This window comes from Falco punctatus (assembly GCF_963210335.1).
Source record: "Falco punctatus genome assembly, chromosome: 1".
Classification (NCBI taxonomy): Eukaryota; Metazoa; Chordata; class Aves; order Falconiformes; family Falconidae; genus Falco; species Falco punctatus.
The window spans coordinates 38,667,706-39,807,472 of record NC_137580.1 but is presented as its reverse complement, the minus strand read 5'-3'; the positions used below and the strand labels follow the sequence as shown (position 1 = coordinate 39,807,472).

Here is a 1,139,767-nt window from a genome sequence, read left to right as displayed (position 1 = left end):
TACCCTCCATTAATCCCTTGCAACATGATCAACTTCCAAATTTCCTCCAGAAAACACCTCTGTAAATTCAGGATATGTGCTTCCATAACCCTCCACCCTGGTCCCCACACCTCCTTCCCCGTGAGCACATCCAGACCCTGCAAAAGGTCCCTTACCACCAAACCCCTGGTGCTTCTCCCACCCCTCAGCACCCCCTGCCTTTAATCCACATGTCCCAGCAGGTGACCCTCTTTTAGGAAGCCAAGCAGCAAAGCCTTGCTCCATAATCTTTATGATGATGAGTGAGCATCGTTTTCCGCCACCTCCATTTCATGCATGGAGTAGCTGAGACACAAAATGTGAAGTGATGTCTTCAGGTTCACCCAGTAATTAACTGACCGACAGAGTAAGAAGCCTTGTTCCCAGGTCAGTATCCCGTAAATGTGGCCACCCTCTTCCTCCTCCTAATGCAGGCTTGCCCTTTTCAAGGTCTCTTTTCCTGTTCGGGTGTTTGGGGTTTTTTCCTTTATTCCCTTTCCTTCTTCCTTTCATTTCCTCCCCTTCCTTTCCCTTCTTTCTCCTTTCTTTTCCTTCTCTTCCCTACTTTTCCCTTCTTTTCCATTTCTATCCCTTCTTTTTCTTCTCCTTTTCCTCCATTTTCCCTCTCTCCTCTCCTTTCTTTGTCCTCCCTTCCCTCCTTTTCTGTCTCTCTCCTTAACACAGGGACTCCTCTGATGATTCAAAGAGGCACTGGGGCACTTCTTCCCCCACTGAAAGCTCAGGTAGTGCTTTTGAACATTTGCAGCGAGAGCTTTTCTTGACTGCTGGGTCAGGTATTTTAGCTAAACAGATATTTAAACACTCTGGGAAGGTTTTTTCGCTGGAGCTGTTCAGGGTTCTTAACTTGCATTTCCTTGTGGCATCACCTCATTAATCCTCCAGCAAGTTCCCCTAGAAAAACAGAGGAGTTGCACATTTTTATTTTTCATGAGCAAAACACTGAAGGGAAATAATTCATACAGCCATTTGTAAGTGTTACGTATAAAAGCATAAAGAAGTGGAGAAAATACTTCTTTTTCTTTCTTTCTTTTTTTTTTTCCCCCCCTCTTGGCAAATCAAGAGGAAAGTGTGATTCCTGGCCTTCCTCTGCTTTTCAAAGTTGCTACCGTGTTCCAGTCTGCAGCTGTTCACTTAGTGAGTTTTCTAGTCCTCCATCAGAATCAAAAAGTAAATAAATGAATCTCTTTAATAACTGTATTTCACATCCAAAATGAGCATTTGCTGAGCTATTCAGTGGGGAAAAAGAAAGTGTTAATAAAACCTGATTTTGAGTAAAAAAAGCATTCCTCTTGAGGTGGTGGAGGTTTTTTTGGGGTGGTTATTTTTTTTTACTTCTTAAAGAAGAGTATGATTATGTTTAAGGAAATTTCAAAATGAAATTGCAATGAGATGCAATTGAAACATCTATTTGGGAAACTGGGGAAATGATTGGATTTTTCTGCTTATTATTATTTTTAATTATTTTTCAGATTCTTTTCTAGTACTCTATTTTTGAAGTAGCTATTTGCCCAGGAAAAATTATATCACTGGAACATATGTGTGTTTTTGTGGGCTTTTTAACAAATTAAAAGAAATATTTTCCTTGGAAAATGCCTGCCCTCTCCTCAGGAAGGAGATATTCTGATGTCTTTGCACCAAAGGGGGTGATCTGAGCCCCATCACACCATGCATTAAGGAAGGGATGGGCTTGGCTCAGTGTCCTACCTCACACGGGGTTGCTGAGAGCAGGGACATGGGGACTTGCTTTCCCTGGCACTGTGTCTCCTCCCCTTGTTGAGGCCTAAGCTTCAGGAAAACCTTCCTTTTGGTCAAATCTGGGGTGCTGCATCAACCTCCTTCGCCTGCATAGCTAAAGCCAGAGGAGGCAATGTGAAGACAGCCTTGCTGTCCCCTCCTGGGAGAAGGACAAGCTACAACCTCCCCCTCTAGACAAGGGGAAGCTGTCAAGGAATCAGTGCTATGAAAGCAACATTTCTTCCTAAGTCTGAAGAAAAAAAAAATAGACTAGCAGAGGGTTTTGGGGATGGGAAAAGTCCAGGCAGAGACAACCCCCACTGCCCACCCCAATGGGGAGGCATTTCCTGCCTTTTCTGTAATTACTTGTATGCGGGGAGGGGGACCCATGCACTGGGAAAAGCGACCAAGAAGAGACATGCTGCACATACTGTGGAGAGAGAGGGATCATTGTTCCTTCCTGCTTTATTTACCAGATCTGGGCTTTCTCCTAGTCATTGGGTGGATGCTGAGTTGAATAGAGTTAAGGAAAAAAAACAGTCCATCCATGCACATACACATACCCCTCCAAAAATTAGCTGCTACCTTTCCTTACAAATGAATCAAGGTATTGATCAGTCAGGTGGAAAAATATCCCATTGTTGCTCATGTTAGGCCTATCCCAAAAAGCTGCTCCCTAGACAACAGATTTAGCAAAGGCAATGAAAGAAAGGATTGTTTGGGTAAGTCTGTGGAGAAATCACTGGGCAGAGAAGGCACATAAAATATGCTGATTAAAATAAACACACTTGTGAGAGTGAAACCGGTTACAATGGAAACTGGAACACAACTTTGGTCCAACTTCTTTGAGTAAGATTGAAGGACCCTACCATGCACACTCCCATGACAATAGATGATCCCTTAATCCAAAAATAGCCATAGAAACAAGTCAAGAGAATTGTAGCTGTCTCTTTTGATGATGATAACTGAGACATTAAGGGATTCAGACAGCTCATGAAAGCTGGAAAACAGCCAGGACCATTCCAGAATATCCATCCTTCTGTCCCAGGACTGTGCCTGTGTACAAATATCTCTTGCTTCAAGATGCCTCTCCAGGAAACAGTGGCAGACTCTTGGCCCATGGCACACTGGGGACAAGACGAACCATTGCTGGCCAGGAGAAATGGGGATTTTAGACCAAGCAGCTGTCTAGAAAACTGGGGTGGGAAATGCAAGAATCTGTGGAACCTGTTTAGAAAAAAGCCACGCAGACATGGAAAGATGCACCGGGCAGTGTGAGGTGGCAAAAAGTCCCATGCACTGACTCTTTTGATCTCCAAAACTGGGAAAGACCAGAGTACTTCCCACCCCAAATGTTTCTAGACCTCACTGTTTGGAATCATTTGGAAAACCTCAAAATCTGGACTAAGCTAGGGGGGAAGGCAACACGCTTTCAGGTCAGCTCTGCAAGTTTCCTTCATGTGGCTTTAAAAAAGCCTGCTGCTGCCGATTGATAGGATTGCTCAAAACTTCTGGAAAGCCACCCAGCCTCACATCAGTTATGTATAAACCAAATGACTGTAAAAACACAGAAACCCAAACCTCCTTCACTTCAGCAATAATCTGAGTTTCCAAATTGGATACCATTTTGCCCCTCAGGGTCAAAACACACAAGCCCTAAGCAAAAGTTTGTGCACGAAGAGAAATATTTACCAAAGCAACCTGCAGAACAAAACAGGAATACACTACCTGCTGTACCCAGGATGCTCAGGAACAGGAGGAATAAGGATGAACTGTTGTTCCTTCATTAGAAACATCTGGCAGTCTAGCCCAGGAAGAAAATGTAGCAGAGGTAAATCCAGCTGGGCAGCCCTAGGGACAGAGGAAGGAGTGATGGGCATCAGAGAGGTAAAGGTAAGCCAAACCTTGTTTTGTAGGAGGAAAAATGAGGAGGTGACCCAAAGGAGGTGGATCAGAGGCAGGAGGGCTTTGCTGGAGGTGTTAAAGCTCAGGGAGTGAGAAGGATAAACCCAGAGCCCAAGGGATAGCTAGCACCAGGGTACCGTTTCTGAGTCAGCCAGCACAGGATACTCTGTAGCAGTAGGGTTACTGGATAAGTTCTCAGATGACACCCCTCCCAATGTACATGCACTTGTAGGACCCTCATCTGATGCCCTTCAGGGGGACAACATAGAGCAGGAGTAGCAGCTTTCAATGGAAGTCCATAGCATATTTGCCACTAGGATTTTGATGTTGCTAGACCTTTTCCCAACAACTTCCTTCAAAAAACATTTCCACCTGCCAAGTCAGCTAAGAGGTTGTTCTCACTCGCTTCATCTATACCATATGATGCAAGATGTCCATCAGCTTCTGTAGATTGGGTGACTTTAACCTGACTACGTTGTTTCTTCAGCCTGGAGAAGATAGAATATACAGGCAGAGAGGACAGATATCTATTTATTTGGGCAGAGTGAATGGAGATCACCTGTGTTCTGCCTCATCCCATAACAAAGTAAGGGCCAGGAAACGAAATTAGAAGGAATAAGATCCAAAACTGATTTGAAAAAAGTGGATCATCAGTGTGTTGTTGCCTTGATGTAGGATTTTGTAACTGTTAAAAGCTAACGTGGTTCCAAAAAAACCCCCCAAAATAAACCCTGGACAATTTCACTTCAGCAAGAGTAAGTTAAACACAGAGACCTCACCTGTGGCTCAGGAACTCCCAGAGCTGCAAGAATGGAAGTTAGGGGAGTTTTTTGAAAAGGTTTTGCCCTCTACTATCCTCATTCTTTTCCTTGGGCATCCATTACTAACCATAGTCAGAAACAGATTAAGCTTTCCCTGATATGGAAAAGCTGCTGTGATGTTCATCCTCATCAGCTGTGCTTGGGCACCAGCTTGCATTATCTGCATCACCTGTTCAATAAGGTGCTGGTTTTAAGAAGGAAAGGGCAGGAAGAGGGTCTTGGTTCTGTCTTATCAGCTGTTTGTGAGAGCATAAGAGCTGTGAATTGGACATTTGTCTGGGTTTTGTCTGTTCAGGAAGGGTTCTCCTTGCTCCTCTGTATTGCTTGCAGGTGTGTTGTTGTAGAACTCTGGTTGCTGAACTTCTGGGATAATGTCACACAGACCTATTAAACTGGGCTAGCAGCAGAGTGAGTTACTACCATTTAGGAGAAAATAAACCTCAGATGAAACAGTAACTGTGGATGCTGTGAAACTTTTCTAGGAAAATCTTCATTCTTCCAAGGACTCTAGAGTGTCTCAGCACCTGTAGGGTGTTTACATTCATTGCTAAGCAGGTTTGACTTTCCAGGAAAATGCAAGGCCCTTGGGAACCCTCGTATGTTTTGCAAACTCTGCTCCTTTGGTGAGACCCTGGAAGGATGGAGCTCCCAGCAGGTCTGTTGGGGGAACTATGCTACCTTGCAGTGTTACACCATCAGTAAACAGAGCAAATCCCACTCCTCGCTTTGCTGGAGTGCAGCCAGCCCTTGGGTGGGATACAGCAGGATTGTTCTGCCACAGTCTGCAGGTTTTTTTGAGATAAACAAATGGAAAAGGAAACTTCAGGGATGTAATGACCCCAGTCCCCCTGTACTCTTCATATGTCTGTTCATGGGATACATTGAAAACACAGAAGGTGGGCAAACATTGTAAAGTGAAATGAAGGAAGAGATTATGCTGATATTTAGTTATATGTTTTGTTATAATGGAGGTAAGATCCTTTGGAAAAACTAAATATTTTACCTTTGCTTTCAGTTAAGGTGAGCTATTGAAGGGAGTGGCAAAAGCAAAGTGCCCTGAGAAAGAAAATGCCCTGAGAAGTGAGTACTACAGGGAACCTCTATCCCAAAAGGCACCACATCAGAAGGACCAGCTACTCTCCATCACCAGATCTCTGAGGACCAACATGCACAACTTTGGACCTGGAGGCAGGGACATGAAAGGAAACTACTGAGTCAAGGTGCAGCCTCTGGACTGGGGACTAGCAAAACCAGGGCTTACATCTGAAAGAGAGAGGTAATCCAAGAGATGCCAGAGATGTGTATCTCTGCTCTAAAGCTTGCTGGGCTTTGTAATAGTACCGAGGGAAGGGGGCACTAACAACACAGGGAGTGGCTAATAGATCATAGTGTGCAAACCTGGTATTGTCTTGGATGAAATAAATTTTTTAGTAAGGGGAATAAAGAGGGGGCATCTGAAAAATCTCCTTTCCTTAGATTTTACATGAAAGATTGATGCAGTGCCATGGGGTAACCTTGTTACTCCAGTGGGAGAAGACAGAGTTTGATGAGGGAACCATGTCAAAACAAGGAAGTGACTAACGGGGAAATTATATTGAACAGTTCTGGACTGGGGAGCCCATCTATTAGCAGAGTTTCTCCTGGGTCTGTCTTGCAATTGATTTGTTTAAGGTTTGCAATAACAATTTTGGCCCCCAAGGTGGAAATGAGGTGTTAATGAAGTCTGTTGATGGAACAAAGCCAAGAAACCTCCGTGAAATGTAGGCAGAGCTGAATATCACAGAGAAGACCTCGAGAATGAGCAGAAACAGGATGAAATAGCACAAAATGTACAGCTGTGAACCTGAAAGTAATGGCTTCCTTAAACACGGTATTTAATAAGCCATTTCTCTGTTGGAAATCATTCCCAGCTTTAGCCATGGCAATGCCAGCTGGTAAGGGACGTACACACCTAGACCGAGGGGCAACATTTCTGGGTACCTGACTAAAACCAGGCACTTAGGCCACCTGAAAATGCTGGAAGTACCATACCAAGGTGCAGAAGGTGACTTTAACTAGCCCATAAGCATCTCAAAGATCAAACAGCCTGTTGCTGGAGGCTTCATACTCATCATCCCATCACCTCCCTTGCAAAGTGTGAGGAAGGAAGAACTGTTTTGGGAAAAATCCCTGGGCTAGAGAGACCCAACCAAGTGCTGTCCCTGCCAGGAGGTGACACAGTGTCTGGTCCAGCTTCTGACTCCTGAGATGGAGCCACTTCTCCTAAATCCACTTACGATGTGCAAACAGCCTTGTCAATAGCAGCTTGCCAAGCTGTGTGCTGAACTGTGGCTTTCTCTGGGCTGCAGTAGCCTTGGTAACTCTCAGAGAAAAAAATAACCTAATTTTCTCTTTCATCCATAAGCCGAACCCTTTAATTTGCTTTCAAGTGAATTAAACATAAGCCTCCATTTTTCTAATTCCTTTGTCCTAATTTAAAAGTACTGACATTTATCAAAGGATTTTTCTAGATTTCCTGTTTTCAGCTCATTGTTTTAGTGTTTTTAAAATAAACCAGAAACTGACATTTTTATTGCTGAAATGCTTTCCTTCCCTCCTCCTTTTCTTAATAACATGGTGTTAGTCTGTTAATTTCTGAACTTTTCCTAATAACAAGGAGAGTAGTCTGTCCTGCTGTATAACCAAGGTGACCATGTTTTATAAATGAGCTACACAATCATTGACTTGTGTAATACAAGAGGATATTTGAAGGCAAACAACCTCATTCAGATGTCCTGAATGCTGTCTTAGTCCCTTTAGTGTTCAACACCCTGAAGGACCCATGGTTCATCCCACGAAGCTACTGGAGGTACCAGATACTTGAGAACAACCACAATGCAATGAAAACATCTATGTACCAGAGCCAATTTGCTTGCATTTCCAGAAACAGCAGCTGCCTAAATAACATTGAGCCTGCAAAGTGGGTTTGGTGCCCTTGACCCAGCAGCTTACCTTTTCTGAGAAAGGATTTTCTCTTGTTCAGTGTTTGCACAATATCGCACACATTGAGGACATATTCTCAGGGCCGGAATGAGCATAAACAGTGCAAAATATAACCTGGGGCAAAGGATCATCTTCCCCGTGGTTGGAGGCCCTCTTGGGAAGTCTGTGCGTTTGCTTTCCAAACTTGTTTTTCTTTTAGTAAATCATGGGGCCAATGAAACAGCCTCAAAGCTGATGGGCAGCCCTTGGGCACAGAAGTCCTCTGTTTATCCACTGGCACAGAGGGTTGAAGCTGGAAACATTTCCCACACAGCTTTGCTAGCATGCCTCAGAGCTTTCTCAGAAGGACAAGAGAACGAAGTTCACCCATCTTTAGATGACAGCTCTTCTCCAAGCAGTGTTATTCTTCATTCCAGCACCAGGCTGTTTTTCAGTGGTTCATGACAAATCTCCATTTTCCCTCAGAATTTTGCATTGTATTTTCATCTCCTTTCTGACACTCATAGCCATTCCATCACGCATGAAGTTATCTAAGAGCATCTGATCATCCATCAGTGTCAATCTTGGGTCTTGGCATTTGGGGAGAAATGATGGGAAGTTCTTAGCACTAGACCTAATTCAACATCTCTCATGAATTGGTCCAGTCAAGATCAAATCCTGAAGCTCACACTCCAGTGACATTACATCTGTTTAGAGAGCTCCCGTCTGTGCTGAGGACTAGAGAGATCACCATTATAATAAAAACTATATAATAATGGATTTATACTTTCAACATGTGAAGCAGGTAGGGATGTACTAAGCTCAGAAAGAGGACCAGATATCGCAGAATATGTATTGTATGAGGGGAAGAAAGAATTTGAAATCAAGTTTAAACCAAGATTTTCTTATCCTTTTGCTGGGATTTGGGAGCATCTGCCATGAAATATTCTTGGGACACAATGTTCTGGCTGGTCCAGTGTGGAGCATAAGCTTACCCTCTTGTAGTCATGGCAATTTCCCCATGGTGTCCAGTCTTGCACACAGTGCCTCCTGCTTTGGATGGAATGATAGACGGAGTTAGACCAGTATGTGTAGGGTTGAATTACCGTCAGAGGGTGTGTTAGGTCTTGGACTAAACTGCCTGGAGCCAGGACCTCATACCATAAAGCAAAGTGGAGAAATAGGCTTGAGAGCAAACATAGACTCATAGAATTGCTCAGGTTGGAAAAGACCTTTAAGTTAATCATCCAGTCCAACCATTAACCCAGCACTGCCAAGGCCACCACTGAACCATGTCCCCAAGCACCACAGCCACACGGTTTTTGAACACCCCCAGGGATGATGACACCCCCCGTCCCCGGGCAGCCTGTGCCAGCGCCTGGCAGCCCTTTCGGTGCAGAATGTTCCCTCGCACCCAATCTCACCCTCCCCTGGCGCAACGTGAGGCCGTTTGCTCTCGTCCTGTCGCTGGTTCCTGGGGAGCAGAGACCAACCCCCCCGGCTACAGCCTCCTGCCAGGCCATTGCAGAGCCACCGGGTCCCCCCCAGCCCCCTTCTCTCCAGGCTGACCCCCCCGCCCCCCCCAGGCTGGTGCCCCAGCCAGACACTGAGGGGCTGGAGCGTGTCCAGAGACGGGCAGCCGCTGTCTCCAGGAGATGCCGTGGGAGACGGTGCCGGAGGCTTCACTAAGGCCCAAGCAGACACTGGCCACAGCCTTTCCCTGTCCACTGAGCGGGTCACCCTGTCATAGGACATCAGCATTGAGGATCCCATAATTTCCTCATTTCCACTGGCAGTAGCTTGGGTTCAACCCTTCAGTGCAGAGGAATGGAAGAAGAGCTTAGCATGGGAGCTTTGATTATGTAACTCTGTTGCTATCAAATCCATCTAAAGTGCTTCTTGCCAGGAGCTGAACTCTAAAAGGAAAAAACATGTATGTTGTTTTTGAGTGGAGTTCCATCCCTCATTCCCTGATGGACTTTTTCTGTGGAAATGCTTTGCAAATCAAAAAAAAAATAATTGTTATGGAGTTGGAAAATTCCCTTTTAAAAAAGTAAAGTAAGGTCTTAATCTCTTCTGGTAGCAATTAGGAATACAGGGTACCGGTGCCTTTGAAATTCGAGCCTCTTATTTAACTGTCTAAATAGAGATTTAATTTTCCTGCTTTTGGCACCTAAGCTTGGAAATTTTCTTCTTACAGATGAAAACAGAACATTATAGAAATTGAGGCTGTGCCATTTTTTTCCTTCTTTGTGAGAGAGAACAAAAAATGAAGAGGATCATTTATCACTGTTTACACCACTTCTATTCAAACCACTTTGAACCAAAATCCCTAATAGATATCAGCTCTGGGCCATTCTGGATATACCAAAAAGGCTTTTTTCCCCTCAGAGTTAGCCAACCCATGGCAAGTGGGCAAATGTTAGTTGAGTCGTGTCCTTCTGGGGTCTCAGCTGGGCTGTGCAGACAACGTAGCTTTCAGGTGAGAGAGAGGAGGAGAAAAGTAACTGTATATTTATGGGGAAGACATAAAATCTTAGCAGAATCCTGTTAAACACAGGCTACTGTACAAAATAGTCCTTGGGAGGTCTGTGCTTCTGAAAGACCTGCTTTCCAGCCTGCTTCAGGTCTGGGAAGGTCACCTACTCAGCACAGCTCCATCACCCTTCACGGTGGCTGTGCTAGCAGCTGCTGCGCTCTTCATAGCACTGACACATCGACTCTGGCAGCTCCAGCTGCAGCAGTCCACACGTTACAACACAGCAACCAATTTAAGCCCAAGTCCTACAGTCCATCCAGCGACATCCCATCAGAGGTGTGCAGCAAATATCAAGCAATGAATACAGTTTCTCCATACCGTAACTTGTAAAGCTCTTTCTGTCATCTCCCATTTTTGCCATTAAAATTCACTCATGCTTCAGAAGAAACAATAGGAGATGATTCAGAAGAAAGGATGGGAGGTGTAGTCTTGGCTGTACCCCAGCTTTTGAACCTAGGGCAAGAAAATTTGGTTTCTGAAGCCTCGCTTCCCCTATCCTTTTCCCAGCTCTGATCAGCAGTTCTTTGGGGTAGCTCTACCTATTTTTTCAGTGATGTCCCTAACAAGACTTTGATCTCAGTGGTGGTCTCCAGACACTCCTGGAATTTGATTAAGAAAGTAAGTGCAAAGTGGAAGCATGGGGTGATTCACACCTGCATCCCCTCAGCCTCTTGCCTTTCCTCCATCTCTTGTGTGGGGTGCCTTCCCCAGGGTGCTGCATGGAGGACCAGCTTTGAGGAGCAGAGGAGTAGTCCCTCAGGGACTATCACTGCAACTGTGGCTCCAGGGTCTCCATGTGGTGGCTTTTCTTTCCAGCCAAGCTGTTTGCTTGAGGGCAGATGGAAGCAGAGGAAGCTGTGAGGGACAGGGGTCTGCATCAGCTTAGGCGATAATGGGGAAAACAAAGCGACCGGGGATGCCTCTGGTAAACGTGTTCGTGAGGAGTGATGGGCTACTGTGTCAGTATGTTGCATTTGGTTTTGCTCCCAAAGGCTGATTTAATGAAGAAAAATTCAGCAGGGAAAAGGGAAATTCATACACAGAGGGAAATGCCTTTGCTGCTGGAGGGGCTATAAGCACAGCAGGGAGAGAGGACGAGGTGGTCCTCGGAAGTGTTTCTACATTTCTGGTTAGTTGGATGGGTCCAGGCAGGTGGACTTGCCAAAATCATTGATGAGCTGAGTTGTGGGAACCTTTGAGGTTTCTCCCACACCACCACCTCTCCAGCCACGTAGCCTTTGGACCTCAGATCCCTTTTCACTACTTTCTGTAGAAAGATTTGGGCTCAGGCTGACCCTTGGCACCCTGCAGAAATGCTGGTCTTGCTTGCCACAGTCACCTAGGGAAGTGAGAAAACCAGCTCACACACATCAGAGACACTCGGCCAGGGACAGTGAGATGCAACACCATGTTGGCATTTTCTGATCTTTCTTTTTCCCTGCTGTTCTCTCCTGGGGGAGGGGAGTAGGGAGTGGAGCAAAGACAAAGTCAGAGGCAGAGCAAAAACGCAGGAGGAAAGATATTTCCAAACCTACCTTTCTCCATTTTTTTCTATAGATTTATGATACCTACCCTCTCTTGCCCCCAGCCCCACTGGCTGGTACATCTTCCTTGCCATGACTTCTTGCCTTAAGAGCACCTTCCATGCAGCAGCTCTGTGCTGCCTGACAAAATCTGCCCGTTTATCCCCGGAGCCAAACCTCCGGCTTCCCATACCCGGTGAATTCACTGTAATTGCTATAATCTGCTGCCTATTAAATCTGAAAGCTCTGTTATCACTGTTAATAACAACTAATTAGTGAGGCTGTCACAGGGAGTGGTTCTGTAAGAGAAGGTATTTGTCCTTAACTTCATATAAAGGCTTTACATTAAACCAGAGGAAGGCACACGGCTCCAAGGGCAGCAGCATTCAGTAACTTTTAGTCCCTAGCAGTGAAGCAGAAATGCTTCACTGACTTCTCCCTAAGGAGCTGGCTTTGCCCATTTGCCAAAACAAAAAAAATCACTGGAAAGGAGCTACTGAAACTCCTAAGCTGTAGAGGAAAATAAAAGATAAAATGGAGGGGGGGAAGCAAACCAAAAATGCCAGCAGGGTAGGAAAACAGGACCTGGAATGCTGGGATGGAGAAAGCAGCAGGGTGCAGACAGCTCTAGGAGGTACAGGGCAAGGGGGGAAGCATGTGATTAGAAGGTGGAATAAAAGGGGAAAGGGCTATCTTTTCTTAACTTTGCTGGAAGTACCAAAACTACCTCAAAAGAATTATTGAAAGCCAACAAAGGTTGCCACTGAAGAGTGAATGATGTTTTCAGTTTTGATGATGAAATGTGAACACTTTTCCCCCAGTCATTTTTTCCTGGTGAAAACCTGCTCAGTACAAAGGAAAAAATAACCCACATTTCTCATTCCTAAATACGTGATTTCCTCCGTGACCCAAAACCTCCATAAACCAGAACCTAAACAGCTGCTTTGTCAGGAAAGGGGAGGCATTGGGTAGGAGATGACTGCTCACCCCAAGCCCTGATGCATGTGACATTCGCAATGGATTTCCTGACCTCATTCATGTTTCTGCTTTTGAGAAACACACTCCTAGAGCTGCTGCAGAAGGAACAGGGATTGAGAAGATGGAGATGTTCAGAGGAAAAGGTAGCAAATAAATATACCCCGAACCCTTTCTTTCACATGAGAGGACATATTTATGGTCTGTTTCACATCACAGCTAGATAAGAAGTGAGTATCTCCTCCCATAAGCCACTGTTGAACTAGAAGAAAGGCTACCAAAATAAAACCCCTTCCATGCTCCTGTCCATGCAGAATCCGGCCCCTTTGCTCCTGAGCAGAAACAACCCTCCATCATCCATCGTAGGTGCTTATTGAGTGAAACTCCCACTTACAAATAGCAACAAAGACCTTAATCACTTTGGCAGTGAGTGCCTTTGCTTTCCAATATTTCATAAAAATTTCCAAATCTTTATGGTGTCTCTTTAACTAGAGCAGCAGGTCTAATTTGTGAGATGATGGATGGTCCTGTGATGACTTTGCTAAGGTGGTCTCACGCTGCTGCCAGGTTCAGGAGGTGAATCTGCTCGTTTGGTTTGTTTTACTGCTGCCGCCACTTCTGGGGTTTTGGCATCTGGTTTCATTTGTAAGACAAAAAAGGGCTGGTCCTAAAAGCTTCCTTAATGGATGTTTGGGACCTTGTAAAGGGAAATGGTTGTGTAAAAGATGCCACAAGGGACCAGCTTTTGGTTCTGTCCTTTAATCTTCCTCCTTTTGCTTTTCCCCTTAAAACTGCTGCTGGCAGGTCACCTGCAGCCAATATTCTCCCTCCCAAGCTGGAGGGCGAGCAGCCTGACATCCAGGAAGATATAATTTCTAATGCTCAAAGCACTGGTCTAAGCATTCAGATACACAGGTACTCTTTCCTTCAGCATGTCAGTGATTAACATCCTTGGAACTGTTACTTCTTCTACCACAGCCTGCCTCAGTTTCCCCAGTTATAAAAAAAACAGTAGTGCTTAGGAGAGGTGCCAAGGAGTTAAGATTTATTTGAGGGTAAGAAGCCATTACATGAAATATGCTTTTGCAGGAAGACAAATACATATTCCATACAACTGCCCTGTTGTTTTTGAACCCTTTTGCTTCCCAGGATTCATTGAAGATCTTCCTTTCAGATGCCGTTGCTGTCAGCACATAAAGATATTTGTGCAAGAGGCAGACGTTGTCAGTCTCTGCAGACGGTGAGCCAACTGGCAGCAAAGTGCCTCATTGCCAGGACTTTTCCTTCTTCACATACCTTGCTCTTGCCCTTACTTGTCTCGGGGGTATGCCCAGTGGTGTGTCTTCCCTGGTAATCACAGAAGACAAGGCTGTAACTCGAAATACATGGTAAGCTGATTGCTGGATATTTCCCTTAGAGTCAGAGGGGAGAAACAGGTGGTTTCAGGGTGCAAGCCTTCTTGTCCCAAGATGCATGTCTACATCTGCTCACATGAACCATGTCTTCCTAGCTCCACTGACTCTGAAGAGCAATGCCTGTGAATAGGAACCTGCACTGCAAACGTCTGAAGGTTGATAGGATGAACCTCATCCTCTGGGTCTGTAATGGTGGCTAATCTCTGTAATGAATGAACACCACTTCTACAGGACAGTGAGTCCACATGACAAGAGAGCAGCAGGATGTATGTTTGATATTTAGGGCTGTTTGTCCCTGCCCTGCCAACCAAGTCCCACTGCAAAAGTTGTTCCTGAGGTCTGACGCTTGCTCTGGTCTCAGCAGCCTCAAAACGCCAGATCACTGCAAACGCGAACAAGGCTGTTGTGTGACCTACCCATGCAGGATTAGGAAAAAAATAGTGGCTTCAGCAGGAACAGGAATTTGCACAGCCATGGCCCCCTGGGTACTGATTTACAGCATATTTACATATATACAGACACCCCCCATCCAAAAAAACAGCAGACCAAATTGCTGTCTCGGTTGCCACAATGTAAATCAAGATCGGCTTGGACTGTGATGGAGTTTGCTGCCCTGAGCACACGGGCAGATGTTCTGCCTGCAGAGTTAGCAGCTGCAGCCAGAAAGCTGTGCCCCACGTGGCAGCTGGGAAGGAGAGATTTCCCTGGGAAAAGAAACTTCTCCATCTTAATGTGGCTAGATCTATGCTTTCAATTGCAGACTACAAAGTGAGTGATTTTAGGTGCTGGGTTTTGATATCATAATGTGCCCTATTTTCTGTCGTTCAGGCATGAATTATGGAGTGTTGTGTCTGTGAATGCACCAGTCTTTCAGGATGCTGGCAAAGGAAGTGCAAATCTCCAGAGTTCTCCCATGACCTCTCTCCTTTCATCTAATCCTGGGGCCAGGCAATTGCTAGAAATGCACTCAGTGGCCAGCAAAGAGCTGCCTATACTGCTGGCAGAGGAGCTGGGCACGGAGTGGTGTGCAAGCATCAGGAGCCGGCCAACTTCACCCCACAGACAGTGTTCGCCTTGTGGGAGTGTAGCTGGGTTCACGTTGTGCAGAAACACTGTGTATAAATCCACAAGCAGGCTTGGCTGATGGTGCACACAGCTACAGGAGAGGAGTATTTGCTTCCTGGAAAGCAAGGTGGGTTGCATAGGGATGAGGCCAAGGTGCTGCATTGGGATGTGTCTGGAGGTGTTCTGGAGCCTGGTATAAGTTAGATCCTGTTATGATCCCATCCCTTCCCTGTGCTCAGGAGCATCCTCACTGGGCAAGCAAACCTCCAGGCAAGTAGTTTTCTTGTGCAAGGGGACAATCCATTGGGCTTATCTGCCTCAGGCGCACAGGCACTGGCCATTGTTTGGTGACATCCTTCATCTCTTGTGCCTGACCACAGAGAAACATCACAGGATCTAAGGTGACCATTATCCTTGGGTTAGAAAAGAACCGGGATATGTGGGCTGGGGTGACTATTTCCTTAGGTATTCTTATTCAAATCTGAGAAGGTGGTTATATGCTTTTCTGGAGGGTCACTAGTCTACCAGAAAAGTCCTCACTTAAGAGTCATAGAATTGTTTAGGTTGTAAAAGACCCTTAAGAGTTCAACCATAAACCTAACATTGTCAAGTCCACCACTGAAGCATGTCCCTAAGTGCCACATCTATACATCTTTTAAATACCTCCAGGGACTCCAAGAATACAATATTTCTCCTGGGTTTCTTCACTAATGCCCATGCCCAAGGACCTCTTGGTTTTTTCCTTGGTAATAATCACTTTAGATGTATTGTACAAGAACAAATTCATCCTTCCATCTCTACTCCTTGAGATGGGTATCTGGATGAGTAGGTTCTCAAGATGGAACCCAAGTTTCCTAAAACCCTGGCAGACATCAGCCCCAAATGGGTCCTTTATGAGGGACAATTGTAACCTGTGAGGGCTGAAATACCTCATACTGATATGTGAATCTGTCACAGAGAGCTCTATAGTTTGCAGCTTGGTTGTCCTGTTTCAACTATTGCCCATGGCCACATTTCTCCAGCATCAGGGAGAGGAGCTTGGCAACCACGTCTCAGCTCTGTGCTTGGGAGACATTAATCTACCCTTTGACAAAGTCTTGGGGCAGTACAAAACAGCAGGGAACCCACCTCCATCCTCACTTGGATTTGGGAGGGATCATCTTCTGCTCCTGAGGGCTTGCTAGGGTCAGGTCCCTGCGTGACCTCGAGGCAGCCTTCAGTCATTGCACTCTGGCTATCGTAGTGGCTGTGGCAGGGAGATGCTAAAGCAAAGCAAGAACATCACAGAACACACAGCCTTCTTGTGTATGCTATTCTTGCCATGCATCTTGTCCTCCCTTTTGCTAACCAGCAACGAAAAGTAAGTGTGTTTTGTTGTGTTTTTTTTTAAAAGAAGTATTCTACTGCACAAGTTGGATTCATCCTTGTTGCATGTTCTGGTTTTTAAGGCATTGCTGCATAGGAGGGAGAATTTCCAGCAGAATTCAGATTCAGGCTTCAAATCCAGTTACATTTCAAAATGTCCAGATCTTGTCTTGGACTAGACAGAATTTGGATCTACCTTTGGCAACTGTCTCCACAATTCGGAGAATTCAGAGCCAGAAATTGGCACTGATTTCAAAGATTTTTTTTCATGACTCTTCGGGCCCTTGTTAGAATCATCGATTGGTTCATTATCTCAAATTATTAAGTACAGCCCAGAGGCGGGTTTGAACTGAAACTTTTGAGACCCCTTCCAAGTTTTCTAAGATACTCCAGGATTTTGACCTTAAGAGCATTTAAGGTGAATGTCGCTGGCAAATGTTTTGTTCTTTCCTGAAAACAGAGATAAAATCAAAACAGAAAAGCTTTTGTTCTTTCAAGGATAAAAAAATCAACCTTTCACTGAACCCAGTGTTTTGTGAGGTTTTGGCAGAAAGCTTCCCCTAGTTCAGTCTTCGATGAGAAAAGTAAGCATTTTCAAAAGAAGCAGATACTTTCCACACACAATAAATAAATAAAATAAAATCCTTTCATTCCCCTCAAATCACTCTTAAAAATGATGTAATTGTAAACATTTTAGCAGCTACCCCCTGGATGCAAAGTCACTTTTTAACTTACTGAATCACCTTCTAGGAGAAATCCTGCCAAACTCTGCTTTCCTTAAATCTGTATTCTCCAGAATTCATCCTGAATCAAGTGATTGATGGATGTCATAGCTGCTTCCATTCACAGCTAGGTAGCTCACAACATCACACACTGTGATCGTTCCCTGTGGCACTCCATGCTTTCTACAAAGCCAATGCCCAGATAACTGTTCCTTTGCTGGCTTCCCATTTGGCTCCTGGGCCAAATCCTTCTGCCGTGTAACCCCTCCTGGCAGATGACTCATCATGTTACCACTTCAGAGAGTGTTTTCCAGTTCATTAGAAGGAAATCTTCCATTTCATCAATCGGGAAGTTTTTTGTGTTTGTTTGTGGTTGTTTTTTTTTAAAGCATCGTAACATCCCAGATCTTATGCTGCGCTCTCCAATTAGTGCTTCCAATAACCACTCCAATAGTGAGGGAAAGCATTATTTTCAAGACCTGTATTCTCCCACATCTTCTCTCACAGCTTTGAAAATTACATGCTATTATGACTTTCCTCCAGGGAAGCATCTGAGGATATTCTTTGCTTCCAATCACAATTATAATATATTCCCTTGTAGTTCTTTTTCCCCCTGGGCTGGAGGATCGGAACGCAGAAGCACGGCTTCCTACCCCAGAATTTCATCAGCCATGATAATTTCCTACCTACTCCAGGACGCCAAACAGAAGCAGAGAAGAATGTCATCAGGAGATCTGCAGAGTTATTTTTCCTCCCTTGTATTCCTAAAGATCCTTCTGCAGTTCTAAGGGAAAGTGCTCTGTTCTCCCCCTGGTCCTCATGTGGCACCACTTACCCGAGCCTCATTCTCTGGCACCATGCTTTGGATGAATTGTGGTTTTCTTCAAAATCTCTGGTTCCCAAGACAAGGGTCTTCCTTCTGCTTAATTCTGCCACTGATTTTCCAGCCTTGTCAAGACACATGCTCAGATGGAAAAGCCAAGAGATACACCTATGTTCACTTAGCCCAGTGTCCTATAAAACCCAGCCGTTCAATCCAGCATTTCCCAGATACAACCCATAATGCCTGGCCAAACTGAATGCTGTGGCCTATAGGCTTTACTGTTCCTTCTGAAATGGGAAATCCCTTTATCAATGGTAAGGATGACTCCCTTCTCTGCCGTGGTTTATGATTCCCAGATGTTCCAGGGCAGCATTTCCTAAAGGCCTTGCTTGGAGCTGTGAGCCAACGTGCATTTTCCAGGCTCTACTCCATGAATGAAGTGTCTGGTTCCCCATTGGGTCATGCCTCATGGTCAACTGATGTTGCTGTCGGAGAAGACAGTTGCACTAAAATTTTTATTGCTTCCCTTTTTCACCATACTGGGTAACACTGGAATATCTCTTAGTCTTGTACTCTGTTTTATCTAGAAAATGGTAAACTCGCCTAAATTTTCCTAGGAAGCCAGAGCTTGCAACTTTCAGAGCACTATTGGCACACACAACTTTGCCAGTCCTTCTCTTCTCCAGGCTGAACCCCCCCAGCTCTCCCAGCCTGTCCCCACAGCAGAGCTGCTCCAGCCTCTGACCATCCCCATGGTCCCCTCTGGCCCCGCTCCAACAGCTCCACGTCTCTCCTGTGCTGAGGACCCCCGAGCTGGAGGCAGCGCTGCAGGGGGGTCTCACCAGAGCGGGGCAGAGCCCCCTCCCTCGCCCAGCCGGCCACGCTGCAGGGGATGCAGCCCAGGGCACGGGTGGCTCTCTGGGCTGCGAGCGCACAGTGCCGGGTCATGCCCAGCTTCTCATGCACCAGCACCCCCGGGTCCTTCTCAACAGGGCTGCTCTCCATCCCTTCATCCCCAGCCTGCACAGATACCAGGGGTTGCCCCTAGCCACGGGCAGGACCTTGCTGAACCTTATGAGGCTCACACAGGCCCAATTCTTCAGCTTGTCCAGGTCCCTCTGGATGGCATCCCATCCCTCAGGTGTGTCAACCACACCACTCGGCTTGGCATCATCTGTAAATCTGCTGAGGGTGCATTTGATCCTGCAATGTTATTGATAAAGATATTAAACAGTACTGGTCCCAGTAATAATAGGACCATTGAGCATAAACCCCATCTCCAAGCATCTCCCAGCCAGGCCCTCTTTCAAATGCATCTGCCACTCATATCTGTGTGAGGTTTTGTGTGATTTTTCCCCACCATCACCCCCATCCTATTTCCAGAGCTTGGAGGGGCTTCTCACAGTCCCATCAGCCATACTGATCTCCTTGCCTTGTTCCATGGGGTATGGGGTGGAGGCAGTCTCCATCCCCTCTGAAAACCTGGCCTTACCCCTACCACAGCTCCGTGATCCTCAAAAGGATCACTACTCCATGACGATTTTGAAGGAAGAGGATTTGCTACAGTAAATAAGTTGCTTGCCCTGAAACAGCAACACCACTTGACCTCAGATGTCTCCCTCATCCTATTTATCTGGATTTTATGTGGTCTGACCCTCCATCTCCCTTCCTTGATTCCTGGGGAACAATAAGTCAGGATTCAGTGTTGTTTATATAATGAGAACCCCAGGCCTTGTTTCTCAGCTGGCGTAAATGAATGTATATCCACCAGCTCCACCAGAGTAGATATGCACTTGGGGTGAACACCAACCCCCTTCCCTCAGTCCATTTTGGTCCTCTCTGTAATGTTGTAAAATAAAATGCACATATAAAAAGATGTCTTTCTTTTCTTTTTCCCTGACAGACATTAAAAAAGAGCAATTTCCCCGAAGTGTTCTATAGAAGCAGCATAAACTATGGCTTGATTAGTTTACAAGCTTTTTTTTTTGTGGTGCAGATGCCCAGAAATCAGGCTGAGAGCAAGGGTGGGAAACTTTGCAGCTCACAGCCTCAGTGTGGAGAATTTCTGCCTGTTTAGCTGGTCTTTTGCCTCCAAAGATTCTCTTTTGCTGTGCTTTCCCTCTGGGGCTGCAGGAGCAACTGTTTTCTTAATAGTATTTCTTAGGTTGTTGGTCTGGGTGTGTGTGTATATATATATATATATATATAGTGTATGTGGAGAGGAAGAGGTGGTGAGCATAGATTCAATGCTGAGTTGACAGGACACAGAGCAGCGTCCTCTCTCAGGAGAATACAAATGTGCTGGGAAAGGAAATCCCAGATTGTTTGAATTTCGAAGCTAAAAGCCCCAACGTATGTCTGAGTCTTCAGGAGAGATTTAGAGAGGAGATTTGCATTGGGGTGCCTAGAAACCTTCACCTTCCACCTTCCCACTACCATTGTTGGGAGCCACCAGCTCCCCATTCATGTGATGGGGGAAGTGTTTGTACCATCATCTCTCAATGGCAGCAAAAACTATCTAGAAAATTATCACCAAAAAATCACATCTGGTGTCAGCAGGACATCTTGGACATCCTCAAGCCCCTTGGGTCCTGACAATAGGATAAGTGAGGTCTTCAGGAGCTCAGCATTGGAGTCTGTCCTGTGCTGTGATATACTGAGCAAGGATGAAGCAAAGTCCAGGGTCAGAAAAGCCAATACAGCCTTTGGGGAGGGACCTAGAATATGTCCTAGGTGCCTGAAAACTAGTCTGGGTTGTGCTGTTGAACTGTATGAGCAGGAAAGTACAGAAGCAACCTGTACTTTCCTCAGTCAAACACATCCCTCTGCAAATAAATCCCAGTGTTTGAGAGAAAACCCCACTTTCTCTCTTTGTTTACAACCAAAAAGGCCAGGATCTTTGTCCATGGGCATTGCCAAGTCTCTTTCTCAAGGCTGATTGATTTTTCTTTTCTACCTTTGGAATATATTTAAGGTCTCTTGCCTGCTGTGGATTCTCTGGTGTCTGATACAGGAGCCTGAGTTTCACCCATCCCTTCTGAGCTTATGGGTCTCTCTCCCCAACCTTGCTGCTTGTCCAAGACTTTGTTAGCTCTGAGAATTCTCCCTCTGCTTTGAAGATGGTTGAAAATGATTCAGGAGCTGTTGAGAGGAAGAGGGAAGGGAAAACCTAGAAACAAGCAGAAATAACCCTATTTCTTTAAGAAAAAGACTGTGGGTATATCTGGCTGTGTCAATCTGGGGTGAACAACATGAAGGCACTGCAAATCAGAGGAAATCTGCAAGGAAGATGACTCACATTCACATTTGACATGGGACCAGAATTCAGGCATTTGGGTCGCTTTTTTGGAGCAATTTTTGGATATGGACTGCCCACCAGATTCTGGGCCAGACCCTATTAAGATAGGTCATCTTGCAGGTCTCAGTAGGAAGTATAGTCAAATCAGCATGCTCTTGTGGGCTTATTTAAATAGAGACTGAGAGCCCTGGGAGGCACCAGGCACTGTGTTAGCACAAGACACCCTGAGGGAGCCAATTCTGTTCCTTTTCTGTGCTCGCTGCCCCATTCCCAGGAGAGAAAAACAGAAGAATGGGACAGAGATGCTTTCCTCAGGGAGGTAATGTGGCCTGAGCTCTTTCCTCCCCTGATGCTTCTTCTGCTGCTGGAAGAGAACAAGCTGGCAGTGGCACAGTGTCATGCTCCTTACAGTGACCCAAGGATCCCTGCTCCTTGCCTTACCCTTTCCATGTCCAGCACCTTCGCCCAGTGCTGTCTCCAGCCCTGTCCATCTTCTAAGAACTGATGTGCTTCCAGCTAAAACCCCAGCAGATTCAAGGTCTACCAGCATGCAAGAAGCTAGCAAGAAGTTCAGAAAGCTCTTCTTCTTCTTTGTTGTTCTTTTTCCCCCCTCAAATTTTTATATTTTCAGTTACTGTCTATAAGCACAGACTATTTATAATCAGGAGAAGGTACTCCACCCACGCTATCAAGAGATACAGCTTGGTTCAGAGCAAAGTTCAGAGCTTGGGAATCATTCTTTTTCAGGTCCCTGCTTTTATTAGAAAATCAATAAAAAACAAGTGATATAAGTCAAGCCTAACTATTTCCCCTCTCATTTTCAGAGAAATTTAAAAAAGCTGGAAAAATTATCATTTGGGGTGAACCCAAAATATTTCCTTTGACCACCTAATTAATTTTTTTGCTTCATTTCTAAGTTATTAAAAATAGACAGGTCCACTCTGAGAGAAATTCCACTATGAAATGACAAATAGAAGCTGAAAGGTTTTGCTTCGAAATTGCTCTGGTGTTTCTGATGTGAAACATAAGACAGGTTGAAAAGAAACATTTTGACATTTCCCTTCCATCATTCCCATACTCGTATTTTCAGCTGAAGCCATCAGCTACATTCAACCCATATGCACAAATAACACACTGCCCCCATCCCTCCACTTTAAATTTAATTAATTGTTTTCTGAAAAAATGACTCACTGGACTCTACGCAACATTTGGTCCAAGCCAGTCAATAACTTTTAATTTCTGTTTTTCTCCATTGGAGTTTGCTGATCATCCAGCAGTGGTGAGGACACCCATGATTTGGTGATTACAGCCCAAAAATGAGAAAAGACAAGATCACTCCCTTTCTGTGTGGAGAAGTAGGGGGGAAGAGTGGGGAAATGACATAAAAATATTTTCTGAACGACAGACCAGGCAGTGACCCCAGAAGGACTGCAGAGCTCAACCCAGCATCAGAGGTATGTTTGCTCCATCAGGATCAGGCGCACTGCAGTGCCTGGGTGTGGGAGCGAGCAGACCAGCAGCCATATGCAGGTGGAAAACCACCGCTGGCCACCCCGGCTCTTAAACCAACTATAAGGAAGAAGAGGAGGGTGAATTCTCCCAAAGGCTATCTCAGGGGTGGGTTGTAAATGAGAGCCTCTTTGTTTCTTTGTGAAAATCCCCTTTTTCACATCAGTGTTCAGCCAGCACTTTCAAAGAGTGCAGTTTAAATTGGATAATAACCTCGGTTAAAGTAAAACTTCCTCTTGCTGGAAACCAGACATTATTCTGCTGGTTTCCCTGCTCCTTACACACGTCTCTATAATTGCATCAAAGAGAAGGGGCAGCACGTTCATTAGATGCAGCCACAAAGACAAGAGGACGTTGGTTTGTGACACATGGCATCTACCCCAGAGCACCCACATGTGTGCTGTGCCCCAGAACAGCCCTTTCTGAGGGATTTCAGGTTGAGGTGTATTGCTAGGAGGAAGAATTTTGCAGGAGCAGAGTATCTTGCTAATAACACTGGGATTTCCAAGGGCATGTGGAAGTGTATCTTTGTTCATCTTGACCCCACAACAGCTCCAGCTTTGCTCAGCTCTCACTTTAAATGAACTGTGATCAATTAAAAGCTCTGCTCACTGCTTATTCAAAGAGCATATAAATCTTCACAGTCTGATTTTGCCTTTTGGACTCCCTTTGGAAGACTGAAACTAAAGCCAGTGCCAATTCTAAATATTTCATGTCTCCATGTTCCCAAACTCAAATTAGTCTGATGGCTCTGGTAAGATGTAAAGAAACAACAAGAACAGTCCAGAAGTCTTGCAGTTAAAAAAAAAAAAAAAAATAATGCCTCTTATCACCTCTAAAGGGAAAATATTCCTCTTTATTTTTTTCCTTTTTTAGACAAATGCAGGTTTTCAGGGGGACAAACTGGAGGGCTTCGATGCTGTTTGTTGTGAGGTTGCTGTTGAAATCCAGCTGTAAAGACCCAAAGGAGCTTCTCACTCATCTGAAAGATTACAAGTCTGGAGTGGAGGTATCCCAGCAAGCTGCTGTGAAGCAGCTGCAAATTGTCTTTAAGAGGTGGGGAACAGTATTTTTTCACCTGAAGGTGCATCTTCCTAACTGGTAGCTCCTCAATAAAGGCAGTGGGCAGAGAAGATCAAGCCTGTAAGGCTGTTTTCTTTCTTGTCCTTCTTTTCAGGGTAAATGCAGGACCATGCTTTCCCAGGCTGTCAACGTGGCACTTTGGAACGTGTCTCACATTCATTTAAAATAAATAAATCCATGTTGGATCGACTTCCTCATGCTAATCAAGTCACTGGAGACAGTGAAGACAAATGGTGTGGGACACTGCCTGTGCTTATCAGGGCAGGAATGACACTCCTGCCCCTTGCTAAGGCCAAATTCATAAGTAGGGTGCCTGCAGCCTTCCCTAAATTAGCACAGTTGAGTGCTCCAGGACTGTTTGAAACAACCACAGGTCACTTCCCAGACCATCCTATCCTCAACAGGAACCGGGGCTGGCCAGGGACCAAAACTTGACCTCACAGTTGGATGTTGGAATTGCAACCATAATTTCTTCCCTCCTCTGATCTGTGTTTTCAGAGATACTGGTGGGCTATCAGATCAGGTGGAGGGTGATTCCTTTCCCTTTTTGGATATGAGCTATCTCCCATAGCTGAGAACAAAAGGCTGCTTCCCTTCCTAGACCCTCACCTTGTTGGCATCCCTACCTATAAAAGCTGCTGGACTCAGTCTGTAATAAGAACAGCAGTTCTAGTGTCCTGTCTTCAGTGTAACTTTGCTGTCCAGGACCCTACCTGATAGCTCACCTAAGCCAGTCAAGCGAAGTGGCTTGATTTACATCAGTTGATAAACCAGTCTGGTGTCCAAAAGCAGATGCAAGAGGAAAGGTTCCATAAAACCAGAGGTCAGTGCCTGGAAAACTCATTAAAAACCCTCAAAAATACAAGGGATAATGAATCCTCAGTGGGCCATAACGTCTGTGTAACCCAGTGGGCAGCTGACACCACATTTATCTTCCAAATGTTACCTCTGGTCCCTTAAAACACATTAACAGACCAGATCTGTGTTGCTGGAGGACTGGAAACATAAACACTCCAATTAAAATCTTTATCAGTGAGACAATGCCTGAAAATTAAAGTCTTGCACTGAGCCTGTCCGTCTCCCACTGATGCCCCCTAAGATACACTGCTGCTAAAGCTTTGCAAAGTAGACTGGGGAAAACATCGTCCTTTTGCTGCTTGCCAGCTAATTGTGGGCTGCTGCAGCTTGTTGTTGTTGTTGTTGTGTTTTGTTTTTTCTTTATCCCCCAGCATTGAAAATTCATTAGTCACAGGGGTGTGAGGTTAAACGGCACTGTGTGCAAATCACATTTTATTTTAGGTTGCATAAGCTTCACAGAATTTCTGCCTAATGCTTTTGCATTCTCTTGTGCCCTCTCCTCCTCCTTTCCATTATTCTTGTCAGTCTAACAACTAACAAGACTGATCATGCTCACTGTTTTCTGATCCCTGCTCCCCACTCCCCAGCTCTCAGTTTACAGTAGTTTTTATTTAATACAGCTGAATAGGAAAGAATCAAAGGCACAAAGGGCCATGAGGGATTTGCTTCCCATCAGCCTCTGTTGAAGCACAGGTGTCTTGTCTTTGTGCCCTTGAAATCTCACCAACACTGAGAAACTGTGGGACCTTACGCTGATCTTCAAACTAATCCTCCACTGCTCTTGTTCTACCTCCTCCCAGCTTCTTTTTGATACTCAGGTTTGTTGGCCAAGGAGTACGGAAGTTTTAAGAGGTAGCAGGTTCCCACCAGCTGGGAGGCTGACCTATGATGCCTGTTTAATAGCGGAGCATGTGGTCTTGGCTTTGTATTTTTGTTCTTGCTCCTTATTTCACAAGCATCATAACGATGCTGGATAGTTTTTCCTTCCTATTTACGCTGTAATTACGGTCATTTGGATTCAAATCATCTGAAGTCTTTAAACTTTAAATCTCTGAGACTTTAAATCAGCATACGCATCTCCATCCGAATTAGCTGCCCACCCTCCATTCCTAATCAAGGGAGAAAAATGGGTACTTCTAGGAATGACTCATCACCTCCAGAGTAAATTTCTAAACTAGACCAGATGGCATGTATCCTGTTTCGCCCCATTGGCTACAAAGGGAGCCCAGGGCACTAGCTCCAGTGGAGACTTCCACACTGCCGACCTGTCTACTTGGCCGGGGGAACCCCACTGTAGGCAACTGGCTCAAGAGTAGGCATGTAGGCTGAGGGTGTTTAGTATTAGGGAAGAGTCAAGCAGAACCAGACTTTCTGTGATGGACACTAGGCTCAGATAAGGCCTGGTGGTCTGGATTATGGGTGCTTTAAGAGCAGTGATATAAGACCCTTTCAGCTATACTCTTGCCTAAAGTCATTGGGAATTCATTGCATTCCAAAGAAAAAGGCACAATGACAGCTCTGGGTAGGAAACAATGATGTTTAATGAGGATGTAGGGTGGATTGTACATGGAAGGAAATGTCAGGGCAAGAAGGACAGTTCCTATGTCATACCTGCTAATGGTTTGTTGGTTTTGGCTGTTCACCTCCAGTTGCCAAAGGGTCTTAGGATCTTGGGAAGTTACTGAGAGAACTCGCACCCGAATGTATTCTTGAACTGTGGGCCATATTTACTGCCGGTGCGAGGCTCAGGAGTTGGTGGCATTTTAATACATGCTCAAAAAAAAAAAAAAAAAAAAAAAAAAAAAGGAAGGTTGTCCATGTTTACCCCAACAGTAATGCAGTGTTGATGTTGGTGGGAGATGCTGGCTCATAGAAGGTAGATAAGAGCTTAGCCTCAACAAAGCACATGGATGTTGACCATGCAATGCAGCTGTTATCCAAGAAAGATGTTCTCTGGGCCAAAGTGTCAAGTCCACTCAGGGAACACTTTGACCGGGATGCAATTTTATTAACCCTTATTTTGACCTTGGAAAAACATGATCAACAGAGCTCCTATGTTCTGCTGGAATCCAACAAGCTCAATAAAAGCTTGCTCAACACAAAGTGCAGAAAAATATTGTGATGATGGACACCAACCAACGTTCCCACTTCAGGGCATAAAAAGGACTCAGAGATCATTGAGGTTTTGTTTTTCAGCAGGAATAACTCTTTGGCATAAATTGACTTAGGCATCCACAAGCCATGGAAATTCCCCTTTGGAAAATGTTCTTGAGGAAGCAAACTAGGGAGGGAGATGGATGGGAGAACAGTTAGAGGCCAGCTATGCACTCTATCAACCCTAAACGAATGAGCTGTCACATGGATGTATAGGGAGAGGGACACAGCTTACTAAATTAAAGCCCTGACAGCTCTTGACTCCAATCCAAAGTGCTAATTGGAAAGACTTCAACTGTTGCTGTCCCCAGAGACCTGTATCTCAATCACAGGCCCGCCCTTACCAAGTCAGCTCTAAGAGCTCTTATCATCTACTGCTTGGCCTTTTCCTGGAAGGGGCTCAGGAGCATGAGAAGAGGAGAAAAGATGTTTTCTTGGCTCTTACATGGCTTTTCTGAGCTCTGCTTGAGCAGAAGCACACAGAGGAAGGCCTGATCCTCAGCTGGTGGCAAGTCGGTGTCTCACCACTGCAGAGTTGTTAACACCATCCAAGAAGCTATGCCACTTTCTGCAGATTTGAGACCTTCTGGTGGTGGCTGATGACAGTTACTCCACTTTCAGCTGAGAGAGGATGAGTCCTCATTACACCGATGTAATAAACACTGAAATTTCACACTCTTAATTATGGCTGTAACTGATTCCACTATTACCGGTTAAGTACCAATTATGCAGATTTACAATAGCCTGTGGCATTGTCTGTATCCAGCCTTTGATGACCCAGAATGACTTGTATTAACCATTGAGGCGATATCTGAGAAACTGCTCTTTCTCGCTTGACTGTCAGGAAATAACTTGTTTACATGCAGAGAAATCCTGACTCAATGGTGTCAACTTTGACTTTTCTACTTGGATCCATCTCATCTTGGTTCATCAAATCACCTTGTTTCCCTTACAGGATGCTGAAATCTTTGACACCCGTTGGATGTTTTTCTGGGCAGGTGCTTTCCCAACTGGTTTCCATGTAGCTATCCATCAGAGATGGACCTGGAGACTTTATTATAAACCACATACTCTTGCATTCTCTTTAATAGGGAAAAACTACATCTTGGTCTCTTCTGTGGATGCTATATGAAAACTTTGCAAAGTGCATTTTTTTATATCGTATCATAACATAAATGCACAGATGCTGACTTTGGGACAGGTGCTCCTAGGTTATTGGACAGGCTGTCCTCCTCTGGAAGCAAAATGTGATCACCTCATTCAAAACTGGCCAAGACAGGCAGACAAACCCTCTACATCTTCCAAGAGAGCTCCAAGAGCTGCAATTACCTCAAAAAATTAGGAATACAGTTCTTTCCCATGGCCCAGTAATGGCAATTGAAGAAAATATTCCTCTGAACATCTGCTTCAGTTGAGACTGATCTCATCGGTAGCCCTGAGCAATGTGAAGTTTTCTTACCAAGTTATTGTCATTCCATCTTATGAAATACTTTTCCTGTGGCCTCTCAGAAAATGAACATTTTTGGTAAATCCTTGTTCATCTAAATAAGAGAGAGGAGAGCCATTTTTCTTGCCATACAATGAGCTAGAGAGGCACATGGACAATGCCATGACAGTGGGGTGGAGAAGAGACAGGTTTCCTGCAGCAGTATTTTTCAAAACATCCCTTGAAATGTATTGTTGCCAAATAGACAAGCTACTCAGAAGGGCATTTGATTAAGTGTTGACTGGACAGCTTGGATCTGCTATTTAGGGAGAGTGGAGTAAACACTGCTCCAGATAAAATCAGTGGGAGAGCATCTCTGGAAGGGTTCAAAGAGAAGATGCTTCTGCTGTGTAACATCAGGATGGAAGATAGCTAAAAAGGCAGTTAAATGCCACTGCGCCATGTTCTGATCTCACACCAGTTTCACAGGGATGGATTCAAACATTTTGAAAAGGTCTGGCAGTAAACTGAAGGGAGGTGAAGGAAAGAAAGGGGGAGCTGAGCCCAGTATTCAGGGCACCTCAAGCACCAAACTCCAGAATGTCTGGGACCCTGGAAATGGCCTCCAGGTGACAACCCTGATAAAATACATGCTAATGACATGAATAAAATAGAAATAAACAGGGAAGTCTCACCCCTTGGGTGCTTCCAAAAAGCCTACATGATACCTCCATGACATCTGTGAAGCTAGTCCCAGTTTGCATCCTGGAGTAGAAGGATCAGACCCAGGTTCTACAAAGCTGTGCTGTGTAGCTGTGCCTACCATACACGTCCCAACAGGAGAAAGGCACATCCTCTGCAGACTGACCTCATCCTGGATCATCCACCTTTCTTGTCACAGTTCCCAACACAGCTTCCCAAGGACAGAAACATCTCGGGAAGGAAGCTTTGGCTGCCTCCTGATCCTTGAATTCCTGCTATGGTGCCATGCAGCCTCTGGGTTCAAGATGTGGACAAGCTGTTGCTACCACATGGCTCCAGGTGAAGAGCCTGGCTCTGGTCTCGAAAGCTGGGCAGCCCTCCCAGCTCAGCGCTGCTCCAGAGGCAATTAGCTTTGCAGTGCTGAGAGCTCAGGCATGAGGCACGTTCCCTCTCCTGAAACAGCCATTCTGCTACTGTGCCTGGGACTTCACCCAAGCTGACCCTTGACTGAGTATTCACACTTGGCTTTTAATTACTGTTACAATTAGCATTGGTTTCTTGGCTTCCTTTGCATGCAGGTTTGCATGGAACAGCAGCACTGAAACCACTGCTCTAAGCTAACTGTAGAGGAAGGGATGTGCCCTTAATCCCAAGATGATGGAAAAGCAAGGAGAAGAAATAAGCTGAGCTGAGAAGCAATGAAAGTGCTGAGGATCCTGTTAGGCACCCAGAGAGGGGGACTAAAAGTGATTTGAAAGAGCAGTATAGTCTTTTGAATGCAGCTACTCACACTGCATCTGGACACAGGGACCTGAATAAAATGCACCAGAGCCGTGGTGGAAAGCACTGTCCATTGCTTTCATGTACCTCTTCAATTCTATGTCAATACACTCTTGGGATTTGTTCCCTCCCCTGGGAAGAGCAGCTCATACCTCATTACTTGTGGAGGTCTGACGTCCATGAAGGACTCAGGTCTCAGACGAGTTATGCTGCTGCTGCCACCACACTCTGTGAACATAAGCAAGATACAGAAGGAAAACTAGCAAGCATACCAGCTCTCACTTTGCTAACATCTCTGCTCCAGTGATACCAGCTCCAGTTGTTTCACTGATCAGCAGGTAAAACATGAAAATTTTTTCACCATCCTGATTTTGATTTGAAGTTTATTGCTTTTGTTTCAGAATTACAAAAGGCCTTGGGAACCCAAAAGCTCCCTTGTTCTTCCCACAAGCTTATATTTCATGCATGAGTAAGGGATGCTGCCCTTTTCATACTATCCTACTTCATAACTCAGCTTTGGAAATCAACCCGAGTTTGCACTGGGCAGTCGGGCAGTGATAATGCAGTCGTGTGTGCTTCCCAAGGCCTCCATGGGTGCAGACATTCTGCAGAATGACCCAACCCACAGCAGACTGCAAAGGAAGATGGTCCTTGGCTATTTTTCTCTGTTCCCATGCTTATTGTCCTCCCAGGCTTTCTAGGCTCTGTCCAGCTCTTCTCTGTCATTGACTAGGATTGCTCTTGGGCTCTTTCCCAGACACAGTCCCACAGCTGGGGCAGCAGCAGCTTCTGCAGGAAAACACTTCCTTCTGCAAGGGCTGTCTCCCAAACACAGCCCTGCAGAAGCTGTGTCCACAGCTGAGAAACTCCAAAGCTTTCGTATGCATTGTTGTTGCCAGCTCAGCCATTTCAAGAATATGATTTATGCCACAATGCTCATGCAAAGAGCCTCTGTAGGATCTTTCCACTGTCAGAGTGATCTTATCCGATCCCACCAGCACCTTGTTTGCTAGAGTTTAAACTGTTACTCCAGCCAACACAACCCACACTCTTGGTCCTGGGAGCCCAGCCTGTCCTCCCAACTCGTCACGGTGATGGGTCTAGCTTTGAGACCTCATTGCCATTTGCTGGACATGGCCTGCAGTGCACAAAGGGTTACTGTGCAGCCAAGGAGTTCGTGGTGTGGCAAGAACATAGAAGGAAAGCATTAATCATAAGGAAAAATGTAAGGAATGTCACCCTCTGTAAAATCAAACCCTTGTTATCAGTTTGAAAGACTACCATTCTGGTGCAGGCTGGAGTTTGTTCCCCTCCTAGACCTCCATCAGGTCAACAGCACTGACATGAGACATGATTTACCTTTCAGTCTGCAGACTTGGGGCTTACACAGTCACTAGACACCCTCTAACTGCAGCAACCGAGACCTCATTGCCTTGTCAGGTCCCCTGGGACCTTGCAGGGCTGCAGGAATCTGGACTTTCAAAAAACAAGGTCACAGCACGCCGGGAAAAGCATACTCTGCTGTGCTTGGGGGGACTTTCTTTTGCAAGGACTGGGTGCAGGTAGGGAGTATGAAGGACAGAGGAGAGAGACCATTAGCTCCATGCTTGGGACAGGAGGAGGAGCAGGGCTGGCACAGCAATGACAATGAGCTCAGTCAGGTTGTGGGGCAGTTGTTGTGGGAAGGACCAGAGTCTCCAAGGTCTAGAAGGAAAGTTACAGTAGTGGGTTGCAACAGTAATGCTGTTACTGAGTCAGTTCCAAAACCTTCCTTTCCCTGAAATGCTAGCTGTTTCCCCTGGCTATGCATCACTTTAGTTTAAGGGCTGGTTAGGTGGGAACATTTCTACAACACAAGTAGCTTCTCATAGTCCTCTCAGTGAAAGAATACCCCTGAGAAACATCCAGGCATGTAGAGGAACTTCAAAGAGTCCCTCTCACATGTCCGGACACAGCCTCACATCTTTTTCATCTGAGTGTTTCACCTTGCACCCCATGACATACTCTCCATTTGGCTTCTGTTCCAATGACTACCACAAGTGTCACTGGAGGAGCTTAAGGGTGGACATCTGAAACCGAAACTCTCCCTGTGCCCATGTTTCTCAGTCCTTGCCAATAGTTGAAGAACAAAAAGCAATCCCCTGTCTGGAAGGTCTGGTCCTTGGTAATCCTGGCTAAGCACTGAGCAGACGTAGTGCTGCGACTCCTTCCCTCCGTTCGCCATCAGATGGCAGAAGGAGCTTCTTACTCTCTGAGCTTTAAACCACAGCTCTGATGTCCCTTACACCTAGAGAGGACTTGGAGAAGTGTTTCATTTGCTAGCAGAAATGTTTTTCCTGGTGGTAAGTTTCAACCAGTTAGATAGTTTCTAGAACACATGGGTTATACCCCAGGAAGGTGAAGGTGTTATAGAAGCCAAATTGTGTTCCCTGGCTTCTTTGAAGCAATGCTAGTCCCAATTTATAAACGAAGAAGCTGAGGCACAAATGGGTAAATCCAAGCCCTCACTCTCATCCCTGGGATAATACTCAAGTTTATAAGAATAGCAGCCTTGGAGGGACTCACTAGCACCCTAATATACTTTCTTCTGGCTCTGGAGTGTGGAACGCAGCTGGTAGCTGGCCAACAAGACAGGTCATTAGCGATACAGCCTCCAGTGTCCACACTTACTTTGGAGCAGGGCAGAGCAGCACCTCTCTGCCTCCAAGCACTATTCACAGCATGAGCCAGGTTCCAGCCTTGGGTGTCCAGCCAGCACAGCACTGCTTCTCCCGGCTCAGGGGTGTCAGGACATCAAAGGAAAGCAGCAGAAGGCATGATCAAAAGGAAGGAAAGGAGGTTCTCCTTCACACACATCGTTAGCGGTGGTGGTCCTCACTGCAGTATCTGTTGTGTGCTGAAAACTTACAGCCGTTGGGAAGCCAACTGGATGAATTCACGGTGGGAAATCCAGTGAGGTCTATTAATTACACGGAGCCACGAATTGCTGTGGGTTGAGGGAGTATTATGTGGTAGTGCCATGCATGTTCTCCTGTTCATGTTCTTCTTGCCGCTTCTGCTGTGGCTGCTCTTAGAAGCAGGAGCATGGGCTAAGCTGTAGGATGGTTCTTCCACGCCTGTGATCCAAGGCTTTGGGGTCTTTTTTTTTTTCCCTGAGGACTTAGGTGGAACCAGCATTTTTTTGTAACCGCAGACTTTTACAGCCAGACACATGAGGGCAGAAATGTAGCATTATGTTATTCTATGGACCTATAATCACAGCCCCAGACTGATCATTTGAGGATTTCTGCATTTTTTCACAGGTGGCAGATAACAGCTGACTATTGCCTAGGACAGATTTCTTGAAATAACACCTTCACACCCAATATACATGTGAAGCTAACAGCAAGGAAATAATCCAGGACTGGAAAGGGCTGAGTTGCCAACATAGTCTCCGTCCTTGGAGGTTTTCAAGACCAGAGTGGACAAAGCCCTGGCTAACCTGGTCTGATCTTGTAGCTGACCTTGCTTTGGGCTGGGGGTTGGGCAGGAGAAGTCCTGAGGTCCCTTCCAGTCTAAAATGAACCTGTGACCCTTTGGGCTATAAATACAAAAGCCTAGCATGAACATAAACGTCTCTGATGCATCTTGCAGCCTCCTGGACGTGGCTGATCCAACAGCCAACCTTCTCAGGGGTGTAGATCTCTGAAAGGTAAGGCAACCATCTGCAGCAGTGTTACCAGGACCGAAGGGAAGTCAAACCAATCTGCAGGGGCTTAGTGCTGTCCCATGTGGCTCCTTTTCCTTCTCTGACCCAAGCCACAACTATAACTAGAAGCTGGAGGAGCCTTTGCCTGCTTTGCTTGTTCTTTTGGAGGTATGTTGAGCTGAAATATAAAATCTTTGCAGGTCTATTGGCTTCTGGGCTGAGGGAGCTGAGGATGATTTTTTCAGAACAGTACTTTGGTGGGACAAGCTGATTGGGATTGCTTTCTTTTTTAACTAGCAAAATCAGTATAGCTGGAAGCGTGCAAAGAAGTGGGAATGAGGACCCCAAAGCTGTAGATTTATTTTGTGATTGAATATAATCACAAGTTTTTTTGGAGAGAGGATTTTGCACCTCTGCTCTTTTGTGAAGGAGATTTTAATGAAAAGAACAAGTGCGAAGTCAAAGGAGCAAAGGTTTCTATCCTCTGATTTATCCAAGTGGAAATGGGCTTGCAGCATTGCAAACCTGGTTGGTTTTCCTGTGTTTCTTGTGTGGCATTGCAAACATTTTGATATTTATTCTGTGTGGGTCGTTCCTGATATTGGACCACTTTAGTGAAATTACAACGCGAAAAAAATTGGCTGTGTGCATTTTCAAATTGCAATGTTTTAAAACTGTACAGATCTTACATGTGCGGTGACCCCAAATGGCCAAAAGTAGCTTTTACATCTCATTGGGAATCACAGTGATTCAGAACTAAGGAAAATTGATGAGAAAATTGTTTTAACAGAATTTCAGTGGAGAATAATCCAAACAAGTCTTCTCATTTTGCATTGGCACTCATCTCTGGGTCTGCCAGTTCCTCATGGAAGTATCAGCTCTCAGTGCTCTTAGCCCCACGTTTGCTTTATGTGCTTCTTTTTTTGCCTGGACAGTAGCTCAAAGGGTTTCTGGCATCCCTTTACAGTGCCTGGCCTAAATCTTACCACCTTGGAGACAATTTTTTTCTCTTGTTGGTTCCAAATGTTTTTCAACGTATTGCTTTCCTTGGCTCTGTGCAAGAGAACAAATGTCAAAACCAGGGAAATTTTTCAAAAGGTGAAACTTCCCATTTTTAAATCCTCATTAATTAGATTTCCTTTCTGGCTTCCTCCCCAAGGCTGATCTAGTCACCCCCCTGCTTTGCTAGGAAGAGCTGATGGGGTCGCAGCCCAATCTGAACATAAATTCCCACCTTACACCCCTTGTATGTGAAGGAAATGAAAATGACATACTGCAAATCCAGTTTCATTCTTTAATCCCAGGATTGCATGAATCCAGCATCAGGATGCAGCTTGTTCCTTGAAACCAGACTAAAACAATTATTACTGAAATGTTTCAGGAGTGATTCTTGTTGCTAAGCTCCAGAATCATGCTAATTTCTTTGCTTAAGTTTGCAGGATTGTTTTCTTGTTAATTTTTCTTTTTTTTTTTTTTAACCTAAGCTGACATTCTTTCCCGTCTCAAGAGAAATTTCTGTATCGCAGTTAGAGCAGCAGCTGCAAGCTGAAAGCTGTACACGCAAAGGGACACTTCAGCAAATCAATCCTCTTTGCTTTTTAAAACAGGGCAATCACTTAACAAGGAAGACAGCAGGATGCGTGCTGAATGCCAGCCTCTTCCGGGAGGCATCAGGGTTCAGGGCTGGCTTCTGCGGCTCAGACTCTGTGTGACCCCATGCACGTCACTTTGGACCTCGACCCCAGCTCTTTGATCACTGTTAGAAAGGTCTCCAACTAGCAACCCCTCACCACAGGGGTTCCATCATGCTCCCAAGGAGCTCCACTTGAGTCCCAGCAGCTCTTGACTACCCCTCACTTCTGTGCCACGAAATCCCAGGGGTACATCCCCATCCCAGGACAGTGAATATGATGGCCGCTGACCTTGGTCATACCCCAAGCAAATCATAAAATCATTTAGGTTGGAAAAGACCTCTAAGTTCAAGTCCAACCGTTAACCCAGAACTTCCAAGTTCACCACTAAACCACGTCCCTAAGCACCACAGCTACTAATTTTTTAAACACTTACAGGGATGATGATTCAGACCCAATCTGCTAGCAGATGCTCTTTATAACTTGCTCCCAACTACAGAAATCCTGAAGCACAGCAATCATAGTCAGGTGAGCAAGGACTTCACCTCATGCTCCCTATATGAAGAGGGGATAGGTACCAGCTCAGAGACATAAAGGCATTTTGTCCTTGCAAACCTCAGGCAACCCTCAGGCCATGTCTCCCTCAGCCCAGCTTCCATTCATATGGCTAAGATAGCCTCTTCCCTCAGACTAGACCAGCCTTGTTTTCCCTGTCTGGTGGAAACCATCCCTGGTCTGCATGAAGCCCTGAACCATGCCTGGAGTGGGAGGCTAGCAATGGGGATCCTTAGGTAGGACTGTGGGACAAGAATGGGATGCACCATGCAACAAGACTGGTGTCTTCAGAATATCCCTGTGTTCAGAAATGCCTTCCTCTGAGGAGGTGGATGTCTCCATCCTTTTGTAGAGCCCTTATTAGATGGCCTCAGACCAACAGGGCTTAAAGACGGCTCTACCATTGCCTTGCTATGAACAATTTAACTGGAAGAGGAGTTGACCTAAACATGAGGATGACCTTTCACTGTCTGTGCTAGGGCATGGGCATATCTGGTAGAACAGCACAATGTGCCTCACTCACCAAACCTAAAACCACGTTCCTACTTGGGATTGGAATCTCCTGGGCTTCTCTCCTGCCTGCAGTTACACCTCTTAACCAAACTGCTAGTAGGCATCCTTCCTCCAATGCTTTGGAAGCCTCTTAGATGTCCAGGCCAGGCTGACAGATAGGTAAGCCAGAAGGGTTCATACATGAGTGGCCAACCTAGTCTCCTACACATCCCAAGCCAGAAAACCGTCGGTGACTCCTGCATGGACAGTGTCTTTGAGAGGTGTCTCCCTCAGTTGGAGCAACCCACAAGCAGTCTGGCCAGGGCTGATTTGCTCTGTCTTTTGCCTTGGAGGAGAAGGCTGGAACAACCCTACATAAAGGCAAGAATGTAACCCTTGCCTAGGCTATGATGGATCCCATGAAGCCCCCGTCCTACTTGCAAGTCCTACCAGGCTGGGATGAGGATAGGGCATTTCTAAACCTCCAAAAAAGACCTGTTTGCACCTCTTTGTTTTAATCTGCCAATCTTCTTGGCCTCAGCCACCACGTCAGTAAGGAGCTTGGAGCAGAAGGCCCAGATCGAATAGTCTTGTTTGTGCGTTACAGTGCTGATCACATCACCAGCCCGAAGGCCAGGATTGTTCCAAGAGCACTGTGGGAATTAAGTGCCCTGGAGAAATTCATATAAGCCTGGCTGCATTTCAGTAAGGTCTGGGCTCCTGTGTTCCTTTGGCTCCCTTTGAAGATTTTAGCCTTCAACAAATTAGTAACAATGGGTGGACAAACATAGCATTTTAAAGCACTCTATGTCCAATCCTTAGCAGAGGTCACAGGATGCCTGTCACTTTGCAGCAGCTGAGGATCTGACCCAGAGACAATTTGCTTTATTTGGGGAAAAGTTCCTTCCCAAGCATTTCAAACAGGCGAGCATCGGGCTTTAAATCCCCCCAATTACCTTCAGCACAAATGTCCTTCAGCTACACAGGAACATTAGAAAAAAATGCAGGAAAAGTTCCCTAAGTCGAAAATGAATTTAAATAAGCCAAGAGTTAAGCAGCCGACTCATTAGTCTCACTGCTGTGTGTTGCCTCTTGTTCCTGCCATGGCTTTGCACTCTCCAACAGCTGCTTCTGTCGGGGGAGACACCTCCCTTCCCGGCTGGGCTGGAGGATGGAAATTTGGACACCCAGCCCTGCCTGTTCTGACCAGCCTGCTGTGCCATAATTGCAATCTGCCATCTCAGGGAAACAGACAGATTTGTTTAAATAAAGACAGCCCTGAAAGCACCTGTCCCCAGATGAAAATGATTCTGTCTCCAAAGCCAGTATGAAAGGTGCAATTTGTGCCCATGACTGAGTTTTATTAAAAGCTCCCCCAGACTCCCTCATATCATTATCAGAGTAGGCAGTGTCTCACTTTTCCTCCAGACACAACAGTACTGCTTCTGGGCTGAAAAAAGAAGCAGTTTTGGAGCGTGTAGACCAGTCTTTGCTTTGCTGACTAGTTTTTATTCCAGATTCAGGGATTAAATCCTCAGCAGCCATCTCTGTTTGTTGATTCATCCCAGGAGGACTTGTCTCTGCATCCTTGCTGTGCACCTACACTGGCGATAACTTTGAGTGGTACCCACTGACTCTGATACTGACTCTGACCACACAAGTGCAGGAGCTAATTGCAAAGCCCAGGAGTGTACCCTCCTATGTGATAGCTCCTCAAGGGACCAAGGGACATCGGGAACATCCTCCTCCAGCTTATGGCCTTTCTGTCATACTCTGTGGTGTGATATGAACACTCTAGTAGAGGAGTCATCTTCTCCACCTTGCTGTTGAGTGCCTTTCTACCAACCTTTACTTGTAGAGGAATTATAGAGGAATGAAGGCAAGTTAATTAACATTGATAATATACAGCTGTGGGCTTGCTTCAGGGGTGGTGGGTTGGCTGATGTGGATAATGTGCAGCTGTTTGAGGAGAGGCTGTTTGGAAGAGGAGTCCAGAGAAGGGAGACTCCAGACGCAGCAGAGGCAAGAAGCAGGGTGGACTGGCCTGAAGAGGATGAAGAAACAGCATGGACAGTAGATGAACTTTTGAAACCTTGTAGGGGATTGGTGGCTGTGCTGGGGCAAGGTGTGGGAACTACTTATTGAAGTTAACCTGGTATGGGATGGTAAAAGCCTTGTTGCAGCCGGCTGGTTTTGATAGTGCTGCGATATTTACTGTGCCCATCCTTGACAGCTTTAGGTTGAACAAAAGTTTTCTCAGCTGGGATGACACTGCAAATGCTCACCTGAAGCATGGATCATCCAAATCAATGTGAGTCACAGCGCACAGCAGCACAACTTGGCCCCTCATGACCCCCTAGGCACAGCATGCAGAGGCTCCTGCCTGGGAGCACAGTACAGAGCTGGAAAACCAAGAAAAAATACCAAATCTCCATTATTCCCCTTGAGGAAGTATCCATTGTTTCCTACCTGACCACCTCACCCCTCCAGGGTGATCCCTACGGTCTACAAATGCTATGTGATTCTGCATTTGTGTCTTCTCATCCTCTCCCCCTACCCCTGTCTTCCTTGTTTTTTTCTTTCTCACCCTGATGGTGTTTTCTCTCTTCTCCCCTTCAAGTTTCCCCCCTCATTTTCCTGTTTCACATCTCATTTTGCCTCATAATGCTTTTATCAAAACCTGATGGCTACTCGGATAACTACGAAATAAAGCTCTTGAAAAACCTAAACTCTGCCTTAGGAAGAGCAAAAAAACTTCTGAAGATTTTAATTTGCCCTTCAGCCAAAAAAAAAAAAAAAGAAGCCAGCAGATACAGCAGCCTGCATTTTGTTCATCAGGAGAGAAGGATTCTGGAGGGATTGGAGGTCTGATGCTGCATTGGTTAGGAAGTGTCCTCATGTTATACAGGCTCAGATGCACAGCTTTCCCCACTCTGCCTTTACCAATGTAATCTTATTGATCCAGTTGTAAAAAGCCATGGAGACGAAAGAGGACGTTGAGGCCATCAGACGCTAATGCAGAATTACAGTTCGTGCAAGGTCTTTCTGCTGCACAATGCCGGTGTGACGCTGCGCAGCTCAGGAAGCGCTGGTGAGTTCTGGCAGCTGGACAACATGCCCACATAGGTAATTTGCTACGTCTGTATGTTTCTGATGAGGTCCTTGGCCCCTTGTTTTCTTTTCCCATCTTCTCGCATACAGCACTGAGCAATATATGCACTGGCCCAGAGGAGAAGTTTTCCCCAGGAGGATCCATATGGAGCAGTGGGAGGTGAGGATTTGATGCAGGGCACACAAATGCTGGGCATGTGACAGCTCCGGTCCCTGACATTTGGTACGTGGCAGACTTTAATAATGCCATTGCCCACCTCCAGCAAATGAGTCCTGGAGGAGCTGCAATTCTGATTGTCAGAGAGGGAAAGAAAGGGTAACTAAAAGGCCCAGTGACAGGTAATAAGAAGGATGGAGCCGCATCTCTGCTGAAAGAGCTGGTGGTCTCCTTGTAGCTCTCTCTGGCACGCTCCCCTGTGCCTGTGCAAGCGCATCCCTCCACACCTACCTCTCAGCCTGGGACCAGGAGTGACCTTCTCCAGAAACAGACGGAGTTGGACATCCTCCGCTCCCACTGCTGAAAGCATCAATTAGTGTTAATTGGATGGTATTAGGGTGAGTGCACATAGTGGGGGAGGAAGGACAGGGACTGTAGGGCTTAGGAGGTTTCTTTCTTTCGCTTGACAATGCAGAAATCTATGTGATGAATGCATTTCCATGAGAGTTCCAGCAGAATGTTTTCTCTGGATGGAACTTTTATTCAAATGGTAAATAACTCATTCCCCTGATGAGACGCTGAACGAAGTACCGTACCGACGGTCAGAGAAGACAGAGGCCTGGATTGATACCTTACACTTGCATTCCACATGGAACAACAAGAAAATCTTTGGAGTGTCAAAAATAAGTGAGAATCTCTTAGATTAGATAACACGTTTTTATTGCTCCCACAGTCTTATATGACCAGATTTCTCACCTCCAGCATTTATGTTAGCCCTGGTTTGTCTTCTGCAGTCTTACATGTGAGTGTCATTTCACTTCTAATGGTGAAGGATATTAGAAATTTGAGTGAAAAGGACTTGCTTTGTGCACTGTCATTATTTTTATTGCTATCAGACAAGTGTTCTGACCTCTAGTGCTTCTACATTTTTATGACCACCTACACTGAAATCTCCCCAGATTTATGTACTGTAAATGGTAAGTGCTTTGTTCGTAAGATCGTGTGCCCAGGATCCAGATGGCCATGTTGTGATGGTCTGTAAAGTTTAAGGGCATTTGGGGAGCTAATAAGAACTTCAGTGCTGTTGCATTCAAAACTCTCCCAGTAGGTAACCTTCATGCACCCCTGATTGCCAGGTTTCACATGGGTGATGCCTTCACACATTGGACTTCCAACTTTCTAATATGTTAAGAAAATGGTTCAAGATTTACTGAGCATGTCTGCGTGAGGATGCTAAAGGGGCAGCTCCTGAGCTAGGCTGTTCATCCTTTATGTGGCATAAACAAGACATTTCCAAAATGCATTTCATTCTCTGATGGTTGAATCTCAGTAGGAGGGGGAACGATGGCAGAGGTGATAGGGATACCGAGCCAGAAATAGCCAAGAGATAAAACTCCTTGTTTTAAATCCATCTGTAACAGCAAAGACAAATTGTGAAGCTGCCTGGAAAAGCAGGATGGCTATTGATAAAGAGGCAATAAGGGGATTCTCAGAAACTGTGAAGAGACACAGCACAAATCAACCACCCAATTTTGTGCTGCAGAGGATGCTAAGAAAATCCACTAACAAATTTTTAAGCTGGAAATTGCAGAATTTATGAAGTAATATGGAGTAAACAATGTGTCGCTTCCTAAACAGAAAGGGACAGTGCTAGGAAAAATCTAATACTGAGGAAAGGGATTCACTTCTCACTGCTTTTGCTTTGGCCAGCTCAGGTGATTTAGAAAGATGCTTCAAGCTTTTTCGGCAGCTGTGGGAAAAGATATGGTATCATGGATCCAGAGGTGTAGGGAAACAGCCCAGCTAAGCTTAGGAATTTAATATGATCACATAAGTGGCACCCCCTTACAGACTGATGAAAATTAAGGGAAAAAAAGAAATTCTAAAGCAAGAATAAAAATACAAAAGGAAATGTAAAAAAAAGAAGAAAAAAAAGAAAGAAAAAAGAAAAAAGCAGTCACTGAAGAAGAAAAGCGACACTGGCCATTGCAACTGTAACTAACAAAACAAGTAATGAGCAAAATCAGTACCTACAGAGTGGATAAAGAAAGGCAAAAAAGCTCAAAAAAGCATATGCCCAAGTACATAAAGAGTAAATCTCAACAGAGAAATTTGTTGCCTATTTTTAGCTGAAACTATTAGTGGATAAAGAATTTCTGTTAGGATTTTATTAAAAGCCTTGCAACCCTGCTCTCCGAATGAATTCAAATACACATTGCTTAGCCGGGCTGCAATGGGGGGAAACTGGGGTGTGAAATGTATTAACCATCTGTGGAGACCTGCAGAGGCAGAACACTACTCTGGGATACTAAAGAGGGTGTAAATAAGAGAACATGGGTGGAAATATTGCAGATAACTCAGCTGGAGTTCAGAGAAAGAGTAGGTCCTCATAGGAAGATCTTGCAGGCTGTTGGAAAAAGAAAGAAATGGGAATCCAGTTCTTTTGGATGACCCCTGCTAAAGTACCTGAGACACTGCTCTTTCTTCTCCAGCCTTCAAGTCAAATCTTGCTTTCCTTCAGCACAGCTCTCACTTCCTAATCATGTTTTCAGCTTTACCTTTCTCAGTGCACAGTCATAGCTTTGTGACTTAACTTGAGCAAATCCCATGAGCCAAGCTCTGCGTTGCTTTGGAGAAGGAATCCTCCAGCTCTGCTCTCTGCACTACTTCCCAGTCAGACCACAAGGCTACAGAGTGGGATGTTATGAACTTCTAGGTGTCTCCTCCTGAACATGCTCAAGTGCCTTTAGATGAGCTTTGTCTGCTTATACCTGGTTGTCTTCAGGGAAAACATTCCTGTCCGAGCACATCAGCCTGGGGAGAGCTTGCTGGTGTAGCTGGTGGAGTCTAGGACATGGCTCATCCCATGCTAAAGAAGATGCCTTCATTCAGCCAGATGGATCACACCATAACCTTCACTGACTTCACCAAAAACATTTCCATGGAGGGTTTGCACACCTAGACAACATGGATACACCTCTGCCTTTTGCTTTTTATTTTTTGAGGGTTTACCCTATGAACTAGGTTGGGTCCTCCAGGTAATGCCATCTGGCCATCGAAAGGGCCTGGGTCTTGCAAGAGTGTCGTGTCCTTTCAGGCAGAACTGCCCAGGTATCTCAGATACCCTCGGCCTCCTCAAGTAGCACCAGACACCTTTACATGGGCAACTGAACCCAAAGTTAGCTGATTTCTCTTTAGATGCCATGGTCTCCTTTAGGTTATAGCCTACCTCATGTAGGCACCTGAATTTCAGTTGAATTCAGCTGAATCGATCTGCCAGCTGAATCCCGCAGCTAATGCTGGGGGAGATGGATCCTCCCCTTACAGGAATTCTGATCTGGAGGTACCAGACCATACTCAGGTGCTATGACTCTCCAGATGTGAGCGCTCTGGATGGTCTTCTCCATACCCAGCATCCAAGTCCCTGGAAAAAACTTGCAAGTGTTTCTCCCACCTTTGGACCTGGTCTCCACCTCAAGCCAGTGCTGGGTTTCTTTAGGTGCTTTTCCCTGCCCCAGAGCAGCTGAGGGAATGCAGCACTCCACAGCAGTTCTCCCTGTCACTCCAGCAAGAAACTGTGATGGAGTGCTACAGGGCACACAGAGAGATTAAAAGCAGAGGCTCCAAGTCAGAGACATTTTAAAAATGTGTGTGCTCAAGTAAAGGACTTTTTAATGTTTTAATAACAAATATTACAAGATATTTTTCTCCATGCCCAGTGCCTGCTGAGCCATCATGCTGAGACTATATTTATGGCACTGTAAAGCACAATGAAGGCAACAGCGCTAGGAATACTAATAGCCTCAAGTTTATTACACTAAGGCTGAGTGCTTCATTTTAATTGCATGGAAACATTTAATTTGTTAGATGAGGTGTCATGTAGTTTTCCTCAGGCACCAGTAACTCATATCCACACTGGGACAATCTAACAATCTAGGGAAGGCTTTAAAATTAAATGGATTTTACTATTTCTTACCTCTTCAGTGTGTGTGGGTGGCCACATTCTTGGACCTTGTAGAGTTAAAATATTTCTGCCTCTTTGTTGTAGGACTTGATTGAAGAAATTCTTGTCTTTGCAGCTGTCCAAGGCAAAAAGGGGTCTGCAAGGCATCACCATAGGGTGCAAGCAGTCTGTAGGAATGGCCATGCATTCTCATCTCTCTCCATCTTGCTATATGGACCACGGATGCTTGCTGCCTGTCCTTGGCAGCTGAACCTGCTAATGCAACCAGCCAGTGACCCTTTTCTGCAGCAATGGAAACAACATTTTTTGGGAGGAAGAGTGGGAGTTCTGAGCACACCTGACCAATGGATCAAAGGCACTGTCATGCTTCTCCTCAGCAGCCCTCTCCATCATTTGTCTGATCATTTATAATGGCAAAATTTAAGAAGTAAAGGGGAGAGGAAACACAACTGAACAGTAATGGGTTTATGCTCTGAAGCAATGTCAAACCAGAACATGTCAGAAAAACAGGCATTTTTGGCGGAAAAAATTAAGAAAAAAAGTAAGTTTGAGAGTATGTCCCATGTGGTACAAGGGATAGGGTAGAGGAAAATCGAGGTATTTGGAGACAAGCTGGGTCTATCAAAATAATGATAATAGCTCCAGTTTCCTGCGTAGTTCACATGTGCTCAGACAGCGATGATGAACGTGGAATAAATGCCTGAGCTGGCAAGATCTCATCTAACTCTGGTGTTAGGGGACCTGTAGCTCACATTAGATTTTTTTCCCCCACATGCTGATCTAGCATGTTTGGACACAAGTTAAAAAAACTTCACATAGGAAATGAAAGGTGATTATTTCATATTTTTTTCACTGCACAGAAAAGTAATGATTGCAAAACCAGTGGTAAGTACCTTATCACTCCAGGTTTTAAAGTGAGATAGGACTTCTTTCTAAAAGATATGTGCAGTTCAGCTCCGACTTTATGGACTCAATGCTGTCATGTCTGTGCTATGGAAGAATAATTCTCCCAGCAGGAATTACCAGGGAAAAGGAAGATTATGCAGAAGAGGAGACTCTCTGATGTTCTTAATATCCACATTATCTCTTTTGAGCCAGCAAAGTAGGTACCATGGCAATAAGCAAACAGTGATACACACATGATGTGAAGCCATGTGTTAATGATGAGTGCCAAGACCCCCATCTTCCACTTACCTTAAGCCCCTGGGAAGCCAGGACTCGTGTATCGCAGCAGGCACAGTCCCAGCGCATGGCTGGCTACACCCGGCATGGCCAGCTGTCAGGCAATCCAAGGAGCAATGCGGGCAAGTGAGTGTGGATGTCAACATTCACATCTACCATAGGCTTTTACCTCGCTTAAATGTCACTTCTGAAGTTGTCACGCTTTCTGAGCTCTCCCATCCATCCAGCAGCAGCGGGGGCTTTTTATAGAAACTTTGTAGGAGGTGTCCGCTGGAAAACACAGAGCAGGAGGCCAGCGGTGTAAAAGCAGGGGTCTGCAAGAAAGATTTTCATCCTGTTGTCAGATTACCATGAAAGAAGGAAGTCATGGGGAGAGGGGGTTGATCTCCTGAGGGCTGATTTTTGCACCGCTTCTAACAGGTGCTGCAGTAAGAGCTGAGAAGGGCTTTTCCATCAGTGTTTGCTGGAAAATTTAAACAACCCTCTTCAAATGTGTCAGTGACTCTTTTTCAAGTGTTCTTTTTCTGCAAATAGACCTGGCACTGAGATTGTTGAGGCAACAGCTACAGAAATTGGCTGCCCACAGCCGACATCCAAGAATGGTCACGGGGATGGACTTTTGAATTGATTTATGAGGCTAAAAGAGGCCCTGTATGTAAATGGCTATTGGATTTCAGTCACTTGCTCCCACACTGAGAGCAATAGTTCATATTTAGTTGGCACACCACTTCTAGGAACTGGCATTCGAATTTTGAAATGGTCCCAGAAACCAAATTTTAACTTTCTTAACCAAGCAGAAGCACAACCTTTATTATGTCACCTCACTGAATTAATGGTTCAGGATACTTCCACCTTGGGCCTACACTGATAGTAGCACTGAAGCACCCTGCAGACAAGAATAATTTCACCATTATTGTCAAAGCAGTCCTTGCCACGGAAAGGAAGGTTCAGCTCAGATGTGGAGCTGGTAGCTCAGAGGCATTAAGTGATGTGACTAAGGTCAGCCGGAGGTGCACGGCACCACGTAACTCTCCTGGAGACCAGACCAATTGCTGAACCTCAGACCTGTCCCTGCTTTCAGACATTACCCTGCTCACAGACTCCTTACAACTAACAGAAAGGCCAAAAATATTCACAAGGTCATCAGTGAATAATTTTGAATAATCAGCAACCCTGGGAAAATCATAGGTCACTCGCGGAGAATTCATGAGCAGGAAGAGGGAAAAAAAAAAAGAAAAAAGATAAAAAGTCAGAATTAATTCTTTCTCAGGCAGCTATTACTGCTTTAGTTTCATTAAAATGAACACAAAGAAATTATATTTTCAGACAATGAATTCATGTTCATAGACACCACAGAAAAATCTCAGTAGCCAACAATTTTGAATACCAGGCACCTTTAGAAAGCTGGGACTCTGAGCAATCATACTGACTAAATGGTTCACTGCTGCCAAAAAAAGGGCTGGTTTATTTCTTCTCCCCGCACTCCATGGCCACATGGTCCTTGTGCTCTGACTGTGCTGCTGAGGTACTCTTCTGTGATCTGATTTGGCTCCTCAACGTAGCACAAAATTAGTCCTTTTTTGATCTCAGGCAGGATTAGAGAACTTAATTGGCTTTCAGATGTTCCATTTCCATTGTTAAATAAAAGGATGCTATGGAGCAAACACTGTGTCCCAACACTGTTACTGTCCCTGGTTTAGTTTTGGCCAGCTCAGGATATCAACCTGTGGTGAAATGCCTGGGTAGGGTTCAGTGTAGGGTTCACTCCAGCAGGCATCTCAGATAGGATGGCTCCTTCCAACCTACACAGTCCTCCAGCACCACCCCTGAAGGCTCTGCATCCCCGAGTAACACCACAGGTGCTATCAGGGCATGCAATAAAGCCAGATACGTGGCAGCATGGTCCTTGTGTTATTCCAGGCATGTGGAGCTGGAGAAGGCACACAAAGAGCAATGATACTTTTGGGGCAGTGGGGTCCAGCACGGCCAATGAGCATGAGCATGGCGGCTCCATTCAGAAGAGCTCTTAGCAGCTCCCAGAAACCTCAGGAACTTGGCTGAGCTCAGAATCACTCCTCTTTGGAGCCAATTTGCAATGTGAGTTGCAGTGAGGCACAAGCTCTGAATGAACACAGGGACTGGCATATACCGCGGGGTCAGGACATGAGTTGCACCATATGCCAAAGTGAATTTTCCTTCATTTGGGAACTTAACGGCCCACCTGACTGTGTATTTAGGGATCTAACTATGGACATCTAATTCTGTAACTCTTGACCAATGGACCGAACTAATTCGCAGTTGTCCTTTTATCTATCAATGAACTTACAATAGGAGAACAATTTGTCTCTCTATGCCAAAATAAGTATATTCAGATGGGAGGTGGGGGGGTGTTCTCTATTTTTTCCTTTTTAAGGGAAAGACAAAGGTACTTTGTGCCTGATTTGAATTTCAGACAAACATTTAACAGATCACTTTGCTTTCCCAAATGTACAGTGCAGCCTCTAAGAGCAAGCTAAATTGCTATAAATTAAAGTTAAATGTCAAAAAGGCAAAGATATGCAAGAATGCAGGAGACAATCTCTGTGCAATTGGGGTTGTTACTGAGCTGCTTTTATCCACTTTGCTTGCATATTGTTAAGTGCTTTTCCTGGAAAGGGGAACTTTTTTTTCTTTCCATTTTTAAATAAGGCCCAGCCCCCTGTTCCACTGAAATAGGATGTTATAATTTCTCATTTCCAAATATCATCAGAGAAAGAATTATGACAGTCCACTCAGTGTGCTTATCATTTCATTTGAGTTTTGCAGCCTGCTTTTAGAGAAATGTCATCCTTTGGATGTAACAGGTATCAACCTGCTCAGTAAAAGGGAAATTAAGATGCCATTTCTACCTATGCTGAGCAGTTGGCCTCTGTGGGAGGGAAGTAATGAAATCCCTGCTTCTTCTGTTACTTTAAAATAGAAAATATAAGGGGAAATGCAGTGTGAGCAGTATATGACAGACAAGAAAACAAATATCAGTGTTCCAGCAGATGAGTCTCACCCATAAAAAAGTGACTTCTGCGAGGCCAGCCTGCTCTTGCCCCCCCAGGTTGCAGCAGGACCTCCATCCCCAGCCCCACCATGTCCCTGCAGCATGAGCTAGAGGATGGCAGGATGCCTGAGCTGGCTTTGCACAGACCAAGCAAGGCTGAGGGCTTCACTGCTAACCTCAACTCCCAAGTTTATGTGATCTAAATGTTCCCCCTTGCCCTGCAGACCTCTGGATCTATAAAACCACCGGTACCTATGTCTCCACGGGATGGTTTTAAACTGGTATTTTCTTAATGATGATGTGATCCTCACAGGGAAGTTGCTTGCTGTATAATGCACTACACGAGTAGCACAGAAGAGTGTATAATACAGTAAGTAAGCAAAATCTACTTTATTTGTTTTGGGGGCCCTGCTTATTTTCCTAACTTTGGGTGCAGTTTTGCCAGCAATGGGACGTCATTAGCCCACAACAGAGAAGAGCACCCCAATGGAACAGTGCCACTGTGCAAGGCAGGCACAGGTTTTCTAAGACTCCTGTTCAACCAGCCCTACACCACCACATACCGTGGTTTTGGGGAATACAGTTTTGATGCTCTTTGACACCTGTGCAACGCTTTTACCTGATGGGAGCTGGCACAGCCTCCATGAATACTTGATATGTTGCTACAACAACCTTTTGATGTGACTTCTTTCATGCTGTGTCAAGCACCCTCTGAAGAAGAATTTAAGGCATACGTACACAGGTTGTGAATGCAACTGTCTTAGGCCATTACTTAGCAGTGCGGAGCGGTTCCATGAAAGCTCAGTGTCCAGTGCTAATTAATATTATCCTTGCTGCAAGGCAATATGCAGGTGAGGTGGGAAGCCTGCACACCCAAAGTCTCTCTGGAGCTCAGTTCAGCTCTAAGCTGGAGGGGGTTACCCCTGAGATTACCCAGGGTTATCCCTGGCTCACACATGATTTGAGACACCAGATCCCAAATCTCGCTTCACAGAAAGGATTTCAAGAACGAGGGACCTTTCCCTAATTCTGTACATGGGAAGAACCTAGGGTGCATTTTCATCTAATGCTTGTGCCATAGGAAAACGTTTAGGGCTGGAGGCAACAGCACTGTAGACAGTGGGAAAATATTTCCATGTTGCATGGCAAAGAGAGGTATGGCTGATTTGTTCTACAATAGGGGATAGCCCTGCTTCAAGTGGAAGGTTCGACTAGAGACCTTCAGACCCCACCTCAAGCACTTCAGTGATTCTGTGAATGCATGGAGCTACTGTCTTAGTCCTCCCTTTGGTCAATCTCGTCTTTGTGCTGTTTTCCTGGCTGTGTCTTCCCCATGACCCATCCTTACAGAACCCCAAAGTGCTCATAACACTTTGAGCTGCCAACCTTCCCATGCTGGCCGTTCCTTTCAATGAAGTGACTACAGCCTGAAGGACTACCTCCAGTTTAGCTGTCTAATGTTTCTGTAGTCAATAGATAACTGGTCAATGCAAACAGGAGAGTGGAGGCCATGAATATTCTGATTTAACACAGATGCCAACTGGAGGACCTACCTTGCCTGCTGACTGTACCAACAAGATCGGACTGATCATCATACGAGCCATGCTGTCCATCTCATGTCTGGATACCTTGTACAGGGTTTAAAATGTGACACAGGCAGACTAGAGCTCAATTCAGGTGCCTGAACTTGCTGTCTAGTGATGTTGTAGACATACGCTGTTTGTGATATTCTAAGATGGCAATGTTGACCACCAGAGTCTGGCAGATGGGTCATAACATCTACAAGAGACCCACCAACTCCATGGGTTCAGCTAGTCTGGAGGAGGTAGATCATCTTTAATGCCAATGGATCTCTATATTAGGCCCCCTCAGCAAATCCTGGATGATTTAAAAGGCCCTTCTGACCTCAAAATGAAGCAAGCAGCACCCATGAGCCCTGTTTTTGGCTAGTATGTTGTCTTTTTTCATTTTCAATGTAACAGAGCCACCACCAAAGGCTGCAGTGCTGTGCATTCCTCTCTATCCACATACCAGCAAGGAGCAAGATATCTTGTTAGGCAATAAAGAACATGAGGTATATAAAGACACTGTTTCTGGCTGACATCACAGTTAGGCTGTGCTAAAAGAATGGATCCCTGAGTAGCAGCATGTCCTGTGAATTGTCTCTGTCCCACCACTTTCCAACCAGCCAAGAACCAGGCAGAATGGTCTGTACAAGATTTCTGGGAGGAGTCAGAAGCTTGCCTAGGTGCAGGGCCTCTTATTTCCTGGAAAACGTGGACCAGCTGTATTTGAGGTCTTGTGTGGATCCCATCAAGACAGAGGAAATGGAAGTCCAGTGTCAAAGACACTTGCCACTGCTCTTGAGGCTGCCCAGAGCCCTGAGCCTTGTGCTACCAGATTTACAGCTCTAAGCTAGAAAATCACTGATAGGGCTTGTTATATTTGGCAAGTATGTTTGAAAACCCCAGGAAGAACAAGAGCTGTAGACTGAAGCCCTGTGAGGTGTGAGGTCTCGTCTTGGCTCTGGGACAACACACATGTTGGATGGAATAAAAGCTTCCTGCCAGCATCTCAGAGTGAGACAACACAGGTGGGAGGATTCCTCTCAGCGAGAATCCTGGATGTGTGCATAGTTCAGACTCATATCTGATGGATCTGTCTACATAAATTTTCTGTGAAGGATGTGGTTATTTTTTCAGGCTGGCTTCCTAAGGAAACGAGACCTTTATGTAATTGAAATATCTGCTTGTCTGTCTTTGTCCTCCTTCACAACTTTTGAACCCACTAACAAATTTCGCATAATTTTTTCTGGCTCAAAGACCTTGAGCTTCTACAAACCTTATGAAGAAACACATCTGGTTTAAATGCACTCTGGTCCTATCAGTGGGCACCACTGGAAAGAGCCTGGCTCCGTCCTCTTTGTACCCTCCCTTCAGGTGTCTATATACATTAATAGAACCCCTTGAGTCTTCTCAAGGCTGAACAGTCCCAGTCCTCTCAGCCTTTCCTCATAGGAGAGATACTCCAGTCCTTGGATGATCTTTGTGGCTCTTTGCTGGACTCTCTCTAGTCTGTCCTTGTCTCTCTTGTACTGGGGAGCCCATAATTGGCCCCAGCGCTCCAGGGGTGGCCTCACCAGTGCCAAGGAGAGGGGGAAGATCACCTCCCTCAACCTGCTGGCAATGCTTTGACCAACACAACCCAGGTTATCATTAGCCGCCTTTGCAGCAAGGGCACGTTGCTGGCTCAAGGACAACCTGGTGTCCACCAGCCCCCCACCAGGTCCTTCTCTGCCAAGATGCTGCTCAGCTGGGTGGCCCCCAACACGTGCCGGTGCCTCGAGTTGTTCCTCCCCAGGGGCAGGACTTTGAACTTCTTGTTGAACTTCATGAGGTCCCTGTCGGCCCATTTCTTCAGCCTGGCAAGGTCCTTCTGGGCAACTCTCTGATGTATCAGCCACTCCTCTGCTTCATGTCATCAGCAAACTCGCTGAGGGTGCACAATGCCCCATCTTCCAGATCATTAATGAAGATGTTAGACAGGACTGGACCCAGTATTGGCCCCTGGAGAACTCCGCTAGTTACTGGCCCCCAACTAGACTTTGTGCTGCTAATCAGTTTCTGCAGCACAGCCGTGGTGGCTTCTTTTCTTGGGAACTAGAACTTAGGGTCCTGATTTGTGTCTCTCCCTGCAATAACGTGACCACAGAGGGATCAGAGCTGGGTGTCAAAAAGCTCCATGTAATCCCTGGAATCCTACACTTTGAGAGCAGGGTTTATAGCACTGTTACACACCGTGACCGGCTTGGAGGTCAGATTGGTGGCATGGTGGGACTCCTGGCCTCCTTCTCCCTTTTGTTTTCATCCTGCTCTCCTTAAGGCTCAGTGAGCATTTTGCTAGTGATTTCAGATGGGAACGGGATAATACTCTAAATTCATTGCACCCAGTGACTTTAGTTTAGTTATGAGTGTTTAGTTACAGGTGAAATATGGGGGAAAAGGATCCATTTGGAGAAAACTTGAGAAGATCCCAGGCAAAGATACAATCTCCTATCTCAGGAGGGCAAGTCTTCTCTATAGAAAAGGGAAAAGAAATGAGAACACACTGATTAAGTCTACAATGATATACAAACTTGAACATGAACATCACCCCCCACAAGCAGTCGCACTGAGATGCCCTTTTCTATTTATGTCATACCCTAAAGCCTCCCCACAAGCAGGCTGTACTTCTTCCTTGAGTGCTTTTGTACTCTTTGCCTTATAGCATAACCCTTAACCCATCTTCAGAAAGAACTTCCACCTCCTTCACTGCCAAGAAACTATAACAAGTCCACGGATGCTCTGCTGTATGTCCGTCTTACTGCACGCTCATTGCAGCCCATGCTCTTCCAGCAGATAACATCCAGTCTTGCCTTCTTTGGGGCTTCTGATGAACTTACTTCCTCACCAAAAAATGTAAGATACAAGCCTCAGAGCTCAATGACCTCTCCTTTGGAAGCAGCTTCTGCCTCGGTTTCTCCCTTTAGCTATGCTTGCATATCCTTTTCCTTTGATGCAATAGCTTAAATCAACCCTCTTGATGAGCCAAGAAGCCTCACAACCTTCCCAAAGTAGCCAGCAGCAATTTGCTCTCCCTCTGCTCCCAGCCTTCATGTTCTCCTTGCCGTCTCCAAATTGGCAATGGAGATGTCTCTGCTGTCTCCAAAACGAGAAGTGCGTGTGCTGGGTTCCTTGTGCAATCTCATATTGAAAGGCCCAACACAACTCTCCAGAGAGAAGAAGATGCTTCTTTTACACTTCCCACAAGCCTGTTTGAAGTGCTCAAGGTCCCTGCCCCCACCCAAAATGAAACCTCTACGAAGATCACCATCAAAATAAATAATTTTCCTTGCTCTTTTCTCTCTCCTCCTTCAGTGCCTCAGTTCCCTTCAAGCATCTTTAATCACTACTCAGGATCTGCTCCAGGTCTAATGTGGAGATACTTTTAGTAATACTATCTCCAGGGTCCCTATTTTTCCCTTCAGGAAAAGATGGAGGTGGAAGTGTAGGGTTGTTGTTTTTTTCTGCTGAGGTACATGGGCTGTGTACACGTATCCACCCTGGGGTATTTAGGCTCCCTACACCAGCAGCAGCCAAGCTCTCTGGATCCTCAGAGACCTCAGAGCTCCCCATGCAGTAGCTAAACTGAAAAAAAAAAAAAATGCAGAGAAATTTGCTCCTGTGCACCAGCAGCAGAAGGCTGATTTGTGACCCACTCATCCATGACACAAAGACTCACAAAGTTTAGAAATCCTTGGCCCAGGAGTTTTAGAGCCATAGGACGTGGTGACTGCATCCAACTCACAAAGAAACAAAACAAAGACAATGACCCTGCTAACTCTTTGAACAACTGAGCTTAAAGACGCTCCTGCCAGCGTTATTCATGACAGCTATTCTCTTCTCCTGACCTGATAGAGTCTTGTGCTGCTTTCAGCACTTTGAGGCTTCATGTTTTTCATTACAGTATTTTCATTTTTGCTTTTAACTTGCTCTTCCAGAAACAAAAATAAATACAGTACCCCCTATATATACATATATATATACACACACATATATATGCACTCACACACACGTATATAAGTTACAGTTCATAAAATTCGTAGAGAAGCCACCAGCAGGATTGATTGAAACAGGCAATTTTGTAGTGAGCTGCAAAGTTCTTCCCTGAATCAGTGAGTCATGATGCCCTATAAAACACACACTAAAATGTCATAATGACCTACCACTATTATTTCTTCCTTAAATCTTCACTGTGAGAGGAAAGGAGTTTGCAGAGCGAGAGCAGGAGGAATTGAGTGCAGCACAACCCAAGGCTTGCTGCTGTGAGCACACCTGGGGAGGTAAGGCTCTCCATCGCGTTGTGGTTAGGTGGTCAAGGAGAAGACAGGATATGTGTTTGTGGAGTCAGAAATCCCCAGATCACTTGTTTGCATTTCTAGGAATAGAATGGGTTGGATGTCAGCAGCGTTAAACATCCAACTCATAATTTTATTGGGACAGAGGGAAGCTATGAATGAAATAAATGTCCCTTTCCATACACAGACACAGACACACACAACGCCCTAATGGGTTTTCTCACACCCATCTTCACAACTATGTGCAAAGATGAACATTTTTTCTTTCTTTTCATTTTTCTGAGACCTTTCGCTACTTCCCAGCCTCCCACACTGCTGTTTCTTATTTTAAAATCTATAATCATGTCATAAAATGGAAAAAAATCATGTAAGCTTGAAGAAAAAAGGGATTTCTGGTTGGATGGTTTGTTTATTTGTTTCTGAAAAAGAAATTACCAGAAATATTTTCCCAGAAAACAACATGTTTTGCTTGATAAGACCTTTCCTCTTTGTGAAACATTTTATCATCAATGTTTCTGCCAGTTCTAGGATTTTGCTGCCAAATGAATCCTGAAGTGCAAGTGAACTTTGAACAAGCAATCTTAACTTTTTTTCTAGTTAGAACTCCATGGAAATGGGATAACCACCAAATTATCATTGGTTTTCTCTGAAATTAAGAAAACTCAACTTTCACTGGAAAGCCATGAGGACCATCACACAGAATGATCTGGACTTTCTGATGGTATGTGAACCCATCTGAGATCCCAGCTGCAGTGCCAGCCCATGATATCAATGGCAAAGACATCCTGAGGAAAGACTGTGGCCATTTTCTAGTGGCAGTGGTACTGAAGAGTTCATCTCAAGGAGGATCAGGAAGCAGCTCTCACTTCCCGCTATGCGAGTTCCTTCTTCTCATACCCCTCTTATGAAAGACAACCAACTGACAATGAGAGATTTCAGCTACTTTTGGACCACATCCTGCTCTAAAAGTGTTCAGCCTGTTTAAGACAAGTGTCTTAAACTGTCAAGCCAAGTCCATGCAATAGAAAATGCTCACCGAGACAATTGCAAATAATAATAAAAAAAAAATCATGCAAATAAACTTTCCATTGGACTGCTTCTTTGTTGCCTTGTATCTTGATGCAACCACTTCCATCTAGAGGTGGGAAGCCAGTGCTTTGCTAGGCCCTGTGGAACACATGACAGCTCTTAAAAGAAGACACTTACTCCTTTTCTGTGTCTGTCACTGCTGAGATCGAGGAGACCCCGTGCTTAGTTGAACTTTTTGCCCTACAGTATTATTAATAATACAGTCATGCACTTGTAAAGCAAATGGACAAGAAGGCAGTGGCTCCCTGTGCCCTACCCAACCCTCCAACACTATCCCAACTTGCTTTGCACCTTCACCCCTGCCCTCATGCCACATCAAGGATCTTGAGGTTATAATAGTCAGTGCTATAAAACTACTTTTCAGTGGGTTGCAGGGTGGCCTGCACATGATCTGGGATACAGTTTGTGAGTACACCAAGAGCCTAATGGGGCCAGAGGAGACCCAGGGGCACCACCAGCCCTTTAGATGCTCTGGTGCTTTTGAAGCACACCCTGCTCTAGAGGCATGGTGGAGATAAGTCACTGCATCATTTGGATTTTGGATCAAAGGTTGCTCCTTTGCCCTGTTTTATTAATTGTATAGACATGTCCCAGGGGACAATTTCTACTGCACACTTTTACCCATCTACAGGTACAAAGGCTTTCCTGTCCATGAGTTAGTTGAAGGATGTTATGCTCAATGGATCAGCATCACATTTTGAGCCAACAGGGGCTGGTGTCTATTTTAGGCTGCAATTAATTCCTCCCTCACAGTGCTGATCTCCTTGCAGAGACTAGAGAAAGAGCCTGTTTGACTACTTCAGTTTCCACTCCAAATTTCCAAGGCCTGATGAGAGATCAGACGAATGACAATGGAAGAAAGACCCTGCTTGGTCAAACCATGTGCCCAGTAGCATCTGTAAGTGTGTCTAAAAGCAGATGCCAAGTGAAAAGTTTGAGTACAAGCAGCTGCATCTTCCACCTTTTGATCATTCAAGGCTAAAGGACTTTCAGGACTAGGTTTAGTTTCTATGAGCCTTCAGTGGATGGCTCATTCCTGTCCACTTTCCCCTCGAACAAGTGCAAATATTTATTACCCACAACATATGGCAGCAAGGAGTTCCTCTTCTCCTCTTCCCGTTATGCAAAGAAAAAACTCATTTTGTGTTCATCCTTTTTTCTGAACCCATCTGTCATTAGCTTCCTTCCATGATCCCTAATTGTTATACTTGAAAAGGCAGGAAGGAATTAATCCTCTCCATAGTTTCTGTGGCACCCATAGGTTGACTTCCAGACTTTTATTATTATCCCTTCTCAGTTGCCTCTTTCCCAGGCTGAATTCCATCCCCAGCTTCTTATTTCACTACTGACTTACACCAGACTCATGCAAGTATCATGTAGTTGACTTGAGTGGTCATCTGAACCCAGATATCGCAATCAGGCAGAAATAGGTAAAAAGCATGTTTCCGGATTATCTTGTGATGCTTTGCTGATACACACATTTTTATTGACTTTTACTGGATCAATTTTTGATGTCTCTGTAGTTTTTTTTAAGCAGACAGCAGCAAATTTAGTTGGGATTGACAACCTAGATGTGTGGAGAGATACAGTAGCATAAATGTCATTGAAATGAGACACAAGGACACCAAGGAAGGAGAAAACCTTGTGATATGGAAGATGAATAGCATCCAGACAAATTTTTTTTGTTTTTATTTGATTTTTTGTGTCCAGATCCAGATACTGCCATCTCAGCATGAGGAAGCAGACAGAAGTCCATGAAGGTATTTATGATGCTGCAAGATAAACACATTTGTAAGTCTTTGCAGGACTGAAGACTCAACTAGCAAAAAGAATTCAGGAATACAAATACATTTTAAAAAATAACTTTCAATTCTTTTTTTTCCCCAAGTAAAAGGCCTTAATGTTTTGTTTACCTTATTTTTGACCAAGCTCTGTTTTTGTTGTCATCATCACTGAACAACTTGAATTTCCTTTGATACAACTGAAAAGCTGATTCCAAAAGAAAGAAACTTCCCAATGCCTTTTTCTTTTTTTCCATCTGACTTTATTACATTGTAAACAAAGCAGATTTATTTCCATGCACACCTATATTATTTCTCAAGAGCTGTTGAGCACCTGTGAAATGATCAGATTGTCTCCCTTTTTTTTTTTTAAATAAAAAAGCCCCAAAACAAAACTCGCAGAGCTCAAGGCTTCTCTGTCATCATCCACATCACAGCAAAGTGAATGTAGCATCGCTGCTATTCAAATCCAATAGCTCTTCAAACCTCTTCTCCAGTGGTAGAAATAGCAACAGGAAGTGTGAGCCAGGGATGAGTCTGTGTCTCAGGGCTTTTAATTATGTTAATACGTAATTCTGGGAACAGAGGAACTCATGGAGCTTGAGTAGATTCTCTGGTGTCTAATAGGGCTTTTTTAGATGATCCTATGAGCTTCGATAATAAAAAGCCTTTCTGCCACCAAGCTGTCTGTTTTCATTAAGTCCAAAGGAATTAAATGTATTCACAGTTGGATATATTGATAACACTCCCTTTGGTTGACGTTATCCACGTGATTCAAAAGCTACTATCAAAGAAACAGGGTAGATGTGCAGACAGACAGAGGAAGGAAGACAGCAGAGCTGCCTAAGCAAAGTGCCTTTAGGAAACCAGGCCCAAACCAGAGGGATGCTGCTCCTCTGTAGGCAGTGCACATAGACCTGAACCCCATAGTTAGTTCCCAAACTGCAGAGCAGGGAGCATGACTTGACTGTCACACTGCAACAGCAGTGTGACAGCTACAGCAACATTCATATCTTACGGCACAATCCTTCCCAGCTTTCCCTCTATGGCTCCCAACAAATATAAGCAGCCATGTATTTGTCCAGGTGGTGATGAAGTGCACCATACCTAGGATCCACAGCATTGGAGCTCTTTAGGGTAATGAATTTGTCCATTACTGCTTTGGGTCAAACTCATTTTAACCTCTGCACCAGCAAAATACTCTCTACAGCTTTACCTCCCTCTGTCACCCTCATTCTTCTGATTATGTTAAGAAAATTATTTTACGTGGACCTTTGCCAGGTCAGTCTATGCAGCTTGTCCCTCTGCAGAGGCAAATTTGTGGTTGCTGCAACAATGAGCCAGTGATCCAGCAAAGAGTTAAAGAACATGAAAGCCCTTCCAGAAGCAGCTTAGCACACATAGGCAAAGCAACTGGGAAGTGGGCACATTACTGCCACTGAATAAGTGACCATAATGTCATGATGACATATCGCTATTGTTCTTTTGTAGATATTTCCTTCGGGAGCAAAATGAGTGAGAAATGAGTTCCCAAATGATTGCTCTCAGGGGAGAAGAAAAAAAAAAAAAAAAAAAAAGAAAGAAAAAAAAAAAGGAGGAGGGGATAAAAGGGATAAAAAAAACCAGAAAGGCTTCTTAGGCTAAGAGCAAATTACTCCGCAATTCAGAGAGTGATTTCATGGACACGCTGCAGGGATAATGTATTCTGAGTGGCTAGAATTTCATTTAATTCCACTTCATTGTTGAGCATCTTTTCCAGTGGTTTTACAACTGAACACTGTGTGCCCATTTTCCTTGTTCTTAATCTGGCTCTTCAACTGTCACACTGGTTATACAATGTTCATGTTTATTTGCATGATGTCTCTTTATGGTGTATGTCCTGAGACAGAAGGGCTAAAAGGAAAATGTTCACAGGCAAACCCTAATTCCACTACAATTGCTGTTTAGGCTAGTGCCTCAAGATTTTTGCCTCTGCTGTGCACCTAGGGTAACACAGGCCGTCAATCACTCACAGATCAATTAACTGATCAATCATTAATTTTTCTATCTTGGGAAATCCCTGGAATTGCTGGCAATAACAGAGGAGGGCAGAAAGCTCTGTAAACCTCAGCTCAGTTGCATGTGCCTTGGTCCAGAAGCAATGCTGGGACAGCCCTGTGATGAAATCAGGATTATCTCTACATTTTCTGTAGCTTCCTCATGAAGCCGCATGAAACCTTAAGCATTTTGAGCACATTAATAGTAAGATCTGAGGGTTCATTTGAACCCTGAAATTGTGAATTAAGCTCTGGCAACACCAACTGAACACAGGCTATGAGCAGAGACACTGCTGAGCTCTGTGCACAGAGAGCTCCTCCTCAACAGAGCTTTTCAAAGAAGCAAGTAGAAAACACAAATACCTTATTTTTTTTCCACCCACACAAAGTTCAGAATTCCCATTTCAGAGGAAAAGGTGCAAAAAATTATGAGGATTTTGACTGAAACTTCCTTCCTCATATGACTGTTCTATTTACTTTTTTCTGAGCTCAAGGAGCTCAAGTGTGCGCGGAAGGGGAACGCTACAGCAATAAAAAGTATTTTTTAGGATGTTCCAGGTGCCAGCAGTCACCTCAGCTTGGATCCAGAAATGTGTGAAAAGCTACTGGAGGCCCCCAAACTGGTTTGTGCACAGGCTTTCCTAAAGGCATAAATAGAGGCTCTGAACTAGCAGCTACATAGCAAAACCTGTGCAAATTACAGTTCCAGATGTATATCTCATATGGATTTGGTTCCTTTATAGCACTATTGCCTCTCGCCTTTTCTTGAAGACAAGATAATCAGCTGGACAGACCTGTGGTCCCAGGCAGTTCCACCATTCTTCCTACTTGCCATTCAAAGACCACGATGCACTTTTAGCCATAAGCTTTTAGTCAAATGCAGCTTTCAATATAACTACCTGGACCAGTTCTGGACCATTTATACTGGCCATAGTGCCAGTAACATCCATTTTGTACCCTTTCTGGGTTTTTTCTCTTCTTTTTCTGTGGTGGCTGGATCAACCTGTCTTGCTTAGCAATAGCAATGTGACAGTGAAATTGTCCCAAGGTATTATTTTCTTGGATTTGTCCCATCCTTGGAAGGTCTTTTTATTACAGCAGAGGACATGGGAACTTCTTGGAACATGTTAATTCCTATTCAGCCCCCCCAAAAATCATCTTGGGGAATTAAACTAACCCTCTTCCTTTGACTGTGAGCTCTTTGTAAGTGAAGTGTGATGGGTGGAGAGAAATGGTGGCATCACAGGTATCGGAGCTTGCTGTCCCCCCATGAGTAAATGATCACAGAGGTATGAAGATGGTTGAATTTGGTTGGATGAGAGATTTTTCAGCTAGATGCAGTTGGGAATATATGCCTGAGTGTTTTCTTGTGTGGCCCCATCTGTCTGTATCCACTGTTCTCTCTTTCTTTATAATTAGCACTTGCACTGTTGCAAGGACTGATTTGTCATTCTGTCCTTATACAATTTCCAGCACAACGGAGCATTGATACAAGTCACACTTCCATGTAAAACCACTATTTGCAGATCAAGAAAAAGGACAGAGTGGCCTAAAATCCTGTTTTGGCCCAGTGGTGAAAGGAAGGCAACAATTAGAAACAAAAAGACAATAGAGGAAAGACAGAACTAGGAAGACAGTAATTAGCAAAAAAATGAGAAGCTATAAAATTCAGACGGTTAGGAAAACTGAAGACATTTAGGAAAGTCCCATGCTTAAAGAACTGTAGGGCATGTTAAAAACATGAAAGATCTCAGTAATGATATCAGTAGCTCATTGCTAGTTGAGGAGAAGAAAGTAATACCACGTTCTTTATCCTTCAAGATGTTCTCAACTTCCTCTCCCATTTTTTTAAATAATATGAGAGAATTATTTGTATTTCATGAATATGATCAGCAATAATTATCAAAGTAGATATTCAGAAACTACTAGGAATCCTTTTGTTTAACAGTTGTTGGGTCATTATAATGCATTAAAAATGTTGGCTGAGGGGCCATCTGCACAGGCATGTAGTAAGCCCTGCACTGCTTAACATGAGCTTTTACTGAAAGTAAATATGTTATCAGTGATGACAGGGATAGGAAGGATTTTAAACAGACATTTGCAAAGTTACCCATAGAGATTTAAGGAATGCAAACCATGTCAGGGAATAAAGTTAAGGGGTCTCAGAAAGGAAGCAGCTCACCAGAAATTCCCACCACGGTGCTGTAGCAAAGACATCAACAGAGACCCTGGAGAAAAGCAGAAGGGAGTGGTAATTAGGGAAGGAGAAATGTTTTCTACTTCTATGTGAGACACCAGCAAGACTGAGACGTGCAGACCAGGTGGTTTTCTGCTGTCAATTTTAAAAAGGGGTTTGGGGAAAGGTCTGAAGAGAGTTCAAAAAAAAAAAAAAAAAGTGTAAGCAAATTACTTGAGAGCTGGGGAAAGTGCCTTGCACCGAGACTCTCACAACCCAATCTGCTCAGTTTATCAAAAAAAGAAGATGGAGAGGTGACTGATTTGATTAAGGCGTGTAAGTACTTTCACAGGGAGAAAATTGTGGTTAGCAAAGCAATCTTTAATCTTGTGGAGAAAGGTATATTTATGACTGGAAGTGGAATCCTGACATATTCAAATAGAAATAATTTTTAACAGAGTGATGGACCATTTGAACAGAGTGCCATGGAAAGCACCGCATCCCTCTGCTGCTGAAGGCTTTCAAATTAATACTGAATTTCTTCCTCAAAGAGGCAGTCACATTCAACTTAAAGCTCTCAATATGTTGCTAACCAGCTAAATTAAATAACAAATAAAAGGTCAAATGAAATGGTCAGTGATGTCTTCTGGCCTTGAAGCTGCTACATCATCAGCACAATGCTCAAGGGTTTTGCTGTTTCACAGGCTTTTTAGATTATCAGGATGAGGTACATCAGTCAGCACCTCTCCTAAACAACCCCCACCCCCGACCTCTTTGTATCACATCAAATAGCTGGGGCAGAGCAGTGGGCATCTGAAACCCTGCTTGTGGACTCAGTGTCAGCTCACTGAGAGGTGACCTACAGCATCTCAAATCACTCTCGTGCTCCGGGCTTTATTTTAACATCAATTTTTTTTTTCCCTTTCCATTTACTTGTTCAGTTGCTCAGAAAGGGACCACCATAAAAAACAACGTCACATGGAACAGAACAAAAGCTGGCACACCTCATCCAACATGGCCTTCATCAATCCTATGATTTAGGGTGGAGCCCCTGAGTATTTTTACTAGATTAAATGGCTTTGCTGGAAGTGCACTGAAATGGCACATTTGCCAGCACGTATATTCTGAGTCAGTGTGAGCAGAACATCTACCACAGCCTAGCTATAGCTGCAGAAGCCTGCCCCAGTGCAAACCAGAATGAATATACGAAGGTCGTAAAGGGGAAACTGAAGTGCAAAACTCTTCCTTCCTAGATGACAGTTTGGAGGATATGTCTAAGCAAGTGGCAATTAAAAGAAAACTTGTCATATGCCTTCCTGCAATCCACGGAGAGGTCTGCAGAGCATCCTGCCTTGTATGACAAGGCAGCCCAGGCAAGTGCTTTCCTCATTGCTTCATGATCTGCTCTTGGCAGTCTGCTGGGCACCAGGCTCTGGCAGCGTCTCTGAGTGCTGATCTTCTGTCCCTTTAGAAAATGTTAAGGAGGCCTCTGGGGAGCATCACCCCAACTGAACGCTAAGGAGGCTTAATTACAATACCAATGGTTAGCTGAGATGCCAGCTGGGACTCAGTGCGTGTAGCATCCACAATATGAAAGTCATCTCACTGAAGCAGAAAATAGGAATGTGTTGAGCCATCACGTGGCCTTCTGTAAATATAGCGGTGCTGCCAGGGGTTTTTAGGCTATTTATGTGCATCCCCTCATTTCCTAATTATTATTTTTTCCCCAGTCCTTTCAGTGATAAATAAATAAATAAATACATACATAAGCATTTGCATCCCTGTGATAGTAGCTGGAGCACCTATTTAGCCCACAGCCCTTCACTTGTAGTCGCAAGGCTCAGGCTGGCACTGGTGACTGTGATTTGAATTAAAAGGATGTAGAAGGGAATTTAAAATCAATGGGCCAGATCATTAGCTGGTGCAAGTCAGTGAAGAGCAGTTGAAGCCAACAGAACTAAAATTATTTAGATTAAGCAGGGAGATCTGGCTATGCATAGGAAACACTGCCTAACCTGTCCTTACTCGTACCTCCAAGCTCTTGCTATTTTCTATCCTCGACAGTAAGAGAGGTTAATTATCATCATCTGGAAGCACTGGAGTGAAATTAAGTAGAGGAGGATTTAGAAGGTATGTCAGGAAATGTTTCCTTGCTGTGAGCTCTGTTAGCAGGGTATATTCTCACACGGAAGGTGAGTTCTCAAAGTGGGGTTCTGAGGGTCCTCAAAGTGCTGGGAAAGATGCTGTAAGAAGCAGCCCCCCTCCATCCTGGGAAAAAGATCTGAGACCTCTCTGAGCATCTCTGGTTTTTTGATCCCCTGTTTCTGAGTGATCACATTTCCCAATGAAAGTGTTAAGCAGGGCACAGGCTATCTGAATTATTATCCAAGCAAACACTCTCATTCTCAAAATCTGGGAAGTTTTCCAGCTTAATTAACATTAACATTTGTTTTCACTAAGCCGTCTGTCAATGTGCCACCAGAAGCACTAAATATGAGCTCTGAGTACACACACGGGTAGGTAGCAATTCAGGTGGAGCATGCAGTTTTATTTCCAAGCTTTGTTCCTTACAAGGTTCGTTATTTCTCAGGTCTGTAAATCATCCCCTCTTCGAACTGCAGAACCCTTTCCCTTGACACACGGTCTCATTGAAAGCTAATGACCAAACATCATGTAACATCCTCGGCTCATCTGTACCCAGACATGAACCCTGATTGCCTTTTGCTGGTACTGATGCTGGTGGCAAGAGGAAGGCAAAAACACAGTTTGAGTGCATTGTATCCCTGTTCCCCTCCATAGCTCCATTTGGATACAGCTTTCTTAAATACCAGTCCTATGAACGCACAGGTGTTGATTCTTCATCTTCTTGGGCTTTTTTTCCCCTTGGGTCAGCTTGTGGCTTTGATGATGATCAGTTCTCGGAGACGAGGGTTAGAGAGCTGTCTGATCCACTGCAGAAGGTGGCTGAGGTTGGCCAGATACCTAGCAGGATGAGAAAAAGGGATACTGAGTGAGGCAGGTTGCAGTAGTGGAGGATGGCAGCCGGGATTTCCCACCTGTGCCGCCCAGTGCTGACACAAGCACACCCGCCACCCACACGCTCCCATTGCTGACACTAGCTGAACCATTTAGGCAACTTTGTGCATCACCACTGCAAGCAGGTTTAATCTTGCATGACTGATACATATCAACACTGGTCTTACCAGCTTACACAACCTTGCAACATGTTTCTCCTCTGGATGGGCTGCTCTCAGGGAAGCTGTATGAGACAAATAGGTTCTTCCTCATCTCTGAGCTTGCTACATCTTCTGCTTTGCTCCGAAAAGGCAGATTCATTGCTTCTGTTACCAGCAGAAAATAGGGTCTTCCTCACACCTGGGTAAAAGGACTGATACTCTGGACCTGCTGCCACTGATCCCTTCCCCTTGATTCATTGGATCCAAGCATGGCTCCTCTCAAGCATATATTAGTCTCTCACAAGCAGAGGTTTGGTATGTGATTTCAAGGACAGAGTTCCTCTAGCTCCTCAAAGCCAACATTTCTATTCTGCCAACCTTTTGATTCTGCTTGAACCTCCCATGTGGAAAAAGCCACAACACTTTTTTCCCATCCATGCCTGGGCCAGGACATGCAAGAGTAAAGAGCTCAGCTACAGAAACCAGGTGCATCTGACTTGGGTCAACTTCAAGCAGACTCACCTGGGACAGGGTGATAGGGTTTGGTCAGAGACACTGTGTGGATTGGGTGCTCTGAATTTGCTGCTGTATTTCTGTGCAGTGGAGATGGCTCCCCTCAAGATCTTGCACCTGGTGCTGAATTGGAAGTGGAGCTACCACTCCATCCTCTGCTTGGCAACAGAAGGTTGGCATGGCAACCTTATTCTGATACGTAAAAGGTTGTTATAAAGAGGACTAAGATCAACTGTTGTCTTGTCCACTCGGAGAAGGACAAGAGGGAAGGCAACTTAATCTGAATTAGAAAATAAATAAATAAATAAGGATGGTAGGGAAAACCTTCTAACCACCCAACAGTGAAACGTTGCACCTGGCTCATGGGGGAGGCCACAGCATTCCCCTCGCAGTAAGTCTTGACAAATAGATAAAGCTGTCAGGGCCGGTCTATATGCACTCAGTCCTCTTCTGTGTGGAGCCTTGAATGGGGACATTTTTTGAAGCAGTTTCAGTTGTGGTCTTCAAGGATTCCTCAGATGCTTGACCTCTTCTTGGCTCTTCTCTGCTTTACATTAACAGGAAAGAAGCTCTTAGTTTTCCAGTTTCTCCCTGCCTCTGCCATGCTACCATCAAATGCCATCAAATCTCTGCATCCACACGTTGCACCCTGCTGTAATACCACACCTGGTCTTATTACCCCATTTCTAACTTTTTTTGTCAAATTCCCAATGAACAACTACTTTCCCCAGTTTTCCTAGCTGAATTCACTTCACACCAACTTCTAAACTGATTCAGGACCTGCCTTTCTTGCACCCCATCCTTCCTTCTTTCTCCTTCTCCTCTTACAGAACACCCTGAGGTTACTGACCCTAACTACACTGTCTGTCTGCCTCTGAAAGTTAAAATATTTCCACTTCCCAGTGCCCAATTTCTGAATTAGAAATTCAGCTTTGTGCCAGCTGGATCTTCTGAGGATTCAGATAGGGCAACATAAGAGATAACAGCTAAAGGATCCAACTCTAAATGAATACACACTAAGGGAATGGGAATCTTAGGAGAAATTAACCCTTTTATCAATCTGTTTGGGATGTCAGTGGGTCCTGAACCAACCTAGACTCCTACTTATAGCTAAAATATCTGGACTGGACAACAATTATGCAGAAAAACAATTACCTATGACTTCAGAGCATCCTTGGTGCTGAATGCATTCCAGATCCCTGCAAAGGAATGTGGAGACACAATGCAGGAACGCTTTAGTAATCAAATCCAACCCAGCACAGGCACTCCTTCTGCCCTGTTCTGCAAGTCAGGCTCTGCATGAGACTGAACCACCCTGTTAATGTGGACCACATCCCCTTAAACTGGGGTTTTCAAGGCAATAAGGTCCATTATATCTGTTCTTAGCACATTTCATATATTTTCTTAGCCCATTATTATACTTGTTCTTAGTCCATTTCAGGGCTTCCTGGACGAGGTAGTTTCTTAGGTGCTAGGTTCTACCAGAAGTTCAGAGAGCATCATAGCCAGTCCTTGGCCTTGGTGATACTCATGGTTATCCAGTGTAAGCGGTCTGAAAGAATGGAGAACAGTGCACATTAGGAACTGAATTTTTAGGACACTATGGTGGGGTAAGGAGAAAACTAAGCCTAGCAATATCACACCAGAAGGAGCAATAAGAAACATGACTACAAAGAACTCATACTAGGCCTTTAAATCTTTAACACAAAACACTAAGTTGGTAGCAGTCATTTTCGGTAGGATCAAGTAAGGATCAAGATGGTGCTTGCTATGAGTAAGGAGGACAGAACTGGCCCTTTATTACAATTTATGCTTTAACTTTGCCTAGTTAAAAAAGTAAAACAAAGCCTGCAAAACCACAAGAGAGAATCTCAATCTCTCCACAAAATAAATAATAAAACCAAGCAAAACTCAAGCCTCTCCTACCCCAGCACAGAATCTCAGCCTGCTATAAACACTGCTGGATTTAAATATCAAGTATATTCAATGCATCAGCAACAACAAAATATAATCCATGTTATTCCGTATGACAATGCACACAGTTCAAAAATAGAAAGGCCCGCTCCATTAAGCTTGCATCTCAAACTGCACTGAAATTATAATCAACAGCTTCTTCAGGGCAGAGAAAGGCAAAACAAAAGAAAGCAGAAGACAAAAAAATAAATAGTACACAGAGACTTTTTCCATGGCACTCAGAAGAACCCAGTTCCAGCTTTTTTCCGGCTCCCTGACAAGGGCTCCAGTGTGGTCACCAGAGCCAGGCTTCGCTGAACTCTGCAGTCTTTACCAAACCACTCTCCTTTTCCAACACTGCACATGGAGCTGCAAGCCAGAAGCAAGGCAGAATCCATCAGCAGGGTCCACACAGCTCCCTCTGCTGCACTGCCCTCCTTCCCTGTCCTGTCTCAGCCTCCTTGATTTTGAGACAAGTCACAAGGAACGACAAGACTGAGCCCTACATGGGTCCATCAGTGGATCAGGAAGGTTTAGTGTGGGAGGTGTTAGGGCATGTTTAGGGTGGAGGAGCCTGACCTTTATTCCAGGTCCCTGATCCTCTTACTGTCCATTCCAGTCCCTCCTCTCTTATGTGAGGCCATAGTAAGATGACATTAGTCCCTTTTGATTGCTTTCCAGCAAGATTTTTCAATAGACATTGGAGAGTCATGCAGAATATTTCCATCCTCTTTTATTACTTTTGAAATTTTTTTTACTAGCCAGAACTGGTTGAGGTGACCATTTAAAAAGTCAAAATATTGTGGAAAATCAAACCGATGAACCAACAAGCACAGAGTTTAAAAAGTCAATTTTATTAGTTTTCCCTGGGATATAGAAACAGGAACTTGCTTCTCTGACCAAGGAAAACAAGAAAAGTTTAGAAAAATTATTCTCTCCAGTGCTGCTCTCTTTGGAGCACGTCTATAATCCCTAAACTCCTTCTTCAGATTCCCCAGGTTCCCTGCAGCTACAGAATCTGATTTCTGTTATTACATTTTTTTTATCATTGATTTATGTAAATTAAATAGTAAGAAATACCAGCACCCCAGCCAAAAGGAGAAATGCTGGTTTTACAGGCTTAATATTTCACACAGATTATTCATTCTTCCTTGTGAGCAACTTCTTTTTTTCCTCTCACATTATATTTTTACTGATAGCATTAAATGCTGAATGTAGGCAATATCTTTGATATATGGACAATTTACAACACACACAGAGAACCTTGACAGGATTCTTTTTCGTTTCTTTATCATCTTGTTCATAAATTATCGCTGCTCCAAAAAGGGGTCTCAGCAATGAGAAATCAGGGCCGTGTTTGAGGGGTGAGAGCATGGTCTGTCTGTAACATATGACTAGTCAAGCTGCATTTGATGCATATATCTCCCGAATACACTAAGGCAGGTTGCTTATGGCCTGAGCATTGTATATAGCCCCGTAGGGCAGTTAATATTTTTTGCAGTGCCCTCCTGTGTGCTTTTCTTTTTCAGGACAGCTTGGAAAAGGACAAGAAGTGGGGGGAAGCTGACAGGATGAATTCATGCAAGAGCAGCCACACTGGCGCAGACCTAAGGCTCGTGTAGCCCAGCTGCAGCTACAGAGTCACATAGCCTGGTGATGGCCAGCAGTTGCCCTCAAAGAGACCTCAGGAAGGTTCTGACAGGCTGGTCTACTTTACTAGCCACCAATGATATGTATTACAAGTTGCTTGTCTTTTTGCCATTCCTCTGGGATGGTTGCAGTCCAGCGACAGCATGCACCTTACACATTCTGTCCACTGTTTCCCCATTATGTCACCGCAGGGAAGGTGCCAGGCTTGCTTTTCTGCGTAACTGCTGCAGCAATAAGCACAGCTGACAACTTTCCTCTGCCATCAGAACAGCAGGTGTCGTGGGGCTCCCTTGACTTGCCTGCAAGGAGATGGGGTTGGGTCCCTTGGTGGCTGTCATGACGCTCATGCAAGGAAGGAGATGCCTATGCCTCCATCGTTGCTGACAGTACTGACAGAAGTCAGGCACAGTTTTGAGACTGACTCTGGGAATTTTAATCCTTGAGACTTGTATCTATGGAGTCCACTTGCCCTCTCTCCTGCAGCTCCCTTCAAATTCAAGGCAGATGCCATTGGCAGAGACCACTGATGGAGAGTGTAACCTTCCTTGCTAAGATGACCAAGGCCTCCACTCTGTGGAGTGGAAAGGCATCTGGAAAGAGCAGAATTGGGTGAAAGCTAAGAGGGAGAGGGACAGATGAACTATGAGTTTCCATCTTCTGGAATAAAAACATGCTGTGCCTTCCTCTGGGTCATAGTAGCAGCAGAATTGAACACTTAGTCAACTGCTAGAAGTGGGGGTGTTGGTGGGGGGGTGGTGGTGAGAATGAAATGCCAGGTACAGAGTCATAACGGTGTGAATTGAAAGCACATCACATTTTTCCAGAAGCTTTTAACCCACCAGAATAAGCTGCTGCTCTGTAAAAGCAGAGTTCTCACTTTGAAGTTAGTCCCATGAAGACACATTCAAAACATGCAAGGAAACGGCCTGGGCTGGGTGGCCCCATACTGAGAAATTTGTTCATCACTGTTGTGTCTCAGCAGTGGCATCCAGAGCTTCCCAAGTCCTGGGTGCTCCGTATGCTTGGAGGAAGGCACCATCCAATCACACGGGAGCCCCAGAAAAGGAAAACACAACTTCCATAACCTGCTACCCCTGGGCTGCAGTTTTAGGTGACAGACTGTTTCTAGAGGATCATTTCAGAAGACAGTACTATGTGTGTCAGTGGTAATTTGTTTAGGAGCTTCATTAGTCTTACTCTTCGTGCACCTGTACTCCTGTATTTTCTGCTGGCTGTAAGCAACATTTCTGTGCATACTTGTATGCTACCTGGGGTCTGTTACAAACAGAACTTGTGTTTAAAGTAGAGTTGTTAATCTGATCCGCTTTTTGGTTTTTCAAAGTCTAGGTGAATGCACACTGTTATAAAACATCCGTATGTAAAATTACAGCAGTTAATGTCATGCTATCTAATGTCATGGTTCCTGCCTGGCTACTGGTTCCAGGATGATGATTGTGAAGCTATTACAAGTTAGAATAAAAACAGTGCCAACACTGACAGCTTTGGCACAGGCGTTCCTACAAAACGATTGCCTGGTTGCTCTGCCTTTAAACTTCCTTCCACATGGTTACCCCTATGAATGGGCAATCTGCCTCCATTGGGGCCCAGAGATCTCCTTTGCAGATCAAAACTTCAGTAAGACAGCATCTGCCCAGATTTGCTGGTTAATGAAGATGCACTAGTTTCAGCCAGTTAAGAATGGTGATACTTAAACTAAATCCTAGAGCTGCTAGTAAAGTAAGTAAGTACTTTGCTTCTAAAGTAAAGAAGAACGTTTCTCCTTTTGTTCTCAGCCCACAGGGTCTGTTGCAATTCCTCTTGCCTTCTTCTGCAGGGTGGCCCAGAGTCTATCACCTTATTTCCAATCTGAGCCTGGAGAAGGGCCATCTTTCCCGAGAACTGTGCTCTTTCCCACCAGATAGATTGTCCTAACAAAATATAATGCTTCTGTCTACAAACTTTGTCTTGCTGAAAAAATCATGGCTCTCTCTCTCATAATCATGACGATGCTCTGGCTCTCCTGTTACCTCTTCCTGGAGAATATTTGAGTTTCTTTGGACATTTCTTTTCTACTTATCTTACCATGAGCCATGTGAAAACATTTTGCAGTTTGTGGAATTAATGATCTGTCAATTCTCCTGGACTGGCCACATATTGATGAGCTGCCCACAGTTCTGCAGGTGGACACAGCATGGCGTAGGTAGTCCCTCCTGAGCCATGATTTTTTTACGGTACTATAATCAAGTTATTCCAGTTATCTTATTCCTGTAGGGAGTCACAGATTGTGATCAAATTGAGTAAGATATAGTCTGTCTACATGAAGGAGATGCTTGTATATAGTCTCTGCTTATGAACCTTCCACAGACTGGTCTTGCTTTCTTACAAATCACAGAATCATAAAATCTTTCAGGATGGAAAAGACCTCTTGAGATCACCTTGTCCACCCCTCCTGCTCAAGCAGAGCCACTTAGAGCAGCTTGCCCAGTGCTGTGTCCAGTTTTGTTTTGAGTATCTCCACAGACAGAGACTCCACAACCTCTCTGGGCAACCTGTTACAGTGTTTCACCAGCCTTGCAGTAAAAAAAAAAAAAAAAAAAAAAAAATAGAAAAAAAAGAAAAATCTTTTCCTGTGCTCAGATTGCATTTCATGTTTTTTAATTGGCACTCATTGCCTCTTGGCTTGTCACTGGCCATCACCAAGAAGAGTCTGGCTACCTCGTCTTCCTAGCTACCATCAGGTATTTATGCACATTGCCTCCATCATTCCATTTATACTCCATTTATGCACAAATGCCTCTATCATTCATAATTCACAGCATATGAACAGCACACTTCAGAAGAGATATGAAGACAGTACCCCAGACAATGAAGAGTTGACAGCAGTTGGCTGTCATTTTTTCAAATGTCAATTCTCAGATCTGCTCAAAGAGGGACAAACATATAACCCCATAAGCAACATCAGAAACATGGCTATGATTGTACCCATTTAATTTAGCTACACGCCACATTTGAGAGGAGGTTCATTTGAACTGAGGTGGCAGCGTCCAACACTTGACAAGGGTGATTCGTGGCAGGAGACTGCCTGAAATCCAGGTACTGGACAGAAGATACTGGTGGTCTGGACAGGGTCAAGTCAGGGTAGTCACAGTCTCAGCATTACAAACTAAATCCTTTCTATTGTTGCACTGTTGTTCCCAGCATGATCATCCTCAGGTTTGTTTTCCCAGCTGTATACCAAATCCTTAAGTGATTCTGCTAGACCCTGGGCTTATTCCTCTGGGATCAGTGGTCCAAGATGCTTTGTCACCTGCCATCCACAAATGGGGTTTCCTGAGCTTGACATCCTTAAATCTACTGTGTCAAAATAGACAGGCTTAACATGGACCTTGTATTTGTCACTTATACATCTGATGCTTTCCATGATGAAGACCTATTTTAATGTTTCTCTTATAGATATCATAACCTTTAGCACAGATCTTCCCTGAGCTGTAGACTGTAGTTAATGTTCAGTTTCTCCTGAACAAATCTAACTCCAAAAGAACAACTAAATGCTTGTTACCAAGAAGAAGGTTGCCTCTGATTCTTTTATCAATCTCACACTCCCACCAGATGCTTCTGTTACCCCTTTCTCCTGCAGAGCTCATGCTCTGGCATGAACCAGAGCCACAATTCATTCAGAAGCAAAAGATCTTAATTTCAGTAGTGCTAAATCCCTGGTAGAAGCAAACCCAGTAGACAAAATTGGAGCTGAGAACTGAGAAGCTGGAGACCAGCCTTTGTGGTGACTCACGGGACTCATGACAACACATCAGTGCACAATAAAATGTCACACCATGAAAAATCCTCATTGTCTAGTAATAAATCCTTTTCCCAGCTTGGCTGTCTCCCTGTCTTTTGCCCTGCTAAAGGCCACAGAACTGTTCAGACTCACTTGCAGAGGTCCCTGAACAATGTGGATTTCAGGAAGGGAGCCAATACCCTCCCAGGCTGGGGCTTGGGAGGTCATCCTTTGCCTCTGACAGGATCTAGATTGACATTCCTTTGGAGCTAGAGCTGAAAAGCAGAGTATTAATCAGCTGGAGAGGCAGACCAGATGCCTGACTACATGATACAACAGCAAGGAGGAGGAAAGTGTGATCTGTAGTCCCTGCCCCAGTAACGTTCATCACCCTTTCTCATCTCCCATGATGAAGTGGAGTAGCTCCATCATCAGCAACAGGGAGCTCCCAGTGTTGGAGTATCCTGTTACCACATTGTTGGAGCATTCACGGAGGACAAGCAGACTCCCATCATTGCAAAGGAGTTAGGCATCACTTATTAATCTCTTGCTGTCTGGGTAGATGCTGTAGCCACCAATCACTTGCAGTAGGAAAGAAGGTCCCTTTCCCCTGCTCCAGCCACGGTGTCTGAAAGGCTTGTTTTGGAAGGTGGGATCCCATGCTGAAACAGGCAAAGCTCTGCCTATATGGGGGATTTCATTAAGAGTGGCTGGTGCTTAGGACTCAGGCCACTCTGGGCATGTCTAGAAGCAAACATATGGAAAGCATATCATGGGAATTATCTCTAAGTTTGGGCCCTCTGTCTAATCTTCAGAGAGAAAAATGCCTCCTGAGGCTTAGCCATCCTACCTGATCTATATGCAGTGGTCAAAAAGAGAATGTAGGCACCTGCTTTGGAATGGACACACGGCTTTTACACAGCTAAAGGTAAGGGAGGTGAATTGTCCCACATGAAGTAGCTCCATAAAGTAAGCAGTCTACAGGATCAGCTATAAGTCAAGCGGGCCATTGTGTTTCTGGGTCACAGATGCGGGAAGTTACAGATTAAAGTAGAATGTAAGCATTTATTCTTATTTTAGAACTATCTGTATCACATATGTCTCTCAGGGCCAGTCAGTACTGGAAAACTTCCATAAGCATGCTGCCTTCACAGGCTGTTAGCAGAAGTGTGCAGTGTCTGCATCTGAGATGCCTTGTGCTGAGACAGATGATGTGGAAGTGGGTAAACCCAGAGTCCAACAGACCTTTCATATGGCCTAGGATAAGCAGTCCATAAGGGTCAACACATTTGCTGCTTCTGACTTCAACACAAGAAGGAACATGTCCTTTTGTAGCCCATCTTAAGTTAAAATGTGAAAGACAATTTGGGAGTTGATTTTCCACGCCAGAAAGAGGGCATTAGTCAGCAATATGGTAATAACGTGGCCATCCTCCTCTTCAGAGCAAAGAGCAAGGCAAGTGGTGAAAGACATACTGTCACCTGGCAAGAGCTGAAATCTAACTCCAACACAAGAAGCAACCTCAGCTCTGCTCCCTACCTGGCAGAGCAATAATTTAGAGCATTTGTGGGTCTCTTTGGAATAATGCAATCAGTTCAGATGTTGTCTCTACAGGCACATAAAACACCTTCCTCCCTGCAAAGATGTGAGTTGAGACTGGACAGGTGTCCCCAAGCTGTGCATTCATACTGGACAGATGGACAACTGCCTCCAGCCACACAGGGAAGCTGCTCTTGACTTTGGTGGGCACCACTCCAAAGGCTGTGATAAACCACCAGCCAAGCTGCCAGCAGACCCATTCTCTTTTTTATCCTGGGCACTGTCATTGCATCTGCCAAGTGGAAAGGAAACTGTGCATGAGGTATAACTTTGGTAAGGATTGCTACCACCAGTCACGTGCAGTAACAACTTTGCTTCTTCTGTTGAAATTGCAAGAAGACTTTTCATTGACTTTGTAGAAAACAGTAACAGGCCATGAAAGACAAGTTTTTTCCCTTGGATGGTTTGAGCCTAACAAAAAGCTGTTTTGTTCTATCCCACAGGGATGGAACAGCCCTCCGTTACACAACTGAGGCCCTGGAGAAGATTGTGTTTCCATTTTATGAAGAAGCAGTCCTAAAATAGTCCAGGGAACAACTGAAGAATGGGGAATTCCCATCTCACCCTAGCTGTTTCCCATGATCAGCTCTTGCTTTGGCTGGCTGGTTGCATTCAGCTGCCCAGGAGCAGTGTTTGGATGTAGGTTGCATTGTCCATCTGAATGCTGGGTAGCCAAAGATTTTGGACATGCAGCACTGAATGGTACAATGAGACAACCTTCCCATGGTGCCAGCTCCTGTTTCTAGTAAAGGCAAATGTGGTCTATCCAACTGCCTTAAGGCAGGGCTTCTAGAAATACCCACAGGCAGACCCAGAGTTTGGAACTAAATAAGGTTGCTTCTTTTTTATTCCGTTTAGCAAGTAAAATGGATTTCTTTTTAACAGCTTCCCACAGTGGAAAAGTCACCACGGTCTATGTTGAATGGATCATTCCTGAAACTGGCCATGGACCCATGGATCTTTCAATCAAACAGGTTTCCCAGGAGGGCTTTTTCACATCATTTAAATTTAATGGGGGAAAACTTTTGATTTATATGACACAATAATTAAATGTCTCATTTTGTGTCTGACCTTAATTATATTTTCGATATGAAGTAATGACTTCATTGTGATTTTGGTACCAAGTGACATTTTTCTTTCCCGTGGACATTACATTAGCAAAATCAGGTCTCCAGACCAGACAATCACACCTGCATTCTGAGCTAGTTATGCTGAAGAATTTTTTCTCTAATAATGCAAAAGGCATCTCTTCGCTGCCTAAGGTGCGTGATGCACTGTGAGAATCAATAGCTGATCATGAAATGGGAGGCATAGCTCAGCCAAGGAACAAGGCCAATAACACATACATCGTAGTGGGCAAAATGATATTACAAGAAATGTGTCGAAATGAGAAAACACTGATTAACAAAGGATGTGACTTCCAGTGGAATACTGGGGAGTATTCTTGAGTAAAGAACTCAAGATTAGACATACTGATTTGGGACTTTAAGTGCTCTTTGGGCTAAAACTCCTGAGGCCATACAATCTGGCATGTCTGGATCTCTTGGAATTAATAGGATGCAGAAAATTTTGGAGTCTGAATGTTTTTGTCCCAGTTTGCAAGAAAAAGCCAGTATTGGTATTTTGATGGGGAAGGAGACAAATTCTCCATTCTGTTCTGCTCAAATTATCCTTGCCATTTGAGAACAGGTGCAGGATCCCTCAGTTAAGGGAAGAGGGAATTTATAACCACTGGAGATGGAGGATTGGAGCATCTGTTGCCCACGGTTGCCCTTCCTCCACTCACTCCTTTTCTTATGCCTCGGTCTCAGAAAATATACCACCTCACTCCAGCTCACAGCCAGTTAATCTTGTTATCCTTTTGTGATACAAACTGAAGAGCGCTCTCATTTCAAATTGCTGTTCCCAAGCAGGTACTTACAGACAATGATAAATTACCCCTTAACCTTTTCTCCATAACACCAGGCAGCATATGCCTCCTGTCCTTAGACATGTGTCCTCCCCCTACTCCTGCCACCCCCATCCCCAAACATTCAGTTGCTCCTGTGGCTCTTCCCTGAGCTATCTCCAGTTAAGCAGCATCCTTCTGGAGCAGAGGCGAAGTGAAGCAAACACAGGAGCATGGAGGTACCCAGCCAAATGCAAAGCCCTCTCTGTCCACCTGGGTGTTGCTGGCCTGATGCTCACACTGCTCCTTTCGGCAGCACACATTTACTGAGTGCTGTTGCTCACTGCAATTGCAATGCAGCTTGGTGTAAGACCCTCCACAAGTCCTCTCCAAATCCCACCAATCTTTCATTTCCCCAAAAGGACACCCCAGCACCTAAAATATCCCCTGTCCTCATGCTGCCTGTTTCCAAGGGAAACATTAACCAGAATAACCCAAGGACCCAAGGCTGTTGCAGTGATTAAATAGCAGTGAGCTGGGAAGAGCTGATTCTACCTCATGGCAGGACAGGAGGTCTAGAAGATCCCCTTTGGTCCTAATTTCTGAGATGTTATGAGATTTCAACCCTTAGACAATATATAAATGGAAGGAAAGTCTGTAAAAGATAGAGGTCTCCTCCTGTGACTATGGAGGCTGCAGAAACCTCAGCAGGTTTCTGCCCTATCCAATATAGCATGGAGTTATTTATAACATCCTGCTCTGGTAGCATGTCCTTTTTCTTCACTAGTCCAGGCAAATACGGAAACAAGCCCAAGACAATCCTTCCAGCTGTTCTGACACAGCTGCTACTCACCTACCATTACCAGGAATGGACAAGTAACATCCACTGGTACCTCATCAATCATCTCCAAATGACACACCGTAACGTGTAGAAAGCTTAAATCAGTGGTTGCCAGAGAGAAGCGCGCAGTTGGGGTAGATGAGGCTGTTTTATTTTTCTATTACATCTGACAGCTGGACTGGTGCCAGGACAGCGTGGTTTCATGATGTGTCTCTAAATTACAGTTGGACTGTGACATACTCCATCAGTGTTAATACTGTCCACAAGACATTCAGAGTGAGGAGAAAGGTCTCTTTCAGTCTGCGAGTGTATTGCTCTGAGTGCACGGGACCCTTGGTGGGAATGAAAAAAAAAAAAAAATGCTGGCATTTATGAAAGGGAAAGAGACCGCATTGTATTTGGTGGCTGGGAGAAGAAGAAAAGGCTGCTTGTCAAATTCAATGAGCGGTTTCATATGTAGGAAACTGTTTATGGCCCTTTCTAATTGCTGTAATATTCCTCCTGCAGCCACAACTCTTTTTCTAGCTGCTTCACTTGCTCTGACAAATCGGCTGCCAGGAGAAGAGAAAACAGTAAAGTAAATAATTTAAGCAATGAAAGGAAAGGTGACCAGTCCTGATCATTTCTCAGTCTCTCCCTTCTGCTTGCAGGAAGGTATCCAAATGACATGCAAGGACTAGCCATGCCCTGTCAAGTATTGGCCTATTGACCTCTGGCTGCAGTCACTCTGCTGCACACATCTTGAGGGAAATGCTGCCTCCTTTCCCTAAAATGTGTCTCCTAAGTTGTGCTTTCTCATCCATAGGAGCTGGCAGAAAACATCCTCTTGAGTCCAGCTCATTATTGAAACATGAGGGGCAGGTTACCCTTGGTTAAACTTCAGAGCAAGAAACATACTTCAGGGCATAAAGTTCAGCATCACCTTGAAAACTGTGTGCAACCTCAGGGGCAAGGTCCTGGTCCAATGCCTTTCTTTCAAAATAGGTTTCACTGGCAATCATGTTTGGTTATTGGGTAGCAAAGGACCCTTGAACCTCACCAGCAGTAGGACAGAGAGCTCTTCCAGCTGCATGCTTTCCCTGCTTTGTTCTTGCTAGGACACACAATGTGGTCCCAGGGGGAAAAAACTCCTATTTATTGCCACAGTTTCCTTCATAATCTATAAATGCCCACAAAACAGCTTCTGAAAAGTCTATGGGCTCCTCCTACGTGCCTGAGGCTAGTTTTTGTCAATTTGCAAATCAAACTCTGACAAAGAGTAGTTAGTTAGTGGGACTCATTGTCATGGACTGGATGCATCTGAGGCATGAATGGACATCTACAGCAAATATATATGGATAGAGGTGACCGATGTGCATAAACCTTCCTTGAGACAGCAGACAGCCCTGGCTGCTCGGCCTCTGGTGAACCAGCAGATCACTGCTGCAAGCAGTGGGGCAGCTGTCCTGCAGCAGCAGCTAAGCAGTTAACAACAGGTTATGCCACCACAAAGTGCAATTTTCACTCCCTGGTTGGATAATTGAAAGAAGAAAAAAAAAAAAACAAAACTCTTTCCTTAAATATATTTTACTTTCCCCCAACATGTGGAGATTGTTAGATGTTCAAGTATATCACCGCTTTATCCTAAGGAAAAAAGCCTTTCAGCATGCGAACCTTTGAAGAACATCTGCAAGCCCATTTCTTGTGATACAAAAATGCACAAAAGGTTTGTTATATAGGTGGCTTGATGAAGAAGAGCTCTCAGGAAGCACACACAGTGCACTCATAATACTAAGAAGACTGACTGGAGTGCCTAGGTAGGAGTACAAATGCCTTTGAACTTGCCTGGTTGCTAATGACACACGCTCAGCCTATTACGCTTAACTAAGGTATTGTCTGGAAATTGCTGCTAGCAGCAGGAAAAATAACCTGTCTTCCCTACAGCAAAACATACAAGTGTTGACACAATCTGGTATCTCTGTATGAATCGCGAGGGTTTGTCTGGACACATCCTTGCAACACAGAATGGAAAAAGAAAGGATAATTTTAATGTACTCCAAGTATCCACTGAATTCTTAGAACAGTCATTGCCTTCTTTCCCCTCCTCCCCTTTTTGATGCCAAAAGAAGCAGGCTTAAGAAGCAGATAAGCCCTTTGAGAAATCCCACCTGCAGAGCTGAGGAAGCAGTTGCCTCGTTCTTTAAAGTTTCTGAGGTGTTCATCTCCTTATGGGTTTTTTGGAGGATGTGAGTTTTACATAGCCTCTGCATTGCCCAGTGAGTGAAATCTCTGCTGCTTGGTCCCTTGATGGTCCACATGGTACATACATTTGTCCATTCTCAGCTCTTTTCAGGAGCGATAAAACTCTGGAACTAAACCCGAGCAGTGTTTGGGGGATATTTAACCCAGGAAGAATGTCCTATAAGCAATAGGGCTTGCTCCAGACCTCCAGCCATCATCATCCCATCAAGATTTGGACCCCCTGATCTCCCTTTACCCCCATGCTTTCACACTGCAAGGTAGGCAGCACATACCTTCAGAGTCATGCAATAACACTGGCTACAACACAGGTATTGCTTTATTTTAGGTAATTTGATCCAAAACCCACACATTTAAAAATAGTAATTACATGCCAGCCAGAGCAGCCTAGAAGAGAGGAGCCACTCCAGGGGGTTAGCCTCAGCAGTGCAGGCATGAGCTGCTGTGCACCAGGTGGTTGGAAGGACAGAGATTATTCTCTAGTCAGGATTTCAACACTGCTTGTCTATGTATAGTCTCTCTAGAGCAGCTTTCCAGAGGCACCTAGGAACTGGAAGAGAGATACCTATAGAAATTCCCTAAAACAGGCATTTTTGCAAATCCCACTAGGCATCTCTGCATCTTTAGGCACCTGAGTGCCTTCAGAAGTTTTTGTTTCAGATTAACCCATGGAAAAGGAGGCCCAGCACCCCCAGAGTGCACAGAGCTGCAGGGATGATACATACAAGTTGCTCATATGTATGAGTCGCTCAGGTATTGTGAGTTTCTTGCAACTTGGTCAGGGTTGGAGACAAAAACTGTGCTCCTAGAGCAGTTCAGTTACTTTAATCTTTGTCCTTTCCCTGGAGCTGTCAGCTGAGAAGTCACCTGGGATCTTCCAGCCAGCTACCATGGGACACTAGAAACTGCTGGATGAAGTCTTTTCATCCATGCCTGGGTGGAAGGAGGGGTAGAGGCCATGGCTTCCCAGTTACAAGACCCCAGCACCAGCAGTCCCTTCTGCCCATGTATATGGGGGTCTAACTTGTGTTACAGGCCACCAGAAAACTGGATTGGTCTGGTGCCCTTTCAAGGAAAAGGTCCAAATGAAGGAGGAGAGCAGCCCTTCTCCCCAGTCTTCATGCAGTGGCTTGTGAAATTGATTAGCAAACACACACTGAGAGGAAAATAGGAAGATTAAGAAATGGAATCACCATTTCATAATCGAATGGTTGGCTTGATGAGGGGGAAAAGAAAAATTAAAAATTATAAAGTCCCTCAGCAGCATGCTGCCTCCATTGGAATATCGAGAGGGCTAAATAACTAGGAGAAATACTGATAATTAATATTGTCTCCAATGCGCAGAGACAAGGACAAGTATGTTGCAATATTCTCTGCAAATCCCAGCTCTTAGGTGAGCTCCTACAGGACAACACAGGAGACCAGTCTCCACACCCCAAAACTGGGGGATAGATGTCCTCCTCTCCAGATCAGACAAGTTGTTATGATTGAGCTCCTGCCTGTACCAGAAGTTTATGATATTTTCAGGAATCTGAACTCCTCTTCAGCCTTGTAGGGACTACATCTTATCTGTCACAACCTGAGACATGCAGACTGCAAGTGCCACCACCCAAGTTGATCTTTTTTGGCTCACCTGGCAGTCAGCAGCAGCAAACCCACACTCCCAGCGGGTGATCTGTTTTGGCTAATTTTGGTGGGATGAATCATGCCATAGAAGTGCCATCGACTATAAAGAGAGCTGAGGATGAATATCGCTGATGGAGATGTTGCTGTGAGTACCGTGCTGTCTAAGGTCAAGAGAGAGGCAATCAGCATAAAGCACCTATTCTGCAAACGTTGGCTCCTTATCCCCCTACGGATGGAAATAACCTCTGGCGTCTAAGGGAGGTGATCTTACATGCTATAGCCACCTCTGTCCTTTGCAGAGAGGCCAGGTCTGGCAGCACTGGGGAGCAGGTGACATGAATTGCTCCTTACAGTCATGACTGTGTTAGGCACAGGAGCAGCACATGGGTTGGGATCACTCCAGAGCATCTTCTCTGTGTAGGGGTTTCCTTACAGCTCCTTCACTGCTGTCCTGATGCAGCAGTTGTAGGAGTGACACAGATAAACCACTGCTGTGTGCCTGCTACTCCCACTCATGGTGGCATTCATCTTGGGAGGTGTCCAGCACCCCAGGACCATAAAAGCCAACCCCCAGGTGTCTGTGGTCTCTGCTGGAGGGACAGTGGAGCAGAGGGTGATGACCTAAGGAGGTCTCTCATCTCTCTCTTTGATGCAGATATCGGTCTGGACTTGGATCCCACCCTCTCTCCTTGCAACTACACAAGCAGAGTAGAGTGTGTGTCAAAAGAAAAAAAAAAAAAAAGATTAAAAAAAAATAATCATCAGATGCTGCCTGTCTTCCCAAAAATACCACTCTGCTGGAGAATGAAGGGAAGGATTGTTTGGGTTCTCTCACTCCAAGGCACTGAATGGAGTGTGGCACAAACAATCCTTTTAATACTAGACATGACCCGGCCTGCTCACCCCTCTCTCCCAGTGCAGGGCTTGACATTTCAGGCCAGCCATGTGACATGCTGTGTGAAATCACTCTGCACTTCACCCAGCATGCTTGGTTAGAGAAATACCCACCCATCTATTCCCAGCAACGCTGCAGTGCTCGCTTTGTAAGGCATCAATTGCAACAAATTAGCTGCCAGTCACAGAGGGAAATGCTGCTGCTAATGAAAACTCATTGAGCAGTGCAAAATTCATCATTGATATTATCACTAACATTAGTTTTTATTATTTTTAATTTACCCCTGTGAGGCATTGAGGTCAGGATCAGGGTTCAGTTGTTATTTGACTTACCAAAACACAGTGCTGAGTAACGCCCGCTGCCTAGCCAGGCTTACAGCCTTGATCTGCTTTGCTGGAAGTTTCAAAGGGATTACAATCAGATTGAAAAGAAGAGCATCAGCCTCCTTTTCCCCTTCTCCTCACTCTGCGGCAATCTTTTCTTCAGCCATGTGCTTGCATCCACAGTGAGAGGTGGGAACTGCTCTGGCTGTAGATCAGCTAGCTCTGCAGTGGCCACCACCAGCCACAAGCTGGCCATAGACAGTTGCCCAGAGTAGAAATAAAACTCCTGAGAACCGTTACTTGGTTTGTTGTTGGCAGTAATTACACCCATGGCCAACCAGGGCCATCAGGGCTGAGGCACTGAAGGGCTGCTGCTGCTTCAACAGGTGGGACCTCTTGTGCTAACACCCAACACCTGATGTGACACTCAGCCTTTGCCCACTGGCTTCCTCCCACTTTCAGCCTTCCTCGGAGGTGAACAATTCACAACACACATGGCTGGTCAGGGCGGGTAAAAGAGTCTGTTGGACAATAACTAGCTTGTCCTGAGGGATGGGTACTACAACGTTGTTTTTTATTACATATCTGTGTTTTCCCAGTTCAGTTTCAACCTTCTACTTGATTCTGGAAAGAGAGAAGCATTGTAATTTTAGGGGGGGGGAAGAATACAGTAAATTTAAAAAAGGAAACCGTACTTACATGTCAGGGTTTCACTGGTGGTCAGACACAAACCATAATTTCAATACACAAAGGACAAAACTAAAAAACCAGCAAGAACCTTCCCAAGCGACTTTGTTGTACGCTGCCTTACTTCTGCATATTAACACTAACAGGGAAGATGTAAACAATATTTACACCCTCACACCATTGCCAGCCAATGATGATGGCCTACAGCAGCCACAAATCAAACCGAACCTGCCAGTGCTGAGGTCTGCAGTGGCTGAAGAGCATCGATGTGTTTATTGGGGTGGAAGGAGGAATGAGAGCTGGTGGCTAATGCAGTTTATCAGTGGGTTGGCTCAGTTGACTGAAGATGAGGAAGATGTTCTGATGACATGTTTCTCACCTTAAGGATGGTGTAGTTATTAAGGGCCCACTTGGAAAAACTCCGTAGAGGGTTCACCTGTCCTGAAGTGGAACATCTTGTGGAAAAGGATAGGATACACAAAGCAATGGGGGGAAAAAAATGAATTTTGTCCTGGGAGAAGTTCTGATGTTTCCTGTTTGCTCCTGTTTTGAGTCAGAATGCAAACTCGAAGTGTTAAAAAAAAAAAAAAAAGTAAAACTCTTAATTATTCTTTCTTTTTTTTTCCCCTAGAAATAACAAAATGTTTCACCTCAGTCTCTCCAATGAAGTGAAAAAAGCTAACATGGCAGAATTTAAGCTCTCTGTGTGTTTGTTGCAGTTATCCCAAATGTCACTTTTTTCATATACCTGTCATGGTTTCAGGACTGGGTTTCTCAGCCAGAGCCCATTTTTTAGGTTTACCTGTCATTAAGTACATGTTGCCTATAATGCAACCAGTCAGTGGCCCGGATTGGCATACGTGTGTGCTTGTCTACATGCAGGAATGCACAGAACATGGGCTTTGTCCTGATCCCAGGTGTGGTTTTCACACATGTACATTTTGCCACAGGTTTTCAGATTCAGGTCAGATCAAAGCCAGGCCCTCTGATTGCATCCCAGGCAAACTCCTGTTGAAACAAAGGGGAATTTTGCAAGCTGAAATTACTTTACAAAAAATGATTGGGTTTGACTTCATTTCCTTTCCAGCTGTCCTGTCTGGCACCAGAGTGCTGCCAGCTCTGGTTGACGGCACAACATCAGCCTGAAACATCTGAAACATCAAGAGTTATTAAGAGTTTGAGTCATTTGGTGTCTTTTTCTAAAGGGGATGTTGCTACAGTCAGAGAAAGAAAGCAGAAGACAGGGTGACTGAAATGCCCTTTGGAGAGTAAATGAGTTATGTTGGCTTGTCCCCGTCTCTGACCACTTGTTGGACTATTAATGATCTTTCTTCCTCCAGGGAATTTATGCACTAAAATGAATTACTGGCAGTTCTCTCATTCGCCACACTTATTTGGTAATTTAGACTGAACTATAAATGTTTACCTCTTTTTTTATTCCATCTGAGGAACTTCCAGCCCTCTGATTATAGATATGGGTGTTTATTCACAACAGCACAGTACAACCAAGGATCTCTCAGCTCACCAAGTCCAGTCCCTGGCTGGCCCAGGTGACCTCAGAAACTGCTCAGTTATCTCCTTCTCCTCATTCTGGCCACCCATGCTCCTGGCTGTATATCACATCCTCCCTGTTGCACCAGCCTTCTCCAGAATGCTGTTGCAGCCTTGCTCCAACTTGATCTCTGCTGCCCTATTAAAAATCTATCTCCAGCCTTTCACTTGGCCTTAGCTACTACAGAGAACATTGGCACTACTACTAGTCAATCCTCAGTGCATCTGTGGAAGTTCTGCAAGTCCTTTTAGTCACCAACAGGTGTTTCTGAGATGCCCAGAAACTGTTTTTAGTGAAAGAGGCAGAGAGAAGAGTGTGTCTGAACTATGGTGAGTGAGACTAACACATACAGTTGGCAGAGCAGCTCTCCAGTTTCTTCATTCCCGGGCATGACAGCCCTCACATTGGGAGGAACCTTCTGCCCAGTCTCATGGTGGAAGAGGTGATGTGGTTTTGCGTGGCCATTTGGCATCTCTTGGGGATGCTGGGCCTTGCAAGCAATCACTTCTCTGAATAAAGTGCAAAACCACAGCTTGTCCTTTTCTTGTGTCAGCACACACCAGACACAGCTTGTCAGGACATCAGATCAGGCTGTCCAGCCATATCTGCCTGTGAACCTAGAAGGGGTGAGAAAAGACCATGTCATTTCATGGCAGATACGGGGTGCTGGCTGTGATGAGCAGAACCTTGTTGCAGTAACCCACCTTGGTGCAGAAGAGCCAGGATCTCTGTCAGTGCATTGCTGTCCTTCCAGATCCATTTTCCCCTTCCCTGGCTGCTGAGGAGCCCAAGGGTGATACGTTGCTGGTACAGATTCCCTTCCCTCCAAAGAGGCCAGGACCCCACTCAGTGCATGACGCATAGGAGAGACAATCTTCAGAGCTTGAACAGGGCTTCATGGCTTCTATCTCGGTTGAGTGATCGGTAGATATGTGTATGGGGGCAAGGGGCTGCAGTCTTAGATCCCTAAAGCAAGGCCTGGAGATGTTTGCAAACCACCACGGGCCAAGGATGCACCTGGCACCAGACTATAGCTCACTGTTGATGACTAGTGACTCTGGAGCCTGGTGCTGCAAGGACAAGAGCTCAGCACACATTGATGCTTAGCACCACCAGGATCTGTTCCTCGGCTTGCCACAGAATCACCTAAGTTCTGGAGCTCACTTACTCCAGGGCTCGTGGACATGTCATCTTGGGTAGGATGGAGGGGAAGCCAATAGCTGGAGGACCACACAGGTATGGTCTGGCAAATGCCTCTGCCTTAGCAGGATGGTGACGGCTGCTGCCAATGAGCTGGCATGAAACAGCCTGTCTGCCTGAAGAGGCTGTGGGAGTTTGCAAGAAGGGAAGAAGGTAATGAAAGCAGCGTTTGGTGAGGCAGCACATGTGCAAATTTCAAATGTCTCCTTGTGCCCACAGGGCTGGTACGCTGCTTGTTGAACCAGGCTGCTAATTTCCAAATTGATACTTACTCTAATCCCATCCCTGAAGGCGCCATTATGGTGCATTCAGTAATGGGCTATTATTTGGGCTTGTTGCAGGGGAGCAGGAGAAGGAAAGGAGGAGGGAGGGCTTTTTAGAAAAGCACGCTGATGTTGGAACAAATCAGCATCACGAAGCTCCTTCCCCAAGTTGCAAAGCGAATAGACTGCTTTAGAGTTATTCGCTCTTCTTTGGTTTGTCTACAGCCTTGTTTTGGGGAGGAATTTTATGGAATTTTACTGCCTCGTATAACACTTATCACTGGCAATCAATATTGATTTTAACATAACATTTTGGTTTAAGACTCCTTTTGTTGTTTTGCATTCACTCCGCATGTTAATAAGGTTTATAAAATCCATGATATTTTCTCATTTCATGAAATCTTATTGGGATAATTACCTTGCTCTGTTGACAGATAGTTGTGCCTGAATTATATAAAGAACACTGCTGTTATCAGCTTTTCTCCCTTCTCTTGAAGAATGCTTTCCTACTTTGATGTGCATTGGGTGTATGAATACAGAGTGAATATTGAGAAATATTTACCGTATTCAGTAACCTTAGTTACTTTTTTGCCTCATGGAAAAGAAATTCCCAAATGCCACCCAACGCTTTCAGGTAGAGTGACCTTTACTGTAAATGGGAAATCAAATGAATGAGAAAGAATAACGGCTGAGCCTTCAGGACAGAGCATGCACTCGCTATGTGTCTGTCTTTTTTACCTGTCTGCACCCCACAGAATGCAGAAATGACTGACCAGCTATGGAGATGTCAAGGGAAGAATGTCTCTGGGAAAACCCTTCCCCATGAAAGCACTTTCATGATATTATGTCTAAGAGTTTTGATCCTTCTGCTTTCAGGACATGCCTGCTAGACAGAGCATTTTGATCCTGTCTTGTCATGCTCGTGCACCAGTTTGGCGGCAACTACAGTGATGTCTGTTGTCAATTTTGGTTCCACATCAGTCAAAGACATGTGAGGTGCCCCACCTCGGCATGGTGCCACCTTTTTTCCTGTGTGTGATATCAAGATGTTTCCCGGGTTCCTTTTTGGTGCCTTCCAGAAGCTGGACGTGAAGCCCCATTCCACCCTCCAGGCCAGGTTGTTGAAGCAAGGAACTGGGGTCCTGAGATGCTTCTGTTTGAGACCTGCCTACAAAGATACTTTTCAAACCCACAGTAGAAAAAGGAAAGTGTGGGAGATGTGCATGGAGAGTAGAGATGAGGCCATCACAGGAGCTGGACATTTGCAAGGTGAGATGGAAAACCAAGAGGAAGACTGTCTCTGAGACCCTTAAGGCTGAACTTAATTAACATTGTAGAAAGAGAGCTGTCTGAGGCTGGGAGCCCAAGGAGCACCAAGCTTACTGCACACTGTGACACGATGCATTAGTCAAACTCATAATTATTTTTTGTTTCTCTCCTTTCTCAGGGTTGATGCCTCCAGACAGTGATCTCCTTATGAATCAGACTACCAAAGTCATTGTTCATGGGAATCTCCCCATGAGATGTAGCACGCAGTAGAGTTTAGTGCTTCCGTTTCATCTTCTTGAGGCCTTGCATCCCCTAAAAATTATCCCTGTTGTCTGTCACAGAGTACATTGAACCTACAGACAGCCATGATTTCTGAACTTCCAGACACACAGTGAGGTAGCAATGTAATAGATAAAACTGTCCTGGTTTTGGATAATCCACAGCAAACAGCATTTTTCTTAATCCCTCACAGGACGCTTTATTGTCTATCTCTGCTTTAGTTGGCTGTTCCCAGGCATTTGCTCCTTGGTTATAAAAAACAGATCACCTTTAAGTGGATAGCCCCTGCACAAAAACAGCCGAAATGAGACCAGGACCGAGTAACACATAGCCCAAGGGTTTCCATATGTCACAAGGAAGAGCTGAGCGTTTCTGTGGGACTGGTCTTCGGAGGCCTGGGCTGCTCTGGCCAAGGCTCTGGTTTAACCCTGCAGTGCTGGGTGCTACCAGCTGCAAACAGAATCAAGCAAACTGGATGCAAGTTAAATCCAGGTGGCAGCTGGTCACAAGCAGTGTCCCCAGGGCTCAGCGCCGGGGCCGGGGCTGTTCAACGTCTTCACCGACGGCCCGGCCGAGGGGACGGAGCGGCCTCAGTCAGTCGCAGGGGGCACCGAGCCGGGGGGAGCGTGGCTGTGCAGGGGGCGGGGGGCTCTGCGGGGGGCTCCGGGCAGGCCGGGCCGAGGGGCCGGGGCCGGTGGGGTGGGGGTCCCCAGGGCTGAGTGCCGGACCCTGCCCCTGGGTCACACCAGCCCCCGGCAGCTGCGGGCTGGGGGCAGGGGGCTGGGAACTGCCCGGCGGGACAGGGCCCGGGGGGGCTGGGCGGCAGCGGCTGGGCATGAGCCCCCAGCGTGCCCAGGTGGCCCAGGAGGCCAGCGGCGTCCCGGCTGGTGTCCGAAACGGTGTGGCCGGCAGGGCCGGGGCAGCGCCCGTCCCCCTGCCCTGGGCACCGGTGGGGCCGCCCCGCGGGGCCTGGGCTCAGCGTTGGGCCCCTCACGGCCAGACAGACACTGAGGGGCTGGAGCGTGTCCAGAGCCGGGCAGGGGCTGGGGCAGGGGCTGGGGCACCAGCCTGGGGGGGCGGGGGGGTCAGCCTGGAGAGAAGGGGGCTGGGGGGGACCCGGTGGCTCTGCAACGGCCTGGCAGGAGGCTGTAGCCAGGGGGGTCGGTCTCTGCTCCCCAGGAACCAGCGACAGGACGAGAGCAAACGGCCTCACGTTGCGCCAGGGGCGGGTGAGATTGGGTGTGAGGGAACATTCTGCACCGAAAGGACTGGCAGGCGCTGGCACAGGCTGCGCGGGGACGGGGGTGTCATCATCCCTGGGGGTGTTCAAAAACCATGTGGCTGTGGTGCTTGGGGACATGGTTCAGTGGTGGCCTTGGCAGTGCTGGGTTAATGGTTGGACTCGCTGATCTTAAAGGTCTTTTCAAACTTAAGCAATCCTATGTTTCTATGTGTTACATGAAGACACTTGCTCTGGAAAAGCCTCAAGAAAGAGGCAGGAAGAGGAAAAGCTGTGTGGATTTGTCTCCTTTTAAAGAAAATATGTCCTGACAGACTCTGGTGTCTGAACTGCAGGGTACTTAACAGATGCGCAAAGGTGCAGCCATGGTGAATCAAACAAGACATCAATGCAATTCCTTCCATGGGACAGCCACCAGACCATGAGTTCAAAGTTTCTCATCTCTGTCACAAGTGTCTCTGTGTTTTCTATCAGGGAAACAGCAATGTCCAAAAGGGAATAAATACTGAATTGTTCCAGGTGGGCACACAAAAATGGAGAACAAGTATCACTTCCCCAGATAATAGAAAGAGAGATGGGTCCTGATGCCTTGTCTCAGGTCTCAGACCAACAGCAGCTACAAGGAATTGAGGTTGCATAGACATAAGGCACCAAACACCCAACAGATAGTCTAGAGAGAGGGAAATAACAACTCAAGGTGTCTCAAAGCATTCTGAGAAGCGTTAACTGGTTGAGAGTCCAACATCCAGTCTAACTTGGTGTCAGGCTCCCTTTTGACTCAATGAGGACTGACTGGTATCTCCAGCAGGTAGTTGACCTCACCTCTCTGAACTTTCATCAATATTAACCCATAAGAGACAGAACCCATTCTCTGGCCCTAGAGGGAAGTGGCATGACATGGCTCAAGACCAGGTGGCCAGACTCTGCTTCCTTCTCTCCCTCCCTCAGAAAACCATTTGCCTTCTAGGAAGGGCCCCTGGCCTGTGGTGGCCCTTTACCTGTCCCCAGCCTTGTTGCGGCTGTGCACTAGCTTGGGAGATGGCTGAATGGAGATGGCCCTGTTTGGTTTACTGGGTAGGACTGGCTCAGCTCCTGCAGACACTGGTTAGCTTGGATTAGACTCCAGCATTCCATGAGTGAGCAGTAGATGTACCGAATCCTATCTTTCTCTCAGTAAAGGGGCTAGTTTGGATATTTAACATAACAATGTTAGTGCTGGAAGGTAAAATACCCTATTTAGATATTGACTTTCAGCTTTCCTACTCATAGCAGGATCCCAGCACAGTAGAGATTCCCTCTGTCTCACTACATATCATGTGAAACTCCTTAAAAAAAAAAGATTCCATATGCTTTTAATTTGTTTTGCAGGTTTTGGGGGATTGGCTGGACATTTGTGATCCCTGATTCATTGCCCTGGCACTGTGGGAGACAGACTTCATAGGTGACCTTTTCTATCCGTGTGTTCCAGCACTCAGGTGAAGCATTGCAGAGCTCTCCTTGGTATGCCCAACCAGGTGGAGAGAGACATAGGACACAGCAAAGCTCTTCGCAAGTACTTTAAGCACCGAGTGATTTCTGAACACCTGGTCTTTTATTCATGGTGGACTGCAACCAGGACCAGATATAAGTCAAAGCTGCACAGCTGAGTGGAGGGCTGTGTCCATCAGAGCCCATCACCAGTCTCCTCTACAAAGCTAGGTCTGGGAAGTTTAGCACATCTTGTGCAAATGGCTTGACATGTCTGAGTGACTAGGAGCCACAGACCCAGCCAACGTGCAACGCCACATTATTGTTGGATTTGTTACCTTCTGCACAGCTGGGAACTCTGGAGAGGAGTTTCTTTTAGCTGCATTTAAACAGGCGCAGATGGCAAAGCCAGCTGCTTGTTCTTTTGTTCTAGTTGGCACCACAGCAGTGGCTCTCGGTCAATTAACAGTTATTGCTGTATGGCTGCTGGTTTTCTCAGGTTGGCAGCCCCCACCCGCCATGTAACAGCCATGCCTGAGTAAGAGTGAAGTACCAGAGGCCAGACAAGAGCTGGTTCCTAGATGGCAAATCCTGCAAAACACTCAGGGCTTTGGTGACAGCAGGTGGCTGCTGTTGATGTTTTCCAAACCACAGTGATGCTGTAACTGAATGGTTCCAGTGATAATGGCTCACCAAGCTCTTCCTTAATGGGGAAGTAAAACAAGCCCGAGGGTCATGCTGTCCTGGTCCCACAGTCCCAGGTCCAGAGGGACCTTGACAGGCTGGAGAAATGGGCCAGCAGGAACCTCATGAAGTTCAATGAGGAAAAGTACAAAACCCTGCACCTGGGGAGATAAGCCACATGCACCAATATATGCTGGAGGCTGCCCAGCTGGGAAACAGCTTGCGGAAAAGGCTTGGGAGTCCTGGTGGACACCATGTTGACCAGCAATGTGCCCTTGCTGCAAAGAAGGCTAATGGTATCCTGGGTTGCATTGCCAGCAGATCAAGGGAGGTGACCCTTCCCCTCTACTCAGCACTGGTGAGGCCACACCTGGAGCACTCTGTCCGCTTCTGGGCTCCCCAGTGTAAGAGAGACATGGACAGACTGGAGAGAGTCCAGTGAAGGGACTGGAGCATCTCTTCTATGAGGAAAGGTTGAAAGGGCTGGGACTGCTCAGCCTGGACAATGCTCAGGGGGTCTTATTAATGTATATAAATACCTAATGGGAAGGTGCAAAAAGGATGGAGCCATGCTCTTTCCAGTGGTGCCCAGAGGTGACAGGCACAAACTGAAACACAGAAGGGTCTGTCTGACCATCAGGAAACACTTTTTTACAGTGAGGGTGACCGAGCACTGGCACAGGTTACCCAGGAAGGTTGTAGAGTCTCCATCTTTGGAGATCTTCAAAAGCCGTCTAGACATGGTCTTGAGTAACCACCTCTAGGTGGCCTGCTTGAGCAAAAGGTTGGAGCAGATGACCTCCAGAAGTCGCTTCCAACCTGAAGCATTCTGTGATTCTGTGAAGCTATAACAGACAGCTTGTATATCCAAGACTAAGTTCTGTGTCCTACAAAGGACCAAAGCAACATAATCAAGCACAGACTCGCTGGTAGTCCCAGGAAGTTCTGGCTCATCTCTTGCAGCCACAGGTTGTTCTTTGAGAAATTACCTTTTCTTTTTTTTTTTCTTTTTTTTTTTTTTTTGGTGACTGTAGAAGTGGGCTTTAAAGAGGGTCAGGAGAGACAGGGACATGGGGGACATTCACACTGCATTATATGTCAGCACTTAGGTCTTTCAATCTCAAATACAAAGTGAATGTTTCAGAGTGTTTCGGGGACTCAAGGGCTCAGGCCCACGGCAACAACCACCATAATATTTGCAAAATGCTACCTTACTGATGTCAATCATCACAGCGGAGAGAAGACATACTAAGCTGCTGACTTACCAAGTTGTGATACGGTCTGGTACTACAGTGGTCCTTAGAGAAGGTGAGAGGGATTAGACCTTCCTCAGAGAAGACAGTCTGTGTGTCTCATGGCCCATACATTTCATTAACCCCTCTTTGCATTCTGATTTTCTTTGCTTTGTCATACCCAAGAACCAATGTAAACTTTTTCTGGAAAGTGCAAACTATTTTGCTTGGGAGTTTTGTACAGAATTTGTTTGTGTCTTGTGGCTTTTGCTAGTGGGGGTAAAGAACTCGACTTGATGAACAAGGCTTAGGTGGTAGATACTCAAAGCAAACTTTGCTGATATTCAGCAGCAATCCCTAGCATGCTGGAAGCTCCTCAGCTCAGTGAAGTGTCGCTGTGGCATGGAGGTACCTCCTGAACTCTGCAGAGAAGTCACTGAGCAAAGGTTAAAGATGACTCCAAACCATCCTCCACTAAATGTCACTGCATTCTTGTATGATGGCATTTTAATGAGCACCAACTGTTTACTTTGTGTCAAGATTTCCAAATAAGTTAGGATAATATGACACTGGTAGGAAAAGAAACATATTTGGGCCGTTTCATAATGTCTATAAATCTTCCTTCCTCCAAAAATTAATAGCTGCAGTTAGGAGCAAAAGGAGACAGTTAAGTTCCAACAGCTGTCAGAAAAGTGTGCTGTAAACTTCTAGCCAGTTTAAGGAGGTCTATAAGTCACCACAAACAGGCACTGTGCTAAGGAAAGGGTTAAAGGAGAGCCACAGACACTGATTTTAACGTCCCATTGATATGCTTTTCCCTGTGCTCTGGAGGATTTTCCATAATCGCACACTGGACTGTAAACCTTCTTGCTGAAGCCTGCTTGTCAGTGGATAGACAAAGGGAGCCCTCTGGAAGAGCCAACAGTGAGTTGAGGGCTGAGCCAGTAGTCTCCTTGGTTTAAATGAGCAGCCCATCTGGCTGCCCTTTGGGGATGTTATCTTGTCCATAACCTGAAGGTCACTACCCACTCTCAACCTGCGCAGAACTGCAAAACGACCTGCAATTATAAAGCCAGAAACTTCTCATTCTTGGCTTTTGACACCATGATGATAGAGTTTCTCATCCCATCTGCTTCCCATAGCATTGCTGAGGGCAGTTTTTCAGTGTAGATGCATGGTACAATGGCTTTGTGCCCTTAGTATGCTTGGTCATGTCCCTCTAAGGCAGTATCAGGGACAAAGTATTATTTACCCCTTGGAAATTCTGGCCCAATGCTGGTCACAGCATCTGTTGGGAAGACATCATTCATGAAGATCCTCATGATCGTATTTGTGGCATCAGTAAAGAGTCAGAGCCTGTGCGGACCTGCTGATGCATATGGTACCCAGGGATGGAGCAGGTCTCCATGCTCTTTTTGCAGTGCTCCTTGTCACCTATCTTCTGCATCTCTGTCAGGTCATCAAGCTCAGTCATCAAGAGGACCTCTTGACGTCAAATATAGCTGCTTCTTTACTTGAAAAGGAAAGAATTATCATTTGAACAAGGTTTGACTGTTCACGGTTGGAACAGAGAGCGCAGGACGTTCCTGAAAATCTGGGCTGGCTGTCCCTGCCACCAGGGAAAAGAGTGAGGACAGCAGCTGATGCTACTGGAAGAAGTGACTTTCTATTCCACAGTGTAGCTACCATCTCACATACACCCACAGCCCATCCCCAGTGGCATTCAGCTTCACAGACTGTGGGGCAACGGTCAATAAGATTTGGTATCTTGCTGTTCCTGTGCACCCCTGCTGTGTTGTACACACACAAAGACAGAGAAAAATCATAGGCACTGGAGTTGTCCTTGCTGTAAAATCCCTCCTCCTTCAACTGAGAAAGCTTCTCTGAAATCATATAGGATTTGAAAAGACTTGCACACATCAAAATATTTCTAACTTCATACATTTTAGGGCAATCAAGCACACACAGAGACACACTACGCACCCATACACCCATACCCATTCATGACATCTGTCAAAGAGGCAAAGTCCTTTGCTCCATGATGGAACAGCTCCTTCCACGCACTACAAGGCATCTGAATTTGATTTTTCCTATCATTTTATGGGTTAGAAAGAGAAAAATCACAAAGCAGTTGAATGGCTTGCTGAAGGTCATGGTGTTCAAATGCTTAATGGGATCTCACCTGGGGTTTAATTCCCAGTCCTGTACATTGGCCCCCTCAAAGAACAGACAGGATTTTCAGAATACCCCAGGAAAGAGGAGAGCTGATATCCAGAGAATACATCTCTAGAATTCAAATTTAACCCTAGGATAATGCAAGCAATTATTTAGCTACATTGAAAGTGATGTGTGTTGTGAGGGAGCACGCTGTATGTGGTCATTTGGGGGACTTCCATATGGAGCTGGAGGGAAGCAGGGTTGTAGAAAACTCAGGAAACACAGCAGTCCAAGATCAGATACCAGCCCAATGCCTGCTTCCAACCCAAATGTAACCCAAATGTAAGCCTACATCTCAATGAAATGCTGTTCTATAGCCAGAGACTGAAACCCATCTCCTCTCCCCTTAGAAACAAAATAAAACAAGAAGCCCTCCTTCTTCTACTTGCAGTTGAAAATCTGCCAGTTGGTAAGTGCTAACTATTATTTCAATTTCTCTCTTCAGTGGCTAGAAAGTGCTAATATTTTTGGCTCTGTCCCAGCTGACCTGACCTCTCTGACATCCTATATCACATGAAAACCTTCCTGTAGATCTACACTGGTGATAGTGTCATAAAAAGCATAGAAGGGGAGGGAGGCAAGGGGCTAGGGAGGGAAGAGAAAGGAATGATTAAACAAAGCAATAGCCAGGCACCCACATAAAAATCTATCTAGGTGATGAAGCTGCAATAAATGTGGCACATCAGAGCTTTTGTATAAATGGTCAGGGTAAAATATATTTATATATATATATGAAAGACTAGTTTTAAAATTACTCTGGGCCCACATTCCCCCCCACTAAAAGAAAAAAAAAATTGTCTGAAGTGTAGCATGTTATTGATTCTTTATAAGTCAGGGCCAAAGTTATTGGAGAGAAAAGTTCATTATTTAGTAATCCCACAGCTCAATCTGTTCTGCTGGCCATTAACCCTCAACAGTTCCCATGATAAACTCCCCATGAACTCTCTCCATGTGTTGCCTCAATGAACTGCAGATGAATTTTGCTGAGTGCTCATTCAGCCTCGCCTGGATATTCATCGTGCTTTTTTGCTGACACAGATCTCAACTCACCTGGGTACCATAGCAGTGTCCGTACCCACCTTGGCTCCCACACAGTGCCGCTTCCAAGGAATCACCCTCCAAGCCCTCATTGCTCATTTACAAACCCTCTTTGGGTCCCATCCATGCTGACTAAAAGCAGAAGAAAACAAAGACTGAGCAACCGCATGCATATGCATTAAATGCACCAACTCCCTTAATTGTCCCACAATTCTTAATTGAATTGGTATCAATGATTCACAAAGTCTAAATATGTAGGAAAAGGAGATTTTTACCACAAGCATCATAACACCATTGGTGCTTGACGGTCATGTGTGAGTGTGTGTACATAGGTAAAACACAACTACGTGCAACTCCGCATTGGCACAATTGCTCTGACCATACACAGCAACGTGAAGCTCTGTGGTGGGGTGCTGTTGCAGCCTGACGCAAGGGCCCCAACATTTTTCTGACACAGTTACATATATCAAGTGTCATGGGAAATGCTGGGGCACAAGACTCAAAACAAAATAGTGGTAAATGCTATTTTTCTTGTCCAATGGCACCCACCTTGCACAGGTGGAAAGCTCTGCTCTGGGTAAAGGTTTGCTTGGAATAAGGTAAGGGAAGCAGAATTATAAAAAACAGTGTTGTGAAATTGGGGGGGGGGGGGGCAAGATATATTTATATTTGCTTTGTATGTGAAATCTATCTTGGTAAGTCATTTGATAGAGTAGATGAATTGCTCATCTGAGGCAGGTTGAAATACAGAGTGTGAAGGAAAGAAATAATTGAAACCAGCCATCGTAAACATTCAGGGTAAGGGAAATCATGCGTACAGGAAAGGTCCTAATCATCTGGTGACCATGAGGCAGGTTACAAAACACAGGGCAATGTCATGGAAAACGAACTATTGCTTCACTTACCACTTCACTCCAACTGTCGTAAATCAGTGCTCTTTCAGCGTTCCCACTTCTCAGAGACACCAGGCACTAATCCCTCTTGTGCTAATGTAATGCATTGGTTTGATGGAGAACCCCTTGAGTTTCTTTGGCCCAGAGATGGGGAACAGCATCAATGAGATCAGTGAGAACAAACACAGGTGGACACCCAAACTATCATTAATCATTTGAGTTATAGCTGATCAGCTGAGATGCAGGTTACCTTAGGACAAGAGCATACACCAGCCAGTTATGTCTCTGCTGACCGGTGGTAATTTATTAATTTGTGTTGATGGATTTTGGTGGGATGCTTTTCAGCAGGGTATCTAAGCAAAAGGAGCAATGTTCAACCATCACTAACGTGCAGGACAGTTATCAGGCTTCATCTCCCTGCAGGCATCAGCTAACTAAAAGTGCCCCAACCACCTTCTGAAGGAGGAACTGGAAAGACCAAGTCATGCTCCTGTCTCCTATCTGCCCTGCCACTTCCTTCTTCTTCTATGCTCACACAGTGGTTTGAATGGCCAGTGTTGGTGACAAGTGATGAAGGCCTGTCATGGACTTCAGATCATTCACCTGCTGCTTCTCCTGGTTGCACCTGCAGGAAGGTGGGGCACCCTTGCAGGCTGTGGATGCCTATTGCCCCTGTAGCTGGGGACCCTGTTCATCTGCTAATGGAAGGAGGGCAGGAGGAGCCCTTCAAGCTCCCACAAAGAAGGTGCTGACCTGCCTAGCAGAAACTCAAGGGCTCTTTTTTTCTCCAATGCCTTGTAACTGCCCTTCAAACAGCTACAGCTAGTGTCTCCAACTGTCCAGGGTAACTGGTATTTCTGAGCCGGCTCAGAAATAAGATGGCTCAATACCAGCACTCATTTCCATGCAGAGCAAGTTAAGCACCTTTGCTAGGGTCCCAACCACAGTCGCCTTCATGAAAGCTGCCTCTTTGCTCTTCACAGGACAGTACTGTGCTATGACCCCTTCTGGGATCAGTCAGTGATATGTGCTTGTTGATAGGTGTAAAGCCACCTGAATCCAAGTGAGAGAAGGAAAGTTCATTACGTTGTGCAACTGAGCTTGTGCTTTGCTAGGCACCACCAGCTCACCCAAAGGTTCATTGGATGGTGTTATTCCCCAGTCTACCTACCTCCATGCTCCTATAGAATAAGCCACAAGGAAGAAGAAATAATTTGAGTTGATCATACTATTCCCAGAAAAAAAAAAAATCTGCAGTGAGAAGCAACGCCATATACTTCAGATGGCTATCCATAATCAAGAAGTGTTCAATTTATTTTATAATCTGTGTCTTGAAAATGCATTATCTCCACTATCTCTGGAGTCCTAGATGGTTTTAAAGCCTTATTTTTGAGGTTGTTCAGGTGTTTCCTCCCTGCACTAGGGAAGGGAGGGTGGGGGGGTAGGCAAGACAATCCCGTTAATGGGGAACCTTCCCGTCTGGGGACACACATGTGACAACACAGAGAAGACCTAGATCTGGCCAGTTGATTAGATCAAGAGTGTTTAAAAGCCTCTTTTCTCATCCTCATCCATCCTGTCCCATGGCTGGTGTGGAGGGGAAGGGAACCAAACAGAGCCAGAAAGAAATGTTGCCACCAAATAGCCTCTGTCCTTTAATAAGCATCATGCCATGTGTGAAAACATATCACTCTTCCCCAGGGCAATGAACTCACTTCCTAAGCACCTGCCAGGAGGTTTCTCAGGTTTCAGAAATAGCAGGGCTTGGTGTTTGGAGGTTATTTATTTATGTGTTGGTTAATTCTGAGTCCTGTACTTGTATAACAAAAGCCTCCAGGAAAAACTGGGTTTGAACAGGTATTTTAGCAGCTCTCTGTGACAAGCCGGTGCTTTATGCAGCAAACACACACGTGGAGCAAAGCTCCTTGGCAGAAACTGTGCATGGTCCCTTCAAGTGGCTGCAAAACGAGGGGCAGGAGTGTCCCAGGGAGAAGGACACATGGGACTGGGACCCTTCCTGCCTTGGTGGATCCAAGCAGCTGTTTCCAGCCTCCCCCTGGGCTGAGGCAGAGGGATAACCATAGGACCTGATGCCTGCTTGGGACTCTTCATGGCTGTGAAAAATAAAGAGCTCTGAGCTGTAGCTGCTTTTTCAGATAGCTTTTTCAGATAAATGCAAGAAAGAAGCAGGTAAAACAAGAGAAGCAAAGTTCAGTCTGGTTACGAAAATTAGTAGCACCAGGGCTGGGTTTTCCTAAAAGCAGCATTTTTTGTTGGCAAAGCTGTTACTTATGCCTCAGCCTTGCCAAAGACATCTGGTCTTTTCCTCTGTGCTCATGGCACTAATACAACCCTCTTCTCCAAAGGCTTGGATGCAGCCTTGGATACAGGAGGTAGCACAGCATCTTGGATGTGGTGGGTACCGAGGAAAGCCTTTGACATCAGTGAGGCTGACACTCAAGCTGGACCAGGGCCCCACTTCATGTGCCCTGGCTTGACAAGTTAACAGAGCTTTGCCAATCTGCAGAGACACATCAGATTTCCAGGACTGCACATTGCTTTATCCAGGTCACTTGCTTTTTAGGCCTGATAGGGGCCAACACAGCTTTTCCTCTGCCCGCAAGCACTGGCTGCGTTTGCAGCCATCTCCCAGAAGTAAAGCAAAAAAGTTTTAAATCTGCTTTTTGCTTCCAGGGTTAAGAAGGTGAAAAAAAGTTCTGAAAAGTTCCCAGGAATTAGGTAAGTGTACATGAACCTGTTTTATGAAGGGACTCTGTCTGATAAGCTTTTTAAAGGACAAATCTGTTTGCTTTATGGATTTTCAGACAGAGGGACCACAGCATCCAATGGCTGGGAGCTGGTCCTGAACAAGATTTAGTGAGGACTAAGGCACACATTTTTACCTAGATGAGAAACTTGGTCATTGACCAAAATAATTTAGTACTATCTCAACATTTGTAGAACAAGATGTGTCTTAATTTGGTAAGTTAAGCTAAAGGTAGATCTGATCACCAAGGGAGCTTTCTTTGGTTTGCAGGTGTTCAACCCAAAATCATGTGTGTTATTCAGTATGTTTGGTGAAAACTACTTTTCCCCTTTCCAGGACAGAATGTTGTGCTTGTAGAAGCCTTTACTAACCCTTCAACTTGTGTCAGTTTTTAAAGAATGAGCAAATCAGCACACCTATGTCTCATAGGAGCAAGCTGGCAGCCTTTAAATCTCCTTCAACAGCAGCTGGGGAACTGAGATTAAATGGCATGAAAAGCCAAGATTTGTGGCCCTTGCAACATCTGTGATTTATGGTCCACAGACACAGAAAAAGATTTTTTTCCATCCCACCCCTTATTAAGCACTTCCATTGACTGCTAGTTAAATTTTGTTTGGGAATTGCTCAAAATAAACATTTAAACCTCCAACAGCATATTGAATAACATCTTTCCAAGAAGCATAAATAAAACAGATCCAGGTCTTCAGCCATCTGCATGCAATCACATAACTGTTTATGTTTCAAGCCCTGGTCCAGTGAACTTGAAGATGTAATGTTTTAGAGAGACACATCAAACATAAAAGTTCCTCCAACACCCACCAGTGGTGGTACAAAGTGGAGATGACAATGCTGTCTTGTGGTTGATGCAAAAGCCATCACACCTTCAGGGGAGGAAAAGCTGTGGCTGGAAGGCAAGCAGTTTATAGTTACTTGGCTGTGTTTATTCATGAAGAAACAAAGGGTCAAAAAACATTGGTCCACAGCACTGATGGATTTTGGAGTGGTGGAGTTAGGCATTTCACTGCAGCTCCCAGTCAAGAAAAGGGTCTCCCATTACTGCATTTCAGCCTACATATAAAGAGAACCTGTTCTCATGGCACCTTAAGGTTCCCCTCCCAACAGGGCACAGAGCCCTCCACACAGCTTCCAGCAGGACACATGGCCAGAGCACAGTCATGGCCTCCAAGGACATGGTCCAAGCATGAAGAGCCCCAGGGTTCCCTCAGTTGCATTGGGCAGGCATATCCTTAAAGCACACGTACCCTGCAAACAACAGTGTTTCTCTGTCTCAAGTGACAGCTGCTTCTGGTTTAAATCCTTGTGTTGTTTGTGTTTTAGCTACAACTCATGCTATGTCTTAGTTTGTTGTCTGTGACCTTCAGACTCTCTGAGGGCACCAGAAGTTACTTCAAAAGGGAATTAGAAAGCCCATTTACTGTCAGTTTTTTACCCCTTAATCTGTATTCACATGTCTTGGTGAGTTTTCGTCCTCAGCAGCAAGGGGTGAATCAAAGAAGAAATTAGGGAATGAAAATATCACATTTTATGATGGAACACCTTTTTGTGATGCATTCCCTAAATGGTGTTTGGTGTCCAAAGCATCACTGTGAGGTTTTTTTTATGATTGTGGGCATGAGATAAAGAACATCTTGGTGGTTTACCCCCTGTTACACAGGTCAAAATATATCTTAGAGTAGATCCTGATTTCCAGCCCAAGGAACAGCCAGCAAAACACAGAGTCTTCCCAGCCCATCCTGGGGGATCAGGCCAGTTTACAGCCAAACACCCACCAGCTGACTGACGCTGGTTCAAATGAGCCAAACATCTTTCTTCACCTCTTTCTTAGACAGGCAACTGAGAGCTAAAATGACTGCATGTGAAGACCTTTGCTGAAGGAGCAACCCACAGCCCTCTCACCTAGATGGTGAAGAGGGCAACAGAGGTTCAAGACCCTTCATGGTGCTTTTACTAGGACTTTCAGCTCCTTGGCAAGAAGGAAATTCTTCTTTGCTATGTGAGACTGACATGTTCAAAAATGGGGCAGCTGTTCTCCAAACTAGCATGGTACTGCTGCAAAACAAATAGTTTAAAAGTATAAAGTAATGAGTTGAGAGAAAAAATATAATATACTAAATACACTTGCACTGAAAATGTTTAGATAGATGTACACTGCATGGCATAGTATTTGCATCCACAGCCTTTGACCATCTGATTTTGGCTCATAAAGGATCTCAAAATCCCGTAAAGTGTCTTAAAATCCTGTGTCATGGCTGTCAGGCAAATGAAGAGACTTTCCCTCTTCCACCCAGCAAAGCTGTGCTGGGCAGTAACCAACACAGTAAATTTGGGCTGCTCCAATGTGGGAGCACATCACAGCATTTCTCATGCTGGCATGTTTGCTAATTACTGTAGGGACTAAAATGACACAAGCATTGGTTGAGTTGACTACTTGGAGATGGCCTGAAAATAATTTACAGATATATTTGTATGTTTTCCAGGAACAAATGGACAATCTAGAAAGTTCTGTGACAAAATTTCCATATTTTTTTTATCATAGGTTTTCTGTTGTCAACAGCCTGACTATGTGTGGGTGGGTGCTACAGAAAGAGAAATAACAAAAATTGCTGTGCTTTCACTGCAGTTTTTCCAAGTTTGTGATTTTCCTTGGTTTATTTTTCTTTCATTTTGACAAATCAATCCTAGGTTATGGAAAATGTAGAGAAAAATAAATATTTCCACCTTTCCATCTGACTTTTTTGGCTGAGAGTAGAATTGCAGTGCTGGAGTTGGTATGGACTGTGATTGACTGATTTTCATGGCGGGTGGAGAGATCGAAGTATTATCTTTTCAGTCACCCACTGCAGCAAGTGCCCTAGACCTTATAGCAAGGGGAACTTCACACACCTACCAGGACCTACCACCATTCACACAAGCCTCTTATTATCTTGTTATTTGAAGATGAGTTCCAATGAATTTCTTGCATACAAGCCATTTGATAAATCTTCTGCACTAGCGACCTTGTGAGCATACTGACTTTGCAGGAACTGATAGGACCACACTGGTGCATCTCTAAGGAAGTCCTTCAGAAAATTGTTCCAGGTCTCTGGGGGCTTCCACATGAGGTTTCCATGTCACTGTCTCTAAGGTCTAGGAAGGCTGTTTAGGAAGGGAGCAATCTGCATCTGCAGTCCATGGTTTATTATAGATGGAGTGGGCTGACACAGAAGAAGATGCTGAGTGAAGGTGATGGCAGTTGGACTGGAAAGACATGAAGATGATAAGGCATTTCACAGACTCATGGAAAACGAATTAGGACAATCCATACCTATCCCATGTTGGAAAAATATTTGTCTGCTCTGATCTCCAGCTCCCAGAGCTGGATTTCCCACCCTTTCTCTAAGAATTTTGCTTCAGCCCTCTACTTTGTCTACTCTAAAGCCCCAGATTAGCGTTTTTCTAAATACTTTGCCAAGAGTGTTTCATGGTCCTGTAATAATTTGGCTCCAATTCAGTCAAAAATATTATGTGAATAGCTCTTCGGATGATGTTATGTTGTAGGCTCTACTCCTCTTGTTGGACTGAATGAGGAAGCAAAGAGGAAATACAAACTGGGGAAGAAAATTAAAGCAATGGAATATCTCCAAAGCTCAAAACATATCAAAAAGATGTTTGGGTTTGAGTTCTGGGCATACATTCAGGATGGCTCTGATTTTATTTAGACAGGGTGGCCCATTTCTGTGTTTATTAGGATCACTACACTAATGAAGGCTTAAAGAGAAATGCCACAAGAACAAATGCTGGGAAAGTCTTTTATGCATCTAATGACACTTAATTTCCATAGTAAATGCCTAATGTTTAATGAGTATTTTATTCTTTCCCAATTTACATATTTATAGTTAACTTTTGTAGCTGCTCATAAGTAATTAGCCGTCTGTTTAAAAAACGCCTGTGAACTATACAACCACATGCTCATTCCAGCGATGGTAACAAAAAACCCCCAACAAAACAACCCACTAACACAAAACAAAAAAACTTGGGCACTTCTGTCAGAGAAATAGTTGATTACAGGTAGTTGAAAGCAAATCAGCAACAAAAGAGCAAGGAATTACATAATGAGGAAAACACAGGGGAGAAAAAAAATGGGACAAACTTACATTGAGTATGAATCTGAAGGGGTTTTCCTCAGTTGTAAGAATATTTGCTAGTCACTCCAAGGGGAAAGGTCCCAAACCGGGCAAACCACTGCAAGACACCACATTGTGTGACGTGTTGGCTCATTCAGTCATGTTCATGCAGCTTTGTCTAGAAACAAAATGAGGAGAAGCTCTGGAATTCAAAGTGCATCTTAGCTCATCAAAAGGCATCTCACAGATGTGAAATGGTTGACGGCAAGGCAATGGTGTAAAGAAATCACCTAGATTCTGAGATTAATGGAGTTCTTGTGACTGACCATAAAGCCTTGCAGAAAAATCATAAAATCTAGCTTTTTTATATGCACTCAGTGAGCATTGTAACTAAATAAGAAGGAAAATTAAGAGTTAAAACCAAGTGTAAAGAAGGTTCTGTGGAAAACTGTTTGCTGAAACCCACCCTGAACATTACTGCTGATCAACAACGCTCAGAGAAAGGCCACGTCTGTGGCTCGGAATGGAATTGAGTTTCCAGGCAGATATTAACAAAGTCATTTATTGTGCTGGCCCATAACCTTGCTACCAAACACAGTAATTGGGTGTTTAACCTTTACCTTGATAGCATAAACTAGTCATGCTCTTCTTTTTCTCAAGCATTGCCCATGGCTGAAGTCTGCAGAAAATGGCAAATACTACTTATACAGAAGTGTACAAAGTTCGTATGTGCATCTAGGCCAGGTGTCTGTCATCCAGCATAGGACCAATGAATCAGATTCCTCTTAAATCCTACTAATCATCACTGATACCAACAGAGTCAGATGACAGTAACCATGTTTAGCACATGAGCTCACGTTCCCCAGTAGTCTGATCAGGTGTTGGTTTGTGTGTCAAGTCTCCCATCTGTACTGGTGTCCTTGCAGCTCTTAGGGAATAAATGGCTTTAAGAGGTTGGACACAACTGTCCTTGGAAGTATCTTGTTCACAAGAGAAAGAACAAGAAAGGCCACACTGAGGGCCAACAGATCCCTTAAGATATACTTCGTTTTCTCTCAAATTCCCCCTTGACCAACCTTTTCAACCAGTGCCACTTTTGGAGGGTGTGTTACCCTGCACAGGCATAGAGACTGCTTGCCAAAGCATCTCAGTTGCTCCAGTGGTTGGAAAACTTTTGTGCTTCCCAACACTGCTGGCTACCTTCAGCATGAGAGTTTATGCGCATTAGATCTGCTGCAGAACTGAATGATATCCGCAGGAGCTTTTGTATTCATTCCAATAGGCTTTGATAGCTCTCCATATTGATTCTAGCAGCGCTGTGCTTCCCTGCTCCATGGTTACATCCCACATTTTCCATGGATAGAAAGCACAGAAAAGTTCAGTCCTGACACTTCTGGAGCTTAGGGACATCATGTTGAGGATATGGAGGGCAGCATTTACAAGTGATTACGATGGATGCAAGGGAGGCAAACCTGGCAACAGGTCTTCACTCTTCCACCAGCCCTCCTTCTGAATAGTAACTTCACCTCAAATCCTCAATAAATTCTCAAGAAATTTAAATGCATTGTGCTACATTTGCTAACCCTCAGATGCACCACACCAGGGCAGTTTAGGAGATCGTGAAGCCACTGACCTTGCAGATCTATGACCTCTCAGTGCCTGTAATTTCAGATTGTTGGTATTTACAGCAAAAATGTTCCAAATTCATCTAGTATTTGACCTAAATTCATCTAGCAGGGAGATTCAGCAGGCCTTTTTCCAATGCCCTGCAGCATATAATTTTTTTTTTTCCATTTCTATCAGGCTCCTGCTCTCACACAGTGTCTGGATCTTCAACTGAGACACATGACAGAGTCTGGTATTTGGCTGGCTGAAGCAGGAGGGCACAGAGGCAGCAGCACCAGGGTAGGTGTAGCACAGCCCAAGAAAGCAAAAATGATAAGTGGAAGCAAACAGAAAACTAACAGCATCCAGAGCAATCAGGACATCATCAAGTGACTTCTTGTCACCACTGATCCTCCCTCTGTGTGGGCATGGACCATGTGGAGTCATCACCAGAGGCCATGCTGCTTGGATGAAGGCCATTCAAGACAAATCTTTCATCATGTCTAGCAGGGTCACGGCTGTGCAAATAGGGTCACCAGGGAGACCAAACCACTTTTCTCATGGACCTCCAGGTTATAGCACAGCTCAGAGAAAGAAAAGGAGCATTTGCATCAGTAAAGTGTGAGAGCTTTTGGAAGTGACAGCATGCCACTCAAACACTTCTCACACTCCTTAGTTTGCTGTATTCTGAGGTCTTTACTGGAGGCATTAAGTTTGTGACTTTATAAACATCTAAAAATGAGAAGTTGAGGAAAGTACAAATGAGTTTCACCTTGGGTTTAATGACTATAATTTTCTCTCGCAATGGTAATTTCAGTAATTAATGGCTGCATTATTCTATTGTTGCAGTATTCAGAGATGACACAAAATGAGCAAGTGTTTTTGTTTCAGTCACAAAAGGAGAAGATTAGCTGGTTGAATGGTGATAGGAAATGTTTGGTGGGAGGAATAAGCAAGGAAGGACTGATAACAAGTTTAGTGGTATTGTTTCTTTGCTGTATTATCTCTATTTCACTGGAAGGGAACTGCAGCAAGAGCCATGATCTGATGGGATGCTGAAAGATCCTTTCTCCTCCAAGAAGCTCAGTGGTTTCAGCACCTGGGTGGACACCCTGCAACAACTACACCCATCACACAATACAAAAAAGCTGCTTTCCTAATTGGCAGTGTGCCATAGGGTTAATTTAAAAGGTCTTGGTTCATGTCTCAGCTCTTCCCAGATGTCACAACTGATCACATGAATATTCTCCCTGGACACCATTCCATTAGTGAAGAGTGCTATCTCTTCTTTCCTGCTTCGATGGAAGGTCCCCAGAAGGGCTTGTGGTCCCCCTGTGGTTTGAACCAAAAACTTGGCCAATGGGAATCCCAGCACAGGATTTTCTTTTTTTTTTTTTTTTTATTTCAAATGAAATCTCCAATGTAGTTTGATAGTAGTAATAAGGATAACAAATTATTATTATTATTATTGTTGTTGTTGTTGTTGTTGTTGTTGTTGTTATGCGTGTCAACTTCTTGGGTTCCTGCCCAGTGATGAAGGAGTTATGTGCCCCATGGCAGCTAGCACTTCCCAAAGAACACTACCAGGTTTCTGGTACCAAGCCATGACTGAGCAGGGAGGTATCCCCTATGCAGATGGCCTGGCTAGCACTGCTCACATGAGGACCGACTTCCTCTCTTCCCCGCAGAGGTCTGTACTCACAAAGTCTTAATGAGCAACCCGACTTCACTGTCACACCCTCTTCAGAGGGTTATTTAGATGAACAGCCAACTTGACAAGAGTTACCTTCTGTATTCAGCTGGCTGGAGACTTGCTAGGTGTTTCCAATCTAAATTAACTTGTCTCCAAAGACTATCTCATGACTTTGTTTCTGAGACTGGAGGGCAGGGAGATAATGAAATCCAGATTTCACCTGCAACCTTCCCAGAAAAAAAAAATTATATTATACATATCTGGTCCCAGAATAGGGCCATCAACTTACAGAGGTCCCTCTGGAAGCACAATGAGATTTTCTGCATTTAATAAATTCACCACCACATTTCACTGGGGGAGGTTGTGTTTCACCTCGTGATGGTGATTATTTTTTTTTACTCTTTTCCATGCCAACTGATTTCTGTTTGTTCATTGCCCTCCACTCATGCTTTGCCAATGAGGGAGGATGCTCATGACTGTGTGTCATTTCTGTTCCCATTCTGGGATGAGGGACTTGACTCAATGATTTTTGTACCTTCCGTTGATGCTACTGAAACTAACTCCAGTATCTTACAGGTTCTGACTGCACCTGTCAGAAAGGTTGCAGAAGGCTGTCCAAATATATGTGCCACATTTTTGGCTCACTCTCCCATCTTTTACTGCCATATGTTTGTTAGCTGCAGAACTGGGAAAGAGAAGCATTTGAGCACTGTTTTAACAACAGAGCTTTTTTTCCCAGGGCTTGGAGACTAGACTCAGCCAGTGGCTAAGAAATTAAACATGAGGAGCTCATTACCTTAAAAATAGGTCCATTTGTTTTTTTCTGAAAGTTTGAATCCCTAAAAAAAAAAAAAAAAAAAAAAGCTTTTTGGCTGATCTATACTTTACCTTCTGCAAAGTGCTCCTTTCCTGTCTATGGTAGTCCACGCACTGCAGCTTCTGGGATGAAATGTATGAACGCTTCTAGCCATGCCCGTGCAAAATCAACCTTTTTAATGCAAGCTGGCACTGGAGGTGGTTTGAGCCAATACGGCTGATCTTCCACCAAGGCAGGCAGGACCATGACACGTGCTGCTGGTGCCTAGCTCCCTCCCTCTGACTCATCATGTCCAGCCATTAAGTAGAGAGATTTACCGACTGGCTCAGTCTCTCTCTTACTGTAGAGAAAAGGATGCTTTCATGCCAGCCTTCCACTTCTCTGTTTGTTGGCCAACACAGCCAGGGAACATTTTTTTCAGCCATAATATTCTTGCAGCATGGGAGGGCCACAGGAACTATGTGGCATCCTAGTCATAGCAAATGGCATGAAGCTGGGTTTGTGTTCACCAATGAGAGGTCTTTCTGATACTGGACACGCTCCATTTCTGACTGAGCAACTCATCCTGGCTCCCAGCAGTAAGCTGCCAGGACTGCCTCTTCCCATACTCACAGCTGGCTACTTTCACAGTGGGAAAATGCCCTCCAGTCCCATTTCACTCAGTTCCACCTTGTTTCCTCTAGTCACAGGCCCTGCTCTTCCTCTTCCAAGGCAGCGACTGAGCTGTACTCTTCCAAAAACACAAAGCAGCTGCACAGCTGAAACCTCCCTGGGGTTGCCAGTCCCCTACTTGCTGGAAGGGCTCTGCTCCTGCCTGCAGTGGGTTGTTGCTTGCTTCACCTTCCCACAACCCTTGGTCCCGACTCATTGTTTTGGGAATGACCAGATGGAAATCAGTCATTAGTTATGTTATCTCCTGCTGCAGATGGAGTTAGTTACCTGAATCCAGGAACAGGATACTGGTTTGCACCAAAGGGGGTGTTTGAAGGGAGAGGAGGGGACTGCAAATGTTAAATACAGAGCTGATCTGTCTCAAGTCCATTCTGCACTGATGAAATCCTTTCTGCTCTCCAGAGGTTGTTCTTCCCCTTGGACTGGTGAGGTTGGAAGTCCAAGCCAGAGGGTGGAGATGATATTGAAGTCACTTCGATATTGCTTCCATCTGGCTTTCTGCTTCTGTTATGTTTGCTGCATTCTTCTCAGGGGATGAGTCTGGGGCCCTCGCCTTGGTGATATCTCACCCCACAGAGACAAGGTCAGAGGCATTTCACAAAGGGATTTATAAGATGTCACCACATCCAGTGTTTTTAATACATCCAGACCTGGGGCAGAGCATGTGTTTGGCAGCACCAGAGCATCAGGAAAGGAAAGCAGTGAAGAAGGTGCCACATACCTATTTGTTAATAGCAGTGCTGGCTTACTTCTTTGATTTCCTGACCTAGTTACTCCATCCTGCTCTGCAACACCCTACAGAAATATTTTGGAAGGGGCCTCATGTTGAACTGCCAAGTAAAGATCTGGCTCAGAGCATCTGCCTTGGAGAGTGCTAAGTGGGCAGAAGCAGGAGTGGGGCAGCACATGCAGGACTGAAAAGAAGGAGCAGGGAGCTTTGCAGAGGAGAGAAGGAAGGCAGGAATCCCCTAATCCAGCATCCCTTCATGGCCCACATACCAACAACCATCTGAGGAAGGTGCAAACATGGTATTAGTACATGACCTGGGCAAAGGGGCACTGCCATTAACCCTCTGGGCAGGACCAGCTGCTATGGCAAGGCAACAGAATATGTGGCTAAACTGATGTAAGAGAAGTTCTGCTTTAAATAACCTATTTTTTCCCTTTCCTTTTTTGAGACTACTTTATATATACATGTAAATCTGGTTTAGAGCACAGGGCCCTAAAAGTTCAGCCCGTGCAACTGAGGTGTAGCCACAGAGCAGGGAAGGATGGGGCAGTGGTGGCCGGGTGGAGAAGGGGTGAAGACAAATCTCAAGATATTTCTACACCCACAATAAGACTACAAATGTAGTTCTCATGGAAGACATGGGAGAAGTGTGGTTTAGCTCAAGTTTTACAAACAATTGTCCCACAAACAAAATATGCAAAAATCCAAAGAAAGGCATTTAATTGCGGGTTGAACCAAACCTGGAATGAACCCTTTGTGTCCTTGTTTCAGCTTTTTCTGAAAATAAAGGCTAACAGAGATCAAGTTTGAAACATCAGACCTCCAAGAAGGAAGTATTTTGTCCTCAAATTGGCAATCAAAAACCATTTCACATCCTCAAAAAAAAAAAAAAATCCCAAACTCTCTGTTATGTGCTTTTAACCAAAATATTTTGCTGAGTCCAGCCAGAATGAACAATCATTTCTGGTCAGGCTGAATAGGTGTGGGTTTTTTTCCCAGGGAGATAAAATATTCTACCAAATGTATGCATTTATTTATTATGCGTTTTGGCTGTAAATACAAATGCTGCTTTATGCCTACAGAATGCACAGGCTATCATTTAAAAAAATGTTTATATTAACACTGGAAGTTGGGCGTACTGCCTAGCAGAGAAAATAATGTCAATTACCCACACAAATAGCTTTCCAAATCTCTCAGTGCCTGCTTTCTGCATGAGCAGTTAGATTCATAGAAATTAGAGATGGGAAAAGATCTTATTAGTGTATCTCACCTACCTCACTGCTAGCAAAGTTTTGTCCCCCACTGTGTGTTTTCTAGTTAGGTTTGCCTAGCCTAGGTTTAAAATGATGGGGGTCTCTAGGGTAGCCTGGCTTTTTATAGATGTGTGTATATATATATATATATATATATCTTCATTAGTTAGCACAAATACTGAAATTCTGCTGTGGAAAATAGTGACTTGGAGCCTGGCATCTGTATAAAAGTGTCTCACCTGTAGTCAACATGCAAGAACTGGGAGCAAGCACTCTCCTGGGCTTAGCTTTGCAGAGGTAATGGGCCCTGGAGATGATGTTTCCATCACTCCTTGACAGCCTGGTAGCACTGTGATGGACAGGGATGGAAGCTTGGTTAGACAGGGTGCTCCTTTTCCTCCAGTTCTTTCTCCCTCTGCGCTGCTCCGGTACTGACAAAATACCTTCCCGGCTGGAGCCTGCAGAGCCGTTTCCATCCATGGGCTCTCCAACCGTGTCCCTGCCCAGCTGCTCTCTTGCGGCCTGGCTGGTTTTGTAGGCAGATGGGTGCTCTCTGTGAGATGCTGCTTCAGCATTGTCTGGACTCCATGACCTGCTGGGTTCCCCAGCTGAGCTGTTCCCACAGTGCGTTGGCTTTCATGGGCACCGCATGCAGTCGGAAAGCAAAAATGTCCAGAACAGGGCACCCAACCTCCACCAGCAAATGGGCAATCTTCAGCATGAGAGCCACATGCCGTTTCCTGGGGTCCTCAGGGAACATCTGAGATCTGCACTAGCCACAGCTCCCTGAGCTCCTCTGCACTGAAAGGCACTCGCTAACATAGGCGAGAACAGCTCAAGGAGACTGCAAAACCCTGGGATGTCCCAGGTAAATCTCTTGAGCTACTTGTGTAGCTCAGCAAAAGGGACCGATGTATCTCACTTGTAACCCTCCCATGGCAATGCTTAGCTGCTCCATGGGTTGGTTTCTGGCACAACTCCCTTGCTGACACTTAGCCTAGATCAGGGGAGCTTCCTACATATGGAACTATGGTCATTGCCCAGACTGGGCTTGCAGTAAGGCCCCAGTTCTGGGATGTGGCCACAGCAGCTGCTGATGGCAGGTCCACACTGCATGTGGCACTAATCCTGCACAGCCAGATGGGCACAGACTGTCTTTTCCACCTTAGAGTAGCCCTGCCATCCCTGCAAACAAGACACTGTAGGCTGCAGCACCTGAGAGAACAAAAAAACCCACAAGATGGTGATGCAGTCTCCAGTCCCGGGACTTTCTTGTCCAAGCTCAGCTCGATGGGTGCCAAGTGGAGAAGAGGAGAAATGTGCTAAAGCTTTGTTTACCTGCCAGCTCTCTCCAGGATCTCAGCAATCAGCTTTTGAATTTGATAGCAACTGCATGCCTGTGGCTCACATCCAGCCAAAACAACTTTGACAGTGAAACCCTGTCACATTCTTTTTAAAGGTCACCATAAGCGAGCTGAGCTCTTTCTATAACTTATCAATTCTTTACTTAAACCAGCTTAAAGAATAACTTCCCATGGTGAATTACAGTTTAACAGCATGTTATACTGTGATAAGCACAATCCATGGGGCCCGAGACTCTCTGCTCCAGAAACTGCTGATAACAGCACGCCTCTTTGATAAGGCACAAAGTTATCTGCCATAATCATAATGCACCTTCTCCTACATCTAGAAACCGGGCACATAAGCAGTTGCTGGGGTAAATAAGAATTCCTGGGCATGGTTTCTAGATTTGGCCAAAAAATTAGCTAATTCATTGCTGCTTTTAGGTACCTGTGTGTGTTTTTATTTTTAGAGGTACCTGTGTATTCTTCAGAGTCTATCTTGTGATCTCAGTCCTGATGATGCTCTGATTTGTCCGTGTGGACCCCACTCAATGTCCTGCAAGTTTAGCATCAACACACATCATGTATGGGTCACCTCTGCTTGTCCCAGAGATCAGGCATAGGTCAGTTCAGCTGTTAATAGCTTTAAACCCCTGGCAGAGTTAAATTTACCTGGAAGTTGTTCTTCCAAGCTCCTGTTTTCAGTGGCTGCTGACATTGCCAAACTGGAACAGTTCAACTTGAAATTTTTGGCATACTGGCTATCCAGCCCAGGCTCTGTGGCCTTGGAAAGCTTTAACCAATATATGGCAGATAGCTCTGATTAGAGAACATTCATGCCGTTAAAAATAAAATTATAGCAATGGTGTGGTGATCCTTCCCACATGGTGTGGGTAGGGATTCCCCGCTTTTTCTGGGAAGTAGGATACTGGGTTGCACCAGTACCAAGGGTGAAAATGCTTTGAAAATATGTAGACTATGCTTTGCTGCCAGCTCTCAGAGTGATGGAAAAGGCTGACTTCAGATGGAGCTGGATCTGCTACTCAAAGTGAACTATCTTTCACTCTTCCCTCCTGCTCCTGTCCCCAGAGCATCTCAGTGCCAGCCAGAAATGACAGAGCAGAAATGACAAGCCACAGAAAAGCCCCAAAAGCACATCACTATTGTAAGCAAGATGGTGACTTGCACCTGGCTCAGAACAGAAGGCTGACCCATTGCTCCACAAGGGCAGAGCAGCCTTCTCTGCCTCTCTCCACTGCTAAATCCAAATGCACACCACCAGCACCCTCATAGGAGGGTGGATGTTGGCAAAACCACTTCTGATATCATTTGTGCTAGATGGACCATGTGTATGTGGTGGTTGAGTGGGTGATGGGATGATGCCCCTTTTTCCTTATTGCATCGCTGGAAACCCTATAAGACACAACTGTGCCCACACCCCAAGGTTCAGGCACCCGGTTATGTCCTCTTCCCAGACATCAAGCTTTTCACAAAAAAGGGAGTTTGTGCCTTCAGGTGTATAAAGGCATCCTGAAGCCCTTGTCCATGTCAGGAAGTGTTTCATCCCAGAAAGGTAAGAACTGACCAGCTGTGCCCAGCTGATGTTCATAACTGCTGCAAGCTGGCTTGGGTGTCTGTCTGAGACCCTTCAAATACAAGGTCTGTGCAGCTGAAAATTATACCTAGTCACAGGGATGCCTTTTGCTCCAAGCTGACCCTCAAAAGCAGGGTATCAGAGCAGCAGCATGCCTGATGGAGAGTGAGTGAGATCTTTTGCCAGTCTGGTAAGCCTGAACCTAACGTTTACAAGAAAGGGACAACATAGTTTCAGGGAGGCAGTAGTTTGTCAGGTCCCTCACAGCTTCCACTGAAGCTTGCTGCTTCCCATGTCTTTTGCAAGTGTATGTCCAAAAGCCACTCTCAGATTTCGCACAATCAATATCAGTTTGGACTAATGCTGTTAATCTTAACAGTATCACTCTGGATCGGAATTCTGTGCAAGCACGTCTTGCATGTCCTGCCTCCCTCTCTTGGAATGGGCTGTCTGGGAGCACAGGAAACCCATCCTGGCAGGGGTACTCCTCTCAGCCTCTCTGAAACCATCTCACCAATGCTCACAAGATTCAAAGTTGTCTATGCAAAGCCTCTGATGTGATGTCACTGGCTAATACTCTGTTAAAGAGGTGCAGATTTCAATCATGCTGGTTTAAGTGTAGGACAACAGTACTAGTCCAGTCTCTCCAGATTTTTGTGGATGCAGTCAGGGGCAGAATTCATCCTTTCACTGGCTTGGCTGGACCTCACCTGATCTACACTCAGTCCATAACATGCACAGGCTATTGGAGGTATCATTTGGCTTCTTCCATATTATGCATCTCATTACCCTTCACACTTCCATGGGCTGCTGCTCATGGTCCTACACTACCCAGCCATGCACAATGCTGCACTAGAAGTTTATAACTGACCTTCACCACAGGGAATGTTACAGCCCTTGTCAAATTAGTCATCTGTTCTTAAACCTTTTGTTACCAAAATATGGTGCAAGAGTGATTGACAGAAAGCTGGACCCCTTCCCTGGACCCTTCACGTGGTTGCAGTGTGCTTCATCTCCTGCTGCCAGGGAGCATCTCTGAGGCCAAAGGACTGTTCACTCCCTAGGAACATTTAGTTCTTAACCTTCCTGTAGGCACAGATCCATGAGGCTTTAGTTGTTACACCACCAGGAGGGTGTTGAATCACTAGGGAGAAGAACCTGTGTAGATCTTACAAATGTGATATTAAAAATAAAAATAAATTTTAAAAAAAGAGAAAAAAACGAACCTATAACCTGGCTCGGTTCCCTAAAACCCCAGCTCCCCTGCCCTGACCCTAAGTCCTTGTAGCACCATCAGTGCCCACTCAGCAAGGACAGTATGTGTCCCTTCCGTCACATCACAGGCTTGGTTTAACCGTGATCCAGCTTTTAATAGAAAAATTAAAAGCCTGAACAGCTCCAGTGCTTCAGAATCAGAAATAAATACAGCATATCTGATCCTAAGACCTATTCCAAGCTCCTTTTGTCACTTCTTTGCTGGGAAACTTTGGATAAATCAGTCTTTTCCTCTTCTCTCCTCAACACCTACTCTGACACAGAGGAACTTTGGTTGAGGTTTTGGGGCTCTTCTGTAGATAAATGCTGAGTCCCAGGCTCCTCAGAAACTCTGATGAATTTTGTATGACCCTGAGGAATAAACCATACAGAGATTCAGAGATTTATTCAGTGCTGGGACAGGTGCTCCTGCCCTCAGCTCAAAACTGGCCTCAACAAGGTCGCTTTTGTCCTCCTGAATGTCCCTGAATATCCCATGTCCCTTTGACACCTCGGCAAGGCTGGAGAAACAAATGTGTTCCTTCCCATCTCTTGATCATCCTTCCTAATATCTCACTTATTTACCATTGTTTATATTCCTCTCCAATTAATTCTTATCTCTCACCTGACTTCATTTTTTAATTCTCTTCTTCCTTTGTAATAACTTGCAGTCTTGCTAATTGACCAAGGAACTCAGGGATAGGAGCATTTTTTTTTTAATAATTCATTTTATTGCTGCTCTTTATTTCCTATTCTCTTGCTGCTCTGGGTCTCTGATGTAACTCAGGAGTGAATTTTCTCATTTCCAATTCTCTGCTAGCAGACAAATTTCATAAGTCTGAGAAGGACAATTAAAATAGTAGTAATAATAAGAATAATAATAATAGTAATAATGATAGTAATAACAACAGTGGATAAAGATGAAACTGTAGCAGCCTGAAGAGAGATAAGTGGTCATTTACACTAGACAGCACTGAGAGCTGATGTTGTGCCATGAACTGATCCAGAGGTTCATAAATATGAATATGTTCCATGGGACTCTGGAGAAGTCTTTATTAAAGCCTCTAAATTGTAGACACTTGGGCTCTTCTGCATGGTTGAGTCCCCTAAGATCTGATGGGAGAGATATGTGCCACCATCCAAGCATCCACTTCAAGAGACATGGAAACCAGGGGCTTGGCCCAGGGGCTTGCCATAGAGCTTCAGGCAGTGCAGGGGGTCTAGTGACACCCAACCACCCAGTCCTTCCCCAGTGCATCATCTTCCTTCAAAACATCTTCTAATGTCTGAACTGACCTTCAAGTCAGGGGACAAACCTCTAGCACAGATGTGTTTGCCATCAATCCACAAATGGAGTGAGACCCAGACCCAGGAGACTTCTTGCATCTGACCGCAATGCGGAATAAACCTGTCCAGAGCTCCTTCCTGATGCAGTGCCTTTAAGCCCCCTTCTGCAGCTGTCTGAGCACTGCTGGACATCCTTTTCCCCTCTTCTTCCTGCAAGAACTGCTAACAGGGTTAATACCTGGGTGGAAAAAAGCCTGGAAACATTTCTGAGAATAGTGCAGGTATCTCTGTTTTTTATAGCTTCTATTATTATGCCCATTATTCTGCTCAAATGTGGTTATTGGCTCATTAGTATTTAAATCAGCTGATAATACGTGGAGAGATATTCCTTCTGACACAGGCTTTACAGCTGGTCTCTGTAGTGTGGAGGTTATAATGGTGCCAGTTGATGCCATTTATGTCAAACAAGCTTTGATTTTTAGCCTGCAGTAGTGATAGAGCAGGGCCATGCAATTTGGTAAGATTAGCATTTTGCCGTCCACAAAGGAAGGATTACGAAGCTTATTGTGGACTGTGAAAATGAGTTGTGAAGGACCAAAGCCCAGTGGTTTGCTTTCTTTATGGACAATATAGCCCTGTGGCAGTGTCGAGGGAGGAGCAGAGGGAATATATTTTAAGCAGCTTTGAGGGCTGCAGAGTCCTGGCCACTGCCACTTTGTAGGCTGGATAATGAGCCAAATCTCACAACTCATGTAAAAAAAAAAGGGGGGGGGGGAAGAGGGAGGATGGGGAGGGGAGAGGAGAAAGTGGGGAGATCAGATTGTTTAGCAAGGGAAGGATGAAAGCTGGGACAGACAGAGAAGGTGGTTGCTCACTCTCTCCCCAGACATACATTCCTTCTATTTAGATACTTGCTCTGGCCCCTTGCAAGAAGAAAAGAAAATAACAGAATTACAACTTCCATTGTCCTTGGAGATGCTGCTTGTGATTTTCCCACCTGTTGTGTGGACTTGGCAACTTTCAGGCCTTTGCTTTGGAAATAAAAGTATTAGCCCAGTTTTCTCTACCGGTCAGGTAGTTACGGCCCCAGGTGGTTTCTTATTTAAGCAATGAATGCACACACACACATATTGGAGGTACATAGATGTAGGGATTAGATGTCTGGTTCTGCACAGGTCTGTTAGATACATGGTTTAGTGTGATGATCCTTCGGGAGAAGATGGGGACTCTGTAGACTTCATGTGGGGGACACGTCTTGTTGGGTGCCACAACTCCAAATCCCATATTCATGGTGTGCTATGGGGGTTCAGTATTGCTCCCTGTCTACCCTTCCCCAAGCAGACAAAGGATTTCGGAGTTGACCTGGTATCCAGCTGGACATTTGCCCCAAATGTCCTGAGATTAGATGCCAAAAAAAATGCTGGAAGTCACCCCAGAACTGGAGATCCCCATGGGTCCTCACTGAGAGAAAGACCCCAAAGAGTACAAGCGCTCCTGTGCCCTCTGACATGCAGCAGGTTTCTCCCACACATCACAATAGCTACTGGGACTAATTGAACTTGGGACCCCTTGAGTCAGTAATCAAGAATTGCCTTCAGAAGCACTGATGTCCCTCATGAAGGTCACTCAGATGATGAACCACTTGTGGACAGGAGCTTGGGCATGTTTCTCATATTTTTTCCATTGCAAGTGGGAGACAATCAGTGAGTGACAGTGCTAAACAGAGCCCTAATTTCACCCAACCTCTACGCAAAATTTCTAGCATGCGTTTCCTCTCCTGCACCGGAGCGGTAAAGCATCTTCTCGTACACCATGCACAGGGTTGAGGGTGAAAACCCAGTACCACCCCTGTGCTGGAGGAAGTTTTCCACTCTCTCCAGTGTCATTCCCTATAGGTTGTATATTTGTGGGGGTGCTTGTGCCTGGGAAGGGGCCAGGATCTCAGATTGGACTACCTACCTGCCTCTCCAGCTAATGAATCTGCCTCGTTATTTATGTCACATGCAGCCATTATCTGTAAATGCTCTAACAGGCTTCTAAAAGGGGCACGCACATTCTCAGATTCCTCCTCTCTCCCACTTGGGGAAAAGAGATGCATTTATGTGTAAGGTTAATAGAGGAAAACGGTTCTGTATTTCCTACAGTGGTGTGGCTCCATGAAGGAGAAAAGAAAAACAGCACCAACAAAACATTTCACAAAAAATAAACCTCCAAAAAAATAACCTCAAACCCTTTGTGCAATTCTTATTTCAAAACACAAGCTCATTGACTTCTTGTGCAGCTCTCAGTGTGATAACACAACTCCATTTCACCTGTCCCAGGACAGTGAGGAGCAGCAGTCTGAATGGGCTATCTATCCCCTCAAAAAAAAAAAAAAAAAAAAAAAAAAAAAACAACTAATAAAATTAGTATTAAGGAAAGAAGGCTGTTTTCTCACTGCCATCAGAGCCTGGAGGCATCATGCTTTTCCAGGCCTTGACAGCAGAGCGCTGTGCTACTGTGGTCACAGAGCCACTCACACGTCCTCAGTTTATTCTTGCAGGGAAAGCAGTTGTCACAACTAATTACAACCATGATGGAGGAGGTGGTCTCCAGCCATTGAAAGCACTTCTGGAAAGAGCTTCCACATTGGGAAGGTAATCAGGTGTCTGAGCATCTGCCTAAGGATTCAGAAAAGCCACCCTACAGGTTCCTTGGGTGACCTTGGCCAAGCCAGGTGCAGGCTGACAACAGTGCTGAGCAATGCAGTTCCTCTTGACAATCTTCTCTGTGGCCCCTCAGCATCTTACTTCTCTGTTTGTGAAATGGAGAGGGTGGTCCTCTGGCCTCCCAGGACAGGAGATTACCCACTTTCTGCCAAGCAAATTTCTCACCCGGCCTCTACCTCTTTACCAGTTTGGTGGCCCTGCTCTAGGGGATTATAAAGGTCAGTGGGGACTGCATTGGAAAAAGCAAGAGCGAGGGGATGATCCACCTCCTCTCTTGCAGCTGAAGCCTGCCAAAAGCAGGGGTGGCAGAGGGAGGAGTCCTCGCCTCTCAGAGATGTGTGTGAGGGAAAGAAGCACAGCCTTTTCCAAGCACCCTCCCTGCTTTGAACAGAGGAGTGAATGCATCCCAGCCCCAGAGCAGCAGAAGGATAGTACCACCTCGTGCATTCAGCAGCTGTTTTTCCTGAGGCTGGAAGGCAGCTATCAGTCAAAATTAACACTGCATGAATGCCTGCAGTAAGGGTTTTTCACTGCCAAACAATAACAGGATAGGAAAGACAAAAACTTATCTGAAGAGAACAGCCTCATGTAGGAGGTGAGGGCAAAGGGGGATTTTCACCTCTCCTTTGAGTCAGGTTTTGGGAACATCTGTATTTAAACCCCTGCTCTACCGCAGGTTTACTGTATTAGCATGGACCAGAGTCTTACAGAGACTGAGGTCTTGTAATTTCTACTCCAGAGCATGAGACCCCCATGCTATGCCAGGCATTGTGGGGAGTTTGTCCATCCGTGTCACAGAGATGCCTGAGAGCACATCCTGTGGAGAGGTCACCTGAGTGTGGATGCATCCACGCCACTTCTCTTCTGCTTCCTTGCTCCAGGTTGATATAACTGTCAGGTACTCCATTCCAGTCAGGGTGCGCTTTGTCCTGCATGGGAGCCCTGCAGTCTGAGGTGGGGCTGCCATCTCTCCTCTCCTACCAGCATGAGTACACATCGCGTCCTATCTACCCTATCATGCAACTGGCAGGAGCACACAGGACTTTTTGTTCCAGCATCCTTTGCACCTCTCGCTCCTCCTTGGGACCAGCACCTCCCAAAGCCCCTTACTGATCCGCCTGTGAGCAGCCACCCCACACCGACCTGAGGCTGGGGACAAGCTGCTCTGCCAGTCAAGGGGACAAAGGGACATTTTATTTCCCTCATGAGGGAGTTGAACCTGAGTCACGATTTGTGGTCTTGCATTACAGTTAAAAACAAAAAGGACAGTGATTCCACCAAAAATACACCCTGGTCTCCTTTTCCACAGTGGGTCTGGTGCCATGCTTTCTTTTCTGGGGCATTGCAAGGGTCACACCATTCCAGGTCTAGCTGACTCTGGATCGACCATGAGTGGCCCTAGTGAAAGAAATGGGGTCTCACAGGGTGACCAATAGGAGGAGAGTTGGCTGGTTTCACTGCCATTCCCTGCAGAGATGTTCCTCACCTTCTTGCCATCACCAGACTGATGCTGTAATGAGCGCACATCGTCCTCAAGGTGCCAGGAAACCTGTGCAAACCCAAGCAGAGGCTGCAGGGCTGTTCTCATGGGAGCTGTGCTGGTTTGCTATGGCAGGGAGGGGACAAAGACATCTCTGATGTTTTGGGTGCACAGAATATCGGAGTAAGAGAGTTTCCCTGTGTTCTGTTCTTCAGACTAATGCATGAGTCTGAATCACCTCTTTTTTTCCATTTTAATCTGGTGATATTTTTTTTTTCCCTTCTGAATTCAGCAGAACATGTTCCCCCCTTGGCTTCGCTGCAGGATTTCAGGCCAGCATTTCAAAGCTCTTTCCTCTCTGGACAGAGCCTTAGCAAACAATATTGATGATCTAAGTTTCTCTCCAAAACGAAAGAGGAATATGCTCCCTGGTGCTCTTGTGTACGGTGTGAAAGGGATCCCCGCAGAGAAGAGCTTGCAAATGATAAGTGACAGACACCTCCCACGATGGCATCGCTTCCCTAATCGCCTTCAGCAATGCAGGCAGCAGCCCTCCTTCTGCTACCCCTACTTATTCTGCTGGGACAGATGTGGTTCCACAGTCTTCCCAATGCCAGTGGTATTTGGGGATCTGAGCAAGAGTTTTGTGATTACCAGGTTTTCCCCAGTAAAACCCAAACCCAGTGATGCTCAGCTTACTGACCCCTGCACAGCAAGTGAGACACCCCCCTATATGGAAAGGGGGTCATTTCTGGGTGATATCCTTCATCATCCTTATGCCTCCCACCTTCTCCCATAGGTCTCTCTAGTCAACCTATGTCACGTATGATGTGATAAGCATGTTATCAGATATGATAACAGGGACTTGGATGAGAAAAATGAATGGGTTGGAGGGTGATTTCATACCTCACCATGAGACTGGGTGTGCCTCCATCACCAGACAGTAGAGACATTCCTTCTGCCATGGATAGAGGCAGTTCTGGGCACATAAAGGGTAGACGTCACAGCCACAGACCATGCAGCGTCCCCCTAAGGATAGATGAATTGCACTCTCCCTGCAGAGCAAAACATCACCTCATCAGTCAAAATGAAGAAAAAGAAAAAAAAACACTACCCAGAACCCCCCAAAAAAACATGCCCAAAGCAAATCAGCTTTCAGGCTGGAAACCTATGCATTTTCATAAGAAAGGCTCCTGCTCCTCCTAATTCTTCAGGATTCTATTTGCAGCCTTTTCTGTGCTGTGGGAAATAAGCTGTTCCATTTTAATTGGGAGAATTGCAGCAATAACTTGTTTAAATGCATTTTGGGCCCACCCACAGTAAAACCCAAAGAACAGGACAAAATTAAAAATGCAGCACTACCCCTGCCCCTCCCTTCAAATCAGAGAAAAAAAATGTTTCCGGATGCATATTGATAGGATATTATTTTTTTCCTATCTCATAGGAAAGTTTTCAGTTTGTTGCTCCCCCCACCTCATTTTACTTGTAAAGTAGTCACTGCATTTTGCTAAATTTTGAAATGGGGCTGCACTGGAAAATGAAAAATCAAAACATTCCATGTGACAAAATTATTAAAATTGAACTGCGGTTCTGCAGCAGAATAATCTCTAAAAGCAACCCCCAAAAAAATCCTGTAAGTGGCTTTTGACCAAATGACTGGAAAACTAGTTCACTGAGAGTTTCACTCAAGCCAAATCTGCATTTTCCAGCATAATAAACTATTTGACCAAACATCATTTCATGTGCTAGAGTGGCGTCTCAGCTACATATCAATATGATGGCTTTAAGAAAGAGCACGCCCAGCTGGATGCACTTTTAATGGGTCAATTTGCTGCTCGTTTTCCATTATCATATGGTATGGGAGACAGGCTTCTCCGTGTTAACTGGGAACCCTGCAGGGACAATGGATTTCAATGGGTTTTACTCCCCCCACCATCCCCAAACTTGCCTTTGCCTCCTGTCGTTCCAGGAAATCTTTCTGAGCTCACATTGCGTGCACTTATGTTCCCACAGGAGTGTGTGGTAGGGAGCGCTGATGTACCAGGTCTAAAGGTCTGCAACCTCACTTAACCTCGCAGCCAGCCCCAGCCGCAACCCACCACGCCACAGCATCTAAGACCTTCCATGCAACTGACTCCTTCCTGCAAGGAGAGGATGAAACACCTGTGGCTAGAGATTTTTTTCCCATAAAAAGTCCAGCGAGCACACTGAAGGCTTGATGGAGCTGGGGACAGGAGGTGAGATGCAGGCCAGAGCGATGGACGGTGGGGCAGAGCTGCAGAGCTGGGTAAGGGGCTTCCCTTCGAGGAGGCACAAGCAGCTCTCACCTCCAGCCTCTCACCCAGAGCAGACAGGGTGGGTGAGATGCAGTAAACGAGCTCATTTGCCAACAAGCAGGAGCCTTTGATTGCCCACGTTCATATAGAAAGATAAAATGGATAAAGTAATGGGTATTTACTCTTCTCCGCCTGTGTACACAACAGAATTGTGTTTCTTTTAATGGGAGTTCTATTCTAATTGCTATCATTACCAAAGTGAGACTTTAAGCTCAACATCATCTTTCTATTACTTCTGTGTGTGATGTGCTGCGTTTCTTGTCTGCTCTCTTAAATATCCCCCTCCTTTGACATGATCTGAGCCACAGTCCGGATAACCCTCCCAAAATGTTTTTTTGGCATCCCCTCTGAAGTCTCCCCAGAGCCAGACATGTTCACAGCTCTGCAGGATCCAAAAGATCCTGGTGACGTTTCATTAATGGAGCTCGTCTACCCGCGGATCCAATTTTATCTGCTCATCAATGCAGTCGGCATGTCGTGTGAACAGCATATGCCACAGCAGATGGCATGGACTCAATTCCAGCAAACAGCTCTGGAGTGAAATCACTCATCTGCTCTCCCCTGCTCTGGATAGACAGGGGTGTTTCTGGGAGAGAGGTCTGAGCTGAAAGGGGAGAAGGAGCAATGATGGAAAATTAGCTGAACACTGGGTCAGCATCTTCATCTCCTGGACCCTGTGAAGGCCCCACAGCCAAGCAGCCCCTGATTTTGCTCTGCAACAGGTCATCAGCTACTACAGTGCTTCCAGCAGCCAGAAACAATGCCTTTCCTTCTCGCCAGCCCCACAGAGGAAGCTCTTGAGGGCTCACGTAGGAGGTGGGGAGGTATTTAAACCCCAGCACTGGACACAACCACTATACATCCCAAGGTGCTTTTGTGTTACATCTTGCAACCTACTGTGTTACCTTCCTTCCTTGCTGATCTCTGCTCCTGCCTGTGCCATGTTGTCTGGATGCTCCTTGGTGCTTGGGCTTTACTTTCTCCTTACTCTGTCTACGTTACCTTTCCTGCAACGTTAAAAGCTCCCTGACCATGAATCCTGCCTGAAAGAAGATATTTCAAGAGAAATCCCAGTTTCTCTCCCTCTTCTTGCTGACTGGATACCTGCGGGATAGCTTGGGCTTATTGTTGCTCCAGACTAGAGCTTTAAACACCAGCACAGCCCTGTCCAGAGTGCCCTTGCAGTCATGTGCCCTTCGCTTTGTTGGTCAGCAGGAGGGAAGTTCAGGAGATGGACCTTGAAAACAAATTAATCAGTAAAATGGCCCAGGCCACTGAACTGTGTAGGTGTCCTCCTTGGGCGACTGCGTGTGGCTTGGTCCCACCACCTCCTAAGAACCAAAGTCATCACCTGAATAAAAATGGTGTCTGGCATGGGGAATAGGTATGTGACACTCCTTTGGTGTAACCACTGATAACTTGCCTCTGAGCACCTCAGAGCTTCCTCAGCCTTCATTTCTTGCAGTGCTTTGCCTCCAGTGCTGAAGGGTTAAGCTGGTATCGCCTACAGGCTCTTTGCTTTCCCAAGTGGATGGTCTTCATTTGGAAAGTAGTTTCCCAAACAAAGTTCTCCCATGAATTTTCTCCAGTCATCCACTGATTAAAAAGTCACAGCTCCTACCCAGCCCTCCAAGGGTTTCCTGCACAAGAGTCTGTGTGTGTTCCGTCCCCAACAGACATGCCCTGTGCCACATGAAGCACAAACTCATCCCTGCATCCATTTTCCACCATGGCTGGTGTGTCTTCATGTCACCTGATAGTAGGAGAGATTAGCTCAATTCCTGAAAGCATTATAGCTGTAGTAGCATGGCATTTGGGCATACTCCATCCTGCCTATCAGTTGGGTCAATTAATGTGGGACCACTTCTGTGTTCCTGGTTTGAGTCCCCATGCCAGTGACCTCCATACCTCTGCACTCTGCAAAGAGCAAAGACAAGCCTGGTTTTGCATGAGGTTTTCCCCTTATTCAACTTGGCCTTTCCTCACTCACATACATACTTCAGGAGGCTGCATCATCTCTTACACGCCCAGCTGGTACTTCCATGTGTCAGCTGAGAGAAGAGTAAGGATCTTGCTCCTAGAGCAAAACCTATTGCAAAGCAAAACATCGCTCTTGAAGTGAGGTCTGTAGATAAAGTTTTCTCTGGTTCCTGGGGTTTGTAGATCAGATCATTAACATTCTCTACCACCCCGGTCAAAGATTTGGATGGTGATCAGACAATAGTTCAATGCATTCAATTTACAATGCAATTACATTTTAATAAGTTGTGACCCCTAAGGCAGGACCTGCCACCTGTCAGCTAAGATCCAGCAGCTGACCTAGTCTCAGCCATGGATGGATGTGTTGCAGCTGAGTAGATGGCAGTGTAGTAAAATGTAATCTATGGTAATTGTCCAGCCAGACCCCTGCTGTTTGACCTCCTCAAGTAGTGGGAACCAGATGCCTCAATTTCCCTTTTGATATAATAGAGGTCTTATTTCTGGCCTTGTGAAGATGCTGCAGAGCCTTGAGAAGTCCTTTGGCTCCAGCCTGGCAGAATAGTAAGATTCTTTGGGGGAAGGGGAAAGTGAGCAAAAGCAAAATGTTATGTACCCTCATTTCCCTCCCGGCGCTGAGCTGGGCTGAGAGCAGCTGCAAATGAGCCTCACCCAGCTCTGACTGCAACTGCCACTGGCTGCGACCATTAAAAAAAAAAATAAAAAAATCATCCATAATCTCCAATGACAAATTCCAGAGAGGGTCAAATTCCTTTATAAGGATGAGACGAGAGGGTTTATGATCACACAGCCTTATTATACCCGGCTCCCTGTAGTGTCGTATGCATCCTAAGAACCAATTTACTGTCTATCTCTCTCTCTCTCCAGCAGCATCAGGAACAAAACAACTTCTAAATATCCTTCGACAGCCATAGCTGTTGTTTTTTCAGTAAACATTTGCTTAGTGGCATTCAGGGACCCAATCCTTGCAGAAGGATGCATCCAAGCATCGCTGAGGACATAAGTGGGCTTTTGTGGTCCTTTCCTGGGAATAAAGGCTGAATGGCTCATTTTCCTTGCAATAGAAAAGTGTACAGTATCCTGGGCATGCTGGCTACAGCAAGGATTACATGAGGCTTTTGCTTTACTTTTCTCAAGTGACTTGCATCAGCAGAAGTGAAAAGTCTCTGGCTTAAAGGGAAAGAGCCAATTGCTCCTGCAAGGGGATGATCACCTGGAGAGAAACCTCCCATGCCTTTTCCCCAGAATTATTATTTTTTTATTTTGGGGGTGGCAAGGTTTCTTGAACACGCATGGTACATTATCTTTTCCTTGAGACAGAGGAGTTAATGTCACCTGGAAGAACAACCGTGGGACTTGATCTAGGCACTATACTTCGTCAAACGCTGGAACAGACTTCCTAGAGAGGTGGTCGATGCCCCAAGGCTGTCAGTGTGTAAAAGGCATTTGGACAATGTCCTTAGTAACATGCTTTAACTTCTGGTCAGCCCTGAATTGGTCAGGCAGTTGGACCAGATGACCACCGTAGGTCCCTTCCAACTGAAAATCGTCTGGTCTAGTCAGGTCTGGTCTACTCTGCTCTGCTCTGTTATGTTCTGCTCTACTCCATTCTACTTTTGGTCGACCTGCGCTTGGGGGATGTTGGGCTGCAATGATGGTGGCAGCCTCTGCACCCCACTGTTAGATGCTTCCATGTCTTTATAGGTGGCAGCAGCATCCAGGCATCTCTGTGATAGCTGGATCCAACTTGTTTAAACACTGCACACAAGGTAATAACCCCACTGAGGACATGGCTAATCAGCATGAATACAGCATCCTGCAACTGAGGGTGCCTTGCCTTGTCACAGAGCTCATGGCTCCAATACACATCTTCATGTTGCTGCTTTCTAAAGGAGCTGAGGGCTGTAAATCCGTGGAAAGTCTGCCCCTGAAGGTACCAATACTTTGTGCTTAGGGGAGAGCTTTAGGAAGAGGGGGGATATGTGGAACGATACTTTTTTGCATAAAAACTTTCCATTTAGGGACTTTCTGAGCCAGATGGTATTAGTTGTGCTGCTTTTCATTGCTCTTGCACATTATTCTTCCCTGGATGCCTTCAGCCCACAGGAAGTAGCAGTGCTGAGCTGTTTAGATGCTGGAAACTGCTATGTCAGAACATCTTTGATGTAATCCCTGACTATGGATGTGTAGAGGGTTGTTACAACAGGCTCCAGGGGACTAAGTGGTGGAAGATAATAAGGAGGTTTTTCCTTTCTAGGTTCTTAAGGAAAGGGTAGACCACCTGGAGTCAAACATGACTGTCCCAAAGCACTTCAATGCAGCAAATTCAGTTCATCTGTGAACAAGTCACAAAGTCAATGCTGAGAAACTATGAGAGCACCAGCAAAAGCAAAAGCCAGCTGGAAGAGCACTGGAACGTCTTTCATCCTAGTGACCTTTGTTTCCATCATGCAGCCCCATACTTGGAGCTTGCCAGCTCGTTTTCCTTGAAAGGGGGACAAACGTTGTATGGGGAAAGGGGATACTTCCTGCGATCTCCTTTGCCAGGAGGGAGCTTCAAGCAGTAAACTCTGACCTCTTAAACCAGCCTGGAAGGATACATTTCACTTGCTTTATGTATTCCCTCCCTTTGGCTTTATTTATTTGTTTTATCTCCCCTCTTCCTTTCTTGTGGTGCTCTCAGTCCTCTCTTCCTTTTCTTCCTTCTTTTCGAATTCATGCTTTCAAAGACATCCTTGGCAGAGAGGAGGGGGAGAGGGGAGACAACCCCATGGAAACTTCCCTCTTCTTTAGTTTCAAGCTTGTTCAGAAAAGAAGCAGGACTGGGAAAGAGAGAAAAAGCACACGGCGTTAAAAACCCTGGAAATATGCTCCTGCTGCTTTCCTGAATGCCAGGGGAGCGTTATCTGGCCTTGCATGCAAGGAAGGAGAACTTGCGCCTTGTGAAGTGTAATAAGGAACACAGAGCCTAATGGAAAAATCATTTGCTTGTGGCATTTAATTAAATATGTAAATTTATGAATGGCCCTGAATTCATCAAATTAAAAGGCAGAGCTGTCGTGAATTTTGATTTGATTTTCTCCATGGGCTTTCCCTCCATCCTCCCCCACTCCTTTTCCCTTTAATCAAAGAGGTGGCCTTTGGAGATGGCTGAGCTGCTGCCAGGCCTGTCCTCAGAGTTTCCCCAGGGGTGATGCACAGACAGGGTGTTTTTATTCCCTGCACATCAGCCACTGATCCAAGAAGATGGAAGGTGGGTGGGTGCTTTTTTGCTTCAGGGGATCCAGTGCAAAGAGCATGGAGACACAAGTGGTCCTCACCTGTCCTCTGGTCCTGGAGCTTGGTGAGTGGCACCATGTGCCTGGAGATCTGATACAACTCACCCCTTCCAATTTCAGTGTCCACAAACCCATCCTGCATCTGGAGGACTGGCATTGCCTTGTGTCCTCTGCTATTCCTTGTAGACAGCACAGTCACATCACCTCTTACCTGATGCACAACTCCCAGCACAACCATGGAGAAGAAAACCCTTCAGTGAGGGGGCTTCAGTCCCTTGCAGTGCTCCAAAACCTACCTTGAACTTGCATCCTAGCACCACAATTCACATCATTTACTGCTACCATGGCATCAGAACTTCTGATGCAATGAACATGTAGCTTCAACCTTTTCCCACAGGCTCAGAGATCTGGGACTTGGGGCATAGCATGCATTTCTCTAGGGGCCCATTGCTGCTCAGCATGAATCACTGGCCTGCCTCCAAAAAGCCACCATCCATCTTTAGAGCCAGGATGCCCAGGGAGGTGATTTTGTCAGATCTGAGCTAAACTGGCCCTTTTGACTTGCTGCTGACCAGGTAGAATCTGGAGTTGCCTCCACCTTCCCATGCCCAGCTCAACTTCTGGGTCTGAGCTTGGGCTATAAGGTTTAAAGTGAACAGTTCCTGCTGGTCCTTTTACCCGTGTGCAGTCCCAGCTGGTGTAGTGCATCAAAGACTCTTTCTCAGCGCAAACTTAATGACAGCCTGCGTTTACTTCTGACATGTTAATCTGCCAAGTAGCTAGAATCGGTGTTCAGGTGACAGAGCAGAATTGCTTTTCCTCAGCTCACCGTCATCATCTGCCTGCCTCGTAGGGTCCATCTGGGCAGGAGTGCAGAACTGAATGGGCTTGTGCGGGAAACACCAGCCAAAAGCGGAGAGGGCAGAGAGCATCAGGGATAGTTAGAGACATTACAGGGACAGCAGAGCCTCTTGGCAGCCAAAAATTTGTATTGAGCTCCAGAGGAAAGAATAGCATAGAAAAGTTAAAAAGCAGGGTAAGAGAATGTGGAGTTTCGTATGACAAGTGTGTACGTTGATGTTTGTGCAAGCCAGCCGTAAGACTGAAGTAATGTCCATGATGACATGGCCATGGCATTCTCCATTACAGCAAACATTGCAGAGGGCACATATGTCTGACCCTTTCTACTTTACTGAACTCCAGCTCTCAGCTGGAGCAGCAGATGTGCCTGTAAGGTGTCCTCATTCCCCCAGACACCCCTGTCACCACAGCAGTGCCACCTCTGCCTGTGGACTTTTGAGATAGCAGTGAGGAAAATCCTGAGATTTGAGCAAGTTTCTTTTAAAAGACCCCAGTGTTTCATTAAAATACCTTGCCTTTTCACCAAGTGACTGCAAGATATCTCTGCAACAACTTCATCAGCATTCCCACCGGCTCCAGGCTTTCCCATCTCAGGTTGGATGACAAACTCAAATCAGGGGGGCACTTCACAGGGGCCACCCCAAGTTTCCAGGGAGCAAAACTGAGCCCCTTGTTTGTCTATATGTTTAGGAAAAGTTGGATGTGTTTTCCTGCCTTCCCAGGCTGCTTTAGATCTGGGGTGAACAGATCTTGAGGTGTAAAATCCACCTCGATTTGGCACTGGCAGCCAAGATGTTGTGCAAGCACAACCCCCAGAGCACACAATGTGCCTCGCTTCCCACTTACAGCTCCTTGCGGGAGGTGCTGCAAGTGGATTGCTGACTCCTCAAGTATGCCACCGATTATCTGTTCAGTTTATTTATACCTCTGTCTGAAGCAGGGAGAAGAAATCTGTTGTGTGTCATGCACATTTATCCTGCTGCGAAGCTGCACTGATACACATGGTAAACAGCAAGCGGCGAAGGGGTGTGTGTCCTTTCTTCCAGCCCACGCCTGTTGCTGATTCTCCAAAGAGACCAGGGACAGCTCCAGCTGTGCAAATGAAATTCAAGAGACTTAATAACATTTTAATGCATGCTCTTAGCATTGAGGGTTGGGGATTTTTCCCTCCTTCTTGCTTTCCCTTTGATGGTTATAAATGGAGGGGATGTCATTTGCTTGTACAGCTGCAAGGCCATGTCTTTGGAGAAGGTAGGGAGGATGAGGGAGATTATTTTATCAGGAACTTGAAAGAAGGCATAAAACGGTAATATGCAGGTGTGCTGATTTCCCAGAGAGCTCTAATCAACTAATATTCTAATCTGTCAGCCTGTCTCAGCAGTGATAAAAGTCTTCATGGCTCCTGGGGTGAAACTGTGGTGCCCATTATCCCAGCCCCAACACTGAGCTGTTGGGTTTATTCTGGAGAAGACAAACCTGGTCATGAGCATCCGCCCAGGAGCTGCCAGTGGGGAACTGTCCACCCAAGGCCCTTACCTTCACATGGTCTTGATCTCCAGGAGAGGTGAAGGACTGTTGAGGCTATAGGCGATGGCTGTGAAGCAAAGCCTTCATTGTAGAATGTAGAAACATTCCTGTTTCTACAGGATAGCCAACATCCACTGCCCAAATACTCCCAGGAGTTGCAATGCCCCTGAATTTTTGGTCAAGACAGAAAACCCCAGACAGTGAGGTTCAAAGTTTCTCCAGGCAATGCCTTCCTGTGGTAGCTGATACTTGGTGGTACAATGGTCCTTACTTATGTCCTGTTCCACAGAAGTACTTTTGGGAACTCCAAAGATGAGCACTATGCTCTTGACAGAACGTTGCCATTGAGGATGCACAGTTTTTGCAGTCTTTCTGTTGGTGAGCACATTATCACAGAAGGGTTTAATTCACTGGTGACTTATCCACATTGCTACATTAGCTTCATTATCACCTTTCGGATATCGGGGTGACAGTGCCTCATGCTGGTTGTCTCTGTTAGGACTAAGCATGTGTTCTTAGTCTGCGAGCCAAGGCACAACATCACCTGGTCATCTTGTTTACCATGTTTCTTCCCCTATGAGATGTTCTTGGCATGCAGAAGAGGAAGAGTGGACTGAGCTGGCAGCTGGCAATAGACAGATGACATAAGAAAATTCCTGGGTGCATCTATAGCTGCCGACATCCATGTCTGCTCTCCCCTGCATCACCCTAGCCAGACAAACCCACAGCTCACAGGGTGGTGCTGAGCTTCTGTCCTTGCCACCCAGGGTACCTGAGGCCATGTTACCTGCACAGCCTCTCTCATCCAGCCACAGAGCCATGAGAGAGAGGAGCCGGAGGTTTGCTGTGCTCTCTTTCCCTTCCTGGGCCAGAAACATGACCAGTCCCCCATCAACAGAGACTGTCCATCTCTTCATCTGGCTGGGACAGAATGTGGGAAGTCTTCCCAGTATCAAGTATCTGGACTAAACACAGCAAAAACAACACAAGCAAAGAAGCCATTTCTTTCTACATGTCAAGGAATGAAGGAGACACAGGTGACTGTGACCCACACCCTGGTACTCACTATGCCCATGCTGAGCTTGGCCCATCCAGAAAAAAACAGACAAGAGTTTGGAGTGATGTTAAGGCAGTAAATGCTGGGTTTGTGTAATCCGTAGTTAGGTTCCTGCCATAGCTCACCTGGGGGAATGCTGCATCATCCCAGTGGAATGATCTCTCCGGAGGTGTCAGCCCTGTCATAATGCAGCCATGCTGGAGATGTTGCATGACTGGCAGGAGTGGGATCTGACTGACTGCAGGAGGAATAACTGCAGCAGGAATTGTCATGAGGTAGCCTGTTAGCTTCATGAGCACATCTTTCTGTTTAATAAATCAGTAGAACTACTGTTTGGAAATCTGTCATTACTAAAAAAAAAAAAAAAAATCTACTACCAAGAAAATGTTTTCTTTTGCAGCTCGGGGCTTGAGCCAAAGGTATCATGTTAGAAGAAGCATACAGTGAGTCAAAGAGCCATGGCACAGCAGACAAGGGCCAAGTGGCTGGGGGCTCCTTAGTTTGAAGAGTGCGGTCAAGCAAAACCTGTGGTACACTCACGCACACAGACATGGAATATGGCCCAAGTGCCACCAAACTTTCCCTAAGCCATCTTCACCCATCTTCTCATCAGAGCAATAGAACCAAATACATTGCATATATTTTTAATCCCCCAAACCAACCAATCTATTTAGGGTAGGGCACAGGTTCTCTGCCCCAAACGTCACCCCCCAGCCCCCAGCAAAAAGTCAGGGCTACCTCTGGGCCATTCTGCCAAGCAAAGATTTTCAAAAGCTCCCGGGGATGACAGGAAGAGTGTTTTCCTGATGCAGGAGGACCACAGGAGTGGTCCACACCCTGGGCATGAGCCTCACTGCCCTTGGCATCCTTCAGCCTATCTTTGAACTGGCTGAGGACAGCAGCACGTAGCCAGGAAAGTTGTCAGCTCTCTAGGGATCTCTGATCATGGAAGATCGCAAAGTTTTATGGACAAATTGAATTCTTCTCCATAATACAGCCCAGGCCCATCCAACTGAACTAAAATGAAGTATTTCTGCAGGTCTGTATTTATATCATCAGGCTAGAAACACTTTCTCTATCCTTTACATGCCACTGAACCCCATGCAAACACACATCTTCCCCTTCATGAGACTCTTGGTGAGTACACATTATGCACTATTGTATCTCCTTCTCCAAATAAAATGTCTTCATTCAGTCAGGCCCTCCTACTCTCCCCTGCACTGTTCATTTTCTTTCCAGAGCTCTTGCTGGTTCTGTTTGTTTGGAGAATTGCTGCATAGTGCCATCAGGGAAAAATGACACCACTCACATCCCATGAACTCAGTGCAGAAGCACTTTGAAAATGCGAACAGTCAGGACAGCCTGCCAGGAAGGGCCTTTGTTTGGCTTTGCAGCCAGATCTCTGAATGTCTGAAAGTTCCACCCAGGAGCTGACTCAGAAAATTCCTGTCTGATACTAGTTTGCTGCTGTTGCATGGCTCTTCTCACATTTTGGAAGCAGCTGCACCACATGCATGGGTCTGGCCCCAAAACAATTCTGTGGGAGGTGTTGAAGCTGACAAAATGCTCAGAATTTCCCTAAAGCAAAGTGTGAACATGTAGGGCATCTTCATCACTCTGTTTGGACCAGTGTCTCCCATCAAAAAGTGCAGGAATTTCGCGAAATACAAGCACATTGCAACCAGGGGTTCTCCCAGGATCTACCCCAGCCAGTAAAACCCAGCCTGGAGGAAAGCCAGCTAAGCAGCGATGCCCCGTCTGCCTGGCCTGCCTAGGTCATTGCCTCTGCTCCAGATGTTTCCCATTTGAAGCCTGCTTTGCTTGTTCTTATCTTTTCTTCCATAAAGGCCCCTCTCCTGCTTTCCTTCAGCTGCTCTCAGAGGTGTGGAGCATGGGAACAAGCACAGTTTAAGGAGTTTCTGTCCATGACCCTGGGAGATGTTGGAAATCAATGGCATAGTCTGGCTGGAAGCCTGCAGCTTGCAGTATTCCCCAGGTTGGTACTGGGTCCAGTCCTGACCTACTCACTCACCAGTGACCTGGGTGAAGGGCAGGGAGCACCCCCAGCGAGTTGGCTGGTGACACAGAGCCGGGAGGAGCAGCTGATGCCCCAGGGTCTGCGCTGCCGCTCAGCGAGGCCTGGGCAGGCTGGAGAGTTGGCGGAGAGGAACCTCATGGAGTTCAGCCAAGGCCAGTGCCAGGCCCTGCCCTGGGGAGGGACAGCCCCACGCACCAGCACGGGCTGGGGCTGCCCTGAGGGGATCCTGCCCCTGCCCTGCCCCGGTGAGGCCGCCCCGGCAGTGCTGTGGCCAGGGCTGGGCTCCCCAGTTCCAGAGACAGGGAACTGCTGTGGAGGTTCCAGCGGAGGCTACGAAGGTGATGAGGGGACTGGAGCATCTCCCTTACGAGGAAAGGCTGAGACCCGGCCCGTTTAGCCTGGAGAAGACAGGACTGAGAGGGGATCTTATCCATGTCTGCAAATGCCTCAAGGGCCAGCGTCAGGACGGGGCCAGGCTCTTCCCAGTGGTGCCCAGTGACAGGACAAGGGGCAACAGGGCACAAACTGCGACACAGGCAGTTCCATCTGAATGTGAGGGAGAACTTTACTGTGAGGGTGGCAGAGCCCTGGCACAGGCTGCCCAGAGAGGCTGTGGGGTCTCCTTCCCTGGAGACATTCAAACCCGCCTGGACACGACTTTGTGCAGCCGGCTGGAGGGGAACCTGCTGTGGCAGGAGCTGGGCTAGGTGATCTCCAGCACTCCCTTCCAACTGCGACCATGCTGTGATTCTGTGACTGAAATGGCAATGCACAGAGCAGAGCAGGGGTTGACAGCCCCAGAAGAGGCTTTGGTAGATGCTTTGGTATCTACAGCAGAGATGCTAAAGCCAGGAATGATGGCAACAGGAGGTGCTAGGTAGGCAGTGATGAAGAGCAGGGTCTGGGAGGCACCAAGACACCTCAAGAGGCGGGACAGAAGGTATCTGGGGAAGCAGCTGCTGGCAGCATAGTCACAGCTGCAGAGGTGCACATAGGGTGTGGGCTGAGGAGGAGGATGGGTGGTAGGACTGAAGAAACCACTGCTGCAGCGTGATCCTCCTCCCAACACTTCCTCTGCCAGGCCCCTAACCCAGGTCCCTTCAACCTTCTGAAGAATTTTATGTGAAAGCAACTAAGATGTACCGAATTTTACCCTTTTCCTGCTTTCTTCTAATGCCATCTGGGCTGGGAGCTCCAGACTCTTCCCAAAATGAGAATAAGTGTGATGCTGCACACTGAGCTGCTGAAAAGCAGTCCTTCCTCCTGGACTGGCTTTCTCCTAGCTAAGCTACACTAAGTTTAATGGCTCCCAAATGTTATAGATGCTCCTCTAAGAGTTTTGGGAAACTAAGCTCCACCCATCCTCTGGGAATTAGGGCAATAAATGTTGAAAATCTGAACAGTTTCCTAATTGCTGAGAGTGTTTGCTGCCATACTTATCCACTCTGCTTCTAAACCTGCTTCTGAAGCTACTCAGCTGTGCAAGGGTGGGTCTCCTAATTTTGGAACTTGAGCTACACTGGGATGCAAAAAAAACAAAACAAACAAACAAAACAAAAAAAAGAAAAACCCACTTTTTTTTTAATATCCCTCTCTTCACAAAAAGCTTTCACTGCTTCCAGCAAAGAGAAGGTGGCAGAGGGTTTCTAATTCTGAAGCTGTCAGCTCATTTGTTTCTGTGGCAGCTGGAGCAAGCTGAAGTGACGAGGATCTGGAAATTGGTGTGTCTGAAAGCTGTGCCTGAGCCAGCAGTTTTTATCTGGCTAATAATATTTATAATCAGTTGACTTTTATTGGAGGGGGGATGGGGGTGTGGAGGGAAATTAGAAGGCTGAAAATGTCTGGAGATTTTAACCCTGCCAAGTACCAGGCAATCTTCCTTCATACTTTTTTTCTCTCTGTGGCCAGCATCACAAATTTTCTGTGTCTTTCTTGAGTGGGGTTGTCTAGTGAAATTAGTGATTGTCTTTCACTAGGGCACACAGGCACCAGCATGCTCTTTCAATGGCTATTGTTATTTTCATTTCAGACAGGACCAGGTCAAAGTGGTTGGCTGGAAAGGAAGAACCCACCTTTCATCATTCCCCAGAGCTAGGAGTGTTCATCAGACCTGGTGTCACGCCACTTCAGTCATGGACCTGACACATGGTGAGTGGGGCAGCACAGACCCAGTGACTGGGGAGACCAAGGCTGTATCTCAGTGAAAACTTTGTAGAGAATGGGCTGTAGGCAGCAGTCCTGAGACCCTCTCAAGGGTCCAGATCCTCTCATTTGGACCTTGGTCTTCCATCCTTGAAATAGAGGTGAACTCATAGCGTGCTGGGAGAGCCTGAGCTTTAGTCCTCCTACCTGGGCCTCCCTTTAAAACCTGCCCATGGCGGTCAGCTCGCCTTTTTCTTTGACTGGTGATATATGGATTCCCAGCACATGAAGAGGTCACAAAGGCATGGAGGTCTCAGGGGACGTGATGCCCAGACCACATCCAGTATTCCCAGAGCCTGAAGCATATCGCAGTCGAGGCCAGGCTGGTGGTTGGCTCTCTAGGCAGGACATTCAGCAGCTTGGGGGATTAGTCAGCAAGACCCAAAGGACGGACAAATCAGGGACAGATTGCCACAGCCATCTGGTAGCAGCTCCACATCCTCCGCACAGCTCAAGACCACTGAGGTCAGCAAACCAAAGCCCAAAAAACCCCACAGATATTGGCCTTTCAGAGTAACTCAAGTTTCTGAGACAGCTCATCGGAACAGGGGTTTTCTCTCTTTTTGTTAAATTTGCTCCTTGTAGTTTTCTTGCAAAAGTGTGGAAGCTTGCAAGGGACCTCCAGCCCAGGGAGGAGAGGAGCTGGTGGGTGAGACTGGCAGGGTTCACCCTTCAAACTTCTCATCCTGCTTTTCAGCAACCTGCACTTGGAAGGCCAGGTCAGTTCAAAACCTATAGCATTCACTCTGCACCGAGCATGATCAGCTGCGGGAGTCCCTGGTCACTGTCCCCAGAACTGCAGCGCATTGTCACATGGGGTAACAGCCAACGCTGCCCAAGGTGGGTCAGGGAGGAACAGGAATCAAAGGGAGCTGTGCTGGTAGGGAGCCTGGCAGGCACAAAAGCTTGACTTTGAAGAGTATATTTAGGACTCCAAGGATACCCAGTGTGCTGGTCTCCTTAGCAACAAAACATCCTTTGCCCCCAAAGAGGACAAAGATGAGGACTCACCCCACATGCCTTCCCACGTGCTACACACAACATGGGAGGGTGACCTTGTCCCCACCTGACTTGTGACAGCCATGCAGGTGTCTTCTCTCCCAAGACACCAAATTGCAAATGATACTGAAAAACCTGGCCACAGCGAGGTACTGGTGATGGCTAGAAATTTTGTTGAGCCAAACACTGGAAAGGAATGTGGAAAATCCACACACAAAGCAAGAGATCTTCAGCCCATATTCCAGTTGGTGAACATCAGCTTTGCAACCCTTTTCCTCCATTCTGTTTCCCTGGTGAGTGGCTCTGCTCAGGAGACACAGCCCAGTGCAAAGCTCACCTCTAGCTGGTTATCTCTGGTCTGCTGCAGGCAGGGAGATCACTGGGCTTGCTGGGCCACTGGACAGGCTTTACCTGGGCAAACCCAAAATCTCTAGAGCTGACCTGGCCTTAGCTGGCAACCAGCAGGCTCAGAGCACAGTGGCTGACTCTTTGCAGCAGCCTGGACCCCTTTTCATCTGAGATTTTGGGGCTGCTAATTTGCTCTCTCCCCATACACATGATTCTACTTTTGAGGGAGATGAAAAGGGTTGAGAGACAAAGAGTCTTTTCAGAAATGAAATCAAGCTGACAATTTCAGGATGCAGTCTGACCCAGATGATGGAGCAAAAAGGTTTGCCTCCCACACAGGCTGGCCCGAAACCCACGCCTATGTCTGTCCATCGCAAGCAGACGCTGTCAGCCTATGTGTAATCCTGCCAGGATAGCCAGACTGCTGAGAACAGAGTGGAGGAGACAGTTTCTCTGCTGATCCCAATTGCTGCAGGCTCTCAGGTCTTTGGCTGGCCACCAGTGTCCCTCCTATCTACGAGTTTTCTCAGATTGAGGGATACCATGGCTGGTACCTCCCACTGACTAGGAAATCAGCCCTCAGAGGAAAATCAGTCATCAAAAAGGGGCATGCTGCCACCATGTAGGTCCAGACATCATGGCTGTCCACAAGGATCAGAATAATTATGAATCCAGAAGCATCTCCCTCTTGAAACAGAGAAGAAACCCCCTGGTAGATGCAAAACCAGCCAAAGGAGGCCACTCTTCACTCATTACCCAGCTGAGATGCAAAGCTCCTTGACACAGGAGGCTGCGGATGCTCTTACAGGGTTTTGGAAAGGGGCCAGAAGGAATTGTGTCAAGGGTTATCAAATGCAGAAAGGCCATCTCTGCCTCTAAAGGGGAGGTTGTAGGTGGCTACTAAGCATGACAGTGCTGGGTAATGCTTTCATAGCCAGGAGCTAGGGTGTCTCTGAACATACTGTGTGTCTTGTGCAGCAACCCTAAAGGTCATTCCCTGTTTGTTTTAATCTTCCTCCTTATTCATCCGTGTGTCAGAGACACTGCTCTGGCTTAAAGGCACCTTTATTTCACTCCAGAAAGCTATTTCACTTTCTCAGGGCCCAAAAAGTCAATGAAGTAAGGGGATGAAGGCAGGACAAGGTCTCAGATGGATCCAGGCTGAACTCAAAACCACCTGGCACACTGGTCGCTGGTGCCTGGGAAAGGCTGGTTACCCTCCACTGGGTGGGACCCCTTGCTGCTCTTTACAAAGCCTGTACTTGCTCTGAGCACTGCCTGCTCTTCTCCAGCCTGGACAAACCAAAGTGGGCGTTGTGGGGGGAAGCAAAGATCAGCAAAGCCCTTCTGTCATCCTGCTTTGCACCGTTCCCACTCCAGCCTCTGCTAGGAACTTGCAAAGGCTCACAGGAGCTAATTAAACACCAGTTTATTCTTTATCATTGCTTGTCTCAGTCAATGACGGCAGCAGCCTGTGATGGCATGGACCGGGTCACACTTAATTAGCCATGAGATGAAGTGATAACCTTGAAGGCCGAGGCAGACCTAAGCAAGGCTAATACTCGCTGTCAAACTGGTGGCATTTCAAAGGCTGCCAGCTGAGATGTGCATAAACCAGGGAAAACAAACCCATTCGCATGGGTTCCTGCAACACCTCAGAAGCAGGGAGAGGGGAGGGGAGGAAGAAGAATGTGTGGCATGACGTCTGCTTCCCTAAAGCAGGGCAAGTTTTGCCTTTGAGCCATGGCTGTGAACAGATGTGGAAACAGCTGGTGCCAGGCTGACGGGCAGCCAGGGGAAGGGGAGTAAGGTGGGACCCCCACCACCCAGTGGCAAATGAAGTCTGATGCTCCAAAGCTTTCCCGCACTGGCTCAGAAGAAACTGTGGGTGGCGGAGATGGGTGGACACACAGAGAATAATCACCAACACTTATTTCCAATGCAAAACAAGCTGTGAAGTCTCCCTGAGTCAAGCTGGCTCTGCTTGAGTTCCCACTGGCACAGGAACAGGGTGTCCTCAGCATCCCAACATCCTTCCATTCCCAGCTCAGCCTCTCACTCGGGACAATGCAGCCTGGGATGCCTCTGCTTTGCTGCCTCAAGGGACTGTCAGGTGGCCCTTTTGGTCTGAAAGCTTTGTGCAGCAGGAGATGCCTCCACAAGGGCACTGCTTTAATGCTGAGGAAAAGCTTCTGTGAATTTTCATGGAGATTAGCAAGCCTTTTTTGCAGTGGCCTGTGCAGACCTCTTGCTGTCCAGGCTCATGAGACCAGCCATGGAAATTGCAGCCATTTCCAGAGACAGCTGTTGAAATTTGCCTCTGGACATCCTTCTGCTGCTTTCCTCCATCCTCACAGCCAAATTGCTTCATGGGTACCTCCTTCTGCTTCTCCCACACTTGCTGGGGACCTGGATCCCAGATCTGAGCTGGGCCCCAGCCTGTCACAGCATCCTCACCTCAAAGCCCAGGGTGGAAAAGGGACCATGTCTGCGTCTTCTTGGCTCCAGAGCACACGTTCGCTTGTTTTCTTCCAGTTCCTTCTCCAAGATCCTGGTTTCATATTCACCCATGACTCTCTAGAGCAGGGACTTGCAGCATCTGAAGGAGGAATCTCCACCCTGCTTGGTGCAGAGCCAAAGCAGCATCCCCTTGCTTCAGCTCCAAGCTCTTCCCATGAGCTCTGGCAGCTCGGCAGCACTAAGCCAACTTGCTGTTGTGTGGGGGCTGACCCCAAAGATCATAAAAAAAACCCCAACAAACAAATCAGAATCTGGATGAGTCACGTCTTCATTTGCAAGTCTTATTATATTGGGAGACCTAGTCAGTATAAACCTAGACCTTGGCAAACATCTAATGCAAGCAGAGCATTTTCCACCTGACAAGCCTATTGTGCACAACTATCATGGCTGTTCTAGACTTTTGAGAGTGCCATCTCTATACACATATACGGAGACACACAGGGAAGCCCATGGCACCCTCTCTCTCATACCCTGCTCAGCTTTTCCCAGGCAGCTCCAGCTGCTGTTGCTCACTGGAAAGCAGCACAATGCAAGTGGTCCTGCCAACGTAGGAGACATCAGTCCAAGGTGGGAGGGGAGCAAGCAGGAGTACAGGGATGCGATGTGCTTCAGACTGCTGAGGTGAGGGACACATTTCCTTCCCTGCACAATGCTGGAGAAGGGATCTGGGGCTGGTGCCCATGGCTGATCCAATCTGGCAGGCTGGGCCAGCTCCTCCTGCTTCCTATGCAAACCCTCAAGGACATAAGGGAGGGCTTAGCCTCTTCTCTGAGTAGCATGTTTTGGCAGCTGCTTGGCCTTGAAGCACTTAGGGTCCCTTTCTCCACCCTGGATTGCAACAGACTCTGACTTTTTGATTGACAGGCAAGAATCATCATTTCTCCTTCAGCCAGAACAGCCTGAAATATCTTGCAATAACTTTGAATCTCCCCAGGCTCCCTTGGGAATAACAGCAATGTTATTTGCACTGCCATCAGTGTATCTGCCACCCCTCAGAGCTAACACCCTGCAAGCAGTGTCCTCTAGAAGCCCAGGGAGGAGAGGAGGAGGCAGGGCACCTTGGTCCTGCTGTTGCTTTATTTGGTAACTTTGCTGGAGTCCCCCAAAGGCTGCACTGATGTGTGCACCAGCTCTCAAGCTCCTCATTGTAACGCTGATGAACGAAGTGCCCCAAATGCCATTTTGCATGCTGACCTCAAGGACCTTAATGAAGTGGCAGGTGCCAAATTCTATTCAGCTTTCATCCCTCAGTGCTGCCCTGTCTCTTGCAGCTAAGCTGATACAAGTCGTTTATGGACTTTTACCCATGGTCATTTATCCAGGGTGAGGCCATGGGAACATCTTCCAGACTTCAGCTCCTGGTAGGATTTTGGGTTGTACTAGCTAGCAGCCTCCCAGTCAATGCCCTGGCATGACTGAAACTGCCACAGGTGTTCGTCTCCGTGGAGGAATAGAAATCTCATTTCTAAAGCCCTTTGAGATCACCTGAAGGAGGAATGCCTTATGAGAGCCAAACCTTATTATACTTCTGCATTTACAGAGATGCAAAACAGAAATATAGTAATATTAAAGGACTTTTCCAAAGCTGCAAGCTGGATGGTCCTAGGAGAACTAGAAATGAGCCCCAGGCACATGAATTACAGCCCAAATAGAAACTAGTCCTGGTCAATTGGTGCTTTCACTGCTTAAAGCTGTACCCTAGGGAGTCAGACAGGAGTTCATCTAGCTCAGCGTATTGCCTCCCATGGCACCATTAACAGACACAGTTTAGTGAGATGATATGAACCAGGATCTTTTTTGTCAGTTATTTTCCCCTTACTCCTCCAGCATCCCCATTTGTTCCTTCGGGGATATTAAGGGGACATCCCTGCCCCTCTTATATCTCTGTTTATGGACCTGCTGTCCATGAAATTATTTAATCCCTGGTGGGCTTGGATGTGCCATATTCCTGACTACCTGGGAAGGAAGCTGGAATGTAAATTGGGGTTGCAGTGCCAGCCTGGACCAGCCTTTACCCACCATGATCAATAAAGCCAGCAGTGCTCCAGGCACTGTGCTCTTTCCACAGCCCATGAGGCAAACCCCAGAGGCAGCTTTCCCTACACAAGCACCCTCAGACTCCATCGAAATCGATGGGGTTTTTTCCCCAACTAGAAGAAAATGCTGCCTATTTAAGACATACTATTTTCCATTTCAAATCACAGACCTTATAAATTCCTTGGGAGGAGAGGGACAAGTGAGAGGCAAAGAAGAACAAATCTCTGCAACTTACTGGCCCCTCATTTGTTCTTCTCTGATCATCCCAAAAGTGAGAGGGGAGGGGAACATGATGCCACCCCTCTGTTTGTTGTGCGGCCATTCCAAAAGCATTTCCACTGCTTCCTCACCACTGCTAATGACAGGTCAGTGATGGCTGTGATTGACAAGTGTCACTATCTCTATTCTCACTTTCAAAGCACCAGGACAAATACTATATGTCCATCTTGCAGCTCTACACATGTTACCATTCCTCCTGGAGCCGTTGAGAAGCCTGGTTGAACTCAGTCACCCTAGGCTGTAAGATGGAGCATTGTGCAGCCCTGTCAGTAAGCGGGTTAAATGTTTCTATTCACAAAGCCCTTCTAGCAAATTAACTTACTGATGCTGGAATTAATTTAACGAAGTCAACGGACTGAAACAGTTAAGCGAGGGGGAAGGGATGTTAGTCCATTTGGGGTTCTGTCAAATAAGACATGGCCCCAACATTTGGCATCTTCCAGACTTGCCTGGTCAGTGGGGAAAGGCAGCAGCACCCCACCTCAGGGGGCTGAAGAGGAGTCTGGGAGCCCTTGCAGCTCCTGGATCCCAGCACACAACAGTTCTTCACCTCCTGTGTGTCCAAGCACCTCCTGCCACTTTCAGGGTTAGTGGGTGTTTTCTGATGGAAAACAAGCATAGGAGATGCTTTCACATGCCTGACTTGCAAGTGTGAGCCCCTTGGCCCTGCAGAGCCACAAACACAGGCCTCTCACCTGATTTCGATCCCTATGGGTGGGATATGGGTGATTCAGCCTCTCCATAGTAGAGGAACAAGGTCCTATTCCTATTGACCAGGAGGTGTCACTTCTAGGCTTCACACTGCTGAGTCCACTTCACCTGCACGGCAAGACCCAGTGGCATTTAGCAGTGACAGAGGTTGGCATGAGGTCGATGTGTGCCCGGGAAGGGCAAGGATGAGACCTGCTGCCTTTCCCAGGAAAGGCACCAGCCAGACCCTCTCCTGCAGGATCAGCACATCTCTGCCAGCTCCATCGGGCAAACACTTCCCTGCAAACATCTGCACAGTCACCACATGCCTATCTCCAGCCAGAAACCAAAGAGGGATGGTGATCCCCACGGGCACATCCCACCCTCCGATAAAATTGTTGGCTTCACATCGGATAGCTCTCCCAGCTGTCTCCAGGATGCTTGCCTCTCCCAGCTGGCTCTGCGGAGGGGTGTAGCTCTTCTGTTTTTCAGCTTCTTCAACCCAAGTCCTTTTTCTCAGCAATACAAACACACAACAGGCTTCAGTATCCAATTCCCATAAACAAACAGCCTGTGTGATGAGCCAGTGTTGAGCCTGAGCTGTGGGTTTTGTGCAAAAGGAGTGCTGGGGCATCTCGATATGCCCCACCAACTCCCAGTGCTCTAAAAGCAGCAGGAGACAGTGGAAAGCAGCTCACACTTCAACAAACCCACAAATTTCCATCTTCCCCATCCTTGTATTATTATCATTATTATTGCTATTATTGTAAAAAGCAGTAAAACCCCACTCCAAGCCTTTACAGAGGGGAACAGCAATTTCTTACAGAGACAGCAGGGAGGTGGAGAGTTTCCATAGGAGCTGCTGCATGGAATAAGAGCCAGGATCCTCCCAGGCTATCATCCAGCTCTGAGGACATCCAGTTGGAGATGGTTCAGAAAGTGGAAGGAGACCTTTCTCCCTCATGGGTAGTTTGCAGCCAGAACGTGCCCTTGGAGGATCCTCCCATCAATCCTGTCTCTACCTCCCAACAAAAGGCAAGTCTGTGGTGGAGGTAAAAATGGGTCCAAGGTGTTGCACTGCCAAGTGTCTGCCTCAGCCACAGATTTTGTGGAGGAAGACAGTCCCAGGGGGGCAAAGAGCTGTGTTTGATGGGTGACTGCAACCCATCAATGGGGTCTGCTTTCAACAGGCAGAGGGGGAGGTCAGTTCCCAAAGCCACTGGCCCAAGGCAAAGCAATTGAAGGATTCAAGCTTTTAAGAGATTTTCTGGAAAGGTTTTCACTTCGATTGACCTTTAAAAGGCCAATTCTGATGCTTTTGTAGTTAAAGCTGATCAGTGGGGGACATTGTTAGCACTTATTTATTTATTATTTTTTACCCCGTGTTCTTCCAAAATGACACTTAACTCTCTAATCCCAGCATCATCTAAACCACCTGGAAAAAACAGGTTTGTGACTCAGGACTTACTTTTTTTCATGTGTGTTCTCTTGATCCAGCTTCCCTCCATCCCCTTGGCCCTGCTGAGCCACAAACATGGACTCCTCATCCAGGTCCCCTTTGCACCCAGCAACCATGCACCAGGCTCGTGTCCAGTGCCTGCTGGATCCTAAACCACCACTCCTGAAGCCCAGGCCCTCCATGATTCTCTCTCCTCCTCACCAGCCCCCAAAACCACTGTCTAGCAAGACCAGTTCCATATAGTGCCATGAGCTGTGTCTTGGTGATGGTGGCATTGCTCCTTAGGGCAAGAGCAACTGATGCCTCTTGATCAAGTATTTAATGTATTTCTTATTTACAGCATATTAAAACATGATGGGCCGATATATTGGACCCAGAGACTTCATCACTGTCTGTGCCAGGGCTTCCCCAAATGAACTTGCTGGTTGCCCCCAACATTTAGGTATGGTGGTAGCATTGGCTGATGTGTTTCAAGATGCAGAAGAAGAACCACGTCTTCATCCTCTGCTCTTTGTACTCTTACAAGCACCTGTTGGCCTTGAAACTTTACCTCTACATCCTTCACCTTCCCTGCTTCTTGGCCACATCATGGTAGTATGAACCATCTCTTGGCTGACGGAGATATCTGCAAAATCCTCCTCAGATTACCACCCAGCGTGGCTTTGTGGCATTCAAAACGAAACTGGTAGTAGGGCTCTGGCCCTTTTATCAAAGCCTGTCATTCATTGAAGATGATTGTATTGTAGTTGAGGCCAGCTCCACCCCGAGGATGGTGCAAGGCACCTGGCAGCATTGTGGTGGACTTGAGCCATGGGAGATGCCAGCTCAAAGATGTTTCTGAATTTCAAGAGTGTCCAGGCTGTGAATTTCAGGGGTGTCATGGCACACAACCCTTGCCCAGGTCACTGCTTCTTCCAGCCACCTGGAAACAGTTGGTGGGGCCACAACTTGAGGATTTGTGTCCCTTTAACAAGAATTGTATTGGTTTGGTGACAGCACTAGGTCCCATACAGTGGGAAAGGATAAGATGCAGTCTCAATGAGGACGAGGGAGGATATACAACAGGAGCAAAACTGAGCCAGACCACAGACTCACCTGGCCCAGGGGACAACAGCAGCTGCCAAAGGAAGACTGTGAAAAACAGCCAGCACATAGTGAGAGTTTCCAGTTTACTCTTCCTGCTCTTCACATCGCAGGTTTTCCACAGAAGTGGTGCCTTCAGTTAATTTACCACATCTGGTATCTTTTCTGCCTTGATTTTTTTTCCCAGTTACTCCCATGTAACCTCTTGACATCCACAACATACTGCAGAAAAGTCATCAACTTAACTGCCTGTTGCATGGGGCCACATGCTCTGTTTGGAGACCATCACCTGTTACATCCTATTTTTCATCCTGGAGAAGACTCTGAACAGTCAATCCTACCCATCTTCTCCATGAGAATCTTGATTTTGTAGGCCACCCTTATAACAGTCAGTGTGTATTTGTATGTATATTCGTACATAAAAAGGGGAGGAAAGATTCTTTCCTCATAGCCTAAAATGTTCCAAAAATAGCTACTCCAATCCTACTGGTTTGTTCGCATTGTACCTCTGCTAATGAATTAAGGCTTTTATAGACTAAAAGGGCAAAAGTATTGCCACCAAGTAAATTACCTTATCTTCCCCAGCTGAGAGGCAGTGTAAAAAGAGCACAGAGAACAGGTGAGCTGTGGAAAATCATACAAAAGATGTATTGATTTTTTTTTTTTATTCCCCTTCCCTCTTTCCCACCTTCCAGCTGGTGCCAAAGAGGAGATAAGAGCTGCCAGGACTTCTAAGGGGATGAGTCATCTTCTTTCAAGCCCCTGTGACTTGACTTTAAAAAGTCAATGAAAGAAAAGCCTCAGCAAAGTGAAAACTAGAGTCAATAAAAGAAAAGCTTCCACAAAGTGAAAACTGGAAGATCCACCAACCCAGAGCAAAGGAGGAATTATCCAAGGAAGGTCTGTTAATGGGAGCAGGAAGGGGAGGTGAGGAGCTCGATGTGCAGAAGTAGTTAAAAACCTGGCTCTGCCCCAGCCTCCTGCTCCAACCCTGGGCCATCCTGGCGGGGTGAAGGATCCCCTTAACACCTGGCTATCTTGTATTTCTGTAGCCTGAAAGGATGGGGCATGAACTGAAGCCCCACATAGCTCAGCCCCTTCTTAGCAGGACACGGGTGTTTTCTGCACTAGCTGCAAATGAGAAAGGCACACAGCAGGTTTACAATGGCGAGGCAGCCACACCAGCTCAGGCATGCCCTAAGTGGGTGCTGCATGCCTTCATGGCAGAAGTACAACAGAAAGGAGGTGACTGAGAAATTTTCAGGTCATTTCAGATAGCAAGAGGAGCTTACAATGATTTCCAGGGCAGGGAGCTTGTGAAAGAGGCTGCCAGCAGAGCAGACACAGAAAGGACATTTTTTCCCTTTGCCTTCCTCCCTCCATTACTTCAAAGCCTCCTAAACATTGGTTTAGTGGCAGGCCTGACTCACAGGAGGCTTCAAGGAGGCATTTTCCATGCAAGACCTCTCTGAGGGCTCTGGTGACTCATGGGGCCCTTAGGGAACACTGGCTGGCTGGCCTGCTTTGCCCCTTGGAAAGGGGAAGGGAAGGATGCTGCCTTCAGCCTGCACCCCTCATGCCACCCCGGTCCATGCATTGCACAGTGACCGTGATTGCTGGTCCTTTCCCAACAGACTCAGGACTCCTGACTGTTTTGGACCATCCTGTTACCAATTTCTCATGAATCTCATCTCATGTTCCCCAAGAGCTGCACAAAGCAACATGCTAGACATGATCAATCCTTGCTCAAAATCACCCGACCCTCTGCTGTACCTAGTGGTTGGGCCATGGCTCTTTGTCAGCTGTCCTCGGCTTTCCCAGCCCCAGGGCTCAGCCCTGCAGCCTTCTGGTTTCACAGGGTTCAGCATGTCTTTGCTGCTGAATTTTTGCTCCTGTGTGTCTAAGTGTGTATGTCATGATACAGCCAGCTCCAGGTATAGGATGGTGTGACATTTCCACCTCTTCACAAGAGCTGTGCATCACTCAGAGTAATCCAGCTTCCCAGGTGCTCGAAGTGAACTCAAAGGCTTCATCTCTCCTTGTGCAGGGTGTAGCACCAATATTTCTCTACCACACACTGTCCAAACCCTGCTGGAAACTGAGTCCCAGACCCAGCAGGACACCTATAGGATATCCACTGTAAATTAAGAATCTGCCTCATACACAGGCATGCCAGTGCTTTAGGTTGTGGTTTCAGAGGAGGCTCTAATCCATTTCCGAAGCATGGTACTGAAATCCCTGTAGAGGCAACAGAAAGGGGTAGAAAGGTCCGATGGCCTCAGGGGCTGATCCTGTCCCCCAGGTTAGCTGTCTAAATAAAATACACTGAACCAGAGACTCAATCACAGATTTCCTAGCAGTGCTCATTATCACAGCATCAGAGTATGTCACAACCCATTAATTAACTAATCTTTGTGTCCTCTGAGTACATTATCCCTACTTACAAATGGAGAATTGAGGTGCAGAGAGCTTAAAACCAAAAGTTTCCAGGAATGCTTATAACTCCGTATCATGCATGATCTGGAGTGCTTGCCAGCACCGGCAGTGCTAAGCAATGCACAGCAGAGGCAGTGCCTTCTTCCCCACTTTGTGGTACCAGTTTCTCTGGTAATCGGTATAATTCTACCATATTTCCTGTTTCTCCCCTTTTTCCATTTTTCTTTCTGGCCCTTTTCTCCATTCACCTCTTTCTTTGCCTGCGTTAGGTCTCTTAGAAAAACATCCCCTGCATCCTGCATCCTTGTGGCATTTGTGGCTTTTAGGCTTGTGTTGCAATATAGAATCCTAGAATGGTTTGGGTTGGAAGGGACCTTAAAGCCCACCCAGTCCCACCCCTGCCATGGGCAGGGACACCTCCCACCAGCCCAGGCTGCTCCAAGCCCCGTCCAGCCTGGCCTGGGACACTGCCAGGGATGGGGCATCCACAGCTGCTCTGGGCAGCCTGTGCCAGCGCCTTGCCACCCTCACAGGGAAGAGTTCTTCCTTGTATCTATCCTAAATCTCCCCTCTTTCAGTGTAAAGCCATGCCTCCTTGTCCTGTCACTGCAGGCCCTTGTGAAAAGCCCCTCCAGCTTTCTTGCAGCCCCTTTAGGCACTGGGAGGTGCTCTGAGGTCTCCCCGCAGCCTTCCCTTCTCCAGGCTGAACAACCCCAACTCTCCCAGCCTGTCCCCACAGCAAAGCTGCTCCAGCCTCTGACCACTTTCATGGCCTCCTCTGGACTCACTCCAGCAGGTACATGGCTGCCTTATGTTGGGGGCTCCAGACCAGAATGCAGTACATGGGACATGGCAGGTCCCAGCTGATCCAGATCCACCAGTGGTCATAGCTGTGACCTGTGGGTGACAGACTCAGGTCTCACTCCTGCTAAGGTGCTTCACTCTATTCACATTAAGACTTGCCTTAGTCCTGGGTCAGACACCTCCATCAGTTATTTAAAATCACTGACATTTAAAACCATTTCCTGATGTGACAGCGAGAAGGGAAGAGGAGAAGTTTGCAGCCTGCCTCCATGCACAGCAATCGGAAGGGTAGATGCATGCCAGCCTGGGGCAGCCCATGGCCACCCACCCTTCATAGTGCTGCAGGGGTGGGATGGCTCTGGCCATCAGTCTGAGACAATCGCCTCCACCATCTCCAGATCTTCCCACCGTTCCTCATAGATGGCCCTGACATGTCTCCTCTGTGGGCTGGTTGCTGGAAGCCAAAATTTACCTGCTTGCAGACTTCATGGAGAGCTATCACAACCTTAGGAAAAGCAGTCTGAGAGACGGCAATGCCATCTCCCGATAAATGCTAAGAATACAAGAGTGAACTTCTTTATGTCTGCCTGTTTGTACGTACCAACTGCCACTCTCACAGGTAAGAGAAATCCTACAGAGGACTAACACCTTTGCCTGTGAAATTAGACCCCCAAATGCTGTGTATCAGCAGAGCTGCTCCAAACTGCCCCCATTTACCAAAGCATCCCTTCCCCTTACATCCCATGAAGGTGGTATTATCCAATAGCAATCATCAGCTATACAACTTCAATTGACTATGAAATGGAGAAATTCCCAAATGAAGAGTGCAATCTGTGAAGCACTTTTTGATGGACGTTTAAGGTGAATATTGACTATCTGGGCTTTTCTACCTAATAAGTGGAGTGGATTTATGTGAAGGCTCATTGTTCAGCTTTCAGTGTCATAAGGCAGCTCTGTTTTGATTATGGTGATTTATTCTGCTCTGCTGCACTATCTGTAACAGCTTATAACTGATTCAATTCCCTATTACCTCGCCCCCCAGAAAAATTCAGCTGCATTTGGGACTTCATAGATTTTTCAGAAAAGCATGAAAAAATCTATTGCAATAATTTTCTCTGACCTGCTGGTCAGCCTAGCCCATGGGTTTTGCACACTAATTCCCACCTCAGATCCAATAACTGTGATCAAATGAGAATCCCTCCTTTTGAAACACAGCCTGCTTCAGTACAAATATTGTTAGTGATGAGGAATGCAACACAGCCTGCTGCTCTTATGATCAATTACCCTCATCATTAAAAAAACTGGATCTTTTTCTCATCTGATTTGTCTAGCTCAAACTTCCAGACACTCACCCTGGTTACACTTTTGTCTGCAGGACCAGAAAGCCTTTGTCATCCATTTCAGTTCTCCGTGCAGACACTCATGGGCTGACATAAAGTCATTCCTTAATCCTCTCTTTGTTAAGCTAAACACAGTGAGATCCTGGAGCTTCTCACAATAAGCAGCTTCCCAATCGTTTAAGCCTTTTCTTGGCTCTTCTCTGAACCTTCTCCAGTCAACTGTTGATCCCAGTCTGGACATAGTCTTCCTGTAGCTTTTGCAGTGCTGCCAAAAGCAGAGGTGATACAGCCTCTGAACACCCATTGTGTATAAGGGCACGGATGGCACCAGCCTATTTAGCCCCGGGCAGAGAGCTCTCGCTCAGCCAACTAGTAAGTCTTTTGCAGCCTCTGCTTCTTGGAAGGTCTTGCATCCAGTAAGTATGGACAGATCCCAGGATCTGGAGCTCAGGTCCTGCCCAGACTCTCAGTAGGCAGGTGACACACACCCAGTGTGTCAGTTCATGTTGAGGGGCTCTACCGAGTCCGGTCCCTTTATACATGTTGTGTGGGTGATGTCTGCTGAGCCATTTAGCTGGCTCTCCGAACCCAGAAGTGTTTTAGGATGTCCTGTACCCATGTGCAAGTGTCTCTAAACTGGAGTCCCACATTTGGATTCTACTCCTCCTTGAAGAGTAGATCAGCAGTGAAGACCATGGTCCCAACGTGCCACTCTGTTGTGCAGACTTGCACACCAGCCCACACTGGGTCCTGCGCAGAAGCACCTTCTCGTAAAAGTCCATATAAAAGTCAAGTAAGGAGTAGCCACTGTTTAATTCCTCTCAGACAGCAAGCTAAACTGGCTGCAAATGATCCTTCTCCCCATTTCAACCTCGCCCCTGCCACCCCAGCCTTGGAACCACTGTAAGCAGTGAGTTAAACCACTTGCAAAACTGCCCTTCCTTGCCAAGCCTGGATCCACCAGGCAGTGAGTGACAGTGCTCCCATTCAGCTGTCACACACCAGATGAGACCATCTTCTGCAACATGGCCAGAGATCTTCTTTTGCTGAGGGCTCAAGTGTTTAAAATCCTTAATACACATTTGGTACCATCATATTTTAAAAGGCCATCAGGAATGTGGGTCAGAGATTCACCATGGGTGTAGAGGAGAACAGTGAATTTTTGATAGCTGGAATATCACTTGTCATCTGGACTAGCTCAAGTCTGGGTGTCAAGCTATGGTTCAGAAAATGAGGACTCAAACCCACTTGATAGCAGAAAAAGCACTCAGCCTACGTTTGCACATAGTCACATACAAAGGGAGTTCCCAGGTTTCCAGTTGGTGATCCTTCTTTCTTTATTTCTCAGTCCAGGATCAACGGCAAGCCAGAATCATACCATTACATTATTGGTACTCATGCTTTCTTCTTGTCTTCAACAAGCTTCAAGACTTAAAGGAAAGTCAGCTCAAAGGTGAGGGCTCATTTGATGAATTTTTTTGCCACCTGGAAGTCAGGGATATAATTTAAACTAGTGTAAACTCCCTCTCCAGTCACTGGAGGGAGATCAGCGCCTTCAGGAGAGGTGGATAAGTCTGGGTGAGATGAGGTCCGGTCTGCGAAGCATCCTGCTCTGTTCTTTTAAAACTCTTCCAGGCAAAAATCCCTCACCTGTTGGTGGGTATAAGGTGCCTTCACCAGCTGGTGAGATCTCTTACATATTCCACTTCCCAAGCCACTGCTTGGACAGGACCCATTCCTCCATCTATTGCAGATGAGGCAGTCAGGCCCCTGGAAAGCAATCTTCCCAGTGAGAGATCTTTCCCTTTCCTTCAGTCGCTAGGCTTGGGAAAGAGTTTTGAAACTTGGCTCTGCCTCAGGCTGCCCATGTGATATTTTAACAAGTTAGATCAGGCCAGAGATTTCAAAGAGTTCAGCTCTTGTTAGAAACACCACCACCCCAAAAAAAGGAGCCAGATTTGTTCCTGACCATGAGGCATTTGGCAGCTCCCACTGTGACATGAAGAGCCAGACCTTCAAAAGGGCTGGTTAAAATCCAGCCCTTATTCCCCCCTGGGGCTTCTCTTTCTTCATCCAAATGGAGAATGCTGCCACAGATCACCAATGTGTTTTGAGGCCAGACACGCTAATATCCATGGGCAGCATTTCAGTAGAGGAAGGAAAGGCAGATAAGATACTTGGCTGGACAGACGGAGTGATTTTCCACTTGTCTGCTAACAATCCTTGTAGAGATGGCAAAAGGATTTTGCTCTGAGCAGGAAACACTTCTCACAGCATCTTTCCTTTCAACGTCTGCGGGAGCTTGGCAATACCATGACAAAACCTCTCCTGAGTAAAATCCCAGCATCCAGCCCTTTTTGACTTCTCAAACTAGGCATTTTCCATGCATTAACAACCCTCAGTGCATCTCCGTCTCCAACTGGAATATCTCCAGTTCCCCTTTACCTTTAACTTTTATCATATACCATGCTGAAAGTAAAGTGAAGGAGGTCTGCTATGTTAGGACCTGCAACGTGAAGATGTTCTGCTCTTGCTTGTTGCGAGCCTCTCATGGGCTTGCCAACTCCAGAGCATAATAAACCACCCCTTGGCCAGCAAAGGGCATCCCACAGTATGTGAAGGCTATTCCTGTCACTGAAGATGGCACTGGAATGGAAAGAGAAAAGGACCCATCTCAGGAAACAAAAAATTGCCTTGTAAGGCTCCACTTAAGCTAGGCTTATGGTTGATGCAATCAAAAATTATTCTATTTCAAAGATCTAATTATGGATTGTGATTTCACTAGTGAAGATCTGCTTTAATAATTTTTAAGCCATTACTGAGGAGCCCAAGAAGTCGATCGGTGCCCTGTAAACCTGTTTTTTATACACAAAGCAAGTACTAATACCTACAGTTCAGGCTGCCTAACACTTTCCACTACAAGAACTTATCTGCAGTAACTTACAACTTTGCAAAGCTGAAACAAGATAGACTAAAATTTTCTATGCAGGATGCTTTACCTCAGATTGACCTCATCTACAGAAATCGCTCAGCTATTTCCAAGAATAAGGTTAGGGGAATATCTATCAGTTTGCCTGTATTCATCAATTTGTGGTAAGGCTTTTGTTTTGGAAATTCGCTTGCTGTGGTACCCTGCAATAGGGAGCAAATGAAAAAAGCAGTGTGTGAGCAGCAGTTAGAGTTTACATCGTATGTACGGGGAGGGGGGGATCTAGATTACACAGCCAGCCTTGCAGGCAGCATTTCACAGCTTTATGCTTTACGACCTTAACACTTTTAAGCCCTCCTGCTCTTGTCAGTGTCACAGTCTACAGGGACTGTTCTACTTCTAACCTCTGAAGCAGTTTGCCTTTTAACACAAACTCTTAGGCCTTTGTTTCAGCAAATCTAAAATTGCTTGCTGACTTTAGCAGCTTTGCAGCATGCTGGGGCTCAGAAAGTTACCTGGCACAGGGAGGCAGGTATCAACCACGTGCTCAGCAGCAGCACAGGACATGTTTTCGTGGCAACCCAGGATGTACATCAGCAGCCTGAGCCAAGGACGATGTGGATGTCCATGTTGGCCGTTTTGCTTGCCCCTCTCTGCCCAAAAAGCCTGCCAGCAGCTGGTGCCTGGGAGCCCATTTTTATCCCAGCGACCAGCCACCCCCGGTCCTTGTGTCAAACTGCCATCGTGCTGTTTTGATGGTGTTTTGCCTTCCCTGTCCACCAGGTCCTAAATGCCAGCCTGGTTTTGGGTCTCTGCATACAAAACCATGGCTCTGAAAGCCTGCTGCTGGTTTTCTGTCCCTGGTCACTGCTTTTTGACTCATTCTGGCTTTCTGCAGCACTTCAGCTTTCAGGTTTGCACATCAGAGGCAGCTGTCCGATCTGCTAAACAGGCATACAAGTTTTACCGTGATCTGCTGAACATTTCTCCTAAGCCCTCAGTATCCTGCCACTCATACCACTAATATTTATGCTGCAAAGCAGAAAGTCAGGCAAGATTTTAATGGAAACATCCTCTAATCCATCTGCATGAGGATTTCCACCTCTGTATTATTCGGCAGCCCAGCTCTCCCTGCCACGGACAGCCCAGTATTCAGCACCTCCCACGCAGAGGCTGAAAGCCAGAATAACTCTCCCAGATGGCCAAATGCCAAGAAATCGGGCATTTGTAATGAAAACAGAGAGGAAAAACTGTTCCTGTCAGAAACAATCCCACTGCCTTTCCCATCTTCAGCATTGCAAGGGCTTCAACAGCAAAATGAAGGTGGGTGCCCAGAACAAAGTCACCAGTGATGTCTTGCCATGTGTAATTCCCTGTATTACCTGGCAGTGGTAAAGCTCTCAGCAAAGGACAGCAAAAGACAGCCCAGTGCAAGGAGCTGTGGGTTAATCCATGGTGGCTCTGGAGCTACTGTCCTCCCGGGGGCAGAGGCAGGACAAGGCACCTTGCCACTGCTTCATAAATGTACCAGAGAAGGGAGATACTAGTGATGCAAGAGATGGATTTTCAGCTGTGAATGCCCTGGAATCAGAGGAAGATGTCTGGTCCAGCAGAATCCACAGGCTACCCACCTTGTGTCCTTAATGACATGGGTCCCAAACTCCAAATCCTTTATGCATTTAGCCTCCCAAGAGGAGTATGTCACAACCTCTCTCTCCTCAGAGGTGCCCAGCTATCAGCTTGGAGTTGGCACACCTTTGCAGTGGATGAGGGGAGATGGAGATGGGTCTGAGCCAGTCGTTTATCCGAAGGCTGTCATGCCTACCTGCAGCTGAAAGAGTCCCATTAGTTTCTGTGGATCAGCCCTACTCTTTGTCCTCAGTGTGAGCACCAAATATCCCCACAAGCTACCAAAACAGCCTTAAGAAGGATGTTGCAGACATCTCAGCATCTGCCCCTACAAGCTCCCAGAGAGCAACCCAGGTAATGACAGCAGAAAACATCAGAGCCATCACCAGCAAGCATTGTCCAGTTTTGTTTCTCACAGTAACCTGGACTATTTCCCCTTTGAACATCACCCAGCTCAGCTGATTCCCCAACCTCCAAATTTCTAAAGGCTGGGACAGCCTTTGAGGTCATACACGTCATGCTGGCCTGGTCCTGCAAACCTTTTCAGAGCATCACTCTTAGCCATCCAGGAGATAGACAAGCTATTTTTTCTGACCAAAGGCCCTTGTTCTCATCAGAGAGGCCAGCACTGAGCTCCTCTTGTGCCAAAAACACCCAACCAACCCACCTACAGAGGATTGGTTTAACAGGGCAACTTTACAGGCTTAGACAGATAGCTGAGGATTTGGGATGCTGTTCAGAAGAATAGCTTTTTTCCTGGGAGCTGTGACAGATGCACTCAGCCCCTTAACCAAACCAGCAATAGTTTGGTACAGACTTCAAAGGAGGTAAATGCCTGAGCTAGGCAGGCCAACAACTCCTCCAGGAAACCCTCAAAGCAGCAGTGACCCACTGAGCACTGGTGCCTGTGAGCTTGGAGCACTGATCATGCGACCAACACATGAATAGCGGGTGGCTGTTCCAAGACTCATTTATCAAGGAACAAAGAAAGTTGTGGGTACAAGGAGTCTCGTGCATACCTTTCCCATTGTATGTGATTTGATTATGAGCCAACCACTTTATTCCGTACATATGACAGCCTAAGCGAGCCACCTTTGAGCTCTCCCTGCTTGGCAGTCTGGCTGCATGGCGGTGATCTCTCCTTGAGCTGGGACGCCTCCTTTCAGGCTTGCTCGTAGAGGCAGAGGGACCTTCTACCATCAACAGATCTTTGGATGAGCCCAGGTGGAGGTCTCCCTGCATTGCAGCTGTACTGCATGCCAGGCAACTCTCCCCTTGAGCTCAGATGACCCTCAAGGTTTGAGATGCCTTACCTGAGACCAAAAGATCCTCCCTTACCCCAGGCAGAAAGATCCCTTACCCACAACAGGACCTCAGTAAGTGACTGATAGCATGCTGGATTAATACTAATGACATTGATACTCAGTAGTAATTATTATAAACTTTGTATAGATAATTCTATTAGATATAAACTGTTGTCCAAGCCTGAGACTAAGACTTGGACCTAGCCACACTTAAGCTCAACCAGGAGTTTAGAAAGCAAGGGGGTCCACTCTGAACCTCATGACTCAACGGGAGGGTCTCCCTTACCCTTTTGCACCCCCAGTCTCCATGCAGATCGTTCTAGCTTGATTCTAAGTCAATTTTCCTTTGCATGTTTCATCCATGTAGTTAAGTAATAGAGTGAGCCTTACCATCAAACTTCATGAAGTCACACTTTTACAACATCATATTAAAACCACTTTTGCTAATACCTCTGACGGTGATTCTTTAAGCGATCTAAATCACTCATCTGTGACAAATCAGCATGGTTGGCAGGATCCTTAATCAGGATTTGTGACAAATTGGCGTAGTCATCAGGATCCTAAATCAGGATTTGTGACAGTATCACCCATTACAGATAATTCAGACATGTTTTTTCTTACGAAGCACTTAACAAAAACAGCAGTGACAAAAGATATCCCAGCCCAGCCATTTCAAAATCCTGCACTCTCACTGCTATTAAATACATGTCTGAAAGGTCTGAATTGTATAAAATGAAGAGAATATGAAGACCAGATCCTCAGGTGGTGTAAGAGGGCAATCCTCCAAGGGAATCAAACAACTCTTACTGATTTTTAGCCCAACCAAATGCCTTTAAAACTCAGCAGACAAGATTGCATTGCTATTGATCAGATACCAGCTATCACCAGCGCAGGGGGAGATTTGTGCTTCTTGGGATGCAATAGAACAGGCTCCCAGAGCCTGCTGAGAGAAACAGCAATTTAATAAGTGTTGAAACATGCTGTCCACTGAAAGGAAATGGAATAATCATGCAGACTGTTGAGAAGCAGGACACGATTCCTACAGAGGAGAGGTTTCTTTGTGAGGATTAGTAACCAGAGTCTGAATCCCGGCAGCTCAGATTTGGACCAGCAGCCCCTGTCTTTCACAAATCTCTCTGTAATGGAGAAGGAGTCACTTAAAATAACATTAGGGCAGCAGCATCCACACCAATTTGTCTGATAAAGTCTTTATCCTAATCTTAATAGGAGCTGACAATTGTTGTCATCATGAGTTAGCAGCTCTGAGCTGCAACACAAGACCTGCCGAAAGGACTAAGCTGCAGCTCCTGGAGGGTTGTTTTTCACTGTGTTGGAAATGTGTAGAAAAAACAGACTGAGGGCCCAATTCATCTCTCTGTTTCTGCAGTGAAAGCCTTTGCAGAGTCCCAAGCAGGATGAAAAGAGGCTGCAGGTGAGATCTCACCAAACCCACCTCACCATGGTGCAACTGCTGGCGCCAGCAGCAGCAAGGCTCCAGGTCTGGTGCAAAGCTTGCTCATGGGGACCAGGCTGTGCAAAGCCAGGAAAACTCACCAGGAGTCTTGTGGGCCCAGTTTGGCACCAAAACAGTATTAACAGGAACAGGGAAGGCCTGAGAGAAAGCCAGATCCACACGGTAGGGTGGTGGATGCAGGTGCATCCGTGGGGCCATGGGGACAAAAAGAAAACACAGGGAAACAGGACAGCTCCTGCTCTGCAAATGAGCCTCCCCAGGTATAATTATGTGAAACACTGATATGTTCATGTTCTCCTATCACCTCTATTTCTGTCTTGTAGCTCTGATAACTTCAGATATTTACATTACTCATATCCATTTGTCTCAGCATTCTTTCGAGGCTGCAATTCATCTTATTGCAGGTAGACATCTGAAAGTAGGTCATATTAGTCTAAATGTGGACAAATGAATCCTACCCTAAGTGACAACTTCTGTCATATGCAATTTACCCTTCTCCCCTTTTTGTCTCAAACACAGTAAGTGCATGCATCCAGCAGACACTGTTATTCTGTAGAAACTGCTTAATTTTTTGGTTTGGGGTTTTTTTTGGCTGTCACTATAGATGTAACAGACAGGGAGCTGCACTGGAAAAATATCCTGTCTGATGTCCACAGGCCATAGTAGGTAGACCGCAAAAACATCCTACTGCTACAGTATTTTCAGCCAAACTGAAAGCTTAATGACAAGCCTAAGAGTGGTTTTCAAGAGACTTAAAGGGTCTGCTAAGCTCCACAGTCCATCTGGAGACCACTGCTCTACGCAGTCCTGGCTGTACTTATCTTCTGGCTGGTAAGAGATCAAATGTGCCAATGACTTAGCTGAGAAGACCTAGACCAGTTTGGCCTTACTAATTCTGGCCTGGAAGTCCTGTAGGTATTTATCAAGCCTCACATCAGGCTTTATTTGTACTGTTTTTTTCCCCTAAATCCCTGCTGGATGTGGCTGGAGGGCAGGAATTTGGGAGGTTAGAGCTGGTCCCATCGAATGGAGAGCCCATGCAACCTGCCCCATCTGTACCCAGGTGAGATGAAGGTGAGCTACCCTTTAAGTCTCTGTAGGGCACTTGGGGCAACTCCTGGGGGTGCAAGGCAGCCTCTGCCACGGGGTGCCCCAAAGGTGTCCCAGCCCAGAGCCCAGGGCACGGGGTCCCCTCTCCTTCTGCGTGGCAGTAGGTAGACAGGCAGGAGAGGCATCAGGGCCAGCCATGATTCACCTGGGACACTAAACACAGGAGGGGAATGTTTTTCCCCAATCCCATTCAAGAGAAGTGCTGATTTTAGCACCATGTACCTTTCCCAAGATGACAGGTAACCAGATGGCAAAGCTCCTCTCATACCTCACTGCTTCTTGCTTCCGTGCAGAACCAGCAAAATGGGCAGGAAACTTGCTGCATTATTCCCATCACCCTCTTGAAAAAATCTTTGGTGGCAAATATCTCCACCTCATTTTGTCCTCTGTTGAAAGATTAATGGCTTAATTTCACAGCTGTCCCACCCTCTGCTTCCCAGCCCTCCTCCTCTTCAGGAGAAAAAAATATTGATGTTTTTTTTTGCTGTGACATTTCCAGGCATTTTCCTGCCTATGAAAACTGAAAAGTGACCAGCATAGATTACTTGTGTTGGTGGGAAGGTCTTACATAAAGGCCTAAACTGTCTTCACACTGTGCTTCAAAAGGCTTTGTGGGAGGGCACAGTGGGCTTTACAAAGGGTACTTAAGAGCTTAGTGCTCACTACCCTATTACTGTAGCAAGGGACAAAATCTGGCTTTGCATCATAGAGTGGTCAGGAAACTTTTCCAGGTTCATTTTCTTTTTGCTCTGAATTTCTCCCTAAAATCATTGGTAGTAGATGCTGTACAGGACACAGGTGTTGCCTTTTCAGGATTTTATGGCAACGGCTTTCTGCCTCTACCCTGTGCACTGTTTCTGTTATCATTACAGTGTTTCTCTAATCACAGAGATGAGCTATTATCACGTATGTCCTCTTCAAACTGCATAAACAAGATGCCATACTGCTTCAACCTCCTTGTTTCTAAATCAATATATAAAGTGAAGCAGAGGTGCAGGCCCTAAAAAGGACTTTTCAATAAAAAAAAAGCAAAACACAACAAACAACCAGATTGTGTGTTGGGGAAGACTGTGCCACCAGCAGTAAAAAAAGCACAAGTATGACCCACCTTCCTCTCCCAAATCACCAGCTTTAGATTAAATTATTTTTACAGAGATCCAGAATGTGTGATGCTTATCACCCTGCTCATGTTCAAAGTGTCTGAGGTCTGACTTTGCAGCTTTCCTCCATAATTACAAGAGTTTTTATAAATTAGTTTTAGAAAGGGAAGAAATAAAATGGCATAATCATCTGTCTCCTGAATTGGGACTTTAAAAGTGCATCAATTGCTGAAATATTTGTGATAAACTGTATTGCCAGCTGAGGGACTGTTATGAAACTTTGGACATAAAGGACTTATGTCCAAACATAGACTTATGTCCAACACAACTTTCGGATCACCCAGTTTTCTGTGGGAGATCTCTGTCTCATGACCATATGCAAATACGTTTGACACAAGGCCCTGAACTTGAAAAACCGATTGTTCCAGCTAAAACACACAACCTTAGTACATTATCCCAGCACCTTCCACCTTTTCATGTGCCTTGCAGCATCCATACCTGTCCTTCGGTTAGTGCCTAGCCAAGTGGGACACACACACTCAGTGCTTTATCCCAGAGGCCGTGTTTGACTCATGCATTTGTATTTTTATATCATTCCTAATTATAGTTCTAAATCAGTTTAAGAGTACTGTGATGGCCAGATGGCCTGCTGGGCTGCTCCTCCCACCTGCCATGGATGGGTGGATATGGGGCTGCAGAAAAGCAGAGGGACCCTGGCACTCCCTTGGAGGCTGATGCTCTTTGCACCGTTCCCAGCTTCCCAGCACTGGGAACTTCACCATAATCCTCCTGGCAGAAACCAGGAACTGTAGGCACGCCATGGCAGCAGACTGCAGTTCATAGCATCAGATCAGATAAGACATATCTCCACAGCTTCCCTTCACATCTCCACCCTGACACATGCAGACATACTGCCGTGCTGCGGAGGACGCTAGGTGCTGCAGAGGCTGTGTTGGCCAACCTTTGGAGGGCAAGTGGGAACAACCCAAGGCAGGGAAAGCTGTGCATACTCACAGCATGACATGTCAAACACTTTACGCAGAGCTCATAGCCAAGCTGACATGCAAGGGAGAAGGAGGAGGATATAGGGTGGGTTTGTAGAGGCATCCCTACTCATGAGAAATGTTTTGCTCCAGGTTATGCCGTGTTTTGGTAATTGCATGCAAAAGTCTGGGTGTTAACCAACTTAAAACCAGTTGATGGAGACGTATCCTTTTTGGACAGCTCTTTGTGTAAGACAAAGGGAAGACCTGATTAGCGCTGTGATTATTAAAAGCAATGCTGCTTATTTAATGTACTCCTGCAAGATAACAGATTTTCTACCCCACAGCCCTTTGATGGACAGGTAGGATGATCTAAAATGAACATGGCACACATTAAAGGGATTCAAAGCCCTTGACTGACCTCAGCTTAGGAAGCATTTGCAAAGAAAGTGTGGTGCCCAAGGGATCAGTGGACTTCCATCGTACCCATCAGTGACCCACAAGGAAACCCCAAGGTCTCAGCAATGAAGTCTACAGAAGAAACTAGACCCTGGCAGAATATACTGCTGATACAAGGCAGCCTGGATGATACAGTGAGATAGACATGAGCCATCAGTGAGCATGGTAACATTGTCCAAAGTACAATCAGTACAAAATCTCACAGTGGGATTATGAGGATGGTATGGGTTTTGGGTGCATTAGCCAGGGATTTTGCAAGGAGCAGTCCTTGTCCAAGTATCACCTCTGTATGTAGCAGTAGGGTCACTGGAACTGGGACACTGCACCTTGTTCTGGTATTTACACTGAAAGCAAGAGCAGAGAGAGATGAATGATTGGAAAGTCTGAGTTAACTGGAGAGGACCTGGGAGTTCAAGTTGTTTTGTTATGAAAGAGGAATGCCAAGGGGTGGCTGGAGCACAGTCTGCGAGACCCGTCATTAAGCGCAGAAATCTGGCATCACTTGTCAGTCTGTCAGACAAGGAGATAACAGGATCCTGAGACTAGATTGTAAAGCAGGACAAAATCAAACAAGAAATCACATCTGGTAGCTTTTTTACTAGGAAGGGTAAATAAAAGTGTGTTAACTTATCGATGGCTGTGCTGGATTGTCCATTGCTGGAAAAGACTTTTAAAACTGTCCTAGGTGAGTTTTGTTCTCCCCAAAATCTACTCTCATCCCATTAAATAAGAAGGGGGCAATGTCTTCCTGACCTAACAAGAAATCTCTGAAGTCTGCATGTGAGCTGCAGGGTGGTTTCCACATCCACTGAAAAACCCAGGGACAGCGGGAGCTGGAGAAGGACCATCTAGACAAGAAGCTGCCATGGCTCCCTGGGGTTCCTTTGTTTCTTTTGCAGGACGGAGATGCTCAGAGCACACCCACCCTGTTTCTGGGCTGCTGGTTAGCTGTGCGCATGTTCATCCTTTCCCCTTTCTGGGAAAGAGCTTGTAATGCTTCCCCAGTCTCCATGGGGCACTGGCAAATTCAGCAGCGAGCAGTGCCACCTTGGGAACTCAGAGAGAATAAGGCGAGTAGTTCTTCTCACCTTGTAATCCCTATGAGAAACATCAGGTGGTGGAAACAGTGTCCTTTCAGGGCCTTTGCCGAATCCCCTTGTGCTTTCCTGAGGATGCAGGAGTTCACCAACTCCCTCTCCTCTCTCTAACAGCAAGGGGGAAAAGCCAGGAGATTTCACAGGGCTCAGAGTAACAAAAGGAAGCCAGTGACTGCAGGGAGCAGATGTCTGGGTGTAGTAGAATGAAGCTGGGTTAATTAGCATTGATAATATACAACTCTTGGTTGGCTTCAGAGGCGGCGGGTTGGCCGATGTAGATAAGGTGCAGCTGTGGCTGGTTAAGTTAAGATGTTGGGCAGCCAATGAAGAGAGAGCAGCTGAGGAAGAAGCAAGAGAAGAGAGAGAGGGCCCTGGATGAGGCGAGATGAGGAGAAGGCAGTAGAGGGACTGTATGAAGAGTATGCTGGTATGAGGTGGTGAAAGACCTTGTTGTAGCTTGATAGTCTGAAGAGTGCTGTGACATCTGGGAATCACCCAGTCACAGTCCTGTGTTGTCAGGTGCTTTCCCATGAAAAAGCATGTCCTCCTGTGTCTGTGAATAGATATGATAGGAACAATAGTGATGAAAATGTACAGTTAAAAAAAAAAAAGAAAATACAGCAGCCCCTAAAATCAATGAACCATTAAATAGGTGATGATCATTACCAGATAAGTTTCACATATTTGATTAGACCAAACTGGGGGGGGGGGGGGAGAAGTAGAAATAAGGCACCTGCCTGGCCTCCAGACAACCCCCCAGTGCCATTGCTCCCCATTACTGAGGACAAATAGTACCTTTATCTCTAAGAGGATGGGGATATAAAAGATGAGTCCAAAAGGAATGAACTGACCCCGTGCCAGGTCCCTGTATCAGCTTCCCTTTGTAGGCAATGTGGTGAAGAAGAGAACCCGCAGTGGGTTTCCAGCAAATGATGACATGAATTCTTTGGGCCAGGACTGGGTTGGTCAGACCAGGACTGCTCTTTGCTCCCTGCCAGGACATTGGGTAATACTACCACAGGGGACGCCCTACCTTTCTTCACATAAGTGATCCACTGAAGCATTAAAGACTTTTTGCCATCCTCCTCCGGCTGTATGGCCTTTTTAATCTCTCCCAGCTTACCCAGAATGGTACCCAGCTTATGAGATCAGCAAAGGAGAGTGTTCGGCTTTGCTCCTCTGGCTTTTTGCATTGCACCTTGACCCAAGTTCAGCTCCAGTCCCACTAGACTAGCAAAACCATGGTGCTCACCATTCTTCCACTTCCTTGGGCTAGTGGATGGAGGAGTCCTGCCTGGTCTCATCCCATCCTATGAGGATATTCCTTTCTTGCTGGTGAAGGCCAGCACTACCAGGAAAAAGGTACTGACACAATTTCTAAAGTAATTAAGCACCAGAGGCCCCCAGTAAATCATCTGTGGTGGGCTGATGGTTAGACTTGATGATCTCAACAGTCTTTTCCAACCTACATGTGCTATGATTCTCTAATCCATACAGATGAAGATGTTTGCACCAGAGGGTAGAGGAACTGGTTGCAGAGGGTAGAGTTCCCATTCACAATGGTTTTCATTGAGCTGGTCTAAGGACTTGTCTAAGGACAGATAAATCACCTACCAGAGGTGCCAGCGACTCTCTATTGTCCAACTCCGGAGCCTGGGGGGCCATCCTACATCAGATCTGTTGTCAACTGTTACAGTTAGGCAACACAAATTGAACCCCAAGGCCTGGAAATGGTTTTTACATCGTGCCACAGACAGTGTGAGCCACTGCTCAACTCACAGCCTGTCCCCAGGCACACGTGCAAGAAGGGCTGGTGGTTCTCACCAGTAGCTAGCACTGATTTGGACATGGTCATGATGAATTTTGCCAGAGCTGTGATTAGTTATGTCCTGCCTCCTTGCCATAACCCCAGGAGCATTCCCAAAAAGACCAGTACTCCTCCAACCCTGCTTGGCTTTTAGGCCAATAAAAAGCAAAATCCAGGCACACATTTTTGGAAGACCAACCCCAGCCCCCACCAGACCACAGTGGGCTGCCTTCTTATTAACAGTTTGGACACCTCCAGAGAGCTTTTTTAATGCAATTTATTTTCCCTTCAAATGAACACAGGCTTGAATATTGGAACAAGAGTAGGAGGTTGGGAGGGAGCAAGGGGTGTATTCTGCAAGCAAATCCCCATTGGCTCTGGCTGTTATGTTGAATTGGGTTGCATCTGTCACATCTGATTAGATTGTGCTGTCCTTTTTTATCTCCTTGATCTAAGCTATGATTCTTCCATTTTTATGTGACATTTCCTTGGCAATATAACTACTTGGATTATATATTCAGAACATTTCCCAAACCGTAAAACATCCAGATTGCAAAGGGTATTTATTTGCACGGTTATGTTTTGCTTTGTTTTGTTGGTTTTTTTAATGCTGCCCCTTTTTTTCTTTTTTTTTTTCTTTTTTCTTTGGTTTTTTTATGCTGATGCTGCTTGAAAAGAAGATCCATGAGGCTTTTTGCATTAAAAAGTATCAATGAGTTAAATTTAGAACAAGGCTATCTGTATCATCCTTGGGCAAGGATGGAACTTTTCAGATTCAAGAACTGTGCCTCTCTTCTGTTGACCTAGTGTCAGGGCAGAGTAAATCCATTAAGTCTTTTAGGTCAACAAAAGTTTAGGGGAGGCAAGAATCCCACCCAGCATGATGATATCTACACTTGACTTTGCTGGAAAGTCCCCTGACTGTATTGTCACTTGTACAAGCCACGATTGCCAGAAATAGTGATGAAAATATGGATCATAGGCTGACATTTTACAAGCTGTGATGTCTCCAAGACCCATTAATTGCACATTGGCCTGAACCAGTCGCAGAGGATCCAGTATCCCAGCTAAGTCCCTTTCCAGTTGTGGATATGCCTGCAAGTCTGCGTGCAGATAGGGACAGACCTAATCCTTGCATGCCCAACAGGCCTGATGAGCCCAGGCCCCCCACCCAGAAGATCTTAGCCACCACTCGGGTCCATCTAGCCTCATCTGGTGCCTTGGCAGTGACCCAGACACAGTGCCTAGGGAGAAAGCATAAGAAAGAAGGCAAGGATGGGGACATCTTTCTCCTCTCTCCCTCCAGCACAGAGCGCCCATCACTACTCACATATGGCTGAATGTGCTTTGGGTTGTAACGGGATCTTAAAATCACTCTGGCCTGCAAGAACAAGCTGCCCCAGAGGGCTGAAAGATTGTGCCTGTTACCAAAGGCACATATATATATTCCACACATATCTTCTTCCCTGATGGCACTGTCCCATCCCCACCTTCCAACTCCTCAGCATGGCAGTCAGCCCTGAAAGGACTCAACTCTACTCAACTCTGACCGTTTCCCAGCCACCCTGGCCCCAACAAGCCCACATGCAAGGTTGTCCCAGCCTTGCATGTTTCATGCAGCTCCTGCAGCCCAGTCCTGACTGCTGGGTTGCTGGAGTATTTCATGGTTTTATAAGTTAATTTTACACTGATGTTTCCCACCAGAACATGCATCACATTCTCCAGGTGGTCCACCATGTTCTCCAGGTGGTCCACCTCTTTCATCGTCAGCCATCTCCAAAGGACCTTGCATGTCAGAGGCAATTAAAAGCAAATAATAATGACACAGATACTGAAAAGTAGAGATCATGGGTCAGCTCCTCTGCTCTGTCAATAGATGTTACTCTTGGAACACAGAGTTACGCTTACTATATCAGCTGAGACTTTCAACATATATTTTCATCTGATACTCTTCATCTATATCTTTCATTTCATTAGTTGGTTTCTTCCAGGCCACTCTCTTCTTGCACACATTCTGTAACCTTAGACACCCCTACCCAACAAGGCCAGTTCTGGACTGCTTCGTTAACTGACCAGCACAGCTGTGATTTGATGACTGAATCTCTGTGGGAGATGATTGGGAAAAGCCTTTTAGTCCCATTAAATAGCTCAGCTGAAGCAAACTTGACCTGGAAGATCCCCAAGGAGGACTGACATTGGGGCAGAGAGGATGCTCAGCTGCAGGAACTCACCAGACAAGGGGTCTCTTGGTGACATCCATGCTTCATCCAGGTGGCCCATGATAAATCAACACAGAGGCTGGTGGAGGATCAGACAGGGAGAATGATGGACCCAAGTGAACTAAGTCCCCACACTGCACCACTTTCTCAGACCTGCAGACTCCAAGTATTTCCCTGCAAAAAACATCTGGCACATCCCTCCATTATCCTGACCTCATTCCACTAAACCTGGTCACATCTTTGTGCCAACATAATCTTTCCTCATTTTCATCTGTTATCAGCAGGGGCTGAAAAAGTCCTATTAAAAAGCAACTTTGTGCGCATGTGTGTGTGCTCAGAAGATAAATATAATCACTGGGACTGATTGACTAATAAACTCCTTTCTAGAGTCTGCTGATTATTCCTATGGAGGCGAAACCATGCTGATGAATTAGCAATGGATTATTAGAGTAGTCCTGTGTCCTGTCTGCAGGGCTAAATTTCCTGCTGAGGTAACGTGTGTTTACCAAGCCAAATATTCAACTCTCTTATCTTTGTCTCCTTGTTTGCAAGAAAGTAATTCAAAGCTTCCTCACCAAACTGTGGTCATGGATAGGGGAATGATTGAAAGGCTGAGCTGGTTTGACAGACTGGGAAAATAGATTGTGTAAAGAATTGCATCTCAGCTCAAACACAAGATACCTATTAAATAAACCAACAACAAAGATAGACAAACGAGCTCCTGCAAAGCTCGAGTGTCACCTTTGGCTCTTCTGTTTACCAAGGAGATCTTGAAAATGTAGGTCAGAGATGTCACCTGAGCATTTGATATCCTGGCAAGGAAGCATCACACCAGAAGAGTGGTTAACTCAGGTGCCAAGGCTGTTGGTAGCCCCGTAACACAGCTAAGGCAAACCAAGGACTCACAGAGCAAGCATCATATGTAGGTGAGCCTTTGGGACCAAAGCAAGTACAGTTTTCTTCTGAGAACAGGCTTGTATAACTACATTTCTCCACTCTAGCTCTTCAAGGACAATGAAACTGGTGGACCGCAGACAAGCAGACACGAGCAGACAGGACCGGAATGACCAGGAGGACAAGGCAGGGTGGGGAAGGAGCTGGAGATTCATTTGGCAGTACAAAGTCCTTGCAGACTCATGGAAAACAACAGTGCAAAGCCCACAGCTGCCAAGTTCCTCCTCCCACACAGGCTTGAAAGACTTGATATGGAGTTTGTGAGCACCCCCCTGCTCCACCTCCAGGCATGAGCAAGTCAAGGGAAATTCAAACACTTTCCATTGGAAAGACCCTTTTTCTGCCTGGCTCTGAACTCACCATACTGGAGCTGTTTAATGGATCTTGGGGGTGAGTTACTAAAATGATATTTTGCAGAAGGTTTTTTCCTCACTCAACAAATTCTCTGTCTAGGTGAGGTCCTAAATCAATACTGAAGCCATCCAGTCTCTTTTCTTGTCTTTCCAAAGTATGTTGACAGCTTTTCAGGCTGTATTGCTCTCAATCTCAATTCTGTCATTGCTGTTGCAATAGTTGAACAGGCTGTGCCATGTGTGACCACCTGGATCTGTCCTCAACCACATGGTTACATGGCATGATGGTGAAGCCAGACTCAATGGCTCAAATCACTATGGCCTGGCATGTGTCTAAGCGCCAAATTCCCCCTTGGCATTTTTCCCCAGCCCAGTCTCTTGGGAAGGTCCCCTAGAGCAGGAGGTCAAATGAGAAGACAAATAATAGAGACTATGATGTGGGTAATTGCTGTGTAACAGCTGTGTGAATAGCCCGTGGTCTGCTTTCACATTCTGGACCTACCTGGGCTGGCTGTGTGGAAGGACCAGCGATCCAGGATGCCTCAAGCAGTGAGCCAGGGGATGCACCCCCCCCTCGCTAGCCCATGAACATGACAGTATTTGCATTTAGATGGGAACAGTTATGAACTCAAATGGCCTTTTGTCACCACACAGCTGCTGCACACAGCTGCTCCTTGATGCAAAAAGGTCCCTTATGGTTATTACACACTGGGGCCCTGCAGTCCTTTGGTGTCTTCCCCCATTCATCTGAATAAAAACGCTGGGTGGAAATGCCAGAGAGCAGCAAGATTTCCCTGCGGAGGTCTCTCATCACTCTGTGATCTCAGCACTGCCATGCCTCCTAACACGCTGCAGCATGCTGGAGGGGGAGACTGCACACAGGCACCTAAACGTAAGCATTCTGTGTGATCCGGGTACTTGATTCAGTTGCCTAAATGTAACATATGAGATGAAAGACACTGTGGGTTATCCATAGGGTCACCATGCTACAAAAGTGCAAGTCTTCCATGGTCTACAATCATGCAAAATTCCCTGGACCCACTCTGTGCAGACCCTCTGCATCTCCGGTACCCCTGGACATCCCAAGTCAAGCCCCTACTAAATACATACTTCAGGGTGGAGAGCAATTCATCTGAGCCTGTGTCTGCTCCAGAGGGAGCAAACTGCTCTCCAAACTCCTTGGACGATACTTATTACTTTCATCAAATTACAACATGAGGTCCCATGCCTTGCTCCTAGGAGATGCCTGCAAGGACAGAGCTGTGAAGCCAGGGTGTGAATCTGGAGCTGAGTCTCTCCTGGAGTGCTTTTGGCATTAAAAAAAAAATATTATTAGTTTAAAAGCATAGCTCTTTACAATATAACAGCAGAAACAGCCTTTTCCATAATGCCCTTGGAAACTGAGGTGAAGTTGTGCAGAGAGAAAGCCCCCAGAAAGCACAGATCTGGTCTCCCTAACCATCACGTCACTCCCTTGATGTCAGCAGCCATGATTTCATGATTTCACATTTCCCATTGTGATGTCCCAGAGGTTTCCAACGAGCTCCATGACTCAACAGGACTGTAGGATTATTGCCCTCATCAAAAAAAAAAATGATTCACTGCAACTGAAACGTTTTGCTGAAACACAGTGGTTTGGGGGAGGTCAGTGACTCATGGGCATGGGGGAGCTCACACTGTCTGCTCCTGGAGCTGGGGATGGAATACAAGCTAAGCGTCTAACACGGGACTTTATTAAGGTCCATGGAACATGTGATTCCACAGTGGCTGCAAAACAAATCCTTCACCTGGTGAATTCAGGAGGTTTGCTTTTCCAGAAGGGGTAGGGAGGTAGGCTAGGCTTAGCAGAGCTGATATTCAAGACAGCTGGACTTCGGATGCTGAAAATCAGGGTTTATTTACAAAATTGCAATAAAGATTGAATTAAATAAAGGTTGAATTAAAGAATGAACGTTGAGATGCTCATGTATGTAAGTTCAGCTGAAATCCTTCGGAATCTGGATGCCTTTCCTTTCTGGAACCTGAAACTTTGTAAGGGAAGATTTCCCCTCCCTCAGAAGTGCCCCCTGCCCTTCGCAGACACACTGTCTGTTTACCAACCTTATTTTAGAACTAATACTAACCAGCATTACTCTCTTGACAGGAATGGTTTTTTCCCCTTCAATGGTGAAATTGCATGTGAATTCTGAATTTTCCAGTTAATTGAGCAAGCTAAGCACTGGCAATGCAACAGGCCCCTGTAACGTACATAGGTTTTACCGTTTTTCCTCAAGGGGTCCATATTATAATAGTCATAAGGAAAAGAAAGGGAAAAAAAAAAAAGAAAAAAAAAAAAGGAAGGCTCTAACTTGCAGTGTCATTTCTGGGGGGAGGTCTCTGAAATCCTTTCCAACTTATTTTTCTCTACATCTTGGGGGTTATCTCAGGATCGACCAGAAGCAGTGAAACCTCTACGGGTGATGGGTTAAAGGGGAAAAGGGTTCAAACAGAACTGGGAGGAACAGAGGTGACTGGAAACAGGATCCTTGTTATTGGAAACAGGACCCTTGTTCAGCAGCAAACACAAGAAATGATCATTCTGGGATGGAAATTTCAGCCCACATGAACAGGGTCTTTGCAGGAGCTCTCCTTCCTTATGGCTGAAAGCCAGGGATGGAAATTTCACGTGCTCCACCTTCACAGGTGGGGATGGCCTTACAACAGAGAGGGATTGATGTCCAGCCCCTTATTTTTAATGTGAATTTAAAGGCCCAACAAAAAGTTCTTACTTAAATGCTCCACTTAGGTTTCCCAAAGCATTTCTTTCTGTCTTTACAGCCACTAGAAACCAAGATTTTAGCCATTTCCATGTCTCCCCAGTTTCTTTCCTGCCTCACATCGGAGATCTGGGAAACCACTTTTAGCTCAGACATCCCCTAAAATTTGTTTTTCCTCTTCCCTTGCAAGGGTTAAGAATAAATCTGGGTAGCCCAGCCACTTACTCCCAGCAGCCCATTCAAGTGGGACCTGCTGTCAGTGCCGGAACACATTTGTATCCCACTGTTCCCAGCCATGTGGCAGGTGATTCTTAGTCACAACGAATTTGCTTTCCTCCTGCAGGACTGTCATCTAGTGTTTACTCCGGGACCGCAAAAAGTATCACTGGTCTAAGGCAGGGCTTGAACATGGGAACTACTCATTTACCATCTTGCACAGGGTGCCGTAATTTTATTAAAAACCAGACAAGCCTGACACCTTGGTGACAGAATATAATTTCCCTAACCAAATGCCTTGACACCAAAAATTAGGCTAAATTGCATTATTTTAAAGGAGCAGATGGGAATGTTAAACATTTACCCAGGGAAACGCTTAGATTGCCACAGTTCATCACTGCCGCAGCATGGCAGGGTACCTGATGGCCTCCGTTAGCGAGTACAGAGCAGAACCCACAGGTAACAGTCTTTCCTGGGGTGGTTATGTTCCTTCACAAGGAATAGCCTTGCTCCTCCCCAAACAGCAGGCCTGGAGATGCTGAGGTAGCGGATCAGGTTTATAGTGAGGCTGTGAAGATAAGGAGATAAGGGGTTACAGCATGACCTGTGGGGTGCCTCCCCTTCCCACCCGCACCTGCAGCAGAAAGTGATCATCAGAGGTGACTGCTTGGCCAGCTACATCTTGAGAAACCTCCTACTTGCCACTGACTGAACCCATCACAAGTGAATCCTCCCTGTGCAGTTCAAGTAGAGGTCTACAGCAATGGGTCTCCTGACCCACACAGTGTTTGCAGTTTTTGTTCAAGCCAGGGTGACAGCACAGACCTCAGGGATGAGTGTTACTGTCTTTCCAAGGTGTATGTGGCCAAGCAAACCAGGAGACATGTCTGTGCCCTTGTCCCAGATGTTAGTAGCAGGTTCTCACTCCAGACATTATCTTCTCCCATCTCCAAACATCAGGATCAACACACAGATTTGGAAGCTGTATAGGGGCAAGCAAACTTTTGCCTAGAGAATGTTTAGGTATTGGGGTGCTCAGGCTGGCAGGTGAGAAATCAGGATTCTTGGCTTCTCTGTCATATCATCTCAGACGTTAAATAAAAGCTGGACGAGATATCTGACTTCCTAAGAATGAAGGTAGCAATGCCTACTGCATCTAGATGGAAGGGAGATATCTTCTGGAGGCTGGCTGAGCATTTGGGATCTTCAGCTCAGAACAGCTTGTGTTAAACCATGACATTGACTTTTGCACAGGCAGCCTTCAGTTGCCCTTCGCTGACCTAGAGCACATCTACAGGGAAGAGCTCTGCCCATGCAAGCTAACAAATTGTCACAGGAAGGTGGCATTAGATTGGGAACATGGAGATGCCAGTCCTGGCTTAGCCACAGGTGTTTGTAGTGTGCCCACAAGTTCTGGCCCCCACCTGTAGGGTCATGAACATGTCATGGCAAAAGTCATACACCCAGAAAGCAAATCAAGCTTTACACATAGGGCATTTATATCCCACATTTTAGCCCCCATCTGGTCAGCAAACCAACTGAAATGCCGCATGTATGAAAGAGCAACAAACTTCTCGATCTCTCACATCCTTGGATTCTCATGGGTGGAGGAGGGACGATACAGGTCAGTCCAGGCTGAGTTGTCTGCTAACGTCAGGGCTGTACACCATCACTCCTGCTTCCTCCAGCATTTCTGGAGAGCTTGCAGCTCCCCTTGTCCCTGATGACAGATTTGGGGACATATTTATGGAAGAAAACTCCATCAGGTAAAGGTCAGGGCCACATTTTTGCTCAGAAAGTTCCTGAGCTACAACCTGCTGGTGACTGGAGACTTGCTGGAGAATTTTTGGGAATGCATCACTGTGTCTTTGCACTGTCCATTACCTTCAACATCTGCTACCAGCCACTCTCAGAGGCAGGATATATGGTGACCTGGTGTCGAGAGCATTCTCTCGTGCTAAACATGCCAAGACACAAAGAAAGGAGGACTGAGTTGTCCTGAGTTGAGGAACACAAAATGTTGCCTTCAGCTGGCAACAGAGCCAGCACTGATTAAAGACAGGTCCAAGCTTCCTCAAAGCCTCTTTGCTCCCACAAGACAAGTAGTTGTGCTGTGCTGTTGTACACAATGGCTGTTGTGCAAAGATCTCACCAGTTGTTGTCTTGCTGCTGTTGGACTGAAAATACTCCCAAGTGCTGGATGGGGGACATCAAAGCAGCCCACAGTCACCCCAGTGCATTGCAAACCAGCAACCACAGGCACTTCAATGGGACTAGACAGGGGTGGGTGGAAGGGCTGTTGCTCCTGTGATTTGAAGGACATCTGCTCACATTTCTCAAGCAAGCAGTAGCAGAGAGGCAACATCCCTGGGGAAGATGGGGGGAGGCAAGGAAGAAAGTGTGAGAAATCTCCTTCACCCACCAGTAAGTCCTGTCAAGGAAACACCCAGCCTCAGGACTTGGGTGGGATCTAAGGTCCCAGCAGAGCCACAGTCTGGGGAAAGCAACTAGGTCTGGTGGTGGAAGTCCTCTGCCCAGGACTCTCTGCCACCACTGGCAGACCTGCCAGTTTTTTTTCTCAAGGCATAGCTGAACTTACTGCGCCCAGATTCAGCACAGCTGCCCAAGCAACGTCTGACCCAAATCATCACTTAGTTTGAGCACTGCTAAGCTTTAATAAGCTGAGAAAACCACGATGCTTGCCAAATCTACTTCATTTCTGCCTCAGAGCGGTCTTGCAGTTGGCTCCAACAATGAGCAGAGTTAAATCCACGCTGACATGTAACCCATGTCTTTCCCTGGACAGCAAGTTTGCCACAACTTTGATCTTTCTAGCGGTACTTTTCTGAATGCTTTCCAAATGGTCAATGTGCTTTTTGAATCAAGGACTCCATACTCAGCTAGCCATGTCAACAGTTTTGGAGGAGGATGGTGCATTTGACCCTCTGAATACTCTCTTGTTACATGTCCAAGGTCCCTCTGGACTTGCCAGCCCTATATGCCTGATCTGAAACACCATCAGCTAGAAGTCTCTGTAAAAATAAAACAACATAGAAAACCCACAGCAATTTCTAGAAACGCAAACCCAAGTCCAAATTGGAGTAGATTGGGCAATTTCTGCACACTCTGGAAGCAGAAATGCAAGGACTGTTTAAGAAACAGCTGGGGAGAAAGCAATCAAGAGGACAACAACAACAAAAAAGAGAAGTAGATGCGAAAAAAAACTTTGTGTGCTGGAAACAGCAGTGGTTTAGCTCGAAAGAGACCCCCCAAGAGAGCAAACAGATGATGCTGGGGTGGGGGGAGAGGGGAGGAAGCAGCATCAGATTAAAAATACAGCAAGGAGACTGAGCTAGGGGAAGAGAGCGAGAGCCACAAAACAAGCAGAGAGAACACAAAGCAATCATTAATTAGAGGAGGAAAAAGAAATAATGTGCAACAAATTGCAGAGAGCATTGGCAATTAGCAGCAAGGAATCGGCTCCCTTCTGCACACAATAGACACTAGATAAGAACATCCATTTCAGGATGTTTTGCTCAAGTATTGCTGGAGGGCAAGTAGCCATACCAGTGCGGGCATTTGTGCTGGCACTGCCTGTGCAAAGGGAGGAAGGATTTGTCATGAGAGGGAACAGCTGGCTGGGGGGGGGGGGGGGGGGGGGACCTAAGGAGATTGGAAAAGTGTGAGTGGCAAAGGATTTAAGAAAAAACATTCCTGTTCGATAACACACCGAATAAGCTGTATTTAATATGTAAGTATGTATTTAATACCTAGTAACATCAGGCACCTGCTTCCTCAATGGGGACCACACTTGGAGGGTTTGCTAGGTATCCCTAAACCTGTCTTGACATCTACAGCAGTGACCCTCATTGCCTGGAATGATGTGGGAAAACGGAGGGTTAGCTACCCAGATTCCCTCTGGACTCAAGTGACTCTTTAAATAACTTAAGTGCTTTGTGCTGGAAAGCCCTCTAGATATTGAAGGAACCAGTACTCCACCCCAATGGCTCTTGAACCAATCCAGGGTACTTTTCATAGATGTAGAGATCTATCCAGGCTCGTGACTCAACATGAGCAAACAACCAGCGCTCCCCACAGCTGAAACCAGCACATCCTAAATTAATACATGCAAGTTCAACTACCGCTGGGTGGGACCTCTTTAAAGCACAATACCTCAATTGTTTTTGAGCATGTTGCAAAAGTTTGCTTCTGTCCAAGTTTTCTGGAAGACTCCCAGCTCCATTAGTCATCGTGGCCTGCAATGAAAAAAAAAAAAAAAATCCCCTCGTGGGATCAAGTTGACTGGAGAGCCTGTCAACACAGTCAAGGGATCCTGGAGACCCATTCCATTGACCAGAGAGGTCTAATTTGGGGAGACTTGAGTAGATTTAGATCTCTAGTAGTTACATAGGAGCTGAAATACTTGTTGCACAGTTGGACACCTACCTAGGGCAGCTGGAGTCCAGGCAGGAGGCACTAGGGTATTTGGTGGCAGTAGAAAAGTTTAGGCAACTGAACTGAGCATTGAGTTCACTCCCCATCCAGGGCATCCAGTGCCAGTGGAGATAGTCTTAGGTGTCCTATCTGCCCTCCAGCGTCTCCTCTAAAGTGAGTCACTCCTTGTACCACATCACATCTGCCCACATCTTGGGAAATGTGGGTGACAAGGATGGGGTGGTGGGAGGTACGGAGGAGGAAGAGGAGATGCAATAAAAGAACAGGCAAGGTTGGCAGTACGTGGGTTGCACCTGAGGACAGTGAAGGAAGTAGCAGGCATTGATGGCTGAAGGAATGCCATGGGGGTCAGGGGGTGACAGGGAGGTAAAAGATGGGGGAGAAGATAGACAGGTCCTTGACCCTTGGAGAGTTTGGTAGCCCTGGAGCCAGTAGGAAAGGTGAAACCCTTTCTGTGCTCCTCCCTGAGCTGCCATCCTCTCCAGGGTGGACATCAGCCTTAGAGTGAAATAAATAACCCACCTCCTTCGTTTTTCATTTCACACCTCTCAGTTGCATTTGGCAAGTTAAACACCACTGAAAGGCATGTGGGCCCTGGAAAAGCCAGATAAAACCCTGCCCTAACTAAAGACAGCAGTGCCAGCCCAGGGATGAGAGGTTGCACTTAGGTGATTTGTCAAGCATCTTTGAAGACATCACTGCTGCGGTATTGGAAGAAAATTACTCTCTCAGACTGTGATTTTTTCCAAAAAGCATCTCAGGTTTCAGCTGTGAGGTAAATGGCTGAAGTGAAGGACTGGGGAGTGAGAGGAAGGAAGGAAAAACAGAGTCTGGAGCACGAACTGGTCAGAGAACAGGCAAGAAAGCAACGCCAGAGGTAGAAACCATCTGAGCCTGGAAACACAGCATGGGACAGGCTGCACCAACAGGGCTGTCGGAGCTGCTGTGATTTATAACAGGTAGGCAGCAAAAGACTGTGGGGTTTTAGCAAGACTGGGCAAAGAACATCCAAGGCACAGAAATTACCTAAGCAGCTTAAATCTCTCTTCAAAGTAGATGTAGGCACCTACACTGGGTTTTTCCTTCAGATTTTAAAGACCTTTTTCACCAGCTTTCACACCACAGCACAACCTTTAGGTCCTGCAGTGCTGAAGGAAAACAAATCAGCGAAACCAAACACTCCCTTTGAAACTCATTGGTTTGGTATATAACTGAGTAAAATATTTCTCATACAATTCCTCCCCCAAAAGGGGAAGAGAGAAACAAGAACTGAAGCAAGGGAGAAAGGATCAATCTGTCTGTCTGGTAAAGCCAAACAAGATTTCAGATCCAAATACATTGGTGTTTGAAAATTAACATCTTGCTGTAGTTTTGTTTTCTAAGGAGAACTCTCCCATTTATTCTTTTCTTATTCTCTAGCTGAGAATTCATGAAATATCCAGGAAAACTCTTGAATTTCAAACATGAGTCTTATGGCTTTCACTTCCCCCCCAAAAAAAACTGTTTTCAAAAATTAAAAATTAGAAGAATTCAACTCAAGCCAAGCCAAAGAGCACATCTTGTCTTGTTCTAAATATCTTGGCAAAAAATCAAGTCTTTCCCTTTAAATTTTAATTCTACTTCTGTGTTTTTCTTTTTATATTATATTTTTATAATATAAATAAAATATTTTAATAATATAAATAAAATATATTGATATTATAAAATATTGTATTATTCTGGGGAAAGAGTGTTTGGAAACCCCAGTTTTGTCAGCCAGTCCATGCTACTGGGAAATTGTTCCTTCTGCGCAGCTAGAGCAGCAGCTGACACTGACAAAACCTCCTACATCAGTATTAGAATACGAACCTCACGCATGTACCAGATATCTGGTTACTATGCATCATTTTACCTCTTTTCTTGAATTTTTTTCAACTCCTCTATCAGAGATGCCATTCACTTTTCAGCTAAATATTTCATTCAGCACCAATGGATTCTTTTTTTGGATAAATATCTGTCACTGTCTCCTTTCAGCAGTAATTAAGTCATATGATGCAGCTCTCAGCATCACAGGTGATGAGCGGTTTGTGGCTGTTGGTGATGGGTAACAAATTCTTTTGGGGAAGGAGCTGACAGTCATCGTGCTGTCAAAAACCATCACCAGCTCCTGGATCCTCGAGGACAGAGGGGCCATGGGACCCACCATTACACTGTTCCTGGGATGAAGTGACTCATTTGCTTCAGCAGGAGACTGAATGTCGAGCTGGCAATGCAACCTGGCTTACCAAGGGCACCCTTACCCTCAGGGTGGTGTTTCCCTGGCTCCAACCTCCTTCACTCAGCACTGCATCTAGAAAAGTTCTGGTTTTCTCTTGTTCAAAGGTCATCTGACCTTCCAGCTCCATCTCACCAACCTCCCACCCTGGCCAACTCCTGCATCCCCATCCAACACAACCCATTCTCCCTCTGCCCAGGGTGCTTATCCCATTGCTCTGGTTCCACATTAGACAGATAGAAAAATACATCTGTCCCTATCTATATAACTATTGGACAGATATAAATAAGCTTAATTACTTATGTATTCATACAGAAGAAAGCTATGACAGCCAGCCATAGCACCACAGCTCAGCCCACTGTTTTCCTACAAGTCCCCAGAACAGTCCCCAGAACTGTCCCAGGAACTGCCAAAAGGAAAATTAGGTCCCAAAAATTCCCACCTCACCAACAAAAGGAAAACCTGGATGCAGTTCTGAAATGCTGATAACTTGCTTCATCACTGTTGCTGACACAGAGATCCCATCCTCTCTCCCTCCTGCTGCAACTAAGCTCCTCCAGCACTCAGAAATGGATGGGCCTTATCCTTACCCATAATTTGCTCCTGTGTGCAGCATAGGTATGTTCGCAGGTCGTGGTAAGGAGGTGGAAAGGCTCCATCTACATTTAATCTCAAAGCATATGAGATCCCCCATCCCCATAAAATCAAGGGGAAGGGGATGAAGTGACAGTCCCTGGTCACCCTACAAACAGTACATGTTAAACTCTGTCACAGTGCAGCCAAGGAGACTGGAAAGAGACTGGAAATTCATTAATTGCATTCCCTTCAGTCGGCACCATACATCCATACACCACCACATACACCAGACGCCCTTCCACTCCCAGACACACACGTACCCTCCTGCTCTCTGTCCCCAGCATCACTAAAGACCCCAGCTAAACTAAAGATCCAGAGCTAAAACATAAGTCAGGGCATGGAGGACACACAGCAGAGATGGTGGTTCTCATTTTCATTCCAGTTCAGTTCAGCATCCTCAAGAAGCAAAGCCACGTACAGGAACTGATAGTGGATTTCATACAAAGCAATCAGAAAGCAATAATATTCTCCCCAGTAACCGTCCTGGCAAAAGCCTGGGAGATGTTGACATTATTTGCATCTTTATTGTTCCTGAGCAGTAGAGCAATGATGTTGCCGTGTTTTGACTAAATAGACAAAGAGAGATGTTTTGTTGCTTCCTTGAGTGTGGAAAGATTAAGCCCAATTACACATTCGCTCCATCTCCCCCTGTTCACACATACAGATTCCGCCTTTGCTGAAATCGCAGAACCGCCCTGCAAGTTATTTAAGGTGGACGTTAATGGAAAGTGAGGATTGTCTGCACGAAGCGGAGAGGAATGCCACCCACCAAGGAGGATTATAATGAATTTGTCTAGATGGGTTGAGGATGATGGTGTAAGGGAGGCTCACGCCGTCCCAGGAGGTCCCCACAGTCCTGGTCCCAGCCCCACACAAGTTCAATGAGAAGCATTAGCACACCCAGCCTGCAGGCAGGCTGGTAAAGGGAGCTTGCACACCTCACTGCATCCCCTTTTGCACTGGTGGAGATGAGAACACAGCCTCTCATCCCCAGGCTGTGGGAGCACCCAAGCAGGGCCCTCAGGACCCCATGAACCACCTCCCCATGGAGATCACACATGGGACTGGAGCACCAGCTACATCTGCAGTATCCCCAGGGACAACACTGATCACCCAGTTGAAGATGTGCATCCATCACCAAATCTGCTGTCTTCCAGTCCAGTGGGAACCACAATCCAGCACACTCCTTGGGCAGACTAAACCCTTCCTCCAAAATCACTGTGAGTTTTACAAAGCAGGTCCCACACTGCCTTCCCTCATTTTTTGCTTTGCATGTCCTCAGAAAACCAAGGCCTCTGTAGTTCCCTTGCCAAGGAGAAAATTAGGATGTCACTTTGGCTGTCAAGCTTCTGGCTTGGCATTGGCAAATGTCCAGAGAAGGAGGAGAAGAAGGAAGGGCAGGGGGACCAGGGAGGGGAGGGTGAAGGGAGAGGAGAGTGAGCAAAGGTTTGTGCAGTAAAATGGACAACAGCTGCTGCTGCAAAATACAAATGGCAAAGGGCCAGCATGAAGGATGGATTTTGCTCTCTGGCCTTCCCACCTGGAGGGAAGAAGGAACCATTGGTTGAGGGTCTGGAAAAGAAAATTAAAGTCCAGGTGGTGAGGCTGACTGAAGGCCGCCTGCATTAACCGAGCAGAGGTGGCAGCTGGTCTTCCCCAGCTTCCTAAGAAAAATAACCACCCTTTGCCACCCTTAGATCTGGTTTTGGGGGTGCTGGACAGTGCAGTTGGGATCTACATGCAGCCTAAAGCTGGGGTTGCAATGGAGTGGGATGGATGGACTTAGAACCGCTGTAGACTCAGGAAGCTAGTTCCCACTCTGCATGGTACCTCTTTGTTTTCCCTACTCCTCCAGGCTGGGCATTTGTGCACAAGCAGGTCACAATCCCAGCTAGCACTGTTCAAGAGGACAATCCTCACACAGACAGAAAACACCGAGGGATGGTGCAAGCTGGGGTGATGATTCCTCATCCTGCCTTTGCAGGGGCTGAGACCTGCCAGTGCAGAGGGCCTGCCTCACAAGCCTGCTCCTCCATCTCTCCGCTGATGCCCTCCCCAAAGGACCTTTCCTACAGTCCCTGTGAGCTTCCTTCCGCCAGCTGCAGCTCCTCAGCCTCGGTGGATGGAGATTACTGGACCTGCTGTGCAAATAGCATTTGCCCACCCGCGCATCATGAACCTCTTTTGCTCTGAGCAACGCAAAGCACAGTCCCACGTCTTTCCGGCCTTCCAGGTGATTTATTTAAGCTCCTGTCACCCCACTAGGAGAGGGCTTTGCTAAGGCTTAATGCATAGCAACAGCCACTCCTTTTTTTACACCTTATCTTCTCCTTCCACAATTTGCCCTGCAAGTTTCTCTCCATCCCTTTGTCTGTGTCCTCCTGAGGCTTCCACCCTACAGATTCCCCAGGGAGCTGTAACTTTCTAGGGATCTGATTGAGATGCCCAAGAAAAGTAGGTTCACCTGGGAGGGCCTTATGGGTTTGCCTTTGTATTGGAGCATATTGGGGATTTGCAAAGAAAAGGGTTGAAAACTGCAGATGTAGATGATTCCTCCTTGCTTTCTTTTACATACCTCTAAAAAGGCCAAAGTTTTCAGTGAAGCTTCCTATATCCATCATAGGGTCCAGCTGCCTCCACTTGTCCACAGATGGGTCCATCTTGTCCTTATCCCTCAGGTATCAACTTATCCTCCCTCCCTTCTGCCACCATGGTACCTCAGGGAGGTAAGAATTAAAAGGAAATTCATGTATATTGCTCATGATACTCCCTCCAGAGCTTGGCCCTATCTGAGTTACATCCCACCATTTTTCAAACATCCCGCAAAACAGCAAAAGACTGCACCTTTCCAGGGTGAGAGCCAGCTTTATCTGCTATGTCCACTCTTTGCTCCACCCTGACATGAGAAGCCAAAGGCAATTAAGGGTAATTAATGGCTCTCCAGGTGGTGTGGCCACATGCTGCCAGAGTTGCTTCATTTTTCACTCTTCACCCTGAGAGTCACCAATTAATGCTGCTTCTCTCACGCCTCCCCCCAGCTTCAGTGAGAGCAGGAACAGATACTGCTGGGTTTGTTCCTCCTGTTCAATGGAAGAGTGAGCCTGCTGAACCAGCCCAACCACAGCCATGTCCACAGCTCAGCAGATCCGTCTGATTTCCACAAAGACAACAGAAAGCTGGCTGAAAGTGCCACCAGAAGCTGACCATCACTTAGCAAGGAGGCACAGAAGCAAGTAGCCCATCTTATCAGCTTCTTCATGATAAAAAATAACAGTAGGGTGATGTTTATGGGATGCATTGGCTTTGAGACCTTCCAAGGGTCTCCATTCATTGAGTAACATGTTCCCACATAGGGGAGGAATCCAGCACCAGACATGAAGCTGGTAAGGAACTGGGAAGTGCAGTGGTAACCACTTGGTATGGCCCAGCTGGGATGAGGGCAAATAAATCCTCCCACGGCAGAGGGGCAAATCTGGGAGAGGGGTGCACTGCCCTGTAATATCTCACCCTGGAGGATGGAAGGATTTGAAGAACAGATGGGTGGTGAGAAATCCAATTTTGTTGAGCAGGGAGCAAATGGGAATCGCTGCAGAGATGGCCTGGGGTGCTGGTTGTGGTTGTGGGGTGCTGCATCTCCAGGGTTAATGGTACGTGGAAAAAAATTTTCCCCCCAGTTCAGTCCCTGAAGAATGACTGCTGTCTTCTGGAGACTGGACACGAGCCCTAAGCAACAAGCACTGCATTTTCTGCTGCCACCACCACCACCTCCTCCCACGGTTTGGAAAGGCTTTCAAACAGCCCTTTTCTGTCATTAGCCACCAGGAAAGAAAGGTTAGTTGCTGCTCTCCCTGGGTTGTCACTGCTTGAAGGCTGCATGGAGGCAGCTGGCACAAAGTCACTGTAACAGCAGCCGCTTGCAAGTGCCACGGAAGCTCAGTGGAAAATGGGGAATGAGCCTCACTAATTAGAGAGTTTACTTAAATCCCCACCACAATCCTGATTTGCCAAGATGCTTTTGTTGCTTTTCTCAGGTAAAGCTTATCCCGGGTGTAAGAACCTGCATCAGACCTGTGCATAATTTCAACCTGAATTTGGAGATATAACAAGTGCACCAGCCAAACACCGGTGTGGATTTCCCTCTCTTACCTCCCTTTTCCTAAATTACCAACCTCTTTCCATCTCAGTAGACCCACTCACCTCTACTTAACCATTGCACGCCATCCAACAGTGAATTTTTAAGGGACAACCTTATACTGCCACTCACAAATGTTTTTAAGCATGCAAAACCCAGGTGTAAAGTTCCTCTTCTCTGGAGTAGGAGTTTTGTGCTTGTAAATCTTAACCTTACTAATACTTGTTTTTCAGCCTTTGCCGGGTTTTCAGCTATGTTTATGATTTCCCTGCTCTAAGCCTCCTGGAGAGGAGCCCGGTGCATTCCCCATGCAGTAACTGGTGTGGGGAGACCTCTTAGCCCAGCCACTCATCTGGCTGGTCCTCTGCACAACCCCATTGTGGTGCCCACATGTCTCTCCAGCTCAGTTTTCCTCAGGAAGCAATGCCAGCAGCAAACCCAGAGGTAGGATTGGGCCAGACATGCTTATCTACCTCTAAGAAGAGGGTTTACAATGGTTTCCCAGCTCCAAATACCTGCTTTGAGATGCATTTGCAGTCGCACCTTGTGAGTTTGGATCCTCTCCTTTTTGAAGCATTTCTTACCAGTAGCAACAACAGCAAGGAGCCTGGGGACATCTGTCTTGTGGTCCCTGTGATCCAGCATGGCCAGACCCCAGCCAACTCCAAACCAGCAACCTTGGCTGGTGTGACAGCTCCTACAGGGCACAGCATGGATGTCTACCCACCTGCCAGGGGGGTTACAGCCCTGCAGTGTGCTATGTTTTAGGCTACTGGTTTCACACAGTCACTGCTGCACCTACTTGGCAGCCAGGCCAACCTGGATCTGGTGTATCAATACCTCTCCTGAGCTGTCCAGGCTCCTGGGGTCATTACTGGAGAGCACTCAGCATGGTTTAGCTCATGCTTTGGTGTGTTATAAATGAAGGAAAGTAACCACAGACATGCCCTGCTTCTGCCCACTGAAGAGAAATGGGTTCACGACCTGCTGGAGATAGCAAAAGCAACATCCTACCCATGGTCTGGGTGAAGACACCCTGGAAGAAAGCCCTCTCCCTTGCATTACAGCTCATCTCCTCCTGGTCTCCAGAAAGATATAGCAATAGGAGAACTCACATGGTTTTAACCCCACCAGCCTGTGGCACAACCACATCTGTGCCCATCAGACACATCTGTATCTCAGTGGGAACCAATGGGATTTAGATGCATTAGAAAAATCACATCCCTTTTCTTTCTGACCAAAGCTGGGGGTTTTACAAAAGAATTTCTTCTAATTAGCTTTCAATACAATTTCCTCTAAAATCCATGGGGCACCCTGGGAAAAGGATCCTGAAAGGCTGAGCTCTTGCTGAATTTCAGTATCAAGCACTTTCCCCAGGGGACTGACCCTGCTCAGGTCTCTAAAAAACTGGCTTAGTTAACACCAAAAGGATTAGAAAATCCTTCCCTGCTGAAACAGGGCTTAAACGGCTGCATTTCTGCACTCCTCCGTGACATCAGGGATGGTGATCGTGTGGCATGGGGGATGGGGGTAGAGAGGAAAGCTGTATGATTAAGTGATTGAACAGAAGAAAAACATTTTTTTGGATTTATCTGAAAGGTATACTTTCCAATTTTTCTTTGGCAAATCATTTGAACAAAATAAGCCCATCTTGTTTACCTGGGAACTTCTTTCCATTTAAAGTAAATACTTCTGTGTTTTAAGCTGAAGTGAAACAAGTGAAATATTGTTTCAAACAGAGACATCAAACTGTTTAGGAGGAAAAAAGTAAATTGAAGCTTTTCTTTTTCAAAATTGTCTGTTTTGGTTATTTCAACCCAAACAATGAACCAAGACTGATATAAAACCACAGCATGTTGCAGGTGACCTGACAGTGTATCTTTCAGCAAAAAAAGTTCCCAGTGAAAATGTTTTCCTGGCTTCAGCAACAATTGATTCATGAGCAGAATTAGGATTTAAAGCTTGGGCCGCACAGTTTAATCCACTCCCCCCAAACCCAGTCAAATCCTCTTCAAACACAGCCAGGGTAGGAGAAGAAGGCGGGGAGACAGAGAAATCTGCAGGGGAAATGAAAGAGCAGCCATAGAAGCCTCTGGTATCCACTTAACTTAAAAATGAGAAAGAAAGCAGTGTAAGACCAGGACAATTAGATCCTGAGCATCACAGACCTTTCCAAAAATGAAAGACAGCAGGGGGAATTAATGGGCATAAATGCAACCCAGTAATTAATTGATAAATGGCATTAGAGAGTTTTCTAAAGAGGAAGACTCCAACGTGACTTATCTTCCCAAAGGCAGAAGACAATTTCTCCCTCCTTTCACCTTGCAGATAAGGACAGAGAACAGGGATCTCTCTGTTTTGAAGCTTAAGAGGAATCTGGAGGTTGAAGGCAGAAAAGAAAAATGCCCACATGGTGGGAAGGAACAGCACAGGGGCTGTTGTTACTGACTGAGCTACCGAAGCCAGGGAAGAGCAGCCTGCGACCATTCACCACGGAGTAATTCCTCTTGCAAGGGTGGGAGCAAAGCGAGGAGTAAGACAGGAGCAGGAGCAAAGCACATCCTGCTCAAAGGCAACAGGATTATATCTTGCAGGGAAGAGAGGGACCCCGGGGCTGGTGCGGTACGCAGCTTTCTGCCTAAGCCCCTTCACCTGCCCCACTGGGTCTGCAGTGTGGGGCCACTTCTGTTTGCTGCAGCTGCCGTTTCTCAGCCAGCCCCTCAAGCATGTGTGTTGCCCCCCTTGGACAAGACAAAACCCAGATGTGGGCTCTCCATCTCCTCCCCTTGCTGCCTGTCTGCCAGCTGTGAGGTCTCATCTCTGCTTCACCCCAGCCAAGATGCTCAAGACAATGCCCCCCACAGCCAACCTGCAGGGTCCACTATCTCCTGAGACATCCTGCAAGCAGCTCCATCACTGCAGGTGCCCAACAGTGCAGCAATGATTTTTTCAAGGCTGAATAAGCCTAATAATTGAGACACTTCCCTCCTGCCCTGCTAGACACTTATTATTAACAACCACATTGAATCCTTAGGCGGGATTAACTGATAAATGGGAACACATAAATTTCAATATCTAAGTGTAGGTGTCTGTGCTCCCTGTCACAGCCAGTGGAGACCAAAGGCTCCATTCAGTTACCTGAAGGTAGGCATCTTGTGCCTCCAAGATGCCCAAAGGTATGCAAGACACCTGCACCCTTCATCGAGGACACGTAGGTTGCACCAGGGCATCAGTGTAAGACCTAGATGACTGGTCTCAGGAGACACCAGCTTCTCAATAAATGATGGCTGTCCCCATCAGTCTTTTTAATGTGTGCTAAACAGTGATTTCTCTCCATGCCAACAAGATGAGTGCACTGTGAGTTACCCAGCTTCCTCCGAAAGAGACAAGCTCAGCTTGGTTTAAGATGGAGAGGCAAAATTTGAGCAGAACAGCAGGAGAAAAGGAGCCATTCTTGCTCATGGTCAACCCACATGGAGCAAAAAGGCACAGCTGTTTGCTGGATTCCTCTCAGCCTTGAGGGCAGGAAGGTAAAAGTATGGTGAGGCCAGGCCAGATGGGTCAGCAGGGGTGGGAAAGAGCCAAATTCCCCTGACCAGCTGTCGGTACCATGGTCCAGCTCTGTGATTTGCACGTAAGCCCTTCATCCTCAAATGGAGGTGGCTCTGCACCAGTTCATAAACCTACCCATTCAGACTGGTCCTGGAGCAAAACTGTTTGCTGCCACAGTGTCACCCCAGCAAAGAACCTGGTCCAGCGATATCAGCGAAGCAGCCAGGTATGACCCAAAGACTGGCAATTTCACAGTGGCCTCCAGAACCACCTCCAGGGTATCACAGACCCTGTCTCCATTTCCCATCCCCTTAAAAGATTCCTTTGCAGGAGATGACCTGGAGGCAAGCACAAGAACAAGGGGTGCTGTGTGTCTGGAGGATACATTCTGCTGGACCTACACAGTCGAGGAGTCTGGCTGCCTCTGCTTCTAACAGGGGTCCTCCTCTGCCATTCCTGCAGGCTGTACTACACAGGGTTCCCCCTGAGCCATGCAAGAGGCTTTTCTGTGCTTGGAAAACAAAGTGGAGCTGTGAGGTGGCACAATGCGTGCCCTGGTCTCGTTCCTACATGGACAATAGAGTTTCGCTAGGACATATTTCTGGTTCTGGGAAATGGAAAGACCTTGGCTTCCTCAACCCAGGCACCATCTCTGGTCTCATGAACTGGTGATGGTGAAGTAAAGTCTATGACTGTAAATGCATCGAGTGTTTACCTGACACCCTGACTCTTCCCAGAGCAGTTCCTCCATTCCCAGTCTCGCTGGGTAGCGGGAAGACAGAACAGCTCAGCAGCTATTCATTCTTGTCATGAAAATAGGTGTAATCTCTGGCCAATGCACCAAGCCAATTCAGCGAAAACCTGCACAATTGCCCTGAGCTGAATCAATAGCCCCCCAGCTTCATCACTGGAACAGGTCAACTGCTTATCAAGGGAGAGCTGAAATCATTCTTAGGATGCTTGTGGTTTCACTGTTCTTGCAATGGCTTTCCTGAACTCTGTCCAAAGCAGAGACATGTCATTTAGATTCTATTAAAACAAAAGTGCACGTCCACACACGCGAGAAGGGAAAGAGGGAAGAGAAAAGAAGGAGGGAGCTGGGTGTCCTTGAGGTCATATAATCTAACAAATCACAGAGAAGCCATTAGCACCCAGAAATGACAGGAGGCAAAACAAGGCAGAACGTTAAGCGCCCGGCGCTACCAAATCCATCAGCTGCCCCTGTTATTCTGATGGTGTGTCGGTGCAGCGTATAATCATCAAAATTGGTATTCTGCTGCAAACCATCCGTCTCCTGCTTTCACTCCAGGCTGAGTTTCACTGGTCATTAGGGATCAAGGAGAAAGTACAGAGTCCACCTCGCATCAGTTCTTGCACAAAGCCTGCTCAGCCCTCCTTCATCAGTGGAGCAAGCAAGCAGGATCCCTCATGCAATAACTCTCGCTATGTGCTTCTAAGGAGGGGAATTCACTGGGGCAGAGGCTTAATTAGCCCTGGAGTCATGAAGGCTTCAAGTGTCATGTTATTTTGGAGGTGGATGGTAGCAAAGCTAGCAATGTGCTAGATCTTCAAGGCCTTGGGGCTGGGTCAGCGTTGGCCAGAGCCCTTGTTTTGTTTGCAGCCCTGTGATGGTAAAAAACTGATTCACCATCATTAAAGCCTTAATTCGCCAGCATTAAACCCAACTGTAGCAGATGGTGTAACCCACATACACACATAGCTGTCACTCAGGGGACAAGGGCCACAAGGAGTCTTACAAGGAGGGACTGGCTCTTACCCAGTATAGGACTTGTCTCTCCAGCCTAGACCAGGTTTTTAGGACTCCCTTGCTGAAGCTGGTAGGGAGGTCAGAAGTGACCAGACACCTAGTGCCATCATGACCAGCCCTTTCCTGGAAAGAAAGAGGAAAGGCTCTGAGCAGACCCTCCAGACATCCAACAGAAGTCCTTTCCAACCAGCACCTCTGCGATTCTTGGGAATGGATGAAATTCACACTCTGCAAACCAAGAGAGTGCTTTGTCTCATCCAGAGGGTCACAGAGCTTTGCAGCACCAGAGGATCCCCACCAGAGGAAGGTCTTGCCCCTGAGATGGTTGCCTGCAACCCTGCAGTCATTCCCTGGCTCTCAAGGAAAGACCAGCATTGCAAGCTCTACTTGAGAGACCTCCAAAGACCTATGCGCTCTGCAGGTTAGCAAGGTCCAGTTAGAAGATCTCAGACTAGATGTGAAGCAACCAAGACAATTTCACAGAAAAAAAAGGGCCAGCAGATCTCAAAGCTCTTTTTACACCAAGCTTTTGTCTGAATAGTGTTGCAGATCCACCACACGGGCACCCAAAAGGGCAGTCATGCCATTTCTACCTGTGCTCTTCCATCTTCAAACCCTGCCACAAGACATTCCCAGGGTGCTGCAGGGCATCTGAAAGGGACAGCAGCATCTGAATGTTTGGGATGACCCAGTCTCAGCTCTGCAAGTCCTGGAGAAGACCCTCACATCCTTCTGAAAACACAGCAGAGCTCAGTTTAGCTGTACTCCAGGGTCTGTTCTCTAAGACAGAGCAGAAAAGCAGAGCAGCCATTTCCCATCCCAGAAAACGATGTGCTTTTTCAGGTTCAATGGAGAAAGGTCTCCAGCCAGTTGTCTGGTGGGTTTTTTTAAAGTATTGTGCATGTCACTCAGTGCCAAGTATTTCAAAGTGTGTCATTGTTGATTTTCTTTTGTCATTAACTGCCAGGTTCGGGGGATGGTTCAGAGCTGAGCTGGAGGAAGATCGGAGGCAAAGCTGTCTTGATTAAGACAGTGTTTTGAAACCTTTCTGCATCTTGTTTAAATTGATTTTCTTCTGCTTCTGCTCTAAAAGGGGAAGGGGGAAAAAAAAGAAAAAAAAAAAAAAAGAGCTCCATCCAAGAGAACATCAAAGGGAACTGAGCTATTTAGCTATTTTCACTGCTGGTATAGAAACAAAAAACATGCAAAGACCAAACTGCACCACTGATGATAATAAAATGCCCGGAAACAGAACCCTGTAGAGACAAAGTACAGGCATGGGCAATAATACCTTGACTTAGCCCTGAGATGCTTGCAATACAAAAGCTTCACACGTGCAAAACCCTCCTGGGAAAGACATTGTTGAGGAGACTGTGTAGTGAAAATGTCATGCTAGGAACGATTTCAAACTCAAAGAATGACTAAACTTTGCCTTGTAGTCATGGCTTTTCATTCTGGAAAGGGCAAGGAGGAGGAGAAAACCCAACAAAATGAAGCTGAAGAAAACATAATTGAAAAAAAACCCTTCATTTTTATGCCCAGGAGAAAATTAGGCTTTTCATCCAAATGCTGGCTCATTCTGGATTCATTAAGCCAAGTCAGCAGAATGGTTTGGCAGGTTGGACTCAGCCTTTGGTCACCTCAAATACAATGGAGACCAAGTACCTCTGTCCTGTGTGTTTGACCTGATGTATATAGTGAACCCAGGCCCTGCCCCAACACATGTATCTATGGCTGGAGACCTTTGCAGAGCTTGATGAGGCCACCATGTGAGAGCAGGTCTCAGTCTCTGGAAACCCTCTATTTCAGTCCTACCATGGCAGGTCCTGTCCTGCAGCTTTGTTTTGCCCTTCCCTTTGCGCTTTCTGCCCTTCTTCATGTTAGCAGAATCTTGCTGTGAATCCAAAAGGGTAAATTTACACCTTGCTGGAAAACTGGTCCAAAAGCTGTATCAAGTTGATCCAGCTGGGAATAGTAAGGTGACTTTAATGAAAGGGGTCTTACAAGGGTGCTAACATTTTCTTGTTCTTCATATCCACCACTGACCACAGGAATAACTGGCTTCTCACGACAAAAGTGGATGCTGGCACCAGGGACTCCTCTAGAGCTCCTCCTTGAAAGGTACCTCTTAGATCAGTCCTTTTGCACTAATGCTACCTAAGATGGCTTAAGGACTCTCTGCTTTTGTCTTCACACATTGCTCCACCAACCGTAGCCAGAAGCAGGAGGGTCAGAAACGGATCATCCTTGGCTGAGGAGAGCCACAGAGGTGAAATATGTCCTTTCTCAGCCTAGTCCCAAAAGCCGTGTCTGTACTCATGAGCTGAGCAACAGACTGAGCTCAAGCTGCTAAATTTTCAGTCCTTCCTGACACACGTTTGGCCTTAGCACAAAGCACTATATGATTCTTGCATGGGTCAGCCACTTATGTGGCCCATGAATCATCCCAGCAGACAGTTTGCTGATGGCCACTTCATTTTGAAGGTAGGAGAATTTAATAAAACAGATGAAGGCTGCTCTGTGCCATTGGCCTCTGGACACCCAAAACATTCCCAAGGACACTTTGATCTACGAGCACAGACATGACCAAAGCTCCTTGCTCTGCAAGCCTAGAGATCACAAAGTACATGAAGTCACTCCATCAAAGGAGGCCACTTGGGGCTGAAACGGTTTCTTTATTTATTTTTATGAAAACCCAATAGAGATAAAATTATCTTTTTATGACAAAAATCTAATCTTATACTTACTTCTTTAAAGCACTTTTGGGTACCAAAGAAGTGGCAGTAATAGCAATAAGCAGCCCTCTGTCCCTAGGCAAGTGCCCCACCAGCTCTCCCTGTCCAAGCAGGAAGATGAGCAACATCCCTTCCTCCAGTGCTGTGCTGCAGGCAAGCACAGTGGAGGTGTGGGCTGGGGGGGTGACAGCAACCTCAGCCATTCTCATGGGTGCTGTCAGCCCCATTCAGTCCCTGGCTAGCCATGATTGCCCTCTGCGAACATCTCATAGCATATCAGCAGCAGCCACTGTGTAAAGGGGGGCAGGGAAGAGCATTGAGATATATTTCTCAAGTCATTAATTGGGTTTGTCTTTGCTAATTAGGCCAGAACAGCTCCTCCCTCATTTATGTATCTTATCTGTTGACAAGAGCTGGACACCTGGGTCTCATACAGTGCATTTGAAGCCACACTGTGGTGTATCCACCCCCGTTTCTGCCTTCTTCAACTTCCTAATTTTACTTCTTTGGGATGGTTTGGTTTGATTATCTCAGCTGAGCATCTGGGACCAAAACAGGCACGTTGCACGGGCTCCCTGATATCGAGATACAGCCCTGTCTCCACTCACCGGTGTTCTTCAAACCACAGTGGACAGCAGAAGCAGTGTCTGCATCAGGATGCCACATCACCATGAAGCCACAGGGTAGGGCTGCTTCTTGGCTCCAAAGGTTGTCCAAACTCACACTGATTTCTTAATTTGTTTCTCTAAGCAAGGATTTAAAACAGAAAGGAAAGCTGGAGAGGGAAAGCTGCATCCTGCTTTGACATTCCTGACACAAAAGTGCCCATCTCCAGGCTGGCTTTGGACTTTGTAGCACTGGGACTTTAAAGACACTCGCTTCTTTAAGAAGTGCTTGGAAATTAGAGAGAGAAGACATCAGCTTTAGGCAACACTTGAGTGACAGCACTCAACAGGACCTCCGTCTTCAGCATGTGTGTGTATAATATTATAAATCTATTTCTCTCTTTCTCTCCGTCTGTACAGAAATGTTGATGCAGTGAATTAAAATCAAGCTGTGCTTTATACTTTCGTTTTTAATGGGACCATTCCTGGCTCCAAGGAGAGCTCTATCAACCCCTGAATGGCAGGAATGGGTGGAGAGAGCAATCGTCTTCTACCAAAGACAAATAAAGTAAAAGGAAAGAAAAGGCGCTGGAAGATGAACGAACAGTTCAACTTCCTTGGCTGCAGGAGCCTCTTCATTAACCGCTTCACTGCCCCTTTTTTTTTTTTCCTTTTTTCTTTTTTTTTTTTTGTTGTTTTTTGTCCTTTGGCTCTGTGCATGCCTCTGCCTGCCTGCAGCTCTGTATGCCTGTGAGTGTGTTGCCTGGCTGTGGCTGCACGGTCCCAGTTCAGGTGTCCAGCCTCCTCAGCTCTCCCACTCCAGGATGCAGCATTAAATAAGAAAAATAAAAAGAAGATGATTTTACATTTTACACTGGCCACGTCACCTTGTGCTTCATCCCAGGAGACAGAGCCTGCCTGGTGCCAGGACACCCACAGCAAACTCGGTGCTAACTTGGTGCACCTCACAATTCAGGCTTCATGGAGCCAAGAAGGACACTTCTTGCCCCAAGGTGACTTCCCCAACGTGCTTCAGAAAAGCCCCCCAACTTCTGAAGCTCACTGGAAACCACTCAATCACTGGGGACTCTCCTCATCCCCTCCATTGCTTGACCCTTCTTCCACATTCCCCTTCATCCCTTGGAAACCCCTGCAGAGCCCAGAAGCCCATGGAGATGCTGTTGGTCAGGATCTGGCCTCTTGCTTTGGCTCTTGCACCCCAGGGTGGCTGGAAAGGACAGGGACATGTGGGACAGATGAAGGTGGCTCCATCTCACAAACCAAGGGGAACTGAGGCAACAACTTGCCCAAGGGCAAGGAGATCTTCCCAGCTTTACCACAAGTGTGGTGGGTGACAGTGACCCCCTGAAATGTCCAAGGAGGTACAGTCCTGGGTCCTTCTGCAAGCTGAGCATGCTTCTGCTCCATAGGGAAAGAAGCCAGTCCCAGTGAGCCCAGTAATGTGCTGAGGCAGCTGTTCTGCAACCAGACATCCACAGAGCCACGGTGTCCTCCTCCCAGCAAGCTACACCAGTCCTGCCTCAAATGCAGGACTTTTCCCAGGCCCAGTGTCCTGGCCAGGTCTGCCTGTGACCAATAGCTGTCTCAGGGTAGATTTGCCAGCATGGAGATGAAGACAGATGTAGCCTCCCCTCCACTGCCACTGGAGCTGTTTCTCTGTGGTGTCATATCTCCTTGGCCACCTCCAGGACCAGAATGGTCCCAAATGAGCCCTATCATCTCAGCAGAACCTCTCTCCTGGGTTGAGGCTGTGCCTGTCGTATCACCTGGGTGTTTAGTTCAAAGGAGGCCATGATGTTAAAAGGAAGCTTATGAAAAGTTAAAACAGCCCCACGTGCACTCCTACACCCCCTAATCAGCCCTGGTAAGAGTGAAAGCATCCAAAAAGCCGAGAGAGCCCAGAGGCCCCTACTAATGTCATAATAGGCTGGATCACGAGCTCTCAGTTTTTCTGTTTGCAAAGCACCTGGTGTGCAGGGACCTCAGAAGTCCTAACAAGAATGCTGATGGTGATGAGACACAGCAAGAGAACAGCTGCACAGAGGAGACGCAGCTGGAAATCACTCACCCAAGTTACCCCAGCTTAACTTCTCCCCCACTTCATTTGCACAGGACCTGGAGCATCTCAGTGCAGGAGGAAGATGGAGATGGGTAAATCAGACCAAAGCTGGAGAAAACATTTGTGCCGTGGGGAGGAAGGCACAGGAAGATGCTCCCTGGAGCAGCATGGGCTTTCCATCACTGCAGGGTTGAAGAACATAAAGGCAGTTATACCAGGACAGGGAAAAAAGCTGGCACCAGGCTCCATCAGAAATCAGGTTAAAATCTGAAAGGAGCTGGACTTTGCTTCACCTGTTTTCCGAAATGCCTGGATCTTGTTTCTGTTGGAAATCGGATATCAGACTAGATGGACCAAGGGGATGGACCCATCCTGTCTTCCACGATGCTACTGAGAATTAAAAAATGGTTGTTCCCTCCAGCATGTACAATCTAATTGAAAGTCATATAGATGCTTTCTCTGAGCTAGCTAGGAGGTTTTTGTCTTCCTCATTTCAATCTCACAAATGCTGCCACATGGTAAATGCAAGTACCACTGGATAAATGAGAAATCTGCATGCAAAGGGACTGCTCAAACCACCAGCAAAGCATTAGCCTGTGCCCCTCAGCCTCAGCCCTTGGTCAAGACCTCACTGGAGGTGGAGAGTTTCAGCACACATCTCCGTAATCACAGTCCCAGGTCCTCCCTTACCTGACCAGAGGGGAAACGGTGAAGCCCAATGTCCCAGCAGACGCAGCATTTTGTGGACATTTATTGCAAGACCGATGCCAAGAAATGCAGATGAGCTAATGCAGGTTACAGCACTCAGTGCACTCACTCTGGTGCTGGTTTCAACCTCAGAGTCATACAGGGACAGACGTGATATACGGCAGCAAAGCTGGGACAAGCACCCAGAAACTCCAAAGTGATGAAAGTAATAGTGGTCTGATCCTCTATCCCACACCCACCCCTCCAAGCCTTCAAGAGACTGAAAGACTTTTAAGTAGCAGATGGGACCATGATGCACATCTCGGTGCCCCCAGGTTTCAGTGAAATGGGTGATCCAGGACCACCTCCACAGGAGCTTTCCCCTTCCTCCTTCCCCAAGCACATGCTGTCTGAGCAAGGCTCCATTAGCCAAAAAGGTGCTTTGGATGCTGAAGACACGGTAGGGTGAAGGGCTGTGATTTTTCAGCTCTCCTGCTGTCGTTTTCCAAAGGCAGCAGAGCCCTTTGGAAAGAGGAAGGCTCTACTCAGACGGACTGCAAGCTCGACAAGCCATCACAAGCACTCGGCAGCTTTCATGCCCAGCCCACACTTCTAATGGATTCGCAGGTAGTGGGGCAGGGGAGAAGTAGCAAGGAGAAAAGCTGCACTTGAGCACCTGGTCCCTGGGAATCCCAGCAACAATTCAGAAGGCTGAGCAGAGGATTTCATGGTCATCTGCTGCCATCTAGTGTCACCTCAGCACCCAAGAGCCCTCGCTGGATTCATAAATTAACCAGGCATCAAGTCCTGCCTGTCCCATGGCCACATCTTACATTTGTGGATGCATCAGGATGAACATCAACCATCTGCACTCCCTGGGACTATCTCAGGTTAGACAAAGCCAGCAAACAGACCATCGTGAATCACCCCGAAATTATGATCCTCTCAGGGAGCCAGCTTGCAGCTCAAGGGCAGAGTAGTTGGGTTGGGTTGGACATGTGGACTGGAAGGGCTGTTCTCAGCACTGCTGCTCTGCCTTTGGAAAAGGGATGTGGTGGGTCTTTCTGCAACATGGCACAGCCACTCTGCCTCAAGAAAAATCCACTGGTGCATGCAAGGACATCTCCCAGGCAGAGAAAAGGTCTCTGAGAAGAGTAAAAGTATCTTTGACTACTTATTGTGCTGCTGAGCAGGGCCCTACACCCTATACATCTTTGCAGAATCCCTGAGATCAGGAATGGGGGTTTCTACAAATTCCCTTCCAGCCTGAATAGCTCAAGTTTAGCCCCCGAACGTGCACGCCCTAGCTGTGCGCTGCTGGTGAAGTTTGGGTAGCTGCAGAGGGTCAGCTCCCCATCTCTCCCCATTGGCCAACGGGAGGAGACAAAAGGGAGCATGATGGCCAGGTAGGTGACATTAATAGGCAAGAATCCAAGCCCAGGGAGATTGCAACAGCTTGATGTGATCATTCAGTTGCTGGTCTCACAGTAAGGTGTTTGACTGCAGCACTACCATCCCTCACTTTGTCATTAAGCTAAACGGTCCAACTCATTGGGAAAAGTTTTTTCCAATGACTTCATCATTGCAGCAACTTCTCCAAACCCTCTCCAACTGTTTAACCCTATGCTAACACCTGTACTGGGCAGTAGAAGAGAGGGAGCAAGCCGAGAGCAGGGTTTCCCCTCTCCAGAAACTCTGTAGGCTCTTCCTCAAGTCTGACCATCCTTGGGAGACCACTAAAAAGAATGGGACCTTGGGAAGTTTCAGGGCCCAGCTCACTTATCCTGTCCTCTGGAGGCCATCTGGGGATGATCTCAAGAGGTCTCGGCCTCTTTCAACTTAAACGACTGTGATTTTGTGACTTGTTATCAAAGTAAGAGGAGATCCTGGATCCTGGGATCCCACCTGGATATCCACCAACCAAGAAAGAGATGCTTCAGGGAAGACGCACATCCATGATCAGAAACTTTGAAACAAAGCCTGGTCATGAGAGAGTAAGGACAGCGTAGGTTAGGGTGGCCTTAACCACAGCCTGCAATTAGCAGCTCATTTTGTAACACTGGGGATAATGAAACACCAGAACAGCTTCCTGAGGGTTGTCCTGGAGCCTACATCATGAACAGCTTTTACATTGGTTAAACACATCGGGGACCTACCCCAGGGTAGTTGACATGTCGCACACAGTTAGGACAAATGATCCGAGGTTTAAGGGCTAACAGAAGGGGATCCAGGGATCTATTTGCACCAGGTGGCCTGGAGACCTTGGTGTCTAAAGGCTCAGGGAACGTAGCAAAAAAAGAGCCAGAGGAGCCAGGGGACTGTACAAAGCCTTTGTTCTTGTTTCAGACCCTGACAGAGCCGCGTATCAAGTCATAGGAAAGTGGCACCGTATAATACTGTGCAGGTCAACAGCACCTTTCGTCTGAGGATTGTAAAGCCCTTTCAAGACATCAGTTTGTTAAACCTCACAACACCCCTGTGAGGTAGGTATTACCCCCCTCCCCCCATTTTAAAGATGGGGGGAACTGAGGCACAGAGAAACGCAATGGCTTGGCCAAGGCCTTTGGGCAAGCCAATGACACAGGCAGGAGGTCTTCCTGCTCTTGTTCCCGGGTCGTGGCTCCTTTCCCCTTTGGACAACAGAGTGTTAGCAGCTCACAGAGCCACTGCTGGGCTTGCCCCATGAGCAGGGAACACGCAGTGTTTAGGGGGGGCTTTTGAGCCCCTTGAAAGCACCCTGGTAACCAGCTGCCATCAGCACTTCAGACATTAAACCATTTCCCAGACAGCGTCTCCTTCCAGGTACGCCTCCAGGACTGCCACTGGCTTTTTCTTGTGCAATCAGGCAGGAGGCCAGGAGGAGCCTGAGAACTTGGATCCTTGATGGAAATGTCCCAGTACTGTATGGCACAGTCCAAACTGGAAACCATATTTCTCTCATGGCAAATGTCTCCCCCGAGACAATGCCCAGCACTGAACTCTGGTGGCAATGGGTGGTGGTGGGGTCTCACCAGGCCTGGAGGAGAAGGAGGAGGTAGCTAGAAGGATATTACACGGCTTTTGCTGCCACTGTCATCAGCATTGTTCATCAGTGTTGGATGCTCATTTGACCCCAAGTGATCCCACCCCAGCCCATGTGCAATGTCAAGAAGAAACTAAAGCTGGAGGGTAAATTGGCCAGGAAGCGATGCCATGAGCTGTGGTGGGGTCTGCATAGTGGTAACCCCACCGCCAACCCACCCTAGCCCTTTGTGACATCATAGTACCAATTTCCCCTCTCCTCCCACCACCACTGCAGTTTTTGTGCTGAATACATATTCTGTCTTATAAAAATAGTCCTCTGGTATCAAAAGACAAATAAAACAAGAAAGGAATAAAAGACCCCTGTCGCCAGCAGCAGTGCAAATCAGGAGAGCCAGCTCAGGAAGGATGGGCTTAAGGTGTCCTTGCTTTGTCACTTCTTCAAGAGGGAGGTTGACTGGACTTTGATGGCTGGGATTGGCCTAGAGGGAGAAGAAAGGAGACCACTTGTTTGAGTGCAGAGACCAAGCATCCACCACCTCCACCACAACCATCCTGCCACCAGCTGCTGCGCCTGGGACCCAAGGGGACCTGGGACTGTAATGGTCACCCATGTCTTCTCTCAAAGATACAACCCCAAACTGTATCACTTGGAGGTGCTTTCCTTTGGCATACCCTCAAAACCCTGATAGGACCCAGGGTCCACCAAAGCATATGGTGACACTGAGCAGCTACCAGCAGTGAGAACTGGGAGCCCACCAGCTAGCTGTGGGAGTGAGGTACCCCCCAAGGGGTTACTGCTCTTGGCTTCCCAAAAACAGCCATGGTGATTCATCATAAGACATCACCAAAGCAACTAACCTGATATGGACCTTATAGTGCAACCTGGGAATTCATGAAATGTCCCACCTCACCCATCCAGGAAGGACAGTGGTTCCCATGCATTCTTCTAGCATGCTGGTGGTGCCAGGTAACAAATACGGGCCAAGACAGGAGCACGTCGTGCTCCTTGGCACAAGTCTGGCCCTGCCAGCATACACTTTCTGACATGGGCACCATTTCAAGAGAGGATGGCCAGGGACTCCTCTCAGTGGGCAGCAAGGACAAAACTACAGTGACTGGGGAAGGAAGGTGAGTTCAGCTGCCAGGATGCACCAAATCTTTCTCTTTTGGGACCACAGAACAGGCCTTTCTCTCTACTAGAAGAGATGAGCTATAGGGACTGCGTTTTACTGAGAAATTTTGGGACCTGTTCAGCCCCTTTGTGGTGGCAACTACAAAGGCATAAGAAACTAAAACAGTGTAAGAGGGTGTCTTGGTTTTGGCTGGGATAGAGTTAATTTTCGTCTTGGTGGCTAGTGAAGTGCTGTGTTTTGGATTTGGTGTGGGATTTGCACTAGCCACCAAGACGAAAATTAACTCTATCCCAGCCAAAACCCGGACAGAGGGTCAAAGCAGGAATTAGCAAAGCAGACTGCCTGGGGGTGAGGGCCACCTTCAGTCCAGCACGGTGCCTTCCCTCCACGGCTGGATACAGTCCACAAGACTAGACAGCAGCAGCAGACGCACGCGCGATCCCTTGAGGATCCACTGAACTGTATCCAGAGGATTTAGCAGTATAGCAACAGCTGAAAGTGCCAGTGATACTGTAAAGGACTTGGACTTAATCTCCTAGCTCTGAACTGGAAAACCCACACCCTCCATTCCCCTGGACACAGGTGCCCCAGCCCTGCTGTTGCTGGGGTACCCGGAGGAGCTATGTCCTGCTCACCTAGGAGCCCCTGGGAAGGAAGATGTTTAATCCCCAGTCTCCTGGTTCCCAGCTCAGTGCTTAACCAAAGGCCATCCCCCCACAAGCAGTCCCCATGGTCCTGCATGGTGTCATCTGTGACTCACCTTTGAGGTGGCATCGGCCTGCAGGGAGAAAAGATGAAAGAGAGCATCAGTCTCCATCCCTTCACTCCACTGTTCCCCAGCAGAACACCAACAGCTCCCTCCACAGAATCATAGAATCATTTGGGTTGGAAAAGACCTTTAAGATCAGCCAGTCCAACCGTTAACCCAGCACTGCCAAGGCCACGACTAAACCATGTGCCCAAGCACCACAGCTACACTGCCTCTCTGGGCAGCCTGTTCCAGTGCTTGACAGCCCTCCATGCTCTGGGATGGGAGGCCACATGCACCCCCAAAGGATAGCATCTCCCTTAACCCACCAAGACCTTGCAAGACCCAAAGCCCTAACACTCATCACTGTTGGCCAACCTTGGCCAAACCCCACAGGGTCTTGCCAAGTAGAGGCATGGCTGCTGACCCTGGGCACCTGCAAGCATCTTGCTTGGGTGGACAGCCTTTTCTCCTGCCCCATGCAGGAAGGAGCACAGGCACAGGAATGTTTATGCACGTAGCAGCCCCATCTGGAAAAACACTTTGTTTGTAGTTGCTCCCCAGGTAGCAGAATTTGGGATGTCTTCTGATTTTCTTCCTACCTTTTGCTGCTGCTCCCAAATGCCCCATATCAAAGATCCACCATGCCCTACAGGCCAGTTACCCTGAAGCTGGTAGGCTTTGAAGTCTGTAGCTCCAACAGCGTGCACAGACCAGCACACCCCAGAGCACAGAACACCCCAGAGCATCCTGCTCCTCAGCAGCCTGGCCTGTACACACCAGCTGTATAAGAGTAGCAGGAGAAACCCCTGACACAGTGAAGACACCACAAGAGGCAGACCACTACACGCCACAACGACATTTGGGTTGTCCCACCCCAACGTAACCCTTAAGAGCCCCCACTGTGTCCATGTGTAGGACCCCAGCAGGGGTGGGAGATAGCTCAACTCCTCTCTCAACTTACTTTAATGGCCTTGCGGAGTGGCTGACAGCACTTGTACCCGACACCTTGAAGTTGGTAGGAGGGACCATGACCAGCAGGGTCTGTCCATGTGCAGGAGGCAGCTCTTTGGTCAGAAGAGGACTTCCAGGCAGAGGCCGACGAGGGGGCTGGTGCTTTGGGACAATCTAGGATCACAAAGTGTATGGGGAAAGACAACATCCTCAGAGGAGCATCTAACGACCTCCAGCAAACCTCCCTCCACTGCTGCAGAGCTGACATGCTTCAAAGCATGTAACACCACCACCCAAACAACTTAAAATATTCTCATTTTCTAATGAGCTTTGTTCATCATTACAAGACATCCATCTCTTCGGGTGGCATGACAGCTTCTTAATAGTCCGCAACCCAAAAGAGCCACAGGCAGCCAAAAAAAGAGGGAATTTCTATGAGTCTGGAAGGAAGGTACAGCCAGCCAGCAAAGCTCACCAGTGGGGTCCTCACGGGGCTGCAGGGAAGAGGTTTCTTAGGAGGCGGCAGCTTAACCTGGGAGACAACTGTTTTGGTGGGGACCATAGGCGATTTGCTGACCGGCGGAGGTGGCCTGGCAGGCTTGGGGTCTCTCGGGCGAGGAGGGACGGAGTGGGGAGCCGGGCGAAGAGGGTGGACAACGTTGACAGGCTGAGAGCCGGGCTGGTGTGTGCTGGGTTTGGGGGGGAATGCAGCCCGTGTTGCCTGCAGGGATGAGAAAAGCAGAAGTATGGAGAAAATCCTTAGGTGTGTTTTCCTGGGTGCTGAAAACAGATGTCCCCTCAAGGTCTGGGTGCTAGGGAGCTGCAGGAGGAGCACTGGGTATTTATTCCACTCCACTTTTACCATCCCACCCAAAAGCTGAACAAGTTTGCTCCTCACTAACATATGAGAGTACACAGGGATGAGAAAGGTGCTGGCCTCAGGAGATCCGGAGCAGGGTCAGCTCTGGTAAATCCATCCCAGATTTCCACCAGACAGGAGGCATCATCTGTTTTGCCCTGCTCTCAGGCACTGTGGCCATTGTTCAAAAAACCTAAATTCTTCCTGAATTGAGCCCTGGGCTTACCCATCCCAAGGTCACCAGAGCTGACACAACCAGCAGCAGAAGCATCTGCCTCCTCAGAGACCCAGGACAAAGTCATCGGCGGGCTGCACAGCCCCTGCTAAGCTTTGCCATGGTGCTGGGCAGTTTCCCAGTGGAGGCTCCTGGCAATCCCTGGGCTGTTTTTGAGCAGGCAGAGCTCATCAGACTCACTTTTAGGAGGGATGTCTACTACTAAGCACGGGCTCACAGTGTAGACACAATGCAAAACTGGCACGAAACACCAGTTGCTTGCCCGGTTGCTAGAGGTAGGTGTGATCGCCCACACATACCACGTCCTAGGGAGGGAAGCAAACCTGGAAGGTGAGTTATTACTTACTTTATTACTATGGCTGGAGGTGGAAATGTTCCGCAAGGTGAAAGCAGCTTTGGGATGGCCACTGGTTGACTTCCGACTGATGGGTTTGCTCCTGCCCAGGATCACAAACATCAATCACAGATGGTAAAATAAAGCAACCATTTCTGCAACAGCTGCCTCCCAAAATGCTGCACATCGGGGAGATCCTATCTCTGTTAACAGATTGTTAACAGACAGTCTTGCAGTGCTGCATGAGCAGGGATGAGAAGACTGTCTTGAGATAATGAAGGTAATGAAGGAGGTTGGTTGGGGGGCGGGGCGGGGGGAAGGTTCTCAAATTATTGCAGAGGCTCTGAGGTGCGTGTGTGTCTGTACCTGTATTGGGAGGGGAAACTATAAGAATATCTACATTCAGTGCTCCTTCAGACCCCTTCTAGTTCTTGCAGCCTGCTAGGAGCAGATGGTGAGAAAGCTTCTTGGTACCAGATCACCTTTGTCATCATTCTCTGGGATTGTCTCATCCAGAGGCCCATTCCTGTCCTCTGCTCTGGGAAGAGCTGAGTGCCTCCAATTTTCCCAGATTGTTCTTCATATCTCAGACCAGGTGTCATACCAGTTTGAAACAGACCCTGTGTATTACCAGCTCCCCCACAACCATTCCTACCAGGCTGGATGCTGCCAGTGGCAAGAAAAGAAGGTTTCAGAGTCTCACTGGGTCCTCAAAAGAGAAAGGATTTAGGAGCCATCACGCACCTATATGTCTCCTGGCCCCTCCTCCTCATCTCCTTTATCCATTTATTCAGGAGTGAGTTCTCCCGACGGTACCAAAAGTAGATGATCATCATCAGGGCGGGGAGCAAGAGCAGGAAGATGAGCAGAAGTGTTATTAAGATGGCCTCATGATCTGGCAGGGAAAGCACAAAGATGAGCGTGGGGCTGGGAGAGCCAGCAGCCTCCAGCTTCACTCGATGGAGTCCCATCTACCCATTCCCAGCCACCCAGACCAGAGACATCATCGCTGATCACACCTCCAAAAAGGAAGCAGGACCATCCGGTGGCCTCTGATAAAAACAGGTGGCTACCAAGCAACCAGAGCTGGGCACAGGCTGTGAGCCTTCCTGAAGGGACCCAGCACAGCACATCTGGGAGCAGAGCTGTCAGCACCTTTACCACCCCATGTCCCCCTCCCGTGGCATCGCTCCAGCCCCACCAGCCTCATAAGGCACCAGACAAGAAGTCGTGACTCACTATCGCGCTGCACAGGGCCACTGTCCACGCTGCCACCCAAGCCCGGCTTCTCGCAGTAGGGGGGAGCCCAGCCAGCATCGCAGTGGCAGTTCTTGTTGCTGTTGCACACCTGTAGAGAGAGAAGGAGGGTTGGAGACCACAGGGAGGTATGGAAATGATGGTCTGTACGTGGGGGTAAGAGCAGACGGCCAATGGCAGGAGTTCAGGGTGAAGGAGCTTAACCCCTGCCAATATTCACCCCTTGAACATCACTTGGATCGTGCCTGTGTTGCCCTCAAATCTGTGATTGCAGTGTACAGAGACACTTTCTTGCTGATACTTTTATTTCCCTGCTCTTTGCAGAAAACCTGAACACAGGTATCTCACACCCTCAGTTTTCACACCACTGGACTAGACAAGCCTGGTGCCCTTAATACTTTGTGCTAAGCCAGAAGTTTGGTAAACATTTTGCCCTCAGGGTCTTTCCCATTAAACCATAGCATTTCTGAAGCAGAGAACCCAAACCAAAAGCCTTGATGATGCTGAGCGGAATGGAAGGGTAAATTTGGGTGTTTCGCCTATCACATTTCTCTACATAACCCAGCAATGATTTTCTACAGCAGTTTGTTGTTGCCTTATCTGACAAAGCCCTGCGGTCTGCAGAGGTCACATCTTTGTAGCCTTTAAGCTTTGGACAATAGCAGCTCTTTCTATTTGCTGAACTATTTCCCTGCCTTTTTGCAGTCCCAGTTGTCTTTCTCACTCTTGTTTTGTTCTCAGAGGGAACAGGCACCTGCTCTGAGCACTAAACATTCTCCAGTTTAAATTAGACCCTGATCCAAATTTTGCAGATGGTCCTTGCATCATGAATGATCTTCTTCCTCTAAGCTGGACATGGGTGAGCAAAGATCTGAGCTCAGTCTCACCCATAGCTGATGCATGAGATAGTTATGAAAAGCAGATGCCCACTGTGTTGCAAGACTCATCCCTGTGGGAGACACTTGGATTTGCTTGAGAATCTGCGCTCATAGAATCATAGAATCACAGAATGTTTGGGTTGGAAGGGATCTTAAAGATCTTCCAGTTCCACCCCGCTGCCATAAGCAGGGACACCTCCCCTCCCACCAGCCCAGGCTGCTTCAAGCCCCGTCCAGCCTGGCCTGGGACACTGCCAGGGATGGGGCATCCACAGCTGCTCTGGGCAGCCTGTGTTGGTTCATCTCAGAAGCCTGCTGTAGGTCTCAGGCAGTAACTCACCCCATGGCCGTTGCACCGGGAAACACACTTTTCCAGCTCAAAAAGGGAGGCATTCTGGCACCGGCGATCTTTGCAAACCTGAGAGGGAGCCAAGAAAGCTGAGGTTAGAGAAAGACCCAAGAGAGGGGGGGACAGTGATCTTCTGGCTTCACAGATGGGAGTCCTCTGGAAGGATGTTGTCCGTTGGAAAATGCCGGTTGGTTAAATTGTATTGTTCCAGGAAAATGCATTTCACTCCAATTTTCAGTACATCCCAGGAAACCTCTGCCATTCCCCCATCCGGGACGGCTCAGCAGAGACCAGCCACCCCCACCACCCCCTCCCCTGACAACCCACCTTGCAGCTCCCAGAGAAGGCATTTCCCATCTGGCCCTAAAACACAGGCACCAAGCCAAAAAAAACGACACTGGATTTTAAGACCAGCCATCCTTTCTCATGAAAATGTCAACATTTTGGCCTTCCATCCCAAACTGGGATGACAATTTCACGATTAAAATGCCGAATAGTAACGGCCACATCTCCACAGCCAGCGCTGGCGTGCATCCCGGCTACCGTGTTGTCTATCAGTCTTCTGCCCTTTCTCAGCTGAACTAACCCTCTGTAAAGTGCTTGGAGATGCAGGGACTAATGCTCAGCTAGCAGCATCTGTTTGGATCTGTCATCTTGACTCCTAACACAGCTTTCCCCTGGGAAACAATTTATTCATAGGAGGAAGCCTCATCCATCAAGTCCTGGGGCATGCAATTCTTGTGGGGGTTGCTCCACTATGCATTAAATCAGTAAAGAAGCATGGAGACCAGAGAGAAGAATGTGGTGGCCTACACACAAACATCTGATGATGTCTAGAAATGCCCCAGTTGAGATGTCACCAGGGCAATGCCTGCAAGTGTGGAGGAAACCACATCCCATGGCCCAGCTGCAATGCAGAGAAGAACCAATGTCCACATTGGAGGTGGGATAAGAGCCAAGGAGATGATCTCCTGCAGGAAACCCCAGTCCTAGGAAGAGGTACTCACCATCCCATCTCCACATTTTGTCCCAGTCATCACCAGCCCAGGGTCAGAGAGATCTTCCTCATCATCCTTCGCGGTGTACATGTAGGTGCCTCGGCACTTCACCTCTCGCCCGTTGAAGCGGATGGTGGTGTCGATGGAGACAGTGTTGGTCCCCTGGGGCTTCTTAGCTGAACTTTGGCACTGGATCTTGCCACACATAGCATCCCTAGGAGCGGGGCACAGCCGAGCTGAGAGCAGGAGATGTGGGTACCGCCGGCCACCTCACCCTCCCTGCCCCATCAGCCCCTGCCCCGCCGCCTGCTGGCTCATCTCCCTCTGAATTTATGGCCATGTTAGGTTGTGATGGGAGAGGCTCAGCAGGTTCAGAAAAGACTTCGCTAAATCACTGACAGCACAAAGAAATGCTGGAGGAAAGAAGCTGGGTGGGTCCCTCTAACATTCCTGGTCTAACTGGGAATAGTGGAGAGCACACACTCCCTAAACAGCACCTCCTGCTGGTTTTTTTCCCTTCAGGAAAAAAAAAAAAAAAAAGCCTTTCCTTTCAGGCTGCATCCATGGTGGGACTGCCTCCCAGCAATGATGGGGACTCAGCTCAGGAAGGACCTGGTGACTTCTGCAGGTCCAAAATGAAGCTGGCCCAAGGGGTGATGCCAGGAGGTTGAGGTAGGACCTCTTGGCAGGGGTGGGCAGTGGGGGGGCTGCACATGTGGAAGGAGGAAGTGGGGCACCCATGGGTGCCAGAGCTGCACCCACCTCTTGTCACATTTCACATAGCGCCCTTGGCTGTCTTTGCCACAGTTGCCGTAGGTGTTGCCAGCCATGTTCACATCCTGGAAACAGGCATCTGGGGCTGGCCAGGCACCTGCGGAGGAAAAGGAAAGGTCCCGCATGGGGTGGAGACAGCAGCCAGCAGGGAGAAATACCAAAACCAGGAGCAGCAGCTGGATGCTCATGGAGAAAACACCATGGGAAATTCTCCCAGAGAGCTGCTGCTGCGCGTGGGGGGGCCAAGAACAGCACAAGAAGGATGAAATTCCCTTTTCTCTGGGGCCACGCAGAGGATTTTGATCGTGGGGGAGGATTCCCCCCTGTGCCTGCTGCAGCTCTCCGAGGGGCACCCACAGGTGCTGGCCCTGGGGGCGGCAGCACTGCTGTGCAAGTGGGGCCCTATGTGCCCTGTACGGGGTGGAAGCAGCCAGCAGGGTGTTGGGAGTGTGGGTGTGGGGACCGTAGTGCACACAGGGGCAGGGTGAAGCGTGTGGCTGCACGTGGCCTTATGTAGTGGGGAGGTCCCATGCAGCATGGGGTTGTACGCAGCTGGGGGCCATACACAGCAGATGGACGTATAGAGCGTATGAGCTATGGGCCATATGCAGCATGGGGGCTCTAGGCAGTCTGCAGCCACGTAAAGTGTATATATATGTATATATGAAGTGTGTAGCAACCATACGAAACATCTGGCCACGTACGCCTTATGATCCATATCACCTATGTACTGTATACCACATAAGGCCCATAGGCAATGCGGGGGCCATATAGAGGATACGGGCTAACTGAAGTGAGGAAGCCATATACAGTCCGTGCAGCACACGCGCTGTATGCAGTGCTGAAGCCATTATGTGCTGCAGGACAGCATGGAGGTCACCTGCAGCATATGAAGTCATACGCAGCATGGGGGCTGTACGTAGTGTATGGGCTGTCGGCAGCACGGGGACCATAGGCAGAGGGTAAACGGGCATAGCGAAGGACCAGACACCTGTGAGTGTCCATGCACAGCACCCCCAGCCCCGTGGATGCAGATCCCAACCCTGGACGGGGACAGCACAACCCCTCCATCCGCTACCCTGCAGCCCCATGGGCAGGGGGCATGGGGACCCCACATGCAGGCACAGTGCTGAGACCCACCATGGCTCCTGCTCTGCAGAGAGGTGGCAAGGATGCGGGGCTGGGACTGGTGGGACTCACCTGGTCCCCAGAGCTGGACGCACTGCTGGTGGTGGGTCATGCACATGCCGTTGTTGCAGTAAGCCTCGCCGTAGGCGCAGGACGAGCCATCCAGGAGGTACACGTTGGCTGGGCAGTAGGGTGAGGCGCCTGTGCAGTACTCAGGGAGGTCACAGGATCCCGCTGCTTCCCTGCAGATCGTCCCAGCCACCTTTAGCTGTGACAGGAGGAGAGAGAAATATCAGCACTAAGTAACAGCAAAGGGGCCGAGCTGGGATTGCTGCTGCCTCCTGGCACAGCTTGGGCCATAAACCATCTAGTGTGACCCGTGTGAGTCTATATGGGGGCTGTCAGGGTATAAAACCACATTCCTGGACCCCAGCCATAAAGCAGCCAGCAGAGACTGCTGCGGACACAAGTTTACACATAACACTCCTCATTTGGCGCAGGGAGGGCGGTTGACCTTATGGACATGCAGCACATGAGTCTCACGGGAATGGTGGGGGCCATATCTCCCTGCTCAGCCCATGGATGGGCAGGTGGGCATGGTGGGGGGCACAGAGCGTGGCTTACCTTGCAGTTCTGGCAGCAGTCACCGTGGGCACACTGGGCTCCCTCCTTCAGTGTGCAGTTGTGCGCATTGCAGCACGGGTTGGTGCATTCCTGCGTGGGGAGAAGCAGCAGACACCACGAAGGTCAGTAACTCCGTCCCTTCCCTACTGTTGCCTTCTCCACCCAGCACAGCATCACTCTTCTCTTTTTGCCAACGGGGAAACTGAGGCACACGGGGTATGAGGAAGACCTGAGCACTCTAGGGCAAAGTCAAGAAGAAAGCCAGGACCCAGGTTTAATGAATTTAGGAAGGTGGGACCAGGAAGAGCCCTTGGGATGGAGTCCCTGTGGTGACCAGCAAACCTCTTTCCCTTGGAAATACCCCTCTCCACATCCTGCCACCCAGCACCTGAGCTGAGCTGCAAAAGCCCCTGCAGGAAAGCAATGCGGGACCCAGCACCATACCTCCACCTCCCCACAGTCACAGTCTTCTCCTTCCTCCAGAAAGCCATTGCCACATTTCCGTCCCACCACCAGGTCCTTGGTGTCAGGCAGGTTGAAGAGACACATGCCACCTCCCTTCTGGAAGTAGTTCTCCAGCTGCCTCTTGCTGCAGGAGCTGAACACACGAGGAAAGGGGTGCCTGCACAAGGGTTAGATGGGGAGGGACAGGAACCAGGGTGATTGGGACCAGGAGAAGGTGGAAAAACAGTCAGAACTGGGAAATAAGGACAGGGCAAACTGGCACAAACACATCCAAGAGCAGAAGCCACCATCGGCCAGATGCATCAAGACCATGAATATCTCCCACTCCAACTCGCATGGCTGAGCACCAGACTGACAACAAAGGGACACCACACTGAACCCAAATATTCTCCAGAATGCGATGGGGTGGACAAGCAGAGCTGCTATACGCCACCCTCAGAGCATCAACCCTCCAGCAAGAAACCTTTTGGAGATTGGAGACCCCCATAATCTGAACCTCAAAGCCCAGGGAGCACCTGTGCCTGCAGGCTCTGTCAGCTTGATGCTGGTGTAGGTGTCCCCTCTGTGCCTCGGTCCCTTCCACCTGGGACACAGCAGACACCCTCGTCCTAACCGCAAGGCAGCTCTCCACATGTGCAGTGACTATCTGCTGAGGTTGGCTGCTAAATATGTGCCTGTTATCACTCAACCGCTGATGGAAAATACCCGCTCGGGGCTATTTAAATGCCTCTGAGGCTGAGATGGAGAAAAATCATTTAAAAAATTAAATAAATATGGAAAAGAATTACCAAAAAATCCCATATTAAATCATTTACAACACCTGAGCAGCAAAAGAAAAAAAAATATAAAAAAAAAAGAGCCTACAACATGTAAGGTCATTACTCTAACAGCCCAACTGGCCTTTTTCATAAGGAGCTGAAGAGAAACAGTGATTTTCTAGAGCAGCTCTGAGCATGGTTCTTTGGTAATTTTGCACAAATTTGCGGGGGTTTTTGTGTGATGTGCTAAGAAGGAGGAAGCAGAGAGTAAGAGCTGTGCACCGCGCTCCATTTCAGTGCTGGTTTCACTTCCTCTTATCGCTGAAAAAAAGTTTCATTTCATATTAGGCCAACTCATTTCCAAAATGATACAGAGGGCTTCTTCTAAAAGTATTTTTGAAGTCTGGGTGTAATCTCTTGAGCTGTAGGGAAAGCTGTAAGTCCATGCAAGTTATGGGATGGTGGGCAAGTAAATACACCCAATAAGCTGGTACATGAACATGCAAATAAGGACAGGATGAAGGCAGTCAAAAATGTGTTTTCTGCCCATGTGGGGAAAAAAATATTTCAGCAAAAATAAGAAGGAGGAAATGTCACAAGGGATGTCAGCTCAGAGAGTTTTGCTGGCAGGGGTGAGCAGGGGCACAACTGAGTTAGAGCACCTGCTACTGCTTTGCACCAGTGCATCCAGCTCCAGTGGGTGGGTGCAGGACAGTGATCAGCTGGATAACTAAACAAGTGTACAACTGCCTCGTTCTGGAAAGCTGGTGCTTTTCCCTGCCACAATCCACCTAGGCAGAGCCTAAACCCCCTGGCATCAGCACCACAGTCTGCCAGCCCCAAGAGCCACAAGAAAGTAGCCTGGAGACACCCCGAAACCACATTGTGGGTTTTGACTGTTTTTATTAATTGGAAGAGTGGGTGGGTTCAAACAAAGAGGAATAAGCAGCTGCTTTCCTGCAGTACAGGGTAATCTGGGGTGACTGTATTGTTGGGAGCTGGAAAACCTAACAGGAGGATTTTCAAAAGGACAGTGGCACCAACCAGCTGAGTTTCAAGCAGTTTTGGGCTGAATGAAAGGGTAAAAGCAAAGGAAAACAAACCCCAGATGGACTCTGGAGAGCATGAAAGCTAATGACTGTCACTCTGGAGCATCCCGCATCCAGATTTAGCGGGATTGGGATGAGGGATGTGAGCACACTACCTGCAGCCCTGCAATGCCTGGAGTCCCTGCCAACATGACTGGGGACTGGGCACCCCTGGACCCTCCGGCCTTACAACAAAGAAAAATTCATGGTGCTGAAGTGTGGGCTAGCACAGGACAATGCCTTGGGTTCTTGTCATGTGTCAAGCAGACAACATCAGATTGCTTCCATCCCTAGCTCTTTTGGGATGGGGGCTGCTACCCCTCAGAGACCACCATCCCTGCCTGCTCCTGGGCACTGGGATGTGCTTGCTCCAGGGAATTGGGGTGTGCAGGGCAAAAGGAGAGGAGGGCAACCAGCTGGGTCCTCCTTTGCAAGAGGGCACTGCACCCCCAGTGGTGCCTTGCAGGACAGGACTCCCTTGCCACTCCACCCAGCTGCAACAGCATCTGCAACTTGCCAGGGGGCTTAGGGGCCTTTTAAGGTTTTTTTCAACTTAAATGATTCTATGATTCTATAATTCTATCCCATCCCCACCACCACTTACCCGGTGGCCGCTGCCATGACACAGCCACCTTGCTCCGGGGTGGCCTCCACGCAGCAGCCCGTGCTGTCGTGGCTCATGCCAAAATTGTGGCCGATTTCGTGGGCCATAGTGGCAGCTGCTCCAATGGGCTGCTCTGAGTGGTCCTGCAGAGGGACAGGGGATGTGTCAGCACAGCAGCCAGAAGCGATGGAGAGGGGTGATCCTGCAGCAGGGAATGGGGTTGGCATGATGGAGGGACCGCAACATCCCTGGGGATTGCAACTGGATCCCGTGGGAGGGACAGAGAGAGGGATGGAGAAGGATTCATGGCAGAAGTGAGGTTTGGTCTCCTAGAAGTCCTGCATGGGACCATTGGGAAGGGTTTTGCTGGAGCCATCTGCTGAAAACCTGGGGCCTTGGAAGGCGCATCCTAAAAACCAGAAAACTTGGTGCCCCACACCACCACCCTGCCTAGGGATCACAGGTCACCAGAGCCACCATCACCCCATCAGGAGGAGGAGGAGAGTTATCCAGGGAAGAGATGACCCTACAAAACAAGAGAGCATAAGCAAGGAACAAACCAGGGTTATTTAGTATGAGGGGCAGAAGCAACACAGGAGATCCCAACGCTATTGCTAGCTGCAAGCTGGGGGTGTACATGGGGTGGGACCTTTAAACCTTTCTCAGCCTCCTTAGTACTTGGCCAACACCTGAGGGGGTTAAGGAGCTATTAGCATCATCATTTGCTTTCAGGCTGCATCCCAGGACCAACCCTGGACAGCTGGTCCTCCAAGCCCATGAAGAACCCCAGCAAGACAAGGTGGTGATGGGGTCCCTCAGACTGGGAGAAGCAGTGGAGACCCCCACGCCCCTCTTACCACACTGACGCCTCCGGAGTTATCCACGCTGCACATCCCCTCCAATGGGGCCATGCCGATGGTTGTGCCCCTGAATGTCTTCCCTCTGACCACAAAGGAGAATGGAGGGGCAATTAGCACCCCAGGGGTGGTTTGGAGACCCCAGTCCAAGCTGGGACCCCCCTGCCCTGAGGTCTGTAAGGATGCTTACGTCAGCAGCTGGGCATTGTCATGCTTCTTGCGTGACCTCAGCGCCTTCTTCCACTGCAGGAAGGACCAGAGCGTGGCATTGGCGTCACTGGTCACGGCACACTGATCCCGTTCCGTCCACACTTCCAGGCCAATCAGGGCCACCTTGATGTTCAGAGACCTGTAAAACTGCAGGGAGGGGACAGGGATGGAGGGGACAGGGAGTGGCATTTGCTGTGCATCCTCCATCCCTGCCACAGTATTTCAGCTGGTGGGTCTCCATGCTTTCCCTCCAGCTGGGTGACCCAACGTCACCTGCAGGCATGAACTCTACAGACACAGGTTGTGGACACAGGAGCCAGTCAGGGTGGCACAATGCCATCCATTAGCTGGAAACACCTAAACTTGTCCCTTCTTGTGTCAAGGATTGATGCCCATCGCCACAGCAGGGCAAGAGCCGGCATATGTTTGGCTGCTGTAGCTCAGCTGATGGGTGGCAAAACATTTTCCATAACATGCTCACATCTGTCATCTGAACTCATAGCCCTAGTGACATGGGGACAGTCCCTAAGAGCCACCACCAGGCTGGCCCCAAGCTCAGGTGTTCTCACATGCACTGGGAATGATGGAGGTGGTCACAAGGACCAGTAGGTCCCTCTCACCAGCTGTTACCTTGTCCACGTAGTTTGCAATCTCCACAATGCGCTGCTTGGTGTGGCCCAGGTTGAGGTTCTGGTTCCTGTACTGCAGAGAGACAGGGATGGGGAAGGGTCACGGGAGGAAAAGCAGGGAGGGAGACAGAGAGATGTCACAGCTTTGCAGCAGGGGACCAAGTTTCTGTCCCCCCACGGCACTCACCAGTGTGTGATCAGCAACAATGAAGAGCTCCATGTACTTCATGGTCCTCCAGGCATCTCTCTTCGCCTGCAAGACAGACAGCAAGGCTCAGAGAAGTGAAGAAGCAGGCAGCCCATGGCTCTGGGCATCTCAGGCTTCCCAGACACCAGAGAGCTTGCTCAGGAAGGACAGCAGAGAGGGGAAACTGAGGCACAAGGCGACAAGGAAAATTTGAGTGGCTACAGTGCAATTCCCAGTATCTCCTCACATCATGTCCCACACCATATGATGCAGCACCAGCACCCAACCCACACACCCTTCCTTTGAGGTCCTCCTGTCCAAACTCAAACTATGTAAACTGCCCATGCAGACCCTTCACGTCCCATCTGCCTGCGCAACCCTGCCCAGATGCCAGGGTGACAGGCACTCCGCCACAAGCTGCAGGCATTTAGCTGGGGTGCAGACAGCCCCACTCCCAGCCCTCTGCAAGCAAAGGACCCCAGGATGGATTTACCCGGTGGTACACCGGCTGGAAGAGCTGAGCAATGTCAGCGATGGTGCTCCCAAAATCATTGTCATGGCCGCAGGTCCCTCCTCTGATGGGCAAGTGCTCTGCTCGGTGGATGAGGTGGTGGCCCGGCTCGGGGGTCCCCAGGGGTTTCAGGTAGTAGCTGGTGTTGCTGCTCAGCACTATCAGGCCCCTGGCAATGGAGAGCAGCCCCCGATGGCTCCTGTGGTACTTTAACTCTGGCTCCCCCAGCCCCTACGAGACCCCACAAACTCACTGCACCTCAGCTTGGTCCATACCCGGGGTGGGGGCAACATCAAGAGGTGGATGTCTCTGCCAGTGCAGCCCTATGAGCTATTACATCCTTAGCATTAAAAGCTCCATGCCAGTCAGACCACATGAACGTGGGGTGGCAGCTGGAGGTTGCGGCAAGGAGAAGCTCAGCTCTGGGGTACCTGCTGCATGGTGAGGGCTCTTGTCACCACCAGAGACAAATTTTCTTGAAGGCAGTTCATGTTGCCAGAAGAACGGCTGGACCACTGCCCTCCCCACCCCCCGCCCCCGCCCCCCCCCCCCCCTACCCCCGGGGTTGGGTGAAGGATGGGAGGGGAGTGATGGAAAAATCAGCCCTGTGAAGCACCTAGAGCTGGTCTTGCAGGACTATCAGTGCTCCTCTGGGGGGTCCCCAGAGGGGGTCCCTGCAGGGAGGAAGGGGGCAGCCACATCCATCCCCCTCTTCATCAGCCCCACAACCCCGTCCCCTGCCCTGCACGTCTCCATACCGTATTCCCAAGCAGGTGCTGAGGACAACCCAGGAGCCTCCATAGCCCCGGACGTGCCCGTGGTAGTAGCAGTGGTCCTGGAGAAAGGTGATGGAAACCTCCATTAGAAACCACCACGCAGGGCTGGGCGGCAACAAACCCCACATGCTCACCCCAAAAAACCACTCATTTTGCATTTCCCAGCCAGGCAAGCTGTGTCCCTCTGCACCGGGGAATGGGAGGGATGAAGCCAGGAGGCTTCTGGCTCCGGCAGTTCAGCCCAGGACACAGACAACCCCACGCCTGGCTCAGTGTGCTGGAAGGGTGACAAATGGCCGGTGGGTGGACGTTGGGGAGCGCCAGGGCTGCTCAAGCCCAGCGCTGCGTGTGTTTATTTCCTGAGGTGCTGTATCACAGCCAAGAGATACAGGAGCCGCGTGCTGCTGCATTCCTCCTGCGACAGGCGCCGGGGATGCTGCCAGTGAAAACACCCTGACCCAGCCTGGTGGGGCTTTGGCTTCATCCCAAGTGCCGAGGCACCCTGAAAAACAGAGATGAGCTACGCCCATGCCCCGGCACCCACCGTGTGGTTGGGGGACACTGTCACAGGCTGCCCATCCGTGGTGTAGTGCGTCTCGGTGTAGCCTGGTGCAAGCAACCTGCGGAGAGAGGAGAGGGGTGAGGACCCCCAAGCTGCTCTGGGCATCCCATCACAGGGACACAACAAGTCTCTGTGCCCAGACCCGTGCACCCAAGCGGAGTTGAGCTATCCATGTGGTCCCCCTTCAGCCCCCCTTGCAGACCTTCAGGTAGCGGAGCTGGCAACAGGGTCATCACCGCTGCATCAGGTCTGGCCCTCAACCAGGTGCCTGTGGCCAGTGGGGACAGTCCAATGTGCCCCCTTGCATCTCAGCAAGGAAGGAGCTGCCCATACTGCTTTGGGGTCCTGCTGGTCTGGGATGGGGGACCTGCATGGGGGGAGTCCAGCTGCCCAACCATCCCCTGCCAGAGGACTCAGGCATGGTGAGACTACCTTGCCACCACCAAGGATGAGCAGCCAGGCAGGGTAACAGCTTCTCCATAGGGACCAAACCCCTCTTGGGACTCCCAAAGTCCCCAGGGGGAAGCATCCTGCTGGGAGAAGAAAGGGTCAACCCCATACTCAGGATCCAGGTGAAGACATTGGGATGTTTGGTGTCTCCGACACAGTCACCCCCTTTAGCCCTGGGCATGTCACTTCACCTCACTCACAGCACATCTAGGGTGACGCTCCCAACCCAACACCCCAGCAGCAAAGCAGGGGGTCCCCCCAAAAAACTGAACTGATCGTGAGAAACCTCAGGCTGCTTTTAGCAAAGCCTGCACCCCCCCTGCCTTCACCCCATGTGCCTCTGCTTCCACCCAGCTGCCGCCGGTCTCCCACCGTGGCCGGTCCCAGGGCTGTCTGTGACACAGTCCCATCCCACGCTGACGAATTGCGTCCTGCCGTGGGGAAGAGCTAGAGCTGAGCTCACAGCCAGTGAGTGAATGGGGCTGGGGTTGCTGGGGAGCAGACGTGGGGGACTTAAACTGAAATGACCCCACGGATGGTGGAAGAGAAGAGAAGAGGATGGGGGTTTCCCACGCTGCTCAAATCTGCTCAACCTTGCCCAGATGCCACGGTGATGGGCATCCCACTGTGAGCTTGCAGCCACTGTGGAGATGGCAGGTCCCCCATGGGCAGGGCAGCATGCACGTAGGTGTCTCAGCCATCCAGAGAAAGACAAAGCAGGGCTGGGTTTGCCCCCACTGACAGTTTGGCCCTCAATTCATGGGGTTTGGCTCTGTCCCAGAAGTTTTATTCTGCAGTAAGAAAATAAACCAAGCAGCCAGCCCCAGAATAGCCCTCCCGCCTCTTGGTTTCTATTTTGCAACTAGTTTGGTGCAAAAATGTCACTGTGGGCACGTTCCTGGCTTCCCAGTCTGCCTGTGAGTGGGTGCCTGGCACCAGTAACTCCAGTTACAGCAGAGGAAGGAGACAGGAGCTCAGCCCTGTTCCTGGAAAGGGACCAGCGGGCAGCCTGGCAAGCACAAGGTCCTATGCAGGATGAAGACAGGGATGGGGACAGGTCGGCTGAGGACAGTAGAGAATCAAAAGCCTCCATGTCATGCCTGGGGAACTGGAGAACTGGGGAGGTTGAGCTCATCTCCCAACCGGGGACACAGCAAGTCCCATCCAGGGTCACAGCTAGTCCCAGAATGGCTCAGACCACTGGAATGTCCTCTCCAGGGCAGGCCAAGGACCAGGAGCCCTGGGGAAGGAAGAGCAAGGTGTCTTCTCCAGCACAAGAGGCCTTGTTGGAGAACACCACAAAGGATGGTTTTGGAGGCCAACCATGCCTCCCAGTACCAGAAGAAAAAATATTTGAGGTCTAGCATGGCCTTACTGACCCATGAGCTAGCAGGGCTACGGTAGCCCTGTCAGCTGGCACAAGACAGCAGTTTAGATGGCCTGGGCTGCACTGGTCTCCCCAGCAGACACCTCACTAGGCACAGCCAGTCTTGGATGTCTTGGGTGCTGTGGAGCTTGGGAGCCATATGGACTGCCTTGGGTGCCATGGATGGTCCCCATTGTTATAGATGCTCTTGGGTGCTATGGACTGCCTTGGGTACCATGGACGGTCCTGGGTGCCACAGATGCTCTTGGATACCAGACATTATCTTGAGTGTCATATGGATGATCCTGAGTGCCATGGACTATCATGAGTGCCAAGAACTGTCTTGGGTGTCATGGATGGTCCTATGTGCTATGGATGCTCTTTGATGTCATGGAAAGTCCTGGGTGCCACCAAACAGCCCTGAGTGTCAGGGACAGTCCTGGGTGCCATGAATGATCCTGGGTATCATGGATGGTCCTGGATGCCATGGGATGGTCCTGGGTGCTCAGCTCCCTTTTGCTGCCACCAAGCCCCTCACCTGTTTCACTGTGCCCTCATCCAGAGCTCAGCATCCTGCAGCACCCCACGCTCCTCCAGTCCTGCTAGAGGCAGCACAGCCACCAGGGATGCTCTTTACTCCTCCTGGCCACACGCATCCCTTCAGCATTGCAAAGTGATACCAAGCCAGAATTAGAGTCATGAGAAGATGTACAGACATCTCCAGGGCTGGTGCAGCAGCTAGGAACAAGGCTAAGCTCTGCACATGAGCTTTCAAGTCCCACTACCAACCCCTGCAGTGCCCACAGTCCTAAAACACAATGTGCATGGGAACCCCCCCAGTTCTCCTTGCACACACCAAGCAGCTCCCTGCTGCCTGGCAGGGCAGTTTGGGGGACACCGTTGTGGCTGCTTTCATACCCAAACAGCAGCAGGAAGAGGGTTCTGCCAGGCACAAGCCTCCCACAGCTGCCGGCGAGAAGCAGAAGTAGAAGCAGAAGCCCGTCCTGCAGAGATCAGCTTTCTGACCTGCTCCACCATGGGGCTGCCTGGCACCAGGAGGGACCCAAACCCGCAAAGGGACAAGTGCCACAGCTCTTGGGAAGAAGGGCAAGGAGAGCAGGGCAGGAAGATGGAGATGATTGCTCTCCTTGCTCCAGCCCTGGCACAAGGAGATGGCAGGCTGGGTGAGCGTCACAGGGGACAGATGCTGCTGGCACCTGCATCCGAGCTGAACCAAAGAAGAAACCCAGAAAGAGTTGAGCAAGGCTGCATGGCGAGGTCACCAGGAACAGTGCCAGGCTGCCACAACCCCAAAACCAGTCCAGCAGAAGAGCAGCAGAGGTTTCCAAATCACTGCCAGCAGTTGGCATTGCCCACCACAAGATACCCCCAAAGACCTCACAGGATCAGCGCTGCCAGCAGTGTGGCAGCCCAAGAGCCCCCAGTCCCGCTGACCCTCTGCCTGGCACATCTCCATCCCCTGAGCACCTCACACCACCCTCGCCCGTGCTGGGTCCTGCACCACAGCATCGAGCCAAGGCTGTTTCTTGCACAACATGGGTGTGGGCAGTGGGAAAAAGAGCATTTCAGCCCAAACTGCTGCATCAGCTGCAGCCGACAGGAAGCCACACCGGGCCATCCCTTCCCCTGCGGGCAGGAGAGTCAAGACAGGGCAGCCAGGATGCTGTTGCTCCAGGTGGGACCATGGATATCCAATGCCCCTTCCCCAGCCCCAGCCCCGACACTTACTGGTTCCTCTCCAGCACCAGGATGAGCTCTCTGCCCTCAGCCATGACGGCCACCTTTGCCCGGGCAGGTGCCAGCACCTATGGAGGAAGCAAAGAAGGGGCTAGGTTAGAAAAGACAGAGCCCAGGATGCTGCCAGCCAGGTGCCGGCCCATCCTGCTGCCTGCCTGTGTTACTGTAGGACTTACTGCTTCATTAGAAACACAGAGGACAGTGGGTGCAATAGATTTTGAGCGCTGTCCCTGTTTGGAAAGTAGGAGCCGCTTTGTCAGTTGCAAAATGCAACGGGAGCAGGGAGAGCATGCATGCCCCTGGGCAGGAGCGGGCATGAGTGGGGACACAAGGATCAGGATGTCCCCAAGCATCCCCAGCCACTCTGCAGGGGACAACCCACACAGACACACACCAGCTCTCACCTCCCAGAAGCTCGGTCCCCTCGATTCAAGATGGTGACAGACCACAGGGCACACTGTGCTGTTCCCACCAGGCACCATCTCCTCTGCCCATCCCGGTCGCCAGCACCTTCCTCTGCTCCCCAGCTCAGGGTGCATCCCAGCCTCTCCTCCATGCTCCACCTACTCCATCCCCTGCCACAAGCCCGCAGAAGGGAAGAAATAAACCCTCCTGCTTGATTGCCTGGGAATTCCCAGTCTAGCAGGGGGTAACAGACAATTTGAGCTGAGATTCAGCCCACAAGAATGGGGGTGAGACAGCAAATCCCAACTCTGCTGGCAGCTTCCCCAAAGAAAGGCAGCAAGGGAGAACAGACAGGGGATATGGGATGGGGATTATCACCACAAGCATCCTGAGTGGGGTCTCTGCACGCTCCATCCCACCACAGCTCCATCCCACCAGAGTTTCTGAGCCAGGGAAAAGGGCTTCATCCCCTGCAGAGGCTACCTATGTGCACCCCTACAAGGTAAAGAAATAAATAGCAACCACCCAGGCACCGGATAACTGCACTGTTAAAAATACCATGGGGCAGCGAAAGGAAATGATTGACTCAGCTTCCCCAGGATGCCGGTGGTTTTACTCACTCCTTCACTTTGGAGGGTGTTAAATGGGATCCCTGTGCAGAGATTCACACCAGCATGGCTTGTCTGCATGTGACAGGATGGACTAGAGCCCAAAAGCACTGCCCTCCTCCCATGTCCCCACATCCCTTCCCTGGCTCCAGCGCTGGGGACATTAAAAGCATCACCCTGTCTCTTGTTTATGGCCTGGCTGGCTCGTCTCCCTCGCTTGGTCCCTCCCCATCCATGACAGACGCAGGGACCCTGGCGGGCTACCAGCCCTCGCCCCTACGCTTGGGATCCACTGCGGGGTCCCAGTACACTGGCTGTGAGCTGGCAAGGTTTTCCCAGCTGTGGAGGGAAAGGGGAGAGGAAGGAGCCATCCCCACAAGGCTCTGGCTTTGGCTGCTCTTAGCATCACGGGGTTTTGCAGCCAATCACTAGGAATGCAGCGGGGCGGGGGTAAAGTTGGGTGATTCTCAGCTTGGGCTAAAACAGAGGTCAAATCCTGCTGTCCCCTCTATCCCTATGGAGATGGCCAGCAAGGCTTTGCTCCTTATGCAACCCAGTCCCCACCCCATGCCCTGGGTACTGGGGAGATCAGGGGACCCCCAGCCTGGCAGCCCCAGGGCCACCCTCTCAGGGACCATCATGCTTGTAAAGGGCAGCATCATGGGACAAAGTGTTTTGGGGTGCAGGGCAGCTGGGTACCACCACTGCTGCACCCCAGGGCAGGGGGGGTGTGCTCCCAGGGTGGGTGTTCCTGCAGGTCCACCCCAAACAGAGCTCTAGCAATGGAGGCACCCCATTAAGCTGCCCAAATTGGCCAGGGGTGTGCTTCTGGCCCCCAGGAGACCCACGGGCCTGAGTCCTCATGGCCCCATTTCCCGAGGACAAGGAGATGACAGTCACCCCAGCCTGCAGCAGCCTGGGGACATGGTGACGGAGTCGGGTCGGCTGAGCTCCCTCTATGCCTCCAGCACTGTATTCCCAGCTCCAAAAAAGGAGACCAGACACAGTACTTAAAAAAAAAAAAATAATAATAACAGCAAAGCAAACTGAGCCCAAGGCCGTGCTGCTTCCCGGCGAGCCCCCTCAGTACGGCCACAGCCATGGCATGGCCATGGCCCCCCAGCTCCCAGCGAGGGGCCCTGTGCGATGTGGGGAGGAGAGAGCCAGGGCAGAGGGCTCCCCTCCTTCAGTGATGGTGGGAAATGGCTGTATTTTTAGAACATGATCTTATACAAACATCACTCCCTGGCCAAACATGGTCTGTACATTTTTCTTGCTGTTTCCCTTCTTTCCCCCTTCTCACCCTCCCTTTTTTCAAGCCCATTTCTCCCCATCTCTGATCTCCCTAACACCCACTCCCCGCAGCCCATCTCCTCCTCCTCCCCAAGTCCCTGCCGGCTCCTTCCCGGTTTTGAATTCCCCAGCAATTACTCCCTGCCTCGACTTAAGGGCCTTTACTGGCAAAATGCTCTTTCCCAGCTGCCGTCTTAAAGGGACACGTGTGTGTACAGGGTTATTCCAGCATTCACAGCTCCCCGTGCAAGCACTGTCCTGTCTCCCAGGCTGCCAAAGGCTGGGAAACAAACCGCTGCTAATGGGATCTGCGTCTGACCCCTGCGAGGTGATGCATCGCAAGCTCTCCCCTTCCCTGTGCCTCAGAGTTTCCCCTGAGAGCAAGTGAAGAGGCAGTGGGGAGCAGGGGACTGATCCTGGTTTCAGCTGGGATGGGCTGAAACCAGCTCAGCCCCTAGGAAAATAAATAGCAGTAAAAAGAAGGAGGAGGGAGCACCAGTCGTGCCAGGCAGGCAGGAGCCAAGTAACTCAACCCTAAGATCAGGAAAGGTTATTACATTAATTAAACACTGATAATTTTGCCTTGAGCCTAATTGGCAGGCAGCTAGGTCCCCAGGAATTGCCTGTCAAGATGCTGTGCACCAGGAATGAGCAGGAATCAGCATCATCCTGGGCCCCAGCACCTTCCTAGGGTCCAGCACCTTCCTCCCCACCCAACCACCACCATATCCTTCCTCCAGCTGCCATGAAAAGGTTGCACTGGTCCCTATCCCAGGCTGCAGGAACTGCCTTCTCTCAGCCCTGGCTGGATGTGGAGGTGGTGGCCCCTCTCCAGGACATCCCAGCAAAGCCAGTCCCACCAGGGGCTGGGCTGAGAGAGGCAAAGAGCAGCTGGGATGAATCTGCCCTGGCCGGGACCCAGCCTGCAAGCGGCCCAGAAGACCCACTGGGCTGAGCTCGAGTCTATTTTTCTTTTCCAATCTGCTGATCAGAAAAACCACAGCGATGTTTGCAGAGGAGCTGAGGCCAAGGGGTTTGCTTTGCTCTTTGAGCAGGAAAACGGTCTTTGTTTCCCCACAGCTCCTGGCTATTCTCCTCACCCAGACTCTCCTCTGCCCTTGCTGGAAATCTCCCCCTGCCCTGCAGGAGAGCGGCTCTCCCAGGAGTGGGTTCACAGAGTGCTGTGCTCCTTGGGAAATCACTAGTTAAGCCAAAATCCAAAACCCACATTCAAATCACAGCCTGGCCATCTGCTTGGGCAGGTCCCATAAGCCCTGATTTCCTAACAAAGCACATCCAAGCCTGGATGTAACAAGGAAGATGGGGATCGGAGTTACCAGGAGATGCTCCATAGAGGATTTGGTGATGGGTTTCACAGCTGGAGTATCATGGCTGAGCCAGGTCCTCCCCAGGCAGCTGGATTAAAGCAGCAGATTTGGGGTTTGAAGAGCATGGCTTGAGGACATTACCTTGTCCTAAACACACCGGGATTGGGATCTGAGATCTCAGGGACAAGCTCCTCTCTCCAGCTGCTCACTGGAAAAGCATCCCGAGGACAGCCAGCTTGGGGGGAGGGGTTGTCGGGGGAAGTAGGGCATCAGGCCCTGGAGGCAGAGGCAGGATTTTGGTTGTTTTAAAGCAAACTTGGCTCAGGGACCACATCAGGGTTTGCTCAGTCCTGCCACACCTTGCAAAGGGAAAAAGGTTTTCCCTGCAGGAAACAGATTGTAGGAGTGCGTGTCCTTGGCACCTGCAGCCAGCCCCAAACCACAGGAGAGCCCCTCCTCCCTTCCTCCTCCAGAGCAGAGCTGTGACCCCCCATGTATGCAGTACTCCCCGGGGGGGACTCATGGGGGTATCACACCCCAACCGTGACCAGAGGGGATGCTCCAAGCGTTGGTCAGTGAAGATGAAGCGGATGGCCATGTCCCAGCCCCAGGACAGGGAGACAGTGGCTGCTCCAGGGACCCAGTGGATGAGCCTGCGGTGTGAGAGGAATCGGTGGGTGGAAGGATGCTCCATCAGTGCCAAGGGTGTTCCCATGCTGGAATGAGGTGCCAGGAGAGACCCAGAGGGAGCTTGAGGGGCTCTTCTGCCTGGGTACCCCTCAGCCCTTGTGATTTATAGAATCACAGCATGGTTTGCATTGGAAGGGACCTTAAAGGTCATCAAGTCCCACTCCCTGCCATGGGCAGGGACACCTCCCACCAGCCCAGGTTGCTCCAAGCCCCGTCCAGCCTGGCCTGGGACACTGCCAGGGATGGGGCATCCACAGCTGCTCTGGGCAGCCTGTGCCAGTGCCTCGCCACCCTCACAGGGAAGAATTTCTTCCTTATGACCAATCTAAACCTACTCTCTTTCAGTTTAAGACCACTGCAGTGAGAAACTATGCTTGAGAAAAAGCAATTACAAAGGGAAAGAAATAAGGCAGGGAACACCACAGGCAGTAAGACAGGCTGGGGGTGTCCCCAGTGTGGGGACAGGGGACTCCTGTGCCTCAGGGCTGGGTGCCAGTGAGGTGCCAGGGCCAGGATTCTGGGTACAACCTCCATTTCCACCTCTGAAAAATGGCAAAAGCCCATGGTCAGCTCTGGCAGCCTTTGTGCCACATCCCGAGCTGGGGGGAAGGAGTGGGAGGAGGAGGATGCCGGCAGCAGCAGGGCAGGATCCCACCCCAAGCCAGCAGCAACAAGGGAGTTGTTTGCAATCAGGGTCCCCACGACCTCCTTCCCGGCCTCTCTGAAATTGCTTCCATGTGTGTCAGGAGCCGTCGAGCCCGCAGGGAGTTCAGCCCCAAACAATAGGAGAGTGGAGGGTGTAGAGTGGGGAGGCAGCGTCTGGCCCACCCAGTGCCATGCCAGCCCGCACACGACGGGACTGCAGGGCCACCACCACCATCCTCCTCCTCTTCCCACTGGTGTGACCTTGCTCCTCCGGGAGGAGGGAAAGGAGACACAGTGATGACCCTTGGGACTGTGGCACAGGCCACCCCGCAGCATCCCACCTGCTGTGCAAAGAAGCAGTCCCGAAGGAAGGGAGAAAGGAGCCTCGGGACCATCACCACACTTGAACCCACCACTTCACACACTCGGATGCTTTCCCCTCGCAGGCTCCTGCCCCAAAAGCCAGGCATGCCCGGACAAACAGAGCAGGCTGGCAGCAATCACGAAGCCATATTTATTTCCAGGATCTTTGCTGGAGGGCAGGAAGAGATGGGGTGTGGATGGGGCGGACTGAATTGATCCTAAAAATACACGTGTCAGGAGTACCAGGACGAAAAGGGCTGGTTTGGGGTTCTTTCCACAAGTGGGGAGCCCGCTCACCCCTACCCCATCCTTTGTCTGGTTCCCACCATCCTTCCCCCACGAAGCCTCCCTGCTCCCGGCTGCGACCACCCTCCCTCTCCCCTCCTTTCCCCAGCTCCAAGGAACAGCAGCCTCCTTGTTTCAGGCTGGCTGGAGCCAGCGGAGGCAGAGCAGATGCCAGGAAACACTCTGAGACCTGCCCAGCCACCCTGGCCCCAGACTCTCCCGACAGCTCCCAAAACCCCCCACATGCCTGCGACTTGCACCCACCCAGCACAATTTCAGGCAGCGGGGTGTTAGCTAGAGTATAAATAAACCTCCCGCTTCCATGTGTTCCCTGTCCTGAGCGGCCTCCAACCTAAATATAGACCAACCCAGGGCTGCTAGAAAGGGAAGGGACATGTCTGCAGGGTGACCACAGCATCCCCAACACAATGGGCTATTTCAGCTACCGGAGAAGCACGATTCCCAGCAGGCAGCATGATGGGAGCAGCGCTCCCGATTCTCCCCAGGAAAAGGAATCGTCTAGCCCCTCAGGGCAGCCCAAAGCCCCTCTCTGCTTCACCGATGGGAAGCACAGCTGATTCTGCCTTTGGTATCTCCTGCCTGGAGCAAGGAGGTCTCACTCGGAGGCATCTCAGGTGGTTTCAAAGCTGTGTCCTCAGCCCCTGCTCCAGGGAGATGCCACCAGAGAAGGTCACTTTCCAGCACTCAGTCTTCTCAGCAGCAAATCTCCTCAGCTCCAAAACACAAGTTTCCCAAAACATCCACATCAGTGCTCATTCTGCTGGGAAGCAATTTGATCTGCCTCGAAGGAGACCACAGCCCCCAGGACCCTCCCAGCTGCTGGGTACAAGGACCAGCTGCTGCAACCGATGGGCAGCTGCAGAGCCAGTTGACCCCAGAGTCAGGCAAAGCACCAAACCCAGGCGAGGGTCACCACAAATATCTCATAAAGTGGATTTGGAGACAGTGGGGGTGGTAGGGAGGGTGCAACAGGCCGCAGAGCAGCCCTAGAAAGAGATGTCTTCTCTTCCCTGCAGGCTGTACCTAGCTTCTCCACAGTCTTCCCAGGGACATCGCTCTTAAATCCTGCAGCACTTTGCCTCTTGTTAATACTGCTGGTCTGTCTACCCTAGCCAAACCATCAGTCTGATGAATTACCTCCACCTCCCTTCTCCAAACGGCCCAGCCCCTTTCCACTCTCCCTATAGCTCTTGGCCACCCCTCCTACTGCCCAGTAGTTAAGACCGCCTGTAATTAACTCAGCGTTGCACCCTCTGCTTTCCCTGAACAGAGGACAGAGAAATGAGTCCTGAAAACCTGACATCCTGCTCACAGGTTCTGCAAACTCAACATCTCCATCCGAGTCCCACCACGAAGACCTCCAGGTAGAGGACCCAGCCGCGCAGCACAGGGGAGATGAATGATCTCTGCCCTTACCTTTTCAGCCAGGCTGACAGCTCGTCTGGTACGGCCCCCAAGGAGCCAGTGTGGGGTGACCCACTCTCCATGGGATGGTGGTCCTGGGAAAAAGACGATCTGATGAGCGTGTGAACAGCCCTTGCAAACCCCTGAGAGCGGGAGCTACTCCACCACCACATCAAGAGAAAAATGTGGGAGACAGACCAGAGGACTCTGGTCAACATCCAGGGCCACCTCTTAGGTGTTTCTGGGGGACGGACATCACCAGGAAGCCAAAGCATCGCCCTCTCCCCAGGCCAGCACCCTCACTGCTGGCCCAGCCCTGCAGCTGGAAGCCTCCCAGGAGCATTGCTGCCCACCCAGGTCCCAAAATAGCAGTAGGAATCCCCTGGAACCCACCCTGGAGAAGCAACCAGCATGTGTGGTACCACCCAGACCCTGCCCACATCCCGGCCATCACCAACCAGCCTGGGCAAACCCCACCGAGCACCCCAGCCCTGGGCAAGGGCAAGGCCTATCCAGGCAACAGCGCATCTTCCTGCCTGCTCCGTCACTCGTGAATCACACAAACAGCTTTCCTTTTTTTTTTTTTTTTTTTTTGCCTTTATGCTTTTACACTATTGATCATCGTCATTTATGGAATGGGGAAGTGTAGTTCGATCACCTAGAAATCAAACCACCATGTTTGCAGCCAGAGCTGGGCTCGAGCAGGGAGCAGAGGAGCTAAAATAGCTGCAGCACATTACGGGTTTCTTTGAGCCATCCCAGCTCCCCCGGGCAGAGCAGTACAAGCAATTCCTTGGCTTGATTAGAGACAGACAGACTTTCTAAGATTATTTTTTTTTCCCTAAACTATGTGGCTGTATTTGATTGCAGCAGAGCGAGCAGCTACTGATGACTTAAGCCTGGACAACAACAGGAAAAAGAAGTAAAATCTGAAGATGCTGCAGCATGAGGATGAGGTCTAGCAAAAATGTCAGAGGTTGGACCACCTTGCCAAGCCAAATGTTGTCAGCGAAAGCTTGGATAAGCTTGGATCTAATAACCTTCCCCAGCAAAGGGCAAAGTTATTTACTAAGGGAGTGGAATAACGGGGCTTATGGCTTTATAATTTTATATGCTTGTTTTGGTTCCCTTTGCAACGATCTGGGGGGATTTGGCTTGAGGAAAGATGAAGTTATTGAAAAGAAAAAAAAAAAAAAAAGAAAAAAAAAAGGAGTTATTGTTTGGGAATTGCAGATTGAGTGTTTAACATGATCGAGCTACCCAGCCCAGCCATGTCTGTCCAACGAGGCCCCAGGACACGCCTGGCACTATCGCACAGTGGCATTTAATCAGCTATCATTATATATAGCATGTAATTAGATTCCAGGAATAACTGCAGATAAGGTGATGGCACGATCCCAGTTTCCATCTCCTCACTTCCCCTGAAAGCATTAGCAAGGCCCTCCAACCCCCCAGCCATATATAAAGCTCATTTTCTGGTGGGGAAACTGAGGCACAGCTACCATGCAACTTGCATTCAGCCTCACAGGTCGAGCAGTTCCAGCGGGGTTTGCTGCCTTCCCATTACAGAGCAAGGGGAAACAAACAAATTAAAAAAAAAAACAAAACCTATTTTTAATTTGCTGGCTGCCACAGAGGGAGAAGGGCAGTGAGACGCTGCCGTTCCCAGCTCACTGCAAAGCCCGTCTTTCTCCCACGCTGTCTGGGGAGAGAATGGGACACGAGGGGCAGCTGTCCTGCAGGGATTACGGGCTGGGCTTTGGGCCACACTGTAAAAACTTCTTGGTTATTAAGTTTCTCACTGTTTTGACTATAGAATCACAGAATCGTTTAGGTTGGAAAAGACCTTTAAGATCATCAAGTCCAACGATTAACCCAGCCCTGCCAAGGCCACCACTAAACCATGGCCCTAAGTGCCACAGCTACATATTTTTTTGAACACCTCCAGGGACGGTGACTCCACCGCCTCCCTGGGCAGCCTGTTCCAGTGCTTGACAACCCTTACAGCAAAAAAATTTTTCCTCATACACACTCTAAACCTCCCCTGGTGCAACTTGAGGCCGTTTCCTCTCATCCTAGCTATAGCTTTTGCTGGGAATCAGAGAGACTCAGAGCATGAGATCGGACCTTAAAAATCTAAGTCAAATAAACCCCAAATGTAGTGCAGAGGGGGTTTCCCACCCACCCCCTTCTCTTTTATTTCCTGGAAGGCACGCTCATTCCCAGCCCTCTCTGGGAATGCTGAGTTACAAACAGCCTTGCTTTGGCATTTGGGCTGTTTGCACCACTGCAGCCGGACAGCCTGGTGTTTGGGGGATGCCCGAGCCCCACGATGAGCCCTGTAGCACCCAGACTCCAGCCGAACTGGCAGCTTTCCTGTCTGCTCTTCCTCTCCTCTTTATCCAAACAGAGGTTTCTGGCTCCCACCACCCTCCACATCCCTCTCCCAGCTGCACGGCTTGCATGAGACTTTCTTGGACTTTGTGAAAAACTTATTTTCAGGAGCAGCAGAGAACTCAGCAATGCTCAAAAATCAAAAAATAATACTAAGATTTGTGCTTTGCATGGAGAAGCATCAGCCCCAGCTTCTTGGTGGGGTCATGGAAGGAATTAGGGATGGAGAAGAGAGGCTACAGGAGGCTGAATCCAGCCTGGCAACCCCCCTCGTCCTCCAGTTTGAGAAGCGATAGGAACCTCTAGGGAAAATAAGGTATTTCCTCAACGACAGAAAAAGCCAAGTTTCACCCCAAAACATGCATCAGCAGCACCAGCTGCTGCCAGTTCCCTTTCAGGGCGCCACTGCCCAGAGCGGAGATGGTGGTGGGGACCCCAGGGAGGTGCAGGATGGGGAGACAAGGGGGGTCCCTGCTGTTCGGGGGTGCTGAGGAGTGAGGAGCTGCATCCAGCCCCTCTCTCAGGGGGCGGGGGGGCTGGCTGGTCCCAGCCCTCCCATCCCAACCAGACCATATAGAGTCATAGCGCAGAGCCCAGCCACCCTGTCCCGGGCAGCGCTGGGATGGGGCTCGGGGGACCAGCCGAGAGGGGGGATTTGGGGGGCACACCCCCAGCAGGGCAATAGGGCCGAAGGGAGGAAGTGCTGCCCACTGCTTCCCCCCCCCCCCTCCCCCAAGACCTACATCTTCCCCGGCAAACCCCGCTGTATCCCCCACCCCTCACCGCGGGTGCCCCTTGCCCCCACCCCCTTACCTCCGGGTCCAGAAGCATCCCCCCGCGCCGGGAGCAGCAGCAACAACCCCAGCAACAAAACACGGCTCCCCCCAAAACCAGCCAAGCCCCGGCGGGTGCAGCGCTTGCGGGGGGCCCGCCCGGCCATGCCGGCACTCCCCGGGGCTGTCACCACCTCTGCTCGCCGCCACCAGCCCTGCCTTCCTCTCTTATGCGCTCGGGTCCCCTCCCCTCCGGCCGGCTGCCCCCCGCCAGCCCCATGCACCCGGCACGGCGGCCCCGCTCGCCGGCGGCCGGAGCCCCGGTTCCCCGGGTCCCGGGCTGGGCGGTGGGAGGGAGGGGGGAGGTATTGTTCGCCTCTATTTATTGCTGTGTTTCTTGGCCCAGCCGGGCTGCTTTAATGAAAACCAGACCGGCGGTGAAGGCTGCTCCCAGGCTCCCCCCGCCGGGGCATCCCGCCGCAGCCGGGCCGGCAGCCGCCCTCCCCCGGGCTCCCCGCCGCAGCTTCACCCCCCGGCTCCGGGGGGAGATGTGAGGGGGTACAAGCAGGCTGCCTGCACACCAAAAAGGGGGGAGAAAAAGAAATTAAAGAAGCCCATGCAGCCCACCGGGGCAAGACAGAGCGGAGACACTTCTATGACCACCCCCCTACTCTCCACACTTACTATTATTAATATGAAATACATTTTTCTTACAGATGGGTGTCAGCACCCAGCCCCATCAAACCAGCTCACCACCCCGCACAGTGAGCGCTGGGGAGGGGGTGCTGCTCCCCTTCCTTCCTGCACACACACAGACACACACACCCCCCATCTTCTCTGCTCCAGTCTTTTGGGGTTAGGGCAAGGACGCATCCATAGTTATTAAAGTCCTAATAACAACATCGATTAATGCTAGTAATTAAAGCTTTGCAAATGATTTTACACTAAAAAGAGCGATAAGCTGCATGCAACACAGCCTCACCCAAAGTGCTCGAGGGAGCTCTGGGCACGCCTGCCCAAGGTGACATTTTGGGAACGGAAGGGACAGGGGACTTTTCTGGGGTTTCACAGCACAAAGGGCAAACCTAAATAGCAGAGCTCCAGCAGCAGCACAGTCAGAGCCCTCCTGGCACTCTGACACATGTGGAGGTCCTGTTAACAGGGCCCTCGGATGCAACCAGCAGATGCAAACATCTCGACAGTGTTGGTGAGTCTTCCCCAGCTCAGCAGCACCTTCAAGCCCCCGTTAGCCTCAGGTGCAGCATTTCTCAGGTGGGCTTAATGCCATTTAGCAACACCTCGCTCCCACCACAAGCTCTGCCAAGCATCTTCTGCCCTTTCTGGGCCAAGCTCTGCAGAGCACCAGGAAGGATTCCCCTAAGCTTGAAGACAGCCTCCTGCTAAACCTCACCATGGAGGGGCTGTGCGGATCCCACCACTTCCACAAGAGGACAAATGCTGCAAAAAATAAAGTCACTGCAAAAAATAATGCCACTCCAAAGAATAAACCTGCGGAAACGTGGTGAGAAACAGAGGGCATAGCCATCCCTTCTCAGATCCTGGCAGCTTGGTGCAAGTTCAGCAGAGCAGCTGTAAATCAGCAGCCTGGCACACAACTAGGAGAGATTCAAAGGCATGACAGGGCTTTCAGCCACCAGGGAACCATCATCAGCAAGGTCCAGAGGGACGAGGCTGTGCAGAGCTGCAGAGTGCTGCAAACGTCCTTCCAAGAAAGGGCAGCTGGTGGCCAGGACTGCTGCAGAGGGGTGAGCCAGGGGCTGGGATGGAGTAAGAACCATAAGCCAGAGGAAACCCTGTGCAGACAACAAGCTCCAGTCTTCCCCCAGCAGCCTGTCACCACGACATAGCTTCACTGTTAGGTTACATGATATTTTTTCTCATTCCTCCACTTTCTCAACTACAGAAAGCAGCACAGCCTCAGGGCTAGGTGAAGGCAGAAGTCTTTCTGCTTCCCACTGGCACAGGGAACCTGAGCATGCCCATCAGCTGTGGAGAAGTATGCGGCCCTACACAGGGCTGAGGGTGGCAACGGCTGGTGGTTATCCAGAGCAGCTTATAAAAGGCCTTTTTGTGCAAAGGAACAGGCGTTCTTCCCCCTGCTTACAGCCTTAATCACTTGATACCTCTGCTGACAAAAGCCTACAGAAGCTGTGGCACCCGACCATGGTCCACAGCTGGGTCACAAAGCCTGGCAGCTGAGCCCGAGGTCGGGGATTTCTGCGTCCCAGAGTAAGCCAAGAGTAGCACATGTGAAGCAGGGGCAGGGGGACCACTCGCAACTGTGGAATTAAAGACAAGGAGAGCCTCTTGTTATCCATTTTCAGGGTGCTCCTGTCCTCCCAGGCACTCACTGAAGGAGGCAACTAGCACAGAGTACACAAGCATAGGGGGTGTGCTCAGGAAGATCCTGGGCACTCGCACTTTTGGTCTTCCACCACTGCTTCATCAGCAGAAACAGCATCCCTCGTAGCCAGTTACATGTCCTTCTGCAAAGGACAAGGACAGCTGTAACAGAGTAAAACAGTTCTACGCCATTCATAAAAACTTGTGCCTGACAGACCTAAAAATAGTGTCTCCTTAGACCAAATTTCATATAATCTCCTATTAAAATAACTATTCAATCTGCACACAGTGCCACAGGAACTCAACTCCTCGTGCACTGGCATTCAGGAGGCCGCAGTGTGCACCTGGCATGCTAGCTCCTCCAGATCCAACTGGAGAGTCTCAGAGCCACAGAATCACAGCATGGCCTGGGTGGGAAGGCACCTCTGGAGATCATTCAGTCCAACCCCCTGCTACAGCAGGTTCTCCTAGAGCACGTTGCATAGAATAATGTCCAGGCAGGTTTTGAATGTCTCCAGAGAACATCCAGAGGTATTTTTGAGTATCTCCAGTCCAAGAGACTTACCCTTCTCTGGAGGAATGTCAGGGCTGGCTACTCACCAGATGAGTCAAGGAGATTGGGCAGAGACCAGCAGCACGTCCCCTACGGCAGAGTGATTCATGGGATGTACCGAACAGAAATTCAGCAGAGGAGCCAACACAACTTTAGACAAAATGAGCTGGAGTCTCTCCTCTCTTTTGCATCATGAAAACAAGTTTGAAGTAGCTTCCGATAAAGCTAGAAAGCGACAGGGCTGCAGCACATGGGTACATGAATATAATTAGATTGTATTTAAAAAAGAAAACACCTCCCCTCTCAAGACCTCCTACAACTGTCCTCACCACCGTGGAATTTGAGCGCCTTCCAGAAGTGTATTAATCAACATGGCTTTCATTTGTCATGCAGAGGTCATTCACCCTCCCGATGGGTCTAGTTTGGCCCAGAGCATTCAGTTTATCTGCTGATGTAGGGAGAAAAATATTAATAAAAGTTTGACTTTCAAACCTTGCTTGTGTGAAAGAATCGTGTCTTTTCCATTTTCAGCAGTTCAGCTGAGTTCCCTCCCCAAGCCTGCGACAAGCGTGTCCAATGACTTCATGTTACACTTTCAAGCTTTACAGAAGTACAGCTGCCCAGCTGGCTAACTAATAAATGCAAAATAAAGGAAGAAATATATTAAGATCTTCCTCACTGGATTAAAGCTTGATCTGGACTAATGAACAGCCAGCCAGGAAGCAATTCCTTCATTAGGAAAAGTGAATTATAAACCAGGATGCTCTCACGGATAAGCGGAAGCCATTAGCTTACCTGCTTTCACATGAGGCAAAATCTCTTTCTTCAAAGTCATTAAGTTGTGCTCTCCTACAAGCACGACCACTAACAAATTCACCACCGGCAGAGGCAGATGGCAGAAGTCCTTCTGGGAAGCAGTACTGCAGGAGTCAACCGCTCTGAACCAGGCCATGTCTAGACAGATTTACAGTAACACAACCATGTTCTGTGGGGAACTTCCTTTTGCCAAGGAAGTTGCGCACTTCAACTATATTTTCACATCATCCTTGCAATTGGTTTCCATGGAGATCTTTCCAGGTACCAGCAATGAGAGAACGTGTTCTAAACAACATCCACTCAAGCCCCATCACTGCCTGATGTGGCAGGCCTCTGACTTGAGGATGGTTCTCCATAGAAAGGACTCTGAAAACATTCACCAAGAACCAGAGGACTTCCCATGTTATCATAAGTAGTCCATCAGGATGGAATTTACAGCGCAAAAAGTTGAACTAGTGGAAATAGTTGTGAAAGAGGAAACAGAAGGTACTTCTGAAGAGCAAACAAGCCTCTTATTTTAAAATAAGGAACCTTTCAAAGCGTAAAGTGGTTTTTTACACCCCTGTTCTCTGCAGTTTCCTTACCTCATCACCTCACTCACGTATCCATCATGCTTCCCACCTCTGGTTCAGTTTGTAGACATCACGTTTACAGGCAATCAAAAGCCAAAGACCAGTCATTTTATTTACTTGATGAACAAGGTACAAATGACCAACAATCAAAGCTGCTTTAAGTTTCCAGAGACAACTCAACAGTCAAAGTGCTGCCCTTTCCCCATTTTTGAGAGGGCAGCTACAACAGGTGGCCTTTTGGTGAGACTCAAACATCCATTTTGTATCTACAGAATAATCATTGTGAGGGGTGGGCACAGCAAATGCTGATCAAAGAACATTTCTGATTTACTAAAAACAGAAGCCTGCAGTGTTCAAAAAAACCATTTCTGCCCTCTTTAAGTTTCCCAAGATTTGCAGAACTTACCCTGAAAGTCTTCGTGTAGCAGTAAATTAAGAAGAGATGACTCCACTCTGGAATCAACACAAGACAAGCATAATTTCCTGAGTTTTTGGAAAGAAATGTTGTGTGTTTGAACCAATGACTCCAAATGTCAACAGACTCCTTCTATAGAACTATAAACACTGGACGCTTTTTCACCCAGCACAAGCTTTATCTGACCTGACGACAACAAGGAATGGTAGTGGAATGGGTGTGAGTCAGCTTCACTAGCATCCCTCATGAAGAAATACAGAGAAGGATGGATGATAACACGATTAAAGAGTACAGAGCTGAGGAGGAGACCTGCCTCCTTTAAATCTGGCTATGTGTGACCTAATTTTCAGAAGTTCTAAGAAACTGCAGCTCCTGATTCCATCTGGAATTGCAGATGCTCACTCCTCTGGGGAGAAATGTCAAACAATCTCATACTGTTCCTCTACAAAACTTTCTTTTTCCTCTGCTGTGTGCAAAGCAAAGAGAATATTTGCTTTAGAGTATTTCAGAAAGCAGAGTGTAAACTCTTTGGGCAGCCCAAGATGCATAAATCATCCAAGCACAATCTTCAGATCACACATTGTGATATACTAAAGCATGCCTGAACAGAAACATTTTAACAGAAGCAAACACACTTCCCCCCTAGCAAAGGAAAACCACTAAGTTATTATTACTAAATGAGGAATTACAGCCACTTGTCACTAAAGCTCTCAAGCTGCAACTCTAACTCAGAGAATGACAACAATTGTTCGGTAATTTTGATAGTTAGTGAACGTTTTTAAGCAAGGTAACACGTTAAAAAATTTGCAACAGCTCTTTGTTTTGAAAGGTTTTATAACTTATAGTTCTCTACTTAGCTGAGGATGGGTACTCCGACCAGTTGAAATGGACTGCCTCCACCTCTCCTCGGTTTGCAATGCGCTTGTTTATTGGCCTCTATGCTTTTGCTAGGGAGCAACACACTGGCACACTACGGAGACAAATAAAAAAAAGCCATCAGCTGTGTTATCTGACTGTAAGAAGACTTAGAAGCATCCCCTGAGGCACCAGCAGGGCCCTTAACCTCTCTTCTTTTTTCATTAGTTGAAAGCTTAAAAGCATATTTAAGAAGCTAACTGGCTTTAAATGAGCACTCAGTGAGGCAAGATCTTATCATGACTCCAACACAACTGAATTTCTTGTCGCAAGGAACAAACCTATTCATAAGTATATCAGAGAGTCGCATGAGAAATCTCAGCACCACCAAGTTTTAGCACCTTCTTTCAGCAGCCTACAAAGCTGCTTTCTAGCCCCAGAACAGCGCTCCAAAAGGCAAAGCAACTTGCATCCAAACTGATCCCACGGACAAGACACTGAAAGGAGCAAATAGGCAAAAACAAGTTTTGAAAAGTGAAAAGGTCTAAAGAGATAAGCCATTTTCTGAGCTGATTTATCACAGCCATGTGGCACTGTACTAAGCTGTACTTCTAATTTCAGATTTCTGAGACCAGACCAGACATGGCCTTTCAACATATTAGATCACGGGTTTGTGGTGGTTGGGTTTTTTGCATGCTCCAAATAAAATAAAAAAAAAATCTTTACACCCAGATATATTCTCACACTTGACTCTGGGGTAGGATATAACAGCTGCTTTAAAAGCACATGGTACCACCAGCACAGGACACAGCTTGAAAAATACTATGCCAAATCTCTGCTGAGGGTAATTTAGTGCAGTTCTGCTGACCTTCAAAGGAATCACATCGTTTCCCATCATTTGAAGATTTGATTCATTACATCCCAATGTGAACTCCAGGGGTAACCGGCAGAGCTGGACTGTAGCCACAGCTGGATGGCTGAGCCAAGGGGTAAAACGAGAAGCGCTTCGAAATTCTTAGTGAACATGAGAGGTCAAAATCTCTGAGTTGTGCCTCACCCTCCACAGCATTGTGCGCACTGTTACAGCTGTTCATTGAACTAAATTGCTATGAACATTTCAAGTACAGAAGATAAGGAAACCACTGTTCACACCCACTTAAGTCTTCCCTCAGATGTCTTTTCCTGTTTGTACACCAAATGAACTCTACTTTGATAAACATATGAAGCTGAAACTTCAGGCTTCTATCACCAAGAACCACAACCTTTGCACATCACCTTTTCTCACTGTGCTGTTAGTTAGGTGTACAACCACATAACCTGTCAGAATGCAACTATCTAAATGAAGTGAAGGGATCTCTTCCAGGCAAGACTTAAAAATTTCCAAACAGCACAAAAATTTCTCTGATTAGACTCTCCTGGCTCATACAGAAAACCAGCAAACTAAGCAAAAGATCGGGGAATCACAACTCCTCTACTCTTTCAGTTTAAAGGGCCGCTACAGTTACCTTGTAACTTAAGGTCTGTGTTGGGTGAAGAAAGAGGTGATTACAGCCCCCTGTTTTTAGATGTTGCCCATACCCACAGCGACGATACATTCATGATTGCTGCCATAGTTACCACAAACTGATCCAATGTTATTTATTCAAGGATTTTTTTGCAGTACAAAACATTACAAGTCAGTTATCTACATTGAGATAGGAAATAAAAAAATAAATCATTGTTAAAACAGATTTAAAAATAAATATATAAAATTGCTATTCCAATCAGGTAGTTATATTATGAGCCAAGTACTCCCAAACTATGTTTATTTTGGAAGTGCATAAAACCACTACAAAAAACACGCATTTATTTAAAAACCTGTCATTCGTATCATCATTGACTCTTAAATGCAGCAAGATTATACTAGCACAACAACAGAACTGAATACCACAAAACAGACACTGCCCAAGTATTCACTGCATTATCTTCTCCACGTTACAATCTCCTTTATGCTTGAAGTTTACTAAGCATAATACACATTCATTTGAACAGGAGATCTTTATCAGTTCCAAGGCACCTTCCTCCCTAAGACACGGTTGGTGATTTTCTGAAAGATAAAAACAAAGCGAGAGAAATGAGTGTTATTCCTCTAAAAATTAAAACCTCTAAGCATAAAGATAGTGCTAGTAAGTTCTCAGAACAGAGTATCAAGGGGGTGATACTAGGAAGTGCTTATTTTACACCTTTTAGGACAGCTAAAGCAGTCTAACTGTTTCCCACTCATTGGTATGAAGAACACCAGGACATTCCTGTGCTGGCTGCAGTGGGAATGGTCAGAAAGAGGTCTAAAGAGTCAGAATACATCCTGACATTAGCTGATAGACTATTTCCCTAAGTAACCGTGATGCACGTCCCTCCCTTCATCCTCTGAACATGAGCTTCTGGGAGTCATGTATTCCCTAGTTTGTGATACATTTATGAAACGACACAGGAAAACTGGAAGAGTTACAGAGAACAGTAACAAGCACAGTGGAAGATACAGGAAGTGTCTTCTACAATAAACTGAATAAATTAGGACTCTTCACTACAGTGGGAGGGATGCGCCATGACTGAAGAGGAAGAGATGAAAAGTCTATACAATCCTAAGCAGCCTGAAGAGGTTACAAGGTAAAGTTATTTGCAGACTCTTCCAAAAATAATCTGTGAAGGCATTGTATAAAACAACTGGCAACAGATTTTAAAGAAGTGAAACAAAAAAAAACACCAAATACTTTGTGTGAACAGTCACAGTCTTGTACAGTTAAACTGTGAAACTGCCCTGCTGTGTGGCAAACATCAGACATCTACATTTCACAAAGCAAGTAGGCAAATTCATGAGAGGAAAAAACCAAACCTAAAACCCAAACCACCGATCCAAAGATGGACACAAAACCCCATGGACACAAATCACAGCAGACTGTTAGAGAGCATCTTTGAGAAGGACTGTTAACGCTGGCTCTATTACGATATTCTTCCCCAGGCACCTGCTAATGTGACCCGTTCTCATGGCAATGGGCAATCCAGAAAATGAAACACCACATCATTCTGCTAGCTCAGCCAGCAGATCACTGATGTTTTGAAGCACAGAATACATATTACGTGGCTTCAGAGAAGTGCAGAATAAAGTAAGAGCTTTGGGTAACTCGTATATTACTAACAGCAGTGGGAATGATACAGCCTTCACCTGAAGAGACCTTTTGCATCACAGATGAATGCAGCACACAGCTCAGCTCTTTATACACACGCAGAGTATGCAGTATATGTGTATAAAGTATATACACATACTATATATAGTGTATATACCAATACAGAATATACCCTGCTTACACACATACATATAAAAAGCAGCAAAGCTGTTGACATGAATCTCAGTGTGAAATCTGTCCACAGTACTTCATGAAGCCTCAGACGGCCTCAAAACACCTCACCACAAAACCGCTGATGAGTCCTCACAGCTCACAAGCGCTTTTGCAATCCAACAAGCAAACCCAACCAGCAATTAGATGCTATTTTGCCTCTTTGCTCCATTCCAGGAAGCGAATACAGAACAAAAAACCCTAACACGTTGCTGACTGGAGAGAAAATGTAACCAAGGGGATGAAAAACAAACATTAAAAAAAATTTACTGTAAAGCAGCAAGCAAAGTGCAATTCAGTTTCACACATCTAGAAGCATGTGCTTTGTCCTTTGGGGTAGTGACATCTTGTGGCCCCTATCCTGCATAGGCCCTAAAGTACATGTCCCATCCATAAATAAAATAGTGTTTAGTCTTCCTGAATGGTAATATCTTTTTCTTTTTTTAAGGGATAGAAGAAAATGTATAAATTAATAACTCTGCTATGCCCTTTATGGAGGTTTCTCCCATGCTCCCTATTTACAAAAATTACAAACTCACTACATCTAATGGAAAAGCCTCAGTAACAGAACAATTTTGCATCCGACAACTCATAAAATTCATTTTCACTTAATTTGGGCTGAAAGAGTTCTGACTTATGCTGCCAGTGGATCAGAAATCTGTCTTGACTCTACAGTTTTCAAAATTAAAGGGCATGCAGCATGCCTTATCAGACTAGTACAATTTTATGCTCTATTTGAAATTAAAAGTAGAAAAGCAAAGGGATAATGGGACAGAACATCAGCCCAGACCCATGTGCATCCTATGATAAAAATAACTTTGCTATCTTATTAAAGATAGGCATTTGACAATTCGAAAAATTAAGAATGCCTGCGCAACCCCTCAGCTGCTTTCTAGCACAGGAATTTTGATACATTTCCAGTTCTATATGAGCCCATATTGTTTCCTCCTGAGGGCCTCATCCTCACTCAGTGCTAACAAAACCGTTATTTCATTCTCTCTTCACCTCCCACTGCGCTGCCCCACACTGCCACTGTAGCACATATATACCTTAAAACAAGCACTGACAGCCCTTACTTCTCAGGTGTCTCGCATGAATATTTTCACTTGTACTTCACAAAAGGTAAGCAAATTTTGTTCATATGTATTTACTAATTTGGGGGCTTATTTTGAGCCAAATAAACTTAGTTGCATCTCATCCCTCAACCTGGACACTAAGGTCATTACTCTTGATTCCCTACAGCTAATGACAGACACACTGCCTCCAGAGCACAGTAGTAGTAGCTGTTGTTGCTCACACTGCAAACACTGGAAACTTGTTTTCTTCTCACAATACATTTCTAAAAAGCTGTGCTTTTTTCTTCTAAAGCATCAACCCATAAATTACATCAATATGAAGTTATATCTGACATACCTTTAAATCTTGGTGCGAGGGTACTGCAGCAAACAACACTTGACTATGTTCATGTATGTACAGGTATGAGTGTGTGTACATGCTTAACTCATTGCTTCCTTTCCCAAATTTTAATCACCCCTAACCTGTAAGCCCTCAATGCCCTGTAGAAATGGCACACACACTGTACTGCTAGAAAATCCCATCCTCAGAGCCAGCTGTACTGCTATTCGTGAGGTATACACCTAGCTTTACATGGCTACTCCTTTGGTATCAGTGAAAGAAACAGAAGCAACCACTGTCCCAGCACCGTATCACATCGTGGCAGAGATGTAATAAACTTAGGATATAAGCACACTTCACTATTACAACAAAGTGTTTGGCCACAGGTGCTGGAAAAGGAGAGTAAGTGCTCAGACTCTCCTTCACCAATCCAGCTGGTCTGGCAGTTTAAGACATCCCCACCTGCCCAGCTGTTTCATTAGTGCTCCTCTGCCAGCTATTAACACTTGCACAGCAGAAAGTCAGCCAAGAAAATATGAGTGTAAGCCTCAGGCACTCCAGAACAGGAGTTCAGGAACATGCCCAAGCACACACTTTCACCAGCAGTTTAACCTACTAAGCTGCACTCTGGAGTGGCTGGGGCATGAGTACACCCTTTCTCCATCAAGATGACCAGTGCTAGCTAGACAAAATCCAAAGACTGAAGGACAAAGAAGTTTCATCAGGGACAGGTCATGCCACTAAGCACTGAGCTGGGAATCAGAGAATACGAGTACTATGCCCCACTCCATCACTGACCCACACACAAACTTGAGCAAAGCACTTGACTCTCTGACTCCCGGACCTTCCCCCAAAATCTGTCTGGATATATGCCAAATGATCTTGGAAGGAAATGTCCCCCTACTACACCTGTATAAGGCACAACAGGCCTCCTCTAGGTGACTGTAATTAAAACAAAGAGTCAGATCTATTCCAGAGTACTGATCTGCTGTTCTACATCAGCAGTTCACAAACTTGCCACTATGAGAGATACTCAGACCACAGTTTGGGTACAGTGCTACATTTAAATGATACAACCCTAGATTACACACATTTTTACTCTAGCTTTTGTACCAGCTGTTTTCTTCTCCTAATACTCTGTGTCATCTTTGGAGTCATTCCAAAAAATCTGTGGTTCTTTTTTTCATGCATAATCAGATCCGCTTAGATACTGATGCTCTCAGCCACACATTAAGCAAATTCTAAACAAACCATTCACTGTATTTACAGCTACTCACTACAGCTATCCTGCATCAAGGAAGACAAAAAGATTACAATGTTTACTGCAATGAATCATCATCCCTCTCCCAACCAAAAGCATACTTATATACAAAACATCTGATTTGATTCCCCCTCTGCTTCCAGCTGACTAGGCTACTTCAAGTCACTGCCAGCATTCATTGGCTCTTAAGACCAGCACCTGAGGCTCTGTACAGGCATCTGAGATTCTCAGACTACTGAAAAAAACTATGATCTGAATATACCCTGCAAAAGTGTAGTATCAAATTCAAGTAATTCTAGTGGTAAATACCCACAATCAGATTAGGAAGGTATTCTGGATAATATACCGCATTACAAGGCCTGACTTTTAAAATCCAATTACTGCTGTTCCTGACAAATAACTAACCCTATTATTCCAGCTCTGGTAGGACAACTCAGCCAGGAAAGAGATGCAATACTCAATCTGAAGTGCAAGCTTAAGATCCAGAGAGAAAAAAAAATAATCAGTTTTTATTTTCAATGCATGTCCTTAAATCACTGAGGCTTATAATGCAGTTTATTGCCTGCTGCCAGAGCTCGCCAGAAGGCTACATTTTATGGTATACGGGTTAGTTAAAAAGCATGAAGGTAAGTCAGTTAGAACCCCAATGTTTGTATTGCAAACTGTTGTTTCTCATCTTTTAATTCTACTAAGTCCTAAGAGAAAGCTTAAGCATACAGATGCCTACCACAGCTCAAAAAGGGATACGCTAGTCAGTTTTGGAGACGCACTTCTCAGAGGGGACAAATGGGCCTTCTCTGTTTGATCAGGACATTTATCGCATCATGACATATAAACCGATACTGCCTGTTACACAGAAATACTAGATAACTAGATGTGTGCACATGGGAGGGCGTAGGGACAGAAGACACTCTTCCATGTTATTTATCATACTTAACCCAGGTGAGTCGCTACCACGGAGTTTCTCAATCTTTCTGTCATTAATTAAACCTGTGTTTAACAGACTGACATAAAGCACGTTACACAACTTGGAGAGCCAGGGAGGAAGAGCATTAGCAGCAGTTGTTTGCTGGGACAGAAGCAGCTCCCTTCAGGGATCTCACTGCTTCATGGCAGAATGAGGCAGGATTCAGCACAGTCCTACAGTAAGCCAGCAAAATGGGCCCCAATGTTTCCTTCTCCTGCTCACCAAAATCCTGGAGTTCTCAGCCCACCTCTGCTCTGCTGCTGGTTGTGTAGTGAGGCTCCAGCACAGAAACTGTTCTTGAACTGCTGAGTAAGTGTTTGTGGTTCATAGTCACACCCATGCTTCAGGATACGGTTTATTTCTACCGCTTGCCAGACAGAGGAGATCCTTAGCTGATCAGTGCCAGTGTGGCAAGGCCACACTATCAGCTGAACAAACACTTAATGGTGAAATCCACAGCCCCCAAACTTAACAAATTATCACCAGGACTGCCAACTCTACACTGAAGCAAAAGAAAGAATGATGACTCCAGGCTTTGTTAACCATGGTTGCGAAGTTAACTGTGAATTGTGTATGCTAAATTCATTTACAGCAAGGGTCACAAGAGCAAAACCAGCAACCTTCAGTTCAGGGAAGCATGCTCCTTTAAGCATGCTTGATAATCCCTCTGTTCTGCCCTCAGGACTCTGCACAAGACCTTCTTTGTATACTATAATCAGGACCATGCTTCCCTGTCTTTTTTCCATACACCATGTGTAGGTCCTGGAAGGATTTTAGGTTAGGCAGGGGGATTTTCTTGTTCCAAGTTTTACTAAGCTTGACTGCTTTGACCCTGATTAAATGCTAATACATCCTAACCACCTAGAAATTGCAAAGTAATACCACAAAATTAACATTTAGTAAATACTACTATGACGCTTGTGACTTCAGGAAAAAAAAAAATCTAAAAAGTTCCAGCATAAATACTTGACTAGAACACCTACTGTTTTATAAAGCTGTGCTTTCAGGCGGTATGACCTGTATTCCATTTTCCTCTTCTCTTCCTCTCGCTTCTTCTGCACCTCTGGCAACTGCTCATAGATCCTTAAGTGTAAATACAAAAAGTTAAAAAAACTGACTTGAAAGGATGGAACTTACTGATATTAAAAAAAAATAAACCTCTGTTTCATATTCACATTCTGTTAAAGGCTACTGGCTAACCACAGCATAGAAAAAATTATTTAGGGGTTAACTAGTGTCACACAGGGGAAATGTGGAATACATAGCAGTTGTGATACCGGAAATTCCCACATCCCATAATGCCTTTTCTCATGCAAGCAGCACCTCCTAAAGCAATAATAAATAAACCCAGTATTTTCAACATTCAAGTCACCATACAGCTGATATGATTACCCAGCTACAAAAGGTAGAGCTCCAGTATCTTCAGTACAGAACAGCCCTACTGCTCTTCTGTACTGGTTATGCTGATTCCGAGTAACATGTTTATCCATCAATAGCGATATCTTTACCCCAAGAATAACCTGAATTAAGCTATTTAGGCATCTTTTCAAAATTTTAGTGTTTTCAACACTCAATAATGTTGCCCTGTTTAGATCAATTCTTTGTCTTCTCCAGTGCTGAACATCTCCCATACCAGAGGCAAACAGCAAGGGATGCTTTGAATGGAATAGAAGATGACTGGTGCTCAGTACAGAGTCAGTGCGCTATTCTAGTCAGTTTTACATGCTGTCATCTAAAAGAGGAACCCGAGAGCTGGGATGGTAGTGTATTGCTCACACTGCCTTCCCCAAATCTTCCTTTGAGATCATAAAGCTTTACTAATTTCATGAGAGTGGTTGCCAAGAAACATGCAGCCTCAAAAATGTTGCAGTTTATGGGAGGTGGAAATAAACCATGTCCAAAAATTTCGGTCCTGTAATATTTAAAGACAGATCCTGCTATAAGTCCTTTCTTAACATGCTGATTTGATAATCAGCAAATAGAAAAAAATACCAAAACTACTTGTTACAAACACAATGCTGCATTATACTCTTTTAGAAACTGTTTCATTCTTCCATCTGTATAATATCTTTGCACAATTACAGCTGGCATTTCAAATATTTTTAAACACATCTATGCCTTCAGCTCCTATTATCTGAAAATATTTCAGCACGCTCCATTTTGAACATTGCAAATAAATACAGCCCACCAGCTGGGAGGAGCATTTTTGACAGCTGTCTTGGTACTAATTCCAGCAACAAAATAAGTAATACTTCAGACTGGCAAGAGAAGAGCGGGAGGTAAATGTCTATCAGTTTGCACCCATTTGCTCTTTAGTCAGTACAAGTTAGGTGTCACTTGCATGTTTCAAAGCAGAGAAGGATGAGGAGTTAGCTGGAAAACAAATAGGAAGCTGTATGATAATGCATAACTAAGTAGGCAGAATCAAGAAAGCAAAGATAAAATCCAAATCTCAATTAGTACTGAATTTTATGTCCTGTTTTAATTCCCCAGCATCAGCTAGGCAAAGCCATACACATTTGTAGCTTCTACAGTCCTCTACACAAACGCATTTAACAGTCTATCAGACTTCACAGTAGAATTGATGAGCAAGCAAATACACATCCAACACCCAAAAAGAGAAGAAAAACAAGAACAATTGCACTCCTTCCAGTGGCCTACCTTCCTGTGTATACCTATTTTCCTACTGTCTGCAGCTGCTCTTAGGAGGTCATCTTTTCTAAAAATGTCACTACCCACATTACAGCTACAGAAAAGAGGAAATAAATCACACTTAGGTGCTTACTTTACCCCTCTTATGCTTTGCTGGAAGGCATTGGAGGGTGCTAGGTATATACACGTGTTACTGGACCGGGGTAGGAATACCCCCAAGATTTGAGGGTTTGCTTTACTGCTGTCTCACCATTCTCTAAAGGATTTCACCATTCTAGGGCTCCCCTCAAAGAAAGATCAAGATTTACCCCTCACAAATCATCCCACCATAAAGATGTTTAGAGCAAGAAGTGGGTAATGCAAAATTGTAGGGAAATTAATTGAAAATTGTTTTCATTACCTAGCTAATTTGCCATGAGAAATTCCATTTATACCCTCAAAGAGAAAAAGAAAAAGCCTTCGTACTCATTATAGGTGTGCATTTCAAAAGAATGGTACAGAACAAATTTCTTCCCAGCTCCAACTGAGAGATGGATTATGACAGCAGCAAGAACAAAAAAAAAAGTCATCAATTGTGACTGCCTGAATCAGTCTCCATAGAAAACCTGGTGAGTTCAGTTATTATGAAATCAGAGTTTCTGAAATTATGAGTTCAGATACATTGATCTCACAGTCCAAGTGACCCAAACCCAAATCCTTCTACTTCAGCTAAAACATCTGGAGATGCATTCCTTGGGGAACTGACATCTTTACTGCATTTACCACTTCTGCCACCTCTCTATTAATGCCCTAAAAATACTTTTAAATGCCAAAATCTATTGAAATAAAACATCCTTTTTGGACTCTCCAATCATCTCTATCAAGGGGTTTATTTTATATATTGCATATTCCAGCAGATATTTTGTAGAATCACAGCGTAACTGAGGCAGGAAGAGACCTCTGGAGGTCACCGAGGCCAACCTCCTGCTCAAACCACAGTTAACTTCAAGGCTAGGTCAGGCTCATCCTGTCAGTTTGTGACTCGTTCCAAGGATGTTGGATCAACCATGTCTGTGGGGGTCCCGGTCCAGCACTTTACCACCCCTCCTCATGAAAAACCGATTTCCTTGTCTCCAGTTAATTTCTCCTTCCTGCAACACACCACCACTGCTGCTTGTCCTGTCACTGTGCACCTCCAAGAAGAGCCTGCCTCTTCCTTCTCCTCTGGCAAAGCACCACTGCCAGATCCTCAACTTCAGCCTCCTCCTCCTCCCCAGGCCAGACAAACCAGCCTCTGCTGCTTCTCCTCATCACCATGTGCTCCAGCCCCATGACTGTCTTGGTGGCCTCCACCAGATTCAGGCCACTTGCACAGAATCACAGAATGGTTTGGGTTGGAAGGGACCTTAAAGATCATCTAGTTCCAACACCCCTCAAAACCACATCCAACTTTGCTGACCCCTCTCTTGTACTGGCAGCCTGGAACAGGAGAAAGGATCCAGCTGTGGTCCCATGAGTGCCAAGCAGAGGGAATATCCACCGAAATGCAGGCCTTCATCATATATATATATGGAATATATATGAATGAAATACATATGAAATAGCTGGCCTTTATCATGCCAACTCACGTTCAATTTGCTTTCCACAAGCTGTCAGGGCCCCACGGCCCTTTCCAGAAGGGCCACTCTACAGGTAGCCTGTCCTTGGGATGGGTTTCTGTCCCCAGAAGAGACTTGGTATTTGCCATTATTGAACTTCACGAGACTCCCCTCAGTGCTGTCCCGCAGCCTGCAGGGATGTCTCAAAACTGCAGACCTACTCTCCAGCATACTGACTAGTCCTCCCAGTTCAGTGTCACCTGCAAACCTGTTCAGGTGTGCTCCATCCCATTGCTACTACTGATGAAGATGCTGTGAAACAGTCCTGGCCCACAGCATTGTCAATTCAGGAATTCAATGCAACAAAGCACTTGCTTATATGCTGAAATCCCAACTACTTACAACAATCTTTTGCCTCAAGATACACTCTTGACCTTTGCTTTGTTTTGACTCTAAACAACTTATTGATTCATTGTATTTTTATGTAACTTTACAAATTATCAGAGACGACTTCATGAGACTCTAATTTAAGTATTTATGCTGTTTCTGAACTGGTACTCTTCTAAACCACCTCCTCTTGACCCTGCTACCGCTTCAGGTTCTAGCTGCAATAAACTCTATTTTTTATTATACCTTCAGGTGCTCTCTGTAGCATAGGTATGCCAAATGTTTAATACATTGTCAGCATGCTGTGCATTTTATGTATGAACTGAATCAAAAATAAGGCAAAAATCTATCATAAGGTGGTTTTCTTCAAGGGTAAAAGCCTCTGTATTCCTTCGGGGGTAATTATTTCTTACATAAAGCTACTTTCATCTGGTGAAATGATGCCTCACTTCCTGCACCAATGACCTAGTTTGTTAATGTTTAAAACCATACAGATGCTTCAGCGACCCACACCCTACATTTCCTCTCCTTCTGGGATCCAGTACTTGCACAGTTTGCTGTAGTGCTTGGATGGCAGACAGTGCAGCAGGATACTCGGGTTTAGTTAGATAAATAATTTTTTTCCAAAATTATTCTGTTTCTCAGACCTTCTAAACAGGTGCTTTCAGCCTTTGATAAAGTCTCTACATCTTGCACCAAAAAAGAGGAGTTACCCCCAACACCCAATTCTCTGACTGCAGATATGATTAATCCACCTTTCCTATCCAGGTCACTTATCTATCTGAAAGACATTTTTGTTAATCTTACCGTTTAGATCTTAGAACCATTTCACTCTTTGGAATTGTTCTTCTGTTTTCTCTAAACAGAAAACCTAAATGGAAAATTTTGAGATAACAAAATGGTGAACAAATCTATTTCTCACAAAGAATGCTATTGCAACAATATGACTCCTTTATAAATTATGGATTCTTATAGACAATAATGTTAAGTAATTGTAATACTTTTATTACAAGTACACACACCCTTAAGTATAATGTGGAAATTCATTAATTCCTATAGAAAGTACAAAACCGAACCATGAAGGTACCTCGATCAGACAGCATGTGACTTGCATTCCTGTAGCCCTTTCTTTTCTCAGGAGGATTAAGTAGCTCTTCTCGTTTGGACTGCAGTACACTCTGTATCCTCCTTTCCTCCATTACAAGCTTCAGATGCTTCACACGCTCTCCAGAGCGGGAGATGAAATCAGGACGATGCACTGCAAGAGCCTCCTAAAATGGGATGACACAAAACAAAGTTTAAAGTGGCCAGACTGCCTCCCTACAGCTGGAAGAGAATAATCAAAATATATAAACACCATTATGAAAGCACGGAAAAAAATCCCATCAAAGTAGTATTTGGTATAACATACAGATATTCAGCACGACCACACTTGATCTGAAGTGTATGCCCTGTATGCATGTGTGTGTATGTACACACACATACACCATTTGCACTGTATGAATTAAAGCCCACTTTAATTGCATACTACGCACATCACACAGTATTATTTCTGTATGGAAGCAAGTATGACTTGATATTATGTCAGCTACATTCCCTCCAGTTCTTGAAGCCAAATGATTTAAGCTCTAATCTATTAGATCAATTCAAATAGCTTAGTGTATTGTGGAAAGCCAGACTACATAAGCAAACAGGACTGATGGATTTTTTGCTTTTCCAATGATCATAAATGGTTATAAAGGTGATTATAAAGGTGAAATGCTTTTAAAAAAGGATCAAAAAGTGTTTCCACAAGATTCAGCATAACTCCTGAAATCCTGCCAAGATCTCAGCAGCCTTACAGTGCAACATGCCTTTACCTGTAGTGTAAGCTTTCCGAGCGGTCGCGAGGACCTGTTCCCAGCATCACCTTCTGGAACGGCTGGCTGAATCATGTTGTCGTGCTGTTGCTCTTTCCAGTTCTTCTTTTGGAGAGGCTCTCTCCAAGGCTTTGTGCTGGTCAATGGTTCAAACCAAGATGGACCAGGACGAGAAAAGGAATTGGAATGGTTTTCTTTCCTAGATTCAGATTTCAAGTCTTCTGCTTGGACAAACCATGAAATCCCTGTTAAAAGACCACAGAAAAGAATAAAAATTTGTAGACAATACATGTGCCTATTTTCCATTCCCATCTATGGCCCTTTATGCCTGTGCTGATTTTGGCTAAGCTAATTTTCTTCATAGTAGCTAATATGGGGCTGTGTTTTGAATTTGTGCTAAAACCAGTGTTGCTAATTCAGGGATGTTTTAGTTACAGCTGAGCAGTGCTTACACTGAGTCAAGGCCTTTTCTGCTCCTCACACCGCCCCACCAGCAAGTAGGTTGGGGGTACACAAGAGGGGAGGGGACACAGTCAGGACCAAAGGGATATCCCATACCACATGACATCATGCTCAGCAAGAAAAAGCTGGGGGAAGGAACAGGGCACATTCAGAGAGACGGCATTAGTTTTCCCAAGTCCCCATTACGTGTGATGGAGCCCGGCTTTCCTGGAGATGGCTGAATACCTGCCTGCCCATGGGAAGTGGTGAATGCATTCCTTGTTCTGCATTGCTTGTGTGTGCAGCTTTTGTTTTACCTATTAAACTGTCTTTATCTCAACCCACAAGTTTTCTCATCTTTACCCTTCCAATTCTCTCCCCCACCCCACAGGGGAGAGTGAGCAAGCAGCTGTGCGGGGCTAGGTTGCTGCCTGGGGCTAAACCATGACAATGCCCCAAGGTCTTGGCTAAATCCAGTCAGTGGCCTAACACTGCAATAAATACTCACTTCAGTTTAATAACAGCGGGACTCTGTAAGAGACATCTTTGGCAGTTTCAAAACAATTCCTTTGCCAAGTGTCAGAAAACCAGCAAGTCTTTATTAAATGACACTTTTGAAAAAGCACAAAATGGTTGAGTTTGCAGGTTTCTCTCTATAGAAAGAATACTCACCAGCAATCACACAATTTCAAGGAGTCTCTCTCCTGTCCTAAGTCCTATGGCTTTCTATAGATATTTTTGAAGATCAAATGCTTTACATCTTCCAAATGTTAAATATGTATATAACAATTAGATTACTAACAATTTACATACATAATGGGATTGGAATGCATCAGCTAGTAGTCTGAGTAGATATTCCAAATTTCCTAGATTAAAATGGTGTGTGAGAGAATGATTTGTCCCTGTAATAACAACAAAGATGACTAAGGAAAATATTTTTAAACATCTAATCATTGTGAAGACTGACAGGAAATTTAAAAGGGACAAAAAAAATCAGGAGGCTACACCATCAGCCCAAAACCAAGCTCTAGCTAAAAACAGGGAGACTAGTCTAGTTCTTCTGGTACCACGGATCTTGTGCTCCTCAAGTACTCCTGAAAAAATACTTGTTCTTGAAGCCTCAGTACATGAACAGTAAGTACAACTTACAGTGACCAGTTACTCAGAGCTTAACGGAACCCTTTACACCTTAAAATCAAAATTAAGTACCTACATGATTCCCATCTCCTTCGTCTTTCCTTACCTTATTCATTGCCTCCTATTTATTGCCTTTACTGGCTAGGTTGCATCTAACAGCTTGACTGAAAATACAATCATAATAAAGCACTAGAGTTCATTTGACATAGTGTTTTTGATTAAAATTCATTGCTTAAAACAGAGTAAGAACTGACTGTACTAGTGACAGACTGCTCTGCGTCCTAGCTAATCCTCCCCACATAATTTGCCAGCTGCCGTTGAGAAATACAGCTTTTCCGGTCTGCAGAGAAAGTGTATTTTGGACTGACCTTGTGGTAAATGCAGCCTGCTCCTTTTCATCCTTTTCTCCACGAAAAAATTGCCTGGCTCTCCTTTCTGCTTGTCCTTGCTTCTTGTTGCCTGATGATCTGTGACCACACCATCTGACTCTCCAAAATTACCATCAACACAATGCCAGGGTTCCTGTGGCTGTTGATTTAGCTGGCTAGATCCTGGGGTAGGAAAAGTCACACCAACATCTCGAGTGTTTTTCTTAGTTGCACTGTTCACAATCTCCAAGTCTCCTGTAGTTGAAAATGAAGCAGTAACATCTTATTCCAGAGCAGCTGGAAGTACTTCAACATCAGTATGTGTGACACGCATAGTTCAGGGGATGACCCTCAATTTTTACTTTGAAGCTGAAGGACCACTTTCTTTACCCCACCTTCAAAAAGAAAAATCTTTTATATTCCCACTTCCAACTCTCCCACTTTGAAGAAAGTTTACAGTGACTCAGGATTGTTACTGTATAATAATCTTAGTAAAATTGAAGTGGTGTAAATCAATTACCGCAAGCAAACCAAACACAGATACGGATAGAGATACCAGGGGGGAAGGGAATTAAACTTGAACCAACTATGGCCCTGGCTGGGGATCCCAGTTGACTCTCGCAAGAGTCAACTTCAAATCTGCTGGTGAAAGACACAGTGGCAGGTCAACATACAGCTTTACATTTTGGACAATGGTACTGCAGGGTTTTCTGAACCTGTTTGTTTACCCAGTGTGTCCCTTCCAAAATGATGTTTTGGCTATAGAAGATTGGTTTGCCCACAGCACTACAAATATTTAACAGAAATATGTAACATGGAAGGCATCAACAACATTCAAAAAACCATAATGAGATCTTGAAAACAAGCCATGAAAATACTTTTCTGGTTCAATTCACTTGCACATGAAAAAAAAAGTCATAATAAATCATTCATATGTCTGACAAACAAAACAAGGCCCTTACTCAATCTGACAACAGGAAGTTGGTGTGTAAATGAAAGCAATGAAGAAACTGATAATTGCCACCGGAAAAACCCAAATGCAGAACTGTACCAGTCCAGGATCAGCTTATGTTTTAAATAGAATATAACATCCAAAATATTACCAAGAAGAATATGAAACACTGCAGTTGCCTTCAGAAATAGCATATGCTTACAAAATACATTCTGTGAGTAACAGATGTCTTGAGGAGAAAATAATGTAAAAAAAACCCTACAGCTAGTCCACCTTTGCTATTGAAATGGATCAGACCCTTAGGTTAATAAACTTGTGAGTGAGGAAACTGGCTACTAAAGCAGACCAAGAAAGAAAATTAAATGGCTCATTTTAATTAGAACATTACATCTTTCTCCAAAAGCATTTGAAGTGAATCTGAAGAATGCTGCTTGTATATACCCATCACCAGAAACACACAACAGACTTTGGAGAATGGTTTCCAAAGAGATGCAAGGCAGAAGCAAATACAGAAAAGACAAGTCTGTAATTCAACAGCTCACCTGCTTGGATACCTTTGTTGAGCGTCCGCGTCCGTCGCTTGTTACTAAGAGCAGAGCTTGGCCCCCAAGAAGCACTGCTTGAAGTGGAATCTGATGAAAGGGAGATTGTATTCTAGAAAAAAAGGATGCAAGAGAACAGAAATTCCTGAAATTCTAACCAAAACGAACAGGAAGTGGGTTTTGAACAGCAAAAAAGTATAGCCATCACCCTTTACTTGTTGTATCTTAATTCTATGGCTACTTAGATGTTTATCACAAGCTGACCAGTGTCTCTTAGTGCTACACCACACAACAGTCAGCCTTGACTTTATCCTCATGCACCACTGCATTTTCAGAATCCCATTATAGTAAGACAAGGACATTATTTCTGTAGGCAAGAGACTCTGTACAGTGCTGAGCATCCTCCAACTCATTTGTCCAGAGTTCATGGGACAATGTGGCCTGTCAAGACAGACTTAGAAAAAAACCTCTGCTGCAGCAAGATCATTTGTTGGCTGGGCTTTCATGAGAGACTGCAAAGTGTGAAATACTGCTTTGGGAAGAGCGAGAATAAACAGCTAAACTGAACCGTGTATTCCTACCCTCTCAAACCAAAAGCCTTTAAAGGTTGCTGGGTTTGCTGGAGGGACAAACTGTCTTGAAAGATCAACATACTGCTTTGTAAATTCACAATGAAATCCAGTTCTGTACCACTGACATGAAAGAGCAGAGTCCTTTCAAAACACAGGAAGTTCTCTCACCCTGTCATCCTCATTATACAAAGTTCTCCAGGCAGAGAAAATTAAACTCGATAAAAACAAGAAATAAAAGTCACATGGTAAAAGCATGGCTTAGGCAAAACACTAGTTTCACATTTTCATCTTTCACACAAACAGAAGTGCCAGCTGCAGGGATGTAAGCAGCACAACTTTGTTTTAATAAATTAATTTAAATTTTATGACATTACAAGTTTACAGCCATTTAAGAAGGAATATACTCTGTGAGTGTAATGTATCTAGTCCGCAAGCTTTTTGGTTATATAAAAAACAGAGAAGGTTAGTACTTTATTAATAGCAATTAACTGACGGTGCATCCCCAGGCTTCAAATCCAACAGTGCAGCACAGACCAATCTCTGCAACCATGCTGAATTTAATTTTTAATTATGAAACAGATTTTTTTTTTCCTTGATCATAGCAATTAGTATCCTATTAGTAACTCATAATGCTTGCCATGATGGAAATGAACAGAGGCTTTTTTATTACCTTTTTATTGAACCTCTGCTATCACCACTTCAATGCTAAACATAAATTTCATTTCAACATTAAAAGGAGGCAATTTTTAGTCTCATGCATACTGGCAAGAACTGATTTTTTAGTTTCATAAAACTATTACAGCTCTAGTAAAGTGCACTAGACAGATGTAGTAGATATGCATCTCCTTTCAGAAAACAGAAGCAAATTTAAATACATGCTCGGCAAAAGGGAAGAGTAAAGTAAGGAAAAAAAAAATCAAGATAACCCATTTACATGCACATGCATATCAGCCTGCTGAAATAAATATAAGCAGCCATTCAATACTGAATATTGACATGCATATTCCTATTTGGACTAGAATATTCAGCGCAGTGCTTTCAAAGCCCTTGAGCAGTTGAATAGCGCAACCTTTAGCTTTGTACCTGCTACCAGATGGCAGCTTGAAGAGTGCTTTAGAAATAACAGAAACTGGAATAGATAAAAACCTTCTGGGATGGGTTCAGCATCTATAAATAAAAAAAGCTGTAACCAAGTTTTCTGGAAGCAGTGCTGACAATAGGCTGTCATAAAAAACTGAGCTACAAAATGCAGTGCTTGCCTGGAAGATTCATACAGTAGTCCCTCTAGAAGCAGGGTTCCTGCTACAAATAAATATCTGTCTCTGAACCACAGATATTTGCAACTAAAACAAAACAATAAGTGATGATTTCTGTTCAACCAACCACCACAGAAATTACCAAAATTTGGATTTTAAATTAAGTTTACCATTTAGCCTTTAATTTCCTCTTACTCCGTATTTGAGGTTGGTCATGTGTCTCTTTGTATGTATTTTTAAAAAAGAACACAACATCAGCAGATGAAAGATACTATTTTCTAAAGACATACGGGTTCAATGCAACAGCAAGCACCGGGAACAGTGAGCCTTTATTCTCATAAAAGTATTACTGCAATCAGTTATCTCACGGGTGATTTTAACAGGCAAAAGACTAGATGTTGGTTTTAAGGTCAAAATAGACATGGAAAGATTAGTCTTATGAATGTAATATGGAATAAAATCATCCCCTAAACAGTGCAACCATGCAAGAAATGCTGGATCTGAATTTCATTGTTAGATCGTCAGTATTCTGAGTAATGGTCCCAATGTTGCAAGTTTATGAGAATTTTATTTTACCTTTAAATAAATATTATAAATAAAAATATTAACAAAAATATTTTTAAACCATTCTTAGTCTTGAAAAGGACTGTTTCTCCCCTAGACATGCATTCATTACCTTACTTGACACACAGACTGGGCTTGAGTGGTTTCTACTAAAAAACAAAAACAAAACAAAACAAAAAAACCCCACAAACAATACCTCATTTTAATGAGAGCAATTAGTAATGATGACAATACCACTGTCTTCCAGTAATACAAAAAAAAAAAAAAAAAAGAAATATTTCTTAGGTGTTCCTGTACTTTTCAGCATTAATGTACATTACAGAACACCAAGACTTCGTAATTTCTTACTATAACCACCAAATCCATGCCAAGACCCTCTTTAAGGAAATTTTCATTTCTCCTCCAAAGGACAATGGCCAAATTCAACTGAAGTAATTAAAAACATTTTCTCCACTTTAAGACAGCTTTAATCCAGACTGTTCACCTAGAATTTTTATGGCTGAGACTTGGTCTTTTAATATGCCTCATGTGCCAAATACAGAAATTGAAGAAGCTTACAACCAACACTCAAGCAAGACAAAATAATTCCAACACTTAAGGATAGATAAACAGTAAGAAATTTCAAGTAATAATTCCTACTGTTATGAAATGGCATTTATCATTGCACAGAGATAATTCAGGTAGCAATATGCAGTCAGAATCTACGACCTTAATTCACCACCACCATCTTCACAATTGCTAGAGTACAGAACCTGCAGGCAACTAGAAATCAGATACAGGAGGATCTTGCTTCCCAAGACAAATAAAGGAAGAAACAAAAGGCAAGAACAAAGGGATAGAAAGTACAGTTGATGTTTTAAGACAGTTTCCTTATTCCTGGAAAGGCAGAGACACTTGTTTGAGCTACTTTGATCTAAGACAGAAGCCTACCACATAAACAACACTCTCTGGGAAATTTTAAATGATTCTCTGAATAACAAACTCTACTACTATACAGCAGTTTAAAAGTTCCTGTAAAGATTAGTCAAAACTGTCTTTTGGTCTAACCAACCACATACCTGGATCTCTTTCCTTTTCTTGGCTCTTTCAGAAGGAACCTTTGGATATTCTACACCCACTGCTTTGCCGCTTCTCTTGTCCCACTTTTCACAGCGACATTTCTGGTGGTTGATGGTATAATAAAGCTGGGAAAGTCTTGGTGACACCTGCACTCTTTCATGCCCAAAAGCCCTGATTAGCCTGGCAGTATCAATGGTGGAAATGGAACTGCTCGCCTCAGTCTGAGTAGCAGTTTCCATCTCTGTTTGGGTCACTGCATCTGATTCTGAGGCGGTAGAACTGATCATGGTGCCAAGATCTCTACTAAGCCTTGACTCTGAGGAAGTGTCACTAGGAGTTTCCAAGCATTGCTGGTGCTCCAAAATTTTATTCATGTGGCGGATAATTTTCTCTCCTGACCTATTTTTCCTGAGCTTAACAAAGCTATTTTTATCATGGGTGATATGTGGTCTTTCTTCAACACGTGTTGCATTAGGCTCCAAGGTACTTTCAGACATGCTCTGTTCTGGCAGTCTTATTTCCTTTGGTTCTCTTCCCTTTATTTTCTTTTCAGAAATGTTCTTTTCAGATGTTGTTGGTATTATTATATGCTTAATGGGATTCTGAAGGACCCTGGCCAATCGATGGAGGCGTTCAACAAGAGACAGTTCACTACTACTCCTAAAATCACGGTGCTGGTGTCTCTTCTGGCACTCCAAAAACTTAATCCAGAGTTCATCTAAGCTACCACTGGAGTGGGTTCTCTGTCTCTGTGGTAGGTCTTTCTCCACATTCTCACTAAGGCAAGTTGTTTGACTACATGGCAAAGGATAATTTCTAGCTGCTTTTCGTTCTGCTGCTCTTCTGCCATGCTGAAGTAGCTCCTTCCTTGATGTTTCATTCCCCAAAGATGCACTAGCATTTAGATCCTCATTCTTGCTGTAATCTGCTTCCACAGTGAGTGGAAAGAATTCATTTTCACCATCTTTTTTATGATGAACAGAGACACCACGCTGATGCCAATGTGGTTTTTTCCAATTCTGCAAGACAGCACTTGAGGGAGGTCTAGCATATCCAATACCAGAACTGTCTTCTGACAGCTCACTGTTGGACAGGAAGTAGCTCTCACACACGGGCATTGGATGATGAAGGTAGAACCGTGAAGATTTGAAGACTGAAGGAGTGGGTTTTACAGACTTCAAACAATCTGTATGTCCTAGAAGAGAAGAAAACACTTAAAATGTTTTGTTTCTGTACAAGGAAGCAAGTAGCAAACAGCAAATCTTAAGAAGGATGAATTTCATCCTAATACTTTGCAATCACTTCAAAGTATTAAAAGCAGGAATCACTGTACTCATTCCTGAAATTCAACAAACTTAGAAATGAAGTTTCAGCATTATTACAAGTACATAAATAATGTTTTCTATCATTTGCAACACAGAATCCAAGACAATATTATATCCAACTGAATCTGAAGGAATAATCTAGTCACACCACAGGTAATTACTCCGACCAAAAGTTGGACTGAGTCTTTTTTTTGTATTTATGGAAACTCATGACAGGCAGCTGCAACTCATTTTGCCTCTTTTAAGACAAATGCCCAGGGAGTACAAAGGCCCTCTAAGGCTATGCCTAAATGTTATCTCTTAACTAACTCAGAACAGCACTATACATAAGACAACCAATACCAGCAGAGCTCTTAGTGTGCCATCAGAGATGGTTCTAAAACCTGGCTTTGCTTTCAAGCTCAGACGACACATTCTAGTTCAAAGCAGCAGTTAAATCCCTCCAGAATATGCTACTATCTGAAATTACAAAGGACTATATGCAGAAATCCAATTATAAACTCCTTTGTAATAGACATACATTAAATATGCATGCAGCATGTGCTAGCAGGAATATACTCCAAAATAAGTTTAAAGTCATTTGTAATACACTCTAAAAAAAATAAGTCAAATCTTTAAAAGTAAAAAGTGTTTAATGTTATGTTCTTTGTATAATGGATTACATTATATCATGAACCATGAAGGCAGAAATTAAGAATTATGGCTACTGCCAGAAGGATTTCCCAAGTACCTATGCTTACTGCAAGATATTCCGTGCCATTTTAGCCAAGTACATCATTTAAAGATGCCTTATAAACTAGTAATAGCTTTAATAGCAATAAAAAGTTAATATAAAAAAAGAACTGTCTAATGGTAACAACACTGACTAGGTAATGGGGAGCTGTCAGCAAATACATATCAGGCTCCATTAGTGGCAGGAATCACACCCATACTAGTTTCTCTCTATCTCTCCAACATTCCTACCAAGTTTGGGTTTTTGTTTGTATTTTTGTTGGTGGTCTGTTTTTTTCTTTAACAGTCTTGTTTCTATGACTGTGACCTACTGATGAAAACAGAACTGGAAACCAGGTCTTCCTTCCATCATTTGAGCAAGTTTTGCCACTGATTCAGCAAAAGGGTGGCAAGTCCCACAACCAAGCCTCTCCCTACCCCAGGAGGAACATACCTACCTACCTCATCAAGAATCACAAGCTATGTTTTTATAAAACCTCAATTCTACAGGGAAAAAAGCGATGCAAGATAAGCTTATGAAAGGTTACAATTGTGTGAATTCATACTGTTAACACTGCCTCATAAACCTTACTTTTAGTCACTAGTTTTCCTTGTATTTTATATAATTTTTTCCTTCCCAACACAAAGACACTGCAGTGTAATGTCAGAATCATGAACAGTGTAACCAGACCAGTCTCACTAACTCCGAAATTGGAGGAATTTGTCTTCCCATACAAGGTCAATATTCATATACTAATGTAAGAGGATTCCTCCACATCCTCGTGACAAATGAAATCAGGCTTGGGAACACTATGCAGAATTTTTGCTATTTCTGTATTTTTTAAAAGTTACCAACAAAATGGAAGGAATGCAAACAGGCAAAAAATAAAGATAAGTTTATATAGAGAAACTTTTAAAAAAAATACATAACTTGCATAATTTTAAGCTCTAGACAAGCTCTGTGGGTAGAAGTAATCTTTTATTAGACCATCTAAAAATACAGTGCAAGAAGTCAGGGAAATTTTAGACACACAAGTCTTTCTTCAGAAAGCTTGCTTAAATTTCCGACTGTACTGGCTGGTTTAACAAAAGATGATTTCTGCTTACAGTTGTGTTCTTGCCTGTGTCTTTAGACCACCACAGGTACAGAAAAATACTATTAGATAATTTTATATTAACACTTGTGTTCCCCTTTCATTTTTAATCAGGCTATTCAGAGAAAGGTATCTGTTGATCTCTGCTCCAACACGATGTGTTGTTTGTTACTGCAGATTCTTGTTCGGAGAGCTCACTTCTATACACACACTCTTTCCTCAGCACTACCACCATGATCCATCATTCTTCTTCTGAGTTACCCACAGTGAACGAAGAAAGCATTTTTCTATACGAGTCCACTTCTTTTTGTATTCTTGCATTTTATAAATGCTCTCAGAGAATTATTTCTTCCATTAGAAAAACTAGGTTCAGACAACATTGTCTTTACTGTTGCAATAATTCAACTACTGATCCTTTGTACACTTACAAAAAAATTAAAATTAGCATGAAATAATTACTTTCAGTGTGTCTTATGCAATTATTTTAAATTATCTTCTGGAAATACCAAAATCTCTCCATTCTGAAGAGAGAAGCTCCAAACAAAACCCTTTCTAAAATGAAAAATTAAAATAATCAGGAGAAATCCCTATTAATATATCAGCACAGCTCTGTGTGGTGACCTTACCCCAGGCATATTGAGCTGCCTGCTTAAAAAGGACAACAATAATCACACTGAGGTACTCCATTAAAATCTGTTCCATTAAATGTCTTCATATAACAGATTTACGTGATGCTAAGAAAAATAAAGGGGCTCTGAAAAACCCTGTATATGTGACTGCCTAGAAGAGAGCGGGAACTCTAATTCAGAATCCATTAGGCCGTTCATATGTTTCAGGTCCCATCCCTCATCAACAGCCACAATTACATTACCTCCATGCAATTTGCTCACTCTTTGTTTAATATAGAACATGCTGGAAAATACTATACCATGCAATAAAGAGCTTCCCTGAGGAATTCATAGTTGCATTTAGGAGAGATGGCAACTACTCAGCAATTTTCTTTTTACAGTTACTTCTGTCCAGGAACAAGATGCAATTCTCAAACACAACAAAATCCTCATCCCTACTCAGACTCAAGGGAGTTCATCAGCCACCCAAAATTAAAGAATGAGTGCACAAAAAGACTGTCCATCAGGAGTAATTTTAGTTACTGTCATGAGATACAGTGTCAAAATCATCAGTTAGCTCAGCGTAATTTAATTTTGCCAGTATTCTCAACAAATAAAGCCTTAAAGTAGGCTACTATAGGAGTAAACCCTTACCTTCACCTCTCAGGAGTACCATCCAACAAGGTTAATGGAATGGAGGAAGAAAGTGATATCAGTCAAATCAAATTAAAATTCAGCTAAATACCAAAATAACAGAGATACTTTACATGACATCACAAGACATCAGCATATTTGTGGGCAGCCACACAACCCCAACCCAATATACACAGCCATCCTCTGCTTTTATTTACCAGGGAATTTCTCTCATTTTCTACATGGGCATCCTTTCTACACTTAATGCTCATGTTCACATAAAGAAGACTTCACATTCCACAAACTTAACAGTGCCTTTAAAAAACCAAACAAAAAACCCAAACCCCATCATATTTAAAAAAAAAATCAAAACAAAAAAAACAAAAACCCAAAAACTTACAAAGGCTCTGACAAGCCCTGGGGCAACTGAAATGCTAGAAAATATCCAAGTATTTGGACAGTTGGGGAGACACAGAAAGTTGGGGAAGAGCAAAATGAGTCAAATTCAGCACCTTCAGGCAGACCATGAACAGTATCATGAGACCAGAAATCACAGATCCTGAAAAGTAATTCTTTTGCTCTGCTTTCTTTCATGTGTATGAAAACACATGTAAAAATAAACACAGGTTTTAACTACCTGCAGTAGCTTCCAGTGGTATCATTTGCTCCTCAGCCCAGGCTAGCTTGGGCTTGGCCCTCTTACTGTAGATTACTTCTTTATGCTTGATAGCCGTACTGTCTGGAGGATTATCACCCCTTAAATCAAGCACGTTTGCCAGAAACCTTGAAGGAAGAGCATCATTTGACCCTGCAGAGAAAGACAGCAATAATTACGAGTAAAAAGAGAAAGCGGGGAAAACAGATACAGAGGTTTCACAACAAAGACAAGGTCTGAAAGAAAGCCTGTTATCCAAGCAGTAGTACCAATATATTCACCAGCCAACAGTCATGATCCCTAGCGAGCAGTTCTAGTGACTAATACAGCAACAGTAGGTATTGCACCACATTGTTTTCCATGATCTTTGGTGGCAAGGTTCTTCCGTGAAAGGTAGGTACATTTTACCTATTGTACTAATGAGCAGAGACAAATACAAGGAAACAAACAAGTCAGCCAGGAAGCCAGACACAGGACTTGGGTCCAGACTCCCTCATGCTCTCATAAAAATTCCAGACATTTTCACTGACTGATGTAAATATCTATTTTCCAAGCTCAGAATAGCAATAGTGAAAAACTGAAAGACTAGAGTAGGTCTGTATAACCTCTAAACAAGAATTCAAGACAACAGCAGCAGAGCTCTCTTACTAGCATATCATTGATTCCTAATGTTAGAAGCTTAAAACGTCCCCTAACTGATTTACCATCCTTGTCATCACCACCTGACATTCAGTGGACTTACTCCATTTCTTTCAGCTACTACTCGTGAGCTAAGTATCTTAGCTGCAGCAGGGAGTTTATAAAACAAAATTTATCTTTTAATTCTGCTGTACATTTTCTAGAATGCAGCACTGCCTCATATGCATACTACATTTTCATATCTAGCATCATAGTTTCTGCAAAACAACAGACCCGCATCACATTTGTTTCTCTTGTTTTGACCATATTACAACAGACAGACTGGAAAAAGGTAATGAGGAGAGACGCACAAACAACTACAAGCACAATCTGTGGCTATAATGACTAACCTGTGCACTTACTGTCACTGCTGTTATCAACCTACTCCCCTGGGGCACATCTGCCAGGAACTGGACATGTCTGTAATATTAAGTTTTGTCTACGAATAACTTTGGCTGTCAAAAAGCTCTGACTGAAAACAACCTGCAAATAAGACTTATAATACTTAACTGATGCATTCTTTGCATACAGGAGAGAACTGAAAAATAACAGCAGGCAAAGCAGAAGTTGATGAATCACAGAGCATCCTTTCCTCCAGTAAACAAGAAGTGTTTTTTACTGGGAGATGGGAGGATGTGGGGAAGAAGTGAATATATATTTTAAACGACAGTTACAAATACACTGTTTATAGAAGGCTTTCTACACTGGAATCCCCTAACATGGAGGAAAGAAATTCAGTACTGAAAAAGCTATTATTCAAAATGCAGGTTGTATTACGCAGATATTTCAGAATGCACACATACCAAATTAATAAAAAAATTGGGAGAATGTACATAAATAAGGGAATTGAAAAGGAGAACTGGCAGAGATATGAAAGAGTCTAAACTGAATAGTAATTCCCAGAAGAAAGTAAATTATCAAGCTGTAAAACATTGAGCCTTGTTTCTTTTCACTGCCAGAATGGAGCACTAACATCCCTTTCATCAAAGAAATTGAAACCATAGCCTTCAAGTCAGGACTCATACATCTTTGTGTTATAAAGTGGTGTGAACATGAATAAAGACATTTTTCTACTTGAGAAAAAAACAGTGCACTTAATCTAAACTGCTAGAACAGAAGAGTTCTGAGCTCAACTGAGACAATTCTGCATATGAAATAGAAATATTCTGATCCATGAACTACAACCATCATTTTGCATTTGGAAGACCTAAGATAAGTACCTGAGTGAGAGCTTTCAACACTGGTTTCTGACCCAGCTGGAGAAATTTTAGATCCTGCCTTTAGATAAGGAACATAATACATCCCAGTACTTCCAGAAGGTTTATACGGCAGCAACAAGGGCTGATCTGTGGGGATGGAAGGCAAAGCAATTAACAGAAGTCAGGCTTTAATCCTTTAATGCAACTGAAGAAAAAAGCAAGAAATCAGAACCCAAGGAACTACTGACAATGTTCACTGCGGTAAATCTGGAGAAATACCCTAATCTTTAGGAAAATAAACTGCTATTGTTAATTACTTAATTAACTATTTAATACCCACCCAATGGGTAGAAGGTTGACTATTGCTTAGCTAGAAAAAATAGCTTGCTTACCTATTCAATACTAGATTTTTGACTAAGGCAACGAACACTGACTTAAAAAAATAAATAACTCTCATACCCACTTGGCTCCCAGTTGATCCATATTTAATGAAACAATTTTAAATCAACATGGATATCTGTTTCTTACATCAAGAAAAAGTGTGCTGTCATAACAGAATTCCAGCAAATGTCTGGACCAGAACATTAGCTGACTTCTGACAGCAAACAGAAGAGGTGATCAGATAGCTGAAATATTTTTTGCACTCTAATATAATGCTCTCTCAACTCATAATATTTTAAACACCCTGAGAACAGACACACAAAGCCTGGAGCCCAGGAATAAAATCATGAGAGCTACACAAGTCTACACACATCAGTAGTACAAAACATCACCGTGACTGCGCAACATCCACACTCCTCTGTCAACAGATATTAAAAGCCCTGCACATTCTGTTTTATTCCATTGAAAATAATAACGTGCATATTTTCCTCTTAGTTTTTGTACTACCTTGCCTAGCAAATCAATAATCAGATCTCTCTCTCAATAAACTCTGAACAGTGAGCCAAATCAAATTATCTAGAAACAAATGTCAGAAAATTTTCCTGAACCAGACCTGTACATAACAAATTCAGTTCTAGATAAACCTGAACTGAATCACAACTGTATTGATACAACTCCCTACCCAGAAGGCTGCAGAGCCTGAGTTTAAGGGCTGGGGGCTTTCCCATATGAGTAACTTTAAGCCTCAAAATTATCTCAAGAAAGTTACTTCCACAAAAAAGCTGGGTTTGATTTTGGTTTTTAATACCTATAAATATAATGAGCTTGAATAGACTGAAGTCTATGCATACATATAAGACACTAATTTGCTCACCACCCTGCCTTGGGAAAGAGGAAATCTTGTCAAGAGATGAAGTTGCATTGTTGGGAACTTCATGTGTTTTCTGGAGAGACGACTGGTGGACAGCATTTTCCCTGCCTTGTGAATTAACATAGATTTCTGCTGAAAAGGTTGTTTTTTCAGGACTTTCTGTTGTTATCTGAGTGCTAGCATCAGAAGTACTTTTCCCACTTTTTGCAGGAGCTACAGAGTTGAAGGTATTCTTCAGACAACATCCTCTTGAACCTGGAACAGTGACTTGCGGGCTCTCACTGCTTTGCAGAGGCAGCTCTTGCCCTGCTGTGCTTGTAACAGAGGAAAGCACTGGGCAGGCATCTGCTGAAGACACTGGTATTGGGAAGGATGAAGATCTTTGATCTTCTGGAATAAGGTCAGCAGGTGATAACTGAGGTACAGCTTCTAGTAAAGTTTCTGGAGTTTTTAAAGACACTAGTTGAGTATTAACTTCAGGTTTATCCCCTGATTTCATCTCATGTTCAGTGTTCCGGCCACTATGCAGCTCTGAGTTATTACATTTTGAGGAAAGAGTTATGTGGACACAAGAAAGTGCTTTCTTAGTTGGTGATGAAGGGGATACAGATGTGGTGGATAAAATCTCATCTGTAGATGAATGGTGAGACATATCAATTTGCTTTCTTGCAGCCTCCTTCTGAGTGAGAGGTACTTTATCAGACGGACTTTTCTTCTCCTTTGCCAACAACTTAAAATGGGTCTTCAGCAAATCAGTTTGTACAGCTGGACCTGAACCTTCTGATCTCTCATACAATTGCATGTGGCCAGGTGGGCTGCTTTTCTCCTGCTGGTATGAGCTTACAGAATGAGCTTCATTAAATCTATTCATTTCTTGACTGACTCTTGTATCACAGTCAATTCCCACAAGTCTGGCAGTATGCCTGCCCAATTCAGCCGCATCTTGAGGCAGAACATCAGAATTTTTTGCGCTAAGGGTCTGTCTTTTATCAGCATGGATGCTTACACAACCCTGATCTGACAAACAGTCTGTTTCTTGATAAGCTCCAACTCTGTTCCTGTCAGCAGAGACATGAAACCTGTCTTTCTCAGCAGAATAAGCAATCTCATTAGACACTGAGCCAGCAAGCATTGGACTTGGAGGACAGGTCTTAGATCTTTCCCAGTGTTTGTCACACCTCTGCTCCTCAGTGCTAGCAGGGTCCACATCCAAAGGCATTATCCCATCAAGACCGTCGCCACTAAGACCACTGTCAAGTGCCATGAAAGTCAATGGTGACTGCAAACGTTTTCGGGATGAAAAGGTGATAGAAGTGATTTGCTTAGCCAGATCTTCAGAAGACTTCTCCGTAGACAGCTTCTTCTGAGCTGGTAAATGGACTTCTGTTTGGATATCAGGAGAAGCTGCAGATCTCATTGCACGTGTGTCCCAATTCTTCTCCAACGGTGGATGAAGTTCAGCAATGGCATCAGAATGACTAGCTGCAGTTTTACATTGGTTGCAGATAGGCGTTTGAACGGTACTTAAAGATTTAAACTGCATATCCTTCAGCAGGCAGCCATCAGAAGGATCAGCTCTATATAATGGCACAGCTTGTCGTAAGCTTGACTCTGAAAGCTCCTTAGTCCTGACGGCTTGAGAGTGTTTGTCAGTTTGAAATCTTTTGTTACTTGGAGTTTTGAAATGCTCTATGTCCTGTTCCTGGTTACGGCTATACTCAGAAGCAGCTTCCAAACCACACACACATGGATCCTGAAAAATACAGAATTCACAGAGGATAGGTGGATAACTTCCAAAATCTGGATTGCAGAATTCAAAAAAAGACTAATGCTGTCAATAATCAATAGTCTGTCATCATGAACGGGCACATGCTTTTTCTGGAACTCATCTATTAATGGAACTAATTTTAAAAAGTGTCTTATTTTAAGTGCTAGCAAATTAGCTATATATATATATATAACATGGTTTTGTTGCTATAACAAACAGCAGCAGTGACATCTATAACAGAACCCTTTATTTTTGTGAACTATAAAGCTGTAACTCAGTTAAATAGGCTAAGTTGTAAACACCTCTTCAACATCACTCCACTCCCTGGAAAGCAAAAATAAAAATTTCTTCCTATCAGTTGGCTTCATACACAGTCCAGTTTATAACACACTAGGAATAATGACTATCTTTTGAAGGAATATTCACTATGTAAATTCACAGGGATTTAGAGAGATACATACATATCGCTAAATCTTTGTGACTTCAGTGAAAATTTTACTAATTGAAGTAATAGCCAATTAGCCACACGCAATATCACAGAAACAACTTCAGTTAGAAGAGATCTCTGGAAGTCTCTAGTCTGACCTCTTGCTCAAAGTAGGGCTAACTACAACACTGAAACTCAGGGCCTTGTCCCATCAAGTTTCAAAAGTCTCCAAGGATGGAGATCTTGTATGCAATTTAACCACTTGTGATCTGTAAATTACTGATGAAAGGCAGCCCTTCATAGCTCCACGGAAATACAACTTTTGCTGCCAGTTATAAGTACTCAAACCTTAACCAAGTATGTAATGTTAAGTTCTGGTGACCTCCATATCAGGTGGCAGAGACACACTAAAACTCTTCTGGTTTGGACCAGAGTCCAAACAAACATCGCGCTATCAAAGCACTAGATTACATGACATTATAGGGTTACAGGGATACCTCTGCATTAGACATTTTGTTATGCCATAACTATCACTATATGAAACAGGACTTGATATAAAAGACTTTCCCTTCCACTTGAGTTGTTTGACTCTAGCATTTATGAAGCAGAACTAAAATGAAAGGAACTCAGTCACATTGGAACAGTTGGGAAAAAAAGAAAGCTGTTCTTTACAAAGCATGAGAAAATATCTAATTAGAAAAGCTTTAATTTTCTGTAAATGATATTTCTTTTTTCCCCTAAAACAAGTATGCCAATTTCCCTCTCAGACAGGAGCCATAATAAGTCTTTTTATTTTTATGGTCACAGCCCACTGCTGACAGTAATTAGAAAATGACTGAAAATAATCAGAGCTTTGATTTGCTCTTTAAGGTAAATGACAACTTATAAAAACTTTCCAATTCTCAGGTGCAGATCATTTTCATTCTCCCATCACTGCAGATATGTTTGCCACAAACACTATTTTTTTTTTTTGTTTGGAAAGCTGATGACAATGCTGCAAAAAAAAGAGAACGTATTCCTAGCAACGGGTAAGACACTAATCCCACCAAAAATAAGGAAGTTCACTGTCAGTTGTCTCTGCTCATAAAGCCTTTTTAAAAAAATGTTACCTTTACATCTTCGTCTGATCATGTAAGTTGTCCCACATCTGTATCACACCCAACTATCAGAGACACTATATTTAGGACTCTGCTATCTGACTACATGTATTGTATTCAGGTATCTGGCACATATTTCACACAACAGTATAAAATGTTGTGTCTTAAATTACCTGCCTGTGGTCATTTAGGAAACTGACACTAATAATTTACTTTAGTACTAACTTCCGTCCTGGTTTCTTTGCCTGATTTTACTAACCCATTTTCAGCATGCTCTCCAGTCCTCATTGCTTCCACTTTCTCCTGTACCTCAAGCCCCATTCCACCATCAAAAAAAAAAAAAATAAAAAATCCCAGCAGCAACAATCAACAACAATTTATCATAGCAGGTAAATAAAATTAAAGCAACATATGCTATAGCCCTCAGCGGAATCAGAAAAAAAAAAATCCACACCCTGCTCTCTGAGCATACTCATCAGATGGTGTTGCCTTTCAGCTGCTTATTAATAAGACAGATTACTGATGCTGCAGTTAAATGGAAAATTCCCAGGGCTACAGCACCTGCTCACTAAAGAACCTATACCTTCTTCTGGCATCTCAAAATGTAACCTAGTTTCTCAACATATATTCAATACTTTGTATGCAGAAGGTATCACACAGAGATAAAAGGTATGAAGGGATCAGCAAATGGCTCTCTAGTTACTTGCCAGGCAAAGTAGAAATAAATGTGTCTAAAACCTCAATGAAGTTTGGATATTCCAAACTCTTCTTTCGACTCATAACAAACAGCACATACTAAGAGGGCACATTCATTGTCTGCAAAGATTTACCGAGATTAACAAGACAGACAATACGTGATCCTCTCACACTGACTGGCTCACCACCCTCATTTCCCCACTTTCTGCAATTCCCCACACGTGTGGGGAGATCAGGAGGAAGGGATGTATAGGGCTTGTGCTTCCAAGACTTTGCTCATTACAGCAGAAGTTCCCAAACACTGACAGTTGATCTTTGCAGCAACTTACCTGACTGGTGTAAGCAGAAGGTAGTGTGGAAGAAAAGAAATGCAAGTATCTCTATATTAAAGATTGCACTACAAACAAATGAATAAAATACCACACTCGCAGATGCATGCAGAAAACCTGTTACTCTAAGAGCACGAAGAGAAAGCCTTGCAAGAATAACTGGGAAAACCTTAAAGTTACCATTCACAGTAATTTATTACTATCAGGGTTGATCAAAAAACTGCAACAGATTTTGCCCTGAAGCAAACAGAGACAACTACTCACCTGATCCATTAACACTGCACCTCCAATGAGGGGCAATAACACTGGAATACTAACCTTTGGAAGCAGCTGTATAGACTCTGGAGAAACGAACATTTACCTACACACCGAGATCCCCCTCACTTGTATATGCACTAACCAAAACAGGTATCATACCATTAATCCATTCCTGACACAAAATACCACACCATACTTCACACGACATGCTAGAAAGCAGCTCCCTCTTACATTATTTCACCCAGATTCTCTTTGACAGGTCAGTTTAGCATCAGAGGCAGTATCGTGGTTAGTGAACACTGGAAATGGACAAAAGACAAATAATTTCATCAGCAATCAAACCTTACATCCAAATCATTAGAGCTCGTTAGTGTATGTGAAACTATAGGCCACCAGCCTTCTTTAGAGAGAATTTAAGTGTGCCCATCATTTTATTAATTTGTCAGGATCTGCACTTCCTTAATTTAAGTGTCATTCAAGATTACAATACTTCCATTGCGGTGCAGAGACCAAATCTGAGGGAAATGTACTTCTGTGGAGACGGGCCAGATAAGCTTATTTCTAGGAAAAAAACAGAATCAAAATCTTGGCTATTTTATTTTTCCTACTGATTGGAACAACTGTGGAAACAGCAGAGTATATTTCATTAATGAAGTGCAACACAGGTCCCCAGATGATTACATCCTCAGCAGCTGGCTGGAATTTGGAAACACAAATCAGTCAAAAACATTTTTGCTGTAAGTCACGAAGTATAAACAAGTACTGCACAACAGACTTTCCAACCTTTCTACATCCCAGATGTCATTAGCAGTAAACTATTTCAGCAAGGTCTGGATTATTTTTCTGAAGCAGTACTTTTCTGTGGCCTTCTGTATTCTAAGCAAGTAAACTAGTTTATTTGGCTTCCTGTATTTCCTAGAGCCAAGGACAACAAGGGACTGCAGTAGAATGCAAGGACACAGAGCAGTCCTGTGCCAGGGTAGGGGTGCTCCCAAGACGAGCTCTTCCCTAAAACACCTGTCAGTTCAATGGCCTGAAGTAATACACAGCAACTCCTACTACTGAAAGCAAGCACAGAAGTTGCTATCAACTCATCTTCCTAAGCCTTTCACATGTTTTATTGTGCTTGTTATGTGTCATCTTTCCAAAAAAGATCTGTATGGCATATGATCCACAAGAGATTGCAGTGCAAATTTATAGCTACAACTCAGTGAACTTCCTGAAAAAGTGAGAAAGCACAAGGAGTGGAAAAATACAGCATATAGTGGAAGAATACAGTATACAATGGGGGAATGCTCTTAGGTAAGTCAAGAGACAGCCATTTGGCACCCTTAAAAATACAGGTGGGGTAGTAAGGTCCTCAATTTAGATGGAAAATTCTTAGGTTTAATATGGTAAAACTGTACTTACATCTTACAGCAACTTAAAAATCCCTCTATATCAACTGGGGGACTAAAATGAACGTACAAATGGCACAAGAAGAAGGCTAAACCTGAAAGACAATGCTCCTGGAACAGAAGACAGCCTACTTATCTTTGGCTTTTCCCTGTTGTTCTTTACATTCATTTTATCTAGGAAGACTCTAATTACTTCAGTGGAAGGACAGTAACAGGGCTGATTTCTGGAGCCTAGGACTGATTTTTCATATGTTTTTCCTAAAAACACCAACAAACATAATTTTGTGACCAAAGAGCGTCACCCATTCTAGGATTAAACTTCTCAAGACTATCAAAATAGTAAGTACTCTACTGCAAACTTAGCTGCTCAGGCGAAAAACAGATCTCTACCGCCACACTAGCATGGCCACAGATGCAGGAATTATTCATCAAACAGTAACCTATCTATAGGCTATAGACAGTAACCATCTACAGGAATGTCTTGGCAACCCTCTGCCTCTATCACAAACAACTTCATAGACAGTGCCATCCGCTTCTCAAGCTTCACAAGACCCATCTCTGGACAATCTGAAATGTCACATATCTTAGGCCTCTTTACAAAGCATTTGCAGTTAATAAATCTCCAGCCTCTGCCTCCTTTTCCTCCTGAAGAAGCCCAATGCACTGCACTTTCTCTTTCCATGAACAGCCAGTTAAGACCCTTAGGAAGAGTCTGTATGAAATTGAGTCAATGCAAAATGTAGGAAAAACCCTCTGTGTCAAGAGTTCCACACTTGCCATCTATTCTTAAGTATTTCTGCCAAGCTTTAGTGTTTATTAGAGAAGCATAACAGCACGAGTGGAGGATTTCTCTCCTTGTGTAATGGAACAGCTATAAAATCAACAGGAAGACTCCACAAATGAAGTGTACCGTAAACAGACTCACTGTGCAAGGTTTGTCGGTCTTACAGAAGAAAAAGAAAATAAAATACAATTCTGAGTTGCGCTCATGACCACTGCCTGCTATTAGAGATATAGTTTCAAAATTCAATTTTCATATCGAATGTTCCCTTTTTTGGGACACTATTCAGCTGAGCACTTGAGTACATGTTTGGAGCCCATTTATGTGCATATATCCCAGTCACCTCCTTAAACACTCTGCTCAGCTAGATCTTGAGAAATCATTATGATGCTTCTTTTCTAGAGCGTCTGTTAACACATCACCAGTGACAAACAGCTATCAAACAGATACTTGACTATCTCAAAAGATAGAACAATCCCTAGAATCAAAAGATCACTGAGAAGAATTCTCCCAAGCTGTCCTGCTTCTTCATTGCATGTTTTGGTGGGTTGTGTTGGGGTTTTTTTTATATATACAAGCTTCACATGCTTCCTGCGGTAAACAATAAAATATCACAGTGGTACATGATTTTTCTCAAGTTGTCACCTATAAAAACGAGAAGCAGAGTCTAAACTTTCCAAAAAGAACATTCATCATAAGCCTGCATCAGAAGCACTAAATAAAGATGACGGTCTGACGAAAGAATTGTTTGGTTGACTGCTAGGAACAGTTTGTCTTTCTCAGTCTTAAAGTTAAGTAGAAGGAAAATATCTTTCCACAATCTTTGTTCTGTTCTTTTTAAGTCAGCACATGGCCAGCTTTGCTTTATAAATTCAAGGTATTTTACAGAAGATTTTCCATTAAGTTTACAGTAGATTATTTTGTCAGCAACAAAACTGGCTGCATTTTTTTCAGTAAAATAGTTTTCAACTATCTTTCAGTGACATATTGTTTTGCTTGGAGGGAAAAATACATTTATCTTAAATATAACCAAAAAATCCAGCCACCTTTATTCTGCAAATTCAAACCCATTTTTTATCTCAAATTAAAGCCATTGTAGAGCAAAAATATTTTCAATATCAAAGCAGAAAGTGTTGTGGTAAAACTAAAACAATTTCTTGGAATCTTTCTTTGCAAAACTATGATTAATTTCTTCTTACTTTAAATTGGGATAAAACAATTCATAGCTGACACTGGATTACATAAAGGTAAAATACTTGGTTCCAGTCTGTAACAAGTCAATGTTAGTGACAGAGCTGTGACCTAACAAAATCCAAAAGTTAGGGGGAGGGAAAGCTTCAGGGCCTCTAGTTTTTATGAGTAGACTGAAGCAAAAATGTATTTGTGTTTTGGTTTTCTTTTTTAAGAACTGTCTGAATTTCTAAAGTCAATAATGTTGTTAAAATAAGAAAATTGTTAAAATATATTTCTTTTTCCAGCTCTCCAAAGATTACATCAATACATGATTAACTGAGAAGTTTGGTCTGATGTTTTTGGGGAAGCTGATGTCTGAATTACCAACACTGTTCATGCCCAAGAAACTATAAACACAAACACAGACTACTCTTAAAACACAGCTTTTCATTCTTGCTAATGCGAGGCTTTTAAGTAAAACAAACAAAACCCTACTGTTTTTCCTGGGAGGCAGGCAGTGTACAGGACAAAAAAAAAACCAAACCAAAACAAACAACAAAACTCAAAACAAAACAAACAGACAAGATAAAAAAAAAGGAAGATACTGCCAAAACTAAGGGGATTTGTCTGAAACACCAGATTAAGGACAGATTACAACTGCATTTTCAAATGCAAGTTTCCTACATTCTCCTCAGAATCTGCCCCAACCTTTAGGTCTGCCTAATTATCCAGTCTCTCCTCCACCAACTCAAGGGTTCTCTGTCCTGCACACATGAATACATCATACATCCACTACTCCTATTACACAAGCACCTCCGAATTTTTCCAGTCTGTTCTTTTATTCAAAATACTCTCTATGAATAGCACCTTATCTTGGGACACATGGACAGCCCCAGAAACCATGACATACTTAGACTGGACACTAGATAAATGCTGAAAATGGATATTTAAAGTGAACTGAATACTCCTGCTTAGACAATTCTCAATCCAGACACACTATGTATCAATACATGAACTAGAAATGCTCCAAAGACGACAGGCAAAACATGACAACAGTTCAATATTAAGTTTTACACAAAAAACAGAGCTGTTAAGAGCTTGTTCAGTCTGTATCCCTGCCCCAAATCAGCATTAACTACACTTAGATTATTCTCTAGAGATACTTGCCCAAGCTCTTCTTAAAAGCATCCTATGATTAACACTCCATAATCTTCTCATCGTCCTTACCGTTAAGGAATTTCTTTTCTAATATGACTCTTCCTTGCACTTGAAGCCCACTACCTTTGACACAGTCAACAGAAAGGAGGGACAGTTTACTCCCTTCTTCCCTGAAGTATCCTCTCAAAAATAAATACCACACTCCTTTGCAAACGTTTCAGAACACACGGGAAGTAACACAACAAATACTGCTATGGCCTAGACTACTGCACTGTACAGTAAACTCCTTCCACAGAAGGAAGAGTTTACAAGGCACAATCAGCACATGCATATTTTGTGAAAAGCAGCACTCTTAAGCCAATTAAGAATCATGAGCTGTGTGCACTTTCTCACCACAATAACACCAATTCTCCCATTACGTCATCACTGATGACGTCTCTGTCCTTCGTATCTTCCTTCAGGACATCTTCAGTGATGTGTCACTCCCCCTCATCCCAAACCACCACCACCCCACCTGAGATATCCAACTACTGTCTTTGGAAAAACAAAACACAAAAAAAACCAAACCCAAACCCACAATATTATGCACTGTGTCCAGTCCTAAAACATACCCAAGAACTGACTACGCCAAAAACAAGCATCCCCCCTAAAACAGAGGTCTCATTAGTCTGTATTCCCCTCTCTCTGTCTAGCCACCAATCTTAAAAAATGTTGCAGGAATATAATTCATCATTTTAAGATCACAAGCAAGAGAGTAGCATTTATCGCCCACTTAAAAAACTTTCTCCAGAACAGCTCGTTTGTCTGTTTTGTACCTTGGCTAGTGCATATTTCCTGGCACTCAGAAGCAGCTCTGCCTTTATTTCCTCTATTCTTTGTTGGTCCTCTTCATTGAAGTCTGACACAGATTCCTGAGATCGGCTGGCCAGTTTTAGCTTCACCCACGCTACACAAAGAACATAAAACAGAAAGCAGTTCCCTTTCCATTTTCTCACATCATACACCATAACAGTTTTATAACTTAAAATCAGAACTTTGCTAGGCATTTCTAGCTACCATGACTAAGGCAACAAAGATCACTATGAAATAACTCATGGGACTGACCAGGAACAGAATTTAAAATGCATCTTTTGAACATTTCTTTGGAAAGGTGGATCCAGGACCCATTGACTCATTCTGTCATCTTTACAGTCTCAGACTCAAGTCATCACTCTTTCACACAATCCCTTCCCAAATTCTTAACTGAGCACATGGCTAATAGCTACATGGACAAAACACCTTCTCGCACCAATGTTAGGCAGAAGGCAGCATTTGAACTGGAAAAGTACAATGCTATCCCATTCTATCATACTACATAAGATGACTAAAAAACATTGATCATTTAAGCCCTGTGCCATTAAAGCCTACACTAACAATATAATATAAACACCTTTAAAATCAGGGGAAGAGAATCTGGTCCTCTTACATCCATACCCCGTCATTTCAAAGCAATCCCTTAAACATATACCTAAATAAAGATTTGCCATTCTAACATAACACTTGATAAAACACAACCGAGACATTTTATTACCTCGTGCTTTCCTCTCCTCTTCATCTGCACTCTTCAGAATTTGTGTTGTATGTATCACAGATGATCCATTTCTCAGAAGGTTTTTGACATGGGCAGCTAGTGAATCTCCACTGCTACTGTCATCGCTCTCTTGCATGCCTCCTGCCTTGCTTCCAGCTACACTAGCTTTAGACAATATGCTCTGGAAACCTGCAACACTGGCGACACTGCCTAGAGGCTCTGAGGAAGAAGGATTCCCCAGAAGGTTTTTGACACGGGCAGCTAGTGAATCTCCACTGCTGCTATCATCGCTCTCTCTCATGCCTCCTGCCTTGCTTCCAGCTACACTAGCTTTAGACAGCATGCTCTGGAAGCCTCCTGTGACACCAGTGACACTGCCTAGAGGCTCTGAGGAAGAAGGATTCCCCAGAAGGTTTTTGACACGGGCAGCTAGCGAATCTCCACTGCTACTGTCATCACTCTCTTGCATGCCTCCTGCCTTGCTTCCAGCTACACTAGCTTTAGACAACACGCTCTGGAAGCCTCCTGTGCTATCAGTGGCACTGCCTAGACACTCTGAGGATGAAGGATTCCGAAGCTCTGAAGTTCTTAAAGTGCTGACTTCACTACTTCCATTGCTTTGTGCAAGACCCACCAAACCAGGCTGATTTCTGTCTGTAGTTACACTACTACAACCTTCTGGCTCAGCCCTTCCTACAGATTTTCCTGACCTGAACTCTTTGGTCATTTCTTTCATTTCTTCACGACTGTGCAAACTGGTAACAAAAGAATTTTCCCATCTTAAATTGCATGTGTCATAATTCAGCGGATTTATTACCAACCCTTCTTCTTGCATACTTCTTTGGGTCATACTCTCATCCCATGACAGTATCTTCTGAAACTGAGGGATGTTGTCTTTCCCTAACCTGGAACCTTCAGGGCCATCCTCCTTTCTAATCAGCACTGGGGAAGACTCAGTAGTTTCTTTTGAAGAGGCAATGGAAAAGAGAGGATCACGCCACCTGCCAGCTATATCCTCTGCCTCTGCCAAAAGCTCACGTATTTCTTGCAATGTGCCAGATCCAATCAAAGAATCACTTCCTTGACCCTTACTTCTCTTACTACCTACACTTGAAGTTTGTGATCCTCTGTCAACTTCCATTTCATTTTTAAGTCCAGCCAAAGAACTGGCAGTCCATCTCTGCAGGCTGCTATTCACATCTTTTGACTCACTTTTAGCTAGATGATCCTGAGCACTTTTTGGAACAAGCATGGGACTCTCTTTGTCAGAACGGCAGCCAGGTGAAACAGTCTGCCGCTGCTGGTTTGGTTCAGCTAGTTTGGAGACAGATGAACACTCTGCCTCCCGCTGTGTGGAAAGCGGAGCAGTTATCTGCAGTTGGTGGCATGACATACTGCACTGACTCACTGGTTTGTCTCCAAAAGATCTCGAGAAGTAGGGAGAGAGTTCACGGGGTGACATAGTATCAGAGCCAACTTCTGAATTCATTGGTATAGACATACTGAGAGCAGAAGTGCCGCAGTTAAAACTTGTTTGCAATTTACCTACAAAGAAACAGAAAATTCATTAAGTTTAGGGCTCCAGAAAACAGCTGCATCAGTAAAGGCTACTTTTTCCTTGTACTAAAGGGCTTGTAAAGGAAAGGAAGAATTCTAATATTGGAAAACATTTAGGAAACTCATTTTAGACTGAGACTCGAACTAAGACTTCCATGCGAATTGTCTACTGAAAGATATCTCTTAGACCATTTTGGATAAATATCAAAGAAACTACAGAACTTAATTAAATTGCTTTTAAATAAATGCTTAGACTAGATTTTAAATAAATGTTCTTAGATAAATTACATAGTGCTGCTTGAATGCCCAAATGAACACTCATATTATAAAGGTATCCTTGCAAGAAACAGGAGGGCTGTGGGGCAGTATTTCTAAAATATCCTTTTGGAAGAAGTCAAAGGACACACTACAGATAAGCTTGTTTCCCATTACTGGTTAGAAAGATCCAAAAGCAGACAAGATACACATGCAAACGCTAAAAGTACAACACCTATTTGCTTACTTTGTTAAAAAAAAAACCCTAATTTAATGGCAAATGCTGTTCTTAAATCCAGGCTGGCAGATACACATGGCAATGAAGAGCCTGCTCCCAGGTACGCATGCCAACAGCTGTTTACTTTGTTTCACATGCAATTTTGTTTCATGGCCCAACCTTGATATTTTCAAGCACATTAAACAGTCCAGCGCCCAGCTGAATAATACCTCTGTTGAGGACAACTCTACCCTTGTACCAATTGCCAAGTTGTTTGAGTTGCCAAGTCTCCCACAATGCTTAAAGAAGGTAAAAATAATAAAAGAAAATAAGCAAGTCCAACAAGCATAAGAAGAGATGCGCTTAATCACTTCTGGTCAGAAAAACAGGTCAGTGCAGGATTCTTGAAGTCACAGATATTCAAAGGTATTTTGATTAGACAGGTATTTGTGAAAACCCTTCAGATCCACTCTTCCCCACTGGCTACAAGATGCAAATGCCAAGACAGAATATGCTAAGGAAAATACACATTTGAAGTAGTTGCAACGCGCATTTTCACATTTTAATGACACACTACATGGGCATGTCACTGAAGAACATCTTAGGCCTAATTGAGCACACACTGTTCTTCATATAGAAATGACTCAATACTTGTTAAGGTCATATCGATTTATTAATTTTTTTTATTATTTGTAATGTTGAGATGGATGGATTTATGAACTGATCTGGTCAGTCATAAAATGCATGTAACTTTTTGTCACAGTGAACACACCAAGAAGTCTCAGAAAGAAAGAGAAACCAAGACTTACTTCTCTCACAGAAAGAAAAAGTCTGGTAACATTTCTTTAATCTTCAGATACAAAACACTTTCTTCTTAAGAACTCTCGTAAAAAGAGAAATAAAGAAAATAAAGAAAAAAAGATAAAATGTCACTGCACTGGCTAGAAGATGTCACGTAGCCATGACTCTCTTAGTGAGAAGGCACGTTTTCAAAGCTTTTAATGCTTACTTTTCCAATGCCAAATATCTCACATTAGAGATGGGAGAAGATCAACTTGTATGAATGAAATGGCACAGCACACAAGAAGAAACACACTTGACACTACCAGGCCAAGAACAACCTCACAGGTGAGTCTGAACTTCAGTGTTCTCTAAGGCTTGCACAACACAAGTTCTCCTTCCCCATACCTTGCGGCTGTGGAGTGGTCCTTGTCAGCATGTCAGTGGAGTCCTTCAGCGTCCTAAGCTCTGAAGGGGAAAATTCCACTTCCCTGATTGGTCCTCTGGGTACAAATGGCATCAGTATAGTTCCAGGTGACTGATCAATGCCAAGGTTGTGAAGATATATCTGGTAAAAGAAGAAATAAGTAACACATAGATCACTCTTACAGAACGTCAATAGATTCTGAAGTTGCACGTTTTCCACATCATCTTAAACACAAACCACTTGCTTTAAAACATCTTGTGCCTCAGCCTTGTCCAACTTGCACTAACAGTTCACCCAAAACACTAAAGCAGTCACATATGAGACATCATTGCCAGTTTATCCTATTCTGTGGACCATGACTGACAAGCCTGTTTTCTAGCTAGTATGAGTAGGCCTATGCAGTGGACACCTCACAAGCCTTGTGCAGCCCAGCAGAATGACCTACAGGTCTACTCCTCATAAATTTATGTTTGGCAGTCACTCAGAAATAATTTGCAAGATCTGTTCTGGTGGTGATAGCTTGTGTTTGCACTCACCAATAGCCTTCTTCTTGGGGTTTTCCTGACCTTCATCATGCACCAAAGGTAGCAACTGGCAGTAGCCTGCTACCACCAAACCAGTGGCTCAGCCCTTTCCACAAGACCCAGAAACAATGGAAAAGGTCAGCAAAGAAGAGGACACATCTTGTTCTTGTGACAACAGCCAACTGCTTACAGCCTTTTTACTCAAATGCATGCTCTGTACACTGCATGAGCAAGAACTCTGGTACTTCAGAGGAGACTGGTAAACTTCAATGACATTTGCCAGCTGGAAGGAGAACACAAAGGTTTAGTTTAAACACCTTTTTCCACCCCAAATGACTGCTGCACAGAAAACATTATCAGACTTTGAAATTCAAGCTAGGCAGCAGGGATGTTCCTCACTCTTAAGGACATGATTGTTACGAGCTAGCTGTCAAGGCAAATAGTTGGAAACCCTTTTGTCAGAGCTGGTTAAAAAGTGTCATGAAAAAGCTTTTGTGATGTTGCTGTAGGGAATAAACTTGTGCTGGCCAGGGGTTAGGATAATTTTCTGCTGTTGATAGTTTTATGAAAAGACACAGGTAGTCTAATAGATAATTGTGCACCTACTCAGTGGCTTAGTGTGCAACCAACAAATTTCAGCACTGCCTCAAAAAACTCCCTGGCTATGAAATAATTTCTGGATACAACCTACTGCACTGGTTTAAGACTATAAAACATAGGATACTCAAGCATACAAATTCTGACCACAATCAGGACTAGCGCAACTAAAGCAATAAACCCCTTCATAGTAAAGACGGCATAAAATGCATATCTTTTTCCCTTTTCCGTATGTACAGAACAAACACACACAGGCACTATTTGCATTTGTATACCACCTATACATGTAAAAATTGCCATCCAAGTATAACTTCATTAACATTCAACAAAGCAGTTAGAGAAGCCAAACAAAAAAAAAAAAATCACACTCAAAACCTAAACAAAAAAAATACACCCAAAACCTAAAACTCTTCAATATACTAGAGAAAAGTGTTATGAGGCCGAGACCAATTCGCTCTGTGCAACATCCAGGAGACTGTCAGTTCAGACACACACAGCATCATTCCCTGCATTAATATATTTTGAAAGGTGGAGGAGCCTCATGTAGATAAAAGCCTACCAAAGGTCATCTAGGATCTGCTGAGAAAGCATTTTCTTCCCTTTTAACAGAGCAACTAAGTTTAGGTACGGACATTATATGCAGAAAACAAAAAGAAACCACCAAATTTGCCTTGGCTTAACCACCTGTAGGGGCAAGTTAATTAGTTTAGGCAAGTTGTGTCCTAAACTAGCCAACAAAATGAAATAAAATGCCATGTAGATCTTAGCCAACTACGTCCTATGATTTTACTGTAAACCTACACATTAACAGCCGTGAATATGACCTAATGTCCTCTACCTTGTCAGTGATTTATGAGAGCAGAATTCCTCAGAACCAGAGCTGGAGAACATGCCTAATTATAGACATTTCAAAAAGCAGCTAACAGACAGCCTTTACATCTCATGAATTTCATTTAAAATATCCTCCCTACGATATTTATATTTGTTTCAACATGTATTTGCAAAGACAACTGAGTGAAGAGTGCTTCTAAAACACAGTTCCAAAGACCTAATGATTATAGAAGTCATCTTGTGAGAGGAACAGCCACTTACTCAGAAGATAATTACATGTTTATCATTAACATAAATCTGCATATAATTTTCTCTAACACTCTAACACTAATACTAGCTATTAGTATAGTTAACATGGCTGCCACAATCTGCCCCCCATTCTCACCAACCACCCTAAAATGGGGAACAGAGGAAAGAAATCTGCTTTAGCCAAATAAGATACAAAGGAGGAAAAGTATGGAGAGGCTTTGAACATCCTTTATATACAAAAAGAATCAAGAATTTATGTCTTAGATACTGGAACAAAGTGAACAAGCAAAATGAGTATTTATAGAAAAAAAAAGCAATTTGATTTGCCAAGGAGTTCTGTGTTGGTTTTGCTATTATTGAAGATCTGTGGGTGTGTGAATTTCATCTCTCTTCTGCAGCCTAGCATCTCCTTAGTCAGCAGTTGAGTTTCAACCTCATGTTTGGATAATTATAACCTGATCTTTTGAAAAAATCTGGAAGATCAGAAATGGCTTATCAATTTTCTGCTAAAAGTGCTATAATCAATTTATTTACAATTATTTTATCAAATGGATTTCACTTTTTATCACTAACACTGTGTCCTGTTCTTGCATCCTTTATGTTCCACTACCATCATCCACCAATCTTTACATTTCTCTTCCATTCTGTTACCATGATACTATCATATATACCTGGAAAAAACCAAAAAATACCTTTGCCATATCCAACCCTTTCTTTGCCCTTGTTAAGTATTACTGAAAAGTTATTATTTTTTCACCTCTGTATTTAAGATAAGCTGAACTAATATGATGGATGACATTCACCAGTAGCACAGACCAGCATAAACCCATTTCATTTAGTCTGCAGTGATGCAGATCCTAAAAGTCTACTAAAAGAACAGTGGGGGGAAAGGGGGGATGGGGGAACGGATAATTCTGAAACCACAGTTTAAATTACAATCAGTTATAAAGGGTCCTTTAAGATTTTTTTATGCTTACATAAAACAATATTTGCTAGTATTTCTAGAAGACAAGCTATTGCATGACAGGTTCCCAACATGATTGGATATTGGAAACTAACCACAAGCATGCTAGCATCTTGTTCCTGTGATACCTTCTGTACTCTGTCCTACTCACTCTATGACAGCCGACTGTACTATGATCTGTTCAAGATCAAAAGTTAAAGCGAAGAGTTAATAATTGTTGTTAGAAAGTAACTTACTGGGATCCTTTCTTCAATATTAAGCTCTTTCTTCTCTGGAGTTTCCAAATCAGTTGCTCCAACAGGGACGAAGTTTTCATCATTTACGCTGGCAAAGAAGTGCCTGGAAACCACTGAAGAGCACTCTGCAGAGCCCAAGCCTTCCTTGTTACTGTCCCCAGAACTAACAGGAAGATTCAAACTATCTGGGGAAATATCACCAAAACTGTCCTTGCTGACATGGCCAGCAGGAATATTTAGGTTTCGAGACTGATTTTCAAGAGCTTCAGAATTCTTCTGGTCATCAGCTGGAGAGTCTCCATCCTCTCTAAGGAGCTGAGCAACTCCTTCACTGGAAACAAAAACATTTGGGTCTGAACTTTGGCCTGTACTATTGCCTTCTGCATCTTCACTGCTAGATCCATAAGCAATATTAGCTGTAAACTTCTGTATCATGGAGCCTCCTAAACTTTCAGACACTCCTAAAACATTGCTTTTTTCTTCTAGAGGCTGCACTGCCCCTGCCAAATTTGCTGGTGGAGTAACTTCAGCCAAGGATGTGTTCCTACTGGAAACATTTACTGCATTGTCAGACTGAGATCTGGTCAGATGGTGGACAAGCAGTAAGTTTTTATTATGAAAACGCAAACTTCCCAGGGAACCTGTCCCTCTGGAGGAAGCAGCAACATCATCTGTGGGGTCTCTACTGCTTTTTTGTATTGACAAAATATTGTTTAAAGAACCGGTAATTGCACTGTAAGCTTTCCTTGTAGGAGAAACTCCACCTGGGTCACATGAAGTCACTACATCAGACAACTCCTCTGGCTGGCTCACATTCCAAGCCCCTACCTTCTCCATGAAACTAAGTGATGGGAGAGACTGAATTCTTCCAGTGTGGGGGTACTTCAATTTGAAGGACTCAAAATGTTTACTGTTGTCTTTCTGAGCACACTGCAGTGAATGTTGCTTCTCAATAGGTACAGGTTTACTGGTAGATGAGCTCCCTGAGGTTTCTTCATTTAAGCATGAAGGAGAGGCCTGAGTATCTGATTTGATCACCAGGACACCAAGTTCTTCTGCCTTAACATTTTTCTTTAGAAGTATCCCTGGAGTAGACTGATAGCTTGGATGTGCAAAGTGTACAGAGAATGAGCCATCACCTACAAGGTTAAAGGAAGGGGAAATGCCTGCAACTTTATGTCCCCTTTCTATGGAAAAATCTGAACTAGTTAATTCAGTCCTGCTTACTCCAGGTTCTCCTTCCACTGGAGCACGCTCACTCCATGAAGGAGGTGCTTCCATGTCAGTCACAACTAGTTGTTTAGGTGCACAGTCACTGGTGCTTGTCACAGTAGGGATAAACTCCCCTTTCTCAGATCTCACTACAGGAGATAGTTGTTTCTGCTCATGATCTAGGAAAGCTCCCTGCAGTTCCTCAGTAACAGCCACAGCCTTCAAGGTTTCAGAGCCATTTAAATCTACTCCATGTTCCTTCGACATTCCGCCACCTGTTTCAGAAGCCTTTGCAGAAAAAACATCCTGAGCATCTGAATTTTTACAATTGTCTTTCTTCAAATCAGATAGATTATTAGCCATATCAAGCTCAGGAACCTTCTTTGCTTTCCCCAGCTTCTCTAGTTGCTTTGTGCACCCTTCTGACTCACTCTCAGCCATTTTTACATTTTCCTTTTGCATGGCTCTTTCACTTTTTTCTGAATTCTTAGTCAGTGCTGTTTTACAAGAGTAGTTTTCCAAAGATAAGAACTCATCATGCCTCAGTAACTGTCTGTCTTTCTCTGAAAGCTCAAAAACAGTAGTTGGTACATTGCTGTTAGGGAAGAAATGTTCACCTTTTACAGATGTGCTACAGATCTGCTTTGCAAGAGAAGCTTCCATTTGGTTCAGTCTATTTGCCTTCATTAGCATCACCTTTGCAGTGGAGTGTGCTAAATTGTCACTTGTTCGGGGAATCAGTGCCTCCTCGTCAGTACAACTTTTACAGTCTTCATTTGTCTCCTTGCTCACAAGGAGTTTTCCAGAAAAAGAGGTTGGCTGAGACAAAAAAACACTACAGCTGGCACCACAAGGTTCCACATGACTGAATGGAAGAGGATGCTGGGACAACGTAAAGCTGGATACATCAGAGGGAGATTCCATGTCTGTCAGTGACACAGCTTCACTGACCGGTGAAGGCTTTGAATGCTCCTCAGACACTCCAGAAACATCAGGGACTCCCCTAAAAGAGGCAAGAAAAATAAGTGAACTTCTGATCATATTTTATATTTCAACATCCATATTCTCTGCTTTAATGGAAGAGTCAAAAGTAGAACTTCACTCAAACAAGTAACTGGGGTTTAGCAACATACACATAATTACATCCCCTGAACAGGCCACACAATGTGCAGAAATGTAAATAAGTCCAAACAATAGCAAAAAGCCCTACTGCCCTATAAAATAAAAAGTGAAAATATTATTAGTTTCTACTCAATATGTCAACATTTTTTAACCTATTTAGGACTAAAGTATTTTTTACTAACAGGATGTTTATTGGTTAAATAGAGGAGCTGCTTACACACATACATAAACTTGTGTGCGATTTGTTGGGTTTTCTTTTTAATATAAATCACCTACTTCAGTTTCATTGTATCAATTATTTCTTTAAAGGATAAAAAATAAGCCATGTCTCAGATGAAGATAATCAACAAATTCCTATAAACTTCTACTTTTATTGTGGATTTTGAATTAATAGGGTTTTTTATATGAAAATGATCATCAAACCCCAATTCATATTACTCCATGCAAGCAGGTGACTAGCTCTGATGGAATGAAGTACTGAACCACAAAACGAAGTCACAACATATCACATTAGGAAATAAATCTGCTTCCTATCACACACCAAAAAAAGTACAAGGAAGTCTAACAACAGTAACACTGTAAATGTGTGTGTTTATATGCAGATTTTCTTTTCCTCTTTTTAATAAAGGGCAGAGGATTTCCTGCCTTCTTTGCACAAAGAGAATCATTTGTCATGCCTTGAAATGAAGGCTTGGACAAAGACTTCTACTGAAATAGCTATTTCTTTATGTATTCATACTTTCTGTAAAAATTCGTATTTTAAATTACACATAACATATATTACTCCAGTATATACAAACCACAATGCTACTACATGTATGCATGTATTTACCACTGTAAATACAAGCTGTATCTGACTTTTGTCCCAACAATTTCATGAAGTTTATTTCAGAGTCTAAGAAAGCTAAGAAAGTGTCTGAGAGGATGGAGTTCCTCATTTTCCCATTTTATTCAGGTACATTAGGACGACAAGTTCAGAAGAGGCTTGTTCTGGTTTTCCCTCATTCAAACTCTTCTGAAGGCAAAATAAAAGGTGAGCAGAACTCTGACAATGCCTTCTCTATATACAAAACAGAGTAAACCACACCTTTGTCTTATTTCTGTGACCACAGAACTGTAATTATTTAATTATCAAATGTAGGACAATTCACAGCCACTCAGGAAAAAGGTTTACATTCTGTCACGACACCAGGTAACTTTATCCTACCTTAAGGGAATAAAATTCATTCCTGATTGCTGGAAAAGCGTCTCATCTGAAAACCTTTGGCCTTGTGTTGAATACGTCAGCAGCGGAAGACGGGGAGAGAGTAGACTGTCCTGAATATCTGTTAACAATAACACAGTAATAAAAGCTTGCCAGGCAATCCCTCTTTCAACTGCTCTGCCAACTAATATAGCCTTCAAAATCCAAAAAAATGCCAACTGCAGTGAAAACGATGCAATCCCATCATTTAAATCCTCTGCTGAAGCATGTTCCCTCATGTGTTAAATTCAGCTTTCTTATATCAAATTCAGGTTTCTTCTCATCAATCTCAAAATGCTACATGACACTGACATCTTTAACTTACCCTCTTATCCTTAAACTTCTCTTTGCATACAACCCTATCCTCTTCTGCTCACTGGTCAGCACCTCCCCTCGTGATCTCCATGCAGTCCATACACATCAGAGAATGACCACAGGGCTTCTACCCGGACCACCCCTTACTACTTTAAAAACCAAGAATCCACACTGATGCCTTTCCCAGTCTCCATTTTTCAATAAATTTTGATTACGGCAAGGGCTGCATAGTTGGTTTTTTTTCTTAAGGGTTTCAAGGTACAAGTAATAATAAAACTTAGCCATCATAATTATACTAGTAACACTGTCTACTACTGTAGCAATACATTTTAGTTTCTATCATATATTTCTTTGTTCTTTGAGGTAGCTGGCACTTCTTTTTTCAGTTCACTGCCTACAAAAACAAACTGAAATGTTTTATAGCACAAGAATAAAAACCACTATAAGCTGGTATTTGGTAAGTGTAAATGACTACATACACGTTTGATAGATGCAAAAACTTCACTTCCAATACTTTGATAAATAAGCTTCTTTTTTTTTAAGCAAAAAACCTATTCGTCAGAGAGTATGACTTTCAGAACCAGATTTCACATTCACTTAATTTAGGTTCATTAGTTTTCAACCATCTCAGACAAGCCATACTCTGCATCACTTACAGAAGCATAATCACATCAGATAAGATGACCATTACGTACAAAAAAAATCAAGTTTACATTACATCAGCTTTTTCCTGAGGCTCTCTACAATCTGTATTACATCACCTGATGAGTGGTATCCAACCACAAGACAACATTTCTGATGCATTTTTAATTTAATACTTCCAATTAACTTTTTTTTTAATTACTTTAGAACACTATGTAGCGAGAAGATAATTATATGGATAGAAATAATTCTACATCACACAGCAAAGCTGGCTCAGAATTTGGATGCCCCTTAGTCCCACCTCATAAGCAGCTAGAAAAATAGTAATAGGATTGCTATACAGTTTCAAAGATCCCCTTCTATCTCAGCAGCTGTCTCTACCACATGGCCAGCCCAATGCCTCTTAGAGGAAGCCAAATTTATACTTTAGCATCTGTAGTACAGATGGCACAAACATGCTACATCAACTTAAGTGGGTAATTTTTGTTTTTCTTACCACCCAGTACCTCTTTAAAGCTAAACTCTTCCCCTTACTTTATTAGATAAATACACTGCACTAGTCACCACTCCGTTTCACTTTCATCTTAACTATTTGCAATACCAAACACGAATGAAAAGAAAACAAAGCCACCGGCTTTTTTGGAAGCTCACAGGAAAGGAATCAGACTCACAGACTGGTCGGGGTTGGAAGTGGCATCTGGAGATCACCTAGCCCAGCCCCTGCCACAGCAGGTTCCCCTCCAGCCACCTGCACAGAGTCGTGTCCAGGCGGGTTTGAATGTCTCCAGGGAAGGAGACCCCACAGCCTCTCTGGGCAGCCTGTGCCAGGGCTCTGCCACACTCACAGTAAAGTTCTCCCTCACATGCAGATGGAACTGCCTGTGTCACAGTCTGTGCCCCGTTGCCCCTTGTCCTGCGCTGGGCACCACTGGGAAGAGCCTGGCCCCGTCCTGACGCTGGCCCTTAAGGCATTTGCAGACATGGATAAGATCCCCTCTCAGTCCAGTCTTCTCCAGGCTAAGTGGGCCGGGTCTCAGCCTTTCCTCACCAGGTGATAAGGGGACTGGAGCATCTCCCTTTGTAACCTCTGCCAGTCCCTCTCCAGTAGTTCCCTGTCTCTGTGGAACTGGGGAGCCCAGAACTGGACATAATTATAGGTATCTTTAAAAAATAAGTACGCATAGCTACTCCTAAGCAATTTGACAAGAGGAGGCATTCAAAAGAGGCTCTAATGTAGACTAGTAGCACCTGTGCAAAGCTGGTTGAAAAAAAAATAACTGTAACACACATGGAAGTACAGAAAAAGTAGAGGAGAAAATGGCAGCATCGGCATAGAAGGAGCAGAGGCCAAGAAAATATGGAACAAGGTCAGGGAAGTCTCATTTATAACATAGAAGTGTCTCAGGGCTCTGTTATATTACACAGCACAACCTAGACCATGGTCTAATGTACCAGACTGATTGGTACTTACGTGATTTTAATCACAATTTGAACCGTGATTTAAAATCATTGAACAGGAGACTGATCTAATTCACTGTAATCTCCTTAGCATTTATTTAAAATGGTCTTTACAGAAAACAGAGGTTTGTTTTCAGTGGCTGACACTGACTTAGAACTAAACAGAGCTTGCACATTAGATTCCTTATTCCCAAACACTAACTGGGAGTAGATAATATTTACAATGCATTTATTCTGTTTAGTTTATATTTACTCGAACAATTTTTTGTTGTTGTACTTGAAAATACTGAGTAGATTAACCATAATTAGCTTGGATACAGAACTGCATTAAAGATGCAAAAACATGTATTTTAAACAAACATTAAGCCAGTTAGAATCTAAACTATCCTGGCTGTGTTAGATGTACTTTTTTCCCCTCCCAAATCTTCTTTAACATTTAGAACGATATTAGTGAACAAAGACAATAGTAATTGCAGTTATCAAATTAGACTTGTCATCTCACATCATGATACACTTCATGTTTTCAGAACTGGCATCTCATTTTTATTCATACAATAGTAGGGGAAAATAAGCTTTCCTGATTTTCAGCTTAACTTCTTTACTTTGAATTAAAATGTGTTTTCAAGCTAATTGTAAATCAGAAGTTATTAAAGAAAAAGCTTTTTCCACACAATAAAGACAGGGTATGCTGTCTCTGTAAATGAAGAAACAAAAAAGACTGAGGGAGGGAACCAAAAATAACTAAAAAAAAAAAAACTGTCAAATGCTGTCAGAAATAGATCTTGCCAAGCCATTTTTTCAGAATGCACCTACACATATATTGATAAAATAAATGTGCATATACATATATATACACACACACAAGTCACAACATTGGGTTGATAAATCAATGCTTTAAAGATATATTATATCAACAAAAATTGAAGTACCACTCAATGTTTGTATTAAAAAAGTTGACCAAGCACTCAAACAGATGAAAAACAATTTAGCATTCTGCACGCACAATAATAAACAGGAAATTCTCACTGCATCTAGTGAGTCCCTTCAAGACCCATTCTTGTCCCTGCCCTATTTGAAACTCCAGAAATCCCTAGGGTCTTACAGTGCTGGCATGCAGATGAGGCAGGTATCTGCCAAGCAATGAATACTGAACTACACGGACCATTGATACAGGGCAGCCTGGGTCACCTGGCATCACAGCATGGCAAAGGATACAAGTTTTAGTACAACTAAGTCCAGCCCTACCTTGGTGGGAAACAAAGCACCCCAGCAAATCCAACAGGAGTCAAGAGCTACCTCAGCAAGCAACAACTTAGACGAGGACTTTGGGTCACGATGAACAAACCACTGATATGAGGCCAGCACAATACTGTATCCAAAATGGCAAGCAAAATTTTCAGCTATATATAAAAAGAATAGTGAATAAGTAGTTACAAGAACTATTCTTTCCAACCTTGTACTGAAACTACTACTGAAATGGTATTTGCAGGTTCTGAGGACCATAACTCCAGTTGCAAATATCACAGGAGGATCAGAGGAAACTGCTAAAAGATTGAAGAAACATGCCTCATCATAAGAGCCTCCTGGAACTAAATCTGTTTAGTGTAATCAAAGAGAAGATTAAAGGTGACCCGATTACCTTTGTATGCACATATGCAAGAACAGAAATTTGGTTATTAACTTCAGATAATGTACAACAAGAATCCAATGTAAAACGCTGAAGCTACACAAACCTAGGTGACAAACAAGATGCTTCTGAGTGCATCAACACACAATACAATGTAGCTGGCTATCTACAACAGAATGGCTTCAACAGTTATTTGAACAGCACAAAAGTCTTGCTTCAATTCTCTCTTCCCTCCCTCCTCAGCCTCTTACATGTACTCCTAAACAAGAGCCATCAAATTCTCTATTTCTACTGGAAGTAGCAAGACTACATCTCAGCAGGAAGGGACAGCTCAAATCTCTCCACCCCAGCCCAGAGAGGTGTTTCCCTCTCCTTTTCTTGCAAAGGCAAGAGAACTCAGAAATTTAACCATCTCCATTTCCAAAACTGCTATTACATTTCAATCCAAACAGCAAGCTGATCTGATTGCACAGATTCACACAGTGGGTTTAGCAGAGGGGATGCAGCAGCAACAAGCATGCAGAACAAGGAAAAGCCAGACTCTTCCTTTTCAGTAGCAGACTTCAGCCGACCAAATACACTGCAAAATTGTACCCTCAGTTTAGCCTCCATTTCAGGCAGTCCTGCTCCCCCAGCTCCACCAAGGGGTGTTCTGATTTTGCCATGTGTCAGAAATCTGCCTTAGGCTGACAGTACCCTACCTTCCAACAAAGGAAGGACACGGACCTGTTGGAGCAGGTCCAGAGGAGGCCATGAAGATGGTACGAGGGCTGGAGCAGCTCTGCTTTGGGGACAGGCTGGGAGAGTTGGGGTTGTTCAGGCTGAAGAAAAGGCTCTGGGAAAACCTTAGAGCAGTGTCCGGTGCCTAAAGGGGCTGACAAGAAAGCTGGAGAGGGGCTTTTTACAAGGGCCTGCAGTGACAGGACAAGGAGGCATGGCTTTACACTGAAAGAGGGGAGATTTAGATCAGCTATCAGGAAGAAATTCTTCCCTGTGAGGGTGGCGAGGTGCTGGCACAGGCTGCCCAGAGCAGCTGTGGATGCCCCATCCCTGGCAGTGTCCAAGGCCAGGCTGGACGGGGCTTGGAGCAACCTGGTCTGGTGGGAGGTGTCCCTGCCCATGGCAAGGGGTTGGGACTAGGTGATCTTTCAGGTCCCTTCCAACCCAAACCATTCTATGATTCCTCAGGGGTTTCCAATTTGAGGAACTGTGGTGGTGATCCCTGACTTGAAACAGCAGATGACTGACAAGACCAGGAAAGAAGAGTGAGGAAAAAAGGGAACAGAAAAAAAAGGAGGAAAGAATAGTCAAGATTCACTGCAGCCACATGCTCAATGGAAACCCTCTCTTCCAGCTTGCCCGCTGCAGCAACCTGCAGAGATGGCCTGTAAAAGCACCCTTGAGGAGTTCAACAGATGACATTTAACTGGGGCTACAAAACCAATTTTTTTATATATATATATAATATAGAATTCCTGCTATGTCACATGTTCTACCTCCTCCGGCATTTTTTAAACTTATAGCACATGAATTCTAATATTTTCAGTAACTTCTTTTCTTCATGAGGCAGAAAGATCATTACTATCATATTTGGGATGCTTACATTGATTTAGGGGCTCATTACACTCAAGACATAACCTAGGTTTTGCAGGCAGAGAAGCTGGTGCTTGATGCTTAAAGCAGCAAGTGACGTCAGTACAACACTCTTCAAGCATCTCGTGTCAAAACAGTAATTCTTCCTGCTGTCGCTCTGAAGGTCAAAAGCTTCCTCACAGTTGAATTCACTGAACAAGCAAAGCTGGGCACGCTACTTTATCTTACAGCCTGCTGACAATTCTGAATGCCAGAGTCAAATTGCCATTTGTGGAAGATAAAAAAGGAAGGCAAAACAAAAACAAAACCTTCTTGGCTTTGTCAATCTGTTCCACAATGTAAGAGGAGCAATTTCAATACAACTGTCATTGTGATTTCCCTCCCTCCCTAAATGAAATTCAAAACACTTTTGAAGAGAAAAGGAACAAAATTAGTATTATAGCTTATGTTCCTCCTTTCCCTCTCACCTTTCCTCCTATATCTGTAAATGTAAGTGCATATACAAAAAGCCCGTAGCTACTGGCACACTCTCTAGAGAGCAACAAATAAAATAGCAGCAGTATAGAGAATTCTCACATCTTTGTATCATATTAAAAAGCCTTATGCTTCCTCTTTAATTCCAGTTGCATTTAAAATGCAAAACCTGACAAATAACAGGAAATCTTTCTTGATGAAATGGTTTCCAGTTCTGCAAATGACAATAATGGGAACAAAATGCTATAAAATATACTAAATACAACAACCTTACACAGAGGATGTAGGTTAAGACACAGAATGCCTAACCTACCGTGTCCTTCCACTTTCTATCTTCAACCTCAATTTCCTATATGGCAAAACAAAAAAGGGGGTTTTATTCAGTATTAAGCAACTCTAACCAGACAGCAACTCGCTGGATGTTCACATGGCTTTGCATCACAAAGCTGTTTGTAGACCCAAACATGAGATAGCCAAGAGTGGGTTTTATTTCATAAAGGAGAAAACCTCTTTGAAAACATCTCTGTAGTAGTTCCAAACCCACAGCAGCCAGCAATTAATTCAGCTATACAAAGCCTGTGTGCCTGTGTTGCTATGTTAGAATAGGACCTCCCTCCATCTTCCTAACACTTTGTCTAAAAAAAGAAAAATCAAAAAGGCTTATCCAGTGTAGACTAAAAGCAACACATTAACTTTCTACGGGCAAATGCTTGGGATTTCCAGTAAGTTACCTGAAATTTTTAAGAAATAAAAAAAAAGTGCTGGTCTTCCCTTTAACACTTTTGTATCACACGCAGGATTTTACAAGTTCCTTCAGTAGATGTATTATCTCTACTCTAACGTCATACCAGATTCTGCTTTTACAGATAGAAGTCATCTTCTGTCTTAAATGGAAACGCATGTGTATTCACCACTATAAAGTTACCAGAGAATCCCTGAACAAGTAAAACAAGGTTCAAGCAGAGAAACAGCAATTTTTTTGAACCAGATAATCCAAGTTAGCAAAGCCAAACTCAGACTTTGAAGAAAGCATAACAGGAGACACAAGGGCTAGTTGCAACCATCAGTGTGAGACCTACAGTGGAAGGCACTCAGCTTTGGGCCTCAGAGGGGTTGGGTTCAGTATGAACCAGAACCTCAGAATCCCAGTCCACCAGAGATATTCTCTCTTCTTAGAGGCTCTTTCACAAAGGATAGATTATCAAAATAACCACAGAAACTGATGAAAATGAGCAAAAGCTGTACATTGCAATAACAGCCAAACTCATAAAACCCTCAAGAGTTGCTATGAATGTCTACCACGCTATTCCCAACGCAATTTCAACTCCATCCCCTTAGCAGTTGTTTAACTTCAGAACAAACAAAAACCCCAGAAGCAACCTACATACAAGTAGGATTACACAAGCAAGTACAGGAATGGCAAACTGCATGTTCAACTTTCAGTTAACTGGAAGCAATACAGGTTTATTTTATAATACCACAAGCAATCATGTTATTTGCCTACAATAATTTAGTTTTTTCATGAAAAAACCTAGCCCAACGGTGTACTGAAAGCAGCTTTAGAAGCACCTTTATTCAGCAATTTCAGTTACATCCTGGAGAAGTCAGTCACAAATACAATAACCTAATGGGAAGAGTAACACCTGCTTTTGCAGAGTGATCCTCTAAGGCAGGGGTCCTCAAACGACGGCCTGCGGGCCAGATACAGCCCCCAGGGTCCTCAATCCGCCCCCCGCTATTTACTGAACCCCCCCACACTCCCCCACCGGGGGTTGGGGGGGAAACCAAGCAGTCACAGATGACTGCCTGCCACTTCATCCGCGTGCTGGCCCCCTGTTTAAAAAGTTTGAGGACCTCTGCTCTAAGGGGTATCAATTCAAAAGAAACACTTCAGGCTTAGTAACAGCATTGTTACGTGTTTCCAAGGAAGTGTCTGCAAGTACATGCATAAAAGGAATCTAGGTGGGACAGCATAAAATAAAGAAGAAAGAAAAAGCTTTATGAGCAGGTAAGAAGCTCACAGATGACACAACAGTAAGTTACAGTATACATACACAAAGGTTTGTGCAGGAAAAATTAACAATTCAGTTAATTTTTCCTGCACAAACCTTTGTGTATGTATATGAGACAGAGCTAATTTTGGAAGCCAAATGTTAACATACAGTGCATGATCACTGATGTTAGAACTGGCATTTAAGAGTTGAAAAAAACTCAGAAATCTATGTCTAAATGCAACAACTGCTAACTTAAGAGCAGAATCAACGGATTAACAGTCATGTCTGGGGGTCTGGTGAACAGTTGTTTAGCACAGTAACTTGGACACACAAGGAAGCAGAAATGCAATAAATGGAAATAATGCAAATAAAGTAAGACAAGCAAGGAAAGCATTCTAGCTTGGGTAACTAAAACAGCTACTGAAAACAGGCTTGGCTAGTTTTGTCCCCCGTAGAAAGCACAGCACCACTTCAGTCATATGGGTATTGTTAACCACACATTACTTGGTTCTGAATTTGTTAGTTTTGGTTTCATTAAATGTACATGTACAAAAAGGGAAAGATACAATACTTTGCTGATTAATGCCCACAGTTGAAGCTTGAAGTTAGAAAGCAAGAGGAAAAAAATGAGCAAATAAATTAACAAGAAAAATGGATCTGATAAAAGTTGGCTTTATTTCCATAAGAAACAAGTTCATTTTTTTGGGGACAGATATGTTAACTATGATTAACAGCAATGACTGAAAATATGAGTCTCTCCATTTCCATTATTTTGAAGTTTATTAGAAATTATTACAATGAATCCGTAACATGCTTTGTATCTTAAGATGCAGAGAATAACGCTGCATCTTTGTAAAGAGAAGTTTTCTTTTTCAAAGATGTACTACTACCAGTGGACTAAAAATTATAGCACCAGAATTGACCAGAATACTCTGACTCCACATGGGAGAAAATGAATGTAACTAAGAACAGATAAAGGTGAAATACTAAATCTTGAAACTTCCCAAACCAATCTTTAACTAAACTGTGATGACTAGATGTGAAAGGAAGCAACAGAAACACCTAGCTTTTCTGAAGTAGAGATGTTAGAAATGGAAAATATTACTTGTATATATAAATTGCACCCAAATGCAAGTGGTAGCAATAAGGATTACTAATAGGACAGTAAACACTATAAATGGTGGTTTATTGCCACAAAAATATAAACAAACAGCCTGGGGGAAGGGGGGGAGAAAACAAACAAAAAAACCCCTCATGTGTCTAGGTTGGTGTAAATTCCAAGCATGGAACATAATACAACCATGATATCAGGAGAAATAAAAACCAGGACATTTAACATCAAAAATAAAGATGATTGCCAAATAATAGATGCACAATCCCCACTACAATACCAAAAATAATTACAGAATCACAGCATGGTTTGGGTCAGAATGGACTTTCAAGACCATCTAGTTCCAGCCCCCTGCCATGCCACCTTCCACTAGACCAGGTTGCTCCAAGCCCCATCCAGCCTGGCCTTGAATGCTTCCAGGGACAGGGCATCCACAGCTGCTCTGGGCAGCCTGTGCCGGCGCCTCACCACCCTCACAGGGAAGAATTTCTCCCCAACAGCTAATGTCAATCTGCCCTCTTTTAGTTTAAAGCCATTCCCCTTTGTCCTGTCACTACAGGCCCTACTAAAAAGTCAGTCTCCTTCTTCCTTATCAGCCTCCTTTAAGTATTGAAAGGCCACTATTAGGTCTCCCCATAGCCTTCTCTTCTCCAGGCTGAATAATCCATCAGTCACTTTGGATACCTAAAGCGAGAGCTTGATGAATCATTAATGGTGTGTTAATAGAGCTAGAAACACATTATGAAAAATGGAGTTATAACAAATTCATCTGTCCTACATGAATACATCCTGCAGAATGCTGTACTTGATGCAGCAACAACTACTTGCACACAAGCACCGATCTGCAGTTAATATTCCTCTCACCTATGATACTGGAAACAGCTGTGTGCACATTCTTTCCCTGCACCCAGCCTGCTGGGGATCACATCAATAAACTGAACCCCACGTAAAAAAAAACAGTAACCTTCTTCCTGTGTCTATCCAGGATGAAACATATACAGCGCCCACCCATTGTGCAACAGCTAATCAGAATTACGGAATGTGGAAGTGTGCTACTCTGAGATTAGTATGGCTGGAGCAAACATTGGTGAATTACGATAAATAGAAGAAGCAGCTAAAGTACAAGGAAACATCAAGTCAGAAAACACATTAAGCTAGAAAAACAATAGCTATTATGATTAAGTGATGCAGAAACCCTAACTGTTCACCACTGCTGCATTATTCTTAAAGGATGCTCACAGCTGTACTACAAACAGGGCTTTAACACCCCACAGATGAGGGTTTTTTATTCCAAACTACACTGTTAATGGTAACACTTGTAAACGTAAATACAATGCACACGGGTTTTCACATCTTAGTGCTGTAATTAGCAATATTGAAGACAGCACACCAATTGAAAATGGGTGTTCTAAAATTGGTGTTCTACATCCCGAGGCCCAGGTGACCAATATATTGGAAAGAATCAAAATCCCTATTAATGTGCTACATTCCAATATGGGTATTGTCCAAACCCAGAGGGAAATGTAAGGACTTGTAACAAAGATAGTAATATTGATATGAATGAAGACTGTGTGTATAAACTTGTGTTTAAGCACTGGAACACTCATTAGCAGAAGGTCCTGTGCTCTGACAACAGAAGGATGACAACAAGGTTGTTCCATTTGACATACATAGCTCCTTTCTCTGTCAGGCCAACAGGACAGCAGACTACAGCAAAGCACCACTCCAGGACTTGACAGCCAGTATGCTAGGCCACCGTGTTACAGGCAAGCTAGATCACTCATGGGGGGATAGCAGGGAGGGGGGAAGAAACAAAACAGTTGGTGCTTGTGAGTGCAACAGTAGAAGTGGGTAAACATCAACTTACTTAACATTTTGCACACAATTACCACCTTCCCCTTCTATGCAGTCTTTGTTACACTAGCTTCCTACATAAGCAAATCCCTTATCTGGATAGTTTGGGTTAAATCTTGCAGTAGTATAGTACTTCTAGCTATAATTCCTCAGTTTTTCCTCTTATCTGAAAAGGAATACATATACTGATTAGTTAAAGAGCAGTAACACTTGTAAGATACCTTTGTAAAGAGCTACTGAAAACCTTTTAAACCTGTATTTGGGGATTACTTTGTCTATAAAGATCTCCTACAAAATGCAGTGAAACATAGAAGCAGTGCACAGTAGCTTCAATATATGAGAAAGGGGTGCAAGCATACACACACTTTTATCAAACTGTTTTTCATGTTACCAATGCAATTATGTCTACTTTATTATTACATCTCCTATTCTAAAATTATCAAATATTTTTTACTAACAAATCTACATAAATTAAAATTTCATTGTAATTTTAAGGACGCAGAGAACTATCACCTCACCTAGAGAGAACCCAAAAAAATTTCTAACTTTACTCAGGTTTACAACTAATTCTAAAGGAAAATAAGACTACAGTTTTACCAGAGAAGAAATAAAATCAGTTCACCTGTTAAAAGATCCAGGGAAGGTACACAAGCCCTTATCTCGTTTTGAAGACAGTCTTTGACAACAAAATTACATAGAATGTACCTTGTAAACACCAGTTCTCAGTAAGAGAAGTCAAATCCAGGTCAGGGATTGATTTAAAAGGAAAAGTAAGATCCTAATTGTTTTGCAGTTAAGTAAAAGGCAACTTTGAACATACCCAGCAGTAAGCCATGTGCTGTATCTCCAGGAAACTGCCTTCCAGATGCTTCTGCTGAAGGCAAAACTCCTTCCTCCAGTGTAGGGAACTCCGTCAGGTCATTTCTATCACAAGTCAGGCAAAGCTTTGTCTCTGAGGCAACAGTTAAACGGCTGGCATCCACTTCTGCTGGAAGCTGATACCATGACTCAATTCCCTAAGAACAGGTGGGGAGGGGAAAAAAAAAAAAAAAAAAAGTGCTCTAGCATCAAGAAAGTTTTATAAGACCTACTTCCAAAGGAAATAATGACTAAGTTGTGAAACAATGGAATTATTGGTTCTAAATTCTATACAAATACTCAGTTTTTAATGTAAAATTATGATGTGCTATAAACTCCTGAAGTCCAGAGTCAATCCTCACTACTGCCTAAATTGTCATTGCTCACTATATGATCACCAGCCTTCCATCACTTGTCTGAAACTGAGCTCCATCTCCAAATCCTGCCACTGCAGAAGACTTTCCAAACCAGAATGAAATCTCTCACTTAAAGAAAAACTGTGGTAAGGACAAACAGTTCAGTAGGATGCCAGGCCAATCCAGTTCCTGACACTGTGTAGTAAAGATGGTTTGCATCATACAACTGGGGATTAACAAGCAGAACAGTTTCTGATTTGTCTTTAAATAAAGTCTCTAGTTACAGAAATTCTGAGTTCACACAGATAATGCCCGAGTATCCTAGCCAACTCTTCGGTATATTTTAAGAAAAAGTTTTTCAGTTCATGTTCAAATCAAAAGAAGCATCTTTAGTTCACATAATTCATTAAAGAATTTGCATTGGGATTACTGGGGAAGTAATTAAACAGATAAATTTTAATTATAGAAAAGGCACAGACCAGTCTTTAGTGCAGAGAATTAAGAATATCAGTCATTTATAAGGCAAAGCATTATCATCAGATCTTTAAGGTCCCTTCCAACCCAAACCATTCTATGATTCTATATGTTAATAGAAACAAGAAAGTGTCCCAGCAATGGTAGAAGTACAGTACTATTCCTACTTAAGAGCTGCAAGCTCTTCTACCTTTTGAAACACTACCAAGGTATTAAAAGCTACTTTTCACATCAGAATTCTGCCATATGAACTATAATTTTTGCACAAGATTCTTACAATCATTTGGAAACCAAATTTTTTTATGAACTGTCTTTTCAAAACACCGGTGATCTTAAGCAATTCTCAGAGTAATTAAGTATTTGGCAGCATATCCATCAGATAGAACTATTATGACTATATCACGATGACAGTACAGTTTTTCTTAATCACATATGAACTCGTCACTAAAAGTAGTCAGATTTCACATGAACTGAAGCATGGCTCCATGCTAACATGTAAAGCAGCTATTTTGAGGTAGACAGATCAGATAATTTAAGAGGCAGTAGCAGGACGAGGATTATAGCAAATTACAAACTGAATACTGATCAAAGGTGCTGTTGCAAAGAAGAAAACGTTACACTAGAAAAATATACTAGGCTTATAACCAGAAAATAGGAAGAGGGGGAAGGGGTGGGGGAATAAATGAAATCAAATCACTGAACTACTGTAGATTCAGTTTTGAATGGATAAATGTCAAAAAGCTTTGTACCACTTGGATCAAGACTACATTAGATGACCTGTCAGAGTTCAGAACAGTCCTATTTTTCCATGGTTCCAAGATACAGGAACAGAGAACTTTACAGGGTGAGGACACTGGAGGTCTAAATTATGCAGATAAAGCAGTTAATATTCTTTTCAATCACATAGTTAACCTTCAACCACAAGCAAAACAAAGCACAGTACAAATAACCTGATTAATGGCAACTTTCTGCCTTATTTCTTCTCCTAGGGAGATCCCACTGGTAACTGATGCCTGGGTTTCACTACTGCTGTGGCTTAAGGATTCTTCCTTCCAGCTGCGACGTGGTGGAGTTGTTGCAATAGGCTAAAAGAAACAATACATGCTTTCAAAACAGAAAATCATTTCTTCATATTTCAACACATATATGTATTTAACAGATAATGAAATGTATAAAATACTCAAGCCATCCCCAATGCCAAAGGTTGGACATCTGCTTCAACGTAGTTAGTGACCAAAGTATTATCCAGAGTTCCGCAATTTAACTAAAAGAGGTAGATTCATTTGCCACTTTACACCCCCAAAAACAGTAAGCATGATGTTCTGCACATTAGCCTATCATTTCAGAGGGCCAGAAATTTATTTCTCATTCCCAACCCATGTACATGCAGCTCTGAGTAAACCACAAAATACAAAAAAAGCTCATCACCTTGTCAAAGTCAGGTTCCAGCATCTGCCCCATCTCATTTATTAACAGGGATTGTTGGGGGGGTTAATAGTAATATTTTTAATTTTATTTTATTTATTATTTTATTTAAAACAGAAGGGGTTTACTTATATCAATGTTGTAAACCAGATTTTAAAAGCAACCTTATGGAAGTATCTTAAATCCAGTTGAGGTTGATTTCTATGTTATAATTTAGCAATACCTGACATACTTTAAGGGCATGAACTGAAGTTAAATTGAACTGCTGCCTAGAAAAGCAGCTGTAACATTTTTTTTCCTGCAAGGCAACAGAAGAAGCTGTTCTGAAGTCAGAATGAAATTTCTCTTCCGTAATAGCCCATGCCTGAGGTCACCGCGACTGTACAAGCTTTGCCCAGACAAGAAAGCCGGTCAGGTTCAAACATAATGGTATATAAGTCTGAAAATAGCCATTTCTGGAACATCAAGCTTCAGGCCAAATAAAAATGTTCCAGGAAAGTAGCTATCGGCTTAAAAAAAAAAAAAAAATCATAGAGACTAGCACTGACTATCAGGTAATATTATAACAATATAACATGAAGCCTCAACCAGAAGAACTTGTAGCTCCCCCACCTCTTTTATGCCCCTCTCTGTCCTCATCCTCTTCCTCACATCAACTCTATTTCCAATTTAACTCACTAATATCTTTTTAAAAAGCCTAGCTACCCTTGGAGTTATTTTTTAGTGACCAAGCCAGCAAATGCTGGGATCTGAAGAACACTGCAGTGGGGGCGGAGGCAGGAGAAAGCTCCTCATCACCTACTCCTGTACCATGAATTATGTATCTACTACCTCATGGTACCTGGCTGCCATGAGAATTGAAACAGCCCATAATGTGGCAACATGTGAAGGGCCAAAGTAAAAGGTCACACACTGAGAAAAGGAGAGGGTCAGTGAGAAAGACGCAAATGATTTCCCAGAAGCTTGCCTTCCACATGAATAATACTGTTGGATATGTGCCTTCAGTTAAGTCCTCCAGTGACAACGGTGTTTGTGTTTTTTTAAACAGATTTCCTGATAAATTAGTTAATACAAATTCGAAAATTTCCATTCAGCAGCACAGATCTAACTTGATGGACTGAGCAAACCATTTGCAACCACTATCACAAAAAAAGCAAGCAATAAAAGTTTTCATAAAGACATTAATTACATTCTAAGAGATCAGACACAAGCTTAGAGAATAGTCCAGAACACAGACACATTTCAGTGTAAAAAGAAACATGTAAAATTCAGCATTTGAGGTTGTTTTCTTTAAATGTGAATATTACCTACTAGATTAGCTAAACTGACACCTGGTTTCTGTTTCACTCTTCTTATGCACTAAAAAGCTGGAAAGCATGTGAATAAAAGCTTAAGATTTTTTTAAATTTTATCACAAAATTGCTAGCCCATATTTGAACTTAAGAAAGGTGAGTTCACTCAACTATTTATGGCACCTCCTCAGTTCAATGTGATTCTTGTACAAAACATATCATCTTCAATCCACCCACAAAAAATAAATTACAGCCATCACAAATGAATATTTATCCATCTCTTGCATTCCTAAGAAGCCATTAATTATGCCATGGAGACAGTGGATTGACAAATTTCAGAGATAAGCTGAGGAAAACCCCTTCAATTTTGACTCACTTGTTGAAGAGACACCTGAAATAATCATCATCCTGTGGCTGGGTTGTCTACCTACAGAGAAAGAATTTGGGCCTTCCCTCCAATTCCCAATTACCAGCATCCAGCCTTCCAGGGCATAGCTTATTTTCACCCTTACTAAGTCTAAGAACATGCAAAGCTGAAGATGGGCTGAACCCCTCTTGCCTTTAAATAGCATTTATTTGTTCAGGGGACTGCCCAGACTCACTGGCAAAGCATCACACTGACTCCCATTAACTCCAGCCCTAATTCTGCCCATGAACAAGCAATCCTTAAACTGCCTCCCTGGAAACTGCAGCCTGCTTTACTTGTAAGAGATGGGGGTCCAATTCAAGATTTTACCTTTCAACCCTTAAACACACAGCTTTTCCTTTAAAATAAGCCACTTGCTCAGATGTCTGACTGCAAACTAAAGAGCATCATTGGGGCAACACCTCTGCATTTTTCAGGCACAGCTACAAAAAACTTCAATTCTAGATAGCAATCTCAAATTTTAGCTTTTGGAAGGATAACAGTTTCCTGAATTTCAGTACCACATGGCATCTTAAATCCTTCCACAAAACAGCATCACTGAAATAAAAACATGATGTAGCTTTCTATACAGGTCAGCACTGTCAAGCAGATTATTCTGAAGAATGACAAGAATATTTTTGTCCAAATTTTAAAAAGCTATAGGACTCAAAAGTAAAATGTTTAGTACTGATCATATGCAAATCATACCTATGAAACTAGGACTCAACCAGGCAGAAACTACTTTTCCAAATTAATTCCCCACACAAAAGTAACTTTGTTTGGGCTTTATATCAGGACTAAAGATAATAATTTCAGCCTGTATGCATATACTCAATGTCTATTACATTCCCCTAGTTCCTGTTGTTCATACTAATCAAGTCATTAAAAGAAGCAGCACTGAAGCATACGTGACAATAGCTCTGAAGGCAAATCATTCCAGTAGCTATTTGGTAATTAAATTAAGGCCTATTATTGAAAATCTGGGTTTACAATATGCATCTTCAGAAAAGGGCAGTTTTATTAATCCAACTGAAAATTAATAGCATTAGGTACTTGAAATTAATAGTGTTAGGTAAGGGACCCATAGTGTGATTAGAAAACTAATTGCAAAAAAAAGATACTGATTTTATTTAGATATGCTGAGCATAGCCAATTAAGTTGGTGTTCTAGAAGGTATTAGAAGGGATGAGTAACGACAGCGTTCAAGATGAACACAATGAACAAAAGACTGCACAACCAAATCGCTCATGTTATTCTTCATTCTCCCCTTTAAAAAGGCCTTCTTTAGCCTACAGTGAGCAATTTCTCTCAGAATTGCTTAATTACTTGTATACCTGTCAGCCACTTTAATTATAATACTTTTTCTATGCTGCAGCAGTTCCATCACAGAGTTCCCTCACTCTACCCACCAGCATGCCAGAGGAACCACTTCACATGAAGACAATTCTTCAGTTCCCAAAGCCTACTGCTAAACTCGCTTCCAGAAAAAGAAAAAAGTTGACTGGCAACCTAAAGAGAATATGATCAAGATAACCACCTCATTAAACCTTATAGCCAAACTTGGAATTTGAGCCTTTTTCTATAAGGTTTCAATGCACCTGGAGCAATGTATTCTTTGTCACAACACTGCAAGAAAAATAATATGAAAAAACATAATCTGAACAGGTTTCTTCTACCTGTAGCTTCACATCATAATCTTTTATCAAAATATTTTATTAAAGAATGAAAAAAAAGCACAATTCACTATCTACTGAACTGAAGCTAGCAAGAATCTTTCTTGAGGAGAGAATTTAACTTGAACAAGTCTTAGGCAAACAAGGATAAAATGAGAGTATAGAATAAAGTACAACTGAGGTTCCACTTTGAGGATATTTCTTTCCCAGAAGTACTTCCTCCTCCCAAATGCTCTCTTAGCACTTACAGTTTTCAAATCCCATTCATTTCACATTAGAATTTGGGAAAGGTTCCACCAATCTTATTTTGGGAGAACAGAGCCAAAGATCTATCATATGCAGATTTCTCAAGAAGAATTTGGTGGAGAAATGCTAATGAGTTATGATGTGATTACTACAAATAGCAATATTCTAGAAGATTCAGAGTACAGTTATATCCAGAGCTACCAAAGGCTCAAATAATCAGTCACCCAGAAGAGCATGAAGGAATCATAGTATTACTATTGCTAAGAGTACTTAATGTAGTACCTTCCATGCAAAGGCCCAAAAATGTTTCACAAACACTGATTCACAGCACTGCTTCAGAATGTGCATGATAAATATTTATCCTCCTTTACAAGGCACAGAGAACTTTGTGTACAACAATATGGAAAATCAGTGGCAGAGCCGATTTCCCAAATAGTCTGATCTGACCATAATGCACATCTTTTATTTGATGCTTGGAAACTTCACCTGTCTTTGCCTGATGGTTATAAGAGAAAGTCAAAAAGACAAACACCTACAGCAGCACAAGCCAAACAGATTAAAGCATGAATGAGAATGTGAAATAAGATATAACACACTGGAGGGAAGGGATGCCATCCAGAAGGACCTTGGCAGGCTTGAAAGGTGGGCCCATATGAACCTCATGTAGTTCAACAAGGCCAAGTGCAAGGTCCTGTACCTGGGTCAGGGCAATCACAAGCACAAATACAGGCTGGGTGGAGAATGCAGCCTGTAATGAGAGCAGCCCTGAGGAAAAGGACTTCAGGGTGCCCATTGATGAGAAGCTCAGCATGACCTGGCAATGTGCACTTGCAGCCCCGAAAGCCAACTGTATCCTGCGCTGCATCACCTGCAGCATGGCCAGCAGGTCGAGGAAGGTGATTCTCCCCCCCCTCTCCATTCTGGTGAGGCCCCCCCTGCAGCACTGCCTCTAGCTCTGGGGCCCCCAACATAAGAAGGGCATCGAGCTGTTGGAGCGGGTCCAGAGGAGGCCACAAACATGGTTAGAGAGCTGGAGCACCTCTCATATGGGGACAGGCTGGGAGAGTTGGGGTGGTTCAGCCTGGAGAAGAGAAGGCTGCGGGGAGACCTAATAGTGGCCTTTCAATACTTAAAGGAGGCTGATAAGGAAGAAGGGGACTGACTTTTTAGTAGGGCCTGTAGTGACAGGACAAAGGGGAATGGCTTTAAACTAAAAGAGGGCAGATTGACATTAGCTGTTGGGGAGAAATTCTTCCCTGTGAGGGTGGCGAGGCGCCGGCACAGGTTGCCCAGAGTAGCTGTGGATGCCCCATCCCTGGAAGTGTCCAAGGTCAGGTTGCACAGGGCTTGGAGCAACCTGGTCTAGTGGCAGCTGTCCCTGCCCATGGCAGGGGGCTGGAACTAGGTGATCTTTAGGGTCCCTTCCAACCCAAACCATTCCAGGTCTCTATGAAATAAATGTTTGTATCATAATTAGATAATTGATAACTTTCACCTATTTAAATATTTCATGTAAATAGCTGCTGTCATTGTCACAGTGATGCTATGGCATCATGAACATGAAAAGTGATCTGCACAGTGACTATAGAAGTGGCAGAACTGTAGAGAAAAGGTATTTACAGAGTCAATTCCTGTTAAAACATAATTCAAATGATTCTGCAGCATGCACCTCCCTGATCTAAACAAGAAACATACTTTTTTGTTGTTTAAGCAAGCAGAAAAAAATACAATGATAGAAAAGCAAGAAACACTCATTGTTAGTTTCCCAACTCCATCCAGGTTTACCAGTACTGGTTTCCAGCTCACTGTCAATGCTTCTTACTAAAACACCCATGAACTACTGAGGTGTCTGCAATGCTCCTAGTGGGTGGGAGGGGAAGAGGATTTGAATTGGGGGTGAGTGGAAGGGAGATGAAGCAGGACCCCCCAAGAAAGCAACATAATTAGTCAGGAATTCTCCACGGAAACATGCTCCTCCAAAAATATTAGTAGCATTCAATGCAAGAAACCTCATGTGAAAAGAAAAATTACCATGAATTATGTTCTCCCAGGAAGACATCCATTCAATAAGCTGAAAGCTCCACAAATCAGGAAGCAATCCTACCACCCCAACTTCAGAGCAGCCCACCTAGCAAATGCTCAGTGAAACCAATACATTTACCCATTCCAAAACTGCTATTTAAATCATTCAGCTCTTGCACATCACCACAAGAACCATATCCATGGTTCTCTCAAAGCATATTAGTTACACCAATACACTTCATGAAATTTTCACAGAAAAACCTAAGACTTTGGAGTTTGCTCTTTCAAAATTTCCTTCAAAGAAAACAAAAAAATGCAAGTTTTACAGAACTGCATATATCAAAATTTTATGCTCTGAAATCAAAGAGAATCAAAAGCCAACCATGCCTTAGATACTGAAGTAATAGGAGGACCTTAGGGAAAGATGATCACTTCCTGAAGTCAAATACTTCCCAGACAAGTAGGATTCTCCTGCTAGCACCCAAGCTTGATTTGTGTTTTCATGTAATAAATGCCCCAGCTCAAAGTGGCAGAACTTAAGGCCCACACACTCATCAGCTGTAGTTTCTCATGCTTGCATGCATAAGGCTGCACTACGCATTCAGCATTGCTCTTTAAAGGAACCTGACACGGCATTAACAAAACACCATAAAGGAAATAATCTGTCCTTTACAATGGCAGCCAAGTCACTAGGACCTCATGGGTTAGCAGCTGGAAAGAAGCAAACAGGCAACAGCACATTCTGTTTCATTATATCATTTTTAATCCTCAATCCAAAGAGCAATATTAAAGAACAGCACAACCAAAGAAATCTGCCATATATTAGCACTGTGTGTACCAGGGTACAGCATACACAACAAAGCAGTTGCAAGCAAGAATTTAGGATTTAGTAAATTAGTATAATCATCTCCAAGGCCTTCCGTATAATTAAACACCAATTATTAAAATTTAACAAGGTTTTTCCTACTTAAATCCAACACATCAGAACTTAGGCTTTGCTGCTAAATACATAATAAGAGGAAAAGACAAAAATAAAGCTGAACAGCTACAACCACCCACACACAACACAGTGCCATTAACTGAAATGGTAGGAACAGCAGCTCACGTTTGGCATTCTTAACTGATGCTACGTTTCATAGAAATAACTATGAACATTTCCCAGTTTTGAACTACCGAAAGCCTGTATATCCAGGCTTAGCTCTCCTTATTTTATTCTAACCCACAAACCACTGAAAATACAATAGAACACAGCACAACAAAGAAAAAGATCTAGAGAGATATAAAGAGAACTCCCTAGATGAGTAATTCTAAGCTGATCTTCCCAAAACATCAGAAATACACTGTAATTTCTTCCAAACACTTCATTTCATTTCTCCCTCCTAAAAATCAGAGGTATGTGGCCAAGGTAAGTCAGTATAAATCTGTGTTTCAGTTTCCTTATCCATCTGAACATGCAGCTGTAAAATCATCAACCCCGCAAAAACAGGCAGCAGAGTTCAGGACCAACTCTTCCAACATCAGTGAGCGTTTACACCAAATAAAGGTGATCACATAAGTGCTAAAGGTAGATCCTACTCTGAACTTGCCTTTGCTGGATTTCATCTTTCTAACTTCAGGAACTACTTTTTCCTGTTTTGTCAAGAACATTCCCAATTCTGATACCATTTCCAAAGCATTTATCACTTTACCCCAGCATAGCCTTATCTACTCATTTTGTAGGTCTCACCATACTAATCATCCAATTCATCAAAGACAATAAACAGGAACAAGCCAAAAAAAATGAACAATCAAAAACTGTACCCGGAATGCCTTCCAAACTTGCTGCCTGTTTTCTTAGCTTGTCCCAAGACCAAAAACTCTTCTGAGGTCACACTACAATCATACTCCACCACCTGCTTAGCTACTAGATCACTTACCCTCTCTAAAGATGGTAATTAAACAGGTTTGAAATCAATTGTCCTTAATAGTCACAGTGGGTATTTTCTTAACAATTTATTTCAAGTGGTTTCAAACAGTTCGTTCTAAATTCTTGCATTTCTGTGCTTTTATCGCCTACTCCTGGTGGATAAACAAGTATACAATATAAAAACTACAATTAATGAATAATTAAATAAACAACGTTTTATATTTCAGACAAGCATGAATTTGACTGTCTGTACACAAAATTAATTTTGAATACAGATGCAGAAAAGTCCCCATCCTACAAGCCCCAGGCACGTTTGCTGAATAACTGGACACAAAAAAATGTATGAATGAAATCCTTTCACTGGAGGTTTCTTCATAGCTGCACAACTTGTACCACGTTATAAAAAGTTCTAGTTTTCATTTGTCCATTGGTTTATGTTCAAATTGTATGTGGTTATGATTTTTTTAAAAGGTTTTTTCTTAAATCACCTGTACCAACAACAGTGCAGTGCAAGCCTCATGCCACTTGGAGTCAGCAACCCACTGCCGCAGGGCAAGGTCTTCCCCAGCTGTGGGGAAGGAACAAAGGAGCATAGAGAAACAGGCACATATTTACCTGTTAAAACGGAATTGATGACTGTGTCCCTGAAGATTAAAGAAACAGTTTTGCCAGAACACAAAGAATGTAGGTCATGCTGCCTTATACCTACCTGCTCATTTCATGGAGCAATTATCAGCATGTAATGAACACTCAAGCAAAAGCACTTCAGAGGCTACATGCAAACTCAGAATTCCCTTAATGCTACACAAATGCAACTGCACTTCACTGTAACCCAGCAATTTCATTTATCGTGGCTTTATATTCCATATCAACCCTACTTTGTCAGAACACAAAGTAAAATAAAAAAATAGAAGCCTCATTCAAATTCAGACTCAGTTTTCACATCAGAGATTTTTTTGGCCAGAAGCCCAGTATCACAAGTTGAACAAAAATTTTTAGCATTTAAGTCCAGCTACTGAAATTAATAACAAAATTCACATTGTCTGCAAACAGGTCAACACCAGAAGTTAATTTATTAACATAATAATTTAGATTTCAAAAATACTCAGAAGAATGTAACAATGATTTGGTGCTGTCAGGTATGAGAAACAAGTTATTTAAGGTGGCCTTTTTTTTCAGTAAGGACTGGTGTGCTAGCAGTACTTTTCAGACCCATACCATTCCCACCCAACATGAAGGCATCACCAATGAGTACAGCAGCTGCTGTGTAAATTCTGTTTACAGAATTTACCCTTCTCTGAAGGGCCACCAGTCAGTACTGATGTACGGGGATTTTCTTTCTCAGTGAGAAACACTGCCCATTTTTCACAGGTAAAGCTTAGGAGGTTCCTCTTGAGCCATTCATCCAAAAACTGTTTTATTACTTTTGTGCAACAAACACTGGACTTTCAAATAGCCACAAGAGATCAGAACCAGTGCAGTGTATCTCAAACACAAGAAGGGAAGATTCATGACACAGTAAACTGTTGGGGATGTGCTGAAAGTGTTTCAGAACAGTAATCTGTATATTTACACAATATACACTGAATTACAAAGACTGCTAGCACATTGTTTTGAATTTCTTAAAACCAGTCATTTCCACTGTCAAGTTTGTAACATCAATAGCTTTATGGAGTGTCCTAAAACAACAAATGGAAAATTAATCACTGCTGATCTGCAACGACTCTGCCTACTTTTTACTCAGTTTCTTAAGGTGACAGCACGCTCTGTTCACAGTCACACCTCAGCCACAGGCACTGGAAGGCAATCTGAAAGTTGATTACTGGAATACATCTTAATGCCTGAAGTAGACGTTTTATTCATGTAATCACAGCGTAACTGAGGCAGGAAGAGACCTCTGGAGGTCACCGAGGCCAACCTCCTGCTCAAATCACAGTTAACTTCAAGGCTAGGTCAGGCTCATCCTGTCAGTTTGTGACTCGTTCCAAGGATGTCGGATCAACCATGTCTGTGGGGGTCCCGGTCCAGCACTTTACCACCCCTCCTCGTGAAAAACCAATTTCCTTGTCTCCAGTTAATTTCTCCTTTCTGCAACACACCACCACTGCCGCTTGTCCTGTCACTGTGCACCTCCAAGAAGAGCCTGCCTCTGCCTCCTCCTCTGGCAAAGCACCACTGCCAGATCCTCACCTTCAGCCTCCTCCTCCTCCCCAGGCCAGACAAACCAGCCTCTGCTGCTTCTCCTCATCACCATGTGCTCCAGCCCCATGACTGTCTTGGTGGCCTCCACCAGACTCAGGCCACTTTGCTGACCTCTCTCTTGTACCGGCAGCCTGGAACAGGAGACAGGATCCAGCTGTGGCCAAGAGAAGGGAATATTCAGTTCCTCCAGCTGCCAGTTCTGCTTTTATTAATGCAGCCGACTGCATAACTAGCTTTCACTGCTGCAGACTGCACTGTCAACTCCAATTCAACTTGCTGTCCACCAGGTCCTCTGGCTCTTCTCTGAAGGACCACCAGCTGATACTGATGTATGGGAATTTTCTCATGAGGATTATGCATTTTTCATAGCTAAAGCTCATGAGATTCCTCTTGGGCCATTAATCCAAGCTGGCCATGGTCCCTCTGAATGGCAGCCCTGTCCTCCAGCATATCATCCACTCCCTCCAGCTTGCTATCATCCACAAGCTCAATGCATGTGCACTCACGCCATCCACCTGGGTCACCAGTGTGGCATTACACAGCAGTAGCCCAAGGATTGACTCCAGAGGAACACCACCAGTTAGGTTTTGAACAGCTAAGCTGAGTAGTAGTTCTTCAGGTCCTTTTTCCTACTCTTCTTAAAAAAGAGCAGAACATCAACCTTTTTGTGGTTACTACGAACAATCTCCCAGTCATCACAGCCTTTGAAAAGGTGATAGAGAGGGACTTTAATGACATCAGCCAGTTCCACCACCCCCTCGGACACATCATGTCCAGCCCTATGGACTGTGTAAGTCCACTTGACCTAAGCAGTCACCTTCTCAAGCCTCCCACCACCCCAGGTACTATCGCTCACCCACAAGCTCTTCTACTAGGCACACAGAGTAAAAACTAAGTGAAACTATGGGTTTATCCCAATTTTTTTCCAGTGGAAGCTGCATTCCTCTTTATTAATTCAGAATTACTTATTTTGGGTTTCACAGAATCATAGAATAGCTCAGTGAGAAGGGACCTCGAAAGATCACCTGGTCCAAACTCTCATAGGAAAGGCAGCCTAGGTGAGAGCCTATTTCCAATTATAAGATGCTAAATTCCTAGTATGATCACACTGCTACAGCCACTTCAGCAATCTAACAGCTAAACATCAAAACTATTAACTTTCCTCCAAGCATCAATCTCTTGTCTACTTATTGCAAATAAAGACAAAATTGAGTTTCACACAAGGTAGCTTAGCCATCTTATTTTTATTCCTGTGCAAAAATCCATTAACTGCTTGCTGTCCAAATTGTAACTCCAATACGAACATTTAACAGCATTCCTGAGTGATTTTATGTAATGGAAAGGTCTGCTACTTCTTTACATTCTCAGCTTTAGATCACTGAAAAAGCACTGAGTAGCCCCTGATTTTGAATTTTTTTTTTTTGTTCAGATCATACTTACAAGAACTGTAATTTGTGTTGTACTATCCTTTGTATTTAAAAAAAAAAATGCTCATTGCTGTATCTTTCCCACACTAAGTAACCATTTAAATAAAAGTTAGCTCTGTCAGTAGGTACCTTAGTTTGATGTTTCTACCTAGCTTTAAAAAACAAAAAGGAGAAAGAAATATTTCTATTAATGATGGGCTACAGCCATCAGTTTGCAGCACTTAAGAATGAGAACCAAAAACTTGATCCTCCTGGATCTTACTTGTAAAACGTATGCTTAGCTAAATGTAGAGTCAAGAAATTTGGAGGACAGGGCTTAAAGCATCCTCCTAATCAAATACAAACTAAAAGAGGAAACTATCCAAGTATTTTAACTCCCAAAACAGAAATTGCATAAATAGTAAAAAGTATCTCTACATTGGTTACAGAATTTCTTCTCACTCTTGCAGTCTGATGGCAAAAGCTCCATAATGCCTAATAAATAAATGCCATAATTATCATAAACTAGCACTTTGGCTGGAAGATACAGTCCCCAGTCTCTCTTCAGTAAGCAAAAGCTAGAGGTAAGAGTTGAGTAGGTGTTACTTAACCCAATTTTAACTGCAGTTAACAATCCACTGCCTAGCTCTGCTGGTTTGCTGTCTGTTGGAATATGTGACAGAACAACCCAGAGGCAACAACAAGCAACCAGGGCACAGCAGCACAAGTCACTTTTTTAACAGGTGAGCTGGGGCTTGCTGATTTATATGGCACTCATGAAACCACAGCCCTGCATGTTAGAAGTTACACGTTTTCAGTGCTAATCTTTGCCATTTAAAGTTACAGATAAAATAGTCTCTTGCAACAGAAACATACAATAAAGGTGTAAGAGCAGCCTTACTACGACAGACGGAAGATCTGCCTGGCCTACTCTCTGTCTGCACCTGCATCCCCTTGACCCAGAAGAGCAGCAGTACATGAGCAACAAGCTTGGCTCAGCTCCATCTGGTATTCCCAGAGCTGAGCTCTGGTTGTCAGAGCAGCAGTTAAACCACAGCGCAAAACAAATATGGAGAAGGAAGCAACAGCCACTGTAAAACAAGAAAACCTGACACCCAAAAAGGATCAAAATAAACTGACCTGTGATGATTACTATAAAGGTAAAACAAGAAGCAGGAAACAAGTTCACTAGTTTATAACATCACATAGAACTTACTGTGAAATTTGTCTGTATATCAGCATTCAAATTAATTTCATTTCTACTTAAATATATACAAGAACGCAGAGTAGTGGAAGAACTGTCCCTTTATTCTTCTGCAAATTAGCCTTCCTGAAAACATATGGTGAAGGTACTTCAGCAGAAGGCTTTTGGAAACTGAATTAAGACTATGGCCTTCGAGTACTTAAAGGGGGCTGACAAGAAAAATGGGGACAGACTTATTAGTAGGACCTGCAGTGACAGCACAAGGGGGAATGGCTTTAAACTAAAAGTGGGCAGATTGACATTAGCTATGTGAGGGTGCTGAGACACTGGCACAGGTTGCCCAGAGCAGCTATGGATGCCCCATCCCTGGAAGTGTCCAAGGTCAGGTTGGATGGGGCTTGGAGCAGCCTGGGCTAGTGGCAGCTGTCCCTGCCCATGGCAGAGGACTGGAATTGGATGGTCTTTAAGATCCCTTCCAACCCAAACCATTCTGTGAATCTGTGACACACTGAGTTCCCATATTCACATGTTTGTTAAGTCCAGACTTTCCTTTAATATGTCATATTTATTCACATGGCTGTTTCCATTCCTTGTTTTAGTTTCTAGTATTTCTTCTGATAAGACTGAAACCTATACTAATCTGTTGTTCTTCCCACGGACCATTTGTAAAAATTGACATAGCATCTACTACTGGCTGCCATCTGGCTGTTGTGCCTCTGAGTTCCTTCAGAGTTCCGGGACAAAGCTCTGGAATGATCACCATCGTGTAGCTTTTCATTTTGGGTTGTTCTCTTATACCTTCCTAACACAGAACTGGGGACACGACATCACTAAACATCTCCAGACCAAAGTGTCTGACACCAGCTGTTCAAGCACCCTGCACAAACATGACTCCAAACAGTTCACAAGAGTCAGAACTTGTGCAGGTGCTACAAGCCCTTTACACTTCTAGAAACTACCATGAAGACAGCAGGACAGTTAAGACCAGGCACCAGAACAGTGCAACAACACGGGAAGAAAGCTTTCCAATGCTGTCACAAGGGGCAAGTTCAGCAAGACGGCAATTATTAGGGTGAGAACATGGGGGTGAGAACATAGGGGTGGCAGGATGCGATGGGACACCAGTGATCTCCAGAGAACTCCTGTTCCCCATCTCCAGCTTTGATATAAACACAGCGAAGTGTACAGAGCCGTGCATGAGCCCTTCTAGGGCAGGAATAGCTCCATAAGGCAACGCCAGCCCCCCTGGTTCTGACTTCCCAGGAGGGTTAATGACTGAGCCAGCCGCATCCACCCCTCTCTAGGGCAGAATAAGGCACAAAAGAAACAGGACAATTACACACACACCCTCCTCCCAGAAGGGGAAGAAAAACCAAGCCAGTTACAGGCACCCTTCTCCCAGGAGAGACTGCAGGGGGTGGAGAGGGATCAGACAGGTCACAGACCCCCTTCTCTCCGGGGCAGGAGATGGGGGAAGGCCAGGTCAGTTGCATCCCTCTTTTTCTGGACCAGAAAAAACAGCCAGTGACAGTCCCTTCCGCGACAGAATGTGAGATCAAGCCAGTTTTCCCCGCCCGGGGTGGAAGGAGAAACCCGAGTGCACCAGCCTGTCACACCCCCCTTCCCCAAGGCCCGCAGACGGGGTGAGGGGCTGCTTAGAGCCGCTACCGCCTCCCTGCCACATTATCCTCAAAGCCGCCTGCCCAAACCCCTCCGCCAGACCCTGTACTCACAGGAACCCTCTCCTCATCTTCCTCCTCCTCATCATCTTCCTCCTCCGCCTGCTCTCCCGGCTCCATAACACCAACCGTGCAGCCGCCTTCTCCGCGCAGCGGGGACGCGGGCCGGCGCCAGCCCGCCCCGCCCTGCCGCGCATGCGCCGCCGCCCCGGCGCCAGGGCTCCCTCCCGCCCCGTGCATGCGCGCGCGGCGAGCGGCCGTTGGAGGGCGGGGCGGCCGTTGGAGGGCGGGGCGGGGCGGGCACCCCCCAGCGACAGCTGAGGGAGCGCGAGATGGAGTTTTGGCGGGCAGGGTGTTCGGGTGGTAATGCTTCCGCCGCGTCTCCTCACACAGACCGGTCTCTAGCCCCGGCCGGTCGGGCCGCCCGCTGGCTCGGAGTGGTCTGTCCGTAAGCGCACACTCGGGAAATTTCTGTTAAATGAAAGGCTTTCCGAGTGAGTGTGACTGTTAGCAACAATCAGGAGTAAACCTCTTAACACCGACGTAGCATTAAGAGGCTGGCGTTCTCTTTTTTTACAGTGCTGGATGCACGGGGGATCACTGCCCAACGTGCACACAAAGTTACGTATTAGGTGTCTATTATATATGTATGAAGGTACACATTATATACAGTAGAACACTCGCACATTCATAGTGTATTACATACTCATTTTCATTCACACACAGGATTGGTTATAAGTTTCTCACCGCTAATGCAAACTAGTACACACCCTCAGGCAGCACTACTGAAGTTTTTTAACCAGCTCTGTGTGCTCTCCAGGTGGGGTTTGCCCTCTTTTAGGGGGGCTGTTTGTGTCAGAGGTCACAATCTCCCACTGCCATAATTACCTTTGTCCTTCTTTCAACTAATTTTCTCTGGATTGCAACACTTAGCTTGTCCTTTGCAGCCAGAGCTTCCTCACTTGGAGGCCTCTTTCTGCGTAACTCACATAACTGTTCTTTCCGCCATCCGTTCTTTGTTTCCCACCCTTCCCAAGGCTGACTCCCTTGATTAGAAATCCCTTCATTTGCCACTTTCAACTCCAGAGAGTCAGATTGGCCTAAACTTTGTGCACAGATTTGTTTAACATATAGTTAAACACTAAATCAGAGTTTGGTAATTTGGGAGTTTAGACATTTAACCCCTTTGAGACTTCTAAAGCAAGATTTCTTTGGGAGTCTCACCTAAATTGCATAGTTCTGATAATATTTTCGACTTTCAGGTATGCACAATTGGGTACAACGTGACATGATTAAAGGCAGACATTGGATCATGAATTTGTGTAACGTATAGTTAAACACTAAATCAGACTTTGGTAATTTAGGAGTTTAGACAACATGGTGGCTGCACGCTTTTCCTGTGGCGGGGAACTGTTTCCTCTGCTCCTCTGTGCCAGGCCACTTGTAGAGCAGCAATACCTGGATCGTTGCAAGCTTTGGGTCTTGCTGATGAGCTTACATTAAAATCTGGCAGCAGACATTTTGAGGTAGTGTTGGTGTTACCAAGGAATGGATTTGATTTTCCTTGGTGGGAAGTCCATTCAGCTTACTCAAAACTTTCCACCAGGAGAGGGAGTCTGTTTGTGGTGGTCTGTCAGCAACCATTTGCATTGGCAAAAGGACAAGCCTTGAGTTTGGGGGAGATACACTGCGCTGTTTAAAAAGCATGTAGGTGCGGTGCTTAGGAACATGGTTCAGTGGTGGCCTTGGCAGTGCTGGGTTAACTGTTGGACTTGATGATCTCAAAGGTCTTTGCCAACCTCAACAATTCTGTGATTCTGGGCAGGCAAAGAAGTCAAGATGAACCTCTGCAAGGACCCCGGCAGCCCTGGGCATCAGTGGGCTCTCTGCAGTTGTTCATTGTTTCCCTTTGGGTGCCATGAAGGAAGGAGGGGCTCCACTTCTTCCCTGACACAGCCATAATGCTCTCCCTGAGGCATCCACTACAAGTGCTAACACTTTATGTTTCAGCTGGTTGTCAGCAAGGGCAAGGAGGGAGTTTGCCCCAAAAATCATGATCATCCAGCTGTGTTTTATTTACTTACCCTCCCTCTAAAGCACGAAGAGCAAGAGGCAGTTGAAGCCGGAGCAGCAGAAGATGCAGATCATTGATCTGGCACGGTACTGACAGTCCTTCCCCAACAGCTCGAGCAGTATGGAGGAGTGAGATGAGTCTCCAGGGTCATTGACTGCAGCTTCACAATCCATGTTTCACAGACAGAACATCATTTAATCTTTTATAAAGTTATTGAGCTCCTTCTCAAAAGCAATTAAGCTTTTCTGGTGTTGGTATAAGTAATACATCCAACTGTCCATATGAATATAGCTCCAGACTGTCCGCCTCTCTGCATATACGACAATAAATAACTGCACTAGTTTTCATTCTCCACTAAGCAGAGGGAAGCTGAAGTAGACTGAAAAATAAAGGCTCCTCCATAACATTTTCTGTCTCCCGAGTTATTTATTCTCCTCCTAGCAGTTATCTGCCGTGTATCCAGCGTAACATCTCCCAAAAGGCAGTGGATGTTCGTTTTTGTCTGCATTGATTCTGCAGTGAATTGGATGTTATTTTTCAGCGCTAGATAAATCAGAATGCTAAAGTATGTCAAGGCAAACATTCCTTGTAATAATTAAAATGCTGTCAAGAAAATGCAGCTTTATATCCAAACCCATCTCCTATTACAAATGCAATTAAATATTCTGGTCTCAGCCTATCCTAGTCCTTGTTTATGCATCCCCAGAAATCATCACCAGAAATCAATTTACAAGTGAAGCTTAAGAAAATAGCACATATCAGGGTGTGTGCCTGGGGTGACTGGGTGAGGAAGAGAAGAGGCAGCAGTGAAAAAGTAAATACTGCTGAAGAAGCAGAGATTCCATGCTTGCTTTCCCCAGGAAGTATGAGGAATAACCTGCTTGATTTCATTGCCATTTTCCCTTAATTACAGCGGTGCAAGGGAGAGCAGAATTTAGCCCGTACGTTGTAGCGCTAATAACAGTTCCAAATGTCATCAGTGAGAAAGCTTGCCATTTGCTTCCTCTGCTGCAAGTGACTGAAGGGCTCCTCTTGTCATACAATACAGAAATTCTGTCATTCCCTTTATTTTTAGAAGATCAATTCACAGGCAGAGAGGCGAGGAGGAAGGGTTTTCTGAATGTTTATCACTTACACATCATACAGGAAGCTGTTCACATTCTGTATTAATTTTCTAACAATATCCAGAGACTTACTCAGTCTGAGATGTAATACACTAAAATCCTTTCCAATAAAATGTCACTTGAAATGAAAATTGGAGAGGAGTTTTTAAAAAGGCCATCGCTGTGGAAGATTTTCAGAGAGAGCCAGGCCTGACCAGCTCTGCCTGGTTCGGCTTACCCCCAAAAAAGCCCAAAGGCTTTTAAAAGTGAAATATAATGTTTTAAAATACAGCGATTTATTGATGTGCCAATTCTGGAGGACAATATAAAACACAGGTGTCCCTGACAACTGCAAATGTCTTGGAAAAAGGAATATTTAAAAATCAGTGTCAATGGCATGTTGATGGGAAAGCTTTTGACATGGGGATTCTTTCTGTCTAGCGCAAAAGCACCCAGGCGGCAGAGGACTCTGGATGTGACCTCAGTGGAAGTGTTTAATAAAATCAGATATACAGCATTGTGAATATTGCAACCCGTTAATTAAGAGCCTCTGTCTCTTACCACAACTGGTGGTGCCAGGCAGCCTGAGAGGGTAAAATGTGATCCATGAATGGTTGTGATACCCTCCACTATTGCACTTTTTAACCAACACACTGGCACACCAGTGAAATACTAAGCTGTTTTTCAAGTATTTTGCTGAAGATCTGGGTTTTCAGGCTGTCGGATTTGGATGCCCTGAAGTAGTTGGAAACTCATCTCAAGAACACTGGTGGAGCTGGCTCCATGATGTCTTTTCCTAGTTTGTGATTGAAAAAAATGTATATGGTTTAGTGGGAGAGACCCAGGTTTGTAATTGAAAAAAAATGTATATGTTTAGTGGGAGAGACCCAGGTAATCTCCGCATCTAGTCTTGGTTAAAATAAAGTGAGGTAAAAAGCAAGTAAGTGAAGACAAAGTGTGTCAGTGGGCAGGAGGGTGGGCAGCAAGGAGAAAGAAAGTGCTCATACGCGACAAGGCTGATGAGGTAGGTGATTCAATTAGTGAAAGGACAGTGGGGGTGTTCCATTAAAAGAAGAGCTGAAATGTGTATGTATTAGTGCAAGTGAGGGAGTTCAAACTCCAAGTGCAGGACATGAAACCAGGTATTAGGATAACAATGATAATAATGAGTTAGAGCTCAAGACTAGAGCACAGGCAACAAAAAGTCAGCACTGTTCAGGAAAGATGGAAATAAATGTATGAATGGGGATGCTGTGAGACATGCTGTGATTTACTAGGCTGGAGAAATAGGAGCTGGAAGGGGTGGAACAGAACCAGTGTAGGTCAACATGACTTCGAGGAAAGCTGGAAAAGATTTTTCTCCTTGCTGTCTGTGGTAGTGCTAACAATCTGCCATAGTTACTGAAATACTGTTGGAGAAAGCAGGAGGGTTTATTAGCTGATTCTGTTTAAATCAGATTGAGGGATAAACAGAATCTGGGCTTAACTGCTGTTTGCAATTTCAAAAAAGCAAATCAGGATTAAACCAAGAAGATACTTTAATGAGATAAAATGGTCTGAGGAACTTCAGCCCAGCATCGCTCTGCCAAACCTCAGGCACCTAACTGGGGTATTTAAGTTGGAGCAATGGTTGCCTTGCAGTGCCTATAGAGATATAGGGTCACACAGTGGTTTGGTTTGGAAGGGACCATAAAGACCATCAAGTTCCAACCCCCTGCCTTGGGCAGGGGCACCTTTCATTAACCCAGGTTGCTCCAAGCCCCATCCAGCTTGGCTTTGAACACTTCCAGGGTTGGGACATCCACGCTTCTCTGAGAAGCCTGGTCCAGTGCCTCACCATTCTCATTGAAAAAAAAAAAAAAAAAAAAAAAAAAAATCATGCCTGAGGTCCACTCTCTGAGGGTACATGGTTCCTACCAGTGACCCCATAAGGTACCTAGGATAACTAAACACCTAAGATAGGGGCTCTGGTAAGATGCCCAAAATTAGGTTAAATAGACCCATGTTTTGGGGACCTGAACATAGAGAAAGCTTCAGATTTCTTTCTGTCAACAGTGTGTGAATTGTTTAAAATTTTATTCCATATACAGGGGAGGAAACCTGTGTCAAAAGGCTCTGGACCTGGGCAAAAAAACACCTCAAAGAGGGTGCTGGGAATAAACAAGGACCCTAAGAGAGTGAACAAGAGGACTTATTACTAAAGAAAGATTTATCTTAGGGGTCAGAAAGCATAGGATGCAGTCAGGAGCATGAAAGGGTAAGCTGGGCTGAGAAAAGAAACACCAATGCCTGTTGCAGCACTCTCCAAACCATCCGGCTGCAACAAGGTCTTTTACCATCTCATACCATCATACTCTTCATGCCAGTCCCTCTGCTGCTTTCTCCTAGTCTCACCTCATCCAGGGGGGACACGCGCTGCTCTCTCTGCTTCTTCCTCCTCTCTCTTCCCTGGCTGCCCAACATCTTAACAGAACCAGCCACAGCTACACCTTGTCTACATCAGCCAACCCACAGCTGTATATTATCAATGTTAATTAACCCAGCTTCATTCTTCTACAATTTTTTTTTTTTTAACATTTCATACCTTATGTTTTTAACAATCATCACAACCTTTTTACAAATACATTTTTCATACAGTCCTCTAATTTCCCCTTTTTTTCTTTTCCTTTTTAACATTTCATACCTTAGGTATTTAACAATCATCATAATCTTTTTACAAAGAAACATTTCATACAGTCCGGACAACTTGTCCCTGAACTCGTTTTTATTTCTTAAGATTTCATACCTCATGTTTTTACCAACCATCACAAACTTTTTACAAATAAACTTTCCATACAGTTTGGACAACTTGTCCCTGAAGTCATACTCATATTCCTTCTTCACTTTTATCTTGGGGTTTTCATCTTCTGCAGGTTGATCACCTTTCTTCTTATCTGCTGCTTGACATCTAGGATTTTGTTTTCTTCAGAGGAGGGTTCTGATGAACTTATAGTACCTTGTCCTTTCACCTCTTGGGTCACACTGGACAGTAACCTGAGTGAGCTTGCAGCAGCAGCAGATCTAGAATACAGTACTAACATGTCATTCTGTGTCCTGAAAAACTTCTTGACATCCTTGTGGTTGCCCATTTCTTCTTCATCTGGAGACACCCTCAACAAGCACATAAACACTGGCAAGAATACCACCAGCCCGAGCAGAAGCAACAGCGGGAGCCACCTGCAGCACCACGCTGCTCCCATGCCTTCCCCCAGCACAGCCATCACCACTGTCTGGCCAAACCCACTCTGGATCCACCGACGCTGTGGGCTGTTGCCATGTCTGGCCATGTACTCTGCTGCTATTGCACATTACCCTCAGTCTCTAAACTCCACGGCAGTTGGGCTTCCTTCTCTTTGATCCCAACAGCTCACCTTTACCGGTGTCTGATCAAGATCCCCAGGCTCTTCCCACCTATCTCAACATGATCTGGATCACAGGCTATCCCTGCCTGTCTCTGCTACATTGGGCACCACCGTCACTGTTCAAAACTTCAAACATCCCCTGGCACAGCCATCACCGCTGTTGCCGTTCATTACACCCAGTCTCATAATCTGAAGGGCCTCACATGGGGCACCAATTATCATAGCACTCTCCAAACCATCTGGCTGCAACAAAGTCTTTTACCATCTCATACCAGGATACTCTTCATGCCAGTCCCTCTGCTGCTTTCTCCTAGTCTCTCCTCATCTGGGGGGAGGGGATGGGCTCACTTGCTCCCTCTCTCTTCTTTCTGCTTCTTCCTCCTCTCTCTTCCTCGGCTGCTCTCTCTTCCTTGGCTGCCCAACCCATTAACAGAACCAGCCACAGCTGCACCTTGTCTACATCAGCCAGCCCACTGCCCCGAAGCCAGCCCACAGCTGTATATTATCAATGATAATTAACCCAGATTCATTCCTCTACAAATGCCTTCCTCCCAAAGAGTGGGTAATGCTGAGCCCTCAATTTCAAGCAAAAAGAGAACACTTTAGCCAGCCTTTCTTCAATGACCCAAAGTAGGCTGATCTTCCTCCTGTAAAAGGTGCTGTTTATTGACATTCCCAACCAACAAGCAGACAGTGTAGCTCCTGCAAGTGTCACTGTCACAGATTCAGGATTGGTGTCTTGACTCACATCTTATGCAATCTTTCTCCTCACCAGGAAGCGAGAAAGAACCTATTAAATCTGCCCACACAGCGTCTCTAATGCCTGAGCTGAAAATGATAGGAAATTATGAGAGATGTATGGAGCCCTTCTCCAGGTTTCAGGCAAATCAGGGGAAAGTTCCTTCGGAAAAATGTACAACTAATTATGGATTTTCCAGCTGTGATAATGTTTGGAGGTCTAAGTTTTTCTTTAATTAAATCAGAGGTTTACGACTGAACACTTATATTTCTGGTAGGAGTCTGTAGGGAGTAGCCTTTGAATTGGTAAATCAGCTGCCTGAATAAACTGCTTGTCAAGCTAAAATGTTATGTTCTTTGAGGTATGTGCTAAGTTTAAACAAGAAAATAAATAAGTGAATTTAGTGGGGATGAAAAATGGCAAACTGGCAGTGCTGGAAGCTGGAGTCTTTCTTTTACCCACAGGTTCAGAATACCTCCTGCAGTGCACTTTCTGTCTGTGCCCTCCCATCATCATGTCTCTGCTCTGACAGTGGAATGGTTTGCACTCCATTACCCATTCAGACCTTGCTTTCTGTGGTGCGCCAGGCTGCCAGAAATACATTCATCTCTGCTAGTTGTACTGGTGACTTTTAGGAACTTCAGACCTGGTTGTGCCAGGGCTACCTCATTCTTCATGCTAATCTCCCTGATAAAATCTGCAGTAGCATCAGGGCTGAGGCTGTGCCCGTGGAAGCCAAGCCATCTGTTTTATGCTTGAAATGTTGAGAAGTCTATTTCAGTTTTCAATCTGTCTTCTTCAAGAGCAGGCTTCTGAGTCCATCCACCACAACAGTGCCCTCATGCCTTGGCATTCAGGGTATCTGAATTATAGACCAAGGGTGAAGCTCAGCAGACAGATGACTTAAACCTGAGTTTAAGTGTCTACACAGGGTTTTCTGCATGTGGACTGTGTGTTTAAACCCCTCTGTAACTGGTGGCAGCACAGTATGGGATCCAGTTGCCTAAAAACAGCACCTAGTTCAGTCCAAGGTATTTCCACATCTGCCTGGAGCTGGTAGGTGGGGGGAAGCCCCTCATCCTTCTGCAATAGCAGCGTTCAGTGATTCCTGAGGCATTCAGCTGTCAAAATCATAGAATCACAGCATGGTTCAGGTTGGAAGGGACCTTCAAGACCATCTAGTTCCAACCCCCCTGCCATGGGCAGGGACACCTTCCACTAGACCAGGTTGCTTCAAGCCCCATCCAGCCTGGCCTTGGACACTGCCAGGGATGGGGCATCCACAGCTGCTCTGGGCAGCCTGTGCCAGCTCCTCACCACCCTCACAGGGAAGAATTTCTTCCTAATATGTGGTATCTACTCTAGGGTCAGTTGAATCACTCCTACACTTCACTGGGCTCAACTCTTGTTACCTACCCACAGACTTCTAGTGCCACCTGAGGTGTAGCAGAGTGCCAAGACATCCATGCAGAGATGGCAAATCTGATACCAGACCTATGGGAGAACTACGCCCTTATGGAAATGGAGATGTGATACCACTGGGCATCTCAAGTAGCAGTTGATGCCTATGTTTGGGCAACAGAATTGATCCTTAGATTTTAATTGACTGTAAAGGGAGCTTAGGCACCTCATTCAGATGCAGGTGTTCACATGTTCACATGCTCCTGTTTCAGGAGTACAGTCTTGTACAACTCTTAGCCAACTTTCACACTCTCGAGAATTGCCACACACTCAATACTGTCAAGACATGTTTTCTCTAGTGGCAATTTCTGAAGCAACCTGCTCCCTTTCAGCATTGACTGTAAACCCACAGTCAGTTTTTCCATGATGTCCAGGTGACCATGAATTGTCTTCCATGCTCAACTACCTCACCTCTCTTGTCTCCACTCCTCATTTTCTTCTATGTTTGACTCTTCTGCCTTCTTTCCCGTTGCAAAGTTGCCCATCCCTGATACCAGTTCTCTGCTCCCATGTTCAGACTTCAGAGTGTTTGGGGTGGATAGGCAATGTGGCACTTACCTGAAATTATATTCCTACAGTAGATAGTTCTAATCTGAACTCGGGTGTGTAAGCTCCCTTTGTAATCTGTGAGAAAAATTCATACTCTTTTAGGGCATGAGTCAGCTGATCTGTTTTAGATCTCTATTTTAGGATGAGATGAAGCATGCCCTCAAAGTTTCTGTTCTTCTGCATTTACTTTAAAGGGAACCCAGGGTGAGTTGCTCAAATGGAGATACCTGTGCTATGAAAGTCTATCTTTGGTTTGATGAATCGCAACAATGAACAGCAAGGGTGACTTCATCTGTTATATATTCATTCTTTTGAGTGGATTAACTCAATCTTGAGCTCCGCTACCTGACTAATATGCTGTTAGACTCTTGCGCTGTTCGGTCCTTGAGATTCCCTTTTTTCTTTGCTCTGCTTCTCTCCAAGGACAGGCCTAATACTCCCAAGAATGTGTGGACAACATACGTTGTGACCCTTCCCTACCTCTGTACTTCCCTGCCCTCCATCTGCTTTTCATTCTTCTCCATGGTCACCTATGTAGGAGTTTTTTGATCATCCTCACACTTGCCTCAAATATCTCATGTTACCTTCTTTACACACACTTTTATCCCGTCCCCTACTCTGTCCTTACACCTTCATTCTTGACTGCTAATTTCTCCTCACAGTACAAGCATGCTTTAGGTTCTATCATCTCCAAAAACCTCCACTCTGAAATCCATTTGCCACCTCCATTCCTGCCCCACCTTGCCTTCTCTCTCCACCTCTTAAGTTCATTGAACACACTGAACAATTGCTGCCAAGATTCATAAAATAGTTCAGGGCTGAAAGAAACTTAGCAAATCCATCTAGATCAGGCTGCTCAGGACTTTGTCCAGTGAAATTCTGAATATCTCCAAGGATGGACATACCAAACCTGTCTTGGATTCTTCCAGTGTCCATCCCTTTCAACACCTAAGAAATGTTCATTCTGGAGTCCCTCATGATTTCTTTAAAGTTTTATCTCAAAAACAGTACTTCATCCTCCCCTTCCCTGACCTGTCAATCAATTGCAAAAGTTACACTGATCTTTTTGAAGTCTGGTCCTTCTCTGGCATCTTCCTATTTCTCCAGTGGCTCCTTCAGCATGGACTTTGGAGAATATTTTTCTTCTCTCTCCCAGGCTTTCTGTGCAAGTCTCATGGGGCTCTATATGCTGTCTGCTGTATGGTCTCCTTGTTACATCTCCTCTGGAGAATCTCATAGAGACAAACCCAGGTACTGCCTCTGTGATAGTGATTTGCAGATCCAACCCTTTACTCCTCCTGCCCTCCTCAGTCTGGGGCAGAATACCAACCTGTGTTTGGTATACTCATAATATGGATGTCACTTAAAGCTCTGGATGGCTTCTGCCAGCCCTCCTCTACTTTTCTTAGCAGGCTGTCACTCAGACCGTTCATTTGGGCCCCACCTTTGACTTGGGTCTTTCTCTTTGTCCCTTTACTCAAGCTGTCTAAATGTCTCTGACTCTATCCACTTGAAGGCTCAGAGATGCAGTCACCCACACTTAGCCATCTCCCATCCTGAATGCTGCGATGTCCCCTTCTCTGGACTTCACAGCCTAATCCCACCTGTACTTACCCAAGGAGCAGCTGCAAAACCTAATATTTTGTGTCTGATGCCCTGCATCTTCTGGCTCCCTTCTCTCTGTTACCTCCAATTTGAAGGCTTGCTTTTCATTTTCAAGGCCTTTTTTACCTACTCATGGTTCATCCCTCACCTTTCACCATCATCAGGAAGCCAGCTCTCTCTGCCAGCGGTGCCAGCCTTCATTATCTCTGTGCTAGCCTGCAGGCAAGCACGTTCATGCTCTTTCCCATGCCACTCCCCGTATTTTGCTGCGATCCTGTAAAAAGCTGCCTAACAGACTACTGGGGGGATGAGCTGACTTCCCGTCATGCTGGCTGACATTGTATCATTGTTTTCTTGCTTTCCTCCATCTGTCTGTTTCCATCTGTTATACCTTGCCTTATCCTTAGACCATAGCCTTTGCGAGACAGAGACTGTCCTTTTTATTTCCATGTCTGTACAGTGTGTGGTACAGCCTGGCCCTTGTCTGGGAGTAGAACTAAAAGACACTTTTATGCTAAATGTTCAATAAAATAATAGCTTATTTTATTGAACCCACAGCAATGGGTGCCTGGCCTTTGAATTTCATGAGAAAGAAGAGATGCCCTGAATTTGCACACTACTTGATCTCCCCAAATCCTCTTCAGGGGTGTCAGGAGATTACCTCAGTTTCAAGCATCTGATCATCCTTAAATTCCTTACATTGTAGTTATAAACCTCCAAAGTAAGACTTATAATGTGCAACTATAGTTCATTTTCAGACTTGTCTAAGAAAAGGCTGTAACCAGACTGAGCAATTTTAATTTAAGCAAATTAAGGATTTAAATTTAGCACAGTAACTAAAATCCTACAAATCATAAACCATCACCCCATGTTAACTGCATGATCATCTTCTTCTCATAGTTTGATATTATAGAGCATTCTTATTTCTTGGTTTCTGACCAGTCGAAAATCATGGTTACAGTATTAGTCATGCAAAGAACGTCTGGAACTTACAACGCTTAACATTTTGTTTCTTTCTTACTTCATGGAAGGGTTTTTTTTTTATTACTTTACTATTAAAGTACAGTACTATTTTTGGATAGAAACCTTTAAAATTAACTGAGGTTTTATAATTTGTAAAAATAAGAGACCTACATGAGAAACTGTCTATTTAAATGTTCATTCTTCAGTTTAATATTGAGTACCAGAAGCAGTAAAAGATGTTGCTTTTAATCATATTAATTAACTTGCTTATTTTAGGAATACATGCTGCCAAGCAGGTTATCTATTTTAGAATGTAATAGCATCATAAATTAAATGTAGCAATTAAATGAAAACATGTAACAAATAACAGATATATGAAGGTTTTCACAGGTGGGATGGTTGGGCAGGAACAGAAAAGTAAGAAAGCAACAGAGTCCCAAATATGTATTTTATATGATCCAGTTGTCTCAGTTGGTCATTCCCAGTACAGTCAAGAAGGAAGCAGGATTTTCTTCAACAGAAATTAGGATTACATTATCAGTAGTTGTTTTCTGCGTGGGCCCTTTTTGGGTTTTTTAGTCTTGAGATATATCCCAGAAACTTTTCAGATTCTAGATACAGATCCACTCCATTGAAATCTGATAATAAAAAGAAATACCTCTGTCTTGGACTGTAAAAACCCCAGCCAAAAGTGAAGTGCTAGGCACTGTCCAAGTGGAGGAAGGAGATCTTTGCTATGCAGTTACCCACCAAGACTGAAACAAGAATTACCAAAACTGCCCTGTGGTGGAGACAGTCATCTCTTTGGGGGCTTTGGGTGTTGAAAAGTCATGGGAGCCTTTGCCTCACCACCAACCTACTGGAAGTAGCTTCCTTTGCAGTTCCTATCCCGAGAGCAGTTGTGAGCTCTTCTCAATCACCCTCACAAATTCTGCCCCCAGCTCCTCTTTGTGACAGCTCACCCATGCATTGAAGACAACAGGTTCTCATGGAAGACAGAGCAGAGCACAAAAAAGCCTCATCTGTGCAGATTCCTGTTGTACCTAGGCCTACCTTGAAGGTACGCACTGATCAGTAGCTCTCTGGAAGAAGAGTTTATGTGATAGCGTGTTCACTTCCCAACATCTTGAGATGACTTCGCCGTCACAGCAATTTGCCAGTTCTGATGAAGAACAATTACGGCTGGGGAATTGTAAATGTTTCCCATTGGCAGGTTTCCTTCTCGCAGCCCACAGCTCTCCGTGAGGGTGGCAGCCACTTGCTTTGCCTAAGCTGAGAGCCAGCCTTGGTGAGGGAAATGATATTCAGGTCTCAGCTATCATCAGCTCTAAATCGTTTGTGCCCTTTTCAACCCACAGATGGATTCTGGTTAGTTTCACAACACGGTCCCTTCACTGCCTGGGAAGAGCTGGCTTACTCATTTGTGCCATTGAGAGCCATCCGGTGATGCAACATTCAATACGCTATCATTCAATACGCTATCCGTTTAGACTGTGTTAGGACTGCCAGCCTAGCTGAAGGGTGATAAAAGAAAGATGAGATGAAACAAAATGAAAGATGATTGATAAAAATATAATTCCACTGATAATTCCATCTGTCAGTCTAATAACTCACTCATAATGTTTTTTTAATAATAATAACTCATGCTTACATAACAGCTCCTATATGTGGCTTTTTAAGCAGTTTGTAAGTATTAATTAAAGCCCAAAACAGCCGTGTGAGGCAGGTGGGAATTTGCATCAAATATCACTATCATCACTCCCTCATTCCACAGGCAGAGAAGTTGGCAGAGCTGGCTACAGGCTTTGCAGCGCTGCAGGCAAAATTCAGTTTGCTCTGAACAAACTAGTTCCCCTCTGTGGTATGCAGAGACACAGGCATGGAGCAAGGTCAGATGAGCAGGCAAGAGGGTTTGGGCCACCGCTTGCCAACACTGCTTCATTCGGACTTCAGATCCGGCAGTCCCTGCTTGAACGTGGTCGCTGCTGTAGTATTCAGAACTGTCTTCTTCTTACTCGAAGCTCAGCTTCTGCTTGAGGTAACCACCTACTTGTCTGTGTCTAAAGACAATGCTGGCAACTGGGAAGAAGTGCTGGGTAATAAATCTGTAATCAACTCAGAAAAAGAGTGGGGTCTTTTAATACACATCCCTGAGTTACAGGTAACCTTCCTTCCCATTGCTGTCCTCCGGGGTGCACAAGAAAAATGCGGCTGGCCCTGAGGTGTGTGCTTAGACAATCAGTTCTCTGTAACTGTCATGCATTTGAAGCCCAGTCCTGTAAATTCACGCTTGCAGTCCCTGGACTCGCTGTGATGAGTTAGAAATCACAATATATGGTGTTGTCTGGATCAGTCCTGTATTAATATTTTATTTTATTTTATTTTTTTAGTTATTGTCGTTAATATTGTTATATGGGTCCTGGCAGTAGGCCGACAAAGAAGTGGTTCCCCTTGAGCTTCAAGCTACAGAAATACAACTCCATGTCATTTGGTCTAAGCTGAAAGAAAGGGGCACACAAGATGACCCCATTTTACTTGTCTACACACAGGTGCCTGCTTGTATGACTGGCATCCAGGCTCCTATGTAGTCAATGGAGATCAGGCAATGGAGCCTAGGTAGTAGTTCACGTGCCCTAAAACAGGTACTTATATTTGCTGTGCTCTTCTTTACACCATCTGAGCAGATCAGGTGTATGTGGAAACACAGACATAGAGCCTGTTTATACCAGCATAGAACTTCATATACTTAAAAAAGAATAAAAAATAAAAAATTACAGTTGCCCTGTGCAGATTCTGTTTGCTGAACCACATACCTACAGTGTGTTCTTTCTCAGGTCTTAAGCTGTAATTTTTAGTTGCAAAAACAAAATGTAAACCCACAATGCAGCCTTAGGAGGGGTCACAGATCCACTTATGTTGCAGAGGGTCATCAGCTCCTCATTTATATTCCTGAAAGCCTGGCACAAAGATTAAATGTATAGCCCACTCCCACCTATTGACCCTCACTTTCCTGGTGAATCACTTTGTCTATGCTACCTCAACCTTTTCATGCTCTCCCCCACTCTTTTCAATATAGAAACAAATCTAAAATGGTGATTGATTTTAAAAGTGTATTTTATTCCCTTTCAAGCCTATTTGAATGTTGCCAGGCTAGTATTTCACACACACGCACATTGTATGAGCCTGTTACCAAGAAAGCATGATGTTGACTTTTGTCTGACAGGTCACTCCTAGTGTGGGGGTTTATGAATCAACACTTGAGAGGTGTAAGATGTCCATCCTAACTCCTTGAGCTATCTCAGACATCTATGAGCCTTGGCTTCCTTGGAAACAAGGCTTAGGTGACTATGTATGCATCCGTCTGTCTGTTCATCTTCCTAATTTAAAAGGAATAAAGTAATAACTGACCGATAGTCATTGGGCAGCTTCAACCAAATGTTGTGAATGTCCCAGGCGTGGAAGGATTTTTATGGAGTCTGTTAATTAGAGCCTTATGAGACACCAGGGAACCCAATTAAGAGCTACAGCTCTGTAGGACATCAGGCTTCACTGGTTCTACTTACCACTGCCCACCTTGTTCACTTACATGGTTCATCACACCTTGTGGGCAAAGCTTGCTATGTGTGGAGGCCTCACTTTCCCGGTATTATAGTCAAGTTAAACCTGAGTTAACTTGATTTACCTGTCAGGAAAAGAAGTCAGGCAATACTCTGTGCCCCACTGTAGCTTGATGTCTCCCATCTACAGCCAGCACATGTTTGTCTATGCTTAGTGTTGGGCATTGGGCAAACCCATCTTCAGAAAGAGAGCTTCCGCACCTTTGGGAAGGACCATGCTCCAGTTCATGCTCTCCAGGTAGAGTAGGAGCCCAGGTAGACAGCTGCTTCCTCAGCAGATACCCCCAGTAGAGCTCATCCCAAGGTGGAACAGGCATCCAGCCCAGGCTACAGTCCACAGTGGGAAAGAAGAGGTGGGAGATCTCGGCATGCATAAGGCTAGTTTTGAGCCTGCTTCAGTGCCTGGTGCAGAAGGTCTGGTGACCTACAGTTGCCTGTCAGATCTAAGAGAGCAGTGCCTGCTCATGGATTTAGATTCAGAAATGCCGGGTGGAGGATGCAGAGTCATCCAGCTGAGGGCAATGACACGTTGAGCAAGACACATTCCTCTTTGCCAGCTTGGCTTTGCTGGAGCTGCTCTTCCTCTGAGATCAAACACAGGCTACCACCCTGTTGCATCCATGACCTGCCTGTGCTGGTCCTATTCTCATCTTCCAGAGTATTCTTTATTTGAGAAGTTACCCTTCCCACCTCCATCTCCTTCTCAGCTTCTCTTCCATTACATTACCCTTTTCCCTATTTGGTTTTCACTTCTTGACATGCCCACGATATGCCAACGCTAACTTCTTGATCTTTCACAGTGACTAACGCTTCCGTTTTGCCAAACATTCGGAATCATTCTGGCTGGTTCAGCACATATCCACAGAACTGACACATCTCATTATTCTTGGACTCAAAGTTGTATGAAGGAATTGAGTCCCCTCAGGTTGCTTTTCTAGTTGCCATTTTTGGCTACAGGTTCACCCGGAATTTGCATGCAAAAAAAATATGGTAGCCTATGTGTTGTGGGTGTGTTACAGTTTTCAGTAATTTTATCAGCATGATTTCTGTATCTTTCCATCTGTGAAGCAAGACGCCCTTGGCTTATATATTTGTCATCCACTCCACTAAGATTTTAGAAGCTCCTTTGAAAATCCATGCAATCCAAGTTCAAGATTTTCCATTACAAAAAAAGGCCTGCCATGGCTAACCACAGGTCTCTAGAAGACCCTGAAGTCCCACCTCCTCAGAAAGAGAAGACACTTGGGTTTTTGGATTCATTCACTGCTGAAATGGAACTCAATCATAAAGGCTACAGTATCCATGTTTTTAAGCTTGGAGCAGGGCAATCATCAGGAAGCAAGAGGCAAGGCTCCGCTCAGTGCAGACAAGTAGCGAGTGCACTTGTGTTATAACATCTTGCCAAGGACGGTCTTGCTGGTAGGGAAGCCAAATGTTTAAAATGAAGGGTTTTTTCATAGAATCACAGAACGGTTTGGGTTAGAAGGGACCCTAAAGATCATCTAGTTCCAACCCTGCTGCCATAAGCAGGAACACCTGTAGAAGAATTAGAGAGGAATGAAGGCAGGTTAATTAACATTGATAATATACAGCTGTGGGCTTGCTTCAGGGGCAGTGGGTTGGCTGACACGGATAACGTGCAGCTGTGGCTGGTTCCTGCTAAGTAGCTAAATAGCTCTAAGGGATATGGAAGAGGAGTATTGGATGCAGCAGAGAGAGGGCTAGGGTGGACTGACCTGAAGAGGATGAAAAAACAGCATGGACAGTAGATGAACTTTTGATACCTTGTGGGGGATTGGTGGCTGTGCTGGGGCAAGGTGTGGGAACTACTTATTGAAGTTAACCTGGTATGGGATGGTAAAAAAGCCTTGTTGTAGCTGGCTGGTTTTCATAGTGCTGCGACAGACACCTTCTACTAGTTCAGGTTGCTCCAAGCCCCATCCAACCTGGCCTTAACACTTCTAGGGATAGGCCATCCACAGCTTCTCTGGGTAACCTGTTCCAGTGCCTCACCACTCTGAGTAAAGGATTTCTTCTTTTCATGGATGCAAAGCTAAAGAAACTGTTGCTGTAAGTGGCATATACAGTTTGTTGCTAGTTCATCTTGCTCCGGCTGCTCTGTTTATTAAGGCAACCTGGATCTTCCTGCTTTCAATGCCTGCTTTCAGTTGCTCAGAAATTTTGCCAAACTGTAATTGTTCGGACAAGAATTAGCTGGGGAGAGACATTTGTCCCAGAAGAGATTTCATGTAAAGTTTCAGATAAAAAAGGTTGAGGGGAAGATAAAAAGATGTTGCTTTGCCAGACTAGAAGATGTTTTGGAGTGTTATAAAACATGTTATAAAATGATCAAGGAGATACCTGTCCTATGAATATCCACTGGAATATGCTTAGGTAAACATATTTGAAAAATCTGGCTTTATTTCCTTGTGTTCAATGAGATTTATGATGAGTTTGCAGGCATGTTCTGTGAACATGAATGAGTCTATCTCTGCCCTCCACAGCTCCTAAATGTGAACAGTATGTACTCTTCTGCCTGCTTCTGCAGCACACAGGACATATGTTAGGAATATAGGAGCTCAAGACAACATTCTTGGCCAGTGCCAAGTATGATCCAGGCAAGAGCTGACACGAGTAGCAGGAGTCTGTCTCTTCCCAAGGCACTGCAGAGGGGTGAGGCACATACGTATCTCTCATAGGAGGAACAAAGGGGCTAGAGAGAATCGGAGGTAGGGAAGATGAGCTGGGCAGAAATGTTGCAGGTAATAGAGACTGGGGCATGAATCAGGGACTTAAACCTTGGAGTTATCACAGGGTGCCCTGCTTGAACTCCACCTGCCATTCCAGAAGGACACAGACCTTCTTTAGACAGTCCATCATGTCAGGTGACACCTCAAATGACTCCAGATTCTGGCATTTGGGCAGCTGAGTCCTCCTTTAGGAGCAAACGGCTCGGGTGGATGAGGTAGAAAGGAGGTACACCTCACCCTTGACATAGATAATTTTGGGACCAGGGACCTCAAGGCATGCTGCAGCAGTTTTGACATAGCTTGGTGTTATCCTGCAAAGGACAACCTTACTTCTGGCTTTCCCGATTCTGGACAATCTTTTCTACAAGGTCATGCGCCTTGTGCATACTGTAAGCAGATAGTGTTTGCCTTGCTGAAGGAAATATCTCTGCAAATGGTGGAATAACAGGATTGGAAGCACTTAATGTACATATTGCCTAATTTTCATTCCAAATTATCCTGGTATAACAAGTGCTGGGGGCAATAATGAAAAATGAATACAGACATTCTGGCAAAGAGCACAACAGGATTTTTAATATCTCTGGGGAGTTAAAGCCTCAGCTTTCAGTCTTCTCTGGAAGAGTAATTCAATATCAGCCAATTTCATGAGTCAGCTCCTCTGTTAGTGTTATTTGGTTGGCTCCAGTGACTGGCTTTGCCCTGTGATTCAATGGAAATCAAAATGTAATGCCTGTTTTTCATGAACTTAAACATGACAAAGGGGAAGTGAAACCTGATGGTCGGAAACAAACATTCCAGGCTCAGTTCAGGCAAGAGCCTGACATTTGCAAAACAGCACGGTGTTTTATTTGACACATCAGAGAAGTACCAAATGGTATTAAACACCTTATTGCATGACTACAGAGGAGGAAGCTGGAGCAATGAAAAGTTATAATCACCAAAGACAATGAGGGGAAAGTGCCGAACCACCATCTCTTGATATAATACACCTTCAAAGCATTTTACCACGGGAAAGTCACAGCAGTGCCAACAAAATGTGGCCTCATTTCATCTCCTGGAAACAACAAGCATGCTTCTTTCCCTGAAACTTTTAAGCTTCCAGTGCTTTGTGGTTTTTAGACCTTTTACTATGACTACTTGAATCTGAAGTCTAAAAAAAAAAGGGGGAGGGGGGGGAGAAGAGAATGCTATGTGAAAGTTAAAATAGAAAATATTAGCATGCTTTGTACCAAAACTGGTTGTGTTTCAGAGCTAAGAGTAAATACTCATGTTCATATTCAGACCCTGAGAACAGCTGGATTGTGCTTAGGACAAATCAGGAAATGGGTATTTCCTGAGAAATCAGTTTTATTTATCTCATTGGGAGAGCGGGACAGGAGAATTCAGACCAAACAGTCATGAAACAAAACTGTATATAGGATCAAATGTCTCTGTGTGCATAAATTCCAAGGTAGGGGGGAATCCTACCAGAAATGCTGGTACCCTTGAAGTCAACAGCCAAATTCTCATGGCAGGTTCCTACAGAAGACAGGTCTCACTCATCAAGTCCTTTTAGTTACAGCTCTGCAGGTGACTGGTGGCATGCATGACCTTGGGCAGAGGATATTCGCCTCATAGTCCTTCTAAAACACTTATTAAGCCTTAAAGAATAAAATCACACAATGTTTCTGTACATCAAGTCATTATTGTTATGATGGCAAATCCATTCCCAGCCTCCAAGCCCACCTGGCAGCCACTTCACTCTCCCTGTGTTACCGTAAGCAGTAACTTTCCCAGCCTGGTCTCAAAGGGAGTGCAGGGCTGTAGCTCTGCTCTTTCCTCCTTGGTTTTATTAACACAGGAAACAACAATCAAATAAATCTTTCTGGTTTTGGCTCCTCTCTGAGTTAGCACAGATTGGGAGCTGGGCCAGGGACCATTCCCAGGAGGCGGCTTGCAGGAAGCCCTGCTGTTTTGAAGGGTAAGAAGTTTATTAACCAGCTGGCCTCGGTGCCCGAGTTCCCATGCATGTTTAATTCACTAATGTGTGTCATGCAAGTAGTCTCTGGATTCCCTGAGCCTCAGCCAGTACAACTGGGTAACCTCATGGCTGTGGAGCACCGACATGCACTTCCTCTCTATAGGCGACCAAAGAATGGAGGACAGGGATGAAGAGATGATGTATAACAGAGTCTTTTCCCATCAGGGAGCTGAAGCATGATCAAGACACAAATTAAGCCTAGTCTAATTAGCAGAGACTGAAAGGTTGCAGAGGGAGTGCCATCCCAACCTGCTGGGAGAGGGATGCACCTCAGCTAACTTTGGGCAATTAAATATTTGATTGGGAGCTCAAATCTCACTATTCAGCTGGTAGGAAAAAGCTGCTAATTAAAGGTGGTAATTCAAAGTGCCCAAATACCCAACTGAGTTCGCCAGATTCTTCTTCATCGTGGGATCCTGATCCCCCTCAACTCCTAAACTGCGTAGTCAGAGCACACCGCGGCTCAACTTTCTGGTGTACCCAGGCTCAGGGGATGAAGAGGAGAAGAGGGGTAGGTCAGTGTGTGCCCAGGGTTTGCCTTGATCTGGAGCTGGGATGGACCCAGAGAGTGAGAGAGACCGGACTCAGGACTTCAGAGATTTCCAAGTTAAAAATACAACCTCAGTTAGGTGCATAGGTACTGCCTAACCCAGATTCTTGCAATCACAGTAGTTAGAGACAAGTGTGAGCACTGCCTCAAAACCTAACAGCAGAAAGTAAATTTAAAAAAAAAAAAAAAAAAAAAAAGGAATCAAAACTTTCTCTCTCTACAGATCTAGCAATCTGGGGAGTCATCTTTGTGTTTCCTGAATGCTTTGGGTCCACAGTTCTCACTGCATCCTCATCTCTGGGTATTATTCCTGGCTGTGTAAGAAAGGAATATTTATTTTTCACAGGAACTCATTGATTTGGTGATTTTTCCTGGGCAGAGGTTTAAAGGGCCAGCACTAAAGGAGGTGATCCAGCTTTAGCAATGTCTCCAGTCAGGAACATCACTTTTTATTTTTATTTATCTATTGCCCTACAATTCCTCAAAGCAGGCTCAGCTCCCTCTTCTTATTTTTAGTTGTGAACTGGAACAGTGAAGGAGAAATCAGTGCGAGCTGAGCATGCATCTGTCATCACTAGCTGTCACACCACCAGAGACACTGTGTCCATCCCTTGCCTTGCATCCGGCATTATCTCCAACAATTACATTCCACTTTCCTTTTTTTTTAATAAAAAGGAGAAATTTCAAACAAGGAAGTTTACAACATCAACAGGCTACAGCATTATTCTTGCCATCATTAAATTAGCATCAGGTTCTCTTGTCAGGGGTTTCTACGGAGGCGTTGCACTGTCCTGGCAGGCTGTTTGTGCCTCATGCCAGTTATGTTTATTTGTGTTTGTCAGCGAGCCAGAGTGGGCCAAGCCCTGCTCTGTCCATTTGGAGTAACACGGGATTCCCACTGCCTCCACCCGGCAGAGCTCTGGGCACAGAGCAAGGCAGCATGCCGTTCTTGTCTACTAACGCTTTCTTGTAGGGTTTATTCAATTCGCAGCTCTTGGGCAAGTCTTCCACTAAAAGAAGAGAGTCCTGGAAGAACAGCTGCTGCAAACCTGTCCCATAGCAGAGTTACATTTGTTCCTGTGCTGGGTGCATTAGGGCTGCAGGTGCCACGAAGCCCGCAGCATTGGATAAGTTGTTTAGGAGGGTGGGACACATCCCATAGATGTGAGTGAGGTACCCCTGCTCCAAGACAACCTGTGTCCTCTGTGAAGGGCACACTTTGTTAGTGGCTGCCTGCAAACCACCCTGTTACATCCCAATTTTAGATCACTAGGATTTTCTCAAGTACTGTGCTTATTTATAGCTGAGTATAAACTGCATAACTGATGATAATGGCTGTAGTCATTACCTGAGTGGACTTAAGCAAATGAGCTGCCATCAACTAGCCCCAGCCTGCCTGGCATCACCAGTTTCAGATGATGGGAACAGAGCGAGCAACAGGGAAGGCTTGGGGGCCAGGAGAGACCTAAAGGCTAGAGAGTTAAGACAAAAGGAGACTTTTTCATCACTCGAACCTGCAGAGTAAGCAGTGTCCTGGGGCCACCTTTAAATGGGTAGCTCTGTTCCCTGCACCTTCTTGGCAGAGACTGCAGGAGTATTTACTGATGTACATTAATGAGTGCATAGGACCAACAGCTGCTATCTTCTTCCATCTGGCCATCTCCCTACCCCACCGCTGACAAAAGCAAACTCCCTCTTCTGTGTGAGGGGAAGCAGCAGGGAATGGAGGCAAAGGTGGGTGCGAGCCAGTGAGTCAGGGGAGATCCATCAGGAGTACAACCAGTGGGGAAATGCAATATTCAGAGTCCAGAATGTGAGTCACCTTGCAAGAAGCTCTCCACGATGTCCTCATCCTGTAGGCTCCTGCATCGAGGTGGGACATTCAGCATTGCTTGAATCCCTCTTCCACCAATCCAAGGTGAATGAAAAGAATTTTCTTAACTTGAGAGAGGAGCTGAAATCAAAGGCATGAACACCCTTGGAAGACCCCTGTGAAAACATCTTGGGATGCTTCCTATTTCTGACTCTCAGGCTACACGAGTAAATACTCTCGCTGATGTGTGGCATCGTGATGATTCATATGTTTATGGGAAAGTTTGAACCCCTGTCCCTCACTTTCCAGTGGCAGACTAATGCTTGTATACAGCTTCCTCACCATGGTATTTAATGATCTGTTCCCAGCTCTAGCTGATTCTAGTAAAAAGGTGATATATGGCCCAGAAAGCATGAGTCAGCTGCTGGCATGGTGTTCTCATCTGTGCTCTGGACCCATAAATGTTCAGGTTCCTCTAGAAGGAGCTGCTCTGGCTTGTACCCTGTGCCCTAGGCTTTGCTCTGAGCCTGACAAAGAGGGGATGCATTGACTTTTTCTGTACGGGGCACATGCAGAAAGTGTTGATCCAGCTGTGTGTTTGAGTGCAAATATAGCCAGATGCGATGCAGCCAATTTATTCCCCTCAACACACTCTGGTACACTTTAGCCACAGTAGTCCACGTTGTTCCCTGAAGGACAAACCTTGGACCAGAGAATTATCCTCTTTGCAGGAACGAACAGGACTCAAACACATTGCCAAACCGGATGATGCTCCGAAGTCCGATGCTGCTGAGTGTGCGACCTCAGCAGGAGGTGCTGGACTGTCGCGAAACAATCCAGGGAGATACCCTTCCTCCTGCACCATAGCGATGGGACAATGTCCTGGAGTAGAAACATTGGGCTGGTTGCTTTGAGTCAAGCTGCCTTGTCCCTGGCAGTGTTCAAGACCAGGTTGGAGTGGGCTTGGAGCAACCTGGTCTAGTGGAAGGTGTCCCTGCCCATGGCAGGAGTTGGACTAAATGATCTTTAAAGTCCCTTCCAACCCAAACTGTTCTATGATGAACTGAAGACCAGTCTAGCTACGTACTTCATTCCATGACAGTGGCCACTGATGGACACCTAGAGGAAGGTATAAGGGGGCATCTTTATATAAATATGCACTTATAGTCCCTTGGTATGTCCTTCCAGGTTCTGGCAATCTGTAGCAGCTGGCTGCAAAATGCAGCTTATGACATTTTTAATGAGTAAGTAAAATCAGTGTTCTCCCATGGTATTTGGGGTAAAAAATGCGTTCTAGGATACACATTTTAGATTAATGCTTTTCCCATTTATACCTGGGTTGGGCAGCCGGATCCTGCAAGTGAGATGGCAAATTCTGCTCATCTCATAGCTGAACTACATAATAACGATAACTAGTGTTAATTTACATACCATACTATATTTAATAGTTTTCCTAATTATATGCCAAGAGACCAGAGCAGTTAATTTGAAGAGTTCTATGAATTTCCATGCACTTCCAAACTTTGGCATGAATATCATTAAGTTTTATTAACATAATTAATACTAATGGCAAAAAAGGACTGCTATCATTTCAGTCTTGTATTTTGGATATGAGTCGAGATCACGATACTGTAACCACAAGCAACAAATCAGAACTTGATAGATGGATTTGTCTTCGTTAGCAGCTGATGGTGACAGCTTTTAAATTTACTTGGGAGGAAGAATTGATGGCATAGAAAGCTGACTTCAGAGGGTGATGGTTTTATTGCATGGAGAGGAGAGTTAATAAATCTTCATGCTGCTCTGATTAATGATTCTGGAGAGCATCTCTCCAGATTCTTGGAAACTTTCCTGAAAAGGAGCAGTGAGCTGGTCAAGGAAGCAAATAACACTCACAAATGAAAAGCTGTCAGATAAATTCATCTCAGAGCAGGCACCGGGCCAGGGGGGTGTGTGTCCCTCTCTTTGCACTCATAGGGGTAAGTAATTAGCCATGGTTCATGGGCACAATTTGCACTAGGTGATTAGGAAATTAATAAGAACTACAGGGAGCATGCATTTAGCTCAAATCTCTGCAAAAGGCTCTCTGCAACATCCTTGGCTGATTCACTTAGTTTGCACCAGTGGGTACAAAATCAGCCCCTTTAACTCCCTGTCTCTTGAGAAAGGCCCCTGCCTGTTCCCAGGGTCAGCCCCAGTTCCCAGTAATCCCTGTGGGCACTGGAAAACTGGATCTTAAAATTGGCTGGGTACCCAGGGAGGGAGGCATGGGTGGAGGCAAAGCAACCTTGAGGCTTTCTTCCTTTCCCTGGGCAAGGAACCATGCATCTCCCTCTCCAGCCAGCTTCGTTTTCCTTACCTGTCCTTCTCGATAGGGTTTTTATTCTAATGGTTTGTTAATGAATGCCTTTATCTGATTGCAAGGCAGCTCTCTTTCAGGCTGATGACACAACAGTAAAGTGGCCAACATTTGTTTGTGTCTCATTCAGGGCATGCGCCCCAGCACACCTCGGCTGTATCGCTTGTGAAGCCGGAGCCCCAAGGCTTCTGGGTGTTGTGCGAGCCTCTGCTTGCCCTAATGAAACCTGCCCAGGCTGCCAGACTGCAGCGAGCCAAGCAAAAGGGGCCTAGAGGAGACAAACAACCCTCTTGGTTTTCATCTGTGATGGGAACCTAGATGTCCTGCAGCCTAATAAGGATAGAGCCTAACAATGCTCATGGCTTGTTTCGGAGCTCGAGCTCCTATTCGAAGCCCCCTGGAAACTAAAAACTAAAAGTCTAAGTGTTTTGCTTCAGGCTTTTTCTAAATGAAATAGTCCAACAATTTGGTTTAAAGAATGCTTTCTTATAAAATATACATAATTTTTTAGAGGTGATTAAAACCAGTGTGAGAATGAGTGGAGAAAGACTTATCTGGGGCTCAACAAATCATTTCATTTAATGTGGAAGGCAAGCTTTCTTGGAAATGTTTGCAGCTTCCCAGTTAATATATCAAGGCAGACAGACTCTTAGGAAAAAATGTGAATCTCAAAAGAAGTTAATAAAATCATCCCTTCCTGCTTTGACTTTATTAGAGCCAAATCATTGTGCTTCTGACAGCCCCGGCCTCAGCTCTGTGCTTACACTGAGCCCAATTAATCCTGATGCCCCTGACCAACCCATGCAAAAACACATGCTAAAAATATTGTGATTAGGATGCGTGATGGAGAGAATAGAAATACCACTTCTGCTCTCCACCAGCTTCTCTGAGAGCTCACAGCATTAGCACTTTGCCTTTAGTATTGGGTTTTATTTTATTATTCAGGGGGCAGGGGGAAGCAGGAGATGAGATTATTTCTGACTATAACCTATTTTTAGGAGGCGATGTGATCGCAGGAGCTACAGCGACCTCTCCGCTTTGGCAAGCTTCTCTCTGTCCCCATATGCAGTCACTCCCAGGCTGTAATTCCCCTCAGCTAAACTGCAGGTAGCAGACAAATTTCAGGGATTTTCCCCCAAAGCTCAGCTGCTGTAATAAAAAAGCAAGGATGCAGGACAAGTGATCTGTAAATTTCAGGAACAGGAAGAGCTGTTATTGCTAGCTGAGCACCGGGAGAATATGGTGATGTGCAGCAACATAAAACCTGGAGTGAGATAGCCATCCGCCCTGACCTCCCGCTGTGCCCAGGCTCTGAAATTCCAGCCAGCGATTCCTCCCTCATGCCCGGTAATTAAAAAATAAAGCCCTTTTTGGCAGGCATTTCAAAGAGCTCACGTGCTACTTAAATCTGCTGAGGCCGCCTGGACATGCCTGAGGAAAGATGCTCTTTGGTAAAGATCCTCGGAGCATCCTTCCACTGCCTCGGGGCTGGTGGCATGGCTGGGAGGTGGTGGTGGTCTCCTTCTTGACCTCTCCGGGTTGTCTCCTCTGTCACATGAGCATCCTCTTCTATGGTGCCAGGAATAGGTACACAGCGGAGACAGCACCGCTGGTCGCGTGCCAGTTGCCATGGAAATGCAGAGGGATGTATTCTAGAAGTTTTCCTGGAAGGGGAGATGGTTGGAGCGATTGGAGGGGGAGATGGAAGGCAAAGAGATGAGATCCAGTGGCTGTGCTGTGACCCCTCGACATGCTATGTCCTGCGACCGTCCCAAGAGAATCACTGCTGAGTCGCGTCGTGCCATCCACCCCCCTGCAAAGTACGTTGCCAGCTTCAAGAGTCTGGGCAGTGCTGCTCCCTTCTCCGTCTCAGAGGCCTGGTGGAGGGAGGTTTGGGGTGGTATATAAAGAATCTGGGTTTTGTAGCAGGCTTTTGGTGTTCTTTTTTGTGGAGGTGGTTTAAGGAAGATGCTCTGCATCCAGGAGATGGGAGTCACGAAAGGTAATTCAGGGGGCTGCAGGAAGCACAGGATGGTGACCAGCAGCTCCTGGGCACCCAAACAGCAGCTTGCAAGCTGTGGGTACTGGCAGGGCAGCTGCCCCCTTGGGTGCCCACCTTTGTCCCTAACACCATGGGGGGAGAAGCAGCAGCACTTCCAGGGGGGATTTCTTTAAAATACCCAATTCCATCTGTTGCTCAGTTCCGTCTGCATAGCAAACCTGAACAACAAGCAGAAAATCCAAGGGACACTGTTAGTCATAAGAGATGGAAATGCTGGGGAGCAAGGGGAGGCAGACAGGGCTGCAGAGTTGTTGTATTTTCCCCAGCTTCCAGGAAAAAAAACCCACTTGAAGCACCTCGAATATTGAGGACCAGTGGCTCAGAGTCAACAGAACCACTTTCTTGTCCATGAGAGAAGCCCTTGGAAGAGGTTAGCATTACCGGCAGGGAATTTCCCAGCTATACCCACCACCACAGATCAGTTTTGATCACCAGAAGGAGGGAATTCATCGCCCTGTGTGAACAGCCAGCAGATTTATCGCACACACACACCCATTTGCTCAGAGGCTTTTCTGAAGCTGCAAGCGTGGAGGCGGTGGGCATGTTCCAAACAAACAGAAAGAGAGATTTCTTCACCTAAAACTTAGATCATCTCACAGCGCAGGGAATGCTAAGTGTTCATAAAGGAATCAGACAGTGGAAAAATGCACTGAGGACTATCAACCATAAGGCATCGGGTCAAATGGAGAAGGTGCATGAGCCATGAATACTTGGAGCTTGGACAAGACACACAGAAATTACACTTTTCCCTAGATATCAGTTGGCTTTGGGCACACAGGCCCAAGTTTGCCTGCAAAAGTAGTATTGCCATGACCCAATACTCAGGCCATTCTTTGGAAAAATGAATTCCAGCCTTAGATCATTGTTGCCCATCTCTGCCCTTGCCAGTGGCTCTGGGGCTGCCTCCTCTTGCCCAGCCACAATGGGAAAGGTGCTCCCCAGACCTTCCCTCAGCTCCTTGCTGGCTTGTGGCAAGGCAAGGCAGGAGGAAGAGGAAGATTTGACTCCTTTCCACAGTAGCTTCACCCTTAAACAGGACAGGGACTCCCAAGACATCCAACACCCTGCCAAAATCTCCCCAGACTATAGGGAAGACCACAAACCCAGCCCCCAAAGATGAAAACCAGGGGAGAAACGAGACAAATCCAAGAATGAAGGCTTGATTTCCATGCTCTAACCCCAACTGGGAGCTCAGACTGGGAACCCAGAGGGAAAGGCAGGCAGATATGCCATTACAATGGATTGCACGCAGCACGGTGGCGTGGTCAGAAGAAAGGTGACCCCTGAGACCAAGCTGGCCCCTGGCTCTGTGAGGGAAACATCTGGGTGGATCAGAAGGAGCCAGCGAGGAGTTCACCAAGCAAGCACTCACCCTGGCTGGCGGAGGCAGGCAGGCACCCAGGGACAGTGGCTTGTGCCAGCTGGTTCCATATGGCAGGTGACTGGGGGAGTCCCAGGTCAGCAGCCTGTGCGCTGTGGCATGCTTGGAGGGCCACAGTCCTGGGCAAGCTTGGGGGTGAGCTTGGGGGTGAGCTTGGGGCTAAACAACCTTTGCCCTGCCCAAAAGCTCAGAGATGCCTTTCAGGATCCCAACATCACTGGAGCAAAACCGCTCCTTCCTTTGGAGTCATCATTTGCTGCCCCAAGGATGCTCCCAACACACAGAGGATGCACGGAGGGAGCAGGAGCCCAAAGCCCTTCTGCTTGGGTGAACCTTTGCTGCGAGATGACCCACAGACACACACCATAGCAGCTTTCCAAACCACTTCAGCTCTTAAAGACCTTAAGCAAAGCTTCCCACAGCATCTCAGTGATCAGAGAAGGAGAGAGAGGACCCAAAAACCAGGGCAGAGCCTGAGGTCTGGTACCTCCTCAGGGTGCCTGCATGCGGCACGGGGGACCTGGCTGCTGCACGGATTTCCTCCCTGTATTTTTATGACGACACATTTCACCCCAGGAAGGCTATCCCGCCTCCTCGCCAGCCAAGTGCCCCTCCTGGGAAGGGAAAGGCTGTGCCAGCACCTGGTCCTGGAGTTTGGCTTTAGTCGTGGTCACGTTTTCCCATTACCTCATGTGTGGTGTCACCTCCACGGTCGGAGCTAACACAGCCACACTCCTCCTGTGGAAATTGCCATCCAAGAGGGTCACTTTAGACTGGTGTTATTTTCAATATAAGGGGGTTTCTATTTATCTCAGGCTTAAAAGAAAAAAGCATTCATCCAGAGGAAGAGGGCACATCAGACAGTACCTATACAACCACCCTTGTATAGTCAGCAGCGCTTTCCCAGGCAGACAAGGCATATATAAACCACACAACAATTGTTTATTTTCTTGTCTGGGGAACTGAAATGTCGCCACTATTTTAGGATCATGTCTGAGGATGAAGAGAAGTTTACGAGAGCTGCCTCTGCCCTGCGGCAGTAGCAGTGGACCTTCCCATGGCACATTAGGCTGCCATCTATAAAAGGTGGGACAGTTTTTTCCATCTCTAGGAGAAAAGGAAAACTTGTGCTGGCAGCAGTTGTCAAAGGGATGTGCATGGCAACAGGCAAGAACAAAGATCTGGACTCCAGCTCAGAAACTGGAGGCCCTACACATCCTAAAGCCTGACATCTCAGTTAAAATGTAGCACAGCCAAATAAAATAAGTGACCAAGGTCTGATGGGTCCATTTAATGCAGCCAAGGAGAGGTAAAGAAGAGAGGAAGGACCCTGAGGTCCATCCCTTTGTCATATCGCACCAGCATCCAGCAGATGCCCTAAGCAGCAGATTGGGGACGTGTTCAGTAGCCACAGATGGGCTGTTTTGAACCTGTTTGTCATCTCAGTCCCCACAATGGCCTGAAGCACTGAGTTCCAGTTTCACTGAGCATTGCAGGGCTAAGTATTGCCTTTGGTTTGCCTGAAACCCACTTTCTGGCCATTGCACTGGGCTCTCCCCAGCTCCTGTGAGATGAGAGAAGGTGAATAATTGGATCCCACTCACCATTTCCACATTCTGATAATTTTCTGAATCTCTCTCCATCCCTCTTCTGTTTACAACCTGAACCTTACAGCTCATTCCTTGACACTCCCTGAATCACCAGCTGGGCTTAATGCTTCTTTGCATTTTTCAGCAGCGATCTGGGTGCATTTTGCAGCGGCAACAATGAACAGCCTGCCCCCAACATGGGGAAGTGCTGCTAGACACATTTCAGAGTGATTTGCCCAAGATAATGCAGTGAGTCATTGCTGGAGCCAGGAATAACACCGGAGCAGGGCCCTGCTTCAGCTGCTGCACCCTGGCTCAAGCATCACTTGGCCCCATGGACATGAATGCAGGCTCTGCTGCACATCCCAACACATCTGGCCTTCCAGCAAAGGCTGTACACACATGCAGGCAGGGAAAACACGCAGGTAGGGGAGCTGGGGAGAGATTCCCTCCTCCTCTCTAGCTTCTTTGCACCCCACAGCTTCTCCTGCAGACCCCGTTGCAGAGTTCACCTTCTCATTGGCCACCTTGCACTGAGAAATGGTGGTTTTGTGCCTGCTACAATTTTTATATATGTGTTTTACAGTGGGCACTGAACCCAACAGCCATATTGCCCAGAGAAAACCTTCCCCTCCCCATCCAAACTGCTTGTGCTGGATGCCAGTGGCAACTGGCTCTCCAAAGCATCACTGCTCACCCAGGATCATCCCTGAATCAATGCTGGAAAACTGGAAATCTCCAAACAACCAAGCAGGGAAAGCAACAGCTTCCAGCCTTGCTTCACTGGAGGTTTCACCCCACTGCAGCAACCGGAGCAGATGCTCAGGGCACTGCAACGGGGTTGGAAGCTCTGCCAGGATCCTTCTGAATCACTGCTTGTGTTGAGTCTGCTCTTAAAACATACCCTTTTGACGAGCTGGTGGGATTTGCAGTATGGATCTGCCCCCTCCCAGCCCAAATCCATGCTTATTGCACACCGGCCTGGGTAGGAGCCATGAACTTGGATGACTGAAACACGGCGAGGGAGCTGGCTGCAGCCTTGCCTTCTCTTTTTGGCCGCTTGCTCGATCGCAGGAGGAGCTGGCATCCGCTTCACGGCTCCAAATCAAAGCAAATACGAAATGCCAGCAGAAAGTATTGCAAAATCAGGCACAGAAAGGAGAGAAGGGAGGAGGGGAATAGCAAACCCAGCACCTTTCACACTTCTAGAAGGAACAAGAGCAACAAAAGGCATTCACAGGGGAAAAAATAGCATAAGGCAAATAAGAGCCTGGGGAGATGTAAATCTGGAAGAACAGCAGCCCACGTCGGAGGGAAGCCAAAGCCCCAGTTCGTTGCTGTGGTGCAAGGGCCAGATCCGGAGGGGTGCCCAGCATCCCCCCAGCCCAGCCCAGCCGTGGGAACTGCAGGGACAAAGCTGAACCCGGCAGGCGGAGCGCAGGCTGCGTGCAGCTGCCTGTGCGGGCCAGCCTGTGCGCAGCCATGTGCAGGGTGTGCTGATGGAGGGGGTGCCGCGGGGGGCTGCGGGCAGGATGGCAAGGGGTGCGGGGGGGTGCTGTGCACACACACACAGAGCAGCAGCCTCGGGGCCTGCAGCGTTTTCTTAAAAATATCGCGATTATTAGTTTAAAAGAGAGAGAAAAGGTGGGGGGAGAAAAACACAGAGGGAGAGAAAAGGGGGAGGGGAAGGGAGGGGGAGGGGGAGGGAGGGGGCAGCGCGTCACGGGAGAGATTTCCTTATTGGGACTCCCTAGCCTACATCCTGAGTCCATATATGGGCATTTACGTCACGGCAGCCTCACTGGGGACTCCAGAAATGGCTGCGGCGGAAGGTCGGAGCAGCCCCGCTGCAGATATAAAAGAGGCGGCGGGGAGGGAGAGCCGGGTGTCCGCACGGGTTGCCGCTGCTGCCTGCCTCTGCCTGCCCCCGCCTGCCCCCCGAGGCACAGCACCCCCCGGGGCACAGCACGCCCCGGATCGCTCCCGGCACCCAGCTCGAGCATCCCCTGGATTGCCCCAAGCACCCCGCAGCAGCCCCCGAACGGCCCCTGGCACCTACCCCGAGCAACCCCCGGCTCAGTCTGGGTACCCCGAGCATCCCCCGGCTCAGTCCGGTACTCCGCAGCATCTCTCGGCTCGCCCCGAGCATCCCCCGGCTCAGCCCGGTACCCCGCAGCATCCTTCGGCTCGCCCCGAGCATCCCCCGGCTTAGTCTGGGTACCCCGCAGCATCCCCCGGCTCGCCCTGAGCATCCCCCGGCTCGCCCTGAGCATCCCCCAGCTCGCCCCAGCCCGGCCCCTCCACTCCGGCCGTGCCTCCAGGGAAGATGCTCAACGTTATGGATTTCTCCTGCCCGGACCCGCTTTACTCCAAGTACGAGGAGAGCTGCGAGATGAAAACCGGAGACCTGCAGGGCTTGGGGCAGCCTGAGCAGCAACTTCTGGCAGAGGCTGATTTCCTCGGAGGTAAGGGCAGGGGGGGGAGCCGGGCGGGGATGGAGGACCCTGCTGGGAGTGATAGCTGCAGCCAGGAATCGGGCATCTCGCTCTCCTCTGCCCCCAGCCTGCTCCCAGCCCGTGGCTGTGGGTCCAACAGTCCCCCGTAGCCGAGGGAGAGGGTCCTGCCGGGAAAGGGAGGTGAAGCCCAGGGCTCCCTCTGCGGTCCCGGGGACACGGCTAGGATGGGGACTTCGCAGTGACACAACATCAGCCTCCCGCTGTTCCCCTGTATCCCGCCCCCCACACCCCCCAACAAGCCCTGCATCCCTTCATCCCTCTAACCACTGTCCCCTCTGTGTCCCCAGGTGAGCTGCTGGACACCCCGATGAGCGAGGGGGCAGTGGATTACCCCCTCCTGGGCAGCCAGCCCTCCCCTTCGCTCAGCTACACCGGCAGTTTCTTCATCAAGGCAGTGCCAGAGCATCCCCAGGACCAGGAATCCCTCTTCAACCTGATGTCAGGGATCCTGGGCATCTCCCCCTTCACCTCCTCTGAGGGCCACCAAAGGCACCTGGATGCTCTTTACCCCTGTCCCGAGGTGGCTCAGAGCCAGCTGGACCTTTACACTGCCTGCCAGCCTGAAATGAACGGATCCACCCAAACACCCTTCCCGGAGCAGGGCTACAGCAGCTTCCCCACGGCAGAGGGTACTCCACCCCTCCAGGCACAACCCACCTTAGGAAACACCTCGCAGTGCTTCTTCCAGCCCAAGCTCCTGGACAACAAGCAGGACATCAAGCTGCCCTCTGGTTCCCCACCCCTGGACAAGTTTAAAGCCTCCTGCACCCAGTGGGAGCCCATCACCCAGCATCAGGCCTACTTGCCCGCTGGCTACCATTCTCCTGAAGCCTTCCTGGCTGGGGAGAGTGGCCAGGGGCTGTTCCACCCGCTGGGTTCCAAGATGGAGAGCGTCTTGTCCATCAGCTGCCAGTCAGAGCTTGGCAGCCTGGCAGAGGATGCTGCCTGCTTTGGCACCCATCTGGGCTTTGGCTGCGAGCCAGAAAACTTCCCGGCCCATGGGGACTTTGCCGACACCAAGATCCACAGCCTCCCTCCTCCATTAATGCCGGAGTTCAATGCTTCCATGGCCCAGCCCGAAGTCCTGCCGGGTCTGATGAGCTCTGCCGAGCTCCTCCATCCTCACCCCTCACCCTCTGTCCCCACCACGGACTTTTTGGGCCACCCCACCTCTTCCTCCATCCCTCCCCTGCTGCCCACCAACCCTCCTGCCTTGGCTGAGCCCAAGAAGAAGACTCGCCGGACCAAGTGCTCTTCCAAATGCTTCTGCCCGAAACCCCATGAGAAGGCTTTCGCCTGCCCAGTGGAGAACTGTATCCGGAGCTTTGCCCGCTCGGATGAGCTCAACAGGCACCTCCGCATCCACACGGGCCACAAACCCTTCCAGTGCCGCATCTGCCTGAGGAACTTCAGCCGCAGCGACCACCTCACCACCCACATCCGCACCCACACTGGTGAGAAGCCCTTCTCCTGTGACACCTGCGGCCGCCGCTTTGCCAGGAGCGATGAGAAGAAACGCCACAGCAAGGTCCACCTGAAGCAGAAAGCCCGGACAGAGGAGAAGCTCAAAGGTTTGGGGTTCTTCTCAGTGGGTCTCTCCTTCGGGACACTGTGAAGCCACTGAACATTGGGAGACAGTGTTTCCCATGGTCCCCTGAGCATCTCACGGGAGAGCCGGGGTGGGAATATCATTCTTCTGGGGTGGCCCCTGAGAAGATGACGACAGATCAGGCCATGCCGGGGAGGAGAGGGCCACACGGGAAGCAGAGGTGATGCTGTGGTGCTGGACCGCTCGCTGTGGAGGTGGGATGTGGCAGCTCTGGCCGCCTGGAGCCATCTCCAAACTGCAGGGACTGAGTCATTTTTATAGCTCCTGTTCCAAGGAGGGGAAAGAAAAAAACATGTACAGAAAGAAATCACCACTGAGGTGGGGTTTTTATATACCCAAACCCATGGACATCCTGTGTTTGTAGCAAGCTGACTGTGATTTCCCCTGCCAGCACTTTACACGATGCTCCCGACTGGTTATTTACCAGCCGGCACAGTCGGGGGCTGCGGCTGCACCGGTCCTTTCTCCCGAAGGAGAGAGATGCTGCCAGGCTTTGGCAGCTGGTGTGTAACGGTCCCTTTGGAAAGGTGATGTCATTATTATTATTATGATTATTATTATTATTATTTTCCTGTTTGTAAAAAGAAAAAGCATCTATCAGGAATATTAGAAAATTGTGTCTATTTTTCTAATTAAAAATTTGAGCTTATCTAAGACCATGCTGGGGTTGCTCTCTGCCTTTCAATCCCGTGTAGCAGCCAACACCAGGAGTATTTCTGTTGTGTTTTTGACCTCTAGCTGCCACAGATGGGGAAAAAGGTGCTTAAATAATGAGCAGGGAGAGAAAAATCAATCAGTGCAGCAAGGGGGTTGGCGATCCTCCTCCTGAGCATCCCCAAATCCCCAGGATGGGTGGCTCATTCTGGGAGAAGAGTCTTGTCCTGGAACAGAGCAGGGAAGGGACACCTTCTACAAAAAGATGGATATTGCTCTGGGTTTATTCCAACAGGACCGAGCCCTGGAAGGATCTGCCCTACTTGGATCCAGAGCTGTAGGGTCCACTGTGGGGACCCTGAAACTTAGCCCAGAGCCCCCACCCTCGGCTCCTGGTCCCCCATGGGGTGCAGATGCCTGGCATGCCCTCGGGCAAGCTTCACCCACAAGACATGGGGTGAATTACAGCCCTGCTCCTCATTTTCAACCTGGCACATGCCCAGGGCGGGAGATCCAGGCACCATCAGGCAGAGGCAGCCAGGCAGGATACAGCCCCCTGCGAAGCTGAGGGGGGTTGTTTGCTTCCCTCCCTTTTGGTGATTTGAATGGTTGAGAAATGCCACTTCCCTTCTCCTGGGAACAACCAGTGGCCAGACGGCACTGGAGAAGATGTTGCAGCCTAGAAGGTGCCACCAATAGCAGAGCCTCCCTCCTCTGGTGGTTAAAAATCAGTTAAAACCATACAACCCCAAAATCTCATCCTTCTGATAGGAGATGCTTGCTTGGATGGGGCTCACTGATCTTTGGTTTTAATTAATCAGGAGGAGAAGGTGCCTGTGGGAACCAGGGAGCTGGGCAGTGGGGATGGGCTGTCATATCCCTGGCTCAGGTCTCGGCAGCTGTCATCGATGCTTGGGCATTTTGGGGATGATCGTCCTTTTCTTGCAGAGGGAGAAACTGAGGCAGGAAAGGGGCACGGTTGCAAATCTGCTCTCTCTGACCGATTTTTCCCCCTCCACCTTGGAGAGGCTTGGAGAGAGGCGATGTGTCCCCCAACCATGTTATGGAGGAAAGGGAGGGTCTCCCTACCTCACCCCCTCATGTCCGCCAGCCCTTTGCTGGCATGTGGACTGAAGCATCCCAGGGATAAACTCCAGTTATACCACTATCCCGGGAAAATCTACTGCCCCACACCGAGCTTGCTATGGGGTGGGAGGACCGTGTGGAGTTGGGTGGAAAGCTGGGCAGGGGACACGGGGTCCCCAAGGGCTGCTAGCAGAGATGGGATGAGGGAAGGAGCCAGAAGGAAACCTGTTGAGAGTGAAATCCTAAATGACTCCTTGGACCTGTTCCTAAGAGCTCAAACCTCTGATGGTACCCAAGGGTGCTCGTGTCCCTCAGGTGAGCACCCAGCAGCCCCAAGCACTGCTGGCCCCAGCAGCTGAACTATCCCATGTGTGTGGGAGCCAGATCCTGAGCAAGGACCACTCTGTGGGATGCAGATGACCCCAAGCACCAGAAAAAAAACCCACAACTTTTCCAGGGGGACACCCCAGATATCATTAACAAGGAGCTCAGCACCCGTGTTTCCTTTGGAAAGAGCCATCTTTTGGGCACCTTTCAGTGGGACATCAGCTCTCACCGGGCAGTAAACAGCCCTGCTTTCCCCTGCGCCACTGGCCATGCATGATGCATGAGATCTTTATTAATACCCCTCTGAAAGTGCATCTATTATTGATGCTGAGCCTGAAAGCTCTGCGGAGACACCCGGGCTCAAGCCTTCACCCTCTGCTCCCCGGGCCACCACTGCCAAGCGAAGAAAGCACCTACCACAGCAGCTGGGTGCAGCTGCTTCTGGGGTGGGATGGGACTGAGCACGTTTATAGGAGGGGAGGATCAGTGGCACCCCAAACCCCAGGGCTACACTGGGGTGGGGACTTCTCCCAGGCCAGCAGCATCCTGGGCCAAATGCTGCCGTCTGCCCCCATGTCCCCATCAGAGACAAGAAAACATGTCAGTGCTGGATGGCTTTGACACTGGGGACTGAGCTGAGGGGCTCGGGGACCACATCAGGGCCAAGCCAGGGACCAAGCCAGGGTGCTCGAAGACTGGATCAGGACCCAGCCAGCACCAAGCCAAGAACAGGATCAAGCCAGGGTGCTCAGGGATCAGATCAGGACTAAGCCAGGGACCAAACCAGGATTAATCGGGACCCAATCAGGACCAAGCCAGGGTGCTCAGGGAACGTCTCAGGACCAAGCCTGGGTCCTTGCAACCGTGGTAGACCCAGGATGGGGAAGGATAGTGCAGGTGCCTAGGCTCAGCCACATACCCCATGCCAGCTGCTCTCCTGGCGGGGATGCTCTGGGATGATCCCAGCCAGGAGCCTGCCAGGGCCAGGGACTGCGCAGGGTGGGCTCGGGGGGCAGGGGGGCTGCAGGATGAGGCCGGCGGGCTGCCGCATGGCAGCAAGGCCCGGCGGAGGACCCGCGGTGTTCGTGGGGAGACAGGCAGAGGGAGCTGTGAAGGAGGAAAGCGGCAGAGAGAAGCAGTCCGGGCTCAGGCTGCAAAGGAGGAGGAGGCGGCTGCTAGCGCTTGCCCTCCCTCCTTCCATCCCTCCATCCCTCCCTCCCTCTCCCCTGCCTTCACCATGCATAGTCCCCCCTGAGCCCTGCAGCGCCCGGGGACCCTCCGTCCCCAGGGTGCCCAGCAGCCTTCACCCTCCCACCGCCCCACCAGGGCCTTCAGCCTCTGCTTCCTTCCTCCTCCTTCTACTCCTACTCCTCCTCCTCCTCCCATAGCCACCACCCTCCCTCCTTCCCCAGGGCCTGGCTGGCATGGAGGTGCTGGCTGCAGGGAGCCGGATGCTTCCCGCGGCTCTTGCCTCCTCCTTGGGCTGCATCCCTCCTGCCCAGCATCCTTCCTCCCCGACAAAGCCCTGAGCCGCTCAGCAGCCGCCTCCTTTGTGCACGGGAGCGAGTGTGCGTGCTCTGTCCCCCCAGCCCGGAGCCCCCCCGGTTCCTTGCCCGGTGGTTTGCCAGTGGGGAAGCCGGAGAGATGCTGCCCTCGCCGGAGGATCCAAACGCGGGAGGTCGGCGGCCAGAAGCAGGTATGGGGCGAAGCGGGATGCTGCGCTGGGGGCGGGGGCTTGTCCCCAGGCTGCTGCTCGCCCAGGGGCTCCGGTGAGCAAAGGGGACGCAGCAGGGACAAAGCCACTGCCAGAAGGTGAGGAGGGACCCGCTGCTCCTTGCGCCAGGTGCTGGGGGGCTAGGTGAACCCCGGCTTTTCATGCCCTCCTCCCACAAGCCCCCTGTGAGTCCTCCCCAGCCACTCTCACCCACCGCGGGGCCCCCACCCCGCTGCAGCCTCAGCCAGGGATGGATGGGGACCAGCAAGCACACGGCACCAGCAGCATCTGCCACCCTAGCAGCATCCACCACCGCCACCCCTCTTCTCCATCCCCCCTTCCCTCTTCAAACAGGCAGTGGAGCTGCCTGCTGGTAATTTTTTTTTAATTATTTTTTTTTATTATTTTTTTGGGAGAGGGGGAAGGAAAAATGTTAAACAATGCGAAGAAAGGATCCATGATGAATCGCAGGTAGTGGCACTGAAACAGCCCAGGGATGGGTTTCACCGGCTGCTGCAGTCTCCCGGCGGCCAGGAGCATTTCCCGGCTCCGGATGCCTGTGGGTTTTATTAGTGTGGCCGCCGTAGTAATGACTCCACTAATAATTTCCTTAAATCCTGGTCATTGCTGGGTGGGTGGGATGAGAGGAGAGGTTTTGTGGTCAGGGTAGGACCTGCCCAGGATGGGGACTGGGCGATGTGTGTATTCGGACCCGCCTGGGCCAGATCCTGCCTTGGCTTATGGCTGAGAAATACAGACTGAGGCTGATCGGGTACCCCAGGAGACATGGGCAGCGATCCAGGCCTGAGGGATCAGCGGCACGATGCTGTGGCCACATCCCTACGGTGGAAAAGCGCTTTCTCATCCCATCGGCAGCAGCCGAAGTTGCCAGCTGTGCTTTGTGTTCGCCAGGTTTCATCCAAGCTGGCACCGGTGGTCACCCAGGTGGGGTTGATGTGCAAGGGTGCATTTTGTAACTACCTCAAAACACTGCCAGGCAGTTCCAGAAATCCTCCCAGTCACACCTGATATTTATTTTTTGCATGGATTTCTTGCCTTTACTGATTTTTCCCTAAGAAATGGTTTCCCAAACCTCATGACCTGGTTGTGCCCTCCGAGAGGGATGCTGAGCCATGGGGGATGCTGAGCCATGGGGGATGCTGCCCTGGGGATGAGCATGGATGGAGGGCTCAGTGCTGGTTTAGTGCTCATCAAGGCTGGTGGTTACGGGGTGCAGGGGGCCTCGGAGGAGTTTAGGGTGGTGGGAAGAGCCCTCTGTGAGGTATTGCAGAGGGATGAGCAAGGGATGCTCCCACCCATGGGTGCCCTCAGTGCTTTGGGGTGAAAGCATTGCAGCAATGTACCCTGACGTTTGCTTGTGCCTCACAGGCTGGAGACCATGGTGACCTCCCAGGCTGGATTTTTGCTGGCTTATCCCATTTCACAAGGGTGGGATTCCCACCCCCCTGTGATGTCATGCGTGATAAAACCAGATCCTCATGGGGACCCTCCCTTGCCTGGCCACGGGACATCATGCATCAGACAGCGTAGGGGTCCCACAGCCCCAGAAGGGGACACTATCGAGACGTAACTCTTGGAGATGAATCCTGCTGTGAGGCTGCATGGGCTGATCTAGTAGGAGTGGGTCATCCTTTGCTTGGAGAAGGTGGCTCCCAGCAACCCAGACACTGTGCCTGGGTTGTCCCCTGGAGACCCCTGGGACTGCAGGGGCTCGTTGCCTGGTGGTTGGGCAAGAAAGCACATGGGTCACCCTTCTGTGGCAAGCTCAGGGCACATGGGGAGAGACTGCCCATGGGTTGTCCACCTTCATGATGGCTGTGCTCCCAAATGCTTGTGCACCTTCCCAAGGCGGGGGGACCTTCCCAATGGTTATGGATCTTCCTAAGGGCTGCACACCTTTCCAAGTGTTGTGGATCCTCCCAAGGGCTGTGGATCCTCCCAATGGTTGTGCACATTCCCATGGACTGTGCAACTTCCTGAGCATTGTGCACCCTCCCAAGGGTCGTGCATCAGTGAGAGGAGCACAGGATGGTAGGATGGAGACAGAGAGGGGACAAAGAAGAAGGATCAAGGAGGGACTTTTGGGGACCCACTGTCCCTATATCACTAACCCCCCTATCTCTTCCAGTGCCTGGCACCGGCCGATGTTGACATACCCCCCAGAATTGCCGGACCCCCCACTTCCATCCCAGATCTCTCACCCCGCCATGCCCCAGCGGAGCCACGGCCCCACCTCCCGGGGCTCCCCAACCCCTTCTGCCTGCCACCAGTCCATCCATCCCGCACCATGAGCGGGGCTGTGCGGTTCCCCTGCATTGGGGCACATAGCTGAGGGATGGCCTCGCTGGACCTGCCCTACCGATGTCCGCGGTGTGGGGAGCACAAGCGCTTCCGCAGCCTCTCCTCGCTGCGGGCGCACCTGGAGTACAACCACACCTATGAGACTCTCTACGTCCTCTCCAAGACCAACAGCATCTGCGATGCTGCCGTCTTCCCCCTGGCCACCGATGGGGCCCTTCTGACACCAGCCGCCCGGCGGGACTACTTTGAGAGCACCTCCTTCCAAGGCAAGGACCAACGCTTCTCCTGCGACCTTGTCCCCGCTGAGGAGCTGGAGCCGGCCCCATCCTCCTCCCCCTCACCCCGCTATGTCCACGAGATTGAGATCCCACTGACAGAGATCTTCACCCGGGGAAAAGCCGTGGCACCAGCCCCCACACCGCCAGCCACTATGGACGCTGCCTATGAGGAAGGCTTGGCCCGCCTGAAGATCCGCGCCTTTGAGAAGCTGGAGGTGGACAAGAGGCTGGAGAAGCTGACGGAGGAGGTGGAGCAGAAGATTGCCTCTCAGGTGGGCCGGCTCCAGGTGGAGCTGGACCGCAAGAGCTCAGAGCTGGAGAAGGCTAAGCAGGAAAGCCTGCGGCTCAGCCGGGAGAAGCAGGAGCTAGAGGACCGGGCATCTGAACTGTCCCGCCAGGTGGACGTCAGTGTGGAGATGCTGGCCTCCCTCAAGCAGGACCTGGTGCAAAAGGAGCAGGAGCTCACCCGCAAGCAACAGTGAGTCCTTTGCCCCCTCTCCCAGCTGCAGGGTGGGGGGAAATTGGTCCCTGGTGGTGAGCCCTGATGAGTCCAACACCACCACCAAACCCTCAGACGAAGTGCTAGGGGACAATCCCCTTGGCAATGCCCAATGGCATCATCTTGCATCAGGTTTTGCATCTTCTCCCAGACCTTGTCCCAGAGCCACCGGTGCCCCCCAGGATGTGGTCAAGCTGGGGATGCACATGGCCATCATGCTGTCCTGCCAAGGGAAATGGTGGTGACCATGTTCTAGAGCCCATCTCTCATACCAAAGAGTGTCCCCCCAACACCAGGGCTGGGCTCCACAGCCGCATTGGCCAGCCCTATACAACCTGAGCCATCCCCTCAACCTGTCCATGGTCATAAATATGAGGGAGGCTACCTTGACCATGCCTGATTCCAGATTTTTCTCCCAGAAGGAGGGGGGATAGCCCATACAGTATGACCTCCATTTGCTGTTGGGATTGTGGCACTGTCATCTTCATTTTCATCCTATGTTCCCCACTCAACAACCCCTTCCCACCCTTCCCACCCCAGTGCTACTCCCAAGTTTCCCTCCAGCCAAGCACTGGGACATTTTGCCCATCAGTGTTGCTCAAGCAAACTAGACCTTGTTCCTCAGGAGTTTCTTAGCAAAGCTGGAGGTCACCACAGGGTCCAGAAAGTCAGTGAGGAGAGGTTACTGGGGGACAGTCATGGCTGGGCTGAGCTGGGAGCACTGGTGGGACTCCTCAAGGGCTTGTCTTGATCCCCACCATTCTCAGCAAGTTCATTAATGCTTTTGACTCCAAAATGACTGTGGCTCAAAAATGAGGGTCACAGGATTTGCTGGTGGGGGTGATGGTCCTGGGGTGAGGAGTGGGATGATGCTGGAGCTGGGTAAGGGCAACACCTCTTGGTTTGGATGCATGCATATGGGACAGGCAATGGTGGGGATTGCGGGCTGCCATCAGCTGCCTCCTGGGCATCTTGGGGGTGCGTGGTGGCAGGATGAGGGCCCCAGACTGGAGCAGAGCCTGGAGACATGTAAGACAGGGCAGAGAGGGTGACCATTGGGTCAAACATGTCTTGTTCGGTCCATGGTGGAGCTTGCACACTGCTACCACCTAAGAACTTGGTTTTACACCCCAAAACTACCTCCTGACCTTTTCCTTAGAGAAACCCTCCTGCTTCTTCACTGTCCCCATCGGTCCTCAAACTCCTTCAGCCAGAGTGACAAAATCACTTGCCAGGTTGAAGACAGAGCGATGAACAGGGATGTGTTTTTCTTAGATGTGGGGAAATCATTGGAAATCATTTTCCTCAGCAAATCCAGTTTCACCCTTCCTCAAGAGCAGGGGTCCTCAAACTATGGCCCGCAGGCCAGATACAGCCCCCAGGGTCCTCAATCCAGCCCCCGGTATTTACAGACACCCCCCGCCTCCCCCTGGCCGGGGGTTGGGGGGGGAAACCAAGCAGCCGCAGATGACTGCCTGCCACTGCATCCACGCGCCGGCCCCCTGGTTAAAAAGTTTGAGGACCCCTGCTCAAGAGCAAAACATTGCCCGAGACATTTTCCAGCCCTGCCAGCCCCACCACCATGAGGCCATTGTCCCCATGGGGGGGGCTTATTTGCTTCTGGGTTCCATTTGCTTTGCCGGGGGTGTTTTTCCACCCAGTCCATGAAGATGTGAGAGATGCAGATGATAACCACCAGCATCACCTTACACTCACTGTGCCAGCACCCCATTTGCCTTCCAAATCTCCTGGGGCCTCTCGCCAGGAGCCTTCCCAAATCGTTACTGGGGAGCTCCCACTCTCACTCTGCAAATGACAGGTTGGGAGGCAATTAATTGGTAATTAAATGGCAATTAATAATCAGCAATGGGTATTATGTCGCTAAGGGCTGCCCCCTCCCTTTCCTTCATGCTCCTGTGCAGATCAGTGTGGCTGGGTGTGCGCAGTCGGGTGTGCACAGTTGGGTGTGCACATGACAGACATGCAGAGCTGTGTTGTGCATCTGCAGGGGTTCATGGATGCTGATGGAAGGTGTGAGAGTGGTTGTGCATGTGCGTGTGTGCACCATCAACCGTGCAAGTGTGCACACAACCAACTGTAGGTGTGTCTGGGGGTGTATGCTCATGATGCTGCCTGTACTTGTGTGCCAGTTGTCTCTGGCTATGCGTGTGTGTCAGGGTGAACATCTGCATTTGTGTTTTCATGGTGTTTGTGCATGTAAGGGTGGCTTGTGCATGTGTGTGTGGTGCACTTGGGGGTGCGCATGACAGCTCCGTGTGTGTGTATACCTGGGTGCACACATGTGCGTTCATGTGGCACATTTTCAGGGGTGTGATGGCTACACATGTTTTCGGCACGTGTGTTTGCAGGGGTGCGAAGGCCACATGTGGTTTTGGGATGTGTGTGCCTGCAGGGGTGTGATGGCTGCATGTGCCCACGTTTTTGGGAAGTAGATGAGGTCAGTGGGTGGGTGCGTGCCTGGGTGCACGCGTGTGCAGGGCAAGATGGGGCCGCCTTGGGTCGCTGGCATGGTCCATCCCAGAGCTGGCCACATTTTGGGGATAACATCTCAGTGCCTCAGCAGGGCAAACCCTGCCCATTCACAGGCTTGAAGCTCCCGAGCACCTGCTAATTAATATGTTAACGAAGGAGCCAGGGCCCTGCAGCCACTGGGCTTGACTTGGTATGGGGCTCAGCAGGGTTTAAGGACTTCAGGCTGCCCTTAGGATCTTTAAGTCTGCCCCGAATGAGGCAGGGTACCACTGCCATCCTCCTCCATCATCCCGCTGTACCATCATCATCATCATCCTCCCTCTTCTCCATCATGCTCAGGCATCACTGATGCCAGTCCTGGGAGTGATATACAGCCCAGCAAAGGTGCTGGGGATGTCGTCTCCCCCAAAACAAGGTGCTGACACCCACCCTGCATGTTGGGAGCATCCCTTGGCCACTGCTCTGCCCTGAACTATGCCGAGGAGTCATCTGGGCTGGCACAGACCCAGATCAGGCTGGTGATGGGAATGGTCTGGATGTGCACAAGCATCCTGGACCCCCAGCTTGCATAAAGGGATGGAGGTGCTTAACAGGGGCAGGTGGGAAGTGATTGGAGTGTCACCTGCTGGTCCCTCCACGTAGGGAGGTGCTGCAGATCGACCAGTTCCTGAAGGAGACAGCCGCCCGTGAGGCCAACGCCAAGGTCCGCCTCCAACACTTCATCGAGGAGCTGCTGGACCGGGCAGACCGGGCCGAGAAGCAGCTCCAGATCATCAGCAGCAGCTGTGGCACCACCCCAAATGGCAGCTTGGGACGCTGTGGCACGCCGGGGGCCAAGGCTGCCGGCCGACTGGTACCTCCGCGAGCACAGGCACGAGCACCCCAACAGCTTTGGGCATGCACCCGTGTGGCATCTCTGATGGCTGCAAAGGGTTCAGCGGGGAGGTGTAGGGCCCCCCATCTTGTTCCTGTGTGGGGAAATGGATAATCCTGGGTGGGGGGATCCCAAAAAGAAGTTGCTTTTTGGTGGGTCTGTGTTTCCATGGCAAGTGTGGGCAAGGCATTGGCATGATGCTGGAGATGCTCTCTGCATCCCACTTGGGTGTGGCCTCACTCCAAAATGCAGCTGGCACTGGGTGGGTTATCGGGGTCACCTTCCCCAGCTGCACAGCCCACATTTTGGGTTTTGCCATGTTGGCTTCTCTTGTTCCATCTTCCCACAGAGAGACCGGCACCCGGGGCCAGGGGCAGCCGTGCATGGTCCTTACGGCGTATCCAACCAGCGCTCCTCCTCCAGCACCGGGTGAGTCCCCTCTCCGTGCTGTCCATTGGGGATTTTAGTGGGATGCTCATTTTTTGGTGGGCAAGGGGCTGATGAGAAGGAGACGCACACCCCGGCAAGCACTGAGGTTGGACATCCTTGTCCCCTAGGGCCTCAAGCCGGGCAAAAGCTGTGTCACAGAGCTCGGGCTGCTATGACAGTGACAGTGCAGAGCCGTGCCCCACCGATGACACTGCCGACGGGCATCCCTACCCAGCGCGGGATGGCACCCGGGGCTCAGGGCTGCGCCGGCAAGCCATCCAAAACTGGCACCGCCGGCCCTACCGCAACAGCACTGAGGGCGAGGAGGGCGACGTCTCCGATGTGGGCTCCCGCACCACCGAGTCGGAGGCCGAGGGCTGGGAGCCGGAGGCACCTGGATCCGCTGGATCCCGACCTGCCGGCAGCTGCCGGCTGACAGGTGAGATGGCACCTGGCTCTTCTGGTGGGGTGGGAGGGTGGGGAGGCTGGGAGGTGGGGGATGGGATGGCTCCTGGGCTCTGCGGGGAGCATTCCTTCCCCTCCTGTCTTCCCCGGCCACCAGCGGCAACTGACAGTGCGTGTCCCACAGCCAGGACCGAGGGGGCCGGGGGCAAGGGGGGCCGTCTGGACAGGGGCAGCCCAGGCCACTCCAGCGAGGTGATCAGCCCTGAGATCCTCAAGATGCGGGCGGCTCTTTTCTGCATCTTCACCTACCTGGACACAAAGACCCTGCTGCGGGCGGCTGAGGTGTGCAAGGACTGGAAGTTCGTGGCCCGGCACCCGGCTGTGTGGACACGGGTTCTGTTGGAGAATGCCAGGGTGTCCTCCAAGGTACCGGGGATGGGGGTGGCACCACTAGGGGTGACAGCTTTCTTCCAGAAAGGTGAAAATGCACAAGCATCTCACTTGTGTGGATTGTCATAGAATCATAGAATTGCTTAGGTTGGCAAAGATCTTTAAGATCAGCCAGTCCAACCATTAACCCAGCACGGCCAAGGCCACCACTGAACCATGTCCCCAAGCACCACAGCCACATGGTTTTTGAACACCCCCAGGGATGATGACACCCCCGCCCCCGGGCAGCCTGTGCCAGCGCCTGCCAGCCCTTTCGGTGCAGAATGTTCCCTCACACCCAATCTCACCCTCCCCTGGCGCAACGTGAGGCCGTTTGCTCTCGTCCTGTCGCTGGTTCCTGGGGAGCAGAGACCGACCCCCCTGGCTACAGCCTCCTGCCAGGCCGTTGCAGAGCCACCGGGTCCCCCCCAGCCCCCTTCTCTCCAGGCTGACCCCCCCGCCCCCCCAGGCTGGTGCCCCAGCCCCTGCCCCAGCCCCTGCCCGGCTCTGGACACGCTCCAGCCCCTCAGTGTCTGTCTGGCCGTGAGGGGCCCAACGCTGAGCCCAGGCCCCGCGGGGCGGCCCCACCGGTGCCCAGGGCAGGGGGACGGGCGCTGCCCCGGCCCTGCCGGCCACACCGTTTCGGACACCAGCCGGGACGCCGCTGGCCTCCTGGGCCACCTGGGCACGCTGGGGGCTCATGCCCAGCCGCTGCCGCCCAGCCCCCCCGGGCCCTGTCCCACCGGGCAGTTCCCAGCCCCCTGCCCCCAGCCCGCAGCTGCCGGGGGCTGGTGTGATCCAGGGGCAGGGCCCGGCACTCAGCCCTGGGGACCCCCACCCCACCGGCCCCGGCCCCTCTGCCCGGCCTGCCCGGAGCCTCTGGAATGTCACGCCATTATGGCCATGGGAACACAGGTGCTCACAGCGGCGGGCACGGGTGGCTGGATGCGTTACACTTCACATGTGCGTGTTTGTGGGTGTGAGCTCACGTGCACACATTGTCAAGTGCTTTTGTGGTGACACTTGTGATTTTGTTGCACACACTCCTGCGTGACCTCATATGTGCATTTTCACATATTTATGGGAGGGGGGGTATGCAGAAATGCATATGTGTGTGCACAGATCTGCCCAAAAAGAGCTGAGTATGGGTGGCACGGGGCATGCTGAGGGTGTCCCCCTCAGTGATGGTCACTCCTGTCCCCCCAGTTCCTGGCCATGTTGTCTCAGTGGTGCACCCAGATGCATTCCCTCACCCTCCAAAACCTCAAGCCACGCCAGCGAGGGAAGAAGGAGAGCAAGGAGGACTACATGAAGAGCACGCGGTGAGTCCCCACATCCTGGGCACCCTCCCACAGCAGGAGCTGCTGGTCCTCAGAGATGACAGTGCTCCATGAGCCCCAATGTCCTGTTTCCACTGATGGACATTCATCACACACCAGCTCCTGCTGTGGATTTTGGGCATCCTGGAGCCACAGATCCCCATGGGACATGTCACCTTCCTGGGGTGACCCCAGGGCAGCCATAAGGGAGTGTGCCCATGCCTGACCCTGCTTCCATCCCCCGGCAGGGGCTGCCTGGAAGCCGGGCTGGAGTCCCTGCTGAAGGCAACAGGCAGCAACCTGCTCATCCTCCGCATCTCGCACTGCCCCAACGTGCTGACGGACCGCTCGCTCTGGCTTGCCAGCTGCTACTGCCGGGCCCTGCAGGCTGTCACATACCGGTAAGGATGGCCACCAGCATCCCCACCTTGCCCATGGGGACCATGGGGTTCCCTGGCTGGGAGAAGGCTGGGAACATCCATGGGATGTGCTGGAACTCCTCTGATGCCCATCCCCATTCCCTGTCAGAACACAGCCCATCCAGCCAGATGCAAAGGATCCACCTTTCCATGTCCCCAGCCCAAGCAGCAACCCCAGTATCCAGTGTCCCCAGTGCAAGGTGTCCTTGCAGCTCTCATCCTCTACTGGCATGTTCCCATGCAGATGTTTCCCTTCCAGCTCTATTCCCATTGTTCTGATACCGATCTCATCCCAGCTGGAAGTGTGACCAGGGTCTTGATATGGGGACACTGTTTTATGTTAGAGAAGGGTGAAGAAGAGGTGCACCAACACCGGGGCCCAGTGAGGTCCCACGTGACTGTCATGCCCTGATGAAGCTTTCTAATGGGGAGAAGAGACCTCAGGATCCCTCTGTCCTGAGAGGGAGGAACAGCTGTGCCATGGGACTGCTAAGACCCAACTGGGAGACCTAGCTGAAGGTCAAGGACACATGATGGTGTAGGTTCTGGAGGAGGCCACAGGTCCTGGAGGAGATCACTGACTGCTCCTTGGTTTTGGCCACCTTCTGAAGAGGCTCTGCCTCCTGTGGAGACAGGATTTACCTTTCCTACATACTCAAAGAGGATGATTCTTCCTCTGCTGCACCCTGCAGATGACAGTTTCAGCCTTGGTGGCCATTTCACCTGCATCCCATGGGTGTCCCCATCCAGCCCAGGATGGAGTCCTTCAGGTGGGAAAGCACACCCAGCTGGCTCCTCTGTTGTGGACCAAGTGAGCTTAGGCATGGCTCTGATCTGGGGATCCTACACCATGAGGCAGCCCAATGCTGCTAGGTTTAACCCAAAGACTCCTCCATTGACCCTTCCAAGGGCGTTACAGCAAGCCCAAGCGCTCCTGGTGCGTTGCTAACCTGTGACTCTGACTCATGCTTTAATTAACCCGCCACACTCGCAAGGGGCTTTTGGCGGACTTCTTCAGTGGAGATGTGTGAAACACTGACAATAACACCCATCACTTATTTTTAGGCTTGCCTGAAGTTTTGAAGTAGGTAATTTAGAGTGAGGAAGCACAGCCTCAGTCTTCAGGAGGCAGCCTGGTGCAGTGAAAAGGCCAGGGTCCTCTGTTTGGTCTGGTGGCATCACAACATCTCTTCTCCATTGACTTGGTGCTGGGAACTGATGGCATTAGCAAAAGCTCCTCTGAACCAGCAGCACAAATGCCAGGTGGGCAGGCAGTGTGACTCGTGACAAACCTCCACCTCCACCATGCCCCTGCATGAATCCAGCAGCATTCCATGAGGACTTACCTCCCAAAACACCAAGGAGGAGCCCACAACAGTGACATGTGGCCAACAGCCACCTACAGTTGTGGTGGCACAATTGCAGAGCTGGTACAGAGGCCATGGAGAAGACGCTGCCCTTGGCTGGAAGTTACCACCCATCAGCTGAAGGGTCCTTACCTGGCATCTTCCCCAGGCTGGGCAGGTGGCAGGTGAAACCAATCCAGTGGGATCTGCAGGGATGTTGTATTTGCTCTGCAAGGGTACACGGCCTGGCAATCTCGGTTCAATCACTTGCCACCTTTGCATCTGGAAGACTTCTGCCTTCACCTCCAACCTCACCTTCAACCACCAACCTCACCTTCAGCCTTGCTTCATCTTCAGTCTCACTTTCAACCTCACCTTCTTCCATTTTTCTTGACATTGCACATCCGTAGGCACAATTCCAAATAGAAATGCCTTCAGCCTACCTGCATGGGTTGGTGTTGGGACCGTCTGTTTCATGGACAGGTGGTGGGTTATCAGTAATGACCAGATTTGTCTGCACCCCGAGGTGCAGAGAGATGTAGTGGCATGGAGGCTGCTGACATAGCCCCCAGGGTGGCATCACTGCTGCTGGGGGCCACCACATGTCCTCTGTGTTGTTCCAGGAGCTCTACGGACCCCGTGGGTCATGAAGTCATCTGGGCCCTCGGAGCAGGTTGCAGGGACATCATCTCCCTCCAGGTCGCACCTCTGCATCCGTGGTAAGAATCATGTCAGGATGAGTGTGAGGGGCACCACTGGGCTGGAAAGAAATTGAGTGCCAGATCCAGATTTGCTTGGGGAGTGGGGAGGTCTTTGTGGGATGAGGCTGGTTTGAGAGACCAGGAGCTTAGCCCCATCTCTCCCTGCGAAGGCTGGGAGCTGTTGGGTGTAGGCACGTATGGGCCGAGTGAGGAATGTTTCCAGGGAGGCTGCTAACACCAGAGATGAAAGAGGAGCCGTGATGGGTCTGGTAGGCGACACTGAACATCAAAGGCTTGTCTGAGCTCCTCACTGCTCATACAACAGCAGCTGTGAAGGGCCTGGATGTTTTTAAAAGGATGTTGAGTCGCTGCTTAGGGAGATGACTGCAGATGCTCTTGCTTTGGAAAAGCATTCTGGGGGCGTGAAGGTGCTGGTGTATCTCCGCCCCACAATATCAGGGTGCTCAGGAGTTCGTGGCTCACAGAGCAGGTCACTTGGCTCCTCACCTCCGTGCCATGGGGCTGCCTCCTGGGCATTCCTTCTTGTCCTGGGATGTTTGTTGCAATGTCATGTCCCTTGTCAGCCTGGATCAAGATGTACAGAGGGGGATGTCTCTTAGGAAGAGAAGATGTCAAGTCCCTGATGACTCGTTTCATCCCTGGGGGAAACACCATATGGCGTGTAGGGTTCTCCACCTGAGCCAGAGGTGCAGGCTCCTGCTGCTGATTTGATCACTGCAAGTAACAGAGTTCAGGGCCTGATTCAGACCTCCAAAGGTGGAGGGTTTGGGGCAGAGGGACTCAGAATGCATGAACGTGCTCTGTCCTGATTGCAGCAGAGCCCAGGGTGGTTGCTCAGATGGAGACACCTGCTCTGGAGACGCCTCCTTACAGTGTCATGACCCCCAGGCTGGTGAGGTGGGAAATGTCCCCATCCCACGCCACTTGCAGGAGTGTTCATGGGGTGAGGGGCCAAGCTTTTCTGCCAGCCCTCCCCAGCTCTTTCTTCTTCATCTCCCCAGCCAGCAGCCGACACGTTTCAGCAACCGCTGCCTTCAGATGATCGGCCGGTGCTGGCCGCACCTGCGGGCACTGGGCGTTGGAGGGGCAGGCTGCGGCGTCCAGGGACTGGCATCCTTAGGTAGGCAGCTCTCCTCGGATGGGACAGGGAGAAGGGGACCTTGCTGGAGGCAGGGTATACCCCTAGGAGGTGCCTTATGGGGAGCTTCTCAATGGAGAAGCCCCCACCCCAAGGACCATGGGTGCACCCTGCCCCTCCTTGCTGCCACCCATCCCTCCTACCACCCCTTTCCCATCGGCTGTCCTTATCTCTTCCCTGTGGGGCATTGATGGCGGGTGCTCTGTCCTTCCAGCCCGAAACTGCATGCGGCTTCAGGTCCTGGAGCTGGACCACGTGGCAGAGATCAACCAGGAGGTTGCAGCAGAGGTGTGTCGAGAGGGGCTGAAGGGACTGGAGATGCTAGTGCTGACATCCACTCCGGTCACCCCCAAAGCCCTGCTGCACTTCAACAGTGAGTAGCAATGCATTCCATAATCCATTGGCCATAAGGCCACCAAATATTCAGATCCATGAACCAGACCCTGCCTTCCAGCCGCTCCCACAGGAACCCACTGCCAATACTGGAAGGTGCTGGGAGCTCTGTGGTGGAAGGTTTCTAAGAGGGCATCCAACAGCACCCTGCCAAGGATGGGTTAAGAAGAGCTGATCTTGCCTTGGGCCATAGGGAGGATGGAGACACTCCTTCCATGCTCCCCCTCTGTGTAATCGAGGTCTCAATGTCTGTGGCACAGCTGAGTTTGGGGTCATGCCATTTGCCAGGACAGGAGCTCCTGGGGGAAAGAGGTCTGCAGCCAGCTGGAGGGTCTATTTGAAGTGCTGTTCCTGGTGGTCGTGGCACATGGGACTGTGGTTGGACTTGCAGGGAACCCATCCCTCTGGGTAGAAGCCTAAGGGTTTCCCAAGGAAAAGGCAGGACTGCTGATTTGGGATAGGACAATCAGAGATCATCACATAAACCATCATGCTCCCTACAGAGGTCTTGGTCACCAAAAGCAGGCCTCCTCCATCTTCAGGGTGAGGTAACCCCAAATGCCTAAGGCCTTGAGGAGCACTGGGTGGGTGTTAGGCTCCATGCCAGCTGTGGGGAGTCTGCCTGCCCCCAGCTATGGAGAAGCCAGAAGGTATCTCTGCCCCCAGGTGTGTGCCGGAACCTCAAGTCCATCGTCGTGCAGGTAGGCATCGTAGACTACTTCAAGGAACCCCACAGCCCTGAAGCCAAGAAGATGTTTGAAGAAATGGTGAACAAACTCCAGGTATGCCAGTCCCAGAGGTAACCCATGTATCACCAGCCCCACGTCCCTGTGGAGTTTGGGGACAAATTCTTGTCCACTGCTGTAGTCCCTCAGTAGAGAATATTTTAGCTCACTAGGGACATCCTGAAGGCTCTCTCCCCTTCAGACACACATGCCCCAGAGGCTAAACCAATATCTAACATGCTGTAATTCCTTCCCATTGCTTTAACCAGGACTTCTTCTCTGTGGGTCTGTTCCCCAGGGACAGAAAAGGGCTGTTGCCTCCCTCACAGGGCAACTTACTTGCTGAACTCTGTGAAGTGACTTAAAGTCCACCCATGAAAGCAGAAATAGGGTTAATTTTAGTTAAAGCTGATTTGCAGACGTTGCTTGGCTTGCGGTGCTCATCAGGGCTTGGGCAGTCCTTGATCTGTTCCCGGTCTCCAAGGCAGATGTCTCCATCTGTGTCCAAGGGGAGAAATAGATGTCTCCATTTCACTTTATCCTACTTTTAACTTCATCCTGCAGCAGGTTGGGCTCCCGTCGGGTTGTAAGGTGAAACTCTGATGAGATGCAGAGCAGGACGTGGGGATGGAGACCCACCAGTGCAGTCAGATGGGGTCAGTGAGATTCCTGCTCCACCACCAAGACCTGACATGGGAATAACAACAGGCAGCGAGACCCACCCACAACCACCCCAGGCTGGGGGGCACCTTCAGACACAAGCCCTTTTGGAGGGGCTCTCCTTGTGTGGCTGCCCACCACCACACTGCGCAAATCCCACGTGTTGATGTTGTCTGCCCCAAACTACTACCGTGCCCTGGAAACTGTGGTTTTAACTGAACAGAAACCAAATCCAGAGCTGACTTCAAGGGCATGGAACTAGGAAGTGTTGAGCCAGTCCTGCAAGGAAGCCAAGGAGGGTTGGGACCAGGGTGGACCCCTTCCCATGGCAGGGATTTGAGATGTTCTCCCCTCTCCCTCACCCACCCCATGGGGCAGTGGGACGGCTGGGTCCAACCCACCAGCCCCACTCTCTGCTCCTTTTCCAGGCCCTGAGGAAGAGACCCGGCTTCTCCAAGATTTTACACATCAAAGTGGAAGGAGGCTGTTAGACCTTCAGGGAACCACAAAGCACATTCCCTCCTCCGCCCGGCGGAGCCCAAGGCCCCGTGAAACCAAACCCACTGTCCGCCGCTCACCCGCTGCCGGACCTGGAGCATGGAGACACTGGCTCATGCACAAAGAAACCCCAAAACTCTTGCAGGCCTTAGTGACTGGCAGCCAGCGCTTGTCCCCGGGGCCAGCTTGCGGGCGAGAAGGTGCTACTTAAGGAAATTTTTTGGCTGCCCAAAGAGGCAGGGCTACGCTCTTCCCTGGGAGGGAAAATGGCTTCAACATCCCCCCACCCCCACTGTGGCTGCTTATTGCCAAGGATCCTTGTTTGGGGAATGTCTTTTTCTTCAAACTTTGTTTCTGGGGGAGTGGGGGTTGGCCTTTTGATGGCATGGGAGCTGAGGATGGCTCAGCCCATCCCCATGGGCTCCATGCAGACCGCTGGGCTCGGCGCCGCTGTGTCACAGCTGGACCATCCCCATCCTCTCCGTGGGATGTTGGAGGTGGGAAGGGGACATTCCTCCAGAGGAAACAGCGCCTAGCATTCTGGCACGGTTTCGGCTCATTTTCATTTCATTTGTTGAACAGAGGGACACCTAAACCTGGGTAAATACTGCCCAGAAACCAGCAGCCACGACAGCACAAGCCTGGATGGCAGAGCTGCATCTCGGGGGCTGTAAGAGCCAGAGGACACCAGGAGAGTTGATCGCTCTTCCAGACGTTTCCAGCCTCACCTCCTCTCCACCCAAACCTTCCTGCCAAGGCAATAAACCATCTCCAAAATCCTCATCCACCAGGAAACATGGGTCATGCTACTGTCTCCACCACCATCCCTCAGAGCAAGTTGCCCCATGTGGAGAGAGCGACTGGCATGGGACACCTACATTTGCCATCTCATCGCCTTCTTGAGCAGCTTGGAGAAACCCTGGCCAAAATGTCCTGAAATCCAAAGCTGCTGGTGAAAGCACCAACCCAGCTGCCCTGGTAGAACCCTTATCTATGGCCACGGCTGGTTTTTAATTCTGCTTTTTTCTTCTGTCTGTCTTCTGCCTGCAAGGACATCATAGCCCCTAAAACACCCTTCTTTTTCCAAAGGAAAAGGCCTTTGAAAGGCATCCAGCAGGGTCAGGCATCTCCATTCTCCACCCTGGGGAGAAGGTGCCAGGAGGTGCCCACGCCATGGGGGACACCCATCACAGACAGCACTGCCAGCAGCAGGGACACACCAGCCTTAAAGGCAGCCCCCTGCCACCTCCAGCCCCACCCAGGCGTGCTTGGACCCAATGTGCTGAGCTGAGAGGAGCCAACTGGGAAAAGCAGATCTAGGCAGTTTGTCCTCTTCTCTGGACCTTCGTCAGAGGTTTTGGTGCATGTTGGCCAGCATAGCCATGAGGAGACAGCCCTTCCCATGGCATCTCCCCTTCCTTCAGCCCTTCCGGGGGTTGATGGGCTGCCATGGAGCATCCCCCCTGGAGAGAGAAGGCCACAGACTCATCCTGGTGCCATCTTCCTCACCTATGACACGAGAGCTGCAGACCTCAGCCGATGGCTCCCAGCATGCCAGCAGCCCGTGGGGACCCTGACAGAAAATAAAATTGATTCCAAATCGCTGAAGCTGGCGGTGGGCCAGAGGCAGCTCCTGGGTCTCCAGCCCCAGAAAGCACCTCAGGAGACCATTTCATCCACCCTTCATCCCATCTGTGCTGTCTCCTCTGAAACCCGGTAGGGTTTTTTGGCCATAACCCCTGGGCTGAAGCACCTCCGTTCCCCCACTGACTGCAGCTTTCCAGGAGGAGGCTGCTCCCTGTATGTACAAAATGCGGGACCCCAAAAAAAAAAAGCCTGTGAGAAACTACCACGTCCCACCACGCCCCCATGGGCAGCACTGGATGAGCTCTCTGGCACCAGGGGTGAGCTCGCTGCCATGCCCACCACGGGTTTACCTCCACCACGGGGAGGCTGGGACACATGTAATCCAGGGGCAAGAGGAGCAAGGGATGCCCCAACCAGCAAAAAAGCCCCACCCAGCAAAGCCACAACCCACTGGGGACCACCCAGCCCCATCCCACGAGCGTGGTCCCAGCAGATATGTCACCATTCCAAACAGTGCACAGACTTGCAAAATTCCTTTAAAAAAAAAAAAAAAAGAAGGAAAAAAAAAAGTAAGTATTTATTTCTATAAAGAAGGAGAGAAAAAAAAGATTTTAAAGGAAAATTATACACTCAGCATGTTTATACACTCTATGCTTAAAGACTATTGTGTTGGAGAGTCATGTCTGAAGACTGAAGGTGGCTGCTCCAGATTTGCTGCATGTGCCTGGCCCCTCACCCAGCTCTTCCGGGTCACGGGGACGGTGAGGACGAGGTGACGGAAAGCAGGGGGAGATGCTGAGGACTCATGGAGAAACCTTCTGTGCTCGCCTTTGAGGCCGGAGTGGCTGCTGGTGCTGTCGGTGGCATGGAGCACGGGTGGGTCTGTGACATCCCCTTCCTCCCACCGCCGTGAGGGTTTCGTAAGTCATGACAGGACAACCTCACCTGAATTTGGTGCTTTGGGATGTCACTGAGACCAGACCAAACCATCTGCCTCCCCTTGGGGCATTCCCAAGAAGTCCAATTTCTGGCTTAGCAAAGCCACATTTTTACAAAAATCCTGTGATGACACAAGACCTTGAGCAGGTTCGAGGATTAGAAGATGAAAAGTGAGGGGGGGTTCCCCATTTTTCCTGGGTTTGGATGAGTTCCTTTCTCCTCCTCCTCCTCCTCTTCCTCCTCCTCAGCTGGGGATGATGGTGGCTGGCACTGTGGCACAGGCTTGGTGGTAACGAGAGCCCTGCATCTCCCTGGCTCTCCCGGTGGCTCCTAATTGGCCAGGTTGTTCATGGCAACAAGCTCATTAACGGCTCCGTGTTCCTTCCACTGCGATGTCATATTGATGGTTTCCCTGCTGCTTTCCCTCCCCATCCCGCTGGCACATGGCCCCGTTGGCTTCCCCACAACCCCCCATCACGCACCCCCATCCCTACGGGATGCTCAGGCCATAGGATTCACCACATCGGCCGTGCGGTTTCAACCCGATTTCCTCTGATAATGGAGATGTGCAGAAATACCAAAGCCCCTGGGAACGCCTTGAAATCACACAATGTATTTGGGTGCTGGTAGGGAAGGGACTGCTGCAGCATGAGCTCAACCCCATACTAGACCCTAGAGAAGCCCCAGAGGGGCTCTGCGATGACAATCCTCAGCAAAAGCCAGGGCACAGCCACCTGACCCAGGGTCAGCATCAGCGGCAAGCTTTTACTCAGAGGTCATGGTGGTGGCCAGATCTGGCAGGGGCTGGATGGATAGTGCTGCCAGTTCCTGCCACACCTGGTTCCCACAGGACCAGTTTTGGGGAGATTTATTCCTTTTCTAGGGGATTTGCCCAAAATTTCCCCATGGCCAGCGCTCACAGCATTCCCCTTCACTTGAATTTGGCTGCTGGTCAGGGATCTGAAAAGGAACACCACCAGCAAAACCCGCTCAGGGGCCAAATTTATCCCAAATCCCTGATTTTCTGTTTCATTATGTATTGGATTTTGCTCGACATCCATCGCTCTGAGCCCCCAGGAGCTGGGGATGCTCTGGGGACCAGCTGCCTCCTCCTGCTTTCATCCCCACGCCCCCAGTCTGGGGGGGGTCGAGGGGTGTAAGGGCCTGAGGCAAATGGGAACCCCAGGCTGGTGCTGTCCAAGGAGGTTTTTTAAACCTCTTTATCAAGCAAAGGCAAGAAAAACATACACCACCTCTTGCCGGGGTGTCGTGGCCCCAGCTGCCACCCAAGGCACAGTCATGGCTGGGTCTTGGACAGCTTGTTTGAATCCTCCAAAAGGCTCTGAATTTGGTAAAAACAGAACAAAAACCAAAAAAAGGAAAAGTGTTGATAAAGGCTCTTGAAGCAGTTGACAAACGTTTTCTCTCAGCATTTAGAGGAGCCCCCACCGCAGGAGCCAGCGCATCGCTTCAGCCTCTCATTTTGGGTTAAAAATCAGCAGGTTGGGGCGGAGCAAAAGTATTTGGGAATAGGTGCCAAAAAAAAAACAACCAAAAAAAAGAAAATACAAAATCCAAATCAGGGAGCGGGTTGATTTCAGCAGCTGGAGGCAGTGTGTTGTGACCAAAGCACCGCGGGGTGTTGTTGCAAGGTGAGCAGTGGCGATGCACCACCTTCCCCGTCGGTGGGAGGCAAAATAATCCCCGCAGTGGGTGCAAGCGTCCCTCCTGCCCCGAGGAAAAGCCGCTGCACGTCCTTCCCCAGTGTGCAGCAGCAAGGAGAGGAGGGAAAACTGCCCGAAAGCAGGAAAAATTTTCTAATCCAGCCTCGGGATTGAGCTCTGTGGAGTCGGGGTGGGGAGGAAGAATGAAGCAGGTGCAATGGTGCAGGGGGGTGGGATGGCTTTTGGGAAGCGAGCACAGTGATGCACACTTGCTTAGAGATAATCAGAGGATGCACTCCCCATGGGGAGAGAAAAAAAAAAAATATATATATATATATACAGGAATCGCAATCGTTTCCCTCAAGCGCTTCCCAGCAGTGTTTGCTTGGGTACAAGCTCAGCCCCAGTGGGTGATTTCCAAGGGGCCCTGTACAGCAACCTCCCCCCTCCCAAAAGGTAGCCAGTTTGCCTCCTAAGTTATTTTTTTAAATCTATATAAATTTAGGTCTATTTTAGTCTTTTGCAGCGATGTGCCAGTGTCTGGAAGAACCAAACACCCCTTTCCCCTCCCCCTCCCCGCCCCAGCCCCACAGTCCCTTGATGCTAAAGCAGGTCCTCAACGCTCCACCTGCCGGAGGAGGACGCTGCCCTGGAGGAGGGGGAAGCAGCGGGGTGGGGGTGCAGCCCGAGGTGGGGGTCAGGGGGAGGCTCCGGGTGGTTTTGTCGGCAGCAGGGTCCAACGGTGGCCGGGGAGAGCGGGCGAGGCGGGAGCTGCTGCCCATCGGCCGTGGGAGACTGTGTTTTTAGCACTTTGGTTGGTACTATCACCTGTAGACGCACTTTGATGTTGTTGCTTTGAAACTTTGCCGAGTGTAAACAATGTGTATTTAAAGAATTACAAACAAACAAACAAAACCCCAAGGTGTGTAAAGAGCTATTTTATGATTCAGTGTTGAATAAAGACTCTTGAGATTCAGGTGGGGTTTTCACTCTCCCGGGGACCACGCTAAACCCAGGCCAGTGCCAGCCAGCTCCAGCATGAAACCAGTGAGACCAGGTGCTTTTTGGGGCTTACTGGGAGCACCCCTTTCTCTTATCCCCCTCTCCCTGCAGGCAGAGGGGTCTTGGTTGGGGCAGCCCCACAGGGCACTGGGCCAAAGCAGGGTACATGACAGCATATAGGGCACAAACATCGCCAGATTAGCTAGGGGGCAAAGAAATCTATTTCTGAATGGTCCTGGGAAGGAAAGGAAAAGAAAAAAGGGGGTGAATTTCTAGTGGAGAGGCCTGGCAGCTGGAGGATTCCCAGTTCCCTGTTTACAACCAAGCAGTTAGGAATTGGTTTTACAGGTTGGAGATTATCAGAGCAAGAGCTGGAAACCAGCTCCCCACCCGGCTGGGGAGGGCAGGGTGGCCCTGGGTGCAGGGAGGTGGGACCTGGCTTCAGGGAAGATGGGGTGGGACACCCAGGACAGACAGAGACTGGACCTTGCTCTATGAAGGAAGAATATTCAAGGGAAACGCAAAGAAAATGTTCTGGAAACCCAGCTGGAGTGCTGTGTCCAGCTCTGGGGCCCCAGCATAAGGATGTGGAGCTGTTAGAGTGGGGCCAGAGGGGACCACGGGGATGGTCTGAGGCTGGAGCAGCTCTGCTGTGGGGACAGGCTGGGAGAGCTGGGGGGGTTCATCCTGGAGAAGGAAAGGCTCCAGGGGGACCTTAGAGCACCTCCCGGTGTCTGAAGGGGCTGCAAGAAAGCTGGAGGGGCTTTTTACAGAGGTGTGTAGTGGTAGGACAAGGGGGAATGGCTTTGCACTGAAAGAAGGGAGATTTAGATCAGATATAAGGGTGAAATTCTTCCCTGTGAGGGTGGCAAGGTGCTGGCATGGGCTGCCCAGAGCAGCTGTGGATGCCCTATCCCTGGCAGTGTCCCAGGCCAGGCTGGATGGGGCTTGGAGCAACCTGGGCTCGTGGGAGGTGTCCCTGCCCATGGCAGGGGGTGGGACTGGATGATCTTCAAGGTCCCTTCCAACCCAAACTGTGCTGTGATTCTGTGATGAATATTCCAGGGAAACACAAAGAAAAAAACCAAACAAATCCTCCAGCCACGCAGAAGGAAACACTGTCCTCTGTGACAGAACATGCCTCGGAATACCTGCACAGAGGGACACAGGATCAGCCCCCACCAGCCCTGCTGTTACCCCTCCCCAGCCGCAGAGCAGTGTTTTCCCATTTAAATGCCACCACTAAGAAACACAAAGAGGGCTTTTACACAGAAGCTGTAACTGTACTCACGTTTCAGTACAGCCAAAACATGCTTCAGCCCCGAGGAACAGCCACAAGGGTCGCGTTACGGGACACATCGGCTGCCTCGACGCCTCTAACAGGGCTGGCAGTGGCTGTCGCGTGGCAGCACTTTATGAACAGGGCAGAAGTAACACATTTTGTGGTGTAATGGACCATCAACTCACCTAATTAACTGAGAGCTGCCACCCTGAACTGCCTTCCAGGAAGCGAGAGGAGAGTTGTAAATGGCCCATTAAACAAAAGCAAGTAGAAATGTCACTGAGCAGTATCTATCGGAGAGGGGTAACGCACAGAGGCAATCTGTCTCAGGGCTGGGGCATGCTCAGAGCCAGTCCTGCTTCCCAGCACAGCGCCTGCTTTTAAACAGGGCAAAAAACAGTTTAAAAGGTTAATCCAACTCTTAACCACAAGCTACCACCCTGCAGAATGAAGCAAGCAGCAGAAAACAGAGGAACAACCCAGTTTGCCACCGAAAGGAAGTCACTTTTTTATTGTGTTTGAGCCTGGGTTCAAAACCCCCAGCGGGGGGGGGAGGAGGGGGAAGTATAAATATGAACAAACCCCACACTCGCTGCACTGCCTGCCAGCATTGAAGCGGGCTCCGCTCACACAGCTTCCAAGCGGAAGGACAAGGCGAGCCTAAGGGGATCAGTGCTGCGTAGGAAATGTTGGGGCAGGACACCTCGCAGGAGGCTGCCGCTACCGAGGCCAAGATTTACTCTAATTAAACAAGGCCAGTGGTTGCCTGTAAGCCCTCAAAACGACCATCTGGTAAACAGCCCGTTAATTAAACTAGAAATCAATTCTTCTTCACAATGGAGGAGAGCGCCAGCCCCTGTCACAACACTGATGGGGAGCGGGGTTTCAGTGGTTGTGGGGCCTGCCTCGCCCCCGGCCCCGTCCGCTGGGCGCAGCGTCTACAGTGGAACGGGGGTTCTTGATGGTTTCGTCCACTGAGACAATAAGGCAGGCGGCCTCCGAGGCTGCCGTCAGCGCGTTAATGCGCACGATGGCTGGCTCCCACACACAGGCCTCGAAGTTATCGGCAATGTCCTCGTTGTTGACATCCACACCGTACCACATACCTCCCTGGCGGGAGAGAAGCAGAGACAAACGTTCAGGGAGAGGCAGCGACTGGACCTTGCTGAATGAAGAATACTCGAGGGAAACACAAAGAAAAATAAAAAACCAAAAAGCCTTTGTTGTCAGCAAACAGCGCCAGTGAAGCCTTGTAAAACAGGAGGCATGCCCCATTTCAGACAGAAGCTGTAGACGCCTTACAGGACTGACTTCCACTGCACTGCTGTCTCGCTCCCCCACCCACAGCCCTAGTTTTTGCAGCCCAAGATACAGCCGCACATTTTGGGGCATTCCCCCTAACCCCACAATCATCAGAAGGGCGACACATGGTGGGAGTGACTCCCTCCAAGGCAGCAGAAGCAGAGAGAAGCCAAGGCGCCACCTCTAACTGCCTGAATCAGGACTGCACGTGCATGTACATGCGTGCCCCTCAAGACCCAAAATGATCAGCGGTCAGGACCTTCAGTCTGCAGCTCCTCAGGCAAACACGTGGCTCAGCCAACTTCTGTACTCTAATCACTTTAATGTTTAATATAGAAGCCTCCCTCCTGACAAACAATGCATTTTTAAAAAGCAAATCAAAACTCCCAGCTATAGAAGTCACCCGACAGCCGTGATCAAAGGGAAAACTTTTATAGTTTTATATAGTAACCTCCTTTTATAGAAACCTGCACCAAGCCCATACTTGATCCAAAAAACAAAATGCTGCATGTAATCAAAGAGGACACAAGCCTAACATGGGCTTAGCTGAACTGAGCCTGACTGATCCAGGCTCAAGAAATATAAAGAAAAGAAATCACACACACTACCGGTTCACACATGCAGCCCTCGGCTCAGAAGTGGGCACCAACCTGCGCGTGCTTGGCTCGGAGCTTGTTCAGTATGTTGGTGGCATCAAAGCCAGCGTTGTCACAGAGTTGACGGGGAATGATCTCAAGGGCTTTAGCATAAGCACCTATCAGCAGCTGCTGCTTGCCCGGAATGGTCCTGGAATAGTCCCGGAGGTATTTGGAAAGCTCCATCTCTATCGCACCACCACCAGCAACCACCGAGTCATTCTGAAAGAAAAGGAGATGCCCTCACTGCAAGGGGAAAAGCAGCAAAACCTCTCCTGCGACTGCTGCACATCAGGGTGGTGCAGACACACCAGACCCAGGGGAATCTACAGCCCAGGCTGCTGCCATCCCTGGGGGCACCTGCCAGCTTTGCCAGGAGCTTCCAAAACAGGTCACAAACCTCGAGTGGCAGCTACCTGCAGCTCTCCCCAGCTACACACAAGATAAAGGGATGGTCTGGAGACACCATACCAGGGGAGGGAGGGGAGGGAAGACCACACTCTCCTTGTGCTGGGCACATTTCCCTCTTTTTTTTTTTTTTTTTTTTTTTTTCCCCCCAGTAGGGAGATCAGGATGTTCTTTCTAAAAGCAAAACAGCTCCAAAAAATCCTGGCATGCTTCTTCCTATCCCCTCAGGGCACTCGGCCTCAAAGCTGTTTTTAACTAGAAAACACCACTTTAACACATTATTATGCATAACCCAGAAACACCTGCAGACAGGCGGCATCTATCACACAGGACCAGCAACTCCACAAGCAGAGCACACACATTCACACCAGCATCAGACTTCCCTCTTAGTGCTCCCAGCCTACCACCTTCACAGCCAGGGGACAGCTACCCCCTCAGACTGGGCACCAAGACAGGGAACAAGCGGCTTTAATGGGCACTGACACGCACGCATGCCATCGAGATGAAATCAGTCCTGCTATTCAAATCTACCACAGATTTACCCAACGCACCCAGACTGCGTTCCCTTTAGGATGGGGGTGTTTCCAGAACAAGCCACAACCCAGCAAGCCCAAGTTACAGCTGTACTGAAGAGAAAGCCAAAACCCAGGCGTGCCTGAAAAGCATCTGGCAACATTGCCGAGAGAACGCTGCTTTGGCTGAGGAACAGCACTTGAGTTAATCAATCAGATGCTGGCCGTCTGCGCTGAGAGGACCTAGTCTCTCCATGGAGACCTTAGTCAAATGTTGGCGTGTGAAAAGGTTTCTAGGAGTTACAGCTGTGCCAGGTCTGATCAATAAACCTCCCTGCTGGTTTGGCACTGGGAATCTCCACTGGTCCTTACCTTGATTGCTCTCCTGACTATCATGATAGCATCATGCAGGGACCGTTCTGTCTCTTCCATGAACTGCTCTGCACCCCCTCGCAGGATTATCGTGCAAGTCTTTGCCTTTGGGCAGCCTGTGAAGAAGTTGTACCTGCCAATGGCACAATGCAAGAAAGATTACAGCAACAGAGAAGCAGGGCTGCTGCTGAACAGGCTTTGCACCAATATGACAGTATGGGAACAGAGAAGCTCTTTACAAGCCTGACGCATGACTGAAGCCATTTCACCCTACGCAGAACCCCTATCAGATCTTGAACTAAGAAGGAGCAGAGCCAGGCAACACACAAGTGAAATTTAAGCTGACCCAGGAAAATCCACTCTCTTCCAGTTGCTAAGGCTTTGCCCCAAACCCATGTTCTCATTTTCACTTGGCAGGAACAGAGCAGATATTAGCAGACAGCTCCAAAGAGGATTTCTCCTCTAGCAACGGGAAGAACCCCATTATATTGTACCCAGCTTCACTTCCGCTGATAGTCAAATGTCACTGTGGGATATCAGACGAGTGCCACAATCAACCTCAAAAGGCACTGCTTTTAACTTACAAGTGAAAGAATACCACTATGCTTTCTACAAGGCACTAGGGAAGAATAAATATCTATTTTTAAAAGCATATAAAAGAGGTAAGATTTCAGTGAAAGCTTACTCCTGTGCCCCCCCTCAGACTCATAAAAAGCAGGAGTAACACAATCTTGTTTTCACACCATCACCTTGAGAGATACTCAAACTGCCAGTGCTTAGAACTCAACTATTCAAACTAATACCAGAGCGCTTACACAGGACTACAGGTTCACAGCTGGTGTTACTTACCTCTCTCCTCCAATCTGAGTCTCCTCAAAGAGCTCGCATCGGCCCAGGACATCATCCGATAGGGCATTGACACTGGTCTGAATGGAACCACCACAGGCCTGCACAGGAAGGAGATAAAGCACAGCATTACCCACCCTGACAAACAAGACAAATTTCCCCAGCAGGCTCCCACTCTTCAGAGACAGTCTAGTCTGTTAGCTGATGCAAAAACCACCCTGCAAGCCAGATTCAGGGAAAAAAATCCTCTTCTACTTCCCCTCCCATCTCACACATCTAGCCAGGCTACCAACACGAGAAATAATCCTCAACAGCAAAATAAGATTAAGGTTCTTTTAAGTGCTGACTCACAGGATCTAGAGTCCAACAGCTACACAAAGCAAGCTTAGGGAAAATCCACTCACAAAGGAACAGTCAAGAAGTAGGGAAAATAAACCCCTACCGATGCAATGTACAGACCCCAATATGTCACAACAGCAGAGAAACAAAAAAAGCAGTGCAGATACAATTAGTGTGTGATTGTTCATTCCATCAAGGCACAGCTTCATCAGTATATGGCAGCTCTACCCAATAACTGCACTGGCAAAAATTATGCCATTTTAATTTTAAGTCTTTGTTAGGAACACTATGTTCAGTCATCAGTCACTGCCCTGTTTTGGGAACAACCAGCTGGGCACTGTTAAAACTAAATCAGAAGTCTGTTCCAAAACAAGGTAGCTCACCATCATAGTTCGCTTGAGATCTTCTTCTGGGACACGGCCAGCACAAAACATGTCTCTGTCTGCAAAGTACTGGGTAGCCACATCACCGATGGGAAGTTTGGACAGGACAACCTTGGCTCCCGACTTGTGGATTTTGTCTAGTTTGTCATACAAGATGTTCCACTCAGCATCCACAATGGCCTGGTAATCCTAGCAGGGAGAAAAGGGACAAGCACTCATGTCATGAAGCACTGCAAATGCCATCCCACCACCATACCGCAGCGCCTGCGAAGGGAGAGCTCTTCTAAAAGAACGGCAGTGGTGACACTGCTCCATGCAGCACTGGCAGACAACTGCTTTCTAAGACTCATAGGTGATTTTAGGTCACCCAATTTTATGCCACAGAGCCATGTCTTAAAATGCTTCCAGCAGCAGAACTGAGTCAATAAAGGGGCTGGATGAACTGAGAGAGAGAGGCAGCGACAGCTCAAGACAGAACACGAGGAAGAAGGGATTATACTGGTGTCCGAGAGGCACTTACAGAACACGGATGTTGGGGTGGAGAAACTTACAGTATCTATCACAGAGGAAAAACACAGATCCTGAGAAACTTCATGCTTTACCAGCATGCTCAGGTTTCACAAGCCTGTTGTGCTCCAGCTGTCAGTGAAATGGAGTCATAAACAGCTGCGAAATCTTACAAAAGCATGCAGCAACATCACATGCAGCAGCTGACTACAACAGAAAAGACCACCATCTTCACCAAGGCAGAGAGACTAACTGGAAGGGAACAGTTACTAAGATCACAGTGGGGTCAAGACCCCAAAAGCAAAGCCCCCAGAGATCTTTAAATACCACAATTATGCAGCAACCAAATACACGCAACTTTCCAAGTTGTCCCAGAATGACTGTGTTTCATAAAGGTATTTTAACAAGATGGAAAGAGAACTAGTGTCCAAATGGCTACCTAGTTTGCTTAAATACGAAGAGGCTCTTTCAGCATTTAAAGCACTGCTAAATAAGCTTTCCCTGGAAGGCCACTTGTTAGGCATAAAGAAGCCACCTCACAGCCCACAGCTTATCACAGCATAGCAGAGACACAATGACTGAGCAGAGACAGACCCTAAACCTGCTGTAATACAAAGTCTGCCATACCCTTCTCCCAAACGAGGCAGCATAACCCACCAGCTATTTTCAGGGGGGGAAGGACAACCAGAAGGCAATCCAATTTATCCCACTGGCTCTCTCAAGTAGCCACCACATCTTGCAGGCATGAGGATGCGCGAAAAGCTCCCCTTCCGGCTCTTACCTCCACTGTGTTTACTCTGACTTCAGCATTGTCCTTCTCGGCCTTGAGCTCCAGCTCCACGTTCAGCAAGGCTATCTTGGGAGACTGATACTTCTTGGGCTGCATTTCAAACCCAGCATAGGAGAATGTCTTCTTAAAGGCAACTCCGGCCACCAGCTGCGAGTCCTTGAAGACAGGGATTTGTGTTAGGCTCAGCCTCCCAAGGTTTTCTCAACAGGGTTAATAACTCCCACAGGAAACTCCCTGCTTTCAGAGTCCTCATTTACAAAGCATTCACCAACAGCTGTCTCCTTTGATTAACCCACTTTTAGAGAAAACAAGCAGCAAGTATTTTCTTCTCTCTGTTCACAAAATCAGCTTCTATCACTGCCTTTCTACCCCTCAAGACACCGCAGCAGAAGACGCTATACACAATCTGAAGATCAAGGGATGGAGCAATCTGTTCCCTCTCTGATGTCTTTCCCATTTCTACCCTTTGAAGATGGATACTTCTCATTCACAGCCCCATGCTCGGGGTTTGGGGTTGGGCGTTTTTTTGCCCTGGTTTGTTTTTCCAAGCTCCATCACCACCTCTGGGATTGTTTTGCAGCAGGACTGCCCTGCCCCACACTGCAGTCCCCTGAAGTTAACTTCTCGACTTCACAGATGGTAGAGAAATCAACATCTACATCTCCCACTCCAGAAGTATCCAACCACACGGCAGACGTGGCCCTGCCCAGCCACTGCAGCCCAGAGGATCCCTGTCCCTCCTAAACTAGGACAATCACAGACCACTTCTGCTCCAGCTGACAGGGCAAGACAACCCCGGATCTCTCACAAACCCTGGAGAATAGCATGTTAAATTCTTTGCCCCATCCTCATAGGTCTCCAAGGAGACCTACAGCAGAATAAAGGAGTCTAACAGCAGAATACAAGGGTCAAACAACACTGACCATGGCAAGCTGCTTTTAGCCAGAACGGGAGACACCACCCTCCCCAGGGGACCAATTTCTGCAAGCCTCAGAACACCAGCAGGCCCAGACACCACAAAAACAGATGCTGAAGTGTTCCCAATTCACTAAATTAGTTGTCTGGGCAAGATAATAGCATGATTATAATGTCTCTTCTCAAAAAAAATGCTCATGAGGAGTGTTTACAGACAGTAACAGCCACAGAATAATAATTCAGAGAGACTGTGGTGAGCTTTACTTTTCAGCAGAAGGGTCCCAAGCAATGGGCCAAACCTATACAGGACACAGGCACGAGACAGCACAGACACACCAGCTGTCCACAGCCCAAGAAAAACTCCCTGCCACAGACCTGTATGCAGTCCCAGGCACAACAGGTATATTTCAGCACTGCAGTATAAACCACACAGCCCATCTACCCTGCCCACCACTAGATCAGCTCATTCACAGCATTTTCTTTGCTTTTTCTCCCCCAACCCAGTAGTCAAGCATACAACCAGGACTGTATGGCTATTGGTTCCTATTAACAAAGACTTCCCACACACAAAAAAATTAATTTACAGAGATATAAATTAAATTCTTACCAGTAACAACATTCACTACAGACAGCAGTGAGATAAGAGTGTATTTGGCTCAAAAACCCCAGATTCTCTACCTACAGAAAAGAAATCAAGTCCTACTCACTAAGCTTTTTCCTCACATCAACAGCTTGCTTTTGCTTTGGTAATTCCTGAACAGGCACCATCAACCTGGGCTGCATTTCTGCTAGTCAACTTATCAAAGGAGCCATGATCACCATCTCCTATCCTTTCAGGACAGGCTCCAACAGAACTTACTTCTAAAGCACCTCCTTGCACCTTCTTTATTCCAATCATTTTAAGTTGTAACAAGTCATCTAACATCATGACAGCATCTACAACCATCTTGGAGAAAAACTCCTTGCTCTGGGAGATCAGCTTAGAGCTCAGGGCTGTGGCTGCACACTTCTCGAGCAGGCTTCTCTGTTCACTGCAAGAGATTAAAAACAAGGTCTTGTTCACTTGCAGATTCTTTTCACAAGCTCACAGAACATCATGTATGACTAATCCACTCAGGAGAGGCAAAAGATCAGCTCCCTTCTATCCATGTGGAAAGCAAGACACACACATCAAAGCCCAGACTGTTGAGTACAATTCTGCCTATCTGAGCCCAAGTACTGACCAGGTCGGCTGGCTACTAGACACCACAAGCCTGAGCAAAACAGCAGGGCTCAGCATCATCTCCTTCATCCAAAGGCAGTAAGAAGTTTCTGAAATCCTCTGAAGGTGGCATCTTCTCTAAGTATTAACTCAGGTAACATGCCACAACAGAGTGGATGACACAAGGGACACTAGGGAAATAATGGCTCCAGCTCCCAGGCTCTTACCACCCCAGTTATTGCTGACCATGAGAACTGCTGTATTTCACATCACAGGACAGCGGGAAGGATATTATGATTTAAGATGGTTATGCAGTTGAACTTGAAATTTTACTGCAGGTATTAGTAAGGTCAGATCAAGCAGACAAGAGCTTAAAATGCAGGGAGAAAACGAACTCTAGCATTCTCCCCTCAGATGAAGGGATCATTTCCTTACTGCTATTAGCTGTCTAAGTTCACGTATTCAACAGCTAAGAAGCGGTCTGATTTTCAGAGAAGCACTGAGCATTCAATACTGCCACCAATTACAGCAAAAGCCGTAAATCACCACCACCACTGGAAATAAAGGAATCAGGCCGCTTATTTTGGTACCTAGCTTCCTCCATGTGCACTGGAAGACACTGACCTACATACTTCAGCGCAGCCCAAGTGATGGCATGGCATCTCCCCCAGAGGAGCAGGAAATTCAAAAAAATTCAACAATAAACCTGGTGTGAGGCTGTAGCTGTTTGACCTGACCTCGAGACCTCAGCCAGAGCCAAAGCATAAGTCAGAAACACCCTCACACCAGCTACCTGAAGCCCAGCTACACACAACCAGGTCGTTTGTAAGGGAAACTTACTCTTTATCTTCCTTCTTCACTGCAACAGCAATGTCTTTTATCTTGTTTACAGCCTGTCAAAACACAAGCCAACAGCTGGATTAATGATTCATGCACTTAAGCTGACAAGATCTCCAACTTCGCTTTGTATTTTATGTCATCTTCTATTTCCTACTTCACCACCACTTGAAGTTTCAGGCATTTAAGCTATTCCACCCCTTCTACCACAGTAATTCTAAGAAACACACCAGCATAGAGGACTGGGAAGAGGCTCAGAGCTGCTCCGCAGTTTTAAGCTGAGAACTGGGGAACCAAAGGGCTGTTGAGGGAGTTAACCTCCTGAGAAGATTCAGTTTAATGGAACTGATGGGTGTCATGAGATGTAAGGTTTCCTAAGCATCAGTAAATTACAAGAGAATGGGAAACAATTTCTCTCATTTATTTATTCTTTCTTGGAAAAAAACACAAAGCAATAGCACTCCAGAGGTACTAACCGCTAATAACAGCTCACTGACACCAGAAAAAGCAGCTGATGTTTGCAGTAGGATGGCATGAGATCACTACTGTCACTCCCCACGCCCATTCATTACTGAGTTCTGCCTGGAAGTGTGTTATTTTCCCTCTTTGGCACAGACCTCCTCTCCCCAGACACTGTGGAGGAGCCCAATACAACCCTCAGCTCTGCAGCAGCAGCTGAGCCCTCCCTCAGCTATAAGCAGCGCCACCTTACCAGCTGCGTCGCCGTGCGGAAGGCGCGGATGATGATTTGAGGATGGAGGCCTTCCTCCACGTAGGGTTTCACTTGTTTCAGGAACTCTGCAGCAAGCAGAGTTACAGACGTGGTACCATCACCAACCTGCATGGAGAGGAAACGCTCTCTGTCATCCACACACTGCAGGGCCACCGTGACAGCAGCTTCATAAACCACACAAGGGCTTCCAGAGAAAAACAGATTTTGTAATTTTCTCCGCTCACAGATTTGCACTTGAATTCTTCAGTGATTAAGAAGAGCTGGGTTCAGACTACATCCCATTTGAGCACAAAGTCTCATTTCCCAGTCACCTATGTTCATAAAACATGAACTTTGTATCTTTGAGGTTTCCGACCACCCATCAGATCTAGCTGAAACAGTGTAAAAGATCTGAAAGTTACCACAGAAGAGAAGGCATCAATGAAGAAACCAGCATAAATGCCAGCACTCCCCAAGCAATTCCCATCAGTTAACACAAAGCCCACAGAATCACCACCGCGAGGCAAGCTTGCTGCTGCATGTTATGCTTCTGAGCGCAGCCAGGTTACCCTCCTACCTCTGCATCTTGAGATTTGGCAATGTCCACTAACGTCTTTGCAGCCGGATGGACAACATCAAGGAGCTTCAGGATAGTGGCACCATCGTTAGAGATCGTGGCTTTGCCTAGGATTGATGCAGAAAAGGAAGTCAAGCTCAACCGCTGCGAGTAAAGCCCTGTCACTGTGAAAGGGCACCCAACATGCAAGGGAGCTCCTCAGACCTCAGGGAGACATTATTAATAGGCTGATAGTAATTTCAGAGCAGCCAGTCTCATTGTGCTTCACCATTTCGCCTTTCAGGTCAAATGTGGCCTCAACCCATTACTGCACTACAGAGCATCCCAATCAAGCACCAGTCCTGCATCGTTGTGATTTCCGTCATGTCTAAACAACCACAGGATCTCACTCCGAATTTCCACTTAACAGTAATTTTTCTTCAGCTAAATGACTTGTGTTTATCTCCTACCTGATTTGAAACATGATCACCACAATATTTTAATGCACTCCTACAGCCAGACGCACAACTACAAATTGGCTGAAAAGGAAAGTGAAGTGATCACCCTCATGGGTAAGGGTGTTTCACAGAGGGTGTCTCAGCAGGTACCTCCATTCCCTATCAACAGCGTCTTTATAGTCCATTTTTGGAGCAGATTAAGTGAAGTTAGTCTGAGTGCAGAAAAACTCTCGGCATCAATTAATAGGAGCTTTAAATTCATTTGTCTCTTACTTCTCAAGAGGCTCTCCAGACAGATATAACCAGATATTCTAGTCTGACACTCACATGAAGAAAAAGACTAGAAATCAATCATACCAGTTATTAGGTGAATTTAAATCTAATGATCCTTTTTAATAAAAGTTATTACAGTTCCCATTTGTAAAAACTATTTAAAGACAGTACTAAGACCTTCCACCCCACCCTCCAGTAACACTAATTGTAAAAAGTAACAAATAATACACTAGTTTGGTGACTTCATACAAGTCTTTTCAGAGTAGGGGCAAGCCTCACCACTAAATCACACCCAAAAAAAAAAAAAAAAAAATTCTACCCAGTAACATCCACTGACCTCACACTCAGCCACAAGTGCCGAGTAACTCCACAGATATAAGCCTCATTTAAAAAAATAAAATAACACAGGTGGTTGGGATACCTGAAGACGAGGCTCTGGTCTTTCCTGAAACACACTGTTTCTCCTTTCTGGGGTGGACTCTCTTGTATCTAGTCCCACTAACCCTGGATCTACTCGATCTCAAAGCAAAGGCCACAGCTGCTTTAACTCAAGCTAGTAGGCAACAAACACGGACTTCCTCAGGTAGGTCTGACAATTATCTTCTCTGCAACAGTGGAAGCCAGAGCCAAGGTATGAAACTGAACGTTGAGACATAACCTGAACCTCTATCATGAGAGTTAAGTTTAGTATGGAGTGAGGAAGTTCAAGTCTGCATATATGCAAAAACTGGGTTTAATTGATATGACCACATATCAATTAAGTATGTAAATATGTACGCTGCCAGCATGCACTACACTTAAGAGATTATTTTTCCAAGTCACGTTTCTACATAGCTGTGGAATGTCACTGCCCAGTGCTTACCCCGGTCATCCACGATGAGCTTGTCCATGCCCCGAGGTCCCAGGGTAGTGCGTACTGCTTCTGCGATAACCTGGCAGGCATTGATGTTGCTGACAAGCTGAGGGATCCCCTGTGAGGTATCCGTCCCCTCCTTCAGCAGGATAACCGGTGTTGGCTGAAGAGAGAACCCACAGAAAAGTCATTACTCTGATCCCAACAGCCTGCAGGCAACCTGGAGCTAACTCCTCACATAGTACAGCAAGCTACAATCATGCAAAAAAGACTAAGACCAAAACCTCCAGCCTCTTTAACATTCTTCTGACTTGACACAATCCAACCACTTTCCATCTCTCGCTGCTTCCACAGTGTAACTGGAATTCACCCAACTGTCCCCAGTAAACGCTCTGGGACATAACAGTCCCAAAATCAGTGGCTTCCCCTGTACAGCATAGCCCAGCAAAGTTCTGATTCTGGTGCTAGACTGGAGAAGACAGTACATGTAGTAGTTACTAAGACTGCAGAGAACTGCAGGAACGCTGTGCCTGAATCAGTGACTTTTTTTTTTTATTACAGCACCAGCAAGATGTCCAGCAGAACAGGCACAAAGGCCTTTTGCCTGTCACACCTCAAATCAGTGTCCCAGCTGCCCCAAGGATGGCAACTGTTGAAAGATGATGTCACAGAGAAGATGAAGTAGACCAGCACAATTTAAGGGATTACTCCTGTCTGGCAGTAAACTGTGCTGGAGATAGCTTAGAGGATATCAAGATGCCAGAGCAGACAAAAGCTTCTCACTGCTCTGAGAGCACACCAGCCCTTTTCAGAAAGCAAACCAAAGATGCATTCCAGGCAAAGCTCAAACAAAGTTTCAACACAGCCAATGGTTGCAAGGTTTTAAACAGTTTTAAACAGCCACCTGTGGGCAGACAGCAAAATTATACGACTGTTGCACAGTAAGACTGACAAGGCTGGGGCCAAGGGTCTGATGTGTGAGCAGAAGAGGGGTGTGAGGATCACAGCCAGGGCTCTCTAAATCCTGGCAAGATTCTGTGAAAGAAAACGTACCAGATTCTTCCACATCCACCAGAGCTAAGACAGTAACGGAACGCAAACGCTTGCACCCCCAAGAAAAGCAAGGCTTTTGTGCCACAGCCTACCTGCTCCCGAGCAACAGCAACGGGGCTCGGAGCTGGGGAGCGCCGCAGCCCAGGGGGACCCGCAAAGGAGGGAGGAGCTGGGCCGGGCGGCCGAGGGAACGCAGCTATGAGGCTGGGGCGGAGGCCGCGGGCCAGGGCCCCGGCAGCCCCACGCACCGGGCTGCAGGCCTACAACTCCCAGCACGCACCGCTCCCACGCAGACCCTCCCCACCGGGCCCAGGAGCCCGGCGGGAACGGGGGGTCGACCTGCCCCCCCCACACCGGCTAGCGGCAGGCCTCTGCGACAAGGCGGCCTCTGCCATCCGCACCCCTCCATCGACCCAAGCGCGCCCCAGCCCCTCCACAGCCCCGCCAAACAAGGCCCCTGGAGCGTAGCGGAGCCCCAGCAAGCCGCGCCCAGGCAGCGAGGCGCGGCAGCGGCGACGATGGCGGCGGATGACACTCACCATCATCCCGGCTGCGCTCCTCACTCTCGCTGCCCGCGTCTCAGACAGACCCCACCCCACAATGCACTGCGCCCGCCGAGAAGCTTCCCCGCGGCCGGAAGGGAAGTGAAGCGCGTGTTGCTAGGCGACCACTTCCGGCCACTATCTATGGTACGGGCGGACAGAGCGGCCCCGGCGAGCGCCCCTCCCTCCCGAACAGCCATAGAGAGGCAGGGAGTCCAAACCGGCCTGGGAGAACGGCTCGCTGTTTGCCGGACAAGGCAGCGGGCACAAGGCCGGAGGCGAGCAGGGATGGAGAGTGGAGAGTTACGTGGCAGAGCTGGTGAGGGGACACCGGGGCCCCACCGCTGACACCGTGCTGACAGGGCCGGAGAGCGCAGCGCTGGCCCCAGGCCGCGCAGGCCTCTGTGCCGGGCCTCCCGGTCTCTCAGGAGATTGATGGCAGCGTGAACCAATAGCAAGGCGCGGGGCGGGAGCGCCGCCAATGGGCGCGGTGCGGGGGCGCGCTGGGCGGGGCACTGGGCGGTGCCGGGCGCAGCCATGCTCTGCCGCTCGCTCTGGCTCTGCCTCTGCCTCTGCTCCTGCCCGGCCCGCGGTGAGTGCAAGCGGCCGGCCCGGCCCCTCTTCCCCTCGCACCCCGGCCTGGCTGCCTTTCCCCTCTGTACACCCCGATCCAGGTGCATTTCCCTTTCCTGCACCCCGATCCGGGTGCATTTCCCTTTCCTGCACCCCAGTCCGGGTGCATTTCCCTTGATGCACCCCGACCTAATTGCATTTCCCCATCCAGCGCACGCGTTCTGGGTGCATTTCCCCTCCGTGCACAGACAGTAAGGTGCCTGTCCCCTCTCTGCACCCTGGCCCTGCTGCATTTCCCCCACCCTGCACCCCAATCCGAGTCCATTTCCCCTCGGTGCAGCCCGGCCCCGATGCATTTCCCCCTCCAGCACCCCAATCCGGGTGTATTTCCCCCTCCAGCACCCCAGTCCGGGTGTATTTCCCCTCTGTGCACCTTGGCACCACTGCATTTCCCCACTCCAGCACCCCAATCCGGGTGCATTTCCCCTTAGTACACCCCAGCCCCTTGCATTTCCCCCTCCAGCACCCCAGTCTGGGTGCATTTTGCCTTGGTGCACCCCATCCCCATGGCATTTCCCCCCCCCCAGCACCCCATCCCAGGTGCATTTCTTTTCAAGGTGCCTCTGCCCTGAGATGGTGTTTCCCTGCTGCGCCCCTCGATCTGTGTGCATGTCATCCCTATCGCCTCTGCGGTCCAGCTGTGTTTTCCCCTTCCCCTTGTGCACCCCAGCCCCAGTGCCTTTTCCCCCATCTCTGTGCTCCTGGGTGCTGGTGCATCTCCCCTCACAGAACTCCAGGGCCTGGCCAGGAGGGTGTGTTCCCTTCAGCATGGTGCAGTTCAGGAGCCATAGCTGGGTATTTTCCCATTTTTCAGGAATTTCCCCTTTTGTTTTCTCTGCCTCTTGCCTCTCTCCATGCACACACAGGTTTACGCCTCCATGAATACTTATATTTCCAAGTGCTGAGCCCCGGAGACATCCGCTACATCTTCACTGCCACTCCAGCCAAGGATTTTGGTGGTGTGTTTGTAAGTATTAAGAACTGAATCTGTCAGTTTGCGTCCCTCCATCCTAGTATTTCTCCATTGCAGTGCCCAGTCATTTGAACCTTTTCTAAAAATGGAGACAATTACTCTTCCGTGAGTCTGCCCTTACGAAGGAGGCACATGCTGGTCGCTGCCTTCAGCCTCAGCAGGCTTTCAGAGGGGGAGTGTGGCCCCTGTGTGTTCAGGGGGCCCTGGTCTTTCCTCCTCCAAGAGCTGAGACAGGCACAGCCCCAGGATGGCTGGGCTGAGATAAATCAACTGCTCTGCAGATGTAAGACCTTTCCCTCAATAAACCCGGAGTCAGGATGTGGGTGCAGGAGCAGATCTGCTAGGAAGCATGTGGGACATCAAGGACCAGAGGAAAAGACACTTTTTGGCTCTGCACATGTTCCCCAGGAGCACTTGTATGGGTGGATGGTGCCGTGCCTTAGTTTCCCCTCCCCATGGTGACAGCAAGATATAGGCGAGCTGGTGAGTGAGGTCAGGATGGCTCTGCAGGGGCTGGAATGGGGCAACCAGCCTCCCTGCCCCTGGGAGCCCTAGATCTCCCCAAAAGCACACCCCGCACAGAGACGAGCAGGGCACGGGACAGCAGGGACAGCTGCGGAGGGGCTGGGGGTGGGAAACAGCCCTGATCACCCCCCTTGCTCACCCCTGCCTGTCTCCTCGGAGAACACAAGGTACGACCAGATCCACCTGGTCCCGGCGGATCCCCCTGAAGCCTGCGGAGAGCTGAATAATGGTGTCTTCATCCAGGACCAGATCGCCTTGGTGGAGAGGGGGTATGTCTGGCGTCACGGGAGTGTTTGAGGGGGACCCTTGGGCAGGAGGGGAGCTGCCAGTGGCACAGAGGGTGACAGTGCCATGGCTACGTTTTACCGTCACCTCCAGCTTCTTCCTGTGACTTATGCCACGTGGGTATATGAGGAAAATGCGAGGGTGTTCCCACCCCAGATTGTTCCATCTCTTAGAAACAGCCTGTGCTAAGGTGGAAAAAAACCCTATTTGATTTTATATTTATTTAGGAGAAAATGGCTGAGTGTGGGCAGCCGCTGCCTAAAATACAGACTCAAAGAGGAGCAGGGTTTGGGGGAGGCGCGGGGCCAGGGAGACAGCCCCTGCTTTGGGCATCTGCAGGCAAGCTCTGGCGCTTGCAGGTTTCGTACCTGCCGAGGATCTGCCTGTGGTCACCCAGGGTTTTATCACTCTCTGCCCCAGGGGTTGCTCATTCCTGTCGAAGACACGAGTGATCCAGGAGCACGGAGGGCGGGCAGTGATCATCGCAGATAACGCCTATGATAATGACAGCTTCTACATCGAGATGATCCAGGACAGCACCAGGCGGACAGCCGACATCCCCGCGCTTTTCCTGCTGGGCAGGGATGGGTAGGTGCCTTGGCCAAGGGACATCTCATCTTCGCAGGCGCAGAATGTCTCACAGGAAGGGCCAAGCAACAGCCTTGTTCCCACAAACAGGGAGGTCCCAGTGATCAGCATGTCCTAGCTGAGCTTTATGAGCCAAATTTTTAGTGGATTCAGTCATAATTAATCCACAGAGTTTCTCTTTGAGCTGGTTTATGGTTTATGCTCACATCTGGGCTCTGCTCTCCCAACTCCAGTGGCTCAGGCACACTTGTCGCCTCTTTGTCCTTCCAGGTACATGATCAGACGCTCACTGGAGCAGCACGGGCTCCCCTGGGCCATCATCTCCATTCCCGTCAACGTCACCAGCATCCCCACGTACGAAATGATGCAGCCCCCCTGGACCTTCTGGTAGCAGCGGGGGGCTGCAGTGGATCAAGGACTTCTCGGTGGATCCCAGGAGCTTGCCCCGGGGACCAGGTTTGAGGAAAAGGATCCCAACGCACTCAAGAGATCCTACCACACAGCCTCACCCGATTCAGCAACAGGGAGATCTCTGCTGCCACCGGCATGTGGCTGAAGGGCAAACACCAGTGCCAGCAGTGGGAACTCTGAGCCTGGCACCGAGCACTCTTTGTAGTGACTTTCTGGAGGGAGGCGATGGCCCGGACCAGGCCAGCACTTCCCCAAGAAACATTTTAACGATGTGTAAGATGCCACCAGTAATTACTGCTGCTAATTTAGAAGGATGCCGGAGTGGTGCAGTCTGACAGAGAGGGGAGGGAGAGCGAGATACAGGCTTGGTCTGTACTAGCAGGACTCGCCCAACATCTGTATTTTTGTCTGAGTTAATGAAGTCTGAACAAGTTTTAGAGAAAGGGAAGTTTCTCTTATTTTTTTCCAGCAGTCGGGATGAAGGGACAAATCTCATCCCCCTAATTTTCCTAGGAAACTTCCCAAGGTGCCTTCTGCAAACTGGGGCCAGGCTCACATCAGGGCCCTGTGCGACACAGATCAGTCATGCACTGGGGCAGAAACAGCCCCACGGGACAACATAGTGTCCAGCACCCATCCCCAAGGGGGGACTGGTCACAGATCCAGAGCCCAAACATCAGCAGGCACCTATTCTCTCATCCCCAGATCTCTGTGTCCCCACCGGGACCAGCCTCTGGAGTGTAGCCCTCATCTCTGCACTCACTAGCCTCCAGTTTACCAGTACAAACAACACAGCCCTGCTTCTAACCAGTCTCGGTTTATTACGAACACTGAAGGGGACATGGCCCCGGGACGGCTGGGGACAAGCAGCGGGGTGTGGGGCTGGCGGTGATGGCAGTGTCAGAGGTGCCCATCTACAGTGTCGCCCTCGCTCCCACAATCCAGCTGCCACGGTTGGAAGGAAGCGGCAGCAGAAAAAGCTCCCCAGAATGCAAATGGGGAGGAAAATAGGCCGGGCACATCCCCAACCTGCTGCCTGTCCGTCGCACAGAGCAGTCTTCTCCCTCCGGCCGCGTGGTCCGCAGACTGGGACAGCGCAGACAGCAGCGTGGCCTCATCAGTGGCTGGCAGCATGGGATGGATGACAACGCTCAGCTGCCGGTGACGTCTGGGTGTGGGGAAGCACCACACTGAGTCCCTGGCACAGCGGATCCCAATAGGGCGCATCCTCCTCCCGCAGCTGGACAGCCCAGCGGGATGGCTCGCACACTGCAAAACCCAAAACTTTTGGGTTTTGGATGGTGAGTTTGCTCTGGGCTAGCAGCAGCCTGGCCGTTCCCCCTCCCTGAGGAGCCTGGCAATCACTGCGTGGGGCTCTGCATCGTGTGAAGGATGGGACCCAGGTGGGAGGGAGGTGTCTTCCAGGGTCGGCTCCACTCTCCCTGCTGGGCTTGGGCATCTGAGCCACCCTCTAAGGTGTCTCTGTCCCACCTGCAAAATCATTTTGCCCCTTGCTGCTCACCAAGCCAAGGCATGGAATGGAGTATATATACGGACCCCAGCTCCTTAGTGTGTAGATAGTGCTAATATAGACATTAAATAGTACCCCTCGTGCACAAACACACGTACACACACACATGCACACACGTTCCCCTCGTCCCTGCAAAGTAAGATAGGACACGCTCCTCCGCATCCACGGCCGGCACAGATGTGGTGGAGCCACCTTGCAGGTGGTCACAAGGTGACCAGCATGATGACCCAGGGGCTGGCTGGACCCTGCTCTCCTCCAACCTCCTCTGCAAGCACCAGCCAGCATGGTGGGGGGCCACCAGCTCACAGCCTGTCCTCACAGGGAGGATGGGGACAGCCTGACATGCACATGCGCGCGCGCGCACACACACACACAGACAGAGCACACAACAAGGACAGGCAGGAGCAGGGCCTGCCTCCGGCTCCCCTGCTGTCCCACTCCACCAGACCTCTGCCACTGGCATGTGGCCTCCCACCCGACCCCACAACACAACCCTGTTTGTAGTATTAAAGCTGCTGCCTTTCGGAGGACCCTCTCATCCCTTCCCTCTCCTCTCGCCCGGGGCCAGGATCAAACGTCAGTCATCTCATCCTCCAGCTCAGCATCATCCGTCTCCCCTTCACCCTCCTCCTCTTCATCCGACGTCACGTCGGCATCATCAGCTTGCGCTAGGCACTTGGGACATGAGCAGGTAAACAAGTAGTTCTCCCTGGAAGAAGGGAAGGAAGAAGGAGAAAGAGTGATGGCATTGAGACTGGCACAACCCCAACACTGCTCTGTCCCTGAGCCACTGCCCAGCAGCAGCCAGAAAGGGGATAAATATGTTTGGTTTATTTATTTATATATTAATATAAATATTTATATAATAAATATTTATATAAAAATTATAACATAAAACCCGTGGAGGAGGACGCGGGTTTGATCACGCTGGGCTCAGGAGAGCTGGAGGCAGTCTGGGTGGACAGGGGGATTCTGCAGCCCTGCAGGGGTGACGGGACATGGGGACAGAGACCATCAGTGTGAACACCCACCCTTGAAGGGTGGACAAGAGAAGAAGGTGGGGGGGGACAGCATGGGTTTGCAGGAGCGAACTACAGAGTGTTGCAGGCCTGCAGAGAGAGAGGCGGGAGGGAACCAAATCCTCAGTCCCTGTGCCTACAACACATAAGAAAGGACTGCAAAGAGCCTGAAGCACTGAAAGCACTACATGCACACCCTTACCACAAACACGCTGGCTGGCACATCAGCCCATGCACAGCCACACATCAAGGCCCCGAGGTGGGGATGCAGCCCAGACAGACCGACTGGGGGTGCACACGGGTGCTGTGTCCCCCCGGGTCCCTCCAAGCAGCCCTACCTGAGTATCTTGTTGCGGCTGTGTCTGCTCCGCTCCCTCTGACAGCAGTCTAAATAACTGATGCAGATTTCCTGTGAGCAAAGAGAAACAGGTTGGGCTGAGAATCGCTTCTCACAAATCCAAAGCAACACAATTTGTAGCAGTCCCTCTCAGGCAGAAATATGGGCTCTGGTAGCCCCTACATGTGAAGAGGCATGAATTCCCTTGCCAGGCTCACACAAGAGACAGGAGGTACAGGCCTGGGGTCCACGGGGGATGTAGGGGATACAGGGACCCGATGCCACCCCGGGTTCATCCAGGCCCTGCTGCCTCACCTCTCCTGCTTTGATGTCCTCCAGAGCCGTCAGATGCAGGAGGAAGTTGTTTTCTGGGAAGGATGTCTCAGCATTGGGAATGCAGCTGTGGTTACCTATGAGCAGGATGGGACAGAGCTGTGAGGACATCTCCAGAGGACAGGGAAGACAGAGGCAGGGTGGGAGACCCCACAGAGCCCACAGGACTTGTGCCTGCCCTTCTGTGTGCCCCAGGCAGGTGGCAGCCAGTGCCACAGCCTGGCTAAGGATGAGGCAGCACAATGCTGCAGCCACCCCATCCACCTCAGGGACACCAGCATGACACTTTCCATTCACATTGGGGACTACAGCATCCAGCAGAGCAGGGCTCTCCCTTAGACCCACCAAAAACCACTCAGAGAGAGCAAGCTGTCCTGGATCAACCCCAAGGAGGCACAGCATCATCTCTGCCTCCAGGTGCTGGGGGAAGGATGAATGGGGCAGCACTTTTTCCATGTTTTGCAGCATTCACAGCAGTCAGCTTCCAGGCCCTGCTTGGCCCTGCTCTGCCATTAACACTTGGGAGTGAAAGACGACAGCTCTGGTGCTGGGACATGCTCTCCTACATCCCCACGGGCCAGCCAAAAAACACTCCCTTCCTTAACAGTTTGTTTAGCTCCATTTTGCTCAGGCAAGGTTGGAGACAGTCTCTTTACTAACTGTATACATGGCTCCCAGAGACTACATTGCATCCAAGTCCATTCAAGCCAGGACTGACTATTTCATAGTTAGGTGAAATGCCAGAAGACCCGTGAGAGAGCAGCCAAGCCCCGGGGCAGCACCCATCCAATCCCATCGATGGATGGAAAGCACAAACTCCTTTCTCCAGAGGCTTTTAGGAAGAGATAAGCCAGTCTAACACAGGACAATTCCCTCCTCACTGCTAGTTTTCCTCCCAGTCCTTGCATTACTTACAGCAGCTCTGGAGCACGTAGAGACCTGATCCCTCGCAGTTGAGGAACTCTCCTGACTCTGCAGCACAGAAAGGGGGGGTTAGAGCTTTGCATGGGCTGTTCTGACCCTTCCAAACACACAGCTCAGCGTGAGCCCAAAGGGATGTCCAGCAATCCTGAACGCACACAGCCAGTGCTGGTTTGGGGGCCAGGTGTTGGAGGGTGATTTCCAAAGCATCCTTCCCTCCCCTCTGGGAAGGGATGGAGGACATGAAGATTTACACCCTCGGGCTCTCTGGCCTATGCCTGTACTCACACAGCTGCACCAGTCAAGTAAGTGATGAACAGGTCTTTGACTGTTGAGCGTAGATGGGTCTTTCAGGCACAGGATTCCTCCAGCCACCCATGACCTGCCACAGTTCACCTGGGCCACACTGCCCACTAGCTTGGACTTGCCCTATCCACGTAGCAAGCCAAAGGCAGCAGGCATGGCTCACATGGACTGGGGGAAGTGGGATGTCCCAGCCCCCAGTGGGAAGCTCGCTTGGTCCCTGAATGCTACGAAGTCTCCAGCAGTCTCCTGCAAACAACACTGCCCACAGCCATGTCAGGGCCTCACCCTTCTCAATGTCCTTGTAGAGCTGGTCAATGAAGGCGTCCAGCTCCTCTCGTTGCAGCATGGGGAGATCCAGTGCATCACAAGCGTGCACCCACTGGCTCAGAGAGCTGTCAGGAAGCAGAGGGACACCGTTACAGTCCCGCAGTGCTGTTGGCACATGGTGGGACCTCGCAGGGAGGATCTAAGGGTTCAACTCGGTGACTCTGAGAAGCCAAGGTCTGGCAGAGGGGCACGAAAGGGTTGGACACAGCCAAGATGAAGTACTGCTTTCAAGTTTGCCTCTCCATTCCCCTAAGTCTGAACCCAGCCATTACCCAGGCCAGCATGAATTTACAGACAGTACATCCCCTCCATGCCACACCCCTGCTGCTCTGCAAGGAGCACCCAGAATGCGCCATTACCTTGTTCCTATGCCTTGGCCATTGGTCCCAACGAGGGCAAAGAGGGATCGAAAGCCTTCTGGAGTGAACCACTGCAGAAGGGAGATGAGAAAGCAGCTGAGGCCAGGCCAGCCTGCAGCAGCACCCCACTCCGCAAGCGCCTCAGATCCCACAGGGAGCTTTGGGGGAAGCAAGGAATGGGCAGAGTCCCAGGGGAAGCCTTAACCAACCGGAGGGTCCCGCCACGCTCCTGGGCTATTCGGGAGGCAGCTCAACTCACTCTGCTGAGATGTTCGTCATAAAGGGCTTCCGTGAAGAGCAACCGCAGCAGCTCCAGCTGGCCCTGGCAGGACATGGCAACACCATCAGGGTGGGGAGATGCTGCTGCGTGTCAGACCCAGGCTGACCGCCAAGCGCAGCACAGGCCAGAAGGCTCAGGAGTCAGGCTCCTCATCCTTCCCTGCAAGGCTGGAGGCTGCTGCCCTCAGAGCAGCAAAAGCCATTCATTTTAGCAGTAAAAGCCACCTATTCAGCAGCTAAATATCACCCTGTCCCATCCCACAGCAGAAGTATCTCCAGCACAGGAACGAGCAGCACGTCCCACTGAAGCACCACAAGCCCAAAGCCCTCTCTCTAAGCAACCAATTTCCTTTCTGTCAGGTCAGCTATCTCCTAATGGGGGGCTTTGTGCCCCCACTTTGAGCCTGGGATTTCCAGGGTCTCCTATCCTAGCTGTAGTGGGGCTTCTGCACCCATGGGCTCACAGACACAAGCAGGGAGAGAACAGGCTCAGGGATTCAACACATCCAGGAACTGCCAGAGTCTTACCTTAAATTTGTCCCCCAGAAGCTTGTGCACAATCTCTTCTTCTTCATTTGCTGTCTTGTTGCAGAACTGGGAGAAGGCCTTAATCCACCACTCCTTGTCTTTAGCCTGACAAAGGAATCAAGCAAAGGCACTGCACCACTACTGCCTTCCTGCCCAACAAGGGGAGGGGAGGGGGGAGAGGACAAACACCGCTGAGCTCAGAGGTATCCAGCCTGCTATCAAGAACCACCAGAAGCAACTGCATGGCGGTAGTTTATTGTCAGAATAAACGCTGAGAAAGCCAGGCCAAAGAAACAGAGCCAAAGGAAAGTTTCAGTTCTGACTAACTATTTTGGTACAGAAAAAAAGACCTGCTTGGCTCAGGACATAGGAACCTCCTTTGCTGCCTGCTGTCTCCAATACCAGGGACCACTAGACGTTGGTATCTATTCAAGCAGGACCTTGCCAGTTGCCTGAGAAAAGATCAGTCCTTGGGAGTAACAGCCACAATAGGATGAGGAAACCACACATCAGCAGCTGTGGCTGCAAAATGCAGATGTACCTGTTTGATGGTGGCGACCATCCGGGCCATCAACATGATGCTGGAAGTCTCTGGTGGATAATGCATGTTTCTGGGGAATAAGAACAAAGAAAAGAGATGAGCAGATCAGTGCTGGTACAGAAATAAAAAGCTGGAGGGAGGCAGAGACAGCTGCCATCCATGTGGTCAGGCCCGCACTCATCCATCACGCCAAAGCAGCCAGCACAGCATCACTGCTTGGGGACCCAGCGCCACTCAGGGCAAGGAGAAGCCTGCACCCGCCTGTCTACCCTAACCATACAAATAATTCCCTACCATCCTGTTAAACTAGAGCCCAGGTCCCCTACAAAGCCTAGGACTGCAGCAAGAGCTGGGGTTTGTAATGAGCTTTGGGCCAGGGATGTCGCTTCTTCCCTCTTGCCCATTTTGTCATCTACAAGCAGGGACAGCAATTTATGTACCCACAGGGGTGCTATAAGGAGGATCTCCCCAAGGCTGGAGATCTGCGGGAGTGCTATAAAATTGCAGGAGTGAGGGATGCACAGCACAGTGTTTTGTAGCTCTTTACTGGAAGAAAAAATAAGAACTGCTCAGCCGTGTGTCCAAACCCTTGCACTGCCAAAACAAATTCACAAGGCTGCCCAACCAGCAAGTAAAGCTGGGCAGCATCCCACAGCCATCACCACCCTCCAGCCGCCCCATGCAAAAATGCAAAGCAAGAATGGTCCTCAGCCCTGGTCCCAGGCAGCGTCACCCAGCCCAGGAGAGCCACCTCCTCTGCCCATGGAGCAACAGGCAGGTTGGACTCCTACCTCCATGCCTCCTGCAGCTTGTTGAGGGGGTGCGTGGGATCATCACGGGATGGGCCAAGGCAGAGGACCTGGTGGTACTGCTCCAAAGCGGCTTGCCTGCACTCAGCGCTGCAGTATGTCACCTAGAGGAGCGAGGGGCACAGCACCCAGCATTGGCTACAGCAGCAGGAAAAGGGGGTCCTAGGCCCAGCTGTGCCCCCTCCCTGACCATCTGAGCCCCAGCTCTCCAGCCATCACAATGCAGAAGGGAAAGGCAGACACTCATCTTGGAACAGCACAAGTGCTTGGCTAGATGCTGTAAAGGAGTCAGTGACCCCAACAGGACAAGAGTCCCTCCCAGCAGGCCCATACCTGGCATCGAGGACACTGCTGGTGCAGATCTTTCCGGATGCTGCACTGCTCCGGGTGAGGCAGCACCAGTGAGCTCTTCCCCAGCAGTCGCTGGGCATTTTCCTCCGCTGTCTCCAAAGCCCGCAGGCAGTGATCGCAGGCTGTAGGGAGACAAAATGGAAAGATGCCACAGTGAGACCACAGCCTTCAACAAGGAAAGGGACCTGAGCCCTGAGCAAGTCAGTGCAGCTGGTACAAGCATCATCAGACAGGACCATCTCCAAGCTGGAGGCACCAGTCTCTTACAGCTCCCTCCATAGGAAAGACCATTTAACCGCGCCCCCCCCCCCCCCCCCCCCCCCCCCCCCCGACCTCAACTGCTGCCCTGTAACGCTGGGAAGTGTTTAAGGGCTGTATGATGTGTCTCCATGTCACTGACCTGTGACGGAGCTCAGCACACAGCAGGGTCTAGGTAGGATGAAAAAGTTTTAAATCCTGCTCTTGGAACCCTCATTTTTGTTCTGGCACCTCCAGAGAACACCAGCACCTTTGAGGCTGTACTCGGCAGTGGTGTGATCAGGATTTGCACCCACACCACTAAAAAACTGGGGTTCCTATGCAAGACAGTGCCTGACAGTGGTACGTGGTGCTTGCCCCCAGGGTTGATGGAAGTCAGCTCCCCTCAAATGACCCCGTGTTCAACTTGCCCACAGTTCATTTAGCAGAGGCAGAAATGGCAGCAGGGCCACTTTCCTAGCAGCACTCTGACAAACTCAAACCCTTTCCTTGAAAATGGGGCTGCTCCTGTGGGACCCCGCCGGGGCAGCTGACAGGGACATGCCACCAGCGCCGGCCGCTCACCTCGGTAGTTGTACAGGGCATTCCAGAGGAACTGGGACGACACCACCGGCCTCTCCACGAAGACGGTCTCCCCTTTGCGGATGTTCTTGGTGGCGAACAAGCCTTTCCCCTGCCGAGGGAGAGGCCTGGGTCAGGGACGCCCCCGAGGCTGAAACCCACCCGGGGGCTGAGGGCCCACCGCCCACCCTGAGAGGACGCCGTCGGGTTTTTACCCCTTTTCCCCCTCAAAATCTCTTCTCTGCCGCAGCCTGAGGGAAGGGAAGGAGCCCCGTGGTGAGGGGACAACCGGGCTCACCTTGGCGCTGCTGATGAACCGCGCCTCCGCTGCAGCCGCGGCTCCGGCGCGGCCGCCCGCCACGGAGCCACACACGTCCCCGACCGCGGCGGCCATCTTCGGGCGGCGACTTCCCCGCTCTGACCCGCCGGGGGCGGGCTGCGCCTCTTCCTCTTCCCCTTCCTCCTCCTCCTGCTCCTGCTCCTCCCGCACGAAGATGGCCGCTGGCTCCCCGTCAGGGGTCCGCGGCCGCCATCGCCCCCGCTCAGCCCCAGGGCGGCCGGGGGTCGGCGGCCATCTTAGCCCTCCCCTCAGCCCACCGCCACCCGCCAACAAGCCACGAACTGGGGCTGAGGTGCCTCCACGGCCGTCCGGCAATCAGGCAGTTTTGCTGCCTCTCCCTTATTATTATTATATTTTAACCGTACAGCCAGGGGAGGAATAGCCTTCATATCTCTATCAGGCTGCAGCACAAGGTGCCCCCTCACAGGGTGAGGAGGCATCGCTAGCTGCCCCGGCGCACCAAAACTGACAGGAATTCCCCCAAAAAAACCCAACACATGCTAATGCGGTCCCCGCGCCCTCGCTACCTCCTACTAGGCTGTCTGCGAACGCCTAAACTCCACGCAAATGCGGGTTTAGTTGTATTTACTAATTCCCATCGGCGCTGCCAGTGACTGTCCTGCTCTTCATCAACCAGGCAGCTGTGGCGGGTTTGGGAATAGGGGACGACTTCATGTTTGGGGCCATCGGGGATGTTTTGTGGTCACTAGATGTCACTGTCGGCCCGCGGCGGGGACACAGCACCGGCGGTCTGGCTGCCCGCCTGGACCCTGTCACCCCCGTGCCCAGGCCAGCAGCCCTGCCGGGAGCATGGCCGCAGAGCAGGACACCTCCCCAGCCACCCGGCTGGCGACAAGGGACGGACAAACAGCCTGGGACACCTTCCCCATCTGTATTTTGAGGTCTGGCCCCGGTGAGGCCAGCAGCAGGCTGTGTGGGGCACTGCTCCACCGCACAACGCCCATTTCAGGGGCCTACAAGGAGCTAGGCACCGGTGAGCAATGCTACCATCCGACTATTTCAATTACATCTTCATATTAATAGTAGGAAGACCAGCCATTATTGTAGTAACAGCATTACACGTCCTGTTTATCTGAAGTTTCAGTGCTAAGTGGCAGGGTGTTTTGCACAGAGCATCAGCTTGACTCATGATCCAGCCAGCAACTTAAAAATATCCTTCAACACTTCAAAGCATCCTGTGTCTCTGAACGTGGTGCTCACGTTAATTAGAAGTATTTGTGAAGCTGGGCCAGGATTCCTTCTGCTTCTGTGCTTGCAGAGCAGGGGGAACCTTCTTCTGGACCTCAGTTTGCTGAAGCATCAGCTGGGCAGAGCAGGGGCTGCACAGGTTGCGCTGCATCCACCCACAGATCGAGGTCCTGGTTCTCCAGGAGCAGCAGCCCAAACCTGAGCATCCCCTGCTAAACAGCTGCTACATTTCTTACTGTAAATTTAGTCCTCTCTCTGCAGGAACTGGCCCAGACATAACCTGTGTTACCTACTTTCACCCATGATATGGGTTCATCAATCAATTTCCAAAAAGAATTCTTAAGTGTATATATTTTATCCAAGTTTATTAAGAATAAAACCTCAGACTTTTGGGAAGGATGAAAATGTTGGGTTTTTTGTTTTGTTATTAATAATTTCAACTGAAAATTATAAAGAGAATAGTTGGAAATGTGTTTTCCTCCTGTTTTTATGACACTTGCAGGTTTTTAGCTGATCTGCTGAAAAGCTGTTCTTGCTCGTTCCAAATGTTCAAGCTTGAGACCAGTGCAGTTTTACCAGCAAAAACACAAGCATGAGGGAAAAAAAACCCTGCTTTCATATTTGTATTGGCCTGTCGAGGACTGTGTAAAGAACTGTGACTTCTTTTGGAAAGATGTTACTTTCTGATAACAGGGGTCTTATTAGGATGATGAAAAGATGAGTTTCTTTTCTGGCAGGTTTTTTTTTTTTACTCCATTTCCTCAGAAACACAGATAAAACTGTACACAGCTAAAAGGACGGATAACCCATCCCTGGCAACTGTGGGGCAAGAAGCCACCGAGGCACTGCTGCCTGCTCAGCAACCAAGGAGCTGCCTAATCCCACCTCAACTCATCCAGACCCCTCTCTCTTTCTAAAATACTAATTTTTATTAAGAAGCAAAGCAAATAAATAAGTGACGGTTATTAAGGAAAAAAAAAGTTATTTCTATAAATAACAATATAAGAGTAAAGTGATATACAGTGTTCTTGGTCAGAAAGCTACAGAATAAATTATCCTGGGCTGACAGGATGTCATACCTGGTACCCTGGGCTGAGCAAGGCGACAGCCTGAGCGCCGACAGCCTGGCCTAAGAGCACTTAGCTGCTAACACACAGACGGAGAGAGTCAAGTACTTAGTCTTGATCCCTCAAAGCCCTCCCACCCACCAGAAATACAACCGCTAACTGCAGCAGGCGGTTACAGACATGCTCGCTGAGCACTCCAGGTGCCGTTTCCCATGGCACCTGGATGTATAATGAGGAGAGAACAGGGCCACTGCCGTCTGGGCCAGAATCAGCACATCTGGACGAGGGGCAGGGGGTCGTCTGAAGCACCAGAGGTGTTGGAAAACCTTTTTATAACAGCTCAAATCCCTGCAGCTCGGCCAGCCCCAGTGCCTCCGTCCCTGCTGCAGCAGCATACACAATGCCTTGGTGAAGTAAGGCAATGCCAGAAGACAGAGACCCACCAGGTTCTGCCCTCCAGGGTTGGGAAGCCAAAATAGAGGCACAAATACACCAAGGCACACAACAAAAGGAGGCACTTCTATTCCAGGGGCATGACCAGACTCTGTTCATCTTATTGCAAGAGTAATGATAGTCTGTGGGTGGGAGCAAAGGGCTTTCCAATTTTTTTTGTTGTTGTAATCTAAGCATCAAATGTGTGAGTCAAATTACCAAGGAAAACCAATCAGGGCTGATTCTCCTCCTTCCAGCACAGGTCTCCCTCCTAGGAGCACACAGCCACACGCAATGCAAGTGACCCCGTGTTCAAATGCCCTTATGTTCACAGCCATCCAAGACACCACCTGATTGTCACCCCAGCCTCCCTGCTGGAAACTGTTTGTGTGTCCTGGTGCTTCAAGAGCAAACAGGAGATCACATGTCTTGCCAGAGCTATGGCACCATCAAAGTACAACCAGCCTGGTAATGAACCCCCAAAATTATGGCACATGGCTACCAAGAAGCCAAACAATATTCAGGGGGTTCCTCCCAGCCAGCTGCAGTTTAGTTCTCTAGCTCCAGCTCTCAGATCAAGACATAATGTCTCACTTGGACTAAAGAAGACAGATGTGCCTGCATCCCCAGTATCTCCATCAAGCAGACACAGCTCAGAAAACAACAGTGGCAGCTGAATCTCATCAGCTGTTCAAAGCTCAACATCCACAGTGTCTTCCTCATGATCCTTGATGTCTGTTGAGTCCGCAGTGGCAGGCTGTATCACCCCAAACTGTGACAGCTTTGCTGCCTTCTGCTCCATGCTCTGCTTCCTCCATTTGATCCTCCGGTTCTGGAACCAGACTTTTACCTAGCAGGAAAACGGCACAACAGTTTCACCCAAGGTCTCCAGGAGCCCCTTTCCAATGGGGGCCATTGCCACGTGCTTCCAAGGTAGATGTCCCCAAAAAGCAGAGCTCCTTGAAGAGGAGGGCATGCCCTTTCCTGTCTCAGGGCACAGTGCATGCGAGCAGGAGGAGGTGATGCTATGGAGGGCACACTGGTGCTGGGAGAAAGGACCAGGGGAGGGAGGACACGCAGCTGCATAGAGGCAGCCCTGGCTAGGCGGGAGTGGAGGAAGCACCTCCCCAAGCTCTTCGGAGCCACTGAACCCATCCCCAGGACTATGGCTGTCAGAGTGCACGATCAGACACCCACCTGCCCCTGCCCCCAGCACTGTTTATACCCACCCTGTCCCCCCCAGAACTGCCCTTGCTCTGCTTTCCCTTTTCCCCAGCTGAATTTGGATCCCACCACAGAGGGTCACGTGGCTACTCCTTTCCACAATAAATAAGCAGTTTGCAGTAGGAGAAGCAGAAACTTACTGGGAAGAGCAGAAAAAAAACTTAGATCCAGTGTCATAGAAGGACACAAAGCATAAACTGTCTCCAGAGGATCATAACAATGTAGATATGTTAGTCCAACCCAGCTTGAACTCTAAAGCAAGCAGGTTTGTGCTCCCGAATGCTTTTTGTTCCACTTCATGGATTAAGAGGATGTTCTTAATCATAAACCATCTACACCTGTCTTGCATTCCTCCAGGCACATGGCTTCAATGTCACCTTGCAGCAGGGAGTACCATGGGTCATTCTGCATCATGTCCTCCTCCCACCACAATTCACAGCAAGGAAATTGCCACAGACCACACCCAGACCCAGGATCTATGCTGCCATCCCCAGCTCCCCTGTTTCTTACCTGAGTCTCTGTGAGATGCAGAGTTGCAGCCAGGTCTACTCGCTCCGTGCCCACCATGTACTGCTGTTTGAGGAACTCTTGCTCCAGCCGCTCCAGCTGCTCTGGTTTGAAGACAGTGCGGACTCTCTTCATCTTGCAGGGCGCCCCAGACCTCCAAGGAACAGCAGGACCCAAAGAGTTGGCCCCTACACAGTGAGATAACTCCAGACCTGCAAGAAAGAAGCAGCAGTTGAAGAGGTCTGCATGCTTGAGGCCATTCCTCCCGCCCCACTGAAGTGCCAAGCTGTAGCTGAAATCCAAACGCAGCTGCTCTACAACACACCGCACTAAAAGCAGCTGGGAGAAAGTAGCACCAAAGAGAAAAGCAGAGATATCCCTACCTAGATCATCTCATCTAGGCTTCCTTTCCCCTGAAAGGTTGGATCAGATGATCTTTTGAAGTCCCTTCCGACCTATTCTATGATTTTGCCCACAGGTACAACCTAGGACAGTCCTGGACATGCAGCCAGACCCGAGGAAGTCAGCGTGAGGTGGGTTTGACCTCGATTTTTACAGGATTTTCGTAACAGAATAATAAAGTCCATCACGAACTGCTGAACACAAAAATCCCATCTCTGTCTCAAGAAGCCCCTAATCACCAATGTCTAAAGGTTGGGCAAGTTTACCCCATGCTGGCCCCTGCTTTTACCCTTCCCTTGGCACCCACGGTCAGCCAGCGTCCAGAAGAAGATACTGAAGCTGGCAGGCTGGCCTGCTGAAGCCAAGAGTCACCAGCCCTCATGCAGGTCCTCATCCTGGACCTTAGTCTGGTCTGAGTAGGCTGAACAACTCATTAAGTTCCTAAGCATTAGCAGGGCTAACAAATAGATTTGGTCTCAGTCTCCTATCTAGTTGTGGCCTGATGATAACCATAATTACCTAATTAACATACAATACAACACCAGCTCTGTCACAGAACCAGCTGGCGCCAGCCTAGGAGCAGTGCTGTCTCTCCTTTCTAAAGCCCTCCTCCTGCAGGCACAGACTTGTGATTCACATGCACCTCCCATGTACAAAAGGAGCATGTGACTGCTACCCCTGACCATCTCCCAGGAGCCACAGGGCTCGTGCCAGCCAGTTGTCCTGCTGAAGGACCTTCACACGAGCCACACCTCACTGCCAGGAGCACTGCAGGGTGCAGAGACCACAGTCTGAGCAAAGAGAGCTGCAGCTGTCAAGGAAAATAAAAAATCCTGCACCCAAGGTGCTGGTTCTGGAGTCACGGCATGCACAGGAACATTAGCATGAACTTTGCAGGTCTGACCGTGGAGCACTGGAGAGGGACAGTCGAGCCCCTCCTGCTCAATGCCAAAAGCTGCTGGACTGGGGACTCTGCTCCTGTTCTGAATCCCAGAAAGGGACAGTGGGACCTGCCTGCACAGGCGAGACCACTGGGTGCCATGAGAACACCTCCAAATACAGTCCTGCAGGTATTGGGAACCAGATGAGGCCAGCACTGATAAAATCTGTCAGATGGCACCACAGCTTCTGTCCTGCCAACACCCAAGCACATGCTTAATTTGAAGACAACCCACACGGGACTTTTCTGGGTGGAAAGCACAGTGTACATTTGCGGGAACAGGCCATTAATGCTCCCCACCAGCGCTGTTGTGAAATCTCAGCCCCCAGGCAATGCGATCTGGCTTTGAGATCAGCCCCGCTTGGGCAGAGGTGGGATTCAACAACTCACAGAGGACCCGGGGTCCACCAACAGCAGCCACCAGGCACGCCGGACTGGTGCAATGTATCTTTATCCTGGCAAACCAAATTTCTTTAACTTTTATGGAAATACTGTGCATAATGACACCAATTCACACCTGCTACTTATCTCTCCTTTAATAACTGATTGTTGTCATGTTCTGCAGGCACAAACGGGTGCCTTGACCTACTTAGTTGCATTAATTGGGTGTAAATTCTGTGGGTGTTTAAGGATTTGTAGGCTGGAGACCCAACAGCTTAACAGCTGTAATTGCACTTAAAACTATTTTCATCATCAAAATAATTTCACCTGTCACATTTTTTTTTCTATTTTAATACTGGGATAATAGCAAGTGTGATTTCAAACATGAAATACTTTGTGCAAATAGCTTTACAAGTAGTTTTAAACTGTATTTTCATACCTGTATACTTGATATAATACATAGATTGACACAAGTATGCAAATGCTGTCTTGTAAAAAAGAAACTCTATTAAATAGTTATAAAAAAAGATCAAGAGTAGCAAATACTTTTGGTATCTGAATAGTGCAGCTATCAGGATCAAATCAAGAGTTCTTCATACAAGCACGTAGGTGCTTGGCTGCAGGTTTTGCCTGGGCAACGACGAGATCAGGCTCTGAATGCTAAAGAGATACTTAATTTCAAGAAAAATATTCTGACTAGAGGTACTTCATTAAAACAAATTAGTCGTCTTGCTTATCCAGAGTTACAGTACCCTTTAGTGAAAATACAGGGAGCCTGATGGATTAGCCACTACCATCTGTCACCACCATCTAAATTTTACCCACAGATCAACAGCAAAAACCTTCTTCCTCAGGTGCTTTTCCACTAAAAATATGAACAGTTTTGGGGGGGCAGATGCTACGGAACACCCAGCAGTTTCATTTCTGAGAGTGAAAAGTTGCAGGGAGAGCAAAAATACAGACGGCCAAGGGCAGCTTTGGGAGGAGAGGGGACCCCACACAGCAGCAGAGAGGTGCTGGCACGGTGGGGAAATTACTTTCAGGGATGAGGCTTTGGGAAGCTTTTGGGAATGCTGGTAGCTGCAGGCACGATGAAAGCGCAGGTATTGTGGTGCTTTTCTGTTACAGAAAAAGAGAAATAAATGCCCGTGTGTGCAAAGACACCCTTGAAATGCAGGTGGGGGGCTCATGCCAGACATGGGGGACTGTCCCCGATCTGAGACCTGCCATGAAGTCAAGCCTGAAGGATGTAAATCGTGTCATCTGGGTCTCACCTCACCCAGTATTTAAGGCTGGCTGGGGCTAAGTGGCTAATATTAATTATCGATCATTACAGAGGGGGGAAAAAATTAATTGGAAATTTTTCCCTCTCCCTCCTTCATTTCCCACAGCCCCACGTCAACTCTTCACCTTGGGGCTGGTCAAGAGGTTGCAGGAACGAAACGACAGCCAGGGAGCGGAGGAGCCAAAAAACCCAAGCACCTTCTGATGACCCAAAGCCCCTTATTTTGCAGCGCGGCTGAAGCCAGCCCAGCGGCCGGCTGGAAGTGCGTGCCGAGCCCCCCGCCCGCCCGCTCCGCCCGCAGCACCCCCGCTCCCACGCACCCCCCGTGACACGGGAACACGCCGCTCACCTGCACCGCCCCGGCCAGCCGCGGCACAGCCCCAGCGCCAGCCCCAGCCCCAGCCGCCGGGCAGCGGGCCCGGGCCCGGGGCGGGCCAGCGCGGGGGCGCCGAGGCGGGGGGGCTGCGGCGCGGCGGCTCCCGGGCGAGGAGCGCTTCGATGTGGAAGGGGGTCTTGGGGGGCGCCGGGCCGGGCCGGGGTCGCGGCGGGCTGCGCAGCATGGCCGGGCCGCTGGGTTTGCCGCCGGCCCCGCCGGCTTATATGGAGGGAGCGGTGGGCTGGGATGAGCCGCGCTCCTATGCAAAGTGGCGGCGGGGGGGCTGCCCTCACCCCTCTGGCCTGCAGCGGCATCCCCACGGGACCCCCCCCTTCCCAGCCGACACCTCTCTTTCCTGACACCCCCACAGACATCCCTCCTTTCACACTGATACCCCCATGGACACCCCTCTTTCCTCACTGACACCCCAACATACATCCCTCCTTCCACACCAATACCCCCATGGACACTGCTCCTTCCCCACCAACATCCCCACAGACACCCCACTTCCCATACCAATACCCCCATGGACACCCTTCTTTCCACACCGATACCGATACCCCTCCTTCCACACCAATACCCGCATGGACACCGCTCCCTCCCCACAGACACAACCCCCTTCCCCACCTGTACTCCCATGAACACCCCTCCCTGCACACTGACACCCCTACAGACACCCCTCCTTCCACGCCAACACCCCACAGACATCTGTCCTTCTCCAAGGACACCCCTCGTTCCCCACTGACACCCCCATGCCAACACGCCCCACGGACACCCCTCCTTCCCTGCCAATACCCCCATGGACACCCCTCCTTCCCTGCTGACACCTCCACTGACACACACCTGGACGCCTGTTTTCTTGCCCCTGCAGGGCACCTGCACGCCTTCCCCACAGACCCTCACACTAACGCCCACTCCTTCCCCACAGACACCCCCACTGACACCAGTTCCTTCCCCACAGACCCCCGCACTGGCACCCACTCCTTCCTCACTCCTCCCAAACCTTCTCCTACTCCACAGACACCCACAACAACACCCACTCCAGACAAACACCCGTGTGCCCGCCGTGGACACCTCCTCCCTTCCTCACGCCCACCTACACCTTCCCCCCACAACCTTGCAGACACCCTCACCTTGCCCCACAGACACCCACATGCTCCCCACCCTGCCCGCCCCCCCCCCCCGACCACCAAACCCCCCTGACACCCAACCCATACCAACACCCACACCTTCTCCCCAGGCCTCACAAGTGCACCCGCAGCATCCGTGCCCCAGGACCAGAGGGGAACTTGTCTGTGTGTACCTGCCCAGCTATGCTGGGGGGGGGGTTGGACCCCTGGGATGTGGGATACAGAGCTCACACAAGCTATGAGGTGACTATGCTGTGGAAATTTAACTGTTCGTCTGGTTTGGGTGCTGTCCCCATGTGTCACCCCCAGATAGATGCGTGGTCCGATGGAGAGCTGTGCATGGCACAGGTGCCAGCATGCTCGGCAAATGCAGATTCCTGCTCAAATCTCCAGTTTTCACCCTGAAGATTCACTCTGGAATATGTAAACACAAATCCCCAGATCAGAGTCTCCAGGTTAATAAACACAGACAAAAAATTCCCCGCGGCTTAATAACCCAGCATTAAACATCTCGGTGTGTGCGGGCTAGCTGTCCGTATCCAGTAAATCCTGCCTTAAATCAGGGATTTGTGCCATTCAAATTTCTTTTCCCTGCCCAAGCTGTAGAAATAGATGTTATAAATGAGCATCTCTATATTTTTGAGCATTTCAAAGCAAATGGAAATTATGGGAATGCATGGGCAGGATTATCCTGCTCACGAGGAAGCACCCTGGTGATGGCTAGAGGAACCTTAGGGAGGAGGATGCCCGCAGGAGACAAAAGAGTCCCTCAAGTTTGCCTTTAAAACACTTTTTTTCCCCTGCCTTTTAGCATCCTGTCTTCCACAGCAGCTTCAAAATAAGTGAATAAATACAGCTGCTGCTTTATTGCTCCTTATCCAAACAGCCAGCCCCAATCCTGCTGCCGTGTAACTATGTGCTTAATTGAAATCACACGTTCAAAGCTGGGCAAGTGCTGAAGCCTCTTCCCCCCTCGCCCCCCCACCTCCCAAAAAAAAAGCTGCCACCAAGAAAAAAAATAGGCAGAGATTCACAGCTTCTGACTTTGCTTGCACAGAGGTTGTGTGAATTAAAATACAGGTGTCCTTATACAAGTTTTTTATTTGTTTTATTAAAAATCTTTAATATCTTCTTTATTTTTCCTCTTTACAAGTTGTGACTGCCACTGTCATTCCTGTAGAAGGAGGTGTTGGAGATGCTCTGGGTTATGGACGGAGTGGTTTGACATTGCGGTTGTTGGGGTGGGCGAGCGGCTGGCAGAGCAGGGGGTTACGGTGCGGTGCTGCTGGATGGACAGACGGATGGACAGATGCGCAACCAGCACAAGCACTGGCTGCCTTTTCCCTTCAGCTTCACCGGCTTGGCTAAATTCGCTGCCTAATGACCTGTCCTGTTTCCCATTAGTACTGTGTGCTCAGCTAATGCATGTCAGTTCAAAAGCTGGAAATTTTCACTCTCTGGTAATGACTTGGGAAATATAGCACCCAGCAGCCAGGCCGAGCCGGGGCTCGGGAACCCCCGCCTCCCCTCACCCACATCAGGCTGAACTATTGCCTCCATCCCCATCTGCCCCCCAGCAAAGGCTCTTGCAGGAGTTGGGCAGGGGAGATGAAAGGATGGACTCTGACCCTCTTCTTTTGTTGTAAGTATTATTTGGTGGTGGTGGTGCGGCATTGGTTTTTTTATTATTTATTTATTTTTGTTTATTCCAGTTTTGTTTTTCAAGAGCGTAGAAAATAAAAGGGGAGGGGGAGTTTCTTAAGGGGATAAAAAAAAAATCCCAACAACAAAACAACAACAAAAAAAAAGCCCCCAGCCCTTTGTAAACACCCCCCCTGAGCAAGGGAAGGAGGTGAAAAGCATTTCCTGATAACTCCATTAAAGAATGAGGCTGCATTAACATTCCAAGTACCTCGACAAGAGATGAAAGTGGGGAACTTGAGTTCAGCCTCTCCTTGCTCCAGATGTTATTATGGGCTCCCTGAAAGGTTTTTTTATTTCTTTTTTTGCAAAGAGACAAAGATGTTGCCTACTTCAAACGGGGCTAATTGATGCTAATGACTATCAGATAGAGTGGGGGCCCTTATTCCCCCCTGCAAAGGGGAAAGAGAGAGTGCATTTTACAATCCCTTCATAGAAAACGCCCCACTCTTCAAACCAGGTTGCTGCTTTGGGGATTTTTGTTCTTCTCTGGCTGCTGCTTTCTCTCCTCCTCCGCTCCCCCCTGCCTTCATCTTTTCTGTCCCCCTTCTTCTGGGCACCCCGCAGCTCTCACTTGTTTGCCCATGAGAAATTTCACACCTCGCCTCCGTCGGTGGGGAGAGCCTGGCTCCATTTCCATCCCTCTCCCAGCCGCAAAACCATCCCAGCGGGCAAAAGAAGTGGCGGAAATTTCCCCAAACCCACAGCAAGCACACGTGAAAACGTGAGGGGGATTTTGTGCATCTGTAATCCAGGGCGTGAGTCCTCCTGTAAGTGAGAAAACATCTTCTCCACCCAGAGCATCCTTTCAGTCACATCTATTAGAGAGAAGATGGATCCCAGGGCTCATGTTAGGCAGGCGTGTGCTTGTGCTCATTAGGATAACCACCCCAGCACCGCCAACCTAGTCTGCAATCACGAGTTCATGCCTTTTACTCTTAAAAAAAAAAAAACACCCAAACTGGCTTTAAAATGGGATTCCGAACACCAGCTTCAGCTTTTAGCCTTGTGTCAGATATTTGCAGCCATTTCTGCTATGATAATCCACAGTAATAATAAATCATAATCAATAATCCAATAATAAAAAGGCAACGAGGAACATCCCAAAATCACGTGGCTCCTGGAGGTGGTGATTTGCCCCTTTCCAAGCCGGATCCCACTGAATCCTATAGTGAGAGGGGAACGGGGATTCATCTTTACTGTGGAAGAGGAGCATGGGGTTTCTCCCCGGAGGGTAACTCGTGCATGTTCGTTCCTTCATTGTAAAGTCTAGAAAGGAGAAATCCCTCAGGCTAACAACTCCTGTGTGTGCTCTCAGCTCCAGGAGCACCCAGCCCTGCCGGGTGCTGGGGTGTCACCCTGCCTTGGCTTTGCCGCCTTCAGCCAGGTGCTAGGGAGCTGCAGAGAGCTCCAGAACAAGGTTCTGGTGCTGACAGCTCTTGGCAAAGGCCATCCCTCCCTTTTGCAGCAGGATCTGGCGACTGTTCGCTTTGCTGTCTGGATCCTCAGTGCTTTGCAGGCTCCCATTAACAGACCCAAACTGGAGTGAGGACTGGAATGATGGCACGATGCTGTCTGCACTTTGAAGGTGTTATACAGTAATGGGAGCCCAGGTTGTGGGTGACAAGAGCACGGCCAGCCCCATACATCCTCCTGAGAGAGTCCAAGGCAGGGACAGCCACCGGCTCGGGGGAAACACTTCTGAGATCATGGTGACCTTTCAGCCGGGCGCTCCCTAGTTTCACCCACTACCCAAGCACTGGTGAAAGCCCCGTGCAAGAAGCAGTGAGGCGTGGACACGTGGAACATACGAGTTTTCTCAAAAAAAGTTATCTCAAACGCTGGCCTGCAGAGGAGACCACCCCCATCCTCTCCATCCCTATCACTTTATCACACCTCTTGCTTGACAAAGCCCTTGGGGAGACGGTTCAACATGTCCACGCAAGGGCAAGCAACCCTGCAAGATGCAAGTTTCTGCTCGGGGGTGCAGGCAGCAGGGGGAGGCAGAGGGCAGCAGCATCCTTCTGTCCCCTGAGCCTCAGACAGCCAATACACACCCCAGCCGCCCTTCAGACACTGGTCCCGGCTGCATTGTCAGGTTAATTTGTGATAATGGCCTGCAAAGCACCTCTGCCCCATCCAGCTCTCATTAGCACTTGATAATATCAAGCATCCTGAGGAACTGCGGCTCTTCCACCTCCTCCCCAGGGCACGGAGCCCTGCATCCAGCCCGGGCAGGGTGTCCCTGGCGATGAGGACTGGACCTGCTTCTCTTACTCCCCCATCGCTCAGTTTACGGGGCAAAGCATCTCTCCCCCTACAGCCTCAGGGCTTTCCTATAATTTAGCACCCAGACTACATCTGAATTAAGCCCAGGTTGTGACGGGGGTCATCAGGGCTGGATTCTCCCCTGCCTTTTGGTGGGGAGATGTCCCTGATTCAAGCAGGGCTGTTCCTCGGTGTCACATCTGGCCTCATATCTCAGCCAGATGTGAAATGAGGGAGCGGGACCTGCTGCATCCCATCATTCTCACCCTCCCCGGCTGCTGGGGGTCTGTCCGCCTGCCTGGGGTCCCTCCAAATACAGCGGTGGGGTGAGTCCACCATGGGGCTGACAGCAAAGTCTGGGTGGCACCCCCCCGAAAAATAAGCTGATACCCTCCCGCAAGACCTCGGAGGATGCTCCGTGGTCCTCCTGTCAGGCACAGACCTGAACACTGCCTTCACAAAGGTTGCGACTGCGGGTATTAAGAGCATCCCGAAACCACGCGTTTAAAATTAATTGGGAATTATAAACAAACTAAGCATTGAGGCAGCCCTGGTACAGGCGTGAGTGCAGGATCAGCCCGCTGCTCCCTTCAATTATCTTTTTTCTCCCACATTGTTCTCTCCTAATGAGGAGACTAATGACCAAAGGATGGTTCATAAGTGGTTCCCAGACTCTCCTTGCCCAGGGCAAACACCGTCCACAATAGGATCACAAATTGTAGGGAGAAGCCCCGGCTGATCACATCAGAAACGGTGCAGGGATTTATCTCTCTGCCTTAACAATAACAGTATGTTCTTAATCGCCACTCCAAAGGGACAGCTAGCAGGGGATCTGCCCGGCCTCATCATTAAAAGCTGGCAGCATCTTTGCTAGTGCTGCCCCTTTGTTCATCTTTCATTATTCCAATGCTCCGGCCCCGTTAATTCCTCTCCATCTTATTAAATCAATAGAGATGGTATGGGGGAAGGATGGGGAAGAGCAAGGGTCGGATCCGGCTCGGCTCTCAGCAGGAGTGCCGAGCAGGAGCAGGATCAGATCTGTCTCGCATAAGCATGATTCAAGCTGATACCATGCATGTCCAAGGCTTTATTTCTTCAGCTCCTGCAACGGGGGAAACTGAGGCCCAAAAGCATCATAGTTTGAGTCTCAGGAGGAGATTTTAGCAGAGCTGGGGAGCACTTTGTCTGACTGCCAGTCCTGCACCGCCCAACGAGATCCTCTTACTCATCCCATGCCATCAGGGCTTACTTGATTTTATGATTTAATCAACTTTTAAAATAAAATCACACCGTTGCAGAGGGTGTCTGGTGCCAGCGCTTCTGCTACACCCCCAGTGAAAGCCAAGCCCACCCATGCTGGGGTGGCAGTGCCACAGGACTGAGAAATTTTGTGTCACAAACCATTTGCAAAGGGAGAGATGGTGCAATTTTCATATTTTTTGTCTCTTTTTCCTAAAAGCTCATTTCACCAAAATGATGCAAACTGGCTTCTGGCAGGCCCTGCCGTGTGTGTGGCTGGGAGCAGGGCCGGGGAGGGATTTCCTCACGGTCTTTCCATTTTTGAGACTGAGATGGGAGGTGAGGAAGGAGCAGGAGAGCCTGGGAGGTGAGCACCAGCAGCTCCTTAAGGGCTGACAGGCCAAGTAGGAAACCCAGACTGGGGCTGATGGTGCTCCCTGACAGAGCCTGAAACACCTTGTGCAGCCCTGCGCAGGATTTACGCATGGCACTGCTTGCTCTCACTCTGACAGTGCTCAGTGCATGGTCCTGGTCCACAGCCCTGTGTTTCTTGCTGCAGAATAAATACCTTTTAAACCCGGGATTTTTAAACCTAGAGATTTTGTCCACTGCAGTGCTCACTGCATATGAGGGGTCTCCTTAATCACCCGGTTTCCCTGCTGCATTTCCAGACACGTCACTGCGTTTCACCCTTATTTTCCACACACCCAGGAGCTACTTCCAGCTGAGAGTTTAATGAAAAGAATTGTTGGCTTTGCTCTTTGGCTGAGCAAGGCAACTTGGGGCAAATTCATCCCAGAAAGACCGCAAAAGATGGGATGTTGTGGCATTTCCTCCCATTGCTTGTGATGTCTTCTTTATTTCCACCAAAACCAGGCATTGTGGAGCCGTTGGAGCTGCCTGGAAGCCTCAGGAAACTTATTTGATGTTTCAATCAGGAATTAAAGGGGAGGGAGAAGCAGGGGGAAATGCTCCCTGACCATTTAACAAGATTACATGATGAGATGGAGCCTGGAAACATGCATGGCCGACCCCGGCGCGCTCGCCTCCCCCGCCCAGCTTGGTTCGGGCTTTGCCTTGAACCTCCGCCGCAGGGATGTTGCCCTCTCCGGCACCGCGGCTCGTCCTCAGCACATGCTAATCCCATTTAGCAATTCCGCCCCCCCAGCCCTAAAGAGAGGGCAAGGGGGCAATCAGCTGAGAATGGGGCTCCCAGCTCCGGGAAGGGCTGCAAAAGGTGCCTGGAAAAGTGGCTGGGTCACAGGGACTGGGGGGCCGGAGGGGTCCTGCTGCTCCAGCATCCAAACGGCTCATCCTGCAAACTTCTACCGTCCCAAGTCAATGTGACTCATTCAAACAAATCAGTCCGTTGCCATGTGCTCAGCAGGAACAATCCTGCAGGAAGGAGAGCAGGGAGGGGCACACAGAGGACGGGTATGCTACAGCTCCACCTGGTTATCCCTTCTCCTATCCCTCCATCCATCTCCCATCCCATCCCATTTACCCAGCCACCCATTTGCACCTATTTGCCGGCACCCTGCATTCATCCCCAATCATCCACCCACCCGTTTTACCCACAGGCAGACCAGGCTGTTCCTCTGGGCAAATAGTCTGCCTTAATACATCCGCCCACCCATCTCACAACCTACCTGTCCTCCTACCAGCCACCTACTTATCTATGGAGCAGAGATTTGCTGGGGAGGGCTCAGCACTGCTTTAGCCGATAACCTTTATCCTCTTAATAAGGCTGCTTAACTCTCACTTCCTTATAATTATATGTCACTGAAAGCCAACTCGTTTTTTGCAGATAGGTGAAAAAACAGCATCTTTAAGAGAGCCTTGGGATAGACAGGATTGGGAAGGGACTAGTGGGGTCTTTGTGATGCCTGTGGGGTTTGGGTAAGGACACACAGCTCTTACTCTGCACAGGTGGATGAAAGGAGCCAAGGAGGCTCTGTCCCAGGTGAGTTGATCCAGCCCAAGACCTTGCCAGCTCTTTGGAGCATCACTTGCCCTTATTTTCCACAGGGCCAAATCGCTGTGCCTGGGTTTGATCCCAATCCGTGTGTTCTGGTTGGGCTGCCAGGAGCTGGGCTGAGCTGCAAGACCTCCTCTGCAGACTGAGGAGGGAGATGTCTCCGATGGGAGAAGGAAATTACATTTCTACCCGCTTTCCAGGATGCCAGAGATGGCAGGGGAAGGCTTGGCAGGGCACAAAATGACCCACCTGAATCCAGCTTTTCTGCGAACCATCAACTCCATCCCATTATCAGGATCAAACCTGGGGGTTTGGCTTTTCTCATCCCCAGGAGCAGTAGGCTGCTTTGTACTGCAGATATGCTCCCTTCCCTGCCCTAAGGAACCTGCAAACAGGTTAATCACTGGATGAGAGGAAGACAGGGGGTGGCCTTCCCCAGCACCCGGTTCTCCCATGACAGGTAGGAGAGGGAACACAGGTGCCCTGAGCTCTGTGCACCCCAGGGGACCAGCCACCCCCTCAAGAATTACCACCCACCATAAGAAAAGCCTCCTGGGCAAATCCCAAGGTGCCAGAGCAATGGACATGGTTTAATTAATCTCATATAAAAATCACTTTTGAAAAACCTCGGTCAAACACAGCAGTTTTAATTAAAGTCACGTCCCTGGTGGGACACTGTCTGGAGAGGGGTGTGAGCTGGGCAGACCCTGCAGGAGCATCCTTTGGAGCAGGGACAGGTCACCTGCTCCTGCCCTGGAGGAGCCTGGCACCACAAAAGGTCCAATCCTGCCTGAGGCTGAGTGCTGCCAGCTCCCAGGGGATTAAAGGTGTCCTGAGAACAACTTAACTCTCACAATCAGCTCGGCCCCCAGCTGGGTGATATTAAAACATCTCCCGTAAACCCTGTTGTCTCGGGGATGATGGCGATAAAACCCACCGGCATGCGAGATTAGCAGGTTAAACCCACTGGCACAGCCTGGGCTCTCAGCAGACATGTGAAGACATTAGCACAGTTTGGGCTCTTTGAGACCCGCCGGCTAATCCTGGCTCTGAAAACAGCTGGAACAAAGGGCAGCTTCTGTCACATCGTCCCCTTCTCCTGGCACCGTCCCCTTGCACTGTCCCCTTCTTGCATTGTCCCTTTTTCCTTGCATTGTCCCCCTCTCCTGGCATCACCCCCTTCTTATATTTTTCCTTTCTTGCACCGTCCCCCTCTCCCGGCATCATCCCCTTCTCCATACACCATCGTCTTCTCCCAGCAATGCCCCCTCTCCTTGCCATCATTTCATTCTCCTTGCACTGTCTCCTTTCCTTGCATCATCCCCTTCTCTTTGCCTCATTCCCTCTCCTTGCATCAGGTTTCACAGCTGCTCAAATAAACCCTCCACCTGGGTCCCTTCTTCCCGCAACCCCAAGCCCCGAGCAGACATGGAGACAATCTGGTTAGCAGGAGCTAGTGCTGCCCAGGCAAGCGGCCCAATGTCCCCATTGCGGCTCTTTTCCAGGAGGTCCAGGGCTGCTGGTACTCATGTGCTTTGCATCCTTGCAAGGAGCTCCCCATGGAGCTGCCCTTGGCTCATCCCCAGGCAGTGTCCAGCCCAAACCTGCTGGATTTGAAACCTCAACATCTGCCTAAGCCGGGCCAAGCAATTAAAATAAAAGCCTTGCTAATCTTTGCCCAGCTGAGATGGCACCCCAGGTGGCCATCTCACAAAGTTACCATCAGCTCCGTTCTCCAGGTGAGTTTTCCCTGCTTTCCCAGCTCCAAAAGCTCCTGAGAGCAGGATGCCATTGCTGGGTCGGGACGTGAGAGCCGTGGGCAGAGCAGGGTGTTGTTATGGTGAAGGTGCTGCTTGGCAGGAAGGGAGATGGATGAACTGGGAGATGGAGGTCTTCTACAAGGACCTGGGCTCTGTGAAGGTCCTGAGCTATTTTAGAGCACGAGGAGGCATCTGAGCACCCAGTGCCGCTGGGATGAGCCTGGCTATGGGGCCAATTGTGGGTGGGCTGTGCAGGTGGCCCCCACTCCCCCAGTTCTCCAGGGCTTGCTCCCATGAGCAAACATGTTGTTGTTCCTCCTCCTGCTGCAAAGATTAGCCCAAGAGTTGCATAAATAATTTATTTTCGCACTGCAAAAATAATTGGTGCCCTGTATATATTAGATACACTCATTGCCAGCTATGATACACTCATATAATACACACGGAAAAGTGGCCCAAAAGAGGCAATTCAGCAGCGCTTTGACACAGTCTGTGCAGGTGCTGTCCCTGAGCCTGGGGACAAGGACATGTCCTCCTGGCCATCCTCCGGCTCTGCTGGGAAGTCCTTGTCTTCCTCAGTGTGGTGGCTCTGTGAGTCAGGGCTCCGCTGCGGTGTGGCCAAACCCATTTTGGCCAGTTTGGCTTGTTGCTGTTCCAGGCTTTGTTTCCTCCACTTGATCCTCCGGTTTTGGAACCAGACTTTCACCTTAGGAAGAAGTAAAGCTTGGCTCTCAAACCTGCTTTCTTAAAGGACCAGAGGGTCACGGATCTGCTAAACCTCTGTGGCTGAGGCAACGCCCAGATGCTCCACAAACCCTTGGGTGCCCATGGCCTCAGACATCCCCTGGCTGGCCAGGACAGAGGTCCCCTGCCATGCTGTGTCCCTAGCAAGACGGAAAACTGTCCCCTGCAACCCAGCTGAGCCTGCACTGGTGAGCTGGGACCTGCCAGTGGTGGAGAAGGTCCAGCCTGAAGACAGACACAAGTTCAACCTCTCCACGTGGCCCTAGGACAGCCAATTTGTGACTCAGTTTCCCCATTCGTGACCCTCCACCCTTTTAATGTAAGCTATTTGCAACTGCTACCCCACATGGCTCCTTGCCCCAGGCTGAGGGACATGGCCCAGGGCCCACCCTTTGGGACCCTCCCTGGACTGGCTGGTGGGGCAGATGGAGATGGAGCACGGTGGGGCTTACCTGTTCTTCGGTGAGGTGCAGGGAGGAGGCAAGCAGGCACCTCTCCATGCCCACCAGGTACTGCTGCCGTGCAAACTCCTTCTCCAGCCGGGCCAGCTGGTCGTTGGTGAAGATGGTCCGGACCCGCTTGGCTTTGCCAGTCTTGGCTTTGAAGATGGGGAAGCAGCACTTGGAGATCAGGAAGCCTGGAGGTGAGGGAGAGAGGGGTGGTTAGGGTGAAGAGCCCTTGGAGGGGTCCCCTTTAGAGTGGGGTCCCCCTTGGAAGGTCCTTTCCTGGAGAGGCAGAAGGGATCTTCCTATTTGGAGGTATCCCATTTAAAGAGATAAAAGGGGTCTCTTTGAAGGGCGTCCCCCATGTGCAGATGGTCTTCTTGAAGAGGTGGATCCAAGTGCCTCTTGGAGACAATCCCTTTGGAGAGAGTCCCCATGAAGAGGTGGAAGGAGCTCCCTTCCCCCCCCCCCCCCCCCCCCCCCCCCGGCCCTGAGGCCTGAGTGTCTTATTTGGAGGGGCAGAAGGTCCTTGTTGGAGAGACCCCCTTGGGAGGAGGCAGAGCAGGTCCTCCCATATGGAGACATCTGAATGTTCGAGAGGTGCCCCCCTCCAAAAAAAGGCCCCTGCGGGAGACAGGTCCCTCATTTGGAGAGGCGGCCAATGGTCTCCCCTTGCAGAGGTGGAAAGAGGTCCCCCATTTCGGGGTATCCTGAGAGAGGTGGGCATGAGTCCCACTGGAAGAGATGCCCTTTGGAGGGGTCCCCCCTTGGAGAAGTGAAAGGAGATCCCAATTTGGAGGTGGCCCCCTGGGAGAGGTGGATCCAGGTCCTCCTTGGAGGCATCCCCTTTGAAGGGGGTCCCCTTGAGGAGGTGGAAGGACATCACCCCATGGAAGAGATGGATTCAGGTCCCCATTTGGAAACGTCCCCATGGGACAAGTAGAGAGGGCCCTCCGTGGAAGAGGTCCCCTTGAGAGGGGTCCCCCGGGAGAAGTATCCAAGGCCCCCCCTCAAAGAGATGGAAAGAGGTCCCCATTTGGAGGTGCCCCCCTGGGAGAGGCGGCCAAAGGTCCTTCTCGGAGGCATGGCAGGAGGGCCCCGTTTGGTTACCTCTCCATGGAAGAGGTGGCGGTGGGTCCCCCAGGGAGAGGTAGCCAAGGGTCCTCCTCAGAGAGCTGGGAAGAGGTCCCCGTTTGGAGGTGCCCCCTGGGCGAGGTGGCCGAGGGTCCCTCCCCCTGGGAGCGAGATGCCAGGAGCCCCCGTTTGGAGGTGTCTCCACAGGGGAGACGGACGTGGGTCCCCCTGGCAGAGACGGGAAGAGGTCCCCACCTGGAGCTGTCCCCACAGGAGAGGTGCGCGAGGGTCCCCCCATGCGGGGGTGCCCCCGGGGGGGCGCGGCGGTACCTGTGGCCCCGAGGCGGGCGGCCCAGGCGGGGGGCGGCCCTCCGCAGCAGGCGGCGCAGAGCGGCGAGCGGCGGGCGGCGGGCGGGGGGGATGCCCAGAGCGGCGGCGGGGGCGGCGGGGGCGGCGGGGGGCCCGGCGAGGCGCGCCCCAGCAGCGCGGCGATGGTGAAGGCCTGGCCGGGCCGAGCGGCGGGCGGCGGGGCGGGGGCCGGCATGGCGGGCTGTGGCGGGGCCGCGCCGCCCGCCTTTATCCGGCCGCACCGAGGGGACGGGGCGGGATGGGGCGGGCGGGGCCCGCGGGCATCGCCCTCTGCCCTGCCGGGGGGTCGCGCCGCGGCCCCCTGCCCTCCCTGCGCGGGTGTCCCCGCCGTGTCCCCCTGCCGTCGATGGGGAGGCATGTCCCGTCGTGTCCCCCTGCCCTCCATAGGGATGACGCCCCCCGTGTCCCCCTGCCTTCGATGAGGAGGTGTGTCCCCCCGTGTCCCCCCGCCCTCCTTGGGGATGTGTGTCCCCACCATGTCCTCCTGCCCTCAGCTGGGGTGGCCCCCTGTGGGCCCCTGCCATCAATGGGGATGTGCCCCCCGCTCCCCCGTGTCCCTCTGTCCTCGACGGGGATGTGTCCCTACCATGTCCCCCTGCCCTTGATAGAGATGTCCCCTCCCGTGTCCCCCTGCCCACCATGGGGATGTGTGCCCCCCCTGTGTCCCCCTGCTCTCGGTGGGGATGTCTCCCCTGCCATGTTCCCCTGCCCCTGATAGGGATGTGTCCCCCTACCCTTGCCTGGGGTGGTCCCACCATGTCCCCCTGTCGTTGATGGGGATGTGTCCCCACACCCTGTGTCCCCCTACCCCTGGGGTGGAGACAGCCATGTGTCCTACCCCAGGGTGGACGCCCCCATGTCCCCCTCCCAGGGTAGCTTTGGCCCTGGAATACTTAGGCTGGAGGATCCAGGGGACACCACGGGACAAGCCAGTGTCACACCAAAGCTACCAAAGCCTCTGGGGTCCCCCTTAGCACTCTGACTTCATCGCACCAGCATGCACCCCGCTGCACAGCTGCTTTTTGGAGGGGGCGTGATATACTCCAGGCCAGCAAGGCAAAGGGACAGGACCAGGGATGCTCTGCGAGGCAGTGGCAGAGGCGGGGGGCTGTCCTTGAATCCCTCCAGCTCGCCCCTCTCGACTGATGGGATTCAGATGGTCATTAGGGTCTGAGATTCTTAAAATCGTGCAGCTTTTCCTAATGAGCTGGGAAAAGTCACACCTCGGGCCCAGCGCAGCAGGGGAGCGAGCCCCGGTCAAAGGACTCCACCAGGGCTCAGAGGTTTATTGGGGAGGAAATGGGGCGCGGGGGAGTCGGGGGGCTGGGCCCCCACATCTGCACCACAGCAGCCCCCCTCACTCGGGTTTCACCAGGTCCCTAGGACCCGGCAAATGTGTGTGCAGCCCCCCAAGCTGGGAAAAAAAATACAACCAAGGATTGCTCCGGTGCTGAGAAAGTCATTATGGGGCTCTGCCCTGGTGGGGAGCATCCTCTGCTCTGCAGCTGGGTGGCCACCTCAGGGACGGGGATAGGGGACAGGGATGGAGACCCCCCCTCCCAGCTCCACACTACTGGGGCACAACCAAGCCCAATAGCAGCAAGTGAAAGCTTCCTGGGGCTGTCTCTACAGAAAAAAAAAAAAAAGCCATAAAAACCTCGTGGTGGGTACTGTGCTAGTGGTGATGCCACGTTTCCCAGCTCATCACAGGGCTGTCACCCCACTGCCGCGGTGGTGGGGGCAAATAAAGGCCCTGGTGGGGGCAGAGATGAAAGGGTGGCAGATTTGGTGTTATTAGGTTTTAATTACAGTCTTGAAAAGGCCAAGATAAAAAGGCAGGAGGCCCCTTCCCCGGGCTCTGTGGGCTCAGAGTGTTTGCTTAGGAGGTGCTTTCCCTTTTTTTATTCCCTTTTTCCTCTCCCTCTGTTTGATGGAGCTCAGCAAACACACACCCTACAACCCTCCACAGCGGAGTGACCCCAGGACTGGGGGTGCTCAGCACTCCTGTGCTGGATGGGATGCTAATGGCACCCATGGGGTTGGGAGCCAGGTGATATGGGGCCAAAATGGGGATACTGGTACCCAGTGGTTCCTTGGGACAGCCAGGTGGGAAAATTCTGTCCTGGAGAAATGGGGGGATGGGTGTTAGTAGTTGCGGGGGTAATGTCGTGCAAGCAAGGAGCACGGGAGGGTTGGAATTGGGGTTTGCTGCCCACAAACCACGCATTTCTTTTCACCGGGTCTGGATCCAGAAGGGGAATGTGAACCCAGGGATGGCTCCTGCCTAACTTTGAGGCAAAATTGCACCAAGGCTCCTGAGCTAATTAATAACAATGCTGCTCATTAATAGCCCAGGGCCAGGCTATCTGGGCAGGGTGTGGATTGTCGGTCTGCAGAGGAGTGAGGCCTTCAGGGTCACCCCCATGTCCCCAGAAAGCCTCAAGGGTGACCTCCAGAACCCCAGGCCCCCCCCCTTGTCTTGTTCCTGTAGCACCCTTCTGTCTGGCCATTGTCTGTCCATCCATCCTGGCCCTCAGAGCTTTGCCCACAACACTCCTTTGCATCCGACAGCTGATAACACCATGCTGGTCCTGTACTGGGGCTGGGGGGCTATAGATACCCATAATTTGCAGGGCAAAGAGGTGTTTTCTAGCAATACAGCTGAAATTCTTGGAAAAAAAAGTGTTTGGATACCGGCTGCCATCAAGTGGCTGAGGAGGATCCAAGCCTGACCACAGATCATTTGAATCCCAGATCTTGCCCCTCCCTAATTAAATACACTCTTCTTTTCTTGTTATTAAAGGTCTCACCGCCTGGATTTGGGACCCAGAGCCAAGCCCTCCCTTAAGCATCGTAAGATATGCAGCTCTGCTGCCTCTCTCGATAGACTTGACCCAGCTCTAGGGAGGTTTTCTCCAGCAGGACTCATACATGCACAGGTCACCGCCACCGCTGGGGGGCTGTTTGTGGATGCAAAGACAGAAAAAAAAAAAAAAATGCCTTTTTTTTTTTTTTTAAACCCTGCATGTGGTTGAACTGGGGAACCCCTTGCCCAGGAGCTCCTGGAAGTAGAGAGCTTCAGTAGAGGAGTTTCTGCAAATATCAATATCTGGAGCTGTATGATACAGGCTAAAATACACCGTGGCCCAAACTGGGGGAGTCCCATGGCACAGCTGGGTGGCTTGGTGCTGGGATGGGTCTCCCCGGGGCTGGGACAAGCCCCCCCCAGCAGACAATTGGAATACAGAAATGCCTTCAAGATTAAAGCAGGAGGGATATGTCTTCCTTAAATGTTATGCACTGTTCCATGCACCTGAAGGAAAACTGGTGGAGTTCCCCGCCCCCCCCCCCCCCCGTCTTTCTGTTTCATGGCTTTTTAGAGCTTTGGCTCATGGGTTTCGTGGCTAAGGACAGATCCTGCCCTGCCCTGTTCACACTGCTTTGGTCCCGATCCGTACCACAGCTCTTTTGAGGCTGGTAGTGGCAAAGTAGCCACTTCCAGCGAAAGATCTGCTGCTCAGAGCATCTGAAACCAATTCCCAAAGGCACCCGCAGTGCCGAGCATCTCTGACCCACACAGACACAAAAGCACCCCAGTTAGCAACCGTCCCAGTTAGCTGACACCCCATTTACTGGGCTTTCCAGTTACCAAGTATCCCAATTAGCAGGATCTACAATTAGTGAGCATCCCCACCTTCAGGCATCCCAGCTAGTGAGCATCGCAGGTAGTGGGTCTCCCAGTTATCAAGCATGCTAGTTAGTGGGGCTCCCAGTTTAGCAGGGATCCCAGCTAACAGGCACCCCAGTCAGCCCAGTTCGAGTCAGCTGGCTGCCTGTTAAATAGGGTCCCTGTTACCAAACGTCCCAATTAGTGTAGTTAATTAGTGGGGATGCCGGTTAGTGTAGATCCTGCTGATCGTATCGCTACTCATCTCGACTTGCTCACAGATTCCAGTAGTAAGCAAGCATCTCAGTTACCGGGCTCCCGGCTGGGGGGTACCCAGCGCGCAGGGTCCCCCCGGGGCCGTTCCCCCTCTGACCGCCAGAGGGCGCTGCCCGACCGCGCTGCGTCCCGGACACCCAGCCGGGGGGGCCGGGACACTGCGGGGGGGACAGGGCTGAGGGGCGGGGGGCCGGGCTGTAGGGGGACACACATTGGGCTGGGACACTGGGCTGGGGGGGACAGGGCTGGGGGGGGGACACCTGGCTGGGGGGGGACGGGGACGGGACAGGGCTGGGACAGCGGGCTGGAGGGCACAGGGCGGGATGGGGGAGCGGCTTGGGACAGCAGGCCGGGGGCAGCTGAGCTGGGGGACACTGGGCTGGGACCATGGGAGGGGACAGCGGGGTGCGGGGTGGGGGGCACTGGGCTGAGGGACACCGGGCAGGGACCGCAGGGTAGGGGACACCGAGGTGGGCCAGTGGGCTGGGATCCCTACAGCTGGGACAGCAGGGTGCAGGGCACTGGGCTGGGACACACCAAGGTGGGACATACCAGGGTGTGACAGTGGGATGAGGGACACCAGGCTGGGATAGGACAGTGGGACGGGACACACTGGGGTGGGAGACACTGGGAAGCGACACTGGGGTAGGGGACACTGGGGTGGGACATTAGTATGGGACACACCAGGGTGGGACACACCAGGATAGCACAGTGGGCTTGGGACAGACCAGGGCTGGGACATATTGGGATGGGACACACCAGGGTGGGAGACACTGGGAAGGGACACTGGGGTTGGGACACACCAGGGTGGGACATCAGGATGTGACACACAAGGGTGGAAGACACCAGAAAAGTACACAGGGATTGGGACACACTGGGGGGGCACATCAGCATGGGACACACTGTGCTGAGACATCAGGCTGGGACACACCAGAGTGGGAGACACCAGGAAGGGACACTCCGGTTGGGACACACTGGAATGGGACACATGGGTGGGACAAAGCAGGCTGGGACACACTGGGGCCGTCACATTCCAGGGCCAGGAGGTTTCTCCCAAGACACTGTGTGGATAAAGGGTGTCCCGGTTGAGGGTGACAACCTTCTTCTCTCCACACACGGGTGCCACCAGTGGCCACGCAGCTCTGGCTGAGCTTTTGGGTGGTGACAAGGACCATCTCTGAGCCAAGCACAGTCCTGCCACGCGTGCAAGTGAGCCAAGGGCAGACCAAGGACAGCATCACTGCCCTGCTGTGCCCCACAGCACCGGTGTTCCTGGGGGCTCGGATCCACCCTGGAGCTCGATCCAAGCCACGTGACTTCAGCCAGGTGATGGTAACTCTGTGGGGGTGGCTCCATCCGCTGCATCCCACTTGTTGGCTGATCCCGAGGCAAACCGGCCAAAATTCAGCCCACCGCTAACCAGAACACATGTGGGCTGCAACTGGCCCCAAGACCCTATAAATCAACCCTAAAGGGGCACATCCCTGGGGCACCATGAGGCTGTGCCTGTCCCCACCATCCCAAGGGATGGCATCGAGCGGCAGCAACAGGGATGTCGAGGTTTGTCCTTCTCCACACGCTGGATTTGGGGCGGTGGGGCCAAGCATCTCTCCTCCAGGATGGAACCTGGCACAGGGGGGGTTGCAGCATCCCCAGTGTCACCAGCACCTCTGCAGATCCCCCCCTTTTTACACCACCATCTGCCCCCAAAATCTGGGAGTGAGCCATGACCCCCCCGCATCCATCTGCCCAGCCGGGAAAGTCAAAAGCAGTGTCATTGCCAAATCCAGAGGCACCCGCGGAATTGATGGCGACGGATTTCCACCTTTATTTGTCAACAAGGCGCGCTGGCCTCCCCCCCAGCCCTGCAAAGCCCTGCTAATCTCCCATACAATTGCAGTTTGCTGTGCAAACAGCTTGGGGGGGGGCAGCCGGGGGTCTGCATGAGAAATGTGTCATTTGGGGGCGGCCGGCAGCCTTGTGGGTAAGCCAGCGAGTGAATCGCAGCATCGCTAACGCCGGATTGAAACGATTTTGAAGCAATTGCCCTTCAATAACCCTAATCCTTGGCCGTGAATGGGGGGGTTTAACTCCTGGCCTTTATTCCCACCTTATTATCTATTGATTGACTTTTCAAAAGGGTAATAACATAAAGAGATTGATGCTCTGAATCCCGCCTGGAGATCAAATGGAGCCGGCAGTTGATTTTCTGTGCCGGATCTGATGGATAAAGCCCCGAGCTTTGATTTTTGCCCCCCGAAGCGGAGATGGGGGCAAAGGGGGCAAGGAGAAGGAGAAAGGGGAGGGGGGGACCCGTGGGGAGCAGCAGCCTCCATCCCTCCATGCTCCACCAAACAATCAGAATAAAAGCAAATTATTTCTCCTATTTTCCTTCCTGAGATGAATGATAAACTGTCCATTGCCGAAAAGAAACTGATAACGCCTCTAATTTTACTGGAAGGCCTAAAAATGCCATTTCTACGCAAAACAGGGCGCCGCTCTGCTCCCCGGCCAGCTTTTGATAAATCTGGGGAGCTTTTTTCCTTCTTTTTTGCCTGTTTTTTTTTTTTTTTTTTCGATTTCCCTTTCAGTTTGCAAGGGGAAATGCCCCCGGAGCTACAAACAACGCACAATAAAGCAAAATAATATTTTAGTCAAAATAGGCAGACGGCGCTTGCAGCCAACTTTCAAATTAGCATTTTGAGGGCAAATATGCAGACAATTTGAGATAATGAGGCCTGATTATTCAATCCAATGAATGTTAAATAGGCAGCAAGGGCGCCCGCGTCTTATCTCCCCCGCTTTCGATTTATTTTAGTTTAGTTTAGTTTTAATCGTTTCCCATTTGAACTCTTTATTTGTCTTGGCTGCAGCCCCCTCTCCCCCACCCCCCCCCACCCCCACCCCCCGCCTCTCCCTCCCTCCATTCCCCGGCATCCCCGCGCTGCCAGCCAGGATTTTGCAGTGGGAAATTGCCGGCCTGGACCCGACATCCCTTTTGCAATCTGTTTTCAGGGAGCATTTTGCAGCTTGTCCCCCAAAAAATCAGAGTGTGCAGACTTTTGGGGGCTGCTGTCAGACCTGGTTCCCCAAAGCGGGGGATGTTTGGGTGACATTTTGAGGGTGGCATGAATAATTATTTGCAGGGATGTGCATCACTGGCGCAGAGATGTGGGGTGATGCACCCCCACCTCCGGCTCATCCTTCATGCCTTTAATCCCACGGCTGTTTGTGCAGGTGGTGGTGCAGTTACTCCCACCTTGGGTCTCAGCACTCATAGTAAAATGAGCACAAACAGCAAACGAACCCCAGGGGAGAAGAGCACAGCACCCACTGCCACCCTGGCTCACCATCCCCACCAGGCATGGATCCCATTGTGCAACCCCTGTGACCTTCCAGCAGCATTTGGCTTCACTCTTGCAGAAATGCAATTTTTTTGCAAACCTGAGGAGCATTTCCTATCCCCAAGGAGGAAAGGATCAGCTCCAATGGGAAGCTTCTGGGAGTGAGCAGCACCGGGTGCTGCTGGAACACCACAATGGGGAGCGGCATTTTGCACCAAAAATGGGGGGGAAGAAAGCAAAAATACGCAATTAGCATCATTTTCCAGCTCCTCACTGGCAAGGCAGCTGGGTTAGGTGAGAGCCCTGTTCCAGGATGCCATTGCAACGGTATTTAGGGGAGCACAGGGGTGAGCTGGGGCAGATGCATGGCTGCCATGGAGGAGGAAAAAGCAAAAATCAAAGTTAAGCAAGAATTAAAGTTAAAGAAAAAAATAAAGGAGATATTAAAGTTGAAGCAAAAATTCAATCGGAAGCAAAAACTAAAATTGAACCAAAAATGAAATTTGAAGCAAAGATTAAAGTTGAAGCAAAAATTAAATTCAAAGCAAAAATTAAAGCAAAGCTTAAAGTTGAAGCAAAAGTTAAAGCAAAATTGGACCCAGCCCAGGCTCAGCAAGGATGGTGTGAAGGGTGCCCAGAAGGCAGCCACACAGCCTTGCGCCACCACTAACCCGTTTTCTCCACGATTCAAGAGGAGAATAATAGTAATAATAAAAAAATCATTGATTTCAGGGGTAATTAAAAAAGCTCTTTATGCCTCAAATGCAAAGGTGGTGGTAAAATCAGAGAGATGTGTAAGTAAGACCTGGGAAGCGGAGCAGGGCAGGGAGGTGAAGTGAGACAGAAAAAAGACCCCCCATTTATGGAGGCAAGGATGGAAAGTGGTGGAGAGGAGGAGATGCAGCGAAGGAGAGATAATCAGAAAGAAAAAAAAAAAAAAAGGTGAAAAACAATCAAAAGAAGGCAAAATATAAAGCAGATGCTGAGGAGGGATAAGAGGCGGCCGGCAGAGTGGGGCCATGTGCTGGACTGGATGGATAATTGGATTTTGGTTCATCTTGGGGGCGATAAGATATTCCCTGTATAGTTTTTTATTCCTATATGAAGTATATTTTAATACAAGATTTGAATACGGCTGGGGTAGTGCATCCCACTGGAAAAAATATGGAAAAAAGCATTTCCCCCCAGTTTATGCATTTGCTTGGAGGTTTTTTGGGGCAGAACGCGGCTCTTCCTGCTCTCAGCGGCTTTGGTCTTGTTCGCAGCTGTTTGGAGTGAGCAGGAGCAGTGCAAAGCCCTGAGAGCAAAGAGAGGGGCTGCCGCAAATCCCGAGGGGACCATCGCAGCCGTGCAACGCGGTGGGGGCACTCCGTGTCCCCGCGGCCGAGCGGAACGGGCAGGCACTGGCCCCTGGCGAGGGGACGCGAAGCAGAAGGAGGCCAAACTCAAACCCACACGGCTGGTTTGATGCCGGAGATGGGAGCGATAGAGCAGGGCAGGCAGACCTGGTCTCTTAACCCAGGTGGCCCCGGACGGCCCTTATCGCGACGGCATCAAAGCCCCAGGGCCCAGGTCGCCCTGGCACAGCCCGGCCGTGAGCACCCAAAATGCCGGCACCGAGCACAGTGAGCCCTGGCACGGCTTCTTTGTGTGACCTTGCTTGAGGGGCCAGGGAATACGGGCTCTGGCCGTGCAAGTCATTAGGGTCAACGGAGAGAGTTTTAATTGCTTATTAGGGTTGGGGCCCTGTTGGGGCCGCTGCTGTACCCCCATCGGGCTGCTGTGTGGGAAATGCTGCTGAATATTTATTTATTCATTTATTTATTTGTTTATTTCCGCAAAGCTGGGGCAGGGGGAAGGTTGTACGCGGCTTGTTGCCAACCACCATCCCCCAATAATCCCGTGGGAACGCTGGCAATCTGCTCCCATGTGCACACATTCCAAGGAGAAGCAGCCTGCAAACTGTGGGTGATGGGGGTGCTCTGCAAAGCCCCTGGCAGGGGGCATGCTCACGTTCACACATGCATACACGCACTTGCACGTGCACACATGCACAAGCTTGCCCACACATGGCCAGGCATGCATACACTTGCACATGCACAGCCACACGCTCCTGCTTGCACATGCATGCAAGTGCATGCACATGCATGGACGCACATGCATGGACACGCATGCACACACTTGTATGTATATGGACGCATGCTCACACTTGCGCTTGCATGCACATACGCTTGCACACGCATGCACGTGCAGGTGCACACGCATATCTTGGGGCAGGGTAACCGGGGAGAGCACGAGAAACGCCACTTGCAGGAGCACCCGGTGGGGGCTGGGGTGGGTGCAGCCGGATGTCGGGGCACACACACGTGGCCCCCCCTAGTCGCGACACTCTGGGTGCCCTATCGTGGCTTTGCGGTGGCCCCAGCCTCCTGCGTGTGCCGCACGGCACACAGCCCGCGCACTCTGCGGTGCACGCCCCTACGCTGCACGCCCGGTGCACGTCCGGCGCACACACCCTGCTCGTTGCACGTCCCGCCCCGGTGCACACCCGGTGCACGCCCCCCCCCGGTGCACGCCCGCTGCAAAGCACGCCCCTCCCCCCGGCACATTCCCTCCCAGTGCACGCCCGGTGCACGCCCCTCCCGTTGCACGTCCCCCCAGTTGCACGCCACTCCGTTGCCCCTCCCTCCTGCTGCACGCCCCCTGCAAAGCACGACCCCCGGCCCGTGACCTTTCCCCCTCGGTGCACGCCCCCCCGGTAGCCCGCCCTCTGCACGCGCCTCCGCCCCTCCCTCCGGTGCGGCGGGGAGGAGGTGTGGGTTAGAGCGGGGGCGTGGCTTGGGCGGTACAGAGGCGGGCTTGGATGGGGGCGTGGCTCACATCAGAGGAGTGGTTTGGCATTACGGAGGCGGAGTCTGGGCGGTAGTATGGGCGTGGCCTAGGAAGAGGGCGTGGCTTAGGACGGGGCGGGGCGGCCGGTGGCGCTCGCGCTGCGGCCCGGCTGCGGCAGCGGAGCGAGGCCCGGCCCGGTCCGGCCCGGTCCGGTTCCGCCAGGTTCTGTCCGGCCCGGTGTCTCCTTAGTGTTCCCGCTATGGCGCTGCTGCGGGCGGCCGCGCTTCCCGCTGAGCAGTCTCCGGCCTGGCAGCCCACCCATGTCCAGGTGACGGTGGTGCGGGCCCGCGGGCTGCGGTGCAAGGGCGGCGGCAAGCCGGGCACCAGCGACGCCTACACCATCATCCAGCTGGGCCGCGAGAAGTACAGCACCTCGGTGGCCGAGAAGAGCACCGGCAACCCCGAATGGCGGGAGGAGTGCGCCTTCGAGCTGCCCCCCGAGCTGGGTGCCCCGGCGGGCCTGGCCCGCGGTGGCCTGGTACTCACCGTCATGCACCGGGCCCTGGTGGGCATGGACCGCTTCCTGGGCCAGGCCCTGGTGCCCCTGGAGCCTGCCCTGCAGCAGGGCCGTGCGCCCGAGGAGCGGTGAGTGGGTCCTGCTGGGCATTGCCTGGCACCCATGGGAGCAGGGCAGGGGAGGCCTCCGGGGTGGGCGTCACGGGGTCCCTGTGTGCCCCAGGGTTGGGCATCACACATCCATGTGAGCCCCAGGAAAGGCATCGCAGTGGATGGGGCATCATGGGGTCCCTGCGTGCCCCAGGGTTGGGCTTCACAGAGTCCCTGTGTGCCCTGGGATGGGCATCATGGCTCCATGTGAGCCCCAGGAAGGGCATCACAGTGCATGGGGTGTCATGCAGTCTCTCTGTGCCCCAAGGTGGGTGTCACGGGGTCCCTGCATGCCATAGGAAGGGCATTGCAGGAGACAGGGTGTGGTGAGGTCTGTGAATGTCGCAGGAAAGGGCTTTGTGGGATGTAGGGTGTCACAGGGTCCCTGCATGCCCCAAGAACGGTGTTGCTGGGGACAGGGAATTGTGGCAACTACTCGTGCCCCAGGAAGGGCACTGCAGGAGGTAGGGTCCATGCATACCTGGGAAGGGTGTTGTGGGAGATAAGGCATCACAGGATCCATGGACACCTTAGGGAGGATGTTGCAGGGAGCAGGGTGTCATGAGGTCCAGTGTGCTCCAGGGAGGGCTTTGCAGGAGGTTGTGCACCATCACGGGGGCTGTGTATGCACTCAGAAAGGTGTCACGGGAGACAGGGAATCATGGGATCTGTGAGTGCCCTGGGAAAGGTGTCACAGAGGATGGGGTCCAGGTATGACCCAGGAAGGGTATTGCACGGTACAGGATATCACAGGAAGGACATCGTGGAGGGCAGGATGTCACAGGTGTTCCAGGAAGGGTGTTGTGGACGATGAGCTGTCTTAGGGTCCCACTTTCCCCTCTGGAAGGGAGTCATGCGGGGCAAGGCATCACAGGATCCTTCCTCCCCCTGGGCAGGGGGTCCCAGGGGACAGAATGTTGCGAGGTTCCTCTGCATCCCGGGAGAGTCCCCCTGGGATCTGTCACTCCTGGGAGGCAGTGGCACAGATGTAAGTGGTCATTTGTCCTTCTGATGGCTGCGGTGGCCCCACCAGCTCGGTGGGACTGTCTGTGTGACCTGGTTTGTTGTGGTGCTGCTGCAGGAGGGTCCCCCAGTTTGGGGGACCGAACACCAGCCCTGTGTTGTCTCCAGCATAGATCCCTGCCCGTGTGGGATTTGCTGTTCTTCCTTCTTTCTCCAGAAGGATTTAAAACAATAATAATGTTTTCTAGCCTTTGCCAAGCAGAGAAATGTAGGAATGTAGATGAAATTCCTTTAGGGAAGAAATTTTTTGAGTTTTGCTCCATGCTGACCTGGCCAGGCTGCTGCATGCCTCTGGGAGCGTCCCCATTGCTCACTGGCTCCCAGGACCCCAGGAATTCAGCTGGCTTGCTGCCCGAAGCTGCAGACTTGGAGAGAAGCCTCCCTCACCCTCCTACCCAGGGCATGGCTGGGGAGGCGGTGGAGGGAGCACCAGGGCTTGGCAGATGGCGCAGCCTTGCTCCTGGGGAGCAGTATTAGTGTGAAAAGGGGCTGGAAAAACTTTTCCTGTGGAGAAATGCGGTTCATTTGCATCTGCAGCCCGTTGAGACTGCAGCTTGCCCTAAAATGGGAGCATGGGCACAGAGGAAGAGTGACTAACCCCAGAGTTGGTGTCTGAGTGCTTCCCCCCCAGCGTTTATTTTGCTTTTATTAGTGCTGCCTGGAGAATGGGCGGTGTTGGAGTAGCTGGATCTGAATTCTTCAGGCCTAATTCAAACCAGCATCGTGCACAGACTTCAGAGCGAGCATGCCAATCCATGGCCTTTCGGGTGCTCTGAGAGAGATGTGTTGTTTTGGCACAGGAGCATGTGAAATAACTTTCCGTCCTCTTCGTGGTTTGGGTAGTGAGCCCTGTGCTGGGAGCCAGGGCAAGCCATGCTCCTGTTAGCAGAAGTTTACAAAGATGTGCAAAGCAGGGGCTCCTGTGACAGTCCAGCAAAGGTTTCAGGAGGCTGAACTCACGGTCTTGTCTCAAAGGTCTCAGTGTCAGGGGCTGTTAATCCCATGGGTGCAATGTCCAGCGTGGCTGGACTCCGTGCTGCCTGTCATGGCCACCAGTCACCCCCACGGAACTGTTACTGCAGCCCTAGGAGGGGGTCTGGGCTGCAAGGCAGGAGATCCCCATGCTTCTTGCTGTCTGCCTCCCTCCCTTCCTGTAGCTTTGCTTGCGTAGAGAAAATTAACTTCCCCTTGCACTGCTGAGGATTGCAAGAGCTTTTAAGGCTCTTTATCTTCGCCCATGACCCCTGATGATGGAAGTGAGCACAGAAAACATGACAGAGCTCTCACCCTGCACCCTGAGCATCTCCATTTGCTCGAACCCCTGAGCTGGAAGGTGTCTCGAGGGTGGGTGGCAGGTCAGCAGTGTGGAAAGGGCTGCAATTTTTTTTTTTTTTTTTTTTTTTTTGAGGGAAGTCCCAAGTGCTGGAGCTTGTCCAGCCAGGTAGGAGAAGCCCTGGGGGTCTGACTCTGTGGGCCATGTAAGCTTCCAACCAGCTTCTAATGTCTGGTTCAGTCCCACTGTAAGCAACCTTGTTTAGGAGGAAATTTTAGTCTCAGATTAAAAAATAGCAGAACAAACACACAGAGGCTCCCCCTGCTCTAGGGCTGCACTGCAGAGAACACCCATGCCTGTGCAGTGGAGATAACCCATGAGCGAGGGACGTATGACTTGAGTCTCCACCATACGCTGATTTTAGGACCCCATCTACAGTACTTGTTTCTGGGCATGAAACTGCTGCCAGTTGGAATGGGACCTGGCTTAAAAAAAGGCCTTAATTGTCAGCGTGTTGACCTTGCTCTCATTTTCCTGCTGATTTTTGTTGGACGGAAACTTTACCAGTGATGATTTTTATACTTGTTTTCAGCTCAGTGGAAAATGTTCCGTCAAACTTGGACTCTTCTTCAGGAATGAGCCATGAGCCGGTGTCTGGGGGTGTTTATGAGCTGCCTTGTTGAGCTGAATGTCTCAGTCATTTCAGTGTTTTGCCTGGGAGAAAATCAACTCTTGGAGTTACACAAGAGCAGCCTGAGAGCTCTCATGGCCTTTTCAGGCATCCCAAGGCTTGTCCCATGTGTAGCTAGCTCCAAGGCTTGGGATTGGCAAGCAACAGTGCTAGGCATCATTTCTCCCTTTCTACTTGAGCTGTGTAGTGCTTTTATTTTTCACCTATGCCTTTTACTGCCCTGCTGAGCCTGGTGTGCATCTCTGGATGCAGTACCATATCAGAAAAACCCTGTGCTGCGGCCCTGCCTGGGCAGGATGCTCCTGGTCCTCACCTTTCCCTCCCATGACCTGGTCCCCTCAGCTGTCTGTCCTGCCTTGTTTTTTGGGACCCCAAGGCCCAGCGCTGTCAGCAGGATGAGACCATGCAGTAAAGTGCTTGCATACTGGCATGGTGACCATCACTGTGGCTGACTAGCAGTCTGGTGGTGGGTCCTTGAGCGCTGTCAGCTCAGCACAGGCACTCAGGGAGATACGGTTGTTTGGTGGGGTAGTCAGCCTAGCAGAAGAGGGTTTTTTTTCCTGTACTTACAAGGCAGCTATCGCTTCTGCTTCCTGACATCAAGGAAATGTTGTTGCAGTCCCCTGTGGGGACTCATCCTGCCCTCCCTGTGGACCAGGGAGCATTACCTCCACATCCACCCCCATCAACGGAGCATCTGGGAAGGGTGGAAATGCCTCCAGCTGCAGCCAGACAAGAGCTTCAATCCAACAGCCATCAGGCTGTGTTTTCCCCTTGGCCAATGTTGTAACATCCCTTATGTGGGTGGCGTGGTGGGAGCTCAGCATTGCAGGGGACAGAAGGTGCACAGTAACGCCTGCATGATTGTACCTTGGACCCAAAAGGGCCTTGAGTTTGCTCCGTGGGCTGTGAGGCTGGTGGTGTGGAGGGACAGTGGGCATCCAAGGTTTCCTGGGCTGGGTAGAGAAAAACCCTAACTGTTATTACTCTCTTTCTCCCCCTTTGAAATACCATATTTGTTTGGCTTCTTTCTCTAGGACCTCACAGGCCCTTGCAAATAGGAAAGGTTAAAGCCGTGAGCTTCCCAGGGCGAAGCTCTGCTGACTGTGTAAATGCTGGGCTGCCAGAGCTCTGGAGAGCAAAATTCAGGGCTTTGCATGACTGGGATCCTGTGGGTAAGAGGGCAGTAAGTGTAGCAGAGGAGTTGTAATTCCTGGCTCTGGTGTTCTCCTGCAGTGACTTGCAGTTGCTTGCTGGCTGCTGCCTTGGATGGGGAGCAATGGCAGCGAGTGGCCTTTGGTGTCTCTGCAACAGGGAACTTGTCCTGTGGAGTTGTTACCTGTGCAAAATTAGCTCAGCTCCAAATTCCCCAGAGTCCTCCCTGCTGCAGTCCCCTTTCCTCATTCCCGTCCCTCCTCAGCTGTGGAGCAGCTGGTTGCTTGGAGGGGTTTGGGCAGCGGCAATAAGATGCTGTCCTTGCTGTCCATCAGCAAAGAAGCTACTTGGGGTACAAAACCTTTCCTCTGGGTGCTGAACTTTTCTAGCTGAAAAAACTTTTCTTGAGGCCACTGGGGGCTTCTCTTCTCCATGTCTTGATGGAGCTCAGTTCTGGGGCAAGGCTTGGTGGAAAAGGGATGGGGATTTCCTTGGGCTTGGGGGGAAGATGTCACGGAGGAGGAGCTAGTCAGCCCCATCACTGCCTGCGGCTTCGTGACTTGGCACGAGGAGGGAGAAGCAGCATGGCTGGGGGAAGGAATGGGCTGAGATGGAGGCGGCTCAAGAGGATGTTGCTCTGAATTCGCTTTGGCCCCAGGGTGGTTGAGAAGCCCTCCGGAAGGTCACATCATTGTGCAATGATGCATGCTGCCCATTTGTTCAGCAGCAAAGGGGTGCTGGGACCTTGGAGGGGTGAGAAGCACCCTCAGGGCCAAGGGACAGTCCTCCAATCCCTGCCAGGGCTCCCTCACTGTCTGTTGGTCCTTCCTGAGCGAAGCCCCGTGCCAGGCACTTTTCCCTTCCACTTTCTGGTTGTACCCATCATGTCCCCTCCTTGCTGTGGTGAGAGCAGGTGGGTCACATGCTTTCTGCAGCATTGTCATTGTGTTTCCCCTGGGTGCAGACCTGCTTTCATCTCCTCCGCCAGCCCCTCTGAACCGCTGTCAGCCCATGGCATGCTTGTGGCCATTGCCCTCCCTTGTTAAATTAAAATCAGTGGAGATCATTAGCAGCAGAACACGTGCTGTGGCCTGCGGGCTCTTGGCTGTGGCATCTCGGGTGCGGCGGTTTGTGCTCATTGCCGTTCCCACCACGGCCTTGGCTCCTGGCTGCATCTCCTAGGGGAGATACTCACACCCAGGGTCAGAGCTCACTTTCTGCTCCCTATCAGGCATGAGCCGAGGTCGTGTCGCTGCAGCGTGTCCTCTGCACATCTGTCCTTAAGCCTAGGAGAGGAAGAGACCTTGCAGCAGGGTGGACAGGAAATAGCTGCTCTGTGACAGTTTTGGGATGGAAAAATTTAATACAAGGGCAAACAGAGCCCTCATCTCCAGGGGCTGTGATCAGAGGTGCCCAGCGAGGCTTGTGAAGGTCTTCAGGGTGGCCTAGAGCAGTAGTGAGCTCCTTGGACGCCCTGGGCTATGATGAAATCCTTGTTTGGGGGCTGGAAAGGCAGCTCTGCGCGGTTGTTGTGTTGTTGTGTCTTGGCCAAGCCAGGAAACGCCCTGCTGTGTTGAAACACTACCAAGCTTGGAGGGGAGAGGGTTAGTCCTGCCAAAAATCAGGTCAAAATGCTCGCTGCGCTGCTGGAGGCAAGGCTGGACTGGAGGCAGCCAGGTCTTGGGATAGGCTCCTTGGTGGCCAGCTTGTCCCAGGCAAATGTTTGCCCCTAGCTGGGAGCCCAGGGGAGAGTGCCAAGGCACTGCAGTGCAATGCCGCTGTTTACGAAATGGTAGCAGGGCTTAATTCTGCTCCTACCTGCCCAGTTACCTCCATTTCCACCTAGTTGCCAATGCTGATTTAAGGGGTTTAAGGCCTTTGCTTTGTTCTGCTCCAGGAAGGCTTGGCTTTTGTTGCTTTTTAAAAGATATTGGAGCAGTTGATCCCAGCTTTGCAAGTTTGGCATGTTGGGTTTGGACTGTCAGTGGCTGAGAGTGCTGGCCCATCACCTTCCATCATCTTAAAAACTTAAAAAGCTGCAGATTCAGGCTTCATATTCTGCTTCACGCTAATCTTCAGAGCCCTAACTGCCTCCAGCTGCCTTTTTTCTCTTAGCAGCTGCAGAAAAACCCGCAGCCAGCTCAGAAAATGCCTCAAACCTGTTGGTACAAAGATCTAGATGTGGGTGGAGCTGGTGCTATTGCATGTGCCAAGTTCAGCTAGTGCTCACACTGTGCTTCAGGAGCCTCACCACCTTGGTTCATCTTTTCAAGGTGATTCCTTCCCTTCCCTACAGAATCTGGCCTAATATTTCTTGCCAGTTCTTCCTCTTTGGTGACCAGGAAGGCTGAGTGGGCTCTGCTCCTCAGCCTCCAAAGGGCTGTGTCATCATACTGGGCTCAGCTGGGTGGCTCAAAGGCAACATCTGCAGCAAGAGAGGAGTTTTTTTGGGATGGTCTTCATAGTTCTTGGGAGGGATCTGCTCAATTGTAGCATTGCCCCAGAGGAGAGCGTCTGTGGGTGCTGTAAGCTGCTTGCCAGCAGCATGGTCCCTTGGAGCGATGTGTCACAACTCAGGAGTCTGCTGGAGACACCTCTTCTTTGTCACTGTCACTAGAGGGAGAGCATCTATTGGGGTCGAGAGCATGACCGCACTGTGGCTGCTGCCAGGGCAGAGTCTCAACTGGGTTATTCTTGCAGGTCCACTGTAGCTGGCTCGTGAATGCACTTATGTAGGTGTCTGCATGAAGGGAAAAGATGGGAAAATGGGCTCCTTCACCCCAGTAACCCTGTGGGCTCCAGGTGCTCTGGCATCGTCCCGCCTGTTGAAATCTTGCTTGGGTCTGCTCTGTTGCAGGCATGCTGGTGTGGGTGGCTGCCTTAGCACGGCTGCTGCGCAGGGCTTTCTTGATGAGAGGAGCCCAGGAAAGACCTTGCATCCTTTCCACACATGGTCTGTCAGGTGAAAATGGCTTTTAAACCATTGCTGCCACCTCTCTCTCTGCCCCAGGGCTTGTCGGAGCCTGTGCTTGTCAAAGGTGTGCAAATAACTGCCATGGGAATTCACTTGCTTTGTCAGAAGCTTGGTCTGGGACACAGGGTTTGGCTTTCCAGCAGGACGGCCTTTCTAGCCCAGGCTGGGGGTTTGGGAGCCCCATCCCTGGAACAGCATCCTGTGGCCTCCCCAGCTCTGCATTTCCAGCACGTGGGTCTCCTCACTGGCAAGTCCACTGAGGATAAAGGTGTGAGATTCATCCCTTTTTCTCTCCCCCGTGCCCCCCCCCCTTTTTTTTTGTGTGTGTGTGTGTGTGTGTGTGTGTGTGACTCATGCCCGAGAGCAGGTTGCAGCATCTGTTAATGTGGTGAATGAACGATCAATGTGTGAGCTGTTGCCAAAATGGGTGTAGCTGGTATTTTAAGCTGCGTGGAGCCCTTGGGGTTGGTTTCCCCTTTGGAGGACAAGCCTGCTTTCCCAAGCCTTGCATTGCCTCTAGGTATTAGGTTCTCCGTGCAAGCCCTGCCGAAGATGCTCTTTCCCAGTTGGAAGTGGAAGAGGATTTACAGCAAAAACATGTTTCTTCTGCCCATCCTATGCACGTTAAGTTGTGCATTAAGTAGCTCCCCAGAAGCAAGGGCACCAGGGGAACCTGCGGAGCAGCTCCTTGGTGTCTGTTGTGCTTTGCAATCCTGCAAAGTCAGCTTGGGGCTTGGTTTTTTTTTAACTTTTCTTGGTTTCTTGTGCATCGGGTCAGCAGATCACTAGCACTGCCTCCTCTCCCATCCTTGCACGGAGGCCTCATCCCCTAGTCTTGCTGTGCCTGGGCATTGCTGGCCTTTGCAGTTCAGGTCATTCACTGACCACAAATGTGGTTTATTGGCTTGTTCACAACTCATAGGATGCAAAGCTTGGACGCTCTGGAGTGTAAGCAGATAAATATAGCTGAAGAGATCACTTTCCATCTCCTGCTATTGCTATCCCCATTCATAAATGTTTCATGCTCCATTTTACAGCTCTTTAAATCTTCCCTCCTTTCCTCTTCCTACCCGACCATCCTGCGCTAGAATTGGGAAGACCTCTGATCTTCTTAGCCTAAATTGATTTGCGATGAAGTTATTTGCTCTTGTTGTCATGCCAGCACTGTCCTGGTGGCTGATAGCTCTTTTCCATCCCTGTTGTCTACCCTGCTCCTAAAACTGTCCTCCTCCATGCCATCACACCCCCCTGCTTGCATCTGCCAGCTGGCACAGAGGCCATTGGGGCAGATTTGGGGGCAGTGGGGTGGCTGGGCAGCCATCCTCTGTCTCCTCTGGGTACAGGGTCAAGAAAAGTGCCTGTTGGGGGGGCTCCCCAGGTCTGGGCCACCCCAGTCCCCTCCATAGCCAAGGGGAGGTGCCAGGTGCCAGGGTCTTGTGGGGTACAGGTCCATCTGGGAGGCAGGAGTGAGGATGCTTGGGACCCTGTTGGGATGGACCTTGTGCATGGAGGTGCTGCCGGATACATGTCTGGAGCAGCAGCTCCCTAGCACAGCCTGGGTGTTGCAGCAGGCTTGCCAGTGAATTCTGGACACAAGCAGGGCTGGTTTTTTCCCCAGTTTTCATCATGCTTTGCAGGTTTGCAGACAGTTCCCTGCCGTCGAGTCCCACTGGAGTGACAACATCTCTGTTCCTGGCCTGCGAGTTGTGGGACGAGCCCTTCAGCAGGGCAAGGATACGGTAGAGCATGGACGGCTTCTCTGTCCTGGGGCAAGTGTGAGTCAGCGGTGGGATTTTCTCATGTGGGTTCCCGGTTGTTCTGTGCTCCATTGGCTGTGGTAATCCATCACTCGGAGCACCAGCACCATGCCCGTAGCTACATTCTCTTGTGCCCCTCACCGCACACAGCTCCTGCTCTTAGTTTCTGACATCCCATTTAGCCAGCATCCTCTTGAGCAGCTGAGTGGTCATGTCAAAGCTGGAACCCATTAGAGGAGCAGGGTTGAGTTGCTTTGTTAGCAGTGAGCTGAATTACCTAACGAGCTGTGGGGGGTTGGTTTGTTCGAGTTTGGTTTTGAGCACTTCGCAGAGGAACGTTTGGAGAGATGAACTTCTTCCCACCTCAGCCGCTTGAGCCCTTTCTTCCCCATCACAGGGAAATCAGCGTGTGTTTATTTTCCATCTGTGCTTTTAGCAGCTAACAGGGATCACCTTACAAAATAGGCCATCCAAAACCAACACAAAAATGAACCTACGCTGCAGAAAAGCTTCCCAGTGCTGGCGGGGGAAGCTGAGTCAAAAACACGAAGCCAGACAAAAAGCACAAAATTCCCCAGGGTTGGGTTGTTTTCCACCCTATGCTTCCTTTCTTGGGTAGGTGAGCTTCCTCCTGGCCCGATGTGACGTGCATGTTTCTGCAGGGCTGCTTCAGCTCTTGTCTCACTGCAATGCCTCTTTGCTGTCGATGCCATGCCCATCAAGAAGGGGTCGTGCCAGGAGGAGCGGTGCCCCTTCTGCCAATACTTGTGTTTCCCTTGGATTGCCTTTTCTTTGCTCTGTCCCGCTCTGTCACTGTAGGGGCCCAAATAGTCTTTAATTAAAGATTTGGGGCTCTTGTAATCCAGGCTGACCTTGTTGCAGGGATGAATCAGCAGTAAATAACAGGCTGGTGCAGTCGGGGAAGAGGCTTTGTCTCTGCATTGGGCTGTCTCTTCCTCCATACTGCAGCTCAGGTGGCTGAGTTGTGCAGGGCAGGAGGAGCATTTCTGCTCAATTTGAGGTGAACCTCGACCACCCTGACAACACTGAGTGGTTTTGGGAAGCTTTTGGGAAACACCTGATGGCTGAAGCACTCTAGGAATGCTCTTAGAAACGCTCCAGCTGTGCACCCTTCCCCATATGCATCCGTGAACGCTGCAAGTTGCTGAGGGACTTGGCTACCCAAGAAAACTCTCTTGAACTCACTGCTAGTAAAGTGCTGGGACCAGTCTGAGAATGAAACTGGAGAGCCATTGCTGAAGGTACGCAGGGTGCATTGGACAGGTCTATTGAGGCAAGGTAGGTCCAGCTGAGCTGGAGGGTGGATGGAGATCTCTTGGACATGCCAGTCAGACCCACAGGAGAGCAAAGGTGGTCCTCCTTGGAAGGACCCACATCTTCCCTGAAAGTAGGGCAGGATGGTGCCCTGATGGTGCGTGTGGCATCTGTAAGAGCTGTGTTGTCTGCGCTGCCCTGCTCACCTGATCTCGTCTCATCCTGGTGTCACTGGGCTTCCTCCACTGTGTGATGTTGCATGCGACTGTAGTAATCCTGAACCAGTGAAATGAGCTTGGGTCACTCCAGGGCTTTCAGATGCCAACCTGCCAAGCTGCTGATGGGTTGGGGGCTTCAGGTTTGGGCTTGGTTTTATGCTGAAGGAGTTGCTTGATGAGGAGGGAGATGTGGGAGGGACAAGGTGACAGAAAGCCTCAGATCATGGTCAGCTTCGCCTTTCTGTTAAGGGTTGGCTCTGTGTCCTCCTGGTCATCCCAGATGTCTATCTTGGGACGTGCTTGGGCAGCCCACGCAGAGCAGGTGCCTCTTAAGCCCAAATGAGTTTTCTCATTGACTAGAGGGAAATACTGTCCAAGCATTTTCCCCCTGTAGCTTGGATACCCAACACAAGGTTTCTAGAAATGGGGGCTCCCTGTGCCCCCCACAAACAGTCATGTGCAGCCCAGTGGAGGACAAAGAGCAGAGGAAGGGGGATGGTGTGAACCAGGTGCTGACCCTGAGCAAATCCATCCTGTTAGCACCCTCTGTGGGGTCATTTTGCCTCCTTAACAAACAGCTCCTGTGCTCTTGTTTCCATGCCAGAGTGTTTTTTCCCTTTGCTCAGCACTAGCTGGCTTTCTGGTATGGGATGCTGTTGGAGGATGAGGGAAAGCATGTGTTTTTATGGGGCCTGGAGATACAGCAGCGCCTTGTGTTCTGCTCTCCGTGCCTCCCTTGCTGCTCCAATTGATCCCAGCAACAGCAAATGTAAAAATAAATGCCGTGCGCTTTCTGCCTTTCCTCCCAAACCTGCCTTTTGGCAGCCGAGCTGCGTGGCTTGCCGTTCTTGACTCTCAGTGGAGGCGAGTGGGAGGAGAGAGGAGCCTTGGCACAGGGAAGGGTTTTACTGAAACTGTCTGGAAGCAGTTTGGATGTGCTGATTCAACACGGTGACCTAAATGAGTGTGCACAGCCATGTAAGGGGGGCTGGGGAGCCCTCCGTCATATATCAGTGCTTGTGAGCAGTGTTACAGCAGTGGGATGTGAGCTTGCAAACCCCCAGAGCATGTCTCGCTTCCCAGGAGCTGCCCAAGAGCTCACAGAGGACTCCAGCTGCTTCCCCTTTCCGGGGTGTCTGTGGGGAGTTTTCTGTTTGAGGTTTCCTCTTCTGTCCCTGTGTGCAGGCGTGGCTTGCTGCTTCCTTCCCCCTGTAGAGATCCCCAGGGCCTGGGTGCCTGCCTGCCCCTTCCCTGCTGCAGCATATTCTAGGGTGATGCTGGGAGAAGCCCTCTGCCTTTGGGGGGACATGTGCCCAGCATGGTGCAGACAGACGTGCTGGACCCGTGGGGCGTCCGAGGGAAGAATATAGGTTTTTTTAGAAAAAGCTAATTGCCTGAGCTTGCAGCACGTGTCTTCAAGCTGGCTCAGGCTGCGTTCCCTGGACGTGTCACGTTGGAGATGTCTCTGAGGAAGCTTGGCTCTCCATGTGGCCAGGGCTGAGGTGTCTCAGCAGAAGCATCACCTTCAGGGAAGGTGAGTGGGTAGCTGCCAGGTGGAAAGCAGCGGTTCTCCATGGGGCAGAAGGGCATTGATATGGGATCAGCAGGCTGGGAAGCAGCGGGTTTCATCCTCTGCTCCGTGTTCAGGGGGAGACCTGTTTCCAGTTGTAGGGAATGAGGAAAGGAGCGCAGACTTGGGCACCAAGCATGTCTCTTGAGCTGGGAGCAATCCTGCTCCCGATCACCACCAGCTCTGGCACCCAGATAAGACAGCCTGTTTAATTTAAGGTTTTTTTAACTAGCAAAGTCTGTGTCAGACTGTGACCCCTCCAAACCTTGCTAAGAACAGCACCCGAGGAGCAGGTTGCCAGAGGTGGGTGGCTTGTCCTGGATGTCCTGTGTAGCGAGGAGCTGGACCCAAGCTGGTGGCACCTTGCTCAAGAGAGGCCTCCAAAACGCCTCAAAAAGGTGGGTCCTTGCAGTCCTGGATCCCCAGTGCTGGACATGCTTGGCTGGCTTCCTCAATCTCACCATGGTCCTCAGTGCCAGCACCTCTTCCACAGTCTGATTAAAATAACCCAGTTAAATTTAGAGCAATTGTTCTGAGCCTGAGCTGCAAAGCTCACAGCTGCTATTTCAGGCCTGGAAAAGGGTTTGTATGGGCAGAAGCTGGTTTGTTTCTCCAGGTGTATCTTGAAGTCCCATTAAAGCATCTCCCTCTGAGACCTGGGCTCAGGTGGCCCCAATCCAGAAACCCCCTACCCAGGGCTTACCCCTGAGGGCAGCTTGTGGACAAAAAAACATGGGAAACTGAGGGGTGTGGGATGGGGTTAATAGTGAGAAGATGCCATGGGAGTTTGTGTTTAGCTGGGCTAGGACTTGAAACCCACCCCAATCCTGCTCTCCTGCTGCATCCCAATTGAGGCAGTGTTTGCATCTCCTGTTTCCACTGGAACTGATTCATAAAAAAAAAAATAAATTACCCAACACGGAACAACTTAATCCTTCGAAACACTCCTCTTGTGCCATAAATCTAGAGCTCAGCCTAAAATAGCTCAGTTCCCTGTTTGAGGTGTAGTCCCCCCCGTTTGCCGACTGCTGATTAGGTCTTGGGAGCTAAAATAGCTACTTAATCCAGCACCAGCATAAGCAGAGATTTTTCCTTGAACAGGCGCTTTTTGAAGCAGATCAGGTTTTAAGGATTGTTCTTTCTGAGGTGGTGCTGCCGAGCACCCAAATTAATTTTAATGACTGCAACATTATAAGTGATGGGACAGGAGATGCTGAGAGCTTATCTGTGTGAGCTGAGCTAGTGCAGAGTTCTTACAGGCTGTTACATCTTATCATCCTCAGAAGCTCATGCCTTTCCTTATGTTAATCCACCCAGATGTTCTCTCTCTATTTTTTCCATGGGATGATGTAAGATATAAAAAACTACTTGCAAGATTCCCCTGCCCCCCTAAATGATTCAGCCCCCAAATCTTTCCTCTCCCAGCTGGCAGGCTGCTGCAGCCCTTCCCTTTTGAACTTCTTCCAGGTCTTGCATCAAACTGAATAACATAGTATTTGATGTGCTGTGGCCACAGCCTGTTCCAAGCAGCCTTTTCCCCAGCGCTCCTACGGGAAGTGTCTGCCTGACTCACCTGCTCCTGCTGCCCTAATTGCTCCCTGGCAGCAGATCAGACTGGGTGTCTGTTTGTCACTGCTGGCTTGCTGTAAGGAGTTAATGCTGCTTTTTTTCACGTTGTTTTTTTTTCTGCATGCCTAGATATTTTCAAGCCTGAAGTCAGAGTACTGAAAATTTTGCAGTGGGCATCGTATGGGGGTGGGATAAGCAAATGGTAGAACTAGGAGTTGGTTCACTGGGGATTTAACCCTGTGTTTGTGCCCAGCAAAGTCCCAGGTGCTGTCCCTCCTGCATTTCGGTAGCATCTGAATTGCGTGGTGAAAGACCTGGGTGCTTTCAGATATGCACTCGTGTTTACTTATCCAGGCACCCCAGCAGGGGATTAGGGGTTTTGTGCCCCATTCCCAAGGTGTGGTGTAGGCTCTTCAGGCTTTCCAGCTCCTCCCTTCGTTCAAGATGCAGTAACTTCCCCAGCAGTGATGCAGAAACTTCTGGAGTACATGGTTGAAATTTTATCCTCACCCTGGTGATATCAGTATGGTCACACCCATCTCTATCCCTTCACATTTTCCTTCCCTTTTTTTTTTTTTTAATCTTTTCAGTGACTTCACTTTACAAGTGGATGTAAAACACTGCTGAGGTTTTTATTTTCTGAGAATTCATTGGGAAATTGTTAATCCAGGTTTAGAAATTTTTTCTACCTTCCATTGCTGTGTGTTCCACCTATGAAGCATGTCATGGAGAAATAGGGTCTGTCTTGAACCTTCAGGTTTCCTTGTGCCTTGTTAAGGGAAATTTTAATACTTCAATCTGGGAGGGATCAGAGCTGCTGGAGCAGTGGCTGTGCTAGAGATCCACTTGTCCTGCTGCAGCCGCTCTGGGAAGTGGCACTTGAAACCGAGGCAGAAAGATGGAGCATCTCCCAGCAGGAGAAGGGAGCAAAGGACCACTGGGTTGACAGCAGTTTGGGGGAAGAAATGGTTCCTTTGTGGCCTGTGTTTTGTGCTGCCCTGTCTGAAGCTGGTACCACAGTGAAATGAAGAATTAGAAGGTGCCTTTGGACATCTCTTGCTTTAGTGTCCTCTCACCCACCATTCGTTCCAGCTGGCAGGAGGCAAGACCCCTCTCCCCATCGCATTCCAGGGGTTGTTCTCTACCCTGCCAGTGCTCAGGCTGTTCCCTGCGGAAGGATTGGGCCTTAAATGAAGGTTGCGAGGTTTTTTCTGCTTGTGCAGTGAATGTTTTGGAGACTTTTTCCATGCTTCTCCATCTCCATGTGCAAAGCTACAGAGCAGAGTCTGCGTAACAGGGTTCATAGCGGTGAGCATCCCCCAGTAATGTGCTGCAGAGTCAGTTGAAGCTTTTGTGCTGGTGGATATGGCCAGTATCTCCTTTGGGATCTTCTACCAGCCCCACAGGTGTGGTGCTGGGCTTTGGCAATTGATGTGAGGAGCGTTAAAGTAAATGGCTTCCCCCCCCCGCCTTGGCTCAGGCTCTGGCTGCCTCAAATTTTACAGGCATTTCAGCAGAATTGAAGGTTTGGAGGAGGGGAAGGCGATGAACGTAAAGGTGTGCTGCATCCTCTGCCATCGCATCGGGTCGTTGCGGATCCCAAAGCTGTACTGCAGGCTAGAGACTGCCATTGGCCGGCTGTGGGAATGCAGATAGTTCCCAAAAATCCAGCAGGGTTGGGTTGGTGGGTAGTGTAAGTGCTGTATGGCAGCTCCTCCTGCCCATGAAGAGCTACTGGGATGCAGCATCCTCTAAATACTTGATGCAAAGACATTTCTAGGCAAACTTCAGCAACTTTATTTAGGGTGAGGCACGGAAGGTCTGGAATAAAGTTATTTTAATGAATGTTGTTGAGTGCCTTTGCCATTACGGTACTGTCTCTGACTTGAAAGGATTTGTTCTGAGTCACAGGCTCTTGAATATTTAAAACACAAGCAAGCACTGTCTTTTTTTAAACATGGGCTTGCAGCAATGTATCAACTGACCATACAAAAATTTGGCCACCGGTAGCTTTCCCTGAAATGTACAGCAGTATCTGACACCAGGGTGAGCGAGATGGCGTTTGACAGGTTATTTAGTGGAAGGACAGTATTTAGTATTAGGACAGGGATGGAGACAGAGGTCTTACAAAGCTGCTGCAGTTCAGAGAGGGATCTAGTCCTGTGCAACACCTCTGTCTCTGACTCAGGTCTTAGTTGACTTCTGAGGTGCTCATGCTATCTGCCACCCAGCAGCACCCTCCCTGAGGTCTTCCTGGCTTGTGGCTCTTGGAAATGACGGAGGGGCCTTTCCTTTTCTTTCCTCTCTGGATCCAGGTGGCACAAGCTACACTCCAAGGCTGGGAAGAAGGAGAAGGAGCGTGGTGAGATCCTGGTGAGCATCCAGTTTACGCGCAACAACCTCACAGCCAGCATGTTCGACCTGTCCATGAAGGACAAGCCACGGTCACCCTTTGGCAAGCTGAAGGACAAGGTAAAAGGCAAGAAGAAATATGACTTGGAGTCAGCCTCTGCCATCATCCCCAGCAGCATGGGCGCCCTGGACATGGAGGATGACTACGACATTGGGGGCAAGAAGTCCAAAGTCAAGGGCTTCTTCTTCAAGAATAAGCTGCGCAAGTCATCCCTAACGCAATCCAACACCTCCCTGGGATCTGACAGCACCATCTCTTCTGCCAGCCTGGGCTTGGCTGCAAATGTTCCTGAGGTAACCAAATCCCCGAGCAGACACAGCAGTCTGTCCACAGAGCGCTCTGGTAAGAGGATAACAGTTTTAATTCCCTCCCCCCCGACTTTTTTTCCTTCTTTTCTTTGTAAGGGACTGTTGAGGCTTTCTTGCAAATCTGTTAACTAATTGCTTACCTAAGAAGCAACATCCTGCACAAACCCTTGGAGACCCTCTGTGTGCTGGCAGTAACGTGCTTGCCAGAATGGGGGTAGATGTTCAACATTTTGCATCTCTTGCTGAGCCTGTACAGAAACAATCTGACTTAATGTTGATGCTGCACGTGCTCCCTGCAGCACATCACGAGCTTGCGGGCTACAAGGGTTCCTTAACCCCCTAAAAGCAGGTCGCTAACACTGACTCGTAGCAATAAGCCCTTGGGAGAGGGCTGGGTGAAGCAGAGCCCATTGCTGCTGTGCTGCACTGCTGCCCGCTGTCTAATGAGATGCCTCCGGCTTGGAGGCAAAACTGAAACAGTGACCGGTTCCTGGTGATTAAAGCAATCTGAGCTCTTGGTGCTTGCAGAGCGGCGATTTCCAAACAAAAAAGGCCCTTGTAGTGAATTAATTCTTGCCATCTCTTGAAAACAAAATATATAATTAAATAGTTTAATTGGCTGGAGACAGCAAATTCCCACATTGGGTGAGAGTCCCTGGCTACGTGCTGCTTCTCACCGTGTTGGTGAAGCCGCCCACGTGATGCCTCTCAGTTTCTGCTGGGTGACGTTCCCATGTGCAGCCAGAGAGCGAGTGGAGGCACCGGTCTGGCCCCATCATCCCCATGTTGTGGTGAAGGAGACAGCATTTCTGGCTAGGAGGGGAGAGCAGTTGCGTACCACCTGAAGTCCAAGCAGTCTTTCTCACTGAGCTCTCCGTGTAACCCCAAAAGTCTGCTGAGTGTTAGCAATACCCACAGGGTCAGGCAGTGGGAGGGAGAAGCAGACACTGGACCCTCCTGGCTTACATCACGCAAAGCAGCAGTTGGGCCTGTCTGAGCAGAGCTCAGAGGCTCCTGGTCTTTTATTCAGTGCAAACTCTTAAATCACACAGAAGTGTAAGCCATTTAAGTAGCTTCTGGATAGTTTCTTGCATTTATTATTGATCTCAGATCCTCTCAGACAAGGGGTTTGTCGTCTTACAGAGATTTCTCTCCAGATCCTGCAGTGGGAGGTGATGTGCTTGGGGAGAGTATCGTGTGGCCTGTATAGCCGCATACTTTTTTGTATGACCCGTGCTTTGCATTTCTAGTAATTTAATTATAATCTGGTAGAGCCTGGGAGGGAGAAAGCCAGTATGTTTTCACAGATCTTTTTAGTGTTTGCAAGTAGAAGATGATAATGATGCTTGTCGTTCCTGTGCCTGTTACTCAGATGGCCTCACCTCTGTTTTGTGTTTTATTTCCCGCCAGTGAAAGACTACTTGCCCTCTCCAAAACTGACCCACAAGAGAGCATTCAGTGATGATGTCTCCCAAGTCAGCCCAGTCCTGGAGCCCAAAGCAATCCAAAGCCTGAAGCCAAAGAATGATCCTGTGTCCCGGTCTTCCCTCTGTATCAATGGGAACCACGTTTACAGTGATGAGCCTGTACCAAAGAGCCCCATGTCTGTCCCGCAGAGCTCTGCGCCACTGTCCGTGCCCAGCATCCCCAAACGGCAGGAAGAGGGTTTTGGCTTCACTCCCCTCCATTCTGACTCCCACGAGGTGCCTTGGGGGGTCAGCAACTTTGAGAGGACACCGCAGAGAGATGAGCCCAGGTTTATCCCGTCTCCTCCCAGCTTAGCCTTGCAAGAAGAGCTCAAGGTCTCCACTAAAGCTGTCACTCTCAGTAACCATCTGGGCAGAGCCAAGATGGAAGAAAACAGTCGCTTAGAGAACAAGCCAACTCAAGCTGCAATGCCCATAGTCTTCTCCACGGAGACAACAAAGGACAAACAACCCGAGGAAATGAGGAAGGAAGACAAGAAAGCAAAGGGCGGCCTCTTCCACCATGGGGGCAACAAGAGCGATGCAGGGAGCAAAGGCCAGGGGGAGAAAGTGGGACCCTCCCATGGCTCATCTGTCCACGTGATGGCAGGAGGAGATGAGAGGAATAAGAGCAGTGGCTGGTTTGGTTCAAAGGAGCCCAAAGAGTCCCCTCAGAAACCCAGGTCAGTGAAATGGGTGTGTTGAAGTCTAGGCTGTTAACTAGCTGCCCCAGCCTCCCGTCTTCAACAGCTGTGCTATTCAGTGCTCTCCAGCATCAGCAGAGAACCGGTCCCCGTTGCTCTGACAAGGTGATAGCAGGGGAAGTACTTCCTTGGTCTTAAATGTCTCAAAGGGAGTGTGATTACTCCTGGATCCTCCCCTGGCTTCTCCAACAAACCAACTCCATTTGCCTTCCTAGGCCATGTTTCCCACTTGGGAAAGGGAGGGATCCCCTTCATGGAGAGGGAGATGTTTCCCTCTGCAGAGGCTCAGTGTGGTCATGGCAAGTGTTTCTGTGGCCTTGAAGTAAAGGATCGTTATCCTTTAATTAGCTAAAAAAGCGTCCCTGGCACTCAGTGTAGAATGTGGGACATGGTGACATGTAATCACAATTTTTTTTATTAACTTCCCACCCCTCTACGTCGCTGGTCTGGCCTGGGGGTGCAGTACTTTGGTAACTGGGGATATTATTAACATTTCTGAACTAACTAATCCCAGCCCTGCTCTTTCCTCTTCCCATCCCACCCCAGCTTTCCCTTCTCTTGATTATGAATCTCTAATTGTTCTCACTTTGTGTGATGATTCATCCCTCCAAATCCTCAGCACTGTATTTGTGGCACACAAAACATGGTGTTCGTGCTGTTTCTGTGCGGGCTTTATCGTGACGGTGCGTCACTTGCATCCATCCTTGTAGCCTCCAGCAGCTGAGCTGGGGGTCCAGAAGTTGACTGAGAGCCCGGTGTGGTATCGTTGCTCAGTGGAAGGGAGGAAACAGGGTTAAAATCCTCCAGAGAAAATAACTAGCAGTTGAGTGCTGGTTGAATCTACAGGGTTGATTTATTATAGGGAATTTCTAATCTGGGCTGACTTTAACCTAATTTATTAAGCAGAAGGATTTTAATTCAGTCTAAGCCTCCTTTAATGAGGAGGGCACTCATGGTTTATTCAACCTAACTGGATTTCCACACGGGTTAAACTGCTTTTGAAGTGCTACTCAGACGTAAGTGGGGGTGAGCACTCCGCTCAGTGTGGCTTTAGAACAGGGGCAGCCCCAAAAGTCCTCATTTTCTCACCCCACAGATGATGTCGTGCTTGTAGTGGTTTTTAAGGCCAAGGGGAGGCAAGAACATGCTGCCACCCCCCTTCCCAAGGACCAGAGTCCTTGTGCTGTGTAGCCTGTGCTCCCTTGAAAGGAGCATGTGCTGTTGGTGCGAGGATGGAAGAGGAGCCACAAGGGCTGGTAAGGCTTGGTCCTGCCCACAGCCAGTGTTCCCAGCTACACAGGCAGAGCTGTGTGTTTTTCCAGGAGGCTTGAAGCGCTGGTAGTTACTTGGTGTCACATCCCAGTACAAGGTTTGTTTCTGGATGAGACTAAAGGACTCTGGTTTCTGAATGCTGTGATTGAGGAAGGACAGAATATTACTGTTCAAGATTGGTCTTTTAGTTCTTTTTTTTTTTTTTCATTTTGTGATAATAAATTCGCTGTTTGATTTAAGTCCTAGAATAGAAAAGATACCATATGAAAAATAAACCCATAAAAAATCCTACTGTATTAGGCAGTGACTCCACAAGCTGCCTGAGTCAGCGCAGTACTGTGAGCCTACTGTGTACACATGTGATGGGATGGGAGATGCCCTCTGCATCTCCCTCTAGAGCTTTTTCCTCGATAAATGGGTGAGAAACCTGCAGGTTTCCTGCTGCTTTGCAGTTCTAGGAAAGAGGCAGACATGGGCCATGCATCACAACCCGACGTGTGAGCCATACTTGCCCCACTTCTTGAATGGATGCTGCTGTCTTCAAGGCAGGGAAGTCTGATCTGGCTGTAAATTGGCTCCTGAGTGCCTGTAGCATCCAACCCAGCAGATAATCGTCATGAGTACAGAGGTGCCCTTAAACACTGCTGGTTTCTAACAACCCTCTGCCTTTTTTTTAAATCACAGCTGCTGGACCCATTCCCAGCCTTATTCCTTTCCCAGAGGGTTTTCACTCTGTTTTTTTTTTCTTTTAAATCTACTTCAGTACTCACAGTTTTAATTTCAAGCTGAAGCTAAGCTTTGCTTAGATTTGGTTTGCTGTGGCATGCTGAGGACATTGCCTGCAGACGGCTGTCTTGTAAGGAAAAACTTGGATGAGCTGTACAATAGCAGCTCCTCTGGCTGGGTTTTTCTCTCCCAAAAATAGGAATTGCTTTGAAACAGCACGGGCTGGAGGGAACAAATTCACAGGGGGTCCCCTTTTAGGGTGTTTATAAACATCTGAATGAGCTTTAATTGCAGCTTGCAATTTGAAAATGAGAAGTAATGAGCTTAAACTGTAGCAAGGGAGATTTAAGGGTAGACATTAGGAGGAGTCTCTAATGGAGGATGGTAAAGTGCTAGAGGTGCCTGGCTGGGAAGGAGAAGCCCAGCATCTGGGGCTTTGGTGACTGTGGTAGATGAGCACCTTTGGGAAATGTTACAAGAAGCATTTGTCCTTGCATACGGCCCAGGCTGGGTGGTGGGAGATGATGACCAAGTCTCATTTGATGCAAAAATGGCCTTTCCATTATCACAGGGAGACGGGCTGTCTCTAGTCTGCCTTTCCTGGTTCTTCATTTTTTCCCTATTAATTACAACATCATTACTTACTCTAATTAGACAGAACTCTTTAACTTTTCTCATTTTATTCTCCTTTCTTGCACTGAACAACCTTGTGGACCATGTCACTGACTCAAGTCAAAGCTGTTGAGCTGATTAGATCTTGATGGTGTCAGGCTGAACATAGGGTCTGGTGCCATCTGATAATCAAATGCGCATGGTCTCTCAAGTGTGTGATTGAATTAGCTGTGCTCATCTTTGGGTGTTTGACAGATGTCTCTTTGCATCTGGAGGAGCTATTCAGTTACCAGTGTAAATTCTAGAGCTGAAGATGGATTAACTTTTGCATTGTAGAGAGAACCAGCCTCTGAATCGAGCAGTTTTAAGTCTTTGAGTTATCTGCAGAAAGGATTTTTTGCCTCCTGCTCTCCTGATTCTGGAAACTTTTGTGGCTCCAATGAGCTAAGCAAGCAGCACCTTCTTGCCCACCGTGGATAGGTCCACTTTCACCCAGAGCTGAACATGGGGAGAGAGCATCAAAAGCAGTCACCTTTGCAAAACCAAAACACTCAACCTGTAATTAGTTAAAAGGTCTGTAATTAGAAAGATGTTTTGCTGTTAAGGTTTAAATTAGCCTACAGCTAAGGCAAGTTTGGCACAGCTTGTCTTTAACCACTTGCTCTTGCAAAACCACACCCTTTCTAAAATAAGGAAGCTGCTGACTTTCAGCTGGTTTTAACTTCCAACAGGTTTTCTGTTCTGTTAGGAGCGGTTTTTGGTGCGCAATGGGCAAGCACCAACGAGCTGGTGTTGCCCTATGAGCTGCAAACTTGCCCACATGCTTACCGGGGAGAAGGCTGGACATTTCTGCCTTCAGCCCTTATTTACACATCTTTGCTGACTCGTGACAGCCAAGCAGGTCCCAAAGGCTGTGCTTTTCAGCCCTGCCTTTGCTAATCTGTGGCAGCTGGGGGCTTTGATACTGGTTTGAATGGAAGCAGTAGGAAGATGGTGTTTTGTCTTTGGAAACCTGAATAAGACTGGAGTTTGTTGTTTTTAAGGTTGTGTGGTCAAGAGTTGTATGTAAGGAAGAAGCTCAGCAGGTTTATTTGAGGCAAGGCCTGGGGCTAAAACAATTGGTTTAACTATTTTCAGGGTTTTGTACAATGTTATCAGAGCTGCACAGGTCCCGCTTCCTGCAGCATGAACTGGGATGATAAAATGGGGCTGCATCTCATGCTTGGCAATAGGAAAAAAGAGAAATGGAGCGCTCTCTTGTAAAAATAATGGCATTAGTGCTGTTTGCAGATCAAAGACCCTTCCCTCTGTTGCTGCTTTCATGGGGGGGAAATGTAAAATCACTCCCCACCTTGGTTTGTCAGTCCTCTTTCCACAGTCCATACCCTCATATCCAGCAGCGAGGTCAAATTTTGACTCTTCATCTTGTACTCCTAAAACATACATTTCCTAAATGCTGGAAATAGGAAGAAGGTTTTGAGCGACTGGAGCATGGCCTTGGACAGGCTGGCAGTGGGGAGTGGTGCCAGTGGACGAGGTGAGCTTGTCAGTGGGATTGAACACAGACATATGTGGCAGCGCCCTACAAAACACCATTAACGGGGACTTCCAGAGCAGAACCTTGCGAGGCTGCAGAGTCTGATGAAGAGGAACACTGTGCTGTGAGAACCAAGGTGTCACGGATGACGGTGGATCTGCAGATAAGTCCATCATGGAAACCATCAGGGTCACGTCTCTGGCACAGGTCTTGTATCCACGTGAGCTGCAAAACTGTGTGCCTGCATTGGATCAGTCACAGGGTAGAACTGATGAGGGATGGAGCTGGACATTTCCCCTTTGGCACGAGAGGTGCAGGGAGCCTGCAAGAGTGAAAAATGTCTGTTAAAATGCCTCTGCCTTCCTTTTGCCTGCTGATCCTGCATTTCCCAGGGATCGACATGAAACAGGAGGGTGAGTTGGATCTGAAGCTGGCACCAGCTCAGTGCTGATGAGACAAATCTGCTTTGTAGCTGTCCAGGTAGAGCAGAGCTCCACTCCCACCCCTAAAAGTGGGTATTGGGATTAGCAGTTTGCATCTACCTGCACTCCTACTGCCCAGATCCTATCTCTACTATTTTATTTATTTATTTTTTAATTCCTGTGGTTTTGGGGCAAATCTATAAAGCAGGATTTTTCTGTTTTAATTGGGATGATGGGCAGGCGAGGACCAAGAGCAAGGCAAACCAGTTATGGCACAGATAACTAAACCCACTGCTCTTACCTCTGGAATTCCTATTTAAAAGCAGCATTTGCATATATTCTCGCTTCCCATTTGGGTTCTCACCTTAAAGAAAAATGTCCCGGGCTGCCGTACCCATCTCTTTTCTTAACTCCTTTCTGCACAAATTCTGCTTGCCAGCCTTCCTCATGCTGGTGGGAGAAGATTCCTGATTCCTGCCAGGCTTTGAAGCTGCTGCTGGGACCTCCAGCACCCTGGTCCAGCTGGTTTTCCACCCTCCCCAGCTTGCTTCTCTTAGGGCCTCAGTGGCGTGCTTGTCTATGGGGAAATGGTGGAAAAAGCAGCTTGTGAGTGGTAGGGTCACAGCACTCCCCTGGATCCAGCCCTTCTAGGAGCTCCAGTGCAGCTTTTAACCTCAGCACATTATGGCTGGATTTGAGCCCTGCCCTCCCCAAATCCCTGCTTTTTTAGCACATGTACTGTTTTCTTATATTCACAGTGCAGCATTACCCACCCTCTTGCAGAGGGACGTTGCTCTGTGACTGCGCAGCTGGCGCAGCTGTCTTCAGCCTGAAATTTAGGCTGTGATCTGTAGGGAAAAATCTCCCTGCATTGAACAAGCTGTTTCAAATAGACTTTCCATCAGGGGGTTGCTCAGCAATATTTTATTTCCCCCCGCCCCTTCCTGAGAGGCTAAAATGCTTCTGTGAAGTGCTGCCAAACAAATAAATGAGGGCAGAAAGGTACCCGCTATTTATTTTGGCTGGTGGAGCTGCGTGCTGGGGTACTTGGAGGAGGAGGGTGAGTCAGCATTTCAATGCAGCAAAGATCTTTGGTCAGGCTGCTGCAAGCGGAGGTTTCCCTCTAGAGGAATACACTGTCCTTGGCTCCTTGTTTCGCTGAGCATCCTTCATCGGAGGGGACGAACAGGGCTTTTTGTGGGCTGGGTTATTCGTGGGAAGAGCAGGTCTGTTGCCAGCACTGGGCTGGTAACCAAAACTGGATGCTTATCCTGAGGAAAGGGGTTGAATGATGGTGGTGCAATTGGTGCTTTGAAAAGCCAGGGGAAAGACGTGGGTGCTGCTGCCTAGAGTTTATGGCTGAGAGTGGTTTGTGCAGCCCCTGAGCAAGCCTTGGTGAGTCCCAGCAGGAATGGGGACAGAAAGGAAACTTCAGTTAGGGGTTTTGGAGGAGGAAAACCAGAATCCAACAAAAAAAGGAGATGGATTTAAGTTCTGTCTTTATATCTTTAGCCTGGCCTGGGCTGCACACGCTGGGGGAGGATCATACCGGACCGCTGCCTGGCAGGGGAGAGATTTGGGTCCTCCTGTGCTGGAGCCACATTGCTTCTTGTTTCCTTCCCTCCCAAGAAAAGATTCGTGTTCACCCACCTTGTTTCCCAGGCAGAGTACAACCTTCATTTTGCTGCATCCTGACACTGATGTGTAGGTCATGACTGGCATGGGGCAGTCAGGGGCTTGCTGAAAGCACCATCTCAATCCCTGGTGGCCCAGACTACATAGGCAGCAGCTTGGGGCTAGGACCAGCTCACTGGTGTGGCTGAGAGCTGCTCTTTCTCAGCAGGTCCAGCACCCTGTGAGCCCTGTCATGACTTGGGGAAGGAAGACAGGGTCGTCTTGGGTGGGTTTAAAGAGACCTTGAAGCTGTTCCTCCACCTGTGCATGTGGGGATCACTGCAATTCAAGGCACTGTCCATTGTGTCTGCCCGGGTGAGGGGCTGCTCTGGCATCAGCCATCCCTGGGGGAAGGAACTTCAACCACTCATTCTTCTGGCAGCTGTGAAGGTCATTAGTAGCAGGCACTTGTTAGAAGCCTGAAGCTGATAAATGCTCTGTAGCCATTTAATAATGCCAGAGCCCAGCGGAGATGGCTGGATCGGGCCTTGGTTGCTCTTACTCAGCACTTAACGCTGTATAAGCAGAGTGTCAAATGAGGTATCTTAATCTGGACCGAAAACATTAAAGCAATTGCTAGCAAGGAGGAATCGCAGAAGCAAGCAGAGGTGGGGCGGTGGCGTGTGCCATTTGCAGCTGCCCTGAGATTGTGGTGTTTTAGCTTGGACTGTGCCACCTTCCCATTCCATCTGGAAAGGAAAATTTGCCGTGTTTTACCCTGTTCCACCACAGATAAAACCCATTTGTGGATCTTGTGAACTCACCTGGCTGGACCCTGGGTCACAGGCAGCTGTGCTTCTCTTCTTGAGAGCTTAAATTTGAGGGTGGTTAGAGAAAAAGGTCAATTTGCAGCAGGTGGCAGCGGACAGGAGCCTGTGCCTCCAGCGTGTGTGTTCAGCAGAGGAGCATAGAGCTGCCCCGCAGCTGCAGGCATTTGTCTGCACCTTCTGCATTCAGAAAAACAGAAGAATTGAGGGAATCTGTCAGTACGAGCCATAGGCTTGAGGTCTTCAGCACAGGTAACACCAAACAGCGGTGATAGAGAGCTGGGCAGTGATGGGCTGCCCTGTTGCCTTGTCCAGATGCTGTTGTGCTGCACCGCTGCTGCCTCCTGGATGGTCTTCTACAGAACAGCGATGATGCCCAGTGGATTGTCTGGAGTGGGTCTTGTGCTGGAGGAAGTGTTCAGATGCAGAGCACCCCAACCACACGCCTGTCCCCAGCTCACAGCATGCCCGGAGAGGCTGACTTCCAAGCAGAGAGCAGCTGCCGGTCTCTCTGGGATGGTTTGTGCCTAAAGGTACATCACCTTCTCCATCAGCTTCTCCCATCACTTCTGGAGATTTTCTGTGCTTCCTGAGAGCTCAGAACACCTGGGAAGAGTTATCTCCTGTGGAGGTGTGTGCCCAGCTGCCTGCAGCGGGTTTTCCCACCCTGCTACATGCCAGTGATCCGAGCTGGGAGAGGATGCAGAGACACTGTGGAGCAGTGTGGGGATGGGGACAGGCACCTGTGCCACGGTCACCACTGCTGCTTAGTGACAGCAGGAGAGGGCACCCACGAGCTGTCTCTGCCCGCAGCACCAAGTGAGCTGCAGGTTTGAGTTGAAATAAAGGTTTCATGGCTTTTTTTTTTCTTTTTTTCTAGTTCTGCTAAGTCGTATCTCCTGTAGTGTCTGATGGGTGCTGGAGTTGAGCCTGTTGTGCTCAGCCACTTGCTGTGTGTGTTACCTACCTAAAAACTGGGATGGGGGGACTTTGGTGGCATTGATTGCATAAATAGGCACCTTTCCAAGATAGCCATTCAGAAGATGATGTGTGAGGGGGGCCAGAAGTGGGGAGAAGTGGGTCCTGCTGTGCTGCTGCAATGTGCATGGGTTCCTGCCCATCCGTGCATCACTCGTGGTCCAAAGTGTGCCACTGGCACGTAACTCTGCCTGCTTTAAAAGCAACTGATGCTGACTGCACCTTCACACATCGTTAACTTTTGCCTCAAGATGGCATTTTTGCGCTTTGAAATGTGTCATAGGCTTTTTGTACATTCATAATAACAGATGAAAATAGTTGTCTGAGCAACTTTGCCGTTTGACAGCATGTTGACCATGATCTTCTAGTGCTGCCTGTGATCCCTACCAGCCACTTGGGTGAGGCAGGGAAATAATTGTGATGTAGCCCTAGGGCTGGACATACCCTGTGTATATTGGCAAAGCAATTACTTTATTCGTTCCTTGTTAAACTTTGATATGCCCAGTGCTGGCTGATCAATGTCCATGTTTCTCCCAAACCAAGGCTGGGGTCTCTTTGAAGCTCAGCTGTCGTGGCCAATGCAGAAGGAAGTAATCCTGCCAGCTCAGTTACGGGGCAGTGCAGCCACATGTGCCAGTGCCGGGTGCCTCCATCCTGGGGTTGGGATTACTCTTGGCATGGGTGAGTCAGGGGCACAGGGGTTCAGGAGGGAGCACAACAATCAGAGCACCAGCTGCGGTGTGGGGTCTTCACACTGCACCCTTCGTGATGTGAAAACCCCCAAGACAGCCAGTCCTGGCCTTATGAAGCTTCCCTGAGGGTAGCGATGCACATTGCTGAGGGAGTTCTCAAAGGAAGATTGATGAAATCCCAAAGAAAGGTCAGTGTAGTCCCTCTTGAAAAGGCAGCAAAGAACTGTCTGCCTGACTTGGGGCAAGGTGCAGGAGAGTGACAGTCTGAATTTGAGATGTGCTGAGTCCCTTCCTCCTTCTTGTGGTCCCCCATGGGGTTTCAGGCATCTCGGAATCTCTGGCCAGAAGTGATGTGATGAAGGGTGTGCAGGGAGGCTGGACCACATCGTGGCCCCATGCTCCCTCCTGCTTAACTCTTGTTCCTTGGCTGCCTGCAGCCGTGCTACCCTCTGTCCCGTGTAGGAGGGAGCTCCGCATCTGCTGTTGCTGTGATATGTTGCCAAACAAGTAATGAGGCACTGGTGTAAACTGGGAAAGACTTATTCCTGTGTGCTCTTACTGGCTCAAGTAACCCTGACCCAAGATCCCAGCTGGGCAGCTTGCCCTTGGTACGCACCAGTGTTGAGACAAAAAAAAATGAGCTGAGTCCTTGGGCTGCAGGAGGTGGGAAAAATCTTGTGGGCTTCTGAGTCTTAGGGCTTGCTAAGGCAGAGAGGGGAAATTCGCAGGGCTGTTGTAGAAGAAGGACTGCCCTTTCCTTTTTATTGTGCATGCCCTTTCCATGCCTTGACTCCATAATCATTGCTCTGCCTAACGAGAGGAGAGTATGTATTTGATCATTGCATTGCTTTGAACTGAAGCGTTTGTAGTGTGTGTGGTGTATGCTTACAGCGCTGTCACAGCATTAACCAGGAGGACTGTTTTGTCTTCCCTCCACAGCCTGGAAGTGTCTCCTCAGGTAGAAACCAGCTCAGATGCTCCTTCTCATTTTCCTCCCTGCTCCCCTGCCCAGTTTCCTCCTGCTGCTGTAGCCCATCTCGCTAGCATGCCCAGCGCTAACCTCTCTCCCGCTATTGGAGACAGTCAGTCTGGATGCTTGTCCCCTACCAACCCATTCCTCAACTCCCTGCAGAGCAATCCGTTCTTTGAGGACTTCCTCGCTGACCAGGTACTAAATTCTCCTTCACCTACTCACTTTTTCTCTAGTTTCCCGTCTGAGCCGCATGCTTCAACAGAGATCGCTGGGAGCTTTTATTCTTCTGAGGATTGCAGTCCCTCTGCCTCCCTAAGACATAAAGATCCAGAGAGGGAGTCTCCAGCCAAAAGCGTTTGTGTCCCTGTTCCAGAAACTACTCCCCTATCACAAGGAGACCTTCCTTCTCCAGACAAGAAACCTGCGGTCCCTCCTCCACTCTCAGAGTGGGACGATACCTTCGATGCCTTTGCGACCAGCAGGCTTAAGCCAGAATTGAAGAAGGAAAACTTCTTTGCTTCGGTGGCAGCGGAGGGCATGGCTTTCATCGACGATCCTGATGCAGCCAGCCCCACAGAAAGATTAGCCGAGCCAACTCATGAGAAGGGGACAAAGGTATTTGAAAAGGCTGATCCACAAATCAGCAGAGAAATGCCTTCAACTCTACGGTCTTGGACAAATTTCTCCAGTTTAGATGTGGGGGCAAACTTGGTGAGCACAACCCAGGAAGCGACTGTGATAGAGGATGTGCTGAGCCCTGTGTCTGCAGGGTCAATGGGAGGGAGGAGGAAAAGCAGCACGCCTACAGTTTGGACAGCTGCATTTGCATCGGGAAGCCCAGGGGAAAAAGAGGCTTCAGCATCACTGATTGCTGAAAATAGTGCTAGGGAGGAAGGGGACAGTAATGAGGAGGAACACTCTAGTGCAGGAACAAATGGATGGATGACCATAGCCACTGAAACTGCTCCTGACCTGTCAGAGAGCACCCAAAGTGTGGCTGAGCAGGAGCCTGTGGGTCAGGATAGCGCATTTGGCCCACGACCAGCCTTCCTCAGTGAAGGCACCTTTGAAGCAAAAAGTGGACCTTGTGCTGCCGCTTGTGTATTGCCCAGAAGCACCTTCACCTCTGAAACCCTGCCAGGCAGCAACGTGGTGGCTGTGCCCCCACGGGTGCTTGCAGATGTGGCACCACGACAGTTCCCTCTCGTCCCCAAGCCAGGGATGGAGCCCCAGGGTGCTGGTAGCGAGGAGGAAACATTCGACATACGGACTTCAATCTACCGGCTCCAGGCTACCATGCGGCTTGAGGCCAGTGAAAACCGTGTAAAACTCAGCTCCGACATTTGCGAGAGGCATGTTGTCCTCTCTCAGTGGACAGATACCAGAGAGAGAGAGGAGATGGCAGCAGGCTCAGCCATGCCACCCCCCAAACCTCCGAGGTGGTTTGCAGCTGCAGGAGGCAGAGGGGATGATGATGAGGATGCTTGTGACCCACAACTGAGGCAGCAAGGTAGCGAGGAACGACGGGAAGACACAGAAGGCCCCAAGGCAGACACGGAGGTGCCAAGGAGTCATCTGAGCAGTGAGCCCTCTGTCCCAGTGTCTCCCAACCCACCTGCACTGGGAGTGGACATAGCTGAAACCAGGAGCGAGTTCCCAGTCTGTAAGGATGCTGAATCTGCTGCTACGGACTCAGCAGCTAATTTGGAGGTGGCAGCTGACAAGGTGGCAAAAGGGGACACTTCTCTGGGGGAAGACCAGTCAGAGATGAATGAGATGGATGTGGCTGAGCAGTTTGAGACTTGCCCATCGAAGTTCTTCCTAGACGGATTAGGCCAGTCAGGTGCTAAGGAGAGCTGGAGCCAGCCAGGTTTATCCCCTCTGATGGGGGCCACAGACAGTGCTGACTGGGACATGGCCTCCAAACAGGAGCTGTTCCCTGAGGAGCTCAGGATGTCAGGACTAAACCAACCTTCCAAGCTAGACTTGGGTCAGTCGGAAATCTTCTGGACGGCTCTGGAAGAGCAGGAGGCAGCCGGTCACCCTGTGGGTGTTGGCTCAGTGGTGCGACCCCAAAGGTTAGCGCATGGGGAGAGTCCACCCCAGCTGGAGCCGGCATGGGATGATGGTGAGGGGCGGCACGAGCCAGTGGCTGGTCCCACCAGGCAAGCAGGAGGCCAGCCTGAGCCTTTTGCCTCCGTGGCAGTGGTCAGCCCTCCCCAGGAGGCAGAGCAGGGCAGACCCCCAGCCAGTGAGCCCGAGGGGCCATTGCACCAGTTCTCAGCAGACAGCAGGATAGACTTCAAGAAGGCTGATTTCTGGAAGCCAGATAGGGTGGAGGAGAGGCACAAGCAGGACGCTTCAGCCTTCAGAAATCCCTTTGCTCCAGCACTCAGCCCAAATACCCCAAGCAATCCCTTTGTGGAGAAGGCACCAGACCCTCTCCCTGTTGAAGCTGTGCTGCCCAAAAAGCTTGATCAGGGCGGCTTCAGCTTCACCAACCTCCACGAGGAAGCCCTTGGGCAAGGCTTCCAGTCCACTAACCTTCCCGGGGACCCGCTAAGCAAGCCTCCTTTCCTGCATGAGAACCAGCCCTTGGCCTTCTCCACCCCTTTCCTTGTGGCTGCAACTAACCCTAAACAGTTTGATTTCCCTTCCCCTCTTGCGTGCCCCGCGAGCAGTGGGGTCCCTGCCGCGACCAGCTGCGCAGCTGCCCAGCCCTGCCCTTTGCCGCAGTCCGGTGACACACAAGCTTCAGCGCTCGTGGTTTTGCCCAGGGAGACACAGCCAGCTGAGAAGCCCTTTTTCCAGCAGACAACCAGGTGAGCACTCTGGGGAAGGCGAAGGGTGTGTATTTGGTAGAGGTGAACCCTGTCTCCCTTCTGCTTTTATTAGGACGCCGATGAGTAGACCCTGGCTTAGTGTCAGCAGCTCACGGTTGTGCTGACTCCAAGGAGGCCACTCCACAGGTTGCTGCAGGTCCTCTTCCCTCACCTTCCCGTGGTCCCAGAGAGTCTAGCCTGAACAGCTTGAAGCCTTGACTTTCTTGGATCACGGTGGGGAATGGCTATTGGTGTCCTGTGTTTGTCCTAAAGTAGGGCAAACAGTTTGACACATCCAGGTCCTGCCCCAGCTGAAAATTCAGCCACAGCAGAACTGCATCCGCATTTCACTCGATGCTAATTTTTGCTCCCATCTTCCTGTGCTTGCAAAATAGGTGCCTTTTCCATGTCTGCCAGGAGAGCTTCCAGCCATTAATGGTCTCACAGGTTCCTTCATGGCATGTGCACAGCTACTGCCCCTTCCCTTTTCATTAATTCAGCTTTGGTTTCTTTCCTTTTTAAATGACCATCAGGTACTAAAAACCTTCTTCTCTCCATAGCGGGGGGGGAGAAAAAAAAAAAAAAAGTAGTTTCACCAGGGTGGTGGCAAAATGCTGTTCTCCCTTCTCACCTGCCGAGATGCCCGTTGGTTATGAAGCAAGTGGGACTTAGCCTGGAGGATAATGGGAACAGGAAGGGGGGGTACCATGGTGGTGCATCAGGGGAAAGAAGGGGCTGTTGCTTCTCCCAGGTCAGTCTTGAGCTTGTAGAAATGCTGTGAAGTGGAGAAAGATGCTGAGCTTAGGGCATGGGGTCTTGCTCTGTGTCCTTCAGGTCATCTAGTTTTCCTGGTACATCTTCCCCTGGTCTGCCTGGGCAGGAGGAGATTGTCGTGGGCTCAGTCTGCCCAGAGTATCAAGGATTGAGCTCTTAGAGTTTACATGGGGACCCAGGTCTTCTAGCAGTGATTTCTTTGATTAGCCTCACTCCTGCAACAGAAGGCAAATGGAGCTTCACGGGGGCACTGAAAAATGATAAAATCCTGTCTGGCTCAAGAATAATATTGGTCATGGCCCTGGGGAGAGAGAGGGCAGGAGGATGGGGACAGCAGAAGTTGGCTGAGCTCCAGCCCTTCTTGCCCATGGGGATCCTTCCTTGGCTCGAGTTTGGGTTTGACGTTTAAAATGACCTCAGGAGCAAAGACCAGCAAGAGATGGGTCTGATAGCTGAGGGTTTTTTCTTTATTGAGGCCAGGTCTTCAAACTGTTCTTAATTGGATTATTCATCCTCCAGCAGATAACCTTGTTCAAAATCTGCAGATAGAGAGTATACAGAAACCTCCTGAATTTTGTGGATGTTTGTTACATTTCATGGAAGGAGAAGTGTCCTGCAATCCCAAAGGGTGAAATTAGGCAATGAGAGAAGTATGGTCCCAGGACCCTCTATGTCAATGGTACATGCTCACAGTCACCTTCAGGCTTGACTGCATCCATCCAAGGCCTGACGGGCTCTTGGGAGGAAAGTGGGCTTGGACCCAAGAGCTGGTTGTCATGTCAGTGCTGGCTTCTGTCATGATACACGTCTGAGAAGTCCTTGAACATCTCTGCTCTGGTTTCTCTACCTGTAAAACACGGATGGTTTGGATACGTGCTGCTGGGATTGATGAACCTTTGAAAGAGTTACCTTTGAAGACTTCCTGAGGTCTCTGTGGAAGGCTCTGAGGTTCTGCACTACTTTATAAGACTGGGGAGATGTGACTAATTGTCATGTGGGGAGAGAGGAAGACTGGAAGGGTCCTTTTCCAGGTCCCCATGGTGATGCTTCCCTGTCCTGGAATCACCTCCTGTTAGGACGGCACACAGACAAAGAAAAGATACGGTAGGAAAAAGGACAGACTTTGAACTTAGAACAGGCATTAAGGCTTAGCTAGGACAAAAGTGTCTTCCTCAGGTGAAGGAGGAGCTGGTATCTGGCGTGGATTATTGAGAGTCTGGTGTGCTGGGGTTATGTGCCCTCCTTGGGAGGGATGGAAGCTGGGTGTGGGGTCCCATGTCTTCATGGTGAGTGAGATGTCCCATGTCACTGGTGAGTGGCCAGAGGGCTCTCTGCTGGTCATCTTGTTCAAGATGGCAAGTCAAGTGGTAGACTTGTGTATCTGAGTGACACCTCCTGCCTAGTCTGGCTGAGGCACTGCCTGGTCACAATGACCACCTGTTGGGATTAGATTTGCAGGTCTTTCCTCTCTCTCCTATGGCGAGAGATGGCTCTTGCCACAAAACTAGTGTTTCTGGGGTAAGGTGTGTGCTCAGAGCATCAGTTGCATCACTGAAGTGTATGGAGGCTCCCTTTCTGCTCTCTGGGGAAGAGTGGGATGCTGCCTTCACCAGTGGGAAGGTATCTCAGGTCACATCGCCCAGTACAGGTGGGACCTAAAGGACAGACCATGACAGTGCCTTGGGGACTCTGCTGTCTCGGAGGAGCCCAGCAGTTGTGCAGCTCCTTTCCCATCAGTTGGGAACTCAGATGTGTGACTGTTGCAGGATGTCATGGTACTTGTGACATCCCCAATCCTGTTACCAACAAGTGCTGAGGTGGTATTGGTGCACATTGCTTTGTGCCTTCCTGATGTCAGGAGTGCAGCAGAATTGTTCTGTCCTGAAAACAAGGTTCCAGATTAAATCATATGCCAGTCTGTGTGATCTAAATGTAATCCTTGTGGAGCCCTTGCAGCTCAGTGAGTGGCTGCCACATCCACATACAGACCTGGGGGAAAGGCTGCTGATCCTGCGTTCAATCATTCACTTTCTGCACGGAGGTCTGGCCCTCAGGTGCTGTGTGCTGCTGCAGGCACAGCGGCTTGCCCACAAGAGACTGGTTTTCTTGGATTTGTCCTTTGTTGTGTTGTTGCTCTGTGAGAAGCATTTTAATGGGATGGTGAAGACTTTAATTTCTGAGTTGCTGCAGGGGGATCCCCCCCCCAGTTTTTTGCTGTGCTCAGCAGTGACCTCAGGAGTGTCCGTGAAAGCTGTGCTGTGACACAGCAAGGCTTGCCCAGAGAGGGGCTTGGCTATGCCACTCAGCAACCCTGAGATGTTTCATCTTGAATGTAATAAGCTTCATCGTAGACTGTCACCGTAAGCAACTAATTCTGCTCTCAAGTTCATATTCATTGACCGGCAGATGGAGGCAGGTCCAACTTCTTGGCAGATCGATCAGGACTTCAGACATGGCTATAAGGCATGAAGCAACCTCTGCTCCCCTGGAAGTAACTGGTGCCAGCCATCCTGGGGCGGGACACAGGTGGAGGAATGCCTCCTGCTTTTGGATCCTCTTGGATCTCGGACAAGTCGAGGGGGCAGAGCCCCTGTTTTGCTCAGCAGAAGCTCTGTGCACCCTACCCTCTCAGCAGGAAAGAATGGGATAACATTTTTTTAAATATAAATACCTTTTCCTGCTCTGCAGGAATTAATGTATTCCCACTGGCAATGGGGCTGAAAGCTGCCTGTGCCCAGACTTGCAGTGGGAAGTGTCCCCTGCTTTCAGAATGCATCCAAGCTATCCCACTAGCATCCCAAGGCTGTTGCTGGTCTTCATTCTGTAGAGTGGCCTTGGTAAGTTTGGTTCAGAAGAGCTCCCCTTCAGAGGTTTAAAATAGTTTGAGTGTTCATGATGGCCAGTCAGTGCCCTACAGACCCCTTGTTTAGGGGTCTCAGTCTCCTGTTTCAGCAGCCATACTTTTCTGGTCTTAGTCTTTACGCTCGCTGTGGGGATGCATGAGGCGACTGTGGCATTTGGGGCTGCTTATCTTCAGACCTGGCTGTGAGGAGCAGTCCTGGAGGCTCCCCTAGAGCTCTCCTTCCCAGACACTGTTTTGAGGAATGGTGGAAGTCCTGCTGTGGTACTAGAGCTGTCTTCCCCAGATTCTGCAGTGAGCCCCACTCATTTTGCGCTAGGAAGGGAGCTAGCAGTGGTTCAAGCAAGCAAACTCATTACTTCTGTTTTTTCAAAGGATTTGAGAATGACAGTTTTTCAGGATCTGTGTATGGCCTCTGGTCCAGTTCACCCTCACCCCATTTTACATCGTAACAAACAGACAACTGCACAACTGTTTGTAACATGGTACCATGGTGTTTCTAGTTCTGCTGGTGAAGGTTTGGTCCACGGTGGAGAGCTCTTGAGGCTGATGTGCAGAACAGCAACTTCTCCAGCCCGTGACACTGGGACTCCTATTTAGGTTCATGGGATTCCTTTCCATCCTTTCAAGCTGCCCAGGAACTGTGGGCTCTGTTCACATGCTTGGACAGCTTTGACAAAGGATGTTGATCCTTTGGCTTGTTGGAGCTGGTTTGTGGCTACCATTGCTGTTCTCTCCTAGCAAGTGGTGACAAGAGGCATCATCGTGGTTGAAGAGGACTTCTAGACATGCCCTGTGAGCACGATGGGGAGACCGCTTGGTACGTCCTGACCCCATCACCATTGACAAGGCATGAGGACACCAGCCTTGAGGACTTGAGCCACCCACCTGATGCCTTGTATGATGTTGCCTTTGTCCCAGCCTCACCCATCATCTCTGTCCTGGAGCAGGGTTGGAAGCCACCTGCTCTGCTTTCAAAATGGAAATAAAATCAAGCACTTACAGCACAAGCTGGACTTGGGAGGCATCTCTCCCAGTCTGGCTAATGGCTCACACAGTGACTGTGGGTGCTGTTCCTCCTCCCACAACCTGTCCTACCAACACCCTGAGGTCCCCATTTGTAAAGAGCTCCTGCGAGCAAGATGTCCCCCTTCCCCTGCAGCACTATTTGGATGCACAGCAGTTGGGATTATCACCCTTTGCAGGGTGGCTGCTTCATCTGATGAGCACAGAGGCTTTGCAGAGCTCCTGAGTAGATTTTACGATCTTTTCATTCTGAGTATGGTGTGCAGGTCTGCTTGTTCCTTGCAGGAAGGAAGCATCAGGTCACTTCTCTTTCCATCATGCTGAAAAGCAAACATACTTTAAGCCCAGAAACTGGGTGAAGAGTGAGGCAAAACTGAATGAAAATGTAATTCCCCCTACAAGGACTGAGAAGGTGCATTTGGACACAATCTCCTCACCCTCCCTTTTGGCTGCTGAAGGGGGACAAATTCTGTGGTGTCTTCCAGGCAGGTGGAGTCCAGATTTTGGGCTGAGGCAGTGCAGGAACTGATGCACAGTGGTGCAGGAGCATCCCTGAAGCAGCAGTTGTGACCACAGACAGTAATCTGGGGGCTCCTGGGTAGCAAAATGCCCCTCTGTGCAGTGGATGTAGCAGCCTCCTGTTACATTGGACCTGGCTTAGATTTCCCCAGCTGTACTAATGCCAGGCAGCTGGGAGTTTTGACCCACAGCACTCCCAGTGTGGACTGAGCAACACAGGTGTGGGCATGGGGATCTGTTCTGTATCTCAGCCGAACACATGTCCTGGGGCTCGTTATCTCATCTCTGGGCAGATATGGTGCTGGAGAGCGCTGTGGGCTGCCTGCACTGTAGGATGCTCACTCTCCTTTCTGTCCACAGAGCAGGCAAGCTTTGAGCAACACAGACACAGAGAATTTAGCTGTGTGGAGCTGATTAAATTTGATAAGTGGGTCCCATCCCCATAAAAACTATAGGGAGAGCTAGCAGCATCACTCCTCAGCTTGGGAGGGTGTTAACTGTCCAGCCTTCTTGTTCTCCTTAGTCCTCACCCAGTGAAACCCATCACTGCTGCGGTGCAAGAGGTCTCCAGTGAGAAGAAGCAGCAGCACAGGTCCAGTCTGACGACTGCTCTGAGCAATGGCCTGGAGAAGCTGAAGACTGTCACCACAAGCAGTGTCCAGCCTGTGGCCCTGTCCTCTCAGCCGGAGAAAACAGACTCAAAGAAGTTAAAGGTAGGAACCTGCCACTGAGGTGAGAGCTGCGTTCCCACCTGCTTGAGATGGTCTGTAGTTGGTGACAGAAGTGCAGAAAACTGCCGTTGGAGGATGTGGAATGGGTTCCTGCCACAGTGTGAGCAGAACCATGTGTATTAATACTGACATCCTGAATCCTGGTTGCCCAGCCTCCTGCTGGCCTCCCTTCCTGCATGACCTGATCTTTGGACCTTCTCATTATTCTCCTATTGCTTGCCTTGATTTGGGGTTTTTATTGTACAGTGTGTGAGTGAATGCCTGGTTATCCACAAGACGTGAAAGGTGGAGGATGTGATAGCTCCCTGATTGAAGGCCTGAAGTGGTTTTTTTCTCCTGGCAGAGGCAGAGGGAAAGTGCTTCCTGGAGCCTTGCTCAAATGCTGCTTGCCTGGCTGTATTTCAAATGCTGGTGTGTTGAGGCATGCCAAATACCTGCGTGGTATGTCTGAGGGCACGGTCTCATGAGGTGCCTTCTCCTTCCCTTTGTCTACTGCCACTCTGTTTGCCTGACTTGACATGTAAAATGCTGCTGCTGGGGTTCATCTGAGTGGAAGGACAAGCATGAGCTTGGTGCACCCAGAAAGCCCTTTGTGGTGCCGCAGGTAGTTCAGGTTGTGGGTTACAAGCATTTAAACTTTCCTGGGCCAAGGTCTGTCTGGGGCCTGCTCCCCTGTGCTGCTCCAGCCTGTCTGGCAGCCCCAGCTCTGCTGGGAGACCTGACTCCCCCAGGGCTCTCGTCCTCTGGGGGCTCCTGGAGGGTTTTTTGGCTCTCAGTTCTCCTCTTCTGCCATCATCCAGGCCTGCGGCTGGAGGACTGGGGAAGGGGAAAGCCCCAGAAAAGGGGGAGTAGCTAATGGCAGGCCTCATTATGCCAGGCTAAAGGGCTCTGTTGTGCCCATGCCCTTAGCTTTTAGCTGTTGGGGGAGAGAGGTTTGACACAGTCTTTGTGGAAGCTTTTGTAAATGGTTCACTCAGCTGGTAGAAGTGCTCCGTGGTCACCTCTAGCCATAAGGAGGAGGCTGGATGTCTGGGCAGCTGTTTTGTCTCCAGTATTTTTGGGTGACTGCATGGCTTGTGGGAAAGCTGCTTTGTAAAGACAGGACTTGAGAGCTGCACAATGTCTCAGGCTCATCAGGTCAGATCTGAAAAGAAGACAAACACAGAAAATGTGGTTGCTTTGGTTGTTGCTGCATCTTGCAGATGCTAAAGGGAGCAGCAGTTTTGACTCACTGAATGTTCCTCTTGGTTTCTACCACAGGATCCCACCATACTGGACCAGTCAGCCAAGTATTATCACTTGACCCATGATGAACTCATCCAGCTCCTGCTGCAGAGAGAGAAGGAGCTGAGCAAGAAGGAGGAGCACATCCATGAACTAGAGAACTACATTGACCAGCTGCTGGTACGCATCATGGAACAGTCTCCCACGCTCCTCCAGATCCCACTGGGGGAAAGCAAGACCAAGTAACCTCTCCCCAGAGACCAGCCTCACTTGCCTAGAGCACTTCTCCAATAAACACGCTGCAAACGTCCCTGCACCCCCGGCTCCTCTTACAAGAGGGCTCCAGTGGCTTCTGTTCACCGAGTTTAGCAGGAAAGGTTATCTGCTCCTTCCCAGCCCAAGCTTATCCCAGCTCTGGCTCCAGGGAGCTATAGGGTGATAGGCTGTCATCCACCCTATGGGGAGGAGCAGAGCCCTCCACCTGAGGCCAATGCCTCCTTAGGTTCCTGTCATTGTGACCAAGTGGCATCTTTTCAGGCACTCGTCCTGCCAATGCTTTAAGTGGTCCACAGACATTTGAGAACTGGAAACCAACCACCTTGCCCATGTCTTCATCCTGCTACTGCTGCTCTTCTGCCCACACTCTTCCATATCTCTTTTCTCTGAAGTGGTGTACCCTGGCTGAGGGATGGTGTTAAATTGGTTGATGACATCAGGGATGCTTAAACTGAGCAAGGCTCTACCAGCATGTTACTGTTCGCTGAGCAGGCTCAGCAGGGCAGTGAGGGGAAGGGACTACTATTGGATGCCTCTTTCCCTTCTTTCCCCCTGTGTTGTACCCCCAAATGAAGGGTCCCCATCTGAAGAGCTATCTCCAATTTGTGCCGGTACCTGACCATGTGGGAGATGCTACACAAAGTGACAGTGCTGGAGTTGGAGGCTGTAAAGGACTCAAGGCGACATCACTGCCTGACCGTGAGCGGTGTTGGTTCCTTTGCTGCCTGCACACAGAGTCACGATGCTGCCTCAGTTACCCAGCTCAAAACTGAACTCGCAGTATGGAAGAAGGGCCAGTGCTGGTTTGTGCACCAGTAACACTGCAGGAGATCTTCTGGCACACCACCCAACCTGTCACTGGGCTGTCTGGCACCAGTGTGCCCTGGGGGGACTCCTGTATGCATAAACCACAGCTGAATTTTCTACTCAGTATTATGCTTCCCCCTTTCCTGCATCCACAGGAGTTCCTTTCCACTGGCTGCCCACCACCACTGACTTTGTGTTGTCTTTCTCAATGCAACAGGAAGATGCCATCGGGACCGAAGCTCGTGTGCAGAGAAGGATGTCTGACTGCCTGGCCACCTCTATGCATGACATCCTGCTAGGTCAGGTGTAGAGAGCTTCACAAGCATCGTGGCCTCTACCACTTGCAATAAAGCTCACTACCGTCAGGCATCCATCAAACACCCTCTGTCAAAGCTAGCTATTCAGTAATCGCTGCAGACCCCCTTCAAGCCAGCATTAGTACCAAACACCGCTCGAATTGTATTGCATCTACATGCCAGCGTCAGATCTCTGGCAGCTTGGGCGCACCCTTAGGCATTGTAGGCCAGCGCTCTCAGGAGTTGAATGCTTCTTGCTGATGTTCAGTGACTGTCTAAAAGCCTCCAAGTTATGCAGTTTAAAAACCATAGATGGTGTTAGCCTGAGGTTGGTGAGTGATGCTCCTGGCCACTCTGCAGTACAGTGCAGCTTTTGATTTGGAGATGCTATGGAAGGGTGTAGGAAGAAGGTTGCTCCCTCTCTTGTTCTGCCAGGATTTGGGCTAGAGAAGGTGCCTCTGCAGGTGGAGGGTCAGTTGGTGTGGAATTTGAGCGTCTTGACATGTAAGGCATGTTCTCTCTCCTGCACATCTCCTTGCCAAAGTTACTGGATTCTTTTAAAACCTTCATATTCTTTTCTGCTTACTTGCTTCAATGTATATATGAGTTTGAAAAATCGTGCCTTTTGCAATAGGACAGTAGCAGTTTCCTACCAAAAAAGGCTCTGAAATCCAGTTCTTAGTTCAACGCAACCCATCTTGGGCAGCTTTCTTTTCTGTTTGCCTGCTAATTTGAACTAGGTGAATTTCTTTGTAAACACAGGCAGCACAGCCTTTCCACCCTGTGCACAGGTTGCTTTTGGTCTTTAGCAGTTCTGTCAGCTCACGTCACATGGGAAGTAGAGGTATTAAGAGATGACACTTTGGGGAGAGCAGGCCAAAATGTTCCAAAATACAGCTGGATAAAGACATGCTCCAAGTCTGAGACTGGAGAAGCAGGCTGTTGGGGTAGGAGCTATGGGGAGAAAAGGAGATCTGGTGTCGCTGTCATTGACAGTGGTCCGATCTAGCCTGTAGACCATCATATAAGGAGGAGGTTTTGTTACCTGGGAAGATACTGGCCATGAGCCTTTTGTTCCCACCTGCCTTTGCCCCTAGCAGGAAATAATCTGGGGTTTTGCCCTTCTCTACCTGCATCTTTACGTTCCTCTTCCCTGTGTAAGTCTCAGGTGTGGGGACTTTGTTTCTGGTGTAAGAAACACATGAAGGTCTGAGGGGAAGGTGTTTCTCCCATTTTAGAAAGTACCAGAAACCTTTCTCTGCCTATATAATCAAAAGATCCCATGGCCTGAGAACTAGATTCCCTTTCTGGGTGCCTGTCTCTCATGGAGAAGCTCTCGCTGTTACCTGAAGGTGGGCAGGGAGGCATTGCGGACAGCTAGAAGGCAGTCTGGTGTCACAAGAGTGGCGTGGCGTGGCATGAGAAGGAGGGCTGGGCAAAGGGGCAGCCGCACCAACGGGCAGGGGCACTGAGCGTTGAAGGCTTACGTCTCACAGGTGCTAATAAGGGGGAGAGCCAAAATCTCACATGAGAGCCAGGGGCCTAGGCTGGCTTTCCACTTCCTGAAAAATTTCTGCTTCCTGGGACTTGGGCCCCAGTAGCGATTGGCGTTGTAGGTGCTCCCCACACACAAGTGCCAATGTTTATAAGGATCTTGCTGTACCTCCTCCCTCTTCCATCGAGTTTCACCACCTCCCTAATTCCCTCTCTGCCTTAGTCAGCTCTGCCTTTTTTTTTTCTCCAAAGCTTGAATGTTATGCACTTGAATATGTAAAGTTAATCTCAGAGCTATGGCAGGCTGTATCTGGTGTACGGCCTTTTCAGCAATACGTGCTTCCTCCCATCACCTGCCTCTGTTGCGGTGGAGCAGCACAGTCCCCGAACTGCCTTCTGCCATGGGAGCCTGTGCCATCTCGGGGGAGGCTGGAGCAAGCGAAGCTAAAACACTCTTCTTGCCGTGACTTTATGATAGCGGAGTGTCTCCAAAGGCTGAAGCAGGGGTATGGCACGCATACCTTGGCATCACATGTGAGACAGAGGCTACGGCAAAAAAAAAATGGTGATGACAGCAGAGGCTGCCCTGATCTTTTGTGCCTGTCCTTGAGCGTTTAGAAGTCCAGAGGTGTCTACAAATGACAATGTGTGCTTAGGAAAAGGCAACTTAAAGATGCTTCTGTCTTTGTTCTCTGTTTCTCTGCCCCACTGTCCTGCAAATGTGTGGGTTTTTTCCCCACGCACAATTTTTATTCCCTGCATAAGAGAAGCAAGCTTTGTCACACCACACAGCAGCACTAAGCTGGAGTCTGTATAATTTTTTTGTTAAAACCTCTTAAGTTACCAGGGGAAAATGGTTTTGAGGACCTAGATATTTTCTCGTTGGGAAGGGGTGAGAGGAAGAAGCTGGGGAAACGTTCTCAAGTTTTTCATGTACCAAATATCCATATTTAGTGATTTATTTGCAAAAACAGGGAGGTGAGCGGCACTTTGGTCTGTGTGCAGCGTAACACTCCGAGGTCTGTTGCTCTTTGCTGAACCGGGAAAAAAAAAAAAAGAGTTTTGATGGGCCAGCAGCAGCTTTTCACTGGTTCTGTTTTAAACACGGCCCTAACAAGGCCTCCGTGTTCTTGCCTCCTGGTCTGTCTGTCTCTCCTTGCTCAAGCTGTTTCACAAGGTCTTCTGCAGGGTGCTGTTGCTCACAGCTGTGCTCTGCCTTTGTTGTCAGCCCACAGCTGGGTTTCTTGCTTTTAAAGAACTCTGGCCAAGTGATTTATTTTTGCCTTGACTGGCTCTTCTGGCCCAGAGTCACGGGCCAGGAGAACCACAGAGGTGTGTCCTTAAACTGGAACAAACCTGAAGGGATGTGGATACTGAAGTGTCATGTAGACTCAGCCTTACGACTTGTCTGTGAAGAAACCGCTGTGTGTTTTGTGTTATAAACGCGGGGTGGAAAAACATCCCAAAATGGGAGAGGTAAGCACTGGGGGTTTTGGAGTTGTTGATTTCCCCGTGCAGGAAGGGGTTCTGTGTGTTTCATGTTTTAATAGTTGCAACTAATGTTTATAAAGAGCTTGTTATTTACGTTTTAAGCACTTTAAAAAAAATAATAAAAGTTGTTCAAGCTGTTCCTAGATACTTCTGCTTTATTGACAACAGCGTCTGTGCTGATAGCATTTGGACAGTGAGTGACATTTATCTGTTTATTTTCTGAAGTAGGATGATGGTGTCCAACTTCTCCAGCAGCTTTTCCAGCATTGTTAACAGTCCCCACGCTTCCACCAGCATGCGGTGGCTGCTGGGGGTGGAAGTGTTGCATCTTTGCCTTGAGTTCCTCCCTGAATATTGCTCCTGCCTCAGCTGATTTGTGCACCCAAAGGGTTTAAGCTCCTCTGAGCTTTCTTACTCGTGCTTTACTGTCGTGTTGTGTGCTGAGCAGCCGCAGGAGCCTGGCTCCCGTGGCCTGGCTGCCCTGGGGGATCAGATATGCTGGCAGCTCCCTTACTGCTCACCGTTGTTGACTTTGCCCCTGTGTAGCATTCCTGAGGATTTGTGGGAAATCAGCAGCTGAGTAGAGGAGAGCTGCAGCATGCTGGAAGAGAGCCTGTAGAGGAGAGCTGCAGCATGCTGGAAGAGAGCCTCGTGTCACAGCTTAGACAGTGGAGAGTTCAGCCTCAGGGTGCCCAGTGAGGACACGCAGCTCCATCAGTGCCACTGCTCACAGGACAGGCAGCTCTCACCTGCTGCTGGTGGGCACAGCACTTTGTGCCTGCCCCTCCGTGCAGACCTTGCCCAGCACAGCCCTGATCCCCAGCCCAGACCTTCGCCTCCAGCTCATCTGCCCTAATCCCAGCCACCTGTTCCACCGCTCTGCTGTTTTCCTTCTCAAGGCCTGCTGCTTTCTTCATTCATGCCTTGTCCCTCAAAAAAAAATTAACTCCCCTTAAGCTTCGATAAATGACTTTGCTGCTCCAACAGAAGAGTTTCGTTAGCTCTAATCCCGGTTTATTTTTCATCCAGCTGGATGCCAGGCCGTTACTGAGCTCAGCACCTGTCAGGGGGGATCATGTTAGCCCTGAGAGCCTGGATGGGCTGGGGGGAGAATGTTTGGCATGCTGCTTTGCAGGATCGGGGTGCTGAACTGTGACCTTCTGAAAGACTATCCTAAGAAAAGCTGGCCTGAGGCAACTGGGCAAGCGTGGGCTTCCCCGGGCTGCGGAGGTGCAGGGTTGTAAGCAGAGCAGCAGCCTTGGGGAGGCTGGGGGCACTGGAGGCTGTCAGCTCAGAAAAAAGGGAGATTTTAAGACCCTAGTCCTGCTATAACAGCCATGCATGATCAGATCTCTCTGCCTGCTTGAAGGCTTAAGCGCAGGCTTGGGAGTGATGCAAATAATTCCCATTGCTGCAAGAACTGGGTTTGCTGTTCAGAGCCTGAGTTTTGCTGCCTGCCACAAGTTTTTCTTAAAATCTGGCTTTACAGATGGAAGCTAATGAGAAGTGTTCCTGTGACTTTCTCCCCAAGCCAGCAGGCAGCCCAGCCCCACATCCAGCTGTCATGTGTGGGGTGGCTGTCTGAGACCCCCAAATCGCCTTCGGTGTGGGGTGTTTTACCTTGGCTGGGCACTGGGTGCCCCCCCAGCCGCTCTGGCTCTGTGACTGCCCTCAGCTGGGCCCAGGGAGATGTAACGGTCAGAGTAGGGTAATAAGAAAGAAAACCAAAACTTAAAAACATCTTCCCCCTGACCCCTCCTGGGCCCAACTCCACTCCGGAATTCTCTCCCTTCTCGCACCTGGTGCAGGGGGACAGGGAGTGGGGTCTGCAATCAGTCCCTCACCACTTCAGGCATGGCCCCCCAGCAGCATGGGTCCCCGGGGGACCACAGGCCCTGCCAGGAGCAGCTCCAGTGCAAGCTGCCTGTGGGTCACAGCCCACTTCGGGCACACCCTGCCCCAGCGTGGGGTCCTACCTGGGCTGTGTGTGTGGGGGTGAGCCGCTCCCCCGGCCGGGCTGGGGGGCACAGCCTGCCTGGCCGAGGGCTGCCCTGCAGGCTGGGGGGCACCTCTGCTCTGGTGCCTGGAGCTGCTCTGGCTTCCTGGGTCCCTGCCCTGGGGGCTTGCGGGGCTGCTGCTCTCCCCCTGGCTCGCTCCTCTCTCCGGCTGCAGTTCCACACTTTTCCCCCCCCATCTTAAATCCGTGCCCCCCCGAGCAATGCCGACTGGCATTGGCTCCCTCCATAGGGCATCAGGGAACCTTCTGGCAGCTTCTTACAGAAACCGCCCTGCAGCCCCCCTGCTATGAAAACCCGGCCATGCAAAGCAAACCCAACATACTCGGTTTCTAGACAAGCTCACTCAACAGCTGGGGTGCTTGTTCCTCCCCCCAAACAAAATGGAAAGAAATGTCATTGTTGACTTAACAGTTGTTGATCTGGAGAAGCACCCCCCCCCTCCTTCTTCCTAAAACCGGGGAAATGCGAGTTGTCAGTCTAAATGGATCTGGTTAGACTGATATCAGCCAAAGAATTGATATTCTTTCTGGTATTTAACCAAAAAAGTGATAGTCTTATGTCACTCCAAATGTGGTTTTAGATAAACAGATTCTCTCCCCTCTGTTGTTACAAAACATTTCGTGTGTCAACATTAGGGATTGTATCAATTATCTGGCTCTAGCTGTGATGGGAGGGAGGGGGATTTCCCTTGTGTAGAAACAGAGGGATTTGGGTTATCATCCATATTTATTGGAAAGATTTTGCTGCGTTGTTAAGTACAGGATGAAACCTTTAGAAAAGGAAGAGTTGCCTTGTAAAGCATTAGTCACAGCAAAATGATTTTATTTTGCCTCTCAAGTAGGGCTCCCAAGTGGTGTTAGACCCTGCCTAGGAGAAACCAAACCCTGCCCTGGTGGCACAGCTGGGCTAGCTGGCACAAGCAGTCCCTAGCCTGCACTGCAGCCACTTTAAAGCAAAGCAAAGCAAACCATTACCAGTACAAGGACCAGTGGGTATGCTCTGGCACGCAGGATTTGTTGTTGGACCAGATCTTTGCTCATCATCTATGTGTTCCTGAGGAGAGTTGTGTTTTCATGCTTGCACGCAAGAAGGCAGGGAGAAGGCAAACAGCAGAGGCAATGCTGGGTGCCAGCAGCCTGTAACCCTGAGGGAGCAGGCTGGTGCAGCACAGGAAGGAACAACTTGATTTTTAAGGAACAAGAAATGAGAAAATGACACTTCTTTGTTCTGGTGGAAACTCCTGCCTTGTAGCAGGGCAAGGGGTAGGTATGTGCACCTTGGTGTGCAGTCTCAGGGTGTGTGTTACAGTGTCTGCCCCCACGGTGGATTAAAGCCCTGGTAAAACATGGTTCACCTCTTCCCACGTAACCCAAGTGACACCACAGGACTCCCGGTCTCAAGAAAACATGGCCAAGGGGCAGGGGCTGTGAGGCAGCGGGCAGCCTGAGACCAGGCAGCAAGGCAGCACCAGGCTCGGGGCATGGCACAAGCTCCCTGCCCTGGCAGCAGCTGGTGGAGCTTCTCACTCACCGAGCAGCCAGCTGTGATGGGGTATGCGCTTTGGTCACAACCAGAGGTATTGTACTTGTGGCAGGCTCTGCACCAGGCCCCTCTGCTGCCCCTTTTCTACCTGAAGCTGCAGAAGATTTGAAATTCAGTGAAGGGGATCAGTGGTGAATTAGCCTAAAAATGGAAACTGGTTTTGCAGATGGAAAGAGAGCGGGGGAAAAAAATCAGCACCATATCCATAAAGCATCCCCACAGCAAAATGTTATGATGTTTTCCCCCTATAGCAAAAAATAAGGGTTTTTTTTATTCAGTTATATTGTTTAATTCCTTCTTAGACAGAAAATCTGTTTCTGACCTGCTCTATAATGTTGGCTTTACTTCTGCTGCGCCAAGCCTTCCTTTTATACCCCGACAGCCCTTCCTGCTTCATCTGCATCTCTAGTCTATTTGCTGGCCCTTTGCTCTTCCTTGGAGAATTGATCCTAATCCTCCAAACAATTTCACCAGCATTTGAAAGGCCAGACACTTCTTACTCCACTGATCTAGAGAACAGGATTCTGGAGATCGCTTTGTATGCACCCCTTCTGCCCCCAACCCCACACAACCTTGCCTTGATCTCCACAAATTGTAACACTGAGGAAGCAGACAAGTAAGTCTCCATCAAAGTAAACTTATTATTGCCAGGTTTCCTATTCTTTATTTTTAATCATGTATTTTAAAGGTCAATAGCAATTGTTAGGCTCCCATCATTGTAAGAATACGTATTTCTGCAAGGAAATTATGAAATTTGAGGTTTTTTTCAGAAGCTTTTGGGCTTTTACCTTTCTACATGTTATTATCTGCTGAAACAATTTCAGAATTAAGGCAAACATCTGCTTTCCATGTCATGTTCCCGCACATCCTCTGTCACAAGTATTCTGACTGTCGTGGTTTCATTTGCATACAAAAAAGGAAGAACATTTTGGAGGAAGTTCCTTGTAGTCAGAAATGTGTGCCCCGAGGTGTATGTGCTTCTACGGCAGGAAAAACGGAGCTCTGTCATCTGGGCATTGCTAGTTGCCTCAGACATCTCTGTTAGTTGCTAAATTCATCTGTTATGTCACAAAAAGGAGAACAGCAAAGGAGCAGCAGGAACTGAGGCAGGGGAAGACTCACATATGCTGTGTGTGGTCCTCGCAGAGCCCTGACGCCTTGTGGGATTACACTGTAAGGGAGCAGTACGGATGCCCCGCTGTACTCAAACCCTTTGGCCGCTCCCTCGGGGCCTCACGCTACCCTCAAGCAGCGGCAGCCTGGACAGAGGGCGCCACCGCTGGCGCAGAGTGGAAGCACGTCGCACAACCCTCCCGCCCTGAGGAAAGCCCCCTCTCCCCAGCTGCCCTCACCTACCTCTGGGGATTCTCCTCAGGGGGCTCGCCTTAGCTTCCCGCCAAACCCCACTTCCCGTCGTGCCCCTGGCCGCGCCCCTCTGCGGACTCTATTTCCCATGACGCCCCGCGCCACTGCTCGCTCCCCATTGGCTGGCGGGGGGCCTCGATCCCGCCGCTCGGACTCCGCCTCCCGTGAGGCGCCGGGCGCCGGCGGACTGCACGTCCCGGCATGCCCCGCGGGAGCTGCGGTGGGCCGCGGCCAATGAGGGCGGTGGCGCCGCAAGGGGCGGGCCCGGCGCCGGGGGAGGCTGTTTAAAGTGGCGCCTGCGGCGCGCGAAGGGAATGGCGGAGCCGGCGGACTATCCCCCGTTCCAGCTGGGGAAGCCCCGCTTCGAGCAGGTACCGCCGGTGGAGGGAGGGGGACGGGACGGGACAGGACAGGGAGCGGCGGCGGGAGCTGCCCCCACTCCGCCTCCCCGCCGCGGATGGCATCGTGTGCCCCCCTGCCCTCCCCCCCTTTTCGCCGCTGTGAGGCGAGACCCCCTGCTCCTCTGCCCCCGCCCTCCCCCGGGACGGCGCGCTGATTGGTGCGCAGCCCCCCTGCGGTTGGGCGGCACAGCTGTCACTCAGAGCCACCGCCCTCCGCCTCGCGGCGGCGCCCGCGGCGGGCGGTGATTGGCGCGTCCCGCCGTGCCCCTGTGGCTCGGGGCGGGGTATGTGTGTGGGGTGTGAAGGGCCGGGACGGTGGGTTCGAGCCGCTCCTTGGGCAGTAGGGCTGGGTCGGGGTCCCGGTGCCAGCGCTCGGCGCGGCCTCGTCCTTCCCTTCTCCCCGGTGGCATGGTGCGAGGGCTGGGCCCCGCCCCGGCGTGGCGGCGAGCCTGAGGTCGCGGGGATGTGAGGAGCTGCCCCGGGAGGGAGCAGGGCCTGCAGGGCAGGGTGGTGGGTGGTGGTGGTGGTGGTGGGGACTGGTGGGTGTAAGGGCAAGGGCTGCACCCGAGTGGGCGCTTTGGCCCCCTCACAACGGGCTGGCCATGCTGCGGGTTCATGTGGCCGCCTCCGTGATGTTGAGGTGGTGGTTAGGCAGGGGCTGACACGAAGTGGAGTCGTGTGGGGTGTCTGAGGTGGCTGCTGAGGAAGCATGGCTCGCAATGACCGGTGAGGTGAGGAAGCGGCAGCTGTGCTGCCGGGCCTGGTACCTACTGATGAGGGAATGGTGAGGAAGGGCTGTGGCCTACAGCAGCTGTGCCCCAGTGAGGAGAGCAGGTGCAGGGCTCTAAGCAGCTCATCCCTGCTGCTGCCTTCCACAGCCTCCCTTTGCAAGTGCTCACAGGGTCCCTGCCATTGCACAGCTGATATGGACTGCTCTTGGTTCTCGTGGAGCTGTGTCAGGCTGACAAAAAGTTTGTAAAACCTCCTTCAGTTGCTTTTCAGCAGGGCAGGACTCCTCTGGAGAAGAATAAGCCATTGCAATTACCAAATCAGGAATGAGTAGCAAAGTCTGCTCATTAATAGGTGTGTGTCCCCCCTTGCTGCTGGGGCAATCTCCAAGGAGACTCTTTTCCCACCATTCATGCAAAATCTGTACGGGACTGCTGTTTGCCAACCATCTGACTTGCTAATTGCAGCTTGCAGAGCTTGGCTTGACCAAAGCCACCCATTTGGGTTGCTGAGAAGTCCAGTTGTTGATTTTCCCTGGGGGGGGCAGCTCTCAGGTGGTGGAGCTATGTGCCTTTCCCCCCACTGCCTTATCCCTCTATGGGAGGTCATGGGGGAACCTCCTTGGAGTGACAGTTTCCTCGCAGCAAGGAAGGGGTGACTTCCCGGTGCTGGGAGCCTGCTCAGCTGCGTTAGCTGAAGGATGCTCAGGCTGGGGAGATGGAGCTTTTTAATAAGGAGAGGAGGAGGAGGAGACGCTACTCCCTTCTAGACACCACAGATGATTCGAGGCACACTTGGCAGCGAGTCAGGCACAGAATCGGTGCGTTCTGTTCATTAAGGAGCGACTGTCACTTGTAGCAACATTTAGAAAATGTTTCGAGGGGTATGGCAGGATGTTAATGATTGCGTGTGCGTTTGAGCGGAGACATCCTCTCTCCTCGCTGCCACTCCTGGGAAATGAGCCGACTGCACTTGCACTGTGGCCTGGATTTTGGGTGAGGGTTGCCTGTTGGTGAAAGCACACTTGTGACTGGATGCTTTCAGGGGTGCTTTGCCAGAGGGCCACACTGAGCATCAGAAATCATTCCTTTTATCTTCTATAGTGTTATTTTTCCTTTCCCGTAAAATTTTCTGCAAAGCAGCGTGGCGGTCTAGTGTCAGCTGTAGGATGGGTCATAGTGCTGGTGTCCTGCCAGCTCTTGTCCTGCACTCCCCTGTTTTCTCCTGGTCCATCTTCCCACACATGAAGTGCAGCTGGATGGCCCAGTCTGGGATCTGGCAGCATCATGGGGTTACAGAGCAAGAGAGGCTCCAGTGCTGCCAGGGCTTAGGGCACCCAGTTGGATCCTGCAGTCGGCTCTGCTGGGGTTGGGACACAGCAGCCTGCCCCATGTGGCCTGCAGCCACATGCTTGCTCCCATCGTGTGAGCTGGCAGGGCCAAGGTCCTTCATCTCTGGATCAGACAATTACAGTTATTTATTTCCCCCATCTTGACCTTGGCATTTGCTACCAGACTTTGTTTCTCAGTGCTGGGGAAGAACACCTGTGTGAGCCTGAGGGATTGGCAGACCTTAAACGCCACGATTCATTTCTATCAGCTGTTCAGTGGCTTTCCCCCACAGCTCTTTGCCTTTCCCCTTCTTTCAGTGGCCTGTTGTGGGGTTTTATCTTTCATAAGATCTAGGCTTTAACGGTCCAGCTGACAAAGGGTGACTTAGTTGTTTTGGAAAGGATTAGTGTCACTTTGGGTGGTTGTTTAAATTCTAGACATAGCCCTCTGTGATGACAGCATTTACTTTTCCTCTGAAATGCTGGCTGGGAGCAGGTCTGGGGCTATTTAAGGGGAGATTTGACTAAAACTGGGGCTGGGATTGATGCAGGGAGCTGTGCTAAGCATCTTTGTCCCTACAGGGAGAAACAAGGAAAAGTTGTGTGTTAGGAACAAAAACCTTGGAGAGCAAACTCAGCTGCCTGGGGATTTGGTTCAGAGACATGGTGGTTTCCTTCCCCTGCTGTGACCCAGAGCTCCCAGAAAGCAGCTGAGCAGAATTTAGGACAGCAGACAGGAGATGTCCATCCCCAGCACCACCTCTGGCCATTATTAAATTTCCCTTTTGCCCTCTCTTGTTTTGCAGTTCACTTGTTTTTCTTCATCTTTGGGCAAATGATGTTCTGTCGAGTCACCTTTTTTTTTTTTTTTTTCTTTGCTGGGAAGAGCCTCTGTCTCCCAATGGAAGCAGGCTATTTTTAGGTAAAAGAAAAAATGAGGACGTTGGGCTTGAGAATGTGTGATAAGGACTTAATTTTCTGATGAGTAGTTCTAATTTATTAGGCGTACTCCTTTTTTTTTCCTTTCTTTTTTTCTTTTTTTTTTTTTTTTTTTCTCCTTTGCCCCCACCGATTTACTGAGAGCTCCCTCATTTAGAGCCAGAGCACTAACTGTTTGTTTCCAGTGCTCTGGGCTCTTTGCTTGTAGCCCAGACATTTACCCTGGGCAAAATAAATGCGTTTGTTTTTCTATCAGAAATCTGAGAAAACCTTTCCAGCAAAAGCCCAGATGAAGTGTGGGTGCGGTTGTGTGTTAATTGGAGGTGTTAACTGCTGGAGAAAGATAGTGCTGGTTAAACTCTGGTGTTTTTATTGGGGTCAGTCCACTAAAAAGTAGTATGAGGTTGTCTTGGCTAGTGCAGGAGGACTGACTGCATGCACAGGGAAAACGGAACAAGGAGTGCGCTGACTTCCTTCCCAGCTGAAGTCAAGGGTGGTCGTCTCAACAAGCAGGGCAAGAGAGACAGGGAACTGCTGGAGAGAGTCCAGCTGAAGCTTCAAAGTTGATGAGGGGACTGGAGCGTTTCCCTACGAGGAAAGGCTGAGAGAGCTAGACCCACTTAGCCTGGAGAAGACAGGACTGAGAGGGGATCTTATCCATGTCTGCAAATGTCTTAAGGGCCAGCGTCAGGACGGGGCCAGGCTCTTCCCAGTGGTGCCCAGCGACAGGACAAGGGGCAACGGGGCACAAACTGAGACACAGGCAGTTCTGTCTGAATGTGAGGGAGAACTTCTTTACCCTGAGGGTGGCAGAGCCCTGGCACAGGCTGCCCAGAGAGGCTGTGGGGTCTCCTTCCCTGGAGACATTCAAACCCGCCTGGATGTGACTGTGCAACCTGCTTTAGCAGGAGGTTGGACTAGGTGATCTCCAGAGCTCCCTTCCAACCCCGACCATTCAGTGACTCATGAGCATGCCTTGTTCTCCCTGATAAGTAGGAAATAATAAAAAAAAGAAGTCACAGATCTTAGATCCTTCAGGGGAAGGAGAGGGAAATAAAGGGGAATAAACCCATAGCAGAACTGTAAACTTTTTTTTTTTTAATCCCTTGGACAGCTCAGCATGTATGTATTGTCATGGAGTACATGATGTGCTTAGGATGTTTTATTCTGTTGGCCAAACATACAATTTCTGTGACTGTGATATTAACAGCATTATTAAAGATGTGCTGTTGTCAGAGCTTGACCTTGCAGATATTTTAAATGTTTGTGCTCAACACATGTTAATCTCAGAAATGCTTATAAGGACATTAGTGCTAAAATATTTTTTCTTGCTGTTCATATACTTTAATCTGGTAAGTTTAAAGCATAACCAGCATTTATTACCCTCCTTAGCAAAACCATATGCTTCCTATGTCCAAGATAACCCTTGCAATAACACACAGATAAGGAAGCTGTTGATTAGATATGCCTCTCAGGAGCTTAATGGCTTGCTGCTAGCATACTGCGTTTGCCGAAAGCCCTGGTACAAGCAGCGGGAGGAACCAGAGCTGTACTGTAATGTTAACACAGACATTTCTCCTCGTGCTACTCGGTGTAATGTTGTTTTCCGCTTTAAAAGAGTGAATGAAACTCCTCTCTCCTAAAGGGTCATCATTATGGAGAAGGGATTTTCTTAAAAGGCTGTGGAAGGATGGTTAAGGTTGGTTCATAACTGCTTTAACTCCTGTGTCTGTGCAGGTCCAGCCTTGCGTGTACACACTGCTTGAGATGAGGTTGGCATATGCTAAATGGTGTTTGCTGTCGCCAAACCCGGCTTTCTCAGCCCTGAAGACAGGCTGACCCTGTTTATCCTATGCAATCTATTGGGTCCCGCAAACACATGCTTAAACATCAAACCCAAAGGTGTCTGTATTTCCCCTTCTTCTCTGCAATTCATCTTTATCTGTTAACTTCACAGAACCTGCCAAAAAAGCCATCCGTTAGCTTTTTTACATCTCTATCAGCCAGGATTGGATTTTAAACAGGGAGTTTGTTTGCATCTTGTGCTACAAGATGTAAACCCCTACTACACCATGTAACACCTATTGGAAGGTCTCTGTGCTGCATCTTGGCTGTGCTCACATTCATGAGCAGACCTGTTGCTGCAGGTGGTTGAAATTACGAGATGCAGGAGCTACTCCCATATTGACTCTTGGCCCTTTAATATTGTAAAGTCAAATTGAGAGCATCAAAGGACTGAGAGTCTGCAGCTTTAGCCTAAACTTGGAATGGGCTGGACGGCAAGTGTGCTGCTGTCTGGCTGTACCTTGCCAGAGTCCCATTGCTCAATGGCTTGAATTTTCTTAATTTTGTTTGGTTTAGCTTAAATCTCTTCGTAATTAATTTAAAGCTGATGTAAGCCTGATTTTTTAGCTCGAAAACACCCCCAAGTCTGCATGCCTTTTACTCTGGCTTAATTAAATCCTTTTAAAAATCACACTGTAATTAAATTGGGGAAGTGCATATCTCCTGTTCTTTCCAGGGCTACTCAGCATACAGTTTTGAGGAATACTCGCCCTCTTTAAGGTGATAAACAAGCGCTTGCTAATGGTCACTTACCCATCTCTCAGTACCCTTCTTAAAATTTCTTGAGCCTGCAAGGAGTAGTTTCCTTCTAGTTCTTATCTCGGAGGCAGTTGGATCTTGTGTGGCCTGTGGCACAGCCACTTTAATGAACTGGAACTGTAATGTACTCCTGTGCTTGCTATGAACTGCTGTGCCATGTAAGGGAATTAATATTCCCAGCCACTTTGCAGAACTTCATCTTGCTTGCAGGCTGGTGAGAAGTGGTCCCAAAATAGCCACGATTAATCACAGGAAATTTGTGTTATTCAGTTTTCTTCCAGATAACTGTTTACTACAACAGATGTTACAGGAATAAAATGGCAAAAAAGGTGGTAGATGGATATTTAGGAGCTGAAGGTCAAACTTCTGGATGTCTTGCAAGATCCATTCCTTGCATGACAGCCAGAGCTGGAAATGATCCTGTTAAAAAGGAACTATCCTGAATTCTCACTTAAGTGTGGGTTTGGTTGACTGCAGTGTGTCGTAGGGCTGCCGCTGTGCTGGTGCACTGGACAGTTCCTGTGTCCCAGGGCTTGATCCTCTCATCCCCTTTGCTTGTCCTAATAACTGTTGGTTTGCTGGATGGAGGCTGAGTTGGTGTGTCCAGTTCAAACCTTGGAGTGAGTTGAAAATACCTTGCTTTCCCCTTATTAGATGATAATGGGCATGGAATGATGGAGGAAGGATAGAGGAGAAAGGGTCAGGAGGAGTTTTGGGAAAAGAAAGGAGTTTATGTACAGCAAAAGGCAACATCCTGGAACAGCAAATAGCACTGTTTTAGCACTGAAGTGGCATTTAAAAGGCAAATAAAATAAAATTCTGTTTTCTTAGAAATTGTAATAATGAATGAGCATGTGTTTGTCAGAGCCTGGGACAAGGCAGTAGGTGGCGGGAGGAGGGCTGAGCAGTGCCTTGGCCACCTAAGTCACAGGAATAACAGGATGATCCATAATGAGGACCTGCAGAAAGTGTTCCTTAAATATAAGGATTTACAATATGGACCGTGGGCAAGTACTTGCCACAGTGCCTGGCCTTTCCCTGCTTGTCCTGCACCCCAGGAGTTTGTTTTAGCACCATTTTGCTGAGATAATTCTGTTACATGCAAGAGCACCAGCTGCTTCATGTATCCTAAAGCCCTCTAACTAGCAGAGCTTGAAAAGATGCATTCCTAACCCAGGGACATAAACGCTTGTTAGCAATGGCAGATCTTCAAGCAGTTACAGAAGAAAGGTAAAAAGCCTAGAAACTGCAATACTGCACTTCACCTGAGGTCAGCCTCTTGTTTGCCTGAGGCTGAGGCTTTCAGTGAGGTGTCTCTTTGCTGCAGAAGCCCCATGATGTGTGGGCTATGATGTGGCAGTGTTTGGTCTGATATAGATTAAAAAAAATTGAATAGCTTTTTTTGATGAGAAAGGAATAAGAAAAATGTCTCTAACATGTTTCTAAATTTGTTTCTTCGGACTGTTTTCAATTAGCTTCTTCACAGGGTCTTTGCCATTCCTCTTAGCAGAGTCTGTAAGAAAACAGGTCAGTGCCTGCTTGATCACTTTGGTGCTTTGGAGTGCTCAAAGACAGCCAGCAATGTGCAATGGATTCATCTGGCAGTGGAAAATAATTTGGGAGTTGAATGTATTTTAACTGGAAATATATATTTTTTTAAAAAAAGTTATTTACTTATTTTTCATCACTTTTATTCGTAGTTAAACATGATACTCCCATCACACAAAGCACTGAAGTGTTCAGTGAAGCCTGAGTGCACGTGAGGAGTATAAAATGTCAGTGTGTAAATGAAAGTAAAGATGTTGAGGGTGTCTGGGTTGAGTCCTCATAGCCCCACTGTGGGAACTGATTTTTTTTTTAGTTTGTTAGAGCCAAAGAAGGCCTTCTTGAAGGCTTCTTGTCTGTGGTCAGTCTGCAAAAGTGTCTGTTGTATTTTGGTTATTGATTTCCTGCTTATGCTGTAGAAACCTGGTATTTGGAGGAAAGTATTTTAATCAGGGGTGGAGAGCAAAATCTTGGTCTGTTCTGTGAGTTGAGTTTTGTGGGTATGTTCACGAAAGCATCTTGAGTTGCAGTTGAAGTGCAACATTGTATCTGATTTAATTTACCCCTAAATTTCTAAATTATAAAGATTTAGCTTTTTATTTTGGCCTTTTGTTTTGCATGCAGCTCTGTGAAAACAAATACCAGTCTTTAATTAAAAAACTTCTGATGGCTTCTAGTCAGGAGACTAAACCCAGGAAGCAGGAACTGACTTGGATGACGGAAAGGCAACCAGGAAGGTCTAGCAGTGAAGCAGCTTTCCATAGTCATCTGAAAAGGAAAAACACAAAGTCTCATGGCTGGATGGCAGTAAAAGCAATGGGTATTTTTGCTCAGGGGCTGCATACCCATGGTAAATACATTGCTGCTTAGGAGGGCTGAGCAGTGAAATACGCAGTGATGATGTGTAGATGCAGCCTCAAGAAGACAACTTTGCTCTTAGTTTGAATTTGGTTCCATTTTATGTGGTTCTCTGCGAGACCACAGAAAGAGCTTTTGTTGTGGAAAAATGAGGTTCTCATTCATGAGAGTTTAAAAAAAAAAAAAGCAAACACATAAAACTTCTTCAAACTCATACTGCTCTACTCTTTGGGTTTTTTTTTTTTAATGAAACAAATTTTGGCACCATGAATTAATTGGCTTTGAGATGGTTTAGATGTAGAACTGGACACTTCCACCCATTCTGCTCTGCCACTCATCTTGCTTTCACGTTGCTCTCTCCTGTCCAAGGCTGAGCTTTATTTGCTGCTTTTCCCCTGGGTTTTTTGATTCCAAGTGAGCCCAGCTTGTGTGTGCATGAGGGGGAGAAGTGGGATGGGGAAAGGGCTTTTTTACCAATTAGAATGTTGGTTGGTTTGGTTTTTTTCTCTAGTTGCTTGATTAACAAAGCTCTTGTTAAAATCTTGGCCTGGGTATGGGAGTGAGTGAGGTTTAATGGGGTTGCTTGTTTGAAGATATTTGGACTAGAAACAGCAGAGCAAGAAGTTTGTTAATGGCTTGTCTTCTGCTGTGCTTTCCCGTGGTGGCAATGGGGGATGTTGAGCTGACCTGTGAGCATGCCAAGCTGATCAGGATGAGTTAAAGGATAACTCGCTGTCATGGGACTGCAGCTCATTCTGTTTCCTGGGATCTGGGAAAGAGAGCAGGCAGATTTTGGCTTCAATTGATGTGATGGAGATTGAGTGTCATGGTGACAGTAGCCCTTCTGCTGGAAAGGTTGGGTGGTGGCTAAGCACTAGAATCTCCTTCATGGGAGACTTCTAAGAGGACCTTTTCAGGCGGTTCGTAAGAGCAATAAGGAAAAGCACATTTATGCAATTGCATTTTAGAGAGCTCATGGTAACTCAAACAAAGTGGAAATCACAGCCGATGAGTTGGGTCTTGTTGCCTGCCTTAGGGGAGGGAGGATGGACTCCAGCTCAGGTCTCCACACCTGGTCTCTGTGCACACCGATTGTCAGATATGTTCTTGAGAACTGGCTTCTGCTTTGTGTTTCAGCCTAGGGAAGAAGTGCACGTGTATTCTCGTTGTCCTTTCTTTGAAGTAGCTGTAGCAAGAGGGTAATTATTTTTTTTTAAAGTGGAGATGAAAGAAGCAAGCACTGAAATAGTTTGTTGGCAGACAAGTGGTTGGCCCTAGGTGACCTCACGCCATCAAGTGCCTGGTGGTATCTGAGGAAAGGACGCTTTGGCCACCATCTTCTAGCAAGCCCATAGTGCAGTGCCTGCTATTGGCTGTGTTAATTTTCTTGGTGCCTAGCCTAGCCTGCATATTCAGACTTTTTGGTGTTTTTTTTTCCCAGGAAGAAGGCTAGGAGGATAAAGCAATTTTGCTTCTTGGAGAAAGCCTTCGGAAAGCCCCAAGACTTTTTCATACAGATCTTTTAAGTTTCATGAGGCTGGAAAAGCACCTCTTTCCTTACTGGGTTGCAACATTTCTGGTTAGTTTTTGTGTGTCCACTTAAAGATACGATTGTTAGCCACTAGCGTTTGAAGTCAACAGCTCTGCATGGTAGAGTTCGCTTTTTTTTTTTTTTTTTTTTTACCTCAGGACCTTACTGCACACTTCCGTGGCAACCTGAGTGAGGGCTGTTATCCTGACCCAGCTGGAATGGTCCTGCCCTTGCCCTGGGGCTTGTCTGACCACAGAACCGATGGGTTCAGGCAACACCACCACCTGAAAACAGATCTCTCCTTTACGGCTTAGATTTCTGGCACTCCTAGCTCCCCGATCAGATGGCTGCAGCATCGGGTGAGTGTCAGTGCTGGCACAGGGCAGGAGAGGAGGGGTGGCCATGGGAATGAGATTGCAGCAGGATGGGTTTGAGCTGCTGAAACATGTCCTTAGCTGGGTGTCGCTCAGGCTGATCAGAGCAGGAGACCAGCACTGTACCTGAGCCAAACAAACAATGACCTTGGGCTACAGGACTGGCATCCTGAGAGCATCTGCAGTGTTGCAAACTTAAACCTGTGCTTTGAAAATAACATTTGTATCAATCAATTTTGAACTTACAGTCTCATTCCCCTTTCCTTGTGCCTTGTAGTGTCATTTACGTCTTTTGTAAAGTGGGTGTAAAATACTGTTCTATTAAATACTGTTTCTCTCATTGTGAAATGCATATCACAACAATAAAGGTAGTGAAGAAATTGGGACCACTTAAATTTAAAAATCTCCCCCATCTGTTCTTGTTTAAACCCCGTGCTTAGAACTGCTCTGAATTCTCTTGTTGCTGTTTGGTGTTGAGCAAGTGCAGAAGGATGGGCAGTGGGAGAGGGATGATGGTAGGTGGGAGCGCTCAGGATAACGTGACAAGGGGCCAAGTGAGTCACGCGTTAGTCATGTCGCTCCCTGCACCACTGGCAAGCATCAGGCCGTAGTGATGTGGAGGACAGTGGCATCTGCAGAGATCTTTTATACTGAAAATAAAAGTAAGGGAGCAAAATGTCAAGCTCACAAAAGCTAGAAAGTACCAGAATTAGTGTTAATTAAATCGATGCTAATTAAAAACCACTGGGCTTTTTTTGGGGGGGAAGTTATGTGAAGCTATTTTGTTTAGTTGTGGGGTTTTCTTTTTTTAGTGCAGAACATGGAAAAATAACAGCAGAGTTTTGTAAGCAGCTGAGAACGGGGTGTTGTGACATAAGGTGGTGGACAGCAGTGTTGCTGCAAACTGCCATTGGAGAGGGATTTCTGCCTCAATAAGTTGGTAGTATTACTGGTATTTCTCAGTGCTTGATGGATTCAGCAATGAAGAACCAGCGTGTTTCATAAAATTATGCTAGGCTGTGATCAAATGCCATTCATACTGCTGTATCTGTATTCTGCTCCTGTAGTTATCGTGTGTTTCGGCATTACAAATGCAAAAAGAGATTTGCCTGCACGTGGCTGGAGAGCACCCAGGGCAAAGGGGTCCCAATATTCACGTGGAGGTCCGTGACCTGTGTCCCTTCTGCATCCATGATGGGCTGCAAATGCTGCTGGGTAGAGGCCATGGGGGAGAGAGCAGCTGCTGGACCAGGCTGCCCTGGGTCTGTTTGGCCTTGCTGATGTCCAGATGAGAGTTTAGGCTGCAGGAAGGCAGCACTGGCACTCAGCCTACATCTGCATCCAGAGGGAAGAATCCAGACTGATGTTTGAGTAATGATGTACATGTATCCTCGGTGCTCTTGACGTATCAGTGTTTCATGGTCTGGTGCTTTGAGCTTGCCTAAATTAAATTTTGATTTCTTATTTTTTTCTAAATACTGAGTCAAAACTGCTCTCCTTTCCTTTGGAGCTGCCAGAGATCTTTGCAGCCTGTTTCACAGACATCTCCCTCTTCTTTCAGATTGTCCTCTGTTCTCTGCATCCCTTCCTGGTCCTTCAAATACTTTTGCTGCTCCTGATGAAAGCATCTTCACCAGCTTTTGCATAATGTTATCCCTATGCAAGTGCATCTAGACTGGTTTTTTTCCAAATGTGCCACTAAGAACAAGCCCAAACCACAAAGTTACAGTTTCTTTTACGTATGTTAAGGTTCACAGTCCATCTTCTGCTCTGTGTTGTGGAGTGACTGGCACAATGAAACCCAGACCTTGTTTAGTGCCTGGACAATTTGGCAATAAATGGAAGAGGTAAAAGTGGGTTTGTACTTGGTCTCATCTTTTACCTTTCTTATTCTTCCTATGAAGGAAAACTGACTTGTTCCCTTATTAAATCTTTAAAGTCTCTTTAGAACATTTGAAAATACAATTTCATCTATCTTTTTTTTTTTTTTTTTTCCCAGCAGCATATGGGTGGAGGAGTTTCTTCATGCTAGTCTGTCCCCAAAATCAGGGACCCTGTGGTGCTGGTGGCCATGTGAGATGGGCGCTAGCGGGAATGAGGACAGGCAGCACACAGGGAGTGCACTAAAGATGTAGGGTGGCAGTTCCTTTGACTGCATTGCTCTGTGTGGGAGGTCTGGCTGCATGTTGGGTTTTTGTGGCTTCAGATATCTCCCAGGAGTCCCATACGGAAGCAGGCATATTTCATTTTTGAGGGAAAAGTAAAGGGTATTTTAGCAGCTTGATAGTATCCCTTTATTAAAGCATCTGTATTGGTAGCCTGTTAATACCAATGCTACTATTAGCTGGGTCCAAATCCTCATATTTTCCTTTCAGACTTCCTATCGCAAACTACCAGTGAATAGCTTCTGCATTACTTCTTTTTAGTTGCTACTTAGTTTTGCAGAAGAAAGAAAACCTTTCTCTACAGCAGGTGAATGGCAATTTCTAACTGTACACGTTTTGGTTTTTTTCCCTGTCTTCCAGACTTCATTTTATGGCAGATTCAGGCACTTCTTGGACATCATTGATCCGCGCACTCTCTTTGTTACTGAGGTAATGTATACACACCTTGTTTTCTGAAAGTACTGTTTATTAGACAGGTTTAGATTAAAAACAGTTTCTTCTGTGAACAGCAGAAGTAATGAAGCCAGGTTTCCAGTGGATTTGTGTCTCACAGTTGATTGATTGCCCAACCAAGTGCTGTTAAATCCATAGCATAAACTTGCTTTTTATTAGACATCAGTGAATCCACTCCTGGTGGTCTCCCTTCTCCCTCTAGTAACTGGTGAGACCCTGAACTCATTTCAGTCAAACTTGCCAGTGTAGTCTTCTCGGAAGGAAAATTCCTACAAGTCTTCATGTAAAAAACCTGACCAAACGAAAAAAGCAGGTGAGTAGGTGAGAGCAAATATTAATTCTCATGGAGAAAGTGAGCTGGGTGGGTTTGCACCGCAGTCTTTCAGTGGCTGCACTCACAAAGGCATTTTCTGAGCAGTCTTGTAGTTCTTCTGTGGTTATTACCCTGTTTATTAACTGAGTTTTGGGTTTCTGGCCCAATTTAGCATTGTCCAGCATTATTGAGCTTCTCTGCTTTCTAAAATAGTGAGTAATAGTTTGGGGAATCCTTTAGAAGAAATATTTCTGTTGGTGATCGTAAGTTTTGCCTGTTGGCCAGAAGACTTAGGATTTTGCTTTCAGTGAAGGGAAGCTGCTTTTCCTTTTTTCATCTCTTTTCTCTCAGTGGGGTAGTGTAAGATGAAAATAAATGTACAAGGAATTCTCAAAACACATGGAGCTGAACTGCTTGTTGTAGCTAGTGGTGAACTGAGTCCAGTTCCTTGCACCCTGTGATTGCAGGGGTGAAAAAGACCTGATGCAACTTTAAATAATCTTTCTTCTAAATCAGCTAGCTTTTTTTCAAAAACGTGAGGCTAAGATGTATCGTGTCATTTATTTTGAGTACTTTTTGTATGTGTGCCCAAGAGAACTGCAGACATTAAAGCAGCTGTTCTTATACCATCAAGTTGAAGATTATACTTTCCCTTGTAAAAGCACAGGCTCAGATCACATCTGAGATCAATTTTCAAAAGCCACCAACCTCAATATGGAACTCAGCCTGGGGACGTAACCTGCTAGGAAAAGAATGTTGCAATTCCAAAGAGACTTTGTTGTGTCATGATAAAAGAAATTAAAATCACAATATTACCTGAGGATGCAGTGCACTTTGCAGATGCTGGAGCTGCTATTTAGAGAGGATGTAAGCACATATACCAGAATAAAAACAATTCTACACATTAAAGGCTTGATGCTGCTCTTACCTTAGCAGAGATCTGGTGTTCAGTGCATCGTGGTGTGTATTGAAGGCATGTGTTTGACAGCATGGGGAATCCTCCAGTGTGCATTTGTGCTGATTGTATAAGGTTTGCAAGCTCTCTTTACGTCACTTCATAATTTTGATTCTGAAATTCATAAATGGATGGGAAGGGCCTTCACTACCTAATGATGCAAAAGGGAACGGGGTCCTGGAGAAATGAGACCGTCTTTGTCCATTTTTGTCGTGCACTGAGAGTGCTAATGTAACACCTAAAGGCAGTGAGGAAACTAATGCTCAGCAGTGGATCCAGCCAGCCACTGAAATCCCCCTCTCTCACCAGGTGAATTTGCACTGGAAAGCTTTGCACAGTTGGTATTTGGTGGGTTTCTGTGAGCATGTGCTTCCCAGCCTACTGCTTTGGGGCATGATGTCTGGGACAGGATATGCTTGGGATATTTGAGGAGGAACATGGGTTCTGGGTTCCAGGCAGCTGCATCAGGTGGTCCAAGTCACCCGAGTCAAGGTCACTTGGACAGAGGTTCTTCTGGTATGACAGAAGCAGATGATTCTGCTAACTTTGTTCGTGGATTTTGTTATGCCTCAACTTATTTTCTTTTCCTCTTTTTGGAGGAAGATTCTGTTGGGTGTATAACATCCACCCAAGTTGGTTTAGTTAAAATTTCTCTTCCTTTGGGAATGTTTCCATGTTCTAATAGTAATCCTCACCTTTCTTAAATCTCCTTTTAAGCCTGTAGTGTGTGTATGTGTGTAGTTTGTTGGGTTTTTTTAAGCTGGATAACTTGCCGTGCACAATGCAGGACCAAACTATTCAATTTTACAATGACAGTAGTACAGAAAAAAGAGAATTCTCAAACCTGCTTCTTGAGTATCCCTCAAGTTGGGGGGATATGAGTGACCTTGGCTGAGTTAGTGGTTCTACTTTTTTCAGTTATGAAATAGCTTTAAGAAAGCGGCACTGGGTTCCCATTTGGGATGGAGTTAGCTCTTTCACACTATGGTTATGGTAGTATAATGAAACAATTTAAACTGAGGACTATAACCAGTCTGGTTTCACTGTGTGCCCCAAACCCTGTTGTTCTGTCTTCCCATTTTGTTACCTCCAGCAGCAAACAGTTCTGGTTCCATGATGAAAACAGGTACTTTAGATCCTGAAGGGCTCACTTTTCCCCTTCTTTGTGAACGCCTTACTTTAAGGGCTGAATCTCTTCTGCCCTTTGAGGGTGCTCACCTTGCTTGTCATGCTCCATCGGGTATAGAGGATGGCTAGACTCTTGGGTAAGCTATCTGTGAGTTGGGTACTTGCTTTGAACTTCGATGAGATGATCCCTCCTTTGGCCCAGCAGCATGCTTTTTTACGTTTGTATTGCCACTTTTTCAAACTGTTACAAGTTTTCAAAGAGGTTGGTAAGGTTGAGAGTACAGAGTGGTCAGCTGGTGTAACAGTTTGCCCAGACACTTTTTGACAAGGTTCACCTTAGAAGGTGAGACCTAGGGGAAAAAAGAGCAAAATTCAAATGGCCCAATTTTACCCTGGACATGGCTGTCAAGATCTGAGTGCCTCAGGCAATTCTGGACCCCAAACTGAACCTCAGCAAATGAGGGAGGTTTGGTGGTGTTCTTACAGGGTCTGACAAGCATAGGTCTGAACATGGTCTTCAGGAATGGCTTGGTGGCTTTCCAAGGTAGGAAATGGCCTCCGAGCATTTTCTTTGGGAATTTGAATTACATGATAGTGATGCTTCACCAGACCTTCTGCAGCACACTTTGTGAAGTCTATGTGAGTCCTCTTTCCCTAGAGAGGTCTCTTGGTAAAATAGACATGAACACCTGAGGTCACGGGAAGCACTTTGCAGAGCAGAAAAGCTGCTTTGTTGACTGTCCTACTTGCTGTGCTCTGTATATCTAATCTTGTGCTTTAATATAATATACTTTGGGTGTGTATATGTACAACTAAAAGCTGTTTGGTTTCCTTTGATAATTTAGGTGGCAAATTAAAATCTAGAAAGGGTTTGATGAGAAAGCAGCCAGTTATGGATTGCTCCTTCCCGCTGACAGATGGCTGCATCTTTCAGGCCTGGGGTTCTCGGGGAACAAATAAATTGCTGTTTGTCTTGGAGGAGCTCACTAGCAAATGGAAAAAAAAGTAGATAAATGAGTCTCTAATGAGAATGGAGGTTAATCCCATGGAAAATGCTGGGAAATGTAATATTTTTTTTTCCTACATCCTTTTTTTTTAATTGCGGTGTGTTGCATCATTGCGTCCTACTGGTGGCTGTGTTTGGAGGAAGGATGCAGTGATCCCTCTGAGTGGGGGAAACCAAGCACAGTAATATCAAGTATAATTAGCCTCAGTGACAGTCCTCTCTTACTCATTTATTTTTCAATAAAGCAAATTCTTAACATAATTAAAAACTTCCTTGTCTTTTAGAGGTTCTTAAGCATTAATCCTCAAGGGATGCATACTGAGTACTGGATTATGTTGTAGCTGTACTTTGCAGTCTGTGAACTCACAGAAAGAAAGTGTGTGCTTATGCTTTTGCATGCGGCAGGGGCAGTTGGAAGCTGGCTGCTCCCGTTTGATCTTCAGTGGGTTCTGGTAGAATAATTATCTGTATCAAACTTACCTACCAATTTTACTTGCTTTCAGAGCACATATGATACTGAAAGAAGGCACCAACCTCGTGTCAATATTGCATGTAACCTCCAAAGAGGAGGTTTTCTTGTGTGCTAATTTATATCATTACTGGCTTTCTAATGAAATAATTTTTTGGCAGCTGCAAATGTGCAAAGTTTTCCAATAAGCAGGGAATGTGTCATTGCAGAGGTCAAGCCCAACAAGTCTTGTCGCCAAGACCATGAGAAACCCCTCAGTGGGTGTAATGCCTATTTTCAGAATGTGTGAGGTTAAAATGATTGAAATAATACTTTTAATTGCTCTTTAATTAAGGTTCATCTAGAGAAGCAGTAGGGTCCAGCAGATATTTTGATAAGGCTAACTTATCCCATCTGAAATTAGCCTGGACAGACTGTTAACACTCTGTGGGAAGCTCTACATGGAGAAAGCTGTGGATCTGATAATAATTCAAAGCAGAAGTGAAATAAGAATTAAACTGAGCTCAGAGGGGCTGTGTGTTATCTGTTTTTGCTTTATCTCATTGTTCAAAGCATAAATCTGCAGAGCACTGAGCATCTTGCATTCCCATATTTGGGTTTAAAATGGAAGCAGGATTAGATGTATGTTATTTATATGAACGATACCTTCTTACTCAGCAGATTGACTGTCTGTGTTTATTCAGTGTCACATCTGCTGGCTCTACTTGAACAAAAAGTTTCTGGCTCCTGTTGTCTGTCACTGTAGATCCAATACAATAGGGCCAGCTGGAGTCAAGTCTGCCGTATGTATCATCCGTAGCATAGTGAGACAAAATCGGAAACGGTTGAATCACTGATGGCAGAGCACAGCTGGATTTCTGTACCCACATGGAATTTGCGGTGCTGGTGGCCAGAAGACTTGCTTTGGATCAGGTGCCTGTAAGTCATCATTGGTCCAAACCTGAAACTAGTGAGTCACAGGCACCCACTGGATCATCACCGGGCTAATGTGACCTCAAAACTCCAATACAAGCCCTGCACAAGCAGAGTGAGATGTAAACTGTTCCAGCGTGCCCTGTCCCATCAGTGGATTTTCTTTTAAAAGCCTCAAATGCAGAAATTGACTCTTTTTTTTTTTTTTTTTTCCTGTTGATTTTGTAACAGTAATGTTGTTGTGCTACTGGCACAATGACTGTTATTACGGTCTGTATGTGCACATATGGGTTTCTGGAGGCAGCTCTAAGCCATGTGTAGGCATCAGCTGAGATCCAAGAGAAGGCAAAGCACAGATCTTTCAGACAGAAACAGTGTGCCCTTGAGCAAGGAGGACAAGGTGAAAAATCAGTACAAGAGCTCACATGCTGGCTGGAAGTGTCACACGTGTTCATGTGTGCGGTCATCTATGGGACCTAAGGCGGTTGTCCTCTAACCCACCAGGGTGCTGGAGTGATGGCCATGAGGGACATGGAGTGCCAGTGAAGGGTTCCTGGAGGTGGCCATCATCTCAGTGTGATGTGGGCTACTTTCCTGTTGGCATCTCTGGTTTTGTTCTTTCTCTTTCTTTCTTTGGTGTGCCAAACTAAGCCCCTAATAACACAGTCCTTCAGCAATTCTTTCTACAAAGGCTAAAACATTCTGCTGATGTAGCCCTGCCAGCCTGCTCCAGGCAAGGACCTTCGAGTTAACGCCTGTTGGCCTGAGTCAGGGCTCAGCAGGTTACATTAGCTCTCTGTGGTAAAACCTGTGGGTTAAATCTAAGCTGGTTTGTTCAGACTGAGTCAGGTAGTGGGTTTTGGCCATGCAGCCAGCAGATGTGGCTTGTGCCATGCAGCTGAGTGCTGTTCCTCTCCAAAAGGTGCCTGCTGGCAGCTGTCCTGGCCCATGGCAACTTTCAAACTGTGACTGGGAATCACTTCGCAGAGGGCTGGATGGTCTGAATCAAAATGATGCCAGAGATCATGCTGATACAGGCTCATGCCTGGGCTCCGACTTGTTTAATAGTGCAGCTGTAACAATCGCACTCAGGCTCGTGGATCAGCGGTAGCCCACTGCATACTTCTCATGGGCTTAGTGAACTGAGCTGTAGTTCAAAAGCTGGGTGTTTCCCAGCTGCATCCAGCATGAGGCAATGATTGAGCCTTTTTCCAAAGGCGGTTGTACCTGCGTAGTGTTTCCCAGGTGGACGTGGCTGCTGTGGTGGAGGACCAAGTGTGGAGTTTGTGCTTCTGAATCACTGAGCATGGTAGATCCCTGGCACCGCTTCCGGGCTTAGGTTTGTAAGAACATCCTCTGGGTGCAGATGGTCCGTCTAGCACCCTATTGTGATAGCTGAGACCCCGTCATCCACCACTAGAAGTGCTCTAGCTTTTATGAGAAAAGGGGTATGAAAGATATGATACATACTAGTAAAAACTGTGGTTGTGGTTTTTTTAAGTGATGCTGTAAAAACTCAAGTGACACCTCTTCCTACAGATAGCAGCAGAGAAGTCAAGCAACAATAAATATTGAAACAGTAGCACAACCTTGTAGACAGGCCTCTTCCCCCCCTCCCCATGAAAATGGAAATGAAGTGTAATCTTAGACATTATCAACTACTATAATAATGCTGTATCGTGCTAAAAGCCAGGGAGTGGAGCTGGTTGGCATTTGGAGCTGTTGCACGCTGTAAAGTTATTTCCTTTTTTTTGGAGGCTTTGGTTAAAAGAGCGTGCTTGACTTTTCTAGTAGGGATACAAGGCAACTGTGTCTTTTCGCCAATGAAATTTTGAGGCTGTGGGTCGTTTGCTAAAACTACCTGAACACCTCAGAGCCATGTGAAAGGAGTCTTCTTAATGTGGTCCTTGCATTTAACACTTTTGTTCTCTTTCTGTACCACTCTTTTTTTCAACCTCGGGAACCATCAGCAGTGTTGGTCTAGGACTTCTTTTCTCTGAGAAAGTTCCCTTCTCTCCCCATGGAGCTGAAAGAGGAAATTCATGAAGACTGCAATTTTAAAAGCAAAATCGGGCTTTTTTGTTTTCTGTTTGTTACCATACTAAACAAGATGGGATCTGGCCAGGGTTGTTATAGTAACTACTAAGATTTCCTCAAGAGAAGGAGAAAAAAATAGAACACAGGCCCATTCATCTATTACTTCCAGTTTTTCATTCAGAGTTACATGCTGTTCTGTGGAGATAATTTGCAAGACACACAGTGTAGGTAATTTCAGTGACAAAAACACATACCAGTAATGAGCACAAATGGCTCTCCAGAATGTTGTGCTGGCACTCCTGGGTTATTTTCTAGCTTTGGAGGCAAGAAGGGTTGTCTTCCCTGGATCTGCAGTCATTAGTCATTCAGCTGTCTGGCTTTTCACCTCTGGATTATTGGGACGTCTACAATATTATACAGTTATATTTCATTGCTACTCATGCTAGGCAATAGCTTTTTCTTAGTATGATATTTTTAAACAGCCATGAGAACAATGGGGGAAGGTGCTGTCAAGAACAAGTTCAGAGGCTCAAGTCCGGTTGTGATCTTGTATTATTTTTCTTCACAGGTTGGAAATGCCTGAAACAGCCTGAAAATCCCATTTGTTTCTCATGTTTGCAGTGCTTCATAGTTATCCGGTGATCAACCAATGGTCTTAACTGGTCTTTCTTGTAGCTGGTCGTTTCAGCTACAGAGCTTTGAGGGTTTTGCAGAAATTTGAGCCTGCCGAGAGGAGCATGGCCACATGCTGTGCTGTTGGATTTCATCCCACGTGCCCATTTCTCAGAGTCAGCTTTTCTTCTCTACCCAGATCCTCAGCCCTTCTGGAGGAACAGTGCGTCACCCAGTGCTCCATCACCAGAAAATATCATCCTAATCCATAACTATTCCTCTTTTTGCCCAGTGTCGAGAGGACTTGGCTTAAATAATGAGGACTTACTTTTCTGTCTGGGTTATTGGATAGATGTGGAAAGGTATGGCCAGTGGCTGGCCTTATCCATTGAAGTACTCAGGATGCACTTATGCTCCTAAAGAATGCAAGCTCCTTCCAGGAAAGGACTCATGTATTCACTCTATCACTTGCATGTTTTTTTTTATTAAGATAAGTTTAAATTTAAAGACAGATTTAGCATATATATGCATAAGGGAAGGGGGCTAAGAGTTATGACACAATTTTTTGTTGCTATATACAGCTTGTCTGTTATGTCTACTTGGATGATGGTAGTTTGGTTCAAAGGGATACAAAGCAAGCAGCTGGAGGAGAAATCTACTGGAGATCACTAAATCTGCAAAAACCACATCAGGCTTGGCTGAAAGCAGTGGGAGCCAGCCTGGAAGGTGCTTAGGGGAGACATTATTTCTGCTTTCTGCCTTCTTGCTTTTTGCCCTGTGCACTGTTTGTGGCCCCTGTTGGAGAAAGTTTGAGTCGTGTGGATGTTTTTCCTGAACCAGTAATGAAAGCTTTTATAGGTTAAGTAATTCTGATTTTTGGAGCAAGGCAGTGTTTCCATAGCCAGCTTTTTAGGTGAAATGAGTGGTTGCTTAGCCTTTGAAGAAGGGGGGGCGGGAAGATTCTTGAATACACTCGATCATACTTCACCTTTGATATTCTTGTAAAATGTATAAAAACTGATGAACATAATTTTCTGAATTTCACAGTGCCACAGTAAAATGGGAATAGAAGAGCAAAAGAAAGTGCTCACACCTAGCACTAAAATATAGTCTAGAGTTGGCCTTAACTGTTTGTCTTTGAGACCCTTCAGGCTCTCATCATAGCCTTGTCCCCTTTGGAATGGGGAATGAGCGCGCCAGCAGCCAAGGGTGATGCCTGGTTCTGCAAGTGGACCTGAGCCCCATCTGGTCAGAGAAATCCAGAGCAGCTCTGGGAAGTCCCAAGCAAGAGGCTTTGCAAAGTGCGAGAAGAATGATGGGCAGCTCTTTCTGCAGGGGCATGTCAGGCACAGAGCATGGGACAAGCTAAGTCAGAGCCAATTTCAGGCCAACACACCCAGAAATAGGGCAGAAAACAGAAAAATTATCACTTGTTGCGTATGTGTAGTGACACAGGGCTATGAGCTTTGGCTAGTAGTGCTGACCTCAGCTTTATCACCCAGCATGAACAAACCCCATCTCTGAGCCCACATTTTGCCAAGAATATATAGATTTTTGCAGAGGTCATTTCTATCTGATGCTAAGCCTCATTTGACGTCTTTGTACAGACTCTCTGCTTCTGCTGAGTCGCTGCTAATCAGTGCAAGAATATATAAAATATCAAGGCTGGAAATAATGTGGTGCTGATGATGTGAGCTCAGCCAGTGTAAAAACAGCCATGAATCCCATCCCAACCTGCTTGCTCTGCTTAGTGAAGGAATTGCCACTATTCCATATGTCTTGCATGTTGAATGTTTTTAAGGACAATAGTCATTCATTAATTGCTGCTTTCAGGTTGGCGTAACTGCTGGCGCTTCCAAGGAAACAACAAAGTACTCTTTGATGTTTGCATGAAAGGGAGAAAAGTAGTTTCCCTGCAACTGATCCCATGGATGCAAGCTTGTAATGAGCTCAGGGGCGCTCGCCTTATTTACAGGAGGGTTGTGAGAGTGGAGTTTGCAGTGACGACAAGGAGCCTTGCCATGATTACACTAAAACCACAGGGCTTTAGATGAAGCACCACGACACTACGTGTTATTTCAGAGAAAATATTCTGTATTTATGAGATGTCCTTCAGCACTAATATTAGAAAAGCTGCCAAAACAACAGCTAGTGCAGAAATGTCAAGCCGAAGTCGATGTTACTCATCTGGATGACAGATAACCTGCAGGACGGGTTTGGGAACGTTTAGTTGAGTGATTTTTTTGGCTTAAATGTTTGAGAGCCATTACTCAGTGATCTGGTGCTTGCTGCAGGATTGGATAAGCAGATTTAACCACAGCGAAGCCGCTCTTTATATCCTAAGTTGTTCTTCTTTAGCTTGGTCTAATCAAAGACTCTTTCTACCTGTCTGCTTCTGTCCTGTGGGTTGTTTTGGTTTTTTTCTAATTTCAAGAACTACACAGAGTATATATGTATATACTCAAGTATGCACACTATACACGCACTATATATATATATTAAAATTATTATATATATAGTTCTTGAAAGTATTGTGCGTGCATATAAACCTTGAATGCTTCAACTGCAGAACACTTTTCTATATATATGAATAACTGTTCTAGGAGTAAATTGATTATTCTGACAGACTGGTAGCATGGCTTGATGCTCTTGTCATCCCGTGAACACATGAAATGTATTTAGTCTTCTATTTTATCACAATGTGAGGAAGATCTTTATTTACACATGCCTGTATTTGAATCACTGGTGATAGTCAGATTCCAACTTTAACTGCACTGATGACTGACTTCGGTAATTTTAGAGAGGCTATAACTGATTTGCAAAACCCCCGTCTGAATGAGTGTGTAACAGGCACTGTATAAAAGCAGCACAGGTCAGTGGTTCGGCATCGTGGCACTTGGAGATCATCTGAAGGATATGAAAATATCACAGTATTTCAGATAAATTAACTCAACTTGGACTTCAATGTGCAGTTATAAAGTGTGATATTAACATTGCCTTGCATGCCATGAATGCTAGGTCCAGGGGAGCCGCTCTTCTTTACACGGCTGTGCTGTGATCAGCCTAAAATTTGCTGTGTTTTAACTTTTTAGTAGGCACTGAGTTCTTAATGGTGATGCTTATTATGTGAAGGCTTCTGCCTTGCTCTTCCCTTCAGTTTTCCCCCACCAATGCATGTACTGGGAGAGGACATGGAGGCAAGGTCAGGTCTTCAATCTAAGCAGTTGCCCTGTTGACATCACTGGGAGATATTAATCTGAGAGTGATGTGGAGTGATACCAGTGTCTGAGATGGGTAATTCTACGTTGCACCGGAACGTATCTGTTTTGTTTTGAACTATCTGCCTTTAAGTGAGAACTCATTAATCTCCAAGATTCACTAGATCTCTGGTACCACACTAAAGACTCAGGTTTTTGTGATATCTTCTATAGACGCATTGCGAGGGGGAGTTTTTTCTATTTTCTCTTTTGTTTGTTCTCTTCCTCTATACTGCTTCTGTGGTTAGCTACAAACAGCAGGGCTGTGCCAACCAGCAAAACAGGTGTCCCTACATAATTTTTCCTTTTCTATCATATGGGTAAAAGGACCCATTATGAGGTTTGCATGAAAGAAGGTGTAATTCTGTAACTTAAATTCATTGCCTTCACTAAAACGATACAGTACAGGACAAGCATTGCAGAACACACTGCTGTTTTATTTGCAGAGTCGTCTGAAGGAAGCTGTGCAGTTGTTGGAGGATTACAAGCACGGGACTTTACCCCCAGGAGTCACCAACAAAGAGGTAAGAGGAAGAAACCTTTGTTAAATTTCTGCTTCTTCCTGCAGTCTAAAGTTGGGAGGATGAGGTGGCATTTTAGTTTGTCTAGTCAAATGCACTACTGCAGGACTTTTTGGGTGTTTCTACTGGTAAAACCCCATACTGGCTCTGTTTAGTTGATGGCTGACTTCTGCAATGGTGCTTCTGAGCACCATTGCAGCTCAACTGCCAGTGTTATAGTGAATTTGGGTTGTTCTGAAGTTCCCATGTTATAAATGTTGCTCAGCAGAAGTGACAGCAAGTGGCTTGCAGTACAAACATACAAGTTTTTTATTTAGAATAAGTATAAAGTTAGCAGTTTCTGACTTGCAGACTTACCGATTATCTTTGGTCAGTGCTATTGCTTCCCTTTCCCTTGCAAAGTGTGCTTGTGCTATTAAAAGAAAAAAATGTGATTTTCTTTTTTGAGCTGAAGGCCAGTCCTGTAGGTTCTTGTACCAGTAACTGTGATGCATCAGCCCCCTCTCCTACTGTGTTCCTGTTGGTTATAATAACTGCCACTTCTTCATGGAAATAAATACTGTTTGGGCTGCATATAACCCGCTGGATGGCCTCCTGTTGTAGATTGTACCATCAGTAGTAGTACTGTGTGCTGGGTGGTGTTCCTACTGTTGGGATGGAAGCTGAAGGAGGTTGTGGAAACCTCACTGATGGCGAAGGTCTTAGCAGGGTTTAGGCAGCTGCTGAGAAAAGGATCATTTTTGGTAGAACTTGATTCTGCTGTGAGACAGAGGGATGGGCTGGGTGATCTCTCCCAAAACCCTGTCTGTCAGTCCTATTTTCTGGACTTTTGTCTGATATTCATCTATATGAACACAAGAAATTTGTGGAAGCAGAGATGAGTATTGCAGAGGGGCAGACTGCTTTTTGAGCCTTTTACCTCCAAACTGGTGGCATGAAACAGAAATCAGTCTTTCTGTGGGTATTATCTCAAACTCTCCTCCTTACCTGTCTATGTGTAGACACCTGACCATAACACCAGTACGGGGGCTTTTTTGTGGTGTGTGTTTGTGCATCTAGCACAAAAGACTTCAGCCCTATGTAACAATGCAATATAAAGAACAGCATGAACTGATTGGCAGACCTGCTGTAAAGTGTAAGGAGATGTAAGAAGCAGCCATGGCAAAGGACCAGTGCACCTCCCAACTAAACAGTGATGGAACTGGTAGAGAGCTCTTCTCCCACAACCTGTATATCAAATAATGTTTTTTATTTTTTTTTCCTGTTTACATGTAATTATTGCTCCTCATGAAAGACAAGCATAGCATGTAAACAAAGAAAATTAAAACTCACATTTATTTTAGAAAGTGACTACTTGTGTGGTAGGTGCTGTGTTGAAAGAGAGGCATGGCTTGAACAAAAAATCAATGGGAAATATCTCCTCCCTGCATGATGTGCAGTATGAGGCATTGCTGTCCTGGTCTTCTGATGTCACTGCATTTTTTCAATCATAATCTGATGGTAAGAAAAAAGAAACCGGGGTCAAGGAAAGGAGAAAAGCAGAAAGTGATGCAGCAGCAGATGACTCAGTTCCCGTCTGCCTTCAGGCAGATGAAATATAAGTCATTCACTATGGCAAACCACATGGACTTTTGACCTACATTTTGGCTTTTCCTAGTGAAAGACCTAGGATAAACCCAGAGTTCATCCAGAATTGCATTGAGAGAGCGCAAACAAAAGCACTGCATTTCTTGTTTCCCTCAGTCATGGCAACATATGCAGGAGGTGAACCTTGTTATGCAAGTTGGAGTGTTCAGACTGTAAAATAAAAGCATGGGGCAGAGGAGGAGAGAGAAAATGATGCCAAAAATGCCTTTCCTAGACTAATGTTAGCACGTCAGTGTCAAAAATAATTTTTTTGTCGTGACACGGTTCACTTTGATCACAATGTCAATTATGTTAGAGGAGGTTATGTAGTTTTGCTGACTGTAGGATAAAGTAGCACTCCCAGGAGGAGCCTGGGGTGGAATTGCAGTATGTGCTTGTTGTATTTAACTGTGCTGTGCTGCATTAATTAAACCAAACCACAGGGAGAGGTGAGCGAGCTACAGGTAGATCCCATAAGGCTGTGAGACTTGAATGTTCACCCAGGATACCACAACCACTCCAAAAAGGGTAAAGATGGAAAGGACCTGAAAGCAGATGACAATCAGTGTGCCTAGGCTGCAGTGGGACAGGGGAAACCACAATTATGAAGCAGCTGAAGCTGCCTTGTTAACCCAGAGAAAGGATCCGTGAAGCCAGCAGGTGTTAGTCCTTCTTTACTCCTGGAGCTGGCTCATTGTAATGAAACAGGAGGTAAATTGAGGAATAAAAGTATCAAATGCTGTTTGGCACTCTTGTGATCCATCTGGGTGAAGTAAATGGGTACTTCAGACTGGATTAATTGGGAGCTTCCCAGTGTGAAGCTTTAGCAGCATGATGGGCTGGCCAGCTCTTGGGCCACGATGGAGATGTTCAAGGGACATCTGAAAGCCCCGAGTCCCGTTTGTCTGAGTGCTCTTCTCCCAAATGTACTCTTGAGTGGGCTTGAACAGACCATTTACCTGCATGTGATTGCAGTGAAGCTGGTGAAAATCTTCAAGATGTTGTTGCTGATTAGCTTGTGTGAGAGCATGGTTGTCGCCAAATGGATGGATCTTCATCCTCTCAAGCAAAGCACCAATTTAGAAACAAAATTCTCCTGTAGGAAGGTGTTACTTTGCAGTTTTAGGCTGTGGAATTGCACACTGCAATCAGTCATTGCACATGTGGATATTCTTATGTGCTTTTCTCTTTGCATCAAAGGTGATCTTTGTAGTCTTTTATTGGCATTAGTTGTTTCCATACCCTGGGGCATCTTCTTGTCATGCAGCTCACGTGGTATTACTCTGCCTTTGTGTTTACTGCTATGCTGCAGTCACAAAATAACACTGAGTGTTCAGCTTTGCCAATGATGACCATTTCTACCAAAGAACTAAAAGGCCCAGATGATTTGTATGAAAATGGGTTTTCATTGAATATTAAAGTTGTGGTGACATCAGACATTGGATGCTTCTCTTGTTCATTAACCAAATATTCTCCTTTCCTTCTCTGAGACTGAGGAAGATCTAACAGTCAGTCTGATGGAAACAGGGCTGTGACTGCTGTCTCTGCAAGGAGGACGTAGGGCTGGACAATGCTGTCAGTGCGTGCCACAAAACTTGTGCTCTGAGTATCAGTCGTTTTCTAACTCCATGGCCAGTGAGGAAGGTGGAGAGGAGCATGCAGGGAGATCTGTGTAGCTGGCAAGCTTGCCAGTGCTGAATTAAATACGAGTGTGCCAGATATATACAGCTGTAAGTGTCTCATTAATTGCTGGTGCATTTGCAGAACATACGAAGTGCTGCTTGATTGCTTTGGGGGAGGGGAAGCATCTCACTTGCATAGATATCACCCCAAATTTTCTACTGGCTAACCGAAGACACCTGGAGAATACATTTTTGCTTTCCTCAAGCTGAGTTTTACCATTTTTATAGCTTTTCTATGCACCACTATCTGCAGGATGGGCTCTGGCTACAAGGCATTAACAATTTGCGGTTGTTCTAGTGCTAATTCAGGGTTTGATGGAGCTCTGGAGAGGTGCCCACTCTGTGGCTCACGTGCATGGGTTGATGTTGGAATAAAAGACTGAGCTGTCTGATGTTTTACATAGCTGATAGCTGAGTGTCACACACACCTCTAATGCACTGATGAAGTTGCCATATGCTGGCAGAAGACCAGCAGATGAGAAGTAATTTGATTTTTGACTGATTTTTTTTTTTTTTTTTTTTTTTTTTTTTTTTTTTTTACCTCTCTGGCTGTGAACAGAGCTAATCAACTCATGTTCACTGTGGGTAAGAAGTGTATACTGGAGTGGTGACTTGACTCATCTGACATAGTAATGCAATTGTATCTGAGAGGGGCTAATTCACTATTACTACTCATCAGAAAGGCTGGGTAGGCCTTCATATGATGCTCAACAGAGAAACACCCTTTATCTTCTTTGTTTAACAGATGATTCAGGTTTGGTTGCTAGATAACCTTAGACATGCAATTGTACCTTTATAACAGGCTCTTCGGGTGTGGGTCAGATATGGCACACATGTAGAAGAGAAGCCTGAATGGTCTTATGGGTTTCATAATCAGAATTAAAATCACAATCACCTTAGAAGCCTTTGACAATAACAGTTTGGCCAGAGTTTTAATGCATTGGCTTTCTAAGAATCCAACACCCCCCCCACCCCACCCCCCCACCCCGCCAAATATCAGCTCTGAGATCAAGAAGACAAGTTGTTTTGACAGAGTTGTTTCACTAATCTCCCGACTGATCCACTTCTGTGGTACGGCACATTTGACAGTGTTCAAATTCCATTTTTTTTATCCTCATTCAGAAATTTGTGGTTCTCATGAAGGATGGCAGGCAGTAGCTGAAAGCATAACAACAGCTCAGCACAATCTATATTGCTTGCTGAAATGGTTTCACCACATGAAAAATGGAAAATATAAAAGCCTAAAGCTATGTAACGGCAAGTATCTCCTCCACACTTATCTTCTTGACAGGGTTCTTGTAGAGCGAGCCTTTTCCTTCTGCATTTTCAGAGCAGGTTTTTCAAAATGAGCTGAAATGGAACAATTATGGATTATCTAAAGAAAAAAAAACCCCAAGCCTCTGAAGAGCCATCATCATCTAAAGAAAAAAACTTCCAAAGAGCCATAATTGTACCTTGCTCCAGTTCCCTGTGACCATCTGTAAGCCAGCTTCCAGAATAAATGCTTCTTCGCTCCAGTTACTCTCTCTGAAATGATTCATGGACACTAACACTGCCAACACCTACATCTCTTCCACTTTCAGGTCTCACACTTGTCCAGTAGCTCTTGTAACTTGCTCTTGAGCTGGAGTGATTTCACCACTTAGGGAAAATGACCATTAACTCAGGGTGGTAAAAACCTATTTCATGGGCATCATTAGTAAAATGAAGGGTTGATCTCTTAGCTGTCAATAGCTGCTAACTGCTGATAGCTCTTTATTGAGGCAAAACTATAGGGTTTTTTCGTACATTAGAAAAATGTTTTAAAAGCATGATTTTTATCATAGGTATATCAATTATGTAGTCAGCAAAACAGAGGACAAATAGCTGCTTGGTAAGTATTCATTCAGTCCTATGTACTGGAGCAAGAAAACGTGCTCTGGTCTCTGCTTCTTCAGCTTAGCTTATTTACCCAACTTTTTCTTTGAATATTTAAGAGCCAGACTTCTTTTTTATTAGATATGAAGTTGAGTCTTTCACATTACACTTATTAAAACCCCACTTACTAAAAATGTTCTGTGTAGCGGAAATACCTCACACTGTTATTAAGCCCCTTCTGTGACAGGTTCTTATGATACCATAATTTTTCTCAAAAAAAAAAAAAAAAAAAAAAGGGTGTTTTTGATAATGCAACCATAGAACAAGAGCAAACGGCCTCACATTGTGCCAGGGCAGTGTTAGATTGGGTGTGAGGAAACATGTCTGCACCGAAAGGGCTGTCAAGCGCTAGAACAGGCTGCCCGGGGACAGGGGGGAGTCACCATCCCTGGGGGGATTTAACAATGTAGCTGTGGTGTTTGGGCACATGGTTTAGTGGTGGCCTTGGCCGTGCTGGGTTAACAGTTGGACTGGCTGATCTTAAAGGTCTTTTCCAACCTAAACAATTATGTGATTCTAGTTCTGTTCTTTTGGTCATTTGGGGTAGGTATTTTAACAGGATTGAAGAACGTGCTTGGAGAATAAACTCCCTGAAGGCTTTGGGGAGGTTTGGTCTCCTGGTGGGAGATTTTGGGTGGTTGTGTGTCTCTGCGTTGGGTGGTTGAACTCCATGGATCCAGAAGAGTTTGATGGAAGAAACAGCTGTTTCTTATGATGGTTTAGAAGTACAAAATTTTGCTGTGGAAACATCAAGAGAACTGGTGAGTTTAGTAAACTTCCCATTGCTTGGTTCTGTTTGGTGGCTGTATCCATTGATGTCCTTCATTTGGCTCCTTCTGCAAAGGTTAAGTGCATTTGAAGTGCCAACGTGTCATCTGATGGCATGTATCCCTTTTCATCTCCCCATCCCAGAGGAAGCTAGAAACTAGCAGGATCCTTAGAAAGCAGGGAGAAAAAAAGGAAGTGTGTGGGATTCATGTTGATGGAAGAAACTGGTTCAGTTGTCATTTATGTCCCATCTTTTCTAGCTCTGTAGGTACTGTTGTATTATTGCCCTTCTGTAAGTATTCCTTCATCTTGATCATGCATTCTTTGCACTTTGTGCTTCTCATTGAAGTAGTCTCTCGTGATACTTAAGCAACCTTTTCAGCTTGCATTCCTTACAGACCGCTCCATGGCAAGAGACATGTGTTAAAAGGCCCGCTGCTGTAAGCCGTTTTTAATGATGGTTTCTGCTGGCGGCTCCTGGGGTTGGCAGAATCCGGCCCTTTGCACGAAGCTCCGGTGGCTGGTGCGATCTGCGAGTGGGTAGGTGAAAATGACACACACAAGTGCACTGGGAGCCAATTTGCAGCAGAAGGTATAGACTGTAACATATCCAATTCTAAACAGGGCAGGCAATTCCCCAAACTGCCTCCTGGAGGGAAACTCCGCTGGAGTAAAAAGGTTTCATTTGAGGGAATAGTTTCTCCTATAAAAACAAGGGCTGTAAGATATCAGCCTGATAAACAAGGATGAAGAGCCAGCTTGCTTAAAAGCGGATGTTTTCTTTAGCTTGGGAGTGTCGGTGCTGAGGTTTAGCCTCAAACTAAAAGGCTGTACCAACTGCAGGGCATAATGATGTGGCTTTTGTCCTTTTTCCTCAGGCTTCTTTCACTAATTTGTAGGATTGCATCTGTGTCCTCTGTGTGTGTGAGTCCCTTTCCCAACCTGTCCAACAGACCAGCACAGATTGGAGGAACAGATTGATGCTGGCATGTCAGCAGTGGTAAAAGTTAAGAGAAGCAGCACTCAGCGGCTATCAGATTTAAATCACTCCCATTTTACAACACAGCTGCTTTTTACTGTGTGATTTTTGTGCTCAGTGCTGCAGAAACGTGCATGGCAGAAAAGCCCTTTTAAAGGCTGGTGAACATGGTGAAAGGGTGTTCAGTCGCTGAAGATCTGCCTTGGAAGGACTGCAGTAAGGTGTCAGTGCCGGGGAAATTTCACTGTGAACTTCAGGCTGATCTTGTTTTTCAGCATTTCCTCCCACAATGCCTTATACTTTTATTTTCTTTACTAAAATTCCCTATAGTAATTCTATACTTCAAACTACATTGCTGGCATGCCCAGCAAAACGTGTCCTTTCCGTTGTGCGCTGAATCATTTTTGCCTTCAAAATTAGGGTAGAAATAGCTGCTAAGCTATCAGCTTAATATCACTGCCTAATATCACCACTCATCAGCCTGGTACTGCTCCAAATACTGAAGAGCAGCGCTGCTGTTCAATATATGGAGTGATGTTAGGCTGATGAGCAAGTTAGGATCAGAGCCCTGATTCACCCCATTTGTAGATTCATACCACTCTGTCCTAAAAATGTAGTATCTAAACAAGAAGTAGAATACAGTCTAAGAAATACAGTGATGAAGGTTCATTGTCCTCTTCTACCTCCTGTCTGTCCCCTTGGTCGTGATCTCAGGCTGGCACCCTGGCTTCTCCCTATGGTCCTGCCAGCAGAGAGAGGTAAAGAGCCACAGAATAGCAGAAGTGTCTGAGGGTGCTTCATGTGCATTGAACAAGGACTCTAGAGAATGAGTGATGCTTTTTTTGTGTATGGTTTTTATTTTTTAATGCCAGGATGAGGCCAGTAAGAGGTTTAAAAACTTGTATAATGAACTAAATGCAGCCTTTGTACATTTGCAGCCATTAGTCTTACGGAGATGATTCTGTCCTTAAACATGCACCTGCAATAAAGATGTTACCTATTAAATTTATCATTCCCTGAACTTTCTATGTGAACGGGTACAAATTTGTTCTGTGCCCAGAATATTGCAAGGGAAAGTGTGATGCCATGGCAGCATGAGCTGATCTAAGTCAGCAGTGCCATGTCTCTGCCTCCTCTGCTCACGGCCATGTGTTCCCACCTCCTTGCTGGCTTGCACTGGCACAGCTGGTTCAGAGAGCTGATCTTAATAAAAACTAAAGCTCCCTTCCCCCACTCCCAAAATGCTTCATTTTTAAAATTTGAACAGCTCCCTATATTTTCTGTCTGCTGTGTGTGGTCTATACCACATAGGGGATAGAGTGCATCGCTGAGGATGAGGGGTGGTGGGGCTGTGGTACCATAAACATATACCACCTTGAGCTGCTGAAGGTGAGGTAAGTCTGTGATGAAGGTAGGGGATTAATCCAGGTTTCATAAGACCAAGGTCACATCTTGAGCTGTGGATCTTTTGCCGACTTAAACTCCTTGTAGCTCAGAGACACCAGGTGTTGAGATTTTTGATCCATCTGGATCTTCCTCTTTGTCTGCTGTAGGATTGTAGGCTAATTCAGACTGGAGGGGACCTCAGGAGGTCATCTAGTCCAAGACAGGTCCCTAGATTAATTGTTGGAAATCAGTCTGTTCGTTTGACTGTTATGTTTACTTATACATGCATGTTAAGATGCATGAATATCTTATTTGTTAGAAAACAAGGTAGCAGTGGAACAACTCCATTACCCGATTTTGTACCCTCAGGAACTCCAGCCTGAAAGCTTCACCCCTTCAGCAGAAAGCATTCTTCAGCTGGAGGGAAAAAAAATAATTAAAAATAAACCCAAACTGAATGATCTGTAGTGAGAGGAAAAAGGGAGCTTTTTGAAATTGTCCCTTGGAGACAGACATTTGCTATTCTCCAGCCAGCCCCTTCCTGAGAGCGTTGGCGGAGCATGAACTGTGGTGTGTCAGTTGTGACTTCTCACTCTTCAGCTTTTCCAAATGCAGTTTTGGCAACTTGCTGTTTTGAAACTGTTTCATTTCTTCCCCATTAGTATCAGTGAAGTGAAAAGAGGCTCACCAGCTTAATGGGCATGTATTTATTACTGTGTTCTTCCTTCAATCATGTTAGCAGCGGGAAGAGCCGCTCATGCTGTCCCAGACACAGCAGAGAACAATGAATCTATCAGAGTCTAAACAGCATCCCTTTTGGAGAATAATAGCTTTTCTTAACAGTGTTGATGAAGAGCGAAGAGGTCCATTTGCGGTAAACTGTACTTTTTTTTCCCCTCTGGTCTCTTGCAGGATACGATAAAATGTAGATATATCAGTTGTCCTGCTGCTTCCTTTTCTTTGCAAGAGAGTAGCCTGGTTGCTGGTCCAAGGGCTGAACTTGGACCTTCTCTCTTCTGCAGTCTAAATGTTCTCTGTGATGCTAAGATGGTCTAAGATAGGTCAGACATTTTAGGTGTCATTTCCAGACTGTCAGAGTACAAAAGGCCCCTGTGGAGCTTGAACAGAGGTGTTGTAGGTTAATGCACCTTAGAGAAACCATGCTAAATGCTACTGCTGATGCTCTTACCCAGTTACAAACTGGCTTTGCTTCATCTCATCATTTGAGGATTAAGAGAGTTTATCTAAAGTCACATCTAGATTACAAATCAGATTAGATTTGCAATCTGTGTGGCTAAAATAAACTGAAACAAATCTGATTTTGAGCAACCTAGTTGGATTAGCAAACCTGGTTTCCAAATCTGTACTTTAAACGTGTAATGTCATCTAAGTTCTTCTCCAACCCCGGTGCAAGTCATGGTTTTCAGTCCATGCCTCTTATTCTGCGTAAATCTTTCCAGAAGAATGCTGTGAGGATTAATTAGTTAATATTTATTGAGTGCTGCAAAGTGTTGCTTAAGTGCTATCTTTTTTTATCAGTCAGGACTTGATTCTGGTTCCACCTACACTTGGTTTTATATCTGTGCCAGTCTGTGTATTGCACTGGAATCGCTCATGGATTCCAATCCGGTTCCCAATGTGGAGATGTTTGCCTTGACGTGCTGCGGTGCATACAGGTATCTCTGTTGATGCTCTTCTACACGTGCATTTGCTAGAAGGCTTTGTGGTTCTGCAGATGGGCAACAGCTCATGACACTGGGACTCAATGGTGCTTACGACAGGGAAGTTTTCCACTGGCATCCAAGAAGAGCATGGCTTCTGATGCCTCTTCTGCTGACTTATTTCAGAGCCAGGTGCAGGGCAGAAAACACAGATATGCTGTGTGATTTATCCCATGCATTGGGTCATTTGAGCTATATCTCCTTGGAGCCAAAACCTTTTTAATGTAAAGATGATTAGGACCAGGGTTGTAAAAGGTCCATTGGTGAGATTTCCTACTGAGGACCAAGTGTGGACAGTGGTTTATGTTACCTTGTTTTCCATGTTTATTTGTAAAGCCAGACATCAGATTCCATATCTATTAACAGGTAGGGTTAGGCACATCATCCAGGTTTTCAGACATTCAGGTGATACTAAATGTGGAACCAGAAGGTCTGGGATTCCACCATTGTAAATCCATAAATCTTGCTAAAAGCATTCAGCCCTAACCAAATGCTTTGGCTGGAGCTTGTGGTGTGCATTTGTCCGTACGTTACATATCACTTTTCAAGAAGTGGGATTTTGGGACTGCTGGAGAGAAGTGGGAGAAAGCAATGCAAAGCATGAGTGATCGCACTCCTGGGGGAGAAAGAATGGGTGGAGAGCAAAGCAGAATGCGTTGTAGCTGTTCAGCTGCACCAGACTGCCTCGAGTTTGGCACTGGTGTTTAGCTTTATTGAAATACTAAAAATAGATAGATACTTATTTGTTTTCATGTTACCTGCTGAGAGGTTCTGGAGATGCTGCCTGGAGTGAACTGACCACCATAAATGCCTTTAATAACTAGGAAGGCAGTAGGGAAGAATGTGTAAGAGAGGATGACATGTTGGAGAGTGCAATGTGGCGGGCACTTGGGAGATCTTCCTCTGTAACAGTGTAACCTTACAACCCATGAAAAATCTCAGAAGCATAGTGGAAAAAAAAAGTGAAATAATATCAATAAGAAGCACCTGTTGTCAGGGATGAACATCCTATTTCAGCAAGCAGGGCTTCAGTGGTGAGGCCATGCGTGGATGTTCTTTTCTAGCTCCATTCACTGCAGGTTCCACCTTCTTGCCAAAAGGGCTGTGAGGAGCAGTTTTGAATGGGAATGTCCCAGGGTACTGCTGGCAAAAGGGATCATGTGAGTTTTCAGATATGTTTAATCTTATGCTGAAGACTAATGTGAGCTAAGCCTGATCATGGGTGTGGTGGAGCTGCTGCTGAGCGCTTCTGTTTCAGGCTGGTGGCCGTGTGGAAGGACCAGATGTGCCCAGGTAGATCTGTGGGAGATCTTTTGGGAAAAGATGTAGTGCTTAAGTCTGAAATTCCTAAATGTTCTAGCAGAAAATATTCAACTTTCATCAAATTCTTATTAGAATCCAAAGAAACTGTATCTTTGTAAGCCATGCTAAAGTCCATATGAGCTGCTTTGGCTTGAGCCAATCCCAATTTGAGCCTGAACTAACTGTGTAGGTCCCATCTTAAAGTCAATGGAGAGAAGCAAGCACTGCTGGGATGCAAGTTGTGCAGCCTGTACTGGTCACCTAGTCAGGATGAGTCGAACCACTGACATAAAGGAAATCCAGAGTATTTGCCATAGTAGGTATTTATTATGTTGTAGATGCTTGTTGGGGGAGATGAGTCCCACTATCAGTTACCACCAGTAAGGTGTCTTACTCTGGCTGTTCAACTGCTGGCTAAGGGATCTGGAATGAGGTGTTTTGAGCATTCACTATTGCTTGGCGCTAAAGCGAAGCCGGATCCCTGTTGCTGTAAAGAGTAAATTTTGCCTTTTTTCTTCTGGCTTCATATAATTTAGGCAATTGGGGTTATTGGAAAGTGCATCTGGTTTTGGAGACTGTCACTCCGAATGGCCACTCACATGAAAGCAGCTTGCTCTTCTTCAGAATAAGCTTTGCTGCGTCACACATTCCACTCCTGACACCCAATATTTGGAATTCAGTGTGGGATAGATAATCTGAGCTTTGCTTTAATAAACCTTGCAACTCCTGGAGTGTGAAACTACTGATGATTTCTGATGGATTGCAAACTTCAGGCTGTTACCTTTTTAAAATGAAGTTTTTGTGGGTGCAGGCAGGATCTTGTGAAAGGGTGAGAACCTCCCTGACAAAGCAGGAAGGGGCTGAGCAGATTTTGAGATGGAACTCTGTCTCCATTTGACTGGACAAATGAAATAAACTAAAAATACTCAATTTTCTGAGGATTTCCTCTTCAACCTTGTCTTTACTAGGGGGATTTTGCAAGCTGTTGTGAGTGATGATGGTGCAAAGCTTGACATGATTAGACCACTTAGTCTTTGCAGAACTTTGCAAAACAACTGCTGTGTTTTCTCTTGCACACAAGGCTCATATACCATGTGACTCCTCATCAGCTGTTTGAAAACAGCCGTGCCTTGACATTGCGCGTTTGGACCAGGCTGCCCAGGGAGGTGTTGGAGTCACTGTCCCTGGAGGTATTTAAAAGACATGTAGTTGTGGTGCTTAGGGACATGGTTTAGTGGTGGCCTTGGCAGTGCTGGGTTAGCAGTTGAGCTTGATGATCTTAAAGGTCTTTTCCAACCTCAACAATTCTGTATTTCTACGTGTGTTTAACTTGCGGTTAATTGGTAAGGGCTTTTCTCCATAGAGTTATTCCTGATGTGGCATATCCAGAGCACACACCCGTGGATTTAAGATCATTTCAACATCTATTACTGTACTGTGCAAGGGACTCATCTCCTGTTGGTGCATACAGTTGAGGGAGGGAACTGTTAGAGCATCTATTGCAGATTTCCGACATCAGTTCTGCCTTTGTGCCTCCACTGACGGTAGGGAGGTGGTTGCTGGCAACACAAGGGAGTAGGTGGTGTGAATCTGTCAGTGCTCTCCTGACCTTAGACATCAGAGGTCAGCTTCAGCGGTGTAGTAGGTGGTCTGGATACAGCCAACTGCGCTCATGTAGGGTGGAGTTGGCTGCTTGTTTTAGCAGTGTTGGAGCCCGCTGTAAACATGGATGAATGGTTTGTAAACATGGTTTTCTGATCTAGGTGAAACTTTGTGTAGAGAGGGAAAAAATTCCCGTATTTGAGTCCAGAAGGACCATGAAATCCTACTGTATTTAGTAGGAGGGAGGTTAATCTTTTAAGGTTAACTGGTACCCTTTCTACTGTTTTTACAGTGGCAGGTGTTAGCTAATATATTTGGGCTGGTTATATTCTTTAAATAAGTACTTCTTTTGAAAACTATCTCTAAGCTGTATTTCTGCTGCTAAATAAGGAATGCTAATGAATGTCCTGTCAACCAAAGATCATATCTGTTCCCCAAAACTTATTCCAGCCTCTAGCTCCTTACTGCAGCTTTGGTTCTCTTTAGATCATGGCAGTCTTTCATACCCTTCCTTAAACATCATAAGTACATAATGTTTCTGTATAACTGAATTCAGTTCCTGAGTTCAGAGTTTTAAAGCTATCTGCTGTAGCTGGTGAGCAAACTGGTGAGTATCTCTTCCTCAAAAAACTGTAGAAAAAACAGAATCCTTGGAAGGATGGATGGATGGATGGATGGAAGTTTCATCCATGAGTCTAGTGACCTGAAGTGCTGGTGCCTGGAGCAGATTCCTCCACGACCATGAAGGACATCTCCATGAAGCAGAGCCTGATCTTTCCTGGTGGAAGATTGCAATGGCCACAGGCTGGAGAAACTTGTCCGTTACTACCTGCTTAGGTTGCTGGGCAGATAATGGAATATGTTAACAGTGCTCCAATGCTTCTGTCCCCTTGTCCTCTGATCTCCTTTGGTGTAAACCCACGTATGAGCAGATTTGGCTCTTGCATCCAATTTTGAATGGTGGCAAAACCCTGTGTAACTAACTTTGAGCCAGTAATATTCAGCTAAGCTGATGTAAAGGAAGATCGTCTATTACAGGAGACCCAACCAGTACAGGCTGACTATATTTAGAGATCACAGACCTAAATCTAACATAAATTGAGCACGAATCTGGAGTTGTTCCATGTGCTCCAGTGAAGATGCTTTGGATTCACGCTAGTGTAAATGACATAAAAATCTGGCTGCTTCTCGAAGATGGCCGGAGAGAGCGTGAATGAAATCCCCAGCAAAAATAGAGACTTGCTCTCAGAAACGAGCCCCCCAGCTGGCAAGACTTGTCAGAGTACTGGAGCTATTGAAAAATGCTGCAGACAGAAAATGAATTAGAGGATAAAAAAGTGAAAATGAGCTGGCAGAATCTTTAGGTGACTCATCAGGTGCATCTTGTAAAGTCTCTTTCTGAGAAGTAATGAAATCGCATATTCTAACAATATTTGCACTGCAGCAGGAAAATGCATAAATATTGGGATCAATTAATGAAATTAGATAATGTGACCAAAAAAGCCATAGCGCTGGCTCAGAAACCATCCCTCTTCCTTTTTGCTAGTCTTGGTGCTTGCAGTTGGAGAAGAAAATCCCATGGCTTTGTGTCATATCTAAGATATGCGAGACCTGGGCAGCCACAGGGTTACTGGAACACTCTGAATAGTCACCTGCAGCTCAAGGATTTTCACCTTTACCCCATGGAAGTTCTTGAGCTGGTGGGCAGGCAGGAGCAGAAAAGCTCTGGTAGCTGTCGGGGCATGCAGCCTCCCACCCTCTGGATTTTAGGATTGGTGAGGGTAGACACATCTTGTCTCTGCTAGCCATAAAGATTGTCTCTTTGTGTCCCTCAGGCTGTTTTTCAATTGCAAGATGGGCAAATAATGGTTTTCTTTAAAAAGGGAAGTTTTTCTCAGGAAAGAACCCTGTGGATATATGCATCAGCCTGTGACATTTCATATTCCAATAACTCATCACATGCAGTGGAGTCCATCACAGGGCTTCAATTCTGGAGTGAGAGCTGAATTTGGAGTGAAATACTGGGCTTGCTGGTATCAGTGGGTCAAGTTATGCTATTTCTAATAGAGTAATTACCTTATTCCAACAGTATTTTAATGGACTTATATTTAGGGAAGTCACTAAAACTCGGGTAAAGAATGGCAGAATGGGGCTTAATTTATACCATAACGATGAAATCTTAAGCGTGAAAGCCTGTATTGCAGAATACGCACCGGTGCTTGGGTAGGTATTCTGGTGGGTAATCGTGAGCTCTCCAAGCAAAAAGAGCTATCACCGTCTTCAGATTTATCAACAGCAAGAGCAGAACTCATCAGGTTATCCTACCCTTGGTTTGGCACTGGTACAACTGTTGTTGGAATAATTTGTCTGGTTTCTGGCGTCCTCGATTCAAGAGGATGTTGACAAATTGGAAAGATGTAAAAGAGCCATGAGGGTGGTTAAAAGATTGGCAAATGCTCCTTGCCAACAAAACAGCCAGTCTCCTGGCTCAGATGATTTTTTTTTTTTTTTTTCCTTTAAGTGAAGGTTAAAGGGTGGCTTTAGCAGCTCCAAGTACCTGTGTGAAGAACAAAAATAGGCAGCGCTGGAGGCTGTCAGACAGAGGTGTAACACAAGCCAGTGCCTGAAGTTGAAGCCAGACTTGAGCTGAACAGAACAGTTTTTAATAGTAAAAGCAATGATCTGTTGTGTTATTTTACAGGAGCCCTGGTTTTTCATCCATCTCTAGAATTATATACATCAAAATTGAGATTTATTTTTTTTTTGAGATTGTAATTTGCATTTAGGTGTAATTCATGGAGGAAAGACCTCTGGCTTTATTAAGCAGGGGGCAAACTATGGGTTTATGTGTATGCCAGAGCGTCTCTTGATGTTGTGCACCTACTCATTAGCTCTACCTGCATCTCATGTAGGACGTTTCTTTCTCGGTGCTTATGGATCTCTACTGTCTGAGCCAGATTTGACGTGTTTTGATGCTGCTGAATTACAGTCAGTAAATAACAGTAGGGGCTCGTGAGAGTTTTAAATGAGATTTTTCCTCTTCACGAACACTTTTTTGGTGTGTTTCCCTTGTGAAAAGTGAAAGCTAGTGGTGGTTTATTTTTAATCCAGGTTTTATTTGAAAAGATATTTCTTGTTTTTCCCTGCAGGACTTGCTCCACCTTTGTTCCCCAGCAAGCCTCGATTTCCGCAGGAAGCTCATCCAAGGAAAGGCTGTGCTAAATTTACCTTTAGCTCTACGTGTGGCAGAGTTACCGAGATAATTCTTGATTCATAAAGCTTATAGCAGAGCGTGAAGTCTGGCTGCATTCAATATAAGAAAGAATATCTTCTCTGCCTTGCTGGTCTTACTGGCCGCACAGATTGAAGGAGCTTGGTGTCTTTAAATACATCCTGGAAGAATGCAGAAAATGAGTCTGTTTAAAGCAGTCCCTTGCGTTCGTTTACTACAGCAGCTAAAAGATGAATATTTGGGGTTTGATATAAAACTACACTATTCTTTTTTTTTTTTAATACAATATTATCTTTTATTTTTCTAGCTGTGGGGAGCTCAAAAAATAAAGCAGGTAATAACGCTTTTTTTCTATTTCATTATTTTTTTCAACTGTTGCTGCTTTTTCCCTTTTTGCTAAGCCATGCTGTCCTCTTCTCCATTATTGACTTTGCCAGTTGCTGTTTTGTCTTGCCACAGAAATGTAAATGCAGAGAACACTGTTGCCACCAAAGAGTCTGAGTTACTTTTTTTTGTATTTATATATTTTGATGTCTTCATTTTTTCTTCCCTGTCTAGTCAAGAGATTTCTTGTCTCCAGTCTTTTGAAAATAGTTTGACAGTTCTTTGGTAAGGCTTGTAACTGCCGTACTTTCCTCCTCTGCAGTCCCGGGTCACTTGGGGGTTGATTTTTTGTCCCCAGCCAGTTAATGCCAGTGCAACTTCCTGGGCTCATTGTAAAATTTGGTGAAAAATGGGCCAAGTTAGCTTTGCTGTCTGTTTATCAGTAAAGCAGATTTCAGATTTCCGTGGAGGTTGGGCTGTCCACAGCCACCAGCGTTGGCCGAGAAGCTGTGGATACATGTAAGGGCTGAGTTAAACAGCAAATCCAAATCCTGTGGCATGTGAGGGGATTTTGTTTGGATGACCCTTATAGTGACAACCAGAGTGGGCCATACCTCTGTGTTTTTATCCAAATTCAGCTGGATCCTGAAGCAGCATTTCAGGCTTCCTACAATGTGCTGTGCAGGCTTATGCAGGCATACCTGCAGACGGGGACTGTTTCTCAGACTGAATCCATCCATCATGGCTGAGCCACACAAGTCCTTACAGAGGTCTCCTGTGACCCATTTGCTTCACAAGCAGCAAAAAGTTCCCTCCCAAGCAGGCAGCCCTGCCCTCACCATTCCTCTGCCATAGCGAGGGCTTTTCCTTTCTATCGTAGGGCAGAGTTTCAGCCAGGACATTAAGCCGCACCTCGGTGGAGATGCTTAAAACAGGCAGGGACAGAAATTAGGTTTCCCTTTTCCCCTGCTAAATTTGCATTAACCCCCCTGGGGTTAAAGTACAGCGGTGCTTTGCCCTTGGGGATGTTACGGTACTAAGAAAGAGCCACTTTCTGTATTTCAAGTTAAATTATTTACTTCTAAATTATTAACCTATGCTAAATTATGTAAGGAGAGGGGAAAGCAGCGTTAGGAGGAGTTTTTTTGAAGGTTGCTGAACAATAACTGCCTTTGGTCAGAACTGCAAAAGCAAGGAGGGTGCTGAGATGCGTGAAATCCCCCCGTACACTCTGCTTGAAGGTGCTATTTGTAGAGGCTGAGTACTGGCTTCGCTGCACCTTGCCAACTGTTGCTGTGCTTTACTGTCTGTTTGCTGACTGTTTTACAGGCCATCATCCATCCTGATACAAATGAGACCATCTTCATGCCTTTCCGAATGTCAGGTATAGTATGTCCCAATTGGGCAATCATTGATTTTACTGAGAACTTGTACAAAATGTGGTTTTTTTCCTCCTGTTTTTGAATTGCATCTTTAGACTGACATCAGAAAGATAAAGGCTAAAATCCCTTTGCAAGTGAGGAAAATTAGGATCCCAAATGCCTATGAGTGCTCTAGTGCTTAATATTTTCCTTTCCTTGAGGTATTTTAATGTGGACTCAAGCTAACGTCTTTTCTGGTATTTCTGAGGTATCCGTCACTAGAACAGGCATTTTAATTTTGCAGTAAACAGTGAAGCCTGATGCCCAACGAGCAGCTTAGGGTTTTGCTCTCCAGGAGAGAATAGGATGAACCCTATTTTTCTGTGTGTGGTGGTACCTAATAGCCATGGCATTGGGAGCTCAGGAAGGATCAGCTTCCTTGTGGCTTAACTGGGCTGCTTAATGGTGAAATCATTGCCTCTTCCTTCCCGTTTTGGGATGTCCCTCTGCCATGCACAGGTCCACAGCTACCTCTGCTGTGGGTTGAATAGCAGCTCTCTTGAGTATGCAAGGGCAGCCTTGGTCCTTTCCTAAAGGATCTATTTAAATAAGACCTTTTCCATGGTTTTTGGCAGGAACATCTTCACTTGAATACTGAGCACAGAGGAAAATACCAGGGTTGGTGGGTTTTGTTCTGCAGTTCTTTGAAGAAGGATGATGTTAAGGGTAAAGTGGAGGGAGAAAAACCAGGACCCACCACTTTGCTGCCTTGTTCTTTATTTTTTAATTTAAAAAAAAATTTTCTTCCTCTCAGGTCTTTGCCCTTTCTGACTGTAAATTGGATCCATGAGGCTTAATTCAGTAATATTGGTAAAATGTTCCAAGACCTTCTAGTGGAAGTCATAGAGATGAGTTATAATTAGCACAAAAATTGGCAGACTTAGCAGGGGAAAAATGTGAAGCATTTGATTTTTGTGGTGCTCAATAAGATTTGGGGTAAAGGCTTATTTCTAATATAGAGAGCTTTAACTTACACCTATGATTAAAATAGTCCCTCTCTCCTCCATGCTGCAAATATACTTTCTTCAGCTTATACTCTGTTCCTTTTTCTACTGACCTAGAAATAATTGAGCTCTCCTGGTGTAAAATCACTAGTGGAGATGTTGATGAAGCAGGTGGTGAAAGAGGGAGGTCCCACCTATTGTGGCATGGTCCTGCTCCTTAACTGGCACAGGCTCTGCAGCTTGTTAGATGGCTTCATGAACATCTTCACCTTGCTGTCCTGGTGGGACCAGACTCAACAAGAGGGAAATGGGCATGGAAAGCTGGAGAGTTTTCTTCTGGGTTAGCAAGGGTAGGTTGTGGGAGGGTCTGATGAGCAACAGAGCTAGCATGAGGGAGGGAATAGATTTCGTGACTGAGCCTGGGAAGGGGGACAGGATCTCCCTCTTTCTCTGGCAGTGAGCCACTAGGTCAGGTCAGTTAGCACCATTGTGGCAGCACCCATCTCCTCCTGGTCTGTACCAAGCAGCTTCTGGTCTGAACCATCACCCCTTTGCTTTTGCTGGTTTGAGTTTTTGCTGGTTGCCTAGCCCAGTTCAACAACACAGTGCCCTCTGAAGCCCTCATACCACGTCCTGGCACAGACTGGGTTTACTGGAGTAAGCTTTAGGGTCTAGATGTTATTAGATTTTCAGAGAAACTCTAAAACTGCAACCCAAGACAAGCCAGTAGAGGATGGGAAGGGGATTGGGCAAAAATCAGAACACTGCTCTAGTTGATGCTTGGTGTGTCTGGTGTAGGTCCACAGACGTCCCTGCAGTGGTATGCAGCTGGTGGAAGTGAGTGCAGCCTGTCATGCTAGGTGTGGCTTCTACTCTAAACTGATAGATGTCTTAGATGTGATTTTTTTCCATCCCCAAACTGTATTACAATGCATACATCTCTCTTTTTTTTTTTCTTTTTTTTTTGTTTTGTTTTTTAATAGGTTACATTCCTTTTGGAACACCCATCGTAAGTACTTTATCATCTTTCCCTGTTCTGTTTGCGAGTACCAAGAAATGCATTTTTTAGCACTCACAGACAATTCTGCACATTCCACCTTATTGCCTTGCGACACATTCACGCAGGGTTCCCACCTTTCCCATTGCACATTAGCAAGGGCTTTGTCATGTAATACGTGCCTTATGGACATTGTGCTTGAGGTTATTTATCTATTTAATGTCATTTGCCCAGCCCCCTGCAACGTCTTCAGCTTTATCTTTCCCTTCTGGAAAGGGAAGACCAAGATGAGCTCATTGCCTGCAAAATGCAACTTCTGCAACTCTCAGATTTCATCTTTGGACACTTTTTTTTTTTTTTTTTTAATTTACATGTTTTACAAGTCGCTTCCTGAACATGATGAGCTACAGCACGGCGAGGCCGGTGTTGTATGCTCTCGTCTTGATTAATTAAAACAGCAAGTGCTTTCCGTGGGGTTATTGCTAAGGGCATTTTTAGTTTGTACTTGTTATTGTGAAATTTGTAAAGCATTTGGGTGCTCTTGATAGCAAAAACCAGAAGGGAGATAATTCTGCCTGTCCTCCTAATGCTGAAACCTCAGCTTGTCTTCAGGGACAGGAATGATTAATTAACCCCATTTTGCAAATGGGGAAACTAAGGCACAGAGTTTTGCCCAAAGTTGGTGCCAGAAGGTAGTTGGTCCTACTGGCCACCAGTTTTTGGCTCAGTTTATTAGATCATGGATATTTAAATGGTTGAAGGAGCAAAATCTGCTGAATTTAATCTTCCTAAACCCAGTGGGCCATGGCACAGTACTTGCTTAAAGGTAACGATCCCTTCCCAAATGGTGATAGCAGGGTTGCTAGCACCTGAAAGCAGAAATCATTGCGGCTGTTACTATTTGTTGTTGTGTGTAAGGGTTTGGTGGTAACTTTGTATGGGGCATTTTAAAAGAAAAGGTTAAACAAAAATGAGTTAACGATCAAATTGACAATGAAATCGGCCCAAATCCAGAGCTGTCAGAGGAGCCGAGAGCTGTCAGATGAGCCCAATTTCACTAGCTGTAAAGGATAAACTGGAACCTCTTGTCATTTAAAAAAAAAAAAAAAAAAAAAAAAAAAACCCAAACGTTTCAAATGTTAAAATTAAAATGTAACATTTATGCCAATCGATCTGTGAAATTTAGTGACAAAATTGGCAGCCTGCTCTAGCATAAAAACAGTTTGAGTCTTGCATTTCACATAGGGGGATGGGATTTCCTCAAGAGAGACTTAATGTGCCTGTGGTGGGCTCTGGCTGAGCGAGCGTGGCTGTCCTTGCCCGCAAAGCCGTGCTGGCGTGCCATTGCACCCGCGCTAATTGTCCCGGTGTTCAGGGGAGTCAATTAAACACCCTGCTTAGATACCGGCAGAGACGTGATCAGATTATGTATTAACAGGTTTACTGCCTACCAGTCAATATCTGATGCTGCCTATATATGTGTTGGGGATTTTTTTCCCCTATAGCTAATGCAAAATAATTCAGTATGGTTTAGCTCATTGTGAAAGAGATTAAGGTCTTGCTGAAAATAATAATTTCTTTTCTGGCCGAAGCAGCTACTCCCTTGACACAACCAAATCCTCTGGCTGTTTTTTCTTGCCCCAAGTCGCGATCAGTTGCTTTTCTTTTTAGCCTCTATCCTTTCCCTGCTCAGGTATATGGTTCAACCCCAGAGTGGGTTGCAGTGGCAGAGCGGGGACAGGATGGGGTGTGTGTAAGTGTAGAGAGAGTTTGTGTTTGCCAACATAGATTTCAGCCCAGAAGGGAACAAATTCAGCTTCTCACATTGTCTCCTTTTGCTGGAGGGGTGAGATGTGCAAGGTGGCTGCTGGGCTGTAACTTTTCACCCTGGATTTGTGTTTGATCCCACGGATGAAGGCCTCCAAGGAGGAAGATTTATCTACATTTAGGAAATTCAGCCCAAGATGCAGGCAGTGAAGATGGAGCAGAAGCTGTGCTGCTGCTCCCAGCTGCCATCCACAGCTTTAAGCACCTTATTTTCCCCAGCCATTGAAAATTGGGGGTCTTGTTGCCCAAGCGGCAAGCTTTTAGCCCTGAGTTTGGGGCCACAAAGTGCCGTTCGCACCTGAGAAGCAATTAAATTTTGTAGCTGGTACTTTTCTAGTGTTTAGAAGCTTTTTTTATTTTGTTTTCCTTCTTAGTTATTTTTTCCCCTGACAGTAATTAAAAGTGAAATTGTACATTTCTTGACAGACTCTTGCACATATGGAGAGTTTGCATTTAAACGTGCCTCTTTCAGTCATACAGATTTTGGGTGCTCTTTTTTATTTATTTATTTTCCTCTTTTATTTTTCTCGGCGCTCAGCTTCAGCTGACAATGTAAGTAGCTGCCTGCAGTCTTCCCTCTCCTCTGGAGCCTCATTAGCCTGTTGGCTTCAGGGGCGTAAGTCAGTCCTGGGGTGAGGAGGTTCATCGCCTGTTGAATTCGTTTGGCTAAGACCAGCAATGGAGTAATTAATGACAAGATCTGCATATTCAATGGAAGCGGTAAATTAGTGTAACTTGCACAGATTGGCACTCGGCCAGCTTACAAAGTAGCTGTAACTTCACGAAAGGCTGTAGGAGGAAAAGCTGGAGGAGGAGGAGGAGAAAGGAAGATGTAAATGAAATTAGGCCTCCCAAGCCTATTACCCTTTTGTTTGTTGTTATTTCTCTCTTATGTCCTTAAGCATAGAAGTTACCTCCTCTTCAACTGATGCTGCTGCAGATGTGCAGAGACGGCTTTAGCTTATCCCTCCTTGTGGCAGGCTCTCAGTGCCCTAACAGGGAAGTTTTCTCAGCTTCTCAAGAATAAACTTAAAGAAAATGGTGCAGAAGACGGTCTGAGTGTGGGAATGAACTCACAGCCTCCTTGCCCAGATGCCTTGGAGACATTTCAGTTCACACGAATGTCCTAAAAATAAATGTATTTGGAATTTAAAAGGAATTACCCAGTCTATACTCTTAACAAAGACACGAGTGTGATTTTGCAACAAGACCACCATCATCTTCAGAAACTGTCAGACATTTAATGCGCAGGAGGGAAGAAAATGACAATGATGTTAGGAAGTATTTCACCTCACCTGTTTCTTACCTGAGAACTAATCTTGTGTTTGTTCGGTTTATCACTTGGAGTCCCCTTGCTTTGCATCCCTTTCCTCTTCTTCAGCTGCTTAGGCTTTAAGAGTAAAGATTGCCATAAAACAAGGTAGGAAGGAGCCTGGCAGTGCTGTGCTTCCAAAGGTCTTTGAAGATTTGCAGAGGGTATGCCTGTGTGCTGTGTCGAGATGTCCCAAGGATGCTCTCAGGACTGTATAGGCAACACGTGTGTCGCTTGGGTGCTGCAGTAGGTGACCTTGCAAAGCCTGTGGCATCTCACTTTTGGGCAGCATCTGGCCAGATGTGCCAGGACAGGCTGCCATAAGCCTCTGGGAGACAGTGGTTGTCACCCTGAGCTCATAACCCAAGCAGGAGTTTTCACAGCTCCGAGTATGACACAGCAACAATTCTCTTAAAACAAAATTCAAACTCCCAAACAGGAGCACATGTGCTTCCAGGTGGCACTCCTGTCTTCAGATGTTAAAATCGGATTTCTTTCTTGTGAGTGTGCCAAAGGAAAATAAGAAAAAACCCTTTCACTGCCAATGGGGACAACTTTGAACTCTTGCATTCAAGCTATGTTTGTGTTATCCTCCAGAAATAAATGGATTAAAGAACATTTTACTGAACTAATCTTTGAATGGTATCTGCTGCCAGACTCTTTTCAAGGTGTGTTGCAAGCAATAATTAAAGATGCAAAGCTTTCAAGGGCAGCTATGTTACCCACTGGAAAACTGAGAGACAATAGGCTGAAGGGAAGTTCAATAACTATAATGAAATAAAATCAAAATAAAGATAATTCATTCAAGTCATTAGAAAGAAGTTCGCTGTTTGCATGCCTAGAAGAGCACCAAGGGCAAACCAGCAATGCATTTACTAATGAGAAAATCTCTTATCTTGTAGGTTGTTGGTCTTCTCTTGCCCAACCAGACGCTGGCATCCACTGTGTTTTGGCAGGTAACACTCGCCTGAATGGGTGGAGAATGTTATGGAAAGGAAAGGAGCAGTTGAATTTTGTCTAGAGGACAAACTGATACACATGGCTATTCAGCACTGGCAGTGCTTTAGTTAATGGGGAGGTGGTGTGGCTGGACATAGTTGAGGAAAGATTTGGTAGGTCTAGAAGGGGCTGTAAGCAAATTACTGGGTTTGCTTTCTGGCACCTGGCTATTTATGCCATCACAAGGGAGATGCAAAATAGCCTGGGATCTCAAAATCAGCTTTTTGGACCCATTTTGAACAGGTCTAAATGATTGCACAGTGTGTACTTCCATGAAGATGTAAGCCCTTAAGCTCATACATCTGCTTCTTTTAAAGACACCGTGTCCGGTAGTTGGGATCTTCCTTGGTGAATTCCTGTTGGAAGTGCAACCTGGGCACAGGGCTAGGGGTGCAGGAGGCCCTGTGCCTTGGAATTTCAGGAACGTTTTTTGTTTGCAATCTTTTTTGCAATTGCATTGCAAAGCCAAGGACCACTGTGTTCAATGTGATACAGAAGCTTTGGGGTAAATAAGTCTATGTGTAGGGAGGTATTGGTGTTTTTTCCCATTAAAATTCTGGGAATTAAGAGTAAGGGGAGGAATTGTGCCCATGAATGAGTTATATCCATAGTAAACACGCCACTTAAGTATAATTTCAGCACTAACTGAAATGAAAGAACAAGTTATTTTCAGACTTATTTTTAGTTGTGAATGTCTTTTTGTTGTCTAGTGTAAGTGATGATAGAGAATTATGCTGTTAAGAAATATCAAAGCAGAATGGGATCTGCCTAGTACGTTAGAAAGACTGAGAACCGAGAATATATTGGTATGTGCCAGTAACTTGTGGTCTGGTGTATTTAGCTGTAAGTTGTGCCATGTGGCTTTACCTGCTGGGAGTGGGATAGTGCCTGCAGACACCTGGACTTATTCATATCTTTGGAGGCAACTTACCTCATCTGTTTGTAGACATCTACGATGGAAAGAGTTGGGTTTTGGAGAAGTTGTGTGAGTGAGGAGCAAGCCAGCCCAGATAGCTGGCTTGGGCTGGGGGCCTTGTAAATGGCTTTACATGTGGAGCTGCTATTCCCACCACCATGGCATAGCTGGGAGAAACTGGGCTTTAAAAGGATGGAATAACCCTTTTAAAACTAGAAAGGCTGTTTCAAATGCAGAATCAAAACAAGCCCACTCAAGGAAGAAGCCATAGCAGGCAAGTCCAGCAGTCGCAGCCTTTCTGAACCACTGCTGCTTAATAAGCAGTTCTCAAACTCATCCCTCCACTGTGATGAGCACATGGGTCACCCCTTACTGAAAAATGCAAGTAGAAGGAGTAGCAACCTAGAGAGGCATCACCTAAAAAGCCCAGGAGGGTGTCAGGCAGCCACTTGGGAAGATGGTGGAGTTAATAAATGGGTATTGGGCATGGCTTCAACCTAGACATGACTTAAACTTTAGATTAGATTAAGGACAATAAAGGACAAGTACTCTCTGAAAAGTGGGTAAATAACATAGGATTTAGGGACAGTGCATATTACTGCATTAAACAACACTGGCTCCTATAGCAGCAGTCTTGTGCGGTGCAGCAGTTGTCGCTGATGCCCAGAATGCGCGTGTCTCAGGTTAGCTCTAGCCTAGTCCTGTGGACCTGCTAATGTAGACAGGTGCTGTGGGGGTTAAAAAGAACCCTGGAAAACTGAGGCAGATTTCCAGCACCTACTGGCAAGCTGACTTTGTAACTTTTTTTTTTTTTAATTATTATGTAAATAAAACAAAGCAAGGTTTGCTAGATCCAGAGTTCCAGGCTAGAGAGCTGGTCAGCAGGAAAAATGTGCTCTTGGGCCATGAACTCAACAATGACTGGGCTAATCCCTGTGTTTTAGTCCCTCATTTCACTCTCTCCTCACCCTCACTTCATTCCTCCTCTTCCATCTTAGTTCAGGCTGCAGCTGTAGAGGAGTCCAGTTCTGACACGCTCTGAACTGAGAACATGGTGTTTTGGGAATGAAAATTTTGTTTATATTGCCAGAAGTTGCTGTGGGTGAAACCACAGCAGAAGTGTGGTGCTACTCATCCCCAGCCTGCTGCTGTGCTGTTTTGGTGACAAATCCCTCTCCAAAACACTATAGACAGAAATACCAGTTTAGTGGCACCCGTATCCACAAGATGGTACATCTAATCTCCTGTTCCTCAGTTGAAGCCTCCTATGACCCTCTGTTTGAGAACCATGGAGCTTAATAAGAGACTGATGAAATGCCTGCTGGGCTTACTGCTACATCTTAACAGCAGTATGGATTTGGTGCTGACAAAAATAAAGACCAATAGCACCAAGGTGTCATGTGGAGGTGGACTGGGCCGGGAAAAGAGTTGAGTGTCAAGCTTATAGGGTAGCAGAACTGCCCTCTGGGCCCTGGGTGCCTTGAGACATCTGTCCCTCACTTCGAAGAGCATTAAATCAGGTATTGGGCCTCCATGAGCCTTTGAAAAGAGGTGGCAAGTTGTGAGCAGGTCCGAAGGGAGATGAATTTTCCTGCTGCACTCCTACGTTTATAGATATTTTTTTGTTGTTGTTTTTTGAAGTTATGTTTATGCCTATCTCTTCTTGTTTCCTCTTTAGTGGTTGAATCAGAGCCACAATGCCTGCGTCAACTATGCAAACCGCAACGCGACAAAGGTGAGGAGACCCAACATATGTGGCACATGCAGTGCGTTAGGTCTGTTTTTACACGGAAACTTAAGTCTTGTCTCTTTGTTGTTAATAGAAACTCTGGAGTTGGCACTGTGATGAATTTATAGATTGGCTATTCTCCTGTGTAGGCTTCCATTTTAAGCCTTAGCTGTAAATGGCATGAGGATCTCAAAATCACTCGAGGCACATAAGTAATGCTCAGTGCCTTTGGGCTGCACTAGTATATAGGTCTAACTGGTATGAAATGGTTTAATTCCAAGTGTAAATGAGCACAAAGCAAATGGCGTCTGGGTTTTTGGAGAGCGGAAAGTGGCTCCATGATCATGCTGCTGTCTCCTGAGGACTTTATAGGCACTACTAGCAGTGCTGCTGGGAAGTGTTGGGGCCGTTCCTGCTCTCTTCCATCGCTTTAGCCTTCATTCATCCTGTGTGGGGATGTGGGAAGCTCAAGATGGGAAGCAGAGTTGGAAACCAGCCAGCTCATGGAGATAACATGTGAAAGACAAGTAATGTGGAGAGTTTGGGGTTCATCACAAGTGTATAAGAATGCTAATTTTGTACCATTTGCTGAATTTCATTTACATACTTCCTTTAAGCTGCTATTATTATAATTTTCTGATGCCAATTAATTTTCCATTCCCTTTAACCTTGCTCATGAGGCTACAATTTTCCTTGCTTTTGCCGCTGCTAGATGACAGACCGTGTGTCACAGAACAATATGACAAAATTAAACCTGTGTCTGGATTAAAACAAATAAAACAAAAGCAAAACAAACAAAAAAGCTTGGTTGCATTTTAATAACCAGAAGTTTGTTTATTGAAAATATGTTTTGTTTTTCTTTCCAAAGCCTTCTCCGACATCCAAGTTCATCCAGGGCTACTTGGGAGCTGTCATAAGTGCTGTCTCAATAGCAGTGGGTAACGCTTTATATATTTCACTACTGAGTAACTGCTCCCTTACAGTAGTACTGCAGTGCTTTTGAAATGTTTGTTTGAATTGCCAAGCATGTTTATCTTTTAATTGATGGAATTCATTCTGCATAACCAGAAAATATTTTAACTGCGACGTGTTTCTGTCCCTGCATGCCTAAACTTTTCAACAGAAGGAGACTTCTAGTGCTGATGGCTTCCAGCACATCCTGCGCCATGCACTGCCTGTGTCTCTGCACTGTGGCATTGCTGCTGGGTGGACTCAAATTATCCACACGTACATTAATTCATGGTAAATTAGCCTAGTCTGAGTTAAGAGAGTGACTTTGGGGCTGCAGAGTGATAGTGTGACAGCTGACATGCTGAACAGAGGCAGGCTTTTGGAGATACTCTCCTGTTGGGTCAGCACCTTGGACTGAAAGAACCGCAGTGCTCAAAATGACATTTCACAGGGGAACAGTGTTCAAGATGGAAACGGTGTTCAAGTAGTATCTGAAATAGTCCGTAAGAGAGGAACTTTTAATGTTGCTGAAGTTGTGGTCTTGTGGTGCAGTCATCAGGCTTTTAATACTCGGATTCCCTGGAAACAAGTACATCTGCATGCAGGGTCAGCTAATTTCCAAGGAGGCAGGTATATTTTTCAGTAGCAACCTGGGGAATTTTTTTACTCTGGATTTTCAGATAAGCCTCTGAAACGTATGGTTGTACCTTTTCTGCTGGAATATTAAAGAAGTTTGTATTTTTTTCCCTCTGGCCAAGACTTTTTTTCCTTTTTCTCAAGCCACAGACATCCTTTTCCAGGCATTTTTTCTGCAGACAGTGCCATAGGAGGGGATCAGCACTCAGCCTGCTCACCACACTGTTTATACGCAAGTTCCCCAATTCACCTTCTGGAAAAAACTGCATGGGCTTATTTAGATTTCTTTACAAGGTAAAATGTTTGTCTAGACAGATTCAGGATTGTTAGGAGAGCTGTGGAGGCAGAAGCTCCTGGCTGGGAACTGGCAATGAGCAGTTTGGCAGATTGTGTCCACAGTGGACAGCAAAAACTCTGCAGAATATCTGTGTTCTTGTGCGGCAGCCAGGCAGCTTTGCAAGGGTAGTAGAGTTAGTGAAGTGCCTTGCAGTTTTGATGGAAACTGTCTGTTTTATTGGATACGCTTCTGCTTGATAGTTTTCTGCGTTGCTGGCTTGGCTTGCTCACTGGTTGCTGAACTTCTCTTCTGTATCACCTGTATTATCCCTTCACTGCAGAATTAACCCAGACTGCACACAGACCAGCAGTGTGTGAGCACTGGTGTGAGCTCCCATGCTTCCTAACCCCATGGAGATGTGTCCACACCAGCTCCACACTTTTGCAGCTGATGTACAATCTGAGTCCCCATCCCACCAACCTCGATGCTTTGGTTAGCAGCCATTCTCTGTCTGCTGTTTCCCAGTCTAGCATGGGAGATCTTGACTGTCCTCCTCAGTCCTTAATTTTTTCCACCTTGTGAATTAGTAAAGTGAAGCTCTTCAGCTTGATGTGCTGCTGCCGCTCACAACCTGCCTTCCAGCCCTCAACACAGCTGCAACAGAGAGATGATGATGGTTCCATGTTGTTGGCATTAATGCTCCTCTCCATTTTGGCAACAGGGGCAGATAGAGGGCAGGAGACACAGAGAAGTGATGCTGGCAGAGTTTTGTCACCCCGAGAAGCTGACAGGCTTTGGTAAGGAAACCACTTGGGCGGCGAGCTGAGGTGTCCAGGTTGGGACAGCTGATGCAGGTCCTTAAAATCTCTGGTTCCTCCTAGGCTGACCACAAAGGAGCTGAATCAGAAAGATAAGTTCATAGTGCAGAAATGACTATTAGTGGTGCTGTGAGAAGCACTCGTTCTCTGAAGCAGTGTGAAAAGCTACACCAAGACTTCTAGATTAAAGAACTTCAAGGAAAGCAGCAGTGGCCTGCTGTTACTGCAGTGTGGCTGTCACTGCTGGTGACACACGGGTGGTTCATCAGTCTGCTGGTGGTAGATCAGCTCTTTGTCGCGTGGTGGTTAGTTACCTGTTAGTTGTACTGCTTACTCCCTGGTGGTGGTGAAGGAGCTGGTGAAGGATGGTCTGTGCAGATCAACGAGCTTTGAATAAATGCAGCAACTGAAATGATGCTGGGATTTATCTGTCCACATAACTTGTAGGTGCATCTCCAGCAGGAGCCCCAGTGCCTGGTTATCTTGCACACCTTGGCTGTCCATCATGGCAGAGCTTTAAAAGCACTACAAGGAAAGATGATGCCACAGTATTCTATACTTAGAGCATTTGAAGCTTGTGCAAGAGGAACTCTTCCTTCAGTGATATGGATGCTGAGAGGGTGTTTCTGCCTTCTTATCTAAGGGCCATGATGGCCCCACCAGATTTGGCTTACACTGGGATGCCCTTAGTGTGTGTGAGGAGTGCTGTGAGCTCTGTAATAGCAGTGGTTTTGTGGATGTGGTGCTCTGAGGGTCACAATATTGTTATGGGGAAGGCAGGAACTTTTCGTAGACCCATTGATGTCATTGGGGAATCAGGGAAGTGCAACAGCCGTCGTAGATGCTTTCTCCTTCCTGATCTTGGAAGGAGGTCTTCTTCCAAGTAGAGCATGCTATGGCAGATACAGTGTGCGAAAATGAGATGAAGTTGCTGTGCACTGATGTCCCTGTAGTGTCCCCCATAGACGAGCTGCTGGGGACACTACTGGTGTGTGTGTTACCACAGAGTAGCTTGTTTCCTGATAATCTGTACCAGTACTTACTGCATGCTGGATTCCCAATGCAGAGCAGCCCAGAGAAAATCCTGCAGAGCAGGGAGTGATTTTTGTATAGTAAATATCTAGATTAATAACCAGAATCTCCTTCGGGGTTTTTTTGGTGGTTTTGTTTTTCTTTTTTTTAAATGATGGTGACAGATAATACAGAAATAGCCCTGAGGTTCATTACATTGGCTTGTAAGGCCTCAGCTCTCATTAACTGATCTCTGCTGTCAGTTAGCAGCAAATCACCTCCCAGTGTGAGCCTATTAGGACCAGATGACCTGAAAACAAGTGCCACTGCCTCCAGTGGTCTGCTGAGACCCAGTATTAATTAAAGTGAGCCCCTTCCATGTTTGCAGTTGTCAAGCGACACGGGAAGAAGGCGCACAAAATGACAGATCAGTTGACTTGTAATTGTGCTTCCCATCATCTTCACCCTCCGTGTCTTTATCTAACAAGAGGGACAAACAAATTGCTTTCTGACGCGTACGGTAGAGCAGATTTTAGCTTTATGCTTCTTGCAATTAAACTAGAAGTCTTAGCAAATCTTTGCAAATAACCACATCCTTTTCCCGTTTTAGAGAGAGGAATTACTGTCAGAGAGATGCGATGCTTCTCTCTTCGATCCGGTGCTACATCTGGGACCCCTGATTTGCAGCCTTTTGGGATGAGTTTTTGAAGGAATCAATGTTCTTTTCTTCAATATTCCAACATTTTTCCTCAATATTTCTTTTTTTCCCACCTACTCCCAGCCCTACCCCTTTCACAGCATAGCTTCATGCAAGAAAAGCTATACTAGTTCCAGAATTTTATCTGTCCTCCCATGCAGCACTCAGGTGAAGCAATCACTTGGCGTATGGCTGAAAAAGACATCAGAAGGGATAATGCTAAGACTGAGTGTGGGGAAAAAGGTGAAAACACTGATACAACAGATCTCTTCCCTCTCTAACATCTTACATGACACTTCTGCACCATTTCTGCCACCAGGCACATGCTGAGACCTGGGCTACCTGCTCCACACCAGCCTGCGACATCCCTGAGCTTTGCTTGCGGCGGACAGTATGTTTAGAGGAGTCTGATTACCGTTAAGTAACCTAGATCTGTTTCTCCTTCTGCGATTGTAGTTTATTTTTATCACATTCTCCATATACCAGCCTCCCTCCTGCCTTTTCTTTTGATTACTCTCATTTTACTGCTTTTCTGAACATGGAGTGGTAATTGTTATTTAATTTTTGTAAATAATTGAGTGGATTCCTGTGATTAGGCCTTATTTTCTGATACCTGGCTGCTGTTCATAACGATGGTGTATGAAGCACAATTAATACCAACTGGTTTTCCTATAGCAAGGAAAACAAAGGCAGAGTAGTAAAAAGACTTGAGAAAGATCAAGCATATTTTAAATGCTTGGGGCTTTTTTTCCCCCCAAATATTCTAGTGCCAAGAGCTATACCAATTGGAAGGTTTGTAATTATACAAAACTTTCCAGCAGACACACACACACACACACTTGCTCTGCTAATTTTGTCACGCTTTTAAAAGGTTAAAAAAGCTACATAATCAAACTCAATTTTATTATTAATAACTGGTTTTCTACATATTTTATAAGTAGGTTTCTTAATTTCAGATCCAAACTCAATTTGCTACTGCATTGCTGATCCCTTTTGCTTCAGACTCAGCTCTTCAGTACTGTGGCCTTAGACTGTACCTTCAGTTTGAGGTCAGAAGTGATTCTTGCAGCTGTAATTAAGTGCCTGAAAATTAAATCAGATCCAGAGAAGGGCTGTGAGCAGCCGCCCTCTGGTTTCTGGGTTGTCACTGATGCTGAGACCTGCAGACTGGAGACCATTGGTGTTAGTCCAGGGGTTGCCTCTCACGTGGAGCCCATGGTGGTGAGCCTTTGGGTTTCTCTGTACATTCTCCTTGAAGCATCTCACAGCAGTGGTGTTACTGCCATGGGTTTCAGTAGTCTTTGGATCAGAGCTTCGTACATCAGGTTTTTAATTTCCATGATCACGGCTGCCAAGACCAGCTCCAAATCTTGCTCCTTGTGATACTGAAGACCCTGTGCAGACACTCCTAGGGGTTCCTCTCTTTTGCCAGTATCATTTGGCCATGTTTCTGACATCTCCCAGTAAGCAGTGTATTGTTGCTCAGCGTGGTGCTCAGGTCATTAGCTCGTTGTCCATCTGTTGTCCGCTCCATGTACCCTGGAGGTGCCACATACATGGTACTGCTGGCATTGCCCTCCCCTGTTGACAGGATGGGCTCTAATTAGAGCGCAGCAAGCCTGGCAGGCATACTGAGTGTGTTTTACATATACAGGTATGTGTAACTTAGCCAGGAAGCATCTATTGTGACTGTCTAGGCATGATGGCACTGCCCTTCCCCTGTGTGATAGGGATCTAATTCTGCTCTGATGAAAGGGGAAGCAAAACCATGTGTGTGAGATCAGGCACCTTTTAAGTGGCGGGATGGTGGAGTTTGCCCCAGTTAAAAAATAGCCAGGCTCCCTCCTTTGCCTTTCAAATATACCAAGGTTTGTAACTTCTAACAGGGTTTTTATTAAGTGCAAGTTTGGGATTTATGCTCTTGTCAGCACAGAGGCAAATAAGTACGTTGTTCTCACTTAGCAACCTGAGCTAAATTCTGACAAAAGTAGGTGTTTTGTCGTCTTTTGTATAAGAGAGAGAGATGCCATGTCCTGTAACCATGACTGCCAGCCAGGCTGTATATTATGTATTGATCTATGCACTTAAAATGTACCTGCTCAGAACTTAAACGTTTCCTTTTGGCTTACCTTACTGGGTAACCTTGGGTTAAAAAAATCAGGTGATTAATGCCATTAATAACTTTAGTGTTGATCAGCTACTAATGAGTCATCTTGGAGTCACTGCCGGTCGCGGCTACAGGAGGGTGTTTAAAGCATCTCTGTACAGACAGACCCAGGTCTTTTCATTTTAAAAGTGCCTTCTTGCTTCCTGACCCTAAATCCTGACCCTGGACAAGCCAGTGGAGGTAGGGAACTGGTGCCAGTATGGCTTACTGGTGCTCTGGCTTACTGTATGGTCTTGCACCTGGTGCTTTCATGAACTGTGAAAGCATATGGAGTTAGATGTGAATATGTATAAAACCAAACTAGGTTAAAACTGGAGAGAAGCAAGAGAGTTTTAATGACCTAATCTGGTTTGCTGAGGTATCCCATGATACTTTATTTCCTTGGAAAACTACAAGGGAAACAAACATTCCTGCTAATCTGGAGCTTTGTACAGAGCAGTTTTAGTACCCCTGATACTCTTGATCTTGGTTTGTGGGTTTGGATATGTTTTCATCCAGCGAGCTGCTGCAGCAGTTGGATATATTGCCTCCCTTTCAGCGGTTTGTCACCCTTCTTGACCCTACTGTGGCTGTGCAGAAATGGAGTGTGCGAGTGCTCCTTGGCCTTGGGCAAAGAAAAAGGTGGCTGAGGTGAGTCTGTGGTTGCAACCAGCATTGCCAAGGTAGAGGTTAGTCCTTCCAGCTGCTCCAGCCTGTGTTGAAGGCTAGTGCCTGCACAAGCCCACAACAGGAGTTCAAAGGAGAAACCAGCAACAATCTGCTAAAGTTAAATGCAACTAAATCCCTTGGACAGGAGCAAAGGGCAGAGCTCTCGCTCTGGAGTAATGCATGTGCTGCAGTAACCTTCAACACGCTGTATGAGAGCCCCTGCAAGTCTTTGGGGAGGCTGGGCTTAGTTCTCAGCTCTGTTGCACAGTTGGGAAATGGAGACAGGAGCTACATGACTTGGTGTCAGGACTGATGTAGGAAGCTCTTCAGGGCAGAAACTAAAACCTAGCTGCTCCAGGATTCCAATTCCTGCTCTTGCAGTGAGAAATCACTTCTCTCTGATGCAGGTGTCTTGGTAAGTTATCCTGGGGCAACTTTCTTCTGCACAGAAACCTTGGTGATGTCATTTCCAAGAAAATGCAGCTTTTGGGAGACTCCTGTAGTTACTGCAGGGTTTCTGCAGAGCTTCTGAATAGACCATAATTTGTCTTTGAGATTTTGGGTTATATTCCCACAGGGTTTGTAGATTATAATTCACTCAGGAATCTCAGCCACAGTTGGAACTGGTCAAGCACAGAGGTTACAAAAAAAACTATAACAGCTAATTTTTATATTTAGCTGGTTCAGTAAAAAAAAGTTGTGTAGGAGTCTAATCAGCAAAGCTCAGTGTGGGTCTGAGAGATCAGAGTAAAGCAGAGGCTGTTTCTGGGCAAATAGGCATAGCAAAAATGGTATTTTTAAACAAACTGGAATTCCCCCCCAAAAAAAGTTAACATTTTGCAAAATGAAAATGTGCTTTGTCTTGAAAACATCCCTTACAACCCAAGACATTCTCACAATCACAGAAAGACTGGCAGAAAGATCTTATTTTTCTTCTCCTAAGGAAGCTGAGACATGAAAACTGTTCAAGTCCATTATCGCTGTAAAATAATATTAGCGTTGTAATGGTTGTGTCACAGCCGGCTTTGGCAATACCTGCCCTTCAGCCCTGGCTCCTGCAGCTCAGCGAACTGTATCGCTGATACCATTTACAAGGCATATGTTTGCTCCAATACGCAGATTTAAAAATCTTCTGACTCTGGGGAGTGAGAATAATTAAAAGTTACTTTTACAGCTCTGTCCTTTAAAAGAAAGCCAGGTGATGCGTGAGAGTGTCTAACCAAAGCTAGAAAGAGAATCTGAAAATTTAATTAGTTTAATGACAACTCTGATTTATCTTATAAAATTCATGAGTAATAAAAAACCAAACCAGGATCTTGATTTACACACACACACACCATGTTCAGGAAGGACAGGAGCTTGTTGGACCAAGTGTTCAGTCTCCACTGCATTCTCCACTGCGTGTGACTTGGGACAGGGAGAGAATCCTTGCACACAGTGCTCCAGGTCAGCAACCCTGCTCCTTCCCGTACCATCTGTGCCACTAGCCACGTGTTGTTCCTCCTTTCCCGCTCCCATTGCACACAACTCACACACACACACACACACACACATATATGCAATTTTTCACTCTCTTCTCTAGGTGGAGGTGCCCCTGTGGTTTTTTCTAATCCCAGCTCGTTCTTCCTGATAATTGTTTGTGAGCCGTGTGGAGCGGCAGCATTGACAGCCTGTGAATTTGGTGTGATGCCCGTAATCAGCTTGTGAGACAGTGCAGGAGGCCACCCACTGCCCTCAGGACTACCTGCCACTTAGGGCAGTCAAGAAACACTTAGAAGCTGAAGGAAGTCGGTGCAAAGTAGGACGAGGGATGGGAGGGGATGGAGCATGGCCGGGCACCTTCTCAGAGGTGAACTGTTGTGGGGAGCCAGGAGCAGGAGGAAAGTCACAGTAGATTGGAGGAGCTGGTGATAAACTTTTGTTTGCTGGTTGAAGTTTTTAAATGGAGCGGTGCCCAGCTCTAAACTCTGGATACCTGTGCTGAAAAGCTGCCTGTGCTCTAATGATTCACAGATACCAAGTCCAGATACCAGAAGACAGCAGAAGGGAGTGGTGTGATCACTCAGACTGGAAATCCAGCCCGGTGATTCCTCCATTAAGCACATAACTCACTGGAGCTGTAGCAGCTGTTTTCCAAAGGCACAGCCCCAAGCCTTTGGTGTAGTGGAGGCAAAGATGTGGTATGCACTGAGGAGGTACCCAGTGCCCATCACCCTGCCTCTGGGCTCCTGAGTGCGTGGCAGCATCGCTGACTGCCACCTTCCAAACTCTGCAGCATTTTCTCTCATTTCACTGGTATGTCTTCATTTCCAGCAAATTTGTTCTGATCTGTGTGTGCCTTTTCTTTATGCCCCAGCCCAGTCCCAAGCACCTAGGTGTGGTGTTGCCTCTGGGCAGGATCCAGATGCAGAGAAAACTTGATCATAAAACAATCCACCTCTTGTCTTGGGCATGGGGCCCCTGCTGTCCTCCTTTCTCCATCATCTGCCAAATCAGGTTTGTCTCATCAGCATTAATCCTCTCTTGTCCTACTCGTCTCTCTCCTGCGATCTCGCTGCTTTCACGAGATTACACCATTTTCTTCCTCTGAAGCATCCAACCACGGGGCTATTGCAGTCATCCCTTCTGCAGTCATCTTGGGCATCACTCAAGTTCCCTCCTTTCCTTACTCTTTCTTCTCTCTAACATCCTTCTCCACTCAGATTGTTATTGCTTCCCCTTCCCTTACACTTATCCATTCTGTTCTCCTTGACTTGGTAAAGCTCCAGTTGGTAAACAGCCCAGTTTTCCATCTCTCTGCCTCCATCTTCACCTCTCAGCCCTTAATGAATGATTTTTTTTCCTTCCATCTCCTAATGCTCTTTTCTTCAGTTCGGCTGTATGGAACTCATCAGATCCAATTAGTGTTCTAATTCAGCAATCTGGTGATATGAGGGCTGAAGGATGAGCTGCTTTGGAGCCATTCCTTCCTTCGATGTTGACTTTCTAGGTCACTTGGAGCATCCAGCTCCAACTGCAATAGTCAGGATTGCCCCAATGCTACTAGAACCTGGGAAAGTACAATCCCGTAAATCACTGGAGATCTCACCAACGCTGTTAATGAAGTCTAGAGAGCTGCTCAGCAGGTGTTGTCTACCAGCTGATGTCCACCTGGCTTGCTGGACTCTTAATATTCCTTTATTTAAAAAAAAATTCCTCTCAAAATTCAGTGAAATAACTGGTGATGTATTTACTGCTCTATAACTGGTTTAATAGGTGTAGGGTTAGACTTTCACCAAAAGGCTCAGTTGTTGCCAACTTCAGGCATTCAAAAGCAGTCTCTCAGGTTTCAAAAATCTTAGTAGTCATAAAAGAAAAATAAAAAGGATTTTTTCAAAAATTCCTGTGGTTTTAAAATTCGTGTCTTGGTGGACATGAGGTCAGAACTTACAAATCAATAAGGAAGAGAAAAGGAAACTGAAATCTTGGTTTATTGTTACGCAGTCACTGTGACAGTGTCTGATGGTATGGCTTCAAGTACAGCAGCATCATACCTCTGTCCTTCTAAAATAATGTTGATGCTGAAAGCAAAATAAATAGGAGGAATTCTCGGCACTTGAAGAAAAGGGAGTGAGTGAGGAAAGGGCAGAGTGCTGCCGGAGGCATAGTAGAGCCCTGAGTAAGGTTGATCTCCCATTGATAGCGTTCGGCCCTGCTCTTGTGTTGCAGGAGGGTAGCACCCGTTGTGGTGTAATGTGTCCTCCGTGCCCAGTTTCCCCTAGCTTGTTGGGATGCTTTGCCAGCCAGGTTGAAGAAGTGCTCTGGAGAAAGAAACCTCAGAAAAACAGGCAATTTGTAAAAAGCTGGATTTAACCCCTAGTCTGAGTCACAGTGCAGGAATATCCCAAACCAGTACTGCACTGAAACCAGTACTGCAAATAAGTGCCGTGGGAGCCCTGGGCACTGGTCTTGCCTGAGTTGAGACGTCACCAGTGTAGATATCTTCATCTGAGCTGCATGCCTGGACTCCTTTGATAGTCAGCTGGGATGAATGGGAATTGTTGGAGGCATTTCATGTGAGCACCCGTAAATGTCTGTCTTGGGAGGAAAGTAAAAACCCTTAAAAAGGCTCATTTCTCTGTGCTGGGCTGCAAAAGGAGCCTGTAGGATGAGAAGAAGCAGCTTCAAGTTGTGGCAGGGGAGGTTTAGATTGGATATTAGGAAAATGTCTTCACTGAAAGGGTTGTCAAGCACTGGAACAGGCTGCCTGGGGATGGGTGGGAGTCTCTGTCCCTGAGGGTGTTCAAAAAACACGTAGCTGTGGTGCCTGGGGACATGGTTTAGTGGTGGCCTTGGCACTGCTGGGTTAACAGTTGGACTCGATGGTCTTAAAGGTCTTTTCCAACCTAAATAATTCTGTGATTCTATGATTCCACCATGTTTGGTGTGATGAATCCCACCTGACTCTCTGTTAAGTGTTTGTACAGCGCCAGTGTTGTAGATCCCAGATCTGTGACTCAGGCTGTAGGCAGGGTGATGATAATAATACTCCTGCGGTTGTTTTCTTAGTGATGAATTTGCCTTGACAGTCGATGTTCTTTGGCCATCCTCTTGGAATTAAACTTACTGAGCTGTCCTTGTTGATGGCCCTTTTGCTTACAGTGGTCTGATGCTGAGGAGTACCTGCTCATTGTTGGATGCTCTCCTTGACCAGTTTCCCCTCATCCTGTTTCATGGACCTGCAGGAAAGAGTTCACAGATTGGCTAAAGCAATTTCAAAACTGTAAAAAATAAACCCTCATTAGTTCCCTAAATCTAGTCCTTGTGTTGGGAATTTGGGATATTTGATTTAAATCTGTAGCAACATTTAATTTCATATTCACAGCAGGGTGGTCGCTCTAAGTGGAGAAGCGAGTTCATCTGCAGCACCAAATTGAATCTGAAAGTAAAATGCTTTTATTACCACTAGCCTCACAGCGGTGTCTCTCCCAGACTCATCTTTTTTGTTTCAAAAGCTGCTGCTCTTCCACTTCATGGTCAAATCCTTCCATCAAACCTACATACAAGCAGAGGCCGCAAACCCTACAGAATTTGTCATCCACACAGATGAACTGCATCCAGGCTATAAATACCTGAATCCATGGGGCAGTACCAGCAAAGCCAGGCTTAGGAGGTGTCTTACCTTTACTCTTGAAGCCACACATTTTAGATCGCTTTACAGTTTCTGGAAGCATTCAGATTTTGCAAATATGCATCCCAGCTCTTGGGAAATGCAAAAAAAAAAAAAAAAAAAAAAAAAAAAAAATCCCAAACCAAAAAAAAAAAACCAGTCATTTTTGAGGGGGAAAAAGATTAAGACAAAACCCTCATTTTTACCAGACTAAGAAGAACCACCGTGGTTCTTTTGGGCTCAGCGCTAGAGTCACGGTGACGAAGAAGAGCAGGAAAGGTTTGTGCCTGGGGGTCTTGGTGAAAGCCTTGTGGGGCTCTGGAAACACTCCATGGGTTTTGAAAACCAGCACTCTACATATGCAGGTCTTACCCAGCAGTTGTGCTTCTCAACATCTTCCCCTCAGCCTCCAAAAAGACGAGATGCACTGCGGATGCATGTATAATGTAGCAGCTTGTAAAATATGTTCTCCTATGCTTTTCTTTTCTTTTCTTTCCTTTTATTTATTTTTTTTAAAAAAAAAAAAAAGCCCCCAAATCACTATTTGCTGGCAGCTTTTTGGCTTTGGCTGATTTTTTTTAAATTTTGCTGAACATTTGGCTGAAAACTTTTTGGCCAGGCATTGCTAAAGACTTCCCTTTTCAGCCTAAAATTCCCAGTTTGGGGCTGTTGGGTTTTGTTTGTGTGTTTGGGATTTTTTGGATGAAGAAGAGAAAATATTGTGAGGGAAAGTAATTTGAAGACAAAAGTCATTCCCTGTGAATAGGTTTGTTTAATAACCCCAGTTCTGCTTGAAACAAAATTTGATGGAAATTCTCTGACTATCACTACTATCCAACCACGCTGAGACTTACGAGGCAGCAACTCTCCTCCGTGCTGTTTATATTAACATACGCAATGATTTAGATCCTTGAAAAACTGTGGAGAGCTCTGCATTATTCAAGTGTTGGAGGAGTCAACAAAAAAATCATCCATGGTTATAATAAACTGCCTGCTATCTGTTGTTTCCATTAATAGCTCCTTTGTAGCCCAAATGTTTGCATTAGAGTGGGGTGGTGTAGTTTGCACAGACCCTGGGAGGAGGAATGAATTGTATTGGGCCAACCATCGCCACTGGTATTTTTTTTTTTTTCCTAGCTGGAACTAGGAAAGGAGAAAACTAGGAAAAAACTGGAGAGGACTCCCAGCCCCAATGATTTTGTACTGGATGGGGAAAATGCTAGTAAACTGGGTAAAAATGAAACTAGGGACATTTCCAGAAGGACTGAACAGCATTGCTGTGGTTTCTAGCTTGTGTTCTACCAACCAACGGTTGGGTTCAACCCTTCATTTAAACCCAATGGTTGGGTTCAACTCAACAGCAGGGTTCAACTCAACAGTTGGGTTCAACCCTTCATTTAAGCCCAACAGTTGGGTTCAACCCTTCAATTGAATAAAGGGTTGAACGCAGCACAGATAAACCCTGCAGTGTGTTTGTGGGGGGTGTTGGTTCTCAAATGCTTCTGCATGGGGAGAGACCCTAATCTGTCCCCCTGAAGAGCTCTGCTGCTGTCTGCAAGCTGTGGCATCTGCTCTGTTCCTTGTAGCTAAATGTTAATGCTTCTCTGTTTTGTTTTTGTTTTTTTTTTCTATTCGAAGGTGGGCCTTAATGTTCTGGTTCAGAGAGCAAACAAGTTTACCCCTGCCACTCGCCTCTTGATCCAGAGGTTTGTGCCATTCCCTGCTGTCGGTAAGAAAGAATGCCTTTTCTCTATATTCAAAGCGCTGGGTGTAAACCTATGGGTGGTTAAAAGCCACTGGGATGGACACCTAACTCCTGCCTATCTGCTTTACGCCATCGCTGCCACCCTCTGTGGTGGGTCCCTGAGTCAGTGTAGACAGCGATGGGGTGGTGCAAAGCAGCATTTCGGTAGGAAAACGATGCAAAGCTGCTGGCAGAGACAGCTCACGAGGCTTTATCAAGTTGCACTTTCCACTTTCAAGCAGTTTAAGAAGTGATTAGCATTGACTGGTCCTCATCTGCCCAAATCTGAGAGCGTTTAATTTGCAAGATCTGGTTTGAATCAAGTCAAATGTTCAAATAAGCGGTAGCATTAGGGGTTTTTTACAATAAAAATGCAATTAAATGCTTCTATTCCGTATATACAGATTTTTAAGAGCCAATGATTAAAAGAAGACCAAAGTGTGTGAACAATTAAGACTGCTGCTGGCTTGTTGGAGCACAAAATAAACCCTTCTGCATTTTATCAGTTAACTGCTCAGTGTCTGAGGTGAGGGACACACTGGACTCAGCCTTTGCTGAAGCCTGTGGTTACAATGTTCAGCGAATGATGAGTTATTTTAGCTGTGAAGAAATCACCAGTGACATTAGTGTAATTTTTTATATAAGCTTGGCTGTTTATAAAGATGGTGCAGAAATTGTCCAAGCATGGAGGAAATGAGTAAAAAGAGTGGGTTTGCTCGCTGTTGCAAGTCCCTTTTCAACTCTGTTAATGCAAAACTGTCCTTTATGCTTTTTATTTTGCTGTGCAAAGGCCATGTCCTCAGAGCTTCACTTGAGGATGCTGAGCCTTTTTACCTAGCTATTCTCTCAGTTTCTCCAGCCTTTCTGCTCCTTTTTTCACAGAGACTGGTTGCTCTGACACTTCAGCCTTCAGTTCCCAAGTTGCTGTGTTTTATTTCCTTTTTCTGCCAGAAAAACAGCTGCTTGCCCTGTGTGCGGAGCAGGGGGTGCTGGGGACTGTGGTCTGTAGGTTGCACTCAGTCTTGTTTCTGAGCACTTTGCTTGTACATAGGGGATCTGTGGATGTTGTTACTTTTTTTCTGGAACTTCCCTGGAATATAATTTTAGAGGCTTTCAGCTTTCTTTTGATTTTTATAACCAAGAGGGTACTAGAGGTGAGCACAAGACCTGTGAGGCAGCTCTGTGGCTGGGTTTGTCAGAGATGCACACGGGAAGTCTTTGCTGCCGGGTTGATCTCTTTTCATACCAAGGTGTAAGGAGAAAGAGGTTGCACTTGTGTTGGCGTTGATTGAGGAGCCGTAATTAATTTGTTTAGCTTGCAATTAATTCTCTAGTTCTTATTTTATTGGTGTACTGTCGTGCTTCATTATGTGCCAGGACATCAGGAATCCTCCCACTAATTGCTGTTTTGTGGTTTTGAAAGCTGCGAGTTACTGGTTTTCAGACCTGGACAAACTGTTTAATTAAGATGCATCTTCCCATTGCTTGTGAACCACAGCCCCCAGGAAAAGGGCAGAATTTTGCATTTTCTACATGAAAAGCCAGATGTAAGCTAGTGTAAAGCTCTTGCTCCGCTACCATTAAGCAGCTTTCCCCTGGCCCACCCTTGCCTCCCTCTCACACTGACCTTGGCTGAGCTATGCTTGTTGATAGCAGCTGGAAAACTAGAGATATGCATCAAAGCTTTATGGTCTCTCATCCTAAGGGGTCATGAGAGATGGAGACTTGGGGAAGTGCAGCTGCTGCTTGGGTAGAAGGCAACCAGACTCCTAGGAGAGATGTTCATAAAGCCTTTTGTAAAGATTTGGGAAGCTGGGGTAGGCTGGGAAAGCTGGTCTGTGGGTCTTGCTGCCCTCAGAGGTGCTCTGCATGTTCTGTCTGTCTTCTGTGGGTCATGTAACTGTTGGGTTTGCTTGATAAACTAAACCATATCTGTAGAAATGCTGCCTGTAGGGCATATTTAACAAAAGGTGATTCCTCCTTGAAATCCCACTTTCACTATGGGACCCTGAGATGAGTACAGGGCATGGGGGTGTATCTGCAGGGGCTTCCAGACCTCACTTGTGATAACAAACTGTGGACAGTAGGTAGCTGTCCCAGGCTCTGATCCCCATGTTGTGGTTGGTGGGACTGGAGCAGGGTGCTAGGAGGTTGGGCTGTCCCCTTGCTCTCCCCCAAAGGTAGTTTGTAGTAGCTGAAAATCACAAGTTGTCCTAAAAAATACTCCCCAGCCCCGGGAGATGGATCCAGGAAACCAAGCCAGGTGGAACACCTCATGGAAATGGCCAAGGCTCTGCATAGCCAGTGGCAGGCTTGATGTACAAGGGACTTGTGCTTGGTGTTGGCCACCCTGGAGCATCACCTGAGTGGTGAAGTTGTTCTTCATGAAGAGAACAGGACTGGGGAAGGAGTGCATCAGCACTGTGTTCTGGAGAGCCATGATCCCTGAATTTGAGCAAGAAAGAGCTTGACCCTCTCTCAGAGTGTAGGTGGTGAAGGATATCAATGCCATGGGTTACTGCAGGAAATCAAATTTACTCTCTCCTTCCCAAGCACTGGGTGTGGATAGCTGTCATGAAGGTAAGAGGTGTCGCTGGTGGTGATGTGCTTTATACTGGAGATGTACGTGGCTAAAAAACCCACAGAAAACCCCAAAGGTATATCTCAAACTTGATCCTAAGGAAGTTAAAGCTGGTAGAAAGATATTTGTTGGAGGGAAGGGAGGTGAGGAGGATGAAGGATTTCTTCGCCTTGGATGTTTTTTTTTTAGGTGGGGTTAAAATCGTTAAATGTGATTAGGCGGTGCACAAGGATGTATATAGTGTGTAGAGGACACCTTTGTTTAGAAAGAATATATATGCACATGTAGAAGTAGGGTAGTGGGTTGCTTTTGTGTCTGAACCAGTTTCCAATATGTCACTAAGTGTTTTCACAGAAGTAGTTTCCAGGCTATATTATCACAATTTCTTTCCAAATTCTGAAAATCAAATTGTCCACACGTATATTTATTCATTTTCATTCCCCTCTCTATTTGAGTTGTCCATAAAATCCAAGTTTACCCATAATTAACAGCATTTTCTGTTTTCTCAGAAAGCAGAATAGGAGCAGCTAAGACAGTTGATTGTCTCAGACAAATGGGCTGGAATCAGGTTTTGAATTTGGGACGTGGTCAGTGAAATCCTAATAGGATCCAGAGTCTTGGAGAAGCATCTAACTGTGGCGGGAGCTTCAGGTTTGGACACCCCATCATGAGTCTTTCAAGAGCCTTGTGCCGGTGCATCCCGATTTGGCCAGAGCATCTCTTCTGGCGTGTTTTTATATTTTCAGTCTTGACTGATAGCTAGAAGGATGGGGCATGTGTTAAAAAAAAAAAGGGGGGGGTTAAACTTGCTTTAAATGAAATGCTTCTTTTCTTTTTTATCTTGGATTAAGGAGCTGAAGGGTTGGTAACACAGATATTTTGATAGATGGAAAGAGTGGTCCGGTAGTTTGAATATTAAAGAGAGAGACAGAGTGTGCGTGTGTGTATGTTCCTCTTATTCTCAAGTGTAAGGAGCATTTGTCACCACAAATCATCCTTGATTGCAGAGAGCTGCATTTGTATAGGGCTCACCCACCCACCACCCTCAAAAAATTAGACATTTGTTATATGACATGAATTGAGATTAATTAGTGAATATTAACCCATCAAGAAGTACAGAAACACATTTTTGGAAGCAGTGGTACTTGCAGTGGGTTTGTATTAGTTCTGGCTGGAAAGTTTGCAACAAAATGTAGGGGGGGAGTTTGCTGGAAAGTGGCAGTTTATCAAAACCAAAACTTTTGCAGGGAGTAACAGCTTTTCCTTGGAAGAACTTAAGAAGTTCCTGGGCCCAGGAGAGGAGCTGCACCTGGGAAGAGTGTTTCTCAACCCCAACTCTTAACATGTTACTTGAGGAGCAGAATTTGGGGTTGTCTCTATCTGGTCTCGCACCTATTGGAGCGAGTCCAGAGGGGACCACGGGGATGGTCAGAGGCTGGAGCAGCTCTGCTGTGGGGACAGGCTGGGAGAGTTGGGGGGGTTCAGCCTGGAGAAGGGAAGGCTGCGGGGAGACCTTAGAGCATCTCCCAGTACCTAAAGGTGCCTCCAGAAAAGCTGGAGAGGGGCTTTTCACAAGGGCATGTAGTGGTAGGACAAGGGGGAATGGCCTTATGCTGAAAGAGGGGAGGATTTAGTTTAGATATAAGGGTGAAATTCTTCCCTGTGAGGGTGGCGAGGCGCTGGCACAGGCTGCCCAGAGCAGCTGTGGATGCCCCATCCCTGGCAGTGTCCCAGGCCAGGCTGGACGGGGCTTGGAGCAACCTGGGCTGGTGGGAGGTGTCCTTGCCCATGGCAGGGGTTGGGACTGGATGGGCTTTAAGGTCCCTTCCAACCTGAACTATGCTGTGATTTTGTGATCTTGAGAAGACTACAAAAGCCACAGGCTGGGCAAGGGGGGAGTTGTCAGAAAAGATTCCAGACCTGCTTTCACCCTTGCCATGAATGCAGAGCTGAGATCTGAGAAATGTCTGTTGGAAGCCAGAGATGTCCAAAGCATTGCTGGTTTGTGTCATAGTCCAGAAAAATATCATTAAAGCAAAGAAATGGGTTTCTAAGTCTAGAAAATAGGCCCATAGAGTCATTTGCCCCTGAAACATATGAAATAGAGGCAAATAGTCAGTAGGACCCTCACTAATGGGATATGTGTCTATGGAAGCAACCCAACCTTGTCTTATTTGATTAAAAAAATATAATAATTCTATCCTCTTAAGAGCTCAGATCTAAGCAGTCCTTCATAGCTCAGTGAAATCCCTTGGAGTGTATTTCCATCATACCTGCTAAAATCTGTTATCTAAGAAGAATTCATCTGCTGTCTTAGTGAGTTAAGACCAGCTCTGGGATGTACCATCAGAAGAGGCAGCTGTCAATCAGCAGTGCCTGGTTGGCCAAGACCAAGTGGCAGCCCTGTGTAAGAACCTGTTTTGACTCAGTAGATCAGAATGTTGGGTGAAGGATCAGTATGGAAGGTGGGAGCATGTGCAAACACCAGCATCTGGAAACACTGGTATTTGTTTGCATCAGTATGTTTCTGATTGTGGCAGCAGATCCCTTTGCAAGTAAAAGAAAATGTTCTTGGTTATTATTCTCCTCTTAAGAGTCACATCTTTGTCTTGGTGTAAGAGTGGCTCCTTGACTTGCAGAAACTTCTTGACAGATTGATGCAAGCAAAGCTGAATGGTTGTCACGGCGAACAGAAGCCTGCCATTTGGTATTGACCAGGGCTGCATTGCTAATCATCGTGCTTTTCTCATCCTCAGCTAGTGCCAATATCTGCAATGTTGTCCTGATGAGGCACACAGAGCTGGAAGAAGGAATTGACGTTTTGGACAATAACGGAAACATTGTTGGGTCTTCTAGAATTGCTGCAAAACATGTATGTACCTGCGATGTCCCTGGCGAGCACTTGGGTGAGCTTGTACACAACTGGCTTTTAGCTTCAATATGCCACAGATGTAAGAATCAATGACTTGAAGGAGCTAGGAATAGATGAGCTTTACCTATCATGCAGGAAGAATGAAGTGGCAAAACTTAATGCCTGCATTGTGCCCACATGTGCAGTTATGTAGTCACAAAACTGAGCGTGCTGGTGGACACAGGCTCGTGTCATGCAGGCACGTTCAGTGACTGACCTTGATGGACTGGAAGGGTACAGATTGACATCAGGAAGATCCTGTACTACCCTGATGCTTTCACAGCCATAGGATTTCTTTATGGAAACTTGTAAGCAGTTCATGTTGAATACGAAGCAAAGATAACTTACACCTTTTTCTAAATGAGGAAGACTTCATTTTCAAGCTGAATAGCTTTTTAACCCTTGCCATGTCAAAACTGCAGTAACAATTACCAACCAAAGCTTTGTGAGGGTAACCAGATGTTTTTATCTGTGTCCTAACACTTGGCTTGTTTTCCCCCCGTAACTTTATACTCTCTCCCATCTGCCTGCAATTATTCCCTTTTCTTCCCTTCTTACACAGTTTTGTCTTCTGAGCATCATCTGATTGTCTGAGGCATGTTGTTTCCAAGTGGGTTTTAATCTGAAATGTAAAGCATGTACCAAAGCACACGCCCAGGCAGAGGAGTTAATAATATAATGCTTGGCATTTCTCTCGCTCCTTCTGTCCAAGGCTCTTAAGGCACTTCATAGACAGCAATTAATGTACAGATTTACAGTCCTCGGCAAGAAATGGGAGATCTCTAATATCTTTCCATATTGTTGTTTAACAAGGAGATTAAAACAATCTGTTGAAGGGCTCGGAGATACTTATTTGAGCCAGTTTTTCTCACTTACATTAACTGGCTTCAGGACCCAGCTTCCCCTCTCCATCCTAATGGTCCAGGGGAAGACAGACAACATAGAAAATAAATATTAAAAGGGAAGGTACTGTAAGTGTGATTTGGGTGGAGTTTAAACATATATTCAGGACTTCTGAGTACTTCTGCTCAGCTGCCATCTAATCCCAATTCTTCTTCCTGAATAGTTTAGGACTGGGTTTTGTCATGTAAATTTTGGCAGATCTGTAGTGTAACACTCTGTTCCTCTCTGAGACCTTCTCCCAGTTTGGAAGGATCGAGTGCTCTCAAGCCTGACAAGTTTCAGCATTTCCTTCCAAAATCCACAGTTACCCTCTGCCTACATCTGCCAAAGCCCCGTGCGTGATCGCAGCGCTTGGGGCATCCCAGGTGGGTGCTGACAAAGGTGGTTCAAAGAGGTAAAAGTGTTCAAAGACAGTAGTGGTTCTACACCTTGCTAGTGTGCCCATGATCTTCTCTAGGTCTCATCTCAGGGTAATTCATATGTATATGTATCGTGCTACTTTGTTTGCTGCTTCCTGGTGAATCTTGCCAGGGAGAAAGCGCCACTGGAAAGACAACCGTAGTTCCAGTCAGGCGTTTTTCTGAGAGAGGAGAGACCTGTGTGTTACAACATTTTGCAATAAACCACCAGTGATTAAAACCCAGAAACAAGTCTTGGAGCAGGCAAATAAGGTGCTGCATTCCCCCAGCATGTAATTGAAATTGAAACTCGTGGAGGAAGGGTTGGAGCTCCTGCACAGCCCATTTCACCTTACATCTTTCAGGCAGCTGTTTTGCCTCCCTTCCTCCAGGCAGCACTAACATGATTGCATAGGAGTATGCAGAGATGTTCGAGTACTTGTGGTCAAATAAAGTGAAATCAGGGAAGCTATTAGGTGTCTCTGTTTATTCCGCTGGATTTGTGGCCAAGCATGGGCTGCAGCCCATGGTTTGTAGCAAAAGAGTGAAAATAGAGCGTATATGAATAGCTGATAGCAAAGTTGAAAGTGTGTGTTGATACATTCATTCACATATGCAACACAAGGAAGGCCAGCCAAGCCATTCCTGAGCCCACGCATTGATTGCTCAGTGCAGGTACCTCCTCAGATTTTTTTAAATGTCTTGGGTTTGTTTGTTTTTCTTTTTCAGGCACTGCTAGAAACAGCCCTGACTAGAGTCGTCCTGCCAATGCCTATACTGGTTCTACCTCCAATTATTATGTCCATACTGGAAAAGTAAGTATTGGGTAATATGAAGGGAGGGCTTTTCAAGAGAAAGGGAGAAAAGATCCTCAGTAGGTGTTATTCATTGATATTTCTTAGCATTGGTCCATCAAAGACTTTTTTGCTTATTAAAATTTTTGTGTTCCATCATTTTTGACCATTGTTGTAGCCTGTTGAAGTGTTATATTGATGTGGTTATTTTAAGTCATTTTTCTGAGACGCCAGCAGCTTAAAGAACCCTATTCTGTAGGGTCACTGTGAGCCAAAACTCTGAATTCAGTGGAAAAGTGTCCATAAGTTTTCAGTCCTCCACTTAGCAAATACTCAAGCTGCCACGTGGGGTCAGACTAAAGGTCTTGGCTCATGCTCAGCCAGCGACAGGGAGGGTAGGGACTTGCTGATCATGCACCTCGGCCACTGTTGGATTTGCTTATGCCCTGTTTGAACTCACTTGTACTCTCTTTCAATAACATCCTGTGGCTTGGACTTCCCCAGAAGAATATATGCTTCACACGTTCTGCAGAAATTTGCTTTCCATCACTGTTTAAGTCAGAATCTCTCCTGGCAGAGGTCTCCAGAGCTTCAGTGCTAGGAGAGTGGGCGGGAAAAGGCAGGGTTATTTCATGTCCACTTACCTCCTATCAGAGCTCTTAATAGCAAAAAAAACCCAAAATGCCCTGTCCCTTGGCTGTTCTCCCACCTCCCTTTCCAACACCTCTGCTTTTTCTGCCCAGAGATGCTGTGAGCTAGTTTGGACCTGTTGGGTGTCAATGGCTCCTTAGGGCTCCCATCAGCAGCTCATTCGGTGTGAATGATCCGCGGGGTGGGGATCAACCTTGCCAACCTCTGGAGACTGATTAGTGCATTGAAAGATGGGGATGCTAAAGGGCTTGCTACCTTTGTCCAGACAGCCAGGCTGGAAGCACTCTTTAAACAAATCTGTTGATAATGGCTGCTCTAAGCACTCAATTGACAAAGTAAATAGCAATTAGTACGATTAGGGATTGACCCATAACTTTGGTTGGCTTGTTTACCCTTTTAGAAACACCTCTGGGCAATTTTCTTTCCTTAAGGGAAGGGTCAGGGCTGTTTCTGTAAATTTGGAGACTGGTTTTTAAGATCTAAATTTAAAAATGTAGATACAGTCTGGTACCCCTGCAGCACCTAGAGGCTATCACCAAGATCGTTTCTTCCGACGGGCTGAGTGTGGGAAGAAACAGGGCAACAGATTCTGTTTTGGGAACTATAAAGTAAGGTCTGTCAGCCCTTTTTGGCCAAAATAGACTGTTTTCCTGTCTTTTTCAAAGGCACTGTGGTGGTTCCCTGTGGCAGGTCACAGTCTTAGTAATACTTTCTGCAAAGCTACTCTTTGGAGATGGCTGCTGGAGACACACAAGGACAAGGGGTAGATTCCAGTCCCCCTAATTTTGTGCAGAGCATTTGATTTTCACTTCATGCTCCTCCCCGACAAAAGCTCTCCAGCCTCTTTCCTGCTCTAAGACCCTGTGTCACCTGCACAGTCCCCCAGCCCATGATCTCCCTGCAGGGTCTGCATGGGGAGGTGCTCAGGAGTGACCATGCCTTACTCTTGAGTACCTTACTCTGGAGTACCTTACTTTGGCTTGCTCAAAGTCACGTGTAAGAACAGGGAGTGTCACTTATCTTTGTACCCCAGCATCTTGGCAGCTTCCCTGCTTCAAATTCAGACGCGTGATTCTAGCCTTTATAATCCCATCAAAGCTGCTTTGCTGTTGTCAGTCTAAAGGACTTCTGTTTTCATCTGTCCACATGCCAGACACTTCAGAAATGCCACCGATTTGTGATGTTCTTACTACAGAGCTCTTTCTTTTTGCCTTTTTGCTGTGATGAGGCTTTGCACCGAAGTGGCTGCGTGTGTTACTGCTGGCTTCACACAGGCCCTGGTTCCAGTCTAGCCATACATTAGTGATTAGCTCATCCAAGAAGGATCACCCCAGAGGACAAACTATTTTATTGCTGTAATTCAGAGGATCTTTGCTATTCTGGTTATTAACATGAAAAGACAAAAATCTTTATGTGCAAAAATACTTGTATTGCACTATATGTGGGTTGATAAGAAAGATGAAGAGGGGCTTTTTAATGGGGCCTGTAGTGATAGGATGAGGGGTAACAGTTTTAAACTGAAAGAGGGTAGATTTAGGTTAGATATTAAGAAGTTCTTCCCTGTGAGGGTGGCGAGGCGCTGGCACAGGCTGCCCAGAGCAGCTGTGGATGCCCCATCCCTGGCAGTGTCCCAGGCCAGGCTGGATGGGGCTTGGAGCAGCCTGGGCTGGTGGGAGGTGTCCCTGCCCGTGGCAGGGGGGTGGGACTGGGTGGGCTTTAAGGTCCCTTCCAACCCAAACCGTGCTGTGATTCTATGAAAAATTCAAAGTTTTCTAAAAACTGACCTCTAAATTATTGTCTGCAACAGCAAATGCTGAGGACCATCATGGATCTTGCTAAACATCCACTAGCTTAAGCAAAATGAACAGTAAAATTTGCTTTGTACTTGGAGATACCATAATCTCTTGTATTGATATGAGTTTTACTAAATGCATCTGTGCTCTCTGCAAGACTTACTGAAACTAATTCTATCTGTCAAACAAATGTGGACATACAGGAGATTGTCTTGTAAAAGTCATCATTTTAACTAACAGGAGGGCTTAATTTGGGGTTGTGAGATAATACTTTCTTCCTACCACCCCCAAATGAAACTCTGTAGATATAAAAATATGTGGGCACTGCTTTTGCCTGCCTAAATTCTCCTTAGAGCTTTGTGCCTACTGTTTAATTTTCCATCAAATATCTTTGGATTCCTGGAAGCCTGTGAGTGAGAAACAGCAGGGATAGGGAGTGGGGTGCGGGTTTGGCCACGCAGCTAGAGGTGGTGGTGTCGCTGTAGGACATGGAAGCGTCCACCTGACATGGTGAGCATCCCTTTCCATAGCCAAGGGATTTGCAGTCCACGTGTTGACTCACAGCACACAGTCAGAGGTGAAACCTCATTTTGGAAAAAAACTTGGAGCATTTGGTAAAGAGTTTAACTTTTTAAATTTAGTAGAATTTTAATTAGACTAGGGCGTTTTTAATGGGAGTCATATCAAGGCGTGCATTATCAATTTATTTATGGAAATCCTTACAGTGTCTATAAATGAGAAAGATGAGAGTGACGGCTTATTATTTGGAGGCTGGAGATCTGGAATCAAAAGTCACAATCTGGATCCTCTACTAAGTCATTTGCATTTGGGGTTGTGGCGAGGGAGGAGAGCGATTCTCCTGCCTTGTGTTTAAGTCCGGGTGGAAACAGGTTACAGTGCTGCAGTTGGGTGGGAGCTGTACCACCCAGGAGCAAGCTATGTGCTCGCAACAGCGGTTTTCAGATTCATGGAAAAGTCTCCCCCTCTTTTTTGTCTCTGTATTCAAAAAGTTTATTTTAAGTGGCCAGTTCCTGGTCGTCGTCTTTCCACTTGGATCCAGGTCTTTCCTCTCTCTCAGCCATCTCTCCATCTGCATGTTTTAACTCCCCCAGCTGCCTCTCTCGTCTCTTGTGCCATTTTTTTCAGCTCTCTTGGCTTCTCTCATCTCTTTGCCTGCTGTGTATTTTAACTCCCAGGGCCGCCTTCTCTGCTCTCCAAGTAATTCAATGTTACCTCCCACTGCTGAGCTCCGCAGCGCGCCATTCTTTCCCCATGTTTCATGCATTTCCTGCTGCTTGGACGCTCTGTTTAAGCAGCTAACATATAGAATCAATGTTTATTTTGAGACTACATATGCCATGCGGGGAACACGGTGTTAGTTATTTTGTGCAGATGTATTCTCATTTAAGTTTTATAAATAATATCTGTATTGGCAACTTTAATATGGAAAAATATTGGTTTTGCATTGTCTATGAGATGAAGATTCATCTTTGGGATGTAGCTGACTGTGGAGCAGGCAATGGAAACTCCATTAGTACCTCCATGTCACAGAGATGTGGGGACAACTGCAACCACTGCATGAAGCTGGACTTCTCCTCCCCCAGGCATTTCCTTTTATTCAAATGCTTCTGTGAATCCTTTTGTCTAGTAGTTATGATGAAATTTGGGAAATGGTGCAGGTTACTCCCAACCATCATCCAAGACTTCTCCAGTAGTCTTTGTCCAGCTTCTGACTCCTTGCAGAGTTGAAGCCCATCATGCAGCTGGTCTATGTGTAACTGTCCAGGTCTGTGTGTAAGTGCAAACTCAGGTTCCCCTGTAGGCTGAGCCCTGTAGTAGGAGAGCCCAAATCCAGTCGTACTTGGTTCATGTGGTCTGGAGAAGTGGCGGACAAGGTCAGTCCACCAGCAGTGTCTGCTGTGGATGCTTTGAACTAACAGCTGGCGGTGGAGATTAAAGAACGTAAGCTCTTCTTATCTCCTTATCCTCCCACTTCTCTGCCTCACAGTGCAAAGGAACCTCAGAGGGCTGAAGTGCAGCAGAAGTCTGAGGTTGGGCTTCAAGAGCTCATGTACGTCAGGCTAGACAAGAGGAAGCCCTAGAGCTGACCATGCAGTGTTTGTGGAGGAGAAAGCTGGAACTGTCAGCAATAGGCAAGAGCTGAGAGAGGAGTGGGCAGCCAAATAGTTGTGGCTGTAAGAGGAGCGTTTCTACTCTTTCTTCATCTCCACATCATCCTCATCTTATGGCAGAGCTGCCACAGCATGTCGGCAACCTTGCATAGCAGTTGTCAGCGCTGTTTTTCTGTAAGGCTCATACAATTAGGATACTCCCAGGCTGGATCAACATTACAGAGCTGCTCTGGCTTAGCTAAGTCAGTCTAACAGTGAAAAATGCATTCTTTTGACGGATAGCCAGTGCTCAGCCCATGGTTTTGTGGTGCTGGATGGACATTTTCATCAGCTTAAACCATGTTTTTCACTGTAGAAATGCGTGTGAGGTAGGAGGCCCTCTTGGACCTCATGCTCAGGGCCTTTTGCTGGAGATAATTGCCTTCTGACAGTGTGTGCAGAATGTTTCCTACAGGAACTCTTCCTCCTCTGAAGTGCAAAGTCTCTCCGTCCAGCTAAACCCTTGCTGAAGTTTGTTTAAACTAAACAGCTGCCAGCAGTGACACCTTAAACTGCTGTGGCTGTTTCCAGAGTAAACATTGAAACTGCTCCTTTAATTATGTCAATCAAGCACAAAAAATCCCCCATCCTCATTTGCTTTGCATCTGGTGTGTCCTCTGAAGGGGGCACTGGGGCTACAGCCAAGAGGAGGAGATGCTCCTTGGTGAGGACAGCGGTGGCCTGGCTGGAGAGGACAGCAGACAGAGTTAGTGGTCACTAGAAGAGCTCAGAATTCCCCAAATGACCCCGAAGGAGTGAGAAACACCCTCTGCAGAACAGCAGAGAGACCTGATGGGTTCTCTGAAGCAGAGACTTGGTATGGTGCCGGCTGTGGGAGGTTCTCAGCAGAACTGGGATCTGGGGTAGGACAACCACCTCAAAGTTTGTTTGCACATCGGGGGGTGCTCTGTGGAGCCTGGGAGGCCTCGGGATACCCCCAGCTTCAGCCTCCAGCGCTTTTCTTACCCTGCCGTCATCCTCGGCGTCTTGCGATGTATATATTAGCTTTGAACCTGTTTATACCAAACACTACAGAAACCCCACAGAATCTGTCAGCTGGGAGACTTTGGTTAACTCCTGTCATATTTAGTTTAGCATCTGACACCTCCTTCTAGACAAATACAGCTCTGGTTCACTGAACCTGATAACTCCTTTTTAGTACAGAAACTGACTTCCATATGGAATAAATTACAGTACCTCTTGAAAAACGCCAGCGGCAGCTGCCAAATTATGCAAAATTTAAACCACTAATGAACAATGTGATGAAAGTTGAATGAAGGTGTATTTACAAGATCTACAACACACTGTCTCTGTGGAGCAGATGTACTGTCTGTACAAGTATGCGTGTGTGTATATACCTACGTACGTGCACGCTCATGCATATTGAAATGTTATCCTAAGGTCTAGCTGTTTTCGGTATATCCGTTAACAGTAACCGCTACCTAGGATCAGGAAGCCAGAAGCTCCCCAGTGTGTTGCTGCCTTTTTAATACCTGGTAGGCAAATTTTATGAAGGCAAATTGCAGCAAGAGTAGGCATTAGGGGTTTTTGAAAGGAGGTAAAGAAAAAAATCTTTGGGGAAAAAAAAAAAAAAGGAAAAAGAGAGAGGAGGAGGGAAGTACTGAAAAAATGCACGTTCTTTGGCATCCAAAGGTCGATGTATTAAACATGGATCACTTACTTATATTAGTGAGGCAGACCATTGGTGCTAAAACTGGTAACAATAAAATATACATATTATTGTCTTCCTATTTCTAAAAAAATTTATATTAAAAAGCGGATTTCCAATGAGAACTTCTCTTGGCGCAAACTTTTCAATCCTGTGTTGTCTAATCTGAGCATCAAGGTGTAGTTCACCAGAGCCTGGCCAGTACATGGTGACAGTCTGTAAAACTACTGTTCTCATATGACCATAGACTTCTGCAGAATTACTGGTAGGGCAAGATGATATTTGCTCTTGTGAATGTAGCAGTCTGCTTCAGAAGATGCCAGTGACAAAGTTGGGCTGTCAGGGGGATCTAAATGTTCAGGCATCCCTGATCAAACCCCTTTGGCAGAGCACACAGGACAGTGTTGTAAACTAATTCACTCTTCAACAAATGGTTATTAATATTATTTATTTATAATCTGCTATAATACTCTGCAGTTAAACCCTTTGGAAACATCTAATCATTCACTTCCGATGGGGGGCTAATGGGTGAAAAGAAGGGTTTTGATTGCAGTTGACAGCTAACAAAATGCAGCATGCAATATTTAACTTAATATTCTTCTGAGATCTGTGTCGAGAGCAAAGATCCTAGGGATAGAAGAAAAGTGGACCACTTGACTAATTATGAGTCATTTATTCTGAACCACACAAATTTTAGAATCTGAATCCCAATTAAGACATTACACTACATGTGTTAATTAATCCACTCTACTTTTTAAATCAAGCCATAACTCTTCTTAATTAGGAGGTTAGCCATTGTAATTTGAACTGGCCTGAGTCTGAAGCACTCCTGGAAATCACACCTGGGGGCTGTACTGGGGATCATTTTAAATTGGTTGAGTTTTTACTTGGGTGATTATAAGGTCCCCAACAGGGCAGTAATTAAAGAGGGTGCAGCTTCCAAATTAAGATATCAGGGGTGGTGTAAGCAGTGATGTCTTGATTCTAAACTGTACTCCAGGAGTCTTGAAGGATGCTGGTCATATGGTTTGCTCAGCAAGGGTTCTCGTGGGTCATGCCAGCTTAAGCAGGAGAACAAATCCGCTCCAGGAGTTGCCCTTCTGCATCCCAGGGACTAGTTATCACAGCTTATTGATGGCAATTCTTGAACATTGCGTTTGTTAAAGAGCGTGGAGCAAGGTGACCTGCTTTCTTGACTCAGACAAAATCCTTGTGGATTGCTGCAGGAGTCTTTTAGGTTAGATCGTGCTCTATGCAAAACAAAGTAGCTAAATATTGGAGAACAGAAGCTTGGATTTCACAGCACAAATTGATAGGATCAGCTCCATCTCAATAGCTTATTTGTGAGGAGCTGAGGTACTGGAGGAGTTAAGTCTCTGAATCTTGTTTTCCTTCCCCACTTCACCCAAACCTTCTCAAGATGAAGACAGCTTTCAGCAAGCATTGCTAGCAAAGGGTGAAGAGTCTGAATGTTCAGACACACAGACAGCGTACAGCAGGGTAACAAGTTCCCACACATCAGCTGCTCCGTTATAATTCATCAGGTGCGTGTTTGTAGCCTGCAGCAAACATGGAGCCGATGGGGGTTGAGGTAATCTGTTATCTTTCATTGGCTGCAGGCACGGGCCGCACTGGGAGACATGCCTGCAAAATCACATGTGCCTGTGCCAAAGCAGGCTAGCAGCATGCTCTGGTGTGGGAAGGTTGCTTGGCTTGGTTTTGGTGGGCACCTTGTGAACGATGCACACTGAATTAGGAATGCTTTTTTAAACCCCAGTGATGTTTAGCAGTTAGTGTAATCTGATTGTACCTTCCTAGACCCAAAGAAAGCTCCCATGTTATCACCGCAGTGGAAAGGCATTAACTAGCAGATCTTTGCCAGCATTTGATGGCCAGAGACTGTGAGGCATCAGCGTTCTTAAGATTGGGATGGACAGAGAAGAGATGTGTGTTGGGATTAAGGCCAATAGCTGATGACCCAGCAGCAAATCTGCTCTCTACATTGCTAATATACACTGAATATTCAAAAAAGCTCACTAGCAAGTTGCTGGTTTATATTCCCCATTGTTTCAGATTGGTAGAAAAGAGTTGTATGACAGGTGCCATTTTGGTGTAAATAGCTCCAGAACAAACCCCTTGAGATTTACATTTTTCCCCTTACCATTTGTAAAATGTCTGAGGTCCTGTATCCTGGAATATATTTAACAAAACCTTCTACTGACTAAATATTGTCCCTGTCAGTCGGTGTTAATTGTATCAGAAGGGTCATTTAACCGGTCAGTCTCGGAACCTGACCTTGCAGGTATCTTAAAGTGTTTGCTGTTAACAAGTCTGAAACTCATAAATATCCCCTGGGGACAGCAAGTGTTAAAACATCCGTATCACCCACCTGTAGATGTTTGATTTTTAACAAATTAAGGTATCGTCAAGTTTACTACTTTATTACCCCTTTATTACCCCATTATCGCTGCTGCTGAGGCTGATAAAGTTCACAGTCTCTCTCAAGAACCTAATTTCCTTCTGCTCACTCCATGTCATCTCCAAAGCCTTTATGCAGGTGACACATGCGTGCGGCCAGATCACCTCATGGACTGTTTACTCTGCTGTAAGATGGTTTGAAATGGGGGAAGCGCGTGAAGTGATCCCGTTTTAAATTAGAAGCAAGCACTTAGGTTGGCATGGGCTGTGTAATCCCAGCAGATGCAAAAGCACAGTGTGCAGGACTCGGGATCTTTTGTGGATGAACTTGTTGATGATCTGCTAAGAAGGAACCTAGTCCAGTTAGGGAGAGGGAGACCAGTGGGTCTGGGTGAACACCTGTGATGGCATGCCTGTCTATGAAATGCTCTAACAAAACCTTTTCTTTCCAGAACATCGCTCCTGAGGTCCCGGCCCCGGATGATTCTCCCAGTCCAAAGCCTTGTGTGCCTCGCTGCCTTTGGCCTGGCCCTCCCCTTGGCCATCAGTCTCTTCCCGCAGATGTCCGAGGTCAGTACACGTCTGGTCACTGCACTGGCATATCTCAGAGGGGCGTACCAATGCCACTGCTTGTTTTGCGTTCCTGGATGATTGTCTCATTCCTATGGAGCCCCTTCCATTTTTGGATGAAGTTGTTTGCTGCCTTGAACAAGGGCAGATTGACTGGGCAGGTGATGGTCATGTTAGTCCCTCCTGTTGGCACATGCTAGCGCAGCTTAGTATCACACAGCTTTGCTGGGCTTTTAACCAGTGTGTGGGTCATTTGGTGACATGTACCTTCCAAGCAAACAGAGGAAGAACTGAACAGAGGAACGTTTGTTCCCCCCAGCAAATGCACCTTTTACAGGCAAGGGATGGTCACATGTCATCCTCCTCCCTTCCATCACTCCATTGTTTTCCTGTAGCAGTGGCCTGCTCCAGGCCTCTCCCATGTGGAGGATGTTCAGCAATCAAAACACCAGGAATCAGGTGGACAACTAGGTTGGAATAAGGCTTTTTTAAAAAAAAAAAGTATGAGGATAATGTTCTGCCTCCTTCATCGCCAGTCAGAGGAGCATCTCAGCTAGCACAGGGGGGTATCCTGTCCCTCTTCAGTGATACCCAGGTCAGGTCTGGTCAGATCACAATTCAAGAGATGTTGGTGTTTCTGACTGATGACTTCTGCTCTGAGACTCCGGCTGGGTTCATCCTTTCTTGTCCGGGGACGTGAGCTTAGTGACAGCTGAGCTGCGCCAGGGAGAGCATGGTTCAGGTCACCCTCTCCCATGACAATGGTGTTTCCTTCGTCTTAACATAGCAAAAACAAGTCTTTGTCCATTAAAAAAAGGGCCTGGGATATATGTTTGATGTGGATATACTTCCCAAGAGCTTCTTTGAAGGATTTCTGCCTTTTCATCTTCTAGCCTGGCTCTGGGCAGACACAGCCTGGGGATGAACGGAGGAAAACTAGCCAAGGAAACAGGCAGAATGACTAATGAAATCACTCGCACCTATGTTAGTTGAACAAATAGCTAAGGTGTATTTATTTGTAAGTCATTAATTTGGACCATTCGGTGTTTGGAGCTTATAGATTTGCAGATTGTAAATTTGTACATTTTCAGGGAGGTTTGCTATTATGAAGTGATAAAACCTCTATTAAACAGATCAAAGGACTTTGCTGGAGTTCTTTTTGTGTCAACTGGAACAGTCAATCAGAAATTGGTATCATGGTCTCTACTGGTTAGTTAATTTTTTTCGGTCTGGATGGGTTTATCCACAACTTCTAGCCAGGGAATCTTGCTGTACACTTGTCTGCTAGACTGAAAAACATGTTACAAATTTCCTGTTGTCCTTCTATCTGTTTACAGGCTGAGACAAAACTGTCCCCTTAATCTTCTTTTTAAGAAACGGAATATATCTCAATCTTGGAGTCTTTTGCTAAAAGACGTGTTTTGTGAAGCTTTAATGATTCATATGGCTCTTCCTTAAACTTTTTCTAATTAGTCAACATCCTTTTTGGAGCACTTCCATAAGAACCAGACACAGTATTCCAGTAAGAAGTTGCACAAGTACAAGTTGCAGGAGCAGTGTGATTTGCCTGCTTCTACTTGAATTCATACATCCACAGAGCATGTTAGTCATTTTGGCATGAGCTCAACCTTCGCTCCCTGTCCATCAGTTTTTTGCTGTGATCCCAAGTTCTGCTCAGAGGTTTTGGTTATGAAAGGCTGAGGAGCATTTCCAGGTCTCACATCTGTTCAAGGTAGATGCCCGGAGTATATCCAAAGTTCCTGTTGGTAGGAGACTTGGTCATGGAGCGAGCATTCCTTCTGCTCTGATTTCCAGGGAAAGGAGCTTCACCCACCAGAAGGTAGCCATGGCCTTTCCTGGGAGGTCTCCTCTCTAGATAATCAGGGAAGCAAGACCACAGGAGGTACCACCAACCTCATTCACCCCAAAGGTGACCTTGCCATTGTTCCCCCAAAACGGTGCCCCATGCCATCGGTACGCACACTCTTTGTGCCCAGAGGTAATACTGTGTGACCAAACCACGACAGACACACATTGACTTCTTTTCTACAGATGGCCATGTGATCCAGAGGTCTCTGTGTCAGTGGCTTGGACTCTTAATTACTTACCACTTTCCCAGACTTTGTGTCATCTCAAACCTTACGCAGTAGGCATCGTGTATCTTCTCCCTTCCTACTGATGCCGCACACATTTAATAGTATTGGCCAAACCAAACCATTCTTTCAACATAGACAGGAAACTCGCCCTAAAACTGTTTTGAAATTTAGTATTTCATACCTTTCCAGTTTTTTCTGTAGGCATCGCTTAGCATGGGCTTCTCTGAAATAGTGTCTAAGGTCAGTGGGAACTAAAGTTTTGGTACCAGAATCTGAGGCATTCAGGCATTCTGAGGCAAGCATCACTTGGGGCTCTACAAAAATAATTATTCATTGCCTTAGTATATCTAAAAATGAAGCTCACAATGTCTATTTGCCCTTTATATTTTAGCTTTATGGGTGGCAGATAATTTATAATGTATAGTATCTGATATTACAGCGTGAAAAATTGTGCTGATGCTAACAGCTGAATGAATTCTAGCTCACAAGGAAAATTAAGGTCTGGCTTCCTTCAAAGGATATTCAAATTGCAGGCATCGGGCAATACTGAAACCATACAGCATCACTTGAAAATGACCTTCTAAAAGCAGATTAAATGTTATCTGCAGTGTAAACATGAATCAGTGCTGATTAGTAGATCAAACAGAATGACGTGCTCTCTGCCCACACTTCATGTCAATGAAAAGAAACCATTACAACTGGTGGTATAGCTCATTACCTACTGGGATCTCAGCTCTGCTCAACTGGAGTTAGCTCCGTGTGCACAGCTGGCTCTCACATCTGTTAATGCTAAGGGATCAGATTCTCCATAGCAGCCTGGGCTGATCAGTCTTCTAGTTATGTTTGTGTTCATTTTAAGTGTGTGTGAGTGTGTGTGTAAAGGGCTTTCCTCCCATTCTGCAGAATCTCATTGGTGGTGGCTGTGGGGATGTTCAAGTGAGCAGAGCAAGTGACTTATCTGAAACAATCTTTCCAGAGCCATTTCTTCACAGCCTTGGGTGGCAAATCTGAGTTTTCTTGCAAAGAGCACTTTTCAGAACACGTGACTTTCTTGATCACTCATCACTGGTCCACGAACTTGTCAGATAACTAAGTTAATAGACTTTTGAGTGTTTGAACATTGACCTCTCTCTGTATATGCATGTGTATTATGTATGCATGTGTGTATTTGCTTTTTCTCAGAACTGCAGTAGGTGAAGCAGCTATGAACATAACATCAGTAAGATGATGCTGTTTTAATGAGCACTACCCAGGGAATAAATTATTAACAACAAGATGTAATAGGCGCGTTCTGTTCCAAAAATATGATTATGGTCTGAGCAGCAACCCTTTCAGAAATTGTAAATGAGCCAAATTCTGCCCTTAATCACACATTCACAGTCCTTTTTCTTTAGTCAGAGAGCAAACATAGAAGCTGATGTGTTATTAAGTGCTTGTTTTAGCATGGGAGCTTGACTGGTCGCCTTTGATCCACTCTTCTAAAGGGGCTCAAACTTACAATTAGTTTTCAAGCAGAATTGAAGCCTTCCAGTAGATTTAATCAAAGTGCTAGATAAACGCAGCCACCTTATCACATCAGCTATCGCTGCTTCAGAGTTACACCTGTTTTAACATAAAGTAAGAGAAATCAGGATTCAGCTCTGGTTGCATACAGAAACACCAACATCAGGGAAATGAAAATTCTGGAGCTGAACAGCCTTCATGTGCTGGAAAGGATGATGCATCCCAATCTTCTCTTGGGTCAGTGTTTAGTCTAGCAAAGGCCTTATACCTTTCTTGATTTTGTACAGATGGAATCCACTTTGATGTCTGCAACGGTGCTCCAGAATTACAGCTTGTTTCTAGATGTTATGGTTTTGAAGATCACCTTATAAAAATAAAACCCTAGTGTCAGCCATAAAGACACGGGTCCTTGTGACGAAGCACGCCTAAGATGCTGGGAAATACACTTTACATCCCAATATAGCGTTAACTCCAGTATCTAAATGCATCAATATGCATTAAGTAATTCACTGCTGTTAAGTTTAGGAGAAACATCTAGTTAATGCATTTAGCCCACAACCTCCAACTGCCTCCCATGCCCCCCGGGGAATCTCTTTTCTAACTGCCTATCCTACAGCATCCCCACTGACAACTCCTACTCAGCTATGCACTGCCAATAGAAACAGCTGTGACAGTTCCAAACTGAAAATGGGACTTGTGCAAATGAAATTCAGTGTAGCAGCAAAAGAAATAACCATGGGGTTGCTCCACCGATTTTCCACCCTTTGGTCCCTGCTCATCCAAATCATTCATTTTTCAGTATCCAAGAGGATGCTGTTGAACTTCAGGGTGCTGCAAACCCACCGAAACTGGCCTCATCCCACACCCAACATGCTGGATTGTGCTGATAAAGAAGGATAAACCCAGGTGAGAAATGGAGCTGAAGCAAAAGCTGATGGCAGAGAAAGCATTCCACTAGTTATAATACATATGCCCTCACCGCAGGTTAAGTTTAAAGGGCCTTGGTTGCTGGTTAGGGCAAAACAAGCCATCTTCCGGAATTAGGCTGATTTCAGCTGAAAGCCTTTTTTTAAAAATAATCTTTCTTTTGGATCTCCAGGACAAGGGGAATAAACAGCCTAAAATCCAAGGCTGAGCTATTGTTTTCCAATCTGTTTTAGCCTTCATCTTGTTGGCAGGCTGCTTTAGAAAAGCAAAAGGTTAATGAGCCAATGTGCAGTGGGATTATTGCAGTAAAGATGACAGTGAACCAGTAATTACTAATTAGATGCAGTTTAACAGGAGGAACAAGTGAAATCTCCTCTTCACCAACTGTCAATAATTAGCAGATTTGGTGAGGTTGAAATGTGTCCACAGTTAAAAGGCTGATTTTTTAATGAAATGGCACTTGACAAAAGAGCTGTATGGAGGTCACAGCCATAGCCCTCGAGACGCTTCCCTATACCATACTTAGGAGGGAAATCAGATGCAAGACAGCAGGGGGTCCCCATGAAACCATTTCTCCCTTGGGATTACATTGCACAGGGGGAGGGGAGCAGGAGGGATTCTCTGCAGTAATTTTGTCCAACTTGGATGAGAAGCAAAGGAAAGGATTTGCCAGCTGCCATGGGGAAAAATGTTTGAGAAGTGAGAAGTTCTGTGGTATTTTCTTTGCTCCTGGGTCTGAGGAATGGTTTTCTGAGAGTGGTAATCTGAGTGTGCTGGCCAAAGTCTACCCTTGGGGTGGAGTTGGTCTTGAAAGGAACTGCTCTTAGGAAAGAAGTGGCACAAGGTCCTGAAGGACTGGCAGGAGCATGGAAGCTCAGTGGCATGTGTCTCCCAAAGACTGCAGAAGACTCAAGCTGTGTCGTCAAGGCTTGGTTTCATACTGACACGCAGGTGATGCTCCGTCGTTGACTTGTGAAGCATTAAGGGGTTCATCTGAGGTTCCTTGCCTGTGTACTGATCCAGTTTCTCTTCTGGCAAAGTAACTTGACGTAGGCAAGAGTATCTTTATTTTCCACATGAAGTTAAAATGGAGAGGTGATCTGTGTGAAATCTTTAACATCCATGAAACATTTTACTTGACCAGAAGCCCCCAGCATTTAGGTGATACTGAGTAGTTGAGTACTGATGTGGTTCAGGTAGAGCTGGAGAGAAAACCTGTGGTATTTGGAAGTGTGTTGAGCCCTGTTCTGGCCTTCAGATGAAAGGTGATGCTTAACAAGGTTATTGTCTGGTGCTCTTTGGTAAGGATGGACTCATTGCTGTCAGAAGTTGGAAGGCGAATGAGTTACCCCTTCCAGAGCATAGCCCTGCACCTGGAAGGGTAAAGTGGTGGAAGATGAGGTGTCATTTGGGGAACAGCAGAATGATACTGCCATGACTGCACACAAAGGCTGGACATAATTGCACAAAACTCAAATGTAAGCTGCTAGCTCATCTTTCCTAAGAAAGAATAGCCTAAGGAAGTCGTAAACTATGTTTATGCTTAGTACAGAGGTTGAGCACACCTGGGTCACTGGCCCACGGTGCCTAGCCTGGTTAAGTGTCTGCATCCTCTCTGCATCAGTTTGGGCTTCCCAGTTCATGCTGAGGGGTAGCAGTGTCAGGGACTGCTCCCACTGAATAAAGCCTCCCTCTCCGAGGGAAGAGTTTAGGCATATGGGTGCAAACTGTGCCGCACCACTTGTCCCTGAGCCTGAGACTGGATTCTGGTTCATGTTGTCTCACACAGCTGTAGCCCTGCCTGTCCCATTGCAAGTATTGAGGAATACTTGCAATTTTTATTGAGGAATAAAAAATTGAGACTAAAAAAAAATAATTGAGGAATAAAAATACATTGCAAGTATCTCTAGGTTAATTTGATTTATGGTTTACAGGGCTTATCTGAGCTGAGTTTTGACATCAGAGGACCACAGTCTTAACCTTGCGTTGCAGAACAGTCATGTCTTCCTGCACCATGACAGGACTGTGCCTCAGCTAAGCAGTGGAAAAGCAAAGATCCTTTAGCTTTTGCTTTAAGTGTCTGAGACCGTTGCACACAAAGCAAAGGGCACATCTGTCCTCCCATACTTCCGGAGGACCCTACCCTTGCTGCCAGCCTGGGCATGGACCTGAAGTCTGGAGACCGCAGTGTTTGTCACCAGAATTTTTTGTGACAAATCCTTCCCTGCTCCAAGTCAAATCACAACCCTGGCCACAAATCTTCATGAGGTCACCAGAGCAGCTCAAAGCACCATGGAACCAGTCTCCAGTACTCAATTCTGCTGTCTCGGTAGCTCATGCAGAGAGATGAGACCTTAGTCATGCAGCACAACAGGGGTCCTCACCTGTACATCCCAAGGTGACTGTGCAGTTAACTGCAGCCTGCTGAACAGGGAAGGTTGGCCTGAAGCTGCTCGCTAAGGGGCGAGCCATGAACTTGAACCCAGCTCTGGGCTAAACAGCCAATTTTTTGGAAAGTTTTCAGTCTCCTGTGGTTTAAGACAGGAGTGCTTTTACCATTTGCTTCTCTGACGTCTCCCTTCCCTGCTCTCACCAGCCCTGTCTGGTTGTGAGCATCAAGGAGAAGAGAAGACAGTGTGTTCCTGGCTTAGCCCCCCCTTCTCAGTCCCTAGCTCCCTTCCCTAGGTTTTCCTTCACCTGTGCCAGCTGTCAGGGAAGGGTTTGCAGACCTGGTGTGTTTCCCAAGGAGCCAGACTTCACACCCTGCTTCCCCCTTGGCCCTACCTTTTGGCTTTCCCTTTACACCTCCACCGTTCCTCCCGCCCTCACCCACCTCAGCAGCCTGGCATCTGCAGAACACCTTTCCTGTCAAAGCAACCAGGAAAAAAAATAAAAATCACAGTAGCTTGTTTCCTGTGCTGCAGATTCCCTCAATTCCTTCAACAACTTGTAGCTTCCTTCTAATTGTGTTACGCAGGAAAGCTGCTGCCCAGGAGCCTGCTAGCACGGGGGAGTCTGTGCATTACTCCAAGTATTTAGGTGGCCTGAGATGGTTTACCTGGGTTTGTGGACATGCCCAGGCTTGCAGAGAGACACGTGGGGAGCTGGAGGGGTCTCTCCAGAGGATGGCAATGAGCTGTTACCATTTACTATCACAGTTATTGTTGATGTTATTCCTGTGTCCCGTAGATGCCCATGGGCTGTTCCCAACCCATCACAGGCCTCCTACACAGGTTCTTCTGTCAGCAGCAACCTATCTAGTGGAAGGTGTCCCTGCTTATGGCAGGGTTGTTGGAACTAGATGATCTTTAAGGTCTCTTCCAGCCCAAACCCCTCCCCTCTCCTCTCTATGATGCTATTCTATGAGACTATGACTTGTTCTTGGCTGCAGAGATCTGCCCCAGTTCCTGCTTCCACCTTAAGTTTCTCTCTCCCTGCCATCGTCTCCAGTGTGACACAGACAGAAAGAAGCCCGGAGCTTTTGCTGTATTTATTTGCTTTAGAGCTTGCAAGGTCAGGCCATCCTCCATTCTATAAACTTCCAGGTCAAAGTGGTAGCAGAGCTTTTGGGGGAGCTCAGGCATGCACATTCAAGGCAAGGACATAGGCAGGCTCACATGCTCTAAACCCCCTTCTCGAGCACATCTCCCAGGTGGAGTTGTTCCTAAACACGTTTTAGGGACATTTCAGGCTTAGTAGTCCTCTCTTCCTCCTCCAGTGGTGCTTTAGCCTGAGTTGTTGAACCAATATCCATAAGCTCCCTCCTGCTTCAGGAAGGGCTTCAATTCAGTGTTCGATGTTTCTGCAGAGAGCTTCTAAAATCCAAACAAACCAGAAATCTACATCACTGTGACACTCCTGTTCCCCCCAAGTCATGAACACACCCACATTCTCATTATTGTGTTGTAACGCCTCATCACTACCATGTGATGCTCTTTTAAGCTCTTTTGCTGGGACTGTAGCAGGAGGATAGGGAAGATGTTGTAGCACAGTAATTTCCTTCCACCCTCTTCCAGCTGGATACAGCAACTGTTCCAGATGCAAACCCATGGGTGGTAATCTCATAGAAGCAGTGTCTGCCTTGTCGTAGGGACACCTCCCATTTCCCAAACTCATGGTATGCTTCATTTCAGTGCCTTTGTGATTCGTGTCCTGTCACAACTGATACTCCTTTTGCTGTGGGGTCACTTACCTGAGGCATGATCAGGAGACAAGGAACGCGTTCCACAAAGCAAAGAACACTTCTGGATCAGGACATCTCCCCTTTCTGTGTTCCCCACCCACCCCGCCATGTCTTTCTCAGAATCAAAGCATTTCATGTGCCTGCTTGCTCCACAGTGAACTGTGGTTGGGAGGTCTCAGTCATTTCTTCTGAGAGCAAATGTCCTTCTTTGATGATGATCTCCAAGGTCTTTTCCAACATAAAAGCTTCTGTGATTCTTTCCAAGAGGAAGAGGAAGAGGAAGGATCTGGTCTTCAGGGGCATTAGCTCCACCATCACGCTTTGCAAGACTCTAGGAAACATGGGGGTGGTTAGGTTTACAACTGCTCAGCCTGTTTGCACCTCATGGTGTAATTATTAGTCTCAGTGACATCTCTAGTCTGGGGAAGGTCATGAGTGAGCAGTGCTCTGATTGATTTGGAGCCTCTGTCTTTGTTCTCACGTTCCCTGTCTGAGAGGCTTTGATTTGTGACTGAGCTGGTTTTTGAAGTCTGCTCATGAGAGTGGTCCTTTGTTTCACAACCAGCGTTTGCAGGAGTCAAAGGTGCTGAAAACTTTACAGGATCTGTCCCTAAAATAGCAATCTGGACCAGCAGAGCTTGTTCTTGCTGGGAAGTGACAGCTTGAACTGAACTGTTATTTGTGGTCATTCAAGGTGGGTGTGGGAGAAAGGACCCCTTTGTACTGCCCAGGGGCTTCAGCAGCAGTGTCAGCAGACAGGATCTGGTTTCATGTTTATATCTCTGTCCCTGGGATACAGGTTCAAGTATGTAAACTATCTATCCTGCAAGCACAGGCTCCTGCAGGTGTGTGGGTGCTAGTGGGCATAAAAAAACATTCCTGACACCATCTCTTTTGAGGAGTCTTCACCTCCTGATGGCTATAAGCCATTAGGAGTCAAAAGAAAGAGCTGACATCCGACAACTCCGGATAAACAGCTAAACATTAACCCTTAAAGTGGCTTGAAAAACATACTTAAAAGGCACTTTGTGGAAAGAAGCCATTTTTTTCCAGGCCTGTTAATTGCTGTCTTTCTTCAGGACACCTTTCAGCAGCTCCTACTATAAACAGAGCAGCTCCTCCCAAAGCACTTCCCGAAGGATTCCTGCCCTGCTTGCCAGGGAGCCTGCAGAGGTGGCTGCCCATCTCCTCTTGCCCTGTGCAGTCCTTCTGTGCTTCTTGGTTTTGCTGGTTTCCTCTTGCTATTTCCTTTCTTTCTTCCAGCCCACCTTGAAAACTCAGTCCTCTTTCTTGGTCACCAACAGCCTCTTTATTTGGTTCAACCAGGTTCATCCTTGCATCTTCCCCAGCTTACCCCTCTCATGGTGCACAGGGTTGGATATGTCCTTTTCAGCATGTTTGGAGATGGTTGTTTTAGTTCAGCTGGAGCAACCATACCTCAGACTACTCTGAGGGAGACATACAGGATACAAGCAAAGGAAGGCAGCTGGTTTTCCAGACTTGCCTGCTGGAAGCATGCTTGCTTTACTCAAAGAATGCCTTATTAATCACATTTCCCAAGCACAGGTACATATAATTATCTGTAATTGCTTTTTAAACCATTTGGATCTAGCAGCCTATTTCTAGTGGGGCTGCTGGTCCTTAAGAGAAGGAAATGTGGTGGAGGTTGGGATCCTGAGGAACTTGCTTAGCTTCTTTAAAGCAAGAAGGATATATCCCTAAATCCTGCAACACTCATCATGCTGTCCTTCTTAATAGCAGGAGAATCACAGGGTTTGATGTTCTCACCAAATAGCAACAAATGCTCTTTTCCTCAACAGAGCTGCTTGAGGGTTTGTACTAGAATGGACCTAATAGCTCATTTTTGTCAAAAGGGAAACTTGCCACATTCATAATGCCTGCATTCAAAAGCAGGATTATTTTTTTTCTTTCAAAAGAGGAGAGACAACTCTTAAGTCTCTTTGAAAATGCTTTTCATTCCAGCAAGGAGCAGCGACCCTAGCTAAACTCTGTGATTCTGGGGGTTCTCGAGGTGATATTTTAAGCGGGCTGATGACTTTTTTACCCATCAGTTGGCTTGAATGATCCCCCAAAAAGTCTATGTCATGTAATGTGAGGCTTCTTCCTTGAGGCCAGGCAGGAGGGTTTTTGCCCACACACTATAGACTGAATGCCCTGCACAAACAGTTTTGGAAGAATATTCTCTGCTGAAGAAGGGCCTTTACCTCATGAGGCTAGGTGACCTGAGGTCAGAACACACATGCTTCTGCTGTGATACCAGCTGAAGACATCCACCTTTCTGAAGCTCCTCTAAAAATTTATTTAATGTGGCAAACTAAGAGTTTACCCCATGAGCGCTTATGTCCTACACATGAGCAGACCTTCTCTGGAGTAAAGGAGAAAAGGCACCTTAGATCCTGCAAAGGCCTTCCGTGTGGTTCTTCCCTTCTTGAAAGACACATCATGCCATGGTCTTGGCTTCTCTCCATCACAACTTCACTTTGATTCTTCGTTCAGTCTCATGCCTGAGCTTCTACATTTTTCTGTATGGGTGGTGAGTTTGTGTCACTTGTGTCTTACCCCCTGGTTCCTTGTGAAGTGTTGCGGAACGAAGTGCCTTGCTCACTGGGGCCATGGACCGGCACCTCCTGGGTAGCAGTGAATGTGTGAAAGAAAGGAAAGCCCTTCACCTTCCTGGATTTCCAGAGAGAGCTGGGAACATCCCCTTCCTTTGGAAGACAGACAGAAATAACTTTTTTTTTATCTTGCTACTTAGAAACCTTATGGTTTCAGAGCCTCTATGTATTTTTTGGTGTTTGTTTTTTTTTAAAATACTTGAGGTTTCTGATGCTGTGGTCAACCCTTTTCTCTTCCAGAAGACTCAAACCCACAATTTTGCAATGATGTGGAGATGCTGTCATGCTGGGGGTTGACCTTTCAATCTATTTATAAAACTGGAAGACTTGAGAAGGTCTGAGAGCTGTGCAAGCCCAGTTCTAACCAAACCCAGCCCCTAAGAGTGGCTCTCATTCATCTCACCATATCTGTTCATCGTAGATGATCTTGATACACTAGAAGGGTTCCATGGGGAACTGGAAGGTTAGAGCTGGTATATTACTGCAGGACTGGTTTGGGGCAGTGAATGAACATGGGAGCTGGAGCACAGGAGTGGAACACGGCTGCTGGCCTGCTCTGTTACGGGACAGGCAGGGACACGCCAAACAGATGAAGCTCCCTTGCAGCCTTAGGTGCCTGCTGTCATATATTATTATCCCACCTGCTGACACTGTTATCATCAGTCATTTCTAGAGCACTGGAAACAAACATGCCGCTGGGCGAGGGGAGCTCATAGTGGCACTCTGCTCCAGCTTGGTTGGGCAGTAGCCTAAAATGCCATGTTTTCTTTCTTTGCATCTGATTAAAATGGTGGGGGGTTTTGATACAGGTATTATTTTTCTTCAGAGAAGCTATGATATGCTAATAACTCCTGAAGCTGAAGTTAAAAAATTCCAGCCTTGATCATAGGATTGTTGAAGTTGGGAAAGACCTTTAAGATCATCGAGTCCAACCATTAACCCAGCACTGCCAAGGCCACCCATGAAGTGGTGAAGTTGCTATCCCATAACTGACCCATAAATCCGGCAAGCCATTCTGCTCTGCTTTAGGACAGAGTCAATTGTTCCCATTTAAGGTGAGGGAAGTAACATCTTAAGCCTTGTAGCTGTTGCAAAAGCAATTGCACATCTCTATCTAAACATCTGTTGAGCACGAGGAGTATTCCTGCTTGTCTCGATACAAAAACCTGATGGCACCCAAGGTGCTGCTGACACTCTGCATTTCGTGCTTTGCTAAAAGCAGTGACGTTTTCAGGGGACGGTGCAGAGGTGTCAGCAGATGTGATAGAGTGTGAATAGCTTGTGGCACTAACAGCGTCACTGATATACTTTATATCTAACAGATGTCATAGCGTGATGCCGTGTTCAGACCCTTTCCAGCCTGGTCTGGGAAGAATATGTTTTCTGCCCTGTCCTACAGGCAGCTGGAGATGGATGCTGGTGGTCAGAGCATCCATGGCAAAAACCAGAAAAATCTGAAATGGATAAACTTCAAGAGCCAGAACAGCCAAATATTCCAGCTTTCCTCTTTTTTATTGTTTCAAGGAGAGAGCAAATGGAGATAAAATTAATTTCAAGTAGTGGTCCTTTTTAATGCCAGTTCTAGGTATGTCCAGCTGGAGGTTAGACAGCAGCACTGAGATACACCTTGGGTATAAATATGCTGACTGCAGGTCCTGTCAGAGGCAACACATTTCTCTCTTGCACTTCAGCGTATGCTTGGTTCACTCTCTGCAGAGAAATGATATATCCCTAAAACCTTACTGTTTGGAAACAGGGCTCTGAATTCAGAGCCATTTATGCGAAATCCCCCACGAAATTACTACATTGCTGGGATTTAGCAGGTTACCCACCTGCTAAACACATGGCAGTAGTTCCAGATTTGTAGTCAAATAAGAAACTTTGCCAATTACCTGGACTGCCTGATAGTTCCTTACTTTACTTGTATGCTGAATTACACGTGAATCCACTTATATGGCAGTGAAAGGGTAGTATAAATCAAATGCACTCCTGAGCTTGTTCTTATCTGCTTATTCCTCAGCTGTCCTGATCTGCTACTGGCTTTGCTTTGCTTCTAGACTTGTAAGAGAGGAACCTCTTACTCCATGAGTGTGTCTGCTCTCCTGGCGTGTTGCATCAGGGGTTTAGTTGTATCCACAGTTGCAGGCTCTGATCACTGAGTGAGGCTGTGCCATGATTTCATGAGAAGTGTAAGCCAGGCACTAGTGGTAGTGGTTGTCTTCCTGCAGGAGTACGTGACATTTTAATCTTTTTCCTAAATAGATAGGTCCAGAGCACCAGAGAGGTTTAATCTGTTTGCTTGTGCAGCAGCTCCCAGCCCTCAGTGTCTTCTCCTTCCAAAGCCACTACCTTCCCAGAACATCTTCTGGTGGTCCTTGCCCTGGACCACACCGCTGCACACCCCAGGTTGTGTGGACGTGTCGTGCAGATGCACAGCCCTTGCAACGCTCTGCTCGCAGCATGCACAGGCTCTGCCCCACCAGCACAGCTGCTTCCTCGGCACAGCCCCGGCTGGAAAAGCACGTCTGCCCTGCTCCTTGCAGGGGGAAATCACAAGCTCTTAGGGAATGTCATTCCCCCGGTGCAGTTGAATACCTTGGTGTGTCAGACAAAAGGAGAGGATCAAAGCAGGGATGGCGAGAAAGGAGGCTCTAACCCCTCACCCGCAAGCGCCCGGTGCCTCTGCACCAGCTGGCACACAGCTCTTTGATCCCTGCGTTTCAGGGGGTCCAGCCCTCCCTCCCCGCACCGACCCCAAAGTAGTCAGCACTTCTTTGGGAAGGTGGATGGTGTCAAACCTGTGAGCAGGCTCCCACCAAGCCATGGGGCTCTTACATCCCAGGTGGGGCTGGATTTGGTCCAGTTGTGACAGTGATGGGTGGAAGGACACCCAGCTGATGGGTTACGAGTGGCAGTGGTGGCTTCCCAGGCTCTGGTTATGCTTTGTTAACACCTTAGCCAGTATGAGGGGTGGAAATGGAGTCAAAACAACTTGTTTACATGGTTTTGAGAAAAGCATTTTGACTAGGTACGATGCTTTTTCTTATGAAAATGGAATGTTTCTTTAAAACTGGGGCATCTGAAAGACTTGAGAGAAACGAAGAATGAAGAGAACTGTACCAGCCAACTCTTAAGTTCAATTTTTAATAGTAATTTGAAGGAAAACCTAACAAAATCCGCATTTATCACGAATTCATTTTCCCCCAGCTTTGTGATTTGGCCAGCAAGCTGAATATCAATTATTTATGAAGTTATTTGTTACCATGTACATTACCCATGAGATCATCTCTCAACCAGTGTGTTCAGTTTTGGGGGTACATAGGGGTTTTTAACTATGTAGAAAAACTGGGAAGTGGTCAGAAAAGAGCTTTAACACCAGTATTTCAAACAATAATGTGCCTTGCAGAGCAGGAGCATGAGTTTTATCTGTAAATTTTAACAAAGATGGTTAAATTATCTTTGAATACTTTCATGGGAAGAAAATTTCTGGCAGGAGAGAGCTCCATAGTGCAGCAAATAGATAAATGCAAAGCTGTAATTCTGAATTTAGAAAAACACAAGCCATGGGGATGGCTGATGCTCTTTGAAGCAGGGTACTGAGAGGTCTTGTAGCTCCCCTGTTGCTTGGACTCCTTAACCAGAGGCTGAATATCTTTTGAAAAACATTTTCTGTGATTTAATCAAAAAGGTTTGGGGTGAGATGGGGCATTTCCTAGCTCCTCTCACTTGTCAGGTCACCTTCAGTTGGTCATAGGTCCATAGCATTTCCAAGAGACACTCCTTAGCAAACACTGATTTCCTCATCTCATTCCTTAGTGAGTGGATCCATGGAGAGCACTTGAATTGTTGATGTCTGGGAAAAGCTTTGGAAAGAGTTTATCTGAACAGAGGAGAAAAAAATCTTGCTGTGTTTAAATCATTCAGCATGCATTTTCCAATTTCGGAAAGCCTTATAAAACTGAAGCATGAGTTTAGAATTGTGATTGTGGCCCCATCAGCGTGCTTTCAGCTACTGTCAATTAAAAGAAGAAAAAAACATCTGAAAGGAGAACGTTAGGCAGTCTTACCGTGGGAACAAAACCATTGAAAACCCAGTCAAGTTGGGGTTTGACCCCAAGTAAGCATGTTAAACCAAATTTAAAGAGGTTCTGCTTCTCGGCAGAGTTGCATTAGGTGACCATGAGTTGCAGGTGAAACGAAGCCTCAATGGACCTGTACAGAGGTGCTTTCACACCACGGTTGCGCCAAGCTACAATCAGAGTTGCCTGGTGGCCATGGCATGGCTGATGAGCAGTAGCTCATCTATCCTGGGCAAAACATGATCTTTTTTCACTGAGGACAGAGCAGAGCTGTTAGCAGTGCTGGATGTCCTCCACCTCTCCATCTAGCTGTGCACAGAACCCACCACCATGGAAGCAGCAGCTGCTGGTCCTTCACAGTGCTTCATTGTTGGAGGCTGTCTTGGGCATAAGGATCACAAAATGATTATGTGCTGCTGGAGAAGGTTATGGAGCAGATCATCCTGAGTGCCATCACACGGCACATGCAGGACAACCAGGGGATCAGGCCAGGCAGCGTGGGTTGATGAAAGGCAAGTCCTGCTTGACAAACTTGATCTCCTCCTGTGACAGGGTGACCCTCTCAGTGGACAGGGAAAGGCTGTGGCCGGTGTCTGCCTGGGCCTTAGTGAAGCCTCCGGCACCGTCTTCCACGGCATCTCCTGGAGACAGCGGCTGCGCGTGGCTGGGGCGGGTGAGCTCTGTGCTGGGCTAGGGGCTGGCTGCTGGCCGAGCCCACAGCGCGGTGGGGAACGGAGTCCCATCCCGCTGGCACCGGGCACACGGGGGTCCCCAGGGCTCAGCGCCGGGGCCGGGGCTGTTCAACGTCTTCACCGACGGCCCGGCCGAGGGGACGGAGCGGCCTCAGTCAGTCGCAGGGGGCACCGAGCCGGGGGGAGCGTGGCTGTGCCGGGGGCGGGGGGCTCTGCGGGGGGCTCCGGGCAGGCCGGGCCGAGGGGCCGGGGCCGGTGGGGTGGGGGTCCCCAGGGCTGAGTGCCGGGCCCTGCCCCTGGGTCACACCAGCCCCCGGCAGCTGCGGGCTGGGGGCAGGGGGCTGGGAACTGCCCGGCGGGACAGGGCCCGGGGGGGCTGGGCGGCAGCGGCTGGGCATGAGCCCCCAGCGTGCCCAGGTGGCCCAGGAGGCCAGCGGCGTCCCGGCTGGTGTCCGAAACGGTGTGGCCGGCAGGGCCGGGGCAGCGCCCGTCCCCCTGCCCTGGGCACCGGTGGGGCCGCCCCGCGGGGCCTGGGCTCAGCGTTGGGCCCCTCACGGCCAGACAGACACTGAGGGGCTGGAGCGTGTCCAGAGCCGGGCAGGGGCTGGGGCAGGGGCTGGGGCACCAGCCTGGGGGGGCGGGGGGGTCAGCCTGGAGAGAAGGGGGCTGGGGGGGACCCGGTGGCTCTGCAACGGCCTGGCAGGAGGCTGTAGCCAGGGGGGTCGGTCTCTGCTCCCCAGGAACCAGCGACAGGACGAGAGCAAACGGCCTCACGTTGCGCCAGGGGAGGGTGAGATTGGGTGCGAGGGAACATTCTGCACCGAAAGGGCTGGCAGGCGCTGGCACAGGCTGCGTGGGGACAGGGGTGTCATCATCCCTGGGGGTGTTCAAAAACCATGTGGCTGTGGTGCTTGGGGACATGGTTCAGTGGTGGCCTTGGTAGTGCTGGGTTAACGGTTGGACTGGCTGATCTTAAAGGTCTTTTCCAACCTAAACAGTTCTGCAGTTCTGCGGTGCCATTCATTAACCACAGTCCTTGTTACACCTCACGGAGCTTCACTAGGGCTCTGTTAGCTTGGCACTGCTCTTGGCTGCTGCCCTGTTGTCTAATGGCCCAGGAGGAGATGGCAGAGGGCTGCTGGAAGGGCCAGGAGGGCCCTCCCGAGCTCTGAACTGGGGCCACCCACCACCAAATCTCCTCATTGGCATGGCCAAGGCACCAGCAGAAGATGTGGTGACCAGCCTGATCCTCCCTTCCCCCACCTCCCAGTGCAGCATCCATCAGTCCGCATGACCCTCCCCCTACCAAAATTGGCTGCTTTCTTCCTTCTTCTCTCTCCCCCCTCCTTTTTTTTGGCTGAGTGATGAGCTGTATGCCAAATCCATCTGCTCCTGTCTCCCCTAGCTGCCTTCCATATCATTACAGGATCCCTGGCAGCAAGCCTAGACCTATCTCTCTCCCTGCACTCTTCGGAGCACATTCCTTTCTACACCTTTTCCCGAGCTGGGATAGAAATGAGTATCAACCCCAAACAAAAAGCATCTGCTTTCTGCCTGCTTCTGCTTCACCGGCCGCGCATGTACGCTACACCCGTGTCAGCAGCGAATGCAAAACACACACAACCCCCCACCTCACCGCCCCGCATCCAGCATGGGCTGACGAAACTTTGGGCGCCGGGAGCCTGCCTCACACCCTCTCCCTCTCCGTCTCCGCAGCACCAGCTGTGACCACCGCACCATTTGTTCCTCCAGCCCACGCCAGCACTCAGAGCCAGTTCTTTATCACCCCAATTAGCCTTGTCTGTGCTGATGAGAGGAGAGAGGCTTCCACTGCAAGGCAGAGATGGGGGGAAGAGAGCTGGCGTGTGGTGGGCACCGTGAGAGGCGATTCTCTTTACAGCGGCTTTGTTCCCTGGGAAGGATAGATTTCACCGGGTCAGGAGCACCACTAAAAAGCCAGCACTGTCATCCTGACTGCATTACCTGGGTGATACTGGTTTATAAACAGTTGCTTGAATAAGGTCAGGGGACACCATTTCTGGAGTTTTTTCCCTTTTTTCTTCATGCACGTGGCTATCTGCTAGAGGGAAGAGGAACATCCTTGGGCTGCATCAACTCCCAGGTGTTGCAATGGGCTGTGGCTAGCACCAGCCACATTTCTGGATGGGTTTGGAGGTGCACCATGGCCATGTCCCCAGCGAGGACTTCCCTGCATCTGTAGCAAAGCTTCCAGTAGCCTCACAGGGTGGGTGAAGCAATTCCCCCTTCTCCTGCTGCCTAGTTACAGTGTCACCCATGCTGGTGTGTCAGGATATGAGCAGTCAATGCTGCACTGATGCTCATGCAACCATCAGCCTGAAAGTATGGGGGTTTCCCCCAAAAAGCCCCTTGTAGCACTCTGTGGGAGTGGTGCTTTTACACTGTGGTTCCCTCACTGCTGTTGTGAGCTTGTTTCCCTCCTGGACTTCTCCTGGATTCGTTGTTGAGTTGAAGGAAGGCCCTTTTCTGGTAGGCACCTCAGTGCTGTCATCCCAGAGGCTGGAAGGGGATCCATCCTTCGCCCCAGCACAGGTAGATGTGCCTCATTGGGAGGAAGAGGATGGACACAACTCAAACCCAGTCCTATGGTGGGCACTCGGTTTGAAAGGACAAAATCACCCCGTGTAGGTGGGGCATGTCCTGTCGGTGTTAGTCCAAACAGGGCAGAACCTGTTCCCCAGAGCACCCTCCATGGCAGTAGTTCCCTGTTAGAGGGGTTCCCAGCATGGCCGTGACAAAGGTGGACCCTGCTGGGGGTCTTCTTTGAAGCTGAGACAAGGAACTTGACAGGAAACTCTGTTGGTCTCCAGGTCCATTTCACAATGCCATGTCCAGTGGAAGGCTGGCTGAGCAGGTCCAGGTTGCTGGACAGCTGGAATAGCAGTTTACACCAAAATAGGTGAAATTATACTTTCCAACAAAAACCCTTGAGGGATTCAAATACTGAACTGGTACACAATAAGGTTGTGTCTTAATGTTGTCTTGATACCCGTAGCCCACCACCCGGATGCTTCTCCCTGTCCCTCTGCATTTGATTTCCCAGGGAGAGGAGTAAGTTACTCCTGACGCATTTCTGAATGGCTTTGCCAGTGCTGCTGTGGAGTACATCCCTCCTGTATCTGCCTCCTTGGTGCAGGTGCACCCATAGCTGAAGCTCTAGAGCAGGTTTTTTTACAGCCAACCAGAAAAAGATCCACAGGATTGCTCCAGTTCAGCCAGTCACCCCCAGCAAATTTATTTCACATCTTCCCAGGCTTCAGAAAGGGGCTTAAGTGGGTTCAGTAATACCCAACTCCAAACCAATGCCTGTGACCGGTTGCATCTTCTTTCACGATCTTCAGAGGAGTCCCTGACCATGTGTCCATCTTGCGTTAGACATTCATCCCCTTGTCCTTCTGCTCAGACATCATAATCTGTCTCTGAACTATCACACCTCAGTCCCGTCCCTCCTAAAGCCATCCTGTCTAACAGCCTTGTGTACAGCCTTGCCATGAATGAAGAGCTCAGCCGTGCAGGGAAAGGAGGCCGTTTCCCTCCTGAACCCGTGGGAAGGGAGCTGAAAGGACCTACAAGCAGTTACCTCATCTGTCTCCTTCCACCAAGACAAGCTCAGTTCTGCTTAAACTTTTCTTGATGAGTTTGATCTAATTTGTGCTGAAAACTTCCCACCACAGAGACACCGCACCTTCCCCAAGCATGTGGTTGCAATACTTTGCTCCTTCCCACTAGGATACTCTTCCTGCTGTTCAGCTTGGATCTTACTCGATGCTTTTTGAATTGTGTCCCAAGAGAGTGTGAACAAAACATTACTCCTTTCTTCTGTGCCATAGCCTCTTGCACACACCAATACCACCATGCCTCCCTTGAACTTCTCTCTTCCAGACTCAACCCCTCTGAGGCCTCAGTGGTTTCCCACAGGTCTTGCTTTCAGACCACTCCTCTGGGGTCCACCGTGGCAGATGTGACTTTCCTTGGACCTCCCACCTCTCCAGCCTCCACTGGAGAGGGAGGGACCTGATGGCTCTCCGTTAGCTTTCTATGGAGACTTCCCACTAGTAGGTTGTGTTTTTTCTGGCTGAGCTGCCCCACATCCCCAAGCCCTACTGACACCAGCATGGACGGTCAGGGTTGGACACCCCAATCCAGGTCATTTTAAAGCATTCTCCTCTTGATATTTTCATACCAGTGGGTGAAACCACCCAGCCCCAATGCCTCAGAGCTTTTCTTTCTGTCTCTGGCAGAAAAATAAGAAAACAATAGGAAGAAAAGCTGCGTCAGAGCCAGGCAGATCGGAGTTAATCCTCCCTCAAAATGGATCCCGTCAGTGCCGGTGGTGTACGTGAGAATCGCCTCTCCTGCACCTTTGCTGGGTACTCTCCCCGGCACAATGCTTCACTTTGTGTTTCAGCACAGAAAGAAATGGTGAAGTTGCTAATAATGGCACTAAAAGAAAATATGCTACATCTGTTATGGATAGCAGTACAAAATTAGCTGATCACACCTCTGACACCCAAGATGTCTTCACTTAAAATACTCGTTGGCTTACTTTACATAATTTGCTGATTATATTTAAAAGAAATACAATTTTGCAATTACTGTTCTTTCTGGTGTGCTATCTATGCATCATTTTCTTTTTATGTTTATATATTTCTCCTTCATTAGTGCAGTCTGAAGGGTGATTAGATCCCTTCAAACATTTTACAGAGGTTAAACGTTGATTAAGATTTAATTATTACTGTAAATAGCTTGGAATGACATATGGTGCAAAAACCTGACATATGTGCATTTGAATAAATGAAGTGCTATTTCCCATGATGCTTCAGTAGCTGTTTAACAGCTTTGCTGAAGGGTTATGTTGCACCTCATGTTAAGATTGCTTTGATGTTATATTTTGTTGGGTTTTTGCAGCTGAAAGCTAAGAACAGTTTTTCCAGTTTTTAAAAACATTGAATATTTTAAATACCTAAATTGTTTTGCACAAATTTTTGCTAATTTGTCTAACTAGGTTAAACATTTTCAAAAGCATTTCGATTTTAACGTGGGTTCCTAGCATTGTGTCAGCAACAGCATCAATTCAATGTATAGGATTTCTAAAAGTCTGGTCTTGCAAGGTGCCCCATCCCAGTTGGGAGCGGGATCTTTGCTTGGTGTTGGATCCAGGAGTGCCATGGATCCCTCCCAGGGATGCAAAGGTTCGGAGTGATTTGAGAGCAAGGGGTAGAGCTTCATGTGAAGCCAGCGGAAGGAAAAAATTAGGAAAGAGCTGGAGATTTTATGGAGACAGAGAAAGGGGCAGGTGGATTTTAGCTGTGATCTATCCCTGTTGGAGGATACAGAGCCATGGTCCAGGATCCGAGTGAGGGTTTGCTGTCCCCTCATGTCACCAGGCAGCCCTCAGCTTCACCTGGTCCCTATGGGTGCAAACTGCAGCTTTGGGGACTGGATTCCTTCTAGCACCATGCAAGGGGACCTCGGCTGTGGGAAAAGGAAGGGATGTCTCCTGGAAAACGATGGGTGGGATCCGTTTGATTCTTAGAGACACTCTATAATTCATTGAACACTGCAAGGCAGTGAGCGTGCATCATTTCATGGAATATAAGTCAATTCAAATGGAGTTGTTTGGAGATTTGAGCAGAGTAAAGCACATTAAAATGACATGGAATAGGCATGATTGACATTGTAGTATTTACATATTAATTTATTGATCGATTGAACTCCTGCTGCAGCACAACACCACAGTACCGATTCTGATCTCTGATCTTGCCTCCTCTTTGATTTCACAGATTGAGACATCTCGGCTGGAGCCAGAAATCGCAATGGCCACTACCAGTAAGACTGTAGTCTACAATAAAGGATTGTAAGTGGAAGTGGACCATCTCAGCCCAGAAGATTTGGGGAGGGAAAGGGGGAAACTTAAGATCCCGACTGGGAAAAAGAAAACATCAAGATAAAACAAATAATAGAGCTCAGCGATAGTAACGTATTACTGCTCCTGGCGAACTGGGAGTAAATTAACACTTGCAGAGAACTGACACCTCACACCAGTCAAATAGATTAATATTAAAAATTTTAAATTAGCAACAGGAGCAGCAACAAAAAAATCACATTGAAACACTTTAGAGAACTAGCTAAAGAGGAATCTCAGAACTTAATAGCGCTGCATGGAGGGATGTTTAATGGTGTGTTTACGTGGTTATACCTAACTACATGAAAGCAGGCTTCACCAAGCAAATTTTATTTTTGATGCAAATTAAATCTCCACACTGATGCTGCACAAAAGTAATTCCATAGAGATCAACGGGTGCATGAATGTGAAGCGCTTGATAAGGTGTTTGATAAGTGTCCTGTATTGATTTCATGCCAATCCTGCCCCAGTGATCATGCGCAAAAGTAGCCTTCCATGGTTCAATGTGCAGTGCTCCATTAGCACGGTGAAGGACATAGCCTGTGTGCCCTTCTTCCCTCCCTCCTTCTTCTGCAGATGGTCCTGGTGGCATCCTGTTATTCACTGCACTTGCAAAGCTTAGTGCCACAGGAGCTTACCGCTGGGCATATCCACAAGGGCCCGGGTTTCAGGATACTGGAAAGCCAACATGCCCACATGTTGAGTAGGAAGGGATTGTACAATAAAATATATGATCGATCCGCTCTTCTTTGCACAGACGGGAAGGATGGAGTTTGTCCCACCTAACACAGACCCTCTAAAAGTAAGGTTGTTAATCTCAGCTGATTGGCTAAGCCATGCTTTACTAACCTAGTTGTCCAAGGACAGAATATGCTTAACTTTCGATCAGCCCTGCAGCGGTCAGGCAGTTGGACTAGATGATCATTGTAGGTCCCTTCCAACTGGAACTCTTCTCTTCTCTTCTCTTCTCTTCTCTTCTCTTCTCTTCTCTTCTCTTCTCTTCTCTTCTCTTCTCTTCTCTTCTCTTCTCTTCTCTTCTCTTCTCTTCTCTTCTCTTCTCTTCTCTTCTCTTCTCTCTTCTCTTCTCTTCTCTTCTCTTCTCTTCTCTTCTCTTCTCTTCTCTTTTCTCTTCTCTTCTCTTCTCTTCTCTTCTCTTCTCTTCTCTTTTCTCTTCTCTTCTCTTCTCTTCTCTTCTCTTCTCTTCTCTTCTCTTCTCTTCTCTTCTCTTCTCTTCTCTTCTCTTCTCTTCTCTTCTCTTCTCTTCTCTTCTCTCCTCCTCCTCCTCCTTCTCCTTTCTTCATCTTCATCTTCCTCTTCTTCTCTTGTCTGTTTTTGCCAGTGCTTTCAGCCAGCAAAGCCAACGTTGCCCAAAGCCTTGCTGCAGTGCAGAGGAGGATCACAAAGCAGAAACCAGTTGGCAGGACAGCTTCACCTGGCAGCCGTGCCAAGCTGATGGCTTCATGAGACTGCAACCTCAGAGGGGTGAAGTGCCCTCTGGAGATAGCTGGCTGCCTGGCTGTCTCTTCAACTGCTCCACTTTGGGGTGTTTAAAGTGAGGCGGGGCACGTCCCCCCAGCACTGCACTGAATCCTGCCCTTGCATGGGTTTGGGGCCATAATTTGGCTTTCTGGTATTTTGTACCCGAGAGTAAACCCCAGGTGACTCCCTGAGGGCCAGAGAAGTCAATGTGGATTTTTAACATAGTCACCAGCAGAAGACCACGCCAATAGTGAGCTCTGCCTCTGGGATCATTGTAGGGATGGAGCTGCGGTGGTGATAAACGCACAGGCTATCATCCTTCAGATGCCAGTTTGTTGGGGGGGTTGGGGAGGGTGGGGGGAGCGAGGGAAACCAAATTGCCACTGACACAGAATGTATTTGAAAGATTTATTGCAATGCTTGAAATTGGGAGGCCTGAGCCCTGCCGTGTGCTCCTCCACCGCTGACTGCTCGCACTCCCTACTGGAGTCAGACCTGTAGGAACTGGAGTTACGCAACGGTCAGGCCAGCTCAGGAAGACTGATTCTGTCTCCACACTGGTGTAAATCAGAAATAATTGCACAAAACAAATAAATTTTGCGGATTTACATGCCAGTGTGCAGGGGAGGAGAGGCCAGCTCTGGGCTCTCCACAGCTACTGTTGATGGGCCAGCTCCTGGTCACCGACACTGGTGGAAATGCAGAGTGGGTCCAGTTACACTCATGGAGCTATTCTGGATTTACACCAGGGTAAGGGACAGCTGGATTTCACCCAGTAGAGTTCTTCTAATGCACTAGATGAGATGAATGTATGCTCTGGAGGAAACAAAGCCACCCCATCTGCTCCAGGTGGGATTTGGAGAGGCTGCAGGGAGGTGGCGTCTGTCCTATGGACATTTTCATGGGCATCTGTCCCACGGGCAGCACAGTGCAGAATCAGGCCCCATATTTTGCCCTGGGAGTAACTCACTCCCCGCAGCATTGAAAGAGGGGGGCAGCCTTCCAGCCCCAGGAAGCAGGGCGGGGATGCTGGCAATCCCCAAACAGCAGCCTGCTGATGGGAACCACAGTGGTGAGTCTTTGGAGAGTCAGCTGTGATGAACTGTGTGCCTGGAAAGGGCCCTTTCCATTGCTGCAGGGGGTGGGAGGAGGCGAGGACCACTGTCAGGTGCTGAGGGTACAGGTACCCCTTGCACACACATCCACATGTGTGTGCAGCAGGGAGAGAGCTACTCTGAGTCTCAGACTTCAATTTACGGCTCCGCTGAGCCTGCAGAAGTTAGAAGCCAAGCCGCATCGTGTTGCACAGAGGCACAACTTGCATTCTTCCTCCTCCTGAATGGAAATGCGAGGCTGAGACAGAAACAGCCTCTTGTGTTGACAGGGAGAAGCCTCCTGGCTCTGGTGCCTGTCTGGGTGGATCATTTCCCCTTCCCCAGTGGGTTTTGTTGCTGCCTGAACCATTCTGCTGCAAGCTTGTTCATCCCAGGCTCTGATTTTTGGGGGTGGGGGAGTGGGGAGGGAGAAGCGATGGAGACTGCACTTTGCTGTGAGGTTTCAGAGAGGTGGAGAAGGGAGGGAGACCCTGATTTGGTTTTGCATCGTGATCACCAGTCAAAGGTTTTGGTGGCTGTGAGCTCCAGCTACCTGCAGGGCCCACAGATGGAGCGAGGAATTTGCAATGGGGGAAAGGGGTCGGGGTTTTGCCTGCTATGGTTCTTTAGGAGACACCCAAGGAAAAGCATGGATTGAGCAAGTTCTGCCTCGGGAAGGAGCCAGTTCCGAATTTTCTCTATGATGGGGAGCGAGTATGGGGGTTTTCCCTACACACACATCACCTGCAGAGTTCCAGCTGCGCCAGCTGTTAATTGGCAGGGGGTGCTCATCGTGTTAATCCAGTGATGCTCAATAAGGACTGCACTAGTTTGGAGGAGGATAGATTTAGGGCTTATTAAGCCACACGGCTCCTGTGACTCACGAGGGCCTGATCCTGCTTGAGGGGGTGAGGACCAGCTTGAGGGATGTCAGAGGAACTGCGCTGCGAGATTATGGCTCGGCTCAAAAGCAGCTGCACAGTCGAACAAATGACAATCAAACAGTCTAAATGAGTCTGGATTTATCATCTTCCCGTACAAACCCCGTCAAACTTGTTTCACTGTATGTGTCATGAAAATGGGTCTCAGTCAACTCGGCAGAGTTTGTGCTGAGAAATAAATACATCCCAGGGTCCTGAGTCAGGCGTTTTCTGGTGTTTATGTCTAAGAGCCGGAGCAGGCAGCCCATCACAGCCTCTGGCAGGCTGGCAACAGCATTTGCTCTCAGATTTTGTTCAAATGCAACTCAGAATGTTGTGCCCCATACCCAAAGCGCTGGGAAGATGCTCCTGCTTGGAGCTGGGAAGGGAGAGCCACCACCGCATGGGGTTCAGTTCCCTTTTCTCACCTCTTCTGGGAGCATCTGCAGGTCTTGCCTTGCGAGTTGGCACTTGCAATCAGTGATACCCATGAAGTTGGGGACCTGAGGACTTGACCGCGCATCTCCCAAAACCACATGCATCCTCTGCCTCTGTACAGTCAGGATGGTGCAGACCCATCTCTTGCTGCCCTTCCCCTCGCTGTCCCCTGGCTTGGTGGTGAGTGGGACAAGGTGCATGCATGAAGAGCACATTTTGGTGGCCCCATGGTCCCAAACTCTTGGGCACCACGAGACCACGGTGTCCCCATGCTGGGACACTGAAGCTGCCTGATGCAGTTCAGCTTTGGAGCCACCACCATCCCAACGCAAGTGGGTGTCAAGATGCATTTTTATTGAAAAGCAGCAGAATGGCTCAGCAGACACCGACCTGACCCTTATGGATCTTAAAAGACCATTTTGCTAGCAGGGGGCTCATGGTTGGGCTCCCTCGTGCAGCGGTTCCAGCACTGGCTGGGCACAGTTGCTGCCATTCGTGGTGGGACCGCCAGTGAGCACCTAAATATCACGTTCAACTCTTCCTATGTCAGAAATGAAAAGCATGGAGCTGGGAGAGCGGCAGCACATTAGTTCTGTTTATTAGGACAGCAAGTTGTGCCAGAAAAGACTACACACAACAGCTAATGATAACATTATGCACATTCACTTAATAACTAATTAATCTCTTAGACTTTCCTAATGTACAAAAAGGAGCCTTCGGTTTGCAAGAACAACCCAACCATTTGCATTTCTTATTTCCTATAATTGGGGAAGTGGAAGAAACGGAGAGCAAAAAACCCACCACACATATCAAGTTGTTCACCTCGGCAGATAATAATAATGAGATGATCATCTCCTGTAGTATTTAATTAGAAATGTCGCAGTTAATTGATTTCTTGGATATGTTAATTAAGAAATAATGAGGACCAGGTTGCAGCAAAAGGTGCCAGCGAGAAGTTTGGAGTCTCTCCTGGAAGATGTGTCTGTTGGCTGCTCCCTGAGCCGGCCGGGGGACAAGCAGGGGACAACCTGGGGGTTGTGTCACCCACATCCCAGACTCACCTTTCAGCTTGGGCACAGCTCAGCTCCTTCCGTTTTTGCTTATTGCTTATTTTTCTGCTCCACATCCCTGTGTGTGGCTGGGCGCGGGCAGATGCCCAGCTCCTGGCAGGACAGGCAGCAGGTCACCCTGTTTGCTGCCCATCCCAGCGCTGCGCATCGTTGGGATGCAGGATGAGCCACCAGATGCTGGACCCTGCTGCCCTGGGACAAGCGACACTGGTAGATCTCAGGGTTGTACCAATGCCACATAGATGAGAGATGTAGGTGTCCCCTCCACTTCGATTGGCTCCTCTCAAAGGGCTGTGATGGAGATCCGGAGCCTGGGATGCCCTTCAGCTACACGGGGGAACACAGGGGCTGCTGACATGTTGCGGTGGGACCCTGAGAGCCTTTGAGCAAAGTTTTTTAGGCTACAAAGAAGCCCACCTGAGAAGCTGGCCTGGCTCTGAGGGCGTTCCCAGTGTCAGGTGTGGAGGCTTGAAGTGGTCCTGGTGGTGAAGATGCCCCCCAGCCCTGGGTATCTCCAGGGGTCGCTTTAGGCAACGTCCACTTTTGGCTTTTTTTCCCCTTTTCTATGGCTTATTCTGCACCCAGCACCCTCAGCCGCCCCTCCTCACGCCATCACCCTCCGGCACCCAGTCCGAATGCACCTTATAACCGCGCCAATGGCAAGTCCCTGGGGACGTGGCGAGGGGGTCGCCTGCCAGCACCCGCATGTCTTCCAGCGGCCAGTGTCCCTCGCTCGGCCGCCCTCGGGCACCTGCCCTGTGCACCGTCTCTTTTTAACCTTCTCAGTAGAGTTACTGACCACGACACTCTGTGTAACGCTCAGACCTGTCTGGAATAAAAAAGTTTGAAGAGGTGGCGGTGTGGCTCAGCCTCCCTGCGAGCGGTGGGTGGGAAGGGTGGGAAGGGTGTTGGGGTTCAAGGGGTTTCTCTGAAAAGTCCCGGTTTTCACGGGCTAGTTGTACTGGGGAGGGGCTGCTTGCAGAGGGGGCTTTCCCAGCAGTGTGGAGGCGTGGGGAGGGGGCTCTCCTGACAGCAGGAATTATTACATTTTTGTGTGTGTATATATATAAAATATATATTATATACAATTATGATCTATTTTATATAGCAAAATGTACAATGTATAAATATACACTATAAAATATGTAATTATATATAATGATATATAATATACGTTATAAAATATGGTGTATATACACATTAGATACACATGTGTATATATTGTGTATATATACTATTAAAATACGTAATATATAAAATACACATTATAAAATACAATATATACACATTAGATACACGTGTGTGTGTATATACTATTAAAATATATAATACACAGAATATACATTATAAAATACATGTACACGTGTGTATAGTGTGTAAATATTCTATTAAAATAAATATACATTATAAAATATAATATATATACACATGTGTATATATTGTATGCATGTGTGTGTGAATATGTGTATATATATGGTATATCATATATAATTATTATATTCGTGTGTATATAATTTTTACATATATAAAAAAATTATTTTAAGTGTCCTTCCTCCTAAACTTCAGTGAGACATGGGAAGGACACCCCCAACCTTTGTCCCCTGAGCTCCCCTGCCAGGTCCCTCATTGCTGGGGGGCCCCAGGCTTGCCCAGGGACTGCAGGGGTCCCCTTGCCAGTCTCGGGGGGTGTCTGGGGGGGTTATTCCAGGGGCAGCAGGGGGGAAGCAGAGCTGTTTGGAACCTCTCCCCGACATTCAATCCCCGGCACAGGTGTGAGGCTGCCGGCCCCAGAGCTGCCGCATACCTCTCATACCTGCAGCCACCCCGGCGGCCCCGCTCCACTGGGGACCCCCGAGGGAGACCCCCATCCTTGTACCCCCGACGCCCACCACCGTGGGGCCACCAAGCCCTCCTGGCTCCATTGCTGCTCCCCAGTGACACCCAGTCCTGTCATGTCCCCCCTGCAAGGACACCAGCATCCCCATGGCCGTTTTGACAAGTGATGGGAGAATGGGACGGTCCCCTTGTGTGTGTCCCCTCCACCAAGGCAACCAGACGGGTTTTCAGCGCATCTTGCTTTTTATTACCACGCAGTAACACACACTACAGCTGCTGACTACCTACAACAGGGAACACACGCACACAGGCACAAAAATAAAAGAATAAATTAAAATAAAACTGTTAAAAAAATAATAAACCAACAACAAAACAATGGAGAAAAGGAGGGTGGTGAAAAAAAAAAGGTGAAAAATAAAAAGGCAAATGAAAAAAGGGGTTGGGTACATTTTGCTTCTAGGTAGGACGTTTTTATTTGATCTCATGGCTGACGGACGGCTTCCAGCGCGGAGGAGGATGCGCGGTCACGTCCCGGGGCCTCGGGCGCCTTGGCAGCCTCCTCTTCCTCCTCGGCTCGGCGGCGGGAGCTTCCCGAAAAGCACCTCCGAGGGATGCCCCGGGCGGCAGGGGGGGACGGGGTGTGGGTCCCCGGTCAGGCCGGGCGCCCCGGAGGAAAGGCAGCGGGCGGCGGCAGCGGCTTCGGCGATGTCCCTAGAGTTTGTTTGGTGATGCCGACTGTGTCCCCCCTTCCTCCCCCGGGTTCCTCTCCATGGTGGCAGCACCAGGAGCCTGTCCCTGCCTTAGTCGTTGGAGGTGACGTCGATGTCTTCTCCGCTCGACTGCTTGGTGGCGAGGCGCCATCGGTTGATGTGGTGGGAACCTTTCTTCTTCTGATCCGAGTCGGGTCCTTCCTCCTCCAGCTTCTGCCGTTTGTATTTCGTCCGCCGGTTCTGGAACCACACTTTCACCTGGGGGAGAGGGAAAAGGAGAGACGGGCGCTCATGGGGGTCCTGGCACAGCTGGCCCCAGCAAGGCTCAGTGCTGCAACCAGACAGCATACTGAGCTTTCCTCAGAGACTGGCAAAAAAGAAGTCCCCATCCCTCTAGGAGCGCTCCCACAGCCACTCTGTGCTGCCTCAGTTTCCCCTCTGCAAGGCGTGACAAGGCGGGGGACAACGCAGTGGGTTGCAGGATGCTGACACTTCCCATCTCTGCTTTGCTGCATGTCCCAGCCTTGGAGAAGCCCAGGACGAGTGAAGGACACTCAATCACACCTCAGACAGGGGGCCAGCAGGCAGGCGGATCCCTCCTTACAGCACCGCAACCCTGTGCCCATCACCCTGGTGTCTGGGCTGCACCCCAATCGGCACAGCATGGTGGGAGCAGCTAAACCCAGCCCTGTGTATTTTGGTTACTGGTGTTAGGATGCCACGGGCACAGCGGCCGTGGCTCCAATGACCATGTGAGATGACAAGCAGAGCCATCCACAGCGAGGACCCATGTCCCAGGGCCAGGGTGGCATCATTAGGCTCGGGCTGGACTCTTATGTAACCAGGGAACTAATTATAGATAGATTATAATTACAATTATAGATACTTAATTTACCACATTTAGGTTTCAGGAAACCTTTTCCACCATGATGGTGGTCAAACGCTGTCCCAGGAGCCCAGAGAAGCAGCAGGGTCTCCATCCTTGGAGATAACACCCCCCTCACCTCCTCAGGGCCCCGAGAACCCTACTGGGACCCCGCACACCCTCGGTCCTAGCGCCGGGATCATGGCCTGTGGTGCAGGCTGGATATGGCAGTCGGTTTAGGATGCTGAATGCACCCACCGAGTTGGTGGTTTTGGATGCTGCGGGCACCCATGTGGCTGGCAACGCAGGATGCCGTGCAGGCAGGGATGCGGGATGCTGCAGCAGGGATGCGGGATGCCAGAGGCAGCAGTGCAGGATGCTGCAGCCGGGGATGTGGGATGCTGCACCTGGGGATGCAGGATGCTGCAGGCAGCGGTGTGGGATACTGCAGCTGGGGATGAGGTATATGGGATGCCAGGGATGTGGGATGCTGCAGGCAGGAACGCAGGATGCTGCCCAGCTTCCCAGGCCCCGCAGGACACTAGGTGCCGCTGCTTGGCCGCTGCTTCCTGCCCAGCCCAGGGCAGGCTGAAGCCTTTACCCACTTGCAGGTGACGTCGTGCCCACAGCCCCTCCGGCAGCTGCTGCCACACCTCATCCCCCGGGACCCTCACCCCCTTTCCCCTTTCTCCTTCAGCACTAATTGCAGGCAAGGCTTGCTTTCCGCTTCGGAGCCCTTTGCAGCGAGGCGAAGGCCAGTGTTCACACCTCTGTGCATTCCCCAGGTGAGCAAAGCCCTTGCAGGGTGCCATGCAGCCAGCGCCATACAAGCCTTTGACTTTAAGGCATGCTTAGTCTATTGAAACAGCTGCTTTATGGCACCAGTATATATTATAAACCACCCCCCTTCCCTGCCCTACACTCAAACCATTTGCTTTCCTAGCTTTGGGGCATTTCTGGAACAATACTGAGCTGGCGCCTTTCATTCAATGACTGCAAAGTACTTTGCAAACTTTAATTAAAGCTCTCAGCCCTCTGGGAGCAGGGAAGTTGCCTTATCCCTAAATTATAGAAGGGGAAACTAAGGCATAAAGCAATTAAGATGCTTGAGTGAGGCTGTGTGGAAATGAGGGGTGGGTATGAAGCGACTCTCCCCGGCTCTGTTCAGCTCTGAGAAACCCAGCCGCGTATGGCCATCTCCTGTGGGATGAGGCTCCTCTGCGATTCCCAACTGTCTCAGCTGCAGGAATGGGGATGTTTCCAGGCTGGATGGGCTCCCTGACCCCTCCGATACCATATCCCTTGCTCCAACAGGCCAGAAGCCACAATGAGAGTAGTGTGAGAACCTCACAGTGGGCAACTAGGGGATAAGCTGCCCCCTACGATGCCTCATCCTGACTCTGGGAGTAATTGGTTTAAACCCTCAAGGCCAGGGGTTTTATCCCTTCCCAAACCTTCGCCGCATTAACCTTTGTCATGCCGGGTGTTTGTGCATCCAACCGGTGTGATGCTCCCTGGGTCCCAGCCCAGCCGCTCCCCGGGGCTAGCTCTGGCCTCCAAGGGTCACCGCCATCCCCATGTTCCTGCTGTGGGATGGGGATGGTCCCTGGATGGCTTCTGCACCCTGGTCCTGCCTCTCTACACAGCTCTCATCCACTGCTTTGCCTGTACACAGGACGTACTCCCACCCGTGCAACACCCTGCAGGCCACCGTGGAAATCGCGCTCTGCTTTGGGGGTGCCGACAGCACCCAGAGAATCAGGTCTGGCTGAAAGGTGACATTGCCATCACCAAGCTGAGGACAGCTAAACTACAGTGGCTTCATGTGCAGCTCCTCCGGACGATGACCCAAACCCTGCTGAAGGCCGAGAGCACAGGGATGGGTCTGGATGGTGACCGAGAGGGACCAGTCCCACCATCACCTGGAACCAGATATGGTGACAGCACCTGTGCCATGCTGTCACTCAAATTTGCCACCACCTCGAAAGGCAGCGGAGCTCCCCAGGCATCAGCACTGCACCCTTATCTATGCCTGCAGTCCCAGCCAGGACTTTTCTTCTAAAAACACCCCAAAACTTTTAAAATCTTGGTTTTGGGGACAGTCCCTGGAGTGGGGATCACTGCCAGCACTGGGCTTTGCAGCAGGGCCACACTCCAGCTGTATCTGGGGCACGCATCTTTGTCCTCCGTGACTCCCAGGCATTCAATTGGTTAATTATTACCTCTCCCACACGCAGGACACTGGGAGGGGATGCTGGGCTATACCCTATATGGTGCCTCCATAATCACCCCAAAGCTGGGAGGGGGTGCTGCGCTATATGGTGCCTCCATAACCACCCCAAACCTCCCGCTGGCAGGAGCCAGGGTGAGGTCTTTGCTTTGGGAAAGTGGATGAGACCCCTGGTTGGGTTCGCACCATGTCCTGCCCGGGATGGAGAGGTTCTGCTGGGAGATCCAGGCCGTGTCACGCAAAATTAACTCAGCGAAGTTATTTCCCAGCCCAGCACGCTCTCCTGGGAGGTGAAACGACCTGACGCCACTGGTGATGGGCTCAGCAGTGTGACCACCCGTGACGCCCAGCCCAGCACGACCTCAGCACGCAGCATGATACCCCCACCTCCTCCTCACTCCCCACCTACCCAGTACACGCATCCCAGCCCCGGCACGCCATCCCCAGCGTACCCACGCTGCCTGGCACCCCCGCAGCACGCCGACCGCCAGGCTTATGCCGCCACCCAGCTCACGCACGTGTGTCCCTGCCAGTCATCCCATCACACACAAACCCCACGGATGGCTCCCCTGGCACAGACCACCCCACATGCCCCCGCCGAGCCCTACCTACATGTGCTCCAGCCTCATCCCATTTACCCAACACTTGTGTTTGCTTTGGGACCGTGTCACTGCTTTTTTTCCCCAATCCTTTTTTTTTGTTGTCGTTGTTGCCTGGGCCTGTCTTGTCCCAGACTAATGCACCTCCTTGGTAGGTGAAAGGATGGGAAGGGGTTAAACACCTCCACCTTTCCCCACCCTATATCCCAAGGCATTTCCTGATGCTGGGCAGGTACCTGTACCCTTTTCACCTTCCCCCTGGGCTGCTCCAGGTGTTGCTCCCTGGCCAGAGACCCCAAGCGGGCACAGCCCAAAGGGAAAAGCTCCCTTTTCCAGTGGGAGAAGTGGCTGGGAAATAGGTCCAAGCAAAGCTGTAACCAGCAGCCCCTTCTAGGAACAGCTAAACCTCCTCTAAAATAATAAAACACACCCACCTGTGGGGTTGAACATGGGGCTGAGTGTCTGCACCCAGTGAAAACATGCCTGTGTCACCCAGTGTCACACTGGAGATGTGTGTCACGGGTGGTTTTCAACGGGAGGTTTGTGTGTGTGTAGGATTCATCACTGGGTATGTAATAGTAATAATAATAATGCCTGGGTTTGGTATAGCCACAGCCAGGCTGGCTCTCTCACCCTGCCAGTCCCGGTACTTTGATGCCCATCCCGTATCACAGCCCTCTGCATGTTATTTCTCTCCGGGTAATTAAAAGAAGATTTTGAGAAAATATTATTTTCCTAAAGCCACAAAACTGAAAAGGAAAAAGCCCCCCTGCAGATGCCCCCCTGCAAACCACTGCTGCTGCCAGTCCCAGGCTGATGCTCTTTCCCCGCCCGCAGTGCCCGCCTGGAGCCGAGCGGCTGCAGCAGTTTTACAAAACCATGGAAATATCATACTACAAATTATGCTGCAGGGCATAAAAAAATAATACATATATATATTTATCTGTATTGCCTCTTTCCGTTTCTAAATCTTCACCCGGATTTAGGGATGGATGCCTCTGCTTTTTCCCCAATAAATTGCATTACTGCATTTAGGCTCTGGGCAATGATGCAAAATCCAAGGGACTTGCTGAGCTCCCCTCGGGCATCCCACAGCTGCCCTTTCCGCCTAGACAAGTTGCTGTTTGTTATTTGACCTCTGGGGTTTTTGTTGGGGTTTTTTTTTGTTTTGTTTTGTTTTGTTTTTTTTAAATTATTTCCCTTTAACATCATTTTCAGCCCGGAGCAGTGACAGAAGCAGCAAGGGAAGGACCCGAGCCAGGTTACCAGCTACTGCTGTGCCCTGTGAGCTGCGGGGCTGGGGGGTCAGGATACAAACAGCCTCTGGATTTTGTGGGCTTGGTGCATCCTCCCCGATAGCTGCACCTGTGGTTTCCCACTGTCCCCATGACAGTGACATTTTCCTCCTGGTAACTTCCCTCTCACTGTGATGCATTTGGAGGTTTTGCTTGGCAGAGCCTGGGTGAGGATGAGCCAGGCGGGTACTGGGAACACCCACGGCTCCAGCTTTATTTTGCAATTAAATTAAAGGATAAAAATTAAATTAATCCAGAATATAGGCCAAACTACCTTGCCAGAATTTGGATAAAACTTCCTCCATCAATGCAGTTACTGAACATCACTGGAAACAGCATACTTTTTCCTGGAACATTTGGGAATAGCTGCTCGCCAGGACACCGGACTTGCACACAGAGCGATGCTCAGCCCCGACTCCCCTGTTTTCCCCCAGCACTGTATGCTTTTCCATTTCCTTTCATCCCTACGGTTCTCCCGGGTCTCATTATATCTAAACGCCTGTGAAATGTGCTTTCTAAAATCAGAAAGTTGCAGCTGAAATCAGTGCCCTTCGGCTAGCACCCAGCTTTGCACCCATCCTGACTTTCAGGCACAGTGGTGTTTGCGTACAGAACCAAAGCCGCACAACCGAGGTGCATTTTTGCAGCTCTCCAGGGAAGGTTAGCATCCTGCTGCTCCTTTCTGTTGCTGTTTTTTTTTTTTTAACTGGATTTTAGAAATTGTATTTTTCTCTCGGGGAGAAACACCCCAAGCGAGCAAGAAATGACAGCGGAAAACCGCCCCAGAGAGTGGCATGATGTGGGACCTGCATTCCCAGCCTCCAGCCCTGCCAAGGACGCTGGAAGAAGTGAACGCTGAGGGAAAAAAAAAGCCCCTAGCCCACGGCTTGGCCACAGCTTCCATGTGGGATTCCTGGACAAACCCGGCTGGGATTTTTGTGGCATCAGCCTGAGCCTTGCGTGGGTTTGGCCCCATCCCTGCTGCCCGATGCACCGGCAGTGGGAGGGGCGGCTGGGGGGGAGCGGCTGGGGGGCAGCCGGGGGTACCGGGGGTACCTGTGTCTCGGAGAGGCTGAGGCTGCTGGCCAGCTGCTTGCGCTCGGCGCCCACCACGTAGTGGTTCTTCTCGAAGGCCCGCTCCAGCCGCAGGAGCTGCGACGGCGAGAAGGCTGTGCGGATCCGCTTGGGTTTGCGGGCGAAGGGGCCGTGGAGCAGCAGGCTCTCCTGGGACACCTCGCTCCCTGCGGACAGACAGCCAGGTCAGGGGCCCGCACCCCCCCAGCTGCCCCGCTGTGGGACCGGGGGGGTTGCTGGGGACACCCTCTTGCCCTGCGACATGGGAAGGAATGGATGAGGGGGTGTTGCGGGTCTCTGGGCACCTTCCCCGCCCCAAGATTGCAGCATTCACGCCGTTGCTGCCTCCCCGCTGCCCCCGGTGCTGTGGCGGGGCTGGGGCTGGACACTGGGGCAGCAGGAGAGTAAGAAGACAGAGGGAGAAGGGATGGAATGAGAAGAGCAGGAGAAAGAGGAAAGAAAGAGAGGGAGAAGGCGGGAGGCAGAGGAAAAACAGAGAAAAAGCATTTTAAAAAGAGAAAGCCTAATAAAGTGACGGGGGTGGAAAGAGAAAGCATGAAGCAAGAAAGAAAAAAGTAAGCTAGAAAGGCAAGAAGGAAAAGAAAGAGTGGAAGGGAGAAGGAAAGAAAGAGAGAAAGAAAGTGGGAAAGCCTGAAAGAAAAAGAAGTAAAGAAAGAGAAAGAGAGAAGGAAAGCGAAGGAAAGAAGGCAAGAAAGGGAAGAGAAGGAAAGGAAGATGGAAAGAAGAAAAGATGGAAAGGAGAGACGTAGAGAAAGAGGCATGAAAAGAAGAAAAGAAAAAAGAGAAGGAAAGAAAGGAAAGAGAGAAAGCAAAGGTAGAAAGGAAGGAACGAACGAAAAATAACTTGAGGAATGGGCAGGCAAGCGAGACGGGCGGCGCCGGGGCCGGGAGCGGCGGGGCCGGTGGAAGTGGCGGCAGCGCGGGCCGGGGCCGCTCCCGGGCAGCACCGGGGGTCGTGGCAGGGGCCGGGCCGGAGCCGTGTCCCCGCGGGCCTGTGCCCCCGGGCGCCGCCGGCAGCGGCCGCCGGAGCCAGGCGGGGGGTTATTGCCGAGCAGATAACCCTAATCGGGGCTGTGCGGTGCCCGGGACCCCCGGGACCCCCGGGCATGGTGCGGGGACAGCGAGCGGACCGGCGTGCTGGGGAGAGGAGAGGAGAGGAGAGGAGAGGAGAGGAGAGGAGAGGAGAGGAGAGGAGAGGAGAGGAGAGGAGAGGAGAGGAGAGGAGAGGAGAGGAGAGGAGAGGAGAGGAGAGGAGAGGAGAGGAGAGGAGAGGAGAGGAGAGGAGAGGAGAGGAGAGGAGAGGAGAGGAGAGGAGAGGAGAGGGGAGGAAAGGAAAGGAGAGGAAAGGAAAGGAAAGGAAAGGAAAGGAAAGGAAAGGAAAGGAAAGGAAAGGAAAGGAAAGGAAAGGAAAGGAAAGGAAAGGAAAGGAAAGGAAAGGAAAGGAAAGGAAAGGAAAGGAAAGGAAAGGAAAGGAAAGGAAAGGAAAGGAAAGGAAAAAGGGACAGGACACAGACAGAAAGGGAAAGGAAGAGGAAAATAAGAAAGGAAGATACAGAAAAGGAGAGAACGAAAAGAAAGGTAAAGGCAAGAGCCAGAGATAGAACAAGAAGAGAACAAGAAAGCAAGAAAGATTAAGAAAAAAAGAAAAGAAAGAAGGCAAGAAAAAGACGGACTAGAGAGAAACGCCAGGAAATCCAACAAAATCTCGCTGCGCAGCCGAGATCCGCCGCAACCTTCCCCTTCGTTCCCGAGAAGGAGAAACCCAAACTCCGGCAGCCGTGGGGCTGCGCAGGGAGGCGGCAGCGCCGGTCCTAGCGCCGGTCCTGGCCCGGGACCTCCCCGGGACCCCGCTCCTGGCCCCCCGCCCGCGGGCAGCGGCTCTTCCCGGCCCCGGCCCCGCGGGGCAGCCGCACGCCGGCTGCGGGGATGCGGCGGCGGGAGCGCAGCGCCTGTGCAATGCGCTCAGCACCGCCTGGATAATGCGCTCAGCACCGGGTGTGTAAACACATTGGCACCGGGTGTGCAAACGCATCGGCACCTGCCGTGCGAACAGATCGGCACTGAGCACCGGGTGTGCAAACGCACCGAGCACCGATGTGTGCAAACGCATCGGTAGCGGCCGTGCAAAAGCCCGGAGCACCGGTGTGCAGACGCCCGGAGCACCGGCTGGGCGTGCAGGCACCGCAGCAACAGGTTTTGCCTCCGGGTCCTGCTCGGTGTCCCCGGATAACGGGCCCGCGGCGGGGGGACGCGGCCGCTCGCCGCCCGCCGCAGCATCCCCCGCCCCGCGCCCGCCGCCGGCCTGCGCTGCCCCGCCGCTCACCTTGGAAGCGATGCCCGAAGAAGCGGTTCCGCAGCACCCAAGGGTAGAAGTTGAGCGGGTCGCGGTGCTGCGGGCCGAAGAAGGAGTGGGGGTGCGGCAGCGCCGAGCCCCCCAGCTGGTGGGGCCCGACGGGCAGCGCCGGGTGCCCCACTGCCTCGGGGAAGACGAGCTCGGCGCTGCCGTAGAGGGCCCGGCCGGCGGCAGCGCCCTGGAAGCCGGGGGCGAAGGCGGCGGCGTCGGTAGCGGGGCCGGGGTAGCCGAGAGCGGCGGGGCGCGGGGGGTCCTCGGGGCTGAGGTGGGTGTCCTTGCCCACCAGAGACTCGATGGTGAAGCAGCGCTTCGCAGACGGCTGGAACATGGTTTGAGCCGGGCGGGGACGGGGGGGGCCGGAGTGGGGCTGTTCCTCCGGGTGCGCGTGTGTGTGTGTGCGTGTGCAAGAAACCTCCCCCTGGGCAGCGCGCACACACACACACACACACACCCCGAGCCACGCACACCCAGCCACGCACACACCCCGCCGCCCACCCGCGGGCGCCCACGCACCCGCAAGCCCCGGGCAGCCGGTACAAATACGGCCGGTACCTGGCGGGGCCCCGGGGGAGGGGGCGGCCTCACCTGCTCGGCCGGGGGAAGGCAGGGCAGGCAGGGCAGGGGCAGGGGAGGCAGGGGCAGGGGAGGCAGGGGCAGGGGAGGCAGGGCAGGCAGGGGAAGGGGCGGCAGAAGCAAGGGAAGGGGCAGGGGGAGGCAGAGAGCGCCCGAAAAACTGGACTGGAGCCGCTCCCGCAGGCGCACCGCGAAGTTGTGGGAGAGGGGCTCCGGCTGCGGGGTGTTTTTTCCTTCTTCTTTAAAAAAAAAATAAAAATAAAATTTCTTTTTTTAAAAAAAATCCTCTTTTTCTCTCCCCCCCCCACCTTTTTATTTTTTTCGCTTTTTAAATAAAAATACCCGCAGCGGCGGTTTGTAACTCCGCGGCTCGGAGAGCTGCCGGCCGGTGGGAGGGAGGGGAGGTGAAGCCCTCCCCCGCGGCTCCCCGCCTCCCGCGCAAGCTCCGCTCCCCTCCGCGTAACCCCCCCTTCAAAGGCAGGACCTTCCCCCCGGACAAAAGCCCGCTCTTCCCACGGGTCCGATCCTGCGCTAGGAATAAATAAATAAAAAATATACACACACACACTCCCCGATAACTGACGATTTTGGCTGTTTTTTCCGCGGCGCGGGTGTGATGCGCGGGGCGCGCAGCCCCTGCGCGGGCCGGTCCCGAGTTCACTCCGCAGTTTGGCTGTGCTCTGAGTTTTGTTGGCCCGCGGAGGCGGGGGCCAGCCCTCCCCTCCCGCACAAAGGGGGTTGAAAGTCTATTTTCCACTTGGCTGGATTGAAATACCCCGCGCGGGCACCCGCGGATCCTTCCCCCCGCGGAGAGCGGAGCGGTGCTGCGCGCCCGCAGGCTTTGCGCGGACACACTCCCGCAACAGGCTACGGCGAAGAAAGCGGGGCGGGGGGGGGGGGGGGGCCGGAGAAAAAAAAATCGTGAAACCCCACAAAAATGAAAGCCTAAACCGGAGCGAGCGTGTCGCAAAGCGCTTTTAGAAAACGGTCATTTTCGAAAGAGAAAAAATTAATCTATGTTTTAATATATATTTATATTTTTTTAAATGGAAATAAAGAAGCGGGGCTGGGTCAGCCGGCTGGCGGAGCGGGGCGCACCCGCGGACAGATGGGGAAGGGGAAGGGAAGGGAATGGGGATGCGGGGACAGCGCTCGGCTCAGACGTGGGAGCTGTGCCCGGTTCGGGAGCATTTGTGGAAATTCATGTAAATCAATTTCATATAATATAATTTAATCCTCCCCCCCCGCCGCCGTTGCCTTGGCTCCCGGGCCGGGCCGGGGCTCGGCAGGAGGTGGTCCCCCCGGCCCCGCTCCCCTCGGCCGCCGCTGGCCCCGGGTGCTGGCGGAGCCGCGGGGTACGGAGCCTTGCGCGGGGCCGGGATTTCGTTTCGTGCGGATCTCGCCGCCTTTCAGCATCTTCTGCGAGGGGAAGAGGCAAAGCCGGTGGGTGCCGGCTGCACCCACGGGAATCCCCGCCGGCGGCATCTCCCTGCCGAGCCCCGGCTCCGCAGGAACCTTTCCTGGGGGTCGCTGCTTTGGTTTGGGGGATAAACCACTCCCGCAGAAAATTATAAACCTTTAAGCTGATTTTTTCTCCCCCTATTCAGTCCCGGCTCGGTGTCCAGGCGAGGTTCCCTGGATTCTCCGAAGGGAGCCGGGGAGCTGCTACGCTGAAACCGGGCGACAAACCCTAATTTATCTTTCTATTTCTTTTTCCCCCTCCAGCTCCCAGGCCTGCTCCCACCTCCAGGATAATTCAGGCAGGATCTTTATCCCCCACGGGAATAAAACGTGGGACCCCCCGGCGGGTGCCTTGCTCTGGTCCTCGGTGTCTCGGGTTTATTAAAAGGAAAACTTTAGCCCCGGCATCCCCGGGAGGAGATGATCCGGGAGCAGCCTGCCTTCCCGCTGGATTCCTGGCCAGGAGGAGCTCCGGGTGGAAGAGAAAGACATTTTCTTTTAACGAAAGAGCCGCTGCGCGTGCCAGCGCAGCCGAGAGACGCGGCCGGCAGCAGCGCTGGGCAGGCAGGGAGTGCTGCATTGGGATTAGGGAGTGCTGGCGGAGGAAAGGGGGGGTCTGGTGCCTGTTAAAATACAACAGCGAGGCTTTTCAAAGGAGCAAACGAAAGAGGAATGAAGGAGAGGCACAGGGGGACAGGACAGGCACCAAAAATCGGCCTGGGGGTCGCAGGTAGCGGGTCAGCTCCGGGGATGCTCGGGGACGGGCAGTGGGTCTATCCCCAGCCACCTGCATCCCCCAGCCCTGGCCACCACTCCCTGCCCGGGCTCACATCCCTGGCCGCACCCTGCCTTCCCTCCGCAGCCGGAGCAGGCGGGCAGGCAGTGCCGGGGCCGGATCCGGCTCAGCGCCGGCAGGTGTTGTTCGTCCCCGTCCCCCGGCTCGTTAATCTGTAACACAACGGCCTCCAGCATCAAAGGGCAGAATGTGGAAAATCAGGCCCCGGGCCTCGGAGCGTGGCCATGGGCGCAGCTTGCCGGGATGTTAAAAGTTGACCAGACTTCAAAGTGCTGGATCATTTCCTCCTAACCTCTCCCACCTGCTCTTCCCGTGGGCACAGCTCCTTCCCCACCCGGATTTCTTCTCGTCAGCCTTCAAGTGCAACCCCAAAGCGAAGGAATGGGGCTGTAATTTGGGCTGGAGGGCTGAGGAGGTCTCGAGCCTGCCTGTGCCGGGCTGCTCCCCCTTTCCTGCTTCATTGGCTTTTTTTTTTTTTTTTTTTTTTTTTTCAATTTCACTTGGTTCAGGGTTATTCTGGACTGGAATAAGCTGTCCCTGCACAACCCAGTGAGCTTCAGCAAGTTATTCATCTCACCTCACTCAGTCTCCCTTTTTTTAAGGTGGTTTTATCAACTATTCCATTGATAGTGGACGGATGGATGGATGTGTGAGTGGGTGGGTGGATGGGTGCTCCGATGGATGGATGGATGGATGAAGATGACATGGGAATATTGGTAGATATGTACACTGACATGGATGTGAGATAGCTTTAGTCTATGGAGTCAGGCTGATATGGAGCAAGGATCCCACCACCAGCCCAGGAAAGGGAAGCCACCCAGATCACACAGCTGTGGGCTGGAAGAGGTCACTCCAGCAAGGAAAGGTGCTGCTGGATCCTCACTCACTTACACAATGGTCACACTGGCTTTTCTATGGGGTCTGCATTCACCCTCATGTCTCCAGCGTGGTCTGGCTGCTCTGTTGGCACAGAACCCTGAACAGATGTGGGCTCTGCTGTGACGGGTCCTGGTGGGCTTCCATCAAACTCAGAGGTGGGAGATCTTGAAGGCCATTTGGTGTGGACACAGCTGCAGCCACAGGTCATGAAGAGGAATTTTGCTCTTGCAGAGCAAACAGGGTTTTGTACTCAGCTCCCTGTAGACATTGTAGACCCCAGCTCCTCAAGTGATCATCTACAAGTCTTGAAACATCTCATGATGGTTGTGCAGGTGCCTGTAGCCCTGATAAAGCCTTTTAGAAAGCTGCAGCACCCCCAGCCATTGCTGGCGATGCCCATCCGGCACTGAGGCTGTACTTGCACCTGGGACAGAGATGGCTCCTGTCATTTCTGCTAGGCAAGGTGGTTCCACGGGACCACAGTTTTGGGGAAAGTCATTGTAACTCATTAGTTGAAAGTGGTGTGCAGAGGCTGGGCAACTGGGGACCTTTCCCCTTGACCTTGGTGACTCCATGTCCCTTGTTTGCCCACAGGTGAGTGGGGCAATGAGCTGGTTTGCCCACGTTGGAGCCCATGGAGGGCAGCAGCACTGAAACACATGGTTTTGGGGTAGCACCTGCATCTCCTGCTTGTGACACAACTTGTCAGAGCAGCACTGATGCCACAGGGACCGGCAGCACACACAGCTCCATGTGTGGCATTGACATGCAGGTGGGGACATGGTCCTCCCCAGGGACCTGCTCAGGGGACAGCATAGAGGACCAGAGCTTCTGGGGTCCTGGGGTCCCTGAGCCCCTCTCTGTAGTGAGGGGTGCAATTCAGCCCCCCTGTGGCAAACCCAAACCTCTGACCTTGGTTTGTCATCCTGGTCCCTGGGGCGGCAGCAGTGGCAGGTGTGTGGCATCACCATGCCCTGGCCAGGAGCCAACCTCTCCCTCATCTCTGATCCCAGCCTTTAAACCTCCTTGGGATGCCATGGCCAGGAGCTCCGTGCTTTAGCACTGTGATTTCTGGGCATGGTTTTGAGGGTTTATACCTCTGACAGCATGAAGAAGATCTCAGTTGCAGTGTTTGGGTTCAGCCACCCTCCCCACTGCTTTTGAGGCTGAAGACCAGTCTTCCAGCTAATGTCCCACCAGGTACCTCTCTCCAGGGCTATCAGATGTCACCTTTAGAAATGTTCTTCCACACACGGCAGGGTCATCATTGCAGCAAAAATGCCTTTCTAGGAGAGCTCAGGAAATTTCGACACAGGAAATTATGCCTTCAGCCCCAGGGAGGATTCAGGTGCTCCCTCGGATGGCACCGGAGCGTGACCCTTACGTCGGACCCCCCGGGCTCATGCTGGCTTTGCTCCAGCAGCTAAGGAAGAAAGATGCCCTGTGAGACTGCACCACTGCAGGGGCAAAGAAACCATGGGGAGAGGTGCTATCCCTGCTTGGATGCTGGGAGAGTCCCCTCAAAACCCCACAGGGACTGTGCAGTGTTATATTAGGGGAGATCAGCAGACTTGGCTCCCCCTCACCTCTGCAACATACCATTAAATGGCATCAAGGCGGTGTATCAACCACTTACATATGTTGCTTATAGACGCCAAACTTATTAGCACAATAAAACTGCTGCTAAGAAGCTTTCCTGCCTCCTTTCCTAGTGGAGAGCATCGGTGCTGGAAGCACCTAGCTGCCTTATACAGAAACAGTTGGGGTTTCTTTTCATATGGCACCCAGAAAAATAAATATATGAATCACCCAGGGTCCCCTTTCCAGTGTTTCCAGACCTCAGCTGCGAGGGCAGGGAGCTGGGGACACCTCGCAGCAGTAGGGTTTAAAGCCAGTCCTGGGGTGAAGCCGTACCATCCAGCCCGGGTGCCTGTCTGGGGATGTGGTGTGCCTTGGGGAGATGCTGGGGCTCACGGGGTGCTGCTGGGTGCTGGAGGTCTCCTCTGATGCACAACACTGAATCAATGAATCTTCCTTCCGCTTTGCCTCAGAAGTGGTCGAAGGGGGACCCTGGGTGATTCATGTATTTATTTTCCCGGGTGCCATATGAAAGGCAACCCCGAGTGTTTCCATACGAGGCAGCTAGGTGCTTCCAACACTGACATTCTCCAGGAGAAAAATAGGCAGGAAAGCTTCTTAGCAGCAGTTTTATTGTGTTAATAACTTTGGCGTCTATAAGCAACATATGTAAATGACTGATATACTGTCTTGATGCCATTTAACATTATGTTGCGGAGGTGAGCGGGAGCCAAGTCTGCAGCATTTCGACTAATACGCAACGAGCTGCCAATTCTGGTGGGTTTTTTTCTTCTTTTTTTTCCCCCTTTAAAAAAAACAATTTAAACAAGTTAGCAATCTGCCTGCACTGAAATAATGACTCGGACCCTTCCATTTCCACTGCTGTTTCTTGGAAAATGGGTAAATATTGTGTTCATTTAGCCTCAGAAGCATCTCCAGTCCTCGGTGCTGGGATAGGAAATCCCAGCTCACCAGGTATCCCGGTCCCTACCACTTCGGATGGGGAGAGGGGCCGGAGAGGAAAGAGCAGAGCCACTGCCAAATGCAGCTGTGGCTGTCGGTAGGGGAGGTGTCAATGTCTCCGCATTTGCCCCTTTCCCAATGCAGGGAAAAAACCCCCAACAGACAAGGGGGAAAAAACATTAAATATAAAATGCCGTGAGTTTCTCCCTCTCGCAAGTAATTTTCAGTTAATTTATGTTGAATCAATGGTTCCTTGCAGTCATATGGATGGCAGGCTCCCAGCCATTATTAGTGTAAACAGATTTGTGAGCAGTATATTTAGCTGTTCCATATTGCTTTTAGGAAATGTGCACATTTCAATGGCGTATACTTAGAGAGGGCCATACCCTGCCACGGCTCTGCAGGTGGGGATGGTGCTGTACGGAGGCGCCTGCGCTCCCGGCCTCTTCCTCACCCGAGACGAAGCGCTGAGCTGGCACGAGGCAGCGGGGACCGCCAGCTCCCGTATGTTGGACCTGAACTTCATCTGCAAAAAAATTCTGCAAAATTAAGGGTTTGCTGCTGGGGATGGTCTGTATATGGCCATGCTTATCCCTGCTGGTCACAGAGGCCAGATCCAGCTCACAAGCATGGAGACGGAGGTGTTTGCAGCAGGGGAGGTCCCTTGGGTGGGTGCTCAGCACAGTTTTGATGCTCTGGGTCTCCCACCTGGTCCCCAGAGCTCTGTGCAGTGCCACCATCCCACAAGTGGGATGAGCTGAGCCAGTCCTCAAGCACTGTTGGGGGTTAATCGCCACGGGCTCAGCCACTTGCCTGGGGTGGGCACCCACTCAGGGACTGTGCTGGGACGCAGGTAGCATGTCCACCCATCCACACAAGGATGCAGGTGGTACATTCACCCAGGGGCTATGCCGAGACACAGGTGGCATATCCACATAGGAACCATGTCAGGGTGCAGGTGGCACATCCACCCAGGAACCACGCTGGGATGCAGGTAGCTTATCCATCCAGGGATCATGCTGAGATGCAGGTGGCACATCCACCTAGTCACACCAGGATGCAGGTGACACATTTACCCAGGGACCACGCCAGGATGCAGGTGGCCCATCCACCCAGGGACCATGCTGGGATGGAGGTGGCACGTCCAGGCAGGGACCATGCCAGGATGCAGGTGGCACATCCACCCAGAGACCACGCTGGGATGCGGGTGGCACATCCACCAGTCATGCCTTGAGTATGGGTCACAGCAACCGCATCCCTGCCATGCAGGGAGAGATCTGGACCCCTCCTCCTGCGCCTGAGTGACTGATTTAAGAAAACTTGTGCTGCGGAGAAGTGCCAATCTTGAGAGGGTTGGGGCCAAAATGTAAAACATGCTAAAAAAGAGATCCCCAGATTTCAACAGAGCGGGTGTAAAAGCCCAGCCAGCGGCACTGTGAAGGAGCCCTCCAAGTCCTGCGGGACAGATCCTGCTGCTCAGCATCCTTACGCTAACCCCCTTTTCTGTGCTCACCTGCCATTGAGGGAGGCCTCCCAGCAGTGAGCAGGATCAGGCCCTTCTCCATCTCCCCGCCAGCTTCCCCACTTGCCCCGCACCATGAGCACGCCTCACCCGCCGCCAAAATAACCCAGAAATGCCAAATCCAGAACCCGCTGCTGTTCACACGTGCCAGGACAGCATGAAGCGTGGGTACAGCCCCTCCGCCAAGGAACCAGGACAGGATATGGCCCTGGGGGGCTTTTGCTATTTTAATTTTTCCTGCTGGCTTGCCTGCATGCCCAAAATAGCTGCCGCGAGCGGGTTGGCACGGGTGGCGTGGAGCATCGCCAGCCTCCAGCGGCACGGCGGTGGCGGTGAAAGGATTTGGGCAACGTCTCACCATGGCTACCCAGGCCAGGGAGAAGTATGTCGGCTCCGGGGGGAGGGTGCCGGCCCCTTTCATGGAGGAGAAAGCCGCGACATCAGGGCTCTGTTGTTGGATGTCACCGTCTCCCTCCCGCCAGCATGAAAAATCAATTAGGAAGAATTAGCGACGTGTCAATGGGTGTTGTGTGGGGAGGATTACGAGCCCTATCCTGCACATCGCTCTGTGGGTTCATCCAGGAGAAGGTGGCAGCGTGTTCCGGCGCCTCTGCTGTCCCTACCACCCCAGTACCATTAGAATCCCAAAACCATGATGCCCAGGTGCCTGAATCCAGCTTGGTGTGCTGATTTCCAGACCGCGTGCCCATCTGTGCTCGGGCAGCTCATGACACCCCCGCACTCCCTGCCTCAGTTTCCCCATCCCTGCAAGGGGGCTTGGCTGGGCCATGGCTCCCGAGTCCCGCAGTGTTGCTGGCTGGAGAATCCATTGGAGCCCATCCCCACGGCTCCGGGACTGGACACAGTTCAGTGGGAGCGTAACTCACACTGTGTTGCTACTTTTCCTTTCCCTCCTCTTTCTGCGTGTGTGTGTATATATATAAATAACAAGGAAAAAAAAATCCCAAACTCTGATTAAAATCCCTTTTTTTATTCACCTGCCCATCTTTCCTGTCTCCATCTCCCATTCTATCCAAACTCATAATTAATCGCTCAAGGCAAAAGTAATGAATGTTAATTGGCCATCTGTACAAAGACTAATTAAAATCTACCATGCTGGGGATTAAAACATACCTATAGCAACTGCCTGAATTGAGAATGAGACAGAGGAGAGATTGAGAAAACAGCTGAAAGGCTTGTGCAAAACGCAATCTCACTTAGGTGTGAGATGAGTTGCAACTCAGAGATCTGAGATGCTTTATTATTAAATTAAAAAAAAGGGGGGGGGGGGGGGGCTGAGGGGTGGGGAAGAAACTTCTGAGCTGAGCTGGGAGATGGTTTAATGGGAAGAAAGGCCGCGGGAGATTTCAAAGGCGGAGTGACCCCAACATTTCAGGTTTGGTTTGGATGAGGATAATAGCCACCCGCTCCCCTCCCCGCATAGAGAAAATATTTCATGTTATTTTCAGTTTTTTTAGGGTTCCTAGATGTGAAGAAACTGTGCCGGGCACCGGGAAGTTGTCGGGCTGGAGCAGGGGGAAAGAAGCTTTCCCTAAATGTGAAGAGTTAGGGATGGAGCGCTTGGCACCACGCAACAGGCATCCCCGCATGGCCCTAGCATGGCACGGTCTGCATCCCGCGCTGCCCACAGCTGCACCATGCCCTCGGCCGCCCTGCTCCCTTCTTTGTCCTAAATCCTTGGCTTTTCAGGCCAGCCGCCTCTTTGTTGTGGGGAGGGTTTAGGAGTTGGAGGAATAGCGCAAAACGAATAAGCCAGCGGTAATTATTCCTGGGGCTGTTCCTCCTCCTCCTCGTTGTCCCCAGACCCCCACGCAAACACCCCCTGACCCTCCCTGTGGTGCATGTCAGGGGCTAGCATGGAGCCTGGATCTATCCCACCCAGCCGAGATGTCCCCTCCAGCGTTGGTGACATGGGTGGAGGTAGCGGGAGGTACCCTGGGGGATGCTGGCCAGAGGGTGGCAAGGAGGCTCGACCCTCTCTCCAAACTGGTTCCTCAGGTTCAGGGCAGCTCTAGCATGTGCAAAATGCCATTTTTTTAGTAAAAAAAAATCCAAAGGGAAAAAAGTGCTCTTCCTCCAGCCAAAGGTGGGAGTGGGCTTCTGCTAGAAATCACCAATCTGCAGCTCCCACCACCTTGTGTCCCAGAGCAGCTCCAGGCCAGGGCTGTCCCCACCTATCCCATGCACCAGCTTCAATGCCACTAAACAACCTATTTTTTAATCCCAGACCCCCAGTGTCTCAGTCTGGGAGCAGCTGACCGCATCCTAGTACCCCTGTGATGCTCGAGACTGCCACCGAGCATCCTTCCCAGGGGGGTTTTGGGGTTTATGGTGAGGGGTGATGGGGAAGCAGAAAGGAGGCTGGGCATCCCACCCCCAAAATGTGCTGATACTTCGCAGCCTTGCTGGAAGCACCCAGGCTCTGCTCTGCTCTTGTTTTCTCAGATTCGGCTGTGTTTACTCCCAACACGAGTGACCGCTGTGGCCCTATTACGGGAGCGGCTGACAGCTCGGCTGACAAGTGTGCTCGCGGCAGGAATGTGAATGCGGCTCCCGGCCTCGCCGCAGTGCCTTGGCGGTAGCTCTGTTGGAGGTGGCATGGGCAGGGTGAGGCCACGCTGGTGGCTGGGTGGTGGGAGATTCCTAAGGACAGAGATGCTCTGGGTTTCCCATGGGATCTCGCAGGGGATGGGGTGCTGGGACTGATGAGTGTGGCATGCCTAGCTTGCCCTTCCTGGTCTAAAGCCAGCACTGAGGATCTGGCAGAGCCTGCCAGCATCCTAATGGGAAGGACAGGGATCCGCTGGCATTACCGGGTGCTTGGGGAAGGGCTGAACCATCAACCCGGGAGGGTTTCAGGGCTGGGCGAAGGATGATGGGCTGCAGACATGGCACAGGATGGGCCGTGGTGGAGGAGGGTGAATGCACTGATCTGAACCAGCGGCTTTGCTGAAGGCAAGGGGACAGAGAGCAGCCAGTGTTGGGACTGGATGGTATCCCCAAATCCCAGGGGATCCACGGGAGCAGCTCAGGCACAGCCTGCCTCTGGCTTGGCACTCAATATTTGGGAGACTGGAAATCTCCCAAGCTGCATCCCACATGGGCCGGCAGCAAACAGACAAGGTCTGGTTTTGGGGTGCTGCGTAAAAGAACAGGGAGAGCCTCCTATTCCTGGCAGCTCTTTCCCACTGGGGTGGAGGTGGCCGTTGGTCTGCAGGGCCTGGTTCAGTCACCGGTGAATTCAGTGTGTGCAGAGCAGTGCTGGGAGCAGCACTGAAGCTGGGGATCCAGCACTGGTCCCAGCTTAGTGCCCAGCCCAGTGAGTCCAGCTGCTCCACCCGTGACGGATAAAGATGGTTTAATTAATCACAGATCATTTCTGCAATGTCCCCCCATTAACCTCTATAGCCAACTAAATAATAACTCATTAAAGGCATTTGAAGCTCACAGGAACAGGACAGTTTACCAGCAAACCCGCTGCTCTTTGGCTCTAAACTGGGTTAATCTGTCATCTCTCCTTGCTGGACCAGTGGGTCCCTCATTACTCATTAAATGGCTGTGCCGGAGGACATGGCCAGCCTGGAGCTGTTTCTTCTCCTTGCTAAGGCCACCAAAACCAGGGACAGTGTAGAAGGGAGAGGAATAAAAGCAGGTTAGTGGGCTGAGAATGAGGAGGGCAGTTACGAGCAGGAGGATGTGCAAGCAAGTCTTCAGTCTCAGGGAGAAGAGTCAGAGAGAAACGTGCCAGCTCAGCAGAAAGGTGTTTGTTGTTCTAACCCTCTCAGGCTTGGTGAGTGTCCACCAAACCCCAGCCACAGCCCCCAGAAGACCCTGCAAAGCTCCTGACTTGTCACACAGAGAGGTGGGAAGCTTTGGGATGGCTGGTCAGCTGTCGGCGTGGACACACTCAGGCGTCTCTGCTTGCAAGATGGGAGTCCCTGGGTGGGAAGCATAGGCACCACCAGACCTTTTACCCCGCTGGGAGCACCTTTGCTGGAGGAACAGCTCATTTACCTTTGGCCCCTTGGCCAGAGGTGACTGCTTGTTTGCGAGCAAGAAGCTCGCTGGGCACTCAGAGTCCTGGCTGAAAGGCCCCTACTCAGCATTTCTGGTCACCAGATGGGAAAATAAAGGTCATCTTCTTCCCTCTGCTGAGAAACTTTTAATAAGGGGCAGAGGAACCTGGCTGCAGCCTATCCCTCCACTGAGCCAGGGGCAGCCCAGGGCAGCGGCTGAGATTTGAGAGGTCGTTGGGTGCACGCTGGTTTTAATTTGGGAGGCTTTGAGGGGAATTTAGGAGACTCACCCTCACTGCTGTCCCAGGGACCTGGTCACACATATGGAAACAAAACCCCAGCAGTGACTTTGACTCCTTCCATAACCCAGCTCCCTGCATTTCACCATGGACACAAAAGCTGCAGTGTCTCCCCGGCATGGGGAGTGGGCTGCGGAGAGTCCCCTGGGGACCTAGGGCCAGTTGCTCAGGTGGTGTCACCCCTAAGCATCACACACAAGGTCCCCTTCTCCCCCAATCTGCTATCGAGGCCATCACAGGGGTTTTCTGCAGCACTTTACGGGGGGAGGGGGCCATCTGCACAGCTCACGCTCGTTTTGCTTCTCTCTGTTTCCCAGGGCTCAGGGAGACATCACACCCTCACCAGGATCCAGCCACCACCGAAATCACTGCAGTGGGGAAGGGCCCAGCGCCGGCAGCATGTCCGTCCCGCTGCTTTACCCCACGGCAGCAGATAAATTGCTTTTCTTCAAAATATGTGAGCTCAGAGCAAAGAGGGGATGGGGGGACGGGCAGGCCCGTGGGAGCTCCTACAGCCACACACCAGGAGAGCAGGAGTGGACAGCCCTTCCTGGGGCTGCCACAACCCCCAGCACTCTGCCACAGGGATGGTGTGGGCAGAAGAAAGCAAAGGGGAAAAAAAGGGGGGGGGAAGTGATAAAATGCCCTACAGAGTATTTTGCTGCAGGAGGCAGAGTGGGAAGGCAGGCAGGGGGTGGGGAGCTGGAGAGGGAGCAGAGCCGCTTGGAGGGATGCTCCATGCAGGAGTTTGGGCTTGCCAAGCCCCACTTCAGCCCCTTCAGGGAGAACTGAGCCTGTGGGTCCTGTCTGGGAAGGAGGTGATGACAGCTGCTTTCAGGGTGCCTCCCTGCAGCCACAGGGCTCTTCCTTAGCCCGCAGGGGAGCACTGCCCAAATACTGGGGGTCCCCATAGGGCCGAGCATGTTAGTCTCATCGCATACACTTTGCCAGGTGAGCTGTGAGCTCCTGTCTCTGAAACTGGGAAACCTCAAAACCGTTTTTTAACGACTCCTTTTTCTCCTAGTTGAGCTTCTGGCATGGTCCCATGGCTCCAGGACATGGAGTCCTAATTAAAAAAAAAAAAAAAAAGTTGCCACAGGGACCTGTGATGAGGCAGTGCAGAGGCAGGAGGGAGCCTGAGCCTGCGTCCCGCTCGTCCCACCCAACGGCCCGTCGCTTTTCCAGGGACACTGAAGCTGTCGGACCCTCCGGATTCTCTGCTCGGGCTGGTGTCCGTTACCCGGTCTCGGCACGCCCTCGGCTGGTCACAGAAAATGATAGGAAAAGGAAGAAAAATACTTGGATCATTTTGCCACTGCATCTCACAGTGCCCATGGGTGCACAGGTGTTGGATGGACCCACGGAGGACAGGAACTGGGCACGGTCCCTGGGCAGGGGATGCTGGTACCCGGGGGATGCCCTGAAAGCATCACTGGTATTTCTCCCTGGGCAAAGCTCTGCTCCTGGAATGGGAGCCAAAAACTCACCGCATCCCTGGGATTACAGAGCAATACTGAACATCTAAACACATGCACAGTGAATCCAAGGGGCTGAAACCCCTAAAAGTTAAAAAATCCAGGAGACAGGTTGGGGACAAAATATGAAGTGGCCAATGGCTAAAGAAAAACTTGCTCCATGGAACTGCGAGCACGTGGTTGCTTCACCAGCAAAATTCAGCAGCGTGAGCCACAGGACATCACCGCAGCTGTAGGATTCACACCTAGAATGTGCTTGATGTTTGCAGTAGGTTTGCTCATTGAGCAGATGTAGAGTTTCCCAGTTGAAGGGATAGGGACACCAAGACTGATTTTTGCTCCTGCTGCTCCCTGGGCAACAAGGGAGAGAGAAAATGAAGCAGAGTGCCCCAGGTCCCAGCACAAGACAGACGTGGACCTGTTAGAGCAGGGTGAGAGGAGGCCACAAAGATGCTCAGAGGCTGGAGCAGCTCTGCAGTGAGGACAGGCTGGGAGAGTTGGGGGAGTTCAGCCTGGAGAAGGGAAGGCTGCAGGGAGACCTCAGAGCAGCCTCCCAGTGCCTAAAGGGGCTGACAAGAAAGCTGGAGACGGGCTTTTTACAGGGGCCTGCAGTGGTTGGACCAAGGGGGGATGATTTTAAACTAAAAGGGGGGACATTTAGATTAGCTATTAGGAAGACATTCTTCCCTGTGAGGGTGGCGAGGCGCTGGCACAGGCTGCCCAGAGCAGCTGTGGATGCCCCATCCCTGGCAGTGTCCAAGGCCAGGCTGGATGGGGCTTGGAGCAACCTGGGCTGGTGGGAGGTGTCCCTGCCCGTGGCAAGGGTCTCGAACTAGGTGATCTTTCAGGTCCCTTCCGACTCAAACCATTCTATGAAACAAATCCAGTGTTTTGTTAATGATTTCATTAACATTGCGTGCAGCGGGACATAAGCACCTTGCTATTTAAAGTCAGCATTCCCTGCCTATGTATCCTCTCTTGGGAGACAGGTTTGGGTTGGAGAAGTGCCTGGTTCCAAGTGGAACCTCTACAATGCCACAACCCCTCACGCAGACGTTCCAGGAAGACACAGTTGCCGATACCCACCCCCAGCCACTGGAGCACGGTCAGATCTCAAGCGAGTATGCACAGCCCCAAAATAATCCTCCCCCTTGGGTACCCTGGTTTTTATGTCTTACCTTGAAGAACCCATCTGCATCTCCTACTTGGCTGGTACCAAATCATCCCTGTGGCCAGAGCAGCCCTGTCCCTCAGCACCCTCCCACCTTCTCCTGCAATATAGGGCTCCTTAAGCCCTTCTGGTGGGGGCTTACCTGCCTTCAGCCCACAGTCCTGTAATGGCAGGACTTGGGGATGCCCAGCTCTGAGCACTTAAGTTTTTTTTTTTTACAGAGCACCAGATCCCAGAAAATTATTTCTGCCCAAGACGGGATGAGACAAACCCATATAGATGCAGAGTGAAGAAATGTGATTTTTAGCAGCAGCAGGTCCATCCAGGTTTCACAGACCACATAAAACACCACCAGGCATCAAACCCTAGAAAAACAACCCTGTTGCCAGCACAGTGAGCAGCAGAGGGGTTTTTGCTAATTATGAGTTTCACAGGCATAGAGGGAAGATGAAACCAAGCAACAGACTAGCTGGAGAGAAGTTTTTTTTGAGCTTGACAGGATTAAGTTAACACAGAATTAATGAAATGGCTCAGAGATGGAAGAACAGGACTCCAGGAGGCCACTGCTGGATGAAGACAGTGCTTAACCCAGGATCTCTCTCACCCTCCGCCAAATTTATCTACTTTTAAAGATATGTCAGAAGACCCAGACCAGATGCGAAAGTTTTAATGACTGTAGATCCAGGTGGACAAAACTTGAAATACAGGGTGGGACAGAAGACTGCAGGAAGGTTGCTGTCACTGAGCACAGAGGGACATTGGGCATTTCCAGGGCACACAGGGGATGCCGCTGTGCTTCAGAGCGGCTCTCCTCCACCAACACACACTGCATATCAGCTGCTTTCTAGAAAAGCCAGTCTATAAGTGCCTGTGCCTCCTGGAACCTGATGAAAAAATGACAATAAAACCCCACAAACAATTAAAAGAACAGCCCAGTAGGGGCTGAAGCCCCAGATCCAGGCTTGGACCCAGAATGTGCAAATAGGAACACTGCATGAACTCAGGGTTGCACCTCAGATGTGTGCTAACCCGTGCTGCACTTGTGCACAGGTTCATGTAAGCTGGCGATCCCAGCCAGGCGCCCAAAATTCACATCTCCTCCATGGGCAGCTCCCTCTCCTGGTGATTACCTTTGTGCAAAAACCACAGGCACAAGCTTTGCTCCACATCTTAATAAACAAAACTTGCACAAAGACAATCCCAGAATTGCAGGAGCTTCCGGACAAGCCACTGGTGAGATGGGGGGCAGAGTCTGGGTTTGGGTGCCAGCCACCACCTCCAGCCCTGGGAATGGCTCTTTTGCCCTTTGGTGACTTTCCCAGGTGCTGAGCACATAGCCTCTGTGGAACAAAGGGGACAGACACAGGGACACTCAGCTCTAACGCTGCTGTTGGCTTCTTTAAGACCTTCTGGGATAGCTTTCTGACTTGGCCTGGTGTGCCTCGGTAGCTCCTTGGCTCACACACCCTCCTGCGCAGGACAGCTTTAAGCCTCTATGCCCGTTCACTTGGGAAAGCCACCTCTGCTGCCCCATACCCAGCCACTGAGAAATCCCTGCTCCTGTCAGCAGGTACCCAGGAGGGTACTGCCTCTCATCCCCATTGGGGCACTAAAAGTATTTATAAGGCACCCAGAGGTCTTCTCTTGAAAGCTGCATGGGACTACACAAGGTCACCAAACATGCTGGAGGCACCCAAGACATGGCTCAGCAGAAAGCAAAGACGGAAAGCAAAGACAGAGGTGAGATTAACTCAGATGTTGTAGAAATCCACGTGGGCACCGGAGCGGAAGGTGTCCTCCTCCAGGAGATTCACCAGCTTCTGGGCCGACACAGTGCAGTCTATCAGCTGCCTGCTCTCCTGCAGGCTTTGGAAATACTGACGCATCTCGGGGTCGCCAGTCTTAGTCCGGGCCAAGAGCTGCATGTCCGTATCTAAAGGACCTGGGGAAAGAGCAACAAAAAAGAAATCACATGGGGAGTAAGCAAAGTCTGGGACTCATTTTCCTCTTGTACCTGGCTTGGCTGCAAGAACCTTTTATCCACAAAGCCAGGAGAAAATGAGTAGCAATCCATGAGCTCCTCTCCTCACCTGGGGCATAGTTAAGCACACGGACATCAGGCTCCTCGAGTGCCAGCACCTGGAACATCATGTCCCGGGAAGCCTTCCCGCTGCAGTACAGTGCCCAGTTCTTGAAGGGCTTGATGGCACAGAGCGAGGAGATGTTCACCACCGTCCTGCTTGAGCCAGGCCTCTTCCCAAAGGCTTGCAGGGCAGCGGAGGTGAGGCAAAGCGCCGAGGTGACATTGAAGGCAAAGTAACTGTTGATCTCATCTGGGTCAGTGAGATCAAGGAAGGATTTGGAGATGTCTCCCAGGGAGCCTAGGAAGTAAGGATACATGAGTCAAGAGTAATCAAAGGTGGGTTCAACAGCACAGCAGATCCCTTTTTTTCCTACATTTCCACATGCAACACTATTACAGACACAAGCCTGCAGTTCTGCTGGCTCAGCCCTATCAGGGTGTCACAGCATAGTGAGGAGCTCAGCACCGCCCAGCTCTGCTCAGCGCCTTCGGGTCACCTGCTGCACCAGCAGCGGTGACACAGGATATAGACCTGCCAATCCTCTGCCAAAAAACAGCTCCCAACCTCCAGCCTGAAGTACAATGTCCCCGCGGGCCACCACATGACCTCTGCTTTCGCAACCAAGTCGGCAAAGGACCTCACTCCTGTGGCACCTATTGTCTGCTGGAATGCATGGTCTTGTTTACAGTGGTAATGGGTGAAAAAAGGCGAACAGGAATTAAAGATGGCAAGCCAAGCTCCAGAAGGCAGGGCTAGAAGTTTTTCTGATGGCTTGCACCCGGAGAGCAGAGCAGCAAGGGGGTGGTGGTCAGCGGCTCCTGTGCCATCAGCAATGGCTAAAACCTTGCAACCTGCTCCCGCATTTGTTACATTAACAAAATAAAACGCGGACAAGGTGACATCCCTGCTGCTCCCGCGGTTATTTATCGGCACCCGAAGCCCCGGTCGAGCCCCGTCTCAGCCGCTGTGCAGCGAGGGAGGGCTCGGCGGGACTGAGTCCCGGGGGGAGCAGGCCCTTACCGGCGTTGTTGATGAGGAGCAGGCGGCCGTACGGAGCAGCGGGCAGCACCTCCCGCAGGGCAGCCATCGCCCGCCGCAGCCCCTGCGGGCAGCCCAGGTCGGCGGCCACGCACTCCACCCGCAGCCCGCTACCGCTACCGCCCCGCAGCTCGGCCGCCAGCTCGGCCAGGGCCTCCGCCGAGCGCGCCAGCAGCAGCAGCACCGAGCCCGAGCCCAGCCGTGGGGCCAGCAGCCGCGCCAGGCTGCGCCCGAAGCCCCGGGAAGCGCCGGTCAGCACGCAGGCGGCTGCGGCCCAGCGCCCGGGCCCCGCTCCCGGCTCCATCCCGGCCCCGAGCGCAGGCGGCCGTGGGAACGCCCCTCCCCGCCTCCCCCGCCCCATTCATAACCTCCTCCCGCCGCTTCGTGAATGGCCGTTCCGAACGCGCCGGCACCGCCGCCAGCCTCCGATTGGTCGCCGCCGTCGCCTCGGCATGCAGACGTACCGGGTGGGCGTAGGCAGAGCGGCGCGCCCCCTTCCGGCCGCGCCAAGGCGTCGCCTGCTCCCGCGGGCGGGCGAGAGCTAGGGTCAGGCGACAGTGCTTGTGCTTTGCTCCAATCCTTTTTTATCCAATGCATTTTCCAATACATTTTTTAACACATTTTTTAACTTTTCTTTTTCCAATACATTTTTTCCCAGCGCGGCTGTAAATTCCCGCTTCGCGCCTCCCGCAGGCTTGGTACTTTGCCACCAGCCACCACGGCCGCGTTCACCCTGGCCGCTTTCCCCCTGGCCCGAACCGAACCATTACAAAGCCTTCGCACACCTTTTTCCTCTGTGATCGCTATTTTTGGCACTCGGCAGCAGTTTTTTATTGGGTAGCGAAAGCACTGTCTGATCCTCAAAAGTCCTAAAAGGCTTTTTAAAAAAATAAGTAATTTTGTCCTTGAAGGCGGACAGATTTCAAAGAGGGTTTTTGCAAGGAGTACCTGGTTTGCGTGGAATTAGCTGGCAGTTGGGCTTGGTTTCACAGCTGTTAAATCCTGAGGACAGATGGCCCCCCTGGTGCGTGAGCAGGTAGGGAAGCGGTGTTTCACTCTATTAAGCACTCACAGACCGGGCTGAAACCCTCCAGTGTTCTAATAAAGCATTAAAAAATCATGGTGTGACAAAAACCCAAGAGTGATATTTGTTTTGCTAAAGTAAACCTTACATGTTCAGTAAAATCTCAGATCATCAGAAAAAAAAAAAAAAAAAAAGAAAAAAGCAAATGTGTATTTTTTCCACAAGTGGCTTCTTGATGGCAGAACTTGCTTTAGTGGCTGCCAGTTGCCCCCTTCCTATTTTGGCAGCTCCAGTCTCCTGTATCCCTCGTGCTTCTTGCTCCGGTTCCCAGCCAGGCACTGCATCCTGTCCCACCTAGCTGTGTTCAACACGGAACTGGGCCAGCTGGAAATAACTATTATTTCGCTGGATTTCCCTTCCAGCAGACCATTTCTTCCATCCAACCTGCTACCAGGCTACACCAAAGGGTGTAGAAGTAGGAGTGAGGGTCTGGGAAGCAGGTTTTTCTAGCTGATGGATGCTTCTTGTGCTAATATTCACTAAAAATTAAAAATCAGAGGGAGGAACTGGTGACCAAACCAGCCCAGAGCTGGCACTGGAGTGTCGACCTGCAGAGAAATTATAAATCCATAAGATTCCTCCCAATGTCTCATTCTGTCCTTTGTGCTCCTTGGTAAAAAAACAGACTTCGCTAAGGATGCACCTTGCACTGTCCATATTTAGGCAAGCTGAGGATGATGTGATGCATCTTTTTGGCTACTTGTCATTGCAGCCTTGGCAAAATGATTTCCTGCACTCATGGTGCTGCTTTCGCACAGCTGCCCTGCAATACCACATAACCTCTGGAGGTACCTGAGCCCTGGCAGCTACAGCCTCCTGTAGGAAAAGAACAAAAACTTGTTACCTTTTCTCTTGCCGCCTGCTCCTTGGGGAAGTCCCACTGCTGTGTTTGCTCTTCTGGCTCAGACACATCATTTATGGAGGCCAGATTCTGCGTTTTGCCGGTGTGGTGTCTGCCTTGACCTTGGGTGGGTAGACTTGGACGTCCAGAGCAACAGGAGAAGCTTTTATAGGTACGTTGGTGATAAAAGGAATATAGGGGAAACATAGGCCCTCTCCAGAAGGAAAGGGGAGACCTGGTTACCAGGATATGGAGAAAGCTGAGTTAATGACTTTTTTGCCTCGGTCTTCACCAGCAAGTGCTCCGGCCGTACAGCCCGAGTTGCAGAAGGCAAAGGCAGGGACTGGGAGAATGAGGAACTGCCCACTGTATGAGAAGATCAGGTTTGAGACCATCTAAGGAACCTGAAGGTGCACAGGTTCATGGGACCTGATGCAGTGCATCCATGTGTCCTGAGGGAATGGGCAGATGAAGTGGCTAAGCCACTATCAGCCATATTTGAGAAGTCGCGGCAGTCCGGTGAGGTCGCCACAGGGAAACATAATCCCTGTTTTTAAAAAGGGAAATAAGGAAGACCTGGGAGGTTACAGACCAGTCAATCTCACCTCTGTGCCCAGTAGGAGGTGATTGGTAACAGCCAGCATAGCTTCACTACGGGCAAATTGTGCCTGACAAATTTGGTGGCCTTCTATGACAGGGTTACAGTGTTGGTGAATGAGGGAAGAGCAACTGACACCGTCTACCTGGAGTTGTGCAAAGCCTGTGACACTGTCCCAAATGACATTCTTGTCTCTAAACTGGAGAGATGTAGATTTGACAGGCAGGCTACACAGCAGATAAATAATTGGCAGGATAGTCACACACAAAGACTTGCAGTCAACACCTCGATGTCCAACTGGAGACCAGTGATGAGTGGTGTGAATATTGATTTATACTGGAAGATGAGTGCCTCAGCCAAACTAGAGCACCCTGATATGGTTGATGCCAGATGATGATGGGAGGGTTTCAGAGATGTGTCAGAGGGGCTGGGATGTTGGCCTTACCTTGGATGTCCCGAGGAATCCTTTAGCTTTCATGGACAGCTCTAAGCTTCCAAAAAACAAACTCCTTATTTCCATGGCTGGGCTGCCCTTCAGTTTGTTTTACCTAAGTATGAGCAATACCAAAATCTCCAGTAAAATTCCACTACTTAATCACATTGTAATGTATAATGTGAACTCATATATATATTATTGAAGTCAAGGCACTTTCAAACTATGAAGACTGGTTGATATAATAGGGAAATAAATTTCCATAACCCATGAAAGCTATGAAATATCCCCCTCAGATCAGCTGTCTTTTCAGTCCCTGACTTGCTTTTTAAGTCAGTCATGTTAAGGATTTGTTGAATGTTGCTTTATGCTGCAAAGGGCATCTCCTGACCTCAGGTGGGCGGCTTGTAGGGTGGCGTGCTGTGTGCTGAAAACAAGAGAAGAAAACAACAAGAAGAAAACAAGAAGATTCTGACCTGTCAGCAAAATCTGATTTATGACCAAAACTGCTAAGGCTGTATCCAAGACATATTCCTCTGTCGCGTGATGGACACTGTGCATGGTGGAGACGCTCTGTAAGCAGCTTGGTGATGGTCAGTGTGATGTCAGGATCTCTGCCTGCCTAGTTATAGAGGTTAAGCTTCATTCCCTGGTGTTTGTGTTCTTATACCAGATGCTTTCTGGCTCCCCTTACAGCAGTTTGCTTCTTCCACTGGATTTTAGGATCCTAGAATGGTTTGGGTTGGAAGGGACCTTAAAGCCCACCCAGTCCCACCCCTGCCATGGGCAGGGGCACCTCCCACCAGCCCAGGTTGCTCCAAGCCCCGTCCAGCCTGGCCTGGGACACTGCCAGGGATGGGGCATCCACAGCTGCTCTGGGCAGCCTGTGCCAGTGCCTTGCCACCCTCACAGGGAAGAATGTCTTCCTAATAGCTAATCTACATCTCCCCTCTTTCAGTTTAAAATCATCCCCTCTTGGCCAACCACTACACGCCCTTGTGAAAAGCCCCTCTCCAGCTTTCTTGTAGCCTGTTTAGGCACTGGGAGGTGCTCTAAGGTCTCCCTGCAGCCTTCCCTTCTCCGGGCTGAACACCCCAACTCTCCCAGCCCTTCCCCACAGCAGAGGTATTCCAGCCCTCTGATTTTAATTTGATATAATCATGCTGATGGTGGCAATTTCACTTTTCTTGGGGAACGCTCAATCCTAAGCATTGCTCAGCAATTTCAGGGTCTGCTGCAGTCTCATATTTTACGTCTTCAGAGACAAGAAGTACCAGCACTCTTCTTATCCTTCCTCCAAGCACCCTGGAAGTGCTGCTGCCAGAGCACCTTGGGGAGAAAAGGAGATGGTTTGCAGTAAGGGTAGGGAACTTAGCATCAGGAGACCTGGGCTAAGGGCCAAATCCAGTGAAGGGTGTAGATACTGCCCTGGCGTTTTTCTTTTCTTTTCTTTTTTCTTCTGATTTTTTTCCTGCCTGCCTTTCTATATCGGTGTTTTTGCAGCTTGCTAGCTCCTCTCCTCATCCATCATCCAGCACCAGCCATAGGACTGCAGGGATAGTTCCCAGAAAGAAAGTTTCCTCATGGAAGAAAGACTCCAGAAATGGCAGCTGTTACCTGAGCAGAGGAGGGCTGCAAAAATTAATATTGGAAAAGGGCATTTAGTGGAATACAATTTTGGTGTAATTGCTAGGAACTAGGAACAAAATTGCATTTTGGTTGGACTGCTCTGGAACTCTCTCAAGAGAGTATGTTTTAAAACATAAATGGTTGCTGTTGGCTGGGGATTTGAATAGTACATCAAGAAATACTGTATAGAAGCATCTAATGCATGGTGTAAGGAAGAGTGGGAAGGGCTGTGTGTAGAAAGGTCATCACTGGGTTTTCAGAAGTGATGTAAGGTAGGCTGGGAAGGTGGTAGAGCTGGGAAAGCTCTGGAAGGTGAGCTGTTGTATGGATGTGACTCCACCACAGGGACACCTTCCCTAGCTAGTGACACAGGCTTTGCCTGGGCAGCATTGGATGAATGTAAGGGGAAGGCACATGGGACTGGTGGGGCTGGTCCAGGGATGATTTTTCCCCCAAGGAATATGAGCATCACCTCATCCCTGGGTGAGTGTGTAGCTGTTGGAGAATGAGCAGGCTGACACAGCCCCTCCTGGGGTGTTGGGAGCTGCTCAGCCAGGGTCTCAGCCTGCATGTCAGGACCACGCTCTGGCAACAGGAGAGTTTGAATTCTTTCCAGGATATTAGTCAGGAAAATGAATAGAGGTGTACCAGAACCAGTGAGAGCAATGGTCATTCCCTTAAAAGAAGGAAGATGCTCTGCTTCCCTCCGACCCTGTGTGCAGTGGGGACACTGGGCCCTGAGTACCATCCTAGTTCCTGTAGGATTTGCTGTTGCTGCACAGCTCTGCAGCTGATGTAGACAGACCCTGTGGCACTGTCCTGTGCAGGGACAACACAGTGAAGGCACCTCTTCACCTTCACAAAGCGGGAGGCAGGTGAAGTCGGATCCAGAAGAGTGAGCATCACGAAATCAGGCACACCACAAACCCCTTGGCTCTTCATCCATCGGGCTGGGGCTTCCTCTGCAGCTCAGGCTGTAGTTGAGAGAACCAGCACTAGGTGTCAGCGGCATTTAAAATCTGGAGGGAGCTGCGGGCACCCCCTGAGCCCAGGGTCCCCGGGAGGAGGGGGGGAGCCCTGGGGGCTCGGCTCCTGGGCAGCACACTGAAGTGAGAAGGAGAGTCGTGTGTGTAAGCCAGCAAAGAAGTGGCAGAGGGGTACAAATTCTCTTGGTGCTGCTGATTTTAAATACCTACTGGCGTATTATCAAAATTGCCCAAATTATCCATCATATGCGATCGTATCTATTGAATTTATCTGGAGAAGCCACCCAAGCTACTTTGTTGTTGTGGCACGGGTCCTGGTGGCACTGAGCTATTGTGCGGGTGTGTTTGCAATGCTCTCAGCAGCTTCTGATGGCTATAACATGGCTCCCACAAATCCAGGGGAAGGCAGAAGGGCTTCCAGGGGTGAAAACTCACCTGGTGTGCTGCAGGGGTGATGGCAATGCTGTGGAGCTGGTGCTCACAAGCAGCAGCTGCCGTAACACTCCCAGGGCTCACACGTACTGTAAGGGAAGCACTAAATTCCTTCTGCAAAGGCCTGTTAACAATAGCTTTCAGGAAGAGCCCTGGGTATTTCTGCCTGGCGTTACCACCCAAGAAGGGCAGGGCTAGAAGTCATACAAGGTGGCCCTGGCTGTAGTCATCATTGCCATGACTACCCATGGGCTGCTGGAAGGGAGAACTGTGGTTTTGCTCCTGAGCTCTGCTTGTTGTTATAGTAGACCAAAGGCCACCCCAACTGTGGGATCTCATCATGTTCAGCAGCTAATTGTGTGACCTCCTAAGGACAAGATGCCTTGGATGCCAGCAGATCTTTTGCTCCATACAGCGGGGCTGCTGTCTGCCTGGGTGTCACGGCAGCAAGGATAATGAGGACAGGCTGAGCGGCACAGCAGGAACCTCACTCCTGCAGCTGTCTGTGATGAGAAGGTGAACATGCAGGGAGGAAATCTCCCCGCATTGCAGGCTAGGAGGAAGGGTCTCTCTCCTACTCAGAAATGACGACCCCTTCTGCTGCTGTCATGGGTGAGCCAGGCAGCCCCAAGCTGTGTCAGAGAGCAGAACTCAGTGCTTGCAATGGTGCTAACCACTTCCTGACGTACATGGAGTAGAAATATATCACGCACTGCTCAGGCTAAAGGGTGAATGTGTTTGTCCTTCTGCTTCCAAACAAAGACAGGGAAACCAGCCTGTTCCTTCACTGTGCTGCTCTCTGCCAGCATGGGCTTCCCAGGTTCAGCTAAACATTCCGGAGCTACAGAGCAGCTCCGAGCCTCAGATGGGGATCCATCTCCTTGGTCTTCAAATCCTGCCTACATGAAGCTATGTGATGCCATGTGGGTTTTGGCAGGACTTTAGGAATCCTAGTACAGCTTGCCCAAAGATCTTCAACCCAGAACTGCCACCAGAGATCCCCATCCCTGTATTTAATTAAACCAGAAGCTCAGATCTGAAAAATCCTCCACAAAGGCTGAAAGCCAAAACTTGGTGGCTGAAGTCCACTCGCTGCTGTTTCAGTCTGTCTGTATTCAGAAAAAACAGGTATAATAAAATGCATGAGAAAACAAGAGTCATAATTAGAAGCATCAAGGTATGTCCCAAACAGGGGTTTGGGGAATAGTGTGATAATACCAGAGGGGTTTAAATATTTATTTCTGTCCTGAAATATAAAGCCAAACAGGATTTTAGGCATAGAGCCTAGTGGCTGGAAAACATGGATTTATCCTCTGTAAATACATTGTGGAAGACCGGATTATATTGTGGTTACTGACATGTGGACATGAATGCACCTGGGGGCAACAACGTAGAACCAGGTCTAGGCAAGGGCACCTGGCCAAGAGCCACGATGGAATCACTGTACTGAGTCTCTGGCAAGCCAGGCTGGCTGCTGCTGCTGTGGGTGGCATCCAAGTGTGTGGGATAGTGGCAATCAGTGCAGAGGGAGCTGTGGCCCTTCTCAGAAGCAGCAGCTGCTGACAGCGCTTCTCCCACCCTCCATAGAACGAGGAGCAGCCAGCCGGCTCCCCATGGATCCTCACTTCCTCTGCCTCTCCATCCCAGCTGCAGCCCTTTCCCCTTCTCTCTGCAAAAGGGCAGCCAAGTCCTGAGCTCTTCCCCCTGGAAAGGGTGAGATTGCATTTCACAGGCGCGCAGGGGGTGCTTTGAGTTGGTACTGTGCGGCAAAAAGGCGGAAGGCAGCTGAGGGAGGGGGATAAATGAAATGCAGGCACCTCTCTGTGCAGCAGAGATTTTTTCAGCCCTGGGGGTGAGGCGGAGGGTGCTAAAGGTCAGCCTTTAAGAAGGAAACCCGGCTGCTGCACACCCAGAGCAAACAGGACCAGCTGACTTGTGTGCTTAGTCAGCACCAGCAGCGTTCTTGTTGCTTTAGAAACACTGTGTGCCTTTCCTTGTCCAGCCTCGAGTGATGGGGTATGAGAAAGCAAACGCTGTGGATACCCAGCCTGGCCGAGAATGGGGTTATGGCCAAAGGGGTTTGCTGAAGGCAGAAGGGAGAGGTGGGGAGAAGGCGGAGGCTAGGGATGCAGGAGGAGAGTGTGGAAGCAACTACAGGGGCTGCAGGACTCCAGCCCACGGCCCAGAAGAAGGGACCTGCCCAGAAAGCTTGCTTGAGATTATTTGAGTGTCTAACGGCATGCGGGACGAGTTCCACAGGTCCCTGCAGGAGGCTGGTCTTCCAGTTCAACAGCATCTGGCCTTGTTTGTTCCTTTCTTTCTACTTTTAATTCCTGGATCTGTTTTCTAGCCCCTTCATTTTGCTGTGTTTTCCTGAATGACACTGGTGAGACCAAATATAAGAGTAGCTTGGTGTCGCGCCTGCCTGTCGTTATTTGAATGTAGGTGTGGTCCCAAGAGCATGGAGGCAACCAGAAGGGAAGAAGCCAGTGGTCAGAGTGGGGAGCTGGTAAGGAAGCAGAGAAGCCAGAAGATGTTGAAAACAGTTCAGCAAAGTAACAGCACAATGTGAAAAACCAAAATAAGCACAATAAGAAAGAGATTGTTAAGTTTAAAAAACAAACAAACACGAAATTCTGATGGTGGTGTTGCTCTTGTGAAATGGAAGAATTACGACTGGTCCTGGAATTGGGAAGATCCCAGGTGCCACAGTAATTTGTAGACAGTTGGCAATGACTTTTTATTTCAGCAGTGAGGAAGAGACCGAGCGGTTGCAGGCAGAGGTAGGCTGTTGAACCAGAAGCCCCAGGTGACCTGCCCACGAGGCTGGGGAAAGGCTGCTCGAGGTTTCTGGCCCATTACATTGATTTTTTAGGAAGTTTTGGAACACTAGGGAAGTTCTGGAGAACTGGAAAACACTAATGAGAGGTCAGTAATTGAAAGGCAGAGCTTTTAAAGCTTCATCATGCTGTTGTCAGTCCCATAAAAAACAGTTATATGGAACTTCATTAGTAGGAAATTAAGGGAACGTAAAAGAGTTAATGTCAGCCAGCACGGTTTTAAAGGAAATAGAATCTGTCAGGCAAACTCGATACAATTTTTCAACGAGATTATGAGCTGGTAACAGACAACTTTGATGCATTTGTGTTGGTACTGCATGATGATTTGATTAATAAATTAGAACAATACAAATTCAGCATGCTTATGTCAGTGACTGGTAAGAATAAACAAACTTCTTGAGGACAGGCTTTCAAATGGTACAAAGCCTGTGTGGTAGCAAATAACAAGGGCAAGTCCCAGACTGCTCGATAAGCCAGCCGCAAGCAATGAATATTCATGCGAAGGTGACCAAATGCCTTGTGTCCAGGGACAAAGAATGTAGCTTTTTTTACAGAACGGAAAATTTTATCCCAGGTGGCAGCAGCCTGAAAAGAATTGAAGGTGATGGTGGGTAATCAGCTGAACATCAGCCTCCGCACGACCCCGCGGCTGACAGGACTGCTTAATGGTACCAGCAGTGGTACCAACACAACATTGAGGAGGAGCAGATGGATTATATTTGGGCTTGTTACTAAAGGCACTGCTCTGTCTGCTTCTTGAAATATGGCAATTTTTGCAAAAAAATGCATAAATGAGTAAATTACTAGAAAATGTGCCTTAGAGTGAAAGGCTCCAAGAACTAGATATGTTCAAGTGATCAGGGAAGATGGTTGATCCCAGACCTCAGGACCATACGTGAACCCCAAAGACTTGATAAGACTTCTAACTCTACCAGGAAGGGTAGAAAGAGATCTGCGGCTGGAATTTGAAGTCAGAGGCCAGGTGGGATTTTCTATGGTGGCAAAAAAAGCACTGAATTTTCTGCCTAAAAATATGCTCAGATTTCACTGTTGCTTTAGAAGCCAGTTGATGTATAGAAAATTTGTGGTTGGTGCTCCTTAGAAGGTCCTCCTGCAAGGTAACAATATCCCTTTCCATCCCCGTTTGATGTGGATATTTATGAACCTATGGAAGTGGCTTTGGTGCTTTTGCCTTTGTGAGAAAAATGCAACATTTTGATGAACAGTTTTTTAAAAAATATTTATTTATACTCCATTCAAAACCTAACTTTTCTTTTTAGACAGACTGTTACAGTGCCTCATAGCATATTCCTATGTTGCTTTGTGGAGGTGAACGCTCTGCTTTTCTCCAGGATGTGGTCTTGCTGGCTGAGTCACACCGTGTTCCATGCACTGGTCTCCTCTTCTTGCTGAAGCGCTACATTGTGGCATTGAGACAGCGGTCCTCATTCTGCTGGTGCAGGAGAGTGAGACTAAAGTAAGACTGAAGACATCAGAATCTGATGACTACTTGATTTCTAAGTTTCCATCTCTGTGCCTAAACCTCTTCTATTGTAATCTAGTGGACTAAGCAGTGTCCTCATACCAGAGAAAACTAGACCTTCTTTCTGAGATCCTGATTTGTGGTAACACCATTGCCTAACTGAGCATTCGGGATTGAACCTGGCAGTGCTGTCATTCGTAGCAGTTCTTCTCCTGTAATGAAAAGCATTAAGGATTGTTGCCAGCCTCTCACTCTTCAGCCACTGTTTAATGCTGTTTCTGAAGCTCAGTGAAGACAATGCAATGGTTACCGCTGACTTCATGAATATTGGCTCAGTCCCTAACAGCACAAGCTCCTGCTAATTTGAATGAAAACAGTAATCTTAGCTTTGATAGCATCTACAGATTTTGCACCAGAGCTGGGTACATATGACACATCGAGCAGCACATTATATATATTTCCCGTAGCCACAGGTAGCTCATTTCAACAGTCTGCAGTTAAAATCACAAATGATTTGCTCCTTGCAGCAGCTGTCATTGTGTTTTGCCGTGGGAGATCGCCCCTGTAAGCTGCGGTGCTGGAAGCACCAGCCTGCTGCCATGGGTGCCCGACCTTGCCTGCAGCACAGAGCAGCTGGGGGAGGCAGGCACAAAATGCACCGTGCTCCCCCATACAGCTCCTGACCCAGCCCGAGGGAAGGCAGCGCCAGGCTGATGGACTCAGAAATCACCCTATTTTTATCCACTTTCCTTCCACCGCTGACGTGTATCTTTGCTTCTTGGTCCTCAGAAAGCTTCTACCATGTCTCCATGGTGACTGCGGTCAGAGGACAGATTTCCTTGCTGGTGTTAGCACATCCAAAGTGACATCCATCTGGTCTTGCACGGCACCGTGTTTGGCAACCGCAGGCATTATGTGCAAGAGCTGGTGAACTTCACGTGAACTAACAAAGTCTTTGCCAGGCTCTCCTTGCCCCTCCTGTGTTGATCCAGTCATGGTACATCATATTTTGGGAATTTCTTTTATCCCTTTCTCACTTAATTCAGTGATGATACTGGGATATTCAGACTGGCAGTGCTCACCCTCAGCAAGCAGCAGTGAGGGAAGCCCGAGGTGTGCTCATACAATTAGTGTAGTTATATTTATATCTTGGAAGATGAAACAGCAAAAGCAAATGCAGAAAGCCATGGCAGTGTGCATTGCCTGCTCTCAGTCCTGCTCTTCATCCCTGCCCTGCCTCAGGTTCCCGCGCAAGGACAGCTCTGCTGCACCTGATAACGCCTGGCTGGGAATGTGACCCTTCCAGCATTGTTTTCACAACAAGAAATAATAACAATAATAACTGGCTGCTTCCAAGGGAGGCAGCGTTAAACCTTGAGACCTTGATATCCAAAGGTGTCTCTAGGGCTGGCAGTGCTTTTTGGAGGAAGCTCCGCCATGTCCTTGGCTGAAGATGCCTCTTGGGTTGTGCAGCTTGGGGGGCACATGCTGGGGCTTGGCAGCGGGTGGGATTTTTAGGATCAAGCTGAAAGGTGGTTTGGTGTCAGCAGGGATTTTTCTTTGGGATCACAGTCAATTACACCTTCTCAGGGTGGGGGTGACATCATTTATGGGGCTGAGGGACAGGCTGGGGCAGGAGTAGAAGTTCATCCCTCCCAGGGCAGGGTCATGCCTTTGCTCTGGGCAGTGACACAGGTTCGTTCCCGCTGGGACCTCCCCTCATGGTGGGTGGCAACACAGCAGTGCTGTGGGGCTGTGACCCCTCACGGGGGAGGACATGGTGTCACTGCCATGGGGCTGTGTCCCCTCAAGGCAGGTGTCACTGCCATGGGGCTGTTTGTCTTCAAGGGGATGGCATGGGATCTCTGCCATGGGGCTGTATCCCCTCGGGGTGGGTGTCACGGCCATGGGGCTGTTTGTCTTCAAGGGGATGGCATGGTGTCTTTGCCACGGGGCTGTGTCCCCTCATGGCGGGTGTCACGGCCAAGGGGCCCGTGTTCCCTCACGGCGGTGCCGCCACAGGGCCGCGCCCCTCAGGGAACTACCGAACGCGCGGGGCCGCGCCCGGCCAGGGAAGCTCCGCACCCGCCGCCCCGGCGGACCCCGGCCTCGCCCCCCCCAGCGCCATGGGGCCGCCCCCTGCCGCCGGGCCCTCCCCGCCTCTCGGCTGCCGGGCGTGCGGCGGCGCAGGCCGCGGCGGGGCCTCCCGCCCGCCCGCACTACATTTCCCGGCGTGCCGGGCGCGGCGGGGCCGGGCCGGGCCGAGCCGCGCGGAGCGGAGCGGGCGGCCCCGGTTGCTGGTGCTGCCCGGGGCGGGGAGGGCAGGGCAGGGCAGGGCAGGGCAGGGCAGGTGGGTCGGCCGGCCGGCCGGCGGAGCCCCATGGAGCGGGGGAAGATGGCGGAGCTGGAGAGCTTGGAGACGGCGGCGGAGCATGAGCGGATCCTGCGGGAGATCGAGAGCACCGACACGGCCTGCATCGGCCCCACGCTCAGGTGCGGCGGGACTCGGGGCGGCCAGCCAGGGCGGGGGGCTCGGGCAGGCTTCGCCTTGCCCCCCTCTCCCAGGGACTTGGAAGCAGTGAGGAGATTTTGTGTTCTTATTTTATCAATAGTGGTCTCTGAGAAGTGCCCGCAGCCCCCTCGCTTCCTCCGCCTGGCTCCCCGGGGGGAGGGAGCGCCGTGAGTGGCGACCCTCGGTCGGCGGCCGCCCGCCTTCCCGGGCCGGGGCCGCGGGGTGGCCTCTCCCGGCCGGCTGTGGTGGCAGCGCTGTGGCCGGCTGACCGCCCCCCCCGGGCCGGCCCGGCTGACCCCCCTCGGCCCGGCTGCCCCTCCTCGGGGCCTGCGCCCCGGCCGGCCCCCGGCAGCTCTCGGGGTGCCTGGCGTTGCCCTCCCCGACGGGGTGCGGGTCAGGGAAGGAAGGAGGGGGTTTTCCTCCCCTTCGCCCAGAATCTGTCAGAGTTATTCATATAAACCGCTGCCTGCCCTTTTTGTTGATTTCTGATCATTTCACAAAAACCATGGCTAATTGTGAAGCAGTGGATATGGGTACAATTACCATCCTGATGATGATATGAGTTAATGCCTCTGTTTGCTTAATGGATCCTTTGTTCTCCTATTAAGCATCTTTTCCCAGTGGTTCTTGCAGTATCCTTCAGCTGGGAGAAGCCGTGGCTTCATCTGCCGAGCTCTCCTCCTGCCCGAGGAGCACAGATGGATATAGCTGTGTGCCCAGGAGTGTTGCCCGTTCGCTTTTCCTGAGCTTGGGGCTGGCGTTTTAGCCTTTTAGGTATTTGTGATGCTGATTAGGATTTTGCAGCAGTGGCTTCAGCTGCGTTGTTAATCTGAAAGATGCGGTAGCTAGATGCGGTAGCTGACTGTTTAACTGAAGCCTGCGTCTCATGAGAAACCACCTGATGTTTTTTTAAAAGTACTGTATTTTACATGAATTATGGACATCTAAGACCTTTCCTTGCTATCCAGACCATGTGCTATTAGTATAGCTGTATTTTGTATATTGTAGAAGCCATATAATGGATTTGGCAAACTGAGACACCTCGTCCCTCCTTCCCCCTCTTTAAACAGAAGTTCTCCAAGAAACTTCATATCTAAACCAAAACACATTACTTGCAATGCTGAGCACAAGTGTGTGTGTAGTTCTCTGGAAGGCTAATGATACAGATGGGTAGAGGATATTTATAGCTTATCATAACCAAACTGATCAGGCTGAGAGGTGGGGAAAGGTAGAGGTGTGTTACCAGAAATACTTGGCTTCAAACTCTAAATAGTGGCATTATTGCAGACTTAAATTTGGTGCTAAGCTTTGCTGCTTTTTGTGGCAAGAAGAGCGTGGTGCCCTTTTGCAGGGCAGCACAGTCAATTTCACCTTCCCCTTTTCAGCTAGTCTGCGTCGCTGCTGAGCTGGAAATCACAGTGCCAGGTGGGAGTGTTTGGTATAAACAGGGCTGGAACCTCCGGTCCCACCCCCTCTACAATAGCCCTTCATATCTTTTCAGTATTTAAGTTTTACAAAGTCATGGTTTTAAATGACTTGTGTGGCTGTCTTTAAAAATAAATGCTTTTAAGCTGTTTGACTTGCAGTGATGCTGTGGTGTGGGCACAAAATTAAAATGGAAAAGCTTTTCACTTGTGGAGCAATAGAGCACTGGATTTATCTTGCTATAGGGTTGCCCATTCGTTTAGTTTTTGTGACTTTTTGCAGTTTTCTTTCAGAAGTTCTCCTGTGAATGAAACCTTTACAGGTAAACTGAATGGTAGGAGATGCTGAGAATTAGATTATTAACAAAACTGAAAAAACTGGTTCAAATGCCTGGGAACTGCTGGAATGAAGAGTGTGGGTGTTTTCCTTCCATTTCATAGCACTAAGTGCAGTTGATCTTGTTTCTCAGTATTAAGGGTAGGTGAGGAGTTGGGCTTAATGTCTATCTTTGCATACCCAGAGAAGAAACTCTAATGTCTGGGGGAAGAAAGGTTTGTGCTTTGCTAGCATTAACTGTTGGAGTGCAGCGGTACTTCATCCGGGGTATTATTAATGATGTAAGTGTAAATAATACCTGCTCCAAGGATTTTTAAGAGTTGAAACTAGACCAGCTCAGGGTAAACATGATGTGCTGGAGAGTCCGGAAAAGAGGATGATGGAAACTTAAAAAAAAAAAAAAAAAAAAAAAAGGTGACTCACTTCGTGTAGGCATCATGGAAGAAGTGTGTCTTCAGGAGCCAGCCTGGCTTCCCTTCTAGGAACAGCAGTCCCAAAGCACAGTTCAGAAAAAGGCTGGACTGCTGGGCTTCAGCTGCCAGTGGGGCCTGTTTGCAGAATTATGCTTTTATCAGTTTTCTGACTCGGCAGAGTGAAATATTCTGTCTGCAGCTGGCCTGTGTTGTCCTGGCGTAGTGCTCAAGGCTGAGTTGCTATTATCAGAGGGTGACGGAGGGGGGGGAGTTAAGATGTTAAATTTAAGGTCCAAAAAATTCATCTGTCTGGGTGGGTTTGTGTCCCACCCATCAGGGAGAGCATTTTCTGTTAGAAAAATAGCAAGTGTAGTAATTCTTGCCCTGGGGCAGGGGATGAAAAGATGCCTTCTTGAAGTCCCTTCCAGCCCTATTTTTTCTGCTCTGTTCTTGCTGTGATTCTGGGATTCAGTGGCATGGGCCGGGACTCCATTGTGCTGGGCACTGTGCAGATGTGGGATGAAGCCTGCCCCTCCTCAAGGAAAGAAATTTAATTCGAAATACAAAATGGGAGATGCCATCAAGGTGTCTCTCTTTTCCCTTCCCACCGCCCAATACCCGACAGTGAAAGTCATTGTGTTTGAAGGAGGACACTGAACAAGTTCAGTGAGTCTTTGTGGGGATCCCCTTGAGTCTGCAATGCTCCTGGAATCAAAATAATCCTCTTCAGGATGTCTTTCCTGCTATTCAGCCTCTACTAATTATATCCATTGCTTCTAATTCCACTTCCTTCTGCTGTTCTAATTCCTCTTTTTCCCCCTCCTTGTGTTACACTTCTTGGTTTTGCAGAGTATTTTTGGATCTCCTCTCTGTATCTAGGTTTCTAAGAATCACTTAATTCTGCGGGATCAGGTAACCTTCTAGGGGAAAAGAAACTTTCTTGCTTAAAACCACCTCTTGGCTAAGCTGTGACGCCTGAATGCTCTGATTTTTATTATGCTCAATTGACTGATAAAGTTTGTTGCTCTTTGGTGATTTTTCTGTAATTTCAGCAGGTTGGTTGGTTAGGTTGTGTTGTGGGTGATTTTTTTTTTGTTAGTTTTTTTTTTTTTTTTGTGTGTGCGTGTGTGATGGGAAGCTAACCCTGGTCTGTAATGTTCTAGCTGTGCTCGCTGGAAGTGAGGATGGATGTCTCTGTGGTTTCTAATCAGTTACTCTTTGAGAAGAGGTTAGTCCCTCACTCTGCAACCTCATACAGCATTTGCTGAGCGATTACTTTATTTGCATGGCTGATGCTGTCTTGCTTTCTTCTGTGATTCACTTATTTCCTCCCCTTATCTTCTCCATAGTATAAAATGTCCTGTGCTTTGTGCTGTACTCCTAGATTATAAATGATCGACTCAAACTGGTACAGAATAAAGGCAGGAGAAACAGGGAGATTGTCTTGTATGGCACCCCACAAATGTGGGCTGTATACCTTCAGTCACTTTTCCCTGTGCTCAGCCTGTCATCTAAGGAGGAGTATGTGTGATTATCTGAATTGCTAATAATTTTAGAAAAAGTTCTTGATTTCAGCCTGCAGGTGTTTTACTGTCCTTTCCTGTGCTCCTCTGCAGTGTCCTTTAACACCTGGTGTCTCCTCACTGTTTAAATACTGGCTTGTGTTTTCAAGTCACTACTTAATCTTTTTTTTTGATTATACAGCATGAGCTCTGCAAGTCTCTTGAAAAGCCTTTTCCTGCTCTCGAGCTGCATTTGCAGCTTTTTGAAATTGGTGAAGGATTTTTAAACAGCATTTGATAAATTAAAAAAGCCCTATCTGGCCACATAGGTGTAGTTACAGTATTCTTGCTGTCTCCTCTCCGATTTAGATGCAGATAAAATTACATCGATACTGTAGTAGTCTCCTGCTTGTGCACTGAGAGCTTCTCCAGTCTCTCTTCTCCGCAGCATTGTAACAAGAATTGTTACTTAATGCAGAGTTATTTTCTTGGGGGCACAGTTGTTTGTAGCTATGGATCACGCTCCTCGTTGCTACATCTGTACCTTGGCCCTTGGTTCTCCTGTAGTGCAAATTGCTGGGAAGGATCAAGATTTCCAAGCGATTGTTCTCCACGGCTGCCTGATTTCATGGTTTGTTATTCTTCCAGCTTTTGTGTCATCTGCAAATTGTATCATCGGTCTTTTTTTCCTCCCCCCCCCCCTTTTTTTTTTAGATATATATTTGCTTTCTAGATTGTTCTTTCGTGGTTGAGATTTTATCAGTTATGTTGGGATTAGTACTTGCCTGTGCCCCTTTAGAAAACTGAGAAATTTTGTATTGCAGACAGCAATTAATCATCCAGTCTGTGCTTTTATATAGAACTATATTTTTAATAGGAGTTTCATATCTGTCTGCTAATTATGTGTTTGGAGAGATTACAATGTTGTTTTACCCAAAAATGAAATTTAGCATACTTGATAGGGTAGTGTTTCTACTAAGCAGCTCTTGACTGAGATTAAAGCAGGACTGTAATTCAGCTCTGTTCCCTGAATCCTTTATCAACTCTTCCATGACTGTGTCTGGGATTAGTGTTGCTCTGGCTGACCTGGAACTACCTGGCTGATCTGTTTACAGTGCTGGCAGTGCGCTGTGTTCATCCCCTGCCTGTAACCTCCCCCATACTCAGGTTCATCTTAAGCAGTGGAGCCAGAGGTCCTCAGCTGCCTTTTTCTTTAAGGATTCTGGGTCTTCTGGCTTGAATTCTTGGCAAATAATGTTCTCATCTGGGACTAATGGATCTAACTAACCTCATCTCCCATAGGAACATCACCTTAGGTCCTTCTTGGTATCCGCAGGCTCTGGCTGGCTCTCTGGGAGGAGCATTGAGATACCTGAGCTGAATGTGTGGGAGCCAGAGGTGCTGTTGCTGCAGCCCATCTTGCTGACATGGTTCGGTGCTACCTTGGGTCCAGGCTGGAGCAATGTCACAGTGCACATAGCAGCAGTTTGTCTGAGATCCTGACTCCTGAGCTGGTACTGATGTCCTGGAAGGGGGGATGTTCTCTGGTTTATTCTATAGCTTCAAATGGAGCTGAGCTGGAACTATTACAGCCCTGTTCCTGTGTCATTCAGGTTTCTGGTGCTGGACTTGGAAAGCTGAGGCTTTGCTCTTAGACACAAACTTATGGAGGGGGTCCAGCAAGTCCTGGGGCTCTCACTTAGCCCCTCTGAGCTCCCCAGCATCTCCTTAGTTGAAAGTTGCAGCATCAGTACAAGCCTGGTGGTAAACCTGGCTGGAAAATGGATCTGGATGGAAAAATAACCCAGCTAAAAAACGTTTTGTTTCAACACAGCTCTGCTTCGAGGTGTTTTGCTGTGTGGTAGCACAAATACTGTTTCCAGCCCAGGGAGGAGGGTGGAGATGGGAATGTGGGACTTGGTGATGGCAAAAGTCACAGAATCACAGCATGGTTGGGGTTGGAAAGGACCTCTGGAGATCTAGTCCAATCCCCCTGCTAAGGCAGGTTTTCAGCTGGACCAGTTCACCCCCAATTTATCTTGGGCTTGTTTTCTGCCTTCCCAGCATCTAGACTGGCACATGGAATTTGGTGGCAGGGTACTGGGTCTGGAGGGCAGCTGTGGTATTAGACATCTAATGTCTATGAACTTGAACGCGTCCTTCTTCCACAAGCTGTGTGCAATTCCCTCACCTGGTAGAAGGCTGTTTTATTTGGTTGGGGAGTGTAAGTGGTTTACGGTGGGTTAGGTGAACATGGAAACCATGACACAGTAATGAGCAGAAGCAGCAGACTTGAGTTTTCTGGGTTGGGTGCTAAGAGCGAAGGCTGGCCAAGCTGGTCCTAATCTTTGCTCCAGGGGGTGAGATGAGGATAATGGTCTGTGTTACAGATGCGAAGCAAGGAGTAATGATAGGTCTCTGGCTTAACAGCTTCCCTATTTGTATTTTGGAGTGTAGTAGTAAAGATGGTACAGTGTCATTCTGCTTGCTCTTGGGACCACCTTTACTGGTGGTAGGGGGCTGTGATTGCTGTGGTTTCTCCTTCAGCCAAGCCTGCCTTGGATGAGGAGAGAGGAAGGAGACCCTGGATCAGCTTTGGGATGAAGTGGACCTTCTCTTGCACATGCTGGGGCTGGATAAGAAGCACCTCCTCAAGGTCCCAGGCACAGTAAGAATTGAGAGCATCTGAAAATCATACACAGTATCTGTAAAAAATCCCCTGAGGTTGAACACTGTGAGAATTTACATGTTAACAGGGGTAAAATGGTACTGAGTTGTTGTTCTGACTTAGCACCCTTCAGCTGTGCCACGTGCCACGCTTTGCCTTGGGTCGCGAGTCCCATCTCTACACATCCCATCCCTTGCTTTACACAGTAATTCGTGAAATGCTAACTGCCAGCAAAGCAATACTGTAAAGAAATAGCACAGAACGTCTAGACACTAACTGTTGGCCACAGAGCTTGCTCAGGAAGCTGCTTGTAACAACTGTAAATTGTCTGCTAATAAAAGCCTTGCAGGATCGTTTGAAGCATCTTTCAGCCCATTCTCCTGCCACCCAGACTGGGAAACTGCAATCTCCTGAAAATGAGCCTGGGTCTCTGTTCATATGTACATAATTAAGCGTCTTTTAAAAGACAGTTCATTGCAATACTGCTTGAATTATATTAGCATTCCCTTCTGGTCAGGCTGATGCTGTTTAGCTCCAGGTTTTGTGTTGTGGAGAAAAAAGTATCAGCAGCTGCTCCTGTGAAATAATCTTCTATTGGCATTAGCGGTCCGTTGGGAGATGGACTGGTCTGGTTTAATGTGTGGAGCATCAGCAATCTCTGCCTGAAGGTATGCCTTACTTAATTATCTCAGATTTTATGGATTCTTTCCTGTTTGCAGTCCTGAGGTTTTGCAAACAATTTTGAAATGCTGAAATCTTATATTTCATATAACCCTTTTTATTTCAGTCTGCACCCTGATGCAGTCTGAAGGGAACAGTTTGCAGGAATGTACTGCTTAAATTATTTATACCTTGTATTTTCTTGGCTTTTCTTACAGAAGTACATTCCTTTATGGAATTTAATGAATCACTGTCAAAGAACAGATTTATCAAATGCCTGTTCCTATTCTGTGGGATATGGTCCTATGTCTGGGCTCTCAATAGCTCACTGAATTTATTTTCCTACTTACCCTCCCAGCACCTTATCTGCAGCAGCAGTATGTGACAGCGGTGTTATGAGGTAGTAAGGTAAAAGGGGAATATTTCGCTTGAATCTGTGGGGAAAGGCTGCTCTACTAACCTGTCTTCGTGGCTTCAGGAGTTGTTACTGCATATGACTTAGCAGTATTTCATCTCAAGCTGGCAGCTGAGCTCATCTTTAGAGCTCTCTGCTGTCCTGCCTACAGAGGATTGCGGAAAAGTAGTAGCTTGGGAACTTGGTTGATTGTACTGCTGTAGGCAGAGTCCTGTGGCATTTCAGTCTGCCTAGACTGTCCTTTCTGTCATGCTCTTTCTGATACCACTTCTCATGGTTTGAAGGATTTTTTTCTTTTTCTAAAAATAAGTAAATGAACTGGCCTTTAGTCTGTGGCTGCGGAAGCCTGGTAATACGACTTTTTGGATATTTTTCGCAAAGGAGAGCAAACACAACCTTTGGAGGAAAAAAAAAAGAAATGACTGGGATTGCTTAATCTGGAGAAGACGAAGACAAGCACACAATCAATCTTCAAATGCAGAATAGACTGTTGAGAAGATGACGAAAAGCTCTTCTTTCATGACTGCGTGCAGGCTGGGGTCTGGACTGCAATTGCAGCAGCGGGGATTTAGGATAGATGCAAGAAAGTGTCTTCTGAGACAGCTGTTTCTTTAGCTGAGAAAATCATGAAAATGTTCATGCTGGTGGCATCATAAGCTTTTTGTCTTCATCATCCCGTATCTGAGGGTAGTGAGGAGTAGGTGATTATCAAATGAGATACAGAGCAAATACAGATACATGCTTCTGGTGTCTTGTAGTCTGCACTTTAGAGCCTTTCAGCATAGTTTGTACCAGCATTTCTCTGTTCAGGAGCATCCCATAGATCTCTTCTCCACAACTCTCATCAACATTTTAGTCTGCTAGTGCTCTTGCCCTTAAAACATTTTACAGTGATGAGTTCTGTGGTTTAATTGTGGATTGTGTATTCCTTAAGGGTTTTAAATTGGTGGGTTTTTTTGCTAGGACAAGGTCTAGGCATTCACAAAGGATTATAAGAAATAGTAAGTCAGTCTTATTTTTTTTTGCCTTCCAAGCTGAAGGTTCATAATCAATTCATTCCATTCTCCTGGTAAAGCTGTTTTGAACTGCTCATTATCCCTGTTGCTTTTCTTCCTATCTTTTCTCATGCAGTTATCACCTTTTTGTGATGATGCTGGAAAGATCAGAGCTGCACATGGTGATCAAGATGCAGATTCACTTCTTGAGATGTGTTAAGTGGCACAGTGATGTTTTCTGCTTTACATTCTCTCCTTGCAGTCTCTGTGGTCTGAGCCAACACTTCCGACAATACAACCACAATACTGCTGGTGTCCCTCCTCAGCAGTAGTAGTTAATTCGGAGCACCTTGCTGTTGGTGTATTATAAAAGGTTTGTCCCCACCTTGTTCCTCCCCTGCAAATGTCTTGCTTTACACTGCTGACGCTGAGCTGTATTTGTTATTTTGTCACCTTATACTCGGTGTTGTAAGATCCTTTGCAGCTTTTCCCTTTGGGATTTATGCAACTCAATAGCTCAATGTCCTCTGCAAAATGTCATCTTGATGTTCATCCCCTTCTCCAAACCACTGTGAAACACTGAACTAGAAGAATATCAACCATCTATTTTTTCATTTGAATGCTTTTAATTCATGTCTGTTAGGTTGACCAGATCCCCCTTGTTAACAAGTCTGACTCCTTCAAAGAGTGCTAGTGAATAAGATGTGTGAGTGGCACCCAAAGAAACTGTTGTCTCCACTGGATTGTACTTTTTATGTGTTTGCTAACTATTTCATAAAAAAGACTTCTACTTTGCTCAGTCACATTTAGTACGTTGTAGCTTGCAGGATTCTTCACTCACTGCAGAAGCCACTAAAGAAATTAGTAGCATGTTTTCCATATTCCGCTTTTCTCGCGGTAACCACAATATTAGTGATAGATTATTGCTGACCTGGTGTTTGTGGCCTGGCAGTTTTGTCTAATGCACCTTGAGTGTTCTGGAACAAACACAACTGTTTGTTTTACTGAGCTGGTCTGAGTGTCTTCTATTAACTTCTCAGTCTGCAGCAGCTGGGGAAGTTTTGGGGCAGAAACTCTGTAGTCCTATTCGTGGGATGCTGCAAACCATTTTTCCAGCCATTGCACAGCAGAGAAGTTTTCCTGAAAAGGCTCCTGTTCCCTTGCTTGCGCTGGCAGGTTTCCTACTTCTGATATTTGAAGAAGCTACTAGTTTATTGTATATTAACTAATTAGCTTTTCACATGCCTCTTCCCCCCCCCCCGGCTTATATTGTATGTGTGCTTAGCTTACTTGAATTTGTGCTCTTTAATTTTCCAGAGTTGGAAAAAATTTCTTTTATTTCTTGAAAGCCTCCTGTACTGCTGTTTAACCATGGTGGCTGAGGGTGTGTATGTGTGAATGTTTGAAGCCTGTTTTCATAGTTACTATACTGCTGCCTTAGAGCATATAAATATGTCTTTTAAGCAGTTTCGTTGCCACCCACAAGCATTTAATACTTCTAGCTGTTCCTTTTTAATTTCCTTTTTGGGTAGGGAAGAAATGAAGAAGCACGCTTTTCTCCTCCTTTGTAGTGATACGTGACAGTAACGGTTTTCTTTCTGCTCCTACAAAGGTGCTTGGTTTGGGTAGTTTACCCCGACTGTTGCAGAGAGCCTGGCGTTAATTCTGAGCACTTCGCAGGGTTGGAGCAGAAGTGCTTTCTTCTGTAGGTTGTCCTGACTCTTGGCTAACAAACCCCCCTGACAAACCTAAATCCTTAATCTTGTCATGGCTCCCTCATTTGCCTACAGAGCATCTTGTCTGAAGGGTATGAAAAGTAGGGTAGCTGTACATCTGTCAGTAGTGTGTTAGGGAGGGTTGACCGTGTGTGGGGGACTGAAGTGAAGAAGGTGGTTTCTGGAAGTCCTTTCCCTGTGGATCAGTAGGGTACTTGACTTTTCTTCCATTGGTCTATCTGGTCATGAGCAGAGGTCCAAAAGCGATAGCTGGGCTGGTTGTGATGTCCTTTCCGTAGCAGGTGGTGCCATGCAGCTTGGTCCTTTGCCCATCATGAATTCTGTATGGTAGTTTTGGGGGGGTCAGTGTGTTTCTACCTTTCTGCTGAAGCTTGGCTTACTCTGCTTGTGCAGATCAGCTGCCTCATGCATGTGAGACTTGTGGTGTTTCCAGTAAGCACATGTCCAAGCTTCTGGGGAGAGTTTGTCCTACTCACTGGGTTAGGTGCCAAAGTTTCTTGAAAAATCTGAAGACAGGAGTCCAGGCTTTTTTATTTCCTGTGGCTGTACCTTGGGAAGTAACATTCTTTTAATGAAATCTCTGGACGCAGTTTTAGGTCGTTGTAAAGAATTGCTCCTTTGTAATATGCAGCCTGTTTTTCAGGTGCCGTCTGTCTTGCAGAAGCGAGGATGCACGGTGTGCCTGTCTGCTGGAACTTCCTCTCTCTGCTTCCAAATCCATTTTGATTTGGAAAATCTGTGTACGGATGATTATCTCTCCTGCTGGGTTGGCTTTAGGGCTGGCAATTTGCTCAGGCAAGACACACACACAGACACACACACTGATTTGTGCTCTTTCAGTCACTTAGACACAAAGGAGCTGAGAGCAGCATTAGCTGAGGCAGAACAGCAGGTGAGCAAATCCTCTGTTTCTGCTGCTTCTCAACCATAGCTATTAAGAAAGCTGAGGATGAGGCTAGTCATAATCCTGCTTTTTGGGGTGAACTGGTGCCTTTGGGATTTTAAACTACAGGTGGCAGTGATGGAAAGGTCTGAATCTGCAAAGGCGCGCATTTTCTTCCTGAAATCCCTGTAGCACGTTAGGTTCTTGTTTAGCAACCTGTTATCTGATCTGTTTTTTTAATAATTTGCTTCTGGCCTGGATATCCAGTGTGCTGTGAATGTGCCCAGTGTTGTCCCTGGTGTGGCAGGAGCACATGAAGTAAGGGCACTCTGTGCACAGGGAGAGGCTTTTAAGGGTGCTGTGGAGAATGACCTGACATGTCTGTGTGACATCCTCATGTCTGGGCAGGACTGTCACGGAGCTGATTTCACTTTGTGTTGTCCTCTCTGGATGCGGTGATGTGACCTACACAATAGGTAGCAATGCTGTGAGTGCACATGTTTTTGCACTGCCCTGGGTGGACGAGGAGGAAGCCTGAAGATCTGCCCTTGGATGTATTAATAGATGAGGATTTGGCTCAACAGTTGTGTGATGAGCTGTGGCTTGGGTGTCTTACACTCATAAGCTGCTGTCCCAGTGAAAGAGTTTCTTGTGTTCTTGAAAATCCAGAACTGATACACAGAGGGACTGAAACCTTCTTGAGCTCAGGTGTCCCCACAGTTGCCGCTGCTCAGTTTGGAGATGCTATGCTTCGTGTTTTGTGCCAAGGGGGTAGGGGTGCTGGTAGAGCTACAACAACCTTGCCCCTCCTCTGCACCTCTCTCCCTGGGCCAGCCTGCTGATGATTCATGTGCATCCCAGAGGAGCTTTTTTTCCTGGAGAGCTGATGCAGGTTATGGGATGTTAGGTGAATAGGCTGAACGAGTGGTCTGGTTTTGGGGTGGGAATGGAGGAAACTGATGGCTTTTAAATTCAGAGTGAATTTACCTGTGGTCTTGCTTTAGAAACCAACCTCATGGGATTTTCCTGTGTGAGTGAGATGTTGCCTTCAATAGAAATAGAAACTCCATGCTCAGCCCTTTCAGTAAGGGTATATGATTCTAGATTAACCCTTCAAGTTTACAGAGCTCGTTGCTAATCACTTCTTAAAAGGAGGCTAGAGATCTGCTCACCGTGAATGCTTTGTGAATCTTCTGGAGCCATTTGTCTCTCAAATCAGTTTTCCTTTGCTTAAAATTTCTACACCTGTAGAGATTTTCTATCTCTGTGGTTTCAGGATGGAGTATAATTTGTTTATGGGGGTCTTCAGAGTTAGAATCACTTTCTCATGCTGCAGGAAAGGTGCAGGACTGAGAACAAAACATGTTCCACCAAAGCCAAAGACCCCAGCTGGGGAACGAGGTCCCAGCTGTGTTGTGCACTGACATATAAGGATGGTCTCTGTCCTGATGGACTGTTGTTTTTCAGTGTCTTGTGACTTTGCCTGTTTACTTTTGTAGATACATTTTTTTCTTAAGCTTAACATCACCCTTTTGAAGCAGTGGAAGAGCATTTAATTGATAGGTAATGTCCATGAAATGCCCGGGTCCTCTCATAAAGAACTGAAATCAGATATGTCCTGGTATTTGGCCAAGCAACTTCAGCTGAAGCATCTTTCCTGGAGGGAGAGTCCAGGAATTTCACATACTCCATTTGGGGAATATGCATTTTCCTTCTCAGTTTCTTACAGAACTTAACTGAGATGCCAAAAGCATTTCAGCTAGCGAGCAAAAAGGCAGTGCTTGCTGTGGCTGCACGGTTGTGTTGGGGATACAGATTATGTGTACATGTGTAGCAGAGCTCTTTTGGATACTAACCGTGCTGCACTTGGCATCTACTGCTTCTGAAAAAAATACATGGGAGATGGCTCACCTGTCTTCTGCCTCCTTTTCTGAATAATCCCTTGTGCTGCTATCATGCTTTTAGTCTAAAAAGTTCATAGATGTCTGGGAAACTGAATAATTAAAAGTCATAACTCTAGTTCAAGTTAAAATGCTGTTGCATCTGTCTTGCATCCTGTAGCCCAACACAAACTGGGGGGTATTTTGCCCATAGGACCTGAACAGGCTGCTCAGGGTGATCACAGCCCTGAGCCGTGTGGGCTCCAGGGGCTGCTCTGTACAGTGCAGTGCAGGGAGCTTGGCTAGCTCGCCTGGGAAAGGTGCAGTTTGTGTTACTGATTTACTTCTACTCTTTTGCCCTGGGTGCTCTCACTGAAACTGAAACAATCTTTCAGTTTTAGGTGGAATCCTTCAGCAGTATTTGATGCTATGGGACCTCCTTTGCATTTAAGTGCTAGAGAAACCCCACTCTGAGCTTTTTCTTAGATCCTGCCCTCCCATGCAGGACTATAGAAAGCTGCTTTTTAAGAGAAGTTCTCTTTGGCCTTTCAATATGTAAAGGGGCTTATAAGAAGGTTTGAGAGATACTTTTTACCAGGGCCTGTAGTGACAGGACAAGGGGCAATGGTTTTAAACTGAAAGTGGGAAGATTTAGATTGGACATAAGGAATTTTTATAGTGACGGTGGCGAGGCGCTGGCACAGGCTGCCCAGAGCAGCTGTGGATGCTCCATCCCTGGCAGTGTCCAAGGCCAGGCTGGACAGGGCTGGGAGTGACCACGTCTAGTGGAAGGTGTCCCTGCCCATGGTAGGGTGGTGAGACTGGGTGATCTTTAGGGTTTCTTCCAACCCAAATCATGCTGTGATTCTATGAAACAAAGCAACAGAAGCTAAAGCCGTGTAGTGATGGTTATCTTTGTGATCACCCCTCTGAAATGGTAGCACAGCATGTGATGCTGTGGCCCTGGTAAGAATTTTACTTTTTTTGCAATGCAAGCTGAGTTGGCCTGAACAGATAGGGACATTTATGTTCTGGATAAGACAAACTGGAAATTGGAGTTTTCCAATTTGTCCTGTACTTGTGGTCTTTGCTGCAGGTGTGGATTTATTTTGCAGTCTCTGGGAATTTGGGTGGCACTCTCCAGTGACCAAAATGCATGCTGCAGTGTTTGAGACAGCCCGTTAACAGCGGGGTAGCACAGGCAGGGTAAAAATAATAAATAAATGTGTTTTTCAGAAGCCGAAGTAGGTTTGGAGCCATGCAGTACTAATAGGTAGATGGTTCCTCCACGTCTGCCTGCTCCTACTTGTTACCAATTTTTTGGAGTGAAATTATGTTAAGAAAAGGTTTTAGTTTTGAATTTATCCGTTGACAAAAAACCTCCCGACTAAACCAACAGCTTCTTTCAATATACTTCATCATATGTTGGTCCTGCTTGTTCACTTCTTGGTTCGGAAGCAGCAACTAAAAATGAACATCTTTTGTTGGTATTGTGCCATGAATTGTTGCATGCCAGACAAACTTGCGTGCACTTTATTTTGGAGAGAATTCCAAATTAGGTGCTGGAAGGGAACTTGATAGATGACACATCCACGGATTGCCGTAAAATATGTCAGGGGTGTTTGTGTTTTCATAAAACCCTCCCATAGTATTGTGGAGTTAACTCTTTTGACACAAATAGTTGTAATAGGAAAAAAACCCACCGGTACTTTTATTATCATTTTATGGACCTTCTGTCCATTTTATTTGTCTGCTCTTAATCTTCATTTGTCTGTTTTTTTGATTTATTTTTTAAACTAAATATATGAAAATCTGAAGTTAATAACAAAATACTCTCTCCTGGGAAGTGCGATCTAATTCCATTCCTTTGTTATTCTCTTAAATAATAGAGATTCATGCAAAATAACCTTGAAATGAAGTTGTGTTTTGTTATTTTCCTTAAAAACAGCTGTCTGTTGGAGATCTAGGTGGGGTCAAACACTGGCTTTCTAATGCCTTGATCCAAAGCACTGTGAAATGCCCAGTAGCTGGGATGCAGAACACAGCTTTGTTTGGACTTGAGGCTTGTTTCTTTGGGTTGCCCTTCCTGAATGGATCTGTGTCTTGTCCAGGACAAGATTTTGGTCATGTAGGTTAAAAGCATAATTGCTTTTACTTTTTCTTGAATGTTTCTAGTGATAATGCTCAGATTTGGGTCAGGTACTGGAGTGTAATATGCAGGATGCTCAGTTAGTCTGAGGGTAATAAATGCAAATTGGGCTAGTTAAGCAGCGCTTTCATTTTTATTGGAAACTATACGTAACAATAATAAATGACAGTTGAGTTAGAAGGGTAAAATATGAGGGATGTAGGTGCTTAAGTGCCTTTATTCTCCCTGACTGTACTCAAAGTCCTAAATCTTTAAGAGGTAATAATAACAAACCCATGTTTAATTACACACGTGGATAAAACTGCACTGCAGAGGCTGCACACAGCGGCAAAGGCAGAAAAATAAATGGAAGCTGGAAATAAAAGCAGGAAGTGCAAGCTGAGATTCAACCTGGCTCAACCCAAGTGACGTTTATTTGAAAAATAACTTGCCTTTGAGTGTCTGGCAGTGTACACAAAAATAAAGCTCCTTGTCAAGAGGAGAATATAATCTAAAACAAAGAGTCCTGATGGGAACAGAGCACTTGAAAGGTACTGCCAGCGGGAATTTATTGTAGAAATCCAGTTGATTTTGTTTGCACAGTCTGTAGTTTGTGATATGTGCTGGCTCTGAGGACTAGGTATGTACCTGCTGCTCTGCCCGCAGCCTCTGTGCTGCAGGGCTTGGCATGCTTAGATCTTCACCTTGCTTTCCTTTTTCCTTCAGGGAGAGGACCTGAGGAGAAGGGAAGTCAGTGTTGAAAGACGGGACAGGGTAGGGGAGAGCTCCAGGGAAAGGAAACCACCTCGAGATTGAGATTGTCTGACTGTTTAGCTAGCTGAACGCTGTGATGCTGATAGCCCCAAAATGTGCTGTTAATTGTCTCCTTGTGCTTCCAAGTGTCGACTGAGAAGATGCTTCATCCAAGCTCAGCCTCAGTGACTGAGGTTGTGGTAAGAGCAGCAAGACTGCGTGGTGGGTGTTTTCTGAACCTCCGAAGTAACAAAAGTGAAGCTGCAGAAGCAAGCTGAAACTGCTGCTCTGATTGAATTGCCCCCAGCTTAGTTTATTTTACATGCGTTTTCTCTATACAAAGTACACATGCAAATTTCAAACACAAATGTGCTTTGCTGAAAGTCTATGTGCTTTTTCATGTTGGAGTGAAATATACTTGTCGGAGTTACGAGAAAGCAGCATTTTTCTCTTCTGAGTCGTATCTTACACTAGCAGAAGGGTCTGTTACAGGGTTGTAAGGAGCAGTCCTGCAAAGGCTAGTTCAAAAACCAGGGTGTTGATATCCTTCTGCATATTCCATGTGACACTTAGGAATGCTTTAACAGGTTGTTTTTTTTTTTTCCAAGTCTGATGTCTGTGACTCAGTCTTCTGGGGACCATCCCCTTCCACAGGGCTTGCAGCTGCAGCTCTGCTGAATAAACTGATAGATGCAGCACTCCTATCTCTGCAAGCAGTGTGAGTATCCCTGTTTTCTGCTCTATTTCGTGGGAGAACTAGCTAAAAGTCACAGGACTACGAGGTATCTTAAAGCATTTCTTCAGCTGCTGAATATGAAGGTATTTTTCTTCAATCCTTTTAATGAATTTGTGAAGGTTTGATGCTAGTATCCCTGCAGTCTGCAACTTCCCTTGGCTAAGAGAAATACAACCAGGCAGGGACAGTGCAGATGCTCTGGCCTGGCCCCATCAGTGCAAAGACCAAAGGCTGTCCCAGGAGTGCTGATAACACGGTCTCCATTGGTCTCTGCTCAAAATCGCCAGCAATTACTGTGTCTAGTGAGGGAGTTTTTTGACCTGACCATCTGCTCACCAGGGACTGGGCTGAACCCTGCGTTAGAAATGCGAGCCTGTTTGGTAAGGTAAAATACAGAAAACCACTTCTGTCCTATTTTCAGTTGAGTGAACTGTTGCCCAGGGATGACTTTCTTCACTAAAATCTGTGTTTTTTCAGTATTTCTTCTTTCTTGGCTGCTACTTGCAGTATGTCTGTGTGTGAATGGGATGCTTGCATCCAGTCCTTTAGCTGGTATTGTTGTAGCAAGCTGGGTGTTAGGTTTTCCACAGAAACACGTTACATGGTGTCAAAACTATAGAGTTTTTTGCTGTGTTTGCTCAGAAAAGGTAAAATAAAGGAACAATTTGTTTATTTTTGGTGTGTGATTGTCCAGGAGTTTTGGGAGAAGCTAGCACTCCTAAGTGGGGAGGGATAATACAAACAGATAAATTCCTGTCTGTAAGATGAAAAATGCCATGAAAAAAGCAACGACTTCACGTTGGCAGAGATACAGAATAAAAATTGCTGTATTTAGGGTAATTGTATTTTGGAATGCTTTCCCTGAAAGATTTTAAGTTTTAAATATAAGAATTTTGGTCTGCTTGCCCACCGTCTGGCAGGAGGGAAAGAAGTAGGTGTGTTTCTGGAAGCTTGCAGCCTGGTCTGTGTGTTCATTCTGGCAGGGTTGGTAATTACTGGTCTGTTAATTTGTGGCATTCAGGAGGTGTCATTTAAACTGAGCAACAAGAAAATTCAAAGATAAAGCAGTTCTGCATGGGAGATGTCACAGAGATGTTTGTGTGAGGTCCTTGGGACCCTTTGCTCACAACAAACTCCTGCAGCTGTCTGTTGTGGGACTTTTTTGCACTTCCCAGCATGTCTCAGTGGTCCACATACAACATGAAATGAACTGACTCTCCTATACTGTGGCATGCAGGCTAATTCAGATTCAGAAATAATTGCATTTCTGGAGCCAGTTGGTCTGACACCACTAAACCAGAAGTCTGAGGCTGGTAGTGAGATGATTTAATGAATGTGAGGGCAAACAGGTTGCTCCTATTTTTTTTTTTTTAAAGTGCATTTGCATCTTTAAAATAATGAGGCATTCCAAGCATTTCCCTGTTCCTAGTGGGTTGTTTCCTCTTCCATCAAGAGGATTTGGACACAAGGGAACTGTTCCAATTCTGGAATCATGACTCATGGCCTCCCTCTGCTATCAGATTCGATATATATATATATGGTTTTATACTACTAGATAGCTAAATTTCTGCTGCAAGCCCTTCATGTGAATACTTCTCCTTCCCTTCTCTTTCCTGGACAATAGCACTTTTGTTCTTATTTTTGTAAGACCACAGCAGTGATGATTGCCTCATTTGTCCTGTTATTTGTTTAATGCAATTGGATGCCATGTTTTGCATCCACTCCAATTGTTGTGGTTTCCAGCTGTTACATATAAACTTCATATCTATACACGTGTATGTATATATGTGTGTGTATCTACAGACAGGCCTTTGCAGGTGCTGCGGGGGCTGACCCAGCTCTTGTCTGGGGGTGTGCTTTTCTCACGTGACATTTTGGTAGGCTGGATATTTCTCTGAAGTCCTCCCCATCGTTGTTTTCAGGCTGAAGCACAAACTGGAAGGCTGTTTTTCACTTACGCTTTCCGCTGCTCTTTAATGAGCTCTTGGCTGCTTTTTTGAGTCTCCTTAATATGGATTGTATTTTTAGAGCAGCTCATGCTTGAAACGGCTACAGCTGCGTAAAGATAATTCCTCAGTTGTGAGCTTCACTGTCTGAACTGGCTGAAAATAGCCATTCCCAAGGGGTAGGTGGAGGAGCACGCGTGTGCGAACGTCCAGCTCCGTGCAACTGCTCCAGCGACCTGTGTCTCCATTCACTTGTATGTTTGGGAACAACATGGATATAGATTATGTGGGAAGTTTGATGTTTCTTTGGCTTTTATTTTCCTGTGCCCCAGCTGGGATGGAGAAGGTGGGCTGGAAAAACTGGGGGATGATTTGGGGACCTGATTCGGGTTTGGAGGAGGACGAACCCCGGAGCTCCCAGATTTTGTTGCTAAATGCCTGATGTGTATGTGCTATACCATCTCTCCCTGAGCCATGTTGGGGTTGCGCACCCACCCCATGGCATGGGGAGCGGGCTTCAGTGTAGCTGGGGTCTGTCCTTTGCTATTTAGGGTCACTGTGGATAGTTTTGTGTTGAGGCAGACTGCCTCACTGGGACTTCAGTCCAAACCCAAGACCTTCTGTAAAGGCAGGAGCTGCATTAATTGACTGGCATCAAACTGATCTTAACTAAACCAGTGTGCCCTTTCAAAGCTTTGAAGTGTGCCTTAAATTCATATAATTTAATGCTGCAAGGCACCCATTTCAGCTGGCTTTCCCACGTGGAGCGTGCAAGCCTGGGCGGTTGCTGGCATGGTGTGGGCAAGAGGGACAAGTCCCTCTACAAGCCAAGAAGGTGGGACTCATAAATAGTCGATTGTCCTGATCTAATCAGGAGCCCTATTTTTACACATCCTGTGCCGTATGTGTTTTGTTTCTTTTTTTTTTTTTTTTAAATGAACCAGTGTACTATGGTGTTTTTCCCCTTGCCCACTTCCCAAACAGGAAAAGTCAGGACTTTATTTTTTCCTCTCAAGGAAGACATTTAAAGTGCTGCTGAACGATCCCCGTATTTTGACAAGCCAAAGGTGTAAATATATGAGAGATGGTGTTTGGCTCTTCAGTCTTCATGTAGGATGGGGCCTAAAGAAATCTCTTCTGCAGGACACTGTTCAACAAAACTGCCTTGGGTGGTTGCTGTCTTTGCCTTTTGTTGGCTTGAAGGTGAAGTGGCTTTGCAAGCTGATCTTTTCTGGGGAAAATACCCAGAGATAAGAGGGTTCATTTACTGTGTGGGGTAATGACGTGACTCTGGGAAATGGCTCTTCTTGTTGGGGCACTGCTGGGTTATCACAAGGGAAACTTCTCTTACCCAAAAGCATCATGAACCAAATGCATGGAAGGTGCGTTGGGAGGGGATGTAGCTGGAGAGAAGATCCCCTGATCGGCGCCAGCACTCCTCGCTTTCCGCTTTCTCTGGCTAAAACCATGATAGAGTTGCAAACTGATTTAAATCCCACCGAGGAAATGTTTGGTGTGCCCTGTTTGGGCTGGATTAGGCATTCATGGATGTAGTAACTTCAGAATGATTCTGCCTGCTTGGGAGTTGCCAGGCTGCTCTGTTTATGAAGAAGATCCGATGGCCAGGATAGCCCCTCCTGGCCTGGAAATGCCTGGGTCCTGTGATAACGAGCAGCTCTGCAGCCCCAGGGCTGAAGAACAGATTTAAGAGCACAGCATTGCATGGTCCATAGTGTATGGACCATTGCTGGAGGCAAATCACCCTGCAAAATATAATAGCTTCGTGCATTATTTCTTTGTTTTCTACTTGTGTGTGTGGGGTGTTGTGTTTGGGTTTTTTTATTTTTTTTTTGTTTTATCTGAATTTTCCCTTTGGGGACACCAAGGTCCTTTGAAGCAAATTGGCTCCAGGCCTGAGACATTACATGTTGCCTTTTTAAAATTCCTTTTGCACTATCAGTTGGACACAGCATCCTTTGCTTCCTGTCCTAAATAGCTGCAGAGAGTCGCTTTGTTCTGCCTTGGTAATAGTTGTGTTTTGAGTAAGCACATGAAGCTGAAGTCTGAAAACTCTCTAGGAACCCTTGAGAGGTGCCCCCCCCTCATTTGGGGCTATTAGTGCTACTCAGTTACTTGCATTTGGGTTTTTTAGTGTTGTTCTGTTAAATGCACTTCAAAAATAAATAATGAGCTGCTTGCATTTTGAAACAGCTTGGTGATTTTGAAATCTATGGCTGGAGTCTTGCATCTATGCAAGCTCAGAGCAGCAATGAGCAAGCAATGCTTCTACATCCATGCTATTTGTTGTGATGTTTTTTAAAGTCTGAGCGGTGGGTCCCAGGACCCCACTGGGGGAGCAATGGGCAAAGGGAGCCTGCATCCAGGAGTTGTCTGGGATGGAGAGGGATAAGGTCGAAGCGATGGCGGGCAAGATGGAGGTGGAAGGGTGAGTCTTGGCTCCTGGACTGAGGCACCTAAATGATAGCTTCGTTTAAAGGTATCGTAAGAGCAGCTGGTCAGCTGAATAGTCAAAGTACCACCTGCACTGCTCTGCAGGATCTGCCCTACCATTCTAGTGCTACATATTACTGTCATGGCCATGGTCTTTTAACTGGATCTCATCCACTGGATCCAGAAAACAAAATTAGGTGATGCAGATTACTAATGAATGCACTGAAGAAACTATCTTCATTTTTGTTTGTCAAAGCACAATTTTTAGGGGCATTATTCTTAGCTGTTTTTGTCTGAAAACTGCTGACTTGCTGTTATTTTGCTGCTTCATTATACTACAGAACTGTGCAGATTTAATTTTTTCCCTCTTTTGTCACACGCTTGGTGGATGCGGGTAGATTTGCAGCCTTTGGACTGGGAGCTGTTTCTCTTCAGTCCTAGCAGCAATGAGAGATTGTTGCTCTGTAAAGAGGAGGCTTTTTGTAAGTTGTGCAGCCAGAGTTTCCCTGCTTTCATACCTTTTCTGGAACACATTTTTCAAGGGAAATTTGCAAAAGTCTTTGTAGGTCTGGAAAAAATTCATCTAGAAGTCTGTGTTCTCTTTGCTGTGCATTAAATGCTCATGTTAGTTGCTTGTTTACAGACCCTGATGTATCCTGATCTTTAGTTAATGCAGGAAATTAAATATTTTCCTATCTCTTTACCCTCAATCTCTTGGATTTCTCGTAAGTGTTTTTTTTGATTAGCCTGTTAGAGCTAGTTCTGTTGTAAGAAGTATAAATATCCATGTGCTATACATTAAGGAATGTAAAGTGGGGATGCTTTTACTCAGCTCTTGAGTCAGTTCAGAATGCTTTTAATCAATTTTTTTTGTTGTTGCTGAAGGTACTTGCTTTGCTTGAGGACTGATGAAGCTTTGTGATAGCTGGACAAACCTGATGTTAAGTATGGATTTTTTGAAATTTTTATTTTATTGTCTCCTCCCCAGAAGGCTATGCTGTAGCATTGAGAGAGGGGACCATGGTGTAGTGGCTGACTGACCAGTGATTACAAATCCCCCTTTTTTTGCAGCTGCCCTGGAAATGCTTGTTTGGGCTCTTTTGTTTCCCTGAGATGCTGCTTCGGCTCGGGGTCTCTTCCTCGTGGGTGGCAAAGGTGGATTTCCCTGCCTGTTCTTGTTTGTGGGAGCCTGCCCTGCTTCACTTGGCTTTCTAAATCCATGGTATGATTTGTCTGAGCTGTGGAAAATAGGGAAGCTTATGGGGTTTTGGGCATGCTGCTGCATAGTCCCAGGTGCCGCTTGGTTCAGTGGGACCATGGGACTTGGTGCCCTCTCAAACAGGGGCTGCCCTGGCTTAGATCGGTTCAGGTAGTGTTGTTCAAGGCAGGTGTGAACCAATGTGTTGTGGCTGTGTTCAGCCTGCCATCCTAACTATGTGAGTAGCATTGCTTTCACTAACAGTGTTATAAGCTTGTTTGTGTTTTTTTTTTTCTTTTTTGAAGTGTGAATTAATTTATCTACCCTGACCTTTGCACAACACAGATCATAAATTCCTGATTTGAGGCTGTGACCTTTGCTTGAGCCAGAGTATGACTTTGAGTTGAGATTAGGTGTCTTACAAAGAGGCTGTGATGGAAAGTTTGTCTTTCTTGATTCTTTATTATCAGTGGATTACTCTGCTTCTAAAACACTGCCTTGTTTCTAATGAGAATTTGCCTGCCTTCAGTTCCTGGGTGGACAGAGTCCTGCTGCTGGAAGCGCTCCTGTGAAGTAATATTAGTGATTAAACAGTAAATAATCTTAACAGCTCAACTTACTCTATACATTGACTCCTTTATTCTTCTCTTTAAGCCAAACTAGATGGCACTTCTTAGGTCACTTGGAGAGCAGTTTGCCTGAGCGTTATATCAGTATTTCCGAATCTGTTTCAACTTCTCCTTTCTCTTCCAGTTTTTCAAACAAATGTTGCATCAGTAGTGCCACCATGTAAGTATTAAGTATCAAAGATATGCTGTTACATTCATGGCATGAGCATTACTCTTGAATGAAAACTGAAAGCAGCTTGTGACAAGCAAAGGCTGTTACTCTGGTCTTTTGGGGTGATTTTGCCGCAGGTGATGGTTCTGCATGACTCCAGTTTCCTCTGTCCTGTGTCCACAAAGAGCCATGCAAAGATGGTTCCTCCAGGTATCATCGTGTCACAGCAGTAGATGTTTTTGGCATGAGTCTGTCTTTTGGAGATGTTGTGGCTCGCCACAAGGTGTAATGCTTGGGGTGGTTGTGGCTGAAGGAAGTGTGTTGAGAGTTTACACTTGGATTGGACAAATGCTGGTAAAGTAACAACAGTGTTGATAAACTCATGAGGTTCAGCAAGGCCAAGTGCAATGTTCAGCACCTGGCTTGGGGCAACCCCCAGTATCAGAATGCACTGTGGGGTATAGGGATTGAGGATTGTGGAGAAGTACTTGGGGGTGCTGGTGGATGAAAAAGTAGATGTGAGCCAGCAGTGCATGCTTGCAGCCCAGAGAGCCACCCGTGCCCTGGGCTGCGTCCCCTGCAGCGTGGCCGGCCGGGTGAGGGAGGGGGCTCTGCCTCTCTGCCCTGCTCTGGTGAGACCCCCCTGCAGCGCTGCCTCCAGCTGGGGGGTCCTCAGCACAGGAGAGACGTGGAGCTGTTGGAGCGGAGCCAGAGGGGACTACAGGGATGGTCAGAGGCTGGAGCAGCTCTGCTGTGGGGACAGGCTGGGAGAGTTGGGGGGGTTCAGCCTGGAGAAGGGGAGGCTGCGGGGAGACCTTGTTGCAGCCTTTCAATGCTTAAAAGTGGGCTCGTAAGAAAGATGGAGAGAGACTTTATACCAGGGCCTATAGTGACAGGATAAGGGGCAACGGTTTTAAACTGGAAGAGGGCAAGGTTTAGACTGGACATGTTTTAGGATGGGTTTGGTGAGGCACTGGACTAGGTTGCCCAGAGAAGCCTGTGGATGCCCCATCCCTGGCAATGTCCGAGGCCAGGCTGGACAGAGCTTGGAGCAACCTGGGCTGGTGGCAGGGACACCTTTCTATGGCAGGGGGTTGGAACTAGATGATGTTTGATGGTCTCTACCAACGCAAACCATTCTGTGATTCTATGAATCAAATCCGCTGTTTCATAAGTGATTTCATTAGTGTTATGTGCAGCAGCACGTATGCACCTCACTAAATGCAGCATTCCCTGCCTATATACACAGTGTAATATTTTCTATCTATAAAATGTCAGTGCACTGAATCATTTTAAGATTATTTTCTGTAATTCTGCGTTCCTCAATTGTCACTGAGTGGTAAAAGACCTGCGTTCCCAGTTCCCAGATAAGTATATGCTGTTAAAGCAAAGACTTAATACGCTTATTGAGCAATAGCCTACAAAGCATTCTCCGCTGTGGTAAAGCTAATTTGTAGTTAGGGTTTTTGTTTTTGCTTCCACAAGATAGTTTTATTTTTCTGGCTGTTGTGGCTGATGTATGGCTCTGGAGATGAATGGCTGTGGCGGTCTCTGTCCAATGTTGAGAGCAAGCTCGCTTTGTATTTTTGGTTTTAACTTTCAGCATGGGCTTTTAATTAAGATTTCATGCAGCTATAATGTGGAAGGCTGTCTAGTCTAATAACACCAGAGATAAATTAGAGGTATAATCATCTTGCATGTTCTTAAGACTAGTACTTCTTAGTAGGTCCTTTTAAACAAATAGTAAATATTTGTTTCTTTGGTACCTGGCACAAGTAGAAGCGTATCCCAGACATTTTCTGGAACATGCTGTGTTTCAAAAAAAGCTCAAACCTGCTTTTTCTTTTTTTTTTTTTTTTTTAAAATATATTGAAATTTCCCCCCCTCTGTTTTGCAGCCAGTTCAGGCTAGTAAGTCTTCAAAATTAAGAAGTGCTCTGGGGAAAGCAGTTATAAATGTTGGTATGACTCCCACAGGTTCTCATTACGTACATAGTCTGCCAAGAGTTGGGGGTGAAATTTTTGTCCACTAACAGAGATGCAAATAAAAAGCAGTAATTCATTTAGTTCCCTGCAGGGCAGCAGGTGACAGAGGATAATCCAGGCTGGTTGTAGCTGGGGAGTTTTCTTAAATACTTGAAGTGGGTGATTGCTTGGTTCTTGTTCCAGGTGAGAGGAGAATGGGTGGTGTCCCAGGGAAGGAGGTGGTCCTGCAGTCTCCTGTGCCAGTGTGGAGTGTGGGTATCCCAGGACTGCTTTTGCATGCTGAATGAAGAAGCTTTGGGTAATCTGGTACCTTGGCAGTGTGGTTGACTCATGGTTAACTCTGGGTAATTTTAATTGGATTGTGGATTTATTTGCCCTGTCACCCCTGGCTTGGTGGAGGGCCAGCTGGGGCTGGCAGGGCTGGATGTACTCAGTGTTGGTTTTGGCTTCGTTTTCCCAGGCACTAAGGTTGTGGTGGAAACCCCAGTCCTGGAGCTGGTTTCTTGCTGCTCTGCCCTGCTCTCAGCACCCTGCCTTTTGGCAGCACACAGCTAAAGTAGTGCTGGGGTATGAAGGATTGTGCTGAAAGGCCATGTGTCTTCTGCAGATGGTGAGTTCCAGCTTTGTGCTTGCAACTAAAAGAAGGACCTTCTCTGAAGAGCAGCATAAGCTGTGATCTAACAGCATTGATGTGCAAATCGGCCTCCTTCAAGCTTTGCTATCTCCCACTGTGAATAACTGGTGCTCCTCTTTTTTTCTTTTCTTTTGTTGGTGCCATATCTTGTCACCAGCTGCTGCTGGTGGATTTGTGTTGTGTTTTGACATTGGAGTTGAGTTGCTGGTTTTAGGTCAAGTGTGACCTAACCGATGAAGACTGTGAAAAAGGCTGTGCTTTTGTAGCCTGTTAGATGCAAGCAGCACAATCTCTTTTGCTGTGCTGTTTGGATTACAGGTATATTGTAGTCCGGGAGACACTTACTTTCGTGTGTTCTTATGCACAGCCTTGGCCATAAGCTTTTTCCTTTAGGGTTTAAATCTTGTCTTCCCCGACTCCTCTGAATCTGGGCTGGTTGTATGAAAATTTAGGATTTTCTCTGGTGCCATCAAGTGGCAAAATACAGTATTGTTGCTTGGTTGAGGCTGTTCTGGGGGCGACCAGAGGCCGCGATTAGGGAACAAGTGACTTTGCTCAAGGGTTCAGTGAGATTACTTGGGGTGTGCCTTGTGTGGGAAGGGTAGGACATGAGAATATCAGGAATAATTTAACTTTGTAAAAGAGAGATGCTATGGAGGATCTAATGAGTTTCCTTCTATTTCCTTATTCCTGGCCTTCAGATTAATCTCATGTGCTACCTTATGCAATCAGTCGTACCTACATGGAGTACACAGAGGCTGCTTAGGAGCAAACTGATAATTTAATTCTTACATTAAGCTTTGAAGAGCCAGTCAGATGTATTGGTGAGCAGCACGAACAGTGAGTAGAGGGTGCTGGGTAGCGTAGACTGAACCCTGCGTTTCTTTGACAGCAGTGCTGAGCATGAAGGACATGACCAAGTATACTGTATTTTACCCTGCAGAGGACATACCACATTCTCTACCTCTTGCGCTTTCCACTCCATGAAATTACCTTTATATATAAAAGCACTGCTGGAAACAGAGCGCCCATTTATTGTGCTTTCTCTTCTGCTGCCAAAACCTCCATCACGTATTGTGCTGTGGGCAAGGAGGGATGAAGACAGTATTTACGTGGTATACTTGCCATGAGGTATATTTGGGGTTGCTGCTTCTAATAAAAAAACCAACACCATGATGTTTCATAACCCCAGTTTTCTAATTTGAATCTGAGGTCTTGTTGCAAAGCATAGTTTTTGGTTGTTGGGAAGATTGTTAGTTGAATATACAATTTCATTAAAGTTTTCTAATTAATTCTTCCCCTATTTCTTACTGCTCTAGTGAGCTGAAATGGGTGCACAGATGTTTTGTTGCTGCAGGTTACAATTTAATAAGTGGAGGTGATGTTTCAGGCCTTGATGGTATTTTACCAATTGCTGGAGTGAAACCTGATAGCGTGAAAGGTGTGCTGCAAGTGCCTGACTTTCCCTTGGCAGTGTGGCACTGATGTTCAGATCAGGCTTGGGGTGGGGGCAGTTCCCGTGCACCTCTATCTCACCATCTGCAGTGCAGACCTCCAGCCTGGCTGATAGCTAAGTGTTGCTGAAAGAGGGCAGATTTAGATCACCTATTAGGAAGAAATTCTTCCCTGTGAGGGTGGCGAGGCGCTGGCACAGGCTGCCCAGAGCAGCTGTGGATGCCCCATCCCTGGCAGTGTCCCAGGCCAGGCTGGACGGGGCTTGGAGCAACCTGGGCTGGTGGCAGGTGTCCCTGCCCATGGCAGGGGTCTCGAACTAGATGATCTTTGAAGGTCCCTTCCAACCCAAACCATTCTGTGATTGTGTGATTGTATGATGTATATACGAACACCAGACATTGTATACTAAATCCTGAGGATGGTAGTTTTCCAGGAGGAAAAAATACTCTAAAAAATCATTTTTTCTTAAGTCTGAACTGTGGAAGTGGCTGAGCTGTTTTGATAGGTGTAAAATAAGAAACTTCTAAAGAGGAGAGAGAACCACCTGGAAGCAGATACTTGATGTATAAGGCTTCAGCCCATTCCCCCTACCCCACCCCCACCCCCGATGCTATTTATATGTAATGCAAAACCAGGTAAGAGTACAAAGATGGGCCAGAAGTCTCCAAGAGAGAACAGCAGCAGGTACTTCAGGAAAGTATAACTCTGTGTCCTGTTCCTTGTTATTCATATATATTCTTTTCCACTTCAAATACTGAAGAGATTTGGGATCTTCCTGAGCCCGAGCTCTTCCATTTGAGTCAGTGTTTACTATCCATGGATTGTAAGCAGAGGGCTGTTCAGCACAGAGCCGTTTCCAAATGGATGCTCAGCAGCTGTAGGACAAGCAGGACCATTGGTCGGTTTAGTTGTGCAGTCCTTGGGATAAGGATTTACCTTACGTGTGCAGCAAGCTTTTTGGCTGATGAGTGGGACTCTGTGTGTAGTTTATTTGGAAGCCATAGACCCCAAAATGGTGCTGGAAAAGCCAAGTAATTACTCTGCAGCTCTTCAGTCCCACCTGGCAATCTGGGTTCCCTTCCTCCCATGCAGAGAGGGAGGTTTAAAGGTATGAATGTCAGCACTTGACCTCATCCGGTGGTTTCAAAATAACCTAATTAGCCATAATCCGCTCATTTCTTGAACTGCACGCTAGTGTTCTGATCCTGTGATGGATCAGGTTTGATGTTCACCTTGCCTACCAGTTTCTCTCTGCTAAACTCATCCCTGGTTTGTGCCTCCATCTCTGACTGCGGTTGTGGGCAAGCTGGCTGGGGCAGGTTGGCAGGTGTGGAGTGATATGGTGCTGTCTGGACCAGGATGGAAGATGCAGAGTATGAGGCACGGTGCTTTGACTGTTAATGCTTATCACACTGGCTGAGGAGGATTAGTTACGACTCTGTCAATTGCTAAATAGGATTTTTGGACAAGTGACATTTTCCGTGATGCAGAAATGCCTGCTTTCTGCCAGAGCACTACTTGTTTTTTGAGCACAGAAAGCATTTGAAAGACAGCATGCCTTAAATGTCTTCAGTTTCCTGGCTAAACCCATTACTGCTTTGCCTTACAGCCCTTGAGGCTGGGCTGGTGTGCTGGGCTGCGCTCTGTGCTAGCTACAGTGTGGATGTTGTCATACAGCCCAAGAGTGCTTAACCTCTCGGGGAGTCTGTGACAATGAAGTGCTGTGTCCTTCAGTCACACTGAGATTGGAGTTTGCTTCTTGTAACTTTCAAGCAATGTGGTTTAGAAGCAGTGATTCAGCCAGCTGGAGGCATGCTGATTTTATTTTTTCTTCCTGCTAGACTTTGCATGTGTTGCAAACATTCAGCTAAAGGGGTAGGCTGGATGGGCAGCGGCCTGTGAACTCTATAACCACCATAGTTCGAAAATTCAAACCCATAATCTGGCCACCTGCTTTATATAGCCCTGAATCGAACAGGGTTAGTTTATACAGCAGCTGAATTAAATGGAAAGGCTGATGAATGATGCAGAGTGTGGGCGTCTGCTTCGCTGCCGAAGTTGGTCAGATCCTTTGCTGGGGAGCTGCGGCGTGCAGCGTGTTCCTGTGCTGCCATCTGGAGTGTGCAGTGCATGTGTCTGGCCTCGCTCGCAGCCTGGACGCTGCGCTTGCATGCTCGCCTACATGCATGCACACCTGCCTGCTGCTACCCACAGCCCCAAAACTCTGCATATCCTACTGGCTGATGCCTTTTGGTGGTTTGCGGTCTCAAGTACCCCTCTTAGGGGAAAGAAAAGTTGCTTCTGGTGGTTGGAAATATAGTTAGAAAGTGCAAAATAGGTTGCATCTTACAATTGTGAAAAATACTCATGTATTCCTTTCTTTTTTCTTTCTTTCCTTTTTTTTTTTTAAATCATGTATCCGAAAGGGCTCCTTAGCTTTAGGGAGTGGATCTGATCCTTCAGTAAGTGTTGTTGATGTCTTTGGGGATTATGGAACCGCAGATAATGCTTGCTTATTTCACAGAAAATAGGAGAAACTCCTGGTTACCAAATCCCGTGCCTCTGTGCAGAGGTGGGTACAGGATTCAGGTTATTTGTTGGTATTGTATCTGTTGGTACATCTACTTGGCCAGCTTATTTTCCTTCATCTTCCAGCCTTTTTCTAAGTAGAAATAAATTTTCAGTGTTACTGATGTGTTTTAAGTGCTAAATCTACTGTTTTAACTGTGTGGACGTGAAAGCCCTTGCTCTGCCAGCCCTGTCCCTTGCCTCCCCTTGAAGCTGGTGGAGTGCTATGCTGGGAGTGAGCTCAGCCTACGCCTTCAGACAGCAATGCTTCTATATAAATGGTCAGTGTTATCAGCTGCTGACAGGTTAATTGCTTTCTTGGCTTAAAAACTAGCTGCTTGGGTTTAATTTCAATACACAGCCTTTAAATGAGAAATGTTCTCAAAACTTAGGTTTGACTTTCTTCAGCAGCATGTTCTGGATGGCTTTACCTGCAAAAGCGTAAGAAGGGAAAGGAAATGTCCTTCTTAGTTCAAGGCTTTAGTGTGCTCCCTTCATCACATCAAGCCATGCTTTCAGATGGGGCCCTGTAATGTTTGCCTTGGGTAGTGCTGCATTTTGCCTGGCTGCTGCTTTGGGTATCTGTGAGGAGTTCGGAAATAACTTAAAATTGCAGCTCTTTCACCTTTGCCTACAGCAGTGAGGTCAGATAGGGTTTTTTTTCCCCTCCTATAACTTTTCTGCTGCTGTTTTGGGGCTGTTGGCAGTGGGTTTTTACTCCCTGGTTGGCTGCTTGCTTTCTTTACTGAAATTGCTTCCCTTTCTTCCCAGCTCAACATTGCCAGACTCCTTGCTTTGGTTGCCTGTCAGGTTCTTGCAGGACCACCAAGAAGGCTCTGGTGCCACGGAAAAGCCTTGTCATCATCCAGATACTGATGTTTTGTATTTATTTGTAAAATCTTCCTTTTTTTTAGGTCTTTACTCCAGAGCGTGTAAAAAGTGTAATTAAAGCAGGAAGCTTGCTTTCAGGATAAACCCCCCAGTCCCATGAAGCAGTCAAACAGATCTTTCAAAAGACCTCACAGTTTATTTTGTGGGTACTTAGTGCTTACGAGTTGTGTGCTACATCCCAAGATGAGGCATCTAGCCTGGAATCTGCTTCTGTCCATTATCTTTTATTCCTTCCTGCCCCTTGCTTAGGGGGTGGCCTTGCCATATAATGTAGCATCCTCTGAGTGGCCCTTGATTTAGAAGAGCTACCTAGATGTGCCTGGATCCTCTGATAGTAACCTGCCAAAGAAAACTGTAAGTCTTTCAAATGACAAAAAAAAAGAAAAAGAAAAAAAAAAGGAAAAAGAATAGAAAAAGGTCCAAGTTTAAATAGAGTGAAAACTGGGATAATTAACTTCTTTATTTAGGTTAAGGCAACTAAGAAAGAAATCAATACAGCTAGATGAAGTAAAGTCCACAAACACTGACTTGTAGGATACAGAAGGCAGCAGTAAAGGTGGGTCAAGACCTTTTTATTTCTCTTCAGTGTGGCAGCAAATGTTGCCTGGTCCCCAGGGTCCCGGGAAGCCCTCTTCAGCCCCCTGTGTCTGGCTGCTCCTTGCTGCAGGTATCCAGCTCTGTTCTGCTTTGCCATGCTACTGAACCAGGTGTCTTAATAAAGCAGCGTGAAGGTCTGCTATATTAAAGGCAGTAAATATGATGAATAGTGGTTGTATTCTTCCTTAGTTTTGTCATCTTTGGGACCTGGGTGCCCTGTCTGGATATTGGCGAGTGTCTTATGTCCTGGTTCATAGCTTGTGTGTGCAGAGCTGTGACAGCTGGAGCAATCCAATCTGTGCAAACAAGAGTCACGTTCCTTTTGCTCATCTCAGTCAGTGAACAACATCCTGGTGGCAACAAGCCCTTTTGGCCCTTATTTCCATTTAGATATTAAAAAATGTTTGTCTAACATGTGGCTTAGAAATCTCCTAAATACTATCAGCACAGTCACTATCTGGTATGCTAAAACTGTGCTTTCAAGTTTCTCCTTAGGAGAAGCTTGAAAATTCTTCTAATAAATAATTCATAAATGTGGGGTGAAATTTTTCTGGTGGGAGCCTTGGTGTTTGGGTCCTCTCTGCAGTGTCTGCCTCTTGGACGCTGAGCATCCGCAGCTGCCTGGCTCTTGATCAGACCCTGTTACCTCATCCATAAGTAGTGAACATAGGAGGGGAAAAAATAAGTCTTACAGTTTCTTTATACGTGGGTCAAATGCCACTTAAGGCTTGCTGTGCTTTGAAACTTCCTTCTTTGTGAATGAAAGTATATTTAAGCTGAAATTTGTGCTTACCTCAATTTGAAGCCTAAACAAGCATGTACTTTGCTTCTTGCTGTCATTTTGTAAAACAAATTCAGAACAAATGTTATTTCTCTCCAAGCCATCGGAGACAGCTTATTTTTGTGTGTGGCTGAGGAGAGCTTCCTTTTCTGGTAGCTATGCAGGATTGCTGCTGCTGCAGCTTTTTTAGCTCCTTGCTGTTCACTTGCCAATAAAATAATGTTCAGTCATTGCAAATAAATGAAAAAAGTTTGCTATGTGCTGTCAGGTCATTGGTACTTCTAAAAACCACAGGTTGAACAGATACCTCCCTACAAGACCAACCGTGCTGTCTTGCCTAGATGTTTGCATATAAATACGAAAGTGATTTTCCTAATTTTTCCTGCTCTATCATGCTGTTATTGTAGTAATTAAAGTAATGAAGTATTGCATCCTTAAACAACGTAGTGTAAAACAGCAGTGCTGGCTGATTTTTCTCCCCCAAACTCTTGGTTAAAGTTATAAATTGTTTTCGTACATAATGGACTGGTTCTTTGCCAGTTAAGAAAAAGCCTAACCTTAAGTTCACTGAAATGAACTGTAGTGAGTGCGGTTATTTGAAATGGGGAAATGTCGGCTTGACTTGAGTGGAGGAGGAAGAGTGTGAATGTGACTCAGCTCTGCAGTGACAATTGCCATCAGATGGTGACGGGTGGTGGTGGATGAATAATGCATTCAGCCTCCTGAGCAACAAGCAGTTGGGAGCACATGAGGGAATTTCCCTGCTGCTGAAAACAATTGTTGGCAACTGGCTCCTGCAAACAGGGGAAGAAGAACGGGTGAAACCCTTTGAACAACTTGGGCATAGTTTTTTTTGGTGCTGTTGCAGGGGTTATGTGTGGCCTGGTATGTCTCAAGGGTCACCCCCCTGCCCCCAACACTTTTCTAGCACAGTACAGTCTTGTACAAAGGCACTTACATCTTTACCTGCACAGATGGGAGCTGACAATGGTCGTCTTTGAACTGGTCAATCTGCATGGACAGCTTGTCCTCTGTAAAAAAGCACCATTTTTAGGAAGTAAGTACTAAGACAAGTTGTCTGTGTGTTGTGGTGGGCTTTCCCCTATTCACAGAATCACAGCACGGTTTGGGTTGGAAGGGACCTTAAAGCCCACCCAGTCCCACCCCCTGCCATGGGCGGGGACACCTCCCACCAGCCCAGGTTGCCCCCAGCCCCGTCCAGCCTGGCCTGGGACACTGCCAGGGATGGGGCATCCACAGCTGCTCTGGGCAGCCTGTGCCAGCGCCTCGCCACCCTCACAGTTCTGAAGCTGCTTTCGCTGTTGCTTGGACGCTATTTAATTTGGAGGGTGGAAGTGGAATGAGGGATAGTGGAGATAATGAGTTTATGGGAGAGAAGGGGCTTTTAATGGGAGGTGTTGGAGACTGGCAGAAGGGATAAATCACTTGCTTGGCTATCCTGTCCCATTGAAGGGCTTGCACACCTCAAGTGTGCAATACTTGCTGCAGCTGATGGAGCAGCACAAGCTGCTGTGTCCGACATCACACTCCAATTGTTCATGCTGTATGCTGGTGTGTTTTCTGTCCTGCTTTGGAGGCTGGAGTAGCTGACTGCTGAACATGTGTACTTCTGAGGTGGGTTGGAGGAAGACTGGCCTGGTTCATGGTCTGAAATTTTGGGTGGCTTACTGTGATGAAGTTAAAGCTTCTTTGGCTTCACCTTGCTCCTGCGGAAAGGCCTAGTGGGTGGAAGAACTGGCACAACCAAGGCTTGTTGTGTAGCCATAGGCATTTCACTTAATCCTTCTGCGCCTGTGTGTGCTGGAGTGTGAAATATTTATGATACTTCCCTCCAAGGGGAAACTGAGACAGCTTGGTGTCTGTAAGGTGTTCTGGTGGCTTCTGGGAAGAGATAGTGTTTATGCGGTTGGTTTAAGTTATTGTTTAATGAATACACAATTCAAGAAGTATTCCACTGATCCCAGAATAAACACAAATGTTTTGAGATACCCTTGGCAATGTTATACTTCCAGGAATACTACAGAGCACACACTTTGGATGCACCTTTACAAGCTGGAACCAAAACTTACATGCTGCCATCCTCATGTTCAGCACCACGAGCTCTTGTGAAACAGTGAGCCGAGCTTATTCAACCAGGAGGCGATACGCTATTTCCAGATTGCTTGTGGTAATGCTGCTGGTCAGGTTTCCGTTGCCTGAGCGAACTTTCCTCTTGCTGATTCTGTTGTCTGGCTTCAACTCTTACGAAACGCGCTGCAGTCGGAGCCTGGATCACGCATCAGCGTGAAATACTTGGCTTCGGGCTGTCTGCGTGCAGAGTTCAACTTCAGGCCTTCCAGCTAATGAAGCTGGCCTTGCTTTAGCTACCTTCACACTGAAAAGCGCATTCCGCGTTGTTTGACAGTTCCTGTGCTTTGGGGGAAGCTAAACCTCAGCGCAGTTCAGCCATCTCGACACAGGGTGGCGGTGACACTTAAAGGTCTGGTGGCCCAAAGGCTGTGATCTCGGTTTTTAGTTTGCTGCCCTTAGCACTGTGTCCCTTGGCTCTGAGTTACCTTACTGTTCGTCTGCCTGCTGCTTCCAGAGCCCCCTCCTCTGCTTGGTAAGCCAACAGCCACTGAGCTAGCATTTGCGGGGAGAGCTGGTGAGAAAGCTTGGAAGTCAGGAGTCATCCTGTGGGTTGAGGAGCCCTCAGAATTTCTGGCAATGGTTACATCACCCCTATACCTGGCACATGTGAATTCACCTTCTCAGTCTTTTTTAATCCCTCGTTTTGATCTTCCTCTTGACTTAAATCTGCCTTTTAGGTCCTGTTGGCTGAACATTGGCTTGGTGAGGACTTTAGCGGATTATGTGTTGGTATCGTCACAACTTTGCACAGTGCTATCTCTGAGCGGTGTGGGTTTCTGTGTGGCTTGTTTTAGCCAAGCTCTGCCCCAAGAGCGGTCTTATTTCCCAAATTTCCCTGAGTGTCCCAGTCTCCTTATGGCTTTCCTTTTGTCTTGAGTTTGTCTCTGTAACCCAGAGCTGTTGTGACTCTTAAAACACATTGCCCTAAAGCCCTTTTAGGGATCACACAAGTTCAGGAGCAAAATGTTTTTTGGCATCTCCTCTTAGGAGTCTACATTCCCCTTTAATTGGGGAGAGCCTTTGGGCACCTATGGGCCATCTTTGTTGCTTGCTTGGCTTTGGCAAGATCAGTTTGGTGTTGGCAGAGGTCTCTTCCTTCCAGTTCTTGGCCTGGTACAGCTGTTCTGTTTAGTGTCTAGTGCATTAAGCTCTTGTCAGCACTTCTTGCATTGTTTTCTGTGTGCTCTTTTTTGATAACTAGTTGCCTGTAGGAGAACTTAGAGCATGCTCCTGCGTTACTGTTTCACCCCAAACTTCAAGGCCAGATTGGAGGGGGCTTGGAGTAACCTGGGCTAGTGGAAGGTGTTCCTGCCCATGGCAGGGGTTGGAACTCGATGATCTTTGAAGGTCCCTTCCAACCCAAACCATTCTGTGATTCCTGTGCTGCTGACCCTGTAGCCTTTTCAGAGGGTGTCCTCTGCAGCTTGGGTGCCAATTGACATGCAGGTCTCTGCTTGGGACTAAGCAGTTGTCTTTGCTATAGAAACATCCCATATCCCACAGCACTCTCCCCAAGGAAAGCGTGGTAGGAGAACAACTCTCCCAGCCCAGCTCTTCCAGGCTTAAAGGACCAGCCTGCCTCGGCTGAGCCTGTCCTAGTCATTTATCAGTCTGTGACCAGACAAGCAGGAGGAGCTGGAGAAGTGCCTACACGATCTCTCTCAAGCAAGGTTGAATCCATCTTGTTTCGAAAGGCAAGCCAGCCTGTGAAAATCAGCACTGCAAAAGAATTGCTGACAAAACTGCCTCCCACTGCGTGCGGCTTCCCCCCCCCCCCCCCCCCCCCTTGTCACATGAAGTAATCCTTCTGGAAGGCTTTATGTAGGGTAGGTGGGAGTCTGGATATCTGACTTCCCTCTATTAAACTGTATAGCTAATCAACAGGATCCAAGGAAAAAATACGTTTTAGAATGGTGTCTGTGCAGCATTTAGGAAGCAGTTTTTATTTTTATTTTTTCTGTTCTTTAACTGAATTATAACATGCTTCTAGGCAACTTGCCTGTGGTTCTGTTACCCAGCTCCGTGTAGCTCTTCCTTGTGTTGGAAATGGGAAGCCTTTGTGTAGTTGAGGTCAAATAAGCATGTGAAATATCGAAGGCGAAGACATGCTTTCAATCTTAAGCTTTCAGTTAGTGAAATGCTTATCCAGTGGCATGATAGAAAATCACTTCCCGGTGTCTGAATGTTTTCTGATGTTTTGTTGTACTAATCTGTTATGGCTGAGGCATGAACTAAGTGAACTATATGCCAGAATAAGCAAACCACATCTCATCACTCCTTGTTGCTGTTCTTTTTAAGTGCTTAAAGGCAGTAATATTAGCTCTTTCCTCCCGAGCTGGAGGAGGGATGACCTGCCTAGACCCAGGGACCATAGCTGCATGTATGGAGAAACTGCAGGAAGCCTGAAGCTTGTGACGTTCCCAAATGTGTGACAGGTTTTGTGGTTATTTCCCTACTATCACAGAAGATGGGCCAAGGGGAGTGAGAGATGCAGCACTGGTTCTGTGGCTATCCCATTACCCCCACTTTGATGGTGCCTCTTACTGTCCTTGTTGCAAGATATTATAGTAATGGACATAATGTCCTTTAGCCTGTGTTCCGAAAGTGATCCCTAAGCTAAAAGTGGTTGTGATGCCTTTGGGTCACCTCTCTAAGGGTACTTGGATTTGGTTGCCTTTGTAATGTATGGGACGGGGATGTGGGAATCTCAAAGGTGTTGACATCCTACAGCTTTCATGAAGGCAGATGGCCTGCATTGTGGATGGAGTGACATGTAACACTGTACTCATAAGAGAGTAGTAGCAATATGTTTATTGGTATAAAACAGATTGATGAAGTTTGATAATAAATGCAACAGTGGTTTAAGTTTGATGGCAAGGTATACCTGGCTGTTTACTGCACAGAGAACAGGGTCAGACAAAACTGTCACGGAGACTTTCTCATTGGGTCATGAGGTACAGAAGGGGACCTCCTCGCATTCTAAATCCCTTCTCAGAGGGGAGTTTAGGTCTGGCTACATCCAGACTTAGTCTCAGGCTTGGTCAGCCGTTTATATCTAAAGAATTATATATGTTCAATCAATCTTTTATAGCACTTAGCTAAAATATCAAAGTTTAGCATGCTGCTTATCAGTTGCTGAGAATCTGTTGGGGCAAGGAATCTCTCAACTTTGAGGAGTAACCTTACTCAAGGGGAGATCCTGTTGTGCAGCTTGTTTTACACTTAGTTTGAGTCAGACGTTGACCAGCACTGTTAGGGTGGGCACATTGTTCACAGTAGCCAAGGGCTATTGTGTTGTTATCTATCTCCCCCAAATTCACTTTGAGTTGTACACCATCAGGAGACCAGGATACATCCATCCTGACCATCACAGATGGTTATCACTTGAACATTGTCATGGAAACAAAGGTCAGGATGGGGGGAGCACACCCCCACAGCCTGGTAGATCAGAAGACACTGTAGATGATTTAAGTTTGTCTCACTTGACACTGAAGAATGCACATGCACAGTATAAATGTCCCATTCATAGGATGGGGGTGTTGATGATGTTGATGCCTACACTTTCTGAGACACTGATATCCATGAACCACAGGAGAGGAGCCTGTGAGAAACAAGACTTGGTTGGCTCAAATGTGAGTGTAATTGAGTTTTGCTTTAAGCACAGTTGAAAACAGTGCCTTCATTTGCTGAAGTCTTGGAACCTTCTGAAATACTCTGTTTGGGAAGAGTAAGATAAGGCTTAAGAGCAGGACCCTGTTGTGAGAGGTGCTGCAGGGTGAAGGTGTCTAGATGCTACTGGATTCTGATAATGTGCTGTCCCTAGAAGACGATTAGCTAACAGTCTAAAACGTAGTCATTCTTAAATTGCAAAATGGACGAGGATGTTTGACTTGGGAAAACAGACCCAGAAATGAAGCAGATTTTGCCCATCGGTGCTCTCATGCAGATATTGCAGGTTGTAGGGTTGCTGCTGTTATTAAAGAGGCTATAGCAGGGGGTAACTACCCTAAAAAAAGAGGAATTATCTGAACTAGTTAGTCTTCATTTCTGGTGATTGCAGTTATTAATACTGGTGTCCTCTGGGTACAAATAACATGACTCCTGTAACTTGGGGTATTGCTGCCGGGGGGGCTTTCCTGAAATTTATGGAATAAAGGAATAAAACATTAAATTTTGTTCACCTGATTCTTCTTTCCCCTGGAAATGGTACTATCTAGACCTTTAGAGGTAAGTTTCTCTACATGTCATGTGAAACTATACTTTATAAACACATAGCCATTAAATGCCAGACTGATTAGAAATGCTTTCTATTTCAGTATAACTCAGAAGTAAAATTTTACTCGTAACAATTTTGTTTCTCTTTGGCAATATTTTTGCTTGGATAAGAACATCTGAAATAATCTCTTTAAATTGTGATCTGTTTTATCATCAACTTAACAGTTTGCTGGGCCCCTTTGAATGCTGAAATGTTTTTTGTGGGTTTTTTTTTTTTGAGTTGGAGAAAGAAAGAAAAGCCTGGTGACTGATCTCTGTTGGCAAAAGTATTCAGAGAATCGCAGAATACCTGAGGCCGAGTAGGACCTCTGGACGTCATCTAATCCTACCACTGAAATAGGATCATCTACAGCAGGTCACTCAGGACTGTGTCCAGTCTGGTTTTGGATTTCTTCAGAGATGGAAACTCCACAGCCTCTCTGGCCAAATGTATTCCAGTGTCTAATCACCTGCTCAGGAAAAAAAAAATCCTGTTTTTTTTTCTTCTTTTTTTCGTAGATTTAGTGGAATTTTCTGTGTGTTGCCTCATGTCCTGTCACTGGGCACCAAGGAGAAGAGTCTGGCTCTGTCTTCTTTACTTTCCCAACCCCTATCAGATACTTACATACACTGGTAAAGAATTTCTCCCTTCAACCTTCTTCTCTCCAGGCTGAGCAGTCCCAACACTCTCAGCCTGTCCTTGTATGAGAGACGCTCCAATCCCTTAGTCATGCTAGTGGTCCTTCACTGGGCTGTCTCTTGTGTTGGGGAGCGCAGACCAGGACCCAGCTCTCTCCCCTGTGCCTCACCAGTGCTGAACAGGGAGGAAGGATCACTTCACTTGACCAGCTGGCTGATGCTTTTCCTAACCCAGCCGGAGTCTGCTCACCTTCTTTGCTGCAAGGACACATTGGTGGCTTATGGTCAGTTTGGTGGCCAGCAGGACTCCCAGATCTTTTTCTGCTGAGCTGCTTCCGAGCTGGTCATCCCCAGATGTGCTGGTGCCTAAGGCTGTTCCTCCCCAGGGGCTGGACTTGGCGTTTGTTGACCTTCATGGGGTTCCTGTTGGGCCATTTCTCCGGCCTGCCCAGGTCCCTCTGAACAGTGGCACACCCCTCTGGTCTGTCAGTTGCTCCTGCTGGTTTTGTATCATCTGCAAACTTGCTGAGGGTGCACTCTGTCTCCACATCCGTGTCATTAATGAAGAGGTTAAACAGTATTGGTCCCATTATTGACCCCTGGGGTTATACCACTACTCTAGATCACCTGCAAGGTGTTGCAAAATATTTTAGCAGCAGTGTCTGCTCTTTTCACAGAATCCCAGACTGGTTGGGGTTGAAAGGGATCTCTGGAGATCACCAAGTCCAACCCTTGCTAAAGCAGGTTCCCCTCGAGCTGGCTGCACAGAGTCACGTCCAGGCAGGTTTGAATGTCTCCAGGGAAGGAGACCCCACAGCCTCTCTGGGCAGCCTGTGCCAGGGCTCTGCCACCCTCACAGTAAAGTTCTCCCTCACATTCAGACGGAACTGCCTGTGTCACAGTCTGTGCCCCTTGTCCTGTCGCTGGGCACCACTGGGAAGAGCCTGGCCCCGTCCTGACACTGGCCCTTAAGGCATTTGTTGTAGACATGGGTGAGATTCTTATTCAGTCTGCTCCTTACGCTGACAAAACTCTACAGCTAACCCAAACTTTCCTCCCTTGTGAGGAAAGGCTGAGAGAGCTGGGCCTATTTATCCTAGAGAACAGAAGACTATGTACCCTGTTATGTGGCAAGATGTGTTGAAGGATGTACAGCACAGCATATCTGTATGCTGCAGACAGTAAATTTTCACTCTTATGCTTATATTGAGCAAGACAACCTGTCTGGTTAGTGTATGTTGTACTGAGCAGTGGCCAGCTTGGAAGATACTAGATGGAGAGGCTGGCTTCTCTGCTTCTTTTATTCATTTCTACCAATAGCTCTGGAAGCAGCAAACAAAAATACTATACCTCATTTCTGCTTGGAATTTAGCTGGCTTAAGATTGCAGTGATTTTATGCTATTTATTCCCTGAATTAAACAGCTCCATGGGACGTTCTATTTTTAAAGAAAAAAAATAAAGAAAAATATGTCTAGTAATTAAATGGCTTTTCAGTGTCCCTCTGTATAATCAGAGTAGGGAGATCTTTCAGTGTCCTGATACATCCAAGGCACTTTGTCCAGCCAGGAATCTTCTTTTGTGACTGGGAATTGCGTAGCTCTGGGACTTGTATATTCAATGCTCTGGTGCTGGTATTTCCTTCACATCTGAGTTACCAAATAAAGGTAACCCATGGCTGTAGTTTTAGATATTTTGGTTTCCCCCTTGAAAATCCAGTTCTTCACTAAAGGTCAGAGCGAGAATCAACCAGAGACAGCACAGATGACTCCATTGAGCTTTTTCTGTCTCTTGTTATAAATAACACATCTGATGTACATCTACTCCATTGCTGTGAGTGTGTCCTCTCCCCCCAGCCTCTGCTTGTCATAAAGGATTAGACGTGCTGGAACACCACTGGAAGCGCAGCAGAAGGAAGATTAGAACATTTGTGATGGCTTTACGTCCCCATCCTCCGATTCTTGTGGGTTTGTGTCTGCCCCCTTATTCTGACACTTTTTCTAACAATGGTACATGTGGTATAAAAGTTCAGAAACTTCCTGCAAAGTGTGACTAGGGTGTATCATTAGATTTCTTCCTTTTTTAAACAGTGTTGTTTACAGCATTGTAAAGATGATTCATCTCTGTCTTAATGTTAACCAGCTTGGATGGGATAAAATTTATCTTGCTTGGTTCTAGCAAGCATTCCTATCCTACACATGGTGCAAATCAACTGTCCTTCCAACTTGAAAGAGCTTGAGAGAGTAGGGCCTGCTGACGCATCGCTTTTGTTCTTGGGGGAATTGTTTCCATTGTGCTCGCAAAAAGAGGAGGGAAGTTGAAAGCTCTGCTCATGGCCAGTTCTCTCCATACTTGCCTCAGTTGGGGGCATTCATGTTTGTTGTAGCTGTTCTGGCTTGCCTGGCTTTGGGTTGCTCCTGACGTTTCCTGGCTCTTTTGGAGGCTGAACACTAATTTGTTCAAGCTCTCCCTCTTAACGTCTTTTTATCGTCTGAAATTCGTTTTTTAATAGGGACATTATAACCAAGTCATTCCATTATATTGTCAATTAGGGTAATTATTCTTCATTTCTTTCAGAATCTTGTCTGGCACGGAATAGCTATATTCCACCCTGGAGATGGCTGTGGCTTTATGGCGGCTCTATTTTTTCCAGCAATATATAGCCTAGAAGTGCTTTGTTGTCATAAGTGCACGCCAAGAAAGGCTTTAGAGTACTATATAACTAAAGACCTGATCTTGTACAAATGAAGGAAATGGGAATTTGTTGGTTGCCATCAGTGGAAGTTGAGTTGGGTTCATTGAAATCCTTGTAAAAACGTGGAAGGATTTAGTACCTGGGGTTGGAGGTACAGTTTCTTTCAGGTTCAGAGCTTAGTACAGCATTGGTTAAGATCAGGTGGTTTCCAAAGATTTTCAGCTATTCAGTAGGTTGGACCTATAGAAAACAGGGCTTCAGGGGATCTCGAGAAGCCACCTGCTCAAACTTCTTCCTATCTGAGGAGGCATTTGGTCTCTCCAGCAGCAAATGCATCTAAGCTGCTCCTGCTTGGTGTTTTTCTTAGTCTTAGAAATGATCAGTTGAAAGAGATGCTGTAACATGCCTTGATGATCCCTTTTGGATTTCTGTCACTCTTGCAGTTAGAAAACTGTCAATGTTTAACCTAATTCTCCTGGGCAATTTAAGCCCATTACTATTTTTCCTCTTTTCAATAGACACAAATATTTGCATGGTAATGTGACTCTGGGCCTCCTCTGGTAGTCATACATACCAAATGCTGTTGCCTTTTTAATCCAGCTTTTTTCCCCCAGGATGTTTGTCTCATGTCCTTCAGATGAGTTTGCCAGAGTAGGCATCTCTAGTTAGAAAGAGGATGGGTTTTCAGTTATGGCATTGCAATTCAGAAGTGAGCAGCAGTTTGGGGATGAAGTTGAGATTTGTTGGCAAGGAGAGGTTTACTCATCCGAGACTTTCATTAGAATCCCAAACCTCAATCCCTGGATCAGATGGGACAACAGAAGCTTAAGGCAGGGTTAGCAACTCTTTTACAGACCTTTTTTAGTTGGTTTTGTTGGAGTCCAGAATGCTGCTCCCATTGAGTGGGTCTAGCTCAGCTAACTCTGGTTTTTGTAGCAAATGCATGCCATACATCGAGATCCCAAGCCCTAGCACATACACTCCAAGCTTCTGCATCTGAGTTCTGTTTTTAGAACTGGTCCTGACCTGTTGGTTTGCCTTAAAGTCACTTCACTTCCCTCCTCAATTGAAACACAATCTGTAACATACATTTCTGATGCAGCTTTTGTGATGCTTAATTGAAAGTTCATCATCATGTGCATCACTGTTATGTCTTATTTGGACTGCATGGGTCCTGGGGATGTGGTGGAGTATCTACCTGGAGAAATGAAATAATGGAAAACTACAAGAGCAGAGTTAAATGCAGTAAGTGTATTCTTCTGTTCCCAGTTTTATCATTTGGGGAAGCCCTTGCACGTACGTTCATCAAGTCAAATTGATTTCTGAGCATGTCTCCTACAGAACCTCTCTGCTTTTTGGCATGTGTAACTGTGGGTTTGGGACCCGTGTCCTCTCAAACTGAAGGAAAGGGTGTCTCCAACTGAGCTAACCCAGGCAGGGAGCAACTCAGCCACAGAAGCAGATGTACCTAGTGCTGCTGGCGATGCTGTGATACATCTTATCTGGCCTCCAGCTGTGTCTTAACAACACACTGGTCCTTTGTAGGTCCCAGTTGGCCCTAGGCAGGTATCTCAAAGGGTGCCAGGCATCTATATTTAGGCAACTGAAGCCTACTTGTTTTCTAATCTGAGACTTGCATGGGAGTTTTAGAAAGCAATTATTAGACTGTAAATGAGAGTGAGCCTCCTCTATCAGGGTCTGTGCTGATGAGAGGATTTGGGTCAGCAAGATGCTTGTCTCTGCCAGAAGTGCCTTTTGCATCAAGTTTCATTACGGAGCCACTTGATTACTCTTAATCCTGTCTTGATCTAATTGATCAAGAGTACAAAAATGTTTAAAAGTAGCCACAGTCTTTTTGGGGTGCTGGTAGTGCGGGAGAGGGTCTAAGGGCTTGGGCAGGGAGGCATGACTTGTTAGTGGGACTGAAGTAGGAGCTGGCAGAAAGCTGTTTTCCACTGGCAAAGCTGTGTGCAAAGCACAAATCTGTCTGCTGTTGAAAGCCAGGGACTTCTTGACACAATGAATTGGCAGCAAAGAGCTGAATTGTGCCATCTTGTTCAACTTTTGCCTGCGAGTGAGACCTTCAGTTGACCTTGATAATGAACCATGCTCTTCTGCAAGAGGAAAGGAGCTGAAAGCTGGCACTCTGAGCACCATGTGCTGCCAGGCAGGGATGTCTGTGCCAAATGCTGTTTTGTTGTGTGCTGTGGAGGTGATGGAGATGGTGAAGCTGCTGCTTTGGTCTTGAAAGACTGTGCATGAGCAGCGCGTAAGCCCATGTGTCATGCTGGCTAGTGTTGCTGCCCGAGTCCTCTTTCAAAGATGCCAGTACGCTTTGAGCATGGAAGTTATCAATCATGCTGCTGTCAATTTTAATGTGCTTTGTGTGGTTTTAGAATGCAGTGCTTTTAATATTATGCATGTCTTGAGGATTTGTTGTGCCTCTGTTGGATGTTATGACAACATTGCTTCACAGAGAAAGGAGGGTCCAAGACTTAAAGCCAAGAATGCACAAAAAAAAAATATCTACTTGTTTAAACAATGCATAAGACAACAAAATGAACTTTGTTAGTAGGGAAAAACTTTTATTGGACAGTAACACAGCAAGTATAGACATTAAACTTTTTCTGTGGTCATCTAAACTACTTTTATAGATGTAATGGCTGAAACATTCTGTAAAGTTAATAAAAATGATACTGGGTGTTATCGGTAATCTGATTTGTGGATGCTTTGGGAGGGTGCCTTTCTTCACAGTCAAGTGTTCATTTTCTCCTCTTTCTTGTGCTGCTGATAGGGTAAATAGCACAGCAAGGGAAGAGCGGTGTCTAGTAGAAAGGGCTTGTTTCCAAAACTGTCACCCTTGTGATGGAGATGGTCTCTGTCTCGCAGTGCTTTGGGAGTGGGGAGTGAGACATGGCCAAACTGCAATCTTTTGTGATTTTTCTGAAAAAGATGGGGCAATGTGTGTGGTATTCAACTTCATGTCATAGCTTTTGCATTGCATGGTGAGAGTATTGAAAGGTTTTTAAGAAGGGGATAATTTGCACCAGAAGTATTTGTACCTCGTATCTAGTTTTGGAGCCACTTCTTCCCCTCTTCATCTTGCAATGTGTAGATACATACAGAAGAGAAGCTGACCCTTTCTGACATTTGGTAGTTCAGGTAGAATTTTTAGTGTGGCAGTGGCTTTGTAGGGTAGTTTGTGCCTCTTGTCCTGGTATTCTGGTCTTTAAATTTTTCATCACTACACTGATGTTGGGACTGGTAGAAACTCTTGTGCTGCAGATGCAACATCTGGGCTCAGGTGTGACTAGAGCTCACGTATGGTGCGGTGCCAATAAAGGTTGTAATACAAAAGATATTGTCAAAAAGTCAAGGATTTTGCATATTAATAATATCCCTACTTTGCTTTCACACAATGCTTTTTCTTCTGTTTTCATATTATACCTGCGTACTGCCTGTTGCTTGCACTGGTGGCTTCCAGGCTCCTGCTGTGGCAGGTGCCTGTACGTGATAAATAAGGTTTTAATTTGGCTTTTCCTCTATCTGCTTGGCTGTATTCTGTTAGTAGTTTAGTGTTCAGTGTATTTCTCTGGTGATGCTGAAAAGATGCTCTCGTGTTGGATGCGTGGAAGGTGTGAGGTTGGGCTGATGTTCCTGTCTGTGTGCTAGTCCACTTCTACCTCTGGCAGTTCAGTGTGTAAGTTTCTTAATTGTTTGGCCTGCTTTAAAACCTCCCAAGAAATTAAAAACAAAAAAGAGGAGAAAAAAAAAAAAAAAGGGCTGGAAGGTATTTTATTTGTTGCTGACCTGTTCTACCATCCCAGATTGTCAGGACTGCCTGAGAGCCTGAGGTCCTGCAGCCCGTTCCCCCCGAGGCAGCATTGAATCCTTTCTCCATCCCTGAACAAATGTCTGTTCAACTTATTTTTAAACTGATAAAGGGGGTTTCCAGTGTCACAGCATGCTTTCTTCCAGGGCTTTGACTATCTTCAGTTGTGTTTCATCACAAAATCTGCCCTAGCTCTTTGCAAATTGGTCTGCTCTCATTCTTACTGTAACAGCCCTGCAAGAACTCCTCACCTTCCTCCCTCTTAAACATAGCAGGGGACTTCTTCCATGGCTCTGAGCTACCTATGTTCTCACCAGCCCTTTCTCTTCAAATCGAAACCCAATTCCTTTGGCTTTTCGTGGGCTAATAAATAGAGTGCAGTGGCAGGTGGCTTGTGTGGACTTTGTGGTCTCTCCTGCCTCTGCTCTGATCCCGTTGTACTTGTGCTGCTGATTTTGACCTTTGCTGGGACCACTACCATGCGCTTGCCTTTATTGACCTTCACCCTTCTTAACTTCTGGAAATGCTCCCAGTTTCTCGAGGCCTTTGGCTGCCGCTTTCCAGAAGGCTTGCAACTCCCTTCACTATGGTGTTACCAACATATTTTGAAAGTACAGCTTGCATTATATTTTCCAATTTGCTAAAAAAACCGCTGAAGAAAACCAGGCCCAGAACAAATGCATGTGGAAGCCCTGTTGAAAAGCTTCTTCTTGTTGAGGCCAGTCATTGACAAGTAACATCGTTTTTGGGATGGTTTTTGAGTAGCGTACGCATGTGGTTTATGGCAGTTTGCTGTGCAGCATTCCTTCTGGAGTGCTTGTGAGAATACCCACCAGGGTCATGCCAGGACCTTGCTGAAATCGAGGTAGGTGTTCCCACCTATGAAGCCAGGGTCATTCTGCCAAATAATAAAATGTAGCAGTGCTCTTCAGAAATTACTTTTTCTACGCTGGGACCCTGTGATAATGGGTTATTGCTGATATTTTGCTGAATTCTGCAGTGATTGGAATGATTTCTGTTGTAAACTGAAAATACAGCGGTGGAATAATTTGTGTGCAAGGTATGTGGGTGTAAGTAGGAAAAGTACACATGGAAATGCGCTTTGAACTGTAATAATAAAAAATACTTATGATTAAACATGTTATGCTCTTCCTTTCTGGAAGTTTTTTTTCCTTTTTGGAAAAAAAGTTACTTCTTTCTCTGTATTTGTAAACTTATGTGGGTGATAGGACAAAGCAGAGTGGGCTTAGATTTTGTTTAATTAGCAAAATGAAAACAAAAAGCGAAATCTACACTTGTGCTTCCACAGAGATAATTCCAGGTGTAGTGCTCCAAGTGGGGTACAACTTGCTGGTGCTGTCTCAGTACGCAAATGAACTCCATGAAGCAGAAGACTTGAAGCTGTGAACTGTGACAGTTCGATATTAAACAGGTATCATATAGTCTTGCAAACTTTCTTTGACCTTTTTTCCATGGAGCTGTTGCACCACTCTTGAATATTTTTTTTTTGCATTGCTCAGTAGTTAATTTGTTTATTACGAAAGTTAGACTAAGATTAAACAAAACTGCTAATGCTTTTATGTAGCTTAATGAGAAGAAAATGTTTCTGAAGGATTAAAACCACTACAGAAGTTTAAAGGGAAAAAAAATAAAATAAAATTGAAGTCCACAACAGACTCAGGAATTTGTTCCGCTTATTAATTGAAAACAAAAGCTAGTCACTTCTGTTCCTCTGTCCCCAGAATGTCCTCCTTGCATTGTTCCAGATTTCTTTCATTTTGCCCCTAGAGATTTCCCTCCTCTGTACTTTCAGCTGAATTTATTTAGGTTACTTCTGAGTCCCCGTCCTGCAGGCAGCTGTCATTGGGAATGAAGCTGCAGGGTCAGCTTCATGGCTTGGCCTTCTCCGTGGCTGCCTGAAGCCGTCTTAAGCATGAGATGTAGGAAGGACCTGAAAAGCTAGTTCCTAAATATTTTCTAGCATTAATTTATACATGTGCAATAACTTTAAGGTCTTGTGGCATTTTTTCAGTGTGTGTGGTGGCTGGTAATAGGACCTGCCAGCCTGAGAACAGCTAGATGGTGTCCAAAGCACAGCTGGAGAGAATGTACATTGTATTGGTGCTTGGTGGCAGGACCCAAGATGCCTTGACCATGTTCTGTATTTGTACATTTGTACAGATTTGTAGCTGAGCTTGTTGTCTCTTTTACCCTTCTCTTGTGCTGTATTCCCCAAACCTCTGCTCTTTCCCTAGTTTTTGCTTTTGTGAATGATGAAGTTACTGAGAATGCAGTAGAGTATTCAGTGCAATGTGGGGGTTGAGTACAGCCAGAGTCAACCGAGGCTCTGGGGTGCCGGGGGGGAGAGTGAATGTGTGAAATGTTCACTGTCAACGTGTCGTGCTTCTTTGTGAGCTGACACTTGCTTTCTGCTGCTTGGCAAATGGAGAAGACACCAGAGCATCCAGCTGTGCCACAAATCCATGTCTCTGGCATCCACACTGTTAATGATCTGGCCACTTGGTGTGGGCCAGGTTCGGTTGCCCCTATTTTGGGAAATAAACTTTGCAATAATGCAAGGCTAGAGATGCAAATTCCTGATGCATTTGCCTGTTATGGCTTTCCTGGAAAGATTTTTCCAGTTGACCTTTTGGAAACAAATGAAGTGGATTTTTAATGAGTGTAGAAATTGTGAAACTTAATGATACAATCCAAGAATTTTTAAAAGTCATCTTAAGTGGTTTTGTTTAGTGAGTGTACTTAAAAAATGTAAACCAGACAGATCTGTCACTGAGCATAGTCTTCAATTTGAGAATTACAGCCTGCTCCAGAGTTATAAGATAAGTGCATGTGGGGCAACTGCTCTTTCTCAGACTTTTTTAATCAAAAGGCTTTTTGTGAGGGAGGCTTATTACTAAAGCTATCTGACCAGCAGTTTTTTGTAGCAAAGAAAAAAAAAAGCAGCCTCAAGGGTAATTTTCTATAGCACTGTTACAGTGCTTTGTTGTTTACAACTGAGAGAATGAACAGCCCAAACCGATTCTTATTTTTGTTTTCCTTACTTTTTTTTCGCATTGTGTACTGTTGTGATTATTAGTGGGTATAAATCCACATGTAAGATTTTTTTTTTTCTTTCTAGAAATTTTTTTGTGCATCACCTTCTAATGTCTTCTGAATTACTAGTCACTTCTCACTTCAAGACAGTTAAGTAAGGATCCCGGTCAGACTGTAGTTAGTCTTTGAACCAGGAGGGATGTTACTAGGATCAGAGTTCATGTGCAGAAGAAATGAGATAGAGAGGAGTGACTGGAGAGACCTGTAGATCCAGAGTAAGGCAGTGAGTGTCCCAAAGGTTTGGTAAGCCTGTGGGAAATCGAATGCCCCAGATGTGGTAATCCTGAAAAGAAAGAAATGTGTAATGAAGGTGCTCGGTTGAGTGGATCAGGTGAGAACCAGAGTTGGTCTTGAGAAACTGACAGTTGCTAGGTAACAGTGCATGTGTGTCAAGGGTATAAGATCACAAGGATGAATTTTCAAGAGTGATGCTGTAGCTCAGGCAGCTGAAGAAACAGCTGAGGAAGCTGGACCTCTACCAGAGCCAGGAGCTAAAGATCATGATAGTAGAGTTTTGGACTTGAGAGTGTTTTGATGTGGTTGCAGTGGGGAGAGATTTGTTCTTGCAATCAAACTGTGAGTCCCTACATTGTTTATTTTGATCTAAGTCACTGCATAGTCGCTGTAGTCTGCTTATATGATGATGTTTGATACAGAGCAAGAAGTTGATATCCTGTAACCTTGGAGTTGACATCCTGCAACCTCAAAGTGCATTGCTGTTTGGTCTGGGGCTGGTTTGCTAGTGTTTTACAGGGAGGATGGGAGTGAAGGATACTGGTTCTGCATTGGAGGGGAGAGTTGTGGATGAACAGGAAAGCTCAAAAGGGAAGAAAAAGTTTTGTGTGGTGGTTTTTTTTTTTTTTTTTTTTTAATATGAGCTTAGAGCTGATCCCTGAGATGCTGGGGTTTTGTTGCTGGTTGTCATCAACTTTATTTTTTTTTTACACTAGAGTTTGGCTAAAAAAAGAAAATCATTAAAGGGTTTTAGTCATCAGACCTTTATGTTGTAGGTTAGCCATCTCCAAAGGAAACTTTGCCTAGAGTTTGTTACTTATTTTGAGTAATTTCTATTTCTTTCCATTGATAGATGCCTCTGTAAATGCAGGTGGTATTTTCCTTTGAATGTAAACACATTTATGTGGCACCTGTAACTACCGTTGTGGTTTTTTTTACTTCATGCTTTAATATACTTTAACGAAAACACAACTTGTCTAGCTTTATTTGCTTATTGTATGTGAGTTACTAACTTGAAGCTAGGTTTGTCGGAGCAGAGGTGCCTTGCTGTTTTGAGAGCCCCTGCAAAGGGGCTGTGCGGCACTAGATGGCACTCGGTCTCCAACTTTGGTATTTTACCAGTCAAACTCTGCTAAGCTGTAAGGAAAAACCACTAGCATCATACTAGTGGTGACATTCCTGTAATTTGCGGAAGTTCTGTCTCTTTCACAATATGATCACTTTTGAAGACTTCTACTCTTGGTGACAGTGTTATTTTACATTGAGTTTTAGGTAGGCTTATACAGATTCCGCATTTTTGTTTTGCTGTTGAGAATGGCTTACTGAAACGGTATAAATGAAACTGCTAGGGCAGATTTTAAAGAATGGTAATTAAGTAGATTTCCTCCAGTGTTTCAGTCTTGTCTTGGTATTTTTTGTATTACTTTGAGACCTTTGTGGATTGCAGAGATGGGATTCTCCAAACTGACTTGTGAGCACAGATTACACTGAAGGATCACATCGCTTTCTGCAGCCAGAAAGATTTGATTTGTCCAGTTGGATTCATCACGTTCTGGTTCTTTTTAAATTGTTGGTTGTCACTGCTGTGATTACTAATTCTTTTTATTTTTATAGCTTGTTACAGCTCTGTCATTCCCCATCTTTTATCTCTAATTGCTGCATGGAGTCCAGTGTATAATTAATTTAGCCTTACTTTCTGACGCAGTACAAGCTCAGACCCCACAAAGCTCATTGTGCACTTAATTTTTTTGGACTGGGAGAGAATTCAGGTTTAGGAGCTAGCACTGCTTCTCAAAATACTGAAACTTTACAAAGACAGGTCTAAGGGTAGGATTTCCACACTCCGATAAAAATATCTATGTTTACTGTTAAAAACACAAAGGAAAAAAACCCTGAAAATCCTATACCATATCAGGGTGTGACACAATCCCTCTGCCTTCTAGAATAACATTCACTTATTTTGCAGTCATAATCTATTGCTTCTGCACAGCGGCTCTTTCTGCAGATGTGTGTCGCCTTCTAGGCTGCTTTACAGAACTGTTGGAAATAATGATCATTACCAGACAGCGTGCGTTGGTAGTGGACAGAACAAAAAGTATTTTAACGTGGCAATTCAAGCTGCTTTTTCCAGCTGGGTGGAATTTAAGAAAATATGAAGGATAGATTTTTTTTTTTAAACTTCCACCCTTAAATTTAATAGTGTATCAAAGATCACCCATTACCTGCAGCTTGCACAGTGTATGCTGTGTCTTGGATTAAATAGTCCCTGTCAGTTTGAGTAGTCTTCAGCTGTGTAGGCCTTTCAGTACCAGGGCTAACTATGCTGGCAAAATTGGGGGTGGTAAGGGAAATGGATTTTGGCAGCTGTAGCGGTGATGCTTTTCTGTTGTAGCTTTTACCCTTGAAGCCCAAAGAACATCCAGAAAATTGTCCAAGAGGAGTGCTCAGCATTACAGCATATGATAGCAGATAGTAATCAGGGGTGGCTGAGCTCAAAGAGCACAAGGGCTTGTTTCAGAGCATTCAGCGCTGGGTCGGCCGTGTTGCAGTCTGAGGGAACGTCAGGCTGGTCTTTGGCAAGTGGAAAAAAGAAAAAGAAGGGCTGGAACAGAAAGACTTTCAAACCTGAGTTTGGTGCCTGGGGTATGCACATTAAAAGCAGAACTATCCCTTTATCACAGGAGTTTTTTTCTAAAGCTTGTATTTTGGATATTTCTTGTAAGTAATGAGAGTAACAGGTATTGGCATCTTGACCAATGTTGGTATCTTCTTTTTAGGTCTGTCTATGATGGAGAAGAACATGGTCGTTTCATGGAGAAACTGGAAGCACGAATCAGAAACCATGATCGTGAGATTGAGAAAATGTGCAACTTCCATTACCAGGGCTTTGTGGACTCCATCACAGAGCTGCTGAAAGTTAGAGGAGAAGCTCAGAAGCTGAAGGTAAGGGAAAGCTGTCTAGACCTCGTCCTGGGCAACTTGCTGTAGGTGGCCCTGCTTGAGCAGGGGGCTAGGACCAGATGACCCAAACTCAGCCACTCTGGGATTCTGTGAAACCGCGTGAATGCCATGTTTTCTCCTTTTGTCTAGAGTGTCTCTCCTCTAGCTAAAAAATAAAAAAAAGGTGTGTATAGATCTTCATTCTTCCTGTAGCAAATAGGTTAGTCATTTGAAGTTTGATAGTTATTTGGGCAAACTGGAACAGTGTGGTATATTAAAAACACAAGAAAGATTAAAGCTAACCCTGTTCTGCATTAGGAAAACTGTTTTTCCTGGTATACCTTATACCATGTTCTTAAGCAAGAATAAGCTCTATGGTCAGAAGTAAGTCTGCTGTAGCAGCATCTACTCTAGTGCCTCATCCAACACTGAATTCTCATTACAGGTAACATTATGTCAGGCAAATCAGCAGATCAGTCACGAGGTGTCTGCCCAGTGTTGGGAAGTGGAATGTTAATATTTAAAAGCAAATGAACATCAGAGCATTGTAAGGTGTTCAGGTGTAAGCAGGAACAGTAGTGAAAAATAACTGCTAACTTCACTAACTACTAAAAGACTGAGTAAACAAACACACAGCTTGATTCTTTTTTTCAGTAGCATCTCCAGGTTTGGTTGGCTTAACTAGAAGGCAAAATGGTTAGAGCTGGGGAAGAAGAAAGTAAAATGATTACAGGTATGGACTTTCCAGGTATTGTGGCCTTTAAAGCTGTGCAGAAACATGAGAGAAAGATGGAATTTACCCATGTCTTGGAAAAACTGTGTTTAGTAGTATCTGGAAAAAGCCATTTGTAGTATCAGAATGTGGGTAAGTGGTGGGAAGGAAAGTAGGCAGGCTTCCAGGGAGAAGAAAGGACCTAGAGGTGTTTCTGCATGTAGGGTCTGGGTGGGCTTGTGGTTTGTTTGGCTCCTGCACCTTAAAATACAAATATTTCACAATTTGGGGTGTATGAAAAAAGCACAGCAATGAGTTAATTGGTGTCAGAGGCCAGAGAACCTTCCTCCTTTTCCTACACAAGTTAGAACAGAGGCAGGGGAGACCACTATGCCATCCCTTGCTGCAGCAACAAGGTGTGACCTTGACATGAAAACCAAAAGCAGCCTCCCAGGGCAGTCACTTAGTGACTGGAGCCGAGTTGTGTGGCACCCAAAAAGGCATGGACTGACTCCAAAGACCACAACAAGTCTTTCTGGCAGAGGGGAGTCTGACCTTTTTAAGGACCTTTCTGGGACTCTAGGAGTGTGGAAGACCCTTCAATGTGCATTAGAAAAGATGAAGTTATAAATAAGGGGGGAAGGGGCAAAAAAATCTCAGAAAAGCAAGTTTTCTTGAAAAGAAGGAAGAATTCTAACTTCAGTGTGCTGACTGCTGCTTTTCATATGTTTATTTATTCATTTGAAGCTACGTCTGGCATTTCCTCGCAGGTGTCTAGCTTTACACACACAGGTCTCCATCCCACAAGGATGCTTGCAGCAGCAACTTTGTTGGGGGGGTGTCCTGACACTGGAAGCACCCATATTACTACATACGTATTATTTCCATGGCAAGGATTCATTCAGCAGTTGATTGCAGGATGAGGCTATTGGAAATACCATGGAAGTATTTTTTTTTTTTTTAAAGCTATTGTTTCTAGCCAAGAATTCCACATTGTTTGTTTGCAAAGGCTTGTTGCTGTTTCCCATTCTACAAACAGCTACTTTGTTGGTGGCACACTGTGAAGTCCATCTCTGTACCCTCAGGATCTCTCTTGATTTCCATTACTATGTGATCTATAAAACGGCACATGGGAAAAATATACACAGAAACTTATTTGAGAAATACTGAGCCCTCTTTGTAAGGGCTTCCCCAGGGAATCATCCATGGGTCGAGTGGTGAGAGTGTGTTTTGTTCCAGCTATTCATTCTCTATTTGATCTTGGTCTTTTTCTCAATAGCGCTTGTCTTTGAACATACGTGCAACCAGCAACAAAATAAATGCCTTCCCTATTGCATCTCTAGGATGTATCTTCACTTGTGTGCTTTTAGCTTTGGGATGTTTTGTATAATATCATGCTTGCAGAAATATTGGTGTTCATTGTTTTAAGAATGCACATGCTAAATGTGAGCTGGATGCATTGTCTTCCCCAATTCATGTGTAACACAGCTGCCCTCTTCCCCCTGTGCTGTGACGCTGTGTTTCAGGTGGCCCCAAGTGAACTAAAACCTAATCTGGGCTGGATTGCTGAACCTTCTCACCTGCTTTTGTGCCCTGTGAAGGACTAGCACTGATTTGGGAACTTTATCTTCTTGATCAGCAGAGGATCTCCTCTGCAATGAATTTCTGCATTAGGCAATATTTTGTGGTGTTTTCAAGAGGTGCTGTGTCACTGATTAGTAATCTCTATATGGATAAAAAAGTAAAGTTAATTGAAAATACACAGGATACATTTTTAAAAAGGCATCTCCTTCCTTTGGATGATATTTAAACTATAACGTTTTTTAAACCAGAAATTTTTTTCTGTTTGCTTAGTCTTTTTTTTTTTTTTTTTGAAACTATATAGCTTCACCATGACAATTCTCTTTACTTTTGATTTCTTACATGTTTTCCAAGGAAAAATATTGTTGTTTTGTTGTTGTTGGTGTTTGTTTTGTTTTGTTACACATCTTCAATGTTTTTGTATCTTGTGCTGCAGAATCGTTCTTCCTCATTAGGAAATGAGCAGCCTGATGTTGACCTGTTCTCAAACCTATAAATGCATGGTGCTGTTGGGTCTCGAGAACCAGGTACCAGTCTGTTACAGCTTATAAAGATTCCAGTGGAGTTTAAAAGGGCAAAGATAGATTATACATTAGCGTGCTTCAACTTGGAAAACTTGACTGGAGGCATGAAGGGGAAAGGATCACAGTCACAGGGCTGGTGACAACTTCAAGAAATCACGTAGTCTGTCTTTTCTCTTAAGCAAGTTCTTCTTCAGCTGTGTCATACCTGATGGATTTTTATGTAACATCCTCTAATGTTAGTCATCGCCCAGGTACTGCTGTCCTTCCTTCTCTATGAAACTTGAGTGGCATGATTGAAAAGCCTTTTTTAGGTCTACTACTGTTTGGCCTGTCAGACACAAAAGAGAGATTATTTCTCTTAGTTTTGCAGCTGTCGTCTTTGGGTTAGAGGAATGTTCTTCTCTGGTCTTGTCCTCTGTAAGATAGGTAGCCCCAGTCCATCCTAGAGCATTGTGCTTTCTAGGCATATCACCATTATTACTTTCCTACTTTGGAGGTCCTTCCAGCTGATGGTGTTCGGGGCTGTTTTGGTGATAAGCATGGTTTCTACATTAGGACAGGCAATCAGGCACCAGTGAAATGGTGCAGAAGGGTTATTTCAAGCACATTGTAGGATTATGTTCATGCACATTTGTGTGATGGTTGCTTTCTTAGTAACAGCACGGCACTGGCTGTTCCTCAGTTTCATGGACTGTGATCACCAGGTCCATTTTCAAAGAGCTACAGTAGAATCACTTGTTGCCTTGTTTTGTGTAGCTAATGATCTCTGCTCAAATTTAGTTCTTCACACCTGCCACTATCGAAGAGCAGTTAATAAAAGGGTTTTTCTCTGAAAAGACATCTGCAATTCTAACCCTCTCTGCCAACAAGTCATAAGATCTATGAAATTATGAGTGTGACGGGGGGAGAAAATTAATAAGGAAGCAATGTTTGTTGCTTAGTGCAGTCAGATTAAGGTAGATTTAATTAAACTGAGGCAGCTGGCTTAGTGTGAAGGGAAGATCACCTTCACCCACGCAAAACCAAGCGGGGGATCTTGGTGCCCCACGATGTGGGATGACCTGAAAGCACAACAGCTGTGCAGTGGATTCCCATGGGGTTGCGTTAATGAGAGGAGAACGGCTGTGGTGGTGGGTAATGAACTCTGTCCTTGGGTGCACCCTCCGGATTGGAAAGTTCATGAGTTGCCAACTTGAAGGATCACTCCACAGTCACCCTCCCTTTCGTAGGGAGGCTGGAAATCAGTAGTAGGTGGGTGTTGGACAGCGGGATGGAGTCGGCACAGCCGTGTGGGGTCATGGTGGTGCCCTTCGGATCCATTCCCAGGATTCCTCTGCAGCGCCCTTTGCTCCTCTCTCTCATCACGCTGACACTCTCTAAATGATAGCAGAGTGATGTTTAAAAACCCCCAAACCAAAGCCCTGCTCCATACCACATGTTCTGTATATAGATAAATGAACTGACGACTTGAGCATCCCGTAAGCCCCTTGTGTGATCCCATCGTCTCTTTCTTCACATGTGCCCACCTGTTGTCTGTCCCCCCTTGCTGTGCGTCTGTCTTAGATTATAAAATCTCCTCGTCTGAAAAGCTTCAATGTGTCTACAGAGAGTCTATATAAATAGTCATCTATTTTTTTCAGTGTATGGATGTAGACCTTAAGAATAAAAGAAAACACAACTCCCTGCCCCCTGAAAACTCATAGTGTGCAAGGGCAGAATATACTCTTACTTTTTTGCTTTAGCTGGCGTTGATATGTAATTTTAATAGGAGACTAGTATAGCCTTGGCATTATTTTAGGAGCAGTTTTAAATTACCCTACATGGATTCCTTTTTCCTGGTGGGATTTTCAGGATATAAGCAAATAAAATAATCTTTGGAAGAGATGCAATGCTCCTGCTTGTAAAATCTCAATACATCATAAAGGAAATGAGCAGTTTTTGCACAGGGCAAGCGGCCAGGAGCACTGAAGCTACTGCAGAAGAGGGAGCAATGTGATGCAGATGCTGTAGCGAAATTGTGTGCAGGGAGATCATGGGATGACTCCCCTTCTTGCAATCACAGTAAGATTAAAAACCAGCATGGCCATTGTTAAAACAAAAGGAAGCCTGTGAGGCTGGATAACTCTGTTCATTTGAGCCACACAGACCTTTCAGTGTGAGATGTTCTGTTGCAGTTTGGACCAGTGTGGGAAATGATTGTTGCTCAGGTTCTTTCAGTAGTCAGCAGGAAACAAATTGGATCCTGAACCAATTTTATATTTATTAATACAAAGCTCCACTCCTATCTGAACTGGTTGCCTTGTGGCATGCTGTAAAGAGAAAGAGGTGGCTGTTACCTTCTGAATCCACCTTGAAGCTTGTCCCGCTTTGCTCTGCTATTTTCTCTGCTCTGTGCACCATCCACATTCTGTTGGGTAATTGCAGAGCATCAAGTGATATTCCTTCAGTAGTGGCAGATTCATGAAAAATTCAGCTTGTTTTTGCAATTGTTGAAAAGAATCGGGAAATAAAGGTCTTGAGTTTGTTTGTGTGATCTTATGCTCCTGGATGTACTTTGAGAGCTCCATGTCACAGCTCATGCTGTTGCCCAAGCTCTGTTACTGATTTTGCCTACGCAATGAACAAAACTCCTGAAAACACGCAGAAACTAGTTCATAAAATTTGACTATGCCGGCTGAAATCCAGCAGCAGCTTCCACTGTACAATGAGCCTGAGTAAAACTAGAAAGCTCTGAGACATCTTAGAGACAAGCCTGGAGATGAATATTTACAACTTCAGTAGCAGTGAAAAGGGTAGTCTATGGGGAAAAACCACGTGGTTTTATGGCACGTTAGTCTCAGACTGATATGAGGCACCTGAACTCAGAGTAGTTCTTTGCTGGCATTCACCTTTATAAATGGCTGCTTCTGCTGAAGACCTGAAGCTGGGCATGTTTACTTCAAAGTTTGTTTCGGCTATCCCAGCTGGTCTGTAGAAAATGGTATCTCTTGATTTACAAACCTTCTCCTGTTTGAACTTGAATGAGCATTCAGGAGAATTCCCAAAGTCATCCTTCTACTTGTCTAAATAATGTGCAAGCTGCTTATTTTCTAGCCTGACGAGTCTAAAAATTAGCTTTGTTCTCATGTGTGTCTGTACTGAGTCAACTAGAGCTGTAAAGGGCTGAACTGCTGTGATCTTGCTGGTCCAGGGAACCTACCAGTTTGCAAAATGGGAAATTTTTGAACTGTGGGGCCTAGCCTGATGGGATAATACAGAAAGACAGTTTAGTAAGGAAAATACATACCTTTTTTTATACCAGGTATATAAAAATACATTTTTATACCAGCAGGAGGAGGGGTCCAGTGCAAGATGCATCTGAAGATCTAAAAGAAAGTATTTGAACTGTATAGGTAAAGCCCACATTGAAGAGTTCTTTTCTTGCCATGATATTAAGGAGTTAAAACCTATTTGTAATCTGTTTGATGTTGAGGAGGGGAAATCTAATTCCTCTACCACTCAGGTAAAATAGCTTTTAAGATGAGAACACATGTGAGTGTCAGCTACAAAATCTGATCCATTAAGACTGCAGGATTTTGAGGCTGCCATGCAACAGCATTAACTCTTGTTGCCTTTTTCTTTTCTCTGCTAGCAGGGAAGAAAACCCTTGGTATTTGCTGTGTGGCTGTTGGCGTCCCATGTGCCAGAATGGCGATAACTATTAAATGGGCTATTAAACAGTTTTATGCCATGCAAGAGAAGATTGTGTGAAAAGCGATGGTGTTTATGTACAGTTTCTTATTTGTGAAAAACATTGTCCTGATTTACACGTAGATGTGCTTTGTCTTTTTTCCCCATTATCCCCGCAGAATCAAGTGACGGACACCAACCGAAAGCTGCAGAATGAGGGAAAAGAAGTGAGTGATACATTCATTCATTCTGTCTGGTTTTTTGAGTTTCCACTATTCGGCTGTGCTTGTGGGAAATTACACTGAGCGTTGATAACTGCTCAGCATTAACTGCTAATGTATACGGCATTGGTATTAAAGCGAGCACTGATTCCCTTTCCTGTATTTTGCTTTTCTGCATGAAAGATGAGTTGCGTTGGGAAGTGATTTTTCTTTTGTACCGCTTGCGGATTGAAAGCTAGTGAGAGGCAAAGCCTAGGAAGCAGGAGGGACTTGAAACAATAATCAGGTTGTGGGCTTGCTCCTGCAGCCCTAAATGGTGTCATTTGGATCATTCATGACACTACTGCTTCACCTGTAGGCCAGCAGGCTGAGGCGGGCGATTCTGCCTCTCTGCTCCGCTCTGGTGAGACCTTACCTGGAATACTTCATCCAGCTGGGGGGTCCTCAGCACAGGAGAGATGTGGAGCTGTTGGAGCGGGGTCAGAGGGGACTACAGGGATGGTCAGAAGCTGGAACAGCTCTGCTGTGGGGACAGGCTGGGAGAGTTGGGGGGGTTCAGCCTGGAGAAGGGGAGGCTGCGGGGAGACCTTGTTGCAGCCTTTCAATGCTTAAAAGTGGGCTCGTAAGAAAGATGGAGAGAGACTTTATACCAGGGCCTATAGTGACAGGATAAGGGGCAACGGTTTTAAACTGGAAGAGGGCAAGGTTTAGACTGGACATGTTTTAGGATGGGTTTGGTGAGGCACTGGACTAGGTTGCCCAGAGAAGCCTGTGGATGCCCCATCCCTGGCAATGTCCGAGGCCAGGCTGGACAGAGCTTGGAGCAACCTGGGCTGGTGGCAGGGACACCTTTCTATGGCAGGGGGTTGGAACTAGATGACCTTTGACTAGATGTCCCTTCCAACCCAAACCATGCAGTGATTCTATGAATATGAGCTGGAGAGTCTGGCTTCTGCTTCACAGTGCAGTACAGCAGCAGTTAAAGTCAGGGTGGTTTTTGAGCTGCATGAATAGAGGCATCAAGGCATGGAGCAAAGATAGTGATTAGTATGTCCTGGATGCGATGTGCCTCTAATGACATTCACTCTTCTTCCTCTTAATCATCAAGGAACATTAACAGACTTGGGGGGACTTCAGAGCTGAAGGCACTGATGCTTGAAGGTTTTCAAGTGCCCAAGATGCAGATGTCTGAGAACTCCCAGGGATGGTCCTTCTCCCCTCTTTTGTCTTTGCTCCTGATCAATTGGATCACTCTCCTCATGTTTGATGTGTCTACTCTTTGCAGCTTTTGTTTTCTTTCTTAACTGCCCTCCCAGACTTCATTTTGCTGGGGGTACACATAGGCATTGCTGTTTCAGTCAACTGCATTTCATTTGGAAAAACAAATGAGAAAATCCCCACGTTGAGCTGCATCGGACCAATTATTCTGATAAAGATTAAAGATTAAAAATGCCCTTTTGGGAAGAGGTGATGCAGCTTCTCTCCTGAATCAAATAAACATAACTCTGTGTTACCTTGACCGGAGGATTTGCCTACAAGAGTAGAAAAGCCTGGGATTTCAAAAGGACTTTGCAATCTCAGTCTTGTACTGTGGAGATAAGTTGGTGCTCTAGAGAAAAAGTCTATGACCTGCCCCTTTGAAAAAAGAAACCAAAGAGTTTTCTTTTGTATGCAATGGCTGATTCTTGTTTTGCCCTTGTTCAGACGCACAGGTTTTTCTGTTGGCGACTGAGCATTTAAAAATCCTTGTTAGCTTGTGATGGTAAGAATCCCCCTGGGAACAAGCGGCCACATCCTGTCTTTGAGAAGAACTAGAAAGAGAAGCTTGGAGAGGGAGTAGGGAAGAGATGAATAAAATGGGAAGGGGAAGTCATTTTTGGAATTCACAGGACGTGCTACAAGGCTGGTATTTTGATGGCTTTGGTTTTGCTGCTTGCTTACTTGAAATTAAGGGAATGCTTCTGCTACTCGATTAAACAACTCAAAGCTGCCTGTCCTCCTTATTTCAGCAATGCTCTGCAGTGCTTGGTGAGCTCTGCAGTTATTGGAGTAGGCTTCGTTGTCCACCTACAGTTTGGATGGTTGTGACAAGTGCAAAGCAGTTTGTATCCTCTCTGCTCTGTCTTTACTCCTCTTGGTGAACCTTTTTCTTTTTTTTTTTTTTTTTTTTTCCTTTCCAAAGCTGATAATAGCAATGGAAGAGCTGAAGCAATGCCGATTACAACAGAGAAATATTTCAGCGACGGTTGATAAGCTAACACTGTGTCTTCCTGGTGAGGAATCTGAAATTACTTTTTATTTGTATAGCTGTTTATTTTAATTCAGGTCTCTTAGCTTTTGTGCTTGTGTCTCAATGCTTGTGTGTTTTCCTTCTCTTTCCAGTCCTGGAGATGTACAGCAAACTGCGAGAGCAAATGAAATCTAAAAGGTAAATTTCGTATAGACTGGTGTTTGCATTGGAAGAGTTGAAAAGCACCCATTTGGTGCTGGATAAATTAAAGACATTCTGAAAACTCAAGACTTCAAAAATCAGTCTTTCCAAGTTAACTTGCCTGATTTCTGGCTGGTATCTTCACAGTCTTGCTCAGTCTCCTGTGGTACAGCCTAAAACTGGGATTGCAGCAGGCTTTAATTTTGTTTTGTGTTAGTGAATGTTCACCTTAATTAAAAACCTTTTTCTTTTCGAGGAAGCTCGCTGTTGCAATGCATGCAATTGATGCATGACTTGGTACTTATGTGTTACGAACTAAATTTCATTCTATGAATGTCATAATACAAAACCTGATGCAATCTGAGAGAATCTGATGAACACAAATGGACGCCAAACATTTAAGAAATGTGCAGGATGGTAGAAGTTGGTGAGAAGGCATATGGCTTATTTTGTGGTAGAAATAGTTGCTCAGAAGAGTGAGCTGAACTACAAGGACTTTGTGGCTCAGAAATCATGAGCTATAAATCTAGGATTTTTCCCACCCTGCTTCTGTTGCTATGCTGAATGATTGAATGACGATCCGGGATATTTGCATGGCTAGGATCCTGGGGGACAGTTTGTTTAAACAGCATGGGACTTTGGAGGCGCGTTGTAGCCCTGGGGGTGGCAAACTGGGCAAAAAGCAGCTGCTAGAAGGTCAGCTGAAAACGTGGCAGGTTCCAGCTGAATGCCACGCAGGGAGAGCAGTCAGATCGGATGCCTGGTTTTGTGCCTGCCATCCATCATAGAAACAATACAGAAGAAACCAGATGTTTCAAACAAGGCGATAACTAATTGGATGGGCGTATTTTTACACTTCCCCTCCTGCCTCTGCTGATCTCTGTGGTCCTTGGACCCAGGAGCTGTGGGTAAACAGATAAGCGTTACTGCTGAAAGTTGGGCTGGCTGGAGGAGTTGTAGGGAGCTTATTTAGCTGTTCACAAAGCGCTCGCTCTCTTTCTTGGGATGGCTCGGTATAGAATAGGGCAGTGTACAGTTTGTCCAACTGTTTTTAGTCTGTTTACAGGAACAGCAAGGGGCTTATCCGTTGACAGATGTGGGGTGGAGAGCTGGAGCTGATCACAGCATTGTGAACTTTTGAAGGGAATCCACATGCTGCTTGATTCCCTTGCTCTGGATAGTGTTTCCAGCGTCTGCTTCTAAGAATTTCATCTTCCCCCGCCCCCCCCGCCTTTGAATTAGTTCATTCTGAAACAAATAGAAGTTGAAAGCCACATTTAAGGAAAATCTGAACCCTTGGCTTTCTTTTTTTCCTTCTTTCTTTGTCCGGATTTGATGGCTTCATTCACCAAACACAGCACAACATATTAAATATTTTTGTATCTGCACCCGGTCTCACTTATATATCATTTCATGATAGCCAGCAAGGGGGTTGGTTACTAGCATGAGTCTTGGGTTTTGGGTACATGGTCTCAGAGGAGTAATAGGCTTTGCATTCGAGGCGAATAAACTCAACTCTCCCAAGGTAGAAAAAATGAGTTATGTGCTGTTTGCTGCGTGATGTGTATAAACCAAATGTAGGTGTTTGCCGAATGCAGAATCTGTGGCTGTTAACTGGAGCTGGAGATGGGGAACAAAGCATGGTTTGAACTCAGAGGGTTGACCTTTGTCAGCAGAGAGAAGAGATGGAGAGAAACATTGTCCAGAATTTAAGGAAGGGACAGAGAAAGATCTTTGCTGCAGTGGCTGAGACATGTCGCTTCTTGTTGGAAAGTGATGAGAAAGAAAATAGTTCTGCCTGTAGAGGTTCCTCCTGGTTCTGCAGGGCTCTGGAAGGATCAGTCTTTTTATTTTTTTTTACCCCTGGGTCACTTGCCATATCCATACAGTTCCCAAGCAGTAAGCAATGAGAATGCTTCATCCTGCATGTAGTTGAGAAGCCTCCGCAGAGCTGTGCCCACTGAGCAAGGCCTGGGTATTTCCAGAGAAGAGAGAGAGAAAAAAATAAAATTCAGGCTCTGACTCTGTTTTATCAAAATGCATTTATCATTAACGTAAGGGATGCAGTCTGGGCTGAGGCAGCAGTACTTTGGCCGCAGGAATTGCCAGTCTCACACAAGAGCAGTGTTGACCTTTCCTCTGCCCCCATGTGTTTTGGACTCTGTTTTTGGCAGGCAGCCGCAGACCCCATCAGTGACTGCACTGTCCCCCCTGGCCACCTTTTAACTGCTTCTAGTGCAACAAACAATGGCCTAAAATACAACAACCCTCCCAGCGTGTGTTTATTCCTCTGGTTTAATTTCTGGCTTTCTGTGCAGTCTGAAGTTTCTCTCCAGAGAGGTTTGCATTTTATTGCAAATAGTTTTTCATACCTTACTGTAGTGTAAACACTGGACAGGTTATGGGGTTAATCAGTTTGACTTCTGGTGTTGGGAACAGGACAGGCCACTTCTGGTTAAAATAACTCCCTTGTGGACCTACTTGGAGTTCAGGCAAGGATTGTTTTGAATGGGGATGAAAGTGTCAGGTTTTTTTTTTTTTTTTTTTTCAGTGGTGCTAATATGTTTCTTATGACTAAACACTTTTTCTCCCCCAAAAATTCACGGTGGAAGTGGCAGGTGCTTGTGGCAGAGATTAACCATGGGTGTAGTCAGCTGAAGTCTATTCACCCTAGAGGTGACTGTGACCTAGTGTTAGTCTTAAATATTTTTTTATAGACTCTGCTAATGCTTCCTAGATGGTTCCCTCATAATTTTTTTTATTTTAACCTTTGACCAGATCTGTGGTCAGACCAGGAGGAGGACAGTTTCACATTTTACGTCACCATTCAGGAGGGTTCCCATACTCCAGTGAACAGGCAAATGCTATGGACTCCCACTTCCCAAAGGGAAAAGAAGGGAGGGAGGGTGTTTGAGAAAAATGATTTGCTTAGGCTACTTTCCCATTTAACATCTTCTGTGAGGCTATGAAGATTGCTTTTATCCAGAAAGGTAGGATAAATTTTAAGTCCGTTAGGCATGACCAAAAATACAGAGGCATGCGTTGTGCATAGGGGAATAAACATTGGGATTTTTGCATATATGTATATATAATGTATATTGCTTTTAGAGTGGGGAAATAATTTTCAACATTGAAAAGGTTTCATATCCCAGTGGTACAACAGTAGTTGCTGGAGACGCAGGGTGTTTCTAAAAAATGGATTCATTGGACCCATAATCTCAGGTTTGTATCCAGACTGTTTTTACCTCTACTGAAATAAAATGCGCTTTGGGTAGGAAGTGTTTTTAATGGTGCTTAGTAGCATTAGAACAGCTGGGAGGAAGGTGGGATCAGACTCCTGGTACGCACAGGGAAGGAAAGCTGAACTCTCATGTCCAAGATCTTTACAACACAGTAACAAGTGTCTGTGCTAGTAGTAGATATATTGGAAATTAATGTGTGTTAGACACTAGTTTATCAGTCTATGGTGTATTACAGTATACTTACATCTCCACGTTCTGTCTTACGGCGCCTCACTGTTAGAGGTTGCCAAATCTGGCAGCCCCACAGAGAGAAATCTGCTGCAGCCTTGTGCCCCAGGTCCAGGCAGGAGTGAGGCTGAGTGTGTGCTCCCAGCTGGCACCCACACAACACCTGGTTCAACATGCAGGCTTGTGTACACTTAGCTGGCTGTACAGATCAACAGGCAGGAACGCTCAGCACTCCCAAGCATCAACAGCCTCATCCCGTTCCCTTGTCTGGCTGGTCAGGATGAAGGTGATGTGCACCCAGAATGGAGTCCTTCACCCAGGGAAAGGGTTAGAGGTGCGATGCCAAAATGCTCTTCCCCTGCATCCCATAATATGCCTCATACCTGACATGGATGCCTTGGTCTGAGGAGCTGGGAATACCTGCTGACTTTGATGGGTGTCACCTACATCTGTGGGGCTGATGGCTCTCCTGGCAAGACCAGTGCAGGGTCTTCCTGGGGTTCCCCCATGCCCATGAGCCATCGTGCCTCTCTGCTTCTCCTTGCATGTGGGGCTGAGCTTTCTCCTTGGTTAACCTAACAATACTACATGCGGTTGCCAACTTTTCCTTCTTTTGTGATATAGTGCCTAAAACAGGCTTTACTGTGGGTGAGAGCTGCTACTGGGCTCAGCTGATCCTGATCACTTGTGACCCAGCTGATCCTTGTCTGCACATCAGAGCTCTGAGTAAGGAGCTGCTACTGCATTTGTGTTCCTCTGCTTCAAGAGGAGAACGATGTTTTGTGGTTACCTGGCTGTTAAGCTCTGTGTTCCTTTGAAGAGAGCTGAGATTCTCAGATATATTGAATAATTTACATTTAACACACATTTTGGAGAGGAAGTGGGATGGAAATAGCCATTCTTCTTTTTGCATCTGCCTGCCTTGCTTTCCCCAGACACTACCCTGCGCTGAAGACCCTGGAGCACCTTGAGCACACGTACCTGCCCCAAGTGAGCCACTACCGCTTCTGCAAGATCATGGTGGATAATATTCCAAAGCTGCGGGAAGAGATCAAAGAAGTTTCCATGTCAGACCTCAAGGATTTCCTGGAGAGTATCCGTAAGCACTCCGACAAGATTGGAGAGACAGCAATGAAACAGGTAGGACTTCTGTGTGTGCACGCGGGTTGGAGGTTTTCTGGAAAGCGGAGGGTGATTCATGGTCATGTTAAAACAAAGTTCTGCTTTTCTAGTCCCAGGGCAGTAAATTTAGTTTTACATATAGAAGTAATTCTGTCACCAGGAGAAGCAATGATTCTTCATTCTGTGGTTGCTACTAGAGTTTTTTATCTTCTGACTTTTATACTGTTGAAAAACAGTGGTCCATTTTTGTTGTCATATTCTCCCACCTGTATTTTGCCATAGGCTCTTGGTAGCCCAGAGCCTGGGAAGTGCAGTTGCGGTGTATAACTCATATTTTCCACTTAGCAGAACAGAGGCATTTGTGCTGCTATGCCTGGTGTAAACTGGAAGGCCTGCAGACACCAGTGTTGATTTCCCAGGTTCAGGGTGAAGCAATAGCAGTTCATGCACTGATTGCAAGTTAACTTCTTTTGCGTCTTAAACAGTTTTTCAAATACTGGGTAACTGGGTAATCACAAACTTTCACTGTGATTTACTCGCATTTGCCTAGGAATTGATGTCTGTAAAAGATGAACCTGATGAGCTGAACATCCTTGTTCACTTATTAAAATAGAATTGCCTTTGCCCCCTCTTGTTTTTAATATTCTAGGTTTGAATTTCAGTACAGTTCTTACCACAGCTGGGGAGCATTGCTCACAGTGGCTCTTAAAAAGAACTTTGCTACTTTGATGAAATTTAAATCCACTGGTAGTGAAATGTTTACCCCTCACGAGCAGTAAACTACTTCCTCTGATAGTGATTGATGTGTTTGGCTTGTTGATTTGTGGGAAGGATTCTTGCTACAATTTTTCACAAGATCATGCTGTTGTGTTTATAGGTAGAGATGAGTTCAATTTTCTGCCTTATAAACACCATCCTTTCTGTAAAATGGTCTAGCTTGAGGATTTCTAGTAATTAGAATTTCTATTAATTAATTTCCAGTATATCTGCTGCCTTACTGTCTTCTCAGCTTCTTTCTGGTATTTTGGAAAAACAAACTAAGCTTTGTATTGTATAACAGAGCTATGGAGAGATGCCATTCTGCATATGAGAGTTCAGATGGCTTCTTTGTTAGTTGTTGCACTGAATCAAACTAGGCTTTCTGAACCTGCAGAAAACATGTTGTGACCTGGACGTCCTCTTGGGGAGGCAGGTGTGCATGGTGGCAATGTCTGGGATGGTTGCAGTTGTTACTGTGAATTTACCTGATAGAGCAGTTTCTAGAACAGTAATTGTTTACAAACAATACTCTTTTTTTGTATTATGGCAGCCATACATTTTTAAATAATTCCTTCTTGTTTCCTGTGGCTGGAAGAGAGTAGGAGTTTTATTTGTCTTTTGGTGCCTAATTAATGCAGCAAATATGCTACTTTAAGTAAATCGATAACTTCTTTATATTCTCTTAAGGATATTTACCAATTGTAGAGCTCATGCCCTGTCTGGAGCTCCGCTCATTCTCCATCTTTTGCTCTAAAGAAATCTGTATTTTTAGAGCAAAGCTAAAAATGCTGCAGTAGCCCATACTGGTGTCTTATTTTTCTGCCATGGGTACTCAGGTGTGTTGCTCACCACTTCTGAGCCTTCCCCCTCCTTGTGATACTTGCCAGCTGCATAATCAGGGGAGGAATTGGGGGGGGGGGTCGGTGGGAACTGGCTGCTCCTGCCCTACCCAGGTACAAAAAACAGGCACAGCAAATCGAAACCAGCATGGGCCATGCTTTAAAAGAGGCCTGGGTGAAGGTTGCTTCTTCATTCTGTGGGTGATAGACCTGTGGAGTTCCTTGTGCAGTTTTCCATGTCTTCAAGGGCAAACTGGCCAAGTGCTTTTACCAGGTTCCCCAAGGATTGCTAACTGAACAACTGTTGTGGGCTCAAGTGCTTGATCTGACAACAGTGGGAAGCTGGGAGAAGCCCTGGGGAGTAAAAACTGTGTTTACTCACCCTGTTCTCATCCTCCTTTGGTGGAGTTTGGTGTTTGGTTTTGCAATACTGGATTATCTAAGCTCCAGCTCTGGGCCAGCAAGCAGCCATGCATCTGAACGAAACCTCCAAAGAGTGTTTTCCTTCTTCCCGTAACAACTCTCACTTCTTTTTCCTCTCAGTTTGTTAGACTCTTTCTCTACTCATCACCTTTTGTCTCTGTGTTTATTTCAGCTGCTAATGTTTTGAGCTTCCCTTAAGTTCGTTATTTGTTCTTTAGCTCCAGATAGCCTCTCCACCAGCAATGCAGTCCCTGCTTCGACCAGAGACAAACGCTCTGTGCCTTCTCCTTTCAGTATTCTTCTACCTTACACACTTGCGTAAGTTCTTCATTGTTCACCACTGTCTGCTCAAGTTCCAGCCATGTTGGACTATAAGGATTTCTAAATTGAGGTTTGGGTTATGACGGGTTTTTTTCTTTGCCTGTTGATGTTGCCAGCGTGTCTGCTTGAATGTATCCAACAGAAAAATACAGAAGTAGGAAAGATATTTTTTTTTTCCTTTCATGTAGATGTTAGTTGGGCTGTTGGAAGGCAGCATCAAAACAAGATGCACCAAAGGGCTGACATTTGAGATGCTTTTAGTTTGCCTACAGATAATAGTGAAGCACACATCTTCAGTCTCCCCCAAATCCCAGTTTTCTGCTGATGTATAAGAGCAAGGTGAGCCTCTAGAAAAGGTTTCCTTCACCCTTTATGGGAACAGAGTTACCTCTGAGGTTGGTCTCGATGGCTCTGCAGCAGTAAAGGCATACTATTCCCGCACAGTGGCTTGGGGAGGAAGGTCAATGTGCCACTTCCAGTTGCAAAAGCTGAGTTGGAAGTGATGTTGGAATTTGAAAAACATGTTAGGTTTGTTCCTGCAGAAAGTATCATGAGCTGCTTCACCAATGAGAAGTGATGAGGAGCTGAAGCTTTCGGAGCCATCCGTTGTGCGGGGTCACTTCACGTCATTTTGTCGAAAGTGAAGGGCAGGGTTTCCACTGCCAGAATTACCAGTATCGCTTCTTGCATCGCTGGGGCTTTTTCCTCGGTCTGTTGGCCATGATTGATAGCCGCTCTGGAACGGAGCGGAGCTGGCAGGAGGCCTGGGAGAGTCGGGGAACTGCGATTGGCAGTTTAATACATTCGGTTTAAATTAGCATCATATAAATTCTTTTAAAATTGTTTGATTTCACCAGCGGGAATGGAAGAGGGCTTGATACAATGGGGAAAGGAAATAATGTTTTTGTAACATTACAAATCTGAGGCCGATGATGACAAGAGCTGAAAATTTCATTTTGTGATAATCAGAAGGATCTGTCTTAGAGCGCTTGGAGGCCTTGCTGCGTTTCTGGCCAGCAGTCAAGGATGCGGGAAGCTTGCCGGCCCCTCTCTCGGAGAGGAAGCCTGTGGTGAGGTGAAGTCAAGTGAGACGTTCCCGGGGTCAGCCGGACACAGGAACTGGAGGGATCTCACAGCGCACAGAGGAAACTTATAGTCTCACTGTATGAATGATGAGCTCTCATTGACTCTTGTGTAGTGTGGTGGTTTTTTTTTTTTTTTTTTTAGATCTGAATTTTATTACTTTTGGTTCTGGGGAAATTTGCTGCAGTTCAAATATTGGTCTTAATTACATGGCGCTTGAATAGATGAAAGTAGCTCTGCACATTTGAACTCCTTTTGGACTTTGGCCCTGTGAACCTGCGTGTGTGTTTTGTTTTTGTTGATCTTTTTTTTTAAAGAACTGAGTTTGGGGCTTGCCAGCAATGAATTACATCTTATTAACACTTGCTGATATCCGGTATGTGGTTTTATTATCTAGCTTAATGTCTAAAATATGCATGGCATGTGGAGGAGGTCACTTAGGATGGTGCTGCATGCAAAGCGTCCAGGGTGAGCTCAGTCAATGTTGCTACGCAGGGGGCCAAGAATAACCCATCCAAAAGCCATTATCGGATCAAATTTGTCAGAACGGCCAAAATACTCGGTGTGCCTTTCACATAGATGGAGACAAACCAGTGTTTATTTTGGTGGTTTGTGATGTGTGTGTGTGGTTTTTTTTTTTTTTTTAGCCTTACTTAAATGCACTGTCAAAGCCGTTGTTTAATAGGTGGTGATCTCGTACAAGTTTGAATGCATTGGTGTTTTGGCTATGCTTTTTTAAGGTGATGTTTACTGTTCTTGCCAACAGATATGGGTGTCTGTGTCACTTCTGAGCAGTATAATGTGAGGTTTGTGTAAGTGTATTTCTGCACAGTGGCAGAAAGGATCAACTTGGTGATGTGAGTGTATATGTACACCTAAAAAACGAGGCAAGACATTGCACGATGATGTGCACAACTAAAACGCTGATCAGATTTTGGTAGGAATGCAGTTCTGACCGTCAGCTGGAGAAGGTGAAGCTCTTCAGAGCATGGATTAACAGCAGCTCTGTAGAAAGACAACTATGTCACTGAAATCAGTGATTCAGATCTAGGGTTTGGGTGACTTCCCTTGCTTCACACGCTGTTCCTACAGGTCAGAGCTGAACTGAGAACAGCTCACATAGAGTGGTCAGAGCATAGCATCCCCATGCCTCCTCTCCTGTTTAACATGGCCTCTTGTGCTTTCAAATAGCTTCGACAAAGATGCCTAAATAGCACATGAGTATGCGCAGCTGCCACTGTACTGATACGCTTTTCTCCACTATAGAAATTTTCAGTAGCACAGGATCAAAATGCAGCTGGCCTTAGAAAAAAAATACCTTGTGGATGAGAAGTGAAGGAGGAGATTTATTTTTATTTTCCCCCAATTACTTGGACTGGAAATGACAGCTGCTAATAGGCATTCCCTGTGACTTCTGGGATGCTGTGCTGCATGATTATGGGGCCATGCTAAGGCTGTTGAGCACCCAGCTGTGTGCTTCAATATTTTAGGTATGTCTGGATTTAAATTTAATTCTGACCTCAAGTTCCCTGGATTTATGATGATTAGTTTGAGGATGCATGTTTATTTGCGTAGTTTGCTTTATGCTGCTAGTTTGTTCTTATGACTGTAACTGAATCTCAATGTGCGTTTTTCATAGGAATACAGAGAAATAGCTACGTGTTGGTGATGAATTCTGCCTATTGGTTGATTTTTAACTTGAAAGTAATTTTGAAGACATTTGTATTGTAATAAAGATGCTATTATGTAATTTTTGAAAAGACTAAATGGAAAGCTTGCATTTTCTTAAAAAACCTGGCTCATATGCAAGCTGCCCTGCCTGCTTCTCTGCACGATGGCCATGGAAAAAAACTGGGTGCAGTCAGCTTGCCGGCGCATGGAGCTTGTATCCTTGGCTCGCTGCAAGTGCGGTTTCAAGCACTTCCCTTGGTTTTTGGATCCTAAGATGGTGTTTTGCAACAGCAGCTATCGTCCTGCCCAGCAGTGCTGGCTTTCTGCCTCTGCTCCTCTCTCTGAAGTTCATCCTGTTGACCTCTTTCAGGATTTCTCTAAAAAAGATGATGGTAGTGAGGGGATTACATGGGCAACAGAGAGTTAGAGGGTCCGTGATTTCTGGCTGTGGAGGGCAGCAGGTGGATACCATGCAGCTTCAGGCTGACGGTGTGCCCCAGAAGCAATGAGAAATGGAGGCATGTGTTAGGGAGTTTGCAGAATCGGGATGTGTGAGGGGAGGGAATGAGTGGTGGGGAAAGCAGCAAAGAGGTTGGTCTGCAAAGGTCACGTGTCACAGCAAACACACCTTGGCCATGCAGGTTTTCTTTACTGGTGATGCCTGTTCAGAAAAGCAAGGTGAGGCTGGTCCCTGTGCCCTGCAGCTGGGAGGTCTCCTGCCACAGGCAGCCTCTTGGGAAGGAGGGACCATGTCCCTTGGAGGCTGTGTTGGGTCTGGCACCCGTGCCAGACATGCAAGGCTCTCCTGTTGCAGGTAGTTTTAACTGAGCTGTGAAAACACGAGGGTGCTCTGTCGGGCAGTTTATTTGAAATGATGGTGATAAGTAGAGACGTAGCATGTGGTGATTTCAGCTTTATTGAGAAATCCTGTCCCCTCCCTGTGATTCATTTTAAATGCAAACACATGCCCGCTACCCCAAGCCACACGAGCAAGTGGTTCCCTGCACAGCAGGGGACAGAAGGACATTTTCTCAGCCTCCAGATACTGCCCGGTGGCCTTATGATGGCCCGGCAAAACGTTTAAAAATCCAGTTTGTGTAGTGTTCTTAATTATCCTCATCCCTGGCATTTTTTAACTTTATGTAATCTTCTGCAACACATATGGAAATTGTTTTTGCTTTGTATGCGTATTTTAGAGTAAATTAGATTTTACTGCCTTTCTCTGGATGTGCCGTGCAGGGAATATCTTTCTGCTGGGTGTCAATGCTCCAGCAGCAGATGATACTCTCCAAAGGTCACAGGAGCCCCGTGTAAGACTTTGTCTCCCCTGCCACGTGGGCTGGATCTGCTGGTGCCAAGTCTGGGCTTACGCATAGTGTTTGGAAGATCGCTGCATCCGCTTGCTCCATGGGGGCTGTGCTTTATCAACATGCCCCAGGACTTCCAAAAGCACCCTTGGATATGAGCTTCCCGCTGGTTTAAGTGGTGTCTCTTATTCCAGAGGGTTTCTTTAACAAGCACAAAAAGTAAAAATAATGTTGTTTATTAAAAGCAAGGAAATTTTATGGTCTTGGATGCAGGCAGGAGAGCCTTTTGAAAAGGTCAGTCTGGTGGCTGGGTTTGCAGTGACTATTTACACAACAAAGTTGGGGTTAAGGGGATGGTGTTTTCCGCTTCTGGGCAGGTTTGTAAAGCAGAAACTTATTTTCTAGTAAAATTCAGTAACGAGACCTCCTTAATCTTTGATACTGCTGCTTGTCTACTTGTTATATTAAAGTATAATGAAAGGAAATACATCTTCTGGGGCTGTTTAGATTAGAAGTCTGATGGCCAGCTATGGTCTCAGCTTGCAGGTTTTTGGGGAAGAGTCTCACAAACCAGGCTGAGGGGGGCGGGGGTGAAGTGGGATACTGTAGCCCAGTGGAGAAATGATTAATGTCCTTTGGTTTTTGAAGAGAGGTGTTGCCATTAGACTTGCGTGAGCTCTGAGATGTCTTCAAGTGCCTTGGTAAAAATGTTTATTGTCAGAAGATTTATTATGTGTTTACACCCGTCCTCTTCCCTTCTACCAAGAAAGAGATGGATAAATAGTAGTGACTTCTATTGGTCACTTATACTCAGCATGCTTTGCTTAACCTCTTCAAAAATATACTTGAGAAAACTGGTAAAAAGATCTTTGTTTTGCACTGGATTAAAATTACAGACAAGTCTTTAATAACTTGCTACTTTTTCATTAAGACTTGGCCCTGAAAACTGTTTTCTTAACATCATGTTGAACACCATCTTGATGGTGGCTGGACTAATCACTTGACGCTTTCTGTTTGATCTGGAAGCTTTTTGAGACAAATCCTTGTGAAGTGTCTGCGTTTTGTTAACTCAATCCGCCCATTCTGTTCTTGACTTGGCGATGGTCTTGATGAGTTTTGAAGATGAGATGTGAGATACCCCAGCGCCCCTTAGCCAGAGCCAGTGCAGTGGCTTTGTGTGTGGATCTGTCTCCATCTTTTGTCCCCTTCTTTGCATATTCAGGCTGGAGCTCACCTGCAGGAATTGAAGTGGTACCCAATGAGGCCTCTTATGGCTGCAGGATGCTCTGATGCTTGCAAAAAGGATGAAGGCCAGGGAAAGAAGGAGGAGGAAGAGATGTGAATGATTTTGAGAATTGGATACACTTTTTTGAAGTGGCTCCTGAAGCGAATTGTCAAGCCAGGAGCTTGAGGTTAAATGTGATCCCTCGGCTTCCCAACGGGCGTGGGAACAGACAGGCTGTGGCAGCCGGACAAGTCCGGTTTTAGCATCTTGGGTCGGGGTAGATAGGGCAGCCACTTGATGGGAAAAGCAGATGAAGGCATTGCTGAGGATGTCTGTAGGGGTGGACTAGAGGCCAACGGTGCATATGGGCCACGTTGGGGAGGTGGTGATAGGGGTATGTGCAGATGTAAGCATGTTTCTGTTCCCCAGTGCATGTTGTTTGAGGTCTTTGTACTTCCTTGTGCTTTAACTCTCCTTCTTCCCACATCACATAATTTGAGTGCAAATGTGCTTATTATCATAAAAGAACTTTTTATTTTAACGTTTCCTGGCTTTCTGGGGAAGGTTTCTCTGTTTATTTAAGAGGAATTCTGTGCCTTTAAGTCTGCATTTAAAATTTATACTCCATAGGAACTTTATTAATAAATGGGTATTCCTCTGAATTCTTTTTATGACCTCAAAAATGAAACTGCTAAATCATGGGCCTTTTTTATTTCAGCATATGTATGACTAATGGCCACAGGGACTGCGGTATCCCCAGTAGCATATCCAGCATGTTCTGTGGACATGGCTGCATCATAAAATCAAAAGTTTAACTACAGGGCAATCATATGCTGGACCTGCTCTTTGTGTGGTTGCCTTTTAGACCTTTTTAAACCCTTGAAATCCAGAGATGTTTCTTAAAATAAATCCTGTATCTTCCAGCCATTGTGATAGATGGTACAGTTTACAAGGCTTTAAAAAGCCTAGAGAAAGCGCAGTGCCAAGTTGAGGCATAAGAGCACCCTTGCTCCTTCTTTTGAGCCATTAGTAATTGCTGTTACGCTTACTGTACTGTAGCTGGGAAAAAAGAGGTGCCATTAAACTTTTTTTACTCACGTTGGACTGCAGGCATTCGGTGCTATAAGTTTCACTGGTCTTGCTTCTACTGGTTTTAATTATGTAGACTGTTAAGTTGTTTAAAGGAAGGCACTGCCTGGTGCACTGGTCTCCCGCAGACGTGCCAGCTTTGGAGATGAGACAGCATGGATAGACCTCAGACTAATAAACCAGGTTGCGTGCCTGCTTTGGTGTATCACGTGTGGGAAAGGATGTGGAGGAGTGTGGGGGTCTGGACAGAACAGCCATGTCAGGAGAGGTGATGGAAATATGGCTTGCTCAAAAAGTGCTGGGAATTGCTCCCATCAGGATGCTGCTGCCCGGGATGATAAATTCTTCAGTTTTCATTTGAATGTCTCAGGCTTATTGTAATATAGCTGCTAATAAACATTTTAAATTAACTGATTTTTTTTCCTTCTTTCTTCTTTTAAAAATTCCTTGAGTGGTTTTGGTAACAGATTCTTGTGCTGCACATGGAGTGGTTTGATCTCTCTGTACTTCTGCAGCTGGTGAATACTCTTGCCCTGTGGCTGGCAGCGCATACATGGAAGAGAAGCCAAGGAGATTTTGGGAGCCTGGGTACTCCTGGTGTAACACAGTCATGTAAGAGTTGTCATGTACCTTCCCCACAAACAAAACAGTTTGTGGATGGCAAATCGTTAATGCTACTGAAAGCAGTACTGGCACTTTGTTCAGGGTTACCTTGCAAGTGCTGAAGCCCTTTCAGTTGCAGCGCCAGTCACTTGAAAATAGTCACTGCCCATTTAGCTTGGATTTTGGCTTCTTAGCCAGGTGAGCCAGATTTCGTATTTATTATTTGCAAGGAGGATAACACCTCTTGAAGCAGGTTGCCAGTTGTGTAAAACTTCCCTTTAGGGGAAACGGCATTGCCATGTAATTTCTAGGGAGTTTTTGAAATACCAGCCGTCGCTTTTCAGCTGATGGGCTGTGACCACTTCACAGTGATGGGGAAGGGAACGGCTCATATGAAACAATGTCAGGTCACCAGGGAGTTCTGGTCTCCAGGTTGCTAATGAGATGAAAATGCATTAGTATTAGTAGGGCTGTATTTTTTTTTACAGTGGAGGTACAATGGTTTAGTTTTCAGGGAGAAGACTTGAGAGCTGTGCCGTGCAGTGTGCCCTTTGCATGACACTCCTGTACAAATTGCAAACGGGTGTATGCTGAAATCCCCAAGTGAAATCCTTCAGCAACCTAAGACTTCCCTTTTAAAATTTTTTTTTTTTTTAAACACAAAGTTCTGCTGACAGGCTCAGGTCATTTAAGCCTCTCAACATATTCTTCTAATTCGCATATATAGCAAATTTAGAACAGCTTTCATTTGTGGGTAAAAATGCGCTTAAGATACTCCAGGACAGCTCGGCTTTGTTTCTCTTCCCTGTCTTTTTCTAGAGTTGGCAGGTTCCTGTGGGGGACAGGGGAGGGATGTCTCAGACACACCATTGTGTGTGTTTGACTTTAGGAGTCTCCATCCGCTGCCATCGGAGCAGGGTTCGTCACTGCAACCAGAGAGTCCGATAATGGCACTGTTTTAAGTGTTTCAAAGGCCTGATTTTTGTGAGAAGTTGAAACCTCTCTTGGGTAAGAGAGGAATACCTGCCACACCAGGAAAAGTTGAACTATATAACTGATATGGTGCTCAGCCCTGCAGGGTGGAAGTATTTGTCATTTGTGCTGGATTGCATCAAAGGATGAAGGTAAAGTATCACGTGTGGTTGCCCTGGCCTCCAGAGGTTGGATCCCACAAACCTGGGTTCTAACTCCAGGGAAGAAATGGCATCCTGAAAATAAATAAAGGGTATTCTTGATGGCTTCACTGTCGCTTGTAGGTTTTTTTTAATTGACTGCTCATTTTAGGGTAGTAAAATCTAGGGGTTAAATAGTCTCCATGCAGTGTGGGGAATGAAAAGACACAACAGCATGTGTCTGCTTTAAGGCCTGCAGATTGGAAAGAAGGGAGGGAGAATGTGGTTTTCTTTCCTCTTGACAGTTTGAAGGTATTTTAGACCAGGAAAATACATTCCCCAGATAACAAAGGTTGGTGGTTTTTTTTTTTTTTTTTTTAAAGCAAAATAGAGAAACCCGTAGTATGCCTAGATGCTATGAAGGAAAATAGTTGTTTCATTGTCACAGACTGGGGAAAACGGCAATGTAAAGGCCATAGCTGCATGGGAACTGCAGTAAAAAGCCTGCTCGCTCTTGCTGTCAGCCGATGTGCAAAGGGAAACCTCTGCGTTTGGATTAGAGAGAATGGAGAAAGGACTTCTAATCGTCCTTTCTCCATTTGCTGGCTGTGGTGTGTGCAGGGCAGTGGCACCCTGAGGGATGTCATTATAGTACGGTAGCTGGGGAGGATCTAATTTTGATGCCTTTAGTATGTTTGAGGAGGCTCGCTAACTTCCATCAGTGGAAGGTGCAACATATAAATTGCTGCAAATAGCTGGGTTTTGCACATGTTTTCCTACTGTGCAAATAGGATAGATAGAAATAAATCATGCCACTGCTCATAAAATAAAGCTTGCGATGATCTTCAGGTGGACACTGAAATTGGTCTGGGCATTGCCTGATGGATTTCAAATGTAGCCGGGTGGTTTGTATAACTGGGATAGCGGGAGACCTCTGGGCTTTGAATAATTGGGGGACTGTGGCTTATCAGCCGTCTCGCTTAATGAAGATCAAGCTGGCACAAAGTATTGAGGGCAGTGTTTAGTGAGTCTTTGCCATGTGGTGTTCGTTTTGGGTCTCTTTTTTTTTTTTTTTTTTTTCTTTTTTTTTCTTGTAAAGTTATGATTACCTTACAAGTGGATGGCACATACCAAAGCAGGCAGTTGGGCAAGCACCCAGACACCGTGCAGAAGGGTGTGTGTGTAAGGCTGGGGATAGTTGTACTGGGGATGGGGCTTCCCCCTCACCTTAAAATAGGTAACTAAAGGTGCTAAAAGTGGTGTACAGCAGCTGGCTTTTTTGCCACCTTCTGGTCTCTGGTGAGTTCCTGGGCTGTTGAACTTTTTTTTTCTTGCATGCAGCTGGATCTACATTGAATATAACACGAAAAAGGGTCAAGGAGGAGGAGGGACTAAAAACCACACCATTTTTGTCCATTTTGTGGACTGTGGAGCCTGAAACATCAGAGGACAGTGGCTATTCCATGTAACTGAGCACTGCTCTTTCTGGAAGCACAGCTTTGCGTGTGTCTCCTGTCTTCCTTATGCTTTGAGCTTACACCTGGGCTTAGCAGGCTGTATAGGAGGCCTCCTTTCTAGAGGAAGGTAGAAAATAAGCTAAAAGCCTGCAGAAGTACCCAGGGGATGCTGGATGCTCAGTGGTACCTGCTCTTCCGGCTGTAGCTCACTTCAGCAATTGAATGGCTGCTCCTTGTGGCATCAGCTGCCCCTGGTCCTGCTTGGGACCCTCTGCTGGCGTGCGGAGCTTAATTTATAGTGGAGAACATAGGGACAGGGAGGGTAAATGTGGCTGCTCTGCTTTGCAGGCCACTTAGGTTACCAGTGGTCCTAATTTTTAGTCTAATCCCAGAAACACGATACAGATGCAGCTCTGAATTAATTCACCCATAAGAGCCCCAGATGCAGTTTCTCTAAATACAGGCTTATGGCTTTCTAACTGTTGCGGAGTGAATTTCCCAGCACTCCCTATTGCATCTGACGGTTGTCTGAGCTTGCTGTGAATTCTGGCTTCGGGCTTTTCCCCCTCACTTCTTGTGACTTCAGCCATCATTTGTAGTAGGAAACCCACAGCAGCGGCAGTTTAGCTTGAAAGACTGATGTATAAATTCCTTGGCTTAGCAATTACTTTAATATGGAGAAGGCATCGCCTTGCCTCTCTCTGTGACTTACAGGGCTGCCTTTTAACATCCAAGCCTCCGCAAGAAGCCGTAGGGAGATGTGTGGCTTTGTGACGTTCAGCTGCTCCAGTGCCACCCTCTTTGCTTGGATCAGGAAGACCAATGCATCTCAGTGTTCCTCTGAAGTGTCTCTCTTTGCTTTACACATTATGGGAATAAACAAGTGGGAGCATCACACGATCCAGCTGGAAAAGCTGGGTGAGAGCTTGTGTTTGAGGTCAACTGCCGCTGCCACCACTGATGTCAGGCACGGGGTGTTGCAGTCCTGCTTCTGAGCAGGGACCTGATTGACTGATGGATGCTATAGGGAGGAGGCTACAGAAAGGGAGTAATGAGCCGGTTGTCCATTTGGAGGCTCTAGTTGTAATGGAGTCTTCTCCGTAATCACTGTTTGAGGGCAGGATTTTGCTTAGTTGCATTGATTAGGAGCTGTTTGGAAACTGCTGATGTTGGAGAGCCGAAACCACTACATCTGTCTGTCCTTCCCTTCCTTCCAGTTCTGTGAAATCCTAATCAATGTGAATAATTCCTATATTTCCTAATCTGTTGTGCCTTCTTGGTGTTTTGCCTGTGGCAGCCAGGTGGGACTGCTACATGCTACCCATCACTTGGTGGGCAGGAACACTCGTGCGCATGGGCTGGGGGGGCCAGCAGGGCAAGCCGGTGATGTCTGGGATTGGTGATAAGGAGCTTGTGGCTCTGGCAGGGCTGGAAGGATGCTGCTGGTTATGAGGTGCAAACAACCTTAGCCCTCTTCGCCTTCCAGGGGGGCCTGGTGAATGTTGATGCTCCTTTTCATTGCTAACCTTTTTTTTTTTTTTTCTTTTTTTTTTTCCTAGCCCCTCTTAACACTGTTTGTAGTTCTGCTAAGCCATAAAACAAGCGCCCTGGGAGTTCTCCTTATAAGCAGACAGCAGTATAAACAAACACCCCATACCGTTCTCCTGGCGCTCCAGCCTTGAGGAGTCTTGTTTTCAGTCCTGACCCCACAACCTTTCCTCTGGTTGGCAGCGCGCTGGCGTTGACAGTTCGAATGGTTCAGCCAGAGTTGAAAGATAATTGCTGGAGGAGCAGCGGCTGGGATGGTATGTGTTATTCAGCAGGACCCCCTTGAGGCGAAGCTTTGAATCTGGTGCACATTTCAAAGCATGTGTTAAACTTTATGTGATACTGATTAAAACGGAGGGCTTCGGGGTGAATTGGCAGGGCCCCGCAATTGCATCTGCCAAATGACATGCAAAGAAATGTCTTGCTACAATATAGGGCTTGAGTACTTGTCTCAGCAGAATCAGGCTCTGAAAGGGGGAAAGCCTTGCTGGGGTGTTTGTCCTATATGGTGCACACACACAAGCGCTTATAGGTCCTGTGTGAGCCCTCTGCTCATATGGTATTTCCATTTAAAGCCTTTTTATTTTCAAACCCATATGGAAATAATACTGCCTCCCCCCCTGCCTCCCCAACCCCGTCATGTCCTTCAACTTTGTGTTTCCACAGAGCAGATGTAAAAAAGTGAGGGAATAAATGAAGGCAGGTACCATCAAACCCTGGCTCGGTGCAGGCGAGCAGGATGTGTGTGCCAGCCCAGGGCTGTGGTGACATTGGGCCTTCAATTGCTGCGGACAGCAGGTGATGGAAGGAGCTCCAGCACCACCACAGTTGCTCTCTGGTTCCACATCTATGGCTTGGTGTATCACTGATACAGGTTTTTTTGGTGTTTGTTTGTGTTTTTTTTTTTTTTTTTTATCCATGCATCTCATTTAATAGCTAGCTCCAGAAGCTTCCTCTGACATGCACAAAAAGTTAATTTTCTTTTCAAGATGGCACTGTGTTATGGGGTATTCACTTGGACGAAGCACCACCTATGCTTTAGCTGCAGGATTGGAAAGAAAATGTGGGTCCTGATGCGTTCCCCTTCCTGCCATTATATACATTCTCTTTGTACACACAGTACAACCTGGATAACTTGCTGTCTCAAGAGTCTTGCAAAGCTCAGCAATTGGGGGACACTCCCCCCTCCCCCCGAACAAGCCAACAAGCCCCCCCCCCCCCCCCAAAAAAAAAAATCACAACCCACTCAAAAATGGATATGGATGGATGGGAGCAGTCTGGTACCTTTTTGAGATAAGCCTGGTGGGCTGCATGAATTTTCTCTGGTGCTGCAAGTGTGCAGCCCTGTGCTTTGGCAGAATTGATAGCAGAGGGCAAGGAGCCTTCCTGTGCTGCAGGCAAATTATGGGAAGTGTTTAAGAAGCAATTGTAGGGGGGGAGGGGGAAAGATACTGGGAAAATGGAGAGGAAAAGCTGTGAAATGTAGCGTGCCAGAATGTGTTTCTTGGGTGCGTGCATCTGCGATGCAACATATGGGTGATGCAGGGGGTGAGCAGAGAAGTGCCTATTGATTTTGGGGCAGCATCTGCTGCTGTATGTGAAGAGGTAGGACAAAGATGTGCCTGTAGATGTTATTCCTGAAAATATTTCCCTAAATCAGAGAGACCAAGGGAGCTGGCCTCTATTAATGTTACAGTGCTTTTGTGTGCAGGTAGAACTGGTCGACTTGCTTTCCAGCTGCTTTTGCACTTGTATGCTGATTTACATATATTCTATGCCAGCTTTCTCCTTTGTTTTCCCATTAAAAATAAACAGAGCCTTCCTTCTTAGAGTATCTTCTGCTCCAGGGTTGGTTTTTTTAGCTTCCAGTAGCTTTTTTTGAAGCTGTTCGAAGCAGTTCCCCTTTGGCGTTAGGTGTTAGTGTTTCCAGTCAATGATAGAAACTCTTTCCAGTAAGAGCAAGTGCCGGTTGTCTGGGATTTGCTAGGGAATGTCAGCGTTTCCAGTGCCTAGTCCTCTGGTGTTTCTTGTTTCTGGTGACTGCATCTTTGGACATCTTAATTGCTGTGACTTTGGGCAACTGTGTTGTTATCCTTTAGGAGAATGTTACCAAGAAGTCTTAGAAAGGCCCAAATGATAAAAAGGATGGACATCAACAGTGAAAACCAGTTTTTGCTACTTGAGCTGTTTTGGAGGTGTGTAAGATGGGGTGTGTGAACACCAGCTGGTGTGGCACATTAAGTGGAACCATATTTATTCTTCACATAACTCGCTGTCCCTCCTGTTGACTTTCCCACTGCCAGCCAATACAGTCTTTTCTGTTGGCCGATGTGTTTGTGAATGTTCACGTCTTCCGGTTTCTTCTTGCTTTTGGTAGTGTTTTTCCTTCTTTCCAACATAATTCTGATTAGTTTTTTTGTTCTCCTTTTTGCTGCTTTGCCTACTTCTAGCCTCTTTGTTTCTTTCTGGCCACATTTCATTAAAACTTGCAAAATTCATTGCTGTCTTGTTGTCCTCACTAGTGAGAACTTGATGAACTTGGTGATGGTGGAAGTGTGATGGCATGAAAAAACGTTTTGTGAATTTTGCATCTCTGTGTTTTATTTTAACTTTATTCTGTGGTATCTGTGACTGGAGAGGGCTGAGACCTGTCTGCGAAGCTGCTGAGGTCTGCCCAGCCTCTTGGGAGTATCTCTCTTCTGGCAGTGAGGGTCGTTTTGTCTCCAGGTATTTTGTGGTTGCTTACAACTGAGAAGGTGGCCAGATCAACTCTCTGTGCACCCAGTGGTAACTTAATTTAATGTTACCTTGTCCTCGGCACTCCCATCTTCCAGCATTGCAGATGTTACGTAGAGAAAGAAAATAACAACAACAAAATTAATGAGTTTTGGTCTGACCTAGATTGTGATCAGTGGGGCACAAGGACTCTCTTTGGTTTGCATGCTGGGCAGCATGCGTGGGGTCTCCTTCCTGCCCTTCCTGGTTCAGCGTAATTGCGTGTGGTCACCCAGGGATTGTGCAGATTGTCACTGGGATACTGCTCAGTATGTTTAGGTTTGCAGAAGTCACCTATGACCCGTTTGCTAGGTCGGGGACTAGTTGTGCAGATAGGTTATTGCATGGCAGCTGCTTTGGAAAACTGATGACCTTGCATTAACTTGCTGATGGGCCTGAGCCTTGTGATCTGAAAGCCTAGATCCCTATCTCCATGATGCTGTAGGTGAACTGTGGTAGCATTTTATTTCATACCGCTGTCTCTGAAACTCTGGGTGTCTGGGGTATTGAGGCATATTTAACTGCTACTAGTAAAACTGCGACCACCTTAGCTGAGAGCCTTGCATGGGAGCTCCAAGGAGTGTCCTGCTGCTCCCCGTCAGCCTCTCTTGTGAACTTACCAGAAGCCCACTGGCAGAGTAAAAGCTATAGATGCTTTTTGTTACTTGAAGTATTTTCCTTATAAAATGCTGGCAAGTGTAGTGACATAAGTGGATCACTGAAATGTTAATGAACAGATTTGTAGGGAAAGGGAATTCATGTCCTCTGGATCAAAGAAATTTGTTGTATATTAATTTGATGTATTTACAAGTTCAAATGCTTTCTAAATGTCTTCTTGTGCTGTTTCTGTTAGCAACGAATGTGAATGTTTTTAATAACCTTTTATTTGTAACAAAGCTGGCAGAAATGTTTTCTGTTTTACTTCAGAGTTGGTGGCATTGCCTTCAAGCGGTCTCTGGCCTTGGAGGTTGAGTTAACTCCTTAGTATCCGATGGGATTGCACCTATGCTGGACATGTAATATCTAGAAGCACTTGGCACAGACTGCCTGAAATCTGGTTTAGTTCTTGAAAGCCCAATATTTGACATGCAATTAAAAGGCTATGAGCTTTGCTAACTCTTATAAATTTCTTTTGCAAGTGTGGCTGTTAAAGTCCAGTTTTATTAGCCACCTGTGCACGCTTTATTTTTTAAATAGGGATGCTGGCCCTGTAAATCTGACTTTTTAAAATTTAATGTATCAGATGTTATTGAAGTATCTTTACAGCACTGTGCTGGTGTCACAGCTGCAGCTTTGATAGCTTATATTTGCAGCTACTGCAGATCTAATTTTGTATGTGAGCTTGTTTGGGGGGCATGTATGCATATGCACAGAAATACCTTTTATGATATTTCCGATGAAGCATCTACAGGCAGGTTTGGACAGGGCATGGTGTTAAGGGCAAGAAACATTCCCTGCACTTCAGAAACGGTACACAAATCTAGAGGGCTGAAGGAGCCTGTAACCCTTCAGCTGAACTGTTTTCAGAGATCTCGTAGCCTGGAGCAAAACAAAACCAAACCTCCATGATGCTGCAGTCCTGTTTGTTGCAATGAAACTTCAACTAAGATGATCTTTGAGAGGACGTAAGATCATTTGTGTTGGAAGGGACATCCAGGGAAGTCTCTAGTCCAGCCTCCTGCTCGAAACAGACTTTTATGTCGGGCTGGATTTCTCAAGGTTTTATCTTGAAAACCTGTAAGGATGGAGGCTGAAGAATCTCTGAGCAACCTGTTTTTTCATTATATCCAGTAAGAACTGCTCTTGTTAATGCTTCTTTTGAGTTCGCTTCCCACCGTGCACCACTGAAGAGCCTGGCTTCATCTTCTCGATGACCTACCTGTAGGGACTGGAGGTGGCTGTTGGGTCACCCTGAAGCCTTCTATTCTCTAGGCTGTCCAAGGCCAGCTCTCCCATGGCCTGTGCTCTAGCCCCTGACCATGTTAGTGGTCTCTACCTGCCACATCTGGTCGGTGGCATCCTTGTCCCAGGGGAGCCAGGTGGGCACACTGTTCCAGTTGTGGTCTAATGGGTGCTGAGGTCCTTAGGATGTGGTGAAGGATAACCCCTTCTAGTGATGTTTCCAAGGGTTGATTCATGTAGCTACTTCCCGTAGCTCTGAGTCCCTGGCCAAAGGATGCTCCAATTTTTGTTATGCTTTTAGTTAGTATTTTCTCTGGTTTTGGTGGATTCTCTTTTGGGCCTGCCACTAGCTTTGTGCTACTGCCCTTTTGGCAAGGAGATGGCCCTAACAGCGTGTAGGTTGAGCAGCTTTTGGGATCTTGGGGAATATGTGAATGTAGCTGTAGAAGACTCCTCGTGGTGCTGTGTGTGTGAACCTTACACAGGACAGATAGCCTGCTTCGTGCTGCTCGGATGAAGTTCCTATGAAGCACCAGGACCTGCCTGCCCCATCACTGGCAAGGATGAAGGACTCATGGGGAGAAACTTTGGGCGTTAGCTTGGTGACGGTGCTGGAACTGACACTTGCCTATCCCATGAGCTTTGTATGCTGGGCCTCAGAAGGGGAGATCCTTGCATGATATCATTGTCCTGGAATGCAAACTTATCCGATCCAGCGAGACTTGGATCAGCTTTTCCGCAAGCACAAACAATAAAAATCGGTCTCCCGCAGAGGGATGATGGGATTTATTGTGGGTGCACGTGGCCCAGGTGTCTTGCTCGCCTGTTTTATAGAAAACTCTAAAATGTGAGAGCACTACCAGGTGTCCCGGGGCATTCAGTCTTAATTGTGAAACTGTGTGGGACTGTGGCCAAGGACTGGACACCACACTGGAGGCAATCTCGTAAGCGCTATCTTTATTATATGAAGCCCAGCTAACTGCATTCTGCATCATCTTCAGCTGCTGTCTGCGTGTTATGTGGCCTTTTACACTGGTCTGCAAAGATCTGCTCTGACCTTAGAGTGTCTCTAAGGTATAATTTTTATGCTGTTGCTTTTTTTAATATAAATAATGGCACAACTAGTTTGCTGTTGCAGCTGACTCAAATTTTTTGTCTTACTTTTAGCAGCCTGGTGGCTCCTGGCTAATAGTGCTTATGAGGCTTTAATATTTAAGCTAGGACTCCCCAGTTTATTTCATATATGCTAAATGGCGCTTTTTTGGGGTGCTTTTTCTCAGAACTACAGGTTTCAGGTCTCAGTGTCCGCTTCTCTTCCTGCACCATCCTGCTTGTGTGGTGTGGTTTTTAAATACTAATAGTTCCCTCTTAGTCAGAGACCTTGTGTAGGAGCATCAACCAGGCTGGGGAAAATTAGCTTTTCTGCCTTATAAACCCCTGTGAACAGTTGTTGCTGATAGAAATGTTGACAGACCCCCTTGCTTGGCGGTCTGCACGGTGCCACTGGAATGAAATGTCAATAGTCTGTGCATGGGTGGGACAGCTTGTATACAGCTGAGCCTTGCAGCCTTTATCGCAAACAAACAAGTCTTTGGAAACGTTTAGTGATTTTCATTCCCTGCCCCCCCCCCCAAGTATTTTAGTATTTTATTTGCTTTTCTCCCTTTTAAGCCAAATTCTTGTCATTTACTACTTCCTAGAGCCAGTGATTTCTGATTGACTTTAAAAATAATAAAAAAATACCCTGTGTAGATTAAGCTGCTGAAATGCCTTCAAGGCGTTGTTTATAGGTCTATGTTCTTTCTTTGCTGAGAGAAAGTGAGTACTTTAATGTCTTCCATATTTCACAAATCTCTCTGGCTTGGATGCAGAGTGCTGTGGCATTTGAAGATACTTTTTGCTGCTTTTAGGAAGAGCCTGACAGAAATGTTGGCAGATGCAGCTGTCATTCTGCCTCTCAAGGTAAGTGTAATGTCTCTGAAAGGTTTAAGATCAAATCTGTTGGGTGCTGAAGACCTTAGAGCTGCAGAACGTGCTGTAGATGAGTTATGCTCTGGAGGGAGTGTTTTCTGTGGGAATGGGGGGGCAGTGAGAAAGAAGCAGCTTTGCAGCCTGGGCAGGCTCTGAGGAGACCAGCTGTTTCTTAAGCCCTAGAAACATGTTCTGATTCTACTTTGCCTTACAAAGCTCTACTGTGGTGTGCAGGTCACTGGTGCTCCAGCTATAACCTACCATCTCCAAGGCAAGGAGAGAGCATGTGCGATAACGGAGCTTCCAGTAATGGCTTGTCAGTCTTCAGATTTGCCCTGTGAAGAGACTTCTCAGTCACCTCATCCTTGTATTGCTACAAGTTGTCTCTGTTGCTGAAGCTTGTGGTGTAATTTGTGGTTTTGGCTGCTTCTGTTTGATTTCCAAGTGAATGGTGGTTGAAGGTGAATTGTTAACCTTCCCTGCAGAGCCTCAGAAGTGAAGGCCTCTGGCTTGTCAACTTCTTAGAAGACCACCACTCCTATTATTTATTTAGCTGTCCTACAGCCAACTGAAATGGTCTTTTGGAACAGGTGGCTTCTGGCCACCCATGTGAGGCCAGTCCTTGAGGGACACATCAGCGTGCTTTGTGGTCAGGGGTGCTGATACTGCATTGACCTGATGGGTTGCTCCTGTACTGTTTGTTTGTTTTCTAACCCCATGGAATATTTGGGCTTTGATAATAGTCTTACATTGGGAAACAAATGAGATACTGCTAATACTGACCTCCTAATAGCTTCTTTCCTTGTTCTTCCGTTTATTTGATGCTGTGTTAGTGTAGCGTAACGGCTGTAGGCTGTTCGCACAGTTGACAAGGTGCATCCAGTGTTTGCTTCGTTTTTCATCTGTCTAGTTCTCTTTTTAATGACTTGGGTTTGCAGTGAGGTGAGATTTGGGTATGAGAGAGCCTGGTAAGTGGCAGATGAGCTTCAGGTGTTTTAACGGCACAGATCTGGTATGAAATAGAAGTAGCTGCTTATGTCGTGTTGGCTCTGGAATAGTTTAATGCCCGATTTTTAATGTTGACGGTTGACACTTTTGCTTCCTATCTGACCTAATGACTCTCTACATGGAGGGACAGAGGACGAGTTGGAAGAGAAGTGGCATGTGATAAATTCTGTTTCTAATCATAACTTGGATCTAAGCATGCTGGTTTTGCTGTTCTGGGTTTTTTTGCTTTAGGAAAGCTGAAGAAGGATTCTGTATAGGCTAACTATGTCTTTAGTGTATGTAGGTTGGACTTTGCTTGTGATTCCCCTTTACAAGGGGAGTACATGCTCTGCTTCTGGTGGACGCTGGTTTCTCTCCAGGCCTTCCTGTGGCATCAGAGAGCAGCAGAAGATAATTCTGTGGACAGAAACAAGTGCAACTTTGGCCAAGTTCCTTAATGGCCAGTGAATAAGCAATGATTTTCTCAGTTGTTTTGAATTCCACAGATACTCAGAAAGGATGGATAGCCCCTTGGTGAACTGTTGTATGCCACGATCTGCTGCTGCCTTATGGTGGACAAGCAGTTGACATGCAGGAGTTTGGAAGGATGTTATCTGACGTGCACGTGAGAAGCAGATGTGATTTCTGTGTCCATAGCATCAGCATTAGCTTCAGAGATGTTCTGGTGATGGAGGCTATGTAAGGGTTTAAGTAAGAGTCTGCTGACAGTACTTAAGTGTTAGAATTGTGTAGATGTTATGTAGCACCAAAATAATGAAGGCAATCTGTAAATTAAAATTGTATCTGTCACTTACAATTTCTGCATGTAGTACTTACTAACTCCTGGTGGAACTTTCTTTAATGCAGTTATGACATAAGAGTTGATCTAAGGATTCACGCATGGGTTTGGGTTTTTTCTCCGTCATGTGTTTCTTTGCATGGCACAGGTATTTTATATGCAGCATGTGCGTTGTCACTAAAAGCATAGAAATCATCTAAATGAGAAGTATATGTATTTATAACAGTCTTAGGCTTAAGTCTAAGCACTGTAATTTTTTTCAAGTTTCATGAAACTTCTACTAAAAATAATTATTCTTAACTTGTGGCCACTTCACATGTAACAGAGCAAAAATCTGGGGAAAGGCAACGTGTAGGGGTATGTCTGGGACTGAGGCACAATTGTGTGAAGTGTTGTAATAGCAGCTTTGGGAGAGGAGTTTGCAATAATTGCCCCTTTGGAGTTTCAGATTTCTGGGTAATTCTGTGTAAATTTGTCAAGTTGTATGTGCAAGTTCAGCCTTGTAACATCCAGTACCTGGGCAGGGGATGGGGGAGTAGGGATGGGAGGCGTGAGGAGTTCCACAGCTAGTTTCCCATCTTGGCATCAGACTGGATCCCGAAGAAAATCCCTTTGAACTGAAGAAATCCCTTTTTGACTAATTTGCCTCCAGCAGAAATGTAAGGGCTCTCTGGGGTGGCGTGGCTCAGGGTTGCCCTACCCACCGAGGGGTCATCTCAGATTATTAACGCTCCTAGTCAAGACGCTTGGGATTTTCATCAGTCCTAATAACCCAGTAACGCTTCCTTTTTTTTTTCATTCTAGAAATCACCAGCCTGAAATCCTCTCATTAAGAAATTCCACCTGAACAAATCTGACTTATATACAGAAATACAGAAGTTACCAAAGCTAAAGCACAGGGAGCCCATCTGAGCTCATAGTCTTGGCATCAGTGATGGGGCCTGGGGTTGTTCTCATGGGAGGTGCTTTGACCTTGTTCCTGTGCTGAAAAAGTGATTTGACAGATGAGTTTTGCCCAACAAATGTGTCTTCAGCAAAGCAAGTAAACAACGTTCCCACAACGGATGAGGACGTGCTGCTCGAGGGCTTCAAAGTCTATATAGAGTATTAACGAGGATCCAGTGAGACAGCTGTTGTAAAAGCACATGGGGTGGGTTTTACTTTGGAGTGATAATTAGATCTGCTAATCATACCCAATTCTTCAGACTTTCGGAGTTGGTTTTGTGCAGGTAGCCAGATGCTGATTGCTGTTGACTTCTGATCCCGTAAAACCTTGATCAAACAGCTGGAAACAATTGAAAGAAAGTCCATGTTCTTTTGTTTAACGAGACAAAGCCTATTGTGCGCTAGAGCAGTGCATGAAAGATGGTTTCTGCTGTACTGTACCAAGGGACAAAAGGCTGAGCACTTCATTTGAAAAATTACTTTCCCAGACAAAAGAACAAACCATTGAAACAAATGTGACGTGCAAGTTGAAATTGTTCCCTGGTATGCAGGGGATACAGCGTATGATGTTTTGCTGACATCTGCATCCAACGGGGAGTGCTTGAATAGGTATTGAAAGTGCATTTCTTTGTAGTGTTGGAGCCGTCCTTTTTAGTGCCTGCTTGAAAAATGTGCTCCGGGTTCATGGATGCCAGAGCATCCTTTTCTGAAGGATCACAATGAGTTGTACTATGATAAAAATTAGCAGCATGTTTCTCTCTGCTCTGAGTCAGGGAGCAGAAAAAGTGCCAATCAGGGAAGCTTTCCATTTTTTGGAACTCCTTAAAAAGGAATAAAAATAATATTAAATCATGCCTGCATCTCTACCGTTTACTTGTTCTTCGCCCACTTGCACAAAGCTGCCTTGCTTGTAGGAGCATTGTGTTCGTCCCTTTTTGCCCCACATGTGTCTGCAGGATTCACCTCTTCCTGTGTGCTAAATATATTTGTGCTCCTTCACATCCCTCCCAAAGCTCTTGTTTTCACCCTGATTCCTTTCTAAACTGATCTTGTAGTTGTCAGTGCCCTTGTCCTGTAGATAATCCAGACCTACGTGTGGGCACGGAGAGAGGATCATGGATGTGTCTGTCAGTCTTCTGGGTGACTCGGTGGGAGCCACTTCCCACCTGGCAGCCAGCTAGCTCCATTACTGGGATGCTGTTCCTTAGTGATGAGGTGTGTTTTGGCTGAGCCCTAACACCGTGCGGTCACAACTGTCCGTCTTCTGGAGTGCGAAGAGTGAATATGGGTGTCTGGAGCCATCCGTGTAACCTAAATTTGTTTGCAGCAATAAGGTGCTGATTTTTGTGCGACTTCATGTTTGGTGACCTCCCCTCAGCAATACTTTTTGATCCCTGCTGGGCTATAGGAATCCCATACTTCATAGGCTTGGTGGTTGTCACAGCCATATGATTCTTTGATTCTAAGTGCATTTGAGGCTTATGATTGTGAAAAACACAATTTCACCAGAAATTTTCATTTGCAGTGAGATTTAACTGTAGGGGAAAGGGCTGTAATGAAACAGTGCTGTTGGGACTTTGCTATGGAAGGGGTTGCATAAAAGCGGAGCATCAGATTGCCACTGTGTATTATTAATTTGGTGTGTGCATGCTCTTGTTTTTGAAGGGCAGAGTTACACTTCCAGCATTTTTGCTCTCTTGCTCTGACTTTACTAGTCCCAGTGTTTGACGGGCTGATCTGAGGCTTTAGCTGTTGGAAACCACTTCAATGGGTCCTGTGAGCTATAAAGATTATCTAAGTAGGGGCCCAAGGAACTCTCAAACTTTGAGCAATCAATCCCTTATGTACCGTTTCACTGGAGATCCAAGGACTAAAGGCTTTCCTTGACTGACTTCTCAGACTGAACCAACCTTTATTTTTTTTAAACCCCATTTTTTAAATCATTGTTCCTTTTAAGTTAAGGACATAGCAAAGGGGGCTGGGAATGGAAAGCCTTGAGACCTGAAGTTGGAGGCAGACACGGGCTTTGTATTAGCAACATGTTATATCTGATGAACCTGAGTGCCTTGATGGTAGCTTTAGGTTTTACACCCATCTCATGGCCATTCTTTATCGTGGTTTCTCTTCCCCTCCTTCTGTTTCTGAGACGCCAGCTCACTACTCCCTTGTTTTCCCAGACTCCTCAAGTAGCTTTGCTCTAACCTTGGCTCCCGTCATTTTGGATATTGCAAAACAGGGGAGCTGCCACAGCAGATTGGGCCAGAGGTCTCTTAATTGCAGCTTCCACCCATCATAAGCTTCACATTAAGATAAGCTGCAGGAACTGTTGTTATTTATATTACAATAATGTGTCTTATCAGCCAGCTTGTTTGGAGCTGTTAACTGCAGAGACAGCATGGAGTGCCAAGGGGAGGGGAGGCCTTGCTTGCTGTTAGACACTTGCTGTGTACATGAGCAAGGAGAGTGTGAAAAGCGAGGAAAGCATGAAAGCCAGGACAGCATCTGCTGGGGCAAGTGGTCTTCTGCTGAGTACAGTAAAAGGCTTTTGTGCCTCTGGGGTCACTTGCATGCGATTAGGCCATGTGTAGGTTCTTGGAAGGCTTCATTGCAAGGGCTTAATGGTGATGGGTACACAAGGAGAGCTTTTAGAAGTGCTGTGGCTGAAGCAAAAGGCTGCAGAGTAACTTTGTGTTATTGGATGCTGGAGAACGTGTGGGCAGGGATCTCTGCAATTACACTGCTGTGGCTTGTCCTGTTTAAACACCAAAATCTGTAAGCTGTGAGACTAAAAGCCTTTAGAAGCAGTCTCACCAGCTCTGATAGTCACCAAATTCCTTGTTTATTTGTTTTCATCCATATTAATTTCATTAGAGAATGGTGCTTAATATCTTTAGTAGGCAGTTTAATATCCCTTCCAGGTTTCCCTTGCTTTGGCACGTCTCATGTCTCTCTCTGATCTCTGTTGGTGTAACTCATCCTTTCCAGCTTTTTTGAAAAGTGTGGAGGCCCAACACTTTCCCTTTCAGATGGCAAAGATGAAAAAAAGCTTTATAGGATTGTTTTCATACAATAAGTCTCAAATTGGGGTTGCTAATCGGTGAGGGGCAGCCTTTTGTAGTGCCTGGGTAAATCTGTTCCAGGACCATGAGCAGACGTGTGTTTACATTAGTGTGTTAATTTCTTATATTTGGGGAGTTCCGATCCGTGGAAAAACTAACTAATGAAAGGTTTTCTTAACTTTTTTTTTTTCTCTTTCTCCTTTTCCATAAATTAGAAACATTCACTTTTGGGGGATTTTTTTTTTTTTTTTTGCAAAGTTAAAGGCAAAATTATGGCATTTATTATCTTGAATTTCCATGACTAGTTAATTTTGACTGTGTGTGGGTGGCTAAATAATCCTTCTGTTTCTGAAATCTTCCTGAGGAATTCTTTGTTACTGCAGTGAGACAGACGCTCACTGTGGAAAGTTGAAATGGTCAACCTAAATCCTCTCCTGCTGCTGGGCGCCGGGTCGGCTGTGAGGATGGCAGATAATAAGCATTTACTTTAGGGATTTTTCGTTTCGAATGTGTTAATCTTCATCAGGGCTACTTATCTGCTCACACTTCCAGCTTTCCTGTGGAGGAAGAGAGGGATGTGTGCTGGGGACACTGCCTCTGTGGGGCTGAGGCTTCTGCTTTAAGCAGAAGTCTCTGTGACACTGGAGAGCATCTTCTCTGCAGGTGTTGGTGGAGAAGCCACCTGCAGGAATCTGCAGAGATGCCTCCTGCCCACTCCTGAAAAGTTATTTTGAATCACTTTTGGCTGTCTGCAACCAATATTACTTGTATTTTCCAGATTCATCTCTCTCGGTAATTTCTTTCAGCTTTTTATTCTGAAGCCTCTTAGAGCCCTCAGGAAGCATCAGGGATTGCTTTGCTCTTTGCCAATCAGCAGTCCTCTCTGGAGCAGACCAGGTAGCGGCTCGGTAGCAGGACAGCTCGCAGATGCACCACAGTCAGGAGGCATGGTCCTGGTGCTTTCCTCTCCCAGAGCAAAGGTTTGGAGGGAGGCAAGAGGTGAAGAAGTGTGAACTTCACCCCTAGATATCAGGCAGCAACAGTAAAGTCACGATAGTTGAAACCAGGCTGGAGGACTGGCCACCCAGGCAGCATCCTGATAGTGTGATCCGCATGGGGGCTTGAAGCGTGCTGCGACCTAATTCAGAGGCAGCTTTGAGCCATTTAATTTTTTAATCCTCAAATTAAGGGGCGAGGGGGGCAAATGACATCCTCTATTTAGGATTTCGTTCTGGCTAAAACAGTAGTGCCCAGGAAGGCTAGCTCTTCTGCCTTCTGCGCGGTCCTTTTGAAAGCTGAGGCTTTTAGGAGTTTTAACATTATGAATACCTTGGGCTCAGTGGCATATGCAGAACAAATGTGAATCAAACACAAAAATAATTCCTTCAAGAATTTTATTTATTGATGTGGTAGCGCAATACTATACTGTTTACAATAGAGAGTTAAGTGGGATTTTGGGTTTGCTGGGAAGTTGACAGCTTGCGGTCCCAAGCAAAATTTCTGCCTTTTGTGGGATGAAAGAATAAAAGCTATGTTCTTGAAATGGTTATTTATAAATGATTTGAAAGTTTGTTCCCTTTCCAGGCAGGAGAGAGCCTGCCAGGATTGCGGTTACTGCAATGGTGAAATTTTGGATGTGAAAAAAATCACAGAAGTCTGTTTGCATTAGAATAACAAGATAAAGAACCTCATGGAGGCTTGCGGGGGACTCAAATGAAATGCAGTTGTGAACAGATTTCTCTCGCTCCCTTTCTCACGGGTAAGACATTGGGGATCTCAAACTGAGTTTCTGAGCAGAGGAATCACTGGAAGAAAAGAGACGATTGGAGATGCGGGGCTCAGCCACAACTTTGGGAAGTGGGTAGGACATGCCAGCAGGGAACCGGAGCAGGGCAAACCTGTGGAAATGGCCAGTCTCTGTTCTTTTTTTGTTGCCATATTTTTTTTGCAGGCACTGCAGGCTCAGTTCTGTGCCAGCCTGTGCAGTTTTCTCTCCTGTCCCCTCCTCGGTCACCCTCGGTGTTTGCTTGCTGGCTTCCAGCCCGCTTGGCCCTGCTTTTGGAGGTGGTACGTGTGAACGTGCAGCACTGGCACTCAGGGCTAGGGATGAAATCTGTGCTCTAAAGGAGATAATAAACAAATAATAGATTTTTTTTTTTTTTTTTCATTCATGTGCCAGGGGCTTTTGGCATAGTGCAATTTGATAGAGAAACAAGGCTGATGGGCCCCTCTGTAGGACCAGGGAATAATGTGCACTGTAGGAAATCAGATGATGCTGCAGTCTCATCCAGGACAGGTCCCTGGTACCCGATGTGTCCCCTTCCCCACTTGATCACGATAAACCTGATCTTGTGCTGGGGTCAGTAAAGCCAACCCTGCTTTCTGCTTTTGATGCAATGCAAATGAATAAAAGTCTGGGTTATCTGTGAGGGTGTTGACAGGGGATGACCTGTGATAATGTAGATGTGTTTGGAGGTCTTTTCATGGAGTAAACCCCGAGGAAAGGGATCAAGTGGGTTGTGGAGCAGTTTATTGGGAATAAGTGGTTTTATGGAGGTAGTGTTTTGATTTTGTCCAGCTATTGAAGGAGTAGGGTGGCCTCCTCCAGATGTTTACGCTGCAAGAGACAAATCTAAAATTCCTTTTTGTGTTTACTACATACCATGTGCTAATTCTTCAAGGTGCTGTGGTTTGCGTTTGTAATGCTGACAGCAGAGGGCTGGATCCTGCAGGATGGGAATGCACTTGCTCTGCGGCAGAGATCCTTGCCTGAGATAGCATGGAGAGCAGCGAGATCCCATAACCAGGGGCAGAGTTTTGACCAGTCTTTGGAGTTTGTGGAAAGAGAGGTTGTCCAAGTGTTTGGACTTGGCAGAGAGGTCATAGTGTTGGATGACTGCCCTCGGTACTCTTTTCTTCTAAGTGTTGATAATTATGCCTACTTGGAGGGTGGCATGATTATTTTCTTGTAGGTGGCTCTCGGAAGGCTTGTTTGGGTTCCAACAACAATTTCTCAAAGTTCGTAAAGGCTTTTGCAGCTTTTATGTTAAAAATGAAATCATATCTGCTCCTCAGTCCTCTGGTGCACATCAGCCATCATGACACATGGTCCCAGATGATCTGCGATGCTGGCACAGGGCTGCAGTCTTCCACCCATGGCCCGTGCCGCCAAGTTGGCACGTGGAGCTGGAGTCTCAGCTTGGTGGGGTGAAAGGGGACACGTCTCCATCGCCCGATGTTGCAGTGTGGGTAGTGTCACCCTTCCTGGAAGGTTCCTTCTTGCTCTGCTCACGTCTGTGTTCAGAGTGGACTGAGCTGGGTTTGTTTCTGGTACTGATGAGGGTTTAGCAGGACACCAAAACTAACTGAAAAAGCAAGCTGCCAGCTCCAGCCCAGCTGGGCTGTTTATTTGTTGTTGCTTCACTTCAGACTGTGTGTTCTTTCCCAGTTCTATTTTATTGCAAGCCTTGAGACTTGTATAAAATACACTGAAATGGGGAAGGCCCTATGTAAACGCAGGAGGGAATGTTTTAGGTTTGGGTCCTGCGTGTGCCATTGCCCTCTCCTGGGGAGTGCTTTGCTGCTGAGCAGCACGCTGGACGTGCTTGGATCTCACACAAATTGCTACTGAATATTGGGGTATTTGACCAGAAACCTGTTATTGTTGTTCCTGTCTCTGAACTGCCTTGATCTCAGTGGGGAGCGTGACCTGTGCCAAGAGGACTTCATCATGGCAGGCGCAGTGGAGTAGCGCTGGCATCTCCTTCCCTGCCCTGCTTTTCCCAGCCATGGGGCTGCCTGGTCTAGCGTGGTGTCCCCTCATCTGCTCCCCCCAGGCTTGCTGGCCATGCATCTGGACCTTTGCCGGGATTAGGAGGCTCCTCTCCGCTGTTCCTTTCCCTTGGTGCAGAGTGCCTGCGCCAGTAGCAGTGCAGGCAGGGACGGCGGCAGCGCACGCTGGGGCTGGGAGCACCCTATGGATGAGCTGGGCACTGCAAGCAGGGATACCGGGCTCGGTGCCCACTTGTATGTTGATGTGATGGCATCCAACAACCTTGCATGTATTTGGACGCTCACTCTGCCTTATCCAAGCATCACTGTGGCTTGTCTGAAGTGACACTGCTTGTCACTAGAGTCCCCTCTTGCTCGGAGCAGGAGGAGCCCCTCGTGTCCTTGCTACCATGTGCGTCTCTGAGGGGCATGATGAACGAGCAGCGAGGCGGGCAGTGTGACTTCTAAGTGGCATGGGTTTGTTTTAAGTTGTGCAAGAATGCAGTGGTGTCACATGCCAACTATTTGTTTACTTCTTTTAAGATCTAACATAATGAGTTTGTTTACAAGGCTTCAGATAGACCAGAAGGAACCGATTTGATTATTTGGAGAACATAATCTCTCAAACCATTGCTTATACAACAGAATGACCTAGGTAGCTTTTTGACCCTGTTTTTTTTTTTTAATTAAAAAACCCCAAACGTTAGTCTTCCAGTCCCAAAGAATAATTGTATTGTCTCATTTGTTGTTGATTCTCTGTTAAATTCTTGTGGATCGTTTTAAGTGTATAATTTGTGGCAATGCTCTGTGTTGTGGTGGATCAAGTAAGGCATTAATAACTATACATGTGTGGTCACTGGGGAGGTGAACAACCTGTGAAATGGGTCAGCAGGCTGGGCAAGGCTTGAAGAAAAGAGCTTTGTGCAGGTTCAAGGGCAAGAGCAGCTGTGAAGAGATGTTGTTATGTTTTCCTTTAAATGCTGAAGTGCATGACTGAATTAAAAAAACCTGTTCCCCGTAATTTTGTCTGTTGTTATATTGTTGGATAATGTGAGTATGAAAATATCCCTAGCTACTGTTTGTACAGGAATACGTACTGCATTTCTTATTTAAGAAATAAAGATGCTAGGGATGTGCTGCCTGTAGTAACTGTTTCTTGAGCTTCCACTATTTCTGATCGCTACCTGACTATGGCTTTGACAGTGTCTGTCAAAATCCTTGTAGAAGTTAGGTATAGGGTAATCCTTGTGAGTACTGCAAGGGTTTTGAGCCCTGATGTTCTCTTGTCTCCTGAATTGTCTGTGTGCAGCTGGATTACCCTGTCATCCACACCTGAAATCCTTTTGTTAGATTCAGTTTTACTTCATGGAAATATCTGTAATGTGTCACTTGTATTATTACTATTATTATTTTTTAATTTCTTCTATTTCTAAAGAATCTGAAGCCTCTCAGATTAATGGAGAACTGTCCTTCACTTTTGGGAATGAAGGAGTTATTTTAACTCCTACTGTGTTACCATCTTGCCCATCCTACACTAGGACTGGACTTTGTAGGATGCCTTGGTCATCTTAATCCTTGATATATCTGAGGTCAGACCTTGCTCGTATTATTAGATCTGTGGGAGAAGATGGTACCCATCCTTTGATGCCTTGTAGGGTCTTGTGTTAGGCCTCTCAGTGGCCTCCTGGAGCCAAGCCATGCTACTTGCACGACCTCGTAGCAGCAGCAGACTCCAGCTGCTGGCAGAGGGAGGCTGGGGCGCACGGAGGCAATACCTCTCCTTGTTCCTCCTGACCAGGGCTTGCTAATGTCCTCCTTGGAGTGTGTCACAACAGAGTTGTTGTGTGTGTGTCTTCACTGGGGATCTGCTCTCCACTGACTCTACCTTCTACAGGTGCATTGGAGTAGGTCATCTCCAGACCTCAGTGGTCCTATGATCTGTGGCTTGCAGGAAGGCATTACGTCCCTCTGTCAGTGGGCAAAGAATATGGTTAGATCGCGTGGTACGTGGTGGGCAGGGCTGGGCTTCACAGGGTGTTGCACTGGGGACACAAGGGAGTGGTGATAGGGTTGGAAGCTGCTTGGTGTCGCATTCACATATACTTGGGATCCTACTGCAATGTTGTTGCATAGTCTGTTGCTGCTTTCTGAAGACTGTGTGTGTAGGGACGAGGAGACACCACCTCCAAACCCTGCTGACCCCAGGTCTGGAAGGTTAGGAGTCTTGTGATGATTGGTGTTTTGAAATTTGGTGTTGTGAGACACTGAAATACTCTTGCCTGTTGTTGACTTGCACTCTGTTTATCCCCTTCCTGTGGCTTTTAAAAATCTCATCATCCCACTAAATTGTCTGACCGTTTACTTCTCCCTTGTTCTTGTTTCAGCCCTCATGGGAGGAAGCTGGAAAAGCCAGTCTTTTGACTTTTTATCTTACTTGATTATTATTTATTTCTCATATTTTTTTTTGTTTGTTAATGTTTGCCTATTGCAGCTGCCTCTTAAATACAGAAAGCTTCTTTAAGCCTTTAAATTCCTAATCAGTGGCAGGGTTGAGCTGCTATAAACCGTTGTTCTGGGGGAGCTGGCCGGTGTCCCGACTGTAGAAGAGCTGAAATTAGGGAGAGACACGTCCCCGGTATTAATGAAATGAGAGCTTTGTTTTTTTGGTTTTGCTTAGGCGATGTGAGAATAGAGATGAGCATTCACCACTGGCTCCTGTATTGTTTCGGCTCCAAACTTGCAAGGTTATAAACCAGAAAACATTCTTAGAGCCTGGGAAAAAATATCGTCTGGGTTATTGCAGCCTGTGCTGATTTGGCAGGGATGGAGCTGGGTGGTGTGTCAAGGTGCCTGTTTGAAGAGCACCTTTGAAGATACTTCCATCAGGAATGAGCTGCTGGCCTGAAGGAGCAGGACAGCCCCTCTTCTGGGGAATTTGATTCCATTTTAGACAGTGTGACACATGGTGGGAAATGCTGAGATGGAGAAGGGGGGTGGCGGTAATGTTGAACTGGGATAGCTACGCGGACACTGCTTGGCTGCTCCAAATTCTTTTTTAGGAGCTGATGTCTGTTTCTGTTTTTAATAATCACTCCTATTGCATAACGTTAATTTTTTTCCTGTTTTGATGTCTATTAAAATTATAAATGGCAGAAAGCAACCTGGTGCAGCAGCTTGTGCACAGAGCACAAACCTACTTCCAATATTCAGTTATGTAACTAAATGTATTTATAGGTAAAATCGTTCAATCATTCTGGGCATATACGTTCCCAGCAGGATTTGCCAAGGAGGGGTGGCAGACAGGGGAACGAGGAGTTTGTATTTAGGAAGGGAAAGGTCAAGAAAAGACTGTAGAAATGAGGCCAGAACAGAAGAAACCACGGCGGAGCAAAGTAAAATAAGAGAGCAGGAAGGCTGCCGTATGTTTTTAGTAAGCTGTTGCCAAACCCCAGTGTCTGTATCTCTCTTGGCTACCAACAAAGGTATCTGTGTTATAAATGAAAAACATTGACGCTGTCGTTATATTTGTCTTGGAAAAGTGGTCCAAGAAAGGTTTGTTACTGTACCTTGTGTCTTGCACCCTACTGTGTCTGATGACTTCTAGTAGCTCAGACCTTTACCTCCAGCTTTGAAAGCAACTTTATCTCCTGCTTTCCTGGGAATTTTAACCATCTTACTCCTCTCTTTTCCCCTGTCTTTGCACCACACTCTTCTTCTATCTTACACCTTTAAAAATTCTTATTGCAGTCTTGCAGCAAGAATTGAATTTCTTGGCTTCTAAATTATAACTTATAGCCTTCTTGGAGTGGGACCAGGCAGCTGTTAATATTTGCTGCAGATATATCTGTCGTACTTGCTCCAAAAATATCTATACCATTTTCTGTTACTACCTTTCATGATCAGACTTTGCACTGGAGCAGATGTGGGATGCTCACAGATTTCCTGCAGGCTCTGTGGTGGGGCAGAGGAAAGCGGTTTCCTAACACTATTAGCTACCTCTGCAGGACCCCAGTCTCTGAGCATGTTTGTAGAGGATCGCTCCAGCTCAGGAGCTGCTGAAGTGGTGCAGAACCCCTTTAGAGTTTGGACTGCGGGCTTGTGTGAGCATAGCACCACTGCAGGCAGTGAGACTACGAAGACTGTCCTGGAGGATGAGACCTGGCAACTGGCTTGGTGCCACGGGAGGAATATTCTACTGCTCTTTGGTTCCTAACCTGCAATATCCACGGCCTTGTAATCTTGCGGAGGGAGATTTGTGGCTTGAGCCTTTATTGGGAACCTGGTGTGTGGGTGATGACAGCTGCAGGGGATTATATTGGAGGGACTTTAGAATTTTAAAACAGCTTTGACAAAAATGTGTGGCCAGAGAAAAGGCCCTTGCGTCCTCGTGCAGCCTTGCTGCTCAGCATTTATCCTTTTTAGTATTCCAAAAGGATAAAAAAAGAAGCTGTTCATTTAATTTCCTTCCTTTGAAGAGCCAAAACCAACAGTGTAAAACCAGACACATGTCAGGAAAGAAGTCTTTTCAACCCCTTGCCCCCCTCTAGGAAAGACGTGATTGTTGACATTTTCCTTTGGGTTTCTGCTGTTAACCTAGCTAATCCTAAACAAGAGCAAAATTAGCAAATTAACCTCAGGACATGTTATACACATGTGTCTTACCATTGGGGAAATATAAGGCGTTCTCTGCAGAAGTGCTATTTTTAAGAGCAGCATGCAGAGTGACACAGCTGGGGAGAAGTTGCTCTTTGCTGGCTGTGGTGGGCAAGCTGGCAGTGATAAGCTGTCAGGAGGCACATGGCAAGTTTGCCTTCAAGTGGTCCCAAGTGCTTTTCATGATTGCTTTTGTTTTTCCTGTCCTCACGTGACCCCGTGTTGACCCTCCTTTGCGATCCCTCAACTTCTCCGTGGAAATGACCGCCATTGTGAGTGTCCATCTGCGCATCGGTGGCTGCTTCCTGGGGCTGTGCAAGTGGAGCAGCGGAGTCCAGGAGGGATGAGCAGGACGTGGAAGTGTGACCACATGGGGTTGCTGGCTCGCTTTTGGCATCGCTGATGGAAAGAAGTGGTGTTGCCTTTCTCCTTGTTCCCCTAGCATTGTGCCATTGTGGGTAAACCAAGTGAATTTGGCTGAAATATGCACTTTGGGAAGAAGGTGTTTATAAATTAGGTGTTGTCTTTGGTGTATCATGTGAGATTGCCCAGCTTTGGTGGGAGCAGAGGGGTCCCCGCTGCTCTGGTTTGGTTCTGGTTCTTCTGATTTAAGTTGAATGGCAAGCTATAGCCCAGGTAACCACCCATCTGCCTGGGGTTTGCGGTCAAGTCTGGGAATGTCCTTCCAGAAACCCGCTGCTGCTTTAGGAGCCTTTCTACCCTTGGACCATCTGCTGTTGGCACTGCCAGGTGATTTTTTTGATTTAAAACCAAGCCCGTCTTTGGAAATATTAACTCTTCAGAAAAATTGAACATGGCTGGGCAGTGTGACAGAAAGTTTGGAGGAAGGGGAGAAGTCTGTTGTGAAGTGCTGAGTGTGTCTAGGGACATTATATAGGTGCTTGGACTCTGTACGTGAGTTCCTTGTTTTTCCCTCTCTTGTTTTGGGAGCTTAGAAATGATAAGGAAAGGGGAAAAAAAAGTGGTATGTGACTATAGAATTGCAAACAGGAATTAACTGGACAGGAATAATTTCAGTAATTACTGATCTTACAGAATGATAAGGCCCCATTTTAACACAGAACATTTTCTAAGATGTCTTAGAGAAAGGAAACCTTGTAAGAGTCTTCTCTCACCTAGGTGTAATTGGGAGTGTAGGACTGTGTTAGCAACACCCGCTTCTATTGCGCTTAAGCCAAATTCTGCGCTTAGTCTCCCAGTGAAATTAATTATATTTAGTCTTGCAAATTTGAAGGCAAGAGCTGAGTGTGTGCTTGAGTTAGGATTTCACTGTCACCAGGAGGCTTTTACAAGTCTAACATTTCCAATGTTTCTTGCGGTGAGCAGTGGTGTGGACCTTAAGCGGTAGTAAGTAGCGTGGTGCAGACTGTCTTTGAGAAGGCTGCTTTTGTCCAGTGCCCTGATGGTTTTATTTAAAGCTTTCTAGTTTACTGATGCCTCGTTAGATGTTAGACCTGTGAACTGCGGCATCTATACACTTGGGAATTCAGAAGCAACACCACTGGCTTGCAGAAGTTGGAGAGCCCCCCTGGTATGAGAGAAAAGATTGAAAAAAAATACTAAAAATAAATCTCGGGTCAATTCAACCTTTGCAGAATTTACTTTTACCGAATAAATATCTGTAAATCCTCTCTGATTTCTGAAAAGGAGTCGCCATTGTCCAAAAATCGAATGAATGTCTGAATCATACAGGATAAACTGGGAATAATTCAGCTGAACAAATAATGCTTCTCTATAAAATGGAGTGCAATAACATGCAGAGGATTGCAAAAACATGCCAGTGACCAAGAAAAATACTACTGCATACATATTAATTTTTCATTTTCAGTTAGAAGAGAAACCATTAGTCACTATTAAACTGTATTTCAAAACTTTATTTTCTTTTTAATGCTTCGATACAGCAAACCGTGACTATTTAGGAAAGTGCTTCAGCATGCTTAAGTCACCTTTAGGGGAAATTAAGCACATGCTTAAAGCTGAGTTTGCTTCTAAGCGCGCTGCTGATTCTGAGTTCCAACATCCCAAATTACTGAGGCTTGCTGGAAAATAGCTCAAATTTGGCATTAGATTGAAATTTTGTTTTAGCAAACATTAAGAGCAGAAGAAATATTTCCCCTGCGTTCTTAAAATATGGAAGAATATTGTTTTATAGAGAGCTTTTATTGCATTGTCTGCAGCCTGAGAAAATCCAGAACAGCAAAATCACAAATAAGCGGTATTGATGTAGCTCACTAGCAGTTGGATTTTTATAATTCTTTGTGTCAGTCTGAGTGTAATATATAGAGCGCACGCAGTGTGATTTTAAAAACAAGGTCCCTCGCAGCTTTAAATGATTATTTGAAATAATAAAAAAACCTATTAAACCAGCTTTCTTCCATCTCATTTCTTCAGTACATGCGTTTGTTGGCTGTCCCTGGGCGGGCAGCAGGGATTAGTGGTGCAGGGTGCGTTACAGAGAACGAAGCTCTTGATCCACTCTTCTTGCTCAAGATAAAAGTATTGAAGTTTCCCTAGTGGGTTTTTCTCACTTAAAGAAACAACTCTGTAATAGGGACGTGTTTACAGGAACCCTGTGTGGGAGACTTCGGGGCTCTAATTCGGGCTGTCAGAAGATGTGAAGCGTCAGTGGTTGTGACGGAGTTGGGAGCAGCGAGAGCCTGGAGGTCCTCTGGTTGAAAATTGAAACATTACAGGACTGTTGAGAAGCTTTGAGGGGAAGGGAAAGAGGAGAAATTTGGATATTTGGGGAGGGGAGGGAAGTGTTTAGTGGATGGGATTGATGGTTTTTATTGTGCTGAGCTCCCTAGGTCTGCTAGCAGGAGCCTGCTGGCAGTGTGGGGGGCAGAGGCAGATCCTCTGGATGCTGGCAGCGGGGTGAGCCTCCTGCTGCCTGAAATTCCCTCTGGGTTGTTCCTCCCTCGCTGGTGGCTGACAGCCGGAGTCTCCATGCTGCCAAGATGTGTCTGGAGGGAAAGTTCAAACCATTGATTCCCGTCTGGTTCAGCGGCGGGGGATCGGGAGCAGGGGGTTGGACTGCTGACAGGGCCAGTAATGAGAGCTGGGGTCATTGGTCCTGCTCCTGCCTTTCCCAGGGGCTCGTCGAGGGGGTTTCTATCAAGAGCGCGCGCTGGATTGTCCAGGGGGGATGGCCCCATCTGGTACACACAGCTCTTCAGCAGCGAGAATCTTATTTTTTGGAGCAGCGTCAGGGCTTACTGTTGCCTTTGCCTTTGACCCGGCATGATGGAGGAAAATCTTCTGCAGGGGAAACAGATAAAATCAGAGCTGCTCCCTGTTTCTCTGCACTGAGTGTGGCACACGGGCTCAATCCCAGAGCAGCCAGAGCACGTGCACGCAGATGCTTCTCGGGGCTGTGTGCCTTGGGAGAAAACATCTCTCCACATTGCACTTAAAGGAGCGTTTTCATGTATTTATGGTGCCACACACAGACCGGCAAAGAGCCTTTTGCAGGCGGTGCTGAGGTCTTGGTTGTCTGTAGCTGTATTAGAAAAAGTATTGTTGCCTCTTAATCTTTGTTCTGTGGAAATGCACAAGCTGAGATACAGAGTTCATCGCACCAAACCCAAATGTCAGGGTTTTTGCTCATTGTTCCCACAGCCTCTGCTGCCTCTGGCTACGAAGTGATGAGCGAGGCAGTAGCCTTGCTGTGAAAGAGCAGCAAGGTGTTTAGCAGATTTTTGGCTCTCCACTTATTTTTAAGCTTCTTGGCTGCCTTTTTCAGTCAAAAGGTTTGTGGGTTTTATTTTGCCTTTTTTTTTTTTTTTTTTTCCCTCTTCCCCAGCTGTTAGTACATTCCAGGCATTTGTCTAAACTCAATTTGACATTGCTCCCGCCAGCAAATGTTACTGTGTTCCCCATCACTCAGCAATTTGGTATTTAGCAGTGATGGACACGTCTCTCTTGCTTTTTACGCAGACAGCGCGTAGGCAACTGCGTCGTCTTTTCTTCCATGTGACAACTGCCAAGTAGCAGTAGACAGGCTTCCCACCCCATAAGATGAAGTATCCTCTGAAATCTCAAGCATCCCTGCTTTGCTAACATGACCAAGAGGTACAGAATACAAGATCCTTGATTAAAAACTTTCCCTGACCTAGGGGCTCTCTCACTAAAAAATTTTTCCGATGGAGTGGTGGGAAGCTTGGGCAGATAGGGTGTCTTCTTGAAGACTTCAGGAGAGCTTTTCATAGCCTGAGTTTCTCTGCAAACCTCCCAGTTATAGACAATCTAAAAGACCAGAGGGTGCTGGTAGGTTAAAGACACGGCTCGAAGTGCAGCAGGACGCAACCATTTGCGGTGCGGAGCAGAGGGCTGGAGTTGTGCTGTGCTTCATCTCTGATTTTGCAGCTCTTAGCCTCTTGGTTTTTAATAAGGCAGCAAACAGACTGGGCAAAACGAAGTCAACGAGCTCTGAGAGTGTATTTGTTTGTGCGTGCTGGGGGAAGTGCTTTGCTGCTCTGCAGCTTGTGCTTTCCGCGGGGTTCTGGAGCTGTAGCTCACTCTCACGTGAAGCAGCTTCTGGGAATGCAGAGATATGAAAGCTGCCATCCAACATCTACATCAGATTGCAATAATTTTTTATTCCTCCTCCTATTTCTCACTTCTGAAGTTGGGAACAAAAACAACTTCATATAAATTATGTTCCTAGAGGAGACTTAACTTCCTACTTTGCTATTTATAGATGGCTCTTTCTTCATGCATATGGATAGCAGCTTTATTTTCTCATCTTCAGTAGCTTCTGTTTGATCTCATGGGTGCTCCTTGTGCATCTTCAAGGAACATGGCTGAATAATTTATCCATTCAAGACTCTGAACAGAGAGTTTAAAATGATTTCTGGCACACCTTAAACTCACGCATATATGATGCTTCAGAAGTTCAGCTGTGGGTCTATGTGAAAGACTAGTGCTACTTGGTTTTGTCATTGTCTTCAAAGGGTGTTAAAAACCAGAAAGCTGATCGTGGAAGGGTAAGAATAATCCCAGTCATGTTGGAGCCAACTGGGATTGTTGATTTTTGACCTTAAGGCATGCTTCTCTGTGCTAGTTTGAGACCAGTTCAGAAATTCCTGTTATTCTCAGTTCATTTCACCCTGGTGTATCCACTGGTACAGCTTGAGATTTTGTCAGACCTTGTTTTCCCAGCTAATTGAACAAAACCCAACCAAATTTGGGTTGCATCTTCACAGCTGTAGTGCCGTAGGCTGAGTGACCTCACTACCAAATGCCAGCTCAGAAAAGCAGCAGAGTCATTCAGGGCTTAGCTTGGTCCAGAAGATGCCGTGGGGAGGGAGCATAGTATTTGTTGGCTTTGAACAGAAGTATTCGTTTTGGGTGCCTCTTGTCCTGCTTGTGATTAATTAAATGGTATTTTGGTATTTGTGTACAAGAAGGAGTCGGGATGTCCAGAGGGAAACTCTTCTGCAGTGAATGAAGCTCCAGCCCGTATTTACCTGATATTTACTCTTTGCTGCTCCTGTCCCAGAGTAAATCAGCTGTGTTCTTGCCATAGGCAGAGTGCCTGTGCACCATACTTGAGGCGAGATGAACTCAAAACTCTGATGTTGCAGAAGAAATAACCTTCTTCTGGGGCCAGGGGAAGGAATTGGTCTCGTTGGCCATTTGATCTTTTTGCTGACATCTAGAAGCAGCACGGGACAGTTTGGACCCCTTCCTAGAGCGTAGCTACGTGTCCAGCCAGAGCATTGAGCCTGCAGTACCCCATTAGTGTGTTCAAGAAGGTCTGTGAAATGCTTCCCTACCAACAACTGTTATTATCACTTCTCAGGCATTAAAACTTCCCCATGCTTCTTGGTTGTACACAGGCTGAACTCTTGCAGGAGGGATTGGTTTGCTTGCCGTGTTAGGATAGGACTTCTGATGATTGCTGCATTAATGTGGAGGTGGTTTTATGATCGGAACCTTTCATGGATGATGATGATTATTATTATTATTTTTTAAGGAAGAAAGATTGTTCTGTTAGCATTTGTAGCATCAGCTTTCAGAGTGTTTGTGGGAAATGGTCTTTCCTTTGTTAAAATGCCATCAGAATCTGGTCCTTGGCAGCACTGACAGGCTCAGGGTGAGGAAGCTGCACCTCTGGTTCCATCCGGTACAGCCCTGCATCTTCATCTGTTCAACCTGTGTGCACAACTGATCACAAATTGCCCCAAGTACGGTTGATAACCTTTTCTGGCAGAAGCCTTTTCTATATCTTAAAGTTTTCTGGGAAATGCTTGCCCTGGAGGATCTTGCTTTGGACTTCTGCATTTAAGGAAAGATTCTGTGTTGGACAGTAACACAGTGGAAAAGCTTGACATTTTATTTCTTCAGGTAAGGTCCTGGAGGGAGAAAGCTGTTCTTGTGTACATCAGAAGTGACGCTGAGTGATCTGGTTTCTTTCCTTAAGAGAATTCCCTAGTTGTGTGGTGTGGTTGGTTGTTACGGCTTTATCTTCTGTGTGTCTAATACGAGCACTACTTGGGAGAAGTAGATTTAGTGTAATTCAAAGGGAGCTGTGGTAGTTCTTCCCCTGTCAGTGATGTATGGCTTTGATTTGGTCTTCAGGCTGCCGGCACGATGAGGTGGCAATGCTCTGACTTTGTTAACAAAGGCTATGTTCTTGGGGACGGGAGCTGTGCTTTGCTGAGGAGCCCCTGTGCGGGGAGATCTTAGGTGGGCCTGAAGTGTGTTCTTCTAAAATGGTTCTCTGTGAGCTCATTTGCTTCAGTAATTTTTTTAATTTTCCTAGCTCCTTCAAGATAGAGTGCGTCTCTGAGAAGGGGAATAAAAAGTTGAATGATTTGATCTGAAATTTAAACATTTTGCAGAGCCTAATTAAACTCACGATTATTTTGTAAAAACCCTGTCCCAGGCCTTCAAACAAGTTAAATACCAGCTTCGCTTGAGAGCCGTGCCTAATCACCCCTTGAAAGAAGCAGGGAGCAATGGGTGTTGAAAGGCAACGGCTCAAGCTTGGCGAGGGAACCCAGCAACCACAAGTGTTGAAATTTGCACGGAACACGAGGGAGGGCTTTGATCAAAACACAGCCCAAATTTCCACAGCGTGGGACTCTACCAAGAGCACTAAGCTAGCAACAGTGAAAGAAGGTCTTGGAGAGACTTCAGAGGTTACAACGGCAGTGTCACAGCCTGTAATCTCAATAGAAAACTGGCTTGATGTAATTAACAACATAGCAATGTAATCCATGTCAGAACAGTCCCTTCCCTCTCCTCCTGAGAACCTCTGGGCTCTTCGGGTCCTTCAAACTGGGTCATGTGTTGAACGCGGAAGAGGCAGAGGTTGAGATGCGGCTGGGGGAATGTGGAAAGGATTTGGCCTGAGCTTTCCAGATGGAAGATCTTGATATACACCTCATATTCTCTCTGAAGGATGGTGTGGAAGTAGAGCTGCAGAACTTAAAGGAAAATAAATATCATTTTACATGCCTGGCACTTTTTTGAGTCAGGCTTAGGACACTGATGAAAATTTGTTGCAATTTTGTTAGAGCTGAAAAAGCAAGTAACAAAGTGTTTTGTAGCTGCAGCGGTGGCTGATTTGGCTAATTGATAGTTAGTTTTAGGTATGTAAACTTGGTGGTCCTGTCTTGATTATATTTTGTCAGGCTCTTTAGTTCAGGTACTTTGTGTACTTAGGTACTTCAGTTACTTTAAGGTACTTAGTTAAGGCTTTTTGAGGAGTATTTGACGCTCGTCCCCATTAGGTAATCTGCAGCAAGATTTCTGAACTGCCAGCAAGCCTTTCTGGACTCTCAGACCCATTGATCTGCTGTTACCTTTTTAGTTAATGCATATAAAGTTTAGGTGGACTGTAAGTAGGATTAGCAGCAGATGAACATTAGAAAAAATGAGGGGTGGCTAAAGAAATATGTGTTTATTCCTGAGGGTGGGCCAGGGCATGTGAAGGTGGGAAGCAGCTGGGATTGGGCCACCCCATGGGGAGCGATGGCTGCTGCACTGAAGCCAAGGGTGAAGGTAGCTGAAGGAGGACACCCGTGGGCTGAGCATCTTCTAGATGTGACTGCAACGCTTGGCTGCAAACAGGGACAGTTCTTCTGGATTGCCTTGAGCAGAGCTTTGGGTGAATGTTCTCCTGGTGGCTCTGTGCAGCTGTGTGACTATGAAAAGCCTTTGTAGCCTCAGCTGAAAAATATTTGTGTGCCAGCGAACTTTGCTGGCTTAGATGTAAGTGAAGTGAGTGTCTGGGATAGTGACTCTAGCACCAAATGCTTTGCTTGAGTAGGTGCTGGGGTGGTTCTCCCTCCCTCAGTGTTTTAATTGTTTTAAGAGTGGAAAAAAGTCATGTTTATAGTTGGCCTTTGAATTTCTGAAACAGATATTCAGTTTTTTAGACTCAAAAATGCTAAAGTTTAGACAGATTTGGGTCGAGCGGTCATGCTGTGCCCACTGATTCAAGGGAAGCATATACTGTGCAATCAGTACATTACCCACGTGAGCTTTCTATGCAGCTGCAGAGAGGAACATTTAATTAATACTGAAACAATTATCTTGACAAGTAAGTCAAACTCAGAACAGTAATATTTTCCCAGTTACTGTGTGGTAGCCAGATGGTCATGCAGACTGTTATTAAGGGCTTGGCTTGCCACTCTTGAGGTTACTGGCAGGTAATCAGTATATTTTTCCCATTTGTAGGCTTAGATTTCAGTATTCTGGGAATTAGGCCCACAGGGATGTCCAGTAGATGTTTCAGTGTGAATGGAAGCCTTTTTTGTATTCTTGCTAGGAAATATTTCTCACTGTTGCCAAATACCAGGATGCAAATAGGAGTATATGTGCTACAGGGTCTGTTTGGCAACAGATGGAAAGCTAAACCATGCAGGAAGCTTTCCAGAACTTAATGTAGACTCTCACGATTTGATAAAACATGCTGTGTTGGTAACCTCATTGCTGTCTCCCAGTACTGCTGCTGCTTTTGGTCGCCTCCCTGCCCTGCACAAGCCTACCAGGCTGGTGGATGTTGATGGTGATGATCTGCATTGGGTTCAATACATGGGTTTGGTGTGCCAAGGCTCTGTGCTGTCCAAAACCAGAAGTAATGAGCTGCAAATGGTGAATGAGGTCTTGTCCTGCCAACATCCCTCATCCTGTGCATACATTACAGCTTACATATTAAGTTTCTTTTCTTTCTGTTCGGGAGCGTTGACTCTTGCTGGGGGGTTGCTCACGTGGACGTCGTGAAGAGTTACTGTGTGGGTCTGCAGTGTTGCATCCGTGAGGGCAGAAACTGCTGGTGGAGCAAATCTGCAGGGGCTGTTGCAAATGGGGAGGCTGAAGGAAGCTACTCCAGCAGTGACCAGAGGTAGCGCGGGGTTTGTGGATGTGAGTGCAGTGGAAGGAGTGAGAATTAGCAGTGGTTATCAGCAAGAGCTGGATGCAAAATCTGATGGGAGAAGAAGCAGTGAAAGAACGGAAAGGAATCTGGTCCCTGGTGTGGCCAGGAAGGTCCGAACAACTGAGATCCAAAGTTCAGTACCATTTTATGGGAGAAGGACTGGAGAAGGGGCAGTGGGGCAGAGGGTGAGGCTGTGTTCCCTGTGCTGCTGGCTGTGTGGGACCTTTGTTCAAGCCTTGGTGGAACCAGAATGCACTTCCTCCATGTCAAACTTTTTGACTGTTTGCCTCAATAGGTTGAACTGCTATTCCTGTGTAGTGGGAAAAAGAAATTCAGATTTGCCCCTGATGTGTGGAGCACTGTGTATCAGTAGGGAGTGTGGTTTCTTCTCCAAGAGCATGCTGTGTAGGGGATGAGGCGCAGGAGGGAGCTGCTATGTGCTCAGATGTGTGACAGCTACCAGCATCCTGTGGCAGCTTAGCAGCAGCACTGGTCCATCCCTGTGTCCTGCCTGTGCTTGGTGCCCTTTCAGCAGACTTAGCTCTGTTTTCAGCCTTTCCTGCTTGATGATGTGACACCGCGAGGAAAATGTGGTGGTTCTTTTTTTTTTCCTAAGTGTCTCCACCCTTCACCTGTGTTAACGTCACAGCCCTGGGGTCTGTGTTTGGCCTGGCTGCATGCAGAACCCTTCAGCTACAACCAGGACACGGTGGGAGCTGGAGGTGCCGTGAACACCTCTGACCCACCCACAAGCTCCAGAGTGAACTTTCTCATGAGACAGGTTCCTGACGCAGGTAGGCCCACTAGTGTGTCTGTCCTGGATGGTGGATCTGGTTTAAATAAAAGCAGTGGAAGATACTCAGTGTTCGGTTTAGCTTGCAAAATGAGAGCAAAGTGCGGGTTTTTTTTAGTTTGCCCCCTTTGCTTTTTGCTCCTTTCCTCTTCCTCCTCCTTTCCCCCTTTCCTGAAGTCAGATTTTAATGAATGACTTCAACAAGGGTCAAAATTGAAGTATTAAGGAGGTGCCCTTCAATATTTTGAAGTATTTTTCCGTTTGTTAGAATAACCCCAAACTCTTAGAAAGGGTGTGTGTATAGATTTAGAGTAATCTAATTTCTGCATGGTAAAAACTAGTGCTGACTGTAAGATGGAAATGCTTGACTGGAGCACTGCAAAGCCTGCTGTTGGGAGCAGCCCCTCTAAAGCAGCCTTTTGAGGGCAGGGGAAGAGCTTCTGTTGGCAGGATTCAACCTCCAGCACATGTATCTTGGCCAGGCTTTGAAATCGGGATCCCGTTTGCTGAGTGCATGGATTAAACCACAGTCGCTGCTTGGGAAAGCTTTGTTAATCCATGAAAAACTGCATTTGAATAAAATGCCTGATTTATTTCTCTTGCTGACCCATTGCTATCTTTAAGGGATGTGTGTTTCTGAATATAGGCACTGTTGAGGAGTGTTTAAATGGAAGCACTGAGAATTTTTTTTACCAGCAAATCTTAGTAATGGCTTTGTCCATATCAGATGCACTCTCCATTTTCCCAGTGATAAAACTGGGCAGACTTGGAGCTGAGTCTTAGAGTGACTCTGTCTTTGGTCTACAGCTTTGAGGTAAATCAGGTGATGTAAAACTGATGAAGACATGCAGATGCAGTGCTTAGGGACATGGTTTAGTGGTGGGCTTGGCAGTGCTGGGTTAACAGTTGGACTCATGATCTTAAAGGTCTTTTCTAACTTCAATGATTCAATGATTTTTAAGGTTGCATATGTGTCACTAGAGGATCAGTGCTATGTGAGCTTCTATTGAAGCCCTTAAAGCATAAACTGATAACTTGGGGGTCCCCAGCTACAGTTGTATGGGATATTTTTAATGACTCTGTATCTTCAGGAGACCTCTCATGCTCATAAACATTTCTTCCTTGCTGCAGGTGCTCTGGACATCTTCTTTCTGGGACTTCTGGTTTTTTTAATCATTAACTCTAATTTTTATTATTATTAGATCCTATTAATCCTTGGCAGGATAGGTTAGTGTGTGAGGCCACCTTCTAGACAAATTTGCTATCTGTAGAAGTGGCTGTCTGACACGTTCCAGTAGGTGAGTTTAGGAGTCTGAAATGACACAGTCACTTCACACATTTGTTATGGCTGTAAGCAGGCTGATCACAATACCAGGTACTGTGTTGGTTATTATCAAATATTTTTCTCCCCTTGCATCCATGTACGTATTCTAGGATGGCTGGACAACTACCAAATGAGACCTGTTCTTGTATCTCAGGACCATAATCTTTGTGGAAGTCTTAGGAGGTTCAGAGACTAGATGATAGGAAATCAAATGAAATCGCCACAGGTTATTTTTTGGTTGAGTGGCAAAAATGGCATCTGGCAGAGCAGCCTCTGGTGTAGCTTGTGAAAGCAGCAGAGGCAGCTTTATCGGCTACGGGTCAGTTATTTTGTTCTGCATTTGATGTATGTTTTGTGGTTAGCTTTTTTTTTTTTTGGTCTTACTTCCCTCTCTCCCCCTTTAATTTGTGCTTTAAATCAAAGATCCTAATGGTTGTGGTTGTAGAGTTTGGGGAAGTAAGTAAAATAAAGCTAGATATGCCACATAAAGGAGCCTTCTGTGTTTCCTGTGAGAGCTGGGCTGAGTGGTTACAAGCCATCCATCTCATCTTGGTTGATTCTCTCCAGAGAAAACCTGTGCCTTGAAATTTCTCAGATGAAAATGAGGGAGATGTGTGATTGTGGCCTCTTGACTTCCATAGCACACTGCAAGGGTAGGGTTGTGTGAGTTAAATGATTTTTACACAGTCATTTTCTCTAGTGATAATCGGGATGTTTGCTTGTTAAAGGGTCAAAGCAATCACTGCACTCATTTCACTCCTGCTTTGCTTCATTCATGTCATATACCTGTAAGTAAGTACTTGGAGGTGAAGGGCAACCTTATCTTTGGCTACTGGGTTTGTGAAGCAACAGGTGGTTCTGCCTCCTTGTCTAACTGTTGCTTCACCAGTGCCATTATCTATTAATAAGTGTTTAAAAAGATGTGAAATACCTCCATGATAACCTGAAATGAACACAAGGTTTGGAATAAAAGAAGAATATTTGCTGTCTGGGCTGTTAATATTGGATGTTTATTATCTGAATAGGTTTTGTTAGGATTGGGTACCACTAATGCTACAGCTACTAATGTGAGCATGACATCTGTGTGATGGACAGAAGTTGACTTTGTCCCTGCATTTACCAATTGCCATGACTAGTGCAGTATTTGCAATAGTTGTGTATTAATTAATGCAGCAGTGAGTGATCTCTGTGATATGCAAATGTCAGATGACAGCTACTGTTGCTACCACGAATGAGGAGAAAGGAATAATAACCTATCTACAAAGTGAACTTCCATTAAGGAGGGACCGTAAGATCCATAAAGGACCTGGGAACAAAAGCATTTAGGAGCTGAAGGCAGCAATGCTTGAAGAGAAGTGGTGTGTTACCAAGAAGTCGGTGTGAGGAGGAAATGAGCAGCACCTTTGCTCGCTGCCATCTTCTGTGGAGCAGTTTGGAGCAGACTCCTTCAGCATCCCACATAACTGCACCTCGGATGTGAGTTTTATATTGGCAAAGCCAGAGCCGGCTGAGTGAAAGGTACAGAACTGGACCAAAAGGCACTTGGGGGGGGACCTAAAGAAGGTAATTAGGTATTGCTATTTAAAACCAAATCAAAATACAGGCGGCGAGGTGCTAGAGTTGTGATACTCCAAATAGTTGAAGGTAAAAACAGCACTGTTGGAATTAGGTGGTGTTTGTTCTACCATTTCCTTGCAGTTGGCTGTATCAGGCAATGGATCAGAAGAGAAACTTTTAGGGAAAGTTGTGTTTTCCCTTGTTCAAGGGTTTTTAGATATACTTTTAACTTCCACACATTTTTCTGTTATTTCTTTGACCAACATGATTTACTAAAAGGTTGCCCAGACCTTGCTAACTTGCTGTATACAACTGGCATTATTTCACTAAAGGCACCAAACACTTGAAACTCAATGTATTTGATGTCCCAGTATCTAAATGTGCCTGTGTAGCTTCGATCCCTTGACTTTAACATTGGTTTTAAGTAAATGGGATAGGACATTTGAGACTGTAGTAACCACTACTGACAATATACTCTTCTCTGCATTCAGAGGGAGGCACCAAGGTGTTTTATGTGACCCAGAAATCCAAGAATTTGTGTCTTGGCTGCTAAAGACTTGTTGATGTATCCTGGGTAAAGCATGACATGATGCTTATTAGTGTAGTTTATGTCTTCCTAAATTACCGTCTGAATATTTGCTTTTTGGCTGGCAGAATTTGTGGTGTAGTGAGGGTAGGATGCCAGTGGGGGCAAGAAACAGCCTGGGGAAATGCAAAACTTCAAAACCGTAGAAGGTAACGATTGCTCACATCAGGTTCAGAATTTTTTTTCTACATCCGATATAAAAGATGGTAATAATGTCATCTGTATAAATCCTGTCTTAGGTTGCCAGGCGTTAGAGGTGCCCCTCTGAGATCCTGAAAACCAGGCTAAAATGAAAACTCATCCATTTGTTCTTGAATAGGCTTCCAGCTCCTGAAGACGTGGAGTGGCTCAGATGTCCCTGGTGCTAGGTCAGACTCCTCTTGCTGTGGGTCGCGGTGAAAGACTTGCTTTGTTTCTGTATAATCACTGTGTTTGCAGCCCTCGGACAAAGTGGTGCAGGTTTCCAGGGTAAGGTTTTGTACTTCAGTGGGTTTGTTGCAAGGGCTTCTTTCATCTTTACAGAGAGGTAAGCATGCTCCGCAGAGTCCCCTGCTTTATGTACACTGTTTAATGTTGTTCCTAAAGGTTTTATTTATTGGCTGTGAGGTTGAAGCTACTGATGTCGGTGTAGCCTGGTGAGCGAGGAATGAGGGTAATTACCAGGAAACTTATTATGTGGCCTTCAGCAAAACTGCTCACCCTTCTTGGCTGGTTGTGCTGCAGATCTCAGAAGGGGACCTTGTTCCCATCATGGCTGAAAGAGAGAAATTGCCAAGTAAGCATTTTCCCATACGGAGGGCTGAGAACTGGTGTGTGCTGAAGGGGTTGGTGTGTGGTAGCTGCCTTAACTGGACATGACTCAGACGCCCTTCTGAACCTCTAGTCTGTTGGGTTTTTTCTTCTAGTAAACCATAATAAATAATTATGTGTTTTGTTCAGCACATGGCACAGTGTGCCCTTATTGCTCCATATGACAGCTGAAAATATTTGACCAAAAAAGTGATGTTTGGCTGTGGAGGGCTTTTTCAACTTTAGAAACATAATTTCCACACCCCTGGGTGTCTACAATGTCTCTCAGCTTGCAAACTTTGCACAATCTGTGCAATTCTTAGAATCACAGAAGGGTTTGGGTTGGAAGGGACCTTAGAGTTCTACCCCCCTGCCACAGGCAGGGACACCTGCCACCAGCCCAGGTTGCTCCAAGCCCCGTCCAGCCTGGCCTGGGACACTGCCAGGGATGGGGCATCCACAGCTGCTCTGGGCAGCCTGTGCCAGCGCCTCGCCACACTCACAGGGAAGAATTTCTTCCTAATATCTGATCTGAATCTCCCCTCTTTCAGTTTAAAGCCATTCCCCTTGTCCTGTCACTACATGCCCTTGTAAAAAGCTCCTCTCCAGCTTTTCTGGAGGCCCCTTTAGGTACTGGGAACTGCTCTAAGGTCTCCCCGCAGCCTTCTCTTCATCCTGCCTTGCATGTCTGCTGTGGTTCCTCTAACACCTTTGCAGGTGTGGAGGATGCCTTCAGCCTCCTCTTGCTGCTGCCTTGGTGGTAGCGATGTTTCTTCTCTCAGGGTTTGGAAATATAGTTCGGTTGTCCTGTGGGTGGTGGACTGGGGTCCTGTATGTCCATGAACCCCACCAGCAAGGAGAGGAGATATGGCAATTTTTTTCAAGGCGCTGGATGTGGTGTTGGGATAAATCACTGATACTTGGCATATTTAGTGTCTTAAAAGAGCACCAAGAATGTAAACACCTGATCTGACTGTAGAGTCTGTTTCACATTGTATTCTTTTAAGGGGTAAAGTTCTTGATTTATTAATTGCATGTCATTAATTGCAATTGCAAATCAGAAGTCTAGTCTGGAAGGTTCTTCTTGTGTCCTCTGGGGTTACTTTGTTTTGTTGGAATTTTGTAGGCTTCTTTTTCATCCCCTGTTAGCATGTGGCCACCTTTTCTCTCTCTTCCATTTCACTGTGTTTAGGAGGATTTGTATGTGGTATTTGCTGCTAGGTAGATTTCCCAAGATGCAGCCTGAGAGCTGCTAGTCTGAGAGCGACATTCAGCACTCCAGCTCTCCCTTAAGGCATCCTCAAAACAACCCCAGCCCAAAACCCAACAACCCCAAGACTCAGACTTCATCTGAAATATGTTCCTGCACAGTTGTGATGAGAAATTATGGTCTACTTGATTTCTAGACATTTGTTTTACTCTCACAACCAATTTTAGACTGGGTTAGGAATTCTTCATTTTGTCTAACAGGTTTACTTCTTCCCCTTCTCCTTTTTTTTTTTTTTTTTTACTTTTTTTTAAAAAATATTAGGTGATGACTTGTAAGTTTGCCACTTACTACTAAAAATGGTCGTAGAAAAATAATCCCCTTGCCATCTTAGGAGGAGTAACATAAGAGAATGTAGAAATAAGATTGAATAAAAACTTTGAAGGCCATCCAGGACACAAAGAAGGCTTAATTTCTTTGAAGATGTGGAAAATTACAGTTCAGTTGGAAACCTCAGTAGAAACCAATTGGAAAGTATTGTTTATCAGAAGTGCTGAACAAATGTGAACTTCAAGTCAGGTCGCTGAATGCTGGGTGGTAGCTCCCGAAAAGCACACACTTTTTAGTATAATGGACACATTATGGACACACACATTAGTAGTATAATGGACTCTCAGGCTTTGCTTTAGCCTAGTTTTGGTGGGGGCTGTGTTTGTATCATGCAAATTTGTGGGAATGCGGATGTGGCTGGTGATGTGTGAAGTGTATTCTCAACACATGCCTGGGAAAAATCATCCAGACTCTACATGTAGCAGAGGTGCACAGTTCAGTGAGGTCTCCTCAGAAAGAAGGCAGGTCAGCAGGGAAAAAAAAACAAACTGATTTCTTGTTCACCTGGTGGGTTCTTCCCACCAGATTTTGAGCTGTCTGAAAGCTGTGAGCACTTTTTCAAAGGTTATCGATTGGTGCAATTATATTTTATGGTTAATCTTCTCTTTAACGATGGGTACAGTCTTGTTCAATTCCCATAGTCATGTTGACCTGCAGCCTCTTGAGGCGAAGATCTTTACATGTGTTTCCTTCTGTTGGGTTTAGGCTTGGTGTTGTTTGTTCCTGCTGCCTCTCGTGTATAATTGTACAGGATTTCTTAGTTCATGTTCAGCTCATTTTCACTTTATTAAATGGTTAGTTATGGCTAATCTGCTGCTCATTTTATCGTGATGAAGAAAGAACTGGAAGAGTCTTCCTCCTGCAGAGCAGTAGCCTTTCTGTAATCACATGGGGTGGATTTTAAGCCCTTCTGGTTATGTCTGGCTCTTAAATGTCTTGCTCTTTATCAGTGAATCTGTTTTCAACCAGCCATGATTATCCCAGCAGCTTTGAAGAATGTGGCGGGTAAGTTGATGTGAACTGCTAAAGGACATGGTGGGCTGGTTTTACAGATATGCTGAGGAGGGGGTGGAAGTTAAAAGGTTCTAAGAGAAATGTTACTGAGGGTATGTTGGAGACACCTTTGGGTACATAGGGTGTCTGGGTAGGATGGAGTAAAAAAAGATAATCTTTGATGTGAAATCAGTTTCAGTGGACCTTAGGATGTCCTAAAGGAATGAGCTTTCTTATGGCCAAAATATAGGAACCGAGGGACCTACTTTTTTTTCCTCTGACAAATGAAAGTAGAGGACAACACCTCTGCTTGGAGTGTTATCTTCTAAATAAAATTTTAAATTAATTTTTTGACCTGTCCTCCCCAGTTGCTGCACTTTGCAGGATGTAGAGCAGTACAGTTCAGGCAAAAATTGCAAACGAGCCGAGTCATGAGCCATACTTAATGTCCTCATGGTGAGCATTAGTCTTATTTCACCTGCAAAACATCACCATGCAGCACAGTATTTGGCTTTGTTGAGCCATTAGGGTTTTGTACAGGGGTTGTCCTAATACTGCTAGAGTTATTCATGGTTTTGTTTTACAAAGATGTGACAGTTTGAACCTTCATCAAGGTTAGTAAAGAGGATTTACAATATAAGGCTGGAGGAATTCATTATCTTTGATACATCACAGAAGAGGTTTGCGACCCCTGCTTCTCTGGATGTCTGTAAGAAAATACTGATAGTAGCTACTGTGTTAATATAAGTAGCCAAAAGTCTGATAAGATGCAATGGCAAAGGTCAAAGCTGGGTAAAGGCATGGGCATGGAGGTAACGAGCTACTGGAACAATCCATGAAGATTTGTGGTGGACATTGCATCATCCCTGGGAAACCTTTAAAATCAGAATGACTTGTATTTTCTAAAAGCCTTATGTTCCAGTTCAACCACAACTACTGACCTTGAAATAGGTATTAATTAGCAGATGACTCCTTGTCTGTGTTGTTCAAGATGTCAGACTACCTGACTACTGTGATCTATTAAAACTTTATGCCTATAGGAATAATAGATTCACACTTCACGTTTTTCTTCTTGTGGCAGAGACCAAATAAAAAAGAATAAAATTTTGAAGAAAAAGTAAGTTGAGCACAGCTCCGCTAGCCAAGGATTTTGGTGTTCTGATTTTGACTCTGATAATGCTTATTGTGTGGCCTTGGGGAAGTTTTTAATCCATGTGTGCCTCAGTTGGCCAATTTGTCCAATCCTGATAATTTCATTCACCTAATAAGATGATGTTTTTTTAACATGCTTTTAATGTAAATGTGGAATAATTATAAGCTTTTTATGGCTATTTTGTTTATGACAGAGGCAAATAGTTGTATTTGGAGTAGATGCCCATTTTCCAGACCTACTTCATTTAACTCCTGGGAGATGTTTTGACTCTTCAAAAGAGGATTTTTCTTGACTTGGGGCCACTGCTGTGGTACTCTGTCCTGCCAAGTTCAATGTTCTTCTGGATAGAATAAAATGTGTTTATGGATTTTGATGAAACTTCAATTCTTGGATTGTTAAATTTGCTGTGTTACGGGAAAATGAATCAAGTTCTGACTCACAGAGGAGGACTGACCTTGGGGGGAGAGGACAGCGTTGTACACACCGCAGTCTGTCTTACTAGGAACGTATTTCTTTGGTTGTCTCTGGCATATACATCTTCTTGTTGAATTAATTGCCATTGCTGGATATCAGGTGTTACCATTAAGGCTGAGACATGGTCTTGGTGCTCCTCTCTGAATTTCACTTTTATATTACTGTAATATATGTACACCACCCCCACCCCCCCGCCTCGAATCAACCCATTCCATGCTTAAGGGTTGTCTGCTGGCCCTCAGTCTGGACCGAGGTGTTTGGGCAGCTTAAAGGACAATGGTTTTTCTGTAGAAAAAACTCACTATAACCAAGAAGATTGCCACTTACTTTTAAGTGTTCATAAAATCCGAAAGGTTCAACAGAACAAACCCGGACAGTGCACAGTGTCCTCTCCAGATATATTTACTAAAGGTAGCAAAACAACTGAAGGGTGCAATGCTGTTGATTTTCTCATCACACAGGCTTTGAAAATCTGGCATTTCTGCAGTGCTAGTTGAATGTTTTTAAGTGTTTCCTGACACAACTTAAATCTCTTCCATGCTCCTTCTCCCTTTGGGTCCACGTACCGTGTTTGTCCCAGTTGGGTGGCCCGTGCTTTTGTGTAATTTGTAGACAGGTGCAAGGGGACCTCCATGGTCCTTGTAGAGCAGGGTAACTCATTTTGTCCCTTTGAACTCTTCAGCTGTTGTAGCTCCGCACCGGCCACTTCCCCAGGCACTGGGATTGTAGGCTGCTCTCGTCTCTTGTGACTACAGCTCCTTCAGCTGTCACTGCTCTCTCGGGTCCCAGGCTGATACTTCACCTTTCTATCCCCTCCTGACTTCAGTCTTTCCTGAATGTGTCCCCTGACTGGTCCTTCCAGGTGTACCATTTGTTGATTTAATTTCCCTTAAATTCCCTTGAAGTTTTTTGCCTTCAGTTGTGTCAGTACCTTGGTTTAGTGGGGTTGGCAGGTTTCTGTGCTGTTTGCTTCTGCTCTTCATGAATTTTTCTTGCCTGTCTGCTCTGTCGGTCTTCTCTTAGTTGTTGTTTCTCCTTTTTTTTTTTTTTTAATGTTTGTTCCCTTCATTTCCTATAAAGGATTGCAGATACAGTCAGTGGAAAGTAATTGCCAAGATATTCTTCAGTCTTCTGCTCTCTCCAAATATTAAGGTACTTTGCACTTGATGTGTCTATTCACTTAATTGCTCTGGTAATAACATGGAGCTAATTTCTAGTCTGCTTTTGCTTTCTTTGAAGTACTCGGATTGATTTTGTGGCACTAAACTGTAAACCCAAGTTCCCTGGCTGAGTATTTACAGTTTACTAACCTTTGCTGCGGTAGAAGAAATCAGTCAAGTTCTGCTTCCCTATGGAAAACGTCCAAATTTTCTAGTGTGGTCATCTGCTGAGGTATGGAACCAGAGAAGTTCTTGAATTTGGACATGAACACTAAACCAAGTATATTAGGAGAAGTCATGACAATATTTCCATACTTGCACATCTAAATTGTACTGTGTACTGAAATAAAACCAGCTTGCTGTCCCACCTGCCATTTCAGTGCATAGCAATGCAAGACCAGTGTTTTATGTGTCTGTGATAGGGAAACATGATTTAGGCTCAAGACAGGAAAGCTCAATTTTAAAATGCCAGCCTAGTCTTTTTAACTTTACTACATATTTGGCAATTTGTGCAAGATGTGAAATAATTGTACTGCAGTCTTACATACAGGACTAGTTAACCAACACTTCTAGCCCTATGTCCTAGGAAAATTTTGCACCTACCTCTAGCTCTAACCAAGGATAGCGATGGCATTTCAAGAAAAGTCACATCAAAAAGCTTCTAAACTCAGCTTCTAGTAATAAGACTCAATGCCATTACTCTAAGACTAAAGATAGCAACAGCATTACTAATCGAGAGCTTTTCAGGCTCATTTTGGGGGATAGAAAACATGAGCTACCCTGAGCTTTTTCTTCACAAGTTTTTCTTCTATTATTTTTAAAAGAACCATTTCATGGTATTGTGCATATGTTCAGGGAAGAGTTGAGTCACCATCCCTGGAGGTATTTAAAAGATGTGTAGCTGTGGTGCTTAGGGACATGGTTCATCGGTGGCCTTGGCAGTGCTGGGTTAATGGTAGGACTTGATCTTAAAGGTCTTTTCCAGCCAAAATGATTCTATGATGACCTCCCTTGGCAGTGCAGAATAAGGTACCATTGAACAATTTTTTTCCAGTTCCATATTTCCCCAGGAGAAAAAGAAATAACCCTTCCTTTTGCTAGAGGAACAATCCACTGGACTGTTTTGCCCTTAATGTCCTTAAAAAATAGAAATCACTGATAAACTCAACCAGTCATTGATTTCTTCATGTATCCTCTGGCTTCCCGTATCAGCTATTTACATATCCTAACACCAGATTTTTTTGTTTGTCAGCTTGAGCTTTTTTCCTTTATTCCATTTGTCATGTTCCCTTTTTCTGTTTTTTATAGCCTCTTTAACTTCCGTCTGAGCCAGGTTGCCTTTTAACTAGCGTGGCCGCCTTTTTCAGTTGTGGGATTGTGGGTTTTGGAGCATCTAGTTAAAATGTTCTTAAACAATTTTCAATTAGTCTTCATATTTTTCTGATTACGTTCTTTTTCCCAACTGAGTTGGCTTATAATTGTTTTCAGCTTGATGAAACTCGCCCTTTTTAAAAGCATGTGTGTGTATATATATATGTATGTATGCATATGTTTGTGTACTGTTGGCACTGCTATTTTATTCCTAATTTAGACATTTTTTGAGTGCATATAGAATTGTGATCAAGTCATGGTGACTTGCATTTTAGCTATCAAAAGAGTGGGTTAAAACATGGCTAAAACTCTGGTTAAAAACTCTTTCTTCTTCCAAATGGGCACTAGCACAGGGGAGACTGATTCAGGGGTTTATCGGCATTTAGCAGATGGTACTTCTGTAGTGAGGGGGCATCATCTCCATCCCTTTGATGTCCGAACAACCTCAGCTCCTGCTGAACTTGCCGTGTGGTGTGTAATGTCCCAAAGGTTAGTGCCATGTTAGCTCAAGAGTGATTTAAAAAGACAGATGCTGCTTCCACACTGGCTTCAGAAGTGCTGTGGTCCACATCAGAGCGGTGTGCATGGGTTTCCAGGTGACACGGGAGAAAATGGTGTTGCCTCATGCTCTGCAAAGCTGCTGGGGGCGCCCTGTCTGTAGTGGGAAGGTGGAAGCTTTACATGAATGAACTGGAAAAGTGGAGAAAAGCCCAAGTTGCTGTGGGAAGATCAAGGCAATGTAACTGCAGCCCGGTCCCTGTCTAGTTAGGGTCACCTGGAGATCTTTCCTATAACCTTCACAGCAGTATGAAACCAAACTGGGGTAACATTTGTGGTGGAGCAAGCAGGAGAGGGTTGCGATGGCAGAGGTGAGACAAGGAAACCAAATGGGAGAACCAACATGCAGCAGCCACCCATGGGAGAAGGACCTGAACCTCTCTTTCATCCACACAGCCCCAGTGAGATGTCCTGTGCCAGGAGCCACTGAGATGTCCTGCACTGGGCCAGCATCTCTCCCGGGAGCTGTGCACTACAGATAACTCCTTGGCTGGATCAAGCCTACAGCATTAGGGATGCATTTGGAAGCTCCGATGGGAGGGACCATCCTAGATTACCCCCCAGCTGACCTTGTCCTTGAGCTGGATGGAAATGATCAGTGCTGCAAATGTAAATGATCAGCAGTTGGGCTCCATCTGCAGCTGGTTAATTACCCGTTCACACAATATGTTGTTAGGGGTCATCTGGTTCCAGTTTCACCATAAACAGAAGTAAATGTTGAGAACATACTTTTCTACATCCAGTTTCACTTGTTGTGGATACTTGAAATAGTTTGTAACCCACATCTTTTGGTTTCTGAGGAGGGCTTTTGGCCAGAGCACCCTGCGACCATTTGAGACTTTTTTTTTTTTCTTTAAAAAGTGCCCTGGAGGTTGCATTGTAGGGACTTTCCTTATGCGAAACATAAAAGTGCTGTTTTTTTTTAAAAGTATAACCATATTTTTCATTAAAATCAGTTGGAGTCCCAATAAACAATTGACTCCAAAAATTTTCCAAATGTTTGCTGCAATGCTGTTTCTATTTTTAATTATTTTTTAAAAAAGTGTTTTTCTTAAAAACACAGCTTGGCTTATAATTTAAAGAAGCGATCTAGTAAATCAGAAAAAATGCCCATGTATATAGCTCTTTATTGCAATATAATTAAAACCGACTGTACGTTTGAATGTAAGAATACTTCTGTAGCAATGTCCGATGATTTCTGCCATTTGACTTATCGTGGGAACTTTGTTTTTTGTTAGCAGCTCTTCTCAGAGACTCTTCCAGAGTGTTTATACATTTGTTCTATATAAATCGAGAGCTGTGTGCATGTAGAGATGTTGAGACCTCTGCAAAGTACCTGTGAGGAACAGAATGCCTGGTTCCTAGGGAGTTTATGCCGACCCGCATCAGTCTTGGGTGCTGTGATTTTTAGACCTTATTCAGAGTTTTATTGTTTTCTTGTTACCTGGTACAAGACGTATTTGCTGATTTACCTACACACACACCCACACCCCCCCCAAAGAACAACAAACCCAAGTTTTGCATCAAAAGCTGTCATATCTGCTTTATAAAAAAACAAGTAAAAATGTCTTTGTAAAACATTTAAAGTTAATTTTTTTTTTTTTATTGCAAGCTGGAGATTGAACTGTATCGTAAGATATTCTGGCACTGCTGCCATAAAATGTCAAGTCTCCGATGAAAATATTCCTTTCTAGAAAGAACCAGGTGCTGGGAGAAAACCGTGGTGATGGGGAACCTGCCCCTGCTGCAAAGAAATATGGGTTGAGAGGAGGAAATTTGGAATCTACCCATCTCTGTTCTTTGACCTTCTCCACTGGTCATTGCTGCATCTGCTCAGCTCAGGGTCTGAGCCAGGAAAACTGTTCCAGCCGATCTAACCACTGGGGCAGGCAGGTTGGACTGGTAGATGTCCAGCTTTTTTGCCAGATGCATGGAATGTAGAGGTTGAATAAGAGGATGTGCTTGATGGAGATCTGTCAAAGATTGCAGCTGAGCTTGTGGATTTGTTGATTTTTCTTATCTATGAACACTGACAACCTTTGTAAAGCTGCTGGCTAATAGCGGTTGTGCCTCTGGGTGCGAAGCTGCTGTCACAGGCGTTTCACATTGTTCAAATCATCCTGCACAACAAAGCGAACAGTTGCTGTGCTTCTGGGTTTTGGCTCGGCAAAGTGGAGTGTGCCCAAGCCCAAGGAATTTGTGGAGCTGGTGCCCAGCGTTGGAGTTGCATTGATGTTTTCACCATAGAAAATTGCTCTCTCGCTTCTTACCTCCAAAGGGAAGGAAAGAGGGGAAAGTGAATTTGCTGTAGCGTCCGTGTTGCTCGAAGCCTGTTGTGCTTTTATGAATGATCCAAGTCATGAGTGCTGATGGGATAAATCCACATAACGATTTTGGTTTTCATCTGTTCCAGGATCATTTCTGTTATGGGACTTGTTTGAAAGCGATATAAAATGTCTGTTTTTCATGGGTCTCTTGGACATTGAGCTGTAGCACGCAGCAGATGCAATATGTGTAGATCAGGCTGTGAAATTTCTACTTAATGGTAACGTGTTTTCGTGTTTCTTGAGGGACATGAATTGCAAAGCTGGATTCTTGGCCTGAGTCCTCAGCTGGATATGATGTATTTCAAGTTGGATTTAGGTGTCCTTGCTTAAGAATGATGGCTGTAATCTACTTAGTAAGTATCTGTAATTATCAACAAATACTTATTACCCTGTGAATGGGTGAGAGTCCAGTGTAATCAATTTCGGTTTTCTGCTGAGGACCAAACACTCTTTGTTACAGGAAGTTCCTTGGGTTGATTCAAATACACTATGCAGAACTTGCCGTACCTCTTAGTGCCCCATCTTGCTAGCGGCCAGTGGGTCTGTAGGAATTTCAGTGGTCTTCCTGGAGTCTTCTGACCTCCTGAGCTAGGTAGAGGATCTTTGCTATTGAAGTGCCACCTGTACCCATTGCTAAGATGCCTCTGCCTGTATGTAAGTGTGTGGTCAGAATTTTGCCCTTATCCTCTCTGTTAAAAAGACAGTTGATTTTCTGGGGTGATCCCGCTAAGCAGTGTTATCTTCCTCCCAGCTTTGTAAATCCTAGGCACTGAGAATTTTCACTAGACCTCCCACAAGGATGGCTGTCGTGTCAGAGCCACTGAAATGGCTTTCTTGGTGGGTCTATTCAGAAGATGAATGGTTTTCTGAAGTTTGTGTGAGCAGTAGTTCGGTGACTTCTTAGACTCTGCACTGCTTTAGCTTCTTTCCCTTTCCTTTTATTGTTTTTCTTCTAAAGCCTTTACAGTGGGCAATCTTGACAAAACAAGGAATGAAATCTCTGCCGAAAGCCCTACAGAAGAGCAGAGATCCATTTTGCTGAAAGGGCTTGGGAGGAACCTGAGTTGGCTTTTATGTTCAGATTGGTATCTCTTTCAACACATCTTCATTGCTTGTTGCCAAGTTCTTAATCGTGTTTTGCTGAAGGAGGCTAAACAATTTTGTAACAACATAGTGATGCTCAGTATCCGTTTAACATTTTTGGTGTTGACTTCTGTAGAGGATAAGCATCCGGCAAGAGAACTAGGATTTGTCATTGTTTTGTGAAAAAGGGCAGTTGCATTGTTTGAGTACCAAAGGGTTCCCATTGGACTTTAAGCCTCCAGGGATAAATGTAAATTTATATTGGCTTTGAAGATAGACATAGCCCAGAAGTCCCTTTTAAATCAGAAGATGGAAAGATTGTTTTATCTTCGGTAACTCTTCCCAGAAGACCTACAAAGCTAGCATGTGAGCCACAGCTTGTCCGTATTTAGGGTTTGAGGTTGAGCTGAAGAGTCAAATCTCAAAACATGGGTACTAGGATCCTTTAGCTGGTAGGACTGGTCATTTTGACTGGCAGTTGCCAACTTTTCTGGAGAGAGGGAGGCTTGAAAAGTGTTTTATATTGCTATTGAGAAAGCATATTGGTCCCAGATATGATGGCTTCAGCACTGTGGGAAAACAGGCTTTCTTTATGTCAGAAGCAAATTGTAGAGGATTGCTTCACTGGTCATCCCATGAAGGGTTGGCTTGGGTCATGGGAATGGTTTTAGTCATGGGCCAGATATAATTCTCCCTGCCACATTCCTTCTCCTGCTTCAAGATCTGTTCTTAATACAGACCTACAGGAGTTGTTTACCCAAGTCTGTCACAGTTTATGTTCAACAGAGGATGCTGCCCTGTAAAGTCCTAATATCCCATCAAACTTGTATCCCTGTTTGCCCACAGTTAGGCAAATATCAGTGCTGAAATTTCCCTCTAAAGAGGATCAGGTCATGTTGACTATTGTATCCTCATAAATAAGTACTTTTTCTGAATTTTCACAAAGCCATCTTCTGCGGAGCATGGTACTCCAGTATCTACTCAGACATTAAGTTTGTTCCATCTTTGCGTTGGAACTCCTGAAGTCCTGGGATAAATGGATGGTGTTTGGCCATTCCTCCTGAAGGAGACTGCTGTTATGTAGGGCATGTGGATGAGTCCCCATGGCTCTCTTTCTTCTGGCATTCACCCACCTGTTGAGCTGCTGCTTTACTCAGCATTGCTTAGGTCTTTCCCAATTATTTAAGCTTTCATGGCAAATCTCCCTTGTCACATTCACAGATCTTGCATTGCTTCCTCAGCTTGGCTTGTCTGTCCCTGCTGATGAAGACCCTTGTCTTGTCTGTCTTTGTAGAAAGCAGTGCTTACGGCTAGTGGTCTATTTATCTTCCTGAACTACAGCTACCGTTCCTGGCTTTCTCTGAAATCTTCTAGACCCAGCCTGTTGATGGGCGATGTGTGGGTTCACTTAGAACCACTTAAAATTTCCATTTGTTCGCAGCATCTCTCTCTCGAAGTTGTGCAGTACGCTGTCTTAGACCAGGCAGTAGCCCTGGTCAGTGAAACGTGCTTTAAATTGGGCTGTTGCCGTTAGCCTTGATGAGAGTTTATTGATAACTTCCCACAGTAGCGCCTCATAAGTGTGAGGGCTCTCATTTTTCCTTCTGTTTCACATTTAGCACGCTGGAATAGAAATTTCCTCCCCAATTAGGAGAGCAGCCAACTTCCTTTTCGCACGTTGCATTGCAGCATCTCTCGAGGTTATTTTTAAAACCTTTTACTTTGGCTCTCAGCTGGCAGGAGGTGATTGCTGACTTCAGGCCAGGCAACACAGGAGCTGCAACCGAGGGGCAGAAAACCTACCTGGTGTCTGACAAGTCCCAATGGCTGCTTGGAAGAAGGCTTGGCATCAGCCTTCTGTGTTCCCTGGGACTGGTGAGGGGACAGTGTCCTTTCACAGTTCCTTTTATCTATCCAGTTTGCTATAAAAGTTTAATCCCTTGTTGTATTTGATGGTGGTTTTTACCTTCCCCGAGTACCAGGTGTGGCATTTTTGCATAAGCGATCATCTCACAGCCAAGACCAACATTGCTAAAGGTCTGAAGGGCGTGAAGAAGTTTGAACTGGGTAACATGCACAGCCTAATTATTTAATCTTCAGCTCTAGTTGTGTTTTCAACCCTCTTAACAGCATGAGGCGAGGGTATGCGGCAGCGTGAGTGAGCAGCTGAGTCACCTGCTAGGTGGGCTGGTGCTGTGTTGCATAGTTTTGTGCATTTCTGTTACCTTTATTGATCTTATTAATGCATCTGACCATTGATGTTTAAATTGTTGTGCACAAACCAGAGAAACTGCTTTAGAGTTTTAAAAGCTTTATCTGGTCCAATCAAAACTTTTGAGTTTCTTCCTTTTTGGAACCTTCCCTCTTCCTCTTTGGAACCTTCCTTCTTCCTCACTATTTGACTTCGAGTTGCAAAAGGATTGGCCTGTATTATTTTTCAGGTTAAGGGAGCTGCAGGAACTTCTTGGTGGTGTCTTTAGGCAGGATGTTGGCCTGTCATCCTGTGCACAGGGTGTTTCACCTCTTGGCTCAAATAGCATATGGCCCAGCCATGGGGCATCCTCCTGCAAGGAGGGTGAGCTGCAAACCTCTCCTTACAAAGGGCAGCTCTCCATGAAATCTAGTATGTGAAATCCTTTTCCAAAGAAATTTTGGGTGGCTGCCTTAAATGCTAAAAATAACCATTGGGAAGAAGAGCTTTCTGTGAGATGCTTTAGGTAAAGGTTGCTTTGTAAAGGTTTTGAGAAAGCTTTTCGTGTTCTGACATGAATCTGTCCCTAGGGAATAGACTGGTGGGTGGTTTCTTGCAACCAAGCCAGGTATTCTTGAAAACGGTAAAAATGGAATGGTTAGAGGATTTTATTATCTCATGCCTAAAGGTAATAACCAGCAATTGAGAGAAAATACTGTGCTAGTAAGTATCAACCTGCACATTTTTAGTCATCGAGAAAAATGCATCATCTAGTTAGAGTAGCAGGCAGGCTTATTTCTTCTCTTCCTCCCTTTTGTCCCCACCAGTTGAAATGTTCGTGTTTTGCATTCTTCTCTATGCAGGTTAACTGCCTAGAAACGTCCTGACTTCTTAGAGGTCGAGGCTGATGTTGGATTTTTTTCTTATTTCATTTTAAGGTTTCATCCTGAATTGTGTAAGACTAAGACTTCCTCACCTGAGGGTTCAGAAGCTTTTTACTTGTAAGAAAAAAAAGCTGATCTATCTGTCCTTCATCTGTCCAGGAGACAAGTCTGTCTCTTTTTGGGATTAGTGATTTACTGGTTTGCATTAGTCCTTTGCCCTGATGGGAAAGTAAATCCCTGCTTCCCTTTCCGTTGCTGGAGTGAATGCTTGCTATAATACATTCGTAGCCACCTCCTATCCTGCAAACTCTTTTTTCTGTAATGCAACACTGTACTTTTATTTTAGTAGTGCAGCCTCGTGGTTCAGTAAATCATCAAGCTAATGTCAAGAAAAATGGCTGAAAGTAATTCAGGGCGCTCGGTAGTGTCACTCAGGTCATTAATTTGAGTAACTTTCCATTCCGGTGGAAGCACTTTAGGATTGAGGTAGCTGTCGTGCAGGGACCTGGTGTGGATTTGAGATGGGATGACAAGCACCTCTAGGGATGTGAAGCCTTTTGGCACAGTTCCCCAGCACCCAAGGGAGTGTGTTTTGCTTACTGTGCTAGGGGAGGTAGTGTAGAAGATGAGCAAGGAGGGTCCAGAGACCTTGAAGTCACCTCTTGAAGCCCCAAGGGTGTTACAGGGTAAGAAGTGGTCTCTGAACTCAGGTAGGTTTAACCTGCTCCTTTCCAGTGTGGCTCCTGTAAATAAGATATTTGCTTTTTGAGCCCTGAAACACCGTAAAGTGCTTGAAGTCTTCTACAGAATTACACCAATTACTTTCCTTCATCTTTTTTTCCACTCTCCCAATGATTAAATGGACCATCTCTTTACCATTTTTTGCTTTCTTTCCTGGAGGCAAGATGAGAACCTGAGCCTGGTTTCCAAGATGAACTTGGAAAGTTCATATTTCATACATAACATGCTTTCTGTTTAAGTAAGCGTATGTGAAAGGCTACCCAAGGTGTATGTTTCAACTTAAGGAAAAATGAATCGGCAGAGAAATAACCCCAGTCTTTCTGGGCGTATTTCTGTAGCATGATGCTAACTTTTATAATGTGATTTTTAAAACATCGCTGGAAAAAGGAAAAGAATCAGACGTTTTACTAGCTGCACGCTAAGTTAACTTTGGGTTGAGCAGTACTTCAATTAGCCGAGCAGTAACTGAAGTCAGTGTCTGTATCCTCTGTGACTTGGATGGAGTTGGAGTCTTTCACTTAATCATTTATAACTAATTGCAGTAGTTCTACAAAGTCAACACAAATCTTTGGAGTGTGCTTATACTAAGCAAGAAATTAGTAGCATATTTTTGCTGTTTTTCAGCGTCTCACATTGCAGCTGTGCTCAGACCTACTTTTTTTCATTAGTGTCAGACTCGTAAGCCTACTTTGGGAGCTGAAAGTCAAGCTGTCTTAGCTCTTCAGTTTGATGGTTTGTAGTAATGCATCATAGAAAGATGGCCAGATTTTACTTTACTTTTATTTAATGTTCTGTGAGTGCAGAGAATCTGTGACTTAGCTCGCAAAGGAGTTTACATATATATTTGAAGGAGGTATGTATAAACTCTGTAGCGCAAGACTGGCAAAGCTGTTGGGCTTTCCGATGTACTTCTGAACCACCCAGATGCCCATCACCTTAAATGAGAACTTATTTGGCAAACAGAATGAGGCTTGAATGCAGTTGTGGATCTGGCCCTTAAATGACCTGCAAGGCTTTAAGATTGAGATTCTATTTAATATTTCTTCAGTGATTTCTACTGAAGTATCTCCAAAGTGTTTTAAGAACAACACTATTAAGGATTGGGGAGATGGGAGGATCTTTCCTTTCCACTCTGCTTGGAAAGGGGAAAAAAGGCAGTTTGGAATTTATTTGGAGGATGAGGAGGTTCCAGGTCCTTGAAGATTTTCTGATTATTTGCAGCAGCAAATCTTTGGGGCTGCTCTGGACGTGGACTTTACCAGTCACTGTGCTAGGGGAGAAATAAAGGTTCTTTTTAGGTGTGAATCTTCCTTGTATCCACCCCTGGGAGCTCTAGGCGTCATGCTCATGTCTGACGCTACCACAAATGGGTGAGGAACAAGGCAGAAAGCTTTTTTTTTTTTTTTGGGGGGGGGATTGCCTTCAGTGCTGTCTTCTGTCATTTTTCTTGCCCAACTGTGCCCTGATTGTCTGCAAAAATTCCAGTTTTGTGGTTCTGAGATGAATGTGAGAGGCTGCCTGGTTTCAAGGGAACAAATATCTCTGTAACAATACCCAGGAGCGAAGAGAAGGGTTCTCCTCTTCCAATAAAAAATGAAATTTAGAAGACTCAACGTGACTTAGAAGTTCAGTCAAGCTCAGGTTCTTCGCTTCCCTTTGTGCAGAGCTCTAACCAATGGCTTAGTGGTTGGTTGCTGCTTTTGGAAGCTGTGGCTGTAGGTGGGATATTAGCACATGAATGTGTATGCCTATCCTGTCTTGTAAAAACATGTGTAAATCCTGGATCAGTAAAGAAAAAGCACGAGAAAAGGCAAATCTGATGAGCTGGAAATCGGTTGTAGGCTTAGATGTGACTTAGAGCCACACTGAAAACTCATGGTCCAAGGGGCGTTTTGAAAGAGAAACATGTGCTGGCAATGCTGGTTTTTTCCTTCCCCCCCCCCCCCCCCCCCTTCTTTTCCCCTCTCCTTTTTTTCTCCCTTTTCCCATTTGATCTGTGCCCCACTGCTGGAATCAATGACACGCTTCTGCCCCATGCAGACTGTTGTTGTTGGAGATGTTCCTGTAAATATCCCAACGGCCACGTTGTCATCCTCTACCATCCCGACCAGTCCCATGGAGTTACTCAGTCCCATGTGCGGACCAGATTGGTCCTGTGGTGAGGAACACTTCTCAGGCTGAGGCTATGAAGGCCCCTAAGGAGAGCAATGTCCAAGTCAACCATGAGCTGAAGCACAGCTGAACCTGCTTTGCTGGCTGCTCTGGTGCCTGTGTCCAGACATGTCCCTATCACTGTTATAGCCGCTGGTCAGCAAGCTCGGTTAGGTTTTCACTAGCATAAAAATTTCGCTGACGCTGGAGGAAAACAATAACGGTTGGTTGTATTGACTTATAAAGACTTTTTTCTTCATCTAATGTTTTCCTCGTGATAGAAGGTTGTTTTGTTTCCTAACCTTATCCCTCACAGAGCTGTCTCCCTGCTGTTAGCTGGGTTTGAGGCAGTGCCAGTGCCTCACTCACTTTGGGGGGTCACGTTCACACCTTGTGAAAAGCAGGTGCAACCCCATTAACTCCAGATGGAGGTATAACAGCTGAAACCCTATTGAATTTTGTTCTTCAGCTTCCCTTACATGCCTCATATTGGGGCTAGATGAAAATATACTTAAAAAAAAATATAATTTTTCCTATTGATCAGTACCAGGTGGAGTTAGGTACTTGTGAAAGAGGGATGGGTCAATTAAGCTGCATGCTGCCGACGTATGAACAATGATGCCACACGTGTGCCAGTTGCTGGGGACTAAGGGAAGACCTCCCAGCTCAATTGAGAGGTGCTTTTTTCTTTTAAAAGGTATATAAATTAAAATTGGAAAGGGCTGGAGGGAAGGTGTGAGATTTTTCTCGTGTTTTTTTTTCAGAGTTATGTTTTTTATCCTTAATAGATTTATAATATGCAGGTCCCTTTATTTGTTTCTATAAAATTAACTAGTAAATTTAAAATGGAAAAAAGCTAGTAATAGGAACCAGGCCATCTTTGCCAACGCTGAAATGTTGCTGTATTTATGAAAGGTAGACAAGGGCATTTTTCCTTCTGCCAGGTTTTATACTGGAGTGCCACATGTTGGAGGGTTATAAAACTTTTACTAACGAGAAGTTGGAGGTATGCTAACTTTCTAATTGCTCTTTTTTGTACAAGCTGCTGTTTATTTTGGTCTTTAAAAAATGTGATTGTAATTCTGAAGTCTGCAAGTTTTAAATGTAGGCAAGCAGGGCCTGGCCATGTGGGAAGGATGCATTACCTGGTGACCAGAAGAAGGGCTGGTGAGCTGGTAGGTAGCAGTGCTGGCTGGCTCTTGCTCTGCTAATCCTGACACCTCAGAAATACTCCTCAGCATTTCAGTCCTGCAGATCCTCTCCCTTCCAATGGGGATTTTGTGACTTGGATATTTTTTTAAATTTATTTTTAAACTTTTCTTTTCAAGCAAAGATTTCTTTATGACATCCATAAAATAATGACAGCATGTTCCTGCTGGGGGATCCCTTGGTGCCTTTGGATGAATGCTCTACTTAAATTCTGAGTTATTAACAGCAGTGTATGTTACATTAGATATGCTTTGCCTTATTTTTTTCTTAAAAACAGGTTGTTAGGGAAGCATGATTCAATTAAATGAGTTAATTCACTGTAATGGGCAAAGAGGGATTAAAGTGCAGAAGAGCTTTGTGGAAGCGTATGGGAGTTGCTTGGTGCTTGAGGGGTACAAGCTTGTTTGAGCAGAGATGGTAGTTTCCTACTCCAGATAATTGAAATGTGTCTTTCCCTCCCTCTTTTCTTATTTCTCATTGTTGGTGTTGTGTTTTGGTGTTTTTCTTTTTTTTTTTCCTTTTTTTTGCTATTACTTCCATGCTGTTGGAAGTGTGGCAATGGTGAAATGGTTTGAAATTTCAGTCTTTAAATCTAAATTGTCGTAAAGTGCTTTATGAGGGTAAGAAATGATGCCCTGGAAGCTGGGCGTTTTCTTCTTCTTTTTGAATATTCCTAAAAAAAACTATCTTGAGGGGTCTGGGTAGAAACAGAATTAGAATTAGAGCTTTGAAAAAATGCCTCCAGGTTGGACTCCCCTCTTGTGTACCACATATTGCTCTGAAGGAGGTTTGTCACCGAAGAGTACTGCTGATTTATAAACCCCAATGCTGACTTCAGTGAATTCAACTGAAATTCAACAGAAAATCCTTTTGCAACGCTGTGTCTGCAGGCAAGATGGGCTCATTTCATAGATCACATCTTCTTTGGCAGGTACTTTGGCCAACAACTTCTATCCAGAATAGTGGATTATTCTAATCCTTATTAAGGTACCCTAATGAAAGCAATCTGTTTGGAGAGTACATAACACTTGGGAATGCCATTAATGGCAATTTAGGATATTAACACCCCGTCGCCCATTTAGGATCCTTGCATAGGGAATTCAGAGGGAGAGCTAAGCACGCAGCTATGGGGATGTCTAGATCCAAAAACCTGTTTCTGGCCTTAGAAAAGTGATATGGATGTGTTACAATGATTGCACACAAAGTGAGATTACAGGTTTTCAAGCTAGCAGTGTATTTTTTGATGGCAAACTTCTGTATCAGTGTTCAGGTGATCACTTCTGGGCAGCTGTGGTCCTACCACAGCTCCTCCTTTGCTGAGTGTTGTACTGGTAGTGAGTAACTGTAATGTAAAGGCACAGCATGCAATATTAAAACTTGTATTCCATGAAATACGCATTTAATTTGTGTAAGTGCTTGATGAGAGATCATGCTTTTTCTGAATTTATAAGCGGAGTTTCTGAAATAATATGTAATGGGAACAAAAGATGCATATTCAGATATAGGGAAGGGCATGCTGAGCTTTTCCATCTTTTTTTGTTGGGATGTCGGGGACAAGCATGTTTTGATTGAGAGGAGCAGGCTTCAAATAACCAAAGAATTGCTGTGCCACAAGGGATGTTGTTGAGGGCTTGTGCCCGTCAGCCTGGAAGAGCTGATGGCCCTGGGGATTGGAATGGCTGTGTATATTGTCTCTTACGAAATGAGGAGTAGAAAGCCAGCTGTGACAGCCTCCCGTCTTCCAGCTGCGACTGACTTTTGGTTTAAGATGGAAACATCCACGGTATTGAGGTCAAAGGCTTACTTGCAGGATTTTTTTGGGTGGTTAGGCCAAACATTATATATATTGTTAGAAAACTAGCAGTGTCATGCAGCAGCATCGGTGCCGTTGTCCTGGCCACTTTATTGCAAAATTGTATGAATGGTAAAATAGATGGTGTCTGATTGAATCTCACTTATGCCTGATACTCATCTCTCTGTCGGCACTGAAGAAGACTGTCCCTATAGGAATGAGATCCTGGCTCTATTGGGGCAATGGTAGAGTTTTTTTTGAGTTTAAGGAGGCCAGGATTGTTGCTGCGTGGGTTGACATTGGTCAAGGTGAGCCTGGGATCCTCCTGGGGGATTGAACAGTAGGTGGGTTGTAGGGGAGAGGGCAGGGAGGTAAAGGAAAATGAAAATAAGAGAATGTGTAACACTTTCATGTCTTTATTCCTGGCTAAAAGGTTCTCTGCAGTTTCCCCGTTAGCCTTTAGAGGGCAGATCACGTCCAGTAAATAGCAGATTTTGGGACTTGCCTGATTTTCCGGTTGCGAATTCTGAAAGTTTGGAGGCTGAATATGGATAATTTTTTTTTAATGCATAATTTCAAGTCTGCAATAACTTCTGGTGTTTTAAAGGATGAATATTATGTCAATTTACAGAAGGAAGATGAGATCAAGTTTTGATTTATCTATGAGTATTTACAGTCTTTCTAGTTTCAGTGCTAAAATTGTGATGAAAGCAAAAAGTTACTTATCGATGTGGGGAGTAAAATCCTGGGAACGTACTTCAGTAGAGAAGAATTATGTAATATGTTGACTGAATTCATTTTTATGTTAAAAAAGACCACAAAAAAATCATTTGAGTTTGAAGAGGCGGTTTTAGAGAGTAATACTGTGTGATGAATGTGTAATTTCATTCTTCTCTGCTATAATCTCTTCCCTGAATCGCCAGGCCTCATGCCCAGCAGTCTTATCCTTGGTGAACAATTGCTTAGAAAAAACCTGTTTATCAACAGAATATTCCACAGTGTCAGAGGAATCTGCATGAGACTAAGGAAGCCAAATGAAATTCAATCTCTTCTGTAAAGTCGTTTTCAGTGAAACTTGTCATACGGGGATTAAATATCCCTTATAGTCAACATGCTTGGAGAAGCAGTGGCTGTTTAATTCTATGATTAATTAAAACCAGAAATAACATAATATTATTCTGCTTTCTTCTACTACTACCCTAAAGCTCATGGATCATGGAGAAGATGATTACTTTTGAAAAAGCCATTTAGTTCTTAACAAGAAAAGCTAGTCTTTGTGCCTCAGCCCTTTTGGCATCTGCTTTGTGGATTTCTCATCAAAAAAACCATAGTGGTTATTCCTAAACAGAACTAAATATTCTTTGTTCCATGAAGGATTTCTCTCTCTCTTTCTTTTTTTTTTAAAAAAATATATATTTTTTTAAATCTTTGGAAGGTAGAAGTACTGCTGCTGTCTGCGTCCCCCAGGAGAGATGACAAGATCATAGGGGATTCTTTAGATTTTAGGATTCAGTCTTTAACTGCTGTGATCCTTGCCTTGCTTGCTGCATTGGTGGATGAGGGAAGAGCAACAGACATAATTTACCTGGACTCATGCAAAGCATTTAACAATGTCCTGCATGACATCCTTGTCTCTAAATTGGAGAGACATGAATTTGGTGGGTGGACTACCCGGTGGGTAAGGAATTGGCTGGATAGTCTCACTCAAAGAGTTGTAGTCAACAGCTCAATGTCCAAGTGGAGATGGTGATGAGTGGCGTTCCTTAGGGGTCTGTACTGGGACCAGTGCTGTTCACCATCATTGTTGGACACATGGGCACTGGGATTAAGTGCACCCTCAGCAAGTTTGGGAATACCAAGCTGAAGGATGTGGTCAGCACACTGGAGGGAAGGGATGCCATCCAGAGCGGCTTTGGCTTAAGAGGTGGGCTCATGTGAACCTCATGTAGTTCAACAAGGCCAAGTGCAAGGTCCTGCACCTGGGTCAGGGCAATCACAAGCACAAATACAGGCTGGGGATGAAGGGATTGAGAGCAGCTCCGAGGAGAAGGACTTTGGGGTGCTGGCTGAGGAGAAGCTCAACATGAACTGGCAATGTGCAGCTGCAGCCCAGAAGCCAACCCTGTCCAGGACTGCATCATAAGAAGCATGGCCAGCAGGCTGAGGGGAGGGGGTTTGTCCCCTCTGCTCTGATGACCCCCCACCCCGTCCCCCGCAGCACTGCCTCTAGCTCTGGGGCCCCCAATGTAAGAAAGGCATGGAGCTGTTGGAGCAGGTCCAGAGGAGGCCACGGGGATGGTCAGAGGCTGGAGCAGCTCTGCTGTGGGGACAGGCTGGGAGAGTTGGGGGGGTTCAGCCTGGAGAAGGGAAGGCTGCGGGGAGACCTTAGAGCATCTCCCAGTACCTAAAGGTGCCTCCAGAAAAGCTGGAGAGGGGCTTTTCACAAGGGCATGTAGTGGTAGGACAAGGAGAATGGTTTTAAACTGAAAGAGGGGAGATTTAGATTAGACCTTAGGAAGAAATCCTTCCCTGTGAGGGTGGCGAGGCGCTGGCACAGGCTGCCCAGAGCAGCTGTGGATGCCCCATCCCTGGCAGTGTCCCAGGCCAGGCTGGACGGGGCTTGGAGCAACCTGGGCTGGTGGGAGGTGTCCCTGCCCATGGCAGGGGGGTGCAACTGGATGATCTTTAAGGTCCCTTCCAACCCAAACCATGCTGTGATGATTTAACTCTTTGGTACATTGGTACATAGCTTTGAAGTTGTCCTTACAGCACTGCCTGCTCTGAAGCAGACAGCAGTTTGGGCGAGCACCTCTTTAGTCTACCACTGGAAAGACATTTCTCCGTCACAGAAAACAGGATAGTAAGGCTCTCAAGACATGCTTTAGTCTAACAGGTTCTTCCGTGACATGATCAGTTACAGAACCCATGTCTAGCATGCGGTCATTGAATATGTTCTTGGGTCTCCAGTGATGGAACATGTTCCATTAGGCGGTCGCTTGCAGTCCTTAATGCTCCTGTCCCATCTCCCCCAGGTCTCGCCCTGGCGTCATCCGCTGCGTTGTCAGGGCACAGAGTTCAGCGCCTGTAAGACTCTGTGAAAATGCCTTTGGGTGCATCTCAGAACAGATGAGTCACTGGTGCCGATGTGTTGGATGACATTACTTTAAGCCATTGCCGAGAGCGTATTAGTACAGATTCTTCTCATGGAGGAAGGTTGGAAGGGAAGATCTGTGCCCTTGCTTGAATTGGTGGAAAGCTGCCCACTGCTTTGATGCAGTTGAGGACCAGCTGTGGGACTGGTTATTTCAGAGTATTGCGAGTACGGTCAAGGATATTTTCTGACTGCAGATCTGAACTGTGAGTTAGATCCTAAGGGTATCTGCTCTGCAGGTCTTCCCAGATCTGATTTAAAAGACTTACAAGCTGCCTTGTGGAAAAGCCAAAAAAAAATGTTTTGTCCAGGACTCACCACTCAGGGCTTTATCCTTGTATTTAGATGAGCCTCTGTGTGTTCCAGGATAGTTGGGACCATCTAAGATAGGTGCTTTGAACGTTGCCAGTTTCTCAGAACCTTCAAAAAACCCAAACCAGACTGATAAATGGAAACAAAAGCAAAATCTGGAAAGGAAACTTGTCTCCAAAGTGCTTGACAAGGCCCAGAGAGAGGGTGTGTGAAACAGCAGTTTGGGAACTCCCACAGAGAATGAAATACAAGGGTTTAATCTGAGGCCAGGCTATGAGGGCTAATGCTGTTTTCTCTGTATAACTTTCTGAGGGTCAATGTGGTCAAGGTAGATAAGCAGGGAGCAGAGACCCAAGCACGGATGAGCAATAATCCTTGTTTGCTGTCCTGGCTGCGTGAGCAAACCTGCCTCTGTTGCAATTCTTGACACACAAAACGGGGATATTCAGCAGTGTGTTCCTCAGCTTGGAATGACCTGCACCCCCTAGACAGTGGAAAGTAAAAATGAGAGTAAAACCAATGAGAAATGTTGGTATCGGCTTATCAGACTTTTTCATTTGCCTTACTGTGGTTTATGAGAGTGCATGAGGGCCATGTAGCGTGTCAGACCCCGAGGCAGTGGTACCTTCAAGCTGAAGCAGCAGTTGTAAGCATGCTCTAATTGTTTTTCCAGAATTACCCGTGGATCAAACCCTGAAAAGCTTCACGGTCCAACATGCCTTCAACCTTTTGTGAGCTGTAATACGTGACTTCTTTTTACCCGAAATTGTCGTAGGTGTGATAGTTGCAACTTCTCTGGGCAAGGCTGGAGGTGTAGGGTAGCAACTGGAGAGTTGCCCGAGTCGATTTGAAGGGAGGTGAGGGTTGGTGTGCTGTCACTTGCTGCTGGGGTTGCCTGCAGGCTTCAGTTATTGAGCTGGGAATGTTCCCATGTTGGGGATGATGGTGCTGGGGGCTGGAGACCTCTCAGTGCTTTCAGGTGGAGACGGGCATTTCCTTGGTGCTACGTTGGCTGCTGGCTGCAAGCTCCAGTGCTTTGCTGTGAGTATCTTTAATGGAAACTCTGAGCCCAAGCAAGAGTAGGGCATAATGTGTCTTTAACTTGAAGCTTGAGACTGTCCCCTTACTTTCTCCCTCCCTTCTCCATCTCCATCCCTTTTTCTTCTGACGTTGGTCTCTGGGAAAGCAAGCCTTTTGTCTGGATTTTTCCTTTTTAATAGTTTCAGTTTAAAAAAACCCTATTACCTTCGTCATGCCCTGATTGTCAGAGAGCGTGTTGAAACAAACCCTTGCTGAGAGAATAATTACTAGTCCCTGGTGCCTGAGAGAGTACTTAAAGCTGAGGCTTGGTCCTGCACGGTTGTGTGCACCTGAGTCATTCTGGGATGGGGAGGGTGAGAGTTGGACCCTCTCACCTGTGACTGGTTTTGGTTGCGATTACCTCGCTGCTCCCTCTCTTACTCGGCGGGGTTTGGTTCAGTTGCAATTAGGCTAACGAGAGGTTAAACCAAAGTGTGGGAGTTTCCACTTGTGCTTTGAGTCATAATTAAGTCTCGTCAGGGAGAGAGATGCCTCTTCAATGCTGTATGAAAAGGCAGCGTTAAAAAACCCCCACCATCAGAGTGTGGTGTATGGGATTGCATATAGCAGGGGATTTTGTATGAAGGCACTCGGCATTTAAAAAGGAATTTTAAATTCTTGGTGAAAGTTAACAAAAAAGTATGTATCCAGTTGCTTAACAGTGAGCAGTAAACTATTTATCTCAGCCTGGCTCACAAAGTGCTGGGGACTGATTAAACAAAGATCCAAGCTGTGGAGTTGTCAGGGCCACGGTCTTTAATGTGTTTGAAATACCTTGTAGAACAGCTGTCTTCCTACTGCTTTTAGTCTGCTTATCTAATTTTCGGCTTCTCCACTCAGTGTAAATGTGATAAATAAACTTTGTAATCACATAACTAAGCTACTTTTGATGCCTGCCTGTAGATATCTTGTTCTGGAGGCTAGGTCACACAGAAGTGTAAATCAACACTTGGCTCAATAAAGGACGACTTAAAAAATGGCTTTTGGTCTTTTATTGTACAGCTGACCTGGAGGATGTGGTTGCCCAAGCCTTTCTATCAATGCTAATGTGATAAACTTCTTTTTACAGCTCCTAGGAAAGGAGAGCCTTGATCACTCATTTCTGCAAGTACTGTGGTGCTGGAACTTCCCCAAAGAACAGTAGAGATTCAATAGATTTTGTATAAAATGCTGAATTAACTAAGTTACTCTTTACAATGGACTCTGAGGATATAAATAATGCTAACCTCGTCTTGTGGGTCCGAAAAAGGAGCAGGGGTGTGGGGACGAAGATAAATCACTGGGTGAAAGCAAAAGCAAAGGGAGAATTGGGTGTTCCGCATTGCATACTTTATGCCATAAATTTATATTTGAGCAGAACTGATATTTGGGAATATCAGTATCATGAGCTGGATTTTAGCACTGGGTGGGCTGAGGTGGGGAGAGTCATTTTCAGGGAAAGAGGGGTGGGAAGTTGAAGCAAAGCCTGTGGAGGGTGTTGGGGAGAGTTAACTTGTTGAGTGCTGCATTTCTAAACTTACTTTAATTTTTTTAATGATGAGGAACTGACTTTAAAAAATCTTGTTCTTGGGCCTTGTTTCCTGTGCTGATGGTGAACTTTGTCAGACAAACCTCTGACAAATTGTTTTCTCTGATAACCAGTTAACACCGAGAAAGCAGATAGGCAAAAACTCTTATCATCTTGACAAGTGACGGGCTTTTTTGTTAAAACTCAAACCAGAAGCTGTGTCAGTGTGTTGAGTTTACACCTTGCAATAATAATCCATGCTTTTATCTGATCGGAGGGGGATTTTATAACTTTCGAATGGGTCTTTGGCAAGAAGCCAACCCTACTGTCATTTTTTATTAACTTTCCTTTTTTCTTCCCTTGTAGCCAGTCTGCTTTTTTTTTTTTTTTTTGGTAACATTGATTAAGGAATATATATCCCATTCCTAGGGATATTGGGAAATGATATTTTAAAGTTCGGTGTCTCAGACCATTAGAGGGGTCTATAAAACAATCACAGCAGCAAATGTGCAGTAACTAATCAAAACCACCGAAGCTAACCGCAGCAGTACTTCATTCCCTTTAAATCATAAAACCTTTTTCTTGCTGTGCCTTATCTACTGTCTCATCAGGAAAGAGCTAATTAGATTCTTCTAAGAAGTAAATATTGTCAGTTTGTTGGTGCGTGGAGGTGATGGGAGGCAAGACACACTCATGCATTGTCAAACCAATGCAGAAAACAAGGCAAAGTTATAAAAACCCTATAAAAAAGTTTTAAAGGAGCTCATTCCCTGTGTAGGTGGTATAACAACTTTCCCTTACGGTGGGTATGGCTGCTGTAGGCAGAGCCTGGAGAAGTCCATGACCCGCTCTGTTACTCCGTGTCATTCCCCAGCTTAGCTACGCAGGTTGGGGTTGCAGGTTTGGGGCTGTGTTCGCTTCATCACAAGCCATCAAGTTGCTTTGAAAAAGTCAGCTATGAAAAATTCAACTACTACTTGTCACGAGTGTTTTAAGCCAGTACTTTTAATTTCTTATGCATAGTGTTGGGTCTGTGTGCTTCGTTGGTTGGGTTGGCTTGGTTGAGTTGCGATGGGTGGTGGGGGGTGGAGTCGCTGCTCCAAAGCTTGCAGCAGCTGTTTCAGGATGGACTTGTGTTAAGGACTTGTGTTTAGGACTCTTGTTGGACAGACTTGAAGGCAAAACTCCCAAAGCTACATCCTGCAAGGTTGAGCACTTGGCAGAGTGGTGTACGGGTAATGTAACAGAAGTGCATGTCTGGGGAGAGAAGACATGTAGTAAAGATGGAAGTGCTTTCTTGCCTTGTTCCTTTGAATCTCTGCTTCTCAAGGAACAACGGCAAAAAGGATTGATTCTTCTGATTGCATTCAGCCAACAAAACCTACCAACTTCTCAGCTGTGGAGATGAAATTCCTTCTAGGCTGCCCGATGGCCAACCTCAGTCTAGTTCCAACAGCAAACGTAGGGCACTGATCTAAACCTGAAACCGGAGGTGGAAAGCTGCCTTTGTTTCTTATATCAACCAGCCTGGACATAGTGTTGCTGTCAGGAAGACTGGGATTTCTGCCGTGTCAGAGCAGCAGAGGGTGTTTCTGTGCTGCAAGGAGGCTGCCAGGCTGCTGTGCTGGTCATGCGGATGAAGACAGCGGCTGCGCTTGGAGGGAGTTTTTAGCTACGTGAACCAAACACTTTGTGTGTTATTGCTAAACGTAGTGTTAGCTACAAACAGGCATTTGGTTTCTTACCTTTTTTTTATCATCACATTAAGCAGAGAGTCAAGAGATTGATAGTCTTGTATAATAGAAGCAATTTTACACAATAATACAAAAATGCACTGGCTTTCATGTAAACCACACTAAAAGGTAAGGGGATTTTTTTATTTGATTTTTGTCCCTTGAGGGCTTTTCACCTCCCCTGTAGCGCCAGGTCCCTCCGTTTTCAGAGGGCACGCTGGAGTGTCGCCTATGCTTTGATGTGGTTTCTAAAGTGTGCCTCTTCATTGGGCTCCCTACAGATGCCTTTATGTGAAACAGAACATTAAAATCCAAATGTGCCTGCTCTGCAGGTCATTTTTCATCCTTTATGTGTGATGTCAAATATATTGCAGGGTTGTTTTGCTGCACCCCCTACCCAGGAAGGTGCGGGTAATGAGATGGGGGTAGGAGCGGGGAGTACCTTGGCGGTTAAGCCCAAATTTCTCCTTAGTTGCTTCCTTTGGGCCTCTCCCCAGCTCCCTCTTTCTCTCAAGGTGAAACTGAAACCTCGGTGACTTCACCCAAGCTTGCCGAAGTTAAAGAAAATTTGATATTTCTCACTTATAGGTCACTTCAGTCCAGATTGTTTCCTGCCAAGAGTGGGGGCGGGGGAAATGCCCTCCTGTTAATGGAAAAGCAATTACTATTTTTTCTGGCGCGTATGTTGTGTCGTTCCAGCGTAACACCTAGGTTACGGGCTCTGCTGGTATCGCGCTGGCTCCTCGGGCTCCCAGCCGGCAGTTGATGGGCTGCACCCATCGTACGACAGAACGGCAGCTGTGCGAGGTGGGGGTCATGTGCTGGGATGTGCACCGGTGTGCTGGAAGGGAATAAACATTGGGTTACTTTGGGCCATTTGTTGGTCTTAAAGGTAGAAATCCCTGGAAAAACTCTTCTAATGTAGAACTTCCCCCCCTGCTCCCGATTATTTTAAAGGTAAAAATTGCTCTTGATGGGCAAAAAAAGCATGTTTGTGCCATTAGGAGGATCCTTGTGGGTGTTTTTTGTGGATCTCTGGGAGATGGGACATACTTTTTCTTTTTTGTCTCCCTTTTTCCTTTTTACCAGTAGGTCCCTGGACTTGAATGCAGGTCAAAATTCTTCTCTTGGTAAACTTTCATTTATTTGTTTTAAAAGTATGCAAAATGTGGTGTTTGAATTTGGATGTTGAGCTCCTTGGCCTAAAGTGATAGAGCTTTTTCTAGAAGGACAGATTTTTTTGACTTTGGGATTTTTTCAATACCATTATTTATCAGGTCTTATCAATATTTGATTTGGATCTTATCAATATTGACATGGGGGCGATAGCTGTCATGTACTGCTGTGCTCCTCTTGTGAGCATAGCCGAAGCTGAAGGAAGACATTAACGCCTCTTGTTTGAAAAGAGATGGGGGATCTAGACAATGTGTCTTCTGAGAACGTGTCCACAAGTTCCTCTGGTGAGGCTAATTCTGTGTTCAGCCTAAAATCTGAACGTTACGTGCTTAAGGCTTCGGCAGTGAAGTTCAGAGCTGGCGGCAGCATCCTTCAGCTTGTTAGCCCAGATTTTTCCTCTCCCATGACCACTTTTTCTGCTATGATCTTGCTACGCCCTGTTTAATGATCCGTTTCAAGCAGAATGTTTTATCCAAAACTTTGCATTTTCCCATTCTTTGATTTCTTCCCTTTCTGGAGGAAAAAAGATTACATAAATTTGAGAGATTTTAATGAGTACACTGGGCTTGCTTTTGGTATAATTTATAGTGGATTCAGTGTTATAACTTCATTACGCTTCAGTTGAGTAACTTATGTCATAAATGGGCGTATCTGAGAGTGGAATCGAGCCTCGAATCTCTTTGTTGTGTGTGCTTCAGAAGGACCAAACGCTCACTCCCCTTTTTGAAGTCCTAATTCTTTTTATACGATGTTGCAATGTCTTTCTATAGAGTTGTGCCTCTGATGTTTGAGATTTCTAATGCAAAAAATACCACTTTTCCCCCAATTGCTTCAAGTATTGATGTTGCTAGAAAAAATTGTGTTCAGCAGTGTTCACACAGACCTTTTCCTGTGGCTTTGTTGCAAAAACCCCTATTGTTGACTCATCCCTTAAGAGATCTTTTCGTTAAGCTTGGTTAGCAGTCCCCTTGCTCAGCCGGTACTTCTCTTGTAGGAGCACTTGTAGTTAATAACAAGGATACTACTGCTTTCCAACCACTAGAGGTCAAGATTGTGCTATGGCATAGCACAGGGCTGCTCATCATGTAGAGTTTAGTTCCAATTCATGGTGCAACCTCGTCTAGTGTCTAGTATTTAATTTTATTAATAGTTGCTATATTCATTAATTAAGACAAAGCCAATTGTATGTGCATGGTGTGGAGGGTGCTTTGCCTTACATGATGGTAGAGCCTGGCTGGATTTTGCAAGAGTTGGGATATCCATGCCCTGCATTAGTTTTAATATTCTTCAGATCTAGAAACTACACAAGTGATGGGTCTCTGATGGGGTCTTTCTTCCTAAGGAGGGATTCAAAAGGGAGTTGAGCTGAGAGAGGCTGTCAAAATAAAAATTGCTCATAAATTATTTTTGTGTGATATTAATTCTTTTAAGAGTTTAAAGGGAAATAATTTTGGAGGTTTGCACTCTAGGTAGAGCTTTCTACTTTCTGCAGTTCAGGGAGCAAAAGTAATTATTTATTTTTTTTTAATAGGTACCACTTGTTTTAATTCTCCATTGTTTTGCTAGCACAGTTGGTTTCACTGACAACCATATCTACAGTATGGTTTCTAGTATTCCTTCTTCCTTCTAAAGCCAAGCTGTCACATTAGCTTGGGGCAGGGGCTGGTCCCGTTTCACCACCTCATTTGTCTCTTGTTGTAGGGGAGCAATAAAATACATGGGTGCAGGTTTGATTCTGGTTGTACAGGTACTTGCTAGAAAGAGAGCTTATATTAAAAACTGAAATATATATATATAAAACTCATTCTTTTTTAAAAAGAAACCTACCATCTAGAATATCACTTTCAGAAAGACATCTGGATGGTTTCCATACACCTTTCTTCTTACATACTAAAAATTCATAGAAAAATATGGGAGAGGTCCTATAAATTTATGTGTATATATGCATATAAACTTCAGGTTTTCAGAGTGTTTAGTCTCTAGTTACACCAGAGCATCAGCCCACATGTGCAGAGCCACCGCATCCATTGGCTTGGCCTTTTTCCACTTCTTTTGGCCATGATTTGGCACTTGTGGCCACTTGTGTGTTAGTGCTGTTCCCCCTCCTTACCCTGCCTTTTCATTTTGAATTTCTTGGTCAACTCCTCTTGAACAATTGGAGCTAAACTGTTTGTCCTGTCTAATATTGTGCTTGGTAACAATGAGGAAACCAAAGGAGTTTTTGCAGCAGAGCACACGCGTTGACCTCGGCTGCAAACAAACTCCAAACCCCCAGGAACAGATACCAACAGCAGTTCCAGGGAGCTCTACCGAATCTGTGTGTTTCGCTCCCTGAATCGTGGCGCTTCTCTGAGAGTGAATTTTTGCTCAATACCTTTTACAGCTCATTCTGTACATCAGCAATGTACAATTAAGCTCTCCTGGGGTACCACAAAAATGCTTTCAGGAACCTCTGGGGTCCAGATGTGGAATGTTTTGTGCTGACATGGGTTGAAAAGAGGAACAAATCCAACTGTTAAGTATGTCCTTTAATTTAGCCTGTGACAGTCACCACATGGCCTATGGGCTAATATTTCTGCATCTGTGCTGTAAATAGATCAATATGGCAGTATGATGGGTTTGGCATCTTGATTTGTGAAGAGTCAGAATATTGTTTGTATTGTTGCGTAATCCCTGGAATAGTTTTGAAACAAATCTTCTGTTTCTTTGGAATATCTGGGTTAGGAAAAACGTAACATTTTTACGTTTCTTTCTGGGAAAGAAAAAAGTTCCATTAAGTTGTGTGTTTTATTTGTCTCATTTGTCATATTTCATGACTGATCGCATCTTTTGGCTTTAAAAAAAAAAAAAAATTAAAAAATCGGAGGATGCTATTGTAAAAGGTGAAATCTGCTTTTTTTCTAGGCACAGCAACAAAGAAACCTGGACAGTATTGTATCACAGCATCCCAGGATAAGCGGGGGGAAGAAGTCCAAGAAAGAAGTCTGCGCAAGTTCAGATCTGGAGGTAAAAAACACTAGCCCCATGTCTGAGCAAGATTCGGGTATCCTGGATGTTGAAGATGAGGATGAGGATGAAGAGGTAACTGTATAACATCAAACCCAGGAGACTGGACAGTTTGGGGGTGATCGGTAGTGTCTGAAACGATGTTTGCGCTTTGCTCAGTCTTTGATGTTGCCGTGCAGAACATGGGCTGTGATTCAGTGTTGCATTATTTTGCACTCTTGCCCCTGTTCACGTTAGCAGGCTCAGCAGAGGGGCCCAGGATTGTATGAGAACCAACAGCCTGTGTCTTCTCTCCCCTGGGTCAAGGGCTGCACCTCTGTGCTTACTTGGGAAGGCAGTTTGGTAGCTGTGCTTCATTTAAAAAAAGACAAATCACTGTGTAGCACACAAGATACTTGTTCTTTTCTGTGGGACCTGTGTCTTGGTGGCAGAGGCATACTTTGTGTTGAATAGGGTTGTGTGGGGACAGTATTTTTTTAAAGCAATTTTAATTCCTTGATGGTTCTGCTGCTTCCTCAGACCTTTCTGGGAACTGCAAAGCATAACCTCGCTGCTGCTGGTGTTGGTTCTTCTTTCCTCACTGCGCTGGAGGATAGTGCATGCGGTGGGTCATCTTGGATTTGTGGTGCTGAGCATGCCAGGGTGCCCTGTCCCTCTGTGTTTCAGGAAAGGCGGCTTGGAGATAGGTGTTTGGAGTGCAGGTCATGAAGTGTTGAGTTTTTTGACATGTTTTTCATTTCTTGTAATGCCGTCTTGTGTTGGACCTTTCGGCAAGCTTTATCCGCCACACTGGATGCTTTTTCTCTTATTGCTGAAGCCTATCTTATGTCAGAAGAATGATATTTTCAGCTGCAACCTGTAACTGAAATGGGTAGTGCTTGTTGTCCTGAACCTGACAGTCCGTGACCAGCCAGAGAGGAGGTTTAAGAACAAGTTTCTGAAATTTAAAATAGTGTGGGTTGCTCCAGTGGTTCTGTGCTTGTGTTCTGCCATTTTCTTTGCAGTTCAATCCTCTCCTCTTCATCTGTGCTGCACTTCCAAAGCAGACTGAGGAGATCACCACTTTCTGCACAGGAACCAAACTGTAGGGTACAACCCGGAGTGCTCACACTGCACTGAAACCATCTGGGTGGGCTATTGACTCCTACATTAAAATGCAAGTAGAGCAGAAGTTAAACAAAAGAAGAATGAGTGGGACGGACATGTTTTTTTGAAAACAAACATTGATTTGAATAGATCTGTTTTGGTGTTTCCCTGTTAAAAATTAAAAGACAGTCCTTTGATAGTTCCTGTTCCATCTCAATCTAAAAATCCCTCAGTTACTGTGGAGTGGGTTCTTGCAGCAGTGTGAAACGTGGTGGTGCTGGTGGGGTGTCCAAAGTCGATTTGAATTAGGAATTAGAATTGAATTTCTGTTAGAATTGAGAGATATAAGGGAAAGCATAAGGAAAACATTAAGGGTGGAAGAATTTAAAGACAGTAGTTGGTATAGCACGGTTGGGTGAAATCACAGAGTAGTTTGGGTTGGAAGGGACCTTAAAGCCCACGCAGTCCCACCCCTGCCATGGGCAGGGACACCTCCCACCAGCCCAGGTTGCTCCAAGCCCCGTCCAGCCTGGCCTTGGACACTGCCAGGGATGGGGCATCCACAGCTGCTCTGGGCAGCCTGTGCCAGCGCCTCGCCACCCTCACAGGGAAGAATTTCGACCTTGTATCCAATCTAAATCTCCCCTCTTTAAGTGTAAAGCCATTGCCCCTCGTCCCATCGCTACACGCCCTTGTAAAAAGCTCCTCTCCAGCTTTTCTGGAGGCCCCTTTAGGTACTGGGAACTGCTCTAAGGTCTCCCCGCAGCCTTCCCTTCTCCAGGATGAACCCCAGCTCTCCCAGCCCGCCCCACCGGAGACTCGGGCACCCTCCCCACTCCGCTGCCCGGCGGGAGGTGCCCGCGGGGCGGGCGGGGCCCGGGCGGGGATGGGCGCGGCGGGAGCGGCGCTGTCCGTGGTGATGAAACAGCGCGGGGGGAGCGCCCGGCCGGGCTGCGGGGCCTCGCGCGGAGCCCCCCCGCCGCCTGGCGTCAGCCCTGCGCCCCCCGCCATCGGGCAGAGTGGGGGGCTGGGGCACCTGCCTGATGGGGGGCGGCTGCGGGCCTGGGGGGTCAGCCTGGAGAGAAGGGGCCTGGGGGGGACCCGGTGGCTCTGCAACGGCCTGGCAGGAGGCTGTAGCCAGGGGGGTCGGTCTCTGCTCCCCAGGAACCAGCGACAGGACGAGAGCAAACGGCCTCACGTTGCGCCAGGGGAGGGTGAGATTGGGTGCGAGGGAACATTCTGCACCGAAAGGGCTGGCAGGCGCTGGCACAGGCTGCCCGGGGACAGGGGTGTCATCATCCCTGGGGGTGTTCAAAAACCATGTGGCTGTGGTGCTTGGGGACATGGTTCAGTGGTGGCCTTGGCCGTGCTGGGTTAACAGTTGGACTGGCTGATCTTTAGCATCTTTTCCAACCAGAATGATTCTGTGATTCTGAACCTGAAGGAGTGGTTTGTGTGTAACGGGTTGACCCTGGCCAGTGGTTACCCCCGCCCCACCCCACTTACTCGCTCACCCCCTGCCACCCAGAATAATTGTGGGGACAATGTGAAGGGCAAAACGGAGGAAACTCATGGGCCCAGGTAAAGACAGTTTAACAAGTAAAGGGGAAAAACCCCATCAAGTGCTGCAAAGGCAGTCGCGCAGCACCTCACACCAGTAAGCCTGATGCTCAGCACCATGGGCAGACAGTGTCTGAGCAATGGCTACTTCTGAAAGATCAAATCCAAAACCCTATCCCCTCCCGCCACCCCCACAGTTTTATTGCTGACCCTGGCATTACATGGCATGGAATAACCCTTCGGTCGGCTTGGGTCAGCTGTCCCAGCAGTGTCCCCTCCCACCCTCCTGCCCAGCCCCAGCCTACTTGCTAGGGGGCAGAGTAAGAAATAGAGACAGTCTTGATGCCATGTAAGCACAGTTTAACAACAGCTAAAACACTGGTATGTTATCAGTGCTGGTTTGGTCACACATCTAAACCACAGTACCATGTGGGCTGTAATGAAGAAAATGAATTCCAGCTCAGCCCAGTACAGTCTGTAAAATCTTAATGAGCAGTTCTTTGGTAAAGGGTTCTCAAAAGTTACAGGCCAACTGCAGAATTATTTTTTCATGGTTGATGGATTCAGTCCTAGCTTCTCATTTTCTGTTGTGACTCTTTCTTGTTATGGTTGTCTGATCTATGCAGGAATACTATTAATTCAGAATCTGAGTCTCTAAAGTTAATCCTTGTTGCTTAAAATTAAGTGTCCTGAGTGCAAGTGAACTGCATCTCGCTTCCTGCACAGCCCCACGTTCTGGAGTGATGGAGAAGGCTTTCTGGGCTTAGAGGGGCAGTACTGCAACAAGTGGGCATGTGTTGTTTGCTGTGCTTTGCCCATCACTGAGATTGCTAAACCTCATGCTTCTCAAGGAAATAGAGGATGACTATCAGAAAAACCTTGAGAAAGAAAAGGTGTCCCCTTGTAGCATAAAGTCAGTAGACAAGTAAAGGAATTATCCTAAAGCATTTGAAGTCTGTACTGGTAGATATTGCTCTTGACCTGTCACAGCCAGTAAAGCCAACCAGTAACTGCAGGTTTCTATTTGGAAGATGGCCAGTGAAGACTAGTTGAATACAGAAAGGGAAGAATGAGGGGTGCCTTGCACCCACTCCTGCCCAGAATTGTGAACAGGATGGTCCTAGGTGTTTCTGATTAAGTTGAGGCAGGAGAGCTTCCTGATCCTGGTGCACAGTGGGCTAAATATTTCCTAGAGGGAAAAAAATAAATATCTGAGGTGCTTCAGGAGGCTGTGTTACAGAGTTCTCCACCTAGGCAGGATGAACTGTTCTGGAAATCCTGTGATTCCTTACCCATATGGAGCAATCCCTTCATCCCTGCCGCAAAATCTACAGGAAAAGCTTTGAAAGGGAAGAAAGAGCAGAAGGGGTTTGCTTACACTGTTGCTTGTATTCCTGTGTAGACCATTCTCTCCCTTGGAGTGAGAAGCATAAGAGAGTTCTGCTAGCTGCATTCAAGAGGACAAATACAAGACTCCACTCCATTTCATGTTCTCCAGTTGGGAGACATTATGGTCTAGACTTGTCCCACTTAGGTACAGATGCCTTGCGGAGGTGGAAGCTCCCACTATAATCAGAGTGAGGGAACGGGCACGGCTGTAAAGTCAGCTGGGAGAAGGCTTAAATTCTGTTTTTATGAATGTCAAGCTGCAGAAGGAGAATTTGCATTTCACAGCGAGTAGCTCCACAGTCTGTTCAGTTTGTGCCAGCTGTTTCCTTTGTAGTAAAGAGCATCCAGAAGACTACAAAGCTCATCCAGATTCTTCTCATTTTCAGTGACTTTTCTTTTGCGATCTTGTTGAATACCACAGGACAAACTCGCTGGTCTTGTGCCTCGTTTCTTCTTGTCCCCAAAACAGACTGGTCAGGTGTCTGTGAAGTGGTTGGATTGAGTTGGACTCCCTGGTGCTCCCTTGTGAGAGAAGGGAAGTTCTAAGGAAGGACATCACACTTCAGACTTCAGAAAAAAACAGCCACTCAACTGTCTATGAAGAATAAATTAAAAAATTCCAGACAGTTTTCTATTTGGAGACTGAGTTTGGCACTCAACATCAGCAGGTGTGAGGTGTAGCCAAAATTCATCATGCTTCTGGCGTTCCTTCAGGTTGACCTGGCTGTAGGAATAAGTTGTAATTCTCTAAGTGAGTGTAATAGATCTCTGTTACAAAGTTTTGGGAGCTGGAGCAGGGACCCCAGGGACCTCTCTTGGCTTTCCCTGATAAACGGCTTTGTTAGATGCCATCAGCCTTCACCTTTTGTTTGCTTCCACTAGTAATTATGCAAGCCATATTTTGGACACTGAGACAAACCTCTCTATTTCCAGACAAAGCTGTCTGCCTGTTGTCTATAACATGAGCCAGACTGAGATCAGTTAGTCTGCAGGACCGTCTGGCCACTTCCAATATTACAGTATCCTGAACATCCTCTTGACCGTAGGAATACATTCATTCACCACCACCACCCCCACCCCCCCGAAGTTTAGCCATGGGACACAGTGGGACAGTCAAAGGATGCCAAGACCATACAAGATGTAGTATATCTACAGCAGAGTTTATTCTTTACTTCCATTCAGCATGGGATCAAGTGCTTCCCAGCTGCTGGTACCCAAAGAGATTAGATGTGATTTGTTGAATCATGGAGTGGTTTGGGTTTTTTAGATCTTTAAAGGCCACCTAGTCCAACCCCCCTGCTGTGGGCAGGGACATCTTCAACCAGACCAGGTTGCTCACAGCCCCGTCCAACCTGGCCTGGAATGTTTCCAGGGATGGGGCATCTCCCACCTCTCTGGGCAGCCTGTGCCGGTGCCTTACTACCCTCATCATAAAAAAATCCTTCATTATAGTCTGAATCTACCCTTTTTTAGTTTAAAACCATTCTCCCTTGTCCTATTGCTCTAGGCCCTATTAAAGTTTGTCCTCATCTTCTTACAAGTCTCCTTTTAAGTACTGAAATGCCACAATAAGGTCTCCCCAGAGACTTCTCCAGGCTGAACAGCCCCAGCTCTCCCAGCCTGCCCCCACAGCAGAGCAGCTCCAACCTCTGTGACCATCTTCGTGGCCTCCTTTGGACTCACTCCAACAGGTCTATGTCTCCTCTGAGCTGGATGCAGTGAAGAACCAATGCTACCTTCAGCAGTAGAGTTTTTACTCTGCAAGGTGAACGGATGCTTTCTGCAGTTTATGCATCACAGGAAGAGACCCAGCCTGCTCAGCATCCTCCATGGGACCTGAGCCTTTATGATGCGGTGTTGTGTGCGCTCATGGTCCTCTGTGCCAGCTCATCCATGTATGCCAATCAGTGGACCCGTGAGATGGTTCATAAAACACCTCTCTTGAATGCCTGCTGTTTAAGCCTTAAGCCTGGAGGTTACACAGAGACACATACGTGCGTGCACCCCACCCTTCCCTCCCCCACACACCCCTGACACCCACCTCAGTGGGAGAGGCGTGAATGTATCTGTGCTTGTGCCATGTCTTCACATCAGAAAATAACAAGGATCACAGATTCAGGCTGTTCTATCACAATTTATCTAAAGCCAGACTGGAGCATACCTTAACTATGGGCCAGCCTTGTGTTGATGGCAGCTACAGTTGAACGTTTCCATTGGAAACTTGGCTTCCATGGGTTACAGTTGCTACAGTCAGTCTTTAACTCAACTGACAATGTTCTTGCAAAAAGAGTGTTTGGCTGTTTACAGAGAGTGGCAGGTCTGCCTCTGCTCCCAGCACCAGGAACGTTCCGGGTGCAGGATTTGGGAATGAGGTTTGACTGGGAAAATTTTGAACAAGATGAATAAATTCTTTGTTCTGCAAATCAAAAGGAAAAAAAAAAAAAGATCAGGCTGAAGGGGAGATGTCAGGGGAGTAATCAGTCCTGTTGTTGAGGTGGCTCTAGTTCACATTTCATCATTGAGGTTCAGAAATCAAAGATCTGTTTATTTTTTTGAACACTGGTAGTGCAGCTTTGGCTAAGAAAATCAAGTCCCTCCTAAAGGGTATGTGCTAAGCTTGAATTTTTAGATATGTCTAAATATCTACATATCAGCTAAATACCCGAATATGTTAAATATTAGATATGTTTAAATTGTGCAATGTGTTAAACTAGCCACAGAGATAGCTTCATATATTCTGTATATTCGGGTCCCTGGATTGGTTACTCTGGAAGGATTTCAGAGGACAGGATTATTATGTCTTTTGTTGTAGGGCTATGGCTGTGTGTGGAAGAGGTGGTCAGGTTTTTTCCTTGAAATATATTGTAGGTTTATAACCTGCATAAAATCCTAGCACAGTTTTTGGGTGCCTGTCTTTCTGTTTGCAGAAAGCTTTCTTGTGGTCCAGGAATTGCACTTCCACATCTGATAGTGTTCTACCCAGATTAACAGTTTTAAAGCTGTTAATGTCTCAGAGATGTTAATTCTGCAGGATAGTCCAGCATCTTTTTTTGTGAGTGTGTGTGTGGGCTTAAAAGTTTTTACAGAAGATCAGAGACTGTGAAAATGTTGCAGTCTGCTTTGAAAGAATTTCTCTGGGGGAGTAAACTCCGTTTTTGGCAATGTCCTGATTTCACAAATCTTTATCAGGAATATTTCTCCATGGACCGTGTTCAACTAGTGCCCCAAATCCAAGAGGAGCAAAACCGTTTGATCCTGAATTCAAATTCATAGGAAAACATTGCCTGCTTTGATGATGTTGTGAAGGGATGACAGATTTCTCCTCCCTTAGAAAAACGCAGGGTGGACTCAGGTCCATGCAGTCCAGCTTCCCCACGCTGATGGTGGTCGCCGGAGGATGGCTGGGTCGAGCAAGTACCGATACTTCTCTGTCTGCTTTACTGATCTCCAGCAGTTTCGCAATCAGGGATTTCTGAGCCAGAAGCGTTTTACTGTTCTACCAACTGGAGACCAATTGCGCTTTATGCCGGAGGACTACAGCAAGGCAAAATCTGTATCCCGAAGAGTCCACAAACCAGCTGAAATATGGCTTTGGGAGCTATTTAGGGAGCACAGAAGACCTGGGAGGCTGCAAATGGAAAATAAATGGCAAGGAAGGCATGATAAAATTGGCATTAACACAATAAAACTGCTGCCCGTCGTTTGCAGTTGTCAAATATAGTCTTATAAAAGCTAAAAGCAAGAATGTTAGTGAGACTGGTGAGCTCTGTTTCACAGCTGCTTGCTCTAGGTTCAGCTGCAACCCTTCAGCTGGGGCATGTTGAACAGCCAGGTTTGACATGGAAAGGGTCACACGGGCGATTCCAGCCCAGTATCTCGCTTGGAAACCTTCCTCCTTCCTGGTGAGCCAACCTTGCCTGTCTGCAAGACCCGCTCAGATGGCATGTCAGAGTGCTTGCTGCCAGGGTGAGAAGGAAAGCCCAGTGGGATGGATGAGCCGGCTCATGCTATACCCCAGTAATAGTCTTATCTGTCTGTTCCCAATGAGCTGGCTGCTTCCCTTCCCTGCACCGTCAGGTTGGGATTGTCAAGTTTTTGGGGGTCTCGAGCGATGCTGCTGGCATGGGATGGGATGCTCCCACGCCATGCGTTGCTGCTCCGTAGTTTTGCCATTGCTTCAGCTCTAACCAAGAACCTGTGCAGCGCTGAGGACTGAGTTTCTCTGCATGGAGGAGATCTTTTAACAGCTCCGGTTCTGCATTATACAGGAGGCTATGTAGTTTTTTTAAATAGCAAAACCTCCCATATTCCCTTTCCAGCCCATCATTTCTGCACTCCCCTGCTTGGAGCCATTGCTTTAGACAAGGAGGACCACTCACCCCAGGCACTTTGGGCACGGTTGGATGAGGCTTTCATACCCTCATCCAGCTAGAAACTTCCCTCTTCTTCATCCTACCTCCTTTTTAGCAGAAATGCCTCTTAAGTGTAATTAAAAATATATCAAATAAACATGTTTCCCAGGCCTGTCCATTGGTCCCTTTCATCTTTCTCCCCTTTTTTCCACCACATGTCAACAGAACACTCCCCTCCTCTCTGGATTTTGGGGGAGAAGGGTGGTTGCTTAGCTTTATGTCTTGGCCAACAAGCTTAATACTCTGTTGGCTTGAACATATCCAAAGGACACAAGCTTCTTGTATGCAAATTTCTCCTCTGATCTTTCCTCTCGCCTTCCCTCCCTCCATCCCACCCTTCAGAAATGCGCTTCCTTGTCCCTGTGCAAGACTCACTGTGTTGTTGAAAGGTGGTGGAGTCTGTGTGGCGCATGTTTTTTAAGGAAAAAAAAAAAAAAAGAATTTGTGCTTTTAAAGAAATCAAATTAGAAATCTAGAGAATAAGGTCGTGTGTTGTGTCCCCCCCACCCCCCGACATTGCATAAATTGCAATAGCTTGTGCCAGAATGCTTGAACTTGTATTTAAGCCTATGGTCAAAATTAAATCTCTGCTGAGCTGGCTAACAGAGGGCCAAGTGCTACAATGTGATTCCCTAGGGGAGTGTAAATAGAGCGAGACCAATATTAAATGAAATTTTCCTGCTTTGAGTATCTTTAAAATTTTTAAATCGAGGATATATTAAATACATCCTATAATTCAGATATAGGTAGATAGATATCAATTATCAATCTAATTATTACATACCTGAAATCCTGGTGTTGCTCTTTTGAGCCTGCATGCTTTGGAGTTGCACTTACCTGTATGTGGTATTTTAGAGTTGCACTTGCCTAGATGTCTTCTGCCTATTTCACACCAATCTCCTGCTGTCTTTTAGGTGCCTGGGGCTCAGGACCTGGTGGACTTCTCACCGGTGTACCGTTGCCTGCACATATACTCTGTCCTGGTGAGTAACTGCCGCCCGTGAGACCAGTGCTGATGCTGGACTATGGTTTAAAGAAGACGATGTGTTGCCGCTCCTTCCATTGCTGCTGCTGGAAGGAGGAGGTTGGAAAACATTTATTAATGTTCACCTAGCTAGGAAGTGCGTTACCTGTGGTAGAAAATAGGCCAGTGGTGGATGGATTTGAGTAAAAAACTCACAGTTACTTCATGCAGGCCACAGAAATATAAAGGGATATTTTCTCCAATTATATGCAGACCCTGGGTTTATAATATACATATTTCTTGGTCATGCAGTTTTTCTCCAAGAATTCTTCTTTGACCACAGTAGCTTCATTATTCAGCACAAATGGAGAAGTTGTGGGGGAGCAGTTGTTTTTGAAGGTATTGTTTGCTGCGCTTAGAACTTTGCTGCTCTTCAAATACTGTTTGGCAGGAGCAGGTCTGCTGCCGTCCCACCAAATCCACCGTTTGGCTTTATCACTCCCAGCTTCCCAATAGGCTTTGCGTGCGCTGAAACACACAGCCAAACTGAAACTGTGATGTGCCGATGTTTGGTTATTGTCTGAAAAGTGTACTCTGAGCAACACTGTGTTCTTGAGAACTTCTCAGAAGAGCTCCCGTCCCTGCGGATGTAGGCTGCTGGATGAGCTGTGTTTTCTCCTAGGCAGTATGAGTACGTAAGGCATTGATTTTCTTATTTATTTATAACGAGGGTGTATAAGATGCCCTTTGTAGCTTGCCCTTCAACTTTCTAATTTCTAAGATGCCTCCAGCAGCGTATGAGCCTTGTATCTGCAGGCCCAAAGAACCTGTGTTTGCATCCATTCTTTAACATCCTTTGGAGGGAGGCAGCTTGCAGAGGGCTCTTCTCCTGTGGTTGAGCAATCTGAAGCCCAGGCAGCAGATGAAAGGAGCACTCTGTTCGCAGCTTTCCTCCCTTGCCACGGTGGAGCCAAGCTTGAGAGAGAATTGTTTTTAAGGCACTTCTAAAGCCAGTTTCTCCAGCAATACATACAAACGAATTTGTGAAAGGAAAAGAATTGTCATAAGAACATTTATATAAAATCTTTTTGTGCCCTCATCTGTTAATAATTATGTAATTTGGCTACATTGCCATGATATTTTATTGGAATGAAAAAGTTAACCTACCCAAAATGTGTTACTCTGTTTATCTTGGACAAAAACCTCCTCTTCAAACCCGGTTTTGGGAGCCCGGTTCAGGGAGTGTGCTAATTGAAGATTACAACTGGTCTAAAACACTTTGTGGATTTCAAAGTGTCACTTTATTTGGAGAAACTTCAGTGAAGAATATGTGTAATGAAAACAGGATTAGGAATCCTATTTGTGTAGCTTATATGCATTTGTTTAATGCAGGGGTATTTATTTAATTGTGTATTTATACATAAAGCTGTTATGAAGAGGATGAAGAGCTTTTGCCGGGGGATATAACAGTTTTGTGCATTTGAAATGGTCTTGTTTTTTTATTGGGGCTTTGTTGTTGTCTTGTTGCTTTATTTTTTAATCTGAAATAGCAGTTGGTCCTCCGGACCGTAGTAGGGAAAGGCTGCTGCTCGAAGACAGGTCTCATGGCTGGTGCTCTGTGCTGGATCTGGAGGGGATTGCCTTCTGCTGGAGCTGGGGATAGTGCAGGGGTCTCTGTGGCGGGGAGGTTCAACCCAGTGCAGGGGTGAGCATCCTCTATCCCCAGCCTGAGCTGAGCTTATGCGGTCCTTCTTCCCCTACTCCTTCTCTATTTCAGCCAAAAGCCCTCGTAATGAGGAAAAAATAAAATACAGCAGAGCTCTAAAGAAGGTGTGTTGGTGAGATGGGAGCAAGAGAAATAGGTAACCAGCCGTAGTAAAGGCTCCTGAAAAGAAGATTGCCCTTTTCCTGACCTGTGATTGAATCCTGCCCTGGCTTTCGAGGCCCAACTTGGGCTGAACAATGTCAGAGATCCAGCAAGCATCGAAGGAAATAGTCACATCAGTGTCAGACGGAAGGATCATAATGTAATAGTTACCAAAAAATCCTAATATTTGTCATTTACAATAGCGTTATCTAAATGCTTGGCCTGCAGTTAAAAAGGCCCACGTTGAATAAACATTGAGATATTTATTATTTTTAGTGAAATCGACCTTCCAGTCACCTCGGTTTTATGGCTGTGCTGCTTATAAATTCCCAAAGGATTATTTGAAAAATCCTACTCATATCTGCCAGCCTTATCAGCAGGGCAGAAGTTCACATATTGTAACGGGAGGTCAGCCTTCGGTCATGGTCTTACAGAGGGGGCCAGGCACCTGTAAATCCTTCCTTCAGCAACCAAGGCGAAGTACAATATCAAACAGGCAAGGAGACTTTTCCAGGAAACGCTGAACTTTCTCAGGAAGGGCAGAGGAGGGGGAAAGAAAGTGAAGGAAGGTCAGGCGGGGGTTAATTGAGAGTTGGACCTTGGCGTGGTGGTGGCTCCGGGAGGACAGGCCCTGGTGGGATGCTTTATGGGACTATTCATTGGCGATTCCTTTTCTTGTGAGAAACGGGCTGGCTGACAGTGTCTTGAGGAAGAAATGGGCGTAGGGGAGGTTTTGAATATCTACAGATATCGAGCAAAACATCACAGGAGGGTATTTGTGTATTATACTGGGAGTTGCACACACGGATAACTCTTCTCTGCTCAAATAACCCTTTGATTTCAGGATATGGGTTTATGTATCTAAACAGTGCCTTGAACAACAAGTCCTTGCCCTGTCTTTGGTTTCTGCATGCAGCGAATATCCCCTGAATTGCGTGGAAAAAGGCTTCTCAGGTGACAGGTCTTGTTTTAAATCGATATGAATTGGTAACCGCTGAACAACCTTGGTGTCTTGGTGGGAATCCTGATAGTATTAGACAAATGTGTACTGTCCTTTTCCTAGGAAAATTGAAAAAAGGCTAGCTGGAACAGTGGGTATAGTGGTTCTTCAGGTTGCAAGAGCATCATGTAAAAGGGTTAAGGTGGGGAGCTGGCAGCAGAGCCAGGTGATGTGAGTCCTGGGACCTGTCCTGGTCTCGTTGGTCAGTTGGCCAACAGCCGTGTCTAGTTTTAGCTGATGGTAAATGCTAAACCCCACTTAGTTTCTCTTCAGCAGCAATGTGCTATTTAAGGACATTAATCTGCTGCATGGTTAGCCTGCTAGGCTGTTGGTATCAGGTATATCTTTTCCTTGAGTTAATAGAGAAGTTTGTTGAAAATGGTAATATTATTATATAAAGAAGAAACAAGAATATTTCAGTGAAGTGATTTTGCTATTGACTTTTTTATCTTTTATGTTGTCTTTGACCAAAGTCTATGTAATGCTCCGGTTGCTTTGATCGATATCCAAAATAAATTAGGAAAGGTGAGGTTTGGGCCAGATGGTTTATCTGCTGGAGCATCTGAACAGCTGTTGGGTGCCTTGTATTTCAAGGCCAAGACATGGAATTACTTTGCTTTACATAACAGAAAATGAAAAGCAATTTTTGTTTCATGTTTCCCGTAAGCTGTAGCAAGGCAGAAAGCAAAGAGTGAATGAAGACTAGAAAGGAATTAAAAAAAACCCAAAACAACAAACCCAAAAAAGTCAGAGCGGTTTGCACAGAGGGTGCTCCCAAGAAGTTGTCTCATAGGCAGCTGACGGTGATTTAAGTCGCTTAAGCCTTCTGCTTCAGCCAGTGCTGTTGCCTGTTAGTACTCATTTCGGGTTTGCCTTAGCTAGGTGGGTTTTTTTAGCTTTATGCTAATTGGTTACGAATTACTTTGAGGTTCTTAACATGTTCATGAAGACACTGGTATTGACACTCCCAGCTCTTTGATCTGAGCTACAAAGGGGTCATTTTAGGGTAAAGAACAAGTGTCCAAAAAAAAAAAAAAAAAAAAGAAAAAGAGAGCAGATTCTGATGTAAATACAGGCTTAAAACTGTAGCTGCCTACTTGTTGATGAAGTATTTCTGGAGAATCCCAGAGCTGCATAATTTAGATAAATAGCGGTTGACAGCTATTTACTATAAATTTGTCGTATCTCGCCATTGACGTTTTTATCTGCTGCATTGCTTCTGCCCCAAGCCTCTCTAACCCTAAACCTGCTTTGATGCACGAAATCCATTAAGAAAGGTAAAAAAATGTAGAACAAATAATTAAAAAAAAACATCCACTTTACTAAAAATAATCAGTGTAGAAATGTCTTTAAATGCCTGTATTAAAATGCAAGCATTGTGCATAAACTGTACCCACCTGGTACATTTTTGCTCACCTATTTCAGTGAAGAATATGATGTTTAATATCTCTTAGCTGTGTGGAGCCAGTGGCCTTGGGAGGGAAAAACATTTATTTTTGCTTACTGCTAGAATTGCTGTATTTTGGTCACAGAAGTTGTGCGGGGATTCATGGGCTCAGGGTCTCAAGGGGGAACTGTTTGGCTGAGGATGGGAGACACCAGTTTGGATCTTCAAGCCAAGCAGATTTCATTTGAAGTGGGAGATGCTTCAAATCCGATGGTGGATTGTTGGTCTCCTCCCAGCCCTCCACTTAAATTATTGTATGTTTTTTATTTCTCTTAGAAGTGTGCTAGCAATTGTGCTGCCTGCATTAATCCTCCTTTTTCTGCCTTTGTGGGCTAGTAAATTGGCAGGCTGGTTGCTCATCAGCTTGCCCGTGGTGGCAGTGACACAGCCGGTTGTTCCTGCCCGCTTCCCACCTCTCGGGGGGGAGCTCCAGCGTCCCCACCAAAATGTTTGTTCTCTCGTAACGGGGAAAAACAATTGAAGTTCTTCTTTCAAGGGATGAGAAAGCCTCTTATAGGAACCACAATTCAAATAATAAGGGCTACCCAACCCTCTCTTTCATATGAAAATGTCTCTTTTTTCTCTTTGTAACGCTAGTTGTTTCTTTTATTTGATACTGAAACACAAACCCTACCATGGAAAGTCTGTGGTTTACTTCTATTTTTGAGATCAGTGTTGTAAAGTTTTTCCCTCCATGTCCTTGGGAACTTTAAAACTTTTTTTTTTTTTTTTTTTTTTTGCGGGGGTGGGGAGGGAGTTGGGTGGGGGGGCAGTGGAAAAAATTTCCTTCTCGAAGTCTCTGGTAACTCCTTGTTCATCTCAGACACTTTGCAGATTGTCCCATCGTTGTGTCCTGGCATATCTCACTGTCTGCTGACTTGGCTGACCCACTGGTGCCTGGTGGAGTTAGATAGCTATAAACACAGCACTGAGATCATAGGGAAAGGCTGAGGGTGAGACACTTTGTGCACTGGATTGATAAGGACACAGGAAAAGCCATTAGAGTGAACTGGTGTCAGTGACCTGTGATAACCATTCTGTACTACGTGCTAATGGACCCTGGGTAGTGTGTCTGTCTGTAGTGGCAATAGATTTAACTTTTGTAATTGTCATATTGCTCTTTTAACCCTGTGACCTTATTACCCATGAGAAAACCACTTGGCTTCGATCAAAGAAGCAGCAAAGAAATCAGTGTTCATTCTAAGCTGGCTAGATATGATCACAGGCAGTCTTGATTCTTAAAATATTCAGCTTGGAAAACAGACATGTTAGAGGGGGGAGGGGGAAAAAAAAAAAAAAAAAGAGGTTTACTACAATAGCCTGATGCAGACTTCTTGTCACCTGAGGTTAGGATCAGCAGCTGTGCTTTCCCAGGGCTTTGCAAAGTTCTGCGCAGTCCCTGAAAACATGCTGATACTTTACATTTAATGCTGAATTCCTGATTCACTCAATCCCGTTCTGCTCTTAGTGGCTAACTCTGTTAGTCCTGACCAGGGGAAATATATAGCTTCTGTTCATCTGATTTCATCGAATCATTCCAGATGGATGGGACCCCAGGAGGTCTCTGGTGCAACCTCTCGCTGAAAGTGTGGGCAGCTCGGAGATCAGACCAGCTTGCTCAGGGCTTTATCTATCCTGGTCTTGAAAACCTCCAAGGACCAACACTGCAAAATCTCTCAGGGCAACCTGTTCTGCTCCATGCCCTATCTGTAGGTATTGAAGGTGGTTGTTAGGTCCCCCTGAAGCAGTCACTCCTCCAGACTGAACAAGCTCCATTAACCTCTCCTGTGGGGCAAGTGCTCCAGCCCCAGCCATCTCGGTGGCCTCCAGTGAACTCGTTCTAGTTTATCGGTGTCTTTCCTGTATTTGGGAGGCCCAAAACTGGATGCAGGGTACAGATACAGCCTTAACGAGTGCTGCATAGAGGGGGATAATCGCTTCCCTCAATCTACTGGCTTTGCTCCTGTTAATACAGCCCAGGAGGCTGTTGGCCACCTCTGCTGCCAGGGCAGACGGCTGGCCCGTGTTCAGCTTGCTGTCTGCCAAGGCTCTTGGTCCTTATCCACAGAGCTGCTCCCCAGGCAGTCAGTACCCAGTCTGTGTTGTTGCAAGAGGCTCTTCCTTCCCAGGTGCAGGACTTGGCATTTCTCCTGCCTTATTTTCATCAGGTTCCTGTCAGCCCATTCTTCCAGCATGTTGGGACTCTCTGGCTGGTGACTCTGCTCTTGAGTGTATTGACTGTTCCTCCCAGTTTGGTGTCCTCTGCAAAGTACAGGAGAGCATGCTGTGTTGCTTCTCCCAAGTCACCGATAAAGATGTTAAGCAGGGAATGTCCCAGAGCAGACCCTTTTTAGTTCCCCACTTGTTACCAGCTCCCATGTAGGGTACAATTCATTAATCACGGTCCTCTGAACCTGACTGCCCCACTAGTTATTTGCCCATCCAGCTCATCACTCATCCAGACTGAGACATCTGAATTTAGGTACAGGAATATTATGGAAAAGCATGTCAAAAGCCTTGCTGAAGACAATGGCACCCACTGCTTTCCCTTCATCCATAAATCCTATCACGCTATCATAGAAGGCAGTTGGATCATCGGAATGACTCCTCCCTGTTAAATATGTGCTGGTTTTCCCCAGTCCCCTTCTCCTCCGTATTCCTGGAAATGTGTCCCAGGAGGACTCAGCTCATGACATCCTCAGGGACCAAAGTGACATTCATTGTGCTGTAGTTCCTCAGATCATCTTTGCAGCCTTCATTGTAACATTTGCCTTTTCCCACTTGTTGGAACTGTGTATTTTTTTATAGTATTTTAACTATTTCAGGGCCTTTTGTTCAAAGGAGCATTTGTTATGAGATGTTAACCTGGAGTGGTGCAGAATGCAGGTCATCTGAAAGATGCTAAAGACCAACACCACTATTTGTATTGTGTAAGTGTGGGAAGGGGAAGGCTCTTCCTAAGCTTTGCTTTGCTTCCAGGCATTGGGACTCAGGAGGGTCCCAGGAATATTTGGAAAATGCCTCAGCTACCCGAGAGAATTTTGTGGTGGTGTCCAGAAGTGGTGATATCTCAAAAACAACAAGTGATAGAGACGGAAGGATGCTGATTCGCAAAGAATTTCCCTGAAGAGCGTTGAGTTTTCTAAGGTAAACCCCAGCTTAACAGAAAGGGAAATCTTTATCAAGTGTTCCCACTCTTTTCTCATCCTCTGGTTATAGACTCATAATTGTTTAGACTGGAAGAGACTCATGGAGGACTTTTGTGCAACCCTCCACTCAGAGCTGAATTGGAATTTATGTCAGGGGTCTCAGAGCCACATCCAGCTGAGTTTTGAGGATCTCCAAGGGTGGTGACTGCCCAGCCTCTCTGGGTCCCGGTCCCAGTGTTTGACCACCCTTACTGTATTCCCCCCCGTTAAATTAATTTGAATTTATTTCTTTGAATTTTGTCTCTTGCCACTCCTTTTGCTGTGCATTTCCAAGGGGAGCCTGGCTCCACCTACCTTGTAAATCCTGAATTAGATATGCTTCCTTACCCTTCTTCTTCCTAACCTTCCCTCATATCTTGTGTGCTCCAGCTTCTTCAGTTACCTCGGTGGCCACTGCTGGCCTTGCTTCAGTGTGTAGTACACCAATATCTCTACAGCTGCTCTTTTGCATAACACTCTTAGAGCCCTTTTTTATTGCAACTGGATCACAAGTGACATTGTTCCACTGGGCTGATGCTGATAGTCAGTATTTAGGATTTACTTTTGTTCCTAAAAATAAGGAAATGGCACTCAGTGCTAGTTTGTAGTGACATGTGAGAGGTACTGCAACATAACACTAGACCTAAATGTGACCCTGGTGGATCAGTTCCAGATTTTCTTGGCTATCCCCAAAACTGGAAGGAGAGCAGAGGATGAGGAACCCCTCCTAGAAGTGAAGGGTCCTGCCTGTGGGCTGCCCTTGGCAGCATTGCCTCTGGACTCCATGTGTGCAGATCACTGAAAAACAAGAGCAACAAGATATGCATGGAAGCAAGGCTGTGAGAATATACTGTCCCTGCCTTACCTTGTGCTGTTGAGTATTTTAGTTACCCTGGCCTTCGTAACTGGTCCTTGACAGAGTATGTGTAAGATGTGGACTCTTTAAGACTGCTAGAAAAAGAGGCATTAGGAAGATCCTTCTGCAGAAGGACTGTTGAGCTATGCGTGTTAGTGAAGCTGTGTATTTTGTGCATAAATTAACCCCGGAGGGAATTATCATGTGCTGACCAGAAACAACAACTTTTTTTTTTTTTTTTTTTTTTTTTAAGAGAAGAGTGTGTTTGTGGGGGAGGAGGGGGCTGTAAAATAATAAGCCACCATGTTTTATGCGTCTTGGAAAATGGCTTGATGCACAGCTGCGGTTGCTGTTTTCCTGCTATGTATGTTGTTTCTCATCTTAAAGGTCTATATGCACTGTATCTGGGAAATGATTGCCATCCTGTTTTCAATAAAACCCTATTTTTATGAAGGGTCTTGAGTTGGCTGGACATTAATTCTCAATCTGTTTACAAATATTTGTGCAGGAAAGGGTGAGCAATGTTCAGGACGGGCTTATGACGCATATACCCCCTATTTCAGTCCTTTGTTCAGGAAAATGTGGAAACAAGGCAGTTGTTGTACAATGAACAAACACCGCCTCTGCATTCCAGGAGTGTGGTGCGGGAGCTGCTTGCTGCGGGGCAGCAGTGGTCTGGCAGTGGGAAGATGAGAAGCATGCAGACCGCCATCCCAACACAAAAAATTGCTTCAGCTCAGAGATCAGCAGGCAGCTTGGGTCTTATTTTATGAAGGGTGATGGAAAAGCTCCAATTCAGGGAGTTGATAATTGCTGTACACAAAAGCTGGGATATGTGTAACGTGTTCAGAAGGTGAGGGTTGCCCTCAGAGAGGTTTTCCTTGGCTCTGCTCTCCTGAACCCCTCCAAATGAGAGGTTTGGCTTCTGAGAAAGGTGTCTCATCTCTTTTATCATTTGAAGCTGGTACCTGGAGGTCTGGGTGACTTATGATCTTCTAGTTTCTGTGCTTTGTGGAGACGTAATCATCTACTTACAGACACTGAACAACCCACAAGAGCTGTTATGAGAGCAGGGATTTGTCTCTTGCCTTTAAATCTTTTCTCCTGGCTTTACTACCTCCAGCTTGTCTTGCCTCAGCCATGGTGTCATACAGTGTCAAAACGCCTTGGAATCCTTCTGGATAAAAAAACTTCTTGGGAATAACAGTCCAAAAAGTTGTTCCTGTTCCCTCTTGTGATTGTTTCAAACATTAACCAAAGGACATGCATGGAACAATATAGCAAACTCTTTATTGTAGCCATAGCTTGGGTATGCCACAGAGCATGCTTTCTGCAGCTGCTGCTATATAGGAAGCCTCGTGATATTTTTGTATATAGACCCTAAAACCTGTACGTTGACTTGTACGGGTGTCCACCATATATACGCTATTTCTCTTGAGGGAAGCTGCGGTTGTGTTCACCTTCACAGCATCGCAGGCAGAGGTTGGAGGGGACCTCTGGAGATCACCTTGTCCAGCTGCCCACAGAAACAGGGTCAGCTAGAGTGGGGTGGCTCAGGACCATGTCCAGCTGGGGTGGAAGCTCCACAGCTTCTCTGGGCAGCCTGATCCAGTGTTTGGTCACCCTCACAGTAAAAAGATGTTTTTCTGCATTCAGTGGAAATCTTTGTATTTGTGACAACTGGGTACCAGTGAGAAGACCCTGGTTTTGCCTTCTTTACTTCCCCCACTGGGTGCTTATACACGTTGAGAAGGTCCCTCTGAGCTTTCTGTTCTCCAGGCTGAGCAGTCTCGGGTCTCTTGCTGCATGTCACGTGCTCCCATCCCTCAGTATCTTTATGGTCCCTCACTGGGCTTGCTCCAGTGTTGTCTGTCTGTTGTGCTGGGGAGCCCAGACCTGGACACAGCTGTGTCTCGCCGGCACGGAGCAGAGGTGAAGGATCACTTCCCTCGACCTGCTGGCAATGCTCTGCCAAACACATCCCAGGAGTCTCTTGGCCTCCTTCTCTCCAGTGGCACAATGCTGGCTTATGGTCAACTTGGTGTCCACCAGAACCCCTAGGTCAGGGGTCCTCAAACTTCCTAAACAGGGGGCCAGCGCGCGGATGCAGTGGTAGGCAGTCATCTGCGGCTGCTTGGTTCCCCCCCCCAACCCCTAGTGGGGGGTGGGTGGGGGGTCTGTAAATACCGGGGGGCGGATTGAGGACCCTGGGGGCCGTATCTGGCCTGCGGGCCATAGTTTGAGGACCCCTGCCCTAGGTCCTTACCTGCCAAGCTGCTTCTGAGCTGGTCACCCCAGATGTGCTGGTGCCTGGGGCTGTTCCTCCCCCAGGGGCTGGACTTGGCGTTTGTTGACCTTCATGAGGCCCCTGTTGGGCCACTTCTCCAGCCTGCCCAGGACCCTCTGAATGGTGGGATGCCCCTCTGGTCTGTCAGTTGCTTCTGCCAGTTTTGGCATCTGCATTTTGAGGGAGTAGAGGGATCAAAGGCAGCTTTCACCCAGCAGAGCTCCATGGGTGATGTGTAGGGGGAAGGAGAACTCGTTCTGCTCAAAAGAGCCAAGTGCTGGTTCTTGTGCTTACGTCTCCTTGTGTAACAGAGCTATTTCACTGCCTGGTCATTTGGCTTCTTGACTTAAGTTTCCTATAAACCCATAATTATTTCATATGTGTTGGCTGAGGTGGGCAGAGCTGAGAGCTGGTCAAACCAGAGGTCCTGCTGGTCCGCTTCTGGTTGGGAGTAGGCTGTACAGCATCCCGTGTGCCTGTTTGAATTCGGTTTATGTCAATCGTGGCCTTAAAGAGGGGCAAACCTTCCAGTTGTCAAACATGGAAGTGGGCTGCTAGGACATGACTTGTTCCTGATACAGAGTTTATAGCTAATACTGGATGTGCTGCTCCTCGGCAGTGCTTGGAACAGCAAGTCTGTTTGTTAGTTTCTTGTGTTTATTTCTTCCTGCTCCCTGACCATTGCCCCGCATTCTGCGATGGCAGAACAAAAAACCAAATACACACATAGAATTTTCCAATGCAAACATTTTATAGCAGAGCCGTAGGAGCGAGCTGCGTTTTTGTACTGGAACGTGGTGTGTGGGATGGGTGCTTTCCTGCTCCTTCGGAGTACGTGCTTGGATTCAGAGAGAGGAGGAATGAAGAGCTTTAAGCTCACATCATGGCAGTACAGCACCTTCTCCTCATGGCAGTATCCCCATTTAGGGGCTTTCCCCCCACCCCGTGCGGCTACAATTAACGCAGCCCCTGCCTGCCAGTGATAATTAGCTCTCTGGTAGGAGACATACGGCTTAAGCCGCACAATATTAAGCAGGCTGTGAAAAATGGGTGAGATTTGTTGCAGACTGCGTTCTTCTCAGTCTGTTTTGCCTCCTATCCTTCCACCTTCCTCTTCCCTTGGCTCCTTTGCCTCCCTCTGGACCTGTCCTTCATCTTCCTCAAGAACTCATTCTGCACTCCTCTTAAATTAAGTTTTTAAAATTTTTTTCCTTAGTTGATGGAAGCCCTGACAAGAACTGATTAGCTGTTGGGGATGCATCCTTCCTTGCAAATCTTGTGACTGATTTCCACTGCTTCCTTCCTTCCTCGAGACTGGAGAGCAAGCTTTCTTCTACGAGCAGACAGTTGCCTCCCAGAGGTTTTATGCACGGTGGCCTTGCATGGAAGACTCTGTGGGCTTGTCCTGAATATATTTTTTTCCCTGGCAGCTCATTCATTATAAAGTTTTAATGAATTTTAAATATATTATGAAAAAAGCACGTGGTGAGAAAACATCTCTGCTCATTTTTACGCTGGGAAGTGTTGGGTTGTGCTTTTCTCTGCAGAGAGGGTGGATTGAAAGCAAGTGGAGGAGAAAGGCATGTCCCCGTGTGCTTAACCTTGCAGGTCACCTGGAACGGGAGGAGATCGCCAAAAATGCAACCTGAAAATGTTTAGCTGCTGCTGTTTATAATGAGGAAATATCTGTCTACATCATCGCTTTGTAACTTTTCAAAAGTATGACTTAAAAAGGAGAAGGGGGGGTTGGAGAGGAAGCTGCGCCGCAGTATTTTCCAGAATGAGAAACACAGGCTACTTGTTCAGTCAATTCAGTTTAGGTCAAATGTAGTTATGAAAAACAGATGATTGCTGGTGATCAAGCTGTACTTTGACAAATATCCCATTGTTTGAGCGTGCAGTGATTTCTTCAGAGCGTTACCCGGTGTGGGGTTTGGCGATTGCTTTCCTCCAGCTCGGAGCCTGTCAGCTGGCGTGGGGCTGGGTGCTCCAGACCCAAGGGCTTGACTCCATAGGAGGAGGGATTGCACAGAAAGAAAAGCTCGGTGCAAAATGTGTGAAGTTTCCACTTTAGCTATTAAAATATGAGCTCACTTGGGGCTCTCAGAAATGCTTGAAAGGACGCTTCGTATGTACGCATTGCATCCTGTGCTGCAGAGTAAAGGTTTATTTGGGGGATGCTGAGATGAGAGAAGTTCCTTAATATTAGTGTATCTTAGCCCTGTGTCACTTTGAGTTACTACGTATTCTTTTATGGTTTCCCCTAGAAAATACTCAACTACAAATCATATCTGTGGGGTAAGGAACCTATTACTCACATTTCAGAGACAGGGCTAGTTGTAGCTGAGATAAATGTACGTGTCCCCGTGCAAGTCTGATGTGGGGAGGTTTAGATTAGATGTTAGGAAACATGTCTGCACCGAAAGGGCTGTCAAGCACTGGAACAGGCTGCCCGGGGACTGGGGGGAGTCGCCGTGCCTGGGGGTGTTTAAAAGACAGGTAGCTGTGGTGCCTGGGGACATGGTTCAGTGGTGGCCTTGGCAGTGCTGGGTTAACGGTTGGACTCAATGGTCTTAAAGGTCTTTTCTAACATAAATGATTCTATGGAAGGAGAGCCCTGCTCTGACACTTGCTGGGTCTTGTGCTCTTCTGCTTCGCAGCTGAGTGGTGGTGCTTTGGTGGAATTTCTCTGCAAGGTGGCTGTCAATCTGAAACAGCAAAACACATTTTGGGTGTATTTTCAAATTTCTAAGGGTGAGAAGCAATGTGGACAGATACATACTCTGTGACCGGTTTTATGGACGATAGGAAGGCTGCAAAGTGCCAATGGAATGTTTAATCCTTTTTAGGATCTTGTTCGGAAATCTGTATCCTTTTGCTCAGTAGTCTGTCGGCTTCTGGGATGCGAGGCTACTAATTGTGAGTAAGTTAATCTTGGACAACTCAGGGGACAAGCTTTTCTTCTGTGCCTTGTGGTACCATCTAAAAGATTCAGTCTTAGCAAAAAAAACCCCATGAACTCATCGCCCTTGCCTCAAGTTGGTTTGTGTACATGGGGATACTGGAGAGAAGATTGAATTGATCAGTGTGTGAGCAGGTGGATCAGATGCTCAGGACATATATGCAGGTGGCTGGGAAGTCTATAAGCAGAAATGAGGTTGACGTTGATACAGAAAAGCCTTTTCATGGTAGGAGAAGGTCTCTTACATATCTGTCCTTGGAGCAGTTACAGGAAATGTTCCATTAGACACTGGGAAGGCCAAAGGGCTGGGTTTGTGTATGGTGCTGGTCATTGGCATAACTTTTAGAAATGTACACTGTTACTTGATGTATTTTGTCATCTGAAAACAAAACCAAAGCTATTAAAAATAGGAAAAAATGGTTTGTGTTTGACTACTTATCAGCGTCACTGGTCTTTGGGGTATGAACATGCACTGGATCTTCTGTTGTGCTGCTACCAGTCAGAGATAAACTTTTGATTATTAATCATGGGAGAAGATTAGACTCTTCGACAAATCTTAATTTGTGCATGTTACTTTCTACTCCTTTGCAGCAGCATTAACTCTGAGGAACTGTGAAAGCTCGAGCTGTCATCTCAGAAAAGTTTAATGTCCTTCTCGCCTTTTACAGCTCCATGTGCTCTGCGCTTCACTTCATTTGTCAGGCACAGCAACTCCAGATTTGGAGTACTACTTCTTTCTAGCTATTAAAAAGTAGAGATTTTTAAGATCAGCAAAGGCCCCCAAGGGAAATGTTTTGAAGTATTTGAGTCTGCCTTTATGTTCCTTCTGGATGAACATATCTCTTTTTAATATCAAGAATTGATTTGATAAATACAAAAATACTGTTTTAAAAGGTTGGCCATGTGTTCAGTGTTTATACAAGCAAACCAACTCTCTTTAATGAGAATGATGTGATGTTAAATCTCATGTTGGACTGTGGTAAGAGTCTTTTACTTGGTCTAGTTTAAGGAAAATCTGTGGTACCCAGTCCTGGCTAAGCAGAGTAACAAAACAAATGATGCTTGGGTAGTAGAGACTGAAAAACTTGCACTCCCTTGCTCTTGCTAAATGAACCCAGCAGCTCTAAACCAATGACTGAGCAGTACATTTTCCTACCGATATTTAATGGAAAAGAAAGCGCATTTCTGGTTAACATTTAAACCTATTAAAATGCAATTCAAGTGGGATTTGCATCTTGGGTTACTTGAAAGATTTACTATGGCTACTTGTCTGTCACGTTAGGAGAACTCGCTTTACCCTGAGAATCCCTACCGTTCACTAAAATCCCCGTATTTAGCTTATGCTTGCAGATGCTTTCCTTGCAGCTGAGCTGCCTTCACCTGCACCATGGAAGAAGCTCAGCCCAGCGTGATGAGTGACTTGACGTAGCAAACGTTAAATAAGAGCACTTATTTAACTGTGTAGGGCTAGAATTAATGTAGTCAACTGGTAAGTACATTTGAGGATTTTAGATGAAAGGGATGTTGAGTCTGGGTGGACTCTGGTCAGCAGAGTCCTCCTGTTGCGGTGTGGTCCTTGCACCCATAAGGGTGAGGAGCATTTCTGGCTGACCCATCAGCAGCGTTTTGGTGGGCCAAAGAGTTTTGCATTTCCCTGGGGGGCTTCTGTCCTCGTTCTTGCCCAACAAACTGTTTTGTCTCAGGAAACCACAGGGTCACAGAATCTGTCGCTGTATTTCAAATCTCAAGTTTCTAATTTGAAACTTTGATCAAGCCTCAGAAGAGGGGCAGGTCTTGGTCTACCAGTCCTCTCCCTGCTCTCCCCTGGCTGCTGTCTTTTCTGCTTTCAGAGTTAGTGATGAACATAGATGTGAAACATGCCCTTTCTCCTGGGAGGTCCTCCTTAACTTCCGTAGAGGTGAAATTAATAGGGGAATAACATTGAAGGAGGAGATTGCTGTCCCTTCTCCTCTTGCAAAAGCCCCCTTAAACTTACGTTGTTATTGGAAAAGTGAAATGGGTTGTGAAGGGAGGTTCTCAACATGAATGTGCTTGAAATCAGGCATGCTGCTTGTGATTTTACTTGGAAGAAAGCATCCATCTGTTTTGCGCATAGATATTTGGTCTTTCTTCTTCAGTGGACTTACTGCAGGGTTTGAGCATGGAGCATCAGTTCTTCATCTGGTCTTCTCTGCTTGTGTTTGGGAAAGGATGAGGTTTCGGGTGGGTGTAATTCCTTCCAGAACTGCACTGTGCAGCCTGACAGACCCCTGCAAAGGCTTTGCTGGCTGCAGAAATAAACTTTATTGGTGGGAGAGGGAGATCTGTTGCGCAGAGAGAGCAGAGTTGTTGATGCCGCCTTTGTCCCATAGTTTTTAGGAGATGTTTTCAGTGTGCTCCATCCAGCCCATTGAGCGCTTTGAAGATAAGAGCACCTGAGCCCCAATTCTCTATGGCTAGCCATGGTATGGGGAAGGCTTCGGGTGTGTTCATAGCCTGTGCTGCCATGGTGGCCCCTGGTTTTGGGGCTTGGTTGCAGGTTTTTGGTGGCTTTTACCTCCTCTGAGCCACAGTAACACAAGGAGTCACTTCTTACAATTTTGTCATGCAAGCTGAATTTTTTTAATAGAGAATATGAAATTATAAGCACTGTTTTCATCACCATAGACTCATAGAGTGGTTTGAATTGGAAGGGACCTTAAGGATCACCTAGTTCCACCCCCCTGCCATGGGCAGGGACACCTCCCACCAGCCCGGGTTGCTCCAAGCCCCGTCCAGCCTGGCCTGGGACACTGCCAGGGATGGGGCATCCACAGCTGCTTTGGGCAGCCTGTGCCAGCGCCTCGCCACCCTCACAGGGAAGAATTTCGACCTTGTATCCAATCTAAATCTCCCCTCTTTAAGTGTAAAGCCATTGCCCCTCGTCCCATCGCTACAAACCCTTGTGAAAAGCCCCTCTCCAGCTTTCTTGCAGCCCCTTCAGACACCGGGAGGCTGCTCTAAGGTCTCCCCGCAGCCTTCCCTTCTCCAGGCTGAACCCCCCCAACTCTCCCAGCCTGTCCCTACAGCAGAGCTGCTCCAGCTTCTGACCATCTTTGTGGCCTCCTCTGGACCTGCTCCAACAAATCCATAGCTGCCTTATGTTGTGGTGGGGGCAGCACTGCAGGGGGGTGTCTCACCAGAGGGTCAGAGCCCCCTCCCTCGCCTTGCTGGCCATGCTGCTTTTAATGCAGCCCAAGGTACAGTTGGATATATTTCCCTATTTTTTAAAGACTTGCAGTCTGTTCTGATCTCTAACCTCTGTTTTCTGTGAAACTTTGACACAAAGTCTTATGGACACTAGAAGTTTACATGGGCAAGAGAAGCTGTTGGGCAAATTTATGGAAAAAAGTCCATCAAGGGCTATTAAATAATAAGACCTGGCTTGTGGCTCTGGGCGTCCCTGTACTGTGAGTTGCTGGAGGCTGAGAAACTGTGCTGGAAAAGTTGGATTAAGTGTTTGCCCTGTTCTTGTGTTATTTTTCAGTAACACCAGGTCTAGTGCTGGCCAGCGTAGGAGGCAGGGCGCCGTTCCCGGGCTCTGCCTGCTCTGCCGCCACGTAGCGTTTGCACGCCTGTGTTAGGAAAGCTGGTTGCTCCTGCTGGTTAAATTCAGGTTTTATTTAGTTATCTCTAACACCGGCCTGAGCCCTGTGCAGGCAGGACAGGGAGTGTCTCCTGTCAGCTCTTGGGCACTGCTGTGTGACTGACTGTGTGGTGGAAGACCTCACCGCTCCAGTTTTGCCTAGGATTTGAAAGACATTACATTTTCTGATTTTTTTTTTTTTTTTTTTTTAACTTGAATGAGGTTAAAATACTTCTAGCTGCTTTGCAGAACAGAGGCTACTGCTTTTTTAAACCTGGGAATGTCTGATTTTCCCGGTTGTAGTGATGTATAACAGGTGAAAGAACTTGCGGCATTTGAAAAAGTATTTCTTTCCTAGACTGAGCAATTGAAGGGCACTTTATTCTCATTGTCATGCTTTTTTCCCCTGCAGTTACAAGGATTGGAAATTCCTATTTATTTATCATCAGTGAAGGCTTAGCTATGCAGCAATCTTTGATTCCTGCTTCTGTGGTTGACACAAAACAAGTGAGTCCTGGGCTAGGATCCTGAGGGCAGAGCTAGCACCAGAACTGGCTTGTGATTCTGAAGGAAACGTTGAGAAGTGAGCCACCTGAGCCTCTCATCAAGCTGAAGAAGCAGTTTTGTGCTGGCAATTTTAGTTGTTCTGGGCTTTCTTTTTTACCTTTAAGTCTTCAGTTCTTCAATTTTCCATCACGTTGCCAGTGGCAGTTGGCTGTTTCTTTGTTGATGGCTTCCCACTGCAAGAAGATGGGAACCCCTCGTCGTGGCCAAAGCTAAGAGGTATTTGGCTTTCTGCTTCTGGTCCCGACCTTCCTGCAGTTGCTTTTGTGTTGATCCCTTGGAGAGGAAGGAGAAAATGCTGGGTTTTTTTCTTTCCTCTACAGCACCAGTTTACTGTGGGACCATGGGCTGGGAAGCTGGTGAGCACCACGGTCTGGTTGTCTGTTTCTGAATTCCTTGGTCTTAAATGGAGAAGAGAGTGGTTTGCTCCCCTTTGTGTCACACAAGCCATAAAATTTTCACATTTTTCGTCAAACTGTGATTTCTTTCTCTTGGGAAAACTGGAGCATCTATGAAAGGGGCTGATGTGGGAAGAAGCTGGCTTCTGGTCCAGGCAGAGCAAGGTGATGCTCATCTCCAGAATTCTCATCTGTCAGGTTCAGCTGAGCGCATTGCATCCCTGCGAGCTGCCAGGCTTCTTTTTTGGGATGGAAACTCCTCCTTTGGCTCGCGTGGCCCCACCCTTTGTCAACCCGGGTCAGAGGTTGTGAAAAGCAATAGTCAATTAAAGCTTTATTAGATGAAATTAGCAATGCTCTGAAAGGAGCCGCCAAGCTAAGGCCACTAATAAAGGCCCTTTGTTAAGGTATTTAATAAATTAACGCTCTGCTGTGGCGGGGAGGGCGGGAGGTGATTACAAAAGCCAGGCTCGTTAATCAGCGTGTTTACCCTCTTCAAACATCCCAGCCGTGCGGCTCCCTAATCTTTCCCCACCAGATTTGTTGGGAGGTGTGCGGGCAGCTGCCGGCCCGGGACCGGGACGGGAAGCAGCTCCACGGGTCATGCCTGGGCCACGGCACCAAGGACTCGCCAAGACAAACATGGGTTATGAGGGCCATCGCGCTCATCACCAGAGTCCCTCGTTAAGCAGGGATGGTCCTTTGCGCAGGTAACCCGTGGCAGACAGGGGGTGATGCCAAAGCAGCGGGGTTCCCCGAAACACTGCGCTTTGTCTCATCCCTACCCCACTTGATCTTCGGATTTGATTATTTTTTTTAGCAAAGCCCCCTGTGTGCCTTGCTGGATGTGCTGCCAGGCTTGAACATTAGAGGGCATCTCCTCCTCACTCTTCTTTATTTATTTTTTTTTTTTTTTGGATGTGTTTTGTTTTAGTGCAGCTTAATCTATAGGGCCGTCTTTAAAAAGCAAATAGAGCATTTGACCTGCTGTGCAAATTAGCCATATGGTGAAGTGTAATATCCCGCTGACCCTCATTACTGTGCAGTATGAAAAGCTCTCCCCTTTTCACATGCAGGCATATTAAAGTGGCCTTTTCAGCATTTTCTTCCATATAAAACTGTCTTCACTCCTGTGGCCAAGCAGTTAAAAGGGAACTCCAGCTGCAGCCAGGAGGGTGAAATTAAAGGCTTTACCCTCGTCTAAATGGAAAATAGATATTGCTTCCTATAGACAGGGCCGGGGAACAATGCTGCGCCGCCAGCTCCAGCAGTGGGACGGGGGGGTAATGGCCTTATTTGCTGGGAGGAAGGAGCCTGGCTCCTGTGAGAAAGGAGGTGTTGGGTGTCTACCTTGGAGGAAGGGGGAAAAAGGGGGAAATCTTACCTATTTTCCTCTATAGTTAACTATTTCCTAGCCAAGCCGCTGGGAAGCAGTAAGAAGCTGTGCCAGGACCTGCTGCAGGACCCCAGGTTTTCCCTAGGACAAGCAGCGGCTCTTGTGTCACTGTGCTTCAGAGCTAAAGGAAAGCCACGTGCATCTTCACCCTGTAGAAAACTGGCTTTAAAACCAATTCTCAGGTGCATTGGTGCCCGTATGTTCCTTGTTTGATGGACTGGGGCTGGCTGGGAGCTGGTGCCCTGCCCAGAGGGATCAGGAGGGTATTTCTCTCCCATCTTCTCCATCTCTTCTGGTGGAGGTGGCCTAGGTAGCAGCGCCAGCATCTGCTAGCCATATTGGGCTAGTTGGTGGACCGGGATGGAGTAACTATCAGTTTGACTCAGATGTCAAGCTTTGTTTTCCTCTTGCTTTTGCTTTGTGAATTTTTGTTGCTTTCAAACTTTGCTCTAAGTGAGCTTCCCAAACCAACGATCGGAGGGAAGGAGGGTGGCACCAGAGCTCCTGTGGACCCTTCTGGATTGGCTTTCTGCTCTTGTGGCTCTCGCTAGTTCTCAGTTAGTTTCTTTCAACCGACTAGCTCATGACCTTGGTACTACACAATTTCTGGAGCACTCCTTTCCTTTGGGATAGCCTTTGGTCATGCTCTTTGGTCTTCTTGCACTTTGCTAGGTCTCAGTTTGTTGGCTTTTGTTTTTTGAAGTGCCTTTGAGTACAAGTCCATTAAGTCAGGCAGTTACTATCAGTGCACTGTTGTTCGATACAAGCCCTGAAGCATCTGAAATGTGAAATTCACTTTGAAACTTGGGATTTAACAACTTGAAAAGAAACAGGTTATGGTCTTCTGTCTGGGGCACAGGTTGGAGTCAGGGTTGGGTGGAGCAGAGATCCAATCCTGCCTAGCGTGGGCTAAGCTGGTAAGAAGGAGATGGCTCCGTGCATGTGCCCATGGCCCTTTTATTTGTAGGAGACAGTGAGTTCCTGATAGCCAGCAAAGCAACACAGAAAATTGGTTTAGCCAGGATAGCGGAGGTGTTCCTGGCCAGGACAAGGTGGGGCTGTGACTGTTCTCCTCTCACGTGTGCTCTTTCAGCCATGCAGGACACGTGGAGTTGAACGTGGCTGCTTGCGAGCATGCACAGCTCTGCAAACCTCGGAGGGAGAGGCTCACCTCAAAAGCGGCACTTGCCGTGTTGCCGCTCTCTCTTCCCCCCACGCAATTTTCTGGTTAGCTTTATCTTTTTGCTTTCAGTATCGAGGTGGTGTTTACAGTCAACAAGTGGTTCCACGGGGCTGAGCAGGAGCCTCCTTTTTGATCCTGATTCAGCAAAGTGCTTACATGCTCAGTGCTGAGCACCTGCATGTGTACCCGTGTGCCTCCGTGATACTGTTTGGGAATATTTACATTTTTAAAATTACACATCTACTTAACAGTCTGACTTCTTTCTGTTTCATTAGTGGTGTTCCCTGGAGAGATCTTCAGGGCATGTTAAACTTATTTTCTAAGCTTGTTTTCTTGCAACTTGTTTCTAAGTAGTGTACAAGCTCCTGTTGGTTTCTTGAAGTGCTGCACAGTCATCTCTTCTTAAAACAAACGGCCTCTTTTAGGGTAATCTTGGGGTGCAAAGTGGTTATTTGCAGGGTTTTAAGACTTGTGCTGCTTTTGGCAATGTAGGTCCCCTCCAGACCACTGCTCTGAGCTGTTGAGCCATCGGGACAGGGGTTGTACGTGTGAGTCTGGTTTTGGGTATGCCTGCGAAACTCTGGGGTTACAAGAGGGTAGTAGCAGTGGGATCCAGGTCTGACTGAGCATCCCTTTGCCATGGATACGATGCCAGGCGTTGTTTGGCATTTGTAGGCAAATGAAAATGAAACGCTATCTGTAGGGGCCGTTACGGCCAGGTGAGGGGTGACACATCACAGTAGTCTTGCTCATTGACATGGGGGAAAAGGAATATACTGTTTCTGGTTGAAATGAGACTGAGGTCAGCTAAACTGTGACTCTAACCCCTGAAATGGGACTCCTGGCCCCAGTTCTGGCCCTTTCTCCTTGCAGAACGTGACACATGGGAAATGTCTGGTGATCAGGACATTTGCAGGCCAGGCTGGGAAATAAACCACATGTGAAATACCTGGGGGCTTTGAAAACTCTGTATAGTATGTTTGTAAAGCGTGCTTCTCACAGGATAGGGTCATCTGGGTGGGAAGGGACCTCAGGAGGTCTCTAGTCCAACCTCCTGCTCAGAGCCAGTCACCTGTGAGATCAAACCAGGCTCAGGGCTTTATCCACTCTGGTCTTGAAAGGTTCCAAGGATGGAGACTGTAACACACCTTTGGGGAACTCTTTCTGCTGTCTGACTGTTCTTGTTGTGAAAAAGTTTTTCATTACAACCAGTCAAAATGTCTCTGTTTCATTTGCACCCGTCACCTCTCCTCCTGCCGTGCACCACTGCGAAGGTGGCCTGACTCCGTCTTCACAGTGACCTCGTGGTAGGTATTAGGGTTAGATCCCCAGATGTTTTTGGCTGCTTTTTGCTGCGAGGGCGCCCTGCTGATTCACCTTTAAGCTTGCTGTCTACCAAAACGTACAAGTCTTTATCCACAGAGGTGCTCCCAAAGCAGTGGTCCTCAGACTGTGTTGTTGCAAGGGGTTCAGGGGTTTTTCCTTTTCACATATGATATATGGCATTTGTCCTTACTGAATTTCATCATGTTCATGTTGGCCTGTTCCTTCAGCCTGCCAAGACCCCTCTGGATGGTGGCCCTACCTTTGAGTGTATTGACTTTTCCCTAATTTAGGGTCATCTGCAAAGTGGATGATACCACGTCCATTGCCTCCTCCAGGTCTTTGATGAAGACATTAAGCGAGGCAGGTCCCTGCTGTCATTCTCTCCTTGTTGTGGGCCACCATGTGGAGCATGACCTGTTAACCCACAGCCCTCTGAATCCAGAGGTATGGATGTGTACCGACCAGGTACCCATCAAGCTCATCAATCATACAATTAGGTACAATGTTTTGGATTTTAGGAGCTCCTCAGTGAATTGTCCCTTGTGAAGAAGGAGCCTGAAGGCAGGCTTTCATAGATAGATGAATACTGATCTGCTTCTCAGGAAACAGTTGTGCAAGTCGTTGAGATGGGCTGTATAGGAGCGAAGCTGTGCTTTGGTGAGATGCTGTGTAAATCTCTCCTAAAGTTGGGAGAATTCCCAAAACATGTGCCTGAGAATTTTTGCAGACCAAAATCAAAGGAGGATGAAGGGCCAGAGATAAATTTAAGAGAAGCCTAGATCATGCAGTAGCTAGTGCTAATACATTAATAAATCCAGATGGGTGGTGGCTTTAAGATTCCTGCTCACAAGAAAGTCATCTGAGTTCATCACTCTTTGCTTAAACTAGAGCTGCAGTGATGCAAATGGCATGGTCTGTGGATCAGGTGCTACCAGATCTCCAGTGGATTTTAAACTAGGCTGTTACAAGTAAATTGGGGCTATTTCTGTTGGTTCTGCATACATGATTAACTGGTATCCACATATATACACTAAGCTAAGTGCAATTTGGTTTTATCAAAGGAGGAATCTGGTCAGCATATATTATTGTACCACATCACCTTACTTACTGTCATTGCAATGATACTTTCATGCCAGAACTTAGAAGATCCACTCATTTTTAGGGAATGAACTAACGATGTTGCAAGTACGAGGTGTTTGAGATGGCTCAGCCAGTAATAACCCCAGGGGAGCGAGGGGTTATTGATGGCATGTGTTACCCAGTTGTATGCAGCTAGTAAATTATCGTTACATGAAGTACACAGGGTGCATTTCTGCTTCCAGCTAAGCAGAAATTTAGTAATCCAAACATTGTCATCTATGTGTTCTGAATCCAAGAAGTCCCATCTTACTGGGCATTTTAACTGTTTGCTGAGGACAACAGCAGAATACAACTTCCAGCACATTTTCCCCTGTGTAATTCACAGCACAATTTGCTTTCAGCTGTCTGCTGCTCCTGAATTATGAAACTTCTTTGGGTTTTTTCAGCTGTTGTTTTTGCATTCTTGTGATTATATTCTGTTTTCCCTTATGTGGTGTTCATCTACGATCTTAATTATCTGCCTGTCATTGCCAACTCTGTGAACACTGAAGCTAATTTGAGAAGGAAGGTTCTGCCCGGTAATTTTAAAAATATGAGGCATTATTGAGGGTTTTTCCTGGACCAGTGATTACAAGAAATGTGTAGTTTGGAAGCGTAGCTTTTGATTCTTCCTGCTCACTTAAAGAGACTGAGAGCTGGGTGAGACCTCTTCTCATTAAGACAGAATAGAATGAATAGGAGAGGGACGCACTTCTCCTCTCCCCACCAAGAGTACGTGATTTCCCTGAGTGAGGGGTTGAGCTCACAAGAAACCCAGGGGGAGCAAGGATGCTGATGCTGTAACAACATGTGTTAGCAGTGTCTTGCTTCTGCAGAAGGTCGATGGTGGATCTGGATCCCACGAGAGGCAGGGCTGGGAGCTGTGCCATCCATAGTCTTTCCCAAGTGGTGTTTGTTCTCAGACCTGCCATGTGCTGCTTGAGATCAACGTGCACCTCGAGGGTTTTGTTGAAAAACATTGCAGGTGCAACGTGTATTTACAGGATAAAATAGCTGCTTTTAGGAGGAAGGAAAAGAAAGAAAAAAGTTGGGCTGTTTCCTACCAAGGGGACATGGAGAGTGGGATTAGGGCCCATGCACATACAGCTCTACTCTGAGCTTACGTTCTGACTTGCAGCTCAGCTCCAGTCTAGTATTTTTGTCGAAGTGTTGTTTGGTGAAGGTGTTGTTCAGCTTGGGTGCCATGCTGTGCTGAACCACTCCGGATATTCTGGAACAGATCTTTTATTCAGCAGATTGCCTGCCTAAGCAGATGTGGGCATACCTGCCTGCACCTCTGTTGGCTGCTACGAGAGGCTGGGCCTGAACAACCCAAGTTGGCTTAGTGATGCTCTCAAAAATCACTTCTCACAATACCTTGTGTACAGCATTTACGTCCCAGAATACTGTGTTTGTAAACTGGAGGTAAAGAGGTGATTGGTTAAATGTGAAAAACCACCAGGCATGGGGCTGTGAGAGGAGAATGGGATCGAAGTATAAATACTGTGTGGTGTTTCAGGTGAAGAGTCTGAACACGGTCTCGTGGTGTATTCTGGCTAATTTTTTGGTGTGGTTTATTTCTGTTTGTTTGCCTTTTGCTCTTTTTTACCCAGGGGAGAACAATATTAAGAAATAAAGAGGAGTAGTATTAGCTGAAGACCTGATAGGTGTAATAGTCTTAAATAGGGAAAATGTGGGAAGCTGGGTGGTCTAAGCTAAAACTGCCAAAAAAACCCTGCTGAAAGTGGGGTGACTTCCCAGTTTTGGAAGAGTGTAATATGTGAGCAGTGAAAAGATCTGGGGGGATGATGGAGGAATGCGCTTGAGGGAAAAGGATGAAGTTGTATGTGAGAAAAATGTGGATAGTGTGAAGGGAGATTGTTTGGATAGGAGTTTTTTGTTGGAGTACCCTCTCATGAGAGAGTCCCTAATTCTTGGGGCACTCAAAAAAGGCTCAAGAAAGAAAATACAGGGAACAGTGCATTGGGAGGGAGATGGTTTTGGTCACGTCGGCAGGTCTGTAGGCTGTGAGCTTTAGGGAAGCTGTTAAGATGTGAATGTGGTCTACTTTTTTGGGGAATGGTTTCAAAGGTTTTTGCTGTTCCTTCTCTTCTGCTACGGTTAAAGCTGTTTGTTGGGTGGGAACGAGGAGGACTGGCATCCAAAGCCTTGAGCACCCTGTGAGGCTGAAGGGGCTTCCCTCCAAGGCTGAGGGGCAGGTTTATTGTGACTCCTTGTGCAGTGTCTCCAGCCCAGCTCAGATTACTCTTGCTACTTGTGTTTGTGGAAAACATAGTTTTTCCTCTGGAAGCGCAATCCAAAATAGTTTAATTTTCAGAAAATATTATGAAGTTGGTCCAGGTGCTTCATCTTCCTCAAAGCCATCAGTAAAATAAGGATAGAAACCTGGCGTGGGGTGTATTCCCAGTGCTGAAGGAGCTGAATGATGGGGTCGGGGGTTTCGGTTCTTTGCCATGGAGACACATGCCCTCTGCCCTGTCCCCTGGGACCTGGTGGCGCCTGTTTTTCGCAGCACCTGGTGACCTTCACCATCCCATGGGTGCTCCTGAGCAGCTGGTGGGAAAGTGGACACATCAAATGAAGAAGCTTTTTAATGAGGTGAACAGCTACGGGATAGGGTCTGTGGTGTGGCAGGGCAATGGGAGGATGGGCAGAGCTGTGCTGGGAGCAGAGCCGCATTGGGGGATGGCTTCTTGGTCTGTCTGTCTTGAAGAAATGCATGGTGAGGGTGGGGTGATCAGGGAGGATCTCTTCTTGGAGCTCAGTTGGAGGGATAAGAGAAAGTGTTTTCAGCTGAATTGAATTGCTTTGGCATAGTCTGAGCAGAAATCTTCAAAATCTGATCTTAAAAGGGCTAATTGCTTTCACACCAGCCTCGCACTCCTGATGAGCTGCTTTCCAAGTTTCCAGTGAGCCTTCGAGGTCACCACAAAAATCTCACCTGTGTAGCTTGGGGAAGCGGCAGCTTATGCATGTTGAGTAATGGGGAATTGATTTCTTGCTGACTTCTATATGAAGACTTCTATATGGTGCATAAGGCGAAACACAGTGGCTGGTGTGAGTGACTGCTGTGGTGGCTGCACTGATGATTGTGGCTGAACCTTGGTGTGCTCTTGCCTTCGGTGATGCCATACATTAATTTATTAAAGAAATAGGGAAAGAACACCTTCAGTTTTGAATTTGCACCACAAACTCATTGGTAGCAGTGGGCTGTGCTAGGTTAGTGAGTAGCTTCACTCAAAGATCTCAGTGATGCTACCAGAGATGAGTTGCTCTCATGGTCAAGATGGAAATGGTCATGGGGTTTTGTGCCACTTGTGTAGGTTTTGAGAGATGAAGCATGACAGGATTTAATAAATACTTTAAATCCAGTCCCATCAGTGGTGGGGTGGGAGTGGGACAGCCCTTCTGTCTTGGTTCTCCTGTGGCGCTGCCAATACTGAGAGAAGGTGGGTAACACCAGCATCCTGGGAAGCACTGGCTCTCAGGCCCAGGAGAGGAGCTCAAAGGGAGGTCAGAGCTCCCTGCTTGTAGGTAATAATCCCACCCTGCTCTGGGTCTAACCTGTAGATACTGGTTTCTGGCTCATGACACTTCCCTTTCAAGGGGGAAACAGCTTTTGAGAGCATTAAGAAGAAATATGGCATGGAATTGCTGGTTCCCAGGTAGTTTCTGTTTCTAAAAAGCTTTCTTAAAATGTCAGATTACTTGTAGGTTCAAGCTGATGCTTAACTTGATTGCAGGACAAAGGCTGAGATTTATACCTGACCCAGGTTTGCTCCTTGCCAGGCTGTTGGCACCACTGATGGTTGGATGGATGTGGCCACCATGTGCACCCTTGATATTCGGCTAGGATAAAAAGTATAATTCAGAGAAAGAATTGATGGTATAAATCTGCATAGTCTTTGCAGTGCATGTGCGTGGTGGCAAGAAGGTTTTTTTTGATGAATTTTAGCACTGTTGGGAAGGGCAGTGCTAGGTGGGAGAGCTGCTGGGCACATCAGCAAGGCTGAATTTTTCCTTAAGCCTTGAGCTCCAGCTTGTAGGAGACAAGGAGCAAGTCAGGCTATAGCTCCTCAAGGAGTTATTGCAGACATTTCATAAGACCCCTTTAGCTGAGGGCATCCTAAGGCAGCCTGGTTGTATAATGCCGTAGTAACTGGATAATCGTTAAATTCACGTCAGGTTTTTCTTTTAGTGAATTTATTTTTTGTAGTAGAGAAGATTGATGTCTGGTGCCTTGCTCAGGTGATATTTGTTGTTGTGTGTTGTTTGTTTTGTGAATTCCAAATGAGATTTTCTAAATTTTATTTATTTATTTATTTACTGGGGGGCTCGGAACAGTTCAAAGCAAGACCTTGTCCCTTCTCTGAAGTGTTTATAATCCAATTTCAGACATAAAACAGTGCGGGCGTGGAGGAGGGAGGAACAAGCAGGGATAAAACAGCAAGCTTTTACATAGCCTAGGGGACCAGGGCAGTAGGCGGACATCTGAATGCTTCAGCAGGTCGATGGCATTTGAGGATCCTCATGGGTTTGTTGTCTGGGTGGGGATGCTCAGATGTAGCCTGGCTTGGTAAAACAAGCCACCTACAGATGAAGCCCCCAAAAGAGCGGTTCAGGTCCCTGCCACAGTGCCTGGTGTGGGTGGCGATGCCTGGGTTTGGCTTTCAGGACTAACCAGCTCTCCTCTGGAGGCTCAGACCCCCAGTAAAGTTGGGAGAATGTGAGCCCAAAACTCTGTCTTGATCATTTTTCCCAGCTATAGAGACTGGTCCTATAAATTGCTATAACCCACACAAGCACTTTTTTCTGAAATTCCGTAACGTTTGTGGATTTGCATCACTCTTCACCCATGAATCAGCGAAAGAATTTCTGGCATTGTTTGTCCCCTCTTTCTTCTTGCTAACACTAGATACCAGTTGTTTCACTGCCCCTATGGTTAAGTAAGTTGGATGTTTGTTTGTATCACGGTCCAGTAAGGAACTGGTTGCACACTTCTGTATGCCACATCTGCACAGCGAGACTGGAAAACGGGTACAGAAGAGTTCATCAGATACTCTTATACCTGAACAGCTGGGGTTTTGACTCGGTGTTTTGAGTAAAACTCTTTTCTGACATTTGGATTTGCATTTTGCAGGAGAGCGTTGCTTAGATATTCTGGAGGAATATGAGATCTGCATCTTAAATGCTCAGTATTGCAAGTTATCTGTTAATGCCAACCTTTATAATTACTTGAATTAATCTTCTCTGTATTTCAGGGTGCCCGAGAAACCTTTGAGAGTTACTATAGGAAGCAGAGAAGAAAACAAGCCAGATTGGTCCTGCAGCCTCCTTCAAACATGGTATGCGGGTCCCCTGCTTGCAGTGCCCACACTTGCTCTGCTGAAAAAAGGAGCAGAGCGTTCTCGCTGGGCGTGCAATTGCCGATGGGTTGTCTCTGATTTATTTCCAATTGCTCGTGGCCACCTTTGTTTTAATCTTTGCTCACTTTTTCTTTGTTGCAGCACGAAACTTTAGATGGCTACAGGAAGTATTTTAATCAAATTGTAGGGTAGGTATTCTTTTTATATACATCCTCACTAAATATGTGTGTGCTTTGTTGTTGAGGAGCTAAAAGAGGAGGAGGAAGGAATGTTGATCTTTTTGAGGGTCCTTTAAAGAGAGCCGAAACAGCAAGGGGGCTGGGGGGGAAAGGTGGTTTGGGCTTTTAAAGCATTTTAGAGTGTATTTTATAGCTCCCACGAACTTTGCTGTGTCACTAGTGGGTGCATGGAGGAACCTGCCAGCTCTTGTCCCAGCAAGCGCGTTTCTGGGAGTTTGAGGGTAAATAATCTCTGTGGACTATGTGCATCTACTTGCCCCACTAATGAGATGAATAGGCCCTCTGCCTTAATTATTCTTTAATATTTGATAATTATTCTTTGATTATTTTCCTGGTAAAGGAGGTGATTTTCAAGCCTCTATTCCTATGAGCTTCTTATTGCACTCAGATTTGACAAGAGTCTTCCAAAACCACCCAAGCTCTAAGAGGAGACAACGTGAGACTGCCAATCTAGCAAAGATAGGGGATTATGTTGAAATTTCTACAGCTAACAATAATAATTTCAACACTTAATCACGACCAGTACAAATGCAACGTGCGCTGCTCACCTCTGTGCTCCTGGGATGAATTTCCCTGTCAAAACACAGCTGAGATTTTGTGTGTTGCTGTTTAGAATGTCTGGTGCCATGCTTGCTCCCTGAAAAATACAGTTTCTTTTTGGCCAGCATGTTTGATAACTGGAGATTGGAGTGAACTGAGCGTGTGGTGTATCCGGGTGCGAGACATTATTTTCCCTGCAGTTAACCAATTGTAAGGTGATTGCTGCTGGCTGGGGCAGAGTTCAGTCAGTGGTTCTTGTTGAAATAATGGGGTGGAGAACTTAAGACCGGGGAAATTCTGCCTTTGCGTATTACGCAGAGTGGCATTACTAGGAGCAACTGTGTTTTAGCTCACTTCTGTAATACAGTGAAACAGCATATAAAATACTGTGATGTTAAAAATAGGTGAATAAGGTGTTTGGCGTTGGCTATGTTTGATACAAATACTACTGCAAATCTGAGCTTGCTCTGGAGATTTGTGGATGTGCAGCTGCTGTGTGCCCCTCGCATGTGGTGTTTGCAGAGCTCTTGATGTCTCGAAACCTGTAACTTCTGATAACAGTGCCGTTTTTTCCTCTCCCTTAGGTTTTTTGTAGTTGAAGATCACATCTTGCATACAACGCAGGGCTTGGTAAATAGAGCCTATATTGATGAGCTGTGGGAGATGGCGTTATCAAAAACTATTGCAGCACTAAGAACACATTCAGTAAGTAAAAGCCCAGGGTTGCTCAGCTGTTGCTTGAGTATGACTTGACATGCTGGAAATACTGGCTTTTACAGTAGTATTCTTTGTTTTGCCTCTTTTCCAATGACCCTGTTTAAAGCAGTAGCATGAAGACACGCTGCTATTTCCCCAAAAGCTTTCTCCAGCCTTTTTTGCCTCTTGATGCACTGCATTTCCCTGTACCAAACTCTCAATATTTGGGGTGAATGGAAAGAAGAAAACAGTGGTTTGGTAACGGGGAAAAATACATCGCTGATCACTTTTGAAAAGCACCAGCAGAGGGAGTCAGTTTGTCCCAGAAAACTGGGCAAAAAGGCGTTTATTTGGTACACTGAAGTATGACCCTGTTTGATATTCCCTTAAAGTTCATGGCAGTGAATGAGTTGCTATCAAACTGCAGATCATTGGTGTGTAGAATGACACTGAATAGATTTCTTTTCTTATTTCATACTGAAAGAAGTTTGGAAAAATGGCTTATCGCTTCAGTATTTCTCTGCTTGAGCAAAAAAAACCAAAGCAAATTGCAAAAAATGAGTTTTTCCCTGGTTTGGTATGATCTGGTATATAATGGTGTACTGGTTCAGCTGGGAGCACTGGAGTTTTCTGAAAACCCTGTTGGTTAATGGGATGAAAAAATTGCATTTGTCCTTAAAAGGAAAAGCATTAATGTCTTTCCACAAGTGCGTTTTCAAACTGCTGGGCCATTTTCTCCAGGAAAAACCAAGTGTTAAATCACTGCTGCTCAGGGATGGCAGTTCCGTCTGAGAGCACAAGGATGCTGCAGGGTCGTGTGCTGCGGGGCTGCATCTAACGTGGTGTAACGTGCATGTGGTGGCACCCAAGTGATAATGATGTCGTTGCTCTTTGCTGTGAAAACCCTAACATTTCTGCATGGAGACACAATACGCTGCTCACTGCGAACCATGCTGAGGTCTGCGTTTAGGTGCCCGTGACTTTAGCTTAGTGTGGTCACCCACGGGCGGTGTTGCTGGTGAGCTGCTTGGCTTTATCTGTGCAGGTGGGGATAATCCTGGTGATGGACCTGGAGCTAGGTGGGATGAGGGAGGGCAGAGGCTTCACGGGGTGCTCTGGCTCCGTCTGGCGTGGCTGTTGTGGTGACTGGAAAGCTGCCTCCTTCCACTTAAGCTTCTGTGTTTTGAAAGGGGATAAACACAGCGATGTACACCCCGCCAGGTTGTAAGCCTGTGTTCGTTTTCTTTTTGAGTGGGGTTTTCTCTGAGGAAGCTGCGATGGTAAGCCAGGTACAAACACGATATTTTTCAATTTTACCAACTTTGTTGCCATGACAAATTGTTGTGATGCCAAACTTCATGCATGAAGTGGCTGCCAGGAGAAGCTTTTTTCAGTAATCATGAAAGTTGTGTGATTTCTCAACGCTAGCTTTGTGGTCATTGCCGTTCCCTCTAAGCGCTGCTCAGCCTGCAGCTCCCGTATAGACCAGCGCCCTCCATCCCGTATCGCCTCTGAGACTTGGTGGAGCGTTCTCACGTTGGTGAGGCTGTTTCGGTTCTTCCCTTTCAGCCAAAGTTATCCCTGTGTTTTCTTCCTTGCTGCAGACAGGGACATCTTTTATTGCTTCTGATAGCTTTAGGGCATTATCTTTCTTTCTGACTTTCTTTTTTGGACAGTGAAATGGAAAATGTGTCTCTTCCAGTCTTTCACATTGATTAATGGAGTCATTCCTCTTTGAGTTTCCAGAGAGCTTTAAATCTGTTCCTCTTTCCAGCTTATGATCACTGGTTCTACATTTGGTAAGACTTTGTCTGAAACTTTACATATTTTCAGCATAGGGAGGTTGTCTGCTGTGTCCAGAGAGCGCACGAAGCCTGTGGGTGACGTGGGGTGTCTCTGGAGGGACGATCAGTGCTGTCACTACGCTGAGTTGTGTCTTCAGGGTTTCGAGCAGTGTCCCAACCCTCAATAAATACTTGCATTGTAGCTCTGACCATTAATGTTGCTGAAATATAGGCATGCAGCATTTTTTTTTTCTCAGCCTGAACCACTTAGCGATGCAGCCTTCATGCAGGGCTCGGGGATGCCTTGCTGCGATGCTTCATTACCATCAGACACAACACACTAAATATTAAATGAGAGGCGCTGCTGTCATCCTGGTATGACAGCGCGCTGATTTGCTTCATCTCCTCTCGCTTCCCCAGCAGCTCCTGGGTAATCTTAGAGACACTTCAGGTATATCTACAGCAACTGAAATCCTTATTCATCATGGAGAGCCTCAAGAGCAGTGTGTTACGAGGAGAGATACCCTTATCAGCGTGCCTTCCTTTGCCCTGTGCAGCGTTAGGGCATGGGCTGTAGGATAAAAGCTGCTGATCATAAGACTGTACGGCGTGCCTGTGTATTTATTATCGCTCAAGTGATAATGCAGGAAGGCTGAGGGTAATATTTTTCACGTGTGCTGCAGTTAAAACCATGTTGTAATTTCTCCCCTTGTTTGCAGTCCTACTGTTCAGACCCGAGCCTGGTGTTAGACTTGAAGAACCTCATCGTCCTCTTTGCAGATACGCTCCAGGTACACGGGTGTTGGTGACCGCTCTTTATCTTGCTCAATGGTTGTGTTGCTCGCAGGTGGTGTCAGTCAGTGGGGTGAAATGGCTCATGTGGGCTTGCTGTAGTGACTCAGCTTCTTTTTTTGGCATTGTGGTGCATGAATTGGGCCCAATGGACAGCCTGGTTCCCTCCGTGTGCGGCGTGGCTGGCCCATGGGCAGCAACTGAACCTTGGCCACTTTGCCAAGCTTTTGTGCCCCTGCCTGCACCCAGCCCAGCCTTTAATACCCTTCGGTTCTCCACCTCGATAAATCACCGCCTAAACCCCTCCACCAGCACCGTTCATTTCTGTGGTGGTGGTAGGGGAGAATTTGCCCACGTGCTCCCTACTAAATTAAGAAAATAATCTTCAGCTGCCTGCTGGTGACTTTTTCTTACCTGAAGTTGCTCTCTTCCCCCACCTTGCTGCAGGGATACGGCTTCCCGGTAAACCAGCTCTTTGACATGCTGTTGGAGATCCAAGACCAGTATAGTGAAACCCTGCTGAAGAAATGGTCAGGCGTTTTCAGGTAAGAAGCTCTTAAAGCAAACGTATGAGATGTACCCTGCGGAGTAGTTTTAGCCCATAAATAAAATGTTTTCAGATCAAAAGTTTAAATTTTGGGCAACAGTAAGCTTCAGCCTTGGGCTCTTCTTGGACCCAGGGAGAGCCAATTTAAATACAGTTGTGAGGATTCTGTGTGTGGTGAGGTCTGTGCAATAAATTGGTGTAGACCAGATGTTTTATGTCCCAGAGGGATAAGGTTATGGTTTCATTATAGAGCTCATATTGACAGTCAATAGATGGAAGGACGCAAAAGTCTGGTGTGGCAGCAGCATTACTGTGCCGTTGGTCCAGCACTGAGTCCTGGGTGTCTCGGGACATCCGTGGTGTGTCCCTGTGTCTCTGTGCTGCTGCTGTATAAGCTGAGCAGTTGCCCACAGGTAGGGCATGGTGTATTATCCAGGATCCCATGCTGTGCTCTGGAGCCACCAGCTCATTCTGTGATGGTCCTCCCTGCACCTCCCAGGAGGACTGAGTTGTCTCTAAGCATGGGGCATTGGGAAGAGATGCTGGAGGATGGTCAATGCCCTGGTAGCTCAGCATCCATCTTCCTTGAGGTAGGCCTGACTGAAGCTCACCTGGGCTTTACTGGGGCTGCTGCTGAAGCTCAAGTCTGGATTAAAATCACCATTAAGTTCTGGCTGTGGCTTTGTGCAGGCTGAAGGCAGGGAGCTGGGAGAGATCACTGAGTCCAGCTGCAGCAAAGATGATTTCAAAAGTCACAAACCTGGGGAGAAGTTTAGGCCCATGGCATCACATCATAGCCTGGCACTACTTCTTAAGAGCTTCCCGACCCAGCAGTGAATCTGCAAAGTTGTGGTTGGTCTGTCATCACAGAACTGTCTTACTAACTTTTCTTTTCTTTTCTTAGAAATATACTTGATTCAGATAACTACAGTCCCATCCCAGTGACAAATGAAGAAGTTTATAAGAAAATAGTTGGACAGTTCCCATTCCAAGATGCAGAACTCGAAAAGGTAATCCTGAAATGAGGAAAGTGGCACAGTGTGTCCACTGGTGCAGGAAAATTGCACACCCTTGTTAGTGGCATTGAGAACTGCAAATGAGAGAGTAAAAAAAACCCCAAACCTAAACCCCCAGCCTAGATAAGCAACAAAACCACTCCCTCCCTTCCCCTCCCCCTCCCCCCCCAAAAAACAGGGGAAAAGAATAAATATGCTTTCCGTGTGATGCATTTCTCCTGCTGTGGGTGAGGAAAGTGTGTATAGCAGTACCTCATCAATTTTGTTTTCAGATCACAGTGTACTATCGCAGCTGAACAGCGCTTGCAGTAGACAAGAGACTAGAAATATCTGCTTCCATTGCTATTTTTTTCCCATTTTATGAAGCGTGTTATTGACCTTTATTTGTTTTAATCTCATATTTAAAAGAAAAAAGCCCAATGAGATGGTGTATCTTGGCTTTTGTATAAGTGTGTGCTTGCAAAACCTAAATGTAGCCAAATTTGACCTAGCCAGTGTCCCTTAAAAGCCTGCTTGGCCTTCTGCTCCACATCTGGCAGCCAGCGAGCTCCAAGCCTGGTGAACTTAATTAGAACTGGGAGGGTTTTTGATCCAAGTCAAGTGTTTAGATTTCAGAAAGCCTATGTCCTTCCCCCAAAACTGTATCATGGGGTCCAGCTTCTTACTATTACACTCTGTACCTCCCAGCCATGTGTGCGCTATGAGTAAAAGCTGGTTGGAAAAATTTGGTGTAGTACATCTGTTTCCTCTTGGCTTTTGGTGTTGTAAGCAAGTGTTCACCTTGGGCAGCAACTGTGGGAGGTGACCAAGCAAAACACCTTGTGCCTGGTGGAAGATAAAAGCCAGGGAGTTCTAAACCAGGATTTTTTCATATGAGTTAGTGAGTTAGGAGGGAGAATGAGGGTCCTGTTGTGCTGCCGGCTCCCTCCGAGCTGCAAGTTTCCTTCCAGCCTGTTTCAGGCTCCAAATCCCTTATGCACCCATGTGCCATTTGTAAGTGATTATCTGGTCTTTCACTTGGCTGAAATGTTTATATAATATACAATAAATGCTAGCTTGTTGTTTCATTGCTGGACTTAGCTAAATACAAGAATTAATTTGACTGCATGGAACATGTTGCTGGAAAGCAGTCGTCACTCCTGTTGAATATCTGCTCTTTGACTTGAATTCTCTCCTGTATTTTACAGCAACCGTTTCCAAAGAAGTTCCCCTTTTCTGAGTTTGTGCCTAAAGTTTACAATCAGATTAAGGAATTCATCTACGCCTGTCTGAAGTTTTCAGAAGACCTTCATCTGAGGTAGGAGATGGCTGTGCTAACAGTTTTAATGTGGAGGTGTTGTCTGCACTGAAAGATCTCAGCAGGTTTAAAATACGAGTTCTCTTCCTCAACCCTTCATGCTGCTCAGCTGCTTGGAATATACCCTGTCCAGGCTGGAGATGGCTGGTGGTTACCTTGGAGCGGTGGCATCCTTCATGTTCAAAGGACTGGCCAAGTCTTCAAAAATAGCTGCATCATGCAGGCAAAGATAGCCCAGGACCACGCTAGCTGTATAAAAGGTGGTGAGGCTGTTTCCTCCAAGGTGTTTCTGAGTCACTTGTGCTAAACAGATGAATGTGGTTGTCTTGAGAAAGATAGCAATGTCCACTTGTCATTGGGTCAGTGCCTGATGTAACATCTGCAGCCTCTGCATGGCCTCCCCGGACTGTCCCTCAAGGAGCGTGTCGTCAGCAAAACTCCTGAGGTTTTGATTTACCCTGTGTGTTAATGAGTTTCGGCTGCTGGTTTAAGGTTTTTGTTTTTCTTCTTTCCCATGGGAGTTTATATACAAATAATCTGATTTGATTTTTTTTTTCTTAAAGCCTCCAAAATACTCCGCGTGTTTACCCTCCCTTCTCCATCCCAAGGTGCCTTGATATTGGTTTTGCCCCGTGCGTATGTATGTGAGATTGGAAAACAACTATATTCACCAGAAACTGCAAGCTGTGCTTTCTTTTTGCACCCAATAATACCTTCAGCTTGGTTAGAGGTATATAAATGAATAACAAGATTTTTACTGGAAGAGAGGGATCCTTCTTCCCCTTGCAGCACCGTACTAGCGAGAGGTTGGAATGTGTGTGGGGTTTCACCTCCCCTGGCAGCTTCGCATCTGGGCCATGGCCTGACACACTGGGCATTGCCCTGGTGCTGGTGTGAAGCTAGGGCAGCATTCTGGGGACTTGTCAGATGTTTCAGTGCATACACAAAGCTCTTCGGGGGTTTAATTTTCTTCCTTTGTACGAGGGATAGTAATTTGGAGAGGCACCTTCTCTCCATCTTCTGCTAGAGGTCGCGGTAGCTCGTTGGTTGATGTGGAAGCACAGGATGTTTCTCACCCCACGTTTGATCTCATCCTTTCACTGGTGGCAGGTTGTTCTCTTTGGTGGCTCCCAGGGCCCTTAACCTGTGGGTCACCATTAAACATCTCGATTTCTAAAGCCGACTGAATGGTCCTGTTTCACACGGATGCTGGTTTCACCAAACCCCTCTGTTGGCACTTCCCTCATGACTTTTGTGCTCTTCACCATTACAGAGGTGATTGGGTTTGTCAGGGAAGGGAAGAAAAGTGTCCCCTTGGGTCCCTCCTCAGGGGTCCCCCTGGACATGTTATTAAAATTCCTTTCGACATTGGATTTTCCAGCCTTTTTTGAGGAGTGGTGTGGGGGCTGGGGGAAGGGATCCCAGCTCTTGGCTTTTCGAGCCAAAAATTTGGAATATTTTTCTGAAAACCCCTGTTGACACTTTCTTCATTTCACCCTGACAGCTTGAATTAGGTTTTATTAGGAAGCTTGGCTACAAAGCCAGCAGCAAGTTTTCTTTCTCTTCTCTGTCTTTTTCTTCTTTGGTTGTCATTTACCTTGCACCCTGGAGTGATTGGGGTCAGCCCGTCAGTCACGGGAGGCCTGAAGGTCATGACTACTGCTATGGGATACAGGACATCAGCTGTCATTAACCCAGACGGTTCGCTTAAATACTCTGCGGTCTTTTCCTGAAGACCAGAGCCTATGGCAGAAAATGCAGCTTGTATTTTTTTCTAATTATTTTTTTAAACTAGCTTCTTGTATTTGTTGGACAGGAGTGTTCTCCTTTATGTTGATATGCTTGTTAAAGTTATTTTGCTTTTCAAGTATTTGAAGAAAATTTGGAGCTTGGTGTGCATTTATAAGGGTTGTAATTTTTTTGGTTTGGCTCTATTAATTTCATTAGGAGAAAGAAAACCTCCTTTATATTTTCAGCAGTCCTGCCTTTGTTAAAAAACATGTGTTTGAGTTCATCGATGAGATGGCTTTGAAAGTATCTACTCACCAGAAGACTTCCACCGGATCCAGTGGAATTTCCCATTTGAAAGATAGTGAATATCTTTGGAAAATAGTGGGTGGAAGGATGAGATGTCAGCTCTAATCTACCAGGACTTGATTGTTTGGTTTTTGTTTTTTTTTTCAAACAAAGCATCAATCCTGAAAGAACTCATGATACAATTTTTAAAGTGCTGAAAATAATCTAAGTACATAAGGTTATTGAAATAAAATAAAATATCAGGGGCTTGGAAAACTACATCAGGTAGGTCCTTTGGAAGCCAGCTTTAGGAGAGAGGAGATAACGTAGTTTCTTTAATAGCTTGCGTTACTGCTCCTGTGCTCCTACTGGTCTGTGATCACGGAGTAGGTGCATAGCCTTAGTAACAATCACACCCCGACCAACTTCTACTGATGTGAAGCTGATAGATCCAATTGCCATCAGACATACGTAGCAAGCAGCCCGCATGAACAATGTTGTTCATATGGGGGTTTTGTTCTCTTGTGTATTGAGAATGGAGATCTGACCCATCTGCTGACGCGAGACCCAACCTCTGCTTCACAGACAAGAGCTAGCACCATGCAGCTGACTGGTACCATTACTCTCTGCTAACGGGTCCCACTGGTCTGGGCACTGGCTCTGCGTGGTTGGTGTGAACTACCACTTGGTTCATCATTTCACCCAGGAGGGTGCTGGGCAAGGCAGTGGCTAACACTCATCACTCCTGTTTCCACCCTCGCTTTCCTCTTCTGTCGAACCAGGGAAGGCTTGGAAGATCGCAGTCCAGCACCTGCTCAAATCCTGCTCTTTTTCTTTTTTTTTTTTTTTTTTCCCCCTCCCCAAGGAATGCTTACTTTTTTTTTCCTTACTCAGGGTGTAGACCTCATGGGACATGTTCTAGATCCTGTTGCTCTGGTGGAACCCGACCACAGAGGTTACCAGACTGCCTGACCCACCGTGTAACTAAAGTTACAACCTGATTTTCTAGCTTGTGCAGCCAACAAATGAAATCAGAGTAGGAAACCTTTGGAAATGGTGTGTCTGCAGAGAAGGCTTGATTAGAAGTGCTTTGAAGAAGTAAAAGCAGCACGGAAGTGCTAAGCAGTATTACTAAGCACTACTTGTTTATGCCCTGGAGGCTATCGTGGTTGAGGTGTTCCTGCAGCTGAAGTGAGCGATTAAAGCAAATCCTCAATTTCCAAAGCCATTTGGTGATATGGCAACCTCGTGCCGTCAGTGCTGGCTGTGGCGTCAGGCAGAGGCCAGCAGCATCCCGTTCCTGCCAAGAGCATGACTGTCTCGGGGCGTACACGCAGCCAGACAGTAACTGGCTTGTTTAATTTTGACGCCCTGATGACAGGTTGACGTTTGAATTAAAAAGCACAAGCTTTTCCAGTGCGACCTATTTGATTGCCATGTTGGTTTAGTGAGAAAAGCTGACATCATGTCCAAACCCCCGTGTTTTTCATCTCTGCTTTCTTGGTTCCACTAGATGCTGGAAGCTCCAGCCACCAGCTCCGCTTCCAGCCTCACCCGTTCTGCACCTACAGCATCCTTGGGGACTTGCTCTGTGAATCCCTATATATTGCATTTCAGCATTTCCCAGGGAAAATCCCGAAAGGGCCACAGTGTTTGTACAAAGATACAGCTTTGTGTATTTTTGCTCCCTACGTATTTTTTTTTTACCCTCTCTGAGCGTGGATCTAGCCCTTTTGGCTCCCTGGCCCCCTTCCCTGGTTCCCACACTGCTCCGGCAGCAGCAGGCAGCTGCTCCTGGTGTCACAGGGTCCTTTTGTACCACCCCTTTGCTTTATATCTCCTCGGGTGTCTTTTTTTACCATCTGTAGATCATCACAGGGTTAGATTTTATTGTGCTTGCTGTATTTAACCATGCTATTGTCTGGTGGAGGGGACTGGGACAATCCAGTTCTTCCTGGGGGATGATGGAGGGCCTGGGGAGTATGTGCATGGTGGGTTTTGGGATTTGTTTTTTTTTTGTTTATCTTTAAGTAAAACCTTATTTGAGATCCCTACCCATAGTATAAAGACCAGAAGAATTAATTGGCTGGTTTCTTTTCCCTCCACATATTGGTTTCTGTTCCACACTTTAAAAAATCCAAATGCATCACCTTGGACCGCACATCAAAACCCTGCGAGAAGGAGCCAAGGGGTCCATCTGGGACATGAAGTGGGCTAACTCTGATCATTGCTGGCACAGGATGCGCTTCCCCGCTAACCAGAAGGAAAATAAACTCACAGGGATCAGTGGTGGTGATCTAGAAGAGACCCACACTAAGACTTTGGCTGATGACGTTGAATTTAAATTAACAGGAGCTGGGTCTTGCTGAGCTGCTGGCCCTGCTCTGCTTGCGTCCAACTGGGAAGAGACAGTGGTCAACCCTTGGCAGGCGTGTAGCTCAGAAAAACAGACTTCTAAACATCAGGGAAAAGGAAATATTAGAGAAACCTGTTGGGGAGCGCAGTGTGGCGAGCAGCTGCTGGGCGTACGGGGAGTTGTGCAGCTGGGCTTTTCTTGGGAAAGCTGCAGCAAGACACGGCTTTCTTGGTCTCGCGGAAACGCAAGCGTGCCTTTGCTCAGAGACGCGAGCAGGGAGCAGCATTTGCCACTTCTCCTGGGAATTTGGGGGATTCCAGTGAAATTCTCATGCAGCAGCACAAGGATGGTCCCGAATAACTTCAAAAATTGAGTAGATTGAAGGATGCGCGGCACTTGGGGAGGGTGAGCGGACCCAGGGGGCTGCTGTGACCACAGGGTTGCTGTTGGAGAATGCTCAGTCTTGCTTTCCTGAGCCTCAGGCACTGCTGCACCAGGGGTTGACTCGGTGCATCTGCTCTAATGTTAAACAGGCATAGAAATCTGGGAAGTGTGGGCTGGCCAAGGGCTGGCAGCGCCCACCCCTGTGCCAGCAGGCACCCCGGTAGCAGCACCCCAGCATCCCCAAACTTGCACACCAGCGGTGGGGTAATGCAAGGTTTGCTTTCTTTTCTCATGTCAACCCCTGCTTTCTAATCTGGCCCATTTGTCAGGTAAAACAGGAGAAGGAGCAAAAGGTCAGGGGCTTGATTTACTGGGAGCCATAAAGTTATTAATGCTTCTCGGCCTTCCAGTTGGAAATTTTCTTTGCCTTAACTGCTGCCTGTCACTGTGCTGCCAGGGAAAAAGCCCCGTGGTGTCAGGGCTAATGCAGGGCCAAGGACAGATCAAAGGAGCCTGTGTCAGGGTGGGATTCCAAAACCTCCCGTGGAAAGGAGAGGTTGCACCTTGCTGGTGTGCACCTTGGAGGGGCAGCAGCACTTCAGCAGAAAGCCAGACCTGCAAACTTCAGCAATGCAGCCGTCTAGCAAAGGCCACGAACATGTTGCGAGAGGATCCAGTCTGATTTAGTTAAAGAAAAAGCCGTGAGGAGGTTAGGGGAGTATTTGGGGGTTGATTTTGTATTTTGCCCTCATTGCAGGTCTTTGATCCCTTTCCCCTTGCGTACTGAACCTGCAGAAATCCAGCAATGTGTGCAGGGCTTTGGGTGGGCTGCACAGGTTAGTGCTGTTGCTGTGGGCAGCTCTTACCCATGCTGGACCAGCCCCACTAAGAGGAGAGGCTCAGGGATGTAGGTTTAGCATGCGTTGGTCCCTGTTCATTACCGACGTATGCACAAAAAGGCCTAAAATGTTGGTATTTTGGTAAATACTAGTGTGTCAGCCCCTGTAAGCAGTGCATGGGTGATCACACCTGAGTCAGAAGAGGGCTGGGAAGGAGACTGGGTGATGAGGGCTCCAAGTGATTTTCTTCCCATAAAGCATTTTGCACATCTCTCTTTTAATTTTACTTTTCAGCTCCACTGAAGTTGATGATATGATTAGAAAATCTACAAACCTGCTGCTGACCCGAACACTGAGCAACTGTTTACAGAATGTCATCAAGAGGAAAAACGTCGGGCTGACGGAGGTGGGACACGGCTTTGAGGAGACCCATTCCCAGGGCAGGGTGACAGGAAGGGAGTTTGGTCCCCTGGAATTCCATACAGCACCTTTAGAGATGTTGGTTTGGAGCGTTTATTATAAAAAATTTGGCTGGAAAATGATAATGGAACCACACAGTGTTGCTGTACAAAGCAAGAAACACTTTATATTGTGGGAAAGAGGAAGATTGTTTGCTGTTGCTGTTAGCATTACCCCTCTTTGGAATTTGCAGAGCATTATATATCTGAATTAAAGTAAGAGGACTTCAAGGAGGACAGGAGAAGAGCCAAATGTGAGCTATGAGAAGATGAGGGAGCGGTCCCCATCTATTGGTGATGCTTCAAGCAGTTTCAGTACATTGCTACAGTACAAACTCTATATTGGCATTTTCTTTTTTGTGATCAATACTTCTTTGTGCACAAAGTCAGATTTTTGAAGAGTTTAACGTGCAGATCATGGCTGTTTGGGGTCGTGTGGTACCCAGGGCAGTTTGGATTCCTTAGTGGGGCCTCTGCATGCTGCTATTAAATGAGTAGGTATTAATACAGCTGCAGTTGTTTAATTGACTGTATGGTAGAAATGTGTCTTGTTCTCTGGACGCTGTAAATACCCTGTGGAGGTGAGTTTTGGAGTGTTTAGTGCATTTACAGCGGGTATGTATTTACACACGATGCTTCCTCAGCCCTTTATCTCACAGTCTGGAATCTCTCTGCTCCCCGGGGGCAAATTCCTCTTCCCTCCTGCTCCTCCCAAGACTCCCTCCACAGAGGAATGCAACACTATCCCTGCACTATCCATCCCCCAAACGATCTTTTTTGCTGCTGTTGCAAACATTCACACAGTGTGATGGAGTGTAGGAAGGGCAAGCTGGGTGTGGCTGTCCCCTCAGCCGCTTGTGCCCGGTTTAGATGGTGTAGATGCTCCTTGGCATCTTCCACGCTGAGTGGAGGTGATGCCTTTCTTTGGGCTGAGAGTGACTACTTCATGTGCTTTAGAGCTGAAGAGGATTTTTGCAAGTAAAGCCTATGTAGCACAACCTGAGTTTAAAATAAAGGTGTAGTATGTCCAGAGACTGGTGTTCCTCTGAGTATCTTCTCGTGTTTTCACCCTCTTGCTCCTTTACCACTTACCAAGGTACAACTAGCTCTTTCCTGGGGTTATCTCTACCATAGTTTTTTTTCTAATTTGATTGAAGAAAAACTGGTTTGAGCATCTTTGTTGCCTCCTGCCTCATTTCTTTGTGTAACCATTGATCTGTTTGTCCAAATGGAAGCATGTGGCATTTTTCTGATGTGTTTCTCAGACCTTCCCTCTTAAGAAAGACATTGATATGACTGTGCAGCACAGGAATTAAAGGGTATGTTGAAGGGTCCTAGATCATATGCCAGCATAGTCCTGGTGTCAAAAGTGATTGCAGAAGATATTTAAGTACCTTGTATAACTATCACTTCCCAGATTTGATTTATGCACAAAGCAACAGCATCCATTCTGGGCTCTCCAATGTCACTTTCCAAGCAGCAGACAAGGTAATACAAGGCTGTGTACCAACCTTCCCTGTCTGTATCCTCTTTAATTTATTTTTCTTTGCTGTTTTTTGGGGCTACCTCTTAGCAGTGGATGTTGAAGTTTGTAAACCAAGTCTGCTCCAAATAATCCCGGTGTTTTGAATAACCCTGACATCCCTCAATGAAAGAGAAGGAAAAGATGCTGCTATCTTTTTTCATTTGAGTACCCCAACAAGAAAGAAGGTCTTATGCCTTCAAATTCAAGAGAAGATCATAACTTGAAGGAGCCAGAGAGGGAGCAGAAAAGCTCTTAGCCAGTCGTGGAAGAGAATCAAAGTTATAGGTCCTTCAAGTGTGATAGCTGATCTGGACCAGTAAGTTGTGATGATCAGAGAAGAGATTTAGGAGGAATTTCACACAGCTGGAAATATCAAATATTTGATTAACTTGAAACTAAAAGAAAATATCATGATCATGATGTCAAAATTATCTGACACAGGGAAGCACAAATGAGTGCTTGTCTGAAGGCAAAAATCAAGAACAAAATTAATCCAAGGAATTCAGAAATGAGAAACCCTCCTAGTTACCCATGTCATACATTTCATGGACCAAGTACAATACGAGGAGTTCAAATAAATCATTATTTGATTTAAAAACAAAAGTTGGACTGGAATGAAAGAAGTGTTGGCTGGAAGGGACCTCTGGAAGTATCTAGCCTGACCTCCCACTGGCAACGAGATCATTGCTCGCTTGGATCGTGCCAACCCTGACTTTCTCTACCCGACTTTTAATTTCTGCTGAGCAGAGGTTCCACAGCTTCTCTGGGCACGCTGTTCCAGTTCTGCACTACCCTTCCTAATGATTCTTTTCCTTCCTAATATCCAGTCTGAACCTCCCAAACTGTGACCGTTGCCCTTTCTCATGTCATCTGGCTCTAGCAAGAGTTGGGCACTATAACATTTGTGGTGTAACTTCAATATTTCTGTGCCTGCAACACTCAAGTCACTGTTGAATCCATCTCATTCAGAAGATTTGTGAGTGGTTCAAAATAATTTCTTTAGGGGAGGTGACTGCGGACTGCCACACCGTACTCCAGCAATTAAATTATATCATTCTGGAGCATTAGAATACCTTCCATGTCTGTAAGACGACTGTTTTGGCATGATATTGAGCTAGACATTATTTGGAAATGTTTTGTTATAGCTTATGTTGCACGTTGAAAATACGGCAGTCTGCTCAGAAAAAAGGTATCTGCTTAAGGAATTAATGATGCTTCCAAGCCAGTGATCCTAAAGTGGAAGCCCGGATTTTTTTGCTCTGGATTGTGAATGTTTGTGTTGATTGACTTCAGCAGAGGCTTTTACTCTGTAGTTGCCTTTAATGTCCCAAAATAGTGCCATGTGAAGGCAGCTGTGGAGACAGTGTTAAGAAAATTGCAGGTAATGGTGGGTATGATAACCAAAAAGATACCAGGGTTAGATCTGCTGTTCACCCACACCACCCTCAGGAAAGTTAAACCTTGTGGATTCTTTGTTAAATGCCTTAGTACGGTGTTGTTTGGTGTCACTCAAGATACGGATTATTTCGGGTTTGTTAGCAGACAGAATACTTGTGATTTGACGTGGTGGTTTTTTGGTAAGCCTGTTGTATTTGGACTGCGCTGAAATGAGCACTGACTGACAGCTGAATGTAGGAAAGTCATTAAAAAAAATAATCTTTTGTGGTATTAGTGGCTGTCATGGGAAATGCTTTTCCCCCAAAATTATCTTTTATTTAAGTTTCTGATGTTGTTAAAGGAGGAGAGCCTTTGAGCATGTAGCAGAGCTTAGTATGTTTGTACAGCGTCAGCTTTTTGTACCAGAAGTTCATATAAATTGGCATCCACTAACCTGGCACGTCCCTGGCTTCAGGAGCACCATGGCTGAATAACTTTTTTGCCTTTGCAGCTTGTACAGATTATTATAAATACGACCCATTTGGAGAAATCCTGCAAGTTCCTAGAGGAATTCATAACCAATATCACTAATGTACTTCCAGAAACTGTCCACACTACGAAACTCTACGGGACCACAACCTTCAAGGTGAGAAGACTGGTGGCTCCATCTCCAGGGAGTTGCTGTTGTTTGGTTGGAGAGTATCTGCTTTCGGAGCGCGTGTGTGGATGCATGCGTGCAGGGAGCTGAGCTGAGCTGAAAGGTCACTGTGGCATATCCTGGCAAGCTGACGCCATCAGGCTAGCTGTTGGGTTTGTCTTCTGGAGCGTTACTTCTGTCAAGATCATGAGCCTTTGTATCCCTAAGTTACAGGCTGCGACTGCAGCACTTATTATCTAAAGGAATAAGCAGCTTTTAAACAAAAGCCTGATATTTTTTTTTTTTAAATGAATTTTCATTTTGCTGTTTGAGTGCCATACAGTGTTACACATGTCTGGCCATGAACACAAGCTCTCCTCTTTCACCCAAGAGGAGAATAGATTTTCAGAACTTATGTTTCTGTATCTTTCCACTTCTTTTTAGCATTATCCCCTAAAAATCAGGGCTGGCAGAAAGTGCTAGACTTCCCAGTCTTTAAATCATAACTCAGGAGTGTCCACCCAGATACTTTATATAAAATCTGAAGGCCGTAACTGGATCAACTATGGTGTGCCTGAATTGTGTCCCATGGCTGGAGAGCAGGAGATGGGAACAGCGCTGAGGACTTGAGCAACAGCAGGGAACTGCTTAGGTGAGGTTTGCCCTTGGGATAACTCAGCAAGAGACTAAGGCCCCATGTCCCCAGGGAAGTCCATTTGTTGTCTCTTAGGGCATCATCTGCCTGTTTGGCCTAAGGGTGAGTTTTCCTATCCTTATTCTGGTAGGAGGTTCCTCTGCAGCCCTCCTGCACCCCATACCTGCACACGCATCGGTGGGTCTCCACATTTTTCCAGATGGGACATTCCTCTCCCAGCTCTCTCTCTTCCATCCTGTGCTAGATTTGTCTTCTTGGTTCCCAGGTTGTGTCAGAAGCAGACATCAGCTTGACCTTGCCTACCACTGACCTGGTGGCACATGTCCCACCAGTCTGAGCTAACCCAAGGCTGTAGCAACCATGTAGGTGCCTACAGGTGCTTTGTGTTGTGCTACCTTAAGGGCTAAAGGTTGGGTCAGTCTCCCATCCTGTCACTTGTGTAGAGGTTGTGGTATGGAGACTCCATCCCATGTGACATCTTGTTTCCCAGGACGCCCGCCATGCTGCTGAGGAGGAGATTTACACTAACCTAAACCAGAAGATAGACCAGTTCTTGCAGCTGGCGGACTACGACTGGATGGCCATGGAACCAGGCAGCAAGGCCAGCGACTACCTTGTAGATCTCATTGGCTTTCTACGCAGCACGTTTGCTGTGTTCACCCACCTCCCGGTAAGCCATCTCCAGCGATTTACTTTCTTTTTCTGTCTGGGGAACGCACGGGCATCCAATGTTGAAACTAACGGTTGCTCAAGCTTTATGGAGTGTGATGGAAATGGAGCCTTGGACTGTCACATTCTTATGAAATAACAAATCTGTTTTTAAAGGAAGCTATTTCATGCGTCTCCCCAAGTATTTGCAAGTCTGCGTATACGTGAACGAGGGAACTATAACAGTCCGCCATGCAGAATCAGGATCATAATTCAATAGCCACCTATATTTTAGATATGTTAACTTTAAGCTTAATGGACGTTCAAGATTTTTTTCAAGAGGTGCCAGTATCTGGGTGTCTATTATTTGAACTGCAGATACATTTCCAAATGTTTGTCAAGTCACTGAATGCCTTACATCAAAATATTGCTCTGTTGGAAGGCAGCATATGTTTCTTTCTTTTCTCTGCTGTCTAAAATATGCCTCTGTTTATGCTGTTATTGCAATCAAGAAAATGTATTTTATGTTGGTTTTTTGCAGTTGGTGGAGTAATGTCCCATTGCATAGGAAAAATAGAATCATCAGGGAGTTTCTTTTTTGCTCAAACAGCTTTTTCCCCCCCCTTTAAATAAGATTTGTTCTGGGTATATACTTACAAGTATCTTCAATCAGCAGGTATTTTGAAATAGCAAATCCACTGAACACTGTATTTGTTCTAAAAGTGATTTCAGAGCTTTCTTCTTTCCTGGACTGTTATTTATTTGTTGTTGCTGGATGCCCAGGTTTATAGTACACCAGCACCAGGCATCTTTCATTAGCTTGGATATAAACAGGAAGAAAAGATTTAATAATACACAATGGCAGTTTCCTTCATTCTGCTTGTTTATGCCACTATGATTACTCTGCTGGAAGGATGTTCAAGCCATCCAGAGCTGTTTTAGGAGGTGTTGCAGCCCCAAAACTGCAGCCTTCTGCATGGCTCATGTCTTTGGCCTTTCTATCACAGCAGGAAGGTTTGACAGCAGGATGGAGATGAGAACTGATTTGCTCTGGATGGAGAAGCCCCCAAAAGAGAAGTGAAAGTGGCTTTCATGGTTCTCTGTGCCTAGAGGTGGTGTTGTGGAGAAGGTGTTTTCTTGGCTCTGTTAGCAGTGGAACAAACTGTTAAAAAAGTGTTCACTCCTGGGCAGAGAGGTCGGAATGGCTTTCATCCGTCTTCTTGTTCAGGCCAGGTTTATTGCTGAAACGTCACCTCTGTTGGCAGCCTTGAGCTGTGTGGCTGGTGGCCATGAGAGCAGGCACGGGACGGGTCCTGAGGACCACCTCAGGAGGTGCTTGGAGGTGGCTGGATTCCTCAGCTGCTGCATTTCTCCTTAAAAAAGGAAGATGTGGCTGCACAGGGGTAATAGATCACCTGGAGACTGCTTCCACAAATCATACTGTGGGAGTACTTACACAAGCAAGTAATGGAATTTGACTCGTGAGTCTTTGCACCAGAGCATGAAGCATGGCTAGCGAGAGAGATGAGGATGAGGAGAGATGCCCACAGTGATTTATGAGATGGACTTGGGGTGATTTATCTTCCTCAAATATTAATGTTTCCTCTTTGAGTGAGTCAGAATTGTTTGGGAAACCGGGAGGACAGCTAGTTGGTCTAAAAAGGACCGAGACAGATCAAAGCAGCCTTTTTCTATTCTCGGACTGGACTAGAAAGGGCCCAGCTGAGGAGAGGGCTGTTTGCATTTGCAGTGCAGCACCTTATCTTCAAAGCATTGCATGGCACTGATCCTCCTGACAGCCTCATGAGACAGCGGAGGCAAGTCCATCAGATGCTGCAATCTGATTTGTGAAGCTGTAGATCTGGTTCAGTGGTTTGTAGGAGATGTAGGTCTGGGATATTTTTATATACATTGGAGTTTCTTCCTTTAGAGGAGTGCCGTGAAGGTGCTGTCACTGACCACTGCTGGCGGGTCCTGGCATACCCTTGCAAGCAATGGTGGGTGAGAGCAAGTCAGGAAGAGTCAGGGTACATCTAAAAGGCACCCAGGTCCTTCGGTGTCTCTGCTGGTTTGTCTTTACAGGGTTCAAGGGCCTCTTTCCAGTGGCTTACTTAGAAACATGTTAAAGTTTCTGGACTTTGCTAAATGAAATATGGGAGATAAGGTGTGTAGAAGCCCACATCTGTCTGAAGCAATGCAGGAAAATGACAGAGAGATTTGTGAAAGCACCAAAAATGTGGGATGAGCTTCGTTTGTGAAAGGAAAGAGTGAGAGGGGTTCAAGGGGGAAAGGAAGTATCTCCAAAAAGGGTGAATTAGAACTATAAGAGCATATTGCAGGATCGCTAGTGGCAAGGCAGAGCTGTTTCTGTACTGCTGTTCCAAATCCAGCCCAAATCATTAGCGCTATAGCGTTAAGATGCAAGAGGAGTTGCTGCCCTGTTTGAAATGAGTTTGCAGCCTGGTCCAGCTGTAAAATACAGGATTTCCACCCTGCCAGTAGCTCACAAAGAAAAGCAAGTCACTGTGCACTATCCTGGAAGCATCTTCTCATTTCTAGAAGTGGACTCTGTGCAACACTGTCCCTTCCTATTCTCATGTCCTTTGCTGGTTTGGAAATGCCCCCGTCTTCCAGAGGTGATAGTTGGGTACCTCCATGTTGAATTTACACAATTTTAAAAAAGTGAAAAGTGTTCTCCTAGTGCTGGAACTTGCAGCAGCCTTTTAGAAGAAAAGTGTGGCAGTCTCGGGAGATGACTAAGTGCAGGAGCTGAGCTACTCACTTGCCTTTTGTCACACAGTAATTAGACCCAGAAAAACCTTCACCTGCTGATCAAAGAAACTCAGCCTGGGCATGTTGGTGGTTACCGTGCTAAAATTACACCAGCAAAAAGTGCTGTCCTGTAATAGAACGGAGCCGAAAGTCCTGAGCCTGCAAAAACGCAGGCGGCTCCTTAATGTGACGGGTGTGAGTAATCCCATTGTCTCTGCTGGGGCTGCTCGTCTGCAGGAAACCTTGCTGGGGTCAAGGCTCCAGTGTGCCGCAGGGCAGATCAAACCGCCTTGAAAGGTCCGGTTAACTCAAGTCAACGTTTTGGAGAGGGGGTGAAGGAAAGCAGAGATGCTGAGCGAGCTAAAAGGTGACTCTGAGCCAAGATTTGGGCATTAGGTTTTGTCTCTCCCTTTTTGGATGTGTGAGGCTGAACTTTTCCTGTATTTATTGGGGGGAATCCCAGAATGGTTGAGGTTGGAAGGGACTTCTGGAGGCCATAGAATGGTTTGTGTAGGAAGGAACCTTTAAAGGCCACCTAGTCCAATGCCCCTGCCATCAGTAGGGACATCTTCAACTAGACCAGGTTGCTCAGAGCCCCATCCAACCTGACCCTGAATTTATAAGGATGGGGCATCTCCCACCTCTCTGGGCAACCGGGTCAATCTGGTCCAACCTTCCTGCTCAAGCAGGAAAACTAACCCAGACCAAAGCTCGTCCTGGCTTGTGGAGCGGCATAAAGAGTCTCCACTTTCTCTAGTGTTCAAGCAGGAATTGCAATCCCTAATTTTTCCCTTCAGAGCATCAGAGTAGACATTGTGGGATATGGTGGAAACCGCTTGATATTAGGAATATCTGGAATCGATTTACTTTTTGCAGCTTTGCTTCAGGATGCTGAGCCCCCATCTGCGAAGGGCATGGTGGTGGGCACAGCATGTGCTGGCAGCGGGGAAAAGTTCATGGTGAAGTTAGCAGGGGTTTTGGTGCATACCGCTGCTGCATGAAATTTTCGTGGTGGTTTAGAGCCACAATTCGAAAATGCTCCACTAAGTGCCCAAAATGTCTCAAAGCAAATAAAAATGCTGGTGGAAATCAAAGCATAATTAACATTTGGCTTCAAGGCTGCCCTCTTCCTGTATTAACCAGGGAGAGTTGGTTACTGCTGCTGCTGAGCTTATTAATATGGGATGCTCGGGGCTCCTTTAAAAGAAAATACTTTTTTTAAAGAAAAAAATACTTTAAGGGGGGAAAAAAGTGTTCTAGGGGGAAAAAAAAAAAAAGGTGGTTTCTGGTTTTCAGCAAGTAAAGGGCCATGGCCTCAAAAAATTAACATTTCCAGCATTATACTTTTGAAAGAATGACTGAAAAAGCCTTTTGTCTTTGATGGCTGATTGTTGTTTTTATTTCTTGTTAGACAAGTTAATGTAAATCGCATTGACAGGGCTACTCCAAACACACTGATTTGTTGACATTAAGCTTCTCAGAGATGGAGGGTTGTGTCAACACCTACAGTGAACTGTCAGGTTAACAAAGCAAGGATGTTTTCTTGGGGGAAGGTAGCAGGGTTGGAGGGAAGGGGGGGGTGTTTTGTTTTTATTTTAAGTTTCCTTTAATCCTCTGTTGGTCTTGTATCTTGATAACCTCCTTTGGAAGGTAATCAGGGCAGGTCAAGAGGTGATACTGACCCGGGAAGGGGAAGCAATCTTTCAGCAATCGAACAAACTGTAACCTCTGTCAGCTTGAGCAGTTCAGTGTGAACTCTCTGCAAAGTGGGTTTTGGGTTAGGGTTTTTTTTCCTCTTTTTTTCTTTTTCCTTTTGTGCTTATTTTTGCCAGATGGCAGGCACAGATTTCAGCTGGATCTGCGTGAACACTGTCCCTGCTCTGCCTGCAACATTTTTGCCTTATTCACCATATTGGCATCTCTTTCTGGTTGCAAATGAATACGCCAGCCCCGACAGCTCTTGCTTTAGTAGAAAGAGCTTTGGAAGTATTTTATTTTTAAAGAGAATGATTATCTATGTTATTTAAAAAGCCAGATCCCTCTGTAATATTTTAAAAAGCAAGACACTGTGCCTGAAAGTAAAATGTCTTGAACTTTGCACCAGCCACAGCTTTGACCACGTTGGGAGGGACCCAAGTGGAAAACAACAGTCATGAAAACATCGTCTGAGCACCAAAGACACCTTCTTTAGATTTGCACGAATCCTGTCTGTGCTTAGATAATGTCCCTTTGCCCTGGAAAGAGCTGAGCAAGAGCTGATTCCTGCTGTCACTCACTAGGGTTTGACATCCATTACCTTCATCTTCCAGGTGGGAAAGCTGAGGCATGTGGGTGTTGACTTCCAGAGTATACTTAATGGCAATAAAACTGGTCTTGTGGTACTTTGATTTCCTCCTCATCCTCCGTAGACCAGGTTCAAAGAACCCATGTTTTGTTTTTTTTAATAGTTCGCCAACTGCTGAGCAGCTGGTGCCTTGGTTGGAGCATTGGTGGGTTGTAGGCACCTGTGGGTGATGACCTATGTGTACCTCTCTGCCTTTCTCGCTGTTGCTTTGCTCTCTTCTGCATTTGACTTTCAACTCCCTGTGTTGTCCTCTGTAGGGGGATGTAGATGTCCACTCTACAATGTCGGTGAGTACAAGACTGCGTGTCATGCGCATTTGGTCTGCTCTGCTCGCACCTCAAATGTTAGAGGGTGAGTTGAACCAGAAAAGGTCCTTTGTCTTGGAAGGGAAAAGATTGAGTAGAGGTTTAAATCAATAGGATAAATTAGAGACCAAGGGAAAGGGTTTCCTTCCAGACAGGTTGCCCACAAGCATACCGTTGCAGTTGCATTGCTAAGTTGTGGCTTTTGGAGCATGTCACATTTAACTGGCTCCTTTTATCTCCCATGAATCCCTAAATGTGCGGGGAATTAGGGGAAATGCCTGTTATTAGGGAAAGCATGATGGCATCTTCAACCTCTGCTTGAAAGAGAAAAGATCTCTGCAAAATCCCCCCTCCCTCCCTCCCTCCCTCCCTGTATTTTGTTCAGACAATTCCCCCATGGGGATTTCAGCCTGGCGTTACTCCTGATCTAAGTGCTCTGACCCGGGGCTTGGACTGCTAAGCCTTCCCTCTGTCTGGAGTGGTGGAATAGTATTTTATCCAGAAAATAGTGTGAGTTCTTGATGTTTGCTGTCTCCCTATTTGGATTAGGGTAATTAGCACATAGAAAGTGTAGGAGACCTTTCAGACCTACCTTCTGGTTCAACCAATCCCTCTAATTGTTGTCATTTCTGCTTGTTTCATGTGCGAGAGAAAAAGCTGCGGCATTTCCATGGATAGATCGCAAACAAAGTGCTCTTGAGCTACCTTGTTTCCTCTATTCCCATGTCTGCAAGGCAAGGCACGTGCGAACAAAGCGTGCCTCTTTTTTTTTTTGTTTTGTTTTTGTTTGTTTTTTTTTTTTCTTTCTTTTGTTGGTGTGGTCCTGCTCGACGCGGTTGTGCGGTGTGAGATGCGGCTGGCGCGAAGGTGTAGCCTCTACCCCAGCTTCTGCTTTTCCACCTTTAACCCCTGCTCGTCATTTTAATGCTGAGCTGCCATGGTAGTATTGATATTTCATGCCACGGTTGGATGCTTGTACCCCTTTTCCTGGAAACTGAGCATAGCTAAGCCTTGAGTATTTGCAGGCTCTGGGCACCTGGGGGTTTCTAAGTCAACATTGAGGTCTCAAATCAACGCCAGCTTCTGGAAAGAAAGAGCCTTGTTAAAGCAATTTGAGGCCAGCTTCCATCAAAGCTGTGGCTTGGCTGCTGGCAGGGCTGCGGGAGCTGCCCGCTCTGCTGGGGAGCAGGCAGGGATGCTTCGGGCATCCCCTTGCAGCCACGAGTTTCCAGGAGTGGTGTTGAATGTCGACCATCCGACGTGGTGTCCTTAGAGCGTACCCTAAGAGAGACAGATGCAAAAAGTGGTAGTGCCTCTGGCTTTTCAAGACTTTCAACCATTTAGAAGCCAGATGTATTTATTTCTTTAATTGAATCCAGTGCCTAGACAGCTATGGAGACAGCTTCCTATGGAGAGGGGTGCATTAGTTTCATTAAGGTAAATCAATGAAAAATAATACCTGGAGGTCCCCTGGAAAGGGTCAGGGATGGAGTAATCCCTTTATATGGTGGGACTTTGCTAGCCTGCTCTTTGCTCATTTTGTTCTTAACTGCAACAGATTCTAACTTTCCTTTTAACCCTTCTAATTTTCTGTTCTCTAGGTAGTTGTATTAATTGGTGGAAATAAATCACTAATCTGTCTGTCTAAAAGAGATTGAAAAATAAAAATCTGATTGCAGAAAACAGCAGGACAAAGGAGTAATTGTAGCGGAGCTTAAAATGTCCGGTGGGAAGTAGTTGTGGCTAATCCTGGGAGTTTCTTGGTGTTGTAGATACGGGCACACAAAAAAACCCGAGTTGCCTGAGATGCAGACATGAACAGGGCATGAGCAGCATCCAAAATCCTCCTGGTATGGTCCTCAGGGGGCTCCCTTTGCTCTCCAGAGATGATCTGAGTCTCTTGAGGGGGGGCACTTGGACCAGCTTGCCACGAAGGTTGGTCAAAATGCTCCTAAAATGAGGGTGCCTTGGTGGGGAGAAGGTGGGCTGGTGGCTGGAGCAGTGCTTGCATGACTGTGGGGCACCATGCTGCCTGCCTTGCTGCGGGCTGGTGGCGGTGCGTTGCTTTCTTGGGCTTCTCGAGTGTCTCCAAAATTCCAAATGCTCACCAAAATGAAGGGGTTGAAACAAGAACTAATGGTTGCTTTAAAGCAGGGAGCAAAGCGTTCAAATACAGAGGTTTTAGCTTTGTTGGCTGGGGAGAGGGCTGACCTCTGATTAACCCAGGAGCGCTAGTTAACTCGAATCTGGGTAAGCCAAGTTATCTTGTAATTACGTGGTTTCTTGTCTGCTTTCAGCACTTAGAAAATTAATTGAAGCTAAAATGCCCAGTCCCATAAATCCTTTAAACCAGGGTGTGCATACTTCCCTAGGTATTGCTTCCCTTTGTGTACTCACCTTGGCATGTTTGGCTTTGATTTTCATTTTACGAACTTAGATTTATAAAGCTATTTTATGCTTACTTTTGCATGCACCTACATACACAAAGAATCAAATGTGTGGTGTGGGGAATTTGGCAGCTGAAAATCCATCCTCAGCGTAAGGAGTCCAAACACGCTTGCTGCTTCCTGCACCAGAGCCCCAGCCTATACCTTTCAAAAACCAATCAGAAGTTCAAGTATGGGGTTTCTTTTCCCCTTTAATGAATTTTAGTGAAAGACTTTGCAGCTTCGTGCTTTCCTCTTATTTCATCCCCTGGCAACCTGTAATCTTGTAAAGCTCTTCTTAAATTGTGAACATGCTAAGGAGTATCAATGAGCACCACTGCTGCCAAAGCCCCCAGCTGCCTTCCTTAACCTACCCATGGGAGGAGACCTGCTTGTCCTAGAGGAGCCCAGCCTTCAAGTGCAACATCCTTTGAGGTCCCTGTGCAGAGGGCACTTGAGTTGAGGTTGCATGGAGGAGCGTTGGGAGCTCATGCCCATCATTCAGAGCCAACAGCCATGTTAGCGCAGTTGAGTGCTGTTGGTGTGGTCAAAGTGGCTGCAATTAAGGACATGTCATTTTGTGACCATCTTGGGGGTGCCTTTACATGGAGATAAGTTCTCTCTGGATCTTGCAACCTAGGTTAGATGTAATAGCAAGAAAGAGCAGGAAAAGCATTTAAAAGTGCAAGCCCTTATGGATTTCTTATGGTCGCCATGGTCCTTCTTCATTGTGTTTCATGAAAGGCAACAAATAAGGAGAGCCTGATGGGTTAATTAAAAAAAAAACAAGGCAACAGTAATTTCTGCAGCTTTGACCATCCATCTTTTTCTTCTGTTTTAAGATAACATCTAAATATTGAAAATGGAAATTTAACGTATGATTTAGTTTTTGGAAAAATTTAAAACAAGGTGAAGTTTCATACGCTGCTTGTGTTGGTCACTCAATAATCAGCTCTGCTTGGGGAAAAAAAAATTCTCCCTAACTGGGTGTTGATGGCTCATGGAGTGGAAATGGAGTGGGTGGGTGGTACTTTTTTTTGTTATTTTGAGCTCATAATTTTTTCCAGTCTGTTCAACATCTGGGCCTTAAGTCATGTATTAGTTGCGTTTCCAACAGGCGGCCTGTACGTCACGGCAACATGCTGACCCTTCCTTCGGCATCTCGGCAAGCAGAAATCTGCGTAAACAGGGAATCTGGAGCATCCCTGTGTGTGAAAAGGGTGATAAACCCTTGGTGGCAGTGTGCTGGAGGGCTCTGCTGTGAGGATAAGCGCAACGTGCTGTGCTGTGAGCCTCAGGATCTTTCCCCTTTTATTAATTACTTCAAATTATAAAATTATATCGCCAAGATGAAGCGATTCAGTTCACTCTCTTTACGTCTTCTTACTGCCGTAATTGGCAGATGCTTTGCCCTGATAAATCAGCAGAAGGAAGCGTGGTTCTAGCTCTTCATACACTAGGGGAGAAAATAAAAAAAAATATCTGTATTTAATCAACTTTTTGTTTCCAAAATGGCAGCTGCTTTGTATTTAATGGAAAATCAGACTCTTCCCAATGGAAAGAATGTTATTCCCAAAGTGAATACAAAAGAAAATACAAGCCACAAAAGAGGAGGATGAAATATGTAATTTATTTATTTATTTTCTCGTTCGTTCCAGTTGTGGAGCCGTGCGCTCCAGTCGTGGTCGGGCCGTGGCTCTGGTTTGCGTCAAGTAACTCAGAAAGTCTCAGCCAGTGGACACGGGGACCAGGAGAGAGCCTTGCTCCGCATTAAGGGGCACAAATAGGACCAAGAAGAATTAAGGCTACTTCACGCTTCATGTGTACATAGGGAGACTCATTAAATGCAGGTTATTTATGGGTTTAATTCCTCTGCAGGCTGAGATGTCTCCGCTGTTGGAGCACCAAGTTTTTTGCTCAACACCTCTTGTCGTGGGGTCTTTTTCAGAGGTGAATGATCTTTGTGGAGACCCCAGTGGTGGGCACAGGAGGAGGAAAAGATGGAGGAGCACCTGAGCCTGTGCCTTGTCCAAGCCCACGCAGCAGGCCTGTGGGTTGCCATCCTCTCCCTGAGGTCGCAGTGAATCTACAGCACTGCTCATTCTTGGTCTGCTGCTGGTGTTTGCTCTGAAGCGCGTTTAAATGTTGAAAAATTAATATTAAGTGCTGGCGGGTGGCTGCCAAATTGCCAACGTGGTGAGTCAAAAGCCCCAGGTGTGTACGGTTCAGTCAATGGTGCAGTTTGGTTTTGGGTTCCCTCCTGCTGCTTGGCCCGGGATGTTGAGCCATGCTGCGGAGATACCTTCTGGGGGAAGGAGAAGTGGTTTGAGCTGTTGTGATGTGCTTTGTCCACATAATTAGGGTTTTGCGTGGGTTTTGGTAGCTGCTTCCCTGATGACCCCTGCACCTTCCAGGCTCGTGATGCTGTTTCCCAGCACAGGAAGGTGGCGCGGGCATTTGCGGTGCAGCTCATAACAAGCATGGAGTATTTACAGAGCAGGTAAATGTGACTTTTTTTTATCTGTTATTGTTTAAAAAAAGAGGGTCATGTAAAGAAAGCAGAAGGCAGGAGACTTAGAATGGGAGTTTGATGCCACGGGCTAAACCTCCAGCCTGATGGAGCAGATGGTTACATGGTTAATGAGAGTGTCTATAGTTAAATCAAAGCTAACAAGGATAAAGAATATAATTCCTAGCATTTCTCAAAGCATAATGCTGTCGTATACCTAACTGGACTGGAAGGAGTGCCTTCCAACCTGTGTCCACTGTGAAGGTCCTTGCACAAATCTCTGAAGCATCTCAGAGACTAGACAGCAGCTGGATGCTCCAGCGCAGGCGTTGCTCATTTTGGGTGAGCCAGGCTCTGCACACAACTGTTTCCATGCTATAGACTTCTAAAAAGTGGTTAATTAAAAATATCCTGCCATGCATTTTGGATGGTGTGCAAGGAAGAAGATGCAGATCATGGAATCCTCTTATTTCCCTGGGGTTTTTTGCATGTGTGCATATGAAAAGGAAAGAGAAAAAACCAGCAGCATCCCAGCTTTGCCACAGACTACTGAGCTTCTACAAAAGACCTCTGCCTGGTTGTGTTTGTGTGCCTCCGTAAGGCTTCAAATGAACTGTCCCGGGCTCAGTTGTAACAGCTGTGTCCCGAGGTACTTCCCTTCTCTACCCCCTGCCCTTCCTTCTATTTATTTCCCCATTAAAAAAAAAAAGGGGGGGGGGGGGGGAATAGATATTGCTTGTTGACTCTGACAGTGCAGTCAAAGTGAGGGAAGAATCTTGTGTTCCTATGCGTGCTTTGGTCCTGGATCCTTTTAGATCCTGGATCCCATGATTATACGTGGTTAGAAAATCCATCAGTTGTACTTTTGCTGTTGGGTATATTTGTTCCTGCTGGTAAGCAGGCAGATGCAGTTCATAGTGCCAAGACCCCTGGATGCTTATGTAGGAAAAACCTTGCCATAGAGTTGGTTATTCCACAGGTTAAATGTCATTTGGTTAAAGACCAATAAAACCCAAACTGAATAAAACAACATTATTTAAAAAAGCCAAGCCCTTTCAGATCTGTCTGTGGGAGCTGGTTGTGACAGTCACCCCTGATGTGATTTCTACTGTGCTGCTCTGTATGAGAGCCTTGAGTCTCCCACCGGCTTCAGCCAAAATAGCCTCCAGCTGTTGACCTTGGGCATCTTCGACACCGCCAAACTGTTAGGATTTTTCCTCTTTTATTGGAATGTGAGGGGATTTATATCGAGCTGCAGTGGTTGGTGTGACTGGCTGGTTTATTTTTTGTGTGGTGAGGATAATTGCTGTATTTGCTTTTTTTCCCTCCTTTTCTTTTTTATTTGTGTGGTTGCCTCTAAGCTTCTGTTGGGAGTTCAGCTTTGCCATGTGTTTGTCTTGCTGCCGTATCTGTGACAGCCTGTTTTCCCTTTAATGCTCAAAATAGAATAGAAGTGGTAAATGTTTACTTCTGAAAATGACACCCCATCGATTTTTTTTTAAATACCTCTGGAAGACAGCCACTTAAACATGGGCTTGCGCTCAGCTTTCACATGAGTTTGAAAGCAATCCCGGTCCAGCCAGAGGATGGTGGCTTTCCCGGTTGGTTGGAGCAACTGCTCTTTCACTTTTCAGATGCTCTCAGCTTTCCAGGTGAGTGGGTCTTTGCATGAGGCAAATTTCACTTGGAATTGTGTTATTTGGCACTGCTGTAAGGTGTTGCTTTTCAGAGGTTTGCTATGGTGAACTTGAGATATTTCACTGGTTGGAAGGCTGTCTCTTGAACCAAGCTGTCATGTGATAGGGATGGTCAAAGACAGCAGAAGACCAAAATCCCAGTTTCACTCAGGAAAGGCTACAACATTACCTTGATGGGGATAATGTGTTTAAATCTGGTGATTTGCTAATGGCACCAAAGCTGCTTCTGTAGATGACTACAACCTGCCGTGCTCTCAGCCCAAGTAATCGGGTGTAGAGGGGAGTGGAGCAACACCTGCAGCTCATTCTGCACAGAACATGGGTCCTCCTAAACCGGGAACCGTCATTCATTGAGTCACTTTTGGCGTGGGCAATCCTGTTGAGAAAAAGGCCCTTCTTATTCCAGTTAGATGAGAACACAGATGTCCTGTTCACTTCGAGTAGCAGGGTGGATTTTGTAGATGTTGGAAGGGAGGCTGTTTATCTGGAGGCGATGCCGTTGACTGTTCCAGTAGGTCCCACAGTGTGTTGAGTTTGAAATGCCTTCCTCTAAGAAACATATGTCATTACCTCTCCTTTCATAAGTTTGGGCATCAGGAAACCTTTAACTTTGTAATTGCCAAGTAATACAAAGATCTGATGGGGGTCTGAGGCTGGGAGGCATCCCAGGGGTCCATGGCTGGGGATCGTCCCTTTCCCCAGCAGGTATTGCTCTGTGCTCAGGAGCCCTGGCCCACAAGTGTTGGTTATTGCCCACCTCTCTTGTTGGCTGGAAGGTTTCTTCTTCTTTTCCTTGGCAAATTTCAAAAACATGTGAACATCAGCTTGTGGTTTGGTGCCAGTTGCCTTTCTCCAGATCCCTAAGTCAACATGCTGGCTTCAGTGTTTAGCTCCTGGGATGATTTTGTGGAACCAGACATCAAATATGGAGCTTGAAAGTGACCGAAATCAATAAGCGGGTGTTAATGTTCACACGTCAGTCACCTCTCATGTCCCACGCGGGTCACGTCTGATGCAGAGTGACATTCAGCCCATTCCCTGCTGGAAACCAGAAATCTGCTGTCATCCCCTTTCTATAACACAAACAATTTTGGGAGGAAAAAGTGATTTCTTCTTCTTCTTAATAAGGGTGCTGCAAAGGCAGGTAAATAGAATTTGTTAATAAAGAGTCGCTCTATATCTACTCTGAAGCTAATACTCTTAGGGATGGATTTGATTTCCTGGGATGCGTGGTGGTGTCTGACTGTGTAGCACTTAATGAGTCTAATTATCTCCTGGACAAAGACACTGCATTGATTCTCCTTCTGTATTAAACATAAAACTTTCTAGGAAAAAAAACTTTTATTTTTGCTGATCTGTATTGTTCTTAGTGATTTGACGCTTGTGGTGTTGTGTTTTAACTCCATATGGTTGCTTCTCATCTCATGCCTTTATCTGGGCTTGGTTTAGCTGTGGTATTCTGCAGGTCTCCAGATCAGCATCTTTTCTCTTTTAAACACCAGGGCAGATGTTTTTTCTACCTTTCCATCAAATTCCTCCGTGCTCTGAGGCCACTGAAAAAGGGACATCAATTTACGAGACTGCCCTGCCCCTTGTCCCTCCACTGGGTCTGTGTGATCTGATCTCGTGGGTCCATAGGTGCAAGGTTTGGGTTTGGACCATAGTCCCGGTGCCATTGCCTCTCTGCCCATCAGAGATGCGCCTGTAGAGGCTGATACGACTCCTGTCTTCAGAGTGGGGGGCATCTTGGAGATTGCCCTGCTTGGGGTAGTGTTGATGCACTAGTCTGTAGGCTTGGTCAATGCGGAGAGGTCTTCTTGACCATCTGTTTTGTTCAGAGTTCTCACCTGTTACTCCTGGACCTTAGTCATGGATACACTCACTTTTACTTGCAAGATACTGAGTGCAGATCCACAGCTTTTTTTTTATTTTTATTTTTTAAAAAAACAAACCTAAACCAAACTAAGACAGACGAAACCCCCCCAAACAAACCAAAACCACCCCCCCCCAAAAATAATAAAAAAAAACCCACCTCAACCAAAAACCCCCACAAAACCACTTCTGTAAAAAATGAGAGTGGATTTCTGGGCAATTAATGACAGATGTATTTGTTTTTTAAATAAACCTCTTAAATGTACATGAGTACTTTGCTGTTTTTGTTTTGACTGTTTGGGGAGTGTCATTGTATCTGGGTAAGGGTTTGGAGGTTTTTTTGCCATCCTCAGTGACTGCAGAACAGTTTGTTGTTTTTTTTTTTTTTAAATGCAATTAAAAAATGCATCAGGGTGGTGTTAAGAACCTGGCAAATCAGGATGGCATGAGCAAGCCGGGAGACTCTCTCAGGATTTGGCAGGGCTGATTTTGCCCATGGTTTAGTGAGATCTGGGGCTCCAGTGCTGCAGGCAAGCAAGGGCAGTCCAGAGGTGTCTGGGGCAGGAGGAGATCACGCCTTGGGGGTCTGCAGGGTCTGAAGTCTATCCATGCCTGCACAGAAAGTGTCTGCTGGGATTATTGCCAGTTTTATGCCACCAAACAATTGCTTATTGTTACAGCATCACATTTCCATCTTCTGCAAAATATTCCACTGGTATTGCATTATGGATTGGAAAAGTCAGCAAACTCAGCATTGAAATTATTGGACAACTTGTGATGTTTATAGAAAAGTGGACAATTAATATTGAGGAATTCCAATTTTTTGGCCCGCTTTTCAGTTGTATGAAGTCCATGGATTTGCATGTCTAAATATACTTAATCACATCAATCCCAATGCTTCTTACAGATTAAACAGAAATTCTGTTGGTATCAAAGACCCCAAAATAATTGGAAACCTTGAGACCATTTGAAGCCTGTCAGGTTTTGTTTTTTATGGAAAATGCTGTATTAATTCTTTGGCAAGTTGGTGGAAGCGTTCTCGGTGCTACAGTAGGACTTTTGTTTGCATGTCAGTGACCACATGGCTCCTAATTTGGGGCAAGGAAAAAAGCAAGAGGCACCTGCTCGGGTCTCTTCTGGGACCCTCTGGCTGGTGGCCGTCACCAGCTTGTGCCACCCCTGTGGCTCTCGCAGCGGTAGGTGTGTGCCGAGGAGCCCCCTCTCCCCCTGCCGCGAGGTGGGTAATGGCCGCATATTCCTGATTGCGCGTTAAGATTAATGGGTATTTATTTTAACAACCATTCCATTTCAGTAGCTTTTAATGAGTCCTTTGATAGCAAGTTCCTTAATTAACAAGGCAGCCTTTCAGCGTTTCCTTTCCCTAATTGTTAACATACTTGCTATTTTCAAACAAAAATGCTACCGTGAGCGGTGCTGGCTCCATAGCCTCCGTGCTGACCTTCCCCATGGTAGCTGCCTGTCCTCCTGGGAACTTGGAGGCTTCCATCTGCTGCCCAAGGATGAAATACAGATGAAAAGAGATGATTTCATGGTGAAAAGTGTGATTAATTTGGTCGGTTCCATGGGGGGTAGCCCATGGCAATATGTTCTGGTAGGTGCCCCTTGGGTTGGGTCTTTGGGAGTCCTTTAGAGTTTTGGCTCTGTCCTTTCACTGGTTGCATGGCCACAAGGAACGTCTCTAGATGATCTACCTGTGTGCCCCGAGGAAGCTTTGGTGGGACAAGGAGGACAGTTTTGCCTTGAGAGGTGTCATGGAAACCCCAGCTGCAAAGAGGTAGTATCAGAGGCCATGGACAGAGGGTTTTGTTGCCAGAAATAAGGTTGCAAACTGATTTGAGCCTCAAAACAAAATCCCACGGCCTTTGCTCTGATAATAATGCTCAGAATTGCTTTATTTCACTGAACCAGCATGGAGCTTGCAGGAGGCAGGCAGGCACTTGGGCTGACAACTTGGCTGTTGAGCTCTGTCAGCTCCCACCCATGACTCGTGCTTTTCTGATGCAAATACAGTTCATTTTTAATGAGGTTTGCAAAGGTCTTAAATAAATAAGTGATACTATAGAGGTGTTCCTGGAATTGCTTCATGAGAGGTTAAGCTCTTCAATTTTCTGTCAAGTTGGTAAACGAGCTACTGGTGACTTTAAAGTGTTTGTTTTCCCCCTTCTCTGTGGACAGCTCAGGTCATGGTTGCATTCCTATTCCGTTGCCTTCCTCTCCAGAGATCATCTTTTAGATAAATCGTTCCTGAGGTGGAGGAACCACAATGTTCAGGCAGGTAAAGTGTTTCTGAAATACAGGCAGGGACCAAGCTGGTTTGGAGCCATGCCAGGGAGCGGGATCAGGATGTAACTCTGCGATTTTGCAGGACGCTGGCACAGGGAGAGCCTTTGGGAGTGCCACCGGTTCTGCCACACGCTCGTAAAAATCATCAGTGTAATTAGCATGAGGTCTGAGCTGTTCCAGCTGAGCATGGCGTTTTCTAGGAGCAGCAATGTCTGAGGCTGACATCTCTGAGACATCCTGCTCGATCTCCATGCCAAGGCACATGTCCCGACACCGCTGCCATGGGTGGTGCAGTTAATGATTTCGGGAGGGAGGTGAGGCTGGTGGAAAACACGTCCATCACGGGCTCAGCTCTGTCCGTCGCTGTGCTGCGGCGAGTCGGGATTCTTCCTCCCAGCACTGTAGGAAAGCTGAAAAATTAACCAAGGCAGGGAAAAATAACACTACAAAGTGAACCTCAATCGTAAATAAGTGCCAGAGAACCAAGATGAGCACATTGTGGTATGAGGATGTACTTGAGGCCTGCCAGCGTGCAGCCCAAACCTTCCCTTCCCAAGTGGAATACAAACAACCTTCTTCACTTGCAGTAGCAGCTTATTAGTAGTGATATATCAGTGTCCTGGCGCTGGTTTTTCTCCTGTCAACAGCAGCTGCTTATCAAGCAGATACTGCACTTTATTTCTAGGGGAATAGTCTAAAATTGATGTTCGTAAGCCATTGCTGATCTTACAAGGAGTAAGTGGGCATCTGTTGCGCTGCGTGTAGGGGTGAGGCAGAAAAGGATTAAGTTGAGTCTTATTTGTAAGACTCAGTTCAGGCTTATTTATAACATTGAAAAAGATAAATTCCGGAAGGGTTTTAAATATTGGTGCCCAGGGAGTGAGGTGTTGGTCATCCCTGGTGATACCTTCCTTTCTCTAACCAGACATTTAGCACAATAATTTAAACTCCTATGGTATCTCCAAGCCCTTTAATAGTAAATATAAGGAAAAGTGGATTAATGTTTAAAAGGCGGAAAAAAAACCCACCTGTATATACTCTTGTCTTTCATCCAGTAATATTGGATTTCAACTGTCAGGCATCTGTATGTTCTTAAATCTAAGATGAAAGACTGCATCTTTTTTAAAGCAGAATGTTTTTTTGGTGTTTAAACCTTAAGAATAATGGAAATAAAAGGTCAGGTTCTCAGCTGGCCCCAAGGAGCTTCAGCTTCAGAGTTTTCAAAGATGCAGTGCACATTTGCACCTAAAAAGAATTTTGGGCCAGGCCAGATCCTGTGTGAAAAAGGAAGGAGGAGGGAAAGCTAAGTCTGAAGCTGCTCCTGGGCTTGTCAGTTTGATCCCTTTTACCATCTCTGCAATGAGCTGTGGCAGAAAATACTCCCAAAGAATGTCCTAGAATACCACTTACACGCCGCTTTCGTGGCGAAGACTCAGCAGAGTTGTTGTGCTGTCAAGCTCTGATGATTAAATTACTTTTTCCAACCCGTCTTCCTTGCGTTAGGCTTATTAACTTGACATTTCATCTCAATTATTTGCTTTTTTTCACGCCCTCCTGGTGTCGCTTGTCATTCACGCTTTATTCCGTCGAGCCTGGCTGGCCGGAGGAATGCGCGCACCGTGGCAGGCATGTTTGTTGTGGCTGTTGCAGGCGTAGGTAACCCTTTAGGTACCTCCACGCATGCTGGTCTGACCCTTGCTTGGCATGCAAGAAGGTTGCTCCTCTTAAATTTGTGTCAACAGGGCAGAAAACCTTCCTGGAGGTTTTTCCTTTTGACTTCACTTGGGGGTGAGCATCTCCAAGGCTTCTCTGAGGGTTGCAAGCCTCTAAGCAAACTCATGCTGATGTGCAGGTATCAGCTACTTGTTGGGATTTTGTCATGTGATTCCAAAAAGGGTAAGGAGCCCTGTCCCCCATGTCCAGCATGGGTCGCAGTCTCAGGACATAGCCTCCGAGCTTTGCTTTCTCATCCTCTGCTTCCATCTGGGTCTTCTGCTCAATAACAGATCAAAACTACTCAGTCATAGCAAAAACTCAAGTGTCTGTGTGAAGTAATGAAGAAAAATCACAGATGGGTAGCGGTGTGCTTCCCACTGCGGTCAGGGATGAGGAATTGGCTAGAGCAATGTTTTAAATAACCGAATGTGTCAGAAAGGCACAAGTAAATGATGAAAAGCAAAAAAAAAAAAAACACCAACCCAACAAAAAACCCAAGGCTCCGCTAAACTTTATGGTTGCCATGCTTCATGTTAATTTTAGTAAAGGTGTTTGGAGGTGAGTAATGAACACTCCTGGAGCCTGGGAATGGCAGGGAACAGTGGAGATGGAGTACCCTGCCCCATAATGCATGGGTTTGCTCTATTTCTTTTTTTTTTTTTTAAAGTATTTTCTTTTCCTCCTGCTGAAGATGAATGCAGCCTGAAGATCCAAAACAACTTTGCAAAGCTGGTAAAAACACTTTGCAGCTCATGCGCCAAACATTTGCTCATCGTTCCGTGCCACCGGAATGAAACTTGTGATACTTGTCGTGAAACATCGTGTAAACCCCTCGCTTTAATCCTAGTTTAAATACAATTTGTAAAGTGCTTGTAAAAATCTGTGAGATCTTGTAAGCCACTCCTTGTTTTCAAGAAAGCATGTTAAAGTCTTTTGTGTGCATTTGAAAACATAATCTCCTACTGAAGCTGTTTTCAGGGTAGCGCCATTATGCAGAAATATTACCATGGGGTTGCACATGCAGACATCAGGATTGCTCTGTGCAGCATCAGCCAGCACGTTTGTGCGAGTCTGTCCTCTCATGTCACAGGATTTCCCCATTTTTATGGGTTTAATACATGTTGTAGGCACAGGCAAATCTTACCTGCCCCAAATCTTGTATGGCAGGCAGCAATACTTGAGGAATGGGAAAAATCTTTTGAGCATTTGGAAATGAGGGAGAAATTCGGATAAACTGAAAAAGAGATGCTCCCATGTGTTCAGCACCCCAAAGTGACGCTTGGTTTTAGTTCACTGAGAGCTTGGTACCTGTAAGCTCTGAGACTTGCTGCTGTGATGCAAAATAAATTCAGTAAGAATAGGAGAAGCTTCAGCTTTCTAAGTGTTGTGTGCATGAGACGGTCTGAGTTTGTTTAATGGCCTTATGGGTGCTTTGGGTTTGCTTTCATGCTTCTGGTCAGTCAAATTGGATTTTGTGAAGCACTGTGCTAAATGCAGAGTGCTCCCTGCTTGCTCCTGAGCCTGACCCTTGGGAGGACTGGGCTCCTATATGGCAGAGCATCACTCCTCCGCAGGATGGGCCAGCTAGCACCTGGGCGGGGACATCTTGTTGCAGTTGGAAAGGTCTTCTCTGTCCCCTCGTGGCATCTCAAGAGCATCAAGAATCTCTAGGTCTTTATGGAGGATCTCAATTCTTCATGGCCGTGCTCATCAGCTTCCCTCTCCTGCCGGCAACTGTCCTGGTAGCTGATGCTACAGCCAGGTCAGGGCGTGGGTGCTTGAGCTCAGTGACCTGCTTACGGCCTTTTCCAGGAGATGGAGCTTTCCGAGCACCCATCTCCCTTCCTCCTTTTCCACAGGCCATATGTACCCCCACTATCATCCTTTTCCTTAGTACCACTCTTCTCTGAACATCCATAATTCCTCAGAGGCATCCCGAGCTTCCTACCTGACTGGTCAGTTCTGTCAGTGCAGGGGCTTTGCCCATAGTTTGAAAATCAGCTGTTTCAAATTCCACAGTTCAAAAATTTAAGTATGCTAATTAAATTGTTGTGATTACTCTTCTCTTGCCTCGCAGTTGTTTCTCAATCAGAAAATGGAAGGTCTATCTAGGGTAACTCCTCTTGCCACGAGTTGTTCATGTGATTTATAGCTTGAGATCTCAGTTGTTCCTCACAAGTGAAACATAACTGTGGTGGCTTAGAGAAAATGTGTTCAGAATAAATATTTCATAACAATGTTCTCAAATTCCTTAATAGCTGAAACTCAACTTCTTATACTTTTGTTATAAATACAAACATTTTAAGGGATGTTAGTAGTTTCTCTCCACATGGCAGCCTTGGCCATAGCTGCTTCTCTGTAGCCCCCCTGTTTAATCACTAGAAATTAGGGATGGCTCGGGAGAAGGCAAGCATTGATAACCACATTCCCCACGCTACAAGCAGGTGCAAGATGCATCTGGGTGCTTGAGGTTATTCCCCACCACCCAGCCCTGGGGAACAACCCGATCCATGTAAACACAACTGACTTCTTCAGTCACCTTCTCGCCTTGATGTTTCTTTCTCCTCAGTCTCTGTTGACACCTGGAAGGTGCTGTACAGCACTGTAATGGGGCTGGAGAGCATCAATGTTATGGCCTCAGCTCTCTGCTCCCTGGTAGCCAAGACTGAACCTTAAACTATTAGCCTCTGCTGTTGGAAAAGGATTTTGAAATTCCTGTCTCAGAATATATATGGACGCTGGTTTAGTTGTAGGCTGGAGTTTTGAATTGTCATCAGCACTGCTTTGACCTATCAACGAGGTTACTTCAGGCAATATATGTAAGATGTGGAATAAAATACGGTGTTTTGTCTTGCCCGTGTTAGGATGTGATAATGAGAGATGCTTAGAGCTCTAAACACCTCAGGGTTCTCCTGGATTTGAGCTGCTGCCAGGCACTCTGCACCTGACAAGGTCTAATCCTGCTAGTGGCAATGGGGAATCCTGAAAGGCGATTCCCTTTTCTGACGGTGGTTGTGAGACTGAGCGCTATGTGAAGGTCCCATAGCAGGTGGGGCGCATTAAAGAGGCTGGTCTAAAGAGGTCCTCTTGCATTTTGTGCTTGATGGCTTTAATAAGTCTCCCTTCTCTCTTGCAGGGGAAGGTGGCACAGACGGCTTGCATGTCGGCGTGCAAACACCTCTCCACCTCGCTGATGCAGCTGCTGCTGGAAGCCGAAGTGCGGCAGCTGACGCTGGGCGCCTTGCAGCAGTTCAACCTGGACGTGGAGGAGTGTGAACGTAAGATGCAAAATCATCTCATTTTCCATGTCTCGTTTTGCCTCTTTGTGTGTCAGGACCCAAGCCAGGGCTTTGAAAGATGCCAAATACTTGGGAGCGGTGAGCACCTGCAGACCTTGCTGCTGCTGTCCATGAGGGTACTTGGCAATATCTTTAGGACAGAAGAAGCCCAGCAAATTCTAAGAAATCAAAGTTTTATTCTTCCTTTTTCTCTTTAATGCTGCCTTGATGCTTTCTAGACCATCCCAGCTTTTTGAGATGAAATATTTTAAAAATAGGAGAGATCAGAGTGCATAAAAGAGGAGGCTAAGAGAAATCAGTTTACATATGGCTGTTTCTGGAAATGGTCACCGGCTTATGTTCTTGTCCTCTCCTGACCACAGCTGCTCATCTTCCCTGTCTGCTGCAGAGATCTTTTTCTCAAAGCGAGCCCTTCTTGCAAAATCACTATTAAGTAAAAGAGATGTTTTGTGACAAAGTGGCTACATCTGTTCAGAGACGTATGTGGGGCATTGTGATGCCAGGACCATGGCTTTGCTCTCAAACCTGCTCATTTTGGTTCACCTGATATAGCTCTGAAATCCTAAGGTTTCCCTCAAGTTGCTTGTTATCCTACTTTAATTAAAGGGTTAAAAAAATATAGCACAAGCCTGACAAAACACTTTCTCCGTGCCCCCCCCCCCCTTCATAATTAAGCTGTATCAGGGTGAACACACTTCTGCACAGGAACCTCTCTCCCTTATGAGTGGGATGGATTTATTATTGTGGTTAATATTGTGATGGATTAGGGACCGTGGCTATGGAAAACCCAAAGCTTGATATTGTTGATAAAGAGTTCAGGAAATCTTTGGTAAAGTATTTTGGGGAAGTTATTTTCCAAATATCCACCTTTTTTTGCTTTCTTGGTTGAGGTGGAGGTTGGGATGTATCTTGTTTAGATACTGATAAACTTGTTTACTGTGGAGTCTTCTGAAATGCTTTTTGTCCCCATGTGGCTTCCAATAATGCCAACAGCAAAATATTCCCTGGCCTCCATGTGAATGTTATTGGAGCCAAAATAGCAGTGAGCTTGCTTGTCCTGTCTCTGATAACTCAATGAAATCAGTTGTGTTGATTTCATTATCATCTGGCACTTAAAAAAATATTCTTCCGCGCTTTATAAAACGTTCTGCTGATTGTGTTTCAGTTCAGCTGTACCCATCAATAGTGAGATTAAATTCGTTTCTGAGAAACATCACCCAGTAAGATTTCTGGTGTTCGTAGGGAGCGTATTTTAATTTTTTAATGTCCTTTTGCTAATTTCCAGCACTTGGTTGAAAGCCTGGGAGAAGGATCCCTGTTTAATGAATCCTGTCCTAAATTTGCAGCTATAGCATATGTCATCATGTAAGCAATGCCTTATTTTTCTTTCAGAAATGCCTTCAGCCCTAAATTCTTGCTAATTTGTGTCCCATCAGCACTTCAGGTCTGTACCGGTAGCAGCTGTGTTCCCAATCGGTGTCTGCAGGGGGACAGGTGATGTTGCTGAGAATAATAGGAAGCATTTGTCATAAATAATAGTTTCCTCCCTTTTTCTTTTGGCTGCAAACAGACTTGTAACCCTGCAGTTTTCTACCCCATCAGCAACGTGGGTCACTAAGCACCAGCTCTTCCCTAAAAGCCCCTGATGGATGAAGTTTAATATCAAGTTTAAAAGCATGATTCCTTAAATTCTGATTGTTTGGTGAGACAAAACCAGGAGCACTCAGAAGCTGAAGAGCAGGTGATGCCAACCTGAGCAGCGGGAGAGGTGACCCACTCCCCCGAGCCCCAGCCCGAGATGCCAGTGCGGGCAGGGGAATGGAGACAAATGCTGGTGCTGTAACCTTCCTATCCATCACTGTCAGCCCCAAGAACAGTAAACCCAGACAAAGTCCTTTTCTTCCTTTTCGGCAGCAAAAATGTGTTCCTTCATCCCTTTTGTCTGCTGACTTTGCTGACACTGGGAATAATTTTAGTTCTATTTTTGAGAAGCAATGCATCAGGATTTTAATTTTAGGAAAAGCCGATCCCAAGAGTGAACTGGTATATTCAGAAAACATATTTCAGTTTGCAAGGGTTTTGTTTGGTTTTTTGGGGTTTATTTTGTTTGTTTTGTTTTTTAGATTTGGAAAGCGCAGGTGCAAATCTCCGCATCCTTATTATATCAGTTGCATATTTGACTTCATGTCTCTGCCTCCAGCCCTCTATCCCCTCCCCAGATGGCCAAGCCTTACCTAGTTTAGCAGCTTGATTGTGTCCTTATCATATTAAAATAGGATTTTATAGCTGTTTGGAGCACATCCAGAGTTCTGTGATGTGGGAACGGGGCTTCAGATTCTCAATCCCAGAGTTTATTAGGCTTTTTTTAAAGTTTGTTGTGAATGCCAAAGGTATCAGCTGGTTAAGAGAGTGATGAGGCAAATTAATGAAGGACTTAATCATTTATTAACCATGGTTTGAAGGTGGTACAGATAATTTGCTCCATATTAGAGTAGATATAATATGTGTTACAAGAAAATGGGTTTATACACGCAATAGATAACAACTATAGAGGTGAAAGCCGTGGTGGCTTAGGCTTAAAACAAGACACTGGTAAATGAATTCTGTAGACTTCTGTGTTTGTTAAATATTTCCTGATTTGTAAATAATTTGTTGTCCTGTCAGCATACAATGGCTGCGTGAACCATTGCATCAGGCTGAGGTTTGGCACCAGGCAGTTGCAAGCCTGGGTGGTGCTCGGGGAAAGCACGAGGCCATACACTATACATCCCCCTCCCCAGAAACATGCTTGTTTTGCACATTCAAAGCACTGAATGTACAGTTTATTGGTTTTATGACCTTCAAAAAGAAAGCTTTTGGAGGACTGGGGAGAAACAGTAAGTTAAATAGATGTTATGAGCCAAATCTCGCATGTTTTGGCTTATGAATAGTCCCATATACATCAGCAGCATTTTTGATGTGAAAGAGGCAAGGAAGAGCAGGGCTGCAAAGTTGCAAAAATCATGTGCTGGATTTTTAAATTTAAAAAAACCTGGGGAAGGTGTGAGCTCTTTCCCTGGGACGTTATCCCCCCCGGTGAGACAGTGGTGCTGGAGCCTCTGGCTTGGCAAAGCCCTTGAGGAGACGTAAGGCACTAGTTGAGGTGGAGTGCTGTGTCCAGGGCTGGGCTCCCCAGTTCCAGAGACAGGGAACTGCTGTGGAGGTTCCAGCAGAGGCTACGAAGGTGATGAGGGGACTGGAGCATCTCCCTTACGAGGAAAGGCTGAGACCCGGCCCGTTTAGCCTGGAGAAGACAGGACTGAGAGGGGATCTTATCCATGTCTGCAAATGCCTCAAGGGCCAGCGTCAGGACGGGGCCAGGCTCTTCCCAGTGGTGCCCAGTGACAGGACAAGGGGCACAAACTGCGACACAGGCAGTTCCATCTGAATGTGAGGGAGAACTTTACTGTGAGGGTGGCAGAGCCCTGGCACAGGCTGCCCAGAGAGGCTGTGGGGTCTCCTTCCCTGGAGACATTCAAACCCGCCTGGATGTGACTGTGCAACCTGCTTTAGCAGGAGGTTGGACTAGGTGATCTCCAGAGCTCCCTTCCAACTCTGACCAGTCTGGGATTCTGTGATGCTGTGGATATCCTCCCCCCCGCCTCAGCAAAAACCTGTTTCCTAAGGTGTGTGTTAGAGATTTGAAAATCTTTTGGTGCAGCTTTACAGTGATGCGTGTGCAGGGATGGCACAGCTAATGTCCAGCGAAGGGCAAAAGTAATTTTTAAAATGCTGTTGTTGGCCAGGTATTACTTGTAACTCTTTCTTGTTTCTTGGCTTTGCATAGCTCTTTTATTATGTGGTCAAGAGAGATTCCCTCACCTCCTTTTTAAAACTGAAGTGAAATAAGGCATAGAGGTTAAATGAATTGAAAGATACAGTAGGACATGTCTAATTATATCTCCATTGAGAAGTGAGTTCTGGCTCCAGCCCAACAAGCCAACTTGAAAAGAGGAAAAAAAAAAAAAACAACCGGAGAGGAAAGAAAACCCCACCTAACACACACATTCCTGTGAACCTGTAAATGAAAGAGGTGATGCTTTTTTCAGAGTAGGCATTTGCTTTTTAAAATGGGCTTGCTGTCATCCAGAGTACATTTGTAACCCAAGATTTAACTGTGTGCAATGTGCTTTTTGTAATATCTGTGTGCCTTGTAGCCCAGTCCCCTGCTCTGCTCTTTTTTGGACCTCCTGGTGCTGGTATGTATATAATTCTTTTTTCTCTCTTGTACCTCAGAGTTAGTGGGAATCAAACGTAACACCCAGATTTGGAGATTACAACCAAAAGAGGAAAACAAAAGGGGGCTGCTCTCTCTCCTACAGAAGTGTTTCCCATCTATGTAACTGTTTCCAGCAGTGGTTGAGGCAGATTGTTTTTACAATACTTAGATCATAAAATAAGCAGTTCCATAATCTCTAAAGTCTTTTAACTGCTGCTTTATGAGAAATTAAAAGCACCATAAAAATTATATTTAAAATTTCATTAAACTCCCAATTTTCAGTCAGCCCACTCCTGGGGGCAGTCAATAAGAAACACAGATGTCTCTGGCAGTTTGAGGAATCCTCCAGCCTGACACATGAGCGTGCCAAAATGTGTCGATACAGGGCCCGGTGCAGTCGTTTGCCACCTCCTTCTTGGCTGCGTTGTCTGGCTCTGAGGACTTTCCCACACGGAAATCCCATTATTTGTGTAAGATGCCGGGGTTTGCCCACCACACCAGAGCAGTCCTCTCCCTCAAGCGCAGGCTGTGGGCTTGGCGCCGTGCAGATGGCTGCCTGATGTTCTTCCAACCTGCAACCCGGCGGGGACTGGCGTGCATGGCACTAGAGGTGAGCAGAGCGGGTTTGAGGACAAACTTCCTGAATTTAGGATATTGCACTGTGTGCTTGCTGGTATCCATCCTGTCACAGTGCACCAGCAATACTTGAATTTTGGGGGAGAAAAGGAGATGTTGCAATGACAGAAGGAAGGGGTTTAGCAGATCACCTCAGGAGAGAAATCTCCATGCCCCTGATGCTGATTTCTTCATGCACCTCGAACCCTGGGCTCAGCGTTGGGCCCCTCACGGCCAGACAGACACTGAGGGGCTGGAGCGTGTCCAGAGCCGGGCAGGGGCTGGGGCAGGGGCTGGGGCACCAGCCTGGGGGGGCGGGGGGGTCAGCCTGGAGAGAAGGGGGCTGGGGGGGACCCGGTGGCTCTGCAACGGCCTGGCAGGAGGCTGTAGCCGGGGGGGTCGGTCTGTGCTCCCCAGGAACCAGCGACAGGACGAGAGCAAACGGCCTCACGTTGCGCCAGGGGCGGGTGAGATTGGGTGCGAGGGAACATTCTGCACCGAAAGGGCTGGCAGGCGCTAGCACAGGCTGCCCGGGGACGGGGGTGTCATCATCCCTGGGGGTGTTCAAAAACCATGTGGCTGTGGTGCTTGGGGACATGGTTCAGTGGTGGCCTTGGCCGTGCTGGGTTAACGGTTGGACTGGCTGATCTTAAGGGTCTTTTTTGACCTAAACCATTCTGTGATTCTTCAAGTCGTGCAATACATGGTAGCTTTTTATTATATTAGTGGCTCACCGGCTCAGTCAGGTGCCTCTCTGTGCCACTTGGATGTATGGTTAAAAAATGGTATTTGTTTAAAAGAAATTAAAGCTGCAGATCCTCCGGAGACATAGTGCTTGTAGGGCTGCGTCAGTGCAGCCAGTGGTGGTTCTGTGCTGGCTGAGCTGGTGGCAACTGCGTGCGTGTGAGCTCCTCACCCGTGGCAGCAGCCAGGGAGAGGGCCTGTATTAGCCCGTGATGCCAGACAGAGCTACAACACATGTGTCCTGGGTTGTGATGGTGTCAAAGGACCATGGCTGTGGTTTGGACAGTTGGTAGGAACTCCTTATGTTGCGATATTAAGAGCTGTAGGAGTTTGCAGGCTGGGGTGACAGCGGTCAGTGATGGTGTGTGGGTGGCCGATGAAGCTGATGGAAGAGCAGGGTTGGTTTGCCACCTGCCTTGCAGTGCCTGAAGGTAGTGTCCTCCGAACCAAGGGGTGCCAGCCTTTGTTTAGGAGCCAGGCCTTGCTCAGAAAACTGGTTATCTTACCCCCTGGGCTGGCTCAGGTGCCTGCCATGCCCTGGGGCACTTGCCATATCGCTGCTCCTTCACCATGGGCTGGGATTGCTGTTCCTCTGTCTCCTGCTGCTGGGAGGTCTGAGACAAAGCCTCGTAGATGTCTGCTGCACTCGCTCTGGGGATGCTGTGCTCCATGGCAAGGCTGCTTTCCTTCCCTGCAGCACGCTCAGATACTCCTACTCTTTAAGCATCCCTCTTTTCCCTCCTGGTGACTTTTCTTGCCTAAATTTCAGCTCATTGTAGCACTCAGTAGCGCTTTATTGGGTGCGTCAGGAGCAAACACAGCTCCTTCCCTTGCCTTTCCTCCATAGTGCTGGCTCGGGGTCATGCACTGATGCTGCATCCTGGAACATTGCAACCTGGAGCAGGGCTGAGCAGCAAGAAAAACAGCGGTTCTGGGCAGAGGGCGCTGAGCTTCGAGGGCGTGCGGGTGTAGTTAGTGTACAGGCACGTAACTGAACTGGATCATGGATTTTGGCAGCTTAGAAAGCTGTTACCTGTTGATGAAAGTGCCATTAAGGTCCTTGACTGTCCCAAATAGAAGGCTGAGCAGTTTGCACGAGCTGCCTGCATGGATGGCTTGAAAGAACACCTTTTCAGTGAGGAGCAAGCAGATCGTGATGTCCTTACAAGCATATAGTTCAGCTCATCTCTGGGAGCTTGCAGACCCTTTGTTTGTCTGGTCCTTTGCCCACACGTGCCTGTTGCTTGTGGTGCCTGTGACCTGTGCCATTCCCTTGGAGGATGAGAGGAACACATCGCTTCCTTCTCACCTCTTCACCTGTCAAAAGTCAGCTCTCACTGGGAAACAAAACTTTGCATTTTACTGCTGTTAAAATGGAGTGGGGTGATTTGTATTGACAGCAGAGCTGCTTTCCAAGCGCAGCCGTACGTGCTTTCTGAAATGGGAAGGGTGAATTATTGGAGCGCCGAGTGACAGAGGGCATGGAAGGGGGAGCCTCTGGTCCACGGCTGTGCCACCTTCCTATGCTTAGATTTATCCTCCCTTATTTCACCCTGAATTTATTCCCCTGGGCATATCATTAATTTATTTAGTGCTGCCTTCATTTCCCTCCACTGACCTTTCTTAGAGGTTGCAAAGTACTCGCAGTGGCAAAGAGAGCGATGCCTGGTGAATTAGTGCATATAAATATGCATGGAGGAGATGCGCATGACTCCCCATCAATTAGCTACCAAAACCGTGCCCTTTTTGGTTTTGGATGGGAAGTATTTAAACTCTGCTACGGCACACTACTAAGTGGTCTTTGCAAGTCTGACTTGAGCAAATCCTGGGAGTCTGCATGACCTCAGAGAGAAATGAACTCTCCAGCCTTTTTACTTTGCTCCTGAGCTGAGAGCTCTTGCTTGCTTCTGCTCTCTCTAACCATCACCTGATTTTTTGCCTTATATTCTGCTTTCATCTGTCCTATAATCTATCACCTTGTCTCCTTTAGCATTTTAGCTTTAGTATTTCTCTTTCTGCTTTCCTTCTCTTCTGTCTTCTTTCTAAACTTTGCTAACCCTACAGTGGCATCACAGCCTCTCCTGCCCTCTTTTCTCTAACTTCTGCTGCAACATTTTTGATATCCTCCATCTCCAACACCTTCCCGTGTTCTCCTTTGTTACCAGGATACCTACTGATTTTTATTTACTCATCCTTACAGTCCTTTGCAACTCTAGGAAGAGAAGACTCCTCTTTCCACACCTCATTTTGTTTGATCCATTTTAAGAGCACACAGTTCCTCAGCTCTGCACCCCCCTTCCCTTCCCCGCCCATTGTGGACACAAGCGACTGGTGCTTGTCAGCCTTTATGGCTTGAATGAGCTAATGGTGAGATGCCCACATTCCACTTTTCCTAGTATTAGTATTTTAATGGAGCTGAGAACTTGACATCTACTAAGAGACTTCCCCTGTACGTCTTGGATTATGGGTTTGGGAACCTGTGTAGATCTGTAACTTGATTCTGTAAACCTGTCCTACGGATTGGCAGGGACCAAATTTCTTGGCACGCATCTCGTATAACTTCTTCTGAAGAGCTTCCTTTTCTTTTACTTGAAAAGATCTAGTGGTCCTTCCGTGATAAGTGCCTCTCTGGATGCAAATGCTCCTCAGCCCTGTCAGCAAACCATCACAGCCCCTGGGACCACTCGTTTCTGTGTGGTAACAGGACTCCAGGCTCATCTTTGTTCCATCAGAGGAATGAATGACGGAGAGGAGTAGAAATTTTTATTTAATCTGACCCACTTCAATGTATTTTGGATAACTCCTCCCTCTCCCCGCAGCTCTCTGGAATTCCCCAGATGGGAATGAGCTTTAATAATTTCGCCTATAATGGGGAACAGCTTCAAAGCAGGGCTGTGTGGGAATGGTGTGGGTGAAGTATAAGCTCAATATGGAAATTGGGATCTTCTCTCTGTTCCTCTTGCCTTAATTCCTACCCATCATGTCTTACCTTTATTCCCTTCCCAGCTTCTCCAGAGTCCACGCAGAGATTTGTTCTTCTGCTTGTGCCTCCTCAAGGTGTCATTATGTGCCTCTGGGTAAAGGCTCAAGAGGTCCTGTTGCTTGGCTTTTCTAAGATAGTCTTCCAAGGGTTTGTCTAAGGAAGATGACTTTGAGACCTACATCCTCCATTGAGGAGTGCCGAGATGGCTGTTCCCCAGATACAAAGTCTTGGTCACGGCTGATGCAACTGCAAGCAGATGGTGCAGGTTCCCCTCAGCAGGAGCTGCTGTAACCTCAGTCCTGCAGGTCTGCTGTCATGGATTCTGACGGTGTCGTGTAATTCAGAGAAAGCCTTGCCCTCAAAATGATGTTTTTGAGGAATGAAGTCGCCAGCTGTGTTCATTTGAACTGCACAATATGTGTAAGGCTCTCTCCCTGTGTGCCTAGCCGTGTAGGGTATACAAAAAGAGATTCCCCCGTTCTGTATAATTAATTTACAGTGGATGTCTCTTTTTCTGGTGTGCGTTTGAACTCTTTATTCTTTGTTCATTGTAAAGGGCTTAACGGTTCCTGTTCCTTGATTCTTTCATCAGTGAAATGTTTTGGAAGAGAGGTTAGAGTCCCCCTGTGACCTGCCCTGGGTGGCCCAAGCCTGTAGACCTTGCAAAGACATTACTTTTTTGGCCTGAACACAAGTCTCTCAAACCTTTAGCCTGGCTAAATGCTTTGTACAAACAGCCACATACTGATCTGCTCTATTCTCTTGTGATTTTCTGCTCAAGGGGCTGTACTGTAGGTGGCTTGCTATGTTTGCCACTTGCCTTGGTAGTGGAGACAGTACAATAAACAAACCCGACAGTACTGAGGCCAGCACTGTGCTTGGTTGTTCCGAGAAAATTATCCTGAAATCTGGTTGAAGAGATTAAAACCAAGAAGAACTGGCTGTGTCTTTCCTCTAAAGCTCTGTTCTCTTCTTTGTTTCTTTTTTTCTTTAAGACTTTGTTCATTCCTCCTTCAAAATAAGTTTGTGGCATTGGTATGTAAAATGTGACCTACGATTACAGAAGGTACGGCTATTTTTCTAACAACCGTGGGGTGAAGCATTGCATTCATTCCTCTTCGTGCTCAGAAGGTACGGCTATTTTTCTAACAACCGTGGGGTGAAGCATTGCATTCATTCCTCTTCGTGCTCCTCGCAGCCGAGTGCTGTAGCAGCTTTCTTCCAGTGTCTGAGCCGTGTTCCCGGTCTCATTTCTTCTGTAAGACAAATAATATGATCTCATACGTCATTTCACTTCTTGGATGTCAAGTGTTCTGTTAATGCAGTAGAGACTCCAATCTGGTTTTTTTTGCTGAGAATTACTGTTGAAGCAAATGTTGGTTCACCATGCTATCATTGCTGTAATGTGCCGTGGTAAAGAGTAGCATCACTCCATAACTCTCCCAGCCTTCCTCCCATACAGTTCCTGAGGACGAGGCGGCTAAAGGTGAGCTGCTAATGAGCAACCGTGTCTTGGGATGAAATCTGTCTTGGGTTGCTCATGAGCAGACGATGGTAGTGATAAATTCACCAGTCTTGTGAAAACATTCAAAACCCAGTCACAGGCATTTTCTCATGAGGTTTTGAAATTCATGCTTTCGGGAAGATCTTAAATTTCACAACTCCATGTGTGTTTCTAAATAGATTCCTAGCAGCTGGGAAACCCTTAATCCAAAATAGAATTTTTTCTTTCATTGCAGTCCTTTCAGGGTTTCTGTTTTCCAGGGTTTCTCCAAATATAATCGGTAACACGATGTGACCCCATCCTTAGAGGGTAGGACATAATGGTTCAGCCGGTTTGTTGGGTACCTCAACGCAGGGACGCCTGCGCCACTGAGCTGCCCAGGGCAGTTTCATCTCTCAAAGGGATGCTCAAATGCTGTTTCTCGCATCTAAATGTTTTTAGCTTCTCAGGTACGTGCTTTTCCAAAGTGGGGGTGTTTTAGGATTGATGTGGCTTTGGGGATAATTTTTCCAGATGAGACAGTGGGGTGTAGAGCAAATGTGTAAAGATGATTTATCCCTTGCAGATCAGAGTCAGAAAGCTTGTGTTAGTCCTCCCTTGCATGTGTGCTGGCTCAGGCAAGCTGCAGTCAAATTTTATAGCAAACGTACATTAAAATGCCTTTACAGTTACAATTAATTAAAACAGGTTTTGAGGGTTAAACGTAAACTCACTTTGGACTGTTTGCAGCCTGAACATTGCAGCATTGGTCAGTGAAACTGGCTGGAAGCTGAGCAGCTCCTATCTCTGCCCAGTCCCATCCTGTGGAAAAGTGGCAAAGTCTGCAGGCACAACCACGGGTGGTTTCTCTTGGCTTTGAGTCACGCTTTTCCAATCCAGAACCCAAATGCCAACAGTCACGTACATACTTTCTCTTCTTATTTTTTATTATTCATTTCTAGAAGTAATGCTGGATAGAAGGAATGATTTTACAGCCGTGTTTGCTATTGAACAGCAGAAGTTGTCACTTGACTGATGGCAGCAAAGATGAGCGATGGCTTTAATCTTAGAGCTCTTCTGGCATCAGAAAATATGAAAAAGCAAAGCTGTGGCTGTCTGAAAACTGGCCGCTGTGCCCCTGGAGGTACCTGTGTCTGTATTGAAGGATGTTCTCCATCCAAAGATTTTAATGGAAGGTGGAGCAAGGAAGCTGACAAATAACCCTTCTTTGGTTTCCAGAAATAAGATGGCTGAGGAATAGGGCTGAATCCAGTGTCTAAGTTGTTAGTCTGTTCTTGTTAGAGCCATGGGGGACTGGGCTGCTGTAGGAGGTCTTTAAAAATAGGACTGAGATGATTTGCTTTCCTTGTTTTGTGGCATTTGCCTGAAAATTGAGATAACTTTTGGAAGGAGAAGTCAAGGAGAAGACCATCTGGCATGAAATGATTATGCTTAGCATTTAAGGACAGGACAGGCTTTGTCTGTTAGTACCTCTGTGTAGTCATGGAGATAGAAGGCAAAATCCTCCTTCCTTATTGCCAAGCCATCCTTAATCCTCAGCTTTGTGGAGCTGCAGGAGCTGTGTTGAGTTCCTTTGTGGTAAAAACCAGAATAGTTGGGTGATAACGGGCCATCTACAACTTCAGAATCTGTATGTTGGTGTATATTTTCCCTCCCTTCTTCCTTTCTGCCATCGTGCGTGGTTGCATCTCAAGAAAACATTTCCTTCCAGCGTGCAGCATCTTCAGTGTCTGCAGGAGCAACAAAATTCAGCCGAAGGCAGAAGCTCCCTCTTGAGTCTTTCATGACGTTGACTTGTGGCTTCACAAATTAGGTCCCCTTGGTGATGAAAAGTTGCATGGAGAGCAGAGATAAAGCCATTACTTCTGTAACTAAAGAGGGTGAAAATTAAGTGAAGTTGGGCAAAATCAACCTCAGGCATATCTTCAAAAGACACACTTGAATGTGTGCAGTCATTGGCTTCGTGAGCGCTACCAAGCAAAAGCTGTTAAATGGCATGGAAGAGCTAAGGTCCTCTGATGTGGATTCATTCAAGTCCCCCTCAGTGATTTTAGACTTGGTTTGAATAATGGATTAGAAGAAAAATAAATGACTTAAGTATGAAATTTTGCCCAGATTACACTGGATGGAGGTAAATGTGGCCTTGGAAATACTCTCTTCCCTTTAGAAGCCAATGTTATTCAGTTGTCAGATGTCTTCATCCAACATAAATAAATATGCCACATAATGGCCGTGATTCTTCCCATTTGGGGTGACTGTATGCTGGCATTAGCGCACCATACCAGATAATGCAAATAATCTGTTGCCGAATAATTAATGATGTGGCCGGGCATATTTTTTTGAAGAATGCTTATGGAGCCTGGTGACAGGCGTGAAATTAGAAAATTCCTTCAGCGCCCTAAAATATAAATAGCTTTCGGAACTGAAAAGAGTTTCACAGCTGAAGATTTTATTGTGTTGAGAGGAAAAACTTTTCCACCCCCATCCCCCCCTTTCTTCTCGGCGAGTTGTTTGTCCATTCACAAAACAAATACTCTGAAGCCCAGTACGGCTCATGGGAATAAATTTCAGGTCGAATTAGTACAGTTTCCTTGCTGTCAGGACGGTGGAATTAATGGTGTTTTGATGACACGAATTTTGAAGGGCAAACAAAGACGCTGAAGGGAGGGAGACATGACTCCTTAGAAGCGCGGTCCTCCTCTCCCCCAGCCTCTCTTGTCTTCCCTGTCATCCGTCTGCCAATCTCCCTGTCCATGGTTAGTTAAAGGCGCTTTTTATCCTCTTTTCTTTCCCACAGAGTTTGCCAGATCCGGCCCAGTGCCTGGGTTCCAAGGGGACACGCTGCAGTTGGCCTTCATCGACTTGAGACAAGTAAGTCTTTGTGTTTTTGTTTTTTGTTTTTCTTTTAAGATGTGTGACTGAAGACCATCAGGTCTTAAGGAAAGGGAGAGGAGGGGAAACGGCGTCAGTGATTTACGCCAGAGACCTATATTTCCCCCCTCCTCCTCCTCCCTGCGCTCGAAGCCATCTCCTTATTGAGTGCGCCGGGGTCCTGGAGATGGTGGAGGTGAAAAGGGCTGGTGGTACGGGGGCGAGAAAGAAAGCCATGCCTGACCCTGGCCGATGGGGTCCATTGTGCTCCCGTTGGCTTCTGCAGACGCGGCAAAAAGATAACTCGGCGACTCTCCCGGCTGACGCCAAGCAGGTGGTGCTAACAGAGAGAGCAGTGATGCAGAGACCGCCCGCCTTGAGGACTTTTGTTCACAGATAATGCCCACAGAGGCGTTTTGCGAGGGTGGAGGAATTTGCATTCGGGTTTGTGTGGGGAGAGTATGCCTGTGTGCGCACCCGTTTGTGTCCGTCTTTGGCTTGGCAGTCCCCCCCCTGCCCGGTCCCCTCTTCCGCAGATGGTCCCCAGCCATGAATGACAAAGTGGCTCCTGGGGAAGATGATTGGGAAAGGCTCCACCCATCGGTGGCCACCTCTCGAGGGGGCCCCACTAGGGCCAAGTTGACCATAGCAGGTACTGAGGCATCTGTGGGGCTTGGCAAGCCAGTTTAGGGAAAAGGGCCATTCTAGCAAGTCATTTGTTTGGGGTAGAAATGGGCATTATTGATATACTGGGCTGGGGGGAAAAAGTGAGGTGGTCCTGTCATCTCTTGGCACTGAAGATGGATGGGTTGGATAGAAAGTCTGAATGAAGTAAGACTCAATGACTGATGCTTCTCTCCTATTAAAACAATCTTTTTTTGTCTGTTAAACCCCCCTGGCTTTGTCCCTCCTGCCATCATGATGCAGTGCCTCTTGTTTTCAGGGTTGACGTAGTTTGCATTCTGAAAACTTTCGGGTGCCGAGGGTATTTCTTAAATCTGCATAATCCCTTGTATCGATGATCTCCTTACCACTGGGACTCTGATTCATGCTGGAGCTGCTTTTAACCCGTAAGAGTTTGAGAACCTCTCTGAATCCAATTGATGTGCAGGGAGCAATCTGTCATCCCATGACACTTCTGCAGAGCAGCAATAAGTTTAATATCATCAAGTTGCTGCGCGTTCGCTTTTCGAATGCGGGCCTGCCGGTAACTGCCAAATTTGTTTGCAAAATGGTCAAAAGAGCTACATGGGAAAGGTGTGTGTTATCACTGCTACGCGTTGACACTTTTATCTTCATTAGCTTCTTGGCACTTTACTGACTGAGGCACTCAATGCGCTCACAACCTTCTGGGTATGAGGAAATGGGAAGCTTTGGTCCTTTTCCAAGCACGAGGACATGAATGCGGGGATTTTGAAGAGGAAAGCTGTGGCTGTTTGAAGAGTGAAATGCCTTAAAAATGCTCGGTGAGGTTCAGCTATTCTGAGCCAGTGCATTAGCAGTGAAATGTTTGTACGGCTCATAAATGCAAAACGCAGCCAAGTGAATTCAGCTCTGGCAAGGAGAAAGCTAACAGTAGCGCTCTCCTATTCCTCCTCCTCTGTCAAATGGTCGTCTTTGTACACGGCGTTCTCTGCTTGGTTTTGGAAGGGTAGTCCCAAATTTTTTTTTTCTTGCATTTAAAAATTACAGCTTTTCTGAATATTGCAAGGAGAAGGGGGAGATGCTCTGGCCTGTTGAGTTTGAGGTGAGGACAGGCAGTCCTAGAGCTTCTGGATAGCAGGGATGCTTGTTGATGCCAAGTATGATACAGATAATGGACGACATCTTGTTGCTCCAATTAGAGAAGAATCCACCTATCACCAGCTTATGGAGATTAGCAATAATGTACAAAGGTGAAGGAGTTCCCTGCTCCCTTCATCCTGTTGATGACCTAATCCCGTGACATGCCATGTGTCACTAAAGTCCATCTGTGTGAAGCTCCGTCAGCCGCTCTGGGGCCGTCACAGCTCCAGTGCTCCCTTGGACTTCTTGGACTGCAGCTCCAGGTGCAGGGTCAGGGAGCAGGGGATAGCTGGAAGGATGGGTGGATGAAGGGGTGCAACAAAGAGAGGTGTTTGATTTGTTCTTCGACTTGTTAATAGTTTGTTCATTTTGGACATTGCATTCTTTCTCTTTTAAACCACCAGATGTTAACACAATATTGACTTAAAGCTGTGAACGAGGACAAAGATAGCACCTGATAGTGTTTGTGTTTCTGGCTGTTTTCCTTCACAGAGGAACGAACGCTGGCATAGCTGCTAAAAGCGTGTTTCCAACCTGAAATCTGGACAGCCTTCTCAAAAATGTTACAAGTAATTTCAGGTTTATGTTTCAGGTAGGTATATACTTACCTTGGAGCTGCTCTGTCAATTAGTGTGGCTTTGCACGAGCAGGCAGAAGCAGTCTGGCTTGGTTATGTAGGAAGGAAAAATGACTGTGCAAAAAAATGCACCAAGTAAGCAGGCAGGTTAAAGAGGCTTTCCCCACCTGGCCCGATATATTTCAGTACTGGCTGTTACAGAGCAATTGTAGATGAGAGAAAAATTTCAAAGGAATGTGGGACAATTAAGTTTAAGGGAATGACCAAAATTAATTCCTAGTACGATAAATTACAAAATGATAGAAAACCGTAGTCATTTGGTTTGTGTCTTGAATACAGATCCTTGTAGTGGAAAATGAGCCCTATAAAATGTCATTGTCTAGACCAGGGGTCCTCAAACTATGGACGGTGGGCAGGATACGGCCCCCAGGGTCCTCAATCCGCCCCCCGGTATTTACAGACACCCGCCCGCCTCCCCCCCGCCGGGGGTTCGGGGGGGAAACCAGGCAGACGCAAATGACTGCCTGCCACTGCATCCGCACGCCGGCCCCCTGGTTAAAAAGTTCGAGGACCCCTGGTCTAGGAGCATTGGAGTTCCTCCTTGTTCAGTGCAGTGGATTCAAGTGTTAGATCCCTCTGTACATTACAAGCCTGATTTTCCCTTGTGCTCAAGGAAGTTGGGAGCAATTCCATCACCTTAATGGTGAAGAGGAAAAGAGTAAAGCCCTGAGAATCAAAATTGCTATTCTGAGCAGACAGTAATTTTAAAAGGGACTTTTCTTCCCATCCTGGGACAATTCTAAATCCACAAATGCCTTTAATGAGGTGATAAAGTATACCAAGTTGCATCTCAAATCCTTCTGTAAGAGCCCTTTTATAACAAGGGTCTGACAGTGATACTCAAATATTTAAGGCTTTACAAGGAAACAAGTTACTTTTTCCCATTAAACTTTGCTCTTACAAACTCAGTGCTATATGTTGGAAATCTGAAATAAATTTAGTTCCATAAATAACCTTCTTTAAAATATGAAAGGCACCTAAATAATTTAGTCTTCTGCATCTTCCTTTCAAAAGTGATTTAGGCGCTTCTGTCCAAATAGCATTGAATGTCCAAATACCACTGAAGATCTCCAGGAGCTTTCAAAGCAGCCCCAAGCCTGCACATGCAATAAGTTCACTGTTCTCCCCGCAGATTCTGGCCAGCTGGAAATGTTTTAGCTTTTCATTTTCTTGGGTTTATTATAAGAAAGTTAGTTGAAGAGGAAGGTTTTATGTTTGTCTGTGAAGTCGCTGCAATCCACAGCCTTGCTGATCTCTCCTACAAGCCAGATCGACACTCATGGCCGCCCGCCAAGGAAAATCTGTCTCCAGCACTCGAAGAATTTCACTCTGGGCTGTAGCGAGGGAACGTACTCAATGAATTAGAGCTCCTTACTCTAGGCCTCTCTGTCTGTCCAGTAAATTATAAATCCTGTGGGCTGAATTTCCTCTGCAAGTGCAAGCTTCAGCATCAAGGGAGTTCTAGAGAAAGGAAGGCAGGAGCCCATCTTGTTGGGGGCACACGGACCTGCAAGGGATGAGGACAGGGAGGTTCCACCCTTCTGCTCCATCATTTATTCTGGAGTACTTTATGGTTATAACTTGGTGGTAGTGATGAATTTGAGCATCAGCTTTTCAAACCCCATCAGTGAGGCTGACAGGCAAGCGCTATCACTGGGCATGGAGCAGCTCTTCTGCTTACCGCTCGCCCAGTAGCAATCATTTTGTGCGTCTTCTTACTGTGTTTGAAAGCTGGTTGTGGTTATTGTGGGTGCGTGTTGGATGCTGGCCAGCTGGGTAATGAGAGGTCTCCCTCTGATGCATTAATTTTTCCCTGTTACCTCTGATGGAGATGCTTAATAAAAAGGGTGTTGCCCTTAGGAACACAGTTCCCTTCCATCCCTGCTCTGTGCCCCATTCTTCCCTTCATACAGGTTTCCTGTCTCTTCTTCATCGTTTGCATAGTTGCTGAAGGGGCTTTTTTTTTCATGTAGAAGGCAAAATACGAAGTTAGGCAGGAGCTTTTAGTTGTGTGAAATGTGCGGTTGTTCCATCTTTGCATCCGTCTTAATTTCCCCCAGTGACTTTTGAACCTCCTGGCCCGTTTTGGCCATGTTTGGTTGATGGGTCTCAAATGTGTAACGGCCCTACATCTGTGTCTAAAAATATAAGCCAAAATAGAGGAGAAAAGTTGCAGTGTGCTCATCCCTTAGGCTCAACCTTGGGAGAAACCCATGGCGAAACCTGGATTTCTTGGTTCTATGCTTGGTTTTAAGGGACCACCTGCTGCCGTGTAGGAAGCAGCAAACCGTAAGGTTACGCTGAGAGATTCAGTGATGCTGGTGTTCGTGGATATCCAGCTTAGCTTCTTATGAAAACACCAGCTGATAAATCAGGTTTTTAAAGCTCTGACTTGGTTGTTGGCTGCTTTAAAGGCACTTGGAGGGCTGGAGTTGTGCAAGGTGAGCCTGTATTGAGAGAGGTGTAACCCTGTCTCCTACTGCTGCCATGTGGTCCAGGGCTTCCATAGCCAGCCCCAGGCACAGTGGCTGAGGGCAAGCCCTTCCAAATTTAGGCTAAAGGGCCAAGGCCCCATGGGTCTGTGCCTGGACTGGACACTGCAAGGCTCTGGCCACCTCTCTGCTCTGTTCCCTGAGGCAGTGTTATGGTGGGAAGGTGGAGACAGCCCCTCCTCGAGTTCCGAGGCAGCATCCAGGACAGCGTGCACGTTTGTTCCCACCAGGCAGGAAGCCCTGGGTTGTTTTTCTTAACTTGTTTTTATATTTTGTGGTTGAATGTGGTTTCCCTGCCCTGCAATGTCTAATGAGATCTCTGAGGAGCCGTGTGAAAACAAGACGTTGGGTGAGCCTGGGAGCCAGTCCTGAGCCTGCTAAGAGGGGAACTGCCAGTGCCAGTGCCATGAGTGTGCAGCGGTGTGGAGAGAGGCTCGTTAGATGTGAAACTGGTTTGGCTTATTTTTCCCCACTTATTTTGCTGATAGAAGTTGAAAATCGTATTAGAGGGACGATCAATTAAGTTAACTATCTCAACGAGATGTCTCCTCTTTGCATGTGCTTGCTTGTGTCTCTGAAGCACAGGTGTCTGTTTTAAGAGTTCAGACAGAGTAGCTGCTGCGTTAATCACTGGATGCAGTAAGGCAGAGATGAAAAGGTGACTCATGAGTTTCAGCTCATGTGCCTCCTCGCCTGTCGCTGTTTTTCTGTGAACTGCAACCCCCCTGGCCCGCTACCTTGTCCATCTTCAGCCTCGTGGCTTGGCTGGTTCTCCCAGATGCCTGTTGCCCTGCTCTGGCTAAAGGCTGCAGCATGGCAGAACTATACACTATTTTTTTTTTGAGAAGCACTCTTGTACATTTTGGTTTCTGGTCATTAGTGTTTGATGCCCTTTGCAAGGGGACTTTTGCAATAGGAAGACAACACTTAATTTTACATCTCACTTAGCTTACATTTTCTCCTCTCCTTATAACTGCATCCCTTTACTCCTGTGTTTACCCTGTATTCTGTCCTTGCTTGATAGTGCTTGCTTTAATTATTTAACCATTACTACACAGCCTCTGCCACATTCTCCTCCCCAGCAAAGTCATCTGAAGCCCTTCAGTGGCTCTTGAGAGCGGTCCTGCATGCCCTGCTTACAGCTGTCTCCCAAGTGGTGTCAAGCAAAATGTTGAATTCTATTAATCTTTCATTGCAAATGTCATCTTCTTGTGCACTAAGAAAGCAAGAGGTGTGAAGACACATGTTCCAGTTGCAGCCTTAATTCTTAATTTCCCAGAAATGATGGGTTTGAGCTAGTTTTATCATTACCGTTAAATATAGGGTTTTGCTGTTAAGATCGTATCTCCAGGCTGTTAATTACTTTCGTTGCTGCTCTGTGAGTTCCTTCCACTGATTAGTATCTTTTGGATAACACAGCCACCGTTATTAATCGTGTTCATTACGGTAGTGCCTACAAGCCAACTAATAGCTGCCCATTTTGCTGGGTCTTGTGCAAACACGAAGACCTGAAGAGTCTAAACAGATGATGGAGACCAGGAGGGGCAGACCAAACACATCTGACTTACAGCCAAACACATTACTGCCAATTAAATGGTATTTTGTTTCCTATCACGATGCTTTTCTAAGCGTCCAGAAGCCATTGCCACATCAGCTTCCCAGAGGTGGAGACATTATTGCCTTCATCCTCTGTCACACCTCTCTACTTCCATAGACCCACATTATACTGTTTTTTCTAAATGCCAGATTGCCTGGGGAAACTAATTTTGAAGCTGTAGTCTGGTGTTAATTTATGGTGGACCTCAGTGGTGTCTGTGCCACTCCAGCATCATGCTGAGTTTCATCTCAAAAGCTATCTGTATGGAGTAATACCATAATTTTGTTAACAAAAAAGAGACTTGTACATTAGCTTTCTCCCTCGAGAAATGCCTGGATTTGTTTCCTAAATCCATATTGGGAATGAAATTACCTTTGAAAATGTGTGCTGTAATCCCCTGGTGGTAAGTAACAGTTTGCGTAAAGTTACAGATTTATTAAGGCCCATTTAAAACCTTATGAATTTCACGTGCTCATACGAGTCGCCTGCTCTTTGGAAGGTGGATCTGGCCATACCCTTCAGCTCAGGTTAGAACCTGTTAACGAGGTGTGCCCAAGGCCCTCGACATCTGGAGATCACATGAGGCTGTGGGACCTATTTCCATGTCACCCCTTGTCCTTCAAGTGCTCTTTTGATTTCAAGGTATTTAGGTGTCTCCATCCATCTGTTGCCCACCCCGTGTCTCCCTAGGAAACTTGGAAGAGGTGAAGAAATAGAAAGATAAGATGGAGGGAATGACTTAAAAGAGCGCAGCAAGCAAAATGAACAAACAAAACCGTGCAGGTGTTTAAGGAGGGGCCTTTTGTGCCTTATTTTATGCTCTTAATATCACCCGATCCTTCTGCCTTGATGTTAGCACCATCCGTTTTAATCCCTGTTGGTAACATCAGAGCAAGGTGCTTTCTCTTTCTGGAAACCATTTGGACCTTGATTAAAAGGTGTCTCAGAGCAGTTATGACACATAAGAAGTAGCAAGAAATGGTTTGCAAGCTGTGTTGGAACCTCCTAAAGGTCAGGCTGGACTCCAGCATGTGGGAGTGCTTTTCCAGGCATCCTGCACCTCTCGGGTGCTCAGCACCTAAAGTACTCCTACAAAAAGGTGCTCCATGTTGGAGGCCCACCACGGATGACAGACAGAGGCATTTTTTCTCCAGTTGGACACACCTTTATGTGAACGTCCGTGGAGACGTGCTCAGACATGGATTGTTGGGCAGGCATTGCCCAGGGAGCTGTGCAGGAATCCCCTGGGCTGCGGCTAACCCAGTGCTCCAGGAAGGACATTCCAGGGTCTTGGCCAAACCACTGTGTTTCTGGCTTGTTAGGCTCAGGGTACAGGGTTGGTTGTTATTTTATTTTTTTTTTCTGGTGCCCAAAACCCAACAGTATTTGAAAAGGGCACATTAAGTAGTTTATTTATTTTATAAATCGGTGATGTCTGACTCACAAAGGCAGGATGCTTCAAAGTTTGTGCTGAAAATCCAAGCTGCTGCTTGCTATGCTCTGCAGAAAGGGGATGGGGAGAGGGAAAGACACGCAAAGGCGTGAGCTCAGAGCAGATTTAGAGCCTTAACTCTGATTTTTCTTGCTTTGGCGGGTTTAAGCTAGTCTTAGTGTTACTTTAAACATACCCTTCTGTAGTTCAATTATATTAAAATCATAATGATCCCTAGTCCCTTCGGCTGCTCAAACTTGGTTAGATTCCCTCACTTTTTGATCCAGGAAGGATGTAGTGGCATGGTGAGGAATTAAAAGTGCCTGGATGCTCCCCAGAGCCTTCAAACAAAAAAGAAATCAAGAGTGCAAACATACTCTGTTAGCACTTCTCTTACGTGGAGATTGCTGCCTGGGTTTCTTTCATTAGGGCATGGCAATGGAAATTGTGGGGTCTGTCGACACTTTACAGACTGGAACAATAAAAACAAACAAACAATCAAATCCTCTTTCATTGTGAGATTTTTGGGCTAGACAAAAGAAATAAAGGGAGGAAATGAAGAATTTGAAAGTGGGAAATGGACTTTTCTATCACATCGTTGTCTGTTAAATTCCTCGAGATGTCATGTAAACAGTGCACCAAGTGTGTGTACATGTTGAAATCAGAAGGTGGTGGGGTGGGAGATAACTTGTTCTCACCTTAATCTGTGCTTTATGATGACCCTGGAGGTTTTCTGGCAGCCAACTGGGCTTTTGGTGCTGTGGCCACCCCCAGGTCTGGAGTTTGGTCCCATACACCCCACGCCACTGTGTCCATCTGCTGAAGTTAATGCAGAAATTACATATTTTTCCTCTTTCCAAGGCTGTGCACTGAGAGCAACTCAGTAAAACATTATGCAATCACTCATTATTCCTTTCTCTTGTTTTCATATATATTTTATGGTAACACAAGCAGTGCAGCTGCTCAGACGGGACTCCATGAAGAACCTCAGCGATAGGCAACCTTGCGCTGGAAGGGGGAGCACCTTTCCGATGTGTTTTATTCCTCTAAGACTCAACAGTAGACTCTGCCTCCTGTTGAGCACCCCCAGCTCTGGCTGCTTGTGGTCCACCCACCCTGGAGCAGGTTGCTGTTGCTTCAGGCATCTGCTGCCGTGGCACGAGCAGCAGGAGCTGGCCCGTGCTGGTGGGAGCAGGGATCTCCCTGCTGTGCCCTCTAATTGCAGGAGGCTGTGAGACAGTCATCCGACCGGGGAAACAGACACCGCTGGAGTTATAAGGCCCACTTTCACCTTTAACCTGCTGATTGAGGTGGGATTGATGGGGAATAGAGAGGGCCAGAGGTGGTTGCCCTTCACCTCAACATCACTGCCTGTGAAACTGAATCCGCTCCAGTGATCTGGGCATGCCTGGGAGCTGTCACTCTTGAGCTGGTGAGGAAGAGCCGTCCATAAAGAAGCCTTTATGGAGCTGCCTTTCATGACATCCTAGCTTCACCTTGTGCAATGTGGGGTTTTTTTTCCCCCTGAGAGCTCCTGTTGCTTCTGTGAAAGTGAAGAGTTGCTCAGCTCAGCTCAGCTGGTGGCTCTCCCTGGAACATGTCAGCTGGACCTTGGTGGGTGGTAAAGTCAGTTCTGCAGAGCAGTCTTGTCCTTGAAGCCGCAGGGAAACAGTATCCCGATGCATCCTTGTAATTCTTCTCCTTGGGATCTCTCAAGTGCAGCTGGATTGCTGGGTTGTCATTTTCAGAGCAAGGGAACGTCAGCTCTTGGAAAGCCTATTGCCGTATTTTGCCACTCAACAGTCAACTCTCTGAAATGACACATGCAAATCAAAAAGCTGCCAGTGGCATGATGAATACCTGGGGAAGGTATGCAGGGCAGGGCTACTGGTGCTTTTATTCATCAAGGTGACTTCAGTTGCAAGGTGGTGGTTTGAGAAGCCTTCGGTACCACCCTGTATCCTTTAGGAATGAACTATTGATTACCTCTTAGAGAACCGGTCCTGGAGCAGCAGTCTGTTGTCAGACTCTCCCATTGATTTTTTTTCCATTTGATTTAAAGAGTACATGTATTGACTAGCATTTATGTGGTGCCGTACACATGGATTAAGAGGTTAATAAATGAGATAAGGTTTGGGAGGAAAGGCAGGTGTCTCGTATGCATCAGGGCCCTGTGAAGGAGAGAAGATAGAGGAGAGGGAACCTGACCTCTTCATGTTTTGAGCTGAAGCAGTGGAGAGCCCATGCAGGAATGGCAGCGGTGCTGGAACTTCAGAAGAAACCAGCAGAGAGGAGACGTGTCCTCCAAGTAAGTCGAGAGTTGGGATCTCAAGATTGTATTTTAAGATGACTTCAGTGTTATAGTTCAGCCAACGATTCCTACATGGAGCTCGGTCACTTGAGGTTAATGTACTGCACATCACGCACAAAAACATTGATCCTTCACAGTTGTCATTTTTATTGATGAATTGACAGCAAGGTGGCACTATATAGCAAGGAACATTACAGTATGATTTATTTCAACTTTTCTATTAGTTCTCTCCCCATCCCATGATAAAAATAGTAATTTGCATTCCTACAGGTTCTGTTGGTTCCAGGGCACGCGTGTTTGATATTAAACACACCGCTGTAGTTGTTGCTGTTAGGTGTATAAATGCGTTATTTTCTAGGTTGGTTCTGCTAGGAGGGATTACAGACTGATCTGGTGACAGTGGGAAGGTTTGTGCCCTTGCTCTAAATCGGTACGTCGGTGTTTAAGTGTGGTTTTCCTCTGTAGTGTGAGAGGAGTGGTACAGGTGTCTAGATGTGGATGTCTGCTGCTGTTGTAGAAGCCCAGAAGTATCCTAGATGTCCACAAGACACAGGTAGACAGGACACAGGCATTCAAGAGGCTTGTGCCTTGCTGGAGTAGCAGCTGGTGGATGCCCTTAGGTGGCTAAAGTGGCACCAGATACCTCTCTTTAGGACATAGTTTGAATGATGGTTTATTAGATGTATGTCAATGTCCGTTTTAGTAACAAAACTGAGCTTTGAGGTAACAGCTCTGCTACTAGTAGAAGTAATGGAAGATGAGGTGGGTTTTGTTCTAGCCCATGGGCTGGTTGTATTCCAGGTGTATGTGCTAATGCCATTTCAGTTTCTATCCTTAAATGTACCTATGCAATTTCATGGGGCCAGGAGTTGGGAACATAGTCGCCAAAAGGCAGTTCTTTTGCAGGATGAGAGGAAACAGCCTCAAGTTGTGCCAGGTGAGATTTAAATGGATACTAGATAGATATTAGATATCCATATTAGATGAGTATTAGGAAAAATGTGTTCACCAAAAAGGTTTTCAAGCATTGGAACAGGCTTCCCAGGGAAGTGGTGGACTCACCATCCCTGAAGTTATTTAAAAGACGTGTGGATGTGGCACTCAGGGATATGGTTTAGTGGTGGACCTGGTGTTATTTGGTTAATGGTTGGACTTGATGATCTTAAAGGTCTTTTCCAATCTAAATGATTCTATGAGTCTTCATGCCCAGTGTTAAAGTGAGCAAACCAGTAACGTCCTCAGTTGACTTTCTGGCTTTTAGGTTGACTTTACATTCCTGCCCATTAGTCAAATGAACACTTAGTCCTAGAAACATAACAAACTTCACCAAAGCATCACAGATTTAACATACGTTAGAGATCTGGTGTGCAACTTTGACTTAATATTAGAGTAAGGACCCTTGTTATTGCCTATTTTATATGTATCCAAAACAACAACGTGAATTCCAAGGTGGTGTGTGAGATCAGCAGAGTGCTAAGGGGGCTCTGTGTGCTATGATCGATAGGAAGGAAGAGGGCAATTAGGTTAATGGCCTTTAATTGATAAAGATTGAGGGGGTCTGACCACCAGCGCAGAGGTGTGGCAGTTTTCTGCTATGGGGCTTGTTGGAAGATCTGGCTGAAGGTGAAACCAGTCCAACAGACACACAGATTTTGCACCTGGTTCTAAGAACAGGTATGAAGATCAAATAAAGTGAAGACAGATTCCTTCTGGACCAAGAGGACCTCCTGAACTTTCAGGACTGTCCAGGCAATGTAGAGGGGAGAGTAAATGAGGGATAGAGGAAGAGTACATCTGCATGGTGGCAATGGAAGTGGCCCACTGAGGAGTTTCTGCTTTGCAGGAGAATGTGTTGACTATGCTCTGTAACAGTGCATCGCACGTCGTTTGCAGTAACGCCTGAGCTAAGGTGAAGCCAAATGACTGAACTCCATTTTGCAGGCTCGACCCTTTCTCCAGTCACAGGGTTTGATGTACCTCCAGGGGCTGTTGAGGTTTCAGCTGAGATGAGCTTTCCTCTGGAAATGGTTGTGGCATCCCTATGGCTTCTGATGGCTCGCTTGAGGTTAAGCGATGGAAGAACCATTCAGTCTTCTCCTCCACCTCTCACTCCCTTTGAATTGCTAGTGGCAAGATGCAAACGTCCTTCAGACAACATATCTACGAAGCCTTCTGCAGGAGGCCCTTCCAGCGCACACAGAGAGGGTGGCTTATGCCCCTCTTGTAAAAAAAAAAACAACAACTCTGTTTTGTAATGGTTTTGAACCTGAGTCTTCTGCACCAAAAAAGAGGAATGTTTGCCTGACTCCAACAGGGGTGAACAATAGGGTGTTTTCCACCGTGGGCTGCATCTTCCTGTGACTGAAGACAGTTCAACCCCAAAAGTGAAGGAAGAGAGGTGGGTGGAACGGAGACATATGACTCCAGACAGCATTTGTTATATTTAACTGTAATCTGTTCATTTAGCACCTGTTATTGCTGGATGCTGTAACACATTCTTGGGCACCGTGTCTGCCTTGATAGGGCTGTTATGAGATGAGACGCCAGACAGGTTTCTGCTGCAAAGACCCATCACCAGCTTAAGGTGTGTTTTCACATGGTTCTGGTGGATAATCCCTTGCTCCTTCTAATAAATCTAACAAACCACACAAAGTGCAGCATTTATTCAGGCCATGTGCTCATGCATATTAATCTCTCCAGCCGGCTTCTCCTTCATTCATTTAAATTCTCCTTCTCTATCAGGGCCCGGTGACAGCACTTCCCTGGGGGATGTGTTTTCGTGTAACAGCTAGCTGGTGTCAAGGCTCGTGGATCGATACTGTGCATGCTTTCAGCGTTTAAATTACCACCATGGTCTGTTGGTCTTGGCTTAGGCAAAAGAACCCCTGTGATGAAATGACACTCGATCTGGAGTTTGCCAGATAGTGTAAACAAGCACATTAGTTGGCCCGGATAGGCATGATAATTGCAGAGGGAGGCTGTTGCTTGATGGATCCATTAAAGTCGGCTTCAGGGAGCTGCATCGTCCTTTTACATTGCTGCAAAGAAAAGACTGAAAAAATAGCTGTGGCTGGAAGGTCTTGCTGTAGAACAAGAAGCACCAAATCTATTCTTCACTCTTCATTGCTGTGTTTGTGCCGCTTGCTTGGTGCGATTTGGGATTGCTTAGGGATCCTCTTTTTTTTTGGTGCTTCCTGCTGTAGGAGAGCTGTGGTTAAACGTGGTTGCATAGCCATCGCTATTGAGCAGCAGCATGCTATAGAAAATGGGTGGAGTTTTGTGTCCTTCTATTCCAGACCTCAAGTTCCTCCTTGATCCCATCGGAGAGGAGAAGCATCCGCCTTTCTCCTTCTCCAGAGCAGCTCTGACCATTTGCAGAGGACAGGGGGAACTTTTTACTTGCTTTAAGAATTTCTGTGCTTTGCAGAATTTTTGCTGCAGAAAGAAAATTTACAGAAATGCTGCAATTTGGAGGGGAGGTCCCTGGGAAAAGCATTTAGAAAGGTGTGACAGAGGAGTGAGGGGGGGATCCTGATGCTTGTCCTTGTTCAGCAACTCGTGTTGCTGAGAAACAGCTCAGTCACAGGGAAGGTTTACAGGAGACATGGGAGTTACTTTGACTGAAGTTTGAAAATTCAGCTCTAAGAATATATTCACAGTATTAAGAGCTGTGGACCAGCTCTGACATACAAAAAAATAAATAAATGCTGTAATACTAGATGTTAGCTGCCCCAGCTTTGTTGACCCAACTTGTGCTTACTGGGTAATCGGCTGGGATGGCGACAGTTGGATTCTGTGAGTCACCAAGAGCCTTCATCTTGCTTGAGCAAATCCTGAGCTCATTAAATAGGATAATTTCACTCTGGTTCTTGTCTTTTTTGATTAATCACTCAGCTGTGGTGGTTGGCCAGTCAGAGTTTGGGCTTTGGCTTGGTTTGATCAAACAGAGAGGTTGCAGAGCTTTCCTTTCTGGCACGTAGTTGGGAGTTTCATGTCTTTTGGGATGAGACCTCTTAACAGCAGATTGTTTAATTTCTGTGTGGTTTTTTTTTTTTTTGTTGGGTTGTTTGTTGTTTTTTTTTTTTTGGTAGCGTCCCATGAACTGTCTGAGTCTGTCTCTCTGGTGGTTGCTGGGCTGGGTGGGGCTGGGAGTTCCTGATGTTGGAAATTCAGGTTGTCTCCTGGGTGGATGCATGTGTCTTTAAATTTTATTTAAAGTGTGTGTATGTTTTGAACATGGGCTGGAGCACCCTGATATGCTGAATATCATAAAAATATTTTTTTTTAAAAAAAGTCTGGCTTTTGTATTACGTGGTGTCAGACAGACAGACGGAGAAGGAGCAGTAGGTGTGTACCACGCCAAGACTCACTTGGCAGCTCCCCATGCTCCTGTTCACAGCACTTGCATCTGCCTAAGTGGAAGAGTAAATACTCCTCCGATCTAATCACGTTAAATGTTCCAGAGTGTAATACCTTAATTTGGTTGCTGACATGAGGGCTGATGGGGAAATGATGTGGTAATCGGGAATGACAGCCATGGTAGATAGGAATCTTTTGTTTCAAAGATTAAGGGAACCTGAGTAGATAGTCTTGTCGGGTGTGCCCTGTAACCAGAAATCGTCCTCACACGCTGACTCAGAGCACAAAGCCACTCAGGAAAGTTGACTTTTTCTGCAAATGGCTTTGCTTGCTCTCATCTACATCTGCTGTTGGCCTCTGGAAGATCTGGTCCAAGGTCAGAGGCATCTATGGTTGGACTTCATGGTCTTAAACGTCTTTTCCAACCTAAATAATTCTATGATTCTGTGCAGTATTAGGTTGTTGTGAGTACGCTATAAAGAAAAAAAAGCAACCAAAAATGATAATGTGTCTTTGCTTCTTTTTTGTGGCAACCTGGAACCAAAGCGTATGAAGTCTGTTATTGCTCTGCTGCTCTTAATGTTTAAAATCTGGAGGGGGGAGGGAATCCTCCCTGGAATGCACACCCTATGCAGAATTGCTTTTCAAAAGTGTTTGAAAACAATCGCTTCTGCAGGAGTAGGAGCTAATTTGAACAGCCAGTTCTGTCCTTGAGATGTACATTCCAGGATGCCAGAGGAAAATAGCAGCCTGGAATTTGCTTCGTGTTTGAGGTTAGTTTGAAAGGAGTCCGGCACTTTTATTGAGGGTGGTTTTATATAGCAGCTCTCAGTGGAAACAGTTTGTCTTTTATGTTTTTAGGTTAAGGGATTTCTTTAAGGTCAGCCTGAGTTCATACAAATTTCTCTTCTGCCTTGGTGGAGGTAGGCATGATTATCTGAAATGACTGGGGTCCCAACTTGCTGTATGACCTCTTGGGCACGTTATTCTGTCTGGCTGTGGAAACAGGTTGATGAATTGAGTGGGTACATGTCACTTCCCAGTTTGTGGAAAAATGCTGCTTCCATTTTATCCCCTCAAATGGGTGGAAGTTTTCTGTGAGCATCACCTGGTGTCCCAGATGCTTGTTGCCCTAAAGAGGGATGTTGCTCATGGACTTAATTGCAGATTTTATCATGTAGGGCATTTAATTATCTCTCTGTCTTTCAGCCACTTGAAGCTTTCTCCAAAGGGCTCTTAACGGAAGGCAGAGGGGACCTCCAGCACGAATTTCTCTCCAGTAGCGTATTTTTCTTTAGATTATCCTTTAGCACACATGATGAGGATATTCTGCTCTTGTAAAGAGATAGTACAGCATGTGTGGGGCTGGATGCATAAATGTATATGAAGTTACAAAGTTTTCCAAGAGGAAAAGGTGATGTAATGGACTGTGGAAATAACATTTTTTTTTATTCTTTCTCTCATCCGATCACACTTAACGATATAAATAGTGGAAAAAGGCACAAGCCCGTGGAAATGTAAACTACTCCGGTGAAGCTCCCCCATCGCCGCGTGCTGAGTTCAGGCAGCAAGCAGCATCCATCGGTGCTTTCCAGCACATTAGCGGCAATGTGTGGAGCCATCTGTCAAGGCTTGGAGGTGTCAAACCGATTCAGCAGTTCATTAGGCAGGGCCAGAAGGAAAAAATAGCCTAGAGAATCAGCATATAGACGGGAGAAGGGGAGACTCGAGAGCTGGAGGAAGCAGGGTCCGTGCAGTGCTGTAATTTACTGAGTCATTTGCCATTGCACCCTGTGGTGGGGTCAGGGCAGCTCATTTACCGCCTCCGCAGGGGGATTTTGAGTTGCCCCCAGTAGGTTAAGGCATGGTCAATGACAGCATCAGTGCTTTGACGGGCGGCACCTGTCTTCTCCAAAACCACTCTCAGACGTGTCCCAGCACCATGCTTAGGAGGTGCCATCCTGGTGGACACATCTCAGCTTGGATTACATTCAAACAAGAGCTCCAGATAGTGGTGGTTGCTGTTTTCAGTGCTGAGTTTGAGATTTAAATGGTTTCTTCTAACAGAAATCTTCATCAGCAGGATGACTTGAAGGAGCGAACACCTGCTTTGGTGCATCTGCAAGGCAGGTCTGCTCTATGGGAACCTTCATTCAGCCCTCCTCCTCAGACCCTCTAGAGGTGTTTGCAGAAAGCCTTTCTGAGCCTGAGCTGTTAGCCACCCACAGCCACCCACAGAGCAGCAGGGCTTCGCTGGTTTGATTCTTCCAGCATCCCTATTCTGGCCAATCTGCAGGGCTTGGCCTTTGTCTTTGCGCCTTTTCATTCCCTATTGGAAGCTGGGCATTGCCTTGATGATGGTGAGTACAGCTGGCCGAGCAGCTGCATGCACCAGATGCAGGACATTGTTTTGAGGGCAGTTGAAGCTCTGTCTTCAACCTCCTGCCTTGTTATTAAACCCTTTTAAACAAGCACAACTCTAGATAATGCTGGGTTTTTGTTTCTGTTTGGTGCTAGCATTACCTTAATGGATTTCTTCTCTCTTGGTATGTTCGAAGACCAACTTCTGCATCTTCGTAGGCTGTCTTGCTAGAGTTATTGTAGAGGTTTAATTTTCTCATTTCTCCTCCTCAACCTATTTATGTGCAGGCCTGTGTTTCTGCTCTGATGTTTCACTTAACACTTCGCTGCATTCCAGCACCCAGCCGTTTGCTTGAAGGGAAACCTTGTGCTCTGCAGTCACGCTGGGATCTGAGATGTGCCTGTTTGACTCAGATTATCGACTGCCACTGTGTTGGTTGGCTTTATTTCTAAATGGGCATCACACAGATGCAGTACCTACTGATTTACTGTACAAACTGTGTTTTGTTTTGAATGGGAGAGTTCAATCAAGGGAATACCCTTCTGTGCATTTGGAAACCGCAAAGTAAGTCCAACCAGTGTAAAAAGTGTGCGAACAATGTCAGTTATTGCTTTCGCTGAAGCAGACTGGTCCCTACAGAACTTGCAGACCTTATACTCAAGCGAGAGATGGATGGGGAAGGGCAAAGAGATTCCTGTGTGGGTTTTGTTTCTTGACACCTCATTTGAGGGGAAACTTTGATTTTTCCTACCCAGTGGGGTGCAGTGGTTCCCACCCATCCCAGCTGGAGCTCGGGGCTCAGGACGATGAGATGTTCACATTCCAGGTCTGCATGGATCAGTGCAGTGAGTTAATACAGAAACTGAGTCTTGAATTAAAGCTTTGGGCTTGCTGATGTCCTGGTAAAGGCCAATTTAAGGATGCATGCAGGGTGTTTGCGCTATTCTACAAGGCAAAACTGTTTAGATGCAGCCCCAAGGTCAGAAAGCTCATTTTTATTTTTCTATTGGATCTGTTTGCAGAGTTTACTTAATTTGGTGTGGTTTTCCCTTAAATAAGCAGTTTAATACTCTTTTAATGAGAATCTAAGACCTCACTCCACAGTGGAAGTTACATGAGAGACCCCAGCAAGGGCACTGCAGCCCCAGGCAGGAGCAGCGTGTTCTTTTTCAGCTGTTTTCTGTGTAAGAGATGGAAATGCAGGTTTCTCCACATATTTCTTCAGAAATGTATTTCTTAAGGTTTTCTCACCTTCAGTGTCCCAGGGAAGCCTGGATGTGGTGATAGCGAGCAAGATTGATGGCAGGCTTTGACCCTTTGCTTGAAGATGGAGAGCTTGAACAGACCGATAGACCAAGTTGGATATTTTCCAAATGAAGCTGATGGCAAGCTTGCTGAAGTCCTGGGCAGGATCTGGCCCTTACAGAGTAATTAAAGTCTTGGTGGATTCTCACAGCTGCATTTAGCTACACTTAACGGGAAGGTTGCTGTGCTAGTTGGGACCACTGGTATATTCTCCCCGTTCTAGGCAGTCTTTCTGCATGCAGGCATATCTGTCTGTGTATGTGTATATATATTTGCTCTTGTTTTGTCTTTTTTATCACTTTCTTCCCCACAAAGATCTCCTTTCCTTACTCTGTCCTTCTCATACCTGTCTCGTCCTGTCCCATTTGTAATCCTTGGTGTTTCCTGAAAAAACAGTAAGGAAGCAGATTCAGACATTCAGTGAGTTGTCTTAAGGTGGCATATCTAAAATAACTCTTGTTTCTTTGGGGAAAAAAAAAAAAGTAATTCCAGAACATGACCATGTAGTGCAGAAGAGTGTTGGTTGGAAAGGACCCTTGGGTGTCTCTGCCCCAAGCTACTGTGCAGAGCAGGACTCATGCCAAAGGTGGACCAGGTTGCTCAGGACCTTGTCCGTAGAGTCACCAAACCCTTTGGAAGGGGAAAACCTCTTTTCCCCCTGGGAAATACTTGGCTTTTTCCTTGTATGCCACTGTGATTTCTCTTGCAACCTGTACCTCTCGTCCTTTTGCTGGTCACTTGGAGAAGGCTCTAGTTCTTTTGTCTCTGTAGCTCCCTTTTAGGTTGGTAGGTACCAAAAATCGACTTCATAACCCTCAGGTTTTAGTGGGACCAGTGTGGTCCTGAAAACGTAAATAGTTGGGTTTTTTAATTATTTTTTTTTTTAAATGAAACTAGTGGAAAGTTGGAAAAATCAGGTAATTACTTTTTGGGAAGAAACCATCTGCCCAGGTGTCACAGAAGAATGGGATTCATCTGCCCTTTGCTGTCTGGGTCATTTTGAGGGTTTGTATCAGCTTTGATTTAAAAAGATTTGGGGAAAAGTTGCAGCCCTGCTGGCTGGCCAGCCTTTTTCTTCTCAGCCTGTACATTGCTGTGTTTCAGGATGAACCTCCACCTGGTTTACAGGTCCAAAAACCTGAAAAGCAAATTGTCAGTGTTTCTGATAATTACTTTTTTAAAGCAGAGGCTGCCTGTCTCCCAGCATCCCATTGCTTCTCTTCATCGGTGGCAGTTCCCGATACTCTGAACTCAGCCCTGGCAGCCGTGCTGGGATGGAAACTGAATCAGGGCGTAGGAAAGTCCCGCCATTCAAGTCACAGGAGTCGTTCACATGAGCAAAGTGCTGGCCCAAAGGTTTTGCCAAAGCCACTAATAGGATCCAGGTTTCTCGAATCAGGGATGGAGTCGGCAGGGACTGGTGTGGAGCGGTGCACTGGGGCTGCAGCTCTGCACCCTGTGCTGGCTGTACCTTGGCCAGGTCCCCATGCCTCAGTTTCCTCCTCTCTGCCATGAAAAGCTTTGATATAAATGGATATTGAGAAAGATCTAAGTAGTAACGCGGGAGGGTGGGGGTGGGGGAAGAGGTTTTTTTTTTTCCTTTTCTTGCAGGGAAACTGCCTTCTTGCAAACTCCTATGAGACTTGAAGCTCCTTTTTTAAAACATACTTTAAAATGTAGGATGGAAGATGGTCATTTTAGCTGTTTATGGCCAGCAGCTAACAGTCAGTCTTGCCCAAGAAGCGTGATAGGTGGTTTGCAAAGAGTAGCAAAGACATGATTATTGCTCCTGTCAGTCCGGTCTAAATGGAAAACACGCAGACGGTGGCTGGAGGCTGGAGCTGACAATGAGCTGAGTGATTGACCCTGGAACTTGGCGCAGATCTTGTTAATGCCATCACTTTTATTTGGATTTTTATTCATATATTTTCCACTGTCTACTTGAGCAGTGTTTTGTGCAAGTTACTGAAACTGTTTGTGGCTGGCACTGCAGCTAATGAGCTGGCTGCATCCAACATTGCAGCAGCTTGTCAAAACACTGACGTACAAATGACTCCAGCTCCCTCTTCTCAAAATTCCTGGGAGTTCTATGCCCCAATGTTACAGGCTGTAGCAGCTATAATAACCTACAAATAAGATTTAGGTTTTTAAGTAGATTTTGCTAAGAGGATTTTTTTTTTTTTTTTGCAAATGATAGGGTTGCAATTGGATCTTTTGATGAAATCAGCTTTTTGGGGAGTGGGGAAGTATTTGGATACAGCAGCCTGGTTCTTGCACAGGAGCTTAAATCTGTCTTCCATCAATGAGGCTGGAAATCACCACATGTGTGATGGCATTTAGTTTCTTGACGATGTTTGTCCATGCCATAGGAGCAGCTGCTGCCCATAGAAAGACTCCTGTTTTGCTCAGAGCCCTGAGCTACCCGCAGAGTGCTGCTCTGCCCTGGGATCTCTGGATATGCTGCAGCCTCTCGTCCCTGGGAACAGAGTCCTTGGAGCAGGATGAGCTGCATGGGGACTGGAGATGCCAGGCACCCACCAGCCAGCAGTGTGAGGGGAAAAGCCAGGTCTGGGAGGTCAGCGAGGCTCCCAGCACCCTTCCTCCACCACTCCCATGCGTGGCTCACTTGAAAATGAGACATTGAATTTCTGCACTCGCTGCCTGCCGCCCTTCTGGCTTTCAAATAAAATGAGCAAACTCACAGTAGCATGGTGTTTTTAAAAGTGAAGGGCAGAGTAACTGGGCCGCCTTCCAGGTAAATGAACAGCCTTGGAAATTACATGTTGAAAACACATGAAAAATGGTTGATGGGTTGGAGTATTTGTGTTAAAGATAACGTATCCCACCCTGCATCCTTTTGCTTTACCCTGGTTTTGCCCTCCTGGGGCTCTAGCAATGAAGAGCTTTACTGTGTTTGCAAAATTTATATAATGCACACATTCATTCTCCCGTGGGCTATAGCCTTTAACAACATGTTTTGGTCAGTTTTACAGTTGTTATAGTGACATAATAAAATTTGTCAAGACTATATTAAGTTATGTTTTCCCCATTGCCTCTCACCCTGTGAAGGTGCAAACAGCATCTCTGCAAAGAGATGACATCGAGAGCAGTTTCCTTCTGTTAGGAATGGTCCTGAAGCTTAAATTTGCTTCAGCACTGTCTTAAAGAAGTCTGGTAGCATGTAAAAGCCCAGCTTATTTACTCTGATCTGTAAACTTGCAAGCTTTTGCCTTAGAAGTAAACTAATAGAAAAAGGCTTGTGCTGTTCTTACACTTTTGGTGGCCTTGATGCCCTTGTTTTCCCCTGGCTTTGACACCCAGGAGCTACAACCTGAGTCATGAACGTATTTTCAAAGGCATGGAGGCTAATGTGAGCTGCGGGAGCCGCTTCATGCGTGCCTTTCCCATGTAATTACTCAAAAAAGGGCTTAAAAAAAGAGTGCAGCAGAAGCAGAGAATACGAATTTGCTGCGTTGCATGGCAGTGGAGAAAGCTTTTGGTCTTCCCTGCCGGTTGGGAGTCTTGGTGGTGCTCTGCCAACACCTCTTAGCTTGACTGTGTCTCTAAGGGGGTTAAATACATACACCTTTGCTGAAGCCATCCAGTTATACGATGATATTCCCAGAGGATCAAAGCTATGTATCATCAATTTTGTTTCAGCAAAGACGGTTTTACTTGACACCTAATCAAATTATATTTACTTGCTGCTGCTCCGACTCCGAACTGTCATCTCATAGTTGTGTGATTTTTCATGAGCGTGGTGCCAGTAGAGTTGAGGAGACTGTGGTTTGGTTATAGCTTCAGGCTAAACTAAGCCAGATGTTATGGCCTTTATTTGAAGTCATTAGTTGTTCACCAGTTGGTCCGTGCACATTCCTTTCATTGCAGGAGCGCTTTGCTTTTCTGAGAATATCGCCTTCTGCAGGGAATCCTGGTCATTGTTAATAAATTACTTCTAGGCATTTCAGGAAAAGTTAAGTAGAGATGTAATTTACAGAAAACAAACAACATGCTGGCTTTGTTCCCACAGTGGATGAAGAGCCAGGAGACCCAGAGCCACCTCAGAACCCGCAGTAAATCCAAGGAGCAGAAGGAATGTTGGAGGAACCTTCTTCAACCTTATTTCCAAGAGTTTGTTCCAGGGTTAGCTGGAAGAAGGAAGGAGGGGAATTTCTGTAGATAGTTTTGGTAGTTGAGAGGCTCTGGGTTTGGCTTTGCCTCTTGATCTGGATGATACTGGGCAACTGGTGTCCTTGACTTTTCTGCAGCTGTTGAATGGGCGTATTCTACCTAGTGCGAGACTTGAGGCTTGCTTCATTCAGGTTCATAAGCTGGTTTCTAGTTTGTAGAAAAAAGGCAGTAGAGAGCTCCACAACTGTGTACAGTGATGGTAAAATACTGTAATGAGGCAAGTTATTGCCAACCAGCAAATTTTAATTTCATGATAAATACTATAATGTTAAAACACAGGGGGGTTCTGCTGTAAGCAAAGAACCGCGAGCTTCAGCAGCGCTCCAAACATGCAGTAATTGCTGAAGAAAATTACTTAAGCTCATTGTTTTCTTTCATAGGAGCTACTCTTCTGACCTTGAAAATCCAAAGCATGAAGTGTGTTCACCAGTTCTTACTGTCCCTATTATTAGTAGTATTATTATTGCTATCTTATATTGCAGTTTGAGCTGTCTCTGAAAATAAAAGCGGTAGCCTGAGATGCTGCCCTCTTGGCCTCTGAATTTTGCTGGAAATGTAATGAGTTAAAAATTGCTGCGTTTTCGTATGCCTTTGATTTGCTCAGGACTGCAGTTCTCAGAAGTTCGTTTTAATTGTTGAATAATCTCCATGACATTCATGATGAGTGACAATACAATTACAGCGGCAGAACTGCACCACTAAGGAATTTGGCTGCAGAAGTTACCTGCATTTCCCACAGCTGAAGCCTTACCTCATTTAACTAGTATTTGGTTGTCTGGTTAAGAAAAAGTTGAGCAACAGTTCTGGTTTGAACAAAACGGGTGGATAAAGCGAAGGCTGGAATTTGTAGCAGGTTTCTTCCACGCAGTCCAGCCGAGCACCGGGGCGTCCCTGTTGTGAATTAACTTTTCCAAATAAGCAGCACCCTGCAACGCCAGCCGCGCGATCCATATCCCTAGCTTATGTAGCCGGTGTCCATGGTAGAATGGTTGCGTCGGTTCCTTCTTCTAAAACAGCCAAAATGTATTTTTGTGGGGGAAAGAAATGCGCTCCTAGCATTTTAAAACATCTTTCCAGGGTGGGCTTGTTATGCTCGGTCATGGCTGCAGCTGCTCGGTTGGTTGTAGGCTGCATCGGTGGTGGGAGCGCTCCATCAAACAAGTTCAGAGTCAAATTTACTCACATGCAGTAAAATCCTAAGGACCACTAAGCTGGGTTTAAGCACTGAAGAGACATACGAGCCTTGTCCTCTGGCGAGGTGAGTGTTGCTCTCAGTGATAAACTTTGCCTGGTAGGGTACTGAATTTCTGACGTAATTAGGAGTATTTCTACCCCAGCTTTCATGCAGAAGTGTCTCAGATCATTAAAAGCACAAATTAAACTTCCAGGCAGCTCTACCTAAGAGGGAGGGGGAAGCATTGTGATGGTTTTGCAGTCTAGGAGCTCACACAGAGATACTGTGGTAGGGTAGCAGAGCTCCTCCATCTTAGTTCCCACCACACAGCTCTTGGTCCAGGCTGTCACACTGCTCTCGGCAGCTACAGTTTGCACGTATAGATGGGTTTTGCACTCTAGATGTGGTGTGAGTTAAGGTTTCTCTTCACCTGAAATGATGGCTAAAGCCACTCCTGAGTCGCATGCTTGCTTTCAAGCTTGGGCACATGTCTGCGGTTTGCCCGACTCGGATGTTGGACGTGGGTTCAGGTCCTGGAGTTGAGGTGTGAGGCCATGCTTTGTTGGCAGGCTGGAGCTGTAACCTGATTAATCTGAACAGGTAAAAAGTAACGCAATCCATCAGCAGCACAACTGGCAGCGCAGCACTGCGAGTAGTGAATTTTTCATCAGGGGGCCCTTAGAGAGGAGGTGTATGTTACCGAGGGTGGTAGAAAGAAGAGAAACTTAGCCAGGCTTTCATCCGAAGGGATATTGCCTAACCAGCGAGGAATCCTTTCATCAATAAATTATGAGAAGAATGGGAAAGTTTCGAAACATCAGCCTGTTAACGTGCTCTCATCTGGCAAATTTAAGGAACATTATATTTTGGGCTGGGATGCCTTGCAGGAATCAAGAGGCAATAGCGTGCAGCCTGAGGAAGGTGAAACCCTGTTGCGTGTGTTGGAGCTGGGACGGGCATCGAGCATCCATCAGCAGAGAGGAGAGGAGGCAAATGTAGTGTGACCGCTAAGCCCTGGTATTGAATAACAGGAGGAAAAAACAAGCAGGCGCCCTTTTGTTCCTCCACCTGGCTGCTGTCCGTGCCACGGATCCTCCCTTGGAAGGGTGGCCGTGGCAAGAGCAGACATCTGGCCAGCTTTCTGACAGCTTCTGCTTGGCGCTGGTGGGGATCCCCATCCCTTCCCATGTGCAGTGAGCCCCGGTCCCGCTGCTCTGAGGAACAGGCGCGGTTTGATCCATCTGGAGTGACCAAAACACATTTCAAGAGGGCAGGGGCTTAAATGCTCGTTTCAGCATGGTTTTAAATGCTTATGTCTTTAATTTTTCCTAACCTCTGTTTGACTTGGGGCCCCATCGATAACAAAAGATACTTTTAGCACCTTTACGGGAAGATGTCAGCGTGCTCTGCGGGTAGTGGGGGGTACGCTGAGCAAGAACCTCTGCTCCGTGGAGAGACCATCTCCTTGCCCAGGCGGTACCCAGGGAAGAGGAGGTGGTGATTACAGTGGAGCATAGTGGCTCTTCGGTTGCACCTACACATCCCCGTCCTTCGTTCCACGTCTAATGATGGAGCTGTGCTCCCTCACTTATGTAACCTGGCACGCGAACAAGAACTAAGTTATAACAGAAAGCAAAAGAATTCCGAGCCGTGATCGAACTCCTGCGGTGTTTACAGGGTGGAAGCTTACCCAGAAATGCAGTTTTCCAAATGCCTCTTACTGTCAAAGTTTTTTCGTTGCTGGCTTTTTACTAATTCTTAGTGAGCAGCTCTGCACCAGCGAGATGCCTGCTGATCCTGACAATTGGGCAAATTAATGTCAATGAAAGGGGCTGTTTCTGTGGGGCGATGAGCAGGGAGCAAACCAGAATTGGAATTTACAGTGTATTTGCTGCCATCCTGCCTTAATTTCCTCGAATTTACTGTGTGCAAAGCTTTCTCTAAGTCTAACCTCAAGCACGTTGTCTTCTCTAGCAGACGGCTCAGAGCAACAGCACAGAGAGCCTTGGCTCTCAGAGTTTCGGGTTCCTTGTGTTGCCCCCACATGGGATGCTAAGTGGGAGTCTGACTCCCTTAGACCCCACTGCCTCCCTCTTTTTGACCTTCCAGAGTGTGTTGTTCCACAGCTGTGCATGGCGTGCCCAGCAAAGTCTCTCCAGGAAGAGTTATTGCATAGTAGCTGCTGGAAAAAATGTCCCAACAAAGCAAAATTCCCGTGACTCCTCTACCTGAAGGTCACAAATAGTGAGGTTTTGTATGACCAGGTTGACTTCCCCCAGGGGAGAGAAAATTTCAAATCTTCTGCAGAATCTGCTGTTGGTTTGAATATTGGCAAAAAATGGATGGCTTGGAGACTTGCTAATAAATTATATTTTTCTAAAGCAGTTACTTCTTGGTGCACAGCAAGTTGCTGAATTACAACCTGGAGGAACTGGTGTTGTCAGCTTGGAATAGCTCAGGCTCATTGTGGAGGACAAGAGACAGGAGGAATTTTAAGTTCTTTAGTGTTTTGACTGGCGGGTTTTGCCTTATTCGCATCCTTGTCATTGCAGCCTCAGTAATTGATGCTACAGGAATTAGTGATTGATATCCCAGTGTCCTTTCTTGCACGAGAAGGTAAATGCTTCTAACATACGTTAGCAGCTTTTAGTGATCTTCCAGTTAAATACGGCTGGACTCCTCCAGCAAGATTTTGCCTTCCAGAGGCATCCCAAATCTCCCAACAGTCCTGAATCAGAAAGTTCAGGTGGTAAAACCTTCTGTATAAATAAATCCACTCTTTGCCTCTTTGTTTTTGTCCCACAGTTCAAGCAAGAATATCCAGGTCCATGCCATGGAGGGGGGTGGGGTGGGGTGGGGGCATGGGTGAGGGGGGGTGTCCCTGTGGCCCATCCATTGCGTAAGGCATTTTGATATCAGGTCTCTAAATGATGGGATGTGTGTCTCCAAGTCCATTGTATGTGGTCCCTTGGTATCAGGTCTCTGACTGATGGGATGTATGGTTTCTGAGCGTTTTGGCCATCTGGGTTCTTACAAACACAGGCAAACAGCCCATGGCTTTGGGCTGAACCGCTGACTTGCTCTGCTGCCTTTGCTGTGGGAATGTCATTTAAACCTGCTTAGTCCACCAACCTCAAAGGACGATGAGAAACTTTAATGCTGTGTAACAAAGTTCTCCTAAAAGCTAGAGCAGACCAAATGAGTTTTATCCTGATCACATTAAGGGTATAAAGCCATAATTTTTCCTCCTGGTTGGAAGGGGTCATCTCCATCACAAAATCAGCTGCTTCTCTGGTGTTGTGGGTTTTGTAGGGCTGAATTGGTATGGGAGAAGTTTGTGAGGGTCCTTGGGCGTTCAGCATAAAGTAGTGGCAAAGCTTGGAGCCGCCCAAGGACATGAAGTCAAAGGCAACACCGACAGCACATCTTTGGTGCTGTCCTTCTGGAGCAAGAGCTTAACAGGATCAGAAAACCTGTGGACACGTTGGGGCAAAGGGAAAGAGGAAGCCAGAGATCCCTTATCAAAACAAATCCTGCCTCGAAGGTACTTCTAACTGTTAGGAGCAAAGCCAAGCTCGTCTTGGGAGCTTTGCTGCCAAAATTCCCGCAAGGACTTATCTGATGAGCAAGAAAATGGAGCGGCCTCCAGTCGTTCCAGCATGGTGGGGTGTCTCTGAGGGAAGGCTGGGCTCATATCTGCCTGGAGGAGAGGAGAAGCCGAAAATAGGCGCCAGCATATTTTGGCTGAGGCAAAGTACAAATCCCCACCTCTGTGGAATGGCTGTGTCTCGGGCTGTGCCGTCAGCTGGCGTGCAAGGTGTCTGGTAGTGCTCACCAGCTGATTATTTTTAAGCTTGGCTTATGGGTTTGTGTTTGGGAACATCAGGTATCAGTTCAGAAACACCTTTGTGGTGGTAATTCCTGGAGCATCCAAGGGTCCTGCTGGGGTTATTTCTGCAGCATGGGCTCCTCCCTGCAGCATCGTTACCGTCCTTTCAGCATTCGATGGTGAAAGCATCACTAAAATTGTTTAAAACAGGCTGAGAGAGAAGATGATATCCTGAGGTAGCATATGGTGATCTGCAAGTGGAGTAGCAGGCTGGGAACGATGGCGTTTCTTCCCAGTCTCACCGATCCTGCAGTGTCCCTATCGGATAGTGTGTCCTGAAAATGGGCAAAGTTAAGGGAGAATTAGCATCGTTTGTGGCAGTGCAATTATTTTCTTAGTGTACTGGTAGGGATAAGAGCAAGGATGCTGTGGGAATGTAGAGAAATTGGTGTGGAAAACAACTGTCCAATGTGGGGGAAGACCTCAAAAAACGTGCCCCCACCTGCTCCAAAAGGCCCGAGCCTGCAGGCAGCTCTGCCCAAGAAAAAGCTTGGGAGATTTCTTTTATTTCACTGTATTTTCTGAGGTGTCCCAAGTCAGCATGACTCTGGGTTACAGCTCATGTGTGCAAGGCAGGGTTATGGGTGCGGGGTGAGCTGCGGGCTGGAAATGACGGTGAGCATCCTTAGACAGGAGTTTCTGACCTCAGCCATGAAGATGCTCATTACTGCCGAGATGGTAAGAGCCAGATTGTTGAACTGGTAAAGAAAAGAAAATAGTGTCTGTGTGTCAAATGTCACCTTTACAGGAGGAAATCATTTATCTAAGTGGGGAGCAACTGCAGGCAGTGCAGGCAGGGATGCTCTTGGAGCAGGCAGCATCGCCCGGGGGTTTGCACGCTGCCTGCAGTCCCGGCAGGGATTTGGTGTATTTTTTTACACCTCTAAACAAACTGCATGTTCCAGTGTAAAACAAAAGACAGTCTTACGTGTGTATGCCCTTGTGCTCAGATTGCGACTGATTAAAAATGCAGGTATTACTCACCAGATTTTATCGAGACTTTCCATATCCTAAAGGGCCTTGTGCAGGCTCCAGATACCATCACCTGAACTGCGGCTGCATATTCAGTCTTAGCACTGCTTAATTTTGATGAACTCTGTTTACTTGTTTTGAGATGTCCGTTCTTAGGTGCATGCCTCAGCCATCAGCTCGCTTGTCAGCAGTTTGCCTTTTGGAGTCTGCCCACAAAAAAAGCCCCAATAAATAAAATCTTAAAAGATGGAGAGAAAGAAGTAGCGAGAGATACATAACAAAATGGGTCGTGCTTGCCCACGTCTGATCTGCATTGCTGTAGGACCTGATCAGATCAGGTTCCTTCATACCTCAAGCCAACCTAGAGGTTTTTGACAGCTTAAAAGCACTCAATGGGCTTTATCAGCTAGAGGTTTTCAGATGAAGTCTGGGCTCTGCAGTGGTCTGATGCCAGCAACCAGAATAATTAGTGTTTCTACTGCTGCCAGCTCTGAGGTTTTCTTGTTTAATATGGTAAATGTGACAGGACCCTTCTGTCTTGGCTGTAATAAAGTGGGAAAAATAATCCTGGCTGTAAAACTGAATTAACTGGTGATCTTAACTCTGTAACAGCAGTTAGACCCTCAGGAGGATCTACAAGCTGATCTTTAGCAAGGTCTTGGTGGGGAGAAGGAGGCTTGACTTGGTTCTCCTGCTCTTGCTCATGCATCTTCTGGTGTAGCAGTGTGTGCTCTTCTGGAAGACGTGCCCTGGTCTAATGTGAATTATTGTGCTCAGTTCATATGTAATTGCATGGAGCTGTGGTTGGCCGGGGCTCAGATTAATTAAACTGGGATTACTTTGTTGTTATCTGCTTCCATCCAAGGAGAGGCACATGAGCCAGCTGCGTGCCCCATGCTGCAGCAGAAAATGCAACAGCTCTCTAAGAAATTGGGGAAAACATGAGAAATACTCTCCTAGAAAAGCTTAGAGATGTGTTACTGCCTACCAAGGGGTGGGCGGACTTTGGTGCAGCAGTAACCTGGGATGGAGCATGCTATTGAATGGTGCAGCTGATGTTCAGTAGAGTGAATATTAGCTATTAATTAAGAAAGCAAAAATCAAATTTGTCAATAATACCATAATTTTGACTATATATATTTTGCCATCCGAAGGTGAGGCACTAGCAAGCTTCCAGAGGAGAGGCGATTAGGACAGTGGGCACAAAGTGTTCCGGGGTTTTGGGCTGGGCTGTAGCCTGGCGTTTCCTTGCTGCTTTTCTGTAGGCGCGCTTCATGGGCTTGCAAGTCAGTGAGCAAAGAGCAAGATCAGCCGAACGTGTTCCCTGTGTTTTCTTTCATAAAGCTACAAACCCATCCAAATTCCCCTTCATCTGTTCAGGGAATGGAAGGTTGTGGTTTTTTCCTATGACTGTCATTCCCAACTGGATGTATTATTGTAAAAAAAAAAAAAAAAAAAAAAAAAAAAAAGGCAAAAAAAAAAGGGCAAAAAAATCAGAAAATCAATTCCGACCAGTGCCTCTTCATGCCGAGAGTGCTTCCATTAATATCAGATGGGAAAGTCAGTCCAAACACTGAAAGTGGATATAGTTTGCATTTGAAGGAAGGTTTTGTGTATGAAACTGAGAAATGCTTCCCAGTCTGACACCGGTGATTGATTGCAGTTCTGCTAAAGATTAGCCAGACGTTTTAAGCACCGCAATTATTCATGTTTTCATAGTTAGATGCTATATTTAAACTGTGTCTAACAACGTATGTACACTGGGTTATGCTGCTACACAGGCCCCACTCCTGAGCAGGGAAGGAAAATGCAATTATTTTTTTTTATTATTTCATTTTTCCAGATATATTTTGTACCATGTGTGCTCTCTAACATAGCTAGCCTGATGCACACATGATGTCAATTATAGCTGCACTGCCCTTGGCACCCTCACCTTCACAAGGATAGAGGGGGTGAGAGATGTCCAGCGAGGAGAGGGGGGACCTGGGGGGGTGTCCAGGAATCATGGGGTGCAGCTTCTAGCCGAGGTTTCCATCCCTTGCTGCAAGGCAAAGTGCTCCCAGGAATAGCAACAGCCCCCGGGACCTCATGGGGGTGGCTGGACCCAATAGCTTGATGTTTGCAAAGCATTTCAGTATTGAGGGGTGGAAAGAAGCCGTAGCATAAAAATGTTGGGTTTTATCTTTCCTGCTGTTGGCAGTAGTGGAAATCCAAGGCGGGAACTGGTCATGGGATTTCTGGTGATATCTATAGATGGACGAGGGATAACAGTGCAACTTTCTTAACAAGCAACGACACCTTGCAAACCTCAAAATTACCCCACTTGGAAACGCTTTAAATTTTTTTGGTTGAATGACACCATCTAAGCACCCTGTGATGCTTGTGAGTAAGCAAAAGCCTGATTTCCCACCAGCATGAGCAAGCAAAGTCTGGGTCAGGTAGTTTGGTTTGCTTGAAGGCTTGTCCCAGAGATTTTGTAGGCGAAAGCGATGGGTTTGAGTCTCTGGACAATTTCTGAGGGATCTGGAAAAGGTAACTCAGACAAGCCTCTTGCCAGTAAGCTTTAAGTAATTATTCAGGAGTCTACATCTCTCTCTGCTGAATTTGAAGAGTTCAGCAGATCAGAAGGAGGTTGAGACCCCCTGGTTTAGGGATGGAGGATGTGGAGCACCAGGAAACCTGGTGGAAAACCTGACCTTATGATGATGTGCTTCATTTTAGGAAGGATGGATGACAGTGTGTTTACTGCTGCAGTGTACTGGCTTGGAGATTTATCACAGCATTTATCATTTGCCACTTGTTTAGATTCATAGCTTATGGTGGATTTTTTTAAGTCAACATTTAAACTACCGTTTCTGCTAGAGAATAGCATTTACCACTTTTCCATTACTTTTTAGCACCTTGAAAATTCAGAAGACAAATGAAACCTGCAAAATAGATGATGCTGATGCTGGTAATGTATATGGCTAACACAAGGCATGGTGGTGGCCTGAAATCGTTAATTTGGCGTGCTCCTCCTCTGCCACGTCAGTGAAATTCCTTGATGGAGTTGATGTTGTAATTGATTACAGGTGATTTTTTTTTTATATGGCTGTGTATTGTTTTTATTTTATTTTGGGATGATTTATAACTTGGGAGTGTTACAGCTGTTCAGACTATAGAAAAGTTTGGCTTCACATGCTCTCACCTCCCATATGTTACAGTATTAATAACCCTCTGCGTTGCTAAGCGTAATTCATTTTTTCCCCAAAAAAAGACAATGCTTTGCAGATAACAAGCAATGCAAAAGAACTCTCAGGTGTCCCAGAGCCACCTGAGGTTTGCAAAGGAGTGAAGTGAAGCCCGAAAAGTCGATGGCAAAGGCGAACATGCAGTTAGCGTTAGCAAGCTGTGAAGGTTGTTAAGCTGCAGCAACGGGCTTGGCATCGCGCAGGCGCCCTTGGTGGGAATCACTCCTGGGCCGCGTTAATACCCTCGGTTGTAGGGATCGCCTTGTGCTCTTACATCTTTCTTCCCTGGAAAAAAAAGAGAGGGGAAAAAAGAAAAAAAGAGGGAAAGGAAGAAAATGGGTAAAGGGAGAAGAGGGAACAAGGGAGAAAAGGTGGAAAGGGAGAAAAGAGAGAAAAGGGGGGAAAGGGAGAAAAGGAAAAAATGCAGCATGATATAGTAGTAAAAATAAGTAAAAAGAAAAAAAGGAATAAAGAAAAAAGAACAAAAGGGGGGGCATGGGAGGAAAATGCAGCATAATATGGCAGTGCCCTGCGGTAGCCCCAGGCTCGAGCCTGCCATGAGCGTTCAAACCCTCGTGTTGCTCACTGTTCACTATGGCTTGTCAAAAGAAATCTCCTGAAAGGGGGCACACGGATATTGTGGAGCCTGTCACGCCAGGCTGTCACAAGCGATGGGCGGCCCCGGCAGCGGGCGGCCCTGTGGCCACGGGTCCCGTTCTGTTGGCCATTTATTACCGTTCTTGAAAAGGAGCTTTGAGCCTACCTTAATGCCATTGTGCAGCTGCAGATTAATAATTTCCTATTTAAAGAGGGTTTTGTGATTTACGGTTACAGGTAACAGGATCAGGACGGCCGAGCTGTTTGCAGAGGATAACATTTGGCTTTACCATGCTTTCTAAAATCACTTTAACCTCCCCTTACTGGCATCACTAAAGCCCAAAATCTTCTCTGGAAGGCGTGAACATGGACAGCGGGACAGCAGACTTAACTCTAGCTTTGCCAAAACTCCAGCCAGCTATGCTTTCCTTGGGAAGGGGCTAAAACCTTTGCAGCTCCTGCAGATTTGGTCCTTAAAGCTGCAGTTCAAAGAGCTTCACCTTTTGTGCTCATTTCATACCGGGCGGGAACCAGGCAGGAGATGCTCGGCATCCTTTTGCCAGTGGTACCCAAGACAGTGCACCAAATCCAATCCCTATATTTTATTCAAAACTGAACCCAGCCCCGCAGCTGAAGGTGGTATCTTGTACCATGCTGCCTACAGCCGGCACAGCCCTGCCTGCGAGTGAGCTGCCAGAAAGAAACTTCAGATCCACGTGTTGCTTTGGCTCTGCAACAGGGACAAGTGTAATTTATGAGGCTGAGAGCCACCATTGTCAGGATTTCAAAATACAGCATATGTTAGGCTTGGAAAGTTGTTTTTGTTCTTGCAATTAAAGCACCACATAAGTATCCGACAGATGAGGTGCTCCAGGCTCACTGAGTTATGGCTGCTGCTTGTAGAAATCAGTCTAGCAGGTACTGATATACTAGTATTTTCGATGCTAGGATTTATATTTCTCAGTTCCTTAAAGCTACTGTACCTTCGTGTTTAAGGTTAGGGTTTAGTTCTGGGCAACCTGCTAAGAAATGTGAATTTGTACTGTGAACTCTACTTGGCCTTTCAGCTTTGTTGACAGAAATTTAGTCCGTGTAGACAAAAGGTGTGTGTGGGGGGGAAATTAAAAAAATTAAGCAGGTGAGGTCATTTGGAGTTGAAAGGAGCCTGAAATGTGCGTGTGTTGGGAATAAAGCTGTGATGAGCCCAACGAAGGCTTCAATGTTGGTGGGGGAGTGCAGCCAAGTCCTTTTTGCTCAGAGAAAAGAAAAAAAAAAAGGATATGTAGGGAAGTGAAAATAAGAATAAAAGCAGGTGAACGCAGGTGAGACGCTGCAGGGTTTGGTCATGTCAGCCCAGCTCATTTGTGCTGGTTGAGGTAAGGGGCCAGCTTGCTGCTGCCGTTGGAGTTGTCCCCACTGTGCCACTGTGGGTAGCCCCCTTGGTCCTGTGAGAGGGACGGGCAGCGAGCAGGGCAGGCAGCGAGCAGGGTGCTGTGAGCCAGCAGCGCTGTCCATGAGATAACATCCGCCCCCGCCACTGTGTGCAAGAGCGAACTTGGGGCTCGCTGGGCAGCCACTGGCCCACCACACCACTCGCCCGCTGTCTGTCTTTGCTGCCTGTGGCCCAGTAAGGCGCTGGGCTCACCACACCCTGCCCCGTGCCAGCCCTTCTGCCTGCCTTCCCTCCGTAGCAACGTGGCCAAGGCTTGGTTGTGAGCCCTCTCAGTGTGTATGTGGGTGCAGGGAGACACAAAAGCCAAGCCAAAACCCCTGGCTGACCCTGGTGCTGGACCAGTGCCAGGCAGGACCTGCCAGTGCCATGCCAGCCCTCGCCCCGCTGCCATCGAGCTGAAATGTAGGTGCCTGTGTGCCGCCGGCTGCGGCTCAGGTTTTTGCTGGGGATGCACAAGGAGCTGAAGCAAAATCCATCCTGACCTGGGTACTCCAGCACCAGCAAGGCTTGGGGTGTCACCTCAGGGGTGTCACCTTGGGGGACTTGCAGAGTGGTGGGTGCTGCTGGTGGGATGTAGGATGGTGCTTCAAACTGCCTGGTCCCAAATCAAAGGGCACCATCAAGCAGCATCAATTTGGGGCGAGGAGGGGGAAGGAGCTGGAAAACTGACCTGGAATTTGCTGCTTCATGGCCATATCGTGTTGTCTCAGCATTTGCTGTCTTGGAGCAGACCTGGCACCCTGATACTGCTTCCAAGAAGGTGCAAGGAACCTGCCAGGGAAGAAACATCTCCCTCACCCTCAGCTGTGGGAGGGTGATTTGTGCCCTGAAGCAGATAGTTTGGTAATCCTTTAAAAAACCTCCATTTTGCATCTCTGTGGTACATCACACCCAGCTGTGGTTTGTACAGCGTCACACGAGTGCGTTATGTCCATAGAGCTAACAAGAATAGGAGGATATATTTATATAAAATGAAGTTATAGAAGTTTTGTGCTGAAAAGTCACTGCTTTTTTATATATTGTAAAATATTCTGTAAAACTAAAGCAGGGTTTAAGTGATCTGATCCAAGCTCCATTAACTTCAGTAGAGGGCTCTAATGATAAACTGCTGAAGACCCTGGGATTTTGCAGTTTGTCATTAAAAATCCATAGATAAAAACGTGGCTTCATGCAGTGTTTCAAATCCTTATCTGTGCCATAGGAGAGTGCTGAGGTTTGGGATGAAGTTTGCCTGGGAACTGATTTTTAAATAAGAACTTTTTCCATTATTTTGAGTGCTGTGGGTGCACTCGTCGATGAAGCAGGCAAGTGGCGAGATCCCAGCAGTGAGGCTGGGACACTCAGGTCCATAGTAGTTTTTTTTTTTTTAACAGTCCATACCTCCTGTGGTCACCTGGCCAGCAAAAGCTCATGAAATCACCCCATACTGCTGGCTGGATACACAAAGGTGGGAACACTCAGTGCAAACTAAGGATGAGTCTTCTCTGTTCTCCTGCATCCAACCCTTGATCCCCAGCAGGAGATGGGACCCAAAGTCTCTGTGTCTTTGTACGCCTGTGACATGTAGTGCAAATATTTATTGCTTTTCTGTTAGGTTTGCATGGCTACGTATAAAGAAGTTTGCAATCTCATGGCGTTACCGGCGTCTTTGCGTACCTCACTCTATTTGGGGTTGTTGGTAGGGCAAAATACTTGGGTTTTCCTTCAACAGTCACCTTTTGCACTGCATCAAGGAGCTGGTGGAGACCTTGTTTTGTATGGAAGGAGGATGTTTCAGTTGTGTTTTCAGGTTTCTTTAAAAAAGGAAAAAAAAGTAGAGCTTGGTGTCTTTTGGAGGCCACTTGTAAGGTTTTATGGTTTCAGTGCTTTGAGCTTGTTTTGCACCGGATGAACACCTCCTCCGAGGTGTTTGCAAGTGGCAGGTAACAGATAACTGCTGCACCGCATCACTTTTTGGTTCTTCTTGCATTTACGGTCCTGGGTGAATGGCTTCTAACCAACCCAACCACAGGAAGCAGATCTAGAAGGGATGCAGAGAGATCCCTCTTGCAAGAGGTATTCATCACTATGTCTCAACCATTTGTGACAACCTTTTCCACCCTATTCTTTAAAAAAAAAACGATGATGGGGAGTCATGGGCTCCCCTGCACCATCTGTCCTAGCACTCACTGTTCTCACTGCTACCAAAGCTTTTCTATTGTTGGACATCAATGTTAATTGGTTTTAATTTAAGCATGTCATTCTCTGATCCTCCTGGCAGTGAATATAGTTGATTTCTTCAACTGTATAGCTGCTTTTTTTGCTGTATCTACTTGTCCCCAGTGCTGTCCCCTGATTACTCACTAGTCCATCCCCATCCCTTTCACATCACTATCTCCAAAACTGGATACATGACATCAGCTGAGCAAGATGTATAGGTGACTTCCTATGTGTCTTGCAGGCCTTTTTCTCGGCACCAACAACTTGCTTTTAATGTGTGGGTCGTTATCATCATTAGAGAGACTCTTCCTGCGCTGCTGGAACACATGAGGTTTTACTGGGGCGGGAAGTGCCGGCTGATGAGGTGTAGAGCTCTGCTTCTCGCACGTCCCTCCCTGGCAAGTCTTTTGGATGCCGCTGGCTATTTATTTCCCCTACATCAGAGGCGGGTTGCAGGCCGTGTGCGAGGCTGGCTGCGTACCTGTGTGACCTCCCTCATAGAGTCCTTTACTTGTTCCTTTCCGATATCTCACAAATGTGCCTTTCTCCTTATTTTGCTGGGTTAAAGAAAAGCAAAGTGCAATCTCTTCCAGACGAGGTTTTCCCCATGATTGCACCCTGTGCTCGCTGTAGGGTTTGACACTGCTTGGCCAACGCTTGCAGAGCTGACACCTTGTTAAAGCACAAATCCTGCCTTGAACTTGCTCCTTTTGAGGTGAATTAAAAGCCAAAACACTTCCCTGGCTTGTTTGGGGACCTTTTAAGCACTGAGATATCGTGCATGATGCCGTGCTGGCTGGAGCTCAGCCCTCAGCTCCTGTTTGAGCATCCAGCTGCCATATAATCCTGGGGGATTTTTTCAGAGATTGCTGGACCAGCAGCAGGAGAGGAGTTGAATGGATTACAGGATGTCTGAGAACAGCACATTTTCCATATGCAGAGAAGATTTTTGGGTCCTATTAAAGTGAAAAAGAAGATTTTAGCCAGTCCCCCTTTTGCACAGAGCTGTAGGATGCATCCCTGCCTTTGCTGTTTATTGTTTGCAACAGCCAAGCAGAACCGAGCGTGTGCTTCTCTTTTTCAAGTTCAAAATTATGTGGCTTTAGTTCTCCTGCTAGTTTTTTCCCATAATGGTTCCAGTTTATTTGACGCTTCTCTCTTCCCGCATCCCTCCATCCTCATCTTCCTGCATCCCTTCATCATCTTCCTGCCCCATCCCCTGCAATAACGCTCTGCTCAAGCCTCTCTGAGCTGCTGCTGCTCTCCTGACCCCCCAGAGAGAGAAATAAATTGTGCAGAAACAAATCCCCTGCATATGAATTCCCCTTGGAAACACGCCTGCCTAGTTTGTAATTATGCTGCTATTGTTCTCCTCTTTTTGTATATGTAGATGGCCTTTTTGTTTAAAGTTGATTACTTGCTGCTCTTTTGAGTATCTCTCAGGGGAGGGAAATGGATGATATTTCAACAGTGGATCAGCCACAATATGCACTAAGTAAACAGACTTGCTAAAAATGCCATAAAGGCCCCTTTGTCCTGTTGGATAGCAAAAGGGGAAAAAAAAAATTCCCAGAAGGATGCTGGTGAGTGTAACTTATCTATGAAATCTCCTATTGCCATGATTGTACCGGAAAGTGTCCTAAATTAAACACTTCCACCCTTCACCGGTCACCTAAAATGTCACCCCAGCTTTAAAGGCTTAGCAGATGGTATCGTCTTAAGTATTCCCAGTAGCAGCCAAGCCTGTGCTGGGCAAGGGCTCCGTGTTCGGCCGTGTTAACGCGCTGTGCGAGAGCTTATGTCAAGCATCAGAATAATAGGTTGCACATGGCTATCGATTAAATGACAGTTTCCCCTCCTAACAAAATTGATCTTGGCTTTGGATTTAGCGGGCCCCGGCCCTGGCTGGGAGTTTGTTCGGTTATCTAATTTTAATGATCAAGTTTCCATTTCTTCTGCAAAAGTAATTTATATTTCAGAGGCTTTGGAGGGGGGGGAAGGAAAGGGGGAATATGTGAACATCCAGTGGTGTGGGGGAAAGGCTGAGTGACTTCAGTCATCTTGGATCTGTCCCTGATACAAGGTGGCTAGAAAATTAATTCAGATCCTGATTTTTTGGAGGGTTGGGGGGAATCACCAATGTTTTAACCTCCCGGTAATCTGGGCCACACAGAGCACATCCATGTGAACTTGAATCACGAGGCCGGTTTGCAGTGTAGGTGCCCTGCAAGCTCTCCAGCATTGACGAGAAGCTCCACCAGCGTGGCGTTGGTTATTCTTCTAGTTTCTCCTTGACCTCCCTGTTTGAGTTGAAGTGTGTCAATGGAGCTGTTGTGTGGAGGCAGTGAACTGGGTTCAGCCCTGCTGTTGGCTCCCGATGCAGGCAATGTGCTCAGATAGATGTGACGGTGTCAGATGGTGGCAGTTCTATCAGGGAGGCTCTTTGAAGCTTATCAACCTGAAGGACTCGGCTTGCTGAGGAGCAGTCTCGATTTATTATTAATGACTGGGTAAAACAATATCATGAATGACTGCAAAAATTTTGCATCCAGTCGGACACATGATTATATGCGGCTGCTTTTCGGAATGAAGTTCAACGCTGGGTTAATTGCTTTTGGTCTGTAGTTATCTCTGGAACATCCTATCAATGTTATAGGATCAATAAATAAACTCAGAAGAAAATTTAAGACATCTGTATGGACAAAAATATTGGGTATGAAATCATAGCAAAATCTGCTTGGCAAAAGAGGCTGCTAAAGCAAGGTTAGTTTTCATAAACAATGTCACAGCGTGTTTTGAGATGCTTGGTTAGACTGCGCAGAGGGAAGGTGGCCGAGGGAGTTGAGATGGGGAGGGAACCGTTGAACAGAGCTGCACGAAAGCATCCCAGGGCACGTCAGGGTGCCTGAGCCTGCCACAAGTTGAAAGTCATGGCAAAGCAGCCATAAAAACCAGGAGCTGAGCTTGTGCCACCAGACTGATGAGGTTCAAACCTCCTCCTCCTCCAACAGCCCATGGATTAAATGTGGGATTTGTGCCCTGAGTCCTCGGCACCACGCAAAGCAGCATCACCGGCAGTGTGTAGTGGAGGGCTCTTGTTCTCCATCTTTGTTTCTTGCCAGGCTTCTTGGACTTGAAGGGTTTTTCTTTGAGAGCAAAAGCCCTGTCTTAACCTCCTCTCTAACCGAGTTATCAACTCCGTTTACTTAACAGCATGTGGAATCACCGCAAACAAGTTGTCATTGCAGAGAGGGAGCTTTGAATTGTAATGCAGAACAGAAGGGGAATGTGTCGTGGGCAGAGACTAGTAGCTGAGGCCCTGCAAAACCAGAAAGAATCATGATGCTTTCCTTGGTGGTGAGAGGATGAACAAGCTGAAAACCAGTAGGAAAAAACTTTAGGAGAGAAAAATGCATTCAGTCCTGCTTTTTATTTTGTCCCATCAAGTGAGAACAAGGTAATGAAGTTAAAGACTCTTAAACTGAAAGGGATGGGAACTTGAATCCTGACAAAGTTGGCTTTCTTTTTTTTTTTTTTTTTTTTTTTTTTTTTAAGAAACAGCAATTCACTGCCACAGTAAATCAAAGCTGATGTGGCTGAATTTAAAACACAGACTGCCTAAGTCTTCCAAAGGTGAGTTTGGAAAGGAGCACATGAGGAAAAAGGAGGCTTCTATGGTAATGCAGAACATGCTTTATTCCCAGGTGTTGTGGTTTTCTGTTTCTTTTTTAAAGAATCCAAATTTGCAGGATTTGGGTAATCGCCTCTCAGCATTATGTGTGCTTTATGCTGAGTAAAAATACCTTTAATTTTCAGAGGTGTCTATGCAGGCAATAGGAACGCTGTGAGTATGAGGTTTCTGCCCCGTTGGGATGCTGTCCCTTGTGCCCTCTGTGTAACTCCCATCGAAAGTGATACACAATATTTCCAAGATGCTGGAAGAACAATTAATAAATTGCATTGAGTAGAATTACATGAGCCCTGCAGCAGAAAAATGGATTACTTACGGCCCTGCCAGCTGCCCTCCCCGGTCCCTCTCACGGCCGTAACCTCGGAGGAACACTCACTTTACAGTTCACGCCGCAACGAGGTCAGATCCAGTGTTGAAATAGGATTAAGTACCAAAGGCAATCTCGAAATTATGTTAGTCTGAGTGAACCCTGATAAAAATCAAGGAAACTTGGAGCTCAGAACTCTCCCAGCCTGAAACCATACCAGCACACACTGTGTCGGTGTGTGCCAGGGGACCATGTCTCCCGAGGTGTTCGCCTGGAGAGGCATGAGAATAGTAATAAGGTTAAGTGAGATTTGGGGTTTTTTTGTTGGGTTTTTTTTTAGGAAGATTAAGGATGGGTTCGGGCCCTACACCTTGGGAAATGTGTTGAATCTTTAGCCAGGAACACCTCCATTCCTCAGTTGTCCGTCTTCACATGGATGCTGATTTTGTGTCTTACATCCTTTATTAAGATCTTTAATTTTGCATGGATGCAAGGTGGATGTAGCTGCTTATAGATGAACTTTGTGGTGGCTGTGCACCGGCTGTGATGGTCACGGCTGTTGTCTTGATCATAGTGGAGGGTCAGTAGCTAAATATTTGCCCTCCTCCATCTTTTGTTTCTGTCCTCTTCTATCAGGAATTCACCATTGCATTTGATATTGCTTAGTGGTGGAGAGCCCAGTTGCACCAGTTTGCTCTTCTCCAGTGTTGGCAAGGTATTCAAACAATCCTAGAAGAGGTGATGGAGGGGTGATGGTTGAAGTTGGGGTGCTTAGATTGTAAGAACAGATGGGATAACCCCTCAGGGAAAATGGAAGCCCTGTTATTTAATATGCTCAGATGTTCTTTTCTGGAGAAACAGCCCCCAGTTCAGAGAGGAGATCAGAAGAGCTGGATTTGTCCATATCTAGACTCTTCTAAAGAAATGCAGGTGCGACAGATGATTCCTGGATCAGCCTTGCAATAACAAACACCATAAATCCCAGGTGCACTGTTGGTGCAGAGGAGGGTACTCAAAGGAACAACTTGTCCCCAGCTTGGGACATCAGCTGCGGTCATGGGAACTGCTTTCCAGACACGAGTGGTGGACTTACGCTGCCGGTGATGGACTTCTTTCATGATGATGTTTCAATGACAGCTGTTCAGGATTCAAATGGAAATACTATTTCCCCTCCGGCTTTAAACACTGCAGGCTCAGTACAATGGCTTAACTGATGCTTTTGAGGAATTCAGTAGCTACTAAAACACAACTGGTTTTCTGGGACATTCCTGCCATGACTCTGAGTGTAGCAGAGGATTTCTGGAGGCGAAGGCAAGCGCTTGGAAGGTATTTGCACAGAAAATTGCAAAACTAAATCAACTCTGCATGCTGGTAGCTCTATTATGATGAAATGCATTGAACCAAAAAGTTCAGTGTTCTTGGAGGCTTTTATTGTGGTCAATGCCAGAGATTTCTGATTAATAAGGAAAACAGGATGGCTTCCTCCCTCTGAGGTGCTGAAACTAAAAAAACTACGCAACAGGGATGAGGAAAAGCCTGGAGCCAGAGGACACAGTGGTAGCAAAAGAAAAGAAAATAAGAATAAAAAGTGCGTATCCCCCCAAAACAGTAGGGAGGGAAGTGGTTTCAAAAAGGCAGTGGGAGCCTTCTTGGAGATGAGGTTGGTTTGATGCCCTCTTGAAGGTGTGCACTTGGGTTTTCCGAGCATCTCTTCCAACCCTGATAAATATCTGAAACAGGGGAAATGATGCTGTCCTGGAAGCAGCATCGTTAGGAAGTCTTGTTTCATCAGCTCACCCTTGTTTGGATTCTCTAGTGTCTAATAGAGCTGAGCTTTTCGCTTGTATGGTCTTGTCTTCTCTAGCTGGCCATCTGCTTTGGGTAAACAGGGGAGGTAATTTCCCCAAGGAGTTGTCGAGGCTCTATCTTTGGAGATACCTAAAACCCAACTGGTGATGTCCTGAGCAAACCATTCCAGCTCCCATGCCTTGAGCAGGGCCCAGGTGATCTTCAGGGATCCCTCCAGCCCCAGATACTCTGTGGTTGTTCTCCATGCTGCTCCAGGGGAGGTTCAGGCTGGACATTAGGAAACATTTCTTTACCAAGAGGGTGGTCAATCACTGGAACAGGCTTCCTGGAGAGGTGGCCGATGCCCCAAGGCTGTCAGTGTTTAAGAGGCATTTGGACAATGTCCTTAGTAACATGCTTTAACTTCTGGTCAGCCCTGAATTGGTCAGGCAGTTGGACAAGATGACCACCGTTAGGTCCCTTCCAACCAAAATAATCTAGTCTAGTCTATGTTTACAACTGTGAAGTCTCTACTTGCCAGTTTGTATTTTAGGGAGATCAGGGATGGTGTAAGGATTGACCTTTGTAAGTATTAAATTGAATGGAGAATAACCATGTAAGCCTCATTTTCTTGAGGAACCCATCCATAAAGGGAGGAGATGGAAAGATAGGAGAGAAAAGCAGAGCGGCTTATTCACTGGATCCACATTTCATATGTTGTTGGCAGGAGAGTGGAATTGTGGGGTCAGCCCTGGGCAGGATTGGGGGTGAGAGGAAGAGGCTGAGGAGAGCCTAGGGATGCACTTGCAGTCAATGGATCGAGCCCTGAGTCATGGAGGGGGTTTATTAACTTGAGCAATAACAAAGTTGTACCCAAAGGCGTTTTGATGTTGTGCAGACATTTACGTGAGGGTATCTGTGTTTTCTGACTGTCCTGTGTCCCTGCCAACTAAATCTGATCACCCTCTGCTGGAGTATTTTTTTCCTTTATAAATGTAGTTTGATAATGAAATAGAAACACATGGGTTTTTTTCCAAATACCATGTTAATTTAAAAAAGGCCTTTTTCATTAGACATTATATACACAAGGGCTACAGATTACAAATGCAGAAAATTAAATTGTAAACTACAGTTGAGGCCTTGGGGGGGAGAGTAATGAGAGATGCAAGCCCTCCCCTTTCCCCAACCTCCACGAGGATGCTCGCATGGAGGCAGGCTGGGGAAGACTACCTCCCTTCAAACTCTATAAACCACAAAGGATGGGTCAGATCTTTATCGGCTTTAAACTATGCTCATAGCTCCAGACTTGCTCAGTTTCCCAGAGTTAAATGGCTTTTGTACATGGATTTGAGATAAATTAGGGATTTTGCTTTTTTTTTTTTTTTAGCTGCTGTTTCCAACTAAGCTATTACTAAAAAAAAAAAAGAAATCCATTCGGTTTCTGAGCCTAGATCTCAATTAATATTAATTATTGCAGCAAATCTGTCTCCATTTAATCCTTTCAGTGGCTGAAGTCCGTGGCTGTGGCAACAGGTCCAGGTCCAGCAGCATCCTTCTCAGTTCTCTTAATAAACTGTCTGCTGCTTCCTTAAGCCCCCAGGGAACCGCCTGTGCTTCCTCTCCCATGCGGTGTGTACCAGTTCCCCCGGCACACACTCCGTAATCCTCTCACCCTGATTATTTTTTTTAAATCCTGAGCTGAAGACACTCCGTGCCCTCTATTTCTTGCTTTCTCCCACAGCTGTAGCTTCTTACATTGTCTCTTCATCCTGAACCTTTTCTTTTTCTTATTTTTGATGCCCCTTGGCAAGAAGGATGCTGAATTACCCATAAGGTTGCCTGGGATATATTAGATGATTAATATTGTCATTAGTGTCATAGAGGGATTGAGCATACCCTCAGCAGGTTTGCAGATAACACCAAGCTGAATGGTGCAGTTGACATGCCTGGGGGATGGGATGCCATCCAGAGGGACCCAGACAAGCTCAAGGAATGTGCCCATGTGAACCTCTTGAGGTTCAGCAAGGCCAAGTGCAAGGTTGTGCCCCTGCTTTGGGGCAACCCCTGGTATCTGTGCAGGCTGGGTGTGAAGGGATGGAGAGCAGCCCTGTTGAGAAGGACCCGGGGGTGCTGATGGATGAGAAGTTGGGCATGACCCGGCACTGTGCGCTCGCAGCCCAGAGAGCCACCCGTGCCCTGGGCTGCGTCCCCTGCAGCGTGGCCGGCCGGGCGAGGGAGGGGGCTCTGCCCCTCTGCCCCGCTCTGGTGAGACCCCCCTGCAGCGCTGCCTCCAGCTCGGGGGTCCTCAGCACAGGAGAGACGTGGAGCTGTTGGAGCGGGGCCAGAGGGGACCACGGGGATGGTCAGAGGCTGGAGCAGCTCTGCTGTGGGGACAGGCTGGGAGAGTTGGGGTGGTTCAGCCTGGAGAAGGGAAGGCTGCGGGGAGACCTTAGAGCACCTCCCAGTGCCTGAAGGGGCTGCAAGAAAGCTGGAGGGGCTTTTGGTAGGACCTGTTGTGATAGGACAGGGAGTAATGGTTTTAAACTAAAAGAGGGCAGATTTAGACTAGATACAAAGGAGGCATTTCTTGTGATGAGGATGATGAGATGCTGGTACAGGCTGCTCAGAGAGGTTGAAGATGCCCCATCCCTGGAAACATTTAAGGACAGGGTGGATGGGGCTCTGAGCAACCTGATCTGGTTGAAGATGTCCATGCCCGTGGCAGCGGGAATGAACTAGATGGCCTTCTAGAGGTCCCTTCCAACCCAAACCATTCTTTGATTCTATATAATATGTAATATAGTATGTAGTATAGTGTATTGTGTATAAGTATATAATATGTAATATATAATATAAAACATATAATGTATAACATATTATATAATATATAATATAAAACATATAATGTATAACATATTATATAATATTATGTATAATCATATATAATTATATATATTATATAACATACTGTAATCCTCTATCTAGTCTAATCCTTTCCAAAGGACAGGAAGACCCAGGCAATCACAGCGCCTGCGAGTTTTGCCCATGCGTTTCCCCCCCCTCCTCCTCCCAACACTTTTTAAACCATCGAAAGAACTCACTGAAATTTCACGAAGGGTGGAGGGGTTATTAAATTACTACAGGTTTCATGGAAATAGGATAAGAGGAGAAATCCAGCAAACGTTATCCCTACAGAGGGGCTGTGCTGAGGGCTCATGCTTTGTTACACCCAGAGAATACAGTGGGAAGGGGGTTTTAGAGATGGGCTAAGTTTCAAGCAGCGTTGGCCCGTCTTTGTATGAAAGTTGATCATTCGCAAGACATAAATTTATATAAAGCCATGCTTGCTTAATTTGGTGTTGAAAATTTGGAATTGAAACACTTGCTTAGGACTTAGGCCATGGTCTTTTTGATGAGCCCCTGGTTGACTCTGTAAATTACTTGACCCTGAAGTCCCATGTGGTCTAATTAAATTATTTTTTTTTGGGAACTGCCAATTTTCAGCATGTCTGGAGCCATGGCTGGATTTTATTTGCTCATCTGTTTTTTTCCTGGAGCACTTTAGGGCTTAGCTCACCCACAATAACATCATCCCTATGCATGACAACGACCGTGCCGCAGTATTTCCCGCGGCTTCTTTATACTCTTTGAAACTCCATTGCAGCTGCTTCTCCCGTGCGGTGTCTTCACCACCAAAGGGTTTTGCAGTGGGAACACGGACACATCCTCAAAGACTGCGGAAAACTGATACTTTTTTTCCCCTTCAGTGATTTTCTGTGTCCCTCCAGGGTGAGAAAGCTGTGCTGCCCTGCATGGAGCAGCCATGGCTGTGAGGTTGCTTCAGGTGAGGAGGACGAGGAGGAGAAGTTCCTCTGGAGCCCTTCTGGTGGTTCCTTCCCGGGGGAACGCTGGACACAGACGTGATATTTAGCACTGCACACATCTGCGGTGCAGGAGGAGGAGAATATCAAAAGCCCAAGGTTCTCTGGGCTGCTGAAAGCAGTGTTGTTTTCCCTCTTGCCCATCACATCGCCTTTTTGCTTCTGCTTTAGGCGTCAGAGCAAGCCTTTGAGCAGGCAGATGATTAATAACCCGTATGATTTCCATCTCCGCCGACATTTCGTTCTAAATCTTCTCAATCTACAAAGATTTATTTTTTTTCTTTTCATTTTTACTGAACTCAGTAGCCCTGTAGATTGGTTGTACGATCAGCTCTTAAGATGCGCTTTCTTTCAAGCAGGGCTGGGGTTTTCGGGAGGCTTTGCTGTCTTCTCTGGGGCTGGCAGAGGGTGCAGGTGGGCAGAGGTGTTACTTGTCTGTTGGTGGAGTACAGCGATATGCAGGAAGTCACGGACTCACAGACTAAATAAGTGATAAGATGTCATGAAAAATTTGTATTTGAGCACGAGGAAAGTTCAGCACGTGCCATAAGCTTGCTGGGCTTTTATTTATTTTTAATATTTTCTTTCTTTTTGAATTCACTGAGTAATTTATTCATGCTTCTGTCTCGGGAGACTGGGGGGGGGGGGGTTCTGGGCCGTTCAGAAAACAAGCCCTTTTTAAAGAATAAAGAGTATCAGACACAGCCAGTAGTTCAGAGGGGAAAATCTCAAAGCAAGGAAGAAATGTGGGAGAAAGCATTAAGGCAGGAATGAAAAATGAGGCTCAAGAGAGGCTTGTTAGCAGCAGAGAGGGATGAGCAACAGCACGTGAACAGGAATTTCTCTGCAGAGTTTTGACATTGCATGAAGGTTTCAGGGGTGCAAGGAGCGCCGTGTACCCAACTTGTCCTGGGGTTGTACCTCTGGGTTGTCTTTGCTGGATCTGCTGTAGGCAAGGGTGAATTGTGATAGGGATGGATCCTGCTCTTCATGTATGATTTACAGCAAAGCTCTGGGGAGACAGCAACTGCAGACTCCGGGCTGGTTCTCCAAAACTACGAAGTTCACCAGAGGGTGAGAGCAATCCTGCTGAGTGGAAATTGTAGTATCGCTGGCAACTGGAAATGAAACCCTGCATGCGATTGCCTCCGGGGATGTACGAGTAATTCTATCCCATATGGATCAAGAGATGGGAAGAGGTTGGGTGTAGAGACAGCCAGGCAGACTCTTCTTTCTGACTGTAAATTTTCAGGTTAAGAGGCCTCTTTGCCTTTTCTGTTGCAATGTGCTTATATCCCGTTCTCTCCTTTTGTCTAAATTTTTTGATATTCATGTATTGCCTTTGATAGGGTCACTTAGGCGTCCTCTGGCTTTGATGAATACCCTGTCAGTGATTTATTTCCTTCCCATAATAACGGCATCGGCATTCCTTCCCATTCCTTTTCCAAACCCTTTTTCTTATTACCACTCAGCGCTTTAACTGCACGGTGCCTTCTGCCGTGGGTGCAATCAGCGTGGTTGCAGGTGGAAGTTTCTGCTGGAAATAACTGTCTCCTGAAAGAGTTGGGCTGAAGATGGGTGAGGACATCAGCTTCCTCTTCTGCGAATAGCACACAAACCCAGTTAAATTATTTTCGCGTTGATCAGCTCTTCGTAAGTACTCAGCTGCAGAATTTCTTTCCTTCTGGACGCAAAGCTTTGCGGTTCTTGGGAAGTATTAAAATATCCCGTCCACCCACAACAGAAGCCTGCACTTGCAAACATCTCTGTCTGCCAGTGGGAAACCTTGTGCCGGTATTTGCTTGGGGAATGAGCTGCTGAGTGGCTTGGACATGTCCTTGGGATGACATATGGCTCTTGTGAAGTTCCTCCTGTTGAGGAAGAAGTAGAGGTTATCAGTGTTGATTTAGGGGAATAAAAAGTCTTTTGAATCCCTGATAGAAGTTATTGAGAGATATGTAACTGTGATAACTTACTATCACACTGATGCCACTTTGCTGGTGGTTTTTCTGGGTAAGCTTGAATGGAGGACAAACTATCTCAAGAACCATCTGCTGCCCTTCCAGCAGTGTCTCCTGGGCACTGAAAGGGCTGGGATCGCTCTTCTCTTGTGATTGTCAAGAGATTGGAAAGGACAGTATTAGTGCCACCAGAAGTTTCTCTTCTCTGGGCAGCAACCCTTAGAATGGAGTTGAGACTTCAAAATATCGTGGGGCTTCTGAATCCAGATTTTGTCATCCTAATAATGGGGAGAGCGTGGCTTGGACTGGCAGATGGAAAGCGTGTGCGGGACTTGCGGTTCTTTGATATTTTTGCCATAGATTTTGCTGTGCACTATCTCAGCTCCCTTTTCTGCAGAACAGCTTCCACCCTGGCTGTAACATTAGTCTAGCTTTTGTATTTCTTTAATTTTTTATTTTTTTTTTTGCTAACAATGACCTCAGCTGTTTGTTTAAGGAGTTCATAACCCTGTAAAAATGTTACAGCAACCGAAAGGAAGTTTTCAAGAAACCCTTTGGTCAGAGCCTCTGGCATTGATCCGCTGGGCTTCTGCTTTATGTTCCTATCAAACAATAATAAAATTAAAAAGAAAGGAGAAAGTAAACAGTTTGGTGTAAATAAAGACAAATCCGTCGTTTTATCCTTCCGTCGCTGTTGGAGGGCAGGAAGGGGCGAGCAGGCGGCTTGGCCCAGCTGCCTGCTCCTGCCTGCTGGGCTGGGCGGGCGGCAGCAACGGGGCAGCAAAGCGGCGAAGGAAATGCCCGTACCTATGGGTGAGCCCTGGTGTCTGAGAAACCTCAGGAGAAAGGAACACTTTCAATAGAAGGAAATCACACAGCGTGGTGTTGTATAGTACCAGCACCTGGCTGAGGCAGCCCCATCGTTTTGGGCTGAAATTGCCCAGGAAAGGGTTGCTTGGCTTCAAAGTGAAGGTGCTGAGGCTGGACTTAGAGCTGAGCCCTGTTTAGTTTGGGCTTGAATGCACTGACATCATGTGAGCTGGGCAAATTCTTGAGGGTCCTGCTGGTTTTGGAGGGTTTTCACCACCTATGGCCACTGAAATAGTCGGGAGATGATGGGTCTGTCAGACCTGGAACCAGAAGTCTGGTGCCGAGATCTGGATAACAGTTCCTCAAGCAGATGTGGGTTCCAGTATGAGTTTTTATCTGCTTTGGCAAATCCCCCTCTTCTGAAATTACTTGTACATGAAATTCCTCTGCTATTGTTTTCATTTTCTATCTTACAGTTTCCCCTTTTTTCTTGTTTTCCTTTTTTCTTTTTTCCTTTTTCTTTTTAGTTTTTCTTTTTTCTTTTTCTTCTTTTTTCTTTTTATCTCTTCCTGTTTTTTTTTTCCATTTCATTTTTTCTCCTTTTTTTCCCCCCTTCTGTGTTTACTTCAGACTCACCAGAGCAGTTTTCTCCTGCCACATCTAAAATATTGCCAAGTTTTGCAAAAAAGATCTGCCTTTGAGATGCTGTTGATCAGTGGGACTGGGGGAGCATCAGGTTTGGGCAACACACTATGCAACCTGTCCTTAAATAAGACAGTGCCTTTTAGGATCCTAGCTCAGCCACTGGGAACCACTTGTACCCCAAACCCTCTCCTTGCAGCCCTAAAAGTATGCTTAAAGAGCAGATTTAACCCCAAAAGGGACATTCTGCTATTTTTTCCAGCCCTTTGCAAAGCCTCGTACCGCCTCCCATCACCGTCCCGGCCACGGGTGTCAAATTCCCCGCTCCACGGGGACCTCGCCGTTGTCTGCTATCACCTTTTTTCCCCACGAATTGCTTTCTAATAGGGCGATAACTCTGCGTGCACATCGTAAAACATCTCTTTGCAGGATTTATACCCTCGATGTCAGCGCAAAGGGGATTTCGCAGCAGCGGTGTCTCTCTTTTCTCTCCTAACCCAGCTCTTGGCATCCGAAATCTGCCTTTGTTTATACCTTTTCAGGGCTGTGACAATAAGTGCAAGGCCATCCAGAGGTTAGTGTGACAGCGCGTAAGGAAAAGCCTTTGCTTTTGTTTTCAGATTCCTCCAAAGGTTGGGGTGTTTTTTTTTCATCTCCAACAAATAGCCATAAATCCTGCTGGGTCTCCCTGTGCCCAGGGCTGCCCGGCTGCAGCACAAGCCCAGCAGATGCAATAGCAGGATGAAATGCTGCTTCGCTTGGCATCCCTCCTGATGCTCAGCCTCGTCATCTCATCGTACTTAGTTACAGGAGAGTGCCCTGCAAGGTTTTAGGGTTTTAATTAATTGGAAGCTTGACTTGGTCACCCTGGGTATTTTCAGGAGGTTTTTCAGGATGCCAGAAACAAGCGTTGCATGCTCTCTGCACAAGAACACTGTATTTTTTTTCCTCCTACACATTACTTTCCTGCAAATTTGAAGTTCCCATCTGGTGGTTTGCACCCACCAAAAATGGAACAAGTTCAAATAATTCCGGTATTTTCTCAATAGGAAAGAGTTTCTGTCAGATGAAAGGTTGCTGGCCAGACTCCCAAACAAACCTGACAGGAGTGTGAATTTTAAATCCTCCTCTTTTAACTCTTCCTGAAAGCACTTTTTTTGGGGCTCGCCTGAAAGTCTAGAGCATGCAACCCCCCAAAAAGCATCAAGTCACCCAGTGCCATCAGCTGAAGCCCAGCAATTTTGTGGCTTTGGCATGTAAAATCTGCTTCATCCTGTAGATGCTAATCAGAGTTCCCGAGGGCAGTTTGGTGCTGTCCACTCAACCAAAAAAGAGACTTTTTTACAGTGTGGATGGAAAATACAAGGTGAAATAGTGGACTTCAATTTTTATGTTTTCCATGGTAATTTATTAGTCTCTACAAGCCAAAGAAATACAATTATTTTTTTCCCAAAGTCAGGCATTACCAAATTCACTGATTTCTAACCTTCTGCAAAGTTGTTTTATTTCTGTGTTTGCTTTTAACCAAATGTTTCCTACCAGTCTTGTCTTCACAGCTGTTTTAAATATCCATTTGCTTGTGCGTCTGCCTCTCTGTAGAATACACTAAATGGCTCTAAATGGCTCTTGCTGTTTTCCAAACACTATTTCAGACTCTGGAAATATATATCCTGTGGTCTTATAAAAATACTTCTAATCAACCACCCAAATTGCCAGGTTATTTCATGGGCCAAATTAGTTTTGCAGGTGATGCCGCTAGATAGGGGGAACGACGACACTTTTCGGGGGGACATCTCTGGGAGTCGGTGTCTTTGCAAACCCGAGCAAACCTTTGTGGTGGGAGCTGACAGCATCTGAGGCCACCTCCTCCATTGTCTCACCCCTGCCCTCTCCATCCCCTGCCTTGGGCAGAGACCCCTGTGTCATCGGTTTCTTCTGCAGTGATGCTGGATCCGTCCTCTTCGGGCAGGCTCCTGCAAGCTGTGCTGGGGTAAGTCTCTGCACCTCGAACCCTGGGCTCAGCGTTGGGCCCCTCACGGCCAGACAGACACTGAGGGGCTGGAGCGTGTCCAGAGCCGGGCAGGGGCTGGGGCAGGGGCTGGGGCACCAGCCTGGGGGGGCGGGGGGGTCAGCCTGGAGAGAAGGGGGCTGGGGGGGACCCGGTGGCTCTGCAACGGCCTGGCAGGAGGCTGTAGCCAGGGGGGTCGGTCTCTGCTCCCCAGGAACCAGCGACAGGACGAGAGCAAACGGCCTCACGTTGCGCCAGGGGAGGGTGAGATTGGGTGCGAGGGAACATTCTGCACCGAAAGGGCTGGCAGGCGCTGGCACAGGCTGCCCGGGGACGGGGGTGTCATCATCCCTGGGGGTGTTCAAAAACCATGTGGCTGTGGTGCTTGGGGACATGGTTCAGTGATGGCCTTGGCCGTGCTGGGTTAACGGTTGGACTGGCTGATCTTAAGGGTCTTTTCTGACCTAAACCATTCTGTGATTCTCCTGGGAGGCTGGTGTAGGAACCAAAGCAGAGAGGAGCCATGAGGACAGCAAATGGGGGAAAAAATGCCCATTTTGCTTAAAATGTTTCCCTAATGCTGCAGTACAGGCAATTTTTGCCCCCCCTGCCCACCAAGCTCCCCCTTTTCTATCTGCTGGGACAAAGATGTTTTTCTGGGTGCGGACCAAACCCATGGCAAGTAAAGGATGGGAGGCACAAAGCCCTGTGTTGGTGCCTCCATCACCCACCCATCCCAAAACCCCAGCTTCTGTTGTGTTCCTCAGATAATCCAAGATGTGTTCCCCTCTGCAAAGATTTTATTTTTATTTTCTATTTATTCCCGATGTGCCACCCTGTCTGGAGGAGCCTGCTGTCTGGTGGCTTTCTCTTTCACCTTGAGCACCCTGAAGAACTTCACGTCACCTCCAAATGATGCTGCTTACCTCCTCAGCCCCTGCTCCTAATGAACATTAAAGAGGTCTGTAATTAGGAAAGTGGCATGTTTCCAGCCTTGCAAGCAGAAAAAGGCCATTTATCTAGCAAAGCAGCAGCAGAGCCAGTGCTGGAACTGCGTGGTCCCTGCTCCGAGCCTGGACCACCCGCGGGTACCTCAGCTGCCCTCCTGCATCCCACAGGTGTTTGAATCCTTGAAGTAAGCAAGCCCAATCTTTTTATTTCCTATATAAAAAAACCAAAGAAGTAATTCCAGGTCTGAGCCTGCCTCCTGCAAAGCCAGGCAAGGGCACTGCAGTGTGTTTTCTGTTTACAGTAGAGCTTAAAGAAATAAGCATCAGTTACATAGGGGGAAAAATGAGAACACAGTCAAATTGGACCCCAGGGCAAGGCTCACCGAGAACAATAGATCTGCTAAACAAAACCGCTGAGGATAAGGAGGAAGTTATCATGAAAAGCAGGGGATATATTAGTTTAGTTTTGAGTGTGTTTTTTTTTTTAAAGAAAAAAAAAAAAAAAAAAAGGAAGGTATTTCAAGCACTTGAACTTGAGCATATCTATTTCGCCGCCCAGACACTCTCCCCTCGACCAGCCGAGTGACCTCTGCGGCAGGAATTGCCGCCGCCAGCACGGATGCTGAGCTCTCCCTTTCCCTACGTGTCAGCTGGGAGATGAAGAGGCAGCTGCCTCTGCCTCCCATCACACGTGTGTCTTGAAAATAAATGGCAGGATGGCGATGGGCTGCAGTGCTTTGCGTGAAAAGGGCAGCCAGAGTTTAGGAGGCCGTGGCCTAAGAAAGGTTTCCTGCTGGGTGAAAGGACTGCCGGACCCGTTATTGCGCCTTGTTGCTTTTCTTACTGCTTTTTCTTGGGTCTTTTGAGCAGAAAGCCGTACAAGCCCTCCACAGGTCATCTTTGCTCGCAGAGGTACCTGGAGCCTCTTGCTCCTGCGGGAGCTGCTGCAGAGCCTGTACGCAACTCATTGCATGCAGAGGAGTGGGGGACAGCACAGATCTATCTCCTTCCTCTGCCCTCAGATAGCTGCTTCTCCATCTCCTGACCGTGCCGGTGCACACCGGGCTGGTTCCCAGCGGCTCCCAGCGTTTCCATCGCTCCCCCTGCCTCAGGACGATGGGAGGAAGCGCGCCGATACTGCTCATTAAATTTATAGCTGCGTTGCGCTGTAATGTTTAATCAAGGTTACGTGACTGTGCTGCCGCGCAGGGTACAAGTTCAATGCAAGGTGAATCTTGTCTGAGATAATCTGAAAGTTCATTTGGAGGTGAAGGCAGCGGCAGCTTCTCAGAGACTGGCTGGGGTTAGCAAGAGGTCACCTCTTTTTTTTTTTTTTAATCCCCTTTTTTAATGTGTAAACAAAAGAAAAATGCAACTTTGCAGAGGACTTGGCATCAGCTGAGCAACAGGAAAAATAATTGTGGCATGCTGGCCCCGTGGTGCGGTTTGGTACCCAGCAAGTGCCGGGCTGCAGGGCTCGGGGAAGGTGATGCTGGTGCCTTTAGACGGCAGGAGGGGTTTAATTCAAATGTCATTGCTTTTGTGTTCCATGGAAATGCAGAACCCTAATTGCTAAGTTCAGAAAGACTTCACTGGTTCACCTGTCCCTGCTCCCCACTGCCGGCGGGAAGCCCTGATGGGAAAAACACTACGCAGTGCCCCTCACTGAGGTATCTGGGCATCACGTCCTGGCTACTGTTGGCACCAAGTGGGCTGTATTTGTCTGAGAACGTGGCTCCGTGGTCTTCTGGGCAGACCCTGATCTCTGCAGGTACCTAGGTTTGCTGCTGAACTGTCAGCAGATAGGGAGCATTAATCCCTCCTGGCCCAAAAACTTTCTGGCTGCAAATACCTGCTCTGTTGATTAACGGAACATTTTCCCCTGGAAAGGTGGCATTTAAATTGTTTGGGTTTTTTTTTTTCCCTCTGATACTATAGGGTCAATGACAGAGGTGGTTTGCCTATAGGCTTATCTGGAGGACTGTGTGCTTTTCTCCCCTCTCAACCCACCTCCCTGCATTTCAGGGTTTTTCTGGGGGTTTTTTGTGCTCTTGTTAACTCTTCTCCTCCCTTCGTAAAGCATGCTGACCTGCTGCTGAGATATGGGGATTCTCCATGTTATTTCTTAATGTTTTCTTCGTAACCACTCATTTTGAAGTGTGGGTCAGACAGGGCAAGTCAGAGAGATGCATGAGGTGCTGTGCACCCAGACTATAGCCACAGAGAAGGTATTTCTGTGTACAAGGGGTACCTGAACACACGGCACTGTCATCTCCCATCCACGGAGCAGAGGGTCTTTTCCCATTAGCAAATCCAGCTTCTCCTCCCTGTAATAGCTTCAAAAATGCTTCCAAGAGTAATTATCTACAAGCTGAGCACTTTCCAAGCGTTGCATCCCAAATTTAGCCCCCGTAACCTCAGATGCTGACCCCAAGTGTTTAGCCAGTCTCCATCCTTGCTGGGCAGAGCAATGGGTGCACCTCCCGGCCGTGCCCACCAAAGATCTGAGCCAGAGAGGCTACTGGGGAGGTGGGGGATGCTTCTAAAGGAGACATCTTTGCTTCCAGAATGAATTCGCCTTTGTGATGGTTAAATGGAAACGCAAAGTGTTATTCAATAGCGGTCCCTGGAGAATGGTCTTCCGAGGCTCTTTCATTTCTTTTGGCTGCTGCCCAGTATTGTCTCTTTGTTTTTCGCAGATTGTAGGATCTGGAGGGTAGAAATACGGTAGTCTTCTTTGGGCGGAAAGCACCATGCAAGCTTGTGAACCTGTGTGGAGAATTTGATGAGTCTAAATAATTATTTTTATGAGCGCAATTTGGCTACTAAATCCAGCAGGCAGAGCTTCCTTTTGTTCTTTTGGCCATTCATAAAATCCCCTGTCTGGGCAGTTATTGATGGAACCAACTGATTTTATTTGAAACATTGAAATCCCAGTGGTTTTGTACCAAATAATTTTCATGCCTTGGTTTTTTTGGTTTTTCTTTTTCAAGCAGCATTGCACAGTGCATTGCCATGGTCAGAGAAACTTGGGATTTCCCTAGAATTCAGTTTAGCCTTCCCTGCAGGCAGGCTTCCAGAGAATGACTAAAGCCACGATCCTGCACCATCAAAGTCAGTAGGAGTGTGAACGAAGCTGGTAGGGACTTTCCAGCCATCTTCAGGACTGTCACCATAACACGATATGCTAATCCTTGGCATCCACGCCCTTTGCTCTTGGGCTGCTTTGCATCACTTCTCTTGAAGCCGACAACCTTTTGTGGCTCCTTCGTGTGGTTTCGTGTTGCAGGCTGGGAGGATAAGGTAGATTCCTTAAAGCCGTATTTAACCCAAAAGGGAGTTTTTTGTTGTAAGCCGGAAGTGAGCTACTATCAGAAAGGCAATATTTTGGGGGTAAAATCGTGTTTGTTAAGATTTTAATGAGACCCTTGGAATAAATATCTTCTGAAAGAGTAGAGAAGTCAACCCATGTAATTACAGCGTTATTTCAAAGCAGGTGGAAAGCTAGAGGTTTTCCTCCTAATAAACGATGAACATTTGCAGATGGGAAAACAGAAGACCTTCTGCACACACAGGGCAGGCAGAAAACTTTCTGGAGACCTTACCTGGAAATCTGATGTAAGAAACACAAAAACCTATAAACAGGAAATAATAGGAATCTGAAAATAATCCAGACTGGACAGATTAGGGATTTGCTGGCCTCAGACCTTTCTCCGTTACATACTGTCCCGTCTATCATGAATCTTAACAGATCTTTCTTGTTTTTTCTGTTTCACTTCTGCAGATATAAGTAAACAGAGAAAAGAAGGAAAGATAAAGTTGCTGCCTTAACTTGCAAAATCAGTCCAGTTAAAATGTGAGATGTGGAACTTGGATTCAGTTCTCCTCCCTCCAGCATGAGTGTTCAGGAGGAAGGACAGCCCTGGGTGGGATGTCAGCCCAGGAGACCTGGAGGGCTCATGTGAGCCTAGGGTTAGTGTGCCTTACAGAGAGGTCCAAGCAGGCTGGACAGCACTCTGATCCGCAGTAACTCCTAGAAATCCATCTCTCTTGCAGGCAGGTCTGGCAAGCACCTAAAATAAGAATAACCTTCCCTGTGCTCCATGCATGAAGATCCCTTGGCTTGTGCATCACGTTGGCTTGTGCAACATCAGGTTACTGTGGGTGCTGTCCACCCCCTCACACAAAGTACACTCAGTACGTAGAGCAGATCTTAGTTTCCAGTGACACTCATGACAAATCTGCCTCTGCTTTCACTTAGTCCACAATTTTATCCTCTGTGTCTTTCACAAGTGAACAAACAGGCACGATGTTCCAGTTCCTGGTGCCTTTTCTTCTCAGTATTGTCCAAACCCACGTCTCCCCGTGGGTTAGAGTATTTCTTTCTCTTGTGGTATTATGTTCCCATGAGGCATAATTGAAACCTCACCAAAATAAATTATTTTGGATGTACTTGTCTGTGGTTGCTGATGTTGGAAACTCTTTGGGCTTTTGTGCTCCCTAACAATTACCCGCTGGCTGGTGGTAGGGGCTGTTCAACCAGTGGTGGGGTTGGGTTGTGGGCAAGCTTAGGCGTGGGCAAGCTTAGGCATGGGCAAACTGGGAATTGGCACTGGTTTGAATTCAGTAGTTCCATGTGTTTTTATGGAGGTGCCCAGCAGGACCAGGTCTTACCTGGGTGGTTTCTGGTCCCACTGGAAGTGTCTTGTCCCTTCATACAGGTAGGTTTAGGTGGGATGATAGTAGGACCCATGCTGCTTTCCTCTGAACCTCTTGTCACTTTTATCCAAGGAGCTGTGGTGTTAAATCAGTGAAATGAGGTTTTTAATGAAAAGATATCAGTAGGTTTGTAAGCTAACAGTGTTATCTCGCGAATTGAAGCACGGCTGGTTTGTACAAGGTGTCAAGTTGAAAGCTGTTCATTCTGCATGATGTCTGCAACACAGACTGGGGAAGAAGTGCATCAGACTTAGGGGTTATAAGGATGGCAAGGGACAATAGAGCTTTTTAGAGCTGGGTTCAGATTAATTCTGAAAATATGACCTCCTCCTACCCCCAGAAAGTGAGAGCAGTTGCTTGTGATTGTGACCCTTAGCAGGTTTCAGGGTAGGAGTGCTACCTCCAGCTGGGAAGCCACCAAATCCAACTTAATTAACACTTCTCTGCACCCTGGCACCCAGGGGATGTAAAGCTCATCATGAAAACCTGACCATAACCGTGTGGCATAGCTGTCCCTTCCACGTTGATCTGAACCTCCCCCAGAAACCAATGGCAAGGAAGATCTCATGCACCCACTGTTGGCACCAGCTAGGCTTCTCCAGACGCCTGACTGTCTCTGCTTTTAAGTCACAGCAAGTAAATTCTAATTCCCTTAGCTTGGTTGGGTGTGAGAAACCCAGGATAATTGCATTTAAATTTGTTGAAACAGGTTGCGAGATTTGCCAGCTAATGGTCTTGAGTCGCCTTTCCCTTTTCATCCTTCAGTGTGTGTGTGCACGCATGCTGATGGTGTTTGTTCTGTTTTTTTTTAATAGCAGTTGGTGCTTTACAGGAGGCATGTCAGGCAGGAACACCTTGCAGCCCTGATCTGGCCAGCTCCAGCGTGTGGTACCTGAGCACCACAGGTAGTCAACAACTCCTAGTAGAGAAGAGCCTGTCTCCTGCTGTGCATGTGGTTGGAGGAAAAAGAACTAAAAGGGTAATTACTAGGTGCAGGGACACAAGAATTCCCTATTTTGGGCTTTTATGGAAGGGAAGGTTTAGTTCTTTATGGAATGTTTCCCCTCATGCCATCTCGTCACTGGTGGATCTGCTGATGCTCTGTTGGTGTTGGCAGAGGGAAGGCCTGTTCAAGCCATCTTGATGCTCTCTTTTGTCGCTGGGAGTAAATATCATGGTGGATAAGAGAAGGGATGTTTGTTTCTAGGATAGCCTCACAGAACTATAGAGCAGCCCAGGTTAGGAGGGACCCTAAAAGATCATCTGGTCCAACCTTTTGTGGGAAAAGAAGCCTAGATGAGCTGATCTAGCACCTGTCCCATAGTCTCTTGAAAACCTCCAGCAATGGTGACTCTATGACATCCCTGGAGAAGTGGTTCCAGTGAAAAATTATTCTTACAGTAAGAAATTTCTTTCTTATACTGAGATGAAACCTCTCCCATTGGAGATGTTACCCTTTGTCTTCTCCATGTGACTCCTTGTGAAGAGGGAGCCTTCATCCTCCTTGTAGCCACCCTTTAAGTACTGGAGTACTGCACTGAGGATCCCCTGAGCCTTCATTTCTGCAGGAAGAGATCTAGACCTTGAAATAAAGTGGGAGTTAGTCTTCAGGATGGTTTCTCCTTTCACCATCCAGTTGCTGTGTAGCCACGAGGCTTTTGTGCCAGACTGCATCTAGTGAGGGCTCTTTTATAAATACTGATAGTCTATTTGTGATTTTGGCTCTGCAAAGTCAGGATGTTAAAAGCAAAAGGGCTAGGGCATGAGGGAAGACACAGACATGAGTGCAGGGGTGGTGGTGGCTGTTTTGACTTTAACAGGACCAAGGCACATGGCTCTTAGGCAAGTGAATCCCTTTGGCAGGGACTGAAAAAAGCAGAAAGTTTGCTTGCTGGGCAGCAGGAAGATGTGGTTTCCATTTCTGGCTGGACTGCAGGCTGCGTTCATGTCTTGGAGCAGCTCCAGTTGTGAACCATTGCTCTTCGCTTTTAATTTGGATATGTTTTGCTTCCTGCTCCAGTGGATGTAACATCGTGTCTGGTGTGGTGGCGATTCTGTCCTGGGAAGCTCATCACTCTGCTAACAGGGGATGATCACGCTCCTCTCCCAGTAGAGTTGCCCATGAGCCCAGAGCATTTGGTGCATCACAAGTGATGGTTTCCTGCAGGTCAAAAACATTTGGGTTCAACTCCCTGTTCATGGATGCTCAGAGTGGTGCTGCATCAGCTCAGAAGAGGCAAAAGCAAAAAACAGAAGAGCCAGATGTTGAATGAAGACAGGGAATTCAGGAATTTTCATCTGTCATGCAATACCACTTGACCTTCGTATCTTAGGCTTGAGGAGGGGAGGAGAAGTCTCTAGGGCCGAGAGGATCCTGTATCTAGAGCTATTCCTGCAACATCATCCTGACTTCTCAGAGATAGGACAAGGGGGTTTATTTTCATCCTAGAAAACACAGGTCTCCTTTTCTGGCCGTCTTATCCCTAGCCACCGCGTATCACCTACCAGGTTTGTGCAGAGCCCACTATGACACTGATGCAAGCGTGCAGATGTTGGTGCTTTCTTTGATCTTGTTCCAGGGGTGCTGGCAGAGCTTACAGTCTGTGTTTTAAATCAGTTTGGATTCACATTACATGATTTCTGGCTTGGCTTAATGAATTTTATCCAGATTCAGTGCTCTTATCTCATTCTGTCCCACTTTGCTGTGCGTCTGGAAGGAGAAGTTTGCAGTTGCTGCAATGTCCCCATTTACCTTTCCTACCAGCATGCAATGAAGTTGCAACCATCCTTTCCCTGTATTTGATGGGAGGAGCGTAAAAACATGGCTCTGCTCTGAAAAAAGTAATATTTTTGAAGAGTCTGAGATGGTGGTATTACAGGGGGAGTGAAAAGTAAGTGTTTTTTGATGTAGAATGGAGGGAAATGGGGAGAAAGTGCTTCTCAGCCCCTGCCATGGGGATTCTGGGGCAGGACTGGGAACTGGTTCCCAGTTTAATTCTTTCTTTCGAGCATTACCCTTTCTTGAATCACCATTTGGGTGAAAGTTCATGTATGTGTATAAATACAATTATTATTTTTTTTAGTACCTTTCTTTTGGCAGCATATTCAGAGCATTCTCAGTTTCTTTTATTCTATTTTATAAATATGTGCATGAACCTCTCCCTGCTCTCACAGCAAGATGCTTCTGGTGGTGCGGGAAGCTGCAGGTTCGCAGCCCTGCTCTGTGCGCACAGCATGGCTGCAGCTTTCTGAGCTTATTCCACTTTCGTATCGTCATGGTAAAAGCTCCTCTTTTTGTCGTCTCGTTCACCCCCCCTCCCCGCTACTTTTCCTTTCCCCACAGCGTATGTGCTGTCGAGTTTGATTTATAGCCTTGAAAAGGAGACTCTAGTTTGAAGAATTAATGGTATTTGCATATTTTATTTGGAATCTCCCCCGGCAGGCCCGCTGCAGCCCAGCACCGCTGCGCAAGCGGGTTTTTCCTTGCCTTTTTTTTTTTTCGGTCATTCAGATTTAGCAGCAGAGGTGAAAAGTTTAAACAGTAAAACCAATAAAACCACATTTATGTGACAGATAAATTGTTTTGAGACAGCTTGCCCTGAGCTGTCAGGTTTCCTCCTGCCAGACCTCTCTGCTACAGAGCACGACCCAAGGCAGAGCCCTGTGAGCGCCGGCAATGCCAAGCACTGTGCGGCAGCCGGGGGCCAAAGGTGCCGGCCCCAGCAATCCTCGGACCTGCCGTGCTGGCAAGATGGATGTGGGCAAACAGTTGTAAAATACACAGGCTATCCGTCACTGTCGTGAGCCGGCTGGGGGGAGCCTGGCTCTTCCCAGCGCTCGGGGAAGGTCCAGCCTGGGGTGGGAGTGCATGTGGGATGGGGCGTCTTTAGAATCATAGAATCATTCTGGTTGGAAAAGACCCTTAAGATCAGCCAGTCCAACCGTTAACCCGGCACTGCCAAGGCCACCACTGAACCATGTCCCCAAGCACCACAGCCACATGGTTTTTGAACACCCCCAGGGATGATGACACCCCCGTCCCCGGGCAGCCTGTGCCAGCGCCTGCCAGCCCTTTCGGTGCAGAATGTTCCCTCACACCCAATCTCACCCTCCCCTGGCGCAACGTGAGGCCGTTTGCTCTCGTCCTGTCGCTGGTTCCTGGGGAGCAGAGACCGACCCCCCTGGCTACAGCCTCCTGCCAGGCCGTTGCAGAGCCACCGGGTCCCCCCCAGCCCCCTTCTCTCCAGGCTGACCCCCCCGCCCCCCCAGGCTGGTGCCCCAGCCCCTGCCCCAGCCCCTGCCCGGCTCTGGACACGCTCCAGCCCCTCAGTGTCTGTCTGGCCGTGAGGGGCCCAACGCTGAGCCCAGGCCCCGCGGGGCGGCCCCACCGGTGCCCAGGGCAGGGGGACGGGCGCTGCCCCGGCCCTGCCGGCCACACCGTTTCGGACACCAGCCGGGACGCCGCTGGTCTCCTGGGCCACCTGGGCACGCTGGGGGCTCATGCCCAGCCGCTGCCAACCAGTATCACCAGATCACTGGGGTTTCACTCACGTGCTTATTGCACTCAGTGATGTGTGCAGGTGGAGCTACCTGAATGGCATGGTGATGAGAGTAAAGAATTCATAGAATCACAGCATGGTTTGGGTTGGAAGGGACCTTAAAGCCCATCCAGTCCCACCCCTGCCATGGACAGGGACACCCTCCACCAGCCCAGGTTGCTCCAAGCCCCGTCCAGCCTGGCCTGGGACACTGCCAGGGATGGGGCATCCACAGCTGCTCTGGGCAGCCTGTGCCAGCGCCTCGCCACCCTCACAGGGAAGAATTTCTTCCTAATATCTAACCTAAATCTACCCTCTTTCAGTTTAAAACCATTGTCCTATGTCCTGTTACTAATGGGCAAATAAAAAGTCTGTCCTTATCTTTCATATAAGCCCCCTTTCTATACTGAAAGGGCACAACAAGGTCTCCCCGCAGCCTTCTCTTCTCCAGGCTGAGCACCCCCAACTCTCCCAGCCTGTCTCTGTGGCAGAACTGCTCCAGCCTCTGACCATTTCCGTGACCTTCTTTGGACCTGCTCCAACAATTCCATAAAGTATTTCACCTCGACCGCCCCTTCAGGCTGGTGCCAGTGCAGTGGAAGGTGTGGTGGTGCATCTTCCACACCAGCAAAGCCCAGCAGCCTTCTGCGGGAGAGCAACGTTGCTTCAGCCCAGCTGAGTTTTGGTGAGCTGGAGCAGAGCTGAAGGAAAGCTGTGGGATGGGGGTGGCCGTCATGCCAGGGATCGTGTATGTGTCGTCTGGCCCTGGTTGGAATGGCAAGCGTTGGCTCGGGCTCGTGAGATGGAGAGCAAGAGCTGAGCTGCCCTAGATGGCCATTCATCTGTTTTTTGCTTTAGAATCTCCCCATGCTGGATTAGGCACACTCTTTCAACGTGCATGGAAGGTTTCTCCAAGCCCTCTCGTTACCCATCCTCTGAGCTCCTGCACGGCTCCCTGAGCCTCTGCTGTCCTCTGTAGCTTCCTGTTTATAACACCTCCCGATGTTTTTCATTTCATCTTCTCCTAACCCACTTCTAATCTTCATCTTTGTTATTTCGGTTCTTCTTTTGTCCCTTTCTCCTGAGGCGTTATTTCCACTCCTTGTGGATGGCTACCTGGCCCCTCGATGGTCTAACCATGCCCTTTCTGCGGCAATAACTCGTGCTGCTTTGTTTGTGGTTTGCCAGAGGCACGTTCAGCTCCCCCTGGGCCACCAGCAAGAGGATTTCAGTGCGTTGTGGGGGGATCTGATTTAGCCTGTACAACCATGCCACTTCCCCCAGCAGCCAGCAAACCCGATAGAAATGTTTTGGCCCCGCTGTGCTAGATGAAAAGAGCCTGTGAAATCATGTTTAAGGTTGTCTCTTGATGGTGCCCCTTGGAAAAAACTCCTGCCAATGATGTTCAACCCGGGTTTGTAGTTAACACAATGGACCCACCGTACAAAGCCGCGCGGGACTGCGGGCTGGAAAAGCCCTCTTAGGTCTCGGCTAATCCGTCCCCCCCGCCAGCCAGGGGATTGTTCCCAACAGCTTGTTTTCTTTGCCCTGACCTACATAGTCAAAAAGAATCTTGTTGCACATTTTTGTTTTGTACCTTGAGGTCTCGGAGGAGCTAAATCCCCTTCTTGGCAGGGTGGGATGTGTTGTTAAACAGTGCTGGAGCCTCCAGGAAAACCATGGAGACGTGGGGACAATGAGCCCTCTATGGTCTTTGCTTGGCCGTGGGATGGTCCTCCTTCTCCATGCTTCAGCAGTGGGTGCTGGGACACACAGACGTGGGCGATGAAGATGTCCGTGCACTTGGCAGCCTGTCCTGCAATAGAGTGGTCACAGCAGCTCTCTGAGGCAAAAGGTTGATGGTGGGGGGTGGGGAATGTAGCTGCTCTTAATTAACCTGTTTTAGACGATGGAGATGAAGGCTGCACCTCATACATCCTCAGCTGTGATCTGCTGGGTGGGTGGATGGAGAGAGAAGTCCTCTTAGGGGTGGGTGGGTCCTCATGTGGGACAGACGTGGGAGCTGCTGTTTGGGTTTGAAGGAAAATAAGGATGTGAAAGGTGAGGTGGAGGAGGGCATTTAGGAAACCCGGTCTGTAGTTTGGTCATCCCTCACCTGAATCAGCTGGGAGCAATGGGGCACTGAGGGGGCCCTTTGCAGAGGTGAAGGGCTTCAGGTGCAAATTTTATGGGTCTGGAGCAGGGACCATCACAGACAGCTGAATTAATCTGCTTTTGCCTTACCCTGCTGCCAGGGGCTTGTGGTTTCTCTTACAAATGTCTGGAAACCACCTGGGACTCCCAGTCATTCACCCAAGATGAACCCCTGAGGTCCTGAATGGGTCCCACACCTCCCCAGGGAGCTCTCATCATTAGAGATGCTTACAAAGCGCTTGGAAGATGTTGAGGTGTAGCAAGTGTGCTGAAAAAACCTTGTGGCGTGCTTCAAACAATGCTGGGGGTTACTTGGGGACAGAAGAATTTTAATTGTGTGGTGACTCTGACCCCAGAAGTGCCCTCCTGCCACAGCTGCGAGCATCAGGGCGCTGGGGTTCTTTGCCATACACCTCATTGGGCGCTCTCAGTCCTCATATCCCCTGTACCACTAGTTCACCCCCAGCGTGGAGATAACGTAGCAGGAATGCACTGTGGCTAAATTAATACAACCCTACATAAATTAACATTAAATATTAATAAATCTATAATTTAATATGAATAAGTTAATAAATATTAGCAAGCTAATATTAAATAAATTAATAAAGACTACAAACCATTTTTTGTCACTAACTCTACCTGCCCAGGATCTTTTCCAGCTTTCAGATAAACCACCTGCTCTCTCACCAGCATTTTAATATCATGTATCTGTTTGTTTTTTCTTTCCGGCGGCTGCTTCAGCTCTTAGATCTGTTCATCCAGTGGGACTGGTCAACATATTTGGCTGACTACGGGCAACCCACGTGCAAGTATCTTCGCGTGAACCCGACGACAGCCCTCATCCTGCTGGAAAAGTGAGTGTGGGTCTGGACACCCGGGATAGTTTTCGTCCCCATCTCGCCCTGGGCAAGCGCGTGTTTTAGTAGCTCGTTCCATCGTGTGCAGTGCTGGGATGGAGCAGCCTGGGGAGCAGGAGGCTCCTTGTGATCCAAGGAGCAAAGATTGCCCCCCTGGGTGGACAGTGAGAGGTTAAATAGAAAAATCCTTGTTTATCCCATTAACCTGAATCCCAGGTTTTGTACCAAAATGCATTGACTTGGCTGAGAGTCTGTCTTCTTGCTTCACTGTTCAGCAGAGTTTTCTTTGTCTTACTACAGAACTCCACTGTAAAGGTGTATCTCAAGCTCCTAAAATAATTTAAAATTGGCGAGCCTGAAGGTACATGTAACTTCCCTGAGTCCGTCAGTGTTGTAAGAGGCATTTGGACAGTACCCTTAATAACATGCTTGAGCTTTTGGTCAGCCCTGAAGCGGTCAGGCAATTAGATTAGATGATTGTTATAGGACACTTCCAGCTGAAAATATTCTCACCCTCTCCCTCTCCTTTTACTCTCTTGGATCCAGGAAGAGGCTCAAGTGCTAAAAAGCCCAGCTATGGGACAGGGACGGTGCCTTGAGGTGGCTGTGTGCTCTGGGGATTGCCCTTAGCAGGGACATGTGCTTTGATAAGGCTGAATCTGAGCCTCTTTGAAGCCTGTAGCTCATATGCTTTGCACAGCTTCAGCCCAAACCCTGCAGATGCCAAGGAGTAGCGCTGGGACATGCCGGACAACCACCACATGGCATCTGGAGAGCTTTGGGATCCCTCCTGAAGCACAGAGAGGCTTGTGCCAGTCCTACAAGCCAGCAGCAAGGAAGGAAAGCTCATGAGTTTGCTGCAGACCTGAAGAGTGAGATTTGCTTCACTTGTAACTCCTCTAGTATGTGGGAGAGAAGTGCCACCAGGCACCCACTCTGCCCATGGTAGGAGGTGGCCCAGCTGACCCTTTCTCTAGGTCTCGCTGGGAGGATCAGCCCTACTCCTACCCCCTCTGCTACCATCAGACCTCACAGCTGGTCTTCCAGCTGAGCTGACAGAGAAGTAACCTGCCAAAAATTATAATTAATAATTTTCCAAGCAGCTCACGCCGTGGGCACTCCACTGCTAAGACTTTTATGGAGGAGGAGGCAGGATAAGCAAACTGCAATTAGATTTAGTTAGATTTACCGTGAAATCAGACCCTGAGGAGGAATTTGAGTCATTTTTTGGAGTACCTCTCTCTATTGCTGGCAGAGTAGGAGCCGACTAGTTTAGTGTTGGGGCTCTGCTTTTAGAAGACCCACCTCTTCTGAGCTTTGGAGTCTGTATTATCTGCCGCCCACCTAATCGCACCGCCGCCTCCTCTTCTGCTAATTTCACAGCAACTCATGACATCCAGGTGTTATCAGTATGGTACACAGACTAAACTTAGGTAGCTACTGTGTGTAAAGCACTTTTATACATTACAACAATGTTTTTATATACGTATTTTTAAGTGTTGTGGAATACGTTGTGTTATTCGCAACGTATTCACAACCCGACATCCGTGATGCAAATGTGTGAGGTATATTGAGAACTATCAGTAAAATGGTAAAATAAAGAGCTATCAGGAATCTGAGAGCTGGGACATGAGGCAGCTGGAAGAGCTAGGGAATTGGAAGCAGGCAGTGAACTGGGAGCTGTGGCAGTTGCTGGGAATGCAGTAGGACAGGAGGGCAGCTCCATGCTCCTGGCCTTTCCCCAGGTAGTACTCGAGCATGCAGCATCCATGCTCAGTGGTGGTATTAAAAAGCCACAAACCCCAGCTCGGCTTGCCAGCCTTCTCTCCAAAAGGGATCTCATTTCAAGGCCCATCTTCATGTATCCAGTTTGCTTTCTGGAGGCAGCCCCGGTGGTGTCACCAGGTTGGCACTTGCACCTCCTGCATCCTTGTGGCGTGGCATCACTGGCGTGGCATCACCTGCATGCTCCCGTGGGCTCTGCCCTCTCCCCGCTCAGGCTTCAGGCCCTCTGGGGAGTCTCTGTGTGTCATCCACCAGCTCCCCCAAGACTCTGCACTTACCTGGCCACAGCTTCAGGCACATCTGCTCCCCTCCACACTCCGAGCCCACCTCTCCAGCCCTCTCCCTAGGCAGCCAAGCTTTGCCGACAAGGCGACGTGAAATTCTGTTCCGCTGGTTCATTTTGTAACCTGTTTTCATCATTATCTCTTTTCCTAATCACACATCTCTCATAGGATATCACGAGTGTAAGTATGCTGCTTGCTTGGGCTTTTACCCTCACCTTGCAGTGACTTTATTGTTTGATTTAAATGGAGCACTAAATGATCTAAATGCAAGCTGTCTTTGAAACGGTTCCCTCCGGTAACTTTATCGTCTCAAATGCACTAATTAGAGCTAAAAGAGGAGCTTTTACTCTGTTGCTTTTTTTTCTTATAGATTAATTTAAACAAAGCTTGTCTCTATTGAAGGTGGTGTTTGTTGACAGGAGTGGGGACAGCGCTGAGCTCTCTCTTTCCCTTCTCTTACTTTTAATTTTTGCACTAACGCACAGGGACCACATTACAAACCTAGGCTTGGTTGTCACAGGGCTCTGCAGGCAAACACTCTAAAGAAATAAAAGCATCAATCCTCCAAAGAGCTGCTTAGCTGCTCAGAAGCATTGCCTCCCTCTTTCAGACCTGATAATTCGTGATCTTTGGATGCACTGCTTGATCAGGGATGGGATGCTTCCTATAGCCGAATGCTGGAACTGAAACAGGCTGGCGTTTCTGAATGCCTTTGACACGGACCACAATGTGTCGACTCAGTGTCCGTCTGCAGGGCTGCGATGGCAGAACCAGAGCTGGCGTGGTCTCCTCGAGCAGATCTGCAAGCTCAGCCTCTCCCGAGGATGCCATTCCCAAGGATGCCTGGTCCCTGACACAGCACAACCCGAATTCTGCAGGATTTTGTCCCCTGTAGGCAACTTAGTTCGTTAATACTTAATAACTTAGTGCCTCTACCTTCAAGTGATGCCTGGAGGTACCAACAGCTCCCGTCCCTCCCAGACACTGGTCCTCCCTTTAACAGATCCACCTGCATGGGTTTGTTATGGGATCAGCGCTCCAACTGTAATGCTTTTCCTGATCCGGTAGCTTTATCCATGCAACGCCTTTCTAATCGTTCAAACGGACATGAAGCTTTTCTTGCATACAGCGTGCATTACTTCATAAATATTTCATGGACCTGAACAGCTCCCATGGGATTGGAGATGGCTTCGAGGATGCCCAGGATGAGGGGGCTCTTAGGGCAGAGGACGCTTTGCTGTAAATTCCCCATGCGTTACCTGGGGGTAACTGCAGCAGGCAGTGATGGAGAGTGATGGGTACAGCGCTGGGTGGAGGTTTCTGAAGGTACAGGTTTATTTCCAGTGCCTCTGATGTCCCCATATAGCCTGTGAAAGGCAAACAGAGCTCTCAGCCCTCCTGGTAAAGTGCTTTGAGACCTGCTGGAGCTGTATAGTGATGCTGGAGCTGTCCTGTGGGAGGATGCTTGTTTCCAAAATTCATGATGCTGGGACACCTCTAACCTGTGCGACTCAAAAACACTGCTTCCCATCAGTGCGATCGCTCCCTGGTTCTTGCAGCAGAGCAGCTGGCAACCTACTTAGGTTAAAAAAAAATAGAGAAAGAAAAAAAATACTTATTTTGCTGAATAAAAGTGCTCCAAGCTATCTTGTTACTGTTGGGAAAGCAGCTCGATTATAATCCTGTGTCTTTGGGCACTTATAACTTCAGCAAATTAGCCTTTGGGATAAAGTTGTTATCCTTGTTTCCAGTTCCAAGCTGGATGGTTTGGGGCACATTTCAGATTCCCATTGGCTCTTTTTAGGAAGATTGAAGCGTGAAAAACCTTAGATTTATTTTTTTTTTTAATCGGCTAAATAAGTTTCAAGATGTTTGATTTGTACTGTTAACTCAAAACTTCCCCTGTTTGACAAAGTGCCAACTTCCCAGGGACTGTCAGCACTGTGTCCCGTCACTTTAATGCTTCATTTAGGTCCCCAGAGCCGAAAACACAGGTTTATTATCTCGTCCAACACCATCAGCCTCTGCCAGATCTGATTTACGGAGAAAATCATTTACAAATTGTGGTGTTACAGAAGAGCGGTGCCGGCTGAAAAGCAGCAGTTGGATGTTGGGAGCCTGTTACCTTCAGGAGCTGTTGAAGGGTTGCCCCTTGTTGGGGTGGTTTCCCTTCCCAGCACATGCCCTGCCTGCCTAAAGCTCACGCTTGGAGCGTGCACTGAGACCTTGTCCCCCCCTGAAATATGCATCCGCAAATGCAAGCATGCATGAACCCCCAGCTTTGCATGACAGAGATGGAGCTGCACCAGCTTCGCCTTCAGGTCCCATCCCACCACCCGTGCTTCTTGTCTCCAGCTTTTTGGAGACCTCATGGAGACCAGTGCGCTACTTCATGTAATTTTAAAAGAAGTACAAATCTCAGGAAGATTTATAAATTGAGAAAACCAGTGCTGGATTCCTTCCCTTAATATAAATTATACTATATAATATTGTATAGTATTTTTAAGTTCACAACTCCAAACCTTTCTGGCTGCCCCAAAAGCTGCATCTCTTGTCTGCATGCAATGCACCATTTCAAGTAAGAAGCTGTAATGCTGTGGATTTGATGCTAATTTTTTATTTCCTCCTAATATTGCAGTGTTGTCAGTTACCACTTCAGAAGCTGACATGGGGATGTAGTGAAACGTGTTTGGAAGGGGAGAATGAGAGACTTTATGGTTTTCATGCATTTTGGCATTCAAGATAGACCCTATGGTGACATTGATTGGGATTTGCAGGGTTTAAAGCAGAAATGGAAACTGTAAAACCTGCACATGGCTTGGTATGCCCATCTTTACACAAAAAGGTGATAAAAACTGGGGTAGAGCCTTTAGATGCAGTCCCATCCTCTAGCAGAGCCTGAGTATGGGCACTTCACTGTGTGATTCCGTCATGGGGCTTGGGTGCAACGTTGAGCAGTGATACCTGTGCCATAACCTCTTTCTGCTCTGTGCAGGATGAGAGACACGAGCAGAAAAAACAACGTTTTTGCCCAGTTTCGGAAAAACGAGAGGGACAAGCAGAAGCTGATAGACACCGTGGCCAAGCAGCTCCGCAGCCTGATCAACAGCCATCACTCGTGAGGGACTCGGGGACCTCCTGCCCACGCCGGTCCCTGCGCCACAGCCTTCCACATGCCTGGACTTGGGATTCTTGTTCAAAGAGATTATATGTATTTTTTTATTCACCTGTATAGTATTCATGAAACCTGCCCTGATGACAAAATGTTCCTTGTTAAACAATCCCGGGGAAGATGGGTGGCACTGCTCGTGAAGGTGGTGTCAGGAGTCTCCTATTATAAACTTCTATTTTCAGGGGTTTATAAAGTGATGGTAAATCTTGAAGCCTGAGAGAGAAGTTCACAGAGTTCACACCCAGATATTTTTTTTTTTAATAAGCCAAATTTAAAGAATTATCTGACTTCCTTTTGTTAACTTATTCACTTGCAGAACAAATGAAAACAAAAAATATAGGGAGGAGTCATGGTTTCAGGTTCTTCTCATGGGCTCCGGTAAAAGGAGCACGTTCAGAAAGAGGGTCACCCGTTAGCGTGTCTGGCCAGCTTGCATATTGGATTTTGTTAGGAGAAGAGGCAAAGTCATTTCCCCAGCTTTTCTCCTCTTTTTTCCCTCTGGGGACTGATTTCCACCTTAGGCTGCAGATTGCTGGAGCTGCAACCCTTTCCCGCATGTTTGTAATCAGCGTAGCCACCCCCTGAGCTTCATCTCTAGGACCTGCCGGTGTCTTTTGGACCTGCACTGAATGTAGAAGGGCTTTGAGACCTGCCTCATTAATTAAATTTGAGAAGGGAGAACCAGAAGGTGATCTGGCAGGGTGTCCTGCGGCACTGGGGGTCTGGTGCTGGGGTGCTGTGGCTCACATCCAGCACGGTTGGGTTGGGAGAAGAGGGATGCTCAGCAGGGACGGTGCAAAGGCAGGCTGGGCTCTGCCAGTGTCCAGGGCTCTCAGTTCAGGGTTTTTTTCCTCTCTGCATCGCTTTTCCATGCTGGTGTCCTGTCTTTCCTCTCCTGACACTGTGCGGTGGGGTAAAGTCCCTCTGCTTCCTGCGAGCGCCCTGGCTTGAGGAGCAGCCCTGCAAACTCACCACCAGCCAGGACCCAGAGTGGGAACCTCCTGAAGGTCCCTGAAGCAGAGGTGGCTGGAGATGCCCCATGGAGCAGCATCGCTCAGCTCCCCCCAACTCAGAAGTGCCTATGGACAAAATTCCCCTCTGCTCTGAAGGTGCCCAGACATCCTCTGCTCAAAGCAAGACAGCCTTTGAGGAGGATGGGAACACTACCAACAGGACTTTAATCCCAGGGTTCAGGTTACAGAGAGAGGGGGCTTTCGCCATTATCTTCTCGTTGCCCTTTTTACTCTAATTACTGCAAGTGAAAGCTTACCCAGCTGGTTCCCCCACCTCCCAAACCCTGACATTAAAGGGAATTAAAATCTTCCTGGTGGATGTTACAGCCCTGGCAGTGCTGCTTCAGCACGGGCAACATCTCCTACCCTGGTCTGAAGGCAGTGGGTGCTCAGCCCTCAGACTGCTCCTGGACATGGAAGGGTGCTTTGCTGACCTGCAGAGCAAGGTTCCTTCTCCTTCCACTCCCTCAGTGCAGACTCCTGAAGCTATGGAGGGGCAGGACTTGTCCGCACGTCACCACATGGCATTTCCAGAAGGGCAGCAGCATTTTGTGGGTGCATTCAGTCCCTGTGCTCTCTGACTACATGCACTTTTTTGCTGAGGGGGGCTCTTCTGACCCTCAAGCTCTGGATGCGTGAAGGGGGTGGTGCTTTGTCTTCCCTCCTTGTTCCTCAGCAATACTGGTTTTTTGTTTGTTTTCTTTTTGATAAGGGTACGTGTTACTTAACCCTGAAAATAAATAGGCACGTTATCAGCAATGACCTTCTGGGCTGTTGTCCTGGCCCAGCGGTCTCCAGCCATGAAGATCAGTGGATTATTTTCATTAATAAGAGGGAAGAACCAAACCTGGCCGTACGGTTCCTTGCTTTTGAGGGGGATCAGAAGTTACTTTCTTCTTAATGCCTCTTTGAAGTATATGTAAGAAGGATGGAGGGGAAAAGAAGCAGCTGAACGAAAGTTGGTGTTAGCATGGCCAGAAATGGATCATCTTTGTAGATACATCTACATATGACCCAGCGAAGGCTTTCAGAGGGACAAGTGAAATGAACTTCAGCCCATTCCCTGCTGGTGACCTCTTTCTTGCTGTCCGAAATGAGGGACCTGAGCGTGAACCAGGCTGGAGGCTTCACCATGACCCCTGTGAGCCCCTGGCAATCCCCAGCTTGATCTTGGCATCCCAAATCCTGCAGAACAGAGAAGAAAAAAATTCCCAGCATGCTGGACTCCGATAGAAAACTCTTCCTCGCCACATTGCCAGGGAAGGGAAGCAGATGGGCCCTTATGGTCCTGGCACCAATGGGAGAGCCCTCAGCCCTCCAGCCAAGACGTGTCCCATGAGCCGCAAGACCACGGGGCACTTTTATTCCTCCTCCCCATCCCTTGGCAATGCCACCATGGGAGAGATGTGGGGACAAGAGTGCAAAGGGGTTGTGAAAGCAGGTGAGATCAGCTGGTTCAAGTATCAGACCTGAGCTTCTACCCAGAGGATGGAGACTAAGACAAAATCCCAGCTACCCAATGGTGACAGTAACAGGGGAAGCTTCTGTCCACAGGGTGCTTCGGTTAAGGGCCATTAAATGGTAACAAGCACTTTAAAATCCTTCAAATCAAGCTGCTACAGATGCTAGCAATGGCATCACTGAGCATCAGCAAGCATGACAAATAAGGCACTCCGGCATTTCCAGATTTTATTAGTGGGAGTATAGACTGTCAAACACTATTTTTAATCATTTTTGTCAGCTGCTGGCTTTGCTGCCAGGTGAAGGCGCTGCTTTGAAGCCGGGATGATTTTTCTCTCCTCTGTGCCAAGTGCGGGATGAAGGGAGGAGGAGCAGGCACCGCCAGGCAGCATCACCTCCTGTCCCCGAGACACAGGGAAGGGGCTTTGGGCTGCTGTTGGTGTGAGCCGAAAAAAGCATCCAGCTCCTGCTGCTGCCTTGAAACTCCTTCCCCCCCTCCCCTCCCCCCTTTCCCAGGGGTGACCCCTGTATTGCATTGCACAAGGTATACCTGCATAAAAACCCCAAAGCAGCTGGGTCTTGGGGCAAGACCTTGTTTCAGATGCTCCAGACAGCTCCCAGCCTTCCCCATCCCACATCCTGGCTCTCTTTCCCGTCGTCTCCACCGAGCTTTAGTTAAAAGAGGAGTGACACAGCATTACCATGTTTGCCCGGGGTGGATTTCCTTGCTCCTTTAAGCTCTGCTTGGAGAGGCCGGGATTGGGATCCTGCAAACTGGCTTCTGGTGCTCAGAACTTGCTGCTGGGAAAGTCAGACTCGGCCAAGGGAGAGATGCAGCGAGTTTCTGATTTCGGGAGGTCAAGCACCTAACCGCAAGTCACAGACCGGGATAAAAAATGGCATTTTGGTGCTCTGGTCCTAATTAACTTTTTGTTCTGAGAGATGCAGTTCCATCCCTTCAAAATAAAATTAATCTTTTAAACAGATTGCTTAAAAAGCCCTGGAAGACATTTAAAATCCCCTCTAAATCTCTCGCTAATGATTGGTATCCTCCAATACGGATGGTATTGCTTACAAGGGAAAGGTTGTTGCTATAAATTTATAAAGGGGATGGGAAACAGGGGCAGAACCCGCTGCTATAATTGAAGATTTGCAACCCCTAAAACAAGTAATGCTGCTATTAACACCTCCATGTACATACATTGAACCTTCTTTAGTTATTTTTTAAGCAGTGGCTGTAGAAAAAACTGGGTTATCCTCCACATTTTCCCTGACCCAGCCAACATATTTCAGCACCAGTGGGAAAAAACAAACAAACCAAAACCCAAAAAAGTCAAGTTTGGCTTCCTGAGAAGCATCTGCACATCTTATCTTCTGTGTAATCTTCAGGGGTTGTGCAGGCAGCCCAGGGGTTGGGAATAATTTTATATAAGGTCTCTAAAGTGCTAACTTACAGCCCAAACCGTACCTATACATGAGGGGGATGGCTTCTGTTAGACATCAGCGCGTGTGCATGTGTGTGAGACAGAGGAGAAGGAGGTTTTTTCTGGGGTTTTTTTGTTGGTTGGTTTTGGGGTTTTGGTTGTTTTTTGGTTGTTTTTTTTTATTCCTAGGGCTGGAGTTCAAGTCAGATGCTCTTAGTGATTTTGCATTGTTCTACATCCAACCGCAACTCCAGGCTCTGATGACAGGGGGAGAAGCTGGCTGATGCTTTGTTTGAGGGGCTGTTTTGGTTTTGTTTTCTTAAAAATTGGCTGCTTTTGTGCTGCTGCAAGAATGGATGTTTGGGCAGAAGGCGTGGGCGTTTGCATGCCGGCCCCAGACTGTTTGCAAGATGCTGGGAGGCAGCGTGGAAAGGGGAGGCTGAGATGGAGTCGGGGCCAGCCCGGTGGCATTGGCTGCTGTCGGCACCTCCTGTGCTGAAGCCGTTTTTAGGGTAAAAAATCCTTTACCCCCTGAGGTAGCAATGATGGGAAGTGGCAGGTGAGGGAGGTTTGTGATAGGTGTGCCTCCAGCATCCCTTCAAACCAGTATTCAAACCCCAGGCAGAGAAGTCTTTGCCCTTGGTTGTTTCCTACCTCTCCATCACACCCCCATTTGGCTTTTCCTTTTGATTCTGAATTGGGTTTGGTGGGTTTTTTTAGACTGTCAAATGGTTTGGAGCATCGAACCAGCCTCCCATGCTCCAGCTGGGTGCATGTCCCATTCCCTGGTGCCACGGGGCTGCTGGGGTCTCTGTGCCCCATTTCCTCTGGTTCCGTGATGCCCAGAGACCCAGTGTGCGTGTGTCCCCACTAGCACGACTCGTGTTAATCACACCGCTGGGGAGCTGGAAGGGAACACAACTGACAAATAAATCTCATCCCAAATGACTTCAAGATGGGCCCATCTCTGCTGTCAACTGGGAAAGTTGTGTGTTTGAGGGAAGCGATCCAAATACACCATGCTGTGGGTGGGGTTCACCCCAAAAACACCAAAGGGAGAGGGGGAGCTCAGCCTGTGAGCTGGGGACCGGGTTGATTTGCTTCCCCTCCAAAGCTGCTGCTGCTGCTGCTGGGGTCTCAAGCCCATCCCTTGCCCCTGGGGCCGCGCTGGGTCCTCGGGGCCAGGCTGGGGGAACTTTGGCCGGAGGGAGCATCCATCCCACCTGCAGCTCCTCTGACTTGGGGGCAGCACCCCAAAACCTCCGTGGGCAGCTCAGGGTCAGGCTTCTGGAATCCAGGCTGCACCGAGTTGTTTTCTGCCTTGGCTCATCCCTCTTGATTTTATTTTGACATAAAAACACACCCACACCCCAGTCCCCATCCCTCCCTGTCCACTGGCTGCTTGTGTTGCCTTTTCTCTTTTTTTCGGGGGGGAGGGTGGGGGTGGGTGGGGAAAGGATGTGATTTGGTAAACTAATGTGGTGAAAACAGCTTTTTTTGCACAAGTCGTTGCACAATAAGGGGAAAATTTAGTAAATTAGGTTTAACTTTAAAGGGAACTTTTTTTTTTCCTTAAAACTTACTAGCAGAGCTACTGATTAAAAGAAAAAGAAAAAGAGATGGACTGATTAAAAAATGGACTGCATGGTTTACAAGTTAAATTGCGTTAGAAATTAGCATGTTGATTTCAACTGTACATTTATCCTATTGTAACTTCTATTAAACAATACAGCATAACTGTTTAAATAAGCGCCGGTGCTCGCTGTGGCTGTGTGCATCACTGCGAAGGCACTGCCTTTGCCTTCACCTCGCCGGAAAAAAAAAAAAATCCTAAATACCATAAAAGACAAAATTCAAACATCTCTTTTGTACCACCAGCAAAGATTTGCTGCTTAAACACCCTGATTTACAGATTGTCCCATGGGGAGACGACCCTTTAACGACCGCCGCCTCCCGCACCCCGTGTTGCATTGCCATGCTGTGAGCTAAAGCCAAGTTTTGCCTAATTTGGTGGCTATTTTAATTGGTTTCTATCATAAACAAGCATGATTAAACCCAAGCCTGGTGTTTTAAGAAGTAGCCGCCTTGCTCTTGTTGATTACATCTAGGTTTGCAGATGGGGAAAGTAATCCCAAGTAGGAATTAAGGCTCTGGAGGGCAGAGCAGAGATAATAGGCAGTTCATCGAGGCAGAGATGCGGAGCTGCATTAGCTTTCTATAGGAAACCTTTTTGCCCGCTCACATTGCATGTTTTCTTTCATGGTATTTATCATCCTTTGCAATTTGATTATTATATTAGCATGTTGGTCTTTTTCTTTTTTTCTTTTCTTTTTTTTCTTTTTTCCCTGGCCCTAACTGCATTAGGGTATTAGATTCCCCAAATACCTCCCAGCCTTGGCACTGAACATGCAGTAGACTTTGGTTTCTGTAAGATGTTTGACTTGGTACCACACGGCACGTTGATTAGGAAATTAAAATGATATAAAATCGACATGACACATGCTAATTAAAAACTGGCTAACTGGGATGTCTCAGCGTGTAATCCTAAACAGAGGCACAGCACTGGGGCATCTCCATGGGGTCAGGTGATGCTGAGCGTGCCAGGCTGGGGGGGACGTGGAGGTCCTGCCCCCCTGGTAGGGGTGATGGGGAGGTCTGGTGGAAGGGCTCAGGCAGATGATGTGGTTCAGTGTGTAGGAGTGAAGGATTTAGGGAATGTTCATGGGGTGGGGGACTCCCTCGTGGAAGGCAGCAGCTGTGTTAAAGGATCCTGGATGGATTGTATTGCATGAATTTCTCTAAAACCCTTTTTAAGCTATGTATCCCTTTTGGTTTCTGTCACTTGCTGGGGCAGGGAGTCCCGTGTGTTAGTTCAGTGGAGTGGAGAGGAAAAGTGCTCCCTGGTGCCTGATTTTAACCAAACCCCTGCTAAGGGTGTTTGCATGGGCACATGGAGCAGAAGAGGATAAAAGGAGAATGGGAACACACCAAATTTAATCTGTTCAGCTCTGAGTATTCTTGGGTGCTACCTGTTAATTGCAATCATGAACAAAGGGGAAAGTGCCATCTCCTCCAACTGCAGGTCCAGGTGGGACCCCAAAACTGCACAAAGTCCCCCAAGCTCGGCCAGCCCACCCTGTGACCAAGCAGCCGGCACAGCACCATGGGTTGGCCTGATGTCTGCTCCCACAGGGCAGCTCTGTGTAAGGTGCCTGGGTGAAGGACTTCAGCGCTGGCCCCTGCCCCCTTGGTTTGGTTTATTTTTAGTGCTGAGCCGTGCTAAGAGCAGACCAGATGCTCCAGGCTCAGGACCGTGCTACAGGGGATGCACAGCCCCAGGTGGGAGAGCTGGAGATGTTCTGCATGGCTGCGGTGGGAGATGGTGGGCAGAGATCTCCTTGGACCATCCCAGCCAGTGGATCAGTGAGCTGCAGCCACAGGTACATTTTGGGGTGCAGATGCAGGATGCTGCAGCACACAGGGAAGTTACACCAAAGACTGGGTGATACGGTGTGTGTGGGCTCTGCCTGCACCTAAAGCAGTGCCAAAGCAGGGTCAAACCTCACTGCAGCTGAGTGGCACAGCAGAGCCACTTGGTTGTCCCCATGCCACCAAGACTTTGACCCCAGGTGTCCTCAGGACTTCTTGTGACACACACGCAGACACAGAGACACACACACACAGAGGCACACACACACACAGACACACACACAGAACACACAGACACACACACACACACCCCCCACACCCCCCACACCCCCCATCCCATGCAGAGGGCTGCCAGAGCAGCGAGCCTGTTGTCCCACCCCTAGGAACATGTTGCAAGCCCAGTGTTGGAGGATGATGCCAGGTGCAGCCTCATCCATCCAACAAGCGGTTCCAGGAGCAAACCATCCCCAGGAACATGCCCAGGCACCCCTGGAGAAGAGCAAGTTGGGACGGTGCAGCCAAGGGGGTGAGACACGACCCCACACCTCCATCACACCCTGGCCTGATACCATGTCGCTGGCTAGGTGCAGGCAGTGTGCCCTGAGCCCTTGGGTCGCTTCTTTTGGTTGTCCATGCCTTGCTTTTCTCATCTTTAAAATAAGAATTTCTCATTTTGATGTCTTCTGTGGGGTACCGAGTTTCTATGCGGGGATTTAACATCTCTGTGCGGTGGCTCGCTGTGTTACGTTTCCTGCACAGAGGGGATGAAGGCCAAGTGGCAAGTCTAACTGGGTTATCGCCATCGGCATTGCTTTGTGGGGTCTGCAGGACACCACAAGGAAGAAGATCCAGCACAGCTGTAACATGCTTGGACCTAGAGATGCTCACACCCTCTCAAGTGGGACAGGACCTCTGGAGATCTCTAAGGCCAGTTTCCTGCTCCAGGCAGGACTGTTGCTAATGCTAGATCGGGTTGGCTGTGGCTTTATATGACTGAGCCTTGAAAAACTCCAAGAGTGGACATCTCCCACCTCTGGTGGCCTGTCCCAGGGCTGCGCCTCCCTCCTAAACAGAGACTTTCCTACTGTCTAATCTGAACACAGCTCTGAGAGCATGGTTTGCTGTGCTCGCAAGGGCGGTAACTGTGGGCTTATGGTCACCCTGGTTATCACTGTTACCACTAGGTCTGGTCTGACAGAGCTGATACTCAACCACCTCGTTCCCACTTTGTGACTGCTTTCTACGGTGACACCAGGCAGCTGATGGGACGAGGGGTGCTAAGCGTGCAGACTGATGACTGTCCTGTATGTGGGACATGACAACATAGCAAGCCCACAGCTTGATGCTTCCATCTTCCAGTCCCAAGCTCTTACTCTGTCCCATGGCAGCTCCATTCCTGGGGCTGCTGAAGCTGGCGCCCTTAAGGAGGAAAATCCCATGGGCTGGAGACAGGCTCATCTGACAACTCCACTTTCCTGCAACCTCAGCCAATCTCATCAAGGAAGGAGGTTAAGAGGTAAATCAAGGTGAAGGCAAGAAGGGACAGAGACAGGAGGAAATAAATGCTCAGGAATATCTGTTGAAAATATTTGTCTCGCCTGCCTCGAAGAAAATAAGGAGGAAAAAACCTCCCTGCTTGTGGTTGCTTGTGGGTTTGGGATTCAACTCTTTGCAAAACAGCTATAGCAAACGCGGGTGATCGCTGAACTCTGAGTCAGGGTGGTGGCTGAAGGCAGGAGACAGCAAGGAAGCCAAAAGCTTCCCGACCAGCCCCCAGATTCATTAAGCACCAGATACTGATGGCCCAGACATCCCCTTCTCTTCACTGGCTCCAAAGGTTGATTAGGTCAGATGTAGGTCCCTGGACACAGGCAGGGGAATACTGCTCAAAACAGCTGGGCTCGCATCAGACCCCAAAGCCTCTGTCTGGGGATCTGCATCTTGGAGGTGTTGGCTGATCTCATCAGGTCCTGTAGTGTTAAACTGATGTCAGTCATGTTGAAATTCCCCCTTGGAACAAGTGAGGATTTTGTTTCCAGACACCTATTTGGAAGCCTTTCCAGCATCTCACTTCTCAGATACTTAAAAGTCTCTGTCCCATGTCCTGCCAATGTTTATCTAAAACCAGTTTGCACTTGCTTTTGTGTCAGCTCTTGTTCTTCAACTTTATTAGCTCTTTCCCCACCTTGTGTTGTCTCTTTTGGTGTGTGTAGAGAGAGAAATCAGTCTGTCTTTTCACCTGGGGTTTTCCCTGCTCAGCAGAGGCCAGGGGCCTTAGGCTCCCTGTCCCTCTCCATTTTCTGATTGCCATCTTCCATACGTGTTCCCATCTGAGCCTCTCTTTCAACGTGGTGAACCAAAAAGGTGTGTGCTTCAAGGAGCTGCCAGGACTGTCATTAATGCTTCACTGTCTCAACTGGAAATGCCTCACCAGATACTAAACGCCCTTTTTCAGTGCTATGACAGAATTGCTGTAGGCAGTGACCATCGCATCCAGGTCTTTCTTCTTGTTGGCCCTTTTGAGGTGAAGGACTCCGTGCTTGGTGCATGACCCTGCACTTTACTCTGGTGGCCCACACCCTCCTGCCTTCACTCCACTCATTGTGGTTGTTCCGTTCATCCCAGCTGACATCATTGTGATCCCTGTCAGTGGTGATGTTGGGGGGGGGGGGGGGGGCGGGGCAGGGCAGAGAGGGGGGCGCGATTTGCCAGGTGTCTTCTGCCACGGGTCAACAACAATTCTGGAAGGATTAGGAAGATTGTGTGAGATGGATAAAAGAATACGGGCATCTTTAATGAACTTTGGCCCAGTCCTGACAGCAAGGAATGAGTGGGAAGATGGACACTGGACCAAAAGGACCAAAGTTTGCAGGGCTGAAGAGTTTAAAGCAAAAGTGGAGGAAGAAAGCTGATGGAGACAGCTGTCATCACACACCCAGAGAGCACAGGTGAAGGCAGTTGTTAGAGCAGATAAACAAACGAGAAGGGAGAGGAACAGATAGTTCAGAGATAGCACGACCTGTGATAAGGATGGGTGAGGGAGATGAAGCAGCTAAGGAAGGGATTTCACCTCTCCTGGCAAGAAGACTGGATGAAATCCAAGAGGAATGAGCAGAGAGCATTACATACAGGGGAAGAAATGTGGGCAGGGAGACACAGTAGGTGGAGCAACCGGATTTTGGATGTGAAGCTGGGTCATGCAGGGGGTAACATGGCAGAGCAGTCACAATGCCCAAAGAGGGCAAGGGTGGTCAAGCCAGGTGGCAACGAAGGCAAGGGCGGTGGGAGCATCATGTGGTGATGCTCTGCTATGGGGGAGAAGCAAGATGGGACTGCTTGGGATAAACAGGGCTTTTCTTCTTTCTTCCCTGATGCTTCCTTAGTGTTTTGTCCAAAGGCACTGCAGTGCATCCGATCCCCAGGGTGGGACCGGGCGGCGTTCCTCCAGGTGACAGCCCCTTCATCTTTCCTCTGTGCCGTGATTATGAGACCCACGTGGCTTCGCAGCCCTGCTAATTGCATTCTGTGGGGCAGTAATTGAATGAAGGCTCACGAGAGCCATGGATCAAAGGCAGGCGCCCATCAATATCTGCCTGCCCCAGAATCCGATTAGCAGGGAGAAGGCATAAATCACAGCTGCCCCTCCCTGACCCAGCAATGCTTAATGCAGGTACGGTGCCCAAGCCAGTGTCAGGGAAATCTGATTTGCTCATGAAAGGTTAAGCAACGCTGTGGATGAAAAATTATTGCAATGCCGTGTCTTCTTGGCAGTCATTCATCTCCACGCCGCTTGCCGTGGGATGGAGGGGCTGCCTGAGCAGCCTTTGGGAGATGATTACTCAACGTCACTGAGACGTGTGAAGTGTTAAAGACCCCCCGGCAGGGCACGAGGCAGTCGTTTGTATTCATTAGCTGGCCTGCTGCAGATGTCGGCTCCCTCTTTGAGGGGGGCATAGAGACACACGCTTGCTGCCCGGGTCCTCACTTTATGGTCCTTGGTGAAATGGCAGGACCTGTTTTCTTCTCCCTTGGTGGCCCTGAGCACTTGTTGCTTCACCATGCAGGGGACTCCCAACTGAGGAAGACGATCCTGTTTCTTCTCCATTCACAGTCCTGGTAAAAAAACCCATCCTGGAGGGGCCAGGCAGCTGCTGCCTGCAGGGAACAGGTTACACGGAGACCTGGAGAGAACCTGAACTTAGTCTTTTCTGCTATCATCTGCTTTTTAGGCTCAAGCTACAGTGGCCCCAGGACTGTGCAGAGTACAAGGGATGGTCTACGGCCCCGTCCCGCTATCACTTGTGGCTCCGGTAACGTTTCTCCACCATGAAGTGCAAAAGCCCCGGCTGAAGGCAGCACTTGGTTCTTCTCCTCCCCAGATCTTTGGCACCAAGCTTTCACTCTACCCTACCAGCCTCTTAACAATCCAAAGCCACAGGTTTTCCAGAGCAGAGCCTATGGGGGTGACTGGATCTCCAGGCATGTTTCTGTTCCCATCTGTCCAAGAAAGGATGGGCAACAGTCTCTAAGCTGTCATGTTTGGACAGGTCTTTCCTACCTTCTTGCCTTGCAGCTTCCACTTCTTCACAGCATCATGGTTTAGGTTAGAAGAAACCCACAGAAGAGGGGAAAAAGCACCCTTCAGGTGAATATCCTTAATATTGCCCACACTGAGGGGTGGACCTTCTCCAAGACCAGCTGGAGCAACTGCAGCAGTGGGTGCTCCTCCCTTAGCTTTCCCAGCCCCACCTGCAGCTACAGCTTCTCCTGTTCATTGCAGCACAGCTTTTGGGCATTTGGAGAAAGTGAGATTTGCTTTATAAGGGAGAGATCACTGGGAGACTAATGTTTATTGTCTAAATTTGCTTTTGGTGGGAATTAGACACATACCAAAGGGCTGTAAAGAGGAAGACCCTGGCTGATATTCCCCAGGGGTTGAGATATTTCTTTCAGTATAGTCAGCTGCCCTCAGCTCCACTGGTTTGTGAAAAAGCAGAAAGCTATGTGAAGAGCCTGGCCTTGGCATTGCAGCTTGTGCTGTGAAAGCCCTCCAGCTCTTCTGTGCACCTCTGTCTAGGTATAGACTGGGATGTGTCCACGTATATCCATCTGCTCAGAGGGCTGAGAGCAAGGTATAAGGTAGCCAGCAGTCACTGCAGCCGGAAAAATGTGGTTTTGCATCGGACTGTTGTCAGGAGGTGGAGCAGTGTAGTGCAACAGCCTGAGGCCCCGAGCTGAGCATTCACTGTGTGTCTGTGATACTCAGCCCCACCCTCCCCATCCCATCATGGTCTGTCATGTCCTGCTAAGAGATATCTTGCTCCAAGGTACCTTCCTTCCCATTTATGGAAAGGTAATTGCTTAAGAGATGCAAAACTTGGGTGAGGAATTAACTTCCTTGGTTAAGCAACTAGTTAGGAGTCTTGTTGCTTGATGGGCAAAACATGCCCAGCATGGGGCTGGTGAGACAGTCAAAGGATCTTTGTACCTGGCATATGGGTTCAGGTCCCTTTGGATAGTCCCATGGCTAAAGTGGCTGAGAATATTTTGTTAATCTCAAAGCAGGTGGTGTAAGGAGGGGTCTCAACAGCATTTACAGGGAGGAGGTTACGATAGCACAGCTGGGCTTCAGGTTGCGTATGCTGTCAGAAGCATGAGGGTGTTACCAGGTTAAAGGGTGAGTGCAGACAGCCAGGGGTACCAAAGACCTACAACTTGTATTTTGTTACTAAGGCCCTGGTCAGAAGTCCCCCAAAGCTGTGATACAGCGCAGAGCAAGCCCTTGGCGTGCAGAAGTGATGTGAGCAGCATCAGTCAGGATGCCCTTGGTTCTCCACAGGCACCAGCTTCCCAGGGGGTCATGGTTCCAGTGCTGCAGAGCTGCAGTGAGGTTTGACTCCCTACCCTGCTGAGTTATTTTGTCTCACCAGCAGACCCAGGAGAAATGAAGCAGGCTCATCAGCACAGCCACATGCTGTGCACTAGTTTCTGCTTCAGCCAAAAGAAAATCATCCTTCTCCAGCACTGCTTAGGAGAAGACAACTCCACTGTCAATTTGGCAGAAGGCGTGCAAAACCAGTCAATCCCCAAGGGCAGACTGGGCTACACACAGCCTTCAGAGTCACGCCCTGGACATCCTGGCATCAAAAGCTTCACTGTGGCGACCTACAAAGGCCAAATATCCCCATGAACAAGCAGTTCTGGGGATGATCCTGCACATCCAGCCCCCAGGAGTGGTGAAGTCGCAGCTTTCCTGCCTGGCTCCAGTGTTCGCTGACTTCAGGAGAGGTTTGTGAGCTTTGTCTGCAGGCAGACCAGCCTAGGGCTCGTGCACGGGTGTGGTGGCATGCAGGGATAGATAACATCTCTCTGGGGTTTGGCCCCAAGGTGCTGGAAGGAGTGCATGAGGGTGCTGGCTTCATTGAAAACCCAGCCTGGTGTTGGACACTGAGCACAGTATATGTCAGGACTGGCCTTTTGGGGTTACCAGGGCAAGATTTCCCCACCACTGACTTCAGCTTAAGACCAAACCCTTAGTCCTAACCCAGGAAAACATTTCACACCTGCTCGAATGCTTTCAAGCCTCTGGGATGCTTTCCCGGGGTAGGGCTGCACTGAAAGCCCTGAGGCTGTGTCTATACCATCAAATTAAACAGTTCCAGGGTTCAGACACCAATTATCCTCGCTGTTAAGTTATTAGCGCTCGCCCAGTAATTCTCAGGCATGGTTCGGGAGTGTGCCTGGCCCCAGACCCTTCCCAATAGGCAGGTTGGATGTGGCCACCCTGTTTTGGCAGGTAGGGGAGGGCAATCCAATGGGCAAAGGCTTGTCGCTGCCAGGTGGGCTCGGGGCTGGAGGATGGTCCCAGACACGTCCATTGCACCGGTGCAGATGGAACCTCCCTGCTTCTGCAGCGCAGACATGGTCAACCAGGCTCTCATTTAACAAACCTACAGCTCAAGTCTTTACAGCTTGGATAAGTACCAGACATCCAGCCGTGAATACCTAAGTGATAGTAATGAATCATAATTGCAAACATTCATATTAATTTACAGTAGTATCTTTTTTTTCTTTTTCTTTTCTTTTTTTTTCTTTTCTTTTTTTTTTTTTTCTGTCAGGATGCCTGTTTTTGCTGATTAAGGCCATGTCTGTGGCAGCTGGTGTTGTAACCAGGAAAGGCCTAATTCCTGGCAGCACAGACAAGAAGCAGCCCTCACCTTCCCAGCAGCTGGCGAGACACAGTCGGCTCCTGCCGTGCCTCCCAGCCCTCCTGGGAAAACCACTTCCCCCCCAAAACTGGGACCCAGCAGTGCATGTATTAACTGGCACTGGAGAAGTCTCCACTGCCATCCAAGGCTGCCTGAGCTGCCTGTTCCTCCTTGCCCCATGCGGTGCAGATCAGAAACCCTTGTGCTTCCCTGGCACTTTTGATCTGCCTGTCTGCTGGGGAGGTGGGATGGGCAGGGAGATTTGCATGCTGGAATTTCGACAAGGAAGTTCCCCCGTACAAAGGGGACTGACTCCTTCCTTGCTTTTTGGCATATTGTTTTTTTATTTGTTTTTCTAGTCACCTAGTGGACAATCTTTTATTATTTTTTTTCCCAAGGACTACTAGAAAGCAGGTGAATGTGACGTGGGACATCCTTAACCCCAGGTCACCCTGACCCCATTCACATATAGATAAGCCGATGACTAAAGTACACCTTGGTCTTTCTGAGACACACCTAGTTGTTTGGCTCCCTTCTAAATACTTTTTTACAGCCGCTTTCCCCCCCCCCCCCCCCCCCCCCCGGGGAAATTGCACCCAAGGAAAGCTGAGTGCGTCTGCATCTGGGTAATGCTATGTCCGAGTAGAGCCAGGGAGAACTGATGCTCAGGAAAACCATTTTTCTCATCAAAAAATGATGGAAGAGGGAAGGTGTGAACTTGGTTCTGCTGGGCATGGTCCAAGCATCCGGTCTCCCTCTCTGGCTTGGTGCTACTGAGACATCTGAGCCCAAGTTTGTGGGCTGCAGTGCTGGAAGGACACAGACTGGTTGGAGACAGGCTGGAGCTGGGCTGCAAGAGAGACCAGAGAACTGGAAATCATGGCCAAGGAAGGAAGATCAAAAGGCTTGCCGTTGTTTAGTTTAGGAAAACTTTATAACAGCCTACAAATATGTAACAGGCTTCTGCAGAGAGGAAGGGAATGAATTGTTCTCCTTGTTCACCAGGAATGGGAGAGGAGGTAATTGGCTTAAATTACATCCAGAGAGGTTGAAGTTAGGAGGAACATTTTTCTATGGTGAGGACAGGCATTTGTGTCGGGGGCTGCAGCAGGGCAGCGTCTCCCTCCATGGAGGTTGGAGAAGAGAGAGGACTGATGCGTGTCAGGAGCCATCTGTGCTGGAGCAGATGCTGCGCGGGGTCCCCTGCACAGCTCGGGGGTCAGCAATGGGCTGAATGCCACGCCAGAAAAATGCATCTGGAGAGATTCTGAATCGTGGAAGGAGCTCAGGTTCCCCCAGCTTCGGGGTCGGGAGGTGGTGGGAGCTGCTGCCTTCTCGATAGTAAGGATGCAAGCTGGGTTGTCAAAACAATCCAGTAACAGAGCTGTTTTGAACACTGCTTTCAGGGTTTTCTTTCTTCTTTGTTCAAACCCAGATCTTTCTGATAATCCTGTGGCTAAGTCAGCTGGGAATTTGGCTTCTTAAAGCAGTTCTGCTGCTGCAGACACAGTAGCATCATCGCCCCCTCTTCCCTTGAGTCTCCCCCAATGTGCATTTTTTCTTTCCCAGAATTAGAAACCAAGCAGTTTACTGCACCACTCATGAAATCTGGGGCTCCCTGAATGAGATTGCCTTGGAAGTCCTTCCAGCCTTATTGTAGTAATATAAATGAGGGGTTGGCCTGTCCCTGGTGAATGTGTTCCAGCTGGTCACTGGGCAAGGTTCAGCTCCCAGACCCTGACACCTAAATGTAGAGGTGCAATTCAGCTGCGGACACCTCAGCAGCCAGTGCCAGTCTGAGACACCCAGGGAGCCCACCTTGGGCTCCCTCTAGTTGGTTTTCAAGGAGGATGTGATTCTTCCAGAGGTGCTGAGCTCTTACCATTGGCTCCATATAGACAATCTGGACACCTCGAGCAGCTGAAACACCACTTCGTACCTCTGTGGGGGCAACTGAGACTTGCTTAAAGATCTAGTCGGTGTAGTCAATGCAATGGAGAGCTATCAGCTGACCAAGCATCAGTTGGCATGAGTTGAAGATGTGCATAGACCAGGAAATATTTCAGGAGGTAGAACAAGAAGGAGTTTGCTCTTACCTGCTGCAATGCCTGTGACTATGCTTACCCATAAGGCAGCAGGACCTAAGCATGCAATGTGGAGAGCCCTCCCAGATGCTGTGTGACACTTGGGGGATCACCACTGAGCACGCTGGTTTTCTGAGCAAGGTGCATCCACGCTGGCATGGAGATGCACCATGCTTGGGGAGATTACTGGGGCTGCCAGCATGAGCATGAACACAGGGCTGAAGGTCATTCTTGGTCTGATAGCTACTCCCAGCTCCTTATGCATTGTCTGAAAAGCAAATGCTTTGTTCAAACACACTCCTCCATTAGGGATCAGGAGAAGAAAAGCAACAAAATAATGATGGTTGGGGCTGGGAGTGGAAAGCTGGCATGGCTTAACAGAACTGAACTGCTCTGAGCTGAAGCCTGCCCGCCTGGCCTCAGTGCCAGGGAAGGTTATGGAGCATCATTCTGAGGGCCATCACGTGGCATGTGCAGGACAACTAGGGGATCAGACCCAGCCTGCATGGGGTTATGAAGGACACGTCTTGCTTGGTGAACCTGATCTCCTGTGACAGGGTGACCCTCTCAGTGGACAGGGAAAGGCTGTGGCCGGTGTCTGCCTGGGCCTTAGTGAAGCCTCCGGCACCATCTCCCACAGCATCTCCTGGAGACACTGGACATGCTCCAGCCCCTCAGTGTCTGGCTGGGGCACCAGCCTGATGGGGGGTGGGGGTGGGGGGGAGATGGGGGCGCTAGGGGGTCAGCCTGGAGAGAAGGGGGCTGGGGGGAACTCTGCAACGGCCTGGCAGGAGGCTGTAGCCAGGGGGGTCGGTCTCTGCTCCCCAGGAACCAGCGACAGGACGAGAGCAAACGGCCTCACGTTGCACCAGGGGAGGGTGAGATTGGGTGTGAGGGAACATTCTGCACCGAAAGGGCTGGCAGGCGCTGGCACAGGCTGCCTGGGGACAGGGTGGAGTCACCGTCCCTGGTGGGATTTAAAAGACAGGTAGCTGTGGTGCTTGGAGATGTGGTTCAGTGGTGGCCTTGCCAGGGCTGAGTTAACAGTTGGACTCACTGGTCTTACAGGTCTTTTACGACCTGAACAATTCTGTGATTCTATGATTCATTGAGTGGTGGCTAGCATGGAAGTACCTAGACATGCTTATATCTCTGTCCAGCATCTCTCCTTCCTTGTAGCGCACAGTCATAAAACACCTTGTTTCTGTGAAAAGAGTGCATGGTGTGTCCTTGTGTCTTCTGCAGCATTTTGTGAAGCAGAGAGATGCTCAAGCCAACTCTGACCACGTGGGCAGTTGACCTGTGAGAGCAAGGAGTTCATTTGCTCTGTCCCATTTCTGAAGCTCTGACGTGGGGCTTTAGGTAGAAGCGGTATTTTCTGCAAGTGGAATTGAACTTCTGTGAGTGGAACTGAACATGTTTTCAGGCATGTGACCCTTTCTGTGGGTCCAGGGTAGAGCACACTTCGAGCCAAGTCCTGGCCAAGGATGACTGAATGTGAATTAATGATGTCAGCTGGGCAATTAGGCAAAAAATAAAGGTGGTTGTCAGGCAGAATGGTAGGTTAGGAAGGGCAGAGGTGATATGGTTGTTAATCCCATAAACCAGAGAGAAAATAGAGGCAATAACTGCCTGTGAAGCAGAGAAGCTGCTGCTGGGGAAGCCTGTAAAATGCTGTGAGAGCAATATTGCTCTTCAATTCATCATCTTGAGTGCCCAGCAGTCACAAGGTATATTCTTGGTTTTTCTTTCCAGGGTGTTTTTGCTGCTGGTGAATAAGGCTGTGGTGTGAGTAGGGATGGTGCGGCAGAGGGGACCGTGCTGATTCTCATGGTGGCCAGAGCAGGGACTGGTCCTCCTCGGGTCACCCAGGTGTACCCAGGGCTGAAAGGAAAGGATCGCCCCTTGCTCCATGCTTTGTATCACCTCTCTGCTGGGGCTGGTGCCTAGTGTGTGGCTTAGGACCCCCCACACAAAAGCAAGGGAGAAAAAAATGTGAGAAAAATAGTCCCAAAACTGATGAGAAGAAATAATACCCAATTCCCTCCCTGCTCTTGAGAAGCTGGCAGATGGGATGAACCAAACCCGCTGTCAGCAGTGGGTTCCAAACATGACTTTTCCATTGTAAAGTGATTCCTCCATCTCATTAAGCATGTTTCCCTGTGGGCTCCCTCCCATTTCAGATGATGTCTTTTAGATGCCAAGAAGGCTGCTCTGATAGACCTTGGGAGATTGGAAAGACCTGATGAAAGAAGAGATTTCTTTTGGGGTGTGATATTCTTGCTCTGGACTTCCATCCCCAGGTATGCCATGAGAACTTAAACGCAGAAACAGTGAAAACCAGTCAGCACAAAGCTGTGCAAACTGTTTTTAAAAGTTTAATCTTTTGATATGATGGTGCAAATAGGTAGGCTAAATTTGACATCTGACATCTCTTCAAGGCCTGGTCCTCCTGGTTATTTTTCAAAGTGGATAGTGGACCTTTTTGCCTCCAGAAGCCACCAAGGCTGAAAAAATTTATCAAGGGTCAAAGAAGAAATGGATGTCTCTCAGGGTGATCAGGGAAAGAGCTGGGAAAGCTGATGGTGCATTTCAGGAGGATGTTTCAGAGAGCTGCTGCTGGGTTTCAGGAGGGAACCTGGGGTCCCCATTCACTCTGTAAGTACTTGCCTGCCAGTACTTGGCTCCCAGGAGCATCCTTCACAGGAAGAGGTGGGAGAGTGTCCAGTGACAATTACGTGACATTCCTGGCAGTGTCCAAGGCCAGGTCGGACGGGGCTTGGAGCAACCTGGCCTAGTGGCAGGTGTCCCTGCCCAGGGCACGGGGCTGGAACTAAGTGATCTTTAAGGTCCCTTCCAAATCAACCCGTTTTGTGATTCTGTGGTCCCTGAGCACAGCAGGAGGTGGCTCTGTTCCTTAGCATCCCAGCAAGGTTTGGAGAGGGCTTTGAAGGAGGGAGTCTTTCAGCATGTCCATGGGAGGAAACCTGGTGCAAGGCATGGAGGGTGATCATGAATGATCCCCCATGTTCAAAGCAGGAGTGGACCTCTGAATGGCTAATGCAAGTAGGTACCATGGGGGCTGGTGAAGGGGACTGTACTTTCAGGCCAGGTATCACCCCTTTAAGGTATTCAAGCCAGGTATCACCCTTTTCATCTTCTGCCTGTCTAATAGGGCTCCCCCCCCTCTTTAATCTGCCTCCACCGATGAGTATCTCATTATATTAATTTGACTCTCCCCTCACTGCCCACTCTTCTCCTGGAGCTCAGCTTCTGAGAAGGAGCAGAGGAAAGGGGAATACCCCCAAACCCCCGTTTTTCCCTTGGCTGAGGGCAGGTACTGAATGGGGTCCCACCACGCCGAGACGCTTGCTGGCCCAGTGGTAGGGGGGGTGTGTGTGCGGGCAGGGAAGCTGGGGAAAGGAACAGTAGCTTTTTCTCTTCCCAGTGACACCGACGTGGTGATCAGAGGAGCTGGCCAGAGTCCTAATGAAGATAAATGAATATCCCTTCTCCTCCGCTCCTCCGGCTTTTATTGATGGGCTGCAGGGTGAAAGGCGAGAGCCTGAATGTTCATTTAAGCAGACGTCACGAGTTTCTTTGGAGGGGAAGGTGTAAGAAAAACCGCCTTGTGCTTGAAAGTTACTCCAAGATGAGCACGCTCAGCTTTACAAGCCTTTCTCCATTCCTTCCCCATCCATCACTTCCCAGGACCCCTTTGTAAATGCAAATTGCACTTTGATAGAAATAATGCACTGAGCCTCTATTAGTGTCTGTGTAATGGAGAGGGCTATTTTAATGCAATCATTCTTAAAAGAAGCTCCTCTGTGCCTTATTTTAGGCTGTGTATCAAAAAACAATCTGAAAACATGCTCCTCCCCTGCCCTCCGCTCCCTCCCATCTCTGGCCTTTGCAGGTGCTGGGATATTTTTTATTTTGGGCTCGGGATTCATGGGGCAGGCTGGGGGTTTGACCGTGTGAATGAGAGCTCAGGCAGGCACCCCATCCAACCTGGTCCCCAGCAAGGCTTGGCGTCCCAGGCTGGGGTGCCTGGACTGTGGGATGGTGATGGTGAACATAGTGGTGGGACAACCTGCATCCTGTGGAGCTTGTCATCTGGGAAAGGTCCAGCTGTGGTTTCAGGGGAATAAGATGCCTCATCCTCTGGAGCTTTTTTGTCCCAGGCTCTCATGCATGCTTTCTAGCAGGAGGGAGCTTTTTCAGCTATAAACATCTTGTAGTGTGATGGAGAGTATGGATTTGCAGAGCAGCCCCTAAGATCCGTGGTGTGTTTCTGCACTCAGCAAACTGATTTTTTTTCATGTCCCAGCCTGATGTCTCCCTCCCAGGGTGTGCAGCAGCAACTCCAGCACTGAAATCAGTTTAAGCTGCTTTAAAAAAAAAAAAAAAAGAAAAAAAAAGAACATTTTAAGTCATTGAGATCCCCCTCCACATGCACACTTTGGGAGGTCAGAAAAAAACTGCTTTGAACTGTTTAAAAACAAATCTGAGGCATCATTCATCTTCATTAATGAGATATTTAACCAGTCCCTTTTAATAACTTTTTGATGCATATGCCAAATGAAAAAACATATTTTGGTCTCATTTTCTGCTTAAAAGGCCATTATGCTCCATGCCCCTTCCCACCTCAACACTGAAATCCTGCTTTTTTCCTGGTATCATCATTCCACTCCCTCGGAGCAGCCCAGGGTCCTTCTCACCCTCCATCTGTGTGAGAGTGACCATCCCTTCTCACACCCTTCTCACACCCCACCATGATTAGTGCCAGCAAGAGTCTACCCACGGGTCAGGGAAAGAAGGTGACTTTTACCATCTCTCCTGGGTCTTCCACGGTGCTGCTGTGCAGGATTTATTCTGCTGGAGAGGGAGATCCCCATGGATCGGTCCGTCCGCCTCCTCCTACCTGTTTGGGTATGAATTATACGGGGTGCTGGAGTGGATTTTCTCCCATTACTGAAAATCAAAGCCATTCAGTAGCATAAATTTGAAGCCCCCTCCGAAAGGAGAAGCTCCAAAGGTGTGGTCCTCCAGCATCTTCCCAGTGGAGATGGAATACTTAGTGCCAGTCAGAAACATCAGAGCAAGCTGCAGAGCGGATCTTCTGAACTCCAGGGTGGGGACCGCCACTTTTTGGGGGTCCTTAATTCCCAACAAGAAAGATACAGGGAGAGAAAAGTCCTTTCATAAATCAGAGAAGCAGCACACAGAACAAAGGGAGGAAACATGGAAAGCAGAGGGGGTACTTTCCTGTTTCTTGAGGAGCAGAAGAAGAGGAATGGGGAAGGCAGCATCGTTAAAGTGAAATCCTCGACTGGAATGAGAAAAGGAAAAGAAATTAAAGCCAGATTTGTTCCCCTGGGCTGAAGGAAGGAGGATCCCTTTTGGTTTGTTCCTTCTTTCTTGTTTCCTTTAAAGACAGGAGATCAATTGCAGGCCTTAATGAGAACCGTCTAGTGTTAGAGGTAGACAATGCGAGACGGAGAAGGATGTCCCAGTGCCCTGGAAATTTTACAGCAGCTTTGAGCATCGGGATCCATCCCTGTACGTCGCAGCCCATCTCTGGGCCACGGTGTTGTGCAATATGAGCATCGCATGGTGCTGAGCCCGAACGGGGACCACTGGCAGAAATCCCAATCCCTTGTCCTGGGAGACCACTGCGTCTGCGGGTCCATCCTCTGGTGCACACCCACGAGCTGATGCAGACACGAGGTGCTAGTTCCCGGTGGTGCATCAGCAACCTTTGGAGCTGCCGTGGTGGTGATGGCACTCGCAGGCATGGTGCCCCGGAGCTGCCAGCAGCTCATCAGGATCCTCCTCATCCTCCTGGTTAGGAGGCTGTGCCTGATTGGGCTCCAAATGTAGGAGGTTTTGGGGCACTGATTTGTCATTGAAGGTAACCTTGGGTGCAGAGTACCTACCAAGAGCTAAGGAGGACTTGCTGGGATGCTACTTGGATGTCCCCTTGGAGGGAGAGGAGAGCTCCTCCTGGGGAAACAAACCTCCCCAGGGAGGGTGTCCCAGAGAGTGTTGTGGCACTCCTGGAGACCTTCAAGGGAGACAGGGGATGTTTGCAGGAGGCAGATGCAAACAAACCTGCTCTTTGTATGCCGACTCATGCCAACATAGATGCCCCATCTCTCCTAGGTTTAAACCCCATCACCCATTAGAAGGATGCAGCAGGGGGAATAAAATCCCTGATCGTTCTTCCACCTCATCCCAGGAATGGCCACCCCCTTCCCAAGCTCCATGGGAAGCAGCAAGAGCTGGAAGCACTCGGACACATCCATGCCTCTCCCAGCGGAGCAAAACCTCCCAAATCGGTGCGGAGCCACCTCTTTGGAGGCCTCAGCGCCTGGCCCTGGGGATGCATCCTCTTTCAGAGTGAATTATTTTCTCTGTCACTTGATAGGTCTTGAGCCCAGCGCGATCCCTTGAGCTTCAGCCGGAGAGAGGGACCTTTCACAGGGCAGGTAAGGGGGACGGGGCGGGGGATGGAGAGGAGGGGGAGCAGGTCTGCAGTAATAGCTCTGAACTTGGCTCAGGACTGTTAATGAATGCAAATGAGCTTTTAGTTACTGGGTCACTCAGCAGTGTTTTGTGCAAAGGTTTTGTGCTCTTAACCGTAACTGTTCATGTGCCTGGCTTGAATGACGAGGGGCACGGCGGAGGCTGAAAGGATGAGCAGGTACCTTCTCATACCAAAATGTTAACAACTTCCTCCCCACACTGCCTGCCAGCTCTGGAGATTTGATATGGTTTCACCTGGGCCTCGAAAAACCCTTTGCAAAATTGTTGGTTTTGTTTCTGAGGCCTTGTCACCCTGGATATTTAATACTCATTTATGGATTTGCTCACCGTCATGCAAATAGGAGTAGAGGATGCAGAAAGACAGCAATGCCACCGAGTTATCCTGTACCGGTACCCCCAGACCAGCCCAACAGGGCACCCCATGAAACACCTAGTTATTGCTGAAGCTACTCATTTCTGTTCCCATCATAAATCCAGGCTATTTTATGCAGGAATATGGGTTTTGCCCTCTCAGAAAACCATGAATGTGGCTCAAACTGGGTATGAATTTCTTTCCCCAATTTTTAACTGGCAGCATAGGTTGATTTTGGTTTTAAGGCAGTTTTCCTTCAAAGAAAACTGAGTTCTGTGAGAGGAATGGCAAAACCTCCTTGTACCTTAGCGATCCTAAAGATGGTCTAGAGAAACCCTGGGTGCGTATTTCAGGAGACAGAGAAATACTCGGAGCCAGCAGCACCCCACGTCATCCAGGAGCGAAATACCAACTTATTCTGTGGGTGTCAGTGGGGCTGTTGTGTTTCCTCTTAATCATAAGGTCACATGAGCAGTTTGCAAGATTCAGACCAATGCTGTTGAAATGAAGCATTTTTGCAAGAAAATGAGCCATGTTGCTTTTAGCTTCATTCTATATATCCTTGAGGGAAGTTCAAACTTCCCCAAACTTCCCAAAACTAGAAAGCCTAGTTCTCAAAAGTGCTGTTTTCTTCCTGTGCCCCAATACCTTTCCTCTCTCACAAACCTCCCTCTTATTTTCTGGACACAGAGATGAAAGATGTCCCTTCTTCTTGCTTTGCTAAAAAACACTAACAGAACTAATTGAAAATTGCTGAACTGGGGGGGGGGGGGGGGGGGGGGGGGGAGCGGGGGAAAGCTGTGTTATGGCTTTATTTTTGGGAAAAAAAGAAAATCAATATCACTTGTGCCCAACTGGAACACCAGCCTTGTGTTATCCCACTATGGCAACAGGCTCCCATCCCTCCCCTATCCTCCTTGCCAATGCTGCCTCTTTTCTCCAAGGCTGGGTGAGCTTCCAGCACCATCTTTTGGCCCAGGGGCACCATCCTGCACCCCGAGCACTGTCTTTTGAGCAGCTTGCAAACCCAGGAGCCCTGAGTGGGATTTCCACCCCATGCCCCCAGCAGGTTCTTGGGTCCTTCCCCACAAAGCTCTGTACCAAAGGGGTGGCCCCATCCCAGAGCATCCTCTCTCTAAGTATTCTGGAGACAGAAGGATGCAGGTGCTGCAGTCTGGGAGGGTGCAGGGTTAGTGGGGGGTGGTCCCACACCCAGTGTGGTCTCTACTGTGTGCCTTAAACACTGAGTGTCCCAACTGCCAGGCACATGCACCCTAAGAACCCCTGACTGCCCCAGCTGTGGAGCCCATCCTCAGCTATTTGAGACAAAAGAAAATAATTTTTTAAAAAGTATGGAGGGGGAAAGAGGTTTTTTTTGGGATCCTTTAGGAAAGCATCTCCTTGGCGGGGAGCCCTGCTTCGCTGCTGGGCTGTGTCTCTGGAGGGCAGTGTGTGCCCGGCACAAGCTGAGCCCTTCGTTTCAGCGCTCAGGGAGACAATGAATCCCACGCTGAACTTCCTCTCGTTTGAGGCTTGATGTGTTTTTCATTTGGGTCTTGTTTTGTTTTCTTTCTTTTCTTTTTCTTCCCCGCTTCTTCCTTATTTTTCCCAGTGGGATTTAATAAGTAGAGCAGGCAGGACTCAAGGGACGGGAGCCGGCAGTAGGGCATCACCATGGGTAGGTTAATGTGCAAATCAGCTCCAGCCCTTAAAATCATGAGCTGCCATGCAAAAGCTGATGGTCTCCACCATTTCTCTTTCTACGAATTTTTAAAACTCTTTTTCAAAGGATTTTGGGTGAGTTTGGGAGAGGGGGCAGGAGCAGGGAGGAGAAAGGGAGCTGGTGGAAATCTTGAGCATGGAGAGAAGGGTGAAGGTCCAGGATAACGGTGTAAATACCAGCCCCCTTCATATGCACCCGGCATTTTCAGCAAGGAAAACCTGGTCTTAGAAAGAGGTTCCTGAGCAAACTTTGAATGAATACCACTCAGCATGTCCTTGAAGTTGCCTCTTCAGCAGTGTTTTGTATTAAAAGGTCTGGACTATAAATAGTGTTTCAGCAGCATCTTCAAAATCTCATCTCTTGAAAATATATACATGCACACATGTACCCCAGCTCCCTCCCTCCCTCCCAGCCGGTCCCTGTCTCGGATTACCCTGGCATTTTCTTTTGAGATGAACGGAGAAACTTCAACGTAGTTTATTTTCCTTCAGAGCAGAGTAAGATGTTTCTCGTTATGCCTTTTTAATTTTCTAAAAGGCTGCATGGCATGTAGAATAATAGTGGCTGTATTCTTGCAATGATGCAAAAATCCTTCGCAGCCCACCCTTTCGAGTAATTATCTGCTGCTCGCAGAAGACCCAGGCAAGGGAAAAGCCAGATGGTTTTCAAAAAGGGCTGAGATTTGGGAGAATGATTTTGCTGGTAGCAGAATAAAAAAGGAACTTTATTAGGAAAAAGAATAAATACCAGCCAGGGCTGGCAGCTTGGGTTTTCAGAAAGGCATTTAAACCAGATTTTTAGGTCAATGTTTTGCAGGGATACTAGAAAGGAAGATAAAATAGGGGATGATCCAAAAAGCAAGCAAGAATTTTTTTCAAAAAGGAGGGCACTCGGGAAAAGAGTCTTTTCTTCTTGAAAAGAAATTTCAAACCAGGAGACATCAAGGAAAGACTCTGGATACCTGAAATTATTCGCAATGTACAGAAAATACTGCCAGCTTGCAGGGCGAAACAGTTGCATCCCCGCTTATCTGACCCAGCCGGGAGCTTAAGTCTTCCTATTTTCAGAAGCAGGGGGAAAAAACATGCGAAATGTTCCTAACTGAGGAAAAAAAAAAAAAAAAAGCACCAGAAGCTCAAAACTTTCTGTGTGCAGCCCCCGCTGATGCCCCCGAGTGGGGCTTCCGTGGAGATGCCTGTCTGGAATTCAGGATTTGGGATGCTCCGAAGGGGCATTGAAGCATTTGGCCGCTGGCTTGCTGCCTTGGCCTTTGGTTTTGGATGAGGGATGGAAGGACAGGATAAGTTTTGGGGAGGTAGAAAGGGGCTGAGAGCAACTGTGAAATGCTGTTGCAATGCGGGGTGAAACCTGGGGGACGAAAGCTGAGTGTGGATGGGGATCTGAGTGTGTATGGGGATAAACCCAAGGGGCTGTGTGGGTGTCCCTGGAGCATCTTCTCGAGGGACTGTCCAGAGCTCAGCCCTGAGAGCAGGTTATGAGCAGACCCAGATACACCGCTTCTTGCTCTATAAGATTTAAAAAAATGAGTTGAGGGATTTTATTTTTATTTTATTTGCATATCCTTCTGTAGCTACCCTCTATAATAACACCTGGAGTGGGACCAAGCCGCGTTTCTTTTCCTTGGGAGAAGGCATATGAACAAAAAGGGGAATATCAAAATGATCTCGTTTCTGTCTCTCTTCGGTCTCATATTGAACAAAGGACAGATGGGAACAAGAAAAGAAGAAAAAAATATCACCTGTTCCCATCCAGTCTTAGAGAGATCGCAGTCATTATCTCGGCAGCTTCACATTTCTAAAGGGGCTTCATTTTTCTTTTAAACACTGGCATCTTGTTAAAAAAATGAGAGGAGAAATTGCCCCATTGAAGTTCTCCCCGCAACCCGAATGGCTTTTCCTTGCCTTTCCCTGCCCTCCCCAAGCCCCAACTTTAACACCTGGGAAAAGAAAGTCGAAAGGAAATCCAACCAAAACAAAAATAAAGGCCCCCAACCCTGGCTTTTCTCGATGGCGTTTCTCCATCTGACAAAAGCCTTTGGTTTTCTGTCATTCTTTTCATTTCCTTGATGGCTCCCCAATTGTCAAGCCTTCAAGAAAACGCACTTTAGCTCTTTGTCCCTAAATGTAATTTGATAAACTCTTTGCAGAAACATTCTGGTTTCGGAGGCTTTTCAAAAAAAAAAAAAGAAAAAAAAGGAAAAAAAATGAAGGAAATAAGAAGAAAAAAGAAAAAAAGAGGAAAAAGAGGGAAAAAAAGAAGGAAAAACAAAGGAAAAAAGAAGAAAAAATAGAAAGGAAAAAAGAAAAAAAGAAAAAAAAAACCCCATAAGCTGCTCCTGCAAGGGGGGTGAGTAGGGGAGATGATACTTGAGAGCCTAGTTGAACATTTGAAATAAAAAAGTAATTTTTTTTCAGCAGGGTGATGGAGGAGAGTGAGAAGCGGGATGGAGGGGGCCTGGCCGGCGATGCAGGCGGGCGGGCAGCAGCCGGGGCTTGGGGGAGCACGGAGGAAGCTTTACATTGTCATCTTCCCTAAATGCTTATGAATACTCATTTTCAAGCAGCACCCTGTGGGCGGGGACCACCCCAGCTTTCACGCTATAAAATGCTCCGGGTTTCCCTGGCGTGGGGAGCGGGTCCGTGGGACCTACAGCTTTGGGGTGGCTGAAGTCAACTTGGACTTCAAGGTTTGGTAAGTGGCGAAAATAATTTTGTTTAATTCTTATTTTTTTGTCCCCTGGTGGGAGCTGGTTGCTGAGCAGGGTTTGCAGCACCGGGGAGCTGCACCCAATCGCTCATGAAATTTGTTCCCCTTCCTTTGCTCCCCTCAGTTTTTATTGAACCGCTTCTGCCCAAGGGGTTTGTTGTTGTTTTCTTTCATCTGAGGGGTGAAAAAACCAGTGATGACAACTTCGAAATTTCATTGCAGGGCTTTAAAGGCGGCTGGTTAAAAAAAAAAAAAAAAAAAAAGCAAAGCAAAACAAAGCCCTAAACCAGAACCGGGGGCCTATTCCCAGGTGGGGGAAGTGGTGTAACTCTGCTACAAGCAGGGTAAGCCAGCTGCTGGGCACCGGCTGCCGGGACCCCCCGGGACTCCGGCATGCTTTGGGGGTAAAAAGAGCAAAAACTGATCAAGAAGCAAAAATTAAACTGGAGATTTGGTTGCAAAAATGACATTGCAGATCTGCTTGCAGAAGTTACATCGTGGTTTTGGTTGCAAAATTTACATTGCGGGCTTGGTTGCAAATATTAAATATCAAATTTGTGTGGGTCTGGTTGGTTTTTTCCCCCCATTAATAGCCTGGCAGGGACAGTGGTTAAATTACAAAGGAGCTGGAGAAGGGATTTCTCTGAAATGTAAAGCTTCCATACATTCCGGCTGTCTTGCAGTGCCTGTGGGAGCGGCCCTGCGGCCCCCACACTTCATTTGCCGTACAGGTGGTTGAGTGGTTAGAAAGTACGTTGTGGTCCACCACAGAAAAGTTATCAAATCAGCTATAAAAGTGTTGTCAGAGGAGAGAATATTCATGCCCACTAGAAATAGAACACACAAACAGACCGGAAAAAAACAGCAACATTCATTAGCAGGGAGTCCTGGCTCAAAAATTAAAGTTATTTAGGTGTGTTTTGTTGTTTTAAATCAATTTTTTTGAAATGGAATAGCAATAATATCACACACTGTGCATGGTGTGAAGGCAGCATGCTATACCTGGCCTTTGAATGGAATGTGAAAATTGAAAATTGCACTTGTGCATTTCCAGTTCCTCCCAATTCCCCTTTTGGTGGGTTTTGCCTGTGCTGGCTGCGATACGGACAGGAGGAATCAGTGCATTAAAATGAGGGATGGAACATAAGCAAGCATTCAACAGCTAGAAAAAGAAAAAGCAATTTCAGAAGCAACTTCTCCCTTAAAAAAAATATAAAAATAAAGTATTACCTAGATGTGCTTCCAGGATTATTTCAGGGCATCCACTCCATCTGTGTGGCCGAGGCAGAGGCAGCTCACTCTGCCGGGGCCAGCAACGGCCGTGAAAGAGGGGAAGGAAAACGCACGTAGGGAGGTTATGTGTGCAGGGAGCAAATCAAGCACCTCGTTACCCTCCCGTAACAGAGGAGCCAGGGATGACCTGGAAAGGCAGAACAACCCCATATTCACTAATAATGAGGATAACCAAGTAATGCAGCATTGCATTTAACCTACGGGACTCTCTGCTGCTCTCTCCAGCCGAAATTTAACAGCGCTGGAGTTTTTCAGGAGCTGCAAGGAATGCTCTGGGGAAGTCAAAACCCATAAAATTTGGAAAAGAGAGAAATTTGGTGCTTTCAGGCACAGCACAGCATCCCTCAGTGGGAGAGCCCAGAGGGAGCTTTGCCTGGGCCAGGTCGTGCCCTCCTTGCACCGAATTTTCCTGGCATGAGGAAAAACTAGGAAAGTTCATAATCCCATTTGTATTGCAAAATTGAACTCTGGGGTCCAATCTCATGGGGAATGCGGGACTGAGCCCCAAAGTCACTGCTGCTTTGGGGTTCAGCCACACGCTGGGGCAATGGGCTCCTCGCGTTCACCCATACCCAGGGGGAGCAGCACCCACCACTGAGACACTTCTTGGGGCTGCTTTTATCAAACTTGGCCTGCTGGTGCCATCACCCCTTTCCTCATCAATTATTGCTTCCTCGTTGCCTTCTCCACCCCTTTTGCAATTTCATGGGCTTTGGGCTTTATTTGCTTTATTTGGCTTTATTTGTGGATGATGATAAAATTATCAAGGTTACGGTAGAAGTTGGGGCAAAGGTGGGAGTGTCTGGGCAGAGCCGCAGCTGCACCCAACTGACCCGGTTTCAGTTTTGCTGCTGACCTTGGAAAAGCCATTTTTGCTCTGAAGTCTCATGAGTTTATCTCCAGAGGGCAGAATTCTGCAAAAAAAGAAACTTCTAAAAAAACCAATTTTTTTTTAGGCTTTCCCCCCTTATCCTTGCATTTCCACCAGCAGGAAAAGAAACAGATTCTTATGGAAATATGTGCTGGTGGCTTATTTTTGTCCCTCTCCCAGCCCCTCAAAGAGGGATTTTCACACAGGCAGCAGTGAGAGGCATTTCAGGACACAAGTGCTGCTCACATGCTTTGAGGGGACTGAGAGCATCTCAGGGGTGGCTTTTCCCTTGGGAAAAGGGGGAGGAGAGTGAGGCAGACAAGGCCTCCCTCTTTGCTGGGCATGTCTATAGTCAGCCCCATGGTTTGGGGGTTCCTGGGGTGTTTTCTGTGGCAGGCACTGCCGTGGGGCCAAAGCAGAGGTGTTGGCGATGGATGTGCTTCCCTTAAATGTCTTTTTGTGACTCTCAGCCCCCCAGCCCAGCCCAGGTCTGATGCTGGGACCAGTTTTGCGCTGGCTGTCACCATCCTGGGAGATGCGTGATGTCCCCCTCCACGCTGATCTGGGGGGACAAGGGGAGAACTGGGCCTCTTTCCCCTGTTTTCCTTGCTTAGTGGGGGGGGATCTGAGTGGGCTGGCTGGAGGGGGGCTCAGCTAGGCTTGCTGGCAGCGTGCAGGGCTGCAGTGGGATCCCTGGGGGGGGGGTGTGTGCTGCCAGGGTAGCGGTGAGCAGGGACCGCTGGGGAGTGCAGCAGGAGGAATTTGGGGAAGGTGTTTTGGGGCTGTATTTAGGGAAGGGGTTTGGGAAGGTGTTTTGAGGAGGTGCTTTGGCATAGGGTGAGTCACTTTGGGAAGGTGCTTTTGGGAAGCACTTGGAGCAAGTGTTTTAGGAAGATGCTTTGGAAAGATGTTTCAGGAAGGCATTTGGGGAAGAAGCTTTGGGGAGGTGTTTAGGGGAAGATGCTTTGGGGAAGGTTTGGGAAGGTGTTTTAGGAAGGTGTTTTGCGAAGATGCTTTGGGGAATTGTTTTGGGAAGATGTTTAGGAAGATGCTTTGGGAAGGTGTTTTGGGAAGATGCTTTGGGAAAGCGTTTTGGGGAAGTGTTTTAGGAAGGCGTTTTGGGAGGACGCTCTGGGGAGGCTCTTCGTTCCCAGCGGCAGGGGCAGCCGGCAGGGAGGAGGGGGCGTTATGCGGCGCTGCGCGGTGCGGTGCGGAGCGGGCTCCGCGGCCACCTGCGCGCCTGCAGTGCCGCCGGCCGCCACCGGGTGGGGCGGCAGGGCAAAGAGTGAGCGCGGCGGCGGCGGGGGGAGGCTGCCGGTCCGCGCCGCGGGAGGGGGGGCTCCTGCACCGGGATGCACCGGGGGGAGCTCCCTGCAGCGGGAGGCGGTGCCCGCGTACGGGTGCGCGGGGTCCCTGCGGCAGGGGGGTCTCCCTCCACGGGGATGCACTGGTGGGGTGGTGACGGTGGCAACTCCCATCGCCGGGAAACGGGGATTTAATGGTGGTGGTGGGGTGATGGTCGTGTCTCTGCGCCGGGATACGCGGGCAGAGGGGTTCAGCAAGGAGTCCACGAGGGTTGGTGACCTGGAGTGGCGGGGGTCCCTGCCACGGCGGTACCCCAGGATGCGGGGAGGGGGGTCGCTGTACCAGCCCCGGGATGCTGGGGGTGTGTGTGTGTGGGATTCCCGCACCCTGGGTCCATCCCCGTCCCGGGATGGAGGCGGAGGAAAGGGGCTCCAGGCCCAGGTCACCCCAAAGGAAGGGGGACACCCCTTGACTCCCCGGGAGCCTACCGGGGTGGGGCGGCACAACCCCCTCGGCGCTCTGCGGCCCCACCGAGCACCGGACTCAAACCAGCTGGGGAGGCTGAAGGGGGACGTGGGGCTGGGGGGTTGGGGGGGGGGGCGGGGGGGGCTGGCGAAGAAGAAAGGGGGGAACCTCAATGAACTTTTGTTTTTCATGTAATCTGAAGCAAATGCTTTGCAAAACTGCCTGCAAGCAGGCAGCCCGGATACCTGCCTTTGCCTCCATCGCTGTTGGGGCTGGGCAGGGGGGAGGGCGGGGGGGCTGGAGGGGCGGGAGCAGTGGTGTAGCCTCATGTGTAAGACAGTGTCTGATTTGGAAATACACCTCGGGTGAAGCGGGGGTCCCCCAGCCCTGATTCCTCCCTGTCCTGAAAAGCACTGGGGAGGGGGAGTCAGGATAATCACCCGCCCCCCCCCCCAAAAAAAAAAAAAAAAAGGGGTGTGTGTGGAATATAGCAAACTTGCAAAAAATATTGTGGGGGCAGAGTAAATCATTGCGAGGGGTGGTAATCACTGGGAGGGAATAACTGGTAATGGAAAATCAATGTAAATAGGCAAATAACTGGGGGGGGGGGGGGAATCATTGCAAGGGGCCAAATCATTGCAGGGGGTAAATCCTTGTGGGAGTAAATCACTGACGGGGCAATTCATTGCAGCAGTGTAAATCATTGCAAGCAGGGAAGTAATGGGAGGGTAGCAAGGAGTTGTGAGCAGGGAAATGGAGGGGGGGTGGTCAGAATCATTGTGGGAGGGTAAATCATTGCAAGGAGCAAGTAATGAAAGAGTGGCAGATCAATAGAGGGGTAAATTATTGGGGAGGGGGACAATCATTGCCTGGGGCATATTAGTGTGGGGGGGTAAATCGCTGAAAGGGGAAAATCATCAGGGGATAAATCTTGTGGATGGGGGTTGTCATAGCAAGGGGGGAAATCTTTGGGGGTAATTCTTGCAGGGAAGAAATTATTGCAAGGGGGAATCGTTAAGGGTTAAAAATTGGGGGGGTCATTGAGAGGGGGAAATTATAGGGGGGTAGATCTTGGGAGAGGGAATTATTGCAAGGGAGGAAATAATTTTGGGTTAAATATTGGGGGATTATTGTAAAGGAGAATCATTAAGGGTTAAATATAGAGTGGGCATCATCGTGGGGGGAATCATTAAGCATTAAATATTGGGGTGAATCAGTGCGAGGGGGAAATTATCAAGGACTAAATATTGGAGGGGAGCATGGAAAAGGGGAAACAAGGATTAAATACTGGGGGGTGCATCCCAAGAGGGGCATGATCAAGGACTGAATACTGGAGGGGAGCACGGCAAGGGGGACACAATCAAGTGTTAAATACTGGGGGGGAGCACTGCAAGGGGGACACGATCAAAGATTGAATATTGGTGAGGGAGCATGGCAAGGGGGACACGACCAAGGATTGAATATTGGGGGGCACATTGCAAGGGCGAATCATCAGGGAGGGGAGTCATTTCGAGGGGAAAATGATGGAGGGGGATCAGTGCAAGGAGAGCATCCTTAAGGGTTAAATACTGGGGGGGAGGGGGGAAGTGAATTGGGGAGGGGGTGCAGATCATCGTGGGAGGGGGGCTGGTGGGCGCCGGGGCTGAGCCGCGCTTGTCTCTCCGCAGGCCGAAGGTACGGACGGCGGCGGTGAAGGAGGAGGAGGAAGAGGAGGAGGAGGATGAGGCCGAGGAGCGCGGCGTGACCGTGCGGCGGGCGGCGGGCCAGGGCTCGCACGCTCCAGCGCCGCGTCCGCCCGGCTCGGCCCGCCCCCCCCGAGCCCTCTGAAGTGAGGGTGGGTGTGCGGGGGGAGCAGCCGTGCTGGCGGCCGGCCCAGCCCCGGCTTCCCCGCCTCTATATAAACACACATTGACTTTCTTTTTTTACTCAAACTCAACATTGAGAGGGGCTATACCCAGCAGCCCTGCCTCCCTCTTTACTAAGTCTGGTGAAAAGTCTGGGGCTAACAAATAACCGGCATATAGATATATATATATTTATAGAGATATATTTATATATATATAGATGGAGATATAAACCGATTTGTCTCGCTCCGTGTGTATAGATACATATATATAGCTATTTAATTCTTCCATCTCTCCAGGTCGTGGCTGACTTATTTTATGATTTTTTAATATTTTTTTAAAATCTCGCTCCTTTTTTTTTTCTTTCATTTTTTTCCCCTTCTGGTGTGTGTGGCTTTGCCTTGAAAGCAAGCGAAAGCCAGAGCATCTGCATTTGGACTTTTTGGGGGTCTTTTTCTTTTTTTTTTCTTTCACTCCGGGTTGTTCTTTTTTTTTTTTTCCTTTTTTCTTTTTTTTTCCCCTCCCGAGTTTTTGGCTACTCAGTTGCCCCCACCCCCTTCTTTTGGGGTCTCCTAGTTTTTTCTCCCCCCACCCCCCTTTTTGTGTTGTGTGGGGTGTTTTTTTTCGCCTGTGTCACTCTGTCAAGTTTATTCCAAACAAGAACAAAGTTTTCAGACAGGGACAGAGGAGAAACTGCTTTTTGGGTCCCCCTTTTCTTTTTTCTTTCCCTTTTTTTCCCACCCCTCCCCTATTTTCCTGTTGTTTTTTTAACCTGCCAGCGGAGAGGGGGCGAGCCCGGCCCCCCCGCCCAAGGACCCCCCAGGCAGCCCTTAGCGTGTGCTCCGCAATCTCCCTCTTTTTTTTTTTTTTTTTTTTTTTTTTTTTCCCCGTGCGTGCGTGTGTGTGGGTGCGAGTGTGGTGCCTGTCAAGGGGCTGTTTCTCTCCCCACCCTCCTCCTCCTCCTTCTTCCAAATATGCTTTTTGCAAGTTTTGATCTCGTCTCGGCACTGGCTACCCTCGCGGCGTGCTTGGTGTCACTGACTTTGCTGCTGGCCGTGTCCCAACAGCTGTGGCAGCTCCGCTGGGCTGCCACCCGCGACAAAACCTGCAAGCTACCAATCCCTAAAGGCTCTATGGGATTCCCTTTAATCGGAGAAACCTTCCACTGGCTCCTGCAGGTAAGGAGGATTCCCTTCCCTTCCCTTTTCCCTTTTCCCTTCCCTTCCCTCCCTGGAAGGTGGGCTGGGACCGGCGCTTTTTTTTTTTTTTTTTTAAAGGGCTTTTTCTTTTCTTTCTTTTTTTTTTTTCTTTTTTTTTTCTTTCCCTTTCGATTGCATCATGCGGGTTCCCGGCGAGCTGGGGAGGTAGCTGGGGCAGGGGGCTGGTGGTGGCTATGTGGGGGGGGCACACCGAGGGAGCACGGCACGGCTCGGCTCGGCTCGGCCCGCCGCGCTGCGCTCCCCGGCCGGGCGCTGCGGGGCTGCCCGGTGGGGTCTGCTTGCTAGCGGGGAAGCGGCGGGGGGTCTCCGCCGTGCTGCCAAAAATCTTTTCTCCACACACCCCCCTCAGCCTAAATCCTTAAAAAGTAATAAAATAAAGCCGAGGGTGGGAGGTAGCCCCGGGGTGCGCTGCCGCTCCGGGGCGGGGGTGTCTGTGGCTCCCCGAGTCGTGCCCCCCCCGGCTCGCCCGTGCAATGGGGTCCCCGTCCCCCATCCCCGTCCCCTGGGCTGCTCCCGTCGGGTTCTCAACCCGCCCGGCTCGGGTCCGGTCCTGGGGGAAGCCCGCGGAGGTAATCGGTAGATTAACCCGGGATTAACCTTGCTAAATGCTGAACAGCGGCGGGCGGAGCGGGATCCCCCCGGACCGCGTTGCGAGGGTGACTGCCAAAAAAAAAAAAAAAAAGAAAGAAAAAAATGATAAAAATAAAGAGAAAAAATATATTAAAAAGAGAAAAAATACTAAAACAAAAAAAAAGGGGGGGGAGGGGGAAGCGAGGAGAGGAGGCAGGAGGCGGCCCGGGGTTGTCCCGCTCCGGGGGGGGCCGCGGGCCGGGCTGGGGGCACCCCTGGGGCTCGCAGCATCCCAGGAGGGAACCCTCGAAGAAAATGAGTCTGAGGGTTTCCCACCCGCTCCTCCCAGGGCGGGATGAAAATCACGATCCGCGAAGAGGAGCCTGGCGAGGATGCTCCCGCCAGCGAAGGTCGCGTTTCATTGACGGGACCGCCGAGGGGATGGCGGAGCCCGCGGCCGAGCAGGGCAACCCGGTCCCGGCTGGGAGGGCTGCGGTGTCCCCCGGTGCCGTCCCCCCCCCTCCCCCGCCGCCGGGGAAGCCCCGGCACGGGAGCCCGGAGCGGCAGCTCCGCTCCCCGGCCGGCCCCCTCCCCGCCAGCGGCGCCGAAGGGGTTAACCGCACGCTCTCAATAGGGCTTTATTTTTTAAAGAAATTTATCAGATTTTTACAGGGGGACCAGAAAAGGGTTCTCGCTTTTCCACAGGCTCCGTCCAAACAGAGTCCAGGGCTAAAAATACAAAATTTTGTATAAATTGGACTCCATTCGAAACTTCTGCCACATAAAGGTCCTCTTTGTGCTGCCCTGGAAATGGTGTACAAATAACTCTTTATTAATGCCACAAAAAGGACTTTAATTATATTTACGGAGATCAAGAAACAGGGTCACCTGAACATCTGAAATTCACAACCGCGCTTTTGTTTCAAAATAAACACCCGCGCTCCCAGCCCAGCGCCGGGGCGCGGAGCTGCCGCGCTCGCAGCTATTATCCCCGCTCGGGATGGCTTTTTTTGGGGGGACACCCCCCCCGCTCCTTCGGCTCCATCCACCTCCTCGCCGACAAAAGCCCCCGGAGCATGTGGGAAAGTTATTAAACCTTCTCAAATCTGGAGATTTACTCAGGCAAATTGCAGCCTTTCGAGTAAATTCAGCCTGAGCGGGGAAAAAAAAAAAAAAAAAAAAAAGAGAATGGGAAAAAAAAGGGGGGTAAGGGGGGGAAAGGTTAAAAAGTGCCAGGGGAGGTAAAGGTAGAAGTGAAAGGGAGGAGGAGGAGGAAGGGAGGCGAAGGGCGCGGACTCCCGCCGGGGCGGCTGGAGGAGTGGGCGCGCCGCGGGCAGCGCCGGGCGCCCCGTCGGAGGGAGCCGGGCTGTGCGCGGGTGGGATGTCGGGGTTACCCCGCCCCCACCCCCCCCCCGCGGCCAGGTTGCCCCCCCTCCCCATCTCCCCCGGCTGCACCGTGGGGATCCCCACGCGTTGGTGCGGTGCGCGGAGAGGCCGTGACGTAACACCACCCCAACCTGTGCTCCCCTCCCCCGCCTCCGCCCCCCCCCCCCTCAACCGCAGGGCTCCTGCTTCCAGTCTTCCCGGCGGGAGAAGTACGGGAATGTCTTCAAGACGCACTTGCTGGGGCGGCCGCTGGTGCGGGTGACGGGCGCGGAAAACGTGCGGAAGATCTTGATGGGGGAGCATCACCTGGTGAGCACGGAGTGGCCGCGCAGCACCCGCATGCTGCTGGGCCCCAACACTGTGGCCAACTCCATCGGCGACATCCATCGCCACAAGAGGAAGGTGAGCGTCCCACGCGAGACCGGGAAAGCCGCGGGGGAAGGGGGCGGGGCGTGGGTCCGCACGTAGGGCGGGAGAACACCTTCCCTTCTTCCCTCTCGTCCGCCTCTCCTTCCCCCCTCCTCCTCTCCCCGCAGCCCCCACCCCCCAGTGCGTGGGAGGCAGGCCCCGCGTGGGCGCTCCCCCCACCTCGTGTCCGCGATCGATGCCTTTGAGGAATTTAAAAGGGCGATGGGGAGGAGAGAAGGTGAACGGGGAGGGGGTCACAGGGGAGGGCTGCTCTGCAGGTTGCTGCTGAGGGTGGAGGTGCTGCCCCTCTCCACCCATCACCCTACGGACACCCCCCACCCCCCCCGCCCCGCAGCCGGGGACACGCGTGGGGGGCGCTGCCGTGCGCGGAGCAGCGAGAGTGGGCCCAGAGTGCTCTTAAAAGGGCGATGAGGAGTGAGGGCACAGCGCGGCATGGGGGCGGGGGGGCAAAGAAGCGTGCCCCCCCCCCCCCCCCCCCCCCCCCCCCCGCCTTTTCCATGCTTCACCACGGGGGTGTTGCAGGAAGACCCCGTGGGGTTTGTGCTTGCTGGGGGGGTGGGGTCGTGGTGCTGAGCATTGCATTGGATTTCAGGGAAACTGGGGCGCTGGTGGGGGTCCCAGAATGAAGTGTATGTGGGGGGGGACGGACACTGAGCTGGTAGCAGGGGGGTGCTGAGCCCCTCCTGGGGTCTTGCTTTGCCTCACCTCCTCAGTGGTCCTGGGGTCAGAGCCTCCTTACAGGCCCCAGGGCAGGGCAACCTGTTTTTGGGGCTCTGTGTGTGTGTTGAGCCCAAGCAGATGTGGGGGATCATCCTCTTGTCCCCCCATCAGCAAAGGCGGTGGCAAAGGTGATGCAGGCTGGTGTGGTGGCATGGCTTTTGCATCCCATCCTCCATGGGACAGGCTCTTTCCCAGCTTTGGGGCAGGCAGTGGGTTTGGGGTGAAGGTAATGTTCCCTCCCTCTGTCTGTGGTGCAGAGATGGCATCAGTGGCACAGCCAGCGTGGTACCCAGCACCAAGAGTCTGTCCCAGTCCCTGCCCCGAAACAAGGTCTGCTTTCGCTCCCTGCTCCAGCAGGATTTCCTATTTTGGGGTATATACGGCTACAAAATCCCTACCAAACCCAATTGCTCACTCTTTTATCCCGGGGGAGCAGACGAGAAAACAAACACCACATGACACCTATTAGTCACATTTCTTAATGCACTGGCGGCCAGGACTTGAGCGATACCACAAGAAATGCCGTGTCAATCCCTACCCGAGACCAGGGTAAACACAGTGTTTGCAATTACCTGTTTGCTTGGGCTGCTTTTTTATTTTATTTTATTTTTCTTTAAGGAGGGAGGCGTTTTTTCCAACCTTGCTGTCAAAGAGAAAGGGTGATAGTTCATGGGGCTCCCTCCAACACGGAGCATAATTTGCGGCAGGAGAGGTGCAGGGGAACAGGCAGTGATGTGCTTTGCTTCAGCAGCAGGAGGAAGGCAGCAGTTTTGGCTCCGATTTATTTCCCATTAACGGAGGGTTAAGCAGCAGCAGCCACCAGTGATTTGAGGGTGCCTCTATGCTCCTTCGCTGCTGCTTTTATCTTCTGCACAGCAAGATAATTTTTTGCTACTGAAAAGTGGGTAGCTGAAGGCCTTTGGTTGCCATCGTGTTAATAAAACCGCGGAATTCTGACCTCAGGAACAGACACTGGGGAGGCGAGGAGAGCGTGTGTTATGGGAATGGGGTCATGGAAAAGGGAGGCCTGACCTTTGTGGTATCCTGATGGACTTATAATTTGTACCACAGCTCAGATGGGGAGTGCCGGCACCAGCAAGGAGAGATGCCAGCAGCATAGAAGGGGTAGAGCCTCTCTCCCTTGATATTCATACCCAATGTTCTCACTTTTGCTGTTTTTTCCTAGTGGGAAATATATGTCCCACCCTAAGCAGTGAATCCCAATGTTTTCAGGTTTTTCTGAATCCAAAGGCTGGTCTGGGTCCCCATTCTCTTCCTCAAAGCCCTTTTGCCTTCCAAATTTTTGGCATCACGAGTGATCCCAAGTTGGCAAGGATCCTAATTCCTGCCTGAGGGACGGCCCAAAACCTCTTAAGAACAAGCATTCTGATAAAACGCTGTCCCAGGATGACCCTTGCTCCTGCATGCACACCTTGCCACTGCTTTGAGCTCTGGTGTATTTGAGAGCAAACACCTTCCCTGGATCAGTGGGGCTGGGAATGCTTAGAGTAGCTAATTATTTTTTAAGCTTTCTCTTTCAGCAGCATGAGGTTGGGTACACCGGGCTCAGCTGGTTCCCTTCCCTTTGAAAACGGGAGGTTATTCTGATTCCTTCACTTGGTCTCCTCTTAATTACTATTTTCGTGGAGCTGAACATCTCATGCGTCATGCACTCTTGGGTGCTCCCTGAGCCTGGCAGCTGCTTGGATCACCTTCTCCCCTACGTAAAACCATCCCTCGCCCTGGACCGCATGAGTTGCGCATGCAGAGATAAGGTGAACCTGCTTCTAATGGGAATAAAATAGATCATTTTATTCTTGTCGAGATTGCGATGACCAGATTAAAGTTTTTTCCAGGCCAGGTGCATTCTACCAGCAGAAATTGCTGGCGTCTTTTAAGTTCATTAGCCCTGAGCTTTTGTTGCTGTTAAATGGCATTGACTTTTAACTCTCCCCGCCCTGCTGCTGAGGCTCTGAGGTGTGAGGAGGAAGCATTAGATTTAAGACTTAAGCTTGCTACTTCTAGGTGGAAGTTGTTCTTTCAGATACCTGGTTTGTACCTTCCTCTTGAACCTCTGAGGAACTGAGCAATGAACTTGTTGGCAGAAGGCAGCGTTTTTTTCCCAGAATTAGCCAACTTTCATAGTAAGGATGCTAGCATTAATAGAAATCTTGAAAGAATTGGAGCAGTCTGAAAGCTCCATGCAGAAGAGCAGTAGTATTTCCTAGGAAACCTTTTAGGTTGCTGATAATTCAGTGTAGAGCATTGTAGAGCTTTCTGGAGTGAAGAATTCCACCTCTCAAATTCTGTTTTCTACCTCGTCTCTAAGCTTGAGCCTTTGCTTCCTTTTAAGTGGTTTCTCCTTCTCTGGCCTTGCCAGAAAATTGTACATGAGGTATAATTTCTCATGAGGTTGCTTGCAGCACAGGATGCTGGCCAACACAAGGAAAGGCAGAGTGTGAAACCCCGTATGCTCACCCTCTGCTGTGATTCCATCCATTGGGGTCAGCTCTAGCTCTTGTTCCACCAACCGTTACGTGGTCACCTCCTGTGATAAATCCTTGCCGTCTTTCTAAAAGCCAGTGGAGTCGCACTTATTTGCAGCAGCGCTGGCACATACTCTTTCATCATTCCCTGGCAATCGAGCCGTGGTCTCTCTCCTCTTGATGGGACAGATTGCCACTGAGATGTGAAGATGGGCTCTAGCAAAGAGCTTCAAACCCAACATGTTCTTACATGATGCTTCTGGTAGCTTGCCATTGAAATCGGCTGTTTTTCTGGCCATGTGTTGTGAAGCTTTCCAAAGAGTTTTAACTCTTCAATGTAATTTTGAGATCAGCGAATTGCAGCTATCGCCACTGCATCTGCTGTAGGAGACTTTGCCCTTGGTGGTGACAGGATCAGAGCTGGGCTGGACAACTGAGTCTCCAGAGATCTCCTCTTTGGCTTGCTGTTTCCCTATCTCAGCTTCTTTTCAGAATCTTGTATGGATTCAGTATCTCCTTCCATAAAGTGGCTGAATATCCTCGTCTCCATCCCTGGGCTACCAGAAGCTTTAATCCCAGAGGTGTTGATAAAGGACTCCAAGAGGCACATGCCAAAGGTGCTCAGGAGGAACAAAGCCATATTAACACGCCGGTAGCTATGGCAGCTCTCTCTTTTCCCATCCTCTATTTATTAAAGCTCCCCCGCAGGAAGCTGTCAAAGTTAATATAAATTGAAGAAAAATTCGCCCTTTGGGGAAATGAACTCTCCAATTATTAGAGGGGGAGTCTCTGGGTGTAAAGTCAACTTTTCATGGGGACGTGACAGCAGGGCTGGGAGCAGGGCTTGCCTGCACAAGGGGTATCGCTTTATTGCAGATGTCATCAGCGTTGGCTCTGTCCTTTGCCTGAGATGAAGCTGGTCGATAAGAACAGTTTACAAGTAGTAAACAAAAGCAACCCAAAACTCCTCAGCCACCCTCCTGAGATAAATATCTACCAAGAGGCTGTGACTGCCGTTGGGTCATGGAGTTTATGTTGATGTCAGAGAAGGATCTGGGCCACCTGTGCTGCAGCTTGTTCCTCCATGGTGGCATCTTTGTCTCAAAATCACCTTGCAGGTTGCTGGCAGGAGTAGCCACGTTACTCTTGCACCTGGCCTGAGCATGGGCATGGCTTTGCTCTGGCTTTTTAGTGACAGATCCCTGTCTCTCCCCATCACATGAAGGATGCACATCATCCCCTGCAGTCAGACGTGACATTCCAAGGGAGGCGAGTGCCTGCTCTTCTACAGTAACTCATTGGGAAGGGGTGACTGGGGACAGTGACTGGCTAAGGGTGCTCCTTGCTCCATGCTCCGGTGCTCTCCCCATCCTGCTCTTGTTTTGGTGGCACAGCCACACTACCTCTGCCATACCCTGTTCCTGGCTGTTCATCTTGCCCTAGATCTTTCCTTGTAGGCATCTCCAGTTCCCTTTTCCACCCGTGAGCTCCCATTTCTACCAGTGAAACCCCAGTGAAATCACTGCAGTCGCTCCAGATTTACCACGTGTGTCTTTTGAAGTGTCGATCCCTGGGTCAATACGAGCTGTCAGGAAGACAAAGCAAATCTACTCTTAGGCAAGGTGATAACGTTGGCTCTGGTTTTATGGGATGTAAGGCCAGCGGGAAGCTGAAGTTCAGCAAACAGAGAGGGAGGCGCTCCTGTGCCTCTGCCCGTGAGGGACCCCAGCATCTCAGTGGAGAAGGAAATGGGAGTTGGAAATGGCCAGGACACATGGTCCTTAGGTTTTAGGTCTAGACTGAGCAGTGCCTGGGGCCAGGAAGGAGTTTCCCTGTGCAGGATACGCACTGCCGGCACGGGTGTGCTATGGTGCGCGGGGAAGGTGGGACTCAGACTTTCCTCAGAAGCATCCAGCCTTGGCAGAAAAGTGCTGGACTTGCCGGGGCCGTGCTCTGTTCCAGCATAGTAATCCCAAAATAGGCATAGCTGGCTTAAGAAAGAATAAAATAAAAGCAGTCCGTGGGCTGGGTAGACATCCTAGACCTGGAGACTTGAGGAGGAAGCAGACAGTGGTGCAGAGAAATGGCCTGTTTTGTCTCACTGTCCAAAACTACATCATTCATTAACACACCACAATTAATGTTCTGCCTCGGAGGCATACAAGTGTTGAGCTTATTAGCACCAAGTAGAAAGGTCTGAGGCTTTAATATAGTTTGCAAGAGGATTAAGAACACAAAAGGGGCCATAAATTTACAGCCAAATATAAACCAGCTGCTGTGGGCTGGACTGGGGGGGGGGGGGGGGGGGGCGGGGGGGAGGGAGGGAAGGACGGAGATGAGGGAGAGGGGCGGGAGGAGGAAGGAGGGATGGGAGGCAGCGGGAACGTACCTTTCTCACTACAAAAAAATCCTGACCCAAGTTGTAGAGAGGTTTTTTTTTAGGGTTTGGAGGTTTTTTTTCCTTGCATTTCCACCCAGCCCCACCACTCTCCTTCGTGAGACTTGTAAATCCCATGGTGGAAAAGAAACCATTCCCTTCCATCCAAGCCCCCCCACCCCCCACCCCCCCTCAATTGTATCAGTCAGCTCAAGCAGGCTGGATTGCAGCTGCCATCAGCTGGCTCACCTGCAGCCCTTCCTCAGCATGTCCATGTTGGGCTGCTGCCCTGTAAGCTTTAATCCATGGGCAAAAGCCACTGGGGCCGGAGAAAAGGCTTTCTTTGAAGGAGTAGGGCTCCCGCTTGCAGTCTTGGGGAAGAATTTGTCAGCTAGGTTGGCTCATTGACTTTAGACCAAATAGTCCTGTCATCTACAGTGGTGTAAATCCAGAGTAATTCCAATGGATTAAAAAAAAAGCAAAGCCCAGGCGCTCCTGGCTGAAAGACAAATTTCATGTGTTTTTCATAGCACCTTCCACCCCAAAATGCCCCGCAAGCTCAGGCCCTGCTTTGAGAAGCTGTACTGTGTCAGGACGTGGTCACAGCCCAGGAGCTGTACGATGCTGTGAACGGAACCTCTTTCCCGTAGGCTTTTCTACCTTTCTGTGGCATTGGGGATGGAAGTTGTTGGATGTCCTGTGTGGGCTGCAGTGCTCTGTGCTGGGTGGAACTGCAGCCTGCAGCCCATGGCTCTGCCTGGGTCCAGGGTCTACTTCAGAGCGGGATCAGGGGAGGCCAGGAGCTAATCCCAGAGATGGGGGGGTAGATTTTCAGGTTCAGGATCCGTCCTACATTGTCTTTGTGTAGCTTTGGTTTTCTATGCATCATACTCCACCCTTCCAAGCAACTCAAGCAATCTGCTAAGTTGAAATTCGTAATATCCTGCCCATCCCTCTGGAGACTGAGTGCTTTGCTTCAGGTTAATGATGCTCTCCATCACTTCTCAGGTGGCGCTTCTATCCCTGAATATGTCTCTCTGTCAGACAGCTTGCTCTTCAACTTCCTATTCCTCAAGTTTGTACGGTGGCCTTGGGTCATCTGAGCCCTTGTCATCTCCTCCCTCAGCTTGGTTTAAAGCTCAGAAGAGGTCTTGCTGATAGTCTGTGGGAGCTCTCGCATGGATACGCAGGCACACCTCTGCGCTGTCAGGTGTGTGCTCATCTCCATATGATGCATCGAGGTCTCGCAAGACCTTACTCAGGATTTTGGCAGCAGAGTTGCTGGGGGAAACACTTCTCCAAGAGTCTTCCCCTATTTTTGCCAAGACACCATGCGTGCTCAGAAAGGCATATTTATTTCACCTTTGGGAGGGGGTGGGCTGTTTCATGGGGTGGGTGTTTCCCTCTCATCTCCTCTGTGAGTGTGGCCACCCCACATGCTCTGCTCTGCTCCCCGCTTGTGGAACACTTGGCAAGACCAGGGACTAAGTGCTCCCATGGAAGAGCACTTGAGGCTGGTTTCTTTGCCAAGTCTGGTTTTGTCTCTAGAGTCCGTGCTCTGGGTTACTTAAATGCATGGAGTTCCTTCCCTTTGGTCCCTCCTCCATGCTCCAGGAAGATGCACGGGGTCAGAAGAAAGGGGATTTTTCTCCTAATATTTCTCCTCTATTGGCTCCACAGTGGTGGGCAGGGCAGTATCCCTCCTGCCTGGACAAGTTGCTTTCCTCCTCTTTAGCTCTGGATAGACTCTCCTCTCCACACCACAGGACTCTCCTCTCCACACCACAGATCTGGGAATTAGTTTGTGGTCCAAACCCAAATGGGATAGCCCATCCCAGTTCGATCCGGCCCTCTGCCACCGATGAATGGCCTCTTTGACCATGCAGCAGTGTGCCTGGTGGGTTTGTGGGATGGTCCTTCTCCTCGGCTCCAGCCAAAGGCACTAGCCACAGGCAGGGTGTGTGCGTGCCCTGTTGGACCTCTTCTTGGCCAGCTGATCCCACCTTTCTAATCCCTTCTGGCTGGACACGGCTCCCATTTCTTTGCCACACTATCTGTTGATGTGATATCTTCTTTCTCTCTCCCTCCCTGTGTTTGATTCCCTCCTTGAAGAGCGGTGACAATACGTAAGGTGAATTTGACTCTCCTCAAACGCACTGGTTCCTTATGAGTAAATAGGGGCACTTGGAGCAGTGCTTCAGAGGTGGTGGAGGCATGCAGATGCTGAAGAACCGCTGTGTGCCAAGGTAGCCCCATTATGTGGGGTAAGAAGCCTACATAGCTGGTTCCATTTTGGTAGTGGTGGCAAGTTTTTTTGAGACGTGAGGCAGTTCTGAAGAGGGAGGTGCTGAGACAGATGTAGGGTGGCATGCTTCTTCCTTGCTCTCCCCAACAGCCTGGGCATCACAGCCCCTCTAACCTGATAGCCTGTTAAAGGGGTTTGGATCAAAAGTGAAATCTCCCATGCCATGTGGAGGGTTTGTAGAAGAGATGCTTGGACATGGAGATTTTTGATCCATGGGGAAATGGGGTGCTTGGGCTTGTTTTTATTCTGAACTTGAGAGGAAATATGAAATGCTAGAGTTTCTTACAACCCTAAATGCTTACCAAAAAAAAAAAAAAATCAAAAAATTAGGGGTATGGGCAACCATGAAAGGTGCATGGTCATCATGATGTGGCCCAAGGATGCAGAAATGATCTTTACACTTTTTTCCAGCACATTTTTTTGAGAATCATTCGAATTTCAGTGAAACTTTTGTTTTTTTGCAAAGGCACTCCGTTTCTTATCTTCAGCTGGGCCAAGTTTGGAGACTCGAGCTACTGTAACCAGACTCCCTTTGGAGATGGATTGTAGTATTCATGGGGCTCTTGCATTTCTCCCTGGGAGAGGCTGCTGCTCCCCCAGGACACCCACGCTCCTCACCTGCCCTCTGTATGCAGTGCTGTGCTTTGATGGGCAAACCCAGCATTGCTCATTCTGTGTGTCTGGGAGCTGAAACTTTTGGCTTTTCCCTCCGTACGGGCCTGGATTCCTCCCATGATGGAGCATGGCAGGAGACTGTGGAGTGGTCCATGTGTTCTATTTTCCAATTACAGCATAGGGAGAAAAGGGATCAACTCTTTGATGTGTGCCTGTGAAAGGCAAAGCTCTTCATAAATAGATGGCAGACTGTCAGGGCAGCAGTGGGGTTTTGTGGAGGTCCTCTCCTCTTTGCGGTGCCTTGCATAATCTTCACAACTTTTTTTTTTGCTGTGTTTTTCCTTTGCTCATGCTCTTGGTACCAGGGCAGCCTCTTGCCCATGAGCCTTCTCATCCTGCTCCAAAAATATCACAGTTTACAAGCCCGCTGGAGCATGGCAGTGGGCTCCATGTCTGGCAGGTCCATGTCTGATGCTGGAGAGAGGCAGACATTCATTATAATGTGGCGACAGGATGGCGTTGGGACAAATGCTGCCTGTTCTTTTGAAACATAGGAAGAAATAGTATGTCTCGAGGTTGAGACATTGCTTTGGATGCTTCCTGACACATCCTGCCAGCCAAACCACCAGTGGGTGCCAAATTGGTTCATGAAAACATCTCCACGCTCATCGTGCCTTTGTTTGGTCGGGCCAGAAGCTCTGGCTGGCGTGGACTGGATGAGACGCAGGTGCCTGATCCCAAAGCATAAGTTTTCCTCCTGGAGGGGTGGAAGAAGAAGCTCAGTTCCCTCTTTGCCATGCTGATGTGCTGGGCAGTAGTAGGGGAACTGCAGGTTGGGGATGGCAAAAGGCAGGGGCTGAAGCTGGTGCTTGGGCTGGGAAAGCTTGGCCAGCACCAAGGAGGGGTAACACAATTAAAAGTATTGTCCCTGCTAAGTTCTTTCCACCCTGGCTGCCAAACTAAGCCTTTGCTACACATGGAAACACTGTGCGTTGAAGCTCAGGGCTCTTCACTTGAATGTCCTCTCCTCTTCGGTGTGGTTTAAGGATGGAGATGGGCTACTTTCTAGCCAGGACTGGGGGCAGTTCACTGTCACACAGGGCTGGATCTGTCCAGGAGATCCTGGAACTGAGACACTGAGAAGGAGTTTTCTGCTTTAGGAAAACCATAAATCTTTAAGTATCCTGTTTCCACTGTGAGGTGGATTCAGAAGTTTCCAGCCAGGCTCTCTGGGTGGTGGTGTCTCCCTCAGCACAGGGCGAGCGCATGTGTGTGTGGGTGTAAATGATTGCCCTCAAACAGAGCAAATCCCCAGACTTGGTTTTTTTTGAGACATATCAAAATGTCAGAAAAAATGGGGGCTCTTTCCAGCATCCCCCAAAAGTCCTGGCCACTGTCCTGGCACTGCCACTGAGGCTACTTGGCCAGACCCCCACCATGGCTGGGCTATTGCATCTTGGTGTTAGCAAAGCCGAGCATCCCCTTAATGATGACCTTGCCTCTTGGCACCTCTGCAGCAGCTTGTTTTGCACCGATGCTCCTTGCTGCCTGGTCTTGCTCCAGCGAGCGGCCGAGACGTTCGGTCCGACCTCACTAGAGGGCGCAGGAATTTTAGGCTAGAAACGCGCGGAGGTTTGTCCGGGAAAGTTGGCTGCCTTTTCCTCCTTTTTAATCAACTGGAAAGATGCAGGGTTGAACTGGAGGTGACTGGAAGGGGATCCAGACTTGCGTCTGGCTGGGGAAGGATCCACTGACATCTGGGATTAGGCGGCGTGGAGCGCAGTGGCGGCGAGCGGACGGGACGCTGCAGCGAGCCGGCCGTGTGGCTGGGAGCTGCAGGCTCCAGCAGACCAGGGATGCAGCTGGCTGGGGCTGGAGGAGCCTGGCGGCAAAAGGACAGCTCAAGAAAGAGCAAAAAGATTTTACCCCCCACCATTAACCCCCTAGTGCTAAATGCTCCCCCTTTGACCTCTGTAGGGGCTCAGTCTTCTCTTCCTGAGGGTCCCCCTCCTCTGTGCCTTCTCTGCACATCACTCCTTGGGACGGGCACTCTCCTCTTCAGAGTCCAGCTTGGTCTGCAGGGTGTGGGTCCAGCCCCGGGCTGGGCTTTTGCACCACTGCAGCACTTTTCCACGGTGAGACAAGAGGCATTCCTTGGGCTGCTGTACTTTTTGCAGGGTGCAGGGGGTCCCCAAGCACTTTGGGAGATGCGGGACAGAGCTGGAGGAGGAGGTCCCAGCTCAGGAGCCCCAGCTCAGGAGCCCCAAGGGCCACCTCCATCGGGATGATGGCTCCAAGCAGGGCTGCAGCCTTGGTGTTCCTTAAGCAGAGGCTGTCCCCTCATCGGGTCTGCTTTCAGCTGAAGAAACTGAGTTATGGGAAGCCTCTGGGGAGAGCGGGGTGATTCACTGGGAGCCTCTGTCCTTATCCCACCTCCCCAGCATGGATGAAGGGCAGATGCCAGCCAGATGGGAGACATGGGTGTCCCTTCGCTGGCCCCACTCAGGAGGTCCTGTCCAATCCCTGTGGAACATCTCGTGCCTGCCAGCTCTCCTCCAGCTGGCACTCAAAGCCTGGTGTCCTGCTCATGGTCATCAGTAGCCAGCCCTTTCTCAACTCCCTTCATACCTTCCCCAGGCAGCTGAGGGACTCAGCTTTAACACCTCCAGCTTTTCTTTTCCAAGAGGCTGCTTTTTCGCTCACCCCCTCACACACGCAGGTCTGCCTGAGCATCGTTTCCCTTTTCAAGCTTAAAAATAGCTTGTGAAGTGCAGAGAGGCGGCAGAGAGGCAGCAGCCACACCATCTCACGCCCTCGCCGTGATCTTGCTGCCCCGCTGTTCATTCATTCATTCCTCTGCTCCGTTCATTCATGCCTCTGCTCTGCGTAGCCATCTGGGGACAGCTGTCTGTCTGCAGGCGGATCTGTTTGTTGGTCTGCTTGCATTTTCTTTCCCATCCCTCCTACCATCCCATTTGGGTGCTGATATTTCCGTGGGGAGCCTCTGAGCCCTGCCCCACCGTGTATCGTGTGATGAGCTTTGCTCAGGGCTCAGCCCGAGCCCGGTGCGTTATGAAGCAGCTCTTGTCGAGCCTCCTGCCCAGGGCTGCGAGGGGACAGAGGTGTTATTTCACCAAACAAACTCCCAGTGAACGATGTGCATTAGCAATGAGGGGTCGCAGCCAGGAAAATATTACCTTTCCCTTTGAGTGCTGACTGCGGAGGAAATTCTCACATTTACAGCTCCAGTGAGTCCGGCGCTCATGGAAAGAGGGGGCGGCTTTGATTTCTCTCCTCTTGTTGGTTTGATAACTTCACAGCCCCCCCCCCGTGCACTGAGCCCCCCCGGGAATTGGCCACCGGTGGAGGCTACGCAGGCTTGCAGCTCCCTCCTTGGGAGCCTGTTTTAATTTGATTTTCCTGGAGGCCTGGCATGTGGTGGTGTGTGTGTGCCTACTGCCCTGTGTGTGTGTGTGTAGGTTAATAAAAAATAAACAAACAGCACTTTTTCCTCTGGTGCACTCTGGGAGGGATGCAGCGGGGATGCCGAATGAAAGCGTGTGCTGTGGGCTCCACCGGGGAGGGCTGAAGGGACATTCCTGGCATTGCTGAGCTCCTCGTGCAACGTGGGCCCTGGCCCAAATTGGAGTAAGGAGCCGTTAGCATCGGGGGCCTGGGGAGGCCCACTCCCGCACAGTGTTTACTCGCAGAGCTTAAATTAATACTGTCTGCTGACATCAGGCCTTTTTTTCCCCGGTTTCCCAAGGAAATGAGCCGTGTGCGATTGCCACCTCTGTGTACGTGTGTGCTTTCTTCCCCACTCGAACCCCTGTCTAAGTTCAGCCAGTTTTTGCAGAGATCCTAAATGCCTCAAAATAATTATTTTCCTTAATTTTTTATGTATATTTAAAAAGGATGGTTGATGGGTGGGAGAAACCGCCAAGTCTTCCCGTGGAGAGACAAGCTTGCATGTGTCTGTGTGCGTGCACAACAGTAATGTTAGATACTAGAGAATCCCTGTGGAAGAGGTGTATTAGTAGCATCCAGATCCTGGGGTGAATGTAACTGGGAGGCATGAGACACGAAGCTGGCTCCATCCTTCCTGCCACGCACAGGATGAAGCATTTCCTCCCATCTCTGGTTTGCACCCTGTTATTGCCTGTCATCTGTGGTGGCTGTGGTGGGGATCAGCCTGTGGAGGATCTGTTAGCTGATGTCCATCAACCCTTTTAGGCAGCTGTTTTAGGAATCGGTGATTCTGGATGATGGGTTCTGGATGATGATGAGTCCTCTGCTCCGTGCAGGAGACCTGTGATGTCCGTTTTTGTGGGCAGAAGCTGGTTACGGGAGAAGGCAGAGTAGGGTGTTGGGGCTGTGTAGAAATCTCCACTTGCTTTCTTTGGCAGGTTTTCTCCAAAATCTTCAGCCATGAGGCACTGGAGAGCTATCTCCCCAAGATCCAGCTTGTGATCAAAGACACCCTTCGGGCCTGGAGCAGCAACCCTGAGTCCATCAATGTCTACCATGAGACCCAGAAGCTCACCTTCCGCATGGCCATCCGTGTCCTGCTGGGCTTCCGCATCCCCGATGAGGAACTCAACCGCCTCTTTGAGGTCTACCAGCAATTTGTGGAGAATGTCTTCTCCCTGCCTGTGGATCTGCCCTTCAGTGGCTACAGGAGGGTAAGAGATTTTGGCTGAGTCCTCCACCAGCTGATAACACTAATCTTACATCAATGGGATGGTGGCTAATCCAGCCTCTACAGGTTCTCGGAGGGATGTCTTCTCACCCTCTCGCTTCTAGAAGTGAGTTCATTTTGGGCTACAAAGTCCTGTTTCAGTAGAGTGGAGAAGAAGATCCATCCATAGGTTTTTAGAGCACTAGGGACTTTGCAGTTTGATGCAAGGGAGGATACAGTCAGGACTTGCCCAGATTTAATGCATCATTTTTCCTCACCCATAACTGGCAGTTTTGCTGTGTTCTTTTCTTTGTGGGACCCTTGTCCTGTTAATTCCCTCCTGTCCTCAGGGTGAAACAGGTCAGTGGACCTTCTAATTCTAAGAACTGTTCTCGTTTTCTGATGAATGGTGCAAAATGAAAACAACAAAAACTGCAAACAAAAATATAGTATTTTTTAATAGGGAACTTTGGTAACAGAAACATGGGGTTTTAACATTTATTTTTGTGATGATCACTGCAAATTTTATTACCGTTATTTGACCACATGAATGACCCCAAACCATCTGCAGCCCTGAAGCGTTTGCAGCAGCAGGTTAGCCCGGTGCAGCTGTGCTCAGATAGGAATTGCTTTACTGAGACCAGGTGATAAAATTGCTTGGAAAGCCCATTGCGGTCCTGGGAAGAGGATCCTTTCAGATGAATTGACTTTCCTTTGAGAGACAATTTTCCCAGGGTTTGCCATACATCCCAGGGTGAGCCGGAGGCCTGTGAACTGGTGTAGTACTGGGGCTCCCACATTATACCTATCATTTGCACGTAGGTGCTGATTACTCTTGCCTGTAATCTTGGCCACTCGGGACTTGCTCCTCCTGGCCAGGGAACAACTTCAGCATCTTTATACTTCTCTTTGAGCATCTGCAATTACAGTTGTATTACTTAGGCCTGTTGTCCTGAGCACGTCTCCAGCTTCTGGGGACTCTGGGCTGGGGATGGTAGTGCTAATGTTGTGTCCTATGTAGTCTGATGGCTCCCTGCTCCACAGGGCATCCGGGCACGTGAGACACTGCAGAAGGGGCTGGAGAAAGCCATCCAGGAGAAACTGCAGAACACACAGGGCAAAGACTATGCTGATGCACTGGACATCCTGATAGAGAGTGGCAAAGAGCATGGCAAGGAGCTAACCATGCAGGAGCTGAAGGTAAAGATCTTCTCCATGGTCACCTGGTGCTCACTGTGCTCAGAGCAGGGACTCCCCAAAGAGCAAAGCGTGAGCTGCTGCAAGGAGAATTTTTTAGGGCAGACCTGAGATGGTCAGTGAGAGCTGGGGGGCCACAGTGTGTTGCTGGAGCTGCAAGCTTTTCTATGGGACATATTTGTTTGCAGATCATGCTCAGCCCTTTCTAAAAAGCATTTCCAGGGAAGACCAGAAGACTGTACAAGTTTGCTGAAACTTTCAGCCTTGACCAGCTTCATCCCTTGACCCATGCAGTTTTTTAGTGCCTCCTTTGCAGGGCATATGAGCCCTCGGCAGGTTATCTGCAGCAGGGTCATGGCATAACTTGTCATTCATGTGCTATCAAAAGCCATTCCCAGGGTTTTTTCTCCTGCCTCTCTGATCCATAGCATCTTCCAAGGCTGTGTGGGAAGCTCCCTGTGGTGGGTGTCCAAGACCTGTGCCTGCACAAGAAGGGACCTTGCAGTTAGACGTGACCAGGCTGGAGAGCTGCTGGGGAAAAAAATGCCCCACAGCAGCCTGTGTGCCTGTCCCTTGACATGCCATGGCTGCTGGCCTGTCTGTCCATCCTGTTTCTTACCCTGGGTTTGCTCTTGTCTTTCAGGATGGCACCCTGGAGCTCATCTTTGCCGCCTACGCCACCACTGCCAGTGCCAGCACCTCTCTGATCATGCAGCTTCTCAAACACCCCCGGGTCCTGGAGAAGCTGCGGGAGGAGCTGCGCAGCAAGGGCATCCTCCACAATGGTTGCATCTGCGAGGGCTCCCTCCGGCTAGACAATATCAACAGCCTCCACTACCTGGACTGCGTCATCAAGGAGGTGCTTCGCCTCTTCACCCCAATCTCTGGGGGGTACCGGACGGTGCTGCAAACCTTCGAGCTGGATGTGAGTATCACCATCTCTGGGATGTGGCTGCACCATGAGCTCCCCATAATAGCCTTTTACATGATGTTGCAAAGCAGGACAAATCAGGTCCTGCTGGTGATGGGAGTGGAATTGCTCTGGATTCAGAGGAAAGTGATGGGATCTGGCCTGTGGCAGGGAAGGGATGCACTCAAGCTGTCAAAGAGGAGACAGGCGTGATGCTTTAAAGAGCAACTTGTGACAAAGTTTGACGCCAAAATCTGAACTGGGGTGTGACAAGGGAAAGGGTTACTGCAAAGGGCATCTCCAAGCTGCTGGATGACAGGCACATTACTCACTGCAATGGCTGGAATTTCCTACTAGCAAAACAAAATCTTGAGACCTGGCTTGTTGTTGTAAATCCTACTAATGTAACGATTTGAGTTGGGAACCTTTTAAAGTGCTCAGGGGATGATCAATCCACTCTGTTTCTCATTGCCCAGGCCCTGACGTGTGTGTTGGGTGTGTGGGGCTGACAGCCAGCAGGGTGTGAGCAAAGCCATGGGATGCTCTGGGGAGGGCTGGCTGGCATATGGCACAGCACAGGCATGAGGAAAGCTGCTTCCCCTTGCTTGGTGGCAGTGGAGCACCAGGGGATTACTGGTAGGTGGCTTCTGCCAGTGATTGCAAAGCAAATAAATAGCAACGGATCATCTGGTGGGTCCCAGGGACAGAGGTAGAAATAAACTCAGGATTCCCATCTCCCAGCCCTTTGCACTGTGCTTTCTGGTTTTCTTATAAATCTGCATCACGCACAAGTAATAAACTCAAAGAAAATACAGAAAAAGCAGACAAAGCCAAATGGTTTTATCTTGTCCTCCTGCTCCCTCTCCCTTTACAGTAGGGTTGACTTGCTCTGGTTTTCTCTCCACCCCTTCCCTCTTCTCTGCAGGGTTTCCAAATCCCCAAAGGCTGGAGCGTGATGTACAGCATCCGGGACACCCATGACACTGCCCCTGTCTTCAAGGACGTGGATGTCTTTGACCCCGACCGCTTTGGCCAGGGTCGAAGCGAAGACAAGGATGGCAGGTTCCACTACCTCCCCTTTGGAGGAGGCGTACGGACCTGTCTGGGCAAACACCTGGCCAAGCTATTCCTCAAGGCGCTGGCCATTGAGTTGGCCAGCACCAGCCGCTTTGAGCTTGCCACCAGGACTTTCCCCAAAATCACCCTGGTGCCCGTGGTCCACCCTGTCGACGGCCTCAAGGTCAAATTTTTTGGACTGGATTCCAACCAGAACGAGATCCTGACAGGGACAGATGCCATGCTGGGGGCAACAGTGTAAAGCCCATGCTGGCAGTGCGAGGGATGGGCGGCCAGGGGACAGAGGGGTGGGGTGGGGGCAAGGGGACGAACAGGAGGGGAGGAGAGAGGGACGAGAAGCTTCTCCACGATGCTTGCTTCATAGAGCCTCCAGGTCGGGACCGCTTTCTCCACCAGCGAAGCTGCCAAAACCCTTCTGCTCTTCCTGTGGGGCGTGGAGAAGGTTGGGGTGTCGTCGTGTGTCTTGTTTCATTTGGAAGGAGGAAGAGTTGCAAAACCCGGGTTGAGCTGGGATCCATACACAGTATCTAAATATTATATATATATATAAAAATATATATAAAACATTTCTGCTGCGAGGAGGAGCACCGCAAAGGCCCGACTGTGGGAAAGGCTTTGGAAATCAGCTGATGATCAGAGGTCTGGCATCCCAGGGTAGCTCTCGGGTGGCCTCTGATCTTTTTTTTTTAACAGTGTTAAATTAGCTGGTGATAACAGTGTTTTATTTTTGAGTTGGCGTGTTGTTTTTTGGTTTTTTTTTTTTTGTTTGTTTGTTTTTTTTCATTTGTTTGGTTGTGGTTTTTCTGGGGGCGTTGGAGGCTTTCCTTGGTGAGGGAGAGATGAGCGATGCCCATTCCTGTGCCCTCTCCCACTGGTGCTGGGGCAGGCTGGGGAGAAGGCTGCTGTTTCGCCTCTGCTGCGGGACCGAAAAACCCTGTGGTGTCTTGTCCAGGGCTGAATGGATGGTGAACCATTCCTCTGAGGCCTCGGACAAGTGCATATTTGCATTTTGCAAAATGTATTTTGCATTTGGGGCTCTGGGGGTGTGTGTGTCCTTTTTTCCTCATTGAGTTTCCTGCTGCTGCTACACGGCCTGTGTGCATCCATTCCCCTGCCACAGCCCCTCACCAGCCCCTTTCCCATGCAAAGGAAGCCTTTTTGAGGGCATTTGTGTGCCTTTGCTCTCCCCAAAGGTGCAGGCACCAGCATCAGAACTGCATGGCCCCGCTGACCCACCACGGCTCTGTGAACACTGGGGCACTGAGCAAAGCCGCCGCGTGCAGAGCTGCTCACTTCAGTGCGTCCTCTTCCACGGGAGGCATTTGCATTAAAGGTGATCTCTATAAATAAGTCAACGTACGCATTGTTTGTCTTGTGTTTGGGTTTTGTTTGGTGATGGGAGAGCTCGGCAGGAAGGAGAGCAAGCGGTGGGCTCCTTGCAGCTGTCCGCCCCATCCCACCGCTAACCCAGGAGAGGTGCCCTGCCCAAAGCTTCTCCAGCACAAGCAAGCAGTCACCAAGGTATCTTGCATTTGATTTGCTGGGTCGGTTTATTTTATTTTATTTTTTGCATGCAAGAGGCTTCTGGGTTGCGTGTGAGATGGGTGGGTTGTGTTGAAAGTGAACACAGCCTCGCATGTAGGTGCAGAGCAAAAGCTCTCCGAGTGCCCCGGCAGGTGTTTGGTTCAGACCAGAGCCAAGCACGGGGCTGGGAGATCCCTCTCTGACTTGAGGCATCTCTTCCCAGCCTGCCCAGCCCCACTCCTCTCGCATCTCTTGCCCTCTGAGGTGGAAAAGAACACAAGAACCATGGCTGAGACCTCTCCTAACCCTGATGGGAAAAGATCTTGTGCTTGGGTGGGCAGCTTGGCTTTCAGCTTTAAGGGTGTACAGATAAGTCAGAGGGGTTGAAATAAGAAAGGCGAAGCGGCAGATGCGGCTTACCAGGTTGCTTTGCAGGTTGTGCTCTTGACGAGTGGGTGCCTCTTTGGAAGGTCGAAGGAAGTGTGAAGCGAGCGATGGTGATGGCTACCTTTGCCAGCCTGTCGTCTGGTGGGGGCAAGGAGGAGGGAGGCAGTTTTTTTAGCCAGGAGAAGCACTTGAGATGGGATTGCCGTCAGCCAAGCTGTGAGAAACCCCCCAGGAGCAGCCCGGTGGATGGTCTTTGCTCACACCACTGTGGCATAGCTTGATTTTCAGGTTGATTTAACCTGAAAGAAAACTCCCAGTCTTCTAGGAGATGCCATTCAGATCCAGACCTTTCTTTCTGGTTGGCAAACAACATGCTGAACCCAAAAGCAAGGTCTCAGGAGCTTCTGGCTATGTGCACCATGTCTCTGAAGCAGAGGCTCAGCTAGTTTGCCAGCCTGGAAATTTTGAGTGAAACACCGCAAGCTCAGGCACTGTTGAGATTTCAGGTATTTTCTTTGGCCCTGATGGAGAGAAAAATGTCCCATTGACAAAAGGAGATTAATTGCAATTGAAATCCCAAAAAGCAATAGAAGCAAAGGAGCACGGAAACCTGAATGCAATGAGAAGGGGTGAGTTTCCCAGGGGCAAGCATTTGGGGAAAGGTAAAAGTGCATGTGAGGGTGTCCATGGTCTTTGTGGACAATGAGCCCTTGTAGGACACAGGGATGGGGACAGGAGGTGGGTGGTCTGCAGGGAGGAGCTGCAGGGTGAAAACCCATCCGAGATCCACTGCCAGGTGCTCCCCAGGAGCTCCCAATTCCATCTGACATCTGTCAAGGGAATAAGACTGTGCTTGGGGGAGAGGAGGCTGAAAAAGGGGAAAGCTGGAGAGGGGAAGGGACAGCAAAGTGAAAAGGTCTGGTTAAAGCTCATGGGGGGCTTCGTGCCACACCGCGGTGAGCCAGAGCTCTTGGGCAGACTTTTCCGAAAGGGCTCGGTCCCACTTGTGCTTATGGGAAATCAGTGAAGGGTTTCGCTGAAATTTTTATTTTAACTTCCAATGTCATTACAAATTGAAAACCAAACATGCTTCTGAGTGAGTGGTTGATTGGAGAGCGGTAATGTAAGATGCATACATCCATTATATATATATGCTTACATCATGTGTATATATAATGTTTGTGTGTGTGGGTATTTAATCTAGGCATAAGTAAGTCATGCTTTTGTTTTTCCATTCCTAACTAATATAACTTGACTAAAAAAAAGTTGCTGCAGTGGGTTTGCAGAGTAAAGCACTTTGAATCTCAGAATTGTTTTTGTTTGTTTTTTTTTTTCTTAGCACAGTCCAATTTGCTATAATATTATTTTATACACAAATTTTTTTTGTCTGTCTTTATAAACTATTATAAGTACTATTTTTGTTATAATTCAAAATAGATATTTAGTATAAAGTTTTGCTGTTAAATATTTGTTTTTTAGTAAAATATGATTTTTTTCCTCTTTATTGTAAACATTGTCTGGAAAAATATTAATATGATTTATCACAGTTGTTTTTAATATTAAAAAAAAGAAAAAAGCACTTGTGAGGTTTTTCATTATGAAATTGGTGCCGTGTGAACATGTGTTTCAGTCATGTGGTTTTTAATATGTATATAATATTATGTGTTGCATATTAAAATGAATGTTGTGTATTTTGTGATCTTAAAAAAAAAATAATCCATGTGGCTATTTTATAGACTTCCATAATAAAAAGAGTTGAATCTCCAAACTTTTTGTTTCATATCCATCTGCATCTCCTTTTGAAGGGCTTATGTCCTCTTGGTTTGGGCTCTTAGGGTGACACCCACATCCAGGGAACAGGGACACCTCAGAAGCGGGATTTTTGAACCCCCCTGGGGACCTCAGGGTCTCCATGGCCAGGGTGAGGCCTCATTGGCTGGCACGGATTGAAATACAGGACATTCCACTTAAAAATAAGAAAAAGCTTTTTTATGGGGGGCGGAGGGGGGGTGGGGGGGGTGGCCAAATGTTGAACCAAGTAGTCCAGAGATGTTGTGGATCCTCCATCCCTGGAGGTACTCAGAGCATGACTGGACGTGGTCCTGAGCAACCTGACCAAGGTGGCCCTGCTCTGAGGTCTGTCCCACCCTGAGGATTTGGTGAGCTCTAGGATGCCCAGTTTCTGCCCAAAGCTTTTACTTTTCCCCAGCCACAGACGGAGGCTGGACAAGACAGGCAGGAGGGAAGGGAAAGGTGCTCATTTCCAGTTGCGTGTGTGCCCTGGCCCTTGCTGCTGGCTCTTTCAGGAGCTCACAGCCACATTGAGGTGGCACAGGAGAGTGCCGTGGGCCAAAGAACATACACCCAACTACAGATGGTAATGGCAGGCTGGCATGGTGGACCAGACAAGGCAGGACACACTTCCCAAGGGTAGCCCAGGTGGGAAGGACCCTGTGATGGGCAGCAGTCAGGTTGTCTGCAGCCCTCCCATCATCTCCTGTTTGGGCTATTGAGAGATAGACCGCTCCCATAACCAGCTCCTCAGCAAACCCGTGCCCCAGAGTTTTCTTTTAGCAGGGCTTGCTTTGAGCTTTTTAGACCCAAAATGTTTTAGGAACTTTTAGCCCTGGGTGGTGGGATGAAGGGCTTTACACGAGATGTGACAGGACAAGTTAGTGGTGGGAGTTTCAGCTGCACCCACCCCATCCCAGAGTGGAGATGGGGTAGGCTGAGGGTGCTTAGAGTAATTAGGTAATTATTTAAGTAATTAGTTTCTGTCTCCTTGCTCCCTTCCTATAAAAAAAAGCTGTGACAGCATCCTGGCTGTTTTGGGGACCAGGATGCTGCTGCTTTGCAAACCCTTCCTACGATCACATTCAAAGGCAAGTGATGGCTGGAGGAATTAATGTAGCTCTTTGCAGTTGGCTGGAAAATATGACCATGCAATCCAAGCCCTTGTCCCTTCAGTGCAGCCAGAGGATCTGAGGCTCCTTTCCCTCCCTTCAGTGCTTTGCAGCCACTCTCTTTTCCTAGTTGCTATTCTGGATGTGTCCTGCCAACAGCGGTCTTGCCGTGTCTGTCCTGGCTGTTGCCAAAAAAACACCGTGAGATTGCACTTGTCTGTGGTCCTGTCCCCTTCCTGGTCTCTCTTTGAGCCGAAGGGCCCAATGTGTCACCTCCTCACCCTTCCTTTCCCTTTCCAACCCACGATGCATTTATAATACCTGTCTGTCACCTGTTTAATAGCAGGGGAGGTCATTTCCTTTTGGCCTTTTCTCTTTGGGATTTCTTTTCTCCACCCCCACACCACCCCCTTCTCCCTCCCTTTGCTTCTATTTATTTATTTATTTTATGGCTTCTAGCAAGAAGCTGCACCACCCCTGGAGGGAGATGATGTGGCTCGCTTGACTCCAGCAGAAGCAGGGAACATTTTTGGGTGGTCTCGCGGGAGCCGCTGGACGGCAGCGCAGGTCAGTCAGACTCCGTGTACTTTCCATTCAGCTCTGGCACCGAGTCTCACGTTACCTGCTTTGTTTTAACTTTAGCTGAACTCTTGGAAAGTTTCTTTTTAAAGCTTGTGTGTGAGAACACAGAAAAGGTGTGCAAGTGTGTGTGCATGTGTACATGGGCTTTTCTTTTTTTCTTTTTCTTCTTCCCCTCCCTGCCCTTCTGAATGTAGCCTGGTGTCTCTTGCAAAACGGAATGGGTTGCTGGAGCAGGCTTGTGTCCCCTTGGTCTGGCTGAAGCGTGACTTTAATCTGCAAAGCTCAAGGCTCAGGCCCTTCCGCGGGGTTGGCGAGGCAGCGTTAGGCCAAAAAGGGGCAGTGCAAAATGTTGAGGCATCGCTAAAATAACATTTACAGGAATTATTACAAAGAGAGAAATGGGAGAAAGCAATGGTTTTCCAGGTGGTATGGATGGTTTCTTGGCATTGATTTCCCCCAGATAATGTCAGGAGCCCTGGTAGACCGCTAGCTCTGATCTTAGCCGGCATTTAAACACATGGGTGCTGTCACGTGCTGCCCCATGAATAGAACGGAGTATTTCAGTTGCAAGGGCACTGCAGTGATCGTTGTGCCTGCTGGGGGCTGCTGCAGCTGGCTTGGGGGCTGCTCGTGGCTTCTTCTCTCCATGTTCCTCTTGTGCTGGAAGCTTCACACACCACTTTTAGGCTTTTGTGGTGAAATAGTGAGGTTGGTATGTTGTGTGCATCCAGTTCCTGGCTGGCCTCCTGACAGAAACAGGCTGAAACCCCTCAAAATAAAGCCTGCTGTATTTTCTGAAATGTTGTGATAATAAATTATAGTACCTGGATAGCCTTGATATTTTATAAATGTGTGATCTGTATATTCAAAAATGATCAATTGTGACAGCAAAAAGGATGTAAAATGGTAGGATGGCAAATGGCTTCTGGCAAATATTTCTTTTTTGAAGGTCTCCCTCCTCACCTTCACATGAGAGATTTCCAATTTATTCCAGCTGGAAATGAAAATTTTCCTTTACAACAGGAGATTACACCCAATTTCTAACCTATAGCATCTTCCTGGTTACTGATTTAACCTCTGATGTGTGATTTTGATAAGATAAAATACAAATGATAAATGTTTGCATGAAAAAATACGACAAAGAGAGGGTGAGGAAAGCTTTGAGGCTGTGGCTCCAGTCTCCAGTGGACCTGCATGTGTTTTCTTGTAAACAAATAATCTGCAGTGTAGACACACAAAACCAGGGGCTGAGGAGTGGTTTTAGCTAACGCATCCCTGTGAGCTCCACGCTTGTTCTCTCTGGGTGGTTTCATGAGATGATTCCTGCGTTTATCAAAATCAAGAAGTGGTTCTCTGCAGTGGCTTGAGCTTCCCAGAACAGAGAGGGCAGGCTGCAGCATGCAAGGTGAGGGCTCCATGATGGAGACCTTAGGAAAACTCTCTCTATCTGGGTAGGCTTTTCTCAAGCAGCTTCCCAAAGCCACCATTAGGTGATAAGAAATTGAATTAAAGGTAATGGTGAACACAACCTTGAATGTCATACTGATGCTAAGGAGTGTGCACTCCAGAAACAAATGTTTCCTAAGTATTTCAGGCAGCAGCTTGAACAATCAATTCATTCACACTGAGAAAATTTCTTTTTCATGGTCTAAGACCAGCATTCAAATGACCCTACCTGTGTCCTCCAGCTTGTGTTACTATTTCGTGTCCTCCTTCAGCATTCCGTAAAGTCAATGGCTGTCTGTCTTTTGACTGTGTTGGAAGGTAGATCAGGCTTTTATATGCTTTTTCAACATTATAAATATAGATGGAGTATATATGTATATTTGTTCTGAAGTATCGTGTTTGACCGTTTGTTATGGCATGAACAGTTCCTCTTTCAGTGTAGTGAACACAGTTTTATCTGGCATAAGAGTTATGTTTAGTCTACATTCACATATAGTTTTTCCTTTAACAATATTTCTCTAATTATGGCTATGTGGATTCATTTTGCTCAGTAAGGAAAGGTGATTTTTTGGACATGCTTGTGTGTGATGGGGGTGGATTGCACTGAGCAACGTCAACCAACCACAGGTGTGCTCCTTGGGTGCTCATGAAATGTAAGAGCTGCTGTTACACCCCACCATGCCACATACCTGTCTCTGACCATGGCCAGTAACTTATATTGAGGGAAAGGTTGAAAGAAATGGGGTAGGTGTAGACTGAAACTTTTTTATGCCTGAACCTTAGGTTAGATCTGTGGGTTGGTTAGGGAGGTCCTGGCCTGCTGGAGCACCAGGATTATTTTGTAGTTGGCAATGGAGATGCTCTACATCACCTTGTCTTGTTTTCTTCTGAAGCTCTATAAGTAGATCTTTCTCTCCTGGTGTTGTGACTTGTAAAGCATTGAGGGAAGGAGGGGTACGGGTTGAAAAGGTGATGGAGTGATGAAGTATGGCCAGCAGTGCTGCTGGTTGAGCGTGGCTGACTCCAAGGGTTGGGCTGCAGACCACCAAAACAGAGCCTCATCCCAAGCCTAGTGGAGGCTGTCATGGGTGGCCTGGGCTCCCATCACATCATGAGGCCAGACACTATGGCAGCACTTCATATCCCAGAAGCGACCAGCCCAAAGCTCAGCTGCTGGCTGGTCTGAGCCACCAGCTGCTTCTGCAGAAGTTTGTTTAAAAACAGAAGCCCATGAGTACTAGAATTGCTTTTGCAGGAGTCTCATTAAGACAGACATTATTGTGTCTATTAATAAAGCAGAACATTTCCTCTGCTGGATATTAATCACTGGGTGGATACATTCAATGGGGCAGTGAAGGGGCCTCATGGACAAATCTGGACTGAGTAAATTAATGTGTCAAATTACTCCCATAAAATTAATGAGTGTTAGTCCACGGAAAGCTGGAAAAAATGGACCCAGAGAGAGCACAGAGCCATCCTGCTGTTAAAGCTGACTTGCTGCATAAGGTCAGTTTATAGGAAAGCTCCCTCAAGATCAATTCATTAAAGTTTACAGGACTTGTCTGAGTCACCTAGCAGAGTTTCAGCAAGTGTGTTGTTATCTGCTACTGCTGCTGAGGCAGCTAAGAGACTCCAAGGAGTAATTAATCAGTGAATCCTATGAGTCTTCCTCCCACCCTGCCAAGCTCACCAGCTTCTATGACAGGTTGCTGGAGCATTGGTGGTGGGATGAGGGGATCACTGCCGGTCCCTTCTACTCTGAGCTATTCTACGATTGCTTTGAAACTGAGTTTGAATTGTTAACTGCTCCGCTTCCCTCTCCTGCTGGGTTCTAAACCACCTCGAAGTTTGTGCAGATAACCTCCTCGGGCTGTTATCCTGTGAGCATGGATAGATCTGGTTCAACCCACCCTGAGGCAGGGCACAAACGTGCGTTTATGTGCAAAGATGTGTCTTCCAAGCACCTGCACATAGGGCATGCGTGGGACACACCTCCTACCTGCTGGGGTTTGCCTAGGTACTGCTGAGCTGCCTGGTGCCTCAGTTTCCCTCTTTGTCCTGTGGGATATCCCAGCAGTTCCTGTGCCTGCATGTGCTCGTTTGCAGGGGATGGAGCAGGTCTCAGAAGGGGCAAAGGGTTTTATCATTGTGATTGGTGATTCCCTGGCAGCAGTTTGGTCCCTCTCTTGCCTTGTGATAAGTAGATTAACATCGCTCTCTGGTAACATTCGACAAGTCAGCAAAGGGAAATTTAGATGTTCTGACTCTGAAGTCACAAATGAACTTGAAACCCCTGAGATCTACAGGGGGTGGGGGTGGGGGGGTGGGCAGTTTCTACTTTTAAGATAATAAAATTGGGAAGGGACTGGTAAACAGGGTTTGAAGCCCTTCCAGACCTGTTCCATGAGCTCTGCATAAAAAAACGTTGTTTATATTGACCTGTTGTCAATTTTCGTTTTAATTGTCATTGTAGAGTTTTCCATTAGAAAAAATATAAAAAACAATCAGACCAACATATTTCAAGTGGATGCAGAAGAATCCACAGTTGGTTTCTGGACCATCCTTTAATCCAGAAATTCCAGGATTACCAGGAACTAATGTTGGTCTCCCTTTTTTAATGGGGTACTATCAAGTCAGCTTAGAGACGTGCTCACCTGGCCTCACTTCTTAGAGGGAATCGCTCCTGTGCTAGAGGAAAGTGCGAGGCCATGCCTTGTTAAGACTTAACGTAAGGTTTTCAGAGGATTTTTCTTAGAAAGTGCAAGTTACAGGAATTTCAGCCTGAGTGAGTTAAAAGTCCCTAAAAACCTTTTTATTGAGTAACATGACGGTAGGAGACAATAACCTGGTGGTCTGATGGGTGGGGGGATAGAAAGTTTTGTCAAAGTGAGTTCCTGTGTTCAGCACAGATGATTCATTGCCTCCAATTTACGAATGGCACGATTCCACAGTGGAGTTGCGCTCATTTAAATCTCAGGGACACTCAGTAAATCTGCCTTGTTCTTGCCCAGTTTCAGTCTGAGGGTTACATTGCTGCAAGTGGCTGCCACCTGTGGCTCCATATCCTCCCTCCCCAAAACCCCTCAGCCTTAAATAGTTCCTACAGTGATGCAAACCCTCTGACATTCATGATGCTGAACCAGCCTGAGATAAGGCCAAAACTTCAATATAACATAAATATATTTAAAAAGCTGTATTCAGGATCAGCTTTTCACTGTCTGGGGAAAGGGAAGTGGCCTTTTGCAGTTCACTTTTGCAGTTTAGCTGCTCTCTCCTGATGTTTTCATGGGGCTGTCCAGCCCCCATCTTCCATGGTGCCAGTCCTGAAACACCCACCGATTTACCTCAAATAGCAGAAATCTGTGTTTTGGCTAAAGTAGCTGGGATGGCACTCTGCAAATGCCCAGTGTTGAGGTTTCCTTCCCCCCCCCCCTTTTTTTTTTTTTTTTAATTTTTGCTTTGCTCTGTTTCCTGTTTTGTTTTTCTTAGTGGAAAGAGGAATAAGTAATTTTGAGTCTCAGACGGGTTCCCTGGGCCAGTCTTGTCTTGGACATCACACTGTTTTTTTGGGGGTGATTGAGTTATGAAGAAGGGTTTTGTTAGCATTTGGGCAATGCCTGCTCTTGAAGGAAGTGCTGTCACAGAAAATTACTGAGATATTTTTAATATGAGGTTTTATTAAATGGAGTAAGCATTACATGTGCAGGGGCAGACTGGGGAAATGCATCTCTGCCAACTTTCACAGACTTCTAGATCCATCATGTTTATGACCAAGAAGGGACATTAGATCATCCTGTCTCATCTCCTGAATACGGGCCTTAAATTTAATCCTTTTTACCTGTGCATCACGCCCTGCCATGTGCATTTGGCAAAAGCATGTCTTCCAGGAAAGCATCTCATCTTGAAGGAAGGCTGAGAATCCACCGCTTCCCGCAGCAGTTTCTCTGGCTAATCACCCTCGCTGTTTATTTCCACTTGCAATTTGTCTGACTCTCTGCTATTGATTCTTGTTCTGCCTTTCACCGCCAGGTTAAAGATTCCTTTAGGACCTCGATCTTGCTCCTTGCGAAGAGGCTTACATGATGCAATCAAACCAGCTCTCGGGCTTCATTTTTTTGATAAGTTAAGTGCAAATTTGGCTTATGAAGCCGCCTGTTGCTTCAGCCTCTGGTTTGTTTCTCTGTGTGTTTTCCTCACAACTACCCATTAACACACCATCCTTTTAAAAATATTGGACACAAGATCTGCCCAGATTTCCCTCATTCAGCTTGTTCATGGAGAAATCACTGAGGAGAGCTCATCTTCATGAGCAATGTCTGCATTCATAGCTGACACTCAATTTTTCCCTTTCTTTCACAGCTTTGATGGAACCCATCATTGGGTAGCTTGGCCCCTTTGGACATTGAATCTTTGGTGGAGTAGCTGGTTTTGGGAGATGTGTCCAACACCCCTGCTTTGTGGGGAGAGGTGTGGGAGCTGGGCAAAAAGACCCAATATTTGTCTAAGCTCTCTAAACCGAGAGTTCCAGCTTGCTCCTTGTGCTGCCTTGGTCTTGTGGCAATTTTCACTACTTCCATGCTTTTAAGTTATCTGAGATTTTTTAATTAATGCTATGGGAAAAGGTAGATTTGCCAAACCTGGTTTATTATCTGTGAATTATCAGAACAGTGGAAAGGTGGAGAAAGACTGAGCTTGATTCACATGGGCTGGCAGAAATCTGGGAGAGGATGGGCGAGAAGATGACAATGCTGGGGCAGTTGGTACCTGAGCAGCAAAAGATGCTTAATAGCACTGGAGGTGCTCATCCCCTGTCCTTTCCCCTGAGGCAGTTGGATCAGGCCCGTCCTCCAGAACATCTCCACTGGCAGATGCAAACCAGCTCGGCTGCTGGATGCTCCCAGCAGGCAAGATGGTTGCTGGATGCCAGCTGCTGTTCACTGGTCTGATGCTCCGTTTGCCTCCTCCAGCACAGCACAGTGTAGTCACCAGAGCTTGCACAAACCCATCAAAACGGTTCTCCAGCAGGCTGTAGGTTCCTATTATTTTTGCCTTAGGAAAGTTCTCTATGCTGGGAACCTGCTCCTGTGCTTAAGAAGGATTACAACAGTGGTTTAATGGCTAAATTTTTGTTGTGCTTGCACCTGAGGGTGACTTGGCCAAATGCAACATGTGCACAGGAGCCTGTGATGTGACCAGGGGAGGTGCTGAGCCCTGGGCACACGTTCCCAGCTCTTCACATCCAGCCCAGAGAGGGGGAAAGGAGCAGACGGCAGGAGACGGGGGTGGCCAAACAGAGGAGCTCTGTGGCAGGTCTGACAAACGGGGGTAGGTTCACACAGCCAGGTGGTTCCTCTGTCTATAAAAAGAGAGGGAAAGCCAGACACTAGACGTGGTCGGCCCTGTGGTGCAGACAACTAAACAGAGCAAACTTGTAGTGATGTCTCCATGACCCCAAAATACCAGTCGAGCTCTCCTGGTTTCCCAGTTCAGAAGTGCCAGTCGTCCCTCCAGTGTGACTCCGAGGCATGCTCTCACTTTGCACTTTGTGGTTTATTTACTGTCTGGGTACTACCATTGAACGGGGGAAATATTCCAGGGCTGGCTGAACCATGTACTCGGGAAGAGAAGGCCGCACCAGGTCTGTCTGTATTTTCATGGGTCTCCAGCTATCGGATAAGATCAGCCTCAGGAGTCAGTGTGAGTGCTGAAGCTAATGTCTGGATTGATGAAGGGCACTGATGCAGTAGCAATTTCTATCAGGACATGGAAAATGGAAGGGGAGAACCTGAATCCAGCCTCATTCTTTGCTTGACAGAGAGGCAATAACGCAGTGGAGATTAGTCCTGTGCCTGACAGCATCCACATGCGGAGGGTGTCTTTTGGTCCCTTTGAAGCAACACCATCATTAATTGCATTTTATGCCCCTGTAAGTAAAACTGAAACCCAGCTAATCATCCTGGATTCTGTTTTCCTCAGTTTAAGTGTTAAACTTAGGAGCTTGGCTCTAGACTGAAATATCATGGGCAAATTATAAGTATGAAGATGCAAAGATTGTATGAACAGATGTGACCTCTGGAACAAAAGTGCATAAATTTCTGATTTCCCTGGTTATGCTCTTTCCAGCAAAGTTTTTCTGAGTCAGCTCTGCTGATACTATCTTTGCCCAAATATCTTTGGCCACTCTCACTTTTGAAGGCAGCCCTTCACCTCCAAAGCCCTCTGCTCTGTCCTCCCATGCAGCTGCTAGAGCATCCTGTGGCCATGAACCCTTCTGATGATACATCTCATGCCCTTATGGTGTGGGTCTCCTAGTTGGCCCCTGCCTGTTGCAGCTTGACACAAGTCCATGAGCCAAGCAATGGCCCTAAGTCCCGCCCACAAACCTGGGGAATATTATGATGCCCCAACATTCTCCAAGTTGTTTGTTTTTTAGGAAAACAGACCTCTCAAAGGCATGTTAAAATAAGCTATTAGTGTAGCCACAAAGTCCAGGCTGAAAAGACTGGGAAACCCCAAGCTGAACTGTGGTTGTGTGGCTTCAATTTTCTTCCTTTTGGTCTGCAAATGATGCTCCTGTCTTAAATGAGGTGGTCACAGGCACGGTAATATCATTACACTTTGTGGATCAAAGGGATGGTGTTCACTTCATGAGCAGCTCTTTAATAACTAGTTTTCTTCTTGTTGACCAAGAGCAGCTGTGGGTTGCTGGTTTTAGCCCACTGTTTGGTCCCAGCTCTGTCCACATGGGGCTCTGCAAGTGACCCTGACCCACAGACACTGCCCAAATTTGCACAAGCTTCTCTGCATCAGGAACCAGCAACATTTTGCAGAGGGGAAACGGTGGTGCAGGTGGCACCCCAGCATGTGCCCAAAGTGGGTGAACATGGATGTGACCCCAAGTCCAGGGCACTTGTAGGACCTGCTTCTTCCATGGGCAGCCTGCTTCCACTCCACCCTGGCTGTGCAGGAGTGTGCTGGAGGCATTAGGGAACATGCCAGCCCACTCTCTGCCCGTGCAGAGGTTGTCAAACCCTCTGTGAATGCTCTGAAATTTTGTGTGCAGACTTTCAGGGATGCTCCACCACCCAGAAGGGAGCTGCACCAGAGATGCTGGCAATGGGCAGGCAGTGTGGCTCCCAAAGGTGCCCTTGGGGATGCTTCTGCTCCACCCATGTGGATGCAGCAAAAGGACAGATGTCCCCACACCCATCTTGCTTCACAAGCGAGATGCCTGCAGGTCTTCCTAGAGCAGTGTTCGCATGTTACCTGATCAATAAGATGTGCATGGGAATTCTTCACAGCCTGCCCAGATGGGTGTGGGGCCACTTACCCTGTGCAGTGCTGGGAAGGAGCGCTGATAAAACCTGCGCACGCTTCAGTGCCACGGAGATGCTCGGGCACTGCTGGCCACCTTGGGAAGCTGTTTGTTAGCTCAGTGCTCACGGTCTTGCATGGCACAGCAGCCCTGTTCAGGCTCTTTCCTCCTCTCCCACCCACCACCTGATTCCCTGTGTGGGGCTGTGTTTACCCACTCACAGCTGAGCACACAAGCCCTGACAAGCTGACACCCGGTACAGCTCTCAGCTCCTTCCTGGATACTTGCCCTATGTATGCTCATCTTGGATGCAGGAGATGCTGGTGGTTCCTGACAGGTCCTGTGCACAAAGTGAAAGGGAGATGATGCAGTCAGTGGGCTGGTGTCCCTGAGGATACCCCTGCACTGAGGTCGGGATCTCACCAAGGACCAGGACTGCTTTGCTGTCAATGCTTTTGCCCAGCCTGCATCCTGCTCCCTCCTCTGTCCCCACGTGAAAGGACTTTGCCCTCTGCAGCTTCTCCTCTCCTTGTGCACCTGCTTCCCCATCACACAGCCATCCGGCTGCGGGCCTTCAGGCTCAGGAAAGGCTGTGCCAAAACCACCACCCTCTGCCTTACAGCCTTGTTTCAAAGGTTTGTAATCAGCTGAACTCCCCAGCCGGAGGGGCTGGGGTTGTTAGGGAGCACAGATCTCCTTGTACATCCTTAAATGCTGAGTTCTTTGCCAGGGTTAATTTTCTTCCCTTCCCTCTGCTTCCCCCCCACCCCCCCAGCTTCCTGCCCTGTCTTGAGGCAGAGGTTGCAAGTCCTGTGCTCAGTGTGGCTGCAACAAATAAATCCCCCTACTCTCTCCTGGAGCTTAGGGTTGCAATCTAGCCAAGTGCTTGCTCACGTGCTTGGATCGAAGTGCATGAAAAGGCTGTGCTGCATCTGGTCTCTCTTGTGTGCCAGCACCTTCCTTGGACCCAGATTCCCACCTCCTGCAGCTGGAAGTGTGGGGTGGATGTGTCTGTGTGTCTGGATTGAGTTCAGGGGTTGGCAGGGGCTGGAGCTCTCTGCTGGGGTCCCACATGCCCTCCATACGGAGCAGGGAAGAGATAACTCCGCTTTCTACAGAAATCCTGGGTGGGCTGTCACAGTCCCGTCGGTGTGTGTGCAGCAGGGAGATGCACAGTGGGACCTAAACAGGCAACTTTCCATATGCGTGTTCAGTTACACAGCCTGTGATTACACTTAGTGTCTTGGTGAACAGCCAGATCAGCCTCCCCTGGGCAGAGGCCACCCATTCTCTTCTTCCCAAAAAGCTGTTTGGCAGGGGTTGAGCAGCAACTCAGTGCAACAGCACTGAGCAGTAGCTGGGGTTTGGGGAGGATTGTTGCGCTCAGCAGCAGGTGTCACAGGCTGATGTACCCTGAGGCAGTGACTTAAAGGGAATTTAATTCTGTTAAATATCTGCTTTGGGAGTCCTTGTGCCAGGCTGGCACAAGGTGGTGGCTGGTGCTTTGGGGTTATTGGGTGGGTGGGTGTCTGCAGGGAGAGGACCTTGATCCTGGCTCAAGATGTAGCCCCATCCCTGCTCTGTGGCCCGGGTGGATGGGGGAGGACAGACCGCTGTGCTGCTCCTGAGAACTATGAGCTCATTTCATGCTTTACTGGTGCAATAACTGTGGATGCATGAGCTTCCCTTTGCTGGTTGCGCATTTATTTGCGTGTGGATCTGCTTGGCAGTTTGGTGTGACCAGTAGTGTGGCTGTGCTGGGGGCCGTGGGATCTGTGTCCTGGCATGCCTTGCATGCACACAGGCCAGGTTTGCTGGTGTATGCAGGCACTCGTACCCTCCACGCTCAGTGTTTTGGGGTGAGGCTTTCCTCAGGCACCAGGGTTGTGATGGAGGGGTGTGTGTGTTTTTATGATGCTTCTTTGTGTGACACTTTTTGGTGCTGGTGCAAATCTAAGCGCAAGGCACCAGGGGCTGCCCAGCACGATTGCATGTGTGGCTGAGGGTGCGTGTTAGTAGCTGAGGGTGCTATTGAGAACACATGTGTGCACGTGCTGGTGGGTGCTAGGGAGTGTGTGAGGTTGAACATGCTTGTGCATGCCCTGCAGGGTGCATGTGTGTGTCTCTTGGGTGTGCACGGCTCTTTGGGCAGTAGCTGAACGGGACAGCGGGTATGTGCACCCTAATCCTGACTGCACCCATCTTAGAGCTGTTGAAGCTGGACTCCAGCACTGGACATTGGACTCCCACACAGCACTTGGCTGTGCTCCCTTGCTGCCCTCTGCAGGCAACCACCCCTTGTCCGTGGCTCCACTGAGCAGACGCAGCCCATCCTGTGACAGCCAAGAAACAGCCTTGGCCTGGCTTGCCACACTCGCCCCCTCCCAGTACCCCAAAATAACCACGCTCCGTTGCAAATGCAGCCGGAGTCTGAGGGCTGCTGGGCACCTGAGGAGCCGCCGTGCTCGCTCAGGGTGGCCGAAGCCAGCTGTGCCGAAGGGCACCCGCAGCTTCCCCTGGCACAGCGGGCTGGCCGCCCAGGTGACAGCTCTCTGATGCCTTTGGCTGCAGCTGCTGCCGGTGGAGCGTGTAGGATGGAGAAGTGTGAGTCAGCCCCAGGAGCCTCGCATGCGAGCGGCTGTGCAGAGGTGCTTGGTAGACCCTCCTGGAGAGGAGCTACGTGTGGTGGCTGAGCGTGGAGGGATGCAGGCACATGGGTGTATTGACCCAGCTGCAAAGACACCCTCCAAGCAGGAGCACCCATGGAGAAATACAGTTGTCACTATAATTGTTACTGGCTTTCTAAAGCTACAGGCAATTCAGTGGGTTGCTTTGGGAAGCTGCTTTTGCATGCACAGACTTGATGTCCGTGCTTTGGCTGCACCTGAAGCTTTCTCTTGCCTCCCCTCTGCCCTTTCTCTGCTGAGTAAACCAAGGTCACAGCCCGTTTGCAGGAGTTGCCCCATGCTTCTATGCTGCAGGCCTGCATGAACCACTCTCACTCTGCCTCCCTGGTCTCTTTTGGCCTGGAATACAGAGCTAGAAATTGGGCTGATCCAGACTATCAAGCCTTCAATCTGATCCTGACCCAGGCTGGAATGAGGATGTCTGTAAGTCTGACTCTGACCTGAAGCAGTGGTGTGTTGGGAGCCTGGACCTGCAGCACCAGCATATTTACCAGCACTAACTCCAGAAGCTGTGATCTGATGGGATCCAGAGGAGCTCCAGACAAACTCCTTGGGCAGGTTGGGTTCTGCATGCACAGAGGAAATCAAGACATAAAAAAAGGAGGAAGAACTTGAAACTGCCCCGGTTCTGCAACACTTCATTTTTCAGTTTCTGGACAGGATTTCTATTTGGCATCTAATTAATCTCAAAACACACAAAAATCACGCAGTCTTGCAATTCTGCAGTGCCTTTTACCTGGGAATTTTGAAACACCTTGTTATGAAAACGAGCTTTGCAATTATCCTAAGTGTCTAGATGGAAAAATTGAGCTAGGCTATGTGATTTTGCCAAGGCTACCCAGACAGCCAGTGGCGGAGGTGCGAATGAGGTGGTAAAGGCACTTTCCTGTTCACAGAAAATCTGAGTTAAAGGAAAAGTTCAAGACAGGATCACTGCTCAGCTTTCGAGGAGCAAGCCCAGCTCCAGCCCTGTTTCCCAGAGCCTGTACTCAGCCTGACACTCCATAACTGTTGCAAAACTATAGCAGCTGAGTAATACGACAGTGGGTTGATTTGTGGTTGCAAATGGAGCTCAGGAGCCCTGATCGATGGTACCTTACCCTGAACACCAGACCCCACAGCCCTTTATAATGAGAACATAATCTTGCACAGTACCTGGGAGCTGAAAGCAGTTTTGGTCTCTAGCAGGTTAAGAAGGTCCCACCTTGTAGGCCTAGGAAGCTCCACTTCCAGGACCTGGAGTCTGGCATTTGTTACTGGGGTTGCATGCACCAGATTTTCATATGCATGGTGCTTTTTGGTAGCTGAGTATCAAAACTCTGCTCAGCAGGACATGGACCCGGCTCTGTAGTAGTTTGCACTGGCAATGTGGGAGGTGCCAGGATTGCAGCCTGCCTCAGATTCACGGCAAAGAGGCTAAACAGGAGGAGCAGATGGGTAGAAGAAGGAGAAGCAGGATGGTGAATTGGTTTGCTATTTATTCACAGACAAAGAACAGCAGAGAATATTTGGGGTTTAGACTGTGGCTTAAAAAACCCAGAGTTAATAGGATGAAGGAAGCAGCCGGACTCTTGCGTATTGGGTCATGTAAGAGGCCATATAACCTCTTTATGGTTAGAGGGTTAGGAGATGTGGTTGGATTCCCTGCCTTCTGTCCCTGTGTATGCTGCCCTTGGTTTGGGGTGAGGGGCAGACTGCACACTTAGGCACGTGTGGTTGTACCTGAGCCTCCAAGGTGATGGTGGTGCAAACCTGCACTTCCACACTTCTCCAGTCTGCAAGTGCGTGTCCGCAGCTGATGACTATGTTGCAAGTCACCGGTTCCCTGAATCGTCTTGCAGTTACATTGAGCTTTGCAATGTTCAGGCTGATGCCCGAGAGCGGTGCTGTGAATGGCTGCCTCTGCCGGAGGGGTTTAGAGCTCTGCTCTAGCTCATGAAGATCCTGTGAAGCTGAGCACCTAGGTACCATAGTGAGATGCTGTAGATGGGGAGACAAATAAGAACCCTGAAATTAATAAAACCTCCACCTATAAAAGAGAGGATAAAGGCTGTAGAAAGGAGGGACAACACAAGAAAGGATCTCATCGTGGCTGAAATGCTGGATCTGAAACGGTAGATCTGGGATGAAGTATGGGCTTGGCATGAGAGGCAGAGGAAGGAGCTGCTGTGGTGAGAATTCTGTGGGTGGTGCCTGCCCCATGGCTTACTGGTACCTTAGCACAGGTAAGAGGTCATTTGAGCTCTGGTAGCAGCTAAAGGGAGTGCCAATTGGAACCAGATGTCAGGAAGTGCGAGGCACCACAAACGTGTAGAAGGGCCTCCCAGCCATGGCGGTGGAGCCCCTAACACTGGGGTCATTCACGAAGCAATTAGCTGGCATCCTGTGGTTTTGGCCTGTTAAAAACGGGAATCAACCTTCAGGAGCTAAGTGGGGCTGCAAGGAGCTTTCCCAGAGCGATGGGAAGTGCTGGCACAGAGAATTAGTGTGAGCTCTGGATGGTAGGTGATGGGAGGTGGGATGAATGGACCTACCATTGACCGTGGAAAGACTGCTGTTGAGTTCAGAGGGCTTTGCCTCAGGCTGAGTGCTACAGCTTTGAACAAAACAAAAAAAAAAAAAAAAAAGGGGGATGGGGAAGGAGAGGCCAGGACCCCTACCCCTCATTCAGCTTTCCTGCCAGTATATCCATTAGAGCTTTTGAGAGTCGCATCTTCCACGTTTTCTTTTGGGGAGCTGCTGTCTATTGAATTGCTGAGGCAATAAGCTGTAGGTCATGGTGGGTCCATAGGTGCTTCAGGTCTTTAAAACAGGTTTGGGAGACTTTGTTAAGCATATGCCATAAATCACCTGAAAGTTATGGCTGAAGCAGGTCTATCTGGGTAAAATTTTCTTGTCTGGCTTTTTTAGGAGGTCAGACTGTTCGAATACATGCAGTTCTTCATTCGCCTATGATCATGGTAATGCACCCTGTTTTTTCCCCTTTGCTGCCACAAGTTCCCCTAATTTACATCAGTTGCTTCACATGGTATGGAGAGCTAGTGAGGATGTATTGTGAAAAGGCTCTCCTACTTACTGTCATGCATAAATCTTAAAGAAAGATGGGGGAAAAAAACATTTCTGAGGCTGGAAATTCGGGCTTGTGGTTTTTTTTGCTTTTTTTTTTTTTTTTTTTTTCCCCCCAGATTGCCTTTCTTCTCCACTATTTCTGTTCTATAGAAAGCCACCCAAAATTTCAGCAGACATCTTATGCTAGACCAATTTTGCAAGCTCGAGAGGGTCTGATGGTTGCCTGCTTTTCTGGCTGCTTACATACTGCATCCCTGTGATATAACTTCAGTTTTTCATACCCTTGACTTACTGCAGGACTAGAAAGGCTGCAGTACAAAGCCATCCTGAATTGGCTGTGGAGGAGCATTTATGCGAGTGAATGTTTGGAGAATCACCAGCTCCAGCTGCTGAGACATGGTGCTGTGGATCAGGAGAAAGATGTCCCAGCCCCTGCTTGCTGAGGTCTGATTGCTGCTGCTACATTAAGTCTCTGTCAGGCTGTTTCAAGGTCCACAAGGTTAACGGATGCTGCTCTACCAGCTCAGTACGATACAGGATACACCCGGGGGTGGGGGGGTGGGGGAGACAGTCTTCAATTGAGTCACAATTTATTAGTGTGGTTATGGAAGCTTATTCTCTCAGGAACCATAATGCTGAGTGATATTACATGAAGAGATGGTGGTATATTGTACATCACGGGACGCCAGCTAATGCAGCAGCCAGCGCCTGGCTCTGTCCGTTACACACACCCTCATACAAGGAGGCCCCTTCTCAGGGCGGGTGACCCTGAGGCTTGACATGGGGAAGGTGTGTAGGATTTGACACTGTGGCTGGTGTTTGCAAGGTGAATGTTTAAAGCCAGATCAGACCCTCTCCCCCTGCCCACTTTTACACACCCTTGGAGTGTGTCACACCTCGGGCAGCAATGCTCCCTCTCCGCTGGCTGTCAGCACAGGCTGGCTGAGCAGGTTGGACTAACACCTCACTCCGAGGCGGCTGGAGAGAAGTGAGAGGATTCCCAGCCGAGGGGATGTGTTAAGCTGCTTATTGCATTTGCCCTCCCGGGAGGCAGAGGTTTAATTGCTCTCCCAGCATCTTTTCTTTCTCTAGCGCAGATTGCAAACTTTCTACCATTATGTTGCATGCTTGGAGCTGGAGATCCCGAGTGATAGCACAGAGCTCTGAGTTTCCTCTGCTTTGCTGTTTGTGCAGCCAGGCCAGCACACTGAAAGTGAAAGCAAGATACTACTGCTTGGGACTGCAATGAGGGACTCCTGTTTCTGGTGCTTCTCTTGGCTGCAAGAGATAATGTGAAGGGCACGGGATGCTGTAGCACCTTGCCCAGTGTCAAAGAGAGAGAGAAAGGTTCATGCAGGCTAAAAAAAAAAAAAAAAAAAAGAGCAAATTCACTCAGATTTTCTGAAATGCTGCAGCCTGTGTGAGGGTATGTGGGCAGGAGTTGGAGTGGTGGGCTTGAGAGGAATATCTGGAGCAGGAGGGCATCCTTTACTGCCCTATGCTCCTTCCAGACCTCACCAAGTGACAAAGGGCAAGAGGCTATGGCTTTATAACTGCTCGCTTAACGGGATCGGAATGACTTACTAACCATTCCTATCTGAACAAAAATAACACCAAAACATTATCTTTTCTCCCCCATCCCTCCCAAGCCTCATGACTTTAAAAGGATTTGTGACAAGCCATGAGCCTTGAGAAAATAAACCATGATGAATTCCCATCCACAGAGACAATTCTGAAGGTATGTGCCTCCTCCTCCCCGTTCACTGGAAAACCACAGTCTTGGCCAGGACTGGAAGAAGAACCATTCATTCAAACCTGATTTCTAAAATCTTATCACAAGAAATGGTCTCAATTGCTTTTAAATCGGCTCCATGGGGATTCTGCTTCCCCTCGTGTGCCAGGTTAGCTCTGCAGAGCGTGCAGGGCTGGCCAGTGTCCTCAGCACACATGATGGGAGGGCAGCACATTGGGGTAAGCATGTAACCAAGGGATGGCTGGGAAGAGGACAGCCTAATCAGTGGGATGATCACCCCTGGGGAATACCCAGCTTCTCCTAACTGTTCCACTGCAATAAGCTTAGGAGGGGGACTTTAAAGCAGATGCTGCTGCCTTATCTTGTTTTCTAAACAGCTAGTGGGTTCTGACTGCCATGCTTCATGCCTGCAAAAAGGTGTTTTTCTGGGGGGCTGGCATGGCTTTTGGATTTCACTGCAGGCATGTAGAGTGCAGAGTTTGTCCTGTTTGCTGCTTGCCCCTCTGCAGGTGAACTGGACAAATCTCAGTGGTCACAAGTGTGTTGGCCAACATGGGCCAGAAGGTTGGTTTCTGCCTTGAGCAGCTTTGAACTACCAAGAAGCAAAACAAACAGCTGTCCACAGCCTTAAATCAGACTTGATCCTGGTCTAGGTCCAGGAGAGAAGTAATCTCTGCTCGATTCCTTGATGTACGTGATTTTCTTGTCTGTGCTGGCTCAGCTGGTGCTTTGTGGGGAGCAGATCTGTGGCTCCAGCCGCTTCCTGCCCACCAGAGTGGGAGGAGGAGCACTAGGTGCTTAGGAGCTACTGGTTTCCCTCACACTGGTCCCCACAAGACATGACTTTGCTCCTCTGAATGCACACAAGAGGATTTACGCTGGAATATGCCACTGGGAGGGATGAGGTTAGTACAGGGCAATCTATGTGCAACATAAAGCTCTGTGGGATGCCTGTAAAATGTTGTGGTTTGAGCTGGTCAGAAGAAGGACAAGGTTTTGCATGCAGGAATTAGAAAGGTCATTTTCTGTCAGTGCACCAGAAGTTGCCTGTTTGTCTGGTTTTGTTGAAAACATTGGCAGAGCTGTGCAAAAAAATGTTCGCATTAACAGTGTGGTGTTTTGTATTTTGTCATCGTGGTTTGTAATTGTTAAACTTGTGCTGATTTTCTTTCATTTTCCTTCTGCACCTTGGAGTTTTATTCGGATCTTGGTGAAAAACTGAAAGCAGAAATAGATTTTTTTTTTTCCCCCAAGTAATCACGTTCTTGGGGAAAGGTAGAACGGAAAGACTGTTTTCAACTCCTTCCTCAGTTTAAAACTCTCTTTAATTCTAAGTTATACTAATAAAATTCTGGTGTGACCTGGTACAGGTGAGCAAAATGGTTATTGAGTCCCAACACCTCTTTCTGCAACAGGTCCAGTAAATTTTCCTGCCTGGCCAGCTGGAGCTGTCTCACCTTCGTTTGTCCAAGTAGTCCCACAGTCTGCATGCATCTCATAAGCAGGACCAGACACAAGTCTTTTTCTGCAGTTTGGTGCGTGCACAGAGCAAGCTTTGCACAAGGAGGCCCTGTGCTGCTCTAGCAAGGCTCACCATGGTGGGCAGGGAGGGGGAAGGACCGTGCAGGCGTGAAGTTCACTGGGAAATTCTCTTGTGATGGGTGGGGAGTGATGACACATCAAAAGAGATGGGGAGAAGCAAACCCCGTGATATCAAACACATGGCAAGATGAACCACCTACTGTTTAATGAGAGAATTAGGACACATGAATGCTTTTTCTCAGGCTACTTCAATCTGTTTCTAATCCTGGCCTAGGGAAGAGTGGATGAGAAGCAGGAGGCCAATATATATATATATATATATGTGTTTTAATGTTTCTCATCTTTAGTAAGTGTGTGTGTGTGTGTATTTATATTTACCGTAATTGCTCACAAAGACATGTTTGACACTGTTATTTCTGGTTCCTTGGCAGCAAGAGGCTTTTTACCACCAACCTATTGATACCACATGGTGGGTAAGAGCACCTCCTACTCTCCCTCCTTTCTTTGCTCCAGACTGAAAATCACTGGGTTGTCTTCAGCTTGACAGGAAAAAAAAAGAAAAAAAGGAGAGAAGCCAAGTTACCAGTTTGGCTCCAGAGCCTCCCCTGCTTCTCCTGCAGTGTGGGTCCCTTGTTCCACCAAGGGTATGCGTGCATACGTGCTTGCTGTAAAGCGTTCCCATGGCAGAGCTTTCACAGCGCTCTATTTATTTTGCTGGGTTCTCGCTCAGGTCAACCACGATACTCTGAAGCGTGGTGGTTTGGACTTTGAGATGGATCATGTGGTCTCCGTTACTGGAGATCACTGCTTAAAAGCCATCCTTGCCAAGACAGACCAGAGCCTCTTATTATCTGAGAGCCTTGCCCAAAGTCAGATGAACTTGGAGCCTTCTGGGAGAAGGGTCTTCCTGGTCAATGCAGATAATGCAGAAGTGCCTGTAGGATGGAGGATGAAAAATAATAGTTCCTTGCTCCTCCAGTGGTGTAAAAGGTCATGCTTTGATGGGAAGCATCTGTCTTGTATGTGGCTTCTGCAGACACAGAAACTCTTCCTTTCTCCTATTCACCATCACTTTTTAGGGAAATTTTAGGGAAAGTTGAGTTTCTTGCCCATTTTAACATTCAAGTCCTCAAAAAAATCACTGTTCTTCAGGTTCTCTGCTCTACAGGTATGGTGGATGCTCCTTGTCATCTGCACGTAACATTGCATTTTGCTACCTAAAATATATTTAGGATGAAGTGTGCCAGCCACTCAATAATCCTGATGTAGCTGAGTGTCCTGCCTTCCTCTTTGCCAGCTTCTGTGACCGAAACAGCTTACATCAACTGCAGGTAATGTATTTACTTTCATATAAGTTGATGACAATGTTGACTACCTCTGGGCAAGGCAGTAGATCCTGACAGCCATCGGTGATACTTTCTCACTGAATAATATCTCCTAGCTTCCACAAGCTAGCCAGTCCCAATCTATTGAACGTACGTTTTATTTCTATAATGTAGAAGCAACTTTTCAAACAGAAGGTTGTGCAATGTTAAGTCATGCACCACATAAAAGTCTGTATTACGCCTGTAAGAGACTCTTTGATGAACAGAACTCATAATTTTGTCAGAAAATGAGATCAGGCCTATTTCCCATGAAAAAAACATTGACAGACATTTGTTGCAAATGTAATTATTTTGTGAGGTGGAGTGGTGTCACCTGGCCTGATTTTAACCAAATAACATTTGCTGTCTGATCCAAACTAGCTGCCAAGGTTTGTTCTGCAGTCAACGGAGGGAGATCAGCCTTCCAGCAGCTGAATCATCTAATCTATGTTAGACATCTGTCTTACAGTAGAATGATTGCTGTTTGGAAGTGCCTGCCTGTCTCCATTGGCTGAAGAAAAGGAGCAAGGATTAATTTTGAGCTAGCCTGTGTCTAGCTACCTGAGTGAAATCACTTCTGTTAAAATATTGGCACAGCCTTCCCATGCCTTTCTCCAAATGTTGGGAAATGCGTTGTTCCCTTTCAGGATGCTCATGACTCATAGTCTAGGGAGTTTCAGGTAAGTCATAGGATGAATTCTCAACACAGAAGTCCAAGATCCCCTCCTTGCCCCTTCTTTTCATCCAGAAAGATGGTTAGGCTTGGCTCAGATGTTAATGGGGCAGCGTTTGCTAGACTGCTCCCCATCTTTCAGCTATCCACAGGCTTTGATCCTTGAGCTCTGTGCATCATCCTAGCTGGAAATTAAAGTCTTGTCTTTCCCTCAGCAAATGCCTTGGAAGCAAGTAGTAAATTCAAGAGAAAAGGAAAGGCGCATGTGGTGCCTTGACCCTGCCTTGGGGAAGAGGTCATGGCCAGGCTGGGCTGGATGGTCAGAGTTGGTGTAAGTGCTCCTGTGAGTTGTACCAACATAGGACAGCCACCGAGCAGAGGACCAGAGGGCCTTTTTGTTAGCAGAGCTGGGCCAGGAAACATTGACCTGCTGCAGGCTCTTAAAGATGGGCTAGGCATGGTCTCTGGGCAAGGAGGTCTCATTCCAGGTGTGCGGGAATCAGAGATTAATCTGTGCTTAGGTAAATGAGATGGCTCATTAACACACGATGCAAGGCAGCTATGCACTGTCTTTGGTGTTGTCACACTCTTTGAAGGCCCCAGCTGGGGTAAGGATAGGATGTGTTGCTTCATGCACCCAATGAGCCCCCAGAAATGGAAGCACATGAGATGAGCGGAAGGCAGCCAAAGGGGAGGGGAAGGAGGTGGAGAAGATTATTCCCCCTGCAGTCAGAAAGGAAGCAATGCTTGTCCCTGCAGAATCATGTAGCGATGTCTCAAGCCAGCTCTTAGTGAGATCAGTATCACCATTGCTAGTGCATATTTTGCCCCGTGAGGACCGCCAGGATTACAGCCCGTGTGTCCAGGACCTGCTGGTGGGGGGTGACATCGTATCACACGCTGTGTCGGTTACTGCAGCATTTACCAGCATGCAAAAAACGTGCACAGGGAATGGTAAGTGATGGTGGTGGTGGGTTTGTCAACGAAAATATATGCGTCTAAAATTGCTTTTTAATCCTGGTTATCCCTGGATTCCTCCATTTTCAGTGCACATCACCCCAAGGAGACCAGGATAGTGCTGGAAGTGCAGAGATGTACAGCTCCAACTATGAAGTGCTGAAACCAGCCAAGGATTTAGAAGCTATTAATTACAAATAAAACAAATGAGCGCATTTCATGACCTGCTAATTTGTAAGTGGAGAGAGAAAAGCAAAACAAATCAAATTGTTGTTTGCAGCAAATTGTTTGCTTTGCTCTAATAATAAATATGACTAAAAAGAAATGCCAATGCTCTGCCAAGGCAAAAAATGTGTGTGCCTGCATGTGAGTGTAATTCCTCTCCTGTTAAGCACTTGAAATGAACGAAGCTGAAAGGATTACAGAAATCTTACATTTCATCCTTCAAGCTCTTTGTTCATTTTTGCATTTCATTGATTCCGTGGAGGACAGACTAGATTGCTGTAATGTGGTTAACCATCAATTAGTGTCAATTAGAGCAATTTTGTTGTCTTAAATAGATGGGTCCCTTTTTTGGGAATCGGTTTCTCTTCAAAGCAGAACAACTCTTGTTATTGATTAAGGGAAGTGGAAACATCTTTTTAGTTGTATTGATTTTATTTTATCTTCCTATCTAGCATGCAGATCAGCTTCTGCAGCTGCAGTGCTAGGCAGTGAAAAGGACATGTCTTAACACATTTGTGAACAAGAGATATATTTGGGTACAGCAGTATGCTCTCCTTTCCATCCCAACAGGTCCTGCACCACAACAAGGAGCTAGCAAGTCATCAGATGTGCTGTGCTTGTAGTCAGGAAGAGTTTCTACTCCATCTTTCTTCAGTGGCCAGGACTGGCTCTCAAATATTTCATAGTTTCAGATATTTGCATTGCGGACACGATCCTTTGTGGGAACAGCAGAGCCATCCTAAGCATGGATGTGGATTCAGAACCGTATCCAGACTTAGTAACTTAAATCTTCCTCTCTAATGGGCTGAACTGAGATCTCTGATCTGAGAAGTCCCAAAAGGCTTCAGCTGGAGCCCATGTGTCCGGTACAAGGAATTTCGAGATTGATGAAGGCCAACTGGATGAGGTCCAGGGGAGAGCAGCAAGAATGATCAGAGGTCCAGAAAACATGACCTTCAAGGAAGACTGAACGAATAGGGATTGTTTAGTCTGGAGGAGAGATGACTGCAGAGAGATATGCTGGGAGACTGCAAGTATGTAAAAGGGTACTGTGGAAAGGAAGAGAAGAACCTGCTCCTTGAGTCCACTGTGGGAGAATAGGCAACACGTTTTCATCTAAATCAGGAGCAAGACATTTTGGCTGGACAGGAGGATAGGGTCTGTGAGGGTGAGGTTAATTACATTAAAATGACTTTTGGTAGAACTGATGCTATGAGGGAGAAGAATGGACTAGGTGACCTGTTAAAATCTCTTCTAGTTCTTTGTTTGTTTGGGTTGTTTTTGTGGATATTTGAAGTTGTTTGGATTCTGATCCTGATTTTGCTGCTTAGGTGCATGCCCCCATAGATGTGAACATGGGATGTAACTCCTGGTTTGAAAAACCAAAAGAGGTGATCAGAAATGGTCAGATGAAGGAATCCATGCTATGCAAGGCAGATACAGTCTTGTGCAGAGCAAGAACAAACATCTATGGGTCACCTGGGAGTGTACACCCACAGGTACATCTATGTACATAAAGGAGAAGAAAGTAGTGTCACAGAATGGTTGGGGTTGGAAGGGAATGGAGATCATCTCGTCAAACCCCTTGTTCAAGCAGGTTTTCCTAGAGCAGGCTATATAGAAATGTGTCCAGGCGGGTTTGAATGTCTCCAGAGAAGGAGACTCCACAGCCTCTCTGGGCAGCCTGTTCCAGTGCTCTGTCATCCTCAAACTAAAGAAGAATTGAGAAAATAGACTCCCTGGTGAGTGCAAAGTCCTTTCCTCCATGCTTGTCATCATCATCATTATTCTCTGTTTTGGGTGGATACATTGCAGGGAGCCGGTGTTTGGAGATGTTTCTGAAACTAATGCCTAAAATATTCCTTTAATCACCATTTGTTAGACTTCATCCAGAGAATGTGTCCAGTTTGGGGGCTCTCCCAGTACAGGAAAGACATTCATATACTGGAGTGAGTTCAGTGGAGGCCACCAAGATGATTATGGGCTGGAGCACTTGCTGCATAAGAAAAGGATGACATAATGGATTTTGTTCATCCTTGAGGTTTTCAGGATCAGAATGGATAAAGCCCTGAGCAACCTGTTCTGATCTCCTAGCTGATGCTGCTTTGAGCAAGAAGATGGACTAGACACCACTGGAGGTCCCTTCCAACCTAGATTATTCCATGATTTTGTGGTTCTGAAATTCGCTGTCTGTATCTGTCAAAACCCAACACTACTGCTGAGGTGAAAGATGCTCTATGTGTCTACTGCCAAGAGGCAACAAAAGCATCACACTGCATTTTTGGTGCCTATACCTCTGCCTTAATTATCACCACATTTTCATGTTAATTTTTACGCAGATGACAAACATGTCCAAATGTCCTCAGATGTCTCTGTGAAACCACTGCTTTTCACCCCATGTGTACTCAACCTTTTCTCCCTTTCTCTGTTGGCAGGAAGAAGACAGCCATGAGCTGCACTCTGGGTTGCTCTCACCAGAAGGGATCATACAGAGCTCCTCAAGTGAAAGTGAACCCATCTGTGCTCAACACATCACTGTGGTGCAAAAGGAAAAGTTCATAGTACTGCTGTAACATGGCTGTCCACTTCTTGGATCCTACTTACCTTCTTGATGTACTCCATGCTGAGTGCACCACTCTGCATTGGCTCCACATTCCATTGTCTCTGTGCTGCCCTCCACGTTCTGGGCTGTTTCAGCCTTTGCAGCAGCTGAGATTATTCCAGATTAATAAGGAAAGATTAAGATTGTTGCTGCTGTTGTTGCATCATGTTGGTGTGTTTGCCTTTCACTTTTACTCCAGCTACTTCTCAGTGGAGTTTTCTTTTTTGCATTTTTTTGTTTGTTTTGTTTAGTTTTGGTTTCATTTTTTGAGGGGTGGTTGTTTGGTTTTGTGTTTTTTTAGTTGGTTTGGTTTTGTTTTTATGAGATCACAGATGAACAGGCCCTTGGCATGGATTTTTGTGTCATAAATAACTTTTATGGCCAGTTTGAAGCTCAGGCCAGTCCAACATGTGTGATAATCCGCTTTCTGTCACGGATGTTTGAGCCTCCCCGATAATGAAGAACTATGGTGCTATTTCCACAGCTTGTCAAGAATCTGGAAGAGGTGTGTGTCCAAACTCTGGGCAGTGTATACAAGTCCTGTTAGTGTAAACTCCTAATGGTGTTCCCCAGACAAGGTCCCCACCCTTACATCTTGACTTTCTCTCATTTTCAAGTGCTTGGGAGAGAAGGAAGAACACGAGCAATTCTTGCAGACTCTCACAGTGGACCTACTCCCAGCCATGAAGAGCAACCTTAATGCCTAGTCCATGCCTGGATTTTCCCAGATTCATGGAAAGGGCCTGTCTGTGCTCTCTGAGCACCTTCCCATGGTGCACACGTGCTCAGCATCACACAATGTGTTTTTTGCAGGGAACACCCTGCCCAGATTTAAGTCCATCTCTAGTCAAAGGATTATTCCCAACAGACCGTGCTTTAGTCCATTTTTAAATGTCTTGAAGAGCAGGGTTTCCACCACAGTCCCGGGGGAGGATGTTCCACAATCCAGTAGGCTAGATCTCACTGCTAAGAATGTTTCCCCTGATATTCAGAGTTCATTTTCCATTTCTTAATCCTGTCTTGTGATTCCTGGTTATTCCCCTGTTGGGCTAACCTAAACAATTCCTCCCCCTCCCTGACATTTATGCCTGTCAGCTAGTCAGCAGACAATTGTCCTTCATTGCTGTCCTCCAGCCAAACTATACATATTTAGCTCCTCCAGTTTTTTTCCTCATAAGTCAATCCTTCCAGCCACTTAATCATCCATGTTGTCCCACTTTGACTTCTCTCCAGCTTGAAGCATTCCAGTGCTGCTGAGGTGCCCAGAAACAACTCAACTCCCCAGTGACCTCAGCCCAAGGAGGAAGTTGACAGAGAAAACCTTGTTTATGAGAAAATCCCTACAGCCATCATCTTTGTCATGGGGTGGAACCAGGGTTTTGGTGTTACCCCTGAGACCTGGCTGGAGAAAAGCTGCCAATTTCATTCAAATATTCCATTGAACCCAGGCACTGGGAACAGCCAAGAAGCGGTGTTCTGCTATGTTATTTTCATTCATTTCATTGTAATCTGCTGTGGTGGTGTTGGAAGGGCACAAGGAGGAAGAGTTGGCCCAAGGAAACACAGCGATAAATACACCAAAAGAGCTTGCTGTCAAGTACTACAGCCTGTCCATGCCAAGGTCATGTCATGACAGAGAAAAATCCCAGAGTACCCCTTCCATTTTGCTTAGGACCCTTTTTCTGTCTAAAAATGAAGGAAAGGGAGCTGCTTTCTGTTTGCCATCTGTCCTGAGCCAAGGCTGATGCTCACCTTGTTTTCTTTGGGTATTAATATGTGTTTGCTAATGCAGGCCACAAAAAAGTATTCTCCAGTCTTTCCTTAAAATGTAGGAAGAGCTAGCTTAAGAAGAACAGGCTGGCAGCACATGCAAATGGTGCTGGGCCACTACGAATCTTTTGTCTCTGTGTGGGATAAATTAAACATCAAGGAGTTATGGGTGGTTATCACTCTGTGGAGCCTGCCTTGCTCCTCTCCAGAGCCCGTCAATCTCTTTGTGTTCTTTCCAATGAAAAAAAAAAGCAACTGGAAGCAGTGATTTAACCAGTGCTCATGGAGCAAGGGTCAGGGCTCATTTGAAGCTCTGGATTCCTCCCAAGATAGTAGTAATGTCTCAGTCTTAATTAGAGCCCAAGGTGCCATCGGGTTACAAGGAGATGCTGTGATGATGAAGTTATTGCCTTTGCCTTTGGCATAAAACTAAGCCCCACACTGCTTATTCACATCCAAGATCCTCTGCTGTGATTGAAATTCATTATAGCGTTGGCGTCTGTTATTTGTAGTAGAGTGTTGTCTGCTGCCTTAGACAAGAGAGTGCCCCAGATGACGGAAGATTTAATGACATTGGGAGGGGGAAAAAACAAATGACTGTGCCATCAAAACAGACATGTCAGGAGGTGGAAGAATTTTTTTCCCCCTTCCTTTTAATGATAAGGAACAGAAATGTTAGGCTAGAGAGGAAAGTGTACTCATCTTACCCTGCTGGGTCAGGTTTTCTCAGGAGCTCAGTCCCAGGTGGAGCACTTGTGTAAAGCCACAAGCTGTTTCAGATCTTGTCCAGAGACAAGGCTGTGCCTGCAGCCAAACGGCTTGAAATAGCAGGTGATGATTTTAATGCATAATCATCCTTCCCACACACCGCTGTGAGGGACTGAAGCATTGACCACCCCTGATGCAGCTTAATGGCTAAATTCTATCTTTCTGCAGCAATCCTGAGCTTATTTTATACAAATAGGAAGTAGTGAGTAGCTTTAGATCATGGCGAGGTTACTGTAGCTCTAAGTGCTTTGTACCAGAACTTCAGACTACTGTAGGTCAACCCATCAGAAAATTCCTCTTCAGATTTAGAACACAACCTCTAATTTTGCTCCTCCAGCCTATTTTAAAAATAGGAAAACAACAGCCTCTCTTAAAAATAGGAAAACAAACACTTTACTAAAAATATAAATTTTCCCCCTCTCTATTTTACTTTGCAGGCTTCATAGGCCTGACTCAGCAAGGCATTTCTCCTGTGTGCATATCTTATGCCTCGTGTAGCACATCCCATCTCTATTTTGATCTCCTCATGCCTCCAAGGGGTTGGCTTCTGGGTAAAGATCAGTTAGTGGGAACTTGGTCCTTGTGAAATGCTGAGTGAGCAGGATTAAAAAATGGGGAAAGTTTGGATGAAAATAAGCTACACGACAGTGTGAAACACCTGTGCCGTGGTTTAATCCCAGGCAGCAACTCAGCCCCACGCAGCCGCTTGCTCACTCCTCCATGGTGGGATGGGGGAGAGAACTGGAAAGGTAAAAATGAGAAAGCTCACAGGCTGGGACAAAGACAGTTTAATAGGTAAAGTGAAAGCGGTGCACACAAGCAAATGAAAAAAAGGAATTAATTCACCACTTCTCATGGACAGGTAGGTCATTCCCAGGACAGCAGGGATCCACCATGTGTATCAGGGAGTTGGGAAGACAAATGCCATCACTCTGAGTGTCCCCCCTTCCTTCTTCCCTCAGCTCTATGTGCTGAGCATGACACCACGTGGTATGGGACATCCCTTGGGTCACTCAGGGCTACTTGTCCTGGCTGTGTCCCCTCCCAGCAACTTGTGCCCCCCAGCCTGCTCGCTGCGGGGTGGGGTGAGGGGCAGAAAAGCCCTTGGCTCTGTGCAAGGGCTGTAACAAAAACATCCCTGTGCTACCAATGCTGTTTGCAAACAGCCCCAAAACACAACCCCATAGCAGCTATGATGAAGTAAATTAACTTCCCCAGTCAAATTTACCCAGTCAAAAATTAACCCCAGTCAAAAATGGCACAACCTGAAATTCCCTTTCTACTGAGGGCATTAACTGCGAAGTGGAAGACAGTGTGATAACATCAGATCCCTGTGGTAGATGCTGCTGCTGAAAGAAAAAAGCCTTGGTGCTCACCCATATGGGGACCTAATTTCATGCGCTGTATCCAAGCTTATGTTGTTCATCTCCCATCCACTGAAGTGGATCAGAACTGTTTGAGCTCCTGTGTGACTCCTTGCAAATCTTGAAAGAACATGGGGTGTTAATGAGTAAAAATGTGGGTGTTTTGAAATTTTGCTCATGCTAGGAAAGTTTGCCTCTTTCTTACACAGACACATCTGACCACATTGCTGCTTGCAGTCAAGATTCTTGCATCCTTCCATGTTTGAAGCTGAATGTGATGATAAGGTACTTGTCTGAGTCCAGCCCCCCTTTGCGATGGAGGAGGATAATGCCCATGATATAGAGACAAGGCTAGAAAAAGGATGAAACACTGATCTTGCTATCCAGGTACTCCAGCCAGTGACTGATGGCAGAAAATGAAAGTTATCTTTCTTCTTTTCTTGGAGCAAAGGGAAAACTGTGTCCCAGATGATGCACTTCTTTCTCCCACCTTTCATTGCCATTTCTCGGGTCTTTGCAGTGTCTCTTTGCAGTGCCCAAAGTCAGTTTGGAGGCTTCGATCAGGCATAAATCAGCCATAAAGGCATTTTGGATGTGGATGAGCTGAGAGGTTTGGGAAGTCCCTTCTGGTAAGAAGTGTATGGGTAAGGAATATAAAAATGGACCTTCGTGAGTTCAAGGATGTGATTTGCTGTGGTAGTTATATGAGCAGAGGACTGGAGACTGGGCAATTGTTCTGGGGAAACATAGATATGCGGCTTTGCTGGTCTAAGGGTCTGCTGCTGGCCACTCCTGCAGACAAAGTATGGGGTTAGTCGGACCTTTGGTCTAATCTTGGTCATGGATTTGCAGAAGAACTCTGGCCCCAGTTGTGCAGGAGAACCCTGCCTGTCCTGTTTTCCTTGAGGATGTTTCAAACAATGTGTTTGTCTTTGGGCTCTGTGTGAGAACACGATACCCTGTATGGGTGCATGTTAAATGTTTCCTAAAGCCAAAATCCTACATGCTTCATAGTATTGCTATGAATGTCACTATCCCTCTTAGCATTTATGGTAAATCCTGTGACATACCAGGTACTTTCTAAACACTTCAGGAAATTTCCGGGACTCCACATGCCTCTTCATGCCCAGCTCAGATGACCAGTGTCCAGGACACTTGCTGCAGTGAACAGCAGGGTGATCTTAACCATCTTTGTTCCTCCACCACGCTTCACACCTTGTTGAGGCAAAACCCACAAGAAAACGTAGGCAATGTCACAAAATGCCTTCTAAGGGTCAGGGTTTGCTGTGTCCCAGGTTTGTACCTTGGTGTTCAGGCTGCTGTGGATACCCTGAGGAACAGAGGATTCAAATAGTAAATAATAACAACAGCCACACTCCTGAAACATGTGAGCCGCTGACATTTAAAGTGCATTTACTGCTTTTACACTGCTTTAATCTCTCACCCCCTTTTCTCCTATGTTAAATAGCACTGTAAAAATAGTGTTTCAAGCTAAAAGCATGGGAAAGTCCAAAACCCTCTCTGTATTCCCACTAAAACACCAGCAGTTCCCACAAATTGGAGATTTCCCTCCCTCCTCCCCTCCTCCCCAACTTTTCTCTTTTTTTTTTTTTTTTTTTTCCTCTTTCTTTTGCACTGGATAGGAATTGTTAGATTCAGGACGACCATACAGGAATTGGGGTTGGAAAGGAAGGGAGTGGGGAAGGGGGGGAAGCAGGGTAAAGCAAACGGAAAAAAATACACCACAGTAGTAGCCACAGAATTCTTCTCTGCTCCAGCTTCTCCTTTGAACTGGATACGCCACCCCCCCACCCCCCCCACCCCTTTAATAAGGAACAAATTTTCAGTGCTCTATGGGAAAGTTTGAATGTAACATATTTCTGACAGGTCACTGTCAGTTCACACTAAAGAGATTTTTGGCTTTTTTTTTTTTTCCTGCCCTCACCCCCTTTTCTTTCTTTTCTTTCTTCCTTTCTATCTTTCTTTCTCTATGTTTTTCTTTTTCAGGATGGAAGCAGTGCCTGCAGCACGCTGGCTGAGATGCTGGCAGGCACATCACTGTGGGTAGTGGCATGCAGAGCACTGGGGTTAATCATGTCCTGATGATGACAGTTGTTGCTCATGGGTGACAAGCAGTTGTCCCTTGCTCAGCCGTGGCAGGACTTTGCCACCCCTCTGGCACACGCTGGGAGCCGAGGATTTTGGAGCTGGGCTTGACCCCTGCCTTGCCTCTGAGCTCCAATGCCAGCTCTGGCACAACTGGAGATTGCTCAGGCAACGTGTTTGGGGTCAGGATGAATTTCCCAGGGTCAGGATGAATTTCCCAGGGACAACCCCAGTTGGACAGCTCAGGGCTAAATTAATTCCCCTGGCAAATTTGCAAATAATGGCGAAGATTTGGGAAGGGGGATAAGCAGGACTGTAACATAAAGACCTCAGCATAGCATAGGCAGAGAGCTTGAGGCTCCCTCATTACTGATAGACCTTCCTCCCTGCCAATAGACCTGCACCTTCAGGGGTCTGAGATACTTCTGTCCAACCCTCTCCGACAGAGACACAGCTACCGTGTTGAGTTGCACATGAAGCTTTGGACACACCGCTCATCTGGAGGCCCAGCGCGGTGTGCTGAAGTAAAGCATTGCACTGACCTCGTGGGACAACGCTTTTGATGTTCAGCCAGTTTCCTCTACAGCCTGGCTGAGGGTGCTCAAACCCTGGTTCCTTGCCCAAACGTAATGATAGTTTTCAGCCCTGGCTTGAGGCAGCACTTGCAATGCCCAGCACTGGTTTTCTCGAGGACAAAAGCTGGTGCAGACTGGTACAGCTGGGCTGTTCTGGGAGCAGGCAGAGGAAATGTTTTTTAGGGGAAGCCAACAAAATAGGGCAGTCTTTTTTTTCCCAGTCTGCTGTGAAGCTGTGGTGGCTACATCTGCTGGGGGCTGGCTTGGGGCTGCTGGGTTGAAATAGGAGGAGCTGTCCTCCATTTCTCTTCCTCCTTCTCTCCGCAGCAGTGGTTCTCCCAGGCTCTGTCTCCTCTCTCCCCCTTCTTTCTGTCCTTACTCTTCTTGTAGGAGCAATCCATGGGGTCTCTTTTACCCCAGTGTGGAAAAGCCTTGTGCCATCTCCACCCACCTTGTCCCCTGCCAACTGAGATGGTGCTCAGCCAAAGTTCCCTTGTGTGTGGTGTGCTCCCCCTCAGCAGCACCTGTGCCCCGGCTTTGCTGACTTCCCCCAGAGCAGCCGAGGGGTTAATAATTAACAACAGCGATCATTGCTGCTGCTGGGTGATGTCTAACGTGGGTCATCTCACACAACATTTGGTTGCACCCCCTTTTTTTTTTTGAATGACACTCGGAAGCTTGGTGGAGGGTGGGGGGCCTACGGTGGAACGAGGCCCTTGAAGGGCAATTTTAGCAAAGGTAATTGGCTTCATATGTCTCTCAGGCCACTTCTGAGATCTCAGAGCAAGGTCAAGGGTGCTTGAGGCAGAGACGAGAGGCTGTTCTTGCTAACATTCATTTCCCAGTGGTATGTCAACAGCTTGTTACACAGCCAGGGCTGACGACTGTTAAAGATTGGGATGGGTGACTCATTGCATTTGCTTTAATATCCACTTTTATATAGTATCGCAGTGCAGTGGCTTGACTAATTGGCGTAAATCTCCCCTGCTTCCCAGGAGTGGAACATATCAGTTCTGGACCTAGGAGGAAAAGTAGAAAAGCCTTTAAAAATGAGGTTTGGCCAGTGGTGTCTCATGAGAGGGACAACCTTTGCTTTGGGGTTTCTGCTCATCTTGCTGGGGGGATTTTGGCTTGTCAAAATGCCCCTTCTTTCACCGGCTGGGGCCTTGGGTTTTCCCTAGTATATTTTCCTTTGCAGTCCTCTGATGCTCGTTGCAATATCAGTGGTATGCCCTGCTGATGCTGCTAACCTTGGAGCTAGCCCAGGCCAACAAATGCCAGGGCTGACATCCAAGTGTTCAGCAAAACCTTGTTCACAGCAGATGAAGGTACCTGAGTTTCTATTGATTCCTGTTCCTGCAGAGCTGAGCAGCTCTGAGGAATACTGGCCACTTGTCCTGTCAGCCAAGTACATGCTGAGATCTTTAGAAAATCTTGTGATTAGCTGTGGATTTTGGGAAAAGGGAGGGAAGTTGGATGAAGGCAATTGAATAAAAATAATTAAAATCACTTTCCAGCCAGCTTTGCATTCCAGGGCACTCAAAGTGGACCCAGGACCTGTGTTCAGTGGTAATATTTTTGTGTGGCCCTAGGTGTCTTCTGCTGGGGATGACCAATATGTCTAAGGTCATATCCTTAGGTGGGATGACTTCTATTCTTTTCTTGGTCTAAGTGTTGCTGATTTCCCCTCATCCCCTCATGGAAGCTTGTCTGTGCTTCGGATAGGTACGTTTGTGGATCTCTAGGTATTGTTTCCCTTTGCACCCCTAAAATGCACTGCTGAAGGGAAGGAGATGGAAATAAACGTGCTTTGCTGAGGGAAGGCCATACAGAACATGATCTATCAGCTGTATGATGTTGTGTTGGGTACTCTCATCTTCCTACCAAGATTAACCTCTTGATCCCTGTCAGGTTGTTGAGGATGTCAGAGATAGGTGTCATAATTTCTGGCTCAGCTGAAGGGGGATGCTCAGATCCCACAAGACAAGTGGAAACCCCCAATAGAAAGTCTTGATCCCAGGACTTCTGTTGCTGGAGGCTGGAGCTTCTGCTCAGAAAGGACCCAGGACACTGACCTTGCCTGAAGGTAGGGACCCGCTTAGGTAGGGGGCACCTCAGATGCCTCTGTTTTTTGTGGTTTTCTTTCTAAAGAGAGTTAGTGAATGAAGTATAGCCACTGGAACATGGGTGGCTTTCTGAGTTGTGTTTGTGGACCTGAGTGTTTGGATTCTACTCAAATCCCATTGCAGGTGACGAATGCAGCTACCTGAGACTGAATACCTAGGTCTGAATTAAGCTCCAAAGAGAGAGACGCCTCCAGAAGGTGGTTCATACTCACTAGTCCAGACTTTTGCTATTCTTTTGGGCATAACAGAAACCCTGTAGTCAGCCTAACTTTTTTCTGCTTCAGAATTGGTCTCATCTCCTTCATTTCTCTCGTCTCCACCATGAAACAACTTTACTTCTTTGTCCAAGTTGTATTTACTTCTCATGCTGCCTCTTAGCACCATTTCAGTGTAATTGCACTAAGTCACACAGAAATTAGTCAAGTATCTCAGCTCTGCTTATAAGCCCTTTAAAATGTCTGGTATGATCTGTAGTGATATAAATTGTCAATTTTAGTATCTCGTAACTGATACATTAATTAATTCATAGATTTGCAGAATCTTTCAAGTCAAAAGGCACCCATAAGGATCAAGTCCAACTCCCTACTCCTCGCAGGACTGCCTAGAACTAAACGACATGATGAAGAGCATTCATTGTCCAGGTGCTCCCTGAATGCCGACAGGCTTGGTGCTGTGACCACACTGGGTTTAAAACTGCTTCTGTTCAAATCACAGGAGAAGAAGTCAACGTGTTATCAGAATAGGCAGTTCTCCTGCTTCGGCAGTGAGCAGGTTGGTTGTGGTCTCCAGTTAAAGTGGGATATACCCAATCCCCAGAGAGCTGCTGCCTCCTGACATCTCTAAATGGATCATCTTATACTTTCCCATCAAAGAGCAGAAGGGTGGGGAAGGGCATGAGGAGGACATCTGTGTCACCTCCTCTAAGCCGTGTTAGGCAACAACTCTGGGCTGACATGAGGTAATTTCATCAGTGTCTTTTTCTCCCCAGTGTGTGGGTTAGTCAGATGACTAGCTCAATCCAGTGTTTCCACTTGTAACTTGGGGCAGACCTTACCGGCAAAAGAATGGAAAGGGGGAATAAAAGCTCTGTGAGACAGTGGCATTGCCTGGATCAAAAAGCAGTTTACAATATTAACACTAGAAGCCAGATGCCCTTATTCCTTGTTCCGTGTCCTATGCATTAGATTACACTGCTCCCCTTGTTGACTCCTTGGTGTAACTTGGTGAAGCCAATGGAGTCCTGCTCTCCCGCTCCTTCCTTTCCCTCTAGGCATGAATCAGAGTCCAAGCCCTTGGCTCCAGGATGCATCTGTGATGATGAGGTAAGTTTCCAGTCTTAGGCACTGACAGAGATGAGCTGGGAAGAATTTGTCTCTGTGTGGCTGGAGAATGACTGTGTCCTCCCATAAGGGAGCAAAACTGGAAGCCAGAAAAAGGATTGCTTCTTGGCAGAGCCGTGGAAATCCAGCATTACAGTAGCAAAAGGTCAGGACGCAGTGCAAATGTGGCTAATGCTGCCATGGCTGCCATGGCAGGGGAAAGGCTTTATATGGTATGGCCCTCTCCTCCTTTTCTCAGGAGAAAAGGCTTTCAGAACACCCCTGTGGAAGAAGCCAGAAGTGGGGGATTCTTGACATTTTTCTCGAAACCCCTCAAGGGAATCCTATCAAAGCAGAGAGCCGGCTACAGCCTCCTGCTGTTACAAATACCATCTAAGCAACCTCGGGCTGACCTTAGCTGGTCAGTGACACTGGTCTTTCTCAGAAACCCACAGTCCTAAAAAAGACGGAGCCGCTTTTTCTCTTTCCTCCCCTCCATCACCCTTTCCCCATTGAGCGCCAAGCCAGAAATGACAAACAATCTCTTGACCTTCCAAGAAAACAAGGCAGAGCCACCTAGTGTAGAACAATAGGGAATGATGAAGACACAGCCACAATAGCTGGCTGTGGTTAACCTCAGAGGCTGCAGTCAAACCCAAGGAAATTACAGAAAACCCTTAAACAAATACAATGGCCACGACTGTTTTCTCCCCAGGGGACCCATAAATAGAAGCTAGTGCTCCCGGGGAGGGAGGAGGGGAGAGGCGGGTGGCCACTGTTTGTTCTTCTGTGGTTCGGTGTAGGCTAAACTGGAGATTAGGCTACGGAATCGAAGGCAGCAAGGAAGAGGCAGTAATGGATTTTGGCACTGATTCTCACAAGAGCTGCATAAATCCAGAGCAGAAAAAGGCTGAGTTCCTGCATGGTTCTGTGAGGCTTGCATGGGCTTGCTTGATCATCTATGAGCATGGATTAATTTCACTTTGCACCAAGGGTCAGTGACTCCTTAGATTTTTCCATCCCTATTCTTTTTCATTTTAGAGCTGAAACTTATGTGATGCCTATATTCGGCCAGGGTTTGAAGTGAGCCCTCTGTATGGGAGTATCAGGCTGCTGTGGCTGTATGTGCTTCAGGCCAGTGGTGATCTCTGTCTCTCTTTATTCTGTATGAGACCTGGTTTCCCTCTGGGACATCTAGATGATACCTATAGTGCTGATAGCAGAAGGTAGTATAACAACAGCAACAACAACAACAAAAACTAACCAAAAAACAACCCCCAAAAAAAGCCTAGGCTGGAGCTGGCATCAAATGATGACAAATGGATCCATTTCCTTTGGTTTCCAAGTCTGCTACCCAGGGAGCTCCAGGCATTTTTTTATAGCAAAGGTTGCAATTGCACTTAGTACCACCTTTCCTTCTGGCCAACCCATTCTGCAGCACCATATTGTGTCATTGGTTGTTGCTGCTGTGAATAGTTCTTTTTATAAGAAAAGGAGGATGCAGCAGAAGTTACCTATGCCTCTTTGCCTCGCAGTACAGAGATGTGGTCAATCATCTCACTGGGGTCATGAAAACAACTTGGCTAGAGCAACCTGGAGCTCAAGGCATTTCTGAATCCTCAGATCAGCTTGTGTGTAGCCAGCTGAGGTATTCTGCACAGGGAAACTGTTTTTAAAGATCTTGGATGCACTGAAAGAGAAGAGAGCAGCCCAACGAGTGGTTCCTCAAGCAGAAAAGGATGGCTGTTCCAGGAAAGAAAGAGAGCTTAATGCACCCTAGGCACTGCCATCAGGTCATCTCAGGCTACAATTGCCTGCTGGCAGTTGTCCAACCCCATTACCCCTGGCCCACTCTCCTCCACTGCAAGCAATTATCAAGGCAATAATAACTTTTACTTCTGCTCCTCACAAGTGTGAATTCCACAAGGCAAATTCCTCTGTATTGGATGGTGTGGGAACTGGATGGGCAGGTCCTAGCTAGATTTTGCTGAGCTTTCTGCTTTCAGGTCTCCCTTCCTAGAAGGTATGGGTCAAAACCAGAATAGGTGAGAATTTCTCATTAGCTTCAGCTGGGAGTTGGGAAGACCTCAGGTGCAATGAATTAATGTGGCTAACGATCAGCATTTTTTAATTATTTTTTTTTAAAGAAATGTAAGAGGATAGCAGCTGTGTAGGGGTTTTTTTTCTTCGTCTGGGAAATCTGAGTTGGAGGTGGTGTGATGGCAGCAGCTGAAGGTAGGGGCTAAGATTTTTGTGCTGGGTTTTTTCTACCATGTGAAGGATAAGTAAGATGAGTAACTTGTTCTTACCTTTTCTCCTGAGAAAGCTGGAGTACCTGCCATAAGTTACACCACCTCCTTTGACATAATGTAAACTACAAAGGTGAACTCTGGGAAACCTGGATTCTCAGTGGCTTTGGGATCTCGACCTCATTACTTTTATTTCTTTTAAAAGTAAAAGAAGCTTGAAATAGTCCTGACAACATTTTTAGTGTTTCCCTGGAAATACTGACTTGTTGAAGCAAGGACTTCTTTGTGGAGATCGTGCAGATGAATTAGTTGATACACCTAGCAGGAGGTGCTTGGTCCAAGATGGAAGCTGGTCCTTATGGACAGGTTAGCCAGCGTTTAACATGTGGTCATTAGGGTTCAGCTTCTGTGTGTGACTCATGCAGCTCAGAGGGTTACAATTGTTCTCATATCTCATGTGAGCTTTTTAATAACTGACCTATTTGCCCTTCTTCCTTCCTGCCCCTCAGCTCTACCATATTTATGAAAAACTTCCAAAGGACGTATAATAGTGGGATAATGTGATCTTTGAGTCATGGACAAGGAAAACATTTCCTGCTTAACTAAGGTTTGCAAATAATTCTGCTTGGCTTGGTGCTTTCTCTGTTGTTAATCTTAGTTCTGAATCATCTAGGGGAGGAACTAACTAATATTTGGCCTGGGATCTTGAAGGAGGTGTCCAAGGCCACATTAATCTGGGTGAGTGATGTAAAGTTCAGCTTTCTGATTCACCCATTGTTCACAAGGTCATGATTAAGCCTTGCAAATGTCACTTACCTTGAGGTCCCTCTGGAGGTGATTCGTGACTTCTTGTCTTTAACCCCACTTCATAGATAGTTTTGGCAATGTCTGGTGAAGACTTAAAGGAGCAAATAGCAAACGCCTCTGGTTTCCCTGTAACAAAATGTACAGCTTAAGCAGAAGAATCTGTAGGGGGTTGACTCCATGACACTTGGCAGTTATCCCACTGCTGACCCATGCCTAAGCCTCGAGGTGGATTATGATCTCAGGGCAGGCTGTAGCTTTGCAGCGAAGTAATACAGCCTTCAGAATCCAGTTAGGACAAGTTTAGGTCTGTTTCTGTGTCTCTTGCTGACCTCTGACTATATTGAAGAGATGCTCCCTTGCTCAAACGTAAGGGACCTCTTCACCTCTTGCCATGACTGGGGTATCCAGGACTCACTGCAACCATATGCTACACACCACTATGTATAACTATTGCTGCAGCAGCTCAGGGGTGTGAAGAAGGGAATTAAGATAGATGGAGATCACCTACGAGGCTTGGAGAAGCTGGAAACATAACGGTGTGATATGGGGAAGGTTGTGGAATATCTAAAGAGGATTCTAAGAAAGTTGATGCCTGTAATGCTCTGAAGTTTAAGGGGAGGGTGTCTTATTAGGGAAAGACAAGTATTTTGGGGTAATGGAAAATACCACACCTGAGGCTAGTGGCCATGAATATGCTAGCTTGGAGACCCCTTGATGACCTAGACTCTTGTTAACCCATCTCTCTGCTGCTAAAATACTTCAGCTTTTGTCCTGTGCCTCTTGGAAGTGGTTGGGACATGCAGGTGAGGATGTTGTTCAGTACTTGAAAACTCTGGGCCTAGGAAGGAGGGTGGGTGTCTAAAGGTTTGTGTAAAAAAGCTGGCTGGCCACAAGGGTTTATGCCCTATACAGTTTGTGCTTTGAAGGCAGAATAAAGAATTTCCTGGCATAGCAAAAAGCTTTCCAGTTCCCCGTGTTAGCATGGGAGATGATGCAGTGGGTTGGTGTTCATGAGAACTCGCTTATCCTTCTTTAATGACGTGAGAAGAGTTCTTCACTTTCCAGAGGCTTTTTGGCACAGCTGGGACATTGAAGAGACTTACTGGGAAGGTGGCTTTTGTAATACCAGTCTTGTGTAGGGGAAATCCTGTTGTTTTTGGGGTTGGGTTTTTTTTTTTTTTTTTTGAGTCTAATGTTCAGGAAAGGTGCTTTTCTCCCCTTTATCCCATTTGTTCAGAGAAAGCCTCTTCTGAGACACTCCAAAGTCTACGTGCACCTGAATATAGTGGCCCCTGAGCTCAGCCAGAACTTTTAAACACCCCTTGGTTGAAGCAGGAGCCCTAATCCACAGAAAGAAGAGTTCAGGGAATGTACCCAAGCTGGTATTGTAAATACCCAGGCTGATGGCTGAGTCTGTGCATGGCACCACATCTGCCTGCCTCTGGCTCCTTGCATGGTAAATGCTGGAATAAGTGTGAACATGGTGCTGCATGCCTGAAGCACTTACAAATGCCCCGGCTGCAGCAGGTAGAAGTGTTTATGGCTGTGGGAGATATTTATGACTCTATTACATCCTCTGTTATTTTGGCCTCATTGACTTCTTACAAAATCTTTAATGAAGGTTTATATTTTATACCTTCCCTCCTGGCTTGTGCTTGCTTGTAAGTAAGTGTGATGGCAGCAGGTGAAGGTACAAAAGGTCCTGCAAAGTAAGCCTGGGAAGTGCTTGTGGTGGGTGTGTGGCAGGACGGTATATCAGCAGAAGAGAGGGCTCCTGATTCTCAGCCCTGTGTCTTGAGAAGCTGTAAGTTTCCACCACAGTTCACAAAAACGCAGGCAGATGCGGATGCACGTTCGTAACTGAGCCGGCTGTGAGCCAGCCCATAACCAGTAGTTCAAGCTCAGTACCGTGTGGATATACATCCTGCCTTTGGGCTAGTGTGACTATGTGCCTTTAGACCAGACTGACTCAGGAAAAGGATGGTATTAGTGTTTGCACCAGAATGTGAATGCTTGCTCACTCGCTGTTGAAGTTGGTTCCATTATCTATCTATTGATATATCTCTCTAAATTTATTTATTTATTTATTTCCAGCCCATGCCAACTGGCATGTGCTGGCAGTCCTGTCATCTTCAGAAGGCTGGCTGGCTTTTCTCCATGTATGAAAACATAGATTTTATCTTTCTGGAGCATTTTATGCTTTGTAATGAACTTGTCCTAAATTAATGGGGATGTTCTGTAGGTACGATACATTTGGCAGAAGCTTTCTCTCAGGGGGGGGTGAGGCGATGCAGTTTGTAACAGTCATGTAAGCTTTAGGTGTTGTCCTTCTTGTTGACCATATCCATATCAGACCAACACCCAGCAAAGTGCGTGATGGAAAAACTGCCTTAAAAAAATCCCGAACACCCCCAAAGCAGTGAGGAACTGAAACAGGCTGGAGTGTAGTCCTGAATGCATGTGGAAGTGCCTCTGTGTTAGGATTCTCTCCATTTCTTTGTACAGGCATGTGTTGCCCTGTGGTTTTGGTTCTTCTTAACAGGACAGACATTGCCTTGTGACAAAGATGTTGGGCTTGGACTCTGGGGTGATTGCACTTAATTCTTTGCCCTGCCATAGGCTCCTTGGGTGTTCTTGAACAGATCTGTCTCTCCTGTGCTTGGTTTTCCCCTCCTGCAAAAGCAAGAGGTCTGGTGTCCCTTTCTACTCCAGCAGGAACTTCCAGCAGTTACTCTGAGCCTGAATTTACTCAAGCCACCCCAGTACCAGGTGTGAAGAACGTCTGAGGTCACTTGGAGACAAGCAGACACAGGGGATACATCTCCCCAGGTTTATTAAAGCTGCTGTCATCTCAAGTGGATCAAAACTAGCACCTATCACAGGTGTGGCTTGGCCTTTGGACCCGAGAGATTTAATGCATTGGCTGCCACTGCAGACAGGTACATCCATAGGCAAAACTTGCCAGGTACCATCTGCCCCAGTCTCCTGCTCAGTGGTGGGAACTGGACGAACACTTGCAGGAGGTAACAAAATGCAGAGGCACGTGCAGCATGGGTCGAAGGGCTCTGTGCGATGCCTCTTGACTCATTCATGATGACATGAGCTCCTCACAATCTGTAAATGCCAGGAGGGTCAAAAGTTGAAGGGCTTTTCTCTTTTGTTTGCCACCTACGTTGCCCTCTTCAGAAAAATGCTTGTGGGAGACAGGCTGCATTGTTCTGGCTCCCGACTCAAAACCAACACAGCTGACATGCATTGCTGCATGGTTCACCAGCTCTGAAAGGAAGGGAAGAAGCTGGTGACTTAATCCTTTGAGTGCCTGCCTTTCATCCCTTAGAAGAGCCGGATATTTTTGCCTCTTGTCATGGTTGTAGGCAAGCTGAGTGCATAGGTTCCTTTGGAAGGTGCAGCCCCACACCTACAAACCTAATAGCCAAAGGGCATGTCTATTCTGCTGGTGTAGGCAGACCTGAACTGCCTCTTCTCTGGTGTGAGCTTGGAGTTAGGAGTATGGGGTGTGCTGTGCCAGGTCTGGATGTGGCCTGGCTGTATTATCCTGGCACTGTGCTTAACAGTCCCTGCTGAATCCCTCTGGCACTTTGCCTGGGGCTAGCAAAATCTGGCTGAAATCTTCACCCGTCCTGGGTGAGTCCACCCAGCACCATATGGACTTGGAGGCATGGGGCCTTATGAGGCTGTTATTTCTGTATTAGGAAGGAGTGAAAAGCTTGGAGGCCTAGCATAGAAGGCAAATAGCTTTGCAGAATGGAAGGAAGCTGGCTTTAAAACTTGGGCATAAATTTGCAAAGCATTGGGTTGCTCCTCAGTGCTTTCCTAGGCATCAGAAGCACTGCACATCCTCAAGCATGGCTGGTGTCCCATGGCATGGGTTTGCTGGTGTCCTGCCTTGTTTTTTTGCCAGCTGAAGAAGAAACATCAGCTGCACTCTTCTGTGGAAGGGGAAACCCACAAGCACAGGCTGGTCTCAACCTGTGCTCCTGTAAATTCACTCTTGGAGCCAGAGCCTCCACCCTCCTGTCCAGCCGCTGTCACCCGGCGAGACACGTACAGGGCTGCGGACTCTTCCTCGGGGCAGGGATTACCCAGACTGACGAGTGTTTCTGCTCATTTTGAATCTGTTTTATCACGTCCCAGTCCTGGCTGAAACTTCAAGCAGCTCAGCATTTCTCTGCTAGAAGGAGGTGTGATTTTTAGTGGCCAGTGTTTTCTCTGGAGACGCTTGTAGCTTTTAATGAAGATGCTGTCAATCCCCTGAAAAGACACTTTGCATCCTGTCCAAAGCTTCTTTTTTTTTTTTTTTTTACCCTCTCTCGACTTTCAAAATTATTCTAAAAATGTGGAGTGTCAGCACTGCCTACATTTCCACTGTTTCTTGATGCTGTATGTGCAGTACAAACTGCTGGGATGTAGCTCCTGGGTGAAAGTCTCTCAATCTCTTCTGTAGAAAATGGAAGGCAGGTGTGTTTGAGTTCGGTTTTTGACCTTCAGCATTCTGATTGATGAAGAAAAGCTTCATAGCTGTGCTAGAGGAGGGGGGTCATTTCAATGGGTCCTTTCAAACTCAGATGTGGACAATCCCCAGGCATGGAGAGGGCTCTTCACCAGAAGTTATCAGTTCAGTGCCTTTTGTGCTGCTTCTTAACCTACTGCGCCTGTATCTTGGGGAAAATGTTGACTTCCCCCCTGCTCGTTTTTTGTTTTTTTTTTTTTCTTTAATCTCCTGTTACCTTACAGCATCTCCCAAGTGCTCAGTGGTTTGGTAATTGTGCTAACGGCCTTGGTGTTTTCACAGCATTTATCTAGCACAACTGAGGAACTGTATTTTGCAAGTGTCTCCTTGGTTGTTTTATCTCTAGCCAGCTTCCTAATTTCACTTCTAAATTAGACACTCTTGCTTGGTAGAAGGGGATACTTCTTAAAAGAAGCTTATGTAAACTCTTTGGAGGCTGTGTTAATTGTATTTACTGCTGTAATTAATGGACTCACTCCATTTTTAAATGATTCCTGCCCTGCTAGTAAATGCTTCGCATTCCTTTTATCCGCTTCTCTGCTGATGAACAAGAAAGTTAAATGACTTCATGTTTGTGAAAATGTCTTCTTGTGTATTTCCCTCCACACACCCCCTCCCCTTTTCTTAAAAAAAAAAAAAAAAAAAAAAAAGCTGGAGAACTTTGAGAAGGTTTCTGTGAAACCATACGATCACTTCACATTCCTGGCATATTTCCTTTTCAAGAGCAGGGTATTATGTCTATGTAAAGTCACCTACTTCATGGGTGGATTTGAAGTGCCATATAAAGGACTAATTTTTTTGTTCTGCAAAATGCTTCTGTAATAACCTCACTTGTCATCCTCTGTCAATCTAGTCTTTACTGTGGAGACAGCATAGCACCCATGGGGTGCTGCAGAGCATGCTTCTTAATCCTGATCCAGTGCTGGCCTTCATTCCAACCTTGGGCAAAGCATTTTGTCCACTTCCCCTTTGCTTTTTGTTTCCTGACTGTTTAGATGCTAAGTCCATGGGTGCTCCTGGGGCAGTCTTTTCCTGAGCAATGAAGGGCATCAGCATCACCTGAGGATTTTATCAGCATCCCATGTCCATGAAAATGGATAGCTAAAACATTGCCTGACTTTCACACTTGGAATTTGCTCTTTTCCACTGTTTAGGGGTTTCTGCCTGAAGTTCATTGATCATGGCTTTGCTTTGTACCCTCAAAGAAAGCTATCATTTATGTGACTGGACCTAAAATGTGTGAGGAGATACCTACTCATCATCTGGTGGACAGGACCTTGAAATTCTTTAGTTTGACTAGGCCAGAAAGTGGGAGGAGTGGGGGAAAGGGGAAAAAAAATATCCACCCAAACTGTGATCTGCATGGTTTAAAACATTTTGGTTCACTCTGAAACAAAATGTGGGGTTCCATTTTGGACTCCCTTAGCAAAGGCAGTGCAGACTCTGCCCCAGCTGCCTCACAGTCGGGTAACCAGCAAAGGGCAGCTGCTTCTACTTCTGTGCTGTGGCTTCACAGCTAAGGAACCTTTCCGTGTGTGTGTAGGGGGAAAAAGCAGTTTTGCCCACGTCCCAAGAAATGAGGCTGTAGGCTACAGGGAAACTTCCAATTTTGTTATGTTTGTCCCAGAAGATGTAGCTGGCAATGGTTTTGAATGAATTTTCTAAATAATGGACTGCTTGTGGAAAAATTCACCACGTTAGAAGGTAGATGTCACTTTTCTGCCACTAGCACACAAACAGAAGAAGGAGTTAGTACACTAGTGGTCAGATCACATAGATATCCATTTCTAGGGATATGGGGAGCTAGACCAGGAAACCACTGGAAACACAACTGACCAGCTGACATAGGCAACTATTGCTTGCATTTCCTTGCCAGTACTGGTCTCGCAAGATCTGGATGAGAGCTTGACCCTGCTCACCTGGCAGCGAGTCTTGCAGGGGAAAGGCCATCTGAACTTTGTCCTTACCTACTCATCACCAAAGCATATCTCAGTGGTTCAGATGGGGAAACTTATCCGGTGAGATCTGCTGGGAGGAACGCAGCGGTGTAGGCAGCAGTGAGAATGTCCCCCACACATGTGCTGCTGGAGCCAAGTCAGAGTATGAATTTGGCGTGGCAAAATTTGAATGGCGCGCATTTTTGTTGGGGCTTGTTGAGAGGTAGTTCAAGCTGAACTGGAATCCCATCCCAGGCTCCTTGTGCTGGCTGCCAAAATTTGCCATAGTAAACAGGTTGCACAACCCTAAGACACTTTCGGTAGATAAAGTAGGACTCATGTTCTCCTTCATGTCCCCATTACCTTGAGGTACTGAGAATGAGAGCAGAACTGGATCTGTGCAGCAGAGACATGCTCAGGATGTTTCCTGGGTTAAATATTCAAGAAGAGAAGCTCTGTAAAGGTGTGAAAAGTTCAAAGTTCAAGTGTTGCCTCATCTGAGCAACTTCCTTTTAAATCAAGGGCTGCGCAAGAGTAATCAGATTTAGCTATTTAGATATGGTTACTCATAAAAGGTGGGGGATGGGGAAAGGAGGATGAGGAAGAAAGGATCACAGAATGAAACCTGCTTTTGCAAATGTCACTGGAATGAGCTGCCAGGTGTCTGATTTTTTCTCTTTATTGGATTTAGGCTACAGTGATGGAGGGCTCTGTAGCTCCTGGAGATGCACTGGGAGTAGTACGGGAGTTTGCATGACATCAGGGCCAACTGTGTCTTTATTACCAACTTAAACCCTCCCCACCACCAATAAACTCTGCCTCTCACTCCAAGTTTTTCCCTTCCCTGGTCCACAAGCTCTTCAGGGTTGGCCCCAGCAGCAGCTGCTATGCTTCCCCAGGGGAGTACTCAGGGCAGGCAGGCATTTGCTGCAGCCTTCTCTCAGCCACAGCTTTTCACAGCCATGTGTGTTTAAGGTAAACATCAAATTAGAGATTAATTAAGTTCATATTCAAGACTTCAAAATTCATATAGCAGACACTGGTTTGTGGCCAGCTCTGCTGCCCTTGCTATGGGGGAGGCAAACACTGGCACATGGGTGCAGCAGCGTTGTTGTTGGTCATCTCTGGTATTGTTCCAGCATGAGCCAAATATGTGAGCTGGCAATATTTGTCATTCAGAATCACTCTGCCTGCATGGCACGTGCATATGTGGAGAGGTCTCACCTCTGACCTGGCTGGATGTGAGCAGGGACCCCTCCAAAGCCCCCTCAGCAAGACCTCCCAGCCCAAGCAGAGGGCTGTGCCAGCACTTCCAGGTGACTCCAGTGTGCCCCGCCATAACAGCCTGTGCAGACATGCCTTGTGCTGCATGCACAAGAGCAATCCCAAGCATGTGTTTCCCCAGGGCTTAATTCTTCAAAACCAATCTCTCTAATTCATGGCATAGCACTATGGTGCTGTGGCACCTCTCTTAGCTTGGATAAAGCAACCTCTTCCACCCTGAATGTTTGCAAAGCACACAAGAACTGCTGTGGTTACTGAACTGGCTGCCAGCAGAGTTCTCTGCCATTCTGGAGGTGATAAGACTTGTAGTGCCCTGTCACAGAGGGACTTTAGTGATGATGTGAACAGGTTGAGCCAAATTTTCACCTTATTGTGGTCCTTTCCTCCCTCACTGCTGTTTGTGCAGCAAGAGAGACCCCAGGAAGAGGTGCATTCAGGACACTGATGAGCAGCTAGTGCAGCCTTTGACAGCAGCAAAGGCAAACAATTGATGCTGCTTCTATAGGGGAACCAATAGAGAGAAGGTGCTGGACTCCAGGAGGCTGCTGGAGATAGGCTTGTATGGAGCTGCAGAGCCATCCTCTGCCTCCCAAAAGGCTCTATGAACTATAGCTCTCTGCCTCGTGATGCCTCCAAAGCTAGATGAGAGACAGCCCTGCATAAATAAGCTGTCTCACACAAAGAGATCTTTCCCTCTTTCCCACCTCTTGCTGAGAGTGAAATATTTGTGATTAATTCCAGCAACATAAATCTCAGCTCAATAACTCCAAAATCTCTCGCTGCAGTTGCTTGCCAGTTGCCCAGGCTCCAGCCCTGGAACGGGTCTCAGCTGTGAATTTCCTGCCTTCAGCTGCAAGATTCTCAGAGAATTCTTCATGGCACAGGGACAAACACACCATGACCTGATTTATGGGTTGAGGGTCTGTTTCTGCCCTCCTCAATTGGGCAGAAAATTAATAGGACTTAGTGTGAACCTGTGGGTGTTTGCACGTGTCCAGAATGTCTCTGTGGTGATGGCCAAAATTCCTGAACATCCAAAATGAGATCAAGTTGCCTTCAACAAGCTTCCATTGGTGCAAACATGAGCTGTGTGCAGGAACACCATCATCCAAGGACATAGTTGTTGGCTTATATCCAGCTAGGGTTTTCTCCTCTCTTTCCCTCCAGCATGGAACCATACAGGCAAAAACAGTAAAACTCCATAACAAATGCTGCTAAATGTAAGGATGACACCTCTGGCTCAGGAAGTGCCTGAGCCAGAGATAACTGGAATCTGAGAAATGTTTTGGGATGAGATCTTCTCATGTCTATATGTATCTTACTCTTTTATGCTTTCCTTGTTGCTGGAATCTAACAAAGGGAAGTGAATGTGGGGTTATCCCATGGTGTGCACTGAAGCCTCTAATTTAGACACAGAAGTTGGGAGACTAGAATCCTTATAGCTGATCAAGAAGGGAAGGTCGCAGGGCAAATTTGCTGTAGAGTAAGTCTGGGGAGGCTTGGCACCTTATGTGGGAGCTTAGGGTTGTGTGGGCTCACCCCCTTCACCCCCCACCAGAGTGCCTACATATGTGAAAGGAGAGATCTCTTTGCTCTGTGTGTCAGCAGCTGGAATATCTGCTTGGGAGTTCATAATTTTCTTGCTAGATATTGCTGCTAAAGCATAAGCTAATGGTCTTCAAGGAGCCTGGAGGACTGTCATGAGCTGATTCCTACTGCTTCAGTTCCTCTCGAATCAGCTCATCTGGCCTCTTTGCTGTCAGTGGATTTTTATTTCTTGGGTTATCTACTTCCAAGAGCTCTGTGGGGGTGCCAGGCTGGGCTCCTTCATGCTCCTTCCCAACTTTGCAGACTCCAGGCTTTTCTTCTTGGTCCCAGGCTTTCCAGCATGGCTCCTGAGTAGCCCATATTGAGCATTTCATTAGTCCAGACATTCTTTCTCTTACTTGCTCCAGGGCACACTGTGTCTTTTCTTGAACTGGGTCTAATGGCACTCGATGCAGTCTTTCCCTGTGAGTACCGAGCCGGGCGGCTTGATGCAGCTGTTCCTACTAGAGCTGTGCAGGTCACTGGTTTCTTTGGGCTGGAGCATGAAGCGGAGTGCTGACAATATTCAATGTGAAATGGAAGCATCTCTGTTCGAGTTTAGTCTGCTTAAAGTCAAGTAATCTGGCCTCAAAGTACAGTTTCGAGCAGAGGCATTTCTGGAGGCAGGGTTGGGGCGGTGGGAGAGGGGAAGTAAAGAGAAAAGTCTAAACAAAACCTTGCTTCCATGAAATGTTTTCAGGCTTTTAGTGGAAACTATTCACTGAGTTTGCAAATAGTTTTGGTAGGCCCAAACCCCAAATTTTTTTCACTGAATAAATTATTCATCCAAAAATCTCCTGTGCTGCGTCAGTCCCTGCAGAATCCACCGCCTGGTGTTGTCCATGGGTCAAACCCAGCTGAGGGGTGTCTGCCCGCTTCCACTGCCTGTGCAGACACAGTCTATCCCAGGAATGCTGCATAAGTGCTTGGTTTAATCATTTGCCTCAGTCACATCTGAACCCGATCCCTTGCCAGCCTGAATACTTCGGCTACTAATATTTGCTCAATGAATAGCTGAAATGTCCAGAGCAGACAACATTTAAATGCAGAGCCCTCTTTTGTGGTTTTCTTCTGTGGCAGCATGAATTTCCTTCACTTTTGCCTGAGCTGTCTCTAGAAACCCCATAATAATCATGTTATTATCTCTTACTAACTGCTAAGGAATGTTGATGTAGGAAAGACCTGTGCTTTCTAGGCAGGTTAGACAGATTATAAACCTTTATTTCCTTTTTCTCATCATTTAGCCCGGTCTTAATTCATCCGCTCTTTGTTTGGCCTCCGGATGACTTCTGGGTTTGTTACATATGTCTGGGCCATGCTTTTTTGTTTTGTTTTGTTTTGTTTTTTAAATGAAGTCACACATGTAAGCCACTCTTGGCTTTTCTAGTTAGGAACTGTTCTTAAAACCCAGGGCACGTCCCCTGCCATGGGGTGTGCATGGGGGGTCTGATCATTAAATTTCCTTTTTCTGGGTTGTGGTTTTTTCATCAATGAGGTGTCTTCAGTTTTTGATAACTAACTTCCATGTGGTGACATTTGTCTGTTTACTTTGGAAAGCAGCTCATGGTTTCTTTGGGAAGAGGTGGTATTTTAGAGATTGGAGCAGAAAGTCTTCTGGATGGTTTGCAGCCCCTCTGTGCTTGGCACTGCACCCTCCTTTGGCAATTTGCCTTCTTCAAACTTGCCAAGTCTTGTTTTTTTAAGGACTACTACCCTTGTCCCAAGATAAACTCCCCTCTGTGATCATCCCTTCCCTTTGAGCAGCACCTTCCTTGGGTCACTTCCAAAATACAAGGCAGCTGGGGCTTGTGACCCTGAGTAGGGTTGTGGGTCTGATAGCAATGCGACTGTTCCTGCTGCAAACCCAGCTCAACTGGGCTTGCAGCTGAAAGTGGTCTGGGAGGGGCAGCTGGTCCTGAGCTACTAGCTACTGACTGCCCATCTCCCCTGTGTATCCATCTTGCACCTGGTCGTTAAGACCCTGTGCTGAAGTGCAGTCATTTTGCTGGTGCCAAATCCAACCTCAAGAAGGTTTGGGAGCTGACTCATCACGCATGCTCTGCTGTCCACAGGATCCGGAGTCATCCAGCATGGCTTCAGGGATGAAGGAAAGAAAATGTTTGAAGTGTGACAGAGCAGGGAGGGGACCGGAGCTGCCATCCCTCCTCCTCCTCTGCATGCAACTGCCTTCTGATGCCAGGCCAGGCAAGCCTGGATCTTCTCCCCTTTTATGTGGAGTCCTGTAGAAAGGGAACTCCAAGGAAGGTGAGAAGCAATTTCATTTGTTTGTTCTGAGGTCAAACAAGCAGTTCGAAACCTGTTAGAGATGCATTTGCAACCACCTTCACCTGTTGCTGTAAGCACCTTGCCATTACAGAGATATAGTTTTGTAAAGACTAGTGACGAAGCTCTGTCAGCAAGCACACAGTGAACCCAGACACAGTCACGATCTGCTGGGAGTGCAGATACATGAGGTATGTGACTTCAAGACGAGAGCTGCCTTCTGTCTGGCCAGCTTGGAAGGGGGCCAGGGGATCTCGATTTACATCCATTTATTCAAACTTGGCCATGGCTCATCGCTCCCTAACTTGCTTAAGGTGAAACTAATTCTGTGAGGCTTCAGAGTAATTATTCCGTGGGCTTCAGAAGGAATTGGCCCTTCATTAAAAGGAGATTCACAGAGAGCTTTGAAAAATCATCTTTTTAAGTTTGAAAAATGTTGGTTTTCCTTTACTGTCTTTTTTCCTGTTTTGTTTTTTTTTTTTTTTTAAATATTTTATTTTTTTTATTTATTCTGTTTTTTTCTCTCTCTGTAATTTCTTTTATTTCCAAAGGTGAAATGGGCTGAGGAAGGGGTGACCAAACTATCTGTTTTCCCTTCTTGGTCTCACAGAAAAAAAAAATGTGGGAAACAAAAGTGTACTGTTGGGACAAAACTATTATTCAGTGGGAGGGTGTGTACTGGGGGAACAATGGCTTTCCAAAAGCATTGGCTGTTGCTGTTCTGCATCTTGCACCATTCGGGGAAATTCAGAGTCTGCAGGAGATGGTGCACAGCTCCAGCCCCTGTAGGGATAGCCACAGGCAAAGCCTGCCTTGCAGTTGCCCCTGAAAAACTAACCCATGCACAGCTGCAGCATCTTTTATTAGTATATTTTAGTCCAGGATTGATAATGTCTGAGCCAAACAGTGGCAAAAGAGTCTCTCCCTTTCCTTCAGTGTGTTTTTGAGCAGGACCTTTTTACAGCACCTGTTGTTTCAATGCCTATGGCAGGATCATTCCCCAAAGGCAATGCTAAAGGGCAGGTAAACCCTTGACAAAAGTGTGTAACTGGCCTTAGGCTTTGTAGAGGAATGGCTCTGTTTCCTCTTCCCCTCATGTTTGAACAATTGGCATTTATTTCCAGTGGGGACAAATTTAGGAAAGGTAGCAAACTGAGTCATACTAATCATCTGCAATTTGGGTGTTCTGAGTGTGTATGAACAGCTGGACTCCAAATCCCTTTAGACTATATTAGGAGTTGAAGGTCACTGGCATGTCTTTAGGAAGGTAATTTCCCCTAACTTCTAATAAGGGCTTGAATTTTTAGCTGTGACCTCCGTGTTATGGAAACCTACCACGTGTGTGTGTGTTTCTTCTTTACCTCTTCCTGTGATGGTCGCATGAAAAGAATCACCAGCCTCATGACAGAAATGAGCTGGTTTATTTTCTTCAAGAGCAGTCCTGCCTAGTAAAGGGAAAATCCTTCCATGTGAAATCCTCTGTCTTGATGTGTCTTTCTTCTTGTTAATTTGGTCACTTACTTGCTGCCCTTTATTAGGTCTCTGCTTCTCAATATAAAAGTGTCCTGTGTGTAACTATTGCTTTCACCTTCTCAAGCCCCTTGGGGCTTGACTTTCAGATTAGTCTGAAATCTAGCAGTGACACCCTGATGAACATAAGCAGTTTCAAAATCTTTTTTTTTTTTTTAAACCAACACTAAACATTCTTAAAAACTCCCAAAATGGGATGAAAAGAAAATTGTGACCTTACCTTTGAAAGTTGCAGTTGGAGGCAGTTGCTTCTGCCTTCGATATTAGGAGAAAAAAGAATCCCAACCATCACCCCATTCCATAAATCAGAGAAGATTTAGTTGGAGAGTAAACTCTGTTTTGGGTGGGAATTTAATTTTCTATGGAAAACTTTAACGCTAGCCAAAGAAAATCCTCTATAAAATATGGCACTGGTTTTCCTCAGGCTCCTATTTTCTCCTTGGGGTGAGGCGTTCAGCCAGGTCATCTTCCATAATGCATCACTTAGCAAAGGGTAGAGGCATTGTATGAATTCCTGGTTGCTGAGCACTGACAGATGTAACCTGGTATGAACTTCCCCTTTGCTGTATGAGGTAGACAGAAGTCTGGTTTCTGGTGTTAAAAAAAAAAAAAAAGGTTTTGTTGGTTTTTTTTTTTAAAGCTTTCATAGAGTCATAAGGTACGTGATTTCACATATAGAAAGGGAAGGAAACCTCGTCGTTCCTCTCCAGGGTAAACAGTTTTCTCTTCGCTGTCTAAAAAAGAGAAAAATCTTTCAGCTTTTTTCTTCTGAAACCTGGGCTACTTCTCTGGGTGCCTACATAGCAACCGAAATACCTGTTCTTTATGTGACTGGATCTGAAAAAGGTGGGTGAGTTTGCTAGGTGGAAGTAAAATGAAAGAAAGTAGGTTGCGTCCTTGCTCTCATCCCCTCCTGGCAACCTCCATGCGTTCAAAACCCACAGCCTGAAAACCACGTTTGTAACTTATCCTTTTCTGAGCTATTTTAGTAGCTAACGTTATTAGTGTTAGTATAATTAGAGGCATTCCAGCTCGGTAATGGATTCCATTCTGGGAGACATGAGTTTGCTTAGCCCTGGGCTTCAGTCAGCTAGAGTTTCCCAAATTGAATGGAAGCTGAAGATCCAAACTTCCTTGGGGTGAATAATTTTATCTGTGTTCCAAAGCCTTGTCTATCCCAATTTCCCTTCAGAACATCCACTGTTTCTGACACTGGTACAGCCTATGAGTTTGTAGAACCATTGTGGACCTGCTGACCTGTAGTCCCGCTTGGTAAGGCAGCGCCCTTTGCAGATGACCAGATGTTGTGGTGGTGGTCAGCAGGGTGATCTCAACTAGAGAGTCTGTAGCATCTTGTTGCAGGAATGGGAGGAACAGTGATGTCCTGGAGCAAAAAGGAGTCTGGTGTGGCAAAGTGGAGCTGTTGTCTGCTCCCTTCTGCCTTGGTGGTGGACTGACTCAGTCTGATCCTAGCAAAGCTTCATCTTCTGGGAGGGTTATAAGCAGGGAGGGTCTGTTGGGTTTATTGAGCATTGTTTTGCCCAGGCGAAGCTTCCCTCTCGTTCATGCTGGCAGGGGCTCTGGGGGGTGCTGAGTTACCCCTCTACTTGTGAGGCCAGCACTGAGGGAGCTGAATTAGGATCAGTCTTCTGGTGCTGGGGGCTTTGTGTGCAGCCCCTGGGAACTGAGCAGGGCTGCTAACAGTGCAGTGTCCCAGCTGGAGACAGCTTCACCAGCTTGGAGAGAGATATTTTTTTCTTCCCAGCTCACAGCACTGCCAAGCAGAAGGTAAAGTCATGAGAGGAATTGGAGGGGGTAAGCAGGGTGGGAGGGAGCTCTGCCTCTAACCAATTCCACCTGTTCCTGTGCACACAGACTTGCTCTAATTTCTGGCCATCTGTATTTTTACTTTACGCTCTGCCTCAGAGTCTCCTCCAAAAGGTTTTTTAAATTACTTTCCCAGCCTCCTCCTTGCAGAGAAAGCAGCTGATTAGTGGCTCCCCCTATTTAATTTTCCTATCTAGACTAATTATTTCTCTTGATGGTCTATTTATCAGGCTAGTTTCCCTTCTGGGCTGTTTTGCTCTGTGATGCTTTTCCAAAGAGGGGAGGAAGGGTAAATAAAAAACAGACAAGCAAAGTAGATGCAACTCCATCTACATTGTTTCTTATTAAAATGAATACTAAATTCATTTTAGCATCGGGCCACCATTCTCCACAAAGGACCCCATCTTCCCCTTAATTTCACTGGTTTCTTATTGCTTCATTGGCCATTCACTGTTTCTGCATAGCTGGGACTTCAGCTCTGTGTTACCTGCCCTGCGTTCCAGTGCTCTACAAGATCTTGGCTATTCTGAAATGTTTGGTCTCATAGACTTATGCCATGATCCAGTGGTGGTCATTGAGCCTCAAGCCCACCAGACATATGAGCTCTCATAACAAAGCAGGGTCTGTACTGTGGGCTTGCTACCTAGAGAGTAGGGTGTTGTTCAGAGACTGACAGGATGCTTCAGTCTCTCCCTTCCCAAGTTATATCTAGGTACTGAACTATCCAAGCAGTGTCTTATTTCCTTAAAAAGTTTGTAATTTTACAGATACACGTACCCGAAGTGGGAGATTTTGCACCCAGTGACTGAGCAAGAGTCCTGGGACATGACAGTCAAGTTTAACAGAGTGGTCTTGTTTGGGAAGAAAAGGGGTCTAAAAATGAGTCTCTTGCTTCTCAGGTGAGTCCGATGTCTCACAAAGCCAAGTTATCAGGGTATTTTTCTGTGTTGTGAAGAGACAAACTCATGGAGAAGGCTACTGAATGAGAGTCCTGTAGGCCATAGGTTCCTCTGGCTTGTAACACGGATCCCAATGCATTGCTTAGTAAAGCAAAAACCTCTTCCCCTGCTCATAACATCTTCAAACTTCATTGCTCCTTGGAGTCCAGTTTACAAATACCAGCATTTTTTCATGCAGCAGCTGTACTGTCAAGATGAGGACTCTAAGGCTGGGAATTGCCCTGGCTGCTGGGGATCCACTGCACTGTCAGGCAGGGAGCACTTGGCATTTCTGAAAGGTGTCCCCACTTGTACTTGGGGAGAACCACAGGATGTCCAGAGTGGGTAGGTCTACTGCCTGCAATGGCCTTGAGTTAGAATGGGTGTCACAAATAGCACAGGCAGGGTGGACAGGAATCTCCAGGACTAATGTGGGATGCCTTCAGAGACTCTTTTCCCTCAGTTGATTTTCCTAGTGCTCCATAGACAGTTTAAGACAGAGGTTGGGATAGAGAGGCTCCAATTGCTCAGACAACGTTCAGCCTCAGGAGCAAGGGCACCTTATCCAAAGTACTCTGCTATCCATTAAACACACTTCACTTTCTCAGGACCCTACCAGTGGGCAGATGTCTTCCAGTCCCTTCAGCAAGGGATAAGGCAGGGCTAGTGATGCAACTTCGCTTTCCCTTGAGCAGGCCCATGCTGGGTTCTGGATGTGCTGAAGATTTCTAGGAGTATAGCTAGAATGTACGATTTTCTGAAGTACCTTTCCTTGAACTGCTCTGAACTTCAGGAGGTGCGCATGTGGAACAGGTTATTTTAATTCTAGTGGCCCCAGACTATGGGCTATCCACCCTCAGTGTTTATTACTGACTTCCTTTCTCAGGTGGGAGTGGGACTGGGATCTCCTAAAGGGGCAGTTGTGGAGAGCCATTGGGTCAGCTCTAGTCTTGGAGCAGAGAGCCCCAGAGATTGGAGCCGAACTCACCTGCTGTAATTTTGGTTCATTTTACTTCATGAGCAGATTGTGCAGTAAATGTCTTCTTAAATCGGTTCAGAGGCAAATGCCTCAGGACTGCAGAATTTCAATGTCCCTTGCTGGAATTTCTTCATAATGCATCATATAGACCATACATGTAAATGTCTGGTGCTGCCATTGATGACCTGGACAAATGAATGATATAGGTATATTGCTGTTGCTCTCATATTTTCATCCTCTTAACAACATAAATTTTCAGTGTTTTAAGAATTCTTCCTTTCCTGACACACTGGAGAGGAAACATATTTTGTGCTTCTGGTTTACAATATATGGAAAGCTGATGTTTTTATAAAGGTGTGTTACACTTCTTGGCAGGTTAGCAGGCCCACGCATCTTGATATCTTATTGTATGAGGGTCCCAGCAGGCCAGTAACTCCTGTCACTTGTCTCTCATGCTGTTTCAAGGCAGAGTGACTGCAGCAAAGGCACAATTAATGAGAGCAATGGCAATATTATCTCCTTCATCTCTCTTTCTACCTGATGTACCATTTGGCTTGGGTTTTGGTCTAAATTTACTGCAGCAAAAGGGAGTTGTTCTTTTGGTAGGATGGTGTAGATGCTTCCAGTTTACCTGGGTTCAGAAAGCAACTGGAGAAATTCATGGAAGAGACATTCACCAGGGATGTCTCCATTCTTGGAGGTGTTCAAGACACAAATGTGCAAGTCCTGAGCAACTTGATCTACTTAGACCTGCTTTGAGCAGGGTTTGGACTAGGTGACCCAAAGACACTCACAGGAACAACCTGTTGTTATAGGATGCTGGGAAAGTATTCTGCAGAGTGTTGCTCCAAGACCGACCCTGTTTTTAAAGTTTCTCCTCCCCGATTGCTTGACTCTTGGCTAGTGCCAGAGACGGGGTACAGGGTGAAGGAGTCCCTTGGTGAACTCGGTTTGGGTTTACTCTTTTTATTATTCTGGAATTTTATGTTACAGATGTTGTGGGTTGTCAAAAATTTGTTCCATTAAATTCATGAGCAGGATAACTTACTTAAACCAGACATCTTTTGTATGATTAAGCATGTATATTTAACAAGTAGCATATTAAACACTGCAACATGTTTCCTTTGAGATTTCTTATGTTTTTATCTTTTTATTCCTGCCTTCGGGGCAATATGTGGAGACCCTTGTCTTTTTCCAAAGCTGTTTAAGGCCGCCAAACCCAGTTCCCTGTTGAGCTTAAAAAAATGGCTACTTATATTCTTATGTTTTCTAAACTTTGTCTTTGGTTTTTGGTGTTTGTTTTTTTGGGATTTGTTTGTGTTTGTTTGTTTGTTTTTTTTACCAACTGTACCTCACTTTCCAGTTCCTTCTTTGGCAAGGTGGGCAAAGGTGGCAGTGAGTGGCTTTTTGCTCTACCTGGGGTGAAAAATCACCCTCAGATAATTCGTCTTAGCTATAAATGTGCTAAATTTATGGCCATGGCAATCTCTGCCTGGAATAAAGTCCAGCATCCAGAGCCATCCTGTTGAATGTGATACTGCCTGTAACCCTCTTTCCAAAGGTGGATGTTTACACTGCAGGGTAGTGAAGGAAGGGGCTATGTTAGAGGTGAATCAAGTGACGATGTATGGGGAAGTTCAGCTCTGAAGACCATGGACATCTGCTCCGTTTGCTTCTTCTGTTCCCTAGTCAGACTGGAAAATGGTAGGACTTGAAAGGAGGTTGTTCAATGTACACAGCCAGCTCTTCAGCCCCAATGAAAACCTCACATGTTTTAACATGTGTCCATTGCTTCTTGCCCTATCACTGTGAACCTCTGAGAAGAGTCTGACTCTGTGTTTTGTATATCCTCTGGTAAGGTAGCTGCTGGCAGCAGTAAGGCCTTGCCTGTCCCTTCCCTCCTTAAAGCTGTCCATAGAATCATAAAATGGTTTGGGTTGGAAGGACATTTAAAGATTATCTAGTTTCTCTGCCGTGGGCAGGGACCCCTTCCACTAGCTTAGGTTGCTCCAAGCCCTGTCCAGCCTGGCCTGGGACACTGCCAGGGATGGGGCGTCCACAGCTGCTCTGGGCAGCCTGTGCCAGCGCGTCACCACTACTGTCATAAATAATTTCTTTGTTATATCCAGTCTCTGTATCTACCCTCTATAAGCTTAAAACCACTACCCCTTGTCCTGTCACTACAGGCCCTGGTAAGAAGTCTCTCTCCACCTTTCTTCTAAGCCCTCTTTAAGTATTGAAACACTGCAATAAGGCCTGTCAGAACTAGACCTGGTTCTCTCAGCCTCTCCTCATAGGGCAAGTGTTCCAGATCTCCAGCCATCTTGGGGCCTCCACTGGCCTCTCTCCATGATGTCTGTGTCTTTCTTTCACTGGGGAGTCCCACACTGGACATGATTCTCCACCTGTGGTCTCACAAATGGAGGGGAAGGGTCATGTCCTTGGACATGCTGCTGCACTCTTGCTAATCCAGCCCAAGATGCAGATCCTATGGGAACATGATTGGAATTCACACCTAATGGATTTGGCTTCAATAAATAAGTGCTCTTTCTACAGGAATTTAAGGAACAAGCTGTTTGGGTAGGCACTTTTCTCATTGCTTATTCTTGCTGTAGCAAGCATACAACCTGAGATACAGAAAACCTTGAGGCAGCTTATCTCTGCTTCGGATTCTCTGGAAAGTAAAGAATCCTCTGTCTTTTAGTCTCATTGTGCAAACAACAACAATCATTTTCCCTTTTTCCTTAGTTTATGGAGATTTTGAGTCTGTAGAGCAGGACTGTAAGACCAGGAGTCCTACTACAACTTGGGGAACCCACAATGCGAACGTGACCAAAGGCACAGGTAGAACAGTTTCCACTGGGATGCCTGGCTGTTGCGTGTGATACAGGCAGCTGGAGCTGTTCATTCATGTGACACATGAAGACGTGGCTGCTGTAACAGCCTGTATGCAGGGAAGAGTCTGAAAGTGTGGATTCACAGTCCCATAATGTGAATCAGCCTGAACCTTCCCGGAAAAATAGTCGACTTTTTGTTTAGCCATAAAAAATCCAACAACCTCTTTTGTTCCGGAAACCTCTGGGCATATTAAACGAAACCAGATACTTGAGGGTGGGGGTGTTGGGGGAGAGAGGCATACAGGAAAGCAATCAAAATCTACTGGAGGAATTTCTCCTTTCTGGAAGAACATAAACCAGTAACAGAATGTAAACAACCCGCCATATGTAACTTGTAAATCAGAAGTAAAAGGAACAAGTTCCCAGCAAGCCATTGTGAACGGTTGGCTGTTGAGTTTTTTTATTTTTGTTTTTCTTGTTTGATTTAATTTTAAAATTGTTGTTGTTTTCCCTCCTTTTCTTGCTCCCCCAAGATGAACCACAAGCCGAACTCTTAAAGCCTGGCCTCCTAAGTGGTGCCTGAAATAGTCACAGTGTATTAATTTTGCAGCGGCTGTAGCACAGGGTTTAACAAGGTCTGACAATGGTTCCTCGTGAAATCATGCCAACAGTGTTAGTTGGTTAGGACAAGGCTGAATTCTCTCCCTGAATTAATCACTCACCTGTGCTAGCTGGTGTATGAGCCGGGCAGTTTTTTTCTTCTTTATTTAGCCTGCAAAGAGTGGTACTGTTGGAAAGGAGAGAGATCTCTTCTTAAAGACTCTTGGGAGTAGATGTTTTGCAGCTTAAAAATGGCTTCAGTTTTAACAAATACAAAGCAGCTCTATACTTTAGAAGACCTCCTTTCCACCCAAATAGCTTTTCTAACTGAGAAGAGAAAAAAAAGCCACAACCAAACCACTGGACTTTTAAAAGCAAGTAGAAGTCTGATAGAGTAATCCATGGAGCTATTGGTCTTGTGGTACACGGTGGACTCCAGGGGACTGAAGAGGCCAAGTTTGATGCCATTCACCAGAATATCCACATGTTCTTTCTCAATTTACAGCCATGTCACCTATATGCAGCCTGGATATGAATTAGGACCTAAGCCCTGGGAGGCAGGATGGGTTTGGCTGTGAAAGACTGATGATACGTGTTTTGTCCTACAATGCATTTCTATGTTTTTTTAAATGGATGGAAAATAGGATTTTTAAAAAAATCTTGTGTTGTATGTTATCAGATACACCAGTTTTTTCTAGCACCCGTACCTTGATCTCAGAGAAGAGGTGCATTCACAAAGATGGGCTCTGATCTCCAAGCGTGATGCAAATTAATAGGAATGAAACAAGAGTGATGTTTTGACTTTTTAGTGTCTACAAAGAGCAAAGAGCAAACTGAATTTATGAACACAGTGTCCTGAAGACAAAGGCTAAAAGAGATAATCTCTTTTTACTTTTCTCCTGAGTTAAAATGAACAAAGCCCTCTCATTGTTTGTTGTTGTTGTGAAACTGGGGAACAAAGAGGCAAACCCAGCTCCTGGAACATTTAGGGACTTCACCTCATACCCATTTCAAAGACACATCCCTGTAGCTGAGCTTGCAAGTAGAGTTTAGCCAGAGAACATGGCTCATTTGCATGATTTCATCTCTCCCCCTAAAATGCGGGTATTTGTAGTAATTTATTAAAATGGCAATTAGCACTGATCCTTTCCGGTATCAGCTGCTGCACTGTCAAGGAGATGGTTACAGCTTCGGAAATCCCCCCACCCACCACTTCGTGTTTAGGATCACTACCTGCTCAAGGCAATTCTTAAACTTCAAGCAGATTTGTAAAGGCTTTCTCAGAGCCTTGTCTGCCCTTATCATGACAGCTTCAATATATTGTGTACCTGACAAGGTTGCGCATGAGATTAAAGGTGGGGTGGGAAGCAGGATGGTGAGGGGCTCGTCAGACTCATCTTGTTTAAGCTAGAAAGGTCATTTAGCTTTTGGGCTCCTGTAGGTAGCAGACTGTGACAGGCTGCAGATGAAATCCAAGAGCATGCTTATGCTGCTCTCCCCCACCAAACGAGCTGTTTGAATGGCAGGCATGAAAGAAACTGGGCATCCTCCTTGCTCATCAGAAAGATGGAGCCACTGGGGACAGCTTCTGAGTCCATGAAAGCAGCATTGCTCTTGTTCAGTGCTGTGGCACAGAGCAGGCTTGACTGATGCTTTTTGAGGTGTGCAGGAACAGGGGCTGCAGCCTGGCTAGGACCAGTGTCCTCCGACAGAGACATGCAACAGGTCTCCCTCTCCATCTTGCCCTTATGGACAGTTTTGGTCTGTAGCAGGTCCCTCAGGTGATGGTAGCAGTAACAAGGGACTGTGTGCATATCAAATAATGATTCCAGGGCTTGCAGCAAACCCAGAGAGGGGTTAGCTGCTTAGACAGTGTTGAGACTGTGCTGAGCATGGAGTTGGAGCTCAAACCATGGAGTCTGAACCCTTTTCACTCAGGTCTTCAGTGTTACTCTGGGCTGAGCAGCGCAGGGAACCACAGGGAGCAGGAGAGGTAGGCAGTGGGGATAAACCAGTGCTGCTGCCTGTGGGGACCAGTATGTACATCTTCAGGACAAGACATGATGTTCCCCAGGTCTCAATAACTCTGCTAAGGAGCACCCAGTTAACAGGAGAGTAGTTGTGATAGCGTGGCTACGCTGTGGTTCGGGGAGATGAATCCTGCCCAAAGGGAAAGCACAAAACCCCATAATAATTAAAGAATCACAGAATGGTTTGGGTTAAAAGGGGTCTTGAAGACCTTCTAATTCCAACCCCCTGCCATGAGCAGGGACACCTCCCACCAGCCCAGGCTGCTTCAAGCCCCGTCCAGCCTGGCCTGGGACACTGCCAGGGATGGGGCATCCACAGCTGCTCTGGGCAGCCTGTGCCAGCGCCTCGCCACCCTCACAGGGAAGAATGTCTTCCTAATAGTTAATTTAAATCTCTCTTTCAGTTTAAAACCATTAACCCTTGTCCTATCACTACATGTCCTTGTAAAGAGTCCCTCTCCAGTTTTTAAAATGCTATTACTGTTCTGGCCCTTGTTGCCGAGATGTGTTTTGCAAGTGTGGGAAGCATCTGCTCCCACTGACATTTCTGCTTTGCCAGTGCCCTCACCCCATTCTGTCCCTGGTATTGGTGTGGGGACAGTGTCCTGTTCACACAGCACCAGGTGGAGGTGTGTGCACAGCTGGTGCTCAGGAGCTTTCACAAAAGCAAATATGATTTGGAAAGGTTCGTGCTGGAAAAGCTAGAAAACAGAAAAGTAAAGCGGTGGTTCAACCAAACATCACAAATGTGAACAATACGTGTTTTTGGGGCAAGTCTTTTAAGGTCTTTAATTTTTAAAAAAACTATTATCCAATACATTTTTTAGCTTCAAAACATCATTGGAACTATTTCTATTTGAATTGAACTGTTTCCCTTAAGAACTGAATGATTTTTTTGGTTTGGTGTTTTTTTGGGTTTGTTTTGTTTTGTTTTGTTGTTTTGTTTTTTTTTAAATGTGAGACTAAGGCAATATAATCAAAGCAATTTTCTGAAATGAGTTGAAGAACTACTTCAATAAACTCGAATCAGCTTCTTTTAGCCAAAAGCAGAGCTGAAATGTATGACCTGACCCTAACGAGAAGCATTATGAAAGTTCAGACACAATTAGAAAAGCTTAGCCAATATGGTAATAAAACCAGTAAGGAGAGGACTCTGCGTAAGAGGTAGTGTGGAAATATGTGTTTCCTTCTTGGGTGTTGTTCATGTTGATGCTGCATAACCCATTACTCAGACAAGAATTTTTCAGCCCACTGGGGTCTGTCTGTGATCCAACATTATCTCTTACAATTATCTAGAGGGAAATATAAAGTTCTTGGTAAAGACTTTCAAATGGTGCAATCCTGACAGAGAGGTCAAGTATGGACAGGACAGTTATACGAGGTGATTGTGATGACTTGGTAGAAAATCTTCTCTTGATTGTGTTAATGCAGCCAAGGGCAAGTTTACGCTTCTAAAGAGCTTACAAAAGGAGACGGTGTTTTGGAAGGCAACAGCTCTGGGAAGGCTTGGGATCAACAAGAGATAACAAACTGCATGTATACAAATTATTGTAAACAGCAGGAAATCCGTCAACTGTCCACTGCCCCTGTGGTGGCTGGGCAACTGGTGAGGACAAAGTGTATGGCAAAAGACATCCAAGGTGAACTGGGGATGAGCTTTTGAACTGGAAGGACAGTCTGTGGGTGGGTGGAGTGGGGTGGGGAATCTCCATCCTGAAGGACTGTGGTATCTTGCAGGAACAAATTGTCCTGCAAGCACTCAGCTGAGCTTTCCTGAATCCTCTGGGCTTGGAGCTGGCTGGCTTTGTTTTCTGAGAAGGATGAGCTTTTTGGCTTGGAAGTCTTTTCTTGTCCCTGTAGAAGTGAGTGTGTATGTGTGTGTGGAAGGTCCCTGTCTGAAAACCAGTTTAGCCAACTGACGTGCTATGGTAAAATTAGTCAGAGATGCTGGGAATACCATAGGGTATAATGTTCTCACTGGAGAATTGAGAGTTTTATACAATAACCTTTTCTCTTTAAGGAACTTTTTTTCTTGGAAAGCCCAAAATATCCAGGTGTTCTTTTTTCCACTGCATTCCTAAAAATGTTTAAATGTGTCTTGCTTTCTCTTCCCTTGCTGAAGGTAAGAAATCTTTTTGGCTATGTCTATACCAATAAAATAGATGTGCCTGGGACTGTTCTCTGGTCCTGAAGCCAACAGGCACAGGGCAGCCTATGTCCACACTACTGGGCTCTCTTGTCCTCTGAAACAGGGTGGCTGCATCCCAGCTGGCTGTTGGGGATGGTCCCTGGCTCAGACTAGCTCCTGTGTAGGCATCATTTGGGCTGGCCCAAAACTGTGCCAGGGGCTGTTGTAGGAGCATGATAGTATAGATGGTGGTGTTCCTGTGCCTGGAAATACTCCCTGACACTATTTAATTTACTAGTGCAGATGTAGCCTTTGTGTGTTAGCAGGACCTAATACTCTCTGGTGGGACACGGCTGCTTTGATAAATAGTGATTGAGGTGAAGCAAAGTCAAAGGATGCAGCGAGCTGCCTCATTGTGCCGTGGTGAGTGTTAGCACTTGTCTTCTGTTTCCTGACAGATTCATCCAGGCACTGGAGTCACAAGAGGGGGGAAAAGAGCAATCTCTGTCTATTCTCAGTATTGACACAGATGTATTTCTTAGTCATGAACTGACAGAGGCAATATTAGCATGCATCTATTCTTGAGAAAAAATTACCACTTTTGTGGGTATCTTTTGTTTCTTGGGTCAGGCCGTTGGCTGGTCTGAATCAGAAGAGTGTTGCCAATGCCAGGAAATTATACTAGTTTCTACCACTTGAGATTCTGGCCAAGGGTGTGCAGTCACTCCAGTTTGCTTTGTGCTGTGAAGCGGTGGTAAGCAGCAGCTTTGAGGATGTATTTCAACTGCTGTAGGCGTTACAAAAAAAAAAAAAAAAAAAGGAAAGAAAAAAAAAGACTCAGTATCTTCTCTCTGGAGCCTCTGGGCTCTGATTTTATATTAGAGATGGTGGAAAAAAAGGTGTCTTGAAGTTTAGGTAAGATATATACAGAGAAAGGTCATGCTCAGAAGGCATAGTAGTGGTGACTAACCTGGGACTTGTTGCTTCTCTCCACCACTTCTAATGCAGTTCAAGCCTGGCAGCCCTTACCTAACAGGAGGTCTGAACACAACCTTGCCCCTTTTCCTTGTGAGGACATTCCCAGTACTGTGCCATGGACTGCTGCAACACCTGCTTGTTCTCTTTGTCTCAGCAGAGCAGTCAACAACTTGGGGCACAGCATCTCCTCTCCTCAAAGGCAGCCACGTGTGCCTGGGGTGGGAGCCTCTGAAGGGAAATGGTTTTTTTGCAGCTCCACCTTTTCACTTCATCGGGGTTTTGTTACTTCCCAAAGGATGATCCTGGAGCCCTCGCTGTTACTGGGGAACCACCTGGATCTGCAGGACATGTAGGAACTTAACTGGTGTTGAAAGCAATGTGATTTACTCGCATTTCTCTAGGGTGCTGGTACCTCATTCTGTACGACTGAAATCAGTGAGAAGTGCAGGCACAGGCTCAGGCCCTTGAAGCTTATGAATGTTACAGGAATGAGTCCAAGAGAAAGCCCTAAAACAGATGACTAGATAATTTCTGACAGTTAATGACCTACTAGAAGATCTGAGAGCTTAAGGGCTCTTCATCTAGGAACTCATTAAATGCCAGACCCATTAGCTGTCATTACTGCTCTTACTATTTTTGGATATGTAGAAATGTTCAGAAAAACAAAGACCTTTCTGAAATGCTGTTGAAATTGGGGGTATAGCTGTACCTTGCTGCCTATGCACTGAGGGTGATCAGGGTCTCACTTGCATCAGGTTCATCCTGAGAAGCTTCAGTGGGATCCATTTTGACTGGATACTGCCCTGAGATGTACATCTGGTCCTAGGGCACAAGTAAAACCATAGCAGGACTTTTATTTTCAACATTCTTCCAGTTTCGACCTCTAATTCTAAGGTGCAGTTGTGGGCCATGAAACCCCTGATCTATTTTCAACAAGATTTCACATATTTTCATGAAAAAGGTATACAGCTCATAATTTCTTCTGCAGATGAGACATGCAGACCAAACACATTTGTTGGATATTTTCCTTTGTCTCAGTTAAGATTAAGGAAAGAACACTGGTATTTGGAATCGTAACAATTAAGCTCTAACTTTCCTATTCTCTATGTAATTTTCATACCATTAAAAATACTCAGATTTCAGATACACGGTACCATAACAGTACAACGCTCACAATTGCTATTTCCTGAATAAGGCATAGATATTAAGCAGTTGCAGTGTCTGCAGGGTTTTGCTTACCTGTGTTAATGCAGCAGTTTGAAAAGAACATTGCTCTGAATCTCTTCTGCCATCACTGACACACTGGTGTAACTGTGCTTGACTTAAAGGTGTTACACTAGTGTGAATCCAAGTTGACCTGGGAGTTGGATGGAGTAGCTTTGGTTTCCTACCAAGACTGAAGAACACAAGGCCATTGGCAGACTTTCATGGTCCAGGGCAATTTACTGCTGGTTAAATGGCTAATGGCGTTGAAAGTTGGGACCCTGTTTCAATTATTTTTATGATAGAGGAAAAGTGCTGCTTGCCAGTGGCAGGAGATCCTTTCCAGACCTAAATTCCCCAGGCAGGAGAATTTCCCTGTTCTCTGTGGAGCTGTGCCAGGATGGAAATAGTGAATTCAGGCTCTGGGACCTGTGCTTTGTAACCCTGATACCCTTTCCTTAAGACTGCCATTGTGTGGGGCATACAACAAGCTTTGGGGAGAGACCATCCAGTGGTGGAGAAGGGCTGGAAGGAGCCACAGCTTTTTGTACCACTCACCCCAGATGATGAACTTGCTTTGCTCAGAGATGAGCAGTGGTGAATGTTGTGCTTTGGTGGATCTCTGAAGGTCCAAGAAGTGAACTGAGAGATCGTGTTGACATTTTGCCTTGTAGCTCAGCATGGCCATGTTGGGCCTCCATGTTAATACACACCCTTTCATTTGGGGAAATGAAAGGACTTGTTCAAGGTCATATGACAGAGCTGAGAACAGACCTTAGCCTCTGGGCTCCCACTTCCAGGCACTGGCTATCAGACCTGGCCTCTTCCAATGGCTTATGAGATGATTCCCCATTTCTCCTTCATGAAGCTGTCCTGACTCTTCTGCACCGAGCAGACACAACTTCCTTGGTCCTGTTCCCACAGTAACAACTGTTGCATTTGGCTTTGGTTCAAAAAGGCCTCTGGGTGCTGAAGTCCTGTAGCAATCAGCAGGAGTGTAAGGCCAACATGCCTTTTTGGAGCTGGGTCTCTGTCTCTGCTTTGAGAAGCTGTCTTGTTTCTGCTGGAGTTCACGTGGCTGGTGGGAGGCTCTGAAGGTTCAGAGATGCTGTTTTTTTTGGTTAAAAGATAAGAGCGTCTATCTGTTGTGTCTACCAGCTGGTTAACCAGGCAGCCGAACAGACTCAATCAAATAGCTGTGGCTTTTCCTACTCAGTGCAATGCTGGGTCATTGAAACAAGCTTCACTTTACTTTTCTTTCCCAAGTAGCTTCTCAGATGTAAAACTGATTTTACTAGTTATAGGGAGGGATCTGACAATAAAAACTGTCTCTGCTTAACCAACAGGTCTTCCCTCCATTTTTTTTTTTTTTTTTGGGGGGGGCAGGCAGGTAGGGGGTGTCACTGTCCTCATGAGAGCGAGCTCTTAGTTTGGCTGGGCAATGGATAAACCAGGCAAGATCCATGTGGTTTCATACATTGCTCCTGGCACAGAAATATCTGATGCCAACATGCAGCATGGCACAGTGGATGTGAAGCCTCCATGATATGTTTTACCTTTCCCAAGGCTTCATTTCATGCCAGCAGGAAAGAAGCAGTGGGTTTTGGCAGGTACATCCCCATCCACTGATGAAACAGCACCTTGACACTGAGACAAGTCTGCTGTGTGATGTGCCTTTTCAAAAAAGGGAGATCAGGTTTTAGATTTTTATTTCAAGATGACAGGCTGGTATAGAAAACTTGCGCCAAGTTAAGTGATGAGAAAGCACTAATAAGTTATTCTCCCCCCACTCAAAAAAAAAAAAAAACCTACAAAAGAGGGCTGGGTTTTTTAGTTGGGTTTTTTTCCCCTTCAGCCTGCAATGCAAATAATGAGGGCTTGAAGGTCCCTTTCCTGTGCCAGGGGAGCAATGGATCAGGAAAGGCGAGCAATGAAAAGGAAAAGGTGAAGTGACTCTAACAGTGGGAAGCAGCAGGAGCTCCTGTGCCCCAGAGAGAGGGTTGGAAACCTGCCCATCTCTGACTAATATATATATAGTTAGTTATTCCTCCCCAGAACCGGGACCTCTCCCAGGAGCTGTTACAGATAAGATTTGCAGGAATGCTTCTTGGTAACTTTGCCTTGCCACCAAGCAGCTCTAGTCAGTGCTGCAAAGTGTACCCCATGTAGCCCTTGGTTCAGGTTTCTTCTGGGCCCCTCATAGCTCCCTGCTATAATGATATTTTTTTTTCTGTTTTAAATGCAAAGTGCCTGGAACACACAAGGACTGTGTTGCAGCCTGCTGAAGAGCTGATTTTGCAGCATACTGTGAGGTGTGTTGTGGGGGTGTAGGGAGGTGTCTGCAAAGGTTGGATGGCTGTGGAGGATGAAGAGTGCCAAACCTGAGAGACACTCATCTATACAGTGCACAGGAAGAAAAACCTGAAGCAAAACACCCTTACAACTGTGCCTGGGTTTCATCTCAGAGGACACTGGTTCATCCCACACAGAGGCAGGAAGAAGCTAACATATGTGGGAGAGGGGATAACCAGAGGACCATGACCTAGGGGCAAACCAGTTTGCTGAGCCATTGATGGTTTAGATGTTCATAGTGGGTATCTAGAGCTGGCAGGGACCTCAAGGGACTGTCTCAAGACTGTGGCCTGAGTAGTGTTCAGTTGGCGGAGCTGGACATCCCTACCAGCCCAGCTGCAGCAACATGCGTGGGCTGCAAATGTGCCTGAGAAGCAGGATAAATCAGGCTCTGCCAAGCCCCTCCTTCCTCCTTCTCTGGGTGGCTCCTCTGAACCTGCCTTTGGTGTCATGGTATGGGGCAGATACCCCCTGAGGGACTTATGGGAAGAGAAACTATTTCCAAAAGTACCAGAGGGATGTAGGAGCCTGATAACCCTCGGTTTCTGCTGTCAGCATTGCCTGTGATGGAGCAGGGTGAGGAGCAGGCAGGGCTGTTCCATGTTTTGGCAATTGTCTCTCTTCTCTCTGGGCATAGCCCTTGCCTCTTGCATCTCTTATCTCATGTGTGTTTTATTTCCCCACATGGAGTACAGCTGGGGCAGGAGGTTTATAAGCAGGAAGGCATTTCCCCTCCCTGAGTATGGCTTGGGAAAGGGGGAGGGAGAAGGGAGGTGATTTTGTGGCTGACAGACCAAGGGGATCCAACGTGCCAAGCTGCATCTGTGGTTCCTGAGAAATCAATTAGTGAGGGAGGGGAGGGGTGGTTGGCAAACCACATGATTGAAAGGAAAACATTGCAAAAATGAGATGGAGGGATGTTTTGAAGAAACGGCACTGCTGGAAGATGTGAGAGAGTGGCTTTGTTTGGTAGTGGGTCTGTGTGAGAAAGATGCTCACCAAAAGGTTAATCAAGACCCGGTAGAGAAGGCTGGTCTAGGATCTGGGAAGCAGGCTGCTAATAAAAGAGACCGAGAGACCGCACTCATCCTGTGCTGAACAATATAACCCAGTATCTGTGGTATGCAGTGGCAGAGATTGGGGAAAACGCACATTTGGCATCATCACAGTGTTTTGCAAACTCCATTAGAGTTTTTGGGCTTTTTTTTTTTTTTTTTTCCAGACTTCAGTCCCTCCCTACAAGTCTGGAAGGCTTGAGCTGATCTATCCTAGTATTTTGAAAATGAATGTGTCCAGAGGCAGTTAAGTATGTTTCTGATGCTCCCCAGTGTGGAAATGGAGCATATTGGAAAGGCCTTTGGATGGACAGCCAGCATGGGCAGCAGTCATAATGAGGGAACTTCCCTGCCACTAGTCCTTGCTCCTTGGACGGTGCAATTATCTTATATTAAATAAATGTTTCGGTCCAGGTCTCTCCATTTCCAGTCAGAAACCTCATCCCTGGTTTGGAGGGTTTTGAACTCCTTTCTGTTTCACCAGAAGGAAGATTTGTGTTTTTGGGATGCGACTCACTACTGCAGGAGTGAGGAGTGGGGCTGATGCCGACAGTGATTATCCTCATTGAATTTCTCATCCCTCAGCCTTGCTCTGGCAGACTTACACATGTGGTTAGGTGGAGAGCTGGACCAGGGAACTGATATGGCTAAAAGCCTGCCCTTGTCCTGCCAGTACGGCTCACCAGTCTTGCTCACCATGCGGTTTGTGAAATTTTCTGCTAGCAACAAGGTGAGGTAGAAATATGTGACTAGGGGTCTGCTGGAGATGTGGTGACTCCTAATACCAGCAGCCTACTCTAAGAGCAGCTTGAAGGGACAGTAGAGCTGAGCCCGGTGTCAGATGAGTAGACGGCACTGCTAGGGGGTGGCATATATGACCCTTAGTCTTCCCCCCAAGCAACAAGCAAAAGGGAACTGAATCCCCGTTTCCATCACCTGGGGCAATTGCTCAAACCACGGGCTTGGTTTTGCCCCCCCCTTTCTCTTTTTCATACCACTGCAACGGTGCCATGGGGACAAGAGCGTACACCACCTTTGGGAGGAAGCTTCAAGGCATAGGGAACCCATCTGTGGTTGTGGTGGTGCATGAAGCACCTGCAGCTCTGGTGAGGAGGGAGACTTGAGATGAGGCCCCAGGCTCCTGGGCTGGGGAAAGTGCCCTGTTGAGCACCTTGCTTGCCTTGGGCACTGCAGGAAGGTTTGAAACACCATCTCAAGCTTGATAATTGGGAAACCAGGCCCTCAGGGCTGAGCCCCGTAATGTTTTGGTGACTTTCACGAATAAACTTGTCTGTCATCCATATAGGAATGGCAGCCATGTGTACAGAAGTGTCCCCGTGCCTTTATCTGTATTGTTATTCTCAAAGAAAACATACCTCCAAGCTCCTTCCTGGTTCAAGTACCCAACTTGTAGGGTTTGTCTGGCCTGCTTGTTTTCACTATGATTTTTCTCCTTTTATTAAATTCCTCCAGAACCTTTTCTTAGGGTCTTTCAAACCACTGCTTGTATGGTTCCTGGGGGATGAACCTGCTGACAAGGGACCAAGCCAATGCGTGGTGGGGCAGAAGGGGGAAAGTGTGTGCATGGGTCTGAGGGGGGGAGAGGACTTGGGAATGAGAGCTGCCGATACTGTGATAGTGTCCCTGTGTGAGACAGAGCTTGTCTGTGGGTGTGAGAAAGGAATATTTGGAAGTGAGCATGCGTGGGTGTGAGGTGTGTGTGAGAGTGTGCATGTGTTTCCATCCCCACACTTTGAAAACCTTTTTGGAGCACTGCAGTGTTCAAACAGGCCCCAGTTCCCAAAATAATCAACCCACCTTGAAAAGTTACGAAGTCTGCGGACACCTAGAGGGACAGGTTTCCTAGCTGCGCCTTGTAATGCATTTGAAGCAGCTTCTGCTAGCTAATGCAGCTGGGCTGGCTGCAAGAAGGTGCGCTGGAGGTCAGGGCAGGTACAGAGGGACGTCTAGGGGAGCCCAGCATCTGCTTCTCACTCCACTAGTCTCCTCTTGCCAGGGCTTTCACAGCTTCTGAGAGGTGGAGAAACATATCTCCTACCTCTCTTCTACCACTGCCCATTGGGCTTCCTGATGGAAGAGGTATGATTAGAGACCCATGGGGTAGGGGCTGGGATATAGATGACCTCACAGACTCCCTTAGGAGAGTGAAGTTGTCCTTATTATGTTGCTGTGATAGGATGGTTTTTTTCCCTCTTCCAGAGTCAACGCTGCACTCCTAAAGCCAATGCAAGCACTGCATGCTTTTTGGAGCTGTGTCCCTGGTCTAAAATGCATGGGCAGCACGTACAACATGTAAACCCTTTCTATCCAAAGCCATAGGTGTGCTGGCATCACTGCAAGGAGATTGGGCTTCTCCTCATGTGTCAGCAGTTCTTCACCTCGCCAGCCCCAACATGTGTTCACAATGGGGGAGATGTGGGCTCAGGTCCCTTTTCCACCAGGAAGCATCCAAGCCACATCTCCCACCGCACTCTCCTACCACCCTCCTGGGGTGATGTGGGGAGGTGGCAGGTGCCTCTTTGCTCACTCTTCCCCCACATTTGGGGAAAGCTGTTCCACCTTGCAGCAGGGAAACCCAGGTTCAGTGGGTCAGCAAGAAAGAACAAGCAAGGCTGTCTGTGTTAGTGCTTGGGGAAATTCACCTGGGAGCGGGGCAGCCGGAGATCCAGCTCCTGCTCCAAGGACTGTTTATGTGTTTTAAAATTAAACAACCCATGGTGCTGGTAACTGGAATTCAGGTCTCCCCACTCCCAGGGGAGTGCCCCGATCCCAGGGCTGCAGAGTCATGCTCACTCTTGCCCTCTGGAGCTTCAGGTTTTGCTTTTGTTGTGTTTTTTTTTTTTTGGTTTTGTTTTTTCTTTTTCCCCACTGCTGAGTAGTTTCTCCAGAAAGGGGGTGTGTGAGCCCCTCTCCAGCTCTCCTGTTGGGTAGGGACAGTGCCCATGCCAGGTAGGATTTGGAGGATTTCTGCCTCCAACATCAGAGAGAGCTGGGCTGAGTTTTCCCAGAGCTGGGGAATACTTGCTAACCTTTCAGTTGTTAATTGGGAGGGAGGTGCGTGAGTTTTGCCTCCTACTCCTGTGTATTATAGACAACTGCTGGTGCTGCATGGCGTGTGATGTGGTAGGCATGTGATGCAAACACTTACGGGCCAGGCTTTGGTGGTGACACAAGGGAGGGAGGATGCATTAGCCAGGCATGGCCTGCATGGACCAAGACACTTCTGAGCAAGTCCTGGTGCCGTGCTTTTAGGTTGGGGATCTTCACAGTAAAAAAAAAATTGAGGTTTTTCTATGGACTGTGATGCCACCACAGTGACATGGCAGGTGAGGAAGGGTGTAAGAATGAAGTCTTGGATGTCAGTGGCTAAAACATGCCGGATTCGGCTCTGTAGATCCTTGTGGGAGGTGTGTTCTTACTGTGGGTTTATCCTGGGCAAAGCTTTTGCAGTCTTCAATGGCAGCAAGCCTTCAGCGAGGCCTCTTGGAAAGCAGCGTGGTCTAAAGCCTGGCAGCAAAAGTCACAGCGGAGCCATAAACAGGAAAGCTTTGATATTGCTGGCGCTAGGGATGAAGAGCAAGAAGAAAAGCTCTTGCACAGCTGCCATTGAGCTTGGTGCTCCCATGTCCCCAGCTTTCCCTCTGGGTTTTTAATGGTCTTTATAGCAGACACCGTAAATCCCACAGGAGTTGTCTCCTGACCCTGCAGGGCTCTGGAGGTGCAGAGGGTCCCCAGCTTCAGTTACAACGTAGGTCTCCCAAGTTCTAGTTCAGCCTCAAGCATGGAGTCTGTGCCTGTGGGCAAATCACTTCCACCTCTCTAAGATCTGGCTGTAAAACAAGGCTAATAACACCAAATTACCTACCTGTGAGAATTAATGAGATCATACTTGCTCAGCCCTTTGAAGGCATGAAGCATTACAGAAGCACTGGGGCATTATTACAGAGTGTGTTTTTAATATACGTCTAGTTTCACTTACAAATTGGAGTTTTGCTCCCTTTTGACTAAACGGCACTAATTAGACATGTAGGGTAGGAAATAAATGTTTCCAGTGTTACTCAGGCTGGAAACCAGTTAATTTCAGGGTTCTTTGGTTTAATTGCATCTGAAAAGACATTGAGAAAATGTGTAATGAGCTGAGAACGCTTTAACTTTGTTTTTATTGTTCCCTAAACTCTTGCTTCTGCTAAGTCACAAAATGCCAGTAAAATAGTGGAGAAGTGGACTCGGAGCACTTTTTTTTTTTTTTTTTTTATTTTATTTTGGTATGTCAAGGTAAAATAATTCCTACTTATTCAGTTTAATGTAGCACTCCTCCATAAATCTCTGAGCACTTCACAAAAGTGGGTACAGCGTTACCCTCATTTTACAAAGTGGGAAACATAAAGCAGAAGGAGGTTGTGGGATTTGCCCAGGGTCAAGTAAATTAGGCCTTGTCTATGTGAGAAACATGTGCCAATTTAGCAAAACAGGTGGAAAACACACTGTGGACACTTACCTCATTTTCAGAGCAGCTTTTCTTGTTTTCACTTTAGCCAATTCGTATTGATTTAAGCTGGCTTTAGCTTATGGGTTTGAAGTGAAGGCTTCCCATAGTCTGTCAGACTGGGTTGACTAAGATGGACTAAGCTCAGCCCCGGACTTGGGCTGGTGTCTGTACACCAGCTCTCAGCAGTACAGGGGAGGTATGGGGTGCCTGAAGCCCAGCATATCCCATACGTACCACTTATGGGAAAATCTCTTCCTTTACAGGGTTAGATTAGGTGTCCTTGGCAAAGAATAAGCCACACTGGGGTGTCTTCTGAGCCCATTTGGGTCAGTAAGCATCACCAGTAAAGGCAGAGTCAATGAAGGTACTGTAGGTTTTTTATCAATACAGCAGATAACAGAAACACCACCTATATTCTAGTCATGTTTCAGATGTCTGAGCTCCTTGTTTAGGCAGATATTTTTTGATTTAGCCCTGGATTTAGCCCTGTTTGCTGATGTTTCCCCCTGTGGTTGCACACATTTGCTGTCACTCATCACATCTCACCTGGTAAGGTTCAGGATGGGTACCTTGCTGTGTGCCACCCAAAGGTCTGTGTGTCTGTATGGGTGGTCAAACAACACCAAGCTCGTGTGGTTTAGCTGTCCATAAAAATAACAGCATTTCTAATAGTAAAAAAAGGAAACCATACTGCAATCTTGAAAAACAAAACTTCCTTTACTGTTGTTTCTCTGCCAAGTGTAGAACTGTCCATGTGGGTTTTTATTTTCAAGTATCAAAAAAATCTTTCACAAATCCAAAATTGAATTTGAAACAGGAAAATTGAGGATTTTCTCCACCCTTGCTTCTCTTCAGTTCTCTTACTCTCTGAAGAGTATTCATTAGGAATAGTGGTGTCTGATTTTGTCAGGTATGTTGTAACCAAGGACCTGAGAGTCTACTCTGAGAGGAGTCCTACAAAAAAAATGTTAGCAAGTAATTTCTGGCCCATGACCATAACTTGCAGATTTTGAGAGAATATTGTTTCACACCTTGCTGTGAATCTTTTGTTAAAAACTTATTGCAGAAAATTATCTGTACAAATATCTTCTGCATTTGTACAGAACCTAACACAGCAATGTCTTGCTTGGTGATTGTGGGTTGTAGACATGATAAAGCATTGCCTGGATTCTGTACATTCATTTTGAGAAAAACAGAATGCACTGGGGCTGAACTGATTTGTTATGATTTTGGGAGTCTTATTTGTGTTGGTGGCTCTTTGGAAGGACATGGACAGGCAGTTTCTGAGATCCTGTGGTGGGACTGGTATGTCTATGCCTGAGATCTGGATGCATCTCTGTGTTAGCTATTAGGAAAAAGGCATTTCCAGAGAATGGGTGTCAGGTCTTCACCGTCCAATGACTGCATACAGAGCAATGGATTCCTAGGAATCACCTTTCAGTCTAAGTGCCTTAAGTTAGGTGAACCTTGGTAGGAAGGTGTTTGGGTTTATTGTTGTTGTTTGCTTGAGTTCGGCTTTGTTATGTTTCTTTTTCTTTCTTTTTGTTGCTTGTTTTAAATGGGGCACTACATAAAAGCAAAGGAGCACACTGCAAAATCACAAGGAATTTAGACCAAGAAAAGCTGTCCATCCTAATCACTGAGAACCATTCTTGGGTCCAGATACGGTGGCGTGGTATTCAGTGGCTTTCTGTTTTCCTGTAACCTTAGAAACAACCATGACTAAAGAGATTGCGGAAAAAAAATTCTTCACTTTCCCACCCCTTCATCCCTGGGGAATAAAATTAAGAAACCCCAAGGTCCAGAGTCAGGTGGTCTCTTTGGGCAATGTACCTGAATTATGTCAGTGTTAGGACAGACGTAGTTTGGTTCAAGGAAGCTTTGGGGGACCAATTGTGCCCTAGATGGGTGGACATAGTGTTTGAAACTGGCTGAGGGCAGGGAGCATCAGAAAGCAATGACCATTCTCTCTTCAGACACCAGAAAGATTTAGAAATACCTTGAATCTGATTGTTGGACCAGTCTGCAGCTGACTGGAGCTGCACAGAAAAGATGATTGGTCTGGCTGTGGAAAGCATACAGAAAGGAAGATTTTAGGCTAATTTACTGAATTTGGAGATGTGGGCTATATGTCCAGATCTCCATTGACTTGCTGTGTGACCAGAGCATGTTTCTACCTGTAGAGTGGGATCATAGGATCACAGCACAAGTTGGGTTGGAAGGGACCTTCAAGATCACCCAGTCCTACCCCCTTCCATGAGCAGGGATGCCTCCCACCAGCCCAGGTTACTCCAAGCCCCATCCAGCCTGGCCTGGGACACTGCCAGGGATGGGGCATCCACAGCTGCTCTGGGCAGCTCTGTGCCAGTGTCTTGCCACCCTCACAGTAAAGAATTTCTTCATAATATCTAATCTAAATCTCCCCTCTTTCAGTTTAAAACTGTTGCCCTTTGTCCTATCACTAAATGCCCTGATAAAAGAGTCCCTCCCCATCTTTCCTGTAGGCTCCATTTAAAGTACTGGAAAGCTTCTATAGGGTCTCCCCAGAGCCTTCTCTTCTCTAGGCTAAATATCCCAAACTCTGAGCCTCTCAGAAGGATCAATGATCCTTCTCATGTTCTCTGATATGGATCACAAGCAGCACTTCCATAGGTACCTCCTGCTATGTATGTTTACTCAACTTACAGTTCTATGGAGCTTTGGCCATTACTGAGGAAGTTTTCCGTGAACTTCTGTTTGTTGAAAATTTAATCCTTCATGAATCTTCTCGTGAAATATTATTGCAGTTATTTTCTCATTCTAACTTTTGGAAAGTAAATGATAGCTAAAAGATGCATTTTGAAACTGCACTAAAACTTTCAGTAGTAGTCTGCAGGTAGAAATGCATGCCATCAGAGATTTCATTTAATTCTTTAGGTTTGCTTTTAGCTATGCATTCATTAACCTGGATGGGATGGCAGTACGTCTGTCTTAATCTGTCAGCCAGCATTAGAAAGGATTTTTTAACAGCCAAGGAAACTGAACAGTAAATAAGATACTGTGAGATACTCACTGGCCTCCTGCTTTTTTGTTTCCTCTATTATACAGGTGTGCTGTTGGTGCTGGGAGGGTAAAACAAAGGGAACTTACTGAAAATGAGAGAAATAGGTTCAGGTGACCGGTTAGAAAACATTCTCTGAAACTTACAGTGAAGCAGGGGGAGGTGCAGCCCTGTTCTGCATAAGGAAGCAGAAGGCTGTGGAAACAAACCACTGAGGATAAGCCATGTGAAACGGGAACGTGTCCCATGCTGTCTAGGGCTGGTGGGTGGTAGGGCTTCCTCAGGACCCTTTATTTTCCCTCAGAGTCTCCTCCATCGTGTCCTAAATAGGAAGGGCACAGAAGTGAGGTAAAAATGCAGGTGTCTTCTGGTCATCCAGTTTTCTACTCTTGCCTCTCCTTGTCCTTTGAGTATCTTCTTTGGTCTGTTCCTTTGTGGTGGTGGAATCCCAGACTTGCTCACCTGGGATAGGCAGAGCTGGTGAGCCCTGATCACCAATGGTCCTACCTCGAGGGCCATTGTCTTTGGGGATTGCTACCCTCAGCTCTCCCTTGCTGCCTGGATGGCTGGCATTCTCATAATCTTCTCTTATTTTATGGCACAATGTTCAGTCTCAGTTTAAATCTATACTAGCTTCTAACTTTAAAAACTCTGCAGAGCTTCAGGAGCATTTCAAAAGCAGCTCAGGCATCCATGTGTGGGGAGTATGGTCATCAAGTGGGAACGCTAACTTTGTCAGGCTTTTCTAGTATAGCTGACTTGCCTTTGTTAATGAAATAATGCTCTTCATGATGTACTTTATGCTTTAGCTTGTTTCATAAATGTGTTTGGCTTTTAAGGCCCTCAGAGCAGATTCTGATGAGAGATTATGGTCTCCTGAGAGCTGAGCACTGAACTTAGGGAAATTCTGGGAGTCTGGGTGTTTCCAAACCGTGACATCAATCCTCTCCTCCGCTGTAGCTTTTGGCAGCGGGGCAGAGCGCGCTGCCTGCGGGCCAGCCCCCGGCGCTGGGCGGGGGGAGCCGGGCAGCCCCCGGCGCTACGGTACCATGGACAGCGGTGGGACCGTGCCGGCCCCCACCCGGGGGCCACGGCTCCTGGGGACCAGGGCGGCGTGGGCCACCCATCGCTCGTGCTCCTGAAGCTGATGGCGTGATGTTGCTCCCCCGACCCCCCCCCCCCCCCCCCCCCCCCCCCCGCGCGCTTCATGCCTTCAGCCTTTGAGGTGCTTTTCTTGCAGCAGCAGCTGTTGTTCAGCTGGGCTGGCTGTTGTGAGGTCTTTAAAATAACACCTGGTTTTAGAACGTAGGGTTGGGTACCCACACACTTGTCATTCACCATGAGGTGTTCTCCTTTGGCCTTAGGCAAAAAGGAGTCTTTCCTCCAAAACCAGAGAACGTGGCTTTTTAAAATCTTTCCTCAGACACCCATTCAGAGCAGTGCCCCTGTATCACTGCAGACAGCTGGAACATGACGGGGGGAAAATCTATAGTAACAGCTATTTCTGAGAAAGGGCATTCATTTGGTTTATGGAGGTGGGGATCTACCAGCAATTCTAGCTCTAAAGGGTCTGTTATAGCTCTAAAGGGTCAAGGGCAAGCCATGGAGGTAGTAGAGGGACATTACCTGCCATGGCATTCCCTCTGCTCTCCAGAATGAAGGCGTGCTGAGAGGTGATTTTAGAAAAATCTTTCAGGTTGCGTGTTAAATGCCTATAATTTAATGTATAGAAAAAGAACCACCCTTGAGCATGGGGAGGAGCAGTGTACAGCAAAGTGGCTGTAGATGTTACTCAGGCTCAGTGGAGAACACAAAAGAGCTTAAACTGCAAAAGAAAGCTAATTGCAAAACCTCAGGTGAGAAACCCACCTCCAAGCATTATTCTGCTACACCTCTGATCAGAACATTGGTGCTGAGTGCAGAGAATTAAGGACATCAAAGCAGCAGCTATGCATAACCAAGGAGCACTAATAATTGCTGAGAAACTAGTTTGGCAGTCTCATAAGCACAAGAGGTAGAAAAGGGGTGCCAGGTCCTCATATGATGCATGTAGCCAACAAGGCCGTGGCAATCACCCAGATTTTTTCCGTACTTGGTGACTATTATGCTGTAGATTCACTACTAGTTGTACTTTTTTACACCAGATGGACACTTGGCCATCAGCTGATTGCTTCTATATGGGCGCTTCCTGGTGTAGTTAAGTTTAAAGGGTAATTTGTCTCACACTTTCAGCGAACAGAAATAAATGCCTCTGGGGTCTAAGGCTTTGCCATGACCAAATTATATTCCTGTCCATACCAGCTTTGTTTGCAACAGTAGTCAGTGTGGAGCATTGGTTCTGGGGCCAAGGAAGGCTACCTGTGGTGGATGGACAAGATGATCTGAGGGATGGTTGTTCTAGGATGCTGTCAACACAGCTGTTCCAGCACTGAAAGGACACCATTAAACATTTGATCTGTATTTCAGAAGTATGTGGAGGTTCCATCAAAGATTATGGACACATTGTGCTTGGTGCTGTACAAACACACACTCTGGTTTGAGGTGTTTGTAATCCAGAAAGGAACAAAATGGACAAAGACAGGATATGGACTCCCTTCCTCAGATGGGAAGTGACTCAGGCTCCAGTAATTTCAAACTGAGGGATGGAGGACTCTGTATGTGTTTGTGGAGAATGGTTTGGATGTCACAATTTGCTGTAATCCAGAGGCAGGTCCCTCTGGACTAGGGCAGCCAGAGCTGTCCAGGTTTCCTGAGCCCTGCACTGGTGCTGGATGTTGGGGAAATATGGTTCTGGCAGAGGCTTTCTTCTCATGTTTGGCATCTGGATGGTACGAGCACATATGTGTGAGGGAGGACGTGGCAATTCTGGAAAGGTTGAGTTCTTGGGTCCTTCTGCCCCTCTGAAGTTGAGGGAACTGGCAAGATTTTGACCTGGAAGACTGACTCTGCTGTGCAGTTCCACCTATAAGAAAAAGATGTGGGGAAGACTCTGAAACAGTAAGATCTTGGGCCTCCCATGGTTGCAGTCTATATTGTGTAAGCATCTCCTATCATCTCCTTGCTAATGAATCTTCTAATTTATACCAATCCATTGGCTGGTCTTCTGTAGTATCAGAGCTTTCTTTGGGTACCACCAATTGGTTCTCTCTGGGTGCTGCTCTGCATTAGGCAATGTTATATCTACCACCAAAACTTTCATGGGACTTTGGGGACAGGCTTCCTACATGCCCAGACAAGCATTACAAAAACTGTTTCTCAGTGCAAGTTTCCCACAGCCAAAGAAATTCCTCACAGGGGCCACACCTGCCTCTGAACTTGTTTAACACCAGCCTACTAAATGGGTGAAGCTGATAGGGACTGGAACCCACTGGAAAACATGCAGCCCAGCCCAATCTGAACATCTTTACCTGGGGCAAAACTTTCTTCTGCAAAGAAGGCGACAGATGTCAACTCCAGTACTCTTCTCCTGACGTGCTCATTTCCACCCTGGGGAAGAGAGCTGAGACCCACACTAGGTATCAAATGGAGAATCCCAGCACTGGCAGTGAGAAATGTCACTCTGCATGAAGGCGAATCAAACCCATTCCTCATTAGAGACCTGAGATTGGCCTGCAGGGGAATCCGGGGTCTGAAGCCCCTCTGTGAAATTCTTGGGTGGCTTGCAATGTTTCATTTTCCTGGCAACAAGTACACTTTTTTCATTTTTCTCTTGCGACAAGTTTTTTCAGGTCTGGAAGTGTCCCAAGTGAGAAGAAAAAGCTGATGTCTCAGCTGCTTAAGGACTCATGGGAACACCTTTGAGAGATTTCAGTGGCATTTATCCTGAGCCTGAAAACAAAACCTGGTCTGCCTCTTACTTTTGAACCAAGACCTTGAACTTCAGGGCAATGAGAATGAGGAGAACTGAGTTGAGTATTTTTGGCAAAAAACATTTTTGTCTAAAAACGGTTTTACCCCAAATAGCACCTTGGATCAAAAATACTTGTGATTATGGGTTCAAAATTTGAAAGGGCTTCATTTTGAAAAAAAAATATTATACTTTTCTTCATGCTTTCTCTAAATGCTTTCTCCAAATAAACTTTTTCCTGTTTAATTTTTCAATGACATTTTTAGTTTAAACATTATTCTGATATTTTGTAAAGGTTAAATTATACAAAATGGAACAAAGGGTTTACTCCCACTTGAGTCTGTGGCATCTAAGAAATTATTTTGTTTTACTAAGTTTTCTACCGGAAAAATCAAAGAGGCTGGGTTGTGTTTGTTTGGTTTTTTGTTTTGGTTTGTTCATGTTTGTTTATTATTTTTTATTATTATTCTGGCTACAGAGTTGAAGAATCAGTTTCTCCAGCTGCCAGTTAGGACCCAGACCTGTACTGGTCTGCATGATCAAGTTTCACAACATGTGATTAGATTTATGTGGTCCTCTTGCAGTGAAGCTGAGATCATCCTGATGCTTTGAAAGGGTTAAAAAGTGGAAAAATAGATGGCAAACTTAGTTAACTGCCTTTTTTGGCACACTGGTTGTTCACATAAACAGAAGATGGAACACTTTTATTTACTTTTTTTCTCTGCCATGTCTCTTGGGAGTTTTCCCTCCTTTCACCTGTTTCAACCCCCCCTTGTACATTGTGATGTCAGCATTGTTGGCTGCTGCTTCTCTACTTGTCTGGGATGTAGAAATTCCCAGTCTAGCCCAGACTTGCATTCTATTTTAGTCTACTGTCCAACAGCAAACAGGTGTAAAATCCCCGCAGTCAGGAGAGGCAGGACAGTTGAATGGAGAGGTCTGCTGGAGCTATTACACACTGGTGCTTCTGCAAACTCTCCATCAGGGGTCCTTAAGCTGTTGATTGCCAAGAACTGGGCAAACACACTGAGGGAATGCTTATTCTGTACTTGTTCTTTCTATGTTATCCTCATGTACACTCTTTCCTGGAGCATGCTTCATGGTAGTGATGGAGTCAGGGAGTGAGGGCAGATGGGTTAGAATGGACCGTGGTGGTCCATTGGTCTAAAAGTGCAATGGTTCGCTTAATTAAGTGTGACAGTTAACTTTGGCTGCATAAGACCTACCATCATCAGCTGCCAAATTAGTTATCTTTGCATTTTGCTGGGTTCTAATCTACCAAAAGGTGTGGTTGTGTTTTTGTTTGTTTGTTTGTTTGTTTGTTTTGGTGGGGGGTGGGATTCTGTAACACCTTTTCTTAGTTTCAAAGAAGCTTATATTCTAGCATTAACCACTGAAAAGAAGACCTGGCGTTTTCCTGACCACTGGGAGTTGTGTGGACATGGTAGGGAATGGAACATGCTCCACTCCCGGGCTGTATTCAACCAAAACTCAGCCATGCACACGGAATAGTTTCCAACAGACACCTGAGACGGGCAATTATCTCGGTGGTTAAGTCTGGAGTGCAGGTTCCTTGGCTCGCTTCAAGCTTTGTCAAGACCTTCCTTGCATGGTTCTTGAGCTAGTGGTAGGGTTTTCCACCTCATTTTCCCTTCATGAGGTGAAGGATGACTTTGGCGGTGCTACATCCGAGGAACAGGCCCTTTGGCTTGGTTAGAGTCTCTTTTCGCCTACGTAATGATGTGCAACTGAACCTATCCCTGAGTTTGGCTGAGGGCCATGTGAAACCATGTGGTTGCAGCTGGTGGAAAACTTCTGAGTGGAATCCCATGGGAATGAAAGGAAGCACCTACTGCAGGGTCCAGTGCTGCCACTGTGTAGGGCAAGGCATGCAGATACAGAGTGAGACTGCAATCTATGATGTAGGCTTTTGCATAAGAGTACCTCGATTTTTGCAGGATGCTGAGTTTTAGGCTGAAGTGTAAATGCAAAGAGAAGAGGCCCATGGACCTGCATGTGTGTGCAGGTTTGCATGTCATGTTTAAGGCTTGCTTAGATTCATCTGCTGTGCTGAATCACATAAGCAGGTGAGTTATCTGGTTAAGATGGGAATCTTTCCCCTTCTTGCAGCTGGATCGTGAGTGTGTTGTTGGCAAAACTTCCCTGCAGGTTAATGACTTAGAAAGCCCTGTGCTTTGCCTGGCTATGATAAATGACTAATTGACTGGTGAGGGGGTAGTTTCCTTGCTGTTGTGTCTCAAGCAAGATCTCTGGAAGCCTTGAGTTAGGGCTAAGAGAACTTGATGTTTGAGGGGCCTCATATTTCCACTCCACATGGAGTAAATGCTGCCTTATACCATGCTGGCTCTGTGCAGAACTTGAGTGATGTTCACCAGGGTCTTCTCCACTGTGACTCTTCCATGGCAGTGTCCGTGGGAGTGCAGGTAATCCACCCTTCAGGAACATTATTCCATGAAAACACCAGAGTGGGATTTACAGAGGTTTATCTCCATACATACATTATTCTCTTCTCTTGTGATAGGGACATTGATAGGTCTTGTAAGATAGGTAGGAAAGGACTTGTTGAACTCACTGCAGTTCTTGTTCATGAACCATCATAGTCTAGTTAGGAAGGGTCCCTGTACCACACTGCACAAGTTCTGCTTTGTTAAAGTAAATAATTTAAAAAATCAGCTGATTCAGATTTAATGATTTTTGGAAAAATCTTTGTTGCTTTTCTATGAGCCTTTTGATTTTAAATTAGCTGTGTGTCTGACTCATTTGTGTCTCAGACTCTTGTATATGAAACTGGGCTAGGCTGTAAGAGGTGTCAACTAGGTTGCCTTCTCCAGACTTTCATTGGGGAAGAATTTCCATCAGGGTTCAAAAATCAACAAATTAGTCCTGGAACTGGGACCCAGGAACTAATCTGAGGTTAAAAAGCAAACAGTAATCCCTGCTGGTGCTGGTATGAATGAGGAGGAGATGGAGAAAAGAAAAGAGTGAAGAGCTGGGGAGAGAAATGGCTGGTGTTTCTCAGCCCAGTGTTTGCGTAGTGTCTCCTCCATGTGACCAACATTTGGCTTTGGTGCTCCTGTCCCCTGCTCCGCTTAGTCCCTCTGGGTGAGCCTGTGCGCAGCATCAGGGAGAGATAGGCTGCGCTGTCAGAGCAGGGCTTGAGAAGCATGCTCAGCTTATGGCCCCGGGAGAAACAAAGTGCTGATTAGCTGCTCATGTGGTGAGCACGTTCATCATCAAGGGGAGGAAAGGAAGCAGGGGCGGGGAGGGGAATCCATGCTCCCCTACCTCTGGGTGTGCTACCTGGTGCACTGCAGAACACAGCTCTCTTAGCAGGGTCATGGCAGCTAAACTGGGGCTACCAGGGCTCTGGTAATGGCTAGGAGGGCATTCTGTAACTGAGGACAGGCTCTGGAAAATGCCAGGCTGGTTCTGTGCTGAGATTGGCATGGCCCCAGGGCTTGTTAGCATGTGTCCTGCATTCTGGTGTCTGCTGGCTCATCATTCACAAGGCTACTGGAGTGAAACTCTTCTCTCCTCAGGCACTGCACAAACTGGGCTGGAGCAATTGCATCCTACCTGGAGGTCAGGCACCCACCTGCAGATGACATGGCCTTTCAAGATCTTCTTTCTGGTCAGACCCAACTCTGCTGCTGGAGGATGCAGTGTTAGAAGCAGTGGGACTTCTGGGTGATCTCCTCCAGCTGCAGAAGGAGCCTGGCCAGCCAGGAATGCAGTTTGGGAGAGTCTTAAAGGGTCTGTGAGGCTAGACACCTAATTAAAGACCTCAGTGTAGCTGGAAAGGTTCATAGGAACTGGATGGAAGTGACAGTGGCAGCTTAATTTGGATACTGCTAAACCTCTGAGAGCGGGGCCTTGCTGTGTGTGATCTTTTAGCATAACCTGGGCATCGTGTATGAACGTGCCTGCCTTTGACCTTGGGCCTGCAGACCTCATTGCCTTGAGGAAATGCTGAGTCCGTGAACTCGTCAGATTTTAGGCTGGTGGAGTGAGGACGAGACCCACCCTCAGATGCATTAGATAGAAAGAATTAGGAGACATGAGAGAAAAATATGATGCAACAGCTGACCTCAGAGGAAAGAAGATGAAGGGAGAGGTTCAAGTTGATGACTTCCCTAGGCATTTTTTTTTCTCATTATGTTCTTTATTTGATGGTTTCTTGCAAGCCCTTACTACAGCATACATTATTATGGGCCACAGTCTAAATGGTGATGTTACTGAACCTCTAAAGTTTTGTCCCTGTGATGCGTGAAAGAAATCTCCTGTGCTGAGTTATGCAACAGAGGTATGTGTCTGGCATGTGTTGCACGATATATATGCCTTTGGCACGTGTTTGCATGGCTTAGAGGAGTCCAGCCAAAAGCAGGCAGCCAGGGAAGCTATTTTCCAGTGCAGCTCCTTGCAAGAGAGGTTTGCTGTGGGACATCCTTTCTCAACTGCAGTGATGCCACTGACTGGATGCAGGTGGTCAGAGCATCACCACACAGGCAAGGCAGCTGCACAGGGCAGCTGGGACAAAAAAAACTGAGTGGTCCAAGTTGAAGGGTCAACCTGATCCTTCTGTTCTGATATTGCAACTTGGGCTTGTCCTCAAGCCTCCCATTTTCAGGCTTCTCTGGGCAAAAGGGAAGCAGAGATTCTTTTGCTTTTGTGCAGGTTGAAGTCTCCACCCTCACCACCTTGCAAGTACCAAGATCTTTCAAAGGGACCTTAGAATAGTTGTTAGCAGAGCTGCTATTGTACTTTTGGGGTTAGTGGTGATGACACTTCTCTTGCTTAAGTTCATGTAATTATTCAGCTGATTGACTTCAGAGGCAGCCTCTACCTTCACATTGGGACAGTGAATAATTAAAAAAAAAAAAAAAATCCAGGCCTGATTCCATTTGTGTCTCAGCAGAGAGCAGTCCAGTGTGCCAAGAATATTCTCCTCATTGCTATGACTTTTTTCTTCTTGCATTTTTGTTGAAAAATACAGTAGACAGGTAGGTTTTATGGATGTCTTTCGGCAAAGGAAAAGAATTAAGACATCCGGATGGCTACACCCTGCCATAAATCTTTTATGCATTGGTAGAGAAAGACCAAACAACATGAGATTTGCAAGTCACAGTAGATGATAGAGGTGTAACCTGCCTCCTGTAAAGCAAATGCAAGCAAATGCTGAGGTTTGCTAAGGGTCAGATAGGAGACAGTGGGCCAAAGTTCCTTGCTTGTGTGAAATGCCACTCTGCCAGGAGACTGCAGTTTTTATGCCTGGGAAGAATATGCCTCCCTGTCATAAAGCTCTTGCTTTCCCTGAAAAGCATCTTTAAAACATCTGTTTTTCTTATCGATGGTGCACAGCTGGAGACACATAGCCTACACATCTCTGTCCTGCTACCGCAGTGGTACCCATGCAGGGAACAAATGAGTAAGACAAAGATGTACTTGGTATTCCAGAAGAGCAAAGAAATTAAAGAGGACAGGAAGGCTGGATCCTCAGCCAGAGTAAATTAGCAGCTGTGATGATTTATAGCAGCAGACAATGGACCAAAGGGATCCCAATTTCATTTGTTGCTGGAGGAGAAGGGTAGAGGGGGTCACCCTGGGCTCTCTGCAGACTAGTGCTTATGATGTGGGAGGCACGACCTCCTGGAGCTGATGGTGCCAGCAAGTCTGCCCGTAGAAAGCACAGCGATGTGCCAACGCTTGCTGTGTTATTTTACTCTGTGATGCACTGCTGCACCGACCACAGGAGCTATTGATCTGCAGCCTGACTCTACTCCGCAGCATGAACCTGAATGCTCCTTGGGGCTGGAGGCAGCTGTGGTAGGGAAGGGGTGTGAGGAGCAGGGCTGGAGGGGCAGAGGGGGTATACAGTGGTGGAGGACCTATTGCTGAGGCAGGATGTACCCAAGGTGCTGATGGGGATCTCAGGGAGCAGAGTTACAGCCCCCTTAGCCCACCTCCCTGCTAAGTTTGCTCCTGCCACTTGCACTGAGGCAGAGAGGACATCACTTTTCTGGATGCTTTGGTGTCATTCTAACCAAGGTGGGCCTGGTTCTGTTGCAAAGAAGAAGCAGGAAGGTGGGCAGGTAAGGAACCAGCTGCAGGTGGCATTTGAGATAAACAAAGCAATTAAACTTTTACTTTTTCCTTCCCTAAACAGGAACAGCAGTTGAGAACAGGCAGGAATGTGGCTCCCTATTCCTGTTCCTTAATGAGCTCGGGGGCGGAGGTTTGACAGACTGGCTGGCAGTCATGTCATAGTAATGACAGTGCTTTGCACTTAACACCTTTTACCTGGGGGATCTCAAAGCGCTGTATAAACATCCACTCAGCTCCTGGCACTGCAGAGCTGTATTGTTCTTTTGATCTAGCAGAGGAGAGGGCGGGGGAATTGGGAGCAGGAAGATTTAAAAAACAGAGATAAAAAAATAAAATAATGCCATGCCTATGGCTGGGCTACAAACATAGCAGCCAGTGGAGAGCAAGCCTGCAGCCCTCAATGCCAGACCTGTGCCGGTGCCTTGAGAATCTGTGGTCTTCCAGCAATGACTTTTCCATGCTGTCATTGATCTTGACTGCTGAAAGCACCTTGGGACAGTCTCATGGCTCTGGCGGTGCCTTTGGGCTGGGCTGTGGTCTTGCTAATGGCCCTTTACAGCTGTCCCTTAAGGTGCACTGCAGTATGCGACATCGATAAGGCAGGAAAGCTCCCTGAAGCAATGCCATTAAATATTGGCTTGTGCATGCCACCCTGCTCCTTGCTCTCTTGCTTCAGTGATGGCAATAAGGAGATGTCTTTTCTTCAGAGTGCCTAGAACTGAGGTTTGGTTGTGCTCCCAGGGGGGCTGTTGCAGCTCCCACAGTGCTCAAGAGACATATATCAACTGAGAGGCACTGTAGTGCCAACCTTTTGGCCCCTCATTTGCACCAAGGGTGTGAAGGCAGCAGAGCAGGTTTGGCCAGGGCAGAACCAGGAGCAGGAGAACATGCAAATGGAAGTGGCAGAATAAAGTCCTGCTGGCGCCTGGTACATGATGTTCTATCACAAAAGTGATGGCTTGGCTGCCAGGCATGGTGTGGTCATGGTGAAGTTGGGGCACTGCCAGAGGTCTTGTGGAGACACTGATTTGGATGGGGCAAACCCAAGGTTCCATTATGGACTTCAGCTTTGGGTTTGACTCTTCTAAACCCACGGAGACCTATTTCCTACTGGCTATGCCTGCAATGTACAGACGCTTGCATCATGACCCCAGGGGATTCAAACTGGAAGCGTGCAAGGCTGGCTGGGTCCATAGACTTCCCAGAACTCCTCAGAGATGTCTGGCAGAAGGAAATTGGCCATGCTACCAGTGCTGTGCAGATCTGCAGGAGTGCTAACAGCTGGCAACAGCTGGACTTCCAATGTTTTTGCTGGGAGCCAATACTCCCACTTAGTTCTTGGCTAAGATGCTGCAGGTAGCTCAGCCTGTGAGAGCAGCCAGGAGCGCTGGATACTGCTTTGCAGACACATCAAGGTGGAGACTGAAGACCACATGGAAATTCAGAATTTTGACCTGAGAACTCATTGACAGCCATTCTCACAATGTTTCCACAAACTATTCAAGGGATTTCTTTGAGCAATGTCAGGGATGTTTTACTAGTGGTGTGTTCTACCTCTTGCTTTCAAGTTGCCAAGGGCTTAACGAGCCGCAGTGGAAATGATACTGCTGTTTTTAATTTCTTCGCAGTGAGAACTCAGAGCTACCAAGTGACTGGGTGAAGCCCTTTAAAAGCTCACACTTACCCAGCTTTCTTACAGACCAAACCGGCTCTGCCTTGTTCTGCAGAAGAAGCAGTAAAAACTTTTTGTCAGGTTTCAACACATTTCTTATCATTCTTGGGAAGCTCATTAACCACTTTTGAAATGAAAGATTATATTGGTTGAATCTCTGACTAATTTTTTTGGTTGCTGTAGCTGGGTAATAAATAGTCTGTGTGCTTATCTCAGTGACAGATGGCTTCTGTGTTGTAATAGATTATATCTCTATTTTATGCTAGAGCTCTCCTGTCCCTGGAGGCATTCTTTAGAAAAAAAAAAAAAAAAAGAAAAAGAAAAAAAAAAAAGGAAAGGTGTTTATCTCAATGAGTTTGTAATCCCTGCCTTAAAAAAAAACAAAAACCCAAAGCTAACCCAAATCTGAATAGTAATTTATGACTCCAGGTTCATCCCACTTTGTGACAGAGCCAAGACTGTGAGACAAGGAATGATGGTATTGGGTGCTGCTCCGTTCACAAAAATGTGTACTGTGTTTCTCCTCTTGCTTCTCTGGCTGCTGCGAGTTAGCAAGAGCTGTGTCCTTTGCTGGGGGGACTGCTGCTATGTTTACTGCTTTAAGCCTAAGAGTTTGTTGCTGGTTTGTATTTCTGAGAGGAGGTGCATTGGTTAAGTTAACCCTATCTGCAGGAGAGCAGCTGGTGTTCTGTGTGACCTTGACCTGTGCTTCCATGCTGCTATATAGGAATTCCATGCATGCCTCTATAGGAAGGCCATGACTAAAGTTGATAGTGTTCATGTTTTACCAGAGTAACCCATCTGCTTTGGGCTCTATCCTGTCTGCCCTTGGGGTAAGGAAACTGGGACTTTTCTAGGAAGGACTGTGGCTGACACCATACAGGTATGACATTGCTGTCTGCAGACAGACTGCTCCAAGGCTGTCTTGCTCCCTATAGGGATGGAGACACATATGGGCCCACACTGAGTAGTTGCAGGCTTGAGGCTTTGCCTGGTCTAATAGGCTATGACATTCGCCTTGAGCATCTCTGGGCATGTTTCTGTGCAGGGTTAACATGGGACCAGTGTATGTGCATCATATGTGGTAGAGGGCATGGAACCAGCCGCTGGCACAGCTGTTGCTCTCCTCTGGGAGACTTAGTGGTGCTGAAGAAGTGCATTTCAGAATTAAAACGCTGGGTCAAAAACTGCCTGGTTGTTGGGGTTTTCTTTGTTGTTTGTTTGCTTGGTTGGTTTGGGTTTTGGTTTTGTTTCTTGTTGTGTTGTGCTTTGTTTTCTGGTCAATTTTGAATCTTGCTGATTAATTTAATTTATTTGATGTTATTTACTTGGGTTTTGGTGCCATCAGGTCATGTGTAGACTACTTTTGAAAGAACTTCAAGACACTATTGTGTTGAAATAGGCTGAGTAAAACGGTGCTGTCTTGCACTTGGCAGTAGACTAACAGCGGAGATCAGCTCAGGTGCACAGGTCTAGTCAAGGCTTATGGATCTGCCATCTGTCCATCTGGCTCAGGCTTTAAGGCCACCTTCTACATGTAGTGCATCTGTAGAACTTGTTGCCACAGTTACAGAGAAGGAAACTTCAGCCCAGCATTTTGGCTGGCAACAGTGTCAGACTCAACCCCCTCTTAGAACTGCTCTGAAAAAAATTCGAACTTTGAGATCAGAGGGCTGGAGCACCTCTCCTATGAGGAAAGACTGAGACAGCTGGGGCTGCTCAGCCTGGAGGTGAAAAGGTGGAGAAGAGAAAGCTCTGGGGAGAGCTTTTTGCAGCCTTTCAATAAAGGGGGCTTATAAGAAAGATGGGGACAAAACTCTTAGTAGGACCTGTTGCAATAGGACAAGGGGTAAGGGTTTTAAACTAAGAGAGTGTAGATTTAGACTAGATGTAAGGAAGAAATAATTTATGGTAAGGGTGGTGAAACACTGGCACAGGTTGACCAGAGAGGCAGGAGATGCCCCATCCTTGGAAACGTTCAAGGCCAGGTTGGACGGGGCTCTGAGCAATCTGATCTAGTTAAAATACCCCTGCTCGTGGCAGAGGAGTTGGACTAGATTACCTTTAAAAGTCCTTTCTAAAACAAACTATTCTATGATTCTATGATTTCCATAGCATGGCAAACCAAGGTTTGCATTTCACTTTTTTTTTTTTGGGGGGTGGGGGGGTGGGGGGAAGAGATGGAATTTACAGTTGGTTTTTGCTTCCAACAAATTTTGAAAGTGGGATTTGGCATCCAGAAAGGACTTAAGCCTGAGATTCTGATTTTGGGTGGTATGCATGCAATAAATAGGAGTTCAGTGAGAAGACAGGGCCTGACAAAGCTTGTGCTGTCCTTGGAAGAAGTGAGCAGCATAAAGCCCAGGAGGTCTGGCAGCTTCGGGGCTATATCTTCCCACAGACAAGCACTCTGCAAAGAACATTATGGATGACAGAGTCTTTGTCTTTGCTTTTCTTCCACTCAACACCTAAAAAAGAGTTTTAATGTAACAGCATTGAAACAAATCAGAGCTTTGAGGACCTCTCCTCTGAAAGATTTTAAGCCTAAAATTGACTTTTAGAAATGGCCATTTCAGGTCCTGTGTCACAGAATAGCTTTGGGCTACCTTGCCTGTGGACCAAGAAAACCATGGGTAAAAACAGCGTTGGAGCAAGTCAGGTGCTCCTGGACACCTCACTCCCTCACCCACTTCTACCACTGTTGGATCAGTCTGTACTGGGGCCTCTTTTAATTCCCTGTTCCATGCTTTGGGAGTCAGGCTGTTTCCAGTGCAAGCAGTATGTGACTAGTACACACTGATCTTTTACATTTTGGCCCTTCTCCAGTACATATTAATTCTCCCACAGGTATCACTCAGGAATGTGCTCAGACTCAGGTGGTTCATCCACACTGTCCTGCACTCTTGGGAAGAGCTGTGAAATGGCTTGAGACTTTCCACCGCCTTCTGCTCCTGCCTTTTTCCAGATCCCTTCCCTGAGATTTGCCCTGTTAACATGAGATTTGCCTGCAGTCTGAGATGCCTGGTCAGCACAAGTTCAGGTGGCTATGGCAAATGGCTCTTGTGTTTTCAGGCCAGCATGCTTGCTTTAATCAGTTCTCCAATCTATTCAATACAGGGCTTATAAAACACCACCAAATAAAACAGCCCACTCCTTTCTCACTCTGGCAGAGCAGAGCACAGTGGTAACTGGCTTTCCAGAGACCTGATTTTGATTTTGGAGTGAGAACAGAGGCTGTAGATGATGTGCCAACAGGAAAGGGTTGAGAAAAGCCTCTGGAGCTCCCAGCTTCTCTGGTAGCCTAAGCCCATCTGCAGAGTCTGCTGCTACTGTGCCTCTAGAGTGGCTGCTCATTTTGGTGAAATTCCTGGCAAAATGTGCCATGTTGGAGGGGAGGAGGTGGGCAAAGGAGGACACTGGGAGAGGAAGAAGAAAGTGGAGAGATGGGAGTCATTCCTAGATACTCAACTACTTGTTTTCCCAGACCCCGCTTACACCTGGAGAGAGGCTGTGATGGCCACAATGACAGCCTGTTGCCACCAAGGGCAGCCAGTGGCCCTACAGGGCCATGGGGTGGGCTATGCAGATGCCTACAGCCAGGATGGATCCTCTGGGACCTTCTTTACCAGGGCCAACAGTGGTCCTGCTGTTGCCACAGGAGTAGGACCCTCACCTTAGCAAATGCCTAAGGAATGCTTTCTTGCCTTTTAGGAGAATATCTCATAGTCTGTGTTTTGCTATTTCACTCGTGCTTGTGTCTTGCATGTTCTCACTCCCGACATCTCTGACTGTCTATATCTGGTGAGAGTCTGTGTCAGGTCACAACTTGCTTTGGTCTCAGAGACTTTGGCCATCACATGCTCTCATGCTCAGTGATAAATGAGTCCTGAGTTGAAACACTGGCCTGGGTTGGAGGAGACCTGCCTCTCCTGCAGGGAGCACTTGTGGAGGCAGATCCTTCACCCTCCCTGTGGACCAGGCTTTGGCGTAATTCCGCATCACCCACTCACAAGCGGTGCCAGTATCTGTCTTGTGCCTGTGACTGATATCGTCATGGAAAATGGGCTGAGGGGACCATCTGAGATTATGCAGGTTCTTCCGCCGCCCCAAGGCAGGATCAGCTCTACCTAATCCACCTCTGACAGATGTCTCTCTAATCATTCTCAGAAAAAACAGAAGGGCAAGAACCCTCCAATGCTGGTGGTTCCAAAACCTCCCTAGAAAATTCACTTCTCGCTGCTGGAAAATGTCTTGCTGTGCTTAATCTAGATCCCTTTTGCCTGGTGCAATTTGATCTGTGTCTCTTGTTGTGCCCTGAGTGGATATGAGGAGCAGCTGCCACAGCTGCAAGTCCATGCTAGTGTGTGATATGCACAAGTGGTGGGGACATGTAGATAAACCCAGTGATAAACCTCAGTGAACGTCCAGTTCAGGCTTTGCTGGCAGCCTGAATACTCAGCCTGGGATGGCTTCTCCAGAATCAGTTTTCCCCCTTCTCCCCAGTGTGAGAAGTGTAGCAAATGCTGAACTGTGGGATCCCATCAGCTGGCTATCATGTTGGTGTTGTTTCCTTTTTGCTCTCTGAGGATGCTAGCCGCTCTTTGGGTAGCATGTCAGGTCATTAGAGATCCCATTTCTGCTTGGAAGCGGCAGTGAATTACAGACTGCTGCCTCATATTGTGGGATGGGAGGCAGAAGTGAGGATGCAAATCCATTGCAGTCACTAATGCTCTAGCTTCAGAGAGGCTGAAGATGTGTGCCTCCCCCTCCTGCCTCTCCCCTCCCCACCCAGCCCATCTCATCTCCGCTACGCCCCTCTTCCACACTGGCAGCACCGGGCAGGAGTTTCACCCTGTCTTGGCCCTACCTTCCTTCTGAGTTTTTGGAAGCATCTCCCTTGGAAGCAGCTGGGCTTTGGCTTAATGAAGTCAACACAACTTACCAGTATAATTAGGACATTCCAAAATCCAGTCAGATCTGTTCCCTGTGCCCACTGCCCACTAACCTCCCTTAGATTAACGCTGTTCCTCCCATAGTTCACCATGCCTGAGATGCAAAGCCTTTCGGCTCAATCCTTACTCAGGTAAACTCTGGTTGGCTTCAGGGGCATGGGTTGATGTCAGCATTGGCTTTGCCGGTGTGATTGGGCAGCCTGGTGCACTGGCCTGCAGCTGTGTCCTGGTGGCTTTCTCAGCTGACCTTGCTTGCTTTCTGGTCCTTCACTGGCTTCTGCATGCCTTGGTTTTCTGGGCATGTGGGGGATCACTGGCCTCCTGCGCTGCTCTTGAGCTCTGTGTGGTCCCAGCAGGGACAGATGGGGACAGGAGCATGTCCTGGTGCAGCTGGAAATGGGAAGACAGCCTTGGGTGCAGGGGCTGCTTGAGTGCCTTTCAGCAGGGGCCATCTCTCTGGGCTGGGCTGAGTGGGTCTGGTTGGTGGGGAGGCTTTTCTCAGGTGACAGAAGTTCTTTTTTCCTCTGTTGTGAAAGCCCCTCAGGCCACCAAACCGCCTTGATACAGAGGCTGTGGAAGAATCTATCCCCACCCCATGGGGAGTGGGTCAGGCTGCCGAGGGGTGCTTGGGTTCACCGGGAGATCGGGGCTTTTGAATCTGGCAGAGGCCAAAGTGTCTTGATGTATGAGAAGGCCCTGTGCAACCATGTCTTTTTCTGCGCCATCCTTTCAAGCTCACCTGTACGTCCCATAAACACGCACCCATTGCCTTTCTCAGGCTTTCTTCTCTGAGCCAGCACCTTGACCCAGTTGAAACCAGTGCAGCATCACTGGAGCTGATGGAGGGAGGCTGAGCTTAACCTGTCGCAGAGCTGGTCCTCCAGTTTTACCAGGCAGGGACCTGGTAGGCATTGGAGCCTTGCTTAAAGCGCCTTTCTGGCTTTCTTCAGTTAACCTCAAGCCCCCATTACCTTTCCTGTAACAGGTTAGTTTTTCTTCAGGTGTTACCCCCAGGCTCCTTTATGTTTTTCTCAGAAAAATCCCCCTGGAGAACTGACTGTGCTTGAGAGAAACAAGGTTTTTATGTAATGCCCAGATAATGAGTTGTTGCACAGGAGCTGAAGCCAGGAGTTACCGAGATTTTAAAAGGAAGAAGAGAGAAGGAGAAAGAAAGAAAAAAGTGAGAAGAAAGAAAGAAAGAGAGAAAGAAAAAAGAAAGAAATAAAGAATGAAAAAGAGGGGGAAAGAAAGGGAGGAAATAAAAAAAAGAGATGGCTGAATGTCTAACAGAAGTACCGATGCTGCCTGGTTGTGACATGAAAGTCTTAAATTAACAAATATGAAGGTTGAATCCTGCAAATGGGTGCATCACCACTGCTTTCACTGGTGTGATGCTTTATTGTAGTTTTGGAACTACTCTGTATTTTTGTAGTGAATGCAGTACTTCTTCAGGGAAGACCTCAACTTCTAAATAATGACACCCAGGAAACCCCTTACTGGGGGGCTTTTCCTCTCCTTGGGGCATGGGGTGCTGGCTCAGCTGCAGAGGTGCCTTTCTTTGGTGTTATTGCCATTGCCGTGTACCCGACAGGCTACGGGTGCTCATATACAAAGCATACAGTACCAAATGCCAGATCTGTTTTTTCTCTGGATTTGAGGAAATTGAATCTCAGGTGACTCTTACTTTCCTTCTGCTCTACATGCCAGAACCAGGAAAAATAAGTAGAAGTTTAATACTAAATCAATTGGTGTATCTGATGTACGTTAAGAGTGCTTAAACTGGGAGTAAAACTTAAATTTACTCCAGCCTAAGTAAACCAGAAGTTGGCCTATTTATCCTTATATGTCTGCTCAGTCTTCCGCTTAGGCACATGAGAAGAAACAGAGGTGCTTTTTCATCTCCAGTGTCACTACCATCTCTGGCAGAGGAAAAAAGGTTGAAAACAAGCTCCTTCTGGAGAAATTGTTGTAGTCATCCTTGGTATTCCTCTCACTCCTTCCTCTGCCAGATCAGAGGGTGGGGTTCCAAAACTCTGCAAACAAGGAAAGATCCTCATCTTTTAAGGGGAACCCCCACACACCAGATAGCTGTAAGGAGAACTGCCAAAAGCCACCCCTCTTCTTGTCGCTTGTGTGGAGTAACCTCCTGCAACAGTGCAACAGTGTGTTCTGAGTTCAGTCATGAACTCCCCTGATATTGAAGAGTGAGACCAGTATCAGTGAAAATCTGTCTCATCCAATGAGACCCTGTGGTGTAGACACATGGAAAAACCTTCCAGACCAAGTTTAGTTAGCATGCATGGCTTGGAAAGTGCAGGAAACATCCAGATTATGAAATAAAAAGTCCAGAAGGTCCTAGTCCTCATCATTACAGGCTGCCCTGAAGCATGAGGGTTTATGACTCTAATTCAGGAAAGTACTGAGCCTGTGCTTATTTTTAAACCTTTCCTTAATTCCTTTTCACACATCTGGAAGAGAAAATTTGACACATTGAATAATTAACTGAGGACTCACTACACAAAGCTGGCAAGAAACCTCTGGGCTAAAAATAAGCCACTAAGAATTGGGAATAAATGGGTGAAAATCATAGTGTGTTCTCTGACAGTTCATAAAGAAAGGAGGAAAGAGAAGAGAATCTGACAAATATTTCACACTGAATAATTCAACCAGCATTGTTTGCTCTGTGCACAAGGGACCGGACTTGCAAGGGTCTGAAATGTTTAGCTTGCTACTGAACTGGGGACAGCTAAATCTAAAACATATAGTGTAGGGAAATACCTGCATAGGCTTTGGCAGATAGGTGGTTTAGATGATTTGAAATGTCTCTCTACCACTAAATTACATATTTATATTGTAACCCCACCCACCCATATTTATATCAGTAAACTCTAGGCAGAATGGACACTGTAGTTTTCGCTCATGCGAATTGGCTCTGGTGAAGTTTGGTGAAGGATGAATTGACCCAGCTCTGCTAAAATCTAGGATTTGTGTCCTGATTGATGGCAAACTGTTCAGCTCCATTGGAAACCAGCAGATCCACCGTGGGCAGGAGCTAGGAGCTGCTGTGGTGTCAGTAAGTCAGCAGGCTGTGCAGCGAGGTGGTGTCACCCAATGCATGCTTCTGAAGCCAGGGCTGTTTGCTGCATGGGGTTATTTTATCAATGGAGAATCTTCCTTTTGTGCCCGTTTTTTAATTATTATTATTTTTATTTTTTTAAGGTAGCTCTGGAAATGCACCTTCCTGATAATGAGGAAACAATTTCAAATTTATTTTCAGAGCCATGGCTGTCTGGGGAGCTATTAGCTGCGGGATGGAAGAAAGCAGCTGTTGAACTCTGCACATCAACGCTACACAACAGGTTAGGGCAGGAAGTGAAGAGGAATCCAATTGAAACCTTAGGGGGAATTTAGGGAGACAGAACATAATTAACTCAAATTAGATTTTGGCCAGGATACCAGGGCTCTGCTGTTGTGAAATGCACATCTGGGATCTTGGACAGTCATGAGGCAGCTCATCAGCTGTTGTAAATGAGCCTGGCTCTATTATCCTCAGTGGGTGAAAATTGGTCTCCTTGGAAGGAGTACAATGGAGGGAGTTTGGCTTGCGCCATGCTAGAAAACCTGGCCCACGAGGTCAGGAAAGCAGCTTCTCACTGCTTATCTGTCTAGTTCCTCTCCGGCGCCGGTCCTTTTAAAATAGTAATACTATACATATATGTAAAAGACAAATAATGAATTTAGGGGGAAAAGCCAAAAAGGATCCCTGTAAATATTATGGAATAAAAAAAAAAACCCAAAAGTCCAGGTTTCCGCAGTGTCTTCCCTGAACAGGGACAGCTTCTGCCTCCAAGACTGTGCTGTGGCTGTTGCCAGGCCTATGTAAACTGGGTCAGTGGTAGCAGGGGGATTCAAGGGCATGTAGAACATCTTCCTGGGGATTCTTTCGTTTTGAAGGCCTTGGTGTCCTGTACCGCTTGTGATCCACCTCACCAGGGAGACCTTCATTCCTATGGGAATGCCCTGAACTGTGGCATGTTCACATGTGAACACCACCTTCAGAAATAAAAAACCTTGTGGGCTCATGGGTCTGCTGCATATCCATGTCTCGCTGTCCCTCTGCTGTGGTGCATCGTTCCTTGCTTGGGTCTATGGTCCAGTGTGAGCCACGGTCTTGCTGAGATGAAGGGCTTAAACAGCACCAAGAAGCCACCAAAGCATAGAAACCAGGAGTGGGAGGGAAGTCCAGAGGTTATGCAGTCCACCTCCTTGCTGCAGGGCAGGATGAGTTTTACCTACTCATTCCTGACAGATATTGTATCAATTCTTTCTAAAAGCCTCCAGTGATGGCTATTTTACCCCCTCCCTGACAGTGTATTCCAGTACTTCTCTTTCTTTATCTGTGTTTTCCTTAGTGTCTCACATCAATCTCTCTTGCTGAAATGTAAGCTCAGGACTCCTTGCCCTAACCACCAAGAGCACAGAGATTAGATTATCCTCTTCCTCACACCAGATTCTCATCTCTTGCCCATTGCCTTTCCTAGATGAACCGTCCCTGTTTCCTTCACCCTTCCCATGCTGTCCACATCTGCTGGGCTAATGCTCTTTCCCTCCACCCGAATCAGGATTTTCTTCAATTGGTCCTCCTCCTGCTGGAAATGTCCTGGCACACTTTGAGGTTCTACCAGAGGGGACCTCAGGGGACAGGTTGCTTCATCCGCAGGCTGCACTCCCATACACACTTCTCTGTGGCATGTCGGCACGTCATTGCCATGTGTGTGGGCAGACATTGCTGTTGCCTGCTTGGTTCATCCCTCTCGTGTTCACCATCTGCCTCCCTGCTTTTTTGCCTCCTCCTTTCACACCATTCATCCCTTCAGCCTGAGGGCAGCGTCCTACAACCATCCTCACTCCCTGTTTCCTTCAGACCCGCTGTTCCAGTTTGTGTTGGGGAGGGCTATCATTGAACTTCTTTTAGGGGTGAGCCACAGGGATAATTTTCTGAGGCTAAAGGAGCCCCACAAGGCTGCGATAAATATCAGTGTAACTCATCCAGGGTGTGGGTGGGAGGAGGTCCAGGGCTCCTGCCTTAATCTCTGCTCATTGGCCCCTGTGAGTCAGATACTGCCTCTGCTTAGAGGTCAAATTAGGCATGAAGGTAATTCTTGGCTGGACCAGGGACTTGCAAGGGTATCAAGAGCCAGGTGTGCAGCAGGTTGAAGTGCTGTACATCTGTCAGAAATACCTAATGCATGTGTGGATCAGGACCTCCAAGGCCAGGGACTTGACTGTAAAAGCTATTCCAGAAACATCATCACCCCAGTCCTGCTGTTGATCACAGACAGGGCTGAGGTGGCAGTTTTGCCTCCTGTACCAAAGCCCCTCATCCCACACAGAGCTGTCAAGGGATGTTGAGACTTGTGTGGCTAAGAAAAACCCAGTAAAGGAGCATCAGTCCATCTAAACTGTTCAGTTTAATTGTGTTGACTCCAGGCTATGTCCTGCATGACAGTCTCATATCCTTTCTCCACCCATTTTTCCCCTGAATTGCTTCTGAAGCAGTGACAGTGGCCCTTCTCAGGTGATACCAAAGCGAGCAGCATCCCTGGATGTGATGGAAAAAACAAGCTTTTGGCCACTTCTCTAATCATTCACATTCCCCATGGTGATTTTGCAAGAGTAGGTGTGTTATCCTTGGCTCAGTTCCAGCTTTGCTAATCATATTGCAGCTTAGAAAAAAGAAAACCCAAATCAAAACAACAAAACCCAAAACACCCCTGCTGCAATTTTGCTTGTGTACGGTAGTTTCAAAGCTATTGCACTGGGATGGTTTTTAGGAGTGGACAAGGTGATTATCCCAGTGTTAACAACGTAAGCTGATGTGGGCAAATATCACAGCATTATACAACATTTTCTGGGATATCTGCTGGTGTGTGTGTTAGGAGGGTTGATAGCCTGGTGCTATGCTGAGATACAGGTTCTGCACGTGTGTGTGTACTTGCATATATACACAATTGTTTGTAATATGCTTTATGATCAAAGGTGCTACATAAATGTGAGTTATTAATAAACATAATTATTGGATGTTGAAAATTGTTTCTGGGTATTTTGCCATTAAAAAATAAAAGAAGAGGGTTTAAGCACTTTCAACTTTTGCCCAGAAATACTATGTTCATTTATAAAACAATATTAATGAGTTGCCTAGAGGAGCCTGTAATTTGGGTTGTTGCTGTGGATATTATCTTGCCATTAAACAGTTCAAAAACTCAAAGGGGAGCATTTCAGAAGCAGAAGCGTAATAACAATTTATAATACCTGACATTCATATTGCACTTTTCATTCCAATAGATCATAAATCATTTTGCAGGCCATAAATGGGGGGGGGGGGGGGGGAGCCTGCTCACCTCCCATTGAAACGCGGTCATCTCTGGGGTGGAACGCAGCAGCCCTTCTGTGCCAGCAGTGTTAAGCAACAGCTTGTTTAGGAGGTGAAGTCATACGATCACAGGCGTTTGGGCTGGGAAAAAACTCATTAAGTAATTTACTCCATCCCTCTACCCCTACGTGCTTGTTCCTCTGTCCTGTACTTTGTCCAGACTAGTTTTAAACATCCCAGGGGAGGTAAGGAACATCTCCAAACGAAACTGCAAAAGCAAGCGGGAGTAGACAGAGGAGCTGAAGCCCAGCCAGGGCAGCGCAGTAATGTTCCTCTTGCAAAAAATGCCACAGCATCTCTGGCGCCTGTTGTGGAGATTTTTTAAAAGTGCAGCACAGTGCTGGGCCACCGGTGCGTGCAGACTTGGAAGGAGTGGCTCTGCCTCTACCAGCACCAGTGTTAGCTTCTGCCTGTTGCTCTGGCTACGAGGCTTTTCTTTAGACACTGACTAGACATTGCTCTCTCCCCATCATTTATAGGTGAGGATGCAGCCTGCAACTGCAAATGCTGCCGGCTACAGGGAGACCACACAGGCTGAAGGGTGCATGTGCAGCTCAGCAATTATGTCCCTGCAGTGGCAAAAACGAATTTGGAACGGGCATTGCTCTGATGGAGGTCATTTCAGGTCAGGGAAGAAGGGCTAGCATTTGAGATCTGTGGTGAGAAGAAAAAGGCTTGCCACACAGGAAGCTGTGGATGCACTGTTGTTTGAATCATTTAAACCAGGGCTGGAAAAGTAGATTCAAGAATAGAAAAACCATCCTGCGCTGCTTTGTGCAGGAGGTGGAGGAGCCATCCCAGCCCATGTCTGGCGCTGTACACCGGTTAAACCTGGGGTGTGTTTGGCAAGGGACCACCAGCTGTGAGAAGCACCGGCTGGTGCTGTGGGACGAAAAGGGCTTTTTATTACCAAGCCTGTGCAGAGTTATGCACCCTTCCAGGCCTCTGGGATAGTACACAGGGCCAAACGCACTGAGCCAGCTAATGCAAGGTGTTGCTGTTCGCTCAGCCCCTCTACTTAGCCCCAAATTCACCTGAGCAAAACCTCAGCCAGGCCCTTTGCTGGACAAATCCTCATGTTCTCCACAAGCCCCCCCTTAGCTAAACTCTCCCTGGCTTCAGCGGCTGGTCGCTCATTTCTTACTCAAGGAAACTCCAATTGATTTTTTTTTTTTTTGACCCAGGTAAGGCTGGGTGGGGGATAAGTTCCTTAGGCTCTGTCTTTGTGATCTGAGCCTCAGGGCGACCCTTTGCCCATACGGGGATGAAACCCGGTTTCTGAGCAGGACTGGAGGGAATCAGCTGGCAAGTGCCAGTTGTTTAGAAATGCTGCCTTGCCTGGCTGCTAGACACACCTACTTGTTCCAGGATAGACCTTCCTGCCTAAGGATATTTAACACACAATGGCTGGCACAACTGAACTTTAATTTTCCAGACAATTATGGTGAAGCGGCATTCACCGCATTCCTTTCATGCTCCTTTGATGTTGGGTGATTTCACAGTTCATAATGATAGGACACAGACCAGGCGAACATCCTCACCCTTTGGAACTAGCACCCAGTACCACAGACTCATTTATTTCTACATATATAACATATATAATATATACATCTATATATGTGTCTTTTTTTTTTTTTTCCTCCACAGCAGATGGAGTTGTTTTGAGCATCATTACTCTGGGTTCTTAATTAAAGCACCCTTGTTAATTATATTAGGGGACACTCCTTAAGCAATTATAAGTTGGAGAGCAAGGACTCTCCCTTCTCTGACTACTTTGCCCATTACACAGAGTCCTGGGAGATGTTAAGCAGGATTGTTTGGGTGTTCGGGATATTCTACAGTCTCTCTTGAAATTGTGTGTGCCATAGCTAGAAACATTTTTTTCTATACTGTGTTGAAAGTCATTGCTTAGCAATTGATCAGAGTTAATCCTGTGCCTTTTTTTCCTGCAAGCAGACAGACAGAAGGCATCCAGTGACTTTTAGTCTGTCCATCGCTCTAAGATCATGAGGCAAAGCTTTGGAGATTGAGACAATGCATTGTACCCTCTTCATAGCCTCTGGAAGCAAAGGGAGCTGGTGGTGAGGACCAACAAACCTCTATCTCTGGGAAACGTCTTACTGCAGCCAGAGGAACCCAGCTGGGGCCAAGGCAAGTTGTATTATAAAACTGTCTGGGAGCTTATAAAACTGTCTTAGGCTGGGTGTTTAAACAGCTTAGTGATTGCCATCTTTTACATCTACCTCTGCCTTACTCCTGTGAGGCAGGGGAAGAGTGAGTCCCACTTCACAGGAACCTGAGTCACAGAGAAGCAAAGTGGCTTACCCCAGGTCATAGGTTCAGGACAGCTCCCAGGATGGCAAAACCAGGATGGAGACACCCTGAGCCCCATCGGTGCTGCAGCCTCACCTTGTTCACTCCCCTCCCCTCCGTCAGACCCTCATCCAACCTCTGGGCATGCACAGCTACTTCTGCAAAACACCTGTATTTGCCTGGAGCTTTTTGGCTTGTGCAAGCCCAGAAATAGCTCATTGCAGCCAGTTCTATACACAAGTCCCAACCAAACCCTGCTGGTGTCCCAAAAGTAAGCTGAAAAGAGCCTGCTTTGAGGAGCTCAGGCCACAGGTGCGCTGCCTGACCCCTATGCCTCTTAGGGGTAGGATGTATCCCTCAAAGAAAGTGGCAATGGGCTTGCTGTCACCCAGCTCTTTACGCAATAGCTGGGGCTTTTGCTCGAGCAGGAGAAGCCTGGGCTCAGATCTCACTTGGAGAGGGTTTAAAGCCACATTTCTTCCTAGGAGAACAGCTATATTCATTTAAATGCTCCGTCTGCCTCTACAACAGATAAGTCCCATAGAACAGCAGAAAGAAAAAATCTGGAAGATGAAAAGGAGGAAATTCACAGCAGGACTGTGTGACCACCCTGCGAGGTGAACTGCGTGTGAACCCAGGTCTCCTGCATTCTGGATGAGTGAGCCAACACTAGCATTCAGCTGGAAGGTGTGATGAAGCACCACTTCCACTTCCACCTGTTCTGCTCTTCCAGAAAGTGCTTGTGGGTGCTGGCACTCAGGAGAAAAGGTCCCAGATGTGGGCTGAAAGGGTCCTGTAGTCTCATGCATGATATCCTGAGAAGTTAAGATGCATTCTCTACACTGAAGCAGGTTCTGTCTGGGCAAACCCTGTAGAGCATGTAGGTATTTTGCTTTGAGTGCAGCCCCACAGAGAAGGACCAGGTACCTTTCTGTGGGGTTTGTTATCCACCCTCGTGCTGAGGGCAGTAGCATTGCAGCATCTGGGTTGTGAGTGCTTTGTCTTTTGCGGGGATAAGCCTTTGCTCTGTGAGAGAACTCAGTTCTGGGAATGTCACATGTTTAAATTGCAAATTATTTCTTGTCTCTTAACTGAACAAATAACACAGAAGGAGGACTTCCTCCTTACCTGCAGAGGAAGGGAAGCCTTTAGTGTGATGTGGTGGCTGTAAAACGATTTTATGTTAAATAAATAAATAAATACACCCCCCACCCCCCCCACCCCCTCTACACACACACACACCCCCACACACACACCATATTATGTACAACATATAGTTAAAGAGTTATCTAAGTGAAAAAAGATGGCCTGGGGACAGAAAATGATGCTATTTAGTTTAAAGAAGAGAAATGATACTGCTTTTAAGGACATAAAGGCTAGCCGCAAGGAGGAAGGATAGAAGTTGCTCTCTGTACCTATAGTGGGTGGAAGAAGAAATCACGGCAAGGAAGATTTAGATTAGGAAAAGAAAGAAAAGGAATGACCACAGTGGTGAGGATAATGAACAGCAAGAATCAGCTGCCTGAGGAGGGGGTGGCAGCTCTGGCCTGGCCTCGGAGGGCTTTGAGTGCAGTCTCAATGAACATCTGATAGGAAAGTTTTTGTTCTTCCTGCATTGGAGCAGGTAGATAGACTGGGTGATGGCTCAATAGACTGGGTGATAGCTATGACCTGATGCTCTAAGGAGAACATGTTAACGTGAGATGTGGGAGGAAGCTGGGTCTTGGTTTCTCAGCCTTGCTGAGGTGACTTGCAGGACTTGGAGCATTCAGCTGAGGCACTCCAAAGCCTTGATGTGCTTGTCTCCTCTCCTTGTACCCGCTGGTGAGAAGGTGTGGACTAGGAATCTTGATCAGAGTATCCTCTCTGGTAACCCTAGGAAATGCCTGGACCTTCTTGAAGAGAAGGTTTCTGAATAAGCGAAGATCTTATTCTCTTTGGGGAGCTGCACTGTATTTTCCCTATAACTTCTTTTTTTTATCAGTGAAATGATACATGTTGTAGAGGTGTCCAGGCAAGGGGATAAAAGCACTCAGACACCCATGCAGTGGTGAGGGCTGCAGCACAGTGAACAACTCTTAGCAGGGACAACTGGCAAAGGACAACAGAAAAGTCTCCCAGTTCAGTTGTTCTGACGGGGCTTCCAAAACCCAGCCTGAGAGCTGAAGCTGGATTCCACTTAAACCTTAAATTTTCAGCTAGGAGTGAGTGGGTAGCCACGAGACAGGGACCAACCTCCCCTTCTTGGGCAATGCTTGTCTTGACTATGTGGTGGTCACTGGGTGCTCATATTTGTGCCTGACCTCAGAGCCTCACTTATTATGTCTTGTCTTAACCCACCAGCAGAGCTATTGCCTGAGCACAGAGCCTGGTGTGCGGTGACTGAGCAGGGGGCATTTGAGGACCTGCAACCGCAGAGGCAGGAAGGCAGGGACTTGGCTTGAGAGGTGTCTCCATCTCATCTCCTGCTCATTTCTCATGCTGGGGAGAAGATGAGCGCAGTGCAAAGCGCATCACCAAGGCTAATGTGAAATGAAAACTGATTGCCAGGTGGTTGGAAAATTCCCTCTTTGGGTTTCCAAAGAAAACCATAGGTTGAGTGGACATGTTATTTTATTAAACCCTGACACGCACTCTTCTCTCCACCCCCATTACCCCGGGCACCTGCCTTCCTATCAGAGGTGTGTCTTCTCCAGGAGGAATAGCAGGCTGGGGAAGAAAGGCATTCTGCAGCACAGGCACACCGCAGTCGTTCTCTGACTCAAACCTGTGAACTGCTCAAAGTGTCAATTGAGGTGCTCAAGCAAACACAGGGAGTGTGCTCAGGCCAGCTTCCCGGGATTGCTCGTGGTCAAAGATCCCCTTTGTTTTTTGGTTTTTTTTTGTTTTCTCCTTGCCTTGCATGTTAAGCGGATGGCCTGGAGAAATTCCAGCCTGGGTAATTACCTTCTGCCTACTTGAAATTCCCTCCTGCAGTTTCTCCAGGGAGAATTACTCTTGACTTCTGCTGTTGGAAAGGGGTAGAAATATGGTCCACATTAGAAAGGACAGAGGAAGGAGAAACTGCTGCAGGGTGAGCATGAGGCTTGCCAGTGATCATCTAGCCCTGGCCTCTCACCTGGAGCAGTATTTCACAGTCCGACTGTGAAGCTCCTTCACAAAGATCATCAGGCTTTCAGGGCTCAACTCCAGTGAACTCAGGAGACGGCTCCCTCTTGGTGGGTGCAGCTGTTAGTCGGGGGGTGTGTTCGACTGCTGTCTCAGTCCTGCAGTGATTTGATAGTGTATCTCCTATATACAAAAAGCAAGGGGTTTAATGGGGGTGTTAGAGATGCAGGGGATCTATAGAAGTGGTTTATTTGTGCTCATGCAAGTTTTGTGCCCTGTTGGATTTCTTCCTCGGTTCCTTATCTAGCTTTTCTCCATGTTTATTCTCCCTGGAGAAAGCATGGCTGCGTGTACCCTCGTTTCCTCCTAAATTGGGGGTCAGGCATGCCCAGTCATGCACACAGCTTATTAATGATAAAGGTTCATCTCTTCAGCCTCGATCGGGAGCTCTTCTTTCATCCTCTGCCTCTTGTCTTCTCATTGCAAATTTGGAGCTACTGGAGAGGCACTGGGCTCCAGCAGTTCTAATTATGAGTTCACCCAAGAGCTTCTTCTAGAAGATGGATGTAGTTGAGGCCATCCCCAACCTCCAAACCTCACTACAAATACCAACCTGAGGGCACTGAAGTTCTGCTTCAGCTCCTTTCAACACTTCCATCACTGTTATTTCCATCAGCTTTAAGACCAAGACTCATCTTACCCGGTGTGAGATACCTGATGGGGTTCAGCAGAATTCTCAGTGTAGGTGTTTGATATAAGTGTTCATTTCTGTGCTGCGGACATAACCTCCTATTGCAGCTGGCTGTGACCTAGTCACTACTCAGCACGAGTCAGTCAACCACACAGATGGGGCCAGTGCAGCATGGCCCACTTACCTCCAGCTGTCACTGCAGGAGGCCAGCTGGTCCTTTGTTTGCCAACCCCTCATGAATGTCTCAGAAACCCCAGGGTGTCTGAAAAGTTGTTAAGAGCACATGTGGACAATTGAACTGAGCAGTGAATGATACCAGAGGTCCATAGCTGTTGCTCATAATCTAATTGGGGATGAATTTAGGCTGAGAAAGCTGGAAGTATGGGAGCCAGGCATAGCTGGGTTGTTTTTCACCCTGGTGTTTTCACAGCCTGTGATGGATCTGCCGTCTGATAGTTTGTCTGATCTCTTTCTGAACCCATTCATTCTTCTGGGACAATGAGCTCCTAGCTATACTCATGCACTGTGATAAGAAAAAAATCCTTTTGTTTTAGAGCTGATAACAGAAGAACTGGGGGATGATGAGACATGGGATGATGAGAACAGTCATTCTTCATTCACCTTCTCCAGGACAATTTTGTTCAGACCTCTGTTCCATTCCTATTCTTCCCAGCCAGGATTTTCTTCCTGTGCTCACTCTACCTTCACCCCAAAGCTGTTCAGACCTTTGATCACCCCTAGCACGTTAGGTATGGTGATATTTTCCCTTTCTGCTCTATAATTTACGCAGGAGACTAGAAGTGCACATTATCTTTTTTTAAAAAATATATATATTATGTATTTATTTCCTCATATTCCTTCCTTGCTGTAGCCTTCGTGATGAAGGCAGATGAGACCAGGTCTGTAGAGAGAGGTGATGCATCTTTTATTAGGTCAGCTAATGTAGATGTGCGTGCATACAGACATATGCTCACACCCTCCTTATAAACCTTGCCTTGTTAAAACTTCCCAACACTTGATTTGCCTTTTCTGACCACCACTCCCTCAAGGCCTGTCTGCACCCATACCTGGCAGCCCTCGTAGGGCAGGGCGGACAGCACCTGCCCCCACAGGCTCAGCCTGTCTGGATGCCTGTGCAGCCCTTCCCTATCCCCCAAGACTTCAGGGCTCCTGCTATCATTTCTGCTTTCTTATCCAAAGTGCGATGCCCTCGCCCTTAGAGAAAGCCTTCAGACCCAGCTCAGAGTCATGGGCACACAAGGAGAGACCAAGGGGAGAAAGAAGAAAGGGAGGAGAGGTGACCTTGTCTTTGTATCTGTGTGCCTTTGTGAAGGATGCAGCAGTCCAGACCTCCAAGGCACTGGCTTCAAACGCAAGGCATTACTTGTCAAATGTCATGGGATTTGTTGAAAGCTGAAGATAGTTAATGTCACCTATGGCAGAGGTCTTCTGCTCACCCTACTCTGCAGGTAAAGAGCAATGCCTTATGCCAGCCTCCTCCTCTGTACAGCCCTCACCTGAAGCCTTGCAACGACCTGCAGAAGCCAGCCAAAACATTGGGCTGCAGAGACATGGCTGATGGCCCATCTCTGGGTGTACTGAAATGGGCACTTGGTGGTGACCATATGGCCAAGATTGTCCAAGTGTGGGATGAAGACCTCTGGGAAGATTGGCATTGTTAAATGAAGTTGCTCCAGCATGGCTTTACTCAGGAGCCTTCTGAATTAATTCACCTCCCACAGACAGGATTTAACCTCAAGAAGTGGCCAGCAACTGAGGTAGGTCCCTGCTGACTTAATCCTGTGGAGCCTGTCTCCAAAATCAAGGCTGATATGGTCCTCCTCAGACACTAACAGCTAACTGGGAAGAAATGACATGAAACAATCCTTCCTCTACAGGAGAAGCCAACTCTACCCATGGGTCTGTCCTGGGCCTCCTCACTTGCTTTGTGGTGTTACCTCTAGTGTGCTGTCCATGTTTGAGTTGGCTTTGGAGATGATGCAAAACAAGGCCTTTCTCAGATGGATGTTTTGGACCGAAGGCAATGAGCAGACCCTCAGTCAGTCTTTGTCTGATCTCCTCTGACTCTACGAAGAAGGTCTACAGCTACCAGCTTCACCCCAGAGAGAGACACTGAGGTGAGCAAGTTGTGGAGAGATATGGAGCTCGCTCTCTCTTTTTCCCCCAGCATGTAAATCTGCATTAATAGTGAATCCTGTAGACCAGAGAAGTTTGGCGTTGGAGTTGCTGATTGTGTGTGTCGTGGGTGTCAGACCAGTTCCAAGAAAAGCTGTTAAGTATTTATAATACAGTCTACTAAGCCTCCAGGTAACTCTAAGGTTTTTCACCAGGTTTCTGTTTTTCTTGGGAGTAGAGACATGGTGAATACTCAGGTATTTGACTTTGCACTGTATACCCAGCTTTAGGGTCCTAGTTGCATCTAGTTCTGTTGAGCAGCCACATGTGGTTTTACTGTCCTGCTTTGGGTTGTAGGGCTCTATAACTCATGTCTCAGAAACCATACTTTGACTTTCTGAGCCCTGCAGTTGCACACGGCTGTCCTCTCTTGGCCATGGTGACAGAGAGGCACACCATTCGGTTGCACATAAAAGGGCACCTTGTTTAACTCTTTCTGGGGCAACACACTGGGAAATTGAGAATTTCTTAAACTGCCTCCTTGCCCTTAATAGTTACAGGGATTTCCAGCTCTGTGTGAAGTAACATAAATCCCAAATATCTCCTTCCCATTGTCCAGTCTTGTTCTTTCTATGAATCTGAGCCATGGGTAGTGCTTTAGAAAAAAACTCTTTGCTCACTGTATTAGTATGGAAGGGGCATGCCTTGAAGGAACCTGCTTAAACATAACCAGTCTGCTTTTGTAAAAGTTGCAGTTGCATCAACCAAGTCTGACATTGTCTAGGAAGCTCATTGCTTCCAGGTGCTGAACCACTGATGGAGACAGTCCCTCCTGAGAATATTTTAAAGATAATCTGGAGCAGGATGGTCATTTTAGATTGGCCATAATAACCGTAATTTAGGCAAGATGAAACCTGCTCAGCTCTTAAATAAAAAATGAGGCTTAGCATTTCATCCAGACTTGTCTCTGGTCATCACAGTGGGACTGTGCACTTAAATATATGAGTTGTTGATTTGGGAGCTAAGCAAAAAGGAGGACAGTTTCTAACAAAATGCAAGAAAAAAACTGAGTTTCTCAACCATACAAACTCCTCGAATTCTCTTTCAGGATGAATGGATTGCGTCCTTTGACCAAGATGAATTACAGTGGTTTTTATCTATAAACGTATTCCCATAATTAAATTTCAGGAGAACAAAATTTAAGACAGGCAAGTTCAACTATTTCATTTGGTCTTTGTTTCATTCCTCTGACTTTTAAAAAAAAATGTAGTCAGTTACCAAAAGCAGCTCAAAGAATGGACCTGAATTTAATATACACATATATATTTATATTATTTTGTGGCAAGTAAAATATTCCCTAAGAGAAGCAGAGTGGCCCAGCATTAGAAAAAGGATCCTTCAGGATATTTGTGGCCTCTTTGCCCTTACAGTCTTTGTTTCTTGGTTTGGACTCTCGGCCCCACTTTCCATTTTGCATTCACTGACTGGTTCCTTGCAGCGAGCCGCGGGACATGGGTGTGATATTGCAGCTCTTCTGCTGGCTGCTCCTATTCCCTCCTGACCAGGCTGCCTTGAAACACTCCACAGAGGACAGATGCTGTCCTTGACCCTGTCACAATTCGTCCTGCCCTTTCATACCCACAGATTGCCAAACTCTGAGGTCTTTGGAATCACTTTGCCTACCACACCCTGTGCCTCCACACTCCTTTCCACACAACCCTGCACCTCCCTGGGCTCTGTCCCCAGTCAGTGGCTTGAACTCACCTAGTTTTCCATCCCTTTCTCCATGTTATTTGCTATCTGCATGTCCTATTGCCACTTTGGGATACCTCTAACTTCACCTTCTTTGCCTTGACATGTGTCTTGGTCCCTATCAGCACTGAAATCCCTTCCCACTTCTGCAAACACCCCTGAAAAACAAAAGACTTGTCTCTTTAGCAGAAGTGGCCCATTTATTATTCTTCATTTGTTGGTTACTAGTACTAAGCCAGCTGGGTGCTCCTCTGCAGTAGGTGTGCTAGAGGAAGACAGAAAGACACAGTTGCTCCCCCTAAGATTTTCCAGTTTAAGCAAAACAATCGTTTTCTTGGATTACACAGCAAATCAAAATATCCTGGATCCCAGCCTGGTCCAGATATTTCATCTGCCAGCTGCTGGTACCTCCCACCGCATCACAAGAGAGCACTTCAATAAGGTGGTGGCATCTCAGCTCCCTTTCTGGAGAACAGCCGTCCAGCTGTGAGGACTTGTTGTTCCATCTCTTTAGCTTCAGCTGCCACACAGATACACCAAACTGACCTTTTAGGTGGGCAGCTTGTGTTAATTAATTAGTTAAGATCTATAAAATGTTTTGAATCATCTGCGGTGATCGCAATAGCCAAAGCACCTTTCCATTATTAGTTATCTTGCTGCAGGGAGCTGGAATTGTCTTGCTGCTCCATTATACAGCCAGGAAAATTGAGCTGGCAGGAACTCCTCTCCTGAAAGATGAACAAATCACACAGGCTTAAATTCAGGGATTTTCCACTTACTCATCCTGAACCCAGCCTAAAGGTCCTTACTCAGCTATTACCTACCCTTCACCTGCAAATAATATTATTAATGTCAACAGGGGTTTCCCTCGCAAGAAGAGAATAAAACCAGAGGAAAGGTCAAATGCACAAGGCCTGGTTTCCTTCCCAGATACAAAATGGACTGAGGCAATGGTTCATCCTACCTGACTGCAGGCACGTGGCACAGACGATGAAGGTTTGCAGGTATTTCCAGAGCTTGGAATTTTGCATTTGTGTGGCCCGGTGAGACCATGGTCATGAAGGAAAGGGGATGTGCTCTGAGGATGGGATTGATTAGTGCTCTGAGGATGGGATTGATGTGCTGGTCAGATTAGCTGGCTGGCCAGCTGGCTGATAACCGAGGCTATAAGAGGTCCTGAACTTTCCCTTTGAGGGTGCATTAATTTATGTCTGTCTTTTTTCCACCTAACTAATGTTTTTCACAAAATCTGTAGACAGCTGGTATCTTCAAGATTCCTTTCCTTTTCCCTGTTAGAAGTGAAACCAGTCAATCTGGAGGAAGTTACAGGGAGCAAGATTGTACAGGAATCATTTTATTCAGAAAAATTAGAAAGCTTTCAAAAATGTGACAGAGGTAAGAGCCCTGGAGATGATACTCCAAGACTTCAGAGATGCTGAAACACCAGCCTGATGAAGATAATCTGCGCTGTTGTCACAGAAAGGATGGTATCTGCACGCAGCAATTGCTGATGGTACTTTCCTCCTCTTGAAAACACGGTGAAAATCACAGTTATGAAGAGCCAGTTGGCAGCGAGTGAAAAGCAGAGCCCTATACTGTCTGTTTTACACAACAATTCAAAGAGAAGACTCACAAACATCTGACAGCCTGCCTCAGCTCAAGGGGACTTCGCAAGTCTTTGCGGTAAGTGACATCTGAAGTTCACCCCGGTAATGAGCGTAGATGGTTTAAAAAAGACCCAAAATACCGTGTGTATTTATTCCCTCAGTGAACAGTACAAACACATTTTCCATTTACTGAGGAGCTCAGGTGCTAAAGGTCCCCAGAGCTTTAGATTTTTGTGCTGATAATGTGACATTAGATGGACTTCAACAGTGATATTGGTCCAAGAAAAAGGTTTGGCCCTATTTTATTGCTATCCTGTCTCAGGAATGCACTTCTCTGGAGGACAGTCAAGTTTATAATCGCCCAAGAATTAAAACAGAGGTGATTCTGGAATAAAATAAAATCAAATGAGTGCAGTGGTGTTGGACAATGGATCAGAATGGGAAACAAAAGCAGGAAGACTGCAGCCAGACTGTATGTGGCTGGGAGAAATTTAGGCACCATCCGTGGTATAACCTGGTCAGAACCTGGGTCCAACAAAGCTGCCATTAACAAGAGCTGCTGTTTGAGAGCCACCACCCCACCTTGCCCTCCTTTCCGCCAAGCAAGCCTTTGTGCGAACACAGACACACCGTACCTAACTGCAAGCAATTAAAATCAAGCCCAGATCCAGATGCAGAGCTCAAGTGGGGCTGGGCTGGGCTTACGAGAAACAACAACAGAACCACAGTAAAAAAAAAAACAACCACCCTAGCAGTGTAGGAGAAAATGCAGATTGCACAGAGAAGGGCATTGGAGGGGAGGGGTGGGGTCAGATTTTGCCTTCCTTGGGGCCTGGAGCATCACACAAATTCTTGCAGAGACAGTAACCGAATCCACATGGTGCACAGGCCTTGGCAGATGAGTGTAATTTAATTGAGCGAGCCCCATACCTGAGGGGAGAGGAAACTTGTTTATTTGGAAACAAAACTTGTTTTTCTCATTTTTTTGGTTTGTTTTGTTTTAGCCTCAAGGCCCTTGGAAGTCTGTGCCAAGTCAGTGTGCATGAGTCCTATCTTTTTTTAACCCTGCTTCTGCTGATTCAAAGAGGCAGGACAAATAAAGGTTTTTCTACATATTAAGTCTAGAAGAGACAGTTAGAGAATTGCCAAATGCTAAGCAAGAGAAGTATTGTATTCCTGGCTCCCTTGCTGCTTCCCCAAAGGACACCTTTGGGTGGCGTTTTCCTCCTGGTGTCAGATAATAAGGGGACATTTTGATCACAGTCACTGTGAAGTTAGTGAAAAAGAAAAAGAAAGCAGAAATATTCTCAAAAAGCATTTGGTTCCAGGAACCGTGTCTTTAAAGGAAAGGGAAAAATGCTGTGAGAAGCCCTGGTAAACCCCTCTAGAATTAGTGAGAGTACCAATGACAATCCTATAACCTGATCTTCCACATCATACACTGGCAGCAGGTCCATGAGCCTAGAAAGCAAGTTATGGGCTGTAACCAAAAATTTCTGGGGAGGCAGAGGTTGAGGGAAATAAGGGGATAGGGATATTCAGAATTTGCAAGTGTCTGTTTCTAAGGGGCTGAGAACTTCCCACTTTAAAAGCCAAACACAGCTCTGCACTGCGCAGCACAGTTCACTTTTCCAGGGACATCTCAGTTTTTCTGCTCCTATTCTGCAGCCAGAAAGCAAAGAGGAATATCATCCATACAGTGGCTATTGATATGACTTTCTACAAAGAAATATCAAATCCCTGGGGGCAAATCAAAAAGAAGCTTATTTAATGACTACTTTCCAAAGGTGAGTACCACAAAACTGCACTGAAAAACATTCCTCTCTGAAATACTGAGGTCTTGGCTCATGATGTTGGAGCTTCTTGCTTTTTCGTGCACTTTCCTCATGACTTGGATTTAGTTTGCCTCATCAGCAGATGGGAAATGGAGGTAAAGAGAGTCTAAGCAACAGGGCCAAAATCAAAGGAATCATTTGCAAGGAAGGTCTCTCCGTGGTGTTGCTTCCAGCTCGTGGTCTTGCTCTGTGCTAAGGTTTCAGAAAAATGAGAGGTAGTACTAGAAAACGTCCTTGTGCCAGAGGTGAGAAGAGTGATGCAAATTTTCTTTCATTGCTTTTGTAGTTTCCAGTTTGGCAGCCAGTGAGCACGGAGGCAGAGACAGCAAAAGGTGAGATGGACATGAGAAAAACGTAAGAGTAAAAGCAATATTCCAGGCATGGAGAATCTGGATGCAGTACAAGTCCCATGTCTAGGCAAGGCAACCCCTTGCTCAATCCCTAGGGGAATATAAGTTTTCATCTTCTCCCAAGTTTCACCCTATCTCTGGATCCAGGATACTGTCAGACAGAAGACCAAAGGCCTGCAATTGTTGCAGCAATTTCCACTTGCTTGTGGATGCAGCAAAGGACACATTCAAGGTAACGCCAAGGGTGGAGAAATTTAATAAACAGTGCCTTTGAGCTATTCCCCATATCAAAACAGTGAGATAAAAAATTACAAATGATTAGAAACTCTGCCAAGTGGTTGCACAAATAGCGCTGAGGCAATGAACCTGAAAGTGTGTCTCCACTGGGTGAAACATGCTCTCAGTAGGGAGGACACCAGGCCCTCAAAGAAAATGTGGTAGAGTGAACTTTTAGTAGGTGACAGTTCAAAAGGAAGATGAGATACCAGGATATTTTTGGAAGAGAACTTAAATACCTGTGACACAGGTCCCAGCTAGATAGAAGCTACAGGAACCAACTGGTTGCTGTAATGAGCCAAAATTGCATCTAGAGCAGAATGTGAGGAAAATAAATACTTTAATCAATGAGATGTTTCAGTCTGAGAGGTGGATGGGGCTCCTTGTGGACAAACCTTCCCGTGCTCCAGCACCATCTGAAAATGGTGTATAGGTCGACATACATCTAGTCCAGCCTTGAAGCCACTGTTGAGTACTATGGGTGCATGACAAACCTGTGCTCAGATTCACCTGGGCTGTCCTCCCACCTTGCCAGTAAAGGTCAGATTGACTTGCCCATGGAGATGTTCAGTGTCATGTTAGGCATTGCAGGGCATCTTGCCTCCAGCTGCTTTTCCAGAAAAAGTAAGGCTCCTGTAAGTACTGTTGTATCCACCAGTCCCACGTGGATTTTTCAGGTAAGAATGAAATGGTACTATATGTCTACATCTGGACAACCAAATCCCACTCTTAAAGTGGGATTAATAATGAAACTAGAATATCTAAATTTAGGAGTCTGTGCATGGGCACCTTTACATAAGCCAGGTGTGTAAGGGTTCTCCTTGAATTAATAGGGAACTAGTGCTCTGTAAGTAATCTGCACATAGGTGTGTGATGCTGGCTGAGATGCTCTAAGGTACGTGAGACATCTGCACGGGGCTAGCACAGGACCTGCCGGAGACTTGTGCTTTCCTGGAGCAGGTGTTGGAGAACAGGTAGAATATTCCACCACAGCTAAACCAGCACCACATAGCTTCATGTACAACCAAAGGTATCCCAGGTCAAGCTATTCAATGAAGAGCTACTTGTCACCCTTTTTGCATCACTGCAGACACCCTACTGCATTGCTCGTTAGACCATGTTGGCTAGTCCCCCTCTAGAGCACGCTGGAGCTTGTGCACTTGGTGGACAGGTAGACACCCACGTGCAGGCACCCAAATACGGGTGTGGTGATCTGTGGTCTGAATCCTACCCTAAACCACTGATAGTGATTCTCTGAGTGTGATCTTTCAATGTGATGCACTGTGTTCTGTGGAAATGCCATTTAGATAATTCTTTCCTTTAGTGTCTTGTGAAACCACCACCTGGGAGGGATCCACAAGACTCACTGAAGTCAGGATATTGCTGTTATTGCTTCCGCTTTATCTACAAGGCTTGGTAACCTTCCAGATTTGGAAATTAGACTGGTTTGACGTGATCTGTCTTAGGAAATCTATTTCTTATCACTTCCTTATCCTCCAGGGTTGAACAAGGTATGCTCAATCACCTATTCTGGTATCTCTGTTGGTGTTGAAGTTAAGGTGACAACTCTAGAATCACTTGGAGTTTTCTTCCCTGCTGCTTCCCTCCACCTTTTTAAAGGCAGAGTTTATGACAAGCTTTCTCACAACTTCTTGAATTCTCATGTGCTTGTGCATGCTTATCTCCTGCCACTCCTCGGCAGACTCCAGCTGGAGAGAGTAGGATCCCAGTGTCCAGAAGGCAGGAGTTAAGAGCAAAATGACAACATTGTACTTTATCTCCCTGTCCTCCCAGGCTGAGGCTGAAGATGAAAGGCTGTGAAGCATGACTTTGCATCCTTAGCCATCTGGGCGGTCACCAAGCATCTTATGAGCTTGGATTGCTCCTGGCAAGTACAGAAGAAATTGATTGATTGGTGCCTAGATTCCACAGTGATGGGAACATTAGGAACCTGTAGGCTGGAAGATTAAAGAGATATTTAAAAAGCCCTGCCCAGCAAATAGAGAGGCATTCACACTTTGTATTAATGGCATGAGTTGTCCCAGATGGGACTAATGGGTCAAAGATGGCCCTGGCTTGGCTCTTGAGTACTCCAGGACCTGCCCACACCAGTGCATCCAACTTATCTAAACAGTCTGTAGCCTGTGCTTTCCCCACTTTGGGCTTTGGGCTTTGGCCTCTGCCTCAACCTCTGTTTTAATTGTTTTAAGCATCTGGACTCAGTTAACCTTTTTTTCCCTTCCTTATTTGGTCAGTACAGAAGCAAAAAAGAGCCCTTAATACTTCATTCTTCCATGTATCATTAAATAAAGGTGCCTTGTGCAGAGGGGTACGCTGTTGTGATGATTTTTGGGCAGGGTCATCTGTGCAAGGGATGACAGGAAGATTAAAGCAGGAGGAATCTGTCCTGGAGACAGCTGACTTACCGCACAAGCCCCTCACAGCACTATATTACGGGCAGCCAGCCCCAGACCTGGCTGTGAGAGATGGTTAGAAAACATCTGCCAAAATAATTTTTAACTGAGAACAGTATTTTTTGGACACAGCTGAGTACCACCCCCCACCATCACCTCCAGAGCCTTTTTCATGGAAGCACAGAGATTTCAGTGTAAGATCCTGCAGAAGGAACGTCAGTGTAAGAAGATGAATTTTAGAAAAGAGGAAAATTAAAAAAAAAAACAACCAACTTCTGAACTGACTTTTAAATTTCCGGAGATTTGTTTTACTTGTGTTATCTTTGTTCCGGGGCGATCGTTTTTACAATTTTCCACGGTGTGTCAGTGGTAAAAGATTCATTAAGCAATGTGACTATCAGTATGCCATATTATAGTCGTGGAAGTATTCTCTTATTTTCTTTTGTTTGCCTTTTCAAATCATTTAAGGCAAATACTATTTAGCCCTGACTGAAATACCTTATCTTCCTTTCTAGATCAAAGCGTCTCCTGTTTGTGTTGTAATTAATAAGTAATGAAACACCTTAATTACAATACAAACAGAAGATACTTTGATCTGGAAGGGAAGATAAGGTATTTCACTCACTGCTAAGTAGCAGCTGCTCATAATGATTTTGAAAAGAAAATAAAAATAGAATATTTAAACAATTTTGGGTCATTATAGCATGCCAGGAGTACCTGCCATAACATAGGAATAGATAATATAAATATAATAAAATACTATTAAAACCCCATAAAATAACCAAAGAATTTCTTGAACTATGTTTTTGGAGTGAAAATCCTCTCATGCAGGCGGTTTCAAAAGTAGTTGGTTTTGTTCTGATTCCAAGTGCAAACAGTAGAAGTTCCTGGGAAAATGGGAATGTGTGAGCTCCAGTCTCTTCTCACTCCTGTTTGAGTTCCTTTTCTTGCCCTGGATAAAGACCACCTCCCCAGCTACTACTTCTTGCCCTTGAAATGCCCAGGGCCACCGCCTGCAACACCCTGGGCTCTGCTCAGGACAGCTTGTGTGCCATCAAGAAGGGTGGCTGCACTTGGAAGCGCATGGGCTGGCTGATGGGTTCAATGTAGAGAAACTGAGACATCTGGTTCATGTTTGGATCATGCTGTGGCAACAGCAATGAGAAGACTTCATTGGCTGGGACGAGAAGCTGCATCCTGCAAGGCCATCTCTCCAGCGGTGTGCTTTGGAGAAACTTTTAAGTCACGTTAGGAAGAGAGGTGGGCCCTCTGCACAGCTTCCATCTCCTCACAGTGGCTATAGCTAGCCCTGGTTACATCCTCTTTTCTTCTAAGTGCCTCATGGTTTGATAATGATTAGCATTCACTGGTCTTACGATATAAAATTACCTTGAGGAAATTGCTCATCCATCACTTTCAGGTTTCTTCCAGAAATTCAGTCAGAAATTTGTACAGAAATAAACATTTTCCAAGAGAAAAGGAAGCAAGCCAAGCCAAGCCAAGCTAAGTCAAGTTAAGCCAAGCCTTTTTTCCTTTTTTTCTTCACAAACTCTAATAATATGATGCTGATGGGAGGCAGAATAATGCAAATTTATACCTAAATAAGGAGAAAAATGTTAAGTTGGATAGGTATCTTTAAATGGTGATGAACTCAACTTTGACTACAATTTAACTAATTAACTTTGACTACAATTTAACTGAAACTTCACTATGTTTTCTTTCATAGCAGAAGTAATTTCTAAAAAAGCAATGCTCGGATAAGCTAAGCTTAAAAATCAGGATGGAGAAGATGTTTCCTTTCACAAGAGTCCTCTGCTGCTGTTCAGACACCTTTGGGGTAGTCTCGGGAAGGCAGTGTCCTCACACCTACGGACAGATAATACCCACATCTGTGTAAGATCAGGGACCAAAACGGTGGGACCAATGAATAGGCAACAGGCGCACTTTAGCTAACTTTCTGAAATTCATCTTTATCTGTTAACATTTCTAATGTGATCTGCATGAAGGACCCTTTTTGGGGTGGATCTATCTCACTGTTTTGCAACTGCAATCATCCTGTGGCAAGCGTGTACTGTGTAGCCTGGGTGTTGTGCTCACCTATCTCAGGAACTTACAGTTGGAGGCTTTTAACACAAAGATGCCCTTGAACTTTGTACACTGTCCCACCTCAGGCTTGCTTCTTGACTATTACATCAGTGATAAATAATAACCATCTATTTTTTAATACAATAGAAATTTGGTGCTCTCTACTATGGAAGTGGTTAAAGCTGCTTTTCCACCTTCTCCGGAAAGATTCCTAGTAATGGAACACTTTTCCATGCATGAATGTCTTTATTTTCATTTTTTTGGCCTGTTCCAAGGTTCTTAAAAAAACCCAAACGACACTTTTCCTGAAACATGATGTCTCTTTCTTGTTGTGTAGCTCTGTCATGCCTATCTTTATTTTCCACGTGAAGCACTAAACCATATGAACATTATCACAAGTGTAATGATTGGCCACCTTGGCCAACATAGCAATAAACCAATTCAGAAACTTACTTTTGTTTTGTTTTTTTCTTGAATAATGAGTGTAAGGGCCATCATGCTGCATAGTACTGATCACTAAACTGGGTCCCTCCTAAAAGAAATAAGTTCTAGCTGCAGCTAAAAGTCCAGCCTTGATAATGAGATATTGATGGTCCTACAGTTGCTTCTGTTGACCAAATGACCAAGACTTTAACAAGCTCAAGTTAATATTTTTTTTAAAAGCATGACCTCATCTTTTTCAGAGAACTCAACACTTCTTCTGGCCAAGGAACTCAGTTCCCTAATAGATTAATTCAGTCTGTATTTCCTTCAAACTACACCTCAGAAAGCATGTAGTGCAGTGGGAAAAATGATCACTGAATCAGCTTCCTAAAACTGATCGGAGAAAAACATTTTGACTTTCTCATTTCTGGCAAAATTCTGAACCTCAACCAGTCAATGCCTTCTGACCAGGCAGATTAACAACAACAACAACAAAAAAAATCAAAATAATCAACATGTACAAATTTGCTCATATAGAAAGATTATGTTTCAAGAAGTAAGGACATTTGATTTTGATAAACACAACAGAGTATTTTATTATTTACCTTCCTAAAATATGAAACATATCTACAAATACACCATGTTAACATGAACACATGCCAAAATTATATGGAATACATGTTAAAATGGGGCTATTGAAATACTATCCAAATTAAATTATTTAATGCTTTCCTGTCAAAAAAAGGGAAGGAAAAAAACACCCCTCTTCAGCTTTCCTATTAAAAATTCCAGCAAAACACTTGACTTTTAATAAAATGGCATTCACTGATAGCAAGATACGTTCAACATTTTCTGATCTAGCTTGATTTCTTTCCACAGTTCCTTATGAGGAAGAGATTGTATCTTTTAACTATTTGCTGTAATTTCATTAATAGTCATGTTCTTACAAATTCTGCTTCAGACTACTCAGACAGAACATAACCCACTCCCAGCTATGTTGCTGTAACGACAAAATCCTGAGCTCAACTGAAATAAAAAGTGACATCCGACTTTGATTTCCAAGGAGGAACTTTTTCACCTTGGTCAGCTGAACAGCTTAAAGATGGGAGAATATTTCCTCCACGCTGAGGCTCATTTGTGTTGTCAGAAGGGTGCAAAGCTGCAGCCTGCGAGAATCAGACCTGCTGATCTCATGGTGACACTGGCCCACATGGGCTGTTATTTAAGAAGTTCTCCTGCAGGCCCAGAGTCATGAGTGACCCAAGGTCATGGCAAGGGCTCTCATTGGTGGTGTTTCTGACTGGGTTCCCAAGGTCCTTCCTGCATCTCACTGTGGTTGTGCTTCTCCATGCACCACAACCAGGGACACTGGCTTTCTCCTTCACCAGGTGGAGCTGAGGGTGGTGGGGCTGGTGTTGCAGGGAAAGACAAGTCATCATTTCACGTGGGCTGATGATTGCAAATTAACCTTGTTGAAGGAAAGTTCTATTAAAGCAGAACAGAGCCATTTATGAAATGAAGACATGTTTCTAGCTTGCGGTCATGCGGCTCACTGCTTTTCTCTCTCTTTCTAGAGGCAGATCTTCTCCAAATGGTGGGGAATTATGAGCTATCAGACCATGCAGCCCATCTCCCTGCCAAGGTAGTGACGTTTCCCACAATCTCTTTACTGTCTACTGAAGTTATAATCTCTCTCTAAGCAATGGGGACTCCAGAATTTCCTATGAGAGACAATTTTGTAGTCATCCAAACCAAAATGAACACTGGAGACATAGTGTGTGGGTCCAAGAGGAGAATTAGGATATTGCCCTTTGGTTTAGCCCACAAGTAAATCTTCTTGGATCTCAGGCTCCTTCTTCACTGTTTCATACACACAGGAGCCAGAACTGCATGAACCAGTGTTTGTGTAGTTCTATCCCTTTGGCAAAGCACCATGCCCTGGCCCAGCTTAAGGACAGCTTTCAGTCTAGTTGTCTTTGTTTCTCCAGTTTGATGTCTGACCTTACAAATTGTTCTTCCATCTTTTTTTATTTTCTTCTCCCTCCTCTTGTCCCTTCCCCTTTTTCTTCATGCCACCAGCATTAAATAGCTCAAGGCTGTATTTAAAGAACTGAGAAGCTGCAAAGAATCAAGTAGGATAATGGGAAGAAAGGCTCAATGGGTCCCCCGGGACTTATCATGGTTTCTCTCCAACTGTTTTACATGGAGTCGAAAGTTCAGCCTCACATTTTCTGGAAAGGAAAAAAAAAGTAGAGAAAGAAAGAGGACAATTCGTGATGTGGGAATCTTTGGACTGTGATGAAGATGGAAGGCGCCACTCGAAAAGCGGAGCTCTTCCAATGAGAAACAGATGTCCTACATGCTCCTAAACACATTCAGTCCGTTTTCAATTACACAAGAATTAGAGCAATAATGAGAAACAAAACAGGGTTGTTGGTTGGGTTTTTTTGACTTCTCCCTCCTCCGTCTTCTTTCCTTTCTGCCTCAGATGGATCGGTAGCATATCTCCAGATGACATCTCAGATTGCTTCCTAAAACAATGCTAATCATCTAATACTTCTAGCCTGACACTAATCTTTTCTTTCCTCAGTCTTATTTTCTTCAGACAACTGAGTGTGGGACAAGTTCTACAATCTAAGGAGTTCGTTAGACTTGATGAAAAAGGCTTATTCTGCTCATTTTCTGCTTGTTAGAAGCTCATTGATAACGACACTTTTATGGGTTTTGGTTTTTGTTGTTTTTTCCAAACCAAGATTTGACCAAACATCTTTCTTTTCTTAGCTGCGGGATCCCTCATTAGGGCAAGAAAGAGGGAGAGATCTGTCTCAAAATATTGTATGTTAGAGTCAGAAAGTATCCTGAACTACCATTTTTCTTCCATTTTCTGTTTCCTAAAGCAATTAGGGATTTTGTTCAGTGCTCAAAGACAAGTTCACAGCAAAAGCAAACTAAAGAAAACCCAAACCACCTCTCTCCAAACTCCCCCCAGTTGTTTTGGCAAATCTGGCTTTTAAGTCTCTTCCTCAGATGTAGGTTGTTTTATAGTAGGCTTATCATTAGAATAGAGTTAGACCTAGCAAGTGCCATTCTATTTTGAGCAAGGAACCAGGAGATAGAGGTCTTTGGAAATCTGCTGCCAGCCCAGCCCATGAAGATTACATGCTTACAGCTCATGTCATTTAAGGACACATGAATTTACACAAAGTGATCTGAAGGATCCTGTTCCTCCTAAGGGAGAGATCCTCCACTGGGTTATCCTGATAGGACTTGCAGCAGAAAAGCTGGGAGCTCCAAAGCCTCAAAAATCTCATGGTTTAGCACATTGATTTCTAGGTGATGCTGGGGAAACACAGGACAAAATTTGTGCTAATGCCAAGGGGAAGGAGGGTTTGCTCTGCAAAGCTGTCAGAGTCATGCCTGGTGCAAGGACTGTGCTTGTGTGTGCAAACAGATAGCAGAGAAACACCAAGTGAAAAATGACTGACTCCTTAAGAAAACATGTCCACATCACTGGATTCTCTATAGAGTCTAATGAATTTGTGCAGAAGCACTTTCTTCAGTGAAGCACCACAAAAGGCTACTTCTCTCCCCATTTTCATGACACTTGCGGATGTTGCATAGCTGTAAGACCTCTACTCTGCTTTCAAAGCTGGCTTGTGGCTGATGTGTTTGCCGAGTATTTGGTGAAGGAGAAAAGACAGACCCTGTAGCCATGCAACCTTTATATGCTGTATGAAACCAGGTGATAATAAATTAATGAAAAATAAATAATCTCTGCAGGAGTGCAGAGCTTGTGGGGTGGGGACAGTGCTGGCAGGGCTCTTACTACAGGTGGGAAAGGACTGAGCATCACTGCAGCCCTCTCCAGCTGGCTTTTCCCAAACCCCATAGCCCATCATAGGTGAGCAATACTTGGGCAAATGGCCAGGCACGTAGAAGGAAACGCTATGGGTTGCAGGCCAGGTATGCAAGACCCCCTCATTTGCTCCCTTGGTGTGCACAGGCAGAGCCTGAAACAGATGCAAGGGAGTTGTCTCAAGCCCTAACGAGGCAAGGGGTAAACCAGAGGGTCCTATGCCAGGTGGGCAGCTCATGCCACTCTCCCAGATCCACTCTTGGACTTGGGGAATATGCATACAGAGGGATGTGCATACGGGGAGTGTGCATGGGTTACAGAGATGGGAGCAGAGTGCACTGCTGAAATGTGAAGCAGAGCCATTGAACTGATGATGTTCCCTCAGTGGGTTGTTGCAAGGGAGGGATGGGGGCCACAGCTGTGTACTTGAGACCTGGGAAGGGATGGGGCTCTTCTCCCCTGCTTTCCAGACCCAGCCAGAACCCCTTCCACTTCCACGTTCTCCTCTCCACACCCCTGGGTTGGGCAGGGTTATTGCAAACCTTGTCTAACCCTGTCACCTTCCATGTGCCATAACACCATCACCCTGTCTTTCATGCCTACCTGATCTGTGTGGCTGCATCCATGTCCCTTTCTTGTGGTCCTTAGCCATGAACTGAGGACAGTCACCTTTCAGAAGACTCATCTCTCTGCCTTCCAGTCCTCACAAAAGGTGTCCTGCAAGAAACACCCCATTGCACATTTCTGGCATTCACAAGTCCAGCACTCATTTATCACAAGCTTAGTTCCTTTTTTTCCCCTTCCCCTCCTTACAAAGTTAATTTACAGGAACCCACAGTCTTTGCATGGATATTGTTGTTCTCTATTTGTAACCTCCTTTATTTCCCTGGAGACTGTTCCATGAGAAAGAACAATAAAATAAAATAAATAGATTCCTTGCTTTTTTTCCTTTCTTTTTTTTTCTTCCCCTCAATACTGTCTATTTTAATTAAGAAAACCAAATGAAACAATAGAAACACCCCATCAATGGCTAAATCTTGCTGGGATATGCTGGATGATATGTGCCTTGTGGGAAGATGCCCCCTTGAATGAAGAGGCAGGAGATGCTCTGGGGAGGCCATTTCCACGAAATGCAAGCCTGTGACATCTGAGTTTGTCCCTCACAGCACAGACTGACTAGTTCAGGCCCAGATCTTTCCTGATTATATGAGCCTGAGGCTGCCATGCTCTTGCTAGGGTGCTCAGAAGGGTTTATTACCTCTGGGCTGAGGCAGCTGGACATCCTCCAGCCTTCAGCTGGCCCTGATCCAGGCGGCTCCTGTGCCTCCGAACCACAATTCCCAGCTCTTCCAGATCTGGGGTTAGCAGGGACAGGATTAACACAGGCCCAGGCCATATCCTGACCTGCTTTATCACTTCTGAAGCAGCTCTACAGTAGTGCTGATCCACACTCTGGAAACCCTGGAAGCCGCTGCTCTGCACGTACCTGCCGAAGCAGCAAAGCCTGAGGCTGCTCCAGGGCCATGAAGATGCTCTGCCTTGGCCCTGGCTCAAGACAAAGCATGGCTTGGTGCCAGGACACAGCCAGGATGGGGGGGTTGCCACCCCAAAGCAGTTGATCTGCTTCACCATGTTGCCTGAGGACCCACTGACTGTGTTCAGTCCCATCCCCAGGATGACCCAGTCAGCCCCCTTTGCTGGCAGCCTGCTCCCATGCTTTTCTCAGCATGAGGCCTTCTCCAGGGGACCTGAAACCCCTTCTGTGGCACCTTGGAGGTGAAATGCATAGGAGAGACCCACTTCTAGTTGCAGGAGTGGATAACAGCTTGGTCACTGCTGGCTTTGCTCATATGGAGCAGGACAGGGAGCCAGGAGATCCTCCCTGTGCTCCTGAGGTCCCATACAACCTTGGGTAGGTCCCTGGTGTTTTATAACCTCCTATCTGCATGTATTGAGAGTGGTGGGCAGTGGCCTTGGCTGGTGCCTCCAGGCTTGACTACAACCCAAAGAAATGACAGGTGAAGTTTCACTGTCGCCCGAGGCTGCTGTAAGCCAGCGCTACCGAAAAGGGCAGCCATGCCCTCCACCTGTGTGTGGCCATGCCATCTCCTTCAAGTTGGTTTTGGCCGTCACACGATTGTGGGTGATTTACTGAAAACTAGCCTAATGACAGCAAGTGAGATGGTTTTCAGATGAATTAGGGAGCAGGTGGAAAGTGGGAAATGCAGGGGGGAGCAAGGGAAAGCAGTACATGGGAGAACTGAAGAAGGTTGTGAAATGCTGACATTTGAATAATGTTGAGCTTGATATATTGCAAAGCCATTTTTCTGTGATACAGTCATGTATATCCCTCCAAAGTGGACAGAAAGTATTGCTGTATTAGAATTTGGCTTTGTATAATCTTCAAATAATCAAGCCTAGTACGTCCTCATGGTTAAACCATGGTTGCTTCACACCAGAGCGTTTAAATTCCTCTCAGAAGCAATGTTCTGCTGCAGCTTTAACTGACCTCTTTCCAGTACATGATGAGTAACAAGTAGAAAAAGGCACTGATCTATTGATAAAAGTTCATCTTGTTAAATGATTTAACACACAAGATATGCAGTGGAAAATGTCTTTCTTGCATTAAAGTAATTGTGAAAAGTATCTGCTTTGTTACTTCATCATCTAAGAGATATAACATGGAAATTTCTTAAGAAGTAAAGAGGGGATTCTGGCTTTGAGGTTAAATTTACATTCTTAATTTTGCATTTCTTAATTTCTGAGCATTTAATTTCTCAACTTTTCCATTTCATTAACCTTTGTTATTTGCCTGCAATATAAACTGCTCTTGCAGATCACCAAAGGAAATCATAAACATTTTGGTTATTCCTTGGCCTCTCCTGAAATCTACTATCATGAAGAGAGCTGACTTAAAACAAAGTCAGCTTTCACGAAAGCCATCTCAGCCTTGCTCCTTACACCTCTTTGAGCGTGTCCTGGGATGTGCTTTTCGGTGTTTGCAAATGAACTTTGAGCCCCACAAATCAGCATCCAACCCCTTGTATTTTAGCACTTGTGGCCAGATGGAAGCAGTTCACAACCCGCTGCCCCTCCCTGGTCTGCAGCAAGTTATTAACAAGCCTTCCTGCTTCTGTTCTCAAAGTACACGAGATTAAATCGATATTAAGACTTTTCACGTGACAGCCATTAAAATGCAATAATTAAGAGCCCAGATTATTGTTGAAAACCTGGATTCTGCATTGGCAGAGCTGGGCTACCTGCAAGCTGTGAGAAGTGGAATGGCAAGTTGGTATTTGCCTGATCCTGTGTCACTTAAAAGCCCTCTTTCTTTCTGAGTTTCAGACCATCTGGAGGGTGAGTTTCTGAGATATTAATGTCTGGGCAGGGCACATTTGGGAATTTGACTAGCTTTTCCAAAACAAGTTGTATGTACCTGCAGCTGAGTAGGTCTCACTCCTTGGGGCTGCACCCTGCTACCTTAGCAGAGCTACCCCTTTATGCAGACACCGGGTCTTACTGGCTGGCTGGCTGGCTCTCAGATTAATGCCTTTACCTTGAAAACCAGTAGCAAACTGAAAACAGAGCTCTAGGTCAGCACACGGACCATATTCCATCACAAAATATTTTTGTTTCAACTTGTAAGGCATTAAAACCATAGAATACAACAGAAAAGCTTTAATTATGTGGGAAAACCCTACAGTGAACAAGTCTCATCCCTTTGCTGTTTTCCTCTTCATTTTAGTTTTACAGGAAATTTCATTTTTCTGCATTCTATTTGAGAAGGGAAAAGGTCTCAGACTGTACTGTAAGGTGAAAGACTTTGTTTTCTGCCTAATTCAGACCCTACAACACATGTGCACCTATATATGGACACAAACCTAAAGCCTTTAAAAATCTTCCCACTTATATTTAAAGTATTCTAGCTCCCAAACAATGACAAAACTCAGACCAAGAAAAGTTCATAGGAAGTACTATGACGCAGGTGCAAAATTTCCTGTTTTCAAAGATGACAAATATCAGCAAAAATGTCTTATGACTTTAAACCATTGAGCCAATTCCTTCCAAAAAGACAAAGAAACTTAGAGGTACCTTAGAAATCCACAAAACAAGCCAAGTGTGAAGAATAGATTGAGCTATTTTTAATTTTTATGTGTCCAAGAATTGCAATTGGGAATATCTGAAGAAACGTGCTGGTTTTTCTCCATTATTTTCCCCTTAGTAGCTTCTCTCTCTTTTATTGGTATGTGTTTACATGAAAACTTTTAGCATGATTTTATTAAAATTTAACCACACCTTTTCCAAAACATATCCCTCTTCAGAGATACAGTTAGAGGAAGGGAAATTTTAACACAAAGTGAATGAGCTCTAAAAAGTTATGGGAAAGTGAAAAAGAAGAACTAGATTTCAGTCCCAATTAATTATTATGACTTTGTGCAATTTGCTTAACCTATACGTAAGGTGATGCATCTAGAACTACAAAAACAATTAAGAACGCCTCACCAAAGCATTTCACGCAATTCTGTATGGATTTTAGGCTTGCTGGGAAAGGCAGCTACTCAGTGATGAAATTCTTGTACAAAGCAGGCAGATTTTAAATCTTAGTCATCAGTATCAATCTCCCCCACCTTAGAGGATTACTCAGCTGTCTTAGTGCAATTTGCCTTCAGTGTACCGAAGTACAGCGTCCAGTAACAAAGACGGGAACTTCATTGCCCCTGGGGGAAAACAAGATGATCCCCTGCACTGCATAACTAACTGTCAGGATTAAACTCCAGTCAAGTTGTAACTGAATTTGCATCCAAGGCCAAAAACATTTCTTAATGTGTTCTAACATCCATCAGAACATGTGGCATGTTTTGAAGTTGCCTTTGTAAAATGCATGTCAAACCCTGCAGCACCTTTTCATATCGTATTTCCTCTTTGATGTTACCTGGGTTAGTAACATCTCCTCTTGGGTCCCACTGAACTGTGGCCTCTTGCTACACACAGGGTAAGGGGAGTTGTGTATAATGGGCAAGAATTCACAATAGAGCTAAATGGTGTTAAACCTCTTCCCTCACCATTTAGCACAACTGATGCTTTACACTCATGGGTTTGCATTGGCACGGGGAAGGGCAGAAGGGCTGCATCTCCACTGAAGGGCTTGGCCATCACTTAACTTCCTCATGCACAGCCATGCACTGAGTCTGCATGATTTTTTAAGAGGTACTTGGTGTATCAGGCAGACAGAAATATAATTTTTGGGGGGACAGGGGAGTAACACCTTCAGTAATGCCTGTACAAATGACCTATTGCAGCGAAAGATTGGAATAAAGCAGAGGAGCACATTTAACATCAGCTCCCCAGAGATCTGGGGGAAAGAAGGGATAACAAACTCCGTAGCCTCACACCTGGGCAGGCTCAGCATCTCATCAGCACCCTGGCAGGGTGCCCAGACTGAGATCCTGCCCAGTGTCAGAGCCTGCGGTCTGCTCCGAGCAGACCCAAAGGCAGGTCAACGTTTGCACTCAGCAGGCAGCTCTGTCTCTCGCACGCAGAGACACATGCATCTTCCCTCACCTCCCAGGAATTTCCTTAAGATCTCACACTAGATTGAAGGATAGCTCATGGAAAGGAGTGAGGGAGTGAGAAATCTGGGTGTGGAGGGTAGTCGCATGGGTTGCCCACCCTGATTCTTGGGTCTCCCAATAGTTATGGGCAACTGGGGCAGTGTAAGGGGGGTTCTGGGACCATTTTCACTCCTGACACCTGGAAGCTAAAGATTATGTCAGCTGTTTTTGGATATGCCTTCACTGAGAAATGAACTCAGGTCATAGCTGCCCAACAGGGAACTTGTGAGCTGGGTCAGCCCCAATGAAAGCAGTTGCAGTGATGAAGATGTCTTGAGGTCAAACACCCTTGTGTTACGGGAAGCTGATGCGTTGTGGACCTTTCCTCACAAATCATCTTGCTTCTTATTAAGCAGAAATCATTTACTGTGATGGTGACAAGGCACTGGCACAAGTGCCCAGAGCAGCTGTGGATGCCCCATCCCTGGCAGTGTCCCAGGCCAGGCTGGACGGGGCTTGGAGCAACCTGGGCTGGTGGCAGGTGTCCCTGCCCATGGAAGGGGGTTGGAACTAGATGATCTTCAAGGTCCCTTCCAATCCAAACCATTCTGTGATTCTTCTTTTGTGCAGAAGGGAACTGTGGGAAGGCACTGGAGGACTGTCAATACTCAAGCACCATCTCTGCAAGGAAGGCTGTGACAGCAGAACGGAGGCTCCAGCCCTCATCCCTTGCTGGGTCAGCCAACCAGCGACCAAGGCTTTGCACTCAAGCAGATAGTCCTGTGTGGAGGCAGAGGTGGGATGGGGTTTACAAGAAGTTGCAACTGGTTCCTTCCCCAGCTTGAGCTTACCATAAAGCTCTGGGAACAGCAGGGAGTGGTAGCTGAAGCCTTTTCCCTCCTTCATCTTGCAGAGTAACAATAATTACAGCTCAGCTGGAGGCAAGGCTGTTGCTGCAACCAGGGCAGAACCTTGCTTGATGTACACTGCATACAATGCATGTGACTTGATTGCATAATGTGAAAGATTAGTCCCAGCTAACACTTGACAAGTTACATAGGTACTCTGGGCTAGGCTGTGTTTAGCAAGTGGCAGGGAATCTGTTGGAGCTGCCAGCTGGTGGAGGGAGGTTCATGTGCCCTCCTGGATGGGAGGTCTTGTTCCAAAGAGAGCACAGCAAAACCTTCTCGCTCTGCTTCACGCCTCCAGGAAGTTGCTTTATGATTATTTTTAAAATCAGAGCTAGAAGCTCTTCCCTAGGTCAGGGTGCAATAGAGCTAGGTGCTGTAGAAATGACAAGCCCTGCTCCAAGCAGCCTGGCAGCTAAGGCTCAGGGCAGAGTCAGGGCATTTGGGTCCTCTCCTCAACTTTGCCAAGGCATGATGTGATGGTGAGGTATTTACTTTACCTCTTGGAAACTCCATTTTCTTGTTTGCAAAGCAGAAGGAATTGCAGACATTTTGCAGTGCAGTGCACAGCAATGAACCTTCAGTGCCCGTTTAGGCTGGGGGGACTTCAAAAACACAGGCAGTTGTAAATATTTATTATTACTAGCATCTTTTCCAGCAACACCCACCTACAATTTAATTGTTACTTACGTTTCAGAAAAGATCCTGCCTGATTTTAACATATTGATTTATTGGTGGTGGACACTGCACACACCTGAAAGTGCAGATGATCTTGCGCTGGGCTTAATAGGGACTGAGATGCACACATCAACAACTTCCTAGCCCTAGGAGATAGATAAAATGGCATACCTCCAGGGTATGAGACTTTCTGAGAGCTGACCCAGGCACCCTGCCATCAAGCAAGAAGCTGTGGTTGAGTAAATTTCAGACTTTGAAGGGAGATTCATCTCCATACTGTAGACCTCTAAGTCAGGTATCTACAGATATTTCTGCATGATGTCTTAAGCAGCCCAGTATAATAACAAAGAACAAGGTGACACCATCGACCACATCCAGAAAGGTTTTTGGTTAAAGACAACATCTAGGACCTGACGGGGTTGCTTACATTGAGTCATCTCATATTGCCTGAGAGGTCCTGGAACAACTGCGACACCCCCACAGGGCCAGCAGATCTGGTATAGGAACTATCGAACCCCTGGTTGCTGGAAGCAAGTAAGTTCAGGACCCCCATAAACCGGGGTGGGTTTGAGCATAGGGGGTTGGTTGAAGCTGTTAGGGTTGGTTAGAATAATGTGACATAGAGGTACCTGCAAATCCAGAGATTCCCAGATGTGTCCATGTTTTTGAAGATCTGAACAGCTGCTGAATTTCATGGGCATCCTGTCATTTATACTTCTGCAAGGGCTGATGAAATGCCTTTCTGCAACTCCCTGGGGGTCACACTCTTGGGTGAGTCATGTCCCAGAATTTAGTGGAAGAAAATGCCAAGCTGGGGACCCCAGCAAGAAGAACTGCATTCACTAACCCCACAGTAGCCTGGAGAGGCCAGATTTAGTGCACCACCAGTTCAGTGGCCCTCTGATGGCTAAAGAGGAAAAGAAAATCATAAAAAGCTTTTCATTTTGGACTTTTTTTTCCCCTGGAGAGAAAACTAAGGCTTTGCAAGTCAATGCTTTGTGTCAAGGAGGCTGAAACTGCCATGGTTTGCAGACATGGGGCATCCCTTGAGACGCATCGTAGACAGTGTTGTCAATCAAACTGTCAATGTTTGCGTCAGTGAGCCCCCCCCAAAAAATAAAATAAAATAAAAAGTCATAGAAGTCATTGGAATATGCATAGTCTAAAAGGGGGCGGGGGGAGTGTCATTTTGGCCTTTAAATTATATAATTCTGTAAACAAGCTGTTTGAGCCCTGCCTGCACTGGTGAGCTGCTCTGACTCCCTTTTTAATTAGCACATGAATAGGTGAGGTAAGGATCCCTGCACACCTATGGAAGCAGAAAGATTTATGAACCCACAGTTGTTTGCTGCTGTTTCTGGAACATGCCCCATTCCTGTACGTACACAGCAGAGATCCCGCTGCCAAAACAGAGAAAACACAAGCAAACTGAGCAGAACGGGGTCATTTCCCAGAATTCCCTGTGCTGGCAAGGGCAAAAATATTCCAAAATAAGGAATTATACTGATGTCCCCAGGGCCCAGCCTAAATGTTGGTCCCATTACATCTGGGTACTGGGTAAACGCATGGCAAAGGGTACTCCCTGACCCAAAGACTTTACAAAATGAATGCTCGTGGCAGAGGATGCACAGCCAGAGTTACAGGGGAGGAACCTCAGTGCAGCATGACTGGGTGATTTGCCCCAGGTCTCAAAAGTGAAAGTGTGATCTAAGTCAGCTCAGGTTGCTGCCAGGCCAGGGATGCAGCCCTGAAGTTGCACCCGTGGGTTTGGGGCAGGTGTCTGGGTTGTTGAGGGTCTCAGAAAGGCAATATGGATCATCGAGGGGGGACACCATCAAACCGCTCTCCCGTTTGTGCTTTTGGTGGTGTTCTTTTGGGTGGGTTTTTGGGGGGGGGGGGGGGTGTTTTTTGTTTTTTTTAATTTATTTTAAAAGTCTCAAATTCTCTTGGAGCCTGTTGAGCTGAGGACACAACTGGACATCAGCTTTGACTGGGGGTAGACCAATTAACTCCAGGGACTTCAGTATAAACTCCCCTTATAGCTGTTGCTCCAGGAACATCTAGGGACAGTGTGAGTGACGCTGGGAGAAGGAAACACAGCAGGTCCATCCTATGCCCCAAGTAAGAGGAGAGACTTGTAGCAAGCCATCCAAACATGAACAAAAGCCATGCAACCAGCATCTGAATTAAGACTTCCTACAATCTCAGTAGGTTTTGCTTAACCTTCAGCCAAAGCTCAGTGATTTGGCCTTTGAAATGCAGTGAAAGTGTTTCTCCACACTAGGGACCTTTACTTTTCCTAAAAGGTGGCTGTTCCAGAAAAACAGCCCTGGGAAGAGACCTCTAGAGACCTGACCATCTATCTAGTGATTTTCAGCTAAGTCTTTTTGTGTCTTTGTCTAGCTGTCAAGAGGACCACCATGGCATGGACCCTGCCCTTCTAGAGTCACTTGACAGATTCCTTACTTCAGCCCCCAATATGGGAGTCACGCTGATACAGGTGTTTCAGGTCTGGAATAAATCAGCTTTGCAGGACATATCCTTTCCTCCCAGTCTCCAGTTCCCTCCCCACGTTCACTGTTGATGCAGAACTCAGCTCTTCCTACAGCCTCATCCCTTTGGTTGAAATCATCCTGCATCTCCTTTGGTAAACATCTCCAGAACCTCACCCCCGCTCTCTGGGTGATTAGGTGCTGCTGAGATCACTCAGCTTCGTTAGACCACAAGCCTGAGTCTCACGATGGTACCTGCGATAACCCCAGTGTTTGCCTCCTGGCTCTCAGCGTTCACAGTATGCATTCCTCTCCCCAGGGAAGCTCTCCACCAGGTGCCAAGGAGGGGCTGGAGCACCTTGCCAGCACTGCTGTTGTCCCTAGTCTGGCATGAGAAGGCACTCCCCAGCCAGCTATGACACCCACACCGGGCACTCCTTAACCACAGCTTGTGCCTTCCACACTCTTGTGAAGCCACACATGCCACCAGTCTCATCTCTCACCCCTCCAGGCACCCCAGCCCATGTGACATCAGGAGCTGGTGCTGGAAGGGGCTGAAATGCACCTGGTCTCTCTGGCACCTCAATACTGTGTGCTTAGGGTCTGTACAAACTGCAGGGAGGAAAGCAGCCATCTGCCCCTTAGATAGCTTAGCAGCAGTAGCATGCAATCTCCTGCAAACCCATACAGGGTCCTTGATACCTAGCTGGGTTGTGAGTATGGATGACCAGAGTCCAGGTACAGTATGGGGGGTGGGGGGGTGTTACATTGGATATTAGGAAAAATTTCTTCACCAAAAGGGTGGCCAAGCACTGAAACAGACTGCCCGAGGATGTGGTAGAGTCACCATCCCTGGAGGCATTTAAAAGGCACGTAGATGTGGTGCTTAGGGACATGGTTTAGTGGTGGCCTTGGCAGTGCTGGGTTTACGGTTGGACTCAATCTTAAGGGTTTTATCCAATCTAAATAATTCTCTGATTCTGTGATCACCAAACTGTCTGACATCGTGCCCTCCCTGGAATCACAAACAGGCAGCTGGGTCACACTTGCTAAGTCTGTCCTTGTAAATAAGCCAAGCCGGGTCTCTTCTCAGGCCCCTGGGACAAGCACAAACACATGGCTTAGGACTATAGATTAACTGAGTTTGGAAGGGACTTTTGGATGTCTTAATTCCAAATTTTATCTTAAAGGAAGGCTGACTTGAAAGACCAAAGAAGTTGCTCAGGAGCTTCTCCAGTCAAGACCTCAAAACCTTGAGGGATGGAGCTCCTGCACTGAGGGACTTTCTGGGGTTATCGCATCTCAGGCACACAGCTTTGCCCACATGCCTGGGGTCTCTTTCCCCCTCCAAAAAAAACCCAGGAAAGAGTTCTGAGAACAGCCTCTGTTATCCTTTGAAACGTGCACAGATGGGGTTTTTTTAGGAGACTGTTGATTGGCAGGGTCAAAACCGGGCACTGTGCTGACAACCAGGTGCTGTGTGAGTCCATACCCTGGCCCTGCTTAGTATAGACTTAGCTTTTGGCATTAAGGTCGTAAACTCTGCCAGGGGACAAGCCTCAGGCTTGAGCTGCTGCCTTTTCCCCAGAGGCTGCCTGCAAAACCAGTGGTATAGGTGGTGTGCCTGCTCCACTTTGCAGCTTACACTGATAGAAACCGAAGCCATGGAGGGTCAAGCCCACATACTCTTCCAAGAACTCAGATGCAAGATTGCAAGGTTTGCTCTCTGCTCATAGGATAGGGAGGATGGCTGGCCTGATAATTCCTTTTATCATGCCAGCATGACTCCTCAGGCTCAGCCTTACCCTAACTTGATCCCAAATACATTCCTTCATCTCCGTGGCTCTGCTCTGGGAGGTGCCATTCTGGATCAGGCTGGTGTGAGTTCAGTAGTTTGCACACCACAGCCCTTTGCACAGCAAGACACACTGCTGTGTGTCTTCTAAACAATCCTGCCAGGCTGCTGCTCCACCAGAAACACAAATCAAACCACAGATGTGACAACCTTTCATACTTCACTCTGATGCACAAACAATCCTTTGCAATAAATACTATTGCACCCTTTCTGCCCCGTGACCAGCAGAATGGTCCTTTGCAAGCTCCACACCTCACCGTGCGCACAAAGGTGACCTTGTGCATTGAATATCGACCAGCACCAAAACCAAACCACCTTGCAGCTTCCCATGAAGTCCTGTGACAGGAAAGCTGTTCATGGTGTGCAACAGGCGTCAACCTGGGCAATGGCATTTGCAGGACTGGGAGCACAGAGGTGTGGTCAAAGCAAACTTTTTGAAATTACCTCGATTTTTTAACTGGCTCTATGGCCCCCTCCAGAGACATAAATGAAGAAGAGGACTTTACTAGATTTATTTCTGCAAGAACAGAAAATTTACTCACGCTTGGCTCTTTTTCAGGTGTCATAAATTGAGTCCACTATCTTTTCACAGATTGCCTTTCTGGATTTATCAGAAAGGACTTGATGGTTCAGGGCACCCTTTTCTCCCCAGCCCCCCTTCCAACAACCTGCATAACAAGCCTGGGGTATGGCCTGTGTTTATAAATACGTGTATCTGTTACATTAATGGAAACTGATTTATTACACAAATAAGAGACTTCATCAATTTTCATCTGGACCTCTTTCAATGGGACATAAATTACACTGTTGCTACTGGGTTTGGATTTCTAAGTGGATTTATCGGAGCAGGGACTTTGCTCATTTATTTTATAGCTCTCCTTGTCTGTGGAATAATTACAGTTTCGAAGTTTTTCTCCCTTGCCTTTTCTCCCTTTATATGTCACCCTTAGAAAATACTGGATGATATTCTGGGGAGTAAGGTCAGACAGTGCTTGGCAAGCCCATTTGGGGTGCTTCTCTTGAGCTGCCTGCAAAAGCTGCACAGCTTGCAGGACATGGTACATTGCAGAAGAGCCATTTAGACCATCTCTAACCCCAAAATAGAGGTGCTCAGTGTGACTGTTTGCTTTGGAAAAAGCTTGGCCTGTTGATCTCTTTTAGGAAGCACCTGGCCCCTTGCTGCCTGTTAGCACTGAATAGTACGTTCTTCTGCTGTTAGCATTTCCAAAAGCTGGATGGGAAGGAGAGCCCCTTGACTTGTCTGTCTGCATGAGCAGGTCTGTCGCATAAAAGCTGCTTGGTCACATGGACTCCCCAGCTCTTTTCAACGTCTAAGCTTTCCTTAAAAATCTATAGCTTCCATGCATAACACTACGAGGCACCCTGTGACTTGATTAGGAGGTTTACTGGTCCCAGGACAGGAGGAAAAACCAACACAAGGAGTTCTTCACGTGGCAAAGTCCTTTCTTTGCTGCTAAGCAACACCCTTGCAGCAGAAGAACAGAACTGCTCCCTTCCTCCCTGGGGACGTGACGTGGGACAGCCTCTGGACCCAGCCCCAGCCCTAACTGTGCCTGTGGGGCAGCAGCCCAGGAGTACTGGGCTGGGAGGCAGGAGCACAGCCCTGGCTGCAGGAGGTGATGCTGGCTTGTCTGCAGGCCAGCCTGCAAGACTGAGACCAGCCAGCTATGTTGAAAAGCCTTTAACTCTTCCCACTGTCCTCAGCCTCTTCACGCACCCTTCTCCCCATCTGTATGCCCTGAACTGCTGCCCAGAACACTTTCTTCTGCAGCTCATTTATGGAGCCTCCAGAAGACGAGCCAAAAGCTTGCCTGGTTTTTGTTGTTGTTGCTGCTGTTTTTGCCTAAGGCTGAAGCACAATTCCATGAAACAGAAGCCCAGGCTCCCAGGAATGCACTGCATTACGACACTGTGCCGCAGAGACTTAGACTATTTACATAATAGATCAGAAAGCCCGGCCAATTAGCTGACAAAGGAAAGGGCGTGCTAGCAGGGCACTCAGAGTTCACCCTAATTAAGAGCAAGCCATTAGAGAGCTTGCCTCAAAATGTGAGTGAACAAGGAAGACAGCACAGGGGAGACGGCAGTGATGACTGTGTGCAGCCCTTTCCAAGCGTATAGGGACACGTCCTGCTCAGCTAGGGTCCCCAGGGCTGGATGCCCCCCCAGCTCAGCAGTGTGGATGGGGAAACTGAGGCAGCTCCTTTGCTTGTGGGGAGAGCAATGAGATGACCAGCAGCCCAGGCCCTCTCTGACCCCTGGCTGCTTGCCCTTCACTGCTTCCCACCTTGCAGTAACGTATAACAGGGCTCATCTTTGGTGTCATGCTTTGATGTGACATTGGCACATCTCCCCACGCCTGTGCCTCGCACCTGCTCCGTGGCTCTGTGCAGAAGACTTTCTTATGCTCAGTGGACAATAAGGAGGCCCACACACATACAGGCAGCAGCTAGGTGAGTAGGCGGAGGAAACCTCAGTCCCAATCACTGCCTAATTAAGTTAATTTGCTAATTGTCAGCATTTAGTCGGGGGAGGAGCGCCACCTGCTGAACCCACCATACCCCTCCTCTTGTTCCACCCCGGGGGGCTGTGGGTTTCCAGGCTCGACCACCCTGCAAACCCGAACAGCACCATCAGGAAGAGGATAACCCTGGTGTCTTCCCTACCTCCATACTCTGGAGGTCCCCTGGGTGTTTCAGCTGGCCAAGATGCCAGCACGTGCTGCATCATGCAACTCTACTATACCGGCCTTGGTGGTCTTGAGTCTCAAAACAAGAGACTCTTCCTACAGAGTTGGAAGCACAAGTTTTCTTTCAAGCCTGATTGCTCATCAGCTGAGCTGCGCTGACAGTGTGTGTCTTCCCAGCCAACACCAAACACCTTCCCCCCCCAACTTTTAAAAAAAACCCCAAAACCTTAAAGCATTTTCATGTTCCTTCTGTCCACTCCACAGTCTTTGCCCTTCATGAGGGTTTAATAGAAAGTATTTTGCTTTCTGGTTGATGTACGTAAGAGTAGCTCATGAATGGTTACAGTTGTTCAGCTCACAGGTGGCAACTTCCACAAATGCTGTAATTCCATTGCTTACAATCCTCTGCCTAAACCCCAAGTATCCCCACACGGGGAGCTTGAATTGGCAACCCACATGTCAATCTACCAGGACTCTGGCCACCAAAAACTGTAAGACTGGCTTGCAAGTCCTGGGATTATCTTAAGAATTACTAGCTTTTGGTCCTTTTTATTTAGCTGCCAGCTTTTGAGCTTGCAGAATGTTTTTAATTTCATACCTCTAAGCTTTGCGTTACAATCACATGGGGTAGAAGCTTTTTTTTTTTTTCTCTTTTGATGTTGAACAAAACCTGAGATTCTTCACGCAATCTCCTGAACCCAGCAGCTGGGATTTTATGGAAAGAACATTGACAACTGCAAGATGTCCAATAAAATCATAAAAGTTGGCAACACTGGGGGGTTACTCCCCTTCTTTATTGCTGGTCCACAGGACAAGTTAATTGGTGTGATCCAGCTGCTGGCTGGTTTTAGGACAGATCCTTAAAAGCACTTATAATTGCTGCAGCTTGGAGTCCTCCTGGCTAGCCACAGACACCTAGCAGGGGTATCTTAAGTTATAAGCCTTTTTGCTCTGGCGGCTTTTTTAGGGCAGATTCTCCCATCCTGTAACAGGTAGAACAGATCAGCTTTGAAGTTGCTCATCTCTATTCTCTTGCTAAAGAATAATAATAATAAAAAAAACCCAACAAAACAAGCCACCCCTGTAGTGGCTGCTTTCCTAGTACATGCCCTTCCTTAACCCATACTGCTATGAAAGTTCAGCCCCGTAAGTCCTTTTAAAAGCTGGCCTCTAAGACAGTGTGTCAGCCCCTTCTGGGGCCTCATGTTTTGCACAGATCACCCTCATTAGCAAGGGAAAGTGGAATAAATGGAACAGGCTGCACTCCTGGCGCTATTTTTTTTTTTTTTTTGGTTCCTCTTGGAAGTCCCACGATTCAAACAGATCCTTCCAAGCAGCCTGGTTCGTGACCGCTGAAGATTATAAAAGGGCCAGGGATCCAGCATCCCTGCAGCTAATCACTGACAAACAACACTGTCTGGGTGGAGTGTTTTCAATAAGGGACGCTTGCTTTGTTGGGAGATTTCGGAGAGACTGTTTACAACAGCCCTACAATTACCTCCAAATGATGTCCTTTGAGGAAGATGTTCTGGGAACCTTAAGACCAAAGCTTGGGAGCTGCTCTATCTATATCAGAAATGTGAAAGTAATCAAGAGTTGTTTGGATCTAGAGACATGGTTGTAAACCGATGTAGCTTTAAAGCATCATGGGCAGATCTTCCTTAACGGTCAGTCAGAGCTGGGCCAGCTTGGAAGAGGAAGAACCCAGCCCAAGATGAACTGATCAGAAAAATTAGTCAGGGTTTCAGTTCGATGCTCCGGTGCACTGTGTCAAATCTGATCGAACTATCCCAAATTTGCCATTTCTAGGCACCAAGACAGGCACAGGTCTTATTTCTTTATGTTGAAATAATGGGGTGAAAAGGTCTGGGGCGGGGGGGTGGGGGTGTTGTTTTGTTTTTAATGGTAAAGACAAGGATTCAGTATTAGCTAAGCCTGATGGATGATCACTGGGTATCTGAACAATAAGAATATCTAGAAGAAAGATAGAGGCAAATGCTTGTTTTATTCTTAACGGAGGATTTTTCTAAAGGAAGAGGATAGGAAAAAACAGTCTGTCCCGAAGACAGGACACTGAAGTGAGCCCTATTCTTCTTCCCAAACCACAGGACCTCAGGGAAAGATTATACTTTCTCTAATTGTTTCTTTTTCTTAGCCTTCACATTTTAAACCTTTTTTTTTTAAAAAAAACACCCTAACAACACACTTGGGTAATAATTTCAAATAATTTTCCATGGCTGCAAGTGATAGAAACTGATTCACATGAACCTGGGAAGCTGCTTCTCCTTCAGCACTGTGGGATTTGAGAGCTGGGGAAGGCGGGGGGAGGCAGAGGGTGCCCAGGAATCACACAAATCATTCCCTTGGAGTGAGACCTGGGCTTCAAGAGGATTTCTACCAGCATTCTGGGTGACTCTGGGAAAGTCAGAAGACCACAGCCTTCCTTTCTAGAGGGCCACCATCAGCTTCTTCAATTAGGAGTCCCTTATTGAGAAAGGCAGGAACACTGGAACATTATTCAGGCCATTTTTCTCCTCGCTGAAGGACCCTGGGGAAATCCTTACCTGATTTATTTGTGTATGGGCTGTAAATTACACCTTGATCTAGGCAAGAATCTCTCTGTGGTTTGGTTCCTACTCTGGAGGGGCAGGATATGCTCTTCCTCTATCTGGGTAGGGCAAGAGCTGTTTGGGACACAGCTTATCCTTCAATGTGCTTTCATGGCACATAGTTTGATCCTATTTTGTGCAGCTGGATCTAATCTCAGGTGAGTAGAGGCTTGGTTTGTTTTGCCAGGAAAAAGGGTCTCATGGGAGGAAAAAAAAAACCAAACAAACAACAACCCACCAAGCACTGACCTCCCCCCCAACCCAAAAAGGCAGCTTTCTTCTGCTGCAACATTCATCTCACCAGACAGAAGAGATGCTGAGCTTTTCCTCGAACAGTTTTGCCCTCCCCTAGTTCTAGGGGAATGACACAAACATGATTCATGGGTCAGGACACTAAGGTGACTGTAAGGATATGCTGCCGAATTACAGGGGCTAAGGCAAGGGGACCAATGGGAGGGAGACCACAAGCTGATGTAATGTCTGGGTAACTCAAACCAGCTCCTCAATCTCCGTTATTAGGTAAAGACAGGCTGTCCCTGGAGAACACAAGAGCCCCGTTCCCCCTCTCCACAGCCCTCCACACAGTCACGTTAGGGACATGCCCTTTGCACTCTCACCTACAAGCTCCCGGCACACATGAGCATCCTCCAGCACTCCAGGCTTCTTCCTCCAGCAGCCAGAATAATGCAGCCACACAATGGGAGCATTGTGCAGACAGGTCCCCCAGCACCACAACTCCAACCCCATAATGAAATCTCTCCACCACCTTTTACTGGAGAGAGTATTTGATTGCAGTCAAGCAGCCACACCTGGAGGAGGTAGGAGGGGGTGTCAGGATTTTGGAGAGGGGCTGCCCCCACTTTAGATTGACAGCCTGCTCAGAGCTGCAGCCAGAAAGAGAAGGGGAGGGGGGCTGGAGGCAAAGTGGAGAGGCATTGGTAGAGTTCTGCAGTGTGATGAGCTTGTGCAGCCTCAGCTGCAGCAAGAATCCTGGGTGTCCCTTCCCCATCTTACACACAGACTTCAGATGCTGAGAAAAAAGCAAAGAAAAAATGAAACAAACAAAACCCAAACCCCACCAAGAAGGTCTAGAGAGATTAAAAGCAGGGAAAAGTCTGCACTGCACAAAGCCATGCAGAAATCCTAACTTACGTCCTTGCTTTGCATCTCCCCATTTCAGTGCGCTGACAGAGGGAGTCCTTAGTGCCTAGATAGGATGAAGTTTAGCCAACCTCAGCGGAGGAGGGAATGGCACTGAATCTGTGCTGGCAACACCTGGGTTTCCCATGTAGTGTTTCCACCTGCAAGGGTAGGAGAATCACATTCCATGGGGTCCTGCTGGTGGCCCCTTCCTAATTCAGGGGGGCAGACTCAGCTGCATAAGGTCTCCCTGGTTGGAGACCATTTGCTGCTGTCTACAGATGTGCTCCCCAGGTTCCATCTGCCCTACTGGGCTCCCCAGGGCCATGTCTGTCTCAGGACATGGGGACAGGGTCACAACTGCACGATGGAGGGAGATCGGGATGGATAACACCGAGCGTCTTCGGTGGCAAAAGACAGAGGTTCAATTTAGTCTGAGGGGGTTGTGGTGTGTGGGAGGAAAATGGGGCTACAGAGGATGGAAGTAAACAAAGGTAGAGGTAGATGAAGGCTGTCTTTGAGGATGGGGCTGGAAGGATACTGGGAGAGATAAGGAGGTGTAGGGCTGGAGTCCTCAATTATGGGGTGAGATTTGTAGCTGAGCAGCAAACATGAGCAGATGAATGGGTTCAGGGTCCTTACTGGTGATGTGAGGGATGTGGGTGAATGAAGTTTTGGGAAGATCCCCTGTGATAGCACAGAGAAAGGGGGCTTTTGAGCATTATTGATCTTCTCACTGCCTGTTTGGGACAGTCCTGGTGGGCTAGTTTGGAAGCTGTGTGACTGAGGATAGAGCCAAACGAGGTAAATCTGACGGGAATTACACCATGGAGAAGCTTAGGTCAATGGGGAGGGCAGAATGAGGCCCCATGGATAAAAAAGAAACAGGTGAGTCCTGCATAAGAGCATTTCTGCATGGAGCACGGATGCTGGCATTTGTTACAAAACACCAGAAACAAGTTGAATTCCCCAAACAGTGTTTATGGGAATGAGCTCTTCTTTTCTGGGGGTTTTGTTTTGTTTTGCTCAAGTCCGTCTGTCACATCTTGCACATTTCATTATTTAGGAATTTTTGATTTTAGAAGATAAAGTAGTCCCAGAGGAATATTTTCAGGGAGATTATTTTAACAAGCACTTTTGTACCAGGAAATCAGTGAGTTTAACCTAACAAGCAACTACCAGGCCAGGGGGACAAATAAATCTAGTTCCCACCTATTAATTTTACAGCCTACATAAAGCAGTGTTGAAGTCAAAAGTATATGTGACCCAAAAAGACATTGCTCATTTTGACACATATATAGCTTGCCCCCTGCCTGAACCCTGTCCCTTAGCCTAAATCCAGGAAGCGGGCTCCCTTTTGTAACGGATCATAGTCCTGTGTGTCAGGAATATGTTCTACCTTAAACCAAATGTCAGCCTTTCTCAGGGAAGGGGTAAGCTGATAGAGATGTTTGCCCCAAATGGGGATAGTTTTCCTGTTTTGCACTGTGTGAGATGTATTTGTTTTATTGCACCACTCAGTGGTTCAATCCAGCCAAGCCCACGCAGGAAATATTGGGATTTTGTCTTGCCAAGCTGACATCTGAAAAGAGCAAGCAGGCGAATGCTTCCACTTTAGGAGTATTTGTAATGGGTTACTGAACTATTAGACACATGAAGGGAAAAATGCACCTCAAAGAAACAACCGCATCCTACGGCTGGAAGTGACCTGGATAAACGCAGCAACGTCGCTGACTTTCATCTTTGGAGGGGAATGCAGTGGTATGCAGCGAGAAAAACAAAACAGAGCTTTCAGCACACACGGAAGTTAAAAATAAAGAACAGAGTCTGAATGAAGAGGGTGATTAACCAATGGAGTAAATGAGAAAGGAAAGTGATGGATTATCCACCACTTGAAGCATCTTGAAACGAGGGCTGGATGCCTTTGTGCAAGGCGTGCTGTCGTCCAGTGAGGCACTGGGCTCCAGGCAGGCTACAAGCTCACACAGAGTTTTTAGCCTGTGCTGCCAACGCACAAGTGGAGGATTTAACTCCAGTTACCCTGTCTACAGCCACATCGTGGAAGGACGTGAAGCAGGTGGCAAGAAATGTTTGATGCCAATTCCTAATTAACAGTATTAGCCAGAGAACTTAAGCGGTCAAAGGTGAAACATAAGCAGTGAGACAGTTAATTTTGTAATCCCAGTGAAAGGAGGTTTTTGGCTAAAGCATTCAAGCCCTGAGTCTCTCTCTTGCTTTCGCCAGCTTGGGGTCAGGCCCTCATTGTTTGAAGGCTTTCAGAGCTCCTTGCAAGTAGGAAGCAGCTCAGTTGGGTGAGAAGAGATGCCTCATCAGGGGGAATTTTTTTCACTCTGGCAAAAATGAGCCCCATCAGCTCCATATCTGATATCCCAAAGGTTTTTAATTACATTGCAATGGAGACAGATCCAGCAATGTTTTGTAATTAAATCCTGATGCACCAGAGATGATATTTTGATGGTGGATGATGAGACCCTCTACATTACACATACATATCTGCAAATTCTTTCAAATAAATTTCTAGCAGTTTGTGAAGTCAAACCCAAATGCACTGCAGAAAACAAATGCTGTTGGGTGGCTCTGTAGAGCAGATCAGAAATCCTTGATGCTGAGTGGATTCAGCTGCTCAGAGGCACAGGGACAGGCATGTCTGAGCTCTGACCCACCTCTGGAGCTGGACTGGTTGCATTGAGGGCATCCACAAGAGAACTGGGGGGGTCCTGAGAGCAAACCTCCGACTGAGTAGGATTCATTTGACACAGACCTAATGACTGGGGGCTCCTGGGAGCCTCTTCTTGACTTGGAAATGTCTCTGAGTCACAACAAAAACCACATGAAGGAGCAAAGTACCTCTATGCTGGGGCCAGTCACTTGCCTGCATCTGCAGAAAGTAGTTCCATCGGCACCTGATGATCTCTGTGGGCCAAATTACAAGCCCTGGAAAAATATTGATGCCTCCAGTACAGCCTGGGAGTGAAGAGCCCCAAATCCATCCAATGTTCCGTTTTAGATGCTGAGGCAGATGCTCTCGGGTTTCGCAGTTTCTTCAAAGTCACACAGAGGCAAAGTGAGTCACAGCCTGAAGACCTAGTCCTGGGATCAGCCTTTCTTTCCCTCTCGTGCTTCTCATCCTCTGCTCAGCTGCCTTCCTTTAGCAGTAATAGCAGCATTCAGAGAAAGCAGATGGGCTCCAGAAATTTCCAGAAATGTTGATTTTTTTGTAATTTTGTTTACTTGTTTTTTTCCTATGGTTTATCATGGAAGGAGAGGGCAAGAGTAGAGAGTTAGTTGCTTTCTGTTTAGGTTTTCTCTTCTTCAGCTTTGGGACATTGAGTTATTGTATGGCTTTATCTAAAGCCTTTTCTCCAGTTCAGAAAGGTACACTGTGCTGCTGGTGGATGTGGTGCTAAGTCTCCAATTATTCTGTCTACCTCAGCTTTTTAATTACTCCACAATCTCAATGTAATCCCCCCTTCCCTTTTTCCTTTGTATTTCAGTGCTTGCAAGCCCTGAGGTTCCCTGTGCTTTAGTATCACCAGACACCCGTCCCCAGAGCTCATTTGCTAGACCTGGACCCATCTGTGCTTTGGGTCAGGTTCAGGCATAGGGTGACCTCGGAGTGATCTGGAAAGCTAAGGCTTAGGAAAGTATCTCCCCATGGGACCAAGCCCTGAGCAGACACTGACAAAGATTCCAAACTTGGCTCCTACTGAGCAGAATGTGAACATTTTCAGTGCAAAAGGAGGTCCTCAAAGCTGTCACTCATCTACCCTTGCTGCACTGATTTTCCAGATGAGATGTGCGTTCATGCAGTTGTGCTATATGCACTTTTCTGATCTCTAAAACTGGGGCAGTAGATTTATTTGGTCTGGGGACTTTTGATTTCCTTCTATTTGAAGATTTCAATCTCTATTAAAAACAAAAAGCAAACCCCAAGCAAAACAAAAACCCAAACCTTGACTTTTTTAACAGAAGAGTTTGGTTTGAAAACCAATGCCAGGCTTGGTTTTGGTAGAGAAAGAATCTAGTTTTTGGAAACAGCAAAACATTTCTTTTAGCTTCTGAAATAAAAGCCAAACCACAGCCCAAAAGCTTCTACTGGAAAAAGTTCACTGCCATATTTATTTTTCATGCAGATGCCTGGGTGAAAAGTCCCCTCTTTCCCCAAGCAGTTACAAAAACAGAGCTCTAAACCCAGACGTTGTTAATGCTCACTGCTTTCTTCTGTTGCCTCCTTTTCCTCCTCTGCTCTGCGTTGATCTTACAATTGATCCTCCTTGCCTTACCCATCATCTGGGATGGTGCTTCCTGTACATCTATCCTGTCTTCTTTCAGCTGTCTGAATTTCTGTAGGAAACCTACTTTATGTCCCATGAAAATGATCCCCTGCTGTCCAGTCATCTTGGTATCCCCATGCCTTCTGCTTTCATAGGGATATACCACTTCTTCTGCCAGCTGCAAAAGACAGTGGACCCTCCTAAAGTCCCCTACTCTGTCTCCTGAATGGGTCCCCCTTCAAAGGGTTCCAACTATTGGAAGAAAGAAATCTCTTGAGATTTGTCATGTGCAGAATGGCTACCTCTGGCTGAAGAAAGCCCAGAACCAGAAACAGCTGCAGGCATCATGTATTTCTGCCCTGCTCTTTTTCTTCCCTAATATTGGAAGGAAAATAAATTCACCGAGTGTCTCCTTGAACAGCTTTTCCCCAAGTCAGAGTGGAGCCAGCACCACACAGTCTTTCAAGGGGGTGTCTTCAGTGGCAGCTTGGGCTCCTTCCTCCATCCACACACTTCACATTTTCATGTGTTGAAGTTTGCTTTTCATCTTTAAGTTTGCTATGCTAGGTGCAGCTGAGGTCAGGAATCACCCCAGGAGTGGGAGCACTAAGCTCTACTCCATGTTCTAGGATAACACTAGACAGATGTGCAAGGCTGGGGGACAGGTAGCACCTACTGCTTCTCAACTTCTGCCCCTCTGGAGTGTCACAGGGGATGGCTGAGGCCAGCACACCTCATTGCACTGGTGAGCAGAGACCAGCCTGGCCAGCCTGCAGAGGTGGGTTGCACCGGTTGGGTCTCTCAGCCCATGATCCCAACACTCAGTATGCAGATGGGGAGACCTTGGGACCTCTGTACATTCACCTCCATGCATTCCCCAAGATGATCCCTGTCTCCTCTAGAGGAAAACACCATAAAACCACTGCAGAACTGCAACACATGATAACACGTTGGACCACAACACTGCAGAGGTTGGATGAGGACCTTCCTCTTCCCCCCATGCTAGAGGAAAGTCTCCTCTATGCTGCCCTCGGATTTCACCCAGAGGAATTGTGCCTCACTTTATTTTTAGATATACACAGAAATAAACACCTCTGCCCTCTCTCTCCAGCGTGATTAGCAGAGACATTGTGATGATAATTATTTTTTGAGTTTCCTCAAATGAAGCAAGTATTCAATTATATTTTTGTTCTTTGGAATGAAACTTATCCCAGTTTGTTTTCCGATAAGGCCATATGGAGAGAGGACACAGCTGGTATTTTATCCAAATTAATATGTGTCCTGGCTTGAAAACAGGTCGTGTTTGTAATGAGCTCAATCTTCATATAATAACATTGTTGAAACAATAAACGTCACTTCGGCTCCAATTTGGTGTCTGGACTGCAAGGCATAAAAACAGTTCTGCTCTAAACTGTCAGTGTGAAGGCTGGATAAACTTGAGAAAGTTCAGGTCAGGTGAAATTTCACACACGGAGACTGTTGTTGGAGAGAGCAGGCTGGAGGAGCTATTATGGGGAGCATGTGCATTGCTTCTTTCCCTGCAGACCAAAGTCAGAGCTGCTTCGCTGGTGACACATCCCCACACGGCCGCATCTGAGACACCCCAGCAGCTGGAGAAAAGCACTAGTTGAGTGCAGATGGCTCATTTTCTACCAGCCCTGGGAAATGCAGTGCTGCAGGAGTGAAGGTGATTCGGGGCTGTGCTCAGCTATTCACTGGGGTGCTGCTGTCAAAGGTCTTTTGAAGAGATGCTCCATGGAGGATTGCTCCTGGTGCATGGGTCCAGGGCTAGTGGGTACTGGGGGTGGCTTCTCTGCAAAGTCCCTTTTGTAGCTCTGGCACTGCAGGAAGCTCTCTGAGCAACATCCTTTCTGAAATGCAGCCACCTGTGAGCTGAAACATCACCGCTTTTAGCCTGAAAGAGCCTTGGAAAGAGGCAGGGGGAGGCAGAGAGGTTTGCTCCTGCAGGGCAGCAGAGGTGGGATGAGCTGTATGAAGGGGTGGCAAAGCTGACAAAGTAAACCCCCATCACTCACCAGAAGTCTGGTGCAAACATAGCGGCTAGTCTGGTGATGAACGTCGTGGTTGCTGCAGTTTCTTGTGGTCCATTCCCACCACCACCAGATTTTCTCCCTCACAAAGAGGGGAAAAATCATTAAGCACACCTACTCCAAGATTAATTGATGGCTCTCACTGGCCCAGGATGCAGGCAAGCATGCTACATATGTGAAGTTTTTCAACAAGCAATTAAAATACCCTTGGTCAACCAAAAGGGACTAATTCTGTATGGGACCTAGACTCCAATACTTGCCCTATCCCCTTTGTTTCAGCCTTTGAAACACATGTTCAACTCTACCTAATGATGATTGTTCTCCCTACCTTAGAAGTTTCTTTCTGTGCTAGGGAAATTCTACTTAGCGATTTGATACAAGAAGCCTTGGAGAGCCTCATCCAAGGCACACATGAGTAGGTGCTGCTTAGATCATACGTAAGCCCTGCCAAAGCCTGCAGACTAGGTGTTCCTCTAACAGCCTTGCTGCCAAGGCTGGTTTTGATCAACATTTTATATATAGCAGGTCAAGCATTCAGAAAAGACATCCAGAAGTGGAAGTATGAGGTATCTATGCTCATCACTGCTTAGACCACTTTCCCAAGGAATTGGGATTCTTGAACTGAGTCTCTTTTCCAAGGACTTGGATAGATCTCCCGCCTCCTGTCTGTTGTGTCATGAAGAGAGCTGTGAGATAGGACAAAAATAATCTCAAATTTAGCCTCTGTGTGTGGGAAATAACATGTACACTGGTCCCAGCAAGTGTAGATTTGCAAGATTGCATCAGGCTCCCTGCAATAATGGGAGCTATGTTGTCTTGAGGGATTGCTCAGCTCATGCTTGATTGTGGGCACATAGTAGTTTGCAAGAAATACTGGGAGTTGGCAGCAGTCTGGTCCAAAAAGCTTGGAGGTCATCAACAAGTTCCTGCTGCATTTTTTCTTTCATCAGTTGTTAAACACTTACAGGAGAACTTGGATCTTCCCCATTTATTTTGGAGATACTCCAGAATCCCAAATACATAGGCTCTGTATCTCTAGAAGTATTTCTTCTTTGTATCGCTGACCAATACATGTCTATGCATTGCACAGAAAGGTAAATGTAATCCCCTCACCCACTTTTAAGCCTGTTGGCCCCACTCCTGCTTTTTGACAGTCACATGCTTCAAACTCTATCCTAAAATTAGTTGGGTCCTGTCCTTTCGCTATCCTAGAAAGCTCTTTTGCTCCACATATCTGTTCTCCTGTGAAAATCAAAGCCCTCAGAACAGCAGTTCAATAAAAATAAAAAATTCCCAGCGATTTCTGGGATTCTGGCACTGCAAGGAAAGGAGGTGTTTACAGCCCAACCACAAGCAACTGGTGATGCTCCTCTCCTTAGCACTGGCCTGCAGGAAAGGGTGAGGCTAGGCTGCAGCTTTCCCTGAGAATAGAAACTGGCAGGAAGGAACTGAGGAGTGAATGTTTCCTCTGGATCAATATGTGGAGATTCCCTGTCTGGGGGGAAAGGGAAGGGATGGAGCAGAGCAGGAGCTGAGATCACTGCACCCTCGAGGGACAGGTCTCTCCAGGTCTACACCAACACCGGCGGCTGTTTCCTTCCCATCTCACCAGGCAGTGCTACCTTTTTCAGAGCCTTTGCACCCCTAACAGCAAGTACAAGAAGCATGCCCCTGCTCACTGCAGTTGTTTTTTTTAAGTTCATTACCCCTGAGAAAGCACCATGGGCTGTGGACTATGGTGTCTCTCCTGGATGGATGCTTTTGAATGTACCTACTATGAGGAATCACACAGCACGGGACCTCTTATCCAAGCACTGGGGTGAAGAGCAAAGCTATAGCTTCCCTTTTCCCATTTCCTTTTCAGGGTCTGAGACTGGAGCCCAGGCACTACTGGTTGCACGGGTCCAGGTTTTTCTGCTTTTAGACTGTGTTGTAACACCATTGGTCTGTATCTGCATCTCCAGCTCAATGCTCCCCTGCTCCCAGCCCCTGAATCCGTTCTCCAATCGAGGTAAAATAGCACAGGAAAATGGGTGCTTATTGCAAAGTAGAAGAATACCCCTCAAGTTTAACATGCTTCTGGAAGGTCCAAGGGCTGCAGCATAACAAGAGGCAATTTGCAGAACTGCAGGGAAACTGAGGCAGGGGGAAGCTGCATGAGTCACCTGGCAGAGCTGATTGAGACAACAGCAGTAGCCAGAAGAGGAATCCAGGGCATTCCCATGGCTGCAGAGTGCCATGTGCCTATTTATATCCCTGGTCTCAGCATCCACCCATTTCCTGAAGCCATAACCTCATTGCTGATCACTGCTAATATAAACATGCTAAAGCTGCACTTGGCTATCAGGAGCTTCCTTGCTCTCAGGACCCATACTGTTCCCCACTCCGTAGGCTGAGGAGGTGGCCCTGGCTTTCAGGCCACCTCGGGGGACCTGGCAGACTCAGCCTTTTGGCCAGATTATCTGGGCCCTCCATGGGAAACACCCAAAGGCTAAAGCTCAAGGGACAAACCCCAGATCAGGGCAGAGCTGGATCACAGACGTTTTGGCTTGGGGTGGGTGACAGAAAATCCCTTTCTCTTTACATTTGTAAGAGAGATGAGACAGATCTGGCTCCTTTGATGATAAATATTACAGCTCTTGAACCCATTTGATCATTACAGATGACCACTAGAAAGCCCACAAGAACTTATTTCACACTTCACCTTTTTTCCTAGACTATTTGCCATGGAGCAGGACTAGCAAGGATCCTTATGGAGAAGTGGTGACTTTCCTCCTACTTCTGCCTGTCACTTCTTGTCTGGCTGAGGGTGTACGACTCACCCACTCTTCTGCATAAAAGGGGTCATCCCAGATTTTAGCTACTGTCTTTCATTAAATGTGCTGGATGAGCCGTTGGATCCCTGTGGCCCCCAGGGAGAACAGGTGACAACAGCTTGCTTAATAGCATCACTTCCTAATTTTGAGCATCTCCTGCTACCTGGAATGATCTGCTTGAAATCTAGAAACTTGTGCTCCTGGCATCTCACAGAGGATGGGTTTTGACCCACATAAATAAGAATAAATTGGAGAGGAAAGAATATGGAAAGACGAATAGTGGGGAAAAGAGAGGGGCAAAGGGCTGGTAAGATGTACAAGGAGAAGATACTGGGACAAACTCATAGGAATGGATACGGGAGGAAAACTAAGCATTGAGTATCGGCATGATGTATTTTAGCATTTAACAGTCTATGTGAAAATGTTCAGTGTAAAGCATTTGTATATTTCTCCCCATTTTCTTTTGCTTTTGTAGCACAGAGAGCACAGAAGCATCTCCTCTCGTGGCCCTGTGAACCTGATGTCAGCAGCCTGGAGAGGGATTACTTTGCAGGGATGGGGAAGGGGAAAGCCTGCCTGTGTTGAGAAGACCACTGCCAGGTGACCCTACCCCTCTCCAGTGCAGGGCTATCATCCAAGCCAAAAAGCTTTGCAAAGGCTCTTTCTTTTTGCCCTGTGGTGAGTAAGCAGCTGGGAGCTGTATTGCCTTTTTTATTTTGGTTAGGGGTTAGCCATGTCACTTGCTTTAAGGCTATTTTTAAAACACAACTACAGAAAAATGCAGCACTGACAGCAGGAATGTTTCTTTTTTTAAATTGAATGTGTACATTGCGTATGTCCTGATGTCTCCTGCAGTTTGTGTACTGTGTGTTGCCCAGGTGCCATGGTCCAGCGTTCAGTCCTCACCTCCTCTCAGCAGGCAAGGGATGTTGGTGAGCACAGCAGAGGACATGGCAAAAGGCACTTTCACTCCATGTAGTACCAAACATTTGGGGTCAAGAGTCTGAAGATGAAAGGAGGAGCCAGTGCTGCTAAGGTGGCCTCTTGGCCCAGACCACCCTGTCCCTCCCAGGAAGGATGGGCTGAGATTTGGCTCCCAGCCCCTACAGTCCCAGCAGTAACCAGCAAGGGCAGGGGGTCATTTCTGCCCCTCACACTGCCATCCCCACTGTACAGCATGCCAGTTCCAGCTATCAGGGATCCTCTCCAGAAGGGTCCTTGGGAATGAAGATTTGCCCCCTTTTAAGTACCAATTTCCACAGGAGTAACATGGACTCCATCCCAGGAGCCATGCATTTGCTGAGACTGGGTTTTTCCTTCCTGCGTAGTTTAGTTTGTCCCAAACCCACAGAAACCTCCTCTGGATATGGAAACAAATGTCCCAAACAATGCATTTCCAAAAACTTCTTTTTTCAGGTAGGGTAGATATATGGTTATTTTGTTCCCTCCGCACCTGTGTCTTTTTTTTTGAAGTTAAGAAAAAAGAGCTTATACCTGTGATTCTGATGGCTCACTGAGCCTATGTGGAGAATTTTCTCTGACCTTGAAAAGCTAAGAGGAATTCTGGCATATGCCCTGGCTTCTGCCTGCTCATCCCTTTGGGCTACCACATCTGCTGCAACGAATGGTTTCTTTTGGCCGGGCTGAAATATTTTCCTCGGCTTCCCTTGCTTGGGTGATAAGCTGCTCTCTTGGGTGTAGAGATGGAGACATTTTTCCAAGGATATTTTTTGTTGGGCTGAACCCCTCTTTAGACACCATGTGGAGGAATGCGTGTAGGAGTCCATTACCCCCAAGGGTTTCCACTCTGTTGCTTATGGATAGAGTCAGAGAAAAGCTTGGCGTGTGACTGGCAGAAATTTTCTATTTAATCTTTTCCCTTTTTCCAAAGGTAAATAAATAAGAAATAAACATTTGGTTGAAATGACCGTTTTGGCAAGAAATGTTTGTTTAAACAAAAAAGTTCCTGTTTTTGTTATAATCCCCCAATTATTGGGTTTTAGTTACTTACAATAACTCCATTTTATTTTTTTAATGCACATTCAGAAATGTGAAGGATTTTCTTCTCTCTTCATTTTAATAAATTAGTGTCAACTTTTGCAATCATAAATATCTTTCATAAGGAAGGAGTAATTTCCGAAAAGGCTCTATGAAGTGGCCAGCAAGTGTAGGGCTTGATGTGAAAAAGCTGCCCCTAATTACAACCCTTGTCCTCATCAGAGGCCAAAAAAGGATTTTTTCTAGTTCCTGAAATAAAGTTTTGCTTCAGCCTAGGATCCTTTCACTCACCAGTAATACTTTTAAGCCTCTCAGTAACTGAGAAACCTCTGAAAAGTGACCATATATGTCCCTTTTGATTGAACTCTGGCTCTACACGGAAGAAGTTGATTCTGAATTTCCTTCTATCTCTGGAAAGAAGGCAGCCTTACTGATCACTGCACTCTTTTCATCACCCTCTCCTACTGGCCTCTACTCTGATGTGATCTGTGTGGAGCAAGGTTTGTCATTCCATTGTGTTTTTGTACAGAACTGTGCACACTTAGGTCCTTGTTGAGATGATGGAATTCATATTTTTTTTCTGAAAACATTCTCACAGGGTTTATTTTAGGTATAGGAAATCCTTTTCTGTGCCCAAGTAAAAGATCTCCATCTGTCTGACTAAGATGTCCTTTTCCTTCATTCTGTGACTTGACTTGTCCCCATGACAAGTCAACTCCATGGCTGCTGAACTGGGATCCATCTGGGTAATACTGGGAAATGTCACTAGAATGACAATTCTTCGCTTAGGGAGGGAGGGGGTGCGAAAACCAGTAACTAAACAGCCACCAAAACCTCTCTGCTATTCACCAGCTGGAGAACTTCAGCCAAGTCTGATATAGATAAAGTATAAATTCCAGCAGAGCTCTATAATACATCATAAACCTCCAAACTAAAGACTAAGAGGTTCCCAAGTGCTATGGAAAGGACACATGAGTACAGAAACCCTTCTTGAAACAATTTTCTGCATGAAACATGAGTTAGTTATTTCAGAGATCAACAGTGCTGAAGTGTTATCCTTCCAGCTATCACTGCTAACTTGCCATAAGAGGCTGCTAATCTCTATCTTGGCTAAATAGAAGTTAGAAAAAATATTCTGTGCTCCTGTGTTGCATGAAATGTAGATGCATGGAAAGCCTAAAAGATCAATGATTTCAAAAAAACGTGAGTCAAATCCATAGAGGAAATTTTCTTGATGTTTTTTAAAACAAAAATATTCCCTGACTTCATCTGGATGACCCCGAGCTTCAGATCACACTCTGCCACAGGAAAGGTCATTGCACATTAAACTGATTCTTATCTTTTTCTCTGGAGAACATCTCCTGGCTATTGTTGGAGACAGAGAACAAAAGAGGTGGCCCTTTAGAGGTCTGGCTGAGCGAGACCAGCCTTATGGTGTTAGAACGGTCTCATCCTGAAGACTTGTAAGGGAAGTAACTTCTGGAAAAAGGCTAACGACAGGATCTTAATTCTTTAAGGTCTTGCTAGTGTCAGTAGGAGAGGCTTCCAGATGGGCCACATCACATTTCACTCCTCTCACTTCAGTTCCCCTAGCATCCCAAAGAGCATTTGAAGAAAATTCCTCTATTAATCTTGCATAAACAAAATGAGGCATTAGAAATCAAGTTAAACTGTTCACAGACAACAGCAGTTATTCTTCCTTTGTACCTGCTGTCATGGATAGGCTCTGGAAGGAAAGGTAGTAGGTAGATAGGCATTTGGTGTTTGCCAAACCAATCGAAAGCCTGCTAAGTCTATGTCAAGAAGTCACAGAGTCAATCCGAGGCCATTACACTGGAACAGAAGCAGAAAGGTTCCAGTAACTCCACAGCACCCAGTTCATCCTGGTGCTTAATTGACTGAGGGTGAGCAAAAGTTTAAATTTCCCCCAGCTTCTTACAGGAACTTGTTTGCAAGTTTCTGCAAAGGGCTGTGGAGGATTTGTGACTTGCAACACATCAAGGTCACAGAGCTTGTCCTTCTGTTCCTTCATGCAAAGAGATGGGTTACCAGCATGTCAGCAGGATTTAGGGAACTCAGGAGAGGTCTTGGTATGTAGACCTTCATAGCTACTTATTCCAGGTCTCAAGGGTTGGTCCTCAGAGTTGGACCAAAGGGAAGAAATGACAGATTTATTAGCATCTCCCCTTTAAATATGTGGAGAAGCAAGAGACAGGAAAAACAGGAATAATTTTTTTAAAGAGAGCCTATATAATTTAGAAGCCTACATGCCATTTTAAAAATTGATCAAGGAATGCAGAAACCTAAATAGTATCAACTTGCATGGAGGACACTGCATAGCTTGCATCTGAAGACTTCACTCCAAATGACTTGCCCAAGCTCACACAGTCAAGGCAGTGCAATTACATCCAGGCCCAGAAGAACCACAGAATAGTGTAGGTTGGAAGGAGCCGCAAAAGGTCTCTGGTCCACAGCCCTGCTCATCCTGGGTCCTTTGTGTGAATAATTCCCAAAAGCAAATCGTGGCCTGGTGGTCATCATATGGTGGAGAAAGGCTCACAGCAGCAATAGGCATCTGCTTGTCAAGAGGAAACAGAGACAAGGTCTTCATGCTCTCCTTCTTGCAGTTTCGGCAAAAGTTCTCTGGGTATGATACCCTATACCCACCTGGGAAACAGGTCAACCCACATTAAATCAGTCCTTTAATTAAGGACATTGCATGCCATTGTGATGCTTCTGTGGTAAAGACCACAGCAACTCCAGCTTTGGAGGTATCCAGTATCTCCACATCTGTTCTTTCCCTGTAATAAATACAGGTCTGTTGTTAATCTGATCTTGGCATCCCGTGAACATGGATATGACCCCTGCCCTGAAGTGTTCAGGGTGCACTGCCAAATGTCAGACAGTGGCCCTTCCACAACGTGCCTTGGGGAGACTGAATCACAGGCCACTGGATCTCATCTGACATTTCCAAAAGTGCTCGCCTCTTCATCTACCCTGGTGGAGAACTGCAAAGAGCACAGGGTCATCACAGGTCTTTTGCTTCTCCATGGTCACGTGTAATTCTGCTCACCTCCAGGCCAGGTCCTCACCAGACATTTTCAGAGCATGCCTGCGTTAGCAGGAAGTCAAAGCCATAGCTCTCTTCTTTGAGGCTATCACGGTGCAATAAAATGACAGCATGGTCAAGGTGGCTGAAGCTGAGCCTCAGCTGCAAGCTGGAGTTAAACAAGGAGGGAGGGGTGATTTTTACTCCATTCCCTTTTCTCTTGCCTTTTTCAGGCACGGCCATCTAGGAAAGAAGAAAGGAACCAGAGCTGCCTCACCTCCTCCCCTCTGCATGGATCGCAAAGCCCCCTTGGAGTGTCATAAGAAAAGTGAGGGGGTGGTGACCAGCACGTAACACTGATATTTGTGTATCTCTGGCAGAGACATTTCCATTGCTGGAGTGTTAAATTTCTGAGTGGACAGCAAGGCATTTTTATTTTAAAAAATGCATATATCTGTGGTCTTCATTGCAGCGTTCACTACACAAGAGCCACCCAGAATCAGGCCAAAAAAGACGGTTGGGGTTTTTTTTTTACTGTTTCCTTAGCTAAATGCTCACTTGAAAATCCTCTCTCTTCTTGTGTCTCTCATTCTCTCTCTCTCTCTCTCCCTCCTTATTTCTTTCTCCAATTTTGATTGCTTCCTTTACACATCCATTTCATGACAAGCTTGTTTGTTGCTTTTGGCTACCGGACCAGTATATATCGGGGATTACAATGGAGTCTCTGTTCCCACAGTGGTTGTTAAGTTGCCTTAAACAAGTGCCAACTGCAGTCTAAATCTGTTCATATCTCTCTCTCTTTCTTTTTAAAAATCTAAATATATTTAAGAAAATAATTGTTCCTGAGATTTATTTGACAGTCAAGATTTCCTAACA

The 1,139,767-nt window shown here is 47.0% G+C and overlaps 15 protein-coding genes and 3 long non-coding RNA genes across 31 annotated transcripts; 7 read left to right on the top strand and 11 right to left on the bottom strand.

The window, feature by feature from the left end:
• Positions 1-193,216: 193,216 nt before the first annotated feature.
• On the bottom strand, positions 193,217-225,389 carry ADAM33 (ADAM metallopeptidase domain 33). 2 transcript variants are annotated; one of them, XR_013929654.1, is made up of 24 exons: positions 224,666-225,389; positions 221,471-221,553; positions 214,408-214,484; positions 210,825-210,900; positions 210,263-210,339; positions 209,487-209,673; positions 208,994-209,059; positions 208,808-208,879; positions 208,158-208,324; positions 207,968-208,052; positions 207,111-207,253; positions 204,640-204,817; positions 204,196-204,285; positions 203,644-203,839; positions 202,432-202,540; positions 201,679-201,883; positions 200,663-200,740; positions 199,427-199,535; positions 198,932-199,082; positions 198,200-198,290; positions 197,235-197,480; positions 196,770-196,933; positions 195,693-195,835; positions 193,217-194,403 (listed from the first exon to the last, which is right to left on the bottom strand). XR_013929654.1 is itself a non-coding variant. In XM_080396562.1 (24 exons), the coding sequence occupies exons 1-24, from the start codon at positions 224,790-224,792 to the stop codon at positions 194,355-194,357; spliced, it is 2,844 nt and encodes a 947-aa protein (XP_080252688.1). In that variant the 5' UTR covers positions 224,793-225,380; the 3' UTR covers positions 193,217-194,354. The 2 variants fall into 2 exon arrangements, 1 of the variants encoding a protein (XP_080252688.1); XM_080396562.1 differs by having other exon boundaries at positions 195,818-195,835; positions 224,666-225,380.
• Positions 225,390-229,016: 3,627 nt separating this feature from the next.
• ALMS1 (ALMS1 centrosome and basal body associated protein) lies at positions 229,017-321,649 on the bottom strand. 4 transcript variants are annotated; one of them, XM_080396388.1, is made up of 20 exons: positions 307,858-321,648; positions 293,293-293,427; positions 291,475-291,670; positions 279,551-279,668; positions 276,010-278,224; positions 272,590-272,749; positions 269,895-270,917; positions 269,373-269,726; positions 268,618-268,748; positions 258,722-260,471; positions 257,488-257,613; positions 255,572-255,742; positions 250,563-251,758; positions 247,113-247,224; positions 245,619-245,873; positions 243,673-243,917; positions 242,901-243,084; positions 242,621-242,684; positions 238,181-238,280; positions 229,017-232,286 (listed from the first exon to the last, which is right to left on the bottom strand). In XM_080396388.1, exons 1-20 carry the CDS (start codon positions 308,041-308,043, stop codon positions 232,242-232,244), a joined length of 8,766 nt encoding a protein of 2,921 aa, XP_080252514.1. In that variant the 5' UTR covers positions 308,044-321,648; the 3' UTR covers positions 229,017-232,241. The 4 variants fall into 4 exon arrangements, with proteins under 4 accessions (XP_080252514.1, XP_080252511.1, XP_080252512.1 ...); XM_080396385.1 differs by having other exon boundaries at positions 269,373-270,917; XM_080396386.1 differs by lacking the exon at positions 238,181-238,280 and having other exon boundaries at positions 269,373-270,917; positions 307,858-321,649.
• An 18,516-nt stretch (positions 321,650-340,165) lies between these two features.
• Positions 340,166-341,970, top strand: EGR4 (early growth response 4; the record flags this gene model as incomplete). The annotated part of the gene is made up of 2 exons (XM_080368498.1): positions 340,166-340,304; positions 340,643-341,970. 2 exons carry the CDS (start codon positions 340,166-340,168, stop codon positions 341,968-341,970), a joined length of 1,467 nt encoding a protein of 488 aa, XP_080224624.1.
• Positions 341,966-367,517, top strand: FBXO41 (F-box protein 41). 2 transcript variants are annotated; one of them, XM_080396302.1, is made up of 13 exons: positions 341,966-345,727; positions 347,895-348,823; positions 351,980-352,208; positions 352,561-352,640; positions 352,769-353,079; positions 353,230-353,471; positions 354,681-354,796; positions 355,042-355,194; positions 357,182-357,277; positions 358,282-358,400; positions 358,633-358,791; positions 359,478-359,593; positions 360,625-367,517. In XM_080396302.1, the coding sequence occupies exons 2-13, from the start codon at positions 348,102-348,104 to the stop codon at positions 360,685-360,687; spliced, it is 2,406 nt and encodes an 801-aa protein (XP_080252428.1). In that variant the 5' UTR covers positions 341,966-345,727; positions 347,895-348,101; the 3' UTR covers positions 360,688-367,517. The 2 variants fall into 2 exon arrangements, with proteins under 2 accessions (XP_080252428.1, XP_080252427.1); XM_080396301.1 differs by having other exon boundaries at positions 352,769-353,471.
• Positions 367,518-367,651: 134 nt separating this feature from the next.
• Positions 367,652-380,795, bottom strand: CCT7 (chaperonin containing TCP1 subunit 7). The gene is made up of 12 exons (XM_080396315.1): positions 380,660-380,795; positions 379,077-379,230; positions 377,505-377,611; positions 376,928-377,053; positions 376,219-376,271; positions 375,037-375,208; positions 373,254-373,418; positions 371,966-372,154; positions 371,247-371,344; positions 370,398-370,530; positions 369,121-369,327; positions 367,652-368,278 (listed from the first exon to the last, which is right to left on the bottom strand). The coding sequence occupies exons 1-12, from the start codon at positions 380,663-380,665 to the stop codon at positions 368,054-368,056; spliced, it is 1,635 nt and encodes a 544-aa protein (XP_080252441.1). The 5' UTR covers positions 380,666-380,795; the 3' UTR covers positions 367,652-368,053.
• PRADC1 (protease associated domain containing 1) lies at positions 380,779-384,520 on the top strand. Of its 2 annotated transcripts, none has more exons than XM_080396335.1 (5): positions 380,779-380,981; positions 382,162-382,262; positions 382,953-383,062; positions 383,499-383,666; positions 383,937-384,520. In XM_080396335.1, the coding sequence occupies exons 1-5, from the start codon at positions 380,807-380,809 to the stop codon at positions 384,055-384,057; spliced, it is 675 nt and encodes a 224-aa protein (XP_080252461.1). In that variant the 5' UTR covers positions 380,779-380,806; the 3' UTR covers positions 384,058-384,520. The 2 variants fall into 2 exon arrangements, with proteins under 2 accessions (XP_080252461.1, XP_080252462.1); XM_080396336.1 differs by lacking the exon at positions 380,779-380,981 and adding an exon at positions 381,044-381,254.
• Positions 384,521-384,875: 355 nt separating this feature from the next.
• On the bottom strand, positions 384,876-393,143 carry SMYD5 (SMYD family member 5). The gene is made up of 13 exons (XM_080396328.1): positions 392,836-393,143; positions 392,541-392,649; positions 391,701-391,840; positions 391,350-391,471; positions 390,559-390,628; positions 390,018-390,122; positions 389,470-389,532; positions 389,211-389,281; positions 388,810-388,916; positions 388,213-388,269; positions 387,280-387,374; positions 386,966-387,036; positions 384,876-386,317 (listed from the first exon to the last, which is right to left on the bottom strand). The coding sequence occupies exons 1-13, from the start codon at positions 392,929-392,931 to the stop codon at positions 386,179-386,181; spliced, it is 1,245 nt and encodes a 414-aa protein (XP_080252454.1). The 5' UTR covers positions 392,932-393,143; the 3' UTR covers positions 384,876-386,178.
• Positions 393,144-393,189: 46 nt separating this feature from the next.
• LOC308067486 (homeobox protein not2-like) lies at positions 393,190-400,904 on the bottom strand. Its single transcript, XM_080396360.1, has 3 exons — positions 400,680-400,904; positions 397,320-397,528; positions 393,190-396,435 (listed from the first exon to the last, which is right to left on the bottom strand). The coding sequence occupies exons 1-3, from the start codon at positions 400,882-400,884 to the stop codon at positions 396,277-396,279; spliced, it is 573 nt and encodes a 190-aa protein (XP_080252486.1). The 5' UTR covers positions 400,885-400,904; the 3' UTR covers positions 393,190-396,276.
• A 10,336-nt stretch (positions 400,905-411,240) lies between these two features.
• On the bottom strand, positions 411,241-417,493 carry LOC308067475 (uncharacterized protein). Its single transcript, XM_080396349.1, has 3 exons — positions 413,368-417,493; positions 411,973-412,157; positions 411,241-411,482 (listed from the first exon to the last, which is right to left on the bottom strand). Exons 1-3 carry the CDS (start codon positions 413,882-413,884, stop codon positions 411,246-411,248), a joined length of 939 nt encoding a protein of 312 aa, XP_080252475.1. The 5' UTR covers positions 413,885-417,493; the 3' UTR covers positions 411,241-411,245.
• A 2,792-nt stretch (positions 417,494-420,285) lies between these two features.
• On the top strand, positions 420,286-466,703 carry RAB11FIP5 (RAB11 family interacting protein 5). Of its 3 annotated transcripts, none has more exons than XM_080379527.1 (6): positions 420,286-424,170; positions 440,012-440,451; positions 441,828-442,566; positions 452,474-455,062; positions 460,765-460,954; positions 462,233-466,703. In XM_080379527.1, the coding sequence occupies exons 1-6, from the start codon at positions 423,785-423,787 to the stop codon at positions 462,440-462,442; spliced, it is 4,554 nt and encodes a 1,517-aa protein (XP_080235653.1). In that variant the 5' UTR covers positions 420,286-423,784; the 3' UTR covers positions 462,443-466,703. The 3 variants fall into 3 exon arrangements, with proteins under 3 accessions (XP_080235653.1, XP_080235655.1, XP_080235654.1); XM_080379529.1 differs by having other exon boundaries at positions 420,292-424,170; positions 452,474-454,318; XM_080379528.1 differs by lacking the exon at positions 420,286-424,170 and adding an exon at positions 431,658-436,091.
• LOC308060661 lies at positions 445,603-449,905 on the bottom strand. Its single transcript, XR_013926836.1, has 2 exons — positions 449,595-449,905; positions 445,603-447,056 (listed from the first exon to the last, which is right to left on the bottom strand). It is a non-coding gene; the product is annotated as an uncharacterized lncRNA (long non-coding RNA).
• LOC308060656 lies at positions 461,755-462,303 on the bottom strand. The gene is made up of 2 exons (XR_013926821.1): positions 462,205-462,303; positions 461,755-462,116 (listed from the first exon to the last, which is right to left on the bottom strand). It is a non-coding gene; the product is annotated as an uncharacterized lncRNA (long non-coding RNA).
• LOC308060652 lies at positions 466,027-469,680 on the bottom strand. Its single transcript, XR_013926820.1, has 2 exons — positions 469,553-469,680; positions 466,027-467,161 (listed from the first exon to the last, which is right to left on the bottom strand). It is a non-coding gene; the product is annotated as an uncharacterized lncRNA (long non-coding RNA).
• A 1,988-nt stretch (positions 469,681-471,668) lies between these two features.
• SFXN5 (sideroflexin 5) lies at positions 471,669-606,205 on the top strand. 3 transcript variants are annotated; one of them, XM_080379599.1, is made up of 14 exons: positions 471,669-471,856; positions 484,322-484,390; positions 495,550-495,627; positions 512,147-512,173; positions 513,493-513,547; positions 515,512-515,537; positions 519,567-519,620; positions 522,258-522,314; positions 523,177-523,242; positions 536,301-536,391; positions 541,744-541,859; positions 543,929-544,014; positions 553,148-553,265; positions 575,204-581,177. In XM_080379599.1, exons 1-14 carry the CDS (start codon positions 471,800-471,802, stop codon positions 575,279-575,281), a joined length of 978 nt encoding a protein of 325 aa, XP_080235725.1. In that variant the 5' UTR covers positions 471,669-471,799; the 3' UTR covers positions 575,282-581,177. The 3 variants fall into 3 exon arrangements, 2 of the variants coding, with proteins under 2 accessions (XP_080235725.1, XP_080235726.1); XM_080379600.1 differs by lacking the exon at positions 495,550-495,627; XR_013926818.1 differs by lacking the exons at positions 541,744-541,859; positions 543,929-544,014; positions 553,148-553,265; positions 575,204-581,177 and adding an exon at positions 605,459-606,205 and having other exon boundaries at positions 536,301-540,526.
• Positions 581,281-592,772, bottom strand: EMX1 (empty spiracles homeobox 1). Its single transcript, XM_080379639.1, has 3 exons — positions 591,280-592,772; positions 588,918-589,102; positions 581,281-583,130 (listed from the first exon to the last, which is right to left on the bottom strand). The coding sequence occupies exons 1-3, from the start codon at positions 591,635-591,637 to the stop codon at positions 582,963-582,965; spliced, it is 711 nt and encodes a 236-aa protein (XP_080235765.1). The 5' UTR covers positions 591,638-592,772; the 3' UTR covers positions 581,281-582,962.
• A 509-nt stretch (positions 606,206-606,714) lies between the features above and the next one.
• SPR (sepiapterin reductase) lies at positions 606,715-609,639 on the bottom strand. The gene is made up of 3 exons (XM_080379627.1): positions 609,168-609,639; positions 608,154-608,444; positions 606,715-608,005 (listed from the first exon to the last, which is right to left on the bottom strand). Exons 1-3 carry the CDS (start codon positions 609,544-609,546, stop codon positions 607,815-607,817), a joined length of 861 nt encoding a protein of 286 aa, XP_080235753.1. The 5' UTR covers positions 609,547-609,639; the 3' UTR covers positions 606,715-607,814.
• Positions 609,640-621,199: 11,560 nt separating this feature from the next.
• EXOC6B (exocyst complex component 6B) lies at positions 621,200-933,053 on the top strand. 4 transcript variants are annotated; one of them, XM_080379561.1, is made up of 23 exons: positions 621,200-622,004; positions 673,534-673,699; positions 680,362-680,409; positions 682,586-682,676; positions 682,786-682,831; positions 687,240-687,444; positions 767,731-767,832; positions 777,194-777,262; positions 805,744-805,827; positions 805,990-806,036; positions 807,212-807,332; positions 809,827-809,898; positions 810,347-810,444; positions 811,351-811,456; positions 812,650-812,759; positions 818,649-818,760; positions 822,226-822,360; positions 823,497-823,676; positions 829,028-829,057; positions 844,736-844,877; positions 857,800-857,873; positions 922,049-922,161; positions 927,229-933,053. In XM_080379561.1, the coding sequence occupies exons 1-23, from the start codon at positions 621,289-621,291 to the stop codon at positions 927,353-927,355; spliced, it is 2,994 nt and encodes a 997-aa protein (XP_080235687.1). In that variant the 5' UTR covers positions 621,200-621,288; the 3' UTR covers positions 927,356-933,053. The 4 variants fall into 4 exon arrangements, with proteins under 4 accessions (XP_080235687.1, XP_080235685.1, XP_080235686.1 ...); XM_080379559.1 differs by having other exon boundaries at positions 767,731-767,907; XM_080379560.1 differs by lacking the exon at positions 829,028-829,057 and having other exon boundaries at positions 767,731-767,907.
• Positions 933,054-959,385: 26,332 nt separating this feature from the next.
• On the top strand, positions 959,386-984,802 carry CYP26B1 (cytochrome P450 family 26 subfamily B member 1). The gene is made up of 6 exons (XM_080396270.1): positions 959,386-962,331; positions 964,507-964,731; positions 977,668-977,943; positions 978,984-979,139; positions 979,780-980,061; positions 980,972-984,802. Exons 1-6 carry the CDS (start codon positions 962,128-962,130, stop codon positions 981,362-981,364), a joined length of 1,536 nt encoding a protein of 511 aa, XP_080252396.1. The 5' UTR covers positions 959,386-962,127; the 3' UTR covers positions 981,365-984,802.
• Positions 984,803-1,139,767: the final 154,965 nt, after the last annotated feature.

Excerpts from the sequence above, each read along its gene's own strand:
- ADAM33 (XM_080396562.1), bottom strand. The coding sequence starts at position 224,792 with ATGGCCGGGCGGGCCCCCCGCAAGCGCTGCACCCGCCGGGGCTTGGCT. Across the intron at positions 208,325-208,807 it reads TTGCAAACTACGTGGACAAG|TTTTACAGGTCTCTGAACAT; the intron begins GTAACAGCTGGT and ends CCCTCCCTGCAG. Across the intron at positions 198,291-198,931 it reads AGGGGCCAGGAGACATATAG|GAGCAAACCCATCAGTCGGA; the intron begins GTGCGTGATGGC and ends GATCCTGGGCAG.
- SFXN5 (XM_080379599.1), top strand. The coding sequence starts at position 471,800 with ATGGCGGAGCCGGCGGACTATCCCCCGTTCCAGCTGGGGAAGCCCCGC. Across the intron at positions 519,621-522,257 it reads CATCCACTGTGTTTTGGCAG|TGGTTGAATCAGAGCCACAA; the intron begins GTAACACTCGCC and ends TTTCCTCTTTAG. Across the intron at positions 522,315-523,176 it reads CAAACCGCAACGCGACAAAG|CCTTCTCCGACATCCAAGTT; the intron begins GTGAGGAGACCC and ends TTCTTTCCAAAG.
- CCT7 (XM_080396315.1), bottom strand. Across the intron at positions 377,612-379,076 it reads GCTCATCGTGGATGACCGGG|GCAAAGCCACGATCTCTAAC; the intron begins GTAAGCACTGGG and ends CATCAATCCTAG. Across the intron at positions 375,209-376,218 it reads GTGAAGAAGGAAGATAAAGA|TGAACAGAGAAGCCTGCTCG; the intron begins GTAAGTTTCCCT and ends AATCTCTTGCAG.
- FBXO41 (XM_080396301.1), top strand. The coding sequence starts at position 348,102 with ATGGCCTCGCTGGACCTGCCCTACCGATGTCCGCGGTGTGGGGAGCAC. Across the intron at positions 355,195-357,181 it reads CTGCAGGCTGTCACATACCG|GAGCTCTACGGACCCCGTGG; the intron begins GTAAGGATGGCC and ends GTGTTGTTCCAG. Across the intron at positions 359,594-360,624 it reads AAATGGTGAACAAACTCCAG|GCCCTGAGGAAGAGACCCGG; the intron begins GTATGCCAGTCC and ends CTCCTTTTCCAG.
- EMX1 (XM_080379639.1), bottom strand. The coding sequence starts at position 591,637 with ATGTTCCAGCCGTCTGCGAAGCGCTGCTTCACCATCGAGTCTCTGGTG. Across the intron at positions 589,103-591,279 it reads CTTCGGGCATCGCTTCCAAG|GGAGCGAGGTGTCCCAGGAG; the intron begins GTGAGCGGCGGG and ends GTCTGTCCGCAG. Across the intron at positions 583,131-588,917 it reads TCAGCCTCTCCGAGACACAG|GTGAAAGTGTGGTTCCAGAA; the intron begins GTACCCCCGGTA and ends CCTCTCCCCCAG.
- SPR (XM_080379627.1), bottom strand. The coding sequence starts at position 609,546 with ATGGGGCGGGGGAGGCGGGGAGGGGCGTTCCCACGGCCGCCTGCGCTC. Across the intron at positions 608,445-609,167 it reads GCTCCTCATCAACAACGCCG|GCTCCCTGGGAGACATCTCC; the intron begins GTAAGGGCCTGC and ends CTTACTTCCTAG. Across the intron at positions 608,006-608,153 it reads TGTGCTTAACTATGCCCCAG|GTCCTTTAGATACGGACATG; the intron begins GTGAGGAGAGGA and ends CTCTTTCCCCAG.
- SMYD5 (XM_080396328.1), bottom strand. The coding sequence starts at position 392,931 with ATGGCCGCCGCGGTCGGGGACGTGTGTGGCTCCGTGGCGGGCGGCCGC. Across the intron at positions 389,533-390,017 it reads TTCTGGGGGACAAATTTAAG|GGCCAGCTGGAGCTGCTGCG; the intron begins GTAAGACTCTGG and ends ATGTCCTGCCAG. Across the intron at positions 389,282-389,469 it reads ATGACGAACATCTCAGCAGA|TGGTTCACTCCAGAAGGCTT; the intron begins GTGAGTTGAGCT and ends TCCCTTCTGCAG.
- PRADC1 (XM_080396335.1), top strand. The coding sequence starts at position 380,807 with ATGGTACGGGCGGACAGAGCGGCCCCGGCGAGCGCCCCTCCCTCCCGA. Across the intron at positions 380,982-382,161 it reads AGAGTTACGTGGCAGAGCTG|GTTTACGCCTCCATGAATAC; the intron begins GTGAGGGGACAC and ends ATGCACACACAG. Across the intron at positions 382,263-382,952 it reads AGGATTTTGGTGGTGTGTTT|AACACAAGGTACGACCAGAT; the intron begins GTAAGTATTAAG and ends GTCTCCTCGGAG.
- RAB11FIP5 (XM_080379527.1), top strand. The coding sequence starts at position 423,785 with ATGGCGCTGCTGCGGGCGGCCGCGCTTCCCGCTGAGCAGTCTCCGGCC. Across the intron at positions 424,171-440,011 it reads GGCCGTGCGCCCGAGGAGCG|GTGGCACAAGCTACACTCCA; the intron begins GTGAGTGGGTCC and ends CTCTGGATCCAG. Across the intron at positions 442,567-452,473 it reads GAGTCCCCTCAGAAACCCAG|TTTCCCGTCTGAGCCGCATG; the intron begins GTCAGTGAAATG and ends CTTTTTCTCTAG.
- LOC308067475 (XM_080396349.1), bottom strand. The coding sequence starts at position 413,884 with ATGGTGGGGACACACATCCCCAAGGAGGGCGGGGGGACACGGGGGGAC. Across the intron at positions 412,158-413,367 it reads CGCCCGCCTCGGGGCCACAG|GCTTCCTGATCTCCAAGTGC; the intron begins GTACCGCCGCGC and ends CCTCACCTCCAG. Across the intron at positions 411,483-411,972 it reads TGCACCTCACCGAAGAACAG|GTGAAAGTCTGGTTCCAAAA; the intron begins GTAAGCCCCACC and ends CTTCTTCCTAAG.
- LOC308067486 (XM_080396360.1), bottom strand. The coding sequence starts at position 400,884 with ATGCTGCGCAGCCCGCCGCGACCCCGGCCCGGCCCGGCGCCCCCCAAG. Across the intron at positions 397,529-400,679 it reads TGCCGCGGCTGGCCGGGGCG|GTCTGGAGTTATCTCACTGT; the intron begins GTGCAGGTGAGC and ends TCTTTCTTGCAG. Across the intron at positions 396,436-397,319 it reads TGCATCTCACAGAGACTCAG|GTAAAAGTCTGGTTCCAGAA; the intron begins GTAAGAAACAGG and ends TTTTCCTGCTAG.
- EXOC6B (XM_080379559.1), top strand. The coding sequence starts at position 621,289 with ATGGTGTCACTGCCATGGGGCTGTGTCCCCTCAAGGCAGGTGTCACTG. Across the intron at positions 767,908-777,193 it reads ATGAGGATGAGGATGAAGAG|GTGCCTGGGGCTCAGGACCT; the intron begins GTAACTGTATAA and ends GCTGTCTTTTAG. Across the intron at positions 857,874-922,048 it reads CCTTCATCGACTTGAGACAA|CTCTTAGATCTGTTCATCCA; the intron begins GTAAGTCTTTGT and ends CGGCTGCTTCAG.
- CYP26B1 (XM_080396270.1), top strand. The coding sequence starts at position 962,128 with ATGCTTTTTGCAAGTTTTGATCTCGTCTCGGCACTGGCTACCCTCGCG. Across the intron at positions 962,332-964,506 it reads CCTTCCACTGGCTCCTGCAG|GGCTCCTGCTTCCAGTCTTC; the intron begins GTAAGGAGGATT and ends CCTCAACCGCAG. Across the intron at positions 979,140-979,779 it reads TAACCATGCAGGAGCTGAAG|GATGGCACCCTGGAGCTCAT; the intron begins GTAAAGATCTTC and ends CTTGTCTTTCAG.
- ALMS1 (XM_080396385.1), bottom strand. The coding sequence starts at position 308,043 with ATGCACGGGGCGGGAGGGAGCCCTGGCGCCGGGGCGGCGGCGCATGCG. Across the intron at positions 291,671-293,292 it reads AGAAAGTTGCCATTAATCAG|GGAATTGAGTCATGGTATCA; the intron begins GTTATTTGTACT and ends ACCTGTTCTTAG. Across the intron at positions 268,749-269,372 it reads AGAGGAGAGGAAAGCACGAG|CGTGGGTGAAGCTAAAACTG; the intron begins GTAATAAAATGT and ends TTCTTTGTGTAG.